The 990866-nt window shown below is 35.4% G+C and overlaps 2 protein-coding genes and 4 long non-coding RNA genes across 41 annotated transcripts; 2 read left to right on the top strand and 4 right to left on the bottom strand.

Annotated features, from left to right (window-relative positions):
- Nucleotides 1–25399: 25399 nt before the first annotated feature.
- Nucleotides 25400–516139, top strand: PCDH11X (protocadherin 11 X-linked). 35 transcript variants are annotated; one of them, XM_083797786.1, is made up of 9 exons: nt 68012–68214; nt 77436–78019; nt 96624–96671; nt 99777–102263; nt 256647–256718; nt 380424–380622; nt 450315–450380; nt 508179–508418; nt 509415–510408. In XM_083797786.1, exons 1-9 carry the CDS (start codon nt 68163–68165, stop codon nt 509444–509446), a joined length of 3780 nt encoding a protein of 1259 aa, XP_083653912.1. In that variant the 5' UTR covers nt 68012–68162; the 3' UTR covers nt 509447–510408. The 35 variants fall into 35 exon arrangements, 29 of the variants coding, with proteins under 29 accessions (XP_083653897.1, XP_083653911.1, XP_083653912.1 ...); XM_083797771.1 differs by lacking the exon at nt 68012–68214 and adding an exon at nt 25400–25959 and having other exon boundaries at nt 508179–510408; XM_083797785.1 differs by lacking the exon at nt 68012–68214 and adding an exon at nt 67737–67758 and having other exon boundaries at nt 508179–510408.
- LOC310881076 lies at nt 59007–67995 on the bottom strand. The gene is made up of 2 exons (XR_014572115.1): nt 67867–67995; nt 59007–62807 (listed from the first exon to the last, which is right to left on the bottom strand). It is a non-coding gene; the product is annotated as an uncharacterized lncRNA (long non-coding RNA).
- A 10389-nt stretch (nt 516140–526528) lies between the features above and the next one.
- Nucleotides 526529–536131, top strand: LOC310880736. Its single transcript, XR_014571873.1, has 3 exons — nt 526529–526575; nt 533378–533483; nt 534391–536131. It is a non-coding gene; the product is annotated as an uncharacterized lncRNA (long non-coding RNA).
- An 87813-nt stretch (nt 536132–623944) lies between these two features.
- LOC310881075 lies at nt 623945–636016 on the bottom strand. 2 transcript variants are annotated; one of them, XR_014572113.1, is made up of 3 exons: nt 633659–636016; nt 628908–628983; nt 623945–626731 (listed from the first exon to the last, which is right to left on the bottom strand). It is a non-coding gene; the product is annotated as an uncharacterized lncRNA (long non-coding RNA). The 2 variants fall into 2 exon arrangements; XR_014572114.1 differs by lacking the exon at nt 623945–626731 and adding an exon at nt 626740–627991.
- Nucleotides 636017–721451: 85435 nt separating this feature from the next.
- On the bottom strand, nt 721452–876597 carry LOC310881070 (uncharacterized protein). Its single transcript, XM_083797803.1, has 11 exons — nt 876526–876597; nt 860831–861142; nt 860156–860271; nt 815553–815712; nt 808867–808987; nt 798484–800017; nt 781593–785024; nt 758104–758143; nt 744492–744560; nt 724630–724687; nt 721452–723718 (listed from the first exon to the last, which is right to left on the bottom strand). Exons 7-11 carry the CDS (start codon nt 781752–781754, stop codon nt 723559–723561), a joined length of 489 nt encoding a protein of 162 aa, XP_083653929.1. The 5' UTR covers nt 781755–785024; nt 798484–800017; nt 808867–808987; nt 815553–815712; nt 860156–860271; nt 860831–861142; nt 876526–876597; the 3' UTR covers nt 721452–723558.
- Nucleotides 753170–757880, bottom strand: LOC310881074. Its single transcript, XR_014572112.1, has 3 exons — nt 756810–757880; nt 755954–756034; nt 753170–754958 (listed from the first exon to the last, which is right to left on the bottom strand). It is a non-coding gene; the product is annotated as an uncharacterized lncRNA (long non-coding RNA).
- Nucleotides 876598–990866: the final 114269 nt, after the last annotated feature.

Raw genomic sequence — 990866 nt, 5'->3', positions numbered from 1 at the left:
CATCCTGCCTAGCCTCTCTAAAGTCACCTTCAGAGCTTACAATATTTACCTTCTTCTCCTTTCTCCCTTTTTTTTTTTTTTCCTTTCGGTACAAATTTTGCTTCTTTTTGTTTTCCACGCAATACTGCGCATCTTGTGTGAGCTTACCTGTGGCTAGGACGTGATAATGCTGGTACAACACTGGAACTAAGTTTTCTTCTACACAGTCACGGGGCTAGAATGACCTTCATGTCAGAGCCTGAGGCTTTACTAGGCCATAGTGGTCCTGACCAGCCTCCTCTGGGGCCATCCGTGCCCAAGGGCCCGGGAGCCCTTTCCAGGTGAGGCCGGAGCCCACAGCCCCAGCCTGAGCTCCTGAGCAGGGGAAGCAGGGAGGGAAGCGCCGGGCTCAGCTCCCTGGTAGGCAGCGTGCGGGAACGGCACGGAGCTGTGCCTGGGGAGGGTCAGAGCGGACATGAGGAAAATTCTCTTTACTGAGAGGGTGGTCAGGCACTGGCACAGGTGTTGATGGCCTGTGCCTGTCAAGATGGATGAGGATATTTGGATAATGCCCTCAGTACTGTGCTTTAACTTTTGTTTAGCCCTGAAGTAGTCAGGGATTTGGTCTCAACGATCTTTGTATGTCCCTTCCAAGTGACCCACTCTATTCTATTCCATTCCATTCTAAATATTTGATAGCTTAATACCAGCACAAACTCAACATCAGCTTTCATGAAGCCACATCATTATTCTTTTTACTTGCTATTGCAGAAATTTACTCTTTCCAGTTTGAAAATGTGGTACTATAGCCATTTCTTTTGTCCTTCTATTTTATAAGCTGAATGTCATGCCTCCAAATATAATTAGGTCTTTCTATTTTTCTAATCTCTGTTTAAAGTATTTACCTGCATTCTTTTTTGTCCTAGTACTTTTCCACTACCTGCTTATATAGCATTGCCCCGTTTCATGTTTAATTGATAACTCTTCCCTACTTCATATATATATGAATGATCAATGGTCATACAAAAAATACATGTACGATAGAGCAAGGAATTTCTCTCATGTCTTTGAAGTCCTTCCAAATCTCGCATATTTTTTTCTCCAAGTAATGGTAGGCAGTATAAATGTAGACTATTCTTTGCTAAAAAAAAATAGGATCGAATTATTACTTTTTATTTCTTGGCTGTACTCATTTCATCTTGATTTCTGTACCTCACTCATGCGTCTTTCCTGAAATTCCATATCCCTCTTTTATCCTAATTCCTACTCTATTCCATTTACAATCTATCTTGCTTACTCCATTTGCCCTTACTGTATATTTTCATACTCTTCATGCTGTTTACACGCAGTTGCTTAAGCTCTTGCGGTACTTTCCAGCAGGAGAGCTGGACTCCAGGTATGTTTATATCACTCTTGAGTATAACTATTTTTCTTCTGAAATGAGGCATGTGTATTTAGCGTCCTATCATTCACATTTTTTCATGATTACATATAATAAATATCATATACAATAAGGAATCAAATAGAAATACCATTTCTGATGCAATTATAAATCACCCTCTGTTGTTTTCAGTCTGTACCTACAGAGATACACACCAGTCAACCTCTCCTTCACAGAAACAACCAGTAAAAACAAACAGATCTCCTTAGTGCTATTTATCTTTTAAGATCTTTCTCCATAACAGAGTAGTGGCAGAATTTTCTCACAGAGTCAGTGTTGTTTTTGCAATAAGCAGACCTTTATTAGATTGGGGGGAGGAGAAAATGTGCCTGACGCACGTGATTTGGAGATCTCAGTGCTCCTTTCACAAGAATGGAGGCTGATAATGATGAAGGGACCTTTGAGGGACTCCAGGACTATGTACACCTCTTATTTTATGTTAGTCTAATAAAAGTGTAGCTGCTTCTACAATTCAGCTGTCTAGTTCTGTTGGCAAGAACTATATTTTTCAATAAATCATTTTCAAGCGTCTTTTGATATCTAATCCCTTGTGTCGATGATATGTTTCTGAAAAAGCAAAAGCAAAAAACTCTCCTAGGCTGTTTTTCAGTGGCAAGTACTAGACAAAATGGATCCCAAATGCTGCCACGCACTTATAAACAGTTCTAACTACATAGTGTGTTTACAGTAACGAAACTCCCAGTACTGTCTAAAGTAAGTAACACGGTATAGTATTTGAGGTACTAGCTGGAGTCTGGAGGCATGAGTTGTGTTGTCAGCCGTTGCTCTCCCCATCTTGTGTGTGACTCAAGCATGTCACTCTGGGCCTGTTCCCCATCCTGCTCCTCACCTACTTTGCTTGCAAGTTCTTCAGATGCTAACCCCTCCCTTATATGACAATCCTACCACTGTTAGGCATCGTTATTAGAGACATGTGTAGTACACTAAGTGGATAATAATAGGTAATTCATCGCTTGTGTACAACATATACTTATCACTTACTTAGAAAATACTACAAAATAAAATTTAGAGTTGGCCAACTGCCATTTTGTCATTATCAATTGCCATTTGTCAACATTTGTCACTGCTGCAAACTTCCCATACTATCAGTGGTCATAGAACTCCGGAGTGATGGACATCTCCCTGATGTTCTTTTGAATATGTTACAGTTTTTCCTCCTAACTTTGAAAAAAGGTTATAGTGACAGATTCTTTAATAAATAACAGGATTTGCTTGGTTTGTACACTTCTACCATTGTGGTATCATATCTGGAAGTATGACCCAAGTGTAAGGATCAGACATGGAGCCCTCAATCATCTTCCTTCAACCATGTTTATCACCTATACAAAAAACACCTTTCATGTTATGTCCCTTTCAAGAGTATTGTAAGCCTTAGTAGATCACAAACTTTCAAATAAAATAATAATAATAAAAAAAAGTAATTATCATTGTTGATCATTACTAGGTATCATTACTTGGTCTTCTAATGTCACTCATTTATTCCATTTCTGGAACTTCTTTTACATCTAAATGTAACTGACCCAAATCCATGACTTAGTAAATAACTTGACCGTCTAAAGAAGAGAATGTAAATACAAGCATACAATATTTTATATTTAGAATAGCATAAATATGCTCTCATCTCACTTGTCAACTAATATGCATATACTTTTCACATGGAAGCTTTAATGTGTTAGGCATTTTGCTACTTTCGCATGCTGGCCAAGGAGTACTTCCACATGCATTACATTCCACATTCATTGCAAGCTAATGCATTATACAAAAATAATTTTTTTTAAATGAAATATTTACATTCCTTTGAAGGTTTAATAACAGATATCCCAAATGGCTGCATTTTCTCATTTCTGCATTTTACAGTAATTGCTTTACTCACTATGTAATCTTTGGTGATTTTCCAATTAATTGCCAACCCATCTGACTACCTTTACTTGGTGTTTTATTTCTGGCTTTTGAAAAATTTTAGCAGCTGTAAAAACCATCATGGTAGTGTTTTTGACTGCTTATGATCTGAAAATGCTACGCAGACATTAATTAAGTCAGATAATGCTATTTATCACACACTACTGTGATTGATGCAAGTACTCTGTAGACTGTGTATGTGTAAGCAATTCAAAGCACAGTCATAGTTTCAGTCGCAGGCAGAGTTTCATTGGTAAAGTCCTCTTATTAATTAGTGGGAAATTTAACTCACAGTATCAACAACATGACATGGTAAATTGTTGCAGTAAGTAACAGCAGCCTGAAAAATGTTAAATGGCACCAAAATCTACTCATTTCATTACTGAGTCTTCATATGCTTTGTATTTGTATAGACTTTACTGTATTGAGTGTGAACTACTTGTCTCTCCAGAAAACAGGAATTAGGATAAGGACAGGAGTCCTGTGCTGCAGTGCCTTGCTGAAGAAAATAATAACAAGAATCACTGAAAAGAAGAGAAAATAATATAAGACTTAGCTGTGCGGGCTCTATTTGGCAGAGTTTCCTTTTAGGCCCTAATCGCAGGAACGAGGTTTGTTCTAAATTGTTTGCATTTGCTTCCGAATGTCTGGAAATTTGCTCGTTAGGTGTTCAGGTGGAGGAAAAAGCTTTCTCAGGTGCAGAAAGAAGTAATGCTGTGCAGCCAGTGGAAAGGAACATTCAAACAATTATACACCCTACTGCTTCAAGTCATATTAAAACAATCTATAAGCTAATTCAATGCTAACACAATGTCTCATAAATGGTAAGCAGGCCGGATGAACATCCTGGCTGAGCAGGCTGGATGAACACCTTTCCAAGTTGAGAAATAGAGTAGCACTGCATTGTTCAGCAAGGTTTTAACTGCCACTTCTGTGTTTAAAGCGGGTATATAAAATCAGTGTTTCTAACACAGATTTATTTCCAGAATGTGTCAGACAGTTCAGAAAAGATTATATTCTCCATCAAGTCATACAATTTCTGTAGTAGTCCTTTAATTTTTGTAAAATGTAGATTTTGGAATACATGTTCCTAGTTCTAAATTTATTGCTTAGAAGAAAAGCTAACAACTAGCAACTAAGATTCTGAAGTTAGATGATCTTTTACCGACCTGATTCAATTCCAAGATTTTCTAGTATGACCTGGCTAGGGAAATTTAACCAAAAGCAGTCAAATAGAGGTTTAAGCCAGTTCTAATACAAGACAGTTCACCACCACCCCCAGCTCCGACCACAATTTATAGCTAGTCCCGTGGGTGTGGTGTCAGACACAAAAAAATTGTGCTCAAACAGTGAATTTATAGTAGAAGTATCTGGACTTTTTAAAGCTCTCCTGGTCTTGTTTAAAATCATGTTCCTGGCTAGTTCAAGGTAACTAAGTAATTTCCACTAAAACACAAACCAAAACGGTACCAGTATCATTAAATAGGAGGAAACTGTAAAAGACATTGAAAAAACATCATCACTGAGGTGATTTTCCCTGAGTCCTAACTACAAAGAGGTTGCAGCTCATAACAACATGGAATCCACACTCTGATCTCTTCAACTACCACTGTCTAGCCAGTTTAGGTAAAGAAAGAAAACTCTGTATAAATGATAGGGGAACTTGGACTTTGAGAGTCTAAGGTACCTATCAATGAAGTAAAGACCCATAGGAGAATGGGACCCCATGGCCCAGAGGTTAATAAAGCTGTGCAAGGTGTATGAACTCAACCGACACTGAGATTTAATGTGTTTCATTTTTCTAAGGAGGGTATTCTTTTTGATTTACTCTCTCTTTCCCCTCAAATTGCAAGTGGTCAGTTATGCGAACATTTGCAGTCTTGTTTTGAGTAGGAATATCAATGTTTGGAGACAAAAGATTGAAAAAGTGAACCCTGAGATCTCCAATCACAACTCAAAAGAAGTCATAGTCTCTTAATTTAGTAACATTTAGCACCCTAAACTAAGATTTGGTTATTTGACAGTGGCTGTGGGATGTTGTAGGATTGCCTGTCTTAGAAAAGGCTGCCTCAGAGTTTAGCAAGGGGCTAATACAAAGATCTATTAAAAGTAACAGCATGTAAATCAAATTTCTGCAGGCACTACTAATATTTTCTCTTATTTTTCATTTGATGGACTGCTGATGGACTGATTTCCTCATCTCCAAGTGCCCATTTACATCTTGAATCTCCCTTTTGTAATGTAACCATGCTCCTATGAGCACAAATTGTTAGGTATCATAGAGACAGAAAGGTTGTTTTTATAACTGGCAAATCTTTAAACGGATCTTGGAATGTGAAAATCACACTGAGCTTTTTTTGGTATGCCTCATGCTTTGTTATCTCTAATACTAAAGCAGCCAAGATGTCTCATGAAGCATAGTTAAAAATGTGAATGTAGTTACTATTTCCACGTACCTCAAACGAAATGTTCTGCTACTGGAACTCATTTAATTCGTCTGTTAAAATAGTGGTTAAATACAATGTCTTCTCCTGACTGTCTTGATGCTTCAAGGTGAATCAGGAAGATTAAGTATTACCAACTTTCTAACTTTTTTGTTCTTTGTTTCCTTTTTTTTCTGTGGAGCAAAATTTTGGCTCTAAGCTACAAAATTTTTCCCACTTTAAGGAAAAAAAATCAAGAATATAACAACAATTATCTTAAAGAACTGAGGGGCATTATAAAATTTGAGGAGGATGCTTAATGCAGCTTTGAAGGCTGTTATGAGGACTGACAGGTCTTTCAACTGAAAATTCAGTGGCTGCCTAGTCTTTCAGATACCTTTAAATTTTCCAAATACTTTCTTGCATAATTTTTCATAGTGATTCTATTTGATGAAAAAGTAAAGCAAAACAAAACAAACAAAAATGAATGTAGAGAGAGAGTTAAACATGAGAATCATGAATGCTGGAAACTCAGGGATTACCAGTAAGGGATCTCCATGCAGATAGAATGAAAGCATCATCTTTCATACCCTGGAGTCTCAGTAGCATCAGCTATATTTATTAGCTGGGATATATTGAAGAGAAGTACTTGGAATCATGCTTATGGTACTACTTGCATGAAATTTAAAGCCTCATCTTTGTAAAAATGGAGTGGTATTACAGATCTGAAAACCTACAGTTCTCATAAATGAAATATTTAAAGATACTGTTGGAAGTATCTTTAAATATTAGAAGAAACTTCCTGCTTCTTCTGATTGCTGTCTGCAAGCCATAGTAAGTTCACTTATCTTTTTTTTTTTTTTTTTTTTTTTTTCCCCAGATTACTTTATGTCTGGAATGTATCTGAAAATTCAAGACATGAAAAGACTGCCCAAAAAGACAAGGTGGTACATACCATCTGTCAGGCATCCCCAAATGTTAATTACTTATGAGTAAGATTTAAGATCAATATGGAAATGGAAATGATCTTCAAAGAGTATCTGAAGAGCCATGGCTGTAATTCAGATCTCTGTATGTCTTGATCCTTTTTTTCTACCACTTCAGTCAAAGTATGATACTTATTTTTACAGACTATGTATTTTAGCATATACTGCTCGTCTGGTAAAACTTTCAACAGCACTTAAGGGCAATGCCTATTGAGAATGAATATTACAGGAAATCTTATATTTATACATGACTCAGACTGTAATTAGAGAGAGATGTTTAAACAGCCTTTTTTTTTTCCTTTTAGGTACTATGTAAAAAGAAACAACAGCAAATTTCTTCATGTTTCATTGGTATTGTTAAAACAACAGAACGGTTGGGATAGAAAAGATCAAACTATTACTCTAATTTTGAACCTATAGATCTGAAGTGTTAGATCCAAAGCAGCCCAGTACTTCTGGTTCTAAGTTACATCCAAAACTGAGCAAAATATATTATTTTACCCTTAAGATATAGAAGAATTTTTTGTGTAATAACTTCTGTTCACTCAAGATTTTGCCCTGAGAGGAACAAAGACTGCACAAAAATATCTAATCTTCAGAGGTTTCTATGCTTTACAACGAAAAACTCCTGCACAGAGAATAATCTCTTGAAAAGAACTTATTTACTTAGCCCTCAGGTAGAAGAGTTTATGCACACATAGAAAATCCAGATAGTGTCTTACAGTCTTGTGTATCTCACATGCAGCCTCTATTCACTTCTCTAAAAATGAGTAACAGAGCTTCAAAACAGCTGTATGCAGGCTCGTCTCTCGGATGAGTTGAAGCTAAGCATATCTATAAAATGTTTCCCAAAAAGACTAATAACATTTTACAATAGAAGACTGGAAATCCTAATGCTCAAATTTTCTTCGAAGAACTGTTTCTTTATATCCTTTGCTCAGAAAAGGCAAACTGGCTGTTGAAAGCCCCTTGTTTTGCTTAGGAATGTTTTTGTTGTTACTGCCCCACAGTGGCTCATTGGAATATGTATGCAGGGCGGTTGTTTTTTTCTGCTTGAGCAGGCATTTGAAGAGGGGGAGGGTTGCCAGGGAATCTTATTTTCACTCAGACTGCCTTGCTAATGATCTACAGTTATAGGCAAATACAGCTATAATCCAAGATCACAATTTTTTTCAAGGCCTTATTAGAGAGTTAATGTATTCTTCTTTTCAATGTATAGATTACATTTTCCTCTTGCAAATAGTTCTTTAGATTGTATGTAATAGAAGGATTTAATAGATAAATGGAGGACTGATTCAGAGAACAGGCATTTCATTGAGTCCTAATAGTGACAGTGAATCCTGCAGGATGTCATGAATGGTAAAACCCTCAATGAGTGTAAATACACATCCGTGCGTGTAAATACTCTTTCACACACTGTTCCTCTGTACATACTTCTCTTTAATAAGACTTATTCTGAGAACAAAATCAAAACATATCTTACAATCTCAAAAATGTAGTTCTGTATTATATATTTAAGACACACGTATCGATCAGGATCTCATTTTTAGGTTAGTGGTCTGATAGTTTTGCTAATAATTTTTATGTGGCACAGCTACCACTTTGCACAATAGACCAAATTCTCCTGCGCACTGTGGCTTTGGATTGCTCTGCAAGCGTCATCCATCTTCTAAAGCAATGAGGAGGCTTCAGTCACACATATTTTCATACCACTTCCAACTCTCTGCTGTGACAGTAGGCAGTAAAAGGGAGGGTTAGCCTAGAATGTTACCGTGCCAGTTCAACCTCTTGGCCCTCCTTGCCAAGTACCTTCATTCCGTATTGAGACATCGGCCTGTGTGCACAGCAGCAGTAGTGTCATGGTAGTTTAAGCACAAGTATCAAATTGCTTTTTTTGAATTATTTTCCTACCTCTTCTTGCAGATTTGTGTTTAGATACATTTAGTCCGATGCTCAAATTGATTTCAATTTGAAAATGTGATTAAAAAAAGGAAAGTACACTGAAATTCAAGACTGTTTTGAGTCAGTGAAGCAGGGAGACTTTCGAAATTCTGAGTCACCCTTCATTCTGACCTTGATTTGCAATATATAATTTAGTGAATCTCACATCACATCAGATGCTCATTGGGTTAAAAAGATCAGCGAGCTTACCTGCCAGTACATATGTAGCTTACCTCTTTGTTTTCAGTTCAGCTTGTCAGCATACTAGTGATCTGCGTTCCATCTGCACATGGAGGGAGAAATGTTTCTTCCTCTTAGTACATAGGCTAGCACTGCACTGTAGTTCCCTTTTCAGCTGAAGACTGTTTATGGGGCTGAGCATACTTCTGCTGTCATCCTAATTTTTCTGCATTGTTATTGTACCAGCACAAAGTTCTTGAAATGTGTTGTTTAAAATGCTGGCTGCTCAGCAAATGATCTAGTGCACACAGCATTGTAATAATACAGAAATCTGCATGTTGAATTTCAATTATGCTTTAAAGCTTTTTAAGCAGAGTGCTTACACTTTCTTTTCAACATGCAATGAAGTGTTAGTTTGGTTTGGGTTTTGTTTTGTTGTTTTGTTTTCATTCTTTTTCTAGAAACATCAGCATAGCAGGGCACTGGAGAGCTTCCTTCTGTTTAAGTGATTGTTTACTTTAGCTCCTGTGCCCTGTGGAAAGCCTGCCTAGTGAGTGACCATATTATAAAAGAAACTCGCTCTGTTTTCAAATCAGTTAATGCATTATATCTCTCTCATGAAAGAGAGGAAATTAATTCTGTGAAATGCTTTGTACTTTCCAGTGTTTAAATACCCGGTGCAGTAATGCATTTTGAGGTTGGTACAGAGTAGAAGGGTGCCCTATTACAAGATTTATTTGCAGAAATTTGTCACTGGTGCATGCAGACAACATTTGATAGGGATTGACTGCTTAGGTCATGAAATAAGAATCGTTATTTACTGCTTTGGACTGAGGCTTGCAACTCACTAGCAATTATCGGCTTTGTTATGGGAAACATTTGGGTGCACCGCTCTCTGCCAGGCCAGATTTCATTGACTTTCTCACAGACCAAAAAGAACATGTTTGATAACTTTAATAAAATATACAGGGGAAATAGTGCAAAGCTTGATTCAGCCATGGTGGCAGCGGAGAGGGAGCAGAAAAGGATTTGTACAGTAGCAGAGCATTCTCATTGTCACAAAACATGGTCACTATAAATTTAACACTGGAATGCAGTAAATTCTCACAGCCTAGACTACTAAAGCAATCCAGAGGTCAACAAATAAGGAGATAGGCTTCTATGCCATAGTGCAGCAGTGTGCAGAAATGCAGGCATAGAGCCTAAAAGCAATATAATCAGGTTAGTGTGGCTGAATATAATTTTATTAGCCCAGTTTGAAAGGCAGAACTAAGCTGCCCAACTGCAAATTGTTTTGATGAAGCCATAGTGCTTCAGGGGTCTCTGCACTCTACTGCACTGGTCTGTGTAGTAAATCCATGATCGGTCAGAGGAAGGTGAAGTAAGTTGGATTAGGATAATGGCATCATCCTCATTAGCAGCAAAATCACAGGCTGCAAAAGAAAAGCAAAGCTTTTTTTTTTTTTTTTTAAAGTCAGAGGTTGGGATAAGCTAGAACAATTTGAGGTTTGAAAAAACGTAAAATGAGAAATACTAGAAGCTTATGTCCCTTCTGTAGGAGCCCACCTAATAGTACACGGTTCTTCAAGCTAATGGACAGAGGAATGATGAGAACCAAGGTTCTCATTAACAGCATCTGAAGAGGAGAAAGAATCCATAAACTCTGAATAACCACTTCAATAACCTTACTTACAGAGGGGTGCAGTTTAAACAGCAGTTTATAAAACAACATAGGCTCAAAAAAGAAGATACAGCATATAAAAATATTGTTGCAAGTAGTTCTAAGAAAACTGAAATACCATGGGTAGTTGGTAACCAAGAAGACAAGTAAAACATGTAGAAAAAAGTGAAGGAAGTATGATTTTAACTTGCTCCTTGTGCAACGCAAATTAAAAATGGGAGTACTATACTATAAAAAAAGGTTGTAAGAACATTTCAGGGGCCCTGGTGACAGAACAAACCACTTTAGCCCTATTTTTTTTTCAGTTTAGTACAATGTCACCAGAGTCCCTTGATGTGAATAACTTTATAATCCACAGAAACCTCCAACACTAATTCTCGGTTTACGCATGCATGCATTTTGCTTGTAGAAAGCAAGAAAACCAAGAGTAAAATTTCAGATTTTTCATAAGTAATGAATCCAACTGTAGTCTTGAAATACTATAATAACCTTTACCTTTTCAAATTTTGGAGGTAACGTGTTTAAAATGCTTTGCTTTATGAATCTTGTATTTTAAAAAATTACTTCAGAGGATTGCTCAAAAAATTAAATTCAGTAACAAAACTTTGTTAGTTACAAACAAATTATGGTCTGTATTTATTATAGTTTAATAACAAAAAATATTAATCCATTGATTCAACTATGATGATGGTAAAAGGGAAGGAACTTCAGTGTAATACCCCATGTTCACAAGACAGGACCTCAGGTATTTAAAACTGAATTGTGATAAAGCATCTTCTCACAGCCAAGAAAACAACCTCAATACAGAAATCATGACCCTAGTCACCAGAATTAGGATTATCTCATATTTTCAAGTAGAACTTGGCTTCCTCTAGAACCATTGGTGTTAAAACAAGTGAGACAGAAAGAACTCCTTTTTGGTAGCTGCCAGCATTTAAGTTAAAGTGACAATAGAACATCCTCTGAGCACACATAATGACTTACACTCCAGACAAAAAGGGACTAGTCACAAGCAGGCGGGTGAGAACAGAACATGGTCTCCTGTATCTTGTGAATATGCTCTAACAACAGAGCTGCTTATGGCAAAAGGCCATGAGGGCATCATCCCTCCTTTCTTGTACATACCATCTCACTTCTCAAAGTGTGTTTCTGGAAGGGTTTCCATGCCTTAAGTGCCAAAACAAGGGAAAACCTCATGCTGACACTAAGCCCCAAAGAGGGGCAGAAATTCAAGATAAATTATGTTCCATGTTTCTTCCCTTAGCATGCTAATTTTTGTTGATTCTATTCTGCAAGTATAACCCCAGCAAAAGGCTGTGTAAGAAGCCTACACTTCGCTTTACCCTTTACCTTTTTTTTCTTTTTAATTGTTCCTCTTATCAGAGGTAAAATTAAGTTCAGTAGTACTTGTTGGTGTTCTGTACTATTCTAACAATGTAAAGCTGCTTGAAATTTGCTCTCTGTTAAGCCAGATGTAGTCTGTTTCTATCAGCTGAACGATATAAAGCATCTAGAGCTGGTGAGTCTGATCTGAGGACTGTTTCCTTCTGAGGCATAACTCTGTTTTGCATATTTGTGTAATACATACAGGCATCTTTGAATGTATTATATTACATTTTTATTTTAAAATAGTTAAGGTTAAGAAAAATGTCTATAAGCACATGGCATTTCTATGACTAGCTCCTACATCATTCAGCACTAAGGGAGAGCTTAAAATGGATGGGAGCACCTGAAGAAGACTGTATCTGGCTAATTTGTGTTTGTCACTACTACACGTGTATGTGTCAGTGGTTGGTGATTCATGTTTGAGGAGATGACTGGCAAATACCAGTCCAAATTACTGCAGGAAGTGGATAGACAGGAGGATAGCAATTTCACACATATTACAGGGTTATAAAAGCAAGTTAATGTTAGGGTGCTTTGAGCAATGGAAAATATAGTGATACAAATAGGCAAATATTTGTTTTTGTCTTATTCATAGGCAAACACTGAAAACATTTCAGAAAGATACTGAAATAACTGTAGAGGAAACTTAACACTAGTCTGAAAAACACTCAGCTTTGCTTTCATTTCGCATTAGTCATTGTGAGAACTGTCTTCTGAGATACTGAAGGTATTATCATGGTTGACTACATTACACTTAAAACCCTCAGGGTAGCACTACACTTACCTGTGCATAACCTGCAATCAAATATGAAAAATAAATATTAAGGCACATTTTGGAATCCCTGAGGCCTTTTTTGAGTGGCTTATGCTGTCGACTTTAGTTTATATCATGTTTTAAATTTGGCAGATACATCAACAGCAATGCATACTTTATTTTCAGTTCAGATAAAGCGTTTTGTTTAACCATGGCTTGAATATGCCCTGAATTACATGGCAGTACAGATTACAGGTTGAGATTTTTTTCCGTCATAGACTAAAGCGAGACCTTTTGTAGTTCAGGTCTAAAACAGATCAGAGTCTCTGTTCTTCATTTACGACAGACAGATTGCAAGCAAATGAATAGAAGCAGAAGGAGAGATGGACTGCAGTACTTCACCTTTGCCTTTAAGTGTGCTGACCCATTACCCAGCAGAAAATCGTATTCTCTGAAGAGATCTACAGTCTGTGTCTCTGTTTCACATACTGAAAGAAGGCAGAGCTCATTGGGAATTATGATACACAGTGATATGTAGTCAAAATATAGTTCAACGATGCCATAATGTACATACTCAAGTGGTAATCGTAAATCTGGCATTTATTGCTGCCATACCTGGGTGTCTTTGGATTAGGACATGGCTGTCCATAGCGTAGACAGACACCTGGATAGCTCTGACTTGTGTTGGAGGATAAACCACATGAAATTGAGGAATGTTTTACTGAGGTCTGCTTCTGGTCTTACTCTCCTCTCACGTCCAGTAAGCCTGACGCATAACAGACATTCCTGTTGTCAGAGCTAGATAAGGTTTAGGCTTGATCTCATTTAAATTTTATCAGCATAGCTGTTGATCAGCTGTTGTTATTCATACAACTATCCTGATTCTAGAGTTATCTGTTTAACTGCTGTTGTACTGATGCCAGGGTATGCCAGTAGAAACACTTTTATACCTGTGTAATTGGATCTACACTAAAGCGATTGAAATAATGATAAAAGCAAAAGCTGGTCTTGTCTGTGCAGGGATTTTTATGAGCAGAAATATATTGCTATAAGCAGGGGTTCAGGCACACCAGTGACTACAACAGCAATGCATTAAAGCATACTATCAGCTTATCCATGGCAACTACAACCTGTGTGGTCTAAACCACAGTAAAAGCAGGATGGGAGTGTGTTCCAAACTTTAAGTTAATGTATTTTACCAGGCCTTTGCCGTGGGCAGAGGGCACTGACTTGGTCAGTTACTTAAGGTCAGCTGATGAATTATCTTCTTAAGCTTCAATAACTTGTGAGCAAGTCTGAGTTCCCTCTTTATATAGTTAAAGCAATTTAAGTCACTTTGTGGTAATGTTATGAAGAAAGAGCAGCTTTGGCCTAGTTTGCCTTGTCCTGCCTTTACATTTCTTCAAGGCATGTAAACAAAACCATCAAAATCATGACAGTAAATTCTTTTCAGTAGCTGTCTTCTCTACAAAGAATACAAATATCAAAATTTCCCACTGCTGAAAAGCCAAAAGAAGTGTTCATGATAGCAGAAGGTAGGCAACTTAAGTATAAGCTCTGTGAATAATTAGAGTAGTAATTATAAATCCCAGCTACCTGGAGCTAGGTAGAGATTGTCCTGTTGAGTTCTGTATTTGAATTTATTAATAATGATAATGATAATGAAAAAGATGGTAAATAGTTATAGATAATTTTCAACCTTTATTCATAAATATGAAAATTGGAACTGAAAAAGTGGCAAATTTTCAAGCTTTTGCCCAAGATCCATTGTTGGGCAGGAAACAGAGCCCATCTTATACCCTTTCAGAGAACTAACTTATTATTCTTCTCAAATTATGATCATTTATAGCACATATATATATACATAAAATATATATATTATTAGGTCCTATTAAGATCAAGTTTAATCAACTTGTGTTCCATTATATATATATATATATGTATAGCCAATATCATAAATAATCATAACTCAAATGATAAATATTCTGGTCTATTTACTCTTAGATTTATCAAACTCGATAGTATCACACTAAGGTTTTTTGGTCCATGTGCTTATTTGGTAGAAGAAGATTCAAAATACCTTTAGAAGTTTTAATGACGTCATTGTGATAATAACCTGAAAGATATAGTCTTGAAAACTCACTCCTTCCTAAATCCATTTCATCAAGAATAATTAAAGTGTCTTTAATGAGCAGTGCAGAGTCCTGCCCCTGGGGAGGAACGGCCCCAGCACCAGGACACGCTGGGGGACTCCTGGCTGGAAGGCAGCTCTGGAGAAGGCCGCTGGGGGTCCTGGTGGACCCCAAATTGAACATGAGCCAGCAATGGGCCCTTGCTGCTAAGGAGGCTGACGGTACTCTCGGCTGCACTAGGCAAAGTATCGCCAGCAGGCCAGGGGAGGTGAATCTTCCCCTCTGTTCAGCACAGGTGAGGCCGCACGTGGGGAGTCCCGTGTCCAGCTCTGGGCCCCCCAGCACGAGAGACTTGGGCACACTGGAGAGAGACCAGCGGAGGGCTGCCAGGCTGATCAGGGGCCTGGAGCACCTCTGCTGTGTGGGGAGGCTGAGAGAGCTGGGACTCTTCGGCCTGGAGAAGAGGAGGCTCAGGGGGGATCTTATCCATGTGTACAAATAACCTGAAGGGAGGATGCAAAAGGATGGAGACAGGCTCTTTTCCGTGGTGCCCAGCACCAGGAGAAGAGGCAGTGGGCACAAAATGGAGCACAGGAGGTTCCCCCAGCCCTCAGGAGGCACCTGTGTGCTGCGCAAGTGCTGGTGGCCCAGAGGCCGTGAGGCCTCCTCTCTGGGGCGCTGGGTGCCCAGGGCAGGGCCGGGAGCTGGGCCCTGAGGGCCCTGCCTGCCCCAATGCGTCTGTGGTCCACAGCTAAGATTAGGAATGTGTATTTTAAATGCAGAAAGATTAATTGGACTTGTATAATATACAGGATTAACATTTAAAACTCTGATCTACTGCACTGAACACCAATGGAGGAGTTGAGAGATGTTTTAGCACAGGCTTTGCCGATCGGTCACTTGATGTCGAACTGTCCAACAATTTTGAACATCACTGATGATTTGTCCTGGAGCTCTGTAGACCCATTTTTGTTTCCTAGTTAATTTTCAGAGAACGTTGATGAAATTAGAGTGATTAAATGCTTAGAGTGAAACTAGGTGCTCAGGTTTTGCAAAGTATACTGATACAGCTGAAGTGACAAAACCTAAAAATCTTTGATTGATATCAGTTTATAAATAGTTCAAGTTCAGGAGTTGAGAGAAATCCTTTTTGCACCAGACTGCTAGGGCTTTTATTACCCTGATTATGTCTGTAAAAAAAAATCACAGCCATAAATGCCATAGTGGTGCAGCTAATTACACATATTTTTAAACTGTATACCTAAGACACTTAAGAAAATGTCACTTGTATATTTTTTGTCTCATGTTCTTTTCAAATAATGGGCATAAGTAGCTATCTTTTGAAAGCAAGCTGTGCTTCAGTATTAAGTACTATAAGTACAAAGTTGTTTGTTTCTTTAAATTGCATTTATTATTAGACTCCGGAAAGAAGTACATGCTAATTTCACTGGATGAATGCTAATTTAAGACCTTCAGGCTATGTTGGTAGCTACCAGTTATGAAAAAGAATAATCATGTGTTAAGAAAAACAAACAGTAGTTTGTTGTTGATCGTCTTACTATAAATCAAATGCATCATCTACAACTTTTACCGTGTAAATCAGAATATTATTTCATTGCATTCAAAATTACCAGGATTAAGACCATTTTTTTCCTTGTTTTTCGGTTTAGAGAAATTCTGTAAACCTACAACTTGGCTTCAACATGGGAATTGTCTAGGACAGCAAAAATTCAATTTTTTTCCAAGGAGCATTTTCTTCTTTTGGCAACAACAATGCTATATAAAACTTAAGATACAACTAATTTTCTTCTACTGGTTGGAAATGTAACATGGAAATTTAAACAAAAAGCAAAGGAGGCCTAGGCAAAGCTTAATTAGAGAAAGGTGCAGAAGTCTTGCTAAAAACGACCATCAATGTACTTTTAACTGATTTGTATTGATGTTTGATTTTTGTTTTGTAAAATTCCTGTGAGTATATTCTCAGCACCGTGTCTGTGTTTTTAATATTAACTGAGAAATATGTTGATTTAAAACCTTGTGTGGTACATTTGTCTTGCTGGTTTGTTGTGGCTGTTTGTTAAGCAAGATCATGATTTGCTATAGATGCCTTGTGAGGGTAAAACAGCTTCATTAATAATCAGTAACTAGGCAGTGAAATTAAATTACAGTGATTAAAATTATCTGGTATTTTTTCTGCTAAATATTATCCAAAAACCTTTTCTAATTTTTTAGTTGCAAACCTATTGGAGATCCTGAAGGAGTATCATTGCCTATGACTCCCTCTAGTGATTCTGCTATGGGAAATGCAGCCATCTACAGATAACAGCCATATGAAGTCACCCCGAATTCTTCACTAGATACATTTTCAAGACTAGAATAAAGTTTTTCATAATGGCAATCGAATTCTCAATAAATTAAATTGTTTTTATAAGCAGTGAGATAAAATATTCTAGAACACACACTATTTGGGGAAATTGATATTTTGCAGCAAATAAATAGTTTCAGATGCCAGGAGCCTGTCTTCCTACTATTTAATGGAAAACTCTGAAAAGCCAATAGAAATACAAGCTTCTGTGTTTAAAATGAATAGTGCTAGTGCGTTCCTAGCTTGATACTGTTAAATCGATTTTCAAAAAATGCTGAGAATCCTTTGTGGGATAATTGGGAAACTTCAACACAAAAATCAGTCTAATTCACTTACTGCATCATTTTGTATATCGCTTTTTGCATCAGTTTGTAACACAGTCAGACAGAATGTCATAATATGACGATGTACAGCCACGTCACTGGGTGTACCTAGAATTTACGTTCTCATTAACAATCTCTCATTACAATTTTAGAGTCTTCACTTCAAATACTCGCTAACCATTACCATCAGTTGATGGTATTTTTACACTATCTCAAAAAGCTTTTACAAGCACATCTTCAATTTTCACAAGCATTTTAATAGTGTGTGAGTTTTATTAACCTCAAATATTATATATTTTTTCTATATATAGATAAACTTTGGCACAGAGAAAGCTAACACTTCTCCTTGTCATAACTGTATATCACATTTGTGGTCAGGTTTGGAAATACTACCAGTCAGCTCTTTATAAATAAGGGCCTACATCCAGTTTGGTCTCCAAAGAGAGCTCAGTACATCTGTCAATAGGAAATGATAGCCTGTTTCTCTCTGTATTCAAGAAGATAAAGGGAGAGATTGCATTTGTTCATTAGTCATAGAAATATTTTAGAAATGGGAGGAAGTTACTACCGAAAAATCACTTGTGATAATGCAATAATTATTTTGATTTTGCATAGGAGTCTTCTGCCTGCATATATCTCGTGGTTTTATTTTTATGGGTATTTCAGTAAAATACTAAAAACAGGCGAAGTTTTGATAAAAACAAAACAAAACAAAACAAAACAAAAAACCAAACAACCAAAATGCAAATTCAGATTTTGTTTAACAAAAATACTTTTTCAGGTGGTATATTTAGTGTCCACACCTAATAGCCAAGAATATAATGATAGACTATAATGTCCTATGAGGTCAAAGCAAAAACCAGGCAAGAATGACATATCAGGCTATACTGAATCCTTAGTTTTCTTGTCAATAAACCACTTTATGCTCTTGCTTCGAAAGGCAAGTCCTAGTATGATACATAATCCTATAAAAAACTTAATAAGAAACATTTTGTTACAAACTGAAGGAAAGGACTCCATATCCAAGTGGTATGCATTTCTGATAACTCTTTCTTCCAAAACAATCCCAAGCATTTTCAAAATGAACAACCTCCCTCACTACTATAATACAGAAATCTTTGGAATGGGAATTACTAACCACTTGGTAGCAGTACCCAGTGAGAAGCATTTATACCCATTCTCTGCTATTATCGTGTCCCTGGATCAGTTCTTTATTCAGAAAGTCCTATCTTACTACATTTCAAGACTAAATGTTTTTGTTTGCTCCAGGTCTGTGTTCCATTCTTGGAAACTATTTTGCAAAAACAGTTCCTCTGTCCCCTAACACACGAAGGATTAAATGCTTCAAAGTTAGGTTCAAAGATACCGAGACAAGGGACACAAATTCCACTGTTTCTTTCCCAAGTCCTGTTATAAAAACAGTGATAAACACTTCTGAGATTCAGGTTACAGAGCATGAAAAGCCAGGGCTCATCATTCCCTGCAAATCATGCATCAGAAAGCAAAGTAATACAGTGTTTATGCCTCTCTCATGCTTCCAGAAATCTGAACTTCAGAAATATTTTTTTTCAGTGAGGGTTCATCAAATCACTATCTCATTAGCAGACTTTTTCTAACTACTCAAAGATTCTGCTTACTGGAAGAGTCTCCTTTAGGTTTCATTCTTTGGCTATTAATTTGAAAGGAGGCCAAATTCTATTGTTGCTGGTGTTACCGGACTTCTTTCGTGACGGATTGCCAAATAATAGCATTGCTTATGTGTGGTCTGGACATGCCGTACCTATCCAGTGGGAACATACTCACCTGAACAGAATCTATCTTCTGAAACAGTAAGGCTGCTGTAGTTTCTGATTCTAAAAAGGGCTGTGAGCCTTATTTCTCAGTTTTGCCCTAACTCTAAGATAGAAGCAGTGAGTCCCATCTGAAGCAGTTCCTAGTGCACCACTTCAAAAAAACACTCTTTTGTTTATTTACTATCCTGAAGAAGACAGCTTATTCTCATAATCTTGGTATTCCACACATGCTAATTTCAGTCAGCAAAATAAAGTAAAATAAAAATAAATAAAACATTAAAAAACTGGAACATCTGAGTGCACACTGGGCTTAGTACAGCATGCAATTTGATTTAGATGAGGTCTTTAGTCTCCTGAATGTATGTACTTCAAGGAAATTTCAGAAATCTAATTTTTGGAAAGGAACTCTCTTCAATATTATATGGACTAACAAAATCCTCTTGCTAAAAAGAAACGCTTTTCCCTTTTGTGAAATACAATGTACTTAATACTTTCAGAAATCCAGGTCTGATAAAGATTTAAAAGCATTTTATTTTAACAGACCTTTGCTCCCTCAGCAAGACAATACAAATAAATCCAGCAAACTAGGCATGTAAGGTACACATGAAAACAATGGCATTTTTGAATGTGAAAAGTTTGAGCTGTATCAAGCATTATGCTGATGATATTTTTATTCAAACATAATTTGTGCAACATTTAAAATATATCTATTAGAGAATTATTACTTTTCAAATTTAATAAGGATCTGACAGGCACAGAAATTAAACAACTTGACAAATGTCAGGTTGAGGAGGGTACCTTGGAGGAAAAATGGGTCTTCCCAGATCCGGATTAGTGCCTGATTTACCCAACGCTTGTTGTTCTGCAGCTACGGGTGAGGCAGAAAGGCGTTAGAACCCCTAGAAGGAGCAAAGGAACGTGCTGCATTTATCCCATTGCTTGTCGGATGAAAATGGCCAGGGTGTTTGAAACACTCTTGACAATCCTTTCCTTACAGTCTTACAAAACTCTCCTGTCACGATGGTGGGGCTTCTCTTCATCTTTGTTACTAGCTAAGGGTAAGTAATTAATGTTTTATAATTGATGTGACAGCTGAATCAAGAATACTTTCTAAAAAGTGCCACTGAAATTTTCAGTTTACGTTCAAAGTTTGTCTCCGTAGCATCGTAAAACTGTGTCCCTTGATGGGTGGTTTTGGTGTCACAGAACTGCCTCTCTGTCCAGAAGCCACAGGAGCAGTTACGGGTAGGTGTGACCTGCTTCACCGGTACCCTGCGCAGCCACAGGGAGACAGGTCCATCGGCTTCTTCCACTGCTGCTCTCCAGAATAAACAGCTAGTTTCTGTACTCGTGGTCATAAATTCAAAATCTCAATCAGGACTCCAGATGATTATTCTCTAATTGCATACACAATTCAGCTGAAAGGAGAGTAAAGAAAAAATATTTATTTAAGACCAACCAGTATTTGAAGCCCTATAATGAATATTAAATAGTATTTAATGATGTTTATATGTTAAAATGGTTAAACAAGCCACTAAAATAAGGAAAAAAGAACCACCCACGATGTGACTTTTCATAATCCCAAGTAAAATACCGTGAAGTTATTCGGAAAGAAAGTAAGTTTTTTGTTGTTGTTGTTGTTGTTTTTGGTTTGGTTGGTTTTTGATTTCTTTAATAGGAAATCACTTGTAAGTGCATTAACTCCTAAGGGAACTTGTATTTATAACAGCAGGTAACAGAATAGCCTTTTAGTATTTTTTGTTTTGAATATATGAATAGATATGCAATCCTGTTAGTGTGCGTGATTCTGAAATTTATAGCTTTCCAGTACAAGCTAATTTAAAATAATGAAAAAAATATTGTTTATTCTAGCATTTTACATGTCTAGACTGCTTCTTAAACACAAGCTGTGCTGTAAAGTACAGCAAAAGACACAATATATTTCAGTTTTCCTAGTCTGTTTCTATTTTGCAAGACATAAATCCCCAAACACCCTTAAAGATGCAGAGAACAGCAGAGACTAACACTTGTAAAGTTTATAAAGTTAATTTAAACGATCAGTTTCAGCAATATTGTATTCCTATAATAATTTCTTGTTATCAAGGACACAAAACAAGTATTTATTATACAAAAGGTATCCGGGAATTCCTGAGCTAAAGACTTGGTCTGATTCTTGTCTTAAGTCAGCTTCGAACGGCACCTGCGCTGGCAGCGCCGTCGCTCCTGGCCAGCAGGCGTGGGGAGCCGCTGCCCGTGTGCCCAGCTCCTTCCAAATCTTTCCAGGCTCTCGGCCCACGCTCCCACCCCAAAGGCATGCCCTTTTGGTATGGGCGCGTGAACTCTCAAAATGTTCAGTATAAAAATCAAGGTATTCTATACATTATTCACGACATTTAAAAAAACATTGTCACTTGACAACTGAGATAATAAAGTTAGTATGTTCTACCTCCTGCTGTTGGGGACTGGACTTCTAAAGGTCCGTATTGTAATCGTTCTGGCAACAGCCCTGCAAGACAGCAGCCGCCTCTGGTGCCTGGCTCTCGCTCAAAAAGGCATGTACTTGGAAATCGTAACCCTACCCAGAATAATACAGTCTGAACTTCCTGCATATTATCAATCGGGGTGTAATGTCTCCTCTCTTGGAATGAAAGGAATAGGTACCATTTTGTCACATGACAATTGTCCACCTAGCGTTGCGGCTGTAGGTTTGTATGTCTGCTGTTTCTAATTAATCCTGTATGCATATGATCACGGCTAGCAATATTTCCAGTGGCGTAAAACCACGATTGCAGCAGAATGTTTTATAGCAGATATGCTCTAACTGCTCTGAAACTAGGTTTTCAACTAGCTTGCATTTCAGACATTTATGAATCTGGGTGGAAAAAAAAGGTGATTTGTCATTTTCTTGGCAAAAAAAAAAGTATTCCTACAAATATTTTAGAAAAGTTGTTCAGCCATTTAAAATTACAGATCACTGCAAAGGAGGGGAGTCTAAAAGAACCACTGGATTCAGTGTGAAGTCCAGATACAGTATCAGCTGGCAGTTAGGAAGCATGGTGCAACCTAGATAGATATTGCTGCTACAGAAGGAAAAGTGAGGGAATATCCATTATCGAAAAGCAGGAGTAAAAACAGTGCTAGTGCTCCAGGATCCCAAGTGAGATTTGTTTTACATTTTCAGTAAATGGGGATGAGGGAAAAAGAAGAGAAGGAAACTATTGTTCAAATAAGTATATGGAGAATAACTTGGGATTGAGGCAAAATCCCATTAAAAGATGTACTAAAATATAGTTACAATTTGTTTTTGGAGTTCTTCTGTTGGTCTGACAAGAAAAAGAGAAACAAAGCAAAACCACACAAGGCCTTCAGCAGAAAAAGACCTCCAACCTTATCTGTCATTCCTGTAAAAGTAGCTCCTTTTCGTTCCTTACACCAGTCTCCACACCCACCCCATTCCCAATAGCCAAGGGAAGGCTTGTGTCTCTTATTTTCTTGCATGGAGACATAAAAGTGAATTACAATCTTTCTTGGAGACTGTCATCTGCAGTGGCCTCTCCATGACTTATCTGGGTGACCAAAGTAAGGCTGCTCAAGCAATATATTCTGTATGACCTTTGCAAAAATGCTGAGAATTCGTCCTATAGCCAGTGCATTTTTAAGAGGTTATTCCGTAACAACACTAAAGCCAGTAGCTGTATAAGATCTATGAGACTTTTCTCCTTTTGTTTTCAGCAGCTTACAAAAAGGCAGTGTCTGGGGGAAGAGAAGCCATAGAAATAGCAGTCGGGGAAAGGCAGGGAGAGCTCCCCTCTTCTGCGAGGCAGCCGCCTGCAAGGCAGCCGGCGCCAAAGTAGCAGGGACCTGGTGTTACATAAATTGCTCAAACTCAGCCGCAGCACATGCAGCATCCAGCCCAGCAAGAGGGAGACAAGAATCAGCTGAAGTTACTGTATGGAAACCATGTTTCGGAGAGTTTTTCTCTAAAGTGGAAGGCTTAGAAAGGAAGCAAGCTTGACCTTCACAGTATGCAAAACTTTGGCTCTGGTCCTAGCTCTTTTCACATGTGAATAGTTCCTGTGGGGCCTCTTCATGTGCTTAGAGTAACAAACAATTTCAGGATTTAGACCTTGATCTGAATCAAGGGTAGCAGCAATACCTTCTGATATGAAAAAATATTTTTGTTCTTCTTAGTAAAGTGATGTATTTGCTACATGAACATAGTTAATCCTACTCTGACCCTTCATTTTTATGACATTCCTGGTTTGATTTGTGAAGGGATTTTGCCCTTTTGGAGGGCACCAGTTTGCCTCTCAGATCAGTTAAATAACCCATCAACTTCTAGAACTTTTTTTTTTTTTCAAGGGAAATGACAATATTCACTTTTGGCTGTGCATTTCAAATATAGTTCAAGCAGAACCGCTGGATCCATCGCAGCTCATCCCTAGCCACGACTCTGAAGAGCAGGCGGTGCTGATAGCTGTCCGTGCTGCAGTGGCTGGTGCTGGGGGGCTCCATCGCTCTCGCGCAGGACAAACTGGCACGTAGGTCTGTACGGCTCCCAGTAATAGTCAAATATCTTTCAGGATTTTTTTTTTATTTTTTTTTCCAAGTAATAATCTTTATTTTAATTTAATCGAAGGCAAGGAGGACAAGTGTCCAAATAATATCACTTGCCTCTTTTTAGGTGCAAAACTGTCGTCTGTTGGAATATGCCTCTCATGGACTTGGCTGTTGTAGAAATCCCTTGTCACGACAGCTCAGCGAAACAGGTATGAGAAGGATTGACAGCCAGGCTTAATCCGTGTGCCATCAACACGACGCAAACCAAACTGCATGCTGCTGTTGTATTTTGTCCCTTTGTTGCTTATGTATGCCTTATTTCACATTTTATTAAAAAAAAATATGTTGATAAATAAGTGTATTAGAGTTGTGGCCTTATCCTCCTCAGCTTTGTGCTGCACTGCGGCTGGGACACGAACCCTCTTTGTGGGTAATGTTCTGTTCGTGCATAATGAGGCACCTCTGCTGCACGGATATATATGGGACCAGGAAAAACGAAGTGACAACTTATTTCACTAAATTCCTAGAATTTAGTACCCAACATAGTAAAATACAATGGGCGATTGGTCAAACTCGGGCAACTGAAATACAACGTGGAAACGTAACCTAGAAGAAAAGGAATTACATCTGGTCTGTGGTATTTTAGCGTGGTTAATGGCCATGCAATTGTTCATTCTGGTCCATGTTCAAAGCCTCTCATTGAATATATGAGTTAACAGGTAAAAATGGAGGCAGTTCACTGAATGACTGGGGATTTTTACAAGGTGTTTTTAGAACTCTCTCATCCTCTCCCTGCATACCTTTTTCAGAGAGATTGTGGTGTTTAAACTATATTTAGCGATAAAAGTGAGACATTACCTACATCCTGCTATAGCGGAGAAGGTAAATCAAGGCTTTCACATCCATTTCCAAACTACTTTTAAAGGCCACACGCAGAAGATTAGGCTCTTAGGGTTAAGTGCAAGTTTTCTCGTTCAGCAGAACAGCGCCTAGAACTGCCTCCTCACCCCAGAGCGGAGCACAGCGAAAACGCTATTTACCAGTAATTACTGCCTTCACTAAGAAGCGCCTACTGCAGGCATCTGGCAAAGCGCTGCCAGTAACTCCAGGTCCCCCAGTCGCTAACCCCGGCGCGGACGCCGAGCTCTCCCCGGAGCGGGTACCGCACGGCCGCGCCTCCCCGGCCGCTCTGCCCCGCGCAGCCCCCGGCCGAGGGCCCGGCCCCAGCCCCGAGGCGCGGCGGCGGCTGCGGAGCCCCGCGGAGCCTCGGGGGCCGCCGGAGGCCCCCGGCCTGGCCGCGGGGGGTGGGGGGCGCCCCGGCTCCGGCCCCGCAGGGGCCGCCCCCTGGCGAGGCGGCGGAGCGGCGGCTCCGGGGGAATCCTGCGGGAGGGGGCGCCCGGCCGGGCCCGGCGCCGCCCCGCCCCGTGGCGGTGATGTCAGCGGCGGGGCGGGCCGGCCGGCAGCGGCGGCGCGGGGCGCGGGCGGCCGCGGCAGAGCCCAGGCGGAGCCGGAGCCGGAGGAGCCGGAGTCGCCGCCGCCGGGACAGGGCGGGCTCGGGGCGCCGCCGGCAGCGCTGCCCGCGCCCCCCAGGGCCGCCGCGCCCGCAGCCAGCCCCGGCAGGGAGGGGGGAGCCCGGCGGCGGCACCGGCACCGGCGGCTTCCCCGCGGGCGGGAGGCGGCTGCCCGCTGCCCTCGGGGCTCCGCCGGTCTGCGCGGCCGGGCCGAGCCTCCCCGCGCAACTCGGGCGGGCGGCGGGACCCCTGCGGACCCGTGCGGGGCCGCCAGCGCCGTCCCTGCCTCCCGCCGGCTGCGCAAGCCAATGGGCAACGAAACCCAACAGAAATAAAACAAACTCAGGCTTACCTAAAAGTTAGGAACCCCCCCCCCTTTTTTTTTTCCTTTTTTTCTTTTTTTTTTTTTCTTTCCTCCCCCTCCTCCTTCCCCTTCCTCTTTCGGCTTCGCTCCCTATGCGGGAGCCGCCTGCGGCCGCTGCCGGGCAGGAGCCGCCGCGCTGGGGAGCGAGCAGCCCGTGCGGCGGGGCAGCCTCCGCAGCAGCCCGGCTGGAGGGACGGCCTCGGCGCGCACGGCACTGAAGGTAAGCAGGGGCGGCAGAGGGGTTTTCGCACCCTTTTGTGTTGTACCTCCTGTCCGGCGCCCCCCCCTTCCCCCCCCCCCTCCCCCCCTCCTTCAGCAGGGCATCGGCGGTGCCTCCGGAGCGGCGTGAATGGCACGGAGCCGACCAAGTGAAATGCAAGTCTGCTCCCCTGGAAAGCACATGGAGCGCACAGGCGATTGCAAACGTGTGTTTGTGGCTGCTCCGCTCCCGTACCGCTGATGGTCTCTGCTCGCAGCGACGACGGGGAGCCAACTTGCACGGCTCGGGAACGGGGAGCCCCGCGGGCCGCCTCTGAGGGCGGCTGGCACCGGCTGTTACGTTTTGTTGGATGTGTACCCCCCGCCGCCTCCCCAGAGCATCCCGGCGGCCTGTTTGATTTGCTGGGGTGTCGGGTTTTTGTTTTTTCGGTTGCCTTTTTTTTTTTTTAAATTTTATTTTATTTTTTATTTTTCCCCCAGATAGAGCGCCTGGTGTTAATGAGAGAGGGAGAGCGATGGGGAAAAGGAGAAAAAAAAAAAAAAACATATGGAGCATTTTATTGATGTGATCATAATCCTGTAATGGAGATTGCATTAAATGAGGATTGCATCAAAATGCCTAGCTGCTGTGGGGAGACGGGAGAGCAGAAACTATGCTGGATTGTAAATGAAGTTCTCTGATTGAAGGATTTCCTTAAACCATGGAGAGATATCTGTAAGCTTAAAGTTGCTGTATATGTGGAGTACTGGAATGGGATAAAACACAGATCAAGCTGAAATATTTTAATTTACTCGAGCTCCGGATGCAGTTAGAATTGGTTAGAGAGGCACTGCAGTGATGTCCAATGAATACTTGGTTTCAGCTATGGAGACCACTGAAAGGCAAGGGAAGAGGAGAACACAGAAAGGCAAGGATAAAATATTACTTAGCATTTGGGAAGGATGCTTCATTTATGACTTCTGACATAATGGCACAAAGCCTACAGCCTGCTGGTTATGAGCAGAAACCTTGTAGGAGATCTGGAAAGCAGAGGATTTATCTCATTTTCCTTTTGCAACCTTGACATAGTTGCCTTTAAGAAGTAGCTCCGAGTTATCTGACAGGAGGCAAACGGGGACTTATTTGCCCCTTCGGATATTAAAAGAAACTGTAAGCTTGAGAGAGAGGGACTCGACTCGTCTGATCTTGTCTTTCTGAGCTTGAGTTGATAATGCATTTTGAGTAATTGTTGCTGCTTATCTCAATTGGCAAAGGAGGGGAGAAGATGTTCAAGTTTACTGAACCAAAGCAGAGCTGAGGACAGTAGATAATATCAGCTTACCCTTGCCTTCTTTTTTTGCTGAGTTTTATTCTGGCATAGAAAACTGAGCTACAAAGAGCACCTTCTTCAAGCCCTATTGAAAGGAAACCAAGGAAACCCAAAGAGAACAGGAAGATTAAGCCAAAGATAAATCTTGACTTTTCTCTTGTCAGCGGTGGAAGTAGCGTTGATCTGTCAGGTTGCATAGGTCAAAGGAGGTAAGATAGGAGAAAAGTTATTTATTTACTGCCGTTTTCACGCACACAAAGTTGTTGCACAACTAAACATCATGGACTGGGAAAGAACCATTTCTTAGAACCACCTAAATCATACCTTAAATAAACAAAAGAGATAAGGATACTGTAAGGATACTCATTAGTATCTCTGTGTAACTGCAAAAGAGCAGGTTAATGATAAAATTATGTAGATCAGAGCAAAATATCTGAGGTTTTCACAAGTAATTTGTTTTCCTACTTGAGTTGTCTGCAAAATCAGAGCTAGTAGCTCTACTGTTGAGTGTCTCTCGTGCTGTATATTTAGCGTAAAAAAAAAGTTCAGATAGAATTTATTTATTTAAAATAATGAAATAAAATGAAGAAAAGCAGCTTAAGTGTATTGAATTCCTCTTAAGCGTTTTGTTTTGGCAAAAGGAGACTTGTGAATGGTGTGTAAGAGATGGGTTTAGAATATTCATGGCTATACTCCAGGGAGCTTCGTGTTAGCTCAGTAGGCAGAAGGTTCTTCTTCCAAAGAGATACGTGGAGAAGATGTGCTTAAATATCAAGCCATGTTCAGGTGAGACTGTTGGCATCTACGTTGCAAGACCAACTGTTAGGCTGCTGAGGGGAATGATGCTTAATCTGGAAAATAAAGCAAGCATTCCTAGCTCATTTCTTAATGAGAATAATTCATTAATTCATTGATTAATTTTACTTCTGTACGAATGTTCCAGATGTGACTCTAATTTTTACCAAGTTACAGCTGAGGAAGAAAATGTCTTTTGAGAACGTGGTTATCCATGCAGATCGGGGTCTGTATATTTTTACAGAAGAACCCTTTACTGCTTCATGGCTGCATTGTTCATCCTTGCAGCGTTTCTTCAAGTGTGAGCCTTGCTATAGTTAAAGGATAATTTATATTCAGTGTAGTACTGTCTGCTCAGTGGAATTGGCTTTATACATCACAGCCTCTGCAAAAAAGGAGATCAAAGATCTGAACCTGTGGTCCTGTATTGCATTTGTATTCTACGTGGACTTGTGTAATTGTATACTGGAGCCATTCACACTCCCATAGTTAAGAATTATGTCAGTCTTTCCATTAAAACACCCATTTGTTTAGTAATTTAACATTTAAAGACAGGCTCTAAGCTCAAGTTAAACACATTCATATAGTAAAAAAAAAAAAAAGTAGATATCCTAAGCTATGAAGTATAATAACAACTGGCATTTGCTAACGTAGCACTGTTAAGTTGAATTTATAGAAAGCTTAGTAGAAAGTAATGCCCTGCCTGAAAAAGGTAGAGATGAAAAGGAAAAAAAAGAATTCCTTTCAGATCTAGAAGCCCTGCAGAGCCAGGTGGGTGTTTATACCTGGATTTTAAAGGGGTCTGCGATCACTAAGCAGGCAGCAGGGTTTTTCAAGTAGGACGGCACTGGCTCAAAACAGGAATTAGTTAGATCTCAGTTTACTGGTTCAGTCTGAGGTTGTATTAGAACTGATGCCTTTGGCATTATTCCAGTGATTTCTTGTGAGAAGTTAGAACAAAACACAACTCCAAACCCCTTGTCTTAGTCTGTCAAGTTACGCTTTCAATAAGCTAAAAGGACAAGATGGTTTTGATTAACATTGATTGTGTGGCACAGGTGATAAAAGGATTTGGGGGATGCTGGTGCTGAAGTGTGCTTACCAGGTGGTTCACCTGAGATCACTGCAGAAATCATGCCCTTCCATCGCAGGTGCAGGGAGTGGTACTGACGGTCAGCTTACACTTACATGGAGCCCCCTTTCTTTCAGAGCATCCCAAAACCTTTTACAATTGCCTGTCTTAATTAGTCGGTCATCTTCCAGCAGTGAGCTAGTTGCTTCATCTCTGCAGACAAAGTAGGTGAATGCTTATAACCTCATCATGCGTATTTTGGGTTAGAAGTGACAGACTGAAAATACACGTGGATTCAGTGCTACAGTCCTGTGCTCTGCGTAGTACCCGTGGTTGGTGGGCAGGTTCCAGATACAGCTTGCTGTAGTCCTAGTGTTTTGGGGTGGATGGAATAAATGGTGTTGTTTGAATGAAAAATTTTTATCACTTAAAAATTGATAAGGGAGATTGATAGTCTGCTGTCCCAATTACCTCCTCCTGCAGTGAGATCACTGAGAGGGAATTTATAGCAGTTGTTTGTCTTCAGCATGGTGAAGTAGTGGTGACCGTATCTTTCTTCCTCTTGTGAAAATTCATGCTCCCTGCATATATAAAGGCAAGTAATATGAAGCAAGAAATTTAGGGTGGAAATGGGAATTTGATTATCCCTTAAGATCTGTGGGGAGACTCCCATTCTCATTATCCAATGGTAAAATAAGGAAAATAGGTTTAAAAGACAGTCTTTTTCAATTACAGTCTCTGAATTAGTGGAGTGACTTGCCAGGAAGCATAAAAACTCCTATAGCTTTGCATATTTAAAAAAAAAAAAAAAAAGCAAAAAGCTCCGCTGTAAGAAGAGTTTAAACTGTCCTTAAAATTGTCTTTGAGGTGTTGTATTGTGAGCAATAGTCAAATACGTGGAAAATACATTTTGAGTGATGATAATACCATTTATTTTATCTGGTGGAAGTGAATGGTTAAATATATATATATATTAATTTTTCAAAAAACTTTTTTAGAACAAAACTCTTGTGTCTAAATCGAGGCAACAAACACTATTTTGCTGTAATTGTGCAGTAAGATTTCAGATTTGAATGGAAAGAAAAAACTTACCCCACTTGCAGGGGAAGTTTCATGAAAGTCCAGTGAAAGTTAATATAAAAAACAGAATATAGCTCTAAAAGAGCATGGAATGTAATCTGTAGATACAATCAAATCATGGTAGTTCTGACAGTAAATAAGAAACTGTAAAGGGTTTTCTGAAGTTGTGTCATAATTAAACATTCTTTTTATTTGAAGTCCTGCATGTGTCATTGCTTCTAATATCCTGCTGAATATTGCTGCGTTTCAGGTACACTTAGAAAATAAATGTTCTCCCATAGATAGCGTAAGACTTAGTCTTCTTGATCCAACAGAATCTGAGTCAAAGCTTCTTACAGTCTGTGAAAACATTTCTGTTGGAACAGTGCCTTGAATAATTGCTTCTTGCATTACAAAACATACTTGAACTTCTGCTGCTTGCTTAGAAGTCAAACGTTAATATGGTATCGAAGGTATTGCTGTATAGGATTCTTGCTTGCAAGGGTGGCAGAATTTAGGCTGTTAAGCAGCAAGTGCTTTACTAACTTTTCAGAGGAAGCTCTTTTTAAATTACTGTTGTTTTCCCTCATGTAAGTTATGACATACTCCACAAGGATTATTTTGTTGCAAGCGGACCTAACTAACCTGATCAGCAGAGAGCTAAATATGTTCTCAGAGGACAAATGAACACTGAAATTATTGCAGACTTTGGATTTCAGTAGTGAAAATGTAAGCGGAGGTGGGCCACTGGATTTAAACCCCATCACTCTGGAGTTAAATACGCCTAAGAAACTTGAGCTGTGCTAAGAAACTTAGCCTGTTTCGTTTACCTGCCAGGGGAATGTTTTGTGTTGAATACTGCTTTGATTTGACATGGCTGTTTAGGGAATGATTTTCTTCCTCTGAGCTGGTCTAGAAATAAGGTGTCACTGGTGATGTAGTTTGCAGTGTTTACGTTGCATCCTTAAGGACATGGTTTTATTATTTTTGTAAGAATTTAATTAGTAATTGCATGAGCTTTATGCTGTCTACCAAAGTAGCAGGAAATACATACTAAATAGAAAAAAAATCCATGTAAAACTTGACAGTGCTTTAGGCACAGAGTATTTCGTTTAGCCATCTACTTACACCATCATAGTTACTGCTCTGTGCTAGCTTGTTAAACTAACACGTGTATGTATGGAAAGCTATGATCTGCTGGATCTATGATCAGGATACCTGGAAAGCCACACAGTCTTGTTTCCAGCATTAGCTCCTGGCACATAACATGCGTAGTTGCCCACCAGAACAAAAATGGAAATTATTTGGGGGATGACAGAAATACAGGTTCCATTAAAATGCAGAGTAGGGAAAAACTTAAAATACCTAAATAAATAAATAAACAAAGGCACCTGCCTACCTTTAGTCTGTAGCAGATCTCATTAGATGGTCATCTCTTTTGATATTCCTCCTAAGAAAGGAGGTTTCCTGACTTTGAGAAGGAAATGGGTTTTATTTCTGCTAGTGGAAGTAATAGTTTAAACTCTTGTTTAGTCAATTGTGCAGGATTTGTAATTACTTCTATAATTATATAAATACATTTCTTCCTGTCTCTTGACAAACAATTATGAAACCATGTGTCCTGGCAGGCATACAGGTCACTTTAATAGCTGGTTTTGCTTGGGTATGTGGTAGGGTTGGTTGTTTTCTTCTTCCTGCAAGGGAGGGTAGCGTCAATAAGAAGCATGTGTCATGGGGCAGGCTGGATTCACAAATGGGAAGGAGATGTTAATCAGACACTTAACATGTTTACGACAGAAGTATTACACTTGTCAAACAGGGGAAGCGTGTGTCATAGCATTCCCTAAATCTTAGTAGAAAAAGTGCAGAGGAACTTCACCATTAAATCATGATGTAATAGGAAGTGCAACGTGCATATATAGTGCTGGACTCAAGTAATTTGGAACCTGAAGCTTGCTGCAGCAGCTTGTCCAAATTATAGTTGCTGCAAGTAATTTGTAAATGTATACAAGGTGTAAGTCATGAAACTAAAGCTACCATTAAAGGGAGTAACGGCTTTATTTTGTCACTCATTTAATTGACCCTTAGAAGATGTATGTTGCAGTGCACCTTGTGTTCCAGATCTTAATTTATAACAGCAAAGTAATAATTCTGGGGATGAAAATTGGGAATGAAATGCATAAAATTCATCTTCTGTCTATCTTTCTGCCTTGTCTGCATGTGAGACTTTACCAGAATGAATGGACATCTACTAAGGGCTTACAAGTTAGTTTTCTGTTATCTGAATTCTGCTACAGGAGGTTAGTTAAGTGCTTGTATATATGCAGAAGTATTATCATTAAAAAGGAATTATTATTATATTAAAAAAAGGAATTATTATTATAAAAAGAATTATCATTCTTTTTAAAATTAATGTTCAGGAGATGTGTAATTTCATGACTTTTTAAAGAAAACTGGAGAAAAAGTAAACCAAACATTTTGTGTTCTAGTTAGTTTTTGATAATTTTATAAGCCAACTGAGAATGGCCTTTTCCTCTGGCCAAATAGAAGTTGAATTATCAGGTATTGCTGCTTTATCTTCTGTGTTTCTATTGTAAACTTGAGGAGGAAAAATGACGTGCAGTTGAACAACTATTAGTTAAATCTGAGGAGTGAAAGTTACAGAGGAGTCTTTAGGTACTGGAAAATAAGTGTATTTATTTTGTGTATAATCTAGAGTACTGATGACTTCAGAACAGAACTATATATAACATTCTTGGTATTTGCATGCTCTTACCGAATTCTCACATTCTTCATATATATGCCCCTTGAAAAGACAATACGTCTAGGAGAACACTGTAAACCATGCTTTCTTAACAGAAGTTGTCTTTAAAATACCTCTAAAAAGGCTGCAGAATCATGGCATATCAGTTTTTCTTTTTTTTGTGTGTGTGACAGTGTGCACAGTTATCAGTTTATATCTTTAAGAGTTTAGCTTTATCTACATATTCAAAGAAAAACATTTTAAAGAACTGCTGTGAAGGTACTCTTAAGCATAATACAAAGTATGTTTGAGATGAGTTTATAACTCAGTGTGTTTCAACTAACAAAGGAGAGGAAAAATAAATAACCTACAAAAGATGTTTGGCATATCAGGGAAAAAAGATGACCACTTCAAGCAAGTGCACGTGAGTCAGAAAGCAAAGACATGAATAGTCTTTGTCAAAGAAATGTGTTACTAGTGTGGAGTCAAACTGTTGTTTTCTTAACTGGGGAATGAGGTTATGATGTGTTAAGCATCCATGGTCTTATGATGAGAAACGAACCAGTAATATCTTCCATCTGTACTTCTGTGTCAGTACTGAGACATATGAGCATCACCGAACAATCTGAACCCTGTGTGCTCAAGGAAGAGATGTTCTTGGTGACTCAATACAAATGTCTCTCAAAAGAGTTTGGGTGTTGTTTGTTTTTGAGTGTTTTAATGAAAGAGTTTAAAAATTCTTGCTTTCTTCTCCTGCCCCTGAAAAGAAAGGAAATTGTATTTACATGATGTCCGCTCATTGCTTGTACCTCATTCTTGTTTTCTTACATTTCTTCAGCGTTAAGGATATTAAAACTAGTCAGCAGCAGGTAATTAAAATATGGTGTAACTCAAATGCAATAATTCCACCAAAAAACTAAAAGCAAACTATGCACATTAGTTAAACCTTTGCAGTCTTCACCAAAGTTGCACAGAATAAACTTTTAAAATGGATGATGTCCTTTTTACTCTTTCTGTTCTATTCAAGTAGATTTAAAATACTTCTACAGAGAAGAGAAGGGGGAGCAGAAGAATTAGAAAAGCTGTGATAGAAATGAATCTCTTTTATTAAGACTACGTGGCATCATGATTTGTTAGATTGGGATCTGTTACCTTTCACATTCAGTATTTCGTGGCTCGCCAAACAGAAAAGTTTAAGCATTGACCAGCCTTTGAAGTCGCATTAAAGTTGAACACAGTCTTCAGAATCAAGTTCATAGAGTACCTGAGGTGATTCTGCCTAAACGGAAACAGTTGTAAATGCTTTTGTACCTTCCTTCTTCTGCTTCCATCCATTAGGCAATTTCACAGTTTTGGACATGGAAGTGCATTTGTATTTGACCATCGTTTGAAATGAGGTTGGATTCAGTTTAGTTTCTTTGTGTGTATTGCTTCTCCTAACATCTCCGTGAGTGATGGGAAGAGGTGTGATAGCAGAAGATTCACCCTAATTCCCTGTTACTAAGTTGAACATCCAGCACTGGAAAAAGTCCTGGTTATATTTTAAGATGATCACTCTAAGCATGTATTTCAGTCAAAAAGAGATCACTTTTACTTTTTGCTTGTCAGAAACTTTAAAATCCAGTTTGTCTAACTGAGACAATAAACAGAAGCTAAAACACAGGAGGAGGGGTTGATTTAGTAAAAAGAGAAAGAACTGACAGAAACTTGTACAAATTTACAGTGGCTCAAATTGTATGTTTTTATTTATTATAGTCTATATAGGGTGGACTAAACCTGAAATCATTTTTATTGTCTTAAGTTGGAGAAAAAGGTAAATGTGCTTGTAAATTTGTTGCAATAAGACAGTGTTTTTGTGATTGTATTGCGTTACACAGCTCAAATTCACTAAGAAGTTTATGACAAAATGAATTGAATTTGGTTCCAATTTTGTGTTTGAGCAGTGTTCTTCTGAATCACAATGTAGGTTATTTTAAAATTACCAATAAACCTTTATTAACGACATATTACTGCTATGCGGGACTGCTCATTTTGTTGTAAGGTATTACACAATTTGTTCAGCAGCTGCTTGCTGTAGGTACTTTTGCTCTTGCTAACTTAAAGCAAGTTTCAGGTTTTGGTTATTGTTGTTTAACGTCACTGGGAAAATATAAACAAATAGAATGCTTTCCTGTTAAGTCTGACAAAAGATTAAAAATGCTGGGTTTTGTTATGAGTCCCCTTAATATATAAAGTTGGTATTTTCATTGCACTACACTTAACAAAAATAAATATTTAAAATTCATGGCTGAATCAAAAACAGTGCAACATCAGTCTGCAAAAAAACATTTACAGTCTCAGTTCCTTATGTGTAAATCATTTTGGCAGGTACAGTACTTTAAGTTTTATTGTATTATAAACACTAAAAAAGCTTTAAAGAAATCATTGAAAAAAAGTTTAGAGTAAGTGATTTAGATGAAGCTGGCAGGTGGTGTAGTATAGCTATTGTGAGATTAACTAAATTCTAAAAATTCAGTCGCTTCAGAGAATTGGATCTATGTCTTGATTTAGTCATTGCTGTAATAAGTCATTGCTGCTGACCAAACTGCAAGGCAGTGGTTGATGGATGTATCAAACAATCAACAGAAACTACTTTCTGAACGGTTTAGGACGCTTTGGTGATCAAAGTGATAATTGTATCTGAACATCTCTTTAAATGCTGTCCATGTGGTTATATGTTTATATAAGGAATATGTGTCACCATGACCTTACAAATTTGTCTGAATGGGAAGGCAAAGGGTAAGAAACCTCTAACGAATAGGGAAGTCAAAACTTCAAATGCTTTTGCAAATGGCATCAGAAAGTTACTATGGTAGTAAAATACCTGCTGAAGAGCTGAACACTTGTTAGACGTGCTTAGACATTTCTTTGTTTAATCGCTGAGGCAATTATAAATTTTAATAAAATATTTTGTGATCTATAAGAAGAGGTTAAGGATGGCATCATCTTGCGGACCGCAGTTGTGTCATTTTCTCCTCTTTCTTTTAATAAATAGAGCTTTGGCTCATGTAGTTCTTATAACCTCAGTTGTAACTATTTTGGGGGGAGAAACATGTCAAGTTATTTCTGTGTTGGCAACAGCTAGTTTCTTTCTCAGATTATAGAGATGTTACTCAGCTTTATGATGGGAGCCCTAGTTTTATTGAGTTCTTCTTTCAAATTGAAGAGTTGCCTTCTGTCCTTGATGCCAGTGTGACTTCAGGCTGGGTTATGCATGCTAATTTGCACTAGATCAGTTTTCTTTTCTGTTTTCCTGAACCTAGACCAGTGTTTTCAACCGTGTTTCTTAGCAATAAAATTCATCCCTGGTTAGGTGTGAATTATTTGAAGCTCAAAGAGAAGGTAATGTTGGTAGTAAACCAAAAGAAGTATTGAAGTGCTTTCTCCTTTGTTTTTGCATACTAAAAAAAAAGAATAATATTCAGAAGAACCCTTGGAAAAATTCAGATCTAATGAAACGAGGGGCTGCTAAGCAGCCTAGTGTAACTTAGAAACTTTGAGCAGGTTTGGCTAGACTGTATCTATCTCCAGACATGTCTTCCAACCTGAATTTTGCTATGATTCCATGAGAAAGCCACTGACTCTTCCATGTAGGACATACCTTTTCCCTTTGTCTTGACTGGGATTTTTTGCTCAAATCCAGGAGCTTGCTATATCCTTGCGGATCTCATTGTTCAAGGAGTAGTAAAGAAGTGAGGGACAGGAAGAGGAACCTACTAGTGAACAGGAGAGAGCTGTTATTTCTGTTCTTGAACTTGGATCTTAACATTGTTTGCTATTCCTGTCTCAGTGTGTGCTATCTGATGTAATTTTGGAGGCCTCCTTGAACTGAGGTTATACAGACAAGCTCACACTTCAGCAAGTCATCTGTTCACTGCCTTCCTAGAGTGCTGTTCTAAATACAGTTTAAAGTACTGCTTTTGATCCGTGAAACACCTTTTAGTTTTATTTTGATTTCTGAGGAAGACCTGCTGTGTGATTTTTTTTTTTTTCTTCTGTAAAAAAACAGTAGAAGAGCAGAAGTTTCAGCTTTAAACATCTGAGCTGAGGGCAAGGGAACTTGAGATTGATTCTTTTTCCCTTGGTCCTACAAGACCTAAGTTAGTTGACATTCAGAGCTGTAAGACAAACCCATTAATCTGTATTTTTCTGAGGGTCTTCTGGAGTGGACACATTAGATGGAGTGTAATTTTGTTTGTATTTGTGAAGAGTATTCTGCTGATGCTTCATGTTGATTTAGTGCTCTTTACTACAAGAGTGTCTGGAGGTTGACACATTCACTACAAAAATGCATGAAATGAAGTTTCTGGAGAGGGACTTATCCATATAATCCATACAATATACTAAGAGAAGAGATGATAAGGTTGAGAATAGGTGTTGTTTTTTATAGACGTAAATTTTATTAGTTTCCCTAGATGTAAGATAAGACCATTGTAAATGAAGCTAAAGTTCTTCAAAATTCTTATCAGAAGCTGAATTTTTTAAATTGGTCAAAGGCCTGCCATTTTCTGTTGAAAAGCATCCTAGAAGCTACCTGTTTGGTTCAGTGTTCTCATTCTGCTTAAATATCGTTACTTCACTGCATTGAAGCTCCTAAATAGTACTCACTGACGGTAATGAATGATCTGGGTTCACTGAGGTAAGAAAAAAGACCAGAACAAGTTGTCTGGGGGCGGGGTGCGGTCGCTGTTCTGGGTGGTTTTCAGGACCAGAATGGATAAAAAACCTGAGGAACCTGCACAGACTTCATGGTTGACCCAGAGAAAGAGATTGGACTAGGTCACCTTAAGAGGTCCCTTCTGACTCGAATCATCCTATGATTCGATGTCTTATTAGCCCATAATATGTTTAAGGATATCCTTGACTCTGCAAGAGCCTTCCATTTTTTTCCCTGAGTATGATAATGTTGTAGGCTGTTATTTACATGCCTTCTAAGACAGATCTGCAGACAGATGTGCTGTGCTATATGGCATTTTAGGATTATGGTGTTCGGAGAGTGAAAGAGATGGTCGCAAGCATTTTCCTAAAACCTCAAAAATGGAATAGGTATCACTGAGGGAAGAGAAGGAATTTTGTTAGCTAGCCTTTTCTGAATTTGTCCTTCTTTGTCTTTTACTCCAGGCGGTAGTTCTAGTGTAACAATGCTTTGGTATGTGACTGTATAAGCAGTTACCTTTTAAAGAATCCTTACTCTTACAAAACCTCCGTTTTATTCTTAGTTTCATCGTGGAATTATTCGTCAAAGTAGGCAGTCAAACCAAAATGGGGCAGTGAGAACTAGTGGTGAAGGCTGCTGAGTTTGAAGTAGCTTTTTTATTTTTTGGTTGTTAAAACTAGATTAGACTGTCTTTCAGGTACTTCCACTTATTTTCTGTGCTGTCTGTACTACATGGTATCAGTGGTATGTTTTTTTTTAAACGTCTGAAAGGGACATAATAGTGCATATGCTAAATCTAACTGAAATCTACCTTTAAAATTTACTTCCATGGGTTTACGTTAGTATATTTGGGCCAATTTTAACTGAAAGCTCAGCAGAATACTGAACGCACTCATTTAGTATTTTCTATCCATGATTCTTGCTGTACCATTTAATTATCCATTTTGTTTCTGCTTTCTGAACAAGAATCCTTTCTCTTCCTTTAAAAATACTTCAGTGTTAATAAAATACTGTGATAGATCTCTGCTGTCTGCAGTTTATTTGTAATTGCTTGGTCAGTAAACACAATTGTTACATAATGGACTGTTCCCTGTTACACTGAGGAAAGTGTCTTAATTATTTGTTTATCTTAATGAGTGTAAAAGACTGCATTGCATTTATACCATAGATTGTCTCAGACTGATATTTTCAGGACCCCCCCCCCAGATCTTAAATGGGCAGTAACAGCAGATATTACAGCATAAACAGCAGTTTATGGGAAAATCTTTGGAAGGCCAATAGGCTAAATCAAAGTTTCCTTGACTTCCAGGAAGTACCCTACAGTGGGACTGTTTTTCTAACAACAGGAAATTTAATAATAAAGCACTAATGCACAGTATGTCATAGAACTTCCTAAATATGCTAAATGTTCCATAGAAAAAGTATATTCCATTTACAAATAAAAATTAAAAAAAAAAGTGCAACATTCACTATCTGCTTGTTAGCATGTATTTTAGACATGGGACTTAGGCTTGCTTCAAGATGATCAACTCTGATAGTACTGAATATAAAAATGTCAATATAATTATTCATCTCAGCAGAAAATCATTTTTGCTGTTTTTTGCCCTGTGGAGGAGGGGATGAACTGGTTTTCTATTACTCTTTATCATTTAGGTTTTCTATTTTTGCCATCAACTGGGAACATTTCCCAGTTACTTACCTTCCATCATGTATTCAGGAATGGGCCATCTTATAAGAAATCTTAATAAAAGAGATGCCCTGATGAGCCAGTATGAACTAGGGGTAATTCAGCAAAAGCTATTCCTTGACTGATGATCGGGAACATGGTCAGCTTTGGATATAAAGTGAACTACTTAACATTAGAATAATGCTAATCCAGACTGTCTCTAAAGATATTACAAGTATTCAGTTGTAGCAACTTCATATTAAATGCTCTGAATGAGGCATGTGTATATGAACAGATTCTGTTTGTTGTTGCATTGGTGCAACTACAAGAAAATAGTGTTATGCAAATATAAGTTACTATCCACAGACGCAGAACCCTGGCAGCTGTTCTGATCCTCCCTTGTCTGAATCAGCACAATTTTTTTTGAAAAGATACTTCATTGCAATCACTGCTAGGCAAGACAGTGTAATTTGTATGTATAGGTACCATCATAGATAATATATTTATGAGCTGTATAACCATGGGGAAATCACAGATTTTCAATTTCTCTTGGAAAATGTTCATTATTAGAAGGTGTTACTGGAGTATTGTTTCTTGTAAGAGAAGAAAATCGAGTTCAAGATTTTAATGAATCTCTTGAGAGAATCATCAGATTTACAGGTTAAGAAAGCTGTAAACATTCTACCGGGAGTAGTCATTAAAGAGAAGATGAATGTGAGCTATCTGTACTTTTCTTACGAAACAGAAATCTTGAAGATGATTTACAAACCAAAAATGTGTTTATCTTTAAATGGTCTGTATTGCTGCATTATATAATGAAATACAAAGTAAGGTTAAAAGTAAGTTTTGTTAGCAAGATGAGATGCAGTTTCACTGCTTTGTTTGGGGAAGTTTATAGGTAAGTCAGCACTGATCAGAATGTTTATGGAAGAAGCCTGAGAATATTGCCTTGATTTCTAAGTTTGAAAAAGCATTAGAGTGGAAAAAAAAGATCCTTCCTGCATAGTTAATCATCTTGGACGACCGTATGTTGAAAATTTGATTTTCTAAGTTGAATAAAAAAGAATTAATAAAAGATCTGTAGATTAAATAAATAAATTTGATGAAAACAGTTCAATTCTCTGGTGAGTTACTTTTTTTGTAAATCAGAAAGTGACAGCATAGGACTGCAAAAAGACTTGCTTTTCCACAAGGCATTTCATACCTTTGATTATTCACCCAGGCTTGACTGAACCAGCAACATACTAGTGAAAAATCATAATTTGTGATGAAATAGCTTGTTTAATCCTTGCTTTTCTTCTGAAGTATTACAAATGCAGTGAAGGGAACAGTTTAGAATATGTTGCTAATAAAAAAAAAATTGCAAATATTTTGAATTCATCAAATATTGTTGCTTCAAACTTTTAAATTGGTCATCTAAGACGTGTGAATATTTAATTGAAGTTATCTCCTGCTTCTTCAGAAAGCTCCAGAACTGTCATGAAGAAGCCACTTTGTTTGTAGTTTGGGTGAATTTTTGGCATGAGTTTTGTTTTGTTAGTGTAACTCTTCAATGGAGCACAAATGTACTGAAAACTTGGATAACAACAAAACGTGAACTGTGTCCTAACCGCATCTGTTGAACATAACAACGGTAGTTTTGAATTCATTCAGCTTTTGAATAGGTCACACCCTTTGCAAATAATATGCATAACAAACTGCTGTATTCAGTGCCTCATCATTATGAACAGTGTGTATTTCAGCTGACACAGCCATTCACGGTATGATTTTACTAGTTCCGTACATGACTGTGAGTCTGGGCTTTTTGTCATGCTGTAAATATTCAGTAGTTCAAAACAAAATCACCGTGATAATGAGAGGATTGATGTTTCCTAATACTTTTGTAAAGATTACCTGCCACTGAGTCCTTGAATTTTTTTTAAGATGTGTATGTGCATTTTCCTTTTTTTTTTATAAGCACGCATGTGTTACTTGGTATCTGTGCGTGGACATGCTGTTGTGGTAAAAGTCTTACTGTTATACATTACTTATATCCTTGATCTGAACTAAACATAGTGCTTACAGGTTTTGGGCAAGCTTCTTCATGAAGCATTCCCAGCAAAATTCATTGCTGAGATACCAATGCGCAGAATACTCTTAAGGAGACTTCCAGTCTGTGTATGATGATGAATGTAAATCAGGACAAGAATAAGGACATCAGGTTTCTTCTAGTTTAAGACTGAAATATCACAGAATGTAAAGGAATATGCTCATTCATGTAGAATCAATTTTGTGATGTAGACTGTTAGTAAAAGATGATTAACAGTCTTGTGTTTTCTAGTGGCATTATCTTTGTAAAAGTAAAGAACATTGAATCTAACAAGCTGTAACACTGATATTTATGACATATACAATGTTCTTTTAGCATGAATTTGCACTTAGACCATCACTTCTCTAGATGACTGGAAAACATTTTGCTAATTCTCATGTATACACTGTCTGCTACCTGTTTCTCTCCCACTGACTCCTTCTTTTCTGCTGGTATGGGCCCTAAAAGCAACATCTTTCGTTATGAAAGCAGTAGATATCAAAAAATTATTTGAAACCCTGTGACTTTTTCCTTCACAAAGGCTTGCAAATGTGGGGTTATTATTATTTATTTATTTTTTTTAGGAAAAATGCCAGCTAGTGCACAGACAGTTTGTCTCTCAGAGCCTAGTGTTAAGGTTAACAAGTTGTCAATAGCTGCATGTTGCCATTATCACAAAACCCTGCTGCTTTCAGTTCAGGTTGAGGAGTCTAATAAGAATGTTCATTGTTTCTTTTTTTTTCCCATGCTTCTCTTCCCCAGCACTCACCGAAGAGTATGTTTTAAAAGGTGAATGGCTTTTGATGGGGTGTTGATGAAATTGTTTCATCTTACTGGCCAGCATGATACTGATAGAACAGCAAATAGTTCACTGAGATAGGGGGAACTACTCCCCAAACCTGCCACTGTTTCTTGAACTATTTATAAGAAGAAATCTAATTTTAGAGTAATTTTATTCTACAAAATTAAATTCAGTGTTAAGAAAGCAGAATATATTTACATTTTGTAGCGCAAGCACTCGTGTAAGACTTTATAGCAGTAAAACTGTGCATATCTTGATGGATGTCTGTTGAGACACGCTGACAAAAATGGGTCTTATCTATCATGTATCATTCAAAGTTACAGTATCTTTTTTTTTTCAAAAAGAGAAAACCTATGTGAAGTATTTAATGAAACAAAATATTTTCAGTGCTTAAGAGCTGTTTGCTGTTCTTTTGGGATATCCTATGTATTAGCTTTTCGATATATTGCTCAGTGAAGTGTCAACTTTGGGAAAAGGCTGGTAAATGAATCCTTGTTGGTATATTCTTGTCATCAAGGAATCAGTGTGAATTTGACACTGATCCAGGAAGAGTTAATGTATTGAAATTATGAGTTCTACATGCTCATTTATTTCCAAAAGAAACCACCAACAATGACTGTTAAGAAACTCTAGACTTGGGTGTACTAGGAAATCTGAAGCTTGATGTCATGAATATGTAGAAAAGCATCGTATAATTTGATTTGGAAGAGTGAAAATGTTTCAAGTAGACAAAATAATAGTGCTAACAATGGTACAAGAGTGACCAATCTAACAGACTACCTAGCCAGGAGCAACAAAAGTCCTATGAGACTTCTCTTTCCAGGAGTTTCTGATGCGTCAGAACAAGAAAAGAAAAACAAACTGGGCATTCATGTTATGTGTCAGGAGCTGATTTTCAGTCATTAATTAGGCTATGCCTGTTTCATGTGGGGAAAGGATTAGAGTTCAGGGGAAAAAAAAATAGAGTACATTGTGTTACTCAAGAGCACTGTGTTATGCCATTGTCTGAGATAATGTTGGACCCTACCTTAATTTTGGTAAATTTACAATGGAGCAGGAGAGGAAAAAAAAAAAAAGAGCAGAGCCCTAGATGAAAACTTCATAGACGTGAAGACATGGTTGCAGATGTACATGGTCAGCAAGCCAAAGAACTGAGATGAATATGCTGCAATACCAAGGCAAAGTGCCAGGATGAAGCAAAAGTGTTCAAGGAAACCATGGCATTGGAGCCTCATAATAAAGAGAAGCTCTGAAGCAAGACATTCAAATACTGAGGAAAAAATATCCAAGAGCCCTGATACATTTTGCCAAGCTAGCAGAGAGCAAGAAACAAGGCAAAACATTAAATTCTCATGAAGAAGCACCCCAGTGTTGAAGGAAAATGCTAATATGTTCAGATAAAATTGATGTTTCTAATGCAGAGTGCTTAACAGATAAAAGTTAGGAGTACAATAGCTTCAAACTGAATGCTAGAGCTGTGGAATTTCTTTGGTGCCTTACCCACTGAATACTCACGCATTTTTTGTCTGTATTTATTTAAGAAGTAGCAAGGTGACTATAAGATAAATGGTACCCTGTAACTGGTGTGGAAATCTGGTGAAGGAAAATGAGGTGCAAGAACCGAAGACACTGCGCTTCTAGCTTATTTTCAGGCAAAATGTGACAAAACTGTAGAACAAGGGAGATAGGTATAAATTCATGGAGGCTCAACTCAACCTGAAGTAAACTTGTCTCACTAATAATGGTTGCAGAACCAGTGATGACAATTTACGTGTGAAATTGTATCAGTTGTTGTGGTTCAGTGCACCTTGAAAGGGAATACTGTACGTATTATATACATGTTGATGTCCATAGAGCTGGAAATCTGCCATTTGTCTATGCATTTATTTTCATTAGAAATTGCTGTGTTGCCAATTGTATAGACTATAAACTACCACTTCATGCAGGGACTGACTTAGATTGCCAGCGATACTTTTTGGATAGTTGCAGAGCTCTTCATGAAGATTTTTAGTATGAAGCCAGAAGAGACAGTTTATTCTTTCCCTTTTCTCTGTTTTTTTTTACAGTTCTGATTAATGTCAATTATCAGTATGACATAAATACTACCTCACTTGATAAGACCTGTGTTGTTTCACTTATCCTCATCTGTTTCTTCTGACAGCAAATGACCTACACTTCCAGGGTACACAACACCTTGTGTTCTGTGCAGATTCTGACAGATTGATTGCAACAGAACATAGATATATGCATTTTGCTCACAGATTCAACATGAAATATGGCAAATGTATTTTGATTACCATCTTTCAGAATGTCCTTTTCATGGAATAAAAGGAGAGGTGTCTGGTGCAAGGTTTTTAAAATCTTTAGAGGCTAAATCACACAGATCCATTAGGAAGGATCCTTCAGGTTGGTAAACAATGATCTTGGGTAAAGATGAAATATCAGCTGCTCCTTCAAGTTTTTGCAACGTTGTTCTTTAGCACTGAATGCATTATAACTCCATAGGCATTGGAAATTTGTGGGAGAATTACTGGAGATTCAGAACAGAATTTGTACATAGTCCAAGTCTCTCTTGTGCAAATATAGCACACTGGAAACTTGGGAAGAATGTAAATGATGTAACCAAGCTCAGCTTCACAAGAGATTTAGAAAGAATATTTAGCTTCCCAGAATGAGATCTGGGCAAAGAAATTTTGTCTTGACCAAAGGCAGCAACTCATCCAGTTTATATTCAGTTGTGCTGCAACTCAAGCCCCTACTTCTGCTCTGTTCCATTCTATCAAAGAAGGATTTTTTTCGGAAATACCATGTGGTTCTGTTCGACCCAGATGAGTAAAATTAATTAAAAAAATAATTAAACAAGTTCTGGCATATTGTAATGACATATAAACAATTAAAAATACTTAAATGGTGAATCTGTGTAGTAACAGCCAGCTGCAGAATACTTATAAATGGAGTACGTTAAACCATTTAGATAATCCAAATATTATGTACAACAGATCTTGTACTAATTCATTATGAAAACAGCAATTTCATTTAATCATTCATTAGCTATTTATAAGGTGTCTGCATAGTAAGTATGCATACAGATTATTGTTCAGCATGATGGCCAGTGTAATGATTGCAAAAGTGTCACCCATGTGTAATCACTAACATTTGTTGGTTTGTTGTTGCTTTGTGTTTGTTTTTTTTGGTGATCGCTGTTTTCAACTTAGTAGAGTTACCAAAATGACTGTAGGTTATGGTTCTCAAACATGTATGTGTAATAGAGTGAACGAGTTTGACTTCCTAAGGAAAAAAATACTCTAATTATAACAAGTAATTTGTTGTTCATTTCTGGAATGTATATTTACCGCTTCCATCACTGAGACAGTAAAGCAGCTAGCCGAGAAACACTGTAGAATGTCTCTTCTTGGAGGTTTTCAAGGCTCAACTGGCCACAGCCTGAAGCAGTCTGTCTGGAGCTCAGCACTGGCACATACCTGTGGAGGACATGGGACTTAAGAGCACTTTCAGGGACTTTTCTGACATGAACAGTTCTGTGACTTGGTGGGACACTAAGAAGAATGCTATTAGTTGTGTGTTATGTTTGCAAGGTTACTGAACTTGATTTTATTGTAGGATATGATGTTAGACCGTGATTAAACAGGAAACAAATGCAGAGGAAGCAAATTGTGTAATACTCTGTCATTCTATGCTGAGTTATCTTAATCATTGGTATTAAAAAAAAAAAAAAAACAACAAACGACCACCCACGGTGCTTTGTTTTTTCATGTGAATGACATGTAAGTTTCAGCTTCCCTGTTGTGATAATGAGTTTCTTTGTCTTACTGTACTGTAGGTGTAGGGTACTGGAGGATTCAGTTCTTACCAGCAATACGCTGTTTGCTACATACCTTGCATACATATCTGTATAAACCTATTTATCTGATGACTAAAGCTTTGTTAACCTTGATCAATAATTTGTTACCAAAGTTAAAAATATCCAAGGATTTAGGTTACCAAATCAGACCACAATTATAATTTGTCCCATAACTATTTACTATTGTGAAAGATACACATTTGTATTCCCAAAAATTGCAATGGTCTTAGTTTAAGCTCCAAACAGCTTTAGAACATAACGTAAAATGGTAATACTAATGATAAATGTAAAAATGTGCAAAATCAAACATACAGACCTCTTGCTAAAATTCAGCTGATCATGTACAAATACTTTTCTTCCAAGCCTGGTCACATGCCTATCTGCCTGCTTCAAAAACCAGGATGTGCAATAAATTGCATATAGATTTAGTATGACTGTTAACATTCTAAAAGAGTACTAATGGGATTATTTATCATATCTACTCTCACACCTAAAATGAGTATGTTAAGACTGGAAGAGAAGAGCTTGTGGGTTTTTAACAGTCCTGAACCTTGCTACTGCAAATCCCACGTCACGTGGTCCTTTTCATATGTGAACTGACAGAGTATTTACATCTTATAAAGAAAGTGGGAAAGAGTTAAGATTTTGAGTTAAAAGAATCCTTTTATCACGTGCTTGGGAACTTGCATTGTTTTTCTCTTAAGTAAACAAACAAACATTTCTCTTGCCATCAAAGAATTGATAAATTTTAAAAGTCCATTTCATATCCCTAGTGATGCATCACTTTGTTATATCAACTTTAAATGATTAGATGCAAAAATGTAGTGCTGAGGTATTTGATGTTAGCTAAGTATGCGTTTATTGTGAGGTGTACAGTCTAATAGATAGTGAAAATGCAAATTATTCACAGACCAAGTAGCTGTTGGTTTGTGATGCTATATGCAAGTGCACCTGCGTTAACTTGTATGTTTCCCATTCTAGTTAAAACTGAGCCTGCAATTTGTTGTAAATGTCTGGTAAATGTCTGTATTCACAGGTTCAATTTTCAATTTAAATAGATCTATTTTCAACTGTGAGAGTGAAATTTCCCTGTTTAGGAGCTCCAAAATGAAAAGACAAAAAAAAAAAAACCAACAACGACAACAAAACAAAGCCAGCTTTTTTTAAAAGAAAAACAACAAAATTCAGCAATTGGTAAAATGAAATGGAAGGTAGAGAGAACTGCAAAAGTAGGAGAACTGCAAAAAGCCAGATTCTGAAGTCAGGCATCACGACTTGTGGGCAATGGGTGATGTGGTACAACATGGCACTCAGTCAAAATGAGTATTGCTTAAGCAACAGTGATTGAGCTTAAAGTTGTTGAGCGTTAATGACAGACTGAAAGAAGCTGCTAGCTTGCGGTAATCAAGAGAACCGATCTAGCTGTTAATTGCCAGGAATACCTGCATTGAAATCTTCATTGCTATTGTAACATGAAATTGATGGAAAAGATGGTAGAGATTCTTTTTGTATAACGAACATTCATTTCCTGTTTATCATTTTTTTTCAGTTTGTTCCTATCCCCTGAATATGTTTCCAAAACTAGAAAAGAGGAAGAAAATTATCCAAAATTATCTGCAAGGGCTTGCATAAAGTATTGCTTTTGCTGCTATCTAGAAGAAAAATACGAGTTACAAGTATTAGGATACAAGTATCAGTAACTGAACTATAAAAACCAGCATGAAACCAACAAAAAATCAGCAACAGTGATACCACAGAGACAAAGGATAGCAAATAAATAAAAGTCTTGCTTTGAGGGCTGCCATGGTGAACTGATAATTACTATTCAAAGGTGTGGAAGCCTGCCATTCACATAATCCACCCTAAAAATTAGTAAGACCTATTAATTGAATTTGACCACATCAGGAAAGTTTTTCAATATACAGAACTGTGGGAGCATTGTGTGGATGCTTAGATCCATTTTGAGTTGGCTGTCAAGGCAACTTTGGAGTCTGGATTCACCATATTCTAACCAAGAGGCAAACTTCTTTCTTGCGTAGTAACGCTGACACCAGTCAGCAGAAGCATTACAATGCACAGGACTTTCTTAAACGCGGAAGCCTGGTGATAGGTTGCTTTCCACGAAGAGAAGTGGCTAGTGGGACGTCCCCCGTCTGTCTGAATCTGCACCTGCAGATGTTGAAATGTTGAAAACTCACTGTGAGTTTTCAGTAATCAGATGTGATGTTTAGTATTACTATGAACAGGTATATTAATCTGTGAACTGAATACACCTCTACACATAGATATATGGTGATTTTAACATTTACTTCTTTTTTTTTCAGAAATCTTAAAAGAATCCATACCAAGTAATAGTCATTTAATTTAGACACCACTGGTAAACTAGGAGTCAGCTGATTTTATTTATAGCTCTATGAATCTGAGTGACTGAACTGAGTTCACTATGAATGAGCTGCAATACCTTGTATATTAGATATACCATTTACTTAAATCTTCATTAGGTGTTCAATTTACATTACGATTAGGCAGAAATTACTGATTGAGAAGACATATATCATGGCAGGTATGTACTATCTGGCAAAATAGAGGGCCCTAAGCTGAATGTTCTATTCCAGTTACATTTCTCATTCAGAAATTGTATTGAAGAGGAGAAGACGTAAAAGTAAACAAAAACAGTAACAAAAATTTGTGCAGACTTAAGTTACAAGTTGAAATAGATAATGCTGTTTTATCTACAGCTTTCAGCCATTAACAACTTGTTTCCAAAACATTCAGTCGTCCAGCATAGCCCCACTGTGCTCCCAGTATTTTAGGACTCCATGTGGGAAAATGGCCTCTGCAGGGAGATTTCTTTTGTGATTTCCCCCATACAGACAGCCATGTGAGACCGAACTCATGAGAAGGCTCCAGTGTCTCAAGTATTGTATATCATCGTAATTCCAAATGCTTCAAGCCTCACTTATGTCAGAGAGGATCTGACCCTTTCTACAAAATTAGTGAAATTATTAGAGCTTTCTCTACAACACATCACTATGGAAAGCAAAAACATTTGGGAATAGCTAGTGCATATATGGAGTATCCTTGTCTTCAAGGAACTTTGAAAGATAATTGCATTACAGTTAGTGGTTCATTTCTAGTTTTTACAACTTAAATTCTGTCACTTCCAAAATGTTCTATTTAAGTTAGTAAAAATGTTTCTGTGGAGAACCATATCATAGAATCACAGAATGGCTCGGGTTGGAAGTGACCTTAAATACCTGTGGTTCCAACCCCCTGCCATGGGCAGGGATGCCACTAGAACAGGCTGCCCTGGGCCTCGTCCAGCCTGGCCTTGACCACCTCCAGGGATGGGGCATCCACAGCCTCTCTGGGCAGCCGGGGCCAGTGCCCCACCAACATACTGACTTGCCTTGCACCCCAAGGAGAACGTTTCTGAAGTGGCATCATTTTACATGCATTTTGGTACTCTGAAATTAGCTTGATGTGAACACACAGTCGACCTTCCATGCATGCTCTTTTTACACCAGTGCACTTACACTGACTTATGTGAAATTACATCCTGATGAAACATGAAATTTTATTGTCTTTTAGTGTTAATTTGTAACATTAACTTCCAGAAGACTATTACCTGAAGTTTAGAGTGGACTGTTCCTTAAATGCATGGCTGCAGTGAATTGTAATACTTGTCCTTAAAATTATGTAAGGAAAATCACAGACTACTGAGTACTCAGCCCTGAGTCCTGAAATCCTAGAAATGGATTGCGTGGCAGACCATTCGTAAGTAGCAGATTTGGCAACCAGCATATAATTCAGTTTCAGTAAGCAAGGAAGCCAGTAAGCTAAGTTATGATCTTGTATTCTTTACAAAGCAAATCAAGGAGAACAAAAATCACATTTGTTAGTTCAACAGACCTTGGGAAGCTCTTACTTTATAGTGCTGCCTGATTCTGTATGTCACGTGAATATCCTTTTTTTTGCTACTAACAAAGTAATCTCTAAACTACTTTTCAATTTATACTTAACTATGTTGATTTGTGTGTACGCAGAAAAGAAAATGATGAAACTTTAAACCCAAATCTATATTCTCAGAATTTGATATTCATGCAGGTTTTATTGTTGGTGCTGTTTGTTTCTGGTTTTTGTTTGTTTGTTTTTTCATGGAATTTTCATTAAGGTTACTGAAAGAATTACATGCTGGGAAAGTGATTAAATTCCCAAAGTTTCATGAGAAATAAGAAAACTGTATCTTGCTTTTCAATTGTATGTTAATGCTACTGAGAGAGGCATGCACAACTACACACTTGTATGTTCAAACCGACCAAAAGATTTGTATGAAGCTGGAGTGAAAGCTATAATGGGATAAGAGTCCACGAGTTATTCACATCCCAGAGGAAATACTTTTTGGTTTGACTTCTGCTTCAACTGCTGAATAATTTTTGCTTGATTTGTTCTGTGGGAAAACCAGCTTTAATAAGAATGTGAACGCATATGAATGTGTGCAAATTAGATTAATTACATGAACATCAACTAAAATTAGTATCATGCGTCCTAAATAAAATGTAACCATTTAGATAATTACTTCGGTTTTTGTTTTGTTTTTAAGGCTAATCTTAAATTTAAGAAGTTACACCTTCGTTTAGAACTATCAGTTAAACTTAATATGGTCTCAGTCGCATTAGTGTGATATAACAAAAATTTCCAATCTCATCTAAATTAAAATACATTGCAGCTTCAACCCACCGGGTTGCAAAATGTATCAGAACCTCACTTCATTTTTTGTTTCTAGGGTAGCAGCACAGAATAATTTATTTCGTTTCAACAGTGCTCTCTAACCTGTGGCAAACGTTTGGTGCCTCATTTTGCCAGATAAATTATACCAGAGGATTTGAATTAATAGAGACATCTTAGTCTGGTGGGGATGAAAAACCCAAAGAAAGATCTGCTTATTTAGTCTTAACTGCTACACAGTAATATACTGTGCACTATACACTGTGCAGCTGTTGAAATCTATATGGTGAACTCAAGCAAGTGTAGAAGGAAAAAAAGTGGAAGAATACCGAGCAACGGTTATTGAGATTGCAGTACTGAAGCTTGAATGAGTGTATTTTATCTGGGAGAATTAGGGGAAATTTGTTTGCTGCATGTTTTCCTCTTTGTACTGTTTCTGAGTTTTCAGTCCGGTGGAGCAACTGCAAAGACTATTTTTTTAGGATTGACAAAAAACAGTGAATGAGAAGGAGAGTTATGTTTGAAGAAATATTTACATGCTTTTCTTTTTTTGGGTTAGATGATTTCTAAAACATGGGTTTTATTTTAAAATTACTTCTGTTGTGTTTATTTCTTTACTTCTTACAGTAATGATTCTCAGCATTGCCAGTATTCTCTCTGACAAATAATACTGGCATGAAATAAATCCTTTGGAAATCAGGGTAATTTGAGTTTTAGAATTTAGATTATGGAGAACTGAAAAGTTCTCATCAGGATTGACTGCTGAAGGTGAGGTACAAACGTAAACTCGCAACGCTTGCCTCAACAATCTAGGAATATGAAGTGAGTGCAATGAATACATTTATTCCTGAATAACCAATAGGAAGTGAAAATAGGTACGTACTTTATGGACTTCTGTTCCTGGCATGAGAAAAGTTACTGTGAGTTTCATAATTCCATCTCAGCAAGTTGGAAAAGAAAAAATTAACATAAAAAATACAGAAGATGACATTACATTCTTAGTGCAGAGTTTGCCCTTTGTTCCTATAGGTGTTCAAAGATAATATTGGAAACACAGAAGTTTGGTTTTGACTTTGATTTTATTTTTAAATGGTTGCTTTCACATTGGTGATAAACAGGTCAACCTACATGAAACCTACCCAACAGAATCAAAACAATTCTCAGAAAACGGGCAAATTTAAGTCCCACCTTTTAGTACCAGTTTTACACCGTAGTATGTATTTTTGTTGATAAATGTAGAGGTGCTTCAAAAACCACACCATATTAAAAAGAAAAGAAAAAAGAAATGAGAAAATGTAATTGGTATAAAAGTTGTCTAAATTAAATTTCTTATTATTTTTCTTTAAATAATTCAGTATTTTGGTGTTAATAATTAAACAGAACCCAAAGTAAGATATCAGCAGGACATATGTGGGATGGGTGGTAGTTCAAGTTTGATCTAAAAGGCTTGCCTTTGTATTGAAGTTGGGTTGAAGCTTTGATCTATTTATAATGAGTATTCTAAGGGTTTACTAATTATTTTAAACCTGAAGAGAATCTCATAGTCCATTTTTTTTCAGTTGGAAAGGAACCAAAAATAAACCCTGCTGGAATATAAAGGCAGAAAGTCATAAAGTTCAGGCATGTTTTTTAAAGTTAAAGCACGACCGCCTACTGGCTATAATTTCAGATAAGTTTAGGGGAAAAGACGTATTTTCTCTCTCCTTTTTTCATTCTGTAGCTTAAGGAAAATGTTTGAGGTAGTTCTAACTTTTGACTAGTGACATGGCATCCTTTATTTATTACATCCATTTAAAAAGTTTGTAAACATAAAGGTAAGCTGCTAATTTATTTATTTATTTATTTTGGAATTGCACCTACATAAAACACATATCAATTTCAGTTACCTACTATATTTAATCTTTTAACAAACTAAATTAACTAACATACTTGTTTCTGAGATATTGTGGGATCACAATTAATTTATGAAGGGCTATTGTATATAACATGTTCACAACTACACAGATACAGATTGAAAAACAAATCTGAATTTACTGCTTAGAACATTGCTCCTGATTTCAGAGGGTTTTTTGGAAATCAGATACTTGTGCCTGAACGTTTTAAGTCCATCTGTAACGGCAGAATACTTATTCCACTTTGTTACAGTTTATTTGTACAATGACTGTGTAATTTCTCAATGGCCAAACTTTCTTTAAGGTCTGCAGATACACAGAACACAATGTCATTTTCTAGAATGATCATTATGAAGCAGCAGTGAAAGTAATCAGGTGGACATTACAGACTACTCTAGCTGTATGGCTACAAACACTACAGCCTTTAAGATGCATAGCTGTAACAGCTGTAAATTTCCATTGTCTTTGAGGGTTCGTATATACATATTCCTCAAAACACTGGTAACCAGGCTAGGGAGGTGATATAAATTGGCACCACAGCAAGCAGAAATCCATTTAAGACAGTTCTGTAGACTCTGGCTTTGAATCAGTCGTTTCAAAATCTGGAATGCTACATGAAGTTTATTTATTTTTTTTTCTCATTATGTGGAAAGTATATTTTCTTACACAGACGTTATTTTAACTTACTTGGTGATGAGGATGAATGCTTTCTCTTGCTGAAAATGCGTACTGTTATAACAAACACTGAATCATTGTTCCTGAACTGAACGTAAAATGGTGTGCTTAACTATGGTAATAAGTGCTATTTACATCATGTGAGAAATATTTTTTCCATTTGCTTGGAAATTTTCCATTTTTCAAGGTATGCTGCCTAGTTTAACAAATCCATAATACATACAGAATACTTTTTTTCCCCCCTTGAATCAGTATTTGGGATTAAAGATGAACCTATTTTCATGGTTCAAATCATTTTCATTAGCAGAAAGGAAAAACATGCCCAATAAGCCTGGTACTGCTACGAATTATTTAAAATAGTTCTGAGGAGCAGTTTTTGCTTTTTCAATTATGCAGAATGCTCATCAAGTTTTTGTCTTTGATAATCTTTGGCTGATATTAAAAAAACTGACACAGACTTTTTGACCTGACACAAATGTGATTCCTGTGAAGATTTTTTTATACCTTTACCCTGGCACAAGATTAAAGAAATGAAAGTACTGCATCCCACAAATCAAGCTCATATTTATACCTGTATTTTATCCTTGCGATTAAATTTTTATAGAATTATAGAATAATTCACGTTGGAAGGAACCTTGGGAGTCTCGAGACCAATCTCCTCTTGCTCAGAGAGATGTCAGCGCTGAATTCAGAACTGGTTGCTTCAGGCTTTGCCCTGTCAGGCCTTGAAAACATCCACAGAGAGACTCCACATCCTCCCTGGGCAACCTGTTCCAAAGCTTAATTATCCCGAGTGATTTTTTTTTCTTTTTTTTCCCCCTAACCAACCAGGCAGAACCTTCCCTGTTTCAGTTTATGACTGTCTCTTGTCCTACTACTGTGTGCCTCAGTAAAGGGCCCGGCTCCATGCTGGAATCACACGCGGCCTGCGTGTCCTTTTTGCACCCCAGCTCAGCCATGGATTCCCCGTGAAACCAAGCGGGTCTCCCGGTACGTCTGCTCCTTTTCCTGCGTTATCAGGGTGGAGTCCCTGCCTAAGCTGAGTGGCATTCTGAAGTCCAGGGCGTGTGCTCCGCTACTTGTCTTCCTTTGTCACCGTGGCATCTTGACGGAGCATCACTTTTCCATGGTCACTCTAGAAAAGGTTGCCGCCGATTATCACACCCCTGGGTAGTTCGTTTGTGCCTAGCAGACCCGGCAGTGGGACTGGTAATTCTGTGCCACCATCTCTGGTTCTGTCCGCTTGGGGTCCAGAAGGACAAACAAGTCTTAAATTATTTCCTCACGGGCTAACCACAGAGCTCGATTATACATCCAGCTTTCCAAAGAGCAACCCACATATTTCATGAACCTAGTTCTAAGCAGTTCAGTTGTCCACATTGTAGGAAGAAAAAGAAATGGTCTTTCTGCTGTGACTTTTTTTAATCACCATTACTGAAGTAGTTCATGAGATGCTATTTAAAAAAAAAAAGTCAGTGGCCCTACTTTAGAAGGAAAAAAAAAAAGGCTTTTCAGAGAACCTGACAGTATCATCATGCAAATTAATATGCTGAAATTATTTTTAGAAACTGAATAACCATGTTTATCATTAGTTTTTTATCTATAGCTAGACTGCTGTAACTCATCTAATAGTACATGGTAATCTGTCTGTTCATTAGCATACTTGTAGAACTAGACACATTTTTGCCAAATGCAAAGAGGTATAGCTATTTTCTGCTAATTAATTACTGGTTGACCGTATAAGACTTTGTCACTGGGACCTACCTGGAATGGATAATGAGACAACTTGTTACAGATTCAAATGAATCTAGATCTAAGTGGAAAGTACATAAACCAAGAATATTAGAGTTAGACCTAACTGATGACTTAATTAGCTGTACCAAGGTAAAAGTTTATGGCTGAAAAGATCTTTTAAGTGTTCATTCACAGGATTTTACTTCCCAGGTGCTGTATTTCAAAGCCATGTAACACACAGAGAGGGTCCATGCAATCTCGAGTTAGTAATGTGAGATTTTTCAATGTAGTTTACTACAGTAAGTGGAGTTTATCGGTGTCATCAAATGCAGCACTCGGGATAAGATTTGCAATGCCATAATATTAGAGATGGCTTATGCCACAGTAAGACCAGGAATACTGCAACAGTGAATCTCTCACACACCACACCAAAATTAACATTGACTCCAATTGGACTAGAGCAATGGGAGTCTTGCCCAAATCAATGGAACATCAATACAAAGCAAAATACAGGGCTGTACTGTTCTTTAAAATTAATTATATCTCTATGCCATTGACTTTACTGGGATTACACTGGGGTAGGCTTTAGTTTGTTTTATTTAAAATACTTTTATTTAAAAATCAGGTAAGAAATTGGGGGGGGGGGGGCTACTTTTATGGAAAAAATATTTCTTTTTTCTTTCACTTCTCCCATCCTTTCTGTTTTACTAATGTCAATGCAAAAGGAGATATTTAAAGCTCATAGCTTCCTCTCTGTATAATGTGCAACTGGAAACCATACGTGATAAACCACAGTGCTGAGAAGTCATAGTTTATTGAGCAAAAAGCATACTTAATTGTAATTTATTCTGATTAATTTTACAACTTATTGGTGAGTTCAGACATGCTGTAGTAATCCATTAGCTAAGGAATATACAATAAAACCGATGTTTTTCTTCTCTGCTCTGTATTTTGCCAACATAGTTGACATGCAGAGAGGGACACGTGGTTTACAGCTTGTACACATTTTCCTTGGGTTGTGGTATTTTGCATCTGAACAACAATTAAATATGTAGTATATAGAAGATAACAGTAACTAGGATACATGCAAAAGCCTTATTCAAAAAATATTAAGCTGTTCTCAGTGTTTGACTTTAATATTTTAAGCAAAATCTTTTTTTCTGTTGTTATATTCTAGTACAACAGCCATTTTATGTAGTAACATATGAAAAATATTTAACTGTTTATAATTTGTTAGTATAAGAACACGTCAATTCACATTCAAGGAAAATTACGCTTTTTCTGCCATCGTTTAAATATATACTATATATAGCGGCAATACATTGAGCAAGCACAGGAATATTCTGTTTATAAGAAGAAAAGTTTTAAAAACATTCAAAAGCGGAAATTTCAGAAAGAACTGAGGTCTATTTTTTTATTTACTGAGGTGTATTCATTATTTAACATAAAAATAAATTTATGTGTAACAACAAAATGAAAAAACGAGAAATGTTTACATACCAGTGACAACTGAAAGTATAAGCAATGTATACAAATAACCTTTAAAAAACAGGCTTTTTTCACTCAGTATTTACGATGTTTAAATTCCCTGAAGACTACCATAATTAGTTTTCTGCCTTACAAGTAATTATGAGCACCTGTAATTTAAAAAAAAAAAATATATATATATATATATTTGTGTCTGAGATACAATCCCTTGGGTATTTTTCTTTTAGAACCTTCCTCATTTGCTCTTCAAAGTTTTTTCCACTAACTTCTACTCTTGGGATACTTTAAATGGAAGGAAATGTTACTCTTCAATTACTTTTAATACCAGATGAGGCCTGAAGCAATACTGAGAATGTTTTTCCTCCCCATGTCATAGGTTCGGGATAGCTGAATATTGCCTGATAAGACAGGGAGATAAGCGAGGTCTGTATAGGGTATAGTTAGACCAAGAGTAGCCTTGAAATGATTTTACATGATTAGCATTTAAGTCCTCTGAAAATGTCATAGCAGAGCAACAATGTATGGGTCCTTATTAATTGCTCTACATGATTCACTCCGTGATGGCCACATCGTTTGAAATAATTACAAAGCAAGCAAAAATCTCCCTTGCTGTGAACCCTTGTGACAAGGGATGTCTGACTGATGTCTTGCTGTCTACTGCGGGAACAGGATGGTGGTTCCTTTTGAAACTCAGTTTTAATAGAGATGTGAATTTTCCAAGTAGCTGGATCTTAAAAAAATATTTGTTAAGGGATGGTAAGCCAACACTAAATATTTTCTCACTGTTCTGTTGCACCCTTTTTCAAAATAGACTCTTTGGGAATTATGCAAAACCACAAATCAGAGCACACTTCTGACACTGAAAACCCTGGCCTTATGTTTCTCTACTCTTCTTTCTCCTTGGAAGTGTAGCAGGTCAAACTCTAATGAAATAATTCTTCCATACCTGAACACTGGCATTAGCTTGAGGCCAAAAGATTTCCTCAGTAAGAGTTATTTAATATTAATCTTGCTTACTGGGAGAAACAGCCAGGATAAGGGACGAAGTTCACAAAGAATTGCCCATTAATTTGACAAACCTACAGTGCTGACTATCCTTGAAAACAATGTGCCTCAGTTTCTGTTTTTCACGGTGTATTGATCTTAAAATGATCTTAATATTCATTTCAGCACAGTAGACGAATAGTAGACAAAAATTAAATTTTGTGTTTTCTTAAGATATCTTGCAATTTCTGTTCATTGTATCAGTAATACAATCCGATGGAACTACTTTATGTAGGCAAATTCTCAGTGACAATTAAAAATCAGTGAAACTGATTTGATTTAAAAACCACTGTGATTTAAAGGTTGTCAGATACAGTAAATAACCCTAAATTCACATGAGGGTCAGTAAGTGTCCTTAGAGTATAGAGATGTGCAGCCTTAAGATTTAAAAGCTACAAGTAACATACACAGTACAGGACCTGTCAAGTCTTCTCAAGTCCTAGACAAAATGTCCATCATGAGAAACGTCTCAGCTTCCCATGAGGAATTCAGTCCTTTCCACTTCTGTATCCTACTTCTGTAGAAAGAAATGCCAATTGCACAAGCTTAAAGGGGAAACATGCTGCCCCAGTCTTTGGTCTGGCTGACTGGGAGACCAGGAGTCAACAACTGTTGTACAGATGAATAAAAGCCAACTGGCTCTAATTTTTGTTTTCATCCCTCCTTTAATCCGTATTAAAGACAATGTAGATGCTTGATTTCTGAAGGACAAAAACATCCATACACCGTTTTTAAGCTATAGCAGTTTCAAAATTTCTCTGCCTTCTGTGGCATATTAATACTAAACTGAGAAAAGGTTAATTAATACCAAATCAAGAAGTACAATATTCTTCAGAATGCCTTTCCTCTGTCGCATCATGAAAATACTTTACAAGAGCAGGAACAGTATGAAGCTATTTATATCAGCCCTACACTTGCCTCGGAAATTACCTATTGAAGAAGGTATTTTTAAGGACTTGTGTTCATTCCCTTTAAGACCCCTTAATTTGCCAGAGACTCAGCTCCACGTGGTAACATTTGACCTGGTTAAAGACTGCATTCAAGGGAGAACTAATCTAGATTCCTCAGCAAGAATATAAAAGAAAGCAATCACTGTCTTTTCAAAACTTGCAGTGGTCGTGGCTGGGTATCTTCACCTTGTGATTGTATTTTCCCAAGAGTCTTTCTCCCAAAGAAGAGATTGGGATGCTATTGTAATGTCAAATCTGACTCACTGTTACAGTTACTATTAAAAGTTAGCAGCTGTAATTAGTGGAGAATTTTGAAGCTGCAGTGTTGTATTGTCAGTTGTAACAGCTTTTAATTATCTTATTTTTTTTTCTTTAAAGTGATCAGCTTTGCAGAAGTTGAATGTGCTTTTATCATTTTTTACTCTGGAAATGAGCTGACACATTTAATATAATTTAGATAGAAATACTGTTACTGCAGAAAACAATTGGAATCTGTTAACTTTTTAAAGGATTTTGAACACAGGAGACAGCCATAGTGCTTAGAGGGATTTTGCCATCATCCAATTAAAATAGTCCTCCATTCTCTCTAATACCATTCTATCTGGTCTTAAAATGCATAAGACTAATTACATTAGTGCACAGAGGCTTGCATGGCTAATACTATTGGCCATTTCCTCAAATAGAAGAATTAGAAGTGATTAACCACTTTCCAAGTAACACTAGTGTTTCTACCGCAGGACTAGATTTGATACATAGATACGCTGGCATTTCTACGCTCCTCTTGCAGCAGTGCATGGTGCTCGAGCTTCGAACAGATGTAACTGTTGAAAATGCAACTGCCCACTCCATCGTCCCTCCAGCCTGCTTTAGCTCATCAGAAAACCAAAACCTTTTGTTGTTATTCCTAATCTGGTTTTATGCTGAGGATAGAAAGAATAAAGACTGAGCCTTATAGATTAGCCTTATAATAGGACAAGGCTTGTTATGCGTGACTTGACTCTCCTGAAGTCCCTTCCCTCCCTATTAGAAAAATAAGTTTGAGATTTCCAGGGAAGGACCCCGGTTCTTAAAGATCTGAAAACACTTGGTACAGGAGATACTTGTGAAAAAGAGTCTGGTTTAGCAGACTGTTCAGCGGCATGCAGCAATCTAGGAGGCTGGATACAGCTAAAGAAACGCTGTGTAGTATTGTCATTTTTGGCAGGCAGCATCCTTGTCAATATGCATGAGCAGTCAGAAGAATGAGAGAACCTGTCACCCAAGGGATGTTACACGCTGATGACAACAACCAGTCGCAGGTCCTCCACTCCAGACACGTGTGCGTAGATTAAGCAAGTTCCTTAACAGTCATCACTCTTAAAGGAAAACTGCTAGGCAGCACAGGACAGGCAGCATTGATAGTGCTGCCATTTCTGCAGCCAGTATTGACGTTTTCACTTCTTGGATTCAGCTTCATCGTTGATTCCTCAGGACTGAGAAAAGTAAAATTTCTGTCAGCTTCTGGAAGCCCAGCAAAACTGAGAATTAATCCTTGTATCATGATATTGTCCACTGTAGCCCCATTAGAGACCAATTTAGCCCTTGATTCTTAGTTCTGGGAATGCTCTCTCACCACAGCACGATGGTAGTAGAGGAATTTAACATTCATTCATATACAACGAAAATCCATAATGGGACATGGTCATGTCACGATCTGGTTCATTTACTCTCTTTTTAATTATCACAGGCGTTTGTGGCTCTATCATCCAGTCCCCAGATTTGGGGAGGCAGATAATAAGTAGTAGTTCTATTTTTTTATTTTTTGCTGTTCTTAACATTTGAGTAGGGATATTGTGGATCAAATCACAAAAGCATAAGTTTCCAATAAAGCAGGTATGGATGTGTTTCCTTCACCTTTCTAACACTGGCTACCGTATATCAAGAGAATGAAAATAAGACTATACTGTTTCAGAAAGGATAAATTGTTTTTTACTGTGGAACTTTAAAATTTCACAAAATGCTACAGGGGAATTTGATCGTATTAAATAAAATTTTTAGATAGGTCACGAACACTTAAACTTTGGCAAATGGGAGATTTCACTTGCCACAAAGTAGTCTTTTCTTTCAAACATATTCAGAATTTACTTTCTGTTCTAGGCTGGGAAAAGCGTTATGGGTATAACACGTCAGAGTGATTTTTTTCTTGCTGTAAGTGCCCATCATCAGTAGCAGATACAGCACAGTCTAAATGGATAAAGCTGCACAGCTATATGGTCACAGTCACCTACAGAAGAAGTCTTTGGGAAAGAGAAGTCTTTTTTAAACAGTCCCTTGAGCTAGATTTATAAATAGTGGTTGTGTTCCCTTAAATTTTGGTTCAACACTCAAAAGAACTTTGTTTCACTGAATGCTTTTCATTATTTCTTCTTCACGTGAACTATGTATATATAAATGCACACATGTATGTCCTAACTTTACAAAATGAAGCAGAAAGATAAGATTCAGGGTATTATACTTTCCAGAATAAACAGGCTTTAGAAATAGTATTCGACTTGAGCTTCAAGAGCACAGGCTGAGATACCCAGCACTGGATACACATTTCCCAGTGCTGTGGGAACCTAAGTCCTACTGGGGCTTAGGAGGGCTAAAGCATTGGTTCTGCCTAAACCATTTGTGATTTCACTTACTTTCACTGAGACGTATCCAATTAGAATGTTTGAAAATTAGTTTATAGAATTTGAATAATAAAATATTTTCAGTATCTTCTAATAACTTGGAACATAGTCTTACCACAAATATCACTATTTCAGCGAAAGCATAGAGGGTAATGTATAACTGAGTATAGAAACAAAGTCTTTTTTTATGTTGAGGGACTGTTGTCTGCTTCTTGAGATTATTAAATTTTCACTCCAGTGAGTGTACAGGAAAGCAGTATATCACCAAGATGAAATGGAAAGCTTAATAGGCACTGTATCTCTTGATGTTTACAGAAACCTTGCCAACTATCTTAAAAGAAGCTGAATTGGACTCTAAAATACTGACACAAATGAAATTAGGAGGAAATTCCCCTTGCAATGGTAATACCAGATGTGTCATTCACACTATTAAAATTCTACATTGTTCTTCAGTCTATTAGATGAGAAATTACGTGTCCAAGAATAATAGAAAATCTTAGTTGCAGAAAAAGATTGCCATTTATTTTTTCAGCAAGAGGTTGAAATTGTACAAGAAGCTTGATTACTCACAAAATTAGTTTTTAAAGAAAATAAGTCGATCTTTCATAACAAGAAAAAGGTGTGTATCTATTCCATATTCAAAAATTTTACAGGAAACTGTCAAAATCCCACTTTATGGGGAAAAAATACTTAATTCTCTTATTTTTGCAGAAGTGTAACAAAGTAAAACGATTTTGATAGCCAGTCAACCGAGGGTAGTGTTAATTCTTGCAAAACTTCTAAGATCGTTATAGAGTACTTGTTACTGTTAGGCACTAGGTGGCCTGCTTGCTAAAACATAACAATGAAGACTTACACAAAGACAATTTGCAAAAGCACTGGGTGAAAATAAATAAATAAATAAATAAAGCATCTTTCATTTTTAATAGAGGATGATACATTTGAACTATCACATGCAAAGTCATATGTGCATATACAGGAAATCTAAAGATAGTACGACCTACTTAAATCCAACTTAGCACACAATTATTTTGCTCTTTTCTTGCAGAGAATTAATATTTAGCTCTCTGTACGTTTGCTTAAGGAAGACCAGGAACTCATTCATGCTTCTAGTGAAAACATTCTTCTCTTACTCTGCAATGTCTTACCAGTGCTGGTGTTGTTGAGATATCTGCCTATATGTGACCTTTTTTCTTCCCACTACTATAAAAGATCAAAAGTGCCCACAGACAGAGAGGATACTAATTACGTATTCTCCAAATCATAAGCTCTTAGTTCTCTTGAGCAAAGTTAAAAACTAGCAAATGAAAGGTAGTAGTAACATTTGTTTTAGAAACCTATTTGGGTTATTGAATTATGCTCAGAAACATGAAAAGGGTCAGTATTACTTAATGCTTGTAGGAAGCAAATGTAAAAACTAACATTTTAGGAATGAGTTGCTCACATATGCTCAATCCAATCTCAGATAGCAGTCTACAAACAAACAACAAAAAATGAAATTAAGTAAACAAAGCAGGATCTTGCATCTTTTTTTTTTTTTTTTTCTTTTAAAAAGAAGGCCGAAGGCTGGATTGATCTGTACCCCTCAAGTCTTGCAACCTGAGCCCTGTGCTGGAACAAAATATGATAAACTCTTCATCATTTTCAGCAATTTTAAAATTTTCGGTTGTTCGTTGGTGACTGTCATTAGTGGGGATAAATGATAACTTGAGCTTAAGTAAGCTAACTTAATGCTTCAGCTTAAGCTTTCGGACATTTTCTTTAAATAAAACAAAAAAATGTATAATTTGCATGATTTTAAATTTTATGAAATAAAATTTTTGATAGCAAGTCTTCTTTAAAAATAGTTGTACTGTTCAACTATATCGTTAAATACTTAACTACAGGTTTATTTCAATATGATTATTCACCTTCTTAATTTCAGGTCAAATGCAAGATTAATGAGATGGCTGAATTTCTAATGATTGTTTTATCTGTGTCTGATAGAATTCTAAAATATTAGCAGTCAAGGAGAGTGCAAAGCTTTTACTGTTCTCCAGAGACCATGTGAAAAGCACACATCTGAACATAATCTGCATTCCAGACAACACTATTTTGGTCATCAGCTTAGAAATTCGTCTTGCAGATATTTTTTAACTGGATTCCCCTAATGCCTCTGTGTTAAAACTAATAAATGAACAAACAACAGAGAACCCCACTGCAACGATATCTAATTGTATAAGAAAGGATGCTGTGTGACTAGCATAATTGTTTCCTTTTTCTCCTGAAATCTTCCTGAAATCATATGAATTTAAACAATGGATTCTGATAACTGAATATATTTTTCCAGGAACAAACAAACAAACAAATCTATCTCAAGCTCGTATTTGTGTGTTTTAAGTCGAGTAAGAGTAGAATACACCAGCAAATACATGGCAGAATACTCTTGACACAGTAAGTTCCATGAAGACATCACATTTTTTCTGCTACAAGAAAACATTGCATGACGATAGAAGAGGAACTACAAGTATTTGTATTTTTGTGATTTGATCAAAAAGTGTATGCCTTCACATTCCAGACAAGCCTGAACATAAACCTCTTGAACTGATTTAAAAAAAAATCAGACTTGTCAGTATCTCTCAGATACAGAGAATTATTCTCCATTTGAAAAAATGCAGCATCCATCCACACTGTGCACTAAGGAAAAATACACTTCCTCAAACTCTGTCAGAAAAAGAAAAAAAAAATGTGATATGTGGCATACAATCAAAAAAAGCAAAACAAAACAAAAAAAAATCACTAATGCTGGTATTGGCAGTAGTCTACAAATAGATGATATGCATGCTTCTACTGATGCATAGAGACACATCACTGTGAGACATTATACTGCCTCTAGGAAATCATCATCTCTAGATATGAGAAAATAGGTGTCATGTACCAAGTCTCATAAAATACAGTGGAATTGTATTAGACGAATAGGCCTGCAAAGCCCATAGAGACATAAGACATTATATCACTCTTTTTAATAGTGTCAAGTTTGAGAAAGTTCAAAATCTCTCATAATACTTTACAATATGTATGGGACTACTATCATTAAGTTCCAGTAAAGTATTCCAGTAATCTTGTCAAGCCATCTAATATTTGGTTCCTAATAATTATTATTAATAATTATTAATAGGAATAGTGGCTACTTTTCAATACCATAATACTTTAATACATCCAGACCCTATAGCAGAACAGAACAACTGTCTTTGGAAAATTTGCTCTAGGGCTTAATACATACCACAGATGATGTAACCTTGGAATTTTGACAGATTTTTGTAACAGAATAGCAAGTTTTCTTTACTACACACTCTGGGTTTGGATTTTCTAAGTTCTGAGCACCTGTAATTTTACTGGAAATCACTAGCAGTTCTAACTGATAGTTACATAAACACCATCAGAGGTTAAAGATTTGAAATATTATTTTCTCTATTCACACTTAATCACAAATCAATATTTCTAATTCTTACACCAGTAATTGATGGAACAGTTAATCTTATCACTGTTGTTCTTATACCTCATCAAGCAACATATAATTATGTCCTTATGTCATTTGCGTTGATCTTGCTTAAGTCATTCAAAACAACTTTTGTGTATGAAGAAAAACATCCATTTTCTCGGTAGGTCTTAGATTTGGAGGCATAATTAGCTGATGAAAAGGAATACTCTTATCTAGTGTTTTCATGACATTTCTGTTACAACATTAATACAAACATCTAATCTCCAGAAATAACTGAAAAGCCTTTGGTCATTTCTAGTTGACTGAAACAGGCGGAATTATCATAATGGGAAGCATGAAAACTTACAAATGATACAGTAGTTAATACAATCCCATGTTATTCAAAGATTCTCTGTGTTGTGATTACTTCAGCTAGTAGGCTGGTGTGTGGTTTTTCATATTTTTTGTGCTCTTTTCCTATCTTTTTTTTTTTGCATTTAAATAATAAGCTGTTTTCAATGGGGATGTCACTCCGTTTATATGCAAAATTAGCTTTTTCACTTGGGCTTGTGGAGTACTGGCATGACTTTTAGACAAAATAGGGGAAGACTACACATCTCTTTTAAACCTTAATAGTTGTTCACACTATTCCTTTAAGGCTTTCCTCATTTAATTCTTACTTTCAAGAACCAATATTCCATTTTCTTCAAAAATGTTCTGTGCAGTGCACCAGTAGTGATAAAACGCATCATGGGTCCATAATATTCTCTCAGAAAATGCGCTTCAATATAATTTTCAAAAGCTTTTTCATGAACATCAATGACCTATAGGACTCTGATATACCAATGTATGCTGTTCTCATTATTAATATAGTGGTGTCCTCTTTTTCTCATTAAAAACCTTCAAAGAAGTCATTCATCCTTGCACTATGTCAGAAGACTGTAGAATGACGCATGACAAATAAGACCCCAAACCTGCCTGTTATAGATTACAACCCTTAGTCTATGCCACATCACTTGTGCCTGGACATTATATGATTCTATGATCGTTGGCAGTAGGCTGACCACACTTACTCAATGGACACGTGTATTTCTAACTAGAAATATTTTGTACATCTTTTAAATCCCCTTTTATTTAATTGTAATTGTTGACAAGTTTCAGTGAGGAGGTAGTGAAGAAATGCAAATAGCACATTTTCTGTTATTTAAATATGAATTCATAGGGAGGAGTCATAGTATCTTCAAAAAATTTGTGGATTCCTGTAAAACTTTAAAAATCATTTTTTCTGAGATTCTGTTAAGCATCTACTTTACCACAACAGGCTATAGTCAAGAGTATAGCTCATTTTGATATGGTCTGATACTTGTAATAGAATCTAAAATGAAGTATTCAGTGTTGACACATAAGATTCTATGTAAATACTGAATAAAGTTCTGTTGTTGAGATATGTAGGCTCTCTCACGTTACTCTTAAGATATGGCATTGAATTTCCAAAGCAAAATGGAAATTGAAAATCTGGCAAATTTTGTAAACCCTGCAGAAGATGCATCTGATTTCAGTAGGCTTTGAATCAATTTAATAGGAAATTGTTTCCCAGATCCTCCACTTTTAGTAAGACATTTACTATACAGGTAAAACAAAATTTGAAGTAGAAAATTGGGTCCTGCACATCAATTTGCTAGAATACATTTAAAAGTATCTTTATAATTCTGTTCCATCCAATTCTGTGACTCTTTTTACTTTTTTTTTTTTTTTTGTACAACTAGTCCAACTGAATGTTGCTGTATGTTTTCTTCCAAGTCTAAAGAGCTATGCTCCATCATTTCCACTGGATAATTTAGTTTTCAATCCCCTTTCCAGAATCACTTTAGTGTAGCGCTCCTGGCACAGAACTTCAGTGCTTTGAGAAGCAATCCATGTGTTTGCAATCTCTACAACAGTTTGGGGATCTGTCAGGATGAGAGAAGCTATGCACTAGAAAGTATTTTACCAGAACAGTTAGGGGATTGCAGTGGTGGTAGGGTTTTTTGGGGGTTGGTTGGCTGAGGGAGGAGGGGTGTGCTTCTGCTTCACCTTTTTTTTTTTTTCTGTTTAAATAGCAGAGAAAAATATTTTACATTTTTATCTATACAAACTATAGAATTACATGGTTTATTATACATATCAATAAAGCAGGACACTTTTTAATAATTAGAAAGATAATTCTAAAATATTTAGACTAATTCTGATAAATATTGGCATCTTTATTAGTCATGCATATGCTGATATAGTCACTAAAAGCTCAGTCCTATACCATTAGTATATAAAGCATTAAATTTTGTTGCAATTCATACATAATTTCCTAGTCATCCTTTGTTTAAAAGTTACATCAAACAATGTGAAATAACTCAATTTGCAGAAATCACAGTATAAAGTAACCATTGCTGTTACTACTATCTTTGATTACTTGCATGGTAACAATGTATTGAAATGAAGGTCACTTTATGCTACAGAGGTATAGCAAGGAGAGAATTCCTCCTTAACATTGGAAGAACAGTTAATTAAAGACAGTTGGGTCACGAGGAAATAATTGGCTGGTATTACTGAATTTGAGTGATAGAAGAGCATGAGAGATAAATGCATGTTGTTAATGTTGTAAGATATGAATTTTGAGGCTTGATCTTAAGCCAATTAACTAACAATCTTGGATCAAACTCATGCTATTTGTGTCCCACTTAGTAAATCATGAGAAATCTTGTTTCAAACAGGTTTCCTTTTTCTTTTATATACTTTTATTTTCTGTAGCTAGTAGAGGAAAAAGGGTGGTTCACTTTTCCTCGTAGAGTTTTCTAAAACCACATGGCACTGCAGCTGTTATTGCTAACACCTTCAGTGTATACAGCACCTTTCATTTTGGAAGATCCCTGAAGTGCTTTACAGCACTAAATACGGGGATTATTTCTCATACCACTGAAAGTCTGTACCAAAAGTATTGCACTGAGGGAGCTTGGGGAAAGGGAGCACAGAATAATTTATCCAACTGAACCTATGAAACACAGGCATTTATGTAGGCCGACAGCCTGCGGTAGCCTGGGCCAGAACGTGCAGAGGGCAATACTCTTTGTAAGTGCTTATTCACGTAAAAATTTACAAAAGCTATAGCCCTTGCCCTAGCTTTCTTTCAACATACTGAGTGAAAAAGACAATGCGCAGCCCTGTGCCAGCTCTTACCAAGTAGATTTGCTGTTCCACGGGTGAGAGGTTCCTCAGTGTTTTGTGGTAGTCATAGGTGCTACTCGCGTACCTTGTCCCATGCCTTACACTGGGTGGTGCTGGGGGAACCCCAGGAAGGAGATGGTGGCATGAAGGCAGCTGAGGGGGGAGCCTCCTGCTGTAGGGAGGCTGGTGGCGTCCCCAGGAACCTTCCAGAAGGAGGCAGTGGCCTCCAGAAGGAAGCGCTGTCCTGCCTTCAGGCCTGCTGAGGGGGAAGCATCAGGTGTGATACTGCCCCAGCCTCCCCACAATTTATGTCACAAGGCCTTTCACACGTAGAGGTGCTGCCTCTGTCTGGGCGTCCAGGTGAGGAAAAAGGATGGGTTTTCCTAAAAGAGGCTGCTGGGCTGTGGAGGGACCGGTAAGCCCTGAAGCCAGCTGAGCTCTGGCGCGCCTCTCAGGAAGAAACTGGCCTGCCAGGACAGTTAGTGGAGAGATGTCTACTTATTCTCTATTTCTTCTTTCTTTTTTTCCCCCTCTCCTGTAACAGGTGTGTGATTCTGACGTATTCCAATAAAACTTCTGTTCGGGTGGTTTGGGTCTACCCTTGGAAAAGCCCTTGCTGTCTGATGTTATCTTCTCATAGGAGAATCTTTTGTGTTACATACTGCAATTTTTTATTTGTGTTGTGTATTTAGGTGGGGAAGGTAGCTAAGAATCTGATTACTTTCCTAGCTTTGGACTTATATACAACTTAAGAGACTGTTTTTTCCACGGTTGTAATTTGTGTGTGTGTGCATGGCATTCTTACAGCTTCCAGGGTTGTGTTTAAATTTGTTATTTATAAATATTTATTCTTTTGTATTGCATCCATGTGTTACATGTGACAACTTTGGACAAACAGGCTGTTTATTGGTGAGAATTGTATGCCAAAATATGGAAAACCTCTTTTGTGATATGCTTTATATTTTAAACTTTTGATCGGTACCTTCTAGTTAAAATCTCATTTACATTTAAGCCATCTATTAAAAGGACAAAAAATCCCATCTGAAAATGGGTAGGTGCACTGCTAGTGAATGAAAAATGTTTAGTTTCTTATCTAAGCGATTCCACGAGAATCTTAAATCTTTTTTTTTTTTTTTTCTTTATTTTGTAAACCTTTGCTTAAAGGCAGTGGATTGAACAGGAAACATTTTGCTGCTGTGAAGTTTTCTCAAGAATAACAGAGTGAATGTGAAATTGCCTGAACTGTTTTATTCTTATGCTTATTTTCTTCATTGTCAGTAATATAAGTTCTTTGATTATTAGCTAGTTATTAATTATAATTGTAATTGAATACATTAATTAAGGACTGCATAAGTGTATGAAGTTTGTATGTTTGAATGTGTTCGTTCACGAGCCTTACAGAATTAGAAATGGAACAGAAGTGTCCATTTCTAGACAGACAGAGGGGAAGCTGGAATAAACAAATCCTAAAATATGTTTTATAAACGCTTTGTTACTGTAATCTCCTGGGCCTATGTCATGCGAGCACACTGAGAAGATAATAGAGGTAAAGTTCAGCACCTCCTTTCCTTTCAGGCTTGTAGGAGTACTCCAAGGACCTTTTAAAGAAATCTGAGAGTTAACTTCACAGGATGCCTGGGCTTTGGGGAGTGTGTTATGCTGAGATAGAGAGAAATTGATGGAAATATGAAAGCTTAAGACTAAAAAGAAGATTTATAGAAAGAGTAAGGTTTTGGTATTAATTGAAATTTAATACATGAATCCTTATACCCAGGGGACAACTTTTTTTTTTTTTTTTCTTTTCAGAAACTTGATGCAACTAGTGCAATATTGCAGATACCAGGGTTTAACAAGGATTTCAAAATATAAATAGTTTTTCTTTTTATAGTACAAATCTTAATTGAAAGAAAAAAAATACTATTTTTTTTTCTAAATGTTTTGGGAACAATGTATTCAAAAGTGGAACTTTTGAGAAGTTTATGTTAATTCAGTTACATTGTCTCAATGTTTTGAACTGAAGGGGGCTGAGGTAAGAAGGGGGCTGATTTCTGCTAGTCTACAATGACAAAATGTCATTATGCATATGCCTGGGCTCTAGTCAAAATCATATTTACTGTGAGTAGGTAATAGACAATATAGTATTCAGCTGTAAGCAATATTTCCATTTTTATTCAGAAATACTTGAATAGTTTAGTAGACACTGTGAAGTGTATTTTTTCTATTCAATAATGAAAGTTATTAACTGGCAGCAAGTCAATAATGCAAAATGCATTATGTATGAAACAGGTGATCTTGACAATCACTGCTTCAAAGGATTTGACACAAGTGACTAAAATCAGATTTACTTTCTCTTTTGAATAAAAATGCATTTGAAGTTGAAATACATCCAATGATCACATATGTTCATGTAATTTCTTTTTGTGATACCACATGCTCTTGCCATTAGCTTATGGATGATATTTCTTTGCTTTAGTAGAGATTTAATTTTCAGATTTGAGGCATGAACAGATTTTCAAGGAATAAAACTAGAGCAAATTTCACTTAATGCAAAAAGGTGTTCATGTGTTGAAAAACAAATAAAAAAATAAGAAAATGACATTGCAAAAAAATCAAGTTACTAATAGTATGATTCACATTGTTTTTGAAAGTTTGTCATGCTCTACAATTTCAAATATATATTCACTAAAACTCAATGTTGTGTTAGCTTTGGAGCTGTAAGACTTATTTGCTTTTTTAAATGGTTTACAGTGTTTCTGTCAAAGAAAATATATAGCGGTGCTTATCATCAGGGAGATCTTCACCTTTTTTCCCCCAATATTTCTGTCCTCAACCCTTAGCTTTCTGTGCAGCTCTGGTGCAAAACTTTACAATGCTAATAGCAGGATCTACTATTTCCTAGAGTTGACACTATATAAATAAACTTTATATTGCATATTCTCACAGTTTTCTTAAATAAGTTACAGGGTATTTTAAATATATTTGCTGAGTGATTGCTAGATGCGTTTTCCCAAACATGGATTGTGCTTACCATTTTAGTAAAACAGTTTGACAGGGATTAATTTGGAACAATTAAAAGAAATTACTGTTTATGCCAGATACCAAAGTGATTGAGTTCAGTTTGTCCGTACAGCATAATTACTGCCTGTTGTGTATTTGTGGTTTTGCTCACTGTTTCCAACATCTCGATACAAGTTTTAATAAGCACTCTTCCTATTAGTTATAGATTAGTCTCAGGAATATGTAATTCAGCTTCATTAAGGAGATACAAATTTCTTGGTTTACACACCTTGACTGCTTCTTCTTGTGGCTGCAGAAATCTGTCCTTTGCATGTTAACTTGTAATTTCTTTAGCTAAGGAGTATTTCTTAGCATGGGGGGAAGGGGTGCGTTAGGAGGAAGGAAACAAAAATAAACCTAAAAATACTCTGTTTCTAAAGCAGTGAAGAGTGAATCAGGAGAGCATGGAACGGCAGAAGCAAGTTGTTTCACGGTCATTTAATTCTTTTGTTGACTTCAATGGGTGTTAGGTGGTGTTTTCATCTGGTGATAGGAACTTTCAGTTTCATTTTGTTCATCTCTGGAAAAAAAAATCATATTAAAGAAACATCATTGAAGTCAGTACCATCACGCTAATAAAAAATAGATCTAAGAATAAATCAGTCCTTTAGTGGATTTAGAGTAAAATCGTATGAGGGAATGAATTTGAAAGTCTTGAGAATATAGCAAATTGTCTGTTTCTCTTTGAGGTAGGTCTTTCTCTTTGAATATGATCATGAAGTATATTATGTAGGGAGTGCATTAGGTGGAAAAATACTGATGGCTGCAAAATAATTTCACTTTGAAACAGTTTAGAGTGTGAAAATGAGTTAAAGATGTTTGCCATCGTTTGCTTCTTTGGTGTTAAAAAGAAGAGGGAGATTCCTGCCAGGCTATAGCTTTAGAGTGTTTCTTCTTGTCATCAAAAATGGTAAGAAATACCAGTAAAAGCTTTACTTTTATTTTTTATTTTTAAAGGGAAAAAAGAGAAAAACAAGTTAACCACCATCAAAACCAGTCAGTCTGAAGTAAAATATTGTATGTATGATGATGAGGGTAGACATTGCTGTATTCAGCTATGTTAGTGACTTACACCTAAAAACAAAACAAACAAACAAAACAAACCCACAAACCAAAAACCTGTGGTACCAGAAAACAGTCCTAACGGTCTAGCAGCTGAGATTTACAGAATAAAATTGAAATCTGTATCAACATCAAACAGGATTCAGCAATTCAAAACCTCTGAAATATAGTACAGAACTGTTTCATTGTCAGTGGGCACTTCAGAGGGAGCCTTTCTGAACTGGAATAGTTACAAATAGCTCAGTCTTCAGTTAGATAATATCATAACCATGCTACTGTCTGAAAAAAGAGAGTCCATGTCATGGGGATCTTTTGCTTTGAGGAACACTGTTTTAACATAGCGATTTCAATACTCCTATTTAAGGGTTCAAGGGTTGCTAGCAGCAAATGAAAGGGATATTATATTGAAAAGTAGTGGTACACTAGCTAAATTAGTCTATGTAATTAAAATAGTTTGGGAATATGAAGATAAGAATGGGAGTAATTTTCAGGGTTTCTTCTCTATTGTGATTTTTCAATATTTAGATACTGTAGCCGTTGTGAACTTCAATGCAATATTCCCAATTTATTTAAACAGCCTATGCTCCTTTTTTTCCTCAAAACTTGTTGCAGTTACAAAATATTATCAAATGTTATTTATTCATACTCTAAATCATGTCTGAACCTAGGTATCAAGAAATAGTGCTTCTTCTACAGTTGGCCTCTTCACTGCATTTGCTACTTCTCTGTGATTTTCATAAGTAAGAACTTGCAATCCAGTCCCTTATTAAGGGACCAGATTGAGCCTTGTGTATAAAGAACATATTTAGATTCTACCTTCACATCATACTCGATTAGGTACTTGTAGGTTTTATATTCTCTCTACTTCTGAAGGTAGATATGATTTGACAACTACAAAAAGAAGATAATAATGAACGATGATAATATGTGGATTGTCATTATTAGTTAGTATATCGGACAAAAAAGCAGGTGCATTTAAGTGCATAGATGCTCAGATGAAAGAGCCAATTTGTAATTTCTTTTTCCCCCTCCTACCTTCCATTCTGTCCATCTGGTCCATTTGCCTTTCTAGTTCAGAAGTCAGCAGTACAGACACCAATGAATTCTTTTGAAAGCTGGGAAAATGGCTTGGCAAGCTTATTGTTACCTCCTGTTAAACAGTTTCGTTTGTTCTTATTTTGTATTTTTTTTTCATTTTATAAGTGTTGTTGAATGTTGGAGCTTATGACAGGTGTTTCAGACTTGAGCCACTCTATTTAGTCTTCTGTGTATTTTTTATTTTTTATTTTGCCTCAATGTTTCGGTCATCAAGAAAGGTTTTTTCAACACAACGTACTGTGACTGACCTTCTACTCAGTTCCTTTCTTTTTTCCTTTTTGTGTTTTTATCTTGCTTGTCTTTCTCAGTTCATCTCTTTTTCTACCATCTGTTACCGTTCGCATGCTCTCTTTTGACAATTTCACTTAATGTCCCATTTTCGTTGACTGTGTCATCCTTATTTGCGGTTTCTTTAGCCTTTCATTTTCTTCTAGGATTTTAGAATTCTAGAAATGCTCAGATTTCGTAAATGTCTTTCAGAATGATGCTTGGTTGCTAGAGAGTACCTCCTGCTCCTCTCTTCTTTGCATTGCCGTTGCCATAGTATTCCCATCAGTGCTATGACACAAATGACAGACAACTTACAGCTATAACTACATAAATAGGTTGCTTAAAGAACAACACTTTTCCCATGGTATAAGATGTTCATCATATGTCTGAACAGAAGACTTGAGTAATGTTGCTCCCCCCATTAAAGGGCCACAGGTATAGAATAGTTCTTAAAGGTTCAAAGCTGTTCCTAGAACTGCTTAGAAAGGCAGGTAAAGACCATTGGAAGACAGTTTATTATCCAGAAGTTCAAGAATGATAGGTCATTGCTGGTTGTTTTCTTTATCTTAACACCAGACAGTTTTCTACTAAACTCCTAACAGTGCGTGCTACATGTCTATGCCATTTAGTTTTTCAGGAAAATCTACAGGGATAACATACATTAGAAAAAGTTATGTTAGTATTTATCTCACATGATTTATAATAATGGTCTTCTGTTATTTCCGTGTTTTACTATATTTTTTTTTAATGCAAAATAAATACAGTTTTTATAGAATGGTTCAGGCTTTGTCTCATTTTAAAAAGAAAAATATACTAGTAATGTAATATGAGGAAATTCCACCTCACAGTTTTCCTGACTGACCTCGAGTCTTTTTTTGTTGTTATATTGTAGTCCCTAGAACCTCTACTGTGGCTTAAACTGGAGTTAATGGAGTTCTTATCAGTTAATTTTAAATTTAAATTATTTACTGGTACTATCAGGAATTTCAGACTTGATTTGGAAAACTTTTTTCATAAACCCTTTAGAATTTTTGACTTGTACTCACCCTGAAATTGTTTTCTAAAACTTTCTTGATTAAACACAAACTTTTGTTTCTAGTGCAATTAAAATTCCCTGTATCCTCAAAACTAGAGAGAGAGGAGCAGAGTAACATTAATAACCTTGTTAATAATCAAAAAACGTACTATATAAATTTATTTGGAAGATATATGTACATGTATATGCAATATTTTTAATCAATTATTATGATTTATAGACAATTCTTCTATCAATGTTATTACAGAATAATTTGGGATAGGGCAGAGAATTCGGTTTATTTCTAAATTTGTTTCATTTAAATGCACAGAAATGAACTGTAGGCTTAAAATATTACTCCATGGACATCAGGATCCCTTTTTAGTATTTTTTTAGTTTAACTTCTAATAGAGAAGGAAAAATTGGCATAATGGTGCCAATTAGTGCCAATAGTACGTGCAGGACATGCTGCCATTCTGAAATTTAGTTTTGAGGAAAAGGTTTAAATATCAAGTGTTCACAATAACCCATACATTTTTATTGCTGTTTTGTCTGGAAACAATGTAAAAATAAAAATATATATAATATAATGTATGTATATATATATATAAACTATAGTAAATACAGAAATTACTTTTCTGAAATAAGATCTTTCTGCAGTTTGAATGCATGTGTGCAGCTCCTTTAGCAGGTGTGATAATTGTTAGAGAAGTGCTGACAAATAAAATGCACACAGTTAAAAATATTATTAGTCAGCCTAATATATTTGTACAATATCACCACAGTTCTTTCATTAAACTCATGCTGCTACCATAGTGTTACTGTTAATGATAATCAGTATCTGCTGATGACTTCCCTATTTACATATTTAAATGGAGTTTAATATTGTAATGGATCTATAAAATGGCTGTTCGTAGAACACTGTTTCTTCACTCCTGAATACCTGTTCGATGTTGTATCATGTTGACCTACTGAAGTACTGCAAGTAAGTCAGTGAATTACTAAAATAGTGCAGGTAATGCAGTACCTGTGCCACATAAACTGCATATCCAGTTCTCACCGCTGTCAGTAATCTTATTCAGGTTAATTGAATTACTCCAGTGAGTAATGCGTTTTTTCATAAGCGAAGACTTGCAGGATTGGATTTTTCTTTCATGTTGTTCCTTATGTATAATCACAAAGCCAGAAAATGCTTTGCAGTTAAATCCTGTTGCTGTGCAAAGATACACCTTGCAGATCTGGTTGGAATGTTACAGGAAGTTACTCTTATTTAAAAGCAGGTTGCAGAGTTGAAATGGAATAACTATATTAGTGTTCCTAATCTGTCTCACTGTAAAGTCAAATGTTTTAATTTAAATTACCATGGAAGTGATACTGCTGAAAGGCAGTAAGTAAAGGGTGAAGGCAATTACTGGCTTCAGTAATTTCTTAAACAACTGCAACTTGGTCCATGGGAGTAAATCCCTCTGTGCTATGACACAGAGAATAAAATCAGAAGAGGAAGGGGAAAGGTTATTTTTTTTTTTTACCTGAACAATGGAAAGAATGTAGGTGTGCTAATACAGCTATATTTGAAAAAGACACTAAGCTGGTAGGAGCTGAAATTTCACTAACTAAAAAATTATTTTTAGAAAGAACTCTTGAATGCTTACCTTACAAAAATACTGTTCTAGATTATCTTAAATTCTACAAAGGCAGAATGGTGTAAAGATTAGGCAAAGCAGCACGTTCTATACATGGAGCTATATGGTGTGTTTTTCTCCAGAAGTTGTCAGCCGAAGGCATTTATCTGTATGTACCTATGTCATCCCCTTCTGTTTCTGTCTTTGCATAAATTTAAGGTTGTTAACAATCTTGACATGAGAATATATTGTTATTCAGAAATTAGATTGAAAAGTACAAAATGGTATTTTCTTCAGCCCTAAATAAACCTGTATCTCATTTTAAACGTGTTGGTATCTCAGAGTATTTAGTTCATATAGGAGCAGATTTCACCAGATTTACAATTACGTAACATTTCGTTCAGTTCAGTCTCCAGTAGATACATTAAGTACTGTCACATACCAGAAGGGAAATTATTCCTGTGCAGTCTGTCTTTTATTTATTTATTTATTTTAATCAAAGAAAGCAAAAGAAATCCCACTGTCTTGGAAATTATCCAAGTATTATAGCAAGTACCCAAGATAGAGATTATTTACTGGTATGGTGGGCTGTTGGAGAACTGAGACTGACACAGGGTTACCCTTGGTGCTAGGAAAAATCTTTTAGCCTTATTGCTACGTTGAACAGTTCCAGTGTTTGCTGTGCTCCTTCTTTGTTAGAATTTGTCCACTGTTGTGGTTTTAGACCCCTAATCCAAATTTCAATGAATTGAATGGTAGCATTTCTGTTTATTTCTAAAGCTCAAATTGGATCTTGTCTCCTTAGAGAAAAGGACTGCTGTATTAACTGTCCCTTTGCTAGAAAGACTTCCACCAACTGGTGGCTGAAGTTCACTATCTGCATAAGGTTTTCTTGCTAGTTTAAGCTCCTTTAATAAAAATAACAGCAAAGAAATCTGGTGAACAAATATAATGAAATTTTGTCAGTGCAAAACTTGGGGGCAAATTAAGACAAGTATTCTTGGTTTCCCATCTCTAAGCAAGTGGTATAAAAAGATCTTGTTCTCAGCAGATGGTTGCTTGCAAACTCCTTGCCTACATTTTTCCTTGGAGACAAGAAATTGAGGATAAAGTGGCAGAGGGTTCAAAGGAAGAGGTTTTCTTAAGGAGAAAAGAGAAATCTAATGGTGGAGAAAGAAATAATGATTTATCTTTGTTTTTATTTATTTGTTTATTAAGTCTGCTCCAGTTCTAAGATTCCTACCTCAAGTATTTAGGAAGCAGATGGAAGTAGAAATATGTGCAAGAGATTTTATGTTTTCTGAAGGATTGTTAAGTCAAATCTCATTTTAATAATTGGGTTTTCAGTCAGTTCAGTTTATTTGTTGTAGAAAGAGCAGTCCTTTCATATCTTCATCATTTGAAAAGCACAATATTCTGTAATTTTTAAAATATTTTCTCTCTTTTCCTTTTTCCAGCTACTCTTGGTGTTCTACACAAATATTCATTAGTCATTCTGGAAATGGACTTGCTGTCTGGAACCTACCTCTTGGCAGTCTTATTAGCCTGTATTGTATTTCAATCTGGCGCACAGGAGAAGAATTATACAGTGCGGGAAGAACTGCCTGAAAATGTCCTCATTGGCAACTTGCTCAAGGATCTTAACTTAACGCTGGACCCAGATGTCCCCCTTTCCTCACCGTTACAGTTCAAGCTTGTGTATAAGACTGGGGATGTACCGTTAGTACGGGTGGAGGAGAACACTGGTGAGATATTCACAACTGCCAACCGCATAGACCGAGAGAAGCTGTGCTCTGGCATCTTTAGTGAGAATCGCTGCTTCTATGAGGTGGAGGTTGCTGTTTTGCCTGATGAAGTTTTCAGACTGGTCAAGATCAGATTCCTAATAGAGGATATAAATGACAATGCCCCACTCTTTCCATCAACAGTTATTAACATCTCTATACCTGAAAACACAGCAATTAATTCTCGCTATTCTGTTCCATCTGCCGTTGATCCCGACATTGGTGTGAACGGTATTCAACATTATGAACTTCTTAAGGTGGGTTTCTTCCGTTCTTCTGTGTTATTGTCTGTCTTTGTGTTACTGCTGACCAACAGATGACTGACCAACTGATGACTACCAGTTGTCATCAAAACATTAGAAATATGAAGCTGTTTACTGTAGTAGTGGTGCACTGTCTTGAAATGTTAACCTGAGAGCATTATAGTGCATCTTATATTCACTTTGTAGAAAGTTGTTTATGTATGTGTATCTGTGTAACAGTGTGAAACATGCACATCTTCATTAACTTTCAACCAGCAAAGTATTTGTACAACTTTGGCTAACAATCTTCTTGAGCCACCAAAAATATGTTCTGATCACCACCAATGTGACAGACCTGAACGGAACAGTACATTGCAGTGGGTTTGTGTCTCCCTCTTGTGTGACTGTTAAATTTGAGCAGTAGAATTTAACCAGAAGATTATGCGATGTGTTTGTTCTGTCATAGAGAAGCCATCAAACAGCAAGACAGACTCTTCTATTCTGGAATAGCTGATCTGTATACCAACGAGTTATAGTAGAATGGAAAGGAATCCAATTATCAAAGTAGTTTTGTAATGTTTGGTCAAACATCGTGTTTGAGTAGGAGAAACTCCAAGATATGCCTAAATGCAAGGATAAGAGCGCCAGTGGCCTAGTAAGAGCAGATATGTCATATTCTAGCTTTTACTCTTTCTATCTAATGACAGGAAAACTCTGGAATTAAGGAACAAAAGAACATTTAGAAGTTAGAAGTTAGCATGTTCCAACAGCTGGGAAAGGTTTGAAAAGGTGTGGGGTTTGAATTTACTTCCGTAGAGAGTACAAGGAAGAAATGTATCCTAAAATGGTTGTGTTACGACGTGGGAAGCTGAAAATGCCTTTACTTCCCTTGATTTGGAGTAGGAAACTAATGGGTAGTTAGCAATCAGATACCCTCATCACTGATTGCAAGAATACAGAATATGCAGGCCATTATATTTCTTGATTGACTTGACAGCAAATATTCACTAATACCAGTACTTACTAGCAATTTAATAAAAATAAAACGCTGCCTTGTTTTAGGTCCGTTAAATTGCTTATGGTCTCAAGTGGTCTTGGCAGTTCAGAGGCCAAATAGTGACAGATTCTTTCAGAATACTGCATGCTGCTCACTTCTGGTGAGCTTTTTAAAATAACATATTGGTCTGTCCGTTCTCTTTGTAGTCTAGAAATTTGAGACTTTTAAAGAATTTACTTTTTTAAGCAAAGACCTCAGTGTTTAAAAGTTTTTAACCTGAGTTACAATGAGAGTAGACAGACCTACACATTATTTTAGATAGATCACCCAAAGTGTCCGACAGGATATCATCTTCTCTATTTGGCATTTTAACTGAAAATCTAGGGAATGGATAACAGCATATTAAATAAATAACAGTAGGAGTAGAAAATACTAAAAAAAAAAAAAAAAAAGCCGGGGCTACAGACAAAACGTGGCAAAATAATACACCGTCTACATGGACAAATGTTAGATAATTTATCCAAGGAAAAAATGCTGTTATTGTGGGATATCAAGAAACACAAAAAATAGCAAAATCATGAGTTCCTGGGTTTGAATGAGCAACATTTTAGGTCACCACAATAGCAGCCTTGTTTTATGTGTTTGAGTTGTGTGTTTATTCATTTTTGGATTGTGTCAGAAACAGAATGTAAGAGATCAGCAGAAGAATATCACACAAGTGGGAGCTCATCTAAAATACAACCTACAGCTCTGTACATCTCTTTACCAAAAATAGTTTAGGGTGCAAGGCCTTGTCTAAAGATCAAATGTGACATGAGGTGGTCTGCCAAAGAGAGCGGTGCAAATAACTCTTTTTTTTTTTTCCCCCATTTACTTTGGTATTTGAATAATAATAAAATAAAACCAGTTATACATTTATTTATGTTTTTTTTCTGAAAAACCTTTTTTTAACAAATAATAAGGGAAGGAAAGGTGATGTGGATGAGGACACGTACTGAAAGTTGTGAATTCTTGTGCTAGATGTGCTGCAACGAAAAAAAATTGTAAATTCACAGCCCTACAGACAGATCGCCTAAAGGAATTAATTGCATTTTTCTCTTGCATGCCTGCTTGTCAGGTAATTCTTGAGTTACGGATTCACTGTCTTTTTAAGGCAGCAATAGCTTGGAAAGTATCCCTGAATCCAAGAAGCAGTTTATGACAGCCAGATACCCTTTGGAATAATAACATCACTGCATTATTCCATTCAGGCCCTAGTAGTTTTTATGAAGTTAATGCCAAAACTGACCATATAAGTAGGAGAAAAAAGTGGTAGGAGGGAAGGATTCTGGTGAGCAGGCAGGGAACACGGCATATATACAAAGATCCATTCATCACTGTGGAAGAATAAGGATATGAAAGAGGAAAGGAAGAGTAGTGCATGCGAATCCTTTCATGGTTAACCTGAATGCCAGGAGCCAGAATGACCGGCACACCAAAATGATGTTGCTTGCCTTTTCTCCCAAAATGCTGCTTGAACGTTTGTTATTCCATGCCGGTTTTGGGGGTGCACTGTGAAGATACGCGTGTCTTCTGGCCTTTGATACATGTTAACCTTTTCCTTCATTTTATAATCAGCATACAGAAAAGTGAGGAAACTGCAGCGCATAAAACTGTGCAGTGTGAATCTAGCAGGGCTGATGTGGCAGCGTTGCGGGCTGCTGGGGAAGCACCTGATAGCGAGGTGGTGGGCAGGGCCCTGAACCTGGAGGGCCGCAGAGAAGTGGGAGGTGATCAGGTGGGCAAGTCACTTCACAGGAGCACACAGGCTGATGCTCTAATGTGCGTACAGCAACAGAGAGAATATGTTGATCTGTACTTTAGAGAAATTAACGTCAAATTAACAGGCTGTGCAATAAAGAGGAAGCTCTTCAGTTATATTTCACTTTTAAAAAAGTTTAGCTAAAATGGACTTACAGTCTGTATGGAGCCAGGCCTATTCTCCAGGAAGATAAAGAGATTTTTGCCATACCTGTTTTTGCTAACTACAAACACATCTGAAAAGTTTAGAGGTCGTTAGCACACTTTCAGCAACTCTATTTTGTTTGGAAGAAAACATTTACATGTTACAGTATTTCCTCACTCTGTTACTCAGTGCTTATGTTACTGCCCCCCTCCTAGTATGGAAAAAAGATTTCATGTAGTTGTTGTATTCTGTTTCTTTTGCAAAATAGATCGTTAGCGAATTATAAGGCCTTTTTACTTTGTAACTGACTTTATTTGAATCTTCTGCCTCTTTCTAAAAATCCTTTTAAGTAGAAGAAAACAAAGCCAAAGAAATTGTGCACAGTATTACACAAGATCATAATCCTCTGCTGAGGTGCCCAAAGCTGACAACAGACAGAATAACTTTAAGGGTTCACATGAAAAATGGTAAACGTGTTTATTATGAACAAGGCAAGGGAGAGTGAACTTAGTTGGAAATGATTTAAAGATAAAAGAAAAAGCATTCAGAATGAGCAATTGCGCTAAGTCTAGATAGGAAGAAAAGATGGCATAACACTGATAGTAGGAGAAGGTGATAGAAGGGGCAGCTAAGACAGATGGTGACATAGTTCAGGGAAAAAAATGGCCAGATAAGAAAGCAACGATTTTGTCTCAGTTGAGTATAAACTGGGAAGAATAGGGAAAAAGAAAGACATTCATGAAGAGAAGTAATATGTTAAAACAGGAGGATGAAAGAGCAGAATTTAATTTGAAAAGTTAATCAGTAGTGACTTCTGATTAATGATGAATCTACAAACACTACATATTTTTATGAATGCATGGCATGTAATACGATATGTACGTAAATATAGTTTATTCCAGATTTTTTTTTTTGTCTGAGGCCTTTGTTGCCAATGCCAAGGTGATCCAGTCCTCAGAGGTCTTCCATGATGAGTGGGAAGTGAAGTAGGTTTGTCTTTTGTCCTCTGTATCTTTTCTTGATCATCTGCAGTCTTTTGCGTTCCCCTCTCCGCCCCTCTAACTGGGGCTGTTTCCTCTGACATTCGTTACCTTGCATTGGTTTTGAGAGTCCTCCTTGTTGTGTATCGGGCAGGCTGCCCGGCCTGTTTGCAGTCCCTTCCGCGTGTTTGGTTCTTTATTCTTGCATCACTTGGCCTCCTCCCGTGTGCAGCTAGACAGGTCTACAAGCCTTGGTTCACATCCTCCAGGTGGTCACATTGCTGACATACGTAACTAAAATGTTTACACATTGTGTCTGGTAGTGCCACCACAGGGTTAGAGGTAGGCGCTGTCATTGATGGCGCTGCTTCAGGATGGGTTTGTGTTCAAGGTAAGCTGTAGTATAACCCAATTAATACACTTAGGATTTACAAGTGTCGCAAGCTTCTGCTTTGACCATAACGATTTTCATGTGAAGCATTTCTTTATTCTCTTAGCTGTTAAAAAGGGGAGCTGTTTCAGAACAGTTTTTGAACAGGCTTTCAGCGTGGAGCACTGTAATGGAAAGTCACCTTTGTTTGCCCGTTTTAAATTTGTATTATTGATTCCTGAACGTTTCTTTTTGACCAGCTGTACCACATAAACGACATGGTGCATGGTTGCAGGAATACCCAGGTAGTGGCAGACTAGAGTGAAGGCAGAACTCCGCACTTACAGGGGCAGGGCGTTTTATTCCGAGAGCTAAACTTGTGTTCCGTCAGGTTGCTGCTTTCTTTAATCTGTGTCTGCCTGGGGGAAATTAGATTGGCGATACTGCTAGAGCTCCATTACTCCTACCTGCTCAAATATTATTCTTGTATTTACCTATCATCAGATGTAGCTGGTGGATTCCTTTTAGAATTATATAATAATCTTTTTGTAGCTGTCAGTTCATACCTCTGGAAACTGACAAAATAGATTCTTACTCAGTCTCACAACACGTCAGTCTTGCCTCTGATGAGGAGTTACCTCTTGCTACTGTAAATCATCTCTTGTGATGTCTTTTAGTATAAGCTTTCCCCAGTTTCTGATACAGTTTGTCAATTTCTTTACCCATGGAAGATGGCGATCATGAATCTTCATCAGATTTTTAGACTGCTTTTGAAACAAGGTTATTTCTGAGCCTCACTGGAGTTTGGGATCAAGTAACTTATGTCACTGCTTGTCTGTGACAATGGAGAATGGAAGGAGATGAATTTTATGTAAAATGAAAGCCAGGAAGTTAGTTAAATCAAAATTACGGAGTGGGATTAGATTTGTAGTTAATTCAGACCAAAAAGTAGGATTTATGAAATCACTGTTGAAAATGATACCGTAAACAGCGATACAAATGTGATAGACAAAGAGACTAACAATGAAGGAGGGCAACAAAACTTCTCTGTGGCCCGTTTGCCTTTTAAAGTTATACCGATACCTAGTGGTTGAGTGCCGTGGAGAGAAGGGAGGGAATCCCAGTTCACGTCCCTGCGAGCACAGTGCACAGCGACACAAACAGAACCTGTGGATACCTCCCCGCTTTGGGACACCTTAACACCGGCGGTCACTCACCAGAACTTCTACATCGACCCAAGCATCGGTTGTTCAAACCCTCTGGCTTCTGTCCTTTTTTATGCTTTCATTTCTTTAAATGGAAGCTGAAGCAGCAACCCTTACTTTGCTCTCAAACCATGTTTGAATGAGGGAGCACACCACAGCTAATCACGCTGAAATTAATGCAGATGGTTCTTCTGTGTAGGCTTCACCAGCGTGAGAGGACAATGGAGGGGTATATTGTCCCTTTAAATAGGTCACAAAAAGCCTGGGGTGGTTGCTATCAACATCTGCCTTCTGTGCAAAAACTGCCAAGATGGAGCTTTTTCCCCATGTAAATGGACCTTTATTACTATTGTCAGGTCTTACTGAAAATCGCTGTTAGAGACTAGTAAGATGAGGTAAGCTCCAACTACATTATTCTGCTGTTATCAAAAATCCTTTGTAAATTTGTAGAACCCACTAGTATCAAAGTATTTTGTAATGCAAGTGCAGACAATACAATGTGCAGACTTTGCCTGTTAGCAGTTTCCTTAAGATATAAAACCTATTTTGAAATAACGAGACGTATTTTGAGTAGAATAGAATAGAGAGTTTATCCAGCTTTCAGTTTAGGTGAAAATTTTTGAGTGGGTGGATAAGAAGACGTGAGCTGACGTAAGCTATAAAATGAGATGCAGAAACTTGAAGGATGCTTATGAGTGCTATGTGACATCCTAGTGTCTTGAAAAGCTCCCCTGCAAATTTACGGAAGGACAAATGACTTTCATTTTGATCTTATTTTTTATTGGTAATCATAGGAAAAGTTGGAAGGTGGGCTGTGGGAGGAATTTGATTTATAAGAATCTGAGAGTAGTATTCTTATCCCTTAAGTCTGTCGCTATCCTTGAAAATACAGTGAATGTATTTGCTTCTCACCATTTTCCAGTTACTTAACTTCAGGTATGTAAGGAAATTTTATATATATATAAAAAAAAAAGTCTTCCCTTTATTTAGCTCCCTTACCTCAAAGCCTTTTAACTTCAATCTTCGATCTTTCCATCAAAACAATATTTTCATTATTTTATTATGTTTTTCAACATCCACCTTCCTACAAAGCCCTCCCTCCATTTACACATTTTTATTATTACATGAGTATGAAAATGTGTAATCCTTATGGGAAGGTTTTGTAGTAGAGTAAAAAATATTTCCTAGTAGTAATTTGTCTAGAGAGATCTGGACAGTTAAGTGATCACCTATGAATATTGTTTTGAAATAGTCACTGGATTTTATTTTTAAAGGGGAAAATAATCTGATTTGCATTCTTATAGCTGTGAATCTGTACTACCAACTGGTGGTAGTTTGATTCCAGTGAGTCAAGAGTCAAGGTAATTGCTTCTTGTTGGTTGATACAAGGCTCCTTTAGGGTGGTTTATGGCATCACTACTGTAAAACTGTCAGGCTTCATTATCCTGACATCCCTTTGGGGGGTTGACTGAAGACTGGAGGAGAAAGTCTTGCTTCCAGGCACAGTAAGTTCAGCGAGCTAGGGTGAGGGACAAGTTGGTGTATCTTTTTGCATTCAAGGCTCTGATTTTCACACTAGCTGTCATGAAACAATAATATATAACTTAGCACGTCTCTGTGTGGGCAGGATGATAGACTCAAGCTGGAAGGCACAAATCCGTCAAATGGAGATCTTCAGTTCATCTATCTTACATGAATATTATCTTTTGCTGATGTCCAGACAGATCAGTATGTTAGTTAACACAGATATGGTGATGCTTTTTGAGCATAATAGACTAGGCATTTGCTTACATAGTCCTCTTGAAACCAAGCGTATAAGAATAGTTAGAAATAAGTACTGCATCCCTGTTAAACTCTTCCAAAAAAAACGTGTAAATACTTCAGTTTCATCTATATGGACAGAAATAGTCAATTAAAAATGTATAATGCTCTCAACTAATCCACAGTAAAGCAGTAACAAAAACAAAGAAAAATCAGGTATCTCAGTAAAACTATAGTTAAGTTTGCATATGTGTATGGTACTGGAATAGCAAACAGGAGTGTCAAGGAAAATTTTTTAAAGTGTTGCTTACTGTTAAGCAGTTATATTGAACTGTTCTCCTTCAAATAGTGAATTTTGCCATGTTTAACATACAATGGCAAAGTAACACACCTATGAGGAAACTGTATATATATAAAAAAAAAATCAGTAAATTCATATTTCATGTTCAACTGATTTTTTCCAAACTTGGCTTAATGTTTTTTTTTTTTTTAGGAATATTGTTAAAATCTTCACAGGTTGCCAAAATTTCTAATATCAGAAATACCTGAATTAACTACAGGTGTAAAATACATGGAAGAAATAGTGTTTTCCAAATGTCATTTGTGTTACAAGTTTTAAAGTTAGCTTTTTAGGTGAACTTTTTGAAGGTCTTCGAAAGTTTTAAGCAACAGCGTATGGTGTTTTTAATGTGCTTGTTTGTTTTAGATAGCTGTAACTTCCAAGCTACTTTGAGGAAATAAATTGTTAATAGCTCAAAATAAGTTTGAGTTAACGAGTTGAAGGCTTGTGAGGGTCTCTGAAGCATCTGAATATGGAAAGCTTAAAATATTTGTAAAAATACTGTAGGGTCATTGAAGAGAAGTTTTTCCAACAGTTAATTGTGAAAGAAGTGGCTAAATGTTTCATAAAATACGCAGACAGACAATAAAAATCACTAGGAAGATCGTTCTGAAAGTTAAGTATGAAGCCATGATTGAGCCTTAGTGATCAAGACTTGATTTGATTTTAGTACAAGCTGCCCCGAGTCTTTAATTTGTGTTTGCTTGCTTTAAAATGCTTGCCACTCTTCAGTCACCAAGGGTAAGCAACTATTCTTTTTGTTTGACTCGACCTCTTTTCTACTGGATGTAAGCAGGAAAATGACAATTTTAATCGGATATCAGTACAAAGTATGCTGTTGTTACAATTGCATGTAGATTTCTTGCTTACAAGTATATCACTACTTGGAAAATTAATTTGAGTTATGACAGCAGAAATGTGCGTGCTGTCTCAACATATTTCACGTTCTTCCTGCGGGTTATATTTAAACACATATGTAAGTCAAAAAAAAAAATTAATTGTTGCCTACTATCATTAGCCTTCCTCATGAGAATCTAACAGCTGAAATTCAGCTTTGAAAAATTGATACTTTCACAGTATGGAATAAAATAAAGGAAGTAAATTTATCAGTAGTTTTTGAAGAGTAAGTGCTTTTATCAGTTATAAAAGCAGCTCCTGTTGATTGTTTAACCCATAAAACGGAATGGGTTTAAAAGTTTTTCACATGAGAACAATTTTGAAAATGTTATATAGAAATAAACTCCAAATTTGCCACCAAGGAATTCAGGTGAAAAGAAGGATGCCACTGTGTACTTTGCTAACATTTGCATTAGGATGCTCTTTGATACCTTGCATTGTTGAAAAGTGCAAAGATAGACAGGAGTGACAGATGTATCCAATGGGACTTTTTTTTTTTTTTTAATTTTCTTTCTTGAAATGTTTGTACTAAATTAGAACCTTATTACTAAAGCAAGCATCATCCAAGCGTGAACAATTTCATTTGAATACCATTGCTTTTTTGATCAAATTAAAAGTAGTTACTGCAAGTTTTAGAAGAGAAATAGCTAATCATGCTCTGTATTGCTTCAAGGGTTGTAGAAGTTCTTAGAATCCATCGTAATTCTAGTTTTGCAATTAGTTTGTGAGGATTACTTTCTGCTGCTTTTACTCATTGTGGATGCAGTAATACAAATTTTACTGGTATTTCAGACACCTGTCGTGAGAAACCTTTGGTTATATTAACAACAGGCTTCATATGAATCCTAATATGATTCAAATTCTATTATTAAAACTCTATTATTAAAAATACCAAGTTATTTCATGTCTTCTCCACACATATGTACGAGGTGACCAAAAAGTTGCTACTATTTTCAAAATGCTCAGCAAAGAAACCAAAAAATAAAGGAGAATTATAATATTCACCAAACTTTTAGATTTTTCTTTTGCCCCAACTCACTTTCCCATCACCTCTGTTTTTTGAGGTATGTTTTGAAAACATTTTTTTCAGTCAAAACTGTCAATTTTTTCCTGGTTTTAGTTGTCATGAAATATAAAATTAAAATATTAAAGAAGCTTATCCAATAATGATGTTATCGATTTAAATTTTACGTTTAGCTTTCTCTAATATTGGATTGTTAGTGATAGAGATATAAATAATTCTTGACATTTTTAACCAGAATATAGTCTGCAATGTTTTTCTTCCTTTCAAGAGGAAGTACAGTGAGGAAAAAAGATAGGTCCAAAATTATATTCTTATAGCTGTCAAAGAATACATTTAAATCCACTGTCAGCCATGGATTGTGGCACTTGACTGCATTAGTATGGTTATTTTTATTCCTGAAAGAAAGGTTTATTAGAAAGTAATTTATATTCCCTGGCCCAGAACTATAATGGGTCTGAACACTGAAGTCCTGTAGAGCTTTTGAAGCTGGGACATGCAGCAAAGAGCATTTCAGACAATTTCAAAGAAACAAAAAAGAAACATTGGTACAAGGAAAGAATTCTGAGTCATCAGCTGTCAGTATTGAAACACATTTTTCTCACATTGTGCTATAATTGCTGGCTCTATTAATGTGATGTGTATTATTGCTTTGGTTATTGCTGATGTTCCAAAGTCAAATTATTGTAATTTTTTTTCTTTGCCTTATCAAGAAAATTGTCTTTTTTTTTTTTTTTTTAATAGTCAGCTTGTTCCTCTGTGCTTTTCAGGATGAAGTATTATATGAGTTTCTCACTTTAAGATTACTTTTTCTATTCATTTTAAACCCAGTCACATAATTTTCATCCTCATTTCCATTACGGACTTTCCAAACCTATTTGTTGTAGCACATTTAAAGGTATAAACCAAGTAGTGCTTTCCATTTTATTCCCCATCCTCTTTCCCATGTAACTTCAAAAATAATATGTTGCCAGTTATGTTAGTATTTACCACTAGTGAATTGACCTTCGTATGGAAAGCCAACATAAAGTGTGAATGCCGTAATTTGAAAATCAGTCATATAAATTGACCGTAAATGATTGATAGAACTCCCCTTCTTTCTATCAGCGTTGCACACCTTTTATTGTTTCACATAAATGAGATATTCATCCAGGCTGAATATCCAAGATACCTGCTTTGCTTGTAAAATATCAGAACGTGAATCAGTTTCTTGAAGTATTGCTACTTTTACGTAGGATTTTACATTATCCTTACTTATTTTTAACCTCTGAAGTAACCCAGTAGTTGTCTTGTGCTCACTTAAAAAATAATAATTTGAATAATTGAATAATTTCAAGCTGGACCTGCCAGCATCACCCAGAGTTCTTGGCAAACATGTTGGCTGACCAACTGGGCCTTTAACAAAGTTAAAGAAATAAACTTGTTAGCGTATGTTTGATCTCTGCTTCTGAGGCTTTTGTTTGTATTATTACGCAGATTTCGAAGTGTCTTGTTATAGCTTTGTGACCTTTGCCGTACACCTTCACATCAGAAGCTTAGGTGGATTTTTATTCGTTTCGTCTTTCCGTTTCTCCATTTTCAGTCTCAAATAGTTGTCTCTACCAGCACAATTGGTTTTGTTAAGTACTAAATAAGACTGCAGTAGACTGCATGGACAGGAATAGAGTTTTTTTCTGTTTCTGTGATGATCTTTGCTTTAAGGGTTGCTTGTGAGGATGGGGTCCTAAAAGGCAAAGGTGCGTGCACTTCAATCATACAAACAGAAGAAACAAATAAAAAAAATTGAAAGAGTTTGTATGAAAAATGAAAAGGACACAAACCATTCTAATGGCCTGTCTTTTAGCAGTGTGATATATGGGTGCACAGTGCTTATTTACAAAGTTCATGACTTCCATAAATGATCATTTTTATCATCTGTCTTTCTTACTAACCAGAGAGAATAAAACAAGCAATTTAAATAAAGTTTTTGTTTTGTTTTGTTTTGTTTTTTGTTATTTAGAGCAGGATTGTATGAGAAATAGTGGTGTCTTCTTTAAGGTTGCCTAGGCAGTTTTCTAAGAGACTGAAATCCTTTTCTCGTTCTGTAATGGTATCTAAAACAGCAGTATTTGTACTTTCATGGTATTTTCTATAAATCATATATTTTGTGCTCTGATGAGATTGATTTGTGAGGGTCACTGAACTGGGAGATTCATTGTGGATTTGTTACCGGCTTGCAGAGTAGTTCTGGATGAGTCACTTCTGCTTTCCGTGCCTCAGTTTCCTTATGCGATATGAGCGATATTCACTTGACCTGAGAATGGCCTTGCTAGATCAAGTAAGATTCATTTAATCTTGTATCCTGTCTCTAACACTTGACATTAGATACTTAGGAGCAATTGTAAAGGACAGGAGAAGCATACTTTTCCAAGCTATTCCTAAGCTTCCACCAGTTGGAGGCTCACGTGTAGCTTCTTGTGCTAGAAGTTGTTATACCCTTACACGGATTCTTTTTTTTTTTTTCCATGTGTCCAGTCTGTCCAATTGCTTTTTGAAGCAATGTAAAACTTAAGCACTCAGAATATGGGCAAAGGCCTACAAACTGCATCGTTTTTTCATAGGCTTATGCAGCAGATCAGAAACTTTGCAAATACATTTTTTCACAAATAAGCATGCACATTATTAGATGAAGTAAAAATTAATTTGGTTAATATTTGAAGTGTATCTACGCTTGAGCTAAGATCACAAGTACAGGAGGTATAAGCAGCACTTCTGCTACCCAGTGACAGAAGACTTTGTACTGCTCAAGGAATAAGGTTTTGTCCTAAGTATTCCTATGCTAAGGAGTAGAGAGAACAGTCAAGGCTCAAGAAGTCAGTTTACCTTTGTGGAACTAAAACATGGGGATTTTAGATGCCTGCCTGTTTATGATTAGCTATGATATTGTATTTTTAAAATCTTTCGATGTATGAGCACATAATTCAGTGTTCAGTCTGGCTGAAGATGTCACACCCAGGTGTGAAACTTTTCATAATAAAAAATGTTTTGTTTTTGTGTGTGGGGAGAAATCTAACGTTCACAGGGCTTGAAGGCATGGTTAAGCCACCAATCTCGTTGCTGTTGCAGTGTACAGATAATACCTGAAGCACTCTCATAAAGAGGAATGAAGTCTTTCAGAAAATTTTGAATATTGAAGTTCTCCTTCATATTTATCACAGCATAGCACACACTACAGTTTACTCAGTTTCATGAGCAAGGTAACAAAGAAAATCATGTTTTGTTACTCGTTGCTTCTAACAAAGATCTGGCCAATTAAACAGTTAGGCTCAGGGGATTTTGTTGTTGTTCTCATATGTTTTTTTTTTAATCTTTACATTAGTGGGTGGAATAAGTTTATCCATCAGAAAAGGTTGTAGGGTAATAACTTCTTGTGATGATCAGTAGTTTCCAACATGGTTTTCATTTGAAATATTTGGTATCACTAAATCAAAGGATACAAGCTCTTGCTGTAGTGCTGTGTGCTACCTGCCTCTGAAAGGACTGAAAACTAAATGCAAAGAGAGATGTAAATATGCGTATTCTTCTGGAGCGATTGGTTGGCTTTTCCTTCTGGGCAGCTGTTGGAACAAATCAGGTTGTGCCTAAGAGCACGATAAAGAAAAACTTTAATAAAGCTTAGCCCTCCTGGAAGCTCTGTCCTTTTAGCTATCATACTCGCTTTCAGTAATTTACTCTAGGATTTGCTGTTTTGTTGGAAGCCATAATGCTGAATTTCAGAACAGTTTTCATTTAATTTTACATTTTACAATGGATTCATCCACATATACCCACAGCAGGCCTCTTTTACAGTAACAGTAAAGTTAATTGAGGGTAGAAGTGGAATTTTAACTCTGTAGGTAGAATGCGTAACAAATAGTGCTACCTTATGATGCTCTAAGCTGTCATTCCATATAACAACTGAAAACTGTTTTGTTGTACTGAGCGGTCGTGTAGATTTCTATGCAATAATTGAAATAATTGATACAATCCCATTTTTTTTTTCCTTGTTTTGTTTTATTTCAATATCTTTGAATTTGATGTCTACATGATGACACATAGTAGTTGGTAGAATTTCCTAGGTGTTTTACGAAGAGTAATGTGTCTAGCAAAAGTTACAGTGGACTGTTCATTTAACTCACTGATACATAAACATGAGAAATTGAACTCTTGTTCATAGCTTAATAGCTTAATAGACAAGAATCATAACAATACATTAAACGCTTTATTTTAAAGAAGTAGAAATTAAGCAAGTGTAAAAATCAAGGTCTAAACTAAGTCCTTGTGTCAAAGCTCAAAATTGTTTAAGGAGAGTTTGAGGTGTGTTTCCTTTTCCATGTTGGTGGTCAGTTTGTAGAACAGTGTGGTGCATGTCTATGTCTAGTCAGAGCTGCACACTTGATTAACTTGATTAACTTATAATTTTGCTTGACTTTAGGCTGTTTTATTTAAGTAGTTTGGGTTCAGTAGATTCAGTTGTTTACATCACTGTCTTTTTAGAATATAGAAGCGTGAACTTCTTGACGAATTCAGAGCACCTGTTCGTGCTGTGATGGCTCTGTAAATTGAAGTTACCGTCGCAGGGGAGTAGGTGTGAGGAGCGCAGGGAAGGCTCTCGGTTCTGGCTTATTAGCGGCGCCACGCTGCCACACTGGTGGTTGCGATGGTGTTGGCTGCCAAAAACCTGATATTTTCCACTAAGGAAGGAGCAGCAGGTCCAGTTTCTGGGTGCATGTTAAAAAGTTTTACTGTATCACAAACAGTGTGCCTAATGTTGTTTGGAAACATCTGTCTTAGGGCACTGAATTGAGCTCAGGAAAGAACTTTGAGCTGACCCAGACTGGTGGAAGCTTGCCTTTTCTCTTACTTGCATTACAGGTTATTGCTGGGCAGAATTAGCTTGAACGCTCTTCACTTCGTTTGCTTCTTCTGGAATAGTACAGTCTGTCTGAGGCCAGTCACATTGCTGTCATATTGAAGTAATAACACTTCAGCTGCTTGGTTTATTCTCATGTTACTTTTCCTGTGGAGATACCAGCAAAGTGAATGATAGGCTGTAAGATGAACTGTTTCATGCAACTTTACCCAGGAACTGTGCGAGAGCTTGTCTCAGCCCCAAAGTTTAGATGGTGTACAATTAATTGGAGAATATATGTTTCCGGGTTGGACTAATCTAGATCTTTGCAACAGGTGGATATTATAGTTCCCTTCTGATTTTCATGCTTAAAAGTTGTACATTCAGTGTATATTCAAGACTTAACCATTAGTAGTGATTAAAAACAGAGCAGCAAAAATGGAATGGCATGTTAGGTGTTTGGTGTTTCCCTTTTAAACATGCCATTTTAACAGTCTGAATATTATTACCTTTCTTGCAAATCAATTACATCAACTAAAATTTAACAGGACAGCAGGTAGATAGATCTACAATGTGTAATTCAGCAGTGGATTTGGTTCTTTAGACTACTGTGTTAATAACTTTGTCACTGATTTTAAGTCTGAGAAATAACGTGTGTATTCAAATTAATGAAAGGCATGTGGAGGACAAGTTTAAAATGTATTAGATAAGTTGTAGGTGTCCCTTTCCTGAAAGACCTTAAAAACTACTCCTCTCTATGTATCACTGTAATAAAATACTAAATTACTCCTCTCCTTATATAGTTGTAATGATTTGCATTGGAAGTAAGAATTAGAATGAAATTGGAATTTGATTTTTATAAGAAAAAATATATTATTGCATATGATTACTTCTAAAAGTGTGTGTATCAAATACACTTTCAATCTTAAGATTTTGGATCCCAAACAACTAAGAGGGAGGCATTTTTAGTAATATAACTTAAATAGAAAGTCACGACAGTTTATATACTGGAATCCTCAATACACACAGGTGTCACAAAATTTCAGAACTGGGTTTCAAGGTGCAATGATTACTGTACAGTAAGAAAATGCATCTTCCTTTTTTCTTTTGCTTTTGTTCTATTGAATCACATAAATAGGAGTCAGAAATGCTGGAGAAGGAAGATGATGAGTTGGCTTTCTGATAAATCCAACACTAGAAAATACATTTTTGGTTTATCCCTAGCATCTCCTGATCAGTATGGTGAAAAGACACCGTAAGATACTTCTGGAGTATTGAAGAATTCAATCTTTCTGGAACTATTTTTAGTACTTACTGACACTCTGTATATCTTCTGAGCAACTCTTTCTGATTTATTAATCTGAAATTGTAGTATTATTTATTATCTTCCAGTGCGCAGTGAAGGGGCATCTTGCATTGTGTTATATCAAACACTTTCCTAGTTTAAAATGGTAGTTCCACTGTTATTTTCTCGCAGTAGTGCAAAAAGAATAAGCTTTCATGATTTGGAAAAGCACAGCTTCATTTATTTCAAAAGCAAAAACCGGATGCTGGGGTAGTTATATGTCCCACATAAACTTTCTCTTCTGAGTTTTACAAAACCCTGCAGAGGGTGAAGGCCTTGTGCTATGCTAACTATCATGTTCATTTTAGCAGTGTCTGCACCAGGCTTACAATCTGTAAAAAACTGTTTGTGAATGTTGGGAGAACCTAGCTGTTGAGAAATCTAATCAAAAAGGACGAAAATATCTCTATTCTATTAGGTTATTTGTCATTCTATTACATTTTGCCCACCTTAAGTGTAAATTTTCTGCATCGAGATTGTGTTTTTTAATGTCAAAGTTCATAACGCAGTGATAACAGACATGAAAGTATGGACTCTGCATCTGAAAGAATGTCCTCGTGATGAAAATCCAGAGAAGACATTATTTTATTGAGTTATTTTCTTAGTGTTTCTGGATTTCAGAAGAGAGGGGTGTGTGTAAGATATTCATGCCATTCAGACGAAAACTTCTCTCACCATTTTGTCCTAGAAGTGTTAACATAAAAGGAAGATACAGTGGTTTTACTCGCAGTTGAACTTCAGTTTAAATGGGCCTCAGATCAAATAAGATACTCTTGCTAAGTAACTTACCGGTAAAAGGTTAGGATATGGGTTTGAAGATGCCGTCCGTTTAAAGAAATCATATACTTTTTCTTAGCTGAAATATTTTTTAGGGTGGATAAGAGGGAACAAAATAATTTAATGAACATTAGTTTGCAAACATTTGTACTTTTTAACAAGTCAACCTATCAGAAGGTGTTTGTTTTTGTTTTTGTTTTTTTTTTTCTCCATTTGTCATGAGCCAAATGTGTATGCATCCATTACCTTCAGTTCCCACTGAAATTACCAGAAGCTGAGGATCCTGGACAGTCTGTGCTTGAGGGTAAAGGAATTTTCAGAAACATCTCAGTTGTTTCTATTTTCTTTTATACAAGTGGCTGTCAGTTTGAATCCCCTTCTGCCTGAGAGTACTGATATGGTTATAGAGCAGGTAGTGAACAGGAGGGCATTAGGGATTCACACTGCTCCAACACCCGGTCAGCATTCATCTGAGAGCTCTAAAATGTGGGATTAGGAGCCTAAGATACATTGCTTGGCTGTCGGAGTGAAATGAGGTGGTGATTTAGGAGCTGTTCTCAACAGCGGTTCAGAACTGTTGCCTGTTACCACCAAAAGCACAGTGATGCGGTAGAGAATTACGTGACTAAAGCAGTCATTTATGTTTATTTGAAACAGAGTGTGATAGCGATAGAAAAACATGAACAGAACTCATAGCAATCTTGACCCACAACTTAAAAGTCTGTAGTTGTTCTGACAAAGAGCTAGTGTTTCAAATGTGTAAGCAACTTTGCATCTGCAGAGTTTTTGCATTGTACAGTTTTCTTATCTTTGCAATTTTATTTTCTCTTTTGAGGTAGTCACTCAGCTCACAAGGTAACCAACTGCATTAATTACACACACATAAGTAACCTTTCTGTAAACTGTGTGCTGATAGGTGTATTAACTCAGCACCCTTGAAACAAAACAGCTGTCTAACAGGCTTTAATATTCTAGAATGCATGAACACGTTAACTGTACACTGTGAAGTATTCACAGACAAAGGACCTTTATTAGAGCCTCAATACTTAGGATATTATAGCTCTGAGTGTAGTAATAGGCACCAGTTATAGGAATTCGTATCCGTTATTGCCTATCATGTAGAATATTTTGTGTTTAGGGTTTTACCTTGGCTTTGGGAATTCACATTTTCACATTCAAAGTGTCAGCTGTGAAAGAAAATGCAAGTTTAATTTTCACCTTTTATTAAAAATATTGTCCATTGTATAGCTGTTGTCTAGTTTTATGAATTAGAAATTGAAACTCTGCTACTATAATCTTTTCTTTGGTAATGCAGCACTGTAGTTGCGTACCAGTTCCGTATGTCTTGACAAAAGCAGACAAGGAAACGGAGGCTGAGACCCATCTTTTAATTTTTCAGAAGAACTGCAAAGGTTTTCTGTCTTGCTACATATGAAATAATTAACAGTTGGCAAACAACTGCATTAATTTCTGGACTTGCTTAAAAGATTTTAAGATCCTTTGGATGCAAGATTGTGTTTCAGCCAAAGGTTTTATTATGAAGTAATTGCTTTCAAGTAATTCAGGAATTCATTAAAATGGAAACCTGAGGTTGTGGTTGTTTTTTTTTTTTTTAAACATTTTATGTTAGCTGTTTTTGTATGGTTATATAGCACAATATTCTTCCCCTTCCTCCCATTTTCCCTATTTGTTTGAGAAATTACTATGTTCTATCAACTTATAAGTGTAAGTGTGCGAGATGTTTTGGACACAACAGACCATACCACTGTAGCTGCTCTTTTTCCTATTTCTCTTGAAGATGAAGCCCACTTTCCAATTTCTGGCCTGAAAGAACATTCATTGCAATGCAAATTTTGTCAACATCGCATGGATTTTGTGAAATATTGTGATAAGAGACTGTGATTGATAAGAGACTGTGTCACCTCAATGTGTACAAGGCAAGTTTATGTGTAGGCTTTAGGTGCACCTTGCTACATGCAGTCCTGTCTGTAACACTTGAAGCTGTATAGATTATTATGTTAGGTGTCCATGTTTCATTGTTTATGTATTTATTAACGTACCTAAATGTTCCATTTTTTTAAAAACTCTCTAATTTTTTATTTACTTGGCAGCCCAAAACAGCTCCGAAAAGGACGTTTGGATCCATTACAAATGACCAGGTAAATATACAGCAGGCAGAGTTCAACAAGTATGCCAGTTTCATCATTTTAGAGATTATTTTGTGCATGAATACTCTGAAAGGGTTGTTATAAAAATTGAATAATGTAACAGAACTGGTTATAGCTCTGATAAAGAATCTTGTGATTAGGGCTCAGAGCCTCTTAAAGCTGGTCTTGGCTCTGAGATGGGCATAGCTTTGTTCTGCCTCAAGATAGCTAGGTAACATTGCTTGAACTGTCTTTTTAGATTTAAGAAGTTAACGTTTTTTTATTTCTCACTCCCATCTTGCTATAGTTATGAAGACAAAGTAACGGATTTTTTTTTATCAATTAATTTAATGGTGAAAGGTACTATATAAATGTTAATTACCGATTATACTGCTTCTCAGGACACATAGCCTTCCTAGTGTGAATGAAACCTTCAGATCACTGCGATAATGTGGTGACTGAGGTATACTTCCGTCCAAATAACAACCTGTCCCTATAGGAAATATTGACTTCACTGATGTTTTGATGATGATAGATCAAAACTTAATCCTGAAGGTTTTCCTTCACGTTTCGCTCAGGCTTTTTAACTCTCAATTTCTTTGCTCATGCAGGAGAGAATTGGATATTTTTAATCTTCAAAATTTGTTTCCTGAATGTTTCATCATTTTGAGGACTGTTTAGAGTGGAAGAATTCTCTCTTCTTAGAAAATGCAGTTGTTAAAATGCAGCATAACACCATACCTAATCTTATCCCTTAAACAATGTGAAGCAGATTTGCCTAAATTAGGAAAAGGCATAATTTTTGTAACTTTCTCTTTATTTCAGTGCTTTAAAAAGATGTATAATCCTCTAATGAATAGTAAGAAATTCTCTTGAATACTGTTTTTTTTCCATATAGAAAAATTAATCAAGTGGTAATAATTGACCTGGAAGAGCTCTTTGCATTCTTTTCTGTTTCTCCAGTAGCTTACTGCTGGTAATGGAGAATTGAAGCTATATATTTTATATCAAGTCATACGCTATAATTAAAAATATCTTTCTCATAGTTAAAAGAAAAGCAGAAATGTGTATGCATATGTATAGCTGCGTGTATTGAAGGTCTATATGAAGTGTTTGTTGTAGTTGTGGGATCTAATGACAGAATAATCAGTGCCCATCTGTCAAGTTGTGTACAAATAAAGAAGAAAAAGATAGCTGACGTTTTTTTTTCCTTTTCTCCAGCTTCTGTTATATTTTTCTGGAAATCTATGTTAAAATATAGAATATGTAATTCATCATTTCTCAATAGTTCTGCAATTTATTTCAACTAACTTCTAGCCAGATTGAAGATGAAGAGGAAACCCACACTTCGTCTTCTTGAAGAGATCAGTGTAGAATTACCATTTGAAAAATTAACCTAATTGATTCAAAATGTAAATCTTACACTTCTTGTAAGAATAATCTTTTCGTGTCTTCTGTTGAAGAAGCCAAAGTTGTATTTTTTTAATTGTTTCAAAATGTATTCCAGTTCACTTTAGACTGTCCCTAGTTGCAACGTAATGTTGTTACAAATGCTGTGCAAGTGGCACAGTAATGTTTGAAATGTGGATAAATTGTTCTTTTCCATGAAAGAAATGATTACTTATGTAAGGTCAAATTCTGGCTTTGAGAAAACATATCAATGAAAGAGTACAGCCTTACACAGAATTAGACCTACAAATGCATTCATTTAATGGTGGGTAACAAGATGCAGTGAATACAAATCTTTTAACAACAATGAGAAATAAGGAAACTTGCATATTGGTAACATTTTCTTTCCCTTTGGTCTGAAGTGTCTCAAATCAGTTCAGAACACACATAATTAGGACTAAAGGTGAGAGACGAGCACAATAAATGCAGAAAGAACCAGGCTAGAAGTAGTCGTTGCAAGAATGACACATACAAAGAAAATCCTAATTACTCAGCATTTTTATCAATGCTTTCTTCTCCTGTTTATCCCGTACACTCAGCTTTAATGATCTGTGTTTTAGCTCTACCCTTATGGAAAATATGGCTGCAAAACTGCCTTTACATCCTTTCTTCTTCTGAAGGTTGAGCGATGGGAGAATAGAAAAGAGGATAATTGCGATATTCTTAATCTCTGCTCATCTGAAGACACAGCAGAGGAGGGGATCTAGCTCTATATTCCAATTTTTGAGTATTAGCATACTCTGTCAACACAAGGGTTTTTAAAGGAAGCCATGTTTGTGCAATATATATAGTATTTGCTATTCCAGGGGTGTTATGTATTCAACAATCCCCGTGAAAAGAAGTGATTATTTTCAAAGTGAATGTCATAGTTCTGTGATATTTTTTAAAATGAAAATATATCTTCTTTTCTCACTTGGATTGTAATTTTCACTACAAATAGAAAATAAATCATGATGAAGAAAGGAATAATTTTTAGGAATTTATGTATTTCTAATAAACTGTTATGGTTTAGTTTTGTCTGAACAATCTAATGACCGAATTGTGCAGTGAGCCCCCCTTCGGTGATGTGGGTGGTGGTTTTTGCTTTTTTGCTTTGTATGCTAGGGATTTTAGATCATGTCCAGAGTTGTTCCATGAACTGTGAAATAGTCCCTTTATCTTTGTTGTTTTCCTTGAAATTGAGGATTGGATTAGATCATCCAATGTATGCATACTACTTTGCCTTTGGACATGGTTGAACTTTGGCTACATTCCTCTTCTTAACACTCACTGGTACGGTACAGAAAGCAAATTACATCTGTCCAAGAATTCTAATTTATTTTATTTTATTTTTTTTCTGTAGAAAGAGAGCAATTGGTTTAAAAAAGAAACAAAGACAACAACAAAAGGAAACATATTATGTGCCCCTGCCCCCAAAACAATCAAACATAAACCCCCTGTTATTCTAAATTATTGTTTTCTTCATGTGTTTGCTCTGAAGCTTTCTTAAAGCTCCTGGTCTTAAAGCATAATTTGATATTGCAAATTAGCAGTAAATACACAAATGTGTATTCCTGTATATCTCCACCCCCCATATATATGTTTCATGACGATTTCAAAACTTTAATGAGATTATTCTCTGATTAATTATACTGCTGTGCTAAAGTATACTCTTTCTGTGTCTTGTAGGGTCAAAATGTGTTTGGTCTTGATATAATTGAGACACCTGAGGGAGATAAGTGGCCTCAACTGATTGTCCAGCAGATCCTGGATAGGGAGCAGAAGGATACCTATGTGATGAAGATTAAAGTTGAAGATGGTGGAAGCCCTCCAAGATCTAGCACCGCCATCCTGCAAGTCACAGTGACTGATGTGAACGATAATCGCCCAGTCTTCAAAGAAAATGACGTTGAAGTTAGTATTCCAGAAAATGCTCCAGTAGGCACCTCTGTTTCTCAGCTCCATGCCACTGATGCAGACCTGGGCTCAAATGCACAAATCCACTTCTATTTCAGCAATCAGATCTCCAGTTTGGCCAAAAGGCTGTTTGCCATTGATAATGCCACTGGTCTTATCACCATAAGAGAACCGCTAGACAGAGAGGAATCTCCTGTACACAAATTAACTGTTTTGGCAAGTGATGGCAGTTCAACTCCATCAAGAGCAACAGTGACTGTTAATGTCACAGATATTAATGACAATGTCCCATCAATAGACACAAGATACATCATCAATCCAGTGAATGGGACGGTGCTTTTGTCTGAGAAAGCTCCACTTAATACAAAAATTGCATTGATAACAGTAATGGACAAGGATGCTGATCTGAATGGAAAGGTTACTTGTTTTACAGATCATGATGTCCCTTTTAGGCTGAAGCCAGTGTTTGATAATCAGTTTCTCCTGGAAACAGCCACATTTCTAGATTATGAAGCAACACGGGAATATGCTATTAAAATAGTGGCTTCAGATTCAGGGAAACCTCCCTTAAACCAGTCTGCAATGCTCCTGATCAAAATTAAAGATGAAAATGACAATGCCCCAGTTTTTACACAGCCTATTATAGGTCTTTCCATCCCTGAAAACAATGCTCCAGGTACTCAGCTAACCAAGATAAGTGCTACAGATGCCGACAGTGGGCGCAATGCTGAGATCAGCTATATTCTGGGTTCTGATGCACCCCCCATTTTCAACCTTGACCGCCGTACAGGCATTCTGACAGCAGTCAGGAAGTTGGACAGAGAAAAACAAGACAGGTACTCCTTCACTGTACTGGCTAAGGATAACGGGATGCCACCCTTGCAGACCAATGCTACTGTGACAGTGTCAGTCCTGGACCAGAATGATAACAGCCCTGCTTTCACACATAATGAATATAATTTCTATGTGCCAGAAAACTTACCCATGTATGGCACAGTAGGGCTTATCACAGTAACAGATGCTGACTCTGGAGAAAATGCTGCGGTCACTCTCTCTATATTAAATGGTAGAGATAATTTCATTATAGATCCACTTACTGGTGTAATAAGGCCTAACATTACCTTTGATAGGGAACAGCAGGGGTCATACACTTTTCAGGTGAAAGCTGTGGATGGAGGAAGACAGCAGCGTTCCTCAACTGCCAAAGTGACCATCAATGTTGTTGATGTAAATGACAACAGGCCTGTTTTTGTTATTCCTTCATCTAATTATTCATATGAGTTGGTTCCAACATCATCCAGTCCAGGGTCTGTAGTTACTAAAGTCTTTGCAGTTGACAATGACACAGGCATGAATGCAGAGCTCCGTTACAGCATCATAGGTGGGAACTCAAGGGGCTTGTTTACAATTGACCAATTAACAGGCAATATTACTTTGAAAGAGAAGGTAATTACATCAGATCATGGCTTGCACAGACTGGTGATAAAAGTCAATGACCTAGGACAGCCGGAGTCTCTTTATACTATAGCTCTTGTGCATTTGTTTGTGAATGAGACAGTCACCAATAGTTCCTATGTACAAGAGCTAGTGCGCAGGAATATGGAAACTCCAGTTGGCCAGAACATTGGGGATGGTGAGATAACCCCACAAACCAATGATTATGTCAAGATCATAATAGCGATTATTGCAGGAACAATGACAGTTATTCTGGTAATTTTTGTTACTGCTTTAGTACGGTGCCGCCAGACGCCCAGGCACAAAGTTGTCCAAAAAAACAAGCAGAGTGGTGAATGGGTTTCCCCAAACCAAGAGAACAGGCAGATCAAGAAGAAGAAGAAGAAGAAGAAGCGCTCTCCAAAAAGTCTCCTCCTCAACTTTGTGACTATTGAAGAATCTAAGCCTGATGATCCTGGCCATGAGCACATAAATGGCACTTTAGACATTCCTGTAGAGCTAGAAGAACAGACTATGGGAAAATATAACTGGGCCACCACACCAACCACATTTAAACCTGATAGCCCAGATTTGGCAAAGCACTACAAGTCTGCTTCTCCACAGCCTACCTTTCAAATTAAACCTGAGACTCCTGTACCCCCCAAGAAGCACCATGTCATTCAGGAACTGCCTCTAGATAACACCTTTGTGGTGGGCTGTGACTCACTCTCCAAGTGCTCATCAAGCAGCTCGGACCCTTACAGTGTTTCCGAATGCAGCTGTCAAGGAGGCTTCAAGACCCCAGGCCCCATTCACACCAGACAGGTAATGGAAATTTTAAGGTTCTCTCTTTCTCCTTCACTTCTTGCTTTTCCATTCATATAGCTCTACCTCTAAGCACTGCATAATAACTTTCTCTGCAAGGATTAAAAGTTTGAAAGGTTGTGCTTGTTCCGGGCACTGAAATATAAACAATTTGAGATCCATCAGTGTTAACGGGAATTAATTGAAGTGATTACTGGCTGTAAGGAAATGGAGCAGTGAATTATTTCACTGGTGGGTATTCCTGACTGCAGATGGCAGTATGGCACTTCCTGCATTACTACAGTATGTTGCGGAGCTCTGTGAGACAGAGGGGTTATGATACTGTCCTCTGTAGTATTGTATGCTCAAGAATTGAAGTAATCTAGGCCAGGTAGAAAGCAATAAAGCTTTACAGGATCTGATAAGTGGTTCTTAATATTAATGGAGTCTGGAATTGCAGCCTTCATTTGGGCACAGCTTTACTTCAAGGTCCCTCAAAAGCAGGCAAGGATTTTCCTCTGAGAGCTTCAGTGCCATATTCAGACTAGAAGAGTACTGGACTACTTAAATCTGGTAGAATGACGCAGTCAACAGGCAAAGCTGGGGGAAAATTGGAAGCATCGGTATAATTCCTCTCACTTTTTAGCTGCTATGCTTGATAAACCAGATACTAGCTTCTCAGAAATTAAGTGCAGCATAGGAAATGTCTAAAGACTCCTTAATTTAAAATTAAATTAAAATGAGGACCTACAAGACACTATAGAAAGGCTGTAAGTCACTGGAAATTGAATCTAATTTCTATCCATGTTCTGAAAAAAAAAATCATTAATAATAAAACTTTGCTGTTTGTTTGCTGCTTTTTCTTCGTGAATATCACAGAGTATTCAATGAAAATAGTTTTGTAGTCAAGTTTTAATTGGTGAAGGAATCAATCATTAAAGAAACAATATTTCTAAAGAGTTTGTAATATCATTGATAATATATTTTAATATTATTGTTTGGGAACATGTCCTCAGCATGACTAAGTCTGCTAGACTTTTTGCTACAGTTGAGGTTTTGAATTTCTCCTGTGGGCTTTCTTTTATTACCACTACAGTGATATCGAAATGTTCCTAAAAAAACTCTTTATGCACACTACGCATCATATTATTAAAAATTACAGGACAGGTTGGTTATTTTACTTTATTCCCCTTAACAACACAGTTTTGTATGGTAGTTCATATTGCTATATGCTCTAAAACATTCATCTTTTGCTTAGCTGCATTAAATGATAAATTGAGGAAAACTTACTAGAATTTCTTACTTCTAAGACAGCAGTGGAAAATGTGTAGCTTTTGAGATTTGAGTATTTTGTATTAAAGGTATTTGAATGTGTTAATTTCAGCTGCATGTTAGAAAAGCCTTTTCCTAATTTATTCATCTTGTTGAACTCTCATAACTCCGAGGAGGGTGGTGCTGTTTTCAGCATCTCTGGAGGCCTGATCCAAGTGATTTTTCAATTGAGAACAGGGACTCCAGTATAGCTCCTCTGAGCCAAAAAGGTTCTTCCATTGTCTGCTCAAAAACACTTCGTAATGCCGTAATTCTGCTAACAAAGAAGGTAAACTCATGACACTCTAGGTTTTTACTAACCTAGTTCTTCCATTTTCAGGCACTTTTAAAGTAGAATGGAAAGCAATTCTCTTCTGCAGAAGCTGGTTGGAAAAATGTGTTTTCTTTTATCTGTACCTTAAAGGTCAATGACAGGCGTTTCCTGTCGGGGAGAGCAGGATAGAACTGTTTGCTTTGCAATGCTCATTACCTGACAGTAGCTTATCTTTATATAGCTGTACCTGAAAATATGTACGTGTATTCTATATAATAGAAATATAGGTATGATGCTCAGAATATACCATAGTGATTTTGTTAAATCTACAGTTATCCTTCTTTTAGGTTTAATTTTCAATATGAAAGTGACCACATTGCTGGAGAAATTATAACTACTCTTTGACAATGGCCCTTTATGCTAGCTAGAAAACAACATTCACCATTCAACACATGAATTGATATTTGTATTACTTGTTTAAATATAATACAAATAATGCATTTATTTACATAAATTAGGCAAGAGAGGCCGTTTGAGTTAAATCCTTTGTGTTGGACTTTGATCACAATAACAGAATTGTATTTCATGATAAGTGAGAACAAGTATATTTCTTTAACCTCAGTGGATTTTTTAAAAGTCACTCTTACTCCTAACCTGTTTTTGTATATTGTGGTCTGTGTAGTTTTATCTGCTGTGGAGCTATAGAAGGTGACTCAGGACAGACTAACTTAAGCGTTGTCGCTGTCAGCTAGTAAAGAAATTAAACAAACAAAAGTAATCTTCTACCACAATACTTCAGATGTCATGCTGCCCTCCATCCTCCATTCTTGGAGATTACCAGGATGTTTGTGGTTAATGATGCATTTATGTTATGCACTCTCTGAATTTTCACAAAAATGTAGGACAGCCAGGAGAATGGAATATAATAAGTTCAGTTAAAAAGACAGATGTGCTAGATTGAGAAATGAAAATCACAAAGATGTTTAATGTGAGAAAAAATATTTTACTTTAACAATTACTGTGATGCATCCCTTTTACAAGCCAGAAGCTCTCTGAAGGAGGAGACTAAAGAAGATTACACTCACTGTGAAGATATTTGTTTTCATTTTCTAATGGATGTTGATATTAACAGGCTTCACATCTCAACTGTTCTTAGCTTTGTCCATGCAATGCAAGCCTAAATTTCTACTCAGATACTTGAAAAACTGAGTTAAAGATAAAAATTTATGTGGTTTTGTTTTGTTTTGTTCTGTTTCATGAGCTCTAAATTCTGTGCATGTCTGAATGGTATTGATTCAGGTCACTAAAAAAAAGGCAATTATTTCTTTGCTTTACTGTTAAATTTGTTGAAGTGATCTCTGAAATGACAGAAAATCATAACAATTGTACTCAAAAAACGTGCAAGAGAAGATGAAAAGGTTTTTATACTGAAAAAATAAAATATCTCTTCAGTGGCCATGTGGGCAAATAAACATGGGGATAGCAACAGCTGAAAGTTTTATGGGGAAGGAATCAGAGACTCCTGAAGCAGCTGAGGACACATTGGATCATCGACTGCAGGAAGCTCAAGAGAAAAATGTGTGGTGCTAATAGTGATACGAGGAAGAAGAGAGAAAAAGCTTCTCTGTGTAGTTGTGTGTGAGGAAGGGCAATGGAAAGAGATGTTAGTATTATTTTAGTCACACAGTAGGAATTAGTGAATACTAGTGACAGTGCATTGGAACCTTCAGAATAGCATGCTTTCTTGTGGGATGCTGTATGTAGATGTAATTGTATTAAAGAAATTTTGCCGTGTGATACATTGTGAAGGGGCTTCTTGTCCATTATATGTTTTTTCAAAGTAGGTTATATAGCTTGTAAAATCCAGCTAACTTTCAGTGTCATCAGGTTTTCATTGTTTCAGTAGTCATCAGCCTCGCAGCAGAATGTATTTCTTTGGTAGAAAAACATACAGCACATGTACAGTTTATCTGTCCGCAAGCTTTGTAAAAGCTTAATTGCTTTTGACATTTACCTTAGTGAGAGCAGACTCTATGAACTATTCCATACCGTCAAAAATCTTTTTTTTTTAATTTTCGTTGGAATGATGAAAAGAAAGGACAGTTTTTTTCAGTCTAGTTTTCCTGCAGTATGAAACTATTTTTTAATCTGAAAGTTTCGCTCAGGTACTTTCAACATTCAGGCAATTCAAATGCCTGTCTAGGTAAGCATCAACCTGTCTAATCAAAGCATGCGTAATTACGCTACACAATGTTAGCTCTGGCAGCTGGGCTCTACAAAACTATGGCCACAAAGGTTCATTAAAATTTCCCATGCATCCTCCTCCTTCATGTCTCCTTCTTTTAATTAATGTGATTTCCAACATTCATTCATTTGAAAATAGTATAATGCATATTATAGGAACAGAAAAAATCTCATAAAGTAATCACCTGCTCACTGAAGAAGGGTTCTGTGGCCTTTTTTATTGTCATCTTAAACTTTGACTCCAGGAAAAGTTTTATATGACCTTCTGTTAATGAAGAAGCGTGACTGGTCATGAAGGCAGCAGTGGCACAACTTGGTTCAGTTTCAGTCCACCTCTCCAACTGGTAGAGCTGTAATATATCATCACGCTCTGAATCTTGATTTTGTGCTTGGTGCTTCTGCCTGCTTTGCAGTGGACTGCAGTCCGTATGTTAACATCTCCACTGCTAGCATGCTATACCATCTTTGGAAGGTTGTTAAGAGAATGAACAGGCATGCAGATTGATTTTTCTCATGTTTACCGCTGTAAATCTTCATTAATTGATTTTATTTGCTAGGATCCTGCCATGTGTGAACGTACCCATATGTATGAATGGAAATTTCAAATGACACAGTGATTTCTGCTGAACTTGTTTGTTGGAAACTTACCGGAGATAGGAATTCTTTTTCTTTTAAAACTCCAAATGGAAAGTAGACCTCATTTAAAATACATTGCCTTTTGGGGGCCTACTGTCTCACTAGCAACTGCTCAGACATGCTAATAGTTATGGTATATTTGATCTTCTGGTTCTGATTTGAAATGTGGTGAAACGTCATTACAGTTTTCCACTTGCTATGAGAGCAGTGTGCTCAGAATGTGAGTTAAAAGAATATTGCACTTTTCCCAAAACAAACAGCTCTGAAAACTCACCTGATATGTAAATCCTTAGATGAAATATTTGTTGTTTTGGATAATAAGTGAGTTTAATCTACTATCCTGTAATCATCAGTAGGCAGTACTGATGTGTCTGATATTTGAAAGGTGTATAGGTAACACCGGTGTTTTGCATTGGCAGATGCGGAGTAACTTACGCTCCAGGAACATTTTCTTCTAAACATCAGATAAGTTTGTTGGTATAAGCCCTTCCCAGAAGCTGTTTCAAAATTGATCACTATGATTCTGACTATTGTTATTTTCTCTTAACTTTCTGGCTGCTAATTTTGCTGGTAATTCTGATATGCGGTGATATATATACATTTCAGAAAAAAATGGAATTCACATCTAGAGAAAAAAAATTTCACTGAAGGAGAAGTGGAATTTGCTGTCTCTTAAGTTAGTGAACAGTGACTTAAATGTGCAGTATTACTGAAGCAAAATTGGTCAAGAAAATGTTTTTCTTCTGTGGAACAATTTGGAATTTTATTTATTTTTTTTTAATATATGTTTTTCACTGAAAACACAAGGGAAAGGATATCTGAAAAGGGTCTCCATTGCCTCTTAATAGAAAATAAAAACTGAGCAAAAATGGAAAGAAAACAAAAAAGAAATTAATGTTCTCTTTGAGGAAAAAGTGAAAGAATTTGAATATGACACTTAAGTAGAAAATAACTTGGAAGAAAACAAAGGCTTTTTTTTTTTTTCCCAGTAGAAGCTGTTTGACTGACTTAATACAGAAGTTGTTAGACAAAGTTCCAGCGTTACCAACTGGGTGATTGTTTGGCAAGCTAGAATGATGCTCCACTCCCTCTCCAATAACAGCTTGCCTTGGACTAGTAGCAGTATAAATATGTATGATTTTTCCTGAACATTAAGCACATTTCATCTTCATGTTTCCAAAGCTGAGCTGAAGCGTTTTCTCTTTTACTCTTAGTGACCCAAGCTTTTATTTTATTTATTCATTTATTTTTTTAATGGCCTATAGCCACCAACCATTGTCAAGAATGATGTCTGATTTAACTTCAGTTTAATTTTCACACTTCTTTCTTTCCCTATTTTCTCCCAGAAGGAGTTGCATTCAATGATCTGCACTTGATAGCAATTTCCTGACCAGTGAGTGACTAGTGGCTTGTTGACTGTGTTATTGGTAGTGTTTTCTTTCCTGAGAGATAATTGATCTGAATGGCTTCATTTCAGTGAATTTTGTGGACTTTAACTCTGTTGATGATAAACATGGATTAAAGATGCAAAATAGCTCTTCAAATCAAAATATTTTGTGCTCTTTTTAGTTCTTAGGGAATATGCTCTTAAATGAAATTTGCCAAAACCCTATAGAACCTATTTTAGGTACTATCGTAGTCTTCTGATATATCTGTACACTTGATACAGCACTTGGGGTTTCAAGCTGATAAACTAAAAAGTAGTAAGAAACCTAGCGTAACGTATGTAGAAGCCGTTTCTGTGACTCCAGTTTTAGCATTTTTGTTGTGTGTATATAGAAGTGTGCAGAGCTTTGTGTGTGTATGAAAACCTGTAAACACACACACGCGCACCCCAGAGTGGTTGGTTACTTAGAAACAAAGTAGTTAGGTACTTCTCAAACCGTAGTGATTGACATGGTAGAAATTTGGAAGGAAACTTTACGATATATGGGGAAAAATATGCAGGAAAGGGCTTTTCTCATGCTGTTTCTCTGTTTGCCAGCTCTGAACGTCATCGCATCTGATGTTATATACTGAAGTCGTACGTGTACACAATGATGTTAAGCCAGCAAACATGAAAACAAGGAAATAGCACGAGAAAGCCCTTGTCCTGTCTCTGATTGCCGAAGAAATTTATCGTCTGATCTCCAGAGGGGTTTGGAAGTGACGATGAACTGTTCAAGCTGCCCTACTGAAAGGTATCAAGGGCAAGAATTTTTTAAAAGGAAAAGACAAAAAAATTTAGTACATTGTGCTATAGTGTTCTATAACGTAGTTTTGCTAAGAAAAAAGTAATGTGACCCATCATTCCTCACAGTTGGCAATTATGGTAAATCTATTGTTTTCTAATTTTGCTTGTAATCATCTTCTTGTCCCAGATTTTTTCCTTATTTATTTTAGTTGAAACAATTAGAAGTTTTAATTATATAAGTATATTAAAGGGAGCAATAAATTTTATTCATGCTTTAAAAAGAGAATGTAAAGTTCTTTATACTCCCTGCATTAAAAAGAAAAGCAAATGAATTGTTGTCATATATAGCACCATTACACATATTAAGAATTAAGTGGTATTTATATCTATTCCATAATATTTTTAATGATAATATTGCTGCTATGGATCATAAATAGAACTGATCAAATCACTGCTTTCTCATTTTATAGGCACAATAGTAGTAGTGAAAAAGTACTTTCTGCTTTCTTGACCACCATTTTTTGTAAAAAATGATCACCTTTTAAATAACTCAAAAGTATTCACTTAACTTCCCAAAATAAAATCTAATTTGCATTTTGCTTGCTGGAATCTAGATAATGCATAACAGGTGCTATACACCTAATCGTTTGAAATACTTTTATTTTAGAAAAAGTCATAAATCCAGTGGCTTACTTTTTAGTGTGATAAAATAGGAAATAGTATGCATTTGTTGGAACCTAGAACTTTTTGCACTGTTAGCCAGCACGTGGGGAAAAAAATGGCTTTTTTTTTTTTCTCCAAATTATTTCTCTATATAGTTAACCTTTTTTTTTTTCTTTAATTTAAATTTGTTTTGTTATTTAGTATGGCTCATTTAACAAATATAATTTGAGTATCATTGCTTGGTTTGCAGCCTGGTTGCAAATTTTTGTATATTGCTTCACATTTTAGAAAATAATGCTTAATATGTATCATCTATAATATTTGCATTTCATACGCAATGCAAAATCTCTTAGGAAGCAAAGGAGTATAAAGAACCCTGTTTTCTGCACTTATATGAAGACATGTAATATTAGTTTGCTAGAATAAAACGAATGACACTTTTAACTGGGATGTATACAGTATGTATAACTTTCTTTTAAAGGCAAAATTATTAATGATTGATCAATTAGACTACAACATGAAATTACACCTTACTGTATGTTTGATGTAAAGGTATTTATAGGCTTGTACTTAATATTCACGTTGCCTCAGTTCTTAGACTGCAGAATGTCTACCATGACTGTTGCCTATAGTATCCTCCACATTTGCTATCTGGCTCCTTCAAAAATGTGTATTTGGCTATTTGATCTGTAAAATAAATTCTATTAATACTGAAGTATGTATTGTAATTTAGCATATTGTATTGCATAATTATAGCTATGACTGTTAAAGAAAAAAATTAATTCCTATAATGAGATCATTTTCTTGAGAAGATGTTTATGTGTCTGTAAGACAGTTTTGCTGTTTCTAGTTACCATATCCTTGCATCATTTATGCTTCAAATTAAACAACACATTCAGTGGTTAGACATACAGTAATGATATTTATTGACACAATACCACAACTCAGCCAGTTCTTTTGGTTTGAAACATCATTCCGGATATAGTAAGGAGTTTATTCAAGACGTATTATTGAGTGTAACTAAAGATGGGTACTGCCTATTGCTATTACGGTTGTTTGCTTAGATGCCTCATAGTTGGGTGATGGGAAGCATGTAAAGCTATTTGTTAAGAGTAATTAACCTTTGGCCTGGTAGAGTTGTTCATTAGGAAGACAGTAGGATTTCCTGGACTTCTTTCTCTGCTTTTCCTTTCTTTATTGAATCTTTAGATTTTTGTCCTTGTAGTAGACAGGTTTGATATCCTTGATAATAGGTTTGATTTCCTTGATGAGAAAACTCATGTGTGTAGAATTCATGTTTGATTAAGAAAAGCACCAAATAATTTGAATGCTTCTTTTGAGACTTTTGTTTTGGTTTGTTTTGATTTGAGGAATACTGATCTGAGATACTGGACAGGGTTCACCTGCATGCTAGAGGACTGCACGCCCTCTATAAGTGCCTACTTTCTTACACTAAGTATGAAAAGAACCTTTGATAAGTTGTGCTTGCCATTTCTTGAGATGAATGTTAATTGTTCATGAGAAAAATACCTCATGGGACTATTTATTTCTTTTGTTTTTAAACTAGCTGAAGATACATCTTTTTTCCTAGTATTTCACTGGTCAGATCATTATATTCTATAAATAAATAGTTCTAGAATAATCTAGGATGATTTTAAACTTTAGAGAAGATACATGTATGAAATAAAGGCTCATCAGGTGGTTGGATTATTGGTCTAAATCAGTAATCTCTCTTCTAGTTCTCTCATGAGTCAGCACAGCCAAATACAGTAACCCTTCAAATGCACTAAGGGAAAAAAACAGCAACCTCCTAAGTGGTTCAGTTTCATGTGTTTCTCTGTTTCCATTTCTGGTTTCTTACATCTAAATATCACTTTCTAAAAAGTGATTCTTTTACAGACTGGAGTAAGACTAGTTCAGAGAGCTCATTTCCTTCTGATGATTAAATGCATTCATGATAGTCTCATGAAAGCCTAATGTGTACTTAGCAAATGTGTATGTGTGCTGAATATTAATTTATACACTTTTCAAGGAGGTAAAGGATAAATGGAGGCCAGTCAAAAAGATTCTATAGTTAGGTTTTTATTTTTTTTTAATGAATATTAGCAACCTGAGTCAAAGCTAGGCATATGTCAGTGTTAAAAATATTTTTTTCTCAAGTGTTTTCACCTACAGAAATAGTCTATCTGGCTGCATGGAAGTCAGAGTAAATTAAGAACAAGAGTTACTGAGTTGACCACATTTAAAACTGAAAACTATGTGTTTTCTTTGGAATATCAAACACACCTTCTGTGTTATTTTATTGTGGTTTAGACTGTAATTACTATTATTCACCATAATCTCAGTAAAATTCTTGAGAGATTTATCCTTTTGTTCTGTGCACATTGCCACCCTTGTCACCAGTGCAGAAAGATCTTTGTCTATAGATAGTCCTAGAGTTTGTTTTGGTTAGCTACAGTGCTATGTGTGGCTCAGCAACAAGAATAGCTCTTTATTTGTTGCCAGTTTTACAGTGTAAATTACTTGCTTTGCATTGCAATGCCAGCAGCCAAAGATGGCTCAGATTTGCTGTCCTGCATCCTGTGTCATATTGTCAATGCCTGGATTTCATATGGATGCGTGTCTACCAAAGCTCAGTGCCACTCTATCCCAAACACACCCTGATGTCAAGTGAGTCACTCCAAGGAAAAGTTATGGCACACAATCTGCAGGTTGCTTGAAAGCTGCCTATCATATCAGAAAATATATTGGACTTTTTATTGGTGGTTTTTTATTGGACTAAACCACCACAGGAGGATATCTCTATATCCTTCTGAATTTCTTTGAATAGAGCACCGCTAAAAGGGCAATAGGGTGCTTTCAAAAGCAAGGCACATTTATGGTGTAAATAACTTTTTTTTTCTTAACATAAACTGTAATGTTGTTTTTGTTGTTGTTGTTATTACACACTTTCAATGATTTCCTATTCTACCATACTACAAATATTTATGGCATAGCCTGGTGTTAAGTATTACTTGTAAAATCTTTTTAACAAATCTTTTTGAGTATATATTTTTGCTTTCATATTGAACTACCAAGCACTGTTCCTTTTATGTCTTATTTATCTGTTTCTAAAATAAATTCTGTTTAATGATTATATTTATATATGTTTTGGAGAAGCACTGTTTTTAAATATACCTTTGGTCTCTTTGCTCAGTGCATGCACGCTGTCAAATCTATACATATGCCAATATTTCTTACAGTGATTGGAGTCTATAATTATTAAATTAAATTTACCACACAGAGATTACTAGTAAGCATATTCCTTAGCAGCATGTACTTTTTATTGTAATTTTCTTCAAAGAATATGGTCTAAGCAGGACTTTCCAAGAGTCGCACATCCTCTAGCAATGTTTACATGTATGTGTGTATTTATATATTTTGTATAGATATATATAGTCTACATATATATATATATCTGTGTATGTGTGTATTTTCTGTACATGTGTATATAAAAAGAGCATGAAGGTGTATGTACACACGCATATATCTCATATTCAATTAGCACAGGTTACAGACAGCATATTTTACATAGAATAGAACTGTAGCTATATGCGTATATGTCACAATAGACAATATATGTCTTTTGCTGTGAAAGATAGCCAAGCTTTACACATTTCTTTGAGGTTGGTCTTCTCTTTTGGAAACGTTCTGTGTTCTGTATTAGAAAGTGACTCTTGATAAGTTGGAGGTTAGGATACAATATGACAAATATAGTTTAAATTTCTGTTCTCCGAATATTTCACTTTTCAGTTCTGATGGTACATTCCAGTACTGAGGGCTGGAAAATACTTCCCTCCCTATTCTAAAATACATATTTTTTTGTTGTTGTATAGGTACTCTCTTAAATCTCACCACTGAAAATGTCATGAAAATGATGTTTCTCTGTCTCCTCCAAATTGTGAGCCCCTGCAGATTTCATAAATAAACATATGTAAATCGAATCCAGTTATTTAAGTTCATATAGATGGATATTAAATAATTATATTATCAGGAGTTTTTCAGGGGTATAACTGACTTCTGCAGTCTTTTAAACAACTTTTTTTCATGTGTATTTAGTATATTTTTCCTTTTTAGGGAAGGTGTTCATAAAAGCTCAAACAGCTTATTTACAATAAAAACTAAATGGTGATATCAAATATTTGAGGTTTGACTTCCCACTACTGAATAGCAGCTAAGAATTATCAGCTGAATTCCAGTCCTTTTTCTCAGTATATTTTTCATCCTTTTTGTCCTAGGAGATATCCATGGCAATTAGATGGATGAACTGAGTTCTTCTTATGTTCTCTGTTTACTGCTGGGCTGTGATGTTATTTGTCTTTCTTTGTGATCTGATCAGCAGAGTTTGACATGAAATTTGAATCTAAGACCTTTCCTCAAAAGAATTTCCTCCTTTTCATTGTCTGGCAGTTCAAAAACTTCCCTTTCATCCTGTACATAAACTGCAAATAAATCATAGGCATATAGGCCCCTTGACACTAATATAGATCTGAAAGACTCCACTAACAGACCCTCCCTCACAAAAATATTTTTTTCTAGATCCTTATCTAAACTATCGATGGGCTGATCCTTCCTTCCTTTGGCTTACATACATGTGATACGTTGGTTTTATTTTTGGGGGGAGTGAACACAAATTGTTCTGAATTTTCAACTCAATTTGTTGATAAGTTGATTTGTACAATCTTTATGCTAAGAAACATGAAAGCATTGTGAAATATTTGAAAGAAACTAACAGACTACAATAATAATATTAATTCTTGTACCCAGCTAAATGAAGAATACTTTTGCCTCAACTATTTAATGCTATATATCTTCAAGACTGTCTGTCAACCAAAGTTGGCAGGGTCTTCCATGGGCAAGGTCATGATCACATTCAGGACCTAGGCAGTGTTAGGATAGAAAGGGAAAAAAAATATATCAATAAATAAAAGATCCTGCTAGTGTATATTTTATCTTGTGGTAAGATAGCTCTGTCAGTATCTGAAGTTCTGCATTGGAGAACTTTGCAGATGTAGCTTTGAGTCGCATTCTGCCACATTCAGACGTACTTTCTTAATTGGCTTAATGTGTAATTATTATAAATAAAACAAGCAGAATGTTGCCTTCTACCTAATAATGTATGCGAACGCATGGATGTGTGTTCACACATTATTTTAAAGTTTGACTGGTATCAGGCTTACCTGGTGATTTTAAGGTAAGATGTCTAAATTATATTATTTGACTGATTTTTATTGACTGTTAGAAATTTTGTTTCCCTGCCTTGGGAAGTTAATGTATGTTGAACTGAAAGTGAAAAACAAATGCAACTTAGACTTTAAAAGTGTATGGTACAGTTTTCTTTGCTATTTTAACTGGATGAAACTAAATTGTTAAGGATATTACAAAAACTTTGCCGCATGATTTACCTTTTTTCCGTTTTGAAACTTACCTGAGGTAAGTGTATTAAAATGATAGTTAATATATAACAATAAAATGTCTTCTATCTTTGTCACATTTTATTTCTTTAAATAGGTTTGAAATTAAAAAGGTACTCTTAACCAGTTATTGTATTCCTCCCAAGAGGGGAGCAAAACATTGGTTTGTGTTCTCAATCTTAGCAAAAAGGAGGCAGTGACTTCTGCAGCCTGCTGAGATTTTGGTTGCTGTTGATTTCAAAGTTAGCATCCAGAACTGCTGCAATTTATAGAACAAATGTCTTCCAATTCATGTTAAACTCAGGACTCAGTAAGAGCTGCAGCTGAGAGTTGCTGCCATTTGTAAAGGTATGTCTGATACTGTTATTACCAGCGGTAATCAGCATTGTTGTATTCACTGTCTTACAGTTCATGCAGAGTCATCTAGATCTTTTTAGAATTCAGTGGGAACAGTGGTTATACCAGAAATCCTACAAGAAAATCCTGTTCTCCTCCCTCAAAATACACTAAGCTACTCTACCAAATACAAATATCTAATACTTCTCAGAGGTACGTCTGATAAGACACATTGAAGTAAGAAAATTGTATGTGGATCTTTATTCTTCATGCTAAGTATTTACTGTTTAACTCTTACTTTACTCATTATAGGGCTGTAGAAGCTAGGGCGCAGATATACGCACAAAAAGAGATATTTTCTAATACTTTCACATGCCTGATTTCTCTATCAGAAGGTATTCTAAGATATTTCTTGCTGTTTAGTAGCTTGTCTGAATGCATTTTTGAATGGCCAGAAGTATTTTATTTTTTTTTATTATTTTAATCTAGCAAAATTATGTCAGTAATTCAAAAGCAGGGATGAGCAGATTGGTGTTATTGTGGAGCAATTGTCAAACCTGTTAATTCCAAATATATTAGGACTGAGGATTCCTTCAAACTTCATGTTAAATCAAAGATAGTAGCTTCTAAGTATGTGACGAATATACTTTCAGAAAGTAGCATTATTATTATTATTATTACTATTATTATTTTCATTTTATGGCCAAAGTTCTGAAGTTACACGTGATAAGTGATCTCTGCTGATTCAATTCCCTTTCTTCGTTGTATTTATTGTAAGGTCACTTCTCTGTATTATTCATTTGACCAGCTTCCTAACTCAAGGTACTTCATATCCCATTCATCAAATATTTTCCTTGTTCTTTCAGGGTTTAAAAGAACAGTAGTACTTTTATAGTCTAACACTGTGTGAGATTCCTGTTTCCTGCTCTCTATAAAAAGAGTTAGGATTGCGTTACTTATCTTTCTCTTTTTTAATATTAATGTATTGAAACTGTGATTTATTTTTGATCTAACACTCTGGACATCACAGAAGCATTTAGGCTGGAAGAGACCTCCAGGATCAGCTAGTCCAACCTATGACATACTTAAGCTTTTGCCGTAGGCATTTTGTCAACTTAGTGTTTGACAAAAGCATATTGGAAATAACCAAAAGAATTAGTGTCGTATGTACGAATCTCATCTGTCAAAATAAAATATTTATTTAGAACATTAGTGAGTCATAGAGCCTGCCTTCCTGCCTGCCTGCCTGCCTGCCTGCCTTCCTTCCTTCCTTCCTTCCGTCCTTCCTTCCTTCCGTCCTTCCTCCCTCCCTCCCTTCCTCCCTCCCTCCTTTCCGTCCGTCCGCCCTTCCGTCTGCCCTTCCATCCTTCTGTCCTTCCGTTCTTCCCTCTCTCCCTCCCTCCTTCCCTCCTTTCCTCCTTCCTTCCTTCCTAATTGCTTCATTCTGAATGAGATAACTTGTTTGCAAGAGGAAGGTGCAGGATAAGTTGTTTCCTTACTCCCAGTCTAACTTTTGTCTGTAGCTCCACCTTTCTTTTCACTTTTAGATGAACCATCTTCAGCTTTCACATCATGCCTTACTACACTTGTCTTCATCTGTTTCAGTCTTGAGTTTAATGCATGTAGTATCATGTTGCATTGTCACACTCTTTGTCGTTCCATATTAGTACTAATATAGAACCTATGGATATTCACACATAAAAAATTTAAATCAGTGCTGAAAACCGAGTATATTGGGAATTTGGCTTCTTGTCAAATCATTACTTTCAAGAAAGTACTTTTTCCTATTCACCTTATTTCTGGGAACCTAATTCCTCCAGGAGAAAAATATCTAGCATGGGAGACTTGAACATTCTTTGACTTTTTTGGAGCTTTGCCTATCTTGAACCTCAGGTTGGCATAAATTTATCCCAAAGGAACATAGTATCTAGAACTAGATTCCATCTAGTTCTACTAGTGAAAACATTGATAAGTGGACATAGTCACGAATGCTTTACTCACAAAGTAATTAATCAAACCTTTTCAGAAACTTCTGACACTTAGATATTAAAAGCAGATAGAAATGATAGAGTAGTGCTGTCAATCTGAAAACCAATTGGTAAAGGAAGGCTTAATTGGAGCGGAAAATGTTCTATTGATACGTTCTGTGTACAAGACACACAATGGCACATTTATATGTACTCTTTCAGCTACCAAGAATTATTTATTAGTTGCTGTATTCTGGCTTTGAAACAATAAACATGGCTAAGACAGCACGTGCTCAGTTGTATAAGGGTTCCAACATCTGTCCTGACAATCCTCTTACAGAAAGTCCTTTTGGAATTAGCAAATGACAACATAAGTTCTGAAATGGATATGAAAATGTTAATGGGGGTTGGGGGGAAGTAGAGGGAAATATTTCATTATGTCATTGCCCCCTTTTAACACATTAACTGCTTGAACTGTTTGTTTTTATGATTCCAGATGGTAGCAAGATGCATAAAGAAGAATAAAATGAAATAGAACAAATCAAATGCTTGGCTGCTGTTCAAGAGCAGCTAGGGCTAAGCTTTATTAAATTCACATGAGGATATGATAACTGTGGAATTTCACAGAATGAACTGCAATAATCTTACTTATGAAGACCATCATTCTTCTTGAGATAGATGGGAGAATATAAAATTTTGCCACCAAAAAAACCACACCCCAAACCAAAAACAAGGCCCTCTTGAAGCGTATTTTCAGAGGGCCTTCACTACTTGTGTGAAATCTGCGTGTACCACAAGCAAAAAGAAACATGCACAATTCATTCTTACACATCAAAAGTTCTAAGGATTTGTTCTTTCTCAGCAACAAATTAGAGAATACTGCAAAGGAAGTTAATATGCTCTTCTCTGTGGCATATAGAGTCCCTTTAGGGATAAGCATGTTTATATTTAAAAAGGAAAAATATTAAATTTTAAAATTATATTAGACATATATAAAAAATGAAAAAATACAAAGCTGTCAAAAATATTTTATCTTTTTTTTTTCAGGATATAATTCATGTTGTTGATGCCTTTTTTGTGACTGTAGATCCTTTTTTATGCTTCTGCAGTTGAATTGCAGTCTCTAACTCCATGTTTTTCAGACATCTGTTTTGTCACTTATAGAAATTATGTTCAAGCAAAAATGTTTCAGTTATTTTTCCCTCATTTTTTTGCATAGGACCTCTAAAATACAAAATGTTTTCCTCAAACATGTTGAAATATTTTTTTCCTGCCAATACTTGCAAGATATATTTTGTTAAATTCTCCATTTGAAAATCATTTAAATTTTATGTCATTCATAAAGTAAATTACATTCTTGTATCTAAAAGGAAGGAACAAAAACTGTAGAACTCAGGGATAAATTATACTGAGCATCCAAATCTGTTAAGTAGCTGTCCAGGGAAAAGCAAGGGAAAGAATAAATCCAAATCTGGTTTTATATTCTCTTTATATTTGTGAAGTCTGCACAGGGAAAATACATTCTTAATCACTCCTAGATATGCTGGTAGTGACCATCTACTATGATTACTGATCTGCTCAGGGTTTACTAAATTTCATAGCAATAGGTAAAGAAGGTATGTAACAGGTGGCATAATTTATTAAAAGCAATCATATGCATTCAAGCCTCGCAAAATCTGGTATTTGTGCATTACTGATGGGCCAGGTAAAGTACTCCCTCTCAGTAGGGTCACTACATTGATCAAGAAAAGAGGTGAAAAGGAATACCCTCTAAGGAATATATCTTGTAAAAGTTTCTGCCTGAAAGTTCAAGATTTTGAGGTAGCCTAAAAGGTAACTGATATGATAACTGCAATAGTTGCAAATGCAAATGATTTTTTTTTTATTTTTCATTTTTAATTTTAATGTTATTTTATTTTATTTTATTTTATTTTATTTTATTTTATTTTATTTATTTATTTCCCCCCAGATACAGAACATGTTGTTTAGTAGTCCACAATATGTTTTCTCTTTTTTCTGGACACTACACGTATATCTGCTAACAGCTGTTCTGCCATTTAAGGGAAAGTATGAAGTAAGTTAGATGTGCTAAATCAGCATAGTATTTTGTAATGATTTTATGCTGGGTACAGGAACAGTGCAAATATATGTTATGTATTTTGCAACTTTTATGTAACAAAAGTATTTTATAGGAGCTGCATCCTGTAAAGTGAATTTGAGAAGATTAGACTAGTGGAATCTTTTGATCTTATGTGTGTGTTGGAGACTGACTTCTGTGGTTTTCAGTCCTGCATTGAAATTATTAAAAATTAGCACTTTGGAATAAAGGGCTAGCTGCATTAAAAGAGAGGAGTGAAATATTTTGAATATTATATGAATCTTATGTCCAAAATATAAACTTCCGCTGTAACAGAAACTTTATCTAATAATTGATTGCTTATTACTTTTGAGTGATCTTAGTATTTACTGTACATTACATATGTTCACGTGAAAGTTATCTTTTAGAAATACACAAACCCAGAGCATGGTTTGCAATAACATTGGGAAATATTATAGTACAATAAGGACAAATTTTTGACAGGTGACACTCACTAAAATTTATCCATTCTGTATCAGGAAAAAAAGTGTTGAAGGAAATGGGAAATCTTTGTAGAAACTGAGGAATCATTGCTTTCCAAAAATTAGGTATAATTAGAGTGGACATCACATGGAAATAAAATTGAAAACAATAGAAGGCAAGTGCAGTTTCAGTATTTTTATGTAGCCACTTGTAGAGGGAGTTTGGGTAGTTCCAAACATGATAATTTTGTTTGGGGGGTGGAATAACTTGTTCACTGTTACTCCCTTTGAAAATGAAGTAAGAGACGGAATCTGGCTGCTTGATAAATTGAAGGTATTCATCAAAGCTACAAATGCAAAACTTACTGAAGGCTGCCTTTACTTGTTCCTGAAAATAATAGTCTGATTGTCTATATAAAAATAATGGCCAGAAAGAAATCTGTCATATGTCATAACAGATAGATAACCTTTTCTCTTTGTGAAACCAGCCCAAATAAAACCTCTCAGATTTAATCAGAACTGTTCTTCCTTTTCCTATGTCAATCAAACCCTGCCTATTGATAATCCGAACAAAATAGCATTGAGAACACAAAGTCTACTTTTGTCTTATTAAGGTGAAAAGATTCTGCCAGGGTTTGATAACATTTGAGATGCAGAGGCTGTTACAAGAACATAATGAATATCAAATATATCTGCAAAAAAGACTTTTTGTCAAGATAAAATCCCAATGAAAAATGCCACTTATTCTTTATTTTCCACCAGACAGGTTTAAAGCCTGCAAATCAAGAATGTAAATCTTTATTTAATGGATGTACTTAGTTTAGTACACTGTGTCATCACACAAATGGGAGCCTTGAATTTATTTAGTTCTCACCTGATCCAATAAATAAATCACAGAATCACAGCATCACAGAATTGTAGGGGTTGGAAGGGACCTCAGGAGATCATCGGGTCCAACCCCCCTGCCAAAGCAGGTTCCCTAGAGCAGGCTGCCCAGGTAGGCGTCCAGACGGGCCTTGAATATCTCCAGAGAAGGAGACTCCACAACCTGCCTGGGCAGCCTGTTCCAGTGCTCCATTACCCTCACCGTGAAGTTCTTTTGCGTGTTGGTGCGGAACTTCGTGTGCTCCATTTTGTGGCCGTTGCCCCTTGTTCTGTCCCCACAGACCACTGAAAAAAGGTTGGCCATATCCCTTTGTCTCCCAAATAAATAAATATAATGAATAAAATAAAAAAATATGAATAAATGGATAAAAATTAGAAACTGTTCTTCTATATTCAAATACAGAATACTCTATTAATAAACCAGAATTTACCAATAGATGCCACAATCTTATGGGTAAATCTTTATAAACTTTTATTTCAAGAGAGTGCTGTAGCGTTTGGACTGGTTTCAATGTAAATATATAATATATACTCTGTGGATTGTTTCCAGAGGAAAAAGGATCTAAAAAGTCACTTCTAATTTACATACCTGAGTAGTACTATGTTTGCTCCATGGGAGAAGAAATCAGATTGGATACAATGAATAAAAAGTTGTCACATTTCATATAATATTTCAATCATCCTTCTTTTATTTGAAGATAGAAGAAGGTTATTAGCTTGTTGTTAAATCTTTAATTGGTTTATGTTTATTTCTGATTTTATCTAGCTGTACAACACGTCCGACACTTTGTTAAGGATGTTATTCAGTACAGAGAGTGGAGAGCTAGTACAGGATATTCCGCTGCTGATCAAAAAAAATGCTACGTGGTGGGAATTCACAAGTAAATGTGTTGTAATCTCCCACAGGGATTGTGGAAGATTGTCTTGTGCTGTTTCCATTCCATGATTGGTGTGTGGTTGTAGGCTTTGTATGGATTTTCTTTCCGTAATTGTTTTTGCCTTAGCCATATTGTGGCTGGAGATTGGAAGGAAAAGAAAAAAAGATCAGAGAAGCTTGATAGTAATTTGGTTTTCAAAAGGGAGAGACTGGTTGATCCAGCTATAAACATTTAAGCTGGATCAACCAATAACCTTTGAATTACAGAGACAAATGCAAACTGTGGAACCGTACAGGGAAGCAGTACGCTAGCTGTAAGCAAGAAGTGAGAAGGAAAGGTGAGTAAGTAGGACATATTGTAATAGTATTTTGAGAGGATATGTAAAAACTGATATACAACAATGGAAGTAAATGGCCAACAAATATGATAAAAGAAAACTGAATTTCAGTGCTGACATTCAGTGTTGATGAAGATGAGTGTTTTTTATTTAATATGAGACAGAGTTCTAATTCACAGCATTGTGAAGATGGAAAAACCTGTACACTGTAGTGTTTTTGCAAAGGGAATGGACTGTATTCAGGTCTGGATAAGATGTCACTGACGTAGTGATCATACCGAATCCCTTATACTGCTACAAATGGATGTTCTGGATCCTTCAGTGGGAAAAATGCTGAAGAGTGATGGTCTAAAAGGTTCTGTTTTTGTTTTTACTATCTTTGGGTTACTTAATTCTCTTTTGCAAATAAGAACAGATTGACTGGCATGCTGGATCAGTAAATATGTTGTTCCAGGCCTAGGTACTCAATTGTCAGTGGGCTGAGGCAGAGGCTTAGAGGGGGAGAAAAAGCAGAGTCGTATCATTCACTTAGTATTACATAATGCTTGATAGTGAAGAAATACATCAGAATCTCATAGTGATTTCTTCCAAGTGATAGTAATTTTCCCCGTGAATGAATGTGAAGGTAGTAGAAGTATATTTATGAAGGATTTAGGCTGTAATTCGTTTCTTCTGTAGGAGTTGAAGGAAGAGACACACCTAAAGAATCATCCGCTGTGGCAGTCTCAAGTACCTCTCAAAGGCTGAAATGAGTCACTCTCTGTAACTGTTTTTTCTCCATGCGCTGTGGGAGGAAACTATACGAACACTTAGCTTTTAGATAGCTAAAGATGAGTAAGATGATTTCTGAAATACAGTACAAAAATGACTTTAAAAAGTAGGGCTCACAAAGGGCTGAGAATGTTTAGAGGCTATGACCTTTGGTGCTATAGGCATACATGCGCTGTGTTAGGAACAGTTGAGGTAATTAAATAATAAATAATGAATGCAAAAAGGAATTTTTAAAGTGAGTGACAGTATTGTACTCAGAAATTTTCACTTCCATTGACTATAATTTTAGGCTGCTTATTCCATTATAACTGTGTGCATGCTGTTACAAGTTGCTTAAAATATAACTAAAATTTAATCTCTAAACAGAAATAAAATCTCTGATATTTTCATTCATTTTTATAGAATAAACATTTTATATGGTATGTTATAAAATCTTATTTCTTAATTTGTATTACCTTTAATTTGTACTACCATAATTTGTATTACCACATGTAATACCATATTTTTGTATGTGTATTCCCATTAGTCTGTTCACCTCCTTTATTCTTTGCCATAAGCTGCTAAAGATGCCAGTGCTTTCATTCTGTTGTTGTTGTTGTTATTATTATTATTAAAACATTTAATTTATCACTAGGGTATTTACAAAGAAAGAAGGACTTTGTAGAACATGTATTTAGTATATCAGCACATGCAGTGGCTCCTGGTGCATTCCTATACTCCAAAAAACTCGTCTGAGGAGAAAGTGAGAACTGTTGTCCTCGGCCAGCTACTGTAATCACTTTCTTGTTTGCAAAGTTCACAGGTGTCAACATGCATGTTTTTGTTTGCTTTGATAGCATTTAACCTTTGGAGAAAATGTCATTCACTCTGCTTTATGTCAGCAATCACTATCAAGTTCAGTCAATGAAGCATTGGTCAGTTTTGTGAGTTTCTTTGGCAGCACATCATTACAAGAGAAAGTTCATGTCATGATGCAGGAGAAGTCAGAGTCAGTGTCTTTTGAGCCTTATTACTATACTGTTCCTTAGTATCTTGCAGCAAAACATTTGGGGAAAAGAAGTTCAATAAAAAAAAACTTATTTTCAGGAAATGCTAGTTATCTTACTGTATAAATACTACTCTAGAAGTCTAAATGGTGATTATGGCTTTAAAGAGTTCATGTTACTTTAGGACTATTCCACCAGGACTACTTTCAGAAACACTGGACTAAAAGTAATAGTTCATGATAATAATTCTGAGATGGGACATAAATGGAGAACATCAGACTCAGTGGCCTATGTCTTCTTCCCAGTAACCTTTGGAAGACTGCAGTGTAGTTAAATCTTTCTGTGAAAGCGTAGGAGTAGAAGCTGGAAACAGAGTGATAGGAAAACAGGAAACAGACACTTCCTTCAAGGGGGAGGATTTTATCCATTAAATTAGTCAGATTCCAGAATCTCCTAAAATGTCACAGGAATTTCTGAAGCAGAATGAACTTGTTGCTTTGCACAGCTTTTGGTAAAGTTCAGGAATTTTGATGAGTGTTAAGGAGTTTTTATTTTATCTTTCCTTTAGAGGGAGTACTATTCAGGGGGAAGGGAACCTTGTGATGTGGGAAAACTGAAGTTAAACTCCACTGCAATAAAATTCTGCCTTTTATATAAAATAATAATAAAAAATAATAAAAAGCAACAACAACAACTATTGTTCTTTTACTGTTGGATGTTGATATACATCCCAAATCTCATAGGTTGCCATCCCATGTCATATTAATTAACGCTTTTACTGTGATGCCCACAAGGATTTCAAAGTCCAATTAGCATCTGACAGCTGAACTATGTTTTCAGCATAAGTACAGCTCCCAACATGTCAGCATTTACATGTGTTGGAGTGGCATGATAAAGCTGTTGTTAAACTGTGGTATGTTTTCAGACTGGAGGGGTTTCAAACCTTCCTGAGCAATCCAGATATTCACATGGAAGATTAAAGTAGAAAAAAAGTAAAACTATATTCTAATCTAGTTTTCATTAAGATAATTCAACTAACTAACTAAATAAATACCCTTTGATGGCTCCATTTTGGTAAACCTTAAAAAAAGAACTTCTATTATTACTCTTTATTATATGGCTGATTTTTATTTCATCAAGGCCACATCTTGAATTGATTTAAATGGAAAATCGAAGGTTCATTTATTATTTGATACTCCATCTCATTTGCTTCCTTTTAGTTTGGAGAAATAGCTTGCTTTTATTGTATGAATAAAAGGCCAGGGAAAAAGTGTAGTAATGAAAAAGTAGAATGATATTCTGTAAAGTCATCTTTGCAACATTATACATTGCATTGCATTATATTTGCTCATAGCTTTGCATTGTAAGGAAACTACAAGGGTTTGATACCTCAGGAGAATAAGCCCTACGAAATGATAGCAAATGTTATCAGAGCATAAGGTGTCTTGCTAACCTTTAAAAATGCAATTGAGTCCCATGTTCTTCATTCTTCATTTGAGCAATCTGCAGCTCTTTAGCAGTAAACAAGTCAGTTGAGTTCTCACTTTATATATGAGTTGAAATTTAACAGAAAAAAAATCTTTCAGAAAACCATATTCATGGAGGTTCATTTTCAATATTCCCATTTTGCTTTCTTTATCTACAGATACAGATTCTTCCACATAAATGGATAGTTATAGAGCTATCTCTGCCCCTAGTGCCCTTCTCTAGTCTTTGTTTCATTTTTTTTTCTTTTTTTTTCTTTTTTTTTTCACATGCCTTGAAATCCATATAGCAGTCTCTGCTGCCTGTTTCTTCCATCCTACCTTGATGTATTAATTTAAGCTGTAGAACTTTGTAGGTTAAAAGTTTGGAACCATCTGTCCTTCAGTGCACTTTGACATGTTATATTTAATTTCTTTGTTCAGTATCAAAAGATTGCTGTCACTTGATAGGAAGGGATTTGATTGGAATATTTTATGAAACCAAGCATCTTTGCATGATCTCACGTTCTGAATAAAAAATGAAAAGTGAAGATAAAGTAATGGAGCTATAATAACATGTAAACTGTTGAAGTTCAGAATCTGGAGACATTACCTGATTTTAGCACACTCTCTTACTTACTTTTGCTTTTTGTTGTTGTGAACAACATCTAGAAGCCAAATCAAAGGCCTTCTCTCTGTTGCTAAAGGTTTCTTGCTTGAATTAACTTATATACAGAAGCTGTCCTGAGGTAAAACCACAGTAAAAGGGCATATTAGTTTCACCACAATGAAAGGTAGGTGAGGTCAGACATATGCTGCGGCACATTACTGACTAGGCCTAATTCATCTCACAATAAAACGAAAGAGTATTTTTGTCTCACTTTTGGTTTTTGTTGTAGTGCCATGTTAGGTTCCTTAGAACTCGAATGTCTCACACACTAACTGCACAAAAGTAAAAAAGAAAAAAAAAAAGTTAACCATGAAATCAGTTGAATAATATAACTTAATTTCATAATTTGTCCAAATTATCATCAGGAAGAGATTTTTGCTAAAGGCTTTGTTTGATGTCATTGGTCAATATGAGATTCCGATCAGATATTTTCTGAAATTTTTAAACTTTAAAGGACTATAACATTAATGAATTCAGTAATGGTTAATTATATGCATTTCTCTTGGTTTCCTAAAAGGATCAAATGTACCATTTCTTGCTATCTGGCAAGAAGCTTCTCAAATCTTCAAATTCTCCTCTATTTCACACTCACAATAAGAATTCTCTGTGACCAAGTTCTTCTTTTATGTGAGTCAAAATAGAGAGCCATAAGGATTAAATCCAATCCATTATTTTATAGATTATCTAGACAACTGAGTATCCTAAGTTCAGTAATAATAAAACCAGTTTTCTCAATTACTCAAAGCATAGATATTAGTTTGCATATGTAGATACTGATATGCCAGGGTTCTTCATTCCTTCTGCTGTAACAGAATTAATTTAAAAAAATAAAAAAATGCTGATTTGGCAATTTATTTAATGGTCTTTTATTAAAGACCATTCTCCATCTGTGAAACTGTAGACAATGGTGTATAAATACTAATATGGTAAGTTATTTAGTATGTAAAATATAATTGAAGTATAAAAATTTGAATATCATACTTATTTCTAATTTGGGAACAAAGATCAAGGAACTGTGAAAGGTATTTGCTATAAAACATCCTTTTGCGGTAGGCAAAGGCAGCTGGGGCTTCTTTGTTGAATAGAGTGGAAAAAAAATCATCAAAGAAAGGAAGCATGAGTTTTAATTTTATGGCTTGAAGAACCTACGATAAACTCCATTCCAAAAAGAAAGGGACAGAATTTTGAAATGTGCTAATCTTAAACCATGTGCAAAACCTGCTGAATATATTAAATAGAATTTGTTTTTTTTTTTTTTTTTTCCCACAAGTATTGAGGCTTGGTATATATTGAAGTCTACCATTTAGAATGAAATAACAACCAAAAAGAACACAATCAGTACCTGTTCTTCCCATTTGCTAATGAACATTTTCCTATAGATAGTAGAAATGCCAGTGAGGTAGTAATGCAAAACCTGGCTGTTTGAAAGATGCCAGATAAAAGTCTGAGTCTTCATTCAGAAAAGTGTATCACTTGCAATTCCAGCCTTACTTGCACTCATTGTCAGATAGTATCTGTCAAATTTTCGTAATTGAGATAAATCTAAAGAGTTCAATCTCAGCTGAGTGATGTTCTCCAAGTTCTGGTTTTATCTACCTGCTTATAAAATAAAGATGATTAATAGATACTGTCCACATCTTTGTAATAGGTACACCATCACAGCTAAATAGATTAATCTTCATCTTTGTTTTTATTTCATGAAGTTCATCTACTCCTGTTCTGATAACAGGGATAGTATCTATGCAATTCCATTTGGGGTTTTGCAATCTAGGAAAACTGCAGCTGTGCACAGTATTAAAAACCTCAATTTAAAGTAGAAAAAGTCTTTTCATTGTGCATTTATGTAAAAATAGTCACACAGAATCAAGAGTATCACAGAGATCTTTCAAGATCTCATCTCAGTGATGTCAGATACAATAATTACTGAGAGCATTCCGCAAATGTTGAACCATGACAGAAATGTGTTTGCGATTCTTGAGTTAAAACATAAGCTCTAGAAGCATACTATATGCTAGAAAAGATGGAGTTTCTTTGGAAGACAAACCCCACTTCCACTGACTCTCATGATCCGAGCCTTTCATCTAGCCTAAAAAGCTGCAATGGAGGCTTACTATTATGCTCTAGATAAAGTGAAGGATGGTTTGGCATGCTAGCATATATGTTAAGATGCCTGGCTTATATGTTTCCAGCACTTGTAGGTAAGCAGTGTTTCATTGTTTTTCCACAAGGCACAACCATTTATTCATTCCATTCAGAACAGGCAATACAATTGCAGCTGTTCTTAAAGACAGATGAAAAAAAAAAAAAAAATCAAATCTATGTTGGATCTACTTGTACAATGGCTACCTCGAGTTTCTTTCTCTGCATTTAGCAGAATGCAAGGAATGCATGATTGGAATGATGTACTGAAATGATCCACCAGCATAAATTAACACAGCTGAACAGTTATTTTAATTCAAAGTGAGTAGCAGTGTAGTGACATTACACAGTGATTACAAAACCGGGAACATCTCTTAGCCTGGCCTTGCATTCTGCCAACCCAGGAAAATGTGTCTCAGCCACTCAAGTGAGAAATCTCTAGATCAGTTTTTATTTCAGCTGCAAATAAAAGAATAGTTCAGCTGTACACAATGAGCAAGTGACTCACATTCAGATTAGGCACACACACACTTGAGTTGTTCAAGGGAATTGGTCTCTCTCAGTGGACAGTATAGCTGAGGCCTCGTCCTTATGTTACACGCGGGAATGTGACTGATTTAATAAACCTGGTAAATTCTTTATCACCAGATGCTTTTCAATACAGGAGCCATTCTCAATATCTGATTGCATCACTTACAAGGACACTATCTAGAAATATGTGATGCAAAATGCGTATCTGTGACTAAGTCAACAGTCCGTGCCTAACTTCCTGTGATGTTTTGAGGCTTTGTTAGTTTTCATATGACATCTTAAATATGAAGCATGATAATTAATTTAATATTTGTATTTAACATGCAAAATGTATTTTATTTCCTACCTTTATTTGCAGAGAAGTTATCTGCCAAGTTTCAAAATGCTAATGTACAAGTATGTTAAATAAATATATGTAACTTCGCATGAAGTCAACAGAACAAAACATTGCTTGAATATAACAATGTGATTTAGCTACATCCAGAATGGAGTAACATACTTGGTCATGATATCTATAGTCTAGAAAATATACTTGGGAATTTAGTAGTGGCTGGAAAATAGTAAGTGAAACCATTGTGTTCTGTTTGTAACTAAGATTAAAAATAACTTAATGGAGGTTTCATGGTCTTACTAAAATCAGAAAGCAGCTGCTAGTTTTACTGTCGACCTGGGTCATTTAACCAAGATTTGATCGCACAGAGGAATTGACTATATTTTCTGACTTCAAAACTAGTGTGCATATCAGTTTTAATTTGGATTGCATTTTGTTTAGCTGTCTGAATTTCGTGAAAACATTTTTCCTTAACAATTGAGGAAGCATCCTTAATTAAGGATGTAAGTGTATGGTTATGTCATATGGCAGTGAAGAAAGAAAGGAGAGGGAGGAATATTGTTTGGCACCATAAATCAATATGCACAAAGATGCTGACACTATTTGTATATTCTGTTGTAAATTCTCTCTCTGCTTTCCTGTTTCCATTAGCCATTGCTATTGCTTAGAGAATGAATGGAGCGCAATTAACAACATGAAGAAGATTCAAAATGCTTGTCTGGCACTGTTGTTCCAAAAAGCAGGAATCAGACCCCCCCCTGCAGATTTTCTTCACTAATGTGCTTCAGTTAAAAATCTTGCTAAGGCTGTTTTTAAATGTTTGCTTCCTAGCTTTTCAGAAGAATTTTCTTAAGAACATTGTGCCTCAGCACAATCTACATTTAAAACTTACTTTATACATGAGGACGTAAAATACTATGCTTGCTTGTATTTCCACAGTAACAGATTGCAATAATCACCTTGGCTTACCCTGTACTCCTCCTTCAGGCAAAGTTCCCGGGGAAGTATGACTTCAATGGAAGTTATGAGTAAGGAGTTCTGAACAGGATCCATTATGATTAGACACGTATTTTGAAAAAGCTTTCAATGATAAACTGCATAGTTGCAGTATTGCTACTTTATTTTGCATTTAAGAAAGATCAATGAGATTTGGAGTCTTCTGAGAGATGAAAACTGTTAATAAGAAGGATGGTCTCAGAGTTTTCCTGAAGGCACTTGTCTAATTCTGTCAGGCTCTAAAAAGTGTAAAATACATTGTGTGAAAACTTCTACAAGGAGAAGCTTTTCTTTTTTTTTGTCAGTGTAATGTAGGATGTAATCTTCTCAATTCATAGGAAATATAGTGGACTAAAGATTAAAAAGCTAGCAACATTACAAACAAGTAAAAGATTAAATGGGGTCATCATGCGCACAGACAGTGAATAATTCAGGGGTTTGCTGTGTCATCTGTAGAGCTCAAATATTTCAAAAAGTGTAGAATCATGGTATCCTGAGTTGCGGTAGCAGCATAGTTTATGAACGACCAATAGACGAATATAGCCATTATGTTAGTTAACTGGCTCCAAGTAAGCGAGGTCAGTGCTTATGTCTTGTCGGGAGTTAAGCTGGTAGAAGGACGCGTGGAGCATGTAGTCAGGTGCACAGCTCAGCAGTCTAACCTTAGCTGCACATCTTACATTGGAGTGCAGGGTCAGGTTGATAAACCTAAATCAGACACTTTATACTTTCATTTTACTTTGTTTGTATGATAATTGGTTTTCTCTGTGGAGCATGAGATGGAGGACATTAAATAGCAGTTGGGAGTGCAACTTAGCACTAGGCAGTCACTGGATAAGTAGTTAGGAGTGACAATGATTCTCTCTAGGGAATCACGTACAGGGTGTCACCTGCTGGCTGCAGCACAAAGGAGCACCACAAGGAGACTGATAGGAAATAAAAAGCATACAATTAGGAAACACAAAAGCGAAAATTACTTTGAAACTCAGTAGGGGTGCACAGCAATCCACTGCTCAGAAGCAGATGAAAACTACCTAGGTCAGAATCGAGTCGTCCAAGTTCCACATGGCACTACAGATAATGAGTCCATTGCCAGTGAATCAGTCAGTGCAAAACTGACTACTTAAAGTGTCAGAACTGTCAAGGACAGTTTGACTCATCTGATGACAGCGTTGAACTCATGTCACTTACAGGCAATCAGCAAATTAAGTTTGAAATCTCAAAAAGATTATTTCAATTTAAGAGACGACGTGTGAATCAATAGGCTTTTGGATCTTTTAGTAAAAGAAGGATATACGTTGATTCAAGTTTACAAGCTATAGACAATGGCCTGTTAAAGCAATTATAGTGGGACGTCAGGCTGGTTGGAAATCAATATCTTCAAATGTGAGATATTTGCATTTCTTTCTTCACAGGCCTATTCAAAATAATCTAATCATTTTCCCCACTCCAGGCTTCCAGTTACTGCTGTTTAAAATGCACTATACATTCTACATTCAGGATTCTTAGAATCAGGTAATACTATTAAAAACAGTCTAGGAAGAAATGAATGCCAGGTCTTGATTAAAATTACTGTCATGTACACCCTAGGAGAGAACTTAAATATTCTGTGAAATGAACTTGATTTACTGTCAGTTGTCTTTACTTAGCTTTCAGGTAGATTTAAAGCACATCAGTACAGTGATGCTAGCTTATTGCAGATGTACTTAGCCACACTTCCAACAATCTTGATGGACTATTTTGATTCTTTTAGTTCTTTCTCAGAGTAGTTTTAAAGAAACACTAATTAAAGCTTTTCTGTTGAATAATACATGTGCTTCACCCTCAAAAGTTTAGCTTAGGGGACTCACATTGACAAAAATACATTATATTCCCTTCACTTAATTTCATTAGTGGGACTTCTCTTTTACTTTGTGGGAACATGCAGATTTTCCTCCAGAGCATGTTAGAGCACAGAACGATTAGCAGAGCATTAGAAGTAACCACAGCCCAGGAATAATGTCAGTGAGCCCTATGGCAGTACGCGAGTTCCAGGGCAATTTGTAGATGTTCTGTTCAATGGTGTATAAAATAGGGATGCACTGTATTGTACTTGAGGCACTTTCTCTAGAATTCCAGCCAAGTCTGATACACTAAATAATTCAGACTTGTACTTTCCCATGTACCAAGCATTAAACTTCATATACTTTATTGACAACTGAAGAGCTTCAACTTAAAAAGGGTTGATTTTTTTGTATGCAAACCTAGAAAAGGTGGTTTGATTCTTATGTTTTTGCTGCTGAAAATCAAAAGAAGTTCTACTGAAATCAAGAGAGTTTTACTGGTGTGAAATTAGGTTAAGGAAGAAGAGAATCGTGCTCTCATGAAACACTAAAAGGCAAGGGGTGACAGTAGAATAGCATTGGTATTCTACTGTGAAACTAAGCTTCCTGCAATAATGAGTGCATAGCAGAGGCCAAACAGAAAGCAATACATTTGGGTTCAACATCACATTCACCTTTTGTGGTCTGAGAGCACACAGGAACAAAAGGAAATACGGGCAGTGATTTCAAATATTTCTTGTTATCCTTTTATTTCTTTACTGCTTTCTATTCCTTTCTGTCAGTTATCAGTGATCATCATTTTAAAACCGCTTGTAGTTCTGGGAACAGCTCGTACTCCTTTGTTGAGGCATTTACGATTGTCAGTAAAACTTTTCAGGCTATCATTTTATTTAATGTAAGCCAGTCTTACTCTCTTTCAGGCTAGTAGAAGCATTTTCTTTTTACATCAGCCAGTCAAGTTGCATAGCTGTGCCCTGTGTGTGAAGTTTTGAATTAATGTTCTGAATTGCATTGCACTCATTCTCATTTCAGGGTAGATCTTGCTCTTGGTGATATATATCTGCTCACTATCTGCAGACAATTTGCCAACATTGATACGAGTTTATAGTTACACACTATTACTAATAGTTACGCACTATTATTAATACTTTTTTTTTTTTTTTTTGATATGACAAATCTAGGAAAGTGAAGAAACTCAAAAAACCTTTCAGGACTATCCATTTTAACATTTGTTCTGTCTAGTGCAATTCACAAAATTCACATTACACAGTTATTAACTAGCAATAATACAGATTTTAAGATTATTTTCTATAATAAATAAATCCCAATGAATAAATTTCCAATTTAAAATGGTAATACAAATAAAATACAAGGCAAAACTGACTGGCATTCTGCCGCTTACTGAGTTACTTCACAGTTAATATCTGCAATTACAGCTGCTGTTTTACAGATTTGAAATTACAGTTTCAAAACCTTTGCAGTACTGCCATGACTTTCCCCACTAGGTCACCCACTCCTTCTCTTCTTGGTTATGTGATCATTTCTTTATAGTGTTATCCAGCCAAAAATCATCTCTTTTATCCTCCACTACACTTCCGGTGCATTTTTGTCACTTCCTTTTCTGTCTCCCTCTAGATAATATAGCTGAATATGACGAGTTTAAAGGCCATCACAGTACTGATGATTCACAATTCTACACCCGTACTCTAGATCAGATATCTCCTGTAGACATCTAACTGAAATGTAACAGTCAGAATTATGCGTCTAATTTTTTTCTAGCCGTGACTGCTGCTATATGTTGTTGGATTGCATCCAAATTAGCCAGCTTTGAGGATGGAATGCCAGATTAAACCTAAACAGTGGAGTACTAATCCAGATACAAGCTATTTCTTTCCCTTCAAAGAAAACAAAAACACTTGTATATGTGGCAATACAGGCTTCTAAAGAGATCAATTCTTCTTATCCTAATGTGAAATAAGACAGCAGCAGAACTAGTGTTTTTTTGTTTCTGACTTGCATACATAATTTAAAGACAAGGCTACCCATGCAATCTGGTTTATTATATATACACAGCAAGTATGTGACCCTACACAACAGCTAGGCAGTGTTACAGAACACGTTCCTGCTTTTTCTTGCCATCATTCAAAGACATTTTCTCCAACAGAGGAGTTTCATTTTTACCAACACTCTTTAGGATACAGCTTTCTGATAGCATAAGTAATGGCTTCATTAACACAATTAAGCCATCCACGCAACCTTATTTTTGCCATTGTTTTTGTTATGCCCTGAAGCGAGTCCTTTCAAGGTTGCATTCTGTATTTGTCCACAATTGGTCATCTCCATTAATATTCCCGTGGCTTCTGGTTTCATCTTGTGATTGTTCACTCACAATACGAAGTTTGTAAATGCTTGCTGACATTTCACACTACAAAATAATGGTTTATTAAAAGCATATATATTTGTATGTATATAATACTTTTTCAACAGCTGTTGCAGAAATAGTTATAAAACTAGTTTTTAGACTTGTTTTCTTTACGTTTGTTGGATTTTCTTCAGGTTGCAACATCTCTAAACAGACTGCTTCGCATCTGATACTCCAATCAGAAGCATGTTGTACTTGAATCTTCCTAACATGCTTTTGTGCCCACATCTTTCTTGGTTACAAGTTAATTAACATGTTTTTACTAGATTTTGCTCCAACTTGGATATTAAACTTGTCTATTTGGTTCAAATATAAGATTGTCCTGAAGGGTGAGGGGAAATGATCTTTCACTCGGAATTATTCAAATTTACCACACAGCAGATGTGGCATTTTAAAGGCACACTAATATAAATAGTGAGTACAATTCTGATATAATTTGATTCTTGTACGTGTCAACTTGGATGCACAAGATTCTGGAGACAACAGAACTTTCCTCTCTCTTATACCGTTCATGCCCTTTCTTTCATCAAATTCTTCAAACTGGGAAAAAATTAATTAGTAGGTGACTACATATAAATATGAGGAACATTTTGTATTGTCTTACAAGTTCTTACTTAAAATGAGAAGTTGTTAATAAAACATTAGCAGATGTCCTGAAGCAATGCTAACCTCCCACTTACTTCACTTCTGTGTTGAACAGTGAAAGCTTTTCAGTTTGTTAGTGAGCCACAGATCTCTCTGTTTTTTGTTTTGTGTTCTCACATTAGGCGATGCATCTGCACACCGTAGCTCAGACTTCAAGTGTTTGAAGTGTACTGCCATGTGCAGTACTGTAATCAACTACGCATGCAGAGCCAATTTACTTTTTGGGCTTGACCTCACATTGGGATTTCCATTTCTCCTCTCACTGTGAATGTGGGGAAGTACATAGAGTTTTTATCAGTTTATTTTATTCCCAGAAGTTTCTTGTGATGCAGAACAGCATATCTCCTCAGACACTTTCTGCCTTTTCAGTCAGGATTTTTTTTTTTTAAACTAGCTTCTTGTTTAACATTGACTGAAACTATAGAATAATATTCTTCCTTTTCAAAGGCAGAGCCCCCCCATAAAAAGTCTGTTGTGCAGATACTGTCCAAATTTCAATGACAGCAGTGTAAGCATGTGGAAGATATTACAGTTGTTCAATAAAAATAAAAATAAAAATGTATTATTGGTATATTTATAGTATGAATTTTGTCTTATAAAAATTGTTCAGCTTTTTAAAGTTACTGTCTTATTTTTAGCCATACAAACAGAACTAGCCTCTGTGCATATACACATTAGTATAAATTAAGGATTATGGATTTTACAGGCAAACTTTATAAATCAGAGTGTGTTGGCTGTATTTGTGTAACGTCAACTTTCAGTATTCTTGAAATTTGTCTTCTGAAAAGTGTCTTTCCACATAGCCTACGGAAGTGAGTTTGAATGTGTATGTTAGTGCATTAAGTACATACCAGTTTAAACTGTACTAAGTTTACTAACGTGCCAGTAAACTGTGCTGTTGCTAATTTTAACAACCTTTTTCTTTTTTAAATGCAGAAAAACTTAGATATGTCTATATGGAAATGTTGCCCAAGTTCATAAAGAAAACAAAATTCCATCAGTCCATTCTGTGCTTAGGATGTAGGAAAATAACAGCACCACAGATTTTTCAAGCTTATAAAAATCAAATTTAATTTTAGCCCTCCCTTTTACCATGCTTAAACATATACAACTGTACTTAACTGTGCTTGATTGTGTTCAAATTCTGCCATTGCTATTTAGAAACATTTTGTACACTTCATATAGATATAAACAAGCAGAGGTAATGCTGAAAGCAGTGGAGAATCAGGCCAAATATTATTGTCCTGAAAGAAGCAGCAGTCATTTGAAGTGAATAAATGTACATCTAGTATATGAAATCTACATTAAAAAAAATAATAATCTTGATTAATATCTATCCTTTTGTAAATTCTAGATACCCTATTCCCAATCACAATATGCATATTACTCCTCCCCAGTCAATAGTTACTTGACCAAATGAAAACCGATGTATCTTTTAGAAATATAATGTAATATAGAAGCAGTAAATTACTAGACATCCTCATTTTAGGAAAAAAATAATAATAATTACTGTATTTAATTAGTCTATTTTATCTTATTTCTTTCCATGACAGAAGCTACGCTATGGGATGTACGTCGTTTTAAAATAATCTTTTCGCCCTCTTCCCCTTGAAACCTACACTACTAGACTGAAAAATGTAAATGGCAGATGAAATGGAAGACAATAAAGTATCCAACTAGTCTATTATTGATGGCATAACAGAATTTCTCTTACTCTTTGATCTTTCTTCTGATTGTTACAGGCTAGTCAGAAGAATAAAAATGAGCCTTCTTACCTGGAGAAACATCTAAAAAGGAGATTTTCCTATTCAACCTGTATAATAGGACTTTCCCCCTCCCTCTATGTGAAAATCTACCTGTTTGAAACTGCAAAATCTCTTTAATCACTATCAAAATTAAAGTAAACCTGACTAAAATTTGTTTCCTTGCCATAAAAGAGATTGATAGACATAAAATGTACCGCCCATTATAAGTGAGTCACCTAAAAGAGCTATTTTTATTGATTCCGAGTCTTCCTTTTCATCTTCCCCCAAATCCATACTCCTGGTGAACTAAAAAAACAAAACGAAACAAAACAGAACCATAGATGGCTCAAGATTAAAATGCTGAAGATTTTTTTTTTCGCTTCGTTTCTTGATTTAAAAAAAAAAAGAACAGTAGATTATAATCAACATTGTTTCACTGCTTGACTTCTTAAATACTAGGGACTGGATTATGAGCTTGCCTCTGGATAATCAGGAAAGGCCAAGAATTGCCTATTTTGAAAATCCTTTCTAACCAGTGGGTAGGAATCTGTATCTAGCAAAGCTGATAGTAGCTTTTAATTCCTGATTAGTGCCATTTGAAAAGCTGTAGAAATTAACTGTCCAGACAGTAATCAGAAAGCAGAGACAGACAGAGGCTGGGAATGCTTACTGGATGAACTTCATGATTATTAGCCTAAGGGTAGAAACCTCGTTGCGGTACCCAAAGTAAACAAGGATTTTAACTTAAAAATGGAGTAATATGTACTTAGGACTAAAAAATAGATGAAGCAACTTATATATAATGATAGGAAGTCCTTTTTGTGCTACTTAGTTTAACTGTGTATAGTGGAATGAATTGCCGTAGCACCGGCATTTTTGGTTCTTACTTCCAGTGCCCCTTGGACACTTTCCTGAAGCATACATTCAGCTGCTTGGCTTGGTTACACTTGTGTCTCAGTTTAACCCCTAAATGCTTCAAGATTTGAATGGCCTCTGCTTGCTTGCACTGTGCACCCGCAAAGGAGAAGGGAAGAATGGAAACCCAAGGGTGTCCTTAGAACAAGAGCTATTTTTCGCTCCTGTTCTTGAAGGATTAAGAGTTATGCCCATAAAGCACAGGAGATAACAAACAGATTATTTTTCCCTCTACATTTTTTGTGTCTGTGTATGCTTCCATGTACCAATGAGATTCTTGCCACACCAAATTTCCTATCTATGCACATTACAGAACCAACCCTTTTATGCAGCAACCTTGAGAAGAGAAAGCGTAACTTTTAAGATTCAAAGCATATCTTTCTGTCACTAAGAACACTTCATTTATGTCTTAGATTCCTTGTTAAACTTAATTCTTCCCACATTTTTCCTTTCCTAAAAAAATGTTAAATGTTAACACTTTAGAATATGGTGTTCGGAGCCTTGTTTTCAATTTGAAAGAATTCTAGCAATTTCCTTCAAATAAATTGACTTAAGGCTTCTCTTCCTTTTCATTAGCGCAACTATTCAGGTTTTAATAGGAAAAGCAGTTTAATGAATTTTTAAAGTTATCAGCTGTTAATGTTAGGGTCTGGGCTATAACAGTAATGCCTGGAAAAATTAATTCATGACATTCTTAAAGATGTTCCAAAATATGTTTTTTTATTCTCTGAACTGGAAAAAAAAACATTTGGCAACATATCTAAGAATGCATAATGTTCTAAAAAGAAGCTTCATTTCACATCTGCTATGTGTGTCATTGATGTTTGTTTGTTTTTTTTTTAAATTTTATTATTATTTTATTTTATTGTCTAATTGCACCATCTCCCTATGTGTAGGAATGAAGGAACTAGTTAGGATGCTCAGAGATTTTATAAGAATTAATTTGCAATGTGTCACACAATTCATGATTGTCTGAAATAAATATTATCCAGCACTGCCAGTTAATGTGAAATGCAATGATTCACCATTGCTCCTTTAGGATATAGGAATACTTTAACTGACTTAGACTGTTGTTGTTATATTGTCCTCTGAATCCATCACACAGAAACCCACTGGATATCATACATACAGATATACAGTAAGAGAATCAAATTGCAACTACAAATTATTAAGAAACTTAAATATCATTAATTAACCCACCTATCAGCTTTCAGGCTTGTGGAACTTCAGATGTTCTGTTGGTTTTCACCTGAACTTCACCCATTATTTAATTTCTTGATCTAGTTTTGGCATGGCTCTGTTTTACTCCCCCTTTTTAAGTCATAGTAACCCAGTTGCCCAGTGCTAGTCACAACTTTATCTTCTTCTTAAGATGTGAAAGGAATTGTCATGTGTGACCTTTCTTTTTTGAATAATCTTAAGCATTAACAGAAAATAATGCGGAATGAGTGCTCTGAAAATCTTTGCTGGAAGTGTCTTTTCTTCAACACTGCAACTCCACAGTGAGACAAACTCTTTGTTGTGGCACTGTGTATGTGCTTAGCTTTCATTAATGTGACATTTCTTCCTCTCCTTGAAAGTTGTCATTTTTTTAACTAAATATAGTACAATGTAGATCTTTCCTGTAATGCTAATATAACTCACTTACTCCTAGCATCAATAGTCTGTCATATGATTATTAATAAATCTTCAACATAATGTAGGTAGAAGTAGTTGGATTTTTTTTTGTGCATTACTTGACCAGATGTGTTACTTCTCCAGAAAGGGTAAATTCACTTCCTCTATGGCATTTCTGGCACTTGGGATTCCAAGCACAACAAATAACTACCCATAGTATCAATCAGTCTAATTTTTTTCCTCTTCAGGCTTGAAAATAGGTGGTATATAATGCATGGAGGGGGGAAATATTGAATGTAAGACATATTTAAGTCTTAATAAGAGTGAAAGTAAAAGAGAAAAGCAAATGAATGAAACATGATCTAGAATATAACAAGCTGAATCAATGGTAGAGTTAACAGTAGGAGATGGGAGAACTCATAGTTTTTGTTGAGTTGGCAGGCATCTTAAAGCACAGAAACAACAGCCAGGTTAGATGTTACAGTTGCAGGCAGAACAAGAAGACTTAGTTACAAGAATCATGTGAGACTTAGTTACAAAAATCGTATGAGCACTATTCATGGAGAATTAATTCATTTAAAGAGTTGTTGCCAATTTGAAAAACAATGAGAAGTAAAAATTGATGGTAAATATCTAAGAAACTGCCAGAAACATCAATTAATTAGTTGAAGTTTAAAAGAAGTGTAATGATCAGAAAAACTAACACAAGGTATAATGAAATTAAATTGAAATTAATATGTGTGAACTGGAAGGTTTTTTTATTCATGGTGTCTCCATGGAACCAAAGAGTTGTGTATTATAGTCTGTAAAACAAATGAAATTCTGTACCTTGCTTTGCAGAAGTCCTCTAATGGAATAGTGGGAATCTGGTCAGAGTTCGGCACCATGGTCCATGAGACCAGATATCCCAATCATGCAGTCTTGTCTAATTTTTGTCATGTACAAGTAGAGACTTCTAGAAATGCAGGAAAGGAGAAATAGCCAACAGGGTGCATTTGTGATCTTATGCTATTATTCGGGACTTGTGTTTTTAAGAAGACTTACAGAATGATGACTTGCATGGTATCTTTCATTAACATAACCATGATTTTTGCTAATATAATAATAGTTATATGAACGTTAACCAGTAACTGAATTTCAACAAATTAATTAATGAAGAAATACTTTTAAGAACTGGAGAGCTCATTTTGATGCAATTGAAGCATTTTCTAAGGCTCCAGTTGGAAATAACACATGACAGTATCAGAGCACTTCTCAGGTATTTTAGCTGTTCCCTTGTTAAGAAGTTGGTCATTCTTGGTAGCTTTAATACGAAGGGGACTGTTGTGTTTCATTAAATGGTCCATCCATCTGCAGGCTAAGAGATAAGAGGATCACAGAAATAACTCTAATATCTATCAAACTCTATGGGTTTTACTTTTTTTTTTTTTTTTTGAATGAGGAAAGGTATGTTTCTGGTTTAGGATTTTTCACGTTAGGATGAGAGGATTTTCTCATTGTTATCAAGTAAATTAAATAATTGGCAGGACTTGATCACTTGAAGCATAATATTCCTGTGCAGTTTGGGACATGAATGTGTCCAGAGTGATTGTAATTTGTCCACTGGATCAGTGCATAAGTACTAATGTTAATATGGTCATAGAGGGATTTGTTAAATGTGCAAAGTGAATTCGTTATAAGCTAAATGTGAAATCATTTACTTTTGATTAATGTAGTTCTGTTTGAGAGTCTGGAAAGCAGGCTGCTTATGGAATTTTTACTAATCTTATTTTGCATCTTTATTTCAAGGACTTCTAATAGGAAAACAGCAAAATAAAACAACCTTTTTTTAGAAATGATATGATATGTATAGGAAAACATAGTCTTGTTTTTAATATGAATTTTGACAGACAACATTTGACACAGTTACTCTATGGAAGTACAGTTTTAAAAAGTAATTGTAATTGAAGTATCTTTACCTTCTATTTGGGGTAATTTTAAGACAAGAGTAAACTTCATTTACTGTACTGTCTGTAGGTTTTGGGTGTAAATGCAGTAGTTTATTTCTTCAGACAGCTCATCTCACCTAACTGTTTTCTCATGCAAAACTCTCATTTCATTGAATTAAGTTAAATTATGGACTGTTTTCTCATGCAAAACTCTCTCATTTCATTGAATTAAGTTAAATTATGGACTTGTCTGGCTTTGCAGATACTTCAGGAAAGCCAAAAAGGTTATCTGAGAAGTGGACCTGTGGATTCTTCCACTGTTTGTTGCTTGGCTTTTTCAAGAAAATGAATATATATTTTTCTTATTAATTTTTCGTCTCTTCATTTTGTCCATTTTTTTTTGCATTTTTTTTATATATTTTTATCTAACTATCAATGCTGAATGAAGCACTAGACTAGATAGAGGCAAATTTTGTCAATTTGGTGCCATCACTTTGGATTATATTATTATGAAATTTTAAGCTCCTTACTTTAAAATAAAGATCAAAGCCGTTGGCTTTATCCATCACATTTTTTTCGAAAGCCAGATAAATCACAGAAGTTAAAGTCACTCAGAACAACTTAATGCAAGTCTACTCACAGTAGGATAGAAAACTATGAATTAAGCTCTTAATTAAAAAAAAAAAAAAGTACTGCAAAGTTTAAATATTGGGTTCTCTAATAGATTATAAAGTATTTGAAAGGAGCATATTTTTATGGCCCATGTTCATTGTTATTATTAAATACATATGATCTGCAAAACTCTGGTTTGGTGAGATCTCATGTCCGCTCACTGTAAGAAAATAATTTTCTACTTCTGTCCTTGAAGTTTTCTGCCATTTAAGTCATTGTTGTCCAATACTTATTATATCCAGATGAAACTGTGACTATGTAATGCTTTACAAGATAGCATATCAATTTCCCTAATGAGATTTGGTTTAGAGAAAGAGGTCTTTTTCTGCTAGGTACTATATTTTCTATGCTTGATTCACCATGCTTCATTCACTTTAGTGAATAGCTGTTCATGTTACGTATGTGCTTTTAAAAATAGCTCTAATAGTATGTTGCTGGTTCGTCATGTATCTTAACTCAGTATTTTACTAATTGGCTTTAATATAAGTGTGCACTAAGCTTTGGTTGATGTTTTCTAGTATTGTCTGTTTGTCTTTTTTTATTTTTTATTTTTCTATTTTCCTTATTTGAAAAAAGTATGGCTTAGATTAGTAAGAGCATCATTCATAAAATTCTTTAAGAGTTTGTGTATCACTCTGCAAGCATCCTGATTGCTCATGCATTGCCTCTGCAGTTTGGAATTAGGCACAGATCCTTCTGGTGGGTCTTTATGCTTCTTTCAGTGTCACGGTCATTGAGTTCTGTATTACTAATACAGCATGTGTCTCAAGCATCTGTGCAATCTCCTTGGCAGTGAAATCACATGTAGTGATTTCAAAAAAAATAAATATATATATATATATTAATTGTAGGTCTAGTGTTCATTTGCTTTGTAAACCTGACACTATATTATATCTAGAACTAAACCTGAAAATGACCTTAACTTCTCTGATTGTGGATTTTGCATAGGAAGACAAAAATAGGAGAGAAGTATCTCTGTGGAAATATGTTCCAAGTGCCTGTCTCTGAGATAACATACTGAATGGTGTGTGTGTGTACGTGTGCACGTGTGTGTTTGTGTGCATCTGTATTCAGAAGTTGTTAAGCTTATTTACATAAGGAATTCTGGAAAAGGTAGCGGTAGTGTTTTGGACTAGACTGTCTAACTCTTCTGATCATAATTAGATAGTTCTGTTCTCTGAAGTCCACAAGAAATTTCTCCTTGTTGTTCAGAAAATTGTGGCTCATATAGCATACAAGTTGATACCCTGCATGGTGCATAGAGCACTTTACAGCCAGACACTAGATCTCTTATATCTGAGAGGAGAGAGAATGTTAAGTGTTCTTTCTTTACTTGTTGAGTTTCGATTAATTTTATTTATGATAAGGCTATTCCTCAATATAGAAAATGGCAATAAATGAGTAAAGTAGGTCTGGTTTTAATGTCCAGTATACGATGTGCTGAATCTATTGAAAACTAATTCTTCGCTAAGTTTCTTAAAGCTTTTCATGATGTCTGGATATTAGTGAAAAGAAAGTGCAAGTTTGACTTCCTTTTCTAAAACCCACTTATTTTACTGCACAAAATACCATGAAAAGTTTATTTTTATGCCCTTGCTTTAAACACAGTAGTAGTTTAGGAAAAAAAAAAAAAGAAAAGAAAAGAAAAGGAAAAGCCAGTATCGGCGACCCTAATGAAGGAATAATCAGTTGGTGATTGGCTGGAATAAAATCACTTGTCCCTTCATCCTTCATGCTGGAGTTTGCTTCTCGATCACTGCTTAAGACCTGGGTACCCAGGCCCTGCACAAATTGCACTCAAGGAGACCTTCACCTTTTCTGGTGTGTCCATTACTGCAGTCTCTTCCAGGGTGGTAGGAATACCTATCTACACTTATTCTGATAAAATCATGTTGCCACAAGCTAATCTTTTCATTTTCTTATCTGCTCAGTATGTAAAAGGATGCACTATATTTTATTTTGACTGTATGTTGCGGGAGTTCATGTGGCAGATTTTCAGTAGTGCATCTTTACAAGTTGGACTCTCAATTTTTTGCATTCAGAGACATTTTAAAATGGCTGCAGTAGAAAAAAAATGTAATTTCAGGGCCAGTGTTTAGAAGTTGTATAAAATTCAGTTAAGAAATTAAAGCCTGTGTAGCAACAGCAGTGAGCCTAAAGTACCAGCATTTTAATGTACTGAATACTACACCCATCTTTTGCAAAGATTTGTATTGTTCTTATTATTAAAGCTATTAAAATGCTATTTGTTAGAGAAGTGGTTTTCACTTTCATTTTTCACATTGAAAATAAACTATATTCACTGTTCTGACATAAGTCTGTAGTGAGCTTGTTGTATATATCTGCAGTGTACTGATCTGCTGTCGGAATAATCATCTTCAAGTTATACAGCACCAAAGAGAATTAATCTTTGGCAGGTTGGTTGAAAAAAATAAAAATAAAAATAATAGTAATAAAAAAAAAACCTTAGCCAGATGGTAAAGGAGAGTAATATATGATGTTTCATTTTACAAATTGTGATTAATTTCAATTTCATTTTATAATCCTTGAGGACTAAAGCTTTTAAAGTCCTGAACTTGATTTGAATAAGTATGGTGACACTTAAAATCCTAAACTGAAATATGGCATCAACTGAGTCACTCTGCCATGTACATAAATTTAGAATTAATTTGGAAGACTGTAATTGGCATAGAGGACATATAATAATAAGTATGTAAAAAGAGATTTATTGTTAAGTGGTAATCAGACTATTGTCTTCAAGATTTCAGTTTGGATGTAAATCTTGAGGATACAACTCAAAGCAAGTATTAGTTAATAAGTTTGAGAAGCTAGTTCCATTTCTCCTGCAAATTATAATTCTAGCAAATATTAGCTAGCTCCCAGGTTCTTTCTCCACTTTCTTTGATCTTCCATAATGAAAAAAAATCAGAATGGGAGACTTGGGATACTGCAACACTGCATATTTATCACTTTGGAACTTTTGCCTAGACTAGATCACTTGATTTTTAACTATGTATACAATTTTTTTTTTTTGTAGCTTTCCTAAGAAGGATGACTTCAAAAATTACATTTGTACTTGTTCTGCAGACTGGAAAGTAATAGGGTTTTTAGTTCTCCTTTAAAACTGAGGGATGCTGCTCTAGTGGATTCCTAGATATAACAGCGACCTGTTCAGCTTTTTCACTAGTGGTTATGGCTTAACCTCCTTTTTGCAATATTTGTTTCTCTTTATAAACGAAAAAGAAAACACAGAAGTTAAGATTGGTAAAGTATGATAATAAATACAGGGAATTACATGTGAAATTTGCCATTTGGCCAAACAACAAGGTGTATGAAGAAAATAATGCATGCTTATATATCTGCTAAAAAAAAAAAAAAATCAACAGAACTGCATTTTAAGTTAAACAAGTACATTTTCCTGTGAGACGGTCTGGCATTAAGCTGAGTTACCATATCTTTTAAGGCACTATTTTATCAATGTATATTGGTGGCTTGGGTGAATGCTGGAGTTTTTTATTATAATTTTAAATTATTTCCATAGTTCATTTATTTCTCTTACAAAGTGTCATTTATTCTGTGCTAGCTTGTTCTTAACACTTCTTAGTCAATTTTTTAACTTCCATGAAGTTCCCACTGTTAAGCAGAAGAAAATTAAATTTCCTTGGATCACAAAACTCAAGAACTTTGATAAATTGTTTCCTTCATTGCACTTTCCTGTTAGTCTTATTTTTCCTTTTGTGTAGAAAACATCTTCCATAAATAGCTCACTTTGAGCATTACTTCCTAAGGCTTTTATTTTGACCTTGAAGATTTCATTTCATTTCTGAACTACTCTCAGGTATCTCTGATCATCTGCAATCCCTTTGGAATGAGTACTGGAAGCAAGCAGACAATTTCAGAGAAATCTTACTTTTACAGGAAAAAAAAAAGGCATATTTGCATTGGCCACAATTAGGGTGAAACTTCGAAGTTTACTTTATAACCTTCATTTTGAAACCTGAAATCAAAAAACCTTCCTTTTTGTTTTATAAAGATAGAAATCCTCCAAAGGAATTGCATCATTTTGCTTAAACGTGAATGGAAAATTCGTTTCCTGAACTCTTAGAATTTAATGATCTGAGACAAAAGTTAATCCTATATTTTGTTTTGAAATAAGAAAAGAATTCACACAGCCAGAATGGAAAATATAATATTATTATAACTTCCAACAATGGAGTTGTAAGCCTGTTAAATTACATCTGCTTAAAATACAGCTGAATTTGCTTCCAAATATAAGACTATAAGGAAGATCTTCCTTAGATATAAAATCTTAGTAAATCATTGTAACAGCAAATAACACCCTCTTCATTACACTTTTCTACACAAAAATTGAATTTACTTTTTTTTTTTTTTTTAATGTAAAACCTGATGAAAGAGGAAATTATCTCAATAACAGCAATTTCCAAAATGGTAGTTTACTTCCATTTATTGGTTATGTGACATAACTAAAAAAGTTACTAGGAATGCAACCCATACTTACAAGAAGATATATGGCCCATGAATGAACTATCAGCAGCTCATGGGATCTTCTACAAGTGTCTTCTCACTCAGGCTGCCTTTTTAATTTTTAAAAGGAAGAGCTTGAACTTTTACTAACTCCAGCTGTTTCTTATATCACAGTTGTGTTTTAGTATAGAATTCGTCTATTATGCTTGGGTTGTACTATAAAGAATTTCCTTCTTGTACAACTCCATCATCTCTAGATATGCCTTGATGTCAGTGAGATTATTTAAGAGTATAATCAGCCTTTCCTGTTTAAACAGGTATGTTTGAATATTCAAAAATGCTCTTTCTGATCTTCACATTTTCTCAGGTTTTGGAGAATAGAATCTGTCAGCCCACATCACGGGAGCAGCTAGTGTAGAAACTTCTTATTTCAAATGCAACATATCTTTGTTATTTTGAACTATTGTGGGACAATCACAGATTGCAGATATCTACTGTTCTGTTACAATGGTGCCATTTTCAGTATAACCTGAGTTATGAACACATGTGGCCATGCGGTGCGATTTGCCTTTTCTAGGAGTACAGCTGCAGAGCAAGATTTTTTTTAAATATCTACGGCTCGTTATTGCCATTAAAAATGATCAACCATTGATTGTGATGTACTCTTCAATACATCTAAGCTGTTCTTTTGTTTTGTTTGGATCCATTTGAAATCAGATATGCACAATGAAGGCAACAGGCAAGCAAGAAAGTATCTTGAAGTACTCTCAGGGTTTAATAGCAGTAGTATCTCATAGCGTGACTTTCTGTACAGATGGTTTTGTGTGCCTTTTGTGATTATGCATGTGCATATGTTCATGTGTGTGAATAATTCTGTCTGGGATGTGACTTTGAATTTTGAGAAAGTTGAAAAAGAGTAAATGGTTAACAAATTTATGCTTTGGGTTGCTTCTCGCTAAATCAAACACATTATTCTACTCCTGCCTTGACATCTGAAGTTAAATTCAAGTTATACAAATCATGTAGTTTTATTTGTTTGTTTGTCTCAATATACAAGTTTTTGACTTTAGGAAATGAGTTCAGGAGTGTAGGGAATATCCAAATCTCAAAACAAAATCTTGTGGTAAAAGGTTAAGTGTTGATAACATGAAAGAATGGGGCATATATTTTCCTGAGAGTTAGTATCAACACCTAGTATCAAAGAACATTTTTTTTTATCTTGTCATAAAATCAAAATGAAAATGAAGATGCTTCAATTTGAAGAAGCTGTCCTCTACTCTGATTCGTTTTATACTTCCCTTGGGGTAGATAAGTTGCTAGAGAGCTAAATGCCAAATGTCTTACACTACAGTCCTGTACAACTGATGCTTCTCCCACTCTGTGATACACACCACGTAATTGCTTACTTAGTCTCAATGTATGTTGGTCCATTTTATCACCTAATTAGATTGTGTTTGAAACACCATTTGGTAGGAACAATCCAATCTGCTTTGCCATTTGGTTCTTCATTAATTTACTTCCAAGAGTTTGTTTTTACTAAAAAAGAAAGAAAAAGAAAGAAAAAGAAAAAAATAAAGTTTTTTTTTTTTTTGTCTACAAGATAGCTAACACATTAGCAGTCTTACAAAAACATGCTGAAGAAAGCACACAACTTTCTGGTAGGTTGGCTCTGCATTCCACCTGGATTTCAACTTCACTACATTTTTACCTGGGGAGAGCAGGTGCATATGTATTAAAAAGTGCCCAAACCTCAAGTGCTCTTTAGCTGTGTGCAAAAACATATGCTATTCCAAGCTTTCAGAACAGTAGATATCTGCAATCTGTGATTGTCCCGCAATAATGTTTGATAACTGAAGATATTCTGTGATGAAAGAAACTGCCTCCTTCAACCTTTTGTTTTCCAAGGCTGATTGCCTGTGGCGTGATTGTTTTACCTGTGTCTGAACAAGAGAATACGCAATTTACTCAGTGCTTTAAATCAGGGAACTCACCGTGAATGAAGAATAAAATGTTGCCCTCGCTCACAGGACAGCACTATGGACTGTACAATAATGTAAATTTAGCACCTATAGAATTATTTGTGTTGTTACAAAATATGTAATGAAACTTCATTTTGTCTTGAATGTAGCCAGATCATTAAATGCTGTAGGCAGCGTACAAAGAACCACAACACACTTGCAGATCTGTAGACAGTGGATAAGCAGAAAGGAATTCTTAGAGTTCTTTTAATGTACTGTGTATATATATACATATGTATTGTACAAAAGCAAGGTACAGAATTAGACCAGAAAAACAGAAACTTGTTAATGAACTTCCCATTCGCTATAGTGATTTTGCTAACCACAATTAGTCATGTTGTGCAATGAATCATGATTCTTTGAATAATTGTGTATTTCCCTCCCTCCCCTGCCCAACACACTTATTTGTCACAAAGCATTTGGGTCTGAAAACTGTCCTGGTGAATAATAGTAAAAAGGAAAATGTAAAAGAGAGATGTGACTGATGCATTTCAGGCATTGAAAAGTTAAGAACTTGAGAACTTATAGTCTGAAGTCGAATGGCTTTTCTTATGTTTATCTATACCAGCACCTTCTTTCTAGACAAGAGAAAAAAAAGTGGGCAAGGAGGGACTAATTCTTGTCAGCTTGTGATAGTGTTTGTCTTAGTTATGCTTTTGATTCTGATAGCCTTTAATGCGTTTTACTTTCACAAATTAGTCCAGCTTCTACATCAATGAATTCCCCATTTTAACTACAGGGTGTCTGAACAACCAATTTGTTTTGTGTTTTCACTCGTTACTTTGTAGTTCCCCATGATGCCCTACAAAAGTTCTTCAAGCCTTGTTCCAGTACAAGGAAAAAGTAAATAGGCATTCTTTGCCATCTCTGTGCCACTCAATTTATAAATTTTCTATCACACTCTCAAAAGTCAACTCTTCTGGCAGAAGAGGAGTTGTTAGCTGTCTCTGATACAGAAAGTATCCCATATGTTTGATTATGCTGTCTCTGCATTTTTGGAAATACCTTGCATATTTTTTCAATGGGTAGAACCAGGATTACATACAGTATTGACATATCTAGTAGTACCCTAGATGTTTTTCATGATTAACAGCCAGAAAATTACAGCTGCAGACTGTTGTCAAGGAATAAAAGTATTTTTAATATTTAGATTGATATTAACTGACAACTAGATGAATCTGAGGTGAAGGTTTGCTTGTCATTTAATGTTTTTCAAATATCTGACTTGAAGTGAGAAATAGCTCTTGCTTTAATGTATTTACATCTCATATTTGAAATCAGAATAGCGATAGGACAATTAAGGATCATAGTATCTCTCACATACGTGAAATCAGTGCCTTGTGACATATACTTGTCAGCATTATAAAGAGCTCCATGATATAAGAAGACTTAATGTTGACATAAGAGGATTTAATAAGAGAATTAATTACGTATGTGCTTCTTTTGTACAGAACCATAAGATGACTTGTATAGGCATAACAGCAGATAAATGATGGCACTCTCTTAAAAGTTTCTATAACTTTTGAAGATGTTTTTGCTTTATAAATACCTCAACAGCAGAAGGACTAAGGAGAATCTCCATCCCTTACTGGGGAGCCCCATGGCTCTCTAGAGCTGCCAGAAAGAAGGCTGTAGCAAGGAGGGCATTGGTCTCTTTTCTCAGGTGACAAGTTACCAGGTGGCATGAAGGAAAGGTCTCAAGTTGTGCCAGGAGAGGTTTAGATTGTTGTTAGGAAGAATTTCACCATGGAGAGGGTGGTCAAGCGTTGGAATAGGCTACCCAGGGAGGTGCTGGAGTCCCAGTCCCTGGATTTAAGAGACATGTGGACTTGGCACTAGGGGATGTGTTTTAGTGGTGGGACTGGGTAGGTCAGGTTGGTGGTTGGACTTAATGATCTTGAAGGTCTTTTCCAACCTAGATGATTCTATGATTCTTTGTTGCCTAGTTCTGTACTCAGAACACACATTTTACAATCCAGGCAGGAGTAGGTACCAGCCATTTATGTTTTATGTTTTTTCTGCATGTTTACTGCATTTGCTGAAGCTGACCCTCCAGCTTTAAAACAGAGGAACAGAAAACAAACAGCAAAAACACGCAGAAGAAAAAGCATTGAAAGTCAGGAAGCTGCAGTGGCTATTTTCCATGGACTATTGTGCAACAGTCCTGTTACAAACAGATTAAAACAGTGGGGCAGCAGTTGTACTGGTAGTACCAATATCTGTTGGTGTTATTTTTCCCCAGACATGGAGATAAAGTTTTGTTGCAATTTCATCTTTAATATATACGCATTTCCAAAACGAAAACAATTTTGATATCTTGGACAAAGTGAATATGAAGAAACTATAAAAATCCAAATATCTGATTGCTTATACTTTCATTATTTGTAAACACTCAGAAGTTTTCTAATGACATTGTGGCTGCTAATCTGAAATTTTCCTGCATGCAGTTGACATATCTCAAACTTTGGAAGGTTTACAGATAGTGATTCTAGTTTCTGAGTTTCAGTACTAATATGTCTGAAGTTGATCAATGGAGGGTAATGAAAACAGTAATTTTTGCAAGGAAGTAATCTCAAATTAATGAAGAGATCTTTATTTTATTTTATTTTATTTTATTTTATTTTATTTTATCTTATCTTATCTTATCTTATCTTATCTTATCTTATTTTATTTTATTTTATTTTATTTTATTTTATTTTATTTTATTTTATTTTATTTTAACCCCTGGTTAGATATGCATAACTTATTTGCCTTGAGCAGACCAGTATTAACCTCTCCCTTCATGGTTGAATAATCAAATGGATTTTCTATTTTTTCCAGTGCTTCATTCTTTTGGGACCAGAAAGGTGACAACTGATAACAATCCATTACTTTAAACAACTTCTGTATTTCAGAGAAAAATGGGGACGTTCAGATCTTTACGTTATCCATACATGGAAATGTATGAGAAACGTACACAAATCCATCTTTGTTCAGATATCCACAAGATTTAGCAAGAAACAGATTAAGGGTACGTAAAACAGGATAGGTTGAATGTTCTAACATAGTGAGAATTGAGTTTTGCAATCTATAATGGAGCTCTACAGTTGCTTAGTTGACAATGGCTAAGGCTGTGAGTGAGGTTTTACACTTTTTGCAAGTCAGCAATAAAGGAAAGTTTGTTTTTAGCTTGCTTGATATACTTCGCTTGTCTTATTTTGAACCTCTTTCTTTTCAGAGTTGCTTTCATGAAAATGTATATTCTATTATTTGGGCTGTAAGGGAAAATCCTAGCTATCTGTGATCAAATTTCACATACAGTATGAATAGGCTTGCTATACTGAGATCTGAATTTATAGAGAGTGATCAATTGAAAGCACATCATGTTGGTCTTCTGCAGAAGTCTTTCACAATAATCAGAGGGAGGAAAAAATCTTTCTGCTTTTTAATTTTAATGACTCTTCCTTCCCACAAACTGTTCAAACCCACAGACACAATTTCCTTACTTCAGTTTGAAGGCTGTTGATTTTGCCAAAAGGTGTGATAGGATTCATCCACCTTGAAGTATTTTGCATCATCATAAATACAAGCTGTTTTTGTCTTCTGAAGAACTGTGCCTTTGGGATGTCCTGTCACTGTCCTGATGTATATCTGAAAAATTAAATGAACATAAAATCCAAGTAAATTCTTTCCTTGTAATGAGCATACATAGAGTCAAATCACAATATTCACTAATGAAATGGGATAAAAGTACACAAATGTTCGCAGTTCCATGATTTTGTGTGTGTGTGTTGTTATATTTAACACAGAATAATGAAGAAAAAAAAAAGAAGAAAAATACATGATGATTGCTTTTTATCCTGAATTTTGTGAAACATGCAAGAATGTTTCTTTGGGTCAACACCAGCCTCTTTCCTAAATAAATCTAGGTATGGAGGCTGCAGAGAAAGTTTTCTGCAAATACAGTAGCTGAAACTCATTCATGTCTAAAACAGCAAGGAATTTGGGAATATGCACCCAATTTTCAGCCTTTAGTTTCTACACCTCAAGTTGTTTTTATCTTAATATTTCAACTCTTAAGAATACTTGTGTGCTATTTCCTATAAAAAGAATATCTATCTTCTCCCTCCTTTCCCAGAACAAATAATTCTCTTGTCTGACTCTCCAAAGGATGGGAACAGCTAACCATGACGCTAGCCTGACTCTTCAGTGCAGCTCATCTCCTCCTGACTTGTTGCTGACAATAAGGGTGAAACAAGAGCTGGTGTTGTTTGGGCGGCTTGAATTGAGGACAAGTGAATCAAGTGACATTTGGGAAGACAAAAGAATAGGAAATTGCTCAATGTGAGGCTGCAGAGTTACTTTGAACTCTATTTTATCTACACGAGGGGACCCCCTCAAGTAGATATTTATCCCTACTAAATGCACTACTTCTCAAATAAGTGAAAAGATATTATAAAACTTTGTGGGTTTTAGCACATCGGAGCTAATCCAGGATTTTGTGCTAGTTAATGTGTTTATATACAAATATATTAGAAAGATAGTCTGTATACAAATGTTTTTGAGGACAATAGGAAATTGAACTCAGGGGGCTGAAAGCCTGAAGGTTGGCTCAACATTTTGAAGTGTGTATTGTAATGGGAGTTTCCCATCAATTTGTCTGCTGGTAGTTGTGAGATGTGTCTCTTCGTAGCTAGAGGCAGGAAGAGTTTTGTCTGAGAGCTGTTAATTTAAAACAAACAAGAAATAATGAATAATAACCTTACTACCAATTTAAACAGGATTTTTTTGTGGTTTTTTTACAGTACAGACTAATAATATTAAAAATTAAATCTAAATTGTAACAGTTTCCATAATATAGTGGCCTAAAGCAATAAACTTAGTACATATTTACTAATTATTGATACTTCCTATCACCCTACAAAGCAGAAGTTCTTCCTACATAAAAATTTACATTTGCGAGTGGTCCAAACGCATAGTATTGAGCAAGTGTAAGAGCAGCTGAGAGACTGGCTTTGTTAGTTGTGGATTGACATAGAGCCATCAAAGTTTCTGCAAGCAGCCTATTTGTTTTTAGAAATGTTAAGTTCTCACTAAAAGTTTTTGTCAGGCAAAATTAGTATTAGAAATTATATTAATTAGAGTATATCAAGCTATATTAACCAGGATTTAATTTATTTGTACATATATATATATATATATTTTGTATTAGAAAGCTTTAAATGGTTACACCAACACTAATTAAAATAAGTGTACAGAAATCCTTTTCTATTACCAGTCTGCCTCTCTTGTTCAACTGGTAGACTCCGTGATCCTTGTGTGTCCCTTTCAACTCAGGATATTCTGTGATTCCGATGTCAAACCATGCAGATAGTTATAAAACAGAATTTAGAAAAAACTACTTAAATTTAAATAATGCTGAATATTGCTGTTTCATGGATCATTAAATATACAGCAAACTTCATTGTTTCCTGCAGGTCTTTGAACATAATGTCAGATACTGAGCTCAAAATAACATGGCAGTTTTGTGAGCTTTGCCTCAAAATGTGCAAAAAGGAGCATTTAATTGAATTTATATCCATATATCGTAGTTTAAGGATCTTGCAGCCAATTATAAGGACTATAGCAAAATTTTGAATATTGGAAAGACTGCAGAATTACAATTTATTTCTTAAGATTTAACGTTTTTGTTATGTAAAGATAAGTAAAAATAGTGATCATAATTGTTGCTGATTTTGGGAGTTTAAAATGGAACTGCCTGCCCCTCAAGGTCTGAGCTACAAATCTCTGGTGTTGAGTACGTTGGCTTCTCTCCTTCCCTTGCCCACTTTTTTCAGACTAAGCTCTGACGAGCTTACTGGGGGCTATAGAACATCAATACGGGATTCCGTAATTTTATAATGTCGTCTAGGGAGGAGGTATTTTTGTCCCCAGTGCTTTCTTCAAGAAGCTTTCAGCAGAGGACTTCTGTCCTATCATTGCAGAGAAGAAATACGCTCACAGTTTCAATGAACAGTGGAGCAGGCTGAGGAGAGGGGGAGGCACGTGTGTGTATCAGAATGATTTTTTCACTTAAAAATCTGATAAATACTACACAATGCTATTTTTTCTGCCAGAGGATATCCAAAACACGAACATGGGGATGATGGGTCTTAAACAGAATTTACCGAAGATCTGGGCCTTTGCGGTCTGGTATTTGGTGTCCAGCAAAGATGACATAGGGCATGGTGGTACAGGCTGAAGGAACAATGGTGTTGCAGGCTGAAGTTTAGCCAACCATTTCCAACTTGGTATACTGGCAAATAATAGTCTAACACTGATGAAAATATACTTGGAGGCCCTCTGATATAGTTAGCATTGCTGCCAACTTCAGGTGCATTGTATTTTTGCACTGAAATTTTCACAGATTCACAGATTCACACAGATTTCTCTAGGTTGGAAGAGACCTCAAGATCATCGAGTCCAACCTCCGACCATGAAATCTCATGTGCTTTTTCCTAACAGAAGCACAAAAGGCTTCCTTTTTCTTAAAAGATGACTTTAAATTCTGGTCCTGAGTTTTCAGGTATGTGTTTCTTAATTAGTGAACTGCACCTGTTAGCCTGTAAATTATCAGCTCTCTCATTATAACCTACAGGCATGTGCATTCTTGGTTTTGGCAGATAGGTTGGAGGGGATGGGGGGAGTTGAGAGCTGGAGGTGTTTTGAGTTGATTAAAAAAGTGGCTACTATTAGAAAGAGCTGTTTCGTTGCCTGAGGTTTAGTTTAATCTGGGGAGAAATTCTTTGGAAGCCTTTGGGCATTTACAAATGTTTCCACATGTCAAGGCAGTTTGCGTGGTGAAACAGTTTTGAGCTGTGAAATGAGTGACTAAGTGCAGTGACCTGGGTTGTTTTAAAGTGTTCGTCTTAGATAATGACGCATTGGCAATTTAAAAATCAGTCTTCATTAGTTTCAGCTGAATGCAAGCCAGACTGCTTAGTTTAAGAGAAAAAAAAAAGAATACTGTGTCAACAAACTAACCACAGGAGGTTCTTGCTTCATAGTGATGCTCAAAAATGTGCTAAAATGTTAGGAGAGTGTGGGAAGCCAAAGAATAAAACCTCCTTTTGTCTGATCTGACATGTAAATAAGTGCATTGATCTGACGTAAACAAGTGGATTAATCTCAGTTCTAATGGTTTGCAATGATCAATATGCTTTTGTTATAAACTGCTACTTGTAGGAGGGGAAGAAAAACCCTCTACCTGCCCTTCACCGATTCTTATCATAAAAGAAAACATTAAAGGAACAGCAGGACAAGATGTATATTTCAAGCAAAACAGAAGAGGTTTTCTTTTCTGTTTGATTTTGCACTTGGGGAATTTTACTTCATCTCTCCCTTCAAAGGTAGCAGAGAATTCATTTACTGTAGCCTGAGGTTATGATAGCAAAACAAAGACTTGCAGCTTAACATACTTCAGAAAAAAACAAAACAAAACAAACCCAGAAACACAAAATAATTCAATTAGGCTAACTGACTTAGTTGTTCTTGGACACTTGTGAAGCTAGGAAGGACACACAACTTCGGTTTTTAAAGGAGGTAGTCAGTAAACTGAGAAGAAGAGTCTGGGAAAATAAAAGGAGAAAAATTGACAGGGGGCACTTGGACAAGAAACATCACTCAGTTTTCAGTTCTTCACCTGGTGAACGGGTTTTTAAAGTGCAGACCAAGAGGTCAGGCCAAGAGGGCTTGTCAGTTCTACAGGTAATGACTTTAGTCAAGAAGATAAAATGTTCATTAAAGTTGAGGTAGCTGAATATTTTTACAGGTGGACGTATGATCACGAGAGCTATGTCCCAATGATAACACAGCTGTTTCTTCTCTAAAGAAAGTTACCTAACCTTAAGTGAGTAATTTGTCTTCAAGACTTGATGTATTATCCTTTTAAGTGACTTTTTCTGCTGTCCTGAGACTTCATCTGATGAATTTTGAAAGTGAACAGATGTCAGACAAGCCTCCATTATTTCTAGGATATTTTGGTTAGCTGTACTGGAGATATTTAAGGCCTTAATATGGTTGGATATGCTGATATGAGTGCCATCATATTGCTAAATTGAGTGGCTCAAGACTTTTTGACCTACACAATGTCGTATATGAGCTTGAAAATTATTTGGGGATAAATTTTATATGTAGAAATCTGGTGGATTTTTATGAAAAACAAGGACTGCTAGTGGTTTTTGAAGTAAACCAGCTTTGTATCAATCTGTATCAAATCTCACTGATTTCCTTATTTAAGGAGTGTATTTCTCTAAACTGCACTATCTTTCAGTTCCAAGTCTTCCCTAGCCAAATTAAGTGCAGCCATTTCTGCCATCTGCTTCTAGTCAGCATCCCATTGTTAAATGTTTTTAAATAACAAATCAAAGTTTAATTTCTTGGCAGCCCCATCCAATCAACCTGTCTTAGATTTCCTAATCTGCCATTATAATTTTTTTTTTCTCTCTTATAGGGGAAAAAAGTCAATAAATGGAAACTTGAACCTCTAATAGGAAATATACATCACAAGTATACGTGAATATACTACAAGTTATTTATATTATTCTTTGTGTCTTTTGCCATCACAGAGGAAGTGTATTGGCAGCCCTCTGCACTGTAGACTCCACGCCACTATAGTTGTTTCCCTGGAAAGGGAAGAAAGCTTATGTATGCCTGGGCTTAAGCGTGAGCAGTCAAACTAGGATTTATGTGTGCGTAGTGTGATCCTTAGGATGCTTTAGCAAATGGACAATTCCTTTTGCCTCCTTTGCCCAGCCCTTCTGAACTCGCTGGAGAAATTTCCTACTACCCTGCTTGCAAGTGTCACCTTTCTGTGACTAAACTTATGTATCCTTTGAAGGGTGACGTTTTAAGCTCTGCTTCTCTCCAAATGCTGTTCTTTGCTTCTTTGACTTCAGAGAAGAAGGAATGCTAGCTGATCTTTGGCTCATCTTCTCAACTTCCCTATTTTTCAGGCTAACAATTTGAATGGGCTTGAAACAATTTGTTCCTTAAGTTTTATATAAAAATGTCAAGGGAAAAAAATTATTCCCTTCTTCCTATGTTATTTCAGTTTGCCTTTCATACACAGTCACCCTAGTGATATAACTCATCCTTTTTTAAAGCAAAACCAGGTATAAGTAGTACTCTTGGTTTTACCATTTTGTATCCAGCAGTTTCCATGGTGCTGAAAATTGGTTTTTAATCTCCCCAGTTAAAAATAGAGTTTAGTTCAATAAACAAGAAGATGAAATCAATTCTCTCTTCTCTTCTTTTTTTTTTCTTTTTTTTTTCCTTTTTTTTTTTTTCCTGGGAGGTGACTACATCTTTCCCAATTTGCTATGTATTCAGTTCTTCTCCGAATCTTGATAAGTAATCCTGCTTTTAAAAGCATATTTAGCTTCATTTTTGGAGATGAGAGTTACAGATGGTGAGATTTTTGTAAAAAATATTTAATCTGGAAATAAACCAAAGAGGATTTAAAACTATGATGGGAAAAAACAGATGAAGAAAGGAAACCTGAAGTGATCCAGGATGTTCAAAACACAGCTTAAGCCTGTTATATTTAGTATTTTAGGGCCTGTTTACATTGTATTGTTCTTCTATACAGAGCTGTAAGCTTAAATTTCAAAACTTTTTGTACGGACATCATCTTTTATACCAGTGGGGACCATGTGAATTTAGAAGTTCTGTTTCTAACATGATAGTCTACTAATGGTGAAATAAATATTTCTTAATTTAAAGAAGGTCAAAGATTTTTGATCGTCTGTACTTTTGACCTTCTTTCTTCAACTCAAAACTTGTGTCTTATGCTTTTATTAATGAATCGATATTTTTAAAATTGTAAATTTTACTAAAGGAAAAATATTGTAGAAGTCTGAAATAAAAAATTTCAAACAGGCATATGAAAGAAGGTAGTGGAAAATGTCTCTGTGAGATTGCTTTCAGTTGAAGAGCTGTAACAAACAGCTCTTATCCCTTTGTTGGCAAATGTAAGATCTGGAGGCATAAGTGGACAGCTGGAAGTGCTAAAAAGGCATAGTGCTGTTTTTATAACAAAAAAAAAAAGGAATTGAGTTTCATCCCACCTGTGGAAGACCTTTTAGCATTTTAGAGAAAGAGAAATGTGTGCTCGTCTGTAAAACGTTAAAAATCACTGAATCAGCATAGCGTAGTGGATATTGTTTCAGGAAAGAAACTTTCAAGGCCTTTAAAAGGGCTTCAAAAAGTGAATATGTTACATAAATAAATAGATATCCTTAAGGAGATAGATAGTTCATTACTTCTGAAAAAACAACTTTCTAAGTATGTCACAGCTGGGAAAGATGCATCTTTTTACTCTTTCTTAAGAAGTGATTCCTTTTCACATTTTATTTTAATACCCAAAGAGAATGATATGGACCACAGTTAGAGGCTTAAAAATGTTATGTGTATCACTTATTATTTGATTCTTTAAGGAATTATGCTTCACCGAATAGGAAGATGGGAGGAAAATGGAGTTTTGTTTGGTTTTAATTTTGTAACAATTCAGAGTCTTCTTTTATAAGCTATGAAGGAGAAAAAAAAAAAGTTATTAAAAGATCTTTTCATGCCTATGATTGGCAATTTAAGTTTTATTTTTCTTTTGTCCTCATGTCATTCCAGTCAATGCAAAATGACTTTTGCCTTGGGATCTAGATTCCTTCTGTAAGAGTCTTCATCTATCCTACGTCTAAACCCAGCTGTGGCTCTGCAATCTCAAAATAAAATGTGAACTAGAGGAAAAACACTCGAGGTGAATTTTGTAGCTTTTGCTAAACAATCTTGTGGTCTAGAAGATTCTTATTCATATATATTAACATGCTGTGATGCCCTTAGAAGGCAGCAAAGTCCTGAACAAAGGTGGGTAGCCAGCTCTGCCCTCCAATCCATTAACTGCTCCTTCCAATTTGTTTGCAAACTTGCTGGAAGTGCACGCCATCCCCTTGTTCAGACTGTTGACAGCCCCAGCAGCAACCACTGAGGAACACCACGTGTAACTGGCTACCAGTTATATTTTGAATCAGTGTCCAACCCTTTTTCTCTTATCCTTTTTTTGTTTAGACACGACTCCCATGTAGATGTGCTGCATAGTCATCACTGAAACTGAGTTGAGGCTGACAATACTGGACGTCTTTCTTGCAGTTATGAAGATGAGCGTAATATTTGCCTTTTCCTAGTCATGGGACCTCTTAAAATCATCCTGATCTTTGAAATGACACAAAGTGATGACTTTGTTCAGCTCCTTGCACAGCCTTGGATGCAGCTGATCTGATTTCATGCCTGATCTTGCATGTGACCAGCTTATCCAAGCAGTCCCTACCTCAATCCTCCTGTATTGTTTGTTTGTAAGTTTTCTTTCCTGCATAAACTTTGCTACTAGATGCAGGCAAGTGCAGTGACTGCAAAAACTTGCAAGTGAAGACTGAGGCAAAGACAGCACCAAACACCTCAGCCTTTGCACAGCTGCATTGAGGTACATAACACATAAGGCTGTTACAGTCTTTCATAAGCGCTGGAATTGCATACTCTTTATTGAACTGGTTTCTAAAAGGTTATGTTTTTACCATGAGGTGTTGCTATTAATCTGTAATAATGCCAACTTAAAGACTAGTAAGAGTACCCCATCGCAGTAAAACAGTTAGAATACAACTAGGGATTTTAAGAAAATGGAAACTGAAGAGGTAGTATGGGTTGAACATACGGTCAAACCAGAATGCTTTCTTCAGATTTTCAATGAAAGTTCTGAAAAGCAGCCAGAAACCATAGTCTTGTACTGGTGGGCTGACACATAGTACCGTCAAAACCTCTGAGGTCACTCATGCACTTTAATTATAGGTGGGAACAAATACCTAGTTTAGTCAGAATACTGTCTGTTAGTTAAGATATATGTAATATATCTTAAGATATCTTAAGATATATAAGATATTAAGATATATGTAATATGTCTTAGCTGCCTCTTCTTTCTCTGAAAATATGGCTGAAATTTGTATGCAAGTTTTATCTTGTCTCTCATAAGATTTATTCTTTTCCATGGTTTTTTTTTTTTAATATATTTTTTTGAGTCAGACTGCAGTCAGGTACATGGTTTATATGCCTCTACAAATAGAGATATTATAAAAGGGATCTAAGCTTAGAAATAATTTTTCTTTGAGTTATCTGGACATGTATTTGAAATTGCAGCGGCTGTTACTTTTACATTGTCAAGCTGACGAATGCAGATGAACATTGCCACTGGAAAGGGAAGGGATACCTTGCAGTATAGGATATGTTATTCAGTGTTTGAGATCTGTGCATTCATTAAAGGTAATGAGTATCCCAAACAGGCAGCCCTGTCAATTGCAATAGTAATGAATCAGGAGAGCTGAGTTTTCCATAGATCTGAATGTATTATTGTGAAAACAGTTTTAATGACTTCCTGACAAAACACAATAAAAACGTAGTGCAGCTAATTAGTTTTGTTTATATTCCTTTGACAAGAGGGCCATGGCATGTGCTTGTTATTCCCCATGGACTGCAGTGTTTGGTTTTACTATGTACACTTTATTTTCCAGCATTTAGATTATAAAATAAGAATGAGCTTTCTGTTTTAGTCCCTTCTTCCTCTGATGCCTGTATCAACTGTGTGAAAAAGTCACATAACAATTACGGTTTCCTAGAAAGCTGTATTTTTGCTGGAAAACTTGAATTAAGCATCTGGACATTTTTCTACTTTCTCTGCTCTTATATGTTTCCATTCTTCTTTTAGGTTAGCCATCTTTACATTTAAATAAAATAGGTTTTCCTGTACAAACATATGTGCCTGCTCTTTTGTAAAGAAGAATAGCTAAAAAAGGAAGAAGAGCAGGAGATAATTTCATTAATTGATTTAGAAATGTAAGTTTATAATGGTAACAAAAATACAACTTTATTTAAAGTGGTACTGAAACTTCAGTGGTAGTAAGAGTGATCAGACTACCAACCATTCTTCTTAAAGGATTACCTCTATATTCTTCACAGAAGTAACAATGAACATAAAATTCCTGTGCTGAGAGCAAAAACCAGCTAAAATATGAGCCTTATTCTAAATCTGGGTGAAATTCCTAGCATCTCTTGGGATACTTTTCTGTTAGATACTTTTGTCCCTGTTCTGATTCTGATAAACATAGTTTATCTGACATTAATATCAATCTGGGAACACGGTTTTACTCAAGCTGGGTTCTTATCTCTTACTAGTATCCATAGTACAGATGTAAATAAAGTAGATGGGTCAGCCAGGAAAAGATTAAAATTAAAAAGAAAAAGAAAGTCAAACAATGAACTGAAGAAAAAGTACAAAATAGTATCTTTGGTTGAAGTCCTCTAAATGCAGATCTTCTTAAGCAGTGAAGTTGAACAAAAAGGCTGAACTCTTCGGAGGTTTATATCATTTCTATATTTATTCAGTTAATGTCTTCTGTTATCTGGAGGTGTTTAGTGATTCTCTAATAATTACATATATGTTTGTACTTTTATTTTTTATTTTATTTTATTTTATTTTATTTTATTTTTTTGTAATAAGGTTTTCTTCTAATCACTTCTAAACATGACCATTAAAATTCAGGAACTGGATCAGCTCCAATTGTTTTGGAAGTATACAGAGTTTTATCATTTAGTTCTTGTTGCTGTTCATGAAAACTCAGTTAGTGGCACAATTGGAAAAAAAAAACAAACAACACCATAAACCAGTTTTCAGTTCTTACTTTGATTTAAATATTTTCTATTCATTAAAATTTATTTGTGATTGAATATTACCAGTATTACAGAAGCACTGAGAAGCTCTGAATAAGAGTTTATATCAGAAACTATAGACATGGTAAGCAAGAAGAAGAAAGGCTATTTTCCAACTACATTTAATCTTACAAGATAAATGTATGGGGGAAGAAAGGAAGCTTCTTTGTCATCACTTTACAGATCAGACTCCAACAGTCTTTTTTTTTTTTTTTTTTCCATCTCTCTCTCCCTCGTTGTCTCTGTCATTTGAAATACCTTGAACACATAGACAACCAGGTTCCTATAACAGCAGAATTTCCTCCTGGGTGCCCAAATTGGATTAATTACTATAAACCATTTTATATTATATTGTAGAATACATAGAAGTAATGAGCCAAATTTTCAGTACAATAGAGCTTTCCATCATTTTGCCAAGTCAAGTCAGTGACTGAGGGCAGTTTTCAACACCCTGATTGTGGGAGTGTTCCTACCTGTGTAGAAGCAATGTATAGTGTAAGAATATCTCTGTTACTTTGGGCATTTTTCACAATTCTCTGCTAAGCTTCCTGTTCGATAAATTGCATGGAATTATAAGATACTGTATATAAAATGTTTATAGGACACTGGATATGGGGCATATCCCAAGGTAATATGGCCAGTTCCATTCTTAGTAAAATATGGTCAGTAAAACCAGATAAAGCAGAGTTTGGGTGTTTCTGAAGTAATAATCTAAAACAAAAGAAAAAAACCAAACAGTTCTCTATAAAAAGCAAGGCATAGCGTTACTGAAGGAGTTTAGGGTTTATCCTAGACATGAAAACAGAGTATATGGGAGGAGTGACCTAAGGAATAGAAACTACTTGAATAAAAGAAAAATCTTACTTATGTCAGTATTTTAGAAAGACACCTTATTCAATATCATTCATAGGAAACCTGTATTGAGAGAATTTTCTTCTATTTCTTTGACATTTCACTCCTAACTATATGTTGCTGAACATTATTTCTTTAGAAAAGAGCATTTTAATTTTGTGCAAAGAACAGATTTCTTGACGTATTTTAATACAGGATGGTAGAGCTACAACTACAAATACTTTTTTTTTAATTCTTTTTTTTTTTTTTTGTCTTGTTGTTGTTCCTTACAACCTACAAGGCAATTAACTTTTATTTTCCTTTTAATATAAACAAACACTTCCTAATTATAGTAATCAGTTCACATGCAGTAATAGCATTAGCTGTGGTAATTATTGTATGCATCACCTGGACCTATTTGGTTTGATAGAAAAAATCAATAATTTTCAAGCAAACAGGAATGTGATGCTGATTATGTGTTTGAGTGATCAGAGATAAGATTGCATTTGATTAAATGAATTGGTTAGAGATTTTAGTAATTAATATTCTTTGTTAAAATACAAAGAACTCCTAAATTAATGCATATGCTTTACCCTTGCTGATAAATCATCATGCACGTTGAATGCCATGATTTGAAATGGAAAAACAGAGTGGCAGCATGATATCAAGGATTCAAAAAAAATAGATAATAAAAAACCAAACAAACAAAACACCATTCTTTCAGTCTTTCTGTTAGTCACTTATGCAATACTGAAGATATAAATGCACAAAGCGTTGTAAAGTCTTGCTTTTGGTGCTGTCTCATCTATCAGATAAGCAGTCTTGTATGAATTTCTTTTTCTCTACAATATGAGAACAAGAACGTATTGTTTTCAGCCTAGCTGATTACTGATCTAACCAGCAGATAGTAATACATAGCTTAATTAAAAATAATAATAATAATAAAAAAATCTTGCAGTCTCCTTTGTGTTTAATGTTTCAGGATAAAACATTTCATGGAAGATGACTGATCATGCGAATGGACAAGATATTCAGCATTAATGTAAATCCAACACAGCAAGATAATTGGTAGCTCTTATATGTAAAGAAAACTTAAATTTTATTCAGAATATAAAGATCTTGAATAGAATTACATAGTTCAGTGCACCAATTTTCAGATTCGTTTTACCTAACCACCTAAGTTATTCAACAAAATAAAAAAGAGGGAAAAAAAAAAACCAGACCATATGATACAGTATTCCTACAATGGATGTTTTTTGTATGTTTTATACATAAAAATAAGGTTGTGCTAATTTTAAAATTCATTTAAGTTGCCTGGATTTGTGTTATCAACAAACTAGTAATAGTTTGAGCAGGAATTACTTTCATTGAAAATAAACTTAGTAAAACCTGAAATCTTGATCAACGTGAATCTATAAAGGTTCTCACTCAGCTGCATTATTCAGCAGACTGAATCGAACCCCTTTTTGGATACCCTGATGGATTGTGATCTTGTGAAGAAAAGCATTGTAGATGTGATTTAAAAGGTCCACAAACAAATCAGAAGTTAAAAAAATAAGTGATTACTACAGTTTCCCTGCTATGTTAATACAGTAAATACTAAAGACTTAAAAAACTACAGTACAGGACTAATTTGAGGTACTACATTTTGTGCAGTACCTCAGCAGAACCTCAGCAGAAGGTATGGGATGAGAAAAGGAACCCCTGTTTCACTTCCCTTACTGTAGGTAAAATGGATTGTCCTATACAGAAATAGAATAACAAAATAATACAGAGTACATTAATTTTTTAATTAAATTATAGTTGCAAATGTGGGCTGGCCGAGCAGCAGTGAATCCTGGCTTTGGCCTCACTTTTCAGTGGACACAACACAAGGGGACCTGTTATGAAGATGAACCTGTTTAAAATGCTGGCTTTACAGCATCCATAGTACAGTATACAGAGTACATACGTTAGAGTATTCTGAAGCCCAAAGAGTTATAGTACCCTGAAAATATTTAATGATATCAGTTTGTCTCAAAATGAGTCCAGAACACACTCACTAAAGCAGTGAATATACTCACTCATTAAACAGTCTCTCGATATCCAAATTGTGACAGAGGGATATTCTCTGTCGGTAGTATTCTTCTGTTTCTCTTTGGGCACATTGTGTGGAAAAATAACTGCCTATGCAACGTTTATCTGTCAGCTCTATCTTGGTGAGAGTAAGGAAGCAGTAAAGAAAAAGAGGACTCAAGTTCATATGACATGAAAACAATTGGGAAAACAAAACCGAGCACCAGCATTAATTGTGCTACACATTAAGTAACATGTTTATGAAATGGCAGCTGCATGTGTGCTAGACAGTTCAGAGAAATGTGAGCTAAATATTCAACTGAATGGAAAGTTATGCCATCACTATGGTAAAAGCAGAACCAGTTATTTGCTGAACATTGCTGAAGGTCTAGCTCTGCATCCCCAAAAGAAAGTTTCTGTGATCAAAGGAGGCATCTTGTACTCATCCTCATCTTGGAACACTACTATATCCATGACCAAAGAGAATCAGTGAAGAAGCATCCAAAATACAGGGTTAGAATGAAAAAGGGGTGGAGAAAATGCCAGGAAAGTATTCTGTACATCAAGATTATGTTTTTTTGTTGTTGTTGTTGATGTTTTTTTGTTTTTTTTTTTTAATAACTGCATGAATTTACACCTGCTCCTCTCAGCAACGCTAGGCTACATGAAAGTGCTTCTCTGCACATTACAAATTATTCTACAACAGCACTAACTTAAAAAATTGTGCTGCCTGAGGTGCTTGTTACTGCTTTATCTGTAGACTTGAAAAGGACAGCAGAATGAGAAGTTGCAGGCAAGTAGAAATAATGACCAGAGGCCTGGAGATGCTTCTGTCTGAAGAGTGACTACAAGAAACAGAAATCTTCAAATTGAAGAAAGGGCACCTGGGTGGGAGATGTGATATGACAGAACTCTAAACCCATGGGTGGAATGAAAAAAGGAGATAGGGAGCAACTGATCACTGGTCTCCAAAAGATGAACTAGAAGGCATCAAGTTAAGCTAGCATCTAGAAAGTTCAGAAAAATTGAAATTCCCAGCTAAAGTTAAGCTCTAGAATATTTTGCCACACAGTGCTGTTGATAACACATTTTACATGAGTTGAAATCGTAAGAAAATCCACTGGGAACTTTAATAACAAAACAGTGGTAGTTGTTCAGGAGGTTGCCGAGTCAGAAATTAGAAGAAGCTGAGGAAGAATTCCAAGGTTGTGTGTTGTTGTGTCTGTCCCTTCTTGGGGATGTCACTAATGGGACATAACCCAGAGTTTGACAGATCTGTAATCTATATGGCTGTTCTTTAACATGTAGTTTTCAAAGATACATCAAAGTATATTTTGAAATACTAAAGCAAGCTGGATTTTAAATTGGAAGATTTAAAGATTGACAATTGAATGAAGTGCCTGCTCAGAACTCAAGTCTAGCTCACAGCCACAAGATCACTAAAACCACAGCAGCTGCTGGGGACAGAACTCAACCGGGCACTGGTAAAAATCCAGAGCTGGAAGCAGAGCAACAGGGCAAGAACCTCTCAAAATAGATCAGACTGCAAAGAAAATGCTATGTAAATATGTGTATATATATTTTTTTTCTGTGATTAATTTCAGAAATAATGCTGCATGTGAAGATTTTTGAAGGACATATCACATTAACTATAGTACTTCAGTAAATTGGACTGTATTATAGAAATTATGCTGCAGGAGAATTTCTTCACGTTTTTGGTATGTGGTAGGAATGCTAAAAAAAAAAAAAAAAAAAAGGAAGACTATTAAGAGCATTTATGGAATAACTTAAGTCCTTCCACAGCCTTAATTTATATACAAACTGATTCTGTCAGCAGGTGACAGGTAATACTAAAGAGGTTACCCGTCTTCTAGGGATAGGATTTAGCCCTTTTGGAGCCTGATTGTTTACAGAGATGAAGAGGCTTTCAGGGGTCACCAAGAGAAAGGATAGGGCAGGGAATCTAATATATAACCCTGTAAGTTTAAGTTTCCACCAAATGAGCACAGGGAGATCTTACATACAGTGATGAAGCTGAGCTGGCTTTTCGTGAAATATAGCACCCTTTGTCGCAGGGCAGCGCAGCTGACTGCGGGTTCCAGAGCTGTGGCTGTCACTGCGCCAGCCTGCAAGGGCTGTTTCTGTAATTGATCAAAGGTGCAATTGTTCCCGAGTTGGCTGCCACTGTCCTTGCTCTTCTTGCAATTCTACCTGCAATGTCTGTTTGTTTGTTTTCTTCTAATTTTTACCTGCCCCCTCCTGCCCTCAAAGTTAAAGAAGGCTACAAAAGCAAGTAAACAGAAAGTTTAATTTGGGCATTGTCTTAACTTCAAAAATGCTCAGAATCTACATTTTTGTGCCTTGGAAGGTCATCTGCAGAGAGTGTGAATTGTATGCATGTTTGAAAGAGAAATTATGATTGCTATAAACTGGAGTAAGCAATGGAAGAGAAGTTTTTCCTTTCCTGCTACAAACACTTTTATCTCCCTGGCACCTGTGTAACAAATACCAATTTAATGCTGTGCAGCTTCCAGAGCTCCCAACAGTACACAAATTTAATCGATATCAATATAAAACAGGTGAATGATTACCTTACTTCAAGACTACAATTTTTAACATTCTTTTCACTCTGTTTACTATATCTTAAATTATCATAAAGATAGGATTACTATAACAAATCCAGTCCAGATGTTTTGTTTATCAAATTCTGTTTCATGTTTTTGTTTTTTCTTCTTTAAAAGAAGATGATTTCTCCTATGTACTAGAAGCAGAGTTGTTCTTTGGGTTCACTTAACAAGTACTTCTTTTTAGTCATTCCCTATTGGAAAAGCTTTTGAAACCACTGTCTTTAGCCTATTAAAGCTGAAATCTAAAGTCTTTCAGAAAGCCATTTCATATTCTAAATTTTATAGGGTGAATTGCTAAGTTGTCTTGTTTTGCCGCTTTTTTTCTGTAAGTAGCAATCTTCAGGCAAACATTTCTGAATCTCAAAAATATTCTTGCTCTGAGTATTAGAGCTACATATGGAAACTTTTCATTAGCTCTAGCCATATTTATCATGGAGTTCACTAGACTTCAAAGTACCATTAAAGACTGTAACAATTATCCCTAATGCTACACAACCTCTGTACTCACAAAGAGTTTGGTTATGCTGAGCAACACTGACTGAAGAAGTAATCATGATTTAGGAAACCAGATCAAAGCATTGTTTTGGTGGAATATATTTAGTAGCCTTTTCTGTGACTAGTGATTAAAACATGTCATTAACATAAAACCTTGCTTGTGAACAGGTAAGAGATAGATTATGCTGGTACACAAAGATTCATAAATTAGTTTGAAATGAGCAGGTGAGATTCAGCCTCCTATCTGTTGGAGAAAAGTGCATATAATTTTTATATATGAATATGCATTATTTGTAATCTATGCATTTGGATATTTTTAATATGAATATATATATTCTTAACTACTATTACCTGATCACACCAAAAGTGTGTATTGTAACCTGACTAAATCTTAGGCATCATTTATAAAAGTTTGTCCATGTGCTAGATTTATTGTGTTTTCATGGCAGCAGGCTTTGGGAAAGAAATAGATAACTTTCTGGACAAGGGCTGCAGTTTTTACGGAGTTGGTCTGTCTTTCATTTGCTGATTTTGTCTGCACGTTGGAGAAGGTGGACAATAGTTCTTTTTACATTTGTTGAAAAAGAGATAGAAGAGCCAAAGAACTGTCTCTTAAAATTTCTAGGTGTATTGCGTTTCCAGATTTCCCAGGATTTTTATATAATTTTCTTTATCCAAATGGGTAAGAAGAGTTTCATGAAAGTAATGTGAAAGCTTAATAGTAAAATGATGTTTTCAGATCATGAAGTGAAAGAAAAGATTTGAGCCATTCCAGACATTTCAGTTTGGAGTTTTATGGAGAGTCTTTATGATCAACTGTAATGGTCAACAATTCACACAGGACCAATAGTTTGTGGATCTTCTGCCTGAGAACAGTTCTTTTTTTCCTTTCTCTCTTTTTTTTTTCTTTTTTTTTTTTTTTTTTTCTGTACTGAAGCAGTCTCTGTCAAAAATCTGCTTCTTTTAATATATGCTTCTTGCATAGGCTAAGAAGTTTCTTCATGTACAGATTTCATTTGCACTTTCTTACCTTTGCAGGAATGTAGTTCAGCTACAATTAACACCTTTATTTTTTTTTTCCTAATATTTTTAAACACCAAAGAGAAAAAGAGAATCTAATATACAATCAGTGTATTATCTTGGATAATTTTGTAGCTAGCCCCAGATGGGGGAAGGCTGGCCACCCTGGCTTCTTGCAACAAGCCAATGCATTGGTACCAAGCAGATTTCAAGTCTGTTACCCCTTCACCCCTCTTTCCCTCACCCCTGGGTATAAATTTCAGAATTTATACCATTTAAAATCAGTGATTTTCCTTTTATATCATTGAACCAGTAGCTACCACCGTTTCACTTTTTTTACTCTTCTCTTCTTGGCTCTAACCTATTTTCTCACACTTTCTTTCTAACAACTTATCAATTTTCTCAGTAACCAGCGCCAGGGTCATCCAGCTATGCTGCATCAAAGCTAAGCCTCGGATCACAGTCAGCTGAACCTCTAGGTTGAGAGTTATATCTCTAGGATAACTGAAGTGCAACAGGTTTAGGAAATACATTTCCTGAACAGATCAGACTGGATTGGAACTTAAGTGAATATTTAAATGTTTCCTTTGGCTTTATAAAATAGAGATAGAATTGTCATGATCTTAAGTTTTTCCTAAATAAGGGTATTAGTTATAAAGTTTGAAGAAGTTTGAATTTGAAAGTATCTAATAGAAACATCTTTAATATCATAAATTTGTCTTCCTAGATCAATCAGCATTAAAGCTTAGTAGTGAATTTTTTGTTGAAAGTTTTCCAAGAAGCAGTATTTTTCAGGGAGCTATATTACAGTAATAGAGAATACTTTTAAAGATTAGGTATATCACACAAAGTAACAACCAAAAATGTTTGTACCACTCATCCTTACTGGATGTACTTAAATAACTTTTTATATACACTCAAATATTAGATCCTGTAAGATCTTTGGAGAGATTTCCGTGATTTCAGTGGCTCATGAAGATAAAAACTCCATCCTTGTTTCAGTCAAAACAATCTGTATGGAATATTTGAACTTAAATTTCAAAGAAATTGGGGAAAAATAGTGGGAACTGAATTCCTTCTAAATTCCTGTTCATTGCTCAAAGTTGTCAGAAATTAATTTTAAAAGTTGCTGGAAGATTTTTAATAGACAAGGGTTGTCTTTATTAGTGAATCCCTACTCCTCTTTCACTGGTTTTACTGAAGTCTATGACTATACAGAAAGCTGATGTTAAGGACTGACTCACAAACAGCAGTTGCTTAACTTGACAGCTGTTGTTTCTGTTCAAAGTGGTCTGCTCCTCTCCTTAGTTAAGATTCCCATGTTTGTGAATCAGCAGCTTAACCACTATTTTTGTTTCATATTATGTTAAGCAGTCATTGATTTTTGGCTTTCATTAATACATTTCAAGTAGTTTTCAATGATTCAGTGAATGTTAAATGGGTGTTAGAGCCTACAACATGGAGGCTTTCTACAAGTCACATGTTTAGCCAGCTCTATTTGTAAATCAGAGTCCAAAGAATGGTACAAACTGGATATGTTTGTCATGCAGTAATATCCCAAGCTCATCTGTAAACAGTTCCTAGCTACTCCTCAGTGATAAATGATGATACAGTCCTTGACCAGAACAAAACGACATCCTAATAAGGTTTACATGAACGGTGACAGGAGAGAGATGCAATCAAATATACACAATTTTCACATGCAAGTATGTGCTTGCTTTTATTATTATAAATAGTTAAAGTGTAAGTAGTAAAGCACTAGATCCTCATTTCTGCTGTGGAATTATACTTAGCCTTGTGTGCTTATCCAAAGGAAAGTGATAGTTCTTCGCTTCCATTTGATCTGTTTTTTTTCTTTTCCCTCCTGCATAATGAAGAATGATGATACTTTTAGATGTTGACATTTTAGAAAGCTGAGATGGTATGTAGTAGACTACAAATGATGAAAGCTTAATGAAAGTTATTTTCTCATAATAGTTCTAAATTGGCTATTTTGCAGAGTGAAGTGAGTCCAGTGGATTGAGATTGAACTTCTTACCCCTCTGTAATCCTGTAGTTACCAAAAGTAATGTGGAATCCAGAGTTAAGAGAACTGATTTAACTTCAATTTTCACATTATTCCTATATGTAGGAATTTGTTACTTCGAAGAGAGGAAGGATTTTTATGTTCTGATATACTCTGTTGTAAGCCTGGAAGTCAAAATTGGAAACTATCTTTTATGAATATACTGAAAGATAATAATGTAAAGCAGCAGGAAATGGGGATTTTAAACTTCTAAACTAGGATAAAGCTTTCTTATTATTCAAATTACGAACCAAAAGATTTTACTGTTCAAAACATTTCTAGGTCAAAGACCCAGTCCTCCAGCATTAGTCATATCAATAGAAAAAGCTTTTTTTAAGACATGGGTATAAACAGTTAAAAAGCTAATTAATATACATCTTTGTATTTGAATTTGCTGAGCTGTATTGCTATATATGGCTTTTTAAGAGCCATCATTAAAATACAATAGCATCTGTTCACTATGTTCACACCTTCATGCATACAGCTGAATCTTGTCAACGTTCATGGAAGTCATGAATGCTAAATGAGAAGATATTTTTTTCCTGAGTTTTTAATGCACACTTTTGCATTTTGGAAAGTCCATGAAATACTGAGAACATATCAGAGAAACAGGGATGGAATATAATGCTATATGTATATCATCTATGCATACTATTAAAAATATACTTTTTTTTTGTTAAATGCTATAGTAGCGTTTAGTAAACTACATCATGTAAACTAGGATTTTCCACAAAGGTAAAAATTCAATCTGCCAAGACAAGGGTGGTGAATCCAATGAGATATCTTTTGAAGATGGTCAGCCTTGATTTCTTATAGAGTAAGAAGGTTTAAAAGATATAATAAAATGCCACAAACACATACCCAGCTTACTGTTTCTTTCCCAGAAACTTATTTTAACCGTATATTATAACCTGATGGAAAGTTGAAGAGATATTGGACCAATCTAATCTTTCCTGCTTGTATGTGACCACCTTCGAGAATCGATATACTGTTTACTGTAGAAGCCTTTAATTGTTCTCATTTTAGTCTAAATCTCTGTGCAGTCAGCAATTAGTAGATGTCGGTCTGTTTTTTTCCCAATTCTGTCAGTTTGAGTAAATAGTATTCTGGGAAAATCCAGTAAGTCATCCTGTAATCATTTAATGTATGTACAGCTTGAAGGCTCCTAAATCTTGTTTCTATCTGGGGAGTTAGGAATATTGCTCCCAAAAATTTTTAATAAAATGCTAAATTTTCCCAAATCTCTCTTAAAAAAAAAAATAATAATAAAAAAACCTCCCAAAGCACAAAAACCTTATTTCAGAACACATTTTTCAGTACCTAGAATTCATGGATATTGTCATCCTTATTCATGCAGACATTCTGAGGGCACAATGATTTTGCACATTCATGCTACAGTTGGTCATAGATCCAGGATACTAAATCGGGGACATGCTAATAAATTTCTGAAAAGTTGCGACTTTTCTCTATCCTCAGTTGTCAGTATTTAGATACAAACCTATATGATCTAACAAATATATTAATAATATTTTGGGATGTGTACATTTGTAAGAAAGCTTGACTTTAGTTCTTGTAACTGTCTGAGTGTAAAAATAGGGTGGTAAAATTTTGAAGGTTATAAAACATCATCAGCACAGTATCAGAAATAGAAATGTTTTTTTAGATCTGATGTAACTCTATCAGTTTATTAAACGTAAGCTTCTATTCTAATCTGTAGGTGATTGGTAGAATTAGTGAGAAAAACCCCGCTTTTGTAAATCTCCATTTTGCAAGCCTGAAATTCCCAGTAAACTGTTTGTTCATCTTACCAATTTGATAGAAGTATGTTGTTGAACTTCCTAAAGATATATTCTAGTTGCTTGGTAATGGATTGTGGAACAATTCATTTAAAGTTCAGTGAACACAGAACTAGAGTAATTTATTCAAATCCACCACTTATTAAATCAGGATTTGACTTTTTTTTTTTTTGACTAATGAAATGGACTTGAAAAGAATTAGCTAAACCTCTGCGGAATTGTGACAAAGTAATTCTGATGACTATGTTGTCTATTAAAGTTTTTACTGCCAGTAAGTAAGCCAAATGGAGATGAATACATTTCCCATTGTTTTGTGGATTGTCAGAAAGGGATTTATATTTAAACAGTTTATTGTCTCAACATCCTCCTCCTTTCAAGATAAGTAACATGGAGATAATATACTTGCATTTTTAGTAGACATCTGAAGCATCTGAATATTTCACAAGATGTGATGTTTTCTTTCTCTTTCACTAGTAAAGTGAGTTAAAAAACAAAGACAGACTGCATGTGTGGAATTGGGAGAATTTTCTGATGAGCATGAATAATTTAATTCCTTGAATTTTAAATGTTGCAACAATAAATACATTTTATTTTAAGTATCAGTTTTGGCCAAATTTTACGAATGTGTGTATTTCTAGTTGGATAGTTGCTGCTTCCTTAATCTAAAACATAGGCAAGACAAATATAATGTGACATATTCTAAAATGTCAAGCTCACCTGCAGTCACTGGATTTTACCATGGATCTCTACAAGCTTTTGATCAGACCCATAAAGTTTATTTTACTTTTTGTACAATCTGAAAGAGGGATGCGAGGGATTCTGATGGTTGTATGGGTGTTATAGCATTATCTTCATTCTACCTATAAATCTTATCTGTACACCAGGGCACGAGAGCCATATGTCCACTAGGAGAAAACAAAGCAAGTCACATCCACACGTTTACAAACTTATTATAAAACTAGATATAAATAATGAAAAAAAAAATACAATTGATTGTCTCCCTGGTGAGATAGTCTGTAACGTTTTTTCTAAATACCAGTCAAGTGTGGGATCTCCAGCTATATGCAAGTCCAAGACAACTCATCTTATTTTCTTCCTACCCATCTTCCGTTTTGAAGGGAACTCGGATATGGACAGGGTGCTGCTGAGAGGACATGACATGGTAGTGTCTGCTTGTGTCTAGCTGCAAGTTTTCTCCTAGGCAGAGTGTCTGACCCAGGCAAGTACCGGCAAATACGTTTATTTTATAGCAAAAGTGTGTTCTGTGCTTCCTCTGGTTGGTTTCATCACAGGATAAAGTGGACAAAGAAGGAGTACATGTATGTTGTAGATCTTATTATCTAAGGATATAAGCTAAACAAAGTTTGGATCTAAGTCCTGAGGCAGATACGCTCTTCTTCTGGTGGATTTTTACATGTTCAGTCTGGATTTTGAAAATATCTTTCTGATAGCATCCTAAATAGAAATCACCAGAGTAGTACTCTATTTATGAAGGAGAAAGGAAGAATTTCTGACAGTCTTCCAAAAGAGTAAAATATGAAAATATTGCAGTGAATTACCAAAAAATGACAAGTTGGTGAAATCCAAGTGTTACATCTTTCACAGTAGACTTTGCCTGACACACTTACAAATATTTATGATCTGCATTACGTCTTTCCATGAGGAAAAGTGATGCGAATTAACCAAAGGAATAAAAATATGAGTAAAGGAATGGACTTCAGCAAATGAACAGGATGAAGCCATATGTAAAAGCTGCCTCTTGTGACTTCACAAGTATCATGATCATAAGGAAATTATAGGATCTTTCTGAGGGAGCCAGAAATGTTTGCTAATTTTGAAGATTTTTGACAGAATTAAGTCAGTCTTAAGGTACACATTAACTAATATTTTCTTAAGTCTGAGCACAGCACTTGTATGTTCCCTTACATTGTGCAATGTCTGAAATAGGTTTATGTGACTTTCCAGCTTCACTGTACGTTAGACCTTGTCTTTTGTCTCTTTCCTGCAGAATACTTTGGTTCCAACGCCACAGAATATCCCCCACCCCTTTTTTTTCTGTTATATTATCATGAAAATGTCATATTTCGACTTAATGAGAAATGTCTCTTGTTCCGACTTAATCAGAATTCCATGACCGAAGCCTCGCTCACTCAGATGTGTCCAAGTACACATCTGTGCAGAAGATCCTCAGCATAACAAATGATTCTGTATGCTTGTCTTCTGGTATGGATGTCTCAAAAAGCCCATAAGCATACAGCAAAACACTGGCCACCTTTTCTAGAAAATTTTATGCATTTGAAACACTTTTTATATTTTTTAATTGAATAATTAGCTTCAGTTATTAGCCAATAATTAGTCTCAATTATTAGCCAATATTTAACTCAGCATTTAATTTCGCCCTGATAAAAAGGACACAACTCTTAGAAAATGAGCAAAGTGGATTTAGAGCCTTATATTACAATTCTTCTTTCTTATTTTATTTTCCAAGCTGAAAATCCATAGAAAAGAACAGTATTTGAGGAAAATGTGCTAAAACAAACTGGTGTTAAATCTCTTACATGTGTATGATCATACTGTTTTCTTTCAATTTGTGTGTGTGCTTGCCAAGACAATGGACTCAAAGCATAAAAACACAGATGCCTTAACAAAGGGATTCAGCAATGATGTATGATCTAAAAATGAAAAGCTAAGAGCAATTGCAAACATGACAGTGCCTATCATGGGTAGCAGGGGTGAGAGGAGACATCAAGAATATTAATGGATTCAGAAGTAGCCAGAGAGTCTCTGAAAATGGAGCTAAATTGGACAGTATGCGATCATCAGTGATGAGTGGATGTGGAACAGCAATAGTTAAAAGTAATCGGATATTTATAAAGAAAAGTGACATTTTAAACAACATGATTTTGGGATCCTAGTGTTTAGTAAACGGTGTGATAGAAAATCTGTTGTTTGCAAAGATCTTAAAAACTAGGAAATCAATCCCCACAACTTCATTAAAATGGTAAAACTTTTCAAATGAAAAGGGAGAAAAAAATGGCAAAGAAAATAGATACAGAATATACTTAGAATTACGGGGTGCTTTTTTGGTTTTTTGTTTGTTTTTTTTTTTCAGGAGTTCTGTAACTTTCATTTGTGATTGCATAACTAGCTGCTAATCCTTCCTTAAATCTATTCACTCTGCTGCTTGTTTCCACCATAGTTTGGCTCAGTCACTATACTTAAAAATGTAATTATATAGAGAAAACTTTATAGAAGAGAATAATGAGAGTTTAATCCACTTGCTGTTTTATAAATGAATTCAGAACCAAAGCATATAAAATGTTAGAGGAATCAAATCAGATTTGTTTCTTACTCAGACATATGTTTAGATCCTGATCATTATAGCTGATGACCATTTTCACCACTTACCACTTTTATGTACCAGACTCTTCCATGGCTAATATTTTAGTAAATTATTGCTTCTAGAAATCACTGAGACATGCACAATCTCGCACGAAATGTTTGTTACCTATGGGTTCACTGTATTATGGAGCTATAATTGCGTTATGAGCCAGAAGTTAAACATCTTGAAAAATCACTACAAGAACTTGATTATTATTTTGACGTTGTTCAAGTATTCGCTCATTACTGATAAATAGAATATCTTAATACTAAGAAAATTCTATCTGTCAGTGTTGAAAATCACATAAATGTGGACTCCTTTATGTAAGATCCTTCAGATGTGAACAGGTGCCGAAAATAGATTTAGGTAATCATGACTAAATTTGTGGTAAAATATGCCAGCAATATTCCTGTGACTGCTGTTTCATTTCCTCTTCTTATAGTCATAGGTAATATATTTATCTTTCTATTTTATATATCTAAGAAATAATTGATTAAAGTGTGTGTTTTACCCATTGAATTTTATTCCCAGACAGAAATTCAAAGTATGAAGTTCAGTGAGACTGGGGTTGTAGCAGCCAGCTTTGGGAATCCCATGCAAAAATATTTAAAAGGAAATCAAACATACAGGAGAGTATGATGACGGAAATCTAAAAACGGAGACAATGTGCATGCTCTGTGTTTGCTTGCATCTACCTGGACTCTAAGTACTTCTGGAAAGAGCTTCCTTAAAAATGACAACAATAAAATCTATGCATTCCCTGGTGAAGTCTTCATGTGTTAATAGCAAAATCTAATGGCGTCTTGGAAAAAAATCAGTGCAATGAATCAGAGCAGACTGGGGTAACTCAGAATGTGTTGGAAAGAGGTGAGTAGCACTGGGTGTTGGAGTAGTGGATATTTCATAAATGCATCATGTCTTAACTTATGTTCATTTTTGTTAACTGATTACAGTACTTTGTGGTTCCTAGTGACACTGAAAGAAGAGGAGGATCATTTTCTGTATCTATGGCTTCTGACTTCTGCTTGAGAGAAAATAATGATGTCAACATGAATTTTAGAGGGATGGTCAGGAAGCACTACACTGCATGTGTTTGACTATGTGGGAACAGGAAAGTTTTTGCATTTCAGATGAAATTCAAGTGCTGCTCTCCTTTTACTTACCTAGTGGCACCACCACAAATTCTGGTACTTATTTCAGAACTATTCTGTTCTCTTTCCACGTACATTCTGTTATTCATCAGCACTTTCCCCTTCCAGAAACAAACAGAATCTCTGAGAAAACATACATGCAGGGCAATTGCTCATCTTTGAGAAGACAGAGAGTAAGAATGCTGCCATAACATTGTTTCTGAGAAAAAGGAAAAAAGAACAAAACCCATGTCAGGTTCAGTACATTCAGTGGGAGAGCACAATACACAAAAATCAAACTGTAATTATGCAAAACAGTGATAAAAAGAAAATCTCTTTACTACCTGGAGATCCAGTCTCTAAAAGTTGTTAGGGTGTATCTATAGGGAGCAATAATGAACACTGATCAAACTCAAGCATGTCAAAATGGGTATCTAACTCTACACTTAGTGTATGTTATTATTAACTGTGCCCAGGTGATGGTGTAATTCTCTGACTATTCAGGTAATTGGGGAACAACCTTAACCACCAATTTACAAATCCCTTGGACTGATAGCAAAAAGAAAGATGCAGGAATTTGTGATTTTGTATCAAGCTTAATGGATTTGTTGGATGCTACAAGTTCGTGTTCTTAGAGTGGAAGGAGGAATCTTTGGAAGGAAATGCCATCGCTTTTGTTACCTTCAGTGGGTTGTAAAATGGATCTGCTTTACCGAATGGAGTGGGAATAGAAAAAGAATAGTTATTTTTATTGTTTATTTTTTTTGATTATTTATTATTATCTTTTGATTATTTATTATGTATCTTTTGACTTATTGTGTAGCACTGTTCTCAAGGTGAACTTAGCTGGTGTTTGGGACTTCCAGAGGCATAAGTAAAATATATGTGATCATGTAGGTTATTCAAATAGACAATTTTTAATGGGTGATTGTCTTAAATTAAAAACAATCAGACATTAAAAACAATCAGACATTAAAAAGAATGTTTAAAGAACATGTGGCTATAGTTATAGCATAATAGCAACAACTGCTTCTAAAGCTTAATGGCAGAGGTGTGCCAATTAAATAGTTGTTTTAACTTTCCATAGTAGTAAGAGTATTGGTAGGTTTCTTTTAAAAGAACAGTACAGAATATTTAAAGAGCTTTAAAAGGAAGAACTGTTTTTGTGCTGTATTCCTGCAGACAGTTTTATTAGATCTTTAAAAACGTATATACAAAGGGCAGCATTTCTTACCAAGAAAATGAGATTTAAAAATAACTCACATTAGTGGTCAATCCTTGTTATGTATGTTTGAGTTCTAACAGCTGTAATGATTTGTTTTAAAGGGGCCATATCAACCTGTGCTGATTTTTAAGCCTTTGCTGATTGATTTGGCTTGTTTGATGTATTATAAATCACACAGCTATAAAGTCACAGTAAAAATTCCATTAAACTTGTGAGGTAAAAAAAAATTATCCATAAATAAAACACTGCGAAATGCAAGACAGCAGCAAATGTGCTATTTCTTCTTTTTAAAATTGAGGTTTACTTTTACAGCCAAAGCCATTTTCCTGTGAAGAAAAACAATGGCAACAAATAAAAATCTACTCAGAGCCTAGCTCTGGAGGTACCTGAACTTGAACTGCAACAATATTTCACTTTCCTTCACTGTGCCACTGTAAAGCTGATTTTTGTAATTTCATTGCTCAGAACTGGCATTATTTGCTTTCAGACTAAGACTCTTGACCTGGAAAACTATTATGAAAAATATCTAAAAACTGCTAAAAGAGGAAATGACTTTAAAATATGATCTATCTTAATACTAATTCTTTAATTCTTGTGTTTCCACAGTCTAGTATTATCCAGACTGTCAAACCAGTAACCATGATGAAACTTGCTCAAGCAAGCATTTCCACTACTATTTCTTGCTGCTATATATTTTGTCTTGTGAATCTTCCCTTTAGATTTTCCACATTTAGGCTGAGTTGATAAATACCAAAGTGATTCTTTAGAATTGAAAAAAAAAATAATTCTGATCAAGATCTCAAAAAGGGAAAAATACCTAAAGTTTTTGAATTCTTTTAAAAAGTAGAATGAGTTGTTTTAACTTACACAATTGTATCAGAATCTTTGCCATTTTCTTCAGACATGCACACAAAATTAAACTTATCCTAAATTTAAATTAAAACAAATGTTCAATTTCATTTTTAATACCATTCTAAAGTAGGGAAATATTGTTTGAATCTAGTGTGTTTTCATTGTTTTTCTTTTTATGTCCATAAATTCAGGGTACACTCAGATTATTTCATTGTATCTTAGCAGTTTTGTAGATGCAAGGTATAGTACTAGAGATACAAGATTCTCGTTCTGGGTTCTGTCATAACAGTTCAACATGACATATTTGGCTCGTTAGTTACGCTAGTCTGCTTGTACTGGAGAGCTAAAGGTGACGTGTTTGTGTATGCGTGAGATACATGTTAGCTGGCTACTAAAACATCTGAAGTATCTTAAAGCTAGTCGCTACCTCTTTCATCTACGGGCTTCATTTTTATAAGCAGTAATGCTGATGCTGATGATCTGCCTGCCTTTTTATTTTTTTTTTAATTTAATCCATCATTGTAAAGTGGCTTAAGAGCTTCTGATTTTCTGAGGTTGTAAAGAACATGGAATCCATTGTGTTGTTCCTTATCTATATTTGCATACGGATTGTTCTGCACTGTTGTCCTCACCCTGCCTCCTGCTACTTGCATTACCAGAGCTCCACTGTCGGTACAGTGGGTTCTGTTGGTCTCAGGCTCTGCCCTGGTACAGTTTGCATCAGAGGAACAGGATAGCCTCTGAAAAATGGCAACCCAGTGTTTGGTAACCATTAAGTGCTGGAAAGTCCCATTAATAATTGTAGTGATTGAACAGATGAGGTTTCCAAGCTGTTCTGGGAGGTACATATTTATCCTATGCATACTATTTCAAACAAATAAGTTTAGGAAAGAATACTTTTCCTACTATACAGACTTTTAAAGACATACCTGTGGAATCCTGAAGGGCATTCATCAGTATATATAACAGGCACACAGAAAGGAGGCACAACACAAAGATGTCCCATGGACCTACTCATTGCTGTTCACATCAATGAAAGAGTTGTAAAGAGGGGTCCATTCCTTTGGAGAGCCCAGCCTCTGACAGCCCAGCATTCATTCTCTTCCCTTTCTGACTAATCCTCACGCTGAGAGAGTTGTATGCCAGCAGGTCAACAACGCGTTTAAATGTACACTGAGCACGAGCTGGCATTGGTCTTAGGTGCTGTGCAGTGCGTTACAGTACACAGTTGTGGCCCACCACGTAAATCTGTGTTAATGGGAAATCAAGGGGGAATGGCAAGAGAAGAACATAGTCACACCGTTATTATTATTGTTCTGAGACAGCATGTACTTGTAGAAATCAACAAATGTAACTGACAGTTGTATTACCTGGCAGGTGGGGATTTCTGCTCAGCCGGCTGGCAGATATATGAAAATGCGTAACTGATTGCATATTTGGACTGTTCCTTTCTGTGGGAATGAAAATGCTAATAGTTTTAAAGTAGTGGATATATAGTTGCCTCTAATTAGCATCAGTGCTCCGCGTATTGCATAACAAATGTAACTCACGAGTATGAGAGGGCAAATGCACACATTTGGGGTGTATTCCAGTTCACTGCGTTGTCTATTGATGCACAGAGTTTCTGCAGTTTCTCTCTATCAAATTCTTTATCTTATTCACTTCTCACAGGATTACAGCAGAAGGCTTAGAAAGCAGCTTCTTTCTCTCCGTTATTGTCGTCTTTTTTTTTTTTCCTTATTTCTAACTTCAAGTATTTTTATGAATGTGTGGAGCACATCTCATTAATCTGTTCACAGATTCCCTCGGCTGCTCTGTCATTTTGTCCAGAACTGCAGAATCTTGAAAGAAAACTTGTTTTGTATGTTTTTCTTGCATATGCAGACACTATTGCAATTAAATAGTAATGGACTTTTTGGGGTTTGTTTTACTCAAATGACATTCCTTCATTTTTCATGCACATACACACTGAGGTTATTGCTGAAGAAGGATTAGTCAGACAATTCTACCTTTTAACAGCCACTGCAGCTTTACAAGATGTGATACTGCAGATACTACAACGTAAAAGAAACCTGCTATTTCATGCACAGGGGTTGAGACCATCTGTTTTTGCTAAAGAAATTTTTGTATGTCTTTTGACAGTTAAACTGATAAATAACCGAATGGGAATTGCAAGTAGCAGTGGTAGCAGTGTGAGGTTTGTCATGCCAAGAAATCTCAGAGACCACCTGGAATTACTACCGAATGAAAAAAAAATGTTTTATTACTCCAGAGTACCCTTCCTTTAATCACTTTATCTTTCCTGTACACTGATGTCTAGCCTCCTTATCTCATGTTCTTCCTGAAGCTTCTTATAAACACTTTGGTTTGTTCGATGTTCTTCTTTGTTAAAGTCACGGGTTTTGCTCATGTCAGCCACAAACTGCTGCAAGATTATTGCTCCAAGATTACCATGAGTCTCTACAAACTTCTTGACAGGATTAGTAGGGGCCATTGCTGCTTCAGATAATGAAGACAGTCTAGACTGTTGAAACCGCAAGCAGCATGGATGTGTGAATACTAATCAGTGAGACGTTAAGACAGCCTATTTATTGTCTGAAAGTAGAGCACAGAAATGGTAAAACAGTGTAGATGAAAATGGGTTCAGTATGGTTGTGGGAAGGTGGGAGGGAACTGTGGTACCTGCATTTATTTCAGCTACCTTGGCTGCATGTGTTCGCTTCAACTTATATTTGTAGCATGAAGACAAATTAGAAAGTCTTTGGTACTCACAGCAGTGCTTATTTCTCTGTGTGTTGGATAATAATGTGTGGGTAGTTATTCACGTGTGCCAGATTAACACAGAAGAGAAATTTCAGCATAAAAATTTTCTGTGTTGAAATCATGGCCGTTGCTGAAATAACTGCTGCATGGCAGAGGTTCAGTTTGTTGTCTCCAGCAGAGCTTCCCTGGTAGACCGGGGGCTATTGGCTTTGCAAAGATACATGCAGAATGCAGGAAAACCTTTTGCATTTGTTTTTCTTTTAGATTTCTGCTGTTAGAATAGCCAGATCTTAGAAAAGCAAAGCCTGGGTGGGTGAATACGTCTTGCTGAGCTGAGTAGAGGATGGCAGGCAGCATTTTCTCTTTGATGTCTGCTGCATTTGACAGAGTTTCCCGGGTGGCTAGGCTTCTTTCAGGATGATGTTCCTGTTAGAAATAGCTAATTCGAGAGACATCAAATAGTTCCCAATTTAGCTTATTTTAAAGAAACTCAATATTGAAAGTGAAGCAGATACGAGTGAGATACGAGTGAGAGCAGCGGGTGGGTAAATGTATGTGGGGTGAATAAGCAAAGGAGCCACTTCAGAGTACTAAAAAAGGTCCATTTGCCTTATGCTGCTTTGGCTTCAGAAGCATGTCTTCTGGAAGTGTCTCTGAAATAAGATTTCCCTACTGTTCTTCCATACAAATACGAGTGTATCTGCTTGTGACTTGCATGTGAGGAATGAAAGTTGAGGATGCTTGAGACCCTTCATTCAAATACTAAGCATGAGTGTGAAAACATCAATCACAGGAAATAGCACTTGGAGATGTGATGGAATGTAGAGTCTGAATTTGAGCTAGTGCATGAACGTGTGCACATCTCCTGCTTGAAAGAACACCTTGAAGCCAGGTCCAATAGCTGAGGATTTTTTTCCCAACTTCTGATGCATAGTTTATATCAGGCCCATGGATCCAGTCTTACCTGCAGCCTTCTCCTTTCCTGACATTCTTGGATGGTAATTCTAAAATGCCAGCTGGTTGCTGTCTTCTTTCGTAGCCCTTCCCTAATAATGGGATAGATTTGCTTGTAGTCACAAAAGCAGTAGTGATCTGGGAAGACCAGGCTTCCAAATCTATACGTCCATTTCACAGTTTGTTCCTTAGTCAGCCAGACACAGACTGGAGATGACCTAGTCTGATAGTGGTGTCTTCCAGTTGTCCTCTCTTCTCTCCCCCATTGGATGCTCAAAGAGAGCAGGTGCCCCTTGCTCATGCAGAGTGCCGATGATTTATTCATGCGACAAGCTGAAGCTTTTGCAATATGCCTGACCAGCTGTAGACCCACCAGTTCCTGTGTTCTGCATGAGAATGAGTGGCTTGCTGCAGTATGAAGGTGCTCTTTATATCCAGCTTTCCCAAGAGCTTGCAACGTTTATTTCATTACACTCTCTGTACTGTAAAACTCCTTCAACAGACTTTCTGAAAAGTTAAACATTTGGGGTCTTTAACACATTTTAGTATTGCAAGATCTGCTTGCTGGATAGATAAAACTTTCTTATCAGCAGTTTCTCTCGGACTAAAAATCTATGTGAATTTTTGACACTGAAAAGTTGGTGATAAATGAAGAAATGACAAGCATTTTTACCCACTTTGGCTGTTATTTAGCATGAAGACTGGCAAACCTAAATCAGATGATATTTCAGATGCCTGAACACAATCAACTTGGAATCCATATAAAGTGATAAGCATATGTAAACAATAAGAATTTTGTTTACAATTCCTTGTATGATTTTACATTTAAAAAGCCTTACTGACACTAGAGAATGTTGTTATTATTTCCTATATACTATATGTCATATATTTCTTCAATTTCATTTCTCAGGCTGATTTATTTTCCTTTTTCTTAAATGTGGGGTCGTATTTTGAAATATGTTTATTCTCCCTCATGGGAGGCATATGCCAAACCTAGGTAGATCTTCAGTCATATCATCCCGTAAATGGCAGAAAGTCAAATGACAAAGTTTTCTGAGTTGGGCAATAGTGTGTTCATGCACAGGTATTTGGCAACAAAATTAACCATTTAGCTCTTTGTGAAACAGCAGTGGTTCTCACAATGTAGCATTGAAGGAAGGAGCTTTAAACAATCCTTTAACAATATCATCATATAGATCTTCATACAATTTTTGTAACCCTTAATTAGAAAAATTTTCCAGGTGATTATTTGGTACCAGTCTCTTGAATCACTAGATAAGGTTCACTGTATCCATCATATTTAATAGAACATAAGTAGCTTATTTTGTATTATTTATTTATTTATTTATTTATTTTGTGTTGCTTGAGAAGGTTTAACGTAGGTGCATTAAGTGTAGTTCAAAGGGTGGCTAACGATGGCTATGGGAGCTACTGAGAGTTAGTGTTTTTCAATGATTTAGCATCTAGGTTTCTGTCTATTCTTTCCCTGCAAAACTCCAGCTTGTCTTTTAGCTGCACAAATAGACCTATAAATAGGATTGCTGAGTACTTTTGACTTAGAGCGTCACTGAATATTGTGTGCTTATAGTGAGTCCTAAATCTATACATTTATACTGTGATTCATCATTTTAAATATGTAGAAATGCTAGATAACATATTTGGAAAGTTATAAGTAAAACAAAAAAATACACAGAGATAATCAGCAAAATAGAATTCAGAATGGAATCATAAAAAAACTTCTATTACCTTAAGTCAAATTTACATTGAAATATGTCGTTAATTTATGGAAGAATATAAGGAAAAGCTCATCCATACCTGAAGCTCTCAATCAATGAAGAGCTACCATTTAATCCAAAATTACTGTGACAGTTGGAAGAAGATCCTCTTACATTAATTAGTTCGCAGATACTTAACGATATCTTCAGCAAAACACCAAGATCTGGCTTTACTATTGAATTGAGGTTGAATATACTGGAAACATAAACTGACTAAACATCACTGTTTGCACCTAGGAAATATCACAATGAAGATTATGCAATGTAAAATGTTTTTTTTTTCTTTTGGAATATTTTTCATGACTTTTCATATTTTCAACATTACAAATTCACAAGTGGTTGGGAAGTGTTTCTGTTTATAGTAGTCAAACATCCAGTATGAGATTATAATAACATATCACTCTGATTACTATTTTGCCTTCTTTCCTTTACTAGAGGATTGCATAATGGGTTCATTTGATGATACCTGACTGAATAAAAAAGAAGCTAAGTCTTTCAACATTGACAGCACTATATATATATTTAATAGAAATAAACTTACTTGCAATCTCACCTAGAAATTTAAGTTACAATCTGAAGCGCAGCAATTAAAGACAAACCTGAGTCCAAATAATAATTAGAAGAATTTGATATAGCTATATTCTCGTGCAAATGAGATTAGTTTTTGCATTTTGTTCACATGTTTGCAGAAGAAAATAAAATCTTTATAATGTTCTTTAATGGCGATAGTATTGAGATCTTTACTACAACTCTTTCTGCTGAAATGCTCAAGCCAACAAATTTGAGTGCTTTATTCCTTGCTTACACTGGAATCTCTAAGACATAAGCACATCAACTGAATGCATTATATATGGAGAGAAAGCACTTCTCAATGCTCAAGAATCAATTATTTTTATAGTTTCAATATCTGTTGCCACACTCAAGAAATGAAACAGAAAAAAATTAAACAAATGGTAAGTGTTTCCAAGAATACCTTGACATACCGCTTTCAAGAAATATTCCAGTTTTAGAATACTTTTTGAAGAGGTACTAGAAACACTATTCTTCTCATGTATGATGCTTTGAAGATTTTTCCAGAAAAAAAATCTGATTAAATTCAAGGTGAGTTTTTGCTGAATATTCAGCTATCAAAATCCCTGTAATAGAAGTCCTGTACTACATTCAGTAGAGTAGAATTTGTACGTACTTTATTCACAGTAGCAATATATGAAATAATCAAGATTCTCATAAAAGGTATTCTGACTTCTTTCTCTATAGGGTACTTGCATTTTCGTGGGATATTTCAATATGCTCTCAATTTTGTAAGGTTGAGGCTTGCAGCAAACAAAATACCATTAATAGATCATGGCAGATTTTATTGTGGACCCTCAGAAAGAAGTGAGATGCAACACATAGTTCAGATACACTTCTCTATATTAGATATTTCTTAATACCTCACATCTCTATATTATATATTTGTTAATATTATATGTATTAAGTTTTTATAATTAATCACAATATATTATATCATAGATATTTATTAATATAATAAATTTAATATTTTATTGGAAATATAATAATTAATAAATATAGTGGTTTGGGTGTTTTTTTAACATAATATCATGGTTTTAATGCTTAACCTGCCACTACAATTGCTATTCTCTAACTGTGCTTAAAAATATTTTTTTTTCTTGCATTTGTGGTGTTGTGATATAGTTGCATTGCTTTTAGATGTTTGTCTTCATTTTGGAAGAATTGCTGTATTGTGGAGGGATTAGACCAGTTTTTTAGCCTGTGTGAGCTACCATCCCCTTCATCATACTTTGTCATTACTAAGTGATACCGTGAGAAATTCTGTCAGTTCTTCAGAAGAAAATCTCCCTTTATAAGGGAGTGAATAATGAAGAACACAAAACACAGGTTCTAGTATCAAACTTTTAATCTTGGTCTTTTCTCTTTAGGAGACTGTCTTCTGCTTACTGAAGTCTACTTGTATTTTGTCATTGAATTCAATAATGTGTAATGTTGTACTTCATTTGTTTCAGAAGTTAGGAGTCAGGTTTTGTCCTGAAGTCCCCTCTTGAGAAAGACGATTACTACTATGTCTACTGGTTGATGGAATGGAGTCCAGTTTATCAGAGTTATTACTAATATTATCAATCGTAGCTCTGAAATAAAGGTGCTTAAATAAGCTGGTGAAAGGCAAATACACAGACCTGAAATAAAGTGAACTTGTTTTTATGTGTAGCATTTTATTTTTACATGCTTTGCATATTTTCACAGTCTGTGTTCAGTAAGAACCGCTGTCATAATCAAGTTTTGACTTCATAAGAGTAGTAGGATTATATATTTTGTCCTGCCTTCAGTTTATAGTCATTGCATTTGACTTCACACTGGCATGGTAACAATAACAAAACCAACATTGACAAAATCACTTTGTCCCTTTCACCTGACATTATATTGTCTGTGCAGGCAGCGGCATGCTTTCAACTCTGACAAGTTATCTTTGGTTACCTGTCAGGTAACCGAAAAACACCACTCAGTCTCTGTGTTAAACTTTTGTGATTGGTTTGGAGAGCGGTTGGACAGGAGAAGGACTCATATATATTTGCATGTTAATGCCCTCTTTCCTAGAAGTTTATTCATGCTTAGTTAAATATAGGATCACAAAAATGTAAAGTTTAATTTTTGCAGTCCAGTGAGTGTATAAATTAGGCCTTTCTGATTGGAGGTATTTAATGTCAGAGTAGGCAAATTGTCCTGTTTCTGACATAATCGTTTTGGCTTTGGATAGTTGCAGATATTGATCAGGAAACCTTCTTATTTTTAGCAATATAATGTCTTCACAGATAAAGTGACATATAGATTTCACTTTGCATATATGGCTTTAAGTGAGCAGCTTCATTGAGTGTTACTATTGAAGTCAAACCTGTAAAATAGAGAAGCAGGGGAAGACTTTATCAAAGCAATCTGTAATATTTAAGCAGAATGAAATTAGCTTGGTAAGAATGAGATCAAAGCCTTAAGTGAGGTTCGGAGGGTAAAGAAAAGACTGCAGTGGTGAATAGCGATTACTTGTAGTTAATTTAAACTCACTGTAAGGTTTTAAGGATCAAAGTTGGGTCTTTTGAGGAAGGGATTTCATCCAATTTCCTCTTCATATTTTTCCAACCCAAATTAATCTGGATATATTTTATGAGCTGCTTACATTTTTATGAGCGCAGAAGCACTTTGACCACCATCTGCTGAAACTTAGCTGTTGCTTATTCAAAACACACAGGAGTTTTGTTGCTGCTTTCTTTGGGTCCTAAACCTATGGGCTGGCTCTAGTCCTTCCCCACAGGAGAACACACCAGCCCAGACCCAGTTCTGTGCTTAGGAGGATAAATGATTCTTCTGCAAGGCTGTCTCTTATCCAATCAAATGTGAGTGCTCGAGGTTTATATTTTGCTTGTGGGTACCTTTTGGTACCTATGTGCCTTTGGTATGTACATGAAGTCATCAAAAAAATTTCCTTTCTGTAGTTTATGAAATTGAAATTCTTTCACAATTAAAATTACATTCTATAAATTATATTTTAAGGCATGTTTTCACCATGTGTAGTTTTTCAGACTGCAGACTAAAGAAATAAAAGTTATCCGCTGCAGTGCTGTTTCTAGTTTAGGGTAGCAACGAGTAGCTAGCTGTATCTCAGCTCAAAGTAGGTAGTGAAAAATATTTCTCAGGGTATTTCTCAATTATGGAAGCATAAAGCTATCTGATCTTTTGGGTGTGCAGCATGGCCAAAAATGTAAATGTTGTGTTCTCAGGTAATTCTATTAAAGTGCTATTTAGTACAACAACAACACATTGTCAAGTTTTGTTTATTTTCTGTTTAGCTTTTAATGCCTCAAAAAGTTATCATGGCCAATGATTTTATATCTTAAACCTATTTTTGTAGTACCTGTAACAACAGGTCTTAAACAACCTGTCTGCTACTAGTTGGATAACCTATTTAAAAAAGGCACATTTTAATGAGTGAATGATAAATATAGTTCCTTATTTGAAACCTAATACATAATTCACCTTCATAATATATTTACTGCCCTTCAAAACTATTATGCTGTTTTATAGTTAATTACTACTGCCTATACTCCATTCAATTACTAAGCTTCAGTGGTAAATCTGTAAAGATACAGGACTGCAGTATTCAGCAAAAAAGCATTTTAACACAGTGGCAATATTGCTTTAGGGTAACCTTTCAGAGTCTCCTTTCTCACTTACCTTTTGTCATCTGTGAAGGTATCCCACCAGATAATGTTGTCCAGTGACTGCAGTGTCTTTTCTGCAAGCCTCAAAAGCCTCCAGAAATGTTTCATTTTTTATTTGATGTTAGTCTTCGACAGCTGTGAGTATACTGTTATATAATGCTAATTTATAGCTGAATGGCATTTTAAGTTGAATATATTATAAATTGTCCCATTCTAAGTAATAAAATGAGCAACTGTGTAGAGAAATAATAAGGAAAAGATTAATTAGGTATTACATGGGAATAAAAATTACCTTGGAAATTGTATTTCAAGAGGGTATTTAGCCATAATTTTGCTTTTCTTAAAAATGTACTCAGATAATTAAATGTATGTTCCAATTTTAACAAAAATATTTAGGAAAAAAAAATCATCCCAGACAGCTCTGTGGGTGAATAGTGAGGTTTTTCTTGCAGGTAGTGATGCAACCCCCACATTCAGTACAATTTAAGAACTATGAGGTAGGTTACATCCATTTATAAACTTAAGTGAATATGAAATTACAATAGAAAGTTTAAAGTAAGAATAGATTAACCTTGTTTAAGGTTATAATAATCCTATATACCTGGTTGATTGTTTTTAGGCTCAGACTCTCATGGTGAGATTTCAGCTGGTTGATGACACTGTGAAGTGCTGGTGAATATCCCTTTTCTCTGAATGTGACTGCACGCTGAAGCTGGTTGCAGTGATCTTTTAGTGACCGGGGTGATTCATTTTGTGATCAAAAAGGGAATATGAAACAAACCAAACAAGAAACCCAGCTTCCTTAGCTCGGGTTGCTGAAGCAACCTCCTTCACAATTTAACCATCAATGTTCTGATGCACGGGAAAGACAGGAAACCAGTTGGTTGGCAGTAGTTTGGTGCAGACAGGAATTGTGCTGAGCAGCCAGCCTGTATCTGCTTTCCTCTGGGGAGCTAAGGACAAGTCCCTGAATCCAACCATCAGACTGCATTGCTAATGATTTTGTGTTTCACACACTGACGAAACTGACCATGAAGTCAGGCAACTGCCTACATTCTTCTGGCCAAACCTTTATGTAGCATGAAGTGCTGATGTCAGTATTATCTCCCTTTTGAACTAAATAAGAATTTGGCCCTCTGAGTTTGGAGTTGTCATACTTACTAGCCTCCTGTAGATTTTCTTTCCTTCAGATCCTATAATAAATATGATTTATATCTTTCAGTTTTGATGATGGTGTTATTAAACAACTGTCCAAATCAGGGCATCTATTCTGATGGCATCCTGTACACAAAGCATACTTGCTGGGTCTACTGACTAGGAATGTGTGAGAAAATATCTTTTCAACCTGTCTGTTCTTACCTCTTTATTTCTAAGTATTATAGCTCTTAAAATGTCTTTGTTTATCTCCTAAAATGAATGGCAAAGCTTCAATAAAACATTGGTGTAAGGATTATGAAAGTCTTAGCTCTCAATTCTTTTTAGTCTAATCTTCATTTTCTTTTTCTTTTAAATCTGAACCGTGTTTAAAATTTTATCCTTAATTATAAAAATCACAATTGTTATATCTTCAATTCATGAGCTTCTTCCACTTTGTAGTAATTACATCCTGGGGGAATAAAAACTTGCTAGTTTCTTTAAGGCTGAAATAGAAAGTCGTGAGTTTGTAAAATACTGTGCTCTTTCTTGACTAATACTTGAATGAAAGCACTGGCGTTCCACCTTCAGTTTGGTCCATGAGGCTGCTAGTCATGGTCACAAAACAAGGAATAATTCTTAAGCCTATGCAATGCTCCAGAAGAATTATGCTAAGGTAATTCTTCACTCATACATTAGTCAATGTATTCTGCTGCATACAGTGACCTTGACATGAAGTTTTAAAAAACTGCTTCTGGTCAACATTTATAATGTGTAATTTTGCACTTCTGTAAATCCAAATATCACATAACTAAGCCTACTTTTTTAATAAAAAAGAATCTGTACTGCAAGTTTTTATGAAAGGCTGGGATAAAATAAATGTACATAGTTAGCCTAAACCCAGTCTTACCTTCTTCATTGTGTCACAGGAGATTTAGGTTTTGGAAGGGATGCAGGGAGTTGCATCTCTGAGTTGGTGATATCCAATGTTTTTAAAGACATGGAAGTGTGCATCTCCACAGAAGGCTTTTTGATATTACAAGGATATTACAGTATTCCTTGAAAAGAGTCAAATTCCAAAACTACTGCCACCTGAAAGTGTCTTCTTCTCTCCATGTCTAGTTTCAATGAAAAGACACACAACAAAACATACTTAGTCTTTTCTGGAGCTTGTCTAAAGGACACTATGCACAGGTTGATAAAAAATAAAATATCTGTGGGTACACACACTTCTTGCTATCAGCTTGTTGCAGAATCTGTCTACCTGCAGGCCTTCAATTACCTGATGAGTAAGGGAGATGTTAGAATGTAACTTCTCACAGGACCAGCAGGTAACTAACTCACTGGTCAGTCAGATAAAGAGACATGCATGCTCAGGGAAAACAGCATTTGCTTCTCAATGAAGTATTAGAATAATCAATGTAATTCACTTATTTGGATACATTTCATAACTGTTTATTACCTAAATGAAGAATAAACATGTTTAGAACAGGTGAACAAGTCGGATGAGAGCAATGTGTTAAATCTGTTCATCACAGTGAAGAACTCAAAATGGAGATTAACTATAAAAGCTAACATGCTCCACTTTTAAATGGGCTTTTCTGACTAAAGAAACTTGAGGAAGACAGAATCCCTGAGGAGGTTTTGTCAGGAAAGCGTCTAGAAAAAGTCTGTTGGATACATGAAGAGAGAGACCTTAAAGATGTAGTCCTGCTTTGATAGACTGTGTGCTTTTTTCTGTCACTTCTATTTCTTTTGGAACTATGAGGAACAGTAATGCCTGCATTGGATGTTGCATAATATACTTTTATTTTCAATTTACTTTTAACCAAGATTGTGTTAAAGGAAATGTTAAGGTTTTCCTGGTCATCATAAAACTGTCCGCCAAAGGGTGTCATATACAATCAGGCTACTGAAACATGAATAATACTCATCTAACATTAACACATCACTCTGAGGTATTTAAAAAGTAATGGTGTGTATCCCCTTAGAAATTTCATAGGCCATTTAGTGATTTGCCTTTGAGGTGTGGAATAAAAGTCTTTCAGTGAGCAGTTTTAACTAGGATGGGTCTCTGGAAAGCAAAAAAGGTACTAATAGTGGCAGTCAGCAAGGTATCACGATGTTCTTCAAAATCTAAGTTTATGGTCGGGTAGGAAATTTAATATCCATGCACACGAAAACACAATACAAAAGACTTGGGATCCAAGACAAGTATTTCCCGAGTGGGTTTTGGCTTGTGAACAGGGTACATTGTAAATAGAGTAATGTTCTCTGTACGTGTTGGTGTTTGGAAAGATGTGTTCCATGAAAACAAATAAGATTCCTTTAGTTTGAAAATGCCAGAGTATTTACTTGCTAAATAAAATATAAAGAAAGCTGTAAATATGCTTCATTACAACACAGCCTGGTCTTTAGAGGATTTTGAATAGCTGTTGTGCACAGTGGAAGACAAATTAATCTCTCTGAATCTCTCTCAGCTGAAACATTCTAATGTTAACTAACAGTTTCTAGTGATCAAAGTGATTTAGTTAAATTATTTATTTACATACGCATTTAAAAGTTTTTATTGTTGTAGCTCAAGGGAAGAGAAGGGAAGGGGGAAGAAGAAGAAGAAGGTCTTAAGATAATTACCTGAGATTTAAGAGCAGCTGCCCTGCCTTGTCCTACTTCCACAGTAGGGCTGCAGTGTCTTCTAGCTGCCTAAGATCTCCCAGTTTCCACATGGTCCTTGCTGTGGCTTCTCACAATTAGAAGTGAAGTCATATCTGTCCTTTCTCCTTTTAAGTAATAATCAGGGTAACTGATAATCAATAATTTCATATGTTGAAAAATCAGTTGTGCTATATTCTACTCTAGTCAAAATGGTTACTTAAATTGGAAATCTGTCAGTTTTCCTGCATAATTTTATGTATTTTCTTTTTTCTTTTCTTTTCTTTTTTCTTTTCTTTTCTTTTCTTTTCTTTTCTTTTCTTTTCTTTTCTTTTCTTTTCTTTTCTTTTCTTTTCTTTTCTTTTCTTTTCTTTTCTTTTCTTTTCTTTTCTTTTCTTTTCTTTTCTTTTCTTTTTCTTTTTCTTTTTCTTTTTCTTTTTCTTTTTCGTTTCTCCCTATTGATCTCTTTGTTAGGAAAATTGACAACTTAAAAATCAGGACCAAATTGTGTTTGGCACACAAGAGAAATCAGTGGAAGGCTCAGATTATAGCATTGCTATATACATACATATTTTTTCTTTCCTTGAAGTTAATTAGTTGCAATTGCATATTGCTGCTTTCAGTTAGTAGTTTAGCTGGTTTCTGCTATGTGGTAGTGTACTGCCCCAGGAAACAAACCAATAAATGCCAGCTAATTGGGGTGCAAATTTGTTTGTATTGGCGTTGGAAGACTGAAATCAATGCTATATAACAAACAAAGCAACTAAACTATCAAATCTTTTATAGCTCAGCTTCAGAATGAAAACAGCATCAATTTTTGGTTATTAAAAAGTATCTGATATAAAAAAAAATGACGAAGAGAGAAAATTACCAGTTCTTAGTATTTCAAAAACTGGCAATTCTGTTTCATTTTCTAATGCCTTTGGAACTTTGATAAAGTAAAATAAAATGAAAACAAAGAATTCAAAACATTTAGAAAGGTCAATGAGAATGATGTTGATGTTTTGTCTTAGCACCTTTACAACTGTGGAGACACCAATTCTCAGAACTCTTAGAAGGAATATTCTATTTTGGCTTTCAAAAATGAAATAAATGTAAAAAGAATACCATTCTGCATATTCCCAGAAGGAGGAGTCATCAATCTCTATGCTTTGGCAGTCTTTACTTTTGTCATCTTTAGGGCTTCACTTTAAATGATTGTCTGTCATACCTGTATAATAAAACATATATGAAATAGGGCCTAAACAGTAGTTAAATTATTTGTAATGTTTTTTTTTTCTCCTGAAGAATAGAAATTCTTTATTAAAAGGTTACTGCAACTTCATATTTTGATTTTTTTCAGCTATTCTTTACAAAGAATGATTCCACGGAGAATTATAAAAAATAATTAGCCATATATATATCATGTTTGTGTCCAGACTTCAGCATGTATGTACACATATCTACATATTATTATATAGATATATATAGGATTCTGTAGGAGGAAACTTAATAACAGGTTGACTTTTTATAATTACTTATCTGTTTTGAGATTTTTCTAACAAAAACAATAAACTCAGCATTCTGAAATATAGAAATGGGGCAAAAACAGATACACTTTTATTTCAGATGGCAATTTATAATACTAGCTATGACTGAAAAGACAACTGTAATAGGAAGCATAACTGATTAATTACATTGCCTCAGATCTGCTTTATGCGCTTATCAAATATGAACAAGACCTTTCTTTGTTGCACGTGAATGAAAATCTATTAAATTGCTAATTGTTGCAGTTACCTTTTACAGAAGAATCAGTAAGTGAAATATTCTAAGATTAGTTTCAAGTCTGTGATGTATTATTATATTCTGCAGATAGGACATCGTTATGTTAAAAATAAATCATGACTATTTTATTGAAGTTATTTTCACATTACTATGATTTTCAAAACAGCTGAGGTTTGACCACACTCTGCTCACATTGGACTTGGCCATTTTATTCTTTTTATTTTGTTACTCTGTTTGTGTACAGTCTGAAGAAAACCATAATGTATTAAATGGCACTGACAAAATATACAGATTAAAAATGTTCAGAAGACTTGCATAAACCTCTCTGTAAATCTGTCTGAGATCTGTAATTTAATCTCAGTACTGACCTGATTGACACCTATTTTTTCCCCAGTTCTGGTTATAGACTACTTTTTTGATGTTGTCAATTATTTGAATGGGCTAGATGAAGGCTTTAAAACAACTTTTCTCTAGTAGTTAACTCCCAGAGAAGGATTAGAGTTGAGGTAGTTTTTTCTTACAGTTTTTGTAATGATTGATGGTTGCATTCATAAACACTTGGAAATTGAATGCTCACACTGAGTATAGTTTGATATGTAAACCTATGGATCCATTCCACCTATGGATCCATTTTCCGCACAGTATAAGAAAATGCAGACAACAATACCAAAGGAAAATAAGCGATTTTTTTTCCTCACATCTAGATCTTAACATTTACATAACATTACTTCTTTCATGTGTGTTACTCAGACTTCAGATTGTTTTTCTGTGTAAATAATCATACCACTATGCTTTTCTTTTCACTTTCAGATATATTAATTTCATATTAATATAGTCAGACATACTTCCCATTTTCAAATTTCAAGGATACTTCTGCTTTAGAAATTTTTAGTATTTTAATTTTTACATTTTCTCATTTTCCTGTCTGCCTGCGTTGAGTTTGGACAGTAGAGATTATTTTTCTTTTTGCCAAGTTTTAAAAAAAATCTATTTGAATGGCTCCATATTGATAACTGCAACCGTTCTCTAATTCAAACAATCTACAAAAGTAATATCTCCCTGGAAATATTTTAGCCTGATTAACCTGATCTAATGGAAGTAAAGGGTTTTTTTATTTTACCCTTTTTTTTTTTTTTTTCAAAAAGACTCACTTGAAAGAAAATCTAGTTTCTGCATATTTCAGTTTTGTTTTAAATAGTGATCCTGAATCTTGGAGGCTTTAAGGATGGGCTTTTAGCATGTAAATTGTTGAAATTTAAAGATTGAGGATTCTGATTTCAAGGGGTATGCAAGCCATTATTAGAGGGAGATGCAACTCATCTAATTTTACCCAGTTGTCTAAGAAGACTTAAATTGTTATGAAGGTTCTAGAGACTGCCATCCTATAAATCAGTAAATGTTCCCTGTCATATCTATGTGAGAATGCATGCCATCCTTTTACAGGCATTTTTAATTATGCTAAGTGTGTTAGTTGTTGACACAGATCACTGCTGATAAACAAAATCAAGAAAATAGTTGCAGTAAAAGTATGCTAGTGCTTATTAGTAAAAATGTGTAAATACACACCTAAAAGACATTAAATGACTTAAAAGCTATTGAAAGTTGTAGTCTTTGTAATATTAAAGTGCATAGCACATGATACTGGTTTTCCTAAGGACTCATGGTCTTATCTTGAAAGTTGACTTTTTAAAGGTCTCTCTTCTCACTGTTTCAGAAGTAGCTTACCTAGAAAAATTACTCTGGGATACGACCATCATAATGCGTTCTTAAACTGCTTTTAACTCATGATCTATAATAAAGATAATGTCACCTTACATTCTACCAGATTGGTTTAAAACTTAACTTCAAACCACCTTACAGTTTAAGGGACTAAGTCAGGCTGTGAGTGGAAGGAAGGATCTAACTGTATTCAAATGCTGATTTGAGACACAGCTCAACTGACTTGCAGCATTCAGGATGTTCTCTGTCAGGACAAGACCATTATTCTGCCCTTTGGACCTCTCGTTAAGTTCTCAGTTCTCAGAATAGAAGGATGATATATTTTTGGCCATTTTGTTATTCTTTGTGAACCATTTTTTGCAGTACTTTCTCCTTACCTCACAAAAAATGTGTCTGTGTTCAGCAAAACATGCACACTCTTTTCATCTAGCTCTTTTCCTTGTCTTTCTTTCTGGATGCAATTAATTCCATATCTATATATTATGTGTTTGATCTTGATGTACATATTCATTCCACTGAATTGAAACTCTGAAGTACCCTAACATGTGATAACTATAAATTATTCAAATTTTCAATCATAAATTTTAATTTGATTCTGAGCATACTAATCTAAGGGGATGTTAAGTAACCTTTGCAAGATACGTAGACATATAAATTGTGGCATTAATGCCTCTCAACATCTTGATAAGTGCTCCATTGTATCATACATTCTTTATCTCTCCCAGTTCTGAAAGCCATTGTTAGTATTTGTAATTTTCTTTGTGAATTTTTAGAGGCCGATTCCTTACAGAGCTGGTCTACAACTGTTTTGCATTCATTTTCATCACAGGAAAATAGTAGGATTGTAGGATTGTGTGCGAAGAGTTTAAGGAACTACTCTTGCTAATTATCATCAAGTAATCATGGAAAGATCGTGGCCATGAAGGGTCTTTGGATGTCTTCTAGTCCAAACTCCACTCAAAGCTGGGTATACTTCAATATTGCATTAGGTTAGTCAGGGCTCTTTCCAGCCATTTTTTGAAATATTTCTGAGAATGGTGGTTCCATAAAATCTGGGCAACTTTTCCGACTATGTTTTTGAATGTTACAGGGTCAAAACCAAAAATGGCTTTGAAGTATTATGATTAAAACATAATAGTTGTCCTTTAACTTCAGGAGGAGCCATTAGTTAGCACAATGTGCTCCTCCATGTGAAATGAAAACACTAACAAAAAAATCTGTTTTTTACCAATTTAATTTTATTTTTAATTATTATTACTTTGTAAACATCTTTGAGTTGTCATCTAAGAGGAACAGCCCGTAAGGTTTCTTTCAGAAAAATGCTGCATAGAAAAAGCATTTTTTTTTCCCAGAGTATTAAAAACTCTCATTTGATTTAAGAATCAAACAAAACTTTTTTTGTGAATTACTGTAAACTGTAAAGAATTGTTTGGTATTTGTAGTACAGGATTATTTGCAGTAAAAGGATTAAATAAACCACAGAAAACAGTCAGTGGCAGGAAGAAGAAATAATTTGAAAGTTTTATATTTTGGATATTTCCTGAAGTAATTGTTAACTATGATAAGTAGAGGCAGATTTTATAGCACTGCAGTATACCTGACAGGAAGTATGTAACAAACTGTTTCAATTGCTAATGCACTGGTATTAACAGAGCAATCCATGACAATTGTTCTATCAATAATTACTGAGACATGGTAAAAAATAGTGCACATTGCTTGATGTAGCCAGCCAAATGGAGGTCCAATAATTGTCTGCTGCATCAAACTGTAAACTATAATGACTTTTGAAGGTTGAAGTTTATGAGAGCAGTTCATTATGTGTTCCAAACAATGCTTTATTTTGCTATTGTTTCTTCATTATGTGGATAGGAAGCACTGTAGCAGAAATTGGGCTCAAGGGAACCAGTGTCTACCAGTTGTTTAACCCTGTGACATTCCACTAAAAAGCACAGTTTCTTTTGAAATACATAATACATGAACTTCTCTGATTGTTTAGCATTGATCAGTACTCAAGTAAATTGAGTTACTATCTTATTAACATAAACAGTAAGGCTTTAGTGATCCTCTTCACCCTCCCCTGGTATATCAAGTAGCTTAGGGATTTCTGCCTCTTTAAACTGAAAGTCAATTTAAAACAAAACAAAAACAAACAAACAAAAAAACACCACAAACACATAGTTAGAAAGCTCTTTAACAATAGAAAACTATTTTGAAACACCATCCTTCTGATTGCAGATGCATCCATTTTAACTTCAATATTCATCTTCCAGTATAGATTAGTTCTCAGACTTCTTGTCTTCTGTTGTCAGGTCTATCTGTCATCATGCTTTTCTGTCTCTCCAAAACTGTATTAAACTATGAAGATACTGCATCAGATTTCTGTAGTAACATTATTAGTCTCCATGCCAAAGTTAGCAAAATTTCTCCCCTTTATGACCTGATAAAGCAGAACATGAAATACATGTGTCTTACTCAGAAACAATGAAAGTATATTTTAGAAGCATGTTGTCCCTTTCTTTTTAAATGTGTGCACACAGGTAATTTCTTTAAAAAGCTAGGAGTTTGACACTGAAGATGCTTTGGTTTTGCCGCATTATTTTAAATCTTTTCTCCCTCCCCTTCACCCTTCAAGTTGTAGAAAGCCAACTGGTCAAAATGAATGGAACATTTCTAATATAAAGTAGACTTACTGAGTCTACTTTTGTAATTGGTTGTACATAATTATAATTGTCAGCATTTATTTTTAACTCTCAGCAAAAGGTCAGGATAAAATAATACGTTGAATCAGGGGAACATGCAAGATTAAGGCTAACCATGTAACCAAGAGCATTTCAACTCTAGGGGAGGTATATCTGTCTAAATTAAAGTTTGATGTTGTGGGAACTAACTTTGATTTCATAATGTTCTGAGCCAGTCATCCAAATTATCAAAGGTAGTATCCCTATGAGAGAGGGAGAAAATATCAAAAAGACCCCTTTCCAAGACTAGCTCCTAGCTACTTAATTGTTTAGCATCTCTGATAGCTTTCAATCCATCCTTACTTGTCAAACAGCTTGAGCTGTTTCACGTGATGTTTGGATCTGTAGAATCACAGGAACGTAGGAATCACCAGGCAGCATAACCACAGTTTTTGTGTCTGCTTCTTTGTCTGCAAGCTGATGATGCTGTAGCTTATTTTTGAGGAAATTAGCAAATGAGTATCTCATAGATAAGTGGAATCATTGTATAGATATATGCTATTATTTGATCAGAATGTAAATTTAATCTTTTGCCTTAAAAAAAGTATTGCCAGAAGTCAGTAACCGTGCATATATATTTGACAGAAGATGTTAGGTGGTATCAGATCAGGAAGTTTGGTGTCTTAATCTTTGCTTACCTTTTAGTCATTTTCTCATTCAGTTCCTAAATATCTTCCAGTTGTTAAATATCGTTCATTCTTCCGTTCATGTACAGACACTCCAGAAACGGGATAATCAGCAGTGGGATACTGATTTCTGGATGCACAAAGCCTCCTTGATGGTTCTGTGAGATGGGCTAGTATCTGTCATTTGGTCTGTGTCTCTCTGAAGTTAATGTTCATTTACAGTATGTGTAATTCACGTTGGCATCTAGGCAAACAGAAAAGAACAAGACTGAGAAAAAATGTAAATGTGAAAACTGCTTCTTTCAGTCTACTCCAGAGGAAATGGAGAAACAAATAATGCCCCTTTTGAACTTAGGATTTGGTCAAAGAAGCTAAGTAAACAGAGCCATTAGTCTTCACCAGCCTTACTCTAGTGCTTCAGCAGGTTCAGCTTCTTTCAACTTGACTGTTTATAAATAATAACATATATTTTTTAAACAAAACAAAACAAACAAAAATTGATCTTAAGGTCCCTTGGCTTCTTTTGGATCTTTCCTGCTCTCCGTTTAAAAAGATATGATCCTACTGTTCTTTCTGGCTCATCTATTTGAGAAAACGCTGTAGGTGGTTGACTGCCCATAGGCACTATTAACACTTCATGTCTCTGACCACAAGAACTTGAGCACGAGCTGGTTGCTCTTAGACTTCAGCTGGCCAGAACCTTACAGGTTGCAAGATGGCTCAGGAATGAGTTGCATGAGTGGAGGCACAGCTGTAAGAAAAGGCTTGGATGCTTTGGAGGGTAGTGGCAGGCACTAGGAGACTTGAAGAGATGGTGAAATAAGGATGCTCTTACTTATGGATCATTGTGAAGTAATTACTGTACACTATAACTATGTTGTTTGTGAACTTTGAGAGCTCCTTAACGGCTCGATATGCCAAAGGCTTTCACACCCTTTTACACCAAGGGCACATGTCTGCACAGTGTGCATGCAGTGAATTCAGCCTCAAGTCAGTTAGTGGCATGAGGCAGTCCTGTGAATGTGAATTCTTACTCAGGAAACTGCTAGAATTGTAGAATTGGCTCACTGTAGTAAGGAATTTAAGAATTCATATATAGATTCTTCTGTAATTAGTGTTTGCAAAGATAATGATCCTTGTTGGATCAGAGTTCCAGGAGTTACGTTTAACAATAGACAAATAGAACATTTTCCTTTCCAAATTATGAAATAGCAGTTATAATTCTCTATAATATCATTCTCCTCTAGGATACCATCTCTGATTTATCTATCTAGTATCAAAATATTCTATCCACAAGTTCCATTTGTTTTGTTTCAGCCTAGTACCTCTATTTTTTAGTATCAAGCATCATGCCGTGTAGTTCATACTTCTGCCTAACATTTATTGCTCTGAATATACTAGGTTGTGTTATGGCATAGGATAATAGCACCAATTTATATAATTCAGTCATTCTGACTTGAGGTGAAAGGTTAATTTACTGCATCTACAATTTGTTTTCAGACCTGATGAAACATTTCAATTCTGCAAATACAATTTGTTTAGATACGTTTCTTACTTGATATGTGAAGAAACTAAGTCAGAGTAATTTCATTGAAGCATATGTCTTAGGATATAACTTGTGTATAGCTACATGGCTGCAATAGAAATACATTGCATTTCCTTTTAAATGGATTAATTGCAGGACTCTTGTATTCCATCTGGAAGTGCAAATAAACAGCCAGAATGAAGAAGAATCAAATGGTTATGTTATTTTTACTCTGTAAAATATGCAACTTCTTTGTAAAAGGTTATTGTCAACAGACTTAGGTATGAATATACTTCAAAGTGGCAAGGGGAAGTTACTGATTTCAATATGTCAGTGTAAATCCTATGTGATTTATAGATGAGCTCTGATGGATGAGTCAGAAAATAAAAACAGTTATTGGGAATGTGCTAATAACAGTTTACAGCCTATCTGACAATGTTTTTCTCATCTGTACAGAAGGAATAATCAGCCTCATTAACATAGTAAGACTTATTAGAGCAACTGACAATTTGCAATCTCTACATGTCTTTTATAGGAAACGCTGAGAAATGCTGATAAATATTGTTTGATTAAGAGGCTGAAAAGAACTTGCTGAAGAATCATATTTTTGTCATTTGTTTACCTGGGATCTCTAGTAACCCATCCTGTGAAACATTTTTTTTTAGGAAGGCTAATATCAAAGATTTTGAAGGCTAATATATAATCAAAGATTTTACTTAAGTACTTTGAAAGAATAAATGGTATGAATTTTCTGTCAAAGTGTATCAGAACTAAATTATTCCCAGTACTTGCATTTGAAAAGTGCATGTGCTTTAAAATGTGATTTTAAACAACTGATCATTAGACAAATCTCAGGCCCAGTTCCATTTAGTCAAGTTGGATTGAAACTCTTGGCATCTGAAGATTTTTATCCACCAATTTAGAGTGTAGTTTTAAAAATCATAATCTAAATTAAGAGCATACGCTTTTAACAGACAGAAATATGTTTATTTCACTTTCTGCATAATCTCCTTCCTATTGGAATTGCTGCTGACTGTGTTTCTGTCTGCCTTTTAGTAGATTATAAGGTTTGAATACCTGCATATCTTTAAAAGTAGCTATAACTAATATTTTCTACCTTTACTTTAAAAGAATTTGGCAAAAGTACTTGATTTTGGAATTCGTCCTTTTTCTTCAACTGACATAATCTATTAGAACTTTTTTAGCTACTGTCGGTAAGATTTAATATATATATATTACTAACTTGGATTTTTATTTTATTTTATTTTATTTTTTGGAGTGTGCAAGTTGAAGTAGCTTAATAGGGAGATTAGTGTTGCGATCTTACCATCTTGAAGCACGCTTCCTTCAAATTGTCAAAACTGAATTCTCAAGAAATAAATAATAACTTTCTGAAAACTGACATCATATTGCTATTATCCTTTGAAAAGAATTAGTGGGGCATTTTTGCAAAAATCTAGTGTTTGGACAGAGCTCTGTAGGTAGTTCCACTATAGTTTCTTGAACAGCTTCTGTCGCATTCAGATTAATGCTGCAGCCTTGCAGTAATTAGGGATTAAAATCTGAAACAGTGAGTTCCCATTTATGCTTGACGAAAAATTGCTCTTTAGTCTGTGCTGCAGGGTAATGTAATCAAAGCACCCACGTCAGATAGCTGCACAGAGGCAGCCATTTGCCCTTCGGCATATATAGAGTCTGAGGCAAATTGCTTGAATATTGGCATGACTTTAATATTTATAAAAGAAAAGAATATGCAGGTATACTATGAAACCAAACTGTAGGAGAGCTGGGGTGGAAGAACAGTCACTAGCTTGGTTGATATCTATTTCTAAAAGTAAGAGATGGCAAGAATTAATAGACCACCTAGTTCATCCTTGCAGTACAATCTAACAAAATCTAATAAGCTCAAGCCTTCAACTAATTTGATCAAAGATTTTAAATAATCAAACTAAATCAAAATCATGCATTTTAAACAGGAATCCAATCAAAGTATTCTCATTATGGCCATACAGGTATACATCTGTATGCATCTCTGTATGTCAGCTGTGTACATCTAGATAGACAATCACAACTGATATGAACACTGACTCTAATAACCTTCAGAGAGAAATACAGAAGTTTGAAGCCTAATTAGAAGTAACGTGAACAGAAAATTGATTGGAAGGTAGATGTTAAGACAAAGTTGCTTGTACTAAAGAAGAAAATACATGCTAGAGAAAAGCTTTTAATCTTTTGTTACAGAGATTGAGAGTGGAATTTCTTTCCAGCAAAAGAAAAATAATTCTTTTAAAATGAGAATTACAGATTTTTGAGAAGAATTCATTTGTTCTGCTAGATTGAAAAACAGATGTACAACATATGAAAATTCATAAAAACGTTATCAAAATCTAATTCTGAAATGTTTTTATTTGAAGGCAACTTTCACTTAACTCAGTTTACCTCTATTATTATTAGCTAAAGGACAGTGATAATTCTCTGAAATACCACCTATCTCAAGGAGTGGAGGAAGATATTTGTCCTTTGCAAATTGTCAGATAACAGTGACCCTGTAGAGGTTGTGTTTAAATGACTAATAATGTCTTGCTTCCTGACATTGAAGGAAGGGTTGTCCTTAGCTATTTGTTATTTATCCTAAAGAAAGAATTTTTAATATCCCGTAGACATTTCAAAGTACTCAAAATGGGTCTATATTTTTCTCTGATGTTCACTCCATTTGTCTACAAAGTTTTGCTCTACCTGTCTTTCAGATATACAGAATAGTCTTGTATATAGTCTTAATGGTTTTTAATATTGCATTTTATGCAACGTCTATCCATCTCATATATTATGGCTTTCATCTTTCTTTAACTGAAAGGAATATTTTCATGCTTTTATTTTTTTGTAATTTATATCTGCAATATCATATTATAGGTGAATCTCCACAGATTTGGACTATGTGGCACTTAAATTCTAAGTACAAACACACAAACATTCTGAGCTGGTTTTGAATCATTTAATAGATTAATTTTCTTTTAATTATCTTTTTCTCAAACTCCTAAAGTCAGCAGTCTTTGCCCAGCAGGTAAGAATATTTTTTCAGGGAGAAATATCAATAAAAAATAGATCGACAAATCCATATTTATCCACTTTTTCTGGCAGTTTGCAAACAAATACCTTTAGAGTAGAATTATTACCTGCTATGCTGATAAATTTCTCATCAAAGCCATATGCATTGAATTTAAGTGTTTCTTCCAAAACTCTTACTCTTCATTCCTTGGACAATATTTATTTGAAGTTCTCACCTAGCAAAAGAACATTTTCAGTATCTTTGTATTCTTAGACTTGATTAGTACTGCATTTTCAATGGATGAGTTTTCATCAGTGTGTTTATTATCTTTGTTTCCCTTCTGCCCTTCTTAAGGAGATATATGTTTGTTTCTTTCTTTCTTTCCTAAACATGCTTATCACATCGTTATATCTTTCTAAAAAGAGAATCCTTCTCACGGTTGTAAGTATTAAAAATGATAAGTAGAATGAGAATTTACTATGGTCTTAGGAAAAAAAAAAGGAAGAAAAAAGGAAGAAGAAACACTTACAACATTTATTTTGCTATACTTTTAACAATAATAGCAATAATAGTTAGTTCTGGAGTAGGACTTAAAAAAGCTGGCCTAAATTCCTGGCTCTGCCTACGTCCCCCTTCTCAGGGCGGGGGGAGAATTTTTTTTATTGGCTGAAGTAATATGTTACTTCAGCTACCAAGAAATTACTAGAGATCAGTCTTTGTCTTCAGGGAAACATAAGTTCAAATGTAAACCACCAAATATCTATTTAGTTTACTAAACCATGTTCTGTTTGTGTGTATGTAAATATTTCTGTGCAAATGCATGGGTATAAATGAATCTACATTGTGTGTATTCAGGCCAGTATAATGGTCTGAAATAATTCCTGCTGGTTTTGTATTCCTTAATAAATAAGTTTAACTATGATTCATATGGCTCCCCGTAACTCACTGATGAAGATTATTTCAGGCTTGCATTTCAAATGTGGAAGGTATCTCACTGAAAAATAACATTGATTTCTGATAAAAAAGGAGCATAAATTTTCCTTGTGCACTTTGTTTCCTCCAGCCAATTTTTTCTTTGAACTTCTCCCACTAAGCTTGCTGATAATTTTCATTATCAAAATTTCAAGAAAAATCAACTTTAAATTTTATTTCTGCAAACAGATGTACAGAATATGACATGCCTGATCATTGTCGATACTGCATTTAGTAAATCAAACATACCTTTTTAAACACAAAAGTCCGTGACTTTACAGAAGGAGTATTTTTTTCCAGGCTTATTGCTTTTAGGGGATACCTATAGTAAAGCCTACAAATCAGAATGATAGTCAAGAAGAGAAGCTTGATACCTGTTTCCTATATGTCCAAGCCACTCCATTCACGCATAGAATTTGATTGCTAGACATAACTTGCAAACTTTATATTATAAATTAAGCAGAACTATGTGATTTTTGTAAATTTTATACATTTACTTCCAAGAAAATTAAATACAATATGGAATTTTATTGAAAAAATGTTCAGTAGTTTGACAGGACGAAACTTTTAGTATCAGTAAGTTAAGGAATTGTGTTTCTTGTGTGTGTCACCACTTAAAATAATTGTCTCAGAAACATAATCTTGAGGTGCTGAAATTGTTATCAAAAAGCATACTAAAATATTGGGATGCTTTTTAAGAACTTGCCCTGCCTGAAAGATTGCTCCTTACGAAAGAAGCAGTGAGAAGGGAGATGATTAATTAAGAAAAGAAAGAAAAGATGAAGAAAATTAACTTATATTAACAAATACTGCAAGAACAGATAAAACATCAGCATCAGTATCTGTTACTCTAAGCAGTAATACTTCTGTTTTCCTCAGCTCAGAAGCTTAAAGAAATACGAGAAGATTTGTTTGCTTAATATTGAAAAAATTCAAGTAACTGATGCAACTGAATTGTCTCGTTTTATAGGTCAATTCCTGATTCCTCTGCTTCTATGGGGTGAATGTCTCTCATAAATCTTGGAACTCTTACAGTGAGATAATTGACCCTTGATTTTTATCGCACTTAAAACCCTAAGAGAAACAAAGACCAAGACTTGTGTCGGGAAGCTAAATTGGCAGTTCTTCCTGACCTGTGGACTGACCCTATCTCATCTGTCTCGTCATGAAGTAGAGATACTTAACTCCATTATAACTTTACAGCACAGTAGATAACTTAGTTATCATATAGAAGAGGAGCATGCCTATTTATTTATTTATTTTCTCCCATTATTAAGATTATCTGCTTTTATATACATAAATTATTTGTGTAGTAACTTGTTTGTGACACAACAAAAGGTAGTTTAGGCTGAGTGAGTGGTGCAAAGGGCACAGAGAGAAGCTCAGGTAGGCAAAAAAATGTTTTGTTCTCATTTTAAATTGAAGATTAAGCTGTTTTAAAAAAAGAAATGTGTGTGTCAAGCTGGAAAAACATGTTAGCAAGTGGCTTCTTCTAGGCTTTTTCAGTCCTTCCTGTGTTAGTTTATTCATATGTACATCTGATGGTAGATTTGTGTCAGGCTGAGTAAAGTTATTAAAAGTCTCATTATTTTAACAATGAATGTTGTTACTTTTGTTCTAACTTTCATGTCTTTTAAATTTTATTTTGTCAGCTACATCTTTGAAGTGTTTTCATTTAGATCTATTAAAATCTGATTCTGAAATATTTTTATTTTATGGCAACTTTCATGACATACAACTTAACTCAATTTACCTCTATTATTATTAGCTGAAGGACAGTGATAATTCTCTGAAATACCACCTATCTCAAGAAGCGAAGGAAGTTATTTGTCCTTTGCAAATCACCAGATAGAAGTGACCCTGTAGAGGTTATATTTAAATGACTAATAATGTCTTGCTTCCTGACATTGAAGGAAGGGTTTACCCTAGCTATTTGTTATTTATCCCAAAGAGTTTTTAATATCCCTTAGACATTTCAAAATACTCAAAATGGATCTATATTTTGGGGATGTTACACTACAGGTAGGCCAGTTGCCTGCATTTTAAGGTTCCACACTGTTGCACAGCCATTAGGAGAAAATTGATTAAATAGCTACTATAACTCTTGTTAGCAAATTATTCAGTCTGTCTAACAGTACACAGAATTAGTTGGTCTAAGCATTGATATTTGATGGGATTTGTTGTAATGCCTCCTGAAACTTAAATTTATTTGAACTTAAAATGACTCAAAAGGCTAATACCTTGACTGTCAGTTCATTTTATTAAGTTACTGGTGACTTTATAACAGCATTACCAAAGACAGATTTTTCTTCACACTTTTGCAAACCTTGAAAAAAAAAATAAATATAAGAAAAAAGATTACATATGCAGTAGCACAGGATATGCCAACATCAGACTTACCTGAACAATTTAGGAGGAATTTACGCTGAAACCCAAGGACTTTCTTCCATGATACCATGAAGTTCTTCAGTATTTTAAAGTATTGCGTTTACCTGATATTTTTCTATGTCCTCCTTTAAGTACTATGGCTCTGTTATGATTCACTGAAGTTCTGGAAGGAATTTTTGAGTTCATAAAAGTCATGGAAGTTTTATAATTAGTTTCAGAGAGGAGCAAGACTGGAAAACAGAAGATAATTAGCTACAAAGAATACGTCCCCATTAGCAGCTGAAGAATTTGGTAGTTTTGCTTGGAAATCACTCTGGCAGCTGTATGCCAGTTCTGATACAAATTATGCTTCTGAAAAAGGAAACTCTGGCAAGTGATTTCCGTAAAACAGCCAACCTCAGAGCCAGCTTGGTCCAGCTGGACCATATGGAACTGTCAGCAGTGGCAGCCCTATCCCACTCTCCTCTTCCTTCTCAATCCTTATGGAATAGGAAGAAGCCAAGCACCAGCAGATTTGGCAAGCTAATTTTGGTATTAAGCAAAGTTGTTCCTAGGAGAGAAAATATTACCTGGGGCATTGCTGTTTCTTATGAGTTCTTCCACAAGTCATTGCAGTGGTTCTCTGGAGATCAGTGCTTTTGAAGTGGCTGGAGTTATATTTTTGGCTAGATAAGTTCCAGAATAGGGTAACTGCCAAAACAGTGCAGCCCTGCATTTCTCTACCTCTTAAAAATGATGCATCGTTCTGTTCCTACCAGTGTATCTAGAGTATGTCATATAAGATGCAGTTACCATGTAAATTATGTAATGTGTGGCAGGAGAAATTTTATCCAAAAAATTGGAAGATACTGGTCTACAACACCTAGGTTATTAAACCGCTGTGTATGCTGGGAAGGAAATGTGAGAAAAGAGATTCTTCTACATTATTTTAAGATCGAAATTACATGTTGATAAGGCATAAAATTGCTGCTCTGAAGTCTCAAGTTACATGATAACACTATGAGTTTTTATGAAATCTGAAGGCATTTGTCTCATCTCAAATGGAATATAATTGTGCAATATATGTCAGATAAAGGGGTTGTAAGCTGTCTCAGGCAATACTGCAAGACTTCTTTTAATGAACAAATATATTACTTTTTGTTTCTGTTGCTTGTATTTTACCTTGTTGAAAACAATATTATATCTCTTTTCTAAAAGAATAATGCTACCTAATTGAAGAAATGTTGCTGTAATGGACAAAAGATCAGATGTAATTTTTCCTAATTTCCAATTCATCTCTTTTGCAGAAAGTAGCCTAACAGAAGAGGCATTTAAAGAGTATTAGTTCTTAATGGCTGCATCTGTACTGTTCTGTATAGACGTCCTCAGGGAAAAGAGGAATCTAAATTTATCTGTACATATTTCCTAAAGACAGCTTTTGGAGTTGGATCTAGAATGATCATGTGGATTTTTCTAAAAAGAAACCTCATTTCTAACCCCTGCTATAGAGGCCACTCGAGGATAGGATACCTGCTATTCCGTCTTTACAAAAATAGTTCTGGAAAAGATGAAGGAGAACATATGGGAGTATTTCCTAGATGGGCCCTGGCATCAGTGAATGTAGAATTTTCAAGTAGGCACACTGGTGAAAGTGTGCAGAAAGAGGAGGGATATTTGTTTCCTTCAACTTAAGAGAAATCGGAAAGAGCAGACAATTTTTCAAACAAAGAAATCTATGATGAGTTTGTAATCACTTAGTAATTGTTTGGGGTTAAATGGCTAAAAACACTGGATTGAAATCCAGAGGTGGTTTTCTAACTAAAACTTGCCAGTTTAGGCTAATCTGCAATGCGGTATCATTATTAACCATTTTGTCCGTATGAGCTTTTATTTATGGCTCAGAAACTGTGATTTTAAGAAATGTATGCTCTGAAAATTTCAGTCAGTTCTAAAAGAAACATAAAGATCAGAGAAAATGTAGTCTCTGAAAATCAGTCTAATTAGAATATCAGTAGCTGCATTTTCAGTGTATCTGCAATAAACATCATGGGAAATTAGCAAGATAATTATGGGAATTGTTACTCAATGAACTTGACTGCTTATTTGGCAGATAGTCCATTTGTACTGAAGTGCTTTGTGCAATGTGAAAGACATTCTACTGTTCTCTTTAGAAATAGATTCCGTTTTATACCAAGTTCTCCAAGCGCTATAGTACATTTAAACATTTATTTAAAGGGGAAAAAAATTGAGAAGTGTAAAGTTCATTTTTAAGCATGTAATTTTGCGTGGTAAGATACTGACAAAGAACACCAGGAACTTTTTTTTTTTTTTTTTTTTAAATGGTCAGTGCATGATCTTCATTTTTAAAGGACCATACTCATAAAAATACTATGATGCATGTACATGTATTATAGCATAAAGAATCTTTTTAGTTATCGTTACTTTTTATTTATTTGCTGCTGAAAGAGGGGTTAGTTTTGAAATAGACATTACAAGTATACAAACTACGATTTCACAAAAATGCTCAGCAAAAATAACTCAAGACAAACTTTCTGTGAGAGATTTGGCGAAAATTTGTCGTCTTTTTTTTGCTTTTATTTATTTTATTTATTTATTTATTTATTTATTTTCCTGTTGTGCAGGCATGAAATTGGGTAAAATATTGTAGACCCTGATTTTATTATAACCAATTAAATAAATATTGTGTATATTTCTTCTTTTACCCTGTGCCTTTTGCATGCTTTTGATTTTACAGTTACTGTCAATACGGTTCTTATTGCTTTCTCTCTCATGCTAAGAGAAGATTAATAGTGTATGTAAGAAAAGAAGAGATGTATTGTACAAAGTTTGACTCTTAAAAGAAGTCTTATAAACTGTGAGCTCTGACAGAAGCATACACTTATTGCTATTGTTTGGTATTTATTTAAAGCTGCCAGTCTGACAGTGAGGTTGGTACCATCCCCGGAGAAGAGAGGCTTTATGCCATTGCCAAGTAGCATCTCTTTGATTAAACACATCAATTAATTCTGCTGTAATCTAACAAAATGGGGTCCTTTTGACTTTAACCTTTCTTAATGTGGCATGTCTGTTGCAGACAGGAATGTTTGTAATTGATGAAATAATGCTGTTCACGCCAAAGAATGCTAATTTTTCTAGTAGAGAGAGGCCATAGCTAAACACCTAGATATCCCTCTGGAGTGCATTTAGATAGCACCATTAGCCAATATTTTTTATTTGTCATGAACAGCCGGTATTATTGCAAGAGTTGTAATACTCAAGTCCTGCAGCTTTTGGGGCCTTTCAAGACTCACAGTAAACCTGCAAGAATGGTGAGTGCTCCAGTCCAGTTTTCAGTTATGTTCTGCCAAGCTGAAATTTTTTTTTTATGCCTTAATCCACAGAGTTTCACTTTGTATAATCTGTCCTTGCACCACTGATGGCAGGGAAGACATGGCAATTTACACTGGATACTGAAGCTTGCTGTATGGTATTATTTCATCCATATTGTTCCGTGTGTATGATGGATTTGGGAATTGTTAAAAAGTTACTGCGCAAGTCCATTAATTTGTGTGGTATCTGAATTAATCTTAAATGAAGTGGCCCCATTTCTCAAAGTTATGGAATCCATCACAATCTAAGAAGTAATATGCATATGCCTGTGTCACCATTGTAAATCTGTAATAAAGGGATAGGAAAATATTTTGCCATTTCCCTTTTTTATCTAAGCAAGTTTTTTAATAGAATCCAATAATTACTTGACAGCAGAGAGAATTAATGACTGAAAGAAGTCAGCATGGAATTTATAAATCTAAGTTAATTTTTCATGTTTCTGCCATGATATAGGTTAAAGATTTTTTTTTTGTGTTTTTGTTTGATTGTTTCTGCTCTGTTTTTCACTAGGCTTCCCTGCAGGCTAACCCTGGCTCAAGAAAAGCTCAAAAAATGTTTTAAATAAATATACAAGGCAATGAGCCAAATTAAAATAAATGAAATTAATTGAACCCCAATACTCAAATTCTTCAGTATTTCTGTTCATAAAGTGCTACAGTAATAAATGAAGTCTAGAGTGACAGAGAAGAATGTAACTTAAAGTTGCCTTTTTCACTGTAATCCAAAGAAAGAAGTAATGAAGAATAAAAAATGTAAAGGTGTGACAATGCTTTTATTTTTAGTTAGCAATGAATATCAGTAATAATCATTCTTTAAGCATTGCAATAATGTGCAGCATGCTAATATGTGTTGATTACAAAAATGTTTTCAGAGGCCCAGAAATAGTGCTGTGACTCCTGTCTCTTTTCGATCGTCATGTATAGCTCACTGCTTTCATCTGAATTTGTACAAATGTGCAAATATCTGTGATGAACTAACAGAAAAATGCTCATGACGTCTGCTTTTGCTGAAGTGAAGCTCAGGATAAACATTTGTCTGACTTCATTTTCAATTTATTTTTTTTACCTTGTAAAGCCACTCAAAATCCTACATTTATAAATCAGAGAACAATGTCATGTAATGAAAAGTATGTAATCCCATCAAGTAGAATTGAGATGTTTTATAAATTATGATGATTGATTTATGATGATGCCTACTGTTCCCCCACCCCCTTCTGATTTTTGCCATGATTATACAATCTAGCTCAGAGTTTTAACCAGGAATTCATGCTGATTATTTTACTTTAGCCATTAACATAGGTTAACTCCTCACACATGAGACTTTTTGATGTTTTTGCCCTTCTAATGAACGTTGCAGTTCATCTGGTTTTATCACAAACTTTTTTTTTTTTTTTTAATAGTCACGAACCTCTGTGTGAAGACTTTATCTGCAGAATCTACGATGTACTTTTTATGGTACATACAGGGAAGATGTGCCAGCAAGAGACACAGAGTTGCCTGTTCCTTTTTTTATGTTTTATCTGTACTAAAAGGCCATACGCACATTTGGAGTGAAAAGTCTGAGTCTTTAAATTGCCAGAGAATGGGATCTGGTTTTAGACTGAGTAAGAAAGGCTCTTTATTTCTCCCTGGAACTGACAAAATAATGAGTTAAATGCTGATAGTGCAGTGACTTGGCAGGCAGATGGTACAAATATAGTATACTAAAGAATAACTCACTTACTGTCTTGGACATTAACTATAGAGTATTCTGTTGAGAAAAGACATGTTGATTGGTGGGATGGATTCTCCTTTTTGTTTTAGCCCAGAGGCCAAAATGTGATTTTTGTGAGTGTTCGGAAATGAGTAAATAGTTTGAGCAGATTTGGGCCTGCAATACAGATTAGAAGCAATTAGAAAATTGCATTCCTTTTTTTGTTTGTTCTGTTTTGTTTCCCCCTCTCATTTTTTATCTTTGCATTTTCTATTTTCTTTCAAATTGAGTAAGCCTCTAATGTTGAAGGTCCTCAGCTGCTCTGCAGTAACAGGACGACAGAGCTCAATCCAGTAAAATGCTGAGCACTGAACACTGTGCAATAAAGCAAATAAGTGCATACTTACAATTAAGATGATTTGTTTAACAATGAGGTTTTCAGTTTAACTGCATTGTAGATTTCTTTTTGACTTTGAGGAAAAAGCAATGTATCAACTTCTAGGGATAAACTCCAATTAAGAATATGTTTATTTAGTGGTTTCTGTTGATGTTACTACCCTAATACATATCCACGCTAACTGCATTACTTCATTATTAATGTTATGTATATGAAAAATATTGTAGCTTGACTGGAACAAGTTTTGAATGAAATCCAGACTTTGTCAAGTTTTCTTATAATCTGGGCTGTTATGAGTTCTGGAGTTCTACATGCAAAAAATGTTTACCGTTTAATGTTGAGAGATCATATCTCATCTATGAGTACTTGAAATACTTTTGTGCCAGTTTAAACCATTTCTCATTAACATTTTTTAGTTTTTGTTTAAGCATGTAAAGATCCCTTTTATCCTACTCTGTAACTCAAACAGTGAAATGCTGGGAAAGGCAGGAGTTCAGACTTTGTTACAGGAAGACTTAGCGCGTAAGCCTGGACTTTCTCATTATAATAATGTCTTGACTTTCTGCTAGTCTGCAGAGCATCAAATTAAACTTTTACAATCCTGCAACTGAATTCTTGTAGACTATTGCAATAAATAAATAAATAAATAAAAATTCTCAGAATTACTGCCTGAATTATGATTCAAATGATATTAGAAGAAATACTGTCCTTTTCCTAACTTTGAGGAAAAACTGTACATTTGACCTTATGTTTACTGAAGACAATAGCCAAGTAGCTGCTTCTACCTTTCAGGCCAAGTTGACATCTCGGGGCTTTATTATAGATTTGCCTTGAGGCATTGGCTCTTTCATTGTGCTTGATTTAAAATAACAAAAATGTTTTGATTAAAAGGACCAGCCAAAGCTAACTTCAGTGTTTACCCTGAAGCATGATCCCTGTGAACACATGGGGTTTATTCATCCAACCATTACAGAAAATGGTTTAAAAAAATTACTCTTACATTCACTGATTTCATTGTAAATGAAGGCCCACAGCCTTCCCTGAGGGTCTGCCATTACAAAGAAAGGTATAGATTGAAGAGGAGGGGAAGACTTGTGTGTCTAACTCAAACATGTCAAGCGTTCACTTCTTTCCTGAAGAAGAATAATGCATTTAATTAGACTATCATTGTGACAAATTGGTTGTGATGAGGCCGTCTATCTCAGGAGAATGATGCTAATCTTTCCTGTAGTTTAAAGGCTCTCCAGTGTTGGCATAAGATAGATAAGTAGTCTTTTGGGGGGGCTGTGCGAAAAGAAGAAATTCTTACTATTAAAATAATTCAATTCTTCGATTGTCTTGTATATGTATTTGTTTAAATGAAAAATGGTTTTGAGGACATAAAGGTATTTACAGCACTAAGTTCCATTAATGACTTAAGCAATGCAGAACTGTTGATGAGTGCATAAAACCTCTGCCCCTGTAGTGAAAGCCTAAACCTACAGTTTAACCTCACTGTACAGAAAGGAGAGAATTATGTACCTGAGGAGGCTGGTCCAGAAAGCTACTTACTGGCTAAAGGACCATTGTGAATGGAACTGTATGGCCCATGCTTTGCAACTGAGACACTTTAGAAGACACTGTGTGTACATGTTGCTATTTTTGCTCTGCAAAACCAAGAATTCTTTCTTAAAAAAGGTAACGACAAATTTATTTCTCAGTATTAAGCATGCTTGCTTTCATTTCAGAATGTGGCCTGCACCGCATCACCTCCAAAAATTTAATGACAAAAAAACCTCACTAATCTTTACAAATATTTTCTATTACAGGGCTTTGCATAAAGAGCAATAAAGTATTGTTCTGCAGTGCTTGATGTAAATTTTGAATGCTTGCTTTAACTTGATAGGAGTGGTCTTTTAGAATCTTGTGAAATTCAGTAAAAATAAACACTACTGTAAAGACAATTGCAGATAATGTTGAATTGATACAGTTCATCACAAAAGGCATAAGATCAAATAGGTCATCAGTCTTTGGTGAAACACTTAAACACTCCTGACCCATCACCATTAGCTAAGGACAAATGTTTTGCCATTTCTGATGTTGCACCTTAGCCTTTTGTAAAGGATCTCCGCTTTTTTTTTTTTTTTCTTTTTCCTCCTTAAACTTCTTGTTTCATAAACTTTTGACCATTTTGTTATTCTCTGGCTTCAAAGCACGGTGAACAAATATTACTGTGCCTGAAGCCTCATTGGAGTTGATTAAAGTAATAGCTTGCTATCGTTCATATAAATTATTTCCAAAAAAAGATTGTACTTATGAACCTTTCTGTTCCAAATAATCACATCTTAAGTTTTTGACACCTATAATAATCTCTAACTTGTTGAGTGACAAAATGTGAGTTTTTTCTTAGATGTAGTTCTCAAAAAAAAAAAAAAGACAATTTCTTAGTGTCTTGTGGCCTGCCTGCCCGGACCAAGCTTCTCTGAGCAGGCAGCTGCAAAAAATCAACTAGAAAATTGAAACAGTAGAAGCATATCAAAGTTGGCATTGACTAACAATTGTGAGCCCAACAGCTTGGCTGTTGATCCAAAAGGAACAAATAGAATAGGAGGAGATTGGGGATGGGGAAATAGCTTGTTGCTAACACCTTAGAAAGCACAGACACTTCACTTTGCAATGACTGGACTTACTACCCAAGGTATTCTAGGCAGCATCCAGCTATTGCCTGCCTTTCATTTATTTATTACAAGATGCAAACACCTGTATGGTACAGCTGGGATGCATGAAGACGAGTATACTTTGTTGGAATGCTAACTAGCTCTTTTAAGTAGCTAAACTCTATTAAATTGACAGCCGCGGTGTTATAGCATTAAAGGTCATGGGAGGCTGTTAGATGTGTGGTAATTATTTCCCACTGTTACATACTGAAGTATCAGCTGTATCTATTGAAGCAGTGAGATATGGTTTTAGAAAGAGCTGTTTCCTCTCTTCCTGCAGGTTTACCCGCAATAACATAACAAATAATCTGCAAGGACTTTCACCTGTTTACAAGGTGACTATATATTCCTTTAACTCTCTTACACCAGCCAGTTAAAATGAGTCTTATAAAACTGAAGCTTATATTGATGAAGAATTAATAAGATAAGTACTGTTCTTGAATAAAAGCCTAATGCAATAGACTTATGGGGAAAACATTGTTAATCTAGACAGTTGATATCACAGAAGGAATCTACTTATTTCTTTTTACTGTAATTGAAATAGAACCCAGGACATGGTGAAGATAATGCTTATGTGAGCTGATCTTTATATGTCCACTTAAATGTCACTTAATTTGTCCATTTATTAAGCTGCAAATATGGAGGCTCCAGTGCAAGCATTCTACACTGCTTGACTAACAGGGAGCTGCTGGAAGAGAGAAACAAGAGAAGTTGTCATATGCTTGCCAGATCGCTGCTTAACCTCATCTGTGTCATTTTTAACAGGGAGATGGTGTCATCTTGTTTCAACCCATGTTTGTTAAATATAGTATCTGGTATAATAAGAAGTAAGAGAATGAGTATATGTGTGGATATGTGAAAGTAATCAGCTTGAAACACCTTGTTACTTCAACTGAAGGATTTTTTATTTTTTTTTTCTCAAAGATCAGATTCAGGAGCTTGAATAGCTCTGCTGGCTGCCTAGCACAACATTGTCATTAGTTCTAGCAACAAATGAAGTGAATGTGCTTATTAGAAAACAAACTAAGAGAATTCAATTTCCCAATGATAGTTCAACAATCATGATGTGGTTATATCTAATATGTTTAAAGGAATTCTGCTGTATTGTTTCTTCCAGCACGTGTTTAGTACTCTCAGAAATGGTTGTTCATTTGCTGGAGTCAGAGTTTGGTTGATATTCTGCAATATGTAAACATCTGCTTGAAGATACCCATTTGCTGCTATATAATTTCATTGCCTGAACTGGGGTAACACTTTTTATGATGTGGTGTATCTTGATATTAATCCAGTTCTGATTGAAGATGCACTTCAATTCTTCTAGAAGATAGAATCATTATCTAATAAAAGCTAGTTATTTTTCTTCTGTCCTTCCCCTTTCCCAGATCTCTGGCCTTTCTGCTGTGTTGAAGCAGGAGAACCAAATACAAACATTAACAGAAAGCTGTGAAGCATGTCTCAGAGGAAGAATTAGGAAAACAAATGGTTACTTAAAGACTGATCTGTAACTTGAGATGTATTTTATTTGAAAGGAATATGTGTGGGGGGGACACCTATCAACAGATTTTCCTTGCAGAAGGAAGACAAACATTACCATGGAAGAGTGAAAGAAACATGGAAGCAATAATGTAATGTGTGTAGCAAGGGGGGAAGCATGGAGGAGTTTTGCAAAAACTTTAAAAACAAAAACAGCAACAAAAGAACAACCCTACAAACCCAAAACCCAAAGAAAAAGCCCTTCTGGGACTTGCTCCAAGAAGTGAACAAAAATAAGGGTTGGCAGCTGCAAGCAAGAGCTCTTCTCCTTTTCGTTCACATACTGCAGACATGACATTTGTCTGTTGTACTTGCTGATAGCTGCCCTGATTGATTCATGTATTCTCTGTGTTCCCTGATACAGCGTCACTGCCATTTCTTGTCACGTGCAACATCCCTATTTTGTTTGCTTATTCTGATTTTTGTCTTGGGTCACGGTATAGTCTACTTGACACCTTGCAGGTGAGTGAATAGTTACCCATCCTACCGCAAAAGTACAGCAGATGACATGCTAGTTTCCAATACGTGTGAAATAAATTGTAATGATTGCCTGGGAGTTATGTAAATTTGCAGGTAGACCCTGTAAATATCGCTAAATCTCCGAGTGTAATGTACTGCTGCAAATATGTATGAATTGGGACAGCCATCCTAAAGCAGTGCAGCAGAGGACTGCTTTCTGTTGTGTTTCTGCACGGCTCCTTTTTGTGACACAGTGTGAGACTCTTGGTAATGACGTCTGTTTCAGTAAACTTCACTACTTGCCTTAAGAGAAGACAGTACAGAAAGATGTGCAGAAAGGTGATCCTAAATATTTTAAGCAGTTTCATGATGTCTTGTCTATTTTTTCAGTTTTAACTGAATAATTGAAATTGCACATGAAACTAATCTTTGTCTTTTTGTCTGGGGACTCTCTTAAGCATGACACTGGAAATTAACACACAGGGTGTTACCAGTTTCTGTCACAACAGCAAGCAAATTATAGCATGGATTTCTATGTTAAAGTGTCAGCTGTTAAGCTTTTTCTCTGTGGTTCTACCGTTTTGGAAGCCCAGTCTTACAGGCTGTTCGTGGGGCACAGAGTAAATTTCAGTCAGTTATTTCAGATAGGTCTGATTTTTGCACATTTACAACTAAATACTACAGGAAATCGTCTTTGCATAGGAAATGGTATTCGTGGGTTTTTATACCAAGAGAGAAGTATCATCCCCTACTTAGTAAAAAATAGATGAGAACTGTATGTATGCTCCTACGCGCAAAGAAGGAATTATTTTAATACATGGATAGAATTTGATAGACATGGAATAACAGCAAAGCCCAGTCTTCTGCCTGAGTTAGAACTCAGAGGTATATCCTGAATCTTTCCCATCTGAATAATGATTTAGTTTTGTGATTTAACACAATGTCGTGTAGATTAATCCAATAAGAATGTTTCACTTTGCAATATTATGATGACTTTTGGGGTTACTATTTAAATAAATATATAAATTACTTCTTTTAAAATTGTGAGTACTTCACAAAAGAATTCCCCAACCATATCCTACAGCTCATTAATGACAAGTTCTTTGTTTTTTGGCCTTTTAACTTACTTCCGACCCTTTCTGCCAAAGGTCACATAATACTTTTACTGCCACGTGGCAGGAGTAGCGAAACTGGGCATATTTTCTCTGCAATTTTGAGTGATTTGTATCGTGAATAGCACAACAATTCTAATGAAAAATATTCTGTTGAGTGTTTTGCATTAACTTCCATGGCTTTTAAGTGCTACTGGTCTTACCTTTAGCATACAATTCAAGTGACGGGATTTTTTAGGTGGTATTGCTTTATGACATGAACGTTTATTGCTACTAACTGGGAGTTTCTCAAGCATGGCTGAAGTCCTTACTAGAGATGTCTTTCTTCCAGGAGGAACTGCCACAAATTAAATTTTTGGTGACCCAGAAGCTTACTGGTTAGCTCAGTTGTGCTTGGTTCTAGTATAAATTTTAGTCATTCATTATGGTAGGTAGTGGGCGTTTTGGTTTATTTTGCTTTTTTTAAAATCGTTCTTGGGAGCCCATAGAAATGTAATAGTAAGCCACTTCCCTGCAGCAGTGAGAGACACTTCAGAAGAGCTTTTCTGATAGTTTATAAGCACTGCTGTGATGCAACACCTGCACAGTTATTTTTCAAGAGCTCCTTATATAAACCTAACGTACAAACAAGCATTGTATGTGGCATTAGTTTGTTAGAATTGCCACCTCTACAGTGCTTAAGAGCTGTTGTAAGATTGAGGCTTAAAGTACTTTGTTTTGTGTATTGTTGATGGATTCTACAGAAAAATTGAGCTGTTGTTATAGGTGCATTAGATGTGTTCAACTGTTTGAGTTACAGTGTGACAAAGCACTACTACTAAAATTATACATTGGGGATTTTGAAGCAGAAAGTCAAAGGTTGGTGACTAACAAGTGCCTGTAGGAATTCCCAGTAAAGTGTGTTTTGTTTTGTTTTAATCTATTGACAAGGCTTCTGTTATGTTAGAGCCAAATTTGTGCTTTAGGAATACGATAGATGGATTTTTTTTTTTTCCTGATCTCTGCTGGGTTTTTGCTGCTGGAAATGGGGAAGATGTTTTTATTAATGTTTCTTGGTTTCACAAACCTTTTTTCTCAATATCTAATTTTGATGGAGAGTTCCTGGCCAGGTCTGCTTACAAGCTAAGTTTCTCAATACCAAAATATAAAAACAGGTAATAGGCACATATTAAACATTTATTAAATATAAGTATCAAATATTGGGCAAACCTTGTCAAGCTTGAGCTGTTTCTTCAGCTTGTTTCTTCCAATTCCTAATCAGGCATCTATGTACGCACATGTATAGGCATGTAATGCATCCCTTCTATTTGGAGTGGCAGGGTGGGATTTACACTATCCAAAAAGAAAACTACAATCCTGGGTGCAGTCCGAATGTAAACTGGAAGTTGTGGGAGATACGGAGAAAATGTCAGAACAAATCTTTCTTGTACTTTGCAAGCCTGTAACTGTGTTAGATTGAAGGAAGACTATCGGCTTTAGCTCCATTGTGATCCGATGCTTTAAATGATTTCTTGTTCCCGTAAGGACTGATGGAACCCCCAGCTGGGGAGAGAGCTTACACTGCTTTTATCGGAGTGAGTTCTGCATTTTATTTTTTCCTCAACAGTCCTTTATTTGTTTTCCCCTGGTTGTTAGTGGCCAGTCCTTTTCCTGGGTCTTTCCTGCACTGACCTTTCTTGTGGGCAAGGTGAACTTGGCCAAGGTTTGTCTAAGGAGGTGATATAAGTGCACTGAGTTACTTGTCCTAAAGTCTCCAGCCAATTAAAGGTTAATTGGTAAGAAATGGGCCAAAGCTGTAGCGAGAGGATGAATGCACACACAGCCCGTATTAGGTGATAAAAGGACATAGAAATACTAGTGGTACTGATGGTTTATATAAAAATGTTTTAAGATTTTAAGATTGTGCTGAGGTATTTCAGAACCTAGGGTATGGTAATTCTTGGCAGATGGTGGACTTTGAAAAGAAGTCTGTTCGTTTAGAAATAAATCATCCAGAGAGAAAAATTACAGTAATTTTCTTGACCTGGAGAGGGTCTGGCAAAGAAGTTGTCAAAGGTTCAGTTTGTTTGTTAGAAGGTTTATTACAGTTTGTTAGAAGGTTGTTTGTCTTGTTGCAGAGGGAAATGCAAAGGAAAGATTTCAATAAAAGCTGCTTAAAACTGTCATCGTGACTCTGTGCTAGTAGATAACACAACTTTTACTTTTTCCTTTCTTTTGTTTTCCCTTTTCTTTTTAATGAATGCTAATCACCTGCTTCACAAATAATTGACCTCATCAAACAATGTTCTTTTAATCAGTTGCTTTCATCTGGTCTGGAACATTTAAATTAATTTAAATAAATGTAACTTATTTTTCATTGATTTGAAATTTTTAGAATAATTTTCTTTTCTCCAATTAACCTCAGCATGATATCTTCTCATTTACAGTGTTTGATATAATCACAATAGAAGGATATATCTCTGTTCTTTTAATTTTGCATGTTGTTTTGCCAAGTAGACTACCAGAAAATAAGTTAGAGCTGCTTTCAGATTTTTATAGTGCTATTGTATAGTCCATTATATATTTGTATCATATGTGTTGGTTACATCTCTGCATGCAGACTTATATCAGGTAAAACCTTTGAAGCTTTAAAGTAAGTAAGAGTCCAAGGACTGGACTCATCCTCTAGAAATCCTGGGCCAGTGATAAAATTCAGTCTTTTCATCATACTGAAAAAAACAGTGCTAGGATTCAAATCCCGAGGAGGACTATCAAATAAATATGTCACATAGGTATTCATTTCAAAAGCGAAGTAAATGAAGTGTGTCAGCAATATCTGTCCTCTTTATGTTCTTTGCACGTATTTTAAAATGACCCAAGCTCCCAGCTTCAATCCCACAGAACTTCCAAAGCTGTTCTTGTTCTTTTTAGTCAATAGCCCTAGATTTGCCTTTGCTATCAGTTTTCTCTTTTTCTACCTATCAAGAGTACAATTTTAAAATGCAAAGGTTATCTACTTGTAAGAGCTTCTCTTCAGAGATGAAAATATGATATTTCTTATGATAAACAGCTCATTGTCCATTCTTGCTACACTGACAGGTCACCAGCATAAACTGAGAAAGTTTGATACTACTTCTGTTTTCTGTTTTCCAGATTATCTACAGCATACATGTGTACATCATTAGTAAAGCAATCTGATAATATTATGTAGTCAACACATGTAATCAAAAAAAAATATGTATTTTACTCAAAGATTCTCTTAATTATTCAAGAAAGCTACCAGAGCACAGTAGCTGTGAAGCATTATTTCTCTTGTTGTTTTTTATTTTTTGCAACAGATAATATGGGTTGGTCAGTCTGGATACAGCACCAAGAGTATTTTTTGGTTTTGTTTAATGCAAGGAAATCTGCTTTGTGTGATTGCATGACTGAACCAGGAAGCAAACTTATGACCATTTTGGTATGTCACTGTAGCCCTGATCTTAATTTATATTTAATTTCTGTCCTACCTGTGAACTAACTGGAAGGTCGGTGATCAAAATACTAAGGATGATTTTAGTAATGTTAATTATTTTTCTTCATTAACCTGTACATTTCAAAGATATACTTGTGTTTGTTCATTTTTACATCTGTATTTTGTTTTATATTGGTGATCTTATTACTGTATCTCTGGAATTAGCTGACATGAAAAAGCCTATTGCTATGATGCGCTTTGCCATTGTTCTGCTTTGTCGACAAGTACTTTAAGCCTAGGGTTAGTTTTCTCCCTAATAAGCAAAGAAACCCTGCACAAAATTAAAAGCCACCATTAAATTCAAATGGACAAAGCACCGCTATTAATTTGAATGGAGTGGTTCACTGAATCGGGGCCACGGGCTTAAGGCCAAATGGGTGGTTATCCAAGCGTGAAACAAACTGGCAGGTTGAAATCACTGTCAGTCCTTATCGACTGGTAGAGAATTTGGGGGTTCTTGCGTGTCTGGTCATGGAGTTGTTTGGGAACACGTGGGTGGGAGCCTAGCATGTTTTTCTTGCCACTGTTGGATGCAATAGAAATGTTTCCAAAACAATTTTCTTTAATAAAAGTACTGTATGTAAAGGTAATAACACTGAACAAATCATAGCACTTACAAACCAGAGAATATGTTTTTCTTCTGTCAAGCTGTGACTTAACAAAAGGCTGGATTATCATGTGTACACAACTTAGTTTAGTTTAGTCAGATGGTATCGAGGCCTCATTTGACCTGGAGGATGGTGTGTTAATTGAGTAAAAATGTGTCTGTCAGCCATATTCAAAGACAAATCTTTACTCTAAACTAATCACATTGTCTGGATTTATTATTATTTGGGGGCTATAACTTCAGAAGTGAAGTTAACATTTACAATCAAATGTTCTAGAACAATTTATACAGCTGCTGTGTCCAGCTGTCAGTAGGCTTGATAACAGAATTTTGAGATTATAAGTCTGCTTTGTTTAAATATTGCAATTTGGAAAACTCTAATGTTCCAGTGAGATACTTTTTAAAAGAAAAAAAAAAACCTTTTTTTAAAAAAAAACTTTATCCTTTCATGTTTCTTATGCAATAGTTTCTGCATGTAGTTCTGTTTCCTTCTGCCTCCCAACCCTTCTGGCATTGCAAGTCCGTGTGACTTGAGCACTTGAATAAATCTTCCTTCAGTTTCTTCTCTTTTTTTTCTATGTGCACTCCAGTCATATTGGAGGAGTTGATGTGTATATAAATCCCATTCAAATCAAATAGAAACTAAACTTTGATAAGATTATGCCACAGTTTAATAAATGCAAGTCCTGATATTTCAGGTAAATGGTGAATAAAGGAGCACACAACTTGACTCAAGGAAAGGTGTATCTGGGAAAATGTGTTTAAACTTAGTGGGGAGCTTTGTTTGCTGATATTAAGCTGCTAGAATCACTTAACAAATGCTCTTGAGCCTGTTTGATCTAGAACTATATTTGTTTTGTTGTTGTTTTGGGGTTTTAGATCTTATTATATTTGTCTGAGTTTCCATGTTGTTTGAGCAAGGAGCTAAAAGTCAGAAGGCGGTATTCAGAGAGCGAGACTGAGGCTGCAGGAACAGAATTGTTCTCAGGAGACCTAGCAAAAGCCGGGCCAAGTCTCCCATGTCAAACAAAAAAGATTCCTGTGTGCAAGAAGAAAACAGGCCGAATACTAACCACACACTGGCTGAGATAGGAAAATGTAGGTCTTGTTAAACATCCTGCTTCTTTTGTGGAGATAACAAGCTGATTTGCAAGAACATTCCTTCCTCTAAACTTTATTAAAATGCACGCAATTTTGTCTAAGTAATGTAAGAAATAAAACATACATTACAGCTCTGTACTACAGATTAATGAAACCCAGAATATAATTTTTAATGTTGAGTTTCTACCTATATAATCACAAGCCCACTTTTTCAAAGACATGAATTTACTTTGGTCCAGAGTTTAGGCTGAATTTTACTGTTTAAAATATGGACGTCTGAGTGTTTAATAGCATGAATTTTATTTGAAAGGTGTTTATTGTGTGTTTATGTGCCTAGTTTCATCAAAAGTGTTTTGAGATTCACCTGTGTGCCCCCGAAGGTAAAAGCTAGATACTTTCTTACACTTTTCTCATTACTGGGTACATTTGCATTGAAACAAGATAATTACAATACCTTCTGCTTACAGTAGGTTCCCCATGTACTTTTAATTGGATATGGCCTCCTTGATTTCATTTTGTGAACAGTTATGTAGCTTGCTATGCAATGTTAAACAGTTTGTGTTTCACCCTAGAAGTGTGCGAAGTGATTCATAAATATGATAGGATCATAAAATCACTTTGTTGGTATAAAATTGCAGATGGCGAAAAGCAATCCAGAAACACCATGAGCCGGCATAGATAGTCAAGGAGGTGGGTACTTTCAGGGGAGGGAGGGAGACATGGAGCCACACTTAGCAGAGCAGAGGGTTCATCTACTGCAACTCCTCCTCTCGCCTTGCCTCTGTCCCCCACCCACAGTGGAAGTGAGAGGAGCTTCCCTGGTAATTGCAGAAAATTATGTGCAGATTTCAAAAGACATGTGAGGAGGCTAATAATGTTCTGTAGAGCTAGTGGTTATCAGTGGGAAAATGAAATTTCTTTTTTATGCTGTGGTATCCTAAAACTCTGAAGATTCTGCTGGTGTCTTGCAGAAAGACAAGTATAATGCATTGTGCCACTCTTCTGTTGCTTTGTCCTACCATAATTGCTGTGTCTCTGCTCGTGTTCATTTCTTCACTATGGGGAGCTTAGAATTAGCTTGTTAAATGCTCTCAGTACCTTAAGCAGGGCATTCTGCAAGCGCTTTTGATATGCTCGCAGGGCTAGAAAAGCCTTTGGGTTTTTTTTGCCCCTGTTCTTTCTGAGCACTTTCTGTGCATCTTGCCTATCTCGAGTGTCACCCTGCATTCTCCCTACTGGATTTGTGGCTACTTCGTTGTACATTTCACTTTCTTAACCACTGTGGGCTTGGGTTTTTTGGTCTTTCCCTCTTTCCCCTCTCTTCTTTCCCCTTTTTCTTTCAGCCATCAGTTTCTGTCAATATGCAGTAGAAAAGAAGCTTGTACAAAAAATGATTTTAACACAATAGCCAATCTACGTCTGTACCTAAAGACTTACCTTGGTGCTAAGCCTGGTCTCTAAGATGTCTCAGATATCTCTATTTGCTCATTCCTTTTTCTTTCATGAGGATTCCATGTCTCTCTTGTAAATATAGTTTTAAATATAGCAGTCATGTCATGATCACAGTTTGCGTTCGTGTATTTTGTCAAAAAAAAAAAAAAGCTTCCCATGCATTTACACTGTACTTAACAGCATTCAGAACAATTGAATAGAGGCGTTACCTTTAGGCCTAAGTGGAGTTGGAAAAATGAGCAGTGTCTAACCTTCTAATGTGTGGGTTTTTTTGTTTATTTGTTTGGGAGGTTTTGTTTGTTTGTTAGTTTGTTTTCCTTAGGCACAAAAGTTTAAAATTAGTTTCTGATACTATTCCATTTCAGGGCTGGCTTAATGCTCAGATTGGCAGCAGCAGGCAATGTGCTCACTGTTTCACCAGACAAGCCACGCATATTCCCTCACTCTATAGTAGAGCAGTGCTCAGCAGCCCACTCATCAGGTAGCAGTCACTTGAAAACAGCTGGGAGACTATGAGAACCAGTCAGTTTTTCCATTTCATTTCCAACTAGAATAGGATAGCCTTCTAAAGGAAGGCTTAATTAGAGGTAGAAGAGCTAAGCCTGCATCTGAATGCAGACATTTGTTTTCTTTGATAGTAGCCAGTCTTAGCCATATCAGCAAAAAGTTCACAAAGATTATTATGCTTTGATTCTCAAACAAGTTTGTGTTTTTTTCATCAGATCCTAAAGAACAGACACAAACTTCCAATCCAGTGACTTTGTACTGTTACCTTGTTGCATAGTTCTAACAGCTTTTTCATGCATTTTGATGTTTGGGATTTTAATTTTTAAACCAAGTTCTCTGTTACTGATGAAAAGTCAACATCAAAGATGCTAATTTGGAGGCAGGTCTTCTCCTTGTCTAAAAGAGAAACAGAAACATTCTAGCTATCTGATTTCCAAGGGAATGCTTAATTTTATTATGCCAAATGCAGGTGCTACATATTAAATGATAAAACTCAGCTAGCAACAGTCGCTCAAAGGTAGAAGGCCACAGTATAATGTAATTTTAAAATGGGAATGTGGGGTTTATGCATATGGAAGAGGATAATAAAAATTCTTGATTTTTGTATTACCATTTGCATAGTTCAGAAACAGAATGTCCCCTGTCTGTAGTTGACTGGAAGGTCAGAGGGTTTCTGGTTTTAATGAATTGAAAATCTCTTTGTTATGACAAATCCTACTTTCTTGAGCAAATGCATTTTCATTTTGCCCTTGCTACAGTCATTCACGTTTAATATGAAATGACACATACTCTTTCCATAGACATAATGCTGCAATGTGTTTGGGTTTAGTGTCCTTCTGCATTGTGCTCTGTTCCTAGGCATGGTATCCATAGCCAGTTCATCATAAGGATACCAATGTAAGTGTGACATTAACTCGGATAAAAGCAGATGCCAGCTGTCTACATCTGAATGTTACACCTGTTTACTGTGATGGTACTGTCTCTCATGCCTTCACATCCGGACGTGGGAATGAAACTTGGAAAGGAGTTGTGGGAAATTATGCAGTTGGCGTCTGACAGTAGGTGTAAGAAGTGGTGTCCTCTTTGCAAGGCTTAGGTAGCATGTTGAGTATTTCAGAGGGCGCAGGTATCCTGAGATGTTTCACTGGACAGCTTTTGCGAGAGGATGTCAAAACATTATTTCTGTGATGAGCTTTTTCTGTGATTTCAAGAACTTCAATAAGGGTGAGGCTGCTGTGGAGGGTACTGGGGAAGGCTCATTGACCATGAGCACTTTGGTAAGAGAAATGTGATAAACAGACCTTCCTGGCACAGCAAGGAAATGTCCTCCAAAACCATGTTTTAACAGACAGTCTTGTTTTTTGTTTGTTTGTTTGTTTTTAACACTTCAGCAGTACAGCGGTAGGAATTAATACTATCTAGTTCTTATGAACTGCTCACTGGCTCTTTCAAACATTGTACCTTCAGAGTTTCAAGCAGAAGTGTTTTTTCCCCAAGGTTGTTAAACAATATAGCAGATTTATATTTGCTTATGTAGCTTTTGTTACACTTCATGAACACTTCATGAACGCTTTGAATACTGAAAATGTCTCAGACAACTTAGGGAAAGCTGGTGGTTTTATTTATTCCCTGTAATGTTTTGTTTTGGATCTCATTACATTTGGATTGTTCACTTATCTAAAATAAAACTGTCGCAGTTCTCCTCAATCTTACATTTGTTATTTATCGATCTAGATATATATATATGGGCCAAATAGAGGACCAAAATGCTTTAGACAAGTTTTGATAAAATTATTATTATTATTACTATTATTTTCTAATTAATTGCTATGTTTCTTAAGTCCTGACTGTCTTTTCAGTAGCAATTGTCCTTGCTGTTTTTTTTTCAGTAGCCATTTTATTTGGTACATGGAATATGTATGTTGCGCTATACATTTAATAGCACTCTCAGAGATGGTTCGGATTGCTACTGGGAATCTTCTCTGTGGATAACTGGCCTGAGTTGTCGGGCCTCCCAGGAAATTCATGGGCTGAGTGTCCTGGCTGTGCTCACAGACGCAGCCCTGATAGCCAGCTACAGCACATTTGTAACTCGGGGGCAACCTGGGCTTTGATCCTTACAACTCCCTTATGCCTTAAATCCCACAGCTCTTGCCACAAGAACTAAAGACTTCCCAAGTAGAAGTGACTAGTTTTAAGAGCTGATGAAGTATGCCTTTGGTGGTTTTCTTTGAGGCAGATTTTATCTGTTTCTTTGGAGACTTTGATCAATGTGATATTTATTACAGTATCCATATTATGTAAATAAGTACAGATTTTTTTCTCGTAATGGCTGTACAATGCAAATGTAATTATATTTGAGGAGGTGCAGAATATGGAGTCTGTTAAAGTGCAGAGTTCCTTACACCTTGAAGAGCAGTAGCAAAAATTAAGTGCTGGCTGAACAATGTTATTAATTAATGTTGATACAGAGGCAGATAAAAATAGGTCTATTAAATGCATGCTGTTTAATTAGGTCTTCCCTTTAAAGTCATGCAAAACGTACATAATTATACTAAGTATTGTATGCTTGCTATATAGAAATAGCACTTTGTCTTCAACATTCCTTCATGTTAATAAGTCCGGTAAGTTATTTCACAATGCCAACCCCTGAGAATGTGTTGGTACTTGCAAAATACTGAGTACATGAACAAAACAATTGACAGACACTTTATTCGGTGAAACAAAGGAAAGCACCCTTTATGTCTTCTTAGTGATCTTATTCACAGCTACATGTAAACTTTTATCAATTTCTAAGGCATTTCAGAATGTTTTTAATATTTATTCTATATCACAATTAAATTGCCCTTGTATTAGAGAATGAACAAATATTGAAAAACGGGCTAAGGGCTAAAATGGTAATGCTAATATAGACACAGTATGTTATTTAGTTTATACAGTTGCATGTTAATGTAAGATAGAGTAAACTGCTTTTATTATTTTGCTAGTATATTCATCAGTGTGCTTATGTTCAGTTGTACATATATATAATACTTATACTATACCAATATTCTTTCTTATACTAAACAAAACACTTTCTCACAGGGCTTTCAAACCCCCTTCTGGCTTCTATTTGTGCATCCTCATACTATTGCTTCTGGGAGCTTTAATATCAGTAACAAATACCTTGTTGGAGGCCATATCATTTGACTCCTATAAATAATTTTGAACATTTTTTTTTTCCTAACACCTAGCATATCTACTGAGAAGAAACTGTTTTTAGCATTTTGTTTGATCATAATCAGTACCTATTCAGGAACTTAATCAGTGTTCCTGTTATAAACCTGCTTCATTCCTACCAGTTCCTGTATTTTTATCACAACCTATTTATTTATTTATTTATTTTGTCTTAAAATACCAAATTTTTAATGATAAAAATGCGCCTGTGTCCTGATGGGATACTGTTAATGATGATTAATTATAGTTAAGGAAGGAAAATATTTTTTTGCACATTGGTGACTGGAATGACATAAAGACATTTGTACATATTTTATATATATTATCAGAATGTTAAAGTATTCCCCTTATGAAATCTAATGTAGCATACAGTGAAGGCTATAATGAAGTTTCAGGTATGTGTCTCCCTCATGCAGTCTACTCCTTGATTCCATGGCTGCAAAAAGTTATGTGCAAGGCCTTATGCTCATGTGGCATAACTGGACCTCAGTAAAATTTCATACTTACACTGAGCTCAGTGGTTTCGCATCGGTATCTGGTTAAGCTATGTTTCTAACTCTATGTAAACAAGTAATTCATCTGAAATCACAGGGATGGTTGTTCGGGACTTGAAGGAACACAAGCAGGAAAGCCAAAGTCTGTTTCTGTATTGGAACTGTAACTCTTTGTGCTTTAGTAGGATTTGATATAACCAAAATTACTATCTTTATGTTCTTAATTAGAGTCTTTACATATATTTTTGATGAATGACTGGCAAAGAAAATGCTGGCTTTGTTTGGAATTGCACATCTCATAGTACAGAGTTAGCAGCACAGCATGCAAATGGTTACTCCAATAAGGGCTGGATACTGCTTTGAGCACTGGAGAAAATCTTGATCAACGGTACTAAAATCAGAAAAACATTTACTTGTTTTCATACTATCAGTATCTCATCATGCTCATTGTAATCATAATATGAGTGTGTGAAAATGGAAAAGAATTGTCTCTTCTAAATGCATGAAAAACATCCCTCTCCAGGGAAAATGATTCCTAAATACTCCTCCTATTGAAAACGTTTCATAGATTCATCACAGCCATCATGCTGTCCACACTTAGGAACAAGAGAGGAAGCAAAACAACTCTCCTCCACACCTCAAATTAACTGTGTATCTAAATTAGGGCACATTGTGTACACTGACAAATTCTGTTTTCTTCTCATTTTGAAGCCTTCTGATCAAATCGTGTTTGGAAATGGCTTAGGCTCCAAAGTGAGCTCAGTGAAGCAGTGCAGTGAAGTGTAAAATAACGGTAGAGAGATTAAAAAAATCCTGCATGTATATTTGGAAAACAGTGAAAACAGAAGTTGTTAATAATATATATATATATTTTTTTTTTTTTGAACTGTTAACTATTTCATACTGTGTTTTGTTAAAAGCTGTATAAACATGGCTGAGCTAAACTGCGTTGTGCTCGTAATTGCCACTGGTGTTTTAGTACAGTATCTGTTAGGAAAGTCCTGGTAACCTGTGTAATATTCTGCTGAAGTTTGTGGGTGATTTATTAAAAAGTGAGTGTTTTTTTTTTGTTTTTTTGTTTTTTTTTAAGGCGATAATATTCCTAAGGGAGCTTATGAGAGCTATCATGTTAACCCTGTTTTAGGATGTGCCTTATCATCATCAAGCCATAACAAGTTTATTTTGAAAATACACACAACTGGCAGGCGGATGAAGTTTTCACAATAAAATTCCATAGAAAGTATTTCATTGAAAATAAATGAAATATGTTTCTCAAATAATTCAACCTAAATTTGATTCGCCAGTTACCAGTAGGTATGTACTAACATACAGGAAATGCTGAAACTTAAATATTTAAAATAAATCCTCCTTCACAGGGAAACAAAAGCACAAATGACACTTTTTTATTTTCCTCTGAGTGATTTTTGTAGCTTCAAAAATGCAAAATAAATTGTTAGGTTACCGATTGTAACAGAAGAGAAGGTGTGGGCAATTGCAGTGAGTTAGTAAGCCTAAATTCATGTCAGTTTAATTAATAACTGCTTGAATCTGAAAATTTTGTAATCTGATGTGTAGAGTTCAGTGACTGTTCACCCTTTATTTAGTTTGCATTGATGACCATGACGTTTTCAGGGTTGGGATTTGATTTTCAATATCACTGGAGGAATTTTATCCATCTTCCAGGCTGAAGCGAGTGCTTAAATTGGTGGTTACTGAAGACAGATGTCAGTGTTATTCTTATCGCCACTTCATGTAGTTTGCTCGTTTTCATTGTCCAGTTTTTCACCCGAACTACACAAGAGGTGTTTTAAAACATTCGTGCTTGTGTAGTACATTGGCTGGCAGTGTGCAGTCTGTTCCACCACACGTTTTTATCTGCTGCTGCAGTGTTACAACATCACAGAATACTGTTTGATAGATAGGGCATATCACTATAGGTAGCTTCACTGCTGTTAAGAGACTTGCACAGTGGCTCAGATCACAGTTGTGATCTTCCAATTAACTGTCATTACTGGTAACAGCACATAAACCTTGCAAATAGAAGGGACAACCGCTAATGTGCTCAGCAACTTTGTCTTCTGGCCTCTTCTTCTGAAAAGACACATAACATTAAGATTTTGTTTCAAACTTTTTCTTGAGGCTGGAACTACTATATATGTGATGTTAGAGATATTCAATCTAATAGACATTTTGTGCATGAGAGAGTTTTTTTTCATTTTTTTCAAATAAATGCATATGCTATTACTATTTAAAGCCCAGTATCTGTGATGCTACTTTGTAATACTAACAGATATTATTGGTTTTAAAGTGAGAAAAGAAAAACGTCTGTCTGTTTGATATACAGACAGCAATACAGAACCACTGTGCTTTACTGAATTAAGTGTTAAATTCTTGAAAAAAAGAGAAAAATTAAAAAGAAAAAATTAATGTTAGGTTTCTTACAAGTGCATCAGCTATTGTAAGTAAGAACTCTTTGATACAATTCCTATTTGCAACCTGGTAATTTGATGCATAGCCTGATAATGCAAAATAAGTAAATCCTGATAAATCTAAATAATTTTATCCAGCTTGATCGTTCAGGGTTCACAGCAGAAAGTGCTTCAGTGTGTACCTACAAAAATTCAGGAAGATAGAGACTTACTTTCCTAGAACTGTATATATCTTCTAAAAGTGGACTGTTAGAGTTAAAGAAGGGGATATGTTAATTATATGTTTATCGTTTATATGTTTATTTATATATTTATACATATACATAACATGTTATAACATATGTACATAAACATATATTTATATGTTTATTATATGTTTATGGAGTGAGTAATATTGCTCAGGAAAAAAATTATTTGTAAAGTAGGCATTGCAAAGTTAGAGGAGTTTGCAGAATTTAGCATAGTAATAGGATGTGTATATTTGCTGGCATTTCTGCTCTTTGGAATAGCAGTTTCATTTCTGGAAACATAAAATACTTTTTCATTGTGATTTATAGGAAGATGTTTCAAGTAATTCAGTTTGATAAGTAGGTTTTCCAAAGAATGATTAAATGCTTCCTGTTCTCTAAAGAAATAGATACATGCTTTAGGTTATTATATACAGGCTGGCAAATTGCTTCATAATGCTTTCTGTCTTATTTCTGTACACAGCTCTGAAAAGCAAGAACCCAATAGCTCCTTAGACATCAGCATAAATGATAAACAAACTTGAAAAGGAACTTTAGTAAACAGGAGAAGCCTTTAAGAATCAGAATATCTTCCTGGCCAGGCACCATTGTCTTTAGCATCTCTGTTAAAAGGAATTCATACCTGACAAAAGAGGCAATTAGTTTGCTGAATGACAACAAGAAATGTCACCACTGGTAGTAAACTGATGACTCTATTCCTTATTCTGTTGGCAGGTCTTATTATTATGAACATTAAAGTAATCAGTTCCCTGTCACTTAAAATCTGTACCTGCCTCTTTCTCTCTTCAAATCCAGTTGCAGGCTGTATTGTATCATTTATGTACTGCTTTTACTAATCCTTGCTGGCCTGAAACATTACAATAATCTTGCAATCTTGGTAGAAATATGGCCTGTAATAAGCATGAGGAAAAATGACAATGCTGGCATATAATCATTGTTGAAGTGCTGTTTATAGCTTTGTAATGACACAGGGGACCTCCACTGATTTCAAGACAAAAGCAAAGAGGATGTAATTTTAAAATATATTATTAGGAAAAAATTATTTTGTAATGAAATGTAAATGAAGTAGAGTTTTTCTTCTTTATTTTTTTTCCTTTTTCTTTTTTTTTCCTTTTTCTTTTTTTTTTCCTCAGCTATCTGCAGCAGCTCAATTCCTTCTTGGTATCCTGGCATGGTCTTTTCATAAACAGATTCCTGTGAACATGTTATTTATGAAATGACCAACCTGACAATGGTTTTGCTCCTTATTCTGGTTTTCTCTCTCTGGGATTGCTAAACTAAAAGTAGTAATTACAAAATAGCAATCAGCTGGTTTTAACTGATCTAAAAATAAAATAAAATAAAAAATCAAAGCCCTGTTTACCATAATTTAGGAGATATTAGATAGGATAAATAAAGCTGCCTCTTGATGTTTTGTGTAGCCCTATGGAAGAACAATCCTGAATTTCCCAGTTGGCTGGATGCAGAAGATGTATCTGTGTAATTATTTTAGCTCGGATAGAGCGATCACCTAGTGTGCTTCACTTCATTTTGTGACGTGGTTTTGGAGAATGCAAACTGGATTTAGTTAAAGTGAAGTGAAGGATATGGTTTCAAGAGGGCCTTTCTGTGCTTCAATTCAGAGTTGTTGCTAACAATCAGGTTGGACTGGAGCAAGACTGAAGCTCCTGAAACACTCACAGGGCAAACATCCTATATGGGTCACAAACCATTTCACTGTACAGATTTCACTCTACAGCAGACTCCAGTCTCTTACGGGATGTGATCTTTCTCCTCTGTGTTGGTATCGTGGTTTAAACTTTGTCTCGTCCAATCGTTAATTTGAAATATGCTCAGTTCAGTCTTAGCAAACCTAAGTGTTCAGAATGAGCTGGCTGGTCTTTTCTTGATCTTTTGCTATGGTTGTTGCATATTGTTTGCCCTCAGCCGTTGAGTCAGAGCAGAGCAATGGTTGCCTCCACTAATGCTCACTGAACTCCCAGCAATTACTCCCACTGTATAAGGTTACAGCTGTGTTATATTTTTATTATCATTTTTAAGTAGGTTCAGGGATGGATGTAAAAATAAGCCAATATATAGTCTAGGAAAACCCTCTCAAGAAAAAGAAATAGAGATTGCTGGTTGCAAACTTGTTTGTCTAAACTGTGCATTTAAAGAAAGAAAACCCTTCATTTCACCTCTTGAGTTATGTGGAAAACACTTGTCTGAAAAACTGTGCTGTTGCTCTGGCTCTCCTGCTGCAAGGCGTGTTAGTATGGAGAGAGAATCTTAACTTAATGACATGATTCATGGCAGTTTCAATTTTGAAATCCATCACTGGTATAGCACATTAATGACTTACCATAACATCGCTTATCCAGCAAGCATGCAGTTCTGTTGTTCAGTCTTGTATACGTGGATGGCTGCTGGCCATACAAACAGTCTGAAGTGCGATTAGCTAAATACTTTGATGATAACTTTCAAAAAACAGTCACAAGGTAAATGGTGTAACTCGTTTTGGCAGTTGGTGATTTACAGGGACATTAACTTTCAAGCTCAATTGACAGCCTCGGAGCTATGTTTCATATAAAGTATGTGCAGTTTGGAAAGAAAGTCACAGAGACAAAGAAGTCATCTATTCCATTAGAGGAAGTACGCTTTTAAAAATAACTTTAGCATTATTAAAGGAGACATTAATGAACTATTACTCTCCCAACATTTTTCTTGATCTAAGCAAAAGCCAGACTTGCTGTTACAGACACTTGCAAAATGTTTTTTACGCTGTTATGACAAATTTTTATATGAGATTGGCACTTTGGCAGATCTCCCACAGAAGAATCAAAAGCAAAAAGATGAGGAAAAACAAACAAACAAACAAAACCAACCAACCAAACAAAAAAGATTAGAAGTCTTGGAAACTAGGTAACACTGTTAAAAACAGTCTTCAAAATAGATGACCACTCTGAAAATGTGTATGCTATGCAAGAGATCTTGAACAGAGTAAAAAATATTATTCTAGAATTAAGTATCTCTTCACAGATACTTCAGAGACTTTCTAACCTTATAATTTAAAGTTAACTTTGTACTTAAGAGACTTTCTCTTTTTTTTTTTTCTGATTGGATCGACACTTCCAAGATGAAGTTGAAGAAATAAGTGTCGATGAAATAGGCTTGATCCTATTTGCTTTCTCTGTTTTTCTAGTTTAATCTGTATTTTGTACTTTTAATGGAGGAGAGTTTTTGTCTGACTTTTTGCTACCTTGGTGAAATCAAGTGATATTTAAGAGGTTGAATAATCCTTTGTGTCAAATGAAAAGAACTGCAATTTTTAAAGTTGTTTTCCATTGAATGAGATAATATATAGATAGGGTGTACATATTTAACTTTTGTGTCTGTTGTGTATCGAACTGGCATAAAAAATCATGTAACAGTTCTCAGTAACAAAAATTATCGTCTGAATTTGCTTTAGGCTGTTATGTATTTTCAGATATATCTCTTCAAGAATTTAATCTGAGACCTAAATGCTAAAATATCTGCTCTGGAAATACGTATCCCAGTCTACGTAAAATGATTCATGGGAATGAACAGAATGGTTTCATCCTGCTGTTCCACTGTGCAATATCTGACCCTGTCCACTTAAGAGGGGTCATTAGCATACTTATAGCAGGAGGGCCATTGTATCTTTCATTTTGTATTTCTAGTCTGCTAGACTAACTGTAGGTATTGGTGCTAGGAGCTGCTACTTCCATTTAGTCCTTTCCTATGAATTACCCAACATACCACCTTGGACAATTCACTTTATCTCTCAAATTATTTTTCTGTCATTGAAAAACAGAGTGCTTACGTAGGGTGAAAATTATTTAATTCATTGATATCGCTGTAGTCTTTGTGCTTCGAAGAATTAATTACTTAATTACATTTGAAAGGGCTATAAAATGTTGCCAAGCATATTTGTTCTGTACAAAATCCACCTACCCAGAAAGAACAACAACAACAAAAATACATCAGTATATAGAAAAAAGTTATCAGCTTTAGGACTGCTCAGTTAATATTGCAGATGCCATCTTTTCACTCTAACTGTGCATAAAATTGAGGGCAGTGTGAGTACATACTCAAATTTAAATAATGTTCACACCACTTCCTAAGATTTGGGATGACTATTTTATTTCAAGAAATAACAACACTCAAAATGAGGCTAGCTTCTGTGGCAATGAATGTAACATGATTATATATCACATGTAAGGTAGTGCTTACCTTTTCCCATGGTGATACTTTCAGATTACTTGCATGGTGATATATAAGAGCATTAACAGAAATCTCTCTACTTCAGCTTTAGAAATCTTGTTGACATCTCTAATTTAAAATACTCATATCTTTGTTTAATTAACACCTGTTAATTTACAGGTTAATTAACTGGGAGAAGTGAAGTGAAAAAATTTCTGCCTAATTCTACTTAATATTCTATTTAAATTAAAATAGTTATATGCACACTCACATATTGTCCTAATTTGATCTCCTCGCGTGTTTTCCAAACAAAGCATCCTATGTTTAAAAGAAAAGCATTCATTATTCGTCTGCAAGGATGAAATAGCTCTGTGGCTAAAGTGTGTAAAGAGAAAGGGAAGATGAAAAAAGAGATTTCACATAAAAGCAGACCTGTAAGGAAACCAAGCTAAGTCTGTCACTTCCACAGCATTGTGCTTTCAAATCTATGAAGTCTTTGTATTCTGGGGACCTGAGCAGGGGGAGGGGAAAGAGGGTATAAAACAAAGCTTTCGAGACAAAAGAGGAATTCACATTTTTATCTTCCAACTTCTAGAATGCATTTACTGGAGCCATTCATTCTGGCACTCACTAAAAGTGTTTTCTGTAGGTTTCCAGTTGCCTTGAAAGCTTTCAGGGTAGAACTGTTGTGTTAGTTTAACAATCATGTGTTCCTAGTAATCGTGGTGTGTTCTCACTGGTAGAGTTTCAGAAGGCTGTATCTCGCTGGTTAGTTTGTCTGAAAATCCGGGAGATTGTTGCTTTATAAATTTAATTGCGTTGTGAATTCCCTCTTCTGAGTCTGATTCATTGGTTGGCTGAAATACAGTTCTGCCTCCCAGGGAGGTAAAATCTGGCAGTAAATATTCTGCCACCTGGAATGAAGTGCCTGGAGAGAAGCAGGGATGGTGAGAGCAGCTCTGAGGTGCTCAGAGGGGTCCGAAGGCCATTCCAGGTGGGAGCCCTGGTGTGAAGGGGCAGGAGCTCTGCCTGCATCTCAGCTGGTCTCCCGCGCAGTAGTGCGCTGTCAGAGGGTGCTGTGTTATGGGTTACTTTGAGGCTTGGGATGGGCATCTCCTTAGGTGTCATGGAGGTGTTCCTCTTATCTCAAGGAAACAAAGCACATAATGAAATTCAGTGTTGTTAGGCGACAAGTTACAGTATTAGCGTGTGGATGTTACGTGTTTCACGTTGTAATTGTTAATCTTATGTAATTAGGTGGAGAGTCCTTTCAGGATGCTGATCCCTGTCTAACAGCACGAAGCATTTTTTCTTCATGGTGGTGATCCAGATGGCTAGTTACAGATAATTAAAAGTATAGAAGAGCAAGTGAAATTAAACGTTTGAAATTCAACTCTTACTGCAAGAAGGTTTAGTTAAGTAATTTTAAACACTGGCAGTTCAGTAGAGAGCCTGCTTGTTCTGTTGTATTTGAAATGGTGAAGAAGTTTTTCAGCTTAGAAAAGAAGAAGAAAACCTGAAAGGAAAGTACTTGAACATGTTTTTGAAACAAACAAACAACAACAAAGAACAATTCTAACTTCTGCCAAAAAACAAAACAAAACAAAAAAACAGAATAGAAATCACAAAGGTGCAGAAAGCTTTTTATCCTTTCTTAAAATAAAGGTATACCCACAAGCACTAAAAGTTCCACATAAGCCCTAAGGGATTTTTGTAGTTAGTGGCTTCTGCAATTATACTGTATCTATGATGTTTAACAATATTTTTGAGAGACTGAAGAAGGTTATTTGATTGAAAAAGCCCCCCCCCCCCCAAAAAAAAAAAAACACCACACTATCAAAACTAGATACTTTGAGAGGTGTTAAAATTCACAGTAGTTGCATAATTGAAACAGATGATATGGTTATTGTACACCTAAATATTTTAGTAAATTCTTTTAATTTGCTTATTTACCTTTAAGAGATTGTAGCATTGAGATAGGTAGCATTGTTTGCTACCTATCTCAATAGGTACATATGTATGTATCTAAACAGTACAAAAGCAGGATAAATGTTAATTGTAAGTAGCATTTTTATTCATGTAATAAAACTATATAAACTAAAACTATATAACATTTGATAAAATACTTGTAAATTGATATGCAGCCTGTATTCTGCCCCCTAGGAAAATAAGCATACTCTATTAATCACTGTTAATATTTTATGGTATGCTGAAAACCAGTGACAGCTAAGATAATATATATTAACAATTGCACAGACATTTATGGTCATTTTGTTTTTCATAAAGATACAGGGCACAAAAGACAACTTTGAGAGTTCCTTGGAAAAGTAGATCTGGGCTCAATGAGTTTTGCTTTTATTCCAACATAAACAAAGCTAGGTTGAAAGTATTCTTACTTTCTGACCACAATTGATATTCAGTACAGGCAAAGTGTGCTCTTTCTACTGGTGGGACATCCCTGCACATATCAGTTTGTGTTAATCAAATTTATTCTCGACGGGGCAAGTCTCTTGGTGACAACTTTTATAAAATGTGGTTGTTGTGCTGCTAGATCACACAGCATCAGTTCCATAAAAATTGACATGTTTTCCTGTTTTTCTGTGAAAATAGGATATTCATGGGTATGGACTTGCATAGGATTGTTTTATATTGGTAGGGATCTTAAAAAACAAAACAAAATTATACAGCCTGACTAGAAAGGGCTTGCTAGAAAAGTCCAGAAGACTTTCTCTCACCGAATACATGGCTTTTTACCATGGACTGATAACTTTAAATAAATAGTCACCTTTAAATGAAAGAAGTCAAAGCAGATCCGTCTAAGCATGCATGTACATATATATGCATGTAAGCTACAACTTAACTCCAACAAATCTCCAGACTGGGACACCAGGACCAAAGGAGCCACGGACACCCCTGTGTGTTGGCAGTTGTGCAGGGCATCTCCCTCGCGACCCTTTTAGGTGTGTTTCCTTTACTTCCTCTATGCTCTAACAGTTAATGATTCTGATGAAGAACTTAGCTGGAAATTTTAACATTTGGCTGACAAGGTCAACGGGCTTGCCTGCTTTTTTGTTTGTGCAGCGCTCCTAACGCCGTGCATTTGTTGCACCTCTAAATGCGCACGGTTAGCACAGAGGGCAGCCTCAGCAGTTTCACATTCAGCACAGCGCACAGCGCCGTGGATGTTGTGTGTGATAGCAGGCTTCCCCAGATTTACTCGCACGGCCAGTTGGTGCTGGCTGATAACGAACTGGGTGATTTACGCATGCTAAGGGCATGGTTAGGATGGACTTGTTGACATCTAAAAGCACAAAAGTGCACGCTGAGCCTCTGGAAACTGTAAAAGCTTTTTCTTCGAGTGAATGCTTACTGTGCATTAGGGAGCTGACCTTAATGCCCCACAACATTTAATTTTTTCATTTCTTCTAAATTCCCTGAAATACTCTTTTAAAACAAAAACCAGAAAAACTTCCCTGTGTTAAAACTATTACAACCCATGGCTTTATCTCATAAAGCTTATATTTCATTCTTTTCCGTACAAGTCAGAAACAGATTACTATATTAACACACGGGATTGGAAAACGACTATCACAACACACTCAAGCAAATACAGGACATGTCTTCCATTAATGTTATGATTTTCTCCATAAAGAGAAAATTATTATAAAATATAATTTCTATTATTGCTGAAACTCCGTTTACCACACTGTGTAACTTACTGAAAAGATCATTGAACTTGCCTCCTAGAAAAAGTTCACTAAGATTTTAAAGTGGTTTATTAAATTCACAAATTCCCCATTTCTCCCTGCTGTCTTTTGTCCTGTACGATAAGTCACAATTTTCTAACTGTGCTTCTGTACTGAGAACTTGTGTTTTTCTAGTAAATTAACACTAATATTTTGATAATGTTTTAAACCTTTACCTTCTAGGTGAATTACTGGGTGTCCTGTATCGGTAAAGATATAAGGTTCCTTTGAACTCTCAAATACAGTTAATTGAATCAAGCTTTCAGGAATGTTCCGGCTTATGAATTTAGCCAGTACGCATTATTATGTCTTTAACAGCAAAATAAAATATTTTGCATGTTTTACAGACCATTACACAGGAACTGTGTGTGTGGTATGTGGTAATGAAATCTCCTCTGTAGATAAGTTTAGAGGCTGCTGGTGCATTATGCTTGCAAGTGTCTGGCTTGAAAGATTCTGCTCTAAGACAATTTTTGTGTTCATATTGCTTGCTTTCTTAACCCTCTTATTCCCAGGTAATAGTGTGCTATGGTGTAAACTGTGATCTGCAAAAATAGGTTAATATAATGATAAAGTAGAGGTTTTGCTGGTGCTGTGGTCACACGATCTGTAGTGATTTGGAAGTGGGTTGTGGTAAGAACCATGAAATGCCCGGCCTACAGCAGGAAAGTTGTCATCAGCGCTCTGACTTCCAGGTGCAGAAGCGAAGTCACCAGAGCACACACATAGAGACATCTTGGCACAGACTGCTTGTCAGCAAGAGAGCTCCCGTTGTGCAGGGGTTGTTTCACTCTGGAGACAAGCTATGGGTTGCCAGCTTGTATCAAACGTGTGTGGACAAATGCAAATCTGCAGAAACAAGAAACATCGTGTTGCTAAAACTGTAAAGCACACCAGAATTAACATGGGCAAATGTGAGTTGCTTACAAAAAATGTGTTAGAATTGCCACAGGGTGGAATTATCACTTAGAAAGATCTCACTCCCACAACTCAGAAAGGTGTAAAGGTGCTGGAAAATGAGATTCTGCACTGCTCGCTGGAGATCATGTCTATTTTGACTTCATTATTACAGCTCTGAATATTGTTACTCTTTAATGCCATGTTGTCAAATCCATGGTCTTACTGGTGATGTGCTCGGTGCTCTAACCATATATTGAATGAGGTATTTTTTTTTTATTCCCTTAAAAAAACTAATTTGACACACACAGTCCTTTCTTAAACTATGATTTTGCAAGCAGTCCCTCTTAAGTTACTTGATCTGCAAATATACCTGTGTATATCAGTACACATCCTCTTACACCATGCTTTTTTTTTTTAACTTGGAAGATGAACAATACCATTCCTTTGAATATTTCTGTAGGAGTGATTTGTTTACCTTATCTATATCCATTTTCTTCCATCTTTGAACTATCAAATAATGTATTGTTCTTTCCAAGATAAAGAAATGTCTCATGTGAAGTTGAGTTATTGATTTGCTCCGTGTTGTCTGGAAATTAAAAGTAGTGAAGGAAGTGTTCCCAAACTGTCAGCTGGAAAGGCACATCCTAAGAGAAGCTTTGACTTTTGTGCACATTTGTGTGTGTGAGAGGGTGGAGAACCCTTACTGGTTTAAGCAACATTTCTGTTTGCAGCAGCATATTCACAGTGCTCCTGCCATCTTCCAGCTCGGATGGACAGTGAGACTGGGAGCACTGACTGGTCCACTGGCTCTCTCTAAACCCATGTATGATGGCAAATGCTTAATGTACAATGAATCTTTCTCCACTGCCACGAAGAAATACAAAAATGGAGAAGAAGGATGATTCCAATTTTCCTCTTGCAGTCCAGAGATAAGCCTTCAGAAGAGTTGGAGGAGTCAGAGGATTGATTTGTTGTGAAGGATAGTTAGAGGAGACAGCAAATCAATTTACTGAAGCGAGAAGTTTGTGGGAGGGTCTGCTAGGACCTGCGGCTGGGGAGGACTAAGTTAAACGATGCCCCAAGGTAAAGCGATGTAGATAAAGGCGGACATTTCTGAAATGAAAGGAATGAATTCAGAATGAAATGCAGATCTCAAAGCAGCAAAGAACCTCCTATTGTGCTTGAGAATTTAGGATAGAGGTAAATTAAAGAGGAAATTGTTGGCAGAAAATTGCTTGAAGAAATTTTAAGAGATACATTCATAAGGTTTCTTAAGGACTGAGAAAGAAAGAGAAAATAAAAATCAAATCCCAATATGCTTCTGGGAAAGAAATGCTACAATTTTTTTAGAGTAAACCTGATTTCTGATTGTGATACATTATTAAATTTTGTAATGAGATGAGTATTTAACACTTTACTTAAGCTGTGTAATTTCCATTGTAGTCATTTTAGCTTTTTATGATAAGATTCTTCCACACTAAATTTTGCTGAAACAAACTGTTTTTCCTAAAATGAATCATTCATGTTTTATGCTACAGTGGAATACTTCTCTACAGTCAGAGACAAATGTAAGAAAGTCTTTTAAGTAGCAAAGTGGAAAAATGATTTCCACACTGGCTTTTTTCTCTAAATCTTGTATTTTGTAGTAGTTCATGCATACTACCAATGTCACCCACTAAACCAGGTCCCTAAGCACGAGGTCCGACCTTTCGTTGAACACCCCCAGGGACGGTAATGCCACCACCTCCCAGGGCAACCCATTCCAACCCCTGACTACTCTTTCTGAGAAGAAATGTCTCCTAACTTCCAATCTAAACCTCCCCTAGTGCAACTTGAGGCCTTTCCCTCTAGTCCTATCACTAGCTACCTGTGAGAAGAGGCCGACCCCCAGCTCCCCACACCTTCCCTTCAGGCAGATGCAGAGAGCAATAAGGTCTCCCCTGGGCCTCCTCTTCTCCAGACTAAACAACCCCAGTGCCCTCAGCCGCTTCTCACAGGACTCGTGTTCCAGGCCCCTCACCATCTTTGTAGCCCTTCTCTGGATACCTTCCAGGGGCTCGATGTCCTTCTTGTACTGAGGGAAACTCTGAAATCCCAAATCTGTTTCTATTTTTTTCTGATTTTTTTTCTTTCTGTTTCTAATTTCTCTCTATTTCTTTCTTAGTCCTCAGTTCTGATAATCAGAGATTTATGAAGATGTACTTGTTTGTTGCCTTACAGATGTTTTCTGTAAGAGGGAATGCAACAAATACACGTGGCAAGTTAGAGTATGAAAGAATATGTGGCAGCTAGAATATGAAAGAAGGTGAATAAATTGTAATAGGAATTATATGACAAACTTCAAAATAACTCTATGGAAGAGAGAGCTTTGATATTTTAATAATTTTATTACAGCTTAGCTAGTAATAATTAACTAATTGTGTAGCATTACAATATAGTATTTGGCTGAGATTTTCCCCTTACTTTATCTCTATGTGTGTTCTCCTATTCTCCTAGGAGAAAATGTTACTAACTTAAGTTTTTTAACTGCAGGAATGGGACTGGCACTTCAGCTGGAAGTAAATGGATATTATATTACGATTTAACGTGACTTTCTTTCATCTTTTTGAGTAGATTAGAAATATGAAGCTTTTTTTTTCCAGTTTTTAAATGGACTGTTTTGGGATGCTGAACAACACTGACACAAGCAGTAGTCCTTTTGCAGGTAATAATGCATAAATGGGTCTGCTGAGGATTTAATATATCTTTTGATGATCTGTCAGCACATAGCATTCTGTTACTTACACAAACTGAGTAATCACCATTCATGTGGCACAAACCCTTTGGCATTTTCATATCACTGTAGGAAGTATACGAAGCAGCAGTTACTGTTGACAAAAAAGGTAAATGCTGAACAATCATTCATAAGATCACTGATTATAAAGTAGAAAAGCATAATCTGATTGGTGAAAGGAACTTTTTTTTTCTTTTTACAAATTTCCAAGGCTGAAACCAGTAAGTTCTCTAAAATTTAATCTGCTGAACTATGTATTAATTTTAGTACTGTATTCTCATTTTGGTTTGTTTCTACCTTCTGTTATTTTTACATAACTTTCAATCAGTTGGAAACCTTGCCCGTATCTGACCGCAGGATTGTGCACTTAGCATGTATATATCATTGCAATAAAAGACAAAATCCAATATTGCTAGTTCATAAAGCTAAAGATAAAATATTGTACAGTTCTAGTACTCATTCACAGTGAAGGGAGGTTATGTAAAATTCCCCACGCAGAGGATTCAGGACAATGCAGGATTAGGTCTGTTTGTCTTAAGGTTTATATTTGTCATACATATTTAACATAGAAAAGTTTCGCTTTTTTTTTTTGATCTTAAGTAGTCCAGAAGTCTTTGTCCATCCCTGTTGATGTGTCCTACCATCAGTTGTGTGATACACACTCATTTTGCTATGTATCGAAGCATCTGTGCTTGAGGGAACTTTTATGTATTTTTTTTGTCTTTTATTGCTTTTGTTAATTGTTTTATCTGTGGTTTATAAATTTTCAGTGGATAAATTTTCTTAGTATAATCAGAGTATGTCTATAAAGGAGAAGAAATGTCTTTTAATTCCCTGTTTCAAAAGATTTATCTCTAGGTTTTTCAGTTCTTTAGTATCTTAATCTGCAATGTCTCTTAGCATCCAGTGACTGAGCAGCAGTAACATTTTTGTTCCTCTCATTTTCATTTTTATTCAAACGTATTGTTTGCTAAAGAAACAGAATTGGATGACTGTTTCAGGCTGTTCTCAGAATAAATTCCTTGGGCTGGCCAATGTAGGTCTTGCTGAGTGTGCTTGTGCCAGGCAGCCTTCTGCACCAGAAGGGAACATAGACATTTTGAAGAACATAAAAAGTTTATGATGTTTGCTTTCTGACTTCCACTTTACCAATATTGAAATGCAGTGTTTGTGCTCAACTATTTACGGAAGGAAAAGGAAGAAAAGTTGGCGCATTTGTATAGTCAGCCTGTATGTTCTTGCCTGGAAAATTCCATTTGGTTCAGCTGACGATTTTTACATGGCCTCTTCTTTCTTTCCTGCTGCTGTCTTTCAGATAAGTTTGGAGTAGTAAAGAAGAGAAAAATACTACTTTTACCTTGGACTGCCGAGGCTGCATATCTCTATATGTATAGATCATAACAGCTTTACATGCTTATTCTAATGGTGCTTTATCTTATGTTACAATGGGACTGACAAGAATATTTAAAGGTTTGTGGGAGCAGGTGATTTCCACTTCCCTATTTCAGAAAGAGGTAACTTAAATATCTTCTATTTGATCTTTCCTGTTGGTAATGTTTCAATTTACACAAAATATTAAGCTATACTTGCATTTACAAAATAAAATTGTCTGTAAAAATAAAGAATATTGACCCAGGCTCTTTTTTGTTAGTTGATGTTTTGCTTTGTATTGTTTTGCTTTTGTAGTAAGCCTTGGACTAATATTGCTCATATAAAAGTCATTTGGAGTGAGTTCAGATCTTTCATTTCAATAGTATTACATGGGTTGCAGGAATCTGAATAACAAACAACATAACCTGGAAAGGTCTAAGGGCTGCTATCACGTAAATTGTGAGAGTGTTTCTTATTACTTAGGATGTTGAATTTACACTGGCAAGTTTAGTGTAATAATCCTGAGATAACTGAACGTTTGCTCTAATACATAAATCATGTGTATTACAGAAGATCATAGAAGACTTGCACAACCTTTTAGAAAATTATCTCAATCTTTATAAGTGACATTATTCCCGGTCTGCTGCATATTGACAGAAAAATGCACTTTCTAATAAATTAATAAGTGGCCACTGTGTATGATTTCACTGCCATATATTATTTCGCTAAAAGTGTGCTTCGTGTAAGACAAATAGCAATTCAATGTGAATAGTTCAGAAATCCAGTGATGACAATTTGCTATGTTTTCGACATTGCTTTTCACATTCCAAATGCTTATTTGCAAATCTCTTCTATTAAGTAAGATATGCAAACCCCTCAACCTCCATCAGAATGATTCTCCAATTATTTTTATCTTAATAACTATTCCTAAAAGCTCAAATTATGTGTGGAATGCATCACCTGAAAGAATTAAAGCAAAACCCCTTAATAACCAGTCTGCCACTTAGTTTAGCATGTATAAAAACTCCGCGTAGTAGCTCTTTTGATATTTTCCTTAGTCCACTGTGATGTACTTTTTTTTTTTTTACTACAAAATAAACAATAAAGGAGGACAGTTTAACTGGGGTTAAATATCTGTACTTCTGTCAGCATGGTACCACAGCCTCAAAGGTGACATCCACAGCCAGGCAAAGTTTCTGATAAATTGTAAGTTCCCATCTTCCAGAGTGGCATAGCAGACAGATTTATGTAGGTCAGCAAGAGAAGTTATTACTGTTATTATTTATTATGTTTGGCTGAAAAAAAGGTTACAATTTCAGAATACTTTCTGTAGTAGAATTATTATTCCCTTGACAGCATTCTCTATTAGCACAGCTAAACGAATAATATAAAAGTAGGATTTTTCTTGTAACTTTAGAAGGGATTCCAGATGTAGGGTGAAGATAAGGTTCATACCTGTGGATACTAGTCTCACCATTGGAACAAGTAAATATGTATTTTCATGTTGCTTATGTTGATGGAAAGCCAATGTGCATAGCTGTACAAGGAAAGGGAAGGAATTGCAGAGGCACTGATTTCTTTTGGTTAACAAGAATGTAATACAAGTTGAAATAGATTTTACTGTAATAATATTGACATTTCAAGCTCTATCCTGACCACAACTAAAGTAACAAAGGACAGAAGAATACAATTACATCTGTTTATGCTTGTAAAAACACCGGTATGTATTTTTCACAAGTTCTGTTGGTATAGCATGCAGACATTCTTGACTTAAGCAGGGTGATGAATCTACTTTGCATCTATCTGCTGTAGAGTAGATGGATGTATGCCTACCTATAATTATCTTTGCTGACTCCTACATGCATTTCCCTCTTCCTCCCTATTTTAAAAGTTACACTGTGTATATTCAATCTGAATTTTGTGCCACAGGTTAGGATACATGCTGAATAATTTACTCAGAGAATTGATAAGAGAAAAATTTATTTCCAAACACATTTTTTTTTATCTCTTGAGAGATTATTTATTGTACAAGTACTTGTTCTGGACATTCTTTTGCCACCTGAAGAACAATCTGACTTTTAATTTTACTTTGTATACTAAGAACTACAATATGCACTAGAAAAATCAAACACACTTTATAAGACAAATAGTCACAACTGGGGATAAGGAATATAAATAGGATGACATCAAATGAAAAAAGCTGATGATCCAACAAGGCTTCTATAGATCATGTTGTTTTTAATGTCAGGAGAATTGCAGATTAGTCTTGCTATTCTTTATAAGTAAGCCTATTTATCAACTTTCAGGAAAAATCTAATTTAAGGTGACACATTTTCCTTAGTTCTGCCACACTTCAAAGCTTAAAGTACACAAGTTTGTCAGCCATTCTCTCCTGGCTGTAATCAGCGTGTGAGATTCCCATTCAGGCCTTTCTTCATCAGCCAGGTCCTGGCTAGTCCTGGCTGCCTCTGATAATGTAATTTTAGTTTGCTTGATTAGTAAAGTTTAAAAAAAAAAAAAAAAAACTAAAACAAAAAAAAACTAGGAAGTCTTAGCATTTAACACCTTTACCCAATTCAGACTTTATGTTGAAATAGAGAGAACAATTTAAACTGCAAATGTTCTCTATAAGAAGCTGGATTTCTGTAAAGTATAACTTAGTCACACCATCAAGAAAAAAGATGACAAACCCTAAGGAAACAAAAACATTTGGACAAGGTGGATACTGGCAGAGGTTATGTTGTATTTCCTGGATAATTTACAGAAAGAGAAACTATTTTTCTGAAGAGATATAGCAAGAAATGTGAATTTTAACAATTTTGGAGAAAATATGCAACAACATAAAAAATCATAGTTATGCTAGCATGTATTACATTTTTAACATGATGCTTTATAACTGAGTCACAAAATGGATTTGTATACATTTATATTCATTCTTTAAAAGCTGAGTAGAGCTCAAGTAACTAAAGCAAGCTGTTTGATATTATGCTCTTTTTTATCCATTTCACTTGATGTAAGAATACCTTAGCATATAATGTCACATTAGTTTTATATATGTAAATACTTTCAAGTCAAAACATGTCGTGTGAGCATATTTTATCAGCTATTATCATTGACATATTTACATATACAATCTAAAAAAAAAGTTCCACGTTTATAAAAAAAATTACAGTAATTTTGCTTCTTTAGGATTTTCTGAATTTGTGGGAATACATTTGTTCTTACAGTCAGAAGGAATTTAGCTATGCATTGACTAAGAAATTTTTATCATTTCTGAAATCGGGGAAACTTGTTTAAATATGTTAGCAACGATGTGCAAGATAAAACAGATGTGAAACAATATCTGATTGCTGCTTAAATATAATAAAATCAGCTGAACAACAAAGTCATGAATAGCACATTATCGTAGATAAGAAATTTTCTTAGGCATTCCAGAATGCTGATGTTCTTACAGAGAGCTGTAGGATAAATCCATATAATTCCCCTGTGTGACATTTTGAAAAGCCCAGAGCTGTGAATATCACACCTGATTGCTTTTAAGTCTAAAGCTTTCATGTGCAGGAAATAATGTTTCAATTAAAAAGAGAGGGAAAGGGGAAGTCATTTGACATTACTATATTGCATTCAAAATCAAGTACAGAAAATGAAAAGGAGAGCTGCTGACTCAAATCAAACGGACTTAAATATTTGTATCAGCTATTCAAAAGGTTTTTAGGTCAAAAGTGTAATGACATTACAATATCAGGTCTGTAAACCTGATGGTTTCAGTCTCTTGATTATTGAAATTTTGCTATCACTAGTTACCAAACACTTGTTTTTCTTCTCCATTTTTCCCACTTCAACTCTGTCATCATTTAGTGCCTACAGTCTGTAAATTCCCTCTGCTATAATTTGTAACAGTGCAATTGTGAAGATACTAAGATTACAAATACTGACAGCAGGTAGAAAGAATTTCTACCCATTACTAGACTGACATTGCTTTGTGCTTTTCCATGTGAAGTGTATTTGATTTACAATTAAAAGTATATACGTGCACTTGTAAGATTAGTGAGTATTTTAATTTTTAATACCACATACAGTATCTGACATTTCCCTGGGGATTCAGAGGGAATACTTTCTCCTTGCACTAAGACAATAGGATGCATTTACCCTAAAATTGCCCTTGAAATAGATACTTTTTCTAGTAATGTTCGGAATAATTTCTCCCAAATGACCTCTCCTTTCCTGTATGATGTTTAATCATTAAATCTTGAAATACAGATTTGGCTTTTGCTTAAGGATGGTTTTCTTTACAGAACCACTAAGAAAAGGATTTTGCCATGTGAAGATTCCTCATGTAGGAATTTGCTGGCAGTATAAAAAGCATTGTTCTTGTATGGATGACCTCCTTGCGCAGAATGATAGTTTTATCCTTCTCTACATCATTATGTTTGCTGTACAAAAATCCTGCTGTGCTACATCATAATAACATGTAATCTTCTTGCTCAGTTTAGCTGAGATTTAAGGAGCTGCTGTTCATGGAAGCAGTTTTCTAAAGTCTGATCTATAATTTACCAGAATCAACCAGGCAAAAGAGCAAGAGGCTTTATAAGAGGGATACAGCCCTTAAAACTCTTAAATGAAGATTAGTTTAAAGTTTTACAATCCGGTACAGAACCATCTGGCAAATCTCATGTCAGGCTTTGTTAAACCCCTGAGCTTTCCTAGGATGCTGTAGTCACTCATCCCCACCCCACAGCTGGCCCTTATCATCCATTTCCCTGTCTCCTACCAGACACCGGCTTTACTCAAAGATACATTGCAACAAAAGAAGGTAATGAGTAAGTGAGGGGCTGCTTTTTCTAAAGTAATAGTATAACAGCTCTAAATAATGGAGGCTGTGGGTGTGCAGCACCTCTGGAAATCATGCCCTTATAATTGCTGTCTGGCTGTATATGCACTAGGTGATTTATTACATCTTTGAAGAGGTAATTGCAAGATAAAAGCTGCCTGTTGGCAGAACCATTAGAGACTTGCTGGGTTAAATTGTGGCATTTGAGGCCAAGGAATCACTGGGAAGACATACAGCAACATCACAGGGCATTTTGATATTTTCAGAAAGGGAATCACAGTTGTTACAGCCAAAGCAATGTAGAAGTTGCATAAATGGTGATTCCAGGTGGCTGTTTGGCGTGGAAAGCCGATTGTTCTCGTTGTGCCTAAATCACATTTCAGAGATCTAGACTGTGGGTTCCCTGCTGATAGCTCCGCAGAGGGTTTAATCTGTAGTTCTAAATTGTCTTTTTGTTCTTTGGCAAAAGGCAGACCTAATGTGTTTCTCAAACAGACAGCAAAAACATTCCCATATGAATCACTACTATCATATTGATTTCAGCTATCCTATGGCTTTCCCACATACTTCTATCTCGTACAGATTTATTTTCGTATTTATCTAAAGCTTGGAAGTATGGAACAAAGGTTTTTTTTTTCTTTTTTTTTTTTTTTCTAGCAGTATGTTCCATCAAATTAAATTTTTCACTCAAATTAACCCGTCTGATCACCTTTCACGTGAAGGATCACAGGAGGCTGAAGGAGGCGATTGCAGGAATCCAATTACCTGAAATCAACTCACAGGCAGGAACATGGCATTGTTAATGGAGATTATCTCCTTCTCAGGCTTATAGCATTTCTCTCTCTCAATGTGATGATAAAGATGTTCTCTCTGGACAATGAAATTAGTATACATGATTTCTTGATTATAATGTGGGACAGAAAAACACTAAATTCTGCAGTTCCTCTCTAAGAATTGTTGCTTTTGTCTGTTTACTTTAAACGTAACTGCAAAAGACAAAAGCAGCCCCAAACAAACATATGCAATCCCGACCAGACTTTGATAATGTAACAGTGCTAACACACTACTTACAAAATGTCTTTTGCTGTTTGTTTCCTAAATCTCACTTTAAGCAATAGAGTATTTCAGCTTGAAAGACAATTTCATAAAGCTCTTTTTTTTTTTTTCTTTCTTGTAAAGTGCCGGAGTGGAACACTTTGACTCAGACAATCTTAATGCTGCCATAGCAATTTTGTAAGGCACCAGAGAAAAATGCATCGTATTATCTTTGAATTTCAGTCTGCCTTTGCTTCTCACAGCAATCAATAACCATTAGTATTATTGGTGGTAGTATCTGTCTAGATAATTTTAGGGCTTTTCCAGAAATCAAAATACATAAAACAAAATTGTCATGTCATAACTTTTTCTTTACTTTTTAACTCTAATAAATCCAGCTTTTCTTTTAAGAAAAGCAAAAACCCGTCAATAGGGAAGTGGGATGAAAAGGAGCTGACTCCTAGCTGAACAAATCCAGTAGCTAGTACTGGAATAAAAAGTTTGAGGGCCAGAGCAAATTCCTTTCGTGGACTGGAAAAGTGATAGTCATTGAAAAATTAGTCATATCCATGGGTCAAGTTACTTTTTTTTCTTTTTTTTTTTTTGCGATTATTTTAAAAGCTTCTTGTGAAGCTGAGGCCAACCAATTGAACATAATTTATCTTCTTCCTAGCTAAAAGGGAAGAATTTTCCCATGGTTTCAGAGTGTGTATTTTGCACCAGAGGTGAGCCTGGTGGCTCGGGATTCCCGGTTGGAGAAGGTGAAGGGATGCAGCCGGCCTCCGGTGGCTCCCGCGTAGCAGGGCGCGGTTCCCACGCGCAGATGGACCTGGCAGCCTGCTCCCTTTGCTGCTTCTGCTGCGACGCGCTGTGGAGAGGGGCAGGCAGAAGGGAGAGCTCGGTGGGTGGCTGTCAGACAGGATCATGGGGAATGGGCCTCCTTCTTCCTCGGGCAGCTGTATCCCACCTCCCTGACCTAGGCAGGGGACTGGCGGGGCAGGGTCCAAGGCAGAGAGTGCTGGAACTGAGCCGTAGGGCAGAGGGAGCACAGGGCTGAGCCTGCTGGAGAAAATAGGTTGAGCAAATCAGCAGTGCCTTGTTTTGGCTCAGCCTAACCTGTACGGACACTGGGAGCTGAATAGGGTAGGGGGAAGGTGCCATCAGAAGGGAGATCTCTGCACATACAGTTGTAAAATTAGTTTGAGAAATCTCAGTTGCACAAGAGATTTCCCCCTCGTATTTCAGAATGGAGACTGCTAGTGTGGCAACTTCAAGATAAAAATGAAGCCTGGCTTAAAATGATGACTTACATGACCTTTAGAATCAATTTTAAAATTTATTTTCTCTTGTAGATTTTGTATGTGTGGATAGTATCTGCCAGGCTGTCATAAGTAATTATATATTCCTTAACTTATTGTTCCTAATAAACAACAGAAAATTTTCATGATGAATTTCATTTTTGCCTCAAGAAAAGATTAATAATTAAGTTGATCGAATGTTAAAGCTTTGTTTTGCTGTTACAAATAGATAGACAATTCCAAATATCAGCAAAATATGTTGTGCACAGTGTTTTTACTACCTGGCTATTACACTGGACTTTATTGATTGCTGACATAGTTGATCCGGATAACTTGTAGGTGGTCGTGTAGAAGATGACTGATGTGATTGGCCGTGTGATAACTCAATAAACTAAAATTTCTTTCTTACTGTCTCGGTGAAAATACCTGAAAACTGGACTTTCTGCAAATAGACAGGATTGGCTGGCCTTGGGGAACAGTTGATAGGAAAAGTGCATTTCTCACTGGGCAAAAGGGATCCCTAAGATAGAGGAAACTTTTAAAGCCAGTGAGACCCTTGGTGTTTTTTTTTTTTGGTTGGTTGTTTTTTTTTTTTTTTTCTTCTACTAGTGCCTATACCAAGGCAGCTATGCAAGATGTCAAGTAATGATGTAGAACAAAATGAGTCTTTGTCTACTCAAGAGGATGGGGAAGGTGTTGAATGAATGGTGGGTACTGAATCAGTTGTCCAGATACGCCCTGTGCTTGTGGAATGGTAGCTGGCTGTAACAGAAATGACAGGTGTTTCATCAAAAATGAAAAGAACCTAATTTATTCTAGAAGTCATGCTTGCCTGCTAGAAAAAAAATCTAATCTGTGCATGTACAAGAGCTAAGGGAGCTTTAATGGCACTGCTGAAACCATAATGTAATATCCAGGTTGAAATCATTCCATCTTTATCTCGTTATGAGTACAATTTTCTTCTATGTGTGAAACTTAAATGTCAAATTGAGGAAGTAGAGGGAACATAAACAAAAGACTGTGGGCATATTCCTATTGTTTCTTTAGAGAAATAGTAGAAACTGCAGAAGGTTGTAGGAAGATGCTCCAAGCAAAATGGGGGGATAAAGGCTTCCAAAAGCTTCCCGCATTTAGTAAGAGCTTTTTTATCTGTGCTGGAAGGAAGACGCTCACAGGAGGATTGTCTGTCATTACCACGTTCTTCCTCTTATAAAAGGGAAAAGAGAACTTGTGGATAAGCACTACTTACGTGATCCATGAAGGACGTGTGTGTCTCAGCGAGCTGTAAGTAGGCAGTGCGTAGACTGAAAGCACAGTTGCCAGAGGAGCGTGTAGTTCAGAACAGGTATTTGCACAATTTGAGTTTTGCAACATGCTGAGTTTGAAGCTGCAGCAGATGTGCTGCTTGTTAGCAGCCCAAGTGCTGGTTGGGAATTGTAAGCTACTTTGTGTATAGCCACAGCTCACATGGATGTCTTTTTTTTGTCTTTTTTTTTTTTTTTTCAATGAAAAGTAGCAGTGCACAGAGAGTGCCTGGTTCTTTGTGGAAACCAGACTGGTATCGTGTTAGAGCCTTTAATTTCCTGAGCTTTCATTCCTTTAGTTCTGAAACAGCATTGTAAAAATGGAATGAGAGCTAGAAGGAAGATGTTTTACTGAATCCCCTTTTGTGATTCAGTACCTTGTGTGAAAAACCTCAATGGGCTGAGAGCAGTGACTGCTTGGTTGGTTTGGTTTGTTCGTTTTTGTTTGTTTGTGAACTTTCTTCCAGTGTTACAGGATGCAGGCTACAGACAGATGGGTAGTTAGTCCAGAATCTGCTTTATCTGTCACTCTTGCTGTGTTGCATACTTTCTGATGCTTGTCTTTGGAGGGATGAAAGGGCATACTTGGGTGCTGGGCAGTGGGAACAGTAGGAAGCAAATGAAGAGCACAAGGTGCTGGTCTGTAAGAAGCTCAGCATTAAGAGGTGATCAAGTCTTCATTAAGTTGTATCTAACTCTTAGAGCATTGTTTTAAAATATTACTCAAGAGTTTTGGGTATTGTCTCACCTAAGTGTACTTCAGCATCCTTTATGATCTCATTTTAGGGATGTGGTTTAGTGGGTGCTATTGGTGGTAGGGGGATGGTCGGACCAGATGATCTTGAAGGTCTTTTCCAAAGTTAATGATTCTGTGATTCATACACTTGCTTCTTGCTTTTCCTCTCTGCTCTAAAGTAAAACTAACTGGACAAATGTTCTATAAAAAAAAAAAAAAAATGATGTGCAATTCCAAGAGAAACTATTTGTAAAGAAATACTCAGATTTTTAATGTCAGTTCCTGGCAGGTTATTCCATATGGAATTATTATGGTATCTTGGCACCACAATTGGTATGTTTAATAATTTTCAGTATGCGTTTGGGTCCCTTTTATGCTTGATTATTACATTTAAAGAAAGATTATAAGGTAGAATACATTTGCTTTTGAACATATGAAAAACACAACCTGCCCTTTCCAGATGCATTCATTTTAACTCTGTATAGCATTCACTAAATCTGTGGTTATTTCTTTTTTCTTTTGAAATGCACTTATTGTTCTATTTCACGAATGAATCATGTTCAGTTGCTACCCCAAAATACAACACAACAAAAATGGTAAAAATGATTGTCTGTAATCTATTATTACAGGCAATCGAACCTGCCAAAACAAAATTGCCATTTAATAAGGTGTGTTTTTTTTTTTGAAATGAGCCCTGTGAATGTTCCATGCTAACTGAAGTTGCCCACAAGTTCTGTATATTAAAAAAATTCCTTTTTAAGAGACCGCATTTTACTATATATGACAAAATCCACTGGCATATCTCTTCCTCTCTTTGTCAATCCTTGCAGTCTCCATGGGCATTTAGATAGCTCTCATGTGAGACCTGGATAAAATGCTATTTATATTGAATATTGTCAAAGGCCTTATCCAACGGCTAGCACGTTAGAGATGTATTTCTGGAGGAGGAAGATCCTGACACTTAAATAGTTTATTTCAGCACAAGACCTGTTCTGTGAACTTCATTGTTTCCATTTTATGACTGAAAGAAATTAGGCAGAAAGAAAATATAGGCGACTTGTTTGTATTTATGCAGCAGTGTGCAAAGTTCCTTCCCTGGGAAATTCATACAGAGAAAATTAAAAGGAGCTGACATACTGTTCAGTGCTTAGTCCCAGTGCTTACAAATCTCACATATTTATTACTGAAGCAGAGCAATTACATATATTAACAAGTATTTGCAGAATGCTTTGGTAATATTAAAAAATAAAAATAAAAATGGAAGTATGAAGGGTCAGCAAATCTAATTCTCTGAAGATCACTTTAATCTATTTGATTATATGGAGTTCTGCTTTATGGTGGTCAATCTTGAAAAAATTCCAACGTAGTGAAAAGCTGGAGAAAACAAGCTATTAACTGCGCGGTCTTCTGGGCTCCAGCTAGGAAGAGCATTAAGGAGAGGCAAGGGCTATCATCTGAAAATGTGATTTGTCTGTCCAAATAATGCAGACTTGAAATTATTCTTCTATGGGATTTCTTTTAATTCACCTACCTAAGTTTAATTCCACTTAAATAAGTGGATTTTAAAATTTCAGTGGAACAATTTAAATTCACTTATTTTAGTTAAGTCTCTGTCCTTCTCTCAGGGTGTGCATTCAACACAGCACAGCCTAGGGAGGAAATGGCAGAAAAACCAGAGCTGTGTTCTCTCTGAAATGTTGCTCCTGAACCTTGCTGTGTTGGCAGATGACTTCAGGCTTTTGTTTGAGGTTTTCCGTCTGCACTCACAGATGGAGGTGTGCACCCCCCACACCTGGAAAGTTAAAGCTGCTCTATGAAAATTAGGTTAATTGGCTGCAAAAATATCAGACCTACTCACAATGTATGCAGTCGTCAAATATTGTGATTATTTTGTATGAATTCTGTGCATGAGCGTTGTTTTATTCCCTCTAGAGAAATTAATGCTGATTGCTGATAGAGTAGTTGAACGTATAACCTAATACATACTTTTCTCTCCTAACAGCACACAAAAGAAATGGGAAGACCACAAACTCCTTTAAAAGAAGCAACACTGGAGCCTTGGACTCAGCCACAGGTAGGCTGGAACAACTTTTCTCATAATGCTTTTTTCTTCAGTGGTGGTTTCTGTATGTCTTAACAGAATCAATCTAAAGAAACATTGCAACAGGTAGCTTTGCAGTTCTTAACATCATATGCCAAAATGATTTATTTTGCTGTTAACTGTGTTAGTGTCCTTTTAATTAAACTTTCAGGATCTGATTTAGCTTTTGTTCTAGGGTACAAATGCCACAGCTGTATTTCCTTCCCTTTCTTAAAAGAAAGAAACTTCAGAGCTTAAAAGACTGCAAAACTTCACAAAACCAAACCACTTTCTGAATGGTGTGTCAAGAAAACTGTGAGCATCCTCTGAAGTTTGTGGAGTGCTATTTTGAAAGGAAGGTTTGAAAAATCAACCTATTAAATCATAACGATTTATCCAAAAAGAGAGCAATACCTAATCACACACACACACAAAAAAATTAAGAAATTGGGAGATTAATATGCAACATATATGTTCCTTAACACAAAGTGGTTTGTATTCTTTGGCCTTGCATTTGTGTATTGAGCAAAACAGTTATAATCTGATGACATGCAGAAGTTCCGATCCACCCTTGCTGTTTGTTCCCTGTGTATCAGGGTACTGAACCGTGCATTGATGTGTGCCTTCTGAGCGGCTGGAAGGAAGGAAAGAGCCAGTTCGTAGTGTAGGTGATACTGGACGTTGCTGTTCCAAGGATAAGGGTTGGGACTGTACAAGAAGAGGAGCTGGAGCAGGGTGGAGGTGAAAAAAAGAGCTGGGAGGACAAACCTGGAGAATCAGTCTTCTTTTGCAAATTCTCAAGGGAAGATTGATGATGCTTTTTATGGATGTGGGGGCATGTTTCTTTCAGCAGCAAATCAGTAATTCATTTGGCACAGTGCCTCTTCCTGACACAAGAACCTACCTCTGTTTTCAAGGTTCACTTGTTGCTAAGGGTGGCAGTGAATCCATATCTGTAATGCCAAAGTTGAGAGTTTGCTGGCAAAGACGGAGAGAACCAGGCAAAGGTTACAACCCCTGATCTGTAACGATGGTGTTACTGAGTCTAGAGTAGGCTCTGCCATGTATTGTCAGTCTGTAAGAAATCTGACCAAACAAAAATTTTCCTGTTTAGTCTCTAGATTTAAAAACTAAATATGTGTGATCCTAGAGTTTAGGCTTGTTTTAGAGGCATGTTTACTCCAAAAGCACATGGCAAACACAGCACAGGGATTTTGAAATAGAAATGAAAAAAACACACATCTCTATTATTGCTAACTTTGTTCATGTTTTAATATTATTTTTTTTTTAATTAGTTGTGATGCTAACTGTGTAGGCTTTTGTAGTACAATCTGTACAGCCAATTACAATTTGCTAACGTTGCTGGTAGTTCTTAAGAGGTAAGTTCTTCACTGCAGTTATACTTGCACGGTATTTATATCCATGCACCTCTTCATGCAGCCTGTGCCCGGCCTGTTTCCAGGTACTGCATGGCCCAAACTCCCAACGCCTCTATCCAGACAGTTTCTAATCACAATCATTAGGCGTGCATTGATCTGTGTCTGCAATCAATAATGTTTATGTACAGGACCACAGGAGCTTGCTATGGTCCATAGTTACTAATAGACAGTCACTCCTTGTATGCAGGCACACAACTATTGAGGCAAATGTTTTGTTAAGTCTGTTACTGCTGAACAGCTAATGAATCATTGCGGAGGGATAGCAGGCCCCTCCTGTTTCCTTGCTTACAGCAAGTGTTGCAGGGAAGCAGAGAGTTTGGGCTTAGGGCCGGATTTCAGCTTACTGGCAGACGGGAGCGAAGTTTGGCTTTTGACTTGCAAGAGGAGGAGTCGAAGCACCTCGATGTGGTGTTCGTAGTGTAGTGGGGCTCTGGGGCATGAATGGGGGTGATAGAGGTGATCTTTTGCAGCCAGTTTTCCTTCATGCTTTATGTGACTGCTGCCAGTCATGTTGTTGAAGAAACACTCTGTTGGACTCTCCTACTGCTGAAAAGAATCCTTGTTCGTCCTTGTTCTTCCGTGTCACCTGATCACTTCCGAAAGCTGCATTTGCTCTATTTAATAGCTACCCAGATTAAAACACGTAAAACGCTTTTGTAATTTCTATTCATATTTTGAATTTATTTTTTTTTTAATGCACACAAAGAAGCTAACACGCGTATGCCTTTTTGTTTCATGGAGAGAAGAAATGTAATCAACAAAATCAAAAACTGCTGGAGCCATTATTGTTGCACAAAATTAAATTAGTTGTTAATTCTTTCACGGATGTAATTCTGGCCCCTGCAAATCCCTCCTTAGATATTTTGTATAAAGTGAGTAAAAATTCATGGCATGGATAAAAGCTTTGTCTATTTTATGAGCAACAGGCAAATGATCCAAATGGTGCTCATAAAGCAAATGGTTCCCAGCTCTAAAAGGAGGAGGAATATATTTAAAAGCTGCTAGAATGAACCATGAGTAAAACCAACTCCTATTTACAAGATGGTGTTATTTACATGAAAGTTTTTTTGATTTTTATTTTTTTCCCCCGAGGGAAAGACTCTCTACTTTTGTCTACTTAATAATAACAATAAAAAATCATTACATTTTCTTGGGCTATTTACTGCATTTTCAGTGTTCAGAGTTGCTGTGGGATACGTTTTATCAACAGAGTGAGTGAAAGAAATAGCTGAGAGCACAGCTTCAGTGTTCAGGGCCAAACAGTCAGTGAAGCAGAAAGCACCACATCTGTCCCCTAATACCAGGAGGTGAGAAGCTGATACACATTAGTGGTTGGACAATTTCACACAAAGTCTGACGGAAACAAAAAGCAGCTCTTTCCGTGTGGAAGGAGGGAAGGCTGTATGTTTCATGCTCTATCACAGTTCTATTTTCCTTACAGGCTCAAGGTTTCATCTCAGAAGTAGCCAGTTAGCTGAGAATTTTGAAACTGAACTGATCAATGGTAGAAAAAGTAAAGAACTATAGTGCTTTGACAGGCTAATTTATTTTTATTTTATTTTATTTTATTTTATTTTATTTTATTTTATTTTATTTATTTTATTTTATTTTATTTTATTTTATTTATTTTCTACTTCAAGATGCTTTTTCTTTGTTTGGCCATGATTTAATAAATTCCTAAAGCAACATGACTTTTCTAAAGTATGAATTCTTTTTCATGGCCATGCCTTTTAACTTGCAGTTTTCTGTATCTTTTTCAGTGCACTCAGTGCATGGAAACTGATGTTGCTGCCTGGAAAATAAAGTATGAGAGACTCATTCTGATAAATCTGGGACAAGGCCTTTGCAGATAAAGAATGTGTGCTAGTAGTTGCCCAAATAGACTTGTCATTGGTTTACAAGCTTTATTTAAATGCTAAGTAGCATGTATTCCTGTGGTTATATTTTTCTGCTTTGCCTGATTAAACAGTTAGCTGATAAACCCTGTCAAGGCTGTTCAGAGCTGCTGCAGTTAAGAATACCTATTTATAGCCTCGACGTTTATGGTCAGTTAGACATAAGGCAATTTATAATCAAACTAATCTGTGATTGTTTAAATTCGTGAAGATTGCTCATATTATTTTAAAATCCGAATTTTGTATGGTAATGCCATACAATTTACAATTTCTTACAATTTACTTAGATAAATCCAGTGAGAACACAGATTTACCAAATAAGGGAAAAGAACAATGAGACAGTTACATTGCTTAAAACGGCAGCAGTGGCAAACAGTGAGTTTTGCCAGCATGGCAGACACAACAAAATCTCCGCTGTTCAGTTGTACTTTTGATTTAATCCTTTTTTGTTGTTGTTGTTGTTATTTTGAGACTCTTACATGACTATCTATTCTATATCTATCTAAAGTACTGTCTGTGAGTGATTCCTAGAGGTGTTTCACAGGGTACAGTGTGAGAAGGCGGTGTTATTAGTGCTGGAACTTTGTTTATTAATTCTAACTGCTCCAGGTGCTCTCACTCACTTAAGATAATGGCTAAAAAGCCAGGGTACTGTTGCATTAATTTTCCTGGCCTAAATGTAGCATAATTACCTTAATGAACACATTAATTTATCCTCTTCCCTCACACTCTTCTTCCTTCACAGTGCTGCCTAGTCCCAGTTGTCATAGGGAACCCTGACCACGAAGGTTTGTAGTTCTCCCAGGAGTTCTTAGTGGGGGATGAATATCCAGGGATTAAGATTTGTCCGTCTCATGTTGTGCACATCCACATGCAGCTTATAAATAAGCAACATCCAACATGGCTTTATTACCACCTGGTGTTTTACTACAGCAGTGAGTGTGACAAGCAGGAGCAGTAAGATACAGACTGAGTGAAACCATTTCTCTCTCAAAAGCAAAAGAGGAAAATTATTTTTTTCTTCTTTGGCATCTCTGGTTTTGCTTTCTTTGTGTGCAGTGTACAGGGTTTTTTTTTTTTTTAAAATGATTACTTTTGTGGAAAGGCAAAAACAGACTGAAATCTAATTACAAATGATAGAGCACAGTATTTTTCTGCTCAATTTTAAAGAATCGCTTTATAATCTTGGAACAGTGGATAACAACATCACTAATCCAATATTTTAACAGTAAATACGTTTGATGATGGGAATTGCTACACTAATCTTATATCCCTCCACAGTATAGTTAAGAAATCCACAGGGGTTTTACTAATCAGTTTTTGTAAAGTAAATCAAGTCATGTAATTCTCGTTCACTCTAAATGCTCTGCAACTGCGGGCAGAACTATGTGCATTATTTTTTGTTCTTTTCATCAGTTCTGTACCCTCATTTGCAGTTGAGCTCTCCCCTCCAATATGCAGGAAAGAGACTTTGGGAGAAAGAAGTCTCCAAGCACCCTCTGTAAGACAGAGCTTGCCTTATAGAGAAGGCAATTCACGTTGTCGCCCTGCCCTCTGAGTGGAAGGGAGCCCTGTGGTTGTCACGAGTCCACCTCCCTCACACCAGCAAAGAGCCTCCAATAGCTACGGTCTGACCACAGGTGCTACTACACCTCTCATACATGTTTCAGCTACTTAAACCCCAATTTTACTGACCCTAGAGTTTTTTGCAATATGACATGTACGACAGTTCTAAGAAACCATCAACAGTAAATCAAAAGATTTTTTTTTCTTAGCTTTCTTAACCAATAGAGCATTTTACATTAGGAAGGAATATTAACACTCATGGTTAAATATTTGAAGAGAAGCAACTAAGCTATTCTGTGCATATTTTCTTCCCACAGTTCACAGGAACTGAATTATTCTCCATAAAGTCCCGGTGTGCTCTTTTTTTGCCTGGCTCACAGCTTCAGCTTGTAGGATTTGCAGTCAGTGGAAGTCAGAATGAAAGTAAAGCTTATTTCTGACTCAGTGTCTTCTGCTTAGATACAAATCATTCACCTAAATATATCTATACATTCTATCCTTACCTTGGTAATATTTAGTGGTTTGAATCTCTGTGCTTAAAATAATCCCATTTTGTTTGATGCCTTAATAAATTTATACATGCCTCAAGTATATTTTTTATTTGAATGGAACTTCAATTTTAATCCTGAGTTCTGACACCAAAGACTTGGTAATTAAAACAAGAGAGAGAGAGAGAGAGAGATCAGTGCAGAAAGCGTTAGGCTTCTAAATGCAATTAGAATTGCCCACAGAAATATTCAAACTTTTTTTGAACACTCCAATCTTAAAACCTGATCCTTTGTCTCTTAAAATGGAGGCCTCACAAGCTAGAAGCTAACTGGAAGCACTTGATTGTTTTGGTCTGATTTGAGTACCAACAAGAATGAGGTAGTATTTTATTCCAAATCTTGAGAGAAAAACATGCTAACTTTTGCACTTTGAAAATAATTATATACACTAATAAAAGTTTAATCTTGCTGGCATGAGCTGGTGCAGCTCCTGGCTGCCAAAAAAGCACAAACTTGACCTCTCACAGATTTCATTTCATTTTATCTGTGTTTCTAGGTTATGATGTGTACAGTTTTCCTGACATTCTACAGAAATAATGCATTCAGAAATCAGGCTATGGTTCTGAAAGGCAATTTAATAATTGGAAATGGACACTAACCGTTCCCTGTTTAGTGATCAGTTTCCATGATTGTTGCATTTAATATGGAATAGAAGAATAATAATATGACATATGTAAAGCATTATATAGATATATATTGTGGTTGAATTGGTCCACTGGGGCTATTCAGTTGCAAATTTGAAAAAGGTTAATTGTGGGTGAATTTATGAGTAAATATAAGTTGAATTATTTGAAGGTGTTTATCAAAAGTTAAAAATGCAATTATTTTCAGGATTATAAATGATCAGAATACTTCCTTAGTGCTTCTGATTTGTAAACTTTGTCTTTGCAAGATAGTCAGGAGGTTGTTGATAACAGTGGCTGCCTTTTAGCTGAAGTGCTACAAGAGTTGTTTATTGGGGAAAACTGGTTAAGATTTTTTTTAATGTATTTTTGAGAGCTAGTGAGAGTAGCATATCTTGGAAAAGAGAATGTAGGTACAGTTAGCTTTGAATTTTCTTGGAGTTCTGGAAAATGGAAAATATTTTTTTTGTGATTGATAACTAAAAATTAATAGTGTTCCTAAAAATGGTGCCTCAAAGCAGGATAGGCAATGTAAATATTGTGGAGCTTTGTATTTTATATATGTTGTTACAAATTGAAACCAAGAAGATGGGAAAACTACAATTGCATTTTGTTTTTCTCTGTGTGAAGCTTAATTTAGAGATGCATGCACGTATAGTCTTAACTATTCATAATCTAAACAAACACTTCTGTCATAGAGCAGTGCTGCTTAGATAACCTGCCCAACAATAATAATTATATTTTTAATTAATCTAGTAAGGTTTTGGTCATTTGAAATGCCTTGTGTATATATATGCATATTTAGAAATAAGTTTTTTTTCAAGATCTAGTTTTGCCATAGCATATGATCATTGGAAGTCAGTAGCTGATGTAGCTGGAAAATCACTCAGAGAAAATAAGAAAAAAACTCATGATAGCAGAGTCTTGTGAGCACTGAATTTGCTATCGATTTCAGCAGGGGACACGATTACAAAGGCAGACAAAATTCCCGTTTCATTTAAGTTTATCTGTCGGTTTTTCAGAAGAGCGTATGATTCTGTGATTAAAAACTCTTGGTTTGAACTAAGCTACTGTTCTGAGTTAATTAAAATAAATGAGAACTCGATAGACAGTTTCCATACAGTTTCCCTTGGTATATTTTCAGACGTTTGGCTCTTTAGAAGCAGAAAGCCTGTCACTTTGCGGTTTGTGTCTCTGAGGGCAGACACTCGCATGTTTGTCTGTGTCAGATTGTTCCATGTATTTTCAGATCCCAAATGTCAAAGCTGCTGAGTGGGAAATTGAGGGATAGTGAAGGTTTCAGGTCCTTACTACCTTTAAATATTTAAATCTTTTTTAACTCATTCACTCAGACTTTGAAGAACATCTTGTCCTTTTTCGCCCACCACGACAGCAATGCTCTCTGTCTAATTGCTTTGGCTCACGCCGTTAAATCTTCCCCTTCCTTTTGCTTATGACATGTCAGAGCTGTTGTTACAGACGTGAACGGTGGTGTAAATGGGGAAAGAATTGTTAACAGGAGAAGGGAGCTCAGCTGCAGAACAATTACCTGCAAATGCAGTCCAGTGTGCATGCAAACTGGTGACCCTGGAATTCACGCTGCCAACGTGCCTCTTACAGGAGCTATGGGAGGGGAGAAGACTGCTTAGGTTAGGCAGTTGATTTATTCTCCATTGTTATATGGTGAGGTGGATGAGATGGGGTACGCAGTAGTGAAACATCCTGTGATGTCGTTTAAAAAGGGCAGGTAGACAGCCACTCCTTCAGCTTGTGAGGTGCTGGAAAGCCCTGTCAGTGTTTGAGTAAATCACCATGGACCAGCTTTCAGAAAATGTAGATGAGATCTTCAGGGTGCTTAGTTATCTATTGGGATTGTCAGAACAGCTTTCCTCCCCACAGTATTTCTTCGGAAATCTGGGCAAGAAAGCAGAGATGTCCCCATTATTTAGGCGAAAGCACTGAGTAACAGAATCATTAAGTTGCATCGGACTGTAACTTACTTGCTCTGAGCTGTGCTCAACATGCATAAATCTTCAAACAGAAAACATAAACATGGCATGATTCGCAGAGGTGTCAATTTTTTCCGGTGTCCAGTTCGATGTCCCTCGCAGAGCAGTTAACGGTGCTGGAAGGCTGAAGTTGTACTTGGGAACAGCAACATCTTCCTAACTGCCGCAGCTGACGGGTGTATTGATGCATCGCCGAATAAAAGGAGCAGTCTGTAAAGCTTTAGGAAAGCATGAACATAATAAAAGCTTTCCAGTGTTGTGTTTTAAACCGTAAAAATGGTATCAGCTTCGGAGAGGACCTTTGCATGAAGAGTGGGTGTGTGAGGGTGTGATTCTGGAGGTGTTGGGCTTTTAACGGTCTGTTAATCTCCTGAGGATTTTCTCTCCCACTCTAATGCCTTTAGAAATCTTTTATCCACTTTTTCTTGGTGGTGGTGGTGTTATTGTTATTACTATTATTTGTTTTGCTTGCTTTTTTGTTTTCTATCAACTCATACAAGGTTTAATAAGAATGCCTTCCCTCCTGATGAATTAGCTACACAAATTTGATTTTCCTGGATAGCAAACAAAGACTGCCATAAAAGGTTCCGTATCACAGAACTAGCAGAAGCAGGCACTAGATGCATCATGGGAGCTGTTCACATGGAGGTCGTCCACACTGGTCCTGATCCTGTACCACTGAACATTTTACTACTGATCCTAATGGAAGAAGAACAAAACCCAGTATCAGCTTTCAGGGAAGAGGGGCAAATAGCAGCAATTACTCACAGTCTCAGCAAGGGCCATCATTGTACTCTGATCAGACTGTAGTTTGTGTATATTTGCTGTTGGAAATAATTTTTAGACTTTTTTTTTTTTAATTGAAATAAGGTATTTCATCAGTCCGTAAAGTTATATTATTATTGTGTATTCAGACTGTGGTCTATGCCTCTCCCAGTTGCTGTTGCCAGGTCACTTGCCCTCAGTCAGTTTCTCAGCTACAAAATCAGTTGTTTTTCTTGAAGGATGTTTTGTGGGCTGATTAATTTTTTGGCTGAAAAGTATTGCATATAAAGCAGATATGTTCCAACTTGGTGCCCCAGTGGCTATCCAGTAATGGATATTACATATCCATTCAAAGCCCAAACGAGATTAACACCACTGTTCTCTCCATCTGCCTTTGAGAAAGAATCCAATAAATAACGAGGCATATAAGGGAAGATTATCACATTATATTCAGCATTTGCAGTAGCTTATTATAAGTTGTATAAACTGGTATCATTTGTGTATTAATTATTGAAAGGAGACAGGAGTCCGCTCAGAGCAGGTAGGCACCATGTCTGCTTTGAGCTCTTCACCCAGCGCAGCACCAGCCTTGCGGGCTGCTCGCTTTTCTCTCCCTGCCTGCAGTGGTTTTACCCTGTTGTCTCCTCAGGCCGTGCCCCTTACGCACACAGAAAGAAAAGCTGCAGGTAAATTTTGCCTGCCTCTTCAGAACATCCTGTACTGCAGAGCCTGGCCAGCCTCTTGAAAACTTCTTATTAAGATTTTATTGGTTGGCTTGATCTGCAAGGGACTGCAAACAGGGAGGGGATAAAAAAGCACTGTGGAGATTTTGCCTGTTCTGGTTGCTTTTAACTGCGGATTTCAATGCTGTGCTGTGTCAAGTCCAGCTTGGCCACACGGCTCCCTTGCAGAAGCCCCCTGATCTACAGCCAAGTGTCTGTGCAATGTGTAGGGAAGGAAGTGTGTCCTGTCATAGTTCAACAAATAAGACCTTCTTGCATAGCTCTTTCTTCTGTGTCACCTGTCCTCCCATTGCGTATTACAGCACAGCAGCAGCAGCTGCTGATTTTCAACCAGATCATGAAAATAATAGCAGTAATACATACCCAGAAGGACTTTCAACAGAAAGGGGAGATTGTTCTGGCAGCAGCTGGAAGATGATTCCAAGCCATTTCTGTCCGTCTGTCTGGCCCGGCCTCTGTCATCTTCCAGCAGCACAGGTTTTTGTAACAGTATTTGTTTTCTCTTAGAAACTAAAATATTTTAATCTACCATCTAGCCAGGAGATGTTGTGGCTTATATGTGAATGCAAAAAATGAATCCCAATATCTACCAATACCATCATTTTTTTTCCTGAAGAATTGAATGGATGTCATTCTTATGTAATTTATAGCTTTTCAGTAGAATATGTTTAAGTAGAATCTTCAAATTTTTCATACCGACTCAAAATCTGTACTTATTTATAAGATACAAAATTAGCATAATGAATGAAAGGTTTGTAAAGAAGACTGCAAGAAGAAAATGAATGGTGACAGAGGAAATACTTTGGGTGTCTATGGGTAACTTCGATAATAGAAATGCAAATTTTACTTTGACTACATTAATAAAAGTTGCTTTGAGAAGAGATATTTCTCATTAGATGTGACTTGCATCTGCACAACATGGTTTTCACATCAAAATAAGGTAACTAAATTCTCCAGGCCATCTGTCCTGTTCCGTCTAGGAGACATGAAGTCTTTTTTTGATGATGTAAGGTAGTTTTTCAGTCTATATCATTTATGATATATCATGCATGAACTCTGTCTTGCAATGATCATACAACCTTCTTCTGTACTATTATGAATAAGAATTTTACAAGCCAAGTCTAATTGATCTGTTTATTTATGAAGCTAGATTAAGGAAAATACTATTAGAAAAGAATGCCAGGTTCCAGATAGTAGATTTTGGTGTTGCAGACCAACACCATCATTTGGAAAATGATGACCAAAACAGTACTCTATAGTTTGAATTTCTTTTGACATGCTTCTATACTTTCCCAAATACCACACAAGGATAGTAAATAGATTTGTTGTGCATTATGCTGCTTTTCTAACACCAATGGATATTAGAAGTAGCTCAGACACAGGAAGGAATTAATGTTGCAAACACGATGACACTCGTTGGTGTTTGTAGTAGAATTCATCATTCCTGAAAAGATACTTATTCTACTGCTTTGTTTTTAAATCCATAAATTTTCACCAGTAGCAGAACACTTGAATTTCGCTATATGACTGCAGGATGCATGGCGTAAACTATGAAACAAGAGAGAAATTGTGCCTTATGTTTAATTCGTCATACCCTCTCAATGTGTTGCCATTCTCCCTCAGGATTTTAATCTAAATTCCTCTTCACTCTTAGGCAAGAATTCATATTAAATAGTCAAGTTGCCATGAGTGTTTGCTCCTGTCGCCATGACTTGTGGAAACTTCCTCCTGAGGTGCCCACAATTAGTAAATATGATGGCCAAGATTAGTTCTAGGTGCTCATTTTGCAGTTCAAGGTTTTCAGGGCAGTATCTTCTTAATCCTGAGATACTAACAATTCCTTAACTATTTATAACGTGTGGACAATTTTAGTACTGGGTTGTTTATCTGGTAATATTCTGTACTTAAATTTATAAAGTTCAATATTTCTTAGAATTTACCCTCCAGATCACTGTTGTTCTTGGGTCTGTGGTTCAGATAACGTGATAACATATCTTCTTCATTCTGTATGTTTAACACAGAACATGTGTTTGCTAGAGGATCTTGCATGGCTTCCTGGGTATTTATGTGCAACCTAACTATGGACTATGAAAATCCAGTCCCTGGTTTTAATGGGAAATAAATTCAATTTGCACCTGAGATGTGTATCTTACACTTACGTTGTTCTAATGCTGGCTTTTAATCAGGACAACAGCCAGTGCTGATGGATCTAAAGAATGCTTTTAATATGGATTCAGTATATATATATGTGCATGTGTATGTATATATATATATATATATATACACCACTATTTTGCTGTATCTCACTTCACAAGTATTTGATTGTCTAGGCAGGCATTCTACAGATGAAGGGGTTGTTCTAGCAGATGTGTCGGTAGAAGACCAGGCCTGTAACTGGCATAAGCGTGCTTCTAAAATTTAATGTTGTTCTGGTTGTGCTTCTTCTTGCTAACTTTATACAAATGAGTGAAAGTATGGAAGTATTACTTAGGATTTTTTTTATATCTCGTTGTTTTGTGGAAGAAAAGGAAGAAACTCTACTCTAAAACTGGTGGTATCTTTATTTTGTTTTGAGAATGTTATTACTTTACAAAATTTCTGATTATTTTATTTTCTGAAAATTAATGTACTCTCTGTAATCAAAGATGAATGTTGCTTCCTTGTCTATTCTCTTGTATTTCATTGTTTTTTCCTTGCTGTCTTCTGCCATTTTTCCATATAGTAAAAACTGGTCTTTGCAGTGATCCCCTGGCATATGTGAGTTATGATTTTCTCCTTCTGGACTTCGTTTTTGAATGTTATTGATCATTTGTCAAGACCCGTAAAACTTTTCTTAGTCACAGTTTATTCTTATCATTTGTATCCGCCAATTTTACGTTTGTGTTCAGCAGTTTGCGTATGAGGTGAGTGGGACAAGGCAGTCAGGTCTCGGTGAGAACAAAGCTCTTAGTCCTTTTGAATTCTGATTGCTTTTTTCTGTAACTGTGTTCATATGTATGTCAAACACAGATCTTTGTCTGTTTAAATAAAGTAATGATGCTTTGTGATCTATTCCATTCTCTCTGTTTCAGGATTTACAGGTGTTGTGACTCAAGAAGCATCTGAACTTTCTTTTAAAGAGAAGAAACAAGGGGGAGTAGGTTGCTTTATTTATTTATTTATTCTCAGAACATTGCTAAAATGGAAGGCTTCTGGGCTTGGCAGTTTTACAGCAACTTGATAAAATAAAAATAATTGTGCCATCACTATTTTATCTTGCTTCTTTCAGATGTGCTTCCTTCAGAATTGCTTCTTTCTTTCATATATGTGGAACTCTGCTTGTCAGGGAGGCAGTCTGTTCACAAGCTCTGCCAGGCTGAGGGTTTGAGAGAAAGTAAACAACTCAGTTGGAAACATGGATAGCAAGCATTGCATATACTCTAAGAAGCAGAGATATGCTGCTGTATTATACAAGAGTTCACTTAATGAAAAAATAGTTTTCCTCTTAGAAGGAATGAATCGTTCTTGCTAACCATGGTAAAGTAATCCAATCACGCTTGACAACTGCACTCTACTCAGGCAACTTTTCTATCAATTTTTTATAGCACCTTTCCTGAATTAGAAAAAGATTTTTGCTCCTCTGTTGCAATATAAACTGATGTTTATATGGAATAAATCCTCATGCTAGAACTACCTAGAAAGAACCGAGAGAAAAAGCTGGGAACTACCTATGAGAGCTGGGAGATGAGCAGTTACTGAAGAAGTCTTTTCCTACATATGAAATAGTTGCTCCTCATCTATTCCATATAAACTAAGCTCCCTCACCTAGCACATGGAGCAGGAATGGTGATGGGGAGAGACAGAATGAGGAGAAGGTATGAAACAGGTTAGGTGATACTGTAATCAGAAACAAGGTAAACTGGTTCCTTAGGAGGGAGCACACAAAACAATAGGGCAGAAGACCAAACGAACATGGTTTCAGACAATACATGCTTCTGAATAAGATTGTTTAGGTATGACAGATGCAATGTCAAGCTGATCCAGCTATAAGCTAAATACCTGAGTTGAAGAGGAGAAAAAAACACAACTGAATAAAATCAATCATTGGGGTGTAGGCTATTAAATGTTGTCAAGTGGTAAAGGCTGGATATACTGCTCTAAAACTTAAGGAGATAGCCAAGCATCTGTGAGTAAACTTATACTCTTTAAATCAGAAATGAAAGTTTGTTGTTTCTTTCATGGCATTATATGTCAGGGGCCAGTATTCTCAGAGACTGTTTCACAGCGTGAAATTACAGTTTTACTCAGTTCTTTATATTTCTGACCTTGAGATCTTGATCATTACAGTCTATCTATCTGACAACTGCAGAGTTCAGAAAAAGTTTAGATTCTCTAACAATAAAAATCTCATTTTGTTATAGTTAAATAATGAGCAATGCTCTTCATGCAAAGTGAAAGAAGCCATATTCATTTTGTTCTACAGAGAACATAGCACAGAAAACCCACACAACTCATTTGTTTTTCTTCTATAGCTAAAGAGTTCACCGCACAATTGCATGAAAATGCAAACTGAAGTTTTAAGGAGGCAATATTTCAGACTATTTAGAATTGCTTTCTTAAAATAACAAAGCTTTCATTGATTTCTACTTCCCTAATATGTTTTAGACTACAAGGTTTTGATTGTTTAAATTTATGTAGAAAATAGGGGGAATAGATAGGGTGTGCTTACACTATGGAGACTCTCACAGGACTTCAATTGCATGTTTCTTTATGCATTGATCTGACTTTGTTGTTTTGTGGTTCTGCCACCTTCTGAGGACTGAGCACTAATTGCCAACACTGTGGAAGAATGAAGAGGACCTAGTAACCAGATTTAACAGTGACAGCTTGCTGTCCTCTTCTCTTATCAATGGCTAGGAAATGCATTTCTTTTTATGTCAGTTAATACACGAATACATTGAGGAATACAAAGTGATCAATAGTAGTCATGACTTGAAGTTTTCACTTTATAGACCTGCAAGGAACATATAGTAAAACCACTAATAATAATAATAATAATAATAGTGCCTACTACTAGTTTTGGTGAATTTTTCAAAAATATGATTTAATCTCCCTTGTAATTTGTGTTACTCTTACTATTTTTCTCAGCAATACAGTGTTGGAGTATCATGATGCATACATTATTTCTGACACATACTTGTAGCTGGATTGCACTGAACAAAATGTCAGATATAGTATCCTGAAGGGAAGCAGACTTTGGTCACTTTTTAACCTGTTCTGATATTTTGGTCAGCTTTTATGGGGCGAGAGCAGGTGGGGAAAAATTGCTTACAATCATCGTATTTGTATTCTTCTGAATGTTCTTCTTAGGGATGCTTGCCCTAGAGTTAGCTACAGTTTCCTAACACAAAGAAGAAATTGCCTCAGAATAAAAGCATACCGGAAATTATAAATCTTCCATAGTTGCAGTAAAATATTGGAATAGAAAGGAAAAAGTAATATGGTGTGTTATATGGCCTATTACTGACTTCTAGGCATTATTGCATAGCAATCAAGGCTTCTGTGCAGAGTGGATGGAACTAAATGTATAACTGCTAATTAAGCCTAGACAAAATAAATTTTATGTGGTGTTTCCTATAGGTAACATCGTATGACTGTGGCAGACTTTACAGGGAAATGAATGCCAAATGAAGAAACTGCTCTGCTGCCGTGCATGTATTAGTTTTCCTTAGAAAAAAATATCAAGAAATATTCTCTGGTTATCTTATTTGCCACAGTGGGGTGTGAGGTTAGAAGGAATTTTTCAAATGCTATTTGTGGTTTTAAAGATTTTCTAGTTTAATTGTAGAAGCCAGTGAAGAGATACAAGGAGATACAGCAAATATGGATTTTTTTTTTTTCCTCTGTCAGCTAAGAGAGTGGTAACTGCCTATTTTATATCATATTTGCAATCCCTGTGTGTTGAATGGAAACAAGGCTAATTCACAAGACTTCTTAGAAATTCTTTGTTTTAGAAATTTTCATTAGATTTTTAATTTATTTGAATTGTTTTCATTTGATAGTTTTGTTGTTGATGCTCTTTTTCTTAAACTAATCGTATATCAAGAGACCCATATTATTTTTTCTTCTTATAATGAGTTTGGATATGCAAAAAAAAGAGTAAGAACACTTGCTGCTTAAAAGTTACCAGAAGGCAAAGACAACAGAAAGTCTAAAAGTTCCTTAAGTTCCTCAGGAATTTTTTGGCTGCCTTCTTTAAATTAAGGGAAGTGTGAAAGTTTAAGAGCTTGTTTTTACTGGTAAAATCTTTACTTTAAAATAGTCCCTCGATGTCATGCGTGAGATAAATCATAGCTGTGGTTGTTTTGACACTCTGGAGTGTAGTTATATTATGCACTGGTTTCCCAAGAGATCTTAAAATTTAACAAGCAGAGGCCAGTGTGAGTGATGAAATGAGGCAGCGGCAGAGCCATTTCAATTATACTTTTATTACACAGCCATTCTTCGTGGAGCACTTCATGCTTTTTGTATTGCTTACTAGAGTATGAAGCGCTCCATGTAAAGGAAAGGTAGCTCCGATTTTATGACTAAGTGGACAGTGTGATTTCAACTTGCTTTGACAGCAGTGCTGTGGTTGTAGCAGCAGGAGTAACACAGGAGAGAGCAGGGAAGAAAAGGCTGCTCTGTGCAGCCGTCATGGCTAAGGCCCTCTGCAGAGAATGCTGTTTTGAGAATTCAGAAATAATCTAATGAACTGAGGTAATTGCACAGATTTTAGGTTTCCCTTGTTTCATTTTGAAGATGATTTACTGTTCCAAGGCTATGCTTAACAGAGTTACCTTCTTTTTTTCTTTTCTTCCCCGATAGGCAAACTCAATGGTTTTACTATTAAACAAGTTCCTTATTATACTTTTTTTCATTGCTGGTTGCATAGTTGTCTTCTTGTACTGTGAATTCTTCCTGAATGTTTGTTTTTAATATAGGTTATCATCTAGAAAGCCTATTAAATATTTTGAAATGTTAATAATGTAACTTACACTTTAGATTCCCAATAAAAGTTCCCTTTACATGTGAAAACAGTAACAAGTGTTATACAGATTACATGAGCATATATGTAGTTAAAGATCTGAAAGTTTAAACTGTCTTTCTCACTACATTTTAAGGAGCAATTTGGAGTTATCTTAAGGGAATATGTCAAAGTAACTTCCCATTTAAGACCATAATAACAGTACCAGGCACTGGAAACCCTGTTGGGTTTCCTAGGATATTCAACTTCTTTTTTTTTCTATAGTAAATTTATCAAGTCCCCTCTACTTGCTTTAGGGTGTGCACCTTTTTGTATTATTTCATGTGACCCTTCAACCCTTGGTATGGTCGAGCTGGCTCCACTAAATGCACAACCAAAGCACACGTAACCCAGACAGAGAATCACCAGCGTTTTTTGGGACAGCACTTCAGGGAGGAGACAAAAATCATTGCTGGTTCTTTCGTGATTGAAGTGTTGCACATATTCTGGTCAGGCTACAGTTGATTGTGGTTATTAAATTCCCATCAGAATATACTAAATTTCATTCTAATGCAGTGTTATTAGAAATCTCCCTCAATGTCTAAGGTAATTGTTAATTTAGACCACTTGTGTCTTTCTGAGATTAGCGAGAAGGGAATCTATTTTTTCTCCCTTTACAAGCAGACCTGTTAAATCCTTTAGCTGAATGGGTAACGATTACAAGTCTCAGCTGACAAGCTACAATTTTTTCAATTCCTGAAAGGTCGTTTATAATAACAGAAATGACTAGCACAGCACACCTACAATATCTGTGTTGTGAGGGAACTCTGATTAGAATTTCATCTAGTACCAAGGGATACACTTTTTGTATGCAGAGGGTGGCTGTTAGACTGCTATTCATGTCCACGGCTACCCTGGCCAGCATCAAATGCTCACATTCCTGTCTTAGGAAAAAAAAAAAGAAAAAAAGAGAGAGAAAAAAAGTGATGGTATAAATGCAAACTGCTCCCATTGATGGAATAGTCTTAAGTTCTGATTAGAAACAGATGTGTGCAATATTTCCTGTTACAGAAAGTATCATGTAAATAAAAGCTGTAAAGATCCAGGGCAGTGTTAGCATAAAGGAAAAGAGGGAAAATGAAATTTCAGAATGTGCAAAGGGATTTCTTTTTCTTCTGTTATATTTGTGCTCAAAATTACATACTTAGTGTTTGAGAGCAGAGCTCTATCTCTTTGACAGTGTTGGGAGAGAGTCTTGTGTTTTGTGTTATTTAATTATTTTTCTTTGTTCTTGCTATCAGAACTCTTAACAATGCTGGTATGTGTGTGGAATTTCTGGTGTAGGTCGAATACTTCTGGTATGGTTGTAACTCTTGAAAATTCAGGAAGTTTGTGAACATCACCACTGGATACAAGACTGCAAAGGTTCTACAGCTCTGCTTTAGTATATCTTCCTCGGGTTGTAGTGAAATTCATACAGTTCATGTCATGATGTTCCTTCTTTTGAACCTTCAGACCCCAAGTACCTGTAAGAGCCCAGCAAGCTTCTGTGTGTTGATTCAGGAGTGGTAACTCATGTTCTGTTCTTTGCTTGAACCTTCATATACTTCAATATCTATTGTGAAATCTTATTTTCTCTTGTAATATCTGTGATCTGAAGTTAGATACTTATTATGCACCCTTTTTTACTTTGCTTCTGAGCTTAAAAAGGAGCATTTTTTGGACAAAATGAAGTGAATACCCTGATGCAAAGAAGTTCAATCAAAATTGCTTCTCAGCAATTTAGCCAGCTATTCTGTTCAATTTTGGACGAATGATGTACTTCTCTGTTTCATTTTACTTTTTTTAAATCCTTCCCATATAATAGACTGCCACAGTATAAAGAATGTTCCATCTGACAATATGCATACATATTTTCCAGGAATAAATTAGAACATTTCCCAGTGCTCCAGGACATCACTGTTTAATATAGGCCAATAGATCAAAGACAACTAATGTAGTTTCCCTCCTGGGTCTGTTAAAGCCAGTATAAATGTGACCCTTTATAACATGTTCTGTATTATTTAGAAAGCCACTGTTTCCCTAGAGTTAATCTGTTCAAAAAGTTATTGAATTTGGGCTTCTTTTTAAGTGCATCTTTCTATGGTACATCTGCTTATATAACTAGTTAGCTTATTTTATGTAACCAGTGCACCTGCAATACCATGTTGCATTTGGACTATGAACCAGCGGCCACAAATAATTTCTCCAACTAGTAACTTCACATTTCATATATAGAGCCTTTACATAGTTAATGAAACAGACAATTACCAGTTTGCTAAGGAATCCAGAAAGGAGTATATTGAGGTGATCCTCAATTCTTATTTTTATATATGTGATTAACCTATACAAAGTAATTTCTACTTGCGAAGAGTAAATTATGTGTTGTGATATCTGTAAAATAGCTCTGCTATTCTTGTGAAATAAGTCTATGTGATTTCCTTCACAATACCAAATAAGTAAAATTGCTATGTTCACGTGTATGTAACAGAAATGAAGAGTATGTGAATTGTTTGTATGACTGATGTATATGGACTTATTTTCAAGAGATTCCTGTGTAATATGTTGCTTACCATATTAAACAGACAGCATATTTTTCAGAGTAAGAAAATTTGTGAACTTTACTAGAAAAGGAATTCTTTAAATGATACATCATTAGTCTAAATATTAGTGCAAAGAAATGTCATCTCACCAATAGGAATGAATGAGCACAACCATGACATGATTTGAAAATCTCTCCTAACGTTTAGGTGATGCTGTATTTATTATCTGACTGTGAAGTAATTATTAATCTACAACTGGGAAAAAAGGAACAAAATGCTTTGTTCTCCTATGGAAATCAGAATGAGGAATAAAAATGTTTGTCATTTTTTAGAAAAACTTCAGGATTAAAAAGTCAGCATCTTTCTAGTATCTATTTGGTATTTGTTTCTCAGATTATGAAATGGTGCAGAAGCAACTTTTTTATAATTTGCAGTAGGAGAAATCTGTGATAGCTATACCCAATTTATAGATATGTATGTTGGTTAGCTTACAGATAGAAACTAGAGATGTTAGTGTCCAATTTCATGATTAGATATCATTGATGCTATTTCATAAATACTATTATAATATGAATAGTATTAATATTATGAATAGAATTTATCCCTGGTTTATAGGGAATAAATGTGGAAATAATTGACTGATTTGAATTGATTTGAAATTGAACTGATTTGAAATCTGTGAATTTCTGAGATGTTTTTGTTTTCATCCTCACCAAGCTGAGGAACCATGAGTTCCTGGGGGTGCGCATTGCTGGATGTCACGACAGCTGACAAGATTGATGTTCCAGCCTTCAGCTCATACATTAAGTGACCCAACTGTCTGATTGGGCTGTGTAATACAGCTCTGCAGTGCTTTATTCCCACTCTGTCACACACTGTAGTTATTTATTATTCTCTCTTACACAGTTTAGCACACTTTGTCATACGCTCATATGAATTACATCAAAGATCAGTAAGGTCTTTTATTTTCCCTGTGAGAATGAAACTTAATCCTATGAAAATTAGCGGGCATTATTGTCCCCACCCAATCTGTGTTGTAAAACTCACAAGATAAAAGTTGAGCATTGTTTGCTTAATTTTGCACTGAAAAAACGGTACAAGCAATAAGAGTTTTAGACACATGAAAAAAGTCTGGTCACAGAAATCATTACTTTCTGCAAGTAGACACAGAGAATAGTTTATATGCTTTGGATGTTGATACGGAGAGGGCATATGTGGCAGACTTGCTGTTTCAGACTTAGCTAGACAGTCTTACAAGTGATTTTTTATTTAATGAAATTTCAAGTGGCTGAGGTAAAGCATCAAGTTCACTATAAACAAATCCTTTATTATATAAACAAATGAGATTTAAATTACAGTGATTTTTCACCTGATATAGATCAGCGCAAAGCAAATAGTCATTTACATTACACCTTGTAGCTGCAGTGTATGAATATGTATTGCAATGCTGACGAGCAGAGGCTGCACAGGAGAAAAGGATACAGCCCTGTTCCTTCCTCCGCCTGGTTTCTGTCTGGGAGCACGGGATCAGGGGTCTGTGTGCATCCAAGGGAACCTCCCTTCCTGCTCTTGCAGCCTATGTGGGAGGGTGAGGGCAGCTGAGCCCTAGGATCCTAAATAGCAGCTCATGTCAAAGGAGATAAAGGAGCCTCAGTCATTCTTATCAGTCTCTTTGCCTTGCCTTGCCGGGCCGTGCCATGCCGTGCCAAACTAATGATTCTTTCTGTAAAATCTGATCAGTCAAGAAGAGGAAAAACAGCTTGGATCTGACCTTTCCTTACATTAATGCTACAGGGCTAAAGCAGTTGGATTTATTTATTCTTCAACAACTGTGTATTTTATATACCTAAGTATTACTTGCTCAATTCCGAAGTGTTGGAACCATGTTGGCCACTGTGACATGTCATTTGGGAATGACCAGGCTTGGAAAACTTGGCCCAAGAAATATCCAAGAGGCAGCAGCGAGTAGAAGCGCTGGGGCATGGGGTGGGAAGGGGGCGGCTGCTCTGCGGGGTGGCTGCACGGTGTCCGGAGGGCAGGTCCAGCGGTGCAAGACCGGCTGCACGCAGACACGCACACGCGATGGACGTGGTTTCTGGGTTGAGTGGTTTTAAAAGAAAAATTCTTAACACTCAGAAGGGAATCCTATTGCTGGGTTTGATCATTACATTAACTGTCAGGGTAGCTACAAACTGTTTTTTCTACCTTGTTGACCAAGTGGTCTGTATGTGTCTCTCAAGTGCTGGGTAAGGTGGTAGCTGTTGTTGTCATCAGGCAGAAAATGATTCCTACCAGCAAGTTTGACCTTCACTTGAACTATCAGTACTGTTAAGTTGTTAGTAATACACATTTGCTCCAGCCTGGTGCATTGGAGAACATTTTCCTGACCCATTTCTGTTTCTCCCATGTATCCATAGTATAGCACTTATAAAATATTTTCATTTCTCCTGTGCTTTACCACTAATGATTAATAGTAAACCTAGTGATGAATGTGAACCAAAGGGTAGCAATTATAATTTCATTAATCACCTAATAATTGGGATCTAGGGCGAAACTGTTACTTTAGACTTTTACATCCTAAGGAATTAAAGAGAAATTTCTATTAATCACTGTCCTATCTGCTGACAAGGCCTGCTCTAACAATAGATCTAATCACTTCAAGATGGGCTACAATTAGAGTGAGGATGATAAAGGAGTTCAGCATCTGAGCCAGCGTCTGATCCCAGGAGGTTACAGGAAGGAGCCTGTCTATTACACCAATGATTTGACTTTAAATGTTATGCATTAAAGTCATGTTTCCCTGGAGATTTATAAATGTTTAAAGCTTTTAATAAACTTAACCTGACTTCGGGAGTATATTCAAAGCCAGATGGTTTGTTACAGTTTGATCTCTCTGTGGTGATTTGGCATTCCATTTGCTGGGTCATACATATCCCCACACCCCAACCTCTCCAATGGAAAAAAAAAAAGTATTGAAATTAAGGATTTGTAATATGTTTATTCATTTTTTTGCATGGAAAAATGTCTGGTTGCAATTTCCTCATTGTTCCTCAGCTTATTCATGAAGTTTGAGCAGATGTGTGATAAAATGGTAAATTAGAAAATAGTGCTGTACCTGATTTTGTATAGCCACAGAGGAACTTTGTCATAGCATTAACAGCAAATATGCCAGGCTACTTGAAAATAGGGAAATATATCTTATGCTGTGTATTTCAGACCTCCAGCTGGGAAGACCATTTTTTGTGTAAGTCTTCCAGAGAAATTCTTCAAGTTCACTGGCTCTCTCTTATCTGGTCTAAGTACAGAAGTAAATGAAGCCACCAATGTGCAAGCAACATTCAGAAAATAAAGACTCCATGCACAGAAAAATAATGAATTTTCTAAAATCTATATGTAGAGATAAGCCACGGGTATCCATATTTAAGATACTGAAATGATGTAACTAAGGCAACTGGAATAATAATTTCACATCACAAAGAAGCTGGTATAAATGGGATTTCAGGGAGTTGTGTACATTTTCCAGAGGTCTATTTAAACTCTTTCAAGCAAAAATGGCTTGTCAAAAGCATGAAAATCTGTTGGAATTATCAATGCTTAATGTTTATGTTTATCAATCATTAATGTTTATAGTAAATCTCTGCAATTTTTAAAAAATAAACATTATAAGTAATTTTCTAAAAACAAATAGAGCATTTAAATGTTTGCAAATTAAACCTTCTAAGGCACAAATAGTATGTGATTTTATAAGTGGTTCCGAGTTTTGAGTATTCATAGGATATCACTTAGCTCTTATAAGTACCAGGGTATAAAGCAGCCTTGCCCATGCATTAAAAACTCACTTAAGGCCATTCCAGGGGCAAGATTATTGAAAGCATTATTAAAAGCAAATGAGTTTTGGACGTCGATTAAATATTTGAAGCAGGCTAATCATACATGGGATAATTCATCTGGTAGAACAATATAATTACCTTATATATACATAAAGTACCACTTCGATCCAAATTGTTCATTTCAAGGTAGTGTTAGAACTGTGCTCTTTCTAAATCATGCTTTTGTTCAGAAGAGTGGATGGCTTCCTGTTCCTAGTAGCAATCTAAAACAAGAGTGTAGGAGCCTTTCTTATGGTGGGTACTTATGAACAGTGCAAACGAAGTCAATGGAAAAACTGCTTTGCACCTTGTTCATGAAATGAACACGTTTTTGAAAAGTTGAGTTCTAGTCTTGACCAAGTGATTAGGTGAATCAGATCTGATTGAGGTGAGGCAGAGAGTAGTTCAAAGGCACAATCTGAGGTAAAAACAGCACAATCAAATACTTTGTTATTGAAATTGAGCTTTGCAAATAATTGTAATTTTCATAGTGAATGTAACTTCCCTTTCAATTCAAAGTTTGTTTGAAAGCAAGTTTTGTTGTTTTCCTTCATGGTGTTTGCTATTCCTTTTTTTTTCTTTTTTTTTTTTTTTTTTTCAGTTTAACTCTGTGAGGCAGTGAACTGTTTGCCTTGGTTATTTGCTTCATCACATTCAAATCTGAGCTGTTCGGCTCAGTTGGTGTTGCTGCCTGTACTGCTTGGCGAAGCATGTGTCTCAAAAGGAGGATTTGATAAAACTTCTAAAGCTTTAGGTGCTTAGAATAAGCAAACAGAAACTGTACCTTTTGTATCTAAGTTCACTAGAGCTAAAAGGGGCTATACCTCTTTGTGTGGCTCATTTAAGTCCCTGGTTCTCTTCAGAGGGCTTTAAGACCTTTGTCCTTTTCCTGTGTAAAAGCACACTCCTTTTCCTTACGGTATGCTTGTACTGAAAGGAGAATTTGGAAGTCACTGTCCATGAGAATTTGTACACACAGAAGACATTCCTTGGCAGCATGGAGAGAAGAACTGTCTTGAAGACTGGAGTAGATGTCTTTTAAATTCAAGCGAATTGGATTTTATGCAGCATTCACTCACCTCTTACAGTATGTTTTCATGATTCTGATCAAGGCTCATTTTTCCACAAAACCTCTTAAAAATAGAGGGAAAATACGAGTGCCAGAATCTTTTATGAGCGAATGAACTCAACTTCAAAGCTGTGTTTGTTGTAATAGTACTGGATTAAATTATATGACCTAATTATTACATGAAGAAAAGGTGACTAGCATCCTTTTTAATACAGGCATATTATGACATGTAACTGGAAATAATTTGAAGATCATAAAATTAAACCTTAGCTGCTGTTATTACACTCCCCTTTCTCCTTTCTTAATGAAGTTTCAAATCTGTCAGCTATGTTATATTAGGCTGTACAGCAAAAATATAAGGACAATTTACAATTGTGAAGAAATGTTGGTATTGACTGAAAGTTTTATTTGGCTTCACTAACTGAAAAAAAAAAGTCTTTTGCATTCTTGTTATTCATCAACACTCACCACAAAATGATTGCATACAGAATTTTGAGAATTTTAAGTGGAGTTCAAAATTATTAGTCTGAAAAGAGTCCACTCTAGGATGATGTGCTCATTTTAAATGATATTGTAAACAATGCAAGTCTCAGCATAGACCAAATGAATAAAGAAAGCTAAATTTATATAACAGCATGGAAACAGAACACAAAGAACAGAAATATCGAGATTAAATGTTCCCAGAAAATAAATTACTTTTAAAACTGTTTGCTAACTATTGCTGTTAGATTTTTGACACTGCTGCAAGTTCTTAAAAGGCTTATGTAATGTCTTTTTACAAATATGTTTATTTTTTGTCTCCTTTTTTTCATAGTGTTGATAGCACTTTGTCACACAGGAGGGTACACAAAACACAAGTTTTGTCTGCATGTGTTTTGGTGCAGTTCCAGTTTGTTAGAATGGAAATGAATAGACATATACTGTTTTCTGTTACTAAAGGCTTAATAGTAGGGTTAAATTGTAACTGAAGGTGTGGGCTTTACATACCATCATTTAATATTCATGACTATGATTTTTTGTACGCTTATACTCTATATTAATATACTTGGATATATAAAGAATTTATAATATAGAAAACACATTTCACAAGTGATCTTGCTCTGCTGATCATATTGAAAAGCAGAGCATGAAAAATAAAGAAATGAAAAAAAGCTCTTTATTTGTTCTTAGAATATTTGCTTCCTTCCCTCTCCTAATACCTTTTTCTTCACACTGTCTTTGATACTTGCACAGATTTTTATATATACTGTATAATGAGTAAAATAGTATGATGTTATGCCCACAGATAAGGATATTGTAGATCAACATACTTTAGAATTCCTCTGGAATGAAGTTTCTCTATAAGCAATTCTGTATATTGTAGTGAGTGCTTGTATATGTGTTTTTATTGTTGTGCATTTGAGATGGTACATCTCAGGGCAGCCAATTTCTAGAACTCCTTGGGTCATGAAAAAGACTTCTTGTGCTTTCTTCCATGAGTACTACAAATAATAAAATCTCCTTATTTGTCCCTTTCTCGTAAGGACTGAGAATAGCAGCAGCAGCTGTATTATGGCAAGTACTGCCATTTGGGATCCTGCTGGCAGATAATATAGTGTAGCAAAAAGGTGTCATTATGATGACTCATTTCACCCAGGTTGTGAAAGGCTGTGATTCATTAGAGCCAAATATATGCTACAGAACATGATATCTACTGCAGCCTGAAGTTTTACAATAATGGAAAAGCAAGAATAAAGTAGATTTTAAGAAGAAGAAGAGGGGAGAAGGAAGTCCTTCTACCATCAGTTGAACATATTAATTTTCAATTGACATTGAGCAAAATGAATATGCAATGAAAGTAGAAAATAAAAACAGTACAAATTTAAAATGATGGAAGAGAGGCTATGTAAAACCACTATACAGTTGACTATTAGGAATAGCCAATATTCACACACCTTTGCATAAAATGCTTTTATGTTCTTCATTGTTGTTCTTTCAACGTATCCTCCCAGTTATGGGAATCTTGGCTTAGAAAAAGATCTAGCGTACTTATTTGACATTTTAAGATAATCAAACGATTTATGTTGTTCTTAGTTTGTTTGTGTAAGAATACATTAAGATCTGTGGCTTGAAAACAGTTACTGATGATTTAACTATGCTCAGTAAAGGCACTCTCATAAGTCTTGTTGCAAAATTAGGATGTGAAGTTATTCTTAAAAATTCTGTGAGGAAACTTTTTTTTTCATTTACATCAATCCTTTAAATCCCTACAACTTTTCTTAACAAAGGGCAGAAGGAAAATAATTGCTAGATACATGGAGATTTTGTTTAGACAAACAGGAGAATATGTTTTTTGTATCCTGCATCTTACACTAAAATTAACTTTAGATTCTAGAAATTCCTCAGATTTTCAGCATATTTAATTTATTATCTCAGTAAATTTTGTTGACACCTTCTACCTCCTGTAATTTAGGACTTTAAATTCACCTTGAACTTGAACTGCATACTAACTGAAGAAATCTTTCCATTACTTTGTTTTAATTTTTGGCAAAAGGTGTATTTGCAAATATGCATAGTGTGCTTGTGTATGGTATCAGCTCTACGGCATTGTGCATGCAATGCTTTGTTAAATGATTTTTGGCAATAAATGTTTGCTTTTGCATTTTTTCCTCATGGTGCTTTGCTCTAATATTGAAGTTGTCTTATATTTGCTAGAGTTTGTTTTCATTATAGATGCCATCTGTAGAACAACTTGGCTTCAGACTATGTTGGAGAATATACAACCTCTTCAGTAAAAGTAATTCTTATGTCAAGATATGGGCATGCTATGGATTGTAAATTTTGCTTTTATTGCCAACCTCTGCCAGATTTTACTTGTTGCTCTGTGCAATTCTGTGTTGAGCAAAATATTTTCATTGTTATTCTCTGAACAGTTAAGGACATCATTTCAGGATTAGAAGGAAAAAGGCTTCTCAGTTTTACTTCTTACTCTTTTTTGTTTGATGGTGTTTTTTTACCCACAGTGGAGCAAAGAATGCATGGCTTGGTACTAGTATTTTATTAGTAATCTCACTACCAGTGTGTTGGTTTTTTTTGTTTGTTTGGTTGGTTTTGGTTTTTTTTTGAGTACTGCAATTCAGGCATCAGAGGGAACTTCCCTTACCCAGTCACTGCCATTGCTAACCTGCATACTATTATGATAAGAAATGTTTTCATTTATTTGGTCATAAATGCTATGGCAGCATGGAGTGCCAGCTCTGCACAAGGTGTTAGAACCTTACAATTACTGAAGTTCCATAAAGACTTATGTGGTCATCAGCTTTCCCCATCCCCAGTGTGGAAGTTCCCATAGGATAGCAGTGAGGGACCATAACTCTGAGGGATGCCTTTTCTATCGGGACTCACCTTGCGTGGCACGTCCAGCAGCGACGCATCTCAGGGCCCAGGGGTGGGTGTGTGGCGTGGCTCTGATCTCCTGTGTGTCGCACATCTTGTGAAAGAGACTAGAGTCTTTTGCGTGAAACTTGACAGGTCTGCCGTATGGGATCTCTAAATATTTTAGTGAAGTAGAACGCCTTTACAGACAGCACAAACATGTATCTGAGTCTGAGCACCTTGTACCAAAAAGTTTCCATGGGCAGAAGTGTATGTCCTGTACCTGTGAATCTGAGGGTAAGGAGTGTTAAGGGTGGTTCACAGGCAGGAATCTTTGCCTCTGTTCCCACACAGGTGTACTTGTGCTGGATTGTATCTCTTGTCCAGTAGTTGTGCAGCAAGGGCAGGGTCTTTTCACTCAAATTTTCCTGCGTTTGTTTGCAGGTTTGGATTGCAACAGCACCATTCAGGCCCAGTGGTGGGCTACAGCATGGGAGCCACGCTTGAAGCATCCAAGGCTCAAGGGTGTATTGGCCACACTTAATGTGTTATTTCCTTAGATGCTCTTGCACCCTCCTTTATGTCCTAGTGGCAATGGAAGAGATGTGGCCAGATGGTAATGCTTTATTGGTGCACTGCTGCACTTCATCTGTGTTAGGCTGTGAAGCGATGGTTAGGTGACCTCTGCTGCACAGCGAATGCTTCAGCTGCCTGAAGTCTGCTCTAACTTACCCAGGTGGCAGAAATCTATTTTCTAACTTTCATCACTAAGTTGAAGAGCAGCGTAAAGATGGTTCTGCTATTTTTTTTTTTAATCTTCTGCTGAGTGTCAGCAAAGGTGAACGACAAGCTTGATGCCTTGAGTTCCTTGCATAGGCATAGATAGCAATGTCATTTGCAGCACCTCACTGCTGAGCATATTTTCATCGTATTGTTGATCAACATTGTAAATCTTAGAAAAGCAAAGATTATACAGATGTGCTTCGAATTACACTGCGCAAATGATACTATGAATGCATCGTGTGTATCTGTTTTACTGAATTATGGTATAGTAAGTAGAAATATTTAATCTCCAAATTGTTAGCATATCATTGCCTGGGAGGCATTGAAGAATTACTTGTTTGTCTTGATTTGTAAAATTAGCTCACTGAACGGATATACAGACTTTATAACTAACTGACTTTATAAGTAACGACAATAACAATAATAATTTTGCTTTTCCCATGTTCTCCCTATCATTATTTATGTTGAACATGCATAGGAAATAATGTTATATTAGTGTAAGGTAGGTTTGTATTAGGTACATTGGCATTGAATAACTTTCCCTTTTTTTTCTTGGCTTGTTTTTTGTAGCTTGCTTTTTTGCTTTTTTATTTTTAATTAAGGTAGATATTCCTAGTTGTGCTAATGGTGATGGATAATTTGTGAGGAAATCAGGTATTTTGCTTTTGTCCAATTTGTGTAGTTGTTTGCATCCATTCTATTAATACTAATCTTAAATATATACATATAGCCAACAATTATAGATAAGATTTTTTTTTTTAATAAATGTACAATAGAATTTTTCTAAAAATATACAGATTTTGTATTAAAACTCTTTAAATATTAGGAGTTTAAGGTGTAGGTATTGTTTTGTTTTAGTATTGAAAAGAAATAACCAGAAAATTTAAGGTCACTGTATCCATGGCTGAGAGAAGCTGTCCTGGCAACATGCCACAAAATGACACAGTTTATTTCCTTTATTCCATCAGAAAATGGTAATTTGTTGATTTAAAAGGTATCATCCATACTTCAATCTTTATTTTCCATGCCTTTGGGAATAGCTACAGTTCACTGCTGGTTAGACCGATCTACCCTGATATATGCATGTATAAAAATGTGTAGATGCATTGGAGTTTTCTTGTGAGGCTTAACTAGCTAGTATTGCTTCGTGAAATTTAAAATCAAGGCATTATGATGAAAACAATAAATAGCATTGGTTGAGAACACAAATGCACAATATGCAGTGTAAAAGATCCCAAAGTGTGGCACGAAGTAGTCTGTAGCCCTGTATGCCGTGAACAGAGGGCTGGAGCCATGTGCAAACTCCTTTGGTATGACTTGGGGTAGTGCTAAGGGAAATCCTAAGGATTGCAATTTTTCCCCCAAGCATAAAGCCTGTTTGGGATGTATCGCAAATGCTTCAGATGACAGTTCTATCATTTTACAAAACATATTAAAAACTGTACTTCAGTGGTTTAAGAATGGCTTAGTGTGGGTGGGATAGTTTCTTTCTGTAGAAACTCTGTAAAGCTAATCAAAATTCTGCAATTCATATAAAATTATTAAAAATTTATAAAATGATTAGACATTTGCAATCAATTGCAAATGAAACTGCACTGAACTTAGCCATTCACTGGAGACTCTGTTATGCAAAGCGCAAAGGAGTATGGGAGGATAAGGATGAACTTTCCTCTTAGCCACCAGCCCTGAAAACAGCGTTGTAAATATGAATTATGAGTGAAGTATCTATTGAAGCCAAGAAGGTGAACTAACACTGACTAGATGTTCAAACCAGAATGTCAATCAGCATGATCACTGCGACTCATCATGCTTCACTCCCAGCAGATGGTCTGATACCACACTTGTAATTTATTAGCTAATGGGAGACACTGTATTAATTTAATACTCTGCTATACTGGCTTACTGCTATGTGGTGCAATTTTGCTTTGGAGCATGACCTCAATGAAATCAGCTTTAAGTCTATAACAGCACTAAAATAAATCATGTGTCTCACCATGACACTCCTAAATGTTGACTAGTAATTAAAATTTGCATGGAGATGCGTGTATCTAGCCATCAACATGAACTGTGTTTTATAGTCTGATATCTTTGGTATTTATGCATTAATTAAACTTCGAGCCCTTTGTCTAGTTTTGTAAGGGTGAATGCAGTCCTCATTTGAATTGGTAAGAATCCATAATTCAGACATATTTTCAGAATTTTGTGACTCCTAATTTTATCTGGTTTCAGCAGAGGGTTGAATGTCTAAATACCTTTGAGAAGCTGGGAAGATTTCTTTTTTTTTTTTTCTAAAAGTGTTTTATTGACTGTATGAAAATTCAAAACTTGCTAGAATCTTTCTCTTGAGCTAAGAAAGTCTCAAGATATTTTTTTTTTAAACTGAAGAAAAAGTTAGGAAGGCACTTTTTCCATTACCTTAGAATTAATATTTTATTTATATTACTTTCATGATGTGTGTCTCCATCAGTCTGAGATATATGGTCAAGTGTATTCTTTCCATTTAACTGCAAGTTTTCAAGGTTCTCTGGGGATGTGGTATCCAGTATTTCTATTAAAAGAGAGCACACAGAATAGAGTTTGACTTCCCTAAGGGAAACAGAATGAAGTTGGCACAGATTGCTCTATAGATTCATAAGCAAAAAGGGCAGGAGGAGGAAGATGTGAGATGTATGTTCAGTCAGCAGCACGACTTGGTCGCATTGGAGGCATTCAACACTTGGTCACTAGTCTTAGGAAGGTCATCTGTATAGGTGAATGATTTCACAATTTGTAACAATACAGAATCATGTAGGTCCTTGGATTTCCAGCCTGCAAGATTGGGAATTTTATGACTACACTTTGGCTTTTGCTCATCATAGCATTCCTGCACAGCTATACTGCATCTAGTTCTTAGCCACACCTCTGTGTGTATTTACAACACTGTGTTTTGTCTCTCTGCGCTTTGTTTGATGGATAGCTGCCTCTGAGTTATGCTCCATGTTAGTACAACTGTTAAAATAAAGCCATGTAAAATTTAAAGACATAAAGACAGGTCTTACGTTTAAAATCCACTAATGGACAATAAATAGTAAACTATCTCTGCAAGTTACAATGAATGTTTATCTTTGTACTGCATCAGAATTTGTCACAAATGCGGGGAGGTATGGATTTGTAGTTGAAGCTTCTAGGTAGTCTCTCTAAAAATTAAGTTTCCAGCCTTTAGATGGGAGTAAGCAGCATGTATCTATATGAAATTTGCAGCACCAAATTCTCTCTTGATTAAGGGAAAGAGGAAAAAAATATTTACAGCAATGTTCACTGGATATTGATAATTAGTTTCTAGTAGTTAATAGAATAGATGGAATTAAACCAATGCAGTTAGCTAGCAGTGTTTTGCCAGACAAATAGGATTTAGTGGTATGCTGAAAAAAGTTGGTGGATGGTAATGGATAAGTGACAGCTTGGATTAATTTCAAAATGTAATGCTCTTTCTTGTAGGTATGTTAGTTTCTGAATGTTAAATGAATGATTCCTACACTGAATTCTGAAAAACTAGTTATGTTAGTTTGTAAGAGTATTTTAAAGGCAAGATTGCAGATTCTTAACAAGAATATTTTCCCTCCAAAATTTGTCTCATCATCTTAATGTTTTGAATCTGTGATGAATGATGGAACTGAGGTGGCACTGGAAAGTCTGTAATGCTTAATATTTTGTGAAAACTGTATGAATATAAGAAGCAGGAAAGCAGTGAAAATGCGGCTTGTGCTAAGGAGACTAAAGTCAGGTATAGAATGTCTTATGTACTAATGAAGTCACAATCTGTGAGTACACAAGTGTAAACTTGGCAAAAACTAACCATTTCTCATATGATTGGTAACTGAGAGAGATGTGGATTATTTTTGATAAAAAACTTTCAGTTATTTCTTATGCTGATCAGGCAGTTATGGTTACCTCTTTGTTTGAAAAGGAGTTTTTCTTCTGAAATTGGGATCTTGTTAAAGGTATAGAAGCTTTTCAGAATGAAACTCATTTGAAATAGAAATGTAAATGTTAGTTACATATCGTTGAAGATGAGAATTTTTTTCCCCAAGATCCTCTTGTTTGATATAAATGTGTTGATTTCTGTGAAACAAGTATTTTAAAATACTAACTCTTTGATACTGATCTTGTAAGCAGTTTTCAATCTGACTTTATTTTCCCACCAATAATATATTTCCTGCTGTTTGGAAACTACATGCAGCTGGATGTATTTCACTTTGAAATATTCTTATATTAAAATGTAGCACACAATGATAAAGTGAACTTCACTGATGTTAATTCGCCGTTTAGCCATGCCAAAATTAGTGACTAGAAGTTGTAAAGTAAGGAGAGGGATTATGAAGCAAGTGTGGTGATAAAATGATGCTGTGTTTGGCCTTTGCTGCAAGGGTATGTGGCAGATCCGTGTTGACATTGCCACCGAAAAGACTTGATCAGTCCTAAATTAGGCTTGTCTTGCCTAGGTCCACAGGCTGTTGCCCTTATTTTTTATGAAGAACAAAGGTTTTACAATATTGGCAGCTTTTCACATCCATGACAACTAGCATATCACTGGCACAAGTTCCTTAACTATGGCACTGAGAGAAAATATCAAATAAAATGTGACTGCAAGATTTTAATACAAAGTAATCTACTTTTCATATTTTTTTAGTAACGTACTAAAGTAACATGGCCATAAAAAAAGATCAAATGGAACTGTTAAAATCTGGTGGAGTCTTTATAAACAAATATAAAAAGAGATACCCCAGAAACTGTTAGGCAACCTCAGTAATTGCCAGCCTGACCGGCTCACCTTGTTGCAGCTCTCTTGGAACTGTCTACAGCCCGAAAGAACCAGATCAAGATGTGCCTGACATTATTGCAGCTGCAGGTGTGCCCTTGCAACTAAAATGAAGTTGTTTGGTAAAGACTTGATAGTCAAAAACAGAGCTTAAAATAAATGAACTCATCTGGCTGACAGTTGTTAAGGAACACACAGATGTGAAGGGGGTTTATCAGTGGGGATTGGGCTAATTTATTGGAAAGATGACTTCTTCAGTGGGCATTGTTGGAGTCAGTGGAGGGCACAGCCTAATACTTCCAAATTAATAATGTCTGAAAACAGACCTGAAAGCCCAGGTGGTTTCTTAGATTGGCCTTTTGTTTAAATAAGGTTAAAAATGTATTTTTATGTGAGAGCTGACTGTTATAGAATTATAGTAAGAAATAAATACACACCCAAAATGATTTTTATGTACATCTGTATTGAAAAGTATTTTAAAAAATTAATACACAGGGAGAGAAATTGTGACTTGATTTCAGAATGCTGATTAATTTAGTCCTTGGTGTACATTTCCCCAAAACGGTTAATGCATCTGTTGAACTAATGAACTTTTCTTAATTAATACAAGTTTCAATTTTCTCAGAGCAAGAGCATTAGAGAAGAGAGCAATGAATATCACACAAATAAGCACACATTCACTACATTTTTGTCAACTCTATGTACTACACGTGCATAGATGATGAGTTATTTTGCTGCATTTATAGAAGATAACTAAGGAATGAATCTGTACTTGCATATGTAAACATACATGGAAATTTCAGGACCCTCTCCAGAGTATTTTTATAGGTAGGGGTTTTGTCTCTCTGAGACTCTTTTTCTTTGTTTAGCTATTTCAAAGAGGTGAAATTCCTACAAGCAAAAATCATAGTTCTTGTAGTTAAATTGCCCTGTAGATCCTAAGGTGGAAAGGTTCCTGCTCAGTGTGGCGGCTTTTTTTTCTTACTAATGTCTAAAATTAAATCGCCCCGAGGCCTCGAGCAAATGGCCAGCCTTGTAAAAGAGTATGTTCACCAAAGTGCTAAACTAAAGGTGGCAGCAGCTGAACTGACGGGGATTCTCGACGGAGCACATTGCGTACTGCTCCGTGTTTGCCTGAGGTGAAATTACAAAGTGGTTTCTGTCTGTCGAGGCAAGCAGGTAACTGAAATAGTAGCTCAGTAGCTGGGAATGTAAAAGTCGCTGCCTGCCCCTGGCCACTCGCCTTCAAAGCAGCTGTCACCGGTGCAGTCGGTGCGTTTGTACTGACATGAAGGTGTGCAGAACCATCTGAGGGCTTGGGAAAACATATGTTCGAACGCAAACTTCCCTGCTTGCCTGCAAGCATCATGCTGTACCTTTTCATCCTCGGGAATACAGCTAACCATTTCACAGCTCTGTAACGTAATAGGAAATTATTTCCTTTACTGCTTTTCTTCCATTTCTGACTGAGTTCCCCCTCAGTATGTGCTTTGGACAGAACTGCACTCATTTGCTCCTCGCAGTCCAAACCTCCATGTTCGACTGGGCCGGAGGCAGGAGGCTGGATCGCAACCTTCAGTTAGCGGAGGGCAGAGCCTTCAGGCCTGACCTGTATTTGGCAGGCTGAGCGAAGCCAGCTTTTCAAGTGTGCAGGCTGCATGTTTGACTTCAAATTCGGGAAATTTCATTTCCTCTATAATTATATTAAATGCTTTAATAAAGGAAAAGGTATTAAATAGATCATTCCTATTTATAAAATTAATATTATTCTGCTAAGTAGCTATAAAGGATTGTCAAAGATGATCTGTAAGATAAGAAGCTAGATCTTAACTATGTAGACTTCCGTGGTTAAAAATGCTGCCTGTTCATCCTCTTTTTGAAACAAAAAAAAAATTTATTGAGGTAATGCACAGAAGTGAAGCAACTAGGTGTGAGGGAGAGAGGGAGGAAATACAGCAGTTGTGAAGGTACACTCAGATGGATGTTCTGTTTTATGGGATTTCTTCTGAAATATACCTCCTGACACCCTGTGTGTTTGAGAACCTTATATCCAGTTTCAAGAGTTCTTTGTTTTACATCATGGATGCAGCAGCTTAAAGATCCCTCTAGGTTTTTCTATCCTTAAATTATCTTCCAGTTTCTCAGAACAAGTTCTGAAGGACGTCGGTGATGCTTTACAGTACTCCTCTATCAGTACACAGTCCTACAAAGGAGTTACCCTTACTGATGTGCAGGATTATTCTGAATATGGAAAGAAATCCCTGTTTCTTTATACTTGCTTGTTTGTCTGGTCAGAACCAATCAGTTCCGGCAGGAGAGGAAGTAAACTGCTGTCAACACAGGGCTCAGAAAGAACTCGCAAGGAGTAATGGAGCAGTGAAACTATGCCTGATTCAGTTCTAAGGGTAGGCAGATTCCTGTGACTTGGCTGAAACTGAAATTTTAAACAATATTTTAAATCCTCAAATTTCTTCTAGAAGGTGCCCTTCTAGTATAGTGCGTATGTTTTATAAATGCTTTTATAATGTTTTAATATTTTAGAACTTAATAAAGACAACAAAAACAATTAACAGTTTAATGCTAATAAATTATTTTGCTATAAAAATATATTTTTATATTTACCAATATATTTACCATTATTTTCCAAACATAACATTAAGCAATTTTGCAATTTATGCAAAAACGATCAGCCAAACAAACTTGTATGAATTCTGTGTCTGTGTTCTCTCTTATTTTTTCTTCAAAACTAGTTTTATTATTACTTTCTGAAGTACTGATGGACCTGATGTATGGATTAAACTCTTCTATTAAGTAACAATTTAAAACTTTGTTCTTCTGTACTTCTGAGTATTACAAATGGATTTCAAAGCCCCTTTTGAGAACTTTAAGCTTAAAATAACTTTGGAGAAAAGAAATTCAAATTGAAGGTATGGTCTAAAGAGCAATATATAAGACTGTCCTTACTGAAAAAATCTTACCCCCAAACTTCATATGTGTATTTAAAATCAAAAACATTATTTTATCAAGATAATATTATATTAGTTAATAATGTACAAAGTATAGAAAATGGAATTGAACTCTGCCTTTCATTTATTGGCAATGTTGTGCTTCTGTTTCCAGTTCTGGGAGTTATATTATTTATGATATTACATGACTCAGATTAAGCTTACAAAGGTACACAGGACAGAGGGAAGAACTGTTATATTTGTGTATTTTTAGTAATTTACACTTCAAAGGTCTTAATGTATGTTGCTTTAATGTACAACCATTCGTGTAATCGCTATTCATTCTAAAGTACTAACACCAGAGATCCATCTATGTTGATATTGAGTTAGCAGTATAGATTGCACTGCTGCTAGATGAGCAATATACACATGCAAACAATAATCAAATGCTTCCTTTGAGATGGAAGCTGTAAAAGAAAGCATCTTTAGAGTAAGAGTGCTTTAAAAAAAAGAGAGTTTGTGCTCATGAACAATGAACATAAGTAAAATCAATGCCAGGAAACAGGTTTATGCCCCAGATCCTTCCATTCTTCATTCAAGATACTTAGGTGGATGCTTACCAGTAAAAAGATAAAATGTTTTCTACTCCTTGCAAGGCCCAAATATCTCAAGTTGAAAAACACAGAGCTCTTGTGAGGGCTGAAAGGGGTCTTCTTACAAGTCCCTGTTTTTCTCCCCAGCATTTACAGGAAATCAGTCTTATGAGTATGATGATTAATCCTTGTGTTACATTGATTGAGCTGTTTGTACTAAACCAACTATGTTAATATACAGCTCCATCTGTAGATAATACAGAATGCTCAGCCACTATAGTGAAACAATCAAGAAAAGCAGCTCACATTCTTCCTGGGAGAATACTAAGAGAATACAATACAAGAAAAGCAAATGAAAATGTTACCTAAATATCAAGTACCAGTATTCCTTTAGTGTTTATATAATACTTTGTTCAAAAATCTGTTCTCTCTAATATTCAGTAAGCTTATTTGTATTTTGAAAATAAGATTTGGTTTTGCTACACTCATTTTTAACTTGTATAAATATTTGCTTGTATTTTCATATTTAACTACATTGTATTTCTTTTTTTCCACTGTCACAGATGTAGACGATTTTCTATCCCTTCCCCCCAGCGTTTTTTGGCAGCTAATGAATGTAGCCCTTTGGATCTCATCTCATCTTTGGCAGGATATCTGGAATTGATGTCCTAGGATGTGCGTAGCTAGCTCAGTAATGATGTTACAGGAAAACTAAACACTCCAAGCTACAAAGCTCTATTCAGAAATTTTATCTCTGATCCAGAGGCAAACTCAAAAATGCTATAGTACTGTGAATCACAAAATGAATATTCAGTAATGCGCTCAGATTGCCAAGGGAATGAAAGGGTGATCCTCTAAAGAAAGCATAATACCAGCAAGTCAGAGTGCTTGGACCCCTTGTAAAAGGAATGTGATATATTCTTGAACAAGTTGCTTAATTGTTTCTCCATTGTCTTCAGAAGTAAGTGTAACGATGCAATACAAAGTATTGTTAGTATATGGGTTTATATCCATATTCAATGTCAAGATCCCACCATGAGAGACTCTGAAGTCAGGTTACATTTCACCTGCTTAAACTAATACCCAGTTCTATGAGAATAACACAGCAATCCCATCTAGGATTTATTCAGGATGCTAACAGGTGAGAAGAGCTATTAAACTGTACCTGAGCTGATGTGAGACAGGTGGAGGACTCTGTCACTCTTCTCATCTCTTTGGAATAATTCATTAAATACTTCAACCTGTGTCAGTTGCAGGTAAAACCCAGGGTGGAATTACTTGTCTCTGTTCTCGTTAATCCCTTGGCTGTCAGGACTCATCAGGCATTATATTCTGCCTGCCTTAGCAATTTCTAAGATGCAAATTCTGTGGCTGATGAAATGCTGCTAGACTGCCTCATATAGGTGTATATTATGGATTTGGGTGTCATATATTAATCTTATATTAATATTTCTCCTTCTAGTTTGAGCACTTTATTGCTCAGTTTTTAATAGCAAATAATTGAAATCCTTTAAGTTTTTTCATGCAAGTAGGCATTTCTTTTATTTATTGGTTTGTCCTGAAAAATCAAATACTCAGAGTTCCAGTTCCAATGGATGAAAGTGTACTCCAGTGCAACTGTTAGATGCATGGTGTTCTAATAAATTTTACATGATGATGACTGCATTGACAATAGCAGCCCTAATACTTTACTGAAATCTAGCTACCTGGATTCTGGGCACTAGCAGTCATGTAAATGTTAAACCTTTGTGTAAAATAACAAGTCAAAAAGATGAAGTGTTATGTATCTCCATTTAACATCTGAAAGGGGACACAGGGACTTAAGCTATGTCCTTAAGTTTCAGCTAGGAAACATCAACTTCTTAAGAAGCATCATGGTCAAGCTTCTGTTTAAGTGTTTCTTTTACAAATATTTAGGCTCCTGCACTGTTTCACTCTGACTTGGTGCATTATATGGTCTTAGGAAAAAGACCAAATCATTAGCTTAATTTTCTTGTGTCTTAACAGTAGTAAAATATTGATAAAATAGTATGCTGTATATATTCTAATATTTTTTTTTGTGAAGACAGGATGATAAATCAACCATCCACAGATCTTAATGAGGTTACAGTAACTGCACTTGTATTTGTTTCAGATCTGTCGTTGTTAATGTTTAAACTTTTTCTGCTGTATTTGAAAAACTATACATTTTGAGTAGGCACTACAGTTTTGCTCCTCCGTATGACTTGTACCTACAAAACTTATGTAGGGCTTGGTATGTTTAGTTCTGCTTCTTGCCCAAAACATTCTTCCTGTAATTTTTATTGAATATAGAAATCTTTCAGCAGCTCTATCTTTAGAAACTATTTATCTTTGGAACTACGGGATTTCATCCCTAGGAGCAATGAATATGCTTGTTACGTATAGACCTGTAACAGTATTTACTGCACACCATGTAGAAAGAATAGCATATTCCTGTAAGATTACTCACGTTAAACAGGGATATAGCTGCATGTTTTCTACACACACGTAAGTATACATACATATCTATATAGTAAAGAGAACAATTCACTGTGAAGTAGTGTGTACCAGGGAGCTTCAGAGGAGTAGGAATGTTTTTTTGTTTTGTTTTAGTAACGCAATTAGAAATGTGGTGGTGGAGAAGAGCCAATAAACACTGTCCTTGCACCTTGCCTATGCCCATTCATAGTTTTAAGAGTAGAATAAATTGGAAGTATGATATTGCATCAACAAGTTTAACTTGGAGAGGACAGAGAAAAATGTAATATGAAGCATGGTGGACAGAATAGGAAATGAACAGAATGCTGTAAGAAATCATACAGAAAAATCCTCTCCCTCTTCCCCCCAAAAACGCATGAGCCCAAGAGCTGCCTCACCTCCAACAATCAACAACAAATTATTTATTACTAAAGAAGGATGCAATATATTTCTGAGTGGAATAACTAATTTTAAAACTGTCAGTTTTTTCCAGCACTTCAAGTGCTAGAAGCCCAGAGTACTTTCAGTACTGTTATCAAAAGTGGTTTTGTCCACTTTATTAGGCTTTTAGCGTAAAATTGGATCTTTGTGGATTTCTTTCTTTTGTAGAACTGCAAATGTGTACAGAGACTGTTTTGATAAGCCTGAGTGAACAGTGGCATATGTTTTGAGTACTATTAATAGGTTGGAACCAATGTCAAAGAGAACATATGTATCTCTTCTTCCAGCCACCTCTTTTGGCTTCTGTTTGAGCACTGATGCCAAATAAATGAATAAAACTTGTCAGTCCTTTCAGGACATTCATTAACTTAATCTTTTTTTGTTGTTGTTAAATAATTTCTTATTACTCTGAGGGATACCAACATTTGTAGGTTTTTCTTTTTTGCATTAGTTTGACTTTCAGATTTATACACTTATTTCCTATGTGTCAAGCAAAGGTCTTTTCCCTTTTAATGGTTTGTGTGTGTGCATACTTACTTAAAAGTAGAATACTCATTTTTTGTTATTTTTTGGAGTATAGGATTCCCTACAATTCTGAAAGCTGCCAATAATCAGTCCCTCATTTGGACCTGTGTTTGTTGTTTATTGAAGAGTAAGACCTCTTTAAGTTTCCTTCTTCTAATTCTAGGATTTAAATACTGTTTTAAGAGATCATTGGTGCTTTTATCTGTTTTCCAGTAAGATAAAAACATGGGCCAAGGGGTTATTATGATGCTGTTCTATGTACTGCTACAATGACTGAGTTAAAGGTAGTGAAAAGAAAATCATGACCAGGGCACCACAGTAGCCTTTCTTCCAGCCTAGTGTACTGAAAAGGCTTAGGAAAGGGTCAGGTGATGAGAACTAGCCCAAGAAATGGGCAGGAATGTGTAGTTTGAGATACAGCAACCAGCAGTAAGGTGGATTAGGCTTCTGGAGGTCCACAACCTCAACTTCCTGTCTGGTCACATTTTTCTGTCATGAACACTGGAGCTCTTAGATGCTTTGTTGGAATACCTACTGAGTAATAGGACAGCCAGGTGGAAAACATCCTTCCTCTAAACCTTGTGGCTTCCAAAGGAGGGAGGTCAATATTCTTTCATAGCTTACCCATCTCATAGCAGTAATTGTATGGAGTGATTATAAAATAGATGTGTTTTGGAAACATTAAAATTATAAATAATATAGGTTTATTACTTTTATTCTTGCTTTTAATAAGACATATGAAATTATAAAGCTCTGTTTTTTTATGCAATTCTATGACTGTCAGTATTCCAGGGGGAAGGCTGTCTCCAGGAGAAGGTACTACAGACTACAAATATTGCTGAAAGATTCACTCTTAACTTGCTTTACTTTGTTAGAAGTTTTTCTTTTGTATTTTCCTCAATAATATTTTTTTTCCGTGCTTTAATAGACTCATATTTGTAAAACAGTTGAGGAGGTGAAATATTATTATAGGCCAGTGACAAGTGGTCCCTCAGGGCTCTGTCTTGGGACTGGTACTATTTAATATCTTTAACAACAACATAGACAATGGGATCAAGTGCACCCTCAGCAGGTTTGCAAATAACTCCAAGTTGAGTGGTGCAGTCAATACAAGAGAAGGAAGAGATGCCATCCAAAGGGACCTGGACACACTGGAGAAGTGGGCCCAGGTGAACCTAATGAGGTTCAACAAGTCCGAGTGCAAGGTGCTCCACCTGAGTCTGGGCAATCCCTGACATGAGTGCAGACTGGGAGAAGAATTCATTGAGAGCAGCCCTGAAGAGAAGGACTTGGGGGTTCTGGTGGACAAAAAGCTTGACATGAGCCAGCAGTGCGTGCATGCAGCCCAGAAGGCCAACTGCATCCTGGGCTGCATCAGCAGAGGAGTGGCCAGCAGGGGAGGGAGGTGATTGTCCCCCTCTACTTTGCCCTTGTGAGGCCCTGCTTGGAGTACTGTGTCCAGGTTTGGGGCCTCCAGCACAAGAAGGATGTTGATCTGTTAGAGTGGATCCTGAGGAGGGCCACAAAGATGCTCATAGGGCTGGAGCACCTCTCCTATGAAAGAGAGGCTGAGAGAGCTGGGGATGTTCAGCCTAGAGAAGAAAAGGCTCCAGGATGACCTTATTGCAGCTTTTCAGTTCTTAAAGGGGGCTTATAAAAAAGATGGAGAGCAGCATTTTCTCAGTCAGATAATGTCAGGACAAGGGGGAATGGTTTTAAACTGAAAGAGGGGAGATTTAGATTAGATATATGGAAAAAATTCTTAACTCGGACGGTGGTGAGGCACTGGCATGGGCTGCCCAGAGAAGCTGTGGATGCCCCATCCCTGGAGGTGTTCAAGGCCAGGTTGGACAAGGCCCTGGGCAACCTGATCTGGTGGCTGGCATCCCTGCCCATGGCAAGGGCTTGGAACTTGATGATCTTTGAGGTCTCTTCCAACTCAAGCCGTTCCGTGACTGTATGGTATTACTTTTATCTCATAGATTGCACAATGTGGAAAATGAGGTCTAGTGGACTTCCTTAAGTAGCCATAAGGTTCATCTGGGAATGGAGCATGCATATCCATATATATATATATATATATATATTATATATATTCCTTCCCTATATATATATATATATTCTTCATCGTAACAAAAAGATACCTTTTTCAGGGTACATACATGTGAACATAGCACAGAGAAAGAAAACTCCTGATTAAGGCAGTTGAGTTACTAGAGAATCTGTATTTTTTTCTCGTGTGCTTGTAGATATCTGGTGTGCATGAATGTGCGTGTTAAACACTAAGAACACCACTTACATTCTAGAGAGTCTGAGGAACAGTAAGCAATAAATGAGATTATTGACCTACTTTAATAAATGGCCTGTTGAAAGAAATAGTTTATGTGCATAGTATTTCTTCTATGCTACATAAAATTCTCTGATGTGGGCCTGACAGATCTGTTCAAAGAAAATATGTATTGTACGCTGAGCTATGTAACATGTCTTGATTATTGATGTTTGTTGTTTTCTGGCAGAGAATGATTTTGTTTGTTTGTTCGTTTGTTTGTTTTAAAGAATTCCTGGTGTTATTCTTAACATTAAAGAACCAGGAGTTGGGCACCCTTGTTGCAGTGCTTCACATGGCATGCTAACTGTGCATGTTGTGTGTATCTGTTCTATAACCTATTGAATACTGATACTCTTCTATTTACTTTCAAGGCTGTGTGTGGTTTTTTTCTTCCTCCTCTTTTTCCAAGGAAAAAAATGCTTAAATTTGTGTATTAAATACAATTCAAACAAGTCTTTTATAATTATACTTGGAGCATATGTATCTTAACAAACAGCTTTTTTTTTGGGTCAGCTAGATGGTGCTGAGACAGCATAACACACTTTTCTGCAGCAGTTACCTTAATTAATGGGGCTCTTGGATGCTTTCTCTTAAGTCCTCTGCAAGCTCCAGAAAAGCCTCCTGATTCTTTAACCTTTCTGACCAGAAGGGTGCTATTGGTGGAAAAAAACAGCTTAACATGAAAGACAGTTATAATAAATTAAAAACAAAAAACCCTTCGCTTTTTGGACTTCCAGAATATGAGCCTATACATTACCTGTTTTAAGAGTCTAAGTTAAGCAGGAACAAGATGGTTCAATATTTTTCTGTATTTTCTGAAGAAACAAATATATCTCTTGTCTGTGTCATTGTCTGTTAAGAAAATGCTAGTGAGAGTAATATTTGATGCAATATATTCCTGTTTGTATCTTTATGACATTTTGTTAAACATAAAAGCAAATGGGAAAATAAGGTGCATCGGGGGATGTTATGGCTGAGAGGGAAGTTTATCACTGAGCTGTCATTGACAACTGAAAGAATTCATAGACCTAAGTGTCACAAGATAACACATTGCTAACAGCAACTTATTTAAGTATATCATTCTGAATTTAATCTATGTGCTACCTTCAAGGTTAGTAGCTAGAGGATACTTGGATCAAAGAAGACAGAATAGGAAAGAATCTATTAGATTCCAAACCAAGTGCTTAACTTATTAAATGTTAAAATAGGTTTATCACCTGCATCCAGATCAGTGTTGCAGTGCTTTGGCTGTCCAGAAAATGGTTCTGTCCTTGAAGACTAGGCATCATGTGTACCCTGATCTTCAACAAAATGATACATGAAGTGAGCTGAGTTTCGTCTTCAAGAACAATTGAATCCCAAGAACCCTTGTCTGTGGTAACTCACACTGTAATGTTAGATTGGGTATTTTAAGGAGAAATGAATTTCTATCAAGTTGAGTCTGAACATTATTATTGAAAAAATAAGGAAAAGAACAAAAAAGATAGGAAATTGTTCAATTGCAGAGGACACTTTAGCTTAATATTTTACTTTAAATATGCAGCCACTTCTTATTAGCGTTATATTTGTCTTTTTTCCAGAGGAATTGGATTATCCACATAGATCAAGTTGACTCCACTTCTTTCTCCTTAGCTGTCTCCCAAGTACAAGGTTAATTTAACAATAAATACATTTTTAAAGGTTCTGGTTCCATGAACATGTTCCTATTGACACAGACCTCCAGTAACGTTCTCCATGGTCAGTTCAGCTTTGCATGTCTGTATTACTTGATTAGATTTCAAGGAGATCCATGTAGGTACAGTTGTAAATCTGCTTGAATATATAGGGCTGATGAATATGCCTATATGAAGTCTCTTGTGGAGTACCAACCTCAGGTAATATAGTTTTAAATTAATCACATTCATTACAAGTTCCAAATGACTGCAAAATAAACATCTGGATCTTTCTTCTGTATGGAGAAACAAGCTTTATAGGGTGTAGATACTAAAACCCTAAGACATCTATTTCAGCAAACAACAGAGCTGATAGAATTATGAGGGAAAAAAAAGAATGTTACGCTGCCCTTCATCATCTTAGAGAAACGTGTGTTTTTTTCTCCCTCATAAGAACCTTGCTAGCAAATTAAAATACACAACTAGCATTTCCAGGTATGGGTTGAAACATTCTCTGTAGTCAGAGAAGGTCTGGGAAGAGCAACACGCTTTATAGGAGTCTTATGAAGCCTCTGGACAGGAGCAAGTAGGGATGTGTAAGAACCTAAGAGAAAGGTTGTGTTTGTATGCTGTGATTTTGAGGAAGAAGTAAAATGTTCCTAACTGCGTTATTAGCTTGAAATGATCAAGGCAATTGAACTAGTTCCAGATTGAAAGTCAATGGTGTTGTGTGGAGGGAACTGAAGGAAAGAGAAGATGCTCATGGCAGATTTCAATTGCAGTGAGCAGGTATTGTTGTCCTGTGACTTCCAATAACCTTCAGTCTTCATTTTGAGATGATTTTTAGCTGCCTCTCCTGACATAAAGACATCTAAGTTGAAAGGCTGGTGTCAAAAGCATTGGGTTGCTCAGTTAACACACTGCCTCTCACCTAAAATACTATATCCTTACTATGGGACTTGTTTCATATTACTGCCTGGTAGGATGGAATCCATGCTTCCAAATTCATTTTTCACCATTTACAGCTTTCGATGCAGTGCCTAAAGCTTGATTTGTCGCTTCAGGATGATTCCATATCAAGTGCCATGAATCAAATTATTTTCTAACACAATGGGGTTAGCACCTCTCCTGCTGTGACGAATGGTTTTGCAGAGATACCAAAATAAATGCTCCTCAGCAACGAGGTTTATCCCATATTTCGAATGAAATCTGCCCACTTGTCCACTCTTCAGTTAGCTAGAGAGCAGCACAGGAAATTGTTTTCCTTTGAGATAAATGCGCAACAGTATACATCATGGGCTCTTTGGAATTAATTGTTCTTGGTAGAAGGATTTCACTGAATATGTGGAGCAGCTAGCTACAGAAAAGTGTCTGTAAATTGTCACTCCATTTCAGTACCCCTGGCAATGTAAAAGGAAACTAAAACTACAAAAACTGAAAAGTCTTGGTGTTTCCTTTCTAACTCTATATGCATATCACTCCTTATGTGTTTTTGTAATTCTTTGAATGGGAAACAATATATATGTTAGTTTTTTAGGCCTTAAAAACTAGAACCTTTTGGGGGGGTTAAGAATACAAGTTAATTTCAGGCATCTTTGCTGATGTGAGTATTCTGGCCCTTCAGTGAAGGAAAGATTAACCCATCCACGTTTTTTCCTTTACTTAAATTAGATTTGAAAGGTTAAAAAAAATAAGAACACTGACTTTCTTGAAGACTTTTCAATTGAATATGTTCAAGCATATAATATGAATTATTTTATCTTTCCATCCATTATATGCTAGCAGAACATTTTAATCTCCCTTTGTTGATGGAGTTATCGAGTCACATTGCAGTTTTATGGAGAACTTAGATCATGATGGAGAGAATAAAACTGAGACATGGCGGGGACATTTCAGGTGCAAAGAGACATTCTACATTTTGTGAATCTGGGCACACACACATGAACACACAAGTGTAAACAAATTTTAAAATAATTGTATATGTGTTAGCTTCCAGAGTCTTTGATATTTTTCCCCCAGTCAAATGCTTTGACATTCAAATGGTGTTTTCATCCTTATAAAATGTTAGAATAAAAACACCAGGGCTATACTGGAGGTAAACTAGGGTTACTCTCTAAGTGCTTATTTGACTGCAGCAAGCACTAGCATATTATCGACAGAACAGTTTTTCTTCACATGAAGGTTCACCTTCATCTAGAAGTTTATGGGACATAGTTTTTTATGGAAACTTTTCATTTTTACAAATACAGTTTTATATTTTATACAGGATATTTTCTGGACATTCAATTTTAAACTTTTTTTTTTTTATTTTTTGTGGATTGCATGTTACTGAGGCTTTGTAATTTCTCCAAGATGCTGTGCAGGAGGAGACATATTGCTTAATGGTTTTGTGTATTTTTATACACAAAATACTAGCCATCTACTACAGGTACTGTATTTCACATTTAATTTGAAATCCCCATTGAGGTAAACTGGACTGCTGAAAACAACTTGGGTAGCTGTTGAAGCACAAAATCAAAGCCCATAGATAGTGTAATAGACATTTCTTACTTTGTTGTTGTTGTTGTTGTTTACCTCTATCAAAAACAAAGCAAAACAAACAAAAAACACAAACCAAACCAACCAAACAAAAGAGTCAGAGCTAGGGTTCCAGCTATTTAAATGGATCAGAAATGTTTTAATTCTCTAAATTGCAAAATCTAATGAAATTGCTGCATTGGTGGTGCAACAAATTTTGCAAGGAAAATCCCATGCTTGTGTTACTTCAGTGTTGCTATTATCTATAGGAAGGAACGTATGCTTGCATGCACACTTGCTGAAAGAAATATTACAACAGAAGCTTCAAAATGAATAAATGTCTCTGATATAGAAAAATCAGACTTAATCATGTAGCATTTATATTAGCACTCCTATTTTACTGGAGACAAATTAAGAGGATGACTTATTAGGAAAAAATTACTTGCACACACTATAATAGCAATAGTTTAAGAATCCTTAAGTGCTATCCCAAATAATAGAAAGAAAATTTAATCATTTAGCCTCATGAAATCTTGTCCATTTTTGGTGTTTTGTACTTTTGTAGGGCTTTTTGGTAGACTCATCAAAATTGCAGCAAAGTATATTTAAGACATACACATTCTGTGTGTAAACACGTAAGAGCAATGAAACAATAATTTCAATATACAATTTTATAATATGAATTTTGGCATCTGCCAGTTCACTCTTGTCCAGAAAAAGTCATACATACCATTTGCAATCCATTTTAAGAGAAATGTTTGGAAATAATGCATTTTGAGATGCTCAGTAACTTGACTTGAGCCTGTATGAAGCCAAAATTCTATTTTTTTTTCTAGTATTGTAACTATTCTGTAATTGTGAAATATAAATGCATGTGAAATCTCAATTTTTCATAATTTTAAAAGTGGATGACTGTATATAAATAGATATTTCACATCTGTTTAGTGAAAAACTGGATTAAAATCTAGAAATCCCGATTTTATTTTTTTGCGTCAGTCACAAATACAAATCTAGGCTTTTGGGGTTTGATTTTATTCTAGCAAAATCATACTAATATAATTTAACAAGGTAGGTTCCAGATCATCCTGTTCAATACCTTGACAAGTAGTAGAATGTTTTGCTCCTCCATGTTCCATGGAGGCAATTTTTGGATATATCTATACATATATATTTTAGCAATGGTACAACTTCCAAAATATTAATTCTACATGCTGCAACAACATCAACAACTGCTAGTTTGCTAATTCCTATTAAAGTAATAGAATGTAACAGTATTAATGAACTCCTTAAAGTAAAGACAATGATTATAGTGATAATGAGCAAACCTCTTCTATGTTCATTAGTCACAGAAGAGTATATTTTTATTATGAAACTAATTTCTGTAGAACAAGCTCATAGTGTGATTGAAATCTGAAGCATCATTTGTATTAAATATGACAAAATTATTTATAAAGCAGGTATATGAATCATGATTCAAGGTTTTGCATCTTTTTGACTTCCAATCAAAACTGTATTGTTGCTCTTAAATGCTTGTGACTGACTTTATCTGTGGTAGCACCTTTAGTAACAGGGCAATGTGTTTTTCTGATTGTTGTTGAGGGAAAGCATGAGTATATTTCAAATCAGGAAATAAAACCAACATTGATGCAATTGCAGTAAATGAAATAAGAACGTTATAATGATGAAAAGAAAATCAAAGGCACTTCACTTATGTAAGCTGAGTTCTCTGGCACTGAATGCCTAGTTCAAAAATTGGGTATGTAAAACCCCATGCTCTGAATAGGAGGACAAAGTCAGACTCAGTGGGTAAAAAATGTCTGTTTATTCCCTGTTTGAGGAGCAGAACTTCGTACTTCAAAAAAATCACTTTTCTGTATTTGTAATTATTTTCATTTCCATTTCATTTTTCTCGTTCTAACAAGAGACTATGCACCTCTGTATTCTTATTCATTGGTTCTCCAAATTGGATGGAGAGTTCTTATATTATTTTATTTTATTTTATTTAAAAAAAAAAAAGGTGCTTTGATCTCATTGTTATCACTTGAGGAAGACTCTGGTAAAAGCTGTACACAGGCTGTTCATAGTGTGGAATCACATCCCTTCGGAATCAAATCAGTATAATACTTACAAAGCTTAATGGTTGCTTATCATTAAACATGCTGGTGCTTTGCTGGTGCTGCTAGGAACGGGGCTGGACCCCCCTGGGGAAGAAGTGCTTTTGCTACCCACACAGTGTGGACCTGAAGCCAGAAGTTACAGAATGACAATCAAGTAAGAAAATTTTTAGCACTGCAGTATGTGTGAATAGAGACCCTGCAGAGCAGTCTGTGTGAACTGAGACTTCCTAGACATGTTGGAATCCTCTGGAAAGAGCTGAAGTGGCAAATCACCCAATTTTCCTCTTTTCTAGCTAACAAATTTGTCTGGATGACTTGTAACTCTCTCTGCTTATGAATGAGAGCTTTCAATTTAAATATATCAGTCCTGATAAGAAAAAGAAGATTAGGAGACAATGACATCTGCTGGCTTTGGAAAGAGAAGACATCAAACCAGCATATTCTGACTAGACAAAGACTTTGTTTTTTAGCAGTCCATTATTTTCACTTTGCCCTGAAGCTATGAACCTGTAATGTAAAAAAGGGGGCACAGAAAATGCTGCCATCAAGAACTGGCACCTTGTGACAGAGTGACTGCTGGCTTCTGCTGTGATCCTGAGCCTGGAGGATCACAGGAGGGCGTTTCAGAGAGAAGTAAGGTCCTGACCATCAACTCAATGGCAGAAGTTTTGGGGCACCCTTGTAAAACTTTCCCAAGAGACACTTCTGGTGTACTTATTTTTTGCATCAAAAAACAACAATCATAGCTAACTATCCTTCAAGGAAGATACTGTCCTAGAAAACCAGAATAAAAGAAAAAAAAAGAGAGAACAAATTTATGTTTTATTTCTTCTTTGGGGTGCTGTGACAGATCCTCTTTCATATTTTTGTGTTGAAACTCTTAATTAGTACTGTACTACATATAGCATCTCTCATCTGGCAATGTCAGAAATCTTTAAAAAATAAGTTAATAATAGGTGCCTCTCTTTTTTGCAAAGTTAGGAACTTTTTATCCAACATTTCCAGTATCATTTGTTTGGAGATCATAAGATTGGATTGAAAACCATAACATTTGCATTGAAGATTTTAGGGAGATTTTTCTATGTTTGCTTTGCAGTCTTGTTTGATTAAGACTCATATTCTAAATCCCTCTGCAATCTCTTAAATCTCTGCGTATCATGTTGTCACATCTCTCCAGAAGTAGAGATCTAAGGAAAATATTGAATAGGAGGTGTTTCGATTTAAAAATTGAGATTTTTTTTTTTTTACCATTTGGAAGCATTTGTAGCACAGTAGCCACCTGAAGGAAATGGGCATTCTTTGTTTCAAAGATTTCTTCAGGGGCCCAGAAGCTGAATGGAGACACCAGAAATAAAGCCTGTTCCTGGTCTCTGACTACAGTGAGTCTTAATGTTTCTCTTGAATAGGTAATCTGAGACAGAGATACAAAAAGTTTGTCTGCAGTAAAATTATGTCCAAATGGCTGTGTGGCTTTTGAATTCGTCGTTCAGACTCTGTATAAATGGAAAAGCCGATTGCAATACAGGCAGGAGACTCAAAGTACTTATTATTTAGTCTCTGTTGTCCATTTTCTGTTCATCTTTATTATAGCATCTGTCTTGCCTTCTACCACTTACCTTCAAACTCCAGAATTTGACTTACTAGCTGATAACTACTAAAAGTCATCATAGTGTTTTTTTGTTTTGTTTTGTTTTCTGTTGTAATCATACTTTGAATGTCTTTTTCAATCTGCTTTTCCTGTACTAAACTGTACTAAAAGGAAAAGTGGAATCTGTTTTCAACAGGATATAATAGCATACGTTTGAAGTCAAATGGATATATTACAATTATGGTTCCACTTCAGAAACAATTGTGCTGTGTCATCACAGTGCTTTTGTATGTGAAATATAATTTACTTATTTCGGAGGGAGAAGTGTAAAAATATTTCTGTGATTCTCTGTCAGCAAGCTGTCATTCACTTTACTCTGTAATAGGTGAGCTGTTTGTTGTCATTTTTGCTCTTTCTGTTTTGTTGTTTTGTTTAGTTTTGCTTTTTTTGCTTTAAATCAAGCCTGGTCATCTAGTTGGCGCACTGTGCCTGGATTTGTATGAAAAATGTATTGAACTATCACAAAAGCAAATTAAAAAGATTAGAGTTCTCTGCACCCATATAGGCATGTTTAAAAACTCTTCTGTATAGAAGAAAATAATAGTTAACATTCATAACACACTTCATAGAAATGCATTATGTATTGTTACCACATCAGCTTGTAATATTGGTATGTGGCTTCAATACCTTGCTTGTGTTTGTAATTACATTTAAAAAATTTAACTCCCCTATAGTACAATGACTAGTGGAAATGCATGATTCTTTAGGCAGACATTTCCTTTCAGACTGATCTAATGACTTCAGAAAATGTCACTGTTATTAAAGCTTATTAACTATTGATACGCAAAAATAAAACTTACAGTGCAATAGAAGACATTAGTAAATATACTCGTTGAAAACATTTCTGCAGTGACTTATCCGATAACTCTTTTGATTTGGGTTCTGTGTCAGATGCACTTAATACCCTGAGTAGCTATATTTTGCAGATCATTGGTGGCTTTCATCAAAATTAGGCTAGGACTGCTCCAGCGGATGAGTGACTGAAGTGTTCCGGTAGAGTGCAATAATTATTCTAGATTAATACAATATCCAGCTAAATTCTTGGCTGGAAGCAAGATTTCCTGGACTGCAACAGGGCGGCGTTCACCTGATGCTAGAGAAGAAGGCAAAGTACGTACTGTAGAGATTTTCTTGTATGGTTACTGATAGGTTAATGTTTGATGTGTAAAGGGTTCTGCAGCTTTATATCTGCTGAAATTGATTGCATATTTTGGTTTTAATTCACATGACCACTTTAAAGTGGCTTTTCAGTCACCTGTTGATGGGTTCATTATTTTGTTTTGCTTTAATTGTGGAGAGGAGTCTACCACAAGTTTTGAGTATAAAATATTACATCTCTGCGACCAAATGTCATGCTGGAGAGGCACCTAACTTCATTGAAAGTGGCATTGGTGGAAAAGTCCTCTTTCTTTTTCTGTTCACACTAAAAAAGCCTGTTTGCAGTCTCAGTGACAGAACTAAATACTAAAGATTAGGACTAACACATTGCTTTTTCTCCATAATACCAGTGAGTCCTTCCTTAGCAGCACCAAGGAACAGAGAGAGAGAGAGCTACAGTAATTTATCAAAGATGTGCAGTAAATCTGTTGCACCTTCTTGCCCATGAGCTGCTGGTTCAATTCTTTGTTATCAGTCCATAAAATGGACTCAAAACTTCGCCTGTTGCTTTCTGAGTGCATGTCTGAGGTTCCTTTAATTCTTCATTTACTTTTTCTTACCTCTAAAGGCTCTTTAAATGTCTTTTTGCTTTTCTCTTTTTGCTTATTTTCCATCAGTGGATTGTGGGGAACCCAAATGTTCATCTCAGGTTTGCAGTACTTGGGTGCATGTGATATGCTCTGGCACTGTAGCAGCACTTTTCCATATGCCTGCAGCCCAGCCCTGGAAGAATCTCGGATTTGTGTAACTACAGAAAAAAAAAATGAAATAATCTGGCTCAGCTTTTCCAGCCCATTTATCATAAAACAGATTTCCTTCTTCGTAAGAGGCTACAGAGGAGGAACAAGAGAAATTGGACATAAATGAACCTAAGTTGAACAGATCTGTGTAAAATTTCAGCAGTTTTATTTTGCAAAGGTATTTTTTCTAGTTTTGCAACTAATGGCAAAATTAATGGATTAAGATAAGTTTTTTTCTACGTGCTAATGACCATGGCTGGAAAATCTTTTTATTTATTTATTTATTTATTTATTTATTTATTTATTTTTAAGCATACACCTTTAAATGTCTCTTTATAAAGTACCATGAAGTTTGGTTGATTTTAAGCTAAATGGCAACCATCTAAATTTCTGACCTTGTATTTTCCTACTGAACTAAATGCTTTGATCTACTTTAATGTAATCAATTACAGAATGAAACTCTGATTTGGAAAAAAACAGATGATTAAGTGTTTTTGCAAAATGGAGACAAATAGCCATCTCTCCCTGTTGTCAAACACATTTCTTTTTGTTTGAGAAAAAGTGCAGGTATTTTCATTGTATGTTGGCTGTGCCACTTAATGAAATGGACCTATCGTTACAGCTCAAAACTATATATAAATTACATATTGTTACAGTTGCTATGGAAAATAATTACCATTATTTAATGGTAGCTTATGAAACCATTGAATAAGAAAGGAGATGTAGTTTTGAAATGCAAAATGCTTTTTCCCTGGGGAATGTATTTAATACCAGCTCTTAATTTATATTATTTTCATATTATCTGCCCTCATAGTTATTTTAAATTGTGTCTCTCTTAAATATAAACAGGTACACAAAGAAGGCAGCTTGATTTTGGACACAAGATATACCTGTATGTACTCTGCAATCCTATTTGTTGTACTTTCTAGTTTTAAGGATGTTTTTCACTCATTCTCCAACCTTGTCTCTTTCCCATCTTAGTGTTAAGAAACAGTGCCATTACCATCTCATAAATTAGTCGTAGACTGCTTCAGGCTTCAGGCTTGTCTAACTGTGGCTCACCTCAGTAGGATATTGCCTTCTAATATCAAAGGGATTTAGATATATGTCATAAATGACATTCTGAATTATAGCCAAGAAGATATTATTAATATAAGTGCTTGATACTGGCCTCTTCAAAAATTATATGTTCTATCATGCATGAATCTTATGGGATTGTTCATAAAAATCAACAAATATGCCTCTTTGCAGAAATTTTCTAAATAAAAAGTGAATCATTGTGGTTTACTCAGGAGAGGGACAGATGCAACCACATGTGTAACTAAGTAGAAAACTTGAAAGCTCAATATATTTCAAAGGCAAAGATGGAAATAAATCTTATGGGTACATTATATTGTCAAACCCAGCAGTAATTTTAAGATTCATTTGCCTCCCAATTATTGATATGTGTCACACTTCACTGGAGTTGAGACAAACCCTGTTTATTTCTTGCCTTTTCTCTACCTCCATCAAAATTTGAAAGGTGTATAATATAGAGAGAGGTCTGGATCTGAGACTTATTTAAATAACAGATCAATCCAGGGCTTTGTACAAGCAAACAATATTGGGAACAATTGCAGATTCTGCACAGCTCTAACAAATCTATGGCAATTAAAATAAAAATCTAGCATTTATTTGCAAGTGTCATGCAGTGGTGTTCCATCTTCCTGACAATAGACTGATTTACACTATCTCTGGTAAAGCTTGATCAAACTTGGTCGTTGCTGTTTTTTCAGGTACTGTTTGTTACTCTACTTAACGTTTAATATAGGGCATAGTAATAGAGTGCATGCTACTGCTGAATAAGCTCATTCTAGCCGATAAAGATGATACAACGTTGCAACAGAGACTGTGTGAGCATCAACTGGCATGAAATCCAGATTCTGTCATATGCAATGTTGATGGTATAGCGTTTCCAGGTTGTCTTCTGTTTTCAAGGAGCCAAACAGAAATGCTGGATGTAGTTTTAACTTTACAAAAGTGGTTTTGGCTCATTTCTCATTAGTGCACTTTGTTCATACCTCAAATATAAGAAAGGAAGAAAAATGAAAACTTTATAAAGGAATGTGATATTTAACACAACATAACCTCGTTGATTAAATAGCTTAGATTTGGAAAGGATTAGGTATTTACCATATGTAAATAAAATTATTAATTACTTAAGATATTGTTTACTAAGATTTTTAAACTTCCTGATTCAGGGTGTAAACTAATTAGTAGGCAATGTGGAAAAAAATTCATCACTACATGGGACGAGTTCATGAAAAGCCGTGGATGAACAAAAAGAAAACTGCCATGAGGTATTAATATACCAGCAGAGACATCACTCGCCCTTGACAGGAGACTGTAAATGCAGAATGCTAGGAGAAATAATCCTCACAAACTGGAGAGCTGAAGTGGAGATGGCAGCAGCCCTTCAAGAAGGAGGAAAGCTTGAAATAGCGTATTCAACTTTCTTTGAAAATGGTATCTGTAAGAATGGGCAATAATTAGATTTATATCTTAAATAGGCCTTTCTCAGCAGAGACTGCACCATGGCTTTTTTAAGCACAGGTGGTGCATTTATCTTTCTGAAATGTGAAAATCTTTCTTAGTTTTCTAGTCACCAGAATAACAGCTTACAAGATCCTAGTTCAACAGTGCAGTTAAATCAGTGCTGTCTCAGTTTGTGGCAGGGCTGTTAGCCTGTGGTCCAGGAGCGCTTTGGCAGGCTTTGTGCTCCTGTCGGTAATGAGGGTTAGGAATGGGCCATAGCTAACAGAGGTCAGACCCCTCTAACAATTCACCTTCTTCCCACAAGCATATAAAAGGAAAAATAAACCAACATTTTATTCAGCAGCACAGTGCTACCACTTTGAGCACTACAGATTTCTCCCAGCCTACACAGAACCCTGTGCATCTTTGAGCCACTGTAGATCCTTTCTCTTACTTGTCTGTAGCCTGAAGGATTTGCTGATAGTTTCATGAGAAGTCCAGACTCCTGACCCCAGCACACTTATCTTCTCTGTCCTATTCAGAGAAAAGTGTAGCAGAGAGAAGCTCTGTTCTTGCACAATGCTGTGCGGGGAGCCTACCAGAGAGCCTCTACAGCTATCCATATTCCCAGATCTTAAGCAGGAACTCATGAATGCGATGGTGGCATAGAGAAACATATGCCGCTGTTAAGCTAATTTAAAATCATATCTGCATTTTTTGTTCTTGTTGTTGAATTTCCAGTGCCTTTGGATTTCTATGCATTTGTATGTATATTTGTGGAGGTTTGTGTGGGACTACAAAGTGAGTGAGTATATCTGTTAATCCTGAACAGGAAAATGGATGTCACAGAAACATAAAACTACAGAGTTATTTGTTCCTGTAGGCAGAGTGATATTGTAATTAAAGGTAATAAAAACATGGTAGGATTCAGCTTCTCTGTTCTTTACAGTTAAGTGTAACAGAGGAACTGTGGAGTTACAGGTAGTTTGCATCAAGTATTTTCTTGAAAAGGGACAGAGTCTGAAAGCTTTGGAGAATCAAAACATTTGTTGTTCTCATATGCAAAAAAGTGACCTAAATACTATTTCTCTGCTTCTGTTTTTCTGCTCCCGTAACACTAGGGAAACTCCAGTGACATCATAGTTCATGAAGCTTAACGACTCCTGCTTCTTTCTGGCTACAAAGAGAAGCTGATTTCAGCATTTTGTTCCAGCTCAGAATTCTGGGTGTGGTAGCAGAAGACTAATCTCATACCTGCCTGTGTAAAGTATTCTGAGACATGGAATAGTATGCTCTTGCAGTGTGCAGTGTTACGAGCTATTATAAACTTTGTGGATGTCTTCGTACCTATCTTGTAGCTGTGATGAGCGTAAGGGTTTCTGGTTACATATACATTGTGAAGCAGAATAAACTTACAGGAGCTCCTATATTACAGTATGTATCAAGCTGTACCACAGCTGCAATATGTATATTTCAGTATACAAACCAGAGTTGTTGCCTCTCAAAGTTCACAATAGTGATATTGTAACAAGTCGAAAGATGTCAGGTTACATCTCCATTTTACAGAACCGTTCTTGTAGCTCTTTTCCCTTCCAGTCTAACGTTTTTTCTAAAGTGGAAGATGATTAATAATTGTACTGAGGGAATTATTTTTCTAATTCTTTGCATTGAAGTCAAGGATTGATGATATTCTCACTCATTTCTCAAACTTGCTCACTATTATTTTATTTTTCTAATTGTCTTGTTATTTTGTTAAATGATTGGTGTAATAAGGCTTTACAAGGCTTTCAAAATAAAAAAAAAAAAAAAGAAACATTCAATGACATATTTCAATCCAGGGCATGAAATCTGAAAGTTCCTGGGCCAGACTTTCAACAAATTTTAATTTTCTAAGTAGTCAGTTGATGAACACAGTGCTGAATTTGGAACTGCACATTCATCTGTTTATGTAATTTGCTCTTATTTGGGATTGCCTGCTTTTGTCAATAGGCTGTTAGACCTTCGGCTCGTGAAATGTTGGCTTGGATTCTGTTGCTGCTTTCTCTTTCTGATCATGGTTCTGACTGAGTCTTTCATTTGGCAAAGTGCTTGTAGGCAAGCAGTGACTTTTTTTGTAAGAGTTTTCTGGCTGGCTGATTTTTATTTTTTTATTTTTTATTTTTTGCGTGGTTGAGAACAATACAAGAAGTAGTGAAAAGGAAATGGAAGAAAACCGTGAGTCACAATTGCGACTGACTCTGATTCCTGAATCCTCAAGCACATGCTGCTGTTAAACCCCAGCACATCTGCAGTCAGCAAATAAAATCCTAGTGAGAAATTAGCAGTGTTGGAGTGATTTTGAACCTGGCATTCCCATGGAACAGTGAACTGTTGCATCGCCAATATCCAGATGAAGATACCAAGATGAAAAATTAGTAAAATTATGTTAATCTAACTTAGCACTTAAATACACAATTTCAGTTAACTAGATACTCTAGTTTCAGTTACTTATCTGCTTTAAGTCTTCCCAAGTGAATAAGTCCAAGTGCTTCATTTAGATGTGGATGATGTTTTTCCAAATACCATTACATCCTAGTCAAGCAGAATATGGAACATAACTTGTACAGTTACAGTAGAGTTTACTGTCTTTGCTTCCTACTGAAGGGAACTGGAGGGAAGTAGAGTTATTTCCTTCATGTGCTGACAGCATGAATTAGCTTATGTTTGCTGATTAGTACAATAATCTTCCAGTAATTCATTCTTTTTCTGCATGAGTTTTCACTTCAAGTGTTTTTTATTGGTACAGCATCTTTGAATTTTGTGTGTTTTTCCAAGTGTAATTAAGACTTTAAGCTCAAAGAGGAGAAGCACGAGTAACATCTAAACGAGAAATTTAATGCTTAATACTTCCCAGAAAGACTGGAGAGAGATCTGACTCTAATCTGTATAGAGGAATCAAGATAGAAACCATTTTATATTCTTTAGGGCTTGCATAGTGCTTTGTGTTTGTGGAAGGCTGTGCTAATATTACTGAGTGGTTGCCTGTGGACTACCGAGTGCCTGTGTCCCCTTAGATTTATCCTGTACACTGGAGTTCTGTAACGGTAACGCAGCAGTCGGAAAGAAGTGTTACAAAGTGTGACAAACCCAGTTTCCTTTGAAGAGTTCAGCTGCCATGCTGCATATTTTACATCTTTCTCTGATATAAAGAGAGGTGTGAGTTCCTTTCTGATGTTACATTTTGGAGCTGGCTATAAACATTTAGATTTGCCTGGAGCCTGAAGACGTCCATCAATATCAAATACTTTATTTTGGGTGAAGGGGCAACAAATCTTTTGTAACTGGATAGAAGAAGCGAGTTTTCTAATACAGTTGACCTCATCTCAGGAAGTTAGTGTTTGACACAAATGCCGCTAATTTTGCAACATACTATGTAGGCTGATAAATATTCTGACTTAAAGAAGTATTGTAATGAAGTCTATTGAACGTTTCGGGAAATACTTCAGGAATGTAGAAGAAAATAGGAAATTATCTGCAAGTGTCTGCAGATGTAGAATTAAATCCAATAAAAGCATGCCTCCCCAGGAAGCTTAGCTAAACTGAGAAATAGGCAAGGAAATGATAATATAAAATAAAGAAATTTTGAAGGATGAAGCAGAAAGAATACGGGGAAAAAAATGTGAAAGAACAACAAATCTTTCAATGTAGATAAGTGATTTGGTGTGAAAAGACTTTTTTTTTTATTATTTAACTTAATTGTGCTGTATATTAAAGCAAGAGTCAAAGCTTCAAGACTGAGACTTTATCTCATCTGTATAAATCTCTTCTGAATCTAGTGTCATCAAGTTTTCTGCCAACCCTTAGGCTATTGTTTTATTCAGCAATGTGACTGATTAATTTTAAGAAAACAAACAAATAAAAACCCATCCATGGACGTCTGCCCATCAAGAGAATGTTTAGATTGTAGAGTTAAACAGAGAGAACCAACAAAATGCCCCCTCTTGATAAAAATAGCCAAAAAAAATGATACTGTTTGTCTTTCTTTGGTATATCCAGTCTGTTATTTGTGTTGAAGCTTACATATGTTCTTTATTTCTCTAAAGCTGGCATCAATTATCAACTGAGGGACAAATGTATGAGCTACAAAATAGAGGTAAAAACAGAAATATGAGATTGCCTATTTAGGTTTTGATTTTTCTTTTTTCAAGAGGTAAATAAATACACTTTTTCAAATAATCCCACAAGGACATCATTTAGGGAGAAGAAGCTAAGCAAAATATTGTTCCTTCTCACAGTGGGATACAACTAGCTCAAATGTCTTCAGGAGTGAAATTTGATTGTAATAATAGACAAAGACGACTTTGAAAAGCTCCTGTGATAGAAGGTTTTTGGGATCTGGCAATGCTAAACTGTGTACCTGAAAGACACTTATGTACATAAAGCCTAAAGAGAAATTATTGTAATCAATTGTATTGTTTTTCCTCACATTTCAGAATGGGATGCAGCATACACAGTATTACAAAAATCAAGTGAGGAGAAAGGGATGTCATTTTAATTCATCTAACTAAATTCTAATTTTCAGGCCCTTTGTCTGGCTGAGGAATAGCCCTGGCAGGATAGTCACTGTTGGCAGAGAAGTTCATTTCTTTCCCAGAAGAAAAGAAATCAAAACAGCTTTGCACTGATCAGCTGGCACAGACTACCGGATCAATGGTTGGCAATTTGCAGGGCTGTGCTGTAGATAAGGCTGTCACATTTTGGCAGTCTCATCACTACCAGTCAGCCACATAATAGCTGATAGGTCCCTTTCAGATAAAGATGAGAAGAGGACAGAAAACTGAAGAGAAACGGGAGTGAAAGGGGGATGGAGGAGGAAGGGAAGATGACAAATCAGTATTTTCAACCTCACATTTGTCCTTTGGTCTCCAGTCCATTTAAATATATGTTAATATTGCTGTTAATTTTTACAGCTTTCACCTGATAAATAGTGGCACTTGACAGTTTTTTTTTTGTTTTTTTTTTTTTTTTTGAGTGTATGTCTTTTATCCTTCTGAAAATGTGCGGGTGTGTCCTGAAAACTGAGTCCAAAACTCTCCCTCCCCTAACCCCCCAAATCAAAAGCATAGGTTCAAGGTGTGTGCTTGAGATGCCAAAAATATACTTGTTTTATGTATTAAGATCATTGTCTTTCACTTTCTTCAGTGTAAATATGACATTGTGCATATGTTATCTTAAAAAAGGAAAGTAGATTTTTGCCCAGATACACTCTTGGTCTGTTATTTATTGCAGCTTAGCAATAGTTGATAGTCTTGTGGTTTCTTTCTGTGAAGCTTGTGTCCTAGGGAAGACAAGCTAGTTAAGAAGTGAAAACAACAGGGGAAAAAAAAAAAAAAAAAAAAAAAACCACCACTTAAGCAGCAACTGAATTATTTTCAGATGTTTCTGGTTTTGAGAAGACTGAAAAATAGTGTCCTTCTCTGAATTCTGATGCTTTATACTTTTCTAGCAGTTCATTGGATGTTACAAAGAAATCTGTTAGTGACTGGATGACAGTACAGTGACAAGAGGTGTGGGAATCATTACATTAATACTGATAAAGCTGCTAAATATGCATAGGAAGATTCAGACATTTCCAGAAGCATGAGAACACACAGAGTAAAGGATTCATTAGTTAAAAATGCCCAGGCTGTTCTTAATCAACTTGAATCTTGAGCTTATGTTAGATATTCCCAACTACAGGGAATGCTCTCTAATTCCAATGTCTACTGTTGAATAGCCTTCTAAAAACAGTTATACGCAGTGTAGGGAATGAGTAATTTTTTTTAGCTTTTTCTTTCAAATTTTCAAATTTTACTGCTCAAGATAGAGATTTGTGAGGGAGATTTGTAAAGGAGATTTGAAAGCTTTTTTTTTTTTCCCTGAAGATACAGTTTTCAAATGTTTTTATCAAAGCAGTATAATATAATATAATATTTGGAAATCTCTATACAAATCATCTCTGCTATTTAGTCTTTCATCCTCTTCTTTGTGAATAGAGGGAAACCACTCTTTCTGATCCATTGCAGACAAACTGATGAAACTGCATGTAGCTGCAGTTACGTAGAACAACTCTCCCTGAAGTCCAAAAGCATTTGCAATATAGTCAGCCAAGTCTTTGATACTATTTTCCAACTTGATTTAGACAATTCCTATGGTGCATTGCACCACTTTGTTGTGAATTGATCTCAGAAATGCCAAAAAGAGGAAAGGAAAAGAAAAGAAACGAAAAGAAAAGAAGGGAAAAGAGAAAGAAAAGAAGGGAAAAGAGAAAGAAAAGAAGGGTAAAGAGGGGAAAAGGGGAAAAGAAGGGAAAAGAAAAAAAAAGAAAAAGGAAAAAAGGAATAGAGAGGAGAAAAGAAAAAAAAAAGAGAGGGGAGGGGAGGGGAGGGGAGGGGAGGGGAGTTCCTTTCCTTATTGGCATTCTAGGGAATTAGAGACCAGGAATGAGAGAGCCACAGTGGCGGGCTGACATGGATTGTTTATTTAATTCTTCCAATTTGTTCACCTTAATGAAACACCAAAAGGTTTGACTGAGCGGTAATTAACAAGAGAGAGCCTGTCTAATGAAACCAGTACAGGATGATATTTGTTTCAAGGATCAATAAAAGACTGTGAGTGAAGATCATACCAGTATCATGCAGGAAAACAAATCGCCTTGTGTCAATCAATTGTCATGCTGCACATGCATGAGTCTGTGTGAAGCATTTTAAATATTGCATCAGAAGAAAGACAGGAAAGGAAAGGATTGGTAAATTTGGAGGTATCTAGTACTTAATTTGTTGGTCTGTCAGGTACTATAATTATAGCTGCAGCATTCTTTTTCTGTGCCTTCAATAGTCATTACTAAGCAATTCTAGTGACATAATCAAATTAAAGTACGCTTCTATTAGAGCGCACAGAGTCCTTTGCGTAGAGTTTCTTTGTACACTTACTATTACCGCTTGCAAGTTTTTAGGAAAACAACACAGACTGCATTCCCTGAAAAGAAAGAAAGAAAGAAAGAAAGAAAGAAAGAAAGAAAGAAAGAAAAGCAGCTGATAAGAAAGATACTTCCCTAACAATCCTTTTGGCCTTCCATAGGCAGCAGTTGGATTCCCCATTGTCACTAGTTGACTTAGCAATTAATAATGCAGCAATTTGCAGGGAACTTCCAGATCTCAGTGCACAAGGTGTGATTTTGTTTATACAGTAAAGTTGCTACTGACAATAACAGAGTAAAAAGGAAACAGTGGTAGAAATGTTGTATCTCAAAATGTATAATCAATTTGATTATGGAAGAAATGGAGTTAGTGTCAAAGAAAGTTAAATATGTGCTACACAGTTTTTTTAATCCCTGTGGATGCAAAGATGAATTACAAAATTTCATTAGAGTTATTGGTAGATTTCCATGATTCTGTACTAGAGCACTTTTTTCTTTTTATTCACCTGTATAAAATAATTAGAAAAATAATATCAGATTTCCATCTAATGTATAATTTGTTAGGTATTCAGAAAAACTCATTTGGATGATTGGAATGTATTTTAACACAAATTCAGATACTAGACATACAAAAAACTATAAACAGTAAAATTTGAAATTGAACTTTTGTCTGTCTGTTTAATCCAGTGAGTTATATTTGCAATGGACTTTTGTTCTACTCATAATTTTAGATAATAATTATATGCTTCTGTTTTTCACCTTCTCAATTTCCCTAACTTTCACAAAGATGTATGGTTAACATGGGATTTATGGGTAATTAATGCATTTGGCTAGTGTAGTAATTCCACATATAACATTAGCACAATTGGGAATAGAATCTTATCCTAAAATTCATAGTTATTAGATATATCATGTAAAATTGTGAATTTTACATGCCTGCTGATGAAGTATATACTTATATATGGATATATATAGTTCTGTGTTCATAAAAGTCTTTGATTGACTAGAATTTGAGCTGGGAAGCTTTGGAGTATTAATTCCATGAAATTTCTTCTGTTAACCAGAAATTTAAACCCTCATGCAAATCTTATGGGCATTATTGAATCCAGCTGCAGAAATTGTATTCATCAATTGCATTTGTAACTGACTGACAGTTTTTAAAACTCCTCTAATCTTATGAAGTGGAAAATAGCTCTGACTGGTTTCATTCCTTGTGTGGCAGAGTCCCAGTCAAAAAACTGCCTGTAGGAAGTGGAATTTGTGTCGATTAGTCAACCACCAACAGCTGCAAACAGGAGGTAAGGCAGTAGAAAGACAGTGACTATGCTTTTTGCCAAAGTATCAAAGACAAGATGATCCACAAGTTGCTCAAGATGGCAAGAATTATAGGCCAGAAGCTGCAACAGATTATCAAGAGAAAATCATCTTTAGGCAGTAAAAATAGTAGTTTTGTTTGTCAAGATACTTCCCTGTCAAATTATTGGAAGACACATGGGATAGTGTGAGCAATGAAGATTGCTTCGGTGACTACTCAGAAACATTATTTCTTATTATTTCACTCGTGTATGTATGTTGATGGTGTGTATATGAAAATATATGTGTGTGTATGATGACACAATTAACTCCTGTCATCAAAATCAAGTAAATGGGTTGTGGAAGGGTACGTGACAAGAGTGTGTTCAGTTTGCAGCCTTTTCTTTGTGTGACAGAGGCTTTTTAATGGGATACGGGAAAGACCGTGCATGGTGAAACAGATTTACCATTGATTAAAACCCTTTAACAGCTTTCAGTTGTAACAGTGAAACTGTCTTTCTGCAACCATCAATTTGGCAGAAAAAAAAATCTTATTAAAAAAAAATAATTCAAAAATACTATTTGTGAATATGTCAAAAATCTAGATTTCATTAATCAAAATGAGATGCAAGTCATCACAGCCATTGAACTATAGAAGTAGTAAATGAATACAGTTATTTAGGATCCAACCTAGGCTCTTCTACATTAGGTACCGGTTTGTGCTGCTTGTCGGTTACATCAGTTGTTGGGAGTTCTTCAAAGTTCTGAAGTGTAACAATTTGGAAACCTGAATTTTACAAGGTTTGATTGGTAAAAATTGCATTTATATATATATATATATATATGTATATATATATTTTTTTATTATTATTTTTTCCAGTGACCAGCATGTGAACCATGAGAAAGAAATGTTGCTGACAGGAAGATAATTGAAATCTTTTAGGTGCAGTGCTAGCAAAATTTCTGAAAAGTAGACAAAGGCTTATGTTAGAAAAATTAACTGCAGGGACTTCTGTCCAAAATAGATAACAGCAAATTGATGTGTTTGATCATGACAGCCATCGGAATGATCATAATCTTAAAGATAGAATTATATGGCAGAGTGCTGGAAGGTCACAGTAATAAAGGGCAGCCATGGTCATGTGGGTAGGTAGATTAGCTCCAAGTGCTCCAAGCTTGCAGTAGCTCAGGACAGCTCCTTAAATTTCTCTTACATGAAGGATATAAATGATATACACTTCTTTAGCTATTTTTCTTTCATTATGTTTATTTTAACACTATAAATCTGATAATGTTGTTACACTACTTCTGGAAGAGGAATCGATCCTCCTCCACATTTTACAAATGATACAATTGAGAGGTTAATGGATGCTAGATTGCATAGATATTACCTATGTGTTAGTCCGATGTTGATTTTTAAAAAAATCTTAAGAATACATCTTATGATAAGGCATTACAAAGACATTAATTTGCTACAAGTGTGACTCTGTGTCATGACCGATAGTGACCATTTATCTAGAAATCTGTGTTCCAGGCCATCTTTTTTTTTTTGAAGTAGGTATTCATACCTATCCAGAACAACGTGCCTCCCATTGGAGTACATACTTATTCTGCAGGAGTGAACTCCAAATGGAAGAGAACCATACAATACGTGAGAAAAATGCCCATGTTTTACCTGTGCTTATGTTAGGACACTTGCATAAGTGTTCATCTGTCTATTAAAGTAGCACTGTTTGTTCTTTTGTTACTACTGAGTGTACGTATATGAGTTGATAAATACTTTTCCTTTATTTGATACTTTTTCCTTTTCTTGTTTTGAAATTTTTAATAATGTCTTAAATAATTTGTTTTTGAAATAAGAGCACATGTTTAGAGTATGACTAGGTACATTTTCAATGTGGAGAAAAACAAAACATATGGAAGACAATTACTTTGCAAAGGAACAGAAAAGTAACTGTTCAGTATCTAGTTTTCCGGTTTCATGTGCAGTTATAACAAAAACATTTAGAATGGAATGGAATGGAACAGAACAAAATAGAATAGAACAGAATAGAATGGTTAAAAGAGCATCCTACTTCTCAGTAGCAATAAGAAGGCTGAATTAAAGTACATTGTGTTTTAAATTGTATTTCACTTGTAAATTGGTCTGGAAATTTGGGCAACTTACAGATATTCTAAAACAGAGCATCCACCAAAATATGACATTTTATCAGGAAGGCCAAATTATTGGTTGAAATGAGTTGGAATTGACAAGATAGTCTTTTGTAAATACAAAATTCCTGATTTTTTTTTTATTTTTTTAATATTCCTTTCTTTCTAAATTTGATAGGCTATATTCATTTTATAGGCTATATTATTATATAGGCTATATTCATTATACTGAAACAACATATCTAAATCAAGCATCCAGACTGATATCTCAGAACTATTAGTTGAAATTAAGAAAAGCTAAACACGAATAGGTATGCCTTAATGTAACATGTGAAAAGGCAAAGGAAGCATGCTCACAGTTCTGGCAGTTTTGCTTTAGTGCTAATGTGTGTTGTGTTTGTATCTGAAAATTTTCTAATATTCCATGTGCAAAAGTAATCTCACATTTGCTTGACACTTGTGTCTATGTCTGGGTTTTTGAAATCAGGTACATAGGTATCTATGCAGTAGTTTGTTTTTAGATGCTGAAAGAAAAGGTTTTTATCTTCCATTCCCTGTAATCTCTCCCTCTGTCTCTCTCTCTCTCTCTCATGTATGTCTGTCATTTTTATCCTAAGAACCTGTCTTTATTGTTGAGGACTTTTTATATTTGACATTTCAGCCATCTCTTGTCCACAGCCTTATCATTCATGTTGGTGAAATTGTTTATTTGTAACACCACTAGTGCCTAAATATCTGTGAGAGATTTCAAGGAAAAAGCATGAGGAAAAAGTGACTTGTTTTTATGTTGTATCAGTATTCATAGCACTTGTAATTGCTGTTGAGTTGCAAAGAGAAAAAAGGAAACCTATTAAACAGATAAAATACTATGTATCTGAATTGTGAAATGATGGGTTTAGCATCTAATCTAGTTCAATCTGTGCAGATGCTGCTGGAAAGGCTTAAGGCTATTTCATTCTAAAATTTTTGCAAGTAGTTACTTTTACTTGTATTTATATATTTAGAGTAAGTTGAGTTCCTTCCTTTTGAAGGATACAGGCAATTAAATATGTGTTCTTTCTTTTCTTTTTGGTAAACAGAAAAGAAGAGATGTCAGCACAAACTATTGTGTCACACAGATTGGAGGATATGCCAGTGTGACTGGTTGCTTTCCTCCCTAATACTTTGAAACTGTTTCTTACTGTTGTATGGATTGGGTATATGACAGGTAAAGAAACATCTACTCATTTAGGATAGAAAAATACAACTGTAAAGTCTCTAGGTGTTTGGTTTGATTTAAACCCATTTGCAGTTGTGTAAGAGAGAGAATAAACCCTAAGGAAAGCTATAGAACTGTGATGTATTGCACTACAAGGACTGCATTAGAGCCCCTGTCTGGTAGTGTAAATAAAGACTTTTATATTTTCATTTATTGATTGTAATTCTAAGAAAGCTTCACGTTGTCCAGTAGAAGTGGCTGAAAAATAATGTATGGAAAATCTATTGGAGATACAGAGGCATTTTAGAAAGTAGAGAACCATTAGCTTTATCATCAAAGACAAAAGCATTGTTATATACATGCTGCTTTGATTCTCTGAGAACCTATTGCTATTTCCCCTTGTGTTGAGCTGTTAACAATACCTTCAGTAGAAAAGGCAAAATCTGTTCTCACATAAAGGGATGTGGCGCTTTTTAATCCATTTGTATTTTCTTGAAAGCCAATATTTCCTGAAAAGAGTGGATCCAAACCATCTGCTATTGGTATTATTGGATTTTTCTCTTTAACTAACTTCATTATGACCAGATTCAGCTCTGGGTTCTCTGAAAATACATGAGTACTGGTCAGAGTGTGTGCGGGGGGTTGGGGGGATACTAAAAACTAAACAAGCTCGACTTGGAATCCACAATGTAGCCCCATTTTTAACAAAGGTATGAGAAAATTGCACAGCAAAGTCTGTGAAAAAAATTACATATTCCATTAAGGCTATATTCATATTTCTTTTTATAGGCTTTTGTATCACTGAAGGTATAGAGGTTATGACATAGTATGTAATATCTTCAGTATTTTAATAGAAATGACTGATTAATGTTTCACAAAGCATTAAAATTCACTAGTCACTTCATTAGCTTGTGAAAATTAGCTCTTTTCAACACAGCGTATATACATTGTGCTGCTTTTCTGCTTTCTCTCTGGAATAAGTATATGTAATATATACAGCAGTGAATGTCTCCTTCAAGGTTTTTAACTATCAAAATACAAGTGCTTGAGTAGGCTGGAAGCACTGGCCTGAGTTCTGCCACTTTCATGATTCTCAGACTCATGAATCATTCCTTGTGGCCCAGATATCATTGTTAAAATGAAAAAGTGTGTTAACAGTAAAAAGGTATGGAAGAGATCACAGCTCATATTAGTCAATCTAAAGCCGTCTTTGTGAAGTCTTGCCTTGCAATCAAAATCTGTTTTTACTCACATAAATAACAAAGAAAAAAAAAAAACAAAAAACAAAACACAATGATCATGATCTAAAAATTCCCTGGGTATGTCTAGAGAGATGTTTGTAGTCATCTCTTATTTATACCAACTTGATGAAAGAAAGAAATAGCATCAGGATATAGAATTTGTCACCTAGTCTTTGATCAGCACCTCAATAGGAAATGCTACTTAGGGGGGAGAAATGTATTCCATGATCATCAAGTCACAGTGTTTCTGTGTCCTGAGCACTGATGAACAGTGGGAAATGGTGATGTGAAGGGACGGGAGTGTTAAGATTTAACTGGAAGCTTTGCTACATGCAATAAATGCAAATAATATACAAAGCAAATATTTGTAATACGCCACTTACCATTAAGGCATAAGAGAACTAACGTCTTGAAAAGAATTGAAGGAGTAGAACAAACAGCTGAACCAATGACACAGAAACATGGTCAATGGTTCTGCAGAAGCACTAAGCAAAGGTGTGCTTTTATTTCTCTAGAAACGCAAAATAACTCTATTGATTTCAGTCATATTGCCCTAGATTCACACAACTGGAACAGAGGAGACTCCTGTTTACCATTATGTAAATCTGCTTAGTGCCTATTTACTTGTCCAGGATATTTTCATCTGCGTACCAACTAACGGTGCTAGTAATGAAATATCTGTTAAGTTCTGTAACTTGATTTTTCATCTTCCTAATCTTCACACTGCAAATTCAAATGCTTTAGAGGGAAGATGAATGCCTCTTGTCTTTTCAAGTTAGAAATATTTAACAAATACCCATACATCAGCCATCTTATAGACTCTGCAACATTTCTATGTTTGGTACCCTGTTGCAGGAAAAATCTGCAGAAAATATAGACCTGTAATTTGAAATTTGGTCATTATATATGCATTAAGATGTATTAAACCTTTCAGTGTAGCTGCTTATTTTAAATGCACATTCTGAATATCAATTTTATTGTTAGAAAATATCAAATCATTCTACTATTATGTATGCTGAGGAAACATAGTGAGACTAAAAATATAGGAATACCACAGGGACTGCAAACAGCATTCAGCCTGTTCTCATCTCTGAGCACATCTTGCTAGTACCAATGGAAGCTCTTTTCTCCAGAGAAAGGAAAAAAGACATTGAAGTCATGCGGAGTTCCTCCTCAGAGACAGACGAACGGCAGCCCCTCTGCTCACACAGATTTGGTTCCATGTACTGCAGAGTACATCAGTCAAATCTCACCCAGAGTCAACACACTAAGCAATGTGTAGGACTCCTTGATAAATCCCAGCCAGCCAACGTGCCCACTTGACTGTATTTTAAAAAAATTTAAAATCAGGGTAAGTGAATATAAGCCAAATATGAACTAAAAGACAACATTGTTTAGAGACAAAAGTTGAACATTGAAAGTAACTTTAAACTTAGCATATACTAATGGTAATCACTAAATCCTGTGTTAACGCCCCATTTCAGTAGCTGCAAGGACCTAAAAGCAGCAAAATGACCAGTTTAAATCTAAAAAAGCAATGGTGTTTAATTACATGCTTTTAACATACATTTAATAATAGGTTTATTTTTCTCTATTTATGGTTTACACACACACATATCCAGATATGTAAAATACAATCCAGTGCATCTAAGAGATACCTACACTACTTACAAATGAGCCTCTGCTACAATGCTGGCTTATCCTGTAGACGCAGGTAAGCACGTAACTAGAAATTAGTGCAAGTGTTCATCTTTCTCCATGCTAGAAATCTCGCAGGCTTTTTCACTGCATGTTCCAGCTTCACATTCGCTGGTCAGGTGGTGGGAATTGGGCAGCTGCAGCTTTTCAAAAGCTGAGGAAGTTCTGTGTGCAAACTTGCCAGTTGTTTTTAAATAATTTAGCGTGCTTATAAATGACTTCACACAAGACAAACATAGCTTGTTGGATCCAAAGTTTTAACATTTTATCGTCACATAAGCATAACAGTAATATTAAAAGAAAAATAATGGACATTTTTTTCTGTTCTTTGAGGTCATTATGAAGAATTTGCTTATCACAGTGCACTGGTTTGCTAATAGGCTACATGCTTGCTTAAGCCAGAAAATAACATGGGCAGGATTGTGCCTTTACTCTGCAAGTAAAGAGAGTGACAGTGAACACACTGCCAATTTTTGGCTAATAGTTTTTTGTTTGTTTGTGTTTTTTCCTGTGGCCACCGTGAATGGTCAATCTGGAACCTGAGGGACAAAGCAGAACCTGTGTGACAGATCTGGAGGCCATGACTTCACCGAAACATAGCCAAGGCTCTGTCAGGCTCCAGCTGTTAAACACAGCATGAGTTTCATAATTTCAATTTTCCTGCTGCTTCTCTGTTTTAGTCTATTTTTCTATATTCTATTTTAGCTGGAGTCTCCCTAATTTCACAACTCCCCCATGGTGTACAGGATTTTTTTTTAGCTGTAAGGATTGTGAGTTGTTGCCTTGGAAACACAGTTGTGCATGCAGCTGTTGTAACTGTACTTGTTACTTCTGCTTTATCACAAACGGTTTCAAAGCTTTTCTGTATTTGTCTGACATTTTTTGATTCTGTAACTCTTTATAACAATATGTTTGACAAATTACCAGAGAAGGAAATAAAACCTTAACCTTGCAATGTACAGAATGCCCCCGAGATCCTGACTGAATCAGCTGTTTTCTTGGCCTTGGAAGCCCCGAAAGCCACATTCAAAACCTGCCTACCTATCTGGAAAAAATATTGAAATGTAAGATTTTTTTATTTATTATTATTTTTTTTAAAGTTTTGATATTCTCCATCAGAGCTTCTATCTGCAGGACCAGGGGACAGCCTGGGACTGCAGCTCCTCCAGGTTTCCAGGATGAGAGCAGCCATCTGCAGGAATGTGCCTGTGCCAGCCCGGGCCCCGGCAGGGCTCTGGCTTGCTCAGACAAGGACAGGTCCAGCAGGTCCAGTACAACATAGCAGGTGATGCATGAGTATTTCACCCAAGTAGAGCAAAAGCCTTTCCCGTGAAGGCTACGTTGGTACCAGAGAAGGACTGCTGTTCATACTTGCCGCCTTCCTTGGGAGAGTCCTTAAGCCTTTCCCTGGGGTTGTCTTGAAGTGAAAGTTGTTTGACCCCTTTCACTACCAGGAAAAAGGGCTGTTAGATCTGAGAGAAACCACACAGGGCCCTCTTCCAGGGCAGGTTCTCCCTGCTTGCCAGCTGGTAACTAATGCCAAAGCTCAGAGACTGCTGAAATGCGTTAAGACAGTAGCATAGTTTGAAAGTTGTATATGTTCGCTTTTTTTTAGCCAAGGCTTCTAATTGCCGGCATATTTTCAATCCATATACCTGTCAACTACACCAGTTTAGCTGGCATTGCACTGCCTTTATATTGTCTTCTACTTTTATAGCAATATAAAAAATGGTTCGTTTTTTGTATGTCACTCCCTCGCTGGCGCTCAGACTGCTGAGCTTTCCCATTTCCCCTGTGTGTAAGATAAGCCGTAATAGGAGCAGAGGAGGACAGGTGGGCACTATTTCTGTTACGCTTTCAGAAAGAGGAAAAGAATGCTGCACAAATAAATAGAAAGCCTGCTAGCTCCAATAAGATACTAAAATGTTTCTGTCTCCTCGCATCTAACTGTTTTCCATGGACCCCAGTACATTGCAATGCGCATGTCTTGTGCTGTGCATTGTTTGTAACTAAATTTTTTTAGATGTCTTTTCCTGTGAAAATATGAGTGAAGCCAACAATTGAAATTGCAGTCTTAACCGTTTTAGATGAACAACCTGCAGTTTGGTTAGAGTTGCCGTGGAGAAAGGTAACCTTAACTTACAAAGTGATGCTTACAATAGCGTAATATAGTTCAACTTTCTCTTTCAATTTAATGTCTTAAGCCGATTTAACCTTAGTACGTTTATAGTCTGCCTTTTGCTTTTGAAAGGATTTTGTTAGGAAAGCCACCTAAAAAACAGAACAAAACAAAAATATGTTGCCAAGTAATGTGCAGCTATAATACACAGTGTTGAAGCAGAGAAGGAATGGTTGTTCATGCTCAGTGAATATATGTCCGTTTCGTACAGAAGAATATGTATTATAAAATGTCATTCATATGATGAAAAGATAAGTTAACAAAATTATATTCCAATTGCAATTGAAAAACTCCAGGCAAAGGACTGGATAGTTGGATAGTGGACGATTCTGGAGTTTCTTGAGCTCTGTCTGAGAAGTATATAGAACATCCTGCAGGGCAGTCATAATCCAAGGGGCCATTTTACCCGTTGCTTTTTTATGGCTCACCCTTCGGAGTAAGAGATGTGTCTGCAAAGAAGCACAAGCCATATCTTTATTCTCATTTTACATTCATTAAGCTGACAAGGCTGATGTAGGAACTGTTATATTGCAACAGTTGCTCACTGTATGGGAAGAGGATTCACAGGGCTTATGATCCTTTTGTCTGGGCAACTGCAACAAAGTGAATTCAATGAAGTTCAGAATTAGAGCAAAAATGTGCAGTAAATGATATCATCAGTTTCATCTCTGTAATAGTTTCAGAATATAATAAAACATTAAAACAATTATGATCTAGATTGTTAGAATGTTGACACCTAAACTAATCTGTATTTTTACAGCTTTTATCACAGTATCTGAAATATTTGCTTCTACCATTTGTGTTGAGTATAGAAAAAATTGTATGTGACTCCACAAAAGAAGCAGTATTCTGGTGGTTAGATATTAATGATCTTTTAGCATCTGTAGCTTAAGCATTTAACTTATTAAGAATTTATTGAGGTTATGCCCTTGGTTGCTGATTGGAGTGAGCTGTGAAAAACATTGTACAGTGTTCTATTGTATTCTGAGATTTTCTTCCTGTCAGCTCTTCCTCAGAGGACAGTGTTTAACATAATAACTTTTACAACAGAAGTTTCCAGAGCCTGAACTCTGGAAACATAGCCTATTTTGGACTTGCATGTTTTTTGTTTGCTTTATTTTTTAACTTGACTTGGGCGATCTTTTGGTTGGGAATGAGATTTTCAGATGCAAAATGCTACCTATGTAATAATACAAACATATGCTGTGCTGCGCTACATTAGCAAGAGTGCAGTCAATAGGTCCAAAGATAGGATTGTTCCCCTCCATTCAGCTGAACATCACTAAAGGATGTTAAGCAGAGGCCACCAAGATAATCAGCAATCTGGAAAACTTGTCTTGTGATGAGAATCTGAGACAATTGGGTTTGTTCAGCTTGGAGAACAGGAGGTAAAGGGAAGGTCTTGTCTGCAGTTACCTAATCTGCAGTTACCTAATAAAAGGGCAGAGAAAAAATGGAGTCAGACTTTTCTCAAAGATGTGCAGTGGTAGAATGAAAGGCAAAAGAATCAGGGTACAAAGTGGGAAAATCCGGTTAGATTAAAGGAAAACTATTTTCACCATGAATGTGGTCAAACATTCAAACCAATTTCCCAAAGATGCTCTGGAATCTACATCCCTGGGGACATTCAGAATCGAACTAGGCGTTGCTTGGGGCAAACTCTTCTAGGTGGATGTACTCTGAGCAGGAGGTTGGACAGGGTGAGCTCAATAGGCTACTTTCAATCAAAATTACTCTTTGACTGATTTTTTTTCTTCTCATCAAACCTGTCAGAAATGTATTCAACATCTAAAAAAGTAGTTGTGTGGGGGAGGCTTTTCATTTGACAATTCTTTTTACTGATTGTTCAGGCACAGATACTCGATACTCATACAAATTGGCCAATATTTGCCATTGTGGAAAAAAAAACAGTAAGATGAGAGAAAAAAGCCAGACAAACACTGGTGAAGGTTGTCCAGACCTCAGAACTCTCTCAGAGAAACTCAAGAAATAAACTCTCTTAAATTATCCTTGTAGGAATGGGTGTCAGTGGAAATGAATGCTACATTTGCTACAAATGATAGCATCTTAATCTACGCACTTTGTATTTCCTCAACTCTCTTCCCTATCGTATTTCAACTGTCAAACTCCAAAGTCAAAAAGTTAACAGCTTTGCAGATGAACTTCTGCTTTCCCATTCCTAACTGCAATTGCTTCTGACAGCCTGCGTTTGCCTATCTCTGAGATTCACAGAGATTTATTTCCATCTTGGCACTGAGGACTGGCATCAGGCTATTAAACATACCAGGACGCAGTGAGTGAATACCTATCAATAACCTGAAGACACTTGGGGTCTTAAGAGCCTTTAGGGACTTGTGCAGGTAAGGAGATACCTCAGTGATACCTCAGATACCTCTGGCAGCTATTGCAACAGCCTTATGAACTGAAGATTTAGGAGGTTTACTTACTGCGTTGTTTCTGGTTCTACTGATAGAAATTCTCTGTAATGGAAAAGGGTATTGGATACGGTGCTTATGAAATTAAATGTAGAGAATTAATGGTCACTAAAGTATTATTTTCTGTCACTGTTCGTACCATCGAGAACGCAACACTTCTCCAAAGAACGTCAGACCACAAAACAGGATTTTTTGTTAATACCTTAAAACTTTGTATTATTAAATCCAGAGATGTATATCTTATGTATGATGATCATTTGTCACCTTATGTGGCAAATCAAACAAAGTTTAATACTTTTTAACAACAATTTTTTCTATAAAATATGAGTCTTTGCAAAGTAGCAATGGTGATTTTTTGACAGAAAGTGTAAAAGATCTTCTATAGCCTTTTATGAGCTCTCTTATATTAACAAAGTTTAGTATAGACCTATTCTGCCTTCTCAGGACAGTTTTATTACACTGCAATGCATTCTTCAGTGCTTTGCTGGAAAAGAAACTGCTATGGTTGGTGTGCAGCCCCTGCATAAGATGAAAGTAGTAAGTTCTTCCCTCCAAATGGCAAAGAGATGTGTCAAAATTCTGCATAATCTCAAAATGGTGGCCTCCAGTCTCCCATTTCTACCATACTTAAATGTTTTGACAAGTTGTGGTAAAGGTACAAAGCACTGATAGTGTTCTGTTACAGAGGTAAAAAAAGGTTAGTTTGACGGGTCTTGAAAGCACTAACGTAAAAGTATGTGGCAAATCCATTCTGTAGTCAAAGCAAGGGGGAATAGGGGGGATAACTTGTTATTAATGAAGCATTTACTGTTATTTCAGAAATAACCAGCATTGGTCACAGAAATAGAAGGAAGGTGGTTTCTTTAAGGTACTTAATCTCTGAGGGGAGAAACATGGAGACTGTGCTGAATAAAATTTGGACAGTGTTGGTATTTGGTTTTGTTTTTTTTTAGTTACCATGCCTACAGATACAATAATTAGCTATTGACCAAAGCAAGAGCTTGATGCAAAGACGGAATGTCCTTAAAATGCCCTGTACTAACAAATGAGTTATTGAGTCACCTGAAGTAGCTGGTAAAAAGTGCGGATCTGATATTTGTTAGTTAGTACTCTAAATGACTTTACGCATAAAACCCCAAAAGAAAACTAAGAATCAATTAGTGAGTATATGTGTGCCATCCTATATACTATGACAGGCAAACTGTTGGAAGCTGAAAGTGTTTTGTAACTCCCTTTCAGCATGGTTGGGCTTCTTTCTCAAATCTTTGGACAGTTAGCTGATGGTGACCCTGCTCTTCAATTTATCATTTTCCCTGCAAGAAAAGAACGAGAGAGAATAATGGTTTCCCATTCATTCTCTTTAAGCGAATCAGATTTCTGGAGCTCACTTTTTTTGTTGTTGTTGTTTGTTTGTTTGTTTGTTTGCTTTTGTATTCTTGAGAAGAGGCTTGCCATTATCATGGAGCTTACTTTGCAGTTGGAAAGAGTCAAAAAGCATCAGCGTTTTTAAAGCTCAGTGAAGCTTTTCTTTTATGATATGTTTTCTTTAATAATATTCCAACAAGTTGATCAGCACATTGAAGGTACATACGCGTATGTATGTAGATGTATGGCTAGGCATACTGCTTATAAATTAAGAAAGAAAAAACAAACAACAAACAGCTAAGAACTCACAGTAGCTATCCCACAGGTGAGAGGGTGAATTTTTAGGGCCATTGAACACCGTAAATGTGTTCATTGTATCAGTGCTTCAGAAATACCCATTCTAAATGACTTTGTGTTGATCCACTGTGAAAATTCATTGTGCTCAATTGCCCTCAAAATTTCTCATTTCTCATCTGTGATGTTGCAGTCTGCTGACTGCACACTGGACTGCTGTACAAAGCATGCAGGCACCCTGCTGCAGCGTCTTAAAATACTTTATATTGCCTTCAAGCTTTCCGTGTATTACTTAATAACTGAATAGAACTGTGTCTAAGGCTTGCATCTATGAGACTTTCAAAGATGTGAATACATTTCACAGTGAATTTGTAAGTTAAGAGGCATGTGCACACAACAATTTTTGTGTGTGTCACAAATCATATGCATCTAACAGAGAAAGGTGGGAAATGGAAATTTGGCTATAATTTTTAATCATAACTTTGATTCAGAGAAATCAAAACCACTCTCATATCATTTCAATTCTATTCATGAATTTAGGGGGAAAAATAAAAGAAATAACCACTGACATAAATAACTTTCTTTGTCATGACTGGCAAGAAGTTGAGTCATAAAATGATTGTGTGTCTTTTTTTTCCCCACATTTTTTCTCACTGAAAACAAGATTTGTTTTTTTGTGTGTGTGTGTTTGTTTGCTTGTGTTTCAGCTTTAAAAAGGGGCATTTTAGTATGTTTTTGATGTGGCTTAAAAATGCTCCTTTAATTTACTATATTGTCTGATTTTTTATAAACACCTATGTACATCATCCGTTAAAGTTTAGGAGAAATAAATGCTTTTTTTGGAATAAAGAATGAGTGAAATTTAAAGATTTTTCCACGATAGGTATAGAGCTGTCTCATTTGGTCCTTCTTGTGTTAAAAAAGTTTGGTTATGGCCTGTAGATGCTCTCAAGTATTAGAAAAATTATATCATTATAAAAACTTGATTGGATTGGCAGAAACATTGGCCAAGGAAGGTGAGATAGTCAGATAGTGAGAACTTTGCATTCAAATTAGATATGGCAGAAAGTGTCTTGAGAACTGCAAAGTTGCAAATTTAAAAGAAATGCTGTTTCTTGTTCACCTTTTAATTTTATGCTTTTAAGTTGAAAAGACAAAATCTTGTCTGTAATGTAGATGTTGGACACCTCTGTCCTAAAAATTGGGGCAGGAGATACTTAATCATTTTAGAAGAGTGTTTCTTCTATTTAATATGAACTTTAATTATGTAGTTGTATTAAAATTTGGCAGGAGCAATGGTTCATTTTTGACTTGCTGTGGAGGGGAATACCTCCTTAAGCATTATACAAACCACTGCTCCAGGAATGATTGTGAGTCAACTGGAGAATGCCAAGATGCCAAGGTCAGGCTGCCTCACTCAGAGTCAACTAAGCATGTGAACTCCCTAGTAACTATTTAATTCATATTTCACTACAAATTTAGAACTGTATTATTTACAGCCTTCAGGTTTTTAATCTTTACCACCAAAAATGGGGACAAATATAAATAAGGTGTTTTTTTGTTTGTTTGTTTGTTTTGTTTTGTAATTAACTATCAGGACAGTCCATTTGCTTTCCATCCCCAGTCTGCTCTGGTATTTGTTTTTCATAAAGATTATATGTAAACAGGTGAAAGTTGTCTTCTAGGGACATAAATATCAGAACATCAGTCTTTTTTTTTTTTCCTAGAAAAACAGTATTTGAAAGCACATTGCCTTTCTAGCCTTGAATGTTAAGTATACAGCAAATTATAATCTTGGCAAACATATAAAGCACTTTTGTGTCCCTGTATGTCTGTACATTCATCTCTGGCTTCCAGTAATAATGTTCCGCGTGGCAAAGAAGTACTAACTCATAAATGATGGTATAAAATGTCATAATTCATCTGTTCTTCATGTTTAAGGAAAAAAAATAGTATTCTAAGCCAGAAAATATTGTCTGATTCGATTTTATATAATAATAGTGTTCTTTTGAAGATCTTGAGAGCAGAAAGGTCTCCTTCATTTTAGTGATACTTTTTGTATTTAAATCCATAAAATGAATAGTCGTTCTTATAAATAAAATAAAATATCAGAAATATTTTCTTCTGACTAGACTTGTGAAAGCTGGGTTTTGTCTAAAATATTTGCTGACTTCAGTCATCCATTTCTTGTGGAAAAAAAAAAAAAAACAGCATAATCTCAGCAGCTCCCTCAAGAGAAGACAAGGGCCAGCTCAAGTCTATTGTGTAGACTCAACTGTTCAATACTCATCATCTTTATTCTTTTTATTCTTATGCCTCAAAGTAGTTTTAAAATGGCAAAAGATAATAGGAATAGTTGTATGAGAGTGGTATCACTGGCACCTATGACCATATCTATAGAAAAAGAGCTTTTCTTGTAATATAGCTTTAATTTTCTTTTACTTAGCTTTACTGTATGTCTTCAGCATCATTACTGTTTTTATGATCCCAGTTATTTCAAAAACATTCCCTTTCACAGTAAAATATTATATTTATGTAGTCTTTGAATTTATACTTTTACATAGTTACAATTGCTTCTTTTGTTTCAATATATTGCATTTTCATTGCAATTACATTCTGTTTCATAATTTAATCACTTCTAATCTAAATAAGTACAGGAAATCTATGCTTAGATGTGCAAGTCTGCTGAGAAAGTGAAAGGTAACCCAATTCTCGTCCATACAATTTTTTACTTATTTGCTACATATCTGAGGACTAGGTTTGTTGGGATGTCTTGCAGAAAATAGCATTAATGTCCAGTTTGGTTGAGGACTTGCAATAAATGAACAGAATTAATAAAGCTATTAAACAACTGTCTCTGATGACCTCTTTCTGTATGTACTGTGGCTGGTTTAATTTTTAGGTGGTCCTATGTGAAGCCAGGAGTTGGACTCGATGGTCCTTGTGGGTCCCTTCCATCTCAGGATATTCTATGCTTCTATGAACTATTCTAAGCCACTTCCAAATACAGACAGTTGAGAACAGCTTATCTCTCACTGGTTTTGCTGCATCTTATGGAGTATCTGGGTATTTTCCATTACAAGCTAATATGCATTTAAATTTGTCTAGCATATTTTCCAATGTCTGCAAAATCTAGGTGGAAAATAATGCTTTGTTACAAGCTCCGTTATCAGCCCTCTCTAAGTACATTATTTCATTTTCCATTTGTCTAGGTTTGGGAATATTTGCATCTGAACAAGATAGCCTTTTTGCCAAGTTAAAAATTATTATTTTAGAGATGAAAGGTTTGTTAAAGTATGCCCTTATCTGGAATATTTTTAAATGAATTGATATGTGAGGAATAGTTTTGTGAAATGTTCTGGATGAGCCTCTACAGCTCGAAGTTAAATTATTAGTATTAAAAACCAGCTCGTCTAAAGTAAACCTGGAAATCGTTTCAGGCTTTTATTAACTTTTGAAAAATGTGGAATTTGAATGAAAGAGAACTAGTATAGAAAAGAATTTTCTGTATTTTCCAGTATCCCTTGGAAAATAAGCTCTGCTATTTAAGTCCTGCTAAAATTACGTTGATTTTGTGTGGAGACTTTTAGTTGGTTTTATGGTGACATGAATTCACTTTACTGTTACAGCTTGCTAATACAGACAGGGTTATAAATCTAAAACATACTTTCACAACTTTTCCTCATAGATCATTGTTGATGGTTCATATTTGATTCTATAATATCAAAGATTTTGCCTGAGAAAAGTAAGACTTCTCCACACTTTTTTTTTTTTTTGAATCCTTTGAAAACATTAAAATTCACTTAACATTTACCAAATTTCACTAGGAGTCAAACGAACTCTGGCTTCCGTTAAGTGAATAATGTTAGCATTTCTGCCTCGGCCTTTTCCATAAGCAGCTGAACACCTTTTCTCATTTTTCTTATCCACTCTTTGTGACAAAACATTCCAACCCACAGCTCAAACAACTGTTATTAAGGAGGCACAGACCCAACGGGAGTGCTGAGCCCCTTGGATGTTGATACGCGAGGCGCTCTGTACTACAGCGGGGCAGCAGAGCTGTTGGCCTGCCTCGCAAAGTGTGACAACCCTGCAGAGGATGCAGGCACTCCTGAAGCACCTCTCTTCAAACCTTAGCTGAGTAAAGAAAATAGAAACTGCTTCCTTTAACCCAGCAGCCTGTGAGATATATTAGCAGAGAGGCTGCTCAGACATCTTGCAGTGGGGCTGCAGAGCAGCATCCTCCAGGAGGGGGGTTTGGGCAGGCTGCTAAGGAGAGTCATTTCCCTAGCTGTCCCAGTTCAATTTGTTGCCAAACTGATTTAAGCCTCTAATACTGAGTTAAATGTGCTAAAGTGCTGCAGGTGTTGTTTGTCTAGAAATTTCATCTTCTACTATATTGCAGTGGGTGGCCAGCTACTCGGAGAGGGAAGCTGTGTGTGTACTGACTCCTCTACTCTTCCCTGTGCGCTTTGCTCTATGCTCTATGCTGGACCTGCTTAGAGTTTTGGGTATTAACTCTTGAGAACAAACGAGCAATATTCCAGATTGTAACTGCCAAAAGAAGCAAGCAGTTGAAGAATATTTCAAAAGAAGTTGTCTTGTGACTTTTCATAGCTTTGAATGAGTTTTTTTTTTTTTGTAATTTGTCTAAATTTGGGGGGGTTCTTTTCTCAATGTAGTCTACTGTAGTCGTCTGTCTTTAAGTTTTGTGTGTTTGTTTGTTTTTCCTTGTAAAACAACACACGGAATCTGATTCAGATATAAAACAGCATTTAGGCTATATTCTTGGTTGTTTGTGGGCTTAGTTTTATGCGGGCTAGTTTTGTGTAGACTTTAAAAAATATCCTGATATATTTACTCTATTTGTGCTTTCTGAATATTATTGCATGTCACATATAGAAAGTTTATAGAAACAAATCCCAATGCATTTCTTATATGTAAGTGTTGTGGGTTAACCCTGGTTGGCAGCTAAGCCACACTCCATACAGTAAGGTTTATTTCTAAGGATCTTATATACGCTGTGGTAACTGATGTGAAACAAACCTAAGAAGAGTAACCTTAACCCACAGGTGCAAAATTGTTTGTGCTTCTTTTTAATGGAGTGAGTTGACATTACCCTTTTTCACCATCATTTCACCGCCCATTTGTTGATGGAGAACAGAGTGCTGATTTTGTTCTGTGGTTTCTTCCTTTACAGTCAGTAGTAAATACCGTGCTCCCTTCTCTTTATAGGCCAGGGCAAAAGTCACATAAAGGATATCATTTCTTCTTGTAACAAAGATCTAATTATTTAGTGTAAAATGTTTGCTCATCATGTCTTGCTGCATGGCTGAACACTCAGGATGCTGATATGAATAGTTAATCCACTGAAATAGCACAAGTTGTTATTGTCTGAGGCATTGCTTGTTGTCAGCAGGAAGGATCCAGCAAGTGCCTCACCAACATCCGCAGGGAGCCGCAGGGAGCTCGTTAAGCTCCATGATGTTTGTTGCTGTTAATTTAATATGTCATTGCTTACAAGACTGGCCCAAAGTCCACGCTGCAGTTTAGGGAGAAATAGTGACAGGATATAACATTCTTTCCATGTTTGGTAGAGGTTTTCTTCCACCCGTGAATTTCAAGTTATTTGAAGATTAAATGCAAAGTAGCTTCATATTACAGATTTGCAGTTTGCTTTCATTCCTTAAATTAGAATGCCATAAATTGCAGCTACACATGGCACTACCTTTACATGTCCTAGCTGCCTTGTCGATTGGGTGGCCTTTTACCAGGAACAAATGGATTGAAACCTGGGTTTTATGTGAGAGTTAGGAGCAGGCCACGCGTCCCTGCCAGCTGTCCCACCTTTCGTTCTGTAAGGCGAGCGACCTGCATTAGCCTTGTCTCTGGTGCAGTAACCCAACACCTCCTTCTTTCATGTTGAGGGGAGGATTTCTGATGCATCTGCTGCTTAGCATAAACATGGAAAAGTGAAAAAATCTTACTCAAAAAGGATCCTTGTGCTATGAAGGCTTTTATTGCTTAGCCATAAAATATGACAACTTCTTTAAAACTTAAACTTAACTTTAAACCACTTTAATGGAACTTTTTCTATCAGAGATTGATATTATATATGAAGGTAGCCAGGAGAAACCTATTCACATGTTGATCTATTGAGTTCTCAGGAGAAATTAAATAAATAATAAATTGTACAGACATGATAAATTTGGAGGAAGCCTTTAATCAATTATTAATTGATTATTCACATGAGCACAACACTTGTAAAGATCAAAACCTAATTTTGACAACATATGCAAAGTTTTCCTTTTGAATTTAATAATATATTCTCAATCTGTTGTTCATTAAGGTGAACATCTGTGAATTCATTAATTTTCCTCCAAGCTTGCTGCACCATAAACTTCATTTCTTTAACAAATTTTCCAAAGAATAATCCCATTACAAGCTTAGTTTATAATACATACAATGACAGCTTCGTTAGCGTGCTTATCTTTCTTTTGGTCTAATAAGTCTTTGCAACAAAATCTATTCCAAGGTGATATAGGGCAATAAGACCAGGAAGAGTGTATAAATCTGATTGAGGAAACTGACTGCACAGTTTGAGATTTTACCTGAGCTCATAGAAACGAAACGGTAGATTTTCTAAACTGTTGTGATTCTTAGCTGTAAATTTCTATTTGCAAGGAACAGAAAATGTAAATTTTATCCAGCATGGTATTTATCTTATGTCAAAAAACAACAACAAAAAAAACCACCTCTGTTTTAAATTCCCTCTTTTGCTAATTTTACATTACTATTTAATAGAAATTATTGTAGTTCTTGATTAAATTTCAAAGCATAGTGGGAAGGAGAAGGAAGAAATGAGCTCATGATTCCACCTTGGTTTTGAACTTTTAAAAGAATATTTGTTAGTAAAACTGTACTCAAAGACAATATCTATAGGTGTTTCTGTAGACACTTTCCAGGTGACATAGACACTCTTCCCACTTACTGAGTACAACTGTAATTGAAATCTGCATGTTTAACCCTTTCAGGCATGTATATAGATAGCTGCCTCTTCATTGGCATTTTTCACAAAGCTGATGGTAAATGAAATACTGATGTTTCAGAGAAGATGAGTTTCACACTGTATTAATATGACCAGTCCACATTAGGATAGCACTGAGCAGAATTTGCAGCTGTAGAAGATCGTCATTGTGCTCCTATGTTTAATGGAATAATTTAGGCATAGAGACAGAAAGAAGTCTATGCTAAAACGAGTACAAGCACTTTTAAGTAGAAAACCTGTAGCTAATTTTCAGTCCTGTAATTGAATTTGCAGGATAGCACATAAATAAAGCTAGGCTTTTTTAAAAGTTGGATGCTTTCCACTACATAACAATGTTTTTTCCCAAGTATTTTCCAACATACTGAGCAATTATGTCACCATGCTGCATGCCTGGAAACTTCACCCATGAAGCTGCCTATGCAGTGTTGCATCAGGGGAGCTTCAGAAATACAGGCCAGTTGACTGCTAATAATTGACAGCCTGCTCAATATGAGTTGTTAATTTGTGATTTGCTGTAGCACGCTCAGGCATCAGTGCATGGTCTCTGCTGTGTCACATCCTAAAATGAGGTGCAAAGCTGCTTCTTCAAAGGCTTTTTGATTATCTTTATGTCTTGCTCCCACTGAAAGTTAGAGCAATTCTTAAGAGGTTCAGTTCCACGCCCAAGCTTTGAACAGTTTCAAAAGAAATTCAAATGAAAGAGGATTATGTTATGAAATACACAACATTCTTTATATCTTTCTCTGATGTTGTTGGATTACTTGCATTTAGTAATTAAGCAAAAGATTTTGCAAGTTACCAAGTAAAGTGGTGTTAGAAAGTTGACGTAATGACATCTGTGAGATTAAGCAGTCTTGTCCTTGAACTGTAGTACTTCACAAATGTGTATTAGATTATGTATATTTGAGATGCAATCTTACGAAATACTGCGTTCTCTCAACCTTTTTTTAAAGTCAATGGAAGCCAAATCACCTGGGTTGAAGCAGAGAACATCGAGCTCATTGCAAGATTAAGACTTCACTATAACTTATGCTCTTAACATTTTAGATAATCAATTGATCCCTTTTGAACAGATAGTACCTGTAATAATGCCACATTTCTACATCATCTGAAGTCAATTAAAATGCTTCTATTATAGCTATATTTTAATCAAGACTTACTGGGAAATGGAAGTGAAGAATTCTGCTTTTCTTAATAGTACCACTTACAAAAAGAAAAGCTGACTGGAAAATCAAATGAATTATGTTCTTTATACATCCTTTAAATGTCCACTTTCTCCCAAAAAAATGAATTTAAATTACCTCTATCGTAAAGAAGAAAGTATTTCAAAGTCATGAGAAAACATAAATGGATCTTTCTGGACTTTGCACATGGAGAATTCAAGTGTAATTCATTAAACCTTATTCTATAAATAGGAACCCAGCAAAATACAGGCTGTCATTAATAGATGGTAAGTTGACATCTAAGTTTAATATCTTCCAGTCCTGTCTACTTACAGGGCTTAAATTAGAGGGCATGCATTTCTTTATAAAGTAAGATGTGGAAGAAACAAAGTTTTATATACAGAACTGCATGGAACTGAATACACTATAATTTTTTTTTCTCACTCTTCCAGTCTGAAAACTAGGCTGGTTTATATATATAACCACTCTGTACTCTGCTATTCAGAGTCAGCAGCAAATACCTGCCTTCAGAATCTCATTCTGAGTAGAAATAATAGGCTGTTGTATTATTTCCGAACTGTCCAGTATTAGTATTACTGTGTACTCCTTCGTTAAATTTTGAAGGGTTTCAGGGGCACTGTTAAGAATCATTTGCTAGTTTTTGGTAAAACATAATTGTGTAGTTAAAAATCACAGTCTTAAATTGTGGTTTAACCCTACAGGCAGCTCACCACCATACTGCTGTTTGCTCACTCTCCCCAAGTCAGATGAGGGAGAGAATTGGAAAAAGGGCAAAACTCATGGGTTGAGATAAAGACAGTTTTATAAGACAGAAAAGGAAAGGAAAATAATAATTATATTTTTTTTCAGCGAGAAGCTGAAAAGCCCCTGACTGTGTATAAGCACTGCTCTGCGACTACTAAAAACATCAGTGTGTTATCAGCATTACTATTCTCCTAAATCCGAAACACAACACCATACCAGCCACTCTGAAGAAAATTAACTCTTACCACTTGACACTTGCCAACTGAGTCATCTCACAAAACATGATCTCACATACTTGTTCAAAGAAAATAGTTTATTGCATGTTTACTCTAGAGGTGTGGGGATTATCATGGACATTAAAATTTATTTTGAAAATCTAAAGAAATAATAAAAATGTAAATCTACAGTTCCTCTGACACTGTCATTTACATTTTGTACTTCTGTGGAGGGTAAACTCATGAGCTTATTTAATTAGGAAAACAAAGGCTGATTTGCTATTTACCGCATGTTAAGAATGGAAAAGAAGATACTGCATTGGCAATGAATCTATTGGTCCTGTGACAGATTTGAGATTAAGTTCTTACACTTCCATGACATTTTGAAGTAGACCATTTTTGTGGAGGAAAGAGAGAGGAAAAGGAAAGGTCATGTCTCTCTTATCAGGCAATCATAGTCTCCTGTAAAATAGAAATGTCTGTTTAATGTCAGTGAACAGCCCAGATGGAGATTCATGTTGGAGCAAAACATCTACACTTTATCTTACACCTTAAAGTTTATACTACTTAAACCTTGTGATAACAGAATCCTAAGTTGTTTTCAGATGGGATTCCTCTAGCATTACACCATAATCCTTCATTCATGCAGACCACCTTTTTTGTGTTCTCCTCCAAAATTAGTCTCTCTTGACTCCTGACAAAACAATCCTTTGTATCACACAAATATCTAAATACACTAAAAGACTCGTTGAGGCCAGACTCATGTTACTACAATAAAGTATTTCACAATTTTTGCCCAGAGTGGATTTTGCAAGTTCTTTTTCCTTCCTGGCAGAATGTATAGCCTGAAAAGCCAAGCAAATCATTGACCAAAGTGATTAAGAGCAGTAGTGGTGCTTATAAGGCAAAAAGGAAGGGATGGTAAATAAAAGCATATTACCTACATAAAGTTTGACTTCATAATTCCTTTGAGCTCTGTATAAGGAACAACTTCATTTCTGTACTGCTTTTTGGTTTATTTAATTTCTCTCCTCTGTCTTGTGAATCTATTTCTGCCAGGTATATTTACCTAAATAATTTATTTCAATAAATTATTGTTTTAAAGCTTTCCTTTACCTATAAAACAAGATTCTGTTCTTCTTTTTAACCTTTACAGGCTATATAAAAATGGAAAAAAAATACTGTTGGCAGTCATGATAGTTTAATTATAGTAATAAGAGCAATAGCTTTTACTTCATTGCTCAGTGGAGTTATGCTCCTGAACATAACTCCACACCTCAGCTTTAAAAAAAAATGGATTTAAATGCAGTCTACCTTGAGGTTAAATGTATGTATGTGCATTTAAATGTTTTGTACACATGAGGGCTTGGAATAAAAATGGGTGAAATTGGACCACCTGTAAATTAATATGCTTGAAGGAAGGCTTGATATTTCTATAAACTAGAATAAAATCATTTTAGAATGTATCTTTTCTTTTTTCTTTTCTGTGCCTTTGTGTGCATGTGTTGTTTTTTAATTAGCTATGTAACTTTTTTTTCTTACTGTGCCCTTTTACATAAGGAATATCCTTCAAAGAAAAAATACACTTTTTTAATAGCTAACACTTTTACGTTATTTCTGGCAATAATTGGTGAATATTATTTAATAAGTAATGATTGAAATGACTCTTTCACAGAAATTACCTATTAAGGAATTTCAGAAGTGATGGGAAAATATAATGCATTCCATATTCATGCAGTTTGATTTAATACAATACTTAATGTAAAATATGACATTAATTGCTTATAAATAGTTTCTTATTCTCTAGATGCAATTTTTTTAAATCCTGTACTATCAGAAATAATGACCTGGCATTATGCTTTAATCAGTCAATGTCTTTGTTAATATTAGGTATGTTGGAAAAGCAGGAACCATTGAAAAATATGGAAGCTTTGATTATTTAGTCAAACAGAGGATTCCAAATCTACTGGAGTCTGACATCCTTAAGTAGGTGAGGTCCAAACTTGTTTTTTGTGAATATTTTGATAGCTAAGATTGCAAGAAAAATAAATATAAGCAATTAGTTTGTTAGCGTTTTATTCTCTTATTCCCTTTTTCCTGCCCTGTCCCTTTCTTCTACCCCCCCACCCCACCGCACCCCCTTTAAATTTTCTCCTGTTTCTTCTACTTTTCTCCAGTAGCTTCATGTCACAGCTTACTCTACTTTTGGCCTATGGTAATAGTTTTTGTTTGTTAGTTTTCTTTTTCAGGGTCAGTCCTCTTCTTACTCCCTCCCCTCTATCTTCTGCAATCGGCTTTCATTTTTCATCCTCAAAACTTTACTTTTCCTGACATTTCTTTCCTTCTTCTTGTAACCCCTTGGAAGCTTTTTGGCTAGAAACAGAAGACAGCCATCAACTCGCAGTCCTCATAAGCCACAAAACACAACACTCATGTCTGTTGAGCACAGGCTACAGCGGTAAAGTCAGTGTATATGCAAAGTCAAATGCATATGCAGGTACCTCTAAATGGTTTTGTCCTAGATTTCAGGACTTTGAGGGGCAGAGCTTTGTGTGCCGCCTTCTCTCTATTTCCTTCTCTTTAGGGACAATGAGTTGTTCATGTAAGTTGTGATTTGCTGTTGTTGGTATTATTTTACATTCCTTTTCAGATCAAAACACAAAAATGTCTCTGGGTTTCTTGGGAAGCTTTAATCTTTTAAAGTAGGTTTTATTGAAGACGGTTTTTGTTTGTTGGTTTGTTTTTTACATTCATGATAAGTTTGATAATTACATTAATAATTATTCTTTCATGTTTTCTATTTATGATCAACAATGCATCTGATTCTAGACCTCAAGGAGAACTCAAAGTTTTGGTAGAGTAAAAGCTATAACAACAATTAAAAGCAAAGACAGTTTATACTGGAAAGAGAAAGTTGAGTTTTAAGGGTTCTGGACAGTTCTCTGCTATTACACTACCTCACTTATATACACTGGTATTTATACCAGGTGTGAGTTTCAGCTATGACAGAGCAGAAACCTGTGACGAGAGCACAGTCAGATTCCCTATTATACTAAGTAACCATGTCATCTAACTTTCTTTCATAAACTAATCAATTTCTGCCCTAAATCCCTGGAGCTGCCATTTAAATAACTGGGAGCTCAGTGTGTCTTATGTTTTCAATTTACAAAATTTATCACTTCACCTCTGGGTTTATAGTGTGGATGTACTGAATCTGTACACTTCAAAGGAAATTTAACAGTTGGAGTTTCTAATAAATCCTTAGCTTACCCATCTGTATAATTTGTATTAACACATCCATTAAAGTTTTGCTTACAGCATGTTGATTTTTTTTTTTTAGAAATGCTTAAGAAAATTGAAATCAGGAGAAAGACAATAACATTTTCTACATTTACATATAATAAAAGCTCAGACAGTATTTAAACAAAACAAAACAAAAATGTCATTTCTTCCTCCTGTTATAATTAACCAAGTGCTGTACAACTCCCAAGCTATTTTGCATCCCAGTCTCTCAAGCTGGGAAATATTTGACTCCATCCTTGTCCTCTTCCTTGAAGTGATTTGTAATTTGAAAGTTTCTGCTATTCTCATAGCACTGGGTCTGCTCATTGTTTTTTATATTAGTATTCTGTTAGATGATGGGAAATTATTGTTCTAGTACTATGGTTAAATTTAATTTACCTGACAGCTTGTTAATGGGAGATAAACACTGGGTGGATAGTGAAAGCTATTCTTGAATAAGATTGTATATACCTCATGACCATTTTTTAAAATAATTATTATTTATTTTATTTTCAAAAGAGAAAGAGAGAAAACTTGAATTGGTTAATTCTATTGTTTTGCTTTGGTTTATTTTTTAAATTTAGATACCCTGCAGGGGCTTACTACCCCTCTCCTGGGATGAATGCACTTGCATTGCTGCTAGTATGAAAGTATTGTCTGGAAATTGGGAGATTTAGACTCTTAGGTATCATTGGTCCTCTGTGTTGGAGTCTATGAAGTTCAAATAGTTTTTTAATATTTTTTTCCTGATTCCTAAATCTCATGACACACTGTAAAAATCCCCCTTCCCCCCCTCCTTTTTTTTTTTTTTGGAATTCAGATAGAAAGCTTTTTTAATACTTCAATTTGGCCACCAAAGGTAATGTCCAAACATTCCCTTCAGCTTCTTTCATCAATTATTTAAAGGACCGTTGTGTGTGTTTGTGACAATGACACACTGGCTTGCTCTGGCCTCATAAGCAGAAGGTATTAGAAGAACTGTATTTCATCAGTACATTGGCAGAAATGTTGAAATATGAAGACATTTCCAGTGGGAATGGGGAATGCGTGCTACATTTTAACTAACAAAAATATTTATTCTTAACATCAGTAATCATCTAGAGTCAACTTGACTCAAAGCTCAAGTATATATAGCCACCCCCAGACCGCGCCTGTTTATCCCATCAACTTCAGTGTAGCTCCATACAAAGAAACAGGCTGTGACTGTCTCTCGCTTAATTCAGTTACAGGAAGATAATCTTGTAGAGACTTCAACTGGGAAATTCAAAATATATGTAGGGGTGTGAATTTTCGGATATGCTTTATATTCTGTTCTTTTACCATGTTATTAAACATGTTTCCTTATTCCTTACAACTGCCTTGATTATTTTCTGTTTTGTCATAAAATATTTGCTTAGTAACAGGCATGGGAAATTGGCAGTCATCTCTGCATTTTTGTCTTTGATTGTTAGAAGCTTTGAACCCATACAGATCATTTCACAATTCAGAGGGGAAAAGTAAGCCTGGCAGTTGATTTCCCGCTTTTAAGGAACATGCAAAGCAAAATATTTATTTACAGTGATCACAGTTCTATTGTTCTCCATACTATAGGAAACAATAATGCCTAATCAGATACTTCTGCAATTCAGAACCTAAAATTATCTTGACTTTTACAGGATTAGTTTTAACCTCTATCACACAGATTTTCTTTCTGCTGTTCTCCTCAGATTTTTTTAATGGCAGAAAAAAATGAAGACAGTTTTGCATTTCTCTGACTTCAGGATAGAAGTCAGAAGGTTTTATTACCAATCTGTCTGTCTCAAGTTAATGAGAATATATATCAACTCTATGCAAGATATTAACAATATTTATCAAAAAGGTCATTTTTCACATGAATCTAACATTATTCTTGGCTTATCTGCTAGAATTCCTCTGAATTCAGCAACTTAAGGAGATTCACTAGAAAAAGTGGCCCCAGTAGCAGAGTGTTGTGGGACAGAGTAAGGTGAAGCTGGAATGCATCTTAATCATGGCTAGCTGAGTAGGATACTCAGTGTTTTTGAGTAAAGATAATTTCTGCAACTGTATCTACACATTGTAGGGCATTTAAACAATCTTTTGATGTGAAAGGCACTTGTCTGAAGGGGACAAGAATTGAAGGAACCTAGGGAAAATATATTCAGAGGATGTTGAGTCTCATTGTTCCTAATCATAAGGAAACTGAGGTGAAGTGAATGTTGTATTTCGGTCCATTTCTGTTTCTTACAGAGGGGAAGAAGCTATTGCTGTCAGTTATTTGGTTGGGTCACTGAGCATAAGTTTAATGTAGCAAATGAAAGGGTTTGGAATTTGTAATTGTTTTGGTGATAAGAATGAGATGAAAGTTGCTTTAAAAACTAGGAAATTGCAGAAAGAGAAATTGAATTACAAAATTATTCAATGAAAAATTATAAAGTATTAGAAATACAGTTTCAGTGAAGCTATCAGTCCTATTATGTGTATTTATTATAATACAATCCCATATTGTTCTGTCTTGGAAAGCATGAGTATGAATCAGGTTCGTGGTATGACGTTCCAGGTACAGTGACACTGTGGACAGAAGGATCTAGGGGATCTTGTGTTTACTTATTGTCTGCCATAGAAGAAGAAGGCATGGCAGGAGAATGGTTGTACGTTTACATTGCATAAGAGAACTGCCTACAGTCCCCTTAAAAGCTGTCTTTTCTCCAGATAAATCAAAAAAGTATACTGAAAAAAAAATTACTATTACTATTGCAATAATAAAGTAATTAGTAGCTATGAATCACTAAGCTACACTAATGGTCTGTGTATAAAAATTATTAAGAAGATTAATAATTAAGTATTCATCAGTAGTATGAGAAAAAATTTGAAAAGTATACAGAAACACAGTATGCTTCTTCATATTAAGCAAGAACAAAATACTGAAAAGTTCCTTATTTATTGAGCACTTCTACCTTGTAAATGAGCTTTGAGTCCTGGGAGAAAGGTCAGATGTGATCATGTTCTAATTAAAGATAACTTTATGGTTTACGTATGACAATGAACAAATTAAAGCTCCAATGGCATCCTTAAGTCATTGATTTTGCATGTTTGTATTTGAAATTTAATTTTCTTGAACAAAATAATTTAGATGTTATACTTTATAGTTTTGCAGAACTTGGAAACAGTCTTTACAGGTACACTGAGTCTCGTGCTATGAAAGACTTGCAAGATGAACGTCTACATTTGGCAGGCGTGTATTCCCTAAAGCCTCCTTAGCATCTTATTATGAGTCTAATTCAGCATAGGCTTCAGTCTATGAAATCACAGATATTGTCTTCAATGGAATCTGTACCAATATTTTTATGAGCCCATCACTTTCATATTTTAAAATGTATTGTCCCATCTAGAAGTGATTTCTCAAAGGTGAGTAGGAGAAAGGCCAGGGTTGGTCATTATGTTTCCTTTCAGTGAGCTCCTAATACTGTTAACTAATTCATTTTTATTTTAGAAGGAAATAATGTAACTTTTTGTCTTTTAAAATTCATCTGATAACTGCAAATAATTTGATCATTTCCACTTTCTAGACAAGACACATCATGGTCAACAACTTAACCTAAGATATGGAAGGAATGTTTCTATTTTCTGTGCTTGAATTTTTGCATATCTAAAAGTAAGCGTCAGGAATAGGCCCTCTTGTATAAGAAGAATATCAGGTGACCATGTAAGTAATAATCAGCAAATTCTAACAACAGTTTTGTGTGTTTTCAGATCATGTCACGTAATCATGTTTTTACAAACTGCTTTGAGTTACTGCATACTCATCTTCCCATTTTCCACAGAGGTGCTGAATTTATTTGTCCCTAAATACTTATCTCATTGAGCTGCCCAACATGTGGCAGGCCCTGATAATGATCCAGGCATGCTCAGAAACACTGGTTCTTATAGCAATGACCAATAAAATTATTGGATCAGCTCTGTAAGAGCTGTGTGGTAATCTGTGCTTTCACAATAAATCCCACAGGCCTTGAGCATATCCAAATTGCTGAGTATCTACTTGCTGTGCTTTGGAGGTTTGGATGTTTGACAGCTTGGGAATGGTGGACCCACACTGCATATTCTGAATATGATACACTCCTATGGTGTGGAAATCTCAGTGAATAAATTTGATATGTTTGCATCCCAAGTGTTTTCCCAGAGGAATATATCAAGATTGAATAAACGTTTTTAAAAAGTTTTTTTCAAACTTCTGAGGAGTTTGAAATTGAAGAGGTAGAAGTTTCCTGGTTTTGCTCTGTAAATGAATTTAAAATCTATTGTGTAAATTAGCTTTTTTTTCTTTTTCAATTAGAACACTGAACAAATGTTTTAGCTTAATTGACATGTACCTTCATTTTATGTTCATTATGTTTATGCAAAATGTTTTCAAAAACTTGATTTACAAAAATTTTAATTTGGTTTGGGAAGCATAAAAGTGCGTTGAGATACAGATTTCTGATTTTCCAATAACTCTACTGTTGTCTGAGTCCTTTTTCTCTAGTTTGTACAGGGAAACTACAGACAAAATTCCATTTCTTGACATGTTTGTACAGGCTAGGTCATAAAGGCATCTATCAATTTGAGTACTTAAATCATTTTGGGCTTTGAAATCTGTTTATGTTGAGCACAGAAAAGCCTGATATATGAACTTCTTTGGCTTCTTGAGGTTAGGTGGAATAACAATGCAGATTTGGCTTCTCTAAGTATGTTTCCTTTAGAATTTGATTTTTCATTTTTAGGGAGAACAATGAATAGAAACATCTTTTTGTGCTGTTCCATGCAAACATTGGGTCTAATAATGTAAAGATCAGTGTCACAAACCTGGTTACTGAAAGTTAAAAGCCTGGTATAGTAGTTTCTCCTACCTTACTTAAGTGGTACATTGCAACAGAACTTCCTCATTTAGTGTTTGAATAATGTTCTTCAAACACAGATAGTCCAAAATTTTCTTTTATCCCTAAAAATATACATGCAGGGAAATAAAATGAATAAACCTAGTATGCTAAAACACAGAAATGGTGGTGAATTCTGCACAGTCCCTGACAGGTGAACAAAACTGTCCCATAGCCATTCCAGCCTTATAAATAAAGCACAGACATCAGAAATCAACCTCGTCTGTTTTTACTATCTCTCACCTTTGTGTTCATATTTTTCAGCAGCTATGTGTGCTATGAATCTGCATTTAGGTATGCAACTGAATGTCTATCTACTATATACTTATTAACAGGTGTAGTGTTCAATTCGCTAATCGGGATTGAGGCATTTTAAAATACTGTCCTGTGTTTTAGCATTTTGCATGATATGTTTCCCCAGTTTTGATTAAAAAGCTTACTGTAGTAAGAGAAGCGTGAACCACCATGTTTGTTATTTTTCCACGTTTGCCAGCAGTGAAGCAGATAGCATACAGTGAAACTCTCCCTGATTGCTTGCTAATCTGTAAGGATCTTTCTGGTTGCCTCATTACTGCATCAGCAAATTACAGGCTGCTTGTTTGCTCTGTGCTTGACTAGGTCTGAGGCACTGCCAATACATTCCATAAAAAGAAATTGTGTTGTTCTGCATTAAAGCCTTCTTCAGATGTAGTTATGCAGGGTAGATTCTGGCATGTTTGTAATCAGCACTCGTTGTAACATAAACAATTAGTGATACTGCTCAGTGATGTATACCACATGATAGTATATATGAAGTCCTATTTATTACTTTCAGCAAGAAATTAAAAGAGATTGTGACTGTATGGCTGTGGTGATAGGACAGTTTCCCTTGAGAAGGATCTATAGGTTTCTGACCAAGATCACCAGTGCAGTAATCTCAGACACCCCAGTGTCTCTGCAAACACAACCTTTCATTGTCATTCTCTGCTCAGTTCTAAGGACTGCCTAAATCTCAGTCTCTCACATTCAGTTTGTCTGGGAAAAAAACAAAACAAAACAAAACGCCGCTGGTTTTGCTGCCCTTGGTTTCAAGTATTGTAGCAGAGCGTTAAGGAAAGTTTTGCCGTCTTATATGGTTGGGCAGGTATAGATGGTAGATCTGCTCTGTGCTCTGGGAAGGAGCGGAGTCTATTCATTCTGAAGAGCACAGAGCCTGCATTCTGCCTATCTATGGTGTAAATGTATCCTGAGAAATTTTTTTGCATGTCAGTGCTCTGAGCAAACAGCCACACTTTGATCCATGAGGGAAAGAGTCCCTGGGAGATAATCTGAATAGCAAAGCAAAAACCAAACTGCTCTTTCTGTGCATCTTTGATGCACTAGGATTTAATTTACTTTATTCCTAGAACTGCTTTAACTTTACCTAGAGGCAAGGTGCATAAAAACATAGGGTGTAGATTAACCATTATCCCTTTATATTTTTTAACTCAATCAAATTGAAGCATGATCTTTTATGACTTGTTTAGTTTGGATCCACCTAAATTAACTATGAATTTCTTGCAAATCCTTTATTATCACAATATACTTTCAAAGAAATTGCTAATATAAATATGGCTTATTCTATTCCGCAGGTAGATGTTACCATTCTCATGTCCTTAAATGACAGCAACACAATATGCATGTCCAAAGAAGAGAGTTGCTTAGTATAAAAGATCATCCTGTAACACAATTTAGACGTCCCAAATTGGTTGAGTAGCAGTGATACAGCTGTGTTTTATCAGTGGGAACTCTGACATCCAAGTAAATGAAAGTCAAGGTATATACAAGAAAGTGCATGAAATTAGATGTACAAATGAAATTGCAGTATTTAGGTTCTTAAATAAATTTTGACCTATTTTTTTCTAAATGTCAGCCACTTGCTATTCTCATCCACCTCACAAGGACAGATTTTGGTTTTCTGTATAGGGGAATGTAGCTTTAAACACTCCATTTTGAAAAAGAAGAAAGGTAAAAAATTGAAGTCCCTGTGTTAAGCCTGAATCTCTGATCTTCTAATTTGCAGTGTTTTGAATGAATATTTATTAAAACATAAATAACTGTGGCATAGTGACATTAGCAGTGAGGATTTAGTTCTTAAACAAAGCTTATTTCCACCTACAAATAAATGAAGTTCAAATCGAACTTTTAAGTTGATTCATGTAGGTTTATAGATTTTTTTAATTCTGTGATGACTTATCACAGGATGCCAAACAGCAGCTGCCCATTAAGTTTTCACTCTGTCAAATGCTGATTTGTATCTGTGCTAGGATTCTTTTCCAGAAACACTGGAATTACTGTGTTGTCTAATAAGCAAAAGCAACATTCTTACCAGTCCAGATTATAATTAGAGCATTAAATTGTAGTATTGTAGAATACTAATTTTCTTAACTGTAAATCCAAACAGATTTTGTTAAATTTTGTTGTCCATGGGCCAGAAATCCCTGCTTAAAGTAAACTAGCTATTGGTCTCAAAAGGAGTTAAAAGGGGTTACTTCAGGCAGTGTAGGCTTGGTAAAGCAAGTGCATTAATATTTCCATCAATTCCAGCTAACTTACAGTATTTCACTGGTCAGATCTAATATGCTTGATGAGACATCACGGAAAGATGCTATCTATAGTGTAAGCTTAGGAATTGATTGTAACACATAATTCAAGGGCACTGTTTCATGCCTAGGGCAAGAAATACTATTTTTCTCTTCATTTCATTTGCTCTTTTATAATAGCTTACTGTTGCCAAACTGTATTCACCAGATTTGTTTGTAGATTTATAGAGAAGCAAGAAAACCACCACCACCAACAACAACAACAAGATGAACCAACCTCTCTCCTCCCCAGAAAAACCCTAAACTATGTATTTTTCAGACAGACCGTTCTGTAAAGTCACTTTTGTTTATTTTTGCCATAGTATGTTGGAAGGCAGGAATATTTCATGCAAATCAGATCTATTTATATATGCATTTATAGCTACACATAGCATAGTTAATTTGATTATCTCATTCTTCAGTCACTGAAAGAAGAGAACTAGACTCTGTTAGAGTTTTAACAATATTGTGAAATTTGCATTTTAAACAGACTCCACTGGTACGTTATGTATATACACATGTACATAGATTTACATGTGTGTGTACACACAAAAACACAGCAGTCATGTCTTTAGCTAATACCCATTTAGTATGCATCTTAAAGCTGAATCTTCATGTCTGGGACCGAAATTCTTACAATAATTGGCATAAGTTTTCCTGCTTCTTCGCCAATTGCTTCTTATTTAAGTCTAGAGGCAGCCTTCTGCTTTTCAGTCTGAGAGCTGGAGCTTTCATTAAGCATGTCCCAGGATGTTGTGTATTTCAACTGTTTCCTTCTGCTCATGGTGGTTTATTCCCCCTTGTAATAAGAGAATATACTGTGATGAGTCAGCTGAATACTTAAGGTACAACTGAAATTTACTGCTGCATGCCTTTACCCTTATCACAGTAACTCCTCTGAGACTACAGACATAAATACATTTCCTTCTGTACAGCTGTCATTCTAGCAGTCTAGGAAATGCTGACATTCAAAGTATTAAAATAAACCACCAGTAATTTTCCACAGTTCCTGTGAAAAATTCAGATTTCAGACAATTCAAACATCATTGACCTTGAATGTAATTTATGATGTTTTTGTTGTTGTTGTTATTGTTTTGTTTTTAGGAGGGACTGACTGTTTACTTTTCCTATATTGCTATTAACTCAGATGTGCATGCTTTCAGTAAGTAGTAGGCAGTGTTAAAATATCCTGCATTAGTTCACATTTCATCTGATACAGGACACAGGAATAATTTGGATTGCATTTGATAAAGTCTTTTCTGAATTTTGAAGGTTGAGCTAATTAGCTAAATTTATCAGGACAGTAAATTCTGCTCTTTGCTTTTAGTGAGAGCACAGAGTAAGAGCAGCCAGTCTTCTTAGAAAATCAGGTCTCTATCTGTCATGATAGCTCATCTATCTTATTGCTCACAATGGAGTTTATGTCACCCTATCTTGTTGCTTTGTTTTATTCAGAACAAATTTTTCTTTGTGTAGTTAACGTTGATGCTGTTTATTCTTCTGCCTTGGTTTCACCATGTACTTGAGGCTTTTATGTGTGGAAATGTATTGTTACAATCACTGTGTGAGTGGTCTTTCACATTGCAAAACTCTTAGGTGTGATTTGATTGCTAATACAATAGTAATTAATGGAGAATTAGTACTGAATTATGTCAAATAACTCTTTTCTTGCTCAGATACTAGTCTGACTTGCCAAAAAGTTTCTTTTCAATACTTTGGAAAGCCAAGTTACACCCATATGCAGTCATATCAGTATCCCTCCCAGGGTAAGAATTTGTGTTCGCTCAAATGTAAGCTCCAAGTATCACTTTGCACAACATGAGCCTGGACCCACTTTTTAGCTTGATTTCTGTGGTCTCTTCCCCATCTTCCTCTGAAAAACCATAGTTTGACATCTCATGACATTTTTTGGAGTATTTTCATTGTAACATTAGAGTTGGTTATTGGACATTGAGTACATTCAGTGGCCTCTTCTGTGCAGTGACTTGTGGAATTGATGTTCTGCATCTCTCTCTCTACTACCCATGTATATTCTGATTGCCTGTGGCCGTAAGGGCCTTGAATCAATGAAGTGAATGCTTCCAATGCTTTGATTGTGCTATTTAATCCAATCACTACGTAGATCCAGTATTGTTTTTCAGTGTTCGTTTCTCATTCAAGCAAAATTATCTGACTATTCATGTGAGGTTATGCACTGAATATATTTGATGCCCCTCATTCTGAGCATTGTCTTCTCAGGATTCAACACTTTTGTTTGACTGAAATTATAGTGACTGAAATTATAACAGCACTGTTATATGTGCTGTTGTCATAGTTCAAATTAATTTCCTGTTTAACCAGGATACTAACAAGCTGCAATGAAAAGAAGTACAGCAGGAGTCTGCTCAGCTGGGAACTGAAAAGTAAAGCAGTGGTCTTTTAAGTTCTCAGTGTTATGATCACCTTTCTTATTGGGGAGGCTCTATGATTCTTCTTTTTTAATATAATTTACCTTTTTTGTGATAGCACAGGTGTACTTACTCGAATGACATTCTATGCTGAGCATCTGCATCCTTGAAGAAAATGGCTTAATTTAGCAAAATTTGACCTGTGCATATTTCAAATATTTTGGTGGATGATGGACTTTATTCATCTTAATTTAAAACAAACAAACAAAAAGGCAGTCCGCTTGGGTCAGCTCCTCAATGTTAGGACTTTTATGGGATCTACAGGGCTCTATGCTATGTATGAAAATGAGCGGCTCTGGAAGAAATGAAGGACCTTTTTAACCAAAACTGTGTGGTCACCACTCTGAGTCCTTTGTCTAATGAGAACAATCACAAGAATGTCATTATACTTCTTAGATGAATGCCCACTCCCCAGTATTGATCAAAAGAAAGGTTTTCTTCTTTATTATCATATGTGAGTTCAGAATCTGTAAACAGTATATACTTCAGTAAGGTTTTTATGTACGCCTATTGCCATGCTAAGGAACTGGAAGTCTACAGAAGGTTTTGGTCTTAGATCACACATAATCACCTGTTCTTGCTATGCTTCAGGTTAAGTGAGAATCATATTCATTTCTCTTCATGAAGGAATACTTAAGATTTGTTCATAAATGTTGAGTAAGTACTTGGAAAGGAATCCTGAAAGCAAATTACTTGAAGAAGAATGTTAAAAGATTAGGCATTAAAAAACAAAACAAACAAACAAAAAAGCAGTAACATGTATTAAAGAAAGTAATAATAATGTATTTCTACTTCTCAGATACTAGATTTTTAAATATAGCTTTCCATAATAAAAATATACTATTAACTAAATCTTTTTCAAAACAGGAGCATTCCATAAATTCTGGCTTTATCACCATTTTGAGGCATACTGAAATGTTTTATATTGTGTTTTTTTTTCCCTATTAAAAGTGTTTGCAATCAGATATATTATGTCAAATTCACCACTGTTCTCCTTTCTTTTTAATATTTTATATATTAAGTAGCTGCAACAAAGAATACTTTTTCTTTCCAGAATACTAACAGAGTATTTTCTGCCATCACTTAAGAAATGGATTTAGAATACTGTTATAGAAAGGTAGGAAGATCCCTGGCTCTTAATGAGCGATCCCTAGGATGATGTTTGTGTTGTCCTCTATCCCTGTGTTTCTGATCAAACCCTTGGATCAGGTCCCACAGAAACAAAACATATCTGCATTTTAACTTTTCTCCAACTAATCTCACAACATTTTGTCTTCCCAAAATGTGCCACCGTTGAGATCACTGTGCCTTGCTAGCACTATATGGACTGATTTTTCTGTCTGTTTTCTTCATAACCACCAGTGCCAAAGCAAGCAAATGAAAATGAGAGAGGGAAAGTGCAGTGTGCATTGGTGTAGGACAGAACCTGCAGGATCATGCAGTAATCTTTCAACATGTGTCAGACCATTTCCCAAAAGGCAGTTTATTACTTTGTCACCACCCTCACACAAAGAATAAATAAAGTGAAATTACTCAAACAACAAACAGCTGAAAAGAAAACCAAACCATAGTGAGCATCTGCAAAGCTGGACAGTTGTGCATTGGCATACATTAAGGGGAAGAACATTCTGGAGTCACCAAGCAGAACTTGGCTTCATGAGCAGCTCTGCTTGACAAATTCCGTGTCCTTTTCTACTCATCTGCAAGCTTTCATCATTATGAATTTCCTATTCTGAATTACCTGTTAAGTATTTCCTACAGACAAATGTCGGCTTGTGAGTTGCTCGGGTGCTCCTTTTTGTCATTACTAGCACTGATTGCCCACTCAGTTAAATGCTCCAAGTTTCTTACCTCCCAGGCAGAATACAGCTGCAAAGAGGGAGAGCATAGTAAAGACCCCACACCAGAATTAAGTTTGCATCCAGACTCTTTACTTCTGTTTGCACACAGAAATATGAGTATGTTCCCAAAATGCTTGTGTTCGGGTTTACTATTGAGTAATGGAATTAACGAAGTAATGGCACAGTGGTTCCCTCACCAGTTTTGACCCTGATGTCATATAACAGTTATATGAAAAAAAAATAATAATCTATTTATGCTGTTTCTAAATGGCCATTGTAAAAAATCTTTGATTTTGGAAAGATAACTGCCTTAGGTATCAACACATGCTAGAAGTTCAGAGTCATCCAAGCATGTGGAGCTCATCCCAGTCCATTTTGCAGTCATACAAGGAAGTCGTGACCCAATGAGGGCATGCTGAGCTGGAGTGGTACACGTGGCATTGGGGTACTGACTGGGAAAGAAGCAGATTTTTGTTCTTTCCATATCCTGTACCCCTGACATTATCTCTGCATCTTCCTGCAGTTTTCCTACAATCACAAACATTCACAAGCAAATTAAGTTTCCAAGTACATGTTTCACTTCTTTGGTATTCAGGTAAAGTAGTGTAGACGGTGAAGTAGTGAAAGCCCTAGACACTGATGTCTCTTTTCTTACTGCAGAAACAAAAGAAATGAACTCAAGATTGCTCTAATGTGGTCTCACCTATAGCTTAAAGGGTTGAAATGATTCCCCCTTGATTGCTGCACAATGCTTTGGTCATAGAGCTCTTTCTCTGCTGGAGTTTCATCTCATTAGTTGTACCACCTCTTTTGCTGTAGTCTGTCAGGACAGCTTGAAAGGATATTGATTAAGGGCTTAACTCCCTTTTTATCACAGCTAATTATAATTTTGTGGCCAGGTGCTAGATTTGAAGACACTGCTTTTGGAGCAGCCTCTAACAAATGGAGGGATGATTAGAACTTCAGTGAACTGTTTACTAGAGTTTTGATTGTTGGCTATCCAAATTGGTATTTGTAAAAAGAGTTTAAAGAGGAAGATTTTTCCAGTTTTCTGAGGTATCTGTTAAAAATTCAGAGCTTAACTTCACAGTGAGTACAAGCTGCTTTTCATCTTCCCTTAACTGCACTATTGCTTTTCAAAATTTTGTGGGGGTTTTCTGCAGAGCATGCCACAAAAAATTTGCTCAGGAATTGGCTCTGAGGAAGCCATTATATTTCTCAGTGAGCTGTTGGGCCCACCTTTGAAAATGACAGATGAATAATTAACTGGTGTTAAAGGTCCTGATGTACTAATTAACTATAATTATGCTTGTACAAGTATCAGCTCAATGACTTTTGCTTTTTGCTTTTTTAATAATGTTTGCATGTTTATAAAATATTCATAGTAGTGAGATGCTAGAATTTTCTTGTTATTGCATGCTTATTTTTTTCTTTCTGAATCTAAACAGACATTTATAATTGCATTTTATCATCTCAAATTACATAATATTTTAGTTAATCTGGGAAGTATGCTAAAACCAGGCTATTTTGGAAGAAGAAACAACACTAATTATCTAGAGATTGAATGAGATTGATACTGTTCTTTTCCAGTTTCTCAATTTGATTTCTCCATTCCACTTTCCAAAACCAGAACTGATGCAGGATATGGTCACAGGTTTCCTTATTGCTACAGTTGAGCAAGCATCTCTCCCAGCTTCCTCCGCAAACATAATCTTGTATGCTGCAACCATTACCAGTTTGCTGCATCCAAATCACAGAGGAGGTCACTTGACTTCTCCAGTAATTTTGCAGTCAAAATCCTGTGGCAGGCAAAACCCCCACAGCTTCTGTGCAAAACCAAGACTTTTTGTTAGTCTAATTGAAGCCCTAATGATCTAAAAAGCTATAAGTAGTCCAGTTACAGTGATACTTCCACTTGTAATTCAAATTAAATACCATTAAAATTAATATATGCAAACTTTCTAGTATCTTCCCCTTTCTCGGGTGTTAAGTTACATTTCCACTGTCTCCCTGCTTAATGGCTTCGTTGTGGAGGGAGATGAAAATACATCAGATGAGAATACATCAGCATTCAAGCCCTTTGCCAGAAGTGTTGATGTCAGTGGTTTCTTGTTCCTCGCCCTAAGCTCCAGTCGAGGTCACCTTTGTGTGCTTGCTAAATGTTCTACACCTTGGTCTTTCTTCATTGCACTACTTTCATTCAAATTTACAGTATATGGTGTCTTCTACATGTATTGAATACTTGTTCTTTCTTCTTTTTGTTAGCCCTAAAACTGGTCTTACCCAGCTCCCACGGGTGCATTCACCACTACTTTTTTTTTTTAAATAGATCTCAGGGCATCCAGTGTCATCCTGTGCCTGCACTATTAAGGCCGCTGTAATTCTGTGCCTATATTCCTCTATGCTGCATTTTATCTATACTCATAGATCATTTTACCTAGAATAGCTGCATGTTATTGCTGTCTATTAGTTTCATGGTTTATATTTATAAGGGTATATAAAAAACGATAGATAGTTCACTGTACCAGAAGTAGAAAAACAATTGCACCTGCTTTTCTGATTCTTGCTGCTACAAGCAAAGCAAGCAAACAAGAAAGCCACATCTCTGTCCAGCCACGACAAGCCCAGACACAGCCTGAGAACATCCGAGGTCTGTGCTGCAGCTCAGCACAAAGCCTGGGGCCTTTTCCAAGCAAAGGCAGCACCACATTTACTGGCTACATGCGAAAGTACAAGTTACTTGGAAATTTATTCTCTATGAACATACCAGAAACTAAACTCTTTTCTCTTTCACCACAATAAATTAAAACCTATAACGGTCTTTTTCACACTTACGTTTGCAAACTTCATCTTGTTGTACTCACAGTTCTTGCTCCCCAGGCTTGTACCTAGATCTGCTACACTTGCGTCATTCATACCCTGATATTGTGTGTATTTTCCTTACCAATGGATAACTTATAAAAGGTACCAAGCAGTGAGGTACCTGAATGCTGGCAAATGATAGTTGAACCCTCTTAATAGTGAATAGTGAGGATGAAATGTATGTCTGTGCACATTCCCTGAGTTCTTAAATTCCGAGTTCTGGGCAGAGGGAAACAGGGTTGTGTCTGGTGGAGATGCTGAGTAGTAAGCATACCAAGAGAAAAATCTGGACTCCCACTAATTTGCAATAAGCATTCATAATTAATTGCAAGTATTAAGAGTAACACTGTTCACTCCTCCTGTGATTTTCAGCACCCATTTTTCCCTCCTCTTCCTTGATTGCTAATCATATCACCTACAGAATTGCTTTCCTGATGAATCTCACCCATCTGTGGGATCTGTGGGCAGGCTCTCATATGTACTTCACTGCCAAAACATATACTTTGATTACTGTATGCCCATAAAATATAATTTATCTTTTCAGAAGCTTAAGAGTCAAAATATCCCAGAAGGCCATTAAGTGGACTTGCCCCTCAAGTCTTAAGAAATAAACAGAGTTCTGATTTGATATTGTTTTGAACACAGTTTAAATAACCACAATATCCCATTTCATGAACTGTGTGCTGTCTAATGCTCCTCTGTATTGATTTTCATGTTTGGGAATGCCACTGTGGGTTTTTGTAATTTTGTTTGTTGGTACTGAAAAGAAAACTAACAGACTAAGAGAAAGAGAAGAATAAAATAGTTCTTGCTACGTCTCTGAAACATCTTTTCTTTTTTTTCTTTTTTTTTTCATATGTGGCTGGCTTTTAGTATTTGTCCAAGCTCTCAAGGATTTTCTATGTTAGATTAGTGAGGGTCAGTGATTCTGAAAAAGTAAGATATGAGGGAATAATGAAAATGTCCATGTGAACAGGATATGGGACAAAAGCAAGCTGTTGTTGCATTGCTGTGTCTGTACACTGTGGCAATAATGCTGCGTGATTGCAGTAATGGACCCAAATGAATAATAAGCAGGTTTTTGTTTTTTTTGAGCAGGTTAAACTGTCAGCCTATCCCTAAAATATTCTTCTGTCTGTCTTACTGAGTTAGCTGTAGCTCTTCCAGATGCTGTTTTTTTTTTTTTTTTTTCTCTTACTGTGCAAGCAGAGATGTTACACCAGCTGGCTTTTTCCTGTTTGTAGCTCCTGTGCTTTGGCAAAGGTCGGTATGTGAAGTTTTCTGCTTGACTTTGGCATGTAATATTTGATGCTGTACTAAGGTTAAATTATCCATTTAAGCACTGTCTGAAATGAGTTGTCCTTTGTTCACTATGCTCTTATTTGAGTCATACTGTATAATAAATAATGAATGAAAAAGAAAGGTTGCAGTTCAGTCACAAATTATTATTTGCAGAATTACTGCTGACCTCTCATTAGCACTTACAAGTGTCAGACCAGCTGTTGAAGTATTAAGGAGATTGCATAATGAAGATTATTTTATTAAGATATATGGCTGGCCAATAGACTGGTCATTTCATTGGTTTCAGAATTGGATCAGACTATGAGCATCCTTTATGTAACTGAGGAATGAAAAGGGCAAGAAGCTAACTACCTTGATCAACTTTGACTATAGTATTTTTGGATTTGCCTACTCTTTGAAAGAGGACCAAGTGTATTAAGAGGTAGCTCATTCTTCATTCAAGCTTTCCTTTTTTTGAAGAAAAAAAGTTTGATTCGAAAGCAGGATTTTGTATAATACTTCAAGAAGCTGTTCCACAATCAGGTATTACATTTTCATTACCTGTTGTAAGGCATTCACATTGGCACACACAATCTGTTCCCCGGTTTAGTGGTTTTGACTGACAAATTATATAGGTATCTTGAAAGTATAAACAACATGGACAAATACAATGTCTAAAATACATTTTAGTCAAAGGCATGCACCATACTGTTACTAGATATCACCAAATCAGGGAAGATAAATGTCACTTTGACCTTGACAGCGAAAAAGTGGAAGCTATTTATAGGTATAAATTAAGGATTGTTCTGCAGCATGCCCCTCCACCCCCCTTCTATTTTGTCATTTGTTTTCTTACCAAAAATCACCTAACTTGTAAGAGATAAATATGTACACATTGTTTAGGAATGACATATTTTTTCTTTCTGAATGAAATCATTCTTGGCATGCAGTCACCTTTCTTCACACCTTCCTTTTCCTGGGAGAGGTAGAGGAATATGCTTGTTTTTGGAGTAGCAACTTAAAAATATCTCCAGGTGTAAATCCAGGGTTTATAAACAAAGGAACCTGGGGTCTGCTATGTGTCACACACTAGGGGCATTCTGCCCTCCTGATGTACTGCTGGAGCTCCAGCCTTCTAGTTGCTGTTTTATGATAACAGTGCTTCAGCATCTTAGCATTTTTATTGTGTATGGAAGAATCAATCTTCCTTGCAAAATACCCAAGGGTGAGTGAGTGTGCTTATGTGGCAAATAGTGCTATATATGCTAGATTATAGCCACAATTCGAGTGTTGAAAGATATTGTGTGATCTGTCTGTGGAGTTTTACTGGATTTACATATGAGTAAAGTACTAATGGCACAGTCATGCAGTGGCTTTGTGTTCAACTGTTGACGGCTGGGAACCTGCTTCAGAGAGATGAGCATGAGTAGTGACCTAAAGAGTGACAAGCTTTCAATTTTCTTTGATGACAGAGTCTTGTACAAATATAGCAAAGTAGATTTAATGTATTTAAGCAAATGTTTATTTACTTATTTGTTTTTAATTCACTTAAATGGAATTAAGTAAAGCCAAGGTGAAGCATTCTTTAAACTTTGGATTTTTCGGATTTCTTCTGTTTCTGAGTTTTGCTTCAATTTCATGAATAAGTTCAGTATTGTTGTTCAGTTGTCTTTGGATTTTTTAGGGTCAGACAATTCGATTTTGTCTGAATTTGCATTCTGGTGAACTTAAATTAATTACAAACACAGAAATTAACCAACCAACCCCCACCCCCAGCAAACAAACAAAACAAACAAAAGACAACTAGATATCCAAAGCTTTATTTTCATGGATGGGAAAACAGCCATTGATTGTTTTACTCAAGTTTTAAGCTATTCTAGCTGGGATAACAGAGATCACTACACTTAAAATGTAAGTTTTTTATAATTGTGCCTTCTGCCTCTGGGGATCTCTCAGTGGGAAACTTTGTCAGACATTGACAAGACACTGACTGCTTCAGTTTTCCATTTCCAAAGTTAATTGTCCGCTCTTCCCTCACCACTATGAATTGATCAGTTTTTCATTTTTCTTTTATCTGCAAATGTACACTTACAGGACTGGTGGACAGTAAGGCAGCATTTGGTAGATGTCTGTGCTAGATTTCTGAGCTGCAAAAAAGACTCATTAGACAAAGTCTACTTTATGTTTGCTTGTCAAGCAACAAGTATCACAAGCATTTTAGTTAGAAATTTCTAATTCAATGGCATCCCTTTGTTTGAACACAACCATAGCAGTGGGGAAAGTGCATGCTTTCCCTGTCAGGATGGCACGGCCTTCAGCTCTTGTGAGAAGTGCAGTCTGGAAGCAATACTCATCCATCACAAACAGCAGAATTTGACCTTTTTTAGTTTTATTATTTTTAATGAGCCTAGCATTATGATAGTTAAAGCAAAATAACTCACACAAACCACCTTTCACCTGGTAAGAGATCCTTTTGAAAGAGAAAAAGAGAAACATATTTGCACATTTGCATTAAGGGGGCGAGGGACAGAGTTTATTTTTGTTTTTTGAAGGTTTTGTACAGGCTGAAGATTTGGTTAATCTGTGTGCTGCTTGTGGCAAGATGGAAAAGAAGACAGTTTAAACTAGAAACGCTGGTGTGACAGGTAATGTGTTTTTCAGGAGCCTGTTGAGTAAGTCACGCCTAGCAGTATGACTGTACTGCAGCTTTGTATATGCGCTGGGGGGTGAGTTAGTTCTTGGCCACTGTACTTTAACCTGGGAATTAGCAAGGACTCCTGGCTGGCCTGTTGTTGTGGGAAGGGGGTGCATACGATTGTAGTCACAGGTTTTTCACAGATTGGTGTTGAAAATGAAGCAGAACATACAGTGCCTATGCAATAATTCAACCCAGGCATATAGACTGTTATGGGAAATTTTCTATTACCGTTTTCAGTGTTGCTATTTTTTTAACACTTCGGTTAGTTATTTGAGTGTGTTTGTAAGAGATGTAAGCTCTGACAAAATCAAATCTTTACAGAAGAATGTATAAATGTTTGGTTTGTGATGTAATGCCTTTAGGCATCCTGAAATCTGATTTTGATTTGCATTGATTTGCCTGTATTTTTGTTTGATTACTTCTAGGCTTTTATTAGAAATGTGGTCATTCCTATTTGTTCCTCCATAGGGCTTTTACATAAATGTGCTACTTATGCAGGCCACTCAGTTTTTCATTGGTCTCCTGCTGAATTCAGCTCCTCTCCCAAGTGGCTTTGGAGCCTGAAAAATTAAATAAAACAATGTAGTAGTGGGCCTGCATCTGAGCAGTTCTGATACTCTGAGTTTCTGAAATGAGTAACCAAAACATTTCAGCATTCACTTAATATGTCTTTCATGAAACTTCTATGCTAACACTTCTGAAGAAGGTTTCTAGTGCTCTTCTATCACAGGTCTTTGACTAAAGAGTATTATAGAAAAATATTATGATCATTTTCCATAGAGTGTTATTTCTTCTGATATTCTGGTACAAATTCTGACGATATTGAATAGTAATATTGATGTAGTAAAATCACTGAATATTTGTCTACTAATGTTTCCTTTGTGAATGGAAATTTGCCATTTAAAATAATATTTACTTTTTCCCTGAGGATGTCTTGTTTTGTCAATGACAGCATGTTGGGACTCAAGATTTGGCACTCTTGTGTATCTTTGAACTGATCAGTATGACCATGTGTTAGTTTATCAATCTGGACTTTATTAGGGCTTTCATCAGTTACTTCACTCAATAAGTTTCACCGGTGGGAGGGAGATGGGGTTTGGGGGAGATTTGGATAAACTCTGCTAGATGTAGATAATGTTTCTGTCTAGGGTGTGATGGTACTACCTAGAAATATTTTAAAAGTCTGAGTGAGCAGATTGTAAGATTAAACTCAGAAAGGAACACCCAGGCTTCTAATTGAAATTCTTTATTATATTGTGGAGCTGGTGAGATGACATATGCGACAGAGTTCAGTCCATGTGCTCAGAGCTGCCTGCAATGCTCCAGTGGTTCTCCTGGAATAAGTGGCACATGCTGGCAGGAGCACTGCTGCTGCATACAACTTCAGAACAAAAGATATTTCTGAAGCCATATTTTTAAGTGATATCAGATAATTGTAATGACTCAATCTTAAGCCTCATGAACCTGTAGAGCTTTTAAGTGGGAACTTTGCTTGTCAAGGCACTCCTTTCTTAGCTTTGAGTTTCTTGTCTCTAATTGGAAGATTTCCATTAATGAATTGGTCTTTTATTCACAGATGGAATATTTGGCAGAATCCATCTTCTGCGATCACCAGTTTTCCAGTCTTGTTAGAGCAGATAAGATCATTATTGTTCTCTCACTTGTTCGCAGAGGTTTAGTGTTAGGAGGTATTACTAACGGCATTTTTTAATCTGTATGGCTCCCTTGAAACAGACTGCATTAGACCTCTCTTCAGTGAATACCTGTTAGCATTGGCCAAACTAGGCAGAAAACGGTTTTATTGAATATCTTTCTTTTGGCTTTGTGGCGTATGTTCTGGGTTTGATATGTTTTTAAGTGACGCTTCATGTGTGTGTGTTTATGGGCATTATTCTTATAAAACGCACATGCATAATTCCCTGTTTGGGGCAGACTGTGGTAGCATATTGGAATGTTTTACATCTGGTAAATACTTTTTTTTATATACACATTTTGAGAAAGGAAAGCTTTTTCTCTGTGGAGGTATAGTAGATGGAGAACATGAAATGTAATTATATCTTGCATAACAGTGTCCCTTCTGTCCAGAACTCCTGATTTCATTTCTGGATTTTACCACTGACTTAGCTTTAAACTTAAATCACAAGAGTCAAGTGGGCATAGCTGTTTGTGCTTTGGTTTGTTGATTTGTAAACTGTTTTAATGACTATCTTTTCTATTCTGTTATTCTGAAACTGAATTCATCTTTCTAAAGCCCATTGGAATAAAGAATGATATATATGTGCAAAGTACTATTACACTATAGGCTGTTTTTCAAATTTCTAACATCTATTGTTAGTCTGTGGCAGTTATTGTATATTTGTATCGCTGAGAAAAGGAGATTTACTGAAATGCAAAACCCACGGGATGCAAAAATACTTAATGTCTACCTAGCAAGTGTAAGAGTGCATCACTGATAAGGAACTTTGCAAAGTTATGCTGATACAGCGATGTGCTTGTGGAGTGACAAGCAAATTATTGATTGGAGCTAGGAAGTCATCTTCCTGTAGTTGTTGTTTGTCTTCTCTTTCTACTGCGAGTCCCTAGGGACTCAGTGGGGAATTAGACTAGTCTGTACCAAGAGTGGATTTATAGTCTTTAACTGTGGAAAAAATCGGGTTTATCTTTTGAGGCAAGGTTGTAAACAATTATAGAAAGTGAATTTGTTGGCTGGGTTTACAGTCAGCCATCACAAGGGCATATAACAGGAGAGGAAATGATTGTCTCCCAGCTTAGGGAAATTACTTGCAGTTGCTTGATCTCTTTCATCAGAGTCTCTTGGCATTAGTCATTATTTCTGTTATGAAACAAATGAACATATCATGGCCTGAGTCTCAAAGGCAACTCTGGAGATGTAGTTGAAAGGGATCTCGATCACTTCTGTTTCAACGTTCGTGATAGCATTTACTATCTTCCCACCTTCCTACATGAACACTGACTGAAATCTATGCTTGATTTTGATTGTGTTATGTTGAGATATGGTGGTACATTTCTCTCGTAAATATATTCCTGTATGTGTTTCAGCTACCTATGTCAACACAGCCCAAACCTTTAGAACTTATGGTAAGAGTACAAATAAGTTGGTTTTGCTTCATGCTGCTGCTTCATTTCTGATTTCCTGGTAAACTACTTTGAAACCCAAGCAGTGCTGCCAAACTTCTTTCAGTCAATGAGCCTGCCTCAACCTTCTAAATTTATTCCACTTAATCTTAGGCGAGCATTGCTTTTATGGGGAAGGGGTTGTTGGCTTTTGTAAGAAAATATTTTTTTAGTTTTGATATACTAGAATGAAATCAAAGTTACTTTAGTTTGTATTCTACACAAAGGTCTGAATCCAGTTTTCTGGAAGTGAAGCTTCATCTCCTGCAGCTTTAATTTCCCCCTTGCAAATATCATGTGTTTCTATTTTCTTTGTTACGTATTTTGAAATGTTTAAAGGTCTTACACATTACAGGTATTATTTCTGCTGTGGAATTGACTACAGCATCAGTTCTGCAGCCATTCCTCCCCTCCCCATCACCCCCTCCTGTAATACAGCTTCTTTATTAAGGTATTTTTAAGCAGTGTGAACAATTAGCTTTAACAGTAGCTACAGATATTTTTGATTCCTCAACACCATATGAAATTAAAAGAAGACAGCAGAATTCACCCATTAAAGGCCCTGATTTCTGACTACTAATAAAAACACATTTCAAAGTCTGTTGCAAGGGAAGTTGTTTAACAGTAAGCATTTACCTTCCTCTTATTTTTCATCAAGTACCAATATGATTTAAAATAAAGTGGGATTTATTTTAAAGTGACGATTAGTCCCTGGTGTAATGAAGGGTCCTGGAAGCATTTAATTAGGCAACAACAAAAAGCACAAAATGAGCAAAGCTGATTCTGTAGATAAGTGATGATCATACTGAGAAAAATCAAAGTAGAGAAGCCTTTTGCTGCTAATAGTTTAAGTGCCTTGCACACCCACTGCCTGCACTGAGTACAATAAAATGTTCTATCGCACATTCTCTCCATCATACCCAATATATGATCCATACTCCTGCAATAATAGCAGAGATAATTAATTCTGGCTTAAGTATTTAGAAAGTTATTAAGTGCTGCAATTACAGGCTTTCCAAATGGCAGTACAGAAAAGCAGGAAGCTATTCTCTACACTCCCCACCACACCCCCCCAATATCTGAGTGTGCTGAAAAACTTCAATTCAGTAACATAAGGAAAAAAACCCTGCAGGAGTGCATCTTAATGTAGTGTTAATTGCATGAAGGAAGAATATAGCTCAGGAACACAGAGGGTGCATTTCGTAGAGGACAAATAATCCAAAATACAAGTTTGATGAATTCCCTTTGTCTCTGTGCTGTGGTTGTTGCAGCACTTTTGTTTATATTGATCTGAACGGCATGGAAATTTTCTTTCATCTGTCATTTACATTCATTTTACCTTGTGCAATTGCCTCTGCCAGCTTACATGCTTGTTTTCTGGTGAATCTATTAATAAGATTTCCAGTACATCAAAAGAATTTCTTTTGTGCAAGGGTAGAATATAATGCACCTAAAGTGTAGGAGGTCTCCTAGCTTCAATTTTACCTACTAAAAGTTATTAATGAGTTCTGTGAAGTAAAGGAAAAATCAAAAGGAGAATGCTAATTGCATGCTATAGATTTTGTTCCATTGCTTACTCATTTAGTTGGTGACTTGCAGAATAGGATATTTACACAGTAGCTTTCTTCTGATTGCAATACGCCACCTGAATTGACAAAAAAGACCAAATGTCAAATTAATTAAAAACAGTATGCGAAGGAACATAACTAGTACTGCAAGTTTGTATTTAAACATTTTGCCTGGAAAATGTGTGAAGTGCATTTTTGTTTTGTGCAAAGCATAGACATGCTGTATGCCAATGAAAATAAGAAAACAGTGAGAAATATCTTGAAGAGTAGAATTAATTTGAATTCTTTATTCAGGCAAATTTGTGCATAATGATGGTTCCAGGGTGAGCAAACAGGGCAGTTACCATGTTTATTCAGCAGTGTAACTGATATAGGAGTGAAAGTCTGTCTGCATGTATGTGAAGAGCATGCGTGGAAGAAGACAACCGTGCCTATCATGTCCACCTATTGCCCACATGACTTTTATACCAGCTGTTTTGGCATTAAGGCTATTATCATTCTCTCCAAGCCCTTTTTTCCTGCTGTTTTCCTTCAAAGGTCCTCTCTTGTTCTCAGCAGTCTCACTTCTTTCTCCTGACTAGTAAGAATATAGTGTAGAACCAAATCGTTGCATCTGTTTTGAGATGGCTGCATGTTACAAGGGAATTCTGCACCACTGTGCTTTTCTGTGTCACCTAGAGCAAGCAGTTACCTTTCTTGATCATCTCTGTTGTGTGAGAGTTGTGAAAGTATTGTGGATTTATTGGTTGCATGTTTATTGGGGCTTGTATGGTGAATATTTTCACAGAATTGCAGAATCACAGAATGGTTAAGATTGGAAGGGACCTCTGGAGGTCATCTGGTCCAGCCCCAGTGCTCAAGTAAGGATACCTAGAACAGGTTGCCCAGGACCATGTCCAGGTGGCTTTTGAAGATCTCCACGGAGAGAGAAGTCACAACATCTTTGGGCAACCTGTTCGAGTGCTCCGTCATCAATATAGTAAAGTTCTTCCTGATATTTAGACAGAACTTCTAGTGTTCCAGTTTGTGCCTATTGCCCCTAGTACTGACAGTGAACACTACAATAAAGAGCCTGGCTCCATCTTCTATGCAGCCACCCTTCAGATATTTATACACATGGATAAGATCCCCCTCCAGCCTCCTCCAGGCCGAAGAGTCCCAGCTCTCTCAGCCTCCCCACACAGCAGAGGTGCTCCAGGCCCCTGATCAGCCTGGCAGCCCTCCGCTGGTCTCTCTCCAGTGTGCCCAAGTCTCTCTTGTGCTGGGGGGCCCAGAGCTGGACACAGAACTCCAGGTGCAGCCTCACCAGTGCTGAGTAGAACATGTAATTACCTCTGATTATTTATCTCTGATTATTTACCTCTGATTTAACTGAACCTTACGTGAAATTTGAATAATTCTGCAGGAAAGATGGTAGAAGTATTAATCTTTAGTCTATCACATGAGGAAACAGAAGTAGCCACTGCATCTCCTTAAGGAGTTGCAGGAGAGGCATTTGTTGTGCCCTTGTGTTCTTCTCCCCCAGCCTCTTTCATTTTTCAGCTCTTTGAGTCACTTCTACTTGGGCATCTTTCCACAGGTGTGGGGACTCTGTCACAGGATTATGTGATTTATGAGTACGCAGTGATGTTATTTTTGGTATTATACAGTGAATGACTGGTACTAACTTGCTCTTAAGCAAAACAGCAGTATGTTCAGTGCTGCTGCTGCAGGCCCTTGGTGGTCTGTGCAAAGTGGCAGCTGGTAGGCCTGAAAGGAAGGCCTGGCCTTTGTGCTCACTAGAGCTGCGCAGTCCTCACTTCTGTGCATTTCTCTCTCTTCTCCTTGGTGTTTTTTTTTTTTTTTTGTTTGTTTGTTTGTTTTCCTCCCATTAGTGTATTTCTCAGGACTCCTCGAGTTACTTCGGTCTTGCTCTCTACTTATTTTGCATGGCTTTAGTTCATATTTTCTCACTCAGGTCAGTAACGTTATTTTTCAGTAAAGCAACCCAACGTCCAAGGTCTGCACATTATCAAACGAGGCCCTTGGTGACAGACATCTGAACCTCAAAAATCCAAGCCTTGAGTTACAGCTGCCTTCCACAGCTGCACTCTTGTTGTGGTTTAAGATCACAAGCCTCACGTTTGAAGTTGGGGCTGGTGTTGAGTGGGGGCAGCTGCAGGCACGGCACCTGTGCCATGGGCAGGTTGCATGCACTCGAGCTGCACATGGCCGCTTGTAGCTTGCTGTGGAAGAAAATGGCTTTCCTCAGGCTTCAGCCGAAGGCTCGCTGTTCTCCTCACCGAGAACTTCATTATTTCTTCATGCAAATTAGCATATGCTTCATTGTATATTTTGCTCCGTGAAGAAAGATGAGTAAGTAATCTTAATAGTCACACGGAATGACTGCACTGAATATAGAAATAAATTAGGAGGATTAAGGAACAAGGGAAGGCTAATGGTTCTATATTTTGCTTTACTGAAATCACACAAGTGGTGAATTCTGAAAGACAGTTATATATTCTGATTATCTGAAAGGACAATTGCAGAGGCATAGCTCTGTAGGAGGGAAGGATAGTGTCAATGATACAATACAGCACTTAAATTCATAACATTTTTCTCATTTACAAATACGTGTTTCAGACATCCATTTAAGAATGTTAGTAGAAGGTAGCTCAACTTATTTTAGTCATTTTGAATATTTCATGTATTCTACTCTAAACAATTTTAAAACTTATTAATTACCAACCTGATAGTATAAGCCATGAAAACGATGAAAATGGGAGATTTCTGACTTTTATCGATTAAAAAATAATGCTTTTTGTTAAAACAATTTGGACATTAAAATAGAGATTTCATATATTTGAAATAAGTATAACAGTGTTCACAGTGGCATGTATCCCATAGCACCTTTCCTATTTACAATAACAATATTGAAACAAAGCAATGCTTACCTGTCAAAAAGTCCTTTATGTCAGCATATAGAATAACTTCTCCTAGGAGTAAAACTTTTATCTTGTGATTAGAAATGTAATTTCAGGATACGTGTTCTGACCCTGAAACCATTCTTGGGTTTTTCTTAGTGGTATCTCTTCTGGTTAAAGTTTTATCGATCCAAGACAGATTATCCTGGACCACTGGACTTTAGCAAATGTGATGCTGATAAAAGTTGCCATACTTAAATGCTATAATTTTACTTTGTACAAAACAAATACATCATGAGCTGCATCATTGCTTGTGAATTTTGGCCTACAGATTTTTTTTTTATATTCTCTTGCCTCTTCTTAACCATTTCACCCAAAAGTGGACTAATTATAATTGCCATGAGAATGTACTTTAGGTAGGTTACCTCAGATTACAAACACACTGTACATTTAAAATTAAGAATGAGTAATCTAGGTGGCTAAAGGATGTTTGCTGAAGGACAAAAAGTTAGGCTTTACAAGCAAATATTGGTATAGATATTACATATTATATATTATATATAAAACTACATAGTAATATCCTTTCACTACCTACAGGGGGCTTATAAAAAAGATGAAGAGCAACGTTTTACATGGGCAGATAGTGGTAGGACAAAGGGTGATGGTTTTAAACCAAAATTGGGGAGATTTAGATTAGATGTTAGGAGGAAATTCTTTACTTTGAGGGTGGTGAGGCACTGGCATAGGCTGTGCAGAGAAGTTGTGGATGCCCCATCCCTGGAGGTGTTCAAGAACAGGATGGACAAGGCCCTGGGCAACCTGATCTAGTGGGTGGCATCCCTGCCTGTGGCAGAGGGTTGGTACTAGGTGATCTCTAAGGTCCCTTCCAACCCAAACTATTCTATGGTTCTGTGAATATTCCCACTTAACTATCCTATGCAACCTGCAGGCACAAATTCTGTAGAGCTCTGATTTATTCTGTAGGGTGAAGTACAGCTGAACTGATACACAGCTACCTGTGGTAGAGTATTTAAGAATTGTACTGTAGCATGCCTTGACTATGTATGTCTAATATGTATGTCTTTTCCTGATTTCAGTACACTTTCAACTCAAGAACCAAAATAAGATATAAGTCCCATTTTGGGGGAAATAGTTATAAAAATATCCCTATGTTGGTTAGAAATGATGAAGGCACATTTTAAAGCCTCTTCAAGTGAATATTTGTAATGGCTTGTGAAGTTCTGTGCATGTATACTGCTTCAGAAAGATTTGACCTTTAAATGAAAAACTGAATAGAAAAAAAAATCATGAATGGAAATTGAATCAGGTTCTTGAGATTTCTTCCAGGTCTCTATAGCTCTAATCACCTCATTGTGCTTGAACTTAATGGCTTAGCCTTGACTGGTATGATGCAAAAGTAGGAGCTGGAGGTTGGTGAGTGATTCACTGGAACAACATTTATTATTCCATAAATCTAAACCTAAAAAAAATAAATATATATTTATCTGAGGCACAACTGAAATGTATAAATTAACAGAATGAAATTAGAGCTAGAGTGCTAGGTACATTTATGAAAATATAAAATCTGTGCTATTTCAGTATTGACACAAAGAAAATACTAGGTAAGCTGTACTGTTGCTTTTAAAATAAATATTCACAATTGTAGTAACATCTGATCAGTATTTCTGCTAAAAAAGATCTGTTGTTGGGTTAGCATGCAGAAGTAATGTCAAATATTACCAAAATATTTCTAAATTATTATTTATTATGTTATCATTACTAATATGGCTTTGCCTACCAGAAATCACACATTCAAGATAATAAGTTCAAAGATAATAACCTGGAATGTGAAGAACATACTAAAAAAAGAATCAGAATCGAGACTTTCCTATTTCTCAGCCTTAGCAACAACACAGCTTTAGTGCAACTTTTGTGTGTAATTTTTATTTAATCACATGTCAAATTGAAGACTTACATGAATTAAACTTCAAAAAGCATGCTTTCAGCTTTCATTTTGACATCTAGTTAGCATACAATAACTGCCTTTCAAAAGCAAAATAAAATGCTTGACAAGCTTTAAATGTTATTTTCAGTTTTATTTGCTCTTTTATTTCAGTTCTTTGTTGTTATGTTGAGAAGTGAAAAAAATCAATTCAATTATTAAATGTTACTGGAAATTGTTGTATTAGAAACACTCTGGTACAAGGAGGATGAGATTCTGAAAATAACTATCCATTGAGGTTCTCAGGCAGAAGTTTGTGAAGTTCCAGGTTTTTAATGTTTTGGGTGTTGTGTTTTTTTGTGTTTTTTTTTTGTGTTTTTTTTTTTTTTCAGCAATGATTCATCTAATGAGTTTGTTTAATGGCCTCTGTGCTGCAAAAGGAAGATGGAAGCATCAGTGCAGCTTCTAGTTACTGCAGTGAAAAATGGCATTCATAAAAATTTACTCCTGAAAGCAATAGCTAATAGCTGAAATATATGAAATTTTTACTTTGTATCGGTTAGGTAAAATTTCACGTCTGCAAGAAATGCCTATAGGGGTGTATAGGTATAGTTTTTAAAAGGCATCCTGTGTTGTTACAAGACAGTCTTGCAAGATTACTTCTCATCACCTCAGCCAACTATGGGTGTGAGGGAACCCAGTTGCAAGTAATTTCCATTTGAGCAGGAAAATGGGTACCTTGTGTTCCACTATTTTGCGACAGGAAGTAATTCTTTCATTTAAAAACTACAAATCTGACTAGGGTAGTCATCCAAATTTCACTTGTGTTTGTCTGGGCAGTCAACCAAGCTTTCATTTGCCTTATCAAAATTAATAGATTATGCCTCTTGCGTCTAAATAAATTAATACAGTGAAAGGAGTTATTTCAATCAATAATGAGTGAAAGCCTAAAACTATTTACATGTCTCGTATTACTCTGGAACAGTTAGAATGTTAATCACAGTGATGAAAGGTAAAAGTATTTATCAAAGCTTTCTGTTCTTTTGAAAGAAGCCAGATGCTGTATTTTCCATTAGTAATTAGTGAGGATGTAAGATACCCATTATTAAATCAGGAGGACTAGATAAAATTATAACAAGAATGTCAAAAGGAATTCTCTGAATCACACAGGTTTATATTGGGTTTCTGAAGTTTTAGATATCTGAAATGTAATGTTTTGCCAGTATTTAAAAACAAGTGTGGTAAACTAGGAAAACAGAAAGTCTGTTTGACTTGACAAACATATTGAATATCAGAAGCTGAAAAGGATGCAATTGATAGTAGAACAGTAGCTGATACAGTTGAACATGTTAAATAAAAAAGAGGGTTGGTTCAACAAGCTTGATCTGTATGAGATGGCAATTAAGGCTGATAGTATTGGCAATAATTGGGGGGTTGCTTTTTCTTGTGAGATGGGGAAAATGCTGATTTTAATGTCCACAAAGCTTGGACCTGAATTTATAATACTCAAATCAGCAGGATGCTGTCACTTTGATGTGCACTGCCTCTCCCCTTCCCCCAGCAGACAAGCCCTTCATTTTTGCTCTTTTCAAAAAACAGTCTTGTGCAGGACCATTACGTGCCATAGTGAAGAAATTTTTAAAACAAACTAAATCTTAAGAGCTAAATCTTAAAAGGTGGTTACAATAGTGGTTTTATTATTAGTGAAGTGTTTCTAGCTGTGTGTAATATTGGTGACCAAAAATGTTCAGCATCTTTATGTATACTCCAAAAGAAAATACAGGTTAGTGTTGGCAAAAATTTAGAAGCTATTCTCATTTGAGTGATAAATGATAGTGGGCTCCATTCTGTCTATCTATTTGTCTATGCATCTATCTCTATACAGAATATGTATGTGTTTATATATATATATATATGTGGAATTAGGCTTAAACTGTAATCCAGTATCAATAATGCTGTAGTTTAGCCTCTCTGTAATGCTTGTCCACATGTAATTGTCAGTATCGTGCTGGTAAAGACCAAGGCTTCATCTAGCCTGCATCCAGCAGTGGCCAGAAATGTGCCCAGGGAAGGCAACAAACAGGGCAAGAGTATATGAGACATCTCCCAGTGCTCCCAGCCTCAGACTGATTTCAAGGCAGGCTGTTATCATGGTCTGCCCAGGGTAAACCCCAGGGGATCTTTCCCCCTGAACCATGCAAACTTTTTCATCCACAACACCTTACGGCAAAGAATTCTGTAAATGTTATACTTCCAGCTTGCTGGAATGACTCCAAGGGAGATTGTGATGTTTTAAAGTGAGCTATTGAAAGCTCCCGAGTTTTGGTCTATGCACTTGGCTTTTGGGGCATGATTTGGAAGAGATTTTGTAGAGTAGAAAATTCTCAAATAAACTAAGAAAAGTGTAGGATCTCTTGGTTGAACAGGGACATAAAACGCCCAAGAATTTTTATTATTTTTCATGGATTTAATACTATCACTTAAAAACAAAACAAAACAAAAAAAACCCTCAGTTCATGAACAACTTTAGAGTCAAGATCTGATTTGCTGTTCATCATTTTTTGCTATAATCCAGATCATTAAGTTTCAAGAATGTGAAACTGAACTGTATTTTATGTGGAAAAGAGTCAAATCTTCAAATCTTCAAAGAACTGATTTACATATTTTTTTTTTAATAATGCTTTTTAAAGAAAAAAAACGTAGAGAGTGCCATATCTTTTAGGTTGTGACTTGTACCTTAAAAGGAGTACTCTCTTGAAGTGGTATCTTGCTTCAATGTTCTGTGCTGCAAATCAGTATGTGAAATGCAGACTTGGAAAACAATTGATAGAAACTGTTTGGACTGTAGTAGCTATATTGCACACTATTAAATTTAGAGAATGAAAAAAAAATAAAAATACTGGCTTTTCTTTTTGAGTTTCAGCAGAAAGATTTGTTTTCTATTGGGCTTGGGGTTGGATCCTTTTAAGCTGTTGAGAATTTTACACTGTATATCTCTGTCGAAACAAATGGAACAAAAGATTGTAGTTATGGAACGAAAGGTGATATAAAAAAAGTCTATATAGTTTAGAGCTGGAAGTTATACTTTGATTGGGGATTTTATTTAAGAATAGAATTAGCATTTGTCATAGCTGAAGATAGTTATTGTTAAATTATTTAAGGTATTTATTTCATACTTTCCTAGCATTTGAAAGACGTAAGCAACTAAGAAAATAGATTTTAAAGTTAAAAAATATTTTGAATAGTTCTATGTTCACTGTCTGCATACTAGTGAAGAAACATATTGAAGTAGTCCTTTTGTTTTATTTGCATGCTCTTTTAGAGCATCTCCTAAATAAGGTCTGTTTGACATCAGAATTATCTTCTAAATAATATAATTAATTCAATATAAATTAAACACTATTTTTTTCTTTACGATCTCCTTTTAAAAAGATATTAATTTGCTTCAGTGAATGAAGATAATAAGGTTAATAGTTTAATGTTCTTCAGTTTATGTCTGCTGCATTTTCTATTACCTTTTTTCAGTTTTTGATTATAAATTGGCTAACCCCTGGTGTATAATTCTAGAAATCATCCCTTCAGTGTATCCAAAGCTATTTACTTAGGCTCATCTTTTATTATTCCCTCTGCCACAGCCTAATTATTGTAATGAAAGATTGAACACAGAATAGTTTGGGGCTTTGATCAGTCTTCATATAAATTTCAATAATGGGAGTAAAAGGTTTGAGGTCTTCTGAGATAATTTGATCCCTCCAGACACACTGCTTTTACAAAATGCATTTCTTTTTTGGATACCATATGAGACCTCTAACAGAATTTGTGGCTGGGTTCATGACATCTCTGGAAGCAAAATTCTCTTCAGAACAATAAAAAATAATTTAATACTGCTAAATACATCAGAGCTATTGTATAATACTGGACATTTTTCCTTAAATTTTCCCCTCTTTTTTACCTATCTGTCTCATTGTCTGTATTAGAAGTTCCTACCTACATCAGCATTTTTGAAATGCACTAAGAATACATGAGTTTTTCTTTCATTTTTCTCTTTTTGAAAAAAAAAATATACTGTCATTCAAATAAATAAAACAAACCATAATCCATGTTATTCTATTACTATCGGTGTTAACTCTTTGGAGATAAACAGAAAAGCAGCTGGAGTCTGAGGATAATTTGTAATCTTATAAATTGAAATTTTAATGCCTCAAGGAGGAAATTTCCAAAATAAATGTGACAGAAGATAAGTCACAGCTTTTGGGAAAGTTTTATTAGAATGACTTGTTCCAGATCATTGTCTGATATCTGCACGAATTTAGAAAATGGTAGCACTGCTATGTAGAGAAAGAGATGTGTTGTTGTTGTGTTTTGTTTTTGTTTTTTGACAGTACTCTGTTATCAGGTGTGGCCTATCCAGGGACACTATCGAAATAAAAGTCATGAGCCTTTAGCTGATTCCAGTTTATTTAAAATCATATGTTTTTCATCTTTCCTACTAATAACACCTTAATTTATGTAACTAAGTATTTAGAATTTTATGGTTAATTTGGGGGATACTTTTTGAGATTTAAAACTTCTTTGGGGGCATGGATTTTGTTTTTCTTCTCACTGAGCTAGGCAGTTTATAAAACAACTTCATTACTTTCTTGTCTCCTTTACTTCAGCTGCTAAAGAGTTTTTGCTGTATTTTGACTACAAACCACAAACAGAAATATTCATGTGTGTAAACTCAGTGAATCCTCACTGTACATAATAGTAACAATTGCATTCTCAACCTTTTGCAAAAACTAATATTGGTATCTAAATCTGACACTTGGGCTGATAACATTTTAGGAATATTTTATTCTTAACATTCAATGGTAGCTTGGAGATGAGAAGATACACACTAGCATGGGTACCAAATAGCAACGTGCAATGCAAGACAGCACAAGGCAATGTAAAACTCACAAAATGTGCATAGTTTTTACAGACAGATTATGCAGTAAAGGTTGATTTCTCGTAGATATTGTGAATATCAGACTCATTTAAGACAAAAGAAATAGTATATTCAATTCCTACATGCAGTATCTGTACGTCTGTGCAGGCCAGGTACGGTTTTGTATGCAGGGAGCAAATCAGAAATATTGCAGGAATATTTTTGCTGGATCAACTCCACTAAACTTCATTTTTTCAGATTTTCAGGAAACAGTAGACTGAAACTGCTGGTATAAATAAGGCTCTGAGAGGCAATTGCCAGTTAGGAAGTAGAATAGGATAAATCATAATAGTTATTTCTGTGGATCCATCTGTCTTTCTGGACCATGCAGAGACGCCGCAAGTATGTCCAGCCACCTGAGGTGGGAGAAGGATCAGATAGGTGGCAGGATGAGCAGGAATACTGTCCCGGGCAGCCCTTCACAGAGCCCTGCTGTGGCTGTGGGATCGGCTGCAGACAACAAGCTGTAGGGTTAAATAATAATTCTTCTGGTGACACCAAAACTGGGGGTGGTGGTGTGCTGCTTAGCTCTGAGCTATTCACTGTCTGCAATTTTTTTTTTCCAGTGAGCTCTAAGGCTGCTCCTGCAATCCCAGGACGGATATCCTTGCCCCTTTCCATTCTGTGTGATGAGGGATAGTTCTGTACTCGCTTTTCTAGAGCTCTTCAGCTTATTCCTTGGCTTGATCTGTCCAATTTTTTCTTAGACTACTGCCAAATGAGGGCGAATCTAACAACTGAAAATTTGGTAAATGTACAGAGCTGATTCAGAAAGGAGGACTGGAAAACGCATTATACTTGATGATCAACAGAAGAAATCATCTGGAAAAACAGAATACCAGACAGAACAAATGCAAGGTGCTGCACTTAGGCTGCAGTAATCAATGGCACACACCAGAAAGGGTGGCCCCCAAAAGATCATTGGAAAAGGAGCTTGGCATTATAGTGGTTGGCAAGGAAAACATTCCCTGAAAAAGACAAAGCAGTAGTAAAACCTGTGGGAGATGTGAAATGATCCTTCAGCTCTACTCTGCACTTTGAAGATCTCAGCTGAATCTCCGTAACAAATTTTGAGTAGTGCACAGAGAAGCATGTGAGGGCATGTGCGCAGGGAAGAGCACTAAGAAATATCAGAAGACAGACAGAAATAATGTCTGCTTATTCTGAAATAGACTGAAGTGGCAAATACCAGAAAGATGAGTGGGGATAACCAGACCATGATGGATGGGACTGTAGCAGTGATTTATTTTGTAACAAGAGTCAGGTTAGACATTGAAAGAAAACCTATCCATTAGTAATGGTGAAGCACTAGAACATACTTTCTGGAGAAGCAGTGAATTTCCTACTGGTAGCTTTTAAGAACAATTTTGACTCACATCTGTCAGGAATTACATAGGTAAAGTTGATCTTGCCATTTTCTTGGCTGTACCACACTGTGCAGCAGCTGTCTTTGGTCATACGTAATAATGTCACACTGGAAGAAATTTTGAAAAATAGATGAACTTAATTCACTTTTTAGCAAACTCTTCATACAATGAATGGCATTCAACACCATCACCTATAGTGACCAAATCTGACAACATCTGCTGTACTATAAACACAGTATATATATGTATATGTAGGTGAGCTTTTTTTTTGCATAATTGCATGGTTCTCCAGCATTACTAATCCTAGCAATTCTGGAACTGGACAGTTTTGCGTAGCCTTTCAAATGAAATTTTGAATATTAAGCTAAGTACATTTCAGTTTTTTTATTTTTTTTAAACATTTGTGTCCCATGTTTTCAAGACACAACTAGAAGATCTGCTAATTTCTTTGCTCCTATATATAAAAATACTGTGACAGATTTACCTTTCAGTAATAATGAAAATGTTGTCCTGTGCCTGACGCATCGGGTCCTTTATTCACCTGGCCCTTCCTTCAAGCCAATAGCCATACTGTGGCAGCTTTCCTTCCTCTGTTTCCCAGCTTCCAGTCTTTTACTGTTAAGACACAGATCTGTGTTATAATGGAAATCAAAGGGATTGTAATGAAATGTCTGAAGCAGAGTAGTGGAATCTACTTTCAATTCATTAGTTTAATGCATGTGCAAAATCTATTAAAATTGTTTTCAGTACATAAGGCATATTATTGTTTGTTCCTTCTCTGACCTGGAAGAATACAACAATATTAGAAGTGTGTCACATTTTTTTAGGCCCCAAAGTGTGGAGCAGCTTTTAATAGGAAAGAAAATGTCTTTTGAAAACTATAAAACTGAGCAGTGAAATAAATTGAGCCTCAAAAAGTGATTGAAATCTCCAAGTCAATATACAAAAGGCATCCAAAGACTTGTGAAGTCTGACAGAATCTCTTTAGTTTGAGGTGTCTTTCATTTTGCATCAGGTCTTACATTTTTAAAAAGTAGAAAAAAGCAGTGCTGTCAGGTGAAGCAGGTTTGAAAGCAGGCTGCCTGTTCATGAAAGCCTGAAATTGTGCACGACTGTAGATAATGTGTCTTCAGCAGATAACTGAAATAATACATTTCCTAAATTGGTTGCATTAAGCAATTACTGATACTGTAGTAGAAACCATATAATTTTCTTCCTTCCTTGTAGCCTCAGCGCCGTGTCACATTTCACCTACCAGATGGCTCCCAGGAAAGCTGCAGTGACAGTGGGCTTGGAGACCACGAACCCACCAGCGGTGCCAGTACATCGCACCCTCTGCCCCTTGGCTTTCCCCAGGAGGAGTACTATGAGCAAGCATCGCCCAACAGCCGGACAGAAGGAGATGGCAACTCAGACCCCGAGTCCAGTAAGTGATGAACTCTGGTCGTGTTGGTCATTAAAAAGAAGCCCCTTTCTGATATTTAAATGATTTAAGGCAGTGATTATAATTGAATGTTGATTTTAATGTGGCCAAAAAAGCCCTGCATTTCTAAAAATGCAGAGTAAGTATGTCCATTGGGAATGAAACAGTCTTGAGCTGTAAAGAGTTTATGGATTACCTGGTATTTTTATAGATCTGAGGTGCTTTACGTATGGGAGCTTTCTGATGAGGTTAACACTATTGCCATTGCAATCATACATGCTGCTCCTAGGGAGTTTATGCTTTTTTATATTTCTGTATCCAACATTAACGTGCACGCTGGTTTGTGTAACACAAAGAACTTCAGGATGACACCACAGTCTTTAGAAATAAGGGTTTATTGATTTGTCTTTTGAGAGCAACTGTGATATGTAGTAATTATCTCAAGAAAGTATGTCATATGACTTAATTCAGCAGTTATCACTGGCTTTTTATGATATTGAAAACAGGCAAATCAAGGTGAGCTCGGGACCATGCTAGGACTATAGATACTAGTTTTGCTTTCTCTGCCTTGACATGATAGCCACTTAGAAACTCCACTGTACAGGCAACTGTTAATTACCCAGGGGCTCTTTATCTGGATTAAATTGAACTGTGCCATTGATAAAAAGACACCTGAATGTGTGGAAACCTCTAAGGCCTTGTTAGAGGCCTAATAAGTGATTTGGAAATACATCTGTTCTGGGCAAAACTTGGCCCAAAAGGTGTATTTCAGCTGCTTTATTATATCATGAAGAATGAATTAGTAAGTCCAATGCAGTTGAAATAGCTCTGTGAGAAGGTAGTTACATCTCTGCACTGGCAAATACAGCATCCAGCAGAGAGCATTAGCTCTGACTCAGAGCTGCCTTTAATAAATTCAGCTTGGCTTTTGGAAACCATGCTGCTGTCTTTGCCTTGTAGTGCTTGAGACTAGAGTCCGAGGGCCTTGTGTGCAAAGATGAGGTCCTCTCTCTGTTTTTCTTTTAGTTCTTGAACTATTAACTGGGGATCTTCAGTTTTAGACTTTTAAAACTTTGTAAAGTTAACTGGTTCCTGAAGTAATTCCAGATTATTATTTTTTTCTGAGTTGATAGACAGCTGGCAAGAACCAGCAGAAGTTTTGAATATTCTGTTGAAAACGTAACTCGTTGTTTGGTTCTGTGTGTGTTCATATATTTGGGGCTGTAATATACCCTTAAGAATATTTTAGACAGTCAAGCTGAATTTTTCATAGAATGAGATTTTAAGGGCTACATATATACCCCAAAAGAAAGCACATATCAAGTATATATTGTATGTGCTGCTTTTTCGATGCATACACATGATCTGAATTTGCTTTCCAGCTCCGTCCTCCTTTTGTTCTTTGTAACTCTTATTTATGCTTTACTGAAGTGAGCAGGTTGTACATAAAATCAGCATTTGGACCCTCTTGTACAGAGGGCATGGTGCATGGGAATTGTTAGAACAGGCATGTGGATGCTGTCTTGCTTTTTAAAAAGAGGCTTGGGTTTTGGACTTCCAGTGCTTTTTGAACCCGTTTTTTGCAATTGTAGGAGAAATATTACTCATGACTTTTCTAAAATGTTGGCCTAAAACCAATATAGCTTTAACATCTGAATCTCATTGACACATATCACTGTGCAGGCACCTGATGTCTTTTCAAGTGTGAAATTTGAAGAAAGTTTAATCACCTGTCTAACTACCTGACAGCTCAGTTTTAAACTTGAAATCACAGTTTAATTAGCATTTACATTTTGTGGAGATTCTTTGCCCTTCTAACTTGTTTCCTTTTGAAACAATTTAATTGACACAATATAGCTTGATGCTACAGTATTAAAAGTGTAGTTTGCAGTCCTTTTTAGCATTTTATGCTTATATTAATGGCAGCATCTAGTGGCAGAAAAACAAGTAGATATAAATAGATATCTATGATGTGCTTTCATACATCTAAGTAAAAGAGAAAAGGAAGACCCGCGGCATATTTATGTTCAGCGTACTGCTAAAAATGAACTAACTTTTACTAGGTAAAAGCAACCAAAATATTTTCTTTAACGATCTATGAAAGTGTTCAAACTGAGGTTCATTTCACTCATCTGTGCACGTGTGGCAAATTTAGTCAACAGTGAAATAGTGGAAAGCATTCTGAACTGATAGTTTCCACTACAAACATGCTGTTAGGGTTCTTTTTTGTTTGTTCGTTTGTTTTTAAAAACATGCTATGGGAACGACATGAAGCTACAATATGTGACGTTCAGGCTGGATGTCAGGAAAATGTTCTTCATTGAAAGGATTCGCTGGAAAAGGCTCCCCTGGGAAGTGGTCATGGCCCCAAGACTGCCGTTGTTCAAGAAGCATTTGGACAATGCTCTCAGACAATGCTCTCTAATTTTGGGGTGGTCCTGTGTGGAGCCAGGAGGCTCCAGGACTTGATGATCCTTGTGGGTCCCTTCTAACTTGGGATATTCTATGATTCTAATCTAGTTTGGAATGGCATAATCTATTTGAAGTACTTCTATTCTTGTTTCATGGACCAAAATGGTTTTAATGTAAACAGGGAGTGTGAAAAGAATATACAGTCAGATAATATGAGTAAATACCTCAACTCATACAGCAGAATAACCATAGCCTTCATTCTGTCTTAAGATCTCTTGTATCTGACCTATCTTAATATGAAACCTGTCTAAAATGTTAAGCCTGATTAATCATCTGGTGGTGATTTAGTTCAACTTTGCCAACCAAGAACAGATACAGTTAGGATGAAACAATTTCCATAATGTCCAGAAAATACTGGGATGTTAAGTGGTTTATGAGTGCAGATTATGGATGCCACCTCACACAGGAATATATTCAGAGGTGTTTTCTCCCTCTTGTTTTTCCTGAATACAGCTCTTTGGTTTTATTTGTTTCTCTACTATTGGAAATGATTTTATTTGGGAAACTATCCATTTCCTAGCAATAGCAAAGCATTTATTAAAAAGCACTTAAAAGATCCTGTATTGTAATAAAATAAAATAACCATAGCTGAGAACTATTGGTGAGAGGAAGCCTTACAAATTCATATCCAATATAGGACTGAAGCAAGAGGGTAAGAATTGCTCTAAGTATAAAGTGGTTAAAAAACTATGAGCAATTTCAAAGTACACCTTTAAAATTAATTAGCTGTACTAATTAAAATTAGAAATACACTATTTAAAATGATTTGTCTTCTCTTAATTTTGTAGCCTCCCCATCAAAGCATACAGAAGTAACATGCATTATAGTAGGTGCTTCCTAAGGAAAAGATGCCAATAAAAACTAAGTCAATAGTAATATAGAAATGCATGTAGGTTGGTAGAGAATATTGTCCTTAAGTAACAGCACTAAAGTGTATGGTGTTAAAATATTCTGTTAATAAACTGCTCAAACTAACAAGGATGCTTCAATAACTCCCCATGCCCATGATTTTGACCATTCCACCTTCCCCCCGCCCCCGTATTATGTTTGAATACAAAACACACTACAACTATAGGCAAAATTTAGCAAATTCTTTTTAGCTAGACTACTCCAGCAAACTCTCTCTCAATGGTGCTCACTTAGTGGTAGTGATATTGACAGAAGGGTTTGAAGTAAAAGGTGCATATTAACTGCAGTTTTGCTTGGTTAATGGATAAATGTGTAACATATTAATGACAAAATTTCAAACTTCTCATATTTTTAAAGCCTTATCGAAACAATCTGGCTATTTTTTTCTTCTAAAAATGCTCTAGGTGCTCAACCATTCTGTGATTCTGTAAAAAATAAAACTATTTTTCCTACTTTCATTTGGAGAATATGAGACACTCAGTTCAGCTAATAAATTGGACAGAATAAGAGGAATATATGATAGCAGTTTACAGAAAAGAAAAAGAAAGAGAGAAGTTGTTTATATAAAATAATATGCAATTACATAATTGTAATTGTAAGCAAAAAGAAAGTATAAACAAAACTAGTTGAAAATTAAAGGGCTAGTTAATGAGATTACAGGCTTTTGAATAGGACAAAACTGACATCTTAAGGACAGGGGGCTCTCCATAAGGATACTGAAGATGAATTGAGAATATACAAAAAAGGGACTAATAACTTAAGAAAGTTGTATTCAAAATCATAAGATGTAGAGCTAAGGAGAGGATGGCTAAAAGGCAAACTGATGTGCACTTTAACATAATGGTCACTTCAAGCTGGTCTTGCCAGAGGTGTGTTTGACTTCTTGTTTGTATATCCCAATTGCACCTTCTCTTGTGGTAGCACAAGCATTTGTATAGCTATTTGGTGAACTGAATAGAATAATTACTCTGAGTTCAACTTGATCTCGGGTCAGAAAAAAAGTTATATTTAAGCAGATCAATCCCCCAGTCCCACATGTGGACATGCAAGTAAGTGAATGAGGAGCTAGGGCAAATCTTGTGCTCACTTTAAATGATTATCGAACTTCAAGAGAATTAGTCTTAAGAATTATCCATTAATCTATGGTTATTTAGCCATGTAAGAAGATTTGCAGCAAAGATGACATCTGTTGATTATTAAAGGTAACATAAATTTCTTCCACCAAAATAAAAGAACACTTTCACCTTGCTTTAATTTTTGAAAAGGAGGATGATGATGGGAGCGAAGACAGGCTGATGAAGAATGACGATAATGGAAATAAAAGTCAGAGTTGGTTCAGTGCCTTCATGTGAGGAGCGGAGATACTCTTCCTCCCAGAGTATCAAAACCAGTAGTGTTTCCTTTGTTTTTCTGTAATTCTAAGAGACAAGGTGTCAAGAAAAAAAAAGTGCTTCTGAGTAACTAATGACACTTTGGCCAGGCTTCACTACTGGAAAATGTTTACAAGAAAGAAACTAAGATATGCAAAAAGAAGAGAATGAAGGGTGTTGTATATTTCCCAAGGATGCTACAAGATTAGCTCTATTATCTCATTTCAGTGACACTTTTTTAATATTGGGGAACACGTGTAGTTTTAGTCTATATAGATTTAAGACCTAATAACTATCATTATGACATTAAGGTTGAACATTAGTAATTAAGAAGGAAAAGACACATTAATACAAGAATTGAAAAATCTCCTTCATTATCTTTGTTAATGAGTTTGACATTAAAAAGTAGGGACATGTCAATGAAATATTCTGCTATCTCAAAGCCAAGCATCACCGAAAGTACAGAGAAGGAGGTGTATGACAGAAGAATTGGATTTTGCTAAGGATTTGGAGTAATAGCTGTGGGATGAAATCTAATAGTTGCAAGTCCTTCTCATAGGAACTGGTGTATGTAACTAGTATATAAATCACCAGCAGAAAATGACATAAAGCAAAAAAACCTGAGTATTACAAAGATAAGCTATAAATCATCAGTACCTAATGTGATGTGAAAAAATCATGGTTTACTCCTGGTACAGAGGAAAAAAAGCAAAAACAAAACAAACACACAACAACAAAAAAACAACCCACAAGGCAATGATGATACCACAACTGGAATATTATAAACAGAACTGACTTCAGAAGTTAAAGAGAGGAGAACTCACTTGATTAACAGGTGTAAAGAAATATTATTAATAACAAGGGAATAGAATGACTATACACAGAAATAAGAATTAATATTGGCTTTTTTAAATTGCAAGTTAAAGGCTGGCTGGGGACTAGAACTGCTCTCAAGTAATATGAAAGAATAAGGGAAGAGAGATTCTGGTGGCTAAGATGAAGTACCAAGTTGCTTCATGGACAAATGAATAGGTCGTCTATAAACCAGCAGAGGCCAGAAATTCTGAGATTTCAAACGTGAGAACAGTATGTAGAGAAGCAGGGAATGAGAATACTAACTTAATTTAAACAGAAGCCTGATAAATTTTTGAGGGGGCAAACAGAATGCCCACTGTAATAGCAGCAAATGTACCCTGTGATCCAGGAAGTCGCCTTTCTGTGTTCACGGTACAAAAGCTGCCGGTGCGAGCTTGCTGAGTCTCAGTACGGTGTTACCCCCCCTGCTTCCAGCCCCAGCACCAGGTGCCCACGCGGCATTGCCTGGCTGAGAGGCTTTGCCTTGCTGCTGCTGACCGCATGGGCCGATGGAGCCAAGCTGTTGGCCTTGGCATTCACAGGCATGGGGGAAGTTTGCCTAAGTAACATCCAGGATCCTATAAATCTCATTGATGTCATTGTAAAGAAGAAAGAGTCAATGCTGCACACTGTCGAAAGACAGCCAATGATAGGAAGCTCGCTCTCCCTGGAGAAAATGGCTGCATTTTTGACCATGCTGACTTGTGTGATAATCAGAAACTCTGCAGTTGCTGAAATATACTCTTTAAACATCATCAATAACACTGCTCTGGCAGCTGGACTTCAGACCTCATGCTGGGGCACAAGAAAAAATAAAATTACAGCATTTCGAGTATCTTGTTCCCTGTCCAGATACTGGGGCTAGGTGTGATTGCCAGACAATGTGATTATTTATTTATTTATGTTTTCGATTTTTTCGTTCTCTTCTTGTGTGCTTTTAGTTCCACATTAAGGCTGAAATGTAACAGTAATATTTTAATTCTGTCATTGCTGAATTGTAAACATGCTATAGCAGTTAGGTCTAATTTGAGAAAAATAGGAAGACACTGTCATTAATTAAAGATAATAAATCTTGAGCTAGAATAGATCCCAGTGTAGCACATCTGCCCATTGGGTGCCTCTACTTCTACTGTATTGGTTTTTTCTATCCCCATGGCTGTGCGCTAATTATTAATTCTGAAAGTGCTGAGGTAATTAATCTTTCTGAGGCAACAGAGTTTGATTGATCTTCTACCTTTAATCAAATTAGCTTGTACGTAGGTGAGAGAATGTAAAGGCTGATTATAGTACTGTACCACTCTGTAAAATGCTGACTTTTCTGATGACCTTCTGAGAGCACTAGCATGAATCGCATGTATATAAACCATGAGGGCAAACCCTGAGTGGCCATTTGACTTAAAGGATGGGGAATGGTCAGAAATCAAAATCAGGGTGTGCTGCATTTTAAAGTATGTCTTCTTTAGAACGCCAACTATACAACTTTTTGGCTTATGTACAAGGGTATGGAACGTCAGTTGTGGCTGACAAGAGTGTGGGTTTTCCTGATGTTTTAGCTATCTGTTTATAAAATAAAATTACTGACTATTCATAAGTACATGCAATGAAGCAAGCCTCCTATAAAACAAACCATTATTCTTTAGATTCTTGATAACCGGAGATTGGAGAGTGGGAAAGAGGTCAGACTGGAGAGGTGAATTTACAATGATGCCGATGACTGGCTTTTGCAAGTGGATTTTTACTTGTACCGAAGAGATACAGATTGCATATTCAGAAACAATTCCATAATTTGGTAATTTGATCCCTGAGTGCCTGACTTAAGTATCGTTAAGGCAGCTGACACAAAGGGGAAAAAAATGGACAAAGTGAATGAAATGAAAAAATACAAAAGCAAAAAGATGCTGCAGCTCAGCTGACCCTAACAGTCACACACTGAAGAGGACATCACTATAATTGTTATAACTCTGATTTTAAAAATCTTTTCCTTCTTGTAAATAAGGAGCACTCTATAAAATAGTTTTTGATGTTTTCTTATTGATACCAGACTATAGTCTGATATACATAAAGCCTTGATGTACATTTTCTGATTTTTGAAGATAAGGAAGATAAAGGCACATTTTCCTAGATACATCATTTTCTTTCACGCAGAATCAATGGGGAAATTTTCTATGTTGCAGCTGTTCTCTTTATGGCCTCCCCAGCACTCTGTTGTATCTTCTAGACTACATACTGGGATGAAGTAGTTCAGGCAAACAGTAATACTGTGTTTGTGAATTCCATCTAATGTTATTCTTGACTGAGGTTTATGACAGAAGTTACTCTGCATAGAAAGATTAGAAAGAATAGCTCCACCTTACAGTTTAGAAATCAGTCATTTCTTGTGAAATAATAAGAAAGGCTTTAAAGTGTTCTTTTTGTTTGTTTGTTTTTTGTGGTAGTGGTGGTTTTTTTGTTTGTTTTTTAATAATAAATGAGATCTGACATCTATAAACAGTGATTTAGTGGCAGATGTTCTGTGATATATATTTATGTTATCACTTAAGCTGACATGGTAATGGATAATCCTATTTTTTCTGTTTGAGGTTTATCAAAGTTTTAAAATATATCACTATGGCAAGCAGCCTGGCAGGGCAGAGGTGGAGAGAGAACAAATTTCTTTCCTATACTTTTTCTGACTCCTTTTATATCTGACTTGCTGTCACATTTGCAGTAAATAGAGGCCCTGAAGTTTGGCTGGGTAAATAGAATCTAATTTGGAGCACCCTGAATCTGGGAACATGTTAGGGGTATGATGGTTATGATAGCTTGAAAAGTCACAAAGGGCACAGATTAAAACGGAAAGTTTATCTGTAATATATGAAAGCTGAAGTCATTGATAGAGTTCCCTTCTAGTGACAGCTTTGAAGATGAGTGTATCCTACCTATCTTAAATCTAGTTATGGATGAGATAGAACTTTATCAAGAAGAAGCAGACCTCTGTGAGCGAATCAATCCCTTATCTTGTCCACAGTGTTTGAAAATGACAAGTGTGAAGACCTGGCACAAGTGCCAAGCGAAAGCAGCTGTCACGGGGGCTGCCAAGTCACCCAGCTCGAGCGAGTACTCCATCAGAGGGAAGAAGTGGCCTTCTCTTGACAATAAGCTTGTCTTTACTTCCAATTTTTACTGGGCCACCCACACAGTAAAATAATGTTAGTATGACATTTGTGTTTCTCTTACTTCTGAGCCATGAGGCAATTCACCTCATGTCCTTCTGTCTTACTTTGTCACATACTTTCACGTGTTTCTTATTTTTAAGAAAAGATGAGTCAGTTAGCTTTTCTTTCTTTTTTCAAGTTAAGGTAATCAGTGGCACCATGAGGAACTTTTGAATATATGAAATACTAAGACATTTGTTAGTATTTAGTTCTTGTTTTAAAGGTAGAAATATAGAAAAGGCTCCTTTTTTCTTTTCTTTTTTTTTTTTTTTTTGGTATTTTAGATGACTTAAGCCATGTGAAAAATTGCATGTTTATAATTGTGTTTGAAGTGTCTTAATTCATTACCTGATTTCACTGTGATTAATGAAAAATATATCAAGACATATATATTTAATGACTGTCTACAGCTACCAGTGTGTCTTAGAAGTTAAAAGGAAGAATTGAACAAAGAATATTCCCAATTGTCAGTGCTCTTAAAGTCACAACATTTGCTGAAACAAACTTGATCAACTCAACACATCTAGTGATTGTGGTCCTTGTTTGTGCAGAGATGTGGTCCTGGATGAACATCCTTTAATCTGATGTTTTTCTTGGAATTGTGGAAATTCCAATCACAAGTGGAATTGTGATTGGAAATAGGATCTAATATTGAACTATCCATTATCATGTGTTCCTTTCATAATTTTCATCCTGCTCGCATGCTATCTTGGTTATTTGTACATATCCATTTTCATGTTTTGGTTTAAATTAAACTCCCTGGATTACACACAGCACGTCTGCTATGTATTTGCGTGGCTCCAAGCACAATGCAGCTGTTATACCTGTGTTATGCTTCTAGTACGATTGCAGTAGAAGTGATCACTAATACTTTTATAATATATGTGACGCTGATCTATACAAATAACATATGCTGTATTAGCGATATTTCTGAGTGCATATCAAGTCTTTTTGTTTTCATTTCATCCTGTAAAAATAGGTAGTTAGCTTGTCTTGTATTGGATTCCCTAAATTCAATCACACTGCTAGGAATTCTGTGAATTGGGTAACTCATTATGCTTTGAAAAGGCAGGAGCCTTATGTGGATGAGACGTCAGAACATGTGCTGATGGTGCTGTGAACTACTGTGGTAGGCTAGCATTGTGCTGGCTTAATACGTAGAGTCACCCGACTGCCAGATCAGCCGTTTCTCTTAGGTTCTTGCAGTAGGAAGTTAGTTTAACTTTACTTTTAAAAGTAGTTGGCAAATGTCGCCTGCACCTGTGCATTTTAGTAACACTATTTTGCTGATTGTATTTAAACAATGTTTTTGTGTTATTTGTGTTACTTGTGTCTGTGATCATCACTGTTGCAGCCTAAACAGCTTGGCTTAGATGAGCTAGTGAGATGGAACAGGAGTTCACAGACGTTCCCTTTTTTCTTCTTTTTGATTTTTAAACAAAAAAATATTTTTCTGACATGTCCTACTCTCAAGCAGCGTTGCTGCAATGCTTCTCCAGATACTTTTTAAAGTTCTACTTAAAGCCTTAGTGCTTCAAATTAAATTTTTCTCTAGGTAACAATCAGAAGCAACAACTAAAACACTAAAATGCTTTTTCTGGGATAAGGACCTGGCCAGCTAATTCTGTATGGTCTATCGTACTTGAATTCCTCTCATCCAGAACAATTGTTTCCTTGACATATCAAGAAGAACAGTGGCACTATTTCAATAGCTGTGTTTTGCGTCTGGTTATCGTGACTGATGTTCCAAAACCAGTGTCCCAGAAGATGAGTCCTCTTCGGGATGAGATGTTATAAAGTCTAGCCCTCACCTAATACTTTAACAGAAAGCAAGCATTTCCCTTACGAAGGTTTTACTTGTGTCACATACCAATCATACACCAAAGAACTTTTCAGAAAATGAAAGAAAACCTCTGCCACTCGGTAGCAGTACATGTGAAGAAAAACAGTGGCAATAGGAGGAAATAGGAAAGGTGAGAGAGAGCACTTTGAAAACTATAAAAGCAAAACCTGATTTTATCATAATACAACTGATATTAAAGCTCTTCTTTATTCATATGCTAGTTTTCCCCCTGGGGGTCAAATATCACTGATTACAGATTCTGCTGGGGGCGGAGCGCTAAAACACCTGTCTCTAAAATTAGCTACTTCTGCTTTTTGGGAAGATCATAAACAGCTCTTTCCATAGGCCCATTACAAGTCAGCATGTTGTTACTCCGACCTACTCCCATACCGGAATGTATTCACAGTATTGTGAAAAAATCCATGCTCAAGAAGATCTGCAAATAAATCAGTTCCTTCACCATTCATTGCTATGTCCAATGAATGGAATAGCATTTGGTTATGTCTGTGTGTGGGGTCTGAGTTGTATGATACTTAGGAGTTGAGTCAATGAAATTATGATTTATATGTTCTAAAGAATATGAAAGGTTAAATAATCAGCTTGGATATTGAAATATCCAGTTTTCCATTTGAGGATTCATGATTGCAAGATACGTAGATTTTGGCAAAATGCGAAGGTACTTTCTCTTCAATTTGTTCTTATATTTTTGTTCACCTCTGCTAAGCGACAGAAAGATTTCAAAAGTACAATGCTGTGAATTATTCTGGAGCTGGAAAAGGACAATTCTCCCTCCCTCCTTTCCTCCCTTCCTCCCTCTCTTTCTTTTTTTCCTGGACTCTTCTGATTTTTTGATACAGTGAAGTATTTCTGTGGAGGGAGTTTGTGCCTGGATCATTGTATGACTCCTGGCCCTTAATTTGTGTCAGAATGGAGCAAGTTGACAAATTTGTGTCACAGCTTCAGAAAGGTTATTCTCTCTGTAATCCTATAACTGGCACAATAGAAGAAAGGATCAAGGAAGGAGCTGTGACGTTACAATGACTTACTTTGCTACTGATATCAGCTAATATAATAGTTAGTAGGGCTCTAACATTAATACTTAACTGCTAGATAAATTTAATGAGTACACTTGGTTTATTTGAAACTGCCAGCCTTTGTAACAAGAAAGCTGACTCACTAAATCTCACTGCAAGCAGCAGGAGATTTTCTGTCTTTGAGCTGAGACATATCCAGTGAGGCCTTTAAGGAGCATTTCAGAGTAGTGTTTGTTTCACGCAGAAGACATGCTGTGACAGGCATCTTGCAATCAGAGCCCTTCTCACAGAGCTGAAGCAGTTGAAAGCAAAGAGAGGAAAAGAGAGATTCACATTACAACATGATTAAAATTGCCAAGGAGACAACTGTCCACATCTTGATAATTGAGTGCACCAACATAAAAATCAGCCGCTCTGATAGACAATACTGCCACAAATCCCAAGAAAGACAAGATATTTGGGAGCAAATTAAACAAAAAAATGCTCTGAACTTATTCTAGCTCCCGGGTTAGGAGTAAATTATTATAGGGATTACAGAATTTAAGAAATTAATATTAAGAGATCTTTACTGATTATAAAATTTACCTCATAATTCCTTTTTTATTTTATTTTTTATTTTTTGTAAATAATGATTTTTAGGTTTTGTTTTGCCTTTGAAACATAGTTGAAGAAACTCTATTCTCCTTTGTGCAGTCATCATTAACCTCTCCCATCTATTTCTAATCTAGTAAATTCAAGAGAAATTAAACTACAGTTAAGCAGATGTTTTCTGTTTTGTATAACTATCCTTGCTGAATAAGGAGAGAAGATGATATGTATAGGGGTACATTAATATTTTTTGTTAAAAAGTGCTTTACAGGCTGAAGAAAACCCTGTACATAATCATAGTCAAAAGTCAAGAAGTAAAAAATAGGAATCTGATAAACAGCTGTGCTGCACAGTGGAAACAGAATGCTTTACCCAGTAACAATTCCAGAATGAATTTAAAAGAAACGGTAGCTGCTCATTTTCTTTAAGACTTTAGTTTAACAAGTCTGTGAAATGTGGGTTTTGTTTGTTCTTGTTTCATAACCACAAAAATAAAAAACAAGTGTTTAACTCTCCGATAGAGCTGCAATTATTCTCATAACACTTTTCTCTGTACCACCAAGCTGTGGTTGCAGTGTATTTTAATGCTAGCAACCACACCACCATCACCTTAATATTCCTTGAGAATCGTTTAAAGAAATGCTGACACAAAATAATAGTATCATTATAATGTTCTTGCTATCAGTTTGATTTTTTTTTTCCAAGGTGATCTTAGCAGTCATTGCCCCATTTCACAAGGGAAGTGCCAGAAGTGCAGCCTGAGGTGTTTGCTTGCCCCAGTCCGGTGCTCTGCACACTGGCAGCATTGCAGACCGAGCGTGTGATTACCACTGACATGTAGACACAGATTATCCACTGTATTATTCAACTGGAACTGGCATTACCTAAGTAGTTTTCTAGGTTATTTGGTTAGTATAGACTGTATGTCAGAAAAGATCTTGGCTTTTTAGCCAAATGATTGGCAAGCTGAATTACAGATGGTCCAATCTGTGAATTTGGAAACCAGATCGAGACAGCTTCCTGCACTGGAAGACAAACAAGTAGTTTCTTACCTGCAACACTGATAAAGCTTCAGAGTATATAGTACAGTATTGTGTTTCATTTATGCTTTAAAAATTGATCACGCTCTAAGCACATACTGCAAATGTATCTAAGTACTTACTGTGAATGACAGAAACTGTGTCTAACATCCTGAACATCCTGCATTAACTGTTCTTTGGCTGTTAATGCACAATTTTAAAATAAGCACAGAGGTGCTTATCTTTAGAAATAAGGATAGGGGAGTTCACAGAGAGACTTTTCTGATCCAGAAGCTGGAATGGAAACAGTGACCCAGTCAGCCTGTATTTCTAATTCACAGTCACAGTTCTTTTCCCCACTAGCAGATGTACTCTGATCCATAACCATGTTGCATGCTGAGGTAAAATGTTAAATACAAAGAACTGCTTTTAAATAATAAGGTTATGACACAAACCAAAAGGAACAGGTATCTCAAGATTAAAGATTGCATTTCTCGTTCAACTTCAGCTGCTGTAAAGGAAGAAAGTGATGGGTTTTTTTGTTGTTTTGTTTAGCTTTGTTTTTTAAAAAAAGGTGGGGGGGGAGAAAAAGCTGGGAATGTATCTTAAACAGATTTTTTAAATCTAATGTCAGTGTGTATATTTCTAAATAAGACATATTTGTATTCCATTGTAAAAATACTTGCATGGGGGCAAAACACCTGCTTCTCAGGTGTTTGCTCCATATGTACTCTACTCAAATTATCATCATCTTTTTGCATGTATAGATACTTGTGGAGGGACATATTTTAATACAGGTTTCTTTTTCCAGCAGTAGAAGATGATTCCAGTAAAAATATGCTATCTTTATTCAGATGTCCTTGGTAATAAAAATATAAATATGATCAACTGTATATTTTAACAGTAATCTCTTTACAGACTTTTTTTTAATACTTTAGTATCAGTGGTAATTCAAAAACGTGTTTGAACATAGAACATTATGTGTGTTGTCTCAGCTTCTGTTGCATTTCTGCTATGAAACAATCCTTTTTCATAAACACAGTACTTTCCTGCTTAGCATGCGATCAAGTTCCTTCTGGAGGGAAAATAAAAAATTGTTAATTGTGAGGCACGTTTATGCTGCAGCACTGTGCAAGTCTTTTTTTGTATGCTTCAGCTCTTTCACCTGTTCAGCATCAAATGATGGGACTGTAATACACTGTTCCTCAGTCATATCTAATTACCTTTCAGCAAGGCCCTGGTTTGCCCTCCAGGACCTTTTGTGAATATTTTATCTAAATAATTATCTGTCACTGAGTAGGTCTCTGGTATAGGTGTGATTCTGGTTATTCCTGCTCTGCCTTTTGTGTTCTATTTAGACTTTTGAAGGATGAATTTTCTGGTTTAATATTGGGCTTCAACAGTTGCATCAGAACAGAAGTTATATATGACACAGACCTTTGGGACAAATGCTTTTTGGCGCTAAATACAATGAAATTCTGAATAGTGGTTAATGACAAGAATTATCAATCCAAAAATCATTACCAATACTATGCAATTACAAATGTTAAGACGTAAGTTAGGAAACTCAGTTCATCAGTGTAACAGGCACAACCAAGGCCAAACTTCATTATGAAGTGGAAGGAATAAATAAGTGGTATATCTGCAGAAATGACAGCTTCTATGAATAAATGCAAATAAATTAGTCACAAAGTGGTTTGGAGTGGTGGAGGAGATTACTTATTTTTTTCGGTAGCAAAGGAAATAGACAAAAGACCATTGCTAACATATAACCACATCTAAAAACTGGCTATATTAGTAGGAGGAGATAGAACAGAAGAAAAGTTTTGTTAGCACACAAAGGAGTATATGTGTTCTTTGTTAGACAGATACTTTTAGATGATTCTCTAATATTAGTTTAAAAGATTGTAGTATCCTTGTTGCTTTGCCTTCAGCAACCATAGCATGTTATGAACTTGAAGTACATGCACACTTGTGTTTAACCAAACCTTTAGCAATGACTCCTTTTGTAGATTTCCTTTTTCAAATTCCTTGGTAATTTGAGAAGTTGAAACAATTTGATGTGAGAGGTTAGGGCTGTGACTAACTGACAAACAAGATGGAATTGCTCATCTGTAACACAACAGTGTTCAACACTGTTGTTCAACAGTGATCAATCAGCTGAACACTGATCATAGACTATATTTCCAATGAACATTAACATACTTCGACTTCAGACCTTTGAACGTATTACAAACTTACTGTCATGGGCTCTTGAAAGATGAGCGGTTTCCCACTGGAAACTAAAGTAAAACTATCAGGGTAGTTTTCAAAGCATCCAGCAGATATCACATGCTGGTAATTACGTTACACATTACTCACAGGTACGATATCAAACCAAAGGAAGATCTAGTTAACATGCAGTCTCCTATAGACCATTTTGTCCAACAGTCTGTGTTTAGTAAGTCTGAACGGAGGATATATATTAATGTAAGCTTCAAATAACCTTTTACGTTGAGGCTGTGCTAGTCACTCCGAACTACAAAGACAGATTTTTCCAGTCCTCTGAAAAACAAACTATTCCTAGATTTAAATTCTGCACATTCAATCAGTAAAAATTGTTTTGAAGTATATTATATTTCCATTTTAGCATTGAAACTTACAGGTGCTCAGTATGTCAGGCTTTAGCCTGTGCTCATTTATAACGAGTAATTATCTAACGATCATAGTGTAAAGCATGCATGAGCTCCTGTAGCAAGATTTGGAATTTTAAGGAAATGCTGCAGATCAAATGATAATGTCTCATTTGTATTCTTTCAGTTCCCTAGCCACTATTACACTTCATAAAACAACTACAGAAATGGATTGCAAACATGCATCATTTCTGTGTGAGATGTGCAAAGGCTCAATGATCCTTAAATAGTACCAATAATGCCTTTCATGCATCTTATATGATGATACTGTACCAAGCAAATCACACATTTTATGAAATATGTTTTCAATCCTATCTAGAAGCACAGCACTACTAAGACCTTTGAGGATAAAGGTAACATTAACTCTGCTTGACTATGTAGACATGTAGATAAATTTTTGTGTTCCAATTTTTGTCATCCGTGACCTGGTGATCCCTTTTTTTATAATTATATTTTTAGAGTTTTCTATTTATAGTCTGGTCTTTACTGTCATGGGATGTATGTATGAAGTCTGCAGTTTGAACAGAAATCTCTATTTGCAATCTAGGTATTGAAGGATGTTGATCATACCATCTTCAGCATCAGATGTCGTAAGGCTGATTCATAAGTGCAAGAAAACTTTGTCTGATTCATCATCATCTTAATCAGGTTTCACCTCAGATGTAATGGGCTGACGGACAGAGGATATGCCTACTTTTCTGTTGTCAGGGCCCAATGTACACTCTCCAGCTGAATGTGTGGATGGAGAAACGGCCTTCACCTTATTGCTAATGACACAAGCTTCCAGATTCAAGCCAACTGTGTTGAATCAGGAAAGCTAAGACTGGGGTTTTCTGGGATCTACAGAGCTGTGTTTGTCTTACAAATTCTAGGCCCAACAGTATATTTAATCTCATTCATTGCTCAGGAAAAAAATACTTACAGATTATTCTGGACTCTCCCCCTGATGTGACATGGTCACATCTTCACAAACTGTCTAATTTACATTGTCCATAAAATTCAGATGATCTTGTAAATGAATTTTCTATATATTTTGCCAGTGTATGTTAGGGAAATAGTAGTGTTCTGTCAGTAACACTGAGCGAAGTACGCAGGCTTCAGACTGGGACTACATGATCAAGATCAGATTTTAGGATTGTCTTGTTATCAAATCCACACCAGTCATTTTTTCAAGGTCTTACTGGTAAGAATATTGAAGGGCTTTATACTGATGCTGCTGTTGTAACAGTGACACAAGTTCTTATATGTTTAATAGTGACTCTTTTGCTTTAATAAACTGGAGTGCATAAGATAGAATAATGAATATGCTGTACAGACAGAATGCCACTGGGAGTGATTAAATACACTGTTAATACAGTGGAATATTAACTTTTTAAGATGATCTTGGAGTATTCTAACTATACATTGAGAAACATACTATGGTTAATTCATGGCTACATGTTAAAAATATAAAAAAAACCCTATGCTTTTCCTGGAGGCTCAAATCCTGTTCCTTGTGGATCATGTGGATAAGGAAGTGTCTGGTAATAGGAAAAACTTATTTCATAGTATTATTCTCTGTTCCAAGAGTTGTACATATTTAGATGCAATTCTGTACTGAAGTTCAAATTTAGTTCTTTTGTCTTGCAGAAACTTCTTGGTGTCTCTTCAGTGAGAGTAAAGACTATATATCTCCATTTGTAGGTTTGCATCATGCACCCATCACTGTGATATCTAACACCAGCTGTTGACAGAGTGGTTTTATCCTCTAATATTTCCCTAAAGCTGCATGAAACAAACCAGAGGATCTAGAAATTATATGGCACATATAAATTGTATATAACTCTGCTACTTCCGAGGATTTTGTATTGCTGCTACATGGATTCTAGCGTCTCCTGTCAGTGATAACCCTCTATCATTGAAACCAAAGTTGAGGCCAAAGCATTCTTCATTGTGAGAACTGTTCACATCCACATAAAACTTGCTACGCCATGGTATTTTATGCTAGCTTAAATCTATGAGTTTATTACTAGCTATACAAAATTTCCATTGAAGAACTTGAAGTCTTGCATTAATATAGTTGACATAAGTAATGTAAGGCAGGGGAAGGAAAATGTGTCAGTCTGAACCAATGACACCTTTGCACTACATGTTGTTATTTTGCTAATTGAATAGTTCCATAAATGACACGGTCTGTTGATTGAATCGTAGATAAATTATCTGCTGAGTCAGATGCCCTTCTTCTGGTGTGCTTTTAAATATCTAACTGAAAAATGTTACATTTTGACTTATTGTAAAAGTTGTTTTGTTTGGCTTTTCATTAAGTACTTATTCATTTAACAAAGACAGAATGATGTATAGCCATATTAAGCCTGAATTATATGATTGTTGTCGGTAATGGCCATGATTTACATGTAGAGTCTGTTAAGGTTTTAAAGCCAAATATTCAGAAGAGAGTAAAATAAGAATCAAGACTTCTTGTGTAATCTCAATTTGGTGTATTTTGCATACACTGTATGCTATTCACTTCGGTCAGGTCTTATTGTTCTACACATCTTGCTTATGTAGTCATAGAATGGACAGTGTGGCTTGAATGAGCGGCCTTTCAATGTTTATTTTAAATCTTTAGCAGGTACTCTCTACTATGCAATTACTGAACCTTATTTAAACACTGGTCTGAGTAAAGACTACGATTCCTCTTGCTCCTCAGTACTTCCTTGGTCCTGACAAACAGAGCTAAGGAGCACAGTAGAGGTGGAGATAAAAGCTCCAGTTGGCACTAGCACAGTTGGCAGTCAGTGATCTTTGGGATCACAATCTAGTTTAGCTGAGCAGAGGAATAGGGCTGGGGCATGATGTTGGAATCTAGCTACATATTTCTAACAAGTCTACAAAAGAGACTTATATGCCCACTTGGCCAAGCACTGCCTCCAGAGCCACTGTTTGACCTGCTGACAGCTGAGACAAGAAAATATGTTTAATCTTTGCCAACTGGCTGGCCAACCAGCGCACGTGCACCAGAAGTTGTTCAACCAGGATAAAAATTAGAACGGATTAATAAGAATATGAGGAGGCTGGAATATATATATTAATATATTAATTAATTAATATATTATACAAAAATATAATTGAGGCATCTAGTGCCCCACTTCCTTTCTCGAGTAAGGCTTTCTCCTTTTAAATGAGGTGTGGTAATTTAAGAAGGATCCATTATAAAAAGAACAGTAAAATTAGTGAGATTTCCTTATCAGTTGTAGTCCCTGTTTCAAAGCACGTACATGTCAGAACTTTCAAATGACATTATCAGGTTTATAGCTAAAGTGGAGAGAGGAAAAAAAAAAAAAGCTTGAATGGCTGCTTATAAATGCAAATCTTGGTAATGTATCCTTTTAAAATTTTTATCTGTCTGTAATTCTTATTTACACAAATGGAAATCTGTTTAGCAAAGTAAATGTGGTTTCTAAAGTTAAAATAAATGAAATAGAAATGTTAGAAATGTTAGTATTCTATTTTTAAAGAGATTCAGGAGTTTTCCATTGACGGTAGACAATTATTCAGCTTCCATTCTAAATTCTCTATTTTTCACTGTGTAGGACATCCGCTTGTCTATATGCATATATATGCATATTTATCTGCCTTTTTAATGTGAACAAATTATGTGTGCATCTGAACATATGTATATATAGATACTTACATCTCATATCCCACTGACTCACAGCTTAGTTTTGCTTAATTCAACATTTTGTCAAGGAGACTGTCAGGGAGCAGTTCCACAGTTTGTTGGGGAAAGACAAATATGCTCATGGAAGACAGTCGTGTGATTGGAAATGGTGAAGAGCAAAATGTTTCAAGCCCACCATGGATATAAGCACACAAAACTGAGTTCACTGTTTAGCTTTTAATCTGCAACGGTCTATGTGCATTCTTTAGCTAAGTTGCACACTCTGAAACTCTGAACAGTTCCAATGAATTCAGTGGGTCTACTTTGAGTGAGGGAAGTTAAGTAGGTGCATAAGTGTTTTCAGGCTTTAGGCTTCACAAGCTTTCATAATTAGTACTCTAGACAACATTAATTAAAGAGTACTTTAGAAAGAATATAGCTGTTTAAACCTCTTCAGTGGTTTGCATCTTATTCAAGGATCCCAATCAATGCAACACATGGATAATCCATTCAGAAAATGAGGCTGCATTAGTATGATTATAGTTAAATATAATCTGTATACATCTTTGCAGTTGTATATAAGAAACACAACTTTATAAAGTCATTTCAGTTCAAGGATAATTAAATAAAGGATAGTAATAATAAAAGACAACAAATATTTTCTATTTTATTATAGTTTCTTGCAAGTATTGTCATCTATGCTAAACAGATATGATGAAGAGGCAGGATTTCCTGGGGCTAGCAATATCTCTCTTACTTCCTTTTTTAATCTTGGGACAGAGTTATAAATTTGTGTCTATCTCACTCATCCTCTTATTACTGTATAATTGAGGAAAAATTAAAAATAAAGCAATGGCTAATAGCTGTTAAATGTCTTTATGAACAAAAATGCTTTCTGAACTGTTAAGCATTGTGTTATATCTAAATTATTGTGGAAAGGCTGTTTTGATTTTTGTTCTACTGTATGTTTTATATAATATAGTCTTCCTACTTCAAAAAAACATCTTCAGATGTAACAAATCTTTCTATGTATGATTGAGAATTAAGATTAATGTACGATTGATTAATTAAGATCCCCTGCGGTAGCTCTACTTAAGGCTTAAACACAATTTTAATTTTTGATACTACTTGCCTTTTAGGCTCTTTTCTTCACATATTGACATAATTTCCAAAAACACTGATGAAGAAAATCACTGCATCTTACACTTGATATAGCAGTAAAGGCACAATAAAATTTGACCTGTCTTCCATTTAGTGTGTCTTGATCAGAAATAGGACAATCACTCAGAACAAATTATTTTAAAGCCTAAAGCAGAAAGGACATAATCTTTAAGCACAAAACTACCTGATGGGCCTTTAATCACCTGACAATTATAAAAGATCTCTGTCTATTACTGAAAGATAAACAAAAGACAGAAATAGAAATAAAGACAATGACAAACTAAACATGGAGAAATGTGCATGTATCTCCTGTACTGTTTAAATACTCAATGGCTACTACTCTACAATAATGGGAAAAATCCTAAAAAGACCCTACAAAGTTTGAGTGTCTGCTTGTTTTCCTGTAATGATTCTCTCTGAGGAAAAAAAAAAAAAAGTGGTCAACCACAAGTACCTGTGGTAACGTATCTCAGATGCTGGCAAGCTGACAGACAGCGCAGGCTTGGAGTGCCAGAGAGGGCAGTACTGCAAAAATCCTTTGTGCTGAGATGGACTTACTAAAGACCACAGAAACTTGCATCTTCAAAATACTGATCATGTTCCTCCAAGAAGGTGGACAAAGATATACAATTTTGTAGCTGTTCAAATGCTGGTTCTATATTTTCTTTGAAAGACCATTTTTAAGTATGTATTTTCAACTTCCTCTCTGCATTGCTCCCACATATTCTACTTAGTTAAATGAGGGCAACCATTATAAAATCCTGATTTGGCATGATAATACAGTAATTATTAAACAGGTAAGATTGAATCAAAACCTTTTTTTTTTTTTTTTTCCTCCAGCTTCAACTCTGTGTCATTGACTGCTGATTATAAATACTATTAGTGAAACAGAAATCAGCACAGTGTACTTGAGTTACTTTTCAAATAAAGGGTTTTTTTCAGCATTCAGGTTCCCCATAGGCTTTTAATCAAGGTTATGGGAAAGTCCATAAACTTTCTGCTGAATATTTAACAAGCTGGAGGTCATAGCAGACATGAGATCCCAAGGACAAGTGAAATGAGATTGCAATCAGAAGAGCAGAGGAGACCTGGAGATAAGTAAAGCTTTGCCCACAGATAATATCTAACAGAACAAACACCAGAGTCACGTTTTCAAGCTTCTTTTGTGAGACTTAATTTTCCCAGTATAAACAGCCATAAAAGAGGGTAAATAGAAATGGGTGGTTGCACTGGTTTTAGTCACTGAATTTAATCAAAATGGTGATTGAAATCCAGTCTGAAAAAAGTCTAAAAAATTAAGATATGATTATAGTTACACACCTTGCTTTTTAACAGACCTGATATCCTACTTCCCTAACACCTTTTTAAAACAAATTCTGTAACCAACCTCTGTTATACTGAACCGTAGTAGCTGTATGTGTTTAGTGAAGAACTTCTGGTTGCTAAATCTTTACAAGTGCACTGTTTTTAACAGTACGGTTGTGACAATACTTTTTGGTATACAACAAATGGGAAAGTAATCTTGTAGAAACTATTATCCAGGCCTATGCAGGAGCTATACAAATGTAATTATAATACTCTGTGTAATGTAGAGATTGGATATTCAGAAAACTTACCTGTAATGTCAGGCTGACACAAACACATACACTTCTGCAGGCTGTAGGCCTGTAGCTATCTTGTTTCGCCTGTTCAAGAAACCTCCTAAAATTAATACACAGTGTCTCAAGCAAGCGTGCTTCCATCCACGAAAGCATGGAGAAGACACTGGTGGGGGTACGTAGAGGCTGTGTTGAGTTTGTACCCTGGGCTGGCTTTGCAGCAGCAGAGCGGAGGCAGTGGGGAGAGCTGCTTGCGGGGGCTGCGCAGGGGCATGGGCTGCGGTGAGCGTTTAGGAGATGGTGTCAGCTTCCAGCCTCTGCTTTTTTGGTGATCCTTGGAATTAACTGCCCAGCGATGTTCTCTTCCCATTAGTTGTTGGAATTTTAGCTGTACATTTTCTGAAACTGATGCTTTGTTTATTCTTCATTCGCAGCAAAAAGTCGCTGAAATTTTTAATGCTCGGCAATGTAGTTTCACAGCCGGCTCTGATAATGAAAGCAGTCAGTCTTTGAAATAGGAGCGTAGATGTAAATTTCTTTTATAAAACCAAGTTGTTCTATGGCTTTTTAACTGATTTTTTTCCCCTTGTGTGAGAACTATTAAAACATTTGTCCTCAAAAAATCTGCTGAACTTCAAACTGGGATTTCTGTTAATGTAGAACTGTATGGCAGTAAATCTGGCTATATTAGGTAGAATGTACTCATAATACTGGTTTCATCTTACTTATCATAAAAGAAATCCTGATGCTAGCTATGCCATGCTAATTGTTTTCTGGCCTTTTCTTACACAAGGTACTGTTAAGGAGCCCAAACATTAGGGATTCTGTGGCAATAGTTTTTGGCCCACTGTGATTTCCAACACAGCCTCTCATAAATCTTTCTCTAATCTCACTGCCACTCATGCGGTACAGCTGGGCTCTGTTTCCCATGCACAGAGACATCCAGGGCCTCACACTGGAATGATGAAAAAATTATGCACTTCAGGAGAAGATATTTTTGCAACAAGCTCTTTAAAAGCAGAGAAGAAAGCACCTGTTTGGGTATTTTCCTTTGCCAGACTGGCCTGATTTAATGAGGGGAGCCTTCTGCATGGGGTCATGTGGAATGAAGATAACCTTTCCTAGGCAGATTTGAGAGGGCATGATCCATAGCCCTGTGGGTTTTGATCATGCTGTCATAACAGATCTCTGCCACTATGTAAATGACTTTATATTGGGAAAAAAAAATAAAGGCATTATTTCTGATGTTTTTAAAAATACAAGAACAACTTCGTACATGTTTTAATTCTAGTCATAAAATAGCAATCAACCATTGCAACAATGAAACGTCTGTGATATAAATGCTGAAAAACTTAAGGAAAGGTTGGTTAATATTGAATGTAATCTCAGTGCTTCACTTGTAAGAAAATGATGTTTCACTTGAGACTGTAGTGCTTTCAAATAGAAATGCTGAAAATAAGTGTATTGTAAATATCCATTATATACAGTTTGTTCACATATCTTTTTCCTTTGCCAGTCTAAATCTTTTCGCCAGATTTTTTTCCATACTCAAATGTTTCATGTTTTCCATGTCTCAAAGGAAAAAAAAACAAAACAACAACAACAATAATAAATGTTTTTGCTTAGGAAATTTAAAGTAGTTTTATATGTTTTCATTTTATTTTATGAGACACTAATAAAATCTATCTGGATTGATAATATGAAGTTGTAGTCTGATAAATGAGTTACAAAAATATGAATATGCATGTTATATAATTGGAAAATTGGTAGGTAGTTACATAGGAGGGCAGTCAAGCAGAGAAAATGACAGGAATTTTCAGAAATGAATTTAAGAGGGCAGTATACATACTTTTCTCAAATATTTTCTTCATGATCATATTTTTAAATATTTAACATAGCTGTTTATTATAGCTAAATAATTTCCTAGATAGCCAACCACAAATGATGTTTACATAAAAGTAACGTAAGAATAGATTATTAGGGAGCTTTATATGATTTCTTTTGACCTATTTCGGAGTTGGATTTTCCTTGCCGTTATGAAAAAAAAGTAATTTGTTTTGTTTTTTAAAGGAACAGTTTGTTTTAGAGGCAGATATTAAACAATTAGTTAATAAATATCTCCACACCTCTGCAAATCTACTTTCAATTACTAAATTTTCAAAAGAAGTTATGGAAGAGATGGATGTTTGAAAATTAAGCTCACAATTTCAAAAGTAGAACATAAGATAAAGCTAAGAACAGTCCTAAAAATAAAAATTAGTATAGAAATAAATCTTCAGGTGTATTTTTCAAAGCTCTGCTGACATTTTTCATTTTTCCAGTCAGTTTGAGATCATTCATTCTCATTATTCTCAAGCATAAATCCAGCAATAGTATCCCTCCCTTCACAAACATTCTAGAGTGACTGCTCTGTGCTGTTACTGACATCTGAGCAAAACAATAATTAAAAAAAAAAAAAGTTATATATTTAAGATTTGTAGGTAGAAAAGATGCATTTGATAAAAATTTAGTCAAAAGATCATCAAACAGACGCATCTGAAATGGTTAGGAAAGCTTCTGGAATAACAGTCATAGAAAACGTTTTCTTGGGTTTTGGCAAGAGACAATTGTGACTGACTGAACTTACTGTCCAACTGCAAATGTTAGCTAGACACATTACTGCCAGCATTAGAAAATCATTTACTGTGCTATCTGAGTAGTAAATGTGACAATGGAAATTGGATTTCAGATTTCAGAGCTACATGGCTTGCCAGGGACTCATAGCCACTATTATCCTATGAATCTTATTTTTTTTTTTTTTATGGTGCACGAGTAGCTTCCTGTTAATTTTGGTGACTTTGTTCTCCTAGCTCCTGCTTATCTTTTTGCTCTGTAAAGAATCTCCCACAAAATCCATTCCCGTTTCTGTGTTTTACTGAAAATTTCTGATGTTTTTTATGACTTGAAAATATCAACATTGAAGTAGTTATTTGTCTAATGGATGTCTGTGGTCCATAGAAAAGTAGAGTAGAGCATACAATTTCTTTTTCAAATGACAGATCAATCTCACTTTCAAATGAAGTACTTATCATCATGGTCTTTATAAACAAAAAAGCTCAATTACATTTACTTTAACTTTTCTAAAAAGAAAAATTAACAACTTGGTATTAGTAAAAGTAATGAGATTAGCTATGTTAAGCTGTACTTATAAAATAATATAAACCATTTATATGTCTGTGAATTTAAATTTTATGTTGTGCAACCTTGAATAGATTTTAGAATTATTAATATGAGAAGTCCTGATACAATGGGCTAATCCTTGTTAACCTAAACTGAAAATTGAAAGATTTTTCACAATCATTTAGAACTTGAGCTGAAGGAAGATGCTCTGTTAGATCAACATTTGTGGGAAAATAAATGACAAGCCCCATAGGGAAATGCAAAGCTCCATGATGCTAACATCATAGAGAGAGAGAAAGAAAATATTGCTGAGAGAATGAGCTAAAAATTGATCTATAGGCATTATGCTAATGGCAAAAAGGAAACCTTTTGTTAATTAAAAGTTGCCATTTTTCTGTCTTTGATTTTCCCTTTTTTATTACATCTTCTCTTAGATCACTGTGAAATTTTCTTTAACGTGCTCGCAGGCACAAGCACATAATGCTGAACTCTGCCTCCTAATACTGGCAATTAAAATGGTCCTGAACTAATGTGGAAAACACAGATACATATTACCGCTATTTCAGAATGAGAAAATACTCTTATTCATTCAGCACTGGTAATTCATTTTAGAGTAGTTATCAGAAATTCTAGATAAATTCTCTGAATGGAAGTCTAGAGATGCATATCTATTGTCATTCTGAATAGGCTTTGTGCCCATTTTGTGCCAATGGCTGAGGTGTTAGATGCATCCGTAAGGATTTAAATTGATCTTTTGTTATTACTTAATATTTGTGTTTCCAGATGGGGAAAAAAAAAAAAAAAAAAAAGTATTATTTTTAAGTCTGCCTGCTGGAATTCTGGAACTAGTACCCATTAGTTCAAGCTACATTTTTCAAAAGTTTCCATAGTATTCAGACCATATGCATGTGTTGTGGGAAAAGAAAGAATCTGTGCATACACAGGTTGAAAGGGAAGAGTTCCTGATTTTGTTCATTAATAGTATTTAGAAAAGTAATTATCTATTTCCTATAACAACCAAATTTTACATAGCTTTTCTTTTTCACCTGAATTCTGTGAAATCCGCAATTATGTGTCCTGTAGCTTTGCTAACATTAGGAAATTCTACTGTCTTGCTATAATTCTCCACAAGGAGTTTACTATTTGTGAACTGTGAGTAAAGGGTACTATTTGATCAGTTATGTTTGCACTTTCCCAGGCTTGTTAAGTGACACTTCCTTTAGAGTACAGTTTTGCTTTACGATGACAGTTTTCAGAGCATGGACTATTATTTTATCAACAGAACAGGAATGTAGCTAATTTATTTCACCAATGACCGTACCTGATAGATGACACTTGCTATGAGTAAATGCAATGTGAAGACAAATTAATAGTTTGTTATCATTTGCTGAAGCAAGAAATAAGAGATCTGGGAGTCAGATAAACGAGCAGGACCACTGCAATGGTAGAAACCAAGTAAATATCATGTACAGTCAACGCTCAAAATATACTGGTAGATTTCAATCAAGACGAAATAATTTCCCACAGTTGTTTATCACCTGCAGTGCATTACTAATAGATAAACATTCAATGGTGCTATTAAGTGTTTTTTGTTCTTTCAGTGTGATTAGCGAGAGCATCCATATTCTGAAATGGAGCATGCTTAAGTGGAGGCATACTTTTGAAGCCTTGTCTTGCAGCAGGGCAAGCAAGAGTCATCATTCACATACCTGTGCATGTGAAAAGACCTTCTAGCCAGTCAAGTAATTGGGACTTAAACATACATAAGTGATACGTACTCCAGTTCCTAAAGAATCTGAGAGTCTAAGTAACTGGTGTCCCTTGAATACTGAAGTGAGTTTCTTTTTGTTTCCTACAGAAATTTTCCAAATAATCTGCATTATATTATCATTGGAGAAACCGAGACATCCCTCTTTAAGATGCTGAGTCCCTTCAGAAGGGTTCAACAAAGTCCTTGTTTCCTGCTGGGTTCAATAGGAGTTTGATCAGGGAGTTATTAGCTAGAGGTAAAGGCTGCTCTTGTCAGAAAGGACTTTGTGTTCTGCGGGATTTGATCTTGCCATGCAGGACTTGCTCGTAGAGGACACAGTGAAGCCATTTAGTTAGCTGTAGTTAGCTGTCTGGCTGCTGCTTTTAATTAAATCCACCACCAGCCAAACAACTTGGCTTGTTTCCATGGCCTTGTTTCGGGGGGGGGGGGGTGGGGGGCACGTCTGTTTGTGTGCTGTTGTTGTTTTTTTCCCACTTTGAGGATAATCTAAATGCTACAGCTTATTTGTGATTTTGACTAAAATAGCACATTGCTTCACTCTTGTTAGCTTTGTTAATTGTACATAATCTCATGACCAATCTAGACATAGCCCCTCAATTTTGCTTTTATATTATTGTCCTCAATAAATAAAATCACTCATATCATTAGTAGAGTTAAGTAAGGAGTAAAAAATGTCTCAGAGCAACAGTATTTTCATTAAATGGTTGTGTTTGTTATGAAGAGTTGTAAAGTACCTGGGGAAAGAAGTAAGCTTATTCAGTATATAGTTATTTGCTGATACCTTTGATGGATTAGTTTACAAATTATGGCAGCTAGACATATGCTATTATTTATACTATGGCTTTTTAAAGAAAGTTCATTTTTAAGGTAAACAATCAAGTAATTCCTTATATGGAGATGGGGGAATACTTAACCTTGAGTACAACAACATTAACTCCAGTAAGCCTAATGAATTATTCATGCCATTATCTACCTTGAGAGACATCAAATCTCTCTGCACTGTCTGCAAAGTGCAGTTTACCAAAAAATGATAGCTCAGTAAATTATATTTGTATATCTGAACATTAAACTAAAGACGGTACTGTGAAAAGGCATTGGTAGATATACCCATATAATCCATGCAGAAGCAAGGTCCTGTATGTCATTTCCTAATTCACTTGCAGTCGTAACTCATTTAATAATTTGTTTGCAAGGAATGTCCTGATAGACAAAAATCATTTAATATTCAAAGATTCATATAGCAGTAATAGAGGACATAATCACTACAAGCACTAGCCTTTTTACAAAGAAGCTGTTCCTCATGATTTCTTGAGTCTGGAACAACATCATGAAGTATGAAATTGTCTTTTTCTCTATTAATTTGTGTGGTTGTTTAAATGTTACTTCCTTTTGTTATGCAAACTGTCAAATTCTGGAGGGAAAGTGACTATTTTAAAAGCTCTGTTGAGACTGGCATTGACATTTTCATTGATGATAACAAAATCTTCTCTTTTCAAATTATTTTTCTCAGCCTTAGGTCTTCAGACACACGCTCTTCACAAATATTTCCTGCTTTCTTGTATAAACTGCTTTCTGTAATCCAGAAGGGCTACGGGAATAGGCCTAACATACCATAATCAAAGTTTGAATACAAAATTGCCATGCTTTGTTCCAGAACTTCCCCTCAGTAGCTTAAAGATATGTTTATGTACAAGTATTTATAGTTTTTGCTTTCTCTATGATCTGGTCCCTATCTGGACCTCAGCACAGAATTCACCATGAATGTTTGGTATGCACTGGACCTTCTGACTTATGCCTCTTCTTACTTTAGAGATCGTTTTTCATACAGTTTGTGCCAGGCAATTAAGCTGGCCATTTCTTTGCTATAGAGGAAGATGTTTGATCATGCAGAGTGGGTACTATGTCTGTGAAATTCCTTATCAAAGGAAGCAAGAAGTTCTAAGGAAACTAGCAAAATATTCTAGGGGAAACTAGATACATCCTTGGAAGAAAGATCCATGGGGGATTATTAAACAAACCACCTGAGGTTCAGGAGTCTGCAGAATACAGTTGATGACTGTGAGGGTAGAAGAAGAGTTTTGTCCTTCCTTGGGCACATGCTTACCAACAAAACTAGACGCACCATACTGGGCTAGGTGAAACTTTGGCCTGCACTAGCATGGTTGTTTGCATGTTCCTGTAGTTACTAAATGGTAATCATTTGTTTGGGGCTTTTGAAAAAGAGAGATTATAATGCAAGTTAAGATAGGTCATAAACGAGGGCAACTGGAGTTGTGAATTTACTCTTCTTGTATATTACAACTTTATATTTCTGCTTTCTTATTATTTGATATAAGGGAGATTCAGTAAAAATATTGAGCTGAATTGTAAACTTACTTTTTAAAAGAGCAGCTGGGCTTTCAAAAACTATGATCCAAATAATGAGATGATGTCTGAAAAAAAAGGAAAATATGAGAAATAATGACTTTCTTGTGTGAGAGAGGATTTGTTTTTTCTTTCACCTCCTTTTACAGTAAAAGGTTAAAATCTTAATTTTCACGTGGAAAGCTAATGAGTTATTGCAATAATAATGCAATTGTGCAAGTTATTGCAATAACAATGAGTTATTGCAAACAGTATCCTGGGCTGCATCCAAAGCAGTGTGGCAAGCAGGGCAAGGGAGGTGACTCTCCCCCCGGCTCTGCTCTTGTGAGCCCCCACCTGCAGTGCTGCGCTCAGCTCTGGGCCCCCCGCACGAGACCTGTTGGAGCGGGTCCAGAGAAGACCTCCAGGATGCGCAGAGGCTGGAGCACCTCTCCTACAAAGACAGGCTGAGAGCACTGGTCTTGTTGAACCTGGAGAAGAGAAGGCTCTGGGGAGGTCTTGTAGAGTCTGTCCAGTACCTAAAGGGGGACTCCAGGAAAGCTGGGGAGGGACTCTGTCAGGAGTTGCAGTGATAGGACAAGGGGTAACAGCTTTAAACTAAAGGATGGGAGATTTAGATAAGATATTAGGAAGAAATTCTTTAATATGGGGGTGGTCGAACCCTAACCATTCTGTGATTCTATGATTCTATGAATAGCATTGAGATATTATAATCTGAAGATCCCCCAGATTTTGGTGGGATTTTAGCTGACATTACTGGAGTGCTACCCAAGACCTCACATCTTGAAGAGCATCTCAGAAAGGTTCGATATGCAAAATGTACTTTTATCTGTTGACCTATTTGCAGTTGTGAACATAACTTTTCTGACTTATTTATCACTAATATTTTTAAATGATATTTCCTCATCTTAGTAACTATCCATGACACTTAGAAAGATGTTGGGGGAGGGAGGTATTTGATAAGGACACAGACATACTTTTGCTGCCCGATATACATAGATGCAGAACTCCCACAGAAAGAGATTTATCGTTAACTAAACTTCAGAACATCAAAAAGATTAAAATTGAACCCTCTGGCATCTTCAACTCCATATCAAGATGGTATTACCAATTTCCAAACATGCTCACTAATTGCTTTTTTCTGCGAAATGTCTTTTAACCCATTAAAAATGCTCAGGGCAAAACCCATGTATTTTATGGATTTAGCTCCTAATACTTCATAACGCACAATATCTCATAATTGTGATAAATCTCTAAAGACTCCCATGATCTGAATCTCATCTTTGTCTTGTGTGCTATGCTTGCAGCACTAATTATGATTTTTATATATATAATATGAGAATTTACTAATTTTGAAATAGCCAAATAATTTAAAACCAAAAGCTCAACAAGACCTGATTTCCCATCTGAAGGTACAAGTACAGGTGAACTTTCCCAGCTCTAGAGATACCAAAATTAAATAGGATAGATAGCGTTTTGTATGTGATGAACAATCACTCTTCATTTTTGTGCCAGTTCCAACTTTTGCCGAGACTTTTAATCACAATATTTAGAAGTCTTTAGCCAGTGTCAAGACTGGCAGGAAGATGTTGGGACTGCTGCAGATCCCAGTCTTTTGAATTGTTATATATGATAAGGGACTACAGAAATTCTAAATATATAATCTATGTCACAGTGTGGACTCAAGGGGCAAATGCAGCACTATATGATTTTGCAGTCACCTGGAGTGTCCTGTGGGTTATTTTAGAGGTGCCCATCAAGTATTTAACAAGTCTGCCATTACAGAGTAATTTTTATTCACCTTTTCATTGTAGAGCTAATTTCAGTCTTTTGTTTTGAGTACTCAGTGGTTTTGGAACATGTTCTGACTGATTTCACAGCTTATAATTTTAAAACTATATTGTCTGGAATACAGAAGGCTCAGTATGACGTCTGACGGTTGTGTATCTCTACAAAGAAAACTATTTTTTATAATGATTTAGATAAAACTATCTTTATCTTCAAAGTACTGACTTAACCGTTTTGCCAATAGAGATTTTGCTCATCTTAAAAGTGTTTGAGAATGGGAGGAAGTAGCTGAATTTAATTCTTTTTTTTGTTTGTTTGTCTTTTTTTTTTTATCCAAATACTGTCACTGCAGCAAAAGAATTGCAGGTGGAGAACATTGGGATTTACAGAGGCTATCATGGGTAGAAAGGAACAGGACTATATAAGAAAACAGCCTTTACATTTGTTTTACAGTTTTGATTATATTTGTAGATTTGCATTAATCCATTTAGTAGTAGAATATGGCGTTGCTGACCACATGAATTGGAAGAAATGATTATGCTTTCTCCCACCAAACACACTTTTAAAGAGTATGATATCATCTTAGTGCTTTTGTCTTACTTTGTTTCCACCCTGGATTGGAATTTCTTTCAGACAGAACTTATAGTACACATACATATATGAACTATACTGTTGTATTACATACGTACCCTTAACATCTGTCATCTCTTCACGATTTCTTTTATTAAGTATACTGTTGTAATTTGTCAAGTCTTTAAGGAAAAGGAAGTGGGAATGTTATCTAAAACAGAGAATAAAAAATATCTGTTGATATTTGTATTAATTAGAGATCACTAAACTACTTTCCATGATTCATACTGTATCATAAAACTTCTTCAAAATTTGTTAGATACTTTGAAAACAATGTCTACTTTTGGTGATTAATATACCTTCAGTATATTTACTGTACTTTTAAACACAACTCCAGTAGCACAGAGTGAAAACTTCAGTGCCACTGGAAGTGAATGAAAATATATTGATTTAAAATGAATTTATTTGAAAATCTCAAATGCTTTTTTAAAAATTACAATCCCAGTGGTACTGATAAAAAAAAAAATATGTTTTTCTTATGCTTATCTTGAACTGACATAGTGAAAGTAATCAGTATTTGCTAATTGTAAATCACTCTAGTATTGTACAAAATACTCCAAAAAATACTTCTTATAAAATGATCTGCAACCGCCTGTTTTACTTTTAGCTATTCCAAATTCCAGTAGCTTTATACTATTTTTTTTAAATAATGTATCCTATCTTACTCTCTTTTACTGTGTACCTACTGAAGTTGTAAATGATCAGTTGCAAACCAGAAGTCACAGGAAATGTACATGTGCACACTTTCCTTATCTTTTTTTTTTCCCATTTTGTTGTGGCTTAGTTCTTTTCAAAATCAAAACAATCTATTTAATTCTGTTTTGCAATTGGTCCTGAGGTAACAATGTCTTGCAGATACATAAAGATACCACATCATATTGAGAAACATACAACTACTGTACTTATCCGATTACTATGGAGTTAGCTGCAGATTGTGTATGTTGTTAAACAACTACTGCTGGAATTGATTCACAGAATTCATTTTGCATGTTTTAACCAATTTTGAAATATAGTTGATGAGTAACAGGCATACTTAACATAAAGTAACAAAGATAAATTCCATCAGTTCTGAGGATGGGGGAGAAAAAGAATATTCTCAGAAGATGTCAGAAGACAGGTTTATGGATTGCAGTATAAACCATGCTCAGCAAGTAGATAGACATATTCAGTCGCGTATGACTACCTGGTATATGGTTGTCAAAGGCCTTGGACTGTGCTGGAAGCAGACGTATTTGCCTCTCACATTTACAGACAGGTCAGGACTGAGGTCACTAACAATAGAATGAAAGAAATCTCAGATTTTGCCTACTAGCATTGTATCTTGGGATGCAGCTCTGTCCTGCCTATGTCCAGTTTGTAATGCTCCTTGATCCTTACTCTGTTACAAATAATCAGAAATATTCATTTGAGAATGGCAATAGCTTTGGAGAAGTGATGTAGCGTATATTATAAAAGGAAAGATGCATCCAATTCTCATAACTCCTTTCAAATTTTATTGGAAAGCCTTCAGCTGAGTATTTTCACATCCTGCTTTCAGAAATGCCACAAATAATATGATGAGCTGAATTATCCTCAAATAATTTGTATATGTGTATATTGATCTCACAGTGCAGAAAGGCTATCGGTTCTACTTTCAAACCGATAGACCATATTGAAATATTTGAAAAAAAAAAAAACTTTAAGGTCAGTTATCACTATTAAAATCATAAAGTCATGTAGATTAAGGAGTGCTAACATGGTACTGCTTTGTTTTAAATATTTCTGCACCTTCCTGTTTTTCTCTATAAACTTGAATCATTAACATTAACAGCCTGGAAAATTTTGCTTTTCCACACAATTGATGAAAAAATTTAACTTCTGGCTCTGATTTCACAACGTGGTCACTTGTGACAGATAATAAAGAACAATGCCCTCTTGGTACTACCATTCACATGCATTCAAATTTAATGTAGGGAGTTCTAGAAAGAATAATGAGGCTCTTCTAAGCATTAATGTTGAACTTTGGAGATGACTTTTTTGGATATTTTCCACTTATTCATTTGAAACTTCTTATATTTTCTATTTTTGTTTGTTTGTTTTCTTTGTTTCTTTGTTTCTTTGTTTGTTTTCTCTGCAGGAATAAATACTTGAAACTTGCTGCTGCTTTGTGTTCATTTTTCCATAATGCATTTGCAAGCTGATACTTTAATAAATGAAATGAATTGAGGCAGAGCAAGGAATGCAAGATTCAAGGGCTTATTAAGGCTATGTTATGGTCTGTAAGATACCATCCCAGCTGAAGTTCTCATAGGAACTCTAAGTGAAATTGTCTTTTCTGTGCAGTGCTAAGTACCTATGAATTTTTGCCTAACAAATATCTTCCTGCAATTTCTATCTTAAGGCTTTGCTTTTGGATAAGACATGAAAGTCTGCTGAGTTGTAACATTTGCAAGTGTTCAACTTGCTTCAGAAAAGAAAGAAAACCTACTGCTGTAGCTTCCAGCACCAGTGGAAAGCAGAAACTTTAGTGGGGACAGGAATCACAACTAAGTTCCCATTTCATGCCTGAGCTCTTAAAACTTCTGTAGTTTTAGCATTGTTATCATTAATTGTAGGAACAAATCAAAGGTAACGTTACTGGACGTGGCACTGTAGTGGGTACACATTGTTTTCTAAGACATGGAAGCACAAAACACAGCTCTGAGGGCAATACTTTTCTATTTTGCAATAGTTCATGTTTTCTATACTTATGTTTAAATATTTTTCTATTTTGCAATTGTTCATGTTATCTATACTTATATTTACTTCTGTTTTGATTTATATTTGTTTTGGTTCTTTAATAAGGAGGGACAATTCTGATGCCTACAGTACAATGACATCTAATCATACTACATGTGGCACTAGTTAATGGCGGCTCCTGGGGCTAGGAAATCTGAGCATAGTGTATCTACATACGGCAAGTGCTCCAGCACATATCATGGAAGTCTACGGTTCTTTCTACATAGATAACCTTGTATTTGAAAGAAGTAAATTTAGATAGAAAGCTACGTCACATTTAGTGATCTGTACTAATTCCCCATGCAGATTGTCTGTATTTACTGTTACTTGGTTTCAAAAGGGAGAGTGAACTCTTACAGGGGATTCTTATGGCACATTAACAGCGTCTGTAAGTGGAATAAGTGCAGAGTGCCCTATAAATTTGCAGCCTTATTTACTGCATAATAAGTTCCCAAGGGAGATAAACTCAAGGTGCAATGAACCATAGGGGCTAAGAAGACACTGGAGGCAAAAGGACTCACCAACATTCTTCATCTGGTAGCTCATAAACATTGCAAAAATACCACTGTAAACTCTGAGACAGCCTAATTTTATCCAAACAGTGCACTGTTTTAACTTCACTTGTTACCCTAGAAATCTTCATGTGTTTCCCTGGTAATTTGTGTGATGTTCCTTTACAGGAACAAAAATCCATTTTACACTCAACTCTGTTTGATAATGAATTCTCTCCCATCTGCTTACAGGTGGTATGGTAGAAATGTACTTACATTTCCTTATTTACTCATGCCTTGGAGTCATCTTTTAATATAAATATCCATGAATCTCTCAATAATCTTGAATTGAGCCTTTTTCAGTTCCTGGCCAGTATGTCCAGGCCACATTCTTTATTGCAATTTTTAGTACATTGTTAGGGGAGTGCAATTCTGTTTTCTTCTTTCTGAAAAACTCCACAATGCTTACAGTGCATTCTTTATGCAACCAAGCAATAATCTTTACCTAATAAATAATTCCGGAGTGTTGCTGCTCTAACCAGCTTAGTTTATTTAATGCAAGGTATGGCACTTCATATTTATTTTCACTTGCCCTGGGTAATGCGTTGTGCATTTGTGTCGTTTTTTTTTATTTTTTATTTTTTTATAAAAGAGTTATCTTTTGACCCAGTTTTACGGTAATTGTACACAACTTCTGCCTTGCATATCTTATATATTGTAAAACCCATCAACAAACCAGGAGAGAATTCCTCCAAAACAAAATCATAGAGGAACTAAGTAGCTGGCCACAAACTAGGCTTTTCTTAAGACGTTGACAAAAGAGCTACATTGACTTATGATTCACTGCAGCTTTCCTGCCACTTCTTAATCAGCAGTGTTGGTTCACTTCTTATTCACTGAAATAAGCAATTGTCTTATAGTGGAAATAGAGCTCTAAACATGTATTTAATGAGTAAAATGTATATGTGCAAGATATTGATTCACATGATTGCTTAGAAAGATAAAATTGGCCTCTGTTATTACAACTTCCAATCACAAAGCTTTTATTTGGATTTCACAGAAGACGACTAACATGATTCTTTGCAACTTGACTGTTTTCATGTTTAAGGAGGTCAAATTTTTAATTATCTTTTATTCTAAATTATCTTATTACTTTCTATTACTCTTAAATGGTGACAACCAAATACTATTAAGTATTTATATTTTTTAATTTTTTGGTACTTTTTAATGTATTAAACATTTATTTAAGACTATCCTCTCTAAACCCAGTGTTGAAAACACCTGGAAGTTCTATTTTTCAATTAATATTCCAGACTGAAATATGCATCAGTCCTTATTCATGTGCTGTCAGATAGTCTGATGAACTGTTCATTTGTCACAGTAAGTCATTTTTCAAGCCCAGTTAAGACCTGCCAGAAAAGGATTTGAGGTGTTCAAATAGCTTATATATAGTTAAATAAAAATTCAGAAAAAAAGGTTTTTTAAAAAACCTGGCTCACTGAAGTTAAATGAAAATAGTACTTTGGGGTAAAATAATATATTTTGTTGTTGCAATATCAAGTTTTTGGTTTTGTTTTTGCTTTTTTCATTTAATAAACACAATGAAGATGCATTTTGAAATTATGTTAAGTAAATGCTTTGTTATTTCACTGTCAAAGTCTTCAAGTTTTTGTGGATGTTTTGGTTTTGACAAACAAACAAACAAAAATATGATCAGTGAAATGGCTGCTGTTTTTTATATTTTGAAGAAATAGAATTCCAGCATAAAGAATCAAAACTCTTCTAAAATCAATGGAAAAGAATAAGGATAATTTTTCCTTAGATCAAATAATGTGTTCTCAGGCAGGACACATGGCACGCATCAGAACCAAATGCATGGTGGTATAGATATTAATCAATGTGGGTACAGGAGAAAACAAATCAAACCGCGTTTCTGGTTGCTTTAATGTGTTCTGCCCACTCATGAGAAAAGTTGCTGGTTAATTCATGATGTAGTGTATGTAAATGTGGATTGAAGTGACTTAAATAAATTTACTCTTCAGTAATTCAGTAGAAAACCAAATTGAAAACTTTTTTTCATTGTTCTCCATATGCAAACCTCTCTACAGGTACTTTTTTGTTATTATGCTAGGGAATTCAATGCTTTTAAGTATTTTAAAGTTTATTTCTGCTGCAGAATATAAGCCATAGAATGAATGAAATAATCATTGTGAATTTTGGTATATTTTGCTGTAAATAAGTATTATTTTCAACATATGACTACATACCATATACATTATAAAACTTTCTGATTTGCAGGGTTGTGGCTGAGCAGAATTGACAGTCTGATGTTAACTAATTAAATTTGGATATTTGACTTCAAGTAGTTATGGTTCAGCAGCTATTATTTGGTCTAAAATGCATGGGGAGAAATACTAAATTTCTGTCATTAGTTTGCTCATTTACTCTTGTAGATCAAGTAATAAAAAATAGTAAAATAACAGTCATTTCTAGAATTTATCCTTTGCCCACTGGTAACGACTGAGAGTTTTTCTCTCTGATCTTTCCTCGTACTATCTCAATTATGTATTTCTGCAGTTTCTAGTGGAAATGGCAGAAATGCTTTGTAATATCACATTGGTGTTTGTTTTTTTTTCTGATTGTAATCTTATTGCAATGAATTTAAAAAAAAAAGCTTGGTAAATTTTCTTCTTGACCTTATGACCTTTTTTCCTACATTATCATTTTTCCTACATTATCAAATACTTTGTCAACACTATTCAGTTAATCTCTGTAAAGCTTCTTGTGTCGGTTGTTATTGGATTCCATTTTAAAGGTGGAAACAGGCAGAAAAAGACTTAATAAAACACTTTTATAATTTAGATTCTCTACAATGGAGAGGAAATAGCAATAAATTGTTCTTACTGTAGTCAGGTTCTTTAATCACAAGACTGTTCATATTATTTTGACTGGTTTTAACCAATGTTTATTGACTATGGTAACTCCATAATTAAATAATCAATGTAAGTAATCTGTTAGTAGGCAGTTTACCTCATTTAACATTCCTTCTTCTTGGCTTTGTATTTTTTCTTTAAACAAAAGCTCTATTAATTACTTCTATCTACTTTCTATTTATTTCTGTAAGCAGTTCATCTTTATGGTGTTCTCACTATAAACTTAAGTATCAACTTTGCAATGTTCTGCAATGCTACCAGAACTGATGACTTTCAATAGCACAGTTGGTTTTAATTACAAATATTATTGTCTAGTTCCAGGCTCTGGTTTAATTAGCTTGTTTTCATATGAATAACATGTATGGCTTTAGAAATGAGTAAATTTTTCTTTACTCATTTGAAGGTGGACTGGACAATGTAGCACACGAAGGATTTGGGGAATTACCTGTTGCTTTAGATGAAAGAAGTCAGCATCAGAGTTGTGTTTTAGGAGAACTTTACAATAAACAGAAAGAATTCTAAACCAAACTGCATGAACAAACACTGAAAAACCATTCTGTAATTATTTTATCTACTTATATATTTGGTCTTGTGACCCATCATTGCATAATACCGTTTATATATTAAGTATTCTGTTAAGATTAAATGAAAATCCTAATGGGACCTAAAATATTGTTTTCTTATCTTTTTTATTTGTCTGTTAGCTAATGTTGGTGAAAATGAAGTTGTAAAAAAGGAAAATAATTAAAGAAATAAAATGATAGCAAAATATTAAGTGTGATAAATTACTGAACGTTAAAAGTGTTATTAATTGAGTTTTGTAATCAGTATTGTAGGTTTCTGGGGAAAACCCACCCAGTGAGTAAGATCTTGTACTTCATTAATTCCTATAACAAGTTCCAACTTAATTTCTAATCATTGCAGCGGTAAACTAAAGATAACTTTGATGTGGGTACTTACTCAGTTGTAGAACAAGAAAAGGACCGATGGAGGCTCTTGTTCACACAGCTATCTGCTATCTGTATTAATTTTTCTGTATTAATTTTCTTAATTTAATTTTTTTTTAATATACTGTCATGCAGTCCATAAGCAATTTCTGACTCCTCTAACTATATGGAGACTGATTCAATCATTCCCACAAAATGAAATCTCTAAAAGTACAAGTACTGCATTTCTGCTCTTGATGAGTCAGTCCACTTGATATTCAGTCAGCACTTGTAAATATTCCTCAGTTTCAAGTATAGTTCTTATTAAAACCTAGAAATTTGGATAGTAGAGTGCTAATTGTTTCATAATTCCGTCAGAACCCATCAACAGCTGCAAAGGACACCTTCATATGGAACAGCCTTGAGCTGCCTGCCATGCTAGCTTTCGTACTGGGAACATTGTAACCCTTCCCTGCTAATACCCGCAGCCTGCTCCATTACCCAAATTTGCTCAGGTATCTCTTTGCCCAGGTCAGATGCTTCTAAACTGCCCCAAATTGTACATAAGCTACCCTTAAATCATATAAATAAATAAATAAATTTAAATGAACTTTCTTTCCACAGAACTGCACAGAGATAATTCCATTTTGCGTGATGATATAGGCAGCAACAAAATTTTTGTGTATTGGAAGTCAGCTTCAAATGTTATCCTAGGAACAATTCTCTTTCTGGAAGTAGCAAGGCAAATGCTGTTGATCATTATAATGAGCCTATTAAGCCTAGTCATGGGTTTAACTCCATCAGGAAAAGTTTTAGATTATTTTCTCATCTCTTCTATTCTGTTGAGAATAATTAGTAGAATGATAATCTGTTTACCTAAAAGAGGAAGAATAATTGTTTCCCAATCCCAATACAGTGCATGATTTAAAACAAGGACGTTAAACTTCTGAGCGTTTGTTTGTTTGCTTGTTCGTTTTAATTATAGTTAGGGATGCCGTAAGTGTAAATGAGGTGATACGGTCAGTTAAGCTGTTTTGGGGTGCTTTTCACAAGCACAGTGCCACTGAGGTTGCTTGACTCTCTCATGTTTAATAAGGCTACTAAAATTTTCAGATACTTTCAGGTAGGATGGATTTGCAATTGTAATTACAAAGATAATTCCCCAGCAAGATGACGTATTCAGGTATGTGCTTAAAATGGCATTGCATTGTAATACCCAGTAGTAGCCTTACCCTTCTGATAGTCATTGCAGCTGAAGTATGTAGAAGCAGATACCAAGGACACTTCCAGGACTCTGATTCCAAAGTGAATAATCAGCTGCATTAACAACAGCACTGTGTATTTCCTGAAGATACAGAGATACCTGGTAATGTTTATGACTAGGAATGTCTGCTGTCTAATGCTTCAGCTGTTTTATACATGGTAAAATCAATAATGGTTCTAAGTATTTCAGATACCCATGCTGGTACAGAAACTTATTATTCCTTAGGAAAGAAGAGATGCTTCTGGCATCTTAAATGCTATATACACTGCAAGCTATTATTTCTCTTAAAAGAAAAAAAAAAAAGTATACATGCAGAAAAAAATATCTGTGTTCTAGTGACGAGAAAGAGAAATGAAACAGGTAATTCCTAAATCATTCTTACCAATTTTTAGGTCATTAGGAGGAATAGGTACTTTGTTTCATGACAGATCTTTGTGATCTGGTGCATAAGGACATCTGTGTGGTTCCAAAGGTGTTTGGATTTGGTTTGAATTACTCTTTATGAATCAGCTTTTCTAGTGCTTTCTTAAAAACCATTCTAATCTAAATCACAGACAGGATAAGACAACAATCACTTCAAAATATAAATTTTTGAGGGTTATTCTTCCTATTGCCCAAAAAAGGTTATGAGGCAATATTGACTACAGTGTTGGTGTGTACAATGAAGGTATCTAAAACAAAACATCTTGGCTCCGGAGTTGTACCTGAGGTCTTCAAGTCATTTAAATCCCATTTAATTTTGATGGAATCATAAGAAATAACTATTTCTACTCTAGTGCATTAACCAAGCACTATGCTTAGTTTGTTACATTCTCTGGCAGGAATTTGCTCTTTACTCCGGCATTGATAATTATAAGTTACAGTTTGAAGGACACTGGGGGGGGGGAATTCTGTGTGTACTAAAAATAAGATCCAGATTACAATAATGACCATGTTTTCATGTAGATCATAAAAAAAGGGCTCGTACCACCCCGCTGATACATAAGAAAAAATGTCAATTTCTTACTCTAAGTACACCAAAAAATAAAAGATAACTTGAGATTTAAAAAAAAAAAAACAAAAAACTATGACTTGTGACAAATATTATGACAATAGAACAGAAATTTTAACTAGGTTATATATATATAGCAATCAGCATTAGTTCTGCGAAAAGGTACTGACAAAACTCCATGTAGTGTTTAACACTTTATATCTCCCCAAAAGAACTAAACATCGATATTGATTCCCCTCCTGTGAATATTAAATATAATATACTTTTTGTGATAATATTAGGATAACATTTCTTCTTGTGGTTTAATGCCTTGTTTCTGCATCGCTAGAGAAGCTGCTTAATATGTGCAGAACAGCAGCAAAATTGTTAATAAAAGAGAAGCAGTTCACAGTGTAATGCTTAAACAAGTACTATGGATAGAACAAACAGTGATCTAGCCCTGTAAAACACTGTCTTCTAACCAAAGAAGCTTTTTGTTTTTATGGAAATTTTCACAGAGAAGCAGATCATAAAATATGTTCTCTACAGAATACTTTTGCTGAGCCTGGAGTATGTGCTTGCTGAGAAATGGATTGCTGAGACCTCTGTGGAGATGTCTGCTGTATTTCTTAGTAGGCTGTTTGTGAGAACTCTTCTAGAAAATGTGAGGGCATTTCATGTTACCCAGTGAAAAGCTATGTTACCTTTGTCTGCTTCACCTAACTGCTTTGTAAGTGCTGTTTATGTGCAGGTATGTAGCAGCTTCAGGTTTTAGTGTGTTGACAAGTCAGACAATAAAGCCATTTCTTTAGAGTGTTATACATACAGTCTTATTTTCTATTCACTCACTTGTGTATCGTATTTATGTCCTTGTTATTTTAACATCTGTACGAGCCAGAGAGATCTGAGGTTATATTAAGGCAGTATGTCTCCTACAAAAGTTACAAAGCAAAAATGATTACATACTGAAAAACCGGTTGTATCTAATTGCAAGAATAGTGTACTCTCAAAATCAATATCCTTGAAAGAAAAAAAAAAGAATTAAAAGCAATAATAAAATGTATTAGAAGTTAAATTGCTATGATATATTAGGATATTTTACTAAAATGGCTTCCTATCTTTTCAATGGTGCATTGAAAAGTATGGCAGGATGGATGGATGAGTCATAATATCCATTATTAAAAAATGGTTAGGACTCACCAATATCCTAGGGTCATTAGGTAGCTTAATGGGAAATAATTCAAGATCCAGAAAAGGCCTATCTTGCCCCATATCTTCTCATAATTAGGTGGAGTATCTGTTGCAGTGCTTCCTTGTAGTCCAATGTGTACACGGTATAACTTAGTTTACGCATCATTCTCTTAACAGATAATATAAAATGTTTTCCTGAAGGAAGTAAAATAGAAATAAGACTTTCAATAAATAAGTAGAGTGGCTGTCATGCATGCAGAAATGCAAAAGTAGAGTATGTAATGAGAAGGCAGAAACTGGTAGAATGACTAGCAGCTATTCTGACAAACCTTAAAGCCTGCCTCAGTGTAAACGTGTTCTTCTGTAGCCTTTCTTTTAAAAGTTTTGAAAGCATTCCACTTTTAAAAGTGGAATGTATATTGTGCAAAGTGGATAACATGAATAGTCATTTATCACGACTGTCTTTGTTCTTTCTTATCCTGACAATATTTTCTTCTTAGCAATACTGCACTTATTTTATTTTTTCTGTTTAGTGATCTGTTTAATTTATTTGTATGTTTCTTGATGGCTGAGTTTCTGCTAATGACGTACAGACTAGGGCTTCATAAATCTTTGTAATGCACAGATTTATGGTGCAATGTCATGTGTTAGCACACTCTAGACCATCAATGGAACGAAGGTGCAGACTGGAATACTTTTAAGGTAGGATTAATATAATTTGTGTATGAAGATCCTTTATGTCATAAAAGGGTGGATAGACGGTAGGTTGCAACTTAATTTTCTGTTATTTCTTTAACTAAGCGTGAAGCACGAACTATATCTAATTGCATCACTAAAACTGTACTTTTCTCATTACATGTTAAAATTTCTTTAAATCAATAAATTTCAGCAAAAAAAAAAAAAAACACTTTTCTGTAGATTTTTTTTTTCTTTCTGCCAAGCTTTGTTGTAAGGTGCTCTAAGTATGCTGAGCTACCGGGTCCTAACTGCCTCAGACTGATCGTCAAAAATTTGAGAGTATCTTTAATCTCAATTTCTCTCTACCTTAATTTCTTTAGTTCTAGTCCATCACATATTTCATCTCACAAAACCTCTGTGAAAGCAGACTCATTAATATTAGTGAAGCCAGATACCCCAGTGATCAATGTTATAGAAGAGGTAGTAGAGAGATGAATAATTCCCCCGTCAAGAGGTGAACAGATCTGTCCTGAGAGTTGAGTTTGATGTGTGCAATAAAAATGAAACAAGTCACACACTAATGAAGACACACTAACAAAATGAACTATGCATTAAATGAATTCTCTGCACACAATACCATAGAATCAAAACCTGTATCATACTGCAGACACACAGAGACCTCAAAGGTTACAAAGAAAAGCTTAGCTCAGGCATTCAGTACTCTCTGAGTACTTGACTTTTTAAATCTTAACACTGTGTTCATCCAAAGTTAGTGTGTGAGAGAATATATGTGTGCACACACGATTCCTACTGATTGGTCAGTTTGCAGATTTCTACAGCATATGGGAGACTGTACATACCATATTTCATATTTTAAAGATTGCAAGAAAAAAAAAGTGTCAATGATGGCAATTAAAATCCATTGTGCCAATATAATACACTGCCGTAGTGTGCTTATGACTCTTGTTCTTCATTTCCTTGCTTTCTTTGAGCTGTCGACATCTCTATAATTAAAAAAGGTTGAGAACTACCTTAGAAATAAAGACCTAGAAAAAAACCCAAGCACCTCTGACTCTCCCGACTTTAGGCACTAGCATGTAGATAATGATACTATGGGGGTAGTAATGACAAAAGCTACTTATCGCTTGTTTTGTCTTAGCAATCACCTTGGATTCAGGCTGTTTTCTTTTTACACCACAATAAATAATACTGCATTTAAATAAGAAAGCAAAAATGAGATGAGAATGCATAAAAGAGTAAATTGTGTATGACCCAACCAATGAACAGTGCAGACAGTACATGTTTGGAATAAAAGTTGAGGTAGTTAGCTCCCTCTGAAAACTAATGCAGGGCTTATGAATAACTCCCAGGAATGAACAATGGCAGATAAATGGTTGTTTCTGCCATCGCGGTTTAGATTCTTAACCCTCTGAAAAGAAAGACAAATTGCATACAGGATTTTTAAAAGCCTTGATGGAATTATCCTCATGTTTCTCTTAATATTCCTTGAGGTAATCATCACATAACTCATTTTTAAATGAGCAAAAATCTCTGCTCTTTTTAGAAATAGTTTCAGTGTGAAATGCAGGAAAGACAGTCTTATAAGAAACATTTCTTCTTTTTCTTTCTTTACTGAATTAGAAATGGGTGTATTTAAAGGGCTTCTCTGGTTCTGCATATCATGGTATCAAAAAGCTTGAGTCTGCTGAGGCATGAGGAGCATTAGAGTGATATAATTTGCAGGATCACTGTGGATCTGTACTTTGCATTCCTGGCTGAGGAGTTCTGAGCCAGGAAGTTCAGATAAGAACAAGCTCAACACATGTCTGCCTATTCTCCACCTGAATGGACAGCAACAAAGGGAATGAAGAATCAAGATTCAGTTTTTCTGTAAAGTGTAAACATTGCTAATAGGAAATTAAAAGGAAATAAAAATTAAAAGGAAAAAAAAGCAAACACAAAGAATCTGGAGCACCTACAGGCAATCTGGATGTGCACACATCTTTGAGTGCAGCAGGTATCCCTCAATTGTATCTTAGATCGGATTGTAATGGGAAGACTTTTTCTCTTACCATATTGCTTCTAACTCATCTTCTTGGTGCTGAATAGCTGATGTGCAGGTTAATGATCATTTTTTGGGGGTGCTCTTTTTGGTGCTTTTTGGTGCTTTTTTTTGGTTTGTTGCATTGTTCTATGTACATGAAGTCTAGAATCAGCAACATTTATGTACCACTGAATAATGTGATTATGGGTTAATCGTGAATAGTACTTACTGTGAATGATGTTCAAAAATAATCAAAGGTAGGTTCCACTCAAAATTATCACCTGAACTGGAATTTACTTAGATGTCTGTTGGTTGCCTCACATAAGTTAACAGAGATGTCTATTAACTGCATCACTTGAGCATGCAGATTAGTTATTTTTACTAGGGGCCCTGCTAGTTAACAATCAGTTAGTGTACAGATCTTCCAGAAGTGTTTTATTTTTTAATTAAGCTGTCACAAGTAGAGAAAACATTGCAAAAGTGATATGACTTTCAAGGAAAGTTTTTTTATTTTTCTACAGTATCTCAGGACATAAAAGGATATAACATAATAAATAGAATTTAGAATGCTTTCCTTTTTTTGCAATCTTTCCACATATCTAGTACTTCTAGAAAATACCTTTCTGAAAAAGTCAGAATCAGTCACTTCAGAAAGTGTCAAACTCAAAAAGGTTGTTTATTGTCTAGAGGAAATTTTCAGAGAGGCTGTTGTTATTGCCTTCAGTGGGAGATAGAAGTTTTTACTATAAATATGTTGCTTAATGAGTTGACTTTTCCAATTTTTAAATGTTCCTTTTAAAATATTTTAAGAAGTCTCAAAAAATTCACATTAGATATTATGAAAGATGAAGCATGTACTGCCAATTCTTTTTTTTTTCCAAAAGTTTAGTTAAAAGACACCTTCTGGAGGTAAGAACATGAAAGAGAATATGTTTGCACACAAAGAATGAGTGTCAGTTCAAAGATACCTGTAACCTTCCTATTTAATGAACACAAACTAGTCATAGCTCTGTCTTATAATTGCAGTCAGACCAGCAGCAATCTGAACTAATGTTATTCTTTCTTCTCTCAGTGCTCTGATTATGGTGAAAAGACAGCAAATGCTCTGCGAAACTAGTGTGCCTGAGATGAGGAGGAATAACGGTAATTCAAAACTACAGTAGAAATTGTGTATGGCGATAAGATGCAAAACATAACTGAAATAACATCTAGTCTGACAGAGATCTAAAAGAAAATGCTGCATTCTGATTCTTTTCAAAACTATCTTTTAACTCCTGGCTAATTTACCTCCACTATTTTTTACAAGTTCATTTGTCAGTAACGACTACAGGATTTTTTAGTCATTTTCCCCTTCCTTGCCTGAGCAACTGAATGCTATGGTGAGCACACCAGTTTTAAAAATATTTTATTTTATTTATTTATTTTTTTCCTCTGAGTCTCATGGTCTCATGGTACATAATAAAAATCTTATTCGACTGTATGATATTTTATATCTCTTTTTAGTCTTATATATCACAAAGATACACAAACATGTACTGTGTTCAGTTGAAAATTTGAGAAAATGAGATACAAAGAGTTCAGATGCTTGAGGTCACACAAGATACTCTAAGTAGATTTAGAAATACTCATGGTCTCCTGATTCTTGTTCCTTACCTGTTATTAACACTGCATCCAGCTATACCTTTTCCTAGGATACAAGACAATCAGAAATTCAAACTGCATTTGAAAAGAATATTTTGAAATCAGAGTTGTTAAAACTTTACTCAAGGCATAACTAAGGTAGCAAAACTTTTATTTTTAAGAAACATTATTTTTTATCAGTCTAACAATAATACAAAATATGTATCAACTCTGATGATTTTTATATTCATAATTAGTAAGATTCAGCTAATAGAGAGGTACAGTGCAATTTGTATTTATTGGTGAAAATCTTCCTAATGATTACACTGTGGTTCTGAAGATTGAATTCAGTGCACTGCTCCTTCAGTAGTCTTATTCACTAAGATTAAATTTACTAGTGGTATTATTATGATCTCTTGTTGTTTTCACTGGAAAATTTTCTCATGCTACAAATATTTCAATAGTTCTTTCATGTAAAAATATTTTTTACAGTCCCTATATTCCTCTATTTTGATAAAGAAATGAAAGAAATTTCTACTAGAAACAATATCATGATAAGTTTTCTTTGAGGTCTTTTTTATTACAGCTGTTAGAAAATTGTTAGATGAAATGCCTGTGACAGTGAATACAGACTTGTTTCTTACTGCATGTCGAGTGTTTTACTCATAATATCTTAGTTATACATTTATACTTCATTAGAACTCCTTCATCACCTATTTGCTGAATAACCTCAATAAGCAATCTGCCTTCATTTACCAGGGCTGCTAAAAAAATTATTTGATCTTAATTGTGTGCTACAGAATTCCACATTTTCTCATGTGTTTTAGGCTTATTGGTTTTAAAGCAACATGGCAATCCAAGTGTATATTTTTTTGTGTATGAAATACCTTTGCAGACTCCTGTCTTTAGAATGCCATTATTCAAAGATGAAATCTGTATAAATCAGGATGTTTATAACATTTTCCATTTGCTCTCCTCCACTTTTTAGTACAATTGTATAGAAAGTAATTTCTGTTAAAGGAATTTCCGTATCTGAAGAAGGATTTTAAAACTTTGCAAAGCTCATAGATTGTGATCATAGTAAATGATGTCATTGTGAAGAGCTTGTGTCTGAAAACCAATCTTACAGTTCTGATGTACTATTGATATGCTTAATGAAACTAAATGAGGTTTTAGGATCTTTGTGCTTGTTTACACATGTGTACACAGGAAAATTAATGCAAATGAGTTCTGAAATTATCTTAATTCGTTTTATCTTTAGTTTAGTAGTGAAATAAGCTAAACTAAATTAAGATCATTTTAATTTTAAACAGGAATATCTATACAAGGACTTAGGATAATGTAATTAATCCACTTCAAAGTTCATCCATTTTAGTTAATTCCAATTAACCTTCTTGAGGATTGTAATGTTGGTAAATTTCTGTAAATAGCCTATCTTTAAAGTAGTAATGTGGATGAACAGGAGTAGTTCTGGCAACTCTCTCCAGAATGAGAGCAGAGAATGACTTTGCTGAAGATTAGACAGCTCACTTTCTGAGGAATATTACAAAATTTTATCAGACTTAGTCTTCTGAGGAACAAGCCAAGTACCCCAAATGCTGCTCGATTTACATAGCTCAACATGTAGTACAAAATACTGTAACTTCAGCATTGTCACAAATATGAGCATCCTACTTTTTAAGAACTTATAAGACTTATAAGCATTTGTATTCATACAAATGTACACTTCTCTCATCAGTTCACTAAAGTGACATTCCTTTTTGATGTGAACAGATATATCCAATTGTGGTAGTTTTTTTTTTGTTTTTTTTTTTGTTTTTTTTTTTAATATTGAGAGCCTGTTTCATTTTTTCTTGGTAATTATGTCGATTGAGTGAGACTGTTAACTTTAGAAGACTGTTAGCCCTCATGATTCATCCTGAATCCTCATTGCAGAGAGTGGGTTCTGATTTAAATGAAAGCGAGGCCTACATTATAATATGTACATCTTCTTCTGTTACAGTTCTTTGGGATTTACATCACTTCCAGTTCAGGTAATATGTTTGGAGATAGAAAAATTCTGATGCAAAACCCAAGTAAATCTGCAACGTTGATCTAATATGATCAAATGTTTTGCCAAACACGAGACCTTTAGAAATTTCTGGCTTCACGCTCAGATTTTGGATCAACTTTGCATTCAGAGTACTGTCAGTACTGTTCAACCATACTTACTAATTTCATTATCTGATCTTGTCAGATTCAGAATTTTATCCTTTTTCCTATCTTTTACCCTCTATGTCATATACAGATCACAAGTCACTTATTCATGATCACTTACAGTATGCATACTTGTTTATTTATGCACAGGAAATAGATCATGGAAATCACTGGTGTCTAAAGAGAAAGCATTTTTAAATTAAATATAGTCATTTTGTCCAACATTCTTTTCAAAGTGAATTACCATTTAATTGCACAGTGTTTTTACTATACTGCATCTAATATTACATTGCTTAGTACTACAATTACAGGTAGGATAGAAATATATGCAAAAAGTGGAGTGAATCTTCAGGTCTGTTTCTATGAGAACTTTTAATGACTGTTTTATCAAAAAGCAATAAACTGAAAATTTATAAGAAAGTTCTATCAAGACCTTTAACTTCAAGCCTCCAGAATCTTCTTCTCTACTATGATCTGCCCAAACATATGTCAGAATAGTATCTAAAAACAAACTTTTTTTTTTTATTTTTTTTTTAAGTTTAAATGGAATCACTTAATATTGGACAGGTTATATTCACACACCTTACTTGAAATTAATTTTACTTTATTTTCCAAAACTCTTCCTCTCTTCACATATTTTCTCTTCCCTTGAGTGATACCACGAACAGCTTCTCTCTCTTTCTTGCTCTAACTTACTGACATTTACTCTTTAATCAGTTCTTCCCATTAGCAGAAGCAGATTTCCACGTGTTTCTCTGTTTTCCTCCCTTCAATATCCTATGTTCATGCTGGATGCTTCAGCCTACAGGCTAATGATGAATTTCTTTTGAGCTGTTTATTTCCTTGTTCAAGTTTTCATTTAATCTATGGCCCTACTACAACTTTTCTCTGCACCAAAACATCTTCTCTTTACTATTTTATTGGACACTCTTCTTTCTTTGAGGCAAGTTGTTTCTCCTTTTCAGTGAATGTATTTAATAGTGCCATCAGCCTTTTCTTGCATGTCACACTCCCTGTCTTTTGGACTTGTTTCAAACTTCTCTCAAGTCTGTGCTCCCTTCTTGTTCTTCCCTTGCTTCCATTGAATGTTTTATATCCCTGCATAGATATATATATAAATGTTGTCATTTTCTTCTGGGAAAAAAAAAACAACACTAAAAAAGTGATAACATGAGGTGTATATATATGCCATCCTTTTGGTTTGACATTCTTTTCTCCATCACAAATATCCTTCATTACTTGCACAAGTTTCTCATCTGCTTCCTATTAGGACTTCTGCTTGTCCTATCCACATTTACGTATACTTTTTGCACTTTCATCTTTCATTTTCTTATATTTCCCTTGACAATAAAAACATGATTAAGTGTTAAGCTTCTCAGCCTTTAAAAAAAAAAAAAAAAGACCTCTAACACTGCTTCCATTTTCTCCATTCTCTTTGTTTTATTCAGTATTCTCATTAAGGTTGTTTGAAGCACTTTTCCTCACAGTCTCACCCCACACCAGCTTCTGCAGTCAATTGAAACTACTGTTTCTAAAGTTTTTAATCACACATTTTTAGCTGAAAGTCATTCTCATCTTACCTGAGTGATGAGATGCTTTTAACAGTCAGCTATGTGCTTTTTGGATATCTTGTCATTCCTTGTGTTTTCTTATTCCATCCTGCTACGTAATTTGTCTGCACCTGTCTTCCATCTGTTTTACTGTTTTGTTCTTTAAGAGCACACATCTTTTTTGTTTGGCTTCTATTTGTAGGGCATAATTTTGGTAATAATACAAATGATAAAATTTTAAATGAGCTTAGCTTTTTTCTTAAATCATATTGTTTCACTCAAAGAAACTAGTTTAAATAATGCTGAAAAGAAATTTGCAAACATACAGAAATGGCTTATAGAACGCAAATGGTTAAAATGAAACATGGTGCCAGCATTAACTATTTTAGCCACCTAAAATTCACAAAGAAAATACTTAAAATTCCTCGAAGTCACAAATGATCCCAGATAATATCTGAAAGTGTAAGCTAAGTATCATTTCCAGGTAGTGTAACCTGTCAGGTGTACAGGAACTATAATAGCTGAAACTCAGTAAGTTAATTTGCATTTATGTGCATTGCTTCTTCAAAGCTCACATGAAAAAAAAAAAAAAAAAAAGCTTAGTGGCTCAATGTGGGTATGTTATTTCTGAATACCTAGTTTTTCAAGTAGAAAAGCATTAAAGTTCTGTTTATTTTTTCTCCTACATTTGATGATTTTAAAGGAAAAGGTTGTACTTTTCAGAAAATGTTGGTTTGCACCATGCATGTTATGGTATTGTAATAATAGAGCCATAGTAGAACCATATAGGTACTAACTTGTTGCTGGAAAAGTAGAAAGTTCAAAGACAATTTGTTTCCTTTTATTTTTTGGGGTCTCAGCAGGAGGTTTGTTTTAAATTAGTTATCCATGGCAATGAAACAGGGTTATAGCCAATAAAATTACTTTTTCCTGATTTACAGACAAGCTAAATTTGACTTCCCTTGTAAATTAGGCCTAGCTATAGGATAATAACCACAGCTGCCTAGAGGCTGTGTAATTTTTTTATCCAGTAATTACAACTCTACATTATCTTCTTTTTATATTAGTGATGTTCCATCACATAAGTAAAAATGGGAGACAAAAAAGTGTGGGAAAAAAAAAAAACACTTTATTCTACACTATTTATAGCAAGTCATTCCAAGTAATAGTGGTGCCTTTTCCAGCAACTTTGTTTAAAAAAAAAAAAAAAATCACTTATGTCAAATTCCATAGATAGAAATCCAATATTTTCAAAACTGCTTGAAACTGCTTGTCTATGCATATTTTTCGCCAATACCTTTGAGAATTGTTCAGCAAAATCCAGCAGATGTCTTTGAAAATCTACCATGGAATATCATGCAATCTCTATACAACAGAATCTCATTGTATACACAAAATGTTTCCAAAACACTTCATGACAGGGGAGGAATGAAATGGCTTGTAAAACATGAACTTCTGTTGTTGACTGGATTAAGCTGTTTTAATGAAAACAACATACTGCAATTCTCTGATTTTTAGTGAAAGACCATTACAGCAGAATGGAATTTTGTAGCTAATCTGAGAGGTCTGACACTACACAGAATTAGCTTAAATTCTGTTAGTCTTGTGGTCAAAGTAGGTAGGTATGTCATTTTTAACATATGCACATACAATTTTAGATGACCCCAGTCTTCTAAACATTTTTATTTACAATAAGATTTTGAAACTATAATTTCATAAACTGAAAACTTGAAATTTTGTATAGTCTTTTAGTGCTTTGGTTGACACTGTGTACACCAACATAAGCATGAGACAACCATTGCATATGAGTTTTGCAAGCAGAATGACCCAAAATAGACGTCAGGAAAGACTGACTATTTTTGCGTCTGTTCTTAACATTAAAATGTTGTTAAAATGAATATTGTTTGCAGAAATACAGATAGTGAGTCAATATGTTATTGCATGTTCAAGAATGTTTTTTTTCATTCATACTTTTCCACATGATTTGACCTTTGATAACAATAAATTTTGTTCTTGAACACTGAGGAAAAAATGTTCTAAGGTTAGTCCATAATAAAAGAGAGCATAATTTAGAAGTAAATTCAGGGCTCATTAGAGATTCTCTGCAGTGGCAATTAGCATATGAGACTTTTTATATAAAGTTAGGAAAGAAAAACAGCTATGCAATACATATTCATAAAGCTATATCCATAAAGCTAAGTCTGAAGTGTAGGATTATTGCATTAAAGTAATTCAACTTTTCAATGAGAATGCCCTTAAACATCAAATAATCATTTCTGCAATCTTTATTATTATTGTCCATATATGATTCAATAATATTTTACTTAGAGACTAAGATTAAACTCATGACTCTATAATCTCCAATACTATATTTTTGCATGGGACCTCAGGTAGAAAATAATTTACTTTTCATTTAACCTTAGATAAAACCTAACCAATTATCTTCTTTCACAACTAATACTGATTTAGAAATGAAAACAGCAAGAAAAGCCCTTTCCTTAGCAATAAAGGTTCACTGTGAAGAACAATGAAGAAAAAATCTTTTATTACAAGTATAATCAGACTAAACAGATTTTTAAAATATTTTGTTGCTTCAAACTTTAACAGAGAATACTATCTCCCTGTTTCCCTTTCAAGAAAATCTTTGCTATGGCAGTAACATGGAGTAAGTAGGGAATCGTATGCAGGGGCTCAGGGAAGCAAGCCATGAGCCGGGGGGGGTGAAATGACTGTCCACAACAAGGCACCTTCTGATCCAACCTGTTCCCTGGCTTTAGACAGAGGTTTGGATCAGTTGTAGGTTATAGGACTACAGCTGGATATTAGAGATTTGTGTCGGGAGGGGAGGACTCTACTTTTATTATCCTCACTTATATGCAATGAAAACTGCTGCTGGGTCATCTTTTTAAAAGTTACAGTTGATTAAACATTTGAAAATATGTCATACAGAACTGGTGAGAAGTGAGAAGTAACAATAAATAAATAAATTATCACAGTTTGCAAAAAACATGTAACTAAGTATTGTGGTTTACTGTATACCAAGAATCCCTAGGGGGCCAAGCAAAGGAGGCAGCGGGCACATGGGAAGTACAGGCTCATGATGATGCTAGAGATCCAAAATGTACAAATGCAGATCATGAGTGGCCAGTTACTATTCAATGAGGAAATGAACATCTTTTAAGTATCTCATGGTGAAAAGAAAATATAAAGGGAGTACTAAAAAAGATGTCCAGTCCTTGCAAAACACACAAACAAAGGAAGAACAGAAAGAAATAACAGGCTCCAATTCTTCTCTGCTGACAGGGAGGCCACATATGCTTATCTGCAGCGGCAATATTTGATTTGCTATTCAGTGCAGATCGTTACTGCAGATTCAGTAATCATTTGTAAAGTGCTACCTTTTACTTTATGTTTGGGTTAAGTAAATTAGAACTGTTAAGAGCTTTGTGTGTCTGTATGTATGTGTGTTTTCTGCTGCAGCCTTTCCACGTGACAAGGTGATTGAACCTCAGCACAGAACCTCAGTCAGAATAAACTTGGAGGTAAAAAACATTATCTTGTGTGACTTTTGTTAATCTTTTCCTATTTCACAAATATGTACTAGTGTTACAAAATGTCACTTCTCATTATATTTGCAGAATTAAGACACTACTGTAGGAATATAAACAGGTGTCCCTTTTGATTGGCACCAAATAACGCATGTATTTCTTCTTGAGTTTTCCATCTGATTTATTCTCAGGATTTTCTAAAGGCATGGTTTCCTTAAGGAAAATTAAGTTGCTGTAAAATAGAAATAGGGAACGACTTTTCTGCCGAAAGTCTGATTTTTTTACACCACTAAAATAAGAAAAATGTAATTTTCACATCAGTGATGCAATTTAATTTGAACTTGAAACACTTTTTAATCAGTTCACAAGAACATAAAACTATTCCTCTACAAGCTTACTTCTCTCAGCAGCTGTGAGAAGCTGCAATTAGGTTGTATTTTCTGTGGGCTGACAACAGGAGGACTATAATCCTAAATCAAAATGACTCTTTTTAAGCATAAAGCGAACAGTATGCTTGAAATCCTCAAATAAAACTATGAAGAAGTGTTTCTGCTCCTTAGGTGAGAGAATACTACAATGAGAGATGTAGTAAGCAACAGGTTTTTAAAGAATGGGATTACAAGGTTTTCTGTAGCTCTTAGGAAACAGTGCACCTGTCAGAAATGCTGTTTAATATCACACAGCTGCAAAACAGTGAGCTGAATTCAACTGAAACAAATTATTTGGTTTCAAAAGTGCTAAAATAATTTGGAAAATAGTTTGGCGTTTACTAAAAATAACCTGAAACTAACTATATTAAGAAATGGCAGGATTTCATTTGTAATTGAGGTGAAATTAAACTTCTAAACAGGCAGAACTTCTGCATTTTAGTATGTCAGACTAAGTACATGTTCTTCTGCACCATAGCTCAGATCAGAAGGAGAAATTGATTGTTGTGAGGTTGTCATTGAGGAAATTACTACAGTATTTGTGTCATTTATGCTTAGTAGATATGATAGCATGTTTTTTGTTTGTTTTTTGTTCTGTTTTGTTTTTTTGTTTTTGTTTTCTGTTTTCTGATTTGGCATCTGCAGTGATTTACATTTTACAGAGAAAAAGAGCTCTTCTTACTGCCTTAGGTCAGAAAAAAATCACTATTTGTGCTTGTGAAAACTTGCAGTGTGGGCTAAAACTTTTGCCTAATCTCAGATTGTGCAGTGATCTTCCTGTGATGAGCTTTGTGGGAAAGGTTTTTCATAAGCTGGTCATTTGAAATGTGTTTCCAGATCTTTCTATCACACTGCAGCATAAAAAAACAATCTAAATCATCTGCAGATGTAAATTAATGCTTCCTTAGCTCAGGATCTGCTACCAGAATTTGTGCAGAAATTTACACATAGCCAGAAGGTTTGCTTTGCAGAAGCAGTTCAAGCTTTATTTTATATCATTGTGTGGAAGAATATGTAAATTGTAGAGGCACCAGACTTTTTTCTTCTTGTCTAAATGTACCATTTCAATTCTGCTACTGCCAGTTTGTCTGAGCACGGTTGGATTAGGTCAATACTTCACACTATTCCTGAAGCATCTTCCTTTTCCTTAGCGTCTTTTAATCGAATAAATTGTACTTTAAGTCAATACAGAGCAAATCACTGTATTTGGAGGCACTATTGCAAGCAAAGTCATGCAAGAGCCTCTTTAATTTGAAACTTTTTGTGGATAAGAGTCAGCCAAAATTAAGCACTGGAAAAATGCAAACAGAAGACTTTTTTTCACAGAATCACAGAAACATCTAGGTTGGAAGAGACCTCCAAGATCACCTAGTCATTTTTTTTCTTGAACTGTGTAAATATATAAAAACCTCCTGCATTTTGGCATATATTACAAATTCAGTTTTTATCTAAAAAACAACAACAACAACAACAACAACAAACAGCCCTATGCAACCTGAAGTATCGGTTTGGGAGTGTTTAATTATTGCCACTGAAAAAAAGAAAAGTAGAAAACCAGGTTTAAAGAAAGCTAGTTCCACTTTTTTTTTTTTTTTGCTAATATTCTGCACTTTAAAACAATTTCTTCTTTTTTTATTTCGTGTTTGACCCATTATTCTGATAATAAAAGAATCATTTTCTCATTTCATTATCAATTCTTGCATTAAAAATGATTATACAATGGAAAATAGTTTCATATCTATTATGTAAATCTTCATGATAGTGCTGTCTCCTCGTTAACAGTGCCCAGCATTCTGCTTATTATCAAACTTTTTTACACATGGTTGTAATTCTGTCAGACTGCTAACTACTGCTCAAATTCAGCATGCTAGGTAACTGCTGGAAGCTTCTCCTGGAAAAGCTTCAGCAATTTTTGTGCGATAATATCACAAAGATTACGCTGTGCTGTTAATACTACAAGTCTGCACAAGAGGACATTCTCTCCTGAAGCTTGACATGGAAGGTCCATGAGTCTTGCCATTGTTTGTCAGGAACAGTTTTAATATTTCACATTCAGGCAATTTGTTGGATACTGAAATACATTTCAGTTTCTTCAGTACCATTAAATTTATGAAAAGACAAAAATTCAACATACAACCAAGTCATATACACCTGCTGTCAGCTGAGACAGAAAATGGAAAAAGCAAGTAAATGAATAAAATACTTCTTTCTTTATGGTATTTTATTACTCAAAAGGAAACGTAGTTAACTGAAAGATAAAAATATTCATAACAATAGGAACAAAGCTAAGTTTATTTTTATTTTTATTTTTTTATAGCTGTTCCTTTGTGGTCTATTATCTGTGTTCATGAACGTATTTAGATTACATAAATCTAAATCACTGTTTATATATTGTTTATATATTTATATTTAAAACATATGCCTCAAAAAGTGAGTGAACACAGGGGTAGGACAAATATAATGGACACTGCTTTCTGAGACACTACTGCAGAATGACATCTATTTTTGGGAAAGTATGTATTTTTTGTACAAAAAGTACAATAAATGAAGAAAACGTACATAAAATGAACTTATCACTGACAATGGCATGAACCTGAGACACTTTCTTTTCATTTAACTGCAAATCAACTTCATACGATTATAACACTATTAAAGGCACCAGCCCTTAAATAAGGAAAAAAATAAAATCATTCTAAGCTTGTTATCAAAGTTTTATTAGTCTGCATGAAAAAAATACTACTCAAGTACAGTCTGTTAAATTACCAGAAAAATGATTCTGCTAAATATAAAAATTGTATAGACAGAAATCAAATAGCTTCATTAAATGTAAAAGCATACCATGTTAACATAGCATGTATGTTAATTATAACACCATCAGATATCTTCCAGATGGAATGGGAGACGGGGTAAAAAAGGCAAAATGGTACAAAAATTTCAGACAGGGTAGAATTTAATTGATTTTTTTTTTTGGAATGATAGAAGATATTACTAAAGTAACAAAGAGTTACACAAAATAATACATGACATGTGGACGCACACACAAATATATTTGGAGTTCTGTTGTCTTCTCTGAAATAGAAAACTTAATAATATTTTAAATAAGCTTATTTACATAACATATCCTAAAGTGAATATTCACGATCTTTAGCAGAACCTGTAAAATATTTGGCCTTTATAACTGAAGACTGACCTTGGCTCACATAGCCATTATGTAGGTTTGGCTATTTGGACAACAATAATAAATGCTGTTAGTTTGGACTTTACACATCATGCAACGATGCCGTGCAGCTCCTACATAAGCACCATAAGCTCCTACATAAGCACAACATAAAGCACCATTCTGAAGTCACTCTTTGGCAAGTAGGACCACAAGAGATAAAGACCAATGGCTTAAACATTGTTGCTAAAAAAACATAAAAATAAAAAGTAAGCCCACATTTGGTGCATGTCAGAGATAGGCCAGCTCTGACCAGTACAGAAGTGTGAAACAAATGTTTTCTTGCATTTGTCATTTTTCATGCCACTAGGCTAAAGCATCACACAGCAAGAGTCAATACATACCATATGAAGGAACAAAAATAGTAATTCATACCATGGGATGAGAGGAGGCCAGCTCTTGGAAGAATCTGTAAACCAATTTCCAGACTGTCATCTTTCACAATTGTTAAGATTAGGAGAAGTCTCAACTTGAAAACAATGCATTACTCTCAAATCTGCAGTATGCCAGAGGTTGCTTTATAGATCACGTTTTTCCCTTGCAAAGCCTCAAGGTCGAGAAAACACAAGAATGACCTGATTGCAGAAATATGAGGCTGACAGCTGCAGCTGTGTTAAAGCTTTCTGTCTATAAGTCTGTGCTGGAGGTGGCTAAGAAATGGCAGAAAGATTCCTTGGCAATACTAGAAGACGTGTCAGGGCACACTTCTGAAATGACTAAGTATCTATTTTAACATACTTTGGTTGTTTTCAATAGTGATGTTGTCACTCATGTCATATTTTAGTACATCAAACACTACATTATATAAAATAAATTTCTAATTTGGTAATAGGTCTTGAAGTCTGTCCAAAAATCTGTCCTGTCCTGACAGATATCATTATACCATAGTTCTGTCAATCTATGACATTCAGAATACATAGAAAAGTTTTCTCTCAGTTTACATACCACAGCCAAATAGGTATACAATAAAAGAATTGATGTGATTTATATTGTATATTGTGGCAGGATTGTGAAGTTATGAAGTAAATAATTTTAAGCAATTATTTGTCTCTGAGAAGACAGGAGAGCCAAGGGGAAAGACTTTTAAAAAACCTCAGTATTTATTAAATATTTCCTCAGGTTTCAATGACTCAGTCAGAACTGGTTTCTTAAGAATTTCATAACAGTTGTCTCAAGGAAACTCGTCTGTTAGATGAGCTCACTGACATCACACAGCTGAAGACTGAACTAGACTATATCAGTTGTTTCAAATAGTCGCACTAGGCTGCTTTATCAACAACCCTTTCAGTATGCAAGGGGTTCTGTGAAATGATCAAAGAATAGTGCAAGTGCTTTTACTACCCAATGATTTTTGTTTCTATTTTTAACAAACCCTTTGTATCCCCTTTCTAAAATAGCCATAGGGTTCTGTAAACACAGCATTAAATCTCAGTAATGGCATGAGTACTTTTTTCTTACTCTGTTGCCTGTTGGTATGCAAAAGATAGTAAACCAAAAGACACCCTGAAGGGTACACAACTTCTTCCCTGGGGAGGGGGAGGAAAGTTCAAATAGCATACAGCATAGGTGAAGGAGTCTTAGAAAAAGTATTTACTCCCTAATGTTCTGTCAGGTAAAATTGTGTAAGTGTCAAGGGGAAAATGACTATTTAGAAAACAGAATACTGCTAAAATTATATTAACTTCAGGAAGCAGAACCAAGAGATAAACAGTAAAAGAAGATGAAAATGGAGTTTATAGAAAATATTATTGCAACTTTGTGTCCTTTTTCAGTCTTTAGTAATTTTTTATAATGTTCTATACAACCTTTTTCCTATGAGTTCTTATGACTTAACAGGGAGAAATGGGGAATAGCCCTGTGAGACGGAGCTTTGAGGCACATGGTTCAACTGTGACCTCTAGATTTCAGCATTCAATAGAGTCATAGAAACTGCTGGTTGTTTTGTCACGTTCAAGAAATGTAGTGTATGCAATCACGAAGCAATCTTAACAGTTTTCATCTGTGCTTTAATAGGTAAAGGATAGTTCCTCCAGTAGATCATAAAAGATTCTGGTGTTGTTTTGATTCAAATCTATCAACAGACCAATAAATAAGATATTTTTCATCATTTCTTGCTGGTTTTAAACAGTTCAGGACTGCAGCATGTTCAGTGAAAAGTACATTATGTGCCTCTTGACATCTATACTGAACATTTCCAATGATTTTATATAAGTATACTGAACATTTCCAATGATTTTATATAAGTATGGTTTTATGAAACAACAATAAATTGGGTAATAGATTAGGACAATGCTATGAAGAAAAAAGAGGGGGGACTTACAGCTTGGAAAAAAACAACACACACACACACAAACACAAAATAATAACAAATCAAGACTTGTTCCTACTGGCATTTCTGTGGGGAACATTTTTAATGTGGTCGGAAGAAACATATTGTGAGTTCTGTATGCAAAAGAAAGGAGAATCTGTCTAGCCATACAAACACACACACATATACACACCCATTTCTTCACAGTTAAAATTAAAAAAATAATAATAAATTGTTTAATAAGAATCCTAAGTGATACAAAGTACAAAAACTGAGAGTTCTAATGAAGTCGTTTCCCTGCTTGATGAGTATTACAGAAAAGTCAGCAATCTTTCATTTCTATATAGTGCCAAATTCTGTATTTCTTGGCTGTGTCAAAGTGAGCAAGTATAAAAAACATTTTATAAAACATGCTATGTAGTAAGCTTCTGTCCCCATTAGCTTTGTACATAGCTTTATACTTTGTTGCGTACATACGTTAATGTACATTCTCTACTATAAATCAGATTTTTAAAAACCAAAAAATTAGTCTTCCCCAAGTTTATTGTTCATCCAGAGCAGAAAGAGTGATTTAAAGATTGTCCAAAACTCTACTGCTATTTCAAACATTTTGGAAATTGTTGCAACTTTCACAAACACTGATTAGTCATGGTTTCTACTGATGAATTTGAAGCATTAACAGAGTGAAACATAAGTCTTTATTTACTTCTGTCATTTTTTTTATAAAGAGAGAGTTAAATGAAATTATTTAAAGAATAAGCACTTAGATTCTAAGAAAGAGCAAAATATATTAGTCTCAAAAATCTCTATTATCTCTACAATGATACATTCCTATTCCATTTTAAATAGAATTTAAAAAAAAAAAAAAAGTGGAAGAGGTAGGAAAACAAACTGAAGAAGGAACAGCTAGGCTTAACACTGAATATCAAATCTGACCTGAAGCATACAAGTTGATGCTCTGTTAATAGCAAGCATTTACATTCCAACAAATCAATATGTTATAAGTGGTAAAAATATATGGAATTTGGTTTGCCAGCATCTTGATTTTTATAATATAAATTATAGCAGTTAGTGATGTATAGTTAAAAAGCTAGAGGCTTGAGGAATGAACAATACATGGAAACACTTCTTCAGTGCTTTATGTGCTCTCCAGATACTTTTTTAACACAGGCTGTATGCAAGCAGAATTTCTTTGCACTTTTCTGAGTTGCTAGAATTCACTGGATACCAGATCATCTGCTAAGCTGTGTATAAAAGGAATATGTCTACATATACATTTCACAGGAACTTTGGCAATAAATTGGTAAAAATGAGTTCATAATGGTAGGTTATTTTTTGGGATGCAAACTTGCTCTATCATGACCTTGCTGCCAGTAGATACACTGTTCTTGCCCGGATGGAGTTCCTGAAAAAATCAGCATGTAATCATGAGCGTTTTATCAAAAGTTCAGAGAGAAGATACAGTCACTATAAGTTTGACAGGGTCACTTTGAAAATGCATTCAGCGTGCATTCTTGCATACCTGCTGTAGGAATGCAGTTCAATCAAAGGCATTTCGAAAAATGACTCCGTCACTAGATGCTTCAGTTATGGTAATATCTTTGGATTCCATTTCCTTGGAAATTTAACAAGGCATATTCTAAGGATATATGCCTTTAGCTAAGGAATGTCAAATATTCTATATGCAATTTCTTATGAAAATAAATAAGTCACTTCAAAATTAACAGGAAAGCACTTCTTCACTATTGAGGGCCATTATTAAATAGTTTTTTTATATATATAGAATATACTGAAAAGTAATGTAAGAGAAAAAGGATCTAAGGCTGAATTTATTAAAAACATTATATGTGTTTTGGTTATGTTTGGTAAGTTGTCATGTTCTTCAGGTGGTCAGATATAAGACAAATAGAGAGTAACGAATGAACAGATGACTGAAAGTTAAAATGAAATTGGGTTCTAATCCTGTCAAATATCCAGTCTGTCTCCTTATGAATTAAGTGAAGAAAGAAGCAGTACCTTGCCAAAAAGCATCCAGCCTGGATTGCAGAAAACCTCTTGTCTAGTGTCCCTTCTAGACCCTCAGCAATGAATGGAGTTTGTCACCTAGCTGTTAGCATTTACTACTGAAGGCTCTTCCCCTTCCAAAAATAAATGAATTGATAATTACATTCCTCTTCCTGGATCTCCATAGTAATGCATACTATTATATTACATTTGTTACTAAACTAGGATAGTGAGTCAAAAGTTACAGGTACCTCAGAGCAGTTGTTTTTTCCCCCCACAGTTAATTCACAGTTAACATGATGTAATCAAGGTTTAATAATAAAAGCCTAGAGAAAATTAGAACTGCATTTGCTTAGATTCTGGCTTCATATGGTCTTTGCTCAGGGCCTGAAACCTCTGGAGTAAAGGAATCTCCAAGACCCACTAGCTCAGCATCAGATTTGCGGAGCAAGCGCACATTTTCCATGCAGACAAGTTGTGTGCATGCAAAGTAGACCTGGTGTTGGACACATCACATTTATTGTGTTTGCACAGAATGTTTGCATGTCACATACACCGCAAATCTAACTAGGACATAAAGACACCCAAACAGCACTATGCCAAAACTGTGATGACAGCTACAAATTTATATGCAGAAAATGTTTTAGGGTTGTGCCATACTGACAGAACTAGAGACCAATATATATTCGAAGAGCATTTTCTCACAGAGGCAGAGAAAGCAATATTATGAAGTTCTCACCCAGCAAGCAAAGTCTCAACCATGAGGCAAGGAGAAGTAACAGGGGATGGGCCCAAAGTGTAGTTACTCTTCACAGTGCCTTGATGATGTGCTTTATCACGTTAGTTTTCTGTGATCCTAATAGACATGGGTATTTCGGAGTGAGAAAACCTTATATAGTTTGATTTGACTAAATAATAACTTTCTTGACAGTAAGGTGTGATTATTTAGTTATTTCAGTTGTATGATAGTATAACTAATCACTGAGGCAGGCATGAGAAAGCTAGAAACACTTTCAACAGCATCTCACATCATGTTATACTTTTTGATTAGAAAGTTAAAATTCCCCAATACTGGTGGATATATGCCAAATATAATACTAGAAGCACAGATTCATAAAGTTGTGAAGGAAACTCTGGAGGGCATTTAGAGTTTGCCTTGTCATTTGAAAGGCCACTGGAAAAGCAGCACAACATTTTTTGTAAGTAAAGATTTTATTCTTGATCTTCACATAGGAAATCCAAGAAAAATCTTGTTGTTCTTCCCAGCAGAATGACAAAAGCAATAAGTACTTTTGTCTGCCACAAGAAAGACTGTCTTCACCGCAACCTGGAAAGGGCAAGCTATGTGAAATTTTCTATGGAGAAGACAAAATAGTGGATGTCCAGTAATGAATGTCCAGTCATACTGGTATTGAAGCCAATGTCTCACGGAGTGATATAGGTCACTCCTTGCTCTTAGCTGCTCTATTGTACTACTAAAAATCTTAGAAAGTATCTAATTCTTAGATTAGAAATTATATGGTCCTGGAGATAGACTTTTGAGAGGACTGAAACTTAAATAAAATTAAAATATTATACTCAGTAATGTTATTTACAACAGCGTAATCTTAGTGAACTTATACCAATTATATGGGTGCTGCTGAATGGTGGAATTTATTGTTTCAAGAAGAAGCATGATAAATATGCTTCAAGTGCATTTATTTCTGCAGCAGATATTGAATAAATATTTAATTCCAGTGACTGGTCATGTTCTTCACAATTCATGATTTTAGGTGGTCACTTCTAAAACAAAGGTAATTTTTAAGTGCTTCTCTACCTGGGCAGCATTGTGTTTTTGCAAATCATATTACTGAGTTTAATTAATTCAGGTTAAAGATCAAAAAACACCAAATTTAAAATAAATATAACATAAAATTGCTTTTAGAGTAGGTTCGTTACAAGAATTTTATATTGCAGTTTCTACCCACAGTTTTATTTACAAATTAATTCAATACTAGCATTGCAGAATAAACCATTCTCATTGCTTAAACTTAATTAAGAATGCATCCCTACTAATTGATTATGGTAATACTTTCATAGAGATTACTCCCTAATGGCTATCTCAGGATATTTTCTGCTAATTATGTAGCAAATTCCTTTTCTGTTCTACATTGTCACTAAAACTAAAAACAATCTGAACTTCACCTTGGTACTGCAACGCATATAAGCATTCTCCTAGAATTTGGAGAGACACTGAATACCCTTAAGTTTTTTACTGTTTGTTTTTCAAAATTATGTCAACCATATTTTCTTCTTGGGGAAGAAAAAAATAAATAAATCTAGTTTGAAAAGTACAGTGCATTTATAAGACTGCTTTAGTGCTGTATGGAAAAAGGGGGCCAGACTGGATCAAGGTTAACTAAGCTTGTATTTGATTCACACATGCCGTAAGGAAATAAAAATGACTGCATTCAATATTGCAGTAATTTTCTCTCAAGTGTGAAAAATTCTTAGGACAAAAAGGAGGTGGCTTAGTGCTGTGCAGAGGGATAAATCAGTAAGGTAGAAAATGGTTGAATTTGTATGGAATAGTGAAAATTTTTGCAGATCGCTGATTAAATAATTACTTCCCTAAAGTCCAAATATGACATAGGATGTCTGAATCACTCGTTAACGAGCACCTATCTAAATGAGGAAGTGTTCAAGCTAGTTGTGTTATATCCTCTCATGTCTGTGTGTGATAATATTCAATGATAATTTCACCTTGGTTATATTTGCAGATTTAGGAATATAATGTGAAAACTATTGCACTGCTTTTATCAGCACCATTCATCCTGTCAAGATGTATAATGAAGTAAGGACTACAGTAATATTTTGTATGGCTTATTCATGGTTTTGTAACTATATACTTCCCATTAGTTTCATAGATCTCTCCTTCTTATGTAAAAACTGACAAAAGTGAAGTTAGACCTCTACATCCAACAACATATACGAGTTAGATCTTGCACGTGAATTTGATTTTAATTTTTCAAAATTTCACAGCCTCACATTTGAGACAAATGAGATGTAACCCTATGAACTAATAAACTCCATCAAAATGAAGACCTCAGTCTGTGCATACTGAGCAACATAACACATTTTAGAGAGCTGATTTTAACCCTGTTTTCTCAGGCAAACCGTTGCTTTCCTCATAGCAGCTCAGTAAGAAAGGGGATCTCACATTACCAAAATATCAGCAGGTGACAGAGAGTATTAGTACTTAGTTTTGATGAATTTCACTAGGTTGATTTAAGTTCAGTTTCAGACTTTGCATTGAAGTACTGAAGATGCATACAGACATTCCCTTTTGTCGATGTCTGTGGGTGTGAGAATATATGGAGCCACCAGCTGTTCTCACCATTCTTCCCCCAACTCCTTTGTGTGTGATAACTTCCAGGAGAAGCATTGCAGGAGCAGCTGGTAACTCCTTATATTATCACGGGAAGACCTGCCAGAATTTCTCTTTCAACAGCCTCCTTAATGCTCAGGTTTTGTGCAACCGCCCATGTGCTGGCACTGATGATTTCTTCCGACAGAAGCTTGAATATCTCCACATATATAATTGTGAAGATTTTCAATAGTTGTGACATGAACTAAAGCAGTCTATTTGAAGGAACCCATTAGAATAAGTTATGCAGTGAAGAACCCATACTTTTACTTGAAGTTTAAAGGAAATGGAGTATAGTTCTACCTATCCGTTTCTTCAGATCTATTTATTTATGGACTTGCAAGTATTTCCCATATAAATCTGGTGTTTTTCTACATGACATAAAATTATATGAAGTTTTGCATTTTACAATGTGGCCCTTTCTATCAGTCATAAAATGGTAACCACACAGGATGTGTATGAAGAGAATGTCACTCAAGCAACAGAAGGGAGGAAAAATATTCATGTACAGATATAATGATTAAGATTTTTCCTTATGTGTCAATAAAATGCAATCTGTGAGCTGTAAAGTGAAAGTGGTAAGTTTACTTTTTTCCTAAACTGAACTTTGAAATGCGCCACGGAAATAACTATTTTAAGTGAATTTACAAAAAAGATCATATTTTTAAAAGACACTAAGTTGGGGATACTCTGAAAAAAATAAAAGCAAGTATTTGGCATTCAGCAAATACCTCATTTCTTTGGTAATTTTGTTCAGAACAGTTTGTGTCTTTCTGTAAGCACACTGCCTTTCTGATTTGATTTTTTTCCCCTCTCTTGCATTTATCTTTGACATTTAATTTCCAGATGGGTGCTTAGTATGACTGATGCTTTTTTTTTTTCTTTTTTTTTTTTTTTTGTAATCCAATCCTGAATTCATTTTCAAGGCTGCAAAGCTCAATGGCTGCCAGTTAGGTACCAGTATTTTTGTATATCTATATCTGAAATCCTTATTTGATTAATTATTAAATACAAATTAACATACGAAGAATCACACAGGTATCTGGGTCTCATCAATTCTATCTTATCTGATATATTTTGATCTGTTCTTCATTGACATCACTGTCACCATAGTTACCACCAAGACAAGTTAGAAAAATGTCTCAGTAAAAACAAAGGAGAAAATATCAGTACTGTAGGATCCAAGACAGCAAAAGATTGCCTAATAGTTAGAAACAGTAGGTAGTACTCAGATTTTTTGCATTCAGAGCTTGTTACAGACATGTCCTGTTTAAAGTTGATGGACAGGAATTTTACATAAGTGTTTGCAATTTCAGTGTGAGAGTAACCATCACCATGGGTTAGTAAGTACTTTTATTTGGCTTGTAAAAGCCAAAGGTGAGTGAGTACTAGAGATGAACAAAACCAGAAGAAAATATTTCAGAGGATATTGAAGAAGTGAAGAGCTTTTTTATTTGCTTTTTAAAGAACAGTCACTTGAACAATAGAATCTGAGTAAAAGAATTTGTCAACTGAGTAGGCAGAATAAAGTTCAGAGGAAGTCTTGCTTGCAGTTTATTACAAAAAGTTGATTAATATTAATATTATAGAAAACAATGATTTAATTTGCAATAGTTTCGTACCCTGCTTGTATGAGATCTCAGTTGTCCACATCAGCACACAACTTTTTTTTACTTCCTTCTTTGTCTTTTCATTAAGTAAAGACAGTATGGCTTATGGGAGCATTACATACATAGCATGCCATAGACAGACAGCATATGAGTACATGCATCCTTTGGCTCCAATGTTTACATTTTATTCTCTGTATTGCAAAATGAAATCCTTAGAGATACTTGAAACCTGACAGGACACAACCTTGAGCAACCTGCTCTAGTTGACTCTGCTCTGAGCAGAGGGTTGGACTGCATGGTCTCCAGACACCTTGCCAGCCTCAGCCATGCTGTGGAAGTGGTGTGACTGATACCCTGCTTGTGGAGTAAAATAATAAGTTCTGTCACAACTGGTCTAAATATGTGGGGGAAAAAAAAAAAAAAGTAACAGAAAAATGAGAAAATCCTCAGAGCAATGATGTTTGTGTTGCTTACTAATGAGGATTCAGCCCATATTCTTTGACTATATGTTATACAAAAATTTCACATTTTAATTATTAAGAATCTATAATTTGGAAGGCTCACTGATTATCGTATATAAATACTAGTTAGTAGGTAGTGCATGTAAGATAGTAAATGATGGAGTGGTTCAACTCCTTTGGATAATGTTAAGCAGCATCACTGTCAAATTATCAAAAGCTATTTCACTTTCATGGATAATGCAGGAGTACCACTCTGGTCTAGATGAATGAAAAATTAACTATGACATTTTATATCTCTTAAAGTATCTGACTTGAATTTCTTATTTATTTATTTATTTATTTATTTTACTCCTGTTATATATATTATATTGACTGGTCCCATTTAACCCTGTATTTTGATTGCGTACTTTCTTTCAAACTGCAATGAATGTTAACTTAATATTCAAAATGCTAAAAAGAAATTCATAGAATCCTAGTATGGCTTGGGTTGCAAGCCCATGCAGTTCCACAGGCAGGGACACATCCCACCAGCCCATGCTTCTCAAAGCCCCATCCAGCCTGGTCTTGAACACCTCCAAGGATGGAGCATCAACAGCTTCTCTGGGCAGCCCATGCCAGTGCCTCACCACCCTCATAGTGAAGAATTTTCTCCTAACATCTAATCTAAATCTGCCCTCTCTCACTTTAAAAGCTTTTCCCCTTGTCCTATCACTACATGACCATGTAAAAAGTTGCTCTCCATCTTTTTATAAGCCCCCTTTAAATACTGAAAGGCTGCAATGAGATTTTTCCAAAGCCTTCTCTCTTCCAGGCTGAAAATCCCCAGCTTTCTCAGCCTGTCTTCATAAAGAGGTGCTCCAGACCTCTGAGCATCTTTATGGCCTCCTCTGGACTCACTCTAACAGGTCCATGCCTTTCTTGTGCTGGGGGCCCCAGACCTGTATGCAGTACTCCAAGTTTGAGTACTCCAGTGAATTATAACACTGGAGTATAAATATAATACATAACACTGTATAAATATATACAGAAAACTGAATGTCAGCTATATTAGATTTTCCTGCTATATATATTATGTCTAATATTTCTTAGCTAAAAGCAAACAATTGATGTTAAACAGAAAAAAAAAAAAAAAAGATTTCGAAGTAGAAGCTTCCCAGCACACGAAAAATGTGCCTTTGGTGACCACGTATAATTCTAGGATATCCTCTAGGTTTATATTAAAATTGTTAAAAAGTCAGATTAACCTCTAAATTCAAAAATTCATACAGACTTTTAACATAGAAGCTATGAAAAATCTGTCTATCTCTGTTTTTTATATAATTACATTAGTCTCTTTAAAAAAGACAATGCTGCTATGCTTTCTGCTTATTGATATTACAAAAACTTGTACTCTTTGTTAGCACTAATTTATTCAGTTATAATGAGTTATTATTTTGTTATTACAATACAGAAAATATGCGAGGGTTTTATTAATTTATGTAATCATCAACTGTTACATCATTTCTCCTGTTTACTAGTTAGACTGATATAAAGCTATATTATGTCTTTTTTCAGTCAGCTTCATTTGGACATCTAATGATTAAGAAACCAAGTTCAAAGTATAAGGTTTGTTTTTAAGTAGCCTATTTTTTTCTTTTAACAACTGTATGTAATGCAAGGACAATCAAAGCGTCATTGTGCTTGGAGTTATACGTACATAACAAACCAACAATACTGTGTTAAATAACCAGCAATCTTCAATACTGCTTTACCTTGTCAAATACCTTATTTGGAAATAGATCCGATAATAAAAGGGTTTAATAATAACAGCTTCCACATTGCTTTGTTCTTTGTCATACATTTATGATGTGAAAAATATTTTGTTGACTTCCTTTTAAAATGCATAATCCAATATTAATAGCTGTACAAGTTAGAGCTTGTATGTCGGGTTTTAGCACTGCATGATTGTTTTTATGGCTGAGTCACAAACCCCGTAGTAACTGGAGTTAAAAATGCTGATAATTGTTTAAATCTACTGTCATTACAGGGCTTGAGAGATCACGGAGGTCGTTCAAGACTACAAAACTGTCACCATTTCTGACCTACAGTGGTGGTGAGAGTACAGGACTTAGCAGCTCACTGAATTATGAGGCTTAGAAATGGCGATGAATACAGTACTTCCAGAGCAGGGAAAAATATAAGCACATTTAGTGAAAATACAATTCTTTCTCTACTTAGAAAACTCTCTGATAGTTTTACAAATTGTTACTGGGCAAAAAGAATTCAGCAACAGATAATCTGCTGTTAACACAATTACAACTCCAATGGCTGACTAGAATTTTTTTTGTGTGACAGCAATCTGATATCCTGCCACAGTATATTATGCATGGGAATTTCTAACCACAACCCATTAGAAAAAGCCACAGTATTGCTTTTTTGAGTTCCTAGCTGCAATTAGGCAGCAGTGGAACACTGTTGCAAAGCTTTTATGAATAGAAACCAGCATGCCCCTGGGCTAGAGAAGTGAAGGGATAGCTCAGCAGCAGCAGGAGACAAACTCACATTTTGAGCAACGCTGTATATTGCATGAGAAATGGTTTTTAATGTGAACAGCCATCTACATTCACCTGGGTATTATAGGAGACTAAGTCCTTGACAACATCAGCAATGCCATTCATGATTTGAGCAACTAACAAATACCGCTTTTAAACAGCAAGGTGCCAAATTCTGTTTATGGAAGTTTTTCCACAAGTTAACCTCATAAATAGAGCTGGTGACACAACTGAATCTTATTAGGTGGTAATTTCATTCAGAACTGTCTTAAGGGTGGTTCAAAAACTGAGGAAAAATTAGGAAAACCATGCTTTAAAAAAGTAACAGGTGATTCACTTTGCAAAGTTTTCCCATTAAGTTTTTTGTTTGGTTACCTTAGGGCTTTGATTTGTGGTGATTTCTTTCCTAGAAGATTGAGAGAGATTGGCTTGTAGAGCTACATTTGGGCAGATAAGAATAAACCATCAAGAACTGTCAACATATGAATGTACTTAACTAAGATAAATCAATGAAGGACCTTAGTAAATGTCAAAAGATGAAGAGCTTAAAACAACTAAATTATAGGGTTACAGAGACAATGCCTTTGCAAGCAGGGTGAGGAAGAAATCAAGAATGAGAGAGAAGGCCATATACTCATACAATCTATTTCCATTTAAAAGTTCCTAATCCTGTATTTGTGTTTGTGTGTGTGTGTGAGTATGTGTTTAAATAAATGCTGTTGTGTTCACTCCCAAACACCAACTGGTTGCAGAGAAGTCAAACGGATAAAGCCTCTGAAATGTTGTTTCATCAAAAAAATTATATAGAACAACATTTACCAGGGATTAAGTGCCAAAGCAGAGTCACAGGTGAACCACCTCACCATCTTTGTGAGCATAACAGTTGAAGTAAAACACTGAAGTATGCATAGTTTATAGAAGCTGGAATCAAGCTTACCTTGAGAATATTAGACAGTTATGAAGCTGAACTGATGCTGTCCAGCATATTAAAAGCACCTATCGCTATGTAAGTGCTAATACTTCACTACTACAACTACTGAATACTAGTGTTGTTGCTGATACATAATATCACTTTTTTCGATTAGTAATTTGAATTAAACCAGAACAACTAGGCAAGCAAATTCCAGTATCATGGCATGTGTATTGTCTGCATTTGGGCTATATTTATCATCTAACCCTAGTAGAAATGTTCAGGTAATTTGTACACCAGTAGATCTGCTCATATAATAGACAGGCACCCCGAAGCCAACAGTTTTACCATGGTCCCTAACTGCTGATTGAAGATATGCTTGAAAGATTCTTGATTTTAAATTGTAAATGGTAATGAGTTTTAAATCAAAACTATTTTGATCACTACAGGTATTTTTAAAACTGAAACTCTTCAGAGTTCAAAATTTCCAATCAAGATCCAAATGTAATTAAAAATGTACTGGAAAAGAAATGAACAGAAAAACGCCATAAACAAAAAATAAAATGGAACGGTACAAAATATTTCAATGATATAAGATGAGAGGCCTAAAAATAGACATTCCAGAGTGAAAAAAATCTTACTTTCAGAGCTCCATTTATTTGAAAAATTGTCTTCCCCAATCATAAGTAAAACTTTGACATTGTCAAATCAGTGAGAATTTTGTCTTTGACACTGTCTGTATTTCAAATGAAAAACAAACAAACAAAACCCAAAACATATTCTCACTTCATTTAAAGCAAAAGAGGAAAGCAGTCATTTGACCAGTTCTACTTACATAACAAATTTTATTCTGTCAGTTAAAGACAGGATAAGGTAGTCAAGTCAGAATTTGTGAATCTTGTCTGTGCCTACCACAACGCATTGTTCCTTCCAACGTTCATTCTCATGTGTCTGTTTATAAATCTACTTTAGAATTAGTAAGCACATAACAGAGTACTCTCACTCATATAACCTGAAATGAAAAGGTCTGTAAACTAACATTTGTACAGTGCCCTCCTTGTAGTGAGCCAGAGCCAGCCGACATGATGAGCTCCTCTGCTGCACTGTAGGGTTTAACAAAGAGCTATATGGAGGCAGAGCTGAGATTCTTTGTGTGTGTTTAACCAAATCAACACTAAGCCATCCTCTAAATTTCCACTCAGATGTACAAACTTTCTAGAAGTAAGGTAAACAAAGCTAAACATGCATGTTTGTGCTTTTAAAATATTAAAATGTAAGTGAAACTGCCAAAATGGGTAGTAATATTACTTCAGAGAAGCAGAAGCTACATAAAATGCAAGAAAAAAGACACAAAAATCATGTTCTCCAATTCTGAAAGCTGACATTTATGTTCAGTCTAAACTAATGATAATTTAAGATTTCTATTCTTTCATGAAAACAGCCAATGAAATTACAAAAAGGAAGCACATCCCAAGTTCCTGAAGATGTACTAAACATTTTGAAAGAAAGTTTGTTACCCTATCAGGAATATTTAATATGCAGGATGCATTCATTCTGAAAATATTTTTTAAATCCATCATTCTCAAAAATGCTTTTTTTTTTTTTTTCTGTCAACATAGCAAAAAATGAAACTATGTAAAAAGCCTCATTATCCCATAAATGCAGATCTGAAAGCCTTGTCAGGCTGCCTATTGAATTAGCAAATACAAAAGTTGAGCACTCTGATTGATGCTGCTCTGCCAAAGCAGCAGCCAAGAGGATTTAGGTAGCTTTACTAAAGCTGGGTTGTATGGAAAGACTAAGTATTAATTCTTAATATGGTCGAACACAAGGTTGGAGCACGTCTGCTGAGACTGCTTTTTCCTTCTGTTAGATTACCAGATTCAAGCTTACTGTCAAAATGCAGAACAGAGGTTTAGATGTGAAGTACTAACTATATTCCAGGAAAAAAAAAAAAAAAAAGAAAAAAAAAAAAAAGAAAAAAAAAAACAGTATTAACCATATGACAGTTCTGAAGAAAGGACCCCAAACCCTCCTTGAAACTGAAAGAAATAGAATGCATACAATGCAGAAGATGTAAGAAAATGCCCTATTTTCAACTTATTTGTGGGTGTGGGGCTTGAATCTTTACGAAAGGAGAGCATGAAGAACAAGATCCGTTGTAACCGCGAACAAAACAAGTTGAGAAGCAGATATGGCTGCTCTATCTTGTTTATACGAGAGCTTTAGATAACTGTGCCTACTGCAACTGCTCCATCAGCAAGGTAGTGTTAGGGTCATGGCTTCTAAGGCAGCCTCTGCAGCAAGAAAGGTCCCTGCTCCCACACACTACTATTTACAGAAGAGGGGAAAAAAATCCAGGACTGGTTACAGATTTTTTTCATGGATGACAAAGTTTAGTTTCTCTTACATTCAGAAGCCTTGAGGTAGGACTTTTATGATTATTTAGGATTCATTTGTCTACAGCACATTCTGATTAAAAGGGATTTAACCTATTTCTACCAGAAAAAAAAGTCTGTAACAAGAAGAGCACCATAGTTAACTTGCTCATTGTTAACTGTTGCAGACAGAACAAAAAATGAATGTGATAGAAACAGAGTTTTCAATTTTCAAAACATTTCTCAGGCTGCTCTTGTCTAGTCTTTAACATGAGATAAATATGAAACGCTTACAACTAGACTACTCATACTTTTTCATCAAATACTTGTTTTATTGTCTGTGTATTCTGTGTTTCCAGAAAGTGGTAGAAAATAAGAATGACATCCAATAAGAAGCTTACTGCTCATCAACACCAAGGCTGTGAACTATTAAAGTGTCTGAAAAGATACATCTCTGTAAATGTATTTGATGTGTAGACTGTCATGTTCCTATCCAGACCTTATGATACTGTGTTTGTGTCCTTTGTAAGTGTGATACAAACTACGATACCAACTACACTGCATAGAGCAAAGTTTTTACTATTTTTAAGCCCAATTTAAATTTTCTGGGGGAAAAAAAAAAAAAACATTTTAAACTAGTTCAGTGTTTTTCATCATGTGACCAGCAGTTTCACCTTGTGTAAGGTGCCCAAGGGTAGATGTACAGCAGAATTTTATATCATAAGTTATCTGGGTCTTTTCCCTCCCTTTCTCCTTTTTTTTTTTTTTTTTTTTTTTTTTTCTTTTTCTGGGGCTGCTGGTTTGAATAAAATAGACTGAGTAAGTTTCACACCTGTTAGTTTTTCTGCCAGGGAATTTTGATCATTTTCCCATTATGCACAAGCTTGACTTATTTTGTGAAGTGTTTTTTATATTTGCATTTTATTTTGCAATGTTATTTTCAAAACGTGTGGTTATAGGTTTGCCTTGACTTGGTGGTTGCAAACTGGGTCATCTAGCAAGAAGTCTTCCATATCTCCTCTTAATTTAAGAGGGCAACTAATCAAACTCTGAGGTTTCTAATGCATGCAGAAGGAGAGAAAGGATTGAGAATGAGAGGCAACCAGCACAGAGCTGACATGCAGACAGATGTGGACGCCTCAGATGCAGCAGACAGAAACAACTTAGGGACTTAGAGCAGAACGAATAAAGCTTGTAACAATGTCAGAGTTGCTAGACTGAGAGCAAGACGGAAATAAAGGCCTTTCCAATATCCTGTAAAGACACAGTGACAAAGAGGGTGACCTGTTTATAAATCTGTCAGGTTTATTGTCTCATCCCGATTTTGAATTATTTAAGAAGTTAATAGCTCCAGATGTGTTCTAATTAAATTTGGCTTTTGAGTTTGAAAGCCCTTTTGTCTATGGTCCTTATAAATAGAAAATCTACCCAGATTCAGGCTCTCAGTCTGGCTGAACTGGAGCCCTGCATCATCTCAAGCTTAAAACATTCAAATAAGCACTGCATTGTTGAGACATTATTGCAGCACAGTGGCAGTACTTTTGTGACTAATGAAACAGCAATTTCTTACCACTGTTAGCATTTTAAATTGGTTTCCGTACTCTAGTTTGCAGCCTAAGAAAAAGAAAAAAATCTCATACATGCTGAGGAAACCTTGCTAGAGATTTTGGCAGTTTGTTTTAAAGCCATTTAATGCCTATTTCACTTTCTGGGAGTTGCATGCACATTTAGGTATATTTAAACTTGAGTGATTATCAGAAAGGTCACAAAATAGAGGGACAATCAGGATCTAGAAGAGCCCTTTACAAATTAAAAAAAAAAAAAAATCACTTGGTGCAAAAGAAAATGAGTATTGTACAATTTGACTTTCAGAACTGTAACCAGATATAATCCATGTCCTATGACAGTCTCTTCAAATAACTTTGACAATGAGAAGGACACATACATTTAGAAGTGTTTGTTGTCCAAATTCATATGAACTAACAAAAACTAAGAGCATCTGCTTAGGTCCTGAGGCACACCAGTAATTTACTAGCTGATCTTTGAAGAGAAACACATTGTAAAATCAGCAAAGTACATAACTCAAACTCAGCTCATATAGCTTATAGCTAATTTTTGCCTGGCAAATAAGGATACAAATTTGATGAGCTTTAACATACAAGATAATAAGAGTAGTCCCATGATAGGGAGTACTATACAAAAAGAAACAGAGAGAAACATGAAAAGCTAATTGCTGTAAATTCTCTGCAGCTGTAATGAAATACAGTAAGAAACATCCCCAAGCCATACTGCATTAGATTCACTTGCATAGAAATCGAGAACTGGTTAAACAAGCAAAACTGAGATTGAACACTCTCTAGCTCAATGGCTCCAATTTCATCACAATTTTTACAAGAAAATGTATGCTGTTTACCCAGCATGCACAAATTAAAATTAAGCTAAAAATGTTTTTCTTTGTTCTTTTCCACTTTACTTTCCAATGAGCAATTTTTCTTGCACAAACACTGAACAGAGCAAATAACAAGCTCATTGAAAATATGAATCAAGAACAAGTAGTTGATTTCTTCTCTTTGCACTGCAAAGTAGGCATACAAATCAAGTACAGCATTGTCCTTAAAATGCATGTTGCTGGTGCAAGGCATTAAAACGTTCTTATACCTGTAAAAGTAAGGTTAGAGTTAAGAATACAACACTTCTCACAATAAAGACTGCCTACAATCCTCCATCCCCAAACGCCTCTGAAAGATTAATCAAAGTAGAAAAATTAACCAAAATGTATAGACTGAAAGATTTCAGTGTTAGATTATTCTGTGGTAACTCAAGTTGTTATATATGCTATTACTGCTGTCATGTCTCACTGGAATAAAGGTTAGGAAAAGCCAATGTACATGAAAGCTATAGTCTGTCATGAATGATATGATCAGAATTTAAGCTTATTTCAGTCATTCAGTTAAAAAAAAAAAAAAAAAAAAGTCTCATACTTTTCACTCCAGCATTGTAACTGTAACAATCAAGAAACATTTGTTTCTTGCTCATCCGACATGACTGCATAGCAAACTTCTGGAAAAATCTATAATACAAGAGTCCTGAACTCTCCCCCAGAACTAGCTACCAGCCACTGCTACTAAAACTAAATTTGCAAGTATGACTGCTTTTTACTCCAGATAATAGGAAGCAAATAAGAACCTCAAAGGTATCCTGTAATAGCTGACATTTGTGAAAATCAAGTATAATGGCTATCAGCTATACTTAAGCTCTCTCTAGTTGACTGAAAACTCAGAGAAAGTGAAACTGGTATGTTTTAATGCCCTGCCTCTGTTAAGTATCTGTCACTTTTACATTTTACTCACAGAAATCTTAACTAGCATACTAAGAGCCACACTACAGTCATTTTCCTTTAGGGACTAACTCAATTTGGTGAAAACTTCTGTTAATATTTTGTAGTTAAGTCATTTCCTCTTTTTCAGTTGGCAGTTGAAATGGTAGAGATTTATTAAATAAAAAGCTTGTGGGTGTTCTCATATTCCCCCTTCTTACTGCAGTTGACTAACATTGAACAATTGCATCCCTTTCTTTTCCAAAACATGCATTACTCATTTTCCACTTGAAGATCAGGTGTCAAACAAATTTTTGCCTCATAATTACTGTTTTGCAGTAATTTCCATTAATTAAAATTATATGCATAACACTGTTTCTAAATTCCTCCTCAGAAAAAAACAGCGTTTCACTTTTTAATTCTGCAGTTTATTTTAAAGGCTAAACTTTGGCTTTACAGCAAAAAATACATTGCACTAAATATAAATATCTGTTTGTTACAACTTACACTAAAAAAATCTTGTTAATTTTATTCTGACACTTCTCATTCTGTACATGATTTTTGATAAGTTGAGTATATTTAGTGCTGAAGTGCTTTGAATGTTCTTAGCTTGACAGAACAATAAATAAATCAGTAAGTAGAAAAAATATTTAATATTGCCAGCAACTGTTTCCATTTTAAGGAAAAGAAAAAAAAAGAAAAAAAAAAGTGGTTAGTTTTCCCGATCTAGAAAACAATAGTTTGCTGTATTACAGTGAAGTGGCATAAAACTGTCCTATGTCATATTAGCACACTATGTATTGTATACTGAATGAACATTTTAACCTTCAGAAACCAGAAGACTTCAATTACTACATAATTAACCTCGAATGCCAAGAATTTTTGTTCTGTTGTTTATTATTATTTTATTTTGAACATTACAGGTGTCAACATTAACAGGTTAAATTTTTAGCTCAGGCTATTTCAGTATGGTCTTTGAGCAGCTAAAGTGAGGTTCTGCATTTTATATAGGAATTTTTGCTTTCATCATCCCCACAGTAAAGTTATTCATCTTTAGATAGGGCTGGATTGGTTATGTGTGATTATTCTCAGCTGGCACAATAGAAAGCCAATACCTATTCACTTACAGAGTAGGAGAGATGCTTTATATGCACGCTGGGTGGCAATAAGTCTGCCCTCCTCTTTTGGAGTTTCCAGAGGCTCTTTACAACACAATAGGCATATTTTACAGGTCCTGAGTAAGAGTTGCAAGTGCAGGTTTTTTTCCTCTTTTGTGCATTGACAGGATTGGTAGTTTGACAGTCAACTACTTTAAAGAGACTAAAGATGTCTTTTTTTTTTTTTTTAATGACACAGGCAATGAACTGATGGTGTGTTTGATACACAGTTCACCAACTATTCAGCACAAAGTGAACTTTGCCATGTATAGACTTTAGTCTTATTAAACCATCACTTGGGAAAATAGTAAGTAATTCTAAGTAGTAAGCCCAAATCCTAGTCTTACTGCATGACCATCCTTCAGTTATTGCCATGTCTGACAGTGAGAAGCTTTCAACATAAAACAGACTTTTTCAAAATAGGAAAATGGTGTTAGCATTGTCCATTAGGATGTGAAACAAGTGTAATAATTTCTTCTGTGTTCCTTGTACTTAGTGGACAGGTTGATATAACTTATGCTAATTATATACTTAGCCAACCTAACAATGTCAGCAATTCAATAGTTACAGAGGAGTATTGTGAGTATCCAGCTGTGCAATAGGACTTCCAAATAAAGCACAAATCTTTGTATTTGGCTGACATGCAATAATGCACCTTTCAAGAAAGGAATGCTGCAATCCTTTAATTGCCACACATTAAGAAAGCAATTTTATCAAGTAATCAATAGGGCAATCATTTAGGTAATTCACATAATTTCTGCAGGTTTCACACGTGAATAAGCTTTTGCCTTAACATGAGTTAAGACCTGGTCTTCCTGAAGTTAAATGGTTCAAAATGGGTTTTGAACCTAAACCTAGTTTTTATTATTATTATTATTATTATTATTTATTATTTTTATGATTTTAACATACAATTAGGCATCAGAAAGAAGTGAAAACAAGTCATGGAAATGTGAGTTTATGAAAAGCAGTTGTGGACCTTCAGTTAGAACCTTTCTACACAGGATCTGATTAAAAAGTGGCTCATGCTAGAGAAAGTGGGCTGGAAGGTTGCTTATGTAGGGACTGAAATCAAAGCACAGTACGTAGATTTAGTAGTATCATTAAAAACAACAGCAACAACAAAGAAAACAAAACTTTTCTAAAATTTTAAGTAGATCATCTGTTTTCTAATCTTTCAGATCTGTTTTCATTGGGCATAGTGTAGTCACTAGTTTTCTTTCATCCAGCTTCAGATGATTTTTTTTTCTCTATTAAAGAAATTTCCTTTTAGGTAATAAACTAGAAAACTAACAAAAGGCAAACTGCATAATATGCTTAAGGAGTAGCTGTAAAAAAACAAAACAAAACAAAAACACGTATTTCAACAATCTTTCCTAAATGATCCTGGAAACACTCTAGATTGCTAGTCCTGAGGATGATGTTTTCTAGGTACAAGCCAGGTAGAGCAGAGATGCTGTGCATTAGGGGCATTTTTTTTCTTTTTTAAATAATAATGGGAAGAAGAAAAAAAAAAACACATTGCTACAGGAATGTACTTTCGCCCTGTTCTGGTTAAAGGATTTCTGACAGGCTGGAAGGGGAGTTCATTCTCCATGGCCCATTCAGTCATTGGCTTCTTTCTTCTCCTGAGGCTGCCAACAAAAGTGCCAATTAGTAGCAATTGTGATGGTGATTTCCGAAGTGCAGTTTAAAGGATTTCTAACTGGGTTGGAGCTGTTGTCAGTTGACTGACTGGAATAATAATAATAAAAAAAGCTCGCTGCTTCAACAGAAGCTTGTTAGACTTTTCTGTGTGATCTGCTATGGATAGCGTGAACTGCAACAGCTTTTGCATTCAAAAGAAGGATTTTCCTAAAAGCATCAGTGAGCACTTGGCTGTTTTATCTGTTCTAAGAAATTTTAATTTTAAATTCTGTTAAAAACAAAAATAAATGAGGATCTAGAAGTAGGAGGAAAAAATAAAATAGCCTGTGGGACATGCATAACTGTTTCAATACACCAGGATCTCTGAAGGGTAGTCTTATCAAGTGGAAAAGATACTATGCATTTTTCCTAGTACAGTGTTACTGTGATAGAACCATATCCACTAAATGGGTTAAAACACAAGAGACCTGATATACTGAAGTTTTGTGTTGATGTTTTACCATAAACATCAGAAAGCAATATATGCTGACAAGCCATACAAAGAAATAGGCATTTATTATTCGTGTATCAGGGAATGCTTGAACTACATGTCAACAATATGAAACCATTTGAGCATTAATCTTCATTTTAAAGATTTTTCTTTATGGTAACATAAATAATTAGTTTTCCTATTTCTTTCCTTACTAATTTGTTCATACAGCACAGTAAGCACCTAGTCTCCCTAGTCTCAGACTTAATGTACTCACCCTAGCAGCCACTGCACAAAACAACTAACAGTCTTAAGTTTCAGAACCATATATATTAATTACATCAAAATCATACCTTATTTTACAGTTCCATTATAAAAAAAATAAAACAGACAAATAAAAAACCACCCTCATGTATGGGCCAGAGGGAGCTGCAGGAGCGCAGTTAGGCTGCAGGCCTTGCAGGGTGGTGCAGAGCAGTCAGGCCCATGACCTCCATCATACTCATCTCTGCTGAGCTTTCCAACCTCTGACGTGCAGAACAGCTCTCCTTTATTCCTAAGGGTTGTTCCTGATACAGGTGCTTCTTAGAAAAAGAGGATATGACTGAAAAAAACACAAAATAAATCTCACATCTAATACCAAAACATTGCATCCCCCAGGAAAGCAGTGCTTAGGTGGGAGCTCCTGACTTCCATAATGCCAGGTCCCACCCAAACTCTGTGTCCTGCTTTCTCCTGCTTTTCTTCAATACTCAGCATGGCAGTAAAACCGGATGGGAGCAAACATGGTATAAAATCACTGTCTTTTGCACATGCAATATAAATGGATGATTCCCTACATTTGTGAAGGGGGATGTTTGTGAGGTAGTGTTCCTACACTGCACACACCTGGGGAACCAGCATGGCAGTGATGGGCTGTGACTGTGTGGTCTGAGTCTGCAGAAGTCAGCCTGTGAGTAAAAATGTGGGGTTTGGATTGCTTTGAAACACTTAAATTGACTATTTAATAAAAACAATGTAATTTGTAATTATTTCTTTTCTAGAGAAGCAAATCAGAAGTCTGATATGTGATGTTACTTCTCACTAATTATGTATGGTGATTCCGGGATACTTACCAGGATTTTGGTACCCCTACTAAGAGATAGTGCATACTTCTAGAAACTGTTTTTGTAGTTTAGAATACTGTATATGCTATTGCCTAGCATAACTTTTACTCAGAGGATTAAAAAATAATTTTTGCTATGTATATCTGTTTTCACAATGGAGTTTAATCAGTTGTTATACAGCTTTATATAACACCGCTCCTGTTTCCATAAGCATGAATTAAAACTCCTGATTCTGTACTGGTAACTTTATTCACTTTTAAGATGCACTTTTCACACATACAAAATTATATTCTGGTTACATAAGTGACAAGTACCCTAGAGCCTGAGAATGTTCTGAAATGTGCAATATCTTTCCTATGGAGAGAAAAAAGGAGGAACCTCAATTAATAATACTATTGGCAATCAGACTGCATGTAAAATTAAGGGAAAAAAGACCACTAAAGAGAACTGCTGGCCACAAGTACAGAGTTTCCACCTACTTCCATTTCTATTGGGTGTTGGAGAACAAGAATCAAAATCAATTTTTTACCTTTTAACCAAATGAAGTCTTATTTTTTAAATAATCAAATTTTGTGTATAAAAAAAGTGTTGTGGCTAAGGTATTTTTTGTAGAGTGGATTTTCAAACTGAGAAATAGTACAAAATTTCAGTGGAAATGATTATAGATCCTTGACTCTTGTCAGAAATAGCATCAGTGTGATTAGTAGACCAACCGATCACTGAGGTATTACTATTCTACTTCGTGTTCATAATTACAGTAACAAATGCTTCTGTTGATTGCAGCAGTAGACCCAGAATAAGAGAAATGTCTAAAACAGTAGCAGTGGTCAAATTGTCTTTATGTAAAATTGGTCATGCATGGATCTAGTGTCTTTCTCTCAGTCTACAATGTGTCTGAATATCTATGTATTTTAACTTAAGTGTCTTATATTAATATTTTATATAAACCAAGAAAGATCCCTGTAATTAAAGTATGTCACATATTTTAGGCACAAGCAGTTTGCCAAATTCAGAGTTATAACCACAGAACACTTATGGGTTAACAAATTCAGCCTCTGTTTATGACTACCATATCTCATAATGTCTTTTATGTCAGGCTTTGTTTTAAAAATGATTTTTATGACTGCTTGGAGCTATCAAATTCCTTTAATGGTTCTTAAGTTTTCTAATTTCCATGCCAGTTTACTCATGGTAAAATTTTTGTTTGTGCTGACATTATTCTTTTAACAACTTATTCTTCTGATCCTTTTTGTTTGTTTTGTTTGTTTGGAAATAAATTATAAGTGCAGTTTGGAATTCATTCTATTAGGCAAAAGGGCAAGCATCCTTTAGTCCGTTCTGATGGGAGAGATCACCATTCATCAGTTGGTCTTAATAGTTCACCTCTATGCCCATGCCATTTTAACTTCATTTTCATTTTTTTCCACTGCTGGTTACAAGAATTCTAGAAAACCTTCTAGATGAGAACCTCATTCAGTGAACTAGAGCATGAGTGTTTCCCAATGTGTATAGAAAAATAACAAAAATGCTTGTATAGAAAAACAAAACGTATTTTTCATGATCATGAGAACTAGGAATGCTTAGAGAGGGGAGCAGCTAAGGCAGTTCTGCAGGTACCTATTCTCTCCCAGTCAGAAGCACCTCTGTAACTCTTTAAATATACCTAAGGAAGGGAAAAAGGTGATACCTCAAAACAGAGATAGGAAATCTGAGGCATTAAAAGAGGTAAAGGGGAAGTAAATGCTAGGGTGGAAGAATTTTGTTACACAGTCATTCTGTGTTTAATTAACATTCAAAAGATATTTTCATCTTGTAACATTTCCTATGAACTACCCCCTGGGCTACCATTTCCTGTTATTAGTACACTTAAATTTTAATAGTGTGAAATTTCATTTTACCATCATCCTCAAGGTCATCTTGGTCATCTTCATGGTTGATGTTCTATTGCCCTTCAATCTGATGGCTTCCAACTTCCTGTTACCAAAAAAACCCACCACTATCTCCTGCTTTTTTATGGGAAGTCATTAATATTAGATAAGAAGCCTCCAGCCCAGCTGCTCCTTTTTCTTTTGCAATGTCTTTGGTAAGTGCCCTTTAAGCAGTTCCTTATCTATCATTAGAATTTTTTACTACCATTTTCTACAGATTAACTAGTAGTTTCCTATATGTGTCAAATGATTAATATTAAGGTTCAGATAGATTACTTCTAACACATTTCCTTTATCTATAAATTCAGTAATCATTCTGACATCCAAAGCTGTGGTTAAACTCATGCTGTCTGGCATTTATTATTTGTCTCTGTGTCCTTACAAGGAAAGGAATGTCTCATAGGTTTCTTCCATCCATGTGGAAGGGAAACTCATCACAAAAGAGCTAAACAATAAAAGGTAACTCATTTATTTCCAAACCTAATTTACACAGCAAGTAACTCAAGTCTCCCTTTTTTGTGGAATTATAATATTCATGTCTTTATGGCTATATTGAGTGCTGTCTTTCTGCCTTGTTTCTCTGAATAATTCACACTGGCTGAAATTTTTCCTTTGTGTATATATATATATATATATATAAGGTCATGAATGTGTAAATGGAAATGGAATAAAACAGAATTATTGCAATGTGCATAGCAGTATAGTACACAAACATTTTGATCACCTGGCTCATGAGAGCAGCCCAAGTATTTGTAGTAGAATTTCTTATGTTAACCTGGAAAATCATATCCACTTTGTCATTGTTCTAAAAATACAAATAACAAAAATTTCAGGAGTAAATCCAAGTCCTCTAAATATATCTATACTATCTTAAAGAAGTTTATATTTCCTGGTTCAACAGGCTTTAAGAGTGAAAAATCACTATATCTCAGAGGCAGGGTGCTTCCAATCAGCTCATTGGCAGCATCCTGCCCCTGTGACAATTTCTACTGAGTCAGTTTACCCTTCCTTGCTTTCAGTGAAACCTAACACTTGCTTCTGAGTACCTGTAGCTGCTTTGAATCCAGATCTCACAAACACTACTGTGGTGCGCTACTACTCAGAGTAAAATAAGTAACAGCACATACTTCTCCCACCCTGAACTCTGGGTCTTTACCTAACCAAATTAATCATATTTTACAAAGATCTATAAAATGTTAATTAGATCCTTGATATGTTTTTTGCATTTATTGTGGAGATATACCTTATTTCTTGAAATTACTCTTAAAAAATTAAAATGTTTAGTATTAGATACTGTAAAATAGTGGGTTAGTACATGCATTATACTAAACGCATTTTATGTATTGTTTGCTACTAATCATCAACCTACTCATCACCTGTGCAATCTTATGCTACACACTCCAGAGATACACTAGTTTCAGAATAGAACCATAGAATCACAGAGTATCCTGAGCTGGAAGGGACCACCAAGGATCATTGAGTCCAACTCCTGGCTCCACAAAGGACCACTGAAAAATCAAACCTGAGAGAGGTGTCCAAGCATTTCCTGAACTCCGAGAGACTTGATGCTGTGATCAATTCCCTGGGGATCCTGTTCCAGTGCCCAACTGCCCACTTAGTGAAGAATCTTTTCTTAATATCCCACCTGAACCTCCCCTGAGACAGCTTCTCGTTGCTCCTTATACATCGCCCCATCTAGATCCTTCACTGTCTTGGCAACCCTAAAGTAGACGACATATTTTCTTCAGCAGATCTGGTTTGGGAAGATCTTGCCCTATTTCCCCGCTTCTGTCTGCCCTTCTCACTCCTACATCAGGTTTGCTGCTGTCTCTGTCCTTCTGCCTCCTCTAAAAAATGTGCATTGATTGTTTGTGAACCTTGAAATTGGCTTAGTTGATCTAAAAAATAAAAACAAAAACAAACAAAAACAAGCAAACAAAAACATGTCCCCCCCCACACACCCCCCCTTTTTTTTTATTTGATTTACAACAAAGTCCTGCTAATAGCTGTACTGGTGCAGTTTGGAGGGCCAGCAAAATGAGTCACAAGAGTGATTGCCTAGACTGGGTGTATTAAACACTTTTGAAGAAAATGTATTGTGTAATTACATCCCATGTCAGCTTTTCAGGGAAAAGCTATGTGTCACAAAAGTGAAATCTATACTGCCTTGATGCATGCCTATTGCAGCTATTTTTAAAATTGTGCAGTTACCTAGACTTTAATATCTGTTTTTCTCAGTTATGTTGTATCCTAACTTAGCAATGTACTCTAATGTGGTGGTAGCAAATTTTTGTTGTGAACAAACTATCTGTACAGCTATTAACAATTAATCTGGGCAAATTGCATATGGATGTTAACATTCTATCCAGCTAAATGGCGGACATTCACGCCTTGGTAAGTGCCTTATTGTTTCAATTTGGTTGTGAACAAACAATATAACCATGAATTCTCAGGCTGTTCAGAGTCTTTGGAAACAGAAGAACTGGAAATTTTTAGTTAAAATGTTCAAAATCTTACCAAATAATACATAACCTGCAGGAATTTTTGAAATTCATAAGCTTCTCTTAATGTTTCACTTCCAAATTTTATTTCCATGAAAACCTAATTTGCTGTATACCATCAAAACATTGTGCTATAGGGAAACAGTAGTATTGCATTAATTTGCATTTAGGATTCCAGAATTTTCTGGATCCCATACAGGAAACCGAAAATCTAAATTTTGTTGTTGTTGTTGTTCAGTGTATATGAATTATCTGCATTTACCCAACTACTTTCCAGGTATTGAGGTTAAAGATACTGATATGGAAGAAATTTCATTTAGGGACCTCATCAGACCCTCCTCTCCTTGCCCAACAAAACTGAAAGAAATATTATTCAAACAAAAATGTTTGTCCTTAATTCATTGGATATATGGGTTGATGTTCTAAAGCCAAACTATGAGAAATCTTGCACCTGAAGTTTGAGGCTATTCAATTCCCCTTTCAAAGCAGAATATTTAAATATGATGAATGTGATTGTTTTGAGAAAATGTAGTGAAAAATATGTCATTTGCTGTAGAGTAATTGAATGAGTCTATAAATAGCTAAGCTGTAAAATCCTGTCTATTGTCTATGAAAAAGTTAGACTTTATTTTGACCTGACATATCTATGGTATGCTAGCCTGGTTTTGTATCTAAGCTGTCAAAGATTTCCATATATTTGAAAATCTATCCCCTGTTCCTCATATTAAATGTCACTGTCAGTTTACTCTATGAAAAATGAAGTTTATTTGATGTGGTTGTCATGATACTTGTGTAAGCAGTGCACCTATCACTTTTCTGTAAAGAAAAAACTGACAGGATATGTAGTCAGACTTGTTTTCTGCAATGACTTTTGCAGAGCAAAACTGTAGTAATGTATACTTTCTTTACTCAGATAATTTACAGAATGCATAAACATGTAATATTGTAAAGAAAAAGAGCACAGTCAGAATACATGCTACACAGGAGGATGTACTCTGTGCAGGTCGGTATAGCTGGAAATGCTTCTTGGAAACAGACACATTCACAACTGTTCTTGCCTATAGCAAAAAATCATTATCAAATAGTTACGAGGACTGATCTGTATATATTCACACCTTATTTATGTAGATTTCTCAGGCTGTTTCTTTCACTGGGAGGAAAGGACCATTTACTTAGTGAACAATTAGTGATGAGAATATTCTTAGGGTCTGAGCCATCAGCCGCCCAGTCAGGCTACAAAGTACTAAGGAGAAATGGAGAAGCTAAAAGCTATTCCATTTTAATAGGGAATTCTCCTTTGGGGCGAAAAAACTCCAGTAGGAACAAGATGTCCATTTGGCTTTCATGCCAGTATGCTGGCATGGCGTAACATCTATGGAGTTAATTCCTACACCAGTGAGTCTGGCTGTTGGTAAAGTTCACGAAGATAGGAGAAAACTAAATGTCTTAGTTTGTTCATTCTTGAATTTTATTGTTTATCAATGTTTTCCATGCTTCCCCTAAAATATCAATATTGGGTATTTTAGCCAGTTGACACTGTACACTATGAACATGGTGAATGGAAATTTGTCCCTAGAAAATGACTTGTCATGCTGGGACAATGTATATGAACATGACCAATCTTACATTGTCCTCATGTGATGAATTTGCACTTTGAAAGCAGTGTTTCTTCAGGTGGTTTTCCAAACCTGTCTATTGTATTGAAATTGAATTTTATTTTAATTTTTTGGTCTCCATTGAAGTTGTGAAGTTGTTTTCTGGCCTTGTCTATTGTCTTTTAGGATTATTTCCGCCTGTGTATTTTTCCATTGGTTAGCTTCTCCTAGGTTAATCGGTGTATATATACATTTGTATTCACACTGAAAGCATTGTATACAATATTCAACTACATTTGCAAATAACTCAGTACTTTATCATCCATAGGACTCCATAGCAGTAGTAGAAATTTGTGTAGGTCCAAGCCACTGTTTCAGAAGTATATATGTATGCTGAAGAATGTTCTTTTTTTCACAAAATTATGCAGAACTGCTGTGGTTTTACTCGGGTGTGCAGCCGAGCTCCAGCTCAGCTGCTCTCTCACTCCCCCTCCTCAAAGGGGAAGGGAAAGAAAATACGATGCAAAGGGCTCAAGGGTTGAGATAAGGACAGGGAGATCGCTCAACAATTATCGTGATGCACAAAACAGACTCAGAGTAGGGAGACAGTAAGATTTGTTGCCTATTACTGACAAGCTAGAGAAGTGAGAAACAAAGGAAAGAAAAAAAACTCCTTCCCCCCCATCCACCCTCTTCCACCTCCTCCCCCTGAGTGATTAACACTGTCCTTAATTGTGGTGTTTTTAAGTGATGAGAAATCCAGGCATTTAATAATTCATATAGCAGCCAGGAAACAAATGCCACACCTAACATAAGTTCAGGTATAAACTTTCTAATGAGATTTTACAAATTATCATGAATGAAATGAAATTTGTTATGTTAATCACTTTCCTACTTCAGGAAGTCTAACTTAAAGAATTAGTGTAAGCTATAATGTACACAGACCTGCAGTATATTCTGATAAGTTGAGGCACCATTTTAGTGACTTAGATTGTCAAACTTGACTGAACAGTTATAATAAATAAATGTAAAAAAGGTAAAAAATAATAAAAAAATGCAACTGTAGCAGGATTATTAATATTGTTATATTAATATTATTAATAGCCTCCCAGACATAGACACTGTACAGAAACAACATTGGCTGTGATGTCAAAAAGTAGGTACAAAAACCAGGCAGATAGGAAGCAAGGATGTGACTAGAAACCTGCAGTTTTTCCTTTCAACCACTATGATTTCCCCTAAAAAAAAAAAAAAAAGTCATTGGTCACCTGCACTTCTCTGCATATTTTCTGTTTCATTTATTTTTTATTTTTAGAGTACAGTTCTCACTTACTACAGCACTACAGAGCTAATTTGTTTATCCCTGTAATTGTACTTGTATGTTCCTACTTGAAGTTGAACTTGAGCACTTCAGAGTTCTTCTGATCCTCATAAAGCAATTTTGAGGTCAAAATTTATTCTATGGGAGAACTGATAGAAATAGTGAGGTCATGCAGAAGGTACAAGTAGCTAAGTTAGTCTCCAGATGTAGGACAGCTCTCCAGATGTTTGGTGGTCTATTCTCCCGTCTACTGGCTCACATTCTTTATCTGCCAGCCATCACTTGAAACTACAAAATACTGATTTTCTCTTAATGTTTAACATAGTACACATCCGAAGAAAACAATCCCCAGTCTATTTTTTAACAACCTATAGCACCTTCAGTAATGTCACTTGAACTCCTCTAATACAAAGGAGAGAATTTTGGTGGAGAGATGTGGTAAAGCTGTGATGCAAGATCATGGAGATGGATGCAGAGTTTCTAAATTCTTCACGTCCTAAGGAAGAAGGGCATAACTGGAAAGCTGGCCTGTTCAAAAGCAGCACATGAAGGTTGTTTTTCCTTTGGACTGATGATTAATCTGCATCACACATTGCCATATGGTATTCTGTACTGAACGTTAATAAGAATAAAATAACATGCTACTTTGAAATGATTAGTATTTAAAAAATATGTCAAGAGTATTGAAAGGATTACAAATCTTCATGCTTCCTTGCATAAATGGTCTTGTGGCACATGAGGTAAAAAAGACACTTTTCACAGGGTAGATTTGTCTCCTAAATGAAGAGTTTTGTTCTTTTTCCTGTAAAGTATCACTTTTCAAGTCAGGATTTGGGATTAGATGGATGACTGCTTTGATCTGTGCTGGCCGTTCCTCTGACACTCCAGTTCTAGGAGTGAAACTTGTTGCCTTAAAGATTTTTGATCATTTGACTGCCTTGGGAGATGGAGGGCTGCTCCATGATCTGACAAAAGGCTGTGATGGGTTGAGATTTTCAGTCAACCTTTAACTATCAGTGAATATTTACTGACAAATTAGTCTACTCAGAAGTAGTTGATAGTAATGAAAAAAATAAGGAGCTGCTAACTCTGTGTGAGTAATCTGTGCTTCTGTAAATAAGAGGACATCAAATAATCTGCTAGAGATTATACTCTAATCTACTAAAGATTATTTTTTTTATTTATTTCACATGTTTAATAGTTATAGCAAAAATGTCCTTGTTTAAATTGGAAAGGGTTTGAGAGTGGAATAAGCAGATGTCTGAATTTATTCCCCAAATGCTAGTGTTTTACAGCTATTCAGAAGCAACATTACTGTTAATGAAGGGCAATGTACCTTTGACAATTAGATAATGTCATAAACAGGCCTAGAATTTTGGGTGAAAACACTGTTTAACGAGTACATAAAGAACTGGAGAATAATGACTACTTAAGCGATGAAACAATAGGATCTTGTTTTGTTCTTATTTTAACTGGATGAATTACTGAACTGTGCATGCTTGTGTACACATGCATGAGCATATGAGCACATATGAGCACACTCTCTTTCCCTTTGCTGTACACATCTTTACAAAAGAATGATTAAAGTTTTTTTAACGCAAAACACTACGTAGTCCCTCCTTTCAGGACAGCTTCACAGCACATATGGAATGCAAAGGCTCCGGTCTTTGGAGAGTGCTGTGATTCAGTCAGGTAGTTAATAGTTCCTAACTGTGTCCATCTTGGTTTAGATTTTTTTATTTTTTTATTTTTTTAATAGATTTTAAGTAGTTCCTACTGTACAAATTCACTTTAATGCTCACTTCAGAAGTGTTACCCAAAATATCAGTTCATAGAAGAGTATATGGTTGTATGAATTTTATGAATGTTTTATGTTCTCAGTCAGTGTTAAGTTTGGATCGTAGTTTCTATGGATCAGTGACACTGCGTAGAAGAGCAGTTTACCTTGAAATCAGTAGGCTGGAAGGAGATTGTACAAATACTTGAACGTATCCATCAAAACACGTGCTGATCCAGAAACTTACATTTTTAATACTTCATTTGATGCTTAAAACAGAAAAAAAAAACTAAGAAAAACAAACAAAAAACAAACAAACAAACAAAAAAACCCACCAACCCTGAGTGTGTAAGCTTCTATGACTCTACTAAGTGTCATTATCATTTATTGATAGCAGGTGAAGATTTTTAATGTGGGGTGAAAATGATGAAGACAGTATCTTCAATTTTAGAAGAAAATAATGGAAAAGAAAATAGCTTATTTCTTCATATTGTTGTGTCTAAGAAATTCTGAGTTCTGTTCTTATGTGTGCACTAGGCTATGCCTGTATTTTATGGGTTTTGGTTTTGTTGTTTATTTTTGTTTTAATCCAGTTTTGGGACTGATCTTCTGCCAATTTAACTTTGTATATATTCACAACCATATGATCCACATTTTGAAGGACATTCTGTTGCATGTGCTCTAGCAGGCTCTCACAGATGTCCCTTGCTTGGGGCGTTTACTCCAAAAGCGCATGTCCCCAGTTTCTCTAGCACTGTGGATATAGCGTGCCTAATCCTTTTTGTTCTATATTCTCTAGGATCTCTTCAGCTGTCATAAAACCTTAATGAAGGTTTGGGAACTTTGTCATTCTGACCAGTGTTTTTCAGGGATGTGTTCTAGGTCAGAGACTCAAAACTGTTAAGTTCCTGAAAGTAGACATGGAGATTTTCACACAGAAGTCCATGTAGTTGTGATAAGGCTGGGCTAATATGAGGTGGACTGTCACAAGATCACTGTCTCAGCGTTGTAATTCTTTGATCCTGAGACATGAATTTTTTAAGAGAAAGAAAAGATCATCTAGGAATTAAAGTTTCTTAATAGTATGTCCAGCATGATTCACAGGGAACTGTGTATGTGTTTTCATAGCAAGATGAAGCTATGTAGGGGGTGCTTGAGGAAAGGTTCTGAAAAGCCTGAGTTAGTCAGGGGCAGAGAAGTCTGATGCAACCTCTGCGGTACCACCTCAGTACAATAATCTGTGGACTAATATAACTAGTTCCGGGTTTCGTGTGGTGGAAAAATCTTTTGTTTCCATTCTGAAAGAAATTTTGGAAATGAGCAAGAATCTCAGGGCAAGGTCCAAGGGTGATCCGTATTGATAGAATTAGATACTCCTACCTTGTCCAACTGTATACAGCTTGCAATGTGACTGAACTGATGTGGTAAGCTTAGTGTTTTTCCCTTTGTTCATTTAATGCAAAAAAAAAAAAAAAAAAAACCCTTCCACTGATTTTCAGTAGATTCTCTCAGGCAAAACCAGTGAAATTACTATAGGAGCCAAGGCTAAAACCTTTAATTTCACAGTACGCTGTATAATTACAGTAGCTCAGACTCAATAAAAATACTAATACTTTCAAAATTTGTTGCTGTTCTCTATACTGTATTATGTATTCGTTAATAAATACTCTGATGATACGCACTTATGTATGCTTAACAATGGAGCCATATTCCATTGGCTCTATTCCATTCCAAACAATAATAAAAATATAAACAAATAACAAAAACAAACAATAAAGAAACTTGATTGAGTGTGCTTATAGTACACACATAATTTGAATGCACAACACTCACCTTTCCAGTATCTGAGTGGGTACCAAGTATTGACTACTTTTTGTCTAGTCTAGCAGTTATCCCAAGCTGTTCTTTGTGAGTGGCAGAGAAGAGGGTGCTTGCATCTTGTCTCCCCTTCCACTCCAATCTCCAAAGTACAATCTGATTGTTTTATTTTGTGTTGCTACTGTTAGCAAATAAGTTTGATTGTTTAAATGCATTTGTGTTTGAAAAGACTTGCTGCTAGGAAATTAGAAAAAGATATGTAATTCTAAAAGAAAAGTACTTTTTATTGCACATAACCCCAAAGTTTAAGTATTCTAAAGAAGCGCTCTTGTTGCTTCCTTCAAATATGCAGGTAAAATGTCATGGTTCATTAATCCTTTCAAAAGTGGTTAGCCATTAAATGGTATAATGTAATAATCAATTTCAGTATGAATTAATAAAATGGAATTCCAACATACAGGCTTTTTTGACACTTATGGGAAGAATTCAGTGAAGAATTCCAACTTATTGTATTTTTTTTGTTGTGTTTGTTTGTTTTCTGTTTAAAAAGAGTTTTTTTTAATTATTATTTTTTTAAAGGTAAACATGTTGTGTGCAAACAAACAGCTAATAGTCGAGAATCTTAGTTTAAATTTCTAGTGAGGGCTCGTTCCTTGAAAGAGATTAGGTAACTTTGTTTCATTCACATCTAAGATATTCTAGTGTCTGATGTTTACCTTGAGCATCACTACATATAACTTCTTGGGCCCTTGTGAAGGTTAATACCTTTAGTATGTTAAAAACCTGATTATATGTGTTAACACAACTCAGGTATAATTTTTCCCCATTTCTGTAGAGTCTCCTGTTACATCCAGCCTTGCTATGACAAGGATTGAGCTGCTTTGTATTCTACAATTGTTACCATTATTTTATAAATTAAAATACTATATTAAATTATAATTTTCACTATTTTACTATGAGAACTGAAGACACTAGTACTAATATAATAATATTCATATATATACTTACTATATATATTCATATATATTCATATATATACTTACATAGCATTAATATATATATTACGTGCATAATTAGTATAGTAGTAATATAATTAGTACAGATACTAATTTTACTGAGAATAGTAAATGAATATAAACACTCGTTTGCAGTGCATTTTCAGTTCTCATGAACACCACTCCTCCACTGCTTCAGACAGCTCCTGAGCTGAAAATTGTGACAGGTGATGGTATAGCCATATACTTGGTCAATGTCAGAGCCATGATGCTGGGGCAGGTGGTCTTTTGGCATGACCCAGTGCAAATGTTCTTACATAGTGAGGTTAAGGTGCTTCCGAGGGAGAATTCTCCCTGAATTGAAATATATGTGTATGTTTATATACAAAAAGAGAGGGAGAAGTTTTTTTCTTGTGTACATTAGCATATAAACATATACATTTAACTTATGACGAATACATTTAAATTATGAAATGTTTACAAAAAAATAAATGCATTATGTTTATATGGTTTTCTTCAATATTCATATACATGGATATTTGTGTATGTGTTAAGTTTATATGTTTCTTGTATATTTGTAACTATTTAAAAATTTAAATGTGTGTATTCATATATACATATTGATTCCCATGAACCCATACTGTCCTTAGACAAACTTTTCATTGATGCTATTGCATCCATTGCTATGTAGTTTAGTCTTTAGTAAGTTTAGTCTTTTAAGCTATCTCCTTATTCACTCTTCTCCTTATGAGCAGTAGTATAGGATGGACCTCTGTTAATATGTCACTTCCAACGTAAGTTCATTAGGCTGCAACAGGGAAGTTTGTGTAAAGAGAATACAGTTTTCTGAAATTAAAAAATCTGATTTGAAGTCAATAAGGTCCTGTGATTTCAAATTTATTTTTGTAGTATTTTTAGTTTGTCTGGTTGATTTGGCAATGTTAGACCTTCTTCAAGTTGCGAGTTCTTTTAGAAGTAGTATATTGATATTTTGTGATGTTAATAGGACAGTAGGACTGGCAAAATTGCAATGAAGAGAGGCAAATGTGTCTCTTATTCTTGTGTTATGATCTTAAATTACTGGCAGTGCTTTCAATGGTAAATATGTTTAGAAACTCTGTAAATTGTCAAAAGACATTGAACTGATAGTGCAGATTGTACAAAAATGCTATGCTTCCCCCGTACAAAACTGGCATAAAACTTCCAGAACTTCTTGTTCCTCTGTTTGTCCTTTCCACCTTATTTAAAGTAACACGGTTTTGTACTGTAAATGCTTATGCAGTGCAACTCAGCCAAACTAGTTTTACATGGGCAAGTTTAGTTATGGCAGCAATCTGACCCCAGCAATATAGACCACAGTGTAAACTAGCAGGGCTTCTCAGCATATATGGTACAGACAGATCTGCAGGATCAGATACTTTTCAAAGTGAACACTTTAGGCATTTGTTTGTAGGCACAAGACCTATGGCAAATATCTGCACACTATTCTTCTCTGTGGATACATGGATAGAAAATGATGCACCTTAGACAAGGTATTTTGTATCAGCCTATGTTTTATTCACTTTCTTGGCAACCTTCTGAGGAAACAAGACATATCAAAATTAAAACAGCAGAAAAAAACATCAGTTACTGAGGTGAAGTTGAGAAAAGCAAAAGTGACAGCAGTTATATGAAGAAGCGCTGGCTCTTGAAGTTAAGCTGCTCTGTCACATACTATCAATTGGACTATTATCTGGTACAGGAGGACTGTAATAAATTGTCAGATTTTCTTCTTAGCTGAAATGATGGGATGGAAATTGTGCTGTGTATTTTTGGATAGATATGGGGGGAAAAAAATCTAGCATGTGGCTGATTTCCTCACATGCCAGACCTGCCATGGTGCACAAACCCAATTTCCAGAATGTAGCTCTTAGAAATCTTGTATGACAAAAGCTGAGATAGTTAGTAAAAGAAATCCCGTGTCTTAGGAAAACAAGGTCAAGCAGGAGGAAAGTCACTAATGAGAGAAAGTGATTTGTTCCTAAAATTAAGAAAATATATCATCTCATGATTTTATGATTTTTATTTATTTATTTATTTTTAATTTTCCTCCTTGCCAGGGAAAATTATGAGGAAAGCAGGCTTTGGTTCATGACTGTGTCTCATTGTGTGTGTTTTCAGACTTTTACACAAGATACCAATAGCAGTTTTTACAGGTCCCTTGATCAATGTGCAGAAGTAGTCAAAATGCAAGCAAGTTCGTGATTCCGCTATGGAAAATAATATATAAAAATATATTTATATTTATTTGTAATCTCAAATTCAATCTCAAATTCTCAAATTATAATCTCATATTCTAACTCACCTAACTCAAACTGATCATGACAGAAATAATGACATAGATACCTATGTTCTAAAAAAAAAAAAAAAGAGACTTTTTGAAAAGAATTCTTGTGATTAAGATTATTCTCTAGAGGAGATTTTAGTAACAAGTGATGTTTCATTTCTGAAGAATAGTCACTAATTTCCAAGATTTTTCAGACTCCATATTTTTTAATATTCCTAAGGTTCGGCTGATATCTCATGTCTTGGTTGTTATATTTGTGTGCTTGATGTCAGATAAAAAATGGATACTAATCACTGAATACCCACATTCAATATAGCAGCATGGGCGTGGCACCATGCTGAGGCTACTACACAAACTCTGGCCCTAATCTCTTTACAGTTCAGGTGAAGAATGAACATTTAGTCACTTCTAATAATATATATATATATATATATTAACTTATAGTAGCATAATATGATAATTATTTTGCTCACACAAACGGTTGGTCGGTTTAGGTCAGCTGCCCTATCGATGTCCCCTCCCCACCTCTTGCCCACCCCCAGCGTACTGGCTTTGGGGAGGTTGGAGAGAGTCTTGGTGCTGTGCCAGCACTGCTCAACAATAGCCCAAACATTGGTGTGATAGCAATGCTGTTCTAGCTACAGCACTCAGTGGGCTGCTGTGGGGAAAGTAACTCCAGCCAGCTTGCCCCAGTACAGTGATAATCTTATATTTCGGTCTGGAAAGATTTAGAATGACAACATACTATACAGAAGTGAGATTATAATAAAAGGCAATGTCCTTACAGTAAGATATAACATGAACATTCCCTCTGCTGAACCCAGCTGTTATAACTCAAGACACCATTTCGTAAAGATTGCTTTCTTTTTTACTATATCCTTCAAGTATGATACAGCTTCTTGGTTTTCACATGTGACTGGATTTCACTAGGCCTTTACATTTAGAAAATACAAATATGGAAATATATTTTATAACTAACTTTGAATAGCATTTGAACAGCAGTTAATTTGAACTACTACTTGATTAATAGCAGAGGATATTTATCAAAATGAGCTATCCATCAAGATTTCTTTCTTATGTCTGGGACATGAGTATGATATGGACCTTATGACCAAGTGAGTTTGGCCTGCCTCCATGTTCCTATAAAGTGCGGTGGCAATGAATGTTTTAAATCCTATTGGAAGTTGTCAATCCATGTTTCTATTTTGATTTCTTTTTAATTGGAAAATATGGTTTCAGAGGTATACAAGCATAGGTTCAAGTTTGGGATATACAATTTCTTACTGTCTGTCAAAGCCTGTGATTTAACGGAAACTAAGGAGCATTTCTCCTACTTTAACAAAAACTTGGATTATTTTATAAGGTGGTGCCATTACAATTGATTTTTTTTTTTTCTGGGTGCTTTTGGTGTGGGTATATATCTTCATTTTGTGGTTGAAGCAGTGGGCAACAAATCTTTACAAGCCTTTACAAAACTTACCAACCATGAAACAGATTTCACGTACCATCTGCTGTGTGAAGGACACATTAACGTAGTCCCCCATTTCTCAAAAGCATCAGCACTTTCATGCAAATCCCTATTCTCCTACCTGTACTTTTGAAAGTGATGGGGTATACTATCTACACAGTCCACTGAACCATATTTAAACTGTGCAATGCTGTTTGCAGGCAGACTAGATAGCTAGATACACCTAAAATGCAGCACACTGAGATGTGCACACTCGATGTTTTCAGTTGAAGTAGACATAGTCAGCTACTTAATATGGATAATTACTATGAGAATTAATTTTATACAAAGTCCCATTAAGGGTATAACACAGTTTTATAAAAACAGTTAAAACTTCTGGAGAAGGGTAAACTCATGACATTCAATGCTGAATTAATAGCAGTTCCTCAAAGAATTAATCCATTATTTGTCACAGTTGAAGTTACTTTGCTGAAATTCTATTTGAACGGTGAGACAAAACCCAAAGAGAAAAATGAAAATGCATTAATAATGAGTTCAATGGGTTTTGTTCATATTACTGACTGAACCAAATCATTAAGCCTACTTAAATCAGGTGTAAAGATTTTCCATCCGCAGTGATTAGAATGACTTTGGTGCACCAGAAGAAATTAAAAAAATAATAATAATCTTATAAAGCAAAGGTCTTATTTTAACATATGTAGATTGTGACCTTACTGTAGGCTTTTACTTGTCTTTTAGTAATAAGATGATCTCTGCTTAAAAGGGCTAGCTCATTGGAAGCTTTCATGACAAGCAATGTCTTCTACTTAGTGTTTAGTGCTGAAACCCCAAAATTATTTTTTTTATGATGATGCATTATTTGTCAACAAAAGTGATAGTCAGCAAAATCCAAAAACATTTAACCGTTCATCAAAGTCATTAGAAAACACCAGCTACCTGGAGAGACTTCCAACCCATGGAAAGCAAAGAACAGGTAGTCTGTAACATATCACTTTTTAAACTCTTCATACTGTCCCAGTAGCACTTGGGTAAATTATAGTGCTGATTTACAAGTATTGCTTATATTCTACTTTGATATTCATGTAAATATTGTATAAAGTTATAGCATTTAAACATGGCTCAAAGCAAACCATTGCCACACATTCCAAAAGTATTCATTCCTTCATCTGGCCCTGAGAATCCAGATGTTTCCACTTCCTTATGACAGGAAATGCAATCTCGAGCTTTGTGTCATGGATTCTGTGCTATAAAAATACAGTCCCCTGGAATGGGACTGATTTAGGGAAGTGTTTTGCAGTTATATACATTTAATTGATTCACTTTTATTATGGAATAAAAGAGGTCTTTCCTTAAAAGAAATAAGGAAGGTATGCCTGGTGTAAAACTTTCTCTTTACTGGTAGGGGTTTATCTCTATATTATTATTATTATTATTATTATTATTATTATTATTGTGTGTGTGTAATGAAGTTTAAAAGAAATTAAATTCTGTATCTGGAATGTCTGAATTTACCACAGATTGAACTGGGAAGTTCCATTGTGTAAAGCAGTTTTCCTTTTTATTTACATCTTACAGCTCAGAGCTATCCCTATCATATAATAAAAGAAAACAAGGTAATGAAAAAGAAGCAAAAGAGAGATTTTAACTGTTAGCTGTAGGGCTTTCTTGTCCTTCAACATTGATTTTACTAAATGCCATCGGCATAATTCTATTCATTCTTGGGAAGTGATTCCCTAAACTGCAATATAAAGCTTGGCTTATCACCTTAAAGACAATCTTTAGTCATTCTGGAAATCTCATATGGGAGTCTCATAGGAAACGTTCCTTTCATTTGCTTACTATGGTTGAGTTTCTGATCATGCTATCCAAAGACAGCGTGCTTATTTTCATTCATTCTTTCCTCTGTCCTATTCATAAATAAGCCTTAAAGAAGTCTTGTGGTGCTTCAAATATGACATTTTAAACTATATTTTGGAGCAGTAATAACAAAGTGAGGAAAAATATTTATAATCTATTTCAAATTTTTAGGCAGAACCTGTCTGTTCCAAATCAGTGTTTTGTTTTTTGTTAGCAAACCAGTTGTGTGTGTATATATATAATCTTACAAAAATGCTTGCAATCTTAACTGTGAATTAAAAGGAAGTGTCATGTCTCATTCCAGGATAAATTAATCCAGGAATTGATTCAAAATGTATTAAATGAGCAGGCTCAGTTAAAATTTGCATCAGGCTGTTTTCAGAAATGTAGCATGAGAAAGAATTTTAAAGAATTGCACATGTTGTTGGAATATTTAGAAGTGATTTCAGTATAATCATTGTCAACAGTATAAGTAGTCAATGATAATGTCCTATGCTTCTGTCATTTGTCCTACTTGAATGTGGTCTCCATGTTAGTTTATAAAGATTTGAAGTGTAAAGCTAGGAAAACAGAAGAAAATTAAAAAAAAAAAAAAAAAGATTAATCTCTCTTTGGCTGTGTAAACATAATTCTGTATATTGAATTTAGGGGTCGCTAATCCCTTACAATCATGTTTCTTCCAATTAAGTTGCAGGGCTTTAAATACTTTCAGTCACAGGAGGCTGAAGAAGCAAGTGCAATGTCAGGAAGGGGAGGAGGGTAGTAATCCTAAATGAAAGTAATTTTATTAGGAGAGAAAGCAAGCAGCAAACAGAAGTTCTGAAGTGGAGAAGTTCAGAAAACAAAAGATTCTGCAAAATGCTCCAACCCCCTAGGGAAGTGAAGAAATAAAATTGGGATTTTCAGCTTGATTAAAGTTTGATTTATGAGCTGCTTTTTTGTTAACAGCAGTGGAACAGGAGGAGGAGAAAAAGGATTTAACTTGTAAGGGAGAAAATTCTTTTGGAAATTGCCTTCAAGTTCATGGAGTAGGTTTTTTTGTTTTTTTTTTTTTTTTTAAGTGACAAATGGAACTGCTTTATGAGTACTCCCCTTCTAGCCTCTACTTTATTCTACACTTCTCCACTCTCTCCCTCTCCTCTTCCCACCCCCCTCAGCAATAACAGCAAAAAATGCATAATTAAGTTATTTCAGTAGCATGGATTATTACTAAAAAGATAACAATTTTGATTTTTTATTATTGTTCAAGAGTAAATAGCTTAATATTGGGGCATATTGCCTGTTGCATTCAGTCTTACTTAATATTCCATAAAAATGCATCAAAAGATTTGGAAAGAGATCACCAGCTTTGTTTCCATACACAGTGGTCTTTTGCACTGAGGTTGTTATAGTTGGAGGTCATGATGTGGAAGAAAATAGCAAGAAGTGCTGAACCTCTGTGCAAAAAAAATGTTCTTTCACAAATATAACAAAAATAAGGAAATGCAAAAGAATGAAGTGTCTCGTATAGGTAGGAGGATGGCTAAAGTTAGCAGGGAGTGGTAGGTGGTACAGTTTTCCTCTTAATCTGTGTATGGAAAGATTTCTCCACCCATGTTTCATCAAGATCTCATCCCAGTTTCAAGGCTGGTGATATGAGCTGTTAGTCTAAAGCAAATAGTAGAGCAAACAGTCATTTCATACTGTTGTCCCTATCCCTGCCAAATATTAGATAAGTGACTCCTGGACACAGCAACTTAAGAGAGAAGTTTCCACAGGTCCAGTTCTCCAGAATAGACCCATGGTGACATTTTCTCTTAGATTCAAAGAAAGATAATATATTAAACTGGTTGTTTAGTGCACTGAAGGAAGTGTTGTTATGCTCTCAATTCTTTGTAAGTAATAATGGGTTCACACTGGTTTACAAACTGAAATTTAGTATTATTGAGTATCTTCTGAAGGTAATTGTAGGAGTAAAATTGTTTTTCAGTTTGGATTGACTCAGAAAGTTGGGATTGACTTTTTTTTTTTTTATATAAATAATATACAATATAATCTCTAAATAAATAAATATTCTCTAAAAACAACAGAAGGTATTCTCTTCCCTTGTACCAGTGACCAGCGTGCACACATAGTATTGGGTTGGATGCAGCAACAGTAAGTACTGGTGTATGTAAATTTACAAATGTCAATCTGTCATGTTGTCTGAGATTAGAAAATCCAATGTAGTGTCTTTGTGCTGAACATCGTCTTTATTACAGTATATGCAGTAGATTCCTTCTCCATGTAGAGATTTGTCCCTACAATCATTATACCTTTAAGACCGTCTTCTTTCACTTTGGTGTTTCTAGGCTGTATCTTTACCACTTAAAGAAGCTGAACTGTCATCATATTCCTGACTGCCACTAAGTTCTTGGAAGAGAAGTGGGCTTAAGTACTGCTGATAAGAGTTATCCATAATTTAGCACAGAAAGCAGAAACTTTCAGGGTAAAAATTCTGCCCTCTATCTACTTTTGGTACTATTTTATTTTTAATGTACTCCTACGAGACAGCTTTGAACTCTAGATTCACATAAAAGAGCCTCCAGCCTTATGTCCTACAAAAAGCACATAGAACTCTTTTAATCATTCTTTTTATTCCTCTGACTTGACTGTGATCTCTGTTCCATTCTCACTGATGGAGCTGGCACTTTAACTTCACCCAAATTTATTCTTGATCTAATTCAGTGGAATGCACAGCAGAACAAACTTCCTGAGCAGAATAATAGCCACTTAAATATTGTTTAAGCCTAACACATACAGAGGTAACTATATCAGTTTCTTCAAAATTATTTTACATCTTTGAAAAATATTCTTCCTCCTGCTTATTAAGGTGACATCTAATTTGCAGCATGTCTGTCATAGGCTACATGTTATTTTGTGATCATTGTTACGCCTTTGGTGTTAGAATTTTTTTTAAGTGCCTGCCTCCGTAGTTGCAGAATATTTTTTGTTTTCCTCAAGCAGAAACTGGGATGGTTCTGCTTGAAATACATGCTACTGGAAACTTCAATTACACATTCTCATTAACAATGCAATCTACCATTTTACATCATGTAACTGATTTCCAGGCCACATCAGTGTGAATTCCTGCACCGATTTCCATCAGATTGGATTGGTTCAATCAGCAGAAATATATTTATTGTCCACGTTCTCAGAAACACTGTGATTACTCAACCTGATGAAAAATAATGCTTTGAATTTTATTACTATATCAAAACTTTGGGTCAGGTGGGAATTGTTACATTTTTCCATCCACTTCTGAATGAGTAGAAGTGTAGGTCATCTCCAGTGGAATTAGGTTTAAAAGTTGGGACATCTTTTCTTGCTAGCTAGTACATGAAATAGCAAATAAGCCCCTACTGCATGGATTCCTGTGTGTGCATTTGTGTGAAATATTTTTTCAAGAAACTTTTTGTTCAGCAACATCCCTTCAGTAAAGGACTTCCTAGAGAGCACATATAAAATAAAGGCATTGTTAAGGCGAAGTATATCCTGAATCAATCAAAAATTATTATTATCCTCTAGATGGTATTTCTTGGAGTGCTTATTTGCTAGGAATGATTGTTTGTCATGTTTGAAATCACCCAAAAAGAAATTGAAAGGGCTCCCAAAAACTTTAGCCATGCAATTATATCTAATTATGTTATACTAACATGTGGCTTCCCAAACTTTCAAAATTGTAAATATAATAGATATCTTTATCTTATAAGGATATAATGCACAAGCTGGCCATCAACACAAGCTCATGTGCAGGCCTGGAATGCTCTGTCCCTCAGCCTTTGATTTGGTACATGAAGAGAATCACAAATAATCATGGAGTTCATAAACTAGAAGCAACAGCACTGTCACAAGTGTGCCATGACTATGACAGGTCATTTCCTCACTGTATTAACTGCTTTACTAGAAACCCATTTTTCAGTAGAACAAAATGGGACAATTAAGTTTCCTTTATACTTTGGTTAGTTCATTGTTACTGCAGACTTCAGTCCATCTGATCCAAATTGGTTAAATGTTAAAACAATTTGGCCTCTTTTCAGCTCCAATTTCTACTTTCAAAACCTGAAGACTGTGAACTCTGTCTTACTAAAGGGTAAACTCAATTTTATCTTCTGTTATATGAGCTAATTTGTGAGGGGTTCTTATAATGTCATGTCTTCAAGGAGATTGCAGCAAGTTTCTTAAAGTTCAGGCCAAACATGAATTTGCTGTTCATGTTACAGTATTAATTAGGACTAACTTGGATTTTTTCAAAATGCCCAAACTCTACAATTCAGGAAGTGTGAAGTGTTATCTACAAGTGATCTGAGACTTGAGCCAAATTCCATCTAGCTCTCGTTAATCCATTATTTTTCACTCAACCTTCAGTTCTTTCTTCATTAGTCATTGTCATATTGCTTGCATTTTTACAGGGGAATGGCACCTCATTATTACATTTGGCATACTCTGGCACAGGAGAATGTATTCTGATATGATACAGTGTTATTACTTGAATGAAAACAGCTCACATTTTCATCAGTGTTCTCATCGTGTAGTGTTGCATCCACCCTTAACAGCCAATCCTCAAAGAAGAATAACCAGACCCATCAAATATAATATAAGCAACCTTAAACCAGATCCTAAGATGTAGTTCCCTTTAATGAAGAGAAGACAATACTTTCTATATAAAGAAGTAGTGCAGTACAGGCTACCAGAATGATTAATTCTTCTTAAACCAATGCTGAAGAAAAGGGGTATCTGTACACCTCATTAATTTTTGTTAGTGTTGCATACATGCTTTGAATGTGGTTACACCTCTCTGATTAGTTATGGCCAACTTTGATTCTCCACGTTTAAGTTGTGTGATTTCTGTGAAGGGTTAAGTAAAGGGTTTTTATTTGCTTTCTTTTGCTAAGGTATCCATTCTGTGGACCATCCATCAAATTTTGTTTTCTCAGGTAGCTTGTTCATCTTGTGGATCATATATTTTCTCATATAATGTGTTCATCTGTGAAACATCCATAAGGATATGTTTCTCCTTTGGTAACAGATTAACAGTGTTTTGAACCATGTCTTAAGACATTTTTTGCCAAGAAATGCTTGAGACTGCCTCAATACATTCTTGGTCATCCAAGTGTTCCTAGCATTCTTACTCCGGGGTTTCCAAATTTCTCAGACTTCCCAAAAATTGAAGTTATGTAGCAATATCAAAAGAATATATACGTGTGTGTGTGTGTATAATGCTTTTCTAACAACTTCTTACTAGCATCTTAACAGCTCATGTTAATGAGAATTCTTAAGCTGCTTGCTTGAAATCATTTGATTCTCTTCAGGCAACAATAGTACATACAATCATACAGTAGTTTGTTTTTATTCTTTTTTTATTAAGGCTCTCAGAAACATAGAGCAAGGTACATCTGAGTCAGCATTCCCGACACCAATTTCAATTTAGTCCAGGGTTAGTACTGTTAGTACTTTGCTAACAAAACAATAAAGTGATTCCCTACAGTGCGATGATGATCACGATTCATTGTAGTTGCTGGTTAATGCAGTATCTGCCATGCCAGGTTAATCCTCTGTGACTCTTTATGGTGGATTCATAGAATCATAGAATCATAGAATATCCCGAGTTGGATGGGACTCATAAGGATCATCGAGTCCAACTCCTGGCACTGCACAGGTCTGCCCAAAAGTTTAGACCATGTGACTAAGTGCACAGTCCAATCTTTTCTTAAATTCAGACAGGCTTGGTGCAGTGACTACTTCACTGGGGAGCCTGTTCCAGTGTGCAACCACCCTTTTGGTGAAGAACCTCTTCCTGATATCTATTCTATCTAGTGTGTGTTTTTTTGCAATTCACTGTATTGGTACTTTATACTATTTTTCGTTCTAAGAGTGTGGGTGAGCAGTAAAGAGGAAAGCTGACTGCTTTATCGTGGCTGCTGCATCTTACACATGTGAACACATGGGTCGAGGTCGAGGACGAGCATGCCAGTTACAAGAGGTAACTGGCAACAGCTGAGGTCCAGAGAGGTTCGTCTAAAAGCTCTAATCATTTGGGATACACAGTAATAACTTACTTATTACTGTTGATATATTTTAATGAATGGCAGTTGTCATGGATGCTATAGCAAAAACATTAAATTCTTGATCATTGTCACTGATACCTTGATCAGAGTCACTGACTCTGGCCCTGCAAAAAAAAAAAACACTATTACATTAGTTATTGCTTCTTTAATTGATGCTGCTTATAATGCTTATAAAATGAACTAAAATATTGTTCAACGGTAAGCTGAAGTTTTTTTCCTGGTATTTCTTGACAACTTGAATATAATAACAAACTAAGCTCCGTAAGAATGACCATTAGGAAAACACAAATCAAATGTTAGGCTGATTTTCCATTGTTTGCAAATTTCTGGCTTTCTTTTCAATTATCTGAATATAACCTCTGCAATCCAGTAACTGGAAACACATCCCTGCCCATAGTAAAAAAGGCTAAGGAAATCTCACTCTTCTGAACACTTCTTTAATTAGTGTGGATGTTGAAAAAAGGCAATTCAGGCAAAACAAGAACAGTTCTGAACATAATTTGTTGCTACACACTTTCCCTCACCCAATGTAAACTGAAGTATGTGTTTTGAAAAATGAGCTTTTACCTATTATAAAATCTTTTAAAATACTCTCTTTTTGTGACTCAGGATGTGAGATGGTTCTGTGAAGGGTTAGTACAGAGAGATAGCTTGTCCTTGCTAATGCAGGCATATGGTTATGGGCTACCAGGGAAGGATCCATCCTGCTCTTCTCTGTGCCTTGGCCTTGCAGTCCTACTCCCATCCTTATGTTTACTCTGATCATTAGGTTGGTTTCTTTTCAAGCAATTGTACAATTTTAAGCACCTCCTCTACTTAAATCTATGTCTATTTTAACTCCTCTTTTAGTATTCACAGTCTAAGTTATTTTGTATTAAGTGACCTGAAAGCCTGACTTCTGCCTATAAATAAATTAAAACAGAATCTGGATTTTAAGGCTATTTCCTGACAGTTATTCACTAACATTGAAAGTAATGTAATTAATTACTCAGCTTCTTAAGAGCGCTGTAATGCTGATCTCGACATAGCTAGGTTGGAAAAGCATATTTAAACTTTTTGTTGTTGTTGCTGGATTTTTATGTTAAAAAAAAATAAAGACTATGTTATAATTATTTGTACCTTTAAGCCATGGCTATGGGGTGATTGCAGATCTCTGGATTTACAGATAACAATCCCTTCATCACTCAGTTGTGTGTTTTATGAGCATAGGATTTGTACATTGTGATAGTTGCTATGGTATCCACATGTGTACCAGAAAGATTGTGGGAGAAGTGTGATTTATGTTAACAACACACTGAATGAAAAGGAAAAACAAAAAACAAAAACTGTTCAGAGGTGACTGCTAGATTTTTAGTGTTGTTCGTCAAAACAAACAAACAAAAAAACTCCACCAACTTTCTTTAGTTATAAGGCTAAAATTCTGATTTAATTTATTTATTTGTTTATTTTCCTAAGGATAGTGCTAACTTGGAGTTACCCTAAAAATCTAGGCATGTCTGTGGTATTGGGTGTGGAAATGTTTAATATAGCCTGATCATTAATTTATTTATCTATTTGTTTTTCCTGTTAGCTGGTTCCAGAATGCTCTCCCCTGATCTTTCAATTGCTCTCTAATGCCATAGTCACTCAAGGTAGAATTTAACTTCATGAAGGGGAGACGTGTGTTTGCCAATATCTGTTCTAAGTAGTACAGCAAAATACTTGTTTCAGTGGAGTAGCCAGTGGCCCAGTAGTTGCCTTTTGATTTTCTTCTGATTCCTCAGGCTGGACAGCCAGTAACTTGGTAAGAAAGTTAAGTGTGCTCAGCTCTTTGAGGTAAGGATGGGGAGAGCTGACACTACACCTTAGCAGCAACCCTTTCCATGAGGTGCAGCAGTCAGCGCTCAGTGCTCTGCTGGGTGAAGCACGCTGAGTCGGCTGGGCATGTGGCAACAGGCAGAGGTCAAAGCCCGTTGTGTGGGACCGCTCAGCATGGTGCCAGAGCGAGACGGGTGGGAGAGCCTATATTAAAAATGAGCTTTTCCTCTTTACGTTTGAATTCTGTCTTCTTTCCAATTAAGAGAGTTGACCACTTAATTCTACCTAATTAGAGGTTTTTTTAAAATCCATTCTCCATTAGTGGCACTGTACTTGCAGGATCAGCATCTTACCTTTGCTGTGAACTCTAATGGATTAATCATTTATATTGCATAGTCTAATTACTGCAGTTCAACACTTATTTACTTTTGACTTCTAATTGACTTTATGAATGCCATTATTTATATTGTATGACTCCTCAAGGAGGAACTCTGAAAACATTATATATTTTTTTCAGTAAGAATAACAAAATACCTACAGAAAATATTGTTCAAATAGAGCATTACATGGGTAAATTTTTTCTTTGGCAGATTATAGTTTGGAAAACGTAAATATTCTTTAAGGTAGGCCAAAACCTGTTGTATTCACACTTCTGTAATTTCTCCAAACTGATGATTCTCAGTTTTACTTAGTAGTTTCCTTATTGTTTTCATGCTACATCCTGCTTAAGGTCTCTGATTTCTGTGGACCTGCAATGAAGGACTTTTTCGTTTTGAAAAAGAAGCTTTTACCTATGTGGATTGAAACAAAAATCATCCCGAAGATGCAAAAATCAGAGGTACACTTGAATGCAGCTCTATAAAATGGTGTCTAAATATGACATTTTCCTTGATCTTTGAATTTGTTTCTCAGAACGTCATGTTTGCTTAGGCTTAAGAGACATGACAGTTCTTGTGTGTCATTGGATGTCTCTGGTGTCAAAATATAGCAAATTTAGTATAAAAATTCACTGTCCCCTCAAAAGAAAGGGGGGCAGATGTCAGCCTCTTCTTTTCAGCACTACATATTCTTCTGTAAGGACCTTGAGATACAGGCTGCTAATTCTGTAGTAAATGAGAATTGAGGGAATACATACAGTTTTTCTTCTCCTTCACTTCCTTGTGCCTTGTTGCCCGTCAGGGGAGCAGAAAAGTGTCTTGTGCCTGGCTTTTAAACTGACTGCACAAAAGGGTTTGAGTAAGTTCTGCACAATATCTGCATATCTGCCATCAAGGTGAGGAAGCCTGACCTTCTGTACTACAGGTTTGAAGAATAATCTCCAGAGTTGACTTTGCAAATAACATAATAGTGTTTTAATTATTCTTTGCGATTTGACTGACTTTTAAATGGGATTTTGTTTCCCCTCTGGATGCCTACATACTCTTCAGTGGAACGGTGAAACGTTAAGCCTCCAGTCATAGCTAAAATAGCCCCTATACATTTTGTGGAACAGTTTACAATCTCTAGATATACCAGACTGTTATTGATGAAAAGTAAATTATTTTTATTACGCTGTCTCTAATTAATATTTTATTTATCCATCAATAATGAATAAATTTATATACTTTTCTTTCTTGAACTTGCTATCGCTAGTTATAAAGTGGAGAGGTTATTTCTTTCCTACCTAGAACCATTTTGTCCTTCAGCCTAGTAATTTACATAATAATCATCTGCTACCTTGAAGACCAAGTGTCTTCTACCTAAAATAAAGTAAATATTTATTGGCACACTGCTTTATTTCATAAAGAGAATGTTTCCTTGAGAGAGTAATTGGTAATTTGTTTTTTCCTGCTTACTAAATAAGCTTATCGAGTCCTTATACAGAATCCTTAATATTGTTTTTCTTCCCTGAACATGAATAATTGCAATCTGCAGGAGAACTGATTCCTAAGTTATCTTTTTCCTGAAATCAAAAATAAATAAATAAATATATATATATCATTCATAACTCGAGTTATAACTCTATTTTCTGGAAACAAACAAAGAAACAAAAACCCCTACACTGAGTCCTGTAAACAAAATGATCACAGTGCCTGACAGGTACACAATACCTGCGGACAGTATTGGTTCAAAGAAAGACAGGTCTGCTTGGCCCTTTAAAGAATGAGCCAGCTTAGAACAACATCTAATAATGAAATAGATTTATAGGTCAAATTTGTTGGGCTGTAGAATGAGAAAATATTGTAAAGGATAATGTGCTGATGGTCTGTCAATATTAGGACTAAAGTGGGAGTCAGGTAGAAAAAAAAAAGTAGGCATTTCACTAATAAGAAGTGACATTTATTAAAGGAGAAAACTCTGAATTAAATTAGTTATAGCTCATCTGGTACTAGCTTTCTTTATATCTGAGAATTTGGTAAATCTCATCTAGAATGCTAACTCTGTCCTTCCACTTTTTCCCTCTGAGGCATCTTCTCATTTAGTAATGTCTTTCTTCAAAGTTTTTACATTTAGAACAGAGCTCTCTTTTCTCAGGTCATCTTTTAATTTCTGCACTGAGATATACAAATAATCCGTTCAGAGGCAAAGCAGTAGGAGAGTTGTGTACTCAAAGTAGAATCAGATCTCTTCCTTTAAACAGAAGGATAAAATACTCTGCTTGTGTAGCAAGATAGCATCTGAAAATTGAACTTCTCCCTGTTTCCAAAGGTTTTTAAAAGTAATTTCTAGCATTTAGCAGCCTCCTATTTGAAACCTAAATCTCTCATTTTGGGGAGTTCTATGTGGCCGCTGCATTTGATTTCTGCAAGTGGGCAGTGGTATTATCCTGCAGCCTCAAAGAGGAGCAAAGTGATGGTCAGAAAATGAAGATGTAGCCCATTCTTTCACTATAACTAGCCATTTGGCTAGCTGTTAACAAAGTTGCACATGCTTGCTGATTTGGTGACTTCTGGTTTGCCATTATGCTTATTCTGGATCACATGAGATGCATAGTTATCTATATGATCTGCATCAGCAGCTGTTTAGAACTCAGAGAATACCACCTTCAAATGCATCAGAAGCTTTCAATAATGTCACATAGTACATTGTAGCTGTACCTTAGAAGCTGTTCTGTTGTAGTTAGTATTTCACGTGGAAAGCACATCCCTTCAATCTGTCATGTTTCTCACTCTTTAGGTTAATAATTTCTCCTCCTTTTTGTAAAGGTGATTCTACTGAAGTTTGCCTTGCATTGCCAATCACCCAAAGTTTTAAGTTTTAGGCTCAGCTTTGAAAAAACTTGAGGAAATGCAAAGTTACTATTGTTACTGTGAACTCCAACTGTCAAGATGCATTGATAAACTGGTAAGAAAATGAATATACAAGGGTAGAAAGAATTACAGATAGAGATAGAAGGATTAGTCTGTGAACTACCAGCATGACTTGCTGTAAAAATGTTGCTTCAGGCTTTTGTTTATTATTTGGAAAAATTCTATTTAAATGCAGATTAGATTTTCTACCCAAAAGTACAACTTATTCTTTGTTTAGGAACTCTACAAAGAGGAATGAATACAGGGTGTTTTTGTTTTCATTTCTGCATGAACTTTGGCAATCACATTGCTTATCCTGTTATCTAGATTAGATATGCAAGCTGTGAATATAGGACTTTTAACAGTTTGTTTAGAGACGGTAGTTTAATTAATAAGTGTAAGATTACCATATTCCCTTGTGATGAAAAACTGCACCTGAGAAGTTGTAATTGGCTACTGACTAAACATAAGGCCTCACCTCTGCATAGGGTATATGGGAAGGGAGGGAACCTGGGGAAAGGACAGGAAAGACAAAGAAATGAGCAATAAATTAGATAAATATTTAATCTGTTGTGAACTGAAATCATTCTCTATGCAGCAACTTAACTATTTGTACCTGCTATATATTCTGTAATCAATCCCTTGTTAAAATACTATTTCGTCTTCCTTAGAAACAAAAAATGAAATTAAAATAATTCTTTATCAACTGTTGGATCTATGAAGAGTACTCCAAAAAGTCTTTATTTTAAATAGACTCCCAAATATCCAAAGATTTTCCCCCCTGCAATATAGACTTGCATACTATAACAATATTAAATTATAGCTAAGGGAAACATCCCAATCATTTCCCATGGATTTATTTTTATTCTTTTATTCCTTCTTCTTGCATGTTGTCTCCAGCATCTCCAGCAATTCTTACTTCTCAAAATTTGATGAGGTTATATATATTCCTAAAAGCAACTTCTAGATAATCTCAGCTGTCTTTATTAAAAACAAATAAATTAAAAAAAAAACTTCAAAACAGTGATTTGAAGAGATTTTTTTCACCTTTTTCTTCTTTCCTAACATGATTTATGAGCTATTCACCGTGTTTTATGACAGAAGTTGCACAAAATGATTAGCATGAACTGTCACTGATATTCAAGTACACAGGTGCTTGAATTCAAGTATGTTTCATGATCTGAGACTCTGACCCAGTTTTAGCAAAGTATAAAAGTAGTTTGAAGTCTTCAGATATAAGGATAACTTGTTGTTTTGTCTAATATCTTATAGGAGAAGAAAAGCACACTTGGCTGACTAGAAATCAAGTATGTTGTGTAAGGTGATCTATTTTACTAGCCATTTAGCATGATCAGTAAATTGGTATTGGTCATTTAGCATGGAAATAACGTGCTAATGTAATAGATCTAATGTGATGTTATGGTAATGGTATACCAGTTAGCAAGGTATTATTTTAGTATTAGTTTCTTAAGAGCTTGACCATTGAGAATATAATGAAGATTTCCTAATGTATCACCTATCTTTGTTATGAAGTAGAAGAAATAAAATGATCAAGACTTTGCTTTGGGGAGGTTGAAATTTTGCCTCATGCTAGGTACATTGATGCAGTGCTCTGTGGGGTTTTGTTCTTGTCATTTTTTGTTTCTGTCATTTTGATGGAGAAGCTAAAGCAGTAAGTATTATAAAGGGAGATTAAAGCTAGTTATGCCTGAGCTGACTTGGATGTAACTAATTGATCTTGGCATATTGTGTGGACTGCTGAATAGACCTCTATATGTAGTTGTACATAGCCCTTCTGAATCAATTCTTAACTTCTTGCCATCTCTATGATAATGATTTGTAAGACTTACTTTTCCACAGATGATGACTGTATTGGAAATAGAAAGGGGGAAGAGCAGACTTTCAGCACTCAAATATTTTATACTTTCTTCTGCATATGTCTCCTTTCCCTCACTTCATTATCTGTCTTTGTATTTAGCTTGTTCCCTGAGGAAAAAAGTGTTTAACTTCACTGCACAGAAACTGTAGTCTGCCTGTAGGGGTTAGGAAGGAAAGTTTACAACCCATGTCAGAAATATACATGAAAAAGTCTTCAAAATAAAATACTAATCAGTAGAGCTAATAACACAGTAGTTTTGAGATATGCAGATGTATGTTTGTATTTTTACTTACATATGGCTAAATTTATTTTTAATTTGCATACAAAAATCATGGGAAGAGTTCTAACTGTAGTCCAATCTACTTTGTGAAAGAATTGAAGTTAAATTCTGAGAAGCACCTTGAGGAATTTCTAGAAATTGCTTTATCATGTAGAATTTCATGAAATCATTACATTTTATTAATTTACAGTTAATAATATATTCAGATTTTTCTTATGGAAGATCTTATACCATATCAAATCATCAAAGCACATATACTCCTGGGATTTTTAGTGGTTTATAAAAATAATGAGCTCTTGTCACAGGAGGATTATTTAAAGTGTATATTGGTTTACTGATATTATATTTGGTTAGATTTACTAACGACAGTGGAAGATAAATCATTAACATGTCTATTCCAAGTAGGAGGAAAAATAGAAGCAACGTATAATATAACAAACAGTTCAAGCGGAGCTTGAAATAGAAAATAGGTCATTCTTTGGAATGCTTTCAGAAAACTATAAAAAGTAAAGAAAAACTAACTTTGTTCTAGGAAATCTAGTATTGCAATATAGATTTCACCACTTGGATATAGAGACAAAGTTGTCATACATATGGTCAATTTTATGTGAATAAACTTATCAAGGAAAAAAGCTAGAATTGCTCTCCATACTAAAACATAATGGAATTTGTAAGGCTTCACAAAATTCAGATTTTGAACTTGGTGAAGTTCAAACAGGGAGGTTGGAACTAGATGATCTTTAAAGGTCCATTCCAAGCCAAACCATTCTGTGATTCCTGTGTTTTCTCCTTGAGGTTTTCTTAGGTGCCAATGGCATTGATCACCACTCCAACAGATATGCATTGAAAGTTTAGTGTAAAAGAAAATGTGTGCAAAAATCTGGTATAAGCTAGCTCAAGTTGGGCACCCAGAAATAATGGAGATTTTACTTAATTTCTTTGTCTCAGTTTCCCAGCATGCAAATAGCCTCTATAAAGCAAATAATCCAAGTGCAATATTATTTATGTTCATGAAACTTTTGGTTGTGCTGTGAAAATGACATAAAAAGCATGCAATGAAATGAATAAATCTGCATTCAAGACAAGCCTTTGAAAGTATTAATTAAAAAGGTGTATGGCCACATGCTGATTAAAGTAGATAAGGAGAAATATTGAATAACTACCTACTCTCTGAATTGGGCCCAAGGGTCCTATGAGAAAAATAGTATATGATAATTTAATTAAAGTTTGCATCAAAACACATTTACACAAGGGAGATGAATTAATACTGCAGAATTTGCACTTCCTAACTTTTCAGTACTTCACTGGGAAATGTTAACTTTTTTTTTTTTTTTTAATAATATAGTGTTTCTTCACTGTGGCATTATGTACTGATCAGACATTTGGTGTATTCACCCCACTGAATTTTTTAGATTGAAGGCATTAATATAATAAAGTATATATCTTGAATCTAAAATGGAATGCCAAAATAGTGATAGCAGTGAAGTTGGAAGCATGATTCTATTTGGTTTTGGAATATGAAAGAATGGAAGGGGGAAGAAAACTAGGATGTATATTCTGACTGAAACAGCCAGATAAACCTACATACTTATACTGATATTTTCATACCAATATTTACAAATATTTATTTAAGCTCCTTTAAGATCATCTGTAAAATATCTAGGCAGTGCCTAGTAAGATTTTTATTTCTTGAGCAGGTCTGGAGCACTCATTGCTGGTTTTTGTTTGTTTTTTTCCCTTCCCCAGGGAAACTGAATTACTCGAGTCCTGAAGTAGCATAATTGCTCAGTGTGACAAGACAAGGAACAGAAAAATGGCTCTGGTACATAAAGAATTAGAATAAAAGTATATAAAGGGATAGATAAATGGAGTAACAATCTCTTAGGGAAATGGGTGTGTCCAGTATACAGCAGGTTCTAGTACAGGAGAAGGGAAATTCCTCCTTTGCTCCACCTGGTGATAAAATAACTGGGTGAAACTGTAACAGCTAGAATATTGCCTGTAATGTGGTGATTAAACAAATGTTTCCAGTCTTTAAAATAAATGTCCACAAGTCATATTGCAGTGGTACCACATTCATGACAGTATCACAGTGCTTTCCAATTCTTCTATATAATGGAGTTATAATGAGAAAAAAAAAAAAGAAAAAAAAAAAAAAAAGGAGAGAGAAAAATCAATTTAACACCTAAAATGTGTTATAAATGTTGTTTTCTCCATCTGTTCCTGGAATTCAGATTATAAGTAGATACCTAGAAAGCATAGCATACTTAGAATAGTAGATTACTCAATCTGTTAATTACTGTTATTTAAGTGATAATTACAACAAATTTTGAATAAAATAGATTAGCATTACATTATGCATTATTACTATGAAGACTTCTGTCTCATGGATCTATTGATTAACAGTTTGCAACACTCAGAGTATCAGTAACATTTCTGTAAAGCTTTGAAAGCCACTGTTGCTCCTGCACTTGTGTGGTGGTGCCCCTCTGTACCTCCTAGGCTCTGCAGTATGCAAACGGACAGCAGAGCCTTAATAATCACTTCTGCCTCAAGACAGCACATAGGGTGAGAGGCCTGTGAGTGTAAAAATAATAAAAAAAAAATAATAAAAAAAAAAAAGAATCAGTGTCAGGAACATACATATTTTGGCAGTAGAGCCTTGGCTTTATCATTTATTTGTTTTCTCCTTGAGACTTTAATGTCCTTTTCTACAGAGGATCTGCAGTCATTACAATTTCATCTCCCAGCATTCAAACAGCCCAGTTGGTGGGAGGCTTTTTCCCAGCCATGATAAATTATTCCCTGTCAGAGTCCAAATCTGTCTTTTCAAGTCTGATCATTTTTGATGAATTTATTCTGTTAACATGAGCTTGAATAGAAGCAATAGATGATAATGAATTAACTCTGAGCATATTAATGACATCTCTAGGAGACTACAGATGAATTAAGGAATAAATAGTTGAAGAGGTTCAATAACAGTCTGGTGAACATTTAGCCAGCAATTGACTGGTAGCTTTTCATTTAGGTCTTTTTGTATCCTATGGTTAATTAAAAACCACAGAAAGATCTTAAAGCAGCCATTTGGAATACGGACTAAGCATGAACTGCTCCTGCCAACCATACTTGCTGTAAAAAAGACGATTGTCAAATGTATTCCACTAAAGATTAGGTAGTGTCAACTCCAGAAATTCAGGTTTTACCCTCATAAAAAGAAATGAGTGCCAAACATTTTGAGAGCTTTATATATACATCTGCCAGAGCAGCACATACCCCAGACTTAAAATATCTTTTCTGTAGAGCTTATAAAAAAGAAAAAAAAAATTACATGCTTTTGTGGATCTGCTTTTATAAACAACAGATGAGGGCAGTATAGGGAGTTCCATCACTAGCAAGAATTGTTCTGATGTAATTTTATTTGGTTAACTTTGATGTATACATGCTACATCCAGGATTAACAAACTAAACATAAACTTTGAAGCTTAAACTTTCTAAAGTGCTGGATGCTAAGCTTTAGTGACTTTATAAGAACTGAACGTTTTTTAAATTCCTTTCTAAGGGATCCTCTATCCTACGTAGTAGAGAAATGGCTGATTGAATCTCATGTACTAAGAAAAGCAGTAAGTTCCTTGACAAATCTGAATGGCAGTGTTTAACCTCATTTAATAACACATATTAGGTTTTTATTAGCCTAGTCAGACTTATAAAACAGGAGTAAAAATCACTTTTTTTCAAAGAAAATTATGGTCTATTCGATGTATAAAAATCCAAATAATTTTATTTTGTTAGGACATCTTGTTATGCAAATAGGTCTGAATCAAAACTGAACACTGACTCTCTGAAATTAGGAGTTGCACAGATACCTCTCTAGAATCCTCAATTTAGACACATACCATGTGATGATACAAGAACTATGTTTATGCAAATAACACAATTTAGAGATAATCAATTTTATATTCCTTTATTAAAACATTTCTAAAATAATGGAATTTACTTTCCTGAAAATTTGGATACTTAAATTTATATCCCCACCCTTTTATACTTGGTGAACTCAAATATTTTTTCTAAAAATAAGCAAAGAAAAAACATAAGAACAAAAACAAACAAAAAAAACACTTTGTTTCAAGAGTCAAACTAATGCTTGTGGTTATCCTAACAGCGATTGAAATGGGCTGAAAAGATTACTGTCAGCAATTGCTTTCTCCCATTTTCTGGGATGATATTGCTGATCCTAAAATCTTCCAGAATAATCACAGCCATGACTGTTCCCTAAAGCTGTTTTTTTTTTTTTTTTTATTTTTATTTTTTTGCTATGAGAAATCCTCTCTTTAAAGAATTGTGTCAAAAGTTGATCTGGCCTAAATTATCCCCATCATGTGTCATTTGTCCAAAGTGCTGAGAAAATCATTTGATTTAGAAAAATATACTACCCTCTATCACCCTAGTTCAAATTAATATATTTTTATATTTTATTTGACAAATGGTTTGGAAAAGTAAAAAGAATATTAAAGAAATTATGAAAGTCACTGTTGGAAGTTGTTCAAAGGAAAACAGATGAGAATTAAAACTCAGCAGTGGATTTTCTGAGAGTTTTTTTTTTTTTCCCTCAGCAAAGAAAAAGGGAATATTTATAATACATATTTCTAACCTGCAAGCATCCTTGATGCCAAAGACTTCTTAATAGTTGGAAAAGACTTATGTGAAGTGATATGAGAAACTTAACAATCAAACAGCAAAACTACAGTGGAGAAAGTTGTCACAACTGAATGCTTAAAAAGATAACTGTGAAATTAGTGCCTCATCAGAATCGTGCCAAAATTTCGGAAGGTGCTAGCAATCCCTTGAAAACCCCAGTTAGAAGGTAGCAGACAACACAGTAAGTGGTTTTGTACTCACGGGGAAATGATGGAAACTCTAGTCAGGTATCTCCTTTCTTCTTTTAAATGTCTATTCTGAATGAGGGTCTGAGCTACAGTGCAGATATTGCTCCAAATCACTCAGAGCCACTCTCACTTCTATGCCTGACTGGAGCACAATGAAGTTTGGATTATGCTGTTTTAAATTATCACCCATTTGAAGTAATTTTCTTTATAAAACAAGATTAAAATGACTGTAATTCAAAACATTTTACCTCAAATTGATGTGAAAATTGTAGTGTTCATATTATTTCTATTTTTCAATTTGACAAAACATCTCACTCCATGTATAAGCTTTTCTGTGTTGTCACTATCTTGAGTGAAAATATGCATTTTACTCTGTGCATTTTACTCCTTCCTGATGTGCCTTACTTCTTAACACTACTTATTTAACTTTCTTAAAGAATGTCTTTATATAGAGCCTATTGTGGTACCTAGGGAAAATATAAACAGATTTAGGAGGTCTGCTTACCTCCTTTCTACCCCACACAATAACAGTCTAGCTTCATACACTAAAATTTGTTCTCTGGTCTTTCTACACACCTGATGGTTAGATGATAAAGCAAAGGCTGATGATAAAGCAAAGCAAAGAAAAATTTGTAGTTCTAGCCTGAAAGAATTGGAACACAGATTATGGTGACTCTCATGTACATGAAACTTCCTTCTTTCATTTGTTTTCATATTAATACCATAGTAGGAGTCTCTCTCTCTCTCTCTCTCTCTCACACACACACACACACACACTCTCTCCAGAAAAAATCATTTATAAAAAGAATAACCTCATCTAAAAGAATAGCCTCATCTCTTCATCAGAAATTTGGTTACTAGATAGGCAGTTACATCAGTAATTCTTAAAAATCCAGTAAATTCTGATTTACTTACATGAGTTCCCTATAAATAAGGGCATTTGTTTCACCTCATATAGACTGCTTCTTGCAAAATTCCTTCAGTAGTGAAGTTCAGAACAGTACTAAAAAGTATTGCAAAATTAAGCAACTTGCAGAAGTTTATGGCTAAATTAGTGCTAGTGAGAATTAAAACTGTAAAGATTCCTGCCTAAAGAATACAAACGTACAAATGTACTTAGATATAAGTCATGCTGTATGCAACTGTAAGTGCAAAAGAATGCCAAAGCTTATCACTTAAAGTAATGGTAATATTCATGTCAGTTGTCAGACCCTCAAAACCTGGGAAAGAGCTGTTTTGTATGCTAAATCTGCAAAGGATAATTCATTCCGTACTAGGGGGTATGATTTCTTGAGTAGAAAGCTTTAACTAGTACATATGTATAGGATAGATTTAAAGTGATTATGGAAATGTCACTGCAGGACAATGCATTATTAGTAGTCCCTCATATGTTGTATGCTGTCCCCTTATGTTTGCTGATAATTAAAAGCAGATTGGGATGTCATGTTAAGAATGAGTGCAAAATGTCCCTTTTATCATTTGCAACAACTATGAAGTAGTGGTCTTTCTGTATTCTTCAGTGATTGTTCTATTTGCGTTGGTGACAAATGACATCTTTCTCCTTGTAATGTGCCTGCAGGGTTAAATGACTTTATTATTATTAATGAGTCATTGCTCCAGCTGCCCAGAAAGAGAGGGAACAGAAAACATAAGTGATTTAGAACTAAGTAATTACAAATGTAATTATTACCTTTCAAATTTCATTTTTACATCAATCACAAAGTTGTTAATCAAACATGACCATCTCACATTTTGGAGGGGGGTCTTTGCTGAGTAGATACCTGGTTCCACTGAGGGCAGTCTGTGGCAGATTGACAAAGTGGTAATGACAGAAGACTGCTGTGAAAAAAAATGGTTAGAAAATGCTGTCTAGCCATCAAGGAGCCTGCAGTTCAGAGGGGTTTCCAAGAAACAAACCCACCTGGGCTTCAGCCATATGGAGGAGAGTGTCCTCCTGGGGAGGACAAGAGCTGCAGGGGGGGAATCCTTTTGTCCTGTGGAGATATGAAATGTCAGTCTTACTTATCTCTTGTCTTTCCACAAGGTTTTACATCATGACTAATGAGCTTAATAAGTACAAGAGATCTGACATGCTGCTGGTCAGTTTACGGAAATTTTAAAGTGTGACTTCTTGAGCATACAATAGTTATCCTAATCACTTGTAAAAACTTGAAAATCTAGCAAAACATAATTATTAGGTGGAGCACAAGGCTTGTTCTTCTGTAGTAATGGTAAGGGAATCATAGGGAATTTAGGAAGCGGAAATGATTGTGGATTGTGTTAGACCATGCTGCAAGTATAGTTAACTGCAAGCAATGTTGTTTTTCAGAAACATAGGCTGAACTTGAAATTTATTGTGAAATGGAAAATCTGAGGAAAAGCTTTGGCAAAATGAGAACATGTCCTTTCAATACTGTCATCTCTGCATAATGTTAGAATAGCAAAGATTCTCATCGTTTAAAAGTCTACTTGGAAATAAAATGAGAAAATTGAAACTACTCTTTTCCATACTTCATACCCCAAAACGTCATTTGAATCAACAGGATCACAAAACAGGTGAACTTGAAACATTTTTGATGGAAAAATGCTTTGTCAAAAAAGCTTCAGCCAGCTTTACTTACTTATCGAATCCAAGAAAACAGATATAATGCTGTTGAACATCCAATCAAATGTAATATCTGTCAGTGCTATAAACAGTATTACTTAGATTTCACTATAAATCATTGCATTCAAATATCATGAAAGTGTCTAGAAGTATTCACAAAATAAATTCAGGGCAACATATTAAGAATAAGAACTTTTTTGTTGTTTTGTTTTACATTCTAATAAATAAAAATGCTTTTTTTTTTTTCTTGAAATGTAATTAGAGTCACAGCATAAAACCACAGAATATTTTTAGAATGTTGTAGGATTTTTGTTTTCTGTTTTATTGGCCTTTGACTTTAAATTTCTGTTTGTGTGTATCTGATAAAAGCACAATTTCAAAGTATCTTGACCCTCTTGGGTCACCACAGGAAAGAGATGCTTACTTAGTATTGGATTTTTTTATGGTTTTCTTTTGAAAATTAGTATTTCATTAAAGTGTCTGAACCATGAATAATTGCCAACAGTTATTCAAGGACTTAACAAAATTACTTAGTATTCTATTTTAATTTATTTTTACTGTAAAGTCAATACTTTTTAAAATAATAGCTTTTTGAACTTCATGAAAACAGAGCCCACTTGGTGTGGAGAAGCATCAGAAAACTTACTCAAGTGAATATAGGGTGTAAATACTGAAGTTTGAAGCAGACCTGTAGGTCCTTTAACCCATACTTATCACTTGAAGCTGTTGTATGTGAGGTATCTCAGACATACCTGAAAAGGAACTTCTGCTTGTCCCCTATTCATCACCCTGCATTCTGCTGAGAATGACTTTTTCACCTCATCTCCTTATAAAGTCACAAGTGTTAGAATTCATTAGTAGAGTAGTATGAAAGTACTCTATACTTTGATGTAGGTCTGATATCAAGAATAAATGTTACTGACCTTATTCCACCTAGAAATTCTTTTTCCTTATCTCTTTGAAGTTCATCTGTTTTCCTATCTCCAAGGCTAGATCTTTGTTCTCTAGCCAGAGAGCCACAAAAGATAATTGATTTTTTTTTTTCGATTGCAGTGTCCGCAGCCTAAGCTTAAAAAAATGTGTTTTCTTCTGTTTCCACATCAAATGAGTTTATGTAAATTCAATGTTTCTTAGTTCTCTTCATGAATCTTCAGGCTTTAGAGGTATTTAGTGATTTATAATAAAATCACTAAGCTGCCTTTCTCTCTCGTGCACTCTCACACCTTAAACTTTAAAAACTATTTTGTATAATTACACTGTATTCACATTGTGGATACTGTAAGCAACAGTATTCTTCTCTAAATCTACATATGTATGTATATATACATATTTGAGTGTAAGTAAGAATGAAAATGGGAGTAACCTCTTTAGCAAGGTTTGAAGAAGAGAGAACCATTGTTATGAATTATCTGTAGAAATGACTACTAAATGCCACTGGAATGGCAAGATACCCAGTATAGCATGGCCAGCCAAGGTGGCACACAAAAACGTGTGATTTCCTGCATACCTGTTGATTCCACATTTAGAACATCTGGAGGATAAACCTTCCTCAGAGTATGATTTCTCATGGGATCTGGTGGAGGCAAGCTCTGTACATGAGGCTGAAGACTAAGGGAAGTGGTATGTCCTACTTGTTCTTGGAATAAAAGGGTTCAAAGGCTAGAACTTTAGTAATTTATTTAGGTTTTTAAGTTACTGAGATCCATAGAGGAAATAAAATATTCATAGGAATCTTCTCCCACAGGGATTATATTATAAAAGCAATATATATATATATATATTATAACAGCAATGATTCAGGGTTTCTACATTCAGCTTCTTCCTCCTGACCTTATTAAAGTATCCCAGTTTATACTAACAAACTGTTCTGCCCTCCCTATTTTATTGTTAATGTTATTTCTGTTCTCTTAACGCAGCAGAGACCATTAAATGATGTTGCCCACGTGGCCGCTTTTTGTCACAAGGGTAATTCTGGACTGTAATTTCCCTATATTATGCTTGAATTCCTACTTAGATTGAGTACCACATTTAGTATATACACATGGGGGAAAAAATGAGGGGGATGCAGGGGGAACACAACCCATTCCTTAGGAGCTATTGGCTAAGATGTGCAGTATAAGGTTGTCATCTTCATCACTCTGGTGAGTTCCTGCTGAGCAGAGAGCACTGAAATTGTGATGGGAGCTGTTTAATATGAAATGCTTCAGTAAATGAGAGGTACTTCTGGATGCTGACAGAATAGCATTGGCACTGCAAGCCATGTATTCATATATGTGCTGTGTTGTGAAAATATGAAAAATAGCTCAGCAATGGCATAATTATGGGCAATTTGCCTAATTGCTTGCTAATTGTTGCTTGCTTTATTATGAAACAAGAGTGCTCTGAATGTAACACTGGATGGTTTGCATCCAAAATGTGTCATATTCAGTACTGGCTTTTCATTAAGACTTCAGCTACATGGTGTTAAATTCAAGCACTCTATCTATATCCTGTGTTTTAAATTGTTTTTGTAATTTTTTTGAAATTATTTTTGAATTCTTCGTACAGTTTATAAAAATCCTAAGCCTGGACTGATACCATGCAGTCTGTCAGTTTTTGAACTTCTATTAAATCTGAGCATTTTGCTAATGAATACATTTACAAATCTCTTTTGATCATTATTACGTGTAAGTGGATAAAGGTGGAGACATTTTAAGGTTTGTCCAGGAGATCATGGTGTTGACTGTCCAGCTTTCAGAAATGCATATCTCTTTTAATGTGCACTCAATTTTTTTCAAAGGGAGATGTACCATTTTTAAAGTTTGGCCCAGACTTTTGGAAAAAATGTTCTCTTATAGTTTGAACAAGATACACTGCTTTGAGCAGGAGATTAGACCTGACATCTTTAAAAGTCCCTTCCAACCTAAGTCTGTGATTCCATGATGCAAAGGATGGCTTTTGTGACAGACTGAAAAAGGAACTGGTCCTCTTGATGTTGTCCTAGTAGTACCTCTCCTTTTTGGCGGAATGGAGGGGCATAGGGTTAGAAAAGAAAGTATACCATGTATACACTAAGTATATGCTTCAACATTATGAGAATGCTGATAACACTGTCAGACTAACAGCCTGTTTTCCTTTGAGAATTCTGTATGAGAAATATTCTTAAACCTGCAACAAATATTGAGCAACAAATGTCAAAGTATGCAGCATTCAGTCTACAAAATACATAGCACCAAGTGCAACCTGCATTGTGTTGTTCTTCGGCTTTCATACCCCATACGCAAGAAGAACAATCAACATTTATATTTTCATTTATATTTATATGTACTGTACGTGGGCTTTATAATTACAGAAAGTCTCTAACCAAAACAAACAGAAAAAAAATCAAATAGTATTTTTTTTATAATTGTTTTGACTGAAGGATAGCTACCTGGCAAGGTTGAAATTCCACATTTTAAGTAAAAGTAAATATTCTTACTGAAGACTGGTTTGACCTATAAATGATAAATACTGTGGAACAATGAACAAAGTCTTTTAACTATTGTGCTTTTAGTTATACTTGACAGCTCTGATCTAAACATTTCATAACAGCTGACAGACACCTTCTTTAAAAATGTTCTTAGTTCAGAGGCAGACAATTTAAAAAACAGCTTAATTCCTAAAACAATCTGGAGTTCAAGTGACAATGGTAAATTCACATGTACATAAGTGTGTTCCATTGTATGAATTAAAAATTATCTTTCATACAACTTGCATGTCATGGTTGGTGAGCCTCCATGTAGTATGAAAAAATATATAAAATTAAGGTTTTATTAATGAGTGAAGAAACAAGGCAAACTGGTAAAAGTTGAAATGAACATATTGTTAATTTGTAATACATGAGGGATATTTACAGTTTTATTTCCACTTATAAACCTGTCATATCTTATGTGAGAACATGTTACATGACACTGAAAACCATTATTTCTTCTGAAAATATTCAAAGACAGCAGGAACCTTCTTTTACTTGTTTGTTAGAGGCAGATGTCACAGATCTTTCCTACCAGAATACTTATGGGACTAGAATAATCACCTACATTACCTCTTTTGAATGAGAGAAGGGCTCAAATTTTTTTTCTTATCACCCACATTAATCAATGACTTGCAAGAAGTAACTGTTGCAAACACTTGCCTGCATAAGAAGATGCAAAGCAGAAGAAAGCTTAAGGAGGAGCAGCTAGAAAATGCCATGCTCAATTTATCCAGGCTTGGATAAATGCCACTTGAGCACTGAACTTCACACTGACACAACTGTGTGGCTTGAAATCCTCTTCAGATGGTCTTTTGGGATGCTCTCCTGACCCAGCCTGAGTCCCTCCTTTTAAGGGGGCAGCAAGTGGTGAAGGGGAAGCCAGCTTGGGTGCTGTGGACAACATCGTAATGCTAGTTACAGTGACCTCTTTACATGTTAAGTCAGTAACAGAATATTGGAAATCAGCTGCTTTATATCTTAGGGTGGCACCGTTGGTATGATATATTGCTGATAAACAGCTCTTTGCTTTGATAAAATAGGGAATTGTTAGAAATATAATTTTTATAAGTAAAACATAGCTTGGATGGCGATACAATGCCAGGGCTAGGCAGCTATTTAGAATGATTTCAAGTGCTAATGAAGCAGTAGAATGATATCTTAGAAAAATAGAGAATGAATTATACTGACTGAAGGAAGCTACATTTCATGGCCTGGAAGAACAGTCAAAAAAGATAATGCCTGGTGAATATTCATGAAGAAAATTTCCTACATTTTGTGCTAGTTCACTGAAAACACGAAGAATTATGTTCCAACAGTCATTTTTTTCCTAGATTGTGCTAAAAACATTTAATACTCCTGGCTTTATGTATTTATTTTTACTTCATACCAAGACAAAGCTGTTTTGTGTCTGAGTTATCCTTGCTAGTACGTCTTACTGCAGCAGACCAGTTGTTGAGATTATCTAAGATTCCTTTAAATGCAAATACTGGAGACCTTATGCATCTCGCAATATATTTATTGTCACACTCTCAGTTAATTTGTTTTCCTACAGCATACCCAGTCTCCTAAAGAAAACCTCAGGGCCACACTAATGCTATGGCCTATATGCAGAAGATATAAATTAAAAACAAACCAGTTTTATTCATTTTTCTTGAAATCTGATTCCTTTTGAAGTTAGTCTATGGGTTAAGGATATCATTGATTTTATTTTATTTTTTTCTTTCTAATGAGTGCAGTTTATTGTAAACCAAAGCTTGGCTGTTACTGTTGGAAAAAAAAGATGTCAGACATCATACAGAAAAGTACTTGTATTTGCTAAATATGTTTTAACTTTCTATTCTCTTGCAACACTGCAGAGATACTCAGTAGTAAAGGGTTTTAACTCTTCAAAATTAACAGGTAAAATATACAGTTCTTATTATTAGTCATAAGCAGTGATGAAAAACATAAATACTCTGACAGTCAAGATTACCTGTACAAAATACATATACTGAAAGATTGACTGCTACAAAAAGTTTCTTTGCAATAGTCTGACAATGCAGGATTTTTATGTAATGGAACCCAAACCTAAAAATCAAAATAACTTGTATTCACAGCATATGATTGTGCCCATGAAGGTTAGGTAGGTTGTGCTAAAGGTTTGTTTGCTTTCTTTGTTTTCTGTTTGTTTGTTTTTGCTAAAACTTGTGTACAAATCTCATTATTGAGAGGATAAATGAGAATGTCATTCTGACAACATTGTTGTTCTTAACATGTTAGCATGTTCCAAGTCTACAGGTAGTCTGGCAACACATGGCACAAAATTACTGTCCTACTGATATGTCAATATGGTGTAGAGAATGCTTTGTAAACGACCTTTTATTTCTGCAGTTCCCTTGTCTAAAGCTCAAGTTAAGTATTGCCAAACACCGGTTTTGATGGTTTAATTTTGTTTACTTTTTTATTCTAGGTTGAGATAGTACTACATTATAAGTATAGTAACTAATTGTTGTGGAGATCTAGCAACACATAATAATTATTATTTCCAAATAAAAATAGTATTTTTCCAGTTTCACCTAAGTAACAGAATTTTAAGAGATATTAGAAAGCCTTGAGGAATGCCTGGGGGGATTGGGTATCAACAGGGTTTTGTTAATAAATGCAGAAAATATCAGTTTCTGCATAAATCAGTGCTAACTCAACACTCAGTCAAGGACATACCTGTTTTCCGTGAGTTGCCTTGATCAGAAGAGAAGAAAACTTGGATAATTAAAGAGCTTAAAGAGCTTGTATATACTCAAATTTATGTCTCTAATAGCAGATAGTAGGACACAGAAAGATTAGACTAATCTACCAGCAGTAACTTTTTTTTTTTTCATGAACTATTTCCTCTACTGAATTATTTCCATATTTATATCTCTGACTGCCCATCAAAGCTGGATTAGTATTTCAACAGCAAGGTGCCAAGGCTTTGTCAGGATTACATTCTAAAATACAGAGACAAGATGACTGAAGACATGTTGAAATGCCAAAAACAGGGCAAAACAAAAATATTTATAAACAATCATTATCAGGCACATACTCGTACAATTTACTTCAGAAGAAATAATCAAGAACATAACATTTAGGAAACAACAGAGAACCAATTGTCCACTTAACAGTGGTAGGTTTTAAAAAGATGTAACCTGTATTTTGGTCAGCAGCATTATATATTTCAATGACTGAAGGAAAAACTAAATTAATTTGTATTTAGATGTAACATGGAAATATGCATTAGTGCTTTGTAGCTTTACATGCAAAGTATTCAACATGCAAAGTATTTATTAGAACAGAAATACAGCATCTGTTTAAACACATCTCAAAAGATGAAAGGCTCCCACTCAGAACTCTTATTTCAATAAGTAATTTGTAGCAGCATACCTTCTCCACTGGTTGTGAGTCACTGGTTGTGAATCCAATTCTGAATATTTTCATGAAGACAAGTACTAAAAATATATACGTATCTTTCAGAAAAAGGATGTTCTTGCAGTTTGTGAAGACAAGACAATGCAATATCTAATCAGACTCTTTCTCTCTTCTGATATACTTAAACCATGTACATAGCAAGAAAATATAAAATTAACGTATATAAGATGAAAAATATTTCAAGGAATGATTTGTAGTATTTAAATTATATTAATTTGAATTTACACAACACGGTAAACCCAGAATAATTTAAATGAAACAGATTAAGATTGTTTATGTATTGCAAATTATGTTTTTTAGATTTAGTAGCTTACTTTGCCTTTGAACAAATTATAATTTCTGTAATCTCTTTTCAAGGGCATAAATCTTGCATCTACTCAAGAATTCTGGTTCGATTACTAGTAAACTACAGAGGTTACAGCTTCATTGGCTATTACCCTTTGATTTTTCAAGGTTTCCAGTATTGAATGCACAGAGAAATCAATTCTCTTTAAAACAGTTGTTAGGCTGTCTTTCATTCTTAAAGCTCTTGAGTGCATCTTTAAAGCCACTGCACCATCTTTGGCTATGTGTCCAAGTTAACTTTTTTTTTTTTTTTTTTTTTGCCATAAACAAAGCAAAACCAAACAGGAAATCCAGCTTCAAGAGAATATTTAAATAAAAATAATCAAATTTTAACTTTTCTTCAAGTTATTATATGAAAACATATAGAATAGTGGTATTAGGTTATTATAAAGTTTTATTACTTTGTTTGTTTTTACACAAGGGACAATTTCAAAAAATAAAAATGTCATAAGTAGAATGTATAAGGGCTTTGGTTACTTGACTGAAGTCATGGTATCATCTGTTGATGAAATTTTAATAGTTTTTCTGATCATACTGTGGGCCTCAAACTTGCAAACGTCTAAATGTTCATTTAATTTTTACAGCTGCAGGTATTTTCTTTCCACACTGTGTCCATTATCATTGAGCTAGAATTGCTTTGTTAACCTTGATTCCCTGCATATGTCAGTCTTCAGATCTTTTGATAATTTCTCGTCTTTTTCTGCCCTCCCAGCTATCGAAGTAAATCTCCAGAAAGCCCTGGCTGAAGCCTCTGAAACCTGCACACAGGAGTGTCTCATCCTAGGCCATTCAGACAACTGCTGGATGCCACCTTCTTTGACACAGTATCAACAGTCCAACACCCCTTTGCCATCATTTGGCTTCCAGCAGGGCTGGGGCCGAGGAGCCAGGCCTGACAGATGCCACACTCTTGGGAGGTCCCTTCCAAAGGATGACACTGACAAAGTCCAAGGTGGGCTCAGGCCCCAGTTCTACAACACCTGTGAAAGACACTGCACCAGTGAAGATCCTGTCAAAGTCATCCCTCTGGCAAACTTTGCTGTATCCCACCAGACACCAGTGTCTGGGAGCAGCACTACGTTTATCCATGAGCACCAGCTATAAATGCATATCTGACAAAACCGCTATTTCAGGCTTTAAGTGTAACTTAAGCCTAACTCTGTTCTTAGTGCACATACAAACTTGTTAGGCTTGTGAATATTTATGTATATAGAATCCTAAATTTGAATTTGAATTTGAAAAGCTAAATCCTTAGGACTTAGGACTTAGTTAAAATTGACCATAGTTCTTGGCAAAATATATAAAATGGGGAAGAAAACCCACAACCCAGAACCTATCAAAAGAAAACATAAAATCCCACTGATTTTCTTATATGGGTCATATAGCACAAATACCTGCTAGCAGTTCTTCCTCTCTGTTGAAAGCAATTTCTTAGTACAGTTTAGGGAATATTACAGTAATATAACTTACTAATTTTTTTCTATCTTTGTTGTTATAATTTATAGCATATTCATAGATTTCACCTTCCATTTGCTTAGCAATAGAGATCAAGCAGGCAATGTCTCATTTGATTACCTTACATAATAGAATCTGTAAGATCTACTTCTTAGGACGGATGGTATATGTTTTCAACAAAGTTTATCTTTCATGTAATTAAGAAGGAAAATATACTCAAAGACATGACAACTGCTTTTGATTTTAATTTTAACTGGTTGAATACACAGGTATTTATTCTATGAAAGAATGCAATAGATGAAATAGAAAACTCTTAACTAGGCTTTTCCGTGTGAAATTGACAACATGACAATGCAATAAGGATCAGTATTTTTTTTTTTATTTTATTTCTAAGATTTTATTTTCTACAGTAATGGAAGCAAAAGTGTGATAACTATGCTTTTCAAGCTATAAGTCTAATTTTTTTTTTTTTTTTTTTTTTTTTATCTTGCAGAGCTTGCTTTGGCTACTGTTCCTGTTAGTTGAAAATTACATGGGCACTGCTGAAAACAGTAGGAAACTGGGCTAGTTATTTTGGCTGGTGTCATATTGTGGCTTTAAGCTACTGATGTTTAAAATAATATTATAGTTATGTATATGTTTGTTTTACAGCTATATCACCTATTACAAGTATTCAGTAGAAGATTAGCTAAAATATTAGTTACTTCACTCCAAACCTATTAGATAAAGGAGTAGTTGTCATTGTAGCTTAGTTTATTAGAGAATCGCTGACATTTCTCAGCAAAGAAAGAAGGTAATGAATGCTGGATAACTATAATTATAAGTACACCCCGAGTATGTTATTTGATAAAGTCTCAAGATGGTTCTCTGTAAAGATTAGAATTTTTTCAGTGTTCTGTTAACTGGACATATTTATATTCTTAATAGTGGCAGGAAAAAAAAAAAAAACTAGTAAATTCTACAGTGGATTGGAAAGGAAATTCCTTTCTTAGGTAAAAACAAAACAAATTTTTTCCCTTCTAGTATTTTGTTGCTCTTTAGCCATTTAGCTATTTCATCATTTATGATACCAAGATTTTTTTCCTTATCAAACTGCATAACTTTGTTTAGTTTTATTGATACTTTAAGTGAGACAATCGAAGTTTTGTGGAAGGAAAAATGACAGTGTATGAATATTTCTTGTGGATAGATTTCTGTGTAGGCTTCATATTGTAACTTATGTGTAATTTATTTAAAAAAAAGTGTAAAAATGCTGTAATATTAGCTGCTTGTAAAATTTACAGAAGTACAAGTTGTTGAAGGTTTCCAATGAACACTAAAAGAGCTTCTCTTATGTGCCCAGCAGGTATAAGTAGCTTTATATGTTGTTGTCCCAACTGTAAATCTATTCAAATCACATTTACATTTTATGTGCAAAATAAAAGAAGCTTCACTCTTGATCTATTGATAGGGTTTAATTAATAAACATCGGATTATCTAATGAGGTACTTCTGTTCTTTTTTTATTTTGTTTAATGTATTTTTCAATAATGTTTAGAAAAAATGTGGCACACTGCTTTCCAGTTGCATGTAAATCCAGGGTAAAAAATAAAAAATAAAAAAAATCCTTTGGCTACTGACACACAGTAGTTGACACAGCTCATTTCCAGTTCCAGGAAAACTAAAAATTTGACAAATTAATTCACACCTAATATATACAGAGCCTTTTGTTGTTTACTTTGGAGACATCACAGTGAGAAAATTCATCAGTCCTTTTCAGGGATACACAATAAAAGCTTATCTGTAGTTTACACAGCTTTACCAAACATATTAATTGTGCAAATTTAAAATAAAGCTGACATGTAATACTTCCTGTTGTAAGCAGAGGACTTTAGTTTTAGTTAAAGATGGCTGCCATACCAAGTGGCAACTGCATTTGAAAACTTTATTTATTTATTTATTTATTTTGCCTTCAACATTTCCTTTCTGGATGAAGATTGTAACTGAAATTTCCTGGCAAAACAATCAATTTCTACCACATTAGTAGTTTAATAGGAAAAGATAAAGATACTAGAATTATACTTCCCCCCGCCCCCCCCCCCCCCCCCCCCCCCAGGTAACAAAACAATCAAACAAACAAACAAAAATCCCAACCCTTTGTTTTTTGATTTTTTTTTTTCTTCTGAGATATGGAAGAAATTAACTGCCATCCTTTCTCCAAATAAAACACCAAAAATAAAAAAAGTAAAAAACAGAAACCAACCAAACAAAAAAAACAATTGCTTAAACAAAAAGAATTGTAAAGTTGAATCTGATTATAGGAAGTGTTAAATATCATATCCATGATTTTGTGTTATGGTATTGTAAAATTCTGTCAACTAGATAAATAACACTTAATTGTAAACTTATTGGAAGTAAAATTATGCCCTCATTTTTATATATTACATATATAAAATTATGCATTAGAGGTGACATTTTTTCTGAAAAAAATGTACAAGTGGCATGTCAGTATCCAGAGGAATAACATTACTATAGACTCTTTACACATCTTGCCATATATATAAATAATTTATCTAGTGCATAGGCTGTATATTTTTGTGTAATTTTTTTAGTCACTTATTTCATCTTGTGTGAATTTGTGGAGAAAACAGTCCTATATACAATATACAGTAAAATGGTAGTTACATGATTAGATTTGTTTCATACAGTGTAACAATAAAAGAAAACCTTTGCCTTCAAAGTAATGTGTCACACAGTCTTGCCTAGATATTTTTTTTTCTCCAAATTCAATACATGCTTGTTGCACTTTGAACTATTGCATCAAAGATATAGGTAGTGGTGGCAGAAAGAAAGGTAACTTTTGATTATGTAAAGCAGTCAAGTATTTAAAAAAAAAAAAAAAAGATGAACTGAAGTCAAACTGGTTGAAGTAAAATATATCAGTTCTTTGTTTTCATAAGCTGTGCTGTGTAACTTAATTCTAAAGGAAGAATAATTAGGCACGTCTGCTTGGCCAGACAGAGACTACTGAGCACCTGCTCTCTCGGCTGTGAGCTGGCCGGATGCAGGTCATTTAGCTAATTATCATGGCAATGAGCCCATGCTAATAGGACCTGAGGGTTTATGAATGTTAGCATGACAGTTAGGTTGACATAACTTTAGTTATGTGAGTCTGAGTCCAGACAGGTCTTTTTGCTTGGCACAGAGGTGGAGAAGTGCAGCCACTTTGTATCAGATAACTCATGAGCCCAGTGTGTGCAGGGGTTTTTTGTTTGTTTGTTTGTGGGTGTTGGTGTGGTTTTTTGTTGTTGTTGTTTGTTTGTTTTTTAAGAAGTGGAAGGTTGTTCTGTTGTATTCTGAGCTAGCTCTAATCCAGTGTGCAAACACATCAGCCTCAAGTTACTATTGTTACTGCTCTTCTAGTGTCGCTGAGCCAGAGAGTAGACCTAAATAATTCCTAGTCGCTAATGGTTGATTAGTGCAAGGTTGTTTGATTCAAGCTTATAAAGCTTTAATTTGAAAAGCTTAATCATTGTATTTTGTTTCCAACAGTTCTAGCACAAGTTTTTCTTTTGCAGTTTTAATACCAGTTCCTATCGAAAGGTTATTGATTAAATGTTTGCAGTTTACTACCATTATTTAATTGGATAAACAAAAAGGGAGGGATTGGTTTGTGCAGACACAAAGTAAAGTTGAAGGCAAAGATTTTATTTGGTATATGTAGGAAAATTGTGTATAACATTATCCCTAGAGAAGAAAGAGATTGATGATTTCTTGTAAATATTTGGTTTTGTATTTCTGGAAAACCTCCCTGCTCTATGGCATACTACAGGATCTGAGAGTGACCAGTGTATGTCTATGTACTGAAACAGCCCTAACCATGCTTTACAAATCATGCAGTTGGACATCATATATCATAGTCCAGCAGCATTTAAAGTCCAGTAAATTTGCAGTAGTTCTATTTCAGGTTTCTGTACAGCATGTTGTCTTGTTATTTACAATGCTTATTAATAAACTAGATCCACAAAAACTGTTTCCTCCTTTGCACTGTCTTCTTTTTGTTTCTGAAATACAGGCATTTAAAAAGTACTCTTCCAGCTACACTTCCCTCCCATTCCCAGCAGAAAAGTTAACTTAGCTTGCAGTTGCTTCATCAAATTGAGTAGCGTGCTTTTGGTAGACAGTGGAAACATTCACACACAATTTGTACACCACTCTAGCTTTTTATTATAAGATGTATTTTCCTCTTCTGTGTCATTTTTTTCACGCCATGCTCCCAGCTCCTACTATGCCTCTTGTACTCTTACTTACTGAAAATTATTACATGCTGGAGGTGAGAGTACTTATGGGTTTTGTTTTGTTTAAAAAAAAAAAAAAAAGCTTTTTCTAACTGAGAGAATATGTAGTAAATTATATGTACTATATGTACTAATATATTAGTAAATTGTTGAGCTGAACAGATTATCCTCTCACTATGGATGTCATATAATGAAGCAACAGCCAAACAAGGAACTAAGGAAATAACGTTTCATACATTTTCTAAAGTAGTTAAGTCCGTATTTAAAAGTAACGCTTTTGATAGTTCTCCTAACATCAAGGCAGTAGTATCTTATTCTTTAACACAGGTATGTGTTAAGCACAGCCTTCTTTTTCATAGGATCCTTTCCAGGCAGGAAAATATAATAGCCATTTTGGCATCAAAACTATGCATGAGTACGTGCTTTCATTGGCAACCATTACTACATTAGTTTTTATTCTAAAGAATATACTGAGCCTCCAAATTCAGAAAAGAAAAGAACAGGGAGAGGAGAGGAGAGGAGAGGAGAAGGAAAATATTAGGAGATAGGAGGTTTTCCTGGTTTGGATCATAAATTCTCAAGTTGGGTTCAGTAATGGTTTGGAAGGGCAACCTCAGGAGGCAATGAAACTCTGTGGAATTTTACAATGTTATTATAAGCCAGTTTTAAGAATAATAGAGGAAGGCAGAAATTTGCAATACCTGAAGATCTGCGTAATTTTAGCATTGATAGTGTTGTGCAAAAACTGCAGGGGGATTGCAGAAGTAATGTTACCTGAGAGTCGTTGTTTTGCTTTGCTCCCTGTGGGTACAAGGGAATGCATGGTACTCTTCTCTGCCTGTATTGGAAATATTTGGATCCCAGACATCTGTCGTGTAGCTCCGTAGAGTGCAGCATTTCCTGCAAAGTGCTGCAGCACTGAGGGCTGGCAGTGTTCAGAAAGCACCTCTTACCTTTAAGATGGACTCCAAGACTTCCTGCTAGTTATCTGTGGTAAGGTAATTGCTTTTAAGAATGTACTCAGGGATGTATTTAAAGAAGAATGTGGGTTTACTGGTAGCAGGCAATATTGGAGATGTGCTGCCCATATGTTCATTTAGCACTTTCTTTGCCTTTTCTTCAGGTTTCTTCCAGGTGTGACCTTAGGACTCAGCTGTGTATCAAGCAAAAGAAGGAAATGAGCAAGAAGGTAGTTTCTACAATGGGCAGAAGACAACTCTCCTACTTTGTGTGGTAGTGAAAGTCATGCTTTCAGACGGTACATATGGACTCTACTTGCAATTAACAAATATTTTTTGAAGATGTAATTTTTTTCCTGGTCCTTACATTCATGATCCAGCATGAAAAAGTTATTGTGTGATAACTGCAATGAAACTGATGATATGTTTACGTTTTTTATTTTTATTATTTTAGTGATATAGAGGTATTTTGGTGGGGTTTAATTTCATACTTGAAACTAAGGCTCTAATAGTAAATGCATTTGTGGTCTGTAATCTGCTTTCATATTTAGTTCAAAGTAATCTTTTTCTCAGGAATTTAAATCTGTAGGTCCATGCTTTTTTGGATAGCTTTTGCCCCTGTCCTTGCTGATGTTTTTTCTTACATGCTTTTTCTTTCATAGGACTAGGAATTGTCTTTGTATTTATAAGAACGAAAGTTAGTACGTACATGTAGAACAAAAGAGACAGATAAATAAGGTGCCTGGAAGCACTGTGCTAGCCTTCAGCTCATAGCTTTAAGCTATAAGCTGGGATGTGTTCTAGAGCAGACGAGTAGGATGTGCAATCAAAAACATATTTTCTAAGGCACTGAAATGAAGTTATTCATTGCTACTGCAGCTATTACATATGTAGTAAAAGAGTTGATTAACATAATTAGATTAAACTAAGAGAAATTGTTTTTAACCTGTACTTAGCTTGAAGTTGTTTTTTAGTCATCAGAGATAATAAAAGATTCCATGCCCAAAAGATTGTCTAAATGTTTTGAAAATCAGCTGTTCTATAAAGGATGTATTTTTGCTTCTTTGTTGTGTAGAGCAAGCTTCAATTTACAGATGTAGGAAACCAAAATAAACTGGTGTATAGTTTTCAGGAGAATAATTGAACTGAGGTAAGTTAAAATTAGACTGAAAAGTGAAGTGAGTGTGAGTGGGGGAAAAAAAGAAGGTGAATACCTCAGGAGAAATACTATAAAGAGAGAAGCAAGTAGGCAAAATGAGCAACTTCTCCAGTTAAAAAATAGGCTAAGATTCACTGGGTTGTTGACAGACTTAAAAAATAATTTTAATAGTAAAGATTTTGTAGACACTTCAGATTTTAGTTTTGCACTCTTTATTTTTTTTTTAAACCAATAGAATTGACATCTGTAGTGATAATGTAGACATATCTAGAATGTGATTAGACCTATTTAAAAGGCCTTTTTATGAGGTAGGACTACAGGTTAATTTCTAATAATTATAAAGGATCTCTTTCTATTGTTTTGCAAGAGCTAGTGCTTTCAAATGATTCTAACAAAATGGACCATAAAGATCTAAAAACTGAATTTCACAGAATCACAGAGTGGTTGAGGTTGGAAGGGACGTCTGAAGATCATCTAGTCCAACCCCCTTGCTGAGCAGGATCACCTAGAGCACATTGCGCAGGATGGCATCCGGGTGGGTTTTGAATATCTCCGGAGAAGGAGACTCCACAACCTCTCTAGGAAACCTGTTCAAGTGCTCTGTCACCCTTTTAGTAAAGAAGTACCCTCTCACATTTAGATGGAACTTCCTGTGCTTCAGTTTGTGCCCGTTGCATCTCGTCCTGTTGCTGGGCACAACTGAAAAGAGTCTGGTTCCATCCTCTTGACACCCTCCCTTCAGATATTTATATACATTGAATTTCAACAAGAAAATAAAGATGTGTAATCTATCTACACATAAACAAACACATTTTCAATTTAATTTTATTTGCTTTTGAAGTTCATCTATGTATATGAGACAGGTGTCATCACTGAGCATCACACTGATTACTATTTAAAACCTAAAAATATTCATTATATTATGTAGGTGTGCACAAAGTCAAATCTGCCTGTCTTGGCAGATAGAAGTTGTTTCTTTGTTTTAATTGCAGCAGAGACACTTAGCACTGTGCCTGCCTGGTAACATAGGAAACGTAATACAAGACCTTGACATCTAAAAAGATTAGACTGTCTGAGCTGACTGGCTGATAAAAACTATGCTGATGAAACTGGCAAAGCAAACAAGTCTCTGAAAACCTAAACAAGTATTTTAAAGGCAGAAAAGTAATGTAAAGGGTCATATTTGCAGCTTACAGGATGCAAATAATGTATTGCACAGCTATACCCATATAAAATTTTTTTACAATGAAGCATGTTAAAAAAGCCCTTTTGTTAGTTGAATTTGCTTTCTTGCAATGATTGCACACAATCAGTCTACTTGGATTTTTAAATGCTTTTTATCAGGTTTCATCCTATTGAATCGCAAATGTATTTTGTCACTGTAATACTACTGAATATTAAAGAAAATATCAAATTTTCTTCTCCAAAAGCTGTCATTTCAGTCTACAAAAGGCAGTTATTGAAGCCTATTGCTGTTTTTGAAATGCTTGTCTGAAATTCCTTCAAAATATGCTACTAAAATATGCAGAAATGACCAAAAAAACCCCACTAATATTAAAGATTTATGCTGTAAAATTTGGGTGAATTTGCATATAAATGTTTCCTCGGATATATGAAATGTAATGAAAATTCAAGAATGTTAATGCTTCCTCTACTCAGAATACCTGATGTAAAGTGAGTACATGACAGTAATTACAATGAAAGTAAATCTAGGCAGTAGGCTAAATAGAAGCAAACATATACACACATTTGCCTATTACATACCGGAAAAAAGTGTATTCTTTATGTCGGCTTCTAACTACACACAATATCCAAGGTAGATACCTCGTGCTTTATTTTAGGGGGGCGTTTTGTCTAAGTTAATTGTCTAAAGTATTTCTAATCTGGGTATTAGGAAAAAGGTACCTGTAGGGCTAATTCCTTCAAATTTAAAACTTAAGAATCTGCATGTACCCAGCTGATGATGGAGGAAAGCTACAAGATTATGGTTACATGTCTTTTTATATGGCTAAAATCAGATACATGTAAGGTCTGGTATTTTCATAAAAGGTTGTATTCTATATTCTAAGTATGAAAATTAGTGTGATTGGTGGATAGCAAATAAAACAAGCCCAACCCCTCATCTCTCATCAAGCAAGACTACTAAGCTCTTCAGAATAGTTTGCATGCCAGGATGCACCTGGTAGTGTTTTGTTTTTCATGCCAGCTTCCTGTCAGAGGGGTATAGAGAGGCTGACATTTGATGTATGCAAAAGAACAAAGAATAGGTTTTGCATTAAAGCCAAGTTGGCAAATATTTTTGTTTCCTGTGACAAGTTTTGCTTAACTAGCACAAGAGACAGCCATGCAGAGAAGTGTGCTCCTATAGTGCAAAACAGAATCTATTTAAGAAGGTAAGAACAGTTGCTGGGTTTCCACTTCCCTTTCTTTACTCCCTTACTAAATGTTGCATTGGCACATCACTTTCTTTTTTGTGACAAGTCTTTCGGAAAGCTAACAGGGAGCCAACTGTGCTTAGGCATGTGCACCTGTACCATAGAGAACCAAATGAAAACATTAAATAATGTTTCCCTTTGTGCAGGAGAAACATCAACAGCAAAAAGATGCTGCAAGGAGCATTGCCATAATGCAGGGGAAAAAAAATGATAAATTGTCTTGTCTCTTCATGGAAAAAAAAAAAAGTTTTATGAACTGGGAAGAGATTTTTTATTTTTATGAGTTTACCTGTTTGCTAAGTGCTTTTATTTGAATAACCGGTGACTGTAACAAACTAAAACAAACAAACAAACAAAAAAACAATTTTTTCTATGAACTTGGTTGCCTATATGTAATAGCTGATCACCTGAAGGAAGGCCACACTTGGGGAAATAGCACTTCATTGTGAAGGTCATACTGGACTGATCTTGGTGATATCCCTGGGTCTCTTTTACTTGGGAATCTCTTGCAAAGTCATCATCGATGTCATAGAGTCACACAAACCTGTCAGTGCCATTTCTAAAAGGAAATGACTAAAATCTATTTTTTCCAGTAAATTGTTTCAGTTTTCACCAGATCCTTCTATGCATATTTCAAACTCTATTTCTCACTTAAGATTCACAAGTTTATTTCAGCCACTGGTTTGACAATTTATTGCTCATTTTTAATTCGTTATTTGCTGGACTGTGTCAACACCGCATGCTCTACTCATTTTCAAGACTGAGTTGCTAAAAGCATATAACTTAATAGCATCTGCCTTAGTCATCACATGTGCCTAACACACTAAAAAGTGGCACCAGAATTAAGATTTTTTTTGGCAGCTTTCTGCTTTCTAGAAAGGCTTCCAAGTCAGGAAATTTCCAGAAACACCTATTCTGAAATGTCATGGTGGGCTGTAGATGGAAGCTACTTAATTAAAGTAACACTGGCTTCAGTAACACCAGCTTCAATAATGCTATTGGTTGAAATTTACAAGGAACGTGTAAAGCCAGAAAGTTTGAGGCAGACACAATGGTAATTTCAGACTGTGATTTGATGGAAAACCATCTTTAGTAGTATTCTTCAGGGCAGTTGACCTGAGATGTACATTTAACAACAGAAATATGCACAGATAATAACAGTGAGGAAGCAGGTATGAGGTAAATGACTACTAGAGTTATGTTTGCTTGGTTCAGTTGCATATGAATATGCACATTAGTGTAAATAGGTACTGTGCTTTTTTATTTAATTAATCTTTCTACATCATTTTCTCTACATTTTCCCCTCAACTTTAGTCTTTGTATCATAAACATTTTTTAACTACTGGAACCCACTCCTCTTTTATTCACCTCTTTTTCTCAAAATTCTCCCGTTTCATTCCTTACGGCTTCATTGCCTAGTTACATAGTTGCCTTCACAGACCAGGTATGGCACACACATCTGTAATAACAACAATATAATGGTTGTAATAATAATTACAAATACAAATACAAACAAGCTCTGGTTGTGATTGCCATGCAGAAGGTTCATTTTCAGAGTAGGAAAATTATTCTTTTATACAGCTACCTTACCATTCTCAGGTGTAGGCACACAATAAAGTTATTTATTCATATTGTATTTCACACAGACTTTATAAACTTATTTGCCATTTTCTTAAAAGGAGTTTATGGCAGCTGTAGTAGCTAAAGGACTTACAGATTATTTTTGTAGATGAATGTTCCCATTTTTTGCTCAGTTTAACACTGATTTAAAAAGCCAGAGTTTGCAAGTATTGATTCTATAATTGAGAGTGTGTGTAAAGGGTTTAAAATGTAGTGATCAATTGAGTGCTGTCTTCAGCTGCTCAGGACAAGTCTAAGAATTTTGACGTAAGTAGATTTTAACTATACTGCCCAATAAAAAATTTGGATTCATCAAGGTTGTTGCAACCTTGTGTAAAAACAAAAGAAAAATAAACAAAACAGATCTTTATTACAGTATGTGAGAAAAATCTCAAATAATTTTCTTGAGACAGGATCTTCTGTGAAGCTATTTTATTCACGATTGCAACGGCGGGCGTCCTGTCAATCAGGAGCACATTTTAGTAAACAAATCATAACCTTTTATTCCCTATTACCCGACACCTGATCACCTCCCCTGTTTCCTCATTGGCTGAGTACTACAGGTTCACAAGCTACTCGACGCTCCTCTATACCATATATGTACAATTTTTCTTTTTTTCAACCCTTTACTAGCTCCTTTCTTATGTTTTGAGAATGTGTGATCTTTGTTTTACTGTTCTCACACTGCTCATCCTGTTTTTCTCCAGCTTCTACCTTATTTTGGAACAGTGAGGCCTTCTACTGTCCACTTATCCACTTAGCATTTCTCCTTATTATGACTACACAACTACCTTGGAATACAGAAAAGTAATTCTCTACTGCAAAAACACAACTTTGTTTCTCACACAGTAGATGGTATAATCATTTGCTAAAATTCCTTTATAGTCCAGAAAATTGTTAATTTATAATACTATCATTACTATGGAAAATTGTGTATATTGAAGCAAACGTGATGAAGCTGATTTGAGCAAACCAGTAAGTATTGTATCACACACTTCTATCCTTAAACAGCATAGTTAAGAAAAGCTGGAGAATAAGAAAAGGTCAGGGTAACATCTCTGGGTGCTACATCAGCTTCTTCTTCTCTGGAACAGATTTTAACAAAAATGAAAGCAAATTTACATCTCAATTTCTGTTTAAGAGAGTTTGTATTCTTGAGTAATTTATGTGCGATGCTAGAAATGAAACTAGAAAATGTAACTGAGCCTTCTGAATCTTCCTAAGTTTGCAGTTGGAATCAATGATCTTTGTAGGTCTCTTCTAACTGAACTATTTTATCATCGTATTGTATTATATCAGTCAGCAAGTGAGATTAAGAGAAAACAGTTATGCTACTGAACATTTAAGGAAGGCAGGCAAAACTGAGTTATCAAGAAAGGACATCCTGATTTCTAATGTTATCACAAAGTTTTAGGAGTTTGATTCTATAAGGAATGAAATTAAACACTAAAATATATATTAACTAAAATATATATTAATTATATATAATATATATATTATATATATATATTAATATATATTATATATATATTAACTTCGTAACTTTTACAGTCAACTTCTTACACTGTCAGACGCTCTGCTTTGGGCTCACTATCTAAAAAATTATACCTTTACAGGTAAGTAAAAATCATTCTGCTATCACTATTTTTAACTTTATCCTTTTCACACCTTTATACTTTAGGCTAGAAAGAAAACTTTGTAAAACTTAAGCACACATATAGATCATACTCACAAGGGATAGCAACATTTTAATTAACTGTGGTTAACTAATTTACTACATGCATACCTTCATACCTGTCACAGGAGATTGTGCAGGCAGACTGCAACAGCAGGATCAATATGGGATTAGACAAATCCATAGGTTAAAGTTAGACAACCAGACACTAAAAGGAATGGGCAGGGGTACAACTTCTAACACCCCAACACAAAAAGCGTGACCGCTGTGACAAAAGTTGTGACAAAAGTGTGACAAAAGGTTACTTAGTTCAGTTGCTCTGAAGCAGCAATAACAGCTCTCCCTATCAGAGACTAAACACAGATCTGGACACACTTCTACTCTCACCGAATAAGGCATTTCTCATGTGATTGCACAGCCTGTCAGGGACACCTGGACAATTAACAATGCTCACAGCTCACTGGAACTAATCTTGTATCCCAGGAACCTCTTCTTTAATATGTCTGTAGATACGGCCTTCAGAAGATTTTTCTGCATAAAGCAAGTGTTTTTTTAAATTTTCTCCCTGTCTTTGAATGAAAAGTTTTAAAGGCTTCAGACTTTGCGGCTGTGATTTATTTTTCATTTGCGCTAAGTAATATTACTAGTGGTCCTAGTAATTTTATTTGTCCTTTGTCCTTTGCAATTTTCACACAGTTTTTGAGAATACAGAGATATTCCATGTACTGCTTCATAAAAATACTCAAAGCTATTCTGCAAACACACATTCATCACAGTGAAGGCATGGAATACTATTGCCTCTCTGTCATGTATTGTACAGAAGTCAGTGCTGTTCTTCTCTGGCATTGAATCATCTGTTCAACACAGGTTACTCACCCTTTTGCATTATCAAGATTGTATTTCTCCTCCCTGAGTAATAGCAGTTAGACTATTTTCAAAATGACAGCTTAAGTGGCTCCATGGTTCCTTAATCTCTATTCAGAAGTCTTGTCTCCCTGAATATTTTTATTGCTTTCTTTAAAAAGCAGCTTGTGAGAAAGGTAATACATTATTAATGCTACATGTCATAAAATAAAATAAATACTCACTTTTTGAAGAACCTGATCCACTAATCAAGAGTAAATGAATGCATCTGAATTATTCAAAGAACCTCAAAGAGTGCAACTTGTACTCAAATTGAATATTGTGAATAGAATATTCGCAATATAACAAAATCTCTAGTAATATTAACCACTCAATTTTCATAACAGGAAATGGGATTTTTATATTTATTTTAATCAATGTAAATATTTTACCTTCCTTGCAAGGGCGAAAAGGTCCAGGCTAGGTTTCTGCACTTTGTTACCCCTATCATCATGGAACAGTCATCTAAATAAGTGTTTCTGCTCATATGAGCAACAGGGTCAGGGCAGATGCCCCACATTGCAAATGAACCAGGCAAAACTATTCTTGTGAAACAGAATTATATCTCAGTTAATGGTGAGCTGCAGTTTGGTGGTTATTAATCAGCTGTGCAAAGAACATGCAAAAAATGCTACCATTTGTTGTGAGATAGTGAGTATTGCTGATTTGATGGCATTTTGAACCACTAAGTGACATCATCAAGGGCAAGACAGGAATGAAGAGATCTTAGGCATTTACTTAAAAACAGCTCCTGCAGCCAGAATTTGTTTCCTTCCTATTACAGTCTATTTATATCAATGAATTTTCTGGCATAACTTCAGGAGTTTTTCCTTGCTGTTTCTGTGATCTAATGTTTAATTCCTGAGATAATCAATTCTTCCTTGGTTTCATTTTGCCCACTCAACACAGAGTGGTTTCCTAGTATTTCACCATCAATACATTTTTTTCAAGGGACAAATGGGGAAAGAGGGAGGAAGAAGTGTTCAAGAAGACATGCATATCATCTCTCAACATCTGAAAAGTAATGGCATGGTGCTTCAGACATAGAGAAACTACATTTCTTTGGGGCTGATATGCTAAAGACCTGCTAGAATACTTTTGAACAGCCTTTATGAAATTAGAATTTTGGTTATGTAAGCCTTAAAACCAGTGTTGAAGGAGCATATTTTAGACATCTAAATATTAATTTTACCTGGGTGCTGCAATATAAATCATATAGCTATTTTTAAACTAAATCAACAACCTGGAAGTTCTATACTTCCAGAGGCTTTGAAATTGCAGCTTCCAGTTGGGAGCCTGAGATTTGGCAGGCATGCCTAAACCCATGATCCTATTCCAAGAGATATCAAATTTATTCTCAGATCTACTAGCAAGTTTGAGACCTCAAACCCAATCCAATTCCTATTGAAATCAATGGATTGTTTCCACTGAGTTCAGTGGCCATATGTTCAAACCAAATGTGCTTTGTATTTTCTGACAAAAAGAATAGATGGCAAGAGGATTTTTTTTTTTCTTTTTAATCTTGGATAGTGTTTTCCCTAGAGAAAAGCCACAAGCTGGAGCTATGGGATTTACAAACCTGTTTTGTTTAGTCCTGAAGGAACAAAACGTCTCCAAGTGCCTACATTTCCATTAGCTTTGTGTGCTATGTCTCTGGAATAAAGATATTTTATCTGCTTATTATTTCAAATCCATTGAAAAATCTGCAATATATTGAAGAAAAGCATGTTCTGCTTGGAGTTTATGCAAATTTTCTTCAGGACATAATATTAACCTGGAAACATGAAATGATGTAGATATTGAAGTCTTTCTATATTACCTGAAATGTAAGAAAGAGTAGCTTAAGTATTAATATATTTTCCTACCCAGTTTTGAGAATACTTAAATGCATACATAAGTAGATTTTATAAAAAAATATTTTCAATTAATGGTAGGTAAGCGATAACTTATATATACATACACAAAAGTACTTTTTCATTACAGTGTGAGCAGGTCAATGCAAAGCCAGAGAGAATGTATTTATCATACCTTCTATTCAATCTAATCTGTTTCTAAATCTGTGTTTACTCATCATAAATCTAATAAAACATACTCAAATGCACTGGAAGGACAACCTCGGTAATGCCAGTAGATTTATGTGTTAGGAAAACTAGATTTTAACAACAGCATTACTTTCCATTTTGAACATGTGATAAAACTTCTGCTGCAGTATGAGAGTTATCCAACAAAACACTTCCTTGTTTCAAATATGGCAGGCATGTGAATGGTTAAGTTGGCAGAATGCTACAGATAAAAAGTTAGGCACATTCTTTACCCAGATGATTTTTTAATGATATGTCTTGGAGTGAAATATAGATAATTCCATTTAAATCTTGAGTCCTTGTCCATATACTTTTGCTGGGGTCTGGAATTTCCAGGAGCTGAGACTTCAGAACCAAAACCCAGTGAAGTTCACCAGAAGATTTTCATCAGCTCTTCTTGGATTTTTAATCATATACAAAATAATTAAGGATTCTCTTATAGAAGATAATAGTATATCATTTATTCTTAATGATTATTTTAGGGACACCTGCTATACCTCTCACTGTTAAAAAAATAAATAAATTACTTAGCATTAGTTAGTAAGGACTATTTAAAATTTATATTTACATTGAAGATTAGCTCTCTTTCTTCCCACCTGAAATATTTTGCATATTTTTTTTGTTCTGCTGTTATTGCCCTGTACATCACCTTTTTCTCTTCAGATTATTATGCTTAAAATAAAATAAACAATTCTTTATTTGCAGTGTATTTTTATAGAGGAACACATCTACACAAATAATTACAAGTGTACTAAGTCTTTTAATTTGTTAAGCTATCTTGTTATGCATTGATTTTGAGATCAGTATTTAGCAAACACTGATCTAATCTCTTGGATAGACTGAATCTGGGAGCTATACAGAAGCAACTTTGTCTGGATGAAGGGATGACTGGCTGGTACAAGCCCAGTATACAGGATGAGTTTTGTGTATCCCAATTATGTAAAAGTTTTGGGAGGTACTCAAAACCTAATATAAATAATTTGTAAAAACTGATTTTAAGTATAATACGGAAAACACAAAGCATTGTCAGTGTGTAGGAAAAATATCTCAGTTTCCTGTCTTATCAGTCGGTCACAAAGTATAATTGGCCCAGCTACACAACATGGCATGAATCATTAAGATGACATTATCTTGTCTTCACTCCTTTTCTGTTATATATCCCAGATCTGAGATGGGCAGCCATTTTTAATACCAAAAGCTCTCATATGCCAGGTCTCACATGAACTAATACTGTCCTCTCTCTTATTCAACATCTATCAGATCAGTAGTAGATAGTATGAGATGTTCCAGACTCAGATGACAGTGACACCTGATGATACAGCTCATATATCAAGAGCAAACACAATATCATCCAGGTCCTTGAGTGACTGGAGTGTCTGCACAGATGAGAAGCAGCTGTCTTGGGACTTTCAGAAAAGCTAATACTTGAACCTTTTCTCAGAAACAGACCTAGCTGCAACACAGGTTTCTATAGCTAAGTCTGGATCTCTTCAATGCCTACATTTACCCTGCAGTCACAGGTTCATTTGGTCCTGTCACTCAGGAATGACATGTTTAAGTGGCAATAAGCTCACAAGTAGAGTGATTAGAAAATTATGAAGGGCCTCTGACAGGTGAAGAGCAATTAATTGCTCATCAAAGAACTAGAACAAAACTAGCAAGAGCTGAAAGCATACAAAAGGAGGTGGCTCTACATGTGTTTGCAATTCACGTCTGGCATTCCCAGTCACATGATACTGTCACTGCTTAGCACTTAATCACTTCAAGAGACACAATAAATGACTAGAGGAGAAATTCTCTGTGTTATTAAACATCATTCCTGGGCAACAACATCAGCTCAGGAAAGGCTGAAGCTACAAATTGTTGGTTCCTGAGAGAGTAACAGGAGAAAGCATTGCACCTGCTTTAGCACTATCATAGTGTCTTGCCAAGGTATGCATCCACTGGGCTAGTCAGACAATTGGCTTGAAAACACTACAAGCTCTTTTATGTTTCATATTCATGGCCATCCAGTTTGGTTATTGAGATCAGGGATAGATTGCCAATAAACATGACATTATTCAATCTGTGCATGCTCACTGGTATAAATCAGAGAATAGCGTTAAGATAGAAAAGACCTTTGAAGGCTATCTGATTCACCTCACCATCCCAAGCAAAGCTAAGGTTAGGACAGGTTGCTTGGGTCTTGTCTCCCTGGGCCACACTCCCACCTTCCCTGTGAATTATTTTTCACTCATATCTAATTAGAACTTTACCACTCATTTACTTGTTTGTTTTACTTATTTGCTCTGCATTTCTACTGGATTTTTCAAAATCTTTATTATTTTATTTTATTTTATTTATTTATTTTATTTACTGCTGCTTTCAGTTGCTTCTGGAAGCTTTTAGAAGCTTCTAGAGCCCGTGGCTTCTATCAGTTGTGATTGGTTGTTAGCTGACTCCTGCTTGGCTGGTTCTTAAATAAAATGCATCTACAGGGCTAGTCTTCAGCTGCTAGTTGCTTGATTGGGTTGATGAGCACGTGTGGTGGGACAAGCCCCTAGCTGGTAAGGGGCAACCTGTCAGAGGGGGCTGTCTACATGTGGTAAGGGGCTGAAAACTTCCTCAGAGGGGCTGTTGCGGTGTTGGTGCCATGCTGAAGGGCTCAGCTCTTCATGCTCTAGGGAGGCAGGGAGGGCCTGAGGCCTCCCTCAGGCCTATTGAACTGATCTTACTTGAGCAGAGTTGCGTGTTCTGGCCAAGCATGCAAGAGTGAAAATGCATCTTCCAGATATGGTTTACTTAAAGTAATATACTAGATAGGAAACTCTGAAAACAAACAAACTCTATTCTAATTCTTTTTATGTTTAGGCTTCCTTCATGTTCCTTATGAGCAGAGCTATGCTATGTTGCTTATACAGAGTACTATCTCTGGGACATCTCCTGGAGTAGCTGTAAATGGATGCTTGAAGAAAAGAAAGACAATGCACCTCTATTAGCTGAGTTTGCCACCTAATACTTTCCATGTAGTTTCAACTACTTTTACTTGCCTCCTTACTTAAGCAGATGTAGTTTCTATGTAGCTAGTAATGCCTATTGCAGGATTTCTCTTCTGTGGGCTCATCCAGACTCTTACTGAACATATGTAAACTTCTGGCACCAAGGATGTTCTTTGGCAAGGAGTTCCATATCCTAATGACATACTGTGTTAATGCTGGACTGATGCAGGTTGGAACCTGTCTCCTGCTTATTTACTTGATGACATCTAGTTCTTATACTAAGAATACAGAGAACAAATTGTTACAAAGTCAATGCCACTCAGCTATGCACTAGTATTGTATCCTATTTCAGTCATTTCTTTACCAGGCTGAAGAGTCTTCATTTATTTGACCGTTCCTCATAAGGAAGCCTTTTCATAGCATTGATAATGTTTATTGCCATCCTCTGAACCTGTTCAAGTTCTATTATATTTTTCAAGGTGAGACAATAAGACCAATATGCAATATGCAAGTTATCAATGAATCATGTATTACTGTGGTTGCTTGTGTTGCTTTCTCTTGCTTTCTTATACAATAATTAATGTTTGCCTTGCTTTTTGGTCTACTGCTGAGCTGATATTTTCATGGAACTATGTATAATAACCCCCGATGTCTCAGTCCTGAATGCTAATACTCACCTCTGAGCCTGTTGTTTATATATAAAATTAGGATTTTTTCTGCTCACTCAACATGCATCGCTTCATGTTTTTCTTCTTGAGTTTTGTCTGCATTGAGTGCCCAGCTGCTCAAACTTAAGAGTCTTTCTGTAGTTCTTTGCAGCTGCTCTTTGTCCTTACTGCTTCAAATGACTTTACATTGTTGAACTTCTAACACCTAAGTGCTTGTTCCCTTTTCTATCTTGTGAATGTTCAATAGTCACAGTACAGATCCCTGCAATATGTCATTAGTGACCTCCCTTCTTCATGAGGGCAGATCATTTACTCCTACATTTTGTTCCTATCTTTTAACCAATCATTTATCCATGACATTCCCTCTTATGCCATGGCTTCTCAGTTTCATTCAAAGCGTTGATGGAGAAATTTGTTGAAAGCCTCTTAGAAATACATGTAGACTTTTATCGGTTGGATCATTTTAGCTGCATATGATGACCTTGTTGGAGAATTCCTTGAGGCTTATGAGGGCCAATTTCATTTAACAGAAGGCCTGTTGATTCTCTCAAAGTACATTATTTTTATCCAGATGTCCATTAATTTTTTTCTTTACACTTTCTAGAGATGTCAGACTTCCAGACACTTTTCTCATATCTTTTCTGTCATCCTTCTAAAATTTGGTACAATATTATGCTGCCCCCGATGCTCAAATCCCAAGGTGATTTTAAGTGAATGGTTATTCACTGCTGTGAGTAATTTGGCTCTTTGTCTTCTTTGTCTTAGATGTCTTGAATGAATACCATTTAGTTCTTGTGATTTGATACTGTTCATAACGTCAAAACATCCACGAAACTGTTCTGCAGTCATTTCATTTTCAGACAGATCATTTGAGCCCTTCACAGAGGAGGATTCTGCCAAGAAAATCTCCTCTCTGCCACATTCAAAGAATGCTGCTTCTCAGAAACAGTGTTATCTTCTCTGAATGTTTCTCTTGGAATACGTGTATTGACCTTACAGACTTTTTGAAAACATTTCTGCTGTTGATGTTTATGGAAAAAAGCTTTGATTCCTTTTGCTTTTTGCTTCTTGATTTCTTATTTGGTTGACTTACAGTGTTTTTATGTTTAGTTTATCAACACTTCTGGTTTTTTCATTTTTTTAAGGGATGACTTATTGTGTCCAATAAACTAGAGGGAGCACTATAACATTTTAAGATCTCTAAGAAAATGGAAATATATTTAAATATAATAAATGTGCTTATTTAATTCCACTTAAATATTTTATTTGATCAAAGGTTTTTTTGATGTTTTTGTTTTTTTTGGTTGTTTTTTTTTAAGAGTTTGTACAATGGCAGGTACATTTCTTTGCTGAATATGGAAGGATTAAATTAGATGCTTAAATATTTTGCTGAATAGGGGCTTAACTCATAATTCATAATACTCTAAGTGATAGTTAATGTATCAACTATGAAGAATAAAATTTACCCCAAACACCTTGCACATTCTGATTAAAGCCAGTTGAAGATATCAAAGCTCAGTTTAGCAGACTTCATTGGTTTTTTGTTTTCCTTCTTTAACAACTACTTAAATAGAGTTAGGCGTACTTTCCTTATCATTACAAGGTAGCATACATTACAACAAAAATTATCCTGAAACCTGTTTTCCTTTCATTTCTAGTGAGCTTTTAGCCTTGCAAATCAAGGGATTTGAAGTGGTTATCATTTTCTTCTTTTCGTTAATGTTCATTAATTGCAATGCCACTGTTCAGATAGAGATTTCCCAGGTTAACTGAAACTGTCTTGTTTGGTGGACTAATTTTATGTTTGTTGTAGCTTGTCTAGATCTCGGGTCTTTCTTTTCAATTAGTTTCCCTAGGGTTCTCAAGTTTTATGAATAGTGGAATAGTAAACAGGTGTTCAGGCTTCAAGCCCTAATGCTTCTGATTAAGGCCATGAAAGATTTGCTTTCCTGTTACAACTTTCAATTGAAGCAAACATGCCAATTCAGGGTTTTCTTCATGAAGAGATTCTTCATTGTATAAAGAAAAAACAAACCCCTATATTTATTCAGTTTGCTTTCTTTAGAGGTTAAATGAACTTGGAATATAAACTGCTTACTTTACAGCTATTTACTTGGTTTGTTATCTTCCACAATTTACCAAGGATTTCTAGCAATATATTCCACACCTCTAATCAGACTGTCTCCAAGATAGCTTTTCAGATATGCAGCATTCAGTTACTTTGGTTAACAGTAAGCTTCATATTTCAAACATTCCTACCTAGACAGAAATAAAAGTTACATGTTTACAGCCTTGATGTGAGACAGGCTAGCTATAGCACAAATTTGGACAAATGTAGTTAAAAATACTGTCTTGATAGTAGAAGATACCCTCTTGATACACAAGAGGTGTGTCCCTAAGGCAGGTATGCATATGTGAATGATGGACCTTTGATTCCACAGTATTGAAATATAAGCCATGTGACATGCTGGTATATGCACTCAGAAAAGGTTTTTAGCATCATCCTGAAGAACTGAAATTTTATTCTGCTTTGTAGAAACTTCTTACACAGGACAAATATATTCTAAAAGGGTCTTGTCTCACATGTATAGCCAGTCTGGGACTGGCTTGATCAGTTATATAATAAAAGAAAAAAACTTTGTAGATGTCTGGTTTTTGTTGGCTGCTTTGAAACCTAGAGAGGCTAGAAAGAAGCCTACTGTTACCAAGGCTAGTAGCTGATATCAAAATTAAAGTGTTGGCTAATGCTTTTTGATGCTGGAGATGGCTTTGGGATAATTATGAAGGCATGAAGGTTACAGTAACAATGTGTTACTGAATCTTCTAGATCAACAACAGATTGAGTGAAGGATGTATTAGTGATATATGTTTAGTTTCAGTACATGTGTATAACATGAAAATAGTCGAAGTTTAAGGCACGGTATAGAAAGAGAGGTTCTGAAGTAAGATTACAGGGGGACTAAGTAATGCTAAAACTCTACAGAGTGTGGGTCATTAGTTTTGGTGTAAGTACTTGGTTAGGCTTGGTTGTACATTCAGTTTAAAGCTGAGGTGCTAAGGTTTAGAGTGGGGGCTGGAGGTGGCAAAAACTTGCTAAATGGATGTACAGCCCATAAAATGAGGTGAAGGATTTGGTAGGATGTTTTGAAAGTAGAACCGATGTGCAGGTTATATTGATGGACTCTACATAGATTGAGTTTGTGCCACTGTGGAGACTAATCAGTGTGTTTTTTGTTGTTTGTTTTAATAGCTTTTTGTCACCAAGATGCAGTTAAAGGTTGGGTTAGGTATTTATGTTTAACATTAATTTTGGTTTAGATTTTCGTTTGGATGCAGTTAAACCCAAAGTCAGGGTAAGTCATGGTTATCGTGAAAAAATGTTATTTGTTAGTAGGACCAGTCCTTGACATCTTCATAGTTCATTTGTGCAAAACTGATTAATGGTTTATTTTTTAATTTTAGTAACGGTGTAAATGCCTCTCCCATTGAGAGGCAGAGCAGTTTAATAGATAAATCTTCCAGGTCCTAGAGGACCAAGAATGGCTTCATATTGGCAGGAATCATTCAACATTCTTGAACGTCTCTAAAAGCCATTTTATCTTTGTACTTTGTGTATGTGGATATATGTGCCAGTCTCTTTTTCTTCCAGATAAATGATTGCCATCAGTGGCTTATCAAATATTATATTCTCGAGCCTGTCAAAATTTTCAGCATCATCCCGTTGCCAGTTAATTTTCCCTATCCCAGACTATGTGTTCATTTTTCCCACACAACACTGATCAAAACAGTTGGAGAGTTTGGCCTCCAGACTAGGTTTTGGCAATTTTATTTAAGTGTTAAATTTTATTTTTCCTTTCCAAATTAAAGATTGTGTTCTCATTGTCTCCTGACTCCTGCTGAGTTTCCTTCTCAAGAAGCAACTGATTTCTTCCTTAATGCAGATGCAGATAGTGCTAATACCACCCCTCTGATGGGTTTGGAAGAGAGTGGAAGCCAAACGCTACCAGGAGCTGCCTCTTATGGATTTATTTAGTGTGCCATGGCTCTTGGCTCTCTCTTCTGTGGCAGTCTTACTCTGGGATGCTGAATAGAGATGAATGAGCTGTCATGTCACACCATGAATTGTTAACTTGTCCTTTGAACAGTGGTCAGTGTAAAGCGAGTACTTTGTTTTAAAAACATTTCATTAGTGTGTTTAATTGCTTTTCATCTTAAATTCAGTCTACCCATCACCCCTTTCCCTTTCCCTCTTTTCTCTTTTCCTCTTCCTCTTTTTTCTTTTCGTTTTTTTTTCCTTTTTCTTTTTCTCTTTCAGTTGCTTTCTCACACCAGATTCAGGGTCATTTGAATTGCAGACAGAGATGAACAGTTCTAAAAAAAGAGTTCTTTTAAAGAAAAAAATAGTCAGATTTATAAATTTGAATTCCTGTTTGCACCCGCAAGTAGTGGTGTTTCATTAAGTGTTTTCCATAAAATAGAAGGCATTGCTTGATATCTCCAAGCTTTAACAGTTCTAACAGGAGGTTAGTAACTCTCATTTGTAGAGATAGTCTCCATATAATGAATAAGAAAATCCAAGGCAATGAAATTAATGAGAGAAAAAAATGTTAAGAAATCAATGACAAGTCAATGACAGCTGAATGCAATTCATATAAATGCAACTAGTACTAAGAGCCATCTGTGAAAGCCTCAACTAAAGAATAATCTGAACTTCCTGAACTCTTCACTTTTATTTCTACTCTTTCTTTATATGCATTTTATTCCTGTCAGGAAAGCCTCTGCTCTTCCAATAGTTTTACAGAAGATGCAGTAAACTAACAGACATGTACAGTGACTTCCTTACAACCAAAAAAAATAAATAAAATTAAAAAAAAAGAAGTTGGTGCCATCTGGAGTCCTTGAGGATTAAACAATTTGCTTTTAAAGAATGTGTTTGACTGCATGTTCAAAGGTGTTTTCTTATATATATTTTATTATGATAATATTAAATATGGCATGATTAAACAGCAGCCAAAATAAGCTGGCTTCAGCAAAGAAGTGGATTTTAATTACCATAAGATCCAGGGGTAGAGTTCTATAAATGTACCTTGGAATACATGAGCATTGTGCTGCACAAATCATGAACTTCAGTGCATTACATTACAGTGTCTTTAGTGACTTGAGTGTACTATTTCACCATGACAGCAATTACACTCATCTTCTATAACATGATTTTGCAGCTGTGCTGTCACGTATACCGCTTGCTTTTAAACAAAACAATAGCCTATAAGATACTAAATAAGCTTAAACATAACATAAAGAGTATACAGTACAGCATTCTTTAGGGTGTTATGTCTCCATGGAATGGTTCAATTGCAGCAAAACACCAAAAATAAATTAAAAAAAAAAAAGGGAAGAAAAAGAAATAACACCCAGTTCCAAACATAAGTGGAGACTTATGCTAACATCGAGAGTGGTATAATTATATTAGTTTGAGGATACCAATACATTTTCCTGGGTAGATATGCTTTAATCATATTTTTAAATTTCTGTTGATTTTTGTTGTTACAGTGGCCAAAGCATGATTGAATGTAATATCTAGTTTATGCAGCAGGGCCCTGAAATAACTCTTACACGTATCAGCTCAGTTCACAGTGACACACAAAATCTAAGTAGGAATTTCCAGCAGCATCAAAGTAACTAATAAATCTTTCCCCTCTCAGGAAGTTAACAGGAGATTATCAGTCAAACAAGGATTATCTCTATCCATCAGGATACTGCCTCATGTTACACCTTTCCTTCACAGGGATATATTGAAGTAGCTTACTGGTACGTACTGTGAATTTAAAACACATTCTCTTAAGAGTAAATATAATTGTGTTTACATTTTTTTCACATCAGCCTAGATGTTACTACATCTGATGTTACTACATCTCTGTAGTTACATGCATACGTATAAACCCATGTAACTACTTGTAGAAATTTTAATATGTATCAAATACATCTGCATCTATCTATCTGTCTATCTAGATTATTTGGCGGGGGGGTGGAAGAGAAGGGAAGAGAGTGTTAAAACATTTTATTCTAAATAAATATTCTGTATTTTCATACTATTTATTAAATAAAAACCTTGACACTCACCCCCCTCCCCGCCCCGAGATCTACTGACATCTTTTAATTTTTAATTAATCACATTCTACAGGACTAACATGTCATTTATATAGATAGGAAAGAAAAATGCTCTATGTACTAGAAGTAAAATAAGACACAGGCTGAATTTGAAGCTAAAAAATATTGAGAAGTTTAAAATTTTAGGAAAAGTGATACCCATATCTTGTATTCCATTTATCTACCTTTGAATGGTCTTGTAAGTCAGAGATTGTTTTATAATCAGTTTTGCATCATGCATATTAAATAAATGGTGGGTTTTCATCAATTTAAAATTAGGAGATCGGTATTTCAAGTTTGTCTTTAAATGAAGTATGGCAAGACATGGCAATATTCCTGTGAGGTTAATTTTCATATGAATGTCAGGAGATTGATATTTCTTCTGTGTGTGTTTGGCTATATATGTAGAATTTTATTCAGATATCAGGCCAAATCCTAAGATTAGTGTGACCATCACACTCTTACCCTGAAAAATGAAAGAGAGTGAGCTCAACCGAAGAAAAAATATTTACATATTTGGCCATAATGATTTCTCAGTCTGCTTCTTGCATTTTTCACCCTGGGACAGCAATCCTCTGTTGCTCAGCACTGACTTGTTTCTGCAGTCCAAGGACAAATGGTAGAGTGGTGATGAAGACAAGTAGCAATATGATCATCTCATTGGTACACTGCAGCATGTGCTGTCTAAGAAAGCCACAAAAGCCTGAGAACTTGGGGAAGGCTACAATTTGTTTTTATCATTCATATTTTATGGATAACAACTCTTATTTTCTGTTGTGAAAGCAACAGCAAGCAATAGCTGGAAAGCTGTCAAAATCACTGAAGTGTTTAGCAGTGTTATTCCAGTGACTATGTTGAAGACTATCTGTGGAATTCAAAGCCATAAAACATATCTAAAGTCAGGTCCTTTGCTTATCTGTTTAAAATGGTTGAATTTTTTGTCTGAATAAAAAGGTGAAAGAAATCAAAAATAAAAGGACATATGAAGACTGTAAACAAATACAAATTATTTTTCAGTCCTCTGTTAACTTGGACATTTTGGAATCAAATGCCAAATTATTCAGAAAAAAAAAACTAATCACATAATGGTAGAGGAATGTGTCTGAAAGAGCTTGAAAAGTCACAAGGACCATCCCTTTTTTGTAAGCTGTTATCAACTGTCTGTCTTGGCAGTCTGTTCCAAAATTTACCTGTCTCTAATGTTACAAAGCTTTTCATAATGTCTGACTTTAGTCTGCCTTGCTATAATACTGTGATTCACTGCTGTTTATTGTGCTCTTGTGAACACTGAAAGCATGACCTTCATCTTTGCAGTAGTCTCTTACACCACCTGCACTGCTGTGACTTTTGCTCAACTCAATTCTTCAGTCTATCTTTTTAGATAAGGAACAAGTACTTGTGCTCACAGGGGTAGAGACCTGCTATCTCCTTCATACTAAGTAATATTCATATCCTTAACACTTAAGGCACTTCTAGCTGAACTGTACAGGCTCCCACAGACTAGCTGTTATAACAGAATTCTTGACAAGTTGAGAATGTTAATGTGGATGTTCCTTAATCAAATAAAATTGCTTCATTCTGTGTCAAAACTTAAGAGATTTTCCTAATACAGTAATATTGAATAGTGAGTAGTTTTGTGAATTTATCACAAAATGATCTATTCCCAGGTCAGAGTATGAGTAATTCCAGGCATATGGTAATATCTCTTAAGAGAGAACATAGGTGGTGTCGTATCCTGAATATATCCCATAGGTGAAGCAAATCCTCAAAGTTCAATGTTATAGTGCTCTAGATAAAACATTTCTTGGAAAAAAAAATAATGGGGGAAAATTATATTACAGTAATGTCCTTAAGAAGCATATCTCTTAATCATACACTCAAAGCATTTTCAGAGAGTGAACATATATAAACTCCATCTTCTATCCCCAGTAGAGTATCTTTCCTTCCCCTCCATCCAAAAAAACAGAAGAGAAGCTGGATGAGTTCAAGTGGTCACACCTCTTTTATAGTCAGAATTTTGAGCAGAAAAGTTTTATGCATTAAAAGTCAGGTGAAATTGCAAAGGTATGAAGATCAGACATGATTTTATGTTCAGAAAGGCTAAGCAAAGACCTAAATCTCATTCAGGTGAGATGCACATAAAAAGCAGAAAAAGCTCAAATAATATCAATTATTAAACTTAATAGAGAGAAGAAACCAAATGACCTTGAGAGAGCTCAGACTGTTCCTCATTCTGAGTACTTGTTATTCCCATTTTCCCTCTAAATAGACTTTGCTCCATCCAATTCTAGACTGCTTACCAATTTCATCTGTACTTATGGCAGGCAGGTGGTATTTGGCAATAGGCCAAATATTCTTATTTCCTCAACAATAACCGCATGATGGTGCTGCAAGGCGCAAGTGGAACAAAGAAGAGTCTGCAAGACTGGATATAGAGCACTATGATATATCCAAATGCATCCTCTGTGCTATCGGAGAAAAGGAAGGCTAGCAGAAGATGTTTTGTACAAGCAAGTGAAAGTCTTTATCTGAGACTTAGAATCAGTGTTGTCTGATTCATTCTTATTCTACTTACCTACATACTAAATGACTATCTTATTTCCTCTGTAACTTTAAGGGTGTAGTAATATTACCAGTACACTGAACATAGTTCAATAAATAATCTAGACAATGGCAAAATTGGATAAAGTCAGCATGAGTCATGTAGCAGACTCCATTCAGAAACAATCTTCTATTATCCTGTCAGTGACAGAAATTCAGGGTCTCTTTTGCTGCATTGGAGCTATTGGCAACATGTCCATCTCAATGCATCGCCCAGTAAAAAGGTAGTAAGTGTGGAATGAACTTGACTTTTCCTTCTTGTACTCTGTGTATCACCTGATACTCCCAAGAAACCCCATCTCTTTGTAACAGGTGGGACAGGTGTAACAGGTGGGACAAAGGTTGAAAACAGTCTGGTAACTACTTTGTCTTCTTTGTAACATAGATGCGTTGACATCTATCTCAAGTTAAGGCAGTGCTTACCTGAGAAATTTAACCTTCAGTCTGTTGCTAACAAAAATCACCTCAATCACCTTGGCATATAAAGCTAGTAGAAACTGAAAAACAGGCATCTGTCTTGTATATGGTAATCCTGATACAACTGAAATGGCCAAGGCTGCACTTAAATATGACCTGGGAGTTAAGGCATGTATTTTTCTATCATCTCTGAATAGCCAGTACATAAATAATCTGTGACAACTAATTCATATACTTGAGGTAGCTATACATATTTGCTTTAACTTGAAGAGAGTGAGTCAGCAGCAGCTCAGTATATAAATCTGGGAAAATAATTATCAAAATATAAAATTAAAATTCAAGCTTTTCTACCAGAAAGGAGACCCAGAACAGTGTGAACAGTGAGAGAGACTGCTCAGTAATTGTCCTCAGCGTGTGTAGTTGTTGTTGATTTTAGGTTAAGTCTCACGTAGGTAATATTGGAATAGACTAATTTCAATGTACATATAACAGCAGAGAGAAGATAATCTGAATTCAGTACAATTCCTTTTTTTTTTAACAGCTGTAAGTTCTAGTAGCAGTCCTATTTCATATTTGTATATGTATACCCTGTATAAACACAGAACATGGTGATCCCAGCTCCAAGGGGCTTCCAAGTATAATATAAAGCATAGGTCAAGGTAGAATAGATGAACATGTATATAGTGTTATGAGTGTAATGAGGCCAATGTGATGCGTTCCAGACCCAGGTTCTAAGAAAACATGGTAGCAAGTCAGCTGCTGGAAGGATATTAAAAACTTTTCTGGATTTTCAGAAGCAGCTTTCCCTACAGCAAGGACATCATGGGAGAAGGCACAAAGGGGCTTTGCTTGAACACACTGCTGACGCACAGTAGAGGCTGGTATTACACATCGACTGAAAGTGATCATTCAACATTCCACAGAAGAGAAAGACTTCAACCATGAAGAACATCTCAGGCAAACTGACTGTGTTTGCTTTGAGACAGAAGAACATGGGGGGAGAGGAAGAACATTAGAAGATATTCAGAACTCAGACTTTAAGCACATGCGTTTTTACCTCAGAACTGGGCAGTCAATGGGAATTCTTCCTCTTTTTTTAGCTCAACTGATTAGCAATGACTTTATCAATTGTTAAAACTGCTGTAGTCAATGGTGTGTCATTGCCCTAAACAGAAGAAAATATACAAAGGACAAAGAAAGAATAAGTTTGGCATAAAGTTGGGCTCCTGTATAATATTTCATATCAACCCATTGTGTTGACTGACAGCATATTTTCATAATTCTAGCATTTTGGTATATATGCAGAAAGTGCTGTAACCCACCCTGAAAATATTCCATTGGAAACCATGAAATAGATTAGGATTCAAGGTTCTTTGATTTTGGAATCAGTGGGTCAATCCACTGTAGTGGCTGCTAAAGAGTATGTAGAAGTCTAACTCTCTGTTTTTAATTACTCTGTTAGGAACAGCTACATAATTACAACATTAGAAGGATCATAATGGGACAGTTCTGTTTTGGTTCTTGGCTACTCTACTATTGTAGTATGAGCATGCTCCATATATAGTTCTCCTCTCTGCCTTGAAAAATATCATAGTCTTATTACAGATTATATTTATCATTCTTGTTTTTAAGAGCAGGAAAAATGAGATTTCAGATCTTTTCTGGCCTAAAGATTAACATCAGCTGAACCTATGTAAATTAAGACAGAATTGGACATACAAGGTGAAATATTTAAAGTCATTGTCTGTCAGGAAGTGTTATTCCATACCTGGTCCTAGCATCAACTTTTAACCATCATTTCTGCACTTGACAAGGCTATTGCTACAGACAGCTGTCATATATACACTTTGTTACTTTGATCTGGGATTGTCACATCCTGTATTTGATATCTGTATTTTGACATGCCAGACTTTGCAAGTTTTTTGTAGCTGTGTAGCTGCACAGGCATATGAGGATTTCTTTTCCAGTAGTGAAAAATGTGTGAAAACTGAAAGGTAAAAGTGGTAGTACAAACAGCATGCTGCATTAAGTCCTCCTGTCCACATGGAAGAATTTCTTAGTGATTACTGAGAAATGAGTTAAATTTTAGTAGATTTCTTAATAAATATTAATGTAATTATAGTGGAATGCATAAACAAATGCAATCCACTAATGCCCTGCTAACTATATGACTCAGCTTTATCATATACCAGATCAAATTCACCTCCTCATTATGATCTTTTTGGTAAATGTAGGTCATCTATGCACATAAATCCTTGTTTTCCACTGTAAGTAAATCTATGTAGTAAGAAATGTAGTTAGTTTCTTCCTTCAGTGCATATTAGGAGTTTGTATCTATGTGCAGTTTGTATCTATGTACAGTATCTCTGGTTTACATTATGTTTCTCACCAAAGACAAATCTGAAGTTTCTGAGTGTTCTTCCTCCAGGAATAGCGTTGTAACAAAGCTCTCTCTTCTCCGTAATTTTAAAAAATGAAGCACATTATTTTCTTCAGCAAACTTTCAGTTAGCTCACTGTCCCAAAGATTGGTCTCTCCAGCTAGACTGGTAGATACAACAGTGCAGAGTGAACCACTGCTGTGATTATCCACTTATGAGATTTAATAAAAGTAACAGAATCATGGTAATTCTAGGCACTTATGTGTTGCTTCTCTCTTTCTAGACATTTCCTTCCTATTTATTCCATGAATTAAAAATCTAGAGTACAAAGGCATCACGGGATTTTCTAAAAGGCTGCAGAACTGGATATAAGGTATTGCACAGCATAGGAAGAACCAAAATTACATATTTGCTGCCAGCTTTCATCATGTTTGTCCATTATTATCTGTTCTTGCATATTCCTGGAGGAATTCTGGGAATCATCATATACCTGTTTAAAACATGCTGCAAAGGGTACTATGAAAAACGGAGAAAACACCAAAAATAGTGGATTGTGGAGTCTGCATATCATCTGAATCATCCCTATTACAGTCAGCACTCAGACAGTTCATAGATGATAACATGATGTTTTAGAAAAATCTGCTTAAGCTAATATTTTCAGCTGAGAAATCAAGAATTCACACTTGTTTGATCATGATAAATAAGATAAATGTTAACTGTGTTCTACTGTGCTAACGGAGACCATTTACCATGTTGCTCTGTTAAGCAGATTTTCTGATCTTTAAAACTCTGAGCACATCTTGTGCACATCTTGTGCTCTGGGCCAGTAAATCAGAAGTAGATTTGCCTGTTGGCTAAGACAAGTGAAGATTCAAAAATATTCCAGGTCTTTCCTTGGCTCCAGACCTAAGAGGGACATCTTCAGATCATCAAGAAGTGATAATCTCATTATAGAAAGCAGACCTGTCATACTCCACTGTTTAATGTTTTTACATTTTAAGACACTCCCGCTTGGAAGAGGTTTGCTGAACTCAACAGTTTTATGTGGAGCTAATCTGGAAGCTGCACACTGTGTACAACAAAAGAAAACCCATTATAACTCCTTTCTTAGATTTCCCTGGACTTTAGGGGGTCTATTTAATTGGCAGTGCTTCTTTCCTCCTCACCCAGTTGTGAGTTAGAGATTGCTGCAGTTCCTTCATGCATGTGTGCATTCATACATGTTTATATTCAGGGTGTTGACCACTGTTTATTTCGCCCAAGGTACTGGAAATCTTGGTCCAGATGAGAAGCTTCATTAGGAGCTTCAGTATTTTTTTTTTGACTATGAGTGGTTTTTGCAGCTTTGTATTAAAGACTGTTAATGCTACAGTCTATGTCTTCCTCAGTGCTCTGTGACAATGGTGAATAAGAAGATGCATGGGCCAGGAGATTGAGCATGTGAGTGAAATCACAAAACCACGGTTTGGATTGGAAGGGACATTAAAGATCATCTGGTTCCAAGGCCCCTGCCATGGGCAGGGACATCTTCCACTAGACCACGTTGCTCAAAGCCGCGTCCAACCTGGCCTTGAACTCTCCCAGGGATGGGGCAGCCATGCTGTTTCCCAGTCGCAATGCCAGTATGATTTTAGGCAGGTTTTCCAGTACTATCTCCCCACATTTCTAGCTCATTAATGTGTGGTAAGAATTAATGAGTTAATATCAGTGCTGGGAAAATATGCTAATATGTATGCTTCTAGAGTTATGAACAACACAGACGAATTCACCTTCATTCATTAGAAGGAAACGTGCTGTTAAAAAGTATGTACATAAAGGATAAAAAATGTCCATACTAAAACAAGCAATTTTTAACCTTATTTAGGTCTGATGTCTTTCTGTTTAGACGGCTTAATCTTTTCACACAGAGCTATAAAGAAAAATTATTTTTTTAATAGATTACGATTACAGTCTAAGTTGATTTATTATTTGGCTCACGTTGTTGCTGAGAGCTGGGCTGTTAATTTTGCTGGGTGGTTTTTTTGTGTGTGTGTGTTTGTTTTGGTGGTCTATCTTGTTCAGTTTCTCATTGTATTTTCTGCCTCCTAAAAATCCTTCATGCTTCCATGTCAGCTAGGTACTACAATTTGTAACTCAGCTATGTACTACAATTTGTTGAGGATGTAGCAGTAGAAAAAGCATTACCCCTTTCAAATGTGACATTTGGTGTATTACCTGCATGTGCAGTATTGTCAGGGGTGTAGTTTCTGACCTGCAATGCATTATCTGCTCTACTGATTTTACGGCTGTTTATCACCAGTGACATATTTCTCTCCAGGAACCTGCCATTCTTCTTGTGCCTGCTTTAAAATACTAAATGCAGACATACGGTCTGAAACTAGGTGCAAATTTAAGAGTGGAATGAAAACAGATTTTTCTTCTTTTTAACAGTTCTCTTCAATGTTGTTAGCTAAACATGGTGCCGGGTAAGCTTCTTTTGCTAGGGTAACAAATATCATGTTAAAGAGCAGAGGCACTGCAAGACTGAAATTAATTATGTATGCTTTATGCTTGTCCAACTAACCACTCTATATTCCCAATGAAATACTTAACACATCTGTGCACTCCTAAAGTCAAATAACATCACTATAATTTGAGACTTATTTCAAGCAGAGAAGAAAAGATTTCGTTACACCTACAGGAAAGCTATTCTTTTTGAGGGTGCTTTTTTCATTTGTATGCTGTGATTGTGCACTACTTAATTCAGTCAAAAATTCTAATTGAGCTTGCTGGCAGACTGCCTGATATTTGGCACAGTAGGAATCTTTAAGTCTGAACCTTTGGGGATGTTTTCAGAGGAACGTATGTCTTCTATTTCATGCTTTATTGTGGCAGACTGATGAGAACTTTTAAAGCAAATGTTAAGACAGTTGACATAAAGTAACTCACACTGGAGTTTGTTCTCCCACTGTTGCTTTTTAAATGATAAATATCAAATACTCTATTTCATTTAGAATGAGTGAGTATTTGATATGATTTTAATAATTCTGCTGCAATGGCTAATTCAGTCATGGAGCAAGAGGTTAAATGTGAAAAAAGTGTCTAACAGGACTGATTTTCTGACTAATCAAGCCCTGCTAGACTAGAGTCGGTATCTGAAGGAGTTAAACAGGGTAGTCATTACTTGACAGAGCAGTGTGTGTCATGGTTTAAGCAGACATAATAGGATAAAATTAAGAAATATGAATATTTAGGCAACAGACAAGACTACTTCCTTATAGTAATATCTGTTCTAGTTTAAATGGTCCCTCAAGAAAAAAAAAAAAAAAAAAAAAGCTCCTAGCAGGGAATATTTAACACCATGCTGAACAATATGCTAATCCTCACAGGAACATTACTGAATTGTCAGCAGGATGAACTAGCTGATCCCTTCCATCTCTGCTCCTTTTAATTTCAATCTCTCTTAAAGTTTCTGCGTGGTAGAATGTACTGCTTCATTTTCTTGCATTCTTTAGAATTGCCATGTCTAAAGGCTGGAGAGTCAGCTACTGCTGTAGAATATCCTTTGCTTTCTTCTCATTGCCCTTGTTTTTCACAAGTAGACCTGTCGATGAATGGCTCTAACTGAAACATTTGAGATCAATTTACTTAGTTACATACTAAGTATCTCTGTGCTATCATCTGGATGCTTTCTTATGACCTGGAATCAATTCTCCAAAGTTCCAGTACTCATGAACATACGTACATAAACAAAAATTGTCCTTTGAAGATTTGTCATCCCCTCTACCCTGCCAGGGAGAAGCTGGAGGATTTACCTGAACGTCTGTCCCCTTTTTGCCTCTAGAAACATGGAGATAATTCCTCTTATATAGAGCTTTAGTGAAACATGATATCAAAATCATGCCAAGAATGTTTTTTTAACTCTTGAAAGCATTTTAGGCAAGATAACAGCTTTCTAATTTTCAGTCAGTGGACTTTTATAAATCTAGGGTGTTAAATGCATCTGTTTTTTAGCACTACTTGCCACTACTCTATTCATAAACTTATTTTAAAATATGTTCATACATAGTGAGAAAAAAAAAAAAAGCTACATTTTAAACTTTGAGATTGATGACCTTAAATGTATGAAGTTACTTTAACTGATTAAATGAAAATCTATTGTTAGGGAAAAAAAATATTGTTGGTAAACAAATTCAAATCTAATCCTCCATTTTGTGTTCTGCTACAACTTGCTTGAGGTCTTACAAGGACAAATGTCCTTTGAAGTTCTGGTCTGTGGTCCCTTGCAATTTTCTCCTCTTGAACTCAATAGTCTTTTGAAATGTGGATAGCCACTGAAATATGTAAAGTCACTTGTATGGTCTAAAACTGTCTGTGGTCCTAAGAAAATTCTTTAATAGGCTATACCTTATTGGGAACTAGTACAATTTGAAAGTTATCCAAAGTCATCTAAAGCCTTTAAAAAGATAAGGACTTTGGGTCAAATTCATAGCATTCAGAAAAAACAGTCCAAATCAAGAATTCTAGGTGCTGGGTATCCCAGTGGACAAACAGGCCTAATTTTAGTCCCCTTTTGCTTACACAGCTGTGGCATGGCTTCATGTGCTGGCCAAGGTGTTGCCCACTCCTCGCACATGGCAAATATTTTCAGCAAAGTAACTACTTGCGTCTTCATTGTTTATTGTTATTAACCCAAATATCATAGATACTTCTATCCAGTTTATGTATACATGATGAAGGAAAATGTCTACTGTGAGATTCCTAATTGTAGTTGGTGAACCATGAAGTCTTGTTCCTATAATAGTCTCTGGTCTTCTCTCTACCTTCTTAAGATACTGAACCTTCAGTACTGGAGTATTGTTTTTTCATGTCCATTCCACATGCACACACCCAACAATTCTGGACAGTTTGCCAAAGAGCTGACTGAGGAGAGGACTTTTATTTGTCACCTTATTTTTTTTTCTTTTTTAAACTATTACCTAATTTTATGGAAAGTAAAATAATAATAAAAGAGATGTATGCTAAACACTGTTGGAAATACCTTTTTTTTCCTAAGGTATGATCCACATTTTAAAGGAGATAAAATTGAAATGCTCCCATTAACTGTAGTATGAATTACGTGACTACTCGAATGTGTGTGCAATTCGAGAAATTAAGTAGAAGGTGTTTGTACATCTGTGATCACTGCAATTTTACTGTAAAATATTATTTCCTGAAGTAAAAAAAAAAAACTATCAAAATAATATAAATCATGATATAATTAAAATATATTGACTCTTTTAATAGCTATGTTGTGTAGTACATGTGCTCTATAAATAAAAGCAAACATTTCATGACTTATGACGATTTGTGAAGGTATTAGATACAATGGATCTGACTCAGAAAGGCTTCTGGTAAATACTTATAAATATGGTAGAACTTAGTTATTTATTAGCTTTCTGTGAAAGCTAGTCTCAAGATCTGAATTACTGTTGAAGATTTTGCAAGGTTCTAAGAACAGTGGTGGTAAGAAACCAGGAAGAGAGAAGGCTTGCACGTCCAGGGAAAAAGCATAGAGAGGTTTACAAGGTTTTTGGTATCGAACAGTAGATCAACAGAATAAAGACTGGAGGGGAAACAGAAAGGACCGTAAAGACCAGAGGAAGCCATAAAGAACAGATTCCCAAGCACCTCTAAGGAATAGGCACTCTCTCATTAAGAGCTTGTTATAGTGTATGTGTATATATACAATTTGTTTTGTTTTAACAGGGCAACAGGCACTTCGCATAATGTTTGAGGGCACTCAGAATGTAATTGAGATCAGCCACTTATAAACCTTGTACTCAAATAATTATCTAATTTTCCAGAGGGAGTCAAATGAACATTATATATATCAGCATATACAAAATAGCATAAAATGTGTCATTTTTTCAATAATCGTGAACCTTTCAATTAAATATGCACATATTATGTAATGATTAACATTCTTTTATAATTGCTGTGTCAATACTGACAACCGCTTTATTCAAAGGAATTTAAAAACAGGTTTGAAAGAGGAAGTGGAACAATACTTATTGTGCTGTCTGTAAACATAGAGGAAAAAAATCAAAACCTTATTTACTTTACATGGTTCTTAGAAAAAAATCAGCTTTTTTTTTTTTTCCTCCTGTTTTATTATAAAACTACTTACATTGCTGTAGTCTTGATATAAATATGACACTATAGAATATGCAACCAAATGGATGTAACTCAATCTGTAATTCACTTGTTTTTCCAGATAGTTCATATTTAATTTGAAGAGCAATTTGAAGTGGGTTACATCCTGCACTGCTCAAATTTCCCATGTCTCCCTTGCATGCTTCCCTGAAGCTGGGTTTCAGGTTCTTATGCCTTTTACTGCAGCGTTGGTCCCTGTCTGTTTAGGACCCTGAGCAGGCTGTCAGTGTGCATGATCCCTGCAGCAGCTGGACCTCCATAGAGAATGGACAATTGCAATCCCACAGATATGCCTGACTTTCTTTCAAGGTACAACGTGGATTTCATTTACTGAGACAAAACAAAACTAAAAATCTGTTTTTAAGGAAGTAACCTTGATGCTCCACTGTATTACATGCTGCTTACACCACAGTTTTTCCAGGTGACTATCAATCATCAGATTGTCTTGGACATACTAGTACGAGTAAATGTTCTTGTCAAAAGCAAAATATGTTCATGTAAAATTCATACAGTCTAATGAGAATCTTCATTTCATTAACAGCTATTGGGATGTAGTTCCTTCATTTGGACGCAGTATGAGAATAGAATAAATAGAAGCATAAATACACATTTCTAATATGTTGACTATTTCTTGAAGTGTATAGGATCTATTGCTGGAGGTGGTACAAAGAACATTTATTTAATAGAGTTCAGTAACTTCATACATATATTTGAGCATGTAAAGTGCTACAATGTATTATAATGTACACAAAATCCAATATGCTCTATACACAATCCCATCTGTTTTAGATGTGATGATTACTGATCACAGCAGACGGCACAAAGTGTAAATAGTTAGCTACATACAAACCAATATATTCTAATTACAAGTAAATAAATTTCATATACAATGCAATTAGTTGTCATAGAGACTCTTGTGTTTAATGTATGTAACTGATCTGTTTTGAATTACCAATTTAAGTAGACCATTATTTAATAGACAAGCCAATATATTTGAGGATAGAAAACATCATATCATACAACAGAAACGATATAATAAAATGAAAATAGTACTTCAAAGTACTATTTAAATTTGTTTGTTTCATAAATAAAATAATTTCATATGGGAGAAGGTATCTTGAATGCTGTCAGTCATCTTACCAATCCTTCTGTGATACTTGATTTTGTAGGAAGTTATCTCTAAATCTGTGTGAAACATGATAGATATAATTAGGACTTCACATAACCACAAATTTCACTAGGAAATTTAGATCAGGATAGAAAGACTTAGCTATCAGATGAAGTTTCACATTGGCATAAACTAGCAGCAGAATGACTGCAGACAGTCTTATTCACGTGAAGGCAGAAAAGAATGAAAATCATACATTATGGTACTAGAGGTTTAAGAAGCAAAATCTACATATCTTTGGGAAACACAAAACATTTCCAGAAACACTGAATAACTTCAGGAAAATAACAATTAGAAGAAAAATAAGACTCTTCACAGGAATTTGATCAAATGATCAATTTAAATACAGTAGGAGTTGGGAAAAAAAGATCCTCCTCTTTTTTTCTTCTTTGCTGGTAGTTAAAATTTGATTCCTGAACTGGGAAAGACAACACAAGTGGCTGCACAAATCTAGCAGTACTAACTGCTGTTCTGGGGAGACATTACAATCCAGAATCACAGTATGATGGATAGTGTCCTAAATGTAAAATCACACGATGTTGCCTATACAGTACAGAGACTGAGGCAAAGGATGTTGACAGCTAAGACAACTCAGAACGTCTGAGCTTAATGTAGCTACATTAATTTTGGGCAGATGAATTCTGAAGCAGAGCATTAGAGCAGGTCACAAAAAATATTCTGTGGAATTCTCTAGAAAGAGTTTTCTTGGAAATTTTCACTGAAGGTGAAAATTCACATTGCATCAGTGGCATGTATACCAATTACCTCATTATCTTAAAGGTAATTACTAAAGGTGTAGCTTTTAGATTTCTTAGTATTAAAGTCAGCTTTGGGGTATGATGACTGTGTCTAGCCATCAAAAATCTAGCATGTATCAGCTTGAAAATCTCAGAGTGGTAGGAAGAGATTTGCTGTTGGTTGAGTTAAAAAGAAAGAAATTTCCAGTTCCCTTCCAGTCCTTTTTCTTCTTTTGTAACTGCTGTGATTATTCCAGATGGCTGCATCCAGCTCATAAACAGCATTTTATCTAGTCTAGCTGAATTGAAAGCAGTAGCTTTGTCTCTGGTAATAGTTAATAGATAAGCTCCTTTCATTTTAGAGATGTTATTCTCAGCATTAGTAAATTCACAGTTAGATGTTTTTTCCCTCCCACTGAATATGCAGAATGTGACTCTTAGAACTGCCTTAAAGGCTCCCCAAAGAAAGAAGATGACACTAAAGGGGAATTTATTTCAAAGAAAAATTGTATTGCTTGCAAAAGAAAATGAATAAACTTGGGAATTCCTAGCATAGAAGCATTAAAACTCCTTAACTTAAACTTATCCCTCTTTCCCATTCTAGTCCAACCTCTGAAGAAGAGCAAAATGATCTGAAAAAGCTCCTGCATAAATAATTGATTTCATTTGCTCTAGATGTGGATTCCTCCTGCATGAAAATGTTCTTGCGGAATATAGGTTGTAAAGCGGGAAGAGTGAAGGATTTGGTCTTTTGTTTAATACTCTATGGTTTCTTCTGTTTTTCCTAGCTGTGCTGTGTGGTTTTGGCAAAGGAAAGAAGTTCTGATACAAAAATAACTGACATTTACTATCCAGGACCAATAATTTCAAAGTGTATCATAATTTCTTTCTTATAAGTTTCATTCTTAGCTCACGCCATGATTATGTTAAGGCAGTCCTGTGAAATTAGAGATTCCAGATATAATTCAAGAAAATAGCTTTATAATAAACCCCCAAATAAAGTGAGAGAACCACATGAATAGTGACTTTGCATTTTTCTGAAGAAGAGACAGGGAGAAATTGCTATTATCCTCTGTGGAATAAGCAAATAGAATTAGTTTGCCTCTCTGAGGTATAGACATTGTATCACACACTCCCTGGTGATGTGCATCCACATACTTGATAGCCCACATTAAGAGTGATAATTTCCACAGGTCTCTCCAACGGTAGCAAAATATCTTAGTGTCAGACAAACCTTTAACACACATCCTACCCTTATTTTTATAGAATCACATCACTATTGTAACTCATGCAATACAGCAAGGAAAACCTCAGTTTTACAGAGATGGGAACAGAATATTCAGAATTAGGATTTTGTACAGGCCTGTAATAAAAAAGGCAGTTTTACTGCCTTTCTGTGAACAAGGATTGGTGACAGGTATTACCTCCAGTCCACCTGGAGCTGTCAAAAAAATGAAAATCATGAAGGAAAATAATCAGCTCATGAAAAAGTTCAGGCTGAGATTTGTTTCTCATTTGTCACAGCAAAAACAAGAAACCTTTTATTCAGGAAGTTGGAGAGCTTTTGACATTAATCCTGCTGATATGCAGGGAGAATAAATGAGGGATTTTTATTTTCCGTGTTTTTTTGTAGCATATTAATGATTTTGATAACAGCATGAGGATATCTGGCTACTGCCTAATATGTTAAATTAAATTGCTATGGCCTTAAGACTGTTTTATTGTGCCATTGTTCTAGTAAAGATATAATACCATATGGCTGCTAAAAGCCTGTAGAACAAGATCAAGTGTAACTTGGGCTATGGTAAAAATAACCTCTGCAGGTAATTTCATTAAATCTATTTAGCTTATGGAGAGACATACTTGTTTTTCCTTCATTTTGGATCAGCAACCTCCTTCATGTTCTGTGATACTTATGTGTGACAATAGCTATCTAATGGCATTCTTTTTAGAAGTGGTTAACTCAGCATACAAAGAAGCAAGGAAAAGCAAGAACCAAATCCATTAAAAAAAAAAAAAAGAAAGAAAGAAAGAAAAAACGATATGTTTTTATTTAAATTATCAGTCCTCCTAAAGAAGCTGAAGAAATGTAATAAGGACTTAATTTAACATTGGTACTATCACTGGAAATAATAATTTATCTACCTTCCAATGAAGTGAAGTAGGTGACAAACATCACTTGACTAATATTTACAATCATTCAGGTCCTATGGGAAGAGCTACTCACAAGTGATCATAGTTTGGAAAAACAAGTGTGAATGCCTTATCTTGAAAATACATGCAACATTGATGCAAACCACAGAGTCATCTCCTGAGCTACTGGGAGTAGCTAGAAAATGGTAAATCTGTTTTGTCAGATATTCAGACAGATTTGCTACTGCTGAGTGATTGACTACAATTTTATAAGGCTCTGGTGGAAGTTAGACCAATGGAATCTGAGAGCAGAAAATCTGGTTTCTTGTCTACTCAGTCAGTCTTCGGCTTTGAAAGACTTGTGTGCACAATAGAATCATAACTTTTGTATTGTTACATTTCTTCATCCTGTGGTTTGCTAAACAATATCTCTGATCAATTGACATATTATTTTTTATGTGTTGAGGACAGCCAATTCTTTCTTTAGTTAACTAATTATCATGATATTTGCAGTTAGGAAACACAATTATAATCAGATGATGAAAGGCTCTGACCAAAACAGTGTTATTTGAACTGAGGAATGACGAACTCACTGGAAATGCAGGAAAGGACTATCCAGCTTAACCAGAAGCTGGATAGAAGTCGTATTGCTGATAGAACCAGAAGCTTAACCAGAAGTCGTATTGCTGAGTAGCTTTTTTCCTCATCTACCTTTTATTGTAGTCTTCCAGTAAAAAAATAGATGTGCCAGATTCTACTACTTTCAGCTACCTCATCCTCTGTTCAGCTCTCCCAACCCTCCTTTTATGTAGTCTGAAGATTTATGAAGGAGACATCAGTCAACCCAAACACATTTTGCTCTCCAGGCTGAAATTTCTTTCAAAACAGTTAAGTAACAACAGTGAAGTATTTCTAACACTGAGTACAAAGAACTCTTGATTGCCAGGTGCATGTATGGGTGTGAATTTGGACAGAAAGAAAAGAGAATCTGCTATATTATTATTATTATTGTTTATTATTATTATTATTATTTTAATATGAGATATATTTCAGTTCAATCACAGTCTGTGAATTTGGAGATGGAGTATACTACCTGTATAACTTTAATAAACAAGAATTATGGAGAATTTTAGAAATTAAAAAAAAAAAAAAACACTACTTTTTACTTTGTTTTGATCTCCAGAAACACTTTGAAAAAAAAATCTTAAGACTTCAGAACTCCTTTTTAGGATGTTAAGCATGAATATTAAGCAGTAACATGATTTAGACAAGGTTCTCAGTACTGTAATGGAATTGGTACAACAGAACTCTGAAATGGTATACAATTCTCAGAACCAGCAACATGTAACCCTCCTCAACTCTTCTGAAATATGTTTAGAAAGAGATTTCACATTAATGGAATTTTTTATACTCTTCATGCCTAGAAAAAGGGAAATGATGCCTAGGTGTCTGCCTGTGAGTCTCTGCCGTTAACAGATATTGCCTGGTGAGAACAAATTCATTGCCAATACAAAACATTTCCCTAATGTCTCTCTGTGAAAAACTTAGATTTGAATTCCCAAAGTGTAGAGCAAACAGAAAGATAGATTCTGTGACCTCTGGGAGAAGCCATTATTTACAGGGACATCACAGTCACCCAAGAGAACCCTAACCAACTTGATAGTCAGACTCAACACTGATCTGAAAATTAAGACAGGAAACTGTATATAGATGTCTCATTGTTCTTGCTTGCTTTCTCATTTTGTCTCCTTACTTATGAAGAGCACACTCCTGGAAAGAGTAACTGTGCTAGAAGTGATTGACAATTGCTGTGTTAAGTTCATTAGTGATCATGTGGAAACTAGAGCACTCACTATTTTGAGTTCTGATATAGGATTCTATTAAGCCGTTACTAGTTTGTAGAGCTACCTATAAGGACAAGTAAGGTGAGGCATTTAAGCATTAAAACTATTGTGAAGTCCTAACACTGTATGTGTGCAGCAACTGAGATGAGAGGGCAGAAGAGAGAGAAATGTGTTAAAGTCTGCAGAGGCATGCACAGCTAGTATTGTGAAAATCCAGTATGTTTGCTCCATACCATCCAGCCTGGGTTTATAATATCCTACTCAATCTCTTCACTCTGATGTACTGCTATTATTGTTCTACCTATGTAATTTAAATTATATTGAACAAAAGCTTGGTGCCAACCAGCGTATCTGTAATAAGTGATTCCAATTAAACGATTTACCTTGCCTTCCCTATATTTCACGTGTTATTAATATATAAGGATATAATTGATTCCGATTTTTATTTTTTTTTGGCAGAAACCTGACTTAATCAGTACTCCACATACTACTACAATGATAAGTATAAATTGTAAGTCATTTTGAACAGGTAAAAAATACATGTAGATTTTACAGTTTTTATAGTGTTGTTTTTTTTTTTTTTAATAGTATTTATCACTGTAAACCTCCTTTTACAGATTTTTCTAAATGCTTCTTCACTTAACCATGAAAAGTATTAGAAAGGATGAGTAGTAGAAAGAATGACCTGAAAATTGCTACTTACTTTCTCATTAATTTTTTCCATGACTTGCATTTACGTGTATTTCTGAGGCTTTGCTTTTATTTCTGGGTATTACTGGAAGGTAGAATTAAGGAAAAAAAAAAAGAGGGCTAGTTTGGATTACAGAATGTGGATTGCTAAGAGGAAGAAACAACCATCAAGCAAAGATCCACAGAAGTGTTTATGCCAATCTACCACATTTTCTCTGCCGTCTTATGGTATCTTCAGCTGAATTTATTGTTTTCTGGCAAAGATTGTGATTTTCTAAGTGCCTAGCAAACAAGAAGAAAATTTACTTTTTCTACATTTTTTTATTTCACATTATTGAAATAGTTTTCACTAGAAGGTAAGAAAAGTACTGTTACGTACCCTTATGCTAAAGATCTCATTCTGGACTAAAAGAAAACACATCTTATATGAAAATATGAGGGGAAGTTATTGCTAGCATAATCAAAATCTTAAACATCTCATCAGAGAATTACAGTTAATTAATCATGGACATTCTGGAAAGAGTTGGGTGGCAGGGTATATCTTTTCAGAGTATAGTTAAATCCTTTGCTCTGGAGAGTATGATGCAGGTTTTGAGGGTTTCTTTTTCCTCTTCTCCTTCCTTATTTTTCTATTCACCTGTTTTTTTTTTTTTTTATTATTATTTTTAAATATTTTCTAACATCTTTTTATATCTTTCTCTTTGTTTATTCACCTGCAGCTCCAAATTACGTCCAATTTTATTAAATATAGTATGATCAACATATGTCACCTACTTGGTCTTTTTTCTCTGTTACCTCTGAAAATAGTTCTGCCCAGCTCCTGGTCAGCACTTCTTGAACCAACCATCTGAGAGTCATTTGTGGCCCTGGGGGCTCCAGTGCCAGCCAGTGTCTGTTGGTTGTCATCCAAAGCCTGCACACTTCTACACACCAACCTATGTCCCCACTCTTGATATCTCTGCTATTCTACCAGGCCTTATTCCTCTACATGACATCGTTATGCTGCAGTCATAAGTATCTAATATCTCACAGCATAACTGAACTACTTGTTACTGTTACCTACATAAGAACAAAGTCTGTGACCAAAGGTTTCCAAAAGAAACCAGGCATAGCCACTGGGCCTTTGGAAATATTGCTGTTGTGGCTACACCAAGTAAAACACACCTGCTGGCAGTTCAATTAATGCTTGGACAGATCCTGACTAACCTTAGTCCTGACACCTTGCAAACTCAGGACAAAGCCTGTTATTATCAATAGAGATTCAGTACTAGGCTATTTGTGACAATATGATTTCTTTTCAGCTGTGGCATGAAGGTTTCAACTTTCAAGCATGAAGGCTTGTGACCATGTGGAAGTGAATAAAATGTTCGTTTTGGTGCTGCTGATTCTGAAACAACACTTAGCAACTGTGCGTAGAAAACTTGGAGTTTTTTTATATATTGAGTCTTATAGAACTTTCATTATGCAAATGCAACAAATAGAGACACAGCTAAATCAACAGAATTACATTTTATTGCATTAACTTATGAAATTCTTTTAATGGCATTAACACCAGTAGATGCATTTTTCAACACTATCTGAAAGACAATAACAGCAGTCAATGACTTACGTAGCTCTTCATTTTCTACCATGCTCCTGGGCATTTTCAGCAGGGATAAACAGTTCAAGAAGAAGATCAAGTATAAAAAGAAAACATGTTATTTGGGGGGGATGATTTTCCCTCCTAGCCTATACATCCCTGTAACCTGTCTTTCAGCTTAGTTCACTTTCACTCCAGATGAGACAGGTCAACCATTACAATAATGTTGCTTTTATTTACCTAGCTTCATGTTTTTTGTCTAAGACAGAAAAAATTCACTTGCATTTTTTCAGTGCCTGATTAGATAGAAATTACAGTGTCCTTCTAATCAAAGGGAAATAAATAATGTTGTGAAGATACTGCTAGGTAATATTCTGAACTTGTTAAAGTATAAATTGTTACAAGTAAAAAACATTTAGCATGTATAATGATAGTCGACTAATATTTATGCAATGCTTATAATCAACTTTGTAATTTTTGACTGTATTTACAAACAGATTAGCTTTATACTTAGATCCCTTGAATGGGCAGCTGAAGGGAGCCATAAAAGAGGCATGTCATTCTGTGCTCTACAGCTTGTATTTTACAGAAAACAATTTCATGTAAAATACACAGAGCAGAAGGTGCTTGAGCACGGGAACCTCCCTTCTCTTTTGTAGTTGTTAGACTCAAATGTCATGCTTAAACTAGCCTATATTTAGTTCAATTAATTTTTAATTCTTAAACTGAAATAAAGTCACTTAAACAGGAAGATGAAGCTCTTTATCATGCACTATAAAATTGCTAAAATGCCTTAGATAGTGGCCTGAAAAGTATAAAAGTCAAGTTCTGGAGGCCTCTGTTCCACAAAGGGAATTCAGTCGACTGTCTTAGATATAAAACATGGGAAGCAGTATCTCAGAAGAGGATGATCCATGTTAAATATTGACCTCTGAACACAGAGGACAAGGGACTGTTACCAAAATCTTCAAATTGCCAAAAAAGTGCAAGTTATTAATACAAACAATTGCATCTAGTACTTGGAAATCTACTTCCCATTCAAGGTTACCTTACATGTAATGGATAAAATTCTCTCAATGTACTAAAGGCATATGAGTGCCACCAAGTAGAGAAAAAGATTAATAAGGTCTGTTCAGTTCCCACCTGTTCTTCTATACATCAATGTCATTGCTTCCTTTGATTTTACTGCAACAAAACATAACTTTAGACTTGAATATAAATCTGACTTGCAAAGTTTACCCATTGAAACATAAGATATGAGACTACAAAAGAGAAAGTCGTATAACAGAGTGCTTTCTTTACCAAAGCAAATCCTTTTTAGCTCCTTAGAGAGGTAGATAGTATAATGTGGAAAGATTGCACTTCTCACATTCTGCAAGAACAGTTTATTCATTGTTCTGACAGTGTTTATTTGGATCTTGAAGAAATAGGTTACTGGAAGTGTGGGGAAAACATGATATTTGCCATGAATTATCCTCCTTAGAAATCTGTAATATGGAAAAATTTCAGTTACCCAGTGTCGTTTGAAGCATGATTTTGGCATCAGAACCTTATTTTGAGGAACAGATGCTAAGGGTATTTTCATAAGAAAAAAAACTCGACAGCTCTGCCCCCTGGAAAAAGATCAACTAGTGCTGGAATACAAGCAAACAACTTATCTAGATGCAATATTCTAGAACCACAGACTAGAATGTTCTAATACGTAGAATATTTCAGGTTGGAAGGGACCTTTGGGCATCAACTTATCTCCCCCCTTCAAAATAAGACTAATTTGGCGAGGTTGCTCAGTGCCTTTTCCTCTCAAGTTTTTAATACCTCCAGCGATGGAGATTTGACAGCCTCACTGGGCACTTGTTACAATGCTGGACCATTTTCAGTGTGAAGAAATTTTACTTATGTCTAGCCAAAACTTTATTTTGTTACAACTTATGTCCATCACTACTAGTCTTGCTGCTGTGCATATCTGAGAAAACTCCATCTCTGTCTTCCTTATGAAACATTCAATAGGTGAGAATATATATCAGATATCTCTAGGGTTAACTTTACATGCAATGTAAAGATATTAGATATTAGATATTTTTAAAATAAGAGATAAGGTATCTCAATTTTAAAAAGTTTGTCTAGGTACTGGGAGCTCAAAACTGGGGAAAGTACTCTTGATGTGATTCAAAAAATGCTGTATTAAAGGGAATAAACACTTCTCTCAACCTACTGGCTATGCTTTTGTAAATGCAGCATAGTATGAAGTTAGTCTTCGTTGCCACAAGGACACACTTCTGTCTCATTTTCAACTTTTCCCTCAAGACCTTGAGATCCTTTTCTGCAAAGCCAATTTCTGGACAGTTGGTGCCCTCCCAGTTGTATAACATGGGGTTGTGATGTTCCAAGTACAGACCTTTGCATTTCCCTTGCAAAGTTGTTGAACTTTGTTAGGTTTCTGTTGGTTCATTTTTTTCAGTCTGTTGAAATCCCTCTAAATGGCAGGGAGGGCAGCCAGGAAGCCAGTTGTCACCTACAAGCTTGCATAGGATGCCAAGCACCCACCTTCCAGAGAGCCAGACAAGTGGTGGAGTCTGTCCCTGTGTGTGTTTAAGGATAGGTTGGACCTGGTACCTAGGGACATGGTTTAGTGGGTGACATTGGTAGTAGGGTGATGGTTGGATCAGATGATCTTGGAGGTCTTTTCCAACCTTAATGATTCTATGATTCCATGTTAATTATGAGGGGCCATGGTAACCACCTCTAACAAATGCCAGTTTAATCAGCTGCCAGGCAGACTTCAAACAGCTGATGCATGTTAGGTCTGACAATTGCTCTTAGTTTATATTTAGGATAATTTCTTTGTCTATTTAAGGAATTCCATAAATTAACTGTAATTTAATCACTTGTTACATATGATAATAATACTATTTTTTTACAGAACTCATTGAAAATACAGCTAAAGTAAGTATTGCCTACAGAATTTGTCCTGATTATCTACCAGTATTTCATAGAGGCTGTATACAGCTATACAGGTAAAATTCGTCATGTTTATTTATATCAGAAATCACACAATGGTATTAACAGGGGCCAGGGCAGGAAAAAAGGTAAGCTGAACCTTCTCATCTGGAAGTTATAAATCTGACAGCAGTTCTGCTATAGTTTCCTCAAACTTGTTTTGGCAGTCTGAAGCAAAGTAATCCATACTTTCCATTGTATGCATTGGTTGGCTGACAGCTCCCAAACATGTGGATTACACAGACTAATATTTTTTATATTAGTCCTGTGCTTTAACCATAGCTATCTTCATCTGGGAATCCTAAAATCAGAAAGTTTTTGATACTGAGACATCTGTTTCTGATGTTAAAAATAATAAAAAGAAAATATCAAGAAGTATTAGAAACTGTGTTCTTTTCCTCTGCTTTCTACTATTTTAAATATTAGTTCTCCCTTCACAAATGCAATAGAGCGCAAGAGACCTGACCATGCAGAAGTTGAAACATTGTAATGAGATGGCAACACATTCAAGATAGCAAACGTTTGTAATAAACAACACTTGGCTCTATTTATCACTACTCTGGGATATCTAGACACAGACGCTAGTACTGAAATAGGACCATAAAAGTGAAGCCAAACATGTTCAGAAAATGTTTTTCTGATAAGCACAATCTCACAGAGGTTTTTGCATGAGTAAAATGAATGTACTTGATTGAATAGTACCAAGCAGTAGATAGTAAAGCTTGGCAACAGATTATCAGCTCTTTAGGGGAAAAAAAAATCTAGTTATGTTAGAAAAGGAGTTGCCAAGATATGTTTGGCAGCAAAATAGTTGTGTAGTGAAAAATAATTTAAAAAAAAATATATATATATATTTTTATCAGTGTTTCTGAACATATCGAGATGAACATGCTCTTGTTTTTCTGAAAAGTCGTGCAGTTTTGTTGGTCTCATTGAAAGGCATGAACCCCTCTTAAATATAAAATTGTAGTAAAGAAACTACATACAAGCTTCCTTAAAGATGTAGGCAATCTAGAAAGAAAATCCAGAATTGCATTATTCTATAACACAAGTTGATTTCATTGAATCACTTAATACACTGTGCATTAGATTCAGTTCTTAATGTACGTAATTCATTTAGGTGATGTTTCTCATTTGAAAGGTGATGAACCCTGGTTGAAGTGATATCCCAGATGCTGTGGATACTATATTTAATTCAGCAGTGTGGCTGATGGTATGGCAGATGCAGGAAGTGATATCAGTAACTCAATGTGTAGCATGCAATTCAAGGTCTAGCTCATTGAACAGATTTCTTTCTGCACTTCAGTACTGTTTATATACATGTAAACAGTAACAGAGTTTCTTTTTTTGTCTGAATTTTATCATTAACATATATTTTGAAAACAAAGAGGTATAAAAGTACCCTTGGAATAATTTATTGTACTATTGCAATAATAGCTCATGAAAGAGCCACTAAATTTGGATATACAACACATGATCTGCTTTAACAGCAAACAAAAATGACTCTGTTTGGTGAGAGCAGGAATGGAGATCCTGAGGGATCATAATGGGCAAAGATCTGAAAAAGAAAGTGTAACCCCAAGGATTTTCCTTTTGTACTTCAGGGTAATGCTTCATACCATAAAAATGTTACAGGAATAATACCAAAAGAATGAATTTCCATCTGCTGTATAAATATAGCTACACAAAGGCAAGAAGTGTAATATCTACATTATCATACACATTCTCTTACATGTATTCATAAGATTTCTCTGTTCCCTAAATTTAAGAAGCTTTATATTGCAGTCTTGAATTTAGGAGAATACAGAATACCTTAGATTTGACTAATTTAAACTAAGAAATTCTAATTGGAATGTACTGAAACATATATTTCCTAGGCCAAGTGTAAGTGAGTGTGAATATTTTTAGTATTAACGATTTAAAGGGTTTTTCTTTCTACAGTTACACAAATAAATTTTTTAGTTGCCTTCTACACAAAATTAATGTCGAGGATATATTTAACAGTATGTGAAGTGGCATAATACAGAGCAATAAAGCAACCAAGTATGCAGGTGATGTTCTGTTCTTAAAATTCAGACACAAAATGTTCCATCTTTTAGATCTATGTATGTTAGTACTACTGATGCATGGTAAGGTACAATAATGTTAATTCCATTAATTTAATTTATTTACACTAGTATGAAATTGTTTTCAATGATTAGGACATAGCTTCAGAATGGCAAAAAAAAAGAAGTTAGGTAACAAATTTTGTAGGCCTGTGCTTCATGATGAACTCCTACAGGTCTGCGTTTCTGAAGGTGTTCCTCTTAGTCTGTGTGTGTATCCTTAGTGTTTAGTACAAAATAAACCTCATATGTGCAAACAAGTTCATTAAAATTGCAAAAGCCTGTAGCACATTTCTAACAGCTTGCCCAAAGGTTAACATTTATAGTTTTGCACTGCCAACATCCTGCTTTTATGGGGCACATTTATATGCTAAATTGCCTATTATGTTAAGTTGTAAGTTCCCATTTAGCAGCATCAGGAATAAGATTTGACTATAAGTGTTTAGATTTTATTAGTGCTATGCTAGTCTTCTTAACTGCTCAAACTTCCTACAGGCTGAAAATTTGCTGCATCGTCTACAGAAGTTCTTATGTACAAGATGTGTTTAGAAACAGCTGAGGATAAGGAGACTAGGAAGAAATGTAAGACATTGCTCACTGATTGGAAAAAGGTCCCTTATTGCCTCTCACCTCTGAGCAAATCCTAAATGTCATGTTTAAGCAATTATTGCATCTAAACCAATCTCAGTAACAATCCCTTCTCTAGTTAACAGGACCAAAAAGGTCAGCTGAAAATATTTCAAAAAGAAGGGTGTTTTTATTCATAAGTAAATACATGTAGTCATTTTGCTTTTGCTGTAGGTTACTTCCCAATGCGTGACCTAACAGAATAAAGTGTGATATATCAACCACATAAACTTAAATGGCAACTTTTAGCTGTATATGCAGTTCTCAAAGGTAAAAGAAATGTATTTGGTAATACACTTGTGTGATCACTCAGTCTTCCTTACTAACATGTACTTCTCAGGAGATTCTGTGACTATGGGAGTCACCAACTTCAAAAAAGCCTTTCAACTCTAGCTCACCAGTTTGTTGGAGTCAGGGTTTGATTTCACATACTACTTTAAAAACATCTGTAAATATTTGCTGTCTGTAGTAGTGACTGAAGTCTGTCAGGGGCTACTGACTATTGAAAGGGACATGACAAACTAATAAGAAGCCCACCCAAGTCCTTATACTAGACTTTGCCTGAAATTTTTAAAAAGAATGCATAGAGAAATTTCTCTTTCAATGCCTCTGTCAAAATTGAGAACGTGAGAGATTAATATAGTACTCTGCTCCTAAGCTTTTTCTAGCATGCTGCAAGATAGGATTCAGATGCGATGTGCTTCACAAGCTAACCAGGCCATTTTTGCAGATTTATTTAGGTTTATACACTGTGTGTAAGAACAATGCTTTGCTTTTGTAGACCATCAAAGAACTTTGTAAACAAGCCATTTAAAAACATTATTGTTATTGTTGTTCTTATTATTAGACCATGGCTAGCTGTTGACCCCAACCATAATGGGAAAACATAAAATGGAACTTCACTCTGTTTTTTAAAAAAATAAAAAATAAAATAAAAAATATGAGAATGATGAAACTATTTTGATAAAATTGAAAGTTCTTAAAGGCAAGTAAGAAAAATAAAAGTAAATAAAACAGGACTGCAGAGAGTTAAATATGACTGCAGAGAGTTTTTAGTGTGCTCTGCAGAACTCAAGAATTTTCAGGGATTGTAGGACTGGAACTGAGAAAGGTGCTTTCCAAGTAAAGTACAGTATTTCCAGAAGGCAGAGAGTTCATATGAAAACTTTGAGGTTACTGTAGGAATGTGTCTAACTGACCACCTTCTCTTTGTTGGCAGCAAGGGCTGCAACCCCTAGCAAATGCAGACAGGGCTTTACCTATTAAGACAAATAGTGGGAAAAGACTTGAGGAAATCAGCGCAGATTTTTTTTTTTTAAATGACCTATTTAAAGTTACATTTTCTGAATCATTTAGGGAAAAGACTTACTTAATGCTACTTAATCAAAGTTCTCTGGAAATAACTTAAAGGTGACAGGTCAGCAAAGACAAGCTTATTTAAAGACGGTACTTTAAGATTTAAAATGCTAAGAGTCTTACCAAGTCTAATCTGCTAAGAATTATAATAAAGTAAAAGAGAAGTTCAAACCTTATTTATTTCAAGATCAGAATTATTATTTTTTGAAGACCTTACAAGCAAAGAAACAGACAAGAATTAGCACAGCAACTCACTCTCTAAAAGCGTACAGATTATCTACACAGGTAATTGTATGGTGATTGATCACTTCTGTTATCCAAAGTATTTATGATTTCTGGTTGACTATTCTCTATGGTCTAAATGAGTTCCTGTATTTTAGACAATTATTTACTCTGGAGTTATTTTCTTGTGTATAGGCATGACATAGCATCTGTAAATATGCTGTGACACTGTGCTAATTCTGAGTTCTTCTTGGTTGTGATTTTTTTTTAAAGAGTTGTTGCTGTACTTTGAAATGAAAATAGTGACCTTAACAAGCACTATCGTTATTATGCCTTCAAGGGACTTACACATGCTCTCATTCACTCTGATACACTATTTCTGAGTAGCTTAGTGGTCTGGACCTATTATTTTGCTGAAGACACTGAAATAAAAAGGGGCTATGCATTGCCCTGTGTTGGTTTGTTCAGGTACATTGCATAATAAACCACTACACAGTAGGATTTTGATTTCAGGTTAGTAATTGGAATGGTATTTTAATTAGAAACGTGCACCTAGAACTTTACTTTTCCTATGTCAGTTACATGGTGAATATGTAATTGATGAACTAATCCCAAGTGATTTTCTGCTTTTTATTAGGATAAGAAAAAAAGTGGGGGGTATCCAGTGAAGATATTACAAGCTCCTGGAATGAGAGAGAGAGTTCATTGCCATAATGTGATGCTGACATGTGGGAAAGGAGAAAACATCTGCTAATGAAATTGAGTGAACCAGAAGTTTAAAATTTTAAAGACGTCTTGACATAACCACTGATATATTACTAGCTCAATAACAGAAGAACAGGGTTCTGAGAGGGGAGAAGAAGATTGCACCATTGTGCTTCTCTAAATGAGTGCCATCCCACAAAAAATGTAACACAGGACATGACTTAGATCCATTTGAAAATTTGTGAGGCACGTGTGTCAAGCATGCTAAGAATAAAGAAACAAATCCAGACAGTTTTTTAAATACCAAATGATGTGCTTTAATTTGGAATGAAGCAATTTGTGTTTGGAGAATGCCTTTAATAACACTGACTCTCATTCTGGAAATTACCTACTTAGTGCAGGAAATTTCTGATTATTTCTACAGGTAAACAGAGTATTTATTACATTCAGAAAACAACAGGAATTTACATAGCTGAGTCTACACATACTCTTGTAGCATTTTTCTTCTCCTTTACATTTATAATAAACATGAATTATATATGGACACAGACATGCTTTGTTTAAACTGTTGCACTAAGTACTCCTTGACATTAGTAAATCAATAGTTTGCTTTCTCATACATTTGAATGAACGTAATAACCGGAATAAACAATTACTGTTGGATACACAGGAATTCTCTGCAGCTAACCAGTATTAAAAGAATAATAGTGTTCCATTGTTCATACATTTGTCATTTGTTGATGGTCACACATTATTGACTTTATGTATTATATGACTAATTATTTGATTCTCAAAGTTATTTCTAATAACTTAGCGTTCACTTAAACTGATGGCTGAAAAAATTCTTTCATCAATCTCCAACTAATAAGCCAATTAAGACTGGCTTTGGAAGATATTAACCAGATTCCAGTTTCTGTTTTTGCCACCTATTGCTCCTGGTACTACAGCGTCACTTGGGTAGTTAATTTGTTAATTAATATTTTTTTTGGGGGTGGTGGGTGGGTGGGTTGTTTGTTTTAAATGCCAGTATTGGTATAATTTATACATATATATACAGTACTAAAATGGCACTAACTAGTTGATAATTAGCTTTTAAGTCTGCCATGAGCTCTAGTTAGGTTATTTGGATGCATCAAAAGAGAGTAAGTGAGTGAAGTTGTTTGGAAGAACTTTCATTAAGCTTCTGCTACCTGGTGTCATGGTCGTCATTAAATTAATGGTGGAAGCAAGATTGGTTGACATTCTGTGGACAAAAATGAAACATTAAATAATAAATCTTGCAGAGCTTATTCCAATTTGTATCTTCTCCTTTTAGAAACAGAGGAATTGGAACCACTTATGTGAGAGAGATGCTAGATGAAATGTTCATATTTCTGTTTTTCTGTCTTTGCTGAGCAAAACTGACGAGAAAGGAAAATCTCTTCAGAATTCCCATCGCACTTGCTGATGCTGATGATAAGGTCTGTACCTAATTCTTAGAGAAATTAATTTTCCAAACAATGTGAGCTCAGACTATTTCTGCCAAATGTGAATCAACTTCCTCCACCAAAAACTTCAGCTAAGAGAAGTTTGATTGGCTATATGTAAGGTCTAAGTAATTATGTAAGACAGTCTGGTTATTAAAAAAGTCTGAATGCATACAGTTACAAAGGCTTTTAAAGACATAAGTGACCAGAAAGAAACAATAGTTAAGTGATTGATTCTCCCCAAAAATATGCAGACACTTGCCCAATGCACCTACTCAGTATGTATGAAGTTTTGCAGACTTCCTGCGGGCTGTGTTCTAAGGACTGAATGTGACATTCGAGGTTTGGGGAAATATTCTGTTCTCCAGTCTTTGGAGAGGAGGGGGGAGAGACTTGTTCTAAAAAGAGGAAACACTGATCCTGAAATCTTCATGTTCAAAGATTTCTTAATCTTTGATTCAATAAGGACGGAGATTCAATTTCTTGCCATTAGACCATTAGCTGCATGTTCCTGGAAAAATGCTGATTAGGATTGGCCTTGCACTCCCAGATCTGATTATTGCCTGCCCAGACAGTAAGCTGAGTCAGTTAATAACTTTGTCATGGACAAATGATTTACCATAGATTAAGGGCTGGAACAAGAAGCCCAAACAAGTGGACCTTACATCTAAGGAAAAAAAGTCAGGTATTTCTCCCCTGTGAAGCTTCTGCTTTCTCCAGTATAGTCTACAATCTTACATTAAAAAAAAGAAAAAAGTTTCTGCAACCACATAATGGAGATCAATACATGGAAGACATCCTTGGTTCCTGTTTGATGATGACAGTGACCAAATCTGTCCTGGACAGGAAGCATCCAAAGGCACGAGTTTGCCTTTGTGAGACAAGAGGCTTAATTGATAGCAGTACTGTGAACAATGTCTTTCTTTTCTTTCTGCCAACTCTGTGAAAGGATTCTGAATAGTTTGTGTGCAGCCAGAGGTATTGATGTTTAAGTGATAAAAAACTCAACTTTGAGCATTTTTGTCTTGAGGCCTGGATAATTTCTAATACTTTTACAAAAATGAAATGAAGCCATTGTATTGCTGCTGAAGCTCCTATGGATAGACACAAATTTTAAAAAAAGGAAAAATGCCAGAGTCATTGCAGCTTAGAATTGTGTAAGACTTCTAGAGGGTATTTCAGTTACAAGTCAATGCAATTTAAAAAATAAAGTAACTAAAAGTCTGATTCTGTCTTTTACTTTTCCATGAGTGGAAGAGGTAGAGCAGCCTTCTGAGAGATTCTGAGAGATTCTGGGTTTCCATCTCAGGTAGCTGAAGTCATTCAGTATGATAGGATACACTGTACTTGTTCCAGACATTTTTGACCATTTATACAAGTATACAGGATTAAGACACTCACCAAGACTACATGAAGGGGAGGGATGAGGAAGATCCCATGGCAAACACCAACCAGGCAAATCTCCACGTGTTACAAGGTGAATATTTCGTCTTAGGCTGTTGTACTGTGTAGTGGGTTTACACGGCAAGGTTTTGGTGGCAGGGGCCATAGCGGTGGCTTCTGTGAGAAGAATCTAGAAGCTGCCCCATGTTAGGTAAGGGCCCTGCTGCTGACCAGAGCTGAGCCAATAAGCAATATTGTTTTGCGCCTCTGTGAGAGCATATTTAAGACAGGGGAAAAAAACACTGCGCCACACAGCAGCTGGGAGAGTGAGAGGAGTGAGAAACAGCCTTGCAGGCGCCAAGGTCTGTGAAGAAGGAGGGGGAGAGGTGCTCCATGTGCCAGAGCAGAAGTCCCCTGCGGCCTGTGGTGAGGACCATGGTGAAGCAGGCTGCCCCCCTGCAGCCCATGAAGTTCCATGGTGGAGCAGGGTTCCACGCTGCAGCCCGTGGAGGAGACCACGGTGGAGCAGGTGGACCTGCGCTGACGAAGGCTGCGGCCTGTGGAAGACCCCTGCCGGAGCAGATTCCAGGCCGGACCTGCAGCCCATGGAGAGGAGACCATGCAGGAGCAGGTGACCTGGCAGGAGCTGCTGCCCGTGGGGGTCCCAGGTTGGAGCAGTTTGCTCCAGAGGGACGGACCCCATGGTACAGACCCATACCTGGAGCAGTTCTTGAAGAGCTGCTGCCCGTGGGCAGCCCATGCCAGATCAGTTCACCAAGGACTGCATCCCGTGGGAGGGACCCCACAGCACAGGGGATGAGAGTGACCGAGAAGGAGCGGTGGAGAAGAAGCGCTACAGACTGATCACAACCCCCATTCCTCCGTTCCCCTGCGCCGCTCGGGGGGAGGAGGTGGAAGAGGGTGGTTGGGGGGGAGAGCACTTTTGGTTTCTTTCGTTTCTTGCTTCTCTAGCTTGTGAGTAATAGGTAATAAATCTTACTATTTCCCTATGCTGAGTCTGTTTTGCCCGTCATGATAATTACTCTGCGATCTCCTCGTCCTTATCTCAACCCTTGCGCCCTTTTCATTGTATTTTCTCCCTGTTCCTCTTTGAGGAGGGGGAGTGAGAGAGCGGTTGTGGTGGAGGGCAGCCGCCCACCCGAGTAAAACCACCACATACTGCTATCTGCTGGACACACAGAGCAGGGTTTGAGTCAGGCATACTTTATGACTTTATTTGCTTGTTTTCATCGCAATCTGTGTGTGGGAAGAGTAAGACAAAGATATCTTTTTTATTAAAATTAATGGAAAGCATTCTTTTTCAACATGATATTCAAAAACTTATTTGCCAAGAAGTATTTTAGATGGAATATTCTTTATTCTTTAGATGGAATATTCATTTGACAGCAGTGTAATCTGCAGTACAAAAAACACATGAACAAGAAATTGAGTCTGTGACACAAGTGTTCAGATTTCTCATAGTCACTGAGGGTTATTACTCTGTCCTGTTATGCACTGAGGCCCCAGAAACAAAGCCTGTCTATGCAGCAGGTGTCCCTTCTTTAACTGGGTTCACCTGCTAGCCAGTGCTTCTAAACTCTGGATTTCCATTGGTTTCCAGCATTCAGATTTGTCAAGATCAATAAATACAGGCATATCAGTTTAAGAGCCTGAACTGAGAGCTGACATGCACGTCATCTGATGTTCTCTTTCCTGTATTTCAGCACACAGGATACAAAACCAATTCAGTCAGAATAAAGTTTCTGACCTTTAAGTGTCTTCTTTTGTAAAACTTTGGCTAGTGGTCCCAAAGGGTAGCTGAAAAAATGTAACACACTTGAAATTTAAAGGTTTGTCTGATGTTTATGTAAGTTAAACCTCCAAAATTGAAAGCATTTTTGTTTTCAGGTTGTAAGTAGCAATAAAGGATGAATTTGTGGAATATGTTGGCTTCAGCAAATTTTGCAAGTCTTAATACTGCATGCTTATATCATCTTCTGAAAATTCATAAACACTAATAAGACTGGGGCTCTCACTGCTAGCACAGCAGTGACTCCAGTGAATTCATAACTGTGGGTGGCTGTGATACTATCTCCGTGGGGTAAGAGTTCAATACCCAGCTCTTGTGAGCTGCCAGGCAGACAGAGCTTTCTGACATTTCCTTAATGGGATGTAAATACACTATGAAGAATACAAGACAACAAAAATTATTATTTTAAAATAAAATTTAATTTTTAAATAAATTTTAAATTAAATTTTGACAGTAGCAGTCCAGCTACTTTTAAAATTTAAATTTTAAATATTTTTTTTAAAATAAAATTTAAGAATAGTCCACAGATCTATCTCTTTGTCTTGTTCTAAGTAAGCAGGATAGATTTACAAGAGAAAAGTAAAACTATCTTCTTTCTTACTTGCTTCGCCTTTCTGCCTCAGAAACAGGCAGATCTAGTGGACACTAGTATCCACGGTTAGGGGATGGAGAGTGCAGCTTCTCAGACTCTTTTTTTTGGCACACTCTTTTTACACTTGAGGTGCAGGTAGATTAGTATAAGCTCTGCATTAATGTGGAGGTTAAGATGGTGAAAGATTTTTTTATTGTTATAAAAGACATTTCCTGAACTATCTAATTTCTAGAAATTAGCTCTTCTGCAAAGATAACATCGCACATAAGTAAGAAACTAAATTTTAGGTGAAATTTTGCTTCATGTCCCCAAATCAGAGTTGGCTTTTATATGGCAGATGGGAAAATATTACTAAAAACACTCCTATTTTAAGCTTCCTGGAATGCAGATATTTCAATTTCACTGTTTGTGTCCAAAATGAGGTGTATGTTTGGGGAGGATGAGGTAAAACATGGCACAAATTCTTTGTAATAGGAAGAGATAGCATTACTGTTAGTTGTTTTCTTGGTGATATTTATAAACAACCAACACAAGTTCCTCTTCTGGTGAAGTAAACGCTGAGAGATGGCTAATTTCAGTTTATTTTTGGTCTTCTAAATTCTTCTATCACATTGCTTTTCCTTGTACTGTTTAACAATTTGTACATATTGCTCAGGTCTTCCTGTCTGCTCCCCCCTCCCATCTATACTGAGCCAAAAAACTTGTGAACTCTTTTGCTCAATATATGCCTTTATTTCAGGTATTTCAAAATTAATTTGTACCTAAAATGGGGACTGGAGTGTTGGAGATTAGCATGTGCCGAAACAACGAAGATGCTTCATGTCAGTACATTATTAAAAATTGGAGTGGAAAAAAAAAAAAAAGAAAGAAAAAAGAAAAAGAAAAGAAAAAGAAAAAAAATAGAAAAAAAATCCTCTTCATTTTGTCCTTGAAACCTCACAGAGAGAGTTATTTCATAAAAGGAAGGAGCAGAGGTATTTTTCCAGTAACTGACAGCAGGACTGTGTCACTTGCTATAAGGATCTGATGCACTTTAATCCTTAAGGTTATTCACTGCATTTCCACTTAGGCACTTACACTCTCTCTCCCTGCCTCTTGTGCTGTCATACATATTAGTGTGCTAATAAATGCATGTGGGCATAACTAGCTGGACTGCTACTGTCAAAAATTATCTTCTTTTTAGTTTTAGACTAAACTAAAATTTTGTTAGAAATTTTCCTGAATACTCAGCATGCTGAAGTGGCCACAGTCACCAAATTTGTAGTTGGATGTCTCATCTAACATAAGAAGGTATGGTATGGTAACTCATGGTGTGTTACTTCAGATTACTCAGTAATGTCAAATAGACATTTCACTGAAAAAATTTATTTGAAAAGTTTGAGAAACATCCAGTTAAAAACTTTTCAAAGGTAAGCTTTTGCTTGTTTACAAAAACATAAATACAAAATGAGAGAGAACATAAATATGAAGGTTGGATAAGGTTGGTGATTCCCAAAAGCCAAATGACAATTAAAATAAAATAGGACTTTGAATTAAGATGAGCTAATTTTAATTCCTTTCTCCCACTGACTGGCTTTAATAACTTTTAAGGGCAATGTTGTTCTGCATGACCACACCGCTATTGCATCCTCTTCTAAGATGTGAGTCCTCCTCTGCATTTTTTTATGAATTACAGGGAAATTAAAATGACTGATAATTGAGTTTGTAAAAACAGTTTGGCTGTCATGAAAGTGAGGCTAGTTTTGATACAACCAAGATGCGTGCTGGCATTAATTTTTGTTGCATTAGGGGGAAAAAAGTCAAAAAAGTCAATTCCCAGATAACATTTACTGGCTAATCTAAGGCCTGGTGTCCTTACATTTTGTTTAACCTCTTTTCAGATGTTTGATGGAATGTGGACAGATAATTGAGTGCAGGATCAAGTCTTATTCCTGGAATGGCTTTTAGGGCTACTGAAGTAAATTTTCTCAGTGCAATAACATCAAGAAAGCTTTAAGTAACTGGAACATCTTGTGGTCAAAGAGACACAAAAGCACTGTAATAAGAAAGGCTGTCTTATTACCAAAAGAAATATGTGAACTGAAGTCAGTAAGATTCTCATACCAAAAATAAATAAATAAAAAAATCAACCAAACAACCAACCAACCAAAAAACCACAAACAAATAAAATATATCACTGCTACTACAAAAAGTAACAAAACACAGATTCAGAAAGGGATTTTTTTTTTAAAATATATATATTTTTTTTACTATTGCATACAATAAAGTGTGTTAAATCCAGTAGTGCTTAGTCACTATTTCCTTTTCCATGTATCTACAATGTACTGACTGTCTGATCCAGTTCTACTGAAGGTGATAATCACTTGCTGCCATACCAAAAGGAAAAGCAAACTTATTATTCTCATGGCAGTAACAGTTTTTTGTTTGTTTGTTTGTTTTTCAATGACGGAGCAAGTTTACTCCAATTATTTGACTTCCTGTCAAAAAAAATTGGATGTTACTATGTTTGCTTTCTGCTTTCCAGTCAATGTGCTTACAGCACTGTATTTTCTAATCTTTCTGGTGAGCAGGCTGACATTGCAGCACCATTGTATAGTCCGTTACCTTCTGTCACATCTCCTTAGATCTAAAGTAACATGTATATACTAAGACACAACCTGATGAAACACAGCACACTGGGAACATGAAATCATGCTCTTTCTTGGCCTTGGGGACAAGTGTAGAAACTGAAATTCTAATGCAAAAGACACTGCAGGCAACAGTGCATTTGTTTACTGGCTTCATTGATGAAATGAAGATTATTCCACTTTTAGTAATGAAAAAAGTTGGTAATATTTAATGAAAACATTTGCTGAAATGTGTGATCTCAACATACTTTTTTGTTGTTGTTGTTGTTGTTTTTTCTTATTGCCTGTTTTGCAAATGTTAACCGGAAAATCATAAATGAAGAGACAGCCAATCTAAGTCATTCCTACTTCTTATTAGAAACTAATTCAATATGTGATTAAAAAGTGTACAAGCTTTGTTCTGATACTAATCATGAAGTGAATTTTATTCTGTAGAAATAATTTTTCTGTAGAAAGATCATATATAGAAAGCATGTCATGACAGATTTATCAACAAATTCAATTAAACTAAAAGCTAGAATGTCTGCACTAGCAAAATTGTACATGAGAAATTGCTTTATGAAGTTAATGATAATACATTATGTCTACTGACGATCCAGCCTTCTGGCTGTAGTTAAGATTTAAAAACAGCAAAAAGCAAACCAGAATCCTTTGCACCATCAAAACAAAAGAGTACGACCCTTTTAAACTTAACATGAACTGAAGGCTCATAAATATATTACTAAAAAGAAATTGTAAGGTGTTTATTGCTGGTGGAACCTACCCATTCAGGAAATGAAGTTACTGCACAACACTTAGATAAAGGGGTGCAGGTCTCCTCTGCAACTACCTAGCACACCTTGCATTAAATGGTTCATCCCTTGCCCTTTCCAAATAGAAATAATATTAAATTATTATAAATAACATTTTTCCTGGTAGGACATCAAGCTGGGGAGACAGAGTATGACCAATATTTATTAAAATACCTTTAAGTTCATATTATTAATTGAATTAAGCTTTTATTATTAACCACAGGTAACTATTCATACCATATATCCACTCACAGTTCAGACACACACATACTCTCACATGGTCACTCACAGTTACATGGATGGAGTTAACAAATGGCAGGCCAACTCATGGAGGGTCACAGTGATCTTTTTGCAGATTCATCTGGGCCACCAGCCTCCAGACCTTATCAGACCTCAGAAGGATTTAAACACTATCTCTCAGTATACACTTACTCTCTCTTTAGCCTGCTATTTTTTGTTAACTACCTGTCCATTCACACAGGTTGGTACTTCTAGATCCAAAGGACTGAACTTTGAAAAGTGCATACACAAAATGCTATGATACATTGTCACTTGCATTCCTGCCAGGTTATGCACAAGGGGTGGAGAGTGCATAACCATATCTTGTATACTTGGACTACAGAGGCAATGTTTGTTTATGGTTAGGATTCATTTCCTGCATACTCGTGGATTAAAGTATCTGTAGCCCCTTTTGAAAGGCACTGCCATTCAAGTAATTCTTGGATGTTGAAAAGCATGTTAAGGTAAGAAAAAGAACTGCAGAGCTCTCATTTGAATTTCTTTCTTAATTTTTAGGTTCAAGAGGGGAAAAAAAATACCATCTATTGGATTTAACTACTGACCATATCACTGATACTTGAAGAATAAAGGACTCTCTTCTTTTCTCTTGGGGTGCTGCTGGATTTTGGCTTGCTCACAGTAGTCATTAGCAAAAGAACAAAAAGTTGACTTTGCTTTTTGAGTACTGTCAGCTTGTTATTTTTTCCTTATTGGGTACTGTTTCTGTCTATTTGTTAAAAGACAAAAGAAGATCAATATTAGTCTTGAAAAGGAGCCTTGTGTATTCAACTTTGAAAAGTTCTTCTGTAAGCACCAAGAAAAGAAGTAGTTAAAGAAAAAAAAAATGCCAGAATTAATTACCACTGCACTCATAAAGCAAAATTGCCTTTCCAATTGAAGAGAACAGAGTGGAAAAAAATGTATTTAAGTATTTTCAAGGAAAATGAAAATGGACTGATAACATACATTTGCATTTCAGCTATGTTCATACCCTTTCATTTGACACTGATGTGTCTTAAATGATTTGTTGATACAATGGAAAAATTAAAAGAGAAAAATAAATTCTCCATGTTTAAAATATTATGAAAAAGGCATGATTTTTATTTCATTTGTTGGCAAGAATCATTGAGTCATTATAATCTTTTTAGGTTCCTATCTCTGAATATCTCAGTGCATTCATCTGGGCATTCTGTAGATGAAGAAACTTTAAATAATTTATGATCCTACTGGGAAAAAAAAAAAAAAAAAAAGAAAAGAAAAAGAGTCTGCAATCTTATGTTTTGGCTTTTTTAATTTTTTTATTTTTCTACAAGGGAAATAAAACAGAGATATATTCCCTGTGTACTTTTGAATTAAGATACTGATTAAAAAAAATAAACATAGCTAACAAGCTAGATATTGAGTCACTACTAGATTAAGCAGAAAGTAATTGTTTCTCTACTGTATTAAGCTCTTTTTCTCTAAATTTCACACTGAAGTCCTGACTGATTTCTAATTAGTTATGAGCATATTTCTTGTATACCTTGATACTACAATGCAGAAGGCTTAGGAAAAAATCTCTACCATCTTTTCAGGTAAGAAGCATAGCATATCATTCACCTGAGAAAAACTTACCTACTAAGAGTAGAATTAATGACATCTTCTTCTAGGCTTCTCTGAGATTCCCATCCCAGTTCACATATAATTTGCGAGTTGCTTGCCAAGACAGAGCTGCTCAACACAATTAGACTTTCATGTACTAATGAGAGCAGGAAGAGCTGCCAGAAAAAAGACAAGCAAACCAAACCAAAAATTCCTACTAGTTTGCTGGGAGGGTGAGACAAAGTACATCTAAGTGAGTTGGGGAAATTAAAAGCTGGCTTGGTTGCTGTTTGTTCATTGACAACATTTCACAGAGCATATATAATAGGGGAGAAAAGGAGGAAGGCCATCAGCTATTAGAAACTGATGTCTGCCAGTTCTGCAGCTTTCACTTCACTGCCTCTGGTAGCTACCCTGTAAATACTTAGATATTTAAAAGAAGCAAGAGCACTAATGTAGGAGTAACATGAACCACTGTGACAGACTATAAAGAAGCTTTAAGCTTCAGTTATCTTTTTTATTTCTTTGTCAATATTCTGGTCCCTTTCCCACTTTCCTAACCTTTAGTATTAAATGATTTGATTGATGATATGAAATTCTGAAACAGGAAGTTCAGACGGAGAGAAGGGTGTTCATAGTTGCAGTGGATATTTAAACGGGGACACCATTTAGAAACCAGTACTTTGTAGATGAATGCAGATACATATAGCAAGATGTGTGTGCATGTTTGTTCCATAGTTTCATTAACCTCTCCCTTCAAAAGCTGACACTAAAGAGCCATAGTCTAAGCTTACAAGCCATTTACTTCTGTGTGTAGATTAGCAAGATTTTTCTACTAAAGTAATCGGGCATAAAATGGTATCTCAGGGCATAGTAATGGTATCTCAGGGCATAGTAATTCTTTAAGTACTCTATAGGTAATCATTATAAGAAGGAAAGATATTTATCTACAGTTGATTTTGCACAAAATATCCATTCCTTTTTTTAGCCTGTAAGGATAAAGTTCTTTGTTAGAGTTTTTATTTCTTTGTTTGTTTGTTTGTTTGTTTTTTAACACTTTCTTGAATGAATAAAAAAAATCTTCCCCCATCATATCCAGCTCAAGCCAGCTTTGGAAGTTTCAGAGGTATCTTTGTAACATGCCACCAATATACACTGAAAAAATGAGAGAAAACGCTGATCCGGAAAACCTTTTATTTCAAGCAGTTAAAATGTCACTGTTCTGAGCAAAACAGTTTGTATTTATAGTCTATATGTTATGCAATTTAAAAAGAAAATCAAGAGCTCTTTAGGACTGTACTTATTTTTTAATGAAATCAAGGTCAGCACCTAGTTACTAATAAATAACTGTCAATAACAGATCCTTACAAGAAAGAAAGTTATTTCAGCTTCAGGCAGATAAAAGGATTATTAGAAAACAGTTCTGTTTGTGTGTGTGTCTGAATGTTTAAACATTTGTGAAAAATAATACTTTCACATCGTTCACTTCAAGCCCATATAAACAAAAATATCTTGGTCCACCCACTAAATGAGGACACACATCTAAATGTGATGGCTTCAGGAGTGTACTCTGGGCCAATAATAATGTCTGTGATAACACACACACACACAAAAAAACAAACAACCAAACTACTTTTTGAAAATATGGTTGTGCCAAGATTTTGTCAGAAGTTTTCATAACAGTGTTTTTTTTTTTTTTTTTTAAGCTACATACTGCCATGTTGTCATACTTACTAGGATTTTCTGCAGTAGCATACTGCACACTATGTAGTACACTTACTATGTAAAATACCAGAAAAAAGGTTGACATAATGAGTCATTACAATTTAAATCTTATTACACAAAGCTTCATTCAAGTCAATATACATAGTACAGAACCGCAGGGGTACATTTGAGCCTGGTGTGAGTGGAATGAGTCATGCAATTCTCATTATAGTTAATAGAAGAAACACGTCTATTGCCTCATGTGAGCCCCTGGAAGTGCACCTCACAGTTCATATTCAAATCACACTGGGAAGTGGCTACTCCAGTAAACAGTCAAAATAAAATAGCTATGTTTCAAACCTTGAAGTTCATCTGATTCATTTTTTTTTTTTTTTGAAATGACAGTGCATCATATTAATGACCAAATACAAACACATCATTGGCACCAATGATTACTTCTGATTGCCACAAGGATAAGTGGAGCCTTTCATGAGCTAAAAAGTAAGGGACATAAACCACATTAATATGGAGCATGTCTGACCTCTCTTTTTGTTATCTTCATTGACTGCTATCTTTTCCCTTTCTACACTCATAAACATTGTTGCCCATGTAGAAATGGTTGTTATTCAATCTGGCTGCTTCCTTATTGAATTTTAGGATATATTTTTAATTATTATTTTTGTATAAACTATGCTAGAAGACTAATGGCTTATATACTTATGGTTTTAGTTGCTTGTTTTACTAATGGCTTGTTCCAGCTAATTAAAGGAAATCTCCAGGAAATCTCTTTCTTCTGATAAGTAGGTTGCACAAACAGCTTCAAGGAGAATGCATCCTTCTAGCCACAAATCTGTACTTATAACTACCAAGTCTGACTGCATACTATGGAGTGGCATGTTTGTAAATTTGGTATTATTTTTAGTATCAGAGTTTCATGTGCCATTGAAAAGTGATATTTATTATTAATTATTGGAATTTTAAAATAAGTGTCCTATAAAGCATTGTTAGTTATGGACAATGATCTTATGGTTTATAATCAGGCATAGTTTTTACTGGGCATATCCACATTAAAAAGGATTGAATTCTCGAAAGAGTGTATCATATCTTTCTAGTTAACAAAACGGAATCTTCTTTTAGTGCTTTAGTTTAGTTTATCAGTGTACAATAGAGATTTTATTTATGTATGTGAACTGCAAAATCCATCTGGCTTTCCTACCTTTATGTTTTCCTAATTCTTCCAAAAGATGAACAACCTAACTATTTAATTCAGATAGCTTACATTGTTTACAGAACTCCAACTTACATAACTAAAATAAAATCACTCCTCCAATTATCAGAGAGAGATTTTGAAAAACAAAATTGCATGTGTTTTGAAAGGACACGCTAGCTTAAAAACAAAACAAAGCAACAACAACAGCAACAAAAAAAACAGATTTACAGATTTTATTAAAGATGAAAGCTCTATAGAGCATGTGTTTGAATTCGTTTGGAAAGGAATTCAAACAGCTCTTACTAAATCCTCAAAGAGCAGCAAGGTGCAGGTTACCAGTGTAGTGCTGCTTCTGCAGAATGGCAGCATCATCAGGTATTCAGCTTCATTGCTGAGATTTTGCAGAGAAGCAGTAAAGCACCCTTTATCCAAAGGGCTTGCAAAGGAACTTTCTGAAAGAGCAGGATTTCCTTTGTGTCTGTGTTGTGAGCTTGGCAGCAGTATTCATCAGCCATTATTGATTTAGAAGGAAGCATGGCTGGAGTGAGGAGGATTGATCTGAATCCTCCCTTGGCTAAGTTAACTATTGAGGGATCTATTCATATCAGGATGAAGCACTGAAGAGTGACCTACAATCATAGGAAGCAGGCATCTATCTTTACAGTTTGTGTGAAAAACCCCGGTTTGTTCTTTTTCCTCCCTCCATTAGCTTTTAGAAGCATTACCTTTGGAAGTCTAGTATTTACTGACTTTTATTCTACGCATTCTGTGTATTTAAGGAACTAGTGAGGCAGTTTCCTCTGAGATGATCTGGGGAAGGGATATGGAAGAAAGAGCTCTTGACTACTATTCAAGCTAGTCTTACATGAGAAAAACCCAAAGTGTCCAATCTGGCTTAGCTGTGCTTTATTAGTCAGTCTTTCCTGTCCCCAAATGTCTTTTTAGCATCTCCACAAGTTATTTCTGTGCTCAGTATTGCCATTCTTGCCTTTCCAGTTTTTATATTAGTTCTCTTCCACAGGAATCTGCAACTCACCTTTCTCAGAGACAGGACCATGGTCTAAGTGAACCCAGTAGAATTGTCTTGCATTCTCCTTGCTGAGATCCCTTACCTGAACACCAGCTGGGCTTGGACCTCTCAGCTCTGTAATCACATGGGCCATATTCCATCCACAAGCTTTTGTCCAGGTTTTATCTTATATCACTAATATTTTCTACAGATTTTACAAGTACAGATTTGCCCTACAGACAGCCATTCAAAATGCTGTTGCAAAGAGCATTTCTCTTCTCCTTTCTTTTGCATCCTTTCCTTCCCCCCCCCCCCCCATTTCTGTCACATAGCAGACAACCTGACTGTCATGTGCCTATCTGGCCTTTCCTCCAACTCGTCATTTCGCATGAACTACTGATACATCAAGTGCCACCACTGATTAGCTTCTGATCTCAGCTTGTTCAGCTGTTTACTGGAGTTAGGGACAAACACATTGGTTCTTTCCTTTGTGCTGTTCTTCACACTGTAGAGGTCTTTTCTACAAAAATACATACAAGGCCATTTCAGGGTTTACCCCACAGCCTTTTCCAGGGAGATATAAGTACCTTTTTCTTATATGCTACTAACTCTATCTTTATGGCTTCCACTTGGTCGAGCAAGCACATATAAGATTTAATCTCCTCCAAAAGAAAAGACAAACAGCAACAAAACAAACGAACAAACAAAAACAGAACAAACAGATGTATCTTTCGTTATTTTCCTGTTAGTCTCAATTTAGACTCTGTTACTGTTCCCACAGTAAACTTAGCAAAGGTAAGATTACGTCTATACAGAATACACTCATTATGGGAATTAAGCTATTTATCAGCTTCAAATTCTGCATACATCAATAAATGACTTGTAGTCGGTACACAATTTGGAACATCTTTTTCTTTCTGATTATTTTATCTACTAGCACAACAGATTCCCTGACCTGGGAGTAGGGCCACTGTATGCTACTATACAAATAAATAATAATAGTAATATTATTATTAAAGAAATTCAGAAGCAAGACCAAGGAGTTACAGTATATAGGTTTGTAATAACTTTATATACATATGAAACCAATATTGTAATTTGGAATGTAACCCTTAAAATCAGATTATTCAGACCTGGCAGCCCTATAGGAAAGGAATAAAGAGAAGATAACCTTTTAAAATAAAAAATAAGCATGGAATTCAAAGTTTTTGAGTAGTTCAAGAACTCAAGCTCTTTACTTAATTTCTTGATTTACTTTATCTCAAGATATTTATTAATTTAAGTACTTCAGTCACATATATTGAAACCAATATATATTTGAAATTTCCCCACTCACTGTGCTTTGCTTTATGTGGTGGAGCACCAGCTGTTAATGGGATTTCAGTCCAGGAGAACAGATTAGAGTCAATCTGAAGTAAAATTCCCTGAAATGCACACAGCATGGTTGTTGGGTTTGTGTTTCAAAGTAAAAAAATGATAATAAAAAAAAAATCTTAATGTGCACACAGAATATCCATTTGAAGATATTAACTGTGAGAAGGAAGGTTACACACTTCTTTTTGCATACATTCCTGTTATGTGGGCAATAGAAATCATCATTACTCTTTTTATGATTAATTAAGCTAGAAAGGAAACATGAATAGTGCAGTTCTTCCTGAAAGAAGAAACAAATATTTTTAAGCAGAGTAGTGAAATCCAGAACTCTGAAGGATCCAATAAGTTGCTGACATTTTCTCCTTTCAAAAAATTCTGTATCGTGGCCCCAAAAAAGCTCTGTTTTGAGAGTTATATTACATTTTACAAATTTCTTACATTTGCCGCTAAAATCACTGGACTGCTTACTTTCTTCAAAATAAAGTGATCATCAATTCATCCTGTATATCCTTTATATTACCTCTACATTTATGAGTCATAGCATATTGATTTTCCCCCTATATTGTAATTAGTTTGATGCTCCCTTAATAGACAAAGTAACTATTTGCTTTGTATAAACCCTACTATATGTATTTATTTTCTTCTCTGTGCTGTAATCTGTGATTTACAAAGGGCCACTGCTCAGTAAAATGGTGAGGTACTAGTTCACCCTGATATTGTTCAAATTAAAAAAAAAAAAAAAGTCTAACTGCCAGTCTATTGTTACTAGCACTTTTCTAGTACACGTTCTTTAAATTATCTGACTTCCCAATAAGTTGAACAGTGCATTATATTCACCTGACAACTGTTCAGATAATTATCTCTTAAAATGTTTGATCCCTTCACAATGTTCAGTGTTGGCTACTGTTCCCTGCTCCATGCTGTGCAGTTCTAATTTATCATTCAACTTTCTGTAATGTTGAATATTACCCTGAATTGCACATCATACACATCATACTGCCTTCAATCTTTCACTGTCTTGGATATAACATACAGCATTGGACTGTCATTACAGCATCCTCCACCAAAATCTTTTTTTTTTTCTTTTCTTTTTTTTTTTTTCCTTCTAAAACCCTTCTCAGTTCTCTAAGGTGGTTACAGTGACCTGAAAGTACACTACCAGCTCTATTTCACATGGTTAGTGAGTGAAAAAGCTCCATAACATTTCTTACAAGTGTACATGTCACCAAAGCCCCACCAGCTCATACCTCTCCCCTGGGTTTTCCAGGTTCTTAACTTGCCTGTTTCCTGTCAAAAGATATTTTCATATTTTTACCAGGGAACGTATAACTTCTTCTGTATCCATTTTATTTTATTTTATTTTATTTTATTTTATTTTATTTTATTTTATTTTATTTTATTTTATTTTATTTTAAAGAGATCAAGTGATATATTAGACCCTAGCCACTTTTGCCTTTTCTACTTTTCTGTGGAAAGAAAAAAGAACTTCAGGCAGGACAGCCCAGTAGTCACACAATAGATTCCTCTTTTAAAATAACAATTTGAGACTGAACAAGATGTAATTTATTCATTATCTTTTAAAACTATAGATTACCTACAATTATGCATTAATGTTTAGTCCATGATCCCAGTGAACAAACACTTAAGGCTCCTTTAAACTAAAATGAAGTACATAATGATTAGCCCAGATTGAATTAGTAGTATTTGGCTTCTTTAATATCATTACAAAGAAGAAAGAAGTACCTGTTAATGGAACACATTTGGGGCTTTTTCTTACTGACCATGATGGCCATGAACAACTCCACTGAAGAATAAAAGACCTGTTCTTTAGTGCCAAATTATCATACTGCAAAGATCAAGGCAAGCATCTTGATTTGCCCGTGTTTCACTTTTTTTTTTTTTTTTTTCTGGAGAAATACCATTATTCATCACTTGTTGTGCTCCGCCTTATAAATTTTACACTTTTTTTTTTTTTTTTTTTAATAAGAAATTTCTTCAGCAAAAATGAAAACAAGTACCAGCATCTGTTTTGGAGAAGCGTTTTCCAATCCACTGAATAATGACTGCAAAGAGAACTGAATTCATGAAAAAATTTCTACTGTTGAACCTACTGCTTTTGAGTGTCTGTCTATCACTGTAATGCAAATGATTTAATATCTATAATATTATATTTAAAAACAGATGTTTTGAAATGATAAACATTCACAAAAATGTAACAATGAAAAGAGAATAGTCTGCTCTCACATGAGCAAAATGTACTGGTATTTTTGCTGAAATAGAATACATGACCTATCATCTTAATAATCAGGAATATTTCTGTATTTTAATCAAATATTGTATTTAACAATCGTATAATTTAAATTTCCCTTGATTAAAAGAGATTTTAGCAATATAGCCTCATGTCTCGTACATCAAACTCCAGAGAAGAAATCAACACAATAGTTGGTGGTAAGAGAACTTGAACATTTAACCATGGGCAATTTATTATATGAAATAGCACTGGAAATTCATCTTCTTATATTAATTTTAATCGGGGGGCTAGCATTTTAGCAGGCCAATAAGTCAAGGAAAAAACAGATTAACTAAATGTACATTGCAAAGGACAATACAGAGCCTGCATGTAGAGTAGCTTCTCAGTTGCTCCAGTTCTTAAACAGATTAAAGGTATGACTACCATGTATCCCCTCAACTAAATATTACTCTTTATAATGTTAGCTTCCAAGTTATTTCTCTGATGCTCTTCAGACTGTAGCCTGCTCACTGCTGGATGATATTGTAACTGCCGTTGTTTGGCTACAGGAGAAACTATGCTCTAAAACGACATCAATTTTGCTTCACTGAGAATCTTCCCTGATCCTTTTGCTCCTTGCTTCCATCCCAGTGTATGTGTGACGAGTCCTTACCCCATCAAGCAAGGAGTCCTTAGCAGAAGCTCTGCACCTACTATTTGACACCTATTTCATTTAACTTCAAGCTTATATCCACTTGCTAACAGATAAATTCAATTAGCTTTTACACATGGAGCTAACAAAAACATATGAACGGTGAGGGAAGCACTGTCATCACAAGAGAAAAAAGCCTGTCTAAACTGAGCTACCCGGTGAGGCAGGAGGGAAGCATGTTTGCATTGTTATACAGCATACAGCTGAATGATGGCTGAACAGAGCTTTCAGGCCTTTTAATCTGTTCTTTGATGATCTCTGAAACAGATCAAGGCAAAGCTGTTCCTTACCTCTCTGACAAAATGTACTTACTGACTTCTCTGCATTAAACATAGCCTCCTATAGTGTATCTGAAAATTAGGCTCAGGAATATCACCTACTTACTCTATTTCCTTCTGCTCAGTATCTGCTCAGGGTCAAGCATTTCATGCCTGACCCTTAGAATGCTTTGGACCCAGTCCTGTGGTATTTCGTTCAATAGCTAGGTGGGACAATGTCCTTCTTGAACTGAGGCCAGGATGACTGATAAAGGGAGCCATAAGGAATGCTGAAAGGAACTAGTAAGTAAGATCTGACTTGTTCGTGTATCAATGTAGGGGGCCTTTAAAAGTAAAGAGAGGAATTCTATCAAATGATGCAAATCCTGAAAGTTCATATTATAAGAATCAATAGATACGTAGTAAGAAAAAGCAGTCATGATTGGATATATTTATCAAAGCCCTTGCCATCTCCAGAACAGATAGTTCCATAGTGTATGTTAAAGACATGAACATAGAGTAGCACGAGGGAACAATCAATTTGGGTCAAAGTCACTTTTGAAAAGTATGATAAACAGTATTTGAGAGACTATGGGGATTCTTCCTATGTAGTCCAAAAGGCTAGTTTAACTCATGACTTGGTATCTTTCTAATGTTTATTAAACAGGGGAAAAACAAACACCTGCAATTTTTAAATCCCTCTCATTGCTACCAGCAGCAGTTCGGCCCAGATGTACTCTGCTGTGAAAGATTGCAGGGTTCTTCAACAAAGTGTCACCAAACCCACAGGGTAGGATGTTGTCTTAGTCAGAGTTTCAGTTAACAGTTGGAATATTAAATGAGTGACAGAAAAATAATGTTCTTTTTGAGGAAGACATTTCAAGTTTGCTCAGCTTAAATTTAATGAATAACAGAGAAAAAAGGGTCTGTGACAGGCATCTCCAGTTGCAAAAGGGCAACAAAAAAGGAAAAGTTCTTTTAGTTTATTATCGATCTCTCTATTCCTGCATTCACAGATTTAGTTCCTAAACTTTTGAAACAAAATGGAGAATGAAAAGTGCAGTATAACATATAATGAGATGAGCCGTTATCCTAATGTTTTTTCCAGTTCTTCTCTTGATTTCTTAATAATAATAATAGATAGTTTTGAATATTCCTGCCATAAGTATGTCCAAGTATTCCATTCTGTATCTGAAAAGCATTTCTATCACACTGCTGACTTCTGGATGCTAAACTCAGAACCCAAAATAGCTTAAAATTCATCAAGTTAACAGTAGTAGCATTGGCACAGGGCATAAATCCTTATTTTGACATCCTGAAGACAGTGTTAAGTTTTCTGTTGTCTTATTAAATTGTATCAGACTTGCCTTGCATAGAGTACAACCAGACTTGATAAATGCTTGGCTTCAGCTACATTCTGCCATTTATTTTCATACTGTCAGACCTAATTCATAACTGCTGTTCAAAGGCAGAGAGCAGGGAATGAGGGTGTATCTTGACTCAGCTGGTAGCGGGCTACTAGCTGCAATACTTTATTTCTGTTCTTGACATAATTTCTTTTCTTTTTTTTTTTTTTTTAAATAATCTATTATCTAAGGATAAACAATTATAAACACGTGATTTAATTAGTTTTTGTTTTGTGTCATTTTGTTTAATCTCATTGACCAGAAAACATACATTTTTATGGGGAAAACAAAACAAAACAAAGCAACTTAGAATCTGAAAAGGACATAGAGGATAAATGCAGCGCTCAGATTGCTGGAGTTAATATAAAGCCTACGATCACATCTTTTAGTCAGGTTAAACACAGTACAGATATTACTGCTCCAATGCAGCAGATAGGTTTGAATTGTCTTGAATACTTTCAAGGGATGGGGGTGTTGTCTCAATAGATTTCACTTCAGCATGGTCTTTGGGTGGTGCCTTCCTTGTTTCATATCCGATATTCAATACTAGGGACAGATACAAGAAAAGGAAACTCATTTCCCATGAGAGAGGCTGTATGTGTTCATGCACCCCAAAAAATGCATTTTTCTCTAGGGGCTTATATATCAAGACAAAATTTTGGATCCTGCAATGGCTTAAAAAGCTACCATAAATATGTAACTTAAACAACCTAAAAGAGATTTGAAGTATTAGTTCTTCTCATACAGGGTTGTGCCCCAAAATAACAGATATTTTGATGATGTTCCTGCCAAGAAAACACAATTTTCAATAGTTATCAATATGATTGGTTTTCTGCCAATAAATAAAATGAAAAAAAAATAATAAAATAATCATAATATCTATAAGCATATGAGTTAAGGTCTGTAAAACCCTTCTGTTTAAGCCGTTTGCAAGCAGCTGAGAAGTTAAATGGTCCTTATTAGGTCCTCATCTATGACTGTCTAACTACAGATGCTTTATCAGATATTTTATAACAGAACAAGTTGTAGGACTTCATGGCTTTCATTTTGCTTCTTTGTGGCCTGATACTGTTAGCATAAACGATTGATACAGTTCAGTTCAGTTTCCCTTACACCTTATGGTGGATTTGTTTAATGTCTGCCTCCCTTCTCACTCATCATTGCTCTGTGAATGCCTAACATGCAATTTTTACTGCAGAGGCTGTAGTTCATGGCTGTAGTTCCCCTTCCTGACAAAGATGTGTCTTCCACTAAACTGGGCTTACTACCAGCTCTGAACTGACATTTTTTCCCCATGCTCTTTATATGCCAGTGCTATTTATTTTAGTTGGATTTGATCACATTCTGTAAAAAGAAATACGCAGATTCTGTGCTCACAAGGAATGCTTTGGTGTGATTTCCTCATATTCCAACTATTTTTTTAAAAATAAACCAAACCAAAAAACTTATGAAAACTTTAGTAACAATTTTGAAGAAACCACACCATGTAAAATGCCTTAAAAGGCATTTAATTGACAATCTTTTTATTCAATATAACTATAAGGGTATTGCTTCGACTACCAAAAATCCTATGTGTTACCTTCTGAGTATTATCTTTCTTATAAATCGGCGTTACTATACAGATGCCAGATTGGTAACCTGGGCCCAAAGAAGGCTGAGTGAGCACCAAAAGCTGTGTCCTTGCTCCAGCATTGCTCCAGCAGCTCAGTGGCAGCCTTTCCTCTTGGACTAGACATGGAAGATAAACAGACATCTGAGAAATGCAGGAGGAAAATGTACAAAAAAGTGTTGTCTGAAGCAGACAGGATACACAGAAAAGAACAAGCAACGACTCGTTCCTGGAGCCACTTTGCATTACAACTTTTAGATCTTTCCTCTGAGGCCAGGTCAGCTCCCATGGCAGTCAATGAAGGAAAGGCTACTCCCTCTACACCTAGTGCCAGAGCATAATACCTGATGGTCACTCAGACAATGTTCACCTTCCTTGGACTGCAGCATGAGCCTAGTATTTGGGCCCATTCCTTTGCAGGAACTTATGCTCTGAGGGGCAGTGAAAAAATCTTTGTAACGAAGCAGAGGGTTTAGCACTGTAATAGGTTGCCTGGTGAATTTTAATACTGGATTAGACATGTTTTTTTCTTACTCTATGATATTACGTTGCAATACTCTTCTGAAAGCACAGTTCCTTCAACTGAAAGTGCACATGGGCACCCTTATGGCATTTTTTTTTTCTTCAACAAGAAGCCTCCTCCTAAGCAAAGCTTAAGAGAAGAGTTATTTAAGCCAACAGTTTTCACATTTCCATTGAAATCATACTGAATGGTAACCAGTCATCCCAACAAATAGCAGAAAGAGGAGTTTTCAAACAAGTCCTGTATGATAGAAAACAAAGAATATTCTGAGAATTCTCAGTCAATTCCTGAATAATTCATAGATAAGAAAACCAAGTGTATATATATATATACATATATATATATATACACACATATATTTATATTTCAGTATACTTCCAAAATATTTCTGGAAATAGATTGCTCTACTTCCAACCCTGGTAAGAGTGCCAGTGCTGAAAGTGGCTCAGACTAAATCTTCTAAAACTTCATTAAAAACAGAAGAGCACTAATCCAAAGAGACATCACATGACAAGGAAAGAAAAATAGCCCTGAAGTATACATTTCATTGACCTGTTGCAACTCTGCAGTAAAAGAGGTGTAGTAGAATGATCTTCGCACTAAAGGGGACTGGGTGAGGAAAGAAAACAAAGGGTAAAGGAAAAAAAATCAACACAAATTGTATGAGAAAAGAATCCATTTTTATTATTATGATTATTAACATAGAGTACCATAGAAATTAAATTGCACTGCAGATAGCACTAAATACTAAGCAGTGTTAGGATTTTATGCTTATACATGCCAATCTTGTTATAAGATGGTAAGATGCAGCAGAGTCCAGTGATGTTGAGACATGTCAGTACCCTTGGAAGCTAGCTCTCAGCATTGAGCTCAGCCATTTCAGTTGCACAACTGGAGTCTCTGTAGATCACTTTGTGTGAACACTTCTATTTCAAAACCACTGTATTAGGACTTTATGTAATAAAATCTGACTCCATTATATTAGTTGGCAAGTAGGCTTGATGTTTCAAAGCAATATTTTTTTAAAGTGGAATTTATATTTTCATGGATTCTGCATTTGTAGCTGTCATCCAAGCTTTGTTTTGTTTGTGAACCTGACAGCTTTTATAGTCCTACTGGTTCTAAAGACCTTCCCTTGCCCTCCCTCCACCCCCACCCCTCACCCCAAGTTGGGAAAAGATCTGATAAGGCTGTTTTTCACTATTATGTACTGAGCCTTGCATAAGCTGGGATAGCTTAGCACTTTGTCAGCTGTAACACTTATATTCACTCCTTTTTAGGTAATAGAAGATCAATAGCCTTATAATAACATTTTATCTTATTTTTACCTTTAACTTGTCTTGCCACAAAAATGCTCCATGGGGGGGAACTATGTCACTGTGATTGTACCATAATTTTCCAGCTACAGTACTGCAGGGGGAGAAATGTTCTCAATAGCATGTAGTATATTTCACTATTTCATCAGGCATATTTATTCATAGAGCTTGTTTATTACGAAGACATGTTAAAAGTGAAAATAAAACAAAATAAGTGTTTCTGGATTCTCCTATTCGTCATTAGAAGCCATCAGAATTGCAAAGATGTCACTGTATCAAGCAGCCATTTTCTTTATCCCTTGGGCTTTTGAGAAAATCTTATTACAGCAACTGAATTTTCTCCAGATTTGGAATGTAAAAAAATAAAAAATAAAATAAAAAAATAAAAAAGCTTCATTTGCTGATTTACTTTACCATAGTGTATTGTGCACATTGTACACATCCCCCCCTCTCTCCCCTCCCTAGTTTCCTTCCCACCAGCAAACTGCCTAAAGGTTGTCTCATATTAGTCTGTTATACATGTTCTATTTAATCTTCTCTCAATTGTCAGTACAATGTTTTGCACCAACTTCCACAGGTTACTGAAGTGTGCAAAATAATCTAAACTGACTGACACAACACCTTGTTACCACCTGCACTCTGGTACTGCAGGCACTGATGGCCATCACCCACTCACCACAAGGCTGCCTGCAACCAAAGCCCTTCTACAGGAGCAAGGTCCAGCAGAAGCACGTACAGTACCATGGTACTGTAGCATCTTTGTCATCACTGTCTGCTTGTGGGTACCAATCAAGAGGATTAAAGCTGCTAACAGTACTAGTAAAACCCTCACCTGGTTCAGACTTCTCCAGCAAAAATTCTATGCATTCGTTATCTTCAATTACATAAGGCATTTGCCATAAATTTGTAAGCCATTCTCACCTGCCTAATTTACCCTGTCTCTTAACTAGTTTATAGTTAAGCTACTAGTTACCCTATTGGCAGGACTCCAGCGATTGTATGAAGAATTTGTTGTGCAAAAAGCTGAAAGGGAAAACCAGGAGGTTTTAACCCATTTATGCAGACAAAAACAAAAACGGAATTTAAGGGAATGTGTAGTATATCAAGAACATTGATTTATAGAAAACATAGGCTTTTCTTCTCATACTTACTTTTTCATCAGCATAGTTACAGAAGAGCTATTCTGAAAACTGAATCAATTGGTAACCACTGTTGCAAACCCACTTAGAAAGCTGGTGATGCACTAGAGAAATGGAGCAGAGGATAAAGGAGCAGCAAGCACTAAGATGCGAGCAGTATAGCTATGTGAAGATCTATTCCTCACCTATTCCCATTTATCAAGGCAGAATGGTGAAAGGATTCTAAAACTAAGTATTCACATTCATTACAGGGAAAAAGAGATTTTCCCTTCACTTCTTTTGATTTCAGGAGTGATTAGGTTCAGCTGTGTCTCTTAAATTGCTTGGTAAGTGTTCTATCTCTGTCATTTCTATAAAAGGGATAATACATTTCATTGTAGCATTTTCACTCAAAAGTGATTGGAATCATATTAAAAAAAAAAAGAGGAGGAGGGGGCAAGGTATTATTCTGAGGTCATCAGGGTGTTTTAAGATTTGATTACTGTCTTTCTTAAAGGATTCTCTATCACCCCTCTTCATATCCTATAAATAGGAGAACCGCCTCTCCTTAAAAACAGCATTCATGGTCATATTAGTATTTTTACAAGATCTATTATCATCTGCTAAACTACTGAACACAATTCATTAGGACACTCTTCTGTAGCATCAGACTGAGTGAAATCATACTATAAACGCCAAAGTTCTGTCACTTGTGGCAGCTGCTTTATTACCAACACCATGCAAAAAGTGCCATGGAGTGAAAAATATATATAAAAAAAATCTGAATGTAGCTGTCACTTGACCTTGGCGTGGTAGAATCAAAAACTCTGAATTCCGTAGTAACTATTTTTCTTCAGCACTCCCTGCTTGATTATGAAACTATTTGCATCCCACTTGCAATAATACCACTTCTGCTTCTACAATAACAGACATGACCCAGGTCTGACATTGCAATTGAAGAACCCAGATTCTACCTTACAGTGGGATGTATGGTCTTTTCTTGGTATTGCTGCTAGATGAACACAAAAAAGGAAGGAAATTTTAGACCTTACTTCAATGCCATGGGCTAACAAGCTTCGCATACTAAACTGTAGGAAGAAAAGGTGGAAAATCATTGAATAAGTAGCTAACATTAAAAATACATACAGTTCCAGATGCTGGTTTGCTTATAAGATAGATCTGCAGTACCTTACCTTCAAATGAGATTGCATCCATCCCGGAGTTTGAACTAAAGAACAAACTATTAGAGTATAAAACATTATGTCCCAACTAAATATTATCTTTGTGACACTTGTCCAAACTTCATTTTAGAAAAACAGAAGAAATAGGAAATAAATAATATAAAGTTTTGGAACAGAAATTCAAAGTTTATTTATTGAAGAGGGTATTTGCAACAACTTCCTAGTGCAAGCTCAAACATAGACAGTACGTATTAAAATTTTACTCCTTTATCATCGCTGCAAAACAGCTTCAATTATTCATTAGCATGTGCTGATCTCACATTTTCTCCTGTAACTGAGTGATGAAAACACCAGCAAGGTTTAAGATCATTAGAACATAGCTCCACCCAGCCCCAGGGCTTTTGTCCAGTTGTGGACAAGAAATAGTATGTGCTTAGGAAATTATACTGGGGCAGGCTGGCTGGAGTTAACTTTCCTCACAGCAGCCCACTGTGCTCTGCAGTCATAGCTAGAACAGAACTGCTATCACACAGTTTGGCTATTGCTAAGCAGTGCTGGCAAAGCATCAAGACTCCCTCCAAACCCCTCAAAAGCCAGTAGGCTGGGCTTGGGCAAGAGGTGGGGAGGTGACTGCCAGGCACCTAAATTGACCAAGGGATATTCCATACCATATGACAACGCACTCAGCAATAAAAGCTGGGAAAGGGGAAGGAGAAGAAGGAGTGCTCTCATCCTACCAAGCAACCGCTATGTGCACAGAGGCCCTGCTTCCCAGGATGAGTCCAAACATTACTTGTTGATGTGAAGTAGAGAATGATTGTTTTTTCTCTTTGCTTCCATGCAGTCTTTTTTTTTTTCCCCTCCTATTTTTCTCTTTCTTTTCCGTTTAATTAAATTATCCTTACCTCATCCTGTGAGACTTTTTCTTTATACTTCATAAAGACACACAACCCTCTTGAGAAGGGGGAATGAGAGAGAGGTTTGGTGGAGTTTAGCTGTCCGTTGTTGTGAAAACACCACAGGGACAGAATATAAACAGGTCAAACATGAAGTAGTTATAGCCACCAATACTTTGCAGATCAGACGCGGAGATGTCTTTTATTTAATAACCTTCAATTGATTTCTCTTCTAAGAATTTGTCAGCTCAGCTCACATCAAACATTCAGACATTCTCTTTGTCAGCTCAAACTCAGATGAGCCTGTTTTATGCAACTGGTGATCATACATGCACACTTGGTATATTACTTGTTGAGTCTGTGAATGATGTTCAAAGAAAGGATAGATCAGATGTTGGAAAAGACTATTTTAGGATTTCAAGGACAAAGTCTTTCTCATCTGGTATATCATGGGCATATATTTGTATATACAAAATATATGCCCATGATATACCAAATGAGAAAGCATGAGATAGGCACCTACCTCAACTTCTTCAATACATTGCAAACGTGGATTTTGATCCCAGCTTCAGGTTCTGTGCTAGGACCAGTGAATCTGTTTGATCACTCAAACATCTCTTTCTCTTAAGCAGAAGGAAAGAACAATAATATTTTGACCCCAATATGCATTCTAAATATTGTGTTGACATGTGTCCTAGGACAGCAAACATATTGTCTGCTGCACCAGTTAGGGAAACATTATGAGCATATCTGGCACTATTTTGGATGAAAATAAACCATGATATGGGTATTTCATTGGTAACCATGGTTTGGAATACTCAAAGAAAAAAAAAAAATTTCATAAATGGATGAGGAAGTATTTAATCCTGTCATCAGGATAAATACCACATCACCCATTTCCCGGACTCAGGTGCAGTAATTTGAAATAGATTAATAGCTATCGTCCTTTTTATTAATTTCAGAAATTCGTATTGTTGCAGGTGTAAGAAAAGTCTTTGTGCCTTAAGACATGATTCCAATTAGCTGTCAGCACTGCCAGTCAAGAGTTGCTTCCAGTGTTCAAAAGAATTACATTAGAAGTAAACGAAATCAGAATCAGGCCCACACATTTCAACATTGTTGGTTCTAAAGTCATAGAATAGTGCCAATACTAAACTTTTACAATGTATGGTAAAGGTCAACAGATAAAATATTTGGAACTTTCACTCATGAATACATTTAATTTGCTATTGCAAACAATTTCGATTACATTCTACAGAATACATAACTGCTTCTCGTTTTGCAATTAAAGATTCCTAATAACACAGTCAAAGTTTCTTAATCATTGTTCATTCTAGCATAAAGTAAATCTTGCTGTATTTGAAGAGAACTTAGTCATCTTAACAGCATCCATTTTTGTTTCTTTTTATTTTACAAGATTAGACTACTTAATAAACTTTATCATATTTGGCTGCAGTGGAAGTGTGAAGTAGAATAAAATTCTCACAGTGGATTATTTGGCTAGGACAAAACTCAGTTCTGTAATTAGTTCTTTTATTTTTTTTCCCTTAGGTTTGCAGAAAAATTCAAAATTAATGGTCCTTTTTGCCTAAGATTACCCTCCAGAGTTACATATATTAATAAAGCATGGTTAGAGCCAGATCTATTATCTGAATATTTGCCAAAACCATTGATCTATTTTTTTTTATTGCTTAAAACATTCCTGGTTGAAGGAAAATAAATAGAAATGCTCAACATCTAAGCAGTCATGATTTTAATTGCAAATAATGATGACACTAAGATGGCCCTGGAGTGTTCGTGTACAATTATACTCATCCTTGAAAAGACTCGGAAACTCCAGCAATGGTCTCAGATATTGAAAGTCCAGGCTGGTATTGCTGCACCTTTGGAGTTCTACTGCAGAGTGGTCTTGGGAAAGGACAATGAGCCCTTGTGGACTCACTGTCCCAGATCCTTAAAAACTAGGCATCAATTTCCTTTTAATGCAAGCTGCATTTTCTTTAATAAGAAAGGAGTGTTCAGTCAAGTTGATGAAGAAATGAACCAATCTGATGTTGAAGTTCTTTGCTTTGCTACAGTGCTTTTTAAATGGTGTCTGAACAGTTGGTCACAGATTTATTTACATTTTCATGTAAAGAAAGAAAATATTATCGTTTTCTATATGGGAAACAGTTTCCCTAATTATTTGGCTCCTCTTTCTGCCACATAAACACAGCAATTTGTACCCCTCTCCTTCAACTGGCTGCAATTAGCAGCTACATTGCAATAAGCAGATTATGTTAATTAAAAACTCAAAACTATGTAAACAATGGGAAAGCTGACTAGCCATTTTCTATTTTTGCCAAGTGGGAGGAACACAAGAGCAATGAGCACCAAGCTTAATTTTTGCTGTTTATAATTCAAGTTACTCATATCAAATAACACCATTTTAAAAGTATTTTAGACAATTAACTGTCTCTGTGCACTAATTGAACCCCATCCCACACAAGAAGTTTTACATCTGTATAAACTAAAAATAACATAAAATAAAATGTTCATAAAATCAAAAAAGGTATAAGGGAACAGTTTTGCACACATCTACTGAACTGTAATACTTAACACAAGCTCCCTTCTATGGCTGAATTATGCTCTCAAAAATTCATAGCTAAGGATAAAAGTATAACTTACTTTTGCTTCTTTGGCAAAAAATATGAGCAAACTCTAGTATAAGCATTACCCAGCAGATGTGAATAAATTGGTACATTTTAAGATGTTGCTACAGTTTCATAAAAGCTGTAGTTTTGCTGCTGCTTAAAGTTTTGTTTTTGTTCTGTTTTCAAAGCAGGATTGCTTAATGCGGTGGGAGGAGTGGGAGACAAAAGTGAATTTGTCTGTTAGCCGCTACATTCCCAGTATCACACACTAAGGAGACATCACAATAACACAAGCAAATGAATGGCACGCACAGAAAGGCTGTGTGCATTTATATGATTTGTTGACTACAGCTATGAACTTGCCATTGACTAGACTTAGGGAAGAAGAAACAGAATGAAGGACTATAGCCCTCCTCCATTTTTACACAGGAAACAGTCTGTCAGGGTACATGAAGGAGACAGAATATTTCTTTCCCCAAGTTTGCACTATTAGGTACTGCCAATCAGTTACAAACAAGAAAATATAAGCAAGCATGGCTTCAGAGCAGTGTTAGACTGTTCCTATATTTGTTTGGTTTTGTGTTTTTTGTTTTGTTTGTTTGTTTGTTTTCAATGACTATATAGGAAATTAAAATGATACAGAAAGAAGTAATGGCTCATTCAGTTTGGGACTAGGCTTTCAGAGTGGCTGGTATAAAAATACGTTTTCAGATTATTGTTTTAATTACACTTTTGATCCAAATTGCTTAAGGAATGGGAATGTTCTCAGAAGATGTGAAAGTTACTGATAATTATATTATTCACAGACCCTCTAGGATGCCACATAATGCTATGTATATAGGCAAAGGCAACAAGAACGTGATCATGGGAAGCTTGAAGAGGGCAGAGATTTAGAAGAACTGGCCACATTGTAAGATTTTGCACCTACTGTCTTTCCATCGTTTACAGGAATTGAGAATAGTGAAGTGGTTCACGTATATTATGTTACAAAAATTTTCTTCTGTTTTAAGGGCAACACAGATTTCCCATCTCCTGCTCCCCCACAGAGCTCCCAGCCTGTGGGAGGGCTACTCAAAATGAAAGTGCAGTTGATCATTTCTCTTTTCACATTTCCACTATTTTCCTTTTGAAGCCATGAACTTTAAATGAGCTGCTGTACAAGCTTCTTGGGGTCCAAATAGAGGAAATCACATCCACCACAGAGACATGCACAGCAGAAACCCCAAATATGACCATTATGTTCAGCTCAGCAGTCTTTTTCCTGTTGGTAAGTTTTTGAAACAAGCTTAGCATCAAGCCAGGCTGTCAAAGCCAATGAAATCTATTTCTGTGACATTGAAAGAGTTCTTGATGAAAGTCAATCAGTTTAAGGTATGCTTTTTTTAGAGCACCTAGAATAAAGACAGGAAAGAGGGGAGTTTTAACAGAATTACTGCTTTTTCTCCTTACATTCAAAGAGATGAGGAATATGTGCTAAGTAAACCCATTTATTCTGCAAACAGCACATATCGCGCTTGATGTTAGTAGCAACATTTTAGTCTGACCATTTGCTAGGTGTCTTGTTTCTTAGCAGAATTAACAGTTTTGTAAAAACCTTTTCTTTTGGAAGGAGGTTTAGATCTTGATGAAACCCTGTTTCTGGGTAACAAGGAGCAGCATTCAGTCTCTTGAGTGAAATAATTTTTAGTTTTCTTACTATAGAAGGAAGAATATCAAAGGGAGTGGGAAGAATGACAAAAGGGAGGAAAGCCAGCTTGGGTATTGTCTATGAAATTGGGTAATTTTTCTGTATTCAAGCTTTCATGGGATTTGCTATACAAATATGTGTTCATGGTAGTAACCTACTGCTATTAAGAACTGCTAGACTTACTGCAGAAGGTTTTTGCTTAAACACACAGCATTTTTGAAGCTTTCTAGATATTCTGGACTTAAAGGATACAAGCACGTAGCTTGTGAGACCATTCAACAACCTTATCAAATCCAGGGATTCTTTTATCCACAATTTAAACAGTTTTTTTTTTTTTTTTTTTTTTTAAGAATTCTAATGACTCCTTGATCCCCACTGAAAAAAAAAAAAAAAGATAATACTAAAAACAAAACAAAACAGACGAGCAAAAAAACTACAGCAATAAATATGTGTTTGGTGGTATTATGAATCATTAATTGTTCCTTCATATGGATTTTCCCAGCCTGGAAGCTAATTTACAGCTATTTAAAGATTATCACTTTACAAAAAGATTTACTTCTACATCTCAATTCATTTTCTGCTAGAAGTGTAATGAAAGAAATCTTTTCCCCAGTTATTATAATTGTATGAAAAAGTTACTTAAATATTGACCTTGTCGATGCACCCACATTGAGATGAGCTAAAAGTGAATCAAACAATCTTTTAAACCCTGGAAAATAAGGATTTTTTTTATAGGTGTATATTGTCTCAAACTCACTTTTAAGACTGTAGTTTATGACACTGTAGTGATTTATGCAATCACCAAGAGAAAAAAGGGAAAAGAATAAAAATGGATATCCACTTCTGAAACACTGAATTGGTTTTGTGGTTTGTTAACTGAAAAGCAATCTGTACTTAAAAAACAAAAACAACAACAACAAAAACTAATTGTTACTTAATTTTTCAATAAAATAAACCTAAGAGCAATTTTCTCATCCAATATAAATCAGACCAATATATAACTTAACATCGTCACTTTCTTTTGCTCCCTTTCAAGCTGATGCTGCTCAGTTTTACCCAATGTTAATGTATATTTCATGTTCTTTTCTATCCAAATGGTACTTACTACCTTTCATCTGGTTTCTGATCTCTGAACTGAAGCCAGAACTCAACACCAATTCTACACGGGGGGAAAAAAGACATTTCAAAATCTAGCATCTGTTTAGATGCTAGCTACATGATGCTACCAACAAGCCTAGCTACATGATATACTCTGTAGGTAGAGCACAAGCTCTACAGGGTGAATTATGCCACTTATGCCACTTATTTAGAAAGTTTTAATGCTAATGTCATCAGATCTACAGTATTTCAAGGAATTACTAAATTACCCAACAGTCAACAAGAAAAGTTCAACAAGAACCCTACTGTGTTTTTTTTTTTTTCTTTTTCTCTTCCTAGAATTGTAAATTTGAAGGTATTCCAGAAAAGTTTTTATACTTCCATTAATGTTATTGTTAATTTCCCAGAAGTTTTTTGCTAAAACTTTTTAATGGTTCAGGGGACTGCTCAGCTCTCCTGAGAATAATGGTGCTTGTTAGCCAGGTCTCTTGTAATGTTACCTCAAAAATGTTTACATACTTTATCTAATTTTGTTTAGCCATACACAATGATTTTATTTCACATTTTTGGTTTATCAACTAAATCTGTTCATAAAGCCAGATAGTGAGTGGACCATGGGAATACTGCATTTTCACACAATGGAGGCTTTTTTATTTACTTTAAATAGAAAAAAAAAAATCCATAGGGAATTGCATCAAGGCTACTTAAAATGCAATTTCACAGTGAGGCATTTAAAAGTTGGAGATAAAATAACACTATCCATACTTCATCGTCTCTTTATGCAGGTCAGCTACTGCTATATTAAATAATCACAAACTGCTTTTCCTTTCCTAGAGCAGCAATCCTATGTAGTACAATGGAAACACTAAGTCAGCTGTTCTTGCAGCCCATCCTACCTCACACCAGACATTGCTCAGGGACTGGAACATTTTCCAATTTGTAAGAAAGATTTTGCTGTTTTTGAGATTTGGGGGTGAAGTATGGTTGGCAGAGAATCATACAACCATTGCTATTTTCTTTCCACTTTGACTCCCTGCCCCTCCAGAAGCGATAAACCAATCTAAAGAGAAGATGTGCAAAGCTCATCTTCAGCATGACAGCCCTGAGTGACCAGAATTTTGAGCTGACAAGGACATAAACTCTTGTAAGTGAAGTGTATTATTGATCTATATGCAGCTACAGTGCAGAGATCAGGAGAAGTTCAAAGCAATACACGGTTGTTAAATTCCTCTCAGATTAGTGGAAAAAAAAAAATCTAACTCTTTTCATTGTGGTATACAAAACAAAAAGTCTATTTTAGTATTTTGAATTTAAAATTGATCCTTTCCTTTGTGTAGTTTAACTCTTGAACTGATGGAGACTTTGATCCATTATGTAAAGAACAATTGTATTTTAGAATAAATTAAAAGCAACATACTGTTTGTAAAAGAACCACAGATATTCTCTTATCGTGGGCATTTCAAAACAAATAAAATCAAGACTGTGGCTTAAGAAGACACATTCAAAAATTATGAGTTTTTTAGAATGTTGTTAATGTTTATATAGATGACCTGGGAGTGATACACCCTCTGAGCAATAATTCCTAATTTTGTTTTTAGTAATGCTCAGGCTCACGCCAAGGTTCTTTGCAGCCCCAGGAAGGTCTGAATGGTCTGATGGTTAATTTTTGCCATGTTCATTGATATTAATATTTTATCCACCACTTGCATTATCATCAATGTTTAAAAAAACATGCACTCTAAGAATTAGCTATAAATGAATTAATTCCACAGTATTTTCAGAGTCTTAGGCCTATTTAAAATAATCTCATCTGCTTGATACAAATAAGTCTTGTTTAGCCCTTCCCTTCCCCCAGGTTTGATTCAGCTTTTCTCTATTGCTGTGGCAGACCTTTCAAAATGTGTTTGATCAGACTTTCTTTCTGCTTGATGTTCTGTGCCTGTGATTGACAACAGTCCTTTGTGAGCAAGCATTTAAGTAATGATGTATGGACTTGTTAGGGAGCTGCTAAGTCAAAAAGAGAAATGAACAATAAATTAGAATAAAATGGAATTGCATTTGAAACTTGGCTGGAGGATTTTGCATTTATGAGGACAAAGGACATTTGACAATCTGAGTCATCTTGCAGCTTTGCCTGTAGCAACTGTCAAATTAGTTCTTAATACTACAGGGAAAGGGATTGAGCCACTGCATTGCTTAAAGTTAAGAGGCTCATCAGTAAATCACTGGCAATATTAACAATTATGAGCTACACATTAATATAGTGAAAACACTCAGAATATTATGCTTACAGCAGAAAGCCAAGAGGTGAACATAATTTTGCTTTCAGAAACTCCCAGGAACCATGGCTTTAAACTGGGGAAGTTGAAAGAAAAATGAGTAAATCAAATCAAGATTTTCTAGACTATAAGTCCTCACAACTATGTAAGAAGAATAATATCAGGAACTAAATCTGGATTTAGCAAAGTGTAAATGTAAGATGAGGGAAGTGCTTTCCTGCATATAAATTCAAGATTCATATGCACGTCTGTCATCCCTAAACTATGTCTAGAAGGATTCTGCAGTGCTCTTCCTTCATCTCAGACACCTTGTGACTACATTTCCATGAACATATGGTCCAGATAATGAGTATAGGTTGTGTGTCCACACTGGAATGAGGGAGGGCTGTGTAATGTAGACCAGTTCCAGTCTGCTCTAAGAGAAATGCTTAAGCTGACTGTTAATATTATTAATATTATGCTATATTAGAGAACAATATTGTCCTTCCAATTTCCTTACACATGCAAGAAACTCTTAGAGCATTATACCACTTGGGATGCCAGAGGTATTAAAGTGCACAGAATGCAGATTCAGTGGTGGATCTGGGTCTGACAGTATTCTAGTGCTAGGAAGGCTCACACAGAATCCTTGAATCTGAACTATTTTTAAAAATATGGTGCATTTTCAAGCCAGCACTGGCTTTCATGATCACATTACGCATGATTTTAGAGACTGGCTTTCAATGAAAAAAAAAATGTATGTCAATGATGATCAGCATAATTTCATCTCTTTCAAAATCTCTGTAGGTCTAGCTCAATATGCTGTATGATATTATAAGAAATCTATTGTGCCAGGCTCTACACTACGTTCAAAGACAAAACTGCACAATTCTGCCATTTTCTGGCATGAAAGGGGTCAGAAGGGAACAGAATTAGATATGTTGTGGGAATGGCCTGAGGTACAATTGCATTGACAACTCATAATGACACTATGGGATGTCTTCTTTTATAAGCTGCACAGGTCTTTCACACAGTAGGTATTGTCCTTTTAAGTGCTTGCACACTGTAATGAAGTCCCGTAACACTGACAAAAGAAGGATGATGAGTACATTCACCACCTGAAGAGTCTCTTATAACACAGGCCAAAGAAAGAAATTTCCTGAACTCGGCAGCCACTGTCCTAATGAAACTTCAGTTGGGATTGGTTGATCAAAAGCAATTAAAAAAGGAAGGAAAAAAAGAAACCTCATCAACAAGTAAACAAGTTAATTAATATATGAAACTCCATTGGTACATATTTTTAAAGATATACCCCAACCCCTACATCGAGCAGAGATGTCTCATGAAATACCTTGCATGTGACACAAAAATGTGATCAAAGCATCTTAGATATGTCACAACCATAATGAAGATTAAGCAAATGTTGCACCTATTCACATTTGAAATCAATCAGTCTAGATTTGCTGAAAACTCATTTCAGATTTATGAGGATTTTGGAGGAGACTTATTTATAATCAGGCTAGAAGTATATTCACTTCTTCAAGTTTTACTATCAGTTGGATTGTTAACTGATCCTGAAAATGCAATAAAACTTGTTTGGACAAGTTATAGTGAAAAAAGAATGATTTTTCATAGATCTAGGTGAAATCAGAAAATGGCATCCATTCCATGGGATTTTGTAGTAAATCTATTTCTAAAACAAACAAACAAACAAAAACCCTAAAAACAAAAAATAAACTAAAAATTCCCTAATTTGGAGTAAATATACACAATTCTGAGGTGAGAAAAGGCAGGTTGGTATAACAAATAACTGTAAAAGTTACAGAACATTTAAGTAATTAATTGCAAGGTAGCTTGCACAATTAATTTTGCAGAGACCTGCAGGACTGTCACCAAAAGGCTTTCTGGACTGTAAAACTGCCAGTTATGAGAACACTTCTGCTTGAAGCTCATAGCTCAAATTGTAAAAGCTAACAAGATTCTAAAAAACTTGTTGATTCTAAAAACTAACTAAGGAAAAAAGCTTTATACGCTATCTTGATTCAGGGCCTGTTCCCTTTCTAGGGAAAATATCAATGAAAAGCATCCTGAGGGACATAAAACTGGAAGATCTGAACTTAATGAACATTGACAATGACTATTATTGATGTCCTTATCACAGATGACAAGAGGTTTAGGAGACTGTTCTACCATATTGACACTGTACTGGTTCAAATGCCTTTTTTTCCTTTTTTGAACTGGTACATTGTCTACTTCAGAAGCAGCATGGGAAAATCTTGATGTACAGAGTGACATTTGTCACCTTTTTTTCCCCAGATAAGAGCACTAGCTCCCTGTTAGTCATCTTTCAAACTGAATAACAGCTGCATTAGCACAGATTATTCTCTGTCCATCAATTTTAATTTCAAGATGAGAAACAGGCAAACTCCAAATAGAAGAAGAATGCTTCAGTAATAGTTTCTCCCCTACCCTTCTATTGCATGCTCACTTTATCAAGAATATGAATTTGGATGCCAGAATACAAGTTAAATGGGAAGGAGAGGTTAGAAATATTTGTATACTAGAATAATCCAAATTGTAAAATGTTATAAAATATTCTTTAAAATATGTCATCAATTTGTATAGTTCTACTCCACTGAAACACTAAATAATTAAGAAATTTGAAAACAAAACAAAACATCATTTTAAACTCCAGACATAAAAAGGGCATAGTACCCTCAAGGTACACAATTTATCTAACAGTTACATGCTCAATTGTTACGAATAGTAGTTATGCAAAACTGCATTACAACTGCAGTCACTCAGATATCTTCAGTCAATTTCTCAACACAAAGTTTTAAATAAGATTTCTTAAAAAGCATTTTTCAAATATTTCTAAGTTTTCTAGGTTTTGAGCCTTTAAAATAAATGTTAAAAAAAAACAATTTCAAGCTTATAACCAAACATACTAGAAATATTTTCTTTAAAAGTCATAATCAAACAATTTCTGAAGCAAGAAAATATAAGCAAGAAAAGCTTATGGTATAATTGAGAAACTAGATATTACTGTACTTGTGTAAAGCGTAAAATACTCGTAAGTAGTTGGTAACACATGAAAATATAAGATCCCCAGCTCATTAGTATTACAGCTTGGAAAAAGAGATTTTATTAAATAAATTATTTTTTCCATATAGCAAATTCTAACTCCATACTGCTTATGACCGGAAGAGTTAACCATCTCTGGATGACCAGGTTGCCCAGGGAAGTGGTAGAGTCACTGTCCCTGGAGGTGCCTAAGGAAATAGTATAAGTGGTATTTAGGGACCTGGTTTAGTGGGCAATAATGGTGTTAGGTGGTTGGTTGACTACATGATCTTAGAGGTCTTTTCCACCTTAATGATTCTATGACCTTTAATATAAGAAGTTCTCCCTCATTCTTTTTTTTTTTTTTTAAATTTTAATTACAAAAGAGCTGCCACAAAAGAAACAAAGTCCAGTTAACCACAACAACAAAAAGTGCGTAGTAAAGTGCATATAAGTACAACAGAAATTTTCAGCTTTAATATCATTTTTTCCATCTATACCAGTACGTGCATATATAGAAGATGAGAACACGACTGTATTTTATCAGGAAGGTTCATTAACATTAAAATATGCAGACCAGAAACTGTCTTTCTCATAAAACATTGCCCAAGTTAAACATATGTACATCTCAGGTTGGATATCTTTGAAAAATAATTCCTCTCTATGTAAAAAAATCTTTAGATCTTTTCTTTGAAATAGGACAGGATTCAAAATGCGGTTGAGATGTGAGATGACTTGAGAAACAGCTGCAAAAATTTCATTTATTCAGGATATAAACCTCTAAAAAACCAAAACCCCAGTCATTTGCACACATTCAAGAGTTCTTTGTACTAAATTTCATTTATACTAAGATGAGTTTTCCTAGAAATGCATTCTCATGTTCCTGCTGGCTGGGCTGGATTTAGTTGGAAAATGTAGAGCAGCATAAATGGGTGAAATGAGTGGAGGGGTCAAAGCTCTGTGTAGACTCATAACATAATCAACTAAATACCAGTAATCAAAATAAACAAACTCATCTTTAAACCAGGGTCTTCTGCTTTGTTCACTCTCAAAGAGCATCATGGCTAGATGTTCAAGAAGTGTTCTCAAATGGAGCAGTAATATTGGGGGTGGGGGGGAGGGAAGAAAGAGGGGGGCAGCAGAGCAAGAATCAAAAAGACAAACAAAAGCTATCAGGTAAGAGTTTAGCACTTAATATACCCCATCTCACGTTTCTGTTGGTACAAAGCATTAACTGATCTTCATCTATTACACTTAAGTTTAAAAATATTGTGCTACACCCATTGCACACTTTTACTGTTAAATTCTTGCCACATTAAAATGACTAGCTAGTTCGGTATCTTACTAGGAGTCTAAACCAAGTCTACAGCATGCTTAGGCAAGCTATCCAAAAAACAATCGTCTGATGGAGTTCTTTATTTCCACTAGAGCTTTACAGAAATTTCAGTCAATGTGAAAGTAGCCAAGAGTTATGAACTGTCAACATGCTGATAGGAAAGTAAACAATGTAAAAGTGAAGCCAGCATTTGAGTCTCACAGCATGGTATATTGCTGTAATGGTTTAAATCATAAGCCAAATGATTGTTATTATAGAGATAGTGAATGTCATGCTTACAGAAAAATTGTGCATGTTAAAAATGACTGCCATTAAAAAGATAAGTCTCACAGGGAGAAAGGGACCTCAAGCCAGTAAACAGACAAAATGCATTACAGCAAAAAAAGCAGGGCAGAAAGGGGAAGTCTTGTCTAATTATCAGATTCAGCTATCATTTATAGTACTCTTTACCACCAAGAGAAGGTTGGAAGAGAGACAGATACAAGGGCAGTGGAGTTATTTATTTTTTTAAAAAGCAACAGAATCTCAATTCTAATTAAGAACATGGCATCTAAGATATGCATACCTAAAAATAGACACACTGGGTCTTTATAGGCAAGTCTCTGGCATTCGTAAGAAGACTTCTGCACATAAATGGCATTCTCCTTTAAATGTTAGCAAAATAAAATATAAAAAAGACTGGCCCATACAAACTTGGAGAACCAAGATGAAACATAGAATCATAGAATCATTTAGGTTGGAAAAGACCTTTAAGATCATCATACCCAGCTGTTAACCTAGCACTCCCAAGTCTACTACCAAACCATGTCCGGGCATCTGCACATCTTTTAAATATCTCTGGGGGTGGTGACTCAACTACTTTCTGAGGCAGCCTGTTCCAATGTTTCATGACCCTTTTAGTGAAGAAATTTTCCCAATATCCAACCTAAACCTCCCCTGGAGCAACCTGACTCTTGTCCTACCACTTCTTGCCTGGGAGAAGAGACTGACCCCCACCTCACTACAACCTTCTTTGACTCTGTGACTCTCCTCTCTTTTGACTCTGTGGAGAGTGATAAGGTCTCAAATAACCCTAGTTCCCTCAGCTGCTCCTCATATGACTTGTTCTCTAGACCCTTCACCAGCTTTGCTGCACTTCTCTGGGCATGTTCCAGCACCTCAATGTCCTTCTTGCAGGAGGGGCCCCAAACTGAACACAGTACTCAAGGTGCAGCCTCACCGCAGTCAAGTGCAGGGGGAAAGTCACTTGTCACTTCCCTAGTCCTGCTGGCCACACTATTTCTGACACAAGCCAGAATACTGTTGGCCTTCTTGGCCACCTGAGCACACTGCTGGCCCATATTCAGCCATCTATTGACCAATACCCCCAGGTCCCTTTCTGCTGGACAGCTTTCCAGCCACTCTTCCCCCAGCCTGTAGCATTTCATGGGGTTGTTGTGCCTCAAGTGCAGGACCCTGCTCTTAGCCCGGTTGAACCTCATACAGTTGACCCTGCCCACGAATCCAGCCCATCCAGATTCCTCTGTAAAGCCTTCCTACCCTCAAGTACATCAACACTTCTATCTAACTTGGTGTCATCTACAAACTTACTGAGGGTGCACTTTATCCCCCATTATCAAGACCATTGATGAAGGCGTTAAAGAGAATTGGTCCCAGTACTGAGCCCTATGGGACAGCACTTGCAACCGGCCTCTAAATGGATTTAACTCCATCCACCAAAAAACTATGTGCCTGGCCACCTCAGCCAGCTTTTTACCCAGAGTAGAATACTCCCATACAAGCCATAAGCAGCCATTTTCTTCAGGAGAATGCTGCGGGAAACAGTGTCAAAAGCTTTACTGAAGTCTAGGTAGAAAGCATCCACAGCCTTTCCCTCACCCACTAAGCGAGTCACCTTGTAAAGTTTTTGAACCCAGAGAGAATCATGATTATGATCTCTAAGAGCCTCCTGCTCAACTCAAGAAAATGGATTTTCTTGAAATAATTGCTATTTGACTAGGACATTTCACACAAAACCTATTTGACTTTTTTTTCTTTTTTTTTTTTGTAAGTTAATTCTGTTGGAAAATCTACTATAACTTTTAGTAAGTTGTTCCAGTGGTGGTTTATTCAGTGTATGGTATGAGACAGAGAAGTTACGAAGAACCTACTTTGCACAACGCATGGAAAGTTTCACTGATCCTGCACCATTATCTCATAGCCAAGAATGTGAATTTAGATACACAAAATGCTGTGAGATCTGATCTGAATTCTAAAGACATATTTATCTCTATACTGTGCTACCAAATATCCTTGAGGACACTCCTCTACCCAGTGTCATAACCTCTCTCAGAACATCAGTGTTGGAAAGCCCAGCTTACACATGCCAGCTTTGATGGTCAGCTTTGTTTCCAGTACAGCTGATGCTCAAACCAAATTTGTAAGCCTTAATAGCTGCATAGTGACTTCTCTGAGTTGCAGAGGTCTCTACAGCGACCGGCTGCTCTGAAACACCTCTGGGACAGAAGCCTATTCAATAGGACAGTTCCTCTCTACACGTGCCTTCTCTTTCTCAGTTTTCAGTTACTGTGCTCCCAGTTTGCATAGCCATCAATGTTCATATCTCAGGATATTCCCAGGAAACATTCAGATCTACATTGCTTGACCTCTGACATTATCATTGAGCTCCTGTGCCTTCCCAGACCATGAGACAACTGAGTAGTGCAGCAGAAAATACACCCAAGTGGACATTCTTGGGTATTCAGACAAGCTTACAACAGATTGCCCATTCAAATTTGAGTGGGTTATCCACTGTAGTTGCAGGTTACTTCCAGAATAAGTCTGGGGGTGGAGGTGATTCTGTAAGAAAGCATTCGTTATTCGTAAGACCAAAATTTTCTTTACGTCTAGCCATTTTAAAGCCTCATTAGATATTGACACTAAAATCCACTTCGAAACTAGTATGTAAGAGAAATGTTCAGTATAGAGCATGAGGGTAGAAGTCATCTTTAAAAGTTATTCTCAAGGCAATCACTTCATATCTTTTTTCATTAAACAGCATATTTATCAGGTATTCATTTTGAATATATTTTTTAAACGAAAACATTGAGCTCACTGTATTTTAAGATTCATAAAATACCATTGTGCTCTTGAAGGATTTTGTACTCCAGGCCAGCAGTTTGTCATCTCTGTTTCTCTGTTACATATGAAACTAGACGAAAAAAAATCAGATTATCACTCTCAAAGCCCTTTAGGAGAAAACTGAATTAACATGACAATTCAAGTTCATGGAAGAAGGTACTTGTGCAAAGTGTGCACGACTTGTAAATTCATTTAACATTGATTTTGCAATTAAATTAGGGTACTTAAGAATACTGCAACAAACTTAGGAATGTCTTAGGTAAATGAAGCAGTATTATAGAAGGCTGAACTCATGCCTTACCTTTTACTAGCACAAGGATAATTGTTTTCCAAAAGTCTCTATGTCTTCCAGAAGTCTTTAACACAATATTATGACAAACAGAAAAGATAAAATATAGCTGGGACTTTAATGTTTATTGGGAAAATTATAACTGCAGGAGAAAGAAAGTACAAGCATAGCTGCTACAGGCCACAATCTGGGTATGAATCATATATTTACCACAGTCCATTGTTACTGTATTCTGGAGGGCAATATTTATAAAAGCGCTGGTATCTCAGGGCTGGCATATAATGCATTTATCAATGCTAATATGTTAGCGCAATTTAGTTTGTTCAGTTCAGCATGCTGCTCAAGTGTCCTTGGGAAGACATAAGAGAAGTTCTAAGATCAGTATGAACTAAGTCTGAATATGTGAATGTAAGCACCAGATGAAGCAGCAGAACAAGACTTAAAGGAATATCCTATTCTGATATGAGAAGAAATTATATGAGGCAATAAAGTGAGGCATGGGCTGCTTTTGCCAAATCCAGAAGTCTCATGCTCTGACACAACCACAGGTCACATGTTGGAGGAAGACTGCGCTTTATGCAATAAGGGTGATAGCACCAAGGTTACAGCATGCCACATTTCCCACTCCTTTTCTAGGTAGCCCACCAGAAAAACAGACTGTAAATGGGTCTGTCTCAAGCAGGAACAAGATAATAAGATGGCAACATTGTCTGTGATTTATGGAGACTAACGCAGGCAGGATTCTGAAGAAAAGGCCCACTTCACCACAACTGGGGAATCCAAAGGATCCAAATGTCCAAAAATGATTTTGCTTCACTGGGGAAGTATCTCAGATACATGATGAGGATTGAATAATTGGTGTCTCTTATCCTGTGTTATGCATAAGTGACCCTGGGCAGACTACTTCGGCACACATATATCTGTGAGTATGACAGTATGAGAGTGAAAATAAGTTTGGAGATAGATAATGAGTAAAGTCAGTATATGTACAGATTTTGTAAATAAAACCAGCATTTTCTAGTATAACTCCTCACACCTATACAAGGAGAAAAAGCAGAGCCTTGAACTTTCAGTGGAAAAGAAGTGGTTGCAGGAAAGGAAAGGGGACTTAATGTTACTTCTCCAGCAAACACCAAGAATTTTTGCTGAGAAAATCATTCCTTGTCAAAAGATGTCATGAAACTATCTGTGAAGAATAAACAGATAAAATGAAGACAAACAGTCAGTTTTCATGAACTATCGAGTTTCATTTTTCTCTCAAGTGGTTGTTTTGTTTATAGACATTGATTAGAACATGGAGATTGGGGGAGAAATGAGGTAGACACATTTGAGTAAGCCATGCTTTGCTGTTGGTAAATTTTTACCTTTTTAAAGAGTTTCCAGAAATAAACAACACTAGAATAAGTGCAGTAATAGAAGAAAAGATATAGTCTCGAAATTCAGCAGAAAAACTGGTGTCGTAGGTCCGCAGATCCTGAAAGGAAAAAGCTACTAACATTGCTGCAGGATCCAAAAAAGAACAGAGCCAAGAGGTCCAACCTGTCAGGCTGTGAACTGGTGTAAATGACAGATTTATACCTAACAACCTGCTCCAGTGCAGCAACCCACCAGCTAAAGAGTCCAGTGCTGGGATTCACTCATGACAGAGAGGTGAGCATTGGAAGCAGAGAGCATGATCAGGGCTTGACACACTCTATTTCATGGCTCAGTGAGTCACTGACATTGCATTTTAAATCTGCTGTATTCTAATAATCTCTTGATTATAACAAATGTCAGCATATATGAGCTTTACAAATATGACTCACTTATTAAGTAGTGGTGTAATCTGTACTTTTATTTTTTAAAACGGGATAAACAAACAGACTAATATTTTTGTTCACCCCTTTGTTTTCAAAATTTACTTATAAGCTTCCCCCTCCACCCCTTTTTAAAAAAAAATTGTTTCTTCTATCTGCCCAAGGTATGGTGCAAGTGATATGAATAGTCATTGATGCAAAGATCTGTCATTTAAGAAAAAAGAGGCAATGGATAATTACAGAGGCAGACTGCAAAGCCCAAGTCTGATGAGCCTGGGATGCAGTTTCTTGCTCACCTCATGTCCAGGAGGTGGCAGTAAAACTGTGCCAAGGATAGGGTGCTACAAGCATGAGGATTCATAAGACACCAACCTTCCTAAAGATTCCAAAAAAAACCTGCACAAAGCAGTGTCAAGGCAGAGAATGCTGCAAAGCTACTGCCATAACCAAGTCATGAGATTATGCAACTGTTGGTTGTGACAGGTGTTTTCTTTGAAAACCATACAGAATGAATCTACGGTACACATGAGGGCCTGGAGAAATGTCCAAGTCTAAGAGCAGCCCTTTCACACAGGCGGAATGGCAGCTATGTTGGTCTGACAAGCAGACCGAATTGCCAGCTATTTACTAGTATCAGTATGCATATCTTGACATGAAAGAGAGTCACAACTAGCAAAACCTACAGGTTTCCACAATGACCACACTGAGTGACAAGTACTTATTTCAGATAAAGATAACCTCTCTACGAAAATAAGAATGTCTGAAAGCAAAGGTGCATTGCAATATTAAGACTGGAAGATATCTTCTCTACACTCTGGAGTTTGAGCATTTAAGCTCAGTTTTCCACCACTTTTGGAAGCTTTCTATTTTTCCACTCCAGATGAGTGCTGAAGAGTCTGTCTTCATAATGTAACTGTAGTCAAATTTCACCCAGCATCACACATATGGGGTATGCAAAACATAAAGCTTTGCATTCCCATCTGTTTTTTATGCCATTGCAGACAGTGAATATCACTATAAGACACCAGAGTTTTTGTCAGAATTCAGAGAAATTGGAACTTGATAACTTTCCTTTGTGTTTGCCACTTTAGAACAAAATGCTATATTTCTGTTTTACATTTAAAATGTGCCCTCGAGTACAGGAATACCAGAAAATACAAGTTATATACAGGGATCATTTATTTCATCTCTCAAATGAATTCTCCTTTGGGATAATGAGGGATTAAAGAGCATACATCAGGTAGAGAACATTATTATGTCCAGTTACATTATTATGTAACTGGACAGCTAAAATATGAAACTGTATATATGAGTCCAGCAAGGTGCATGGACTTTGATTTCCAGGCAGACTTGAATCAGGTGGATTAATAGAAGTGAGCATATTTGGTGCGTTGAATTCCAGCCACAAACAGCACAATTAGAGGTGCTGTACAGCAAGTTCTCTTAAAAAACATGATAGCGTACCTGCAGCCTGGCCCCAGAGCACTTAACAAGGCACATGCATCAGCCACTGCCAGAATGGCTTTTCAAGCCATGCAGAAGCTCTAAGGTCGCATCAACTCTTAAGTGCTGTCTATTGAATTTTCAACACCATTCCTGAACGCTGGTGTTAGCTTAGTCTTAACACAGCTCAGATTAGTTTAACTGCTCTGTACTAATAGGATCATAACACTGGAAACTGTGACCTTGCCCTCCCTGGCACTTGAAGCCTTCTCAGATTCTAACAGTCTTTGAAATTCTCCAGTTAACATTACTAATTATAACTGACATTTCCTGGGTTTAAAAGCAGTGAAACATTGTTTTTAGCCTGACTGAAGCAATGCTAGAAGTCTCAAGAAAAGACCTTTATTTTCTCAAGCCCAAAAATGTTTTGATAAATGCAGAAGGCTTACTATCTTTGAAAGATACAAGATACTTTCGTATTAATAGATTACATATTAAATTGTCCACAGAAAAGTATTAGCTTCAGATATCATTTTGTCTTATTAAAGTATTACAAAAAGCCCAGATATAACAATGATTGAACATGTTTATCACTGCATTAACATGCAGTTTCTAAAAACTGTACACACTTAGGCTATTACCTACAAAGACACCAGATAAATAATTTTCACTGAAGAAGTTATTTCCCAAGAACATTTGTCTGGTATGTTTTACATGTAGATTCACACACAAGAAAATATTACTAGCCAACATCGAGGGCATAAATAAATAAATAAATAATTCTCACATACAGCAGGAAAAAAAAGTTGGAAAGGTACGTTTGAGTGGTTTTAAGTAACTGTATCAGTATTACTATATAAGTCACTCAGTCACAAATGCGATTGACATCAAACAGAGCAGCTATTTTCCAGCTGTGGTCATGGCCCAAATAACAAAAGCATCATAGTGTTTTCATATAGCAAAAACTCAGGTACAATCATCCAAGCCTCTGTCTTACAGCATCCTAATCAAATTAAATACTTCAGCCAAACACTGTTGTGACACAAACAAGTGACACAGCCTTGTCCCTTGTTAAGATTTCACTTCAGAAGCATCAAGATCACATATATAAACCTCTCCCTCTTAGACACCTAGCAATCCACAACTGAAAGGGTTTATCTTCAAATTCAACTACCTGGGGACACTAACAAATTTCCTCTCAGGGAAGGTGTCTTATCCTCCCTGAAGGAAAGAAGAACTATGAGTATTTGTAACAACAGATGTTCTGTGAGTCTCCCAGAAATCTCTTAAAATATAATTAAAATAAGATTTGATGTCTCAATCAAAATTTGATAGGGAGCTATTTGAAACGGGGAGGTGTATTCTCCCTTCTCCCTTGAAAATGCACTGTGAAATGTTGGCGTGGTTATAGGAATGAGAATAGAAGTCTGCCTTTCTCAGACATTATTCTTAAAAGTTGTGCCCATGTGCTCTCTCCCACTCCATTCACCTTCCCCTTGCATTATTCCTCCAGCAAAGATTTAATTTTAAACTGTTTAAGATTTAATTTTAAACTGTGCAATAACATCAGGACAGACCAAGAGACCAAGAGCATTCTTCCTTAGAATACTTCAGAGCACACAAATTAGGACTCTTCTGAAAGATTTAACAATCCGTGTAGGCAGGGGAGGGAACTGAATCTGATCTCCTCTAATCCCACTGACCACCCTCATTTTTGTGCCATTGCAAAGGGAAGCAAGGGGCTTCTAGTGGCCACCTTTTCTGAGAAAACTACTGTTTGTGCTGTACCCCAGCTGTGGGCGTGTCTTGTTCAGTTCCAAACATAAATTACACAGTCAACAGTCTAACATGCTGGCTTCGATCCGAGTGTATTACCAGCTTTCCCTGCATGGAAAAAAAAATCTTATGAACCTAATTCGGAACTATGAATTCCACTAGGTGCATGCAAGGCCCTCTAACGCTGGCCACAGCTCCCTCCAGCTGGATAGAGCTTGTGCAATATGACACACAAAAGGACTGAGCCACACAGGGAGTGTGGTTGCATTTATAGTAGAGCACATCAAGCGGTAAGAAATGCTTTCTGGGAGGCGAGAACCAGCATCAAGTGGCTACCAGGAGGAAACAGCACACAAACTTGTCAAGCTTTTCTTTTGTCACCATTTTGATCTTCTGACCATGTCATAGCCACAGTATCATACTTTGTTGAGTAGAGATGGGATTTTGTAGTGCATGAAAGAAGCATAAATAAACTAGAGGATTAGCACTAGTCTGAACATAAATCAGCCTTCATGCTCAAACACACACACACACAAAATATAAGCAGTTTTGTACCTCTGTATGCAACACTGACAGACTCTAGCCCTGAGGGCACTTGAAGATTTTAGGTACTTTAGTAGCATACTCAAGCATCCCAAAGCACCACAAAAAAATTGCCAACAGTATAAAAATATAATATATATATTATATATATATATTAATAGATATATTAAAAACTATATAACAAACTAGCAGCACATAGGGCTGGGACATGGCAATAAGGTCTGATCCCACCTCTAGTCCTCAACAGTTCTTGATCTACAGAGCTCCTGATCTGCTGTTGGCACAGCCAGTGAGGCTGCTGAGGACCCACAGCACTTGCAGAGAAACAGCATGCTGCTTTGGATTGTCTCAACCAGGAGCAGTTTTCTAGAATTCCCAGGATGTATTTTCTCAGTTCTTACATATGCAAAAGAAAATTAAATGTGCTTTTAGCCATTTATGGATACAAACATTCAAAATAAGCTCAGCATAAACTAAATACACCATTTAGCAGGTTTTGAAATGCAAGTCTGGACATATACATCTGATTACAATGAAACATGTTACATATATATTTGGTGCATAAGTTCTAGGCAACATAAACCAACGGCACATTAGAAAAAAAAAATCACCTAAGTTGTAAAGTACTCAGTTACCTTTCCCTTTATCATTGAAGCTTCTAACAATTCCACCCTTCCTTAAACTCTTCAGTTTTGCCAGTAACTAGTTATGATACAAAATGGCTTTATTGAAAGCATAGCCAGTACTGTAATGTTTATTGCAATCAACGTATATCTTTCCCCAAAACTATTCTATTCCAAGAAGATTTGTTCATTACAAAATAAATTTTCAATATAAATATTAATGTCACACTATACAATTAATCTTTTTTAAATCTGAGCAAATGTAAAGTTTGAATCCTATTTTTTAAGTTGCTGTTTTTTATTCTTTTACCAGTTAATGATTCTTTTGAACTTCATCCCATGATACTTGATTAGCCTTCTTAAATATACTGGAGGTTATACATTCCTCGTTTATGTCATTCATTAATCACTGCTCAATAAATGCTGTCAGAAAGCTGTCATCTTTGATGTCTCATTGTTCACTGCATTCTTTCTTGTTGGTAGTTAATCAAATGCACCCCTGCTGTGGTCAAAGCATAGCTTGATAGCAGTTTCAGAGGTGATCCAGCATTAAAACACAAAGCTTATTGTAAAGGTTTAGTTTTTCTTATCACATGCTAAACTGAAAGCTTTCATTTTGCAGTCATTGGCAAATGACACATTGTTGTCATGCCCTTATGACTGGGTAGCTCAGAAAATAGTTCTGCCATCTAACAGAAGTTCTGCCATCTAACAGAAGCTCACTGTAATGACTGACTAATTACCTGCAGCTCTAAAATGAACTGCAAAGTTTCCACTGTCAATCACAGTGAAATAATGTTCCTTCTTTTTAGAGGTTCGAATTAGAACAATTGTCAAAATGTATTAAAACTTCAGGGGGTGGTAAATCAAATTGAAAGTATCCAACAGAGAAAAATTTCTGTCCTAGGATAAAATGAACATTTTCATTTCTAGTGTTTGTTCAAGACAAATTTACTTTGAAAATATTCAGAAATAAATTTTGCAAAAGCAATAGCTAGTTAGCAAGCAGACTGAAAACAAATGAAGTACAAAGTCAGAAAATGACAGAGGACAATGAAATAGGACTGCTTAAAAAGCTTATTAAAGTTCTTAAAAACTCACTGGAATCTTTGATAAAGAAGAAACACTTTTAGAAGACTATTATAATACATACTAATTTCATAAATAACACGCAAAAACTCATATCACTCATATTCAGCAAGTGTTAAACTGTAGTCCCTAACAAGGAGCTGAGGCACTTAGCTAGTTAAGAGCCTGTACACTAAAGACACTAAAGTCCTGTTTCTTAGATGTGTCTTCTGCAAAAAATCTAGTGGTAGTCACCCCTTATTAAGGCAACCAAGTTTGTAAGACGAGATCTTGGGAAGGGTATGTGTCAGGGGTGGATAAGTGTAATATTTGATCTCTCTCTCACTTTTTTTTTTTTTAATACTGAAAGTACATCTTTGTACTAGACAGCTTATGATCCAGCAGTGGTACACATAATTACAAAACCCATCTGTATCATTTTTGGATCTCTATGCTGTACGTGTTTGCTATAGTTTTTGTGGAGAACACACATCTCTAATTAAAATAAGAGCTTGGTGGGCTATTTATTCCTCTTTGTTACTCACTATTTCTCATTTTCTCTTTGTTTGAGATTGAATGAAAGAAAATACGATGTTTTACCATGCAGGCACTTTCTTTAGCGTTTTTTTTTTTTTTCAAATGACTGAAGGAACAAAATATTTTCCTTGCTCTAGACTCTAACATTCCACCTGACCCAAATCCCTGTGGCCTCAAGTACCATTTTCTCTTCTGTTACAGTCTGGAAATAAAAGTGCTAAGTTAATACATAGTCAGTCTGTTCATTCTACAATACACCTCTTAATGTGCATTTTGATCTTAAGAAGAGCAGCATAAAAAGTTGAGAAAAAATCTGAAGGGCATAAATCTGTGTTATACTAATAGCAGGCACTGACCTATTCAAAATCTGGAGGCTAATTTGCTAAGGTTACAAGGGAATAATACCATCTCCACTGATACCTGCAAGGCTCAAAACAGTTCTCCAAGAAGTATCTGAAATTCACTGACCCATTTACCCTAGCTCTTTTGCTTACATTGCTCAGTTTCTTGTGATATCACTACTATCAACCTAAGCTACTCCCAGACAGGTAAAATTTGAACAGATGTTTCAAGAAGAAAGAAGTGACATCATGATCCTTATTCATGACAATCTGTATGATAAATGTCTGTTGAGGACTTCATTGCCAGCAAAAGATGGGCATTTGGAAAGAGGAGGGACTTGTTAACATGTTTTCCAGTGAGATTTAAGTCCAGTTGTCTGATTTTTTTTTTTCCTCCCAGGCACCAAATTTTTGGTGTTATATCAGTGCATTCAGTGTAGTTACTGAACATTTTGCAGGAATATACAAAATGACTCAAACTAAATCTGTGCTGTTGACTAGTGCATCAAGCTTCAGTGAAGTGCACGTAAGCCAAAAAATTGCATTAGGATGAATTTGGACTGTTATTCTTCAAGAAGCATGAGGGACATCGCTACTGTTACAAAACAACAGATTGCTGATGGATTTGATGTATATCTTATAAACAGTTATGAATTACTCCAAGACAATTGTAACTCCCCTTAGCTCATCATTTTCTTAGCAGAAAAATTTGAGAACACAAAAAAAAAACAAAACAAAAAAACCAACAACAACAGAAAAAATAAATTAAAAAAAACACAAAGAGGTAAGGAACAAAATGAAAGGGGCTTTTTTTTCCTTTCTTTCTTCTCTTTTTGCACAAATGGAGCTACTACTTGAGGAAAAAACTAATAGTAAAAAAAAAACAAGCCAAAAAAAATGTAGCTCCTATAGTAACTTTCCAATATTCTTCACAAACTTCACATAGGTGTTTCAAATTTAAGATTTTTGCATTCTGAGACAAACATGGAAAAAAAAAAAAGAATAAAAAGACACAGACCAACCCTCTGCTCAGTGCTTCAGCTGTGGAACCAAGAGGACTCCTTTCATTTAATCTTAAATAACATTGAGTCTTTTCACATTAAGAATTTCTTTACTGTCTGTTTTCAGGAAATATGAACCAACAGGGAGAAAGAATTTGACCTCTGCATTATTTTCACCTAGCAAATCTGCATTCTTAATTTAAAGTTCTCTGTTCTTTGTAACCAGTATTCTAAGGTATAATTACAAGGAGATTGAAAGCCTCTTTGCTTTCTTAATTTAATACTGTTGCCAACAGCTCACCTTCAGGACTTGTGGTGACTTGGTATCTTGTCACAACATGTAAGAGGACTTCAGTATCTTCTTTGTCTCTTTATTTTTCTCACTTTTTTTTCTTTCTGTGATCATATATGTGTATTTGTAATTTCCTTTTTCTTTTTGTCCTTTTTATTGTTACTTCATTGTCTCCATATTTTGTTATGGGATTCCAGCAGACTCTGTCCTTGGTTTCCATCCTCCTTTTGGCTTTGGCTGCAACCATTTTCATTTTTAAATTTAATTATCCTTATTAAAATTTATCCAGCTTGTTTTTCTTCTCTTTTGTCTGTTTGATAACCTAATCACATTTACCTAGTTATGAGCTGCAGCTCAGCCTGATTTAAATAGAGCTCTTAATCCTTCATCAGAACTTCATTTCTGACCATCAGACAGTGAGAACTGACCATTCCTGACCATCAGACATCAGAAGTCAGCTTCTTACCTGGTATTCATGGTTATAACACATGGAGCAAATTTGACATGAAATGCACTTATTCAGGCTATATATTTTTAATTCTATCTACATACAATTCTACAGTTCTTCCTAAAAGGACACCAAGACAGCACCTATTGAAGAGACAGAAAGGATTAATAAACTGCCTTAAATTACATTCTCCAGTGGGAAGCAGCCTGTGTCTTACAGGTAGGCAGATTGTCCTGGAAATTAGGGCATCTGCAGAGAAACCTTGTCAGGAACAGGCAACGTAACTTTATAGTCCAGGTTTCCCTAATGCTCAAAATATCCTAATGTAGTCAATGAGGGACCATTTCTAAAAGGTTAACTGGCCTTGGTACAAAAGTTTAGGTACAAAACCTGGACCAACAAAGGAAAAAAACAGTTCTAATGACTATTTTGTAATGAATCAACTAGACAGGGAGGAATGGCAGTATGACATGGAGTCATACAGGTCACCAGTACTTCCTAAATTATTACCCGTGTTCCCTGCATGCTGGAACTTTGATGACACCTGATGTGAGATTCCACTTATATGTCTAGAGGGATTTTAGAGGAAAAAACAACAGCAACAACAAAAAACAGTCCCTGTAGCTGCCTCTTACTTACTAGTGTTACTGGACTTTGCTTTCCATTTTCAGATCTATTTAACTTTTTCTAACGTTTTCATGGCTTTTCCTTCTAAATACCACAAAAAATACTCACAAAACACTAATTATAACTACTTCATATTATTTCAGTGCTCAAATATATTATGAAAGATTGACTGTGAAATTAGCACCTTTCCAAATACAGGTATTTACATGCTACAAAAGGACACATTTAAATCATATGTTCTGATGAAAAAACAATATACTTGCAGTCACTAGTGCATATATGGAAAAGTAAGCAAAAGGAAAGCTGAAACAAAAGTCACAGTTGTGTCTAAAGACTATCTGAAATGTCCTGATACAAAGCTTTGCATGTGTAAGAGAAAGCCCTGTTCTAACATCTCTCCTTAGGATCTGGCACTGGAAACACAGCCTTTCTGCTTCTGGTTTACTCCATGTGCCATTTGGCCAAGCTGTTGGTGAATTGTGCATATGAATCTGGAATTCTGGAAATAACACAATGCTGGCAATAACAACAACAGAAAAAAAAAAAGTAATGATGCATGGGTGAACATCATGGCAAAAACATCTACTGTCAGCCTTGACCTTAGTTATGGAAATGCCAGATTTAGTTGTTGAATTCTTGATGTGGGAAGAATTTGCAGGAGAATTAAAAAAAGTTATCAAAAAAGAAGTGTTATCAAATAATGGCTGTTCCTTTGTGCTGCTGAGTATTGTGACTATGTTGCTGCATCTACAGAATAGTCATATATGTCATAGAATTAAAATATAAGTAAATAAGCAAATGGACAGCCAAGAAATAGGTTCTTTCATGCAAATCATGACATCAGATATGCCACTTGTCCTTCCAACAAGTTTACAGCATCATTACAGAATTCTATGAAGTTGGTGCAGATTTCAAACTACTTTTTAAAATAAACACAAGAGTATAGTTTTCTACAAATAGGTCATTGCAGTTGCTGTTGAACTCTTGTGAAATTATCCAACAATAAAGTACCAATTCATCTGTTTCTAAATTGACAGAAAGTTACATTATTGTCTCTGCAACAAGGTAGAAAACATTCAAGATTTTTCAAGACCTTTTCCCAGTGGAGAAGAAATCAATTAAATAGAATCCAAGTATACATTAAGTATAATTTGATTTAGATTCACACATAAGCGGTGTATCTCAAGTATGAGAGGACTACAAGTGATAGTGTTTGAAACAACTTTATAGAACAAAACAGTTTTCAAGTGATGACTCCGCTTCAAGTCTTCAAGTACTCTATTCAGATCAATTTTCCATGCACAACTCAGAATATTGCATAAGAAAAGTGACAGGAGCACTTTGCATGTCTTCTACAAACACACCATTTATTTAGAGTTTAGAGAGCCTGGAATATTCACCTATGCTGTTATGTTTTGCAGTTTATAAGGTACCATTTACTTCTAAAATAAGAGCAAAGTGCAAACTGCTTTTTATATCTTTGTATAATATGCCACGTAGGAACTATTACACAGATCTGGTGTTGGAATTCATACTGATTTCTAATACAGCAGGTATAGCTATTTGATTACAAGTCTGTATGTTCTTATTTTTCTATCATTCTATCACACTCTCAAAACAAAATAGATAGCACAGCTATTTTAAATATAATTTTTGTAAATTTCATCCCCCTACAAATTAATATTACATCACAAGGGATATATAAAAAGGAGTAATACTTAAAAAGAGTCAGGCACTGAAAACTCGCAGATGCAGCTTTCTCCTTCTAAGCCAAAGCAAGTATGTTTGTTCCTGTTCATGAATTATAAGAACACATTAGGTTTGCTATAAGTCTTGGTGAATTCATTTATATGGTTATAGTATTGCATGTGAGAGATAATTCATGTAACAATTTTAGAAGTCACACAAATGTTCAGCACTCTTTTTTTGCTGAACTTCCCTTATTTAACAATAACACCAAATTGTTTTTTGTGGTTATTTTTTTTTTCTAATTTAGTCAGCATAATTTTTAAACTGTTAAACTATTGATAGATGAGGTTGTTTATTGCCACACAAGGAGTTTATCACACAACTGTTGGTTCAATGACTATCCTTATAATAACAAAGATCATTCTTCATAGGTTAGTATTGCTCCCTGCATTAGCTTTGCAGTGTTCCTGCTGCTTGATGACAAAGAAAACATAAAATGCCTGGCAGACAGACTTTTGTATTGTGTATTTCTGACCAAAAGCTTCTGCTTTACAAAATTACTTGAACATTCTCACTTTTAAATATCAGATGTCCAAATAAGCAGAAAGACTGATAAGCACATAACTCCATCAAAAGCAAATACTTCCTTTCAGATAAAACAAGAAGCCAAAGTTAATCTTTTTCTAGTGCTTAATATTATGTGAAAGATATTTTGTCATTTAACTCCAAGTCACTTCTGGAGATGATCCCATGTTTAAACTGATGTATTCCTTGTTGCTCTATATAATGTGTTCAGTGTATCTATTGACTAAAGGAAAAGCATTAAGCCATTAGGCACTGTAATTGAAATATAAAGCCATTGTAATCATGGACATCGTGCAGAAGGGAGAAAAAACAAAAATTAAACAACAACAACAACAAACAACCTATCATCCCAGATATCACACTGGCTGCAATAAAAAACAGCCTTTGGTATTTGTTCATCTTAGTGAGACATTGTTCTTGAGTAGGTTCACATGTTATATTTCTTTCACAATACAGTGTGTAGAAACAACATATGGCTTGGCTGAATTTTGAATCTTGCATTAGTGATAAAGCCAGGAAACATCATCTTTGTGCTACTATCTAAGAAGTTATTGTGAACCTTTCTGTGTATTGTGAATAACCTGGAATGAACAGACAGAATGAGTTCTTTAGGCTGGAAACATCCCTGAAGTATAAAGGGCTATTGGACTTTTATGACAGCAACAACGGTGAGCAGGACAAGCTCACACAATGTGGTAAAATAGCATGTGAGACACAAGGATAAAATAACAGGAAAAAAACTATTATTACCACTCCCTCGAATATGTCAGGACCTTTCCTGCTTTTCTTGGAAATTATTACTCAAAAAAGCACAGTAGAGGATGCAATGGGGTTGGGGGACACATGGGACAACCCAAACCAGCAGTAATGACATTCAACCTTTAAAACTTCACCCAAAGACAAGGTGGAGATGAAGAACTAATGCATCAAGTACTATCTAGTTCTTAGATTTTTCAAAACCTCATCTCTTTAGGAAAGAAATACAAGTTATTTCAGTACAGTTGGCACATGCTCAGAATAGAACAAAAAGAAATTGGACCCTGGGTATACTTTTCTCTAACACTTATCGTTTGTCCTTTCTTTTTAATCCTGCTCTGGAATATTTAAAAAATTTGAAAATTCTTGACTTAGTAAGGTTTGCACTTACTAAGTCAAAGTAGTAGAAATAAATACAACTCCTCCAAAATACAAAAACTCCAAGTTTATTTCAAATAAAAACTATTTTTATTTAAGTGTATTAACAAATAAAAATAATATTATTATCTGAAATCAATTTATGAAATATTTTTTCTTCTCTAGAATAGTGATTTAAAATAACCAGGTAGCTTTATTATTTGTGGAACTGGTTAAGAAAAGTAAAAGCAAGGTTTGGATTTGTAAATGACATGCATAATGGAACAAAACCCTGGAATTTCTATAAATTCAGATAACTATTCACTACAGCAGGTGACCACTTGCTTCACTGTTGAGTCTTTATGAGCATTAATTTAAGTTCTCAGAAGGCCAAGGTAAAATGGAGTGTTGTAATGATTCAGAGGCATTCTGATGACTTTGGAATAGCATCCTATGATATATAAACTATGCTCACTTTGTCATCTGCACAGATTAAGGGTGACAAATGTAATCTCTTCAATGTCAATAGAAAAGTTCTGCTGGTCTCAGTGGAAACAGAATTTACTGGGAAAATTCATAAATTACTAAGATGATGAAATTTAGAACCTCTCTGTTGTTCTAGGTTTATGTTAAAAAGCACGACCATTAACACCTGTTCAAAAGATCCTGTGACTGAACTAGCATCAGCATTATATTGTCATTACACAAACCAACTGAGATACTTCAGAAAGCTTTTGTACATTAATATCTGCTTGAATAAACATGCTAGCAGGTAACCTATTGCCAGCTCAATTCTCTTAAGTGTCCCCTTGGCATTTTGTGAATGGTGAGAAAATTTGATTCCATAAATAGTAACTGCTAGTCTTCAATTCAAATACCAACCAGAACTCGAGCAGTTCAATCAGAGTGAGCTGGCATGCAGAACCAGTAGTGTGGGTCTTATTCTGTTTTTTATATTTTGACAAAGTCAGGACCCAGGGACCAAAAAAAATCATTCACCTTTCCTCCCCCTACCCCCCCACCTCTGTTCTGTATTTTCCCACTCCTCTTTCTAAGCCTTCTTTATCAACGGAATATTTCTTTTTTTATTCATTTTTTCCCTTTTTCCTTTTTGTTTGTTTACGTTAATATAGTGTTTCTTGAACAGCACCCAGGATGTTGTCTTTGCACATCCCACTTTCCCAGACATGTGTTGACACTACTGGAAATTCTAAGGTTCTAAGGCACAGAGATTTTGCATGACACAGCAGTATAGGAGTTGAATTTGCAGTTGGCAATAATGAGAAACAGTCTCCTTCCATAGATGAATCATTCTGGACAAACATATTCTCTGGGGGCCTCAATGTCCTTCTTGTAAAACTCCTTGCCTAACTCATAGCCCAGAGTCTAAACTAGAAAAAGATAACTACGAAGAGTTTGCCTGGAAGCAAAGTCCACATCATGAAAATTCAAATAGACCAGCAAAGATTATGCCAACAGACTACTTATCGAAAGCAATCCAAGCAAGGAGAGACGGTGCAAGAGAGGTGAATTCATGCATGTTAACCAACTAATAACAAGCATTCAGGATCCCTGTTTTGGACAAGTAGTTTTGGATCTGTCACCCAGTAGGACCACATGGCAGAGCACCCTGCCTGTCTCACCTGATACAGAAGCACTTACAATAGCATTAGGATGACAGTGCTGTAGCAAACTACCTCAGACTGAGAAATGACCAAAGAGGAATCTAGAAAGACACACCATGACCTGATGTTCTCTCTGAAAGGACAAAACTTTCACAATTTACCCACTTGCAGCACATGAAAAAACATCTGTCTGGAAACACAGGAATAAATACATACATTCTGTCCTGAAGATTCTGTTTCTCACTAAGTCAGAAGTGCACAGAGTTCACAACAGCACTGTTAAAACATTTCGGAATGTGTTCACACAGAAACACTTTGCTGTACAACACTGCAGCTCTACTATACTGGCAGAGATTTCCTTAGAGCCCTGAGCCAGAAGGAACCATAAGGGCTACTATAGACAACCTCATCTCTCTCCCAAACAAGCCATCCCTCCACATTCCTCTTCTCTTGCACAGCCAACTGCACACCTGAGATACCTGAAATTAGTCCCACCTGTAGCTGAGTTGAATGCCAGCAGTTTCCTGGGAGTGCTTCATTCTTTCACACATTGCATTTGTCACAAATTAAATCAGCCTTGTTTGAAACCAAAATCTGTGGTTGCCTGTCAAATAAAACAGCACCTCAGTTATGGTAAAACCCATCAACTTTTCTCCTTAAAGAAAAAGCAAAGGCAAAGCAAATCTACGTTCAAGCACAGAGAGAGGCATAATTTGTCCTGCTGTTCTGTATCTTAACTATACATATATACTATAGGCTGAGTTAAATAGGCATTAGATGCCTATTTAAATGCATTAATATACATTAAATAGGCAAATACCTAGGGTCTGACCACTGAGTAACAATGCTTGTATCTATCAAGGAGATACTTTTCTTCAAAATCATACTTCTCACCTGTTTCATTTCCACTTTCCCTTTCTGTTGTTTTTCAGTTGAAGAACTGTGACAATACTGTAAGTTTTCTCCAAAACGCTAGCTGGAGGAGTCCATCTCATTCTCTTGGCAGCTTTGGGAGCCTGGCCTCCTCACACTTTCACCTTTGTGAGAGAAATCCCTCTTTCCACCTTCCAGCTGACTCATCCAAAGTCTACAGAGCAGATAAAAGAGCAAGCAGTCGAGTCTTGGCCTCTCAATTCATTTTTAGCTCTCTATCCATCAGACTATCTTTTCTTTGAAGAAAGTTTAGTGAGTTCATACCTTTCCTTACAATTTGTTGAAAGAAAAGAAAAGAAAAGAAAAGAAAAGAAAAGAAAAGAAAAGAAAAGAAAAGAAAAGAAAAGAAAAGAAAAGAAAAGAAAAGAAAAGAAAAGAAAAGAAAAGAAAAGAAAAGAAAAGAAAAGAAAAGAAAAGAAAAGAAAAGAAAAGAAAAGAAAAGAAAAGAAAAGAATCCAACACTAATATGAGTGTCTATTACAGTTAATCTGTAAGGATGATAAAAATTCTGATGAGGTTGTAACAGTAGCTTTACCTCATTGCTGTCTTAAAATCTTTCTGAGATGGCAGCAACGATATAATATCATACACATGCTACATCATCCCAGCTCTTACCACTTGTGTCATTTAAGCTAGTTATAACTAAGGCTAGGTAATAACAGGATTTAAATTTCTAGCTATCCTCTGCACTGACTTTGTGAAATGTTAGCTGTGATAAAAACAGTAGGACTATCCTGGGACATCCTCTTGATATTGTATAAAGTGCTCATTTGGACAATCTTTACCATAAGAGTAAAAATCTTTTGAAGACCTAACTACATGCATTTTTGATCTTGCTGAAAAACAGACCAGGACAACCTACTTATAGCACTAGGCAGATTAGATGACTCACTACCTGAATTCAAATCAGAATATAAACCAACATAACTTGGGAAAACCAGTCTGAATATACATTTAATGACAAGAACTTTATAAAATTTCCAGGTTAAAAAAAAAAAAAGTTAAAGAAGGAACTTTATATTTCCATATTCGTATTCATTTTAGTTTCAAAACTACCTACATTTAACTTTTTAATTCAATGGGGTTTTTAGACATAATTACCAGCCAGCTTAAAAAATTACTGTATTGTCTTTTCAACTATAAATATACTTCAACAGAATCAGCAGAGATGACAGGAGATACTGCATAATCTGCTTTTGAATTTACTAGTTTCACTATTAATACTAAATACACTTGTGTTTTTGAAGTGTAACTTGGAGTGGAGTTGTTAGCTCTGAGCAGTAATTGTTTTTCTTGCCCTATTAAATCACCTTGGAACAACTGTATACCTCTATCTTCATGCAAAATGACAAATGATTATTTAATGTAATTGTAAAGAGAACTACATGAGTGTTTTAGGCAATGATTTTTAGCAATTTTTTTTTTCCATCATTTAAAAATAGTTTTCCATGATTCATCACTTAACTTGTTATTCAAACCTTTTCCAGAGGAACTATCAGCCTCATAAATTATTTAATGGAAACTCTATGTTGAACATCTTTCACCTCACTTCGTACCACTGATATAATCACATTTTTGTCTAGAAATAATAACTAAACCCTTCTTTGAAAAATTGAATTACACTGAGTTTTTTAATCACCTGGTGGGGAAAACTACAAAGAGGACTAAAACTACATTGAATACCTACAAAAATAAAGAATCAAAATAACATCTCTGCTCTTTGCATATCATTTTGATCTGTATGTATAAATCATGTTCTTTGGCTGTTTCAGAACAAAAGAGGAAGAATTTTTCTTTTAAAGGGTTAAATTGTAAGCCCAAGAAAGAGCATCATTCTTTTAACTATTTACCAACTTTGTCTTGAATCAGGCTACATTTAAAGCTTAGATGTGAAGGAAAAAATACTATTCCTAGGGGGCATACAGAACCCAATAACTTTCTTCTTCATGCTTAATAATCTTGTATGTGAGGGACCAATCTAATTTGTGGAAATGAATTGTACCTTAGGGATATGTTATTTCAACCCAAACTGAATATACTATTCATTTTGAAAAGTAGCAATAAAGATTATATAAGATGTAATTCATTATTTTTCTAAATGTTCCATGATTCCACTGGGAGGTGAGACTTATATAGCTTACAGGATGCCTACCTTAATTAGGTTGCTTTTCAAATCTAATATAATATAATTTTAACATAAAAATGTCACTCTGGGGAAGTATTCCATTTACAAGGATGATTAATGAAGTTTAAAGGAAAAAAGGGGATAGATCCATCAGTAATATAATGTGAAGGAATTTGAGAGGGGGATTGATGCACATGTAAATGGACATGTACAAATATGTGACTAACTATGAGCTACATACAGATATCCGTCTTATATTCATGCATGCCTACACACACTCACAGAAAAAAGCAAATTGTTACCAGAGCAACCACGGTCAGTTGTTTTTCTGTCCTCCATCAGAACTGGTTTGCATTTTTGTTAACATATTTTAGCAACTAAAAGCTTGGAGGAATTTCTTGCATAAACAGATTTATTTAAGCTTAATACTCATGTTTACATTTGTAAGAATCTCTTTTTCAGAATTACAATGAAAAAAAAGAAGAAAATTAAAATATTTTTCACAGGTTTACAAACAGTTGATGGTAAGACACTGAGGTTGTAATTGAGGTACTTTGCCTCAATTATAATGTTATATATGTTAAAATATTGATGTGTATGCCATAGAAAAAGTAATTTCCTTTTCTGTATATAGAGAAATACTTCAGTTTCTCAGATCCCAGAATACAGTAATTTACATAGATATTGACTTTTAATGAGGGCTGTGGTCAATGATTTAATTTGTGGACTGCAACTCCACTGTAATTTCAGAAGGAACAATAAAAATTGAAATTTAGGAGCTGTAATTCTCAGTGTATCCCTTTCTGAAGGCACTTAGTACTAGGCTTTATAAGGCTTCAAATAGCTTTTTAGTTAAGTACTTGAGTTCCACTATTACCATGCACTTGCAGCACTGCATGTACCCAGCCCTAGTTGAAATTTCTGCAAACTGGTGGCAAAATTTGAAACTACTGGCCTTACCTTTTCTGTATCTCAGTTAACCTATTAAAAAACATACCCTAAGAGGATTTACTTGTTCAAGGACTTATATATCTTAGGTAACTATGGTCCTTTCCCATATATATATATGAACATATATATATGAGAAAGGACCATAGTTATATGTATATATATATATAATATTATATATTATATATTTTATTATATATTATATATTATATATTATATATTATATATTATATATTATATATTATATATTATATATTATATATTATATATTATATATTATATATTATATATTATATATATATTTTTTTTTCTGTGAAAAGGTGTAAAAACTTGTGAGACAAATCAAACACTGCATATAGTGTATAGCATATATTCTATGATAGGATCACTCAGGTCTTATACAAATGACCCGTCCATACTATATTTCTGGTCTACACTTAAAACAGATTGATGTATATTATTAATTACAACCTGTTCATCAGAGACACTTTTCCAATAATAATAAAAAAAAGTATATTCTGCAGTGAAATGACATATAATGGTTAGGCTTGTAAACAGCATTTTTCCTCATAAATGGCAATGGGGATTTTGTAATACAATTTCATATATAACTTTGATTTTAATAGATAATGTTAAGAAGTACTTCACTAGATCTGTGAAAAAATGTTATTAGCTTTTTTCTTGATGGGAGACTACAATTTTTAATCAATTTTGGGTCAATCTTTTTTTCTACTGTGCTCAGAACAAACACAGATCTTGTTTTGAGTCAAATGAAACATTAGTTTTAGCTGTATATTTTAACCTTAAAATCTGGTATTTAATTTTAGGCAACTTTCTCGATGAAATGTCATTTCAAAATTAAAATGAAACCAAACAAACCAAAAATGTCTTCATGTATCTTTCTATTCATATTTTAAAACATCTTTCTGGAATTTTAGATGAGTTTTTTGTTTGTTTGTTTGTTTGTTTTGTGTGTGGGTGGTTTGGTTTTTTTTTGATAATATTTTGTATTGCCAAGTGAAAAAAAATACTCAGAAGTTTTTGCCAGTCCATACAGAGCTGCAGACCCAAATCATAGTGAATCTCTCACCCAGCTGTGAACACCTCTGTTTCATAGCCCACAGAAGGTGACTGTTACTCACTGGCAGTGAATCAAACACCAAAGAGCAATCTTACTATTTCCTCAAAATGTAATAATAAGGAATGTAATAATGTAATAATAAGGAATTCTGAAACCTTGAGAGAGTTAGAAATAACCAAGATTCTTTTGTTAATGATCAAAACACATTTAATCAGTTCCACATAGCAATTTCTAAAGCAAACAGGTACAGTGATGGATTGTTATGCACAAGCATCATATATCCAAATACTGATTATTTGCTTTATAGTATAATATTCTCTATGTGTATTATTATGCAGATTTAAAATGAATTACATCTTTTGTTATGATTAACATTTGATACATCTCATAACATTTGACAGATGCCAATCTTTATGTATATATATATTTTTTTCTTTTAATTTCCTTTGTTTGTCTTCCCTGAGTCTATTGTTAGACTTCTTTAAACAATTTACTAAACTTTTCTTTTCTTTTTGGAAAGCATCAAAGTGCTTAGGACACATCCGAAATGTAGCATTTTGGACACATCCCACGGTAACAGTCCCATCCTACCATAGCAGGACTTTCAGCATGCAGAAACAATCCTTTTTTTTTTATAGATGAGAAGATCTAGGAAAAGGAATACCATCAGAGCTCATCATTAACTCATTTACCATTTGGATCTATGCATATTCATGAGTCAGTCAGTCACCTCTTTCTCTTTGGCACTGATTGACATTATGAATTGAAGGGAAAAGCAGCCTTTGAAACCAACACAGAAACTTCTACAGCAACCATCCAACATCTTGTGTTAATAACAGGAGACTAATCAGGCAGTAGTTGAAGGAAATTAAAAATGCTGCTACTTTACACAGTGATAATAATGTCCTCCAGGCTAGGGTGAACACATCTCCCAAATGCAATCCTGACTTCACTGCTTATTATTCCAAATCTGCAGGCCTACCCTGTCCCTATTGCTCATGCTTCCTCTCTGTGCCAGAATTTTCTTCAGGAACAGTTCAAGCAATATCCAAGGCTTCTCTGCATGGCCTTTCAGCTCCATGTCTTCCCCCAGGAAAATGCTTCCCTGTCCTTGTTGCGCAGTTCTCACGCCACACCCTGAAACCAGCTCTTCCTCAACCTGGAATATTGTCAGAGGTTTATAGGCCATCTTCTTGAGCTCCCAACTGCCCCCCAGCCTGTCCAGCAGGGACAGAACATGGATGATTCTTTGTGCAGACATGAGTATATGGCTGTAGGGTCACTGAGTGCACATACTGCTAAGGAACTCGGAAGGTCCACAAAGGGCAGGAGAAGAACAGGGCTGGTGAATTAAGAGTTGCCTCCCTCTCCCCGGGGAACAGCAAAAATATTGTACTATTGTACATTAAGGAACAAGTAAATCACTGTATGACCATGTCTTGCAGCAGTCCCAGACCTCGCACTACCTTCTGCTTCATAAGCATTTTATGCTAAGTAAGGGTCACAGCATCTGTACCAGCTGCTTCCAAGACAAGCTGAAGGGACTTGAAAGGCTTGAGGGAGAGGAGTAGATCGATAAAGCAAATTGCAAAGCTCTCTTTGTCCTCAGTATCCCTCTGTTATGCTTGGCAGTGTAAGAATGATCTCCAGTTCTGTGTTCTTATTCTTTACCAGCAAATAGTTGTCTTTTCAAGGTGGCTTGCTAATAACACAAATATTTGAAACTAAATATGGAGGTTTAGATTTTCAGTATTCAGATGGGATTCAGCTATGGTCACTGCAGCTTGGATAAGTGTGGGTCCCCAAGGAAAACAGAGAGGAAAAAAAAAAAAAAAAAAAAGGATTTGTGGAGGAAATATTTTTTCAAAGGAAAGGGGAAATATCAGTTGTAGAGTTGTTTGTTTGTTTTTGTGTGTTTTTCTTTTTTGGTTTGTTTGTTTGTTTTGTTTTTATTGTTATTATTTCCTATCATTTTACAGCCTGCTCTTTGATTTTCTGTGCAAGAACATCTGGCCGTCTTATCTGTAAAAGAAGATAAGGACACATCACGTCACAGTATTTTGAACCAACTCTTAGCCTCAGACTCTGCTCTAAGGTCTCATTATTCCCAGAGGATATAGATAGAAATGTCTGTCTCAGGGGTACAATTTTTTTTTTCCTTCAAATTATATGACAAGTCTTTAAGAGAAGTTATTTGTCCATTATGCTACAATATGTCTAGAAAAGGTATCCATCATGACTGAGGAAAAATCATTCATTTTCAGACCTGTCAGTCTGAGCAGACAAAATAGGTAGCCCTCTCAGCATGGAAAAATACAGGCAACTCATCCTCTATTAAAGTTTAGCACCGTCAAGGGACCTCTGACATCCAGTAAGTTAGTTCTTCCTTCCTAGCAGTTACTTTTACCTTTTTCTTTTTTTTCTTTTTTCCCTTTTTTTTTTTTTTTAAAAGTTCATGCTTAGAGTTGGAGTACAGCTATTTTAACTCCAATAGTGAGACAGAACTGAAAAAATGGAAAAGCTCAAGTGCATACTCAACCTATACCTGTGTGGTTTCTGAAAACAAGCAGTTAACTTGATAGAGTTATATTCTACAGTCACAACTCACCCCTTGTTTGTGATATCCCAGTGAAAATTAAACAGTAAATGCTTAGTATAAGAATTCAGAAGAGAGGTTAATGAAACAGTATTAGGCAGGTGCAGCAAAATCATCATGTTTTGGAATGCACAGAGATTTGTCATATAATGTGATGATTGCGTTAACCGCTTCTCTGGCAGGAGATGTCTTACATCATATTCCAGAAAGTACACCACTATCAGAAAGTAAAAACTTTATTAATTCATTTTGTAATATAGATTTTTACATGCCTCCTTAGATCAGATTACTTAATTAAAACATCACTATTAATTAAAACATACTATAACATTAATATTAATTAAGACATACTATAAAATATTACTATTATTTGTAAATATTAAAAAATTATCAATTTTTAATAAGAAATCTAGTTGCACGAGTTAATTTAAAGTAGAAATTGTGTTTAAATTAGGTGATGGTTAACGCTTCCTCCTCCTATCCCCCAAACCATATAGCTTTATGCAGAAAAAGAGAAACTTATTTGCTGGGATATTAGATATCTTTTCCTACTGAGATGTGTGTTGTTGTTTTTTCTTTCTGTTAGATGACTCTGCCCACATTGAGTGTAGGATCCGACACTGAAATTCCACAATTCTCCCTCTAATGCTATTGGGAAATCTATGCCAAATAACTCCAAATTGAACCTGTAACAGGACAATATCATGAAGGAATAGATGCTACATATACTACATAATTTTATCTCATACTATACTTCCTCTCAGAATTATAGCATTCTTAGGTTTTTATTTGCAGCTCATCCCATATATAACCAGAAGATAAGAAACAAATATTCAAGTCCTTTATCTTAGCCCTTCATGACTTGGGCTCTTTACTGTGATTTACATAATTGTTTTGATCTTAAACATTATACTTTCTAAGAGAAAAATGCAGTACATAATATAAAACAAAGGAAACATTTAAGAGTAATGATGCACCTCAACAAATCCATTTTTATTTTCCCATTTAATAACTACAGAACTACTCTCATGGTTATGTGTGTGGCCATGGTTATGTGTCAACTGATAATATAATGATAAGACTATGGTAACTGCAATTCCTGAAAAGTGAATCAGATAGTCTAAATAATAAAAAAAAAATGCTATTTATCACCTGTCTGTAGCCAAACGTTACATTAATAACATTTCAATTAGAAAAAATATATTATTAGGCTGTTTATCAAGTACGTGGCATCTATTTCACATAATTTTAGCCAACTGAAAGTATGGACTGTAGTCTAATTCTACAATATCAATTTATTTCACCATCAATTACCAGAAGATAATTAATTCCCTCCTAATTTGGCACACTGAATTGTCCTCTGGAGAACACACTCACTGACTACAGATCACTTCCATATAAGTTGTGTGGACTACACACATTTATTAGCTAAATGTTCTCAGAGGGACTTTTAGATCTTGGAAGTCAACAACCTGTATATCACATACCCTTCTTTATAACCTGATTCCCTTCTGACAAACATCAAGCCTAATTATTAAAATTTCTGAATCTTCAAGAAACCCTCCAAAACACACTGACAGTGAGAATAGAAAAAGAAAATACCTAGTGGACAATTGATATCCAACGGCAGGAAACTGGCTGAGTAAGATACACAGATGATCCGCCTGGTGAGCACACACTGAAGAAGAAAATAATAATTCCAAAATTGGAAAATGCAGCTTTGTGTTGTAGAGCTTAAAGAACAGAGCATATTTATTTCACCAAAGAGAAGGCTGAAGAAAGGCTTTCTCTACTCTGGGCCAAGCTGAGCAGCAATTCTAATAGCTCCCTGTAGCACCCACAGTTTATCATCCTATCTTCATGTGGAAAACAAAATAAAACAAAACAAAATAAAACAAAACAAAACACAGTGCTTCAGAAGGGAGAAAAAAATAATAGTAACTCGTGTTAAGACAATATTCCTATGTGAGGGGAAACTAATGCTGATTTCTGATTGGTCAGATGACTAAGTGAAGCTCTGAAGCATGAGACTGACTATAAAGTGTTACGTTTTTGTGAAAGTAAGAGTTATGAGAGTAGTTAGAGCAAAAAGAATATCACTAAATGCCCCAGAAAGGTAGAACAGACCACCTGAAAGATTTAGCATAATTCCTCAGTACACACAAGCTGAAAATTTCAATTAAGACAAATTTATTCACGTGCATCTTAAAAGCTGTTCTACCTCTCATCAAAGATTCTGAATGATAAATTGCATCTTTGCATCATCTGTAAGAGCACTATGAAATCATAATCCTACTTAAGCAATATATTTCTCTAACCTCAGTTAACAGTCTTTGCATACAAAGATCTTAGTGTATTGCAGTATTTAAATGAAGCCATGTCTAAGCACTTCTAAAGAAACATCAAGTCTTTTTTCAACTTCCTCATTGATAAGACCACTCTTTATGACAGAAAGCTTGATTTTCCAAATTCTGGATATGTTTCATGAATTTTCTGTATTCCTATTTGATTACATTGATATTCCTTTTTAACTGTGGTAGTTTTAGCATGACTAGGTTAAAAAAAAAAAAGCAAAATCCTTTAATTTCCTAGATTATGCTTTTTTTTCCTTTTTTTTTTTTTTTTTCCTGTTTTGGCATTTTTTGGATGAGCTCTGAAATTAATTCCAATAGTATATCTACTCAGAATGACCATTAAAACACTTTTTAACTTACTGCATTTCTGTACAAGAGCTCCAACATTGTAAGCACAGAGTGTGGTCTTCATTTTGAAATGCATATCATTGTGTATATCAGTATTCAATTGTAACCATTTAATTAAGTGCTCCAGGTCATTCTTAAGATCAGATGTACTGGGCAGAAGGAGGAGGAGATTAATGAAGTTGTAACTTTTGCCCTGAAGGAGGACGGGTTGATGCAGTGAATATGCTCCACTTGCATGGCTGCTGTTGAGTAGCCTTTCGATCAGGTCATCTATACCTGGGATCTAATACCTTTCTCTTCATCAGTATTTCATCTTAGTCATCATTTGTTGCCCCACAAATGTCATTTGAAAACTTCACTGAAAATTCTGCATATGGCTCCACATATTCTGTATATGTCTCCAGCAAATATTAATCACTCAGTAATTTCTCATTATCCAGTAATTACTTTCTTTTCTTCCCATTAGCAACTTGAATTTATCTGTTCTGAGGGAGTCACTTTTAAACTTATTCTGCAATATAACCTGTTACTGCATGCAATGAGAGCTTTCAATCAACATGTAGCTGGAGAAATCCAGATATGATACTGATTCTCTGTTTTGACCAGGTCTGCAAGCCTGTCAGAACAAACAAATACAGAAAGGAAGGTTTGAAGAGACATCTTCCACAAAAATAGACAAGCAATGTAAGAATCAACATTGTGATAATCATTCTTATTAAAGTCCCAACTCAATGGTTCCTTTGTTTTATCTAGAATCAATATCAATCCAGTCAATATGTAATTATTCGCAGGTCATGATTTTCATTTTATCCAGTGCTGGGGCAATTGGACAACCTCAATCTTTTCATGCAACCCCTATTTTCTTGTTAATGTTGATACTAATATTTATGGTCCAGGACTACATACAATTAGTTTCTCTAGGACTCCAGGATTTAAGTCACTTAGGCTAGATGATTATACATGGTGTGTTTTAGTAAATGTTTCCTCTTATCCTTCCCAGCTATAGCCGGTAACCCTTGTTTCACAAGGACTGGAAACAGCTTTTTTTTTTTTTTTTTTTTTTTTAAATCCTGACATAATGGTTATTCTTTCCACAGGTTTCAGGTTTAACAATGTTATTTTTAACTCCCAAACTTTTTTTATTTAAACCTCTCTTGTACTTATTCTATTCACTATTGATATTCCTGTTCTGCCCCCCCGCCCCCCTTAGTAATCATATAAGCCTTTTAATTAGTGATTATATTTACTACCCCTTTTAATATCCCTTATTCTGTTTTCAGTGCCACTGTCCTATCTCTCTTTGATCTAGATGACTGCCTTCCACAGTGTAACTTTATATAGAGAACAAAGTAGGGAATTTGCTAACTTTTAAGGACTTCCAATCTATGTGATTTACAAGACAGTAAATATTATACATCTTTATAACTATTGAAGCAAACATTCCTACCACTTCCAACAATCAGGATTACTAACAGTTTTGTTGATGAAGATAAGGCAGCCCTTAGTGGCCTGGCTGGCACAAAATCAGTAGAACTTTGCTCACACTTGGTGGCTATCCAGACTCAGGCTCTTCCATATGGGTGAAATCACTTATGGCTTCATAGCTGCAGGACTTGCTTTGTGGTACTTGTATGTTTGCTTAATCTTCCTGTAGCTACTTTCTTAAGACTGCAAATAATATTCGACTTCAATTTTTAATTTAAATCTTTAAAAAATGTTTACTTAATAAAGTAACAGAGATTAAACAGGTTGGAAAGAGTGATTTTTATAAGGGGAAAAATAGAGTCCCATGTAACAATCCAGAACACTGCATAGATAAATAAATATAACTAAAGATAAGAATGCTAAGAAAAAAAAAAAAATATATGTTTCGCCAGTGGTGAACTAGCTTCTTAGAAAGAAAAATCACTAGGATAGGATCTGTCCATTAATCTGCTTTCTATTCCCATCTGTGCAGGATATAGCTATGTATGAGTGCAATGAAAGGCTGCAAGAGCATTTCAGCACTCTGAGTTCCCCAAACTCCCTCCCCTCCCTTCTTTTTCAGCTGCAGTTTCTAGCAAAGGTTTGTGTTCTTGGCTCATGCTACTTCCTGGTCCACATTCACCTGTTTTTAAGTGGTACTAGAGAGAATAAATGGAGAGCAGAACAGCATCTGAACAGCAGGATTTGAGTGAGCAGGCTGCAAGATCCTTGAGGGAAGAGAAGCTTCACAATTGTTAAATTGTTTTTCTCTGTACAACAGAAGAGATAAGACTCAGTTTTATCTGAATACTCTCTGGACCCATTGTTTTCCTCTTGCTGTCCTTACAACACCTTTACATAGCTTTGAAGTCAGACACTTAAAAGAGTCTTAGCAACTTTCTGACATCTATGACATTAATGGCTTTGGGGCAGCTACAAAAGGGCAGACTGTTTATTTGCCATGCAGTTACCATTACATTTATGGTGCACTGATCTTTCCAATGAATCCAAGTTTCAATTACATACAGTCACAGGTATCTTACAAACAAGGCACATATGTTGCTTGTGGTACTGGCAAACTCTTTTGTGGAAAAAAAAAAGTATATATAAATATATACACATAGGCTTGAAGTTCTTTAATGAAAACATCTTAGCTTCATTAATGTTTCTCTTCAAAGCTTTGCATCAGACATCAAGACATCTTTGGGCATGCTCAGCCTAAGTGATTATCTCCAACTAGAAGAAGATAAATTGTATGCAAACTCACTATCATGCACATCTCTCTCCTCCCTCACTCAATATAAAGGACAATTTTCATAAGCCCTACAATTTAAAAGGCGATTTACTTATGTCTCTGTATTTCTTTTTTTTTTTTTTTTTGGGGGGGGGGGGTGGGGAGGAAGAGAGTAGGAAAGATGTAATAAAGAAGTCCTTTTTATAGGGAATCTGTAGCGTGGTATTCCCCTACTGTAACAGTACTCTGAAATTCCATTCTTTAAAAATTAGAATTTCAGTCATTTCTAATTTTTGTTTGTATTTGATGCAAATGCATTTTCTGTCCTCCCAATGGTTAATGTTTTAATAAAAAGCTTTAATAAATGTCATTTTTGAAAGTATTTGAACTTGAACACAAAGTCTCTTAATAATAATCTGAGACAACATGTGAATTATAAATACAGTAATGCTACTCTTTGACTTACCGGTAAAACAATGTGTAGCAGGTTTAAACTCAGAAAAGGAACTTCCACACTGAGAAATGAAGGATGTTATAACCCTGATCTAATATTTCATTTTTTTATCTTTTTTTTTGTAACATTTACAGATTACAGAAATATTCTGAATAATATGATTTTAACCCTCATCCTTAAAAAGATATCCACAAAGCTCAAATGAACTGCTATTTGATTAAGTACATATTAATGTGAGCCTGAAGGATGTCTATTCTGAGCTCAGAGTGTGTGACCAAGAAATGTTACAGTTTACTAAATTCATTAATTAGATACAACCTGGCAGTACAAAAAACGTTTAAGTTTTTCAACAGACAAACTGTAATTTTGTTCTCAAGGAAGAAGACAAGCAAGGTGTGGAAAAACAGAAGGTAGAACATGTAATCAATAGAAATTAAATCAAAGGTATGTTCAAGTACAGAAGGTACCATAACATAGCACTATTTTATTGTAAACTTACCTTATTCAATAGCCTGGAACATCAGACCCACAGGTGTGTATTGCTAACTGTATTGGAGGCAAAAGTGAGCCTATTGGAGAAGGAGTGGCAAAAGCACCCTATCGTAACTGGCCCAGAGGCTCTGTGCATCCTTGCCATAGACTACCTCAGGAGAGGACCCAAGAAGGACCCAGAAGGATACTGATGAGCTTTTGGCATAAGTGCCTTGGAGACACAGAAAATTAAACACCTGTGTACCTTGCCTGGTCTCTTGGAGATCCCTTCTGTTTTGGGGTTCCTGAGGGTTGAAGAACAGCTGATTGCTACCACAATCTGATTGCACAACCAGCACAAGCTGATTGCTGGTGCGCCAGCAGCTATATCTGATGTATTGATTATATCACACTTCCACAACCTTGCCAAGACAAACACCATATTCTTACAATGATGGAAGTAACCAGTGGATGGATGGAAACATATTCCGTGCCCCTTGTCACCACCCAGAACACTATCCTGGACCTTGAAAAGTAAGTCTTATGGTGACACTGCACCCCAGAAAGAGTTCCCAAACAACCTCATAGACACCTGGGCCAAATACTTCAGTATTGAATGGGTATATCACATCCTCTATCATGCACTAGCCTCTGGGAAAATTGAATGATATAATGAACTGTTAAACACAACACTGAAGGCAATGTGTGCTGGGAGATTCAAACATTGGGATTACACAATTAGCAAAGACCACCTGGTTAGTCAACACAAGGCAGACTGCAAATTGAGCTGGCCCTGCCCATTCAAAACAGGATAAAATCCCTGTAGTGCACATAAAGAACACGCTGGAGAAGACAGTTTGGGTTATTCCTGCCTTGGACAAAGGCAAACCTGTCCATGGGATTGCTTTTGCTCAAGGACCTGGGTGCAGTTAGTGGGTAATGCATAAGGATGGGGAAGTCTGATGTGTACTTCAAGGGGATTTGAGTTGGGGCAAGAATAGCCAGTGATTTGAGTTATATGAAGTTAATTGTTATATTATACTGTGTTTCATCACTACTATGGTTGCTATATGCCATATCAACAGTATTATGGTATGAATCACCCAGATCAGTGAAGACTATTTTGATGGAACCCAGCAAAGTGCAACAGTGATAGAATCAGACAAGCACAGCAGTGATGGAACAAGAATGGGCTTCAGCATGCAACAATCCAACACCACACACCATCTCTTCTGCCCTGAAGGACTGTTATGACAGATGGAGCCCAAAGTCATGGACTGAACAAACTCAACAGATATTTTAAAGGGATGGCCAATAGACTAAGGGAATTATATCTGTGTGTATATGTCAAAAAACAGGAAAGGTGGCGGTGATTAATTGGGATGTATTGGAAAGTGTGAGACCTGATCATGACATAAATGGTATAGAAGAAGGGCTGGATATTGTTCTGGTTTCAGCTGAGTTAGAGTTAATTTTCTTCTTAGTAGCTGCTACAGTGGTGTGTTTTGGATTTAGGATTAGAACAATGCTGATAACACACTGATGGTTTAGTTTTTGCTGAGCAGTGCTTACACTAAGCCAAGGAGTTTTCAGCTTCTCACACTGCCCTGCCAGTGAGGAGGCTGGTGATGCACAAGAAGCCGGGAGGGGACAAAACCAGGACAGCAGATGCAGACTGACCAAATGGATATTCCATACTATATGGAGTCATGCAGAACAACAAAACTAGGTGGGTTGGCTGGGAAATAGGGCTGCCACTGCTTGGGGACTGGCAGGGCATCAGTCAGTGAGTGATGAGCAATTGCATTGTGCATCACTTGTTTTGTATATCCTTTTATCATTATTATTTTCCCTTCCTTTTCTGTCCTATTAAACCATCTTTATCTCAACCCATGAGTTTTGTCTTTTTTCCTGATTCTCTCCCTGATCACACTGGGCAGGTGGAGCGACTGTACAGCTATGTAGTGCTTAGCTGCCTGCTGGGTTAAACCACAACACAAAGACATCAGACATTACAAAGCAGTCAGTATTGAAGGAAACTTTTGGCTAAGGTAATAACTATTAATGTTAGGACTTGTAAAAAAAAAAAAAAAAAAAAAAAAAGGATACAGTTAAATCTATCCATACACACACCCCAGTATTCAGATAAGCAGAGTCAGCATCCATTGTAAATTAAACAGTAAGATACTTTTCTTATTGTGCTACACATTTACTCAAACACATTTAGGGAAACAAATACAACTGAAACAAATCCAGGTAGAGGAATGACAGGCAAAATCCATGGATGCATAGCTGAAATTCATTAATTATTAATAACTCCTGAAGGTATTTACTCCTCAAGTTTTCTGTTAATATAATCTTCATTTTCCTGGAGTTTTTTTATATGGCCAATGAACGCACATTCAGTATGGCCTCTGAGAAAAGTTCATCTTCAGGTTAGATCAGAACTGCTAGATAAACACTACACCAGCTGTATTCCCCACACTAGCTAACAGGAACATGGTGGGAATACATCGCTCTGGCTAGTTAAGAGCTTAACTTAGAGGTTGCAGTCTTTGAGGGTGTTTTATTACCGGAGGCCACAATGCCCTCTGAAACACATCAAAAAATGGAAGCAAAAAAATGGTTTTGAGATATCTTTTTGCTGTCAGTTGAAGGACAGACTGGATGAGAATGGCCCTTGAGTATTTGTGGTTTTCTACTGAATATAAAGTCATTGTGTACTCTCATAAGTCTATTTCTCCATTCTTTGCTTGTCCAGCCAGTACATGAAAGGCCTGAAAGCTGTCTTGTTTCTCCAGAGTTTTCATCAGAGCTGCTCTCTTTAAAGTTTTTCAGAAAGAGGCCGTGATGGATGGAGACTTGAGTAAAAGCCAAAAGGCATTTAGAAGGAAATGGTCTATGGAAAGAAAGTGCCCAGGCCTGGGGTAATTGAAACAGTAAGGAGATTTTGTCAGCCACAAGGGAAACAAAAGGGAGAAAACTCAAAAAGCTCTAAAGTTAATCCTTAGGCAGCTACTATTTTTGATATTGTTGTTTTACTTTTTTTTTTTTTTTTTCCCCCTGAAAAAGTGGACTGGCAGAAAGCAGTCAGTAGTTCCTGCTAGGCTAAAGAAATGAAACCTCTAACCTTTGCTAGGAGATTTTCTCCCTACCTCTCCTGGTACGCTGATCCCAAATGCTCAAAACATGAATCAAACTTATTTGAATCCTCTGTCAAACTGAAATTTCTTTCACTGTATGCTCTACATATGCTAACTTCCCTCAAAACAGTTGTTGATTTACATTAAAAGTGCATTGTTCAAGCAAAATGGCTTGCAGGATTAAACTTAATTAAATTAGCTATTGAAAGGAAGATTTATAAAAAATAAATAACTCGTGAAATTTGGCAACTGTGCACCTGAACAGATCTATAACACTCATGGCAACTCACAAATCTATTTCAAATATTTGCTTAAAGAAGGTAACAAATATATTTAACATTCATATGTATCTCTGTCTGGCATCGTTGCACATTTTTCTTGAGAGTATTTAGCCTTTGCACATTCACAGCCTATTTAATTAATATTTTCTAAAGTCATGATGAAAATGAAATAAAATTCAGACATACTAATTATAAAAAGCACAGCCATTACTCACCAGGAAACGGTATTTTCCCACATTCAACCTATCTGCAGAATTTTATCTGTTTTGTGAATTTTACTCACATAAACTGTTTCAAGACAGTTAAATTGTATTTTACAGAGAATTCGCTATTTAGCAAGAGCAAGAAAATTTTTGTCCCATTCCTGACCTTCATGGGGCTGTAAGGAGATACCTACATGGTCTTTCTGTCACCTAACAAAAGTGTCTGTTAGAAAACCAGTCACACGCTATAGAACCAAAAATAGTAGGAGGATGTTCTTTGGAGAAATCCAATTCAAAGCATCTAAGTTAGATTCTCACTCTGAATTGTCCCGTGAAAAAATCTATCCCTCTCTTTATGAATTTCATTGTAGCTTAAAGAGATTAGTTTCCAGTTTTGGGAACCAAAAACTCTTGAAGTTAGCTGGTGCTACTATGCTTTTATGTACCAAATAGGGTGAACTAAACACATTGAACCACACTTCCTCTTTATCTACAAACATGGTCTTAAGCTGAAACAAAATTTCCAGTATTCAAATTAAATTAAGTCACTATTACTGTTTGTTTTCATAAAATGACAGTCAATATTTGAAAAGGAAAAAACAAAAAGCATAGTTTTCAGTCTTCTTAAACAGTTATCTACATTGCTGAGTCTGACAACAGTGTGGAAAACATTTTGACTATTGAAACTCTTGTTATTAACTCTTGCTATTTTCCATATAAATTGTCAGTGGCAGTTACAACTTTCCCAATTATATTTAACAAAAGTTACTTGTTATAAGGGCATTTACTCTCTGGAAAGAACATGAAAATGAGCAAGAAAACACTGGCATAAATAAAGGAGACATACATGAAGCAGAGCACACTGCACTACTTAACTTGCTGGAGGTGACAGAGCAAATATTAAGCTGCACTGTGGTTAAGTGATTTTTGTCCAGAACAGTATCAACAACATGCAGTTCTGTTTTCCTCACTCATGGCCTGTCAGGCTCCCCTGAAATTTGCAGTATATCAGGTGCTCTCTCTGCTTTCCTTGACATAAGTCAACGATTTGTGTCCCATTCAATTTAGTTCATGTGAAAATACTCATAGCTTCTTGCCATATGTCAGTGGATGATAATTGCATTGATCCACCTTGCAGTGAGCTCAGTAAGGGCACTGTTCTGATAACTGAATAACCAGAGGCTATTGCTTGTTAGAATTAGTAAATTTGACTGTTTGACTTGTTTGATTCCAATCATGCTTGACAGAGTGATGTATAAAGTAGGGAGTGTTAAATGTGCCAATAAATGAATTACTTTTCAGATTATGTTGCTAGTAGAGATATTGATGAGTATGCTTTGCAAGCTAAACATAACGGTTTCCCTGATTCTATTTTCTACTGAATGGGTGAATGTGCTCTGAGAAAATAAAGAACAAATTTAAATTTTCATCACTGAAGGAAGAAAACCACAATGTGTTAAAGAGAACAGTATTTTTTTTCAAAAAAATTTCACCCTTCTACTTTAAAGTTCTCATCAGGAAAGAATTCGGAATAAGAATTATTCTCTTGAAAATGTGAATTTAAATAAAAAAAGTTAGAGATAGATTTAAGACAACATTGTTGGAAATATAGCCAGAGTAACATTATTTTGGGGTATAAAATTCTTATTAGCTAATGATTGCATCAGAACCCTGTTCCATTTAAATAAATATATATATATATATTTTGAGGTATTTAAAGCATCAAAGTCTTGGCTAATACCCTGAAACTCTTTATTAAAAATTCCCACAGTAGTCAAACATAACTATACCATCTGTGTGCAGTCTCTGCATTTATCATACAAGTGTACTTATATTTACAACTCTTAATTTGAACAGTAAGGACTTTTACTCTCATCTCTCTCCTGTCTGTATGCCTTGAAAATATTTTAGAAGTTATTTTTCTAGTATTTCTTTCAGGCAGAGTAGCTCTAAGGAAAAGAAAAGCAAAAAAAAAAAAAAAAAAGTAGATGTAGAGTAAGAGATCAACTGCCTCATTTTAAATTGTCCCTTACCACCCAAAGCTCCAAAGAACTTCTACAAAAGGTGCTAGTGTTCAGCATCTGTTATAGAATAATATCAAGAGGATCATGTTTACACTATGACTTACAACATGCAAAATATCCACTAGCATTTGTAGGACTTAGGTTGGTTTCTTAGAGAAGTCCCTCGTGCTTACTTAAGTTTTGGTCAAACCTTGGTGTTCTATATACTAAATATTACAAGAATAAAATATTAGCATTAATCTAATAGCTGAATAGCCACATTTTGACAACCTTTATTGCTTTTCAGAACACAGATCAAAGTAAATAGCATCAATACCTTTAATGAAACCAAAACGAGAGAAAAATACTATGTAAAGTGATTGGAAGTATGTGTTTGGAAAGGACGCTATCCATGATCACCTAGGATTTGTAAACAATAATTAAAAGCCAAACACACGAGATTACTTCTCACCCACCTGTAAATGCCTTTAAAAAGAAGCTATTTTTAATATCTAATTTTTGACTTGAGGGGAAAACAGATGTAATTATTTTGTAAATAGAAAAGGAAACAAAAATATTTTAACATAATTTGAAGGCATTTTAACCTCTCCATTAAAGTCATTGTTTGTTGTACTTATTTTACTGTTTGGAGTTCAATTAATGAAACAGCTGGAAAAAAATGTGTGTTCTTATGTTATACTGTACAGTGGTGAATGTACAAGGCACTGTCATGTTGCTGCACTCAGATAAATTAGATTCCAGGACTGCAAGAATACCAGCAATAATAGCAATATTAATTTGCTGTATTTGTCATTGGACTGGCATTTTCATTAAAATTATATGTGTGAAAGGAATAAAGAACAAGATGCAATTCCTGAATGTTGAAAAATATGGTCATTAATTAATACATTAAGACCAGTTGGCTGTTATTCCCATCTTTGGAAAAAACAGTGCGTTTATCAGTGCATAGTCATTGGCAGGAAATTAAATTTCTAGGAGGAAAATTAGGATAACCATAACTCCTATGGTTTCTTAATTCATCAGCACAGCAGGATGAGCTCAAATAGCAACTATTGAACACATGTTGAATAAATGAGGCCTTTAAAAAGAGTCCCAATACTTGCTGACCTCCAGGTGATATAAGCAAATTTGCCTAAAAGTCAAATGGAATTTTTCAGGTGGAGCCACATCTAACATTTACTGAAATCAGAAGACATATTCCAGTTTTAAGTTCCTTCAATACGCAGTCAAGAATAACCAATCTTATACAATCAGTTATGGTGAACCATAAGGAGGCCTGTTTTTGGCTACTACTGTATTTAACCACATGAAAAAAAATACAGAAAAATTAGCATGTATCTATTGAAAAGAATGTTAACAACCTGGGCACAGGCACATTTAGTTTAACCATACATTTTAGATTCTGAGTGGAAACCTTTAAAACAGCTAGAATCTTTTTTAAAAAATCTGAGGTGCTTATTGAAATTTCATCTATAATTGACAAACACATACTCATACAGAAGAGCAAAACTATGCCTTCCAACCTCCTCCAAACTATATTGTTAGTCGTGTTTTCTTATCTACTTTATTTTTTAAAACAGTTGCTCTAAACAACACTGTACAGGATAGGTATCAGATGAAAAGATCCCTTTAAAGAGTTTAATTTTTATTTACCACAGTATTAAGAAAGAGAATGTTTGATTGCAAATGATAGCAACAGCAGAAGGACCAAAATAAAATGTATGGGGAGAGGGAAGAAAATAAAAGAAAGTGGCTGGCTAGGGATACTCAGTGCTTGGTTTAAATAGACCTACTGAAGTTCTGTATTAACATGCAATTACATATTCTGCTGATGCCTCATACAAAATTTCCCAAAAGCTTCTGGTATGGACAATTCTGCTAAAATAGAAGATACTGATTCATTCCTTTCTTTGGTTCACTTTTTGAAGGGTGGGCACACATGCTTTGTTGTAGGATTATTGAGCTGAGATCAGTAATACTAAAAATACATAAAGATTGCATTAAAATTAAGGTATATGTTTCATTTTGTTCAATACATTGTTCCTCACATAAAGCCACAGCTGTTGTGAGTAATGAGAAAGTCTCAGAAAATTATAATAGGATTATACTTAGGATAACCTTTTGACTCTTTGTTCTCTGGGGTGATTTTAATAACATCATACAATCATACAATTAAATCCTTAGGATGCATATTCTAATGTCCCAATCAACAAGCCACTCTGTTATTCAAGTGCTTGAATAATTATGTACATTTATCCAATGAATGCTTTCTTTACTTATTACTTCCTGTACTGTCTGGCATAAAACATTATCCTGTCCAAATGGTATCTAGAGACTTACATCCAATATGGAGTTGTCAGTTAACAGCTTTGAAACACAGCTCTTAAAATAGCTATTATTGTCTGTTCCATAATGCAAAAGGTATTCTTCTCCTGCACCAAGAAGGTGAGACAAAGAGATCCTTTATCAATCCAATAGAGAACTAAGATCAAGAAATCCTTACGTTCCAACTATTCTGATTTTTTTTTCTTTATCTACATCATTTGACCTTGATGCATTAATTTTCCCTCTCTAAGATGAGGGCTGTTACCAGCTTGTTCAACAGGCATAGCTTATGAGCTCACCTACTGCCATAAAATGTTTTAACTGCTTAAACTTTTATTATAAGAGAAAAGGGAAAAAATGGAATGTGGGATGCATAAGCTGACCAGCTGATAAAAATGCAGGTTTTGGTATAAAGTACTTTGCAGCTACTGTCCTAAAATAACCATTTTCATTTTAAAGTAGCAAATCAATCCCAGGAGACAAGCACAGAGTCCATGAACAGCAGCTTGACTTCATTACGCTGTCTTTCTACATAAAAATAGTTTCTGCCTTTGGATGCCTTAAAAAAAACACAAAACCCACAAACTATGGCAGTTTCTGCACGAATGAAAATGTGAACTCAACACAGAAATAATGCTAGCTTTTATATTATTTGTATATGGAATCTGGAAGATTCCAGACATGAGTCTAAAAGATACATGTAAAATAAATCCCACCAAGTAAGAAACGAGTGAGCCAACAGTAAGACCCCTTTTGTATCAGTAACAAGACTGGTCTAAAAGTTTTGACCATACACTAACAATACATCAATGCAAGTCTTGAATCTCAAGGACCTCCTGTTTATTTCATATAACTGTTGCCACTGTTACTTCATTATTAAGGTCCTTATATATACAACAGCTTCGAGGTACTGCTTTGAATACATTCATTCATTCGTGCAGATATGTATATAGGAAAGCACAATCTATAATGAAGAAAGTTAATGCAAAGAAATAGTCTCAGAAGCTCAACAGACAGTAATTAGCCAAAATGAAAAAAATCTGTACAAGGTCATAAATACAGAAAATTTTCTAATTCTAATCAGCCAAAGGTGCTACCCAGCAAACCGTAATAAAACACAATAGAATACAATGCCTTGAAGGCCATGGTTTTCTGTTGGACCTGCAGCATCTTCTCTGATGTTTTTGAATTTCAGTATGGAGAATATTTCCACCTTAACACTTCCCTATCTAAAGATCTCTCCATTGTAAATACCATCTTCCTTTAGTCTTTGCATCCTCTCTAAATGTGAAGAGTATTAGTTTTCAGTGAAGCCACACTGACAGAAATGAGTAGAAAATATATCCAGGTCTTCCTCAATGCTGCATCTGAGATAGCATGCATTCTTTGTGCAAATGCATTGCACAAAATAAATATAATAGACATTGCCAGTAACTCTTTTCAGCATGCTGCTCTCACCTGTCACTGTTATTAAGATGACAAAAATGCCAAGAGAATGAGAAAGGTGGGAATTGCTCATGTAGTCGTGACTTCACTGGACCAAGAATAAAACTGAAGTCTAGTAGTGAGGGCCTGGGGCTTTGATGTGAGTGTGGGGATGGCTTCTCAGTGCGATGATTTATTTTTTTTTCCGATTTTTTTTTTCTGAAAATGCTCTTGAGTTTGGGCTGATGTTACTGTATTTGCTTTCTGCTTATTTTTATTTTTCAGGTGTTGAGAACAAAAATACTTTTAAAAGTTGTCATTCATAGTGCTATTGCTATTATAAGATTTTATGTTGAACTTCTAGTATGTATATGCTTTCCTCACAGAGTATGTTGGATATAAAGTACCACAAATGTATGAAGTAACATAACACTTTGGTTAATACTATTTTCTGAGGATTGAGCTGTGATAATCTAGGGAATTTGTATGTAATTTATGAACATACATTGATTTAATAAGAAACTACAGCCTTATTTCTCTACTGCGCTGTTTCTGTGCGTTACTTATACAAGAGACTACAGGATGGCCTGGAAGACAGCAGTCTCTAAACATTTATTAAAGTCAGTCAGCCAGAACCAGAACACAATTGCTCTCACAAGGGAAGAAAAATAATTCTGAAGCGAAGAGTGCTAATTAAGATTTTTTTTTAATTTTCTTTTTCGTCCCTGTTTGTTACCATCTGAATTTTCCATTCCTTTCTGGAGAGGAAAGAATAGGAACTCCCTACTCGGCAAACTCTGTTTAACAGTAAGAAAACTTCAGAGTGGGGAGGACTGAATCCACCATGCTTAAGTTCCCAGTGGAAAGATTTAAGAATACATCCTTGGAATTAGGCAGCTCCCTATTCTCTTTGTAGAAATTGCCTCTCTGAGTTTTGTAATCTTTCCTTGTATTGACAAAAGCTGAACTGGGTTTGGATTCTGCTCTAGAAGCCAAGCATCAAAACTGCGGATCTGCAAGTCTTACAGTGACCCAGCACTCTTGTTGATCTCGATAAGCTTTAAGAATAAAAGTTTGGAAACAATATATGATTTTCCTTCCAGAATCAAAGGATAACAAGGAAGAACCAAATAGAAAAGAGTTATTGGGATTTTGTTGTTGTTATTTGTTTGTTTGAAATCAGAGCATTTCTTCAAGATTTAAAACAGTTATTTTAAAATTTTAGTCTACATACTTCTTTGAGCCACCAGCTATTTCTGAAGAAGTGAACTAACTATATATAGGACAGGAAAGGAGTGTGTTCAGCATTTGAATAGACTGTTAATGTCTGTGCTACTCACTGAGTATTGACAACTCATCTTTAAGGAGGCTGGTCCTAGAAACATCACCCAAAATGGGCTTAAAAATAAGAGTTAGAAACTGCTGAGCCCTATTTAATTTTAAAGCACAGACATACAAAGAAATCAGATGAATGTAAGTAAGGGAAAATTAACCAGCACTCAGAGAAAATCATTGAACAGGTAAATGTGTCTTCATTCTTTGCATTTATGTCTCTTTGAGCCTTAATTCTCTCATCTAAGCATTCAATGCTCCTTGAATCATGGCTAATTTATCACAAAATCGTATTTCTTTAAAATCTTTTCTGAAGTTAAATCAGAAGCTTTTCAGTTGCAGTTCAACTCAATCCGGTTTATGTTGAGGTGGTTTCTAATGAGAAAAAAAAACACCACTGCAACAAACCATGATAATTTAAACTGATAAATTAAAGATTTCACTCAAATTAGAATGTAACAAATTCTGCAGTGCAATTATAAAAAAAAAAATCAACTAACAAACAACAAGAAAAATATCAAGCAGATAAAAAGGAAAAAAAAAAAGATAAGCAGAGTAATTGTAAGAGAAGAGAGAGAAGAAAAAACAGATTGTTCTTTATCTTATTGCAGTTTACTCTGTTGAAGCCAAGGAACTCTGAACAGTGTAATGAAACGATGAATCCGACCTAGTGCCTTTCCACATGGTAAATTTAATGTTACAGAAAATGGTATTAAAGTATAATATCCATACTTTAGGGCTTAACAGAAAATGATAAACATAGTGGTTTTTTTTTGTTTGTTTTTTGAAATGACATTAAAAAATAAATTTAACTTCTCTCTCAAACTCCTCCAATATTTCAGGGTATAATTTAAGAACACATTCTTCATTGCTTTCAATAATTCTTCCTTGGGAGTAGGAATTCAGAACTTTAATAGTAACTTTCACATTCATGCATAAAGTTATGAAGGAAGCTTGTAGTAAAAATGAACATTTCTGAGTACAGAAAATATTATAAGGAAAGGCAGGTTACTCTTTCTCAAATTGCCTTTGAGTAAGGCAATTTAAATGACGTAAAGGATATTTTAACTTTTAGAAACTGGATTTAATGTACAGAGAATTAACTGTGTCAGTCTTTGTTATGAATGACCATTTACCTGCATATTGAAAACATTTTTATTGTTTTAAACCTGTGCAAGTTCTTTCAGAGAATTTACCAAATAAATATTTATCAGAGTTACAAAGAATGTAAGTGGAAGGACTGCTTGTGAGACATCAGTTTCCCTTGAACAAGCCAAATGGCAAGGAGAAGAGGAAAAAAAGCCAAAAAAACCTATGTGGCTAAGTTGATCAGTTAAGTTTATTCTTCCTCAGTGTTTGAGGTTGACATCTTATGTTTTATGTTGAGATATACTCTTTTATGATACTCAGCTAAATGAAGTAATAAAAACTCCTGCTTTCCTAAACTACGGTATCAAGTGTCTTATTTTGTACTTGCAGCCCTCAGAATATCTCTCCAAGATTTAGAGAGTTTAGTGTTTTTATTAAGCCTCTGCCATGATTTAAAAGGAAAAGTCTTGGACAAAACTATTTGAGACACATCAAGAGAAAAAATACACTGAAATCAATACACATTAAATTAATGTCAGATAAACAGTAGTAACAATTTTCTTTCTACTGTCACTAATGTCTGTTTCAGAAATATTTTAAGCTTGATTTTTCCCTCTCCTTTTTTTCTTTTAAATTCCAAGTTTATTAGCTTTGAAAATGAAATTTTCTTCATCACTATATGGTCATAGATCAATTGGTACATTCAGGTAAAGTGCTAGAGCAGTTGGAATGAAAATCAATCGGTGCAAAAAGTTGCAGAGATCACTCTATCATTCTGCTACCAAAAGCCACCGTCCCATGTAATGTGCTGAAGAAGTATCTGCAGCTAAAGAGAATTTCTCCTAAGGCCACATTCCTTCCTATAGTCATAATGTGGGAAAACTTCACAGTGACAGCACAAACTATACAGAGGTGTGAGGAGATAAAAGCATTGCTGCAGGTTACCTCTTCTGTTTGTCCCTCCCTCCTGACCATGACCCTAAACAGTCCCAGGAATAGAGTCTGAATGGTACATTCAGTTTTGGTGTTGGGTCTATTTCCCAACATAATCTGCATGGATTTTATTAAAAAAAAAAAGCACAGCAGGAAAATAAATTTCCATGACAACGTACTGCAACAACTAAACTCATACTTTGAACCATTTCTCATGTTAGTTCTTAAAATCAAAAAGTGTCTCTAGACTATGCTGTTCTAACAACAATCATTGTTGGTTCAAGATACATTGTCAGAAAGATGTGAATTGAACATCAAGTTCAATTCAAACCAAATGCTATGGCTTCAGTACTTTCCAGTTACTCTTAATTTTGATGTTTAAAGCATTATCCCTTTCACTGGAGATTCAGTGTTGACTGATCCAGCATGCAATACCACCTGCAGCTTAGATCTCAGTTCTGTTGCACTAGCAAGCATTTGGCTGAGCCAACAGAGCTCGTTTCTGTTTTTCTCAATCAATACATAATTCTTCTTATTTGTGTAAGCTTTCCACATCATTTTATAAAGAATAGGTTGCTCCTGGAGTCAGGTAATAAAGCTTAACTTGCACCTTTACACCATTATGTTTTCCTTTTACAGTTCTCACTCTCACTAATACTGTGGCAAAAACAGGAAGGTGTAAGTTGCAGGTGTTGTACAGATTGCAAAACAAGAGATGGATAATCACTTAATTCCCATGGGGCAGCAATGTAACATCACCGTTACTGCCACACACTTGCAGAGTGTTTGGCTAGCATTAAATAGATGCCTAATTGGAAAATGTGCTGAATTAACAATTTTTTTTAACATTCAAAGATGCATTTGAGTAGTTACAGAAAACCTGTTGTGTTGCTTTATGCAAATGCACCATCCTTAAGGGTCATTAACTGACTTGAACTGAAGACTGAATTTGTATCATAATAAAACTATATAATACAGTTTTGACAGTTTATATTTTATGTCAACACTATACATGACTTGAGGTGAAACTCAACGTGACTTGAGATGAAACTGAACATACATTCAGGGTACTTTCTATTATTTCAGGAACATAAGAAATGCAATCAAAAAGGTTTGGTTTCATTTTGTTCACTATTTTAGGTTTACAGTGCCTGCAAATCTGTACATGAATACTTAAAAGAAGCTGTTGGTTTCTATTATTAAATTTTTCTGAAACCACTCTTTAGCCCAAATGCTGCTATGGACACTACAAAGAATTTCTCTCTCTCTCTCTTTTCTTTTTTTTTTTTTTTTTAGGAACTTTGGGGATTAATTTTTTTCTAAGTGGTAAGAACCCCCTAGGTAATGTAAAGATGTCACACAGCATTCAAATGCTGAAATATACTGAAAATAGAGAACAGAATATCACTTATTTGATTGCAGATACTAGGCAGGACACACATATCTTTGAATACTGCCTACATTGTTTGATTACTGTATGAAAAGTAGATTGTAAATGTAAGTGCTTTATACATTTCCAACAGAAAAAGTTCTTTTTAGTTACTTAATTCATACACTGATCAAATCTTTGTTTTATTTCATTATAAAAATCAGAGGCACTAATCAGAAGTATTTAGTTAATAATAAAAGAGAAGACAAAAGCCACTGGAATGATAACACAGTTAAAGTTCTGTGAAAACTGTGATATTATTTAAAAAGAAGTCAAATATTTGATGTATTTTTTAAAAATACCTTTCTTGATTTCAGTCAATATTCATCTCTTAAGTGATAAAATAAATGCTACTGGTGTTTCTTTTTGAAATGAATGGACACAAAAATGTTCAAAAGGAATCCTTTATAGACATCACATGGCCACATCAGAAACCTTAAGTAGTTAAACTACATCAGAGTGAGAGCTACATCAGAGATACCGGCCTGAAATAGAGGCATTGATCGGTTAAGACTGAAATGAAGACCAAGTATCAAAAGTAAATTAAGCCAACATTATTTCCTTGTTTAAACATATAGTTATCTAATAAAATTAGAATATTCTCTGAAAATGCATTTGGAAATCCTTTTAAATTATATTTTTAACATAGTTCTCTAAACACCATTTTTTTTAACATCGAAATACCATGATGTCGGTTAAAACATACAAAAGTCTTTATTCTAGATGGTAGCAATAATTTACATAAACAGAAATTGAGGCACAGTAGTTAGGATTTCTGTTTTCAGAAGTGGATACTGATTGTAGATGCTCAGTCCAAGACAGGTTGTATAACCTTAGTTTATCAAAGTTTTGAAAACTAAAGTTTCTCTGATCAATCCTCTATTCAGTCTCTGAAAATGAATCCTAAGAGTTTTAGTAACATTCACTAACACATGTGGTCAAGGAATTGTGAAATCCCATTTTACAGTATAGTCAGGTCTTTCCAAACACATGCACCAAACCACCATGCTTTAAAATGTTATCAGCTCCTTTGAAAGCACTCCGTAGAGACGCTTCAGAAAGCCAAAGCAGTAGAGCACTGTAAGGCTTTACAAAGGTGGGTGTCTACATTTGAATGATATATTCAGAGGAAAGTTATGGAAATGTAGTTTGCCATTAAAATGATACAAAAATAAGGTATTAACTCGATAGCAGTATAATATTTTGAAGCAGAAGAACAGAATTTTATTCATTTTAGTCACCTCTAATTTGAATCATGCTACATCAGTTAAGTAACAATTCATCAGAAGGAATGATAATGGACCATTTTTTTCGTGTCGCTTAAAAAAACCCACACAAAACAACACACACACACACAAAAAGCAACCAAGCAAGCAAGCAACGATGACAACAACAAAACAACCAAAACTTAATTTCAATCCTGTAGCACCTAACTTCCTAATTTGTTTCATACCAGACAAGACACTGAACTCTGCTATTTATGCCAGGACCACTACCGAATTAAAGAAGTACTAGTTCTCTGCCTTGTTTTTTATAATACTATAAACTACAGAGTGTTGTAATTGCTTTTCTGCAATGGTACCTCTTCCACAAAGACATAAAGAGGAACCATTAAATAAAATTCTTCCAGTTGCACAAAGAATAATCACATGAAATTTTTTTCTTTTTCTTGTTTTTCATTTCACAAATGAAAAGCTATATGATTTCACAGATTTTGAAGGGATTTGAGGACTCTGAATTTTTCCAGCCCCTGTTCTGACCAATCCACTTGCTAGCTGGAGTTGCCCAGTCCTTGAGCAACCTTTCCAACAGTTCAGGCATCTCTCTCCTCCTGCCAGTTGCTGCACAGGGTGCTAACCTCTACTGCAAGCCTAAGTCCTCCTGAAACTTTCAGCTTCAACCTCTTCAGAGACTTAGCCTCTTGTTTGATACCCGTACAGATCACATTTTCAGAAAGTTTTCATTATACCTTGCAAGTGCTTTATTTCATATTTAAACAGAAAAAGCAGGACATCAATATTGGACAGTTTTTAACGAGGCATTTCAGTTTTTCAAAGTTGGAAGTAACATATAGAAAATTGTTTTCACTTTACTCATAGTTTCACATTCAAAAAGGGGTATATGCTAAGGCTCTCCATGTGTGAATTCTCTAGCTGAACCACACCCTTTAAAACATAGGAACCAACACTCACACAAACAAATTTTTAATATTATCGAATTATGAATCACTTAGAGATTTCATCCAGCATCAACACAGTTGTGCTGGTAGAGTTTTAGAGAAAATTTCCTCAATACTATGTAAGTGTGATTTCAATTAGAAGCACGTTTAGACCCTTAGTAAACCTGTTCAGTCTAGATAGGCCAAAGGGCACCGTGATGCGATACTTAAATTCATGAAGGACTATTAGGCTGAATACTTTTTAACAACAAACACCTGTAATGGTAACCTTTATGCTTTCTTGAGGATAATGATTAAGTACAAATCCGTTTTCCCTCTTTCAAGTCAGGGAGGTTTAGGCTGGATATTAGGAAAAGATAAATATCTCACCTATTCACTGAAGGGGTGGTCAGGCAGTGGAACAGGCTCCCCAGGGAAGTGGTCACAGCCCTAAGCCTGCTGGAGTTTAAGAAGTGTTTGGACTATGCTCTCAGACATATGGTTTGGTTTTTGGGTGGACTTGTGTGGAGCCAGGAGTTGGACTCAATGATCCGTATGGGTCCCTTCCAACTTGGGATATTCTATGATTTTATGACAAGCAAGCTTATTGAATGGGATATAGAATATGCTCCAGTGAAGCAACTGGTTTCCATGGATACAGCTAAGACTACACTTCAGAATATTTTTTATTGCAATTCAGAGTTTAGAAGAGCTCAATTTGCCTTACCGAGAGGGAAGAAAAAAAAGAAAAAAGTATCTTTGGTAATGTGTCCAATGTGCAGTCAAAGAAAAATAAAACAAAAGTAGCATACTAAAGCAGTAAGTTGTATGAGAACTGCTGGTCTTTTAGTTAGAGATTGTTAAAAAAAAGGCTACATAATTACAGTAACACCTGGAATAGAAACTTCTGAACATTGAGAAAAGCTATATGCAATTCTAGGATTTTTTTTGAAAACGTTAATTTTAAATGTTTTACCCTCAAAATTAATTAATTTATTTATTTTAATCAATATCTTGTTAAAAATCCAGTGTGATTTGCTACCTAGGTCTTGTTTTCTTCCTAAAGAATGACTACCACACTGGAGTAGAAAATTTCTATTTGTGAGACAAGATTGAAAAAAAAATAGTTGTCAATGAATTTTTTTTTTTAATTGTGTGCAAGAAACCATGTATTTTTCCATCATTTCTTTAAAAAATTAGGTGACCCAGCCAAAACTTTTGTTGTTACTGTACAGTTCAGTCTCCCACATATTTCTGTATTTCATCAATACTCTAAGATAGAAATATTTCTTTAGCTACAAGTGTAACTATGCACTTTAAATGATTCAGTTACTATGGTTTCAATTACTAAGATCTCTCCTTCACTAAATGCCTTGCAGCAACCTCCATTTTTACAGAAAAAGTTAAATCATAGAGCTTGCTACCATACAGCATATGCACTCCAGTGATATCTTAGGCAATTTCCCACAGATTCTTGAATCCAGACACCAGACTCCAGAATTTTACATAAGTCACAAAGAAATTCTGTTTTCTTTTTAGCAACCAGTGAGTAAGTGGAAAACTAAACTTAACCACAGCATGAATAAATTCATATTAAAAAGATTTAGTATGAGCATTGTAGTTAAAAACTTACAGCTTCACCAAAGGTCACATCTTAACTATGATTTTTTTTCTTTAATTATTGTTGCTTTATTAAAATTATATTGATCTACATTAAATTCTTATTATTTTGTGATTACTTCCCTTGCATGTTTAAAGAACAGACAACACCTATCTACTCATGTTATATTTGTTCAAGAAGTCTGCAATGTTGAAGTATGTCTGTGAATTTATCTCCTGAAGTATATTTCCTTTGTCTATTCCTTCCCTAGTATAATCACTCCTAAAACACTCGCAAGTTACTATACAATTTACCAAATCTGGTGAGCTACTATGACAAAATTTCTTTTTGCCTCTTTCCAGTGTATTCTTTGCTGATTGTAGAAAGCTCTATAAGACTACCTATCTGCTGAAGGCTGTCATATTTATTGTTCATTTCTCATTTCTTGTTCCAGACAACATCATGATAAAATTCTGTAAAGATCAAATTTCTGTTGTTTCATTAGGGCTCCTTTGTATATGTAAACATTTCATACTCTGTCTTTAACAATGCCTAGAGGTTTAGAGTAGTTTTACGTAATTTTTGCCATTTCTACTTTCAATCTTGATCCCAGTTAGCCAGAGGCTTGGGATTGTTGTTATTTGTTTGTATAAATTCAAATGCAATTTATAATTTCTGCACTGAATACTGACAAATTGAAAAGAAGGTATAAGGGAAACATGAAGCAAGACAGCATTAATCTGTAATGCCCTACTGCACATAAGCAAGCTGTCTCTTATAATACTCTGCCAGGCCAAGGTCAAAGAACTTGAATTAAAAAACAAACAAAACAAAACAAAACAAAAACTTAGGGACTTATATTTGTAGAACTTAGCAGTTGCTCTATTCATACAAGATCATATAACTTTGAACTGTACTTTTCAACTGACACACATTTTAGCGAACAGATACTATTTTTATTTTAAAGAAAGTCTTGCATATATATTTTTAAAAAGGCTATGCAATTTAATACTTTTGCTTGCCTACCTAATGAAAATATACACATATTTATCATTACTGTACATCTCTTTCTGGGAAAAGTAGACAGTCAAGAAATGCATATTCTTTATAATGGAATAACAAATGATACATTTAAGAAACCAAAATGGCAGCAATTTATATCTTTTTTTTTTTAAATGAAAATAATAAAAAGAATCCTTTATTTTGAATTAGGCTTAATAGAATTAAAATAGAACTCTTATCATTCTTGTACTTGTAATCACTCATTCTCTACTCAGAGTTCTGAGAAATGTTTATTTCATTACTGCTGATAAACATGAATATAAACCTAGATTATTAACTTAAACATTAATTTTGATGCATTAATTTGAATTTCTACATTATCTTATTAATCATATTGCAAATTGAATGCATCAAGGCTTATAAATTATGCTGAACAAAGTTAATCCAACAGTAACACTAAACAAATCTTGGTATTACTATTTCATTGGTAGTTACAATTCATAGCAATTGTAACTGGTAATTAAAATTTCATACCATATATGATGTGATATAAATAACACTCTATGTATTAAATCATGAAATATTTCTTTTAAGCACACTTTTTATTTTGCTTCAGCATCACTGTCTCATTCCACATTTTTTCTTTACAGAGTTCATCACAAAAATTGCATTTCTGTTACTGTTGCTTGAAAATAAAATAAAAAATATTTCAAATTAAAGAGATTTGAATGCTTCTTTCCAGAATGAAGTTTCATCAAAATGGCCATGTTGCTGCAGTTGACTTCTTCAGGCCATAAAGTTTTTGGTAGAAATTATTGCAAGAAATAGACCTAATTTATAAATTTAGAAATGTGAATTCTGCTTTTGTTTAATGTTTAGGTTTCATGGACCTGTTGGAGCAAGTCCAGAGGAGGGCCACAAGGATGGAAAGAGCTCTGAAGCACCTTTCCTATGAAGACAGGTTGAGAGAGATTGAGTTATTCAGCCCGGAGAAGAGAAGGCTCTGGGGGAGACCTTATAGCAGCATTCCAGTTCCTAAAGGGGGCCTACAAGAAAGATAAAAAGGGTCTTTTTATCAGAGAATGTAGTGATAGGACAAGGGTTATGACTTCAACTAAAAGAGGGGAGATTTTGGTTATATATAAGGAAGAAATTATTTACTATGAGTGTGGTGAGGCACTGGTACAGGCAGCCCAGAGAAGGTGTGGATGCCCCCATCCTTGGAAGTGTTCAAGGCTAGGTTGGATGGGGCTTTGAGCAACCTGATGTGGTGGGAGATGTCCCTGCCCACGGCAGGGGGGTTGGAACCAGATCTTTAAGGTCCCTTCCAAACCAAACAAAACCAAACCATTCCATGAAAATGTAAAAACCAACCAACCAACCAAACAACAGCAATAAAACACTTCTTTTTCTTAATTAAGCATAAGGACAAATACTGCTTAAATAATCTATTAAATTCAAACAAATATTTGAGGATTTTTTGCCCACCCTGTTATTTTCCACCTCTAATATACAGCTTTATAATCATCATTGTGAAATGACATTCACTCTGCTACTAAGTCTTGCTTTCTTTAAATAGATGGTTAATCAATTTCATTTTACCCATCCACTCCAGTAATCTGAAAATTGTTAACAACTCTTAAGTTATTGGTAGAATTAAAAAGACTGTTTGGTAGATTTTTTTTCCCCTGACCTCACACAACCTGTATCACTCTTCATGCCCACTATAATGCAATTATTTCCCATACCTTCATAACTAATATTTTCTATGTCCCCTCTGTGTATACTCTAATTTAGCTCTGTGTATACTCTATTGCACGCCTTGTTTCATTTTCAGCCCCTCACGTAGTCTTTATACACCAGTGTGTCTGCTAGTGGCACTGAGTGTGTAAAAACAGAATTTATCTGGTGAACCCACACTGCTCCCTCCCCTGCTAATTCCCCTGTATACTACTTCTCTTGAAATCTGTAGGAACTTAATTATCTTTGGGACTTTTGTCACTTTGCTAAATCAGGTTGAAATTGGCCAAGGAGTTCAACATTTACTGAAGGTAGGAAAGGATACCAGACAGAGTGCACAATCACACAAATATTGTTTCCTTAGGACACTAGGCTAAAATAACTGTAACAAATGGTTTGAAGGGAACCATCTCATGAATGTACCAATTATATTACAAGCAAGTGATTTGTTTTGCATGTATTATCATAAATACACTGCTTTACTGTTTGCAAAATATCATTTAACTACATTCATTTTAAAACAAAAATTTCAATCTGAGTTTTGTTTTTGTTGAATAGCGAGGGGAAAATGTTCTCTTATCTTCAAATGTTATTAACTGGAAATGAGTGTAAGCTATGCTTTGAGGTCCTTATTGCAATTTAGATAGACAATAAGACATTATACCAAAAACAAAGAGTACTTGGTAGTAGAGATTTTTCTCCTGGTGCCCCAGGTGGCTATGGTAGACTTCCTTCTGTGCTCAAATGATTAAAAAATGCAATATATACATAGGATTGTGCTTTTTATAGAAAGGTAAATTGTATCCTCATTTGCAATAGTTATTTTTCCATTTCTTTCAAGGCTGGAAACAAAGAGTAAACCAAACTCTTGCATCATATAACTGTATATGCGAGAAGAACTTCAACCTTGGAGGCTTCCAGTAGTTTCAGTATTAATGCTATATAACTAAGAAAAAAAATATGCCTCTGCTCTGTCACAAAACATCTTTCAGGACAGTGTTGAAAAGGAAATGCTTATTGCTGTGCAGTTATGATAAAGAAAAACAACCAGCCAACCAACCAACAAGATTCTGGTCTGATGTTCAAAAGTGAGAGAAAAGATGACAAAATGTGTTCTGTTGTTTTTGTTGCTTTTGTGTGTTTTTTATTTATTTTTTTCTTGCATCCAGATGTTGCAAGCGTCTATTCTGCTCATAAAGTTTTTATAGATGGCCTTTCTACACGGAGCTTTAATGATTTAGTCACATGGGACCAATGAGAAAGTTTATAATTTAGCAACTGATGGTTTTTGTGGTAGGTTCTATGTTGTAAGATGGCACATAGCATGGAAACGTATTCCTCTGAGGGTAATTGTGAATTACCTGCACAATTAGAGACATACCACTATACTAAGTTTAGTTCAAAAGCATTTGCAGAATAATGCACTTACAAGAATTGACTTAAATATTGTTTTGTCTTCCACTTAGGAAATAAATATTGGTAAGAAGAAGCCAGAGTGGAGCAAAGAATAGAATAAAGAATTTTTGCACACCCCACCAAAAAGACAAGGAGAGGAAGGGAAAAGAAAAAAAAAATATCCCTAAATTGTAACTGCATTATTCAATCACGCACAGATTTTATTGACTGAAACGTATACTGTACAAGGAGCCACTCTCAATTTCCTAATTTTTTTGCTCAACTATTTGTATTGACATTTGAGATTTTGGGGCATTCTGAGAGTGTATAATGCTGATGAGGTGATATTTGTATCATCACTGGAAGTCTACATATTTTCATTTTGTTAAATGACTACTTCATCACATAGCATGCTGCTAGCAATTTATTGTTCTTTTCTGATAATTAGCAATGTTTTGTGGTTTTGGCAAAATTATATCCGGGCAAAAGACCTTGGTGTGACGTAAGGGGATGACCCTGCACCCTGCAGAATGCCCTTGCTTAACTACAGCCCCAGAGTCAGGACATTAATTGGCTACAGAAAGTAATACATACAGATAAATGGAAAGAGTTTCTTCTGTTAACTGAAAAAATTATGTGGTAACTAGACTCAATTTAAGAGAATAAACATCAAAAGTTTTAGTAAAATAAAACTTTTTTTCAACAGACTAAGCACACTAAGAAATATCTGAAGGTCAATTTCTATAAGAATAGTGTGTAATCTTCACTAGGTTGTCACTATACAACTCAGAATACATTCTTCTTTTCCAAAACAAAACTTCTGTGAGATTTAATAATCAGGAAGGGAAAGTTAAAAAACTACCAGTGTAAACTGGTGTAAACAGTAATCAGAAAAGTAGGCTACTCTGTGGAAGTAAATGCTTCATTCCAGTCTTTAGTGTTTTATAGCACTGAATTCTTTCTTACAAGTATAAAAGTTATTTTTGTCACCTTCTTAATTTCAAGTTTTTATTGCAAAATCCAGATTCAGAACCAAAGAACCCATTAAAATAAAGAAAACGCAGCCCATATTTCATTGCATCTTGATCATTCAGAGTCACCATGATGCAGTTGCAGGTTATCCCGTTGGATGTCAATTTATGCAATATCTTTGTTCAACTGCAACTACAAGCAAGAGAAAATGGAACAATAGTTCTGAAAATCAGTATTCCAGATGCTAAGACTGGAAGTCCTGTATGTATGCCTCTCTTAAATTATACAAAGTAGTAGAAGAATAGGTGTCGTCATTCACAAGACTCAGTAGGGTAATCTACACTCATAAAAGCCTTAAGCTAGGTTGTATTTCAAAATGATCTCAAGATAACACAGATAATTTTATTTCTAGCTTATGTCGTACTCTAAACACACTCTGGCCTGCAGCACATCTGACTGATGTTATTTAGCTATGAAAAATATGGCTATTTAATTTGACACGAAAGTTAAAAATTCTGCGATAAAACAGATTAAAAACGAATTCAGCTTTTAACAGAGATGTTATATTTGAATATTTGAAATATCAAATCACCATTTTTAAAAACCTGATTTGACTGTTTGAAGGCTAAGAGAAAAATAGTCATTAAAAATATTGTTCAAGATATATTCAGACCACACACAAACAGAATGTTATGAAATAAACCAGAATTTATTCACTTAACACATAAGTGAAAAGATAATCTAACTGTCAGAGAAATTGTTGCTGATGTCAAACAGACTTTCTGGTTAACTTCAAAATGCTTCACAAGAGGATCCTTAACTTTCTTTTCTGTTTGACCTTTGAAATGACTTCTTCCACACACACCCCCACCCCCCCCTCATTCCCCACTTCATCTTCAGTTTTAATTTGAGGGAAACAATGAAACAGAAAAAATATTTTCCCTGAGGATAATAGTTGAAGACTTGAAGCTCCTTGCATTTCACTTGAGCCAAACTCTGGAAGAGGATTATAGGCTTGGTCAAGAGGGAAATGTTGGGGAAGACTAACAAGTCTGTCCATATAACACATTAAAAGATTTTCTCTCCACTTGACTCTCCTAATCCTTACAGCCATTGTTGATTTTATGCATAATTTTCACACCATGACAGACTTTAAATTGAAGTGTTCATATGAATTTGAGAAATTTATATGAACTTTTAACAATATCACAATAGATTTCTATAAAACATCACAGTTTCTGTCAGATATTATAGAAGTTGCAATTTCCCTAGCAGAATGTAAATAAATGTGTTTGAAAGTACATTGATTTTAAATGATATCATCTTATCCTTTACACAACCGGGAAAACTCTTTTCTCACCTAACATCAGTGCACTAGAATCTGAAGCAAATCTGAATTTCATTATACAGTTTAATTCCTAATTTGTCCTTATGCCTTACCAAGCTTGCAGAAAAAGAAGAAAAAAACCAAAACATTCTAAACCCAAATATTTTTGTTTATTCCAGTATAATTAAATGACAAAACTTAAAACCTTTTTATTATTATTCTTTATTTTATTATTTAAAATCTAATAATAAGCCCAAAGAGTAAATATTTTATAAAGGCATACTATATGTATTTTAAAAGCAAGAAAAATTAAAATTCAGAGTGGGAAGTTGATAAAATAATGGTAACTCCCTCAGATTAATCTGGGAATTTATTTTACAATAAATTGCAGTTTAGCTATTTGTGTAATTAACTCTACATGGATATAAACATTCACTGTGGAATATAATTCTTATCTAAAACTTGTGTTCTTGGTATACAGCTAACTGACATTTAAAGTGTGACCTTCTGAAAACCAGGATTTGTTAAATTGTCAATGAAAAAAAATGAGACAAAATACTGTTGAGACAGCAAATGAGGTGAATGGCACTGGCACTCTAGCCTTACTGTGGGGGAAGTCAGTACTGTACTAAAAAGAAACCAAAGAAGAAAAGACAGAATTTTCCTCAGAACAGTTTCACTATTTCATAAAAGAAGGTTGAAATGATCATTGTGCATAGCATTAAACAGTCCATCTGGGAAAAGAGATCCCATTTAGCATAGAGGCTGAAGAAAAAAGAAAGAGGAGATTGGGTATGAAATCCAACGCCTTTGAAGTCAATGGGAATTTTGCCATCGATTTCACACAAGGTGGATGCAGACTGTGCTTTGTGATATCCATATTGAATTAAGTTTTCTGATTGTAGAAGCTGTATTTAAGTCACCCCCACATAAAGCTAATGTAGCAGAATAGAGTCTATTATTTTAAAGGACAGAAAATTAAAAGTTTAAAAGTAAGGTTAAAACCTTACTATTAATGTAATCAATCATGGACAACAAGGAAAGCATATATCTTTCAGCATTTACTTCCAATATCTATTTTGCTTTTTCCCTTTTATTTTTCTTTCCTGAACATTCATGCCTCCTTCCTTCACTCCCTATACTCACTTTAACAGCTTAACTGCAAATTCCAGTGGGGGAAAGCAAACCGACTGAAACGTAATGCCATTTCTGTATAATCAACATTGTTAAGCTAGACTGCTCAAATTCTGGGTAAAATTTGGTATATACACCTTGTATTTTTTATATACGTTTTATATACGTTTTTTTAATTATTTTTATATATTTTATATATATTTTTATATTATTTTTATATACTTTTCCTGCAAGGATAAAAAGTGTTTCAGATGCCTATTTTGTTAGTAATAAAACAAATGTAGCAGTAGAAAGTAAAATATCAGGTTTCAGTGAGGAGGCATTTGATGTAAACAGCATTATAAATGCTATTTTCTACTATCCTGAACAAGCAATAATAAGTACAGGTTATTAGTAATAACTCAAAAATAATTGTTTATAAAGGGAAAAAATACGATCCCTACTGGGATCTTTCCCAAAAAGCGCATTCAAAAGTTAGATATGTTAACTTGAATGGTAGCAAAATGCATTTTCCTTGTCCAAAATTACACCTATGATGATATCCAATAATGTTAATAGGAACTATAACCAATTAAAACTAAGAACAAAATAATATATTTTTATATGCTATAGAATAATTTGTCTCCTTTCAAATTAAAATTACTTCTGGTAACAAACGTTAAAAATGTGTATTCATTCCATACATGTATTTAATGGAATCAGCCGTGCAAATTAATCAGATGCTAAAGATTTAAGTTAGAAATAATGAAGGTTGGGAAAGTGTTCAAATGTTCTTTACCTGCTTCTTTCCTCCAATTTGTTAGATGTATTTTTGATGCAAATATATCAGCATGCTTTCTTCTTTTTGCTGTCCTTGATGAAGACAGTCCCATAAGGGTGAAATGCTGGCCTCTTCTGTTTCTTTCCTGTTGTGTGAAGAGAACATTCAGGTTGTAACTATCATAATATGTCTGATGCCACTAAAGCTGGCAGATCTTTGTCTACCAAGTTGCTTGGTTTTAATATTAAAATATTTTTGCTTATAAAATACAGCAGTTCAGAAAACTATTGTATATAAAAAATAGCACTGAACATTTAGGAGGCTCTATAGAAATATTACTGCTAAATAATATTTTGTCTACAGAGGAAGAAGGGCTTTCTGATTTAAAGAAAGCATCCTTTTGCTTCTAATGGCAACAGTGCCAAATGTTTTATTGAGTAAAGTATTAATTACTAATAGCTACAAGGATCAGATCTAGCACTCCTTTCTTGTCATGTAAATATTTTCTTTTAAAAATTGAAGCAATAAAGTTTTCCAAAAACAAATGGGTTACTGAATTTTTACTGACAAGTGATAAAAAAATGTCTTAGGTTTCATTTTTGGCTTTTGAATGTTAGGGTATTAAAGGGTATTGTTATTCACCACTAAGATATAAACATGAATAATAGAAAATAAAACATATAGAAAATTATTTGATTGGGCTTTCAAGCTATTGTAGTCCCTCATTGCCAGACCAGGTCTCCTCCACTTTCCTTAAGCTGACACTTAAGGTAAGCTCTATTCAAACAATTATTTAAACCAACACACTCACACATACTACCATGTGCATCACATCATATGCAAGCTATTTTGAGAAAAACAAGTGTCACAGGACCATTTTTAAAAAAAAGTGTCACAGGACCATTTTTAAAAAAATTTATTTAAGCTCCTAATTCTTGCCTGCTTAAATCACTGTAAATCCACAGTTATCTATATATCTATGAAGATCTATACAATCTATGGCACCTGGAGACTCATACTCTCAGCTATCATTTAAAATCCAGATCCCAAGAGATTTGCTTTGACATATGACTATAAATTACATCTCCTTGAAAATAAACGGACATCAGGCTAGTTTTGAATTTAGGTGATTGAAAAATTTCCTTCAGTTTAGTTGAATCTGTAAGATCTTGCTATTATCTATGATCAAGAAATAAATCTCTTTGAACATCACAAGTATTAAATGTAAAGAAAAAGCCACATGATGATGTATAAACAAGCTGTTATATACACTGAAATAAAACTAATTGCTAACACAATGTCCCAGAATTATAAATCTTATTTTTAGTTCAACATATGATAATTTTGCTGTATTAAAGTCCTTTTCTTCTGATAAAGAAGTGAAAGTTCTAAAGTTTATCTTTTTTTTTCTTTTCATTGTTTTCTTTCAAGCATCCTTGTGAAAAAAGACGGTTCTCTGTAAATGTTTCCAGAGGCATTTCTCACTCATTCATCCTTTAACCATGTTCAGCTTTATGCTGCAAATAGTAATACTCCAAACCCTTCCAGAAATTAGTAAAAGAATGCATGCAATGGAAACTAAGGCAACAGTCACTTAATACTAAAGGTTATGCTGAATTGTATAGTCAATTGTATAGTCAAAAATATTTTTCAGAGACCAGGAACATGTATAACAGATGTAGTCTTAGGCTTTGTGTCACTGAAGCTATTTACAAACTGAAAGTTCTTGTGCCTAGATCTATTAGTTTTAGGGTTCAGCATATTATTACGCATTACATGAGCAAATTCTTTGGAAACACTTATTCACATAAATTCAATAGAAAAATAGTAACTGTTTTGATACATTCTGAGATTTCTTTTAAAACATTTTTATTTAGAATACATCATAATATGTACTGAGTTCTCAACATTTGTCTGTTGAGACAGCTTTGTGTTCTGAAGACCAGTTATGCACTTGTAATAAGAAAAGCCCAATTATATATCAATGCTAAGATTTTTAGGCAACCCTGATAGTTACTCTTGTCTTGCTCAAATCATAGGAATCACAATTCTTCATAAGCATTTCCTTGTGATTTTTCTCACAGTATACATTTTAGTCCTGTCTTGATTTCGTTTCCTGGATTGTTTCTAAAAATGGACAACAGACCTGGGATGGAGAAATGGGAAAGACTGGAAGAAGAAATGGTGATGCTGTGTTCAGGATCTCTAACATAAAATTTAGCTCTTGTTGTCTTAAGGGAATGGGTCTGCACAACCTCTCAGCACATTCTTACTTTCCCCAGAGCTTCAGGACTTGAACAAAATTGTTTCTGGGGAATTAAATTGTTGACATTCTGGGTTCCAGAATTACTTTAAACATCAGTTTAAATACACAGCTAGGTTTATTTATTGACTAGCAGTTGTTATTTACAAATATATTAGCAGTAGCAACCACTGGGAGAAGGAAAAGCTGTTAAAGCTCCAAGATAGTGTTGTCACATCAGCATTAAAGCAAAGAATATATTTAAACTACAAACAGGAAACTGGTTTATAACTCCAGGAAGGGTGAGATTCTGAAGAAGCCTCCCCTGAATAAAAGGAGAATGAAAAGGAGGGAAACATAACAAAGAAAATAACATATTTTTTAAATGAACCTTGATAAAGTTAGAGAACTAGTCTCAGCGTAGGAGGGTCTTTCTGAGCCTATACTCCCAATAAGATTAAATTGATTCTTGAAATTACTTCAAGCCTAGTGAGGTGCTGTCCAGTGAGCCTTTAAAGGTATGTGCACACTTCAGAAAAAGCAGGATGGGTGTGAGAAATCTGCAAATGAGGGGAGGTTTGCCAACAAATGAGTTAACAAGAAAATCTTGCAGTTTGGTCAAAAATGAAAGAATCCCCAGGTTGTACTACAAATTCAATGAAAAACACAAGAACTATCTGTCTACAGAGCAAAGGCTGTAAGCATACACACTGGAAAGAAAAATGAGTATCATGAAGGTAATCCTTGTACCAATTCATCAGGTGGTTTAGTTCCTCGCTAGTTTGTCATCTTTTATATTTTGTGCTACTCTATAGAATGGCTTAAGGCTTAGATCTAAACACTGCCCTTCTTAAAGAGCAGGGTGTGAATGATGTAGCATTTGTGCTTTAAAAGCATTGCTGTGTTTTTAACCATTTCAAAAGCTTTGTGTAATACTAGACTTCTAATGAAGTCTGCTCATTCTGTCTCAATATGTTAATAATGTATTTTCTAGGGAAATTAATTAAAATCAACTTCTGTTATTGCAGTGAAAGGCCAATCAACAAAACAAGGAACGATAGGCTGACTTTTGAACAAATACAAAAGGACAATAATGGAGAAATTTATAGAATCACTAAATAATTAATTCTTCATTAGTAAAAAACAAAACAAAAACAAAACAAAAAAAACTATGCAGAGTTCTCACATTACAAAATACTGAAGGTCACAATTAACTGTCACAAATTATAATTTGCCTTAATTTCAATATAAAGGGAAAAAAAATCCTTAAGAAATAAGTGGATGGCTGGTGGTTTTTATGGAGAGGAAGAGGAGGTTGTGGGTTTCGAAGCACAAAGGAAAATGCTTACTCATTATACACAGCAAAGGACGGTTGTGTAGCATTGTCCTCTTCACCACGTATCTGACACTGTCTCCTTGGGATCAAAGCAGATCCTGAACACCATGGGGTTCGACATCAGGCCTGTTCAGCTTGCAAGGATAGCTGTTTTATGCAGCAGGTTACCATAGCAACTTACCCCAATTTACATTGTGAATAGCTGCATAAGTTAATGTGACTCAATATAAGCATTCACTCCCAGTGCAAGATTTCATCTTGTTAGTGTAAGACAGGCAAAACTGCTACGTGGACGTCAGAAGCTGAAATGCATAGGCATAGCCATTTACATGACTTAAACCCATCTTCTTTACACAAGGATTCTGTCTTTTGACTGTATACCTTAAGCATATTTCCTGTCTACAACTTTAATTGCTAGCTTCAAACCTAGCTTTCACAAATGGAAGAATTTTTTCTGTGAACGTAACCTGCACAACTAAATATAAGCTTACACACTGTTCCTCTTTTTTCCTTCCATATGGTATGCAAAAATAAAAACCAATAAAACCCAACAACAATTTCTTGCATGCACTTTGAGACCAAAAGTCAGATTCTTGTGCATGAGCCCTGGTTCTGCTTCTGTCACTGCTGGCCTAATTTAGCCTGAAAATGCAACATCAGAGACTTAGTTCTAAACATAATGCTCTAAATTAGAGCATTGTACTCTAGAAGTTTTGTGGTGGTAACTGTTCATACGGACTAGAGGCAAGACACTACAACTCAGTATTTCCCCATTTTTTAAATTATAATTATACTTGGTCTTAATCAAAGATACTACTAATAAGCATTAATCCCACTTATATAATTTTGTAATACATACACCTACATACACACTTACAAAGGCAGATTTCAATGTATGAAGGAGCTACTGAAATCAGTTTTGCAAACACAATAAAGAACCAAATACTAGGCAGAAGTTCTTCAGAAAAAATCTGGGAATTGTTTTAGATTGTGACCAAAGTATGAGTCAATGTCATGACTTTGTAGAAGGCAAATGCCATACTGGTATCTACAAACAGGAGTCAGTACTCACAAGATATATGAAGTGATCCTTATTTACCCAGCATGGATAGAATTTCTATTGAAATAGGAGTTTCAGACATTGTGTTCCAGGAGATGCATGGAGGAGAGCAGTGAGGTGGACGGGTCAAGAGAAACATTATGCACTAGAAAAGAAACAGAGTTAGGTACTATTTAGCTGAAAGACTAAGTTCTTGAAGAATTTAAGAGGCCCTTGAAAAGAGGAAGGAAACAATCTGTTTTTCATGTTTGTGGGTTTAAATTGCAGTGAGAAATTGGGCCTGGGAGTGAAGGGGAAACCTTTCTCACAGGAATAGTGAAGTCAGAGACTATAGAAGTCTGGGGCAACTACAGGGTCTCCATCAATTGAGGTCTTAAGGAATATGTCAGGCAAAGTTTTACAAGGACAATATGGTACAGTCAACAGGTAACAGATAACAGAACAGTTCTATCTAAATTCTCTAAAAGTGAGTACATTATATCTTGTACACTGGAAATGGAATACGGTACTACTGATAAGGCAAGTAAAGATTTTTCTCCCAGTTTGTTTTTTAATTTTTTAACTCAGGTAAGCAGAGGGACAGTCATAAATAGCTTTCACTTTATTGGGTGAAACCTTAAACAGTGACCTTAATATTCCTTGAGTAAGGAGGAGAGAAGCAAGAGTCTAAAAGGAAAAGGTTGAAAAACTGATTACCATGAGACAATGAGCCCCATATAGTATGAAATGAACATTGATGTTTCTTCTTCTAAAAATTCTCATGTTATTTCAGATCATTTTTACTCTGAATTTTATTGAATTATATTGACTGACTGCATTTATTTATTACTATTCAAAGATAATTTATTGACAATCACACAATAGTGAGTAAGTATACTCATAATCTGAGATTTTTCATTCATTATTCAGGTGAAGAGTTGGTTTGGTCTCTCCTAAGGCACAGCTTTTCAGTCTGGAAGTCTTAATCATAATAATGATAATTACAGTAATTTAGTTTTGCCTGCTGCTGCTCTTACAGTAGGATTAACAAAATTTTTTTTAAGAGCCATCAACAGGAGCAAGCTTTAAGTCACTGATAGGATCCTAAAACAATAGAATGGAATGTATTGAGCATGAACTGAAATCAACCATAGTGTTAAATTTAAAATGTGTAAATCAGAGGAGAAAAGAGTTATGGGTAATGATTTTTCACTTCTGAGCTAATGGAAGGTTCTAACTGGATAATATTCTTTCTGCTCTGTTTGATCTGCAAAGACACTCCAATCAACTACTTGTAAAAGAAATTCTCCTTTTGCTGAAGTTATTTTTTTTATATACTGCTAAAATTTCACTCTGAAGTGATTCTGGATTCCTCAATGGTCAATAATTTGCCTCTGAAAGCATTTATTAAGAAATGTAACTGTTGAACATATTTAAAAAGTGGGAAATTTCTTTCTCTATTGAGATGTAATGCTTCTACTTACATCTGAGATCAGAAATACACAGATACTTTCATCAGTGAATTTCAGAACATACAATTACTGCAAGAGTTAAAAATCAATTGATACCTATCTTTCTGCTTGTCATACTTTTATTTTTTATTTTTTGCCACAAATATTTTATGGATTTTTTAACTAGTGCATTCTGAGAAGAACAGCGTCCGTGGAATAAATAAGAATACTGAAGTTACTCTAAGAGTAACTTCTGTATAAAGAATTATAACTTCGAAAACAACAACAACAACAAAATGGAGAGTTTGTCTTATCCCTGTCTTTTAAATAAAAAACTTCAGAAACAGGGTGGTGAAATGACATCCTGAAATAATTTAGATGTCTGAAAGCGTAATCTTAAGATAATTAAATTGGATGTACATTTTTCTTCTAACTCCATATAAGTAATTCCTAATATTTACTGCAGTGTAATAAAGAAAAAAAACATGTCATTTGAGTCTAATCATTCTAAAAACTTTTAAAAACTAGTACCTTTCATTTAACATAGAAGGTGTTGAAAGAGTTAACACTTCACTTAGGCTTTCTTAAATCTATACATTCCTCTTAGTCAATAACATACTTGAATGTGAGTGCATGTGAACACAGACAAAATACAGCTTTTTTTCCAAAGAAAAAGATGTCTTTTAAAGAGTCACTGCAAGAGTACACTGTATTGTTATGCACAAATTGTACTGTTATCCACAGATAGCACATTAAGTTCTACAATAGACCTCTGAAAAAGGAATGTGGTCTTTTCTTTTCAGCTTTTTTGTAATAAATACTTTATGTATAGCTTAAAGGTGCATGGGCAGGAGACTATCCAATGTCTAGTCTTTAGAAAGCCTCATTAAATAACAACTAACACAATTACAGACCCTAAAGGATACTGAAAATGTATGCAATACATACTGAGAAGTATGATATTTAATAGAACAGAACTTTCTTTCAGTACTGCTGAAACAAACATGCAATGTTTTAGTGATAGGAAACAGATGCTGTCTTTGAGAAGCTTTACTGTAAGAAGAAAAGGGTGAAATATCTGTGGCTTATTACAAGCAAACATAATAAGATTCAAATTGTTACATGTCATGAAAAGAAGAAAAGGTTTTCAAATTGTATGCTTTTTCCAGAACGCAGGTACGATTCCTGGTATACCACTAGCCCAAGGGCACAACATATTGAATGACTTATTAAAGTTTCATGATACAAATTTATTTCGTAACAACACTGTGGGAATTTATTGCTTTCCATTACAGGAAGCAATGCTTCTCAAAGGTGTTTACAATTCTCAAATTGCAAAAATTAATTTTCAAATTGAATGAAGCATAGTAAGCTTCATGAGCTCCTCATTCTTCACACCCAGACCTAGCTACAAATACAACACAGCAAAATAGATTAGAACAGGCAAGCCACATGTATTAAAGAATTATGGTTTAGTGAATGAGCATCTTTCACTTGACCAATGACAATTCAAAAGATTCTTCCAAAGAGCAAAGCAGAGTCAGGCCAACAGCCTATTTTCATATTTAAGCTTAGAAGAACAATGAAATTATGTGCTCTTTGCTGAACAGGGGTGAAGGCACACTTATCAGATAGAATAAATTTCAATCTCATATAAAAGCAGCTCATTGTTGAGATGCATACTACTAATATCTTCGCAAAGGCCTATGATTTTACTGTAAAAATGCTGCTCTTGTATGAGAGTATCACAATAGTGCGGAGAAATGATTGAAGAAAAAAATAGCAAAATAAGAACTAGAAGAGCCAATCAAATTAGAAGTGGATATACTGAAAATTTACTAAATCTGATCTTTTGAACCCAATTTTAGAAGATGCATGGCTGATAAAGTGATAAATTATAATCCACACATCAAACTTCAGCTCTGCTTCTCTGTGAAGATCACTGACTGGAAATTCTCAAGCCTACTCATTTCCACTGGTCCAGCCAAACAGAATCAAGATAAAAGAACTACCACACTTTCCAATGAACTACTGTGAAGGCTACTTAAACAAACAAAACCAACCAACAAATCAAAAACTGATTGTAGTGTAAAAATAGAAATAACTTTAAATGTTCAGTTCTACATATTTTTCTGTATTAGAGACTTCATAAAATATTAAATCACAAATAATTAAGTCTCTTTTGAATTAGCTTTTCTCACTTCTTGATAAATTTTATCAACAGACAACCTAGGAGGAAAAAATTCATGGCAATTTAACTGAATTACCCAATACTCTAGAATGGTCTTGTCTTGACATTATTCTTTGTAAAGACTAAATCACATTTAACTGAGAAGTTAAATTTCACCAGAAAATAAATTAGAATATTTCTTCTAATACAGAAAATTCAAAGTAGCTAAGCAAGTCTAGGTATATAACAGCTATTTAAAAACAAGTGTCCAGGTAAAACCCTGCATCCAGGTGGGTTTCAGTCTATTCTGCACCTTTCTGAATAGTGGCAAAATCTTAATAATCCCTGCTTATCAAGGAAGGTTATTCAGAAGGTTGTCAAGGCCTTGAAATCTGTTCCCTGCTCTGCTTAGTTTACATATCCTTTGCGAGTGCCCAGCTTGCTGCTATAACCCTGTCTATCTCTTCTGCCTGGCATAATCTCCCCAGACAATGTTCAGTGTTTGCCCAGGAAAGGCACTGTCTGCTCTCTCTCTAGACAGTGTCACCTTGCCTGATCACTCCTTTAAAAAAGAAATAAGATGCACATTTAGAACAGAGAACTCAACCAAATGTTGTTTGTCAAACCATAGCTTGACAAATTCATATACATACGAAAAATATACCAGGTACACAATTTACAGTGGGGCTTGGAATCCACTTTCACAAATAATTTTTTTTTCAAAGTGTTATTTAAAAAAAAAAAAAGATAAATTTAAATGAAACTTCATAAATTTCAGTATAAATGTATTTCAGTATAAATATTTCAGTATAAATCTTTACTGTGACATGCCAACATATAATTGAAGAAAAGCCCAGGAGGTGTAAGAGGTTAGTTTTCCCATGATAGGCATTTCCTTCTGATTATGCTATGACAGCTGGAAAGTAAGTCTTAATTTTTTTAGAAGTGAATTTAATTGCTTTAGAGAGTCAGTTTAGCATATCACTTCAGAAATGCCCCAAAGCTATAAGTAAACCCACTGTTAGCCAAATAGCATCTTATTTGTAAGCTTCTTAGTTTAGGGTACTAGTTACCAAATTATGTTTTCAGTACCTTACTGAGTATTCCACAAGTGGCCTCCAAATCTTATCCCTGTTGGAACATTTTCAATTAAAAGTTGAATGATAAGGATCCATGACAGTCTTAGAACCACTGATGGTAGATGATGTGCTATAATTCAGTGAATTTGGGAATCAGGGACTTAAAGGTTATCCTGGAAACATGGCTAATCCATCGAGTGTAAGCAGTTCTAAGGAAAAAATTATTCAAAATATGATTGTGATTTTTTAAAGAAGTGGTAAAATTCCTTTTCTGAAAAAGATTATGATTCTCAGCTTGAAAGAAGCTTATCTTAAATGAAACAAATATAGTTTATAATTAACAGTGATTTAACTCTTCTGCAAATACAAAAAAAAATGCTGTTTTAATTGTAGAAAGTTTTCTAATTATCCAAATATCATGGCTGTATGTTTTCCACTACATCCAGTTCTTGGATAAATGTTGGGTAGATACTTTATATCAACAGATAAGGTATCTCTAGAGACCGCTTCATCTTCTGGAGGCATACCATTGATTTCCAAACAAAACAAAACAAAACGAAACGAAACGGAACAGAACAGAACAGAACAGAACAACAACAACAAAGTAATTGCTATTGTATGTTTAAGGAAAATAAGGTAAGGCAACATACAATATGTATGAAAACATAAAATATTACAATTATGCTGTACTTTCTCCCTGCAGTCCAAAATTTATAGGGCATGAATAAATTAGAAAATTTAATAATCATCTTGTATTTTCTATACTTGTAACATCTTGATAACTATTTTACACTATATTGTAAAGCTGTTTTTTGTCTTTTTTTTTGTGTGTGTTTGTGTGTGTTTTTCTCGAAGCGGTATGATACAGATTAATACATTAGCCATGAAGTTCAAAAATAAGATGCATATATACATCCAATAATATCCATATGCATCTTATTTTTGAACTTCATATCCATATTGGATGTATATATGCATCTTATTTTTGAACTTGCTGTTCATAAAAATGTGAATCAATTACTATTAAACCTTGTCATCTCATTGAAGATATTCTGATATCTTACAGCTTGTTTTTGTAGTCTTTTAGTAAGAGTAGGTTAATAGTCTTTTAAAAGTCTGAACTTATTCATAATTATTTCCTTCTTTTTTGAAGAACAACTAAAAGGAAGCTAAAATGGAGAGGACAAGCCCAATAGGGTGAGACCATACAAAAAAAGTACATCAATATTGTTCAAGGGAAACAGGATAAACAAAGGCTGTAAGAAGGACAATCACTGAAATAATGCATAAACAAGACTGGTAGAATACAGTTATATTTCTCAAAACATACAGTTTAGCTGGAATGAGAATTTATTTCAAGAAATAACAAAGGAACACAACTCCTAAACATTAAAATATTTATCTGTATCTGAGGATAGCTCACTAAAAGTTTAATAAAACAAAGAAGTTAGAATAGTTTTAATAAAGAAAAATTAAGCTATTTATTGTAGAGCAACAAGTATAGTTTTGAAAATACGTCTTTAGCTGTTGGAAGTGTTTCTCTAAATTGAGGATTTGACCAGATATGCTTTTCATCTGGCAAAAATTCTGTTGAAGGAAAGACGATGTACAAATCCTGTTTCTCCTTGTTTAGAAATCTCTAAGTGTTTTACCGTGAATATTGAATGAAGGATTCGGACATTATAGGTAGTACAGTTGCTCGTTAATCTTAAATCATGCCATTTCCTATGTATACTAGGGAACCGTACTTAGAAAAAGAACACACTCACCAGGACACCAGAATTTAAATTACATAAAAATCAACAGTTCTGGACTATAACGTTCTACCCTACTTTTAAATAGATGACAGTTAAGCAACAAGGGACATATCTCTCAACAATTAGCAACAATACTAAAAAAAGATCTGTGTCTGTGTATGGATGTTAACTCATCTGCAAACATTAACATGATTCTTATATTCCAGGTCACCATCAGTAAACTCATATTGATGCCCCTGACAGCAATAAGTATCCTATTATTAGTCTCACCAATTTCCCTCTTTTCTGACTTTTAAAAGTCAGAACATTCTTACAATACATAGCAGAGTTATGATCAGTAATAGTAAAGAAAAATATAAAAAGCTCCTGCAGTATTAGGCTAAACTTATAGACTGGAGTTATGGCTGAAATGTATTGAAATTTATATGGCTGAAATTTCAACTAATAGTCCAAATAAAGTCTGAAAATATAACTACAGGACATATGAACAACATTGCTGAGGTGTGCAGTATGATATTTAGACCTATTTATTATTTTGTATTTTGCATGAGGGAATTTTAGTAACTAGCTGTGAAATCTAACTTCATTGAAACATTACATTTACTAGATACAGGATACCTCTTTACAGCTGTTTATAGAGAACATAACTCTAATAATCTCATTTGCCTTTAAGTAAGTATGGAGTGTCCTTATGTCCTTTATACAGGAGAATGTCATTTAGAATCCACGTGTTGGTTTTTTGTTGTTGTTGTTGTTTTGTTTTGTTTATTTATTTACTTATTATGGACCCTCTCTGTTCCTGTGTTCTGGGTCAGCAGGAGTTACACATGTTTGCAGGTAGTACTCTGTGCTGATACTGTTTGCAGTGTTCATTTGAATTCAGTTAAAGAAACTACAGAAAGCTTAAATCTAGGAAATCAAGGTCACCTTGTTACTGTTAAAACAATGGAAAACACTGGGTAAATACAGCATGCAATGAAAATTCATACAATGATACTTTCATTTTCTTACTGGCATGAAGGGCTTTCTGCACTACATTTAACTGCCATTCTACCAAATTTCAAGCACTGCAGACAGATTAACGATCAAAATTGCTTCAATACTTTTCTATCTGTTGCATAGGATTATGACACTCCTTTTTCCTACAGCACAGACAAAGAAAAAATTAGTATGTCGCTTCATAAAAACAGTCTAAATTTACTAGCCAGATATTGCAGAGAATGTGCAAAAACATCTTAGAGAACAGACGATGAATTATTTCTAGTAGAAGTTTTTGTTCCTTTGTACCTTTTAGCACTTGGCTAATCTCTAACACTTAGCTTTTCTAAGAGAATTGAGGATAGTTTCAACCATGAAAGTAGAAATTAAAGAATAAAAATCTGATAATTGAAAAACGTGCACTCATTGTAAAATCCAGACAAGATCAGCTCATCTACGCTATTTCTTCTCTTTGCTAAGCCTACTCTTACATTTGTTGTGACCTCTCTCTTCAAACTGAAGTCTTTCCACAGTCATAACTGTTTCTGTTTCCATGTGTGGACTCTGCCTGATAAACAGATTATACTTTCATTTCATCTCTCTCTTCAATGATATGTATTAATTGCTCAGCAGTAAAGATATTTCTAGTCACCTATTTGAACATGTATGAGCCACCGTCATTTGTCATGCCTTATTGGCAAGTCTATAGCTGACTTTACAAGAAAAAAAAAATAAATCAAAAAGTCCAGGCAGTTTGAATTGAATTCATAATCTACTTTGGCAGGATTTTCAGAAGCACATGCCTCTAGTTTAAAAAGACTACAGCAACAGTTAGCATATTGGCTAACATGCTTCAGACAGAACAAGACCAACAAATCTAAACAGATGACTTGGTACAAAGTAAAGCAAAAAGAGCTGTCAGTGCTTATCCAATGATGATTTACACATTTGCAGTCCTTTTGAGATATTTTCAGCAATACTAAACTCTCATTTACTATTTGTAGTCACTGATTTCTTTCTTTCTTTATTAGGAGAGTTAATTGTGGAAAGAAAGTATCTTCATGATTCAGGCCAGCCATCTACTGTATTCTATTCATATGCATGGATTATTATGAACTGTAATCCATAAGGCATACAGTAACACAACAACCACTGTTTGGAATGGCATTTAATTTCTTAGCGTTTGTGACCTTATTACACCAGACACTTATCAGACACCAAATAACAAATGTAAAACCAATGGTTCTCAATATCAGATTAATCACACATTTAGAATTCAGAAGCTTTTGATAAATTACTAAATTCATATGTTGACTTCTTCAAGCATTCAGTAAGAGCAAATGCGGCCCTGTGTAATCCATACTTAAAATGGATTTTGATGGCAGCACATCACGCGCTGCGCAGATTACCCCAAGCAGTTTACAGCATCACTGCTCCAGATGTGGAAAGCAGTTGTATTCTAATGGGAGTAGCATATAATTGGCATCACAATTGAAGAGGTCAGAAAACATCAGCATTAATTTGGTCCCAGTTTAGATGTCAACACAGGTATTAAAATAATGTATAACACCTTCTGCACCTAAACAAATTGGTTGGTCACTCCTGTCAATGTCAAGCATGTTTGCGTGATAGACATTGAAGAAGTTTCCCTGTGAAAGGTCATGATCTTGAATATTACTTTTTAGATCAAATTGTATCCACCACGTCTTTAACTTCATTTTAACCCTGTTTCCATTGATCTGCGCATCTGCTATTTCAGAGCAACGTTAAAAAGCAGTTCCATATCTCCTGAACAACAGAGCCTCTCTGCAAGCTCTCTATTTAAAAGCTCATATAAGCCTTAAAAAAATCATCAGGTTTAGTACAGAAGGGTCATACCTTTTTCCTTATTTACATTTCCACACAACTTCTTGGGAAAAATAAAAGGTGATAGAAGAAACATGTATAAATAAACACTTCCAGTTGTTTGCCACTCCTTTCAGCCTTATATAGGTAATATGGCAAAGGTTTGGAAGGAGTTCCCAGTTGCTGGAAGATAAAGCCAAGTTGCTGGATGACAATGTGAAATATTATACCAACATCATTTATAGTTCTTACAGTTACTTTCAGTGGAGATGAAGAACTAATGTAATATCTGAACCTTAAATACTAAGTTGATGATATTTCCAAATTTTAATACATTTTTCTAAACTGAAACTTACTAATTATATAGGGATCTGAGTGACAGCTTCAGCTGTACTTATAAATCCTGTTAAACTGCAATGTAAAGCTATACATATATTTAAAGACTAAATATATATTGGTCTTTATATTTATATGTTGGTATATAAAGACCAAATATATGCAGTTATCTGTGTTCTTTCTTCACTTTTAGGTTTCCAGATAAGCTGTTTTGTAAATGTTGGGAAACTATGAAGAAAAATAAAGTCTACAGAGCAGTTTTGGAATAATAAATCAATATCTCTCTATATCCTGCCATTTCATAACTAAAGGTTATTTTACACCCAGAATAGTGTTGGGAAATCTCATATTTTTATCAGTGCTAACTGTAATTTGGACACATCAAGGGACCCTACTTAGTGAAAACTCTATTGGGATCTGTCAGATCAGGTGCCATATTATATCAGCTTGTCATTAAAACATAATCTGTGTGTTTTATTGGATGTATTCAGCTTTTGTCTGAAAATTATATTAGGTCTGGGATCATGGAATTGAATAAGGACTGGTACTTTGAATCCCATTCACAGGGCTAACTCAGATTTCACCATCACAAAAGTCATCACTTTTAAAGAAAACTTTTAAAGAAATAGTAAAGAATGAAATTTCTTAATACCTTGCATATATAGAAATAGCAGAAGAAGCTAGGATCTTCAAGTCAGATGCTATCTGAATAAAATATGTATTTAGTGATTTGTTATTTTCATCCTTAGAGAAAAGGTCTTCAGTAAGACTTTTCTGGGAGATCTCCCAATTGAAATGTATAAAATACACAGATTGCAAAATACAGCTGAAGTAAAGGTGTGAGTGCATGAACACATTATAACAAATTTATCTAAGGCAGTCATTTACTTTTTCCTCATGATAAATGTGAAGTACTATTACTTTACAAGTGGTACTATGCCAGGGTAAGGTTTTCCAAGTCTTAACCAGTGCAGAGCCTGGGCTCAAAATTGTATGTGTAATTGTACCACTGCTACTTAAACCACAGAGAAATCTGCATTTGATGGACACCAAAGGCTTCAGAATGACACAGAAGAGAGTGCAACTACATTCACTCAAGCTCTAAGCATCTAGCTGCAGATATTTTTATGTCAGGTAAACTGTGCAGTTCTCAATCACTATTTTTTTTTTTATTACTATTTTTTTATATCTCCCTGTAAGCTGGCTATGATTGAAAGCAAAATGCCCCTTAGGCAAAGACATCACTTTTGAGTTACAGAGGCACTTATCAGAATTGTCCATATTAAGGTTCTGTCCATGGTATAACAATTTTCTTGAGGAAAAGAATATATCTGAATATTCAGCTGATTTTATTAAATCAGTTCTCCTAGGCCATGCTCACATCCTTTGGGGTGTTTGATTTTCATGAACATTTGAGTGACTAACTTATTGGCATGCACATTTGTGCAAAGTTAATTTCAAAGTACTATGCACCACTATTTGCAGAAAGAAAGTAAAATCCACACACAAAAGTATTTGTGCTGGAAGGGTTTACTGCTGTGGGATTTATCTGATTTACCACAAAATCCCAACCTCCAGCAGTCAATATCTACTGAACTACACACGATCTCCAGAGTTCAAAATTATTTCAATAACTTGATTTTTTAAACTATTAACACAGTTTAAAAAAAATAAAAAAAAATCTGCCGACAAACAATAACCAGAAGAGACCAAGCTTTTAAAGTGAACATATTAACTATTTAGTTCCATTGAATTTCAGCAATTATTATTTTAGTAGACATTTTTAATGGAAAATCATATTTGAAGAAGTATTGGAGAAAGCTTTTTCTTTATTTACTTTTTCATGGGAACAACATAAATGCAATATTAGTTCCAATGTCAGCTTTACATATATTTTATTCTTCCTTTCATTTAATGTCATGCCTCCAGAGAACAGATTCATTTTTCTCCTCCAGAAGAGTGAAACAACAGATGATGTCTATGGAAGAAAACACCTTTATTTGAATTATTGAGTGAATCATTGTTTCTCCAGTTCATTAAACTTCTCAGTAAGAAAATTCAAACTCATATATTTTTGTCCACTTTAAGGTACATATCACAGTTGTGTTGCTTGTTTACTTTCAATATAAAAGACGAATTAAAGTATTAATCTATGCAATCAAAATCTAATGGAAATAATGATAGTTTCACACTTTTTTTTTTTTTTGTAAAATGCATCAATCACACTTTAAAGAACCTCTCATAAAATTGCAAGGAGCTGAGGATATAGCCTCAAGAAACAGGACTCCATATAGGACTTTACTATTATTTTATGAGTTGCAGTTCTTAAACTACATTGAAAAAAGATTCTTGCTTACATTTTTACTTATATTTCTACTTCAGAAATGTGCTTGGATTCTACCAGCTGTGGTTGTCAGGAAACACGCAAATAGAAAATAATAATAAAATAATACTTAGAGAGCTCAAAACAAAGTTTAGTCAGTCATATTTCTAGGTGAAGATGCTTCTACCTTGCTTATCACTGCAGGATTTGTAGGAAAGGAAAAAAGCAACATATAAAGTTCTGCTGCCTTGCTTTTCTGTGATCAATGGAAGAACTGAGTTAAGAAATGTATCAGCTACTGGGGTAGAAAGGCTTATTGACAGTCTTTATAAAGATAATAAAATGTTTTTAATAATAACAACACTCATTGCTCTTGCATAAAGGCCCATTGTTATTACATTTACTATTAACAATAAAAAAAGTTATAAGTTCAGCAAAGAACTAGGCTCCTCACCCTTCAAAATCTGCATGGAAAGAAGGGTAGGGAGAGTCCAGTATTTGGTTTCTCCTGAATCAAAGAGACATATAAAATAGGGAATCTGAAAGTAACCTGGACAGCTCGTTAGAAGAACGCCTCCAGCACTCCTGTGCTGCTCTGCCTCTGTAAAATCTTGCACTCACTCACAGCAAGTGCCTCAGAAAGCAGCATGTCAGTGGGATTATTGGGTAGGCAGAAACCTCGCCTGGGGAGAATTGTACCCTTTCTTATTCTTTTTGGAATATGATGTGCAGGGCTTACAAAAAAAAAAAAATAGACCTGAAGAAAGGAGAGATGCTAACCTGCAAAAATGTGAAAGAAAATAAAAGGTGCTCTGGGAGCCAGCACAAAATGTAGAATGAGCGAAAAATTTCTTATTCGTATACACGAACATGGCTACATTTCACTTCCTTTGCACATGACTATTCCACTTCTTTTTATACTCCTACTTAACAGGCAGACAGTCTCCTGGGAATTCTCCCTCCAGGAGCTTGTAAGGGACATTATAAGTTTTCTGACCTTTACACTTCTCTGCTTCAGGGTCTCACATCACAGTTACCAAATCTTTACTCAAGGACTGTAGGCTGTCAGTCAGAGCTAGCTAATACCACTCTATCCAGACAGGTCAACAAAGAATAGTAACAAATGTTTAATTTGCAGGCCTAACACAGACATAATGGCAAAGCCTATAGGACTGTTTCTGATACGACATGGTAGAGCACACCAAACTGTTTTCCCAAGCTCAAATTTTACATTTAAAGTTTTGTATTTGAACACAATCTATTTATTTATTTATTACCAATAAGATCAATTTGTGAAGATCTAATAAGAAGAGATGACACTATTTTTTAGGTCAAAATTTAAATATATGTAGGACAAAGTATTTTTTTTTGTTTTGATACATTGCAAATACTTAATTTGTGAAGAGTGAAATCTGAATTGTTTTATCCACTTTAGTTTGCCCACATGAATGCACCTATGATGAACCCAGCATATTAGTTGTAATAACTCGCAGCTACACTTAAGGTCAAACAGTTCATCATTACAGCAGTGGATGGGGAAAGGGAGTTGGAGGGAGATAGATAATTATCTTTTCTCTCCTCCTATTTTATCCTCCCGATTTGCATCGTTTTCTTCCTTGGATCTCACCCCTGTGTGTCTCCCTGGCAAACAGCCTCCCCATGTGAGCTCCCCTGACAAGATACGGGGAGAAGTTCCAGGGCTGCATGTGTTCACACCAGACTCATGACCCTTCCCTTTCCACTGTTACTAGATGATCATAATCATTAAATAGTATTTCTTGTACATATAAAAAAAATCATTTTTTCCCTTTGAAAAACAAACAAACAATTTTGGATTAAAGTAAAATTGTGTAATTTCAAAATTTGTGAAAATGAAAAGAAGTCCATTAAGATGAACTAGCTTGTATTATATACAAAATTATTTACCTTTCAGCATAACAAGAAAAGTCCTGCCTTGAATGATTGACTTTGCCTCATATGTTAATTAATCCATTGTTGTTGTGTGTACAGTTATGTAAATGTTAGTTGGAGCTGGTAGTTACTTTGCCAGAGAGAAACGTGTCAAAACATGGAGGTCTGTTACCCCTCCATTCCAGGTATCCATATGAAATTGAAAGAACTGAGATAAAGAAACAGCTAGCAGGGTAGACTTACATTGCACAGGTAAATAAAACTCAATCCTGTACACACACATTCTCCCCCCACCAAATGAAAACCAGACTTGCAGACACCAGAACATGAAAGTTAGGCCTTAAACCTAGAAATTAGATACAAACAGTTTAAGCCTACAGATTTTCATCACAGAAACTGTAACCTCTAATGAACAGAGGTTTGATTACTCTTGACCCTTCCTGGGAATCTCTAGGTCAAGAGAACAGAAAATGATACTTGGTGAAAATTCTGAGATAGTGGATGTTGTATAAAGCCATAGTTGATATTTATTGACATGGTGTTTGGAAGCTTTAAGAAGATTAGGTCATACCTGGCCCTTGAGCCCATGGCAACATCAATGGATGTTCCACAAAGATTCCTGCTTTTAGCATTGTCATCCTTTATCTTAGCAAACATCAAAATCTGAGCACAAAAGACAGAAAATGAGCTATTGATTTTTCAGTATTGTCTTAACCTGCAGCTTAATTGAAGGTCAGTATATGTATTCCTGTCAAAGACAGACTTTTGCTATTCATTGTCATTGTCTGACAAAACTCTCCTCAAGAGGGAGAGCACAGATACTCTTCAGACAATGCACAAAAGGAGAATACACAACCTAACACTTTCAAAAATTCTCTAAGGAAAATAGAGGCATGGAGAAGAAAAACTGCAAAGTAATTGGATTAGATGTCAAAAGCTTTATGGAAGCTGGGGCAGGGGGGAGGAAGATAAAAAAAGAGGGGGAGGGACAGAAAGAGTGAGAGAAAGGCAGAGATGAATGTGTATTTGCCATTATAAGACAACAGATAAATTGTCTCTTTAGAGAAAGTGGATGACTGTTTCTCTCTCTGTTCTGTTCAGTCTCTCATTGAAGGGTGTACAACTGCAAACACTTCTTTTCCTAACTCTGTAAAATAGTAGCTTTTGTGAATAAAAGGAACTTGTTTTATTAGAAGACAAATGTAGTATGACAGCAAAACAAATTGTCAGATAACAGATAGAAAAGAAAATCCACATATTTCTCTTATTTCCTGTTATTGCTCTTGCTTTGCTATCCTTCACCATCACCCTCTCATGAAGGATCAGGCTTTGCCATTTCAGATCTGTCATTCACAAAAGGAGTTGCCAGTTACTTTTAGCCATGTGGTACTTAATAGTACCACATTCCTGGTGAAGAATAACTGCTGTAACCATAGGACAAGAAGTTTTAACAATTAAAGTAAAGATCTTAAGAGCTCTTGATTTGCTTCAGAATGACAAGGAAAAGGAGCACGTTTGAAAACATAGTCAGGAAGCTGAAGAGCATTCATAGCCTGTAATTTTATAAGACATCTATTAAACTTTGGTAATTTGACTTACAGAAAGAAAAGACAGTGGCAGTTTTACAAAAGACATCTTACCCCATTAGTAAGCATAGCAAATGGACTATCCTTTCAGAAAGGTCATTTCCCAATGCATAGTTTATGTGAAACACTGCAAAGCTAGTAGGCTCAAACCAGTGGGCAGGTACTTTAAAAACATATGCTAAAGTTAAAGGAGTAAAAGCATTCAGCCTTCCACAGGATGGAAGACCAGGTACACAATATCGAACTAGATAATAACAAAGTTTCTCAAAAAAAATCTTCGGAAAAGAGCATTGTATGACATGATTATTTAATTTCAGACCATGTCTTAAAAATAGTATATACTATACCTGATATCCATAAGATCCATAGTTTCAAGGGATAAAACTGAGTCATGGAAAAAGATTTTTTTTCAAGAATCAGCTTATACAGAGCACTGGCACATGGAGAAAATAACATTTCAGGGGGGAGAACACAGCTAATGTAAAACATTACTAAAAGAGCTTGAAAATGTTTTCATGCTTCCTAAATGATTGTCCATGGTCTGAACAATTCCTGGAGCTATGAAAGCTGCAAGTCATACACCATGGCAAATTAGCCAACTTCTTTAAACAAAGTTAAGGGATGCTACAGAAACAAAACAAAGTTAAGAGGAAAAAAAAAAAAAAAAAAACACCTGAACACCTTCACAGCTAAAGAAAGATGAAATCCTACATGATACAGTAATTTGGTAAAAATTCCTTTCACAGAAGTAATTTGATACAAATATAAATAGAATTCATCATCCCATGATACTCTCTCTTAATGGAATATTCATTCTTCTAGGACTTGTTGTTGCTTCTTTTGAAAAGATTTTCTTCTTCTGTCCCAAATTGTGTATTGTGATTACTACAGACAACAGTATAAATTGGCACTGCAGTGGAGACTCAATTGCAGATCTTCCTGGCTATATTTATAACCTAACACCACCTGCACATTTTGGATCTAATACAACATTGAGAGCACTACAGTGAGATTCTGTTTGGAGGCTTAAGTCACACACAAAATTGCCGATACTTTCTTTCTAGGCTCACAAGTCTTTTACAGTAATTTATGACAGTAGAATTGACTCGTAGTATGTATTTGTGTGGATTATGATAATTACCACTGTTTTTCTGCTGTCCAGAGAGAGCCCTCTTTCCCCCTTTTTTTATTGTATCATGTAAACTAAGGTCTGAGAGGACACACTTCAAATCAAGTACTCTATTATTAAATTCAGACTAACTAGTTCATATATTAAAGGAAGACTAAAGAACACAGAGAACTGACCTGTAACATAGAAACAAAGGTGAGAAGCTTAAAAACATGCTTTCTATATCTCACCTATATTTTACTTGAAAAGATAAGTAAGCTATTTGCCAAGAGTTGAACTTTAACCTATAAACATGCATATTTTCATATAGATGCTCAAACTCAGAGTTACAGAACGACCACACCAGAATGCAATCAGTAGCTAAGGAATGTTATCTAATGAAGAAATAAATAATGAACTTTTTTTCTTGTTGGTGGTGGTGGTGGTTTTTTTTTTTTGTACAAAACTTATGAAATAATTCTGTTCCAGCATTAAAAAAAATATATGCTGATGTGCCATAACTTCACAGCAAGTCTTTTTTTTTTTCTTCTTTTTACTATCTAGGAAGCTGAAAAAGACTTGACTTCCCAAGTGGAAATAGACTTGAAACTGAGCCAGCCATCTATGAGTGGTCCCTACAAAAGCAGTACAAGCTGTGTTTCTATACCATGATCAAAAGCCTAAAAGAAATGACTGAGAATGGACTGAATTTCCAAATTCCTCTTTTAGACACTGATACAAAATCATAGATGCTATATTTTGCCTTTAAGTATCTCTGAAAGAGGTTATAAATGATTTAAACTTAAACTAACATTCTTATCTTTTATATCCAAGTTCCTTTTCTAGTTAATTTTTTGCTTATGACATCTATACAAGCTAGCTTTTATTTTTACTTTTTATTATTATTATTATTTTATTTTGAAACATTTCCAGGATATAATCAGGATTTATTTATTTTCTATTTCATCACTGCTATTTGACTTTTCCCTTCCTTTTAATTTTTCCACCTCTTTTACCTATAACTTTTACCTCTTAGTTCTTAAGTTCAGATGTTTTACTCAAGCTTTCCAGAGTACTTTTCTACACCATGGCCTTCAACATGGACTCATTTTTGTCTGGCTGTATTTATTAGAGGCATTTTAGAAACAGCTAACTATAACCACCTAAGAATATTAGCTTTGAGAAAGAAATCAGGGCTTGACAAATTTAGGGTGGGATTTCTTAAATCTTGATCAGTTGGACTTGACCACACATAATGGACTGGTCTTCTTTTGTAGCTGTACCAATAGCAGAGTCAGATGAAGTAAAGGAGGGAATGGTGAATGTCTGGTACCACAAAGAACAATTTTTCTATCTAAACTAAGCTCTTCAGAAAGCTTTTCATATTAAAAACTCCTATAGGTTTTGTAAACAAATGTAAAAATGATTTTTGGTCTCAAACTAAGAGTTTGTACTGCTAACAAATATTTCACACCCAGAAAGCACAAAAAGTTTAGGATAAACTTCAAATATCAAAGAATTCAGTACAGATAAATTCCTTGGAGTTTAAAAGAATATACATTTTAAAGGAGCCAAGACACTGAACTTAAATATATATATATATGTGTGTGTGTGTGTTTCTTGTTGCATATATGGATTTTTCCTCAGCTTTTCTTTTCTCACAAAATATTTCAATTTTGAAAGCCTTTTACAGCCTGCTTCAGCTGATTATTGAAATGCCCTTCTTATTTAATTCAGAGAGGTTTTTTTGACAAGTTTTATTTGACAAAATCTGTATAATTATATCATCCTAATCAGCTTAGTTATGTTTCATATACTGCTGAAACTCTGGAAGAAAAAAACTTTATGAAATGTTTAAACCAGAGGAAACCTCAATAAGACATTGTAGTATGTTTCACTGCAACTCTGCTCAGACTTTGATAGGAATATGACAGGTGCCAGTTAATGAGATAAAATATCACCACCCCATTGAATTAAAAACAAACCAATCTCTGAGCCTGGGTGGAGGACTGGAATTTTCCATATGGGAGAAGAAGTTTCTGAAAGCACATATATATTAGCTATTTAAATTAATTATTACATGGACTACTACTTATAGGAGATATTTCACTGAATGCTGCTCAAAAATTTTTAGAATTTACAATCACTTTGTTTAGATCTTTCCTCCAAACCAACAGTATAACAACCTACAGTTTTAGGGGCTTATAAGTTTGAAGTTTTTTTTTTGTGTGTGTGTGTGTATTACCTAGAATATATTAAAGGAAAAGTACCTGTGAGATTGTAAATTGAAATAGGGAAATTAGTGGAGAGACTTATACCACTACAGGTCTTGGAAAAAGATGTTGATACAAAATTTAGCTAAATGATACCACAGCATATCATTCACATAAATACCTTTTTCAAGTATTCTACATTTCTTGTGCAATTCAAATAACCTTCCTGGAAAGGTTAACCTTTTATTCTGATCTTTGCTGTATCTTTAGGTTCTTGTTCTCTAGTATGTTTATTTCAGCATAGAGATCAAAATTACGGTTATGTTTTGTGTTATTAAAATTATAACATTTAAAATACTTCTCTACAGATAACTTACATGGGGACTCCTTACAGGAAAACATTTCTTTAAAAAAAAAAGTTATTTTTACAATGCTCAGTGCTTTTCTGTGCAATCGTTTTCTACAAAGACTGTTATTTAATTGCAAGTGATTTCAGTCCTCAGTATTGTCTTAAATAAATAAGAAATTGAAACATTACACTTTGAGCTGATCCAATAACAGAAGTAAATGCTTTTGTTCCCTCAACCTATATTGTATCTTGATAGCTTATTTTCTCATTTTGCTGTACAGGTATTACAAATTGATCATCATCAATGCTCACTTTCTGCCTGAGTTTTGATTTTTTATTAAAAAAGCATAAACAGAGTAAGTTTTGTCCTGCCTCAACCAAACTACACTTAGTAGTATGGGAAAGAACTGTCTGGTATCAACTGTTCCACCTTGTCCTTTCTGTATGTTATTATATGTGATCTCCAAAGTGAGGTACTTTTTTAAGACATGGTCAAGTCTACCCCCTTATATACAATTTTCACGGGATTAAAAATACAAATAATAATAAAAAAAATGGTACCCCACTTAGATATCATTTGAGCTCCAACACTTTTAATGCCTGCCATGAGTTATCAGCAGTTTGGGTGCAAAGTATTTGGGAACATAGAAGAGGAATGTAAATATAATTAATACTTGGTGGTTAAGGCTTTCCATGACTTTACATTCACAATGCACTGAAATGCCAATGCTTCCCTGATCCTGCACATAATTTATTGCGACCCTCTTCCTGTATCAAAAGCTTTCTGAAAATGATCTCTATGATCCTCGCAGTTGTAGCTCAACCACGGCAGAGTATAACAGGATTATATGGCAGAGTATATCAGGAAAACATCACCACCATTACTGAAACTTGTCTGACATTCTTCTGTAAAAGAACAATAACCCTGTACATTAACATTACCTTCAGCATGGAAACTAACCTTAACCTGATAAAAATAGAAAAGAACTCTCTTATTCCTAGTTGATATTGCCTTTGTTCAACATGCTCTGGGTAGGCAATTGCCCATTGCACAACCTCATATCTGTATGACGACTATTACAGATAAAAGCCACGTACAAGAAGGGATTCAATGTGGAGTTCACTGTATATCTCCATTTTTGGTATTGAACTACCTATAAGATGTGATAGCTCAGTGTTTACCACACTGATGATTTAACACATTTATAAAATGCTTTGAGAACTACAAATAAAATTCATAAAATGAAGTATCTTTATTTTACAGTTATCAGCTGAATTCTGAAAAATTATTTATGGAGGGTGCTTATTTATTTATTTATTTAATCTTTTCTTTCCATTGAAGAAAAGCCACTAGTGAAAAAATATTTTCCAAGTGCACTAACCATCATCTGTAGCTATGAAGCTTTCTGATAGGTCTTGCAAGTTAAAGCACATAGAATCGACTGACGCTCCTCAGGCTTCGGCAGCCATCAGACCTTCCTGAGCTTGTGCACAACTGTAACAACTGTGTTTGAAGCAACAGCCTTGCTGTTGCAGCTAAGTCAGATGGATCCCTGCATAGGCTGATCCCTCACCTGATTTGATCGAAGAAAAGTGGAGGAGAGGAAAAGTGTATGTTTTACTTTGTAGGGGTGTAGCCCTAGTCCCAGAATTTATTCACATCTATCTATTACCTGTAAAGAGGTGAGACAAAATATATTTGATATATCATGTTTTAACCTAGTGTGTAGGGGCAGAGAGGAAGATACAATGGACTTTGGTAGCTCATGCATGAAGCACAGTTAACTGTATTGCACTGAGGTTTGTGACACACTTTGCTTGCTCTCTGGCTCAAATCCCTCTTCCGAAGCCTATGTTCCTTTGCAGAGACTCCCCTGAGGCTCCTTAGCAGCTCATACTATGAGATATCAAAGTTACTGAGGAAAAAGCCTTTCCTCCTCAGAAACCACCTGCTGTTGCCTCTTCTTCCAACACTTCTGAGTTCACCACACAGGAAATCAGGAAAGCAAAATTAATTCTAATATATAAGAGCACAAACATTGCCTAGTCGCACGTCTGCCCATATCTGAAGCAGTATAACTCTCCCATCAAGCACAGGGAGGATATCCAAGGAGATATAGCTCTTAAGTATGTTCTCAAGCCATCTGTGAACATTTTAAAGTGCATTCCAAAGTACACAGGAGACTATGGCATCATTTGGAGTGTAAGTGAAATGCATGGCACAGGGCTGGATCCAAATAGATTCTTTCTGCAGGGAGGTTAGTAGCAACCCACACAGGTTTTTTTGAACATTATTTTACCTTTCCAGAGCTAGACTGGTGAGTATTAGACTATATAACTCCATGCTTAAGATGATTATTTTCCTTCATTAATAGCTTTCTATAGAAAGGCAAATCTTTTATGGACTTTCTTAGAAGCAAATCCCATGCTGATGCTGAAGCTTTCCTCTTTCCATCTTCCACATGCAGAAAAAATGCATTTGGAGTTGAAGAAAAAAAGAAAAAAAAAGTTGTTATTAATCACACTCCTAGGCCAGAAACTTCTGTCTGAATGAATTGCTTTCTTTCAGAAACTATGCCAAATTGATTTCTTTAAATAAAGTTTTATTTTAAAGGAGGTCCTGTTTTGTTCATTGTGAGTAAACTCTTATGGTAACAGCCTGTCTTTTTGAGTTAATTGCTGCTTGTCTCCTTGGATATTATCATTTGCATAATTGTGATTCTTTTCAATAAAAAGGGATTATATAATCTTGGAAAAGCAAACATCATAAAATTTAAATTTACATGAAATTAAAGGAATAGTGTTCCATGGTAACAGTGCTATTAACTTCCACCAAAGAATAAAGTCTTTAATATTATAAAGTCAACGTATTTATAGAAAATCATTTAGACTATGCTGCTTCTCAAATGTCATGCAAAATTAAAACATCAGACCATACTTTGAAGCAACATTACTGAAATAAATATTAATGCCAACTTTAAATTTTTGTAATAAGGACATAAGATTCTCCTGAGGTCAGTTTCATATTTCTGACTAGGAAAATTTGTACACCTTGTAAAAGTAAAAGAAGCAACTGGATACCAATTTTATAAATAAGAGTAAACTGAAGTACGCCATGATAAGTTTTCTGTGCCTTCCAGCATAACCAATGATTGCATAAATGAACTTCAACAAGCTGCAGTGAGATTCTGAGATTATAGCAGAGTTTTTCCTGCCAGGGTAACTGGACCATTTACCCCTTCCTTTTTTAAAATATGGATTCATTTGTTGTATTTGTTTTTAATTGCCAGAAACATTTGAAATTGTCGAGAGAACATGCCAGACTAATCTAATTAAGAAAGTGCATTGTAAGCTGAAGAACAAAAACAAATTAGTTCAAAGGCCTGACACTGAAGAGCTACAAACTTGAATTTTCTAATGTTGTATCAGTACATTTTAAAATAATTCTTTCTCAATGCATTGCTGCACATTTAATACTCAAATAATTTAAATTAGGCCAATCTCTAGCAAAAAAGGAACCACTCACACCTCCCTTCCACTTTATTTAGCACTGCCCAACATCCCACAAAATTTCTACTCCCTGTCAAGAGAGCTATGTATTTGGCGTCATAAGAGCATTTCTTTCAATTAAATCACCAAGGTCAATAAAGACCTCGATTGTTGCAACCTCAAATCAGTCAGTATAGACAACATAACTATGGAATGTAATGCAGCCACCTCTCTTCTAGAAAGGGTAGCCTCAAAAGCTGAAGTAAGATGATGAAGATGTAATTCAAAGCACAATCTATATTAAGCAAAACAGAAATTGATGAGCTTCAAAGCTCAACTGAAACTTCGAAGCTCAACAATTTTCCTGCTCCAGCCTGATAACAAGTAATTTTCGCTTAAACTTTATAAGGTTAAATAGGCAAAAATTACAGAAAAATAGGCAAACAGAATCTAAATGTCATCATGATCTGAGGATGAATGAGCCTGTTGCCTTACAACACCAAGAAGCTCCTAAGCACAGCACAGTGAGCAAAAAGAATTCTTCCTAGAAAAAGCTACTGTCCGCATATCAAGGCATATTCTGGCATATTTTTGAGTTAAAGGCTGTTCAGAAAGACAGATAAAATCATCTAGCATGTGTTGCCCACCTTAGCCATCAGAAAAGAGTAACTGTATTTTAGTTGTTTTCCTCAAATGACAAATGCTTTTAACCCAGCAAATTAGAATGTCCCTTTTACCCTGCACTGCCATGTCTGCTATGAGGATTTGGGAAGATATGAATTGATGTTCACACCAAAGTGAAAACAACTTTGCCACTGTTTAGTGTACATATTAAGATATCCATAACAATAAAAATAACTGTATATATTTTGTATTTTTTTTTAGTTATGGATCTTGGCTGTTGTAATTGGCTGGGAATACAGACAGAGCAGAAAATCAGCCTGCACGTGCCTTGTATTTGCCTTTCTTATTGCAGCCAAACATGTTAAATGTTACTGATTATATATATATGTATATAGATATATCAAGAGGCAAATAGTAATTAAAAGCCTGTGTGGGGAGACCCTTTAACCATTCATTCAAGGGAAAAAATAATTTCTAGTTCTACAACTGCAAAACATTGGAAGGCTTCCTTGAAAAGGAACACGTTTGCAAAGGGCAGTAACAATGCACCAATTAGTAATTCCACAAATATTCTATCTTGAGTTAAGCTTATGATAACACGTCAAAATATAGTTCCTCAGTGAGACATGATTTCATGTTTAACAAAAAAAAAATGGAGAAGGAAATACTAGGTAACCATGTCCCAAGATTTCACCTTGAAATTAGAAAACATTAGCAAGCTTAGAATAGTGACTTTAAAAAAAAAAAAAAAAAAAATCTGTGCTTTCAGTGTGTTGCAAATGCTTGATGAATGTTAATGGTCATTGAAGATAATTCTGGACTGTCCAAAAACATCTTGTGAGATAATCTTTTCTATTACTACTAAGTGTATGTAAAGTAGTAGTAATAGAGAAGAAAAAGTAGTAATAGAAAAGTAGTAATAGAGAAGATTATGTACAAACTTTATATGGTGTGAAGCATACATGAAATACATCCTCCAGCTTAAAAAGAATGTGTAGGGGGAAAAATTGTTCCAAATTACTGATGTCATAATTACTCTATTAAGTATTTTTTGAAATATTTTTGAAAGAAAACTTTCATTTTCAAAAGCTTTGGGATATTGTCAATGTGTAACTCAGTAAAACAGTTTTCCTTTCTTCATAACTAGAAAGAAAGGTAAAAAAAAAAACAAACAAAAAAACCCACGAACTCCTCACTCTAAATTGAAGTTTTTTTCCTAATTTCATCTCCAAATTTGAGATGTGGGTGATAGACGGGTAACAAATAAATGAACAAAACTTGTAACCAACCAACCAGGGAACCAACAAAAACATATTCTTTGGTGAAGTATAGTTTCGCCTCTGTAGTAACCTGGTAGAATCTGTGCAAGTGCTGAAAAAGACAAAAGAGGTAAGCTGGTTTGCTCCTAGAAGTGGAAGGACCAGAAGTGGAACAATTTTTTTTAGAAGTGAAAGGACTGTGAGTCCTGAGATAAAGCCACACCTACACATACAGTTGTGAACAGCACGCTGCTCGACAGGAATGGCTGCAGCTTTCACAGAGACCTGACAGCAAGGTTAATGCCTTGGATTACTACATAGGAAGTAATGATTGTGATAAAGTCATTGGCAGCCAGAACTCAATGAAAACCCAGGTGTTCTAGTCTTATCTAGATTTTCTCTAACAGACAGAGCTCTTCTGGACAGACTGTCTTCTTTTGAGTACAGATGGTTGAAATTAAAATAGCTATGACAGTTCATTAACATTCTGGGGACAGCTGCTTTCTGCTTATTCTTTCTGTCTGGACTGATTTTGTCTTTTGCCAAGTACAGATCTGTACCTCCTGTAACCCAGACAAACACACTTTGCAACGAGTTGCTGCTGGGAGTCACTGCTGTGGCACTGCACTGGTAAGTGAAGTACCACCCTCAGCCTGTGATTCTCTGCATTGCCTGGCTCAGACGAGGGGCTGCAGCACAGAAACAGACACTGAGCACACACACAACCAACCATGTGTTTTCAAAAGATGCATATCAAAGTACTTATGCAAAAATACATCAGAAATTGTTACCATACTATAATACTATATATATAAGCATACTATAGCATAAAGTACAATATTATGATTTTCTGAGTACTTATTCAAACATTTTAATGAAGTAAGAGAACAAGAAGACAACAGCTACTTGCTTTGGTTGAGAGAGGACAGCATTATTTAAAGATAACACTTGCACAGTCTGTAGAAAGAATGAGCATTTCCTGTCCATTCTCTTAGAGAGACCTAAGGTGAGAAATTATAGTACGTCATCTGAACACTGCCAGATCCGCTATCCAAGCAAAACAGTCACGAAAGGGTGCATTAGAAGGAGAGGGAGAGCAAAACAGAGAGATCAGAACAGACTTATATCCACAAATTCTATTTTGTGACATTTAGTATGAAAGTTGGCAGTTACATTTCAGGTGACAGAGCCCTGACACAAAGCCTACTATAAAATAATAAAATAAAAAATATTTTTATGTCATAAACAAAGAAAAAGACATCTTGGCTGGTAGAATAACTTTTGTGTTTATTTTTTCCCCTTGTAAAAAAGGAACCGGCACACTATAGCTAGCTGGACGAAAGAAGTGATTCACTAAGTGATACTTAGTGTTGGTGCAGCCTCACCTTGAATATTGTGTGCAGTTCTGGGTTCCACAATATGAAAACGATGAGAGCATCCTTGATAGGATGTCCTATGAGCTCCTTGAGAGCATCCAGAGGAGGGCAACAAAGCTGGTAAAAGGGCTGGAAGGCATGTCCTGTGAGGAGGAGCTGAGGGCACCTGGGTTGTCTGGTCTGGATAAAAGGAGGCCAGAAGGCAACCTCCTTGCTCTCTGCAGCTCCCTGAGGAGGGGAAGTGCAGAGCAAGGTGCTGGTCTCCGCTCCCTGGGAACCGATCACAGGACACATGGGAACAGCACAGAGCTGCACCAAGGGAGGTTTAAACTGGACATTAGGAAAAGTTTATTTAATGTGAGGGTAGTCAAACACTGGCACAGATTTGCTAGCATGGTGGCTGATGTCCCATGTCTGTCAGTGTTCAAGAGGCATTTAGAAAATGCCTTAATACTATGCTTTAACTTTTGGTTAGCCCTGAAGTAGTCAGGCAGTTGGACTTGATGATCTGTGTAGGTCTCTTCTAACTGAACTATTCTATTTTCTCTTCATTGAAAAAACAATTTGGGTTTTAGAAGATCCTCCTCAGTATGCCCATTTTTAAACACAGTCTGAATCAATATGCTTGCTCGAGGAGTCATAATTTCCTTTTAACTTTCTTTTGTTTTTTTTTTTCTTTTTTTTTTCTTTTAAATATTTAGTGGGGAAAAGTTTTGATTAAGCTCTATGAAATGATAAGGCTTAATACAAAACACCAAGTCTGAGGAAGCTTTAACCATCTTGTTTCAACTTCAAAAAACTGTTGAACACTTCAACAAAAAATGTTCAAATAATTTGGCTGAACACACACTTTGTGTGAGTGTTCAGCCAAAAACGGACTCTGGAATAAATTTCTGTTGGCAATCCAAACTGAATTAATATATGTCTCCATGCAGTTCACCGCATGTTACTATACAATGTACACCATTATGAACTACACAACCTATAAGACACTATTTCAAGGAAATATTCTGATTCGTTTTTTCATGGAAGAACAGCATAATCATTATCAAAAGTGTGCTAACTATGAGTGCAGAAGCTACAAAAGATCTGATATTGCACCCTCAAGAAAACACAAAGATTGGATCGTGTTTCTTCTACAAGAAAACAAAAATAAATGTAAATAAACACGTAAATAAATAGATCAACAGGGGCATTTCTCTGGAAATTTAAACATCCATGGCACACTACTATGCTTTAGACCTTATTCTCAAGATTATGCAAAATATTAGCATTATACCCAATATGTGATTTTAAGTCTGGATTAAAACAACTATTAAGAGATAAGAATTAATGTATTTTGTTCAAATGCACAGAAAGTCAGTATTGCATGCAGCCTGCATAGTAGCCGTGTATTGTGCAGACTTCCACTAACGCAAACATAAGTTATTGCTGCCACCAACAGGAAGTTTCTCAGTATATTTTATCTCAATAGTTCTCAAAATTTGCCTTTCTATACGAAATGCTGTACGACTGCATTCAGAAGGATACTTTTGCTGTGATATGAAATTTACAGTCAACACTGAAAAAGCTGTACAGCAATTAATTCCATACTAAGTTCCCTACTAAACCTGAAGCATGCATTACTTTTCCTTCTCATGAAAACAGTTTACAGAAAACAGCCTACTATCATGTGTGTAATTCAATTGCTTACACAAATCCCCAACCAAACAACACATAGTAAAGAGAGCACGTAAAATGGATGAAAGGTTCATTATGGTGAGTACTATAAAAAGTAGCATCTTTTAGACACTATCTTTAGACACTACCTGAATTTTTCACAGTAGCAACATACTATATATAGAAAGTAATCATGATTTGATCATGTTTAGTGTAAACTGATTGAAAAGAAAGAAAAATATTGTGATGAAAATCAGTGCTGATGCAGGTAAGGGGCTCTTCCTTTTCATATTCTCCTGTGCAAGGGAGCAAGGGGAAAAGAGAGGGAACTTTCTCTGTGGGACTTCACATGGTAGGTGGACGGATGGTTTGCAAGTAACTTCACAGAGTCCAGGCTTTGGAGAAGGGCATGGAACATGGCTGAGATGGTGCCCAGTAAGGCTGTACTATACAGATTCCATAAACAAACAAGCAAAAAAAAATAAAAAATATTTCATTACAGCTGCCATGATACACTGATAAGTATCAGTGCTTCCCAGATGATAGCAAAATTATTGTCTGTAAGAACAAAGCTTTGACAAGACTAGCAGATTTATAAACAAATCAATTCTAATCTGTTGAAAGGTCATCCTTCCATTAAGACTGAATAGGAATGAGATTAAATTACATGGTTGGCTACAGACATCTACAGCAGGGCACTAAGTATGGGGGAGGTTAGGAGCTGAGTTGCATTTAAAAAGTGTGGAATGATACTCTCCATCTTTTCTCCTGAAACATTTGCATGAGGCTGGCTAGCCAAATTTTGGTGAAGTTTAGCTTGAGATATATCTATATGGTTAAAGGAAAACATATGACTAAAGAAATGCTGTAATGACAGTTCACTCTGTTCCTATACAATAAGTACTTCTTTCCTCTTCCTCTATAAATTAGGTCCAGCTGCTGAAACCTGCAATTCAACTTTTGCGGCACATCCTCTGCTGTTTTTCTTCCCTGCACGTTTTTCCTGTTAAAGAGCTTTAATGAATCTGTCTTAAAAGAGGTGTGGGGGGTAGAGAGACAGGTTGTCTAAAGGCTAGACACAGAAACAAGGGATGTGTATATGTCCATATATAATGGACAAAAGTGAGCTGGGCGCAGTAAAGGGACAGAACAGAAACTTTGCCCTCAGCACTCAAAATTCCCACAAGAAAGATTATGCCCTAAATAAAAGGATAATTTTTGAAGAAATACAATTAATGTCTGGATATCTCAGCTGACTCTTAATGTTTCTGGAAAGTTAAACATGAACAGGTCCAATGCAAATCAGCTTTCTTTGCTTAGCTGATGGCTAAACTGCAGCAGATTCTAGAGGATTTTTAAGTTGCAGAGACCACGTGTAGAGGCTGATGCACTGCATTGCCCATATCGATGCTAGCTTGATTTCAGTGTTCCCTTTTAAGAAGGTAGAAAAAACACTTTGCAAATGACTGCAAGAAAACAACTCTTCTCCACTTCTGCTTACAGAATATGTTTTAAAACTACTTTTCCATTTCTAATATAAAGACAAAGAAAGCATTATTTATTAAATATCATTAGAATTTAACATAACATGCATGTAAAATATATATGTTTTTCTAACATTTGTTTTAAACCTGTCATTAAATACTTTGGCTTAATTAGCTTATACTGGCACCTATTGGTGGGAAATAATATTTGCATGCTCCATTATCAATTATTGCTTGCTCTTTAATCAGGAACCACCATACTATTTGTAGTAATTATTGGTTTGTGCCTTTCCCATTTCGTTTGGAGAGTATCTTCCACTGTTTTAATTGCCCTATAGTAAATCATTGAAAATAATGAGTAAGGGGGGAAACTTCAAATTTATTTAAGAGATCTCTTTTTGATATATATATATAAATATATTTTTAAAGAAAGTGCTCTGAAAAGATTCTTAGCTGATTTAGGCTTGTACTCAGAAAATCTGCAGAATACACTTAAACACTGTGATGGGCCAGAATTCAGACAAAAACACAGATTTTACGTGGAAGCACAGCATATCTTAATCTTAGCAGGCAGACCACTACCCAGAGCCAATATAGAAAAGATAATTGACAATAATTGTTTGAATGGTAACTAACTAGGATTTTATTGCTAAAATGTATAAACTAAATAAAAATAAACAATACATAAAAGATAAAAGGACTGAAATAATTATTTATTATGAAAGTTATTCCTGAATGAAACTGATTTAGAAATAGTTTTCTTGCCTTTTTTTTTTTTTTTTCCTCCAATTTATCGTGGATCTGGTTATTTATACAGAAAGGTGAAAATTCAGCTCTTAAAGGCCAATTTAGTTAGTAGTTTGTGCCAGGAAATTAAAATCATTTCAAGGATCTGTGCAACTGTGCTCTGAATGTCAGTCTCACGTCAGTGCCTGGTAAAATCATGGAGAAGATGGTTCTCGAACTTATTGAGGCTCACCTGGGGGACAAAGCAGTCATTGGTCCCAGCCAGCATGGGTTTGTGAAGGGCAGGTCCTGCCTAACTAACCTGATTTCCTTTTATGATAAGATCACCCGTATGATGGACCAAGGGAAACCAGCTGATGTGATTTTTTTGGACTTCAGCAAGGCTTTTGACACGGTTTCCCATAGGATCCTACTGGACAAAATGTCCACCATACAGCTAAATAAAAACATCATACGATGGGTGAGCAATTGGCTAACGGGCAGGGCCCAAAGGGTTATGGTAAATGGGGCTGCGTCAGGCTGGCGGGCGATCACCAGTGGTGTCCCTCAAGGCTCCATTTTAGGGCCGGTACTTTTCAATATTTTTATAAACGATCTGGATGTAGGAATAGAAGGTATTTTGAGCAAGTTTGCTGATGACACCAAACTTGGAGGAGTTGTTGACTCGAATGAGGGTGGAAAGGCCTTGCAGAGGGATCTGGATAGGTTAGAGAGCTGGGCGATCACCAACCGCATGAAGTTCAATAAGAGCAAGTGCCAGGTCCTGCACCTGGGACGGGGAAACCCTGGCTGCACGTACAGACTGGGCGATGTGACGCTAGAGAGCAGCCTAGAAGAGAGGGATCTGGGGGTCGTGGTTGACAGCAAGTTGAATATGAGCCAGCAGTGTGCCCTGGCGGCCAGGAGGGCCAACCGTGTCCTGGGGTGCATCAAGCACGGCATCGCTAGTAGGTCAAGGGAGGTGATTGTCCCGCTCTACTCTGCGCTGGTGCGGCCTCACCTCGAGTACTGTGTGCAGTTCTGGGCACCACAGTATAAAAAGGACATGAAACTGTTGGAGAGTGTACAGAGGAGGGCTACGAAGATGGTGAAAGGCCTGGAGGGGAAGACGTACGAGGAACGGCTGAGGTCACTGGGCCTGTTCAGCCTGGAGAAGAGGAGGCTGAGGGGAGACCTCATCACAGTCTACAACTTCCTCGTAAGGGGGTGTCGAGAGGCAGGAGACCTTTTCTCCATTAACACCAGTGACAGGACCCGCGGGAACGGGGTTAAGCTGAGGCAGGGGAAATTTAGGCTCGACATCAGGAGGGGGTTCTTCACAGAGAGGGTGGTTGCACACTGGAACAGGCTCCCCAGGGAAGTGGTCACTGCACCGAGCCTGTCTGAATTTAAGAAGAGATTGGACTGTGCACTTAGTCACATGGTCTGAACTTTTGGGTAGACCTGTGCGGTATCAAGAGTTGGACTTGATGATCCTTAAGGGTCCCTTCCAACTCAGGATATTCTATGATTCTATGATTCTAATGTACATCACCTCTAAATTTGCATCTTGATCTGGAGACACACTTTTTCTCCTATGTGCTTAATAATATTTGAGATTATGAAAAAAATACATACATTTTGAATTTAAAGTTTCACAACAGCTGCTCCCTATGATTTCCAGAAACCTTCTTTTCCAAGAAACCCAAATTTCAGCTGTCATGTCACTACTCAATAATTCAGTTACTTTACTATAGGTTTCTTGAGCCATTTTACATGTTCTAGGATAGCTCAAGTAGCCTCCATCAGCTGCTCGAGAAGAGAGCTGATGTACCATCTTCATACCTTTTAGCCCCACAGAAATGTCTTGAATGCCTAGAATATCTAAAAATGGCTTTAGCTTTCAATATTTAGGCAACAGAATTCTACACTTAATATTCAGAACAGCTTCACAAATATAGTTCCTCGTACTACCAGCTTCTCAGCCATATAAATAGCTAATATGAGTAAACAAATTGATACAAAATTCTGGTTTCATGGAGTTCCTTCTGTAACTGCTCAGTTAGTTATCCTTTCCTATTGTTTATTCTATGAAACGTATCATTCAATCAGATTAATCAAATTGAACGGCTAACTTGCACACTTCAACAGATATTCTGTTTCTATAGTGAATTTAGTTAATCTTCAGATACCGATTGTATCCATTGCACAAGGTGCAACATAGAAAAATATATAGCAAAGCCAAAAAATATCTGAAATGTATAAAACATTGTTTGAATAGTACTGGCTAACTTTAGCAATAAAAAGAAGTGCAGAAAAGGAATGCAGTGTCTACTAGACATTTTGACCATATCTTCTTTCACTTTGAGCTCTGTAAAGATGCCCTAAGCACACATCTTTATGGCATTGTGGTTGTGATTTCATTTCACATCATAAGCTGCTATCAACACAGCCTTGTCATTGCAATTTGTCACACATACTAGCGTAAGCATTCTCTATCTCACTGAAATTTTTATCTCACCAGTCACAATCACAGACTGCTAGTTTAAAGCAGAGCTCTCAGACATTATGAGAAGATGAAATCACAAAAGATAACATTAATAGACATTGCCACCACCACAGAGACAAATACCGTAGCTTTTCTGGAGCTTATAAAATCAAAGATAAAATGGTATAATAGACAAGCTTTCACATATGTATATATAGGAGTGAAAAAAGAGAACCCACTTAAAACACTCCTGAATTTCTCATGAAACATATCCAACGCTATTTGTGGGAAGTATGATATTTGCTTTTATCTTTTGTTTTATCATTTTTTGATGTCTCCCCTTCTTCCCTCAACGCTGATGCAATCTCAGGGAAGAAGCTTAGCTCATTCCTCAAGTCTTGAGTTTCTAACGTATTTTTTTTCCCCACTGTTATCCAGATTAGCTCTGATTGTACCATGCGCTGTAAGAAACATAGCCCTTAAGCTGGAGACTTTAAATTAATTGAGGTATGGATAGATAACATAGTATGTCCTAATCTATACTGTATGAAGGATTCTCAAGAACAGAGGCCTTCTGTGTTTTGTGCCTGTAAAATTCCTGCCAGACTTCACCTACTGTGCAGACATTTGATTATTCATTTGTGAATGGCTCTCTTTATAGAAATCTATTATCATCTCTACAACTAACAAATTAATGTTTCTCACTTAGATCTCAAAAACAGCCGAAGTCTTTTATTATAGTTTACTGAACTAAAATCAGCAACTCCACCTAACGGCAAGCATTGATTACAAGTTCCTAATTTTTTCTGGTTTCAAGTTAAAAGTTAAAGATGCATTAAAACTTCCTAATTGAACTCCCTTCCCCCCCAAAAAAAAAGTTTCTATGACCTTTGTTAATGAGTTAACTTTTGAAGATACCCACATTAAAGGGCTAAACATTCAGAAATATTTAAGTATCTATTTCTTATTAGTCCACTCCAATTATTTTTCTGAAATTCACTGAAGCATCAATAAGATGCAAGAAGCATATAAACAAATCATAGCATCATGTATTAACTAATCATTTTTGATTCAGACATTCTGAATCTTAAATAAAATTAATTTACATATTGCTCATTTAACAAACACAGGTTTTACGAAAACAATCCCCTAATCTGTGTCCAGTGCTGAACAAAATGTATATTACAGTCAAAAATGAGTATAAATAATATCAGAAAATAGAGATAAAACATATTAGAAAAAAATGTGGATCTTCTGGAATGTGTACTGAGCACACAACTGATGAGATGTCACGTTCAAAGAAGTGTTTATTGAAAAATAAAAGATACAAAGATAATGTAGATACAGTCACTAAAAGGTTCTAGTAAAATATAGCAGTGAAATATCAAATATACAGGACTATTAATCTTAAAGCACATCCTTTCTCAATGCTTGAAATTTGGCAAATACATTAAAATAAAAGGAGGAACAGATCCTACAAGCATTTATATCTACAAACAGTTTGCAGCTTGTTTGTTTGTTTTGTGTAGATAACAAGCCCTGCATGCGGTGCAATAAAGCATAAAGGTTCAAACAATAGGTAAGGGAAAAACAAACAAACAAACAAAAACCAGTATTTTCTAGAGGTGTTCCTCTACTTCTACTAAAAACATTAAACTGTTGGTGCCTATACTTTAGCATGTGTGGTTCTGGTGATCCAGACCAGTCCTGGTACCGTAATCTAGACCTTCTATCAATCTATCTATTGATAATATTTTCCATTTTTCCTCTTTTTCTAAAAAGCTCTTTAAAACAGTGAGCACCTTAAAAAGCGTTAAAATAAAAATTAAATAAAACATATGTAACTGCTGAGTGGTATTTGATCTAGAAACAATCATGAACAGTTTGCTTTGCCTAGTTTTTACTATTGTTTTATTGACATTTTAGTTCAAAATTCCTTCATTAGATTTTTGTTCAAATAATATTTTCACTTTAGTTCAAGTCAAGCAGCTTACTCCTCACATAGACAACAGTTTGGTTTTGTGTTGTTCTCCTTTTACTTTTCATTGCAGAATGTAAGAATACATTTTAAAATATGTATTTATTGTTCAGAAAAAAAATCCAGGCTCGAGGAAAACCTAAAATGCCCTATTGTGAATACACAAGTTACAGTTAAATTAAAGAACAGAATCTAAAACAGAACAAAACAATACAGTAAACATTGAAGAGCAACAACAGAACAGCCCAAAATGTTCTACTTTGTACATTATTTTACCCACATTAGTTCTAAAGAATGCCAAAACAGCAACAAAGACCAATTTCCATGGTTAGTTCAGATACAGTCTATTATATCAAGAAAAGAGGGTAACACTCCCCCACCCCATGTGGATTCCCTATGTTCTCAAGTACCCAGTCAGAATAACCAACATTTAGAGTGAAATTTCACGATAACAAAGTGTTTTTTTTTTCTATAAATGACAGTTCAAAAGATACCATACCTATGCCTAGTTTCACTTGATGAAGTACTTCAAAAAAAAATAAAAGTTTAAAACACAGTCACTTGATTTGTCACAGTCTGAAGATTCATATTAAAGTATTTTTCACAAAGGGATCAAATTAGCAGTAGGGCTTCTGAAGCTTTGGATTCTTTTTTTTTTTTTTTTTGCTACCATGACATTTTATATGTTATGTACTTCAATTTATTCCAGCTTTTGCTTTCCTTATCATCATCCGAGCTGTAAAAAATAGATGCTTATCCAAGAATATACAACCCTTAACTTTTACTTAAAAAGAAAAAAGTATTTGAATGACTTCAGAATAAAAAACAGGTTTTGAAACATACTTTGGATTGTTGCATGTAAGAACACAGTCTCACTCTTATTAAGCAGGGTTATAGAAATAGGACACAATTTTAAAAGTGCTGCTGGAAAAGGCAGTGACAGATGCATAAAGTGAACCTTAACATTAATTACACCCCACCCCCTTTTTTTTTTTTTCCCCTATCTCCTCTACTCCACCTGACAAAACTGCAGGGATCTTTATAAATGGAAACCAAGATGATTCTTCTAAGCAGTACTTAATGACATAAAATTTTAAATGAGGAATGGGTATCCTCCTCAAGACTTGGCAAATACAAATGAGATTTCTTGGCATGCGGAGGTACTGTTTAGTAAGATTAACTGTACAGGAATTTGAGATCATAAGGATAATCAATTTGAAGGCTTGGATATAAGAAGTTTGGATGCCGAATCCTCTAAACTGGATTGAGAGAAAGAAAGAGAGAGAGACAGACAATTCAGAGAACTTTTCTACGTGTATTTCCTTTGGTGACAAAATTGAGACAAAATTCCTAAGAAAATCAGAGATACTAAGTACAGCTCCTAATGAAAAAAGTCAAGTAGAATTCTTAATGGGATGGTCTAATCATGGGAAAAAAAATAAAGGAATATTCTATTCCAGACTATCTTTACTCTACAAACTCTGGAGAGGATGAGATTTCAGCAAGTTAGGCTGTAAAGATAGAAAGTGATCCATATTTGCCTGTGGACACTAGGATGAGATGGCTGTTAAAGATAAAACTTCTAACGGAGGAGAAGGAATTTTGAAGAGTATGTATTTACACATATTATTTATATTTACAGAAGCATAAAATGTTAACTTTTTTTCTTAAAACAATAGTGTATCAAACATCTTATGTCGTGTCTTTTTATTGAATATATATATATGGATGGTGATGCAGAAAAACAATTTTAAATAACACATTTAATAAAAATCTGGGCTCACAATATTGACCATTTTATAAAAACTGTCAATATGGAACTATTTTTGATGAATATATTCACTTTATACTCAATTACTTGACAAGTAATCAGGAGATGAAAGGCTGAAGCAAAAGAAAAAACTCAGAATAAAGGAGGTGATAACTAGAAATAGGTACAACGATACACATCCGTATTTGAACATCTCAAAGTTAATATCCACTCAACCTACTGAATAAACTATTATCTGAACAAAAGCACTTTAACTATTTCCCTAATTGAACGCAGGATGCCTTTTTCAAAAAAGGAGTTGGAATAAAGATATATTTAATCAGAAGTCCAAGGAATACTCACCAAAAACCACAATACACTTAACCTGAAATGTCTAAATCAAAACATTAATAACTGATATTTTTAATACTGTATACTTTTATTTTGAATCATTATTTTTCCTAGAATTTTCATTCAGCTTCCAAGGCATAATGACTCTTAAAATAAAATGCTTGCATAATGGACTGTTTCTAACTGACTAAAGCCACTGACACCTTGGTTTTATAAACTCTTCCTAACTGATCAAACAATATATTCCCCACCCTGTATGCAATTTCAGTTTTGACCTCATGAAGTTTATAAAGAAATAGTGAAACAGAAAACTGAAAGAAGCAAAATTTGCAGTGTGTCATTTGCACAGAAATTGTAGCAGAACTCATAGATGACACAGACTGCTGAAAGCCTGAAGAGGGAAGGTACCAACACCTCATGATATAAACAGGCACATGCAAACATGACAAGTCCATATTTTAAGAAACTATTCAGGGCAAGGACATGATACTTTAAAAGTATCAAATTGTCATAGTATTGCAAGCATTTTTAATCTATAAGTAATCACATACTGTGCTTCATAACCTGATGAAGGAAATTCAAAGATATTCAGAGAGGGATCGTTTTGGAGGAGTCAATGGAGGAGAAGAAAAAAAAGGGGGAAAAAAGAAAAGAGAGTCAAGGAGGATGCAGTTATTTAGAATTGCAGTTTCACCTTAAGCTTTGTCAATCCTAACTGTAGGATGCTACAAAAAATGGACATCTTCTCTTACCCCTCCCAGCCATGAATTCTTGTGCTTAACCTCATAGCCTGTAACTGTACAGTGCAGTGCAGGAGACTGCTGATCTGGAGGAACACTAACGCAACTAAACAACCAAAGAGGGTTTTGCATGTTTGTTTTCTTTTTCCTCCTTCATTCTACTGGTTAATTGTAATAAAAATTTTAAATTAAAAAGAAAAAAAAAAGGTTTTAAAAGTTAAACTTAGTAATGTAGATCTTTCTGCAAATGGATATGCTGGTAATAGCACTTAAAAAAATTGAGTATATTAATAAATGTGCAGAAAAATTAAACATTTATAACTCATAGTTTTATTAAAAATCTTCTTATCATCTTCTGCATTACAGGAAATCATTTCACCTGCTTAATGTTTTTTTCTGGAACAATGATACAGAATGACTAAAAGTGAATCAGTCAAAAACTGGAAAAATTATTTTCTTCCCAAATTATCTATTTATTAATTGCATACAATTAAGGACATTAGAGCTAAAAAGTCCTCACTTGCCCTCAAAATTATGGCAGTAAAATAGTTTGCAATCAATTTCATGAACAACTTAAATTTTTGCTTTCATATGTGATAAAAAAAGGCTTGACTTATTCAAAAAGTCTTCCAGCACAACTCCCACACAATGCTGGCAAAGAGATAAATCCTAGAAAAAGCCAGTACAATAAATGACCTCAATATGCTTTCAAAATCTAGAACATTAGTGTTAATGAGTTAATGTTAACTCTACAATATTGAGCAAAAACTCCTATCCCTTACTAGATCTTACTCTTTGAGGAAAAAAAAAAAACACCTTCAAAAGCAACCTACAGGATTAAACCCTAATTAAATAAGATAAAGCTATCAAACTTGAGCTTTCAGATTTTTAAAATCTTCAGAAAAGTGAAGATTTTAGTAATAGTTATAAGATGCACTTATAAGACTGTTAGCTTCATAATTAAGTAGAAAAAATCCATAACATCAAATACATTGAAATATTTCCTCACAAGGGGGAGTGGAGAGGCAGGCACTAATCTCTTCTCTTTGGTGACAAGAGATAGGACCTGAGGGAGGGGCTTGAAGCTGTGACAGGCTGGATATCAGGAAAAAGTTCTTCACCAAAAGGGTGGACAGACACCGTAACAGACTTCCCAGGGAAGTGGTCGTGGCACTGAGCCAGCCACCATTCAAAAAGTGTTTGGACACCGCTCTCAGACACACGGTATGTTTTTTTTTTGTTTGTTTTGTTTTGTGTTTTGAGTGATCCTTTGGTGGCCCAGGAGTTGGGCTAAATAAGCCTTGAGGATCCCTTCCAATTCAGATATTATACGATTCTATGATTTTGCTTTATTGTATTCTTACTTCTATTTTGTTTGCACTTATTTTAAAATGCAATATAGGCTAGACTTCAAGTTTGGAAATACAGAACTTTAGAGGAGAGAAAAGTTCTTTTTAAGGTTGTTGTATTGTAAATAGTTTCCTATTTTTCCAGTTAAAGGAATTGTTGATTGATCAATCACTGAAGATTCATGAAAGTTCTAGAATTAGGATCTCTAAGTAGCTTGCAGAAATGTTCTTTCTCTGCATACGTTTAGTCTTTTAGTTGTTTTGATTCCAGATTTGAAGAAAAAATGTAACTGTGTTTACAGAAAGAAAAAGCACATTAAAAAAAAAAGAAAAACTTGAAAGTTGAGAAGCTCAAACACTAAAAATACAGTAAATCTAGTCTGTGGCTAAAACTACAATCAAACATGAAAGTTTTTGCATGACTTTTGCAATAGAGACATACATTTATCTCTGCGTCAGTTCCGTCACTTCAATGAGGAAATAATTTCTTTCACATACACAATACAGTGTACAGAGTCAAAACGCTCGACAAACAAAATATCTGCTGATTAGCTCTTCCTAAGTACCTAAAGAACATAGATAAAAATCTCAGAGACATTATCCCGGTGAATACTGTGGTCCAGGTAGGCAGCTCTTGACAACCTTTGGTTATCTCATTGCTGTGTTCCCAAATCTATGAGGTACATGAGTATATGGGAAGGCAAAGGGAATCCCCAGCAGATCACTAACTCTTGAAGAGCAGAGGGGCAACTCTGGGCTCAGGGACTTCAGGCTGTCTGTTTGCAACATGTACCATGATGGGTTCTACCTTATTAAGTTACTAGAACTCATAAAACATCTTTTAGTCCTTGAAGTTAACTACAATCTGGTTTCTCCTTATAAACCTAAGCAGTGAATAGATTGAATAAATAAAGCAGTACAGCGCTAAGGAGATGCCTCTCTGCTGATGACGTAAGCTTTGGCAATCAGAAATCACAGCTAAGAGGAAAAAAGCTTACATGTAAGAAAGCAAAGTATACTGGTGAAATAATTCTGGTTTATACCTGTGACAACAAAAGAATATGCCCCGCCTGGATGGGTGGGTGGCTCAGATGGTCTTAAGTACTTGATAAATACATTTTCCAATCAGTAACTCCAAAGTGTATAATAACCACATGTCATTTGGATTTTCTGTAACTTAATAAAACCCGGGAGAGTTCTTTTGAAATAAGTTGGTTAAGCTATATTACTTCTATATAAATTTAGGTTAAAAAAAAAAGTCTCTTGTTGAAAAGCTAGATAAAAGTATATGAACTGTCCAGGTGTAGTGTCTGCAGAAATATTTAATTTCTTTACAAGTCTCCAGGGATACTTTTGCTTGCAGTAACAATAGCAGATCAAGTAAATTTCATTTATTTGCAATACACATCATCACAGGTGGACCTGGTATCTTGGAAACATGTAAAAAATTAGGTTCTGGCTAGTACAGCCTAAAGACAGAAACACAAAAGAGAAAAATAAAGCTGAAGAGCAGATGGCACTGAAGAAGATTGCAGCAGAAAAAAAAAAAAAGAAATACAATAAAATTATCAATTTAAAAACAAACCAGCATATTCCTAAAATAGGTATGCTGTAATTTTTTTGGTAGCTTGTTAAAGTTTCAAGCATGTAAAAGGCATACAGATATACCTTCAAGATAAGTCAACCACAAGTCAATTTCTGTACCAGAAAAGAAGAGCTTTCTGCTCCAGACACATTTAATTAGTTTGCCTAATGAGGCCTTTTAACATAACTGCTGAACTATTCACCTGCTGTACCTTTCAGGGGAAATATCAAATATATCAAATTTCCAGATTAGCAGAAAAAAGTTATTTTCTTTGCAAAATGGAAAACCATCAGATGTTTTGAGGTAACTCTGGAACCTTATGAAAGTTATTTTGGGATCCTCTCCTCTCAAATAAGTTTAATCTTTTTTTTTTTTTTTAAACCATCAGCTGAAATACATAAAATAAATAAAATCATATTTAATTAAATAATAATTATATGACATGTGAATAAATGACATAAATAAGGAGGATTAGAATTGCCACTTGCAAATGAGTAAGTGATATGATAGAATAAATCGGACATAAAATATTCCCATGGCTAGAAACATATTTTGTCGCAAACTTAACCTTGGTCTTCTGATTAAAGGCCTCTGAAATAATTTTAAAAAATGTTAAGGATATGCTCAGCACATTGCTCTGATGTAAGCTGATCATACAACAGAGTTCTGTATAAGACAGTACATGAAATTTGACCACTAAGCGTAATACAGGGTTACAGCTGTGGTAAGTGGGCAGTAGATAGTTAAAAAGATAGGAACAGGGAGTGAGATGAAGGAAAGCAGCCATAACTAAAGTGCACCAAGAAGCTAAAAGCCAGAGATGAGACTGCTTGTCATACCTAGCAGAGTGATAAACACCCACCAGACTCAAAGGGAAGTCTCCTTGGCTAGTCAGGACAAGCTCAGGAAGGCTAACCCTCAAGAAGTCAATCCAGGGAAGTACCAGCTGAAGGGCCCTGACAGACCTTCTTCCCTCATACGTCATTTTTATCCAGCTTATTGCAACCTGGGCTGGCAATTCAAAAAGCCCCATTATTTTTTGAGTCCTATAGAAAACTCATCAGCTATGACTTACCTTAAAGCTTATTTTTGAAGCCTTTCTAAGAACTGGCTAGGCTTAACCAGGAGAGCTTGGGATTTGGTATAGGTGAAATTCTTTAATCAAGTAAAGCAGGAAGTCAGTCAATACAACTCAGATGGTCTCTTCTAACCTTACATTTTCTGTATATTATGTGCATTGTAAATATATATATTTATTTTTTTTTCTAATTGACAGACAAAAGAGGAACTGCCAGTGAACAATACATCTTGTTGTAGCATTTTGAGGCGTGGTATCGCAAACTAAACAGAGTACCAAAAACACTAAAATCTACTGATAATAAAATTGTTTTACAAACAGCAGAGTTTATTTTACCACTTATAGAATGAATCCTACCAATACTGAAAATGAATTAAACATCTAAATCCATCTTGGAGCCTAAAGGCACATTCAAGCAAGAAAGAGAATAGCTATATGAAGTGGGAAAGTAAGTCTAGGAGAAAGTTAAAAAATATATTTTCCTAGACTTCACCAAGTGATCTCCTTCAATCAACCATTTTAATAGGCACAGACTGCATTGCCTCACATAAGACACAAAGTAGGAAACACAAATTTCTTCGACTGATTATGTCATTACTAGTATGCAATTAGAAACACATTAAAAATACGAATGGAGGTTCAAGTTCAGGTAAGTAAGTAGAGACTGAAATGCACTGCAACATCTTATTTTGTTCTCTAATATCTTCACAACCCAACAGGAAGCCTAACACAAACTAATCATTGTAGAGAACATTAAAGTCCCAGATTTCAGCCTAACACAATATATTCTTGAGAGCAGGCTACAGAAGAAACAAAATTAAACTGTCATCTAAAATGTAAAGTTTAACTCTCAGGGGAGGAGGAAAAAAAAAAAAAGCTTAAGTTTACTGTCCTGTCTTGGGGAGTTGCTTCCCAAGTATTTTGTTTCACACGTTTTTTCAGATTGTGTGGGGGAGTATCAAAGTAAATTTGGGGCTTAACTGGAAATATATAACAAAAGGGTGAAATGTGCTTTGATAATGCACTCCACTGTGATTTTGTAGAACACATGGAAAATTTCGTGTCTTAAATTGATTTTTTTCTCTTGAATTCTAGATACTTATGGCTCAAGAAACATTTTATGTATTCATATATGGATGTAATTTATGGCATACTGGATTTATCGTAATCAAGACTTAGAGTTAAAATTAATTTTGTTAACCCATTTATTAGTTTTCTTATGAAGTCCCTGTTTCTACAAGCCTATATGCACACTCATCTTTATATGACTACTCCTGCTAAATTAATGGCAGCAGAATGAATATAGTGTAATAAATCCGTAGAACTACATAGTATCATTGCCTGAACTGTGACTTTGATTAGACAGCTTAAATGAAGTGAATATAATCATCTCTTATATATGAAATACTGATCATAGAAGTATTAATATTTGTTGTTTTATTGACTAAGTAGTAAGTAGTTTTATATTCTTCAAATTAATGCATTTAATTGCATTGAATTGGTGTGCAACTTCTTTATTTTCATTGTCAGTTTTGTATAAAACCATCATATCACTGAAGAATGTAGGTATTTTTAATTCCTCAGTCACTCTATTAATTTTAAAATTTAATCATCCTTTCCATCATTTAGGATACTTGATAGGTCCATGAATTTAATCAGAATGTTTATTAAGCATATCTGTGGAAAACAAGGCTTCTCATTAAGGGGAGTGGGTCAAGCTTTTACACTGACAGCTGGTATCCACTTAGGTCACCAGAGGTTCTGATCAACACTGATTAAAGAAATGTGATACAAACTAACTTGTTGTTTTGACCTTCGTTCAATTCTTTATTGTTCTTTGGGTTTTGCTGTCTGAATGGCGACACAAAAATACATGAGTAATACAGAGGAATGACCTAGTTTCAATGTTGAAAGAAGCTAACTAGGGCAATACAGAGTTCAGTACATCCTTAGCTAACTTTTTTTGACCACGTTGCTTCCAAAATTTAGCTTCAAAGTATCATATAAAGCCTGTTTTCTGATGGAACCTTTTTCACAAAAGGACAAACAGTCAATTGAATACAGCCACATTATGCTCATTTTATTATGTTGGCTTCCAAATAGATCCTCAGTAGGTGAAAGATTCAGTGCAGTATTGAAGTGCTCAATGTCTCCAGCTTACCAAGTAGAAGTCTGTATTATGATTCTTTGTACGCAACCATTTTTTGAGACTTGGAGGGCAGAAAGGTTAAAGAGCAGGAGGAAAGGTCAAGCCAGATAAGTAAAAGTCCATATTTCATAGAATTACTGTTTTACTTATCACTTTCCTTGAGATTTGACAGGCATACTAGTGATTAGGTTATAACCTTCAAATAGATTTATAGGCTCTAGGGAATTTTTATTCAACTTACCCTTGGGGATGTCTTGATATAATGTCTTTATGTTGGCAGTTGTGATTTTTAAAGGTCTCACAGAATAATGAAGAAAGACATAAGCAGCAAATATCTTCGGATTCACTAAGTATTCTAGAAGCAAATACTTAATACTATTTTAAATAGCCTTATCTGCATTGTTCATTGATTTTGAATGTTTTGATAGTTTTGAACAGTTTTGACAGTGAATGAAAATCAGCATTTCTGCTTTGGTTAACTTTGGTATTCTGCTTTTGTCATCAGTGATCTTATTTGATGCAACACTAATTAACTTCAGGGGATTCTTTCATATTAATTGGACAGCTAAGCACTGAAGAAAACAGTAATGGATCTAAGCTTATCATAGGTAGGAACAAGTCCACATACACACACTATTACAATATAGCCAGTAAGAATTTAAATAGGGAATTTTTCAAAATCATGTATACTTGGTTAGAACCAAACACAGCTGAAGCTCTGCCTTAAAACTGCACATTATAAATCCATGGAATTACTCAGCAGCTGACTTCTCAAAATGTTTTCAGCCTGTTATTGACAGAGCTGCAGTCTTCCCTGAGTTCTTACAAAACATGGTCTTGCCAAGTTTGCCACAAAAGACTTTCCCATCTCTACCAAGAAAAAGAGTATGAGATAAGATACCATGGTATGCAACATCAAAATCATAGATTCGCTGATAGAAGCAACAACCAGAAGTGCCAGTGAGGCCAGACAGACAACCACCCGTTTGGCAGTAAGACTTCTCTGGCTGGTCTTGGGCTGCTGTTTCGTCATTCTGGACTTCAATGCCATTTTGGGGGGAAAATCAGCCAACAGCTACCACAGTACCTGACATACCTAGCTATCAGCCAACAGGCTATTACAGCACCTGATCAATCCCTGTCAGTCTCATTTCAAAAGCAAAGACTTCCCTGCTGTCTGGGTGACCAGATTCCTTGTTAAAGATTCTCCTAGACTAAATCTCATCTTTCTTTTTCAATTTCATTGGGTCAATGTTCAATACGTATATTAAAATGAATGATAGCCTCTTGTATTTTGTTGTTAACACCCATCAGATACTTATGTGGTTGGCACAGACACATCAGTTCAACTGGTCAAAAGCAGGAAAAAAGAATACGTGGCCACAGGAAGAAACTTACTCAACTTATTTCTTCAGCTTCAGAAAGTAGATAGCTGCTTGTCTGAGGGCAGGAGGGAGAGAGGAGGGAGAACTGTCACTGTTCCTTTCACCCATTTGAGACAAAAAAAAAACCAACATTGACCATCAGCTAGTTTCTGACAATTGGCTGTTATTAAACTCCAACTTGCCATGGCCAGCTGTGCCTAATTTGAGTCACTGGTGCAAAAATAACCAGTCAGCAGGAATTGAGGCAATTATGGGTAATTCTGCTGTAGAGCAGTCCTGTATCAGAATCCCAGGATTAACTTCAGGCTGGTACTCCAAAGTGATTGAATGAAGAATACAAGGCTTCAGTAAAATCATCAGTAGTCAAAATCAGTTTTTATATGAGTTGATTTTGGAAGGCTATTACCAGTTTTGGTTTTTATTTTTTATTTATTTACTTACAGGCAGATTGTCAAAACTTTTTTTTAGTGCCTGAAGGTGCATAGAGGTACATAATATCTTCTAGGGGCTATTTGCTTTCCTGTTAAATATCCAGCCCTCTTGCTTATATGTTAGCTTATAATCATTTTGCAACCCAATCAACCTCTACAGATGTTTAGCAATTTGTATATCTTGCCTCATATTCCCTCTGCTAGATTGCAAAATAATACAGTAATTTTTTAAACTTAATTTTAAGAAAACATTTCCCTCTTCCTAGATAAAAAACATGTTATCTTTGTAAGGACTGCTATGAAATACATACAGTAAACAAATTCAGAGAGTAAGAAGTGTTCTTAAGTCAGCCTTCAGTTCTGCTTTTATGCTAAAAATATGAGAGTAAATAGAAATAAAATTTGAGGTAACCATGTCATTTTGAAAAAAGTCTCCAGAAAAAAAACAAAACAACAAAAAAAAATAACAAAAAACCGAAAACTTCAGAGTTTAAGATGTAGTTTAAGCTTTGAATGTAAAAACAGCAGCTGGATGTAATATATCACTAAACAGGATCCTTAAAAAAAAAAAAAAAAAGTGTAGAAAAAATCATGAAAACCCAGCAAACAGTCCCATCATTAATATCAGTATTAACCAGACCACTGTAAAACAACTGCATCTTTGCTTTTAAAGATGACAGTTTCCACTCACTGCTTCTGACTGATGTCAATGTAACAGAAATTTTTTCACAGGGAAAAATTAATAGTATCTTAATTGTATGTGAGAATTACTACTACCAGTTTTTCAAACTCTTAGGTCGTATTATATATGTGAGAGATAAAAATATCAGGTATACTGACACTGTTGCCTGAAGTCAGCTTCTGTTGCAACAAAGCATAGGCTCTCTACATCTAACAAGGTATAATTTAGGACATCAAGCCTCTATTCAAGCTAATAAGTAGATCCGTGTCCCTTCAATTATTTATTCCTTTAGCAGACAATTCCATTAACCCCCTCCTGTGCAATAATTTGTTCTGCCACATGTTAGAAAAATTATTTTCCAGCTGCTCAGCAATACTGCTACAGTAAATTGAAAGTATTTCCTGGTAGACAGCTGATACTCAACAGAGAGGTGAACAGTGACATCTGATACATAGAGGGTAATGTGGTAGTAAACAGTATAAGACAAATGTTAAGTTCCTCCAGCTTAATGTTTGTGGACTGACAGCGAGATGCAAAAATACTTATGAATTATTCACTCACCTCAAGAAATAAATTATAGCTTTTCTTTTTAAAGCTACTACATAGGTGAGAACCAAGAACGAAGTGAACGCTGACACCTGCTACGTAGAAGTTATTCATAGCAAATTGTACAGTACACACATAGTTAAGTTCACCCACCATGATGTTTGTGGACTTACAATGACACGACATGTAAAATTGTAATAAATTATTCACTTAGCTTAGGTAAACAAGAAGTCATTCAATTTTCTGCACCCAAAAGGACTGTCTGGTGAGTCGATGAAAACAAACATTATAGCAGCAGCCATTGCTTTTGTACTTTGTTTCATAGGAGGCTATACAGCCCAGAAACCTACAAACCTAGTGGAGTCATTTTGCAAAAAAGCTTTACAGCTACACCAAATGGTATCTCCACAGCAGTTACAAGTTTTTGAATGCATGCCTTGTAGTGCATAATTCTAGATTGATAGTGGTGAGTAACAGAAAAAGGAATGCTCACACCATGATTTTTTGGAAAATTGTATATTAGGCAAACAACTGTCAACCAGGTCTAAGGTAAGATGGGTGCAGCTGATGAGACTGACCAGTAAGCACAAAGTAGTGGCATCCATGACTGCTCTGACTCAAGGGTCTGATTGTATTCAACATGTGAAATAGTCCAACATAGATACTGATCAGTTTTGTACTCATCCCAACTACAAAACTTCTTGTTTTCCAGAGATAGACCTCCAGAGAACTATAAAATCAAAAATTCAAGGGAAGAAAGAGTGGCACTTCAGTCTGACATAATTGATGAGATCAGTACAGAGGAACAAATAATGAATGGAAGGGTACGGTAACCAGAGACGGAAAAAAGAAAATGAACAACTGGGAAGGCAAACCTCTCAGTATGTCTCAAGACATCCTTTTTTTTGACTTAGAATAATATAAAATTTAGTGGAAGGTCAAAAACTTGTGTAATGTATGTACTAAAATCAAAGAATTAAGACCCCCACCCCCTCCCCCCCCCAAAAAAAAGAAAAAAAAAAAGAACAAAGAACAACGAAACACACCATTCAGAAGGTCCTGTCTGACAACATACATGCCAGATATTTCTAAACAGAAGGGATATCAGCAACTAGTAGAGCAAGACCAATTCCCTGAACCCCTCTTTTCTGACCCCCTCTCTTTTCATTTTCTTGAGAGAACAATTTGTTTGTATTGTTTTTGTAAGTTCATTTTTCATAATGCTTATATATATATTTATAATCCTGTACCATGGATAGAAGATAGCCATTTCTTATAAGCAATTTTACGAGAAAAGAAACTATAGTTAAACATAATAAATTAATAAATAAAAACAGCAATGTATAAAACAGAAATTCAAGCAAAGGAGAAGCTAATTTAATGCAGAGAAGAAAAGACATGGTCTGCTTTACAAATGCAAATGTATGTGACAGAAAACTATCAACCTCATTTCTCAATTGTAAATTTAAAATTCCAAGCTTAAATGGTTTACCAAAAATTACACAATAAGTCACTGCTGAATTCTGAAAGTAATCCCAAACCTAATCCCCAGACCACAGTGAGTCCCCAGGGAATTACTTATGGATGTATTTTTCACTGAAATTGTGCTTTTTCTTGTTTCCATTGTATTTAATAGAAACCATGGCTCAACACCCTTTAAATTTATTACATTATATTTCATAAGAAGACAACAGAGATGTGTAGAGAATGAAGCTTTTCCCTAACTGTTCATGGGCCAGTCAGCCTGATGCAAACCCTGGCCTTTTTTTCCATGCTGAGGCTTTGACCTTGGGTTAGGTGAGGGCTTCCTGTTCCTCCCAGCTTGCTGCTCCCTCCTGCCTCACCATCAGTCAGGCACAGTCATTCTGCACATGACAGCAAAGTCTTGGAAAGTTCATTCTACATGGGCAAAAGTAACGTTTGTGACTCATTAAATGCAAAATGTTTACCTCACCTCAAAACAAGACACTCACAGTGATTAGCAGGAGCAAGGCCCACAGGGGAGCCATGCCAAGAGGGGTGCAGGCCAAGCGCCCCAGCATGCCTAGGGACAGGGCCCAGCGCGCAAAGATGCCCAGTGTGACATCGGGCAACCATGACAGTGTCATGCCAGCAAGGCACACGGCTGTGTGGGCAGGAGTAAGGGCAGGGGCACAGTGCCAACACAAAGGGCCAGTGCCTTGGCTGCTCCCAGGGCTGGCTTGAGCACAGGCTGCCAACCACTCACAGGCCCTGACTGCTGCCACAGTCCATAAAACAGACTCTGTAAAACTTAAATCCAGGTTTGGATGAAGGAATGTATGTTCTGAAAAATTTTATGAGTCCTTGTAACATATGAAGAGAACTAGGAAATGACTTTTATAGCTGAAATCTTAGATCTGTGGCCTACTGCACTACCTCATGCTGTAATGATTCTTAATTATCGTGAGAGCGTGTACCACACAGTATTTTAAAGATTTTTTCACATCATCTCTTTATTTGTTTATATTAGCTGCAAGTGCAGCCATAATTTTAATTATCTGGATAATTTTTAATTATTTATAATATTATTACATATATTATATATAATATATTATTATAACACAATTATAGTATTTTTTAAAGAAATTTTTGCTCCCATAAGGAAATTTTATATATCCCAGTCTGATTATACTTATGCAATAATGAAACTGCAGCTGAAGAAGACTCAGTATATCCACATCACTGAATTCAGCAGAAAAAATCATTTTATTCCATGATTCAGAATGCTGCTGGTTGGTCAACAACAACAACAACAACAAAAAAAGTAGAGGAAAGTACTCTGACAGTGTTGAAAGACATGAAATATCACTTATATACTTACTTGAGAGTGACAATCGGAAAGGACTGGGCAAGGACATTGGAATGGAGAAGTGTGTTTCTGGGTACCGAGTGACTTAGACAGACAAAAATGAATCTAGGAAATAACCTCTTGCTAGGTGAAGAGAATAAGCCAAAAGGCACATAAAGGTAGGGAAAAGTGGCATGTATGAAACAGTCCATTGGAATGGGCACACAATTTAATATTTCTTTTTAAGGGAGATATGTGAAATCTACCAGTAATATGTTCCCTCCTTTCTGGTGGTGGTTGGTATGGCAGTAGTAAGCTATTGTCCTCAGCAAGAAAATTCAACGGGCTGCACGGTCTGAGCAGTACATTGAAATACTCCAAAATTGATGATGAAAGTGGAACACCAATATGAGGAAATGAAGGAATGAAGGAATTCCACAAAGCAAAAAGAGACATATGAATATGAAAATCTTAAAATAGAAATTAGAATTGCCTTTTTTGTACAGTTCATACATAATGCTACATAATCCCTTCATTTATTTTTTTCTACAGGTGGTCATTTTCTTTACGGAAAGTTTGGTATCTTCATTAATTCCCTAGCACGCAGCTTTTAAGAATTGATCTAGCTTACAGATATGCTACTATTAAGTTAATAGAGGGATGTAAAAATACCAAGTTCCATATCAGGATACATGAATATGGTGAAAATGCCAGCATATCATTTTGGGCACCCTGTATGAGTATTTTTATCTTATTTCTGTGCTCTGATTCCCTAGCTTTAATTCTCTAGTTACATGGAGGATTTCCTTTTCATCTTACTTTTGACATTAAAAAAAATAAATATATATGATCTTAAAGCACTCAGAATTTACAAACTTGTTACAAAAGCCAGATGGAAATTAATTCCACCTTAATAGTTTGATTTTGCTTATATATCATAACTTAGGGCAACAAATGGAACAAAAATGAGCATTATATGAGCATCTCAAGTTAAAGGAGGTGAAGTCCTACAGAAATACCATGATGATGGTTTTAAAGACATTATAATTCTTGTTAATAACTTAATGATTGAGAGTGAAAAGACAGCATTAATTCAGGAAATCTTTGTGTTAAGTTGGAGTTAGTGTTACAAACAAAATACTGTATAAAAATACTATCTGTTTGTCTTGACAGTGAGCAATATTCAGAACAGTAGCTGGACTAGAAATAGTAACAAAATAATAAATCAAATAAAATAATAAGCCCTATAAGTAGTGCTTATGAAACTTCAATTCATGATAAGAATATAAATGGAAAGTTCTAAATATTTCTTGTCATTTAAAAAAAAAAAGGTGAGTTAGAAGAAGCGCATAGAAAGATGATTGATGGAGTATGGTGGTATTATGAGCAATATTCTGGAAATGTCTCAACAGACAGCCTATAAATTTGAGTTCACACATCCCTGCCTTTCACACCGCACAATTCCACAGAGGAATGTCTTCCATACGACCTTCCTCTTCATGCTTGCTTTATGCACTGTCTCTGTGTTAATGCAGACATTTATATTGGCTTTTTTTAGAAAATTGATAAGGAGGGGCAAACAAGGGACCTGTAAGAGGTTACCCCAAACCTTCAGATGGGTAGAATCCAGTCAGTAGCCAAGAAATTAAATACACTGTCAAACTCAATGGGTCATATTATAAAAAGAGAAGAGCTATTGCTACTAATGCTGTAAAGAAAGGGAGGTTGATATTTTTCCTTCTCTAAGACCTACATACCCTAGATATACTTTGGACTAGCCTATACAGTTTATCAGATTAAGAAAAACATGGATGCACTGGTTCAGAAGGTATAGAATCATAGAATCATTAAGGTTGGAGAAGACCTTCAAGATCATCTGGTCCAACCATCACCCTACTACTACTATCACCCACTAAACCATGTCCCTAAGCACCATGTCCAACCTTTCGTTAAACACCCCCAGGGATGGTGACTCCACCACTTCCCTGGGCAACCCGTTCCAATGCCTGTATACTCTTTCTGAGAAGAAATGTCTCCTAATTTCCAACCTAAACCTCCCTTGGCGCAGCTTGAGGCCTTTCCCTCTAGTCCTGTCACTAGCTATCTGCAAGAAGAAGCTGACCCCCAGCTCCCCACAACTTCCTTTCAGGTAGAGAGCAATAAGGTCTCCCCTGAACCTTCTCTTCTCCAGACTAAACAACCCCAGTTCCCTCAGCCGCTCCTCACAGGACTTGTGTTTCAGGCCCTTCAGCAGCTTTGTAGCCCTTCTCTGGACATGCTCCAGGGCCTCGATGTCCTTCCTGTACTGAGGAGCCCAAAGCTGAACACAGTACTCGAGTTGCAGCCTCACCAGAGCAGAGTACAAGGGGATGATCACCTCCCTGGTCCTGCTGGCTGCACAATTTCTGATACAAGCCAGGATGCCATTGGCCTTCTGGGCCACCTGGGCACATAGGTGGCTCATGTTCAGGCGAGCATCAGTCAGCACCCCCAGATCCTCTGCACAGCTTTCGAGCCACTCTGCCGCAGACCTGTAGCTCTGCATGGGGTTGTTGTGGCCAAAGTGCAGGACCCAGCACTTAGCCATCTTGAACCTCATCCCATTGGCCTCTGCCTATTGACCCATCTTCCAAAAGAGTCCTTTGAAAAAAAAAAAAAAAAGAAAAAAAAAAAGAAAAAAAAAAAAAGAAAAAAAAAAAAGAGAAGAGCTTGGTCATCAGGAAAAACTTCAAAAATATTTTAATTTTCCATTGGATCTTACAACGGTGTCTAAAACATTAAGAATAATTTCTAATAACCATTAACTGAGGTCCAAATGTATACAGGATCTGTATGTCACCAACTTTAAAAAAGAAAGAACAGTGTAGAACCAGTAACTGAATTTTGGTTGCATATCATATGTAATGAATAAGTTCCTAACTGGGAACCCAAATGTTTATATAATTACTTCCATGGCATTGTCTCACTTATGAGACTAGTGACAGAAAACAGCAAAAGAGAAAAGTTATTTCCCTAAGTACATAGGTAGGAACATCCAACTGAACGCACCTAACCTAAATCATAAATTCCTAAAGGAGAGGTAACCTGGAGATAACCGGATGGTAAAAATTAAATAGCATATGAAGGACAGTTTGAAAAAATCTACTCTTTTAGCAATTTTCTTTTCATAAGAACTTTTAGTTCTCTGACAGTTGGTGTATTAGCTCCTTAACCGTTTCATATAGCTGTAAAATTTTTGAAAAGTTGTTCAAAAAGGTTTCCTTTCAGGAAACTGTACTCTGAACTGTGGTATCTGGTACATTTATAATGCACTATAAAGTCCATTTGCTTCTAATTTTAAATGAAGACCTGGTGTAGTAATAGATTAGATCTGAACTTGTTTTTAATTACCTGTAGAGTTTGTCATATTAAATTGGGTTACCTTTCATCACATTACTTGCGTGGCACAAAACAAATGAATGTAAACTGGCATAACATGTAGCATACTTAAAATACTTTGCTAACTATTTCATTTTATTGAAAATGAATGAGGTAGAAATCTTCCTCTAGGATGGTAATTTTAACCTTAACTATGGCTTCTACTGTTAAGACCTAGCTTCTGGTAGGGAAGTAGTTTATAGTGAAAAAAAGTAGAATTTTTCAAGAGTGCTAAGACTGGAATGAAAGAATATTTTAAGGTCTTATTTGAAAAAATATAATAAGGAGAAAAAAACATGCTTTTTACACACAGGTTTGAGTGTCAAAAAGATGTATCTGAACTGCGATGGATGAAGTCTAACAGGATAATGCATTGCCATGCAAACAACTCATGTCTTCTGACTTTGAAGTAGGATCTAGAGAGCAAGAACTGCAAAAGCCAAGAATTTAGCAGTACAGATAGATTAAGCCTTGAAGTGCTTAGGAGACTGACTGTGCAAACTTGACACATGCTGTCTTAACAAGAACAAGAAACAGCTCACATGCCATTGGGAAATTATGCCAAGCTAATAAAATTTGCCTAAAATTTATTCTTAACATTCACCAAAACAAACTTACCATGAAACTGCATAACAAATAAAGAGTCTGAATGTATGTCACACATACAGAACTGGATATTAGTAAAAAATACCCATTTGAAGTACTTTTGAAAATCTGAACTCATGAATGATAGAGGATATTACTATATCTTTAGTGTCAAAAAAGCTCTTTAAAATTTTTCTCTATACTTTTTCATTTTTTGCTGTCATTAAATTTCATCTCATTCACTTTCAGAATGAAACGTATTTGAATTCCCACCTGAATAGAAATTTAAACTGATGAAGATTCTTCTTTGTACATTTGCAAGACAAAGAAAGGTGACATTAATGGAACATGAAGCACCATGAATTAGAGGTAGTAAAATATTTAAACTTACTTGAAGTTGTTCTGTAACTATGACACCCAGTCCACACTAAAAGTACACATGAAAACTAATTAGTGCCTTTTCTTTTCCTTTTCAACACATCTTTAAAATGCAGTGATTTTTTCAGACACATACTCATCTCACAGTAGAGTTTTTAAATAAACTTTATGATAAATCCTCAAAAATCTTATTGAGCCAGTATTTATTAAATGGATATAGTAGATAAGAATGATACTAAATTCTTAAGGTGCCATTACTCAACATGTCTCAACTTACCTCCTGCCTGACCATAGTTAAACTGTAAGGTTTTAGAGCCTTTAGATAGCCTTTTGACAGCAATAGAAGGGGGATAGGGATGCAATCTAATTAATTGTAAGATAAAGCTTGCAGCATTTGCAAATAGGATTATATGATTTAATTCCTAATGATAAGGGGCCTGGACTCCCAACCAAGATTCCTGCTATTGCTAGTCCTAACATTTAGTATGATTAATGCTGCATAATATTAAATAGACTTTATATAATTTGAAAAGTATGATTAGCCAAGATAATTTTTACTGAAATCACATTCTGTACCTTTGCTTACGAATGGTCTGTGTTCTAACTTTAATATGAATGCAGACAATCATAGCACGTTTCATACCATATATTTTTCATCTCTCTCTTACCTCAATGAATAGGATTTTTATATTTCTTCTCTGACTGCATGGTGAACTCATTTATATCCTGTTTCAGTTTCCTATCTGATTAGTTCTTTTCCCTACAGATTTAGTTTTGCTGAACCATGATGGTACCACACAGACAGCAGAAATAAGTATAAAATTCATACATAATCATGTAAGCAGAGATACAATGCCTGCAACTCCTATCCATTTCAAAGAAGCTGCCATTGTTTAATACCTTTAAAAGTTGCACTGCTGTTTATATTCTGCAGAATACATTATCCCAGCATATAGCACTGGATAATTATCAGTCAATGAATGCACACTGTGAAGTAAATATCAAAATTGGCAGAAAAAGAAATGCCTTTTTTGCACTCCACACTTGTCGCCAGAATAATTATGTAATCTTTAGGGGGAAAAAAATCTGAAAAGACCATTGAATGGAAACCTTTCCATATCTCTAGGTTTAACAAGAATACAGCTGAAAGAACATATACAAAGCTGGGGAGAAAATTCTGAGGAAAGCTGATTGAATTTCCATCAAGAATCCCAAAGATTTTAGTACTATCAGCAGACTCAGATAAAACTCTGTACTCTGTCTTGCAATGGCATATAATAGAAGAAGGAACACCAGATTTCATTATAATTGTCAGTTCTATTCAGATAGGCATACAGTGCTACTGTTCCCTCACATGAAGCATTTTCTGCAATTTATAAGGCCATTTGGAAATGTGAGCAAGCTGGCAGTTTATTACCATCTGTATTTCACATAGCAGAGATGTTGCAAGTAATTTCCAACCAGAATTAAAATGAAGTGGTGGCAATCTCCCACTGTCAATAATCACATGGTCTCATAGGTTGGACACAAAATTGGGATTAGGAGAGACATATTTTGCCACTAACTTTAGCAATGCACTTAGAATTTCCTACATTATCTAGCAATCTTAACTCAAGTACCACAACTACAGTTAAGACACTTTCCTGCTCCTATGCTCCAAATTAGTTCTCAATGAAAAATAATTCAATTTTATAAGGTACTGGGTACTGCAGTTTCCAGTAACATATCTCTACAGGAACTGCTACTTGTTGGCAATGTTAAACTAGCATTAATATTGGTAGGCCTTAGTTAGGATAAGTTAATACAATCAGTAGGATTATAATAAACAACCAGAACAGCAGACATCATGGATGAAACTAGCTTGAGTTACAAGGCTCAGTGGTCTTCTGTCTGAACCCATGGACAGTTAAAAAAGTTAATATGCAAAACTAATCTCATTCATTGTAAATTTGGGGCCAATTTAAAGCATAAAATATATCTTTCTTACTAAATGGAAACCTATTCCATTCCATTTCTCAGCCTTCTACCTTTTACATATTTGATAGCAAAATTAGAAACTGCTGTGTAAAAATTCAATCGTATGAATGGAGGGGTCCTTCAGATGGATCAGAGGAATATTATAGCAGCAGTTTCTCTGTGCAGTAAGAAGTGCCTGGAAGTGGCTTACAGTTGTGCCAGTTCCCATGTCACCTGTTAAGCATAAGATGGCACTAAAAGTAGGTCAGAAGTATACCACTTGACTTCATGAGAATAGAGCCCTAAACAATTAAAGTATAGCTGCTGGAATAACTAGTGTGTGAAGAAGAAACGAAAGGGGTTAAATATTTGATGGAGTGATGTCAAAGCATCCCATTAGTATTTCTCCCCAGCTTCATGGCTTTTCTGAGAAAACTCGTAAGCTCAGCAGCAGCACTTCAGTTGCTCTATCTGAATACATAAAAAGCATTCTAGTGAAATTTGTGACCAGAAAATCTGCATGAAATTGAGAGCAGAAGAAAAGTGCAAGAGAGGTTTTAAACACTTACAATTTGATCATTGAAAAATGAGTATTCCTTCAGTTTGCACAATGCAAGATAATAATCTAAACATTAATCTCCCTTAACTTTTTAATACTGCCCATCTATACTCCAGTACTAGATGTCTTACCAACAAGTGCTAACTTTTACAATCTCAGTAATCCACACTACTGCAATGGAGCTTAGATTTAAGAGCTGTTACTGCTAGTGCATTAATATAGTCAAAGACAGTTTGGAAGCAGACTAGGCGTCCAAGTCCAAGATATGACCCTCCAGGTACTCATTCAGTTTGGCAATAAACAAGCCACACTTTCAAGCTGTGGTTTCTCACTTCATATGTACAGTTCAATGTCAGGTCTACTGTCAACTGTGACTTTACAGGGGGAGGCAACAAAGACAACTTTTCTCAGCCCTCGTTCCTGGGCCAGAATGTGGTTATTCTGTCCTCTACCAGGCTTTTGGTGTTTCTGTCCTCCACCAGGCTTTTGGGACCTTGAAAAAAGTAACACTGCAATCTATTATATGCTGTTCCTTGGACAAGATGCTATAGATTCAGGTTCATTGCTACAGTTTGCACGAAACATTTTGAAAACAGATGGGGATAACCAATGCTTTCTGAAAAACATATCCTCTGTTACAGAACATGACTGCAATATACCTTCTGTCAACAGAAATAGGATGTCATGCTGAAATCTATTTTACCAGCCACTGCTGGTCATATCATAGCTGTCACTCATATGACAATCCCCTATCACTGCTGCCTTACCTTTACCAACCAAGTCCCTCAAGAGTTATTGTATGACTTTAAGCAAACTTCATTATAGCCTATAGAGTAAGCAGAGTCCTTATTCTCTTCTTTGAACTACGTGACATCTTATTTTGAGCTGAAGCCAGTAGTCAGTACATTAGCTGCTTAACTTAAGGTCACTGAGTAAGCAGCTTAATTTGTTTTCAGTAAAACTTCACACAGCTTGGCACTCGGCCTAGTAATTTTAGGTAAATATTATTTTTTAAAATGATAAAATACTAATAACTCAAGATTTTTCAAAAAGTATTGAAATAGCTGTGGCAAAACCAAAACAATATATAGTGATCAAATGTTCTGTTGAATAGTTAATGTACTTTGAGGTTTCTTTTCTTCACCACAGGGAACATCAGACTGACCTAAGTTAGAAAACTCTTTCCATAACCCCCAAATTCGGATTCTTTTGAATTAATACATTGTAGAATTATACTCTCAGTTCACCTATTTATGCTGAAAACAGAAGCACCAGTAAATCGTCTGTATATGGCTTTGAAGTCACTTCAATACATCTATTTCTACATGAAGGTCTTAAAAAATCATTCTTTCTAAAAAAAGAACACTGTAGTCATTTTCCTGACGACATACAAAATGTCTCCTCATTTTAAATTATTTCTGCTTACTTTTTCACAGGAGGAGAAAGATATTCCCAAACATAATGCATGAAAGAAAGAGACGAGAAAATCCACATCACAGACAAAAATCTATATGATTTTGCTGGGAATAATGGACCCAATCCACTAAATAGTTTTTGAGAAGCAGCCAGAGATCAAGAAACTGCCTTCTTTTCAACACACACACAAATGAAAACAATATTTTCACAACTGGGAAGTATGCACTTTGTAATTTGTTCTTCACTTCTTTCCATACATTTCTGTGCTTCCTCTCTAGAGACAAGTCTAAAGCTGAGAGTCAGTATAAAACAACGCATGAAACATCATGACACTGAATCAACTCCTCACTAACATCAATAAAATGAACACTTTTTCAGACCAATAAAAGTGATATTTGTGCAGGATGCTCAGTACCTAATTATGCAGTTAATTGGATTCAAGGGAGTGCCACAATGTATAGGCAGTATCTGTCAATAATAACTTTTGCTAAAAGTAGGAAGATATTTCAGAAGTAAAAATACAGGCTAAGTATTCCAGGAACATTAATTTTTCTACTGAGAATACAAAAATATTTGTGTTCCTTTACACCTCTGTAGCAGATGTCATTTCATTTTTGCAAGTGTCTATCTGATTAAATTTTTTTGCCAATAATGGATTTCTCTCAGGCACAGATTAAAATCAGCTTCTATAGCTAATTCCACAAAATAAAAATTTCCTCTACATTTACCAGAATGTCCTCTGTGGTCCTCTGTGGTTTCTGATTCAAATAGGCAGATAGAAACAAATAGAACATCAAGAAATGAAAGTTAGAAGACACTAATTCTGAATATCTTCTGAGAGCTGGTTCATTTAGAGACCTCACTACCTGTGGATAATTTATGTGTGCTCATTCCAGCTATTGCTGATTTAAAATATTAAGACAGCTCACTAACCCCAGTAAAGAGACCCATAGGTTTGAAAGACAGGATAAGGCAAAAAGAACAAGCTTGCTGAGCACACCAGATGAAAAATTTATAATTTTAATATCTTCGTATTTCCATATTCTATTATATGCTCATCAGAAGCTGAAGCATGGAATAGAAGTTACTTTATTTCTTTTCTGCCTGCAGGTATACACCAAGGCGTCAAGCTGATGGGTTGGTTCATATAACACCAGCTACTCTTATCACCCAGATAATTTATTTATACTGAAAATTGTGTTTTCCCAGGACGATGTTGATGCAGTATGACTGCCTTTTCAGTTTCTAAAGATGTATAATAGTAATATGGATACATATATTGATAAAACTTCATTCCCTATATGCGATCAAATATGGTATACAATAAAGTTTTTCAGTTACAAAGCTTAGGAAACCGATTGTACACCATTTCATTTTCAACCCAGTACAATATTTTCCCAATTTTTAATGTCTGAATGGCTGTGCATATTTAGTCTTTTCACTTCCACGTTAACAAACCTATACACAAATACCTGGAAGTCCTTCACAATGTATGAATGCTGTTTATTTGGTTTTGTTCCTGAAGAATTGAAGCCAAGGCTGTATTTGGAATTTGAATTTACAGAAATGCATAGACATGTCAATCACATACATTAATCATAATGCATAAGCATAATGCATAGCAGATAAAATGTGCCTCTGGCATAATAAGTTGCACAATATATGTTTGAGCTCATTTCTAATGTTACAGCAGTACACTAGGCCATGTGATAGCAGAAATGAGGCACAATCTACAGACATGTCCTACTGCAAGGCACTTTTGCACAGGAGACTTTGCTTGCATGTCCATGATCATTATCAGGTTCAGGTTAACGCCTTGTGCGATTGCTGACAGAATTAGGGCCCTGCAAAACAAGTAAAAAGCACTGAAGACACATTAACATCATCCAAAGAAAGTATTGAGACTCTTACTTGACTTTTTAAGTCACTTAGAGACTTGAACAGAGATCATTCAGTTACAGGTTGCTAGAAGTGAAAGACACTAATATTTCTTCTGAGAAGCATTCATTGATAAAAGTCAAATTATACAAATCAGGTTAATGAACCTGAAAGTAAAGGAAAACAAGCAAAAAAAGGTTGTACACATTTGAGTGTATACTTACAGTTAGCATAACCTTTCTTACAGGAAATGAGCTTCAAATTCTCTGATTCTATGAAATTCTGAAAATGTGTGAATATATATATGTACATATATCTTTAAAAGAGACTTCTCTAAGCCTTTAGGATTGGTAGCCAATGAGGTAGAAAACATCCGCACCTCTACTTAGACTAAGTCCTATGCATTACAGCACAGACCAGAAGTTGAGTGAAACACTTGGAGCTTTGGTTTGTGACCAAATGACTTGGCAAAACTAAATTCAGTGATAATGAAACTTCACAGATTTACACATCCTGAAAACTGTGGAAGCAAATTCAATATTGTACTCCTGGAGATCATTACAGCACTGAAATATTTTCATAAAAAGATAAAAAATATGAAGAAGACAAACTACTCACAGAACTGAATAGTTGTAGCAAACGACAACTATAAAGAAACTTTGCCAACTCTCCTAAAATGATATACTTATTTCATATACTTATTTGTACTGGTGATTTCAGTAATTAAATTTCCAAATGCTTAATTTTCAAAAGACATTTAAAATATTTACCCTAGTATGTAAGAAACAGTAACTTAACTGAGAACAGTACTAGTTAGCTCTACGGTAATTACCAGTATAATTTAGAAGTGCTTAAAGACAGGTCATGATATCCTTACCAGAGATTATTCCCAAAAGATGAAGGGTGCAGTCTTTTAGGCAGTGAGGAATTTAGCACTGAAACATAGTAATAAAGGAGTTTGAAATGAATATGCCAGGAGGGGCAACAAAGTATCCCCAAGACTTACTATACTGTTGAGAACGTAGGAAAGTTATGAAGAACAGCTACTTGCAGAACAGTGTGATAAAATAAAGAATAACATTTTAACGTTCTTAAAGATTATTTATTCCTAAAATCTGAGTTTAGCTATATGAGATAATCCACATTTACAGCAACCAACTAACCTGAATAACATTTTCTCTGTTTGAATTTCAAAAAGAGCCTATGACAGTTTCAGAGTCTCCCTCTACAGAAAACTGTAAAATCCATCTGTTCTGATGAGCAGAAATAAATAAATAAAAACCTAACCTTTTTCACATTCCAAGCATGTCTGTTAACTTTCTCTATTAACACTCCTTGGATAGAAATAGCATATAGAGTGTGCAAGAGCTAATATTGGAAAAGCTAAACAAAAGCTGTAATCAGATTTTAAAGCAGACAATATAAAGCATTGTAATTAACTGGGTTGGAATAAAGTGGTCTTTATTAGTGCAAATGAGCTCATCTGCTATAGGAATGAATATTTCACAATCTAATGCAGGATGTATTGACATCAGCCAAACATTTACATTTCTTCCATGGACAGATTGTTATTGACCTTGTGATGTGACATATCTACTGTCACTAAGCTACAAAATGGGAATCTCATCCTGCTTCTCCTCTTTTATATACAGAAAGCAACTAATTTGTCAGCATGCCAGCTTTAACTAGCTGAGATGAAGGTAAGCTAATTTAATAGGAACTGTTCAATAGCTTCGACCCACCTGACACTGTCAGTTAAGGCAGCTCCACATTGCAGTGTCTTTCATTATTTCCAGCTCTTTCTTCAGACTACTTGAACAGCAAGTCAAATAATATGCTTAGGAGTCAATAGGCCTGACTTTTTCTCAAGGACATTCTTTTGATGCCAGGAACTGTCAAGTGGGAAAATACGTAGTGTGAAGGTGAGAGGACACTAATTAAATATACATAGCTCTGGCCAAAGAAGAATGAGGCACAGCTTGCTATCTGAAAACTCAGTTGCCTGCTTGACTGAGGTCACAGCTGTTGACTTGTACAAGTTCTTAAGTAGCCGTCTCAGTATGAGATGCTTAAACACTCTTAAACACTAGACAAAGGCTATCTTCAAGGATTCTGTGTACAGTTATATCTGCTTTTGTAGCTTACAGACAGACATAATAGATTCCTTACTCCAATTCAGCTATAATGAATATATATCTTTTATCTATTAAACTTTGAGGTATTATGGTATTTCCTGAAGCTACCGAGTGATATTATTAATGATGTCGATGCAGAAACTGACTGTATTTTTAGGCCTATTTTAAAGTGTGATTCTAACTACAACACCCCTCCAGATTAAATTAGCTACAGTGAAGAGCAATGAACAACAAGTGATGTGTTTACATACATGCATTTGGATTATTTCACAGAAGTGAGTGTGCTCATTCCCATCTGTGTCAAAAACTTTCAGGCCATGGAGATAATATAAAAATATCAGATGACCTAATGCTTTCATCCCTTCCCTCTGTTTTCTCCCCATCCCTGGTTGCTTTCATTTAATATATCTTATCTAAAATCCAACTCTCTACTATCCAGAGTTGAAAGTTTATTTACATTATAAAGTATCAGTACAACTTTTCCTATGAGCGCTGTTGGACATAGCTGTACAGTGCAAGTGTTTTCCAGAGCTCCCTGACCGGTGCCTTCCATCTTGCCAAATACCACCACCCTAACCTGCAGAGTCTTACATGCTATGTGCAACATGACTTGTGTTTGGCCTTTCACAGGCATCTGGGTAGCAATGGCCTGTACCTGTAAATGCATTTGGATTTTTGTTCACATATTTATGCAGGAAGAGGAGACTTTATAAGGCAGTTTACATGTTATGATGACTATCCCTCCCTCCAGACTCAAGGGTAATCAAAACCCACATTATCTGTAAATGGACAGATGAGGAAGTGCTCAAAACTGGGCTTATATGAGTGAAAAATTATGCAAATTACCACATTTAATAGTTGCATAATTTCACACTAACAACTAAGCATTTCAAACTCCAGCATTTATTATTCCTACTACATAAATATAATGGTGTATCACATTCACTCTTTATTGTTTCCAGCCTCTTGCAATTTTACCCATCAAAGGAGAGAATGTTTTCCTGGAAACTGAATTCATCCTTCCCATTTTCCCTACTGACAATACAAATGACATTGCTTGTGTAGCTTATAAGAATGAACTTTCCTCATCAGACACCACAAAGAACAACGGGAAAAAAAATGTCTTGCCTTCCTCAGAGACTAGACTGACCTTCTTCTTTAGTTCATCAGACTGTTTTCAGGTCTGAAAGCTGAGATTAAATATTGTCTGATAAATTACTAATACACCATGTAACAAAGTCTCTCAGACTATTTTAGAATAATCATAGGTCTCAGTTCGTAAGCTTTTCAAGTTAACATCATTTTTTTCTTTTTTTTTTTTTTTGTACAGAAATAACTATTTCTATCCAAACACATTTACACGTAGGTTAAGAGTGATATAGTTCATACTCCTTAAGAAAAACACGTAATATGCTATTGCTGAAGGCAAAGTCTCCAGCAAATTAACAAATGCTTCAATAGATCCCATTTTTCACTTCAATTTTCCTTAGGTTGCATTTTTCATGCATACTTTATTAACAGTGTCTGTATATATGCATTAGTCCCTACAGTTCAAGATTTAGCTCTCCATGGATAAATAATTCCACAGAGTAGAGGGATACCCAGGAGCTACCTCAGTTACCTTACTTGATTTCAATCCATTCACATGATGCTGTTACAGTTTAACAAACATACTGAAATAGCAGATACTTCATGCATAATTGCAATTACGTATTTTTTGATGTCTTGGGTGTCAAATATACAGTCCACAAAACCTGGCTGAAGCAGCTGGCAAAACTAAGCTCTATGTGTTTCATCTGCCCCTTCAGAAGAGACTTCCTCACAAATCCTCTCATTTACTGTGAATTTCCAACAATGCAGTGCTGCTTATTTTAGAGGAATACCTTACATTTATAAAAATGTAACTCATAGCAAATGTTGTCCTTTTGGGCTTAATCCCATGTAAGCATCTGCTGTATTTGTTAATTTCAGATCTGTTATGGATCTGAAACATTATGCTCCATATTCAGATATCATGTTACAATCACACTCCCCTCCTAAAGTACAGTAAGAAAAAGTATGTTTTGATCTTTTTCAACGATAGGTAGTATTTCTGGAGATATGTTTTCAGAAGTATTGTAAGAGAGAGAGGAACACAACAGTCAAGAAAACTGCAAGTGACAGTAGATTATGATAGGGCAAACTGGATGAAGGTAAAATATTCAGAAAAAATATTTTTGACCTAACATTCACCCTGAAACAATCACTATATATTGATGGTAGATGAGAAACATGAGATACAAAGATTTCTACAAAATAATACATCAACTCTCTACCCAATGTCTGTTCCATAATTAGTGCACCTTAGGCACCGATCCACTTAAAAAAAAAAAAAAAAAAGTTATTTTCCTCCCCTCATTTCTTCAGGGCAGCAAGTATGTCAATGTTTGTAAACTGTTATGTAAATGTATAGCACTATAAACATATATTTTTTTAAACAATGAAATAATTCAATTTCTGTGCACAAAATCCCAATATTAAGAATAACACTTTTCTATCTAAAGACTTTGTAGAAGCATATATCCCAGTATGGCATAATAAAGCAAGCCCCACAACAGCCATTCTGTGTCACACAATCTTGCAGTTTCATGAGCATATTGAGGATGTTTTCAAAACTGGCCTTAAATGCATCTGCTCCTGAAACAGTCGCCAGTGAGACACACTTGGTCGCTGCAGCTGATTTGTGATGACTGGCTCAGTCTGTCAGCAGAGGACCTATTCTCCTATTCTGCCAGGTCAAATAATGTCCTTCATATTTTGGAGATGAAACAAATTGCCATTCCCTAGTAACATGAGAACATTTATTTCTTTTGTCACATTTGAATGTATAAGGAAATATTGAGCATCTTTTTTTATTATTATTTTTTGGTTTTTTTTTTTTTTTTAGATAAATAGAATTTACTGCATAGCAGCAACTGAATCAGAGAGAATCTGGGTAGCAGAAAATGATTCACTGGCTCCAGTGAAGTGTTAGAAGCAAGTAGTCTTTATTGTGCTACTCAGAAAAAGATTTTTATACAAGCTCGGTGCCTGTAATGCTGTACTCATTCAGGTCTCAGAAGGAGCACAACCATAGCATGGGCAGAAAAATATGCAAAAGGGTCTCTGCTGCTCTAACACGGTATCCTGCTGCTGCTCTAGTGCATCTTAGTGAAGGTATCTGCCTTGTAAAACATTGATCAGTGACAGATAATGCTCTATTATCTTCTATTAAGACTGAAATTTTAGAATGGACAGTGTTTATGCATAATTTCTTATTTTTTTTTTTTGTGGGGGGTTACTTTAGGAGTTGGTCAGATACAAAAAATTTAGCAGCATGACAGAATATTGAAAGACTCATAAGTCTAACAAGAGCACAGGCCAAGTTTCTGGTGAACCTGTTCCATTTTGGCTCAAAGTTGAATCCAGAGACATTTCTGTCATCTATGCTTCTTTCCTAAAATTTCAGACCTTTTGGTTCAGTGCCATTTTAGAATACACACCTAATCAAATTTGTTTCGTTTGGGGAGGGTGTTGCTTCATGGGTTGCTTTTTTCCACCCCAGATTATGGAAAATATTATACTATGCCATGGCATAAACTGTCCTATAAATTCTTTAAATTGGATGCTTGCTTGCACACTAGTGGTGAATCTTTACATTTTTTAATGTTAGAGTGGTGAAAAACTTCATGTACACCAGTTCTTAGGAATGTTGTTATGTGTTATCCTTGTTTAAAGCCAGAAACCTCAGCAGACAGCTTCTGGTAGATAGTTTTAAATAGGCAGGAGGTCATTACATCACTATCAATTCTCACTAGAAAAAAAAAAAAAACAACAAACTCTACTCTTTTCATATTGATTATATTTACACATGGCATTATAAACATTGGCATTTGATGTGTTCCAAACTGACATTTGCATGGAACTGAGTGCAAGCAGGTTCCCACTTCATCAGTGAAAACTAACTGCCAACAGCTGATAAAGATTTAGATTATGGTATGATCCTCAGCAAGAGTACCAGTGTTATCTATCTGCCTGAAAACATTGACTGAAGATATTTTAATGGCACTTTCACTCCACTTTTTTCTTTTAAAAATCTACTGAGAGTATTTCATAAGGTCATTTGATTGATCTATGGGATTTAGAGATATTAATTTTTCTACCATATTGGTCAAATCACAAAACAGAGATGCTAATAATTTAGAAATGACATCTATGATTACTTCTCCAATGCTACTCTTGTTCAGACCATTTGTTTTGTAGCACTTTTTAGATTATAATGTAAACCTTTAAGTTAATCAATAAAACTAAAAAGAACTATAAAATTTCATGTTACATGTATTGATTTAAGAAAAGGCATGACAGAGGTATATAAGATAACAAATGACACAAATCAAAATGCACCATCTCATTGTAAGTGAACTAAGAAAGGGTTAATGAAAACTGGGAAGTAATTATTAAAATAGACTGTCCTTTTTTTTTTTTTGCTATTTTTTTTAATATAATAAATAATTAACACATGGAACTCACTGCTTCCAGGCATCATTTAATGAAGAAGTTTATGAGGTTGGGGGTTTTTAAGCTTTGTGTGGGTAATAAGAAATTTGACATATATTCCAGAAAGCATTTCCTGCTCCAAGCTAAAGACCAGGGATATCATTTAAAAGCCAAGACTCAAAAAACAGCATACGCTTCAGGTTTATAATCTACTATACCATCAATATAATACCATGCACTCTATCATTAGAAGTCACAAACAGATTCACTTATGGAATTTATCACTGTATTAAAAACACTTAAACATTAGGTACAGAACAAATGACAAGCTATGACTCACTCCAGAAAGCAAATTATTATAGGTTTTATGTGTCAAGACCTAGAAACACCATTGAGAAAACTTGACTTTTCAGACTGATATGGCTGAAATATGGCACCTTTGAAACCATTGAGAGGAGCTTAGGTGGATGACATCCCTCTATGACAATGATTTGTCTGCCTCTATTTGGACTTTAAGGAAAAAATTAGTAGCAGGGCAAGTTTAGAGTGATACTTCCATGGAAATGCTCCCATCATTCTTAAAACCCAAACTTAAGTGCATTGAACATACACTTTCAGTCTTGTAAATTCGAACCTGAATTAGAAATACCTAAAGAACACTTTTTCTCTGCAATTAGTAGATTTTTTTTTTTTTTTTAAGGACAATAAAAATGTGTAGATTACTGGATGGGAACCTACAGTGAGACTCAGTGGTCAGGTAATTTCATAATTTTTACCTAATTATCTATCTAGAAATGATAACACTGTAATATTCAGATATATAATGGCATCTTATAAAGATACTTCATCTTTATGAACTGGTCTCAAGATAAAAAGCATTTATTTCAGGTTCTTTAAACTACCATTTCAAAAATTGTCTATCAATATAAAATTAATATTATATATTATTAATATAAAATATAATAGTGTAACATGTGTTAGATGTATATACTATAAGTAATATTCCAATATCCAATTAGATTATGTTTATATATTAAATTTTTTTATATTAAACAATTAAACATTAGTATAAATATCTGTCCTATTTCCTTAACACTGGGAACAACTAGCAAAAAAATTCAATTCTGAGATTAGAAGAATTTAGGGTAAACCTAGATATTTTTCTAATTGCACATGAATCAGACATTAAGGCTTGGCAAAACTGACCCTTGAACAATTTAATCACAGAAAATGTAAACTCTATGTGAAAATGAATTGTTTTCAGAAAGAAAAAAAAAAGTTTGATTCTCAACAAAAAGGAAATACTTTTCTCTGCTAATTTTCCTGAAGCAATTACACATTTCATAGAATTAAGCTGGACAGAAAACAGAAGAATTTCAAGAAACTGGAACAAACAACACAAATCCACATGCGACTACGAACACAGAAATACTCTGAAGTGAGATATTCCATTTCTTTGGAGAGTACCCTAATCATCAGCGACAGACAGAGCTTTTTTCCTCTCTTTGAAGATGTAAATTTGCAAAATGAAACACCTTCAACATGAAAAGATTATCCCTTTTCAAAGCTTAACCAGTTAGATTAATATTTGAAATTTGAACTTCCTTTTCCCCCATCCTAATTTGGTGCTCTTACCATCTGGATATCAGGAGGAAGCAGCATGGATTTGGTTGCACATCTAGCTCATTTTTTCCTTCTCTTTTATTGTAAATAATTAAAAATAAAAGATGTAAAATATCCAAGTTCATCTTGGGTAAAGAAATTCGTGATAGAAAATGAGACTAGAGGAAAAAGTCCATTTTATATGGAACAAAAAGTACAGTTAAAATAGATTTGATTTGATTTATTTTACTTCCAGTTTGATTCCCAAATCAAAAACACAATTTGCATAGCACCAGGATATAGTCTGTCTTACAAAATAAGAGGCTGTAAATATGTATATATTTACATATATATGTAGCACCAACCAACAGCTATAATAAAAAGAAACAGAAATTGGACTGAAACTCATAGCTATTGATCTTCCCTTAAAGAAACCCAGACAGAGCTTTAGGACTATAGGAATTTCTCTGGTTTTCACGAACAGAGAGAGTAGAGAGCTAAGAAGATGGTAAAAAGAGAAGGATTTTGTGATATGCATATGGTAAGAATCTAATTTCCATATGACTTTTTAACTGCACTGGGTTATTACACTCTCCCAAGCAGAAGCTTTTACTTCATGTCTGGATTGAACACAACAGCTAGTTCTCTGTAAGTAGCCTACTTTGTATACTGGAAGGGTGAAATGGGGTTTTGCAAAAACATTTTTTTACCTTTTTTGGTTAGAAGTTTTGTGCTGTAATTTCATTGCAAGTGGCTGCTATAATTAGAGGTTAAATTTGGCACCTACACTCTACTTATCTAATATTTTGCTAATTCATTTAAGCTATAACGTAAGAGGATAAAAAAATGTGTTTTAGGCTTCCGTCATGTAATTATTACCTTTTATAAAAAACAAAAATGTTTACCCAATTAGTAAATAATGAAAACTAATTTCCTTTCAGTAGCTGGCAAGAGCTACAATAAAAAATTGTGCAATTTCTGTCTTACTTTTTTTTTTTAATTTACCTGCTCTACATGAGCAATTTTTTTCCCCTTCACTAAGTTTTGCAAGGACTTTTACACAAATAAACATCAAAATTCTATAATTACAAATTAGAATCACTGATTACATGTATTTACAGTAATTACATAATTAGAGACAATTACATTAATTATACAAACAATAGACTGTATTGAGTAGCAATGAAAAACAAGAACATTCTCATGTGTAAAAACATGCTTTGAGCTAGAAAAAAAAGGATTTATCATTAGCATTGAAATGCAAGACTAAAGCACAGAGCAACACCGCTGTATTCTGCAACACAGAGCAACACCCGGTTCATTCAAGAACTAAAAACTCTTTAAATAGCTTCTTACAAAGATGATGCAGTATTTTGGGATACATATATCCCAAATAACATATGCATAACTAAAGAATACAAAATAGATGTGGAATACATCTTTTCACAAGCATTTCACTCCCATTTTCAAGAGCCCAATCTTGTGGCTGCACAAGCAGCTGAAGCTCATCATACCATGGGCAACCAATGTAAGGTGTGACCTAGCATGTGATAGTGCTTTCCTGTCTGAATGCTCCCACACTTGCTCTTGTGCTGGGGAGCTCACATATACAGGGTGCCACCTATTTTTATTTGTCCTTGTTTGTTAGTTTTCTGTCAAACGGATTCAGCTCATTGTGTCCCAGAACAGGCAGAGTCAAACCTGCATCAGTCTCCTCCACACTGGTCACTGGGAGAAGTCCCTGAAGCAAGTGATTCCCAGAATCACACCTGTGTTTTTGCTCAGAGAGAATTAGTTCAAACCAAAAGAGACAACATCAGTAAATTAATAGGTATGCAACACTGATCAGGGGACCAGGAAATAGGACAAAGCAGGGAGACAAATGAATTGAGAGCCTAGTTGTTCCTACTATATTTATCAGAGTTGTAGTGACTATTTCTCTCTTCGTTACAGCTTTAATGTACAGAAACTTTGGCTAAGTTAAACTGCATATCTGCTTTTAGTTGAAAAATTAATTACCAAGACTGTTCGTTAGGTGAAGAAATACAGGAAACAGTGTGCTCTAGAGTGCTGAGGGTGAGGCAACCTTGGGTAAGACAATACAGGCAGCTGTTTTGTGAGTTTCAGTAAATCTGTGACATATATAGGGTGTGTCAGACAGGTGGAAAAGAATTCAGGCCAAAAATTGCCATATTAGATGGGCTAGACTCCTTTCACATCGTTAGACTCCTCTCACATCAAGAGCAGAAGCAGTTTTGTCAGTGTGATGCTAGGCTCAAGCTCTTACTTTGGGAAGCTAATACTGTTCTAAAGCTTCTGAGTTGCAGGACGTGTAGCTATGTTCAGTCTATGTTCTAGTCTAAGGACCAATGTTCTGGCATTCTTCTTTTACAAAGAGGCGTGCCAGGGGTACCGATGAAGAAATCACAAATTCTGAAGCTCAGATAGGCCAAGGAAGCAGAAAAGTACGTGCATCATGTGTAGTGGGCTCTCCAGAGCAAACTGGTTAGCAGTCCACTAAAAAGCTGAAAAGCAACATAGACAGGAGCAGCCAGTCACATACATAACAGCCCTGCCTCACTTAATTTAAGTTTTGATACAAAGTAAGCTCTCTAAATATTATTTGCTTATACTTGAAACATCTGATACCTAAGTCAAATTGTTGCTTATTATACATTCAGCACTGTTCTTGAACATAGACCCAAGGAAACATTATCAGTACGTCACCAAGTGACTCTAATGTCCACCTATAGTCACCTGTTTTTAAGTTTACTGCCATATGACAAAACCCTGGGGAAAAATAAATAAATAAATACATATATAATGATCCTATGTTATAATATAAAAAATATAATAAATTAGCAGGACAGCAGGACCACAGTTTGTTTCAGCTAATAGAATGTCTTTGTAACAATGATTTAAAACACAGTGAAGGTCTGTTAGTTCAATAAAAGGCCAAAGCTTCTGAGACCCACTAGCATACATCTTGCTCATTGCCTGCTCTAACCTTTATTCCTCAAATCCACAAAGAGTTGCAGGTAGAGCAATTACTGTTTAGAAATTCAGCTAGGGCAGTCTGACTTAAACTCTAATTATGTTGTTCTTATGCTACCTTTGTATTTCGAGAATGACAACACTGGTGAAGGTTTAATGAGCTGTGAATGACTATACAAAATGTATGGGATCACAAAACCTGCTTCTGGTAATTTACATGAACAGTTACATTTAAGTGCCAAGGTCTATGTCATGATCCATTGTTAATATACTCTCTATGTTCCTTCTTAAGATTGGTTGGAATACAATTATTTTCAAGTGACCAAGCTAAACCTCCCCGTTCTGGTTTTTCTCTATCTGAATCACTCATTGATACACATGGAGAAGCCTGGCTATGAATATTAACTCCCTATAGGTTTTAACATTTAAAATATTTCCTACTTTCCTACTTTCCACCTAACATGCGTGGTTGTGTTTCTTTTTTGTTTGTTTGTTTTGTTTTTAAAGAGAATATTCTAGATTTCTGTTTAACACAGTCACGCTCTGCCTGTGCATTTACAGACTGACAGTACTCCCTGCCAGAATATCTGCAGGCACATAGCACTGCTCACAAGCCTGACAGAAGCCCTTGAAGAATAAACCAATATATTGCCTTCCCTTGTGTGTTTTTTCCAACCACCCAGAATGCCATAGCTTTTATTCTTCATGTTTGCGCATTGTAACAGAGAATAAGCTATTTCCTGAATGTAGGGGGTTTTGTTTGTTTGTTTTATGAAAACCAATGGTATTCTTTTAAAGTGTCAATATCAGATCTAACACTACTTACCTTAAAGTAATTTCAAAGCCTTGAAAATTACACATCAGAGGGACCTAGATTAACATAGTAATCCTTTAAGACAAGTCAGATAGCATTATCTCATTATTTGTAAGTATTCCCTACAAAGAGCTCTTCATGTTCTTTATATGCATTTTTACTTCTATGGCCACCTACAATGGCCATTAAAAAAAAAAATCCTATTATTCCTTATTATAAGAAATTTTCCATTTGTATCCCTTTGAGTGTCTCAGATCAGGAAATGAACTGACAACATGTATTCACTAATTATATATACAATCACAAGCTACCATATAACCAGAAGCTACCTCCCACACAAACAAGGAAAACTGTAGGAAACAAAGAAAACAAAAACAGAATTGAAGAATGTTCTTTTTTTTTCCTTCAATTTGAACTATAAAATTTAGTTTCAATGTACCTGAAAATGCACTGTAGCAAAAAGAATTCCATCTTAGTCCTTTACATATAGATACATGGACTCTATTACTATTAGAAGATCTATTTTTTGCATCCTACAGAATGCTCAAAATTATTTAAATCACTGTAGTAACATATCTAAGGCTGTAATGCAGACATGGAAGACAGTCATGAAGACTGGAAAGAAAAACATGATTATTGCCACATCAAAAGGTGGAAAACAAAGATTCAGTATTTATTTATTTATTTATTTATTACCATTCTGGTTAAAGAACTACTAAAACAAATTACAGAGACATATAATAATTGCCTGGAGATGTCAAGCAAAGAATCTTGCCCTTGTTACAACCATCAGCTTCATAATTCAGCTTTTAACCTGAAATATTCCTACTAGTTCTACAGCACACCTGGTTAACATATGCTTCTGAAAAAACATTATCTAAAAAACAGCAATGACAGAAGTTTCATTTTGCAACAGAGAAAGGAAAGATACATCCAGTAAAGAAGAGAAAGAATTCTCTACAGCGTGGGTTGACTTGGATATGCAGAAGTGCTGTTGGGAATGCTATTCAATTTCTAAAAGTTAGCTCCAGTGGGTAAATCATTTCCCTTCTTCCTGCTTCATTTTTGTACTTTAATGTAATTTTGCTCAGTGACCTGGTTGGTCCAAATAACACATACATGAAAAATTAATTTTCTGTATGTGTTTTAAGTGTAAGAATTATTGTTTGCAAATAATCAATGTCAAGTGGTCAACTGCATTTGTTCACTAGCTGTTACAGAATTCTGTCTATACTGGGATTAACCCCAGCTTTAATTACCCTGTGCAGAGAGTTTGTTTACTTGCCAAAGCCACATATTCTCTAGCATCTTTTGCAAACTGAGCATGCAGATCAGTGAGAAAAGTCCAATTAAAATAATAACACAATGCAGCAGTAACAAGAGTAAGGTGACCTTCCATGGTGTTAAGTAAATAGTTTTGCCAGTGTGGGTATACTTGTTCCCAGAGAAGTATTTCATTATCATCATACTTTGAAAAATGATAACCATCCAGATGTATATGAAGCCAACTGTAGTGTGCTTTCTTTTCCACCTCAATAGATTTAAACAAGCAAACAAACAAAACCCACAAGTATAGGTTTATTCCCATTTTATGTTTTATATCTATCCATCTTTAAGCATTTCAGCAATTCAGGTAATGAATTCCCTATGCAAAATGTAGGAAAAATCATAAATATCAGACTGAAATTGCTTAACCAGGATAGCCAGTAGAAGACAGTAAGGGAAGGAGTGATTCTCCCTCAGCTACTGTCTTAACATTATCCATACCCTCTCATCTGGATTTGCAGTTCTCATCTGGAGCTAGGAGCCTGGTCATACAAAACCAATCTTCTAAAGCAACTGCCTCTTTATCCCACTATTGTATCATCCTTTGTTTAACAGAAATATTGCTCTTTTTTAACCCAGAAGATATCATTTGAATATTTACTGAACACATGGGATAGTAGATAAATAAGTAGATCGATTAGTCTAAAAAGGTCTTAAATTGCTGTTTCACTTCTCCTGAATAATGACAAGGAATAACAATTTATTTTGAGACACTATTCTGCAACAAACCTTCATTAATTAACAATCTGATGTAACAATAGTTCTGATTCCCTAAAGATCATTGCTATAGTATTTTCTTCACTGAAGCATTATTTATTCATACAGTAATTTTAGTTTATTTTCCTTTTAAATACAATGATTCAAAGACAAAGCATTTTCCAGATAATTTCCAGATTAAAAAAAAAAATAGTCTTAAGGTTAATTACTAACAAAGAGCCACAAAATTGTCTCACATGCCACAGAATTTTCTATTCCAGACATATAAGCAGGAGCAAACTGGCTCTCCTGTATCTCTTGTATCTTAGAACCTGTATCTCCTAATCTAGCATCTGCATTTCTTTCCTCACTCACCCCTAAAAAAATTCTAAACAAAACACTCCAAAATCAAATTCATGCTTCAATAAAGATTTTGAGAATTTTTAATATTCTTGAACTAGTAATGTTTAGGAGATGGACTTTGTGCTTAGTTTCCACATGCATAAAGATATCTCGTGAATAGTCCACTTAATCTGTAGTCAAAAGGAATTACAGCATAATAACTACAGTTTTAAGACCTTTCAGACTTCATCAATAAATCTCTCTTTGATGCTATCTGAAGATGTGGAGAAGCTTGATCAATAATTAATGTTAATCATGTTCAGTCTTAATCAAGAACAGAACTACTACTCTTTTCAAAACCAAGTTCTGCTAGGTCAAAATCAAATTTAAATAAAGCTGTGTGTGCAGAAAAGAGTTGTTAATGCTACCATAATTAGTTTGTTTTAATACTGCGATTGCCAAATGCCTCTGTACCATTTGCAGACTACCCGATTATTACATTCATTGATTATTACATTCATTATTTGCACCTGCTGCAAGAAAAAGTTTGGCTGATCATGTACAGTACACATACATGATATTGTAGAGATGCGGGGATTCTCTTACCATTCCAAGCCTACTGAAAAAAATTGCCCAGAAATAGACAGATATTACCCAGAAGTCTGAACAGTTCTGAAGACAAAAACTGTCAATGGAAGATGCATCAGAGTCGCTCACCTGTGTCCTGTCAAAAGCTACTTTTATATTTATGCTATGACTTTCCCTTAGCCTCCCAGGATCATTAGGTCACATCGCAGAGAATACCAATTTCATTTACTGCAAGTTATTAGGAAAATAAAAGTTTCTTCTTTAACTTGGGGATCAAAAAAGGTAAGCGCTACCCATTACTCCGCCTGATCTCTTGAGGGATGTCAAACTGAGCCTTTCTATTTCCTTCTACACTTGAAAGAGGAGGTCACAGAGTAAAAGTCAAATATTTAACAACCCTTCAAACAATGTATTCAGTGCCAAAAGACCTGAGTCAGGGAAAAGGGGTAAACGTTATGTGAACTGTGCTCTTTTGAGACTGCTCTCTTTCCATTCTAGTTCTGCTAGTAGGTGTCTATTTTCACACATTATAAATTAGGTAAATGTTAACCCATTCACACTGACAGCTGCCTATAATGGTATATTTCACACCTCATGTAAATAAAAGACGATTTTTATTTTTAGACAGTATTTCTCATTCACACTAGCAAATGCCACTGGTCAAAGGACTGTTTCATACTATATTTTTAGCAAGAAGCAAGACAGTGATGAGTTCTTGAATTTTACCTGATTAGAACCAAAGATTTGCTTCTGAAAACTAAAAGCTTTATAATTTTAAAATGATAAAAACAGAAATTCTCCCCTGTAATGAGCCTACCTGGAGTGTTAATGTAGGAATTAATACTGCAACACATACCAATATTCTGAATGTCATCTGTTTGGATAGTTGCCTTGAGCTCACATGCATAAAATTAAACAAGTCTATAAAGATTTGTGATCTCGAGACCTTGTTAATGCAACCATTCCATAGCAGTCATATTTGACTGAAATCCAACAGTAAAAATAAGTCCTGTAAAAAAAAATAATAAATAAAAAAAAGACAAAAGCATAAAATGGAAATTCATGAGCAAGTATGTTGCCATGCACAATAAAGAATACAACTGATTAACTGCCTGGTAGTTTGTTATTGCTGTTTTGGTTTTGGTTATGTTTTGTTGTTTTTATCTTTTAAAGTAAATACAGAGAGAAATTTACTCTGTATTTATTCTTAAGCATTCCTGATTGCTGCCAGATTCGGTCTAAAGTGCAGTCTCACATCATTGTATATTTGATTGACCATTTACTGTAATGCTGAATGACTGATCAATTGCCAGTTAAATTGCTCATTAAGAAAAAAAAAAAGTAAAAAAAAAAAGTATAGGTTTAGAGAAACTCAGCTACTCCATTTTTCTCCCAATCATTTCCTTGGTCTATTAACAGACAGCTTTTGTCCTACTGTTCAATAGCACAAAGTTAGATTTGCCTTATTCTGTGTGGTGTAAAGCACTTAGGCAGTTTTAAAGTAAAAGTACTTTTGAGAAGAGCTTCTTTAGCGTGCAAATGACAGTAATAACATACATCTTAAACGCTAAATTTCCATGTTAAAGCATCAATTCAATAATCTGCAATCTGTGAAAAAGCAAAGTTATTTTACCGTGGTTTTATTTGTTACAATGAACTGACTTCAATTCCCAGGAGGAAATATGCTTGCTATGAAATTTAAATTTAAAAATCTCACACTAATGGAAACTTCAATACACAGACAGAAATCTACTTAGTCAGCAACCACAAATAAGGACCACCATTTTCTTTCAATAACATTTGCAACTTGTCTTCTAAGTTAAAAAGGCTTATTAAAGAATGCAAAAGGAAACACTTATGAAGGTGTAGCCTCTGATTTTTTCTCCCTTCCACTCCAGCACTGAACAATGGAATCTGTGCACAAGAAAGCATCTGTCACCTCAGATGACCCCAAATTTTGTTCTTCATATGAAGCTTTTCTTTTTAATTCTTGACAAAGTGCAGGGGACATATATATAATTAATTCACATGAGCAGGTCTTCAGAACTGAGATATCAGTGACTCATGAAACACAGGTTAGCACTCGTGTGCATAAAAATCATAAAACTCATGGTTAGATTGATCACAGACCCATTTATAACATCATTGCATATTCTGTTTTTCTAGACAGATGGGTTTGCAGCACTTTGGCATCAAGCTGGAGGACCGTATGCCAAAAAGATAAAAGGTAGCTGTTTACTAAAGCTCAGAACCAATTTTTCCATCTTATAACATTGTTACCAGTCAAAGCTTGCTAAAGCCACTGTCAATTTATGTATCTTCATTCACAAGCCACCAAAAGAACAGAATTACCACCCTAAACACATGCTCATGAAAACATGTCATTAAAAATCCTCACATGCCGCAGGAACCATGTTAATGCCGAGAAGTTGATCTAATAGAGAGGACTGAAGCAGTGGAGGTAGATATGAGGATATAACAAGAGTCTGAAAACCTTTGGGAGGAAATCTACAAAGTTCTGAAACGCACAGAGAAGCAAGGAAATGATGATAAACTGGTAGATGTGAGGCAACATCCTGGCCAGAAACAAGCCTGGAGGAGCAGACAAAGGCAGTGTTCTTGTTCTTCCTGACAGCTGGAAACACGTTAATGTCACCCCCCATTTCTCCTCCACTGAGAGCAGGAGATGGAATATTGGTGAATCTGTTGGGCTAAGAAAATGAGGGAAGTAGTGTATCTCATCAGTTTTACTCCTACTGGCTAGGATTGCATTGTTTGCTGAACAGCATTTTAGAAAAGGACTGCTACTGTGTTCGCCCCCCCCCCCCCCGCCCCCATTATTTCAGTGCAGATGATAGAACTGCAATCTTCTGCAATTTTAAATAATTCAGTTCCTTAATACTAAAATAAAATGCCTCATGTGGGGCTATTAGATCAGAATATTAAAGGAGTGATTGTCACAATCTGCTTTCTTCTGTAGACAATCTTTCTTTTTCATTTGGGAAAGTATTTTTGCAATCTGTAATAGCATGAATCTCATTAGCAACAGGGAAGTAGAAAGGTGATAGGTCTGGGCCTGAGACACAGAACATTCTGGGCTGTGTGACTTTGGGGAAGGGGATTTTTTTATTTTGGAAGGGAAAAAAAAACAACCTCATAATCAAGCCAAAAAAAAAAGAAAGATTTGGTATCACATAGGAATTTTGTATATTGGCAGTTTTGCACAGAAAGTATACGGAACATGCAGATGAAATGATGAACAGTTTAACACAAAAAAAATCCCATTTATCACATGGCTGACACCAATACCTATGAGGACTCTCGAGGCAGGGACAATTTGCTTCCCTTTCCAGTTTGAAACTCCACCCCCAGTGGTATAGTTTTAACATGTAAAAGACCTTGTAGATACAATGTCAGTTTAATCTAACTTTTGAGAATTTTATTACAGTAATTGAAGATTTTTATTACAATTTTAAAAGGCAAGTTTCTGAATTTGCATTTTCATATGTTAAACATAACTCTAATCCTATTACCATTTTTCATCTTGGGTTTGACTTAGTTTGCCTGACAAAATTTCATCAAGTCTCTTTGAGAACAGAACTGATAATCTTTTCAAATTTATATTAATATAGTATGTTCAAAATTATATGAATATATGTTGCCATTTAATGGGAATGATGAAGATAAAATAACAAAGTTTAGAAATATAAGGTAGGATATAATGAACCTCAGTACCTCAATTATATTCATGCATACACTCATGCATAAACTCGTAAAAATCATACTGAGAGGAAAAATCTGAATTAACATGCTTATTCCTATATGATCTGAATCATAAAATGGTTTGGGTTGGAAGGGACCTTAAAGATCACTTAGTTCCAACCCACCTGCGTACACCTAGACTAGGTAGTTCAAGGCCCCATCCAACCTGGCAAAAACAGTACATATTTTTGATTCACATACAGGATTATGGCTTAGATAGTTAACATAAACCATATGCCATAATATTCTAAGTGTGGTGACTGGGAGAGTAACTAGACTCTTAATTTACAAGCATATATTATGTACACTGCCTAAACCAGCAGAGAGAATTGCAAAGGAAAAAAGAAATCACCTGTGGTATACATATCACATTTATAAACAAAGATCTGGACTTTTTTTCATATGTAACTCTTTTTGTGAATCCCTGTTATTTAACTTTTGTGAACTGTATTACTGTAGCTAGTTGCTTATTAGAAATACATATTCGGTCTTGGATTTTTATTTCAGTTATTTCACTGCTAGAACAACTAAAGTAATACATGAACATAGCTGAGGAAGCACTGGCCATCTGGAAAGATACTCAATCTGCTTGTAAATCCAAGCAGCCCTTCACAATAGTAGCCTGAACAGATGTTTACCTTTACAGATTTTTGCTCTTCCCTTATTTTGGGAAAGCTTTGTTTTGCTCAGAAAACTTCAGTTTGGTTCAGTTCAGAGTTTTGTTTTTTTTTTCACACGATTCTAGACACGGGAACCAAAATCACATTCCATGACATAGTAATAAAGATAAAATAAGCACACAAATCCTTACTGAGATCCAAAAAAATAACCTCCTTGTTGCTATAATAAAGAGAATAGCAGACAGAGTCAGGCACAGGCAGCACTCAGCAATTCTGCTCTAAAACTTTCTGAAAACCTTAAAGAGAAAAAGGAATAAATATGATTTTATTTATTGAAAAATCAAACAAACAAAAAACTAGGCTTCTAAAAAAACTAAAGAGCTTTTCAGATTTGACTCTGTCTTAAAAACAAAATGTATACCTACATTAATCACATTTCTCTCTTTCAATATATATTGAAAGTCTTTATTTGTAATTCATATAAAGAAATAATGTAAAACAAGTAAATTTCAAGAGGTGGATTTTACTAAGCCAACTAAATATTAGGCCTAAAAGCTATCACTGCCCCTTTAACATTTACGTGTAAGTCTTTCCCACAGTAAAATAGTCAACTACATCCCCACTGAACTATAAAGAATAGATTTAGTGGATACATTATAGCACACTACTCTGTTAATACACCTTTGCAGTAGCAAGCCAAATTAAATGCTGGACTAAGCAAGATCAATTCAGTTGTAGTCAGCAGAGATGCATCAGCCTACCTGTGATCACAAAACAATTTGCAAATGAAGAGCTGGCAATGTTGCTTAAATAGTGATGAATATTACCTGAATTTTTATTTTTCTTTTACATACACATTACTCTTGCATTAACTCCAAAAGAAAAATTTAAAGGAAGAGATTATTTTATTACCTAATTAAAAATAATGACTTTTAGGAGGTACGTATTCTAATGTCTTTGAGAGGTAACTCTGACAGTGATTGTAGGTTACAATAGGAGAAACTAAAACATGCCCTTCATTTCCAATCATTACATATATTGCTTCATCACGGCTTCATCACCAAAGGAAATAATTTGACAAAGATATTGAAGAGACTTAAGAGTGAAGTTCATAAAAGTGAAGCAGGTGTGTGGAATATCAGTGTAAGAACTGGAATGATCCAATATGAATGCAGTAAGAGAAATGAAGGTCAACGGGTGTATGAACAAACATAAACTAAATTAAAGTTTCTTGGGCCATGGTGTTCTAGAGCAGAATCCCAGCATTTTTACACAGCAGAGTCAACATAAAGATCCTATCTGCTTCTGAGATGTTGCTTGATCAATTTATGTTACAATCCCTTACCTATGTCTGACTGCGCTAGCAGGAAACTGGATTCAGTCATGCAGGGTGTTCCTTCCAGTAGTCTTCCTGCTAAGAGATATAAATAATATCTTAAATGCTTGTATTGTTTAATTTAAAAATAAAAAATAAAAATTGGTGGAATGAATTTTCTGGTTAGCTGAAACTATTATGGTGGTATTGAGGGAAGGATGTTTTGCCAAGGTAGGTGTATAATTTGCAATGGCTGCAATTTGAGTGCACCTGGATGGAGATGCCCAAGGAACTCTGACAAGATTATCACAAAATGCATAGAAAGGAAATAGCTGCTTCAAATTGTGCAGGTACTTTTCAAACAATAACGTTTAGGCATAATCCTGAACAGATTAACACCAATACAGAACTAAGTAAAGCCACATTCTGCAATGGAATACAATTCCTCCTACATACAAATTAAACGATTTAGCAAAACCATTTAGAGCCACTCTGTTTTCATGGAAACATAATTTTGTTATCATTTTATGCACATATAAGTAAGCACAGACAAACTTGTGTCCAAACTATATGTCATTTCTGAATCCTGGTGCAAGACTAGGTTGTAACTGACTGTAATATTAAAAGCTCAGTTTGGCTACTGGGAGCAGTCAGCTAGACCAATAACTCAATTGCGAGTTCAGAGTCTAGAGGGTGGCAATGCACAGTTACATCTGGGAAAAGAAATATTTAAAGCTACACCTTAAATTTCCTGTTGTTGTATTTTTACTCAGGTATTTATTAATTTTCAATAGAAAATGAGTTGGATACTCTTGCACTTAAAAATGTCTCTAAGGTACTGAACTCTGATACAACAATGCATTGATTTTCATTAATTTTCAAAATATTTGAGATCTTTGCTCCACTGACATGCTGAAATCTTTCACATTTGTTATCAATGTCCAGGATGGGCCCTTCCATCTGTGGTAATTTGCAATAACCATACAGAATTCTTAAGTATGAAGGAAATAGTAAAATTCAGATAATTGGTTCTTGCATTTGTAAATGAGTTAGAAAGTTAGGAAAAGAAAACAGCCTTTCTGATCCTAATCTGTTACTTTTATTAATAAGATTAAGAAGTTTCTTCATTTTATTAATAAAATGTAATTAAAAATAAAGTTGAAAAAAAATCACTATTTTTAATACCAGTGTGCTGGGAAGAACTGGAAATCCAACTATGAATGATGCAGAGATACTAAAATTTCACTTTATCACAAGATAGAAGTTCTGTTACTAAAAATTCAGCAATATTCTGACGTTTCTCACAAGTATCAGCTTGTGCAAAATATTAACTCATAGCTCATTACTTTTAGATTATACATTTTATTTTATTTTTATTTATTTATTTATTTTTAATATAAAATACTTTAAAGATCTGGTCTTATAATTTAATTTAGTCCTCTTCTAAAATGCCATATTATTAGGTTGGATTATATCAGTATTTAACTTGGATCTTAACAAATGTATTTTTAATTAATCACACTGTTGTTTTTTTCGCCAATGAACTTCAACGGTTTATCTAAAACACTAATCCAAAGGCTTCCATGTCATATCATAAAGTTAATAACCTTGCTAACTACTTATTTGCTGACAGAACAAACTGTACTCATTTGCAGAATGTGAAGAATTCAGAATTTGAAAGAAAAAAGATTGAATTCAGAATTTGAAAGAAAAAAGATCTTTAACAAGGTGTAAAGCACAATTTCTGAAAAATACCTCATCACCTAGCTACATTTAGACAATAGCCTTCCCTCCTCTAAAAACAGTCTAATTAAATACAGCTGGAGATAGCACAAAAGAATTTCATTAATTAATTGGCAACCTGCTGACACTAATTAAGCTATGAAAATTCAACTCCCTCACACCAGATTTTAAACATTAGTCAGTTACGTTTGTTGGGAAGTTTGCCTTGCGTCTCTAACACAATCAAAAGAGAGAAAAATGAACCTTGTGGTTAACATGTGTGGGAACAAAATGACCTATTATTGGAAAAATTAGATATTAAACCTTGCACTGATACAGAAAGGAAATTGTGCTATAGAAGCTCTTGCTGATAGATTTTTTTATGAGTGGGATTAAGAGCTTCACAGCTACGGCCTCCTCACAATGTAGAAAAGGATCCCAAAACACTAATAGCACAGTGGAGGGTAATTACCTCTATTTACATTCCCTGCAACACCTTGTGTAAGGTGCTGCAAAGCTTCCCTTCACTGCAGCTGGTTGTGTAGTGATTCCCCAATCAAGATTTCATGCAGTAACTAACAGGAAACACAAACTCTTTAACCCATATTCTAAATCTCATCTAAGATATCAAATGAGACCTCACTTGAAATTTTAACTGTTAATTACACTGTAACAAAGGGGATTTATTACTGCACGTCTTGTGGTCTACTGCCAGTGAGTGGTACTGCTATTATCTGAGTGAACGTTAATGAATGTCATGTGGTGTGTGTTCTTTCCCTTTCCAAAACCCCAGGTCCATCTCATAACACGAGTAAGGTTTCAACAACATGTACTAACCCTGATGTACACCCACATTGTTTTTATTTTGTAGCAGTTTTTTTTGTTGGTTTTTTTTGTTGTTGTTGTTGTTTAGATCGTTAATAAACGTTGTCTACATTTTAAAAATCCCAATCTTTATCATGCTGTAGGGACTATAGGAATCAATAAACAACAACTTTACTTTAAAGTGCCCTCTTGTGTCAGCCAGGAACATGGCAGTCTCATTTTAATAAATGGCTTATTTGTTAAATGCATAATCTAAAATAATAAAAATAATTAAAATTAGGAGTCTAGAAAGATATTTGTTCATATTCTCCCTCCAAACACATGCTCATTATTCTGACGTATGAGCTTCATATTGAGGCTGGTACTCAATGTAAAGCCAAATACAATTCAGAATTTCTGTACAGGTTAAGAATAGCTATGACTCTCAAGAGTGACTAGTGAGATCTGAAGAACTACATGACTGTGTCCTTAAATGCTTTCTTGCTGTGGTTGAACTATCTCAAGTGGAAAAAGGTATGCATATGCTTAAAAACTTTTTGAACTCTAGCCAACAAGGAATAATCAGTCACTGAAAAACAATGGAAATCCTACTGCCTCAGTCATTGCTATACAGTGCTAAATATCAGCTAGAGAGGAACATGCTCGCTACCTTTCAGTCTCTTTACAATCTGTTAATTATAATACACAAAATACAGTCAAGAAAATGTGTTTTCCATTAAGGGCAGAAATGAATTATCTTAACCAATGTACCATTCCTAGTTCTAATGTTTTTATATATATATATATATATTTTTTTTTTTTCCCCAGTCATAATTGTAATATTTCATCCTGAGATTAGCGTATGTTCGACAATACTTTTGATAATGCCATTGATTAATAGCAGAGCTAAAGTAGAGCCTGGCTAGCATCCCACAGTGTTCACATCTAACATTCCATTTTTCAGCCTATCTCATATTATGCCACTTTAGACACATCTTCAAAATGCTGTGGAGTTAGCAAAGCCACGTTGGTACAAGAGGATGTTGAGATCCACTGCACCAGAACCTACCTGAAAGATTTACTTGGGTACAAGCAACCAAGATCAGATGCAATAAGATTATTCTAGACACTGAGCCTCAGATTGAGACATTTGATTATTTTTCAAAACAGATTCAACACTCTAATTTTAAAGGTATGTTTTTGAAAAATAATTATGTATGTAGTAATAGTCAAAAGGGAAGAATTAAGGGAGAATGGCTTTATTGCAAGTGAAGACTGAACTATTTTGAACCTTTGAAAACCTGGAAATACTTTCTTAGAAACCCAGCACTGAATTAAATATTCTGCTAAAATAAACACATTTTAGGCCAATGTTCTGTGGCTGTGGATGTGTTGTTAGGATCTAAGCTCTCTTTACAGCATTTGAGGAATATATATATATATATATATATATATATGTGTGTGTCTCAGCACATTGTAGCAAACCACTGTTATGAGGCAGTTAAAATGTATCTTCAAGAATGGTATCTCCTAGAACAAATCAGCAGGCTCTTCAAGGATGTTCCCTTTTAAAGAAACAAAGAAACAAATAGTTGAAACTTGGCCAGCCGGAAGTCTGCAAAGGGAGATGCCCAGAAGCCCTGTTCTCCTGTCAGATAGTGGATCTCAGTGGAATAGCAGAGAAAAATTTGAAAGGATACTGCCCCATGAGAGCTAGGAGGAAGATGAGTTTAATGTAGTACTTTGTCTCACTGAGAGGACAGCTCTCTTAATAACATAGGGATGACTTCCAGGCAGGATGGTCACTTCTAACAGTACTATTTTTTTTTTTTTCATAAAACCACCAAAATAATAAAGGAAAGGAAGAGAATGCAGAAAATGGAAGCAATATCTTGTTTTAAAAATGGCCTTTTTCACTCAATTTTAATTAAAATAAAGGGTGCAGTAGCCCACATATAAGTAAATACTAATAGCTAAAAGTAGCAAGGTCTTCTAGTCTGGACTGAATCCTTCAGTTGTTATCAAGACAACAAAGTGAAAGTTGAGACAATGAAAGTTATTGTGACAATAGAAAGGAAAAAGGTTCAAGCCATGCCTGGGGCATGAAACGGAGAGTAAAAGTTAAAGGAAAAAAATCATGAAAGATGCATGACTATCAGATTCATATGTATTACAGTTAAGTGCATTCATTAAATGATCATAAGGAATATATGGCATAAAAATGAAAGAGAAGAGCACAATCTCTAATAGAACCTGATAATTTCCATGTATGAAAAGCACCAGACCATGGCAACTACTTAAACTAAGATCACTAAATCTTACATTCCATCTTCCAGTGCAAGCAATGTTTAAGGAAAAGAATATCACACAGTAAATAATACAAGTAACAAAAGGAAATACCAGATTTAACTTTTAAGGCTCCACTGCAGCAGTACAAAATGAAGCATTCATTTGTTTTGAAGCCAGCGTGAAATTATCGTATCATTTTGAGAAGTACATTGGTTCTGAACATATATATCCCTAGCCTCTTGAAAATACGTATCCTAGTAAATGAGCTGTACTGTTTTGACCAGGTCATTTGATATTTGAAGATTTTTATGTTCCACTGTGTTTTATATAATCTGGTTGTATTATTTCACATAGTTATAACATATCCTTTGGCCAAGGTTTTGACACCTCTGCATGAAATTATGTTTAACACCTCGTCAGTTGGTATACATATGCTAATCATTGCAGTTTAGCACCTGTTTTCTCCCTTCCTGCTGTTCAGGCACAACACACAAGTACCACAGCTCTCAGTCTTTACAGTATTTGCAGAGCATTCCACCGCTTTGAACAGCAAATCAGATTTATCTTTTGAAAACATAGCAGAGAAGATCCTGTCCCCCACCTCAGGTAAACCAGTTGAAGTACTGAAGTAACAATTTATGTATAAATACGGGGTGGAGATGGGGACGGCAACATGACACAACACTTTATTGGTGATATATTAAAACAGAGCATGTCAGCTACAGAGAATGGGAAGGAGCTAGCTGTTGGTGCAGGAAACTCACTTTACCAGCTCCAAAACTTCCTCGTGATCATTGTTCACCACGTTCTATATCATACAAGCACTGGTGCTCTGTGCTGACCTATTAGACTTGTTAAATAAGCATACTTCATAATAAAATAATCCACAGATTAAACACAATCCACTGATTCCCATGAGTCTGCTATCAAGGAATTCAGCCATTGGTACTCTGTGTCCCTGGCATTAACATATGTGATGAAGGTGACAAGGAACGCTCGAATGCCTGTTTCCATGGCTCTGTCTTGACTCCTCAGTGTGTTCACCGACCTCACAACTCAGCGTCTCCCATCATCTCAGTAATGTTATCAGTTTTCTTCTTGGAAGGTAAATGAAGAATTTGAGCACATGGAGAGAACACTTGTTAGAAATTCTTACAACAATTTATGCAGATCCTTTGTTCACATAATTTTAAGGATAAATTAGAAGAGATTATAGAACTTCAGAGTAAAAGTACTGTGTTTTTTCTTGATCGTGCCCTTTCCTTCAAAACATGAAGGGAAGGCCTGCCTTCTGGAAGTGAAAATGAAATGAGAGATAGAGAACCCTTACTGCGATAAATAATTATAACTGTCATCCAAGAATATACTGAATGACTTTAGTATGAATAATCCTCATGAATATTTTCATGATATGTACTTGAATACTACCACTGAAATATTTGTTGATAAAAAAAAAAAAGTGGTGTGTCAAGGCTAAGCAATATAGTTGGAAACAAGCAAACAAACAAAAATGTCTGTGTGGGAGAAAAAAAGGAAAACAACAGGAAAAATCTGCACACAGACAAGGGCTCAAAACAGCCGATCATCATACATTAATCAAATGCATTTCAATGCATTGAACAAGTCAGTTACTGCATGGGTATTTATTGCCATAAGCAATGAAACAGGCTGCTCAGAGAGGTTGTGGATGGTTTTAAAAACCAAACTGAATGAAGTCCTGAGCTCACAGCTGACCCTGTTTAGGTCAGCCGAGATGACCTCCTGAGGTCCCTTGTAACCTGAGTTACCCTTTGATCCTATGATCTTAACATATAACAATTTCTGACTTCCCTTTGTTGTAGTTTTCCTATTAATTCTTTTTGTGTTTTATAAATGAATGTTAAATCAGAATTCAAAAGCACAGTACAGCATTTTGCATTGTGTCCACTCTGTGATCAAGTAAAATAAAATACATCTTTTATTGTACTAGTGACAATATACACTATCGTCTCCCAAAGACATTGAACTGGACAAATCTCTCTGGGGGTTAGCTGCCAGATGTCTGAGAATCTATATACTCTGGTCAAACATAAAAATACTAGCAAGAGCAGTGCACGTGCCTTTTGCAATAGCAAGTTCATCAGAAATGTAAATAATGGCCATCCCTAATTTAAAATACTAAAATGTCCTCAAATTAATTTTAACAGGTAAATACCAACTATGGAACTGGAATTTATCATATGGCAAACTCTTGCCAAAATAAAATTACACACTGTGCCCTTGAGAGATTTTCACATTGTTATTTTTATTAGTCAGGACAATAGCATGCCTGCTTCAGACATTAGAATATTTCAAAATTCAGAGCAAAAGAACATCAGTGCTTCAGGCACTACTGCTTGAGCTTTCAGGATAACCTGAAGCATAATTTGGCTTCATGTTGTAAGCAGGTCTAGAGCCAAATTCAGCATTCCCTGCTGAAGCAGTCTACATATCGTATGTAGCTGTAGCACAGAAATGTATAAATGAACAGAAATTTGACCATTTTAATATGAAGAACAGAATACATTGCATAAAGCTTTCCAGCTCCTTGACATTGAAAATAATGGTATCTGACAGCTCTAAGGTTAAGTAACCACTCATTCAGCACAGCATCGTTTATCTGCCAACAGTATGTGTCTCTTGTTGTTACTTCAAAGAAAAAATTCAATAAAAATTTAAATAAAAACAGTTCTGTCAGTATAAAGCTTTAATATTTTACACTGTATTCAATTTCTTTCCTTTGTAAAGTGCTTTCATACTTCCCAAACTTGTCCTGCAGTACACAATTCTCATTATTTAAAAGAAAGACACCATGAATCACCTTTAAACACCTACATGTTTACTAAAACACTAACATTTATTTCTAATAGACATCACTTTAAAACCAGCTTCACTAAGTACTGTGGAATGCTTAATTCTATGTAGATTGAGAGAGCTTTAAGAATATATACGTTAAGTACTTCAGCATCATTGCATATAAGCAGGTTATGTGGTTAAGTATTTGTGATTCAGAATATAACATTAATGGTTTCACTTCTAAGGAATGTTTTCCTTCATGCATATGAAGTATACAATAGTCCTTAATTCCATGTGCTCTTTCATACAGTACATTTGTTGTTACAAACTGCAGTGTGCTATAAATAAACTTTGGAAAATGTTTAACAAAGGATTCATTTATTCAAGACAATGCCGTCTCTATATATTTTACTTTACCCACCCACATATTTTATGAATCTAACAATTACATGCTGCAGTATTCAATGCTTATGTCAGGCTTGTCAAAGTTGCTAGATACAAGAAATCCAACACTGTTTATAAGAGAGATTTTGTGTCTCTTCTGTAAGTGCATATGTCAAGGTATAGTCTTTCCATTTTAAACTATCTCCCATGTATATTTTAATAATAAAATGATTAATCTATTTAGAATCATTTTAAACTATGTAATTCAGATATGGAGTGTAAAAACTTTCAGGAGAAAAAGAGAAGTTAGCCACTGGCCAGATGTAACTGATTCAGATTATAATAGCTTCAATAAAAACATTTTTTTTAAAATTTGATTACACACCCTAAAACCAAAATTACCAATCTGCCAAAGCCAATATGTTCATATAAAGAAAAGACTGTAAAATACGATCATAACTACATTCATATAAACAGATTCATATTTGATTTTAAACGTTTCTTCTAGGCAGAAATATTATCATCTTTTCTATCCTAGTCAGAAGTTTATAACCATACTACAAATTAGAGCACTAAAATTTTGTGGAGAAGATTATGATAAAATTTTCATTACATATTAACTTTACTGGGCAAAATATAGGGATTAAAATAATATCAGAAATCATCTATTATCTTATTTAAGTATCTTTATGACTTTGAATGATAGTTGCTCCACATTTTGCTGAAATGCTTTATATGATTTTAAGTCATAAACCTCTGCAACTATCTTCTTTATAAGTGTTACTATAAAGTTCTACAATAAACTATGTAATAAGTGTTTAAATCAAACCAATAATATTAAATCTGTTCTTTCAATAATAAAGTTCATACAGCTGAGAGCTGCTCATTGTTTATTTAGCTTAAACTAACACCTGAAATTGTTTCCTTGTAACTTCAGTTCATTCTTTATCTTTCTTTTCTTTGAAGAAAAAATGTAGCTGCACCATCTCACTCCTGTATGTTGCACTGTTCTTTGGTGATAAATCTCCCTGTATCATCCAATTTCATTACCAGTTATAAGCCCAGGTAGTAAACACAGAAGTTTAGCTGAAAGCGTGCTCCTATACTTGCAGGGGTGTTGGAGTTAGATGATCTTTAAGGTCTCTTCCAACCCAAGCCATTCTACGATTCTGTGCATAACACCACTAAAAATAATCTATCTGAAATCCCCAGACAACCTAAATATGATCTCAGACATCCATTACACACTGTTTATTACATTGATTTTTATTTGTTAGACTGCTTAGCTGCTATCCTGACAACTGGTTATATGTCCCTGCCTGATGGGAAATAATAAAAAATATACTCTGAAGTAAACCATGTTGAAATATAATCCACTAACACAGAAACACGTTCAAAGTTATTATTTCTTAAATTATTTCAGAAATACCTCTGCAGTACATCCTCTACATATACATTTTCAAATGACCCTTCCATTATATTCAGAAACATATATGGGTTTAGCTGAATGCTCTGCTACTGGACCCTCTAAGAACAGGCCACCTTCTGAAAAGCATAAGCAGAAAGGCAAAGTAGATACAAAACAAAGAAACAAGTGAACAAAACTTATTTACTGGGGCAATTTCAGATGATGGTTCAAGAGATTTCATTGCCGGAACTTCAACAAAAACAAGACATTTCTAGAACAAAGATAAGATGACACAAAAAGGAAGTAACATGGATTTAGAGAAGGGCAAGAGCAATCCATATTTTTCAGTAGGCTGCTATCTTATAGCCTGGCTCAAATGCAATTCTGTGGGCAGTCTGTAGTTCAGTCTAAACCATGAAAGGTCTGACACAACTAATACTGAGAAAGAAGGTGTTGCAGCCTGTAGAAGTGAAGGGTTAGAATTGAAGCAGTCACTGACTGCAGCTATGCTAGCTTTAAGGCTCACTTTTCACAGCAGGACAGGATCAGAACAATACAGTGTTTAAAACAGAATAGAACAGAGCTTAGAATATTTTAGTCCCCCTTGGAAAGTACTCTAATGAGGCAGTCTATCTATAACATCTACTTCTGAGCAACAGGCACACTGAAGAGCTTTGCTTAGTCCCACAAGTCAAAAGACAGGAACAATCTCCTGCTCAAAAAGCCTGTAGAATTTTTGTAGTGAAAGTGAAGAAGAAAATTAAATGATGTGGCAGAAATGAAGTTCAGTTTTGCAAGTCCAAGATGGGATAGTAGACCCCCATTTCCTGTGCGCATATATACAATGTATACAATATACAAAATATTCTTTCATGATTTACTAATACTACACACATAAAGTAAGAAATCTTCCTGTGCAACTGTAACCATGCAATCAATGAAAGCCCAACAGTTAATCAACTGTAGCTTCATTGGTGATTACTTTATGTAAGGGCAGCCTTCTTCAGGTCCTTGATTTAAAATCATGAAGTAAATTCAATGCAACATGAGGCAGCCAGAAAAGCGTTGTCTGCTACCTAAAAATTTTGTGAGTAAAAATGTGTGAGTACACATTTGAAAGTTACCTATCTGACATACTAAAAAAAAGCCTGCTGCTAATAATCACCATGAATGTAGCAGAGGATTTGATAAAATACCAGAAATTTATTGTAATCAAAATGTGTTTTTCAAATAAATAAATAAAAACACTTTTAATATTTGTGGAACTCTGGTAAAACAGCAACTGGTAAATCCAAGCTTTCAACCAGTACAAAAACAATGAGCGGATTGCTGAATTTTTCCATTAATTAGATATTGATATACTTTAGATAGTATTGATATACTTTAGATAGACATTATATATTTTTTAATTCATAAAAGTTTCATTATTTCAGACAAGTTTAGATGAAAATATAATTCCCTCTGAAATTCAAAGGCATTTCTCAAATAAACAGAGTTCGTCTAAAAAATTCTCAGTGCTCAAAAGCATTGAAAGCTATGGACATTAATTCATAGAATCATAGAAACACAAGGTTGGAAAGGACCTACAAGATCATCTAGTCCAACCGTCCTCCCATCACCAGTACTACCCACTAAGCTACTAAATCATATCTCGGAATTCCAAATAGTGGCTTTCATACTTGCCCCATAACAATGCAAAGTTATATTTATTTATTTATTTATTTTGTAGTTCAGTGAAAGTGTAGGTCAATTTTTAACTCACTCATTGTTAAAACAAACTTTAAAAAAAAACAACGTAAGAGAAGAGAAAAGATGGAAACAGCAGTGGAACAATGCTGCTTTGTTCAAAGAAAAATCTGCCAGAGGAAGAAAAAGCAATCCTAAAACTATTGGACAAAAACAATGGCGCAACTAGAGCTGAAGAAGCAGGCCTCTCTCTTCAAAGCTTCTCTAGATTTTCATTAATTAATTTGGACATATTGCAAAAAAGCATATTTAAAAAGCATGGTAATAGATGATCTACAGAGCTAAATAGCAAAGTCAAATAGATACAGGAGTCTGTTTTTCCTACCTAACTCAATGTCTCAGTTTCCATTTTACTGCCTTTTCCACTCTGTATCACACTTCTTCTGTGGTATATAACAATCCTTGGCTAAAATAAAAGAATAAAAATTAATTTTGCTTCAAAAGGAAAAAAAAAAAGATGAACAGTACAAAACATGTAACTTGAACCTGTCGATTCCAATGACAGGGTTTTATTGACCTGTTAGATGTATGTATTATGGGAATTAGAAAAAAACTTGTTCATCAACTACAAAGACAATTACTAATAACAACAACAAAAATTCTAAATGCTCTATTTTGTCCTTAATTCTATGACTCGTTATGCCATTTTATGTCAAGACTAGAGAAAAAAAAAACACTCCTGAGCACCTGTCATTTTGCATAGGCTGCTACTACACTACTATGAAAGCAAAGTTATTTAAATAGTTGGCCTTGTTCAGAGAAAAAGATTTTACAGTTAAGAAATTTCTTCATTGTAACATGCAAAAATACAGTATTAAAAAACTTAATTTCTGGTAGTAGTATGCACATACTTACTTTTACAGACTAAGGAATAAAAACTGTAATCAACAAGATTACTCTTATTGATTACAAGAATATATCTAAACATTTATAATATCCCATGACATAAACCACGAGATCTTTAAATGAAACAGATGAGTGGAATTTAACTTTTATTAGTATTTTTTATTTTCTGTCTTCTGTAATATAGTTACACTGTTGTTAGGTGTGCTTAACAGATCCACTTAAAAAGAAAATGCTATCTGTTCTCCCTTGTATTTGCTAGAAGGGAAAGAACAGGAAAGTCACAGGTCATGGAAACACACTTTGCTATATGTCCAAGTACCCTTCTTAAAACTTACCTTAGAATTACCTACATGTACCACTTTGTCACAGCTGAAGATAAGGAATAACATTGTTTTTATAGAAATTGGAAAAATAAAATAAATTAAAATTGTTATCTTTTAACAAGATCGAGAAGGCAGTCTAACTGCTACTTCGGAGTCATATTAACCCCTTTAATATAAGCTCTGTTCTTCTGATTGTCTTCATCAGTAAGGTCACCTGACAAGAACCAGCCCTCACTTGTGACCATTCCTTCTTCCCTCCTCTTCTGGATGCTACTTTAGTTATCAGCTTGTAATAGTTCCACCCACCCCAGTGTTAAAGCTTAGACAAAATTTATTTAAATGTTAAATTTTAAAAAATCTATTAATCTTGGCATTTACATGTTATTTGCTTGCTTTCAAAGAGTAGAAGTAGATGATGAGACAGCACACAGGAATCAATAAACCCCAGGAAAACCTGTTAACATTACAGCTGATAACAGAACTCCCATAAATTGAAAGGTGTTAGGAGTGGTCCCCTGATTTCTATAGTTCAAAACCTTTTTCCATTAACGTTGGTGAAAGTCTCACTTTTAACTTCACCAGAAGCAGAAACAAATGAAAGTCTGATCGTCTGATCAACCTTTACATGTCAGCTAAATAAAAGGTATTGCAGCATGCAATTGCATGAAGCAGTAATATTCATTAAAATGAAGAATTTTTTCCCCCAAGTACTAGAGAACAATAGATACTTGCTAACAGAAAAGGAAATATTTTATGAAACAAGGTATAGAAGCACCATTTTCACTTGAAACAATATGGACTAAATCATTCAATCACAATTTATATCTAGAAGAGAAACTTCAGACAGATTAAAAAAAAAAAAAGAGCTTGTCCAACAAACACATTTCTGAATAAGCTGAAGCCGTAAACTATGATCATCATTCACAGAGCAATAGCTCCGAGGTCCAGTAATTCTAGGAGTGACAGGCAGGCATGGGAGTCCCTGTAAGTACTGTTACAGCCAAGGTATTGGGCTGGAATTACAAACTTCTCGGTAACAATTTTGATTCCAATCACAGCTTATGGCCCTGAGGAAATCACTTCATTACTATCTCTTTTTTTTTTTTTTTTTTTTTCCATTTATGTAAGGAGGAGGATGTACATTTTCCTATAAACCTATTTCAGAGAGGTAGTGGGCAATTACTTATGACTTTCTAAAAATTTCTGAGGTAACAAATCTCTCTTTTGCTCAAGTCTTGTATTTTAAAAAGCCTACATTTTTCATAGATCTACCTCTAAACAGTTCATGGCACTAGAAAAAACTTACCTAAGTTTTGACTGTACTTCCAGACTGAAATAAAAGTGACCTAAGAAAGTAAAAATGGAATATATCAATACCAAACATTGACCCTCATTGTGCCAGGGGATAATTTTCAGAGCAATAATGATGTTGATGTATTGCAGGACCACTGCAATTAACACAATTGAAATCTCCTAACCTAGCAAGTATTTCTACACTAAGAAGTTGTATATATGCATAAATATATATGTCTCCCACATGAGCCTATCAATGATTTTTTGGCTTATTTTTGGTACACATATATTTCTATTTCATGTTTTATATTATATAAACAGACATATGCATGGAAACTTGACGAGGTCAAGAGAGATTCCAGCCAGCAAATTCTGACATAGTGCTTTTTATTTTACTTCACACTACACTATTTTTATTTTTTATCCTAAATGTAATTTTATTTTTTTTTCCAAAAGCTGACAATAAGCAGGAACTGTAATGAAACACTGTTACACAGGGAATTATCCATCAAAATTTAAGTATATAACTGTGGGGTTGAGAACTGTAGATTCTGTACACAGCCAACAATAACATGCAGAAATGGCAGAATACGATCCATCTAAGATCACTACCACACCCTGGACATGACTCTCTCTTTGTATTGGATACATGGACAACTGGGAGAATTCTGGGCCCTCATACTCTTACTCTAGAATTAATCTTCCAATCTGTTTCTACATATGACCACATGTAGATATGGCAGAGGAAATCTGGCCAGTATCAAGAGCAGAAAGCTCTCAGAAGCTAAGCACTTGTAGATCTACCCAGAATTTGAATTGTGTATCATCCAGAAATCCTGAATGCTTCAGGTATAAGCTGCTATATTTCATATTGTAGTTTATCTTCTTTTTTTACATGTGTGCTGGGTCTGGCTGGGATGGAGTTAACTGTCCCTGCAGCAGCCCATACCGTGCTGTGCTCTGCACTTGTAGCTAGAACAGCATTGGTATCACACCAGTGTTGTGTCTAGTGTTGTGTCTATTGTTGCACAATACTGGCACCGCATCAGGACTCCCTCCAAGCCCCCAGGAGCGAGCAGGATGGGGGTGGGCAAGTGATGGGGAGGGGACATCACCAGGGCAGCTGACCTAAATCAACCAACGGGATATTCCATGCCAAATGATGTCACACTCACCAATAAAAGGTGGGAAAGGGGAAGGAGAGGGGTGGAGCTCTCGTGGAAGTGTCTGTCCTCCTGAACAACCGCTATGTACATTGAGGCCCTGCTTCCCAGGATGTGACCGAACATTGCTGATTGATGGAAAGTAGATAGTAACTGCTTTTTCTCTCTCTGTGCTTCTGAGTGGCCTTTGCTTTTTTTTCTCTCCTTTTTTTTTTTTTCCCATCTTCCTTTTCCTTTTAATTAAATCATCCTTATCTCAAACCTTGATCTCTTTGTGTCGTATTTTCTCCCCCTTCCTCTTTGAGGAGAGGGAGTGAGAGAGCAGCCATGGTGGAACTTGGCTGCCCACCTGAGTAAAACCACCACAACATGTACCTCTAAAAATGCATCATACCTTTAAAAATGCATCATATTGTGATTATTCCTACACTGACTGAAAAGAAGATGAAAATAAAGCCTGTAATATTTTTTTCCACTATATTAGGCATATATATAGCATATATAATTATATACTAATAATGTTTATTATTCTTTTGTTTTAGAAATCATAGTCTTTCTCTATTAGCAACTATAGAAGGCTACTTCAGTCAATAGCGAATGACTTGAGAAACTGAAAAGCACTTACTTTGTTCCCCAAGGAAACCAAAAGCTTCAGATCCCTATTTTTAACATGCTCTAGGCTTGAGAAATTGAGACATTGTCTTAAATGGCTGCACTGTATGTACTGCAATTCCACTGGGTCATTCTTTATTTAAATTCTCATCAAGGGAGGCTTGGGTAACATTACATTTGCAATATACTTCTCCAAATTCTGTATTTTGAAATCCAACTATAAACCTATAGCAGCTCTTTCATCAACTCAAAAATGCCAGACAGAATGCTTGCTTGGCAGCCACATATGAGTCCTTTGGAATGTTTACAGACAAAAATCCTCTACCTTGACTAAAACAATAAAGGGAATTATACCCACAGCTTGTTTCTGAAGATTTAAACATAATACAGCTGGAACAGAAAGTTAATGGTAAGTCAATGTTGTCTGACACAACTTCATGTACAATATTTTGACCCATTGACCTTTTGAGGATAAAGTACCTCCGTTCAAATTGTAGAAATCTCAAGAGAGAAAACCACAGTGGTTTTTTTTTTTTTAATTATATTTTTCATGCACTCCAACACAAAGAAAGGGACAAAAACAGAATACATCTAGAAAAGGCAATAATAAATAAAATTTAAAAATACTAACAGCTATACAGTTGAATATGAGCTAGCAGTGTGCCCTGGCAGCTGGAAGGGCCAACCGTATCAACCATGGCATTGCTAGTCAGTCAAGGGAAGTGATTGTCCTGCTCTACTCTGCGCTGGTACGGCCTCACCGTGAGTACTGTGTGCAGTTCTGGGCACCACAATACAAAAAGGATGTGAAACTATTCGAGAGTGTCTAGAGAAGGGTTACTAAGATGGTGAAGGGCCTAGACGGGAAGATTTACGAGGAGTGGCTGATATCACTTGGTTTGTTCAGCCTGGAAAAGAGAAGGCTGAGGGGAGACCTCACCGTGGTCTACAGCTTCCTCATGAGGGGGAGTGGAGGGGCAGGCGCCAATCTGTTCTGCCTGGTGACCAGTGATAGGACCCGAAGGAATGGATTCAAGCTGCGACAGGGAAGGTTCAGGTTGGATATCAGGAAAAGGTTCTTCACCAAGAGGGTGGTCGCACACGGGAATAGGCTCCCCAGGGACATAGTCATGGCATCAAGACTGTTGGAATTTAAGAAAAGTTTGTAATATGCTCTCAGTCATATGGTCTGAATTTTTGGATAGACCTGTGTGGTGTCAGGATTTGGACTCGATGTCACAAGTCCAGAGTTCCAACTCGGGATATGCATACAACTATGGTTCTATAATTCTATACATAAAAGTTATTAAAAGATGCATTTTCTACAGAATTAGGGCTAGATATTGACCAACCTGGGGTTCTCTGGCCCCAAAGATTCAAAACAAAATGTAAATTTCCCTTTTTGATTGTAATATGTAGGTTTTCATTTTGCTTACATGAAAGATCCTGTTGTATACCCCTGTTCCTACTTCTTCCAAAATGAAGAAACATTGAATATGTACATGAAGAAACTTGTTTGAGCTGAGGCAGTATACTTTCTGCTAAAATTTTCTTACTGTAAAAATGTTTTTGGAAACTCCATCACAGAGATTATCTGATCATATATTTCATTATTTTGCATTTTTCTTACCAAATTTATTCAGCTTTCTGAAATATTTTAAAGTGAGGAAAGCCACGGGACGGCTTATTCCACGTTACACACAAGGGGAGCCACATCGCTCTGAAATCACAGTTGCCTCACTATCATTCTTACTTCCATGTTACTTTCTATTTACCACCACTAATATTGTTGTGGAAATCATATCCAATACATATACTTCAGGAAATTAAAGAAGCAGCCCCACCGAATACCAGGCAAATCTTCATAATGTTCTCTTGTTTTACTCTAATGAATAAACAAGAGAGAAAAGAGTTTCAGACATGCTAAGTGCCTTTGGCTGCATAAGTACTACACTGCCCCAAATCCTTCCGCATGATTCCCTTCCCCCCCAAAACAAACAAACAAAAACAAACAAACAAAACAAAACAAAACAAATCAGTAAAATCTTCAAGCCGTCATGTCATCAGTTAATTGCTTTAAACTGTCCTCATTTTCAAGAAGTTCTGAACAACCCAAAGGAGGTCCTATCTCTTAACCTGATTTTTCACCTTAACCTAATGAAAGAGAGTCACAAGGAACTATTGACAGTTGTGTCTAAAATAAATCAATGTTTCATTTAAGACAGGAATTTTTCCTTCTTTACTCCAACCTTCAAGAATACAAACAATAAGGAAAAAAACTGCCCTGCGTATATCAATTCTAGGCAAAATTTCCCTAGCCATGCTTCCTATTTCTAGAAAGTTCATAAACTTGTACTGGAGTTTGGGCTAGTTTCATTAATGAAATACATATATTCAGCTCAGGATGACAGTGTATTGGGTCAGAATAAACACCTGAAATTGCTCTATAGGTATTATTGAATCATCTTCTATCAATGTTAAAGGAAAGATGTTCATTCTCATATTGGTAACCCTTGCTGCAGTAGTCTGTTTACTGATACGATGGTATCTTTGAAGTGCCACAGCACAGAGTTGCATAAAGGAAACTGAGAATTAAAAAGCTTATCAAAGTTCCCATCATTCACCCTGTCATATTTCAGGTGAATATGCTAAATTCCAGAAAAAGTCTATTGCAAGGTGAGTTTACAGTTTTTTCTTTTAGATTTACTCTACTTTACATAAGCAACTAAGAGATTGAAGCCAGGTCTCACATTCTAGATAACTCCACTAATTAAGCAAATTAGATCTACATATCAGAATTCTGCCTATGAACTGCTGAGTATGAGATTATTTAGAATAAGGTCAGCTGCTAGGAGGCAATGAGATTCTTTCTCCTCAGAATGGCTGATATAGCTCAGTGCCTAATTAGGACGTTGTCTTTAAACTTGAAAGAAACAGCTGCAGGTCTTTCATACAGGCAGAGCAGAACCTTGGTGACTAGAAACTGGACTCCAGAACATTCTCTCTCATATTTTCTCATCTTCTGGGAAAGAAAATACATAAAATTCTGATATAGAGACAGAAGTGCTTCCCAACACTTTTTGCATATGATAATATACACAAAATAAGTTCTTCTTAAATAAGTTTATGAAATCCTTACTATAGGACTCCTCATATGTACTATCCATCAAGAATCCTTATCTATAACTACCCACAACTAGTGGGTGAGGTAGCTAGATCTTTGGTTTTAAGGTACTTGCCTAGGTCTGACTTGTCACCTAATGCTCCAGAATGAAGATCGCAGCTAGAAGTCTTTATCTTCTGGTTCAATGGGACTTCTTGCAATAACACTGACGCCTCCCTTTGTGTGAGATGGAACATTTTTAATGATTGGTATAAGACTGTATGAGAAATTGCACAATAGTTTCACCTTGCATTATGCTGTATACAGATAACTATGTTATACTATATTCACTTTATATTCAGTATTTAAAATACCAGTTTGTGTAGTTAACTCTTAATTTTATGTTCTGCAAATTATATAATGGTTTTTTTTTTCACTTACCAGAGATTTCTAAACAGGAAAATAAAAATACATGTATCAGTCTAAATCATGCTAACATATATGCCAATCTGTTAAATTGAATTAATGTTCTATCAAAAAACTATCACATAAAGAGACACAAAACATGGTGCAGAATTAAAATCTGCAAAGACAGCTGCAGTTATACTCAGACTATACTTTAATTTTATTTTTTACTTTTGTATGCATGCATGCACTATGTGTAATCTTAGAAATTTATTGTTTAGTCTCACTAATATTAGTCAAAATAATTAAAATTCCAAATAAAAATCATAATAAAAATGCCATTTTAGAGTTTCCCACTTTACTACCAAAGAGGAACAAATAAATGAGATTTTTCAAGACAGACTGAAATAGGATTTCTGTAGCATATGATAAATAATAATTTTAATCTCTTGTTAGGAAAAAAAAAATCCTGCTCATTTATACACTTAATTCCATTAACTGCTACAATTTAGCTACTGGATACCCCAATCTCAAAAATTCAGAACCAAACCTCCTGTCACAAAACGCTCATATTCACAGCATCCTCACAGAGAAAAGAACTGACTGATTGAAGCAGTTCAATGATCAGGGATGTCTACGCCAATGAACTCCAAATATGGTATTAAAGGCTGTTTTTCCTAATAACAAAAATATTAGAATAAATATTTTAATACAAATACATATCTCAGGAGAAAACTTTTAAAATGTTTTTTAAAAGTGAAGACACACTTTCTTTATAAAACACCAAGGTAGCTCTGATCTGTTTTTCAGTTGTCTTTCTTTTTTCTTTCTTTTTTCTTTCTTTCTTTCTTTCTTTCTTTCTTTCTTTTCTTTCTTTCTTTCTTTCTTTCGTCTTTGAGAAAACGTTCTTTCTTTTGTCTTTGAGAAAACTTACTAGTTAGAATTTTATTGAAAAGGGTGTTTATTTACTTGGAGTTTGTTAAGGAAGGACTTAACAAAGGAATTTTGTTAAGTTAAGGAAAGAAAATTCTAGTTATATTAAGAATACAAAAAAGAGGAAAAGAGGAGAGGGCAGGGCAGGGCAGGGCAGGGCAGGGCTGGGCTGGAGAGGCTCCACAAAATAACCACATACTAAAAGTATAATGGATGTAAAACTTAAAGGAGGAATTAGAAGCTCTACATCGTTTATCATTTAGGTAACTCCTGTGAGTATCTGGCTGTCACTCAGTCTTCATCAAAACCTAGCATATTAAACAACAGGTATAGAAAATGACAGAGATGTTCAAGTAATATTCAAGTAGGCAAAATATTCACATGAGATGCAGATCTATTTTCAAGTCCATGCACTAGTCAGTGCTACACAATATATGCACATTGGCTATGCTGAACCCTCTTTTACCCGCTTTTTCTGTTTGCTTGGGAGAAGGATGATATTGGTTTGAGGATTTTTTTTTTTTTAAATTTTAAGAAATTTCATAGAACAGGAAAATGGTGTTCTTCTGAATCCTACCTGATATATTTTCAAAATTAATTACTTATGCATTTCACAACAGAATTTCAACTATTTATTTTCAGAAACACATTAAGAAAAATCATTAACCTTATGGACAAAATCCACACTAAACTGCAAATTCCAAAATCCATAAGCCAATAAATGTACATTCAACACTATTCCTTGGAAAAATGGCATAAAGTAGTATCAGACTCATTCCCATGGTACATCTCTTTCCACAGTCAGCTGCTATCTTTTGATAAGTCATTAGGAGGGATGACATGTGTATCCTGGCACAACTAGATCCTAGGGAAAAGTTGACAGATGTTATAGTATAAATCAGTTCTGATGCACATTGCGTTGCCTCCAGAGGCATCTTCTGGTCTTCTACAAAAGGTTACTGAACCATATATAATATAAAAATGCAGATACAATTGTAAGGAATAAATGTAAGGTTCTGCTCTACCCCACTTAGAAAGTCTAATGTATGAATAATGTTCCATCTGCGCAATGGTCAAATGTGACTGAAATTGATTTTAGATGTACCACATGGAGCAGCACAGACCTTAACAAGCTTAGTGACATGGGGGACCTTGTCAGGAATCTGTACAAAATTCATGATACAAGAAATTTGTATAAATGAGAATCTGGGACAGCGAAGAATGGGGTTATATTACAGGAAACTTTTGTAGCAAGTAATCAAAATGAATCACATACTGAGTGCATTTTCAAATAGAATACAACAACTTTAGTCACATTAAATTCATAATAAACATGTGAAACATGTCAAATATGCAGCTACATATCCTGACCATTAACTTTTCTGGATGCATGAGTAATATCCGAGCAATGGGAAGAAAACAGTCTTCTGCTAACCTGTTTAGCCAGTAAGAATTTTTTGCCTGCAGTCTTAATCCTTTCACCACCTGCCTTAGTCAACATCAGGGAAGTAAAACCCACCTGCATCCCTGATATTCCAGGATTGCTCTAGGCTTCCTCCCTCATTTCACTCCTGTAATGCTAGACAACGATCCAATGACAACTAACAATTCTGCAGAGGAAAGAAAGAAGAGCTGAAGTAATAACATCCCACACTTTCCTCTTCTAATAGGAAATGCTCCATGACACTGCAATGCTGGAGGGATTTGATGTATAGAGAATTGCTGTAGCCTCTTGACTCTCAGTCATGCTTTTCCTTGTGTAATTCTGAAATCATTCTAAGCAGCCATTTTAAACAAAGCAACAGGAAGAACTTGTGTTTGATCAGTATTTGACAGGAGATAAAGTATGTTACAGCAGCACTTCAGTAATATTTTGCACATATTGCAAATATGTGCAATGGCAGTAAATGTTATTTTACTCTCCTCACTCTGATTCATGCTTTCTTCACATCTTGAAGGCTAGCTTAATTCTCATTATCAGGTTCATTTGGATTCAGCATAACATGAACAACCTGGTGAAAACACTCAACAAATATATCTGGGGAAAAAAAATCAGGATGTTTTCAACAGTTTGCCATTCCTTAAAATACACAGTTTTCTTATAAATATTCTACCACATTTATTGTTGTATTGTAAAAATAATGATAATGGTAATAAAAATGTTTTTTGTTTTGTTTTGTTTTTTAGTTTTGAAAATAAGCCACAAACATTTTTGATAAGGTTATATCAAAGTAATGAGTTTAAACCATTAATAACAAGCAAATATATCTTATCTTACTAACAGTATTTCCAAACTTCTAAGTTTTTTAAGATGAATTTGTTCTTAGTCTTTCATTAATCTTTGTAAAGATTATGGATTTAAAATCTGCTGACAGAATGAAAAAGGCTGTAAGCTAAGTATTGTAAATTTCTGAAATGCCCTGTGCCAGATCTGGTGCCTTTATTCATTAGAAGCTCAGGACCAAGAGCAATATTTGAACAAGCACTTACTAATACTTTTACCTTTCAACCTGACCTATTATTTTCATCAATATGTAAATAATGTTGATGATATTTACCTCTGCATGTATTCATGCACTCTGTTCAACTCATTTCCAGAATACCAAATAATTCACGAGCTCTTTAAATCCTCCATAGCAGTCAAACAACTAACAGACAGGAACCATCATACCTGATGAGGCAATAGTGTTATCTTCATTTTATAGATGGGTAAATGAGACAGAGATACAACAAGGTTCCCTTCAAACTAGGATGTCCAATGTAAAATATTTAGGGATACAATTTTCAGACTACTTAACTATACACAGCACCTCTGCCAATTAACCAATGGGTTTCCAAGTTAAGAAAATTTAAAGAGAAAAGGATGAAGAAATGTGATGAAGGTTTAAATAAAATGAGATGAAACCCTGGCTCAGCTATATGTCTGAGAAGTGAGATAGCAAGGCCAAAAGTGACAAAGTTTGAGAAGAGGTTTAGCACAAGCCAGAGTGTAAGTATATTCAGAAAATCAAGTCCCCAAAACAACAGTTTTGGTTTCAATAAGTAGTTATTCTTCCTGATCTAGTTTACTCTTTTGCATTTAAAAAACAAAAAACAACCAACCAAACAAAACAAAACAAAACAAAACAAACAAAAAAATCAACACAGAGTTTTGATGTTCTTCTAAGTAGATTCACAAAATATGTCTGAACCCTCATGTGCTATTTGGGAAGACATTTAGGCACCATAAATTCATGAATTAAAAAGGTCTGTCAGTCACCAATTTAGTGCCATGATTTATCCCTATATGTTGCACTGGCATTAAGAGCCACATAATACTTTGCTTTGAAAGAAAACAAGAGTAGCATTGTTCAAATCAGGTTTAAATTTATACATTGATTCCATAACGTCTCAGGCTGCTTTCTCTAACTCACTTCATAGAATTTAAAGACAAGCAACTGAAATAAAAGTGAATATAACAAAATCAGTTTTCTTCCTACCATCAGTCATTTCAATTTTCACAGACAGAAAACAGAAATATTTCAAATAGTGATTCACCCAGTCTTCTTTTCTGGATTTTGATGTACTTTGTTTGCATTACTTTAAATGCATCACACTTTAAAGTGTTTAGGGATTGTATTCCCTGGCATATAAAAATTCTTCTATATAGACTTTTACAGAGGGGACTGCAGCAGCTTGAACGATGGAAGCTAATAACATAAACACAGCATGATTATGATTTTATGCACAGAAACTTGGCAAGAGTGTTTTAGTGGAATGTGGCTATGCTAATACTCCCTCCTGTGAATAGCTCCTTTTCACTGCATAATCAAGATCTCCATACAGTGATCTGAGATGCCTTTCACAGAGCTGCTTTAAAAAATGAAATTATCTTCATTATTATTAATTTTATGAAAACAAATTGCCTTGGAGTTTAGTGCTAATTACTGTCCCTGTCAGATAACCCAATGAGAGGAGGTGTAGAAATTTACGCAACAAAATCGCAAAGATACAAGTCACAACCTTGCAAAGTAACAAAATGACTTGTAATAAGCATAACAGAAACCTTATGCTAAAATGTCTCTAGTTGCATTGCCTCACAACAGAATGCAATACAGGACATATTTCCACTTATATCTTAAACTCCAATACTACTACTTTCATGTTCAGAGAAAACTTCAAAATAAATTGTACACATTTTATACTGTATTTTACAAGTTGTCAACAAACATAGAATGGTTCACATGGAGTCCACATCTGAATTTCGGCATGTATGGGCTTTTTGTTTTCTTGTTTTGTAAATAAGAAGTTTTTATTTGAAGTCTTAATGAAACAAGTATTAAAAAGCACTTATGAAAAAACATTATGCTTTGGAAGTTTCTGCGCTGATTTCATTTATAGATGAAGGGTTCAGGAACAAGGAAAAACTCACTAAGCTTGATTCCTGTTATCACTTAAGAGCAGGCCAGATAAACTTTTGGATTAAATTTAAGATACTTCAGTGTAAAATCACCTGTCAAGTGTTCAACTACTGGCTTAGGGAACTCCAAGACAGTATTGTGTTACATGTCACTACATGATGGTAGCAACACACAAAATAGGATCTTTGACACAGCCTGAAGTTCCCGCAACTCAGAACACCCTTTGGGGGATTCTTGTATAAAATTGAGTCCCAAGACACTTGGAGCAGTAACCTAAAGAGTCTTGCTTGATGAGACTGAAAGATACACAATAGGTTATGGAAAGCCGCAGTACTAATAACAGTTCATCTCAAAAACTAGCAGTTTTGAAAAAGACTAGTTTTATTCTCTGACCATAAAATTGAGAAGAGGAAGTAGCTAGAAATACCTGAAAACATGCCCCACAAAATCCTAATTCATGCTGTTTCATTCAAAGAGGGGTCCAAAGGCCGTCTGCATTAGAAGAGGTGAATGTGGAAAATCCTACTGCTTTTAATGCCTTTCTATAAACTAGAGTCAGCAGAACTAAGTAATATGATGTAACATTTCCTACATAGTTTAATAACTGCTAGGTAAGAGAAATAAAAGTTTAAAGAAGGAAATAGTTTTCTCCATTCTTTTTCCTCTATTCCCCATTCAACCAAGGATGCATTAGCTAAAGCTGTTCAATAAATCTTAGGGCTTGATTAAGTAAAAGTATTACGGAGCAAGAAAGAAACAAAACATCACTGTTTGGGTGCTGATGTTAATATTATGCAAAATCAAGCCAAATGCAGCACAAGTCAACAAACTATATGAAAATAGTTTGGAAATTTAAAACATGGATTTGAGAGCAAAGATTACAAAAAAAAAGAAGTCTAGATTTGATGAAAGCTGAGGTATAAAAAATATTTAAAAATAATATTACTATTTGATTAAAAATGAATCCATACTTCACTGGCACATGCAGGCTAGCCTAGGAGTAAAATAAAATAAAATAAAATAAAATAAAATAAATCATATATTTTATCTTGTGCAACTTTTTTAATTGCTAGTTAAAAACTGCAAGTTCTATTATGAGATAATAATTTCTTGAACACAACAGAGGAAAGGTAAACTGTGAATCTATCAGAGTATGCTTTTAATCTTGGGTTTCACATGCACAGGACGTAGTCATAAGAAAAAATTTCCTTTACATTTTTCAGAATATACAGAGGACATGAAAGCTTTGCATTGACAAATGTGAGCATGCCAAGTGTTACCACTTACACTACATGGTATTGCATGTTACACTGGACACCCTTGAGATGTCCACCGTTTAGATTGAAGATGAAGAACTTGTAGACCTGCAGAACCAACACCCTCCTAATTCTTTATGGTGTTTTTTGTTGGTGGTTGGTTGGTGTTTTTTGTTTGTTTTAAACCTAAAGGATTTATTTAAGCTACTAGAAGCAGTGAACATTTCAAGGGGGAAAAAATAATGCAAAGCACTTTACAGATACCTAATTAAATAAATATATAGAATATTTAATTTTTCTCACATGTTGAGAAAACAAATTTGAGGTTTCATTAGAGATGAAATATCAGGCAAAATAACATAAACATTGCATCCATCACAGCCTCATTCAGTTAATTAAATTCAGAGGCTCAGCTGAGTAATTTAATTAGTAGTACTGGACATATTTTCAAATTGTATGGAAGCAGGAGTTTTCAAAAATTTATCCTCCTTTCTTGGAACTCAGAAATACATTTCACTGTTTGATTTTAAATGGCCACGCACATAAATTTTCCCAATGAACCATGAATAACAGTTTGTTACAATAACAAAGCTATGATTAACAGTTGGCTAAATAGAAGTGGAACAGGGCTAGCACATGTTAACTGCACCTTATTATTGGAAGATGTTGGCTTGATGGAGTTATAGTAAATTATTTATTTTTTAAAAATCTCAAATGTAGATCTCCTGTCCAAGCACTTTTTATTTCCAGATGAGTTAAGGCTGTATTTGAACTCACTCACAGTATTCCCAGGTGACTTCATGAAATCATGGAGATTATTTTTTATCTAGCATGGAAGCTGTACTTACGACCTCAACAACTAAAAAAAAAACATTGATTTTGTTTTTCTTAGAAGGAGGAACTGGTGGTGGACATTACTCATTATTCTGTTAACTGAGATTTTGTTATTTTGTAAAATATAACTTCTGGAGAACCAGAGAAATCAAAGCAAACTTTTCTATGCTCAGATCAGCAAGGTCTGTTCAACAAGTTTCTAACAAAACCTTCTGCTAGGCTTTTTTTTTTTTTTTCTTTTCTTTTTCCTAGTGTTGTGTTCTCTGATAGCTCAGGTTGTGTACCACACTTGTTCCTATGTTTAGCTTTAAATCTGCCTTCTCTCCTCTAGCTCACAACAGCTTAATACATACCAATTTTTTTCACTGTTAAAATAAAAAAAAAAAAAAAACTTTTCTAAAATTGTTCAAGTAGTGAAAGGCTAGGGAATGTCCCCAAAGTTTCATTTTTCAACCTTGGTTTACCTCCTAGGCACCATTAAATACAGTTGAGTTTTAATAGCATGCTAAGATCCCACTTTTTCATTGAGTATGTTACTGGGAAGTCATTCACCCAACTGAAGGAACAGCACTCTGCAATCTGACTGCCCTGTTTTTAGTTGGTAGCAAGTAGAGGATTGTAAAAAACAGTGCATAGATTTGCATTTCAGGTAGCAGAATACTGGCCACAGCCATGGAGTTCCTTGGTTTGTTTATCAGATCAGGCAGAGATGTATCACCATGTGGATTTTTTTTTCAGTCTAATACAGTTGATACAGCAGCTGATAAAATGGGGAATTTATTGTTTACATAATCTCAGATTCTGGGCACTTGCTGTTGCTAACTTTCCTCACCTATAATTTAGCTATAACAAGGTAATTAGTATTTCTTTATAGACAGAAAGTGAAGTGGCACTGCATTAGACTGCCGGCATGAGAGCTCAACCTGAAATCACCATGTTCTACTTTTTCCAGTAGAACATCTGTGAAGTATAATTATAATTAAGCACTTTTTTTGGAATATTAATTTTTCTAATGACACTGATGTAATGTCCTAGGAAACACTGAATCAGTTCTGTTTCAAAGTACTGTATTATTTAAGAGCTTTGCCAGATGTTCTAATCATTTCACTTGGATGTTTCCACCAGGAAAACAGTTGCTGAGACTTGTGAATCTCCTGTCTTTGCCAACTGTCAAGGAAACAATTTCATCCCCAAACAGGAGGGGAAATCTGTAACAATCTCTTAAATAAATAAATAAATAAATAAATAAAAGTGATGTTTCAGAAACATTTGTATTGCTGCTGGTTTATAAAAGATTTTGCTGAGAACAAAGGAATTACTGTAATCATGGGCTACAATGAGCACTTCTGTGCTTTCAGTCAACTTAGCTTTCTATTTTCCTATTAGATCATGCAGGAGAAATTCAACACAGTCTGTTTCACTGTTATAACTGAACTTTTTTGAGGACCATATCCTTAACTGATAGATACATCATTGTATCTTTATTGACTTGAGTGATCACATGGCAGAACAGAGCTTCTAAGGACCTAGGATGTGATCTCTCTCTAAACAACAATTTTTGTAATAGTAGTGAGAGACTGTAAAGAAGTATTCCAACTGAAACACATTTTACAATTATTCATTCCAACAGTCACAGAGTATTGAATGTAAATTCACTTGTACTACTTCATAGCTGCACTATCTTAAATGAAATGTCTATGAAATGTCTTACTGTTGTTTATTTATAAAGATGAATAAAAGAGAGGCCTTTGTATCAAGGAGATTCAATAGTGACAATGAATGACTAAAATATCAAACTACAGCCTCAGTAAGAATCCTATTTCTTGACATATATGTTATGAAATAGTTCTTTCAAAGTAACATAGAAAAATTGCTGTATACACCAGCAAGTAAGTAGTTGATCTCATAATGTGTCATGTGCATTTCAATAATTTAATTCCTTCACATACATTATTTTCAGCAAGAATATAGATTTTAAGGATTGGGTTTCAATTTATAAGTCTGAATAAGTGTAAAAGAAAATTAAGAGATTTGGGAAACGTGACTGAAGGCTGAACCAGAAGACCTCCAGATGTCCCTTTCCAGCCTCCACCATCCTTTGACTCTGAATGAGTGGCTCATTTATCTGGAGACAGAGAGGTAAAAGCGCTTATTGTCAGGATTGTTTTCACAAAAACAAAGACGAATTCAGGAATAGGCCAAGATGTGCTTGGGCTTTGGTGGAACGATCTTTTTATGAAATTGTTTCAAGTTCATGTATAGATAAAGATGCTTGATTACAAAAGGTAAAAACCTGTCTTTATTTATTTATTTATGTGTTGCCAAGTTGTACTTTATACGATATTAACCTGTACAGAAATAATTTTAATCAGCATGCAGTAACCAAGGTGAGTTTGGCTAGCTTCATGAAAATCTGGATCAAATTACTCTGCTAGTACTGTAATAACAGCAAATAGAAAATGAAATGTGCCAACATTTTTCTGTGCCAACTACTTACACAACCAACAAACATGTTTTGTATGAGTCCTAAGGTACAAGATGACACAAATCTTTTCATAATTATATTCTGTTCATAAGGGTTAGTTCGCTCTGGACAAATAACCTCAATCAGAGTACAAGTTAAATAATTAAATTTTAATGTATAAAATTCTTCTAGATCTAATTTTTACATAGAATCAAAGTATACAATAACACATTTAAAATAGAAGACACTTTATTCTAAATATTTTTCTTTTTTCTTACATACCTTTATCAAAATTTCATAATAAATTGGTCTGAGACTGATAATACTTATATAGAAGTGAGTTAGTGAAAGCAAACTTCAAAGGAGGCCATGGTAGGAAAAGCAAAGGAAGTAGTTTATCACCAGACTCATTAACAGATGGTATTAGCATGTGTATCAAAAATAACAAGGAAAAAATAGATTAGAAATGTATTTTTTTAAAGGTGGCCAGTGTTTCTAATATTAATTTACATGTTACAAGAAAAAAGTGAAAAATATAATCCATAACAAATGCAGTGAAACATTGAGAAAACTGAAAGTTTTATCCAAATTTTCGCAGATGTTACACCTGTCCCTCTTTTGCAGATTATTTGCAGACAGAAAATAAAAATAATAAAAAAAAAGTTAAAAAAATTATCTCCATGTGACTATAGACTTTCAAAAATATTTGTAGTAAACATAAAACTCAGAGTAAAGAAGGAAAAATAAAAGTTTGATGTTCAGAAAAAGGATATGCACTTTGCCAGAAAGACATTATTTTTGAATCAATCCAATAAAGTTTTAATTACTTGGACAAAGCAGAATGCTTTCATTGGAAAATAAAGAAAGATTTCCTACTTAATAGTCACATGTGCATTTTGATTCATGAGGTAATTAGGTAACAGTGCCATACTAGGACCTTGTTAATTGTCCTTGAATGTTTCTGTGGTAGCTACATATACTTTAAGTAACTGGATACAAAGTATCAGTAATCATTGAAAAAAGGTGGTTTTCAAAAATAAGTGGTCAACACAATTTGGGAAGTATAAAAAAGCAAGTCCTAGCATGGCAAAAAGGAGGAGCACTGATTTCTCTGTTTTAAATACATAGCTAGCAACATGGTCCTTTTCTAAAATGTTCTCTTCATTATGTCCACAGAGTTTGCTAAAGACAATAATACAAACGTGAAGCAAACCCATAGATCATTTTAAGACAACTATGAGAAAAAAATGGTATTTAGAAGTGCCTATTTTCCTGCCAGAACTTGTTCTTGCTATGTTTTTATTATTATTATTATTATTATCATTATTATTATTATTATTATTAATTTGCATTTCTGTAATAAATGATACTAAAATTATTTATCTCACTAAGAGAAATATCTAATATAATGAATACACATTTAGCAATGGCGTGGTAACAGAACATTAAAAAATTAGCAAAATTTCCCGAAAAAATAAGAACTAATTATATGATGTACACATACTTTTCTTCCAGAATTTTATCACAATAACTCAGCAGAATAAATCAATTCCTAAAACAATGAAGCATTAACTAAAATTAATGAAGAAATAACTGATCAAAGTTTTAAAAAGGCTACCCATCTAGCAAAATGGGTGTTACCACTGAACCAAGAACGGCAATATGTTAGGCAATTAATATCACAATACGACTGGTTCATTTTGGCTTGGCTAGTTGTTTAAGAAATAATGGAGAGTGGCAGACTTTTTTTTTGTGTCTTATTTTGTTACTGGAAGTTTTAATTCAACAATAGAACACTAGGCAGTTCTTCTCAAGTGTTAACAAACCTGTGCCCTCTTGCCAGCTGATGAATAAAGAAGAAAATTAATCCCATTACCTCCACTAACGATACATACGTCAACTAGTAACTCCAAACTAATGAGGACATGAAAAATATCAAGGTTTTGAGAGCTGTCTTTTTTAAGTAGACTTGTGTTCTATACTGTTGCCATAATTTTTGAGCTGGTCTGTGATATTACAAGCTTACAAGCTATATTATCGGAATTTATTTTCCAATGACTGATTTGCAGAAATTCACAGAATTACCAGCAAAGCTGGGCACCAAACCTGCAGATCCATGATTTCAGTTCTCTGTAACCACTTTGGGGAACTTACAGATGCCATCACATCAACAAAAACAAGTGGTAGTGTATTTTATTTCTAGAAGGAAACTGAGCATATAGTGCACTCACTTCCACACACAGCAAAGGTTCACTTTAATGGGCTCACCACATTCTGATTTCCATAATTTATTCTGTTATCAAGTGGCTGAAGTTTAAACTTACATTGCATATTTAGTCTAAATCAAATACTAGTGGCTTCACCATTTCATCAAGACTGGCATAAATCAAGCTGAGGAACACAGAAGTTTCCACAAACAGTGGAAACTGTTTTCATCCAAGGCTTGGACTACAAAAAAGGAACATAATTCAGGCATGAATTCTAATTCTCCACAAAACCCCTTATTATTAATGTTACCTTGCCAGTGGATTAGATTCATCATCAAACTTTGCCACTATAGTCAACAACACTCACTATCCGAAATGCATCTTACTCTTTAGTTGAACATCAAAGTGAGAAAACCAAGTAAATTCTAATTATAAACAATCAGAAGGAGCAAGATTACTTGTTAAATATGCTTCATTTTAAAATATCTTTCCCTTTTGGGGAGGATTCATATCCTCAGATCCTTCTGTTCATCTCACTTTCTATGCAAGTTCTCTCAAAAGTGCTACTGCACTTATCTGAGGTCACCATATATGAACATACTTGAATAGCAGAAAAGCACAAAGGCTGAAAAAACAACAAAGGTTGCTCTAGAAATCCTAAAAAGATACATCTATTTTTGTACCTAAAGTGTTATTAATTTTTCTTATTCTGTCAGGAATATATGCAAATTGAATATCTTTTAAAAAACATTTTATGTAAATGTTAGATAACCATAAATAGCACTGCATCCTGTCTTCTGTGACACTATTCTCAAAAAGTGGCATCATGGTGCACTTTTTTAATCTCATGCATTATTAAAGACTGAGATGTAGAGCATTCTAAGGGATTCCACTGACAAATGATAACCCTAATAATAAGGAGCAAACACCTAGTTACATAGCATAGCAATCAGAAATCTAATTTCACATATGAATCAGTACAGTGTTCCTTACATTTATTACTACCTATTTTAACTCTAAAGATATGGAGTTTTATAACTTCTCTTTGTGTTATCCAAATTTCCCAAAGCAATAGTACATTTTGTACCACAAAAGCTGATAAATGACATCTATTTACTGATGACAGTGCTACTGATCTATGTTTGCTTTAAAAACCAAACTGTTAATTTTATACTTCACATGAGGCAGGCTCCACTGATAAAGCTTTGCAAGACTGCCAGTAAAATACATTTGGTTTTGGATATTGCAAGCTATAAACAAGATAATTTGTTTCCCCTGATATCTATTCTATTCAGTACACTTTTTGTTTCCTTTTGTTTAACTATACCAATATATACTGTGTTGTAGGTCTTTTTTTTTTTTTTTTTTTTTTTTTTCAGCTGAGAAGTAAAAGTATGGATAAAGCAGTATGTCTGGGAATATTAGCTAGGAAAGTATCTCTGAGTACAGTTCAACATTATCAAATTTGTATTGATTTTGAATTGTCAGAAGAAACAAACACACAAGATGTCTTTCTCTTGCCTTCTGTTTTCATTACTTAATATACTAGACTTACTGACAATTTTCTAATGTGCTTACTTGTTTCCATCATGTTTTTGGGCACACAACAAGCATCTGCTAGACTTTTTTTAAGGCAAACATAATGAAAACGACAACTGGAATGTGCAAACGATAATTCTTGTTTATTAAATAAAGTTTGTTGAAATTATTTAAAATAAGTTGTCTTAAACTTTGAGTTAAGCAGAAAATATTTTTAAAATTCTGTGATCTTTTAACTGCTATTCTCTTTTACTTCAAGTGTAAAAGTGGTGTTTTCCTTGGTGAAAGTATCAGCTTGTCCACCACTGGTGGATGTTCCACAAGCAATTTGTTCAAGATACAATGTACTTCAGTGATGATTGCTTCAAAGAAGTATATATAGTTTTATGTATATTTGATCTCCTACTGATCTGCAAACACTGCCAGTGGGAGTGCTGATTACTACAAGGCTGAGAATTCAGTGCCATTTATTTCGTCCATTAACATTAAATAGATAAATAAAACATTTGCTAGCACTCTTTGTTGGATTTCAGTTTATTCTCTATAATAATCCACAGAAGACCCCTTTTTTATTCTTATTTCAGTACCACAGAGCTTATTTTTTCATGCATGAATAAAAAAGTTAATATTATTTCAGTGATTCAGTTATTTTCTTTAAATAATGTTTGTTTCAGAATATGGAAGCTGATATTGCGATTCAAATGAAAAGATAAGAAAAATGTAAGTACTAAGGATGACAAATTTAAAATACTGGCATGTTGGGCTGAATAAGCAACTTTACTGCCTTCAGTAACAGTAGGATGCAGCAAGTGGTTTTCATTTTCTATGTACCAGACATACATTTTTGCTGAGTGCGTTCTTAGCATTGTTAATATTCATACCCTACTGTGAAAATTCAGAGGATTATCCCTATGCCAAATTTTCACTCATTATTTTTCTCAACAGAAAAAGCATTTTTAATAATTCATTTAAGTTCACAAAAAAAGAAACAATATTGATCAATACACGAATTATACATAACTATCAATACATTAACAGCAGAGAAAGGAAGTAAAATATCTATGATTTTTTGTACCTGTCTAGCATTGAAGATGGTGAATAAAATACATTGATAGTTTGATTACTTCCTTTATTAATAAATAAAGAAAATATTTCCAGTCTTTAAAGATAAAGTTTATCTGATATTTTCATCAAGGTGAGAATGACCTAGAAAGTTTCTCTTATTTAATGAACATATTGTAAGCATATTTATTTTTATCAAACTGAGGAAAAAATGTTTGTGGAAAAATAAGCATAAATGAAGATATATATATCTCAGATGTTTAAAAGTGCTTGGAAGCCTATCACATAATCTGAGTCATGTGAAAACAAACGCCTTATACAACTTCAAATAATAAATCTTAAATAACAAGTGATAAATACCTGAGATAGTAGGTTTGACAGCCTGCACTGTGATGTCTGACACTACTTGTATTACTGTAATCCAAATGAAAAGGTTATCATTCAATCTTCTATTACCTAAAAGACCTTGAACTATTATTAGCTTCTTAATAAGCTCTACAAGTTACTCCTATAGTCTCCTATAGGAAGCTATAACAAATCTTCCCTCTCTTGGTTATTGAGGGACCACCACTCTCACCACCAATCCTATCCCCACCCCTCAAAAAAACAACAAACAAACAAAAAACAGCTACAAACAAAGCAAAATAATGTACAAACAAACAAATAATAATAATAATAAAAACACCCTAGCTAACTGACTGTAGCTTTACATTGAGATTCTCAAAACTTCATCTAAAGCTTGCAGATTTTTTAAGTCAAGGGCAAACAGCATGCTTCTTTCTGCAACGGCATCTAGGCAGGAGACTTGGGACTTTCTTGCCAAGAATTGAGAGGATTTGGCATGTATGAACCCTGCAGCGTAAAGCGAGTAAAATCTTAATTCGGCTTTGTGGTATTACTTTGTGGTATTAAAACAGTGTTCTGTTTTGTATTTATTTGGTAGCACACCTCACAAAAACAGGAAGTCTTGATCAGGTTGCTCAAGTCCTGTATTCTCCCTTGAGACCCTTCCACATACTTCATCCTATAAGCCATGAACCTTCCTGACCTAGGGGTTGCTCGAGGATTAAATTTAGTCTGAAATGGCTCTTAGACATACAAAACACTACTTCAGAACTGAAGATTCAATCCTACATTTTCCTCATGGTTTAATATTTGGAGACCACTATTTTATTAAAATATTTTACATTTTAAAAAGAAAGTTTTCAATAAGACTGTTACATCTGCGGCTGAAAGAGACATTGACATATGAGATTGAAAGGAACAACTGTCATTTTTCAGGCTGAGAGGCCATGTAGCAAGAAACACAATAGGCATCAGTCCATGATTCCTGAGCATAGCCTACAACTTGTAGTTAACATAGAGTGTCAGGCAGAGAATTTAATTTAATTAGATCCAGCAAAAGAAAAATCTGTCCAAACTCTTAATCAATTACAGCAGTTCATTGGATATGCTCTTTAATAAATCTTACTTAGAAAATTAAGTTCAGCTTGCCTGTATGTAAGTTCCTATAACAGGGACTGAAAGCACCCAAAACAATCAATATGCCATACTACAAAGGTAAGTGCAGAAAAAAAAAAGTAAAGGTATTTTCACACATGACATGCAAAATAGCCTGAAATACACATAAAATATATATGAACCAGGAGGAAATATAGAAAAAAACTATGAAATATGAATAGATTTTGAAAGTGAATAATATCTAATGTACTTAGAATAAGAAAAGCAATCCCTATGGTGGGAGAAACTTGAAAAAAAAACTTATCCTTATAGCCTATAACTCATGCATCAGGAAAGGTTGCCTGCGCTGAAAAAAATATGCCAAAAGAGGAGCAGAATAAGTTTATTGCTTGGGAGTCAAGACCAAATATCACAGTAGCTATACATCCTTGAGAAGGGAAGGGAAGTGGAGGTAATAAATTAATCATTTATTAAACAATCACAAGGGTGAAAAGAGAACATCTTACACTTTCAACAAAGGGAGACATTCTTGTAATCAGTTTTCCACAGATTATTAAGTAATTTTCTATAACATGAAAGTTTTATGTCATTGCAAGCACCCTTAAAAAAGGGGAGGGGAGTACAACTTGAGTACATTTGAAGTTATTATTTCTTCACATTGCACTTCTCCTTTAAGAAGTAGAAACATGTTCTGCTTTCTTAACAAATAGCTAAGGTTATGTGAGACATCTAATCAGACATCTATCTAACCAGATGTCTCACATATCAAAACAGATATGACCCAAGACTAAAAACAATTTTGTAAAAGAAAGCAGAGCTCTTGTGCTACAATAAAACAAAGAAAACTGTAAATTCAGTGTAACCGAAATTACAGAAAAAAAAATGGAACAAGCAGATTACAGTATCTTTGACAAAAACAACCTAAACAACACCTATTCAGACAGACAAAGAAAAGGTTCAAAAACCCCTTTGTCTGTTCAAGCGGGAGGAAGATCTTGCTCACATTAGCAACCTGAAAGTGTTGCTAGGTAAGGTAAGGACCTCATGCTACAGAGGCAGTATAGGAAACCTAATAAGGATTTGAAGAAAATGCTCATTTTAAAGTGAAAGTATTATGAAAAAAAAAAAAGTTACAATTTACATTTGATTATTTTCAAATATTTCCTAGCACTGACTTTTGCAGCAGTAGGAGCAAAAACATCTTAAGTAGAGTTTATGCTGCATGGAAACCATCACAAAATGAAAACCAACAGGTCCACAAGACAGTCCCGGAGCAAAATTTCAGGTTAATGTCCATTAACTCCTATAATTATTGCCAACAGGGACCTAGTCAATATTCCCCTAACCATTCCTCCACTTTTTTTTTTTCTTTTTCTTTATCTAGTTCTGTAAATTGCAGATGGAATTTAAACCTAGCATCTGTTGGTAGTTACTGATATATTCTTAAAAGCACTTGTCAGAAGTTCACTGAAGCACATTGTAGAGCATCCACAAAGCTTTTGCAGTTACCTTCATTACTGTGTCCTTCTCAGACAATCTGAGATTTGTTTAGGGGCATCTGGATGGTAATTCTTAATGTATCAAAGAAGCAATTGTTAAACAGTACATATAAGTAAATTAGACATTGGAAATTCTATTAAAGGAATAAAAACATTTCTTATCAGCAAAACAAAATGTATTAAAATAATCACATTTTTCTCCTAACATTTTCTCATTTTCTCCAGATTTTCCTTAGTTCACTCTTAGGTAAACAAGATGGAATAATGTAGTTAAGATACCAATTAAACATCATTTCAGTACAGACTTTATTAATACACCTGGATCTTAAAAAAAAATAAAATAAAACAAACAAACAAACAAAAACACCTAGCCACCAACATTGAAAAGGGATTTTCCACAAAATAAAAATAACCTCTGTCCTTTTCTTCCTTCTTGTGTCATAAAGTAGTATTACACCACACTTTTCTTTAGTGTCATTGACCAAAACACAAATAACCACTAGGGAAACATGAGGAAAGTCTTATTTCTACCCTTTGTTTTTATATTCTTCTATGAGGACTTACTTTGAATTTTAGGATTGGATCCATGGCTACCTTGTCCAATGCTTTCACAGAGTCCCTTGGACTGGGGAGCAGAAAGAAAGTTAATAGGATGCAACCCAGCTGTACCTGGTGAAGGCTTTGTGAAAAGGCCATGCTCAGCTCTGTCTTCTCTACTCCTAACATCTTGGCTTCCCTCTCCTTTAATTGACCCTTTCCATTTGTTCTGGAGTTACTGTATTTCTGTGTTCCCTGCTATCCTTGGTTTGCTCTGCTCCAAGTGGCTCCCCAGCACCTGACTCTCCATGCTCGACAGGACACTCATCACAAACTCATCATCGCCCCAAATAATTTCATAAGCTGTCTAGAGAAAAGGCACTTTGTAGGGTTCTGGACTGGAAGATATATCGAAGCAAATAACCTCACTGCAAGACAGTTATTCTTTTTCTATCTTCCTACAATGCAAGATGACAGATAATTTGCTTAAAGGAAAAGAAGACTTCTATTAATGTCAATGAGAGTACAATTAATGTTCTGCAGAATGTGTCCTATAATGCCAACTTACATTTCTAGAAGAAATATATTTAAACTCTGAAACATGCTCGGTATACTACATATAAAGAGAACAAGCAGTCTAGAAATTAGGAACAATCTAGTCAATTTTCATATCTGCCATGTCAATTCTTTTATAGAGTAATGTCTATAATTAAATATTTCTATAGTGTTTTAAAACTGTTTATATAAAAGACACTAGAGACAAGTAAAGAGTAGATCTGTTTAGAGTTGTCTATTTACACAATATCAAAAGGCAAAAGGGTAGTCTCCAAATTCTTTTCTTATTGAGGATGGTAAAGAAATATACATACCTTAAATTTGTGTTCATAGCATCAAGATTTGGTCAGAGTTAATAAAATTGAATACAAATATAAAAGTGAATATAAATCACAAGACTGAGCGTCAGAACTTAAACTCCTACTGTGATTTCAGATTGCAAAAGATGCATTTATCTCATCCAAATGTAGCTAAAACTACTGCCTAATTCAGTCTGAACTCATGAAAAAGAAACTCTGTGTGCTTCAGCACTCATTTATGCAGACTATTACAAGGCTACTAACAATACAAAAATGTTTTCTGTGTTTTTCCTTTGAGAGATTTTTTTCCTTGTATATCTTGAGTTGTTCTTTTTATTCTTTACTTCACTTAACACAAAGATGCCTGGAAGCAGTATAATATTTTTTCATCCTTATTTTACTGTCAACAGCATCACTATGACCTTATCAGACAAATTTATGTTGACAATTTTTTCAAACTGTATATTCTCTTGTGAGTTACTATAATGTGTATCTTTATATTATCTGGTGGAATTTAGATGTGAGCATTTTTTTTTAATTATAATTTTTTTCTTCTTTTAACAGTATATAAAAAAAAATTGAAGGAAATCCCTGGACACATAAATCTGTGTTGCACTTTATGAATAAAACCAATAAATTAATATCAACACTTCTATTTCATTGATATTTCACGATTAAAACTATGAAGTTTGATAATTAAGGTTACAATTGCCTGATGCTTCACACTAAAACATTATAATATTTTTTCAGGTTGAAAAACATGAAAACATGAGGGACTGCTACTTACAATACCATATCACAGCAAGAATGAAGCAAAGACACTGCTGAGTTTGTGAATCAATGAAAAAGGAATTATGTAATCACATTTAACTCTTATTAAAAGGGAGCTTCTAATGACAGCAAAGATGCACAAAGCTTTCAGGTGAAAACCTTCCCTGATTATTTCAGTAGTATTTTATTGCACAAGGAAAGGAGAAAAATATGATTGTGGATAAAAATGTTCAATAAATTATAAAGCTGTAGAAATTCAACCAAATTTTATCTAAAAAAGTTTAAAAGCTCTTTCTTAAAACAGCATTACCGTCTTCTGACTGGTATTGGATAATTTCTCTGAACCAACTTAATTTTATTTCAAATTTTAGTGGAAACTTCCATGAGTTAATCTCATTTGCTGGTAGGCTGCACTGAGGAAAAAACAACAACAACACCCAACCAACTTTCTTCTCAAGAAAAGTACCTGCAATACACCATCGATCTAAATTTCACAATGGTCTCCATCCAACAATACACACTGATGAAATCCTGTCTGAGCACCCGTTGTTATCAGATCTATTTAAATTCTAAAGTAAATGAAAATGTGCTCCTTGAAATAGAGTCCAACTGAAAAGAAGTATCAAAGGAGGTACAAAAGTTTGCTATCACTTCTGAGAGGTCTCTCAAGAGAAGCAAATGTCCAGACTTGGGAAACCCAGACTCAGAGGAAGCACTTGAAATCTGACAGTTTCCAGAATATCTTAGCATTGCCCCCACCCGCCCACCCACATTCATAATAAGTATCCAAGTGCATCATTCAATGCCAAGTCATGTACTAGCTGCTTGGAAGATTGTGAATGGCTGGAATTAGGGAACTGCCACTGAACTGCCACACTGATTTAACCCCACTCACACATATGTACCAGCTCAGGAAGAATTAGAATTCTGAATTTCAACATGTTTTTTTCTAGTGTTTTGGTTTGGAATAAAACTATTCTCACTTTGGTCTTAATTTTGGGAATGCTGGTTGAGAATCTGTGATATGCCATGGGAGATCCCAACTCTAGACATGATTCTTTCATGAGTGTCATTTTTTAACTTTTTACTTCTCTTTACTTCATTTTTATTTATTTTTTTGTCAGTCATCTATTTTAAGTTTTCATCAGTATAACATCTAAAGAGAGTCTGGAACGATGTTGTGAAGGGGAAACCACAGGATAAAAGTCAAATTCATAGTCCATATAGTTTGTTTGTTTGTTTGTTTGTTTGTTTTTATGGGGAGATCTATGGCCAAAGAATGATCATCTTCTATGACCCCTCAAAGAGTGATAACAGATCTTGCAAAGAGAATAGGAATTATTCCATGCAACTGGGTTTAGCTGGCATCATTACCTGTGTAGAAAGAGGGAGTCAGAACCACCATAGTAAAACTGACCTTTATGATGGATGTTTTACCTTGCAGATAAAGCCTCTTGGGTGAAGAAAAATTGCTTTGCTGTGTCCCAGAATATATCTTGTCCACTTGCTCTGAGTGCTACTGGTAGAAAAGGACTTTAAGATTAAGGAGACAATGAAATTTCCTTCTCACTTTGAAAGCTGAAGGAGTAGGTTTCTTTGGCAGGGAAGCAATAGAGAGGATTTAGCCTCCAGCCATGTGGTTTTCTTGCAACTCCCTCAGTTATTGTAGCATGGACTCATCTGTCTATTATCAGACAACACTTTCACTACAGTTCCAAATTATTCAGGGTGAAGATTATTCACATATCAGCTGGGACTTGATTTCAGTGTAGCCTGTTCAGCAGTCCTGGCAAAACATTTTTCACAAAACATCTGGGAGATGAGTTTTTATGGCCTGTCAATTATGATAAAAGAATAGGAAAAGGTTATATTCTTCAAAACGTTACTTCAGAGATGCTTTTTTTTTTTTTTTTAATTTCATGTGTTTTTTCTAATGAAAAGGCCAATGGAAAAATTAAAGTTATTTTACTTCTGCAGAACTTTTAGAAGCTGTGTGAATTCCTCAAGAAAATGTTATCCTGAATATCATGTGGAGGAAGGAATTCCAAGTCCTCTGCCACAGAGCTGGGACCAGCCCAATGTCAGCAGAAAGACCAGTCCTGCCCCTTCCACCATGGCTGAGTTACGCCCTATGACTAGCAGGCAATCTTTACTACACACCTAATTTAAGTTGATCATTTCTGTACTGGAAACTGAAGAAGACATATGACTCCCACAAAAGATTTATTACTGTTATATCAACTTTTCTTTTACTAACATTAATCTTCCTAGTGTCCATTATCGATTTAGTTAAAAAAGATGGTGAAATTAATCAGCTTCTTCAAATTATGCCCATAAGCAATGACTAGAGGAAGAAAAGTCATTTACATTTTAATGCAGAATCATGTGGAAAATATTTTAACAAGATGGCAAAGTGAAGTAAAAGTAAGCAGAATCCTGACTTCAAACAAATAAACAAAAATCCTTATTGAAATCAAAACCTCCCATTTGATCTGCAGAATGAATCTGAAAGCACACATTAATCCCCACCTGCATTTCTGCTTCCCAATTAATATTTTGATTTTGTTGCTGGGCAAGCTGCCAGTGCATATAGTTCATACTACATAATTGTGCTGCTCTTCTACAAAAGTGACCTAAAATGACATTAAATAACACTCTATCCATAGCAAGAGATGTCTGTCCCACAGCAAGCACTAGAAACAGCCAAAAGAGCTGTTTCTTACCATAAGAGTTAAGCACTGGATTCAGCAAATTCATGAAAGATGAATCAACATTTGACCTCTACTGTAGAACAAAACTGTCTCTTCATAAACATATTTTAGTATATATGTACATATGTATAAATATATGTTTTTTCTCTATAAATAAAAATAAGACACAGTGACAAGTATTCTTTATTAGTCCTTCTAGCTGGATTGAAGTATACTGTGTATGTCAGCTCAAATCTTTGACTGGGGCTATGTTCAATTAATGTTTTGCTCGTAAGTACTCATAGTTGAGAACTGCCTAAAACAAGCTATTTGAAATATAGAATGAGCTAATCCTAGACTGAAAAGCAAGATACCATGCTGTACAGTTAATTTCTCAGTCACTCTTTATCATGAAAAATCAGAAGAATTTAATGCCTTCCCCAGTGTTTGAACACTGGTACACTCTGAAACAAATCTTAGCCTTTTTAAGGTTTCTCACCACTTCTGTTTGAGATCACGGTACCATAGTACACTCTAGTCCTTTTTTTCACTGGTGTACAGCTGAAGATCAGGGATGTGCTTTGTATTGTGGAGTTTACTGTCTGCCTTTGGAGATCTTTGGATAATGGTGAGACAGGTTTGTCACTACAGGTTGTAGAGGCACAGAGAAAAATGCAAATGACACAGTGTAGTCTTTCTGTACAAGCATACACAGATTATGTATGGGTCCAGCAGCATTTAGAACGTCAAACTGAAATGCTACACATTTATATAATACTAGCCACTCAAGATGTTCCAGCTGAACACAGTGGCCTAACAACTCCTATATACCTTTATAAGGGAATAGGAATCCATAGAACAAACTTGCAGTCCTACAGAAGTAAATGGCTTTTGCTATTGAATCTTTCAAGGACTGAACACATTACTGATAGCAGGCCATTCCCCTGCAGTAATAGAAGATTATAATGTCTGTGATAATGTCAGAGGGCTAGATGTGCAGCATTAACCAACACAGCAGCCAACTGTAATGTATGATGCTGTTCAACTCATTTTCAAGGCTTATTCACTTCACAACAGCCTCCGATAAACTGCAAATCCAGTTTAACAGCTGAGCTGAGCAATCAATCATTCAGAAACAAGATTCAGAGCAGTCCTGGTGAACACACGGAAGGCAATTAGATGCCACTGTTTGTGAAATAATACTAGTGGGAATTCTTCTCCCTCATCTGATTTATTTCTGTCAATCTGCAGTTTAGATTCTGTGTCATGATTAACTCCTTTGTCCTGAGATACCATATAAATGTAACACTGCTATTATTAAATGTTTCTGAAAGTAATTCTGAACCTCACAATTGCTAAGGAAATTGATTAAAGAGAGTCAGCTAGCGCTGCTAATTTGCAACTGGCTATTTTTAATGACAGCCTGATAAAATGAAATGCTAAGCCTGAGAATAAAACTCAGTTTATATAATACGATAACTTGTATGGAACACATTTGCATAAACATTTGTAGGATAAAATGAGTCCTTGGGCAGTTCGGAATATTCAGGATGGCTGGTTTGGAAGAGAGGCTAAACAAAACAAAAACAAACAAACAAAAAAGATAGTGACTTCAGTAGCAAATTACAATGTCAAAAGTATTCATCAGAAGTTTTCAATTTGTTTAACTTGTTTGTAGGGTTTTACTGAAGAAGTTTTTGAATTGTACTCTGCTCCAATACCAGCAATTAAATTCACTGAAGAGAGTTCAGAGAAGTAACAAAGATTATATTCCTGGATAAAAGAAGTGAACAAGTTTGGACATGCAATTCAAGCATACATGAAGTAAGAAGGTATGCAATGGTTTCTGGATGCAGTATGTGAAAGATGGAAAATTCACAGTGGAGGATAATAGCTTTAAAAACAAGTTTTTCAGAAATATCAGGATGATATTAAATAGAAATCTTTTAGAATATAAGTTTGAATAAATAATACACCATTTTATTTTTTTCCCAGAGAGATAGAAAATTATTTGAACCAATCAAAAGATAAAAACCTGCATTTATTGCTCTCCAGAAAGAAGCAAGGTAAAACTGAATACCTATGCCCTCACAAACACATTATACAGATTTTCAAAACCCTCTGAAAAGCATCCATAAGTAAGAAAGACAATATATATATATATATCTGCAGAGAATGTGATGCCTTTATTCCATTGGAACTGTGTTATGAGAAAGTTTAAGTGATCATTATTTTAAAATAAATTAGAATATTATAGTGACAGAGACATACTTGATGCAAACACTGCAAATGCTTTGGCTTTACTGATGATCGATTTATTAGAAGCATTCTCAGAGCCCTGAAGATTTATTAACTACATTTTGAATCCAATGTAAATCTATTGGCTAAGCAGAAAGTAAAATAAAATTTTATGCTAAATTAGTTTTCAAAACATGCATATTTGACAGAGTTTTGAGTGTTTACACAGGAACAAAAGCAAATTTCTCAAACGTTTGTGAGAACAGGACACAGCATTGATACATCTGTATTCAGACTGGACTTCATGTTTTGAAAAGGATGTCTGGGCTGACAATATATGCAATTCAAGTGGTACTTCTTTACTTTTGCCAGGTCTGACACCTGAATTCTTGATGAACCTCACACAAGGATCTGTTCCCAGATAGCAGGGTGCAGGTACTATAGTCATAAAGTAACAAGCAGTTCCATGAGCAAAGCAGCTATCACAATCCTATGAAATAGAGGTCTATCAGCTAAAAAAATCCTGTTTTCCAATAAAAGATGTGGAGATCAGAAGAGTGAACACACAGCTTCAGCAAGTTATTATCATGTGATAAGAAAGGACAAGCATTTCCTGAACTGTACCTATGTACACACAATTATTTGCTGTAAATCTACATTTCATTTTCCATGACAACTGGCCCAATTTTCAATAATCTTCCAAAACACCTCAGTTAGGATTGAAATGTCTGTTATATTTTGTTTCATATGTGAAGACTTTGAATCATTTTGTATAACCGATTTTGTCAGTATGAAATAGTGTTGAAAACACAGCTGTAGATACAGATCTCAAGTTATTTAAATATATAAAAGCCTCACAGATGTGATTAATGTATTATACATATAAATATTATGACCAAAAATACAAGTTTATTTCCATTATAAAAACGAGACCTCAGATGTATAATCTTACCTCCAAAATATGACTATGATATCTACAGCTCAGTATCTGGGATTGAGGAAACATCAATTTCAAATCACTGTCATGTACTTTTTTGTATGAAAATGTTGCTTCAGAGCAGTAAGTATGATGTTAGTCCAGTATTCCAGTATTTACTGGTATATTAAAAAAAAAAAAAAAGTAATCTCTAAAGTCAGTAGACGTTATGGTAGCTACTAGAATCAGGAGTTAAGTTCTGAAACAACCAGAAAACAATTACATTCCTATTTCACTTCAGTGAAAGATTATTTCTGCTAAAATAGTATCAAAATGAAACAGGAAAGAAATAACTTATTTTAGCAAACTTTTTTCTAAGTCTAAAAAAAATAATTTTGAATTTATTATTACTCTTTGGGCTTTCAAATATTTGAAAATTCTCTTTGGGCTTTCACTCTTCTTTCCCAATATTCTCTTTTCTTTTGAAAGTGCAAAAAATGCATGATTTCTAAGATTTTGTTTAATTTTTTCTTCTTTGTTATTCCAGAAATTATTCAGAGTTTATTATACAGATAAAGAAAAATCAATGATAACTGGATAAAAAAATATATACCATTTTTAATGGATCTAAAGTCAACAGTGGAACTTTAATGTAGTCAGCAAATGGAAGGTTTATGAATTTTCCATGAAAGAGAGTGAATTTCTTCAAGTATTTGGCCTAAGAACTGATCATTCAAATACTTGACATTTGGGATTTCCACATATTCATACCACCATACTGTGTGTAAATGAAGTGAAAGGTCAGAATTTACAATTTATAGATGTTTTTGTTTGTATGTATGCAACAGAAATTACTTTATAATACCTATGGAAGAAAAAGTATTTTGGGGTCATTATTGTTTTGGATGTTTGCTGAGATTTTTTTATTTTTTTAAAAAAAGAATTCTATGGGAAGCGATTTTCAAATGACATAGCTTAAGTTAATGCAAGAGTGGATAACAGAAAATTGCAGTCTGTTACAATTACTTTAAATTAAGCAGGCATTATATTTTTTGTAATGTCTTCACTGTTGCAAGAGAAAAGAATTTTCAATCTAAACATATAGTCAAATAAATTTATAATCTATCTTCAGATATATGCATCTCCTGATTAAGTACGGTGTTTAAATTCTAGTTAGAAAATGGATTTTCATCTGCACGTTGCACTTTTAAAAAGACTGACAGAACAGTTTTCTCCAGAAATCAGTCTCATTAAATGTCAGTAAAAACTGGGCTACAATTCAAGATCATAGTATTTAATGCACTCCAAACAAAAGTCAACATAAGCCAATATTCAAATTCAGGGAAATACTTCATTATCTATCCAGGTAAAACTACAGCGAATATAACTCAACAGTCACAGGAAAAAAAAAAAAATTGAAATAATAAAAAGGATTATTTGACTGTAGTAGCAGAGTAAGCAATAAAACATAAGTGTATGTACATCAAACATCGAACACTCAGTCTGAGAATCTAACCATTATAAATAACAAGAGTCAGTGTAGGAGAATACCACATCTACTACTATAATTTATTTTTCTTGCTCTTTTGGTGTAAGTTTTTTTTTTTTTTTTTTTTCCCCTCCCATTAGCCATTTGTGATTCATTCATGAATTACCAAATTTAAAACTTTTGGCATAGTTATTTTCACTAACATGGTTATTTTCACTATTTTCACTAATGGCATGGTTGAAATTATATGGACCATACATACATGGACTCTCAGTCAAAACTCAGTGCTTTTACTTCTTATAGGAGCATGATTTACAGATCATTCACCTATAAAACTCTATATAGGAGTTTATTTACAGATAGGTAATTTTAAACACTATTCACCTATTTGTTTTAGGTAAAGTACCAACCATTTATTTAGATATTGTGATTCTTTTTTCCCCTCTTCTTGTCATAAATCCTAGAATATAACATCCATATATACAATTTCTAAACATATCATCTTTCTCTGTATCTTTACAATTATGCCACGTCAAAATAGCAGAAGTAGAAGAAGAAGGTTTACTGCTCTGGGCCAAATTGAGTGGGACTAAATTTATGAAAAACTCTTTTAAAATATATAAGCGAGCAATTAGGAAAACAAAAGATAGCAAAGATACTAGAATATCACTGTATGTATAGAAAATGAGTACTGCGTTAACACAAAAATGCATCTTTAAGGACACATAAAGCCTTTTGCAGTACCTGCATAAAATGAGAAAGGAAAACAAAAGACATGAATTAATTTGCAGAAAACAAAACCAGCACGAATTTGTATTTTTTTTTCTCTAGTTCTGTCGGCCTTTTTTATTGTCAGTGCAAGACAGAAAACTTCTTTCCAAGACAGAGAACAAAAGCCACACCTTTACTTCTAGAGACCAGTCTCTCTCCAATGCTTCAAAGTACATTTACTAGCACAAAATCATTGCCAGGTTTTGTCAGAGATCTTTCTGGTATTCAAAACATGTAACAAAACTTTTTCTACTGAGCCTTCTATGGTGTCTGCCTCAAGATATGGATTGTGAAGTTATTTGCCACCAAAACTCATCTGATACAATTTCTGATCTTCATTGTGGATATGAGTAACCTCACACAGTGAGTGACTCAGACTAATCCCCTTTGTTCTATTCACATCCTTTTTCCTTAACATAAGTCACCACAAGCATTCTTGTTGGGGCATTTCTGAGTAAATTCTTAGTACATTTTCTTCTTCAAGTAAAAGATGTAGTCTCTGTCAAAATTTCATTTTGAAAATTTTAAATCTACCAATCAATCTTCATAAAAAACATTTTCATTCAGTTCTGAGTCACAATGTGCGAAAATATGACCACGATTGACTTTTATTTAATTGACAGAAGTACAAAACCATCAAGAAATAACCAATAACTATACTTTCTTTAGAGGAGAAAAACAAAACAAAACAAACAAACAAACAAACAAAAACCTGAATGCAGATTCCCATAATACAGAAAATTACATTAATAAAGCAGCAACACCAAGCCAGACACTGAAACACTGAAGCTCACACACACACAGAAGAGATTTGTAGGCATTGTCAAATAGCTTGCTTCTGGCTATCTTCAGTCTTGTGAAATTTTCACATTAATTTTAGGCAGCATGAATTATCCCACTTTTCAACAGGAAATCCTTGGGGCATTTTAAACATGCTTGAAAATAAATAATTAATGCATTGGACACTATTAATTAGGAAAATTCAGAAACAACTACTGTTACAGAACCTGAAAAGTTTTCCTAAACTTGTCAAGCTGTTAATAATAAATAGTGTGGAAATGGCTAACTAACATAGTTAAAAATACAACCATTCTAAACACTGAAAAATGCTACCTTTTCTTTTCTTTTGATACAAAAAGAAAAAAAAAAAGAAAAAGGAAAAAAAAAGAATAACATACTGACTCTGCTAACTTATCCCTGACACTTCACTAACAGAAACGTGGATTTACACTTTAAGAGCATCTCCATTTTATCTAAACCTGTGGAACCAAAAGCAGTACCTAATCATGACAACATTCAAAATTTACTTCAAATGTTGGAAATACATATATTTACACTTTTTGTGTAACAACAGAGTTTTTTTAAAAAATAACACTTGAAGGAGAATGTTTATGACCATCTTTACTTACAGCTACAATTTTGAAAATCACAGATCTATAGTTATACAGGTTATCGTACAGCAACGTATGACTTCTCTAAGGCTTTAAGACAAAATATAACTAATTTGTTTTCCAGTCTCCACATTTTTTTTAATAAAAACTCACTTTCATTGTAGTACTGGAAATGAAATAAAAGCACAATGATGACCGGGAGTAGTGAGCATGGATTTACCAAGGAGAAAACATTCTTAAACAACAAGTTGAGAGGCTGGCTCAGTGGATGAGTGGAGAGCAGTGGATGATCTGTATCTTGACTTTAGCAAGGTTTGCTATGTCATCTCTGTCCTGGTTTCAGCTAGAATAGAGTTATTTTTCCTCCTAGTAGCTGGTATGGTGCTCTGTTTTGGACTTAGGATGAGAATAATATTGATAACACCCTGATGTTTTAATTGTTGCACTAAGCCAAGGGTTTTTCAGCTTCTCGCCCTGTCCTGCCAGCGGGCAGGCTGGAGGTGCAGCAAGAGCTGGGAGGGGACAGAACCAGGACAGCTGACCCAAACTGGCCAAAGGGAACAATTAATATGGGGGGGGCTGGCCAGGGTGCGGGGACCGGCTGCTCGGGGATAGGCTGGGCATCAGTGAGCGGGTGGTGAGCAATTGCATTGTGCATCACTTGTTTTGTACGCATTATTAGTAGCAGTACTATTATCGTTATTATTATTATTTTCCTTTCTTTTCTGTCCTAATAAACTGTCTCTATCTCAAACTACAGGCTTCATTTTCCTGATTCTCTCCATCATCCCAGAGAGGAAGGGGGGAGGGTGAGTGAATGGCTGTGTGGTGCTTGGCTGCTGGCTGGGTTAAACCACAACAGGCTCCCTAGGTATCCTTGCAGAAAATCTGACAAGGCATGAAACAGATAGTGAACCAGACAGAGAAGCGGATTGAAAACTGGCTGAATTGCTGGGCTCAAAGTTTTGTGATCAGCAGCACACGGTCCAGCTGGAAGTTCTACTATTATACTAATGGAAAATAATTCACAATAGTGTGATCTCAACAGGATCAAGCAGAAAGATGCAAAATCTGACAGTAGTACTATTTCATCTCTTTTCTTCTTTCTCCTAAAAACTAATAGGTAATAGAGGTGGTAAAAGAGAAAATAATACAAAAAGAACTGCTATGGCATTTGAGGCTTTTATCAATATTCATCTTCAGGTGGCTAAGACTGATACAGCTTATACACTACACTGGTATGACAGAGCATCTAATTGTCAGGCTACAAAAATTGCAGTACACTGAGCAATAATGTTGTTGCACTACTAGTTCATTTATTCATGAACTGTGGAGGAAAATAAGCACGTGGAATGTATATAAATTTTCAGTTCAAAAGTTACTGCCATCAAGGGACAGCCTTAAGTTATACACTACCTTTAAAAAACAAAACAAAACAAAAACTTTTTTTTGTTTTCCCCAGGAATGTATGCATGGCATCTAATGAGCATACCCCTTAGCCTCTTTCTTTTGAAACAAAGTGTTCTTTTGTTGCTTGGGGCTTACACTCAGCCTGACATGCACTAGAAACAAAACTGGTCTAAAAGTTTTGAAATAAGTACACTCGGTTTTCTGCTTTTTTGCTTTTTCCAAATAGTAAAACTCCAACTTTTCATTTAACTGTTTCTTCATCAGCTACTCTTGCACTGTGTGTGTTTGTACAAGATAAAAAATATCCCGCACAGCCGAGTATTCTACTGAAGGATACAGGCTGAAGGTAAAACAGACTTTTTTTTTTGGCAATGACCAGAGAAGTAATTCTATCCTGGAGGTAGTGCAGCCCAAAGAGCATTTATGTTTCCCTTGCTCCATTGACAACACTTGAAAACTATAAAAATCTTGCAAGAATAAAAACATCTGTCTTTGAGGTGTGGTTGTCCTGTACAACATGGGGCAAATTATATTTTTAACCTGAGCTGGCAGATTATAATAGTAGTCTGAAGCCTGGTGTTGGTCTGAGATCCATTTGCCACGCTGCCTACGAAATGCAAATACCTTTGAGACAGGAGATGTCAGGGACTATCTAGGGGGAACAACAGACCATGAGGTCTTCCCTGTCTGAGTGAAATGATGGACTACACCGAGGTGGCAAGATGTCCAGTCCAGCAGTTCCCATAAGCTGATTTGCCTTAAACAAGCTTTGAGTACGCTCCTAAAGTTGATTTGTTTTGATGGTTGCTGAATTTTGCCAACAACAGAGCTTCATAGGTATTCTTAGGTACAACTTACATTTTGCATATGGTCAGTTTAGTTTAAGATTCAATGGGTTCTATTTAAATCCAGTTAAATTGACTAGTGCATGTATGATTTCCTTTTCTAATCACATTCAATTTCAAATATGTATAAATTTGAATCCCTCAATATTACAGTATGGCAACTTAGGACACTCAGACCTTTTTTAAAAGTGCCTAACCAAGAGTCAGTTCTTTTAAGTTACCTTTAAATTCTGACAAAAATGTTCAAGTCTTTATGATAACATCAACATATGCTTTATTACTGAATAGTGTTGTATACCACCTACAACAAAAAAGTAATTGAAAGTAATATAAAAAAATGTAATTCTGTGGTCTTATGAATGTAATATTATCGAGAGGAACAACAAATATATATAGTTTTCATATTAAGCATTGTTTAATGAATTAATTTAATTGATGGCTAAGAATTGCAATAAAAGAGATTTCTACCAAAGAGCTAATGCACTGAAAAACCTATATTAAACCAACAAAAACTCCCACTCAAGACACTTATTTTGAATAGATGCAAAGACTTTAAACATGAGGTATTCAGATTTAGTTATGATGGAATTACAGATTATCTGTTCAAAAAACTAATAGTAGCTTCAGAAATCAATCAAACAAACAAACAAACAAAAACCCAACTCTGTAAGTTTTAGAGCAATATGTTAAATTGTTTTCATTTATAGTGTTTTATACAGATACATCAGATACATTGCCATTTTTATAATTCAAAGTATTACTTATGAAAACAGGCTATAGAGTCAGTTCTTCAGACTAAGAAAAATAAAATAAACCACTAATAAATGTGAATAGCATTCCTTTCTTTTTCCTTATAATAGAATTTCTTTTACCATAGTTATCAAATTTTTATCATACTGCTTTATGTTTTCCTCTGTCCATCTCATGAGAACACGTGCAAAGACGAGGAAGAGAGAAATGACAAAAACTTCTGGTGTAGTTGACATCTGATCTGAATTCTGATTAGCACCTGCAGTATCATTTAACTAGAAACAAGACCTAAAATCTCTCTAGAGAATATATGACTGTGATTTAGCTAACTGACATCTGGATGCTCTACATAAATATAGCTGAAAGAACATTTCCCTGGCAGTTACAAGCCTGACTGATAAAGTAAGCAGTTCAAGTACTAAGGCTTCAGGTGGCTCATTACATCTGAATTGACAACTCAAACATTTTTTCCCTAAATCTCAAACCAGTTTCTACATAAACTCTCTGCACTACACACAGTAAAGTTTTGCAACCAACATGGGAGGAGAGGTCTTGTCATAGAATCATAGAAACATTAAGGTTGGAAGAGACCTTTGAGATTATCTGGTCCAACTATCACCCTACTACTACTATCACCCACTAAACCATGTTCCTAAGCACCACGTCCAACCTTTCCTTAAACACCCCCAGGGACGGTGACTCCACCACTTCCCTGGGCAACCCGTTCCAACGCCTGTATACTCCTTCTGAGAAGAAATGTCTCCTAATTTCCAAACAGAACCTCCCCTGGCACAACTTGAGGCCTTTCCCTCTAGTCCTATCACTAGCTACCTGTGAGAAGAGGCTGACCCCCAGCTCCCCACAACTTCCTTTCAGGTAGTTGTAGAGAGCAATAAGGTCTCCCCTGAGCCTCCTCTTCTCCATACTAAACAACCCCAGTTCCCTCAGCCACTCTTCACAGGGCTTGTGTTCCAGGCCCTTCAGCAGCTCCATAGCCCTTCTCTGGACATGCTCCAGGGCCTCGATGTCCTTCTTGTACTGAGGAGCCCAAAGCTGAACACAGTACTCGGGGTGCGGCCTCACCAGAGCTGAGTACAGGGGGACAATCACCTCTCTGGTCCTGCTGGCTACACTATTTCTGATGCAAGCCAGGATGCCATTGGCCTTCTGGGCCACCTGGGCTCACTACTGTCTCATGTTCAAGCGAGCATTGATTAGCACCTCCAGATCCTTTTCCTCTGCACAGCTTTCAAGCCACTCTGCCCCAAGCCTGTAGCGCTGCATGGGGTTGTTGTGGCCAAAGTGCAGGACCCAGCATTTAGCCATGTTGAACCTCATCCCATTGGCCTCTGCCCATCTATCTATCCTGACCAGGTCCCTCTGCAGGGCCTTCTTAACCTTCAGCAGATCAACACTTCCCCCCCAACCTGGTATCACCTGCAGACTTACTCAATTCCCTCATCCAAGTCATCAATAAAGATATTAAAGAGAATGTCCCCCAACACCGACCTGGGGAACTTGTCTTCTCTGAAAAACACACCCAGAATACATGCACTACACTATAGAAGTAGAGCTAACTGAGTGGGCAGAAATGCTTCATATATATCCAGTCCAGCTTATAAAAACTGTATTTTTCCAGAGGGATTCCACAGTTCATCTTCTATTCCATATTTTGCAATGAAAACTACAACACATCAAAACAGGTATCAACAAACACAGGCTCATTTCATTTATGTATAGGTCAACACAAACAGCAGGAAATTCAAAGTTGTACAGAAGTAGAAATCACTGGAAAAACCTGCTTAAATATTGAAACCTCTTTATGTTTTTATGGAAGGTTATTTGTCAAAAACAATTGTCAAATATCTCTGAGCAGAGTCAGTTAGAAAGAAAGCTGTTGGACAGACCCTCTGCACTTCAAAAATTAGGAACAAACTTGTTCAAGCAATTCAACATAGAGAAAAGGCATTTCAAATCAACACCTTGTGTCTTGCTAGAAAAGGAAAGGGGTTAAAATAAAGGAATATTCAGAATAAAAGTTAAAGTAAAACTTGAGAGTAGATTTATAGTGAGCACTTGTAAAATTACAGAATGATGCACTGCTAAACTATATTTAAAAAAATAAAAAGCTTATGATAAAGATACTAGGAATTAGCATTTTTGTAATACAACTGAACAGATCCAGTTTTTGAACAGATTTTTAATGGATTTAGGATAAAGCATTTCATTTTCTAAATTAAATACATATGATATATAAAATAAATGAAATTTACTCTCTCAAATAGAAAAAAAAACAGTTGTATGCATTTTAGAATCAGTAGCAACTGCAGCATCTGCACTCCACCAAGCTGTTACTCAGTTTTTATAAAATTAAGAGATAGATTAAGGAGCTTTAATATGATAATGCATTAATATAATAGTGCATTTTGTTTCAATATCACTACAGGACAACTTTTAAAATGGAAAACAAAATTAAGTTGCAACACAACATGATTCAATCTAATTTGTTAAATCCCTTTTAGGTAAGTTTGCAAACTCTTTTCTGCCAGCATCAGCTGTTTTGGTTGCTAGTTAGTAACAACATTATCACTACTGCAAGAAAAGGTGAAGCCACTGGCACCACTATAGTGCATAGTGAAAATATATGCTTTCAGCAAAGAGCTGCTTAAATAGATTGAGGGTAGAACTTTTGGACAGAAGAAATCTGTCCAAATAAACTGGATATGAGCCAAATATTGCAATCCTCTAATTTTCTCAAAAGCTTCCAAATTTTTGACTGTTATAGTTACTTACTTGTATTAATATGATTAATCCAATTGGTAGGACAACTGGTTGTAAAAACCATAGAAGCGGAAAACTGAGCTTGCAGCATACTCTAGTAGCAGTACTTGGGAGTAGCTGTGACTTTTCAGCTGGACAGGGTATGCAGGAGTGCGTAAAAAAGGAAAATCTTGATTTTTCCCACTAGTGCAGAACACACTAGTTCTAAGTTGATTTTCGCAGGTCTGGTTAAAATGATAAGAAGGTCCATTTTGTTTAGTTTACTCTGTAGATTGATGATTCATTTCCTCCAGGTACAAAGCAGCTTTACAATTTGTCTTCTGCATTCCACTGCTTCTCACAGTTACTGAAATTGACTGGGTTAAAAAACATCAGATGCATCAGAAGTTTAAAAAATGTCACTTTTTTTTTGCTTTGATACTCCAGAATAGTTCCACAAACTTCTACATTAGCAGTGTCAACGTGGCAATAACAAAAACTTCTCATGTAACTGCCCCTCAGCCAGCAGAAAACCCCTTGTACATCAGGAGCTACGACACTTCCCTCTTTGTGCTATAGTAACTATTCAGTCTTGCAGCAAAATAGATGGAACTACTCCAGCAAAAATTCCTTTTTTTTTTTTTTTTCCCAAACTGATTAGTTAATCAAAATCACTTCCTTGATTGAGAAGGGCCTCCAGGATCGGCACATGGGAAATGGTGCTGGGGTAGAAATTAGCTACCTGAGGCTGGAGGTGGCAGGACTGCTTTTGGCAGCAGCTTTCAGCATTTGCCAAACTACACCTTGTGGTGAACCCCATGAGACATCCCAGAAGATCAAAGGATTTGTTGATGTCAAAAGGGTCCAGTCCTGCTGTTCCCAGCTTCCCTTGCACTTGTTACATGCTCATCTGGCCTTGCAGAGGAGTGGTTTAGTTTTTTGCCAGCAAAATAACATTCAGGATAAAAAAGTGACAAGCAGTGGAGTTGGCACAGGAGAAGCAAGAGGAGTGCCTGGATTACAGGATGTGAGAGAGGAGGCCCAGAAGAAAGCAGCAAGCTCTTAAGGGAACTCCAAGGTGTCATGAAACCTCATGTTTCAAGAACTAGGTTAAAATTGCCATTTAAACAATACATTATTTCTGGCACACAAGCCTTCTACAGACATGAAACAAAAGAAGTGAGCTTCATTTAAATACAGGTTTTAAAACTGTCAAGAGGAACAAGGTCAGCATCAATTCCCTTGATCCCTTATTGTTGTGAAGTGCAAACTGCTTTTATCTTTTAATAGTCGAACTGATTAATATGACTAGTTAAAATTGCTAGCCTCTGTGGGATGAAAAAATAGAGATATATGTGAATATGTGTTGAATATTAAAGTATGAAAAATCAGTGAGAAATGAGCAGGCTATCCCCCCAAACTCTGCAGAACTCACAGCTTTTAGTTACCAATTCTGAATCATGGTTCCCAGCCTCATGTCAAAGCTACCAGCTGTGTGTCAGACACAAAGATGTCCTCATTTGCAACCGTTCCTCATTTGTGCTTCATTTTCAACAATACTTTTGGTCTGACAAAAGATAAGATAAACAAACTTTCATCTTTAGTCACAACACACACCCACCTCCCACCCCCACTCCCTCGTTCTCCACCCCACCCCTAAAAAAAAAAAAAAAGAAAGAAAGAAAAAAGAAAGAAAAAAGGGAAAAAAGAGAAAGTTCATGGCTGGCACTGCTCTTAGACAACTTAACCACTGCTTTTTTTTTTTTTTTTTTTTTTTCTCCCCACAGTATAACCCAAAATATCTTGTTTTCATCCCGGTTCATACTGCTGAGAGCTCAGAACTTTCTATAAAATACATTTACCTCGAAGATGGGGATAAATCCATTTAGATGAATTGTAAAATGAGGTCTTAGCATTCAGTGGCACAAAATGACAGTCACATGCTGAAATGAATTAACCTCACTGGCTTGGATGTAATACCCCGTGTCTTTAAACATTCATTTCTACATTCCTAGAATTATTTAAAAAGAAAAACTCCTAAGATGTCCTGAGAGTAAAGGAGGGGACTGAAAGAGTAAGTGAGCTCCTCGCTCTGGTTTTGAATTCTTAGAAAATCACTAACTCATTCTTCACTTTCTGCTTCATAAAATTGAGAGAAACTTGATATATATCTGACACCTTTAATATGAAAAGCACTTTAGAGAAGCTTTTTGATACAGGATGAAAGATTGTACTTTGTCATACAGAGTAGCTGTATTACCTGACACGCTCATTAAACACCGTCAGAGAGCAACAACTTTTCAGCATATTTTCCTCTTATTATTCCTCACTCTTTGACTGCGTTCAGTAATTATGGATGAAATTTTGCAGATTGCTTTAATGATTCAGGAAAGTAATTCCCTCGGAAATCCATTCAAACCTGTTCCTCAATTGTTTAGAAATGTTTTACAGAGTCTTAGAGTGGGTACAGTATTTTTGTAATGCAGTCATTCTAAGTCCATACAATTGCAAAAATAGGAATCATTATTACTTAAAATCTCTGATATTTCTCATTATTATAAATGAAGAAGAATCTAAATTAATTATTTTCCCTGTCTGATGTCACTAAACACTACACATATGCCTACACAAGCATTCACTTCACAAACACAAATATTTGTGATTTCTGAGCTAATCTATGCTTTTGGGTCACCACTCAGAGCCAGCTCTGCTTCTTCTTCCTGTTTGTCTTTGTTGTACAGTCTGCACAGAGGCACACAGATAAGATGACCACATTGTGAACAGTACATGATCATTTTCGCTGCACACATTAGCCCAGCTCCCCTGGCTGTGCTTACAGCTATTGGAATTTCTCTAGCGAATCAGAATGATTTTTGGCACACTTCAGACTCACTCTCCTTCAGCAGAAATTGGCCTGCCTATTTTAGAAACAATCAGAAAACACCAACCACACATTTATTTGACTACCTGACCTGCCCTTCAAAACAGTCATTACCATGCAGAATAATAACATTCTGCAAAGAGAAAAGTGCCATTCTCAAAAGCAGTGAGTGCTTTTGGGAATGATTTCAGCATGCCAAACAATGCTTTTCAGCCAGTGAACTGACATCACTCCTAAAAATACTTTGTTCTATGTCAGTGAATATTACACCCAGACACACTAAACAAGGAGGCTGTATGTTACTTGAGGGTGGCAGCCAGACAAGACTGCTATCCCACTACCCATCTGCCTCTTCCACATTGCCAAGTCCTAGGACCTTTATTAAAAACACTACTTGGGTTATGCAATTTGCCAGACTCTGCCCCTTTCCTACTACTGACTTGAACATAGTGTCACACTCATGTGCAGAGGAAGGGAAAAAATGCGTCTCTGCCATGACTTTCACATGAAGTTCAGCCAAAATACACAAGTTGTCAAAAATCTTAGACAACTCATAGCTCCTTGTCTTTCTATTTCTTCAGCTCCTCATGCCAGCAGACCTTCTGATTTTCCTCAAAATGAAAGTCATTATACAGAATAAGTTAGCCAAGCGCAAAAGATTCCAAAGAGACTTCTAACGAGCTTGTATCTCCTCACATGTGCTACATCAGGGAGCACTACGGGAAAACTGCTGTAAAAGAACATGACAAAACAGTAGGCTGGAAACTGAGCTGGGAAAGGGCTCCAGGACTTCTCTGCTGAGATCTCCACCTGAGGCTACCTTGTGCCTTTCAACATACCCAAAGTTTAATTTTGTTCACATGCAGTGAACATTGCCTGTATATAACAAGATATTCCAGATTCCACACTTATTCCAGGAAGCAATCATTCCCAAAGGCATACAGCAAAACAAAGATCTGGAAGAAATTTGGAAATAGTTTAGACATTGCTGTCTGCCCTTTTAACCAAAAGTAAATCATGAATCCAAAAAAAAAAAAAAAAAGTGAGTAGCTTGAATCACCCATTGCACTACATGATTGCTATATAAAATATTTGGAGGTATTTAGATGAAGGTTCCAAATTGTATTTTGGGGATCAAGTAATGTATTTTGAAAAACAAAAATAAAAATTGGGCAATACCATGCTGTTTACAGTGAATACACATTGCAGAAAAGTGTTATACAGAAGTGTAATTAACTCTCATTTGTGGACATCCAAAATAGGAAACTAAATACATCACTGTATTGCTGCTTGGCAAATAACCAGCACGCTGCAGGACAGGCTACAACTGTGTGTATTACGTCTGAGCTGTGACGTAATGAAGTGTTGTAAAGCAGAATGAAGAAACATTAAACGAAACAAAATATTCCCTCTCCCCACTGACTTTTGTTTCTTTGGGACTAAGGATGGTTTTCTGGTTGCTGATTGCCCTTTTTGGGGGAGTATTATCCTAGTTACCAGAAAAAAATCTGTATTATGTCTCTCAGCTTAAATTTTTCAGGTACTTTCAAAAGTCTTACCTGACACTTTTAGTGCTAGAAAATACTGTATAGGCCACAGATCAACTTAATGTATCTTTCTTCCTTTCTTCCTTTCTATTGAACATCCTAAGATTATTACCTTATAATTTTGCCTCTTCCCTTCCTTTTAAAGATATACCAAAGACAAAATTCTTTCCTTACTGTAAATTTTTGAACTTAGGCACTAAGGAAAGTGTACACATGTCACAGGGATGTGTGCATTATGAGTATCAGAGTATCATATTTTAAATGAAGTAGAACAAGAAGATGAAAGCTTGTGAGAAAAAAAAATTATGTCAAACTCAAGTGTGGCAGTGTCCTGGTTCCAGTTAGGACAGAGTTAAGTAGCTCATAGTAGCTGGTAGGGTGCTATGTTTTGGATTAGGATGAGAAGAGCGCTGATAACATGCTGATGTTTTAATTGTTGCAGAGCAGTGTTTACACCAGGCCAAGGACTTTTCGGCTTCTTGCTCTGTCCTGCCAGCGAGCAGGCTGGGGGTGCAGCAGGAGCTGGGAGGGGACAGACCCAGGACAGCTGACCCAAACTGGCCAAAGGGGTATTCCATACCATCTGACGTCATGCTAAACAATATATAGGGGTGGCTGGCCGGGGTGGGGGGCCGGCTGCTCGGGAATAGGCTGGGCATCGGTCAGCGGGTGGTGAGCAATTGCATTGTGCATCACTTGTTTTCTTACACATTATTATTGTTAATACTATTACCATTATCACTATTATTATTATTATTGTTATTATTATTTTCCTGTCTTAATAAACTGTCTTTATCTCAACTCACAGGCTTCACTTTCCCGTTTCTCTCCCCCATCCCAGAGAGGGAGGGGGGAGGGTGAGCGAACGGCTGTGTGGTGTTTAGCTGCCAGCCGGGTTAAACCACAACAGGCAGGACTGCTGTGATCTTAAATATGTCAGTATTAGCAAAGACCACAACAAAAAGTACAGCCTCCATAATGGGATTATGCAGTACATCTTTTCTATGCATTCTAAAATCATTTCATGATAATCAAAATAAACCAAAACCAGAACATAGGAAGCTCTATGAAGAGTGCAGAAGTGCACGGTAAAACTTTAAATATACTCAGTGCAAAGGTACAGTTGGAATAGCAACTTTTAAAATTATATTTAGCCATTCTACAGAATACACAATAGTCTGTAAAATCCAGTGTTTGCTATATTATGCTAGGAGTTCATCGTCATCAGTAAAAAAAAAATACTATTTTCTGCTCAATTTAGAAAGTAAGAGCAACTCTCTTGAATAAACAACACACACACTGGGGTCAAGGTAATTTTACTGTGTGCTTGTTCTTTGTATGGCCATATGGACGCTATATACATGTTATATACTCAAGGGGCAATAGAAGGTTTTAACTACGTATGTTCACAAGTAATGCTGAGTTAGCACCCATGTCTTCAATACAGCATAAAGCAATATATTCTAATTTTGCACTTATTATTTTCCCTACTTTTTTTTTTTTTTTTCCAAGATCTAGAAAGCACTTAAAATCACTTAGGGGTTTCAGAGAGCTTTATAATCAGGGTATTTCAAGAAATACACTACTAGAAGCACCTCATGGCTTTCAGTCAGTTTTGGTATCGTAAATCATACTTTTATTTATGCTCTTCAAAGTAAATACAAAATCAAATTTTATATATATATAACTATAAATATTGGTTAAATCTAGAATTCCTATACAAGCTTCTTAGTATCAACACTTCTCATTTATTATGATACTATATTAATTCATGCCAGATGGAGACTATTCAAATGTTCATGACTTGTACTTGTCATGAACATATGTTCCTGGAATAATGGAGTGGTTTCTTAGCAAACAACATCCCATATTTAAAGACCTATGATGAGGGTCATAAAAGAAAAAAACATAAACAGTGAAGGGCACAGCTGGGAAAGGAAAAATTCAGGATATTCACTGCCTAGAGGGTTATGGAAGGTAACGGATTCTTTGCCCATTCCTTGCTGTATGCTGGGCAGAGATCTTTAACCTATTCCAACCAGCAGAAGAACACTTTATATGTTCTGATTGCCCCATATCAGAGCACTACTTCTTGTACGTTCATGACTAATACTTCTAACATACGGGCAAGAAAGCCAAAAAAAACTGCACAACATAAGGACTTCAAAATATTGCATTTAATTTCAGTGCATACCTTGTAGAAATGAATAAGGTGAATATGCTTATGTTTGGGAATTGTCAATTAAAGCACTTGAGTATAGAGTTAAAATCTGGGACTTGTTACTATAAAACCCAGAAAGGTATGGTTAGGTATGATAAAGACTTGCTCTCACAGTGCTTTCATTAATTAAACTATGAGATATAGGCATTATAGAATAAAATGTTTTATGTTTTTTGTTTGTTTTTTTGTTTTTTAAATATCTTTCTTCATTAAAAAAATAGATTTATCAGCTTGTTGCCATAATATCTTTGAATTACAAGCATGGTCCCTCTTCCCTACTTATGTGTCTCATCCCTATTACCGAGGTTAACTTACACACCTGAACGCATCATTTTCAATACAATGAAATGATTGGTCTTGATTTTTGCCCCAGATTGCAAGGTATCTCCAATTAACTTTGTCATATGTAGGCTGGTTCCTGATTGTGAAAAGATCATCTGACTAGTTAAATGCTTTTTTTTCCCCTTTTGAAATAGACAAAGACTGAATTACTACTATTAGCATGATGAAAGAGCTCAGAACACCTTCCTCAAATTTTGTCAAAGATATATAGAAAGACTAACTTTTGTCCTGTAACAACTAGAATGCACAGAATTTCCAAACTTTTTGTGCATATGTTAAAGTGTGAAGATTTCGAAGAAGAGAACTGTGAATTGTGGATTAACTTTGAAAAAAAGGCAACAGATCTGAAAATGGAACATGATAGATGGAGAACCAGCTGACAGGGGAGAAGGAGGAATACAAGGGGAAAATCCATGCAAAAAAGAATCACACAGTCCAAATGGATAGAAAAGGAACGGCATTAGTGGTTACAAAAATACACTGAGAGAAAAAAAAAAGGAAACAAAAAAAAATACAATTTTTCTCCAAGACACAGAAGTCACTTAGAAGGGGAAGAAATTGTAACAAGGGAAAGAAAAAACAACAACAAACAAAAAACACATTTATTTCAAAACAATAACATTAAATAAACAGGACAGGTCACACTGCATGACAAACCCAGAGTTTTAAGCCTTAAATTTCACATGTGCAGAGATTTTAGTAATCACAGAAGCAGTTTTTATCCTTACAACAATGGACTTCCATCACCTCTAATAAATACATTAGAAGGAAAGGCCTGTTTAAAATACTGAAACAAACAAATTCAACAAAATTCCAAAGGCACTGTCAGAGGCAGATTTCATGAGGGGAAAATACCCTTTTTGTAGCTTGTTCTGCCAAAGCACAACTCATTCCCAGGTGCTGGACTGTGCAGCGCCCTTCCCAGCACATTGCCCCAGGCAATGCAGGAAAGGCAACCTGTGCAGGAGCCCTAGCAAGCTGGCATGTGAGTAGTCGGCTGTATTTAAGGTACCTGTAGTCAGTTACCTGACAACATTCTGCCAGCAAGACTTCATTTCATTTTTTCCTGCTGGGGAAGGAGAGAAAACAGGGAAAAGCAAAACTGAAGAGAAAAAGGTGCAAGCTGCTGATGCTGTACTGGCATGTAGGAGTGTTTTGGGCTCACACTGTGTCCACAGGAGAAGCTCACACTTCCTCAAAGACAGTCCTATAGTTAGCCTCATGGGAATATAGATTGTATGGTGAGCTAACCTTGTCTCGTCTCTTGTGTTTGTTTCCACAAACCACACTAGAATTTACTGTGATAGTCACCTCAAAATAGAGATCCATATCTGACGCAGTTTGCATTATATACAATAAATTATAATTCAGACCAAGTAGATTATTAAACTATCAGACTGATGTTTTCAGGGTATTAGGAAACTAATCAAACTAGTTTCTTTAACAGTTATTCTCACTCAATGCACCTGTCTCTTCTTCCTAACTGACTGTCAGAGATTAGTTTCCAGAAAGGAGACAGTGGCTACAGCTGTGTTTACATTTCAGAGATTCCACAAACTCATTTGACAAATTTAATCATTTCATAGTTTAAGAATATGAACCACCTTTTAGGTTGCTCAGGGCCAGGATACTGTCCATTTTGGAAGGGAAGATGAGAGAAAGAAAAAGACAGGAAATAAGGACTTGAAGAAACCTTTAATTTTGAATTATCATGACAGAATGAGCTTCTGCAGTACTGAAAAGACCGTTATAATATTTATCAAGTTATGCCAGTAGTAATGGCAGCATGTTTCCCCCTCTATGCTGACTCAATGTGCATAGAAAATGAAAACCTGTTGGATGAGATAATAAAATGTGCATGTGTTCTGCCTGATAGCAGTAGCCCTGGTGATAATCCCATGAATTCCCAAAATATGTCTCAGCATGATTCAAAGAATCAGTATTACAGCATGCACAGGAAAAAAAAAAAAAAAAAAAAACTCAAGCCCCCCCAAAAAACAGGTAAAAAACCTCCACACAACTGTTTATTTCAGAAAAAAAAAGCTAAAAACAGACACCAATGAAGCAAATATTCATCCTTCAGTCAAATACCACTTAAAAATCCCCATCAGTCAACAAAACACACAAATTTTAATTTGTACCTGTCATATATACTTTGTTTACAAGCACTGAGAAATGATCTCCAAGCCACATACTTTTCCGTGGCTGAGGTATTTCAGATGTGCTCTTCAATGCAAAGAATAGTACTGTTACAAACCCTAAACATATTTTTTTTCCTCATATGATGAGAGCTGATGATGTACAGAAAAGAACTGAGAGATGTGATTTTTTTTGTTCGTCTGCATATTTATCCCTTACTTCAAAAATGGCTGCTGTCTGTTTTTAGTCTTCTGAAGGAGTGGGAAAAATTACAGAAGGAAATGTTGAAAATATTTTGTATATTCGATAGAACTGGTGAACTAAGGTTATTTATGCCTAGAATGTGTGCATGTGTTTGCACATAAGGCATACGTATATACAGGAATATATATCAATAAACATAGATATGCACAGCTTTTTAAGTAGATAGTGCTATATTTTTTGTTACGAGACATAAATTTTTGAAAAATACCCAGAAACTACCGTTAGAAACCAAGCAGAAAGAGGAATACACTCCTTTTCTTTTCATTTATTTTCTTTTCTTTTTTTCTTTTTTTTTTTTTTTTAAATGATTTGTTCAATTGCTTTTTACTACAGACCATTTAACTTGCTCTTCCTTTTGGTGACAGAAGACAAATCAAAAACTGACAGGTATTTTAAAGTGTGATCTGTACTACACTTGAAGGTTGAACCTCCAATCAAAATCATTGGACTCAGACCTACAATTGTTGCTATTCCCAGATGTGTCAAAATTCAGCTCTGCTAGAAGTACATGGATTCTGCTTTGTTCAAAAATAGGACAAAAAAGTTCTTCAAGGCAAAAAAAATCCTAGAAAAACATAATGCACGTGAACCATCCAAATAGCAATGTATTCTCATTTTCTCATCACACCAGCATATCTCAGCAGCTGTCAGTCCCTCTCCCATGAAAATGCCTGTTTTACCCATGTAGTTTTCAAATATTTTACCCTTAAAAGAGTGATGTATTCCTTAACATTTTTCTTGTTCCTATTCCCAGACTAATTCCCAGATTCAGCCTGAAGCTGCTTGCTATACAAATGGTCCCACTTTTGCCAAAATGGATCTCTTTCATCTCCCCAGAAAATGAAATTTCTTTTTTTTTTTTTTTTTTTTTAATGGCACCTTGACACCTTTCTAAAGCTGTTTTTTCTATCTACTCCCAGAAGTAGCAGGAGATACACTGAGTATCCCAGACTCTGGTACACTGAGCCTGCCTGAGTACAGCTTGTTCTGGAGTGTTTAACATATTTGAGGAAAAAACTTACAAACCAATGCTTCTTGAGTCATTGAACGTCAAGGTGTTTTCTGTCATTGCTGAACATCAAGTTTTCTGTCATTGCTGAACATCAAGATTGCACCAAAAGAAAGGTATTCCAAAGGACAAACCTATCAGAAATAAAAGTTCTTTATAGAGTGACATAAAACAAACCCTATACTGCAAGTCTAAAATAGTACATATTGCATCATCTATTCAGTGAGTAAATCACTGTAACTAAACAATATGAAAAGGAGCAAAAGGATACTCTGCACTTTATGTGAAATAGACTGCTCCTACTTATTGTTGTTTTCCTTTTGTTACTCAGTGAATAATATTTTACTGCACCACTTGCCCAGATTAAGAATTTCTCAAGCTACATACTTATTGTTTTGAACCATGATTCCCCTAACAGAACACATCAAGAGTACATGATGCTAATTAGCTGTATGGCATTATATCCCAATCCTGTATTCAGTACACCACTGTTGCTGCATTACCAGTGCCTATTCCTTCACCTTCTTATGAAAAGGATCTGCACTTAGTCAATCTGGAGCATATTACTTTCCCATGAGGGAACAAGACTCATGTAATATGTGCCAGTCTGAAGTGAACACCACTAAAACATTCGTGCACTGCTCTTTAAATAGGTGTTTCTTTCATGTTCATTTTATCCTATTGTCACGTGAAACTGCAAGACGTGTTTTGTTTGGCTGGTTTTTTAAAAAGTGCAGACTTTACTGTCTGTCCAACTCCTAAGCCCCTGCTGCCCATTCATCCAATTAAAAAACTGCAGAATGAAAACAGAAAAAGCACTTTGCAGAGCTTCAGAAATATTGTCTCTCAGGAAGGCTGCCTGCAAAAGGCGAACAAATCCATTGTGCAAACTGGTGCATTCCAATAGAATAAAATTGCTCCTCAAAGTCTCTTTATCCAGCATGGATTACTGACTCCTGATAGCTGTAGGTTAGCCAAAGGTAGAGTCTATCAGAGGCAGGAAAGCTCTTATTACCTTTTATTATAACACATTCTCCCCCCATAATCTATAAAAAAAAAGCCTCTAGGAGCTCGTTCATTTATACAACTCTTCTCTGCCTTTCAGTTTCAATAATGCTGAGTACAATTCAGTACTCTTTTCAGCCCACTGTAGTTTTCACATGTGTTCAGATGCTAAATATTCCTAAAATGCCGTTGGGAAAGACAGTGCCATTTATTTCAGATGCTTGGGAACTGCATCTCTTGCATTTACCTGGGAATATTATTTCAGACAGTTCTGCTAAAACCTGCAACCTTACCACTGTATCACACTAAGTGAAATTTATTGTCATGCAAAGTGCCATGTGATAGCCATTTATATATATTAGTAATATAAATAAATAGCAGAGGAAGACACTGTTAAAACTAGGCTGACAAGCAATTGCTAAACATTGAGTTTTTATGATTACTGAACTTGAGGAAGGTCACAGGAATAACTGTAACTGTAACTGTAGAAGACTAATTATGCGCTGCTTCCTACTGATTGAAAACAGTAACAGTGCTTGATTGTCCAGATTTCAGACAGACACATGCAGTCTTCCTATTCAAAGAAATAAGTGAGCTGCACTACATCTGTTTTTTCCCTCCTTCAAAAAAAAAGAGCAGAAGACCAAAGAAAATCAGCAACTATTTACATATCCCACGCTCCAACACATTCACCCAGTTTTGATAATCCTAACATTGATTCATTCCCTTTGCTTCTCTAGACCAGAGGATGCCCACAAATTAAAGCAGAGACCTCTACAAAAATGACTTCACATTTAGACTTGTTTGAATGAACCCTAATTTACAGTGCATGTGATGTAAAGTATTTTGCAGATGAATCAGCTGTAGAAGTTGATTGCTACATGCAGTGGGTTTGTATCACTTGGATCATGCTTGGGCACCTAGATTTTCCACTGTGGTTAGGAAGAGTTTCTAAGAAACACGTTCACATGACTTTTTGCTATTTAGAAGATAAATTTTGCTTATTCTCACATGAGATTTATGTACCACCATACTCCAATGATCTAACTTGAGATGTGGGATAGTAAAACATTTGCCAAAATAAATCATATCCTGATATGAAAACAAAACAAAACAAAAAAACACACACACAACCCCCACACACTTCTTGAAGGCTTTAAATGTACTAATTATCAACAAAAATGTTGATCAGAAGCCTGTAGTTCTAATTCATATTTAACAAACAAGATTCTTGGCAAAGCTTATTGCAAAACTAATGTGAGAGGAATGAAATCCCAGTGGTCCTATCTGTATTCTTCACAAATTTGTTCACAGAGATGTCACACACTGGTGAGGAATGCCTCTTTTTTGTTCCAGTTTATTAGTACAAGTTTTAACCTTGTATTCAAGAGCCTATTGTAGCCTCTAGAAACCAATTCTATTTTAAGTACATAAAAATGAAATGGAGCATTGAGAATATATTTTCTCATGCTTTTTTTCATGCAGTATATCATGACCATTTCAATATCAGACAAAGTTTTTAAATTAGTTTTCTAATTGGCAATTACTAAACCCAAAGCATTTATTACAGGAAAGATTAAGTCAAGAACTATTTTAATCGAATTATTATTATTACAGATTGCTTGCTGTTGAAATTTGTCATTATTTTCTATTAACAGAAAGAAGGCAACTTTCTTATCAGTGTATCATAATTATTTATTTTATACACATGTCTAGGTTAATATATTTCACAATTTAATCCAAATATGTACTAAAACATTTGGATGCTTTTCCTGAAATCTGTCATGACAGATTATGAAAAAATGTCAAAAAACTACAAAGTCAGTTTTATATTCTTATTTTCTGTAGGCTGGCAAAAGATGAATAATTAATCACTCAAAATTATTTGTTAATTTCTGAATTCTAAATGCTCTTATAATACATAAGGAGGAATATATATACATACATATAAATATTTGATTTATAGAAGTTTCTTTCTCTGTGTATTTGATTAAATCCCTGTTTGTCCATGCATCACTAACCACCAAAATAAACTTAGAATATCAGTACCAAATAAGATGTACTTTGAATAGACCTTAAGTTGTTATAAATAAATATAATGACTTAGATTAATACTTCAAGTAATTTTAAACACATTCAACTGAGAACCTCTTTTTCATATCAATGAGTACTGTTAAATGTTATTTCTATCCAGATATATACGAGAGAAAATAATAAATCTTCATCTTCAAATAGAATAAACTAGATGAAAACAGTTTACAAATTAAATGCTTATTTACTTGTTCACTGTTAAAAAAGGATTCCTCATTAAATGAGGCAAATTATAGTTAAATTAACTCCATTAATATTTTTGATACCATGACACTAAGTCAAATGAACATAGTGAGTTATAAAAAACAACTAAAATTTCAAGCAAAGCACTCATTAAAATAATATTTGCTGTCAAAGGATTTAGACTGGCAAATCAAACACCTGCCCAAGCTCGTAGTGGTTGAAGAACATGCTCTATTAGCACATAGCTGATGGACAGTACTGAAGTAAATCCTTAAGACAGTTGCTTTCTGGAATGAACTGTTAAGTGTTTAAGAAGTAAATCTTCCTCTGAACACCTAGAAAAAAAGATTTGCCTACCTTATTGTAAAATTAATGACCTGCACAATTTAATTTGTTAATGTATGGAATCCTCAAAGCCATAGATTTTATTGTCTTTGACTAGACCTGTAGAAGAATATTTCATAAGAAAGCATGGCTATAAATATATTTAAAAAGAAAAAGATGTCAGCTACTAACTGGCATTATAAAATAATGACCTTTTTCCAGCCAGGAAGACCTTATGACTTCCTAGACTTCTGGGCTGGCTACTCAGTGGATAGGGTCTTCAGAGGTGACAGCAAAGCAGAAACAAGATGATATACTTAATTGTATTCAAAAAAGTGTGATCACCTCCAGCACCTCACAGCAAGCACTGTTACTGTATAAACTCCATCAAGACTAAAAAGGTTATCTATTCTATTATTTTGGCTCACAGTTTGAGTTCATGCTGGAAATCAAAAATTTTGACCGTCCTGTTGGTCAAATTAAGCACAAGTTAGGATGAGACAACCAGATCACCAGCTAGGGAAGTTTCTACACACTAAGTGGAAAAAACTGGCCTGAAGTTACTGCTGCTCCAGAAGCTGTACAAATGTAATCACTAGCCTTGCTTGTTTTCCAAAAAAAGCTGGTAAATTTGACAATCTTGTCCATGCTTTCAGGTCTCATTCCTATTTATCCTGGCCTTCATGTAGCACCATAACAGGGATTTATTTAGTACAGCACACATAAACCCAAATGCAATCCTATCTATTAGGGCAGAATATACACATCCAAATAAAGTTGTTCAAAAGCTCCAAATAACTGTGTCAACAGTTACTTGTTTACTTTGGCATATGAATATTTTTGGACATTGACTCAAAATCTTATAAAAAATATTTTCCAACAGTACATCAGCATTCTCTGAATATATTCTCTCTTGTAAATACTATGTCTAGCTATGGGACATGGCAACATCCCTGTCTCCTGTCAGTCTGCAGTACTGGTCACAGGAGAAACATTTACTTGGACTACTGAAGTACATTCTTAGTTAGCAAGTAACTAGATTGCTTTGGGTAACTTTATGCGTTATTTTAAAATCAGCGTAGCTAGATTAAATTAGTTTAGGAATAGAAGAGATAATGCATATCATACAAGTGTGAACTTCTACATTACCAGAAGAATTTCAGTTGATCCACAGCTATTCCTCAGTCCCATGTTGTAAGAAGTATGTGGGACCTGCACTTTGTCCCTTTGCTTTGATATTATTTCTATCCTCAACTTTTGCTTGCAGTCCCATAATGGAACTCTGAAAACAGCTGAGTTAGGAATGTGCCAAAGAAAAAGGATCATGTGCAGAAAGTGCTAAAAGTAGAATAATAAAACTTAAATTTGACAGATAACTTGTACATATAGAAACATTAAAATGAAAAATAAAAAGGTAAAAGTGATTGAAAATACCCTCTCCTCCCCCCAGCCCCAGATAGATTGATTATCTGATTATCTGATAGAAGAAGAGAAAAAGTAGCTTCTCTTATTGTGTGAGATGAGCAGGAAATTTTAGATATTTTTGTTAAATACAGCTTTTTTTCCGTTGTGAAAAAACATCTTGGAAGTTGGGCCTATAATATTATGGCAGTTATATGATGCTGAGCAAAAAAAAAACCATATGTGTGTTATCACATAGCTTTCCTCTCTTTCAGCTTAGGCTGCCTTTAGCTTCCTAGGGCTTCATACAGCTGACTTCTATTTCTCAGTCTGATGAAAAAGGGATTCTTCTGCTATGCACAAGCCCATTTTCGCTATCAGAATGTGCAGCAAGTCCTCTCCTGACATCTTACACTCTCTTCTTATTCTGAAAGGGAATGTCAGACTACAAGATGGTACACACCAAGTCATTACATTTCCTTTTTCTGCACCTCCAGGTTGGAAGAAGGTTTATGTAGCAACAACAGTCTGTTTTTCTTTGCATTGTTTTTCTTATTTATTTGTGTTGTGTTTCTGCCACTGTGACTTAATTTGTGCAAGTGACAGTATTGTCTCACCCACCTTCCTGCTGCCAGCAGGAAAGGAATTAAAGCTTGGCACTGATGTCTGCTGGTGGGTTTGTAAGACTAAACACGTTGGTTTTATTTAACTCAATTTTATTCTTTCTGTTCTGTCCTCTAGGATTGGCATTAATACCCCCCAGACGAATGAAATGCAGTGTTCCAAAACTACTTATATGCTATGTGATTTATTTGGTACATAAATGTTTTACATTCTTCTTTACCTCTAAGCCAGCTATTCACCATTTTTAAGGGAAACAAACAAAAAAGTTATGTACTACACAGTGTCAAAAATCCCTTTGAAACAGAAGAGGAAAGAATGTGTGGAGAGAGGGGGGAAAGGAAGATTTCACTCTGCAAATTTCTTGGACACTGAGCTCACCTGGGAAACGAAGGGACTGAAATCTCCCTCTCAGTAGGCAATTCATTTATACTGCTCATTGTCATTTCCTAGGTGATCATCATCAATTCCTTGGTTACTCTACATAGATATTTCTTGATTTCTAACCACTGCTTTTTGTATAAATAATTACAAATTCATGGGGACACAGAGAGAAAATATGCTGTCTTGTTGATAAAGACTCTCAAGATGGGTTTTGGGAGACCCATATTAAAAGTTCCACATCGACTAGTATTTATTACTTCATATGTAGTGCAACAGCAATTACAAGAAAATTTGCAATGGACTAACTTCAGGGTACATAGCTATTAGTCTACGAGAAACTTTTAATCTAATTCATATCAGAGACCTTGGATTTGAAATAAGCAAAATTGAGAAAAACTGCAAAATAATCCAATGAGCTTTATCCTTTTCCCTCTCATATAGTGAGATAATATGCTTGCTTGGACTAGACAGTAGATATGAAGTGACCTAATATTGAATGAAAACAAACTGGTAATTTTGATCTCTTGCCTTCTCTGCTTAAGCTTTTTACCCAATTCCCGTTCTCCATTGACTGGAATACAAGTTTAAATCAAATCTGTTTTATAAGCCTTTTTCAAACATTGCGTCCCCAACACACTGTTTTTGTGTTGTCTATGATGTTCAGATTTTGATAAAGCAGTGCCAACTCACCCATGCTGAGTCCACAGAAAGGAAAAAGCCCTTCACGATGCTGCAGGTGGCACTGCGGTGTGGGAGGGTAATAGTTGTTGCCATTTTCAGCCAACACAGAGAAGCAGAAGAGGAGTCCCTCCGTGGTACTTCTACGGTTCTCCCACCAAGGGATTCTGTCCTAGCAAGGGCATTGAAATGACTGTCCTAAAGTTGATTTGACAACAGAAGAGGACAGGGATGCAGGATTTATTTCAAGTTTAAGGTCTTGCATATTTGCAGCTGACAGGCTGAAGAGAACTGCACCACAGGCAGCAGAAATGGGTCAAGCATTGGTGATGGGGCATCACACTGTGAAGAAAAGCACTCAAGGGGAGAATCTTTAACATCATTTGAAAAAGTTTAAACACAGAAATGTAATTAGAGATTGAACAGTTGCTTTGAAGGTGACACAGTAAAAAGGTTTGTTAAGGACTAGGCAACAGACACTTAAAAAAAGAAAAGAGAAAGGTTAAAAAAGAAAACTTCAGAACATCTAGGTAGTCTTGCATAAACACAGTACACATAAATAATGATAGTTTATAACATTCATCAATGAAAAGCAGCAATTTTTCACTAATCATGTGATGAGATACAAATGAAAACGTAGAAAACAAGGTAAGATGAAAAAAGTGCACTTATTAGGAATTAAATATCCCTTACTAACTTTACATTCACACAAAATACCTCTTTGTACGGTGAATAGATAGGTTCTGATCTAATACAAAGAGCTGCCTTTATTATCAGAGAAAGGAAACATTTGGAATACTTTCAAGAGCTCAGAGCACCTAATTATTATTGTTTTTAAGCCACAAATCCAGGCAGTCCAGCAGAGGGTAACAAAAGATTCAAGGCTTTTAATAATTCAAAAAATTTAAAGATGGTAAGCCTGTCATCTTTGGCAAAGAGAAGGAGGTGGAAGATCAGCAAGACTGTTCCAAAGGCAATAAAAAGGAAAATTGTTAAAACTGCACTGCGGCTAGCAAGATAAAATTAATATGTATATGCACATATATATATATATATAAAATAAAAAAGGAACTAATGAAAATACTGAAAAAAAAAATAAGACATGAAACTAAAGAAGAAATGTTCAGGATAGCATAGGGCTAGAAACAGAATATCTTTTGTAGGGCTAATGCGGTGCCAGTGAATAGAGGCAGTGCATTAAATGCTGCCATCCACTTGGTAATAGCCCTGATCTGTGCTGCCACGCTCTAAAGCATGCACTACTGCGTTGTCTTTCACTCTGCCAAAAGTTTCTTGCCACTGTTGTGTGGTAGTCATCCTTTTTCCTTAACATTTATCCTAACAACAGTATCTATCACCAGTTGCTGTTTTGTTATTACTAGTAAAATTATTGTTTGATTAGACTATTTTCACTCAGGATTTTCACAGTTACTTTTGTCAACTTGAGAAATGTTTATGAAGGGAAGATGGTCCTTCCATCCAAAGGCAGAAAGACTGTAAACCTAGCTTTAGGAACCAATCCAAGGGAAGGGCTTCTCCCGTTTTGCTTTCTTAAGGAAGTATAAAAGGAACTTCTTGCCAAGAAATTGTGAATGTAATGGGTTTGAAATAATAACAAAGAAGTGGAAAAGATTATGGAGAAAAGTTAGTATCTTAACTAAAAATGAGCCACCTCACCCTAGAATTCCATCACTGTGAATTGATAATAGATGTCTTAGGACAAATACAATTTTTAAATGAGTTTCTTCTGGAAAAAAAAAGTTTCTCAAGTTTGAATCATATTGAAATCACTTTTGAATTACAAATATTTATGGGTTTAGTTATTGAGACTTCAGCCATGATGCGTTTTTTCACTCTGCTTCCAAACTGAGGATAACTTGGTTTAAAATCACTGTGTAATTTACAATCAGTGATGACAAGACCGTGCTCCAAACTCCTTTACGCACTTCAGAATAGACTTGCCTCTGGTGTGCTTGTATTCCTCCAATGGGCATTCCTCCCCATTTCAGTTTAAGAAGATGAAAAAAATGTTTAATTTTCTGAAATGCATATATAATACAAATTTCCATAATAACATCACCAGAGAGAAAGATGAAAATGAAAGAAAAAAAAATTGTTTAAAAACACTAAACTCGTTTGTGAATGTCATCTACATTCATAGGGTTTTTTCTTCCATGGAAATAAGCAGACCAGCTTTCAACCCCTACTTCACAGGATAGCACAGAAGGCATAAGAAAGCCAAGGGTCTTACATAGACCCTTTTTCCCTGTCTTTTCAGTTTCCCGTGAATATGTACCTATATGGGGAGCTGACTGTTGGACTGTTTTCCAGAATAATGTTTCTTCTCTCTGACCAAAGCTACACAAAAAATCTCCTTGGATGGTGGTTTTCCCCTTGAAAGTTCATGCAGAGGCAGACAAGCAAACTTTCCACTGCTTATGCCACCCATCAGTTTTCAAAAGGGAACCTGGGTTTTAATCATTTAAAAAACTTGCTGAGCAATTTCTGTTCTTTCACTAGCCTACAATATAAGTAAGAATGTCTTCCCAATAATTATTTTTAAAAATAATTTCTTAAGGCCTGATTTCCAATTCAATCCAACAATAAATCTAGTAAGAAATTAATATTACTTAATTTAAAACATTTAATTGAATGATTTAGCTTTGTGTAAATGTAATGAGCCATTTCATAAAATCAATAACATTGTAAAGAATAAACTAAATTATTATAAACGAAGGCAATAAAGAAAGAACTCTTCTGTATTAGAGGGGTGACACTTGATTAATGGATTATTATTGCAGGTTGCAATAGCACAGGCAGAATTACATGGATGAAATTTTTAAAGGTGCAAAGTTTTGCTGCCCAGCATACATACAGCATGTATGCTAGAATTCTAAATTTCAGAAACATAGTGGAGATATTCTTACAAAAACTAGTCTGTTAGGGTGCAACTCTCAGTTTCCATGCATGTCAGCCCATAGAAGGAAGACCTCACCCCCTGCTCTTGAAAACACCTCCCCTCCTGCTCTGGAGCCCAGTGGCTGATTTTGCTGAAACGCAGTTTGAAAACACGCTTGCTTAAAACCCTCCTCAGAAACATATGGACATGGAATGACAGAGGCAGATGTGAGGGCTCTATGCTTATACTTCAGACTGATAATGTTTAAGGCATCCCTTGTGCAGCATACATTGCTCACCAACATTGTGCTCAAGTGAGTACCATGGCCCTTGTTACTGATTTAAGCATGGTGCTGAGCACAGGTGGCTTCTTCGACCAGTGCTGCCTCAGATGCCACCAGCTCAGCGCACAGGCAGAAAGAGGGTCTCTGGCTACATATGCCTATGTCATTAGTGCTTGCTGTCTTTAAAAGAAAAAGGAACAGTGTCCAATCTACAAGTTTGACTGGTAAGCAGTGTTCAAAGGGAACACTGTTAAAACTTACAGGTCTAAGTTTTCCATGCATAAAATCTTAATAGATTCTGATACCTTCTAACCAAATACATGCTAATTTCCTTCCGTGAATGAGTAATACATTTGGAATACTGTTATTTGGGCAAATGACATTTCTTAAATGTTATTTGCTAACCAACAAAATGAAGGGATAAAGCAATTACAAAAGTGAACAAGCATAGTTTACTTTACACACTTAAAATAAATTCTTCGTATCTGCCCACATAGCCATGTATCTTTGAACTTTAAACGTTATTTATAAAAACTGAGTTCCAGATCTAAGCTGCTAGGCCAAAACTAATTCAACATTTACAAATTCTACAACTGTATTTCTTTTTTCTCCCACTAATGTACAATATACTAGAAATTTTCAAAAATGCTTAATGGTTAGTACATGTGTGGAATTTCATTTGCAAACATGAGGTATAATTTATACTAGAAAGACCTAGTATAAATATAATAAGCAAGCACATTGCATACCAGCATCACTACCCATAGTGAGAAAAAAGTGGACTGGTTTATCTATTACTTAATATTGGTGTTATAAATGTTATTTTGTACTAAAGACTGATGTTCTTAAACAGAACTATCCTTGCTTTATAACACCTTCAGAGTTTGAAAAATGTGATGTTAATTACATTAAATATTTGAAATGCCCAGCCCCTTGATTTTTTTTTAAATGCTATTTCTAGAATTGCATGTGCAACACCAAACATTATCAGTTTATTCAGTTTTCCTGTGCTTTGAAAAATCATTCTCTTTTAATAGTACTTAGCAATTTTCCTTGGCCCACACCTGAATGCTCTTTAAAGAAAACATTTTTTTCTTCTATGAAAAAAATTAAAAACTGCAAATAGAGATTTCATTTATTTTATTTATATATATATATATATATGTGCTGTCTCCTTTTTAGATTAGGGGAATATCCAAATTATTAACTACAAATGTTCATTAATTGTCTCAGAACAGCCAGAGGTTTTTTGGCCTTTGAGTTAACAGCCTAGAGAAAGACATAAGATAAACTATATCTTATTTACTACATAAAAGAACAAAATGGGAACCTTTCCTTCAGTTTCTGTATGTTTAGTCCACACCAGTAGGAACAATATGAGGACACCCTGAAGGAAGAAAAGTTAACATGAGAAATGCAAGCGGAAGCATAAGAAAGAAGAAAGTTATAATAAAATAATAATATTAGTGAATAATAATAATAATAATAATAATAATAAAGATTTCCACTGTGCCACAAAACAAATGCCAGGCCCTGCCTTCTCTCAAAAGACAGACTGTATACCATGGTTCATGTGCAAGGAAGTGGTCTCCAGAACCGTACACTCACAATTCAAAGCTTACACCAAAGACTTTGGTTCTTGTAGCAGGACAGCATTTCTAACTTTAAAAATATCATGAAATGCAAACTATTACATGAGGTAGAAAACAGCTGTGATTAAGAGAAAAGAAGAATGCCGAAGGCAGAAAGTGTCTCAATCTACAATCCTACTTGGAAAGCAGAGAGGAACATGAAAAGCAGAAACATAGGTCAGCCTCAGGACAGAACAGATTAATAGAGGGAAACAATCAATGATCTGAAAAAGCTATGTGCAAAACCAAGCCACACGCTCACTGAGTTGCAGATTTATAGGCAAATTCAGATCTTACATTTGGCTCTAAAATGGACAAATGATGGAGGGCAACAAGTCTTTTCCAAAGGCAAAAGCTGCTCACCTACTGTTATCTTAATAATGGAGGAAAGAGAGACATCTAGCTGCTGAAACGAAATTAGCAGGATACGCTAAGTACCACAGCTAAACAGCAGGACCCTAATGGGTCCTTGAACGACGTTGGTGTGACAGTTTGTCCGTATTGCAAAGTGGGCAGGATCAATGCCATCTGCAAAAGCCTTAACTTATTCAAGGGTGCTTGTGTGAAAAGCCAATGGATTTTCACTGGGGAAGCTGAACAATGGTAAGGGATTGCTTGTCCCTGAACTAGAGCAGCATGGCTTTCAGTCCAAAAACTAAGGAGAGATTGCCTTTATTCACATGAATTGTGATAGCCAGAAATCTGGTTGGAGAGAGGATGAAGAAAATATTTTTTATATTGTAGAGAATTTGAGTGCTCTGTGGAGACAAGAACACAGTCAACTGAGCACCTGAACACCAAGCAGTATGGGACAGCTTTGCTCAGTATGGGATACAGAAGTTAGGCAGTAAACAATAGGGAACGATTAATCAAGTCCCTGGCAATTAAACTAAATATTCAAAGCATTCAAAAACAGGTTGCAATGGGATTTCCTCCTGAGCTGAAGTTTCCCCGTTTTGTATAAAACAATATTTCTTCCTGTATCCACCAAGGTATTGATCAAAGGCTGCATTTTCACTTGGGTCTCTCTCAACAAAACACAGCAGTAAAATGATAAAGGTAGGCAGGTAGGACACCTTCACCAACACCCAGACAAGTGTGCACTGAGGGAAGGATGAAAGTGCAGTAGTTTCATTCATACAAAAATACCCATCCCTTTCAAACCTGAAAAATTAAATGTGCTCAAGAAACCTGGCTATATTTCTTCATTTTTCACATATACTATATAAGGGTTTTGTACAATATTGGTTAATGCTATCATTTAAGCAATCTGATTTTCACCCAGTTGTCCACTAATAAGGTCTGCCCAGTGACCTTTGTCTCAAGATGCTTCCTATGCGTACACAGTGTTTGGAGATTCTCATAAGATGTATTCTGGATTTGCACACTAGGATTCAAGTCAACATTTACTGTTACACAAAGTAAGTCAGCATTTTTCAAAGAAACAAACATATATAATCTGTGGAATATCTCCTACAAAAAAGTGATAAAACAGATCAGTGAATAAATTATTACATATGAGCACTGAACATTTTTAGTAGATCAGCTTTTCTCTAGCGCTGAAGTGATGCATTTTTGTTGTTGACTTTAAAATTAATACAATCACAACTTAACAGATACAAAACAGAAAAAAGTTAAACTAATCACCAATGTCCTAGTATAGTATCTCTCATTTTCACTTGCAACTGATATCCATGTAGAACTTAAACATCTTACTAACTAATCAGTATGCAACCAGTCACAAGTATTATCTTAAATTTTCACGTATGGGGAAATGTTACCAGTTGAACATTGTGTACCAGTTACACTCACCTTGGATTAAATTGGATAATTCATAAATGGCACCATCCTTTTGCCACACATGGAACACTTGCTAAAAGCCTAGTACCCAGCACTTACATGGTCAACAAGTACTGTAAAAAGAGACTGAAGTTAACTTCTGCTGTTGTTTTTTCCCTTAATATCTACTTATCTAATGACATGCATATCAGTGCAATGACCTGGCTCAGCGAGGCCTCTTTAGCACTGAAACTGTGATGTGCCAGCCACAACTGCCTCAAAACCCCCAGAAGTGCCATTACTATCATCCACTGCTAGCAGTATCAAATGCCATGAGTGTCAATCCAATAACCAGGGCATGCAAATTGATCTTCTTCACAAACAATTCATGGAAAGTGTCACATGGATATATCGTGGAAAAATCCCAGTTTGCATAATATTGAGAAAAAGTGTTCTCTACTCTACAATATTTGTAAAGCTTTTCAAGTTTGATTAAACAATGGAAGTGTATTTAGATCAGTTACCCAAGAAGAAAGATTGTATAAACAGACTGTGAAGATATAAAGAAAATATTGATATTTTTTCTTAAATAAAAATTGTCCCCTTGCAGTAATGGTCATTCCAAAGCTCAGGCTCTAAACTGATTTTCACAGATCTGGAGCTCAATCCAATGTAAAGAAATCAGCTATAGTTAAGTACCTCACAGATTTACTATTCTACCCAACCTGTTCTACAAACAGCTGGTAGACGCTTGTGACCTTTTCCAAAGTTTAGAATACCTTTTGTTTACAATTTCTCTTTTCAATAATGACTTGAAAGGATTTTCCACATGATATATACTGGTACAAATATCGGCATTGCAGTCTTAATCTACATCCTTTTTTTTTTTTTTTTTTCCATCAGCTATTTTCCCAGAGAAGACTTTAATACTTAAATCTTGCTTAAACTCTTGGTGTTTTGAACAATTCGCATTTTTAGGGTACACTGTTCTAGGCATATCTGTGACTTAAACCAATGGCAAGGACCTCATGATTCTCAGGTTTGGACCACTTAATAAAATTTTATCTTCTAAGTGAAAATAAAAAAAGTAGTATTCCTAAAAACAATTTGTTTGTCTTTAGTATTCAGGTAGCATGTGAGGAAGGGTTTTTAAGGGTCAAAACTTTAGCCCCTCTGCTTATCTCTCAGTCTGAAAAGTAAGAAGGGAGTGAGAATGTGTGCCTGAATACACAGGAAGAGGAGAGAAGGAAGCTTCTCTTCAGCAAGCAGCAACAAACAGCTTCCTAGACTTTGAACCAGCACTGTAAACAAAACAAAACAAACAAACAAACAAAAAAAGCTGCATTCATGGATAAAAAAAAAAACAACATATGAAATGAAATATGAAAAGTTCAGTAAAAGATGGGGGGAACTGCAGATCTCTGATGTATAAAAAATCTTGTTTCAACTGAAATTTGCATCAGCAAAATAATGTACAACCATTCATTGATTTAGCCTTGTAACTCACTTCTGCAAAAAAAGGTGTAACAATGGTTGCAAATACATTGTAATTTAAGGATATGTATAATTGAAGTAATTTAAGTAAAGCCTAGGTAAAATATGAAGGGTGATAGAATGCATTTTGTCCACAACTGATATGTGGTGAGGAAGCATTCTCTCTTTAATAGATAGATCTAGTATAGAGTTAAAGCTATGGTCAAGTGTGCAGCATAGTATATATTAAGAGATAAAAAAAAATATAATTTGAAAATTGAAAATGTCAAAGTCTATGAAAATATCAAAGAAAAAGCAAAATTATAACTGAAGAATTCTTCACTTCCCAGTTCTATAATTGTAAAACACAGCTCATTCTGTCTCCAGACATAAGTTGCATTTCCTTACCTTGAGAAGAAAATAAGCATAGCTAGGAGTTGGGATAAAAAAAAAAAAAGTAAAAAAAAAAAAAAAGAGAGGTAACATGCTTAAGCAAGTTAGATGGGATGACATTGGTCTATTCTCCTTTGTTATTCTATGCCTAATGAAGTGTCTGGGTTGTTGGAAAGGCTTCTGCAGCATGATCTGATTGTTGTAGTTGCCTGTTTGTTTGCTGTGAGTTATTGTTTTATTTGGCTTTCATTTCTGAGCTGTTTCCCTGGTCTGTTGGGCAGACGGATGCTGCTGGATTGTGTTTATGAGCCTGTAAATGATTGGGGAGCTGTTGCTCTAACATAAGAGATTATGGGGGGGGGAAGGGGGGGGGTGTGCTGTGCTAGGAAGAGCACAGACTGCTGCAGCATATGATGGTCTTTCTGTGTCCAAAACCCAAGGCAATATATGAATGCACAACAAAGGTTTCTGTTTTGTTTTGTTTTGTTTTTTTCCCCAAAAGCAAACTAGTTGGTCAGCAAAGAGAACATATTGCCCAGTGTCCTCCATATCTAATAGCACGCTGAAGGTTTCAGCATGGTGAATCAGTATCTCCAACAGTAGCATCTTGCAACAGCTTATATCTACCTATGAAAAGTATGATGAAGGGATCTCATCTTCACAGCTGTAGCTTTGCCTTCTTATTTAAGTCATAGTCAGTATTTTTGTTTATGCCACAATCTGACATCAATCACCTAATATTGTGCTGAATAAATCAAATCTTTAGAAATGAAATTCTCATGCTTCACTGCAAGTAAGAAAAGAATATTTCATGCGAGTCCTGTACAAATACTTTCTGAACTGCAGAATAGAAGATATGCATTATTTTGGAAAAATTACTTGGCACTTATGGAATCATTTTGACTTTTTAGTTTCAGTTGCTTATTTCCCTGACCATTTTTAAGGCCAAATATCACATAGCATAATAGATATTCACGGAAGTGTTCTCAAAGTAAGGGGTGGAGGAGAGCTGAGGGGAAAGAGGAAGGCTGCATACATTTTCTTTATTTATAGAAAGGAATTGCAAATGCTAGATCAAAAATTTGGTGCATAGACCTTGAAGCCCCAGTGCTCACCCATGGTCTCCATTGGAAGATAGCTGCCCTTTGCTAAGACAATTCAAACTCTGTAACAATACTGAGGGCTAAAAGTTTGTCCTTTTAATTCTCCTAAAATCATGAGTTATTAACAAGAGCCTTTTGTGATTCTTTCCCACATGGACACTACAACGCATTCCAGTTCATTACTCCAAGGGTTTTAAAACCAGTTCAGGAACTCAAAAATTATCCCAATAAATATCTCTCCCAACAGTCCTGTTGAATAGGAAGGTAATCGGAAATATGATTCGTTTGCTTGTTTTCAATGGTATGGCTAATACTACTGTGCATTTTAGGTAAGACACAACACACAAAAGTAGACAGATCACCAACAGAAACCATGCAATAAAATAAAGAAATAAAATGTATTTCTACAGAGGTCTTTAGGTACCACAATCCAGACCATCTAGTCACCACCTGCTATACTAGCTGCCACTGTGCTATTTCTTTGGTGGTTTTCAATTTAACATTCAAGTTCCTCAGGAGTCTAGCCTTTTGCTTCTGTGTAGACCAGGTTAAAGTAGTTCAAAATATGAAGTAACAAAGAGTGACAAGGTTTATATCACAAATTCATACCTCAATTTCTATGAAAAAAGCATTACGCACACCTCAGTAACCCCTTGGTCAATTCCTCACTTTCCTACACTGGCAGTCTCACGCAGCACCACTCACATTTATTTAGACAGCCAGTTATTCCTCACTCCTGTCAGCTAAGCACAGAGAAAAGAAAAAATAACATTCACAAGCAACAAAGAGCAACAATATACTGATAGCCAACTGACAGTCTCTCCATGAAAGCTTCCCAGTCCCTCCTGTAGGCATGGCAATAGAAGGAATTCCAGCTCTGATTCTACTGGAGAATCTTTCAGATTTTAAACATAATTGCTCAGCTCTGCTCCCTCCCAGACTAAAGCACTTAGTTTTCCCATTTAAGCCTGCAACCATACTAACTGCATCACATGGTCCCAAATACAGAAACCAGCTGCAAAGTATAAATGAATGAGCCTATGTTATACTTGGTCTTTGTCCATTACCTCCTGCAGAACTCTTGGTTGAGGGAACACTTCAATATCCTCTGTGGGGCAAGCATGATTAAGAGTTAAGATTATAATCCACCTGCAAATTAAGTTGGATGGGTTAGCTGAATTATTAGCCCCTTCCATCAATAAATTCTGTTTCAGCAAGTGGTATTTCAGACAGTCACTAGGAGATGGGTGACACAGTTGGTTTCACTGGCACAGCACACAAGGTTTTATTTGTCAACAAATGGGTTTCATGATCCATCATTAACACTTGATTGATCGGCCCAGCACTTTGGCAGAATAATTTTTTATCACACTTTTCTACTGCAGAATGTATTTCAGGAACCATCTTACCCACTGATTCGCTGGCAGAGGCTTCATTGGCAGAAGGCAGAATGTTTCCTTGCATTCTCTGCCGGTCAGCAGGCAAGCGTGTAGTAGATAACATGAGGGACTACGTTATGGTTTCGTACTTTACATCTGTTTTTGTTATGATCCGATCTGTCCCTCCTCTTTTCACAACAAAAACAAGCCTCACATAGTTTTATCATTCATCTAACATAATACAGATCTCCCCCGATGTCAAAAACAAACAACCAATAAAACCCCAACCCAACCAAAACAACAATTCTATATCCCAAATTTAAAATACTCACCTCTACAGATTTTCTGTATTTCTTTGTGCAATAAATAAATCCAATCAGAAGAGAAATACACTAACTCACTGTGACAGATTGGACTCCATCTGTCAAGATCTCATGTTTGATATAGACTGGAAATTGTAGATAAAGGGGAAGTATTCAGGTACTGTTCTTTCGATGAATGTCCCAGAGGGAGATGAAGAGAATGATAAATTGGTTATGGTTACACTCTGAGCCAAGCCATTGGATGCCTAATTAGGATCCAAAGGACTGCAGCCAGTAAAGACAGATGCCGGAGAGAAGTGTAGTGGGGAGAAAAGGATATTAGTTTCAACTGGGAGAGAACTAATATACAAATGACCTTAACTGTTAGCCAGGAAAGAGTATACTTTGTCAGCTTGGTTCCAGAAGGAGTTCCTGTATATGCAATAAAGGTTATTTTAGAAATAGATTAAAAAAAAAAAAAAAGAAAAAAAAATGAAGTTATGAGGTTTATTTAGGAAATACCTGAGAGAAGGAGGACCATCAACCAGCTCAGAGCATTAGCCTGAAAACTGGAAACCTTGATGACTTGCTTCATGGCAGCCTTCTGCATGACTTTAACCAAGGTATTTAATGTGTTCTAAGAAGCATGCATAGCATGTGTGTGCTTAGAGATTGCAATATGCTCTTCTGGGGCAAGACAAATATACTTGCATGGGAAATGTCCAAATACTAACAGGGACTACAAACATTTGAAGACATACTTTGGCATTTGGAGTGGCTTTTACACTAAGTAGAAGAAAATAACTCCAGGTGATAGCACAGGAACAAATATTAATTTCACCTAATCAAGACAAAACTAAGGACCTGACAAAGAATATTTATGAAAATTCACTCCGACCCACTGCAAAGAGCCTTGTTACTAAAACTGACAGGCCAGCAAAGCTAACAGAGGGTACTTCAGTCCTCAGGGACTGGGAGGTGACCCTCTGACAGACGGCGATGCTGACAAGAGGTAGAGGGCAAAACCAACTGATGGGCTGAGCTGACCGCTTGCACTTTGAGATGTACAGTGAGTGAATACAAGATTGGATTTTATTCATGTGAAGCTGTTTCTCAGTTAGAAGCTTAGTAAATTCCAGGACTGGAGGAGGAAATAGCGTGGGGGAAACAGAGTGAAATTCAGAGTTCTGAAATATTTTGATGGCAATTTCCTCAGACTTAGGATGGTGTCACTTTGGTTCAAATAAGAAAAATGACATCATAGGTAACATCCAGCTTTCCTCATAAATTTTATCAAAAATTAAGGCAGGAATCATTTCAGACAAAGCTGTAAGGGAAAACCACTTCTTACTGTGTGAAACAAAGGAAGGGTATTAATATGGAGTCAGTGGAAAGACCCTGAGCCTGTGGTACTGGTTTCAGGAGAAGAAAAGCTGCCTGCAGGGAAGGTCACTAGCATCTATGACTATGTCTCTGCAGTTTGATGTTTGGTCACACTTCCCTTTTGACTCTATATGCCTATTTAAAACTCAATCTTCAGACACTAAAGCTGAACGGGAGCACAGGACTAAGTAAATGATCTTCCCGTGATGAAGCAGTGCTCTGTCTCTTTCCCAACTGCTTACAAAGCTCCAGTGCTTTTCTGTTATAAACATTCTTGGTAAGTTTTCTGCTTTATTAATGTTTGAAAAGAAAGATGTACACCACTACTTCCAAGAGAAAAAATATTTATTCTGGATTTATGAAAGAGCTATTAGTAACTGAAATCCTCTAAGCAACATATTGTTGCAAATGAAACAAATTAGATAAAAACAGTACAGGCTTCAGGAAGAAAGAAACCCAGATATTTACCTTGACAGACATGAAAGAAGACATAAACATATCCGTAGTTATAATATAAATTGCTATTCATTTCTAGATATATTAACTCATATCAAAGAAAGAAAAATGGTAGTGATATTATTAATAAGTATGTTATGTGTGGTAAGTTTGGTGGCTAAGACTTTCAGTTAAACTATGCCCAATCTTGTCCTGGTCATAGCAAGAAAATTCATTTCAGAATTGCACATAACGTATGAGACCAGTAGAGCAACTGTCAAAAACAACAGGACAATTACCATAATCTCATCAGTAAACCACAGACACGTGATAATACCTTGCTTACAGATGCCTGATAAATGTACTTGAAAATAAGAGAACAAAGAAATCTTCCAACCTGTAACATATGCTTGCTTGGTCAGCAAATTAAAATATTTGAAACATCTACACATTTACAGCACACAAGAATTGGTTATATAGCAGAATTCACTTCTGTTATTATTCACATTTTTTATTCTAGAAGCAGGTTTAATTAAATGACTGAAAAAGATACCAAAAACCTGTTACTAGCTGTGATACTGCACTGTAGCACCACAATTGCTTAGGAAGCACAAAACATAGTACTCCACGCCCACAATTATGTTAATAGTGCCTTCTCCCTAATTTAGTATTTCTTCATACTTAATTCATTTTCTTGTTTCTGACTGATCAAGCTATGAAATGGACTATGCCACTTATAAAACTAATGACTTTTTACTTTCTCATATACTGATAAGAAACTTAACATCACAACAGAAACTCCAACAGTAATTGGTCTTCAGTGTCACTATGCACCAATTAACTTAACACTAAAACACAAACTTTTATTCAACAAACATCGTAGACAGAATTGAAAACACTCATGCTAACAGAGACCTTTGTTAAGATGATATTAAGGTATGCATTTTCAGGAAGATGCACAGTGAATTATGAAAATGACTTCTGTTAAAAACAACAGATATTGCACATAATTATTTTAAGTACAATGAAATTTTCTCTATAGAAACATTTCCCAAAGACAACATTCTTGATATGATACAGATTAAAAGAGAATGAATATAGAGGTAGTGAATGAAAACAGTTCAGCTGTTTGAAAGTGAAATTATATAATCTCCAAATTCCAACCCCTTCAATTCTGTGATTCTGTGATTCCAGAAAAAAAAAATAAATAAAATCAGCGTAACTGTGGCAAGAGCTATGGAACTGAACTTGCAAATGAGTACGAAAGTACAAAATTCAAGCCTGTTGTAGAGTTATAACTGTGGTGTAAGTGGGTGTCAGGGCCATCTCACTGAGCACACTCAGAGCACATAGCCTGCTAACTGCCCTGATGGACCAGGCCAGTTGTCTGCATAGGTGAGCCAACAGACCATCTCCAAGCTAAGTGCTTGACTGAGCTCCTAGCTACCTTCAGCATCAAATATTTGACTAATAGCTGCAGCTGGTCTCCAGCCAGGAGTTTCAGTTACAAAGTTATAGACTATCCATGTGCTGTATTGGTCATGTAGGCCAGCTGGATAAAATGATTTAGCAGAGCAACAGCTTGGGAAGCCCATCCCAATCCACCTGAAGATTGTAAGGACTCTTTTAATTGAGCATTCTTGTTTATGAGTATCTATTCAACAGAACTTGTAACTAAAGGTCTGTGTAAAGGCCTTCTCATTTTTGAACTCAGGGAATCCAGGCATTCCCTAGCATAACAGGAAGCAATATGTATTCAGTAACTAGTAAAATAATGGCTAAAATCCAAGATACAGATATACAAGTCACTATAACCCTGTAAGTAATTGCCCATATGCAAATTTTTCTCATGCAATAAATGCAAGATTAATTATCTACTTTGAGTCTCATTTCTCACTACTATTTCCTGTGGAGTAAAAGCATACACAAGGGCAACTACTACAGACTAGTTTTTGATTTGTAAAACTACACCAGAACATACTTCACATTAACTGGATCATGTAGCTAACTGGCAAAACTCACTTGCCACTTAATATTGTCAGATACTGAAGTTTCGGCTCCTGTCTGTAACCAAGGAGTTGAACTAATTGAAGCCAAGGATAATTCAGCACAAATCAAATCTTTGGTTCATACTTGTTCTCACATACATTGTATTCAAATAAATGTATATAAACTTCCCCTAATTTCTCTACTGCATTTGTTTTTTAAAAGTATTTAAGATCTTCATTGGCATTACTACTGATTATTTGATTACGTAAACATTGAATTTTCTGGATTTCTTAATTTCCTGTCTCACATTCCTGCTAATTGCAATAGAAACTTGAGTCAAATATTCCCTGTGTCACTGGTACATTATGCGACAATATGAGGTGTTGACTAGCAGATATTTGGGTTATCTTAAAATCAATGACACTTAAATGGTGTCAAAAGAAAAAAATAACCTAAGCATTGTAAATGAAAAGTAAAGTAAGTAGCCCTGCATTACACTCTAACAATTACTCAATGACAAAATGATAACCAGGTTAAAATAAATGATGCATTTGGTCACCTGCACTCTTTCAGCAATGTAATGCTGAACGAAAACCTGAAGTTGCACTGCTTTTTCTTCTATAAAATTATTTCATGCTGCAGACCTGAGACTGCTGGAAAAGAATTGCTCATGTAGAAATCAAAGAAATAGTTCTAAAAACAACACAGATATGTGTGACTCCTCTTCCTGTGGCCCACTATGCAACACACATACTTTACTATGTTAAGGCACAAATTTTTCTCTAACTTGGCATATTTCCTTAATTATGACAAAATCTTTTTGATGTTGTTCTTTTTCACATACATCTCACAAATACATGTGTTATGTTGATACTTTTTTCTCTCAGTGACAAAGGAACTGGAGGTTTAAATCTGAGATAGTCACCTAGCCTTTGACATTGGTAAGATTTAAGAATGACAATTTGGAGATCAAGAGGACTTTACTGGTAGCAGTAGGGACATACAATTTTTGGATTTAGGTAGCTAAAGCAGCAGTCAGACCACAAGATTAGTCTCCTTGATTTTTACCACTGTATTTGAGAAAACAAAACAAAACAAACAAAAAACAAAACCGAAAATATTAATATAGATCTTCCTGGGGTTTAGATCATAGAGGTGTCACAGGGCATTATCACACATTTCAATTCTCTGTATTTTTTTTAATGTTCCAGGCAGGATACCTTCCAAACATAGACAAAAATCTGTTTGCTTGTTCATTTGTTTTATATACCTTACTACATACAGAATAAAACCAAGTACAGGACAGTGAGGCCTTGACTCTGAGTACATTTCTTTTTCCCCTGCATTGTTCAATGTTCATGAAGAGACTCTTAAAATCCTTAGTCAGGGATTACTTCAACTTCTTTTCAACATGTGCAGGATACTGGTGGCCGCTCTCCAGATCCAATGATATTATTTCATTACTTTATAGGATGCCTGAATCTGCATCCAGTGCTTTAAAATAACCATAGGATTGGCCCTTTTTGTTTACTTAAGCTTAACTCTCTAGCTCAGGTTAGCTTTCTGCCTTGCATGTTTAGGTTCCATTGTGTGCTTCTGGCAGACATTGATTTCCTTTTATTTCTCTATAACCTCATCCACACTGCACAGTTTTCATTCAAGTTACAGCACTTAATGTATTAATTACTTCCAATTCCTGTTTTAACAAAGGGAATGTTAAAGGTCATGATAAATAAAAGTGTAGGTGAGATGACTGAGAAGTGATTCTGGCATACGAAAGCAAGATTGTCTGGTCTCATGATAGATTATTGCATTTGTTTCAACTGAACTGCAGCTTCATCTTGAGTAATATTATGACTGCCTTAAGCTCTATCAGCTTATTTGCATTAACAAGTAAGATAGGTCAGCACCTATATAAATGCACGGTGAGAAACAAAGAGTTTGATTTGGGAAGAAAATGGGGAAGCTGGTGTGTTAAGGTCTTAGTTAAAGATGCCATTTAGGACTCAGTCATGCTGGTATCAAGGAACAGACCTAGGAAACATAAACCTATCGGTGAAACCTACTAATTAGAGTGCAGTTTAAAGGCTACAATTAATGATTAGATGTATAATTGTTCACAATAACCATTCAAAGGAAAAGCATATTGCCACACTAAGATAAACTGTGTGTGATCCATGGAAGAAAGCATAAAGAGGGCTTTTGCTTGCTTCCAAAACCATCCTTTATAAGTTAAAATACAAAACAATCTTGCTAACCATTTATAATACAAAAGGAAATAAAATGAATTAGGACGGAACCTGTATTTGCTCTTCGGCAGGAAAATATGGTATCAATCTACCAGCATTGATCCTGACTCCATTCTTCTTCTCTATGGCTACAGAATATTTGGGGAGTTCAGATCTATTAGACATTTTATCTTCTGGACTTCTTAATACACCAGCAAATATTTGCTGGACAAAGGATGTTAAATATTTTCTTTACCTGTACCAGTGTGCTAGACTATTTTTGCTTTTCTATCTTCTTCACTGTTGTATTCCATCAAAACTAACTCTACTAATTCTCCTTTTATTTTACTTTTTTTCTCACTCTCAGTTTTTCTAGTTTATTATCTGTTATTCTCAGCTGACCTTCTTGGCTGCTCAGCACTCTACATTTCTTGCTTCCATCTCCATCTTAGACAATTTCAAACGCTATTGAACTTAGATAAACAGAATAGAATAGCAATATGACACAACTGGAATGCAATTCTGAAGAACATTTATCTCTTTTTGAAGCATAATAGCTTCAAAAAATAAAATTCAAATGTTACTTAAAAATGAGGCCAGATGAAAGAAATGAACACAAAGTATTTCACTTTGTGAAACTTCACACTGTTCAGATCGTTCCAAGTTACATTGCTGCATTTACATGATCCTTGCAGACAACAATGTTGATCTGTTATTTTATATCCAGTAGTAGACTAACTGTATTTCTCCCAGATCAATTGGGAGAACACCTGACTATATCTCAGAGCCTTGTACTCAGGTCAAGTCAGGTAAAATCTGAATCACTGAAGAGAAATCTGTACATTCTTTGCCTCAGATTTTCATTGCTAAAGTGTGGCAAAATATATATTTAATCTGCAAAATACCTTTCTATATAGGGTTAGTGACATTGTCCAAATACTAGACATTATGGAAGATCAGAAATGCAGATGTTATCATTACTCTGTAAGTATCCACTCCCTGGTTCTCTTGAATCTTAAGAACCAGTCCCCCGTTCTATCTGGTGTCAAATAATGTCAAATAATTCAGTATCTATTTTGGAAATAGTACAGAAATTAATTTCATTAATGTACTTCAAACTGAGTAGATGTCTTTTTTTTTAAACACCATGAAAAAAAAATTAAAAAAATAAATTAGTCAACCTAGTCAACACAACTACTTATTGTGGTTTCTTTTATTCTGCCCTTTCTTATTCATCCTTTGTGTATAAACAGTCCCAGTCTTCTCATATCACTGTATATGGTAATTTTTCAAAAACCACAATTGCTCTCATCACCCATCCTTGATAATAAAAGTCTATTTTAGTTTATTGGTTTATGTTAACACTACATCAAAATAGTGACTCATTTAAAATCAATCGTCTTCATCTTTGAGGAAAATTACTGAAATAATTCACATGTTCACCAGAAAAAAAAAAAAAAAAGAAAGAAAAAAAGAGGTATCAGGAGAATGGTATTTTATTTTAAAGTAAATTGTAGAGCCCTAGAATATTCTTGAATATACAGAGGCAAAACTAGACTTCTCAATAGTACTGGGTATCAGACTCCTCGCAGTTTCTATAGATACTGTCCTGGAATAACAGGCAGAGTCAAGTAAATTTAAAGATTTTTGTTTGTTTGTTTTGGGTAGAATTTATATGATTCAGGCAAGCATTTAATATGAAAATTTAACATTTAATATGAAAAATATGAATAAAATAATAATATAATAAAAATAATAAATAATAAAATAAAATAAATAATAAAAATATGAAAAAATATATATGTTTTAACCAGAAATTAATTTCTTGCAGCAATATCTTCAACAGAAAATGAAAATTTTTCTAAACGACTTCTGAAATCCTTTGGGAAAATCAAAGTTGTAATTCTGAAACCTTCATAGATAGAAAAAGGAAGTAACATGAGCTGCCCAAGCAAATAGCAAGGAAACTGACAATAAACCTGTCAAAAATATATATTTTTTCCACTAAATGACATTTTTTGAAACATTTCTGAACTGAAAATAACATAAAGGTTAGTACTCAAAGATTAGAATAAGTTCAAGGATAATTTATGTTGTGTGTGCTTTGCAAAATATAAAAATACAATTTTTCAGCTACTTTTTCCATAACCTGAAATAAATATTAGGATCTGATCACACATTTAATAAGAATATGCATAACTTAATGGAATTTTTACCAGGACAAAGAAGGATATAGGCAGCATAGACAAATAATACACGGAAATGAGGCACTTTGGCTTTGGAAAAACAAAAGAAAATAAATAATGCCTGTTTTCTATATCATAATAAAAACTCTTTAGAAATGTTAAGAGAAAATTATCCTCTGCAGTTTCCTCATCATTTCTCTTAGTTTTGTATGACAGATTTACTTTTTTTTTTTTTTCCCCCAACATTTGATTCTCTCAGTGGTATTGTTACACCTATCTAAGGAAAGAATATCTCACAATTAAGTGTTCTGAAAGTGTTAGTTACTGAAAGACAGACAGTCAATAAATCCAAAAGATAATTTCACAAAAGTTCAGAGTTGTTATGATAAATACTGACACTTTCGGGAACCACAGACACCTAGCATGATGTACAATATTGCAGAAGTGTGGAAATGCACCTCAGGCTGTGACAGTATTCTTCTGCCATTATGTAAGGAAACAGTTCCCTGATATAAAAGATTAGTGACCACACTGTTAATAATTTTCTATTTCTGGTTTTCTTCATGGGGTACACCCCATGAGTTCAGCTTGTTCAGCGTTGCTGTGACCCAGATCAGGTTCTAAAGAAAACATAGCAAGTCCCTTTTGCAGGTGAGAAATTGCTCCGGCACCAATTAGGGAAGGTCTTGCTGCAGTGCAACAGGAACCATAACAGTGCAAAGGCAGGACAAGAGATTCTTGCACTAGTGTAGACACTTGCAGAGTGTCCTTAGAGTTGAACTCCAAATCTCAATAATAAAACTGATAAAATTATTTTAACAATAAAAATAATAATAATGTAATTAACTGAATTTCTAAATATTTTGCAGTGAAAAGATGGATCAAATATAAATCCTAAGAAAACCAAATACTATCTACTATTCGATGAGCAGAAAGTTTCCTTGACCTTCAGACTGTCTCATAAGAAGTATCAGCAACACAAAGGAAAATAGTTTAGTTGCTAAACCATTTACTTTGACAGAATATTTCTACTCTGTCTGAGTTAACAGTACCATTTGTTAATATAGCTCATAATTTAATTTAAAAGTGAGACCAACTCAGAGATCCCATGTCTGGATATCTATGTGTGTTTACTTTATATAGTGACCGAATAACTTATAACTCCTCAAAAATGCACATTAGTGTGAAATATTAATATTTAGTCAGTTTATTACCATTAGTAAATGTACTGTTGCAGTATAAATCTTTAAAAGCGCGTCAGGATCTACCTAAGCTTTGTGACAGATTGAACATTAAGGCTTGCATTGGCCTTAGAAAAATCTAATTTCCCAATATTATGACAGCTATACAATGTGCAAATGCTGAAGTCACTGATTACATTTGAGTCAAATATTTATTTACCAAATGACAAACTGTTAGTCCTGGCAAGATATACAAAACCTGATGCTAATTAAGGAGACAGCTCACTCTTGATGGCATCCAACATTCCATAATGAAGTTTTTCAGAACAAAACTGTCCTTTCAAATATTATTATTATTAATACAGATATGGTATAATTATTTCCATTGCATGTATCTGGCACTATTTAGACAAACGTTCTTCACCTTATTTCTTACTATTTTCCCCATTATTAAAAAAATGGTGTTAACTATCTAACATAATTGTAATGATTTGGAAATATCAAAGTACAAAAGATAACTATATTAGATTACTATTTGAGTTTGAAAAAATCACTCACCTCACCTCATGAATATACAAGGATACTGGCATGATAATAAAAGGAAAATATAAAAACAAACAAACAAACAACAACAAAACATGCCAGAGTTTCTGCTAAATCTGAAGGACAAAACAGGCCATTTAGAGACAAAGAACTTGTTACTATATAGCTCTCATAGGAGAATAAGTACCTCCTCTGCTTTTTCTTCTGCTCTTCTTTAAATAATCATCATCATTATAACGATCTTGAGGAATTGAGGATTTTTTCCCTTTTTTCTTTTTTGATAATTTGTAATGGATTTTCTAACCTATAGTCTTTTTCATAATTTACTTAGAAAAACAGCTTAATCAGGAAAAAAAAAAACAGATAGAAAAAATAGGTTTCTTCATGCTGAAATCAGTATTGAAAATGGAATTTAAGTTCCTAAATAGTGTATGTCTTCCTGAATTGTAATTGTTTATGACAATTTTTTGAATGGGCTGTAATTTTTTTTAATTTTGCCTTTGAAACTTGAGAACCACATGTAAAAAGAGTAAGGCAGACGAACCACTGAGAAACACATCCAACCGTCTAACTACTAGCAATAAAGAGTAAAAATAATAAAAAGTAAATAAAACGCAAAGAAGCATATGGAAAAAGACAAGCAGGAAGATGATAGATGCAAAGATGAGGAAAGACATTGGGTCAAAGGACAGAGAATGTATGAAGTAAAGAAAATCAGAATACAGAAAGAGGTTAGGATATGGAATAAACAATAGAGTTTTATCTGTCATAAAGTAACCACAGATTTTGGAGTTACTGTTTTCTCTCAGTTTTATTAGTGAATTAATAAACATAATATGATTTGAATTTCGTAACATATCTTGTGATATATGCTGGTATGCTGTTTGTGTGACATTTTCACTCTTAAATAACCATTTTCTTTCAGCTAAAACAGATTGATTAAAGTTTAAAGAGAAAAGGTGAGAGTTAGGACAGGTTTATTAGTTGCTCACATATGGCTTCTATCACTGTTGCACAAGACATTTAAACAGAAAGAAAGGGCAACTGTCTAGACCCTGCTGAATCACTTAAAGTGTCACACATATGGTTTCTATTAATCTTCAGTTTTCTCAGAAATCTGTTCTTTTTTCCACCTTCCCCTCAATCTATAAAACTGTGCCTGTCACCTAAGTTTTACCACAAAACTCGTTTATGAAATTGGAGTCTGATTCTGCAAAAATTTCCCCACCTATGAGTATAAAACTTTAGGCTATGTCACCTTAGAGACTTCAATAGGACACAGATAATTAAAGCTAAAAGTGTATGCAAACTGCCTTACTTCAGGAAAGAAAATAACTTCTTCCATGCCACAGTAGATGAGGACCCTGTGGTCTGATGCATGGTAATGCTGAAACTCAAAGGCAACCTCAACATTTGACATTCACCTTCAGAAGAACAGCCTCAGGCAATGCACAGACATGGGAAATCAGCCAGAAAGGGAGAGAAGGCATGTGATCAGAGCGTGAGCTTGCCCCCAAAATTATTAAGCGCAGAATAGCTAGTTATAAAATAAGACCAGTAAACACTTTTCTTTTGAGGATGTCACAAGAAACTAACAGCACACGCACGCGCGCACACACACAAAACATTAAAACTATTCAGCAAGTACTATTTCTTACCAGTGAAATAGTGTCTAGAATATATGTTGATTGCTTTTAATCATACTTTCTTAGGGTAACAATCCACTTATCAGATCACATGATCACAATTGATAAGCAGTCATATAATTTTGATGAGTGGTCTTATCAGTTTTTTTTTTTTTCTATTAGGTTGCTTTTGGAAAAAAAATGAATCAGTTGAAGCTTCTTTTGTAAATAAAATACAAATAATATTACAAATAATACAAAATACATAAAACCAGAAGCACTGACTTCTTAATTATTATTTTTTTTTTTGTATGGGTAAATAGATAACAAGATGCTGTATAAGAGAACAAAGACTTAAGTAATACTTCAGGAGAGTTCCTTTAATGAATTAACATGAGGTACATTGTACTGCAGAATATAGCTGAATGTCTTACTGTAAGAAAATCACTCTGTATCCATAACCAGACACAAGGATTTTCAATTAACTTCTGGTTGATTAGTTAAACAATACAATCCCCATGGAGAGTAATACTTGGCTGATATTATAACTAATATAATTAAACTCACAGTAAAATATTAACCATTGAACCAGTGCTTCTTCAAGCCTAGTTGTGCTGGTCTGGTCATTCAATGCATATATCAGATAAATACTGCTCAGAGTCATCTGTATATGCCCAGTTAAAATGCAGTGAAAAACTGAGAGATTGGCCAGTCAAACACTACAAGGACATGCTCAAGGCAAATTTTCAAGCTGTGTAGCATTAATTCCACAGCATGGACAGCAGATCTGAAGACTGTCTGTGGGGGTAGAGTATATACTGGATCTGTCAAAGTTTATGAGCAAAACTGTATTGACACTGTGCATCACCATAGATGCCAGAGAAAAGAAGGTGTTGTGGATGAAGGAACAGCGCCCACTATGCTGCTGTCAAAATCAGAGCAGTTTCTCAACTAAAGAAACATCCCAGGAAGATTTTTATTTTTTTATACAACAAATTTATACAAGATGCCATTCTTCTCTACTTTTACACTCCTTCAAAATGCAACTACAAAATTAACTGGACCACATTCGTTCATGATGTAATTCCACTGAAGTTATTTCTGGAAGAAAATCTAATTCACTACTATAAATCTGCAGTATTTTGATACCTTTTAATTAAACTGGATTTCCTCTTCATCTTATCTGTACTTGTTGAAAAAATACCAGGTTTTACGAAAGAAGATTATTAATGTTACAAAAGGACTAGCAATGACGAGATGTTTCAAGGAAAGGAATCCAAGTTCATTCTCAGCAGAATAATATTAGCATTTTTGCAAACAAGAAGCCAGCTCGAAATCTCATTGAAACTGATTTTAGCAAAATATTTATGCTCTAGACCTGCTTTCAAATATTAACATACTTGAAAGTGAAATGTGGATGTTCATGTGCTGATTTTTCTAGATAGCTGTATAAAGAGACTACTCTGTTTAGAATCTACCAACAGAACACAAGGAAGGAAAGAAAATGCTTGTATCTTAACAAATAGCCTATTAGTGTCTGAGCTATTAGGATTGTGTCCTTTAATTCCATTTAAAGTAAAAATCTGTATGAGCCACTACATTTTTTTTTTTTTGTCAGCTTTTAGCTATTCTTGTGCAGCCTCTGGTGAATTTCCTTTCTGATACAGGTGCATAAGTATTAACATGAAGATGCTTCCACCTGCACTGAATAGACAGAGCTAGAGCCAGGTCTGGAACATCTCCTTCAATTGACTTTAGTCAAACATTCCCTATGCACACATTCCTAATTCCATTTACTATACTTGTCCTTGCGTATGTTTTTGCATTATTCAGCAACAAATTCAGTCCTCAGGCGTAAACAAACAAATCACATATGTTTCATTAGCTACAGAAAGGTCTAATTGCAATACACAGAGATACAGAAGTAAGAAATTCCAAAATTCAAGGACCTAGCAGAATTGTTACTAGACATACTACAAATTGCATATACTTAATACGAACTTTATAATACAATTAATTTAATAGATACAAATCTAATGAAAACCTGAAAGGAAAATAAGAAAGCAATACATATTAGAGCATTAGCATCCAAGGGAAAAAATACGCTCAGATATAAACTGACCAAACACAATTAAAATTTCAATTTCTCAATGGGTAGAAAGGTTTTAAGACCCTTCTCCCATTCAACAGAAAAAGTTGATGAGATTTTACATTAATGAAGTGACAAATAAAACACACAGAATATAAAACCCTGTATTTACATAACTTTAGAAGAATGAACTGAAAAAATGTTTTATAATGAACTATCATATATGTAACTAAATTCTCACTATAAAAGACAACTAACGTTCTATTTGGAAAATACTCTAAATGTTAAGGTTTTTAAAGTAACAAGGAAAAAAATTATTATTTTTTTTTTTTTGATACTTATAAACATACCTTCTGGAATCAGTGAGTACCAGGTTCTACAGAAGAGGAGGGGATAGCAATGTAAGTAACAGTTAACAGATTGCTTCTCTGTACCCAGAGTAACATAATCATTCTAGATGTTTGTTCAAACCAAAATTATCTTTTAAAAATACCTGTGTACCTAACACTACATCCAAGCTTTCAGACTTATTTGAAGATTCTTGAATTTTCTCTATGACTTCCAGGTAGCAATAACAAGCTATCGATAACCCTACAAGATACTCAAGTTTTTAAACTCACAGGAAGTTATATAATAAATAATAAAATATATTAAAAAAAAAAAGTTTTCCATAATAAAACAGCATATCTACAAATAGCATTAAGTACGAGAAGAATTTCTAATACCATAAGATAGTACTTCCTGTGTTATTCTGAAACTTTAGCTTGCCGAGGTAAGCATAAGCCTAGACTGCAAGAACAAAACATACAATCAGCATTTAAGGAAAACAACATTCTTAACAAAAAAGGCAAGCATAGCAACCAAATATTTATAAGTTTGGCTGTCTCTAAAAGAAACACTGTAAAAAAGGGGGCCAATCTAGCCCCAAACTTCTTCAAAAGGGGGAAAAAACAAAACAAAACAAAAACTTAATACTAGAGGCCATATGGTAATGAGATAGATGTATCTCCTGCAAAATCAGAAAGAGAAGCTGCTGTCTCTCTACATATCTATGTAGAAGGAATTGTACTCCTATGCCACCAAATACATTTAAAGTTTCCACCTCTCTCTGTCTCAACATCATATTGTTACAAAACAAATTCTAAAGAAATTTCAGAATAGATGAGCACTGATCCAATTTGCCACTTCTGATTAAAGTTGGAGTTGGGAGGGAGTCTGATGTAACGATGAAGAGAAAAAAAGAAGTAAGTTCAGAGGAAGACAAGTGGCAGCCACGCACTTCACCAGACATCATCTTATAATTAAGAAAGTGTCAGAACCTCTGTCCTGCATTTGTTCCATTGCTCACTGTTTCCATGGCTAACATGTTAGAATTTTTATTAGGAACTGCCTTATAACAAATGAGAAATACAAGAGCAAAACTGTTTTTTGAATGTCACTGATTCTTCAGGTTTAATACATCTAATTTCCTCTTTCTTTTAGCAATGCTGCTAGTTTAGCTGTCTGCAGAATTAGACAGTACTCAGGTGCAAGCACAGAAGAAGCAATGGTTTGCAATAGAAATGAGATTTCATAAATCAAGGGAATACAACATTCCCTGCTAGAGGAAAGCTGGCTCTGCACTATTTTAAAGCAATATTTTAAAGCACATTTTAATCCAGGCACAAAATGATGTTATCAGTACTGCCAACACCAGTTATTCTTTTATATATTATTGGTGTCTTTTCATATCTTGCACATAAAAATATATAGTCTTTCCTCCCTTCTTTCAACAACAACATCCTTTCTATATGTATTAAAGATTTTATCCTCCAGTTTTACTTTCTAAAAACCTTCTTTCTTATTTGATTGTTCAGGTTTGCTGTTAAATATATATATATATATATTTCACTTAGAGTTCATTTCCTTCATGCAAAGACATCTTTATTTGTAGTGTCTTATACGCCTTAATCAGACACACTAATGCCTTATTAAAGCTGAACACAAATAGCTTCAGTTATCTTGTAAATGAGTTAATAAGAAACCCCCACCCCTCACTCCCAGGAAACATGTTTTATATATCTGAACCAAGAGAATTAAAATATTTTATACCTCCTCAAAGTATCTACTCTTTGGTTCCTGCATTCTAAGATGTTCATGCTTTTTTGGAATGAGAAAAGAATCAGATTAAAACTGTAAAGAACAAAAAAGGCAAAACTGAATCTGCCTATAGCAAGTCTTTGTAAAAACAGTCACCCTGAACACATTTCTTCTAAAGAAAGATGGCAGTGCCATTTCAGAAGATTGGAATTCTGCTCTGCAAACAGACAGTAAGTGATATTATATCTGAGAAATATTTCAGGTTACCATAAGATTATTTGCGCACTGTTGCTCATTCCGACTCTTAAAATACAGATGAAGTCAACAGCAACAAGTTTCTTTGCTGCCTTTATTAGCAAGAATATTGCTTGGCTCCATAGCTATCAGCAATCAGATATCAGATTAATTGTACAATGCAGTTTTGCACTGGGTCCTCAGCTGCAGTCCTGCTTGCAGCTGAGCCTACTAGCCACCCCAATGGTCTCATGGCCCTCCTCTCTTGTGCTAGAATTGCCACTCCCACAAATTCACCTGCACAGCTGCGTGTGTCACAGCCAGGGAACAGCCACATATGCTGCTGCACCCACAGAGCTGAACGAGGAGAGACAGAGGGGACTTGCTTCCAGGGCAGAGCAGTGATGAACAGCTGTAAGGATCAATATTTTCACCCAGCTCAGACCCTCACACTGACCCCAGTCTTAGTGTAGGTAATGAAGTTTCCTACTTGTACTGGCACAAATGACTCTTCCTTGAAACCACAGTAAGTTAAAGAACAGGCTGTGGTAATGGGACACCCTACACAGCTGGCATTTACAACAAATTAGCTATTCTGACAGCAGTTTGTCCTTGACTGAAATGGAAGCAAATCCCCATTATAAACAAGATCTTAAAAAACATATGGGGACAGAAGCCAAAGAGCAAGGACAATTTTCCAGTGCTACAGAATATATCACTTTAATTTCTTTATACAGCTATTTAAAATGAGCAATTTATCTTTCTTTTCTGAACAGCCTTTTATAAAGCAAATAAGATATTCTCACAAGCCTGACTCTTAGTGTCATTTCTGAATGGGAAACTCAGGTTCTGTTAGTATCATTTGATAGTGTACAAAGTAATTGGATGCTGGCTGATGTCTTCATTTATATGAAATAATTTTCAAATTATTTCAAATTTTAAAATTCAAATCAATATTGAAACCTGGTGCAAGCCTGTCCTCTTAAGGGCAAAGAGCTCATGGCATAAACCTGGAGGAAGAAAAAGTAGACGACCTAAAGCAGGGATGACCTGAACTCAGAGTTCCCAGTACTCTTGTGTGACTCTCACCACAATCGCTCCTTACATCTCACTGCTGGATGCACCTTCTTCGCTTCAGCACAGCTTAAAAGCCTGGAAGAGGAAAGGGGTCTAGTTTTGTGCAGATGCACTAGATCTATAATACACACAGTTCACAAAAATAAAATAATAATAATAAAAAATCACCAGATGAGTACTGAAGTAATTAATGCCTATCAAATTGATCCTTATTGCACTTGCACTACTGGCAGGATATATCCTTTCAGACAGGGCTCTATTGAATTCCCATTACCTTAACTGAAAGCATAATAATGCAGAGCCACAGCCTGTTCTAAAAGTGGTTCTTTGAGCTTTTTCATGACTGATCATAAAATAGACTTATTGGAACACTATAAAACAATTCTTCATTTATTTACAGGTATGAAAATAAATGCCCTAGTCACAATCTGTCACATTTTGCAGAGTATCACGAATGCTACAATAGATGGCTAGTTTAAACACTCTAAAATAAAGATGACTTGATTCAAATGAAGGCCTAAGGGCCTGCATGCTGTAAAGTTGACAAATTAGTGTTATAGGAAAACCAAATAGTGTCCTGAGCTAATTAAATCCATTCATCTTTGACTTTAAAGTTTCAGACTGATCTGTAATGAAAATTTATTTCAATTCTTTTATACCATTTATTTCATTGCTCTATATACTTCTGCTGAATGACCGGATGTTTGAAAAATCCTGGATCTGATACTCAGGTTTTTGTGTTGATGAGCTCTCTGTGAGAGAAAACTCTGATTCCTGAACATGTCATTTCTTAATAACATGAATCCTAGTAAAAACACTGCTATGGAGTTGTACTCCATAAGATCAGGTGCAGACCCCTAACAGAACCCACATCAGCATGTATGAAGCTTTCCCTAGCTCCCCAGTGCCCTATTTTTGGGTTGCAAGGGAGTTGTAGCACCCTGCAGACACAAGCCTGGTCAAAATGATACAAAGACCAGGAGCTATGTGACTTGACTGCTGTGTAGCATCTTTCCATGAGATTAAACATAAACCACTGAACGACCAATCTACAAAAGTTGTTAGGCATCCAGAGTGGAATTAAATTCAGGAAAGACATCCTCAGTACTCTCACCTGATATCAAGATTCTCACTAGCAAAGCATGATTAGCTTAGATTTAGACCGGCCTCTGTGCAAGCTTCTCCTCTTCCACCCCCCCTCCAAAAAAAAAAAAAAAAAAAAAAGAGAGAGAGAACGCAAAAGATGAAAAGCCATAATGGCTCTGATAAGGAATAGATGAGACAAAGTAAAAACAGCAATCATATGTTCAGGGAAAAAGAAGTGAAGAAAAAACTATCCCATGAGATTTGTGCTTCCTAAAGATACAGAGCAGCTAAGCAGACAGGAAGGCATTGATATGACTTAGCAAAAGTAGCATATGAATATACACATCTGACTAGATTCTATGACCCACAGTTATCAATCATCAATTTGTCTAGGTTTCAACCACTGCACATGGATGCAGGTCAAAAACCCTGCAGGACATTAAAGAAAGCCCAGAGATGGATCTGCCTAAGTGCTCACTAGTGACAATTTCTTTCCTAAGGAATTACTTTTCCTTCTCCCTCAGGTATATGAGGAATGATTCAAATTGTATTCTGTCCATTTCTCATGACATTTAACTTGATGTCTGCGGTCTCCTTCCTATGAGGGGGGGAAGTAGGTAGGCATATTAAAGCAAGAATGCAGGATTTTCGCAGAGCCATCTCTATTTTCTACACATTTGTTTTTGTCATGATTAAGTTTTAATCACTACTTGCGATTGCAGTTTAACCATATTTTCCTCTATTATGTAAATGTTGAATTACAAATAGGTACAGGACTGAAAAGTAGATCAAATCTGTTGAACTCTTTTCAGTGATGACAGATGGAGATTGTCTTTTGCGCTGTTATGACAAATGAGTTTTACAGCTGTGACTGACTTAACTATTACCATCTACTTAATCAATCAATGAAATTCCAGGAAAATGAAGCTCCAACTCAAAGGTCAGAAGCGGTTATCACTAGTGTGCTTGGTGCTGCATAGCATTTTAATTAGTTAAATGGCTCTGCACATACTTATGGCTTTTATTTGTAATTTATTCATCATTTTACATTAATCACTGACATCCTGACACCTAATTAGTAAAGAGGACAAACATTCACAGGTTACACAGGGTGAGAACTACCATACATATTTTAATAATCAAAGTTGAGACTGTTTGGGAAAAAAAAATCAGAGCTTCAAAATTAAGAGCGATATCTAGTATTTAATTAGTTTCATCTGTACACTCTATTCCATTTCACTACAGAAATTTCAGGCTCACTCCAAGCCAAACAAAGAAATTAAAGCAGAAAGCCTTCAAAAATACTTCATAGCAATGCTACAAAACTTCATTAATGTATAAATACTGTAATTCAATATCTATGCCTTGAAAATTATTAAAGAAATCTCATTATGTTCATCACGTTCTTTGGAAAACATCATTTAGATCATTTTTGACTCCAAAGTCATTGCTGCCATCTGTACCCTAAGCTACCATCTAAGGATGTGTGAGAATTTGGAAGATCTCTTAGAAATGGGCCCTACCCCTCCCTATTCAGAGGAAATTCCAGGGTAGAACTTACTTTATTAGAAGTTCTTTTCACTCTAACCATTTTATTTCTGTGCTAATTAATTTGTGAAGGAAGTTTAGCTGGGAAAATGTATTTCCTTTGTTTTCATTATGTGCCATATTCTTCTTGTGGCATTTTGTTTTGAACTTGAGTTTGTATTTTAACTTTGAAAAACATTAAATTCAAACCAAAGCATTGTCCTTTTTGTTGTTGTTGTTGCTGTTTGCTAGTTTTTGTTTAAAACGAAAACTTCTCTACCCTGCTCCAGTTTCAGGTCACATTGGACCGTTCCTGTTTTCTCTTATTTTGCTTCAACTAGGCGAACCAAGAGATTCAGTTATTCATAAAGTTCTACTGTTCTGTAACTCAGAAAAGATTTTATTTCCCTAGCAGACAGCAATTAGCTCTTTAAAAAGTATCATGTGCTTTTCTGCTGGAGATCATTCAGACAACTTTGAGTTGGGGTCTTCATCCAAACACTCAACATTATAGATTTCATCTACTGCTATATCAAGAACATTTAAATTAGAAGCTATTTGATTGAGTTGGTGCATTTCAGGAAACAAAAATCCTGAAACCATGCAAATAACCCCTCTTTTTTGATAGTGAATTTAATAGGAATTCGTTCTTTTATTTAGATTGCTTGTAATAGCACTGTTTCTTAGCAACAGCATGTGATAGAAGACTTAAGACATAGAAGAAGCAACAAGCACTGCATTCATTAGAACAGTCAAAACGGGAAAAAAGTAGCACAATTAGATTTTGTTAGTTTGTCTGTTTCTCTCCCAAACAGATACAGATATCAGTACTATTTAAGAATCTGCTATTTGCATAGCTAAGCATGTCCTCTTTTCCTTGAGACACAGTACACTGTGCAAAATAATTCATTATATGTCAGGTTGCAGAAGTGCAACTTCAAGTAGCTAAAGGGACAAAGGAGGAAAAAAAGCACTGACCCAGAATAAGAAAGGAAATGGCAAACCTGAAGCTTCTAGTTGCTTTTTCAGGTAGCTAAAATGTTTCTCCAGCATACATAGATACAACTCATTTTTATGACAACTTTATCCTTGGACAGAACTGGTGAATTATAAAAAAAAAAAATATTCATAATAATGTCTTATTACGAGCAGAGTAGTAAGCACTCTAACATTGCTCTCTTCCTCCTCCTGCTCCACAGCAAACAACTTCAGCAACAGAACAGAAACAACTGGCCACAAGTCACAAGAAGAGAAAAGAAAATAATTACATACCCTGAGCCTGCTATAACTGAAGGACTTCAATACATAGGGTGTTTGGAAAAAAAAAAAAAAGAAAAAAAAAGTCATTTGTGCTAAATTACTCAGAATGGCTATTTAAAACAAAGTAAACTCGTAAACTCTGTGGTTGTACCACTGTTAAGATACTGCTTTGTGCATTTTAGCCACATGTTCTAGTAAGAGTAATGTTATACATTGGAAAGCACCCTCAAATCTGCCTTTTTTTTTCTGATGGCATTTATCCTCCCTTTTCTCAGTAGCTCTTGCCAGACTCCATTGGTGCAGAATGATTGGAAATTTTTTCTCCTCCTGTGAACAACAAGTGAACCATCCATCTTAAACAGCAAAGACTACCACTGCTCCTTCCAGCAAACTGAAATAGATAGGTAGCAATTTAACATGTTCTGATCAAGACATCTAGTTGCAGATGAAAACAAACAGGAAAATGGCTGGATATGGCTGTTTGTGGACCTACATTTACACAGCATTGATAATAATGCTAATCTGAATACCCATAAAATCTAGATTTCTCTGTAGACAGTCCAAAAATCCATATAATATTATTTTGGCTTCTGCAAACAAAGGTCTTCTCTGAAAGCACAGTTTAAAATAACAGCATGATCCAATTGCACTGATAACACAGAAAGATTGCAAGTTATATTTTTTGGGAACTGCTGGAATTCAGGGAGATTTCAAGTGGCACAGGCTACACCCCCCCAAAAATTCCAGCATGCCAGCAGATGACAGTATTCCACACGTGGTCCACTATACTAATATTAATTTGGATATGTGTAATATATTAAAATATGATATATTAATACATATATTTAATACATTGATGTACTATCATATTGTTACATGATGTGCTATCATATATCACACCTTATACTATTGAATATTTGGGGACTTAAAATACTCTGAAAAATTATGAGATATGTGAACACTTGTATTAGCTCATACACTGAAACAGAAGATGCAAGAGAAGAAAGGGTTGGGAAAATTAAAAAACAACTACAGGATACTCTAAAGACCATTCAAATCTCTTTTATTTACTTTTTTTTTTTAATGTCCTCGGTATTAAATTAAAATTTTGCAGTGAACTTTGCCTATTAAAATTTAAATAAAACTAATTGCAGGAGCAATGATTAATTGAGCATGAACTCTCTAACTTTGTATACATTTTCATTATGTCTAGAGAGGCAACCGCCATTATGGTTCCAGAATAATCTCACAGCATAGGACTGATTCCAGATTCTTTCTGAAGCACAGTTTCAGAATTAAATTAAATAAAAATATAAAGAGGCAATATAAAAGACTCCTGTGTGGCTCATGGCTATGAATATAGGATGGTTATCATTAAGTTATAAGTGGTCTTTATTTATCATTTCATGTTTGTAAAACATGCTTTATTCCGAAAGATACCCAAGTACTTTATTTGTATCAGCATCACTCCCAGAACTGAAATGCAATTATTTCAGAAATGAATCACAGCAGATATTTAACAAAAACAGTTTAAAATGCTGAGTGCTCCATAATGCGTAAAGCGGGAAATATGTGTAGTTGAACAGAAAGTTGTTACAAAATGATGTCAGGGGACCTCTGTGAGCTTATACACAGGCTTTATTCTCTGTAAGAGTATGTACATGCAGCCTTGATTCCACTTCAGGGAATATGAAAGGTATGTGTAATTAGCAATTGGTCATACATTACTAGTATCTCTTAGCTGTGTAAACTAAGCACTTAAAGCTGGGTAATGAAAATTACTGCATTCAAAATTCTTTACTTAATATAAATTATGAAACATTTTTACTTTCCATTCCAAGTCTGGGGTTAAATTCTAGGGTTAAATCCAGTTGCTTCTATGCAGCTAAATTGAACAGTAACTGCCCAGAGGCAAATTCTCATGCTAAATGTGTGACTGTATTACCTTTACAGTATCCTCCTGCAATAGACTTTTCTCTGCTTAGTTCTGTCGCTTTTGATAAAGATTATTTTTCCTCTTAATTTCCCTGTGTTATACTATGCTGATGCATCTACCCACCTCGCTTTCTTAAAAGCTCTTCATATCAAACCTATCACTCTATTAGTAGCCATAATGAGTTATTGCTAGGCAACCCCAAGCAATATGCTTAGTACAGTATGTCACTGTTTCATAGTTCAGACATTTACTTCTACACTTGAACATCACAAAGTGGATTTATTGTTTCCTTGGCTATCCATAGACAATACAAGCATAGCACTATGATCTACACATGCTACCTTATTTATAATATTATGATGACAGCAAAATATGCTATTATTCATTTCAATTTGTACTAGTATTACACTGATTGTTCACATGTGTTTTCTCTCTTTACCGACTTATTCCATGAACCCAAGATCTCGATCTGCACTGGATCTGCACATACATTTGGAATATCCTCTGCCCTGTCCCAAGAGCACACTGGAGCACCACCCAGATCCTTCAATAATTCCCAATCCTGAATTCATAGCAGGGATAAAGGATGTGTCTGATAGAATTGTTAAGATGAATAAGCATTTTTCTTCCACTAATTGTCAATAAATATTTCAGTCCTACTGATCTGCAGTCACTTACCTGGTGTGCTGAGGTGAGTGTGTGATGCAAACACACTTAAAAAAAAAAAAATTCCACTGTTTGAAGTGGCTACGATAGCACACTTGATCTGAATATTTCTCAGGTAGATAACACTCTAAAAGGAAATATGAACACTGGAATTGCATATCCTTGCATTAGGATACTGTCCTATCTGAATTAAAAATCTGAATAGAGGTTTGACAACAAACCTCAGTCTTTTTGAAAGACTTTCCAGTGAAATGGCTTGCTTGAGAGAGAATCTGTTCTCAATTCTGTAAATAATATTGAAGTGGGTTTTGAAAAAGTTCTATATGCAGAAACCTCAACCTAATACCTTGATTGTACCCTTACCTCTCCATGATTTTTTTTTTACTTTTTTTTTTTTTTGGGGGGGGGGTGGAATTTCAAAGGGGTGAGAAAAGAACCAGAGAAGAACTTGTACACAGGAGTTGCTAGTTGCTAGTGAATACAATCACTTCAGCTTCCTGCAAGCAGCCTTGACATCCTGTGAGATAAATATACAGAAATCAAAGAGCCCAAAGAGACTTGGGTGAGCTATCACATGACATGACAGATGAAAATGATCAGTGGCTCAGATTTGTCCTGCAGTAAATATGATCTGACTACAAAGCAGTTTGTATACATATAATATAAATATTTTTATATATAGTTTATATATATATATATATCCATTATCTGTGAGTTCCACTTTTTGTTGGTGTTACTGAAGCTCTCATAGACAGATGAAGAGAGTGAGAATGAAGAGAATGAACAAATAGAAAAATCACACCGAGTGAGACCAAGATCAATGTAGCACATTATCCTGCTTCTTATGGGGCCACTAGTGGATTCCTCTATGAGATTTAAGGATGTAGAGGATAATGCAGTAATCACCATTTTCTATCATTCTCAACCTTATCATTGTCTTTCTGTATATATATCCCCCTTAAGCAATTTTTTTCCAGACTTTCAAATTCTGGTTTAGGTATTTTTCATTTTGGTCTTCCTTCTCCATTCTTCCTCTGTTTCAAGGACTCTTTGCTGATCTGATTCCCTTTGAATCAGACAGCTCTCACAGCATGTTGTTGCTTTTACATTTAGAAATGAACTGCCACATTGTAAGTTATGAGAGTAGTATGTGGGAGGTTGCGAATGAGTAAATAAAATAGTATCAAGGCAAGTAGGTTTGACCCAAAAGGTAGCTGTATAGATATAGGGTGTCTAACCACTCCTGGAAGTGGTATGAGGACAGATAAAAAATGTAAACAGCCACAAGAGTCCATCTTTCAGACCCACTGTGAAAGTTTTCCAAGAATTCACAGGCTCTGTTTTATAAAGAGGCAAGAGTGTTAAAGGGGTTCTATTACATGGAAACCTTATTTTATGAATTATCCCCCCCAATTAGCTAATGTAGCAAGCTAATCATAAAAAGGAATAAAACTTCAGAACTTACTTCTCTCTACTGGCCACCTGACATATTTGCTAAAATTACTGTATCAGGTAACTTGCAAGCAAAGACTGTATTTGAAGTTTGTATTTACGATGGTTGAAAGAGCCATGTGTATGTTCAATGTATAGCTTTGTGCATCATGAATTTAAAATATCAAGACATTTTTCTTTTGTGCACAGAAAAAACTTACTACTGTGTTATCATCTGCATTGCATTTCATCCAAAAGCACATAATGTATATGAATTCTTTCCTGCTTTATGGTTGTAACATTACCATGACTTCTGGATGTTTTAATTATTTTTTTTTTAATTTTAATTTTTATTTTTTTATTAATCCATATACTTGGCAGGAGTCATAAATACCTATCAGATGGCAGAAACTCTATATTCTGTAGCACAGGTACAGGGATTCACTTTTAAGAGCCATTGTGAGGCTTTACTTCACAGGTTAGGACTATTGTACATTTCACTCAGTATAAAATGTAGTATTTTGCTTTTTCCTCCTTCTTTGAACAGACAGGGAAAAAAGCACTGTTTGATTACTGACCAGCAGACTGATTTCTATTTCTGCCTCCTAATCACAAAATATCCTGTGGACTCAGCTTCAACTAACATATGAAGGAAAGAATCTAGAAATTTTACAGCGTAAGTTAAACATAACATACTGTAATCTGATTTCTAAGAGGGAAACTAAGTCTAGATGAAAAGAATGGTTAAAAAATCATAGAAAGAGCTCAGAATTGATACAAAACCAATGTACCATGCAAGAGGTGAAACTGAAAAATGGGTTAAAAAAAAAAAGGCATCTGAATAGTTCAGGATAAGAATCATAAGAGAATTACCATGTTTCCTAGGTTAGATGGTGGAGGAAAAGTGTAGGTGATACTGACTTCAGAGTCCATGGCAAGAAGCTCTGGTGAATACAGTCCTTTAAGATGATAGATAAGTAACTGCAAAAATTTACAATGCTTGAATGTATTGTTAAATAAAACATGAAGTTCTTTAACGGTTTTGCTGAGCAACAAGGGTAGAATTGTTTTGTTTGTTTGTTTTTAAATCTGTTCGAATGCTATGTCAGACAGAATACCTTCTTCAGAATTGAATAGTGATGTGTGTTTGAAATCAGATTTTGATTGCTGATTCTGTTCTAAATCTCTGCTACATCAAACACACTGCAAGTTAACTTGTGCATCACTGTTTTTCCTCACAATAAGCTAAACTAGTGGACACTGAAATTCAGCACCAAAGTCTCAGCAACAGACTGACAGTACCAGAAATGTTGTTAAGAAAGTATAATGGTACTTATTTTACTTATAAATATTATCAAAAAAGAACTTTAAAAACAAAACAGTAAAAGCTATTAAACTGGTGGTCAGTGAAGTTGAACGTAAAAAAGTGGTCAAGAAATTATGGTGAACTGTTAGTAAAATATATTTGAACTAAGTACTGAAGGCTTTTCAGAAAATGCCAAGCAGTGTGCAATTCACTGAAAACTGATTTTTCTGGTAGGCTTATTGGGCTATGGAGAAATGCAGTGCAGGAAAAGAAAGGACTCTGCAATTTAAATTTACTTAATTCCTAAATATAAAAAGAGAGAGTGCTTTTTAAAACTTTGAGTGTTTAAGTTTTTTTTTTTTTCCTATTCTCAATATATAACTTTTTGTCCAGGTCAGTGTTTTCACCATATGAAAAATTACACAATGCTGGAATTTATTAAAAATACAGTTGTGCATATCTATGCAAATCTTTAAATGGGGTTCTTCTACTCCTAAACAAATTAGAGTGTTTTCCTGAAAAAAAAAAGGGGAGGGGGGGTTGAACAAAAAATATGGAATTTGGGACAAACATTTGACTAAATCATTTTGAATAGATTATGCCTTGCTATCTGCACAAGGTACTTTGGTGAATTTCTTACTTGATACAGAAAAGAAAATTGTATTTGCAGCTTGGAAAAAATACATTCATATTAAGAGCTATTCTCTGTATTTGGAAATTCATTTAATTCCCATGAGCACTGATAGGAGTTGGTCTCAGAAACCTCTAAGCATTGAGTGCAGAATGATCTAGTGATGTGTAAAAAATGCATTGATTTACACTATATAACAAACTCTGTTGAAAAGGGTTGATATGCTGAGATATTTCAGTTAAAAATGTCAAAGAATGATTTCAAGAACATCAGGGTTGTGTTCCAAAATATCCTGCAACCTATTTTAGAACATTTTTATAGGTCTTAAATGCTCAAATCTCATTAATTTTGAAGATTACTTTTTTTTTTTTTTAGGGATATGGTCTATTTATGTACTTTTTATTTATTTATTTATTTTCATAGCAGACTACAGAATCTTTTCTACCTCCTTCCTACTGAATTTACTTTAAAAGCAAAAAATACAGGGAGCTTTCTACGTGGTCTGTCAGATCAACAGCAGGAGACCAATACTGTGATGGAAACATTTGAAAAATGATAAATACTTCTAGCCACTCTGAGACTGAAAATAGTCACCCCTGGTGAACAAAATTATTTGAAGTGTGGTCCTCCATGATTAGTACAGATCATCTCCTATTGTGCTATAAATCTTTCAAAATGGATTGCCACCACTTATTCCTGTTCAGAAACTGTTATCACTGTCACATTATATGATACTTAAAAAGGGTACATACAGTAAAGAATATCAAACAGCAACCTGAAAATACTGACCAAATATGGAAATTAGGAATTATTATGCATCAGTAATACAGTTGGTTTGAAAATGAGCCAAGAAGAATAATTATCTTGCTCTTCCAAAAGTACACAAATGTTAAAAAAGAAACTGAAACAGAAATAGTCTTCAGCACACATGAAATTATTAGTAAGTGTATCTAGCTACTACATTGGTAAAAGGAGGGGAAAAAAAAACCAGCAATTGTTTCTAAATTTATTGCAGCTTCCTTGTAAATCCACATGAAAGAGGAATTCAGCAGTCACAACAAGACTTCAGAGTATTAATTCTATTTTAGACCATATCCACAAAGGAATCAAGTTTTTCTAAACACGAACTCAAGTGCTGACCTACAGACTCAAACACTACTGTCCACAATGCTGTCAGAAAAGTAAAATGACTTCATCAGTAAAGACAGAAAGAGAGTATGGAGAACAATATTAAAAAATCTCCAATTACTTGGGCTAAAAACATCACTGGCAAAATAAAGTTTCTTTCACAGAAGAGTCACTTAGTTCTACTGTTTGAAGATTTAAGCCGTTGCCTTGGATAATGTTTTCTCTCATGTTCCCAAATCCAAGTATTTGACTGCAGAGGTGTCAAAAAGTTGTCTTTTTTTCTTTAAACTCTTTTTTTTTGTTTGTTTGTTTGTTTCTCTATCAGGTTAGGTTTCAGGTTTCAACTGAAATGATGGCCATGCAGAAACAGTTTTATTCTTTATACAAACATCTCACATCTCCAGATTTTGACAAGGAATTTCACAAAAAGCTGCTGTCCTGCTACTCCAGAAAGTGTACGATACTTCAAAAGTATAATACATTCTGTATGAGAACCTAAATAATCTTTGAAACATTAGCTAAACATATAAACATATTGTGTCTCTCATAAACCTGGGAAACATTCTCAGATAATATTCCATTGAGCTGTTTATTATACAAAAGTACTTTATGAATCCATAAAACTGCTGTAAAATAAAGAAACTGGAATGCATATTGCTTTAGTTCATGATGTTAATGGAGTGTTGCAGGCTCCTTTCTGAGGAGTCAACACTCACCTATTCTGCACAAAACAGCCAAAACATTTTTAAGTTTTGTATTTGCTTTTTAAACATCAGTCATCCTTTTTGTGGCTTCCACAAAAAACATTGCAGTGTCATTCTCTACGAGCACAGCAGCCATAGAGCTCTGTGGGAAGCTCTGCACTCTATCTTATCACTGTACAGTTTGCAAAGTGATGAATGTGTAGTAACTGTGAATCTACAGAGATCAAAAGGTTAACATTTTCCATGTTAATTTTTCTTACTTTAAATTCTATTTCTAGACAAATGCAAACAGTGACTTTGAAGTTTGTCAACATTTTAGAGTAACTGTGTAAGCAACTGCTTGATATCTCAGAAATCGGATGTTTTCACTCTGCATGAGCACCTTCTACTCAACACAGAATCAATATTTCTAAGTAATTGTTAAACATCTGTCCAGTTCTTCAACAAGGCTGTTATCCTATTTGCATTGGTACATTGTATTTCTTAATTTATAATGCAAAAATGTCAGAAGTTCAAAATTTACTTGAAAAAAAAAAAAAAAGCTCCAAGACCAAGCAATCATTATCATAAACATTTCTATTACTAGACCTCTGTAGTCTTAATGGTGGACATAAGAATTTCCAGTGTTCTTGGAACTGTTCAACTTCTTAGAGAAATATGTGAAAATACAGGCAAAATCATAGAAAACTATCAAATCATCACAGATCTTTCATGTCACATTATGTACATATGTACATATGTCCTACATGTGTAGGACTCTCCCTAAAGCTCTTGAGTCCTGTGAGGTATTAATTTCTGAAGCTGAATTTGACGGTAAAGAGTTGCTATTATATCCTGCAATTTTATAGCAAGCAAACAGTTTAACTGACCAATAGAAGTAATGCTACTTGAAGAATCCCCTTCCAAAACAACTAATTGAAATACTGAAGAGAAAAACAATTCCCTTCAGACTCCCCACTACCACCATATGCACATGCATGAGTCTCACCATTATACCCCCTCCTATTAATCCTAACATTATATTCAGCATTTTCACTTGAGCAGCCAAGCTGAAGTACAAAGTGCAAGATCTTCCAGCTTTTTTTCCAATAAAAGCTTGGGAAAATAATAAACCAAAAGCCTAATTGTATAGACCACATCTATCTTAGAGGTTTAAGGTTCTGTCTTAGAATTCCTTCCCATCACTTTTGGAAATCTGAATTAAAACATAGCTTCATTATCTGAGATATGACTGCTCTGTAATTTATCCTGAACACCTCATCTTAAAATCTTAATAATTTGTATATTTCCATAATTACCTGTCTTTGGTTACACTTTTTGTTTGTTTTTTATTTCTCCCCCCTCATTTCTCACAAACAAAACAAAATTGCATGACCTGGAAGCAAAACTTTTTCTTCTTTTTCTTTTGTAAATGCACAATCTATATTACATATCAAAATCTTTTTAACCGAATGCAAAAAAAGCTGAAGTCAATGATGAATTTGAACATCAAATACCAACTCTCAGAACCCAGAAACAAACTGTTTGCTCTCTTCCTGACAGGATAGAATCGTATACATTTAATTACATTGCAAATAGGAAAAAGAACGGATCATTCTGTCATGAATGCCTTTCCAGAGTTCTATGTGGGGTTTCAGCAGAATAACTATTCGAAAGCCTTAAGGTATTTGTAATTTTGTAATCAAAAGAGGTTTTCTTCCTTTATTCAGGCAATATGAAAACTGAACAATTCACACCTCCAAAAAGAATGCCCGTTTTCTTTTACGTCTATAATTTTCTAGTCTGGATTGTATTCATGTGAAAAGAAAGATTATACAAGAGAAAAGTATTTGCTAGCGAGAACTGCTTTACTGACTTTCAAGGGAAATTGGCCATGTATGAAGAAAATACTGACATATTTTCACAGGCTGAATCACATTCAACTCAAATATGCATTTATCTTTAAAAAGAACACCTAGAATTTTACAAACAGAGAATGATATATTCTCCTTTTTCTCCCTAACATCTTTAAAATGTTTCATATAATCAATTTCCTGATTATTTGGGTCATTTAAACAGCAAAGCTTGCATATAAATTCAAAAATATAAACAAGGTTCAAAGCAGTATCTAGTACTGAACATGAAATGTAACGAATGTAAGAAATGTAGTACTGGAAAATACAACATGCTTCACTGAGAGTCATGAACTGAACTGGAATTTTTGTCAAGTAACATCATCATACTCTTTCCATCAAGAGCATCTTCAAGTCACTTTTTTCAACTTTTCATTTTATTTTATGCATATAAAAAGTGCATATATATACATACAACTAGATTACACAGAAAAAACATATCAAATCTTTACCTAAAATTTCAAAACATCTTTTAGCTTTTCAGTTATTTTATTGTCCACCAAATGTAATTTGTTCTGTGAAAGAACTGAGACAAAAATATTACTGCCCCTAACTGCTATTCCTGCTTTCTCAAACCTCTATCAGATGTTAGATCTACTCACTGAACAGTTTCACTGTTCTTATGGGCAACCTTATCTATTCAGTAACTCAACTTTCAAAGGTGAAGGGAAGAAAACAATCAGCAACTGTACGAGGTTGTGGCCTATTTCTCTTAGGTTCATATTTAAAATCTATTGTTTGCTTTGTCTATTTAGCTTGAAGACAATTAGGAAAATAATGTGTTTCTTTCCCTGTATTTGAAAAGTAGCTAGCACAACATGAATCAAAATCCTGAATCCACTGTTCTTTTTGTTCCTTGTCTGGACAATTGGATGGACATAATTTCAAAAACAGTTTTAATATGCTTAGCTATCTGCTATCTATCTGCTATCTGCTAAATAGCTATCTGCTATCTGCTAAATCTATCTGCTGTGATGTTGATTAATACAGGTATACTATTTCAAAAAAATATTTAAAAAAATATTTAAAAAAATTTAAATAATATAATGAAATATTATATATTTTTAAGGCTTTGCAATATATTTTTGCACTGTGGAATCAATATTCAGATACATACTACTCCTCTAGAATAAACTTTCATCCCAAGAAAAGCATAGGGCATGCTGGGGCACAAAGATTATGCTTTGACCTGCTCTGATTTTGGTCACATAAACATAGAGATCAGGGATCAGCACAGACTGAATGACTGATTCTTCCCACTTTGCACACTCAAATCCTGGGCGTAAGACGTAGCCAAAGACACACTCTGTCAGAGCATAAAGAACTTTAACAGGTCATAGTTTAGAGGTACAGAAAGACAGATCCAAAAGGACTCTGAAGTGTAGTAAACCTCAATGAATTGTTGTAAGAACATAAAAATATAACTTACAATGATCTCTTCATATATTTATACCATGTATTGTAATTGTCAATTTAAATTCCTGGGACAAAGCAAAGATATACATGCAGTCACCTTAACAATTTCATTTAAATCTAGATTGTAGTTAGTGCAGAATAGCACATTTTAAAAAATGAAGACAACTAATTTTTATCCTACTCTAATAATTTTTCACCATTTTTTTTTTTTACCTTGAAAAAAGAACTGAAGTACAGACTAATATTACTCCAAATAAGTAGCAAAGTTGCACAGTGAAATTCCTCAACACCAGTTGGACTTAATTCTAATCCTTAACCCTGTAGAATGTTATATTACTAATTTGTATATACATAAAAATACTAGTATAGTGTCTCAGCAGATAATTGTCACTGTCTTACCCACAGTACATGCAGTACTTTAGAAAAGTATTCCAGAAAGTTAGAACACAACAACAAGAATAATCTTTTAATTAAGTTCTATAAATCAATATATTTTGTACTGTTGCTTGAAATAATATATATGCCCATCTAGTTCACATTCACACACCCCTTAAGTAAGTATTGATTAAAAAACGCCACTCTCTCTCTTCTGATAGTGCCTATGCTTAAAATTAAAATATAATTTCTGGAAGCTCTGCTCACTAGTACTGGCAGGTGCTCCATGGAAAACTGCCATTAACGATTAACACATAATGAAGAATCAACCTGCTGGGGCACCTGGGATAAATTTAGTTTTTTCATTGCATTATTATTCCACTTGAGTGAGATAATAGATTATAATTTTAGAGAATGTGACATATGGGACATTTATAAGACTTTGCAAAAATCATTTGAAACCCTTTACTTGAAACATTTATCACACATTCCTGGTAGGGGAGTGGAAGAACTTTGACAGTGAGATTTTGGTGGGCCAATTTTCTTAAAAGAAGATTCAAAGACATTTAGCTCAAAGCAACTTCAACTATAAAGTCAGCATTCAGTTTCCAACACACTTATGTACATGCCTAACAAAATTATTGAAAAAACAGAGTAGTTCGGTTTCAGTCTGTTCTCAAATTACTAGTTTAATGGTCAGTTTCAGAATCTATACCAAAATCTCTCTCCGAGTCTTGTAATGCAAAGGAAATTTTGGAATTTTGGAATTTTCTGGTGATTTTTTTTGTGAAAGCCTGCAAAAGAGTCAGCCACCATTTGAAGACAGACAACTGCATGTTATGGATAGCAAAAGGGAGCTGCCATGTCTGTCTCTGAGTGGCCTGTATAAGGAGAAACCTAATCTGTACTCACTGACAATATGCAAGGATTGTTTAATGTAAGATGCAAGATCTTCACAAACTCTACCTTCACTTCCACAGTGTTCATGTAAAGAGCTTCTAATTTCCTCAGTGCTCCAGTTCAGCCACCTTCTCCTCCAGAGAATTAACCTCTTCTATTAGTGCCTGCATCACAGGTGTCCTCTGGGAAGATAATAATACATATTGAAACAAGCTGAGAATCCCCTCAGGTCCTACATATCTTCCTGCACCTTCAACTTAAACCTGTAAATTTTAGAAAGGGTATGATAGTTTATGATTTGATCATAAATCATAAATCATTTAATCCCCCTTTGATTAAGTGAGCAAGTTTACATTCCAATTGCTGTTCTCTGCTCATATTAACCTAGTTAGCAACAAGTGAGACATAAGTGTGTTTAAAGAAATAAAAAAAAATAAAAAATAAAATAAAGCAAGCTGATCCAAAGTCTCAGTATTTTCAGCTGTGCTCATTTCTGACACAAACTTTTATACACTTTGTGCTTGCTGTCCTTCGTTCACCACCTGCTCTTGACAAGGACAAGAATCACACATTATTTAAGACCAAACTTAAAGCAATGTTCCGTGTTGCTACTACTCTACTTTTGAAGCCAACACAATCACTGAAGTATTCATTTTTTTGAAAATTTCTCCTTCCAATGGAGACTTCCTCCTACAGTAATCATATAATGCATGGACACTAACATGTTGTATATATTATTACCTTGAATAATGTGTAGTGATCAGCATAAAATTGAGTTCAGAGAGTGAATCAGGTGGTCTCCTGTACGGGAACCTTTGTAGTATGGAGAGGCCCTGAGGCCAAACTGGCAGTATTCAGTGTAGTATCTTCGCTTTATCTCCAGTCTGAGACACTGTCCATACTGATTTCTGCTTCTATCAAGATTCCTTCTGTCTTGCTTCCTGCCTGAACAATTCTGAATCCCAGTTCTAACTCCTTTCTCCAGATATAGCAGCCCAAATTCTTTCTCCCATGCAATCCTTAAATTAGTAAATAAAGCAGCTCAAGAAATACCTATAAAACAACAACAACAAAACTATCAAAATATTTTTACTGCATCTTCATGATGCAACATTTTTATTGCAAAATGGAAGGTATTTTAATATAATCCAATTTTTAGATGTTGGTATTACACAGGACAGACCATATTTCCATCATTCATTTTCCACTACATTCATTAACTAACTATATGAAGAGGACGTTGCATCCTATATAATTCAGTCTTCCATGTAAATGCTCATCATTATACAGTACAGGATATACATCAGGATATGATTGTTCTATATAGTAGCACAGTTTAAAAAAGAAAAAATTCACGCCCCCCTCTAGCCCCCCCAATACCCTAGCAGGATCATAAGGAACCACATAGTAACTATCCTGTCACAGTTTTGACCAACACACATGATAGGGCTACTGTGCCAAGGAACAAAGTGAAACCCCAAAATGCACTTAGAGTTGCAGTAGAGGCTCAGTACCTCTTGATTCTATCTAATGATCTGTTTCTATTGCATCAAATTACCAGTTATGAGGCTATGGTTAAATCTATATCAAAGATCAACAATGCCTTGGTTTATTGGAGAGAGAAATTATTGTTCCAAATACTAACTACACCATTTTGAAGTCGATAATACTAGAATAGTATAATCTATTAATTTCTAAGGGCACAGAACTTTGAATACCAACTTTTACAAATCTTTTCCTCATCCTTCCTCCTGCTTCAGAATGAAGTTCTAACCATTTTAGGTTGCTCTGAGCTGAGGAAGTCATGGCCACATACTTACCTGCATAATGGCTCCAGGTAAAACCAATCTGACCTATTGCTACGTATTCAGAATTTTTCCATTTGCAGATTTCTTACTTGTTACTTAGAACAGGCGATTGAGCTATTCCAAATTTGGCTGTAGTACAAAAAAGCTTTCAGACATACCAGGATAAAGACGTAAAAGGAAACTGTAAACCACACCTTTAATTTTTTAATTGCTAAACTGTATTTTAAGGCTTGAGTATTTATTTATAAGAGGTGCCGCAGTCTATAAAATAAATCATAAAAAATGCACAGCACCATAAAGCTTTGAAGGTAAAAAAAAAAAAAAAGCTTTGCTAATGAAATAACCACTGTGAGACTGAAAGTAAAAGCAGGCAATGCAAGCTACATGAATACACTGTGTGAACAAGTGAAATCCAGGCACGGAGGGTTATACGTTCCTGGTTTGTACGTTTCTGGTTTTGCATCCATATGTACTTTAAGGTAAAATTACTTGTCTGGTGGGCATTTAGTTATGTTACTAGGACACTGAAAGACAGAAAAACAGTTTAAATTCTAAAGACCTGATGGACTCATAGGCTTTAAAGTAACAGAAGTGCTGACAAAAAAATTGTGTGAAAAATACTCTTAATAAAATAAGACATAGTTAAAATACATATACACTTCTTATACTTAATTAGAAGACAAATATGGAAAGAAAATACAATGGTAACATTTCAATTTAAGGCTCAACGTACTTAATTTAAATCACTAAATGTATTTGAATTATATATATTTAATGAACAAGAAAAAATTGCTCCCATCGTATTTAATACTTCACAGTCCTCACAGAAAAGATGCCATAAATAACACAGAAATTTGCACGCAGGCCAGTAATGTCCCAGTTTGAGGTATTTCACTGAAGCAAAAGTGTCTCTCTGTGATCCACTTAGGCACTCAGAAAATGTGATTTTTTGAGTAAATAAATAGTATCATTTAAACTAAAAGCAACTCTCCATATCAAAGAAGAAAAAAACAAGGAACTCCAGCTTACCAGACACATATTTACATATCAAACTGTGGGCTCCAGTGTGTTGTGAATCCTGTTACAGTTCAAAAATTCTGACTTCACATTCTGAATGATAGTGTGATCCTTACATACACTTTGTGAATTAGTCTAGTCATTTGCTAGGACAGAAGTTGACACTTCAGAAAGATCATGTCTGAAAATGCGTGACAAAGTCACAGAGAATAGTTATTTACGATACATAGTTAGGTTTTATATAAATAGGGTCATTAACCAAAGGTGAATCTTGTGAAGAAAGGATGTTAACTGCTCTTTTTATATTATATTATGTAAGAATACCTGCTTAAAAATACTCATAAGGCCTGTCATAAAAATGTAAAAACAAAAGGAGACTTTTGTCCAAAAGGCCCTTTTTCCATCATGAACATATTTATATATTCTCCTTACTTAATAAGTTCTTTTGCTCAGCTTGTATTCATGGTCCTCTTGTCATGTTGCCCTTCAGGAAAACATGCAAGAAGTTTTCAGTTCTCAGAATGAGGTGAAATTTAAAACAACCACACCCGACAACAGTTCCAGTGCTTGAAATGCTTAGTCTGAGGGGAAAACTAGCCAAGAAAAGCATCTGTCTCCAGGAATATTCATGAGGCAGGTAGAAATCAGAACTACACTCAGGTATCAACCGAATCATACTGACAGAGCAAAGCTGGGCAAAGGAAGAGTCACCTCTTTCATTGACCAAAAAGATACAAAACTGACCCATGAAAACTTCACTCATTTGTGAAATTAACAGAATTCATTTAATAGGGAATTACAACAACAATAATCAGGGTTATGCTTTTTCATAAGAACACCAAAATATAAATAGAACACAAATATGTTGTGGAGTTGTATACCTACATTTTTTTCCATTGTGAAACAACATAATTTTTTGGATAATAACTGTATCTTTTTTATTTCTTTTTCTTTTTTTTTTTTAAAAAAATAAATAAACTCTAATTAACTCGATTTTTATACTCCCATAGGTGAAAAACACAGTTAATTACTTTCTTTTAATGATAAATTGGAATATCAGTATTGTTACAGTTCTCCAGCATCGCCAGTTCAGTCTACTCGAAAACAAGCACACATTCAGAAGGGAAGACAGGCTCAATCTGTGATAAAAATGTCTCTATACATCTCAAAAACTGGATGACTCATGGCTCATGCAGATCGATCAGATAGGATAACCCAACAATTTTGTCTCCCTCTTAAAGACAGTCATATACACAGCTAAGTATGACTACACTAAAATTTTAATTCATAGTTCTGTATCTGCTAACTCAAACTCTTTACAGGCTCCAAGATGTGCAGACCCTTGATGTGGAATTGCCCTGTTCCTCAGAGGGGTCTTCCAGTTTGTATTGAGGAATCAGGCATCCTATCTACTCCCATACTATTGTCCTTTTCTGCAGTCTCATAAAGTTTTTCAAGCTGAATATGGCTGGCTGTTTTCAAGAACACACCATTTTTTTCCCTGAATACAGCTTCCTTGACTCAAAACCCAGCACCCTGATAAGATAAATGAGATCTGCCTGTCTACTGCCCAGCCATACATTTCAAAAAGCAATGCACATACACAGACACACACATGCATGTAAGTCATTTATACATATAATTGTGAGGAAACATTTCTATTGCCTTTTACGTAGTCCAGGTACTGTCCAGATACTAGTCATTTGAAAATGAACATATATTTAGACATTTTTCACATGCAAATACCTTGTATATTTTGAATGGATGCTTGAGAGTTGATTTGTCCTTTAATATGTCCTACAGTAGCAAAATTCGATAAAGTAACAATCCAGGCACATTTTTTATTCCAGGAAATCTCTGTTGCGGATGCTCTTTCTTTTCTTTCCTGCCTTTTCTATTGATTGCCCCTTCCACAGTAACTAGAAGCCACATATCTCTTGGTATGATGCTAAAGCTTTGTTTTTGTGTTTTCTTATCTTTAATAGGCTAATTTCCTTTCTCAGAATGATTTTGCAAATTGTACAACATCCAATAAGACTAAGAATGGACTAAAAATTTGACAATGTAGATTTTCTGTGCACTTATTAGGCACAGAGAGTTTGATCTAAATGAGTTCTGCATTTCCCCTTTATTTTCCTCCCTATCTCTCTTACTCACATGTAATAAACATATGAAAAGAAAAAAGCCCAACAACAGAAAAAATGTTAAATCATTGTTCTCCTTTAGATTCTCAGTCCCTTGAGTGGTTCCCAACCCACGAGTGCTTCTTTATTCCTTTCATTCCAATTACTGTTTAACCATCAAATGAAATAACTAGCAAAGGAAGTAAGTTATGCAATCTATAGCATTCCCTTGGAAATATTAAGTAGCTTTTATAATATGATATTTGACAATGCTGAGAAACAGATAGAAGCAATTAACATCAAATTGTTACTTTTCTCCAAAGGAAAATATTTGTTTAATTCAACCATTCAAATGAAAAGAGATATTTAATTACAACAGTGTTTTGTTACTGCCTGTCCAGATTAACAAAAGCATAAATATATCTCTCTGATGTCCTGTTCAGTATTAATGTGGAATGTAGGTAAGTCAGTTGAAGAACATGGCACATGATGATAACCCTTACCTTCCTCATATTCCATTAAAATACTATGACAAAAGCTTTTTAAGCTTTATAAACTATGAACAGCATTGCTTTTGAATAAACACATAACTATCTGAAAATAAGGAAATTAAAATATTCACTTTCCCACCTTTTATATTTAGACTGCAAATTTAACATTTGCTTGGTCTGCAACAGGCCATGCAACCATTTATTTTATCCTATCACCAGCTCTGAAGTTAAATAGTATAAATTGGGATTTTAACCAAGACAAGATAGCCAAATCAGGACTATTAAAAATCCCAGCTCCTGTGACACTGAAAAGTATGGTGGAAAGAACAGTAAGGTCTTGTGTTAATCTGCAATGGAAAAGCCAGCTCTACCAAACTTTCTGTTGCAGGTGCTCATCCCTGATCACTCAGGGAATATGATCCCTGATGATGCAGGGAACATTTGCCTAATATTGGACAAAAACTGTTTGGAAAGAATGATGAACACGCACTTTAACAGGCACTGCTTTTCTTCACTGCTGAGCAGGCCAAATTACATTCAACACAATCTCAAAAGTGCTGAGGGGAATTTGTGATCTACTGACAATTTTGGTCATCTGTGGTGAGTGAGTTATACTGTTAGTCATATTAGCTAAATAGCTGTTCACAATCTTCCAAACATGATCTGATGCATGAAGGAAATCATGCTTATTATTTAGGCTCTGACTCACAGAAATAATTTGTTAGTGTGGAACCCTGCCACACGAAGAGCATTGTCATTGACAACAGACATTGTTCATCAATGAAGGAACTGCAGCATCTTTTACAACATCTTTTGAGATTAGGAACCCTAACACTAAGAGGTGTGACAGTAGCTAGTCCTTCCCTTTGCCAACAGCATCCTGGCTTGCATAAGAAACAGTGTGGCCAGCAGGTCTAGGGAAGTGATTGTGCCCCTGTACTCAGCTCTGGTGAGGCCCCACCTCGAGTACTGTGTTCAGTTTTGGGACCCTCGCTACAAGAAGGACATGGACATGCTCGAGCGAGTCCAGAGAAGGGCAATGAAGCTGGTGAGGGGTCTGGAGAACAAGGCTTACGAGGAGCGGCTGAGGGAGCTGGGATTGTTCAGCCTGAAGAGGAGGCTCAGGGGCGACCTTATCGCTCTCTATAGGTACATTAAAGGAGGCTTTAGCGAGGTGGGGGTTGGTCTATTCTCCCACGTGCCTGGTGACAGGACGAGGGGGAATGGGCTAAAGTTGCGCCAGGGGAGGCTTAGGTTGGATATTAGGAAGAACTTCTTTACTGAAAGGGTTGTTAAGCATTGGAATGGGCTGCCCAGGGAAGTGGTTGAGTCACCATCCCTGGAGGTCTTTAAAAGACGTTTAAATGTTGAGCTTAGTGATATGGTTTAGCGAAGGACTTGTTAGTGTTAGGTCAGAGGCTGGACTAGATGATCTTGGAGGTCTCTTCCAACCTAGACAATTCTGTGATTCTGTGATTTTGTGCTGCCATTTATTTGTATTTACAGAAAATATCTAATTAATTTGGAGTGAATGTTCTTTGTGGGGCTGCATTTTCTTACACAACAAATAACAAAACAGAGACAAGTAGAAAAACTACAAAGGGAGAAAGGCAAAACAGAAATAGATTAAGAATCTTAAAATTCTTGTGTACTGAGAGAACAAAGAATGAAAGTTGATTTAATTTAAGGAATGGAGTTTCTACAGATAATTCAGAACTACCAAATACACAAAGGTCTTTCTCAGTGAGAGTACTGGAGTATTCATCCCATCCTTAATAATTCCAGCTCCTACTGTATTTGAAAATTTATTTGAAGCAGGCAGCTTATCGCAATTAGATAATATAATACAGGGAAAAAAAAAAAAAAACGAATACATTAAAGAGCTGGTTCAGTTACAACTGCAGCTGCTTCCTGTAAATTCCATCTTTTGAATAATAAAATTATTGGGCAATTAAAAGCAATTGCCACTTCTGTTTTCCTACTGATAAACATTATAAAAACCCTCAGAATCACTGCTTTTTCCTGTTTATAGCAAAGCTCATCATCATCACCATCTAGCAAACTATTCTGCCTAAGTCATAGTGGATTTGCAATGTAAGCTTAAAAAAGAGCTGTAACAGAACCAGCTGATTTCTGGTTACTTCTAAAAAACAAATAATCCATACTACTAAACCATATTATAACAAATATGCTACCTTACTGAGTAAGTTTGCAATACACTGCATGGCATAAGTTTTTAATGCAATCTGTTGTCCAAATATGGTGCCAGATTCAGTGTTTGAATGTGCTTAACCACAACTATTAAGCTGCTTAGGGGGACAACTTTCCACTTCCAACAAGACAAGTTTTATTTTTTCATAATATCTAAGATCTATTGCTCAACATACCTTGTCTGTATATACTGGCCTATGTAGCCCTGCAGCCCAGTAAGAGTAGAATTGCTATCACCCATTACAGGCCACAGGCTCCATGGTGCCTTTGTAAGGCCTCAGGAATGAGGCCTGTCAGGCTTTGTCTGAACTTCTCTTGGCCAGCCTGGAGATTTCTTTTACCTTGCTTGGTCATAAAGGAATTTTCCTAAAGACCAGTGGCCTATGCCTAATTTACTTTATTTCTATTTATATAAATATATAAAATACAGAGATCAATGTCAAGTAGTTATGCTGTATAGAATGAAATATTTATTATTCTAACTTTAAAATGAAGTGAGATGAATTTAGATGAATATAGGCATGGTATGACTGCAGATGCCTCAAAAGTAGAGATGTGAGACAGTGTATAAGGGTTTATGTGTACGGAATGAAAAGAAAAGGTGTTGACGATTACAATGGAGACCAAGGCAATTGGCCAATAGTCAAACAGGACATGGGCACTAGTTTTAAGACTAACAAAGAACAGACATCTAGCATATGTGAGACACTCCATATACAGTAAATTCAAATGTAATCTTAGAATAGCTTGGGTTGGAAGCGACCTTAAAGATCATCTAACTCCAGCCCCCCAAATTGGTTTAAGAAAGACTTTGCAGATTGATAATGAAAGACCAAGGCAAAAATTTCTAGAAAACATAGCGAAATAGCAGACCTCATAGCAAGAAGTCTGTATGTGATGGCTAGCAATTTATGCTGAGATGGAACAGGGCAGCATTTTCACAGGCTAGTAAGAACTGTATTACTTGACAGAATACATGCCAGATAACACTGATCAGCTATCATCAGCTCAGTAACAAGACCACTTCATCAGCCATGGGTTCTGTCACAGTGCACATTATAAATTGTGTCACCTGCAGTGGCTTGAAAGCTAATTTAAAATTTATTAGTACTAGACAAAAATAGAAAACCTTTGTATAAAAGTTTCAGTGTATAGAAAAGACTTTCTTTCCCCTTCCATTCCAGACTGCATCGCATGTTTAAAATTTTGAACAATATTTTCATCTCTTTAGTCTAAAAACTTGACAATTTCTCTCCATAATCTCTTTCTCCTCTATCTACCAACATGTAAAAAGTGGTAAGAAATAAAGAGTTGTAGAAGAGCAGATGGATAACACTTATGATCTCTGTAGGTTTAGTCTAAGTTTAATGACCAACAAATTCATCAAGGTAAATGGAGAGCAAAAGCAGTCTAAAAGGTATGAGGTGATATTTAATGGAGCACAATAATTTTTTTAAACATACACAGATATTTTGGGAGACTGATAATGGATCAAGATTGGCTGTTTATGGGAGGTGACCCACTGTGAAAATTTCAAAGACCTTTACCCTCTACTCTAGCTATTACACACCACCAAACTTTAATGTTCAGTATACACAAACATAAAGAAACAGAAAATTTAGGTCTTAAAACAGAAGATATGGAATTTTCTCTGCTAGTCTGAACAGGTACAAATCCATAGAACAACTTATATACTAAAATATATTGGATAGATAAGAAAAGCTGTCTCTTAGCCATGTTAAGAGGCAGATTCTTGGTCTGTACTTCATTACTTCCTAGCAGGAACTACTGTTTTGAATGGGAAGAGAAGGGCACCCATCACAGAATAGCTGATGTTGCTTCTTTATCATATCAGAAAAGAGTTTGAAAACCTGTGATCTCACCTATCTTTAAGGTTACTTCTGCTTCTTACTTCTAACATCCTTATGCAGTAAACTGTACATTTCCAGGTCAATGCAGGATTAAGGTTGTGGTGTTTGTCTTGTTTTGCTTTTAAATATAAAAGGTATTCTGAATCTCCACTCCCAAAGTTTAAGATTCAGATCAGACAGGCACAAAGGGACTAACACAGGATGGACTGATGTTAGAAAATAAGGAAAACAATAACAGTGAAGAGTGAAGTACATACTATAGCAATGACCACAGACCATAGATGTGACTGATTTCTGTACACCACAAAGAAAAGTTCTTACTACATTGCCCATTTCAAAGCATCAACTCTTATATTTATATACAGCTAATTTGTTAAAACAGACTACAAAGAAGTGTTGTGAAAGTGACTACCACTGTTACAGTCCCTTTACAAAGCAACATTTAATTTTATTATGTTAACATGTTAAACGGAAAAATGGGAGGAGACAAATACTCATTGTATTCAAAAAGCTTCAGTTATCTTTATATGGGTAAGAAGCTACTGTTGATTTCAGCAGTGCTATTCAAATTCTATTTAAGCAATGAAATGCACTTTTTTGTTTGTTTTTAACTGAAAGAGGATAATGCAGTATACTGATGCAATCCAATACTTGACACTGTTCAAGTTTAGAGCAGAGACTGGTGCCTTCTTTCTGACACAGAAATCTCTCCAACTTTGATCTTTTTAACTGAATAAAGCTTAAAACAGTTCATTTTTACTCCTCCAAAGAGTCTGGGTAGAAACAGTGCATCTCTAACAGATGCAAGGTAGAACCTATTTACAGCATGTCACCAATTCAGGACGTGGGTCGGACTGCATCTAGATGTGCAAGTGTTTCCAAAAGCAAAGCAAAGTCACTTTCATAGATGCAAAAGCAATGATGACTAACTTCTAAGGAAATTCAATGGCACACAAAATATCACAAAGGGGAGGAAAAAAAAAAAAAGCTGAACATCTAATAACACTGTACAGATCTTTACCATATGACCAAAATTTCTCAATTCCATACTGTAGTCAATTAAAATGAGTGATTTTACTTAAAATCCATCTTTTATACAATTCCAAACTGCTACGAACTTAAAGCAAGAGAAAAAATGGTCATTCATAGTTTAGAAGACCAAAGCTAGGCCTAGAAAGAAAATCTGACACAAACAGGATTGTTTGCAGCATTTCTCTGGTGTCTCCTGACAGCCTACTTGATTACAGTCCTTTTCCTCAGTCAGAACACTACTACACTCCCAAATGGTTGCATGACTTTAATCAATATGCTTTGTGTTCACCAAAACAAACAACAACAAAAAAAAAAGTGTAAAATTGGGCTGTAGATTTTTATTAATCTCTACTATACAGAGACCTATATATACATTGAAACTGATAATACTTAAATCATTGTGCAGACCACAGTATCAGAAATTAAACTGCAGAGAAAATATAAGATTTCTAAGATCGCCTTGGAAATCTTGACAATTACCACAAGAAGAACAATTATCCACTTTGCACAGAATATTTTTCTGTGAAGGAAGATGGATTAGGAAGCATAATTTAAAACAGACTATTTATAACCTGTTACATTGAATTTAGACATGAAGCTTGTTTTGAAGTCTGCCCACTTCCAAAGTCTAGGCAAAAACTCGTGTCCCCTGCAAGCTCTGTTCAGATGGACTGCACCTGAATCAGCTCTTTCTGAGGTAAGAATATTGTTATAAGTTTCTGTGACATAGTCCTCTAGAGGACAAACACAGTGAGTGGTGACAGGGTTACACTTTATCAGGACCATCTACACACTGTATTTGCCTTATCAGGTTTATCTGTTGTATCTCATGTTAAGATGAATTGCCAAGTGTTTTTTTTGTTTGTTTGTTTTTTAAAATGTGTGCAGTGAAAACATACTATTGAATTTTTAATTACAATTAGTATGCATATATATTTTCTCCATCTATCTCCAAAGTCACCTACCTTTGTAATTTAGTAGCTCTTATAATTCCTATAAAATGTTTAACATGAAGGATAATATGTTGACCTGCAGTTTATTTGATAAAATCAAATGCTTGCATGAGAATATTCATGTTAAGGAGGCACCATCGTACCTCACTTATCACCACAATAAATCAGCAGAAACTCATGCTTAGCTGAACAACTCTTCTACCAGTGCTGAATGCTTTTGTGAAGCTCTCCATGCCTCCCGAACCCTCCATCTTGGATAATCAGCTGCTACAAGTTACTATTCTCTTATTTGATATTTAATAAATCTATACTATGGAGTTTGTAATTGTCCCAATACTTGCTACATTTTGTCTGACTGCCTATAAATAACTCTGTTGTCAATACCAAACACAGCAACAGGTGTATGTATGCAGCTGGTTTGATGTGAAAAATTAAAAATCATTGTATTATATCCTTCCCGTAGGCACCTGCAGATACCACCCAACAAAACTGATTAACTCCTACACGACAAATAATAAAGCCAATTAGAAAAAGTATGGAATGTCACAGTACAGCTCCACATTTAAATGTAGTGGCAAAGACAATGGAAAAATAAACTAAAATAAAGCTTAGACATGACTTATGAATGAGGGCAACAGCCCATGTCTATATAATGGTTTATTATCACCCCACAAAGAAAACATGTAGAAATATACAAAGCATACATATTTCACTTAACCTAAATATCAAAAATATAACTATACATTGCAGCATCTGACACATTTTTCAGCCTACATATGCATGTTATTCTATTGAGTTAGAATAATTTCCTAGGAATTCCTAGGAATAATTTCCTATTCTACTCCTAGATAATAATTTTAAATTAGAGATTTTTTAACCTTCAAGGAATATACCCCAAATAATATCAGAAACAAAGTGAAAATACAGTAAAATTAGCATAAGACAATCTTAAATGTGACACTTTCAGCATTCTAGGAATGCTGAAAGGAATTCTAGGAATTCTAATTTCAGAAATTCTAATTCTAGGACTCACTTCATTTCAGTCAAAGTTTCCTTATTGACTGCATGTACACCCTTATAGTTAAGTTATAACAGCCACTTCCAAAGGAAGAAAGCAATGAAGAAATACAAAAGCCAAAAAAAATAAAAATAAAAGAACAGAAACGAAGGAAAAAATGTTTCTTATTTTAATTTGGTCTTACATTTTAGGATACATTCATAAAAAAAAAAACACTATCAGAATAATATAGTTTGCGTAGGAGATGAGACTGGTAACAACAAATGCTTCTCAATAACTAGGAACACTTTCAAACAAATAAAAAGGTTACAGCTGTTTTTAAGGACAGCAGTAATAGACTTCTCCAAAATTTTTAGATATCCAAATAAAGTTCAGGAAAAAAAGTATTATGCCATTATCAAGAACATTTCAGATAGAAATCAAGGGTGGCACGCTTAAAAAAAAAATAGAAGAAGAAACACTTCTTTGCTTTGTAATTCTCACAGCAACTTTGTAAATTAATAATGCCACATAATCCTGATCTAGTGGGTGGTGTCCCTGCCTATGGCAGGGCGGTTGGAACTAGATGATCCTTGAGGTCCCTTCCAATCCAGGCCATTTTATGATGATTTTATGATGATAACATTGCAGGCCCTCACTCATTTGTACAGTAATTCACTGAACAAAATGCTTCTGAAGTAGAAATGGTTACATCCAGCTTTGTTTTTACCTTTTTTTACTTGGGTAATTGGTACTGGGCCATAAAATTTCTATCTGGCCAGCTTCTTTTTCTGTTGATGTCTCAAGCAACCCAGTGATTAACTACATAGCTGAGATAAGTCTCTCATCTTCAGCCCTCCTTATCTTCAACTGAAAACCATTCTGTTTTTAATAGAAGCACTTGACAACCAAGCACTAACCCCACCACATGTCAGGGTTGGTGTTGGTGCAGAATATAGCAACGTGAAAACACAGCATAGTGCAAGAGCATGACAAAAGTGAACCTGGCCTGGAGAAGTCGAAACTACATTCTTGCTGAGGTCTGCTGCAGCCTCCTACATACAAATGTTGCCCCTACCCCTGCTCAGGACACAGCACACAAACAAGTATAACAGTAAAGGCTTTGTGATTCTAGACAAACATTTTAAAACTTCAGCTAAAATATACTGCTATATTTTAGCAAAAGTAAAAAATGCCAGTATTTTACTTCTGTGCAGAATCTCCTTGAGGAAAAAAATAAACTATAATTCTATACAATACATATATTTCTTATGAAAAAATACAAGTGACAATCCCCACGTGGTCTCTATAGCAAGCTGCCTAATGAATAGTGAGAGCTCTTTAATGTTAATGAAAAAATCCTGTCTAACTCTTCTAGAGATACCATGTTTTGCTATGTGACTATCACCTGTTCAATTGCCACAATTCCCTCATCTGAAAGAACAGCTGAGCTTGTCAGCAGTCCAGTTGCAATGTCAGAGATTAGCTGAACTGCTCCCATTAGAGTTAATGGAGTTACCTGCTAAATCCCTACATGTTGGGTTGTCAAGTTTTTCTTAAGCGATAATACCCTTGCAAGCTTCCAAAGGTTTAAAATGAATGGTCTGGTTTTTTTTTTGTTGGTGTTTTCTTTTTTTTTTCTTCTCCTTTATGTTAGACAAAATGAAGTCTTTCCTTTGATATTTTAAAAATCTCACATCTATTTCCAATAAAAAGAATTTTTAAGGGCTCGGTTATATTCCGATGACATCCAAATAGCATAAAATCATATTCTATCTTTGGGCGACTTGATGGAAAACTTTGCTAGTAGAATAATATGCAAAATTATGAGAAGAGGTTCTCTAGATGTCTCTATGCCACATGCACATATGAATTAACTCCTACTAACATTTTAGCTATTCTGTACAAAAGAAGAAAGCAGCAGACTTTGGATGAATTAGCATATTGTCTTCCTGATAAGGAAGAAAATGGAGTCTTACATTCTTGTTGTGATTCTACAGAAATTACACTTTTCCTACTAACTTTAAACTTCTGCTAGCCATATGTAGCTAGTCCATCTGTTTTTACTGAATTTGACTATGAAATCTTTCTATGCATATCATAATTACATACTGATTTTGAACGTATTCTTGCTTGTGCAAATATTCAACTGGAGCTCTGTGGGACAATCTTGTTATGTTAATTATTGGTTTTGTTATCAAGGATAACTCGTTATGATATCAAGGATAACAGACTTTTCAGAACATCCACAAGTTTTCTTTTCTAGGTTTCAAAAAAGCAGTTATTGGTGCAGTAAACAGAGAAAATAATATGAAATTGTGTCTATGGCAACCATATTATCCTTCTCCAGTTTGCATGTCTATGTTTTTCAGTAGATTGTAAATTCACACTTATTTTTACTCTCATGGACCAATTAAAACCTCTCTCTGAACTGTGCTATTATTTCAGAATTGCTACCCACTACTGAACTGGATCTGTGAATTCTAATCTAAAATGGAAAAAAGGCAATCTTTTCAAGAGGAAAGCAAACAAACAAACAACAACAACAAACATCTTTAATGAGCAAATTACTTCCTAGAAAGTTTCTGCTATTGTTGCTACCTGGCATAAATTCCTTTATTGCAGGAGGAAGGTCTGTGGAGAGTGACAAAAAGATGGTAAGACAGAAAAAGAATGAAGCTGTTCACTGACTTGCAGTAAGTCAAAGGCCGGGGAAAAATGTCATAGTGCAAGGTTTTGAGTATGAGCTCACAAATTTAAGAAATCAGAAAAAAAAAAAGCAAGTATTTTGGTGATGTGGACTGAAACCCACACAGGTATTGATTTGACTCTTCCCAGTTCTACTTAAATCATTGTTGTAAGCAATTAGGATGTGAATTTGCCTTAGGAATAATCATCTCATTAATGGTATCATGTCTCTGGTTTCTCTATAGAGATGTTTTCCTCATACACTCATACACAGACTGTAGATTTCAGCCTCTGATTTTTTTATTTATTTTTGTTTAAAGAGAGCTAGACATTACTTATGAAGTAATTATATTTTTTGAGAAGACAAAGTATCATTATGTTTCCTTCTACTAATATAAATGTAATTTCTATTTTAAATCAAGCATGGTTTGTTTGATTTTAGCCAGCAAAGTGCTATTGGTGCTAGCTAAAATAAAACTGATCTGAATCCAAGGATGAAAAGCTGTCATCTTTAATATCCATATTTACTGCCCCTGATACCGGAAGCTATAGCATTATGGTAACATACAACAGATATAGGATATATTAAAAACCTTAGTTGTTTTGCAGATCATATTTCTTTCTACCTGTCAAAGAGGCTTCTAACACTGGTATTTAGGATTATGAAAATAAGAATTTGATTTAATAAATAAAATGTATTTAAAAGGAGTGCTTTCTGGTTACTACAGGACTGCAAGAATACATTATTTTTGTGCAGTAATTCAATGGCATAATGCTACCAACCTGCAACAGAAATTCTTAACTTTTCATAAACATTCACTATCTATTTGCATTGAGATAATGATTTCTCAAACTCATTTTCTCCAAGGAATTTTCTCGAGACCTTTACCAGCTTTTTTTTTTTCTCCATGATGTGAGCTCTGCACACGCCAGTTGAGCCTGATCTAGATCTATCCTTGTAGAAATATTATTATAATGTCTATTATTGCCTGAAGGAGGGGTCAGAACAGGAATCAATGATTTTATTAGCTTTAACCCCCCCATTCTTGTATCTTTTCCATCCCCTTAGAAACATGACAACTTTTTTTCACTCAGTGTTTTAAAACAAATCCTCTGTTTCTTGGCCCCTAAACCATATAGAGAATTAAATCTTTATTATTAAGTCTCCTCAGAATTCTCAATGCTTAATAAAAAATAATGACAGTTAAAACTGTTGTAATACTCACACTCCAATCCCCTGCCTACCTCTTTTCTCTCCTGGGTACTGTTTAAAAATGTGCCTTTTATCCTAGGTTTCTTTTTACATTCCTTAATGAGCGGCAGACTAGTCTCTTAACTGTCCTCCACATAAATGGATTAAGTTTCACATGAAGAGAGATCCCCAGGTATGTGTTAGAAAAGCTGTAAGCAGTTGCGTGAGATGAGATGAGAGTAGAAATGTAATTCACCTGCTCTTGACAGCAAAAGCACCAACTCTCCGCAGCATTTATTTTGACTCCCAATGAAAAGACCCTTTTAACTTGTCGCATCTTTTATTCAGCAACTCATTTTCTGCTAAGCATTAAAAGTCAGTAGACTGTGAGGATTTGTTCCAAGGCTTGCTGAGATATTACCTGCACAAAGGAGATGCAGACCATTTCTGCTGAGTAAAGCCATTGGGAATGTTTGAAATTCCAATGCATCTTATCCCCACACATCACAGAGAGGCCATCATGCTTCTTTTCTCCTCTCTTTCTTAGTCCCTCCTCAGGTTCCGCTTAAATATGAGACAAAACTTTTTTACAGTGAGGGTGACAGAGCACTGGAAAGGCTGCCCAAGGGGGTTGTGGAGTCTCCTTTTCTGGAGACATTCAAATCCCGCCTGGACACGCTCCTGTGTGACGTGATTTAGGGATTCCTGCTCCAGCATGGGGAATGGACTAGATGATCTTTTAAGGTCCCTTCCAATCCCTAACATTCTGTGATTCTGTGATCTTACTTTGCTATATATTTTTATGCACCTTTTATTCATTATACTGTAACTTTAAACTATAATAACTGTTAAAAACAGGTGAAATAATTTATCTAAACTATTGTTCCTGTCTCCAAGAAAATGTTGTTTCATTTTAACTGGTATAAATTTACATTACTATTCAACATATTATTCTCAGGCAAAAATGATCAAGGGTGAAGTATGCATTTAAGATGACCAAATATTATTTGGGGATGTTCACTATTAGATCAGGCCTCTCAAATGCATGGCCTGTAGAAATAGTATCTCAAATATATACTTTACTTTTGGAGTCATTCATCAATGACAACACTACTGGTGCCTGTACAGACAATGAGCTCACGTAATTGCAATGTAATTACAACAATATAATCAGAACTTTTTTCTAAGTATATTTACGGTATCCTGTTCTCATAGACAAAGATATTGCAGATTTACACGCTTATGGATAGATTTACATTATACAAGGGGAAAATAAGAGATTATCTTCCCTCTTGAACATTCAAACTAATGAATCAATCCTCTGTAACAGATTAAATCAACTCTCATTGACTGTTTTGCAAACTCAAATGGAAATGTTTCCATCTCTCTCTCTCTCTCTCACAGTATCACTGCTTAAAATGAACAAAAAAACTAATGTGATTCTGAAAATATATATATATATATTCAAAGCAGCAAGATAGAACTATCATATCTAATTACTGTAGTATTACAAAAACAGGTCCATATATATCAATGAAATTTTCAGATGTAATGATTTGCTTTTCCAAAACAGAACACCAGTTATAACCAAAAAAAGAACAATCTGCAGAAGTAACGGTATAAGCCCAGACTTATACCGGCAAAGCACAGTGTAGTCTTCCATTGGCAGCAGGATAACAGAAGGTATGTCGCAGTCATGCAGTAATCCCTAGCTGTCCAAAACTCCTAACCCAAGTTTACACAGCTATCCGGAAGAATGTGCTGTTCTACAGAAACACTACCTTTTGTTTAGAAGGAGGGCAACCATACCAGTGGGGCATTGCCGTCAAGCTAGGAAGTGAATGAGTTATAAAGCTTGGCTGACCTACAATAATGTTTTCTGTACTGCCACTCACCAGCAGAACTTCAAGCTCTGCAAGCTCATGTTGCCTTATGTCTCTCACCAAAGACTGTCCAGGCCATGAAGGTATTTCTGTGGTAGATGGTAGGTACTTAAGTTCTGGAGACAAACAGGATTTCAAGCATATTTCTTTTCTTTGTTTCTTATCAAGTACTCCTGTGGCTCTCTATTTAAATATTGCCTATTGCAAAATTATTTCCTGAGCATCCTTGCAGATTGCAAAAATTGACACCTGTCTCAGAGCTGTGAACTTCATGCAGAAAGCCAAGCTCCTGAAGCATTTGTGAATCTGGGCACTCATGTCAGGAAGTTCCACGGAAACTGCCCTGTGCCATAAACTTATCTGAAATACAGACTTCAGTGGAAAAAAAAAAAAAAAAACCACAGAGGATGACTCATTCCTTGTGCACGCTGATGACAAAATGTCAGTGTTCCTTAATGTATTATACTAGAAAGAATTTTAGCCTGATGCATACACATTAACAGATAGATGAGCTTAAAAACAACCTTGAAAAATAATCACGTTTTATTTTTCTTGAGTTGTCTGATCACTAAAAAGCACCTTTAAAAATTTATCTTATATTGCTGAGATGAAGAAAACATGCCTTCAGTGATATTTGATTGCTTCTTGGTAGGTAATTATTTGTTCAAACAAAATAAGCCAAATTTACTTTTCAATCCTTTGCTGCCATCTGTTGGCAAACAGAAGACAGTGAAAAGAAGCAATCTGTTGACATGAAATAACAATAGTAGCTAAAATGAAATGCTTGATTGCATTATATGAAATGCATAATTACATGTGATTATAGTTGGATAATTAGTTCTACTGTATTTTTCCTCTACTACAACCTCAGATTACAAAAAGGGTGAGACATCCTGGAAGTTAACAATCTCCAAATTCCCAAATCACATAACACTTAAAGAGATATTCTTTATAATGGGCCAGGGGAAGGGGAAATCCACCAAACAAATAAAGAGAAGGGTCAAGTTTTCAAAAGCCTGAAAATACAGACAGTATCTTTTTTTTTTTTTTCTCTTTTCTCTGAAGCTTCATGGCCAGCCTGTATTCATTCCAAAGGGAGTCAGCTACACTATTTAACTGTTTTTCAAGTTATCTATGCTTTTGTAAGCCTATACAACAGACTTTAAAGCAAAAAACCTAGCCAATCTCCAGCTAGGTAGCCTCGCAGGTGGATTATTTATTTATTTGTTATCATTATGCTGAGCTTGACAGAAATATAGCTTGTTCCATCTTTCCTTTCATGAATTCAGAATCTGATCTAAATGAACAAGAACCAGGGATTAAGGTTTACAACAATATGAGTCACACAGTTATAAACTCTGCATAGAATCAACACTGTAGGATAGCTCTAAAGAGAATTCAAGTAGTGGTGAAAAGAATGCCAGTGTAGCAGATGTGACTTGCAATAACTGCAGATAGAGGGCATAAATGACACAGCTGTCATTAGTTCCCTGATTTCAACCACATGAAGTAACCATTAATGATTTAAAGACAGTCAGAAGATAAAGAAAGAATAGCTTCTGATCCTATTTAAGGTGAGAATATAAACATCTGTGTTTTACTTAGGTGGATAAAATACAGATTGAGACCAGAGAAGCTAAATGAAACAGTTAATGTTGATGCTTGACCTCTGAAAACAGTCCTACTCTTTGGTAATATTTTTTTGTTTGTTAATAAAAAAGATTGACTATTTTAAGTTATTAAAATAAGCTATTCTAATCACAAATCTTAGAAGTATTAAGAAGGAAAGTAGATGTCTTCTAAGTGCTAGCATTTCAGATTTAGACATTTTCGAAGGCACAGCTTGACAGATACATTAAGGATAAATTGAAAGAGACAAAGGATTGGGTCAATTGGTTCAATTAGAATAATCTGCTTAGTAAGTTTTTACAGTAACCTCAAGTAAAAGTTGTGTTGAGATCAAGATTTTGCACAGCCAGCAAGTCCTTTTGTCCTCTAAAATACCATCTGTTAGATTCAGCATTACACAAAAACAAGAACTCCATTGTCAGCAAGGCACTATACATTTTGGTTTAGTTTTTATTAACTTCAAAAGAACAAATTCCTCCGAGGCAACAAAAAATAAGAGATGATAAGAGAAGGCTTTCCAGGTAGAAATCCCAGTTGATATTAGTTCTGAAGTCCATAAATACCCAGCATATCCAGGTTGGCAAAAATTCCATTCCAAAAAAATAAAAATAAAAAAAAATAAAAGAAATCCAATAGTCCAATCTTACAAAACAGGAAAAGTTTTCAGACAATATACTTGTTTGTAGTTCATAAGGCTAATCATCATCAATTGATATAGCCTACTGTATCCCATGTCAGCTAATAATTTATCTACCCAAATAGTGTATCACCACGATACCCTTGTATTTAACCTAAATCTTAAGAAAAACATTCTGGAATAGTCAGAATTCTGTCATGGGTATGCTTTTCTTAATGAGAAATCTACTCTCAAAGGAACATACATAATAATCTATTATGGTGTAAAGGTGTCTTCCCACATGCAAAAAAATCAACTAGATGTTCATATCTTGTATATTACAGCATTATGGACATAACAATACCTTATTTTTTTACTTATGCTTTTAAAGTGAAGTCAATCTTTCTGGTAGATTTTTTTATGTGTGTGCAGAAGGTGGAAACTGAAGCTATGTACTATAAAGCTATTTGCAGGCTAACTTACCAGTGAAATAATAGATGCCTTTTGACTTCCAAAACCATATTTACCATATTCTTTTCTAATGGCCAACACAAAATAGGGCCTAACACGAATACTTCAAAAGAGCAACAAATGATAAATTGCCATGATTCCATTTATTGTATATAATATACTGTACTTTTAAAATCCAATTCCCCCCCTTTTCCAAATACATTTACAATACAACTTCAGACTGTTTTTATAAATAGTTTTAGTTGTCTTTTATGTTCTACTTTTTATCTTTCAGCTAGAATACAGAAAACAAGGAACTCTACTATTCTTTTAACTGACACCAGATGGCACTGCAAAAGATGAACTAGGATAAATACCAAGGACGCAATACTTTCTGCTTTTAAACCAGTCTTCAATTCTAGCATACAACTGCTTTTTGAAAGTATGAAATGCAACATATTCAGATTTAATTTGTACAGCTACAAACAATTTTGACAAAGCAAGGTGGAGAATTAAAATCAAAGCACTGAAGCAAATGAAGGCATCTGGAAAACCCTAACTGCAGAAAAAGACATCTTCATATGTTAAAATCTAATCTGATTTAGTTTTACTCAAGAAAAATAATATTTATTTTAATTTTATCATATTTATAACTATCTATATTGTCTCCTGTCAGCATTACGCAGAAATGCCTAGATTACTTTTTCTTTTTTCTTTAATGCATACAAGAAAACAAAATCATTGCTTACAGTGTAGATCTGAGATACAAATACCTGACATCTATTGTTTCAGGAGATTTGCTCTCTAAATCTACTTTCACTTCCAGTTTCCACTTTATTGCCTAAGTTAAACTTTCAGTAATCCACTTGGATGCCAGGAAAACAGCAAAAAGAAAGAGCTGGATTGTCATGTTTGTTCACACAATTATAATGTGTGGTCTATGCAGATTATTAACACAGAAACTAAACTAAACTAAAATAAAATAAAAAAGAAGAGACACCAAACTCAGAATCACTTCAAAAACCAGCAAAGGTGTTGAAATCCATATATTGCTCACACATAGCCTTATCTCCTCTAATATCCTATAAGCATAAACTTTTACCTAAAACAATTATTGTCTTTATCGCCATTATTGTCATCAGAGAAAGGCTCTATCAAATGCTAGTATAGATGGAGTACTTAACTGTTACCAAATTAAAAGTGTAGAACATAAACTACATAAAGTGATTGAGTTTGATAGAACCTGAGAAAGCTGCTTTGCTTTAGAGATGATAAAAGGCAATTTTCAAACACAGGGTAGCAACAGTAGAAGTTACAGGATGCATAGGGATAAAGTCATCTGGCCTCTAAGAGTTTGACCAAATAAATTTTGTCATAATATCTTGACTTTAAATTGCAAACTACAGGAAATATTACAAAATATTTTGTGGTATTGAAATATGGTAACATTTTTCTGATTTTTTTTCCTACTTTTTTTTTTTTTCTGAGAAGTCTGGCTGTTGCAGCAGATCTGAATGATGATGTGAGGTGAGTGACACAGCTGAGCAATACGTTACTTGCAGGAGTTGCATTAAGATACTAATTTTATTTATTTCTTTAAGACTGCTCAAGTTATAATTATTATCACTCATATTGGCACATGTAAGCCTTTAGTAATGTTTCCATTAAAGTGTTGATATATAATCTGTCACTGGACTTTTTTTTTCTCCTGCATAGGGTCAAAGACTAGTTTAGTTCTTAATACATTCTACTTTAAAGAAAGAATTTCATTACTGCCCACAAGAAATACCCACTTTGTGAAACAAAATTAAAATAAGACTGCTACCAATGACTATATATCAGTAATACTTTAAAAGTATGCATCTTAACAACCTCTCCATTTCTCATAAATTCACTATCTGCTCTCTCAAGGCAATTTCAATATAGTCAGCAGAAAGCTAATTTTATTACTGTGAAACAGACAGTTCACATTTTTTGTTTAACCATTCTACTACGTAGACAACATAATTGCAAGAAAAACAAGACTGACTACACAAAATGCATCCAAGCTGCAGCTTTAAAAAGTAAATTCGTAAATGGAAATATATCATTTAAATATTGACTATTTTATCTTAAGCATCACTACAGGCACGACTGACCAAGTCATTTTTGAAATGAAAGAAGTATTCTTTCCTTGATATAAGGGGTTTCAAGAGGCTAAAAATGTCCAGAAATACATATGGCACATATTCTTGTGCTTGCCTAAAGTATGTTTTAGACATTAGTCAAAAAAGTCAAAAACGATTAAAAATTTTATGAGCTATGTGCAAATTGGTTTAGCCATGAACTAGATGAATGCAAACAGTAATATTTTGTTCCAGGTGGTGGCAAACAGGATGGAATTAAACCCCCCTATAATAAAAAAAAAAAAAAAAAAGTTATTCTACCCACAGAAAAGATGAGAAACAAATGTTCCACTGCCCTAATAACAAAACTTTTGAGAAAAATCATTAAACTTTATCCCCATTAATACAATACCAGTCTACTATGCTCTACAGCCTAGTGGAAAATAAAAAATTAAAGAATTAGAGACATCTTCAAGGTTGATTATACAATATACATATATAATATAATATATATATATAATATATATGAAAATGCTAGGGAAGAAAGGGGAACTGACAGACGAGTTTAACTAACTTTAAAAGAAAAGAGAGACAGTGAAGAAAATAAAACAGTAATCCATTTCCTCATTGTAAGAAATCTTAGGTCAGATGCTTGCCCTCTATAAGCCATTATTTTTCTTAAAGGTTAAGATATTTTGATAGTCAGACATGTGTCCTTGATGTAATTAAAGTAGAAAAAAAATGCATTACAGCATTGCAGCATTATTAGAACTTCTCATTTAACTGGAGAAAATGAGGAAAAAAAAATCTAACTTTTTCTATTCTGCATGTGGTACCAACGTACTGCCAATTACCTCAAATATGGGGCCACTGACAACCCTAATCTTCATATTGCCATCTTCACCACTACCAAAGAATGTGATTAACACTTCAGAATGTTATGCTATGGTTTTCTTCCGGAAAGAACTTGAGGCACCCTATTTTTCCCATCAGAAATTCTGTGAAAGATAACAAACTACACTTTAAGGTACATAAAAGTGTTTATCTTTATGCTATACAACAATTTAAATACAGTCAATTGCAAATTCTCCCTGCCTTTTTGTAGCTCGCTTAAGCAACAATGAGCATAATGGGCACACTCACAGTGTTGACATTGAAAACATCAAGACAGAGAGATTAACTTTCTGATAGATAATGAAGAATACTAAGTAGATCACAATAAATGACAAAACTTGAAAACATTATCTTAACAGGGATTTTGGGCAAGGATGTTCAGTGGTACAACCACAACAGCTGCTTCACCTGACCGGAAAATAAAATATCAGAATTTCTACCAAACTCAACACCACTGGATTTACAAACTGCCATAGGTTTATGGGCTTCAACATCTGATGGAGCATTTACGTTGAAGAACTTTTATACTATCTTTATAACACTTCAAAAAATTAAATGTTAATCAGAAACACATCCTAAATGTTGTTGTTCTACCAAGTCTTTCAACGTTCTTTCTTTAGCGCATCCTCAAGGGACTGAAAGTCTGATTTAATATCCAAAAAGGGATAACCCCATTTTTAAGCAGCAGCATTTCCTTCTGCCCCTTGCCCAAAGTATGATACTTCTAAAATTAAAAACATAAATTCGATACAATCTCTATTGTCTGGCAGGTTGGAAGGTTGCAGGAAGTTTGAAAAAAAAATATGTATATATTTTACTAACATGTAAGGAAAAGGAGGAACAAGGGAATTTAATTATTTTGTTATCACTAGAGGATAATCTACATATGTATGTAAAGTATTTTAGTGGAAAAACATTTTCTAATGTTTCACTTCTTTCATCCATTAAAAATCACAGAATCACAGAATATTAGGGATTGGAAGGGACCTTGAAAGATCATCTAGTCCACTCCCCCTGCCAGAGCACGAACACCTAGATCATGTCACACAGGAACACGTGTGACATGATTTAGGTCCCTCAGCACCCATGGATGCATCTCATGAGGACCCATGGACTTGTGGATGTCCAGCTTGCTTAATCGGTCCTTAACCCAGCCCTCATCAACCAAGGCAAACTACTTCTTTATTCCGACTTTGTCTGGGGCCTCAGGGGTATGAGGCTCCTCAGGAGAGCCTCTGGTATTATAGACAGAGAAGGCATTCAGTAACACCGCCTTCTCTTTATTTTCTGTCACCAGGGCACCCACCTCATTCATTAGTGGGCTTACATTGCCTCTAATGTTATTTTCCACAATGTATCTGAAAAAGCCTTTTCTGTTGTCCCTGACCCCTCTTGCAAGGTTTACTTCTATGGAGGCTTTAGCTTTCCTAGTTGCCTCCCTACATTCTCTGACAACAGCTTTATATACCTCCCAAGTGGCCAGCCCCTCCTTCCATGATCTGTAGACTCTCCTCTTCCACTTGAGTTTGCCCAGTAATTCCCTGTTTAACCATGCAGGTCTTCTGGCTCTCTTTCCTGACTTCCCTCCTGTTGAGATGCTCTGTTCTTGAGCTCGGAAGAAGCTGTCCTTGAACACTAACTAGCTATCTTGGGCTCCTTTTCCTTCAAGTACCTTGTCCCATGGGATTTTCCCTAGCAAATGCTTGAAAAGGCCAAAGTCGGCCCTGCTGAAGTCCAGGGTTGCAATTCTGCTTGATACTCTGTTCCTGCCACAGGAGATCCTAAACTCCACCATCTCATGGTGACTGCAACCTAGGCTGCCATCAACTTTCACCGCTTCAACTAGCCCCTCCTTGTTAGTGAGGACAAGATCTAGCAGCACTCCTCTCCTAGTTGGCACGTCCACCATTTGCATCAGGAAGTTATCAACAATACACTGAAGGAACCTCCTGGACTGTGGATGGCTGGCTGAGTAGGCCTTCCAGCAAATGTCAGGGTAGTTAAAATCCCCCCACAATAACCAGGGCCTGTGTTCACCAAGCTGCTATCAGCTGCCTGTAGAAGGCCTCATCAACTTCCTCATCCTGATCTGGTGGCCTGTAATAGACACCCGTACCAGTATCCTCCATGCCAGCCTGCCCCTTAATTCTCACCCACAGACTCTCAACTCACTCCCCATCCTCCCCTGGACAGTACTCAATACAATGTAGTTCCTCTTTCACATAAAGAGCAACTCTGCCACCTTGCCTTGCTGTCCTGTCTTTCCTGAGCAAGACATACCCATCCATGACCACATTTCAGTCATGTGAGCTGTCCCACCATGTCTCTGTAATTGCCACTAGACGATCTAGTCTCTCACTAGTCTCCTGAATGAACACAGATTTCTAACTCCTCTTGCTTATTCCCCATGCTACGGACATTGGTGTACAGGCATTTCAGGGATCAAGCTGTGCTTGCCGATTTCATCCTAGCGGGGTGGGAGGTGCCCCCTCATATTGAGCAAGAACTTCCTGTGCTTCAGTTTGTGCCTGTTGCCTCTCATCCTGTCACTGGGCACAACTGAAAAGAGACCAGCTCCATCCTCTTGACACCCTCCCCTTAGATACTTATATATATTAATGAGGTCTCCCCTCAGTCTTTTCCAGGCTAAACAGGCTCAGTTCTTTCAGTCTGTCTGAAAGACAGAATGAAAAAAAAAAAATATTGTTTGAATGTGTAGCATTTATATAACATAAAACAAGTCACACTGTTTATCACACATTTAACCATAACATTTGACTGATCAACACTAGGTAATAAAACATTTAATAAAATAAAAACATTTCTAGTGCTTACTTGAAAGCAATTGTGAATTCTTGTAAGAAAAAGTACACACCAGCTGTAAATCTATTTGAAGACCTCATTCCCAATGGTAAATTATCATGCAAGGTGTGTGTGGCAGATGGTAATCAGAAGGCCTTGTAACAAGTCAACTAACCAGTCTGTTAGTTTCTTAAGTCTCAAAACATTACAGGTGGCAAAATATCCCCATTTCTAAAATCTGCTCTGGCAGCCTTTTCCCCTGTCAACAAAGCTACTCGTGAACATTTCTCACCCAGTAACATAGTTGTGAAACAAATCTGTTGAACTGGAAAAACAGACTGATTTATTAGTCAGGCAATGGAGAAGGTTGGAGTTCACATGCAGTGACAAAAGTTGGAACCACATACTGGGCTCAGAACACTTATTTTCAGAAGCATGAATAGAAATAGTGCTATGTTATGAAATGCAACTGATGAACTGTGGATGATAGCAAGTGCAGCCCTCAGATCATTTTGCTTATAGAACAGTGGAGTTAAATACAGAGGTAAATCAGAACAGCTAAAGTGGTACTTAGCTCATTCCCAACAGATTTCAATGATTGCTAAGAAATTAGGATTGATCTCCTTAATTTGATTTTCCTTAATTTGTTAAAGAAGGACAGGTAGAACTCAAGGAACTTAAACTATATATAATGATGCAATAAGATAGGATGGTGCAAAAAAGGCTTCAGTTAATTTCATTTCTATGGTAAGTATAGAAATAGTCACGTGGTGCTACAGAGCAAAACCCCTTTCAAGCTTATTGCTTTTTTTGCTTTTTGCAGTTTTTCACAGTGTCACAGATCTTCCTTTGAATATGTAGTATTTACTTAAGACACACTATCAACATACCTTAACTACAGGTATTAAATGCAGTATAAAATCATGCTGCTACTCAGAACTCCCAGAAACTGCCTTGTACGTTAGGAGACAACAGATTCCACTAATTAAATTTGAAAAAAAATACATGTTTATCCTAAATAGCCTGTTGACCTACACAGCAGTAATAACATGCACTAATGACAGCTCTGAACATCAAATACATATTTCTGATTCCTGAAGCACAGAACAGTTAATGAGAAATTGAGCAATGCAACTATTATGTATTTTATCTCCCAGTTTCTTTACAGAAGCTTGCAGAGCACCAAGAAAAAAATGTTCAGAAAACACTTCTCCCTTATTATTTTATCTAAACCCCAGCCAAAATAATTTCTGTACCAGTTCATCAGCACATATTGTGACAATAATACCAGTCATGGATGGATTTGGTAGAATGGATAACAACAAAAAGGAGTAAATTTTACTGCAGAAGAAGACATTCTGCCATCTGCACAGATCTACTAGCATCCTTAATGTACGGCAGTTTCTCCATCTCTTTAAAGAAGAAAAAAATCTTTTCTTCTTTTTTTTTTTTAGATAAAAGATTATGTATTGATATTTTCATGAATCTTTTTTCAGTTTTTTTATGTTCTTACAAATGGTTGCAATGTTTTGTTTTTTTTTATGCTGAAATATATGCAGTTTGCATACTTAATATTAACAGTGACATACATGTTAATCTGTTCACACAATTCTTGATTTCTATTTAAAATGAAAAGCAACAACTGGATAGGGCTAAAGAACATTCTGAGAAGTAGAACTCATTTTACAAATCTTATGGAAGTTTGACAGAAATACTGTCCTGAAATCTCTGGTATGGCTACATAATCAAGCAATTACATCCAAATAGACTGCAGTGCCTACACTAGACGTGGTAAGAACCGCATTCAACATGCACATACCAGCACTGACCTCACCTTTCTTTGAGACATCTGGGATTAAGCAGCGAAAGGAGACTTACTGCTCCTGCAAATTTACAGCACTTGCACTTCAGTGTCTTACACAGAAATTTAGGATCTGAGACAGGCCCTGCTACTTGGAGATATGTGCTCGTATCCTTTTTCCTTTTGTCTAGGAGCTTGGAATCTTATTTTACTCAGTTAATACTTCCTTAAGGTCAAGATGCCTCTCTGAAAGCAAACAGGTGAATCCTTTGCAGTTATCAGAAAGCAGATCAAGAGAAGAGATGGCATTGACAAGCTCAGGAGTAAGGACAGACCAATTATGGTGTTTTTTTTTTTTTTTTTTGTCTGAGTCTGTGTGTCTGTGTGTGTGTGTGTGTTAATCAGTTTCTACCATGCTAGAGAAGAGATTTTGAGTCCAGTTCTCTTATTTTAAAATATGCAAGGAGTGGAAAATAAATAGAGGGGGCAGGCAGACATTGATTGCCAGATAGCACTTTCCTGGATTTTGAGATTACCATGGATGTGCCTGTACTGCTTGATAGGAGACTGCAAGCAGAAAGAACCCAGAAGAATGACAATCTACAAACAGTAGGATTAAAGTGCTGTGTGCTGTTAGCACTATAAAATATTTGAATAATCCTTCCAAAGTTGTAAAGGAGAAAGAAGTAATTAGATTTCTTAGAGGATCAGTGTGTCTGGAAATTCTCTTTCAAAAATGCTATTAAACAAATTGAAGGCACAGGTTTCGGGGGAGGGGGGAAGGGTGGTAGTTGGAGGGTTATGGGTTTTTGTTTTTAATTTTCTTAAAATACAATTCACCTAAAAAAAAAAAAGACAATGTAATTTATTTTATATATATATATATGTTCTTTTTATCTTGTTGCTGATTGTAAGTATAATGCTAAACTTTCTGCAGTCACTGCTAAAATCAAGCAGTAAGGTACACCAGATTAATGCCTCCAGGCCCTACTGTACCAGATTTAACATACACTAAGAAACCATGCATGCAGTCCCCACTCCCAGGAGAATAAAGTGGGAGAGAGGAAGCTCAACAGGTCAGTTCCAAACGAGTAGCAGAATCAGAGACACATTCTTACCCAAGATCAAACTGACTTCTTATTTTAGGTCTCAAAGAAATAATACACAAATCGCAACAGGTTACATCAGAAACATTTGGGTCATTATTAACAGAGCTGCAGCTCTTTCCTGGTGTTTCAGTTCACTTATCCAGGAAGACTAATCTGAATAATAATAATAATAAGTTAAATAGCTTCCAAATGAGTGATCTGAACTGGCTCTGGGAAGGGTTTGAAAAACAGTCATTGCAAGAGTGAGACACAAATGCACAGTCAGCAGCATACACATAGGAAGAGTAGCAGAGGGAAAGGCAGAACTGTGTCTTTTCAAGGTGAGGACTTGTTAGATCAACCACGCCATCTTTGGTAACTTTAACCTTAATGAAGACTATACCTCCGTATATGCTGTGTCATTAATTTTTTTTTTTTTTCAGGAATTTCTGATCCATAACTTTTCCCCAAAAATCTCTCTTTAGGAAGTCCAAGGAGACAGGCTATTAAAATACACAGACATTTCATCTAATTCACCACAGATGCTCAGAAGTTTTTACTATATGCACAAACAGTGCTGTAAGTTAGGATTTTTAGGATTTTTGTGTACTGGAAGTTCATTGTTGCTGAAGTTCTAAGTGATAATAAAGGTTTTTAATTGTGCTTTTTAGATGTTGTTCTGGTAATAAATTCCTTATGATGTAAATAGCTAATAATAAATTCCTTCTGAATGTAAATACTTATTTGAAAAAAATAAATAACTAAAAATTATCATTAAAACAAAATCAAACACACAAATAAAGGAAAAATTCTATAAACATAAGCTTACCTTAAAATTTTAAATCATACTCTAGTTGTGGTTTAACCCAGCAGGCAGGTAAGAACCACACAGGTGTTCACTCAGCCCCCCACACCCCAGCACAGTGGGAAGGGGGAGATAATTGTAAAAAGATGAAACTCATGGGTTGAGATAAGGACAGTTTAACAGCACAGAAAAGGAAGGGAAAATAATAAAATAATAATAAAAAATATATATATGTATACACAAAATGAGTAATGCACAACACAGTTGCCCAACACCCACTGACTAATGCCCAGCCAGTCCCCGAGCAGCAACAGCCCCACTCCCAGGCCGACTCCCATCAGTTTTATTCTTCCATATGGTGCCACATAACATGGGACAGGGACATCCCTTTGGCCCATCTGGGTCAGCTGTCCTGGTTCTGCAGGGTGCTACAGGAAGATGAGAGTTCCTGACTCTGTGTAAGCATTGCTCTGCAGCAACTAAAACATGGGTGCGTTATCATCATTGTTTTTCTCCCAAATCCAAAGCATGGCATCATACCAGCCACTATGAAGAAAATGAACTCTGTCTCAGGCAAAATCAGGACAGCTCAAGAAGTGTCCAATTTCAAATCTCAGAAATGAAGAAGAAAGCTAACCAATTGTCACATACTGACAGTTTTTAGAGTCATGGGCAGAAAACAAAAATTAAGGTGATGTTGCTGAAGGAAGACATGACTGACAACAGAATGGATCATATAAGTAAGTCAGATAAAACGGCGTGAAACATGAATAAGAAGATAGTCAAGACATTTAAAAAAAAACAACACTTATTTGATTATGATTATTAGTGTAACTTATCACTTCAGCTAAGGATAAAGAATTTACTCAGATAAAAATATCAGATTATAAACAACTTCAAAAATATTTCTTTTACTATATATTTCAGTGAGTATATAGCATACGCTTCTAAACGTTTTGAAGTACAATCCACTTACTACAGGAAGATGTAAAAGAAAGTACTTTGTAAATACTTGATAGCCTGACACTTTCTTCTCAAGGACAGAGCTACAGATTTTCTCCAAACAGACCTGAAGGAAGTGGGTTTGTAGCTTCAAAACTCTTTAAATCATCTCAGGCTCAATAATAACGAAATTTAAACAGAAGCTTACATAACTATAATTTCAGATAATTTCTTACTTTTCATCCATCAGGTTAATGAGCTGGTTACTAGAAATTCTTTTTCATGTATACTGTCTATTTAAGAGTACTCTACAGTATCAGTACCTAACTTTCTTAGGTGTGACTTTGACGGCTTAGGTGTGACTTAGGCCCTTTGAAACGGGACAAAATTTGCTTTAACATCCAAGCAAAGACTGAACAATGAGTAGCATAAAAGAAAGTTTCAAAAATTATGTAAACAAACATAAGATAATGAAAAGCATGTTCACAGTCACAGTTCTCTAATATTAAATCAAATAGATCTAAAAATTTTTATCCTGAACAAATCAGGACAATAGGATTTTGACTATGCTAGTTTACACAGTAAAATATATTACCATTGTTCTACTGCATTGAAAGCCTAGATGTACTGAAAAAAAAAAAAAAGTAGCTAATTAACCCATTTATCACAAATACCAAACAGGCCAATGGCTTTTGTAATTATCAAGACAATTCAATTTTTGCTTTAGTGTGCAGGCTTGTTTGCTCCACTCAATTGGAGATCATCAAAATTACTTACAATACACTGTCTACCAAAGCATGACAGAATTAGTCTGCTACAACCAATTAATTGAACTTAATAAAGCTTTTAAACTATTTTTGTTTATTACCATTCCTTTGGGGTTAATGATGTAGTCCTTCTTGGCTAGGGGGAATAATATATTTTTTTAAAAAGAAAATTAGATTTTCAGTGTGTTAAGACAGACCAATAACTCTTCCTAATGGGCAAATAATAAATTATTCTTCAAAACCAATACTTAAAACATTATTTGTGTTCTCTAGTAAAATGTTCTGGCTATGTACAGTTGTGTATATACACAGTCAGCTTATAGGCAAGATCACATATTATTAACAATAATTGCTGATTTATTTCTCACTAAATATGTACTAATTAAAATTAGTATTTGTAAATAAATCTGTTGTCTTTTTTATAGTGATCAATCTGATCATCATTCTATAAATATAGTTCTATAAATTTTTATGCCATAGTACTTCATTGCAGTTGATTAGCCACAGTCAGAAATAGGTGATAAAGGCTTTAATAACAATGTCAATGCAATTAACATTCAGATATTCAAATGAAGTCATACCATGTTCATATGAATGAATTAATGCTTATAAATCCTAACGAAATTGCTCCTCTCCTTTCTACTTTCTTAAAATAAAGAATATATTTAGTACTTTGATTTTTTTTTATATATAATTGCACAATAATGGTCAGAAAAAATGCCATTCTCTATAGCTTAACATCTTTATATACATTTCTACATGCTAAAGAACCTACATTCTACTTTTGGAATGAGTAAGATAGTTGCAAACATTAAAAAGCTAAGCCTTAGCCCATCTGGGAGTCAATCTATCTCAATTCAGAATGAGAACCGTTATTAATATCTTCATATCTCAAGTTTTGCTAAAAATACATCTTCAACAAGGGATAAATAGCCAAAAAGAGATGGCTCCAATGACAGCTTCTTCAATTGGTGTCCAACAGGAATTGCTGATTGAATGATTCAGTGATGTTCATCTCCATGCTGTGTGAAGAGCATGACATCAGGCAGTCACCAAAAACACATTTTTGCCCAGAATTACAGACTTTTAACTATTTTTCTGGGCTTTATGGTTGCAAAACATTGCCTGCCAAATCAATCTAAAAAAATCCTGCACGGTAGAATTAGTCAAAGTTTAAAAAATCCACTGTCATTTCTCATTTTGCTTTTATTCAGTGCTCTGTTGTGCTTAAACTGAACTGAAAAACACTAATATGATCAACTTCAATAATAAAGACCATAGCCAGCCAGTAAAGTTAAGGGAGAAACAAGCTTTTGGTTTTAAGACTATGTTTTTGAGAGCTGAGGATACATTTTTCTTCTGTTCCTTCATCCCAGACTATCTAGAATAGAAATATCATGCCATGACAGCTGGAATAAAGGTGTCAAAACTATATTTATTCAACTACTGCAATAATAGAAGATGCAGACACCATTCAAATAGGATATTTTTATAACTTCTAATGATAATCTTTTCTACAGTAGCTATTTCTAAATAGTATTATGTGACCTGTTCTCTGAGTAGGCACATTCAATCCATACTACAAATCCACACTGCATACAGATACCTGTCCTATAGTCAGTCAGCAAGCAGACACTGGTAGTTCATTGCCCCCCAAAAAACTGAGCTTGTGGACAGAGAGCTGGAACCTCCCCAAACCGTTTCAAAGCTGGGGCAGGCATCCTGCATGGAAGCACACATTTATGCACTTGTTAAAGTCCAAGCTGAGGCTTTCATTACAGTTACAAAGAAAAACTCTGCTTAAATGTGGGTTTGATACTCTACTAATGCACAGGATAGATGTAATTTGTACTACATCTTGAACCCGTGACACACTTCATAGCAGAGGCAGAGTTTCCCCTCAAGAGTACTCTTTTCTTCTTTCACTTTGAGAACATGGTTAAATTTAACATGCTGTGCAAAGCAGCTTTTATGGACACCTGTCCAACCTTTGATTCACTGGACTGTCCAAGCCAACAAGATGTCTCCAAGTGGCTCCGTATTGCTTGAAAGATGGTGTTATAGAAGCAATTTCCTGTTGAAATTATGAGCAGAATTATGACTTTGGGCAGCTACAAATACTCTTTTGCCAGAAATTACCTCTACAGCCTTTTAACTATTTTATGATCTTCTGTTCAGGTAGAAGCTCAAAGAGCTTGAAACCCATTATCATGAGGGTTTTCTTGGTTCAAAATTATGACACTGGGTGGCTAATACAGAACATGGCAAATGCTCTTACAGTGTTCAGATAAACTCTTCTTTAAGAATTCTTGGTTCATTATAGTGAAATGTTACAAATAATGACTGCTGTCCAAAAAAACACTTATTTAATTATCAGTGTAGACAAAGCTAAGCATTTGATTTAATTTGACTAACCACTATAAAACTTTGAACTCCATGTTACAACTACTTCTTTGGCCAGGTTAGCCATTCAATGCCAAAATGTACTGCACAGAGGTGTGGAGATGTGGATATGAGTGATAAAATGTGTTTTACTTATTTTTTTTTTTTGGGGGGGGGGGGGGGGGGGAAGATTGCATACTGTTTTAAGCTCTTGAAGAATACCTATGTTTCCTTTAATCTAAGTATCAGTATCAATTCCAGATTAGAATTGTAGTATTGTGGGTTATTTGAAAGCTACGCTAATAGTTACGACTCACTTTTGAAATATTCTAAGGTAACTTCTATATTCCCTAAAATTTTAGAACCACGGATTTCAGGTACTTTATGCTAGGCTAAAAAGAAAGGGAAAAAGTAAACTGTTCTCCCAAACACAGAATTAAGACAAACACTATTTGAAAAACTATCAATACATGGCTTCTTCACCAAAAACTATTATGAAGATGTCTTACAGAAGAGTCTCAGGTGGGTACATATATGCGTGAGACACATATATGAGACACTTTATAAATAGTTATGATTAAAAAAAGTAAGATTAAAAAACACTTTTAAATACTCTGGTTTCCAGAAGACTTATGCTCTGCTAATCAACTGGGTGATGTTCGCCATGCCCTGGGGGCTGCACTGGTCTCACTAATAATTCTAATAGGTTCATATTCTGTTAGAATAATTCTAATAGGTTCATATTCTGTTAGTTTTTTTTTTTTTTTTGGGGGGGGGGAGTGGAAGGGATTAGTTGGTTGGTTTGGTTTTGGTAGTGGTGGGTGTTTTGTTTCCTTTTTTTTTTTTTTTTTTCCTTTTTGTCTTCCTTTTGGTATTTAAGCTACAATCAGAAGTGCTGATCTATTTCAACAAATAGTATCTTTGAGACTGAACATAAAAAGAATAAAGAACAGCCAATTACTATCATTCTTTATAACTTTTAGTAATTAAATTAACCAGTTATGCACAAACTATCCTATACTACTTACCTGTTTTCTCAACAGGACTTGTTATGCACTACAGTTATAATGCTAAAAGAATACAGTCACAATGGCCATTTGCTGGACTGGAGTGTTACATGAGTGACTTAGTATAATGAGGAATACTGACTTCCTACAGGATACAAGTGATTCACACAGGAATAGTTTTATCTGGAGCCATTATGACATTATAACCTCTATGAAAGTCAGTTTTTCTAAAATGAAACTCAGAATTAAAGAATATTGAGTCAAAAAAGAGTGAATACATATAGAAGAATCCAATTTGACCTCCACTACATGAAAGAAAGTTCAGAAGAATCCCAATATTAAGGTAAAGCATTGTATAAAAATCTGCAATCCTGTCTTGATTTGCAAAACAGTACCAAGTACAAATGCAAAGCTGATGAGAAAAAGAAATATTAATATGTTGAGCATATAAGCCACAACTTACAAATATATACGTGGATATGTGGTTTCACTAAATTTTAAGAGCTGTTGCACTACTTTAACCACCAATTTGCATAGAAGCATTCTACTGTTCTCAGCAAGATTCTTCACTTGTATTACACTGTTCTCTCAGTGAAAGAGTCCTGTTGATTTGCAGTGGCTGAGATTTGGAGTAGCCCAATTAACAAACCTATTTATATTCAAAAAATACCAAAAAAAAAAAAAAAGAATGAAATTCTCAAAAAAGCATGAAATCATTGTTTATACAGCTTTACACAGGGTTGCTATTTCCAAGTGACTTTTCCAATTTTTTTCATGCATGTACTACAATCAGGAATAGAAACTATGAGCAAAAAGGTAACTATTACCCCTTCAGCACTACCAGGCATATGAAGAAGTGATTCATGATCTAACTGACACTTCGTGCAGAAAAGGGCACGTGTCACCAATTCTATTGTTCAGGTTTAGGGAATGGTGGGAGAGCAGCTCACACAGAAGTGGAAGAATAATTTTACTTTTTTGTTGTTGTTGTTTTAAATGGGAAGCAAACTCCTTCACAGAGCATATATAGAATTTCTAAGTACAGTTTGGACGTGGCTGTTAGGCTTATAAGCACATATATCTACCCTATTGTTGTGGTTTAACCCGGCTGGCAGCTAAACACCACACAGCCGTTCGCTCACCCTCCCCCCTCCCTCTCTGGGATGGGGGGAGAGAAACGGGAAAGTGAAGCCTGTGAGTTGAGATAAAGACGGTTTATTAAGACAGGAAAATAATAATAACAATAATAATAATAATAGTGATAATGGTAATAGTATTAACAATAATAATGTGTAAGAAAACAAGTGATGCACAATGCAATTGCTCACCACCCGCTGACCGATGCCCAGCCTATTCCCGAGCAGCCGGCCCCCCCACCCCGGCCAGCCACCCCTATATATTGTTTAGCATGACGTCAGATGGTATGGAATACCCCTTTGGCCAGTTTGGGTCAGCTGTCCTGGGTCTGTCCCCTCCCAGCTCCTGCTGCACCCCCAGCCTGCTCGCTGGCAGGACAGAGCAAGAAGCCGAAAAGTCCTTGGCCTGGTGTAAACACTGCTCTGCAACAATTAAAACATCAGCATGTTATCAGCGCTCTTCTCATCCTAATCCAAAACATAGCACCCTACCAGCTACTATGAGCTACTTAACTCTGTCCTAACTGGAACCAGGACACCTATGCCACATCTCTGGCAGTACATCCTGTATGAGGTAATGTTAACAAAGGGGCTGCTGACATACTAGCTTCGTAACAAATCTGTCCTACATTTCTCTAAGCTTACAAAGAATAAGAACAAATGCCTACAGTAACAAGTCAAAATGCAAATTTCCAGTTATGATAAAGACAAGGCCACCTATATTTAACCAGCAGACCTCAACCAGACACTCTTTATAGCTTCCACTGCAATCTAAGCACAATACCAAAACATCTAAAGGCATAAAATTGGTCCTTAATGTTGAAAACCAAGCTGCTTATTCATATCACAGTCACTGCTTTTCTTTAAACACCATCTCTCTGTTCTTGGGTTGGGGTGGGAACAGCCTTCCTTCCTTGGTACACTCAAAGGGTCTGCATCTATGGAGAAATCTTAAACATAAAGAGTACAATGCTCAGATCAGTAAAAAATAAATCACCCTTATTTTTAAAATATCAGAAAAGAAGTCTAACTCTAGAGTTTTGAGTATTTGAGATAAATAATCCTAACAATTTCAATGATCTCACTTTAACAAGAAAGCCCTGAATACAAATTTTATCTTTTTTTCTGCAACAAATATCAAAATTTTTGCAAAATTTAAGAAAAGTCTCTGCACAAGTGAGTTAGTACCACGTACTGAGCATAATGAGATATAATTTAAATAAGTCGTTTCTTCCATTACTCATGTGTATCAATGAAATATACTATAGATACAAGCAAATGTTCATATTCTCAATCAGTAATGTGCTCTTATTTTATTGCCTTTCATTAGACATAAACAATCACCTGAGATATTATAAAGTAAGAAATTACTCAGGCTTAAACCCAAAGCAACTTCAATTACCTCTTTATTTCAGGCATTTGAAGTGCTTAGTTATTCTTTCAGATTCTATTAAGACATTATTGCTGCTTTATTGCCAGTAAAACAGTGTGTTTTGAAGTCTTTATAATAAGATGCCAAAGGGACATCTGTATGTGGAACAAGCTGTTTGGTGTTTCCCTAAGAGATCTGTCAGTTGTGCTGAGTTCAACAAAATTCATATATCTGTATATAGAAATGCTTGTGCCAGTACATACAACACACTGTACTTTATTCATATTGAGTATTTATAAATATTCATTTGGGAAATTTCCATGCAAATATCATTAGCAGTGGTCTGTCTTGTGTAAATAAGCTTTTAAAGTACAAATTACATTTGGAGGGTTATTACAACTTCGGAAAGCAAAGACATCTCAAGGATTCTTTACTTCTTAAAAGTAAAACCACATTTAAGTGCTTAAATATATTGGTTAAAAACTTGCTACTACAAAATCTTGAGTTGATGCCTTTTGAAAGCAGAAAGCAACACTAAAACTCCACATTTCACCAAATGAAGGGATAATAACAAAAAGGACAGATGATTCAAGTTTGATAGATGTAGAAGCAGGCAGAGACATGCAGTGGCCAGCTGGAATTTGACTGATTTTTTCCCTGATATTTGATTGCTACATTTGGAAAAGCTTTTAATCATTCTTTATTTGCGTCACATCAAACTTCATCACGTCTACTTTGCATCACTTAGAAGTTCCATGTTCTAGTTAGCATTTCAGCAGAGACCTTAGCATTTCAGCCTTCCTGGTTTCTCTGGGGAACTCTCAGAAACATTTCAGGTACACGTGCTTCAAGATTTGATTGAGTACTATCACACAATCATTTTCCTACTCCACTTTTTTTTTCCTTTTTTTTTTTTTTTTTTCCTTGCTATCCCAATGCTTGTTTCTACAAAATGTTTCAGGACAATGGTAAGAAATAATGAATCTGACCACTGTATCCATCCCCAAATGATTTATGTAACACTTTGGGGTGTTTCTGTTCAGTAAACTAGACTCTAAGGATTAAGAGTGAATTTCATTTTCACACCACTGAGAGATGTTATTAGGTATTGTAGAGAGTGCAAACCTCTTCTGCAATCTCATAGCTAAGAAGCATGACGTACCTCAGCTCCATCATGTATATAATAAAGAAATATTCATGAGAAGTGAGAAGTTTTACTCTCTTGATGCTTATTTTAATTGAACTCTTATGTCAGCTTTTTAAGAAAGTTAATTTTCAACAAGGACTATGTGTCTCCTTATTTGTATTTAAACATTCATTCCACCTAAGCAAATCTTTCTACCTGAAGAAATGAGAGGTTCTGATATTATTTCCTCAAATTGGTAACTACAATTAAATTACTAATTCATCTCACATTTCTGTGTGACACTACTGTTTTTTTAATCAATGTGTGATGTCAGTACCAAGCCTGGTGCAGCACTCCCAGTCCCCTTTTCCTCTTTCTCTCCTCTCCATTCTCTTTTTCTGGTGTTGCCCAATGTCTTTTTCCAGCACTGTTTCCCTGTTTTTCTGTTTTTCTTTCTTGGATCTTTTCTTTTCTTTCTTTTCTGTTTTTCTTTCTGGATGAAGATAGTCAAAGTAGATACAAAGGCCATAATTCATTTGTTGAGGAGAAGTAGCATTGAAAATCTTGCATTTAAATTGCTACCTTGCATTTATATTACTAAACTCTTTTCCACTTAAACAAAACAGCAATGCCTTGTCCATACTGCCTACTGCAGTCTTGTCATCACAAGTGAAAAGGGGTAGATACTAGGACGTCTTTGTGTAACAACTGCATCTGCACTGTTAAAGGGCTTTTCTCTATTAATTAGGTCATTTGGATTATTTGAATCTAAAGCATTATTTGGACAAACAACGAGTACTCAGCTGTCTATATATTGGGTTGCTTTCTCCTTTCTCCCCCCCCCCCTCCCCCCCAGAATTTTAGGGCCAAGGCTATTGAAACGGCCCCTTGACCATTGCTTTTCTCAATCTATTCTCAAGCAATGTCTTTGAGAACACCTACAGGCAGAGGCAAACATATGCCAAGCAATATGCTGACAGGTAAACAGCATGGGCAGGCTTGGACCAGTCAGCTTGAAACCACGTCTCAACTTCTCCTGCCTTGCAATGAACTCATCAAATAGAAAGTTTATGGAAAATATTTTCTTTAAATTTCTGAGTTTTTTTTGCTTTAATTGCTTAGAATTTAAATATTTGCTTTGAAAAGGAAACTTTTAGAAAAGAAATGCGTGAACAGTATCTTGCAGCAAAAAGTGTCAATGCTAAAAAAAAAAAATCATAATTATGCACCTCATCCTTCTCATCTAAAATCCAAGATAGGTTTTAATGTTCTTTACATAGTTTCATAGCCTCTTATGATCCAAAGTCTCCACTATAAAAGTGTAGAGCATAAAATTGCTTTATAAGGTCAAACACTGATTTGTGCCCTAACGCGTCATAAAAACTGTTATTGTACATACCAAATGGCTATTTTTCAAGTAAGGGAAGAATGATAAAATGGGCAAGTTGTATTTTAGCCCTGCTAACAATATGGCCTTGATGCTTTCTATAAGCAATACTTGACCATGGTAACTAGAAAGGATCATTATCAAATGAAAGAGCACGTAATAAAGAAAATAAAAAAATAAAATAAGAAAACATAAGAGCATGCTGCTGTCATTGTACAAGTGCTCCAGATAAGAAACAGCCTACAGTCATGGCTTGGTATAACTACCTAACATGTAAGGGAATATTTGCACTGCAAACGTTTATTCTGGAGCAGTCCATGAAAAGACTTTCCACTGAGATCCATAGATAAGCTTCAGAAACTAACCTTTCACTGGACTTAGAGTTACACCAAGGCAGCAGCCTTGGTTTTGTTTGAATCAAGAACAGGTGAGCATAAGTTATGTGGCTGACACACAAACAGAGCTACAGTGGTGATATAGCGCGCAGCTACCATGGAAATCTCAATGCTATGATCAGACAGGTTACAAATACCAAAATCCGATCTAGACAAACATCTGCTTCTTGTTAACAATAGTTCGCACCTCAGCAGTCTGCAAATAACTCTATAGGTTTCCTTCATTAAGTTGAGTTGTAAGATGTTATAGATAGGAATCTCTACCACTGCATCAAATCACTCTGTTTTTTTCTGGATTACTTAAATATGATCTACTGTGAAAAGAGAATACTTTCATAATACTTTAATAATATTTTACATTATACTTTCCATAACATTTTACAATTTTAAACTAGATTTCCTTTTATAACAAGAATGAAATAATTGTGTGTTTTTTTTGTCTGTTTGTTTACAATTCAGGAATTTTTTATTATTGTTTGTAGTGAAAACCATGGGAAAAAACAAAGGCAATGTCTGGAATTCAATTTACAAGCATATATAATTAAAATAAGCCAAGCTGCACAAAGCAAAAAGAAAAAGCCCAAGTTAAAAAGCCAAGTGCTTATCAAAGAGAATAAAGGTTTCAGATTGCTTATCTCATAAAAAGAATAATTATTTTAAAGAAATAAGAATTAAGCAACTATTTTAATAATGTAATGTCACTTCTGGCGTGGGTAAAAATGACAATACAAAACATTAAGTCTCTAGTTTCGTGTGAGCTATCTCTGCAGTAAATAGATGCTTAAGTGTTCCACTGCTCTAATGAACTGTAAACATAACAGCAGAGAGTAAGTTTTTAGTAGCTAATAACATTTTAAATTATAAAATTAAATAAAAATGCAAGGAGAAACATCTAATACTGATGTGCACATATTCAGTCACAAACGATTTTGTTAGATAAGTAAAACTATGGAACCATCAACCAGTTTTCACTGGTTCAGGAAATTAAAGAAAAATATGTGTATATAAGCAATTCAGTCATACCTTGTTTATCAAAGAAATCACTAGTCATAACACCTAGACAGAAATATTTTAAAAAAATTAACTTGTTTGTGAAATTAAAAAAGAAAACTCAGTTACTGTATATTTGGGCCTACTTCAGATTATGCACCCGTATAAAGTTAGGTACTTTTATTAAGGCTATAGCTTCTTCACTTCAAAACCGAAAAGTATGCAGACTTAACACACTGGGAATCCCTTGACAAAACTGAGATCACACAATGTCTCTCTGTTTCGGTCTAATTCTTTGATATCTTGGTCTAAATTTCTCCAAGAAAGAAGGAGAAATGATTATGAACACAAACAAATGTAAACTGTACAAGAAATACTAACAGTGGGAGAAATGCTGGTCTGATAAGTGTTCCAAGTATTAGTTCTACTCTGTGATATTTCTACAACAAAGGAATATTATATATAAAGAGCTAAACACCTGGAGGGATACAGAATTTAAATGTTCATGCTTAGAAATGTGTCACAAAGCCTACAGTGAAAACAATCACTCCAAAGTTTAAGAGATCAGAGTTACAGTTAAGTAACGTCAAAATCTTTAGTCAAAATCTTTCAATAGGATCGCAGATGTTCAGCCTGCTCTTCACATCTCAAAAGCCAATCATAGACTGTTATAATTGTCCAAAATAGAATAATACTTTTAAATATCTTGAGATTACCATGTGCTGTCATGTTCTAGTCTTTGTCCTTCTTTAAATTGTTTGAAAGCAAGATATTTTTAATTTCTTCACTGGAATATACATGTGCTAGCTACTTTGAAACAATCAAGAGAAGGCTGAATAAAGCAGATGGCATTGTAGCTATTAAGAAAGTTAAGAAGCTACTAATATAAAGTTTTATTCCACTAGCAATTTCAAGGCTATAGACCTCTCTATCAACTTTACTAAACTATAATATTATGGCAATTTTTCTAGTATTAACAGCTATGTACTGTCAGCCTGTGGCCTATAAACAGTTCATGCTTAATTAATTCCTCCTAATTTTTGTTTCCCTGAAGAAGAGCTCTAAAGAATATTTCTATGAGACATAAGTATTTTAATTCGACAATTCTGTACAAGATTGTTTTAATTCCTATGCAGATCAATTACACTGAAGAAAAAAATTTATCTTGAAAATCATATTGAAGCATGAAAAATTAGCTTTATAAAATTGTAATGTAGTAAATGAAGATTTTTCTAAAGGTATCAAGTAACCTTTAATATCCAACATATCTATCAAGTGTTTGCAGTGCATAACCAATGTACAGTCACCTTCTGTACAGTGCATTTTCAATACATATTTGTAACAGTGATTATGTAAAATGAGTATTACACCACTCAGAATGTTATTTTTACTGTAATATGCAGAAATTGTGTCCATTCTTCCCAAATCTGACTGCAATCCAGAAGAAAAAAAAGCTTAGTCTATTGAGGGCAGTCAGAGTAACGTGAGTGATTAACATATCCGTATTCCGTCTGCCCTCACATTTCAAAGCAAGCACAAAACCCACTCCCTTAGCTGGCTTTCGTATCAATATACTAACAGAGGCTATTGTTGCAATTGAACTGTGGAGTGCTAAAGGCATCTTTTTAACTTCACCTACCTACAAAACACAGATAAACATTTGAACTGATAAACAGCAATGCCATTAAGTAACTTGTCTCTGTGTACTTTCCTAATGTGAGACGAGCTAGACCTCCAATGGCATTACTGGTATCTGAGTTCTTATAACTTACAAAATAAAATACCCTTTTATTTTAATACATGCTCAGTGGGTATATTTTCCCTTCTAATGGCAGAAGGTGTCAAGTAAGTGAAGTTCATAGCAGAAAAAAATCTATGTCAAGACAGTACAAACAAAAAAAATGCATTTAGCTCAGGATCTTTGTGCTGAAAATAATTGCAGGCTGGAAGAAAATGTGAAGGAAGATTTACATGTTTTGTCCTCCTTCTTTCTCATTTGCACAGGGCTAGACACGTGACAGTAGCTAGACTGACCTTTAGTCTCAGACATTATGACTGTTCTTATGTTCTAGATTTTTCTTTGTACAAATCAAAAGGTGAATAAAAGGCTTGGATCAGGAATGGCCAGACCTTCAGCTCTGGCTGCCAACACAACCAAGTCAGCTACATGAGTCTGGAGTAGTAATTTCCTGCTCCAACAAGCTACAGACTTGAGGACTCTCAAGGACATCACAAATTACAGAAGCAGATGTAGTAAGGGGCCCTGGAAATCATCTAGTCCAACCCACAGCTCAGAGATGGGCTGAAGTAACAATCATAGCTTTAAGTAAAACATACTGCAACTTATTTTTGCACAGCTGCAGTATCAGATGCAAGCAACTATTTTATAGACAACATGAGGCAATATTTGAAAATGAGTATGAATTGGTAGATACAATGGGCATTTTATGTGAAAATAAAATATACAACATTGGACATAAAAGTTTAGTCACAAGACTATGCTGCATTTTGCTTTTTTCAGCTGTCAAAACACTTTTCTGGTAGCCTTGTGACTGCTGGCTGGCCTGGTGTAGCTCATGCTCTGTGGACACTAGTTATGGCTTGTGAGCAAGCCTGTGCACCTGCTGCCTACAACACCAAGCCCATTTAAACTGCAGCTGGGAAAAAAGGAGAAAGGAACTGAAAAGGAAATGTACACACACACAGACCCCAATGCAAGGAGATCCACACCTCGAACATGGCAGTCCTCTCAGAGAAAAGGGATAGACAGTAAGATTTTGTATAAGGACTTTACCACATTGTTAAAGAGCTCTTCTCTAGCAACTAGATCATTTGGACTATTAGACTTCTAAAGCATTATTTGGACTAACAACAAAAACTTCATTCCATATATATATACACAGACACAGGTGAGGTGTGTTTCTCTTTTCCCTGTCGTTAGATTTTGAGTTAATGAAGTGGATGATACTAATGAATTAAAATTTCTCTTTAGAAAGAATCTGATTACAAACAAAATAATCAAAAAGTTCATTTTGGTAGATTACCCCATTATTCAAGTAAAGCACAGATCCATAAACTTATGTGATCAAATTTGTACTGGAAATTTCTTTAAGCATTGGTGAAGGTTGAAGCATTTGTGAATGTTGTACTTACTAAACTTCTCAGTGCAATGAGTGAGCACCCTTTGAATATGTTCTACGTTATGTTATCCTCAGTTTTCAGATTTTAAGGCATAATACTATTAGTAGATCTGTTAATCTATGAACACCAGGGCTAATTATATGAAAAATATTAAATTGCTTGGAAAAAAGTTAGTAAAGTCAGCAGTTGTTCTTTTTCACAATCCCAGCACGTCCCAGGATGGCATCTCTTGAGAAGCAATTAGCTTTGTCTGGACAACAGAATTCAAACGCACAAAGATGTTGCTTCTTCCATATTAAGAAACATAATTAATAAAGAAATTATAGCAAGTTGTCACAGAATACCCAATTATTGTAATAATAAACTGTTTCTCCCAAAGCTCAGGGGAAAGTCTTCACAACATTAAGGTGGCAGAAGAAATTACTGTTCTGTTCCTTAAAGGAAAAAGGAAGCCAAATGGCACTGTTGTTACTGACTGGCTTTAATGGATTGTTGAGCACATATAAAACAATAATACAAAATTTATTTATACTGTGCAAAAAAATATGTCAGATCAAAACCAGTTAGAGCTAAAGCTTTATATTTTATTTGGCATTCAGCAACACATTAATGGTAATGACTAGGATGATGACAAAATGTCTTGCACAATGTGACACTACCAAGCTTTTCATTGTAATTATAAAATATCAACAGTGTTTCTTGGCAAGGAATAGTGTCTTACCTCAGCAAACCTCCTGTAAGATTTCTAATATGTTTGCAATATGCTTATGTAAAGTAAGACTATTTGGAAGCTTAAATGTGACAAAATTCTTTTTATCTGCCCAGATATTTCTTGTGTACTGACTACTGTGAAACCCAGCTGTAAAATAAAAAATGTGTCTGATAGTATTGCCAAGTCCTTATTAAAATCACAATAATTAAAGCTATTAAAATTCCAAGAAAACTGATAGGAAATTTCTTAACAATAAAAGGTAAAAAATGGAAGCAATCTTCAAAAGACCTAACTAGCAGTCATTGCACAAGTTAATGGCAGAATCAAAAATTGTTTACAATTCTAAACTGAGAGTTTCTTGATACCAATAACTCCACACAATTTTAACTATGAAACTGTCACAGAAATTACTTGCCTTCAAGATTATATAGAAATGAAAGCAATTTGGATTCTTGCTATTTTCAAAGCTACATCACTTCTGACAGATAATAATAATAATAATAAATTGGTTTATTTATTTACACAGGTTTCAGGACAAAAAGTCACAATTAACCCAAATGACAGTGAGTAAAGAACAAAGGTTTTCAACAGCCCATCTTTAATTTTTTAGCATGATTCTTAAGGCACTGTATGTCTCTTTTTTCCTCTGTACAGTAAGAAAAGCTCATCATCTTTCCTGAAGTACCAAGGCCCATAGTGTTTAGTCTTAATCTGCAAATTGTTTTTGAAGTTCATAGTGTTTTTTTCCTATGTTTCTCTTTGCAACTTAGAAATGGTTAAATCCTCCAATCCAGAATTTATGAGGTGTTGCTGTGTCTCCAGCTTATTGAATGTTCCACTTGGGACATTCATGGTATGACACCATTCCTGTTAAATATTTCATCAAACGTAGCTATTTCAGCAATCTTCATTTAAAAAATAAGTAATTGGCTGGTAAGGCATACAAGGAATCAAAGCATTATTATACATACCAAATAACATATTATACTTACCAATAACAAAACTAGTTAGTATTCTGGAAATCTCTGCATTACACATAAAAATATAAGATCTTGTAAATGGCAGAGTGTAAAAAGCAGAAGTTAGTTTCCAAATTTTAAGGTCAATTGTGCTATACAAACAGATATTACTACTTTTATTAGATATGTGCACACAGACACAAACTAATTAGAAGACTGAATCTAAAAGACTTTCCTTAAGAAAAGACAATTTAAGATTTTGTAAAAAGAACTGAAGTGATAGCTGTTAGGACATTGTAATTGCATGTTAATCATCCATTGCCATAGCAGAAGCTTTACTGCAAAATATCAAAGATTAAGTAAAGACTTTTTCCATTAGGAAAGCTATGCGTTACTTAACAAGTAGATATGGATGCCAACTCTTGACTGTAAGACAAATAGGGAACATTCTGATAACCTGTTTTTGCATGAAATGGCACCTTCTTCAAAACCAGAACTGAGGAACTGAGTGGCTGTACTGTATTTCTCCAACATTTTTATTTAAAAAAAAAAAAAAGGGTTAAAATGGAACATTTCAAATGTTTATAAATTTGAATAATTTTAAATACAAAATATTCTTAAAGACATTGATCAAAAAAATTTGCATGACTGGCACCTGCTCAGATTAGAATACTTTTTACCAGGCTTTCCTGTACTTTCAGGTTCAAAGCTAATACAGAGAGGCATATCCCCACCCAATGACAAAGATAAGCCCTTACAGTTTCACATTGACTTCAGTAGCTGCTGCCTATGAGACTAATACCACTTCTCCTCTGCATTGGAGGTTAACTATACATTTTACTTCTACAACTTTCCCTTGCTACAGTGCTTCTTTCCAAAGTATGTCACATGAACATTATTTGAATAGTCCTCAACAATACACACCAGTGGCAATGACGACTTAATTAAGAATTCATTTATTTTTTTTTCAGAGCCTAGCCAGAATTTAAACAATGTTGATTTAAAACAAAACAAAACAACAAAAACACACACACACACACAAAGGAAAGACCTACAAAGTAACAGTTCCACTGGATTCACAAATACTTATGTAATAAATATATTCAAAAGTACAAGTGATTATTCCCACAAATAAAACTATTTATTATAAAAAATTTTCTTCTACTAATGTTGCTGTGACTGTCATCAGGGAATCAATTAATTATGTAGTTAAAAAAGTTAAAATATTTGTGTCATATTTCTGTCATCTCTGGTAGGATCTCAAAACATAAACTATACTGATAATACCATTAATATTTATACATTGCTCATTGGGGAAAATTAATGCAAATTAAATAACTTATAATGTTGGTAATATTAGTTTGATCCACCTTTTTCAGAAATCATTCTTATGTCCCAGCAGCTATATTGGTATGAATTCCAGGAAATATTACAATGGTGCTGTCACATGTCAGTGCTAGTTTGGCATCTGGAACCCAGATTATTTACTTGTAAGGAGCTACAAATATAGCCATTTAGAGATAGCCTTTCATAAACAGAAGTGACAGCCATGAAGAAGTTATTCTACCTTTTGTTTGCAGTAAACTAGACAAGTCTTGTTAGGTTATACATCCTTTAAGATTACAATTAGCACAGAGTGTAAGACTCAATGTAAGAAAGAAAATAGATATTCAAAATATTTAATTGTATATATAAAACATAATAAATAGGTGGATATTTAAAATAGAGTAGTGTTAAACCAGAACCAAAAGACCATGGAAACTAGCTTTTATGAAACTCAGAGCAATGGTACAGTACTTTCCTTCAAAATTATATATCAAATTTTTCACAAGCTCTACATTTTAATCACTTTCAGGAACACTTAACTTTCTTATGCACTAAACTATTATTGATCATTTAAAACAAAGCACATATCCTTGAAGCTGATAGACACTGAATATAGCCTGAATTTCTGTTAGACATCAGTAAAATGACATTCCAGACAGGATTCACTTTTAGCAACCACCATGTTAAACAAGTCACTTACTTGCTTACTGTCTCCCTGGCTAGAGAACAAAGGAGTATGCTGAACCATGCAATCCCTCTGCCTGTAGAAACTTACCACAGAGAAAAAAAGATACAAAGTACATTTGTTCTAAAAGTTCACTTGAGTTTTAGAATTTTTTGAGGAGAAGAATTAGTTTTTGAGAACTCTCCAAATTTTCTTTTGTTGTTCTGATTAAGGGCTCTTAGGGCAAGAAGCAACATATTTCTTATGCATACCCCCTAGATTTTTAGCACATGTCCAAATATCACCTTTGCAAGCTGACTCCAAATGCTAAAAACAGGTCCAGAGAAGCCATTTTCTGTGCCCAGAAGCCCAGGGTAAGGAATATGAATACCCACCTAGAATTCACTTGGGGTTTGCAGCAGAATGGATGCTACAAAAACTCATGAACTTCATTTCTTTTATTTTTGAAGGAATCAAAATCCTGAGAATAAGTATCAGCTAAAAATAAATAGTTAAAAATAAATCATTTTCCAAGTAGAATAAATATTCCAATGAAGCCAGTCGTAATAATTGATCTTCACTCATCCTTTCTCCCTCAAATATAGGTTTCCTGACTTGCATATTAATCATTCCATATAAAAATTGTAAGTTACTAGCAGGCAGGAGTAGGATGCCATTGTATTCATAGACATTTCCTAGTCTATGAACACTGTTCTTTATGAGCACAAATCTGAGCCTACAACTTTAATACTACATCTCATTTGATAAAGAGAATTTGCATTCCTCAAACAAGGATATCAGTGCCAAATTATGTAACACTGGTTGTTAGGTATGCCAGCTACACTAGGTATAACAGGTGGTTTCATAGGAGGCTGCTTCAAATTTTTAGATAAAACAACTTCAAAGAATACCCTTTTCCAAGGAACAAAAAGTTGACTGCACAGAAGGAAACACACCATGTGCTGTGTTAACTGTTGCACTTGCTTATACCAAGAGACACCAAAACAACAATAATTTTTAGCTGCTTTAAAAAATACCAAATGGTGCTGTAATGGAGATTGTAATTTTTCTCTCCAGGTTGCTAGATAATAACGAACATGAACTAACAGTATCAATTTGTCCGTAAGTCTATACTACATTTTTTTCCACTAACACTTTTTGCAACAAACTACAGGGATATAGAATTATCTGGTATTTGCAAATAGCCATAATGCAAACCTCTTACCTGTACAATTATCTCTCAGCACATCCTGAGCACCTTATGCTCTAGAGAACTGAGTTGCCTACTATAGAACTTTATGCAATAAAAGGATTTGAGTATGGCAGATGGGTGCATCTTTCCTATCTGCAGTGCACAGGTTTAGTAAGGATTGGCACATCTGTATGTTGTTTTTGCTGAAAAGAGAAACAACTTCCTTTGCAACTACTCTGATAAACTGTTGCAACCTCCAGCAGCAATGCATTCAAGAAATTTTAATACAAGTGCACAAATTATACTAAATGGGTTAGTATTTAAATCAGTTTGCTTACTTCTATTAGCAGTACTCTATTCTTGGCAGAAAAAACAGCATAAACATTCTGGAACCATCAATCATGAGACATACCAGCAGCACTAATGAGGGTTAGGTGGTTACTGTCACTAGCATTTTAACTCTGCTATTTAAAGGTCCTCTCAGAAAAGACAGTAAACAGGAAGGTTACTAAAAGAGCAATGCCACTAACCTTTTGTACTGTTGTCTTGTGTCAGTGCTCCTACCACACCTAACCTGGCAGCAGGCATCACTATGGAGAGTTAGGATTAGGAAAAGGGATAACACAGACAGATGGATACATAATCACAAGAATTACAACTGTTTCAATAGCTCATATTGGTAAGAGAAAGAGCTTTGTGCTGTGATGATTTCTTTTCTTTCTTTCTTTTTTTTTTTTTTTTTAAAGGTCTGTTAAGTAGACCAACAGCCCTCTGAGAAAGAAAAAAAAAAAAAAGTAGATAGTTAACTTCTGTCCAAATGTTGGATCCATGTTTTGCAATACATTACATAAAATAGAGGAAGGTATTGTATTAAGTCTTTCTAAAAAGCACACAATATAAGCTTTCTATCAAGATAATTCTGCCACTGAAGACTTAAAACAGGAAACATATTATGAAATACAACTTAAGTGAAAGGAAAACCACAATTAAATCTAAACAGTAAAAGTAAAACAATTAAATCTAATCAGCAGAAGTTGGGAGAATTAGTCTGGTCTTGGAAATACAGCCACATTCATCTTCATGTTTAGTAGTGCTAAAACCAGGAAGAAAAGGCATACAATTCAATTAACAGCTGCCCTACCTACAGACCATCTACCTTAATCTCCACTGCAGACTAAGTGTTGAACACTTCAGGTAGACACTTTGTTCAGCCATAGATTCTACATTTGCTATATAACATCAGGAAAAACAATTAAAGTGTTCCCCAGAAAATTCAGAAGTACGTCAAAAGTTCACAAATTCTGAGTAGCAAGACAGACTTCCAAAATTGTTAATGAGAATTAACACAAGGGATAAAAACTAACACTCAAGAAACAATGCAAATTATTTGAGAAGCTTTTATAAAAACCTTTAATGTTCAATACCACACTCCCAAATTGCAAACGTTTTGTCTTAAGCTTTTATGCTTGAGTCATTAGCAACATAAATAGCAGTATTTATCATATAAATTAATAAGTAGACATTCTGACAGGTGGAAGACTGCATCCCTGAAACCATAGCAAGGACTCAAACTTGCAGTGTTCCATAGGACAGACAGTCAATTGGGTTTCTGTTGTCACTGTATGCTTTTTATCTTCTTTCTCTCCAGGTGTTTCAAAGGTCCATACTGAAGGTAACCATGGAAATTTTTAAGAAAACAACAGAAATTAATGAGATTGACAAATTTGGTTTGGAGGAGGGAGGTGTTTGTAATTTTAAAACCACATAGAATGCATAACGCTTGGGGAGGACAAATAAGAAATCGTGTACATGGTCACATCAGTTATATAAAACAGTTTTGAAACACTAAACAAAGAAAAGCTGTAGCCGCTTTAAAAAATAAACAAAAAATGAAATTGTATTATACTGTACTTAAAATTACTCAGTACAAGAAATTTAAGCCAAGTGATCACTAAGACAAAGTAGTACCTAGACAGATCATTCGTTCACAGTGGCGTTGAATAAACTTTTAATATCTTCTTAAATGCATGCTTTGAGACATACCATATTTACTTCCTGGCATTAGAAAGAGACTTACCTGATGTATAAATAATCAATACCCCCCCCCCCCCAATGTATTACAATATTTATTCTAGCTGAATACACTGAAAAGGAAAGAGTATTTCTAAGAGTATTTCTCTAAAACCTAAGAGGAATAATTTTTTAAGGAAAACATGTAGAAAAGTGACTTTTGATGATTCATAGAGCATTTATATGTATCTCTTACTGTGGCTTTAGTAACCTGATATGCTGTCTTTCACCATAGAATTACTACTAATAATCAAGTCAAGTACATGAGTAAAATTTCTGAACATGTCAGTTGTTAGACACTTGTGACACTTTCATTAAAAAATTTAATACAAAAATTTTATCATGATATGGGCATCATATTTCACTTTAAAATTTACTGACCATAGCAAAACTAAAACTGTAGTTATGTAGACTTGGGAAATTTAATGACCCTGTTATGCTTTAGTTCATCTAAAATCTTGGTAATGCAGATCTTTAACTCTGTTTACATTTAGACATTGTAAAAGAACATGATACAGAAATTTCTTTCCCTGAAAGCTATCAAATCATCATAGAGAGCCTGTGTGAGAACTGCTAGTTGTTGCAAGGCCAAAGATACTGTCTTCTTTGACCTCTAACAAGACAAAAGAGAAATCTTGTGAAACTCTTTAAAGCTAAAATGTTCCACTTAGCACAAGAAGCAATTTAAAATCAAGAGTCTGTTACAACATGCTTCAAGCACCATGAATATAAAATATAATCAATCTTTTATGTAAAACACATCTGCGATAATAGTATATATACTAAATTATTTTACTCGTAACCATTTTAATATCACTCTTAGATCTCCCTCCTAACACTAAAAAGGTAAAGACAGCAAATATATACCTACTTTATCTTATTTATAGCATTAACATAGGTAACTCTACAAAGCTTCTACTTTCAGCTTTTATTGTAAAATGAAACATTTTATACTGGCCTAAGAAGCTGCAAAAGTAGTCTTGCTGTCAAGTTTCAAGAAAGAAAGCGATAGTTACAAAGTAATTTGTTATTAAGATTATTATTATGGAGCCATAATCATATATATATGATTATATATACCAAATAATTATGGTATTATTTTTTTACTTTCAACTTCATTTTTTATTAATCTCTTTCAACAACTCCAGTATTAATGTTGTTTCCCAATGTTTTCTATGTAAGTAGATGTGTATTGATGTTGGCTGGGATAGATTTGATTTTCTTCATAGCAGTTCATATGGTGTTGTGCTTTGGATTTGTCACCAGAACAGTGTTGACACCACATTGTTGTTTCAGCTTTTGCAGAACAGAGTTTATACCAAGTCAAGGTTTTTTCAGCTGTGAGAACACTGCCCCACCACTGTGGAGTCTGGGGGTGCACAAAAAACTGGAGGGGACACAGGCAGGAGAGCTGACCCAACTGACCAGAGGGATGTCCCATACCAGATGACATACTCAGCAATAAAAGCTCAGAGAAAGAAAGAGAAAGGTACAGATATTTGCAGTTACAGTGTTTGTCTTGCCAAGTAACCATTAGGTGTGATGAAGCCCTACTTTTCTGCAAAGGGCTAAACGTACCTGTCAATGTAGTAGAAGGAGAGGACTAATTCCTTGTTCTGCTTTGCCAGTATGTGTAGCTTTAGCTTTACCTATCAAACTGTCTTTATCTTGACCCACCAGTTTTATCACTTTTACCCTTCCAGTTCTCTTTGCCATCCCACTGAGTGTATGTGAAAACAAGTGACTGTGTGGGGCTGAGCAGCCTACCAGAGTTAGACAACAAGAATAAGAAACTCTCCAAAATATTTATAGAATAGATGTATCACTTTCATGAATTCTTAAACTCTTACCATCCCTAGGATGTCTCAGAGGAAAGCTTATGCAACGTTGAAAGAGGAGCTCTTACTTTTATAACATTGTCTGAAAGCATACAGAATATGTAGTTTTCATCCTTCCATCCAATTATCTAAGATAGCATCTAAAAATATCATTAGCGTTAAACAAAACATTGAAATGGATTATAATATTATTGCAATAAACTTTGTCTTATACTGTTAGAAGATGAGAATTAATGGTTTCAAAAGCTATGTCAAATCTAGAATGAAACCAAACGATATGATTTTGAAACGTGTCTCAGTTCTGTCTTTTTCTTTTTATTATTTATTTTTTTCTTAAAGAATATGGTCCAGCTAGCCTATTCCCCTTATTCCATGCTAATCACAGTGGTATTTCTGCACTGCAAAATTAAAAGCTATGTGTTCCAACTAATTAATAGAACAAACCCACCACTTAAAATGCAAAACAAAGCCAAAATGCTCCTACAGTGATTGTTTCACCATCTTCTTGCTCCAGGGTATAATCTTTTTGTCAATGTGCAATGTCTTCATTACATTCTGCAGCAGTGCTGCAGGTGGAAATGGTGCTTGCAGGGTTGGTAGGCTGACACCACAGCTCCCCTGCAGTGCACAACAATGTTTACCAGCTGTAGGTCAGATAAATAGTTTATACAGCATGGGCAAAGTGTTCACAGATGAGCTTCTTTTACTGCCACTTCATAGTCTAACTAGCACTGAGGATTGCACAGAGCATTTACCATCCTCAGTTGCAACAGAGTACTTCAAGAGAAGAAACTCACAGGAGAAATATTCCTTAAATACTCATACTTCTCTAAATAGACTTAGCACAGTTTAAAAAGAAATGGAAATATGAAGTTGAACTAAGTTTCTCAGAAATAAAGTAAAGATTTAGTAGGCGACCTCTTAAACTGATGTTAAAATGTCAGGTGATATAAGGAATCTGCACTCTGAAAGTATCAAAAGTATCATTGGTTTGATAACAAGAAAATTGACTTTCCTGTAGATCTAGAGACCAAGAATCTTCAGTCTAATAACAGACAATTGGCAAACTGCATTTTGCTTTTTAAAGGTCATCTGCCTTATCCTTCCAAGATCCGAAAACGGAAGGCAAGTTTTATAAAGAAAACACTGCAGTCTGTTTTGTTTTTTTTTGTAGACTGGAGAAGTAACATGCATTACACAATGATAAAAACAAGTTATCTCTGATTCCTATTTCTTACTGTAAATTGCGGGGTATGAGAAATGCAAGCAAAGATGCAGACAAAACTCTTCTCAGATAATACATCTCTTGTTTCAGAAAACTATTTTCAGACAAGTATATTTCAAGAGTTGGACTTAGTGATCCTTGTGGGTCCCTTCCAACTTGGGATATTCTCTGATTTTATGACTCTAACTGAAACTATTCTTCATTCCTAGTTTGAATGACAACACTTTTATCAGCAGCAGAGAATGGAAACATACATGCCAGTAGTTATTTCAGTTTTTAATTGTCTGTAGCAATACTTTAGAGGTTGTGTCACATCAAGAACACAACCTCTTAAATCCTGAATTTGTTGCTTGAGAGAGAAGCAAGCTCATTCTGTACTGAATCCATAGAAGGTAACACTGTACAAGTTAACCACAAAATTCACAGCTGCAGGAATGATGTAGTTTTACATACAGAGCTTATGGCATCATCCCCCTGATACTCAGCATAGTGAAAACGGTAAATATTAACAGCACAAGGTTATACCCTGATCATTATTAACTTCAGCTCCACTCTATGAAAAAAGAAGCCATGGTTACTATACAGATGTTTAACATCTGCCAGCTGAAACTACACACCCACTTCACCAACTGGGTAGGAAAAGAAAGAAGAGCACATGCTATCATCACACTCCCTACATTTCTGCACTTTCCTGATATATTATTATGCTATGATAGCTGTCTATTTTTCTTTAATTCCCTCACAGAATTTTATTTCTTGACTGCCTGTCAGTGAAGCTTGACACGTTCTTAAATGAATGCTTATTACAGTCATTTTGCTTTTATATGTTAAGTTCAGGCTTGTCTATATATGGTGTAAGTTCTTCCTCAATCATCTTTCAAAAACTGGAAGAGAGCATTCTAGCATTCTTCCTTCCTAGCAAATTAAACTGATTCCATTTCTTTTTTATCTGGAATATTTCTTGTGTGAATTGCCCAATTTTTGTACACTGTCTGTAATTTCTGTTATGGTCCTGCATAAGAAGAAGGAAAAAAAAAATTATTTATTGAATGGTAACTGCCAACATTTTATATTAAGGAATATAACACCATGTAATATCAAGACTGTATTAAAAGTTGTTTTTCCTAATGGAAGAAAAAGAAGAAACATTTATGCATTTAAAACCATATGCTTTTGAAGAAGTCAGGATGAGAACTTCAATAAAATATAAAATGCATTACACTGCAAATCTACAATACTACAGTTACTAAGTTTCATATACAACACATGCTGTTAAGGTGGCCTCGCTGGTCAATGAATGCCCTTATTTGAACACAGTATTTTGTGCTCTCTATTAAAAACAGAGACAGTATATACATATTAACTCTAAATGTCACTTCTATAATGTTCTCTAAACCTAAAGTTTGTATATTGTAACAAACAACTTCATCTCATATAATTTATTAAATATTGCCATCCAGTGGTAAGTAGCTCTTATCACAATGAAGTACTCTCTATAAAAACTCCACATTAAACACTAAGTGCTTACCTTTCATGCAAGCACAAAAAACATTTCAACAGTTTACATAAGCGTACAGCTTACACGTAAGCCAAAATTTATAATGCTACTAAATTCCTGATCACATTTTAGCCTATGTTAATTACTTACACAGACAATAGTAAACATTAATTCTTATCTATTTGAAAGGACAAATTTAATGGTTGTGGTAAGGCAGCAATACCAGTCCTAAGGCTCTTGAATTCTTTTATAACATCCTTTGTCATTTATTTAGATGCTAAGTTTTACTAACAGGGTTTCTGAGTATGCAGAAGTGTAAGCAAGATGGTAAAATTCTGTCTATTGATTCTATCTATTAATTCTAATTCTACCAACTCATGCATAACTGAATCAGCACTAAAAGGTAAATCATGATACTATTGTTTCATCTCCAAAGCACCTCTCTATTATTCGTTTCTGATGAAAGATACACATTGAGTGAAAATATATTTAATCAAAAAACATTTAGAGAGATGCCAAAATCTGCTTTCCAAGCAGACATACTGGTTGCTATTGACTGTTTACAGACCTGAAGAACTTGAAGCCAAAGGTACAGAAGCACATTTCCTTGTAATAAGTAGAGCACTGAAGAGCCATCAGCAACCTAAGAGCTCATTCTATTCTGCTTTGTAATTCTCTGTGAGTTGCCAGCATAAATCACAGTTCTCTTCAGATAATGAAGACTTAGAAATTTCTTTATATAGTGTAACAATATAAATCTATCTGGCCATCCCATTAGACCTGCCTTTCAAGGAACAAAGTGTACTTCCTAGAAGTAGTTCAATGCAAATACCTCTGCTTTTTCATTTTTCTTGACATTCCATTAAAGAAGCTATAGATGATAAATGTTGTGTTTAACAGCCAAAACTACATATCTTTATGTAAAGCTCTGAGGAAAAGAGAATGCACATTCAGAAGTGGGCCTTGATTTCTGTATGTATGAGAGGAAAAGTAACTTCTGCAAACAAGCTAACCAGAAAGTGGATGATTGATTATAAGGCAAAATGAGAGAGAAAAAAAAAGGAAAAGAAAAAAGGAAGAGAAGAGGAGAGGAGAGGAGAGGAGAGGAGAGGAGAGGAGAGGAGAGGAGAGGAGAGGAGAGGAGAGGAGAGGAGAGGAGAGGAGAGGAGAGGAGAGGAGAGGAGAGGAGAGGAGAGGAGAGGAGAGGAGAGGAGAGGAGAGGAGAGGAGAGGAGAGGAGAGGAGAGGAGAGGAGAGGAGAGGAGAGGAGAGGAGAGGAGAGGAGAGGAGAAATAAATAAAAAGAAATAAAAAGAAAAAAGAACAGTCTGAAGGTAAGTAAGGTAGAGCTGGATCACACAGAGCCATGCTAACGTACCTCGGTCTTCATCTGCACTTCTTCACCTTTTCAAAGTTCTAACCTTAATTGAAGATCTAATCTTGTAAATCATGCTGAAAACTGAGGGAACATTTATCTGTGCATGTACGTGAAATCTTTTTGACAAAGGATGAGGATTAACAAACTGATATTACTTGAGAAATTGAACATGTACACAAGTTTCTGAGGAAGAGTTTAATGCACTAAAACCACTGCATTAGTACTGCGGCTCCCTATCAGTTAAAATGCATGCTGCTTGATAAAGTTAGGATTTTGAATGTGACAGAGCAATGGGAAAATGAGATCATTTCACCTATAGCTGCCTATTTAAAGGTTAAAATCGCAGTTCTTCCAGGCTGTCTCACTGTTTAGTAAACAGTGGCTAGCAGTCCTAGAAACAATCCATTGACCCCTTCTGCTCCTGTGTAATTAATGACTAAAATGTCAGCATTATGTGGAGGTAGGATCGTATTCCCTTGCTTGTATTTCTCCACTTGATGGATTTAATCCAAAAAAAAAAAACAAAAAAAACAAACAAACAAACAAAAAAAACACAAAACCAACAGTCTACAGAACAGAGAAATACTCGTTATTTTAAACTAGCAAGCAGTGCGCTATCAGCCTGGTTAAGTCCCTTCCAACCCCAGCAGAGCCCTTTCTCTTACCTTACCGTATCATCAGGCAATCACAAAACTTGCTTGGGGGGTGTGTGTGTGGGGGGGTGGAGGGTGGTAGTATTTTGTGCATAGCATAGATACACTGGACAGATATTCTGGACATGATTTTCTGCTGCAAAATCATGCCAAATAGATCCTGACTTTTAGTGGCATGTTCCTAGCCTAACAAACATTACACCACTTCCAATCCGCTGACTGGGAGGTTCAACTGTCCAACAGATGTTGCAGAAAATCCTGGAAAATAAAGTCCTCATGGACTGCCTTCCACTCACTGAGGTCTTTCATCACATTTTCAATATCGAATCAAACTGAGTATCAATAAAACAGATTTCCTAATCTAAGATTTTATTATCTGGTTCTTCTTGGCATGGATTCTAATGATAGGCTCACCAGGTTATCATCATCTCTCCAATCTTGGCAAATGGAAATTTGCCCTGCTCATTTCCATTCCCCCCCGCCCAAAAAAAACCAAACAACAAACAAAAAAAAACCCTACCATAACTTATTTTCCAAGACTTCTCACTTCACCATGTCAGACTTTTGCTTTTCTCTTTCAACTTCTCCCTCCCCTTCCCTGATTTATCAAACTGTCTGTTGCTTTTGCCATTTGACCCCTTTTGATCTATGCCATCCTTTCCATCATCACTCCTTTACCATCAACATGATAGCTTTAGCTCAACTGGTCATTAATATCAGCCTTCACTGCTCACTTGATGGTTTCAAATAACTATATCTGTGACTTCTCACATCATTTTTGCTTAGGATGGAGATGGATACCGCTGGCATTATCAACTCAGTTGTCTTACTCAAATTCCACCTCAATTTCCCTACTGATGTAGGGACTGTTACAACACTGTTTTAAGAATGAGCCTGAAGCTATTGTTTAGCATTTCCATAATTTTACCTTTTTGTTTCCTGGAACACATTTATCAGTTATTTATTCTTACATTTATTGCAGTGGTTTTGGGGATAGCCTTTGTGTAGCATCTAGTACAACAGCCACCCTATATATGTCAAAGATTTCAACGAGAAAAAATTAGAAGATATGATATCCTGAGATGTTTTACTAGTCCTACTCTTATACCTACACTTATATTGGCATAATTATTCACAGCAGAATATTACATCATCTACCCCAATAGTTATTGCCAGAAAGTACACTGCAGTTATGCACACTTTAGTAACATAAGCTAATCAAACGTAATAGAGCTGAAATATATATGAGATAGACTGGGCTGACTCTGAAATTCTGTTATGCCCTTTTTATCTACAGGTCCATAATTCACCATGGTAAATTACATCTGATAATAACTGTAACAGTGTAACAGTGAGCAGTCCTGCTTAAATTTTGATAGTAAAAACCATAGAGACCAAACACAGTACATTAAAAACTGCAAAACACAAGGTATTAGATTAAATATATATACATATAATTGAAATTCTTGATATATTTCCATTATATATGTGTATCTTCCATATATATATATGTGCATTAGGTTATGTATTTTTTCTGTAACTAACTTCTTGTTAGAACTTGATTACTCTTTTATAATTTTTTTTAACAAGGAAAATAAACCAGAATATTACTTACCCAAAATACTGTAAAAAATATTCTAATGATAATCATAATGAATTTTATCTTTTTATAGGCATGAAAATTTAAAGTAATTACTTTCTTCTCTCTGTGCCAACAGAATTAGTAATGTATTAATTATTATACTATAAAAGGCAGAATAATATAACTGATAATTAAACTCAGAATATTGTTAAAGAATTATTCTCAAGAACATAGATTTTACTAATTAAAATATTATTACTAAATATTATAATTTCTCATATTACTTTATACAAATAGCATTCAATTCTTAATTAGCTAAATTATCAGTTGAACAGAAATAATCAGATGATATGAACTATGTAGTTTGGAAACAATTACTGCTAGTTATTTATATATTTTAAAAGAAAATGTTTCTGTCCTAAAAATGGTTTGGTGCTTGATAAATATTCAGCAGCAGCAGCTCCACTGAATTTGTTTTATTTACTCATCACTCAAAATTAAGAAGCAATATATAAGTGTACTTAAAATTGGTACAGAATCTGTACTTAAAATTGGTACAGAATCAATAAACTATTTCAAGGTGTTCACTCAAATTAATAGTAAAAGTTTGCAGGATCAAGCAGACCAGTTAGGCAGTGATCAGCACAGAAGTATTCTCTTCCTCCTGTATTTCCTTCCTGACTGTAACTGATAGCAATTTGATATATATTGCATCTGTTACTTAAAAGATTATTGTTCTTAAATGATGATCCATCTACTTTTCATAAACATCCACTTACTTCATGAAGATACTACCTAATAAAACACTAGAAAATGAAAGGAAAAGAAAAATCTTGCTTGGAAAAGCAAGTTTTCAGCACAGCTTGATAATTATTAGTGTCTCAGTTCTTCTCTATCATCTTCTTTTACCAACTACAGAACAAAAATTCTAAAAACTACAGTATCTCAGCATAGTAAGATTGTATAAAAAAATGTATAAAATCTTAAGATGGCAAAGTCAAATTGTCCTCTTTATCTTATATATACTTCAGTGAATACCATAGGTTCATGTAAGTGTTCCGTGGCACAGGGAAGTACATTTATCTTCCAGAGCTTTTTGAAAAATTTGAAATCTGTTTGCACTATCAGAAAGATCCAGTTTCTCTATAGGACTTAATGAGAGTTTAACATTCAATGCTCATCTACTGACTATCCTAAGCATTTTCAGACAACATTGCACACCTTTTTCTGCAAAGATTTTACCAAATAAATCAAAAGTCAGCTAAAAATAAAGTTATAAATGTGCTTAGGTATTTCATTGCCTGTAGCACTGACACAGAAAATCTCTTTAGCATTAAGCATGAGTCTAACTCTTATTGATATGGTCTGAATACAGATAAATGATACTTGAAGTAGAAATACTGTACCAAATTCAGACAAAGTTTGAAACTATTTGATGTCCAGAGTTATCTGAATATGACCCACCACAGTAAGAATTATTGATAAGAAAACATCAGATTCATTAGACCATGGATATAGGATATACATTTGTATCTGTATAGAGTGTAAGAAAAATAAAGTTCAAAGGAAAAAAGGTAGATAGGGAAGGAAGTTAAAGCCTTAATGTGTGGAACCAGAAAATGGCCTCGATTCCAGGAACAAAGAAGTAAAGAACATATATTGACTTAAAACAAATAAAGCCAAATGGAGGAGATAACCAACCTCTTCCCACCAATATCTTCCCCAAAAGAAAAATATGTATATATTTGAAAACTTCTACAGTTTGGCAAGGTGCTTTGGTAAAAAAAAAAAAAAAAAAAAAAAAAAAGAAGCCTGAAGCCTCACAACAGTGATCACTGCTTGGAAACAGTCATTAAAATATTTTGCTTTGCTTGATACTGTATGGATCCCTGATATGAACTTTTTTGGGAGTTTAATTTAAGATCATATTTCTGTTGCCTAAAATTAACATATGTATCCTGAAATCTATCCCACTGATATAGAGTAGCATAGAGTAGGTGCCACTATCATAATTCAGTTCTGTTATTTAAACACTTGCCACATTTAACATGAAGGAATAAAAGGAAAAAAAAAAAAAAAGAAAAAAAAAAGTTGTCTTTGCTTTGGATACCTTTTCACAAAGAATACCAACAGCAAAGCGAAACTGTCCATACCCATGAAGGCTGTTGCAATATTCAAAGCATAAGATGTATTGCTCCTGCCAAATGTAAGAGATTCCCTAAGTAAACAGTCTCAAATTCCAAAATAACATAGTAGGCCTACTCAAAAGCTTGCTGAAGAACAATATATTCCCTACAGCTTGGGGACTGTAAACACACGGACAGCATTTCCCAAGGTCATGAGTAGTTTCCAGAGTTGGCAACTCTAAAAAATAAACAGTTCTGGAAGATTTGGTGGGCCAAAGCAGCCTCTATATTTAGTGGAAAAGAGGAAATGTGAGCTGTTAAATCAGAAAAATACTTATAAAATTAATTCTTACAGACTAAACAGGGAAACAATACTGACTTAATGCATATTTATAACCTGTTCTGAGAAGAGAAGAAATTAAACATTTGAAGCTCTGTCCCTTTATTTCCTTAATATGTCCATTGTATGAGACTGCAAATAATATTGTGTTGGTAATCAGTTATTACCTATTAGAGAGTCCACCTTTTAAAACAGTATTAAAAGATACTAATTTTGGTGTGTGTGCCATCAGTTCACCCAAGGAGAAGAGATGTAAAATGTTACACTGAGACTGCTGCAGTTGCTTGATGTAGAGCTTAGTGATATGGTTTAGTGGAGGACTTTTTAGTGTTAGGTCAGAGGTTGGACTTGGTGATCTTGGAGGTCTCTTCCAACCTAGATGATTCTGTGATTCTGTAACTGAAGGATGTCATCCTTGTCCATACATGCATCTATGCAGATTATGATAGGATCTTTACATGTCAATTGTTCCTCCAGCTTCTTTGTTCAAAACATGCAGAGTTCTAATAAGAACAGCTTTATATAGTAAAAGCTGTTGTAGCCCAATATCCTGAAAGGGACTGAGAGTAGTTACCAAGAAGAGCATAAGAGCATCCCGTTACACATGAAATCTCAAAAGCTTCATGACCAGAGGGGCCATCTTTAAACTTAGACACTGCTGATGGATTTTTCTTCCATGAATCCTCACTCTGTTCAATATTCAGTCACAGCCTCTTTTACTACATTTTTCAAATCCAGACTTCAGACATGATCATACTCCCCCCTTTTGCAAAGGAAGCTTCACCCAATAGAGTGAGTAATCTGTACGTCAGTACCTTCCTTATCTCAACCCAAGCTTTTACCACATTGTTCTCATACAACGAACTAATCGTGACCATACCATTTAGGAAATACACAGACTAAACATTTGCTGCAGTATTTCAGGATGGCACTGTCTGAAAGAAATAAGAATAAGGAGGAACAAACGAGTATTCAATTGCAACCATTAGTTATGTGTTTTTTGTTGTTTTTTAAACTTTATTTTAAGCTATTAGAAATTAAAGGAATCAATTTATGCATAGATTTAGCTTTCAATCCAGAATTGATACCACAACAAATTTACAAAGCCTAGTAAATGTGGAATATTTTCAGTGTTAGTATTAATCACTTTGCTTTAAAGAGGATTCAAATCTAGGTCAGGTGCTCATAACAGCTTCTCTTTCATATAATTTTTACGTTCCTTTGCAGCTGAGAGAATAAAAATGTCGACATGCTACCAGCATAGCATACATGGCGTAGGACAAGAAACAGCTGGAAAACTTTAAAGATTAAGAGATCCACCAAGCTGAGAGGTGGTGACAAAGGTGGCTGAAAAGGTTTCCTATACTGATTCAAGTAAGGATAAAATCTACCCCAGGCCTATCTACTGAAACTACACAATTTTACAAAACGGTTTGGTGATTCTTATATGTGGAGCACTGTAATGGCAGTACTTTAACCATTAAGTTGTTCTCCTTTCTTTTAAACTATTTTAAATTTTAAACCTACTTTTTCATAAATGATCTAAGAATATCTTGCCTGAGGATTGGCCTTTGACTTAGTGATTAATACTATCAACAGTAACTTTTTTTTTCTTAAGTGTAATTTGCTGAGCCCTATATTAGCACAGACCTGTACTTGAGAAACTTTCCTGACTTATTTCTTACAGAGTAGTACTCAGCAGGTGTTGATATCAATTCTTCTAGTGTTTGTAACTGTGCTCTTTAAACTTTCAAGGCTGAGTTGAATTTTATTTTATTTTTTGCCATTTTTTACATATTCTAAATGAGGAGGAGTCTTGCATGCTTCATTTTTTTTGATGAATAAGATAATCAGATAATCTTTCAAAGCCATGATAACATACTTTACTCAAAAAGGTCGTTTTCACTTTTTTTTTTTTTTTAATTTCGGATCATGTAATATTAAAAAAAAAAAAAGCCAGCTAGAGTATTCATTTTGTAATAATAAAATTTACACTCCTTTTTAGAAAATATAGCATTTAAAGAGTTTAGGAAAAAAAAGAAGTAGTTGGATGAGAAAAGAGAACCTAGGACTGGCCTCTTCCACTATCAGTCACTCCTATTTCATTACAAAAATGAAGTACTAAAATGATTTATTCTGATGAAACTACTGTCTTATAATGAGCTATGGGGTTTGTGTAAATGCCAGCATTCACATTAAAGGCAAGGTTTTGGGGATGCCAACACAGAGTGATGCAATGCTGTACTACATGCCTGTACTACTAAGCAAGACAGTTTCTGTCTAACTCAACAGCCATTTAGTGATACTAGCTTAGGCAAAAGCCTCTAAATCCTATTTAATTAGCTGTGAGAAGTAGCAGAAAACAGATACTCCTTGTGGCCCCCGAGCTCTCAGTTCCAGCCTTGCCTCAGCAATCTCTACCTGATATCACTACTCAGTGCAACCATCATCTTTCAATTTGCATGGCAGCTCACTGATGATACAACTCCAACACAGTGATTCCCTGGCTTTGTTTGCCCTCCTGCACAAGGTAGAGGAAATAGTAAATTTTTTCAAACCAACTGAAGTATTCAGCTCTTCTGAGCCACTGAAGAGCATAAAATCTTAAAGCAGGGAAAAGCTTGCTTTGGAATACTTTTTCCATTACCACCAGATGCCAATTTTAAGCCTGGCAATGCAGCAAGCATATGTTGTTTACCTACTTTTCTTGTTATTATCTCTTGATGCCAAGAGGGTCAAAGGCTACTACTACTACAGAAAATGCAGTGCATTTTTTATTACCATAATGCATCACAAAACTCAGACTAAGTGTTAAATGTAAACATGGGTACAAAAGGGCAGAAATTTTTAAATGCTGCTTACCACTTAACAAATGGTTCTCATTTCCATTTGTCAATACAACTAAACCTCTGTAGACTAAGTAATAGAAAATCTTTCTATATTATTTGGAGACAATTTTGGTAAGTATGAAAACATCTCCACATGAAAAGCTACTCAATAAAGAAATTCATAGGATGTTCATCATTAAAATCTTGCATTTTAGCTGTGTTTTAAGTTTTATTAAATGCATCTTATTACTTGAAAGAAAAATATATACTTCATTTGTTTTCTCAGTAGATAATAGCAACATAAAAAAAGTTTTATGATGTCAGAGGCTTGTTTTGCTGGTTTATCATTTGTTTGAATGATGAAATCACAATTTCCTCAGTTTAGTTATCAAAGCAGATGTTATCACTTATCATAAAGCCATTAGTGACCATCACTTGACTGAAAGTATCAAAATCTAGCTAATGCTTTAACGTACCTATTAATGTAAGAATTGCTAAGGTCTGTGATGAGGTAATAAAAATATTCTTCAACATTTTGACTATGCCAGTATTGAAATTTCTGTTTTGTGACAGAACTGTCTCTCCCTCAACTTTTCTGAAGAAGAATAACCCAAGGAACTTAGAAATTACTATAATAGATGGCTCTTCTCTCACCTATTGAAAATGTTTCGCTATTTAGGGAGGAAAGAAATTAAGTAAAATTATTGTTACGTCCTCCTTGCAGACACTTTCAAAACTTCAGCTATTTTTCAGATACTTTGTTTGGAATAAATAGCATTTAAACCAGGAAGAATCTGATTTTCAGACAGCCTTCTTCTCTGCTCATTGTCTGCTTGCAATTTCATGTGTGCTAGAATTGAGTCTCACAGTCAAAAAGAAAAGAGCTCAATATTCTTCTTACAGCAACCACATGGTTTAGCACTGAGAATGTGGGATGATTGATGATATCCTGCTTCTTTGTCATCACCTCAGAGAGCCACAGTTAGTAACTTGAAGAGGAAAATAAACCTCTGGTAGTCAGATAGAGTCAATCGTGTCTTAGAGCTTGACATTGGATTAGATAACCATTTTCTATTACTTGATATTGTCTTCTCTTACATTGTTGTACTGATTTCTCTGACTAATTTCTCTGTGGAAACTGTAGGTTGAGAAGGCACTGTTATATAAATCCTCAGTGTGGAACACAAAATTAAGTACAGAAACTGCTTTTTCCTCTGCACACTGAGACCAGAAAATTCCAAAGCCATTCAGTTTCACGACTATTTGTTTCTGCAGTTCCACTGACTGTGTGTCTGGCTTTGACTGCCTGGCACCATTTCCATTCACCATCATAGATGAGATTGTTAACAACAAAAGGCTATGGAGAACTGCCATACTGTTCCCTTGATAACCAAATTCTGTCTTGTAGCCATAGCCTGCAAGAGTACAGCATGGAAAAGGGCACAACTCTGCACATCAAGGCTCCCTGCCTTGTTCTTTTGCCATGAAACTGGCTGATCTTATGCTGTCTATGGGAGATCAAAACCAATAAAAACTAATCCTATACATGACCCAGCCAACCCTATGAATCCTACCATCTCTCTTCTGATTTTTAAATGGCAGTATAGAAAGGTCTGACCATTTGAGCAAAGGTGAATTAAACCTTAGTCTAGACAACGTGTGTGACAGCAGGAATAAGAAAAACAGACTCTAGTTCTATTTAACATTTTACCCCTTTTTACCTACATTTGAGAGGTAGTTACACATCCTCTTTTTAATTTTAATTAAACATTTTAATTTTCAATTTAAATATTCTTTTTATTTTATATTTTTATATTTATTTTTATATTTTTATATTAATATTTTGTATTTTATATATTTATATATAAATTTAAATATTCTTTTAATTAAAATTCTGCAAAATCATTGCTGAAAAGTGAAGTGAGCTGCTCCTTCAGTTACATTCTTAATATTAGTGATGTGCGATAAACAAAACAGAACTAAGTTATTTTGCACACAGTGAAGTGATTCCCCCCAACATGCACGCTCTACTCCCACCCCAAACTTTCTTTCTGGAATTTGGACTTAACAAAGAAGCTCAAAATTGGTAATTCAGGGTTTTGTGCTTGCATTGATTCTGACTTCTGTGAGAGCATGTATTTCAGGTTTCCTCCTCTTGAGCAAGCTGCTAAGATTCCCTTTGGCACTCAGAGCTCTATATGTGGTTCCCTTTGGAAAACAATAAAACTAATAGTCAAATGTGTGCTCTCACTTAGACACCAAATGAGCTCTGCCAGCAACTGAAAGTCTTACTTATGCAATGCCTGACATTTCTGGCTAATTTTTTTTTTTTTTTTTTTTTTAATACACCTCCTAAAATAGGACACTGTCATCAAGGGGAGCATTCGTCATTGTAAGAGCATTAGGTAACAGCCTTTCCTGTTCCTCAACTTTTCATCATTATCATTCTGTATCCTACATTTTGATAAAAGTCATTCCATTTTTTCCCTCTTGAAAGATGCACAGTTTCTCTCATTAGTGTAGGCCTTCACGAGTTGATCAAATCTGTATGGAACATTGTACTCTAAGCCCAAAAGAAATGGTCACATTTGCCAAGGTACCATTCAACACAGAGTTATCCTCTGAATTTCCTCCTGCTCTGCAGCCTAGGGCAAAGTCTGCATGTGGTAGTTTCACACAGCATCTACTAATTGGTGGTAACTCAATCTGGAAAAAATTGGCATTACTTCCCGAAGGACAAGGGCAGGTTACTTTGATTTTCCAAGTAGGTCATTCACTCTTCAAATGAAGAATGACTGACATTCAGAAGTAACACTAATACAGCGATGGCAGCTGTTGTCAAGAATGTCAGCTTCTTCCAGCTTTGCAAAACCGCAATGACATTTTATACCTGCCTTATTTTGATCTACTGCAGATTTAAAATGATTCGGCACATATCTTTACCTGCCAGTACTGTCCCACTGGGATGTCACCAGTCACCATTACTTACAGCTTTGTTACATCAATATCTGTCAGAATGCAGCTTAAGAAAGTTCATATTTTCCACTGTTGACTATCACAGTCTGTATTTCTAACTTTTAACAGATAGCTTCTGCCTCTCAGTCATGCACACTTTAAATGCTATACCATGTATTCTTTAACATGTAAAATATATAAATGATTGATAAAAATGACCCACAGAAATTCAATGATTTCAACTTTTGGATATTTTAGTCTGTAATATTTACATACCAAAAACAAACAAACAAAAAGAGAAAGAGAGAGAAAAAAGCTATTTCAAACCTTTTAAAAACTTAACAGAATATTCTCCACCTTCTGATGCAAGGCACCAGAAAGATTGTACACAACTTCCTTATGTGAAGGGAAATAAACACAGTTCCTGTTATCTTTATTTTCCAAATCTCAAGTATTTCAAAGGTTACATTCTACAGGAATCAGTGCTCCCAAAGAGGAGTACATTGTAGATTATCTGTCATGCTTTTCCAGCAATCTTCAGAAAACTCTGTGCATTACCTAATGAACATAATCTATTAGTTTTACAGTGCATAACACTTTACTTTTGTATAGAAAGGCTCACTTGACTTAGTTATTCCAAAGAGTAAAAATACTTTTTCCAAGCTCTACGTTCACTGTAAGAAATTCTTTGTGTATATTGCATTCAGACAAATTCCAAACTGAACAGAAAGGTCCTGCTGTTGTAAAATGGGTCACTGATCTACCTAATCCTGGGAGAGATCTAGTTCACTGGCATACGTTCTGACCGATCAGACTCGATGGCACTGAACTATGAAAGACTGAAAAAGGAAAACTCACAAATAGGTGCTTCTGGAGATTATTGACCAGCACTAGTCTTTGTTATTTCCAGAGTGTGTTAAGAAAAATGCTGTTCCATGACCATCACCTTGACTTAAACTGCATTATGCTTCCTTTGTTGGCATACATTTCAAAGAAAGTAAATACGTTGATATTTTATTGTAAATAACAAACCGACATTCTATGCCATAAAACTACACAAAGCAAACATTATTAACCTGGCAAACTAACTTAACCATAAAATATAAGGTTCTTGTCCTCCTTACTCTCTGATACATTCTAAAAAGATTTCAATTTACTTAATTAAGCCTAGTGTCATTTCTATCAAGTACTAGCTACAATTCTGCAATATGAAAACTGTTTATTTTAACGTACTTTTTGGAATAAAAGTATTGCCCCTTCAAGAACATTAATCCACCATTTACACCCAAGTGGCCTAACACTCAAAGTGCAATTTTATGTAGGACAGTGGAGAGTTCAAATTATTTCTCAAGCATTAAGATTTCATCCAATGTTCTTGGCAAAAAAAACCTCCTCTAAACAAGTGCTACTGCAGTTAGAAAAGCAAGAGGATCTCATTAACTGCAGCTTTAAAAGAAAGAAAAACTTCAGAATGTTCTTTCCAGAGTGTTGTACAAGTAAGCTTTTTTCTTCTTCCTATGTGCCCCTTCAAAATTTGATATAATTCATCAGAACTACTATTCTGTTCGAAGATGCTATACTCAAAGGGAACATCCACCAAAATACATTTATAAGCAGTCTGCATTAAAATGAACACATTTTGACTTTCCAACAGCTTTATAATCTGTTATGACAATATTCTTATTTAAGAATGGTAATAAAATGTTAAAGCTCTCTGAAAGCTTCAAAACTTATTTTAATTCTACGTGCATGACTGGTAATTGCTTTCCTCCCATAACACTGTGTGTGTAATTTGATTATCTTAGACCATGAAGGACAGTAACCTTTACTTTAACACACTTTTTAAAAAATCTGACAAAATAAACTCATAAATAATTAGATCTCACTAAGATGGAACTAATTCCCGACACACTACTCTACTAATAATTGCACTTATGACTAATACTAAGAAATAAATATTATGCGAATGATTTATGAAAAATATTAAAAGATAACCTCATGCAATTCTTTCATTTCCATTTATTGGAAATAAAAGTATTCCATATTTTTAATAATATATTAACTCATTTCCTGTGAGATATTCCTCACTGATGCCAAATACTTGTCATGTTTATGTTACTTATCCAGAACATTGTTTTTAAAGAGATCATTTCAATTTGGTATTCTTCTCCTCTCTTTCACCAAGGCCATTTATTCCTGATTCATTAACTACCACGAGAAAATTCTATCACTTGTTCGGGATGAGGGATGCAGTGAGTGTTAAGTAAGGGGTAAAGACATCAGGTTGCTTTCATGGGAGCTACCATGGTCCATCTCACCTTCAGGAGTCCGCAGATCAGTACCGATGGGTTTTGCACATTAAACTTTACTTGATTGCTTGGAAAGAACTCTTTTGCATGTTGTACCACAGCAATCTTTACAACTGCAAATGTCTGCCCATTTCATCTCATTTAAAAATTAGTGTGGTTTGGGGAATGAGGATGGTTTACTTAATAAAAGTTCTAAATTCTGCCTTCAGTTCATGTCTCATGCCAAAATAATAAATCAACCCCTCCCCTTGATTTCAATATGAACTCTTTAAAAAAGCAAACAAACAAAACAACAAAAAATACACAGCTCATGAACACTGTGCCAAGCTGATAGCGCGAATTGCACCTAAAAATAACTTGATCTCATAAAGTAATTAATTTTTAGAAGTCATTGAAGTTTCTCAAATAATGCATCAAAACAGGGGCTATGGTAAATATGTCTGCTTGAAGATATTATTTTTTTTTACATGAATAAAGTCATAAAAAAGCAAAACAGGGCTAGCTATACAAGACACTGCTTTTGTTAACTAAATTTTAGCAGCAAATAGCAAACGCACTGTAAGACAGTTAAAGTAAAAAGAAAAAGAAAAATAAATAAATAAATAAATCCCTGGAACATTTCTAAAGTTCAGAAAGTTAGATACCTAACTTGTTTGGAATTTTATGAAAACAAGTCTTCATTGCTATGTAGCATATGAAAGCTTTAATTTATTCATTCAATTCTACAAACCACTGACACTAAAAACTACATGCTAAAGCAAATCCTGGCTAGAAATTAGAAATTAACTTCAACAACGATATTTTGAAGGGGAAAAAACACTGCTTGTAATTTTAAGCTGACCCCTTGTCAGGTATATGCAATAATATCCTTATTTTATACGGATAAAATACAGAGAGAGCTGACAGCAAACAAAATGTGATCACCCTACCTAGAATTGTTACCTGGAGTATGGCAGAGCTCTCAGAGGAAGGGTTTGCAGAGTCAGGAACTGTTTTACACAGTACTAACAAGCTAGCTTTTAGAGAAGTTCAGATGTCTGAGTAGAACCGGAGGATAGCAAAACATGCACTTCAGAGTCAGCCCACAATTTTGCTGCAGAGAGGGGTGAAATAAATTATGAGTCAAGAGTTTTGACAACTTCAGAAACACTGTGGACAGCTGTGACAGATCAGTCCAGTTAAGTAAGCATCCATATTTTTAAAACAGTATCACTTGAATTATGAGGCAATAAGTAATACTAATCTTTTGTGAGCTTTTGGGGACCCTTATTTGGAGGTATGGACAAAGATCTCATCAAGCATTTAGCCCATCCTCTCAAAAGAGGATTGTGTTGTTATTGTTTCTTGTTTGTTTGTTTGTTTGGTTTGGTTTTGTTTTTAAAGGAAAAACTAAGACAAATACAAATAAGTTCAAAATACCAGTAAATAAATGAGGTTAATTATTATGCAAAGTATGGTATGCTAGGAAGATGAAAGGAATTTATCTTGTCATTTCTAAAAACTGGGCATGTGTGAGCTTCCTGTCACCAGGTCTTGTCTGCTGCTCCTATCAGGTAGTAAAGAAATGGAGCATCACGTATACACATGTACTCATACACTCAACAGTCAATAATAAAGTGATTGTCCCCCTCAGCTCTGCTCTCATGAGGCCCCCATTGCAAGAAGGTTGTGGACCTCTTAGAGAGAGTCCAGAGGAGGGCTACAAAGATGATCAGAGGGCTGGAGCACCTCTCCTATGAGGAAATACTGAGAGAGCTGGGGATGCTCAGCCTGGAGAAGAGAAGGCTCTGGGAAGACATCATTGGGGGCTTCCAGTACTTAAAGGGGTCTTATAAAAAGGATGGAGAAGAACTCTTTACTCGGGTAGATAATGATAGGACAAGGGGGAATGGTCTTAAACTAAAAGAGGATAGATTCAGTTTAGACATTAGGAGTAAATTCTTCACTGTAAGGGTGGTGAGGCACTGGAACAGGTTGCCAAGAGAAGCTGTGGATGCCCCATCCCTGGAAGTGTTCAAGGCCAGGCTGGATGGGGCATTGGCCAACCTGATCTAGTGGGTAGCATCCCTGTTTATGGCAGGGGGGTTGGAGTTGGATGATCTTTAAGGTCCCTTCCAACCCAAGCCATTCTATGATTCTGTTTAGATGTGCATTAATTGTTGTTTCACTTACTTTACAACTTGACAGAAAACATAGGACTGAACTGCACAGGGCAGGGCAGAACTGTAACTCAGGCTGAATTTTTCAAGAAGTCTGGAAAATTATCAAAGGTCATTTATGACTTAAAGAACACTTGTTTTTTATGGATGGCACTGAAAGTGAATAGAATGGCTTTTCTGGTTTTTTTTTTTTTGTTTGTTTGTTTGTTTTGTTTTGTTTTTAATAATCACATAGTATTTAAAGATCATGTATAATCAGTCTACAGTCTAGCAAGGTTTGGGGAAAAATTTTCAAACTGCAAAAGAGGAAAGGAAAATCTAGCTTGTATTTTTAATGTCTGAAGATAATGGTAATTAAGGTAAAATCTACTTCATGAGGTTCTCTCAGTGTACACCAAGAAGCATGGAAAGATCCTTAATTTATTTCTTATTACAACTTAGTGTAAAGGTAAATAGACTATCCATTAGGTTTAAAATTGCATTTCACCAATTCCATTGGATATCCAAGACCTTATCATCACAATATTGGTTAAAGTATGGCAGTAGTAAATGTCATGTCTGTCAAGCTGTACTGTTCTGAGCCAATCCATGTTAGATTTACTCTGTGTAAATGTCAGTGGTATCGAGAGCTCCTAGAAAAAAGCAGATTTTTCTCTACAGAGAAGCATTTAACAATAAATTGTCTGGTTGGTACAACAGCAGCAAGCTAATGACTAAGTCTTGCTTCTTGTGATGATTTGAAAGATGTTACACAGCTGATTCTTCATCTCAAGGCAGTCTTCGCACTGTGTTACACAACTACTTCTCCACCACTCCACCATGATGGTTATGAAATGGCTACACATCCTGGGTTGTGTGCATCTAGGTTTTGCTACCCACTCCAATACACTCCTTCAGCATGCAGGAAGCTTACCAGTAATCGGATCCTGTATAATTCCATGGAGTAAGTGCAAGGTACACACAAGCCAATCTCTCATCCCACTGCAAAGCCTGTCTTGGGCAAATGCAGGAACTAACCAGCCATGCAGCATTACTTGGAACTGAAATGAAGTTAGAGAGAGAAACTGAAGATCAGAAATGTCTTCCCAGTGAGACCACGGAGGTCTTCCCTCCTCAAATGAGCCAGCTCTCCAAACAGGATTCACAGACAGTTACATTTATTACTTGTTCCAACACAGCTGATGCATTCTCCTGTCATAGCCCAGTGGTGATTCTCACATGCAAGACATGTCGAAAGCTGAGATAACTGGGTCCCTATTTCTTATCTGTAAGTGTCCTTGGGTTTATCAGACTCAGTCATTTTTCAGAACCGCCTCTATTCCTCATCCTTACATATTTTTCGGTCTGTATTTCCAGCCCCTCCACACAAGCTCAGCAGCTGAATGGAAACCTCCTCTAGTTTTTGATTTTTTTCACTATTGCACCTGGTCTAGGATACATACTATCCAGCACTGACAGTAAGCGATGGAGTGGGTATACATACAGCCATTTAAAGTTCAGGAAAGCTCCAGACAGCAGAAATTATTCACCATAGTCACAGACTACTTAATGCACTTTTTGGAGGAACAGTCCTGTTCCAATTAAGTAACACACAGAAAAATCAAAATTATTACTTAGTCACTAACCTTTGAAACTTTCATTCTAGATACAGCGTTCATGTACTGATTTCTACACAAGTTAGCTTTACCTATTAATGCATTTTTAAAAGATTTTTTTTCCCCATTTCATCCTCAGTGTCTTAGCTCCTGTGAGGTAAAGGACATGACTGCAAAAAGATTGAGAAAATGGCACAGGCAAAAAAACTGAACACTGAGACCTTAAGGTTAAGCCTAATGGCTTAAGCCATATTAGCATCTCCCATACTGCCAGCCACCTCACCCAGCAGGTATTTACAAAGAATCTGCTCAAAGAGAAAATGCCCAGCACTCACCTAGGTCTAACTTCCTTCTAAATTACACTGATACCAAAGGAACCAAATTAGTCTTTCATAAGGTTAGGATGTGCCAGGCTGAATTCGCCCACCTGCTCTACAAACTGTAAAGCTTTGTCCCTCAGCCCTGGGTTGTTTTAAAGAACATGGGACCTCTCAGTGCTACCACAGTAGGAACAAACTGCAGGTAACACAGCAGCAGAGCTGTCAGAGGCTGGATAGTAGCGCTAATGCATTAACTCTGTCCTTTCTTTTGAGAAAGCACTCAGCTGCAGACTGCACTTCTAGGATTGGCACATTAGTTTCCATTGCTTCCATCTCCCAGGCACTCAAAGGACTAGAAAAGACATGTTGCTCTCAAAAGGTCTTTTTCTACTCCCCCTACCCCTTTCCCTCTGTCTCCCCTGCTTTGTGACTGTGTTCTTTGAGGAAGAGAAGATCCAACATCTTTGGGGTTTAGAGGAATATGTGCTTTGAGGAAAAGACAACTCACACCTCTGGGGTTTAGGAGTCACAACAAAAGGTCCTCTTTCAGGTTATTAGAGCTTCTTCCATCTAAGGGTTTGCTTGGAAGGCTTCTTGTTAGTGCTGTCTGGCAGAGAACAGTGAAGCAGAGCAGGAATTTCATTCAGAGCTCAAACAGCAGTTCTGTGCTTTTTCTGGAAATACGAGCAGGGTGTAAAAAGTGAAAACAAAGACAACTGGGCAGGCTTAAAATAGATACTATTTCCTGCCATTATGGGGAAAAGCACCATAAAATTGACATACTCTGCTAAGTAGCCTGTCATCTTATGAAACTTTAGAATGGAAATCACTCTTTGCTCTAGAACTGCTTCTTCCATCTTCACTTTTGTGAGAAAACCAAATACAGCATTTTGTAATCAGAGCAGTGCTCCAATTCTGACATGAACAAGTCTGGAATCTCTTTACACTTTATGGTTACAGTGATGAAGGATTTAATCATCCTCTCTAGCAGGGAAGCGAGTGCTGCCACATGAAACCCTCCCCACTTTCTTGACTGCTGTATGCACACAGACATGTTGTACTTCAATAAGGCCGTATCACACAAATTGTTCTGGATGTAGTTTGAGCAGAAGAATAGAATTTCTACTGCCAGCTGTTCAAGATCATCTTAATCAAAACCACATATTAAAAAGCAGGATTCCATATAGACCTGGCCCTTCCATACCCCTTCTGAGCACTTGCTGTAATTCTGTATATAGATTATAAATCCTTGTGACAACCTTTATGTGCCCCGGTCCTGACCACAATAACTTGGAAAAGGGAATAATATCCTTACCCCAAGATTGCCATTTTCAAGTATTCTGCTATACCCTGCTTCCTCTTCAAAGAGCACAGCATTTTCACCAGTACAACTTGTAAAATACACCACATCTACATTTTGATACTTTTCAAGTCCTGAAGCATTTCTTTGTTCATGAATTCTTTCTTCTACTACACCACAATAGAGATGAAAACATCAGCTGTTATTTTTCATTGCTATTTTTTCTTTCATTTCCCTCTCTCTTGAAAACAAATAAGATTAAACAAAAGGTTTTAATTAGTTTTTAATTACTCACCATTTTTTAAAATTTGGATTTATTCCATTCATTAACAAGTAAAACACAGCACTTCAATGGAAGTGTTTCTTAAAATCTAGGCTCTAAAAATATTCTGCAAGTGTGTTGGACAGGTAGTATATTCAGACCCCTATTAAGACTCACAATACTCACCAAATTACTTAAGGAGAGAAAACTGCTAAGATTAGAATTACTTAGGGATCTTAAAAGAAATTCTCTACATATTTTCTGTGCATGTTAAACAAAAATACACCAGAATAAATGTTTTGATGATACACATTAAAAAATGTTTGCTTTTGTAGGACTTTTTTTTTCCTAATTGATAAAGTCTGCAGAAACTAAACCCAGGTAAGATTGTTTTACCCAAAGAATATTATAAAAATGGTTGACCCAGGAATTTTAAAAAGGTAAAATCATTTTTCTCTTTAGGGGTAGTTAGCTGATAAAACATCAGAGGATTCCTCAAAAAATATAAACTGCTGCAGAAAATGTAAGAACTTATTTAAATAGGTATGTTTGTTGTTTTTGTTTGTTTGTTTGTTTTTAAAGCAGCATTAACAAAAGAATGTCAGTGCAAAATTACTTTCCTTTTCATTTGTTTTAAGGAAACTTCTTACATTTAATCAAAACAAGATATGGCCTTTGTTCAAAGGAATTAATACAAAGAGCATCTTTGTATAGATTTCCTTGCAATTCTAATCACTTAATTTCTTAAGATTATATACTGTGTTCTGTACTTTGAGGAAAGAACTTTCTTCAGTACCTATTTCTAACATAAACTTGACAAGGTAGCCAACATTCCATTGTGTATCTGAAGAGAACACACATCTACAGGAAAAGACAGAAACGGGGAACAAAGCATTTGCCAGTAATAAATCCAAAAGACCTCTAGAAACATGGCATAAAAATAGAGCAAACATTTTAGAAATCAGCAGAACCAGAAATTTTCTTTGTGATTAATAAAAGGAAGAGTTAAAAAGGTGATTATCTACCAGGCAAAATATCAAACGTAACAAACACAACTAGCAGCCTTCCAAATATGAGCCCTTCCACCAACAGAACAATTTACTAGAATTAACTTGACCCTGAATAACAAACATGGCCAGAAAAAGATCCTCTATTTTTCAATCTTTGACAACTGATAGTACGCTATGAGAATAAACCTACTGAAGTATGTAGTGTTACCAAGTGGTGTTACTTACCATGTTTTGTTACAGTTTAAAAGCAACTGTGGACACAGCTATATTTATGTGTATAAATATATATACACACAAAAAACATACACCCTACCTTAAAAAAATAAGATAAAGAAAAGAGGAGTGCTAGTGAGCAGAAGAGACAACTTCCCAGTGCAGTAGCAGGTAGAACCTACCTGTCAGAGTACATGCCTTTTCCACATTAATTTCCAAATATAATTTCATACATGTATATAGTAAAACAGCTATTGAAGTCTTGACTAAAAGTATGGATCACACGTAATAGATGTGTTGGGTTACCAATAAATGATTCATCCCATTCTGCCCATATTCAAACTACTTCAGAGGTATCATGGAGACAGGTGTTTACATTCAAATAAACCCAAATTTTTGATAGGTGATATTCCCTCCTCTGAAACTGCCAGTAGCAGACGGCACTAATTATCTTTTCTTTTTTTTAAAAAAAATTCAAATTGCTCATCTTCAGCATAGTTTTTTTTTTTTTAAGTTCAAATTGCTCATCTTCAGCATAGTTTTTAATTTAGACTTCAATGACTCTGTCTGGAGACTCAAAACTACAGTCAATCTTATGGGATCTTTCCCACCTTTTAAGTTTCATCATTGCTCAAATAAGAGTCAGAGAATCTGCTGTGATTCCTGACTCTCAGGAATTCTTTTCTTCCTGTGACCATTTCCAGATGATGACCAACTCTTCCATAAAGAGTAAACCCGAGACAGAATCTATAAATATTTGTTTTCTATGGACTCATCCCTTAACACCAAGACACCATCTCCTGTGAAAGACAGGAGAAGTGAAGCTCTGATCAGGTTTGTTCACCGGGTACACGTCCTGAGTTCTGGCTCTATGCCATGGCCAGACTGTCTCTCTGTGACCTGATGGAAGAAGGACATATACCTCTGCCTCTACTGGGCTTTTTTTAAGGATGTATAACCTTCAGAGACCACATTTAAAATCACAATTTTGATTTACTCTTGCAAAGATATTAATGACTTAGTTTACATGGAATCATTATTTAACTCTAACTTGATTATGAAGGAATATTGTATCTTAGCTCATTTATTGCACAAAAGAAAAGGATGAGTTTTTAATTAAAGTAAGTATTTTTTCTTAAATATTCAAGCGTAACCCACTCATGTAATCTAGACTGGAAATTAAAGAAAAGATGGTAACCATTATTTTTTAGAGTTGTTTGTGGATGTATTGGGACTTCAGGCATCGTAGACTTTTTCTGAAAAGGTCATATCATTCTTCAGAAAATAAAAAAAAGAAAAAAAAGAAAAAAGAAAAAAACAAAACCCCTGCAATTCCTTTTATTTCTTTCTATATCACTATTCTAAAGCAGGTCTGAAGTGAGAAACCACCCGGGGTTTCAGAACTCCAGTGGAGACATCTTCCAGTTAATCTGACCTCTTTTCCAACAGCAATAACTCAAAAAAATTTAAGAGTTCAGACATGCCCTTGATTTGTTTTAAAGGGCACATTCTGCTTTTGAAAACAACATCAGTTCAGATAATTCCTAAAGCTTTTTGCAATAACAGCATTCAAAAAAAAAAAACAGTAATTTTATATTTATAGTATTAACTCTTATGCTTCCCTGGCTATTTTAGGAGTCTTATTTTAATTACACTAGTTGTGTGAAATCAAGGTTGCCTGACTGACAGAGTCTAAAGGTCTGCTAATTTTTAATAGTTTGAAAAAGCAGATACCTTTACCTGTGATACCAAGTAGACTATCACAGGTTTTTAGTTGGTTATGTCTTTCTTTGGGGCAAGGGTGTTGGGGGGGGAGAGGGGGATAAAAAGGAAAGACCCTACCTCTCCTTCAAATCCAGCTCATATTTTTTACAGTCTCACATACTTTTACTATAAGTGACTTTTCAGAGGGATTTGTTAATCTTCTGTAAGTAGGGCACTGGGGCACAGCTCTTGCTATACCTCAAAATACATCATATATCTTTCTAACCATACCCATACAGGACAAGGGAGTTTTAATACTATAATATGCCTGTTGAAACTAAAGATCATAAAATGATTCACTACATTTCTTTGGTGCTTTCAACTTGCTGTAAACATCAGCTTTTAATGTAAATATGTGCCTCTTGATAAAAACTCATCCTGGTGTTTATTTATACAGAAAGGAAATTTCCATTGCATAGACACCATCCAAAACATACAAACAAAAACAAACAATGAAATTTAGCATGAAAGATTAACTAACCATCTTGACAGACTTTTAATTTTCACTGGGCTAAGCAGTACCATTATTAAGGACAGACAGAAACTGAAAAGGGACAGCAATTCATCTAATATGCTGGCACCAAATAAGTCTACCCAGACTCCAGAGTAGGATTCCAGAAACACAGAGCTTCTGGAGACCAGCTAGTCCAATAGCCCTGCCCAAAGTAGGGTGAACTAGATTAGTTTGCTCAGGACATCATCCAGTTGGTTTTGAACATCTCTGAAGATGGAGAGGCCACAACCCCGCTGAGCAACCTGCTGCTGTGTTTGACCAATCTCACTGTGAAAAAGCCTGTGCTTACATTGAATTTTGTGTGTTTCAGTTTGTCCATTGCTTCTTTTCCATTTAGTAGGCACCACTGGAAGAAGACTGTGGCTCTCTCTTCTTTATTCCCTTCCCTCAGTTATTTAGCTACACATTTTATACACATACAGGAAATCTAACACCTCCTTTCCCCTGCCCAAAGCCACTTCTCTTGACCAAGCAGTGCAAGCTCTCTCTCCCCATCTCTCCATTTACACCAGATTCTCCAAGCCCTTAATAGCATTTGTGGCCCTTTGCTGGACACATCCCAGTGTGTTTATGTCTGTCTTGTACTGAGAAGCTAAGAACTGGACACAGCTCTCCAGAGCTGTCTTACTAGGCCTTCACAGAGCGGAAGGATCACCTCCTACAACCTGCTGTGGTTGCCTTACGCAGCCCTGAATGCTGTTGATCTTCTTTACCATGAGGGTGCATTGTCAGTTTGTGCTCGACGTTTATTCACCAAGACCCCCAGGATCTCACTATGCTGTGTAAGATTACTTTAGCTACTATGTTGTGTAAGATATATTGTTGTGTATTTTATCTACTGTTGTGTAAGATTATTTTAGCTACTGATAACTGCTGAAATCTCATTTTTACCAAAGCACAGCAGAAAGATTTCTCAGGCAAAATTTTATAAGACCTTGTTGTTGTCTGTAATCAAAGGAAGCAAACAAATAAAAGGTGCCATAGAAATACATCTTTCTTCCTATATATATAACATGAAACCTCTCCTGCTTCAAGACAAATCTTCAGAAATCAAGTTGATTGTTTCTTTTACTGACTTAAAGTACTTGAATGACAAATACACATAAGCAAACCTTTGCAACATCAAGTACAGAGGGCAGGCATTTGCACCATTTACAAACCACTAAATTCTCTTTCTCTGGAGAGAAGAAAAAAAAACAGAGCTGGTAGCACAGAGGATCTGAACTTTTATATCCTTAGTGTTCGTAGCCTTATTCTGTTACTTGCTGGACTTTTTTTTCAAATTGGTGCGTGTGTTTAAACTCTAATCTAGCCACTAAATGTGTTCATTTAAGAAGCCTCAGATGAGTAAAAAGAAACATGTAATGGACATTGATAGTCAGCCACTTAACACAAACTAGTTAAAACAAAAGCAGTACAAGGATAAACCTGTTTGTGAATAAATGAAATAAACATTATTTGGCCTAAGGATCAGTGCCACATCACATGGCAAAAGAGACAGAGGCTTAAATAATTGCCTGGAATCAAATATAAGTTCATGTTATTTTAATTTTGTAGTCTAAAGACAAGTTCAAAAATACTTCAGGACTGATGTGTTCAAAGGACAGAAAGTGTCCAAAAGAAATGACTGTCCTCTGCAAGCTTTTACCCGTCACAGGAAATGGTATTACACATTGTGTATTAATTGCTTAGCAAAAAGCTCTGGCTGAATGTCTGAAAACTGAAACACTCTTACCCAGCTATATATTAGTGAGTGCTAATAAGTACAGACTACTGCATATTTGGCAAACAATTTGTATTTGGGTTAAATTTGTATCCACTGTTGCTGTTATTTCAAAATCCATCAGCATTGTCAAATACTGGAAATCACAGTAACACCTGAAAAGCATACCAAGCCAAAGCAATAATTAAAGCTGCAGTGACTCCCAATCTGCTTTAGACAGCTTCCTATGCAGTTCTGACTTTATTTGCTTAGTCTGGAGCATTTCTAATGTTCCCTGCTGGAAATCATTTATCAGTTTAATGAACACATTCAAGGAAGGCTAACCATAGGGGTGGAGGAGGGATGATACGATTCCTTTGTTACTCACACAGTATAACTACCCATCTTTCAGTAAATCTGACAGACTCCAAACATTAAATTAACTGAAATGAAAACCTCATTTTGAACTGTGCTTTCCCATACATATCAAACAGCCTGTGAAATGCCTGTAGATTTTATATCCAAATCCATTAAACACACTGGAAAAAAAAAAAGTATAGAAAATTCATGGTTGAATATGTGCTCACAGAAACCTTCCATACTTTGTTAACTTCATAGCTGAACTGATCCATGGGGTGTGAAGCAAAGCACTGAGCATACTAAATAACACAGCATGGCATAAATGGAAATGGAATAGCAAACCAAGTGAAATATGAATATTCAAAAGAACCTTACCATGTAAACTCTACATATCAAGATCTCGGTATACAAATAAGCACACTGGTGTAGGCCAATCAGCAAAGATTCCTCATGGGAAATTTGTAGATATTTAAAGGAATGATGTTTTAGAGCAATGAAGAAATGTGATCATTTACTTGATGAAACTGCGTTTTGTAAGCAGTTGTGTAAATGTGTGTCAGGCAGGAACACACATGGCGTATCATTAAACATTCAAATATTGCAGTTCTGTAATGCATAGCATGCTAACAGGCTTCAGAATCAAACAGACAAGCTTAATTTGCTCTCTCTTGATAAAGCACTATACACAACTATCTAAAAGTCAGTAGAAGGAGGTTAATGGCAGTGAACTAGAATAAAACTAAATGTCACTACATCTTACTTTTCTGTAAAACCTTCTAAGTAGATAAGACATGTTCAGAAAGCTGTAAAATGTGCCCTTTGCTTACAAGAAAAAGGTCAGTTCTGTGCTAACAAATTGTAATAGGTTAGTCATAAATGATCATATCAGCAGCTGAAATATGGTACCTTACACATAATTTAAATATTGTTACAACTACTTGAGCCAGAAGAAGCCTGCATTGCACAGTTCAAACTCCTGCACACATTAAAATAATGCAATTCATGAAAATATGAGCATAATACCAGGAACAAAGAAAAATTACAAATTTCATAGCAGTGAAACATCTAAATAACCAATTGTACAGTTGCCTTTGGCATCAAAGACCAACACAACCAATGCTTAAACATTCTGTGTGGTGATTCTCAGCTGCTCTAAGAAACCAGCTTCACAGACCAATTCCACTGGCTTCCAAGGTAATGAGCAAGCAGAGGTTCTGCAGCTCCTGGCATGCATCACCCCATGAGAGCTTAAGTGCACTTCACAATACTCCGGGAACATATTTTATGCAGAAGAACACAGAACATACAGCAGTAGGCTTGAGGGAGCACTTCTCCCTAAATTAAAATAAAAATAAAAATAAAAAAAGCAACAGAGTCAACATTAGGTTGAAAAAATCCAATGCCACAAATGTAATATTGGGATAGTTTTATTATGATAAAGGAAAATAGTTCTTATTGTAAGACCACATGAGGTTTTTTGCTATGCATCTATTATTTCTGTGATCCAATGTGTTATTCAAAAAAAGCTTTTATGGAGTTACGGGTTCTTAATAACAGCTGTCCTATTCTGAGAGGGTTCAAGTTATGAAGAGAAGTCAGGCATTGCTATGAAAATTGAGACTTGAACCCACACTGGCTGAGAGGTGCCAATGTTTATAAACAGTTTAGCACATTCTTAGGGATATTTCATCACAATTTCTTACATAATGTAGTCAATAGTAAAAGGATAATTATCAGTAATATTTTAATTCACAATTACTAATGAGACAGATTGGTAAGGTTGTGTTGTTTTTTTCTTTGAATATTTCATTGAGTCATGTATTTCAAAGCTGACAGAGCACTTCAAAAATAAAATGCGTACATGGAATACTAATGGTGCTAAAGCGAGAACGCATTCAGCTCTAACACACTTGTATTCAGTACAGTAAGATTTACTCAAGCTAATACTTCACAAAATGCAAAGAAAGAATATGATCTGTAAACACATACGCTATTACTATCAAAACAGGTCTCCTCTCCATTCTGGAACACTTAGCTCTGAAATACCCTTTTGAAATGGCATTTCTAGCAAAGCTATTACAGTGCCAAGTCTGTTAGAGTAGCTGCTCAACCTGCGTGGCGGACTGTGCTAATACCTATCACTCCCAAGTGTAACAAGCCATTTATCTACTAATGACTTAGAAAAGACAATACAAAAGGTCTAAAGTGGTTACAGTTCTTGTGCCCTTTCTGAAAACTTTTAAATCAAAATCTTTTAAATCAAAGCCCACTTGGATTAAGCAAAATATATTGGTTTTACCTTCACATTTGCATAACAAAGATAAAGGAGGATCTTTTTTAATGTTCATTTGATCCACACTGAATGATATGTTTCACAAATCACAAGAAATATATTTCTTACAAAAAGGTATAAATGGTCATCAAGTTAGAAAATGAAAGACCAGAGTCGTTGCAATTTTCTATTTCACTTCTAAAGTTATTAAAGGAGGGACTAAAGAAAGAAACAATACTTAGGAAATGTCTGCTGATATTTCAGATCACTTCTTAATTTTTATGTTTAGCAATACAAATGGAGAAAGACCATGTTGCAGTGAGACCGATTAAACGCTCGATTTCTCTTTAGCTAAACCAGATTCTGAATGACTTTGAGATTTTAAGTACTTGCTCAAAGTATCTTAGTGTTAAATCTTCTTTTATTTCTTAAGGTTCTTAAGGTTCTATCTCCCCTAAGCTGTATGTCTCTTCTTTATTCTCTCTTCCCAATCCAATAATTTAGTTTTCACACAGATATCACATAAAAACAGTCCTGCTCCTAATAAATATATTTTTAATGATACTCACTTAAATTTTTAGTTTTTAAGAAGATGTTTACTATTAAACCTGTAATTTTTTAGTATATTGACTTCCCCAACACCTTTCCCAACAATTCACAAGTAAATAAATGGAGTCTTTCATACCAAATCCAACTTACTTGACAAAATATTCTACAAATACCTTTTGTTTTATTAAACTAGTTTCACTAACGCCACAGTGAATGCAAATCAGAACTACTAGCCAGCAAAGCATGATTTCATCCCTTCTAGAATAAAAGAAAGATTTCTTTCATTCTCCAAATCCAGTAATAAGCCAGGGCAACTGTCAAATGAGCACAGGAATTTTTTTTCAAAGACATTGACTTATTTATTACTGCAGATAAATGATGCAACACGCTGGGGAGGGAAATGCTTTAAAAAAAAAAACTTTGGACCTTGGATGAAGAAGTCCAGACAACCTCTCAACCATTCATCTAATGCATGATACTAAAATCAAAGGCATTTACAGGAACTTTTCCACTACATTCCCATTACAGCACACCCTGTGCAGGCTATTATGAAGGCCACTCTACTTCCTTCACAATGCAACCATTCACTATGATATTTGTAGTCTTCCCAATCATGCTACATCCTTTATTAAAGGAGATTTAAAGATGTTAATACTGGTGAGAATGTATGATCTATACTCATTATTCTCCACAGCAGTTCTTTTTACATACACATTATTTAACCATTTGTCCATAGGGGTTTTATTTAGTTAGTTTGTGCTGCTTCATATCATAGAATCGCAGAACCATAGAACACTCCGAGTAGAAAGAGACCCACAAGTAACATTGAGTCCAACTACTGGCACCACACAGGTCTACCCAGAAATTCAGACCATATGACTAAGAGCACAGTCCAAATGCTTTTTAAACTCTGACAGGCTTGGTGCTGTGACTACATCACTAGGGCATGACAGTGCATGACAGTTCCAGTGCATGACAACCCTCTCGGTGAAGAATCTTTTTCTTACATCTAGCCTGAACCTCCCCTGCCGCAGCTTGACTCCGTTCCGTTGGGTTCTATCACTGGTCACTAAAGAGAATAGATTGGCTCCTGCGCCTCCACTCCCCTTTGTGAGGAAGCTGTAGACCGCAATGAGGTCTCCCCTCAGCCTTCTCTTTTCCAGGCTGAACAGGCCAAGGGACATCAGCCCTTCCTCATACATCTTCCCCTCTAGGCCCTTCACCACCTTAGTAGCCCTTCTCTGGGCACTCTGCAGTAGTTTCACATCCTTTCTGTACTGTCGTGCTCAGAACTGCACACAGTGCTTGAGGTGAGGCCACACCAGCACAGAGCAGAGCAGGAAAATCACTTCCCTCGATTGACTAGCAATGCTTTGCTTGATGCACCCCGGGATATGGCTGGCCCTCCCAGCTGCCAGGGCACACTGCTGGCTCATATTCAGCTTGCTATCAACCAAAAGCCCCAGATCCCTCTCTGCGGGGCTGCTCTCCAGCATCTCATCGCCCAGTCTGTACATATAGCCAGGGTTGCTATTTCCCAGGTGCAAGACTCAGCACTTGCTCTTGTTAAACTTCATGCGGTTGGTGATTGCCCAGTTCTCCAGTCTGTCCAGATCTCTCTGCAAGGCCTTTCCACCCTCAACAGAGTCAACAACTCCTCCCAGTTTAGTATCATCAGCAAATTTCCTCATAACACCTTCTAGTCCTACATCCAAATTGTTTATGAAAACATTGAAAAGAATTAACCCTAAAATGGAGCCCTGGTGGACCCCACTGGTGACTAGCCACCAGCCTGATGTGGCCCCACTTACCACAACCCTTTGAGCCCTACCCATCAACCAATTGCTCACCCATCATATGATGTTTTTGTCTAACTGTATGCTGGACATTTTGCCCAGTAGGATCCTATGGGAAACTGTGTCAAAAGATTTACTGAAATCCAAAAAGATTACGTCAGATGACTTCCCTAGATTGACTAGATGAGTGATTTTATCATAAAAGGAAATCAAATTTGTTAAACAGGACCTACACCTCATGAACCCATGTTGGCTGGGACCAATGACTGCAATGTCCCCCAGGTGCACTACAGTAACTCCCAGGATAATCTTCTCCATAATTTTACCAGGCACTGACGTGAGACTGACAGGCCTGTAGTTACCAGGGTCTTCTTTCTTGCCATTCTTGAAAATTGGCACATTTGTCAGCTTCCAGTCAACTGGGACGTCTCCAGATTCCCAAGACTGTTGAAAAATAATTGAGAGGTCCCACGATGACATCAGCCAGCTCTCCGAGCTCTCTGATGAATCCCATCCAGACCCATGGACCTCTATGGATCCAAACTGAGTAAAAACTATCCAAATGGATATAAGCTGCCATATTTAGAAAACATCATTTCCTCTTATTTTGACAAAATGCTTTACAAACAGGTTTCACAAGCCAGTGATGGTGTGAATAGCATAATATTCCAAAGATGTGCTTCAAACATTTAGATTTATTATTGTGACAAAACAGAAACATGTGAGTTATTCTAGAACTAAACAAGCAGAGGAATTTTCTGGTTTTACCAGAAGAGTGGAAAAATACCACACAGGAAACAAAATAACACTGGGCACAGGTCTCACTTCAATGTTAGCAATCAAAAAGCACTTGTCCTATCAGTGTTGCTTGGAAGCTGAACATACTCATTCCTGCAAAGCTCCTGACAGCATTAATTGTGGGAAGGAAGTTCTCTATCAGATCTTTCAGAAACTACAATACAGCAGCTGCAAAACTGGCATTTTCTCCTACTTTATACCTACCCATTTGTGGACTTGTACGGTTGTGGTTTTCAGTGTGTTCTTCACAATCTGTGTAGCCTGCACAAAAAAAACTTACCACTTAGTGGTATCAATTCAGCTGTACTTGTTAATATCCGTATGTAGGCAACATGATCTTACTTATTCTTGGAAATAAAGAAATAATTTCTTACAACAATTCAGTAACTGTCAATTATGTTTTCCTACCACTTAAGCCTTTGGTTTAGTAAATGCCTGCAAAAGTGCAATAATTGTAGGGTGTTTGGGTTTTTGTTCGTTTGTTTTTTTTTACACACTGATGCCAGAATGAGGAAATATGATAATTAAACTGGACTTTTAAGTCTATCCACATCAATATTTCTTCACAATGAGATAAATGAAGTGTCTCTTGTCTATCTTCCACCTCCTAACAAACACAATTGAATTCACTAGATCTAGTGCTAAATTGCTGTGAAGATAACAAAGCTATTTTTATCACAACACACTCAAGACTTTTTAATGGATTTTCCTGCCATAAGACACTTCATCATCTTTATAAATTTGTTTTCTGTAGACAAAATTTAATTTGTTGTAGACAGGATTAAAAGGTCATAAACAAAACACTGTCATTCAGTTTGCCCTTTAAAGTCATTTCAAAATATGATATACTATCTGCTTAATTATGTTAGAATTTGGTGTGACTGCATAGCTTCACCAAGATAGGCCTGCGTAACAGGGTAAGCATCAGTGATCAGCTTAAAACATGCATCACTGTCACAATGAGAAATATGCAACTAAAGCTGCACACTGCTAAATCACTATGGGCTAGGTACCTTAAACATTCCCATGAGCTCTTCTGAATTGCAAAACAAAGAACTAGGAAGTGCAAATGCTGAATTTTATTATCACAAGCATTAACACAGTATGCCAAATGGAAATGGAGATGAGAAAGACCACTTTTTCCTTCACACGTCCATTTCCCAACCATCTGCCATCAGTACATTGTGGATATTTTAAACCTGTAAGGGTTCAAAAAGAAAGTATATAAGTTCATAAAAGGAAAGCCCAGAAATACAGATACTACTCTGAACAGAAAACGGGAGCCAGGCAACTGCTCGGCACACAGAGCTGGTTTTCCCTCAAATTCTTCCTCATCTAATGCATATTTCTGGAAACAAAAGATCAGCCACTACATTTTCCACACAGTTCTATTAGGATGATGAATGTGCAAATACACCCCCAAGGCTCAGAGGACAAAAGTGATAGCTATATTGCAAGAAAAACAATTAGTTCTTAAATAAACCCTTAAAATAAGTGAAGGTAAAAATCTAGTCAATTCTTCTCTGCACCTACTATGATTTGCAAATAACCTAGCAGTTTCACAGATGTATGTTTCTTGAATGTAACAAAAAACCCTTGACTTATGGAACAGGTCAAGTATCTCAGCTAGCTTCAGTTCAGTGTTCTTCCAGGACTGCAGTCACCTTGGCTCTGTAACATGGGAGCATCTGGGTACCTCTCATAGGCACATGCAGTAGTCTTAGTTACTACCGGAGATAAATAAAATGGAAGGGAAGGGAAGGGAAAGAAATGGAAAGGAAAGGTGGCACGGAAGTAGTAATACTTCTTCCCTCATTCATTAACCATTTTTGTAAGCTTTTTGGACTCTCAGGAAGTGCTGACTAAAAGCTCCATTTGACATTGTAATACCTCTGAATTCACGGGGGGTCTTGTTATGTTATCATTCTCCACCCACTCACCTCACCACCAGCCCCTCTTACTCCCTGTCACCACCCCCAAAGTAATATAATTGCTTTATTGCAGGCTGATTCCACTTAGTGGTTTAAGTGGTTATTATTCTACTGAAGACCTCAAGAGGAGCACTTAACTCCTTTCAAAATAGGTCTCTGATATTCTATTTCACATTTAACTTTTAATTCTCAAATGATACAGACAAAATATGTTAATCTCTTATTGTATTATGATAAGGATTTAAATGAGTTCAGGTATCAGTTTGTTGCAAACCGGCTAGATGAATGGTAAAAGTAATTGTCAGAAATGACCACTGTTTCCCACTACTCAATGGATTTTAAATATTCTCAATTTTCATTATCCATAAAATCTTCTGCTTTGCCCTGACATTTAAGTAGCAGGAGGCACTTATTAACCTGAGATAATTTTCTGTTCCACTGACATTATCTCCTCGTTTATATTGTTAGAAAAGAGGGAATAGTCACAAAATGAACTTGTTCATCTTGTTCGTAGTGCCATTCTGAATATTTGTGTTCCAAGCCAGAGTAACAGAATACTGAATTCATTCCCCTCCTCTCCCACCCCCCTTTTTTTTTGTTATTTATGCTTGCGTAGCTTGGAATAAGAGATTGTTTATTTATTATTTTTAAAAGGGATATCATTAAAATATTTTGTCTTCCAGAATTAGTGAACAACATAGAAAAACTAATAAACTGATAAATTGCTTTTATTTGGCAAAACTGTAGGAAAACTAAGAAAAGCCAAAGGTAGCTAAACATCATGCAGGGGCTTTGGCGTTCCTTCAAATATTAATATGCTCTACTGTTAAAGTTTGACCCCAGCTTTATTAGAAGCCAAAATAACTGTCTTTCCTGCTTAGGAGGTATCTACGCTGCCTGGCCAGCCATTCTCAGTGGCTTTTTAAGTGTTTGTCATTCAAGTTAAAAAATTCTACAATGTCATCTGGTCATTCATAATTATGATAAGCTTGAGAACACACCAAAATACACACAAACACACAAGCACTAATAAGTCTAAAAAATTTAATCAGAGAACAGCCTAGAAAGAAATCTGAGCGTTAATGTGGGTGGGCATTTGCCTGGCATGGAATAATCTGCCAAGGTAACATTTAACCAGAACACCTGTCCAAGATCAGAGCAAGATGCATAAGTTTCTTGCAATGTATTTGGCTACTTTCATTAATTTAACAGTAAGGGGAAAACCATGATGCCGGTGACCCACATCAGCCCAGTCCAGTCACTGTCTGGAACCAAACCTATAACAATATATAGTTCACCAGAGGCTGGAACTCAGTTCACTCTGCCTAGTCTAGTGAGCTGATTTCAACCATCCAAATCATGGAATCATGGAATCATTAAGATTGGAAAAGACCTCCAAGATCATCTGATCCAACCATCACCCTGCTACAAATGTCACCCACTAAACTATTTCCCTAAGCACCAGGTCCAACCTTTCCTTGAACACTCCCAGGAACGGTGACTCCACCACTTCCTTGGGCTACCCATTCCAATGCCTGACTACTCTTTCTGAGAAGAAATGTCTCCTCATTTCCAGCCTAAACCTCCTCTGTTGCAACTTGAGGCCATTCCCTCTAGTTCTTTCACTAGTTATCTGCAAGCAGAGGCCAACCCCTAGCTCCCCACAACTTCCTTTCAGGTAGTTGTAGAGAGTAATAAAGTCTCCCCTGGGCCTCCTCTATTTTCTTCAGGATCCAACCAAACCATTGTTTCCAATGTGCAGACTGCTTTACCACTAATTACTGACAAGTAATTCAGTAGAAACAAGAACATAGACCAGAATATAAAAGATTTCATATCTCCATGGAGAGTGTGAAAGAGAATGCTGGCTTCACTACTACATCCCAATATGATCACCTGTAAATCCATTTTCAATGCCCTAAATTGTTTGTCTATCAGGAAAGTTGGCAAATGTCAATAAACATGTGAAATGATGTGCTTCTAAATAAAATAAATGTGGTTGATATGATTATATGATAGACTGTACATGAGATTTAATTAAGAGATTAATTTTTGTTGAAGAACAGCCCAAAGAATTGTAATTCTTGTAATTCTAGTAATCTTACTAACTTGCAAATTTATTATGATATTAATGACTCGAAATAAACTCATGGCACCATGTTTTACTGATTTTGTGCATTTTTAAGTGCATTTACACTGTTTTAATAATAGCATTACTAAGTTATCTTTACATAACCCACCACACACACATATACCTACACACGCACCTCACATGTCTAGAACTCTAAATAAGTTGTTTCATTAATTACCACCCTTAAGGTGACAGAAGCAATCTATGTGTCAGTAGTGAAAGAGAGATGAAAACAGCAAGTTTTCAGAAAGCACTAGTATGGGAAGCTATTCAGATCTCATTTTACTGTGTATATCTTATGCTGCAATTTATTTCTATAAGATAGAATAATAAATAAGGTTCACTTCTTTAATAGACAACATTTTTCTTAAATCCTTCTGCATGCAAAAACTTCCTGTAGCATCAATCAGAAATAATCTATTGCCATCAGTAAGCAAGTTTATTCCCTTTTATATTAAAACTGGTGGAAGAATAATGAAGTCTTTACTCTACAAAATATATTCTTCTTTCCAGCTGAGTTGCATTTTAAATTCTCTTTTGACTGTGCAACAGATGCCTTACTGCTGCTGTTTTGTGCCTGCTACTCTGCCATGTGGTGTTTGTTGCACAACCTGCTGGGAGACCAGTCAGCCATACAGGACCAGCAGAAAAATGGGAACTTCATGAATAAACATTTGCTTAAAAATCACATTATTTTATCATTTTTTTCTTTCTACTCTGGTTACTCCACATCTGTAAATTGAACTAGAACCAAGTGAAACCTATTGCAGCGCTTCAACTTCCACTGGCATCAAGATTTATGCAGGCCAAAAATATGCATTTATATAACAGCAGTGTCTCCAAGCTCACAAAATTCCCATGGAGATCATTATTTCATCCCTTTAGGTGTTCTAATCATCCTCTGTATTTTTTAACCACAATAATGCAAGTAATAGAATGAATAAGAAGTTGGGTTCAGAATAAGAAAAATGCTTTCAACATTTAGGTTTGTTTCATTACAACATAGGTACTTGAGTATTAGCAAGAACAGACTTTTGCTAAGGAAGGACAACATCTATTTCTCCATCATATCTCTGGTTAATGCTCTCCTAAAAGGTCACAAAACATACATAATTATGAAGTAAGTAGTTGATGATTAATCAATTTTCAGAAATTATTACTGACTGCAGATATCCTATTTGAAAGACAGTTAAAGAGCCACATTTTCCTACATGCAGAATGAGTCTTATGGATTAAGTGTTACTTTGGTATTTAAAGGGACATTCCAAAGTACCAGACACTTCAAAACCACAGCCTTATGCTTTAGTACTTGAACAAAGCAGGACATATAAAAATGACACCTCTATTTCAACTCTCCCTTTTCTTTGATTTTGCTATTCCTAGACAATATATATATGGCATATGGGGGGGGGGGGGGGGGGGGGGCAGAAAAGAAAAAGGAAGAAAGAGGAAAAAGAAAGAGGAAAAAGAAAGAGGAAAAAGAAAGAGGAAAAAGAAAAAAGAAAGCACATTAGCAAAGGAGTTACTCTAGAACATCTTTTCCAAAAAACAAGAGAGCATTCTGGCACAATTAAATTAATTTGGGGTGGTGGTGGTGGTGGTGGGTGGGTGGCTGGGTGGGTGTGTTTCCCCAAGCAAACACATACCACAGCAACCGCCCACCAAATGAGGAAAAACAAATTCCTAAGATAAAGCAGTTAATCTTTCATTCCATAAAAATAAAAATTGCTAGGAAAGACTATATATGTCTGCAGCACACATAAAACTTATTAAAAATATTCATTTTTAAGAAATTTTTGTAAGTCATTACTGATTTTAATATAATCAGGGGCAACTGAGTATTGATGTACTGCACTGTTTTAGTAGCAACAATTGATTAAAAACTCTATGTTTATACACCAGCTTCACTAGTGTTGTGGGGTTTTTTTGCCCCATTATTTTTATTCTTTTACCTATGTCCTACCTCAGGACTACCACACAATAACTCCTCTACTCTTAGAAATAAAAAACAGGAATCTAAATACAATGTTCTCTGATATTTCTGAGAATAATAACAATAAAAGAATATCTAAACGCATCAGTGATTAAAAAGAGATTAATATCACGCAGTTCATGAAGCAAGATGTAAAGTATAAACACATTACCGGAAATGATGAGATGCATGTAATATCTACTAAATGGAGGACCTAATTAAAAAAGATGACCAAACTAACTGAAAGTCAAGGAAAGTAGTGAAATAAAATTGATCTAATTTTGCTCAGTGAATGGCAGCTATTTCAGAAGGGATTAAGCTGTGTCTCTCTCTTTTAAAATGGGAAGCTTTATTCTTTTCGTCAGCTCTTCCTAGTCTTTGAAGTCCCCTCCCAGACAAATTTCTGGAAGCGTATAAAGGCCAGAGAAATTTCTTGATTTGCAGTTTTTGAACACATGCACTGAATGAGGAAGTTCCAGGGTACAATCAGTTGTCCATAAAAAGAACTACAATACTAAGACTGTCAGTGTTCTGTTTCTTATATTCGTTTTTTTTTTTTTCTGTTAAATCAAACTGTTGATATTTATTTTTTTAAATTAAAAACTAAAAATGCACTTAAGAAGGCAAAGGAAGAACAAAACAATCTCACATGTCTGCTCTGAAACAAAAATACAGTACTGAAATCTTTTTAAGAAACCACTTCCATATTATTTAGATTCAGTATTTATAATTAATATCTGGTGGGAAAATATTATTTATGCTCATTACCACAAGATGTTTTTAGAACATATCTCTTTGAAATGTCAGACGCTGCATACTTATGGAAAAAGAGTTTTATTTCCATTTCAAATACATGCGAGTCTGAAACACACACATTTGTCTATCATAGAAAAAAAACTCAGTCATTTCAAAGCAGAGAAGCTTCTTATACTTTCTTTTGATTTTTAGTTCTCTATAACCATCTTGATCAACTGTGATTTTGCTAGGAGTCAGTTCACCTGTAACTTTTTACTATGTGAGAAATTAAATGCATTCAATAAAGCTGCAAGTGACTTTTGTATAAGGATTTTTTAAAAGCATTGTAATTTTGTGTTCAATACACTATTTCAATGTTTGTGGGTTCTGGACTTGAATCATCTATCAAAATAAAATACAATATAGTAACAAAGGCTGTAGGGATTGAAAAGTGTTCTTTTGTGCACAGCAAAATAGCAGGACAAGTAGTCTTAAGAACTGTCCCTACCAGTTTTGGCACAGGAATTGATAAGACCGTACAGAATTTGTGTTGATATGCCTTCTGTGAGCTCAAGCAAAACATCTAAGTTTAAATGTCCTCATAGGAGATGTTAAGAAAAATGAACAAACAAACAAACAAAAAAACACCCACAAAATAAAATCTGATAATTTTCTATTGAAGTAAAGGTGCAGTAGCTATCACATGTCCTCTATCCCAGTATTCTAGCATTCTTCTCCCATGTAGTAAATACTGGGGCATCAAGGCATGAAAGAACGTATTGAGCTGTGCAACATTGATTAAATAAAAGTTAAAAAATCAAAATACCACATGTTCTGTTATAAACTACTACTCTGGTTATATTCATAAATAATCAATGAATACAAACTCATTTATGCATTTCTTAAACAGATATCAGTTATCTTTTATGTAAGATAAGAAAATCTCAGAAGTATTTATACACATGGTAGGAGATGAGCAAAAATACAAATGTTCACTGGGAATGAGCATATATCTTTTACACTTCTGGTGTTTCTTTTAAGAGATCCAAGGATGGATGACTATTATGGGGTCTTCTTTATCTAAACTATAAAAAGAATCAGAAATGCTAATGAACTAGGCTTCCTGGGACTGTCTAAAGGATACCCATCTTTTCACTAGAGACAGTTTGAGGTTAAGTTCTTGAGTTCTAAAGATGAATGCCCTGTATATCCTTCGCTGCCTCTTTAACCCTTACAGACTTTGGTTCCAAAATGCACCCACAGGTGCAAAGGTAGGACTTAGAAATGACAGGAGAGAAGAGTTTACATAAAACTCTTTCTGAAAACACATATCTCCATACAAATGATGTTGTAAAACTTCCAAGATCTCATACTGCTCCCTGAAAAAATACTGTATTTGATGTGTGCTTGCTCTGTAAATTCTAAGGTTAAAAAAAACCACCATTTTACTTACACTACCAAAAAAAAAAAAAAAACACTTCTTAGAAAAATTTATTAAGTTCTGCTTTAGCAAATTAAAGTTCCTACAGCAGCTGCACACGTTTCTGTTGCATTTACTAATCACGAAGAACAGACCTGCAAATAGGTATTGCTAAACATATGCAAAGAATTCAGCTAAGTGTTTACACCTCTCCCTGGGATGGGATTATTGCATGGAGTGTGTTATGAAGTGTTGGTTTCTATCCTGAGGACATAAAGTTCTTGAGAGAATAAAAGGAAGTTGTTTTCCAAAGAGAGCTTTACAAGTAAAGCTCCAAGTTCTACTGTTCTGTTGAAACAGATACAATGGTAGAAACTCCCCATGGAGGTTACTTACTTCGCTCTTTTTACTACATTCCTTTTAAAATCTTCCTATAGAATTCATTTTTGGCTGATACATTGGGGCAAAATTCATAGTTTGGGAGTTTCGGGTTGGGAAGAAGGTTATCAAACTGTCATTCACCGGTTTACTTCCTATCTACTCTTTTTTTTTTTTTTTGTGCTCAGCAGCAGGGAAAGAATGGAGTGAGAAGAGAATCAGGGAGACAGGGGCACTAACCCCATCAGTAAGTAGCAAAGGGAAACATTAGCTCCCTCAGCAGAAGAAATAGAGGTCATGAAAGAAGAGCAAAATACAGGCACAACAGCAAGGTAGCCCCTTAGAACTCCAGCAGGAAAGATTGCAATGAAGGAGGGGAGAAGCTCAAGGGCAATGAGGTGAAACTCAGAGGAAGTGGAACAAACAGAGAGATGGATATCACAGAGGTAAAGAATCAGGAAAGTTGAGAAGAGATACACATTTTATAATATATCTGCCTGAGGGGATGCAAGACACGGACTCCTGATGGCTCTTGAACAGGAGACGTTTATTGCCCTTTTTCACTACTACATATACTTTCCCCGTAGCCCCACACGCTGTCCACGTGCCCGAATCTGTCTTACAATTGGTTAGAGACCCTCAGACACGCGCCTTGAGCCAGCCAGCAATTGGCCACTGCCCAAAGCTCATCTTTAACACTGTAGCCAATTTACTTTATCTCGACCTTGCTCAAGTTTTTGGTTCTACCGCTGTTTTCCTCATTATCTCTAACTCAGGGACGTGTGAAACAGCACAAAGCTCCCTGCGAATTCCTTTCCCACATCTGCCTTTGCTGCAAAGCTGTGACTTGAACTCATGAGTACACGCTTGTGTTTCTGTAGACTGTCCATCTCTGGATAAGGCCATGCTGAATACCTACACTAGACAATAATCCATGGCATCATGTAATGACACGGTAAATCAAAATTAGCCAACTAAATAACTGCAAACACTAGCCCAAATGCATTTCAAATTTAGTCAAAATTACTGAAAAACAGCTTTGTTACATCAGCTTTTCTATCATAGTCAACTTGTATTTGACAAGGAAGTACATGGAAATTAAACAGTAATAAAATGTAATGACACCTACATCTTCAAAGAAAAAAGAAATGGATTTCCAAGCATTAGATGTAGTATAAATACTTTATTTGGAAATGTTTGGTTAAATGGGAGTGTGGTCCCCCCCATTCTATGTCATTAAAGCAGGGTGAATTCTAGTAGATTAAATTTGAAATAGAAAAGCACCAGGAATTTTGTACTTCTGTTTAGTAACAAAGGAAATCAAAGATACTACGAATTCTTTGTTTTTCACTGTAAAATGTACATTTTGTTTTGGATTTCAAGGAATGTATGTCTGGAATAACTTAGAGAAGAATATTCGGTACATGTTAACAAAAGGTTACCAGCCTGGGAAAAAAATTGAGTCATTAATTTAATTTTTAAGAGAAGCAGAAGAGTGCAACCCTACCACGAACCAGGAGGTCAGGGAGAGGACCTCATCTATTTGCAGTTGACCCAAACTACAGTTGTTTTTAAAACAGCTTACAACTCCTCCACACTGACTTTGCAAAGAATACACCTCTTCATCTTGAGATGTGGCACGCACGCAGTCCTAGATTTGATACTGCACTTTCTGTGTGTTCAGTGCACATTTAATTACTGGAGTTAGAAAGAGGCATGAGCTGTGAGAAGGGGAGACTGATTCTGACTTTTCAATACTTAGACCTATCTTCAAGTAATATTCCAAGACAAAATTAAAAACACGTAACATCCCAGATTCTCCATTCAGCATTAAACTTATGAACGAAATTACCTTATTACGAATTACAAATAACCTTATTAACGAAACCAGGGATATTAGACCATGAATGTCAACTAGTGCAACTCTGTGACTCCTGCTGCTCTACCCACCAGAGCAGCAGACCTGCATGGACACTAAGCAGAGAAACTGTGGCCATCAGGCGCAGTCTTGACCAGAAACAGTAGCTACACTCAGGACTGGCTTAATGATTCATTTGAGGAAAGCTTAAACAAGAAAGTAATTCTATTATATCAGTTAGCCCAATACCATTTGAGTTATAGTAAACTCCACCACTAACATGCTTTACAGCAACCATGAAATTAGTTGGCATTCATTATACAGTGATAAAAATATACAAAACAATAGAAAGCAACATCATGCCAGAGCCTCCACCCAAAACTGCTAATTGTGGAATTTTAGAATCAGTCTGGTTCAACCAAGTCATGCCAATGATTCCTATCACTAAAGAAACAAACTGTCCCATAAATCACCAGATATACTCATTTCTGAAACACGTTGTTTTTTTCTGCATGGCATAGTAACATGGAAAACAATAAAAGGCTTGTCTTATAGACCAAGCCACACAACTTGCTGCTATCTGTAAGTGTAGTAAAGTCTTAAATATAAGCAGACAAGTGATCCTCTACTTTAGGGTGATAGTACTAACAGTCTGTCACAGGAATCAGGCCTAAAACAAAATGGGATTAGAAAAGGTATAGACAGAAACAATAAAGTGATTTCTGACTCATTAGAAAGGTTTGGTCAAACCAAGGACCATTTCTTTCTTCAGACTTTTGAACTGTTCTGTCATTTAAAAAGAACTACACCTTCATTAATGCTTTTCATACAGCTTTATAAGTATATGAAAATTTACAAAAAAAAAAATCATTCTGTGATTCTTTTTTTTTTTTTTAATACAACTTCAAAATACAGAGGGGATGCAGTGAAATCTTCCCAGTTGTTCATACTTCAGTTCTACTTTGTAAAATGACACGTCTTTGTGCATTCAGTATTCTGCACTGTAATTATTAGACTACAAAGCATTTATAGCTCTATGTGTTAGCATGGAATACTCCATCATCCTGGTATCCCACAGGAAAAATTGAAACAACAGACTCTTCTCCAGCTGATTCTCCAAAAGCTGCCATAATATCTTCTGTTATCAGCATCAGAGTAATTTAGTAGGTTTGTCAGAGAACTGCTTGGGTTTTTAATGTGTCTGACATCGAACCTCATAAACAAAGGAAAAAAATAAAATAAAAGCAAGATAGTAAGGAAAAAAGCCAGAATCCCCCCAAAGACAACAAGGCAAATAACTTGGCAAATAAAGACTAGGGGGAAGATAGAGATCCTTCTCCTCTCCCAAATAGAGATTTTCATCTCATGACAGGATCACTGTTTCATTGTGTTAAAAAGAAAATCATTAATAAACATGACTAAAAGCAAACCACTCTAAGCCTTATGCATGCGTCTTCTGTAATGGGCCCTTGAAAGATTGTGAGGGAAACATAGAGAAAATTGTGAGAAAACATATTCAAAGATTAGAAGTATTTCTATTGTTTAAAAATGTTTTACCTGAACCTTGATTTAAACAAGAATTTCAAAACAGATAAAGCTGCATTAAAGCATTAGCTTTTAAAAATACTAAGCCACTGTTCGGACTAACGAGACAGGAAGGAGTATTACTAATTTTTTCCTCATTATTTTTCAATGGAATTTAATGTAAATACTACTAACCAAAGAAACACACGCCCCAAAATAAACAAAACTGTTTACAAGTCAGAAAAAAGTGATTTATTTTTTGGACCCGCACAAACATTTTAATTATTATCTTCCTTTCATTTGAAAATTATATTTCTCACACCATGCATTTATTGCTTCACAAAGGTGAGAAAATTCATGAACGTCAAACAGTTAAAAAAAAAAAAAACATACATTTGTGAAAGTAAGTACATCATCTTCCAAAGAAATAATTTATTTTTTTTTTTTTTCAGAGAAAAAGCACTATACCATTATCTGCTTCCAAATTCTTGGTCTCCTCTGTTATACTTAGCTTTTTAAAAAACTCATTAAAATAAGATTTATCTATATGACAAAATGGAACAAATTATTAATACTGTCAGCCTGCAAGAATTGTTTAGTTTTCTGCCAGTGTATAATTTCACAGCACGATAGATCACTACAGCTACAAATGGTGAAAAGTGAAACAACAATTGATCTGTGTGAAGCAAAGTGACATGCTAGAAAATTTCTCCAAGAAAAAATAAACTATCAAGACGGGTTAACTGATGTTACCACCTCATATAAAAGTTATGTCATCATCTAAAAACCTGTCTCTCCTGAAACTATAAGTTTTCACAGTTAAAGAGATTTCTATTCTTTGTAACTACTAAAAGGACCTGAGCACGGTAGCTCAGGCATGCAGTTCATCTGGATTCTGGGCAGATGAAGTGTAGCACAAGGACACTGCAATACACTTGTGACCAATATTCCTCAGTGGTACATTATTTTGAAATAGAAATTCAAGAGCCCACACCTACAAATTAAAATGTATTAAGTATTATACCACATCCATGTCATAAAGGACAGGGGCATATATCCCAAGCAGGAATGAATCTGACTTTTTCCTGGGGAGAAATCAGAGGGGCTGATAAGAGGTCCTACTTTAAACTACCTTTGCAGCATTTTTACACCTGACTCTTACTGCTACAGAGCTGCTATAGTGGATCCTGGCCCTTCAGCTACTTAATTTAACACAGTGACTAATTCCATACAATGGCTCATTCTGCACACACATACTCATGAAGATGCTCATGATCCATTTACTGTGTTTCTGCTGCTTCTGTGAGAAAGGGGAGGAAAAATGACTAGCAAAGAATTTCTTGACATCTATTTGAACACAACAATATTTCCTGCCATTGTACTTCAGTTTCCTTTTTTTTTTTTTTTTATGCTGTCACAGGCAATCAAAACATCCTTGGAAATTAATAAGTTCAGACAATTCTTTTATACAATTTCTAGTAGTCAGCACTTCTGCATCTTGTATAGTCAATAGAAAAACACTTTTACATTAGTTTTGAATTTTCTCAGGGCTGTAGGTGTAGGCTCAAAGTACATCTTCCCTCGGAGTATGTGAACAACCTTTTCCACAACTATAAAGACAAAGCAGCATGGTTGGTCTGTGGCACTCAGCTAAGGCAAAAATATTAAGAAATATACTTCAAGCTGAGTGTATGTGTATTTCCTGTTTTTGTATTTACTTACCTGCATGTATGCATATAGAAGCTGAGAAATCTGCTGTAAGTCACAAAAGAATGAAGTTCTCACATATTATATCAATCTGGGTAAACGATGAAGCCTCCACTGATGCAAGGGCTAGTAAATTATATTACTGTGCCAAACTGCCATTTAAATTCACTAGAAAACCTTTGCTGCTTTGGGCCACTCCACTCACAGTGGTTGGCAGAGTTTCCTGCACTGGCACCATGGAGGTACACAAGTCACCTGGGAGCACAGATGCAAGCAGCTGGCAAACAAGCGCAAGGCCATGTGTGACAAGGAGACCGGCAGTTCCAGGTATGGGGATGACGTGGCTGCAGTCAGAGGAGAGGGAAGGTGTTCAACTGCTTCAGGAAGCAAGACAGGGCCATTCCAATCCTCATCCAAAGCCTCCAAAGCCATGAAACCATCACTATGTTATGTTAGCCACTGTTGAAATTATTCCACAATACTTTGCCATGAAAAAAAAAAAAATTAAAAAAAATTTCCCTAAATACATCACTTGCTGAGTTACTGTGACCTGTTCTTTCTGTATGAAGCTGTCAGAAAAGAAGATGCATCTTCTGCTCTGGGAGAAAATGAACTACATGCCAGTCAGGACTTTATGCTGTGCTTGTATCTAAGATATAAGCACAAGACAAAAATAATTTTCTCATACTTCATTTTAATTAACCTATGTAATACTCAACTTACCTCAAAGAAGTTAGGATCTAAATATGAAAACTAAGCTTATACTGGGACTTTTCTGAAAATATTTTACCTTCTCTTATTATACCCCGCAGAAAATGAACCCAATAAATCCTGAATTTATTGGCTATAAGTAGAAGGGTACATTGAACTGCAAAAGCATTTGTATGAGCAATAAGGATTTTAGACTGAAGCCATCACAGTAAAATGGCGAGAATAACAGGCTCTCTTTTGTGCCTGGAGAGAGATGGTTCTCTTTCTTGCTATTAGAAAATAGCTTTCTTGCTATTAGAAAATTCAGTGGGATTAATCTATATACTACCAAACACCAAGTATCTCAGTTCTGGGATCTATTTCATTCTCCGAAGTGAATATTAAATTTTTTACTTGACTGAAACACTCAAACACTGAGGGGTGCTTATGCAGTTCTCCCATAAGCACTTCAGAAGCCCCCATGCAAACTGCAGATGAAAGGTTTACTATTTCACAGAGACAACACTAACTGCAGAATTAAGTACAACAAAGAAACTTATTCCTTCCCGTCAAGAATGTACCACATCAGGGACTCAACACCAAAGAACGCATACACAGAATGGGCAGGAATGAGCAGGGGAGGAGGGGTTTCGCCACTGCATCCTCCCACCTTGTTCAGCCCTTCAACAGAACTTTGGAGGCTAGTGCAGATATGGAGAATAACCAAGACTAGAAATGTATCCTTGATCAAAAATATAATCTAAAGTATTTCCAGCTGAATAGGATTTTCAATGAATTTTGTGAGGTGTTTTTTGTTTGTTTTTCCTTGCAGATGTGAGCTTTTAAGTATCAAAAAGAAAAAAAAAAAAAAAAAAGGCATCCTTCACATAAATCGTCTAAAGAAAAACTCATTCCTGATTCCTGATAGTGTTCTTCTCCCCTCCCACCTTCACTGATGCTTACTTCTTTCTTTTCCTCAAGAAAGCAGAAATCAATACAAACAAGTTCCAAAGGAATAAATCACAGTAGATTTATTTACCTGGCTTTCAAACTTCCTACATATTTATGTTACTAAAAAAAATAAATAATAATTAGATGGGAAAACATATGAGGATAGACATATATAAATAAATATAAATATACAGACACAATATATAGACACAAATATAAATAAACCCAAACATTAAAATTAGAAGTGAAGAAAGTGAAGACAAGTATCTAACGATTTGCATCATTAAAAAGTAATTACCTTACATCTTTCTATAAAATTGTTTTTTCCTCCCTTTCTATTGAATCTGACAAAAATTAGCCTCCTTCTGAAGATTCTGGGCAAAAGTCTGTTCACGATATGAAAACTCCTACTCCACAGTGGTAAGATAGATGTCATCATGAAATAGAGTATACGTCATCCAAAGCAGTGCGAGACTTCAAAAATTTATCAAGAACTATATCAAGAACAGTCAATCAAAGCTTTTATTTCCTATAGAAGAAATATTTGGGTAATTAGTATCTAAATCATGGAAGTGATAAATCATAAAGTGATATTTTTAAACATGTAAGCATGCTACTCTGGAAAAGAAATTAAACAGAAATAAGGAAAAGGTACAATTCCTGAGAAATAACTATAGCAATCCTTGTTTGAATGGTATCGTCTGAACAGGAGGTTCAGAAACTGTGCGGTGCCCTGTTCAGTATTAATTAAAAAACTCTGACCATTTTATCCATGCACAAAAATGCAGAACAAGTGATAGAACGTAAGTTAGAGCATAAGTAGCTGTCTTCTGAAATAAAACTGTCTTATCCCTGGATAGTGTATACAGAAAGTTTGAATGACTTTCAAAACAAACAAAAAGTTGCTAATGAAAAATATTCCACAAAACTTAATAACGAGTCTCTTAAGCCAACAGCCAATCAACTCATTTGTACAAATGGAAATGGACATCATTTCTGAACTAGGTTCTACCAGAGCAGTATTAAAACACAGTAAATAGTTTTCCTTGATTGCAAAAAGTCAAATTGAAGTAGCAGAAAGGAGTTTAAGAGCTGCTTAATAGCAAAATACCAGAAAATCGTCAGGCATACAGTAAAACATATGCACATTAAATTACGTCTAAAACATATTCAGTTGGATAGAATACAGAAAATAGCTACAAACAACTGTGGTGACAGATCATAAAAAAATCTCCCCCCAAAATCATTTCTTCCAGCCCCCAGACAGATAGGAATTCCCTTCTGAAATATGAACCTGAGCATAAAGAACAAGACTCCTCTCATTGCTCCTTGAGCAACAAAATCAAACCTGCATTAACCAATTAGAAATAGGTATGCACTCAGATATATGTTTTTTGTTGTTGCTGTTGTTTGTTGTATTTGTTTGTTTGTTTTCTGAAGCTACCACTACGGCACGTAAGATTAGATAAAAGCAGCGTGACCTGGCAGCACTGCTGAGCAAACCAGGGGTCAGTATGCCAGCATTCCTGAGTAGCTCTCTTCCTCCACAGAACTGCCAAAAGTTGCTACTGACATATTATTATTAATGTAGAAAGCCTTTCCCTTTTATTTATGTAGAGTCATAATAATATACCATAGGAAAACAACTTGTTGTTTTTCTGGCTAATGTTTCAACACCAAGCCATCAGAATTTGACCACAAGTCCATATTCATATCCATAAATCCATCTAAATCCATATTCACATTTGACAATTAATCCAAAGTAATAAATTATATTATAAAGATGATTCCTGGATAACTAGGAAAAAAAAAAAAAAAACTACGCCTGCTAATAATGGTGCAACATTAGAAGAAATCTGCAGAGATGTTGGTTAGAGAACAACGGTGCATAAGCACAGTACAAAACGTGACGGACTTCACAGTAGGTAACACCACATGCAAGTTTATGCATCACCAATACACAAAAAGCACTGCTGCTGAAATCACATATGCATACAAAAAAAAAATTAATTTTAAATAAAAAATAAAATCACAAAATGGTATTACAAGTATTTCTATTGAAAACCCAGAATGCCTTCATATCACAAATCTGAGCCTGATTCTCTGCTTTTTCTCCAAATGAACACACTTCTAAACTGGTTTTAAATTCCTATGTTATTAAAAGACAAATTATTTTAGAAGGCTAGAAGTCACTCTGTCACCTTGCAATTTCTTTAATTACAACAATCTTGTAGGAGAATAGAAACAGAAATAACTGTAATATACTTTTGCTAGATAAGTTCTTGGATATTCTCTTCATAGCACATACAAAGAGAAATTTAAAAGGGATGTTATCTATAGTTCTGCCTGTTTCTCAGAGGCTGGGCTTTATAGGGAACTACTACTTCCCATTACATCCAGTTCTCAACAGTTACTGGGTACATTCTAAGATGTTGCCAGACACCAGGTGAAAATGCTGTTCAATACTTTCACTCAGAGAAGACAAGAATGAGTAAAGGATTGACAGAGAATTTCAGGACTCTCTGGTAACAAATAGGAGCCTGACAGGCCTTTGCTTAGCAAATGTTCATTCACTTTTTGCACTCGTAGAACATTCAGTTGCTCACCACTAAGAAACTACTAAGCAGGTATGATGTACGATTTATACAGCAATAACAAGGGGATTTGTTAGTACAATTCTGATTGTTCTGTAATGAAAGTCTAATGAAACTAATAAAGCTTTATCACAACCTCCAGGGATCTTACCAAAAGCCAGAAAGAATATTTGAATTAGGTTGTGGGAGCTCTCCAGAAAGTCATGAGCGGAACAGATACTAAAGAAAGACAGACTCAGTAACATACAGACAAGGATATATAATGACAATTATATAATCAGCGTATGCTGATAATCAGAAAACAGTATTTATATCAGTGTCTTTTGGTTCAGGCTATCTTGAAATGCTAGAACTATCTCCCATCTGTAAGCTTCCAAAAGGTATTGAGAAGTTTTAGTTTGATACAACTCCTCTGCACTGTTGGCTTTAGACAATATTCTTTCTTCTCAGGAGTTTGATATTAATAGGCAAGACAGTTGAAGAGAACAACAAAAAAGTAACAGGTAAATTACATAAAAGGAAAGTCACTTCCATCTACTGTCACAAGTATGAGCAAATATAAAGATCTGTTTTGTCCTATGCCCTGCATGGACGTATGTTGAAAATGAGTGTATTTGTCTGTCTGAAATTAGGCTGGTATAATGTGCCATAAAGGAAAATGTCAAGAGATGTTTATTTTTGGATGTGTGATTCAGTTCAGTCTGAACCTGGAATAGAAGCATGGCAAGTTACCCAGTCCTGGCACCTTCAAAAAGTCATCAGAAAACTGTGCAGCCAATCCTGCTTTAAAGACAATTTGTTTCTGGTAGGGTGACTGGATTTAAGAGGCAGGACTGGGCAGTACTCCATCAACTGCCTGCTGGAACAGACAGACGAAGTTCAGAAACTAGAAAACACTTTACAGAACCATTGCCAAAAGCTGAGCTTTGGGAACCGTGGTCAGGGTTGCTTTTGGAATATTACAGGGTATACATATGTTTGAACATTAAACTGTATTGGTACAGCAGTTGCAATGATGTGGCTATATGTCACAGTGGCCATGTCACTAATGGATGAACTCACCAAGTGTCAGGTGCTTTACTAGGCTTTAATGAAACAACACCCAGCATTTGCTTCTAGGATGGTTCCCACATCTGCCTAATCTGATTCCAGTTCCTACAGCTTCAGGCCAGCGAAGAGGGAAGGTGGAAGGCAGGTGTTAGTTCAGCAGTGGGGTTACTGCAGTAGGACAAACAGCTTCAGCTTCCTTCTCTGTGTAACTGGACCAAACCACTCACACGGCTCTACACCCTTGGTTCTTCTATAATCCTTTACACAGGTGACAAAACACAAGTTTGTCAGAGAAAGGTGCGATGGGAGTGTGTGTGTGGCGGTGTTCCTCTTTGGAAAACCAGCTGATGGTCCTCTAGCTCCCTTCAAACACTGCAGTGTGTACTGCCTACATCTGCTCTGCTCCCTGCAGCAGCATCAGGGAATTTGCAGCCCTTATGCAAGAAGCTGGCTACGTCCCTAGGGCACAAGCCTTACAGTGTACCTTCTACTCTGAAGTCAAGCAGCACCATCTCACTCATTTTTGGCTTGATCTACTTACAAATACTTCCTTCCCACATCAAACTCCAGTTGGTATCACCAACAGAGAAATATGATATATCCAACCAGGCTGTTTGCCCACAACTAGTTTCCAAGCAAGTTTAAAGGGCTAATGAACGCATTTAGTGCCTGCTGCACTGAAGAACCAGGTGATGGCCAGGCCATCCAGAAGAGTCATTCTACAAATCTATAAAGCAGCTTTGTAATAATAATAGCCAAGCGTGTTTACCTGTATTCCTACCTTCTGCATGCTGCCATTTAAAGATACAGCTATTATGATATGCTTAGTAAAAAGTACTGGGGAATCTATCTCCTCAAATTTGTTAACTGTCCTTGTTACTTATCTCAATAAAGAGCCAGTAATGAGCTATAGACATTTGGTCTGGTTATATTATTAATAATAATTTTCAATTAAAACATTGGTTGAAAATCTAAAATTCAATAGAATATTCTTTCTAATCTGAATCAACAGAAAGCAAGTGAAATATTTTACTTCGTGTTGAGCAAGGTGTTGCCCAGAATTAACGTTGAAGTAATGTCTGTATCTGAAGAAATGGAGTAATCCTTTAACTAAGAACAGCCAGGTGCTCTCCCAGAAGTAAAGATCCCACTTCAGGATAAAACATTGAATCTGCCTAGACTCTGAAAAAAAAAAAAAAATACTTCAAAGGGCAAAAACATTGGTAAGAGTTAATATTCTGTGTGAAAAGAGGAAATCAAGAAGAGAGAATCTGAAGAACAATCTCTAGAAGCTATCCTCTGATGACGGCAGCTTAAGGAAAATGCTGTCTTGCAAGGGAATTCCTTAGGTAGACAAACTGAGACTGAAGGCTGAGCTTTGTCACCAAGTTCACTTTTGATGTAATCTCAGTTTAAGTAGTTCAAGCATAATTCCCTTTCGTTTCAAAACCCTAATCCTTCATAAGCCCCTTTAATTACTAGTCTATTTGGTATATTATCAATAATTTAGGGACCGAGGGGGAGATTCAGAAGTTCTGGTGTGTTGTGTTACTGGGTTTTGTGGTTTGGTTTGGCCGGGTTGTTTTTTTCCCTCCTTTTTTTTTTTTTCTTTTCCTAGTATAGCTTGAATAAATATCATCTGAAGCTAATCAACAAGCTTGCAAAGTCAGAGCTTTCAGTATTACCTTTGTAAATACTTCACTTGCCTAACCTGTTTTCTACAATACCACCAGGTAACAGAATGGACCCCATTTCACCTAAACTGGCCAGAGCTGGTGCAGTACCCAGCAGTAAGCAAGGGAGTTCTCTGCAAGAATGTCACAGTCACTTACTAATACAGAGATCGACTTTTCTTTTCTCCGTGGGAAATACTTAAATGTGATGCTACCTTACGTGGAGTGTTCACATTCTTTTCATACCATAAAACTACTGCCAACCTGAATTATATGCATATTTACCAAAATATTATATACCTGCTTCTCCTTATCAGTATTTAGTTCTCATAAGAGATATTTGACCAGGTATGAATAGGATACACTTTCTTTGGCAGTGATAACCATGCATTTTAAAAAAAAAAAAAAAAAACATTACTGGATTACAGCACAAATCAGTCCATTCTTATTTTACTTGTTAGGCACACTAAGTATCTGCAATCTTCAAATCATTGAAGGAGAAACAGCTCCACCTAAAGGTGAGCAGGCTGCCGATTCTCCTGCCTTGTGTTTTTCACATTAGCTATGTCACAAACAGCAATGGCAGTAATATGTTTGAAAAGTTGGTCAGTGAAGGACATATTGGAGGACCATGTTCTTCCAATAAACTGGGGGGAAGATGATTTCCCTACCTGAGCAGCTGAGCAGAAACTCAACACCACGAGACCCATGTTTTCATGATCCCTTATATATTAAGTGACTTTTGGTTTGCAGCTGAAGATCCAACATTACATACAAACAGCAGTCTTCAATTTTGAATTGATTTTATTTTGTTTATTTTGCAAACAAGAACCCTAAATCACTTCTAATTACTCCATTTTTAAACCTATCCAGAAGCAGAATGTGGCTATCCCTCTTAAATTTTACTGACTTGAATGGAATTCCATTTCAGAAAAAAAGACCTTTTACTTGCAAATATATGATAACTGGTATTGGGAAGTATTAAAAAAAAAAAAATTGAACAGCTTTCAGGAACACATTCAGTAAGACATTCTTAGCTGTAGTCATGCTCATCTCTGAAAAATCCTAGTTTAATGGTAAACTACCTTCACCAGCCAGTGTCTTTTTACTATTTTTTTAGCAGTATTATGAAGTTAATTCTCAGATTAGTATAACTGCACTTCCCAACATTAAACATGAAAAGTTATATTTTACTCCTCAATTCACAGTACAGTGAAGTGTACTTAGCTTAGCCAAGAACAAAACAGGACTTTTTTTTTTATGCAGCTCTAAGAATATTCTAATTAAAGGTTTCTGTATTATTTATTATATATTTATTATTCCTCTCATATCTATGTAATCCTGAGAACAATCTGTGCACACTGCCAAAGCAAAAGCAATGTTTTAATAAAGGAATTCACAGAGAATGAAATACTTTGAGACTGCAGCCATAATTACAATCATAATTGGCATTAAGTTAATAATGATGCCCAAAAATAAATAAATAAATAAACAAGCTTCCCTGAGCAGAAATGAAGAAGTGTTCATTACAACTACGTAGTGTTTATTGAAGTGCTATTCTTAATCTAGATAAAGCATCAGGAACCAGAGAGGAAAAATTTAATTACATTCTGGGTAGCAAAATATTCTTAGTTATGCCTGAAGCAAACTCAGCAGTAAAAGTTTTGATTCCTATACAGGTTTTAGCTATAGTTCAGTTGTATTGAATGAAGGACTGCATTGCATCTACCTCTTGCCTACTCTAGAACCAACCATTTTACTCCATAATTTCTACAGTAATATTGATTAAATATATTTACTGTTTATAATTTAAATATTATAATTCAGAAAGTAGTAAATTCAGAGATAACACAACCAATAATGAAAGTTCTATTGAACGTTTCCTTGACTAGACATATGTGAAAAAAAAGACCATCCCAATCATTTAGGGAGTACCAAAACTATCAAGTTAGCAGAATAATTTTTTGTCAGTGTCTCTGATTCCCATTACACCACCTTTCCTGGGTCATCCTGAATTTGTGCCCCTTATCTTCTAGAAGCATTCCTACTATTTCTCTTGTATCACAGCATCATATTCTCACAATCTGATCTCATGTACTAAACTCTTCAGAGAAATTCCTCTTTATCTTTTATCCTTCGGAGGACAGCTGGCTTTCTTTATACCATACAGAGAGTGAAATTTAAAGTCTGATGACACAGTACAGTATCAATATCATATTGATTAACCATAATAGGGATAATAGCAGCACCCAGAGGCCTCTAGGAGTCCAGTGGGATTAATTCCAAACCATATACAGTGAACAAGACAGTAATCTTTGTAAGATCATCCTATGTTTCTCGTAACAGGCTTATATACCCCTTTTGCATGTTTACTCATGTAGACATCAGTTGGCACTTCCTGCACATCATTTTGGTCTATGTCACAGAGGCAAAGATGTACATAAGTTATTACAGTCACTCCCTGTTAACCTATTCACCTGCAGCACTGTGACTGTTTTAAACAGAACTTTAACTACAGACTTACCTTACCTATGTGCATTCTATTTTAAGAAGGATAACAGGAACAACACTAACACCCTAACAGAAGTTGGTCTTTCTTCTGAACAAAAGGTGTAAACTTGTTGTATTATTTAGTAGTATTTTACAGATGACAGCATTTCATCTGTCTAAAAATAAAAACTCATCCAACAAAAGAACTCAGCAAAAATAACAATCCACAGAACACTATTATTATTATTACTTTTTTTTTTTTTTTTTTGGTAGCAAACAATTTAGGGATTTGGGGTTTCTTTCAGATTTTTCTTCACTTTGTATTCTATGACTGAAGGTATACAGCAGGGTAACTTTCCCTATAGTGCTCCCTATACAGGCCAGCCATCATCCCGCTCACATTATTACACAACACCAGAATGGCCCTGCTGGGTCAGAACTATCACCTATAAAATCGAACTAACAGCAGCACAGCAGAGAAATAAGGTTTGGGAATAGGACTCTTGGCTTCTATATTCTCATCTGAAGCTTGAAGCATTAACAAAATACCTTCTTCAAAAATCAACAAACGAAACATAACAGATTAATGTTTTTTTTTTTTTTTTACTAAATAGTATCATTTCCTTCAGATTTCACAATTTATCCAGATAAACCCAACACATTTTGATATGCCTAGTTTTGTTCTTTACAAAATAGTACTCTGTTCACATCCTGTTTTTCACAGAACTCAAAACATTCATCAGTGGTTCTATACGATGCTTGTGACAGAACAATCCACTGCAAAGAGCTAATGGGTCCAGCCTAACCATTGCATTATACACCATCTGTAACCCAGTGAAATGGTATACAAAAGACATGGACAATGAAAGAAGAACTGTTTGTTGATCTGTTTCATCTCTTTTATATACCTTCCATTCCACATATGTTCAAGACAAAAGAAATGTCTCTTTTTTCCTATGATAGTACTATCCATCTATAATTGTCATTGCATCCTTGCTGCTGGTTGGAGTGTGAATATGACAAAAGTACCATAAAGAGTGGTTGCACTATTTTTTATTATTATTATTATTAGCCTCCATTTCTTTTCCAAACACATGACAAAGCAAAACTGTAATTCTACCCTGTCAGTAACAAGAACACATGCTTTTGTGTCCCAATCTGTAACCACTCATTCCATCAATGGCTGTTCTTTGGCAACCAGTATGACTGGCTAATAAATGTTAATTCTCTTTTGTAGTAGCTGTTAAAGATTATCATGTACTTTCTTCTCTCTAAATTTATCATATTGGCAGAAAGCTCACCCTGAATACGCAAAAATAGCTCAGGATGGTGGTGCTAGTTTCAGAACTGATCTAAATATTTCATGAAAATACAACTGTTTAAAACAACCCTTAATAAAATAAATCTGAGATAATGTACTCTGGAGAATTTTTCAAAGAAAAATTGTTCTATTCTCATTTCTATTATTGTTCATCAGTTCCGTAAAAAATTAGTAGCCTGCAGTATTTCTTCCTTTAGGGCTGAAAATAATGTTGATGATATATTAGCAACAACAGGTATGCTGGTAGCTTAAAGTTTCTGCTCTCCCTCTACGGCTTAAATTTTCTTTAGATTTCACTATTTGTCCAACCATCACTGAACCAAGCATTGTAGCTCCCTGTCCCACCTGCTTCTATGACATCACTTTCCCAGCACAGCAGGGACGTATTTTAGATTAGCAAAGTCATTTTTGTCTTGACTGCTGAGATGCGTGAAAGGGTATAACAGCAAAGGCCTGCTAACAAAAGATCAGTCCTTCAGGCGGAGCCACTACTTTCCTGCCACTTTCATGATCCCACATCTGGACCAAGCTGAACCATAAGATCATAAATAGCTTCTTTTCAGATATATTTTTTCTCCTAACTCATGCAAGTTTAGAGTTTAACTTCCCAGTTCTCTCAGTGGGGTGCCATGTAATCCAACAGTCTTAAAGGTAAGTCCAAAGCTATTTAAAGCTTTATGAATAAAAATCTGTAAGTATTTTAGAGGTTTATAAATCAAAAAACTAGTAATGTGTTCTAATGCTCTTAAAATGTTTTATGGCAGAAAATAAAAAAATAATAATTTAAAAAAAGCTTTTCTGAAGTATATTTTTTTTCACTTTGGGAAGAAAAGGTTTTGAATCACAAAGTACATTTATCACAGGTACAATGTGGTACATACAATTGCAAAGTAAAACACTACCAAATTATAAGAATAAAAACACAGTAGCTGTTAAATGAACAGCAAGATTAAATAACTCATTTAATACAAATTCACAGTCTGATCCCACACACAGGTATGTATTGACTGTAAGTATTTCTTCCCTGTTTAGCAACATTCTGAAAACACAAACTCCATTGCTATTATAATACATCTTATTATTAGTGTCTAAACAACAACAATAACAAAAACTTTCTTTTAAAACATTTTGTTAGAACTGTTCATGCTGAACCTAAAACCAGGACCATTTTAAAGGTCTGGGCCTTTATTTGCATAAAATATCATGCACTTTTAAAAAATAAATCTTACAAAAATTACTTCTCTTGAAAGAGAATCACAAAAAATTGTTTGTACAATATTTGCACAACACTACATTTTCTTTACTATGTCCATACTAAAAATATCTATTAAAATAATCTGTGAGTTAGATCAGTAACAAGTTACAAGATCCTAATATTCTAAGAAAAATAGCAATTTAACTGCTTTGAGGAAGTAAATTCCCACTTGTGTAAGCATCAGGTTGATGGAGAGTTAAATGTTGAAGTTATTTGGCAAATAAAGATTGATCACCATGAATTCCTTTCCTCCTGTAAATAAGCCTGAAATAGGAGATTTGCTATGTGATTAAGATAATATACTTCAGCTAGAATAGTAGTAAAATTGGTGACCTAAGGTGTAAATGCTCAGTTACAAGATTTCAACTCTGCATGTAATGAGCACTACTACTGGTCAACATAATTGTAATCAGTAATAAGAACTGTCAGAAAAGTGTATGAAAACTGGTTTAGGGTTTTAGTTCAATGGTAGACAGTCAATTAAGATGAGTAATTTTCACCTGATGTTGATTTGTATCTGATTTTTATTTGACAGATTATTATCCTGTGAACTTGCTATCCATTCTAGAGATCACATTATTTCAAAAACTTAAAATAGCTTTCTTCTCTTTTGGAAATCAGAACACATTTGTTTCTACAGAAAAAAAATAGATTAACCTGGGCTTCGGCAGTGAATTCGTGCTTCATTTTCTTATTTCTTCTTGAGCTCTCCTGCTGGTCCCACACTGAGTTAAGGAACCTTGATTTTTATAGGCTATTCAATTCCAGTGAACAGCAGCCAGATAGCATACTGTGCACACAGTCTGCATAAAACATTCATACATCTGAATTAAAGTCTTCTAGTCATTCCTTTATTTGAGTTCAGGTTGTCTCCCCAGAAATTTCACAAACATAAAATATTTTCTTTGGAGTACCTTAAAAAATTCTACCTGCAATTAGTACAGTCTACATGCTGATTCATAATTAAGATAATGACTGGACTCATATTTTACAGCATCCCCGTTCTCTTACTTGTAGGGCACTCAGAAATCATCAGTATTACATGATGCACTCTCAGACTGCTCACATTTTCTCTCCTTTACAGAGCTTCAAGAGGAAGGCAGTAGCTTCTGCATCTACAAATATATACGTACGTGTGTGTCTATATAGATAAGTTCATAGATACAGACACACAGAGAATAACTCTTCATCAGACCATCACAACAAAAGGGGTGCTTCAGGAAAATGGGGTATTAATCAAGGGTGTGAATATTATGCTGAAACTTACTTAACTATATATTGCTTATTACAAAACCATGAAATTGTATTTTGGGTTTTGAACGTACAGCAAATGGGCTTTAAACAAAGAGAAAGAAAGCAAATAAACCCACCTAGAATCACAGTGTTTAAACAATTCAATTTGTTAAAGTTGCTAATTAAAATTAAGCCTATATACATAATATTCTTCTGCAACAAAGAAGCAGGTGAACAATGCTTTCAAAATCATTACTATACTAGGCAGGCACATCTGTTTTTGTTATTCAGCTCTATGCCAGAAAAAGACTTCTGTTTATACAAAGAATGGGTAAAGTTACTCTTCAGTTATGATGGCATCCAAACAAAGCGGTATTTGCTCGACAGACAAAACCAAGCCATACCTCTTTATTAAACAGTAACTGTGAAGAAACAGGAAATAAATAGCATAGCACAACCATATATATATATATATATACATATATATATGTATACATATAAAACTATTTACTCCGTAATTACAAATCTGATATTTTTTTCAGTGTTAAACTTATAATCCAGAACTCATCTTTTCATGATTCCACACACATTTCACAACCAAGCTACAAGGCAAATTAAATTTCATCTTTTTTTTTTTTTTTTTTTAAGTACCATCTCCACTGATGGCTATTCACTCTAAGAAGTAGACTACAGCCAAAAAGATAAGATTAATGGAAACTTTCCTTTATCTATTTTACAATAAAAGGTGGAGCAGTGAGTTACACACAACTCAATTGCTACAAGATAAGAGGAAAGTAATAAACTTCATATTCACCAATGACAACAGCATTAATCACATATCAAAGCATATTAAAAGGTTTAATTAAATACCAAAGAAAAACTCTTCAGACATGCAGGATCAAATGCCTAACATTTCTAATGATATTAAACACTATTCATTCAGGCATGATTCCTATTTTATAAGTCAGGCAACCATTCTGCTCTATGCACATAGCAAAACAAACTGATTTTGCTTTTATTTGGTTAGCAATCTTACTTCAACACATTATGGATTATATACACCAAATCCAAACTTGTATTAATTGAACAATTCAGAACAATACAGAAAAAAAAAAAACAAAAAAAAAACTCAGAAGTAACCAAAGGCTTACTTCTAAAATCAAATGAAGGTGCCACTCCACACATTCAAGTTTGGCTGCCGAGCCAACAAGGTCAATTATCCCAGCAACCTAATTTAATTTCTCCTTCACACCTGAGATGACAATCTACTTAACAAATTTAACCTAATGCCATTTTTAAGTGCCAAAGTAAAGTGAGCCTGCTATTATAATAATTAGAGAGCTACAATCAACTATTGTGTTTTTAGTTTTTGAATTGACATGTTTTTTTCTGTTTTTAAACTATGCTTTGTTCAGAGTATGAATGTACATTAACCATTACATCATTACTATTTTCTTTACTCATTGCTAATGAGCATTGACATATTTCAGTACAGTAAAATAATTATTATTTTTAGAAAACCAGTTGTTTGGAAGTAAATTCCCCTTTAAGATAGGCCACACTTTTAAGGACCTATCTTATAGAAGAGGAGTTATCCCAGTACTCTGTCCACTCATACTGTGGCTCTGACTGCAGAAACAGAAGAGGAGCAACTGGACAAGTTACAGAATAAACTTATTTTATTACAGGCTATATTGTTTCAGGGACTTCTGAACATCTCTTTTGCCTTTATTGCCATACGTCCCATAGCAAACATTTCATTAGGTTAAATATGCAGCGAGAACATATTTTCAGGACTCTGTACTTAATTCTGGAAATATCTCAATATCACACAGCAGGGAAGCTTCAAAATGACAAAGACCTATAGTTTTACAGTACCTCATCCATCAACATATGCTACTTCTTAAGAAAACTGTCTAATGAAAAATTATATTTTCATGCATCCAAACTTCACCAGAGAATCAGACATAATATACGGACAGAAACATCTAGAGGAGCTCTGCACATAATTTTGATAATGGATTTTGCACGTTTTTCTAATGCCAAGAGAAAGAATGTGCTTTCAACATAAAAATTAACATTGCCTCCCCGCAAAAGGATGCAGAGATCTTCTAATCTTTAATCACAGAATCAAATACAGGAACTTGACAATTTAGGATCTAATAGAGCTTATTTAATCCTTCTTGTTCTTCAAAGGAGAGTAATAAGTAGCATGATAATTTCATGTTACTGGACAGTATTATTTTCCCATCCATAATATAAAGCAGAAGATGAACAAATTTTCTGTATTGAAGTGAATCTGTCTCTGAAGAATTGACGGAAATAAATTCAAACACATCATCACATTAAGTAGTATTACAGCCAACATAGGTAAATGTATGTTTCCTTGCAAACTATTTAACCAGAAAAAAAGGACTCAGAAGTGCAATTCATGGCATCCTTGCCTTCTTAAGCACATAACACTAGCTCCATATTTTCTGTCTTCAGAGAAAAATACCTACATCCTTGCTAAAATGTAAAGGCAATAGAGCACAGTCCTAGGAGAAAAATATTATATCTAAATTGATATCTATAGAAATTAATAGAACAGAAGAACTGATTTTTATACCTTTTTCACTTTATCAATGCCAAAAGAAATCATTATTTCAGATTTTATATAAGCATACATAAGGTACTTTTAAAAGCAAATTTAAACTTAATGAATAAGTCTAAAAACATAAACACCAAACATGAAAAACAAGGATACTGTCAAATCTGTCCAGTACTTTGATAGCTGACATAGTAGCAATATAAACCCATTAGGAGAGGAATTAATCCTACAAATGGATTCATCTTTTCTGGGTTAGAATTATTATTGTAACAAAACAGGGGTATCACCTTTACCTATGTACAAGGTGCAGAGATTGATCATTTTGCATAACTGGTATCTATCATAACAACCGTATGTATTAACCTTATAACAGGAGTCCATGGAAAAGTTTCTTACAAGTGCTTCAGAGAGGTTGGTCTTACTTGTTTTCTGAACAACCATTCCAATAGATAGCAGTTCATAAAAAGTCTGACTAAAAGCAGTATGTGTAAGTATTTAAAGCTATAAGTATTTGAAATTACTTCTTCATTCTGAAACTGCAGGGCAGCTGATATTTCCTCCACTCTCTGAGAGTTCTGGAGGAAAAAAATCTTATCAAAGAGATTACAATATTTCACTAGGCCTTGATCACCTCTTACCATGAAACCACCAGATGATGAATGGATGAATGAGGCTATTTTTGTTCTTTTTTTTTTCCTGATGTAGAACCGTTTTGACTGCAATTTAAAAGCTGTCTTTGTGGGACATGTGTATAATAAATTCTGTGTAAAAAACTTTCATTATACAGAGTATTTTTTGCCTCTGATATTTCTTCATTCAGCACATTAGTTAGAAATACACTGTTTGCTTATCAATAAATCAAAAGATTTAATAAGAACTTGACTTTTCTTACACTGAATGTCAAGCATAAATCATAAAGTAGACTATTTAAATAAGTGATTTTGCTTTTTGTTTGTTCTTTTGTTAGCCTTTCCTAACAGTATCATCTAGGCATCCAGTATGAATCATTCTATGGATATAGAGCTTTAAACATAATAACCACCCTCCCTACTTTTTGCAAATTCATTTGGCTTTTTTTTTTTTTTTTAAGAAACATTAATTTGGGAAAAATATTTCTTACTGTGCATTGTGCTAGCACATTTAACTCTTAATACCTGGCATACTGTTCCAAGAGCTATAAGTGCAAGTTTACTGCATTAGCCCAACATTACTAATTCCCTATTGCTGTAACTGCGGTTGGAAATGCTCTGGTGCTTATAATGCCAGCTTATGACTCTCAGCACTTCCTTTGCACAACTTGAATTTAGAATACAACCAATAATGACAGGGCTTTTTCTGTACTTTTCCAAAATGTAACAAATTCTCAGATTGGGAGAGTTTCAAAGTTTTTGATACTAGTCAGCTATCATGAAAATTCTCTACATATATAATTAGGGCAGTATCTTTTACATCACAGTATGGCAACACTCATAACATCCCTTTTAAATTAAGTACACTATATTGAAGACCTGTGGCAGAGTTATGGAAAAATATTGACAGAAGTCTCAGTTATAGCTTAACCAAGGAATCAGTGAGCCCTGACTTTACCAACAATTTAAGAAGTGGAAAAACCTCAACAGCCTGATTAAAGGTATGTTTGTAACAAACACAGCAGAACCGCATTATTTGAATTTTGGAATGGATGAGAATGATGCCTTAAGGGAGAGCACTTTCTGTCCAGATACCTGAGAACTTGCACCTTAAATTATTCTTATTCTAGTATAAAGCAGGGAGTGGGCATATCTGCCAGGGACAATTCTGAAGTGATTTATAAGCTTTCTATGCTTGAAATGTTATTGTAAACATACTTAAAAAAAAGTTCACTCATCTATTTATACTTCAGAACACATACAGGGTTTGATGTTTTCTATGTTAAGCAAACACAGAGAAGATTTCAAAGCTACACAAACATTCTCAGAGCTCTTCTTTTCCTGTAAAGGATGAAGCTTTACAGAGAAAGCTCTGAGAAGTGGCGTGCCAAGAATGGAAGACCAACATCAAAGTCACACAATACCTGGTTAACAGTTGAGTCTCTTTCCTCATTGCAAAATAGAGTTTCTTACAACTTCAAATGAAATACACCTTTTCTAAATGCTATTTTTATCTGTCAAATATACCTCAAGTATCTGTTTGCATACATTTATTTTACTTACCATCTTAAAAAAAAAAAAAGATACAGTTCAAACAACTGCAGAATCAGAGTCCCACTTTTATATATAAAAGATGTAATAGACATAGATCTTTTTTATATATGCAGTGTTTTTTTGTTGTTGTTGTTGTTTTCAGAATTTATTACATATATAATAGACAATTTTCTAGATGGTGTTTTGACATGATGGTAGATTTCATATTCTATAGATATGTTGTTTCAAAAATTTAGCTTTACTATCATATCCAGACAGAAAATATACCGTATATATTGTGCACACAGCACAATGAAGCTGTGTTACTGCCAGTTTTGACTTGGAAAGACAGCAGTAGAATTTACTCAGTTTCTGATAAGAGTTATGTATAGAAAATGTATTTCTCTCAGCGTGTTAATCTACACATAAGCTATTCCTTCTAGAGACTGCTGACATTCTGTAAGAAACCTCTCCTTATGACAGTGTCAATTACAGCACAGTCATCCTTTAAAATCTGCATACATATTGAAAAGAAACTATTCTCTGAAAAAAATAAACTTGTCTGGAACACAGAATACATCAAACATAATTATGATAAATGACTTCCTAGACTTCAAAGGAAAACATATTTTTTGCAAATGCAGTACTATCAGAATTACTTTTAAGTTCTATTTACAACACACCCTGCACTTGAAGCTCTAACATTGTAATAAGAGATGCAATAAACATATTTTTCTCATTTTTTTTTTTATTAGAAAAAGTTACTAATAACTAGAGCCACTCCTAGATTTGTCAGTCAACTAATACCAACAACAGTATCATCCAGGGACAGTACTTCAAGAACAGCCTTTCTTCAAAAGGTACATTAGATAAGAAAAGTCTGTGAAATAAAGAGATACTCACTTAAGAGAAAAATTCTATTTTTCTATAACATGCCAGCCATGTACACACCCATCTTTTTCTTTAGAATATTAATGTTATAATAATCCTAATGCTCTAACGGATTTAAAATTTGGTTTTATTTAGATCTGTTACACAACAAAACTTGGAAGTATCATAATCCAGATCGAATTTATTTGAAAGACAGGCCAAAGATCAAACCTCTGAATTAACCTGAGTAAAGTTAAACCTCTTGGATGCTCTCCAATGCTTGCTTTTTCGATTGCTGATAATGAGGATTCCTTCACAACGATGAGTCATCTGATCCCGCAGTTCCATGACCTTTACTGATGAAAGCGTGTTCCTCTATTACATTCTATGTAGTTTCAGCTTCCACCAAAACCCGTTATACATTTCTTTACTGAAGCAGAGAGGACTTGGTGTCTATTTAAAGATCACGGGCAAGTCATAGCTCTTACCTCACTATTCTAAACCTGTTCCTATTGTTTTCCATACTTAAACCACAGCACCCATATAACAGAGAACACTAAAACACAGCTTTTGCCTGCTCTTTGCATTCTATTCAGAATTTTACTACCCACTCCCAACCATAAACACACATGTTCAGAAGAAATGGGGTAGGAATCTGATTAGGGTTGCTTTAAGCAATTTTGGGGTTAGAGGTCAGTTACATGAATGTTTCTGACATTTCAATACAACAAACTTCTCCAACAGAACAAACAAAGTAAAATCTTTCAGCATTACTGCCTTTCTTACCAAACCATGGACATGGTTCTGAGAATGCCAAGACTTCTAGAAAAAGATGCATCTACTAACTTCTGTTGCTTCAAAGCACGATGATTTGATTTAATCCACTAGACTAGCTTTCAGAAAGTTAATCACAACATGTTCTTCCATATCCTTCACAGCTGTCTGATGAAGATAGGTTTGTGTACAGCTGTACCACAGCTTGAGGTAGTCATTTTCAGTTTATTTCCCCTTTCTTGTATTTCAATACAGCCAATCCTGCCACAAACTCTTTAAAAATCAAGTTTTCTTTCCAAGTGTTACAACTAAGGCAGAATTTGGTTTGAGCACAGCAAAAGCCGGAAACTTAAGTTCAAGGCAGGGAAGAATAAGATTGTTTTTGTTTAGAGTTGATAGTAAGAAGTAAACAGATGAATATATTTTTAAATTTTACTGACAGTTCATAAACAGTAATAATATGTTTTCTTTAAAAGCAACTCCTGTGGTATTTCTAGACTTCAACAATACCTCTAGACTATCTTTCATTTCTTTTGCTGTTGAGAAAAATCTTTCTCTTATACCTCATGAATTATTAACACAATGAGACAATATTCACTTTTAAGAGGACACAATAGTTTTCAGCAATAATAAATGTTTGATATCCATTCTTGATGCAAGTATTTTCAACACTTTCAAAAATTTCTAAGTTTGAAGCAGTAATTAAGATTTAATCACAAGAATAATTGTTCCTACTAATAAAGAGCAATTAGTTCAACTAGACCAATGCATTATCTCAGCGGATGAATACACAAACACGCACATGAAGGACAAAGGTTAATGATTTTTTCAACTATAAAGGTATTCATTAATTACCAGATGGATTGCCTAATTTTCTACTAGCTCAGAGGTAAATTTAAGGCTAACTATACCCTAAATAGTTGGAATTTGTTACCACTGACATCACATTATACAGCACAAAAACAACAACAACAAAACTAACAAACAAAAAAAAAGGTTATTTGTTTCTGTGATTTTTTCCTTCAGCAAGTTATCAGATAAAACTACAACACTGGCAACAAGTTTCCTTAATATTTAAGTCTAGCTTTCTGTCACGTCCATACAGAGGCTTTTCCGAACACCTGTTGCTTGCAGTGCATGTAAAAAGAGAAATCATGTCAAGATCACCATCTAGCTACCACATCAAACTCAACTTAATGGAAAGTCGTAGTAGGCTATATCTACCTTTACTTCAAGGTATAGGTCACCTAAAATTTTGGTTAAATATTATCTTAATAGGAAAAATAATAACAGATAGAAGCACAACATAAAGTTAGTTCTTCTGCTGTTCATGACTACATATACAACACTCTAAGGTACAGATAAATCTTAGCCTAGAAGAAAAAAGTCAAGTATTTTAAAAAGGTCTTGAGATCACGTGTTCATTACCTTATGTATATTTTGTACTCGTTTACTTATCTCCTGGTGATAGAATTTACATTCCTTCTGTAGGTAAGCTATATTGGAGATACAGTCTATACATAAACTGGGAAACACCCCACTATAAAAATAATTAACGATTTTAATAGAATTAGATTAGCAAAAGCAACCCACTACTGGACGGTGAGATTTCTCAGCGCGTCTCCCAAGCTCTGGCCTCTCCCCAGCAGATGGCAGCGCAGCCCCAGAGCTGCAGGGCACCTCTGCCGCAGCCTGATCGCGGGGAACCGGGCAGCCACTTGCCTATACAGAGGTTATTAGGTTGATAGCATAATAATGCCTACCGAAAGGCTGATAGAAGAGTCGAAGAAAAAAGATTCCCCAAGAGAAGACTTTTCTTAATATCTTTTCTAATTAGGCCTGCTTCATCTGAAGTACTGCAAGAACTACCAAAAGTAATAAAAAAAATCCAGAGGGTTCTTGCACATCAGATGAAAACACCCTCTGTTGCAAGTAATATTGCTTCAGAGTTTCTTCATTTTCTACATGCTCACATTCAAATCCATAAACATAACCTCATACATGTATTTTCATAATAACCAGTAGATTACATAATACTTTAAAGGGAAAACAAAAAAAGCAATTGAGCTTTTTCTTTTTTTTTTTCTTTTTCTTTTCTTTTTCTTTTTTTTTTTTTTAAATCAGGAGAGCACATACAAGCACTCCAAAACACAAACCCAAATCCACCATCATGTCACTATTTTGGAAAGCACTACCAAGTGACACTTGTCCTTCCCTTTTATCCTCAGCTATCAAAAAATACATGAAGACCAGGAAACAGTTTTTTTACAGAGTTTTCAGTACTGTCCATATATTAATTCTGTTAAAACGCAAAAAACTATTACTGAGGCCACACAAAACACATTATGTACACACAAGAAATAAAAAGGAAGCTCTGTAACAGTCAGGCTAATAAATTACTGCTGCAGTTAACTCTAACATTTTAAAGGCTGCTGGAAACAGTCAGGGAGCATACTGAATCCATGTTCTCACCAAAATGCTGCAAAAGCAGAAAAGAGCCCAGCAAAATCAAAACCAGCAAAGCAACACCAATTCACTCACAGGGATCCCAAACACTTGCTAACTCTACCTCTATATTTCCTCTCCAACAGAAAAAACTCCAGTCTGTTAAGATTCAGATACCTTCTCCTTCCAGCTCTTACCCCTCTCTTTCCCCTGACCATCACCACCTCTAGATGGTCCCGGTGTGCCACTGCTGTCACAAAGCTCACAGGTCCAATTGACTTGTGTTAGCCAGACAGGAACATGTCACAAGAAAAACCCTAGCTACATTGTTCTACAGTAAGAATCAAAAAGAATACCATTTTAAAAATGCTTTGCAGGTTGGGAACACACTCCCATCCTTACCTACAGCAAAGATTTAATAAAGGCACTGACACATCGTCCTGTCAACTAGAGTGTATTTTTTTTCCATCTTTCATTTCAACAAAATAATTTGCAGGTGGAATGTCAAGCTTAAACCCTCAATTTCCTGCTTTCAGACCTTCAGCTGTTATTAGACTTTGTCTACCACTACCAACTTCATTTTAAAATAGCTGACTCAATTAACTACATCTTCCTAGAACATTTACCACACATAAATATCAAGCAGTCTTTATGCAAATCTACTGATTACTGCCAATTTCTCTCCTACCTAGAAACATATTTCCCACAGGTAAATATACACATTTCAGCTGTACCAGGATCGAGTATTTTTCTGCCAATCCAGCTTCATTTTAGTATTAGTTTGCAGAAATGTATGCATTGTACAGTTTACAGAAAAATAAACTTAGTGTTAGCTTTGATTGTAGTAATCACAAAAATCACTGCTGTACCAGATATATTGCATGTATATCATTATAAAAAATAAATAAAAAAGACGTTAAGCAATAATTTTCAACTGGGTAATTTAAAGCTAGTTTGTCTCATCTCAAAAACATCAAAGTGACATGTTTTCACAGTCACATCTTAATTATTGTATTTTGTAGACCTGTAGATAAAGCCTACAGGAATTCTAATTAGCTGTGCTTCTGCATTACTGCTTCTGCTGTATATTCCACTGTTCTCAGCATGTGCCCTTCTCTTATGCAGCTTGCTCAGTCAAGAATGTATACAATCACTGCATTTCCAGCTTCAGTCCATGTTACAAAACCCGTAGAGTTTATTTATTGGTTTAATCAACATCTATTTATTAAAGCTCTCCAGCTTCCTAAAAACAGAGAGTAAAAGAAAATCTTTCTTCCTTAAAATCAGAAAATTGCTCTTTTGTAATTTTAAATAAAAATGATAAAAATAAATAATAGCAATAAAGTGGTAATAATAAAATAATGAAATAAAAAAGGAATAAAATTCAAAAAAAGCATTTCAAGTAATGATTTTGGATACCACACTTAACACAAACAGGGAGAATTCTAATGAAATGTTAAAGAGCTTCTTTCATCTGATTTTTGCATTGCATTATGTCCCAAGGCAAGAGGCTTTATTATACAGAAATTAGTATTTTTAATATCTCTATATTTATACTAAATATGTACTAAATAGCTTAAGTTTACTGGGTGTCATACATGAAATTAACTTTTTTATTCTTTTTGTAGTTTTCTGCAGTAAGAATTAGTGATGGATGTTGGAGGCCTGAGTCAAATATTCAACAGTCTTAGCTATTATTCTCCTTCCCCTAACTTGCATATATCAGCAGCTACATAATTCAATTCTAAAATGTTTTTAGTGCAAAAGCAAGCTATCAACTACTTAAACAAAATAATAACAACAAATCATTTTAATAAACCTGCTGACCTTTTGAGGTATTTGCACCTTCCACTCACAGTTTAAGACATTTCTAACTACTGTGATATAGGGTGCCAGAGACTGAGATCTACCCTACTCTGGCTTTAAATTCTCAGACTTTCCATAACAGTAGAGAAAGAAATACCATTATGGGGAGATCATGTGAACAGGGGCATCACATTCAGCAGAGAGATGAAAGGCACTGTCAAGCAGAATGCTGCTTAACCTCACAGCTTACCTTAGAATCACATCCACTATGGAGATGCTGAGTGCCTACAGCACTTGCTGCCATGAGAAACAGCAGTAGGACTATTCAAATCATTAATATGCTCAATTTGCTAATTACCTGAAAGCATTGGAAAAATTATGGTTTTCAAGTACCTGAAATGTGGTTTTCCACAAACCTCAAAAAAAAAAAGTCACTATCCGAAATTGTTCATCTCTCCTGCTAGGTTACTTGTACATATTTCAGCCATACTTTATAGTCTAGCTGTGTGATAGACAACTATGACTTTATGTAAACTCTCTGGGATACCTTTTTCATAAAAGTGAAGAGTGTTTTAGCTGCATGAGTTCCATTAACATTAATGGGTGTCACATGGCTAAATCCCTGTGCCCCACTCTAAAATTTTATGTCTGCATAATTAGAAATAATTTTCTCTGAACTGACTTCCTTTCTAAGTGACTGTGTTAAGAGACAGCAGAAAAATATTGCAGTGCCAATCCACCATGACATCTGTGACACAGCTCTTAGAAAACACCCATGAAATTATTTCCCATGATTCTAACCATTTCTGTCTTGCTTTCTTAAATTCTTATGTTCTTCCTCCAAGGTATTTTGATTGTTGAAAATGGATTTCATGTTTTTCTTCCACAAAAGGTACAAAATAATGACATTAAGTTTTCCTCTTTTAATAATTCAGTCACAGAAACCATATATTTAAATTATGCAGTTGCACTTCTTTGGGAGTGCTACATCAAAAACCAAATCCTATGCAATAAGTTAACATCTTGTAAGCACACCCTTTATTAATCTTGGGTACTGGTTGCATTAATCTTTCACTGCAACTGCTGCTGTCAGTTTTTTTGCACCAGGCCGGAAAGATTCTGCTACATCTGCTTCCCTGGGTTATATTCAACAGTTTGGTTCTCTGCTATTTCTACCATAGTATGTACCTTTGGCAGATATATGCCTAACATTAAAAATAAATGCAATGTCATTGCCTACTGAACTGCTGAACCCTGACATTCACAGCAGCTCAAAAGAGCAGTGGCTCTACACTGTATTGGTGAAATGCAGAAATGTGTTATCCACCTTACTACCTGTTGATATTTGATTTCTACACTGTAAATTATGAAAATAGCAGTATGATGCAATTTTAATTAAAAGCTACCAGGCATGTAGATAAAGGTAACAGTAATCATTTATTCATGAAACCCTCCAACATGAATTGGATCCCCTATATAACTTTTTCCCATTTAAACCAAAAGACAGTAATATTCTGCCATTATAAATACAATCAGCTCAATTCAAGCAGATACAACTTGAAGTAATTCTCAAACACCAAGACTTCCACCACTTTCCATCATTTATATGAATGTCAGTCATTCAGCCATGATGTCAGTACATTTGTTTGTAAACTGCAAAATCATGGGGATATTTTCAATAGGTATTCAATGAGTACATTTTCCTTCTGATCGGAAAAAAAAAAAAAAAGGTTGAAGCTAGATTTACCGGTGAAGGACTGTAGAAATGGTAGGTTACACCTATACCAGCTCACTTACATAGTTTGCATCTTCACATTACCTGAGAGCACCTTTTGGGAAACCAATACATGAATACTTTTTTAGTGGAAAAGCAAGTTCATATAAGTAGATGTAAATCTGTTTTAAAGTTGATCCAAGATCAAGTTCAAACAGACTCCTCATGGCACGGCAGGTACTGCTCATTTGCAACTACATTCCTAGGAAACAAGAATTCAGTTCTGTGATGCGAGAAGTCTCCTTGAACTGCTTACCATCAGGGTCAACCCACTCCACAAATTCAGTTGCAAAACTCATGGTAATTTGAACAGCTTCAGGATTAAGTTGTAGACATCAAACTCGTTTGCACTCTAGAAAAATGATTATTTTTTTTTAAATGAAAAAAGGTGTTCTTTACCAAGTAGCTATTTTGTGTCCTGGAGTTACACAGTAAATTAAAGTTTCTGCAACTTTGTATAACCAGCAGTAAAAACATGACCTATATTATCATATTCTCCATTCATCTGGGTTAGATAACTTGTTTTGACAAGCAAGGAAAATAGCACTCATTTTTCATTACCATTAGATGAAATATGAGCAAACAGACTGTCTAAGCAGGTAAATCTGCAATGAAATTTAAAAAAATAAATAAATTAAAAAATCCAATCTCAGCACAGCAAAAGTAGAAAATGTGCCAATCTTAAATCTATTTTACTATGCACTGTTTCTGCCTGTAAAATTCAATAGTAGTTTATTTTAAAAGTGTTGTTTCAACACAATATGGTATGATTATCAATACAATGATCACATAAATACGTATTTCAAAGAGAGAATGAGATAGGAAATGGAAGGATTCTCTTTTCTCTTTCCTGAACAAACCAGAGCATTGTAGAGAGTATTCAGCTGCCTGAGCTTGGTCTAATCAAAAATACTGAATTAACAAGGCATTATCTTACAATCTCCTTTATTGGAGATCTCTTTTATCTCCATTACATTCAGTATTTTTCATTCTGTCACTCAGGACAATCTTGAATATCCTAAGTTAAGAAATCTGAAATAGTTAAAAAGAGATAAACCAGGAACAATTAACAGCTGTGTTACCTTTACAGAATGAATAACTTCAAGCCAATAATATTACTAGCAAGTTAGTAAGTATATACAAACAATTCATAAGCAAAGGAATTAGAAGTTCAAAGATCCTTCTTCAGTAGAGAGGGAGCATAGACCTTGGTGAAAGTGTTGACAGACTGCACCAACAGCAGCTGCACTGCTAACTTTTTACAGGAAGCATGCAGGAAAAAATGGCAGCAACAAATACCAGCTTACATTACTCTCTACCAAAAAAAAAACCTACCCAGATATAAGTGAACTATACCTTTAGCAGAGATGCTTGCATATAACATACTTCAACCTAACACCTAGAAATCTCTGCTCTTCCAGTCATGATTTCTAAGGCTTCTAAGGCTGATTTATCTTAACGACTATTCATTGAGGAACTGAGTATCAAGTCAGTCTCAACTTAGACAACACAAGGCAGTTAAAAAAACTACATGAAAGGAAAAAAATCAGGAGTCCTTGTGTGACATAAAATGATTCTCCACCTGTCCCCCTAATTTCTAAGATAGAAAATAGCTAAGGGAATACAGCTGACTTTCCTTTTATCCTCAACAGCAAAACACAGAAAGAAAAAAGAAAAGAAAAAAAGAAAAGAAAAAAAAAAAGCCATTTATTAGAGGCCACGGCAGCAGTATGCAGCACTAATAAGCAGTGACAGCTCCAAGCCAGCCTCAGGACCGAAGTGATCTATACAACAGCCTCAAATGTAGCAAGTTATATGATCACAAGTTTTACCACAAACCATAGGAATATTATTCTGCCACCCTTTAATTTGCATATTACAAATTTTTAACCAAATGGAAACAGAAGGGAGATAATCAACAGGAAAAGTACCTGGGAGACAAAGCAGTCTTTTTTGGTGGTGGTGGTGGTTTTTTGGTTTTGTTTTTCCCCCCAAGTTATTTGGGTGTTTTACACTTCTATATAAAGTATCTTACAAGATGTGAATAGAACTCACTCAAAGAACTAATAACAGAGAGTTGTCTCACCTTCAGTCACAAGTTTGAACCCAAACTGTGTCAGGTCTTCATCTTAGCTTTATAATAGTGAGTGATTTTACCCAGACAAATCTTTTTTCTCATAACAGCACTGGTTACAAATAACATGAATTACTCTTACTTGTTATCCCAGAAAAGATAAAAAACTGAAAATATTGGACATCAAATAACCCTACAGGGAGAGGTTCTGCTCCTCCAGAGGAATGAGACAGCAGGCAGCCTTTGACACTACCTCTGTTGTTTGTCAGTGTTGGCAGCAAAGAATCTGGGTGTTCAGTGTTGTTATTACAGCAGCCTCTCAAAACTAAATTCAATTATTAATTGAGCAAGATGAAGATTAAAGTGTCTGAACAAGTTTAAATTAGTGAATTAAAGTTTCATGGATTGTTTTGTGGATTAACAGCTATTATTCGTATAATGCAATTGTGTATTTATTCAGCAGATAAAAATGATCGAGACTGTTGTGGTTTAACCCGGCCGGCAACCAAGCACCACACAGCCGTTCGCTCACCTTCCCCCCTTCCTCTCTGGGATGGGGGAGAGAATCAGAAAAACTGAAGCCTGTGGGTTGAGGTAGAGACAGTTTAATAGGACAGACAAGAAAGGGTAATAATAATAATAATAATAGTACTACTACTAATGACGTGTACAAAACAAGCGATGCACAATGCAATTGCTCACCACCTGCTGACCGATGCCCAGCCTATCCCCGAGCAGCCGGTCCCCCACCCTGGCCAGCCACTCCATATTAATTGTTCAGCATGATGCCATATGGTATGGAATACCCCTTCGGGCAGTTTGGGTCAGCTGTCCTGGTTCTGTCCCCTCCCAGCTCCTGCTGCACCCCCAGCCTGCCCACTAGCAGGACAGAGCGAGAAATTAAAGTAAATTAAAACCTATTTTCAGTTTCTATAAATATCTCCAGGTGCTACCTTCAACTCAGAATTTACTGCTCTTGCCTCAATTCGTTAAATTAAAAAAAAATGCCATATGAAATATTATTAGTTCATATTTACAATTCATAAGTAATATGCTATACTCCTACTTTACTTTTATTCTTCTGTTCATTTTTATCTGTTTTTCTATACAGCACCGGACAGGAAAAAAATTCTTTATTTTATTTATGCACAATAGTTCTGTTGCTTTCCACTATGGTTCACAAAAACACTGTGTAGTACTTTCAATTACACAGTCTATAAAACCTCCTGCTTGCTTCGGATATATAAGGCTGGACTTGGGAACTCCAAAAACTAACAGTAAATGACAACTGGTAGCAGTTTACAGTTCCTGTGAGAGGATACTGGCACACAAGGAAATGAGCCAAGTTCCTTAGGTTTAGCTATCATTATCTGCAGTCTACATCAGCAGCATAATAGAGACTAGAAAATAAGATCTGTTCCGTGGTCACTCCCTCACTGCCCTCACCAATGCCATCTGAAAAGAATCTACTGAATCATCAAGGATGAAAAATATGAATGGCTAAAAACAAGGTACACATTTTCATACCTACTGTTTCACGCTGTCACAGTATTTTTGTTTCTCTTAAACTACACACAAGATGACATCCCATTGCATTCACAAAATTGGTCCCAGGGCAGCCATGATGGAACTGCCTTGTGAAGTTAACCCTGAGGAACTTTCTGAGATTTTAGTAGTAAAAACTAAGTAGTCTAAATATTCAACAGTATTACCAACCTTTCTTTAAAACAAAGGAAGTAAAAGCAGAGTGGAATAAGAAACTCAGAAGCTCTCTTGGAAAGACCTACAGCACCCTGAGTATGATACTTCACAGGTCTCCCACATAATACAAGTTCCCTCACTGTGAACATACACGCAAGACATCTAATACCTGCACTGCACACTGAAGTTTCTCTCTTCAGGAGAAGGGGGGGACAGGTAACAGAATTTATCAAAGTATCAATTACTGTAAAGTCCTGGAAGTGACATCTATCAGAATATCCCAGAAATAACATCAGGCCT

The sequence above is a fragment of the Anser anser genome (assembly GCF_964211835.1).
Source record: "Anser anser genome assembly, chromosome: 13".
Classification (NCBI taxonomy): Eukaryota; Metazoa; Chordata; class Aves; order Anseriformes; family Anatidae; genus Anser; species Anser anser.
This window is presented reverse-complemented; position numbering and strand designations above follow the sequence as displayed.

Bases quoted from the DNA above. Each gene is read 5' to 3' on its own strand.
- PCDH11X (XM_083797760.1), top strand. From the start codon at position 68,163: ATGTCACAAGGCCTTTCACACGTAGAGGTGCTGCCTCTGTCTGGGCGT. The intron at 78,020-96,623 runs GTGGGTTTCTTC...TTTACTTGGCAG, and splicing joins AACATTATGAACTTCTTAAG to CCCAAAACAGCTCCGAAAAG. The intron at 96,672-99,776 runs GTAAATATACAG...TGTGTCTTGTAG, and splicing joins GATCCATTACAAATGACCAG to GGTCAAAATGTGTTTGGTCT.
- LOC310881070 (XM_083797803.1), bottom strand. From the start codon at position 781,754: ATGTTAGGAGTAGAGAAGACAGAGCTGAGCATGGCCTTTTCACAAAGC. The intron at 724,688-744,491 runs GTAAGGGATTGT...ACTATGTTTCAG, and splicing joins GCTAGCGCAGTCAGACATAG to TGCTAAATTCCTCACTGCCT. The intron at 723,719-724,629 runs GTAAGGATATCA...CTTGTTTTGCAG, and splicing joins TCTTTTGGGAATAATCTCTG to GGCCCTAATTCTGTCAGCAA.